General features: G+C 46.5%; 22 protein-coding genes across 73 annotated transcripts; 8 read left to right on the top strand and 14 right to left on the bottom strand.

The window, feature by feature from the left end:
• The first annotated feature begins 26,842 nt into the window (after positions 1 to 26,842).
• SLC6A9 (solute carrier family 6 member 9) lies at positions 26,843 to 44,167 on the top strand. 3 transcript variants are annotated; one of them, XM_071436543.1, is made up of 14 exons: positions 26,843 to 27,063; positions 29,481 to 29,636; positions 37,846 to 38,002; positions 38,158 to 38,289; positions 39,276 to 39,528; positions 39,608 to 39,740; positions 40,173 to 40,307; positions 40,390 to 40,493; positions 40,571 to 40,808; positions 40,897 to 41,031; positions 41,325 to 41,424; positions 41,681 to 41,781; positions 41,968 to 42,138; positions 42,354 to 44,167. In XM_071436543.1, the coding sequence occupies exons 2-14, from the start codon at positions 29,607 to 29,609 to the stop codon at positions 42,564 to 42,566; spliced, it is 1,902 nt and encodes a 633-aa protein (XP_071292644.1). In that variant the 5' UTR covers positions 26,843 to 27,063; positions 29,481 to 29,606; the 3' UTR covers positions 42,567 to 44,167. The 3 variants fall into 3 exon arrangements, with proteins under 3 accessions (XP_071292644.1, XP_071292643.1, XP_071292642.1); XM_071436542.1 differs by lacking the exons at positions 26,843 to 27,063; positions 29,481 to 29,636 and adding an exon at positions 33,869 to 34,002; XM_071436541.1 differs by lacking the exons at positions 26,843 to 27,063; positions 29,481 to 29,636 and adding an exon at positions 33,869 to 34,014.
• On the bottom strand, positions 36,512 to 108,008 carry ARTN (artemin). Of its 4 annotated transcripts, XR_011680635.1 has the most exons (6): positions 107,876 to 108,008; positions 104,213 to 104,442; positions 98,103 to 98,173; positions 97,772 to 97,961; positions 96,548 to 97,403; positions 36,512 to 36,533 (listed from the first exon to the last, which is right to left on the bottom strand). XR_011680635.1 is itself a non-coding variant. In XM_071436557.1 (5 exons), the coding sequence occupies exons 2-5, from the start codon at positions 104,244 to 104,246 to the stop codon at positions 96,967 to 96,969; spliced, it is 732 nt and encodes a 243-aa protein (XP_071292658.1). In that variant the 5' UTR covers positions 104,247 to 104,442; positions 107,876 to 108,008; the 3' UTR covers positions 96,124 to 96,966. The 4 variants fall into 4 exon arrangements, 3 of the variants coding, with proteins under 3 accessions (XP_071292658.1, XP_071292659.1, XP_071292660.1); XM_071436557.1 differs by lacking the exon at positions 36,512 to 36,533 and having other exon boundaries at positions 96,124 to 97,403; XM_071436558.1 differs by lacking the exons at positions 36,512 to 36,533; positions 104,213 to 104,442 and having other exon boundaries at positions 96,124 to 97,403; positions 107,876 to 108,005.
• On the bottom strand, positions 44,670 to 51,338 carry B4GALT2 (beta-1,4-galactosyltransferase 2). 2 transcript variants are annotated; one of them, XM_071436556.1, is made up of 7 exons: positions 51,127 to 51,338; positions 48,536 to 48,922; positions 47,935 to 48,170; positions 47,673 to 47,863; positions 47,279 to 47,401; positions 46,106 to 46,210; positions 44,670 to 45,972 (listed from the first exon to the last, which is right to left on the bottom strand). In XM_071436556.1, exons 2-7 carry the CDS (start codon positions 48,849 to 48,851, stop codon positions 45,822 to 45,824), a joined length of 1,122 nt encoding a protein of 373 aa, XP_071292657.1. In that variant the 5' UTR covers positions 48,852 to 48,922; positions 51,127 to 51,338; the 3' UTR covers positions 44,670 to 45,821. The 2 variants fall into 2 exon arrangements, with proteins under 2 accessions (XP_071292657.1, XP_071292656.1); XM_071436555.1 differs by having other exon boundaries at positions 51,004 to 51,131.
• ATP6V0B (ATPase H+ transporting V0 subunit b) lies at positions 53,863 to 95,753 on the bottom strand. 5 transcript variants are annotated; one of them, XM_071436534.1, is made up of 9 exons: positions 95,745 to 95,753; positions 60,200 to 60,278; positions 57,254 to 57,302; positions 56,688 to 56,771; positions 56,169 to 56,246; positions 55,528 to 55,597; positions 55,134 to 55,185; positions 54,555 to 54,745; positions 53,863 to 54,180 (listed from the first exon to the last, which is right to left on the bottom strand). In XM_071436534.1, exons 2-9 carry the CDS (start codon positions 60,264 to 60,266, stop codon positions 54,157 to 54,159), a joined length of 615 nt encoding a protein of 204 aa, XP_071292635.1. In that variant the 5' UTR covers positions 60,267 to 60,278; positions 95,745 to 95,753; the 3' UTR covers positions 53,863 to 54,156. The 5 variants fall into 5 exon arrangements, with proteins under 5 accessions (XP_071292635.1, XP_071292634.1, XP_071292636.1 ...); XM_071436533.1 differs by having other exon boundaries at positions 95,748 to 95,753; XM_071436535.1 differs by lacking the exon at positions 95,745 to 95,753 and adding an exon at positions 60,661 to 60,667.
• Positions 60,561 to 64,247, top strand: DPH2 (diphthamide biosynthesis 2). Its single transcript, XM_071436532.1, has 6 exons — positions 60,561 to 60,745; positions 62,050 to 62,162; positions 62,286 to 62,506; positions 62,692 to 63,330; positions 63,444 to 63,629; positions 63,719 to 64,247. The coding sequence occupies exons 1-6, from the start codon at positions 60,599 to 60,601 to the stop codon at positions 63,847 to 63,849; spliced, it is 1,437 nt and encodes a 478-aa protein (XP_071292633.1). The 5' UTR covers positions 60,561 to 60,598; the 3' UTR covers positions 63,850 to 64,247.
• IPO13 (importin 13) lies at positions 64,701 to 95,738 on the bottom strand. 2 transcript variants are annotated; one of them, XM_071436530.1, is made up of 20 exons: positions 95,583 to 95,738; positions 85,518 to 86,254; positions 79,963 to 80,103; positions 79,671 to 79,812; positions 78,643 to 78,809; positions 78,163 to 78,283; positions 77,724 to 77,871; positions 77,389 to 77,570; positions 76,483 to 76,509; positions 75,708 to 75,842; positions 75,334 to 75,477; positions 74,860 to 74,940; positions 74,137 to 74,274; positions 73,965 to 74,061; positions 72,069 to 72,121; positions 66,135 to 66,201; positions 65,903 to 65,961; positions 65,696 to 65,785; positions 65,365 to 65,546; positions 64,701 to 65,250 (listed from the first exon to the last, which is right to left on the bottom strand). In XM_071436530.1, the coding sequence occupies exons 1-20, from the start codon at positions 95,646 to 95,648 to the stop codon at positions 65,151 to 65,153; spliced, it is 2,877 nt and encodes a 958-aa protein (XP_071292631.1). In that variant the 5' UTR covers positions 95,649 to 95,738; the 3' UTR covers positions 64,701 to 65,150. The 2 variants fall into 2 exon arrangements, with proteins under 2 accessions (XP_071292631.1, XP_071292632.1); XM_071436531.1 differs by having other exon boundaries at positions 64,701 to 65,247.
• A 56-nt stretch (positions 108,009 to 108,064) lies between the features above and the next one.
• On the bottom strand, positions 108,065 to 280,803 carry ST3GAL3 (ST3 beta-galactoside alpha-2,3-sialyltransferase 3). 9 transcript variants are annotated; one of them, XM_071436548.1, is made up of 13 exons: positions 279,573 to 280,803; positions 275,039 to 275,183; positions 240,944 to 240,991; positions 239,040 to 239,174; positions 231,809 to 231,851; positions 213,725 to 213,817; positions 175,508 to 175,602; positions 162,914 to 162,977; positions 155,075 to 155,170; positions 150,582 to 150,768; positions 131,408 to 131,554; positions 121,672 to 121,818; positions 108,065 to 109,447 (listed from the first exon to the last, which is right to left on the bottom strand). In XM_071436548.1, exons 2-13 carry the CDS (start codon positions 275,151 to 275,153, stop codon positions 109,358 to 109,360), a joined length of 1,260 nt encoding a protein of 419 aa, XP_071292649.1. In that variant the 5' UTR covers positions 275,154 to 275,183; positions 279,573 to 280,803; the 3' UTR covers positions 108,065 to 109,357. The 9 variants fall into 9 exon arrangements, with proteins under 9 accessions (XP_071292649.1, XP_071292646.1, XP_071292645.1 ...); XM_071436545.1 differs by lacking the exon at positions 279,573 to 280,803 and adding an exon at positions 277,706 to 279,511; XM_071436544.1 differs by lacking the exon at positions 279,573 to 280,803 and adding an exon at positions 275,897 to 276,014.
• A 9,128-nt stretch (positions 280,804 to 289,931) lies between these two features.
• KDM4A (lysine demethylase 4A) lies at positions 289,932 to 314,793 on the bottom strand. 2 transcript variants are annotated; one of them, XM_071436540.1, is made up of 22 exons: positions 314,683 to 314,793; positions 314,215 to 314,367; positions 313,846 to 314,021; positions 312,600 to 312,714; positions 311,646 to 311,839; positions 310,165 to 310,214; positions 309,561 to 309,664; positions 308,361 to 308,498; positions 307,224 to 307,474; positions 306,253 to 306,443; positions 304,977 to 305,323; positions 303,152 to 303,272; positions 302,413 to 302,591; positions 299,911 to 300,115; positions 299,543 to 299,619; positions 298,778 to 298,833; positions 297,888 to 297,996; positions 296,833 to 297,021; positions 295,992 to 296,162; positions 295,424 to 295,543; positions 294,729 to 294,821; positions 289,932 to 293,739 (listed from the first exon to the last, which is right to left on the bottom strand). In XM_071436540.1, exons 2-22 carry the CDS (start codon positions 314,350 to 314,352, stop codon positions 293,599 to 293,601), a joined length of 3,165 nt encoding a protein of 1,054 aa, XP_071292641.1. In that variant the 5' UTR covers positions 314,353 to 314,367; positions 314,683 to 314,793; the 3' UTR covers positions 289,932 to 293,598. The 2 variants fall into 2 exon arrangements, with proteins under 2 accessions (XP_071292641.1, XP_071292640.1); XM_071436539.1 differs by having other exon boundaries at positions 314,679 to 314,791.
• Positions 314,794 to 319,471: 4,678 nt separating this feature from the next.
• Positions 319,472 to 694,706, bottom strand: PTPRF (protein tyrosine phosphatase receptor type F). Of its 19 annotated transcripts, none has more exons than XM_071436511.1 (37): positions 694,561 to 694,706; positions 605,476 to 605,556; positions 564,423 to 564,584; positions 513,362 to 513,507; positions 510,551 to 510,692; positions 425,964 to 426,152; positions 418,410 to 418,427; positions 409,615 to 409,725; positions 392,970 to 393,239; positions 389,688 to 390,269; positions 389,021 to 389,154; positions 387,902 to 388,046; positions 382,595 to 382,900; positions 379,541 to 379,734; positions 373,327 to 373,353; positions 370,994 to 371,111; positions 368,191 to 368,769; positions 367,464 to 367,561; positions 361,954 to 362,207; positions 361,120 to 361,210; positions 357,984 to 358,196; positions 354,783 to 354,937; positions 353,889 to 353,900; positions 351,457 to 351,572; positions 348,685 to 348,717; positions 345,738 to 345,835; positions 337,868 to 337,991; positions 335,749 to 335,924; positions 329,731 to 329,850; positions 328,536 to 328,690; positions 326,995 to 327,280; positions 325,205 to 325,383; positions 322,678 to 322,804; positions 322,331 to 322,456; positions 321,556 to 321,710; positions 321,288 to 321,423; positions 319,472 to 321,147 (listed from the first exon to the last, which is right to left on the bottom strand). In XM_071436511.1, exons 3-37 carry the CDS (start codon positions 564,505 to 564,507, stop codon positions 321,079 to 321,081), a joined length of 5,769 nt encoding a protein of 1,922 aa, XP_071292612.1. In that variant the 5' UTR covers positions 564,508 to 564,584; positions 605,476 to 605,556; positions 694,561 to 694,706; the 3' UTR covers positions 319,472 to 321,078. The 19 variants fall into 19 exon arrangements, with proteins under 19 accessions (XP_071292612.1, XP_071292611.1, XP_071292616.1 ...); XM_071436510.1 differs by lacking the exon at positions 694,561 to 694,706 and adding an exon at positions 694,318 to 694,465; XM_071436515.1 differs by lacking the exons at positions 348,685 to 348,717; positions 694,561 to 694,706 and adding an exon at positions 694,318 to 694,465.
• A 52,865-nt stretch (positions 694,707 to 747,571) lies between these two features.
• HYI (hydroxypyruvate isomerase (putative)) lies at positions 747,572 to 750,524 on the top strand. 2 transcript variants are annotated; one of them, XM_071436508.1, is made up of 8 exons: positions 747,572 to 747,780; positions 747,857 to 747,968; positions 749,090 to 749,204; positions 749,351 to 749,429; positions 749,605 to 749,654; positions 749,830 to 749,899; positions 750,072 to 750,206; positions 750,394 to 750,524. In XM_071436508.1, exons 1-8 carry the CDS (start codon positions 747,585 to 747,587, stop codon positions 750,480 to 750,482), a joined length of 846 nt encoding a protein of 281 aa, XP_071292609.1. In that variant the 5' UTR covers positions 747,572 to 747,584; the 3' UTR covers positions 750,483 to 750,524. The 2 variants fall into 2 exon arrangements, with proteins under 2 accessions (XP_071292609.1, XP_071292607.1); XM_071436506.1 differs by having other exon boundaries at positions 750,072 to 750,524.
• Positions 748,426 to 804,232, bottom strand: SZT2 (SZT2 subunit of KICSTOR complex). Of its 5 annotated transcripts, none has more exons than XM_071436501.1 (72): positions 804,183 to 804,232; positions 803,845 to 803,970; positions 803,512 to 803,685; positions 802,997 to 803,167; positions 801,023 to 801,154; positions 798,897 to 799,056; positions 798,342 to 798,448; positions 797,968 to 798,178; positions 796,763 to 796,933; positions 791,486 to 791,717; positions 790,702 to 790,831; positions 789,329 to 789,471; positions 788,593 to 788,745; positions 788,128 to 788,242; positions 785,419 to 785,624; positions 784,812 to 785,036; positions 784,300 to 784,378; positions 783,897 to 783,994; positions 783,477 to 783,645; positions 782,896 to 783,010; positions 782,289 to 782,402; positions 781,594 to 781,794; positions 781,360 to 781,472; positions 780,693 to 780,834; positions 780,015 to 780,173; positions 779,161 to 779,365; positions 778,838 to 778,950; positions 778,133 to 778,391; positions 776,652 to 776,817; positions 776,475 to 776,567; positions 776,213 to 776,294; positions 775,788 to 776,069; positions 775,285 to 775,423; positions 774,931 to 775,047; positions 774,758 to 774,821; positions 774,212 to 774,397; positions 773,807 to 774,139; positions 773,492 to 773,681; positions 773,024 to 773,098; positions 772,711 to 772,849; positions 772,355 to 772,475; positions 771,984 to 772,113; positions 771,725 to 771,877; positions 771,506 to 771,608; positions 771,021 to 771,138; positions 770,679 to 770,790; positions 770,136 to 770,254; positions 769,492 to 769,656; positions 768,799 to 768,883; positions 766,357 to 766,545; positions 766,050 to 766,247; positions 765,538 to 765,707; positions 765,202 to 765,368; positions 764,690 to 764,787; positions 763,740 to 763,872; positions 763,502 to 763,629; positions 763,081 to 763,211; positions 762,709 to 762,891; positions 762,012 to 762,282; positions 761,733 to 761,812; positions 761,307 to 761,432; positions 759,401 to 759,606; positions 759,189 to 759,282; positions 757,763 to 757,843; positions 757,306 to 757,380; positions 756,207 to 756,420; positions 755,747 to 755,930; positions 755,316 to 755,438; positions 754,583 to 755,084; positions 754,146 to 754,262; positions 753,975 to 754,043; positions 748,426 to 751,805 (listed from the first exon to the last, which is right to left on the bottom strand). In XM_071436501.1, the coding sequence occupies exons 1-72, from the start codon at positions 804,210 to 804,212 to the stop codon at positions 751,662 to 751,664; spliced, it is 10,908 nt and encodes a 3,635-aa protein (XP_071292602.1). In that variant the 5' UTR covers positions 804,213 to 804,232; the 3' UTR covers positions 748,426 to 751,661. The 5 variants fall into 5 exon arrangements, with proteins under 5 accessions (XP_071292602.1, XP_071292605.1, XP_071292604.1 ...); XM_071436504.1 differs by having other exon boundaries at positions 759,189 to 759,279; XM_071436503.1 differs by having other exon boundaries at positions 772,355 to 772,472.
• On the top strand, positions 804,204 to 813,921 carry MED8 (mediator complex subunit 8). The gene is made up of 7 exons (XM_071436509.1): positions 804,204 to 804,303; positions 806,993 to 807,111; positions 808,128 to 808,272; positions 808,587 to 808,727; positions 809,136 to 809,217; positions 810,174 to 810,422; positions 813,451 to 813,921. The coding sequence occupies exons 1-7, from the start codon at positions 804,211 to 804,213 to the stop codon at positions 813,513 to 813,515; spliced, it is 894 nt and encodes a 297-aa protein (XP_071292610.1). The 5' UTR covers positions 804,204 to 804,210; the 3' UTR covers positions 813,516 to 813,921.
• An 11,633-nt stretch (positions 813,922 to 825,554) lies between these two features.
• Positions 825,555 to 839,631, top strand: ELOVL1 (ELOVL fatty acid elongase 1). 5 transcript variants are annotated; one of them, XM_071436496.1, is made up of 8 exons: positions 825,555 to 825,627; positions 835,875 to 835,936; positions 836,372 to 836,562; positions 836,721 to 836,801; positions 837,008 to 837,064; positions 837,393 to 837,498; positions 837,651 to 837,787; positions 838,192 to 839,631. In XM_071436496.1, the coding sequence occupies exons 2-8, from the start codon at positions 835,891 to 835,893 to the stop codon at positions 838,444 to 838,446; spliced, it is 873 nt and encodes a 290-aa protein (XP_071292597.1). In that variant the 5' UTR covers positions 825,555 to 825,627; positions 835,875 to 835,890; the 3' UTR covers positions 838,447 to 839,631. The 5 variants fall into 5 exon arrangements, with proteins under 5 accessions (XP_071292597.1, XP_071292601.1, XP_071292600.1 ...); XM_071436500.1 differs by lacking the exon at positions 825,555 to 825,627 and adding an exon at positions 826,555 to 826,576; XM_071436499.1 differs by lacking the exon at positions 825,555 to 825,627 and adding an exon at positions 826,667 to 826,710.
• Positions 839,632 to 842,849: 3,218 nt separating this feature from the next.
• Positions 842,850 to 848,341, bottom strand: CDC20 (cell division cycle 20). 3 transcript variants are annotated; one of them, XM_071436492.1, is made up of 11 exons: positions 848,092 to 848,341; positions 847,551 to 847,747; positions 846,858 to 847,003; positions 846,129 to 846,225; positions 845,463 to 845,591; positions 844,925 to 845,121; positions 844,501 to 844,595; positions 843,926 to 844,157; positions 843,691 to 843,816; positions 843,402 to 843,519; positions 842,850 to 843,111 (listed from the first exon to the last, which is right to left on the bottom strand). In XM_071436492.1, exons 1-11 carry the CDS (start codon positions 848,136 to 848,138, stop codon positions 842,933 to 842,935), a joined length of 1,563 nt encoding a protein of 520 aa, XP_071292593.1. In that variant the 5' UTR covers positions 848,139 to 848,341; the 3' UTR covers positions 842,850 to 842,932. The 3 variants fall into 3 exon arrangements, with proteins under 3 accessions (XP_071292593.1, XP_071292595.1, XP_071292594.1); XM_071436494.1 differs by lacking the exon at positions 848,092 to 848,341 and adding an exon at positions 847,262 to 847,385 and having other exon boundaries at positions 847,551 to 847,640; XM_071436493.1 differs by lacking the exon at positions 848,092 to 848,341 and adding an exon at positions 847,262 to 847,382 and having other exon boundaries at positions 847,551 to 847,634.
• Positions 848,342 to 848,361: 20 nt separating this feature from the next.
• Positions 848,362 to 855,102, bottom strand: MPL (MPL proto-oncogene, thrombopoietin receptor). The gene is given in 13 exon segments (XM_071436491.1): positions 848,362 to 848,583; positions 848,669 to 848,756; positions 848,877 to 848,970; positions 849,120 to 849,279; positions 849,422 to 849,564; positions 849,668 to 849,840; positions 850,083 to 850,212; positions 850,376 to 850,532; positions 850,609 to 850,862; positions 851,089 to 851,264; positions 851,599 to 851,728; positions 853,805 to 853,918; positions 853,921 to 855,102. Coding segments are annotated over 13 exon segments (1,959 nt in total). The 5' UTR covers positions 854,057 to 855,102; the 3' UTR covers positions 848,362 to 848,379.
• A 141-nt stretch (positions 855,103 to 855,243) lies between these two features.
• Positions 855,244 to 873,542, bottom strand: TIE1 (tyrosine kinase with immunoglobulin like and EGF like domains 1). The gene is made up of 23 exons (XM_071436495.1): positions 867,626 to 873,542; positions 866,873 to 867,160; positions 863,476 to 863,586; positions 863,213 to 863,368; positions 862,991 to 863,122; positions 862,571 to 862,711; positions 862,238 to 862,366; positions 861,710 to 861,855; positions 861,422 to 861,566; positions 861,021 to 861,179; positions 860,720 to 860,857; positions 860,318 to 860,608; positions 859,042 to 859,332; positions 858,318 to 858,511; positions 857,886 to 858,096; positions 857,623 to 857,733; positions 857,326 to 857,516; positions 857,086 to 857,199; positions 856,851 to 856,921; positions 856,559 to 856,599; positions 856,340 to 856,436; positions 855,986 to 856,085; positions 855,244 to 855,826 (listed from the first exon to the last, which is right to left on the bottom strand). The coding sequence occupies exons 1-23, from the start codon at positions 867,669 to 867,671 to the stop codon at positions 855,755 to 855,757; spliced, it is 3,375 nt and encodes a 1,124-aa protein (XP_071292596.1). The 5' UTR covers positions 867,672 to 873,542; the 3' UTR covers positions 855,244 to 855,754.
• Positions 873,390 to 875,432, top strand: CUNH1orf210 (chromosome unknown C1orf210 homolog). The gene is made up of 3 exons (XM_071435648.1): positions 873,390 to 874,005; positions 874,593 to 874,739; positions 875,083 to 875,432. Exons 1-3 carry the CDS (start codon positions 873,534 to 873,536, stop codon positions 875,430 to 875,432), a joined length of 969 nt encoding a protein of 322 aa, XP_071291749.1. The 5' UTR covers positions 873,390 to 873,533.
• A 3,103-nt stretch (positions 875,433 to 878,535) lies between these two features.
• TMEM125 (transmembrane protein 125) lies at positions 878,536 to 881,680 on the bottom strand. The gene is made up of 2 exons (XM_071436490.1): positions 881,469 to 881,680; positions 878,536 to 881,359 (listed from the first exon to the last, which is right to left on the bottom strand). The coding sequence occupies exon 2, from the start codon at positions 881,051 to 881,053 to the stop codon at positions 880,391 to 880,393; it is 663 nt and encodes a 220-aa protein (XP_071292591.1). The 5' UTR covers positions 881,054 to 881,359; positions 881,469 to 881,680; the 3' UTR covers positions 878,536 to 880,390.
• Positions 881,681 to 889,619: 7,939 nt separating this feature from the next.
• Positions 889,620 to 912,344, bottom strand: CFAP57 (cilia and flagella associated protein 57). Of its 3 annotated transcripts, XM_071436487.1 has the most exons (22): positions 912,153 to 912,344; positions 911,756 to 912,072; positions 910,176 to 910,459; positions 909,839 to 910,004; positions 908,736 to 908,888; positions 907,531 to 907,670; positions 906,696 to 906,861; positions 906,185 to 906,298; positions 905,471 to 905,683; positions 904,671 to 904,844; positions 903,289 to 903,450; positions 902,706 to 902,861; positions 900,550 to 900,643; positions 899,700 to 899,890; positions 899,133 to 899,306; positions 897,805 to 897,963; positions 897,273 to 897,416; positions 896,057 to 896,173; positions 894,873 to 895,007; positions 894,646 to 894,789; positions 890,754 to 890,880; positions 889,620 to 890,469 (listed from the first exon to the last, which is right to left on the bottom strand). In XM_071436487.1, exons 1-22 carry the CDS (start codon positions 912,310 to 912,312, stop codon positions 890,291 to 890,293), a joined length of 3,669 nt encoding a protein of 1,222 aa, XP_071292588.1. In that variant the 5' UTR covers positions 912,313 to 912,344; the 3' UTR covers positions 889,620 to 890,290. The 3 variants fall into 3 exon arrangements, 1 of the variants encoding a protein (XP_071292588.1); XR_011680631.1 differs by lacking the exons at positions 889,620 to 890,469; positions 890,754 to 890,880; positions 894,646 to 894,789; ... (3 more) ...; positions 897,805 to 897,963; positions 899,133 to 899,306 and having other exon boundaries at positions 899,837 to 899,890; positions 900,550 to 901,595; XR_011680632.1 differs by lacking the exons at positions 889,620 to 890,469; positions 890,754 to 890,880; positions 894,646 to 894,789; ... (4 more) ...; positions 899,133 to 899,306; positions 899,700 to 899,890 and adding an exon at positions 901,503 to 901,595.
• On the top strand, positions 912,340 to 917,016 carry EBNA1BP2 (EBNA1 binding protein 2). Its single transcript, XM_071436488.1, has 9 exons — positions 912,340 to 912,488; positions 912,572 to 912,655; positions 912,898 to 913,055; positions 913,914 to 914,037; positions 915,142 to 915,231; positions 915,444 to 915,519; positions 915,750 to 915,840; positions 916,142 to 916,331; positions 916,682 to 917,016. The coding sequence occupies exons 1-9, from the start codon at positions 912,408 to 912,410 to the stop codon at positions 916,730 to 916,732; spliced, it is 945 nt and encodes a 314-aa protein (XP_071292589.1). The 5' UTR covers positions 912,340 to 912,407; the 3' UTR covers positions 916,733 to 917,016.
• Positions 917,017 to 917,186: 170 nt separating this feature from the next.
• CFAP144 (cilia and flagella associated protein 144) lies at positions 917,187 to 920,745 on the bottom strand. The gene is made up of 4 exons (XM_071436489.1): positions 920,586 to 920,745; positions 919,814 to 919,873; positions 918,474 to 918,577; positions 917,187 to 917,454 (listed from the first exon to the last, which is right to left on the bottom strand). The coding sequence occupies exons 1-4, from the start codon at positions 920,713 to 920,715 to the stop codon at positions 917,332 to 917,334; spliced, it is 417 nt and encodes a 138-aa protein (XP_071292590.1). The 5' UTR covers positions 920,716 to 920,745; the 3' UTR covers positions 917,187 to 917,331.
• Positions 920,746 to 920,889: 144 nt separating this feature from the next.
• PIF1 (PIF1 5'-to-3' DNA helicase) lies at positions 920,890 to 927,613 on the top strand. Its single transcript, XM_071435623.1, has 12 exons — positions 920,890 to 921,363; positions 921,440 to 921,545; positions 921,621 to 921,746; positions 921,844 to 921,997; positions 922,536 to 922,650; positions 922,725 to 922,831; positions 923,229 to 923,368; positions 924,035 to 924,141; positions 924,932 to 925,019; positions 925,553 to 925,698; positions 926,615 to 926,806; positions 927,123 to 927,613. The coding sequence occupies exons 1-12, from the start codon at positions 920,890 to 920,892 to the stop codon at positions 927,177 to 927,179; spliced, it is 1,812 nt and encodes a 603-aa protein (XP_071291724.1). The 3' UTR covers positions 927,180 to 927,613.
• Positions 927,614 to 953,341: the final 25,728 nt, after the last annotated feature.

The following is a 953,341-nucleotide window of genomic DNA, read 5'->3' as shown; positions in this document are numbered from 1 at the left end:
GGAGAAAGCCTGGCTAGCCCTGGAACCTGGGCACTGCTGTGGCTGCAGTATCCAAGCACTGCCGGGCCAGTGGGGGAACAATTTTCCAATGGGAGCTGTGGGATAGGGTTGAGTGAACAGTCTGCACCATGAGTCACTGGCACCCATGGGGACACAGCTCAGTGTGAGGCAGTGGGGGACAGCCCAGGTGACAGCAGAACAAACAGGGAGCTGGAGAACTCTGTGTGGAAACTGTTTTCCAGGTAATTTGGTTTTGTTATTCCTCCGTGCAGCTATCTGCCCAGAGCCACCCCGCCAGTGTAAAACACATACCATAGCACAAAACTCATCCTGCCACCATCCCATTCCCCTGGGACACTGCAGCAAGGGCACCACTATGGCACAGGATGCTGGAATCAATCACAGTCAGCCACATGTGGCTGCTGCAGTGGTTTTACAGAAGCAGCCCACAAAACTGCATCCTCCCACCCACAATGCTCGTGGGGTGTCTGGCAGGATCAGTGGCCACCCTGTGTTGAGAGCAAACCCTTCTGCACTGGCATTACATAGGGTGCTTCATTCTGCTCCAGGAAGTGGCATTTAATTACCCAGCCTCCTGGTAGTAAATAGGTTTCCAACACATTACAAAAGGCTGTATTACTTTTTTTTATCCCCAGCCTTGCTCATGCTCTGCGCCGGTGAGCTCATCCCCAGGGAATACCGTCTCCAAAATAGATTCACTCCCTTGTTGGAAATAATCAAATGGGAATTCAAGCTGCTGAGCCCAAGCCCAATTCCTCCCTTTGTTCTGGGGCTCTGGCAGCGAAGGGGTTCGGAGCAGGGTGACAGGAACTCGCCTTCTTTTAATTGACCTCTGATGATGAAACAATCAACCAAACGATTTAGAAATGTGCATCCAGTGAGATCATCAGGAAAACTTCTCCACAAAGGGGCCTGGGGAAAGGAAGGTGCAGTAATCCACCTGCCCCAGCCGCCTCGGCAGGCCTCACTGCATGGCACAACGTGGCACAGCATGGCATGGTGTGTCACAGCCACTCGGTGCCTCTTGGGCTAGCTTGCTGTGGCTTCATGCCAGAATCTGCCTCACTAGGTCCGACATGGGGAAAGAGTACAGCTAGACCTGTCCCAGTAAGGACATCTGCTCCCATGGGACATCTACCCTCCTTGTTCCCAGCCCCAGCCCATCCTTAGCTACTGGGCTCCCATTTATTCCAAGCCAGCACCGAGTGGTAGTGCTGCCTGTCTCCACTCTCAGACTCACTGCAAGTGCTGCCACCCAGGCATTTCTAGGACAAGATTCCATGATATTGTGGGGGAAAAACCCTCCCAGCCCCACAAGCAGTGCCTCCCTGGGGATTTCCATCTCTTGCACCCTTTCCCCAGCTTTTTGTAGCCTGTTGGGAGGGGAGCCACCCGGGAAGGGCTGGCATGGCTCCCTGGCCCCAGCTACGCCACTGGGGCTGCCCCGGCTTCCCCAGCCCAGGGCAGTGCACGCTCCAGCTTGGCATGTGGCAGGCACTAATTTTGGCCCAAAGGGTTTCCCTTCAGCAGACTCTGCCGCCAGGGTGGTTTTGAAGACAATCTTAGCCAGAGTCTTCCTTCCTTGACTGCCAGCAATCCGGAGCCAGGCTGGTGTGTTTGTGTTGTGTGTACATGTGTGTGTGTATCTCCAAACCGCAACAAATACTTCATATTCGTTTTCTTTCTTTCCCTTTTTTTTTTCCCCCTCCAAGCCCTTAGCTGCGGTATTTAAATAGTAGGTGTGGTCCCGGTGCTGTGTGCCAAAACCAACACCAGTTCCAGAGCAGATAACCCTGCGAGCAAACGCAGCAGCGAAACCACACTGAACTGCTGGGAGAGCTGTGCTGGGATGGGCACTGCTGCTGGCTGTGGCCACGGCATGGCCCTGTGGGCAGGCTGGCAGCAAGCAGGCACAGTGGCCACATGGCTCCCTGGCCCAACACGAAAGCTCAGCCAAAGGGGCCAGGTAAAGGGAGGAGGTAGTGGAGTCAGCACATCCAGCTGAAGAGCCATGCACTAGCTGCTCACTGTGTGCAGCCAGGAGTTGTTTGGGATGGACCCAGATGGCCTTTTGGGGTTTGTTTTTTTGATAAATCAAGGCAAAACTTGTTACTTAATAATCTATTTTCCATGTTATAAACAACCAAAAAGATTTGTTTGTTAAAAAGGCTACATATCTCCCCCAAAAACATAGAGCGTGAGCAAGTGGGAGGAGAAGTCCCTCCAGTGTTTTAAAAGCAGTTCGCAAAGAAACTTTCTTAAGCCCTGATGTTTTTCTCATCCAAGCTGAAAGCCCTGAAATATGGTGAACGTCATGTATTTCAGCATGAGTCACCCAGAGAGAACCAGCTGCGTCACCTTCCCTGGCAGTGCTGGCTGTGCCTGTGTGTACTGGGGACAGTGGGCATGGTGGGGACCCCTGGGTGCTCTTCATCCAAGGATGGATGGAGATAAGTCAGTTCAGGCAGGAGAGAAATGAACAAGGATTGCTGCAGACCCAGAGCTGGAATGCCACCCTCCCCTTCCCTGGGACAACTGACATTTTTGGGGATGGAGAGGGATCGCCTTGGAGTACCTATGAAGTTTTGAAGATTCGTGGTGTGAGCATAATCCCCAGGAAGTCTGCAAACTCATCTGCAGGGGAGTGTGCACACAGTGCTGCAGGCAGTCAAGTGAGTGCCACAGCACCCCAGCTCCAGGACAGCCTATGCCTCACTGCTGGTGTCCCCCCAGAGCAGCACCCACATCCAAAAAGACAAAGGAAGATCCTTATTACAGCCTTCAATCCCCCAGCTTTCCACAGGGCTGGCAGGGCACCATGTTTCTTGGGGGGTGGCTCTCATAAGATTTTGCTTCACATGGGACCTGTTTGCTTTCTGCAACCTGTGGGATAGTGGGCCAATATCCTGGGACAGAGACTAGGGGAAGCCTGAGCTTTTCCAGACCTGTCACTCACACCCCAGTGTCCTCCTTGCTCCCTGGGTGGCTCTGGTATGGCATACCCTGTTTGCTCCCGCCCTAAGCCAGTGCCTTGTGGGATGTAGGCGGAAAGGGCAGTGACACCCCACAACTGTGGTCCCAAACAGAGACCACTCAGGTGAACGGTCCCTAGAACACTCATCTGCTGGGGACAATGCCAGGACATGGGGATGCTCCTCTCCAGCTGAAGTCCAACACCCTGTCCTGAGGATGACCAGGGATACGTGTCCCCTGGCTGGACAGTGCCTGAGGGTGGCCACAGGCTGCTTGTCCCTGGGCTGAGCTGGTGCACGGCGTGTGGCAGGCACAGCCAGCACCCCGCTCCCTGCCTCCCGGCCCCGCCGCAGCTGCAGCTGGAGAGGAGCCGGCCGGGCGTGCAGCGCTTCGCCAGCAGCACAAGGTGCACAGCGGGGCAGGATCCACCCTGCCCCTGGCAGAGTAGGAGGGTCCTTGGCAGACAAGGTTCTATTTGAAAACCCACAGCCAAGCCGGCTCCCTGCCCGACCTCAGCGCGTGTTCTGGCTACAGGCAATCAGCCTCGAGCCCAAACCAACCTCTAGTGGCCTCCATTTTCCCTGGCTCCATCTTCCCTGACCTGCCTCAGTTCTGCTTCACCACTGCCTCCCACGTGCCAGCTCAGTGCAGTGTCCCGTGGCTCCCCAGGGACCTGTTGGCCCCACTGGCACGTGTCCCAGCATGGAAAGGAAAATAAAGTTAGGATGTCACCTCCCCAATCAAGAGTGGAAAAATCTTTCCCAAAAAACACCCTTTTAATCCTTCACTGAGCATAGCCAATGTTGTAGTCCCCAGCCCCACAGATTCACAGCCAAACAGGGAATTTTCCACCTACATCAAAGCAGAACCACATGGTTTTACAGGAACGGACATGGAGGTTGTGTCCTGTGCACCTGCCCGCCTGTTTTCTTGTTTTGGAAAATTGCAGTGACCACGAGGCACTGTGCAGGATACCGAGGTCCCCTGCTCCACACCATGTTGTGTCAGCCCCTCCTGCCTCCCCCAGGACTCTATGTACTGTGACGTGTAGGGAGCCTGGGGGCTTTTCCAGTGATTACCCTAAATCCATCTCCCCTCCCAGACACTTAAAATGAATGAGGTCTGACTGAACTCATGGCACATGTGATGGTGAGGAGGCTGCTCTGCCTACAGCATGGGAAGAACTGAAGGGGGTGGAGAGGACATCTCAGGGGTTTAGAGCTGTAAGTCTACCCCAACCCACTGCTGCCCCCCATGCATGACCCTCCATCCCTCCCTCTGCTCTGAAGGGGAGGATGCTGGGGGGCAGGGGGAGTTTCTAAGGGGCTGAAGTGAGGTTCTGTTGCACTGCAGAGCTCTCTCCATGGAGCTGGGGGATTCCACAGGACAGTTTGTTGGGCTGTTCCTGTGTCAGTGGGCAAGGGATCACATGGGGAGAGCCCAGCCTTGCATCCCAGGCTTTCCCCAACACCAAGCCCTTTGCAGAGCCTGCCCTCACAAACTTACAGCCCAGGGGTGGGGGATAGGATCCATGGGTTGGTGGCAGCCCGCCCCCCACCCATGGCTGCGACATCCTAGTGGCCCAACCTCGCTCTTAGCCCTTGGCTGGATTTAGGAAGCCCTTGGTCGGATTTAGGAAGCCAGAATTCCCCTAAAATTACTTGAACCCGGCTTTGCCCCAGCAAGCCTGTTCCAATTTCACTTGGTGCACACGGCGCCACCACGGGCCCAGGGACTTGGGGATACCCGGTCATGCCTGGTTACCTCCCCCACACCATCTGTGCCCTGGGCAGGGGAATCGCTCCTCCAGCCCTCCGGTGTGGATCAGGTGGCTGTACCTTCCCTCTAGCCCAATCTGATGCACTTCAAAGCCCGGCAGGAGCACGGGCCGCCTGCCTCAGGGACATTAGTGTCAGGCAGGGGGACATCCAGGCAGCCCCGGCTGCCGGTGGGGATGGTAGGAGATTTCTCTGGGAATCTGCACTTCCCATAAAGAGGCTGATTCCGGGAAGGAACCCCGGACCGGAGCCATCAGTGGCCATCATGGGCCACTCCAGCCATCTGGAACTTTTAGTCTCCAGCCGGGTCTGCTCCCACAGAGGGTGATGTGTGGGGGTTCTTCTGCCCTCCAAGTACACAATTGCAGGGTCATTTGCATCTAAAATGGGAGCTGGGCCCTTTAGCGGCTCCTCTGCTCCTGATAGGGGCCGGGAGCCTGCTCGGGCACTAAACCCGTTAATGCAATCAGTGGAGCCAGGGCTCTGCACATCAAAGATCCCCAGCTCCCTTATAGCAGCCTCCCGGCCACAAACCTCCCCTCAGCCACCTTTCATCACTGCCAGAGTGGCTGTCACCCCTCTCCTGGGGAGCCCTGGCTGGGGGAAGTCCAAGGAACAGGGATGATGAAGGGCCACCAGGACTCCTTGAGTGCAGGATGGGGTCACTGCTGCATCCTTGCCTGCACCCTTTTCACAGAATCGTAAAATTATTTGGGTTGAAAGGGACCTTAAAGACCATCTAGTTCCACCCTGCCTGCCATGGGCAGAGACACCCTCCACTACAGCAGGCTGCTTAAAGCCCCATCCAGCATGGTCACTCCCCCACTGCTGTACTTTGCTTCCCTATAGGACTTCTTTTGTCCCCATTCATGTTGTAGAGGAACATAACCATGGAGAGACTGGGGAGGGGGCCACAGCCCCCACCACTGACCCGAGGGAACCATGGGGCCAGCACAGGACGGGATCACCCACAAACACTGACTCATTAATGGGGTTACAAATAATATCTGAAAGAAAACTGGCTGAGGCAGCCCTGCCCCACATTCTCTGTGCCAGGGAGTGGCACCATCTTCATCCCACTGCAAGGTGTCCCTAGAGAAAGGACTGGCAGCCCTGGTGCCACGTACCAACAGGGAGAGGACTGCTTGGCATCCATGTAACAGGGTGCTGGGTGCTGGAGGCTCAGCTGAGTGGTTCAGCCAGCACCTCAGGGTGGCCTGGCTGGGGCTGCTACATCCCCCAGGGTGTGCTTGCAGACCAACCAGCATCTCCTCCTCTTGGGAAAGTGCTTTCCTCCTTGTTTATCCTCTGCACCTCCAGGGTCATCACTGAGAACCTTCCCTGGGAGCAGAGAGGACACTGCCCAAGGTGGTATCACACTGCACCTGCAGGCAGGACAGCCCTGAGCCATCCCTGAATCCAGAGGCATGCACTGGGTACTCCCACACCATGGGCTGGTGGCCCTGCTCCTCCTGCTCAGGCAGACCCTAGAGCACCCTTGTGTCACTGGATAACCCTTGCCACAGGCAGGTACTGGAAACCATGCCCTCCCTGGATGGGCTTCTGGCTACAGCTCTGCTCAATCCACAGCAGGGTATCAGTCTGCTGAAGGGACAGCACAGTGCTCTGGAGGGACATGAGGACACCTCCTCAGAGGCACAGGGGTGCTGGCTGTACTTGCCGGGTGCCATCCAGGGCGCTGGCCCATGGCTCCTGGCCAGCAGTCGCTGCTCATGGCAAACACAGCTGCTTCCCCATCCTTCTCCATGCCCGGCTCCTGGTGCAGAGGCTGTTGCCATATGGTGCTGATGTGTACACAGAGCCTGGGTACACACAGTATGCCAGGAGCACTCCCCTGGGGTCTGCAGGGCCTCAGGGGGGCACAACACCCTCCAAATGGCTGCACCCTTTGGCAAGGAGCAGGTGGGGACCCTCAAGTGTCTGTACAAGGGATGGGGACTCACCACTGGCTGAGCCATGTCTGATCTGGCCTGCTGGAGGTGGGGATGGGCTCCTGGCACGGTCAGGAGCTGCTCCCCCCATGCTGGTGGGGAGCTCTTGGGGCACAGTGATGTTTTTTCATGTTTTTTTCATGCCTGCTGGTGGTTTCGTGTTCCCAGTGCAACCAGTGGGATGCCAGGTGGCTGTGGCAGTCCCACCCTGGCAGAGAAAGCTGGCAGTGACTCACTACCCTCACCAGCCCTGCCTGCTGGGTGACTCCTCCTGCAACCCATCCCACTGCTATTGCCAGTCCCTGCTCCCTCCATGGGCACAGATCCTTTGGCTCAGCTGGCTGCCACCCATGGGGGACAACCCCTGAGCCTGGGGGACCCCACACCTCATGGCCAAGGCTGTCATTGACACCCTGTTCCTGTGCCCTAGCTTGATGGTGCCAGATTCAGGACAGGGAGAAAAGAAAGTCATCCTCCACTCCTTTTTCCCTGTTTTTCCGCCCTCTCAAGGGGAATCCCCAATGTCTTCCACAGAGTCCCTCCATCCTCCTGCTCCCAACCAGTGCATGGGACAGGGAGAGGGGGAGCCCTGGTGGGACTGCTCTGGTCCCCAGGGCAGTACCTGGGGCTGAGCTGAGCCCTACTCAGCCAACACCTCACCAAGCTGCCCCAGGGCTCACAGGGTTGTGTGTGCATCCTGGGGGAAGGATGCAGGCAACGTTTGCATGCATCCAGGGAGAACGGAAAGTCACGTTGGGATGTGTCCCAGTTGTGAGTTGCCATTTTGGGAGAGGGGTTGTGGGTGTGGGAGAGGCAGATGGGCCCGGTAGGGGTGAGGCAGTAGGCAGGAGGTGGGGAGGGGACTGGCTTTGGAACCCTCCCCAGAGGTTCTGTAGAGTTTAGCTCCCCTGCACAGCTGTTGTGGCAGCAAATGGGTCCCTAAAGAGCAACAGCCTCCTGCAGCGTGTGATGTGCTCTGGTCTTGCCACATCCAGGGTGGCAGCAAGCCCAAGAGGAGCCCCAGAGTGTGCATGGGGCTTGGCCCCTGCACTCCGATTGCAGCAGGGAGGATGTGGGATGATGCCCAGGGTCTGGCAGGAGCAGGCTGGGGGCTGGGGCCAAGCCCTGCCTGGCCCAGCTGTCCTGCACGAGTCCTGCAGGCACCAGCTCCCAGCCAGGACCCACAGGCTGTAGGAGCACTGATGCAAAGACAAGAATACAGAGGCACCGATGCTTTGCTTCTCCCTGCACTCCCATGGCTCAAGATTCATTGCATCAACCAGCACATGGAGCCAAGGACCCCAAAAGCAGCGCTCCAGAGAAGTGTGGAGTGACAGCACAGGTGATGGTTGGGAGCTGCAGGAGATGTTGTGGTTGGTGGGAACTGTGGGGTAGGCAGGGAGAGGTAGGAAGCTGGACATCAGCTCTGCTGGGTGGTGGTGATGGGGAGGATTACAGGGTGGTTTGCATTTTTGGGGGTCTCCCTGCAGCCCTGCTGGGAAGCTGAGTACAGCGAGGGGAGGAGCAGAGGGATCAAAGAAGTGGGGGAGTGGAGAAGCTCGTGAGTTGTGGGTCATTATCTGCTATTAACATCTGTAATCTCCCAAGAGCAAACTGAGATTTACAGCCTGTTATTAGGCTGTTACTCAACGTGTTGTGCAACAGCTCAATTAAAAAAAAAAAAAAAAAAAAAAAAAAGAAACCCCAACCTGAACGTGATTAATAGCCTGCTAATAAGGGGGAAATCTCTCCTATTTAATTCAAACAGCCTCTGCCTAGGCACTCCAGGAAGGTTGGACTCTCAGCCCAGGTTCCCAGTCTGGCTGCTGGGCTCCTGCTGGGATTCCCCCGGGAACTGACACTGGGTAGAGGTCCTGGGGCGTCGGTGGGTGCTGCTCCCCACCACAGATCTGGACTCTGGGTTCCCAAAGGCATCGGGGTGCAATTGCTACCTCCTCTCAACACTGTCTCAATGCAAAGGGAGCACCAAATAGTCCCTGGCCATTCTCTGTGGTCACCCTCTGGAAGACTTGGAAACTCTGAGTCAGCTGCGGTTCTTATCCAGGCACCTCACCTTTTCTTTGGCCATGACTTGCACCTGAGTCACTTTGACCCCACAGCTTCCTGCCCTTCCACCTTTCACTGCCTGTGGTCCAGAGGGTGCTCTCTGTCCCCAGATGTTCATAAGTGCTACAGCTTCACCTCTTGACTCTCACCTCCATTTCCAGACATCCAAACCAGTCCTTCTTGTGAACACCTCCATGGCCTTGAGCCACTCCACTGGGAGTGCTCCCTGGTTCCTGAACTCCTCTGCTCCTGGGACTTTGTTTCTTCAAATTGTCCCTTCTTAGGAGAGGAGAAGCAGTGTCACATGGCTGTTCCCCTCAAATCCAGTCTCTGGACACTATGTGCACCCCACTGAGATCCCAAGGACTTGTCCCTTGTCCAAGATGGGGTCTTCAGCACAGGCTTAACTAGAAGAGAAAATGGCAACAGACACACACTTTGCAGCCTGGATTCAGCCCATGCCACTAAGTCAATGGCCTCACTCAGCCGGCGTTTGACCCAGTGACTGAGCACCATGGTTAATTGGATTGCAGCCGGCCTCGTTCCTATCCCTGCTGCCAGCCCAAGTCCTGTCTGTGATCCTGGGATGCTTCAGGAAAGCTGCCATCCGGGATCCACCTCTCTGAGCATTTTCCTCTCCCTGTGGCATTAAATCCCTTGGCCACTTCCCTTTGGACACATGCTGGCCCTGCCCAGAGGGACTCGCAAGCTCTACCCTGGGTGAAGAATTTGGCCACGCAGGAGCTGCTGCTGTCACCATCCCTGGCTGAAGGCAACATCACCTGCAAATGCCAGTGCTTCTGGTCTTGCCAGCAGTAGCTGGTCCCCAGGGCCATTCTTTGCCTGTCCTGGGCTGGTTGGAGGCAGCTGGGATGAAAGAACAGCCCATGCCACCTCAAAATGACACCTAGGGAGACCAAAGTGTCCCTGGGCAGCTTTTTCCAGCATCCTGGTGTCTGTTTGGGAGCAAATACACCTGGGGAGGGCTGGGCTGTGGTACCACAGGGTAGTGTGGCCACAGACAGCATCCACAGGCACCAGGGCAGTGGCACATCACACAGGGGGACAAAAACATAGAGTTGGGGTCCCTACTCTCCACACCTGACCACCCTGCAAGGCCAGGCAGCATCTGCTCACCCAGCCCACGTGCTGGTGATCACATTGATCACATTGGAGCTGCCACCCACCACCACCTCCAGCACAGGGCTGCAGCAGGCTGGGGCTTTGTTGGTGGCCCCTGGGCCCCCAAGCATCCTGTCTGGTTGCTGCTGTGGGACGTGTGGGCAGCCACACTGTGGCAGCTTCCCTCAGGCTTGCTCAACGCTGCGTTGGAGGGTGAGCTGAGCCTGTCCTCGCTGGGCCCACGCGGGTAATGAGGGCCCGGCGGTGCCTCGTCAGCAGCGCCCCGGCTGCCCTGGCCGCGCGGCCCTCACCCAGCGCGGGCACGCGGCACCAGGCCGCCCGCAGGCCCAGCCCTGCCTGCTGCTCACGTGGCACTGCGGCCAGGCTGCATTTTCCACATTCTGCCCCACTCTGAGTCATCCACACCTCTGCTGCCAAAACCTGTACCTGTGCCTGGCTGTGCCAGCAGGCAGGGCTGGCTCCAGTGGCTGTGCATGGCTCCATGCGAGGTGAGGGCACCTATCCCTGTGTGTTTGCTCCAGGGCACTCTCCCCTGCCTCAGAAATGAGCTTCCCACCCTTGGCCCCAGGAGAATTGCAGGAATGCTCCTGCCTTGCTCTGGGGAAGCTTTGGTGCTGGAGGTCCTGCACCCCATGGGGAACACCCACCTTTGTACCCTTTGCCCCAGGCATCTCAGGGAAGGGGTTTGCATCCTCTGCCACCATTCCCCAGCTCCAGGCACTGCATCACTAACCTGCTGCTGCCTCCTATTCCAGCTCACTGTGGTGCTTGACTCTTTCAAAGACTGCAACAGTGCTGCCAGCAACCTCACCCTGCTGGCAGCCAGCCTGCCCTGCCCCAGCCCCTGCTCAGCTCCATGTGCACTGTCCTGTGTCCCCATCCAGACATGCCAGCAGTGAGTGCCACCCCCCAGCTCTGGGCCTGCACTGGCATTTGCAAAAGTAGCCACAACCGGGGCTCAGGCACATGGGAAGCACTTGACAAGGGGCACTGTGTGCTGGCTGTGGGGGTGGGGTGCAGAGAGAGAGAGATGTGTGGGGCTCCCACCCACAACACCCTGGCAGCACTTTGGCATGGCTCAGTCAGCAAGGATTGCACATGCCTCTCCTGTCACCTGTCTCTTCAGTTCACTGTGGAGCCTGGCACAAGTGTGCCAGGGATTGGCAAGACCCAGCACCAGAGCGATGTGTGACCCCCAACACAGATGTGATTCCACCCCACCGTGGGCCTTTGGCTCACACCAGTGCCAGTGTGTGCAGTGACTTTGCCAAGCCGTGGCTGAGCCCAGGGCAGTGTGGCTGCATGGCTGAAGGAGTCTGGGTGATCAGCACACCACAACACCCCACCAGCCCCACAGTGACACAGCCCCTGGGGGAGCAGCCAGGAGGGGAAGCAGTGTGAGTCTGGATGTACGGGAGCATGGGGATGTGTGTGCTCTGTGGCTGTCCACGGTGGTGGGCCATGCACCCATATCCCCGTGTGATGTGCAGGCACACGTGAGCCCAAACTGAGCCCATGTGGCTCGGGGCAAGGAAAGGAGTGAGGTGAAGGGGGCTGGTGAGTGGACCACATGGGGGTTGGCATGTGAGGGGCATGAGGAATGTGGGGGGATACACAGTATGGGGTCTGGGCTCACCCAGGCATGCACAGATATGGTGAGTGTGTATGTGCTGTATGCGTGTGTAGGGCATGTGTAGGCATGTATATACATGTGCAGGGTGTGCATGCGTGTGAGGGGTGCACATGCATTCCCATGGGGGCATTTTTGTGGTGCAGATACATGGGGGGGATACTGATGTATGCACAGCATGTCTGGAGGAGTGTGGGAGGCTCATACGGGCCTGTGGGGTCTATGTCTGGGCATGTGCCTCACTCCTGGGTGGTAGGTGTGTGTGTGTGTACACAGCATGTGCACTGCAAGGTGCACACAATGTCAGGTGTGTGTCTGTCCACCTGTGCCACACATAAACATGGGCAAGTGTCCACAGCAGCAGCTCCCAGCACTCAGCAGTGTTCCAGGGAGCACCGCTGGCTCATTCGGTGCCAGCAGCCCGTGAGCTCTCGTGCAAGCAGGTGGCTGGGGAGCAGCCCTGAGCCCTTCCTGGTGCCTCTCCCCACAGCGGTGGCTCCAAGCCGTGACACAGGGGCCAGGCTGTCTCTTTCCGGCTGTTTCCCAGCCTGTCAGGCCAGTCGTGTTGGGTCTTGCTGCGATTTCCCGGATGGTTGCTTGGCACCTTCCTCTTCCCCATCCGGATGGACAAGTTCCTGGAGCACCAGGCTGGGGCAGCACATCTCCTTGGCTCCTGCCCTGCCTTTCCACCTGCGTGCCCTGGCTTCAGAATCCCTCCCCAGTGCTGGCCAGCTCCCTGCCTGGGTGATTTGAGGGGGGTGGTGGGGCAGCGGGGCTGCGGGCGGGCGCTGGCTGCGGGCGGGCCCTGAGTCAGGCAGGGCGGGAGGCACAAAGGGGACAAAGCTGCCGCCTCTGCCGGGGCTTGGGGCGGCCAGACTGGCTGGGCCAGTCAGGCTCGGGCGGGCGCCGCTCGCTCGCTCGCTCGCCGCTGTGGCTGTGGGACGTGCCGGGAGCAGCAGTGCCGGTAGGCATGGGCACCTCCCGGTGCCGGAGCCTGGGAAGAGGTGCCCCAGAGGGGCTGGGCAGCAGGGCATGCTCCCGGGGCTGGGAGCTGGGCAGGCAAAGCTGGGCTGGGATGGCTCCAGTGAGCTCGGCTCTTCCTCCCACTGTGCAGGATGGCACTGGCCATATGGGGATGCTCAGCCTTGGGGAGAGGCCAGATCTCACGCTGCCCATGGAAAATCCCTTCCTTGCCCAGAGCCACTCGCAGCTCCGTGCCGGGGGTAAGGATGCAGTTTTGAGCAGAGGGTGTAGTAGCCCTGGCCACAGGCAGTCTTGTGGAAGCCGCTTGCCGTGCTGGTGTTGAGTCGTGCTGTGCCTTGCTGTCCCTGCAGCCTGCCCAAGGTAACTCTCACCATGCCACCATTCCTACCCTGGCAGCAGGACAGCTCACATGCCTGCTTGCCCACCCCTCCTTCTGCACATGGGAAAAGTGAAGCAGAGTGTGTTAGAAAAGACATGTTGTGTTAAGCCCCAGAGAAGCTGTGGGCGTTGAGCCATCAGCCCTGCCCAACCCCACACACTGCAAGAGCATCCTTTGGGGAGAGCTGGAATGTGCAGCTCAGGTACTGTGGTAATGCCAGACCCATTTCAGTGTCCCCAACAGGCAGGGGACAGCCCTGGGCACATGTCCCTCAAGCCATGCTAAGCTGTGGTTCTGTTCCCTCCTGGCCACACGGGCTTTTGGCTGGGGCAGGGGAAGTGCAGGCCCTCAGGCATTCAAAGCTGTTCCATTTATTCCCACAACCTGTGATTAGCATTGCTGACAGGGTCTGTAATTACCCACAGCTCCTCATGTCAGGAGCATGGTCCTGGGGGGACAATTGCCCTGCAGGGAGCCAGTGGGACCCCCAGGCTAGAAGTCCCCTCTGATACCCTGTGAGACCCAGGGGCTGCATCCCCATTGGAGGGAAAAAGTTTTCTTCATTCCTGGTGTTTCCAGGAGCCCTTTGGCTGTGGTGTCCCACCAGCCACTGCACAGCAGGGGTGGGAAGCAAATGAAATGGAGATCACTGGCTTAGCCCAAGGGATGCAGGAGTGGGGCTGACCAGCACCACTGCTGACTCAAGGTCTCCTCCCTGGCAAGCAAGGCCAGATCTAGGAGGGATAGAGCCCCTCAGTGCCCAGAGGCTGGGCCACTGAGCTCTGCTCTCCATCCCTAATGAAGTCCTTCCCACCCTTGCCACAGACATCTGGCTAATGAGCCCTGTAGTTCCTGCTGTGAAGGTGCTGGGACCTTGTCCTTCTGTGGCTGTAACCCTTCCCAGCCTGGACTCCTACAGCCTGCCCTGTATCCTCTCCTGGCTGGCAACTGGAGGGTGAGGATGCACCAGCCATAGGGGACCCAGACTTCAGGGCTATTGACAAGTCTGGGTGCTCTAGCAGAGCCTGGATTTGTCCAGCTTGTGTGGTCCCATCCAACCTCACGAGTATCCTGGGGGATGGCTTGGGGGAGGGTCATGTTGGAGAGACCCAAAGGACCTTGTGGACCCCACAAGGAGGTAGGGTGGAGGTGCAGGGATGGGGCTGTGGGAAGGGCCAGGCTGCACCCTTAGTGTATATCTGGGGTGCAAGTCTGCCACTGCAGCCAGTGGCAGGGGCCTGCTGTGGTGTAAGGGAGCCAGGTGCATTTGCCCCAGAAAGGACAGCAGCAATTTTCATCACTGGAGGAACCTATTCCTGAGGGTGTCAGAGCCTGGCACACCTGGGCACAGGGGTGTACATGCCTGGCACACACATACAGGGATGTGCAGATTCCCTGAAGCAGCATGTGGGCAGCACCTGCAACCCCTCTCCTGGCTCTAGTGCCATCAGATCACGGTCCAGAGCAAGGGTGTTGGATTCTAAGATGCAAACAAACCTACCATATTCCTGTTGTCCCCCGAATTGTCCCACCGGAGCCTTCACCCCATGAGTGATGCTTGCCTGGGGCCAGGACAGGTAGAGCAGGATCCTTGCTCTGGCCTGTCATTTTGTCTCTAATTGGATACCCTGCTGTTCCCCTTCGTCAGGACTGAATGAGGGCTGGCTAATGAGGGGAATGTGATTAGCAGGGCAGGGGGTTGGCTCTGGGCACAGGAGGTTTCCCTGGGCCAGGTAATGACAGGATTTTGTCCCCTCTGGTCCTGCTCCCAACAGAGGCAGGGGGATGAGGATGCCCCAGGCAAGGAGTGGGTACCAAAGGGCTGAACTCAGCAAGTCCTGGCTGTTCCCACTCCTCTGCAGTGTCCTGCTAAGGGGATGCTTCAGCTACCAGAGCCTGACTGGAGACCTGGGAGTCCTGGCTGCAGTTCAACTGCCCAGACCCAGTGTGTCAGCTGTGGGGGACATCCCAGCACTGTCACCCCCAGGCCTGAGGATCCTGGTTCTAGCTGGGAAACTCATCCAGCTATCAGGTCCTGTCTTGGGACACCACATTTCTAGTGGCCAGGGTTTACCCATGATGGGACAGATGCCTGGACAGCAGGCTCCAATTCACTTCAGCCCTGGGCCACAGTGCTACGGGCTGCAGAGGTACATTGGGACAGTTGCCCCCTGCACTGCTCACCTGTGCAGGGCCCAGCATGGGGACACATCAGGCAGCACTGTTTGGGAAACATATTGGAGCCCATGGATGCTGGGAGCCAGGAACAGGGTCTGGTTCTTGTGTAGGCTGAGCTGGCTGTTGTACTTGGAAGAGGCCAGGACAGAACCAGGAGAAGAGTAGGACTGGTTTCCACTCCTGTGCATGCTGAGGGTGCTCTCAGGCCTCGGGGGAGGGAGGTGTGGGTCCCCACTTTAACCAAGGTCACACAGCCAGTGCTTGGTCGTACCTCAGCCCTGCTGGGGTTTTGCACCCTGTGAGGCTGCTAGGATGTGGGGAACCCAGGATGAACATAATGTGCAGAGGCAAGACCCTGCAGTGGGACTCTGGTGCAGTCAGCCCATGGGAGAGGTGCTGTGCCTGCAACCTGGCAAGCAGCAGAGTGGAGAGGCAGACAGATTGCTTGTGACAGGCCGAGGATAATTCACCGCTCCTGAAGAGAGAAATCTTCCACCTGGAAAGGAATCTTACCCCCTCCGCCCTCAGCCCAGGAGGCTGCAGGGCCCAGAGGGGCAGGGAGGGGTGTGCAGGTGGGCTGCTACACTGTGAGCCTGGACAGGCAGGGCAGGCAGCACCCTGCACTGGGCAGGGCACCCACAGTGCTGCCGTAGCTGTGTGGGTCCCCTCTGCCCCACCGACATGAGTCCTGACTCTGATGGGACACTGGGGAGAAAACTAGGGTTGGTGCCAGCTGCTCACCCACCCTGCAGCTGAACATGCACACCCAGCACAGCCAGCACTGTCCCTATGCTGGGAATGAGCTGGAGGGTGCTTCTTGATCCCACCAGCTCCTGGCCACCGACAGCCTGGAACCAGCAATTCCTGTCCTGGCACACGGGTGGGGGGGAGCATGATCCCAGTGGGGTGCTTAGAGGCCCCAGCAAGGTGCAGTACATGCACTGCTTTGGAAAAAGGCTGTGCCAGGCAGTGCTGAAAGGGCTGGGAGCCAGAGCGGCTGGAGGGCCCATGGGGAGGGTATGGCCTGCGTGCCCCAGCCCATCACTGCTGTGCTAGGGAAGCCGGCTGCCTGGCAGGCCCTGGCATGAAGCAGCGTCTTTGCTGAACTCCTCTCATGTCTTAGCATCTCCCAGGAGAGGCAACGTGTTCCTCTCAGGGTGTCCTGGCCTTCAGGCTGCTGAGTACACACAGACACGTGTGTGTGTGTGTGTGTGTGTGTGTGTGTGTGTGTGAACACATATGTCTGAGCATGAGCATTCTGGCTGTGCACGTGACACATCTTCAGTCAGGGCTAATTAGGTAGTGAGCTGATCAGCAAATGACCCTGAAAGCATTGGCTTTCTGGGGACAGCAAAGCAAAAAAATGAGGTTCGTGAAGACACATGCTCCCCCATAGCATCCCTCTCAGCCACACCTGTGCCACAAGCAGTCTCACACCAGGGTCTCCTGGATTTTCCCCACCTTCAGCCAGGTATATCCATCCCTGTTGTCCTTGTCACCAGCTCTCTCTCTCGTTGGGAAACAGGCTGAGATGATGGGGACAGCATGCCAGCAAGGATGCTGGAGCAGGCTGCTGGCAGGCTGAAGGCTGGGCACATATGGAAGTGGCTTTGGTTCCCCGGGATGGACAGACACACCAGGGGGACACGGGGACACTCTGCTGAACTGAGGGCAGAGGTGGCCGTGCCAGGCACCCTACCTGCAGTGGGTGGGACTGCAGCAGTGTGAGCAGTCCTTTGCCCAGCACTGTCACACTCCCCTGCTGGTCCCCGTGTCGCCGCGCCGTCCTGTCCCGCACAAACATTCCCTCACTCCCGGCCATGGTAAATATTGTTGCAGGGCAAACAGTGAATCAGCCCTCTTTGTTCGAGTGCTGCTGGCAGCCCCATCTTGTTCGACTGCTGTTTAATGACCCTCCAGTTGTGTACCCTGGAGGTACTCATTAACCTTGGGCTGCAGATGGTGAGGAGGATGGATCTGAGCTAGCCAGGAATGGTTTGACAGTGCTGGGGACCAGCTCTGAGCAAATTCTGGTGACCTTTTACCAGGAGCGGATGTGCCAGAGGTTTCCCCTCACACCTCTGCAAGGTGCGGCCAAGCTGCTGACAGCTCAGCATAGCCACAGGCTGACGTTCTTATCACAGCCCATGAGTTCTACTTTATTTTCTTTCCTGATCCTCCTCCCCAAGCTGTTGGTGGAGGAATGGGAAGGGAAAGTGAGCAAGCAATTGTGTCGTACTTAGTTGGCAGCTGGGGTTAAATCTTGACACCACCTCACAGTATAGCACAATGGGGCTTGACTGGAGCAGCATCCCCTTTAGAGCATCCCTCTTCAGCTCAGTCCATGTTTCTGGCACAGCCATGGGGTGCAGAGAAGATGCTGGCTCTTGTAGAGGGATGCTCCAGCCCCTGTGTGCTACAGGAGGGTTTCAGAGGCCTCATGATGGGAACTGTGGTAGGAAGGCTGTGCAGCGCAGCTTGGGCAGGTTGGTGAGGGCCATGAAAGTGAACAGTGGGACATCCTGAGACATGCAGGACTCAGGACAGGGGCTGGAAATGGTAGTCCAGAAACAACTAGGAGAAACATGGGTGCTGAGCCCATGGGAACCTTCTGCCACTGCCAAGAAGCTGCTTCTGCCCCTCTGCCTGGTCCTGACCTCCCATTCATGTGTTCCTGGCTCTCTGACAACACCTTGAACTCCACCCCACATTGTAGTCTGGTTCCTTCCCCCACTGTGGTCACTCCTAATGGTGGCAGTGTCTCTTGTCCCACAGTGGTCCCATGGTGGTCAGTGCCCAAGGGGCAGTGCCAGCCCAGCCCAGGACACTGCATGCACTAGCTCTGGAGCTAGGCCCAGGATGCCTCAGGGTTCCCAGGGCTCCAGCACTGGTGGCACAGGCCCCTACAGTGGTGCCCACAGCAGCAACAGCAGGCACCACGATGCCAGTTCCAGTGTCCCCACACAAACTTGTTCTCAGGGAGCCAGGGACACGGTGCTGGTGGCAGGGGACAGCACAGGGTCTGGGGCCATCCCCACTCCCACCAGCAAACTGTGGGAGACAGCATCCCCACAGGAGCAAGCGCCTGCTGGAACTTTACAGCTGAGGGCCTGGTGGGATCAGAGCAGGGCCATGGTGTGGGGGCAGGATCCTGTGACCATGTCCCTGTAGGGCTGTGCAGTACCCAGCTGTGCTGCTGGCATGGGGGACAGCCTAGGGAGGACTGCAGAGGCTGTGCGGGGTGCCCGGCATGTTGGATTGGGGCTGCCAGGAAGGCCCTGATAAACATCTAGCCTCTGTTTATTTATGACTGAGGATATTTATACTGCAAAGGCCTTTAAATTTAGCTGGGGACACACCCAGGCCCCATCCAGCGCTGACAGCCGTGGGGAGCTCCTGGTGCAGTCTGAGCTGGCACACCAACTCAGGCACTGGCTACACCAGCAACACCAGGTGTGCCCTGGAACTGTCACCTCCAGGACTGATATCTACTGTGGGTGTGAGGCACAGGGGCATGGCTGGGGGGACAGCAGCACTTCTCATGGAGACAGGATGAGGCTGGACCCCGGCGGGACAGGCTCTCCAAAAATGATGGCACAGGCTCCGTGCCCGTGCAGTGAGGACCCCAGTGCCACCAGGGCAGATCCCCATCTCCTCTGACACAAACTGACACCTATGGTCAGTGCCATGTGAGGCTGGTTTTTGGGTCAGAAACAATCTTGGGGCTACATCCCGAAATTACAGCCCGGAGCTCATCCGAGGGGGCTGGGGACAGCCCAGGGCCGTGGGGCACGCTGTGCCACCCCGACTCAGCGGGCCGTGCCCCTTCTCCTGTCCCTCCGGCCGTGCGGAGCATCCCCCGCCGCCGCCGCGGTGTCTGCCTCCCCCTGCCGGCAGCGGGACACCGCCGCTCGCCGCCGCCGCTCCCGGGGCTTGCGGTCCCTCAGCGCCGAGGCAGCACGGTCCCCTGCTAGCCAGGCCCGCTACTCCCTTCTGCCCCTTCTTCACCCGGCTTTGGGTGAAATGCGGCAATTGGCTCCCACAGGTTCCAGCTGCTCCATGTGTGGCTCTGTCCTGGTTGCTACAACATCATCTGGAGAGAAGAGGTTTGGCATTTCCCCTGCTCTGCAGCAAAGCACAGAGCAGCGTCCAGGCACCCACAGACCTGGCTGCCCCTTGTCCCATGTGGACCCTCTGTGCAGTGCCGTGAGCACTGAGCCGAGCGCCCTTTGGCACTTGCAGCTCTGAGCTCTGTGGACGTGCCACCGTGCTCATCTCACCAGACTCCTTGCTGGTGTACTCAGTGCCTCTAACAGGTTAATTCCTTGTCTTGGAGAGGGTTTCAATAGTTTTGGACAGGCGAGGTCGAGTTTACACGAGGCAAAGGCAACGTGCATTTGGATTCCTACCCACTCAGTCTTTATTAATTAGATCCCATCTCAAACTCTGCTGTTTCTCCAGGACAAATGCAATGCCCACCAGCCTGTGATTGTCCTTGACAGCTAAGACAGCCAGCCCTGTGTCTTTCCATAAATGTGCTGCTCTTCATTCTACTCTGACACCAAGCATTTTACCTCCAGCTTGTCCTAAAATCCCTGCCTCACAGATCAGAAGAAGTCCTAAACGACTCTGAGCAGTGGGAGCTTAGGGCTGGCCAGCCTGAACAGTGCCTGCATGCCCATCTCTCTAGCACCCCACCCCATCCCATGAGGACCATGTTCCCGGTTGGTCCCCAGGCCTGGGCTATCCTTCTCAGTCTTTTCCAGCTGTCCCCTCTGTCCCCTGCTTCCCTTACTGCTGCCAAGTCACATTAAGAGCTGCGAAGCTGCACGCTGGAGCTTGTTGGGGTGAGTGTCCCTAGGACAGGCAGCTCTGCATGGCAGAGCCTGGCCTTGCCTGGAGGCTGCTTATCCCTGTCCTCAGACATCCCAGACCTTGCTTTCAGACTTGGGGACACTCTCAGCAGGGATATCCGGATTTTATCTGCTGTGATATCTGATTTTATCTGCTCTTCCTCCCTCCAGCTTTACACATGGAGCTCCTACAAGCTCTGCACAAGGGAGACATGAGCCATTGTGGACAGCACACACCAGCGTGGGACACAACCCAGGGGCAGACAGCCCTCGTACCTGCCAGCAGCGAGGGCTAAGGGACCCACGGGGGCTGTGCCCACTGCCTGTGGGGGACAATATCCCTGAGAGAGCCGTAGGAGCCATCCAGGGCCGGGGTCCTGGTGCTTTGCCGGCGGCTGCAGTGAGCAGCAGCTGTCCGCAGAGGGAGCGCGGCTCCTTCCCGGCCCTCCTCCTCCTCCTCCTCCTGCTGCCGGCAGTTCCCCTTCAGGCCCCGGCACCTCTGCCCGTGAGTGTGAGTGCTCAGCATCCCCGGGGCCCCCTGCACTGAGCGGGACGAAGAAGGCAGAGGGGTGACCCTCACTGAGCAAGGCTGGGTCCCGCCTGAGCTCTGTCCCTGTGGCATGGCTGCCTCCATCTCTCTGGATGTGTGCTGGGGAGATCATCCCCCTCCAGCCACTTAGGGGGTCCCCAGCATTCAGGTCTGGACATGCCTGATGGCAACAGCCATAGAGCCCACTCATTTCTGCCAGCAACAGGAATTATATTTAAAATCACCTGTCCTGAGGTCCATGGGCTTCAACCATGGAGCTCTCCAGCCCCTTCACACTCTGGGAATTCCACTCCTAATGCAGTTGATGTACTTTATGCACCACAATGTGCTGGATTGTCATTCCAGTGAGAAAGGCACTCAGATTCCTTAAGTGACATTTAAAATGCTATTTAATAGAGCTCACACTATAAAGTGACTACTGTAGATAATCTTAGATCCCTTGACATGCAGGAACCCTGGGTGGCCCAGCACTGAACAGACCTCCAGTCCCCACACAGCACACCATGCAGACCCTGTCAGTAGATAGGGTTATGTCAGTTTAGTCATTTGAGCTATTATAAAATTTCCTTAGAAGAAAACAGCTCTATTCAGTATTTTACTGCCAAAACAAAGATGTTGATGTGAGAACTTCTTGCTGGTTTTTCAGATAAAGGCACAGATATTCACATGGCATGTACCAGGTATGCGCTCCCTGCAGACTCCTCTGTTACAAGCTGGTTTCTAACCTGGATGAGCTTAGCCTGGAGCCCAGGGATGCCCACAGCATAGGTCTAGGCCTGTGGAGGCTTGCTGTCCCATGGGTCACCAAGGCCAGGGCCACAGCAGCACCCTGGCTGCAGTCTGCAGAGCTGCAGGGGAATGGGCTGATTCCGGGATGCTGGGCTGGTTTCCCCGAAGGGAATTTCAGCAGAAGTCAGAGGACGGGTGAGGAGAAATGTCACAGACATGCCCCAAAGGGAACTGAAACCCCTGTGTCATGCAGGGTGGAGGGCTGCATGGTAAGCTGGGTGGACAGCACCTCATCCTGCTTGCTGCCCTTGAGAATGCAACAGAGATAGCCTTGGGGCCTCTCTCCAGGGACTTACATGGGCAAACATCATATGGGGCAAGTACTGGCTGCTGCTTGGCCAGCTTGCTGCAGCCATTGTCCATTGTCCCTCAACCCATTCTCTGTGGGAGTGCCACTACCCCAGGGATGCTGCCCAGCCCAGCCTCAGCAGCCAGGTGTGATTTATGCCTGGGTCCCTGCCCGCCCACCACTCCCTAGGGACTCAGCCCAGAAGGCAGCAATGCCACCCCCTTTTGCCAGGACCCAAGAGCCAGCTGGCCAGGCTGGGGAGAGGAAGGTGCTTGAGGCAAAAGGGGAAGGGGATGGGGAAGGAGATGGGGGTTGGGAGATGGAGGGTGTGCACCCTGCAGCATGTGGCTGGCTGCCAAGTTGCAACAGGAGATGGGAGCATTTCTGCAAGCCCTGCTGAACCTCCAGGCACCAGCTATGCCTGTCTGGGGAGCAAAGGTGGGTTTGACAAGGCCCGGGGCTACAGCCACACACCCTCCCCAGGCAGAGTGCCCAAGGGTGCACCGGGCTGTGGCAAGGAGACAGGCCCTGTGGTGATGCTTGTCCCAGCCCAGGGTGCTGGGCAGCCCGTGGGTGGCAGGCTGAGCATTACAGTGATCACTTCCAGCTGGCTCCAGATCCATGGGGCGCTGTCATGGGATAGCTTCCAACAGCCAGGCAGTGTGGGGCCAGGGACAGCTATTTTGGGCAGCCCAAGGCACCACAGCTGTCATGTCAGGAGCTGGGCATTGCCCTCGGAGAGGAGGACATGCTTCCCACGAGGGAGCCAGCACCCTGTTGCCCCCCATGCCCTGGGAAGAGCCACATTCCAGGAATGAGGCAGCCCAGTGCAGGTCTGACCTGGGTGATGCTGAACCCATCCAGATGGCTCTGTGCCTCCCAGACAGGTGTCACCAGGGCAGAGGAAGGAACAACAGCCTTGGGACCTGAAGCCAAAGTATGAGCTCGCAGCAGTGAAATCTTTGTCTGTAGCCAGGACTGTCCCCACCAGGCACACGTAACCGTAGTGTCAAACACAAGCTGTGTTGTGAGCTGGGTGCTGTGTGTGCCACCAAAGCTGCAGGGAGGGCACAATGGGTCAGTGTAGGAGCCTGGCTTCAACCCCTGTGGCTTCTGTCCCCTGGGCATCCACACCCATCTTGCTGCCCATCCAAGCCAGGGTTTCTCCCAGGCTGTCTGGATAATCTGTGAAGGAATTTTCCTAGGTCATTAGCAGGCACGAAGGCACGGGAGTGGAAAGTCCCCAAGAGCTGTGGCTGCTGGGGATGCAGCTCCCTGTGACCACAAGCAGTGATGCCTGTGGTATTTCCTCCCTTGTCACTTGCCTGTCCTGGCACTGGCTCAGGCTGTGGGCACTCAGTGGAAGCCTGGAGAGGTTGTGAGCTGCTGGTAAAGCCTGGGGCAGGGCTGGGGGAAGGGCAGCCCTTGGCACAGCAGGGATGGGGTGCCAGGATGCAGAGGGGTGCCAGAGCAGGATCGTGGCACTGCCCTCACAGCATTGCAAACACACCAGACTTATGCTGGGGAGCAAGGCAGCTCTCACAAGGTGGCTTTGAATTGCTGGCAAATCAGGGACAATTTGGGGGATTTTCCAAGAGCTTTGATACTATCATGGGTGCTTTGGGGCAGGAGATGACATGCTGTCATAGAACAGTTCAGTCCCTCCAAATATGTCAGGCAGGATGGAGATGACATGCCAGAGAGAAAAGAAATATGGGAAAGCTGGGAGGACAAAACACAATCTGGTGGCTCTTCTGTGTGTCATTTCTGCTGCTTCTCTTGCAGCATCCCTCCTGATAATGCAGGGCCAGCTGTGAAATCACCAGAGTGGGCACAGCCAGCCTGTGTAGGGACTTCTCTCCGCATTCCTCCCATCCTGAAGGCAGAGGTTGCTCCCCACCAGCTTACTTCCTTTCCAGGCTCCAGTGCACAGGTGGAAATTTGGGGGAGTGAGAAGACAGCCACTCCAGAGTGTATGGTCTCCCAGTCTCTGCAGCTCCTCAGGCAGCCCTGTGCCCTTTGGGGCTGACCTGCAGTCTGGGGAGATGTAAGCTGCCTCCCAGAAGATTATTTAAAAGAAAATAAAATTGGTTCATTTTGGTGATGGACCATCATGCCAAAGCTGAACTTAAACTTTCCCCTGCCTCCTACCCCAGGATACACACAAGCACTGGAGCTGTCATTCCAGGAGGGGTGGGAAAGGAGCCCCCTCTGCATGCAGCATCCCACCATAGGGACACATCAAGGCCAGATCCAGACCCAGCAGTCCTGGGGCTCATGGTGCTCTGGAAATGCTTGGGAAACAACTCCAGGGTCTGTCTGGGGAGGTGGAGAGCCAACCTCCATGTCAGGCACACAGCAGGGACAGGATTAAGTCCTGCTGCATTTGATGCATGCCTGAACTCAAGGACAAGCCCTGGACCACGTCAGGGCTTCAACCACTTGGGGATTATCACAAGCTCGTGCTGCAGGCCTGGTGTATGGGAAATCTTCAGAGATTGCTGGTGTTTCAACCAGCCCATCCCTCTCAAAGGTGCTGGGAGCTGGCATTTCCTCTCCACCCTTCAACCCTCTGGATCTCTGCCCGCATTTTGCCCATGGTTTCCCAGGCAACAGCGCTGTGGAGATAGGAGGGGAGAGGCTGTGCTGCCTAGGCAGCGGTGCCACCTGCAAGTTGACCCATGTCTCCCACAGAGATGGCACTGGCGCCAGGAGGTCGCTGCACCTGCCACAGAGGCGGAAGCTTCCAGCCTCACAGATTGGAATGGCACTAGGGTAGGGGTGCTGTGGCCCCACCACCCTGCAAGGATTTGGGGCGCATTGTGACACCTGTCAACCATGGGGGGGATAGTGAGGAAGGAAAGAGAGAAGTGCTCCAGGATGGGGAATGGGGGCATGATTGCTGCCAAGTGGGGAGAGAGGGCTGAAGGGTGCATGAGTACAGGCTGGAGTACCTCTCCTAAACCCCTTTGGCACTGCAGCCTCACACCCCACAGATCACATTTGGCCTCTGCTCCTGCTGCGTCTCTGGGCACCAGGAGAGCTCAGGAAACTTCTGACTGGCATGGTAGGACCATGACCTACCACACAAAGCAGCTAGGCTCCTGGGAAGGAGGTGTTTGCACCCAGGTGTAAGTTGCTAGAAAACGCTGCAGCATTTCAGAGATTGCAGAGGAGAAGGAGCAGCCCCTTGCTGACCCACCTGGGGTTGCAGGGCCCCTCATCCTCTTTCCCCATCTCCTGAGCTCCTGTTGAGTGCACAGAGGAGATGCATAAAAAGTGAGAGAGATCCTATGAAGGGTGTTTGAAAGCATGAGTTTCATCCATGGAAATCCAACCCTTAAGGATCAAGTCTGCCACTCCACAGCTGGCAGCTCCTCTCCACAGCTCAGATCCTGGGGCAGAGGTGTGGGTTGCAGCCACATTCTGGCTCTGGCACGGGATGCTGGGCGTGGAATGCTGGGTTCAGGAAGCCAGGTGTGGGATGCTGGATTCAGGTTCTGGCGGCAGGGTTTGGGCTGCAGGGTTGGAGTGTGAGGCCACACGCAGCTGGGAGCGAGGGTGCTAGTGAGCAACCTGGCTCCTTGTGTAGAGCAGCCATGTGTAGGTGCTGGGAATGTGTGGGAGGACCTGAGCACCCGTCAGTTTCACTGCTGCCTTCCCGTTCCTGCTGTGGGAGCCCTCAATCTGGCTTTACCACACTTACAAAACGAAAGCGGTGGTGGTGAATGTCTGCATTCCCTTCCGGCAGCCCAGCACGCTGCAGTGGGGCCTGGGCAGACACACCTGGGGCACCGCCCCATCACTGCCCCACCCCTGCGGAGGATTTCCCTAACCAGGCAGCAGGCCTCAGGGACAGAGCAGGGATCTGTGGACAGACAGACAAGGGATGCTTCCCAAGTTGGTTGGAACACTACGAGGTCAGCCCCGGGATGGTGTGCAGGGCTGTGGAGCTGGAAAGAATTCTCAGTGGAATGTTGGAAAGGCTGTGCTGTTGCTGCACTTGGGGTGCTGTGCTGCACCCCTGCCAAGCTCCCCAAAACAGCTCCTTCCTGAAGACACAGGGTGCAGTGCCAAGGCCCCGAGGTGCAGGAACTGGAAGGCGTTCAGGGAGCAGGGCAGGGTGCTGGAGAGCGGGCACACATCCCAGCACGTGGGAAGCCCACTGGGATGGAGAGGGGAGGGAAGAGAGGCCTCGGCGAGAGGCCAAGCAAGGGGTGGCCCCTGGCGCACTCGTCATGCATTACTGGAAACATCTGGCCTGGGATGTGGGGGCGTGCACTGGCTGCACACACATGTGTGCACAAGCACATGGGTGTGGGGAAACATACACACACATACATGTTTATGGGTACATGTGTATCAGTACATGTACCCACACCTGTGTACATGCATGCTCACGTGTGCCACATACCCATACATGCGTACCTGTGTGCCCATACGTGCACAGACACGCCTACACAGGCATGAACATTTGCACACACATGTAGATACCCCCGACATGTGTGTGCATACAGATGTAAGCATGTACAACTGTATGTGTACACACCTGTAACCACATAGGGGTAAGTGTGCAGATTTGCATGCATACATGTGTGTACATGTGCCAGCAAGCACACTTGCTGTGGCATGCACAGCATGGACATGCACACACAGCTGTGTGACACGCACGTGTGCAACAGACACGCACACAAGGCACACATGCACAACTGACAGAGTGACTTCACACATCTTGGCTGGAGCCTGCGGCCATCCCGCTGCCCGGGGTTGCCATAGCACTGTGCCCTGGCAGTGTGCGTGTGGCGTGTGCCAGTGCACGCTGCGTGTGGCGGTTCCCCTGTGTGTGAAAACGTGTGTGGCAGGGATGTGTGTATGTGGGGATGCGTGTGTGCCCAGGGGTAGCCTCTGTATGACCATACCTCCCATGTACCTTCACATGCACCACATGCCCGTGCAAGCCTGCATATGCCCCTCCACGTCCACATGCCTGTGGGATACCGATGCTGTGTGTGCCAAGTATGCCATGTGCGTGCCCGAGTGCGCCAAGTGCAGAGTGTGCCCGTGCATGTCCATGCGTGCAGCACGCCCGTGTGTGCCGTGTGTAGCCGCGTGCCCACGCGTGTGTGTGTGTGTGTGTGTGTGCCATACGCAGCCCGTTCGCCCGCCGTACCGCGTGCGCTCTCGCCCTCCGCGGTGCCCGCGGTGCCCCCGGTGCGGCGAGGCGCGGTGCTGCGAGGCGGGGCGCTGGGGAGCGCGGCGAAACGGAGGGCGGAGCACGGCGGCGGGGGTGAGAGGCGGCGCCAGCCCCCACCGACCTCCAAACTTTCATTAACTCGGCAGCACCGGCGGCGGCCGTTCCGGGCCTGGTGGAACACCGGCACTGACACTGACACCGACACCGGGCTGGGCGCGGCGGAGCGGCGCCCCCGCGGGCCCAGCCGGCGCGGCGGGAGGGGCCGGGCGTCGGCATGGGCACGGTAAGGGGCGCGCACCTCCGCCGGCACCGGGTGCCCGGCCCGTCCAGCAGCCGTAGCAGCGGTGGGGATGGGACGGGAGGAGGAGTGGGTGGGCTGCCGAACAGGGATGAGAAGGGGACGAGGGCGGCGAGGGCCTCCGGAGCGGCGGGGTCGGGGACATCGGTGGCGGCACCGGGAGCGGCCACCCGTCAGGATGGTGTCGGGAGCGGAAGAGCGGGATAACGGGATGCGGGGCGGTCCCGCATCTGTTGCTCTCGCGGCGCGGCGGCGCGGTGCCGGCGGAGCGCGGGGGCGCGGCGCGCAGTGCGGGACCACCGCCGCCGCTCCCGGGGACGGCGCCGGGCACCGGGACGGCCCGGCTCGGTGACGGGCCGGGGGGGTTGGCGGTAATTTTCCACGGGCATGTGCCGGGGCGGGGCGGCGGAGCAGCCACCACGTGGCGGCTGATGTAACCGGGCCCCCCCGCCACCGTACTGCACCGGCGGCGGCGGCGGCGGGAGGGAACCGTGCGGCGGGCGCTGCCCGCGGGGCCGCCGCCGGAGCCGCCCCCGCGGTGCGGGAGGGGAGCATGGCGGCAGCAGGCCGGCTCGCTTCCCGCCTTCCGCGGGCACCGGAGAAGCCCGGTTGCGGTGGGCCCGGCAGATGCTGGCGGAAGAAATGGCCTCGCAGGTGGCAGCGGCTGCACCGGTGCACCGGGCCGCTCTCCCGCCGGGCGAGAAGGGACAGGGGCTCCATCCTTCGGTCGGACATCCGTGGCCTTCTGCTGGCTGCCGTGTGCTGCGTCCCCGCGCCGAGGTGTGACATGCTGTACGAGAGCCCCTGTGGGTGCCCAGTTGTCCCCATTTCCAGGGTACTGTCACCTGTGCCGGCTCTAGGTACGAGCTGCGCTGCCCTCTGGTCTGTCACGGCATCGCGCAGCTGTGGGAGAGCCACCCCGTGGCACCAGTGCTTTGCATCCTCGTCCCTGCTGGGCTGTCCCAGGGGATGATGCAGCCTCGGGCATCCTTGCATCCGTCCCATTGCCACACCACCGCTGGCTTCCCGCTCGGTCCTTGTCAGGCTGAGAGCCAATGCCAGCGGCACCTGCAGTGCTCATGGAGGCTTATCAGCACCTGGCAGACCCCGAGGGGAGTGGCAGCCGTCCGGCCCCTTGGGCACTCCCCCTTCCCAGGACACGGGACTAGTTCCCGGTGTGAATTCAGGGCCGCAGGAGGGTAGGCAGTTTTTGGCTGGCTGGTGGTAGGTGTGTGATGGGGAGGAGGTCTACCCACTGAGCCTGCATCTCCCACCTTTGAGAGGTCCCTGTGGCATGTGAGGAGCCCGGTTTGTGGCAGTAATGACATCTCAGCTCCCCTGGAAATGCAGGCACTGCTGAGGAGGGCATTGGCACTGAGGTGCAGCATCTGCGGTATCTGCTGGCAGCAGCCTGTCTGTGCTGGAGGGGCTGGGGGCTCACGCCACAGCCCCTGGATTCCTGCCCCTTATCTACACTGCCCAAGCGCCTTCCTTATGTCTTAAGGTCTCTGCTGATTGCTTCAGAGTCATGGCAGCCTGGGGATAGGCCCTGGGGTGTTTGACTGCTGCTGGTGGTGGTCGGGGACCCTCAGTGCGGGTCAGGGGTCCTTCTTCAGCCAACAAGGTTATTGAGCACTGGTGTGGGATCTGCAAACACCAGTGCTTGTTGCACAGACAATCAAACCGGTGTTTTGCAAGAGCGTCCGTCCCTTCCAGTGAGGTCAGGCCTCAGTGTTCCCCCGGGGCCTCCGGCAGCCCCAGGCTGGGGCGGGGTGAGGGCCAGGGAGGCAGATGCCTGTGCCCGTGCACTGTCCAGCAGCACCTGGCACCCGGCAGAGCCCAGCGGCTCGGCCCCCCTGCGCTGCACGTGCATGCGATGCACCGGGGCAGAAGGCAATCGTTTCCCATCTGTGTCCTGCGCGGCAGCTGAGCCCTGCACTGGCCCCGCTCTGCGCCCAGTCCCGGCGCTGTCGTGTGCTGCAGCCACTTCAGCTTCATCTCTCGCTGGGGGAGAGCTCAAGGGGCCCCCGCTCCTGCCCGCGGCCCCTGACGCCCACCTGCCGGGGGGCCAGCAGCCAGCTGTCCGCAAGGTCGTCTGTCCACACCGGGTAAATCTTTAACTGCTTCTTGGGAAACACCTGGGAGCTGCCGCTCGTGTGGGTGCCAGGAGGTTCAGAGACGCTGCAGGGGCTGGGAGCCAGCAGAAGGAGACCCCACCACCAACCCACCCAGCCCCAGGCACCGCGTCCTCCGCCAGGAGTCCTGCTACCCAGTGGGCAGGTAGAGGGGAGTGACCTGCCTGGCACAGCCCCCTGGTTCCTGGAGGGAGGGGGAGGCCTGGGGTGGGGATGTGCCCACCCCACCAGTCACATCTCTCTTGGTGTCTTCTCCCCTCTGCCCAGCTTGCTCTGCCGGTGGATTGAAGGACACTAGTGCTGGTGCCGCAGCCAGCGTGACAGAGAGTGGGCAGGCACGGGACCCTGCACAGGACCAGCACCGGGACCAGCACCGTGCTCCAGCCTCCAGGAATGGCCGATAAGTGCAGCGAGGGGCTGCTGGTAAGTGCAGGGGTGTGGGGAGCGGGCTGGTGTGCGCCACTGCCTCGGGGACCAGAGAGCCTGGCACAGGGAGCAAGACACTGGGGCTGTCGTAGGACTTGGTGTACCCTCCTGGGTTCTCCAGTTGGGGTTGGGGCACCATGGTGCTCTCCCAGCATGATGAGTTTTAGGCTGATGCTCTCTCTCCATGAGCCTGTTGCCTGTGGGGCTCTTTGGGTGTGGTGTCTCGTTGTGCCTGGAGATGCTATCGCCTGTTTTCAGGCGCTCTGCCCAGCATTATCACCCACCCCAGCTCTGCAGGCAGACAATTCTACAGCCTGCTGTTCAGCAAAGGGTGCAGGTGTTCCTCCAAGCCATGTGCCCCCAGAGGGGCACATTGTGGGTGTTTCTCCTTGCCTTCACCCAGTGGGCTCTCTGAGGATAGTGCAATGGCAGACAAAGGTTTCTCTGGGCACTGGTGTAGTGCCTGACCTTCCATCCTCACTAGCGGTGCGTTGCAGGGTGATGTGGGCTGCCGTGCACTTGCCTGTGCCAGGGGTAGATTTGGTGTTCTGGGCAGATGCGGGATGTGCCCGCTGCATGTCTTTGTTGGAAGGCTGTGATGGCCCCATGCTTGTGGCAGTTCAGGTTCCTGTGACAGGATGCTGTGCAGCCTTGGGCAGGTGAGCCCCCAGGCTAGGCTTGGCTGTTTCCCTTTTTCCCAAAGGATAGGAGCTGAATGCTGAGATTGACACGGTCACCGGGCCCTCCCCTTCCCGGGGGGCTTCCTGAAATAGCTGCACACTCCAGCTGGAGGGCTGGGAGCCAGGGTTTGCCTGGGAAGCCAAGAGCCGGGGGAGCGGCATGCTCCAGCAAGTGCTTCCAGCATGCACACAGTTCCTCTGCTTGTGTGTCCCAGCATGGCCCCGCTGGCTGTGCCTGCAGCAGGCAGCCCAGCACCCATCCGGCCCCCAACAGAGGAGGGCTTGGGGCAGCTGGTGGGATAGGAAGGCAGATTTCCTCTGGAGAAGCCCTAGGCTAGTAACAGGGAAGTGCTGAGAATATATCTGGGCACAGTCAGGGGTCTGTCATGGGGACACGCTTCTGCACATGGTGCTTGCTATTGCTCCATGCTGTTGATGTTTTCTTGCTATGACCAGAGCAGTCAGCATCGCACTGGGGCAAGGGCTGAGCCTGACGCCCATGTCAGGAGCCAGACATTGGAGAGCCCACCCACTCCCCATAAATCTTTAACCTGCTTCTCAGAAGTACCTGACCAGCCCACCCCAGGGCCAGGGTGTCACATGCAACAGGGCCTGACACGTGCTGTGTTGGCCGCCCTGGCTCTCAGACCTCTTCCTGGGCCTCCCCTGGTTGCAGGGTGTGAGGATATCACTGCACAGGGCATTGTGCTATGGGCTGTCTGGGGAGAAGGGTAGGTTCCTGTGAGAGCATCCCTGCTCCTGAAGCATCCCCATTCCTGCATCCTGTGAGCACCAGGAGGAGCTGCAGTGGGCCAGGTTCTGACCACTGAGCTGCCTGAGTCCCAGGAAAGGAACATAATCTCCTTGGCCTGCCTCCAGGGCCCTGCCAGTAACCTCATAAAGTTTGGTCCCTGCCTGTCCTCTCATCCCTGCCTGCAGGTGCAGCTCCCACCCCCACCACCCCCAGTCCAGCCGGGCTCTCACCATGCAACTCCTGCCCAGCATTGTGTGCAGTGCATGGGGCTGGACAGGTTTACAGTGCCTGCTGTGCCGCACCTGGGGAGGGACAGGGGTGATGGAGGCAGCAGGTGGGTGATGTGCAGCTGTGCCTCAGTTTCCCCACCTGTCACCTGAGGCCTGGAGAACAAGGGTGATGTGTATTGCTTTTGCAGGATCTGTGTTTTTGGGTGCCTCTGTGAAGCTCTGAATGCTTTCTCCAGAGCTGGAGGCAGTTGGGAGGGGCCGTGCCCAGCCTACTTCTCCCAACCCCCAGAAATGCTCTGACTGCGGATACCCAACGGAGTGTGGGACAGCTCCAGGGGCTGGATCAGTCCCTGTGTAGCTAGGCAGAGGGGCTCCCTGTGAGCCACAGGGGAGGGTCTGACTGCCTCTCCCTCCCAGGCCTTTAAGGACGTTTTGTTTTGTTTTCCTTGGGGTGCTTTGTTCAGACTCCAGCATTGCCAGTGGCTCCTGACTCCCGGGGCTGCCTTGCTGGCACGGCCAGGCAGCCTTTGGCTGCAGCTTGCCCAGCTCAGGTAGGTTCCTGCTGTCACCCCAGACCACTCTGACTACACACTGGGGTGCTGCTCCCCCTGCACTGCACGGGGGAAGGGCTGGGGGGTCCCTGCCTGTTCCAGACACCCCCAGCGGCGCGGTGCCACTGACCAGCGGCAGGAGCTGCGGAAGTGGCTTTTGGCTCCGGGAGCCCTTCCCGGAATACCAAGGGGCAGGAATGGGGGGGCTGGCGGGGGATTTTTCTGCCTGAACGCCCCAGGAGAATCATGTCTGCCCTGGTAGAATGGGGCCAGAGAAAGGCAGCCCTGTCGGGAAGCACTCAGCTAGGCGATAGTGGCACTGGGACAGGTCCCTGGGCATTGTTCCTACCCCAGTCACCCTGCAGCCGTGGGAGGGGCTGGAAGACCTGTGGACCACCCCCCTGTCTCTCTAGTTCATCACCATGAGCCAGTCAGGTTGGGGACCAGAATGCCCGGGTAGGTGAGGGTCCTTTGTTTCTAGCGGTGTGCCTCCATGCATCTGGCTGTCCCCTCTGTCTGCTGGCTGGGCTGCCAGGGAAGCAGCACTTTGCTCCCACAGGGCAAGGCTGGCAGAGGGTCTGGCATCCCCAGGACAGGGCGGTGGGTCCTGCTGTGATGTGCTCAGGCTGCTCTAAGGAGCAGGGGATGCAACATGCCCAGGGCAAAACATGGTGCTAGCACACAGGTGGCCCTGACAAAGTGTTGCAGCTGAACTGGGTCATGGAGGGTTGCCCACAAGGTGCCCACATACCTTGCAGGCTATCTGGGCACAGAGCTGCCTGGCCTTCTGCCCCTGTGTAGGGCAGGACTGGGCTGGGGTCACTGGGGCTGGCACAGCATGAGGTGGCTCTTGGCTTGGATGTCTTGGGGGCATGGTTGAGTGCTGCCATCCCCTGGGTGGTGCATGTCCCAAGCTACTGGGTGGCTGGTGCAGGAGGGGACAGGAACAAGCCCTGGGTGCTGGCATGTGAGAGGTGGAGTGCCCACCCCACACACGTGTGCTGTTCACGTGTGCGCCCTCGGCCGCTGCTGCCCGGACCCCAGATGGTCGCCCGAAAGCGCCGCCCGTCCCCCCGCCCTCCGTGCGCCATCATGCCTCGCTGGCGCCTTGGCCACGCTCCCCAGCCGGGACACAGGGCTGGGAGCAGCTGGGGCACCCCGAGCCTGGCTGCAGGGCACCCTCTGCCTGGCCTCCTATGGGACACAGCACCCCACCAGGGTCCCACCTCGCGCTGGCAGAGGGGTGAGCAGGGAGGCTGTGGGGTGCCTGGGCAGTGAAGGGGTTGTGGCATAGCCCTCCTGCCAGCCAGATGGTCCCCCTCGGGGCAGTGACCTTGTGAGGGTTGCCATGGAGGCTCATGATGTCACCAACAATATGACGTTGAGTGAAGTAGCATGGCACCAGGCTGGGGATGTGCCAGCAGAAAGGTTTGTCCCTGTGCCCCTATCCCCAAGCAGGGCCGTGCCCTGTTCCTGCAGCCCTTGGATGCCCAGGGTTGGGATTGGGCATGCAGGGCCAAGCTGCTGTGTGGATGATGGGATAGGGGTGGGAATGCATGTGTGGGGCTTGGGATGTTCAGGCATGGAAACAGGGGGCTCTGAGGGAATGTCATCCTCTGCTATGCTCCAAGAGCAGCTCCTGGCCCCGACCAGACGGGCAGCGGTGCCCGCAGGGAGGGCAGTGCTGCCCACTGGAGCGTGCAGGGCTGTGAGCAGCTGGACCCCGCTAATGAGGCCTCATTAAGTGGGACAGGGCTGAGCCCGCTGTGCAGCCTGCTCTGCCTTGCCTTGCCCTGCCTACCCGAGCCAGGGAGGGCACCTGGTTTGTGGGGGTACGGCTCGTGGGGGGTAGCAGAGCCCTGCAGTGCCTGCGGGGCGGGCCAGGCAGGCATGGTGCCAGGGCAGGTGGCATGGTGGGGTGCCGGTGCTGCATCAGGGCGGGCAACAGGGGGCCGAGCCTGGCTGGGAGGCAAGGGGGGAGCAGTGCCAAGCGCTGGAGGCAGTGGGCGGGGGAAGGCGGGAGGGCGGGTGGCTGCTGCTGCGCCGGAGCCCGAGGTGCCAATGAAGCTGGGGACTCCTGGAGCCGTCCAGCCTGGGCCCCCGGATGGCAGCTGCGAGCAGCCAGGCCCCCTCGGACCCTCTCAGCAGGTCAGTGGGCAGGTGAGAGCAGCATCTGGGGGACAGAGTGGGGGGCGGACCAAGCGGAGTGATGGCCATGCCAGTGCTGTCCCCTCACCACTCATGGGTCTCCAAAACCCTTTGCACTGTCTTTGGGGTGGTGGCTCTGCAGGGGGGAGCTGAAGCTGTAGATTTGTGCCATGGCATGCTGGAGAGGTACCCCCAAGCCCTACAGCCTTTGATGTAAGGTGCTCCAGGGAGGGAGGGGAGAGTATAGCACCAAACCCCTCCATGGCCTCAGTTGTGTTGGGAGCACAAAGAGATTGCCTGACAGTTGTGTTTTTGTTATCCCTGGAATCTACTGATTTTGCAGAAAGGGTGCACAGCACCTGGGTTGCAACTCAGTGCTGCAGGGGCAGAGCATAGCAAAGATCCTCCTTGTCCCCCCCTCCCCTGTTCCCTTTCATGGGCATCAGTGAGCAATGTCAAAGTTTGCCCCGTTTCCCCCATGGCACCCCAGGGCAGTACTGGTGGATCGCAGAGCGTGCTCAGGGCTGTCCCTGGGGCCGGACAGCCTTCAGCAATGAGGGGTGGTGAAGGCAGTGTAATACTCCTGGGAGGTCCTGCGGTTTGGGCGTGCCCCTCATCATTGCATTACCCCAGCCCTGGGACTGTCCCCAGCACCGTGCCAGATGCCTTTTCTCCTACAACATGTCTCTGCTACACTGAGACAGGGGCAAACATGGGGCTGAGCAGCAAAGAGATAGGGTAGGGAGAGTTAGGATGTGCTGGTGAGGCTGGCAGAGTCAGGCTGCACAGCGCACAGCAACCTTGGATGCAGGGATGACACTTGTGGATTCATCCTGCACTCCTCTTTCTTGCCCTGGAAGAGCCACTACTGTGGAAATTATGTAATTGGCGTATTTTTCAATCTTCCAGCAGCCCCTGCCTAAAACAGCCGTGAGTTTGTTGCCATTGCCATGGCAATGAGCAATGACATCGGGCTGATGACATCAGGGGTACTGGTACCCTCTGCTGGCATTACAGGAGCAGCCCTGACAGCCCTCGAGTTGGAGGCTGCAGGGCACCCTCTGGAAAAATTGGGGGTCCCTCACTGGTTCAGGGGGGCTGGATAAGGTTTGTTCCCCACAGAGGGCTGGGCTGGCGTACTCCCATGTGGACAGTTTGAATGGGGAAAAAAAGAGGAGGGGGTTCATGCTGGAGATGCCTCCCTTGAGGACATCCTTTTCCACTATCGACCCTGCCACCATCACAAGCTTAGCAGCCATAAATCAGGGCCCCTTAGGGAAGTGGGGCGCATCCGGGCACCCCAGCCAAGCTGTCATTGTGTGAGTCGATGCTGCTTAGCATGAGAAAGACCTTGGTGCCAGGCAGGGTGATGGATGATGCCTGCTTTGCTGGGCTGGGGAAGTTTTGGCCGTCATGTATGGGGGGTTCCCTGGGGAAGGGGGAAGAAGGATGCCCTGAGCACCCCGAACGTCCCCTTTTGGGATGTTTTGGACATTCCCTTTTGGAACTTCCCTTCTGGAGACATTTGGGGTGCCTGTGGTATCCTTCCTCCTCCCTGATGTTATCACCCAAGCCAGGCATCTTTTGAAGCTGCATTGGGTTACATGCACAGAAAATCTGGGGCCTGGGAGCAGGACCTGGTCCCTCCAGAGACTGCACTGTTGCTGGGTGGCAGCTCTCCCTTTGCATTCCAGCTCTGTCCCCTTCCCATAGCAGGGAAAAGGGGGGAGTTTCATCTTCCCAGATGTCTGGGTTCTCTCTATCCACCTCCTTTTTTACCATGTGGGGTTGGGAGGGTGGTTAATGAGTGTAAAGGACAGGATGACCTTCCTAGATTTGGGGAGGGGGGGTGTAGCGAGCTGATGGGTGAGCATGCAAGTGTTTGCGCACGTGTGCTCGCTTGTGCATGCATGGACACACATGTGGCTGCCCCCTTATTGGGGACAAGTGCACCAAAGCCCAGTGCTGCAGGAAAGGAGGAGGGAGCAGCACAGGCCTGGCAGTTTCATTGCACTGGTGCCAAGCAACCCAAATTTGGGGTGCTCCATGAGGCTTGGGAGTGAAGCCAGGGTCACCTGAGCAGAGTGATGGCTTGGAACAGGGATGAGGTTCCCCGTGGGCACCAGGGCTCCTGCCTGAGCCGGGGCCATAGAGTGTTTCTGGTCTCCTCACCAGACCCTTGGTCAGGGAGGCTGGAGCACTTCCCTCACTCCTGCTGGCTGTGCTGCTCATTAAGAGCCTCGTTAGTGCAAGCAGCTTAATCAGAGGCTTCCCGATCGGATCAGTCTGCTCGAGTGGGCAGCGTGCCCCGGCATGGGGACACTGCCAGTGTCCTGTCCCCTGCTTTGGGGACTTCTGAGTCGTGTTCTTGCACAGCACCCCACCTCTGCTGGGAGGGAGGTCCCCCAGCACCTGGAGCTGCTGTGAGCTTCTTTCTGACGGCCCCTTGGCTCACAGAGTCAGGTGGGGGCAGGCCGGTTCCCCGGCCGGGCAGGGCAGCGTATTGCCCCTGCATCCCTGCCCAGAGTGCCCTGTGATGCCCCCGGCCCCTGTGCTGCTCCCCTGCAGCCCCCCCGCAGCCCGCGGCGCGTGCGGGCCCCGCTCGCAGCAGATGGCTTTGTTTGGCAGCGCGGTGCCGGAGTCGCTGGGCATCACGTCCCGGCTGTGCCGCCCTAATCAAATGACACGGTTAGGTGCACCGCGCCTGCTGCCCGCCCCGCCGGCCTGAGCAGATACAAAGTGACGGCTCCCAGTTGCGGCCCGCTCGCTGCTGGCCTCAGCCGTTGTGGGGGGCTGCTGCGGGAGAGGCAGGAGGTGGGCATGGGTACTGGGGTGTCTCTGGTGCTGAGACCAGCGCTGTGGAGTTCCAACAGGCTCCTAGGGCTGCTGCTCCCTGTGCTGCTCCTGTAGGAGCATGGGTGCTGTGGGACTATGGACTGGCAACCAGCACCCTTGCCCCATGCAACCATCCATCACCTGGCCTCAGGTGGGGAGGGCTTGGGGCACCCCTGCATTGCAAAATGCCGTCTACCCTCAGGCTAACGTGCCAGAGCTCCACAGCATCCATGCAGGACATTAGTACGACCCTAGGGCTGTGCTGGGACAGAGCCATGGGGTGATGGGTGCCATCCCTGCGGTGGTGACAGGCACTCATCTCCTTTGTTGTCCTCCTTGGTGTGAGCTCACATTGTGTGGCAGTCTGCACAAAGCGCCCTTTCTTGCCCCCTTCTGCCCCCCTTCCCCCCCAGTCCCCTGCAGTGAGAGACACCTGGGCACTGGGGCTGCCCACCCGAGGGACCCAACTGCGTGGGACCCCCTGTGAGCTGCCCCACGCATGGTGCCCTTGCTTAATGCTGAGCTGGCAGCAGGACCCTGGCTGAAGCAGGGTGCTTTTTCCGGGGGATACCCAGGCCCCTGCCAGCTCTAGTCACTGCACCTCGCTTCCCATCGAGAGGGGCTTCTGCTTCAACCCGGGGGTCCCACAATTTCCCTCCCAGTCGTGGGCAGTGGCCACCCAGCAGGACCTCTCTCACTAGACGCAGGGAGGGGGGGCACGAGAACAGAGGCCCCTTTGTGCTCTGGCGCCTGGACCTGCTTTGTATGAGTTGCAGGCTCTCCCTTTGCTGCAGCCGGGCTCTGGGCAGAGCCATTCATGGGGGGGCCGACACCGCTGCCCTCCCCCTCCTTGGCACTGCCTGTGCGTGGCGGGCGGCGGGGACAGGCAGGGGGGCGGGATGGGGAAGGATGCCGGGGACCTCCCAGCCCCGCTTGGCGGCTGTCACCCTTCCAATGGGGCCAGCAGGGGGGTCCCCAATTGACACATCCCATGGCATCTCTCCGCAGAATGGCGCCGTGCCCGGGGAGCAGGGCAAGCAGGAGAAGAGCGTCAAGCGCGGCAACTGGGGCAACCAGATCGAGTTTGTGCTGACCAGCGTGGGCTATGCCGTGGGCCTGGGCAACGTCTGGCGCTTCCCATACCTCTGCTACCGCAATGGGGGAGGTGGGTGTCGGGGCCGGGGGAGGGGGGTTCCTCTGGGCAGGGGTGGGGGTGTGCACCCCAGCCTCACATGGTATTTCTTGGGCTGGTGCAGGGCATGGGAAGCACAGCCGTGCCTGTGGTTAGTGCTCACTCATCCTCTGGTTCCTGCTCACCAGGTGCCTTCATGTTCCCCTACTTCATCATGCTCGTGTTCTGCGGCATCCCCCTCTTCTTCATGGAGCTCTCCTTTGGGCAGTTTGCCAGCCAGGGTTGCCTTGGCGTCTGGAGGGTCAGCCCCATGTTCAAAGGTAAGGAGTTGCCTGTCCGTACTGGCACAGGCCAGCATGGGACACCTGCTGTTACAGTGCTCAGCAGCTGGTGTGACCCTCACACACCATGGGATGCATGCACACCTCTGGCACATCACACGGCCCAGTGCAGGCACCTGCAGCTTGTGCAGACCTGCACACATATGCCCTGCACATAGATCATGGTCTGCATTGCACTGGTCCCCTGTGCACATGCCCTCCCTGGCTACGCTGCCCTGCACAGCCTGCCTGGCATCCCTTGTACGCATTACACGTGCCCCTGCACGCGCGCTGCATCTCCTGCGCAAACCCTGGCCCTGCGCTGGCATCCACTGCAGGCATTACACACACATCCCTGCATACGCCACACGTGTCCCCAGCACATCACTCTTGCAGAGGCCACTCGGGTCCCCTGAACACACTGTGGCATGTCCAGCTGTGGGCATGCTTCTGCAGTCGTCTCTCTGGACCATAGGTAGCAGGTGCTGTTGCCACATGCTTGCCCTGCCATGGCTGGACCCTGCTCCAGGTGCATCTCCTGGATTACTGGTGTGCTCCCCAGCCCGTGCACACGCTCTTGTGTGCCCTGCACAGTGGCATGCTGAGCCTGGGGTGCACTTCCCTGTGCTCATGTGGCCTCTCACATGCCACCAGATAACTGCAGGCCTCAAGTCACCGTAGCCAGGAGTGATCCCCATCCAGTTGTTCTCTCGAGCTGCAGACCCCAAGGGTTTGCCTGCAGCCTGTATGCATTGCCATGTATCCTAGGGGACGCTCAGCACCACTAGGCTCGTTTGGAGGTAGAGGATCCCATGCACAGTGTTCCTCACATCTGTGGCAAAGCCAGGCTCTGAGCTGCAGCTTGGCTGCAAGGCTGCTGACAGCATGGCATGCAGCCCACTCCTCCCGTGCCACAACCCTGGTGCTGTGCGCCGTGCCCGTGCCGCCGCACCCTGCCGCTCACCCCTCCCCGGTGCTGTTCCCAGGCGTGGGCTACGGGATGATGGTGGTGTCCACATACATCGGAATCTACTACAACGTGGTGATCTGTATTGCCTTCTACTACTTCTTTGTGTCCATGACGCGCGTGCTGCCCTGGACGTACTGCAGCAACCCCTGGAACACGCCCGACTGCGTGGGGGTGCTGGACGGGAACCTCTCCAGCCGGGCTGCCCTCAACATCACCCAGCTCCTCAACACCACCCAGAAGCGCACCAGCCCCAGCGAGGAGTACTGGAGGTACCAGGGCCTGGGATCAGGGATGGGGGAGGTGGTGGTGGCTGGGCCCCACTGACGCTGCTGCCCCCTCCCCATACAGGAGGTATGTGCTGAACCTGTCAGATGACATCGGGAACCTGGGCGAGGTTCGGCTGCCCCTCCTGGGCTGCCTTGGTGTCTCCTGGGTCGTTGTCTTCCTCTGCCTCATCAAGGGCGTGAAATCCTCGGGGAAGGTACCTGTGTGCTCCCTCTCTGGGCCCCTCCCTGGGGGTGTGGGCATGCCTTCAGGATAGATGGCCATGTCCCCTCTAGGCATAGCCCCACCCCTACTGTTAATGAACCTCCCATTGTGGACATGTTCCCAATCCCTTCTGGGCACAGCTCTTCCTCTTTTAGCATTGTCCCTGCCCTCTATGTGCTCCTCCCACTCTGGGAAAGGCCACACCCCTGTGACCTGGTCACATCCCTTCTGGACACAGCTCCTCCCATATGGCCATGGTCTCACCTCCTTCAGCATAGTCCCTTCCCTGGACCATATTCTCTCTTCCTGGTCTGTCTCTTCACACTCTGGACCATAACCCCAGTCCACAGCCACACCTTAGCCATACCTGCCTATGTCCCCAGCCCTGCCCCCATCCCTCCCCCACTGACGTGCTGCCCCACAGGTGGTGTATTTCACGGCCACCTTCCCCTATGTGGTGCTCACCATCCTCTTCGTGCGCGGCATCACGCTGGAGGGGGCCGTCACTGGCATCATGTACTACCTGACACCCCAGTGGGACAAGATCCTCAATGCCAAGGTGAGCAGGGACAAAGGGTGGCGGCAGGCAGCCAGGGCTGAGCGGGGCTGGGAGCACAGCACTGACCATCCCACTGCCACAGGTGTGGGGTGACGCGGCCTCGCAGATCTTCTACTCACTGGGCTGTGCCTGGGGCGGGCTCATCACCATGGCTTCCTACAACAAATTCAACAACAACTGCTATCGGTGAGTGCCTGACCACAGTCCCCCAGCCCTGCCTCTGCCCTCGTGTCCACTGCCAGCCCTGACTCCTCTTCCCACAGGGACAGCATTATCATCAGCATCACCAACTGTGCTACCAGCGTCTATGCTGGCTTTGTCATCTTCTCCATCCTGGGCTTCATGGCCAACCACCTGGGTGTGGATGTCTCCAAGGTGGCTGACCACGGGCCAGGCCTGGCCTTCGTCGCCTACCCTGAGGCCCTCACCTTGCTCCCGATCTCACCACTGTGGTCCATTCTCTTCTTCTTTATGCTCATCCTCCTGGGGCTGGGTACACAGGTAGGTCATGGTGGGACCAGCATGTTCAGATGAGGTGGCATGGTGGGGCCAAGGTGGTGACATGCTGCCCCCTCTGCCCCCTGTGTAGTTCTGCCTGCTGGAGACTCTGGTCACGGCCATTGTGGATGAGGTGGGCAATGAGTGGATCATCCGCAAAAAGACCTTCGTAACGCTGGGAGTGGCTGTGGCTGGCTTCCTGCTGGGCGTCCCGCTCACCACACAGGTAGGTGACCATGGGACTGTTGCCACGGGGTGCTATTGCCATGGCCACTTTCAGCAGCCACGTCCACTTTGTTGCCACTGTGATGGTAGTGACAGTCAGGGCCTGGTCTTGCCACGCCAACACTGGGGAGGGTACCCAGAATTGTCTCCATGCTGACTCTGGCATGAGGCATTGCGGTGGTGGTGGTGGTGTGCCAGCTGCGTGTTGCCAGCACAGTCAGCACGGCTGTGCTGGTGCCCTGCCAGTAGTGGTGGTACCGCAGGGGCAGCTGTGCCAATGTGTCTGTCTTCCAGGCGGGCATCTACTGGCTCCTGCTAATGGACAACTACGCCGCCAGCTTCTCCCTGGTGGTCATCTCCTGCATCATGTGTGTGGCCATCATGTACATCTATGGTAGGTGCAGCTGCCTGCAGCCAATCGGATGGTAGGGCTGATCTAGCCAGCCAATGGGGAAGGGTTTGCCCCAACAGCTGGCCAATCAGCAGCTTGCTCTGTGTTACATGGGGGAAGGCTGTTGCCCAATCAGGAGCTGCGGCCTGGAGAGGCTCCTGGGTCCCATCCATCCCCACGATGGCACTGGGGCTGGAGCCAGGTGGGCGGTGAGGGGGCTCAGGTCACCCCCAGGACTGATGGTCACTTTTCTCCCCAGGGCATCGCAACTACTTCAAGGACATTGAGATGATGCTGGGCTTTCCTCCCCCACTCTTCTTCCAGATCTGCTGGCGCTTCATCTCACCTGCCATCATATTTGTGAGCATCGCAACCATGGGGTATTGGTCTGTGGGAGGAGGGAGTGAGGAGCTCACCAGGACATGGCACTCCCTGGAGAGGAGGGTGCTGGGCTCAGGAGACCAGCAATAGGGCAGTGAGGAAGTTGTGGGGGTACAGAGCAAGCTGGCTGCTCCCCACTGGCTGATCCTGCCTATCCCTTCCCAGTTCATCCTGGTCTTCACAGTGATCCAGTACCGGCCCATCTCCTACAACGAGTATGTCTACCCTACCTGGGCCATCAGCATCGGCTTCCTCATGGCGCTCTCTTCCGTCATCTGCATTCCCATCTACGCCATCTACAAAGTGTGCCGTTCTGAGGGGGACACACTGCTTGAGGTGGGTGGCCAGGGGCTGTTTGTTTGTGTCCCGCCTGGAGCTGCCATCAAGGCTGTCCCTGACCTCACTGGAGCTGTCAGCGGTGGCTGTGTGCAGGCAGCGTGCATAGGGCACCACATGTTTGTGCACCCCTGGAAGCTGCTGGCACGTTGGTGCAGACTGGGGCAGGGGAGTATGGTGGGTGCTAATCTTGTCTCCATCCTCTCCCTTTCTAGCGCTTGAAAAATGCTACCAAGGCAAGCAAGGACTGGGGCCCAGCTCTGCCAGAGCACCGCAGCGGGCGCTACGCCCCGGCGTTCAGCCCTTCCACTGAGTCCCACCTGGAGGTGCAGCCCCTGCAGCCAGAGAAGGGCCAGAGTGAGGCAGCGGCTGCATCCCCCGTGCAGGGCAGCAATGGCTCAGCCCACAGCCAGGACTCCAGACTGTGACCCCCCACAATCCCCGCACCCCCTCTAACCCCTCTTGCACCTTCCGCTGGCGGAGCCTGGCTCCGGGCGCACCGGACCATGGGGGCTCTCAGCACCCATCCCCGAGACCCCCCCACCTCCTCGCCGGTTAACCCCTCCCGCCCCTGCCCCCGTGGCGTTTGTTAACCCTCGTGTTTATGGTAACCTTTGTGCTCGACGCTGGGACAAGAGAGGAGGGGGCGCAGCCCCGGGAGGGCTGGGAGCCAGAGGCACTTTGCAGGAGCCTTGACCTGGGGGTATGCACAGGATGGGGGGGGTGGGATGCTCCCAGGCTCCCACCCCCCCTTCCCTAAGTCAGGCAGCCTGCCCTGCCATGGGGCACCCTCCTGACATTCCCATGGGGTGGGACCAAGGTTGGGCACGCCAGTATTGCCTGCGGCCTGTGTGTGCACAAGGCCATCATGGGAGGGGTTGGCACTGCAGGGACCCCCAGCCTGGGTGCACACCCGCTGTGGCTCAGAGCCTACTGGATGGTTACACCCAGGGCTGCTGCCAGGCACAAGGCCAGCACAGGGAGATGGGGGCAAGCATGTTGCTTGCACCGGCAGGGGGATCTGATGGCACAAGACACAAGCACTTAGAGCACACGTGTGTACACGTGTGTGTCCCTCACAGACACAGCACGGGCACAGATGTGGCGTACGTGGGCACGCACATATGCACGGTACGCCGGGGCTGTGCAGGCAGTGAGCTGGGATGCTCCCCTCCATGCACCCCTCCACCCTGTGGCCCCACTGGGGTCTCTGGGTGCCCTTCTGGGTGGCCAGGCATCGCCTACAAAGCTGGGCACAGCCACAAGCAGCGTGGGCACAGCCCAATGCTGCTGCCTGCCCCACAGTGGGGCAGGAGGCTGGGGGAGTACTTAAGCCTGGCCGGGGGGTAACCAGGCAGGGATGAGGTCCAGCTCTCCCTGGCAGCCCCAGCACTGGCAGGGGAGGACCCTCCACGGTGCTAAGGGGGAGCAGGATGGACTGGCCTCCCCCAGCTGCTGCTTAGCAAGAGGTACCAGCGGAGACACGAAGGGCTGCACCAGCCCACTCGCTCCGAGCCATCTGGGGATGCTTAGTCCCCAGTCAGTATTAGTGGAACAGGATGCACTGGCAAAGGCCGGGCGGTTTTAAATCTGTCTTCCAGCTCCAGCCAAAGGGCTTGGAGCTCTTGATTTGGGGGGATGGGATGAGACCCTTCCTACCCCGCTTGCTCCCCTCCCAGCCAGCACCCTGTGCTCCCTATGTTGCAGCCCCGAGGCTGGCACAGGGACACGGCACAGCTTGGCACGGTGGCGGGAAGCAGCGGGCGGCGAGCCCCAGCAGGATGTTCCAGCTCCCCGTCCCGAGCCCCCCGTCGTGCCGCGGCGAGGGGCGCAGGTTCCCGCATGGTGCCCGTGCCCTGCCCCTCGAGTCACGCCGCTACTCTTCACCTCTAATTGTTAGCAATAACGCGCGCGTCCCTGGGCAGCGCTGCCTGTGCCAGTGTCCCTGGGCAGCGCTGCCTGTGCCAGTGTCTCTCCTGGTGTAGAGTTCTAAAGTATCCTAGATTTTAATGAGATTTATATTCCTGAAGTTGTGTCCTGCTGTGCCCTTCTTTGGGAACAATGTGGGGGAGAGGGAGGGGTTGAAGAGTGGGGGACCACAATTAATGCGTGGAGCTCTTTTCCCCTCTGATGCCAGGTATTGGCACTCAACAGCCAGCTAGGTCCTGGGGTGTTCTCGTTTGCCCTGCCTGGACATATAAAACCAGCTGGAGGTAAGGCAGAGGATGGAGGACGGGCTTATCCCTGCTGGAGGAAAGCGTTGTCCCCAAATGGACGGGAGGGCAGCAAATATCCATGGCACAGTGAGGGCAGCTGGCTTTGCCCTGTACACTTTGCCCTAGGCCAGCACCTTGTTAGGCCTCCCTGCATTGCTGAGTGAGCTGGGGGATCCCCCAAGGGGTGCAGGGGGTGACTCAGGGGCTCTGCCTTCCAGCCAGCAGCTGGAGGCAGCAGACAGGACTTCCCCTCTATACTCCACAATCCCACTTCCTCATCAGATGGTGTTTTCTCCCACCCCCACAAAGCCTGCCAACTTTTCAAACTTTTATTAAATACAAAACCCCCGGTCTCTACGACCGAACGCTGCATTCAACGTACGCTGAAAAAAGGGTCAGACATTCAAATGTACAAAAGTCGCCGGTGCCCCCCAGCCCTGGCAAGCTGCCCTGCTCCCAAGCCCACTGCTCCCAGCTCCCCATGGAGCATCAGGGGTGCTGGGGCTCCCAGTCCCATGGGGGGGCCACAGGGCTCCTGCCCTGCATGGTCCTGGCCTCTCCTGCCTGCAGCCCCCCTGCCCCTGGCCTGGAAGCGGGAAGGCAGACAAGGGGAGACCTCAAGGAGAAGATTCCCTCCCTGCTAGAGGGGCACTGCACCAGCCCCCACCAAGAGGTGCTGGGGGGTTCAAATCAGCCCTATTTCCCCCACCAAAGGGGGGAGGGGAGGTGAGGGCAGGCACAGGCAGGGGCTGCACACACACACAGCACCTGCCTTTGGGGAAGGGGGATGGGATACAGCTGCCATCCCCCCAGCCCTGGGGAAACTGAGGCACAGCAAGGGGCATTCACTAATCAGAGGTCTCTGTTTGGCAGAGCTGAGACAGGGCCCGGCTCTAAGCACCAGACTAAAGCAGAGGAAGACAGCAAGCCACGTCTGTGTGCCCAGCAGCAGGAGCAGTGCCTGGCCAGGGCAGCAACCTCGCCCTGATCCTGCCTGCCTGGGGGCCCCAGGCTGCTCCCATCCCCAGCTGGGGCAGCAGTGGCTCCAGCGCCGGTAAAGGGGGAAGCCTGCACCCCACTTCTCACAGCGCTGGTGGGGACCCTCCAGCTCTCACAGAGCAGTGGGATTTCACCCTCCCCACCCAGGGTGCAGGCAGGAGCTGGCATGGACTGGGGGCTCCTTGCCAGGCCTGGGGTTGCCCCCTCCCTCTGTGCCAGGAGCTGCTTGCAGGGCAGCTGGGCTCATCCACCAACACACCACGTATGGGGCAGGGGTCCTGCAAACACACTCGTGGGGATGGGGGAGACAGAGAAATCCTAGGGACCAAAGGGCTGGCTGGGGGGCAGCTGTCTCCAGAAGGCAGCAGAGTAGGGAGAAACATCCCTGTCCAGTCCTGGCTCTTGAGCTGGGGCAAAACCCGCCCTGGCCAGCCAGCCCCAGGCACAGGGCTCCCAGTGACAGGAGCACTAGCCGCGGGCCAGGCGGGGCGGGGGCCTGCCGATCTCCACCGTGATGTTGGTGTACATGGGCTGGCGGGAGATCTCCACCAGCCGGTACTGCAGCGAGCTGATCCCATCCCGCTTCATCGTCATTTTGGTGTTCTGGATCTTGGTGAATCTGGTGGAAAGAAGAGCAGGATGAGGATGGAAGGATGTCTTGTTGTAGTGCCAGCAGTGCTGGACCTCTGTGGGGGTGAGCAGCCAAGTGATTGCCCAGTGTCCCAACTGCCCCAGCCCCGTGGCTCACTCACCTCTGCGGGTTGGGCTCATTGTGTTTGTCGCGCTCATGCTTAATCATGCGGTACCTCCCAATGCGGATGTCGGGCCTCGACACCTTCATGCCATTCAGGGATATGCTGGGGGCCAGGAGAAGGGTGGGATCAGTGTGTGGCCACCAGGTTGGGACATTCCCCAGCCCAGAGACCTCCTGGGTCAGACCCCGGGCAAAATAAACCTGTCCTTGGTTAAACAAAGCTGTGCCAAGCCAAGATAAGCAAAGCCAGGCCCCACCCAGGCCAGTGTCATGACCTAGGGTGCCACATGCCCCATGGCAGTGTGCCCAAAGCACCACTCCCGTCGAGGAACCAGCAGCTGCATTCAGCCTGTGCCACACACAGGCAGCCATCCATGTGCAGCCATCCATCCCTCCCTCCCTCCCTTCCTCTCTCCCTCTGCGGCCCCTGCCCTTTACATTCCCTGAATGCCGCTGCCCAGCCCTTCCCTTGGAGCCCTCCCCTCAGATCAAGGGCCGCCTGAAGCTCTTCCTGAGCTCCACACACTTCTTGTCCCCCACCCTGAGCCCACCTTGTGTGGAAATCCCAACCGTGCCACGTGTCCAGGGCTCCCACAAGGGTGTTTTGCTAGTCTGGCCATTACAGGCTGGTTACACCCCACTGGCTGCACACTGCTTCCCTGGGCAGCACCGTGGGGGAACCCATGGGAGGTGAGGTGGCCATTGTCCAGCTCTGGCAACCAACACAGAGTGTGGGGAGATTGGGCTTTGTTCAGCTTGCAGCTGTGCTGCTGCCTGCTGGCTGCTGGCAGAAATAACTGTGTGGCTGCTGCACGGCCACCACCGAAATGTTTCCAAGTTTTTAATCTCAGCCCTGGACCCATCCAAGTCTAGCATCCCACCCCTGTATAGAGCAGAGCCCACAGGCACACCACACTGCAGGCTTCAGCCACAAGAGAGGCAGAGGAGTGTCCTGTAGCCCCCCAGCACCCTGGGAAAGGCCAGTTCCACCCATGAGGGTCACAACCCCAAAGCTAGAGTGTAATTAAATCCCTCCCTGACATGTGGCACCGCCCATGTACATCCCCCACAAAACTGGGAACACCAGTGCTGTAAGGGTGCTCATTCAGTGCTCGGTGGGGAGCCTGGTACACCCCAACCAGTCAGTTCTAGTGAGGGGCTGGGCACCTACCGATTAAAGATGTCATCGTCCTCTCCTCCCCAGCCCCAGTACTCATTGGGAAAGCCATTGATCTTCAGGAACTGGGACTTGCTCAGCCCAGACACACCGCCAAAGTAGCCAGCATAGGGCAGCCTGCAGGTTGACAGCAAATGAGTCAGCCCCAGGAACAGGCAAAGATGGAGGTGAGCCCCATGGGGACCCCAAGTACAAGTACCAACCCTTTCCTGTGTCACCCTCCTACCCACGGTTCTGTGCTCTCTGCCATCTCAGGCCCACAATTCGAGCCATTGACCTCATGCCTGCCCCAGGTGGCAATCAAGGGTGGTTGCCCTGACGTCATCCCAGAGAGATATTCCAGCCCTGCCTGTGCAGAAACACCCCAGCACCCCCCCAGGGCACCCACCTGAACCCAAACTTGTCCATGCCAACAGCAAAGTGCCGTGGCTGCTCGTAGCAGCGATAGAGGTTGCGATCGTCCATGGGGATGAGATCCACGTCGCTGAAAATGAAGCAGTCATACTCCTCGTCGTCCTTGAGTGCCTCCATGAATCCCACGTTGAGCAGCTTGGCCCGGTTGAAGGTGTCTTCACCGAACTGCAGGGCAAAGCTCAGCCATGCCTGCTTGTCCACCCCAGCCCTGCCACCCCTTGCCCCTGCCCCCTCACCTGGTTGATGATGTAGATACCGTAAGCCACCTTCTGCCGGCGCAGGATGGGGTGCAGGTAGTGCAGCCAGTACTTGAGGTGGTGCTCGCGGTGCCGGAAGGGGATGAGGATGGCCACCTTCTGCCGGGGCAGGCAGTCTGGGGGGGTGTACTTGCCACCCTGGCGCACATCAGGGTTCTCCCGCTGCACTCGCTCCATGCTCATGGGAGAGCTGAACTCGATGAGCAGGCGCCCAACTGTGAGAGGGAGGGCCGGGCAATGCCCGCAGGACAGGACATGGTCAGGGTCATGGTCACCTGCCGCTCCTGCCCAGAGTGGTAAACAGCACTCAAACAGCAAGGGGGACCTGCAGGGGGGACCGGCACTGCTGAGGGCAGAGAGCACTGAGAACCTTTTCTAAAACAGGGCAGAGAGACAGGGCTAACAAAACCTGAAACCAGCTGTCCTGATACAGTTACAGGCTGGAGTTTCTCTACTATTTCATGGGAAAGCCATACCCAGGGCCCAGGGGATAAGGATGTCAGCCATGAGCACCCACCTTAGCCCCATGTTCAGAGTCAGAGCCCAAATTCATCCCCAATGCTCACCCAGCACGTCTCACCTAAACCAGGAGGTGTCTCCTGGCAGGGCTGCAAGGGCTTCTCAGTGGCAGATTGGTTGGTACTGGGCTTGGTGCTGGGGGATGGGGCCTCAGCACCGGCTGGCCCATAGCTGGGAACGGTGCCGTTGGGGCGGGACGAGTTGGAGAAGGGGTGAGTGCGCGAGGCATTCCTGGCATTGAAACGGCTGAAGAAGTCCAGGTGCTGCGCATAGACGTCAAAATAGAGGATCATGATGATGACGAAGTGGAGCAGGCAGAGCAGCAGCACGGCCTTGCAAATCCTTTCCAGGGTCACCCCCAAGAGCAGCCTGGTCATCTTCTGGGCACGGGCAGGTGGACATGTGCGCTTGGCGGGGCAGGGGGGCGGCTCCAGCCACGGTCCTGATCCTGCCAAGACATCTCACGCTCAGGACACCACGAGCCTGAGCCCCCAGCCCAGCCCAAATGATGCTGGGACAGCAGGAGCAGCACAGGCCTGATGCAGATGTGAAGGGCTTGCAGACTGGTATGCCAGAGAGCACCCCAGGGGGAATGCTGCACCTGGATCCCTGCTCTGAAGGCACAGCCATGAAGATATGAGAGGTCCTCAGCCACGCATAGTAAATCACCTCCTTGCTTTCCTAGGCCAAGACCAGAACAGGACAGATCCACTCCCCTTCCCTTTTTCCCACCCAGAGAGAGCATGCAGACACTTCCAGACATGCCAAAAAGAGCCTCCACGGGGCTTGAGCCCTTGACAAAGGCTATGCTCTCCAAAAACATGGCCAGCCCGGGATGTCACAAGAGCACCACAGGTGTCCCCACCAGCCACCTCTCTCTGAGGCACCCCACCTCCCTGTTCCCCATCCTGCTCCCTCCCCACAGGGCTACACCCCAGCAGCAGCACCACAGCAGGGCAGCAATGAGAGTCATGCCAGCTAAGCCGAGCAGGACATCCCAGCCCCCCGAGTCAGGGTTCCCTGCCACATCCAGGGGGATCTGGCATTCAGCCAGCGGTGCAGATCCTCTCTCCTCCTCCTGATGGTGAGGCCTCCGGGGACACTGGACTGCTGGAAGTCAGGGTCCCCTTATCTCCCACATGATGCCTGGAGCTGGGCCAGAGCCCTGCTGGGAAGCCAGCTGGGAGAGTCACTGGAGAGTCCCAGAGAAGTCAAACCATCCGGCCTTTCCCAGCCCTGCCACAGCACAGCCATGCACCCCAGTTCCTGCCCTGAGCCCTGCCCTGCTAGTCCCTGCTTTTAGGGAAGCTGCTGGACACAGCAAGGCAATCACAAGGGACAGGTACTGGGGTTCACAAAACCCTGAGGATCTCGGGACAGGCCAGAGCTGCTGCATGGTCCCTGGGGGGACCTTGGTGGCCGGGGGTCTGCAGCAAGACCCCCAGCAGGAGTGCAGGTAACACCCAAAAGTGCTGGCAACCAGTCACTGGCAGCTGCCAGCCCTGCCCAGAGGGGCTCCCCAGGGAGCCACAGGGCACTGAGTTGGCAGTGATGGCCATGGGTATGGGGATTGGAGCTGACGTGCGAAGGAGGATCCTTCACCCAATCCTGCTCCTCTCCCAGTTGCAGGACTGACCCTGGCAGGCAGACCCTGGAACCCACCACAGGCAGAGAGGTGCTGGAAAAAGGTCTGAGCCCAACACCCCAACCATGTCTACCCTCCCCTTGCAGGATGCAGAGCAGCACCCCTGTGGATAGGGGGAGCCCGGCATGTGTCAGCAGCACAACCTCACATCCAGTTTTTTTCTACAAAGTAGCCCTCTGAAGAAAAGCTGGCTTTGCTGTTATTGCTCAGACCTTTCCCCCGATTACAGTGTCTTGTCACCCCACACAGTCTGTGACACAGGGACCTGCCTGCCCCCAGCACCTGCCAGAAACCCTCCCCAAAAACCTGTGCAGTGCATGGAGTGGTGGTGCCTCAACAGCCAGATGGGGATGCAATAGGGAAAAATCAGAGCTGGTTTTAGGGGCCCTTTGGTAGAATGGTCCATGAGGCAAGTAGGGAATGACAGCAAGAACAAAAGCAAAGCACTCTATCCATCAAGCAGTGGCTACAGGACACCATGAACATGAGTGGGCTTAAACTGCTAAGGAGGGGGTTATGAAATATGATGTCATCTCCCCCCACCGCAGCATCTGTGCACGGTGTGAGAGGCCAAAAGCAACCTGGGGCTGGGGAGCTGCTCCCCAGGGTTTCAAGCCAGTGCAGTATGTGCCATGGGGCCGGTGATGCTCGTTTTGCAGTGGGTGCTCAACCCCGTGCACTCAATCCTTCTTCGCACAAGACATCCCAGGGCTGGGAGAAGGGAGGCACGGTGGGACCCGGTGGCCCCGATGCCCTAAAGGTGGCAACCTGCCGGCCTAAAGTGGGGTGAGGGGCCGCATTCAGCACAACTAACACTCCCCCACCCCCTAATTTTTCCCAGTCCCCGACACATGCAAAAACTTATTTAAAAAATGAGAAACAACCTCAAAATCAGTCTTTTTCCCGAGCCGGAGTGGTGCCGCCCATGAGTGGCCGAGATCGCATCCCCCGGGTCGCATCCCGGGCCTCACCCGCCCGGCCAGGCCTGCCCGCGCCGCTCCACTCACCGCGGCCTCGGGGCTGCCGCGCCGCCCCGGCGCTGGTCAGCGGCCCCCGCCGCCGCCTCCTTCTCTTCCTCTTCCTTCTCTTCCTCCTCCAGCCCCGGCCGCCGGCCCGCGGGCTCCCATGCCCGGGGCTGCGGGGGGCCCAGCCGGCCGGGCCGCCGCACCGCCGAGAGCCGCAGGGAGACGGGGCCGCGCCCGCACGCCGGCTCCGCCCGCCGCCGCCGCACCGGGCGGGGCCGCCGCCGCCGCCCGCCCCGGAGCCGCGGGGCGAGGAGGGCAGTCCCGCAGGCACCGAGGCCCACGGGCGCGGATCTCAGGGATGCAGACACACCCGGGGGTGCGCGGTGCCTCCGGCTGCGCCGCGGGATGCTCAGCCCTTGGCCCCAGGCGCGGCAGCGGGGACCCTCCGAGCACCTCCGGGACACCGGCACAGGGTGTCCCGGCCTTTCTCCGTGCCCTGGCTCCTCGTTGCCGGAAGGCAGCGCTTCCACGGACCCACCTGCGGCGACTCCCACGCTCCCGGCCGTTGGTGCTGGCTCAGCGTCCGTTGCAACCTGTTTGTGGCTCCTTCCCCCCCACACCACCCTTTCTATGTTTCATTGCTAGGAAACACCGGGAATCTTACTCTTCTTACCACAATGGCATCAGTGAAAGATCGTGGTTTGGTCCCACCACAAGTTCGGCCCACCACAAGGAGTTTTTGCACTGTCTGCAGCCTTTCCCTTCTGCCACCCGCTCAGCTCCCTTCCCCAGCACCTGTGCCTGTTTAGAGCAACCCTGTGCCCCGAGCCCCCTCCTCCTCCCATGCCTGCCTGCTCACCCAAGCGAGGGCTTTCCAGCTCCCTTCAGCAGACAACCTTTCAGCAGAGAACCGAATGGCACCTACCCAGCCCAGCCCTGTTCCACCCCTGCAAACAAGCCCTGCTGAAAGCAGTCCAACTCTTCTCCAGCTCTTGGTTTGGCTCCTCAGCAGGTGGCATTTTTCTCATCGATACCTACACATGGTTACCAAAATATCTTTTAACTCCTGCTGCTGCTACTTCTAAATGAGACTAGGTGTAGGTCCTGGAGCCTTGTTTAAGCTTTTTTTCTCTGCTTGAGCAGCAGGTGTATAGCAGGTGTTTAGTCCAAGCCCTGGAACCCAAGAGTGCACACCTAGAACCACAGGGTGTGCTCACCTTATCACTGCTGGCTATGGTAGGTGGGCTGTGGCTCACCCTGAGAGTAGACCTGATGGGTCTCATGTCCTTGTAAGGGGCCTGGGGGCGAGTGGAGCCCATTCCCCTGCCAAAGCTGTGATATTCACAGGCAGGACTGGGAGAGTGGAAAACACCTCACGGAGGCACATTTCTGACAGCAGATATATTTCTACCTGGGCAGGGCAGGGCAAGGCCCATCCCTGAAAAACAAGTGGGTGAGTCTTTCAAGACAGCTGCTAACCAGGAAGATGATTAACCCATAAAGCAGCTTCTCTAACTCCAGCACAGCACAGCCCCTCCAGCTCCAGGCATCTCCTTCCTGAGCTTGGTGTGGGTCTGATGAAATGGCTGTGCAGCTCCCACACAAAACAGGCAAAAGTCTGCCCACACCTGACATGCTTTCTTCAAACCAGGCAGGGCCCAATTTGTGTCCTGCCTGGACACAATGTGAGACACAGGTCTCACATTGCTCCTGTGAGAGCCTCCAGCCCCAGGGGACATCCAGCACAGGTAGCAGAGGCAGTGGCGTAGTTTTCCTCCCCAACTGTCATGCACCCAGGGCTGAAATTCACTGCAGCCCCAAAACTCATAGGATAATCTGGAGCAGAGGCAGGAGAGCAGCAGATCTCAGAGGGGTCATGCAGAGGCAGCTGCCCCAGTTCAAGGGCAAGAATCAGCAGGCTCCAGCAGTCTCACTGCTGCCCCGGCCTGTGGCATCCACACAGGAAGAGACAAGGGCAGCTCTAAGTGTGCATCTGCTCTGACACAGCACTGGAAGATCAGTGCTTTCTCTATGAAGGTATGCTGGTAGAACAGCATGAGGGCCTTGTGCTGGATACAGCAGATGCAGCAGCCTCCAGGCTCTCTGCAGAGCACATGCAGAAGGACCTTGTTCTTCCCTTCCCCCAAGCAGCAAATGAGCTGCAGGTCCAGCTGTCTACAGCCAGCTTCCCCACACTATTCAGCACAGCTAGGGACAGGGAACAGAGCCAGCACAAAGTGTCCCCACCCCTGGGACCTCTACCTGGACAGAGGGGCACTGCAGACTGGAGTGCCCCAGCACACAGCCAACACTCACACCAGGGAGCTGCTGGCTGGAGGATGTCCTTTGAAGGGGCAAAAATTTCATTTTGTTCTTCTGGTGCTCCCCGGCTGCACGATGGGGCTATGGACACTGTGTACACTCCCCCTACACTAAATTACCTGGATAGGAGCTGAAAGGCACAAAGCAGCTTGTGTTGGGCTCACATTGGGCTGCTAGGAGCCTGGCAGAGGCAATTCAGAGCTGCCTGCTGCCTGTTCCAACAGCCTTGTACCTGCTCCAGGCATCAAGGCACAGCTCTGCGTTCCCACAGCCCAAAGAGGTCTGCTCTTGCAGCCTGAGAAAGCAACAGAATTAACCCCACACAGGCAGGACACCACCAGGCTCCTGGAACAGGACAGGGATTTTGCCAGAGGCACAGAGAGGAATCTCTGGGGCAGCCCAAACCAGCACTTCTCTCTGCAAACCTCCCCAGCATGCACAGGGAAGAGAAAAAGCTGGACAAGAACCATATTTATTTCACTGACACAGGATTGCACTGATGGTCAATTCTACACACCGGGGATGGGCAGCAGCAGGGCCCCACGAGCTGGGCCAGGCTGCTGGGGGCAGAATTCACACAGAGAAATTTGTTTCTTCCAAGGGGCCGACTGATCTGCAGGACGGGGCTCTACGTGGTCAGGCTCCTGCTGCCGGTGCCAGCATCTCCCACCCCAATCGAGTATAGAAACATTAAATAAGTATATACAGAACCTCTTGGGGTGTGCTGGAACAGGCTGAGTGCAAGAGGGCTCAGCCCATTTTTACTTTAGATGTCTGGAAACAAAGAAAGAAGAGAGGTTAGGTTGTGGCCCACAAACCTCAGCTCAGCACCCCAGTCCCACCCAAACACCCCAGGACCATCCAGAAGCTACAGACAGCTTATGAGTCCCACTGATAGGAGTGTCACACAAGGTGCATGCAAGGTGACACTCTCGGTGACAGAGGGGCCATCAGAAGGGTTCCCAATGTTACAAATAGGCACAGTAAGCTCTGGGAAGAGCTGTGCCACCCCAAACCTTGTAAGCACCCTCCCCATCCCAATACAGAAGATTGTGCTGAAACCCAGGTGTGTCTCCCTGGGGCTGGAAAGCATCCAGGTGACAGCACCTTGTGCTCCCTCAGGCCTGGTGGCCTCAGGAAGCAGGTACCTGCAGGATAGCAACGATGACTCCAAACAGCCCTATGGCACTGCCAAAGATTTCCACAATCAGGATCTTGACGAAGAGGCTGGCATTCTGGGCATCAGCCAGGGCAGCCCCGCTGCCCACGATGCCCACACAGACCCCACAGAAGAGATTGCATAAACCCACGGTCAGACCAGCTCCAAACATGGAGAAACCTGTGAGAGAGGAATGCTGCAAGAACAGGATGCAACCCCTTCCACCTGCACCCAGGACATGGTGCAGAAGCTCTGTCTCAAGGTGACAGAAGACCAGGAGCTGCCAAGCCCCAGCAACACCCTGTTCGGGGAGCAGGACTGCTCTGAGGTGTGCCTCAGGTCCCACAGTGCCAGGCCACTGCTCCACCCAGGGGAGGAACAGTGCTGCTGCTGCACAGCACAGCCTGCTGGGCACACGAGGACCTCCAGAATGTAAGTACAAAGCTGCCTTTTGGCAGAAGAGTCACATGCCCTTCAGACACCAGCAGCCGACCATGGGTGGGTCAGAGGTGGGGTCAGGGTGTGGCAGTGCTCACAGCGACTGCACCAGAGACCCAGGCGTCCTTACCTGCGTGGTAGTTCCTGGCTCCAATCTCTTCTGGGGTGACTCCATTGAAAGGCTGAGAGAAAACACAGGACCTGGGTTAGTGACAAGTCTGTGGTCTCTGGAAGAGGTACCTGTCCCTGATAAGCCTCATTTTGGCCAGAGCCAGTCCCTGATTCCATCTCATGGCTTCATGGAATCAGCCTTGTGTGTGCTCACCCAACCCTCTCTTCATCACAGGCAAGGATCCCTACACAGACCATCAGTCCAGGGGCTCCCAAAGGCACAACAGTGTTCCAAGTGCCCACAGGGCCACCCCTCACCATACTGGCCCATCATCAGCTGTGCCATCCCTGCACCAGCCCCATGGCCTCGGGGCTGGTGCAGGGATGGCCGGGCAGCCCAGGTGCTCCCATACCTCAGCCATGTTACTGATGACTATTGCCATGATGATCCCGTAGATGGCCACGGCCTCACAGAAAATGATGCTGTGGGAAAAAGGCAAAGCCTGAGCACAGTACATCAGTCAGTCTCACCAGTGCCCTGGGGGAAAGACCCCACCCCAAGGAACCCTGCCACTTCATTCCCAGCCAGCCAGACCCCTCCAGAGCCATATGGGAAGCTACCCACTGCTTTACTTTCAAAGTAGGGGAGCTGCCAAACACAAAGGCTGGATGCTGGTTCTGCTGTGGCACCTGAGTAAGCTGCAAGGATCCTGCTGGAAGCAGGCCTGGGAAGCCTTGCCCTTCACCAGCCTGTTTCTCTCCTTGTGGAAGGGTTGTGCAAGGAGAACCCTTGCCTGGACAGGATGTGTGATCTCAGGGTGTTTGTTTTGAACACAGTGGGCTCATTCACAGTGTGATATCACACAGTGACCCTTCAAAGCAGCACTATGGCTCCTTTAGGGCTCTTTGTTTTGAAAGCAAACAGCATCAGCAGCTCAGCTAGGAACAGTCTGCCAGCAGCACCCAGCTAGAGAGCAGACAGAAGCCTCTTCATTGGGTTGTGACCTGCCCCACTCAGGTGCAGCACTAGAACTAACCCCAGGTGTGTGCTTACCTCACCAGATTCTTTGTTTTGATCCGTGGGGCTTTGACTCCCCCACCAATGATGCTGGAGCCCGTGATGTAAATCCCCCTGTAGCAGACAAGGGTGGTTGGTAGAAGATCTGGGACTTGCAGAATTCTATACAGAAACCAGGATCTTTCAGCTGAGCAAAGAATCAGGCATGCAGCTGGGGACACTGAGCACTCAGCCTAGCCACTCCCAGGGTATGGGTGGCCCCAGGCTGCACCACCTACACCAGCAGAACTTCTGGGGCACAAGAGCCACCATGGACAGCCCGGGCTCAGGGGTACAGCTTCCAGAGACTTCCCTGTCTTTCCACTGCCACTGCTGCCCATGGGCTGGTCCACCCAGACCCGCCAGCAGTCCAGCAATTCAGCCCCACTGGTGTGGTGACCCACAATCCTACATGTACACACTGCTCTACCTTGCTCTGCTGAGGGAAAACGGCAGTGTATACACAGCTACCAAGGTGGGACAGCAGGAGAATGCTGAAGAGTCAGTCCCACTCACCAGGCAGCTCCCACCACAGACAGGGAGATGGCCAAGCCAATGCCCAGGTTGGACCACATGTAGGGTGAGGTCTCTGTCAGAAACCTGGAGAGGAAGAAATGTCCTGAGTTAGCACACAGGCTGAGCCCCCACAGTCACACCACACAGCCTATCCTAAAACAGGTACCCCTCCACCAAATCATGAAGCCCAAGATGGGTTGGGCAGCCAGACAGCAGGACATGAGAACCTCTGTCTGCCTGCCAGAAACACAGGACCCTCACCTGCATGGATCAAGATCTTCCTCCCAAGCCCTCACTGTGAAGCAGAAGCCTGGGCTTGGAGACGTGGAGGGCAGAGCAGCAATAGCTGCACCAGGACCTCGTAGGGAGCCAGCCACAGGAACACAGGGGCTGCATCCATCCCACCTCCCAGGGAGCAGAGTTCCTGCTCACTGCAGCTCTGGTTCTCCTGCGACGCAGTGACCACTGCCCATCACCCAAAAGCAAGTGCTGCTCCTGGGAGACACTGCTGGCACTGCCAGCCTCTCACACAGCCCTGAGGATGCCCAAGCTTACAGGGAACTCACCAAGCCACATCGAAGCGGAAGCCCAGGTCAAATATTGTGTAGCAGATCCCTGGAAAGCAAGAACAAGATGGAAACCTCCAGGGAGGCACCAGCTGGATCCAGCACTGGTTCCTCCCCCACCTGCACAGCCCCGAGGCAAAGCCCCAGGAGCACAGCACAGCATGAAGGAGGGGTACTGGGAATACTGGCTCAAGCATGAAGAGCTGTGGGGCAGGGTGTCCCCTCCGAGTCTTACCCCCGTGATGCCAACACTTCCACATCAGCACAGGACAGACAGCCTGGGCCTGAGATACTGTCAGACCCCATCCCAGTCTTGCCCAGAAGATGATCATGGATGTTATCACACCCATTTTCTATTTCCTGGCCCTGCTGAGCACCCACAGACCATGCTGAGCTACAGGGTCTCAAGGGCAATCCTCAGCCCTGTGCCCTGCCATGGTCTCCACTGTGGCTCTCCAATGGCTCAGCCCTGCTGGAGAGGCACAGCTCCAGGGACCAGCTGTGAGCCCTTCCCTGCCACAGGAGGGACAAGAGGAGCAAGGCTGTGCCCTCACTGACCGTCACATGCTGCTACATCACCATCCCATCAGTGTTTGTGCTGCTTCTCGGGAGCCCATCAACACAAGAAGCTCCAGCTTCCCTCCAACACCCCCTTTCCAAGGCTGTGGGTTTGAGACATGACTGTTGTTCTCAGTATTTCCCCCAGGATAATTTCCAGATTAAATTTATACTCCAGCACAGGTGGGAGACACCAAAGCACTGTCCTGAGAAACTCAGAAAAGCCCTTCCTTTCCAAGGAGGGCTTGCCCTGCTGTGCTCATCTCCCACCAGGAACCACAGCCAAGAGTCACATCCCTGTACAGCCCAGGCACATGCAGAGGTGTCTGCACCAAAACCCTGCCTTACTCTGAGCTCATGAGTGGGAAATGTGGCTGCAGGCCAGGAGAGACACTTGCTCTTTGCTGGAAAAGGGAGGGTGACCCAGCCCTAAGGAACAGATAAGCACAGGCATTGTGGCACTGTGTGCTCCATGCCAAGCACAGAGGGGGGAGGGACAGCTCTGCCATATCTGACTGTAACCAGTCCCTGCCTGTGCAACGCTGATCCCGCGTACAGTGGGGAAAAGAGGAAATGGGAGACTTGTGGAATGCTCCAATGCAGCAAAGAGGTCACTCTTTGTGACATGTCCCACTGCTCCCTTCCACCCCAGAGCAGCAGCCTGAAAGTAGGGGGTGATGGCAATCTGCCCAGCAGAAATGTGGGGGCAGGACCATGCCCTTCCCTGAGCACAGCAGGACAGCTCATCCCACTGGAAGGCCTCAGCACTGCAGATCCCTGGCAGCAGGGATGTCCCCATTATTCTTGTGTGCTCACCCCTCCATGTGCAGCTCAGGTCTCAGCACTCCACTCACCACCCCTCAGGGGAGCACACAAGCACTGTTAGGCCCCATAATGGGAGGTGGTAATGCTGATCACTCTTTCTGCCACAGATTTGGGGTGCCCCCCGCCCCTGTAGCAACACACAAGAATGAAGAATGGTGCCAGCACAGCCAGGGAATACAGAGGGAAGCCACAGCCCAGCCTGCATGTCTGGCAACCTCCAAGGATGATCTCTAGTGCTGGGTCCAGCCAGTCTGTTACTTGTGTTTTGGCTTTGCTGTTTGGCTGTCAGAACAGGAACTGAACCCAGCCAGCCTCAGCTGCCTCTACTCCCCAGAAGTGGTAAAAGAGAGCTACAACCAGCTCAGGGCAGGTCCTCAGGGCACCTTTCATCTCTACAAGAGCAGGTGTAACCTTAGATTCATACGCAAAAGAAACAGGGTAAAGGACACTCTCCTGTGAGCTCTGACTTGCAGCCCTGAAGTCAGAAGGACAGAAGACAGGGCAGCAGGACTAGAGGATCAAATCAGGGCTTAGGACAAAGACAGAAGACACAAAGAGACACTGCTGCAACACTGCATGAAGCAGGACCACTTCCTGCTCAGGGTCTTCCTCAAAAAGGGACTGCAACAGGGCAGGGGAAGTTCAGACTAACTGGGCTCAGCCCAGCAAGATTTTCCAACAGTCTCACATCCACAGGTGAATCTGCACTGGTGTGAGCTACATGATTCAGAGAGCCCCGGGAGGCAGCCCTGGAAACACGAGGGAGTGAGACACCCTTCACTTCTGACTCATTCTGTCCCTTCACCCAAACACTGAAGCAATGGCCAAGTTTTCCCCAGCCTCTGCCTGGTTTGTGGTCACTTCATTCTGTGCTAAGAGAAAATAACCAGCAGTCCCAGCACAAAATCACCTGCTGGCCTTAGGACATTAAATCCATCCTCCAAAAGCCCAACACCCTCAGCAGCAGTGCATGGGCTGCCATGGAGCAGCTCCACTATCATCCAAACGTGCATGTTCTCTCATGCTGCCACAGCTTGGCAGGGCAAGGCGATCTCTCCACCCGAGAGACAACAACCATCAGTCTGAAGCATCAGGCTCCTCTTGCCTTCACCTCTCCCAATCTACCGAACCCCCTTTCGGGCACCAGCACCTTTCTGCTCTCGCACACACAGAGAAGTAAATCAACTGCTCAAACTAGACAGGCTCAGAGCTGCGCATCCATCAGCGACAGGGAGTGACCCGGCACTGCTGGGGGCTCCGAGGCGGCAGCCACAGGCCCGAGGGCGCTGCCCAGGCTGGGGAGCCCCCAGCAGCACCCCCGGCCCTGCCGGAGAGCACGGACCAGCCCGAGGGAGCGCTGCGGCAACCGGGGCCTGACAACGCTGCACCCCTCACCGCCCGGCTGCCTTTCACACACCAAAGCAACCCTCCCCGCCCTCCGCAGCACGGGCAGGAACCGCAGCCGCCCCTCGGGCCCGGAATCCCCTCCCACCTCCCGGCTCAGCCCCCCAGCCCCCGGACCCCCTTCTCCGCGGCCCCCCCCGTCCCCCCCCCGGCGCTGACCGACGCCGAGCAGCGTGGTCCAGAAGGCGAGGCCGAGCCCCGAGTAGAGCAGGGCGAGCCCCGTCATGGCGGCGGCGGCACCGGGCGGCGCGGCGGGAGCGGATCGGGCCGGGTCACCTGACCCCCGCTCGGCACCTGACCGGAACTGCAGCGCCCGGACGGAAGTACCGGAATGCCACTGCTGCCACCGTGCCCGTTTATTGGCTGCCTGGTTTGACAGTGGCGGGGGAACTACACACACCATAATACACCGCGACCAGCGCGTATTTCCATTGGCTGCCATCACCTCTCCACCCCGTTGTGGGCGGGACTTGTAGGGGCGGGGAATGCAGAGCCGAGCTTCCATTGGCCAGCGCCGCGCCGCAGCCCGGAAGCGGGTGCGGGGTCCCGCGTGCCACCATGGCCGCGGCCTTCAGCAGCGATGGGGAGGCCGCGCTGCGGCGGGAGCTGCGCACGGCCGCGGCGGCGGCACCGCGGAGCGACCTCGACGGCTTTTACGAGATGGGCCGGGCCGCCGCCTTCGTACGGGATGGCGGGTTCCGCAAGGTGAGTGGGACCGAGGGTGGGCTGCGGCCTCCCCCTCTGCCGGTGCCTCACAGGATTGTTAGCGTTGGAAGGCTGATCTGGAGATCATCCTGTCCCTTTGCCGAGGAAGGGGCACCAAAGCAGGTTATACAGAAACGCGCCCAGATGTGTTTGCAATGTCTGCAGTGATGGAGGCTCCACGGCTTCCCTGGGCAGCTGTTCCAGTGCTCTGCCACCCACAGTGTAAAGGACTCGTTCATGTGTTAACATGAAACTTCTTTTGCCTTGGTTTATGGCCATTGCTCCTTCCGCTGTCCTGTTGCTGGGCTCCACTGAAAAGAGTCTGGCACCGTCCTCTTGGCACCCACCTTTGAGATATTTATATTATAAATGAGATACTGTCCTCTTCCAGGCAGGACAGGGTTAATTTCTGCAGTAGCCTGGAGGGGGCATGGCCACGACCCAGAGGTTACTCTGTCCCACTTCCCATCACTTTCTGGAGACAGGGAAGGGGTTCTTCCCAGGTCCCATAGTGTGGCATGGTCAGGTATTGTCAGAGCCCTGCACTGAGCACTTGTGTGTGAATCATCTGTCTCTTGTACATTGTTATTAATAGTGCTGCTGTTACCACTGGTTTTCTTATTTAATTTGCTGTTTTCAGTAAACTGCTCTGATCTTGACCTGAGATCTTTATCCTTTGTGCTTCCAATTCTCTGCTCCATCTGGCTGCAGGAGGAAGGAGAGGGAGGAGCAGGGGAGTGGCAGCATGGTTTGGAGAGGCTCTGGGAGCACTGAACTGGGGAGCACCATTCCCAAACCACAGCAGATTTCCTCTCAGTCTTCTCTTGTCCAGACTAAACAGGCTCAGCTCCCACAATCTCTCCTCACAAGAGAGATGCTCCAGACCCCCATGTGAGCTCTGCTGGACCTTCTCCAGCAGCTCCTTGTCTTTCTTACCCTGAGGAGCCCAGAACTGGAGGCAGTACTCCTGATGTGCCTCACCAGGGCCAAGTAGAAGGGCAGGATCATCACTCTGAACCTGCTGGCCACACTCTTGCCAATGCACTCCAGGATCCCATTGGCTGTCGTGGCTGTAAGGGCCCTTGTTGACCTGCATTAGGTTTCTCTCTGCTTAATTCTCCAGCCCATCAAGGTCCTGCTGCATGGCACAGCCTTCAGGTGCATCAGCCACTCCCCCCAGTTTCATATCAGCAAACTTGCTGAGGGTATATTCTATCCATTCTATCCATTCTATCCATTCTGTCCCTTCATCTCACCCTCCCCAGTGCCTCATTCCTGTCTGCCTCACCCCTTGTTCCCGCCAGGTCGCCCTGCAGTTCCCTGACGAGCTCCTGGCAGACGCGGTGCAGGTGGCAGGCGGGCTGGAGGCAGCCACCGGGGCCGAGATGTTCGTGCTGGGAGACACCACGTACGGCAGGTCTGTGTGGGGCTCCGGAGAGTGTTCTGGGCTTCCCCCGCGGGCAGGAACGGGGCGGTGCCAGGGAGGAGGGAGAGCTCCGTGCTGCAGAGCCTGTCTGACACCGCGTTGTTCTCCTCACAGCTGCTGCGTGGATGAAGTGGCTGCCGAGCACGTGGGTGCCGAGGCAGTGCTGCACTACGGCCCAGCCTGCCTCAGCCCCTGCAGGAAGCTCCCGGTGCTGCACATCTTCGGGCAGCAGCCGCTGGACGTGGGGCGCTGCGCAGAGGCGTTCCGGGAGCTCTACCCCGAGCAGCAGAGCCGTGTGGTGGTGCTCAGCGATGTGGTGTACGCCCATGCGATGGGTGAGTGCTCCGGGGCAGGGAGGGGGGCTCTGGTACTGCTCTGAGCTCTGCAGAGCTGCCAGGGTCAGACCGAGCGGGCATTCCTTCCCCAGACACTGGCAGCTTTGATTCCTGTCTTCTCCCCTTATCTGTTACACCTTCTCCACGTCAGGCCAAGTTTTGTTCTCACTCGTCTCTTTCCTCAGGTGAGCTGGAGCAGCAATTGCGCCCCGAGTACCCCAATATCATCTTCTCCAGGCTGGTGTGTGGAGACCCTCCTGGCCCCGCAGTTCCTGGCGAGGAACGGAAGTTTGGTCGCCAGTTCCGGGTGGAAGCTGTAGGAGGGCTTCAGGACTATGCCATGTTCTATGTGGGAGCTGAGGGCCTTGCCCTCACCAGCTTCATGCTGACCTGGAACCACTGTCCTTTCAGCTCCTTCAATCCTGCCACCGGCTGCGGCCGCCGCGAGACCCTCAATGTCAACCGGGCCCTGATGCGGCGCCTGTACCTGGTGGAGCGGGCCCGGGATGCCAGCGTGGTGGGCATCCTGGTGGGCACCCTTGGTGTGGCGGGCTACCTGGCCCTGCTGCAGCACCTCCGAGAGCTGCTGGCCTGGGCCGGCAAGCGCAGCTACACCCTGGCCGTGGGGAAGCCCAACCCCGCCAAGCTGGCCAACTTCCCAGAGGTGGACATCTTCGTCCTGGTGGCCTGCGCTCAGAACTCCCTCCTGGACTCCAGTGACTTCTACCGGCCTGTTGTGACCCCCTATGAGCTGGAGCTGGCCTGCAACCCAGCCCGTGAATGGACAGGGAACTATCTCACAGACTTCCGAGACCTGCTGCCAGGTAATAGCTACAGACAGCTGCCCAACACCCTCCCAGGGCATACTGCACCCTGCCTGTAAGCTGTGCTTGCTCCAGGACAGATGGGCCAGGCTAACGTTGCCATTCCCTGGCAGGTGCCTGTGCGCATGTTGAGCTCCCCCTGGCTGTTCCCGCAGAGGAGGCTGTTCCCGATGTCTCCCTGATCTCAGGGAAGATGCGAGCTGTCCACCTCTGTGGCCCCCCGTCCTCTCAGCCGCCCCCCAGCACCGCCCTGGCCTGCAGGGACCAGACATGGGCGCTCGCAGAGATCAGCCCTGCAGGTTTGTGTTGGTACCGTGGTGGGGCTGAGCGCTGGTGCAGGGCAGTGCCACCTTCTTGCTCTGGGTAACAATTCCCTTCCTCCTTCCAGCCTCCTTCCTGGAGTCCCGCAGCTGGAGGGGCTTGGAGCAGCAGCTGGGACAGACCCCAGTCTCCAAGGCGGTGCAGGGCCGACGAGGGATTGCCATTGCCTATGAGGATGAAGGGTGTGAGCAACCCTGATTCAGAACCACTGGCACCCAGCCAGGAGCGGGGGTGTGTGGGGGCCCTGCCATTGCCTCCCACTGGGTGCACTGCCAGCACCTTGCTGGATGCAGCCTTGGGTCAGTAATACTGCAGTGGGAGAAGAGCAGGAGTTGCATGTGTGTTCAGGAATGCCTGTGGCACCCTGAGGCTCATGGCCAGGGCAGCAGCAGGGCCAGGAGCAACAAGCACTTGGCCCAGACCCAGTCTCCGAGGGCTCCTTCATCCAGGGCGGCTTTGTCCCTACATGGAAAGGTCACAACTTTGCAAGAGCTGACAGTGCTGGGACTTGAGGCTTTTGTGGACTACTGCTGCTAACTAAAGCTGAAGAGGATTTGTGAATGAACTGTTTTTTAGAATAAAACATGGGCTGAGGAGCACAGTGTCCCAAAGTGAAAAACGCATCCTGGTGCCCACTGGGGAGCAAAGCCCTCTGTGTCAGCTAACAACACCTGGAGGGAACAGAAAACCAGAACCAGGACCTCTGACAGTAAAAGCACAGGCTGGGCTGGGTACTAGGGCAAGGGCAGGGGAACTCTGAGCACAAACAAGCCCCTCAGCTGCTCTTATGAAAGGGAATGGGGTGCACACGTCCTGTGCTGCAGGAATGACCACATGTTTGGCAGGAGTGGAGCCCAGCCCCTCTCATGTGAGGCAGAGCTGTTTATGTTCCATACTGGGCAAGCAGGACAGACTGTTTTTTGCCATCCCTCCCAAAGCCAGGGAGACACTGAGGTGTCCTAGCCTTGATTTTACCCCCTCCACTTGGTTCTTCCCCAGAGGGAAGAGGGAGGCAAAGTCTGGGCACTGCAATAATGACAGCCACAACGTAGAAATATTCTTAATATAATTAGGTGCAGGGCCTCCCCCCTCCCAACCACACGTACAAACGAACAGGGGGCAAATCCCCCCGCCCAGCCAGCCACTGCTGCAGGCACAGGGTGGCCTCCCTGCTGCGGGGAAGGGCTGGGGAGGGGCTGGTAGCCTGGGGACAGGGCAGCCTGTGCTGGGACAGCTCTGCCCAGGCTTCCCCTGCCCCGCCACCACCTCCTGCAGCCAGCACTCCTGTTCCCTGCGAGGAGGGAGCATGCTGGGGGAAACAAAGATGCTGACACCGAGATGCGGCCACCAAATCTAGCTGAGGAGCGTCCCGAGTGGGTTAATTCTAGGTGGAGGGTTATTCTATGAGCCGTACTGCAGCAGGGCAGGGAGGATGGGGGGGCTTTTCCTTGTGGGGAAGAGCTGGTCCAGGCAAATCGTCCACGGTCCTGGCCAGGTGCTCAGTAGTCTGCTGTGTATTCTGTACCATGCAGCCCTCGGCACAACAAGGTGAACTCCTTCACCATCTCCTTCACTCGCCGCTTGTTCACACGCTCTCTGCTGAGACAGAGGGAGGGGACAAACATGAAGTAGGACAGCTGCACTGGACCATGCAGGGGGGTCATTCCTGTGGGAAATGTGGGGCACAGCTGCCAGGGCAAGTGGCACACAAACCTGAGGATCTGCTGGCTGAAGTTCTCCTTCTGCTCTGGAGTTACTCGGGCCGAGGGGAAGCCATCCTGCTGCATGGCCTCCTTGATCCAGACGCTCAGGAGGCTGAAGCAGTGCTTGTTCAAGGCAAAGAGGATTTCTGCAAAGTGATCCATGAGGCTGCGGGAAGCCTGGCCACCGATGCCCTGCCACAGAGCAAACGACACGCTGAGCCCACATTGTCACTCCCTGCTCCCACCCATGCTGCTGGGCTCTCTGCCCCTGGCTCTGCAGGGATGCTCTCAGGAATAGAGCCCAGTGCTGCCTGGGGAGCCCGTGGTCTAGCATCTCTCACCTCCAGCACTGCCTGCAGCAGCGCTTTGCCATTCTCATGCACGACCTGTCCCACCGGGGCGATCTCTCCACAGCGGGGCAGCAGCTCCGTCTGCAACACAGAGGCCAGGCTCACTCAGTGCCAGCACAGGCTCCACGCTGCAGTACTGCCCAACCTCAGCCCCACACCCAGCTCTCAGAGAGGACTCCACGATGGCATCATACTCACAAAAAAGCCACAGGATGCTTTGACTGTTGGGGCCTCAGGAAACTTGAGTGAAAGGACACCTGCAGGCAAAAATTACTCAGGTTAGCAGCCAGAAAACCTCCTGGCCATCCCAAATCAGCCCTGTGGTCCCCTGCCCTTCACCCTTCCTGTTCTGCACCCAGCTCTACAGGAGGAGCAGGCTGGCTTCTCCTCAGGGTGATTTGGAACACATGCCCATGCCCATGGTACTCACCACACTGAAACACTGCTTTGACATCCAGGTTGCTACACAGGAAGAGATCCGGCTTCCTTTTCAGAGCCTGCAAGGCACACAGACAGGCAGCATGAACCCAGCGCTGCAGAGGCAGCCAGGAAGCCTCCAAGGAATCCCAGTGCCCCAGACAGCCTCTGCCTGGACACACACTTACCTGAGCACACCCCCAGGAAAGGGCAGATTCACACAGTACAGCAGGAAACCATCACTTTACCCCTCCCCAGAATATAATTCAAACAGCCAGGTAGTTTGCTACACCCAGGATCTGCTGACCCCAGGAGCTGAGGATAGGTGCCACAGTGGTGTGCAAACACTCAGACACAGAGGGCTCCTGTCCCATCAGAGCAGATCAGGCAGCAGCCCCGCTCCCAGGACAAGGGCAGCCATGCAGGGCTCAGCAGAGACCAGCCACCCGTGTACTTTGCTCCTCTCCTGAAGATGCTGGCATCCCTGGGGTCACAGCAACTGGTTCAAGCAGTAGCCCCAGACTGCACCAGATGATGAGATGCCAACATTTCTTGGCAATTCCTGAGCAGCAAGTCTGAGATCGAGAAAGCTCGGGGTTTTTTAATGCCCCACAATGATTCCACCAGCCTCTGCGCGGGTCAGGCACTGCTGCTGGAGACACCCTGAGCTGTGGTACCTTGTGCAATGACTTAGTCCCCCTGGTGCTGGCACTGAGCAATTACTAGGTGAAATGTTTCAGCCTGCACCCTCCACTCAATGGGAAGGGTTTTTGACCTGCCTCAGTGAGCCCTGCTGTATTAGGCAGCCACATCCATACCCTGACCACCATACCCACTGCTGCAGAGAAGCACTGGGAATGGCAGCCATGCCTCCTGCCCTGCTGTCACTGCAACACCAGGGACAGCAGCCATAGCACTGGAGCAGCCCTGCTGTGTGCTTGGAGATCAGAGAGCAGCATACCAGGGCAGGCAGCCCTTGGGCTGAGCTCTGTGTGGAGCCACTGCTGCCCTCTGAGCCTTTTCCCAGGGAGAAAAGCAGGGACAGCTCTCAGTCAACAGCACCCAGGACACACAGCCATCTGCCCCTGTGGTCTCTACTTGGTACAAAACAGACTTAATTCCCACCCCATCTTCTCCAGGGAAAGTCCAGAGCCATCTGCCCAGTGCAGATGCTGGAAAACAAGATGAGGAGCAAGTTTCAGAGTTACTCCATCTCCTTTCTGACCTTTTCTATCACACACTGCAAAAGAGGATTCAGTTTTGGGACAGAAGGCATCGCTGTACCAGGTGGAGATGGCACAACTGCAGGTACCTCTCCCTGCTGGATACAAGCAGAGAGCTTCATGGGGCGACCAAGGGCCACGTTATACCTGTGTGTGTATATACAGGCTGTGCACCACTGCTCCTGAGGCACTGGCACCAACATCAGGAGGTGAACTGCTGGCTGAGCAATGGTTTAGGAACATATCCACTCATCGAGGCTGCTGCTGTACAGCTGGCCCCATACAGGACAAACACTTGCAAGAGATGTTACAGTTTTAGCCCTGGGACACTACCCCTGCTGGGGCCCTACTGTGAGCTCCAGAGCAGGGACTGTGAGCCTTTCCCCCCAGCAGCATGCTGCTCAAGGGCAGCTGGCTCCCATGATAACCACCCAGCTGCAGGTTCCTCCACCCTGCCCATCCATGGGTTTTAACCTGAGTCCTGCATGCCTCAAGTGTTCCATCTGGCACAAGTCTTCCGATGTGCTCAGGTTCCCACCTACCTGCAGGGTGCTTCTCCCAGCCAAACCAGACCTGCTGCAGGCAGAGCCCCCCCAGTGCTCCTGCAGATTCACTGCAGCATCTGCTCCTCACTCCATCAGTGCCAGGGGGAAAAACATGTCAGTATTGGGATAGCTCCTTCCCATAGGACACTTAGCAGAGTGCAAGCCCAATGCAGACCTGGGTACATATACATAAGTCTAATGTAAAAAGAGATGCTTTTTACCCCCACAAGATGGGGCCCTGTGGAACTTCTCCCATAAGAAAGCAGCACCAGGCAGGTCCAGCTACTCTTTCCCAACACCAGGTATGCCAGCTAGTCTTTCCTAGCACCAGGAACCCTGCTCCAGCTCTAGGACCTCTTCTTGCCAGCCCATCTTCCCCGTCTTCTGCCACAGCACCTCTGCTGACACGGGGGAGGGTCTTTAAATGCTTTCAAACATCCCTCCCATATCCTCTGCATGAGCAGCCACTGCAGAGATACGCACTCGCTCTCCAAGAACAACTGTTCTGCAGGACAGCATTGAGGGAACATTGGGTTCTTCTCCACAGCACTTCAGAGACCACCAGAGAAGTCTTCAGAGCAGGCTCTTCTGTGCCCATTTCTTCATAGGCAGACAGGCATGGAAGGGACACCCACTCTTCCAGTAAACAAAGGGCAGTGGGGACTGCACTGCCAGTTTCTGCAGCTCTCCAGAACACACAGCCTTAGTGCCCAGTATCCAGGCTCTTCCCAGACCCCACACCTGGCAGAGCAGTGCGTCTTGCTTTGAAAGGGGCCCATAAGACTGGCCAGGCAGGAGCAGTGAGCCTCAGCGTGGGGATGCTGAACCCCTGTCCTCCATGGGGTTCTCTGAGTCTGGCTGGAGCAGGTGAGGTGGAAATCTCAATGACTGCTGCATGCAGTCATTGGAGCAGACCCCAAAGGGAGGGAGGTGGGGATGAAGCTGGCTGTGCTTGGCCAGGCACTGTCTGTGCCATCACAGGTCAATCATCTGCCCAGTGAGGCCCCATATACCCAGACTGCCCCAAAGATCACCAAAACACTCCCAAGGTCTGCAAGTGAGAAGCCCTGCTGGGGTGGGGTGGATGAGGTGGAGAGTCCCAAAATCCTACCTGCAACCAGGAGCACACATGTGATACCCACTGGTTCCCCAACTTCAGAACATGCCTGGTTTTGCCAACGCAGACTGGGTGCAAGCCCCAGCCACCATGGCACATGGTCCTGGGCAGAGGAGCTCCAGCTGCCTGGGGGGAACTGAACCCCACACCCTCCAGGTGGGATGCTCACCCTGGCACTGCAGCAGCAATGCTCTGCACTGATCCCAGCATGCAGCAGAGGAAGGAGGGAGCAGCTGAGAACAGGATGCTGGCACTGCTCTGTGCAGCTTTATGGCAGACTGGTTATTTTATCCTTGAGTAGTATGATACTTTGTCATTTGGTTTAAGCCAGCAGCTCCCATGATCAGCCAGCCATCAGAATGATTTGCCAATTAACACTGTGGCAAAAGGATCACCTGCAACAACTGGGCAGTTCCATGATTTGCAACCAAGCCCAAAGCTAAAGTCAGCAGGAATCCTGTGACAGAGAGAGATTGCTCCTGTCTGCTGGTGACAGAGAGCTGATATGCAGGCCCCATGAGCTTCTCCTGAGTTATCAGAAGTCAGGACAGTACTTACTGGCAGAGAGGGCAGAAACAGTGCCTGCAAGGAGGAACCAGATAAACTTGAAACAGGGAAGATGATATTTCCTCCAAGGCAATCAAAACAGATCAAAACACAAAAACAGATGGTCAGGGAAGTGGGAAATTTCCACCTTGACACACTCTTGTGTCCAAATTCACTGCTGCTCCGGAAGATGCATTACTTTGCCAAGAGGTCTGCAGGCAGAGCAGGCTGGGTGAAAACACAACTCTCACCACACAAAAATCTGGTCTGAAGAGATCAGCAGTTCCCTCTGAATTTAATCCTCCAATTTGCAAATCCTCAACAGCATCACTGCAGAGTATGGTCCTCTGGAAGACGACAGGCTGGACCCATCTCTGCTGTCAGACAGCCCTCAAAGTCCTGAGAGCAGGGAGTCAATCTGGGATGCTAAGGCCAATTCTTGTTGGGTTGTAAAGCACCTCACTATATCATCAGTCTGTGAGAAGGGTCAGGCCAAGGAACAGGAAACCTTGAGTTCTATGCATGAAGAGAGGACAGGGATGGGATCCTTTGGTTTCTACGGGGTTTCAGGAAACCAAAACCCAGGAAAACAACAGGTCTTGAGTGGGCAGTGTGAGGCTGGCAGCATGATGTCAGATGTCTCACAGTGATCCAAGATGGAGAAGACATGGAGGTAGGAGCCTCAGAGCTGTTCCTGCAGGAGTATCTCTGACGGATATCTGGAGATCCACACACAAGACAGGACCAGCTGCCAGCACATTGCACAGGTAGCCTTGGGAAAGTCTTTCAGTCATCTAATGCCTTACACCCTGCCAGGATCACTTCTACCTACCATCCAAGAGCAATGGGCTTGTTGGGTCCTTTCAAGAACTCCATGCAACAACAGCTCCCCACAGGATCTTCCAGTGGTTCCCTGCTCTCTTAGGAAGACTTGCTTCTCTCAGACCTGGATCCTTTACCATGATTTCCTCCCGTTACTGATTGTCCCACTCAAGGAGAACAGAAAAGGGTTTTTTACCTACAACTGCCACATTACCTTTTACACATTCCCAGACTCGTGCAACTCCACAGGCTCCCATCAGCTTTTCCTCCCCACCATGTATACAAGGTGGCCATCTTCCCAGATGCTTTTCTCTGTGGTCTCTGATATAAATCTACAGAAATGTTGTGCCCCAAACTAGGCACAGTGTTCAGATGGAGGTCCTGCTAGCAGTGAGGACACCACCAAGAACCTCATGCACAGACCCCATTTACCACCCTCCTATCATGTTCAAAACCCTTGTTAAAAGGTCACAGCTTCCAAAACCAAAAGCAGAGCTTTTGGTATCAGCAAGTCTGATAGCCTTGATTATGTTATGTCTTTCATGGTGAAAAGCAGGAAGGAAGAGGCTGCAATATGGCTTTGAGATGCAATGGGTCTCAGCAGGCTCTGGGCATCAAGGTGAGAACTGTGAGGAGAAGACCCTGCCTGCGGGAGGTTAGGTGCAGCCCTCCTGTCCACTACAACCCTCAGGACCTATGGGAGGATCTGACAGCTTAGCACCAGGACATGCCAGGCACCCTCCCGGGGCTGTCAGCAAGGGTAGGATGGCCACAGCTCTGGGAGGAGCCTGGGTGAGTGCTCCTGCACAGCCACTGGTCCAGCACATGTGGTTAGAGGTCTCCCCATCACAGAAACAGAGTAGAAAGCAACTCTGCCAGGCCCCTCATCACCACAGACCACCCTGTTCCCTGGCAGGGAACACATCTCTGACAGAGACACTGAGTGCATCAAGGACATCAGGGCTTCTCCCTTAAGGGCCATGGGGGGCTGAGGAGCACCCTGGGCAGGTGTATATACACACACAGCATAGCACTGGCCCTGCCTGCCCAGTGCCACAGCAGTGACACAAGTGCCAGCCCACGTGCCAGCCCGCGGCCCCTGCCATGTCATCGCAAACTGTCCCCATGCGTCGCTGAGCCAGCAGCTCCTGCACAGAACTGTCACCACCCAGAGAGGCTGCTGGGGCAGGAGGCAATGTGGCACTTGCCAGATCCAGATGCCATCACAAGCACGTTGCTCAGAGCCAAACCCTGGCAGCTGCCTGCTCCTGAGGGCAGGGGTTTCCTCCCACTGGCCCCTGGGCAGGGCAGCCAGCTCAGCCTGTCCCCGCTCCAGAGGACCCATCAGAGGGCAGGTAAACGGGTTGGAAAACATCCGCTTAATGCTCTAATTTGTCTGTCACCCAAGGGTGACTGCAGCAGCAGCACAAAGCGCCCCATGCCAGCTTCAGCCCAGCAGGGGGGTGGGAGCTGGAGCTGCCTGCAGAGGAGGGCACTGCCCTGGGGATGGTGTGAACCCAGAACTAAAGGAGAATGTTTTGTTTTCAACTTCCACGGAAACAGATGGAGAAACTCGATATTCAACTAAAAGGAAAAAAAAACGTTGTCAACAGAAAGCTAAAAATAGGTTTAAATTGAATTAAAAAGAGAAAGAGAGAGAACAGAAAGTGAATGAATAAGAAACTAAAACACACCTGTGCCAGGAGTTGCATAAATGAATCAACAATATCAGGATGATCCCTGGGCCCTAAAATATAATAAAGATGTAACTTAAGAGAAAAATCATACAAACAGCAACTCAACATCATATAGTTATGTGATACAGAAAGAATTTACAAGTGAAAACAGGAGTGTAAGGGAGGAGGGGTGTGTGGGGAAGGGGATGGGCAACATGAGCAGTTTGAAGCAAGTTAAAGAAACAAAACATACAAAAAATCATGAAACTTGGAGAACCCAAGAACAGAAAGAAACTGCAAAGGAAAGGGTCTAAAGCCCCAGGGTCTCCAGCTAGCACCTGGGTGCTGCAGAGCCAAGGAGGAGATCTTCGTTTCCTTGGGGAGGAAGAGAAGGAGGAGCAGGGGCTAGCTGAGCACCATCTCCACAAGGAGAATTAGAGCTTTTGCACTGTGGGGACTGAGCAGGTGTCTTCAGAGCACTGTTTGGTCCTGGAAGGTAACTGCAAGTGAACGACAACACCTCAGCAAATGCTTGACAGGCCTGGCTGGGCTCAGGCGTGCACATGCTTGTCACCAGCGTCAGCTGCTCAGGAGACCCTGGCACAGACACCCTCCCACCCCATTCCCAGATGCTCTCCAGGACGGTGAGTCCAGGACTCTCCTGGAGCTCTCCTCCAGCATCCTCATGGGAGAGAGCAGCTCAGTGCCCAGAGATCTCTGTGCCAGCACCACTCACCCTACCTTGGCATCTGACTGTGCACACTCACTTCTTGGCCCCGGTAGGCTCAGGCATGCCCCCCTTCTCCTGCCACACGTGGGCTCAGCAGAAGGGGCTCGCCCTGCTCAGAGCTGGCCCCCCCAAGGGGACAGTCCTGGGCATACACCAAGCTGAACAGCCGCTTGCCTGAGCAAAGCTCGCATCCAAGTGTGGGCACAGCTCGGGCTCTGGCCCCTCCCTTTTGCTCCTGCAGACGTGCCTGCTGCTGCCTGGAGGCACTGCCAGCTCCCCAGCACCGAGGCAAAAGGGCTCCAGCACAGACGCATCCACACGCCACTGGCATGAGCGGGGACCTGATATCCGAGGAAGCCTGGCTTGCTTGTCACTGACCCCAGTGACACCTGAGCACAGTGGGATTTGCTTGGACCGTGGTGTGGTGATGAAGCAGGGCTCCTTGTGTCTCTCCCCCCACCTCTCTAGAGAGCTCTGAGCCTTTAGCTGGGGGACAGCATTACCCTACCTGGCACCCAGTTGTGAGCAAAGGGTAAGACCCCTTGGGGGCCGCATGTTGTAATGCTGAAGGACCAGATCCAGCAGCTCCAATGTACATTTGTCACAGGGCACGTCACTAAGATGCTGAGGGGAGCCATGGTGCAAAGGAGCCTGTTCTAACCCCATTTGCTTTTTGTAGGGTGGGCAGTGAGCCAAAGAGGGGCCCCTGCCCTGCAGGAGAACACCAGCATCCTCAGCATCACAGCAGGGATTCGGTGGCCACCAATGACTCTGAAAAACTAATTTCCCAGCTGTTCACACACACATTCTCCTGCTCATATGAGGGCTTGATTTCAGGCCACTACAAACAGCAGTGGACCCCGGAGAAGCCCCGAGATCTTCCTGTGGGGATAGCCTCCCTGCCAAGCTGGACTGCAGCTCCAGATTGACCCTTGCTGCATGTGATATCCAGCCTGGGCTGCTGTAACAGTACAGAGGCCCAGAGCAACCAGGGGCTTCCTGCTTCTGTTGCCTGCAGGGAAGGTACCCACCTTCCAGGGGTTGGGATGAATCCAAGAAACAGAGATGGCCCCAATTAGCTTAGCTAGGAGTGAGAACAGCCGTTCCTGGTAAGACGCCTCCAGACTCCACGCATGCAAAAGCCTGACAACAGCCCCAGCATGGGGACAGCTCATCCTACGTACCTTGCTGGAACAGGGTCAGTGTGACTGAGGTAACGAGCAAGAACAGGGCCTTGATGGGAGGGAAGTGGGCAGGCTCATGGGCAAAGATGTGAACCAGCTGCAAAAGAGAGAGAAGGATTGAAGCTTCTGCTGGCCCTGGCACATGCCCAGCCTCCCAGGGACAGTTCCATACCTGCCGCGTGAGTTCAATGGCAGAGACCTGGGGTATGGTGCTGTACATCTGCCCCAGCATCTCACACAGCTGAGGCACCATGGGGGCAAAATCATCCAGGAGGGTCTTCACAGACTTCTCAAATATGGCACAGACAGACTGTGGGAAGAGAGGGACTGCATGAGCAATGGGTATCAGGAGACCTCTCCCAGGGCTTAATGGATGGGTCCCAGGGGAGCAAAGAGCTGGCACTGGGGACAGGGACCAGCCAGGCAAAGGGCTCAGACCTGCTCTGATACTGGTGGCCTGCCCTGCAGCACAGGATGCTCCCAGTGACCAGGAAAAACCCTTCCCACCGCAGCAGGAAGGGTCCCCAAGGGCCAGGGAGAAATGGCTGGTGGGACGTTGCACATGGGCATTACTGGACTGAACAAATGGACAAGCACCAGATGATACAGGTTCAGTTCAGAACAGAGCTGTTCTCTTAGGGAACACAGGTTGGGTAGATCCCATCTCCCTGCTCATGGCAGGACCTCAGTTACTGGAGAGAAGCAGAGCTGATGGAGGAACAAGACAAACAAGAATGACTTGATGCTGCTGGTGACAGCAAGCAGCACTGGTCCAGATAACCCAGCAAGACATCCCTCTCACAGGCCATCACCCAGAGTTTGTCCTTGCTGTCCCCTACTCAGGTCAGCAAGGACAGGCAGAGCTGCAGGCAGTATACAGGTGAAACCAGGTTACCTCCACCACCTGGGCATCATTCAGCCACTTGCTGAGAACCTTCTGTATGAGCTGGAAGACTTGCTGCAGAACCACCACCACCTGTAAGGAATGAGAGACACTGAAGAGAATTGGCCTCTCTGGGAAAGAGAGATTCAAGACTAAGCATGGCCTGGACTCAAGCATTCAGGCACCACCCCTCTCCAAAGCTGGACACCTTTTTTCTGAAGCAGCCTGGCACTGCTCACAGTTGGCAGGTAGCACCCAGGCCATCCTCCAGAGCAGCACCTAGCCAAGAGGCATCCAAGAGGCAAGTCATCTCTGTCCACCTCAGGAGTGGTGGGATGAGCTGAAGGAGCTATTTTAGCTGGAATAGACTAGCACTACCCCCTTGCTGGCACATGCTGCATTCCCCATTAACCCCCCTCTGGTGCAGTGAGTTGTGAGGCTTTGGGCAGTCTGTGGCAGAGAATTTGGAGCTACTGCTCTACTCACTGGGTTGGGTCCTTGCTGCACTGGCAGTTTTTTGACCTCGGTGCTTTCATGGTCGTCATCGTGGTGGCTGATGTCTAGGGTGGTGAAGAGGTTGGAAAGCAGGCCCAGGATATGGATGATGGCCAGCCTGTTGGAGGGATTGGGCTGCCAGGGAAAATAAAGCCAAAGTATGACACAGACTGCACTACTCAATCATAGTCATGTCTTTGGGATGCTGAGGAACTGAACTACAGAGGCAAAGTGCCAGAGAGGGGTTCCCTGCACTGCACTTTCCCCTGAGCCCATGTTTAGAGTGCTGCTTCAGCACAGCAGCCCCAGGGCTACAGCCAGCAGGAGAAACCACTTCTGGATGGAGGCAGCAAACAGGCACTCACCGTTTCATCAGCCAGCTTTTCCAGCTGCTGGATGTAGGGGGTGATCAGGGAGTGCAGGTTCTTCAGGATCTCCTCCACTTGCAGTGCAGAAAGCAGGAAACCAAGAGCCTGCATCAGCCACATGCATTGGCTTGTCTGGGACAGAGAAGACACCACAGGGAGGTCACTGCCTAGCCCACAGCCCATGCTCTGACAGCTGCCAGGGTCCCACTTGGGTGTGCTGCAGCTCCTGAGCTGCTCTATCTGGGTCCCTCCAGGTGCATCTCACTGCAGGAGAGGGTAACAGCTCCCTAACAGCTTCTGTTCCCAGGGAACAGGAGCTCTGGCTTCAGCACACCTGGCCTCTTCCCAGCACCTGCCAAGGAAAGACCAGTTGGTGTCCAGAGATCTCCAAGCTGGCATCACTCACCCTAACTTGGCACACCATCCCTTGCATAGCCTGTCACAGACCCCTGTCCTAGGCACAGGCAAGGCTGGGGCTCAGTTCCTACACTTATCTCCCTTTCTCCTCTTGAAAACATGCCTGTCATCTTGGTATCCTTGGGTTTGGAGAGACTGGGAACTGCTAGAGTTAAGCCTCCTCCTCCCTCTCTAGGGGACATACCCTCCCAGCACAAGCCCAGCCTGTGTGGGGGAAGTGAAGCCCAGCAGCAGTGAGAGGCAGCCAGCAGGTCCTCCTGATCCTGCACACCATGGATGCAGTGCAGCTGAGCATGACTAAGGGGGCACGGAGGGGCAAGGACAACCAGCAGAGGTGTGAGTCAGCCTCTCTTACCTTGTGAATCTGCTTCATCAACACCTCCTGTCAAAGGGAAAGGGAGAGGAAAAGAGAAGAGTGAGTGCTGCAGAAAGGCCCTTTCCTTCCAGGCAGCAGGACTGACAGCAGGAGGTAGGATTGACACAGGAGACTGAGACAACCTAACACCAGTGTGAGCACAAACATTGTGTGCTCCCCACAACCTGCCACAGGCATGAACTAAAATTCCTGTCCCCTGAACCAGCCCACTCAGCCACCCAGCAAGGGGAGCTCCTGGCTTGGATGGGTTCTGCAGCAGGACTGCTCAAGGAGTCAACCTCAGCCAGGGTTTCCTTATTCCAGTGACAGTGCTCCCCAGGCTCTAAAAGCAGAGATGCTTTTAAGAGCCCTTCACCTCTCTCCTCCCATGTACATCCTGGCAGCTTGCCCAAGTCCAGCCCTTCTCCTAGTGCCTCAGGACTCTGAGCCCCACCTGCCCCAAATCTTGAGAGTCAAGAAGGAGCATGGAACAAGCTGCCCCAGCACTGCAGGGATCAACTGAGGCTCCAAGGAGAGGCCTGAACAGCAGGGTTCTGCCCTCCAAGATGCCCAGCAGTGGCACTAGCAGTGTGGCAGGTGCACAACTGGCAGACTGCTGCTCCCAACAAGGCAACAAAACCCTGGGGGAAGGACAGACACCCACGTGCAACCCCAGCAGACCCCTGGCAGTCGTGTCTGTCAGTGGCTGCCATTTCTGCATTCACAGCAGGACACAGGGCCTGCCATATGGATGTACTAGCCTATGAACAAAACTGGCAAGAAATCTGCACCAAGCAAGATGCCCTGAGCTGCTCCTTTGTCCCCCTGCCCTGGTCATTACAAAGGAAAAGGCATGCACAGAGCACATCCCAGGTCATCCCTACACGTCCAGCATCCAGCTCCTACCTGTGACACAGCAACAATGTTGGCAGCATAAGGTGGCAGGTCGTACTTGCACTCTCGGCAGATCTTTTTCAGGGTGGAGACACTGGAGATGGAGAGCTCGGGGTTGCCCAAGGCTTGGAGCACCAGTGGTAACACGTTGTTAATCATGACAGGGTGATCAGCCAGCCACTCAGACAGGGATCCTGCATACACAGATGGGGTCAGACTGCAGGACTGCACCACAGGTTCTTGCTCTTGCATTTTGTGATGCCCAGCTTTGCTTTTCACCACTGGTATTGCTGGGCAGATGTGGTCTCAGGGGGGCTTTCCCTGCCCTGCCCACCCAGCCCACTCACCAATAGTGAACATGACGGTGTCAGCAAGCTGCACGTTGCTGATGCTGATCCGGGGAATGAGGCCGATCAGCCCGGGCACCACGTCCGAGTAGTTTACATCAATGGTCTCAGCAATGGACTGGAAGCCATAGAGCAAGGCCTCTGTGTGCTGCCAGGGTGGGAGAGGCACTGTCAGAGCCTTGCACTGATCCCTGATGCCCAACCCTGCCCCAACTCCAGGCACCAGCTCATCCCCCCCGCAGTAGCTGAAGAAGCCGATCCCTTGGCAGAACTAAGGACAGAGAGGCAGAAGACCAATTCTTCTCCACAGCAGACCCCAGAGAGACTGTTTGTGTGCTGGCAAGGTGCTCATGCTCCTCACCTCTGTCACATCCCTTGCTTTCAATGCCCCATTGAGGGTGAGGACAGGGAGCTGTCAGCCCTGGGTCCCCTTGCTCACCTGCCATGTGGACGGCTGCTCTGTGTTGGTCAGGAGACGTCCCAGTTTGTCATAGAGGCTGCTCAGAAGCTCAGCACCCAGCATCTCATAGACATACATCAGTGTGTCAGAGATGTCCACCCTGCAGACAACATGGGTGTCTCCAAACGCTGTCCCCAGCCCATGCAGAGAGCTCCATGTGTGGACACATCACTTTCTCTCCAGGGCACAGGCACTGCTCATACAAGCACACTGTCCCAACCAATGGAGTGATGCCATGGCCTCCTGGGCAGAGTGACTGGTGCTGTGCCAAAATTTTGCCAGATGAGCCAAACCAGCTCATTTTCACATTACCACCACAGCTAAAAGAGCTCTTGATGGAAGGAATCTCCTCTGTGTCCCTCCTTGGCTCATCATACAGCACTCAGTGTCCAGGGTGGCAGAATGCTGCCCCTACATCCTCACCAGCCTGACAAGCAAATCCAAATCTCCCACTTGTACCTGTATATCCGAAACTGCTCCTTCTCATCCGAAGACCAGAAGCCGTACTCCTCATCGGAGGGGAACTGGGCTTTGTGCAGCAGCACATCCACCAGCTGGAAGTAGACAGGCCTGTAGACCTGCTGGTACACTGCCTGCTTGTCTGGCTCAAAGGAGAGGATATCATCCTGGAGGCAGGAGGAGGAATAAATACATCAGGTGTTGCAGGGAAAGGCAAATAGAGCTAACATGCCCGCTGCTTAGGGGACTCAGACACACCTCCCAGTGCTGGTGGGACCTGTCATACCTTGGAAGCTGCATTTCCAGCTCCCTAAGATTCACTTGATGCTGTGCCCTTCTGCAGTGGCAGCATTATCTGGAGGCAAGATGCCAGAAGCCCCAGAATCTGGGCAGACCCTCAGACAGCATCGTCATAGGGGGTGGCAGTGTCCTGCCATGTCCTATCCTTGGGAGCACCCCTACACCAGGAGCATGGGTGCCTCAGACTGCTGTGAGAGGGCTGACTGAGCACAGCCCCCTCCTGCATACACCTGTAATCTCAGACCCCTCTGGATTGCAGAGGAATGGAGCTGAGGGATGAAAGGGAGCTAAAAATAGAGCACAGTGTGGCAGGGCTGCTCTGCTGATCCAGGAAACACTGACCATGGGAGAGGGACCCCACACTGGGCAGCCACTAGAGCCATGCTCTCATTCTTGCGTGCTGCAGGTGTGCAGAAGGAAGCTAAACAACCAGGTCTACTGCTGGGAAGAAAAGAATTAACATGAAATTTTAATTAGTTTTGTAAATGAGGCCCTTAAAGGATGGCTCACACTTCTAAGGAGGACTGGTGGCAGAAAGAGCCTGCCACAGGGCCAGCGTTTCCTAGGTATGTGCCCTGCCCCAGCTGCAAGTGCAGGGCAAGGAGTGGGGACATCAGAAATCCCTGGGACCAATTAAATCCAGGCCAGACTCCAGTCCCCATGCACTGATGCCTCTGGCCCTGCCTGGAGAACAGAGCCCAGGCAAGCTGTCCACAATAGTCACTGACCTGCAGCGTGTACCAGAAGGTGAGGGTCAAGGAGCTGGTGGTTTCATTGACAGGGTAGTGTCCAGGGATTCCAGTGCAGAACATAATCATGTTGACCAGGGCCAGGAAACTCTGCCAGTGCTCCACCTGGTCCAGGAGGGCTCTGGGAAGCAGAGAGCATGGTCAGAGTTTCCAGCTCCTCTGCCCTGACACGTCGCTGGGTGCAGGAGAGGTCCTGGACAAAGCAGGATGTGGGGAAGAGCAGGCTGCTCCAAGCTCAGTGCCCCTCCTAGGGAGCATCCCCAGCACTCACCGGGAGTGGTTTTCCCCCAGGGCCACAGCGATGCGGCAGATCCCGTGCGACGTCTCCATGTCCCCGCTCTGCACTGCCTGGCGCAGCTGCTCCTGCAGACCCAGCACGGGCGGGATCAGCTTGAGGAGGGTGTTCACATACCTGCAAGCACAGCCTGAGTCAGTGCCAGGCATCACCTCCCTGGCATGGGCTGCCATGCCATCCATCCCTCCTGATGCTCTCCCAGGGCTCCTGCCCAGCTCTGCCTATTGAAAGCTGCTTTGTGCAACGGGATGCATGCAGGAGCCCTTACTGCTCACGTGAACTCTCCCTGCAGCCTGTGGCATTAGGACAAAATCTGCAGCCCAAGCACTGCTGCTGCAGAGGCTCCGTAAGTGAAGTGCTGAGCCAGTGGCCATCAGCTCTGAGCCAACCCCCCTGCACCACGGTGTGGACCCCTGCCTCTAGCGACCCACAGCTGCCAGCAGGGCTGCCAGCACCTCCAACCTGTCAGTGCCACAAGCAGCTCTGGGTGAGCTGTGCCTGTGCCCAGCAGCATCGATGTGGAGCAGAACAGCAGCGAGGGCAGACCTGTGGGCTCTTCCCACCATGCCCTCAGAGTAGCACAGAGGCAGTCCAAGCTGCCAGTGGGAAACCAGGCGACTCTCCAGCATGGGCACATCCCGACTGTGCCCCATGTCTGGGATGGACTGGGCAGCCACCGCTGGGGAGTCCCACCCAGGGGCAGTGCAGGCCCCTGGCACATCCAGCTGCCACAGGCCAGCAGCGCTGCTCTCCCACATCCCATCCCGCACGTCAGCCTCCCCTCCGCTGCCTGGAAGGGATGGTAACCAAGGCAACGAGAAGGAGGCAGCCAAGGTGAAAGGCAGCCCAGGGCCCCCGGAGAGAGGCCGTGCTGGAGGCTGATGAGCAGCCTGCCTTATCCCTGCCATTTCCCTGCCCGCCCAGGCGTGTTATCTGCAGCCACAGCCTGTGCTCTCTGCCCGCCCCCTACACGCAGGTGTGGGGCTAAGGATGCTTGGAGTGGGAGGCATACATGATTGTTGTGCCCACCCTGGGGAAGAAATGTGAGTGCTGACACCAGGACAGCCACACATCCACCCCAGATTGGCAGGGTGGCTTTTGCTATGGATGATTTCAGAGAGAACAAAGCCATTGGTGCCACCAGTGCAGGGACAGAGTTGTGCTGATGGTGGCAGCTTTCCTTCAGGGTCAGCAAGAGAGAACAGAGGAAACAAGGTGTCTACAATCCCAGCTGTTCTCCCAACATTCCCTCTGTGCTGCTGGGGGTCACCCTCCTCTCTCCCTCTCCCCCAGAGAAAACCACACAGCAAAGGGTTTATTTTTGCATAAACCATTTCCAAGCCTCTGAGGCCCTGTGAGTTATGCATGTGGCAGCATGGGAACAATGTGATGATGGAGAATTTGGAAATTCAATAGCTCCTCTCCCTGGGAACCAATGTTGCATGTAGGGTAGGCCCAAGGGAACCAGGGCAGTGCCCAGACAAAAGCCACAGGGAACCTTGCACTGCTCCAGTGTAAGCCACAGCCTTCCTTCCTCCACAGCACTGGGTTCACATTACCCTAGGGAGGTTTTTATGGCTTTGTGACTTTTCTGACTTTTTCTGACAAGGATCCTGCTTCTGCCAGCTACCTTGAAATGCTCACAGTGACTGGACCTGAACTGATCCTCTGGAATCCCTGCAGAGCCAACAGAGATAACCACCTAGATTTGCCTCCATGCTTCAATCCCATATTATTTCAAACTTCTTGGAAATGTTGGGTGAACAACATCTCCTGAGCACCACCTTGCTCTGCTAACTGGTCTGCAGACATAAGGGCATCCTGGATGCAAGGTCCCTAGCCAGGAGGGAAATGCTTGCTCTAGATGAGTTGTTTTAACCAGTCACCCAAGACCTGCAGTCAAGTCAGCCAGGAATATGGAATGGAGCATATGTAATATGCTCTATTCCATATCCAGGAGCATGGAGCCCCAGGTCACTCCACCTGGTCAGTGCTGCTTTCCAGCCCAAGGGACCAGCTGATGCCACATCCCTGACCAGGTGCAGAGCTTGCCCCAGGAGCTGCTGCCAGCCACCACTTCCCACCCCCTGCACCACTGTCAGGCAGAAGAAGACAAAACCATCCCAGCTCAGAAGAGCCCCTGGATGCCCAGCTTGTTTCCATCAGCCAAAACCTGTGAATGCCTGTGAAAGAGTATTTGAACATGGCAGCCACATGGTGACTCCTGCCCATGCAGCTCCCTGCAGTGATTTGCTTTAGCCTTCCTGAGCAAGATTTGCTACCCTGGTATTTAGGAGCTGAGCAAATATTGCTTTCATGAGTTTGTTTGGTCCCTTCTCAAAGCCCAGGGAACTGCAGCATTTGCAGCTCTCTCTGTGGGACCAGCACCTACTCTTGCTCTTCCCACAACCCTCTGCAAACTGCACCAGTGTAGGGGACAACCTGTAGAGGGAAGATATGGGCATATGGGACAATCTCATCCTTCCTCATCCAAAATCTGAACCACATCTTGATGAGATAATAACCCAATCTTATTAAAAACCTGTTTTGAATGAAGCTCTTGGAAAACTCAAGTGAAATTCCTCTTCAAAATTCAGCATGAGGTGCCAAGACCAGAAAGACATGGCAGGCAAGACACCAGGCAATCCCCTACGTCACCTGCAGTCCTGCCAGGTCCACCACTGTAGCAACACCCTGCTGCTTTCAGAGAGGAGACTCGGTGTCCAACATCCACGGTCTGTAACTCTCACATGGGCAAACACCACAAGGAGGTGCATCCTTGTGCATCCTAGGTGCATTCCTACCCCACTCTGATGCCCTACAGGAAGGCCAAGTGGCCAAATGCAACACATCAGCTCTCCCCTTGCAGCATGTGCTGCCAAGCTCTCTGACCCATTTAGCTGAGGGGATAATCTCAAATGAGATGGAAAATACAGCCCAAGCCTCTCCTCTGCAAATGAGATACAACAGCATCTCCATTCCTCCCCTCCTGCAACTCAGGAGCATCCCACCACCTTCAAGAGCAGAGGTGTGCTCAGAGATGCTTCAGTTCCAACTCCTGGCCAGGCTCCAAGGTTTCTTCTCAGGAATGCCATGTCCTAACAGAGGAGCAGCATCAAGACTCCAGCAACACATGGCACATCCCCTTCTCTGGGTTCACAGGGCTCCCACCCACCTGGCAGGTACAGAGATCAAACACTTTGCACCTACACATCTCTGGTGCATCATTTCTAGTAACACCTCAGAGGCAGGAAACCACTCACTGCTCCTTGCAAGCAGGGAAACTGGAGCTGCCAGCACAAGTGACTAACCCAAGAGCGAGGCAGCACCAGGGCCACGTGGACACAGGTGCTGCAGCAGGAGAGCTGCCTTGCAAGGTGGTGCTCCCCTGGGCGGATGACTGACAAACTATCGAACCCTCAAAGTCAGAAGCCAAGTTCATGAGGCACTAGGACTTCTGGTGGTGGCAGAAACCTGCATGATCACCTCTGCAGCAACATCAGTGAAAACAGCTGGGAGGGAGCAAAGGGGGGAAGACACAGTATAGAAAGCACTCAGGGAACCCATGGCAAAGTGGTGAGCCCCAAGACTAACCCTCTCATGGAGCAATGCCCTAATAAGCTCTGGAGAGGACCATGCCAGCAGTCCAGTGCCAAGAATGCTCCGAGCCTGCAGCCAAGGGCCTTGCAGGAACAAAGGCAAGAGACCATGGAGCAAGACAGCAGCTGAAAAGCAGCAGGGATCTCCCAGACTATCAACATAAGAGACAGAAAGGTCAGGAGACTCCCTGGGGGCTCTGGGAAAGAGCTGGATCCACTCTGGCTGAGTGACAAAGCCAGAGGGGTGGGACAGCTGGCACTAGGGGAAGCAGGAGGAAGAACACATTATAGTGGACACAAGAAACAAAGGGGAGGAAAGCACCCACCAGGGCTGGGAAGCAGCCGACACCACACACTGCCTGGCAGGGCACCCTGTGACAATGCCACCTCTGTCCCCACATGCCAGGGCAGGAGCTGCACCAGGCTCACACACTGCACAGCCTTTCAGGCCAGCTGCCTGCCCTGGCCACTGCCCGCATGCCTACGGACAGGAGGGTGCTCTGCATGGCTGATGATGCCTCCAGGAAGAAGGATGGAGAACAAGTACTGAAGATTCTGTAAGGGAGCAGCCAGCATGGTAGGTCTGAATGGGGACAAAAACTGCATTACAAGGTCAGCACACAAGCAGAGAGGAAACAGCACTGTCAGTCACATCTCTCCACAATTCACTTTGAGAGCACAACAGAAAACTCAGCCTTTAATGCAATCAAAGAGCAGCACTGCAGGCCTAGGCTTCTGCAAAAAGGTATGGAATAACAGCCTTCAGAGATTCGAGGGAAATTGAAAGCAGGAAGACAGAGTCCAACATTTCAGAACTGCAGGGGACCTTGTCACACCTTCTCACTTTCTCTTTCTGCCCCAGACCTGCTACAAGGGTCTGAGCTGGTCCACAGCCTTTGCCAGGCACAAGAAGAAACAGCTTCTGGCCACTTTCTAAACACTAGCAAATGAGGCAACCCCTCACCCCATCCAGCAACACATTAAAATCCTTCTGGGTCCCTTTGTGCACCAGGATTTGCAGTCCACAGATGCAATTCCTTGTCATTGAAAAGGACAGCCCCAGGCTGCTGTAGAGCTGGGGAATGTGCAGGCTGCCCCTGCCCTCAACCAAGGGGAGGACCAGGGCTCACAACTGCAGTGGCAGCATCATTCCCACGGCTGTGGAGGGTCGGAGCCTGCGCGATGTGCAGCCATGCACAGCGATGCACAGGGCATGCACAGTGGCAGCAGCTCAGATCAGCCTTCAAGGAAACCCTCCTCTTCAGGGGAAGGTTGCTAAGCAGCCAGGAAGGGATGTGGCCACGGGAACTAGAGATGTACTGTCCCTTCTGCAGGCATTGGTCCCAAGAGCTGACAGCAGCTTAGGCAATGCAGCCAAGCAGACAGCTCGGAGCCCCACAGGACCAGTTCAGCTGCTCCCAGGGCAGCCATGGCCACAGACAAAGGATGAGTCCTTGGCTGGCACAAGCTGTTGGAGCCAAGAGGAGGGGAAAAATGACAGATCTGGTTTTATGATCTCTGCATTTAATCAGCTCCTTGGCTGGACCAGCAGCGCAAAGCAGAGGAAGGTCTCTGAACTCCTGCTGGCAGGAGTCAGGCAGTTGCTCTCTAGCTGGCTGCTGCAGGATCTGACCTGAGGAGCCAGAACCATGCATCCTCGTCTGCCTCAGAGGCCAGCGTGGACATGGGCTGCAGCTGCCAAGACTTCATGGTCCCTACAAGTCAACCATAGTGCAAAGCCTTCCAGGACCAACCATGACAACCAACAGCCTCCAACTGCTTTTGATACTCTCTCACTTCCAAACCTTCTCATCATTACCTTCAGAGCCAACGACAGCTAGAAAAAATGCCTGAGATTTTTCCCTCCCACCCCATTTCCCTGCTGATGTCCAGGAGCACCAGCCTGCAGCACACAGGAGAGGCTGCCCTTACCTCTGGGCATCGGGCTGGGAAATGGCATTGACCACAGCCTCCACCGCTGTGTCAAAGAGCTCTGGGTCCTGCAGAGAGGTGAAAGCTGCCTGGATGAGGTTCTCGCAGTCCATCAGCGGGATCTCCAGCTGAACCCAGCTGGAGAAGCACTTGAGCACCTTCTGCTTGATGAAACCCGGGGAGTCCTGCTGCTGCAGCAGCTGCTCCAGCAAAGGGAAGACAGAGCCGCACTCCTGCGCCAGGACGCTGCGCACCTGGCCCTTGCGGTACTGGGGGAGGCGGCTGGTCTGGAACTCCTCGGGCAGCACCGTCAGCAGCTCCAGCAGCGCCAGGCACCGCGCCCGCCCGTCCACATTGGAGTCCTCGGCCTGGAACATGCGCACCATGTCTGCCACGGCGCAGGGCCAGGCCTCCGGCATCATGCTGAGCGCCAGGGAGGCCAGCGCCACGCACAGCCGCGTCAGCACGATCTTGGAGCCGCTGGCGAAGCGCGTGATGTGGGTGAAGAGCTGAGACTTGAGGCTCTCATACTGGTCGGCCGGGATGTCGTTCCAGTAGCGGGAGATTTTAATGTGGAGAGCGCTGGCACCAAAGTACTGGATCTCAGGCACCTTGTCCATGTGGAGAAGCAGCCAGCTGAAGTGCCACGCCTGGGGGGACACCTGTGCCTGCATCAGCCATTTCTGAGCCAAGTTCTTGTTCTCGATGTTTGGGTCATAATACAGCTGATGGAGAGCCTGGAAGAGAGAGGGAAGCACCCTAGAGCAGCTGAGGAGCACCACTGTGGCCTGTCCTGCCTGGGAAAGGCTCACCAGGAAGGCTCACTAGGATGGAGCCCAGCGCCCAGGCTGCCCTGCACAGCCTCCCTCCCCAGGGCAGCCTGTGTTAGCTGGCCTCCCTCTTCCCATTCTCAGTGAAGTGAGAGGGATCTGGCAGCAGAAGAGGACCTGCAAAGCATCCTTCCCCTCCTCTCATGCTTCACTCTAGAAATGTCTTTTCGTTAGTCATTTCCCATCTTCACCCTCACACATGCTGAGTCTGCCTGCTTCCCTGTTAATGTGCCACCACTGGGGTGGGCACAGGACCCTTCTACCACATGAGGACTGTAAGGGATGTGGCTGACCAGCACTCCTGCCTTCCACTCACACCTGCTCTCTGAAAGGTGCTGTGGTCCACAGCTTGCATCCAGGAGCCCATGGAATGCAAGAGCCACTGCAGATCTTTGTTGTCAGGTTATGCAGAGTCCTGAAAATCCACAGTCACTAAATTCAGGGCTTAGTCTCTCCATTAAGTGCCTTCAAATATTCCCAAGCCCACCCAGTTACAGCTGAACCAAGAGATCTGGCATCCAGCCCTGCCTCTGCCACCACTTTCTGTGACAGTCCAGTGCTGCTTAGTCCATCTCTCCATATAGAGAAGGGAAACATCACTTACCTGCTCCTGCAGCTTTGTGAGATCTAGTTACTGCTTTGCATAGCTCAGATCCACATGAACAGCTTCACACAGGCTACAAGGCTTTATTTGCAGAGGAATATTATACAGATATGAAGCCCAACCTTAATTAGCTACTTATCCTGAGTGGGTACAGCCAGCAACCAGTGATGTCCTCGCACAAGGAGGGGAAGAATAACTATCCCTTGCCTGAGCTCCATCTTCCAGCAGTGAGGATTTCTGCCCAGCACAGCACATTTAATTTCAGATTGCTGACTGCATACACCAGGAGCAAAGAAAATCCATGGCACCTGTTGGGCAATCAGGCACCCATCACACCCCACCAGCAAATCAGAGGATGACTGCAGCAGGTGCAGAGGATTTTTTTGTGTCCCCACCCTGGCTCCAGGTCTCAAATAGCCTCCCCCCCTCCTCCTCTAAAAAAGTTCTATGAAATTCTTGCAGTTCTTGTACCCAGGAGAGGATTTAAACCCTATTTTTAAGCATGCAGAACTGGCAGCTTGGGGCATAGGAACAAGCTTCCCAAGCAAGTGCTTGTGCCTCCTGCTGCTTCCCAGTGTGAGACCGAGGAGCAGGACAATATGGCAGGGACTTTACAAGAGTCGGCATTGCCTGGGCCATAATTTGAATCACTGCTGTTCAAGACTTTGTGATGGGGGAAAATGAGGATAACCTCTTTGTAAGAAAAATCTTTGTAAGAAAGAGGTTATGAAGTACATTGCAGGAGATGGAGTCAGCCAGCATGGGCTGCAGAGGGACAGCATCTGACCCACTAAAACACCTACCCTGACACAGAAAAGGTTAACCCTACATAAGCAGGACATGGGAGAGAGAAATGTGTCCCAACAGAGCAAGCCAAGGGGAGACCATGAGCCCTCAGTAGTTAGCCAAACCTTTGCTCTGTACCCAGTTATCTTGGACTTGGATGCAGGAAGCATCACTCAGCTGCTGGGGCAGAGGTAAGCACTGTCATCCTCTCCAAGCAAAGCAACAATTTACTTCACTATAGAGCAGCAGCTGCAGATGTGCTAAAAGCTCAGCCACTCCTGGGGGTAGGAACCTGGCTCCTACCCCTGATGTTGTGCTAAGGACTGAGTCATCCTGCAGCAGGGCTGGAGCTGGAGCTCCCAACCATTACCAGCTCAGTCTCTTGCTCCCATCAGAGCTTGCTGCTTATTTTTCTTCCCAAATAAATCTCACTTGAGATTCCCAGAACAGTGACAGCCCACTCTTTCTCTTCCCTCTTGCTGGGCACTGTCACAAGGTGAAACGAGCAGTGCCCTCTGCATGCTCCCTAGCCCAGCATCCTTCCCCACTTCTTCCCAGTCTCTACTTTTACATCTCCATACACTTCCTAATGAATTTATTTCTTCTATTCTGAATGGTACTACCGCTTAGAAAATTGTGGGGAGGAAAAAATCACTATGCATCATATATCACAAGCACAATGTGTACACAGGAGCCCTAACCTCTAAACCTGCACAAGCTTTGTAAAACACAGACCTCACCATGTGTGCAGGATGGACCTGGCCCACAGCATTGGATTCCTGACCCACAAACTCCCCAGCTGCTCTCCTGTGCTGGCCACAGAGCTGCTGCATGCCAGTCTCACATCAGGGAAACTGCCAGGCAAAGCATGGCACTGTGCACACTCCAGGCACACCACAGTGAGCCCCAGGAGCAATGAACCTGCAGGGCAAGACTTGCACAGCAGCACGAGTGACTGGGACCGTGGCAGGGCAGCAGAGCAGGGGTTGGCAAACATAGTCTGCCTGCTGGGAAGCAGCTGAGGGCTCATCCTCCTCTGGCTGGGGCTGCCAGTGCTGCTGGCTAAGGCCTGATCCTGCCAACAGGATCTGCTTCAAGCCAGCAGCCTCTGGTGCTGCCATGTGATCATCCAACTGAATGGAGAGGAGCGAGCAACCAGGAAAAGCCCAACATGAAGCTGAGATGCAAGCAGGTGCACACAGACATCCTGCACACACCTCCAGCACACACACATCCTGCACACAGCCCTGTCAGAGATTCCAGCCGTGGCTATGCTAAAAAATCCCGGCTGCTGCATTGTAACAATGGCAAAGAGGGAGCACTGTCATAGCTGCTCCCCTCAACACTTGTGCTGGGGAGATGTCACTACCCCTGCATTAAGAGCAACAGTGAGCAGCTGGGTTGCAAGACCTCTTCCCAGGCAGGGCCGGCTTTCCAGATATGTGGACAGCTCTTCACCACCATCCCAGCATCTTGCCTGCATCCCTCACATTCCACCCTGTTCACCATCCCCACCATCACCAGTGAGCTCTCTGGAGAGGCGTCCACACCCAGCAACACCAGCTCAGAGCCCTGCTCCTCCTGCAGGGAGTCTCTGGGGAGGTCTCCAGCAAAGGCCCCCAAGGACATACTGGAGCCTCCACCATGGGTGAGAAGGTGAGTGGCAAGATGAAAAAATCTACCAACTACACAAAGCAATTCAGAGGATGGAAGCAAAATTCATGCTGAGAGCTCAAGCTACAAGCTGTTGGAAGTCAGATGAATAGTCTGGAAAAAAGCATCCACTCACTATCTCAGCCCCCTTTTGCAAGCACCCTGCCTGCCTGGGAGGGGATCAGTTGTGGTGGCTCCTGAAAAAAGCATGGCTATTCCTGCCTGCATGCAGGACACCAGGTGGAAAGGAAAGGCAGCATGTGCACCAGGGCTAGCAGCAGCACACCCCATCCAGTACTCTGCACAGCATGGGAGACCCTTCCAGAGGACCTCCTAGGCTGGGCATAAATACTGGGACCATCCTGAGCTCAAAGCAGCAGAAGAAGCCCCTGGGAGCAGAGAAGGTTCTCTCCCTGACCTACCATGCACATCAGCTGAGTACCATCCTCTGCTGGGAGCATGGGGCAGGGGACTGCAGGACCCCATGTCCTGCAGAAGGGCACGTGAACACCTCAGCATGCTCCTCCTCAGCAAGGAGATACTGCCCTCATGCCAGACCAGGCACCAGCATCGGCTGTGCTGGACTTTAGTCTGACCCCTCTGGCCAGCACCCTGGGGCCCATTAGGAAGCACTGGAGATGACAAGGGGAACTCATTAGCGCCAAGAGGGAGAAGCAGAAGGCATGAAATCGGGTGACATCTAACAGGGAGGCTTTGTGCATTCCAATTGGAACGGGTGGCTGACACCAGACCTGCCTTCTCCGCAATTAGACCTGTAATGTGAGAGCTGGTAAACAGCCTGGCTGTCAGCTATGCCCTTTGGCCGGGGAAGGAGCCTTCTCCAACATCAGCTCTGCTTGGCTGAAAATAATTCTAGCTTATTACGATGGCTCTTCCCTGCTCTAAAAAGCTGTGACCAAAGCCTCAGTCAGGCTTTAGTCACTGGAGAAACATCAGCCCCTCAAGTAAGCTGCTCTGCTGCAGGGCAGCCTGCCCAAAAGACACGGGTCAGAGCTCCCATGCTGGTTCCTTTGTCAGGTGGAATGGGAACAGTCCAAGGAGAGTAACAGGCAAGCAGAGGCATCTGATCTTAGGCTGCATCCAGGGAGAGCAAGAGAAGAGGATTTGCTACAAGCCCAGAGCCGCCAGCTCTCACCCTTCAGAGCTTCTGCAGGAGCCCAGTGCCAGCAAGCTGTCTCCCTCACTGCACTGCGTAAACACATTATCATGGGGTACCCTGCAGAGAGGTGTTGTGTCCATGCTGTTATGGGGTGACAAGACGAGCCTCAGACACGTGGCTCTGACCCCAGAGCAGGAGCATGCTGCCTCCTGTTCTTGGGGGCTCCATGGGGAGACAGCTGCCCTCCAAGGGCCAGTCTGCTTGAGCACACAGAGCTGACAGCAGGTACAGCTCTGAGCGAGGTCTGCATCGCAGCTGGAGAAACAGCTGCAAAATATATTCCTGCTCTGCTCCTCGTAGCGTGCCCACAGCCACGGCATGGCGGGGGCAGCGGTGGCCACGGCCCCTTGGCACCCCCAGCCTCCTTCAGCAGGACCCCCGGGATGTCCCCGCTGCCATCTCTCCCTGTCCTTTCTACTTGAACGCACTCGCAGCGTCAGTGCTCCAGGCCTGCAGCAGCAGCACAGCCATTACCCTGGCTCTGCCAAGCGAAGGGAACATCATCCCTGCCTCCCCTGCCTGCAGCAGCTGGCCCCCCCGGCCCCAGTGGGGCAGGCTCAGCAGCCAGCACCCCGGGAAGGCGGCAGCCTGCCCACAATAGCAAATGGATGCAAAATAAAGCTGGGTGTGTGCCGCCAGGCATGCTGCTCCTGTTCAAGGACCCACATTTTGCCAGTAGTCCAAAAGAAAAGGGTTTTTCTCCCCTCTCCTAATAAAAGATGCTGCCACTCTGAAGCCCCTCTTTGAGCCCAGATTGCCCACACCAAGTCCTCGGCTGTCCAGAAGAGGCTGCAGCCTTAACACAGCTCAGCAGCTTTGGCATCACTCGCACTGCTTCACTGCCATCAGCCCTCTGCAGAGCACAGCGTGGTCCCCAGCAGGGACAGGGGCTGTGGGACACACGCGCACTCCCAGCCAGAGTGGGCAGGGGCCTGGAAATGCAAAGGGTGAGTAGGACCAGAGAGAAACCCTGGAGATGCAAAGCCCAGGATGAGTCACAAGGGTGAGCCAAACACCCCTGACCACTATCCCTTCTTTCTACCCAACACTTGCATGATGGAGTACACAAGCGATTTGAGAGAGGAATTTCTGTTGGAGCCCAGGCACCAATCCCATCCATTCCTGCACCATAATACATCACAGCTGAGATGAGGCACCAGTGATGGCCCTAGTGGAGCTTAGACCAGCACTGGACAACAAGATGCTGCCCTCTCATCCCATCACCACCACACCATGGGAAGGAGCCATTTGTTCAGCCAAGGTTGGCTCTGGCTGGAATCTGCTTCTGCAAGAACATTTGCTTAAACATGTAACAAGGTGACTCCCTGCTTTCCCCAGTTCTGGAGGAATCTCTCCTCCTCAGGCCCCCAGCTTACCCTCCCCAGTGTGGCTGCCACATCTCACACATGCAGGCTGCCTCTAAGGCTCCAGTGGTCAATCCACTACCAGAGAGAGGATGCCATTCCCTCACCCTCGAGTATTTGTAATTCTCTTGATCAGGTTTCTGAAGACAGGCAATAGCCTTCCAAAGAAACCAGATGCACTTGATTTCTCCTCCCCATCCTCCTGGGCAGAAGGCAGCCCCAGCAGCTGCCACATCCCCGAGGCTCAGCATCTCGGAGGAGCAGTGATCAAAGCCATCCCTCTCCCATTGCGGGAGGCTCCGGATGTCAGCTCCATGACACCCCGCCTACCCATCCTGCCAGAGAGACTCCGTGCATTCATCAGGCATCTCCAGAGAGGCACACGGCAATCTGGAAGGCCCAGAGATGCCAGACCGCTAATGTGCTAGGGAAAAGACGTCAGCGAATATTACAAACACCCCAGAGGATCAGAGGCAGGACAAGGGAGGAAAGACCTGGAAGGAATTAGACAAAAAAAGAGGGCGAGAGCCTGCACTTGGGAAATTCACGGAGGAATGGCACTGTCTTTTTTCTTATTTCAGAAAGGGCGATACTGCTGAAGCAGATTCAACTGCACTAAGAACATGTGAGGAGGGTCTCACATTCTTCCTCTCCTGTCCAATACTGCAGTATTAAGTGCTGAGGGAAACCAAGATTGCAGGGCACAAGTCCTGCCTGTGCACTGCTCCTCTGAGATGGACAGAGCAGCCTGGACTAAACATCTGCAATCCATCTTCATCACCACCCCAGCACCAGGCTGTCAGTCACACCAGGGACAGCTCCTGGGCACACAAAAGCACACGCAGGTCACAAACCAGATTGCACCATTTAGGCAGTGAAAGGTTGAGCATTCTCACAGCCTGAAGCCCTTGGCTTTCCCAGCCTTCCCTATCCTCCAATCCCTCCAAACACAGCAACAGAACCCCACTCAGCAGCAGATGCAGGGGAAGCAGAGCCAGTCCAGAGCTGCTGGACTCCCAGCACAGTGTGGCCACGCCAGCCGGCTCTAGCTGTGCTGAAGCCAGAGCAGCATCTAGGTCAGGCTCAGAAGAAAACAAAAAGCAGACAAGCAGCCCTCAGCTAGGACTGGGGGATGCTGACACAGTAACCCTATCAAAACAGCTCAGCCCCAGTGCAGCCTTCCTCCTTTCCTGTGCCACGGGGGAGCTCCCTATGGAAAAACAAATACAGGGAGCAACTTTCAGATGGCTCCTGAAGTGCAGCACCTGAACCTGGCACCTGTCCACAGGCTTTTAGACCTGTCAGCTGGCCCTGCCTCCAGCACCTGCACCCTCCTGCCTCCCTGAAACCACTGTTCACAGCTGGAGGTGTCTCCCTCTGGCACTGGTTACACATAAACACACCAATGATCCTTTTCAGCTACACAGGCACCCTAGAGCCCTGCAAAACCCCACTGCATAATAAACAACAGTAGGGGTACAAAAGGATTTTCCAGGGATGGAATCTTCTCCATGAAAAGCATGAGAAGAGCGTGACAGGCACAGTCTCAGACTGCCCTAGCTACAACTGCCACACATGATGACTTCCACTGCAGTGGACCTGGAAAGGCTTCAGCCCTATGATTTATAAGATAACCAGCTCTCATGCTGTTCCTAACCCCAGCACTTATCACTGACTGACTCAGAGTGGAGTCAAACCCTGACTTAAATCAGTATTCAGTATTATTAATAGAACCATGCACAAAACCTGGCAGGTGGAAGAACCCAGGCCAGTAGGAGCATCAGTCATCTGCCAGCATCACCACTGACAAAGCGGCTCTACCCACCTGCCTCCCACCAACCCTGCTCCCAGCAAAGCCCATCACTTTGTACCCCACAGACCTTCCTGGAAAAGACTGACACAGGAAGGCTCTAAGCTGCTGAACCTCTGTGTTTTCTTCTGATCCCACCCCATGCTTCTTCCCCTGTTCAGGGACTGTGCTGCTGCCCCCCACCAGCAGCTCAGAGCCCCACTGCAGTCCACAGCTGCACCTTCAGAGGACACCACTGAGATGGCAAAGCCTGCAGAGATCAGGAGAGGCAGAGGCAGGCTGGGGGAGGGGAGATGAAGCATCCTGGAGGGCATCTCTGCCTCCTCCCAGGCATTGGGAGACTAAATCCCGAGCAGCTTGGCAAGGATGAGCTGCCTCTCGGCACAGCCGCACCTCACGCAGCCGGCGCCGGGTGCCCCCACCCTGGCACTGCCCACCCTTCCCGGGCAAGTGTGCGCCTCATTGTTGGTGCAAACAAAGGAGCGGTTTGTGCCTGATGAAAAGAAAGGGAGTCAGAGGCAAAATCATCCAGCAGCCCTGGATGGATGCAGATTAAGCTGCAGAAGGTTGTATGAACGTAGCATTTTCCAGACATCAGTTAATCCCCCGGCTGTGCTCTGTCTCCATCTCCCTGGAAGAGGTGGGCTGTGTCTCACCTGCAGCCACAAAGGCAACCAGCACCCAGTGACAAACCTGACATCCCTGACCCGACATCTCCTGTGAGGCCAGGCAACATACTGGGGAGGGACGGGTGTGAAAAGCTTTCAGAAATGGGTTACTGGTGGGCTCGGCAGGACTGCACTAACCATGGGACAAGATGATCTGAGAGGTCTTTTCCAAGCTAAATGATTCCATGATTCTATGTGCCCACCAGTACGCCCATGAGTACTGCTTTGGCAAGGATCTCAGTCTATTCTTATAGAGGAAAAATGAGGACACTGGGATTCCCACTAACTGTCTGAGGACCAAGCTATGGATGTCTGCTGGGTGTCTGGCTACAGGGTAAGTGGAAGAGTGATGCACTTGCTGTTTGCCCTTCAGGGATGCATCCCCTGCTGCCCTGCCCCCATCACCTCCAAGGTGACTAAGGGGAGGTTTTTGCCCAGCTGCCCTTCCGGTGTGCTCACTGAGGTGCCCTGTTTAGTCTCTGTGATGAACCCCAGGTCCCACATCAGCTGCTCAGAGCTCATCCCAACAGCAGTGTGATGCCAGCAGGCCTTGGTTTGCCGTGGCAATTCCCTGGATCCCAGATTTCAGCAATCAGCCTCACTCCTGTTGCCCTGCAGATACTTTGAAAGACCTTGAGCTTCAGCAGGAGCAAAGGAGCTGAATTCCTGGTTTAGAAAGGTATCAGTGGGCCATCCATGTGCTGGAGGCTTTTCCCAACCATAATACCCAGTAATTCCCAGCACCTGGCAAAAGTTCCTTCCTTCCCTGCCTAATGGAGACACTGATAATGGGCTTCACGTTGATGCAGCTGGTTCAGCAGCCAGGACCAGACCCGTGGGCTCTCCCTGCCCAGCGCTGCAGCTGGCGACCTAGAGGACGCCAGTCAGAAACACAACCCCTCCCTCCTGCTCCCATTCCTGCCACATCATTTTCCCTCCCGGGCCGCCCCGGCGGCTCCCCCTCCAGCCCCGTGTCCGGACCCCACCAGCGGCAGGGCGGGCAGGCACAGGGGACGCCGCCCGCCGCCGTCGCCGGGCCCGGCACCGCCGAGCAGGTGCCCCCCCGCTCCCCGAGCCGCATCCCCCGCAGCGCCGCGGCACCGTCAGCATCCCGCCGCCGGGCCCCCCCGCCCCGCCACGGCCACCCGTGGGCCGGCGCCGTTCGCTCACCTTCTCCACGTTCTCCACGGTGAAGTCGAGGCCCTGCGGCGGCGGCGCCTCCGCCCTCCGCTCCATGGCTGCGGCGGCGCTCAGGAGGCGGCGGCGGGCGGGCGACAGCGGCGGCGCACGGGCAGCCGCATCGCGGCGGGACCCGCCTCCCGCCCCGATGGGGGCGGCGGCACCGGGGCGGCGCGGCTCGGCGCGGCGGTTGGGCCGGGAGGCGCCCGCGGGACTCCCCGAGCAGCCCCGGCGCCCCGCTCCGCTTCTCCCCGGCCCCGCCTCGCCTCTCCCCGCGGCCCCGCAGGCGCGACCGGGCAGCCCAGGACCTGCCGCAGCGCCGCGCCGCACGCCGGGAGCGGTAGTCCCGGCCCAGGCGCGTCCCCTGCCGGGCACCGCGCACCGCGCACCGGCACCGGTCCCCGCGCGGGGCGGGCAGTGCCGGCCGGAGCCGGCTGCCACCTCAGGGACACCCTCCCGCTGCCACCTCAGGGACAGCCTCCCACTGCCACCTCAGGGACACCCCCGTCCCCATCACGGGCACACGCAGAGGTTGGACGCGCAGCCCATCGCTTTATTGCTACAGGAAAAGGCGACTGTACAAAAATAGAGTTTATCCCTCAAATTTTACAAATAATAGAAAAAGGGTGCGGGGTGCACGGGGCGCTGCCCAGGGCTTCAGTGCAGCGCTGGGGTTAAATTACACCCGGCCGCTGGGGGCCCAAAGTCATAAATAGGAGCTGCCGCTCGAGAACAATAAATAAATAATTTAGAATAATAAATAGTTTAGTGCCACAGCACCACGGAGCAGCGTGGGGACCCTGCCACTACCCTGGGAACCAGGCAGGGGTGGGGGTCCCAGTGGGTGTCTAGGAATGAACACCCTGCAGAATACTAGGGTCTGCTGCTGGTCCGGGTGCAGACCCCGCACTCCACTCTGGTGCAAATTGGCCCACTGCATCCCTGCCCTGAGGGACACCCCTCCCCTGCACCACTGACCCCAGGGTGCCCGAGGGGATAGGGCAGTTTTGCCCCCTCTGAAGCCTGGGTGATGCTTGGCCTCTGGAGCGCAGGTGCAGGAGTGCTGCTGATGGACACTGGGCTAGCAGACCCTTGGGAGTGGTGGGAATGGTCCATACTCTCTTCAGCTCATCTCCCAGGGCTGAGCCAGGACCCCATGTAGCTGCTGGCACCAGCTGCTTGGCACTGAGTAGGAGCGGGCTTGGCCACCCACACCCCAGTCATGACTCCATCTCACCTCGGTTCTTTGTGGCCACGTAACAACAGGGGCACCGGCCTCTGCCAAACCCTTGTTCTGAGCCACAGTGCCACCGCACGTGGCAAGCTGGAGTCTGTCGGCATGTGTCGAGCTGGGGCCAAGCCAGCGGCCCCCTCCTCAGCCAATACAGCTGCACTCAGCTGCTGAGAGCTTCTCCACTGTCTGCCATGTGTTCTCCACATCCATGAAGGAGACGGCCTCATAGCGGGTGGGTCGGCAGCAGGGGTGGCTGAGGACGCGCTCCTGCGGCCCCGGGGCGATGAGCTGCTGCCGCAGCAGGCTGCCCAGCGTCAGGTCGTAGTTGCTGCGTGCCCGGTGGCAGGACCCACTGCAGTACTTGAAGAGCACGATCTCGTCCGAGTTGAAGCCCAGGCCCAGGTCACGCACCTTCACCATCAGGTTGCGGATGTGGCAGTTGCGCCCGCGGGTGCGCCGTGGGGATTTCCCCCCCGCCTTTCTGGCTTTGCTGGTACCTGGCGGTGAGCGCTCAGCACGCAGCAGCAGGTCCTCCGCCAGCTCTGCTGTGCCTGGGCTACCTGTTGTCGCATTGTCCCCTGCACATGGAGGAGATGGCGCTGTCATGACCTACCCTTCACCCATCGCCCTTCTTCTGAGCCCGCGGGTCCCCGCTGTGACCTACAGATCCCTCCTGATCACCCACCATGGCAATGGCTGGTGCCTGAGAGGGTGTGCAGGTGGGAAGATACTTCCAGCCAAGATCTTCTCATCTTCTCATTTCTAGGGCTCTGCCACATGCCCAGCATGAAGCTCAGGGCCCCACATGTTGAGATCCCCTCTGCCCAGCCCCAAAGTGCAGCCACAGCCCCACATGGGCTGGGGCTCCCCACAGTAGCTCCCAACGTGCCCATGCCCCACACACAGGACCACCATGCCCAGGCTGGGGACCTGTCCCAAAACGCACCGTACAGCTGGCTCCAGGCAGCAGCAAGGGGTGTCTCCACAGTGTCCTCCCCAGACAGGCTGGCAGTGGCCGTGCCCCGTGGCGTGGGGGCTGCGTCCAGCGTCTCGTTGCAGTGTGGTGTTCGCAGGGTGCCTGTGGCCAGCCCAGCCAGCAGTGACAGGATGGCAAAGAACCCCCACAGTGTCCCCTCCTGCAATGAATCACAGCACACCAGGGTCAGCCCCGACCAGGGTTCATTCCCCACACCAGGAATGAGGCTCCATGAGCTGGGGATGGGTGGGGATGGGGTCATGTAGTCCTGGCCATGGCAGCCAGACAGACCTGGGCTCACCTTGGGCTGCAGGTGTGTGGCAGGTCCTGCAGGCCTTCGCTCTGGTGGCCCCTGTCGCTGGTCCATGCTAGCTGCAAGTACAGAGGCTGGGGTCAGTGCCCACACAGGGTGGGTATAAAGCTGGCTGGCTGGGAGTTGGCACATGCCTCCCTGCCCTGGCCAAGCCTGCCACCCCCTCCCTCACCCCCCAGAACCTCACAACACCTCATGTACCCCGTTCTTGGCCCACCCCTACCCCTCTCCTCTCCTGGCACAGCCAGGCATCCTCACCACACCGAACCCCCCTTCCAAGAGATTGGGCAGCTTGGGTAACCCAGCCTTTGTACAGCACGTCTCCTCAGGGGCCATGCAGCCATGTCCTCATGTGAACAGCCTGGGATGCCAGGCTGGGCTGTGAGGCAGTGGCTAGGCTGGGAGTGCTGTACGGGGGGGCCCTTTCCCATGGCCCTTCCCTGGGAATGTTTTTCTTGCTCACAGTGGGAGCCTGACCTTGGAAACTCCAAATCCATTAGCAAAGGGTCCTTGGGTGCAGCCACCCCTTGGCCCTGTGCTGGCTCCCCAGGCTGCTGCCTGCGCCAAGCTGGGACACACACCCCCTGAGCAGCCTGGATGAGTGGGACTGCAAGGGGCAGGATGCTCAGGCAGGTCCTGTGGGGACACAGCAGGGTACGGAGCACCACGCTGAGCTCACTGTAGTCATTCCCCCCAACACCACAGCTTGGCATCCACTGCCCTGACACACAGAAAGGCACTGCATCCCTGCTGTGCATGGTCCCAGAGGAGCAGCAAGCACGGTCTCAGGGGAGTGATGTTTCCCAGGAGGTGCTGCGGCAACTCCCGTTTGCAGCCACATCTTTGCCTCCTTCCCCAGCTCCCACCTGTGGTGCAGGGGTGCCCCAGTGTCCAAAGCTAGGATTCTCTGGCTTTGAAGGGCTTTAGAAGTGGTTCCAAAAAGGGTTGCAGTTTCCTTGTCCCATCTGCTGCATATCCTATCTCTCAAGGCCACTGTCCCCTTGGAGCTTAGTGGCATTCTGCATTCAAGAGTTCCTCCATCCCCTCTATGACTTTGGCTTTGCCCCAGCATGTCCCAGTTGCTTCCATGGCAAAGGAAGCAATAGGGGATGGAGACATGCTGAGGGGAGTGCTCCTGACCAAAAAAAAGTGAAAGCACATACCTGGGCACTGCTGGGACAAGAAGAAAACATAATTTCTTCCAGTCCCTCTAGCATCTCGGGGGATGGTCCCCAAATCCCAATTGTGGAATCTGATGCCACCCTGCACGTGCCACGGGTCTGTAGTGGGCGCTGCCAGGCCCATGTGTCCCGTCCGGGGGCCGTGCACCAGGCGGGATGCGCCCCCGCTGCCGGCAGGGCTCGCACTGCCCCCCCGGCCGCACCAGCCGCCACAGCCTGGGCAAACACAGCCCACGCTGCCCTTCGCTCCCGTGGCGGCCCGTGGCCCCGCGCCAGCCGCTGCCGCCAGGTCATGGATTTCCCAGGCCGGAGGGGCCAGGCGAGGGTCCCTGCGCCCTGCTGGAAAGGGACGGACTCCCCGGTCCTCGCTTCCGCGGCGAGGAGCCAGCCCTGCTGCGGCCCCTCGGCTCCAGCATCCCGGCGGGACGGGACGGGACGGGACGGGACGGGACGGGACGGGACGGGACGGGACGGATCAGCCGGTGCAATTCAGGCTTCTCCCGTCCGGCGGCAGCACGGCCCCGGACTCTGCAGCGGCAGCGCTGCCGGCGGGGCGCCGAACGAGGGCAGCCTCCCTTCGCCATCGGGAGCCCCAGCGCCGAAGCGACGGACTAACACAAGCAGCGCCTCCTCAGACTCGGGGCCCCGTCCACGGGGCAGCTCCTCGAGCGCGCAGGACCGCAGCCCACGCTGGCCCCGCTCGGCATCTGCTTTCGCCCAGCGCAGGCAGGGCTGAGCCCAGCAACTGGGCACCCCACGGCGGTGCCAGACCTGCACACCCCACAGCAGACCCGCATGTCCTGTACGGGGAAATCTGGCTGGATCTTCCCCAGACACGGCTGCCAGAGCCCTGCCGGGCGACTCATAGACACAGGAAGGTTTTTCCCCAGGGTCGGAACCGAGCTCATCCATGTGAGCACCTGTCTGGACCCCCCGTCACATGTGTCCCCCGCCCGGGGCTAAACAACAGCAATTGTTGGTGCAATCCCTGAGCAAGCCACCTCACATTCACTGGTGCAGAGCCCGGCGAGAGCCCCGCTGCCCGCCCTGTGCACGGGGCGCTGGGAGAGCATGTCCCATGTCCCATGTCCCATGGCTGCCCCAGGCCCCTGGGGGAGGCACAGACACTCGCGAAGTGCATCCGCACGGGCCCAGCGGGTGCCCCAGGCCCGCGGTGTCTCCGCTCTCGGAGTAGCTGTGGCAGCGCTGCAGCCGCGGGCCCCACCTGGAAGCGCGGGGGGATGCCCACAGACCCCTTCGGACACCTGCGGGCACCGGCGGAGGCCCTGCGTCCCTTCGGGCTGACCGTGGCAGAAGAAGTGATGGGTCAGAAATCAACCCCGCGTATGAGGACTCAGACACCCGGGACACACGGCAGAGACCAAACTCGGCCCCAACTCAGGGACAGCAGAGCCAGGGAGCACAGGGTACCCCCGCCCCTTGCCTCTCGCCTGCCCACCGCCCGGGGCGCACACCTGTCCGACGTGCCCAACGGGCCGGGCGGGAGCCCAGGGAAGAGGCGGGCGAGTCCGTCCCCGGGCCCCTCGGGCGCCCGCAGCGGGGTGCCGCCTCTCCCCGCCCCGGCAGGGAGCCCCGGCTCCGCCGCGGCCCCCAGCGCTTCCCGCCGCCGGGTCGGGCTCGGCACCCCGGTAGCCGAACTAGGAGGACTTGCCCGGGGGCGGCCCGAGACTCCTCACCGGCCCGCGAATATTGCCGGGAGGTGGGCGGCGAAGCGGGTTCCCCTCGTCCCCCCCGTAGTCCCGGTACGAGCCTCCGCCGAGACTCGGGGCCGCCGGCAGGCTGGGGCGGGCGCTGTCGCCCGCCACCCCGGCCCGCACTCACCGTGCCCGCGGTGGGGACCATCCCCCGGGCCGCCGCTGCCCCGCATCGCCTCCGCTCCCCGCCGCCCCCCGCCGCCCGCCGCCGCTGCGCCGGGGCGGGGCGCTGGCGGGGGCCGGCGCTGCCCCGCCGGCACCGACTCCCGCCGCTGCTCCCGGTGCCGCTCCCGCTGCGTCTCGGGGTGCGGTGGCGGCGGCGTCAGGCGGACGCGCAGTGCGGGGCACCGGCGGCTCCATCCCGCTCCCGTCGTGGCTGCCGGTGTCAAATTCCAGCCGCCGTCACCTGACCGGCGGGGCGTGCACCGGCACCGGGACCCCGACTCACACTGGCACCAGGATACCAACCGGCGCCCCGATCCGCACGTAGTGGCACCGGGACTCCGACCCGCACGGGCGCCTGGACCGCACCGGGATCAGGAGAGCACCGGAATCCCATCAGCGCAGGAGCCGCAGCCCAACCCGCTTCAGCACCGGCTCTCGCCGTGATCCGCACCGCCTCCGAGCTCCCGCGGAAACTCGCACCCCGCCGGGAACAGCACCGGGACCCCCGGAGGCACCCGACCCCCGCTACCGCCACCTGTCCGTCGGCCGACCCCCGGGCAGGCGGACCCGCAGCCTGGACGGACGGACGCCCCGTGATCGGTGCTTCCTGCCCCGACAGCGCGACCACAGCGCAACCCGGACGGACACACGGACACGCTCGGGAAAGGGTTCAGCCCTTCCCGGAGCGCTCCGGGAGCAGAGCCCCGCGGGGGACCCCCTGCACACGTGGGGATCTGGCGGGGATGGGCTGTCGGGCAGGGTCAGGGCTATCCCGGCAGCTCCCGGCAGCGGCGGGGCCGGCCCGCGTCCCAAGCATCCCGAGCTGACTCGGGGCACCGGTCTGCCTGCCGCTCGTGTCCGGCCGCGCCGGAGGAGGAGTCCGGCCTCCCGCCCGCCCGCGCCCCGCGCCACGGTCCTCCTGGGCTGGGCCGCCCGCCACCGGGCTCCTTACCTCTGCCGCCGCCCTGCCTCCCTCCGCCGGGGCCGCCGCTGGCCCCGGGGACATGGGGGCCGGCTGGCGAGTCGAGCCGAGCCCGTGCGAGTCCTTACGTCACCGCCCGGGGCCCTCCGCGTCCATCCCGGGGCTCTCGAGTGCTCCTTGCGAACGTGCCAAATCCCGGGGCCGCCTCCGCTCGGCCCCGCTTCACACGTGCTCCCCCGGCCGGAGCCGATCTCCGGGACGCGCCCCGGGCCAGGCGAGCCCCCCGGGTCCGGCCCTCATGGCTGCGGGCTCCGAGGGCGCCCGGGCGGGCTGCGCGCCCCGCTACGCCGCCGGCCGTGTCACCTGCCCCGGCGGCGCTCCGCCGCCTCGGCGCTACTCCCCGGGCTTATGCAACTCCCCGGCTGGAGCGGGGCCAGCGGCTCGGTCGCCGGCTGTGCCACGGCTGCACGCCCAGGTCGCCCCGACCCCGGGCCACCCGCGTGGCTTTAACCTCCTTCCCGCCGCCCGGCAGCCCGGGCCCCGCGGTCCCGCGGAAGGGTCGGGTGGCCGCTCCTGCAGCCACCTGCGGAGCCGTCGCCTCGCCTGCTCTCATCTCCTCGGATTATCCGGAGCGGGGGTGACAACTCCCGCGTCCTCCTGCGACATCACCTGCCAGGGAGTGTGCGGGCACAGGCGGCGCCCACTAAGCCGTCCCTGCCACCGCGAGCAGGGACAGCGGAGGTGGCACGCGGCCCGGAGCTGCTGCTTCACCTGCCCTGGAGCGGCACCGTGCGGCCCCGGCTCCCCCCTTTCACCCCCACTCCTGTCCTGGCACAAGCATCTTGACCTGGTCTGTGCCTCTGGGTGGCTCCCTGACTGCTAGTGGCACTGGTGGGAGCACGGGCTCTGCCGTGGGACTGCTGCCTCACGGCCTGGGGCTGCTCCCATCTGAGATGTCCTCACGGGCGTTGGAGTCTGTGCCCATGGATGCCTTGGCCCAGCAGAGTTTTGGAGGCCCTGGTGCATCCCTGGGGTAGAGAAACAGCTGGGAGCGAGTGACAGGGAACAGGTTCCTCTGCTTTGCAGGGCTACAGACTAATGCAGCTGCCTGCTTGGAAAATTTCAATGTGAGTGGCATATCCTGTTCCAGGTTGCCTGGCTGTCCCCATGGAGCTGGGTCTGGCCACAGCCTTGCCCCTAGAAGGGAAGCTGCCCAGGAAGATAGGGCTGCCAATGAAGGGAAGGGCTGCCTCCCCCACTGATAACCCTCAGGGCTCGGAGACAGCCTCGGGTGCTGGCTCAGCAGAGGGGTTAGCCCATTCCCTCCCACCTTGCCTAGGTTGGGCAGGTCTTCTTGTCCTCCAGGACACAGCCAGGAAGTCCTGAGGATGTGATGCTGGTTGTATGCAGGGGCATGGCACAGGGTATCCAGGGCACCCATACAGGTGAGCCCAGTGTCCCCAGTCATGTAGAAGGGGTGGTTGTGCAAAGCCTGGCCTCTGTCCTCTTCCAGGTGTGCCCACTTCGAGGCTGCTATCCCAGACACCTGGAGGCACTGGCTCTCTCCTCTGCTCTTCCTTCTTGTCCTGAGAAGCCTGCAGCTGCTGTCAGCTAATGGCCTACCAGCAGCAGTTCCTCCCTGTCCTCCCACAGCCGTGGTGGCAGGGGATGGTATGTCCCAGCTATGTGCCTCAATCCTAGCACTGCTCTCCCCTCTTGGGCTCCCATGAGTACTGGCTCTGCCATGGGGTGTGCTGGGCATGGCTCAGGCTGCACAGGGTACTGGGGTGCAGGGCAGGGTTCCAGCCCCACAGGTCTCCAGACAGAGGGGTGACCTGGTCCCTGACTACTGCTGGCACTGCCTGGCTTGGTACCTTCCCAGGGCACTGCCTGTGCCAGCCCGTGCTCCTGCGCCCCCGGGGCTGGGGTGTCACAGGTGCCTTGTCTGGTCTGGAATAAGCCCTGCTGAGCCGAGCCAGGACCTGCTGTGACATCTGTCCCTAAAGGTGCCACCCTTGCGAGTGGCAGGAGGGGGTGATGCAGACCAGCCAGATGGCAGAACTGAGCACGTCGTGACTGCTGTCCGAGGCCACGGCTGGGTGTGACAAAACATACGTGGGAGAGAGCTGTGACGCAGGCTGTGTCCCATCTCAGCAGTGACGTGGCTCCTTCAGGGATATCTCTGAACAAGTCTCCTTGTCTCAGCTGACCTGAACGTCCTCGTGTGCCCTGGTCCCAGGCTCTGTGCTCTTTTCTTCCTCTGCCCTCCCACGGCCAGGACAGGGCATGGGCCATCCCTGGGGCTGGCTCAGCCAGATGGCAGTGGTGATCCTGTTCTTTAAATGCTAGGAAAAGAGGAGGGATGGAAGGAGGATTTGAGCTGCTCCAGCATCTCCCTGAAACCTGCAACCATGCATCAGGGAGGGCTGGGCAGTTGCTTCTCTGTTGCCCCATTGGTGCTAGTAACAACCCACCCCTTGTTTGGAAGCTGGGAGGTCTGGCAGACCAGTCACCCACCTGGAATTAGCCTTCCCGTGCCTCCAAGCAATGGAACTGTCTCCAACATATCCTGTGGCTCTGGGAGCCTGGTGGCATCACCAGGGCTTGCTTAAGGAGTTACACTCTTCCAGCTGGGACTTGGCAGGTATGAGAGCTGGACACAGCCTCGGTCCCTGGCTTCCTAAACCATTTCCTTTTCCAGGACACTGTGGTGAGAAGGTCACTTGGCTGGACACCTGCCTTTGTCAGGGCCACACCCAGCCCGATTGCTGCTGTGACCCTTGGCAGGAAGACATCCTGCTGGTAGGGAGTCCCCAGGAGAGCAGCCATAGTCACAGGCAGGTCAAGCTCTGATGCCTGTGCCTTCCAACATTAAACAAACCCAACCCAAAATCCCGTCTCCTACCCCTCAAAGTCACCTGCAAGGAAGAGCACAGACCTCTCCTGTCCCCAGCACCAGGCCAGTGGCATTGGCCAGCTGCAGCTCCTGGCAGCTGGATTACTGTTCCAGAGGAGTCAGCAGTGAAACCAGGGAGGGGACAGCCCAACCAGGGGAATCCCTCTGCCTCCCATAAAAAAGGCCCAAGGCAGCAGAAGAAAGAGGCCAGCCAAGCTTGTTTGATAGCTTTATTGCTTCTGTGATATGACTGAATTGATGTGACATAAGCCGGCTTGGAGGAGCCTGCAAGACTCTTACCCTCCCTGCCTAGAGGGAAAATTTAAAAAAAATGCAGAAACTAAAACTAATTTTAAAAACTCACTGAGTTCTTGCATCTTGGCTTGGTACAGTACCGGCAAATGCACTGGCCCTTTCGAGACCCTGTGCAGGCTGTGCAAGGAGCCAGAGCCCAGAGGGGCTGGGCTGTGGCCCCAAAGGAGCTCCTGCACTGAAGGACACGTCTCTAATACTGTGAATGACACACACTTGGACCGAGAGCACACGCTGTGCTGGTGCCCATGGAGCTCAGCATGGTGGCTGCCTCCCTGCCAAACACTCTGGAAGCCCCTGCCCGTGTCCAGTTCTGCCCGTACCCAACCCAACTGTGCCCATCTGACACAGATGGCCCTGTCCTGACACCTTCCCCTGCTCCCAGCAGTGCTCACACTGAGGGGTGGCACAGCATGGCCAGGCTGGGCCTCTCCACTTCTCCCTCCAAGGAAGGAGACACTGGAAGCCCAGAGATACTGGGATGAGGAATGCTGGGCTGGATCCCACTGCTGCCTCATGCTACCTGGCCATGGTGCTTACCTTTGGCACGTGTGAGCTCGAGGCCATAGCATGGCCAGGCCTAACAGGGTGAGCTGGTGGTGGGATCCCAATGCCAGTGTGGTGGGTACTGACAGAAATGCACAAGCAGCTCATGGTGTGGTCAGCACAGCAGCAGCAGCAGCTCTCCAGCACCTCCTGTCCTCCAGAGCAGCACAAGCAGGCTGCCTTGCAGCTGCCCAGACCTGCTCTCTGCACTAGCTGGAGCAAAACCCACAGTGGTCACTGGCCCCTGATCTCCCTGTGTTTCCCTGGGCTGTCTCTAGGCAGTTCCCTGCCACCCGAGTGGCCTTTCTGCACCACAGCGCATCAGAGGCACCAGGCAACCCTGCTCTATATTTAGGCTGTGGAGAATTCCCCTGGGCTCTCCCTTCCGATCTGACAAGGTGAGTCACTGTGAGGGAGAGGCCAAGACTCACATCCGTCCCACTGACCCTGCTCTGACCCGTGCGCCGCTCCGAGCTGCCGGGACTGCGGCGTCTCAAGGGCGGGAGGTGGCTGCAGGTGCACCTGGGGAGGCAGCCAAAAGAACAGCACCCAGGAGCAAAACCCAGTGCCGTGCACTGCTCCTGGAGCTGGAGCCCCATCACCTGGCCATGGGCTGCTCTGTGGTGTCAGTGAGCCAGAGGAGAGTCTTGGTCCCCAAAATGCTCTTTCCTTCTGTATGCAGGTGGTCCTGACCCACCACAGTCACTCTGGACCTTGCACTCATCTATTCCACTTGGACTCTTCTGCCTGGAGACCTTTGTCAAGGTGGGCAGAAGGGCTTTGAGTCACCTCCCTGGTCTGTAGGGTCAACTTCCCATCAGGACCTGTTCATGGCTGTGATGGAGAGCTGGGATGACAGGGAAGGCTGAGCAGTGGCCATGCTGTGTCCTTGGACCTGGAGCCAGTGAGTTGGAAGATAAAAGTGCCCTGGAGCTTTGTAGTGTTCAATAAAGCAATTGAACAATCCTTTGTGGGGGTCCCAGCAGAGACACCAAAGGCTCTTCCCTCCTCCTTCCAGATGCAGCTGCCCACTCTGCCATCTCAGCTCACTGCAGCCCATGGATGCAGCCCTAGGGCTCTCATGGCAGCTGGTTAAAGCACCAAGACTGAGAGAGTGGGTGTCAACCCTTCCCCAGCCACAGCCTCAGCCAGACCCAGACCAAGCAGTCCCCCTGCCAGCGTGGCTGGGACTCAACAGAAGATGGTTCCAAGTCCAGGCTGACACCCAGGAACTGCTGCAAAGGGAGGGTTGCCTGGTGAGAACCATGGGAATTCAGTCCCATGGAGTCCTCAAGAAGGATAAACAAATTGGGAGGTACTTAAAAGGAATATCTGCCACGGCATATGCTCAAAAACCTACTGCAAACCTCACAGAGCATCCTGAAAGGAGGCATGTCCCTGGGAGGCCAGAGCAGTGGGGATGGGACATGGGAAGGGTAGAGGGAAGGAGAGCCTCCCAGCATGCCTTCTGCAGCCCAGAAGCAGTAGGAACTTTGAGCTGCTCCCAGATGACAAGGGAAACAGTAGCCACAACAAGAAGCTGGGCAGGACTTTCCCCTGAGCAAGCTCCTTGGCTACAGGCACAGCAGGCAGGAGAGGCTCCTGAGGGAGGCATCCCACACCAATATCTGTAAGCAGCACTCAGTGCCACGTCCTGGGAGCTGCCTCTGCCTGCAGCCTGGTCTCAAACCATTCTGTACTGTTTGCTGGTCTGCCCCACACCTGGGTCACTGCCTGCCCCTCCTGCACACCCCTTTGGGGGTCTCAGGTCCAAAGCCACAATCCCTGCAATCAGCAGGTGCAGAGCTGGTCTAGGGGAGCCATGCGAGCATTCCTTGCCCATACCTGTGTTTCCCTGGGCTGTCTCTAGGCAGTTCCCTGCCACCCAAGTGAAGGGTCATGAAGTGAAGGGTCATGCTCCCTTCACTCCAGAGCAAGGCAGACTGCAATCCTTGGGCCATGACAGACACAGCATCAGGACCATGAGCCCAACCCACATCCCTCTGGGATCCCCCTCCACTCACCCCAGCACCGGCTGGCTGTGTGCCAGTGCCTTGACACCCAGGTACTGGGACAGTGCCTGTGGGTGCACTCCAGCCTGCTCCAGGCCAGGAGAGCACAGGAGCCACTTTCCACATGGAACTGCTCATTCCCTTGGCAACCTCCCTTCTGCCCACGCTCTTCAGGTGGATGAGACCACCCTGCTGCCCTCGCACTTGGCCATGTTGATCAGTTTATTCCAGCTCCTCTGAAATACGTATACAAATCAAATGTGCAAATAGTGCATCTTGGGACCAAGAGGGCAAAGGAAGGACGTGCTCCTGAGAGCAGGAGGAGCAGCAGTGCTAGAGCAGCACAGGAGGAGCTTGGAAATGGAGTGAGCAGGGGCCGAGCAGAGGGTGAGAGTTCCCATCAGGTTCCATCATCATTGAGGTCACACGTCGCTTAAATAGGGAACATGATTGAGTCTGGAACGTAAAACAAACATCTTCCGCAGTCTGCTCTCAAACTGTAAAGCTTGAGATCTCTGCTCAAGATCTGACCTCCTTCCAAAGAATAAATTACTCCCCTCCCACACAAAACCAAAGCGAGATGCTGTCCAGAAACAGTGACACAAGTCTGCACGGACTCTTCAGGGGCCCTGCACAGCAGGCACAAACCAAGAGGCCTGAAAGCCTTCAGCACAACAGGGCAGGCTCCTCTGCATCGTGACAGGCAGGAAGGTGGGGAGGGTCTGCTGTAGGCAGAGAAAGCCACTGGCTCCCTGCTCCACCTTGGGGTCAGGGCAGAGGCAGAGCAAATGGCTATGGAAAACACAGCCAAGTCAGTGGCTGCTGTTGCTGCCTCTGTGGAGGATGTGAGGAAAAATGCAGAAAAACAAACCCATGCTCATCTCCATCCAGAAGCTCCAAGTGGAGAATGAGAGGAAGCCATTATTCTCCCTTTGAATCGTAGCAGCACCAATGACACCGAAGTTTTGGATGGATTTGTTTTCCTGGGGAAAGGTCAGAGGCTGGTGACAATGCAGATGGAGCATGAAGAGGCCAGGTTTTTCACAGGGCTGTGCGCAAGCAGACTTTGTCTTGTACCTTGGTATTTCTAGTATGGTTCCAGCAGAGTCTTTTAAAAAATAATACTTTGTACATTCAGGCTTTGCTGCCTCGGGGCAGCATCACCTCCCATTTGGCACTAATCATTGTATTCACAAACCTTTCTTCTCTCTCCTGAGTCTTTCCTGTCTAATTCAGGATGCAGAAGATCTGTCTGCGATGCAGAGTTCAAGAACTGTCCACTCAGCCCCTTGCCCACCTCCTGCCAGCTCTAGGCCTGGAGGTGGGAGATGTAACCCTCGTGCAGACTGGCAATGCAAGAGGGTCTTCCCAGAGCACCTGGGCATCTCTGTGTGTCTTCAGTGAGGTGGGATTCTTGCAGGGGGCTGCCAGTGCCTGCTCCCAGAGCTGCAGCATGTCTTCTTCTCCTCCCTTGGATGCAGTGGCTGCAGCCACTCAAATCCCACTGGTTAGGTCAGTGATGACTCTGGCTTTCACCAGCTTTCTCAGAAATTCCTTCTCCCGCTGGATGTTGTGCGTCCAGGACTGGAAGAAAATGAGAGAGACAGAAGGTCAGCAACTACCTTGGCCAAGCATGCTCCTGTCCCTCATGCTTGGGAGACTGGCAAGGACACAGATCCTGTTGTAGATCAGAACATCCCTTGCACACCAAGGACCTTCTTTTATGTAAGGCTGACACAGTCAGCAGGGTCAGACCTGTGTACCTAAGGTAGAAAGTTTCCCTGTGGGCTAGGGGATGTTTTTTGGCATGGTGAGATCTGGGCAGTCCAGGCCCCTTGGGCAGACATGCCCTCACAAACTACTGCACACAGGAGTCCAACAGCACAGCACTGGTGATGGTCTATGCCAGGGAACAGAGCTGGCAGAGGACACAATGGCAGGACACGTACCCATCACACACAGCACCCTGCCAGGCCATGGCGGTGCATGGGGGTGCATGCAGCTGAAACACCCCAAGACCACCCCCATCAAAGCCAGCTCTTGCTTCTCCTAGCTCTGTCAAGAGGAAATCACATGCTAAAGGTTACACTAATACAATGTGAAGGGTGAAACGGCCACATCTCACAGCAGGCACTTCAGAGCAGTGATTGCCATAGCTGGTGTCAGCCCTCCCAGATGTGTTCCTTGCAGCAGGCTTGAGCTGGGATCACAGCATCTGCCTTCACTCACCTCTGCTGGGACTATTGAAGCACTTAATGAAAGCAGGAAGTGGTTTGTCACACCCTGCAGCCCAAGGCAGAAGAGGAAAAAGCAACTTTCCCCAAAATCTCCCAACAGGACAAGAATTCCTTACATGATTTTGACACAGTGCTCTGGTCAGCAGGTAATCTGAGCTCTAAATACAATCTGGACCATGACAAAATCACTCTACAGGAGCCTCCTTGAAATGGCCTCAAACCAACAGAGCATCAGCCCCATGAGCCCACTGAGGGTACTCTGTCATAGGTATCGAAATCCAGTTTACCCACTTCCAAACCATGGGCACCTGCCTGCAAGGCACTGGTTGTATCCATCATGCACAGTGTGCATGTGGCTCTCCTGTCATCCTGCTTATCCTGCCCTGTCCTGTCTGGGACAAGCAGCTCTCAGCCATGACTGCTGTGTGGCACTGACAGCCTCAGGCATGACATGCACACAGTGGGCTGACAAGAGATTCAAGGTCCCTCTCTAGATCTCCAGCACGTTTTGGAAATAACTTTCTTGCTGCTACTGCACCTTTACAAGCCACTTCCATCCCCTCAGTGCACAGGAATGACAACAGTTAAAGCTGCTAAAGAAACTTCAGGCAGGTAAAAGAGGTCTTTGACTTCCTCTGCTTCCAGTGACTCTGTTACCTGAACACTGGAAAGGCTACACCACTACAGGGAACAGGACCACACATGGACAACTGTGTTGGTGCTCTTTGGGACTCTGGAAATGCATAAGGCCCTATCTCTAAACTGAAAAGGTACTGCCCTGAAACAACTCAGTGCACGGCTTCAGCTAATGTAAAAACAGAAACTGACAAATGGCACTGGGAATAAGGGTTACAAAGGCTTGTAAAAGGAAAAAAGCATCAGTTCCAGAAAGCAGCAGTGGGAACGATGGTGGCACAGAGAGAGCTGGGAGAGCAGGGCTGAGTGTTGGAGCCAGAGAGCCAGAATCCCTCAATGTGCTGGAAACAGTTCCACATGTGACATGTCAGCTGGGGGCCCTGGGCTTGGCCCCTGCCATGCAGCAGTGTCACTTGTGCCAGCACAGCCCTTGCTGGGAAGGCTCAGCCTGAGTGTGTGGGTGAGCTCCTGCCCACAGGCAGCAGCACTGCCTGCAGGCACAGAGGCCACGCTGGGACACCACGGCTCAGTGAATTCACTTGCATCTGGCTGGGATGGTTGTTGAAACCTGCCTGGAGCACCAGGAGCCTGATACCTCATAGCACAATCTGAGCCCTCCTCCATGCCTTCCAGCCTCATCACACAGTCTGAGAAGCCAACTGGTTTTGGCCAGGACAACCGTTCGTGTTTGTGTTTTTTGTACAGATGAACTGGGGAACAGCCACTTGTAGGCAAACTCAAACCACCTAAAATGCCACCTCAGGCCATGTGCAAGTGCCTTATCTGATGGCAGGAGGAAATCTGCTTTGTGAAAAGTACAAGTGGAGCAGGAATTTAAGTTCAGTAGGTAGATAACAAAACTTTGGGTGACACAATTGCAGTCTCTCACATTACAGCTAGGTCTGGCTCCAGCACTCACTGCAAAATTGCTGGCAACACCTACCAGCCTGTGGTTGTTCAGCATCCAGGCTGCTTTAAACCCCAGGCACTGCCACTAACTCCTTTTTACAAGCAGTCACACAAAAGGCCATTCAGCCTCCCATCTGATCCATGGATTTAGTGATGTCCACATCAGTACTCTCTAATGTCTTGTGGCTAATGTAAGCCCACAGAGGAAGAGGTTCTCTTGTGAGAACACGCTTTCATCCCTCCCAAAGAGCACTGTCAGGGCACTCAGTGCAGTGCTGCTCCCCCATGAGCAGCACGGGCAGGAGGGATGAGGCATGTCTCCAACACCAGCTCCGGTTACTGATTACCCAGAGGGACTCACTCATCCCACTGACAGACTGAGCTGATCAGACTGAGGAAGCTGCATTCCAGCACCAGTAGTGGGGACAAGAGCCAGAGCAGTTTTCTCAAAACTGACAGGAAAGCAGGCACCTCAGTCCCACTGCTCTGACAGGAAAAGGCAACAAAATACACCCTAAACCCCAGAAGGTTTCAGGGTGTATACATCTCAAATAGAACCATGGGTATACACCTTAAATAGCAAACACTGCCAGCAGAAAACTCCAGCTCTTTTCTTGTCAATCTGCACCTCAAAGACAGTGATGGAGCAGTTTGGAGCATTTACTGTCACCTCCACCTTCCTGTCCCTGCACATCGCCACCGCTGCTACAACCTGGCAGACTGGCTCTGCCCTCTCTCCTCTGCTGCTCGCATCCAATGCAGCTTCCACTTGTGGAATCAAACAGGCTGCTTGCCTGAGCCCATGGTTGGAGCAATGAACTTTGAGAGTTACAACAGGAACATCCCAGGAGGCTCCAGACCCCTTCTTGTTCTCCAGGGATCAGGCTGGGATTTCCTGTGCTTTGGGTCTGTCTCTGAGTAGTGGACATTTCCTTTTTCCAGTGGAGAGCAAAGCAGAGGGAGCCGAGTTATTCTGCCAGTGCTGTTATGGCTGTTTATCCCAGGGAGGTGGCAGTGGCTCTCTGAGTGCTTGGTCACAGTTATTAGGTGAAAATTTATCATCAGTTAAAGCCACCTTTCAGGGTTATGCAAATGCAGCAGCCCCAAACCACCTATCCTTTTTATCTTGACAATTCCACAAAGAAGCACAAAACATCATCTGTCGCTTCAAGAAAAGCCAAGTAGAATATTTTAAGCCTAAGCAAATGTTTCAGAGACAAACCCAGGAGGAAGGTAAGCTCCCTGTCTGTAATCAATTACAGTTGGAGAATGCCTCAGCTTCAGACCACATTAGTCTTATCAAGCATGCTGCAATTTAAATACAGGAACACTAAATTAGAGAGAGTGAGTCAATGAGGAATGCATTCAAGAAAAACAGCAAATTGTAGAGAAGGAGTTTTCTCAGTTCTGTTACATCTCTGTATTTCTGCATGTCAGCAGCACTTCTCCACAAAAACCTGCACAGAAACCAGAGCAGAGCAAGAAGTGCTACTTCACTGGCAACAGTCGGTTTCCAGTCTCCACCAGTGCTAATTTATCTTTGTCTTTAACCTTCACTGCCTTGTCTCTAGAGCTGCTTAATTTTCATCATCAGACTGCCCCACTGTGCTTGAAACTGCTGGGGATCCGCACGTACTGAAACAAAAGGGATGGCTGGGCACCCTCATCTTCTTGTCTTTAGGGGATTTACTCACAGCTCCTTTATGCCCAGTCATTCTTACATCAACTTTAAATTTCTAACAGCTGTTTTTGCTCCTGCTTACTCTTACTACACTCACAGAGAGAGAAACTGTATCTCTTTTTAGTCTTCATTTTACCAAGTTAAACAAGGAACGCCTTTCTTCTACCAAAACAAGCTGTTCATTTACACCATGAAAACTGGGAAATCTCACAGAATTATAGTAGCTCCCTCTGCCCCTATTTACTCCAGATTTACTTCTCATGAGCTAGGAAAAAAGGCTCATCAATGCCTCATGCAGAGGCAATTCCCTCACTCAACAAGAAGTCCTTTCCTCTAGTCTTTCCAGAGCTGCATTTGTCTTCTTTTTCCCCCCAGTAACAGTCTGGCAGCCTGAATCATTCAGTGATTTATTTGTACCTATCTAAGCACTTTCCTCCTCTGCCATTGCCAAATAATGCTATCCCAGATTAGAGTCAAAATGTCTGTTATTGCCCCAAAAAGCATGACTTTCCATTCATAATCTTAGGTTTCATGCCACCCAATTCACTCCTGTTCTCAAGGTGCTCATGGCCTTCCTGGATGGTATTTTGATCCTCCCTTGTATTGACCACACCTGGCTTTGTCTCATCACAAATTCCACTTGCACACCATTGCCTTCTGTGCCAAAAATCATTAAAGCAAACACTGAACATGACCTCCTGCAGAGGAACTCCCAGCTGTCCATTCAGTGCTGCTTTTTGTGCTCTCTCTTAGAGACACTATTCATGTACAGGTGTTGCACCAAACCCTGGCTTCTGAAGCTGAACTAATGATAATATCTCACAGGATTGCATGCTTACCTGAACTTCTGACAGGCGGGACCGCTACACTTCCTCTGTCCCAAGAATGATTTTCTTTTAAATCAAATAACGATATTAAATTAGTTTTTGTAACCTGCCTTTGGTAAATCCATGTTGTGTTTGCTTTCAGGATTTAAATATTCTTTCATTTAACTGTGCTCTGAAGTTCTGAATAGTACCTCTGAGGTTGGTTTAAGAGTTCTGAATTGGACAGGATTATTTTCCTTGACTTGTTCCCATAACACTCCCCCCTCCAAAAAAAAGAAAAAAAAAGAAGGGAAAAAGAGGTATTATATCTACTACAAGCTAATCCTGTGGAACTTGGTAGATTTCTTGTGGACCTTTTCCTCTAGACTTGCAGCTTAAGTGGCTCAAAGTGGAACAGAGATCCCTTGGGCTCTCACACCTTCTGCATTAGCTTCAACAGCTTTTGCCTTTCAGTGCTGACCCAGTAATTTTGTTTTCTGTGAACTTCTCACCATAAGCAACCCTTTCCCTCACATTCATCATATCATCCTGACAGAGGTAATATATATATATTCATGTGGTTCCTACTTTAATCCTTCTGCTTCCTTCACCTCCCTGGATGTCAGTCCTGATATTCTTTCCTTGCTTCCCTATTAATTGTTTGTCAGTGACACTGTTCAGTATTTGCTAATTTTCCTTTGCAACATCTAATTGAACTTGACTTTTGCCTGTTTCTACTTTATCTCTATCCCTTCCAGTTATCAGGAGTGAAGTCTTTTGATGCTCTTCTATTACTTCTAACACCACTTTGAAGCAGTTCTTTATGAAATTATATTTACAGCCTTTTTCTGCCAGTTTTCCCCTTGCTGCAAATATGAATCACAGATAATTATTGTACTGTCACAAACAAGCCTTCAAGTCTACAATAAGTCCATGAACTCTTCAGTGAATGTGCTTTTAGTAGCCCATTCTCCAAGGCTAGGCCTAAATCCAGACTGAGCACCCCTCCACCACTGCTGAGCCTATATACAGCCCTGCTTATCAAGCTCCCTCCTTTTGGGAGCAAAATCTGAGTTATATCATCCCTTCTGTTGACTTTCCATTTAATTTAAGCATGAAGGCACTTGATCAAAGGCTATTTCCTAAAATGTCCCTCTGCCAGATCTTCATACATGCTAAAAGCAGCTGCGAAAAGCCCACGGCTCTTCTCGTGCCCTCCCAGCTGGTGACAAGAGCTGTGCCAGCCACTGTGTCTGGGAATATCTGGGCTCTCCTTTTGACAAGGAGATGTACAGCCCTACTGTACATCCCTGACAGTGCCATTTCTGGGGGCACCCAGAACCCCACAGACATCTGTGTTCAATGCTGGGGTCAGCAGCTGGGCTCTAACCCACCTCTGTAGATCTTTTACTGCCTTCTCCTATAGAGAACTTGTCCAAACCCCAATGCTGTTTCTGTCCATTCTCCAGCTGTACTTTCCTTGCTGTTCTTAGTGCACAGTGATATCCTGAGTGTCACAGTACTTCTGTCCTTCTGAACAAGGCAATACCTGTGCTCTGGTCAGGGCTGCTATTCCAACAATATTTTCCAGATTTCTCTTATATAGACACACAGTCCTTATGCACAGGAACAGCATGTGAGGCCTTTGCTCAGCCCCAACGCTGTCAAACAGGTGGCTTTTAAACAAAGACAAAAATGTATAAACTTCATCAGTCATCACTGCCGGCCCCAAGAAAAAGCACTGCCCTTTCAGAGGTGCCCCTGCCCCAGCCCCTAACCTCCCCCTCAAAAGCTGACCTCCATTTCAGTCTGCACCACTCCTTGTACTGCAATCACAATTCATCAGCCAGGCTCCAATAGCCATGTTTTCAGTCTATAAATCACCAAGCCAGACATCTGCCCGGCTTTCAAAGGAGTTTTGTTCTTCTTGTTGGCTACCACAAACTTTAAGGTACTTGGAAGCCTGAAGCAGCCCTACCACCCCCTCCCAAGCAAGTTGTGTTGATTTAAAATGCAAAAGGCGGCTTCCCAGAGAGAGCCCAGATGATGATAAAGCACTATTGTCTGTGCCTTTATGGTTCAAGACTCCAAACTCGATGTTTGCGGATTATTCTGAGAGGTAGCTGCTGTCGGGGAGAGACAGAGACAAAGCTGTGTGTCACTGCATGCTGCAGGCCACCTCCCCTGGCCCTTGTGACAGCCCTTACACAGGCTGAATGAGAAGTGTTACAAGATGGTGTCCTCAGAATCCCACAAAGACCTGCTGGGGAAGGGGCCAGTGATCAGAAAGAAGCCGTCAAAGGCTGCCCTGCCACCTCCCCCTCAGGTCAGGCACTGAGTCACTGAGGTGCTGGGCACAGCTGTATCAAAGGAGCTGACACCTCCAACAGCAGTGCTGGAGCTTGACCTGCTTCTCCAGCAAAAAGAGACCCGCCAGCAGCTCCCCTGTGGGACACAAACACTGCAGGCAGGCTCGGCATGAGCAAGGGTGGCTTTGAACCATGAATTGCCCTTTTTGCCACTCATAAGTGTGTGAGGCAGTCTGCAGCCAGCTGCTGAGAAGACAGCCCAGGATGTTCCTTGTATGGCACCTGAGGTAACTCCTTGCTCACATCCTTGCTCCTGCAAGAAATGACCAGGGATAGAAGCTCACCTCTAGATCATGAGGCTTGGGAAGACTGTGCTGGGGCAGAGCACATGGAGGAGGGATGCTGGGAGCCTGTCTTGTGCTTCGTTCCCATGATTTAGCACAGCCCCCTGCTCTCTCAGTTTCATAAGCTCCTTATGGATATGTTTTTACTATTCTAAACAGTCACTTTCCCATCCTTAAATAATTTCTATTTTACTCTATTTTAAAATTATTCCTTTTCCTCACCACCATTTCCACATTTCCTTCGCTATGCTCCCAGTGGGTCTGACACTTCTACATTAATAGAAGACAGTGACCTGTGATAAAAATACATTTTTATGGAGTGCTTGGACAGGAAGCATTACAGGACCTGAGCAAGACATAAAAATACAATAAAGTATATGAAAATCCAGCTCCAATAGATTCATTGCCATGAAAACAGAAACAAGTGAGCAGACACCTTGGCAAAGACTCAATTTTTTGTACAGCATTCATGGAAGCAGGCAAGGGACAAAAGCTGTTGCAAAGTTATTTGGAATAGGGAAAATAGTAACTGAACAGAGATGACACACTTGTCCATTCTGCATTTTGCAAGCTAAAACAAAGAGGTGGGATAGGAGCTGAAAAATCACCTGTGAGAGTTTATACAACAGCACTGGGTCTGTTGGGCACTGGAGTCCCAGTAACATATCAGAGAACAAAGTTTGTCCTGACACCACCCAGAAATCTCCTGCTGAAGTGCAGGCCAGGAGTCTGCACCCCAGCCATGACAGGGAGCAGTGCAGAGACACAAGAACTGGCCTTGAGACACAGTTTCAATTGCATTGATCTTCCAGCTCACACCTGAAACTGAAAGCACCACCCCAGTGTGCTTCCAGTTCTCCTGAGCACACTGAGGAACAGAAAAGGGCCTCCTCCACCAGGTCTACTGGACATACCCTGGCCAGAGTACACTGAGCTACCCAGGAGAGAGGGTAAAGAAGCTATCCAGTACTAAATTGGAGAAATTAACTCTGACAAGCATTCCCAAGCACAGGAAAATCCACACATGTTTGCAGCCATACTACAGAATAGTAGTACACCATACACTTCTCCTTGACTATTAACAGTGATCAAGTTCCAGTGCATCTCCCTCTATGCAGATCCTTTTCTTCTGGGGCAGGAAATGCCTGTCCAGCCCTCAGGAGCTGGAGATCCTAGAAGACTCAGTGCAGGCAGCTGGCTTCTGTGGTAGCACTAGCAGCACAATCTTGGACCTTGAGAGCTTTTACTCCTGTGGGGAATGCACAGGCTGAGCTAAACTATGGACTGGGTATGCCTGTTTCTCCTTTTGGAAATTCAGCTGCCAGTGCCACAGAGCAACAGGAAAAATCAGATTCATTTCCACAGAGATTTTATCACCTCAGTCTTGGCACGGGAGAGGCATCTCCACCCAGCCGTGAGCAAGTGAGTGCATTTTGCTGGCTTTTTTTATATAATCAGAACAAATTCCTTGGAGATGACTCACAGGGTTTCAAGGGTGTCCAGAGAGATGTCAAGCAGCCTCAAGTGTAAATCAGTGACACACCTTGCTGAGAGGACTCCTGCTCACCAGCAAGCCCATTTGCCCTGCAGATACCAGGCAAGGGATGGGGCTAGAGGGATATTGCCAACAGGCTCCCACAATCCACACACACATGTGTGGCATCTCCAGGCCCAGGACACTACTGGTGTTTACATTTCCTCTGTAAAGACAGTGATGTTTTCAGGGTGGAGCTGGAGTGCTTCCCTGCAGCTGCTCTCTAGGCTTAAACACTGAAGATTTTTAGACACTCAGGCTGGAGGAGCTTGGCAGTTATTGAACAGATTTGAACTTCAGAAATAGAGATTCTGCCCCACCAAAGCCTGGTCAAACTGCAGGGGTTCCTGCCTGGGATGTTCATTGTGGTGGATCAGCTGTATCCCATTGCAGTTCAGTGCTGTGATGATGCCATGTTATGCAAACCTGCTCCATTCCCCTGCCCAGGAATGAACACTCCAGCCTCTATGGGTCTGCAGGCCAGAGGACAAAGATGATACTTGCATAATTTCAAAGTATAGCCTGCTTTAGTGACTCTTTTAGAGGCTGAAATGTAGAGGAGGACCAGGAAGAACTAGGCCTAGACACAATCCCAGAGGTCCAAAGAAACACTGAGAAAAATCCTGTGGATGCTCTTGGACCTTTGGGTGTCAGAGCAGATGGAACAGACAAATCCTTGGTGGATCTTGGCTCTGGGTCAGTCTTCTTTCACTAATACCAAGGGCAAGGTTTGACACAGGGTGCCAATGCAGGCCAGCCTCCCCATTTGCAAACTGCATGCAGGTGCATGCAGCAATGTCAAATCCCTTCCATCAAGCAGGTGCTTCCAGTCTGGAGTGGGGCAAATCTCTATTTCTGCATTCTTTGAAGGCAAATGCAGAAGACACAACCCAGCTATTATGCCCTTCACCTTTCAACTTCACCCTCAGATGACTAACAATTACCAGCTACCATTAATATTAAATAGGAGAGAAAGAAATGTGATCCTCTCTTTGCTCTTCACATTCCACAATATCACAAACAATTTGTCATATTGGGAGGGGCTGAGGCAGGAGGAGCATTAATTATTGATACTTGGGAACAGATGGCTTTTCTTGTACCAGGGCAGTGAAATGTAAGAGGAGCCCGTGGGTGAGGATGTGAGGATTGGATGGGCAGACACATATCAGGTAACCAGCCTTCAAGTGGAACAGGAACCTTCCTCCTAGAACCAGCTCCACTGGGCTGCAGAGCTCCCAACAACAGCCCCAGCTGCAGAAACAAATCCACTGACATCTGAATTACTGAGGCTTCACCAGAACCTTTCAACGCTCCCTCACCTCTGTACAGGACACGATGACTGATGGCTTCCAGACAGCAGAGCCCTGGCAAATCAGCACCAACTGCTCTCTCTGGGAGACTTCTCTGGTTGCTTTTCACGTGTTCATCCTCATCTAACTATTCCTGAGACCCCATACAATGTCTAAGAGTGACCTCCTCCAGCCTTCCAGCAGCCTTGGATCCCATTTGGGGTGCTGGCCTCCAAAATCAGAGATCCAAGTGATGCGGACCTGCAAGTTCAACCAGAGACTCTGTTATCCAACTCTTTGCCAAATTTTCCCATTGATTTGTCCAAGGATGAAATAAAAGAAGACTTCATTCTTGTTAGTTCCAATGGTGTCCTCATGTCCAAAATCTGACCGTGGGAATGACATCCTTATGAGACAGGAAGAACAACTGGGCAAAAGTGATTCTCCACCAAAGGCAGCTGATTCACCAGACTGAAAACAGTGACACTAAAAGCTTTTCCTGAAACTTTCTTGAAGAGTCTCTGTACTCCCTGCTGGATTCAGGCATCTGTAGCCATTTTCACTCTGGCCTAGCCATCTCTTTGCTGAAGATAAGGGATCAGCTGTACTGCCTCAGACCTGGGCCTGGGGAACCCAGGGTCCTGTCTCTGGCAATGGTTATAAGCAGATGGTGATACCTCCTCTACTACTGCAAAAGTTATATTCCTAGGCTAATTTCCATTCAGGGATTTCATAAGCCAGACATCACCTCAATTCAATTTACTTCTTTGGACATACCCCTTAAATCCTCAAATAGGCACTCACTTCCCCAGCAAGGACTAATTAAATCCATGGTTACCCCATTGAGCTAAGCAGACTCTCTTGCCACCTCCACAGGCCCAGAAGGTACCTCAGGACCACTGTGTCAAGTCCCTTGTTGTACTGAGGACCTCCTCACAGCCTTTCCTAAACTCTGTTCCCTTAGCCTCTGTGGAGAGCTTCATGCTTCAAAGACTCATTACTCTGATAATTAGACACACTCTTCTCATTTCTCAAGCTGACTAATCATTGATTTATAATTCCTCTCACTCTGCCTAGGGTCATGCAGCCTGCAGCCTGCAGCCTGTGAGAGTACTAAGACACGTACAGTCTTGTGATTTGGAAAAACACAACTTCCCAGCTTCCCTCCTGGTCTGAATCAGTGGTAAAGTCCTTGGGGTGAGCAAATGCCAGGTGCCAGGGGACAGCTACTGTCCGTGAAAAATACAACTTTCCACAGTGTGGAGTAGGATAGAGCAAGTTTCCCTACCCAGTGAAAAGGGAGAAGCAATCTTAGGAAGACCTGGGTCACATCTGCACTGGGAAAGAAGGAGCTCTCCCATAAAAGCACAAACCTTCCTACTACAGAAGCTTTGACCAGTGTCCAAGTTTGCTCTAGTTTGGTACAGGAAATGGACAGACCTGAAGGCATCTCTACTGCTGCATTATACCAATATGAGAGATTTTGTTCCTCCAAAAATGCTGTTTGTCTCACTGTGATAGTAGCAGAAAATGTGTTTAATGTGGACCTGTCTTTACAGAGCAGTCTCCACAGACCCACTGGTGCTCACAGCAGTGAGGTGCTGCTGAGGAGTCAGCTGAGAGCTCAGGTACACAGGCTGATCTCACCTCCCCCATACTTCCCAGGGCCTGAGGAGGGGATCAGCTCACAAAAGAAGCCTATGGAGTAGAGAGCAATCCAATGGATCAAAAAGCAGGAGAGGGAGCATCTTTTCAACCCCAGAGCAGAACTGCTCCCTTTCACACTCCTTGGGTTAACATTTATGTGAATCCTTTCCCTGCCACTCAAAGAAGAAATTACATTATATACACATTCCAGAGAACTTTTCCCAGCAGTAATAACCATTTTTAACATACACTGAGCTTGGGAGAATGTCTAGAATTTTACAAGCAGATGCATGAGCGGAGCTGAGTTTTGATCCACACAGCACAGCTGTAAGCTGACATCACGATCCCAGTCAGGCTCTGGAGTTGGGGTGGCCAGTGGGTTTGGGAGGAGGATGTGCTTGGCAGGAGCTCCCTACCTCTTTGATGGCAGACATCTTGATGTTCTCATAGTAGTGCAGCGGTGCATTAGGTGAGCTCATGTCATAGCCAAAGCCAGCCACCGCCACCTCATCGCAGTTGTGCAGCGCCATGGTTATTGCTACGCTTCCCAGGGTGGGGATGTTCTGAGAGGAGAGAAAGCAGCAATGGAAGTCATTAGCAGGCTGTCATCTTTATCATCAAAAATTTCCTCTTATTGTCTCTGCTCATGGGGGCACTGCTGTGACTAAGCAGAAAATCAGGAACGTGGTATTTGGCTATATTCAACCTGCCAGCTTGCAGGGTTGATAGGCTCCCAACTTGTAAAGAAATTAATGCAAATGGTCAGACTCCCCTTCCACAGCTTTGCTGTCCTGAGAACAGGGCAGCAGATGAGCTGGAGGATGAATCACAAGGATACATCAGCCTTCTGAAATTAAAACAGACACAGACAGTGGATTACAATGTCAATGCATGTTACTGGCTTCCAGCTAGGCTAAGGAAGAATACTTATCCCAAACAGGTCACCATACAGGAGCCAAACTGAGGAACACCACAAACACCTTATTTTACTGATGGCAAATGCAGTTTAAGGTTGTTAAACAGCTCTGGGAGATGGAGAGGAGATCAGGCAGTGTGTTCCAAGGTCCCTTCCTTTTCTCAGGGGCACCTTGATAGTGAGGGGGCACTCTGGCCTGTGCCATTCCCTCCAAAGCACACACTGGGAAAACAAGAAGCAGTGGGAAGCCAGTCAGAGATGGGTGGTAGCATCCAGGGGATACCACAACTGCCCTTTCCCATCTGCTGACCTGCAATTTGCACTGATGTCCAGCCTTAGCCCTTCCCATTTCACTGGGCTCTGGCACTGTGACAGCAGTGCTGTACAGCTCCTGTGTGTTCTGCTGGGACAGCAAAGTGTTTCCAGTGTAAAATCCTAGCTCACTGACTTTTCTAGCTCCCCTTTAGCCAGATAGATAAATCCAGAGGCAACTTTGCCCCAGGGCCTAGGGAGAGGCTGAGAAATCCACCCACATCTTCATTTGTTGAGTATCCAAGACTGGTCGTATTGGAAATATCACAAATTCAGAGGACATGCTCAGACAGTCACCAAGGGTGACAGCTCTTAGCTGAGATGTAGAAACCAACTGCACTCTTATATTTCTCATTTACAATGATTTACCCTGAACTGGTGAGCAATGCTATTGCATGTTCAAAAAGGTTGAAATGCTTTGAGTTTCTGCTTCTCATTCAAAGGAACTGGCTTTTTTGGCACATGACTGTGTTCACTTCTGATTGCCTGACCAGTCTGAAGGAAACTGTTTTCCAAGCAAAGAATGCCACCCATATCCCAGCTGAGATGTGCAGAGCTGGGAGCACAACTCATGTGCTATGTAGAACCCCACTACAGTGCACCAGAATTACTCTGATCTGAAAACAAACAGGCAAAAACTGCTTATGGCTAAATCAATGAGACATTAAGTTCAAACATTTGCAGCACAACAGTAACAGAGCACACCTGAAATGACAAGATCTTCTTACATCCCGCTGTTCCAGCTCTAGATGTCAGGAAAAGCAGCAGAATAATTTAGTTCTCACTGCTTAATTTCAATTGATACTCACAGAAACAATACTGGTTTTATTCTAGTCACTTTAGTTAACTGTTAATTCACTGGTAGCCAAAAAATATCAAGTAGGGGTTTCAAAAAAATGGAAAAAGTTTATTAGGCAAGGATAAGAACATTGCCCCAAATTTCAAAATATCCAAGAACATCCTGTCTTTCCAGACATGACAGTTTTAATTCTGATTTCTCTGCTTTATGTTTTGCATAGAAGATGACATTTGTATGTCACTGGGATTGCATCAGTTGGTAAGCGGACGTGCCACAAACCCTTTCCCTCATCAGAGCTGTAGTTACAGTGTCCAAAACACAGTGAGTAAATGGTTACATCCCTGAGACTGTGTCGTCATTGGGAGCACCATGGTGTTAACACCACCCACACTTGCACTGGGCCCATTCCCACGGTACCGCTCAAGGGAGACACGGGGTCTTTGCCTGGAGGGAATTTCACTGGCCAATTTAACATTTAAGAGCTAACTTTCTAATGTGAGTCTTGCAAACCACAGAGAATTAATCACATTACCCAACCTTATGGGAGGACTGCCAAACTTTCTTTCAGGCATACTCTGTCTGGAGAATAACAGTAGACAGAAATTGAAAGTGAACTTTCGTTTGGTCACCAAATATCTGTCTGACTTTATTCTTTCTACAATACATTCAATGATATTTATGGAAAAATACAAGGCAATTCTCATCTGCTTCTGTTCTTCAGTAGTTCCTGACATGCCACTATCTTAGTACCACCTGCTCTGCTCCCAAAAATGATTAAAATACCAGAGACTATCTACCTTCCTAACCTCTTGAATTGTAGTAGATGTATCTGATTTGGCCTCTATAACTATCAGAAATTCACAGGATGTCCTTAGCAAATTGTTTTGCATTACCCTAAAAATCACATCTGGAAACGGATGATCTGATGACAGTTTCTTAATTATGCCTAATTGATGTTAGCACCCTCCAACACTGCAGTAGCTGTAGTTTAATAGATGTCCCCCTTGAAGGCAAAATTCTGCGGCTTTCAGTGGTGAGATGCAGCCTCAATCCCACTGCTGCAGTCAGAATCCTGTGGGCTAGAGAGGTCCCTCTTGAAAATACTGTCAAAATGATCACCCCTGCTATTCACTGAGGGCAGTAGCTATTAGGGCAGCACAGGGGCGCTTGCAGAACTCACCCACAGCAAATGGTGAGGATAACAGCACCTGCCTAAGAGAAGAACATGGTGCAAAGTGTGTGTGCATCCACACGTGCCCAGATCACATACACATAACCGGGCACTTGCTCCAAAGTGCTTATCTTTAAAAAAGAAGCAACCATCAAAGGGTTTAAACAGTAACTGGGGAATTAGACAGTCTTGAAGAAAATGGAGCTGCCTTGAACCAAACTATATAAAAAGTACAATTGTTGATTAACTATGTGTCATTACTTTAGTGTCAGTACTTTAGTCTTGATTTGGTTTAAGCTATAGAAACTGAGCCCTGTTCTCCTGTGGCAGCCTGCTGAGATTCTGCTACTCCTGCTGCCTGTTGAAAATGAAGCACTGCCTCATGCCCAGCTTGTGGCATGGGAAAGACAACACCCTGTAGGATCTAGGGACATTTCCCAGGCTGTGCTGCAGAGAATGCAGCAGAGCAGCACTCTCAGGTCCAAGGGCTCTCCCCTCCTTTCCTCTTAGCAAAGAAGTGCCAAATAAGAGGAGACACATTATTAGAGAGGAAGTGGCTATAACTACTCCCTGGCTGCATCTACAGAGCTTCCAAGCTCTCCTTATTGTACATTTACATTCATTAGCTGCTAACCCTTAATCTGGACCTAATGGACCATATACAACCTACAGGGCAAGCTGGGGGACAAGTGACTCCAAAAGAAGTTAAGCATCATGGACATGGCTGTGCCAAATCTGGCTTGCAATGCCCTGCACAATGTGTCAGTGCTATCTCACCACACACGCCCTTGAGCCGTGCCCCAAAGACATACCAAAGCAACCACCACACCTCCTCTGTTGAGTTATGAAAATAAAACTCTCTCAAACCACTGAGCAGGACTCTCATTATTTGAGGCTTTTGCTAAGACAAAACCCCCCCAAATTCTACCATCTTGTCTCAGGATAATAATCTAGTGTTAGACCAGTTCAAAGCCTGTGTTCCTGCTCATGGCCCTCTGTGTGCTTGGGAGCTCCTGTGTCACCAAGCAGTGCTGCTTTTAACCAAATGGTTGAAGAGCTACAGCCCCACAGCAGCCAGTGCTGAGGCAGGAGCCCCTTGGGATGCCTCCCAGCCACACAGAGACTGCTCAGTGCAGGTTAGACCTGGAAAGCTCCAACATGACCACTGCTGCAGATGTGGCCATGATGAGTCTCTGACCTGAACTGGTGCCCAGCAAGCAGCGTGAGCTGGGAATGGCAAAGCCCAGAAATCACTGGCAGCCTTCTCTCCTTGTCAATTCTCTGCCACAAGTCTTGAGCCTGGCCTTGCAAGCTGTGTGCCAATGGTTTCTGGGGACCAGAAATGCCTTTAGCAGTACAGACATAGGACAGGCTCTCCTGACTGCTCCTACATTGTTCTCTGCTGCAAGCAGGAAGAAAAAGGCTTCACCTTAAGACATGGATGTTTCATCTTCCATTCTGCCCCCTGAAGAGGCTTTAAAGACTGACTTCTACTCACATAAGGAAAGAAGTCAGTCAGCAGAAACGAACACTGGAACTCCTCTGGACTCTGTTGAGGCTGACCATTACCTCGTGGGCTTGTGCTGAAGATCCAGTGCTGGTGACTGAACTAGGGCTGGAACTGCTCTTTGCCTGGTGCATGTGAAAAGCTCTTGCTGCTTTTCATTCCATGCCTGGGTCATTCCTGTGTCACTGCCTGCTGGACTGGAAGGAAATGACTGCTGTAAATCTGTTTTTAGAAATATTTGACTCCCTTAATATGTTAAATGAATTCCAGTTATTTATGGGATTTTACTTAGTTCAGGGTATTATTGGATTGTTCAGACTATTCCAATTGTTACCTTTTTCAATAAAAGGGTAAGTGTTACTGAAGAATAAACTCCCTACAAACAATAATACACCTGGATATTTAAATTGGTTTGACTACTATACTAAATGATTTGAGGAAAAAATCCAAAAATTTGCTTACCTGGGAAAAATTCTTACCTTAGTTTTATCAGTTACAAACCCGATCACCTAATAGCATTGAAGTATTCAAAACAAAAGAAATCCAGAACAAAACTATAATAGTCATCTCAACATACATGAACTATCACTTTTGTTTCTTTATGTTTTTATGAGAGCAAATCCAAACCTACCCTTTGTTTCCTTTAGCTGAAAAGCTGGAAATATGGCATAGAAAGCAATTTGGTGTCATTCATTGTGAGCAAGCAAATGTTTGCTCTTATTCTGTGGAGTGGTTCCTGTCACAGGAGCTTACAATGCACACTGCTGCTCCTAGAGCTACCTCCACCCCTGCCCAGAAAGAGCTGCAATAGTGGGCTTCAAAAAACACAGCAGAGCATCTCAGTGCCCTTCCTTCAGCTTCCCTGGCTGGGAGTGGGACAGAGCCTGCAGGACTGGCTGTCTGCAGCTGAGCACAGGGAAGGGCCAGCAGCTGGTGGCTGGAGACAGGACAGCCCAGCAGGCTCCCTTCTGCCACTTCCCTGCTGAGCTCCTCAACACCCAAGCCCAGTCCAAGTATTTTTGACCACATCTAACCTGATGCACAAGCTCTGATTCACCATTTGCCATAGAGCAGATTCCTGTGCAGTGCAGGGAGTATTTCTAAAGGATGTAAGGACTTAACAGAATGCAAACTTTACTACATGACTTTACTACACTCAACCTGCTCTGTGATAAGCACATACACACTCCATGCTAAATGGGAGTTCATGGTCTACTCTTCACTGAGAAGCAAACTCCCTTCAGTTCCTTGGCATCTCTCATGAGCAGAAGGAGGTGGCTGGGCTTGTACCAAGAAGAAGCTGCTATGGAGCATTTACCTGCTCCCCAGCACCAGTTCCCTTCCCCAGCAGCTCATGGACTGGTCCCACTGCAGTGGCAATGGGTGGAACAGCCCAGCCCACAAAGCAGACATGCTGCCTTGCAACCCCAAAGCTTTACAGTGCCACTAAGTCTCTACATTTGAATGACTGCACCTGCAGTGGCCCTTACCTGTCCCTCCACCTGCCTTAGAAGATGCCAGCAGGGTGCAAAAAAGAGAGAGCCACATGACTGGAAAGGACTAAGTGGAAGATTGTTCTGCTCCTGCCATCCCCACCTCTCTTCTACTCCACAAAGACCCAACAGGTTCCAAGACACAGCCTTCACAAAGCCACAGTCCAGTAAGAACAGCCCAGGAGACAAAGTTTGCAGACACCTGGGCAACTCGTGAGAGAAAAGGTCATGATGATGAGACAAGGGAGCTGAAAAGTGCCTAAGGAGCAAAGGATTCCTGCTGGCACCTCCAGAAAGGCTGCCTGCCCACAGGAAAAACCATCTAAGAGTCTGCCCACAGGAAAAACAAACCATCTAAGAGCTATGAGAAGCTGTGGCCAGGACGCGCTAACACTGCAGCATCAGAGGTTAATCCCTGAGATGTCAGCACCCTGCAGAGGTGCTAATCCATGGCTGGGTGCCTGAATCAGCCTGGTAACACCTCCTGCACATGGCTCCTCCTTCACCAGCTTAGTGCTGAGGCTGGGTGAAGTCCAAAGAAGGATGCTTTATTTTTTTAGTTTATAGATTCAACCATTTCCAGTACATGAGCAAACAAAAGGCTCACAGAGTTGGGTTAAATCATAAGCAGGTTCATGGATGCACAGCACCAGCACAGAGAGAGAAACAAACACTGCAGTCTGCACTGGAGTCCTCAGAATTCTGATAATTTGTGTCACCTGAAGTGTTCTCCTTTCTGCCTCACACCAGGCTCAGGGCTCCCAGAGGAGCCAGAAACACACTGCTCCCATGGCTCTGAGGGCTGCTGGCTGGACAGGACAATGCACTACACAGCCAAAGGCACCACAGCAGTGACCACCCCTAGGTGACACCTCTGAGTGATGCTCATGCTTGTCCCCCAGTAAACTGCCTGCAGTGTAAAGGAGTGCTATTGCAAGCTTGAACCACCAGCTGCAATACCAGTGATGGCTGGTTTCAAGCCCCAAAGATCTGTACAAACAGAACTTCCATCTGAACAAAAATCACATTTGGCTAGTGAGAAAGCCAACCCTGCACCCACACCTTAACAGAATTCTTTATTCAGAGAGAGGATCTTTACTAGATTTTTTTTTTGTGCTAAACCATCTTCAGGTTTAATTAACAATTATTTTCCCCCAGATATTGCTAGGAGCCCAAAGTTTGTTCTTTATGATCAGCTTATCCCATGACAGAGAATTCTACATACAGTATGGAACAGCTCCCCTACTCTTAAGACTTCGGTAGGACTGAAGAAAACTTCTAAAAAGCTTTACCAGTCCCAGAGAGAAGTCACTATTCATTGTGGGTGTGAGTTTTGCTCCTCGCTGAGGCTTTTGGCTACCACTGCCATGAGTGCAATCAAAATGCACATCTGAGTTGTACCCCATTACTATACTCCAGGATCATCTGGCCCAAATTATATTATCAAAGCAGAGGATGTTACTACATTCACCCTTTATTGAATCCTGGGAAAAACGCTTTGAGATCAGCCCCAAACTATTTTACTAGCTCTGCTCAACCTTGCTGGAAAAGCCACCAAATTACAAAGTTAATTGGCAGCACATTGTTACCATATGTGGTGTGCAAGAGAAGCACTGAAGTTTATTTAGGCATCAGAACCAAAGGAGAGTGGAATATTACTGCTCTTTATGAGGATTTTGTGTTGGCCTTGATTACGAAGGCATCCCCAGCCTTGATCGTGCAGTGTGCAGCCTGCCCTGCCCAGCACAGCACAGCACAGCACAGCACAGGACAGCACAGCACAGCACACTGCAGCACAGGGGCACCCGCCTGCCTCCAGCCCCATCTCCCAGGAGAAACTCTGCATACACTGCTTGCTGTGCTTCTGCTTCCTAGTCCTCAGCATTTTCCTTTTCCATGTTCATATGCTTCTCTCTTGAGTAAAGTTTTCCAGGCTATCTCTCAGTGCTAAAGCACAACCCCAAACCCATCCAGCCGTGCAGCTGCTGGGTCGCACAGATGTGGAACAATCCTCCTTGCTGCCCCCCTTGTCTGGCTGGATCACTCACAAATCTTCAGTGAGAGCTGGATTCTTGGTCTACAGGCTCTGATTTCCACTCCTCCCATTTAAAATCTGAGCAAAACATGTAGCAAATTTGTATAACCAGGGCCTTACTCAGACTCTTCCCTCTTTACCCTGACAGCAATAGCTCCTGTTGGAGCCTTTGCTCTTACAAAGCTCTAAACCTTGTGGTGGTGCAGCAGAATTCACTAAAGTGTGAAGCCCCAGCAGTTCCATGACAGCAGTCCATGGCTGATGTTTGCAGTAAAATTGTAGCCACAGGCCAGAAACTCTCTCCCTATTTTTAATCCTGTTTTAAGTCCCCTGGCAGAATCCCTGTACCAGGGTCCTTGCACAGACCGCCCAGGCTACCCTGACATCTCAGCCCCACACAGGCACCTGCAGAGCTCCTGTTGTCCCATCTGGAGGAATAAACTACAATTCACACAGTCTACTAGGGGTCACAGGCAAACACTGCTTGCCTTAAAGAACCATAAACTATTCCTAAATGCTCAAATAGACTTTTGTGAAGTGAAACATCAGGTTTCAATTAAGATGCCTTCATTTCCCAATCTGATGTGTGTTAAACAACCTATCAAAACCTCATAAACTTCAGTTCACAGCATTCTCATTTCCGGATTCTCTCTTCTCCTTCCAGTTTAAGCAATAACTTGTGTATTAAAATAATGTGTTTAAAAAGAAAAATAAATGGGGGGAAAAATAAAGTATGATGATTTTTGTCCTTTATTGGGACACCACTCCTGATTTTCTGGAAGACACATCAAGACCACATTGTTCTAAGGGTAAGTTCTGGAGAATGCAGAGAGATGAAGTAAGTTAATTCCTAGCTGACTGGAATATTTGCAATAAGATACCTTCAGTGCACAGAACAAAAATCCAGAGTTCCCAGAATCCCATGACAGCTTCTGTACACAGCAGTGCATTTTTCAAAAGGGCCATTCCATGTGGCTGAATCTGTCTGCATATCTTGCATTTTGCATTTCGAGAAGGAAATGTCTTATTGTGAGGCATCCACCCATCTGACCCATTTGTTTTTTGCACAAAACAAAAGTCTCTAATATTCCAGAAGTCTTCAGGATATAATTGTTTGAGCATGGCAAATGAGGCACTATTCTGTCTAGTCCAAATCCCTGCTGAGACACAGAAAATCTCCTGCACTGACAGCAGTGGAAGGACAATGCCAGGGGTAGACCAAGCAGACCTTGTCCAGCAAAAGTGCTTCTCTCTGGATTTGTCAGCTGTGCTAATGTGCCCAAAAATGTCACGTGTGGTCTCTATCAACAACTATATCACATGTGTACATGAGCAATTTACCCACCCAAGTAATACTTACTCTAATGGTTGATATATTACGTAGAGCAAATATAAATAGGTTCTGAGGACAGTGTTGCAATGTGAGACAATCCAGAAAACCCAAGTCACCACCTACTCCAACACTAACACTCCAAAAAGCTGCACTGGGGGTGAGAGGTACAAGAATGAGCATTAAGGAATCTTGTTAATAAATATGAGCTAAAACTGTGGTTTGCATTGTTTTCTTTTGTGAGCTTTTACATATAAAACTTGTTGGGATAAGTTTTATATGTAAATGTCTTACCAAAGGCCTCATAAAGCAAACCTTTACCTCTTCAACTATCAGCTGGGGATGCAACTTCACAGTGGCTTTCAAGGCACTGCTAAAGTGTTGATGATCCCCCAAAATCCTTGGATCAGGAAGGTTCTTGCCTGGATCTGAAGGAGTCTGAGAGCTGTGACTGTAACAGAGCCAAAGTCCCTCCCTTTCAATGTCCAACAATGGAAACCCAAAGGAAAAATAAGAACAATGTAAGCCTCCTGTGCTGCTTGGTCTCACATCCTTCTGTGAGGTTTTGCTCCCTTTGCTCTGTACCTACCCCTCTGCCCATCAGGCCGTTGTTGAAAGGCAGTCCAATGAAGCTGAACGCTGCCTCCTGGATGAAGTAGGGATTCAGGATACGGATCTCATGAGGCTCCCTTGGGACACGGGTTGCCACTGACTTCCAAAAGCCATCAGAGGCACTCTGGTAACAAAAACAGAAACAAAAACAAAAAGGAAAAAGATTAGGCAACAACAGAATTATATACAAAATACAGCAGATTTCTATTATTTTATTAAGAAGTATATTATAACGCACTTCTGCAGCAGTTTCCATTGTCTCTGCTCACTGCCACAGGGCACTAGTATGACATTGTAGGGCATGTGTGTCTCATGGAGAGGTGGCAGCATGGACTGATGCAGTTGAGCCAGTCTGGATAGTAACTGAGGGAGACAGACATGCCAGGTCTTCCCGCTTTATCCTATATTTGTCCTTCCCTGTTAGGTTTTATGTGAATTAAGCTGTAAGTTTATAGAGGTATCATCTTGTCTTGTGAACAGTCATGAATGTTCACAGTACAAGGGAGGAGACAACTAAGTATGTCTATTATTTTTACCCAATTCAAGTTTTCACTCTGCACACATGGAAGAACAGTGGCCTTGATGTGTGCTGCACTCCTAGACAGCCTTGCCTGGGGAGGGGCTGGTGCCACTCTGCCACATGGCTTCCCATCCTTGCTCACTGATGGCTTTGCATTATTGCTTGCCATCACTGACACCTTTCCAGGTGTCAGCAGGCACAGCACAGAGTGCCCCCAAAATAACCAGAGGCTCTGTGCTCACAGGACTTAAGGAGCAATTGCATTCCAATGTTTCACTTCTGTTTGGGTTAATTCAGAGCAAGGCACAGGGAGGATGGAAGGAATATTAATCTGCTGACCAGCTTCTTGGGAGGATAACCTGATTGAACACCTTCTTCTTGAAGCATTAAGTCATCTTCCCTGAGATCTCCATGAGAAAAAACAGACACTATACTACATAAAAAGGACACACTCTGGAATTCATTATACACACCAGTTTTGGGTTGCTTGCAGCTTAGCAGTGACTTTACAGCTGCTCTCAAGGCACTGATGAAAATGTTGATTATCCACTGCAAAATCCTCAGGAGCTTCCTCTGCCCAGTAGTGATCACCCCTGTAATTACAGACTGGAATTCTGCCTCAGCCAATGCCTGCTGCATTTCACACACTCCCTGTCCTTGCTCAGCTCCTGTGAATTCTCACACCACATGTTGCTAAACACCTTACAGAATGTTTTTTATGGAACAATCCCATGGATATCTTTAGCTGCTGAATTTCATACCCTGAAACTGAAACTTTGGCAGATGGCTCGTGCTACAAAAGGCATTAACAGAGCAAACCTGAGGAGGGTGTACACTGTCACCCAAACCAACACTCCAGGAAAGCAAAATCCCATTGCTATCTGTCCCCCCTCAAAACTGTTCAAACACAATACATTTTGACAACCAGGGCAAGCATCCCATGGGTTTAAGTTCACATTTCATCAATGGCCAAGTGCCCTTGGGACCCTAAATGGAAAAAATTCTAAATTATCACTCACATTCTTTCATCATAGTAGAATTAGAAAGAATGCCTGGTGTCAAAGTAGTTTAACACTTTCCATTATAATAAGACATTTTCAGTCACTGAGTGATCCCAGCATTTAAAAAAAAAACAGGAAAAAAAAACTTTACAAATATTAATAAAGTATAACATCCATTTGACCAAGGGATTTGAGGGATTTGGTATGCCAGCTGGGTTTTGCCTCCTTGTTAAAATTCATTAAAAATTGGATAAATATTAAACCTTTGGAATTTCCTAAGGGCACACGTAAAGTAGAGGCCTTTCAGTTCCAGGAAAGGAGGGGGAAAAATAAAAAGGGGTCACAGACTCCACTTGCATTAAGCATGCTTTAGGTCTCACAAAAATGAAGATGATAAAAAGAAATTGTGAACAGCCACTCATTCAGTGAAACCATCTTATCATGGGTTTAAGCAGGCACTCCCTGGAAAAGGAGAGTGTGACCTTGAAACTAAAATAAATTTATACGTTCAATTACTATTTCACATACACCTCTAAATATGGCATTGCCCAAATTCTGTGAACAATTCAAGCCAAAGGTCTGCAAGCTATTTAAAGTGGACAGAAGATGCCTTTTGTTTGGACATACACTCCATAGGGGATTCTACATAAGTTCTTGGATTTAAGTAGGTTTTATATGGCTTTTACATTACACATAAAACATTAAATAGAAAAAGAAGAAAAGTTATAAACATTTGAGAATTTTATTCCTTACTGCTGCTGGAACTGAAATAACCAGACATAGCACTGCTGTCCATCTTCCCAGCATTGTGTGAACCACAAGGACCACACCTGGGCTCCTCTCAGCTAGTTCAATGCCAGTGCAAAATAAACGGGGGTGCCTATCCCTAGCTGGAAATACAACCAGTCTGCTTTACTCCCTTCTATTTAGCTGTTTCTTCTGTTGTTCTTCATGACTATTTCCCTAAGCATTTCCTTCAGCTATCACACTGCTCTGAAGTTGCTCTGGCTCTCCCTCCTGTCTCATTTCTGTTTGCTCTGTAACTTCACTGGGCAGTTCCCCTGAGATTAGTTTTGAGGGACACCTGGGGGAGTCTTTCATTTTGGTGCATTTGCCCGCTGTAATTTCTAAAACAATTATAGGGAGGAACACGGAGTCTCAGCAGGCAGCTCTCACTTCCACCTATAGAGCAGGCACAGCCCCGCGCAGCGCTAAAGAACAAAAACTGCTTTCCTGGCTTATAATGACTGAAACCCCAGCCTTGTGGTTTGGCTCTGCAGCCCCGTGGCCCTGAGCTCCCTTCTCAGCGCTGTGGTTTCGCTGTGCAGCGTGTCCCGGGCAGGCTGCAGGGCGCAGCACCAGCCCTGAGAGCCCGGGGCTGCTCCCGACACAGCCCCGGCAGCGCAGCCCCCGCGGAGGCTCCGCCGCTGCCCGCCTCGGGTGGATGCATGTTCAGCCTGATTGCACCCAGATGTTCACAGAGGCTTCCAAAGCAATCACTTCCCGTCGGGGAACGCTGTCCCTTTTTCTGGCTGGGAGGAGAGCCGAGGAGCAGCCGGCATTAGGAGGGAGGGCACGCTTTTCCTGCCAGATTGGGCAGCTCAGACTCGCGGCTGGAGGTTGGGGGCATCCTCTGTTGCCTGCTGCAGTGGCTAAACCTGCAGTGTTTAAGGGTGGGCTTGTCACAATGAAATAACTCCTGTCCTGATCAGCACAATGATAAACAGTCAGAAAAGGAGTCTGAAAACTGCTTAGGTGATGTTCCTGCAGTGCCTCATCACCTCCTGGTACTGAGGTGGAAACCAGAAGGTCCAGGCTGGAAACTGTGTATCCTTGTGTTAAGCTTCCACTGTTATTACTTGTTGGTATTACTGTGCACCCGGAGTGCCAGGCACGGATCAGTCCCAAAGGCTGCCAAAAGAAGCTTACACTATACAAGCATAAAGAAACAAGCATCACAAACAGGCAGACAGGAGAACAGGACTGAAGAACAAGCCTATGAGGGCCATGGCGTTTTTAAGCGATCTTGGAATGTTATCCAAATTGTATAATTGCAAAGGACATCACTAAAGTCTTTAGAGGAAAGTATTTTAAAAGTACAAAAGAATTTAGATAGGCCAGGTCTTTCAAGCCAGTCTCTTGTACAGTTCTCACCCAGCAAGAGAGGCAGAAAGAGACACCACCTCTATAGACACCACTCCAGGAATAAACTGGTACAGACATAACAGACCAAAGACTGGAGATTAGGAGGAAGGGATAAAAAGTGGCAGGGCTCACCAAATAGCTCCAGGGACAAGACAATCCAGCTGCAATCCCTCATTCTGTCCATTTGCAGAATACTGAAGGCTAATAGGCACAGCCAGTTGTAAACTATTTTTTGTCTCCATTCAGTTTTCCATCTCCTGTTCTCAGATTTACCAAGACAAATCACAACATTCTCTAAAATAAGATATGGAAACTCAGAGCCTTAGCCAAGAAGCACCTCAGTGGAAAATACAAACCGCTAGAAGCAGGCTGAGTCTCCCACAATAACAACATTTCTAATATAATGAACAAAAAGAGAGGTAATGCCATTGCATCCAGATGATACAGATGCTGCCTCTGTGACTCTCCTGGATTTATGAGCACAATAGCTCACTGATGAATCTAGCTCTGATGGAAAAGGGGACAGGAGGATTGCAAAGGTCACCTACATGCAACATGAAGTCTGGGTATGCAATACTTTGCTGCAGAACAACCAAATGAAGAGACTGGAGAGGGTGTCTGTGGTAAACAGAGATTACTGCTCTCTTGAACTCTGCCAACACCAGAAATGGAGAGGAAGAAGGACATGAGGCAAAAAAAAGTCAAGAGATGATGCACTAGTCATAAGACCTCACGGTGCCTGTGAGCACATTGTTAATTGGAATCTCTGCCCCCACTGAGGCTGGAATGTGGTTTATTCTCTACCAGTCATCCACAAGCTCTCACTGTCACACAAACAAGGTACAGCAAAACCACCGCAATCCATCTGCAGAGGCTTTTGAAAGGTTTCTGCTCAGGCATGACTGGATTAGATGTGGAAGGTGTGTTTCCACTAGAAAATAACCATCTTATCAGCCAGTGCTGCATTTCTCAGCGGTCAAGTAGACACAGAGGCCTAGAAAATGCTCTTCTGCAAGTGGTAATATAAATGAAGTTGCATCATTTGCACTGATTATCAAAGCAACAAGGAATTTTTAGCAACAAGAACAGAGGTGCTGAGAGGCTGCAGTCTGGGTTAATGGTCAATTGCCAGACCCACTAGCCCATACTTCAAGCATATTTACCCAACTTTCTCAAAGCAATGGAGAACCCCTCACCATTCTCTGCACATGGCTCTGACGGCCAGCATTCATTCTGAATGAACCTATCTTCAGTTTCTAGAGCCTAGAAATGCTCTGGAGACTAGTTCCACTCTTATCTGCCCCACTGAAAAGCTCTTACTCTGCCTGAAGTAGGAGCTTTGCTCAAGCCTCTCCCTCATCTTTTCTTGGTTCTGCTGTCAAAAGTGATGCAGCTCTCGGACTACCCAACAACACGATACTTCTAATTTTTTACCAGTTTTGTTTCTTCTCCCAAGGCATTCTCCCCCTGACCAAGTCTAAAATCAACAGGCTGTAATTTACCAGGTCATTCCCCTGTCAGTATGCTCCATCTGCCAACTGCCTCACAGCACCTAAAAGAACTCCTGGCCAGCTATAAAGGCCACAGATTTAGTTTTTAATAATGTTGTTACTAACGGAGACAAAAGCACCTCAAAACATGGCACTACTAGAGCTTTTTTTTTCTTTTTAAAGCAACAGCATTTTCTTTGTTGATAGAGCTGAACTAATAGCTCACTACATTGGCTAGAGATAAGTTTCTTTAAGCTGGATAACCAAGTCAAAAACCACAAGGGAAACTTACTTATTCCAAGCAGCAGCTGCAAACTTTAAACACTGTGCCAGACATGTAACTTACACAGCACCCTGGCTACACATGAAACTGGAAGCTGTCCCGTGCACAGATACTGGCTCAGAAAGCAGCAACTCCAGTGGTGACAAAATCCACCTGGGACATGAGGGTGGCACTGCTGTGTCACACACCAGTTTGCTGTAACTCAGCAATGTGCTCATTCCCATGGATGTCAGGAAGTTTCTGCCCTGTTTACCTGCAAACATATATTGTGAATAAGCAGACAAGCATATTCAAACAGGCCTACTGAATTTCCAGCTTCATTTGACCTACATAACTGAGTAGCCACAGCTAACCCAAATACAGACACGTGGGCCTCCTGTGTGGCTGGTCTAATACCAGCTGCTGTCTTCTGATTCACAGGATTAAACAGCACAAGGCCAAGACCAGCTCTAAGGAGTCAGGAGAGCAAAGCTATTTTTATGACATGTTGTAAATGAAAAGGAATTCCTCTTTAAAAAAAGTATTCTCATGGTTTTATCCACGTAACTGAGGGCAAAATGTGGTTCACAGTTGTAAGATAACAAAATGCCACCAAAAAAGAGATTGTCCTGTGAAGAAAATGGAACTTGGAACATGTCAGAGGAGCTGCAGAAAAACTGAAGATTTTTCTGATGAATGCTGTTTCAGGAGTTGAAGCATAAGAGATGGCTCACATACGGTGTGTCAGCAGACATGTCCTTGTACAAACAGGGTGATGGATAGACTGTCCCACGGACTCCTTTGTTCAAAATGCAACCTGGATTTTGAGCCAAAATTTGAAGAAATGTTCCTGTTCTGAGATGTCTTAAGAAACATGCAAGTTTTTAGTGAAAGGAATGGATTTAGATAACTTGTGTTTGCTTTGTGGTTTTTTTGTCTGTGAATAATTATCCTTCAATGAAAAAATATCTAAAGTAGTAGAGTTTCAGAAAAATCCTGAAGAAGAATAGGCCCTATATCATCATTATATACATTATATAGGGTGTTTTATTCCCATAAGGGACCACCTCCTTTACTTTGTTACTATTTTTATGACATAGTTTATTAAATGTCATACTCATATAACATTTAAAGAATACCAGAGCTGAAACGGTCAGATCCATTTGTTAGTAATTGCTGAAGTAGGACTGTCTTGCAATTTCAGCTCAGGATTGCTGTTGAGAACACTGACTTTTCAACCTTTCCACAAGATTTTTCTTATATCACCATGTATCTAAGGGTTTTACAAACCATGCTTTCACATTTAGAGCATCTCTGCAATACTTGGTGTGTTTAACATCTCCTCAAGAGGAACCCTCAGTGTCTGTAACCAGGAGACCAGTCTTCCTCCTCACATTTCCTCTCTGCTATCCACGTGTTCTGCAGCTCCTACAACTACTCATACAAGGCTGAATGCCTTACATTACAGAAATTAGTCCAAATCTCAGTCTTCCCTCTCCACTAGATAGACAGCTGGGCTCTAAGCAAGCCAGGATATAATTAAGCAATTAAGGATAACATCTGCACAGGAGAACTGAATTAACATTGAAAATGCAATGTTATTTTTTGCTTTTTTTAACTTCTGGCAGCTTGATTTCTATAATCATACAGCACTTTAAAAAGTCTTAAAGTGACAGTGTTTTAGGAATTTCCTGCCAGTTATAAACCCTTCCTTTCTCTGCTGTCCTCATCACTCCTACTCTGGCCATGTCCCAGACCAGGCTACTGCTCCTTCCCATTGCCCACATGGCAGGGAGGAGGAAAAGGGGTTCCTGAGACCCCAGGAGATATTTCCTGCTCCCTGGTCTGCTGCCCTTGCCCCAGACTCTTTGTGGAGAAGTGACTGATGAGAAAATCCTACTTGGTTCTCACATCCCTGGAGATATTGCATCCCAGCTAACTGTGGGAGGACACCTGACAGGCAGGACAGGGGACCCACAGTAGGACTAAGAGCATCTAACAGCCCCCATGGAACACCAGACCGAGCCCTGGAATTTCACAGAACAGCAGCAGCCACACCAGGCTGAAGAACTGGACAACCTCAGCAAAATAGGGTGGGAGACTTTTTTTTTTTTTTTAAACAGGGATGCAATTGTACATTTTCAGTAGCCTCAACTTGAGACAGCTGAGTAATTTCAGCTGAAATTTCTGGCTGCGCCAAATATGCAGCACAGAAAGGATCAGCTCAAAGATGCCAGTGTAAAAATGATAAAAATGATAAAGCATTTTCCCCATCACTTATAACAGAAAATATGAGGTGATCCAAACTATGATCCCAACTACAAGCTCAGCTACCTGCTCCACTTACAACCATATGCCTGCTCAGAAGAAAAAAATTGAAAAAACATTTTAAAAAGCTGTCTTTGCAGGCTTGGGTGACAAAGCACAAGGGCATCCCAGGACATCCATCAGCAAGGTCTTTTTTGGGGAGCTGAACTGGTTCACGAGTTTGAATACAAACAGCAACTCATTAAACAATATATATTTAGACTAAATTCTTGGCACATTACAACAAAAAAAACTAAAGGATCACCACAGGAAGAATTATGGCCTAAAAGCCCTCATTGCTTTCTGAAGTTATCTCAAAGGGAGACTCCAGGGAAATTTTTACATTGTTTTTACAGCAAGAATACACAGAAAATCTGTCTTCTCCTATTTTGGCATCTTTGCTGAAATGAGAAGCCAAATCATTTGTATATTCACTGAGTGTTCATATAGAATATATACAAATTATTCAGTGTCCTCTAAGAGGAGAAGGCAGAAAGGTCAAAATAACAAGAAACTGGGAAGATGCCAGGAAGCTCCTGCCCTACTTTGTTTTAAAGACTTGCATTAATAATTAGTGTTTTACAGAAGAAGAGTTTTTAAGTACGATTATTTAATATTCTTAAAAGATTAGCATTTAAATAAACCGTAATCCAAACAGAACATTTATATTTAAAGAGTTTTTTCTAAATTGCAGAAGTGCTGATTGCTTGGGCCAGGGTCTGTATTTTCTGTCCTTGTCAGTTGTGGGCAAAGTTCATATAATCAAAAATGGCCAGAATACAAGAGATGGCCAAGATCAGAGAAACTTCCAAGTAGACCTACCGAGCTCTTGTGCAACCAACAATTTGGCCATTTTCATCCAATTTTATGCCTTTAACTAAATAAACAAATAAAAATTAAGACACTAACAGTTTTACAAACCTGTCTTAATTAAGAAGAGAAGAAACACCCTCACACACATGGCATAAAATCACAACTGCAAGAATAGAAATACTACCAAAAAAAAGTCAGGTCTTTCCTGAATCCCTCTTGCTTACTGCCTTCACATGGCTTGGTCTATTTTCACTTCTGTTGTCAGCACAAGTGTTTTCATTAAATAGCTGTGAGTCTTGAGGCAGGGATTCACACACAGGAGCATCCTTCTCTCCTGCAGAAAGAACTGCCATTCCTCTTGGGTAGAACCAGAAGCACTACACACAGCTGGAGCACAGGGGGAGAGATAAATTTAGGAAGATAAAAGCACACGGGGAGTTCAGCTACCTCTGTTTATTATAGCAGACTGAAGATAAAGGTCAACCCCCTGTCCTGGAGCCCTTGGTGCTTCGAGGCAGAGAAAATGTTACAAATTGCTCAGACAGCTCTAACTATGCAAGTAATCCATGGAGCCTGCCAAGGAACACATATGTTTCAGGCATAAATCGTCCAATCTATTCCTTTCTGAATTAACATCTGTCATCATGACACCATTCAAAATGACTGAAGACTGGATCATATTAACAACCACACATCTTGGATAAATATTTACTGTTCAGACTTTCTCCCCCCTCCTCACTTTAAATAAAAAATGCAGATAGCAAAATTCCTGGAGCTGTGAAAGGGGAGTCTCTTTTCAGCCACTGACAGAAAGCATGTGATTTTATTTACAAAATCAAATCAGTGTTTTCCCCTTCCTCTGTGAGTCTTCATACCCCACACTGGTGAACTTACAGCATCCTGTGGTGTTGCAATGCTCTCCAAAGAGCTCTTCTGGGGAATTCTGTTATGCTGGAGGTTGCTCACCTCAGAGACTCCACAAAGCCTTCTCCCTCTGGATGCAGAAACAGATCTAGCTACTTGTGTCCCAAGAAGAGAAAAATTTGCTGTGACCTTTGCCGACAACCGGATAAAGCAAATAACTTCCATGACAAGCTGTCAGGTGTATTACTGGCTTGCTACCCTGCTCCCCATAGTCAATAAATGGGTCATAGAAAGTGAGGACAGGGGGTCCCAGAGTCACAGAACAGGAGGGTGGGAAGGCAACATGAGTGCAGCCCTGTCCTTTGTACTCCCAGCACACAGAATTTCCCAGATACCGGATTAAGTCTGCATTATAGCAAAAAGATGTCAGCAGTCAGTGCTCCCTTCTGCAAGTATGTCATCTGACAATTGTAGGGACAGATTTCTAGGAAATTATGTGTGTTAAGACTGATTTTATCTAGTTGAGCTTCTAGCCACCACATTCTGCTATTTCTTCTCAGCATGGCTTGAGAGGCTGAGAGAAACCCTGCTGAAATCCTTCTGGATATTCTGCATAGCAGGGAGCAGTGGTCCTCCTTCAGCAACTTCTCCTTCCAGTCCTTTACTCTCACACTGTTTGAGTGGACCAAGATATCCAGTCCTGATTTCAAGATATCAAGAGCAAATTTATCAAGCCTGTAGGGCAGATGTAGCAAAAATACTTATACTGATATAAATGTGCTGCCTTTTTTGGTCGTTTGCCTAGTTTCAGATACACTTCTTCCTACAAAATTAAAAACTCTTGTGAGAAAAAATGTTCCCTCTAGGTAGAGAGAGAGACTACAAGTAAATCCCCCCAAAATCTCATGCATAAGCTAAATAAATTGAACTCCGTAACTAAATAAATTGAACTCAAATCTCTCAGCCTAAGGGAGGCTTTGCAGACTTCAAATGATTCCTGTAGTCCTTTACTGAAGTGTTAACACAGAACATCTTCATTCTACTAGCAGCTGACAAATGGCCAACACCCTCTGGGTGACGTCTCAGTTTCACTGCTGGCACTGTCCTGGCACTTCTCCCATGTGCTGGATTTGCTGCATGGAGCAACATCTGCTGCACATGTGGGCCATGCAATACCCTCATGGGCTGCACTGGGGGTTGCACTAACTGTGGCTGGGGGGGACAGACACACACCCTGCTGCTGGAGAGGCCAGGTGGAAGTGAGGCCATGCAAGCATCTGACACAATGTGGTGCAAAAGAGAGCACAACACAAATCCACAGGCAATCAGGCAATTTTGTTAGCTCTGCTGTTTATGGAATTGTGTGTGTTTCATTAAGATCACCATCAGATTTGGAATTTATTTCTTTACATTGGCTCAGCTATTCCAGTCAAGGTAGGCAACCTGAGTCTACAGGCACTACGACCTTGAAATGCACCCACCGGGATTTGCATAATACTGGTGTCTGAATATTGCCAGAGCCTGCCAAACAGAGTGACTACAACATGAGCACCCTCCTGGTGCCTTTTCAAGACATCTGCACTTGCTCTTCAGCTGGCCCTCACACTGACTTTTCAAGATGTGGAAAAACTGCAACTCTAAATTGCCCATCTTTTTTGACTTTGGTTGAGAAGGAAGGAGCGATCAAATATCTAGGAGAGAGCAGCAGCTGTCAGTTGTATGGCCATAGACATCAGAAGAGATTAGACGGTGACAATATTAGGAAGAAATTGTCTCAGGCTAAATCAGGATGTGTAGGCAATCCCAGAAAGGATGTCCTACTAGGGCAATGATACAGTCTTTTCAGGGGTAAATCTTGTTTGGGTCTCTTCATTTAGGAATGATGTACAGGAATAGAAACTAAAGAAATAAAAATCTGACTGGAGCTCTCTGGTTTTCACGTTACAGCTGGGATTACTGAGCCAGAAATGAAGATGATGCTGTCTTGGCAGATGTGGGATAAAGGTTCTTTAAGGATTCCTGATGCCTAGCATGGCTAAATGCTTCTCCTCCATCAATAAAAGTATAGGGCAAGGATGACTTTTGTTAGGTAACAGTAAGCAAAGCAAGGGACAAAAAAAAAAAAAAAAGGACAAAACCTATGCATAGTGTGGAAAAGACTAGAAGGGCAGACACACCAACAATTTGCATTTTAATTTTAAAGAGAAACTGTCTAAAAATTGAGTCATCAATGATGTCATTCCTACAAGTATAGACACTTTGAAAACTTTTGACACCTGGATTTTTTTAATCCAGGAAATAGTGTGGTCATGGCTGTTTTTTAATTTCTTCATCTGCCCCATGAGCTTAAGTGAATGGTTACAGACTTGTAGATATTAATGGCTACCCAGTCCAGGTGGACAAGTTTTATTGTTTTATTGGACACATCCACCTGGCAACATTGAATGCTCTGAAGGCACATTGCAAAGGCACCAGAGCAGCCCCTGCCACCAGCTGATGCTTGACAGTGCACTTACAGACACACTGTGCATGCCTGGCTAGGAGCAGCTCTCAGCTATGCAGTGACCTGCCTAATCTCATCACGCTGTTGCAGGCAGGTATGTATGAAGGGCAAGCTCCAGCCTGCACTTCCCATACCAACAACCTTCCTTTGGGAATCTGGCCAGGAAGTCTCCCCTAAGGCCCACGTTGCAAACTGGGTCATTTGCCTACTGAAGTTGCTGTATGGTCCTCACCACGGTGCTACCTGAAAGCTTGTTAAAATCACAAAATACACAACTAAACTTTTCTCCCTGTCTTGGTCAACAGGGACAACGTTTTATATAGCACATCTACATATTTTCCAGCCTCTCTTCTAACCATGACTAGAAAAAACTGGCTTACCTTCTCTCATAGGGCACCAGTGCTCACACTTCTCCTTAATCTTCTGGAAATTGCTCTGATCTCCTAGGTCAGTCACAGAAAGGATTTTCTTTTTCATAAGCAAGTCCTCCATGGTTCTCTTGGGCCATTCCCACCCATGTCTCCAATGGTGAAACAGCTCCTGACCATGGCAGCACAACCCCCCAGGCAGTATGGACTGGCCTTCTACAGAGCCAGAGAGATCAAAACCTTAAAACCCAAACAATGGTGTCAAAACAATCATACCAGAAAGACAAGGTAACTTCCAGCTACTCTCTGGCAAAGGGATATGGAATATTCTCCACAGAATGCATCACAGAGACTCTCCCACCTCATTTTCTCAGTCAGAGATTTGGTAGAAGCCAGAAAAGTTTGCCTCATGTTTTCACTTTCTTACAAAGCATTTTCTGTGCTTCAACATTTAGTCATGGCTCAGTCACCTTGACTGAGAAGCTGAATGATCCTGATGATGTGGTAGGGTATTCCCTGCTACAATTCCTCCTATAATTCCCCCACACTCTGGGAGTAGAAATGGTTTTTAAACCATGTGCTAGGACCACAGGACAACCACTAATGAAAAGGCTTTCTTGCCTCTTCCTCACTGCAAGCCTCATCATGTCCCTTGAGCAGCCTGGCTGCCTTACTCACCAGCCATGCCTTCCTTAATTACACTTCTGAAGGGATTATTTATAAATAGCTATTTAGGTGAAAACTCAAATTTGTGAAAGAAATTAAACAACCCTTAGGCTGACTTCTCAATTCAAAAGCTTTTCTTGTTTATGATGGAGCAGCTTCTGTTCCCTTCCAGCTGAGTCCAAGGAGAGCAGGAGGACACAAGGCAATGCCCACCCTGGCACATCTCTAAGCAGAGGGGCTGAAGCTGTGTTTCAGCACAGGATGAGGCACCACAAACCTGTAACCAAGTTTGCATTCACAGTGCATTAAGAAAACTTGCAGTGGGTTTACAGCTCCACCAAAGCAGAATGCTGTCCCAAGACTCATCCCACATGTCTTTCTCACAATCCATGAAAACCTGAAAAGACGCATTGTACACAAGACATTTAAAACAACAAGCCCCTTGGAGGAGAAAAGGGAAACAAAATATTTGCAATTCAAAAGCAAACTCTGGAGTGAATCTGCCAGTAGCAGTGGCCACTCAATTTGTCACCAAAGGCAATGGACAGCATTGGAAAAAGCAGAATTTCCTTCCCTAATGCAGACCCAGAGAAACCACCTGCTCAAGTTCCAAACAAGCTGAAAATACAGGCATGTGAATGAAGCTTTCCCTGGGATGGGACAGCAACAACAGATTCACAGCCTCACTGCTTTCCTGAAGATGACAGGAGGAGCATGATGGCTCCTCAGGTTTGTTTCAGGATGTAAACCAGCCCACAGATAAGGCTATTTCATAATCTGAGGAATCCACAGTGAACTACAGGGCTGTGACATTCCCAGGCTGCCCCAGCAAACATGCAGCATGACAAGGCCATTAACTGATGGAAGAAGAGGAGTTCTAAACAAAAGCTCAGCAGACAGCACAAGTGCTGGCAGCAGTCTGGCCTTGGCTGCAGCACAGCAACACTCACTGATTGTGCAGGAAGGTATCATAGCACACATTCTACCACAACTAGGAGTGTGTTGTTGCGTTAATACAACAATGTAGTTCCCCAATAAAAAGTTAAATAAAGCCTTCCCCAGTGCCCCATCCACAAGGTCTCTGAAGCAGCAGTCACAGCTGTGACACAGGAGCAGGGGTCACTGTCATGGCTGCTGCTGGAGGATGACGGCTGTTGGGCACCACTGCTGTGTGCCAGTTGTCAGAGACATGTCCCTGCAAGGGACAGACAGCCCAGCCTGGCCTCCCTCACAGGCAGGTGCTCACTTGCTCCTGTGACTTTCACTATCAAAGGGAACTTCTAGGTGCCACAGGCACTTTCTGCACAAGTGACTCCTCCTGGCAAAGGCTGCAGAGATTCCCACTGGAATCATCCACAGGCTCATTAACACATGAGCAGGAAGCTTGTGAGCTGCCAATTTCTAGTGGCACCTTTGCCCTCACTTGGGAGCTTTATTGCCATGTGCCAGATGTTCAGGGATGTGAGCAAGCCAGAGAGCTCCCTCTAATTGACTAATGACAGCCAAGAAACCACCCTGGAACTGGCTTCAGTACCAGGCTGAGATGGCTGCTTTGCATATCTGGAGCTTGTAAAGTCCTGTTTGTTTCAGGAAGCATCTACTCTCCATGCAACAGAGAAACTTTCAGCTTTTGACCATTATTTTAAGAAGCAATATATGACCAAGCCTCTATCCCTCTGCAATTCCTCTGGTACTTTGTGTATTCAGAAAGAGTTTCTGTCACTGAAAGACCCTGAAAGGCAGATGCAGGAGAGTACAAGCACTGGGAAGCAGTGGGGTGGGTTACAATATATGTAGATTATGTCTCTTGGCAAAAATAACAGTCCAGGAGAAAGTTTAACTGTTCTGAGTGACTGTCCATGAGTAATCCCCCTCTGGTGATGCAGTGGCAGCAGTTGTTTCATCAGCAAAGGGATGCCTGGAAGTGTCACAGGCTCTTACAGCAGTGATTCCAAGTCAGCACAGCCAGACCAGTTACCACAGAGGCACGAACAGCTCACATCTGTGACCCTTCTGCAACAGCCATGAGTTCATGGAACTGCAGCTCTGGGACTCCAACCCACTTCCTTTCCACTTGGACACTGACTTATTAGGTCAGCCTGATACAATACTCCCCTCTGCTAACCATGCCACCTTTCTCCATCCCACACTACTTCTAGCTGCAACCTGTGCGATGATTAGTTTTCTCTTTTAGTTATTCCAATGCTTGTCAAATGACTGAAATCAGGTTACCAGTGTTTAAGTCACTTGGATTCACTCACCCTTCCTCTTCTTAAAGGCAGGTCTACCTTCTCTGGTGATACACTATGCTCTATCTTCCTACAAGACTTCAATCTGGAGTGCCAGCTCAGCCAGAACTCTGCGATGGAGACTACATTTGTTTTGCTGTTGACAGTGAACATTTAGCCAAACCTATCCTTTTCTAGGTTAATGTTTTCTCTCAAGTTAATGATTTCTCTCAAGTTTTTACTTGCTTACAGATTTTTCTGGTTTAGTGTGAAATAAAAAGTAGTTGAGCTTTTACATTTCCTTATGTTCAAATTCCACTGCTCCTCCTTCTGGACACAGTGTCTCCCAGGGCACTAAGGCACCAAACAAATATCAGGGAGGCTGTTGCACCAGACTGTATGTAACACATAAAATCCCCTGCCTCACTATTCTGCTAATGCTTCTGCATCACATTAATTCTTTTTCCTTATAACATCTCCTGAAAATCCTCCTCTCTACACAGCACTTATCCCTTTCTCAGTATGCAAGTGCTGCCAAAAGACCAACACAACACAGAGCAAATCCCTCTCAGCTGCAGGGAGAATAAGCTGATCTGACCACTGACCCAGCAATAAATAGCCACTCACCTTTCATTGACTCTTTCTCCAATCAGCTGTCTTTGATTTCACTTACTCAAGAGAGGACTAAGCAAGGATCCCAGTACCTGGTCAAGCAAGTCCAAGCTGCTCCAGGTGCCTGAAGGAATTCAGAAGGTCTCATAACCCACCTGTGACTGTACCATGGACAGATGCAGTTGCCACCAACAGTCACAGACAAAGGAAACATCAGAGGACAGAGATCAGCCCATTTTTTCGAGGAATGTGTCAACTTCCACAGCAGTTCTGTTCTTTAGCAGAATGCTTCCATTTTCCTTTTCTCCATCCTGAGGCCAGAGTCCTGACTGTAACCACTGATTTGCAGTGTGTCTGCACGAAGTCTTGCAGATGCACATGTCAGATAAGGAATAAGCAGTAGTGGCATACAGAGCTCTCAGGTCATGCAAGTGCCTCTACATAAACCCAGGAAAGGAAGAAACTCCCCTTTCTCTGGAAAATCAGCTGAGAGAGAAACAAACCCTTGACACACAGAGAGCATTTGTCATTTTGAACCTACCACACACTGATGAAAATACCAACACTCACTACCAGAACAAACAGACGCCTACGTGCTATTCCCATAGCACTGCTCATCCTCCATTGGGTCATTCCTGTCTAAGAGACAGCACTTTCTGCATTGGTTTCCTCCAGAAAATGCAGCTGTGTGAGCCACCTGCTTGCAGCTAAAGCCAGTGACAGCAAGATCTCAGCCTCAAGTAGAGAGAAATCAGATGAGAGCACAAGAGAGCACAAGACAGATGTTTTCCAGCCACCTGGGCTGCATCCTAAAGTACTCGATGAACTGGCTCAGCAGTCTCAAGAACGAGCATTGATTCCCTTTGGGGTATCAAAACCCAAAAAAAGGTAGGGGGTCAAAGGATTGAAAAATGGACAGAAGCAGTGCCTAGACTTAATAAGGCAAAAAAGGGAAGAGAGTTGAATTATGATTTCAATTCCCAGAATAGCAGGATTAATTATTTGTAAGCACCTGAAAAAAAAAACCCACCAAAACAACAAAACAGACTGAGTAGCAACCCAGGTGGATTTGTCAAGAAAGAATTATTTTTAAAAAAATTCTTTATACAGACAAAAAAATTATCTCAGGGGAGAAGTAAGACATGAACTGGAATTCAGTAAAACTTCTGACAGATCACTTTCACAAACATGCCAAAAGCATTATTGATGATACAAGCATGATACAAGTCCAGAAGTGGCCAAAAAACTATCCAGGAGGCTCAGTGGGCTCACTCTAGGAATGGAAGGATGTTAATACTTTGGGGTCTGCCTAGGAACCAACATTGTTTAGTGTTTTCATTATCAACCTGGATGATGAAGTAAAAAGTATGTTTATTAAATTGCAGAGGACATGAATCTGGAAAGAATGGCACGTATGCTGGGAAGTCTGCCAAAGGAACTTGGCAAACTGGAGGAGTGTTCTGGAAGGAAGGATCGGGAGGGACAAGTGCACAGTGCTGCTCTTTGGCACGAGGAGCCAACAGCACAAGCACAGGGTGTGGAGTGGGGGAAGTGGCTGCTCTCCAATTCTTCCTGAGACCTGGAGTCTCCAGGAACCTGACAATCACCTCCAGTTCCATGCCATTGTGGAAAAGGCCACAGAAGCAGTGGATGCATAAAGAATGAGAACTGTGAGGTTAATGAATTATCTGTTTGCTCCTCCTTTTTGCTGTAGTCCGTACATTTTTGGGCACTGCTCTTTAAGAAAAAGATGAATTAACTACAAACATTCAAAAGAGCAACAGGAATTAAGAGATCTGGAAAACATCACCTAAAAGAACTGAAAAAACCTCAGAGTGTTTATTCTGAAGGATAAGGAGTCAATCAGAAAAACACTGAAGTAATGCACAAAGCTGAAGCTCTTTCTGCTCTCTGCCAATCTGGGCACTGAAGCACACAGCTAAGAGAACTGCAATCACTCTCCCCAGTCTAGCAGGTTTTAACAGACTATTTTCTCCACCTTTCCAAGAGCAGGGTATACCACACAAGAATCTACTGATGACAACTTGACTGCAAGCATCAGGCAAAAATTAAATTTGTTTTGAAGTAAACCAACCCATCCTTTGAGCTTCAAGCCAAACACTAGGAGTCCCTGCAACCACATTTGGGTTGCAGGGCACTGACACTGCCAGGGCTTTCCCTTTCCCTGAATGAGGAACAAGAGCCTGACATAAAGCAAAGAAAATTACTTTTGACTCAATTATTCATGTTACGAAAGCCCACTTGTGCTTGCCCAGAGGTTGACAGGTAACTTCATCTGTCTGGTAGCAAGAAAATAATTGCAAGTTGGTGCCAGTGTTAGACAAGAGCAAAGTATGAGCCCTTAAGGCCCTTTGTGTAACAACTGTATACAATGATATTCCCAGACTGTTTCGTTATGTATGTGGTGAGCTGCCAACCTCCTCTCTCTGTCTCTTAACACACAATATAATATGCCATGCCCTGAATGCTAATCCAGTTTTCTTCTTATTTGCTGAAAAGTCATTAAGCAACATTTGAAAACAAATACATATATATATATAAAAGATTTGTAAAACAAGAACTATACGCATTATTTATTTGGGATTTCCTGACAGACAAATTATCCACGGAATGAGAAGTCATTGATCATAACCTGATTCTGTTCTGGGTCGGTGAATTAAAGAGAGCAACCCTGACTATTAACAGGTCCATGGTGCTTCAGAAGTGCACTCATGCAAACGATGGGGTAAAATTTTTACATGGGGAAGGCAGTGTATCCACCATTTCAGTGTTTTAAAATGAGACTTGATACTGTTGTTCTGGATGATACTTTAACCAAATACAAATCATGAATCTCAGTAACTGAGAAAAATATAATGGCTTGTGCTATTCAGGAGGTCACATTAAGTCTGATTGTAGCCTTTTCAACAAGTTGTGCTGCTGCTGTCTCCTTCTCCCCTCCTGTGACATCACATCCTTGTTCCCAAACTCCCATTTCTTCCCTTTCCCATTGCTCTCTTCCTTCCTCTGCTCTTAAATCCTAAGAGTCCATAAAATCCATGCAAAAGCTGCTCGTTTTAAATACTCTTTAAGGTAACTAAAAATTAATTTAATTGTTCATAGTACACACTAACAATCTTGAATACCAAGCCTCGTCTGTGATGCAACACAGATTACAGAGAGATGTCTTTGTAAAAGATATTTAATCAAAGCTAAAGTCCTTGTAGGTAAAGAAAGTCTTCACTTAAATTCAGCAGGACACAGAGTGGAACTCTCCTCAGACCAAAATGTGGCAGATATGATGGTGATACAATGTCTGCCCATCATTACTATTTAGGTGACCTTCACAGTGTCAGCTGACAGCGTTCTTACCACTTTCTCCTTGTAAACAATGTATTTCAGCCACTTGAAATCCTGCCATTTGAATCCTGCCAGAACAAACAGGGAATCCTTCTCATACTGCTCCATTTTCTGGATTGCACCTTCAGGATATGTGATCCGGAGTGTTGTCTTGCCACCCACATCTTTTTCAAAGCCCTTCACTGGAGCCGAGTTCAGCCTGCAGGGCAACCAGAGAAGAGACACTGTCACAGATTCCCACTTACACTCAGATTCCCACTTGCACTCCTGTGTGTTGGTGACACAGCAATCACTGCTGGGCAGGAGCTCCCTGTAGCAGCTGCTACAGTAGCAAATCTTAATTCTTGCAGATCTTCATCACAAACACTTATGGAGGTTTGTACCAAGTGACGACAGCTTAATTAGAAGTTACATAAATTCTATCATTGAATATAATGCAAACCATTTCTGCATTTCAACTCCTATGATCTAAATAGGATCACAGAAGTTGGAAAAGGAAAGTGAAGAATATTGTCCTTGCACATTTAGAGTAACAAACTAAGCATTAATATTTTAACAGCTCATTGCTCCTTTGATGTGTTGAAAGAGATTATGAAGTTCCTCATCAGTTTAAACAAACTAAAACTGGTCTCATTTTCTGACCCCAGCCCAGAGCTTACACCATTCACCTGCAGTGAGGCTGCACAGGGAAATAAGCCAACTAACAATTCTCAAAAAAATCCCATAGGATCAATCTCCACCTCTTTAATTCCCCAAACTGGCCCATTGGGAGGGTGAGCTGCCTTGCAATGCCAGCACAAAGGAAGAGGTTGGGCTGGGACAAGGCTCAGCACCACTGCAGTCTCACGGGCTCCAAGGAGGAGTTTCTGCAGTGGAAGTGCATCCCACTCTGAAAACACTCAGGCAGTCACACAGCTGTGCCCTTGGGGACGCTGATTTCTAAGGAAATGCTATGTATTTAGCTGTGCTTTTGTTAAAACATTTCTTAGGAACAAGAATGGTTTTTTCCCTTGAAAAAGCAAACTGCTTTGGCACAAACAGCCATGATGACTTTTACGACATTAAAGTTTTCAGAATTTCTATTCAAGACTAAAAACCCAAAGCTGAGGAAATTTCATGTAACTTGGAATACAAATCTTGCTGACGTCAAACAGCAGCCTCTGACGGCACAGGATTGCCTGCTTGAATTATTGCAGCATTCTTGACTTGGTGTTGTTCAATATACTGCAAATTTTGCCATGTAGGAATGTGGGATTTCTCTTTTTAGCCTGGCTAAGCATTTTACATTGGAAAACTTTTAGTAGAATAAAAATCTCTGTACAATCTGAAGTCATATTCAAACATTCTTAGGCATTTTTAGCAAAAATACTTATTTTATCATCAGGAATAAAATATTAAAGGCAAAACAATTTAAGAATCAGCACCACCACAATGAATACAGCAGATGAAGCCTTTTCCCATGGTTTTTAAACCCTTTGTAGCCTGACTTTGAGGAACTAGACCTGAGTACAATTCTCCCAGCCAGCCTGATCCCTTGCTTTTTCCTCTGTTGCTGATGGCACATTCACACACCACTCATTTCTTCTGTGGGGAGTATTTAAACTTTAAGGTGTTGTGTCTCTTTGGGGCAGATGACCTTATACAGAGCAAAAGCATGCAGCTCTAAAGGTAACAGAGTACTACCAATATTCTGCAAAGAAAGTAAGTTTTACATATTTTCATCTGTTTTCTTTAGAATGAGGACATGTCTGCAGTTGTTTCAAATGTCACTGTGCCACTCTTTGGCAGGGCTTTTCCCATCCCCAGCTTCTGGGTTCACTGTTTTGCTGTTTACTTTGTTAATACTCTCAAAACTTGGGACCCCTTCTTTGTATCTAGACAGGAAATAAACCAAACCATTTCCCCAGCTGAAATGAACTCAGGTGTCCAGCAAAGGGCCAGAGTGTGAGCTGCTGATGGAGCCACAGTGACAGAGCCAGCACCACCAAGGCCCAGGGCAGTGAGGGCAATGGAGCAGGGAAAGTTCAGGCAGCCACAGCGCCCAAAGGCACAGACTCCACAGCCCAAAACCCCGCCCAGGCAGGATGCACTGGTGGTTATGAACACAGCTGAATCTTGGAAAACCTCAGTTAGGATCTCAGGCCTCCTTGTACTGCCCGTGGACAGGCAGCTTTCTCCACAAGAAGTTCCAGAGTGTTTTTCTGTCTGTATTCACTGATTACATATGGAGACACTAACTCCTAACCCTGCCACCATGAAGATCCTTTCAGATACCACTCAAGTATCACCATCAGGTGAATCCCTATCTGGTTCTAATCAGGAATTTCTGATACACACTTATTTTTGCCCAGTCTGCAATCTATTCTAAGGAGGCATTTCAGAGCACTGACTTGCAGCACTGCTGCAAGAAGTCCTGCCAGGTAAATAGTGTGACAGCTGGGAATAACATCTGCACTGAAATCTGATAATGTCTAGTTAAAGAAAAACAGTAACTCACTCCAAGCTCTTTTAGAACTGACAAAGCTGAATTGGACTATCTTCACTGCAAAGAACAAAATTTCTTGCTGCAATTAGCAATCCTCACATGGTAACACAGGAGGCATCAAAGAACTCCACATACTGCTGGATCACTCCTTTGTCCACAAATGTACCACATTTTTTCATTTAAAATTCACTCCCTAGGTCCCAAATATCATCCTTCAAAGAAGTTCTTCAGTGTATGAGAAAGGATGTTATAATACATGGGACTTCCCCAGCTTCCACAGGAATAAAGCAAGCAGTTAAATACATATCCCAAGCACCTGGCTTCATTTAACCTTTACAGTTGACTTCTCTCTCCTTTATCCATCCCACCAACAGCACAGGTGCTTAGCTGCCCTCTTATCCTCCCAGCTTGCAAACTGACATAGATTTACTGATGTGGAGAGAAAAAGTTGAAGTTTTCATTTCGAAATTAAATAGTGGCCTTTCTGATGTAAATCTTAGTGGGTGGCTTAGACCAGATGGATTGAAACTGTTCTTTTGCTACTTTTTTAATAACCTGAGCCCAAGGAAAGGCTATAAACTGCATTTTAATTCAGCTGAAATAACTACAAGTCACCTGACTATGACGAAGAATAAGAGCTCTTTGTTATCAACTGATAGGGGGATGAGCTAGGAGAAGGGCTGTATAAATTTTGTCCTGTTCTGAACGGCCATCCCTGTGTCCAGCATACTCATGGAGAAGCAGGGAACCATTCACAGGAACCAAAGACTGAAAGGGATCTTCTTGGTCTATTTCTCCAGAGTTAGAGGATATTTATTTCTCTTTGTCTGTCCTATTCTTTTCTTACACATGGGAGAGAATAGAGACTGTGATAAATAATACCTGCCTGAAATTCCTTTATTAATCCCTTTCTTTCTTCTACCTTTAGCAAAGAATTTGCTATTTGTCACCACGTCTTAAAGCTGATTAAAGTTGAGAGAGATTACATCAGATATATTTCTTTTAATACAAAATCAGTTATTGTACTAAGAAAAAAATACCAACTTGGACTATGTTAAACCAGTTTTATAAACTAACATTGCAGCTTATTCCACTTTTATTATTTACCATAATAATATTTTGTTACTCAAAACCTGATAGAAAAGTGCATTTTTTTTCAGGTCAGACTAATGGGTCTGTAGCTCCCTAGAGCACATCCTCCCTCCCTCCTACACGCACTCTCTCACTCTCCATTAGTACAGGTATTATGTTTGTTATTCTCCAGTCACCCAGAACGCCTCCCTGACTTGACAGATTTATTACTGAGAGTTATGACTAGACCTGTGATTTCACATATCAGCACGTTTTTCAGGCATTCTGAGATGGCCATGATCCAGGTCCTCAGCAAAAGCAAGAAGTCCTAACTCTGACTGTGGTCCTTGGCACTCCCACCACTCTGCTTCTGCTGCCTTATTCAACATTGTCATCTGCAGAGACACAGAGCCAAAGTATTGCCAGCTTCTAGGGCACTTACAGATGTTTAATCACTGCTGGGTCCTCTCTCATAGAGGCTTCCTAACACCCTATGCTGCACCATTCTTAGTCCTGCCCGTCCTAACTCTGAGGTGCAGTTCCTGGGGAATGCTACACATGTATGACCAATAATACTGTCCTGAGCTACCACAGGAATATATCTGGGAGCTGATCCAGCAGTGTGAGTTACTGCTTGACCACCTAAGGGCATCACAAAAGCAGCTTTTAGAAAGGAGCTATGAAGGGAAGGTTCAAGTGATATCATACAAGAGACCACATTCCCAAGAAGCTGTGGAAAACAGAAAGCTTGAGGAATGACTTTACTCTTTGATGTGATCATCATTTATAACAAACCTTTTTAAGCTCATGTCTATTTTTACCCTCTCCGTAAGTTAATGCTTCCATACAAAGGGATACTGTCACTAGTACAGGTTAAAGTTTGCCTGCATAGCAAGTGAACGGATACAGAAACTGAATATGGGAAAGAACTGTAATGCCAAAGACTCACCTGACAACAACATCATAGTCATCAATTTTTAACCCCAATGACTTATTTGCAAGTACTCCACCATTTCCCACAATAATACATCGCCGGCAGCTGAGACTGTGGAAGAAACAGAGAGAAGTGATTTTTGTAGCAGAATTTCAAACACACAGAGAGCACATATTTAGTTTGCATGCATCTGAGAACTACAGGAAACCTCTGTAAATATGAAGAATTAAGAGGGGGACAGAGATACACTTGATCCTCAGCTCACCTCATCATGCCCAGGCATTACATGTGATAAACTGCTTTCAACACCTCACACCACGTGTGGCCTAATGAAATGAGCTGTCAGGACAAGCAGCTCCTCTCCCCCCACACCCCTGGTATGATGGGCTAGAATCAAACCCATCTGTTTACTTGAACCATCTCATTATTCATTCAGCACTGAAATAACAACAAACCAAAGGCTTAGTGAGGAAGTCTTCTCTCCAAGCAATTTTATGAGTGCAGGCAGATCTTGCCAGGTATCTGGGGTGTGCTCACCTTGCTGAGAGCAAAATTGCTGCTGTTATGGTGAGACTTCAAGAGACAGAAAAACATTCAATTGAGAGAAAAAAAGACACCCCCCCACATGCCTGTCCAGCAGGAAATATATATGGAGACACAATAGGTGAGGAAAGGGAAGGAAAATAACCTTAATTAACAAAGAAACAGGAAAGAGAAGGAAGAGAACAGTTTCTCGTGGAACCCTGAGTCACGAGAACTCTGCAGCAGATGTTAAAAAGCGATTTTGTTTTGAAGACAGAGAAAGGACTTCTTTCCAGCCATCTAATCCCAAATGCAGCTGGCTCTTCTGGCAGTGTGCCTCCAGCTCTGGTAGTTCACTGAAGGAATACGTGTCTGCAGAGCCTTTTTCGGAAAGGGTCCAAGGCAATCAGTTGTTTGGAGCAGATCCCTGAACTAGGCAGCCTTCCTAGTCCCAGGCACAGTCAACTGGTTGCTTCTGGGCTGTCCTCTCTGTGATAAGTCTAAAGAGCCAGCATGAGGAAAGCTGTGTTTATGTGAGGTCCCTTTTTGCAGAGCAGGGCTGGAGGGCACTGTGAAGACTCAGCTAAACCACTGAAGGTCACTCTGCTGACAGAGACATTAGCTGGAGACACATGCAGAATTAGCAGTACCAAGAAATGCTCAGGAACAGCTTCCCCTGCCCAGATAAAGTTCCACTGCAGATCCAAGCCTTTCCAAAAGAAAAAGCTTCCTCATGGACATGGACATATTAGCCCAGTATCCCCAAGGGTTAAAGAAACGTGTGTGTTTATGATAATCAAACCACAATAGAGAAAGAATTTTATAGATGATGGCATAGCAAAAAAACCCCAAGCAAACCAGTTCCGGCAACAAGGAGAAATCAGACACAAAATCTGGTTCAAGCAGTATATTGTGACAAAGAGGGAAGGGAGAGTCAGCCGCAAGTACACCAAAATGAGTGACAAAGATGGTAGCAGCTTTGTCAAAACCTTTAAGGAAAAGGTGCTGTAGGAGGGAGAAAGAGACATAGTTCAGTTCTGGCCAAGTGATATTTCAGAAGGAAATACACTCTTTTGATGATCATGACAGGAAAGTTTGACCTCCTAAAAAACAGACTGCTGGGTGAAATACCGTACCTTCTCTACTCAGCTGTCTCTCAGCTATGACTCCTTTTGAATTTTCTGTTTTGAAGAAGAATACAGAGCTGAAATCCAAAGGCTGCAAGCTCCAGGCACTCCACTCTATCCTCTTCCCACTTACTGTTAGGATGTTCTTACCAATTCTGAATTAGATCTGCTTGTTTCAACCTCAAACCACTTAATCGCTTTCTTTGCTTTCCTGCTAAATTAAAGCACCATCTACTGTCAGCAGTGCCTTCCACATCTGCATGAGATCCACTTACTGAGAAAGCACTGTGTATAAACATCTGCCTCTCACAGGGCAGACTGGTCAGCATGAGCTGCTGCACATGAGATAGAAGAACCAGTTCCACCAGCCAAAGCTGTTCCAGCAGCTTCATGGCCCTGCTCCCACACAGGATTCATAGACTGATCAAACCCCACTCCTAATCTTCTGTTCACCAAACAAACTGGAGTGAGCTCATGACATCTTGCACGGTATGGCAGCTCTTCTAGGTCTTGACTCACACTTGCAGCATGTCCCTAAACAATTCTCAACTTCCCGGCTCTCCTGAGTACTGATTCTGGAAGACCAGCATTCAGACCTAATGCTGCTCAAGGTGGAGTGTCTTTTACACAGAGATTTTACTTACATCATTCCAATCCTCTTCTTACAGTCACTGGTTTGCAGAATTTAATCCTCATCTTGTAAACATGACCCGAATTGTTGCCTTGGTGATGCCTGATTTTTGATTTGGCTCCAGTGAAGGATGCAACAAAACAGTCAGGACTGACTTGGCCCTCCTGCTTGTAAATTTCCCAGTCTTTGGTTCTGGAAAATTTTCCTAGTGGAATTTCACATTTACTCCAGACTGGTTTTAGCCCCTGTGAACACCTGCCAGCAGGATTACACTACAAGTGTCACTAAAGGATTAATTCTCCACACTGACAATAACTTTTTAAAGCTATGTAACATATTCTATTCCTAAAAAGGATACCTCTAAATGGTGTAGTATAGAAACAGAACATAATGGACTGAGACAAATAACTAATGTGTGCTTCTAAAAGTTTACCTTTACCATTCAAGCTTCTAGTTCATCTAAAAATATATCTTCTACATGACAAGATTTAATTTCCACAAACCCAAAGTAACATAACATAGTTATGCTGCCATCCTGGCTCTGTCCTCTGCAGGATTTTTCCTGCAAAACCAAACGAATGAACTTACAGCTACCTCTGTATTATCTCCCATATTTCTCCAGGAATGGGACAACATTTGCTGTTCTCACAAACATTCCAGGAAGGGCTAAAAAGCAAACAGTAATAACAACAAGAATTCCTTATTTAACTCTTCAGTGTTTACTGACTTTAAAAGACATATAATTGTTTAATATCCTTGTAGTTACTAATAAAAAAATCACAAAGTATTTCATTGTTGCTGTAAAATGAGACATCTTTCTATCTTTACCCCCAAAAATGAAACAAATACTTAACTGAATGGTTCTGCCTTTACTCATTGTAATTGATAGGTTAATCACTTTTGCCCAGCTTCATGTCTGAACCACTCTTCTACCCTCATGGTTCTGACATATTTAAATGCATTCTCCTTTTTCCTTAAGTCTGCAGATAAGATTTTTCATTAGTAACTTTCTGACCCCAAGGTCTCATCTTTGATCTTCTAACAGCTTAAATTTCTTTCAAATGTACTCTGTCTGCTGATTGTGCCTGAGCATGGGAAACCTGCACAGTCATTGCTGGCTCCGGGCAAGTTTCTGGGTGAAGAAATACACAGTGCAAGCAGCATCAGTTACAGCTCAATTGTTTCTCCACAAAGAAGTGTGCAAACACCTTTGTGCTTGTTTACACAGTATGTCAAAGCCCTATTTCTTTTCCAGAAGATTTCAAGGATTGAGCACATCAGACACAGCCCATGTTTCAGTTTGCTACCAGGGTGGTATGAAGGACGGTCATGGACTTTCCACAACAGATACTCCCTAAAACCCTAAGCTGGGAGCTGCAGCCAGATGTACAGACTCTTGACACAGATACTCCAAGGTTCAGTTCATCTGCACCAAAAGCAGGATTCATGCAGATTTTCTTGAACAATATAGAACTGTAAACATGTGTATGCTTTGTAGCAATTCCTATTTCCTCTTCTCTCTTATCAAAGTGCTTTAGGGATTTGTCAGGGGAGAAAAACCACAAAGCCTTTCTTTACACATCTTTGGATCTGAAGGCTTTGAGGAAAGATATAACAGAATAATTAAAAAATACATCTTTAGGGTAGGTAGTGCTTAAGGAGGCTTAACATACTCTGGTTTGTTCTGGCTGCTGTTACTTAAATGGGTGATATCAGCCTGAACCAGAGGGGGACACACATCTCTCTTGCTCTATCAAATCCTTTCCTCACTTGTTCAGGTAGTATACTACATTTGTAAAGACTATGATAGTTATAAGCTCAAACTCTCAGGTTTTTTTTCATTACCAGCTGGAGGCAATACAAAAAACATCACTCAGGCTTTTATATTTATGTCTTCTCATAGGAAATTTACATGTCATCACCACAGAGATGTAACCCAAAAATCCACTGAAGTCCAGCCAGCAGATGGGCGGTGGAATTATAAATCAAGCCCTGATCCATTTGCAGAATGAGGGACAGGCCACTGGAGGAGCCACTAAATCAAGCAATGAAAATCTCAGCAATATGAGGGCCTGGAAAAGCCTATGGAGGGAAAGAAGTTTCAAAGATGAGGCCCACTGACATCTGTGTTAGGGAGAAAGACAGGCCAGCTCAGAAGGAAGAGGTCAGTGGTTCTAAAGTCTTCTGGATCTCCAAACTTTTCCAGACAAGCTCAGGGGTGATTTGTAACTACCCTCCTGAACATCAGTGCAGCTTTACCTGCCCCCTGCCCTGGAGCAGGAGCAGGTTCCTACTCAACACAACGGTGCTGTAATAAGGAGTCATGGAGAAAGCAGGACACCATGCACACAGAGTTACAGGTGTGAACCACAGCCTTTGTGCACATGCCCTCCAGCTGCTGCTAGCTATAACACAATGGAGGGATTAGTGGAAGTGAGTTGGCAAAGCTGCTGTGGGATGATGAAAAGTGCACGCATACCTGGAAGGATCACGTTTGCCTCATTTCAGCACCATGTCAGTACATTGTGTCAGGAAAGGTGCATCAGGATGCCCTTTAGCACAGGAATAATCAAACAGAGTTCATTTCCAGGGCTTATGCGAGGCAAGTGAATGCAACTTCTCAAGGACCAGCTTTGTGAAGGAGGGCACAAACCAAGAAGTTTGGGTAGGAAGAAGACCAAAGGCTTGGTGTAGAGATCCTCCACCACACAACTCTAATCCTCTCCTTCCTTTCTGTGCTCTCACGCACTGCTCTGACCTCACCTTTCCTGCCTCTCCCACCCTTCCCCTGGGAAAGCTGCCTTCAGTGTATAGTTACACGAACACTTACTCCAATGGGCTGGGCAGTGCTCACCCTCCCCACCCATCCCAGCCTCTGCCTCTCCTGCTGCCATTTCAGCTCTGTGCCCACACAGCTCTTCAGTGGGAGGGGAGCTCTGGAAATGAAGTCACTGGAATGACCTGGGTTGAGAGAAAAGCTCATAAACTGGAATCATCTCACTGATCTACTTTGAAGTCCCCTTTTAAACAATAGCAGCAGCACAAGGAGAAGGGCAGCAGCAGTAGCAAATACAGCTTCTTAGACTTGCCAACAGAGAAAACGTTGGTGTAACTCCATTCTGAAAAGAAGGTGAACCTGGAGCCTTTTCCTGCTTCTAGAATCAGCCCACTAGACTTCTGAGAGCCTACAAGTGGAAGGGTTCACAAGATCTCCCAAGCCCAACCCCTTGAACCTCACAGACTTGACTTGTGTCTCTTATCTAATTCTTCCATAATAGGACATTTTCTCAGTTCCCTATCACAGAATCAAGAATGGTTTGGGTTGGAAGGGACCTTTCAAGGTCCCCTAAGTCAGGTTTTCTTCAGTTGCTTCACGGTATTGAGCAGAGGGGAGAGGTCTGGACTTTCTCCTTGACCAGTGAGCAGGAAAGGAGTAGCTAAACCCAAGGCTCTGCCCCCAGCACACTGGTGCTGCCATGGAGGGGAGCTCCTAGGATCTGCTTGGAGCTTGAGACAAGATGAGAAAGGAGCTAGCCTTCATCCACCAGTCTTCGCACCAACTTTTTAGGAATCCAAAATGGCAGATACCCATTGCTGCCAGCACTGGAATTCAGTGATGACTACAACTGAAGATTATCTCTGGAATGATACCCAAGTCTTCATCTGTGCCCTACTCACCAAGCTGGTTTGCCAGAGCAGCACTATGGCAGACTTAACACCTCCTACAGTTCTGAAGCTCTTTCTCCTAATAACTCCTCTGTTGCAACTCCATCCACCTCCTCCTCTAGGCTCTCACTTTCCAGCTTGCTATCCCAAGCCTCCTTGAGTCCCTTTCTCTCATAAACACTTCTGGTTTTATCCTTCCTAAGACCTGCTCACTTGGAAGGGCTTTGGGAGGTATTTGATTGTGATGCATATGTACTACACAACCAACATCCACTGATAGGGATTTATCACAATTCCCAAGGAAACAGTACTGCCCCAAGATATCTGTGTGTTTACACACCACCAAACCTTGTTGCTGCAAAACCAGAGAAATAAATGTCTAGCCTGTTCCTGAGGTCTCATTTGCACTTGGTATCTCATGGATTTTGCATACATTTTATGAGGCTTAAGATCTTTCCTACCTCTGCACCAAACTCATTAAAAAGAACACAAACCAAAGTGAGCAGCTCATGCCAGAGTTATTATGCTTCGGAATCTCCTGCAAAATTACTTTTAAAAAGCCTGAAACATTCTACTCCTCAAAAACAGGTGAGCAGCAAGGGTCACAACTACATTAACCTTCACTGCAAGAATCTTCCACCTGCCCTTTGTCATTAACACTAATTTCATATGAGCAACCTTCTGAAAGAGTCTATATGTGGATTTTTCAACAGATTAAAATCTTAACTCTCCAACCAGAACTGAGATAAACCCCAGATGGGTGAGACTCACTTGTGTGCAAAATCTCTAAGAAGGTCATTTGTAAAATGGTTTTACCTTCTGGACATAATTTCTCAAATTAATCAAAAGTCTGAAGGCTAACCCTATCTGGCACTGCTGTGAGGCAAGGCAAACTTCAAAGAAACCTAAATTAACACATAGACTGTGCAAGACTAAGAATAAACTTTCACACAGAGAGTAACTCCCAACTACAGCAGGCAAGCTCTACAATCAGCATGAGAGATGCAGAGACCTACAGAAAGACTGGCTAAGCTTATGAACTTTGCCACCAAAAGTGGGCAGAAGCGGAGCTGGGCCAGGAAATAAAACCCATGTGTTTAGAAAGCAGGAACTGTGTTGTCAGCCTGGATCAAGTACCACTGAAAAGATGTGTTACCAGGACTTCGAAAAGAGCTCAAGTCCCAGAGTAAAAACCTCTGACAGCTTCTGAAAAAAACTATCCCTAATCTGGGAGGTGGCACTAAACCAAACCTGCAGGAAAAATTAAAGGAATGACAGAAAAGCAAGGACAGGAAGGACTAAAGGGCTATTATTGGGAAGCTGATTGTAAACATGCCAGTAAGTTTCAGAAACAACCTCTACAACAGAACTGAAGAATCAAAGGATCTTCTTCTAAAGGCATCAATTCAAATATCACAGGACCCAGGAGACTGCTATCCTGTTCATCCTAGCCCAGGCTTGGCCAACACAACCAAACATTCCTACTCTGAGAGTGAGGTATAAATGAAAGACATTGTTGAAATAAGCCAGTCCTTTCTTTCCTTCTAAAGTTCCTTGTGATTCTGTTGCTTTTTCAGAAAGGCTGGAAAAGAGCAAAGTGTTTATTGAAAACCTGCTACTTACCTATTTGAAAACAGGGCAAGAGGATGTCTTGGAACAACATATGAAACAAATGATTAGGAAATAGTCAAAAGCTAAATGCTTTTTTCTACTTATGCTTGACTTGACAGAGGTCTCCAGAGCCTGCAGATTTACTCTAAAGAGAACTCAGTTTTCAGCTCCTGACTTACTCATCCACGTTCAAATGTATTGGCAATAATTTCTGGCAAAATATGTCTAACAAAATTTATTTAGGACATATGGAAAAGAATCACTTCTACTCCTTCTGTTCTGAAGGTCTCATCTTACCTGTCAAGAGCTGGAGTTAGACGATAATCTTTGGTTGCTGACAGGATGGCTTTGATCAGATTATCTGGGGAGAAAGGAAGAAGACATTAGGAACAAGTTCTGACTTCTAACGGAAATGAGGAACAATGTGGAGTAAAGCATCTGAAGCAGTTACTTGAAGGAACTGAAAGGTTCTCATTAGGAAGAAACACTAAGTTGAAAATTCCTATTTTCTCTGGACAATGACCTTCACACAGAGCCTGCAAAGACATGTTATGTGCCAAATTCTGGTGCAGTGTGTGATTGCCTTGCACAGAGAGTGTCACAGGGAACACGCACTGTACATTTTATAGCAGTGATTTCATATCCCCTGCCCTGAGATGACAGTCTCACAAACACTTCAGACATGAAAAGGGCAGCATCACTGTCACTGCTTGCCTTCAGAAAAGCTTTTATGTGGCTGAGTGGTGAACTGGACACAGGAACAGAACCAGGCTAAAACGGATGCTTTTTATTCTGTGGGTTACTTTCAGTTTAGGTTCCTCAGTCTGTCTTTCTTCAATTAAAGCACGATAATTGCATAAAGAAATGCCCATGGAACTGCAGCCTACGCTGATACCCTGCAAAAGCTGCAGCAACCAGGGGATGTAAGTTATGCAAGCTTAGGCACACACACAAATTAAATGCATTAAGTTGCAGAAGCACAATGATTACATATAAATAATTCTATTTGCAATGGAAACTTTGGAGTCTGCTTCCCTCTAGATTCTTCATTTGTCCCTAATTTTTCTACCTCTCTCCCCCAGAGAGATCCAAACTCCTTTACCATGACCCAACCAGGGCCAAGAAGCAGTAAGGCTCTGGCTAGTTTGTATTTACAAATGTACCAGTAACTTCAGAATGTCTATACTGAGTTTGACAAAAAGTCCATCTGCCTCCAAATCCTGACTCTAACTGTGGTCTTAAGCAGATGCCTAAGAGGAGAACAAAACCAGAGCAAATAGATATATTTCCCTGAAATTCTCTTCTGCTATTTAATTGTTTTCAAATCTGGGATTTCATATATCAGACATAGCTTCTTTGTATCTGGTAACTTGCAATGATTTTGGTTCCATGAGCTCAGAATTCTCCTTGATCCCTAGGGACATTCAATCACTTCCCTTTGCAATTTTGAATATGGCTTCTCTGAGCTTCATCTATATTGGAAAAGATTGTGAACAATTAGTCCCCTTCCATCTTTGCTTGGGAGATAGCAAATAACTCTAATATCCTCAAATACATCAGACAACTAATTCAAGAGTTCTTAGGAAACACCAGTCAAAATGAACAAATAATTCTCATTTCTTTATGAAAGACTAAAAATGGTACAGAAACATTAAGAAAACTGACAACAAGTGATTTTTCACCTCAAACTTAAACAGCTTTCCTGACAGACACTAATTACTGCAATTAGCACAGTTAGGGGAGACCCTTTCACAGAAAGAATTCTGTTCTTCTCCACTGCATCCTTCTTCAGCAGCAACAGGACAAATGTGTGGGATAAACACAGGAGCTCAAGGCAGCCCATGTGCCAAAGAGCTTTGAACATGACAACAAGCTGGCCAGACACATGAAGGTGATAAACAGAAAACTCTGACAATTACTTTGAGATTTGGGGGAGTTTTTGATTTGGCAGCACTGACAGCACCTGCCAACCATTACAAGCAGGGGAGTGTGATTACCTTCAGATCATAGTTTGGAGTGGAGCAAGGGTCGAGGCAATTTATAAGGGTAAAAGCAACTTTGATAACAAAATAGTGGTGTTTAGTTCTCCTTCATCTCAAGAATTTCTTCTGATGCATAGGCAGCAGGCTTCCCCTCCAACAGGAATGCTATTCCCCTAAATCTGCCCTAAAAGCAGTAGGTTGCTGTGACCTCTAATGGCATCATGCCACAGTCCTCTCCTTGGCCTGCTTCACACCTTGGCTTTTGTTGGACAGCATACTTTACTGAGGTTGTTTTCCCACATTCTCAGAGAAGACATCAAAGAATTGCATGTCAAGGGCTGCAACCTCCCATCTACCAAGCTTTTGTTATGCCAGGTTTGCTCTACCACCCACAAGTTACACCCTGCACTACTTGGAGACCATCCCATGGACTATTTTGGAAAAAAACATTAAAAGAATACAGTTGAGTGATGCACTCAAATGATTCTGGTTTACTCATCTTGCAAGATAATTAGCAATGCCTTCCCAGTGATTGTTCAGAAATAAAATAAAACTACTTTAGGAGTGGATATGGCAGCATTTGGAATGGAGGTGCTTCCCAAACAAAAACAAAACAAACAACAATATTGAGCATTCAGTACAGATTATGAAGGGACAAATAGGAAATAGCTCTTCAGCAGACTCCACAGTCCAACAATAAATGGCATCCAAAAGTTTTGGAAGTTGCACAAATCTCAGTGTTACTATTCAAAATTGCCAAATGAAGCTCAATAAAAGACAAAGTACTTCACTGTCAAGTGTTCACCCACATCAGGAATGAAAGTGGCACTAAGTTCATCTGGTCTAGCCCTCTTTATGGAAGCCAGGAGCAGGGGCTACAAGCCAGGAAAAGCTAATGGCTAGGACAGACACTAGATCTTTCTGGTTGAGCTGGAACTCTACTGCACTGTTGCTAAGGTGGGCACTTGCACATGAACCTTGATGCTGGCACGAGGATGGAAAGACAAGACCTCCTCCAGAAGGAGTTACTGTATTTTCTGTATTTTCCTGGGGGAAGGTTTGAAGGATCACCAGATGCTGCTGTGGCTGACCTGCAACCTTGCACAAGACCACAAAGCAGTTAGGAACAATAAGGAACCACTGGCAGGATCTTTTAATACAGCTGGGGCAAGGTGGAGGATCACTTGCAATCACCCACTGCAAAGATTATCACAGGTATCTGATATCAGAGCTCACCTCCAGGCTGTGACTAAAGGAAATGGGGCACCAGGAAAGCAGGTGCATTATGCAAAGTAAATTGATGAGACATCCTCTCTCCAGGGTAAGAAACTGAAGGGGTGATGAGCACAGTCTGCCTTAGACACCTATGTACTGAGTGAAAATAATGCAAGGGCAAGTACACATAACAAATACTACAAAGAAAAATTCCTTCTGGCTTCAAGTAACAGGATTTGTGCACAGCCACTGCCTGGAAGTCAATGACTGAAAGAAATTTTGCAAGGACAAAAGAAAGGCCAAGTTGTCTACACGAACACATCAGCAGGGGAAGAAATATACAGCAGTTTTCTGCAGCCATAGCCTGTTTATTATATATATTTTTTTTGTCATGGAGAATTTAGATCATTGGGGAGAGTGGGAGATTATTTAACCCATTCATCTATCAACCACTATGCATGCACTCTTACTATAAAAACAAAGCAAGAAGCCTCTGCACATTTTTCTCCCATCTAGAGGAGGAGTTGACTACATTTATCTAAGAATCCTGAGTTATCTTGACATATTCTATCAACTTTGCCTTACAACATCAGAAGATTCAAAAAGCAGCTCGGTACTGCATGATTTGTCTGAACACAAGTACATATTGACTTCAGGTTGACCCTGAAATTTTCAGACATTTGGAAAAACTAAATAGTTAGAAATTAGGCAGACAGTGACCACACAGTGAGAATAAGCCTAAGTCTCAATTCTAGCCTTTTTCTCTGTTATTTATGTGAAGGAATGGAGGAGACCTTCACTGTAAATGTCAACAATACTTAAAATTGTTGTTTCTAATGCAGAAACTTCTTGCTTGTATCACCAAAAAAAGATGGGAGGCCTTTCCAGTCCACAGGGCTTACTGCAGGCATCTCACAGGGTCTACCTTCTGCCTGCCTTGAAAGCAGGCAAACTGGGATGTTTGGGCACTCTCAAGTGGCCAAGAGAAGAGGCTGTAATTTTTCAAGTTCTGTATACCAGCCACCTTCCTCAAAACCCAGCACACCTGCATGTCCCTGCTGGCAGCAGTAAGGTGTGAATGTCCTGCCTCAGGGACAGGGGACAGCGTGCTGCTGCAGTGCTCTATCTGCCTGGGAGCCAGGGCCAGTGCCCATCTCCTCTGGTGGCCACACAGCTGCCACCCCTCCAGCCAGCACTGCTGCAGGTCCTGGGCACCAGCTCCAGCTTTTGGGAATAGACTGACCCGAGTGAGGCTGACTGACATCCTGTGAACTCTGCCAGGAGACTGCACATGGGTCCCTATCCCACCATAACAGAATGCCACGTGTGTGTCAGCTTTGTGGGGAGAGTAAACTAAACACTACCAATGCTATGGATTAAACAAATCACAGTATTTACAAACAAGTTCTTAGCACAAGCCAGTGCATACACTTTTTTTCAATACACCACCCAAAGTTCAGCTCTGTATAAAATTCCTCCTTCAGCATTTTTTTACCTTAAGATCTTGCTCCATATGGGAGCTGAGGAATGACCTTTAACAGAAAAGTTTTCACATCTTTTGAGGAATGATCTTTACAGCAGGTCAAGGGAAGAGATTCTTCCACTCTACTTAACCCTAGTGGTATCTGGAGTGCTGTGTCCAGTCCTGGGCTCCTCAGGACAGGAGGGACATGGAGCTCCTGGAACAGATCCAGTGGAGAGCAACAAAGATGATGAGGGGACTGGTGCACCTCCCTTATGAGGAAATGCTGAGGGAGCTGGGCCTGTTCAGAGGTGAAAAGAGAAGACTGAGAAGGGACCTAATCAATATCTGTCACTATCTGAAGGGAGGTGTCAGAGGATGGACCAGGCTCTGCTCAGTGGTGCCAAGCAACGGTACAAGAGGAAACAGGCAGAAACTGATGCACAGGAAGTTCCCCCCTGAACATGGGGAAAAACTTCTTTAATGTGCAGGTGACTGAGCACTGGGACAGGCTGTCTGAGGGGGTGTGGGATCTCCCTCACTGGGGATATCCCAGAGCCATCTGGACACAATCCTGTGCAATGTGATTTGAGATGAGGCTGCTTAAGCAGAGAGGTTGGACCAGGTGACCCAGTGTGGTCCCTTCCATCCTGACTCATTCTGTGATTTTCCTCCCTGGTGCCCAGCACAAGGTCATGGACCCAAGTCTCCCCACATCTTTTATTCTCTCTTCCAGAAACACCATGTCCAGCTGCACTCAGTCAACATTATTCATACCTTTGTGAAGCTGGGAATCCAGTGGTTACAGCAGGTATACAATGTGTCTGAAATTCCTTGCACCACTTCTTTTTATTATTGATCACCTGACTTTAGGAGGTCAATGTAGGGAAAAGAAGCAACGAAGAATTCCAGAATTTAGCAGTGCATTGCAAACGTGTGAACTGGCTCTCAAAAACAGCTAACTACAAACTAAGGAATCTGTCCCCCAATCAAAACTCGTGTGTAAATACAAGAGAGTGGTATCATGAGGTCACTAGCTGTACTAGATTTAGGTGGTTTGCTGGAGACACACTTTTCTAACAGCAGGACTCAAAACTGCCACACCTCACAAGATCTCCATTGATGATTTTTAATGGCATTAAGACAAGAGGCATATACTGTTGCCTAGACACAAAGAAAAAGAAAAAAAAAGACTGAATGTGCATGGTATCCTCCCTAGCAATTTTAGAAGAACCTGGCATGCATTAAATGTAAGCTCCATTAAAGCCCTTAAGGCCTATTTTTATAACAAGATATAAATAAAATACATAACATTTAGACTCTTCATTTACATTGTCGTTTTGGAGCCTTCGGGGATTTTTTTTTCCAAGCTTTTCTTCACAACCAAGAGATTGTTTTCTCAGAATACAAGCTTGGTTCCCAGCATAATCCCAGGGCTTGGAAAGTTGGAACATTAATTTAAAAAACAATTATGAAAAAAAAATAGGCAACATTTTGCAATAACCATGCATTAACAATTTTTATCTAAACTCGAGTTCAATGCACAGGAAGTAATAAAGTCCACAGAAAGAGGCAAATTCACGCCAAATAAAAACAGTCCTTGAAAGATTCACGGTGTGCTGGTTAAAGACAAGCAGGAAAATAAATACAGTTGTTATAGAGGGCTCTACATTTTTGATGACCCTTCACAGGTGGCCAGGCAATATCTTCAAGGCCAAAAAACTCAGTAACCACTACAGTGATTCCTAATTCTTCTGACCCTTGTAGAAGCATTAATAAATGGCACTTCAAAACACAACAGCCAGAGAGTATCTGCTCTTCTCTTCAGGAGGCAGAAAAGAGGAATAATATCATATCTGTGTTTCCATTGCAATTCAAGACTTCTGTGAAGAACTCCAATATGGAGTCATCCAATTAAATGAAACCTTAGAAAGGTTTGCATCTCCCTTCTCAATGAGTTGGGAGCAGGACTATTTTTTAGGCACACTCAACAGCAAAGCATCAGTTTTGATTGAAATAAGGGACTGCACTGTTGTACTTTATCATGAGAGCTCAAGAATGAGAAGGGATTTAATTTCAAAATTCACAAAATAACTTCCCTTTAAAAGTTCTATTCAGTAATGAAAAGTCAACCCTCTACCTCTTCTGAAACTTTCAATTTTTTTCCTCTTCAAATCACTCATTTAATTTCTTTAGGCTATAAAATCTGCTAAATTCCCTGGGGAAACATCAACATTTTTATATCTATATTCCCATGTGATAATGGCAACTATTACCAATTTTGGTCAAATGCAAAATTCTACTGGAATCTAGTTCAGAAATGTGCCTCCAACTCAGGAAGAAACAATAACGTTGTTAATACCAACTCTAAACAGAACTAATGGCTATACATGCTTGCTCTTCTGCTTTTTTGTTAGAGGAATAAGACTTGAAGAACAAAAGAATGCTTACAGTAGAAAATCATCTGTACAACAGAGTACCACTAAAAAAATGAGGATAAAGTTGGAGAATTAAAGCATAAAATGCCTAATTCAGACCTAGTCAAATGCAGGGAAGACGACTGCATGTGGTACTCCAGTCTCTACAAAGAGTGAGAAGATTAGGTTAGAAAAGTCCTACATTTCTAATGTGTTTTTTTTTTCTTAAATCAGCTGCAAATTGTCATGTCCAACTGCATATGTTTTCTCAGAGATTCTATATTGCTCATGCCAAGAAAGCCAATGGAAAAGAAAAAGCTATGAAGGAGCATGCACAGAAAGAGAGGAGATTTTCTCCCAATAACATTGTGATATGCCAACTTTTGCAGGCCTGAAAACTCAACATTTTCACTGGAGATGAATGACCTCTGCCCCATGAGACTACAGAACAACTGCTGAGCAGCACTGAACCATGGCTTTTCCCAGGAGCACTGACACAAAAGAAAACATCCAAATAAAACCAAGTACAAGAACAGTTAATCATTGCACAATACATCCATTAGCATTGGTGGTCTGGACAAAGACTTAATTCCTTTGTCACTGAATGTATCACCAGTTCCAGACATCCCTCCAGTATCAAGTGAAAATACAAAGTCTCCTGGCCAGTAGTTTATATTATATTTGATAAAACTGTAACATTTCAAACATGTTCTTAATATTCTCTTATCATCATAGGGAAGAAATTGCTTCCTAGTGTCTTGATGGGAGGGAAATTCTGAGATGGTAACAACAGAATCACTCCCTAAGAAATAACTATCACCTTCAAAGACAAACTGATTCAGGGCCAACAAAGCAGCCTCTCTGCCCAAAACAACTGAGCAGGAACAAAGGTGGAAGCGAAGATATATAATTACTGCTAAGCAGTGACAAAATTACTGACTAAATGCATGGAAGAGATAATACACTGATCACATCTGTTTAGTTTTTTAGTGTATGCTGTGCCATATGTTTTCACTTAAGTTAAAAAACCAAAAAACTGCAGCAACTCTCCCGTCCTCATTACACAGAGAGATTGCCAGATACTAGCTACTCCTTCTGAAAGCCTTTTATATTCTTCAAACCACATGTACTGAGAAATTCTATTAATAGTCAGGTATTTCTCCAGTCTTGTTTGTTGCCCTTCTCCAAATAACTCTTTCCTTTTGCTTTAGCTACAGAGGTAAATTTGGGGAGGAGGCCCTCTGGGATTAATAATCTTACTAACACTATAAACAATTTTTCCATTGCTTCTTCATTGACAAATTTAACCCTGAGAGCAGTGCACATGCTAGAGAATCTCTGCAACTACGTGGACAGCATGGGCATATTCATACCTCCATAATTACACTGATAGAAGCACTGCTAGAAAAAGGTGCAAATCCAAAAGAAGAAATTTCAATTTAGATTTTAATAAAGTCCATGTGACTCGTTCAAGAGCCCAAGATTGCTGCAGTCTCCCTGCTCTTCACTGAAAAATGTTGCAACAACAGACTTGGTGGGTGCTGGGAAAGAATTCCTACAAGCAAATTAAACCCTTGCAAATGGTGAAACATGGGAGGCACTCCAACATCCAAGTTAATGCCAAAACAATAGCCTGGGACACAGGAGGGTGCTCGGCAGCTGGAGCTGTCCCCCACAGGAACCCTTGACATTTAGAGCTTTTAGAATTCCAACATCTTGTTACAGTTTGATCTTCTTGACAGCTGTGAGAGTTGACCAATTTCATCATGTTCCTCACTCTGGCTATAAACACACCAGCAAACACACTGGCAGCAGGGCACGGACCCACTCGGTGCTGCTCGAGTCCACACTAACAAAGTGTTAGCACAGTCCCAGATATGCTCACCAGGGCCAACAAACATCCTCCTCTACAATTCTCATGCATTCACAGGCTAATACAGGCCAGTGACCTTTCTTGATAGGAAGCCTGGACATAGCCACTCTATTTTTGTGGGGGGCAGGGAGTTAATCTGTTTGAACAATGAGCTCAACAGCGTTCACGACCACAGGACAACCACTTTATTTATTAATAGAGATGGAGTCATCGTTTCCAAGCACTTAGAGTGGCCCATCCCGTTTCCAGACTCTGTCAAATCCCACAGTGGGGGACAACAAGTTTGATGTGGCAGACAATCTCAGTTTCTAAAAGTAAGTGCAGTCAAACATGACACTGGTCTGTTTGTCAACACGGCCATTCCTCATTTAAAAATCTTGATCCAGATTCTGAAATATAATCTCATGGGTTCACAGCCAGCTGCAAAAGTGGGCAAAACTTTGAGCCACTGTTACATGAATGGCCAAACTAGGTACTGGTAGTGACCGTTTAAGGTGCCAAAACATAATCACACCTCTTCATACCTATTATTTCCCCTGTTCTCTGCACACAGAGGAAACCAGACTTTCCACAAGGACTACAGACACCTATGATGAATGCAACAACGTCTTCAACCTGCTGGATCAGCTCCAACATTCCTGACAGCTCTCACCTCTGCTTTTGTCCCAGGTTCCTGGGCATTGTGATCAAGTAATTAGGACCAATCCTTGGTCCAGATCTTTGGTGAACAGAGTCAACAACTACAATATATACTAAAACTCTACCCATTTAAGACAGGTTAAGAAAAAGGTACAACAGCTGCTCTTAGGTTCCTCTTCATCTATTTCTAATAACTAGTTGACGACTCTCAGAACCACTGTTCAAAGAGAGTTTGATCAAGACTTCATACCACACACCTCATCTCAGAAAGCAGCAGGGTTGCCACCTGCTTATTCTGTGCCTCTTTCATAGAATGCAAGTAATCACTAAGGCTTTTAACTGACAATAGCAGCAGTTTCCCATCTGACACAGGATGTGCAGTATTCCTACTGCAATAGCCCATTTCACAACCAGCAGCATTCAGGGAAAGTCTAAAAACTTTCATATTCAGGACCCTATTCACCTTGAGGGCTTCTACACACAAACGCTCTTGCCAAGAATGGAGCACTCTGTCCATAAAACCTCCTTGCCTGGGCTGATGGCCAAATCAGAAAATAACCACTGGACTGAAGGAGCAAGAAATCTTTCACAAAGAAGCACTGTAAAACTTTCTATGTTGTACTGAGTACTTTTAAGCATCTGGATATAGGAGAGCTGTCTTTACAATCAGATTCTCATCAAAGAAAATGAAAATCTCTGATGGACTGTGTCAAAATGATCAGCATACTGCCTTCTCTTTGATATGATAACCTTTAAAGAGCAGTAGTCCTGCCCTGAAAATTTCTGAGCCATTTCTACTCTTTTACATGTAATTTTTAGAGACGTGTTATTCCAAATTAGTGAAACCCAGTAGACAATACTCCTCAAAAGCTGCTTTCCCCTAAATATTGCAAGACTCATTCTAGCAATCTTGGAACTGTCCTTTCTTGGACCAGTAAACACAAAGTGATAGATAAAAAACAACTTAATTCATCTTTTTTTCAGAGACAAAGCAAAGCAAAACTTAGGTAAGAATAGAAACTTTAACAAAAGAAAGTAGAAATGGTGGATTAGCTTCCAAGTTACTAAGAATCCCTAGGTTTCATAACTGTAGCATTTCCAAGCTACCACAGATTAGTTCTAGAAGTTCCTTGGAACATGCAGCATCACTGAAAGTGAGCTCATCCTGTAGATGTATTTCAAACACAAAAAAACGCAAACCCAAAAAGACCCAAACAAACAAAAAGCCATTTTGCACTTGGAACAGATCACAGTGACTGAAGAACAGCAGGTGATATTCACCACAGTTCTCAGCAAGGCCTTCCCATTGCCGTCTCAGCTGCAGTCGGTGTCTATAAACACCAACCACCTTTCCCAGTGTGCTGCACGTCGGAAACCCCAGCTGACAGTGTCATGGGGCTGCCTAACACACAGAGCAGAGCTCCTGCCCCGTCTGTTTCAACACAGCCACGTCTCTTTACACTTCCTCAGCCACCCTGACTACTCCTTTTCCCATGCACATCCCAGCTCTGACAGTTTTCACCTTGCACCAGCACGTGACTGAGCTCCACGCTGCCTGCCTGGATCATTTGTTTGGATATCATTAGATGGCCCTGACTGAAAGCCCTAATGAGGTGCTGATTCCATCATCCAATCAGTTGTCTGAGCCCAAATGCATCCCATGGGACAGCCAGAAAAGACTGATGCAAGAATTCCAAGTGATGTGTAACATGAAAGGGCGCCATTCGCATCGCTAGGACTCACAGCCTGTCAGCAGGGCCATTAGAAATCCGGGGCTACACAGATTTATAATTCAACCCTCCCACACACAGAACTTGCTCCAGACTGAAACTTGGCACAAAATTCAGTCCCAGGAGGGTGTTAAAAAAATAACCTATTCAACGGTTTCCGTCCCATGGCTTCAGCTCACAGCCATTTAAATAATGGCAATTTCTCATTTCTCTTTTTAACTGAGGAAATCCAATATAAAACACCAGATTTACATAACATTGCAGTGGTGATACAAGCTGGCAACAAACCCAGAGAAAAGGCTGCCAGAGCCATTCTGTCATTCTCTTTTGGTGAATTTCTCTATTTGGATTCAGTTTAATGGAATGATTTTTATTAGGTCTAGCTGACATCACATGTAACCTGTAAATCCCACCTCCACACTGGCCAGGCATCTTGCCCTAGCTTTGTATACCTTGTGTGCTGGTTAGAAGGGGACAAGCCCTGCTGTGGTCACAGCAGCCTCCCACTTGTGCTGCCACCATTAGTTCTGTGCTGCAAACTCTGCTGGCTGATTTAGAGGACAGTAATTAGCTTCCTATTGAGCTGCAAAAGACTGACTGGACAAGGAATGGACAAAACAAAGAAGGGAACTGATGCAAGCCAAAAGCAATTTGTCAGCAGAGCCTTTGATTTGATCAGAGATTGTTCCATAACTACCACACCTGCTTCCAGGGAGAAATACAGAGCCAAGCTTTCTGTGGTTGCAGTTCTTTCTCCACCAGGTATTTAAATTCCTACAGGATTATCTGTAATCTTGAGTTTGTCAGTGGAAAAAAAAATTTCCAAGTTGAAGCAATGCCACAAAAACTTATTAAATACACTGGACCTCAGATAGTCTTCAATAAATCACTGCAGTGAGCACAAGCCTTCTGCTCCACCACCACTCAGACAGAGGCTGTGATTGCACATGTGGGACAAGTAGGAGCTTGGCGCCCCAAACCAGATCATCTTCTGGGTGGGCTACTGGCTCCCATCTCATCCACCAGCCACAACTCCTGCTTTCCTGAGAACACCTGAGACACAGCCCCTTCTGCCTTGCTCTGGCTGGTGGATAGGGAATATTAAAATTATCATCAAAGCATCTGAACATACTTTTCTTACTTGTTATATAAGTAAATAAGTAGACCAACTATAAAATTCTATTATAAGAAAATGAAGATTTGTATCAGTGGTCAAGCCCAAGGCACTTCAAACCAGTTTGAACCCTCTGCTGCTGTCAGCAAAGCTGCTACAAGGTCTTCTGGCAGCCAATGTCAAAATGCTTCTTCTTGAATGCGGTCGTTGGTCTAAATTGCCATTGTTGCACTGACTCTCCACATGTACTAAACCATCTTCCCTAAGGCCACCCTCCAGAGTCCACGGTCCAGCTGTAAAAACCCTTCTGCATTTCTCAGAACTACATATACAATAATTCTCTCAAACAGGGGAAATAAACTGAGCTCGAAGGACCACCTGAGTTTTCAAAACAGAAAAGAAAATGGAGCAAGCATCTGCAGACCACCTTCTCCTCCAACAGCTGCAGTTTTCTCATACCTTGTCCTTTAATTCCAAAGGGGGGTACAAAGTCCCTGATACGTGCCCATTTCCTGAAGGAATCGTCCAAGAACATTGGTGCCGGCTTCGAGAACCTGAGAAAACCAAAATGAGAAAGAAATTAACTCCTGAACTAGGAAGTATAAACCTCTGCAGGAATGTTGAGAGAATCCATACCTAAATGCTGCTTCTACAATGTCACTGGCAACAGAGTAATGTGGAAGATTTTACTTTTACCCAAAGATGATTGCAGTGAAACAAAACTGCCAGAATTTGTGCCACGAGGACACTCAAATCACTCAAGTCATGGACCTAGCAATCACTTCCACTCAACAATTTAAAACTGCCCCAGTTCTGTTTGGCTATTAATTTAGCTACAATAAAGTGTAAATTGCAAGCAGGGTTTAGGCAGTTTGAGTTCCAGCTTTGTGAGCCCAAGCCAGCTTCTGGGCTGTCTGTGTGAGTGTGTGAGGAGTCTGCTTTGGCCTCACTCGTGCCCACACAGCAGCTATCACCACACAGGCAAGAAAACAGTCCAGGAGATCATGAAGCAGTTTGTAGTTTACAGAGAAAGGAAATGGAAATTCAGTGCCTTCTTCAGCATTCATTAACACATAAATGATTCAAGAGAGGTTCCTGCCAAACCAAACAGTTACAATCTATCCAGAATCCCTTACAAAAAAAGAGACCTAGTCCTTCTTAACCATGTCATTATGGAAATACATTATCCTAATTATACCCTCAACACATAAACAGCAGCTAGTAAAAATTTGTCTCTTCTAGAAACAATTACTACAGTGGCCAGAGAAAAGGAAACAATTAGCAAATATAGAAACATTAACTTCAATATGGGACCATTTCTGAGTGTATCAAGTATACTAGAAAGTATGTTAATACCATTAGAAATCTGTTCATTCAATCATATCAAAACAGTAGCAGAGATGTTCTGGATCAAAGTCAATCCCACCAAGAAAAGGAATGTACTACATGTTCAGAGTCAGAGAAAACACCTCCACCACAGAGCAAGGTACATGCCCCTGAAATAGATCCAGCTTTGCCAACCTACACATGGGAGCAGGACAGGTGTAACCCATGGGTTTAGCTCTCCCTTCAGGCTGTTTCTGAACTCAGCATGCAACTCTTGCTGCAGTCAGACAACCTTTGAACTACCTGATTTAGGATAAACTCATCTACACTACACCACAGCCGGGTACAGAGCAACAATTTCAAACAGCAGCACAGTGAGGAAAGGATGGAATGAAATCTAAATTATAAACTGGTCAAAGTGAAGTCCTATCTTAGATGCCCAGATGCAGAAATCTATGGAAAGGGGAAAGAGACCAGGAGAATTTAACAAAACAAGAAGTCTCAGATTCACCCATGCATACTGCTTCACATCCACTCACACAATCTTTAATAAGATAATCTATAGCCATAAAAGCAAGATGCACAGATGACATGGCTGATCTAGAAGGAAAGGAATGTTTTTTCCAGAGCTGAAAATACAAAATATATAACTTTATCTGGGAAAAGATGGGGAAGGTATGTTAGATATATTAAAGCTTCTGAAGCTTTTAAGTAAAAACACCCCACGGGCCTATTTAAAAACAAATAAATAACAATACAGTATTAACTGTAACACATTTACTCTGAAAATATCCTAAAAACTTCAATAACCTGACAAATTAGTTTAGTGTTTTCTCACACAACTTGGTGCACCAAAATATAATTATTATGATTCCTGGGGTGTCTCCAGGGACTTACCTCCACCTCCTTCCAACATCAACAGGAGGAATCTTTGCAGGTTGGTCATGCAATGCAAGAGCATTATAAGCTGAAGGGCTACAGCAGAGATGCTCACAGCCCTTCCTCTACAGCCACCCCTTGAACTCTCAGCAGAAGCCAGGTCCCACCATTCTCCCCATGCAGCAGCCTAACTCAGAAGCTGCTGTTATTTATACATGCAAATAACTGGCCTGTTTGCAAGTGACATCTGGAAAAGACAATTTACAGAAGTCTGCAGTGGAATAAGGAATGCCTCTCCCTAATTCAGATTTCCATTTACAAAAGGTGCCTGGTAAAACCAGAAGGGAAGGCAGATCCTCCTAAGACTCCCTGGACCCCAGGGGAGTCCCCAAAATCAGCTGAAGCTCAAGGCATGACTGATCTAATGCTCTATGGTATCGCTTCTGCAGGTGACAACCAGGGCACCAAAGTGATGCCAAGGAAGGGGTGAAATGATCATTGGCCTTTTTTTTGTATTTGCTACAAGTTAATGTAGGGATTTTTCTAGCAAAGAACACAACAGCCTTAGACTAGCTACTATTATTTGGTAATATTTAATACTCCTGTATACAGGGCCAGAGAAATGGACTTTTAACTCATACTTTTGCTTCATTTAAGGAGGAAGAACAGTTTTGGGGAAATATTATATCCATATGGGAAAAAAAGGAGCAAGTTAGAAGATATTTTGCTCCCATAAATCTTGAAAGTAATTCCGTTTCGGAAATATTAAGAAATTATGAATGCTGTAAGCGCATGTGCTTTGCCACCTCAATAAATCAGAGCAAGCCAGAGCTGATGTCCAGCAGTGACAGGGAAATGCTGTCTGCCAGACTCTCCAGGAGCATGGCTGTTCTGTCTCAGCTCTGAACCGCATCTGGCGTACTCCAGGACCCTTCAGGAAATATTGGGATTTGTCTCAAACAGGCCATGGGAATGCTCTCTGCAGAGCACCTAAAATACATTCCAAGGAATGCATGGGAGTTTGTCAAAGAGAAAAAGCAAATGTTTCTGAATGATGTTAAAACTCTGCATGCACTGAGCAGCTCGGTATGAGATGCTGCATTTTGCCTGTCACAGCTGCCTAAAGGCAGATTGGCTTCATTGGCAACCACAGCTACAGACCCAAAACAGGTTTGTGTTCCTTCAGAAAATGGCACAGAAAGTGAAAGTTTTGATTTTTCAGTTCTAAATTTCAAGCACTTCCTCTCTACTCCACCCCAAATTCCAGGACAGACATATTGCAATCTCATTGCACCTGACACCCTGAAAAGCTGAGGAATTTGGCTGCTTGTGGCAGACACTTATGACCTGTGTAATTTGAGAGAGAAATGCCAAGCATCTACAATCTCTCGTTTGAATGGCATACCCTGCTAAAACACAAATGACATCTAAATGGGCATTGACATGATAATTGTGAGGTACAAAACAAATCTCTCCCAGCTCTCAAGTTTGAATTCCTCATACAAAGACAGTAATAAAATCTCTAACAATTTGTCACCACGCACAGCAAAAGGAAGCGAACGTTCTGCCAGAAACTGTTCTTAAACAGAAATCTATAATCACACAAAAATGTGATATATATTTGTGCCTAAAGGACTCTGGCTTTTGTGACAAAACATTACATTTCCAGTTCTTTCCTCCCTGACAAGAAGAGTTGTGACCCCAAAGCATTTCTGAAGGCTGAGCTAGCCTGCCAGAAGCTCCCCAGCCAAGTTTTTCAGCCATTCCATTTTGTCCCTGATACTGAGACCACTTCACAGCTGCTCCTCTTTGATGAGCACAGAAGTACTCAGCATAAGCAGCACTAACTTCCCAAGGTATCCTGCAGTCACTAGGCAAGGTAACTATGGGACAATTTTAGACATTGAATATTGACCAGAATCTGCTCCCTACTCCTTATCTGCTGTTTTCCAGCAATTAATACATAAATGTGTAGAAGAGAAAAATGTACATCTCAGAGAAAGAAAAAGAAATAAACTGGTTTATGTGCCTTTGGCTTTAATGAGAAGGGATGAAGAAAAGGTCAAGTTCCTGAATGAGTAAAGGAGAAGATGGCACCACATTTCTAAGGAACCACAACACCAAGGAAAGGCAGACTGGCAGCCACCAAGTTCCACTGTGAGCTTATATTTCAGATATTCCCTTTTTAAAAAACATCCTCCTTTAAGGTGACCCGTAATTTTGTTTATTCTTTAATTAAGGAGAATCAGTAGTGCTGGAAAACTGAAAGCTGAAAGAAAAAAAAAGCCCAAACAGTGCTAGAACATAATGCTGTGCAGAACCTGCACACTGCATTTGTAAAGGAGCAGGAACAGCTTCTCTCTCTTTTTTTAAACCACACATAAATTATTTATTTGCTCTGGCATGACTTCTATCTTCTGTTTGCCGATGATCAAAAGCATCCCTGGTTAGACAGAAGGCACAAAGTCTACCAATGTTATTAATTAAATACAAACTGAAGCCCTTGAGTGCTGAATCATTAGCCCTGACACAGGCATTTATGGAGAGAGAGAATCTAAACTAACCTTTTCCTTTTTCCTTACTGAGACCTAGAGGTATGCTGTCTCCCTTGCCTCCCTTCTCTGGGGAGCCACATGGTGTGACAGCATAGGAATGAGGAGGTTTGTGACATCCTGATTTTACATTTCTTATTGACATTAATCCTCTGTCAAAAATCCAAGCAGCTCAAAGATTCCTCAAGGAGCTGAAAAATTTAAGAAACTGCATTAATAAGGATTAACCCCATCCTACAACCAACATACCACTTTTCCTGTATCAGCAAACAAAAAAAAGATGGCTGCAAGAAGAATACCTTTAACAGCAGAGATCACGTCAAAAATTAATTTGATCTTAACAAACTGCAGAAGTCTAAAATAAAAGAATATGGTAGAGAGAACTTAGCACTGAGGAATGGCTGGTCAGAGCACCCTACCAGTGCCATTTGAGACCACCTCACTCTTTACAAGAGAGTGTGAGCCACAGATCCCCACCCATTTTCTCCCCTGCCCTGTGTGCCTACAGGCCCTTGAATGTATCTGCAGCTGCCTCTTTCAGGCTGCAAAGGTCTCAGCTACTTGGCCACTCCCCACTCTGACACCGCTGAATTACACAGCAGAACAGTGCTCTGCAGTAAATGTCACCACCACTCCTAAAAGATGACTTTGAACAGGCTTTATTCCATAAGCAAAGGAAAGGGCAGGTAAAATCAACTGAACCCAAACCCCACAGACCATGTAGCAGTTATCCCTGCCTACTTCCCTGTGAATGATTGCTCTGTACCTTTGAGGCACTCTGGAACATCTTCAGCCTTCTTGCCCTCTGCTCTCCATCACCTAGAAGTTGTTTAAACTCATCAGTGCAACCCTTTTCTCATTTTCTCATTGCTCTATTTAGAGCTGGACCAGCTGCTCCAACATGTATCTTAAAAGGCTCCCATCCTCTGTGCTGTGGTTCATACAAAGAACATTATTACACTCTTGCAGGAAAGATAAACATCCTATCATGAATGAAAAATGTAACTATTACAGCTGTAAAACCTGTTAAATAATCTACTTTATTTAAGATCAGAAAGCATCAACTCAAGGACCATGTCCAATTCTGGGCCTCATGTGAAAAACATGAACAAACTGAAAAAAGGCCATAGGATATTCTGAAAAATATCTAAGGACTAGAAAACATGATGTCTGAGGAAAGCTAGGAAAAAAAAACAACTTTGTTTAGTATAGAAAAAAAACTGGAAGAGTACATGATAAATATTACAAGGCTCCTGCAAAAGAGAAAGATAAAATCTCCATATCCCTGGTAAAGAGAAGTAGTAACACTGGTCCTAAAATGCAGCAAAGAAAACTTAATCATTAAAAAAATGTTTCTTATGCTTCGGATCATTACACATTGAAATCTACTGTCTGGACATGGCTTACAGAACTCACATTAACTACACCACTTTCTGATTTGATTGTAATATTTTTAACAAGTTTATATCTATTAAACACCAGTTAGCCATAGCTGTGCCTACTTTTTAGAGTGAAATGCAAATAGATGATCTTTTGAAGCTCTGCACAGGTCTATTTCATCTAAAACCACTTTCATACTGGGCTGACATGGCTAGGAGGTGACCAACTAGCCAAGCTACAGCTGGGCTGGGAATCAGGAGCTGCCCTCCAGAATTCTTGCACTTCTTAAGTATTTCTCTTCATATATGGTAATCAAGTTTCAGTACAATCACTGCAGATAAGCAGCACGTGGATTTTCCAGCCTGCTGCCTGCCAAGAGTGCTTTCTGTTTGTACCCCGCACCTTTGTGATAAACAGGAAGACACGTAAAGTTTAACCTTTCTGCAGTCATTAATGTCTTGGGCTTATGGCACCACTAAGGCACAAAATCAAAGAATAATTTAACATTGGCTCAGTCCCTCCTGCTCACTGACTGTGTTCTGACATGCATAAAGTCCAACAAAGTGTCCTGAGCAGCTTACCCACATAATGCAATTAGTCATGGGGACTGGAAAAGTTTTCAGATAAACTATAATATTTAAGAAAAAATGAAATCAGTTTGCCTGCTCTGATGAAATCCTCACACTTTCCCCCTGATTCTCCAAACATTTCAGACAGAAAACACACATGCATGCACAAAAATAACAAGAAGCTTGGTTTAAAGGTTGGCTTCCTCTTGGAAAAAAAAACCAAACCAAACAAACCAAAAAACTATAAAATTCAGACCAGGCAGAAGCTTTGTCCTGACCTGCCTCATGCAGCAGCTTATAAGACAACATGCAAAATTTGTCATTGTTCACAAAACTCTCTAATACCAAAACACAATTATGCAGGGGTGAAAAGCTAACTTCTCAACAACACAAGGTTCTGTTAGTTTAAAAACCAGTCTTCTAACATCATTTCAATGTCATAGCTTGTTTCTCATGTGTTATTGTCAATGATGCAAGATTGAATTACAGCTCATTCTTCCTACAAAAAGCCAGGTGGGGGGTTCAAGAACTCTGAGGGAGCACTGAGCCAAATAGATGAGATTATGTGGTATTTGGAAACATGATGAAGGTGAGCGAAAGCAGACTGCAATTACTGCCTGGGTTTCCAAAGCCTTCTGTGCAAACAAAAAATGAGATGAAGAGGGAAGGTGAAAGGTCCAATACTTCTCCCAAGAAGAAAGAGTTAGCTTCCATAGAAGATGCCAGCCAGCAACTCTGCCAGTTGGCCAGGCTTTAGCACAATTCTGTTCCTGTTAATACTCTGCTGGAACAGGAAGGGGATTGTGCTTTCTAATGAACACCAACTGGAGAGCAGTCATGGAGGGTCTGCTGCTGTTCAACACTGCACTCCCAAAAGGCAGGGTATCCAGGGATCTCTTTTTTTCTGGTGAAGATCTAACACATTCCAAAAGACTGCAAAGGATGGGCACAGTTCCCAGCACGGACCTGTTGTCTTTCATCACACTAATTAACCAGTCTGTTAAATGCAGTGACTGCACAGTACTTTTATAAAGCCAACTTAATGTTCTCTTTATCCTTCCTGCAGAGAGAAGTTAATCCCTGTTATTGCCACTCACTGCTCATTCTTGCCACCACTGGCCATGTCTGACTGTCCTGAGCTGCCAGCAGTCTTATGGTGGAGCACAACAAATTGCACTTCTCTGTTTCAAAAGCTCTGATCTCATCTTCTCCTACCACATTGTTTAATGTATATGCCTATCTTGAGGTTATACTACTGTCTCAGACCAACCTTCAGATTTCAAATCATTGGAGAGAATAGTAAAATTTTGAGTGGCCTTCATTCATTACTTCACAAGTAATTATGTTGCTGTAGAAGGACCCTGGAACACTCAATGCTGTAAAGAGATTGGTATATATGTAGGGAACAGGACACTGATGAAAAAGAGCCTTCCACCATCAGCTAAGCCAAAAATGCACATATTGCTCAGCACAGAGCTGATGTGACTGCTCTGCTGATGTACAGCACAGGGGATGTGGCACAGAAGGGAAAGAGCTGTTGAAGCTAATGAACAACTAAGCACAAAATGAGTGAGACTTGATCCTGATACAACCAGCTAAAGACAAAAATAAGGTCATCAATCTTTAAAAAAATCCAGAACAGCTTTGTTATGGAAGCTAATGAAGACAGGAAAGCACAAAACAAATTACTTGATGTGAAGATTGGTCATTTTATGAAAGGGGCTGTATGATCTGGTGTCTGCATAGACAGAAGACTGGACTTCATCATTCATTCAGTTTCTGAATGCCTGATGTTCCTTCACCTCTGGCCCACTGCTCTTATCCAGCTCAAAAATCTGCGTGGGCCAAAAGTTCCCTGCGTAAGTCTTACAGGAGTAAGGATGCTGGCAGAAGAAATGTCAGCGTTTCAATAATTGTAACTAAACCAGATGGGTTGATCTGAGTGAAAATAGTCTTTAGTTTTTTCAAGGCTCATACACTTCTGGAATGACCAATTCCATTTTAGAAGCCAGACAAAAAATTCCTATTAACACAATATGGAAAACATTAGTCTGTTGTGAAATACACATGGCATTAACAGAAGTCTTGTGAGCTCTTCTGATTTTCTTACATGTAGAGCAACATTCTGAAAAGTTCTACAGGTCACAGTTCCTCATATCACACTCCTGGGAGAATCTTCAGCCTTCATGTTAAAAAAATCCCACAGCAAATAAAAAAATATTTTTATAGACTTATAGTTGGAAATGAGACCTCAATAACTAATAAATGCTCAGAAACCTGAGGAGGAATAAAAAGAAACCATTCTTTTTCAACTGCATGAATTTTCTATCCTGACTCATTATTACTGACTATTTGCTGGTTGCAATTCTCATCAGTGAAACTCCCTACAGTGACTTTAAGGCGATCCAGAGAAGGTTTCCTCAATGAAAATGCATGCAAGGGACAAACTTGCTTTCACACACCAACAGGAAATGAGAGGAAAACAGTAAATGTGAGGGAAAAAAAGTCTGCAGAAGCTATTGCTCTAACAGCTGCCTACAACAAACAAGACAGGCAGACAATTAAATGCAAAGAAACAAAGACAAGAAGTGAATCTTCTTTGCACACCACAAATTGATGCTCAAAGACAATTATACAGATGTTTCTTACAATTTTTGTCAGTTATTTTCAGAAGATTTTTTTTTTAAGTTATCACAATGTGCATTTCATGTGAAAAGCTGGCATAGCAATGACCAAATCAGGTCTGCAGTTCCTTTGAGAAAACAGGAAGATATGAACTAGAAATGAGAACAAAATTTGCAGTGGAAACAAGAAAGGACTGAAAGCAGGGGAGGTGTTGGGCAAGCACAGGAGATGCTGGGCAAGCACAGTTCTCCCCAAAAACTGGACAATGCTTTTTGGCTGGAATCCATACTGTGGCTTGCACCATTCAGCAGTTGGACATCCTAGCTTTAAAAACAGTGAGAGTGGAAATGTTCTCTATTGCATAAATTCCTAAGGCCTAAACAATTTAGCTTGTCATGCTCCTTCTTGTAGGAAGTTGTTCAAGGAGCAATTATGTGATTTTCAAGCTTGCCAAGAAGTCAAAGCAGCATCATTCATCCAACCAAAGATTAAGCTTTTTTCCTTCTATTAGGTGAAACAAGATAATGCAGCTTTAAGTGCCATTTCCTAGGTGCAGCCACCAGATGTGCATTTGTAGAATGTACACAAAGAAACCCCAAACATTACTATCAGAATAATTTCACTTGCTGAAAAACAGTTACAGAAAGATCACAAAGCTGCTATTAACAAGATCCATATCAATCTCAAAGGGAAAAATTCCAGATGCATTTCTGTTTCTCTGCTGCACAATAGACTTCACATTGTAGTCCAGGACAAAGTGGGGGCAGCCAGTTGTTATTATTTAAGATTCAGACAGAGGCTTTTTTCTTCCTTTAACCAGATGCAAAAACCTCCAAGGATTTCACTGAAAGCTTGAACAAAAAAAAAACAACCAAAAGCCCAAGTGGAAAGAGTGTTTTCAGAGGGACCTATCCCCCTAGGTGCCAGAAGGTACTTCTGTAACTGGAGATAATGCTTGATAGAACGACATGGACCTAATGTCCAGTTTAATGTAATTTTCTGGCTCCTCTGTCACCTTATTAATTCCAGCCCTTAGCCTAAGAGTGGTGATCTGTAAAGTTACATGCACTAAAATCTTCCAGATAATATCAGCACTATTTAATATACGCCTCTCCCCTTTGGTCCCATGGTTCTAAAAATAAACAAGTATTTTAACAAACCAAGGGTAAGACTCTGAGCCTGTAAAATCTCTTTCTAGGTACTGTTTCCAGAGATAAGGCACAGAGACTGGACATGGAAGAGATTCCATGCAAGAGGCCACCTGACAAAACCAAAAGGATTTACTGACTCACAGAGCAAGTGGGTGCTGCAGAGAAAGCTGCAAACAGTGCCAGCACAGACAGCTCCATCCTTTCCTCATCACCCCACACAGAAAATGTCTGGCTTGAGTTAGAGATCAGGCAGGGAAAAGAGACTAGAGGTGAAACTTGACTACTCTGATGAAGTAAGAACCACAAGCCATGTGGATTTCTCCGGTCCTACCTAAAAACAGGCTTGAAAAATAAGGCCTGTCCTTCCAGCCAGCACACTCACTGCCCTCATCCAACCAGGGCCCTCTGCTCTGCTGTGTCCCCATGTCCAAACTCATCACACATCTGGCAAGAGACCAGCAACAACAGTACCCACAGCAGTAACTTCAAAGGACTCTGCCAAGAGGCTTGATAGAGACTCGAGCACAAGGTATGCTCTTAAAAACCTACCTTCTAAAATGCTGTAAATCTCCTGGAAGAACTGATATCCTCCCTGACTCACTAATCAAAGCAGAGACACCCTCCCAGTTCTTTTTGCTCCACTTGAAGAATGGTACAGCAGTCCTCATTCCAGGAATGGAGTTTTTCAATGAGATAGTTCATTTCAACAATTTCCCACAAGAAAAAACTGCAGAAAAAAAGGATACTGCTGGTTTATGCATTTGAGATTTATGTAAGTCACTGAAACAAATACTAAATATTATTAGCTACTAAAGGAAATGGTTATGGTGAAGATGAGGGGTTAAAAACCTCACACAAATATGCCTTCTCTTTCAGTATCCTTGATAGAGAAATCACTTCTCCTACAGCTGTGGGAAAGAAAACAAGACACAACGGCTGAAGTTAAAATTACACATCTTTGGCTGTTATCAAAGGGAGCTCTAGCACATGGACAAAGTGCAGTCTGCGTGATTCCAATTCCAAAGCAAAGAAATGCTGCAGGCGTATTCATCATCCACATTTGTATTTGCTCCTGAATTTTACAAAGAGCAGTGAACATTGCTGATCCACTACTTTTGTCCCAGTAGCAACGTTTAATTGCGTCAACTGCATTCAGCCTTTGTAGAAAGCATCAATAAATTCACTCCTACAATTGATACTCTCCCAGTGACGCCCTCAGGCAAACCAACATGAAGCAGCTCCAGTGTGCAGCACTGCCAGCTGACACAGAAATCCTGCCACACCCAGGAGTTTTCCATACCCTTAGAGTGTGGGTGGAACAAAGTACAGAGAGCAACTCAGCATCTCCATTAATCCACCAGGGAGACACAAAAGAATCACAGAATCGTTTAGGTTGGAAAAGACCTCTTAGATCGAGTCCAGCCATAAACCCAGCCCTCTCAAGGCCACCACTAAATCATGTCCCCAAGTGCCACATCTAAATGTCCTTCAGCTCCTTCCAGGGATGGCGACTCCACTACCTCCCTAGGCAGCCTATTCCACTGCTTGATTTTGGAGAAGGTGGAGAAATTTTCCTAATATCCAATCGAAACATCCCCTGGTGCAACTTGAGGCCATTTCCTCTTATCCTGGAGAAGAGAAGGACACCCACCACACCAGAACATCCTTTCAGTCTCTAATTCCATAGAGAGTGATGAAGTTCCCTCTGAACCTTCTTTTCTCTAAATACCCCCAGCTCCCCCAACAGCTCCTCACTGAACTTATCCTCTAGAATCTCCACCAGCTAGTCTCTGCCTTGGCCTGGAATTCAGTCCATTCTCTGTATTTTCTTAACATCATCCAGTTTTGGGGTTTTTTTCACATTCTTTTGTTTGCCCGCTTATGTTTGTCTAACCACTTAGATTGAACTCCACAAACAACTACTCTCAATTTACATCTGTCATAGAGAAGGTGTTCTGTGTTTTCTTTCCACTTCGTAAAAGCATTAAACTTTTCACCACAGACATTTTGGAAGCAGACACGCTTGGTGTGACAGGGCAAGAAATCTCTCCATTGAAATGACAAATTGCAGTCATTTTGTCCTCATTTAATCTTACTTTTAACAAAACAATCACCTTGTTAAGAAAAATTGAAAAAAAGTATGAAAGCTCTCAGCCTGCAAAGTGAAAGCTTTGAAATGCACTGGCAAAGAAAATGAAGACCATAAGATGAGTAATCTTAATCACCAGCTGTTTCTATTTCTAATATCATTTTGTCTTAAGTACCTCTACCCTTCAATAAGTCAACAAATGCTCAGTCTCTTCTTTGAACTTAGAGATGTACAATACAACAAATAACAAGAAAGCTATGCTTCAACCTACTAAATAAATAAATAATGGCAATCAATAACTTTTTCCCAATGCTGTAAGAAAATCCTATAAAACGTGGTGACTGGCCTTCAAAATTTTTCCCAAATACTGATTTTTCTAAAAATTATTTCCCCATATAACTTAGAGTAGTTTAAAAAAAGTTAAAGCCCACAACCCCATCTAACTCAGGATATTCTTTAATTTCCTTGTCTAAACAGAAAAGTTGAAGGACTACATTAGCCAAGTATCTGCTGATCTCAATGACAAGAGAAATAGCAGATTTGCATTAGCCAGCAAAATAGCAATGCTGTTGGCCAAAAGGAGAACTTCCCACAAGTATTTATGGGTGCCCTTTGGGCAAGTGTTCAAGCAGCCAGCTGTGGAGTGAGAAGACAGTACAGGATCATCCCACATTACTCTCCCTGCCTCTGTAATGCACATGCTCAGCCCTCCTAAATTGTACCTTTCCACTGGACACTTTGCTTTCCCTGAGCTGCAGGCTAAGAGCACTTGGCTGTGATGTTCACAAGCAACACCACTATAAAACCTGCAGATCCTCATCAATGCTGTGTAAATGTCACTGCTAAACCACAGTCCACAAGTGACTGAAGATTTTCAGAGACAATCAGCACTTTGCTAAATTCAACAGCAACTGCGTAATAACCAGTCTTCTCAACAAATCAGGTTACTCATGTTACCATACTTGTCTTGCAGCAATTATTTCTGAGTATTCCCAGTGATGTTCTCCCACCATGACAACCTGATACATGCTCTGCAGCAATGGTTTTCATTTTAATATCTTGGCCAGTCATGGAGTGAATCAAATTGACAGCCCCTCTACTGATATCAAGCTTTAGAGGCAGCAGAACAGGTCCATTCCCGTCAATTTTTATCAGCTAAACTTTGAAAAATGGTGCCCCTAGTTAGAGGGATTAGTATCTCCCTGAAAATGGGTATTAGGAATAAAAATACAAGAGCAGCTCTACTAGAAATAAGAACAGGCTGATGTGCAGGAGTATCAACAAATTGCTTCCCAACCTGCCTGGGGCCAGCACAGCTTTGGAGAATTTATAACACTTTGAGGGAGCTTTTGTTCCATGGCTACTTGCTTCTTTTGATACCAAGAGCATGCTGAATGTGTGCAAAGCACAAATCTGAACAATCTGCCTGCTCTACTCACAGTTATCACCCACTGAAAGCTATTGTGGATGCTTCTAGAAATGCACGTGAAGAGCCTGGACTGAGGGCAGTGACCTCGAGACACTGAGCTGTGCCAGCGCCAGCCACCAACACCAACCCCAGGACAGGCACAGGGCTCAGAGTTGTGCTCTCCTGGTAATTACAGTCACTGTACCAGAACTAGTTGTCTCTGAGGGAGGGGAAAAAAAAAAGGTGTTGCTTGATTTTTAGCTTGGGATTATTTTTTTAAGAATTCATCAGCTTGATTGCCCAGCAGTAAGGAAAATCCCACCTAACGATGCGAGTGAGACTGTGCTGGGGCAGATGAGAGTTCAAAATCTCTTTCCCAAAAATGGCAATAAATGGACGTCCAAGGTAAAGCAAGAACAGGGCAAAGAGATAAAATATTTCCTCCCTAACATTCACACAGCTTTCAAACATTTTCAGCTGAGTGGATTTCCTGAGCTTGATGTGGTTTGTCTAATCAGCAACCCCCCTTCCCTCCCAGCAATGGATCCCTCCTCCAAATGTTTGTTCAGACTCCTCTGGAATTTGTACAGACAATTTGCAGCTGTCACATGCTTTGGCAAGGAATTGCCCAGGTATATGACCTGATGCACAAAGAACTGAATCTTTTTTGTTCTGATGCATGTAAGTAGAAACACATTATGCAGAAAGACTATATCAATGATTTTTCCCTTCTATCTTTTTTCCCTGTAGTAAAAGCCAAAGGTAAATTTAGTGCAGCTCAACCAGAAGACCCCCCACGAAAGATCATATCTCCTTCCAGCTGCCTCAGCAATCACATTGTTCCCTACCTCTCAGTCCCTCTTTGTCCTCAAGGTCTTCCTTTATTCTGCATTTGGGATCTGACATTACCAAGCTTGAAGAAATTTTGTTTCATGCAGCTCTCATCTGGGAAGTACACTCCACCTCTGTACAACAGAAGTCTTTTCATCAAGTTATTATGTTCCTTATGTGTGCTCCTACTGTATCTCCTAAAGCTTCCAGCTGGCTCCCCTGATGTCCACCTCAGGCCACTTGCTCCTACCCACCAGGTGAGCACCTTCTCCTCTTTGGCCCAGCAGACCACTCAGCAACATTTAAACTGGGGAGTACTGCAGGTGGTATTGCCTCTTCCATCTCATAAAGAGTCCAGCCAAATCCTGCATTCACAGAGGACAGCTTTCCTAAGATGTTTCTGGCTGCTAAGATGGCTGGAGAGTTTCAGATTTATGGCCTATGACTGAAAAGCTCTCTCTGCACACTGTAGTTCCTGATAGGACCATTACAAACTCCAGGGAAGGACATGGACATGGAAGGCTGGAACGAGTCTAGAGAAGGGCCAAGAAGATGATAAAGGGCTGGAGTGTTTAAGGGTGGGCTGGATGGGGCTTGGATCAGCCTGGTCTAGTGGAAGGGGTCCCTGCCCATGGTAGGGTGAGTGGAACTCGATCTTTAAGGTCCCTTCAACCCAAAGCCTTGTATGGTTCTATGATCTGTTTAGGACTGAAGGGCTATACACATACAGAAAACCCCAGCTGCTTTCTGGAAACCAGGCACATGCACAGAAATCATGGCACACTCAAGAAATGGTCTGGGCTTCCAGCTGGTGAAAAACATGAAGTCACTACATCCACAGACTGCATTGCACAAGAAACAGCAATTATGGCAGCTACCAACTGCTTCAAAAGATCCTCTCCTGCTCTTTTGAGAGAGCCAATGTTCTTCAGCTGCACACAAGGAGTCAAACATCAGCTTTCAAAAAGACATCTTTCTTTAGGAGATGAGGTCTGCCCAGACACCAATGACAAAGAGCCACATTCCTCCTCTTTAGCTTTGGCTAGTGTGGGAATGAAGCTCAGACACAAGAAAACTTCCTCTGTAGCAATGTCCTGCAGCTGTCAAAGAACTGGCGTGTGAACAAGTCAGGCACAGGAAGAAGAGAGGTGCTACTACAACCCTGGCCAACTGAGCCACTTCAGAGTCTCAATCTGACAGCACAAAAGTGGGTGACCAGAGAGACACTCTCCCACTTTCTGTACAGCTTTGACTCAGACATTCATGTGTTGTCCCTATGGACCTGCAAGAAGTACAGGAATACATATGCTTTGATCCAGCAATAATGACTTAAAACCCAGTCTTGTGTGGGAAGTGTTGACAAATTACCTCTGGTAGACACTGAAATCACTCAAACAATTAACTGAGATTAGATTAGCTGGTAGGGTTGGAAAGAGTCTATGAATAAGATGTGTGCAGCTGCACATGTTTTTACTCAATTAGATGACAGTAGGACATGTATTACTTCAAACATCAAGGCTACACCAAATCAGATAAGCAATCCCACCTAAAACAAAAACCAGCAACATACTTCCCACAAATATAAAATAACTTTGTGCTAAGCCATAGAGGAATAAACTGACCAGAGACAGTTTCTTCCCAACCCCAATCAGCTTCAAAATCAATACCCTAAAGAGCAGGAATTCACATTCTTACTTTTTAAAAAAATCTACTGTAACTATAGAAGTTTTATTACTTCTATATTTGTATTAGTTTATGATGTTACATCTCTCTTCCAGATTCTGTCTCAATAAAGTGTATAACATAAGACTAGTTTGAAACATGATCTATTTCCATTCAACTGAAAGCCAAGAAGGTTTAATATTAATGCAATTTACCACTTTTCTAACATTCACTAAATTGTACACACCTATGGTATTTCCTCTGCAAACTAAATGCATCACATTTTTGTCCATACAAAACCTGTCCTTCCTAGACAGACATGCTATGATTTTATTTTGGACTAGATCAGAAATCAGATCTGAAGTGGATTTGCAGACACACTGCCACTACCTCTTCTTAGCATGGGGTAGGAGGAAGAGCACAGGAGCAGTGCCTGAGCACTATCTTTCTAAAGGAGGCTTTACAGAACTGGTGTGAAAGAACTTCTGAAGGACCTGTGAAGGAGTGCAGTGAAAAAAACACATTTTGAGAAGAGCCAGCTTGACAGTGGTAAAGGCTGTTGGCTGAAGTAACCTAAAAGACCACCAGTTTTAATTTGTCACACTTCTTCCACCCCCTCCTGTAAAGTCACATCAGCTCAGAAAACATCACCAGGAAGACATAACAAAAAAAGTCATAAACACAGGATTCCACAGACAATGGGACAGGTTCTCTGGTGACTTGGACTAGAGGGTTTAATTTTTAAAACTGTATTTCAGAGTCACACCTCTACAGTCTGCTAGGACCCCATCTGAGATTAGTCCTTGAAGCTTAGCAGTGAAGCAAGTAAAAAGAAGATAGGGAGAACAAAACAGCTGCAAATGGAGGGGGAAAAGCAATACATGGCAGTATAAAAAAAGCACAATGAATAGTCATAAGTGATGCAACAGGTCATAGCAAAGAAGAAAAGGGCATTGAAATGAGATTTGAGCCATTACATATATAGCAAAACTTCAAATAGGTTCACACTGCATCACATTGAATTACAGAGTCGTGCTGATCTGTCATTCCATGGTCACCTGGATGTTTAGAGTTCTATTTTTAGCATTCCTTTTAAAGAGTTTTCCTGGTAGAGCATATTTATTGTGTTGTGGTTTCCCAAATTTATTGGCAAGTTTAGGTAATATATTTGTTTCTTTCATTCCTGCAGCTGAAAGTCTGATTTTAATGAGAGATTGCTCATTTCGGTTAGCAACTCAATCTTTACATTCTTAAGCCTCTTTAAAATTCCTGCATATATACAACCTAGGATGGGTGATTTAGCAGTGATTAGTTTAGTGGTGTGAGAGAGACCAGAGACACTGCTCCGAGGTGTTTTACTGTTCTGAAGTTAGTTTCTCAGCATATGAGGCTTGAAAGCTGAAAAATAGGAAAGCAGCTTTACAAATTGCAACAGGGAGGAGAGCTAAAGCTTCAGTCAGATACACTCTATCCTCCACCTCCTTCCTGGCTGTACAAATGAAAACAAAATGCCTCTAACTAACAAAAAATACTTGCTGTTATGGGCAGAAGCATGACGAAGAATCCACCCTCCAAGCAGTTTTAGTGGCAGCTTCCGTGGCAGTCTACCTCATGATCAATGGGGTTCTTTTTTAATGATTAGCAAGGGTGTAATTAAGGAAACCGAAGGAAGACAGATAACTCAAAAGATGAATGAGGCCTTTATTCAGGGTATCACTGAGATGGGGCACTGGGTGTATCACAAGCAAAGGTGAGGGTCCTGGTGGGCAAGATGAGCACGAGCCAGGGCTGTGCCTTTGTGGCAAAGGCAGCCCCCAGCCCCAGGGGGGGACCCTTCCCCTGGCTCAGCACTGGGGGGGCTCTGCTGCAGGGCTGGGGCACTGCTGGGCTCCCCTCTGCAGAGACACACACTGGAACAAGTCCAGCAAGCTAAGATGATTAAAGGATTGGAGCATCTGCCACGAGGGGAGGCTGAGAGAGCTGGGATTGCTCAGCCTTGAGCAGAGAAGGCTCAGGGGGCTCTGATCAGTGTGCATGAACACCTGACAGGGGCAGTCAAGCAGGCAGAGAGACTCTTCTCAGGGGTGCACAACACACAGGGCAATGGGGGAAAAACCTGAAATACAAGAAGTTCCATTGGAAATAATAATACTGGTAGGGTGGTCAAACATGGAAACAGGCTGTGCAGAGAGGTTGTTCAAACACAACTGAGCATGGTCCTGAGCAACCTGTTGCAGGTGACCCCACTTTGAACAGGGGTTTGGACTAGATCACCTCCAGAAGTCCCTGCCCAACCCTCCTAGTCAGTGATGCTGTGATCCCTCTCCCCATGAAGCAAGGAACAATAAACTTGCAAGAGCTCAATTCCTATCCAGGTCAAATCTCAGAAACAAGGGTCTGTTAAACCCCATTTTATACGAGTGCTGTAATTCCTGCTGACCTCAATCAGCCTAATCAAGTGGTAAGATTACAAAATGAAAAAAAAAGGGCTTTAATTTGATCATTACTCGTAGCTATTCCACTGACCTAATGCTTGGCTATGAAGAGCTCATGAAAACTGGATTAATGCATAAAAACAGAGGATTCATCTTCTGGAAACCACAGTTGAAATCTGACATTCAACAAAACTAGAAATCTGTAGCTTTAATGTCATTCCATTGCTAATGGTCATATTTACCTGGCATAAACTGCACAAGGATAATTTGATAAATCAAAGTATTTGCTGTTTAGTCAAAGCTCTCCTACCTATACAAACACCCAACTCCATTCCACACCTTCACAATTTAAGTGGAGTGGTAGGACTGATAAATAAGTTAGCACCAGAGCTGTGTGACACCACTGTGTGTGCTGGGAGACTCAGGGCTATGGTACAGCCAGCAGTGCTGCTGCAGGCAAGGACAAAAGGACAGTCACAGAGCAGAGATTAAAAGAACAAGAAAGCCCAGCATGTCCCATGAGTGTGCACATTATGGCATTGCTTAAAATGTTAACTTGTGTTGCAAAGGAAACAGATTGTAAAAGTGACCACTATTTCTCCCTAATGTTTTGATTTTATTTTTTTCTAAGCTACTCTTCCGCACAGTCATCTGACAAACTACAGAACCATGCAACTAACATAAACTTATACAGCTAACAAGCACAAATAGGAAAGATGCTTCACTTTTGCGATTGAGTCAAATTAATTATTGAACAACCCCTTTATTAGTCAAGACTCCCCAATAACCTCATGGCAGAGAGGTCAGAAATTTCAAAATTATGTGCCCAAACACATGATCTGTTTCATAATTTATACTCATGAGCCATCTTGGCCAGCAGAAAGCAAAATATTTCTTGAATACAAACACACCATAGGAACAATAGGGACTTCAGTTTATCTGATCTGTGGCTTCTTTTCTACATCATTTCTGCATCAATCCAGCTGATCCAACACAGGTATTAAGCAAGAGACTGGAGAACAGAAAACACAGCCAGCACTTGGGTTATGCTGGCAGCTAGATGGCAGGTTTTATTCTCCACAAGTATTATCAAAGCCTGAGTCCAAAAAGCACTTAGAGGCCAGAGCCTCCTAAGCATGAAGTAGTCTGTGAACATCCAAAGAGTGGTTAGCTCACTTAGGACTATAATCCCAGACAGAATCCTTCTGATGAGGCCAAGGTTCCTGACAACACAAACACCACAATACAGTGATTTAGGAAAGGCTAGCAAACCCACAAATTACTCCCGCTTCTGTAATCCACAGGGCACAGAACTGCCCTTCCTCGAGAGATTTGTCCCTCCTGCTTCCCAGCAGCCATCCTAGAGGGAGCCCTGATACCTCCTTCTGGAAGCACCTTAGACTCTTTAGCCCTCACTTCACTATCTTTCCCTATCCGAGAGAAGGAGAAAGAAAGCTGAACTTAATCCTTTCCCTGTCTGCAAAGTAGGAACCAAGTAAATTTACTCATAAACTATCTATTACTTGGACTATTTTCTCTTGAATTAAATAATTCTAAGCCAAGAGTGACTCAGAAATTGTTTTGACATAAGTTTTATCAAACTGTTCATAACCACTACCCCATTACACCATTTGAAGGGATGGTCAGCATGAAGAATGCCTTTCCATCACTGTGTGAAATTCTGTGCTTCAGCAGCTTTCAGTCATAGAGGTCAACATTTTCAAAATAGGCTACCCAGACTTCAGTTTTCTAAGGCAATTGAAGTAAAATAAGTCTATAAAACTTTGGCCTAGATTTCTGAGGTACTGAATGCATTCGGCTCCCACAGCTCTGTAGCATATATAGCTTAAAAAAAAGAGACTAGGTTCATAAAACATGGATATAGACTAAACTTCGGAAATGTTGGTTTAAAGTCAAGGATCTGAAACTGATCACAAAAGAAACCAGAGTCAGCTTGTGAAAATATTTTCTATGCATTTTTTCTTAGCACATTTATGCCACAGCAGTATAAAGCATTCTGCACACAGCAAAGATTTATTGAGTTATACCTTCATTGGGCACATTCTTCTCTCTCTTTTAAAATAAATTTTAAAAACCAGCATTAATATTACACTGCAGTGGGGGATCCATGCCCACAAATGCCTCCTTTTTGAAGCATAATCCATAATGGACATGCTTTTAATAAGCACCTCAGACACTGAGGAAATGTCACCAGAAGTCCTAATGGACTATTGAATGTCTGCTATGAAATGCACTGCCTGCTTCCACAGAGCTCTGCTAATGCTTATTTTCCTACATAATTTTTAGTGCTTGCAGGGGTGAGACACACTCTGCCTATTGCTCAGGTACCTCAGCTGGCTTCCCTCCTCCTCTAAGTACATTTTACAGTACTTGCAGGAGATATGTGCTTTAGGAAAAAATGAAATCTATGCTTTTCCATGGCACAGGTCCCAGCAGGCAGACCTCTTATGCTTGTAATTGAATTATTCTAGCTTCCTCTTCACTCTTCCACATACCAAAGCACAGACATAACTACTGGGCTTTTTTTTTTTTAATTACCTCCTCACTGTAGACAAACCAACACAGTAAATTCAGAGTTGCACCACTTAGATGGTACAAGCACTGCAGAAAACATTGACATAACACACTAAATTAGCAGCTTACAAGAATTCCCATTATTGGTCTTTTCTTTCCTGCTTAGTTCAAGAAGTAGAACACTACACTGAACCAACACAGGCAAGAAGAAAATCACTTTCCCTCTGGTCAAGAGGTTTTGCTAGTTGTCTGAAAATTGAAATACAAGAAAAGTAAGGGGCTCTCTTCCTTCCTCATCAATGTAATTCAGACCATCTAGAAATGAAAATTCTAAGAAGAAATAGCCAAGGCAGCAAATTTACAAATTTCCCATGAGGCTAAACTGTAACTTTTACAGCCTCTATTCTATTAGTACCATGTTTGCTTTACAATTATTTCCATCACTGTTGTGCACTTCTATTACTCGTTAATAAAACATGGTTTTACTCTTCTGTAATGCCCTGACTTTTCCTTCAAGATGCTCACAATATATTAGACTCCACCTCCCTCTGTTTAGTGAGCACAACTGAGAAATGCAACATAAAACCCAGTGGATACTCCAACCCACCTCATAGTCAGAGACCTGATGGCACATCCCCATTATCTAAGGCAGAGCTGTGCTGCTGAGACAAGCTGGCACACACAGCCACAGTGAGGAGCCTGGTCCCAGAACCAGGAGAGCCATGTCAGAGAGAATAAAGCTACCCATGAGGCTTATGAGCTCTGGCACAGGAGCCACAGATGAGCTTCTCCTCCTTTCAAAGGCAGGTTCATGCTCACCATTTCATGATAAGTGTATATGCATTACATAACATGCTGCTCAAACTTGCCACATTCAAACTCGTAGGGTACTTTGTGGCAACATCTGGCAGACAAAGAACATGCAATTCAAATCTAGTTTCTTTTTCCTTCAGTATGACAGATGAGCTCTCTTCTGCCTTATCTTGTTTTTCTCCCTAATCTCAGGTACCCACATACGAGGATTAAATAATTCTGAACATTTTACAGGAAAGTATCATCTAATAATTTATCTTTGCAATTAAATCCACTATAGGCTTGCAAACAGCTTGTGTGAACTGTCAGAATGTTCCCAGATTTCCTTGGAAAGACAAAAAGGTTTTACATTTAACTCAGCTAACAGTTAAGTGGTTGGCAGTAACTGTCCACAGAGTCCTGCAGAGGTCAATAAGCCTGAATTTACTAAAGTGGAAAAGAGGGAGTTAGTGAAAGGAGGCAGATCTTGTCACTGAAAGTATGACAAATGAGAAGAATGAACTTAATAGCAGTTTTACGAGAGACTAAAAGGAGCAATACAAGTGTAAACAAGAGGAGAAAGCAGCACATTACTGTAATGCTAAAAAGAGAAAGTCCCAGCTCAGGGCTCAGCTATGTGAAAAGGAGGCAGCTTGCTGGTTTTTTGTAGATCAGTTTTGGAGCAGAATCCCATGGGTTATGTCTCTACATGGCTATATTATTCAGGTTACATTTAGCAATCTGATCTTGTTATTTAGCAACACAGACTTGCTGATTCATACAAGCTAACCCAGAACACAAAGTGTTTGGATTCTCTTTTCCTGTTAAACTCTTTGTTATTTAATGCCTGCAAGATTGCACTGAAGTTCCAGCCAAAACTCATTTCTGCTGTTTCCAATATACATTCCAAATACAAAAAACATGGCATCACATCAAATGTTAAAGTAAGATCATTGTCATCCAGCTGCCAAATAGTTCCTACAGGTTCAGAGGCAGACAATTACAGAAATCATGAACAGTGGCTCAGCAGATTGAGCTGACAAGTGTTTTCATACTTGTAGTATCACACTGCAGTATCACAGCATACCAGGAGACATGGTGGTCTAGAGAATAAACAGATTTTACCATGGAAGGAAAAGGATAGATAAGGCAGTGGCTCATAACCCCAGAGCTACCCAAAGAGCATAGTGTGCGAAACTGCAAAAACAGGCAGAAATACTTTGCACAGAAAGGGCAGAATAATCTTTTGCCATCAGAATAACCCAGTAGCCTCCAGGAATGTTACTCACAATGTTAATCACCACAGAGTCGAGGATGAAAGCTGAGGTCCTATTGTGCTGTGCAGCATAAAACCAGGGACCAGCCCATGCAAAAACATCTGTCATTCATTTGGACAGATAAGGCAAAGGCAACACAAATCTCACAGAGAAAGGGAACTGCACAATGGTGGTAGTTATTTTAGCTCCATAGCTGAGAAACAGGTTTAGATCAGAATGAAATGACACGGTGTGAAGAAACGAAGGCAATACTACAAGGATAATTTTAATGAAACACTGTAATTGAAGAAAACCTGGAAAGTTCTAAGGCAGTTGTAGGAAATAAAGCCAGGAAGGCCTTAGAATACAGATGTAAATGAGTCATTTGGCAAATTTAAGGAAGTTCAGACTGAAAAGCTGAAAAGAATTCCACAATCCAACCACCTTCAGGATTTGTTTGAATTTCTTGTATCTATTTAGCTGCTGCAGTTCTTTAAACTCTCCTAAACCCAAGGTGACCTTTAAAAAAAAAAAAACAGCACAACTCAAAAAATTTGCCAGCACATACAAACATATTCTAAAACACGCTGTCCAGAACAAAGAGTCTTCAGAACAGGGCACCAAATAGTCTCTATAATAAGCCATGAGCAATTAGTCTGCTGGGAAACAAATCAGCTCCCTGCATTTCAGCAGAGTGAAGGTGGCTGTCATGCTCCAGGGATGATGGTAACTGTAGGGTCTTTTCCTGAGCAAGGCTTACAGGAAACCCACCAGTTTATACCTGCTAGTGGGAACTGAGAGAATTTCCAGGGCCTGGGAGGCAAAGCTTTGCAGTGGCTCACTACAAACCACCAAAGTAGTGCTTGTGCTCCCTTGAAATGCCCCTGAGAGCCTGAACCCTCTGGTTCACCAGCACATGCTCTCTTATTCTCCTCTGCTGCCTCTGCGTCCTCCCATTACATCCAAAACTCCCCCCCAAAAAAACTGAGAAGAGAGGTCTGTCACAAGATTTACAAATTGCTGTAGGAGCCTTAAAAATGTTGTGAACAACAAAGGTTAGCATCTTATTTAAACAAAAAAGTGAACAGAGATGTAGTCCAAGAGAGATAAAGGAGGGACACAATCTGTGTGACACAATCTCCATCCACACAAAAGGGCAGATGGACCCAAAAGAAGAGCTCTGAGGAAAAAAACAGGAGAAGGAGAGAAGTGATTGCCTTGCATGTGCAAGAAAACAACCCAGGACTACAGCACAGAACAAACCCTGGGAGACAAGACAGAGAACAAGCATCTCCTTCCCTAGCACTGCAGTGAAAGGCAGCATTATGAAGTCAGAATATTGAAGAGTTGACACTTGGCTTCCACAGTCAAGACAAGTCTTCAAAATCTTCTAGCAGCAGATGAAATTAAGAGATTGATGCCAGGTATATTCAGAATTTTGTACTTGGCTAACTGTATGCTTTGTTTTGTAGCTATTTTCAAGCTACTGATCAAGAATTTCAACTCTGATTTGCTAGAGAAATCAGGTTGGTTTTTAAAAATTTTGTTTAATGGTCTGACATGAAGAGATGCACTGTAATCCACAAAAAACCCCAAACCAAACTCAAAATAAAATGTAGCAGACAAACCCTCTGAACACTCACAAACTGGAACAATCTTGGAAACCTCCCCTCCTGTGTGTCTAACTCTCTAGCTGGCATGCCAGGTCTTGGGTATTAAAAGAAACACCTCAGTAGCAGCTGAAAGTCTGTGCTATGCTAAAAAATAACTTCTACAAGCTAGAGATTCCCACAACTCTAGAAAAGTCTCAAGTGTTTAACACTGATTTTCCCACTTAATTTTTTACTTAGCTGCAGCAGTCACTGTGAATAAGCTGTTGAGGGCTCCTCCTCAGCCAGGTGTCTGGGATACTGAGGCTTCCTGTCCCCACCAGGGAAGAGGGGCTTGTCACTGATAGCTGCTCCAAGCTCTCCAGATACAGACAACTCAAATTATTACTCAGTTTACCAACTGCAGACAACAGTGCCTATGCACTTCTAAACAGGCCAGGCAACTTGTTGAATACTGTTAGATCTGTCTGTAGGAAACTTTTCTTCTTCCCTCATGCACCTCTCTCTGACTCTCATTGGGCTGCCTGTATCTTCAGGGAGCACATTTTCATTAGAATAGCTAAAGACAGGATTATCTCAGAAGAAACTGCCCTCCTGGTATCACTTTATTTGAATTACTGGATCTTCAGTTTAACATAAGATGACATTCAAGTATTTTGAGATCTTAACTGAATAAAGACAGTTCTGTCAGTGAAAATATTTACAGTAACCTCCCTAATTGAGACTGATTCCAGCTTCCTGAATCTCATTATGGTAAACTGGGCACTGCTGTGAAAGTGAAACAAAGAGGAGATGAATTAAAACAAACATGCAGAAACCCAAACAACTGCTTCAAGTGATGTTAATCATTACAAAAAACCTGTCAAAAGCATCCCTCTGACTGGCATCTGTCAAAACATCTCAGCAGTTCATCATCTCACAGCCACCATTTAGATGGAGACAGGGTGCATCAGTCAGCACTGAACATCTCCCACAGCTCTGCATTTCTACATGAATTATTCTGTAGCTCAGAGAACTCCAGACATGGTTTGTTTCACAGGATTTCTCTCCTCTTTCTCCTGGATGGCCTGGAACCATCATCATTCCCATATCCTCAGAGAGGGTGTGGTGTCTGGCAGCTAATTTCACAGAATGAAGTGCTGTTTCCCCTCCATGTTTTCTCTCCAACAACCCACAAAAGATGGCAAAAGACTGGAAATTAAGTCCTGTTAATATAAAGAGAAAAAACCCACCCAAACTATTAGCCTTGGTTTTTTAAATATCCTGTCTGGACATGGTTTAGGAGTCCTCCAGCTGTCCCAAATCCTAGTAATGCAGTACTGAAGAATGAACAATTTGCTTCCCAGAGAAGAGACAGAGATCAGCTCTTCAAACCCACACCCTCCATTAGCAGCAGGTGCCAGAGCTGGAAGAATGAAGCAGAACAGTTCCTTCTTTTCTTTTAGAAAATACATGATGACCACTTTCCTGCTAAAATACCTTCCTTACTGAGCACAGGTGGAATTTTTAGCTGAGCAGGACAGATTTTCCACCAGGTTACTATGGCAGAGCAAGACCAACTACTTCTTTACAGATGTGTCTACTCAGACAAGTTTCTTCACCCTTGACACATGAGGAAACCCCTATGTGAAATGAGCAGTCACAGAGCAAAAGTAAACAAGCCTAGTGTTTATAAACTGTTTGGTATCCTGTTGTTCCATAAATAGTCATTATTACCCAGGAGATCAGATCTGCCTTAAGGAGAAGAAATGCCTGGTACATGTACTGACAAAAATCCCCAACAAGGGAAAAAAACCAGAGAAATGTTGTGGTTTCTTTATTTTAGTTTTCTTTCCTTAAACCAGAACCTGTAAGCATATTTTGCCTCCTTCAAATTCTGGACATCCTTTCTCAGACGTTCCCAGAGCAGCAGGAATAAGTCAGCAACAGCAGACTGAGAGCTGGCCTGTTTAATCAGACCCTTGGGACCAGCATCTTCCTCTGCAGATGCCTAAACCCCACAGACACTGTTTAAGAAACAAATCAAAAGCAAAAAAAGCTGGCCACCACTGGCTCTAAGAAGCTGCTTGTTTTGCCACAGGTTACACTAAGACTGCCTGGAGCTGTATACTGTATCCGTGCATGAGGTTACACATTTACAAACAAATTGTTAAAACATAAACACAGCTCCCAGGACAGAGATATGCTGTGCTACTCATCCCTAATTCATTGCCTGGTGGAGCAGCTGGTGTGGCTTTGAACATCCCTGAGGCTATTCCAAAGCTGGTGTTTTCTTTCCAAACTGGAGGCAAGACTCTCCCGCCACAACAGCTGCCATCCTATGGACTTGCTGATGCTGCAGGCCAGCCCAGGACAGCACATCATGGAGCCCAGGGATGGCTTCAGGGACAGGGAAACTCACTGTGTCACAAACAGCTTAAAAAAAAAAAAGGAAAAAAATATCCAAGCCCAGAAACAAACACTTCTGGTGGCTAACAGAGCATCACCTTCCATTAAAAGTACCAGAGATTGACTCTTACTAACAGAGGCAAGCCCAAAGTAAATCAGACGCACAGACCTTTTCATCCAGGAGTAAAATCACTGTGGTTTTGTGCAATGGCAGAGTTATATATTCTTCTGGTTTCAGGTGTTCCAAGATTCCTCAGAATGTCACACATATTTTGATCTGTTTCATTCCAAGATAAATTAACTAACTTCTGAGCAATCTCTTTATCATACTGATATCATTCCAAGATAAATTAACTAACTTCTGAGCAATCTCTTCATCATACTGATATCACCTGTGTGAACATGAACCTAGGCTGGCACAGCTGATAAACAGATAAGAAACATGCTAAAATTGGTGTGACACAAATATCAGTTTAGAAAGGGGAAACCATATAAACCTCAAATCTTCTCTTTTCCAAGAACTGTACAAGGCATGTTACTTGAAACTTGCATAATCCTGAAGTTTACATAAGTTATTTATGCTTGAAAGAAGAGCAAGTTAGCACGGCAGATGCAATGATTTTCAGAAGAATCACAATTAAACACTTCTCAAGAAAGCTGGACACAGTTTTTCTGGTTTTCAAGCTGGACACTGGAGTAAGCTACAGCCCTGACTTGCACAAAGGAAGTTCCTGTGCAAGTAACTCAAAGTGCTTCAGGAGAAAAAGGATGTGATAATTCTTAAATGTACAGCAGATTACACAAAAAGGAAACAACTTTTACTGAATGCATGAATCTCCAGAATTTAGCAAGACAGAAGCAGAATAATAAGAACCCACAGTGTGCAATAGAAGTGAAATCTGCTATCTCACTGCAGTGTGTGGCAATACCCTTGCCCTGGTTTCCAGCATTACCAGTGGTTTGGGTTGGGCAAACTTGGGAAACTACAGGAACTTCACCAAGTTATTGTGATCCCTGCCACTACTGCAACAGTTACAGCACTGCTTTGATAGTATTTAGCAAATCATTTATGGACTTAGCTCAGAATTGTAGTAAAGGTACCAAGAAAATAGTTGCCAAAGGTGCTTTTGCTGTTCTCTCTGTGGTGGTGCCAGAGTTTCTACAACATTATCTGAACAATGCTCTCAAGTGACTTTTCAAATTGCTACAAAGAGAATTTATAATCTTTTCAGTTTTTACCTTCGTTTGCCTAATGTAGAGTTGGAGGGTTCCCCAGACTGTTTCTAATTTGGTCTAATAATCTTGCATAAATTATCAGGCTGCCTTTTCATCCATATTCTTAGCCAAAGTACACTGGCTCAGTGACAGCATTTGCATGCACTGACACTCCTGAAATGTTTCAATAATAGAACAAAGTGAGCAGTAATAGAGGAGAGGGAAAGATAGAAGAGGAAAATAATTTGACTTGAAATCTACCCAAAGATAGGAAATGTGATGAAAGCCACCAGTAGGGAGTTCAGTAGGAACAATTATTCACTCTTGAATACAATTCAGAAAACTTTGAGGGAAGCTGTACACTTTTCTACAGCAAGAGGAAATCACCAGTGACATACAGATTCTCAAAGATACCAAGGAACTTGTTTGGGCTCTGGGGAGATGGTGGCCTGAACCAATAAGTATGAACCTTCTGAAAGGCAGAGTCGGAGTTTTAATCAAAAGAGATAAAAACATTTTCTTATAGGAATGTGAGGAAGAGAAAAGAAGGTAAGACTTGTATATCAAAATCACAGTGATATTACAGATTAACCTTCAAGCTCACTGATATTTTTCACTTCTTGCATTCCATGCTCACTGATATTTTCCTTCATTCAGATGGATTTAGAACCTTAAGCAATCTTTCCTGCAAGATTTTCAAGATTTTCCTGGAAGTCAAACATTCTTACTCGTATAGCTTTAAGAGCAGATGGGCCACAGCAACAGAGCCCAAACACACATGCATAATAAAATATGCTCATTTGGTAGCACTAATTAAGTTTATTGCTTCTATTACAATCTTACATGCTCACGCAAATATGGTTATTTATTTGTACATTTCAAAGCTCTCCCCTTTTTTTTTTTTTGTTAACAGTCCACAATTTAAAATAACTTCAGTATTCCTCAAAACAAAAACAAGCAAAAAAAGCCACCTTCAAAACAACCAAACCTGTCCTGTTCCCACCCTAACATATGATGCAGGGTACTCATATTAAAGCAAGAACACATATGCTCTGCATCACTTTTGAAGCCAGAAAGGCACATACTCAGTAAAGTCCCTGTGTCCATGTTCCAGCTTTCATTTTATAGTCTCACTTAGTTCCAAAGTCACGAAATAGACTCTGAAGACATACTTTTCAGTCACAAAGCCTCCAAGTCACCTGGATTCACATACTTCATTTTAGACTCTTGAGAGAGGTCAAACATGAAAGATATTAGCACCAAAAATGCTCTGATACAGAATCTACTGTCATGATCAGCACATGGGAATTGCATGTATTACTATACATATTTGGTTAAAGGTTAAAAATTCAACATGGGATAGAAAGAACAACCTACATGAACTGAAGGTGAAACCACACTTCTGCCTCCTGAGCATCAGCTCCCCACACCCCTGTCCTGGTGCCCAGGCTGGCTGACAGAGCTTTTGCAGTGCCATCACCTCAGCTCTTCAATTCTCAGGCTGCAACCTTGGCAGGGTTTGTATAATGATATGGAAATTTCATAAACTGAATCAGTGAACTGGTCTGGATTAAAAATAATCTTGCACTAAATGAGTAGATGGATGGGGGAGGGAAAACTCATGTTCAGTTCTAAGGATTACTTCACTTTCCCAGTTCATTGCACTGTGCACAGGCAGCTCTGCTCACTCAGGTGATGGAGCAGCACGAGCTCCTTAGGCAAACAGTGGGGATGCAGAAACAAAACCAGAGCCTTTTCCTTTTCTTCCTCTTTTTTTTTTTTTTATATCTACTCTTACATTATGCCAAGTCTACTTCAACCTGACTGCAGCAGCATGCACATCACCAGTAGTGAGGCAATGAGCTGCTGCCATTGAATTTTGTTTTGAAGTACAAAGTATTTTGAGCTCCAGCTGGTCAATCAGTGCATGAATTCCAGAGCTAGCAGTGAAGTTATGTGTCAGGATTCATCTGCTCCTCTCTGGAATTATGTTCCCAAGCACTGTTCTCTACAATAAAAAATGAATGAAGGGATTCTGCCACAGAGAAATTAAGTTATATGACCACACTTTAAACAAAGCTTTAGTTACCACCATTTCAGTACCAGAGGTTTGCAACACTCTGGACATGAGTTAACAAAAGCTGCTCCTTAATCCCAGCTTCCTCCTACAGACAAGGCAGGTGCAAGGGACTGAAGCAGTCAGGGTGCTGTAAAGGGCAATCCAATTGGCCCAGCTATAAATAGCACCAAGAGCTCAGACAACAAGCCTAGTTTGAACATTGAAAGCAAACATCTCTTAGCAGACTGTGCTGTATATTCACTAGAGCCAGCCTCTGCAAAAATATTTAGTGAGATAACATACCTGTCACCTTTAGGCCAAAGTATGAGAGATTTAAATATCTTAAGTAAGTCCATGACCATAAAACAAACATGGGAATTTTACCTGCTGTATACTCTGACCCCAATTGTCACTCAAAATCAACACTAATACATATTTTTAAAATCATCCTCTTAGTAACTGCTTTCAAATTATATAGAATACCTGACACACTAACTGCAGAGGTGAAAAAGCTGAGAAAATTTTTCCAGAACCAACATATAAAGGAGAAAAAAAGGCACCACTTCATAAAATTCACAAGGAAAGAAAGGTAGGATAGTGCAAAATATTGCCTTTGCCAGCAGTGACAGTGGAACAGCAGCTGACTGCATGGGAAGATGTGTTACTGGAAAAGCCACAGAGCTCTGCGTGGGGAGGTGCTACCCAGACACCAGAAGTGATTTGAGAGGGTGTGTGTTTTGGTTTGCATGTTTGTTTAGCCTGGGATTTACAAAACACAGAACAAGGAGGTGACAGGAGGTAAGGGTGAGCAGCAGCGGGCTTCAATCCCCTGGCATGGCACGGGCAGGCTTTTAACAGCCTGGAGCTTGGAGAAATGGAAAACCCTGGCAGCTCAAGTGACCAGGGCACCAACAACTTCTCTTTCATCCTTCCTTTCCCCTTCTGTGAGTCTTGAACTCTTTTAGCCACAGTTAACCAAGAAAGTGAAGGAAATTGATGATGTTCAGTACTGCCTATCAGAAAATACACCTGCATTAACTTGTCCCTTCAAATTCAAACCTCAATAATGCAACAATGATATTTTCTTAGTCTTTGATGTGGTGACAGGTGGGAGGTGTGATGAAGATTTCAGCTTCCCTAAACACCCTTTTGGGCACTGGCACCTAGGAATTTCCTTCCAGAGCTGTGATTACAGTAGTTACTGGGACTCCAAATGTAACTGTGAGCTCTGAAACCATCTCTGTCACCATCACATACTATTCCTAAATGAATACAGAGGCACAGAACAAGAGGTTTAAAGAAGGGACAGGGATTTGAGTACTCCCCATTCCCAGAACAGCATCAATCCTGTTTTGAAGGAAAGCAGAAAACTCTCACAGCAGTGTCTGGGACACAGGGATCCTGACTTCAGTGGAAGTCTTGAGATGTCTGTACTCTTTGTTGAACACGAGCTGCTTTCACAGCTCACATTAACAAAATGAACCACCTCAGCGTATTTCAAAATGAGATGCACATTATATTTAAACTTAGAAGTAAAAAAAACCCTACTATCAATAACTACAATAGCTAATTCAGCATATATATAATTTTAGATATTCTAAAATATTGAGATACTGTCCACTGCACCTGAGAAGACCCCAAGCTATGCAGCAGATGCACCACACTACAGTCAGGCAACAGTTTTGAATCCCTGTAGCAATCCTCAGTGGCACATTAATTATCCAGCCTATTTCTTCAGGAGCTCTCAGGAGCCACATGAAGCTGCCATCCTTCGCCTTCCTCTGGTCTCCTTAAATAGTTAATCACAGAGGAAGCAGCCATCACCATCACCTGCACTGACAGCCCCGAAGCACTGAGCTCATGTCCTGTCACTTCAGTACAAGCCCATGCTGGGTATGGCAGTAATTCATGAGGCATGGAGACAGTCAGACATGCAGAAAGTCAATTCCAAGCAGAGGGTTAAAAAATTCTCTTTATGGAATATTTTTTCCTGAATATCTAAACAACAAAGCAGAAATGTGTGGGATGGACAGATGCTATTGTGTGCTTGTTATAAGAAGCACAGCTTCCTGAAAGGAGATATGGAAATGAATGTGGAAATACTTAGGATCAGGGGACCATATTTTTAAATTATCCTGACTCCTACTAAAGCCCTTGCTGAAGCTCCAGTTCCACCCAAAGTCCCTATCCCCCATTTGCATATAAGAATGGGTTTTTTCCCTAAAGCATAAAAACTGCAAAACCATATCTGTAAGAAAGAAATGGCAAATAAATTTTTACCAAGCTCTGATGTGAAGGAGACAGGAGTCTACACTCTGAAGAAAGGCCTTCTGGTGCTGCCCTATCTATACTCCCCCAGCCTGTGGAAGTGGAGAAAGGCACAGGAGTCTGTGACCTACAAAATCAAGGGGGAACTAAACATCAAAAAAAAACCCACAGAAGAATGACTTCAGAGAAAGCCACTGAAATTTCTGTGGCTGGCATAAATCTGTGTCATGCACTCTCTGCTGATATGAAAGCTTTAAAATTTTTAAACTTTATGTACAAAGAAGCAATTCAGCATGAAAATATAAACCCAGAAGACTTTACAGGAGAGCTGTTTATTGTCTGAGTGACGAGCAGGCTACAGTATTGAAAAATAAGAGGGGGAAAAATACGACTGTAAAGAAAATACCAATTGCTAATCAACAGAAATTCAAACCAGAATAATCAAACCAACCAGACTGATTTTATATCTGAAGTGACTTTAAAAGGTTTGTGATTCATATAAGGCTATTTCTTAGCACCAATTGACTAGAAAATGCTTACAATCTTATCCTTGGTGCAAAAAAAGTTTTATGTATCTGAATCACAAATCATAAATTCACTGTTTTGGTCACAACACCAACAGATTTGTTGTGTATTGAACTTCTCCTTTCTCCCTTACTCTGAAATACTTTCAGATACTCTTTAAATAATTCTTTGCCATGTTCCCCTACCACACACAGATACACAAGTCTGCAGGCTGCAGACATTCCCTCTCTATTTACCGCCTCCTCTAATTTTTAGTATTAGCTGCCAAATTACAAGAGCTTGTGGTTGGAAAATTGCAGCTGAGTATTGAGTAGCTGAACTGTCCCAGGCTGGCATGTCAGCCACAAACTGTGGGCAGAGATCTCTTTTCTCATTTGATAAAGAATAGGGCATAGAAAGAGCTGTACACAGGCAGCATCGTTTCCACAGCAAGGCCAGACACGCAGGAGACTGCAGTGTTACCACTGCAAATACAAGTTAGTGCCTTCTTCAAAAAGGTCAAAGCATTAACTCCAGACTTGTAGGTGACCTCAGACCAACTAAAATAGTTTAATTCACTGAACATAGTAGTCTAATTCACCGACCTACTGATGCCATTCTAACAAACACACTTGCCATTTCCTTTGTATCATTCTGAAACCAGTAACTTCACTTCAGGCACTTTGAGTCATTATCTGCTGTTGAGAGATTTGCAAGAGGCAGAATCTTATTGTCCTGGAAAGTGAGAAATTAGATAGCTCCTTCATTTACAGTGAGCAGCAGCCCAGCTGACCAGACCTTACACTGAGATGCAGTTCTGGGATCATGCACCCACTTCTCTTGGTGTGGAGCCACGGTTGTGACTCAGATTACAGCATGTTTTTCTGAAGCTATGTCACTCTGCTATCATTGAAAAACCCAGAAAAGAAAGGCATGGGCACAAGGGATTAGACCAGCCATCCATTTTGTCCAACACCTGATGTCTGAGTCCATGGGACAACACTCCAGTAAAAAGCCTAAGAAAGAGGGACTACATCAAGCCACATGCTGCCCTCAACATCCATTTAGGATGTAACTTAGAGAGTTCTGTACTTTAAGTATATAAAATATACTTCAGGGTATATTTTATTTTTTAAAAATCTTTTGCCCACTATGGAGCCATTTGCAGAAAAATGTAACTGGAAATAACAAGAAATAGCACTTACCTTTATTTATTTTAAACCTGGAGCACAATATTTGCATTTAATATCTCCAAATCTTGTCAAACCACATCCCTCACTATGTTATACAGGCTTTTGAACACCCTCTACTTGCTCTGCTTCACAGAGTATAACTAAGGCACAACTAAGTCCACCACATACCACAAACTATCAGATGAGTCTTCTCCACAAACACTATCTTATCTCTATCAGAACTGAATTTGGGCTGCCATTTTCTTGCCCCATCACTTACCACTGTGAGATCCCTCTGACATTGCTCACAGTCAGCTTTTGGTCTTACTACCTGGAAAAATGGTGCTTCATTATTCATCCTCCATTCCAGGTAGTTTATGAGCACTTAGAACACCACAGATCCCAGCACACTTTCTTCCAGAAGACTCCAGGAGTAACATCCCTGTATTGTCCAATCTTCTTATCTTTTCCATACAGTTGTCACTATTTACCTAGTCACTATCTAATCAGTACAGCATTACACCAGTTTAACTTGCCGAAAAATCTTTCCAACAGCAAATATTTGGTTGGTTTTAGTTTTTTGGGCAGGGGTTTGTTTGCCTGGGGTTTTTTTGTATGTGTGTATTATGGGTTTTTCAAAGAAATCCAGATGTTAAATTACCTTTATCAAATGCTGATCCAGTCATTGAAACACAACAAGCAGATTTACAGGGCAGAAGCTCCTGCTGCAGAAGACAACTTGTCTCCTCTCTATCTGTGAACAAATACTAATGCTATTCTTTAATTTTAGGTTCTAAGAGGAGCCTGATACAGAAACCAGGCTTGCTCTTAGCTTCCACTTTCCCAAAGAACCCCCCAGACCCTTCTTGAAAAGCCCAGCACGTTTACTGCTTTTCATTCCTCCATTCTAAGGCCAATTTAAGCAATGATTACACACAACCGTGTGTAACTCGGCAACATCAACACCGAGTTCCTCACAAAGTGAGAACTTTTCCTAGCAATTCTTTGTCTTGGAATTCACTCCAAAACGTCAAGCTTCTGTCACATTCCCCCAGCCTGTCCCCTGGAAATGAAGGGTCCACATGGGAACTGTTCTGCAGTGAATAGCAATGCAAATAACTTCTCTGCACCAGCTTTACCTTCCCTCAGCTCACATGTAATATTAGGAACCTCTATCAGCTCATCGGGATCTCTGACAGGCTTTCTGCCTTTGACAGTTAGACAAAAAGCTTTATTATTTTTTTAAAGTCTCTACAAAGTTGTTCCTCAACATTTTTTTTGCTCTACCTCATTATGGTTTATATTTAACTTGCCAAAGTTAATGCTCTTTCCTATTCTCCTCATTTGGATACAACTTCTGCTTCAGAAAGATGACTTATTTCTAGGAGTCTTGTTTATTTTACTGTTTAAGCAAGTCGTTGTTCATTTTTGTGGCTTTTCTTCCATCTCTTATTTCCTCTCCCTTCTCACACTTTACCATTGAAACTGGACACAGTAGCCTAGAAATCTTGGATTGTGAGGTTTTGTATTTTAATTTTAAGTCAGTGTTTCACACAAAATTCTCAACTTCTTTTTTGCACATATGAAATAGCACTTAGGAAATGGTATTTTGTTAAGATGACATGAAGATTTCTCTGCCTGTTTCCAAGATAGAGGATTTTTTTCTATCTTGAAGGTAAAATCTGTATTTGGTCCTCCCAGATGTTTTATTTCATGTTGGATATATTAATATATATTTTGTTGGACTGTGGCCATTTAAATCAGGCAATCCAGATTGTTCTTTAGAAATAACTGACCCTTTATTTAATACTCACAACCTAGGATTTTTTCCAGATAGCATTATTGATGAAGGGATAAAGCACTGCTAGAATGAGAACTGATCAACTGAGGACTTGATTAAAGCAAACAAACAAACAAATGCTTAGTCTTTCTTAACCATCAACCACATTTTGGTATTTCTCAGGCCATTGCCCTTTAATCCATCCAGCACTTGCTTATGCTTGCTAAAGTCTGAATTCTCATTTTTAACAGTAAAAAAGCATCAAGAACAGCTACATCCTCTGAGAAACATTTATTCTATTTCAACTATTTCCACCATATTTTGCCTATTCACATTTAAAATTGCACTAAAACGTCAGGAGCCTTAAAATGGGAAAACATTTATTCATTTAATTCATGCTTGAAAACAGCCAAACCAACTTTATCCAAATATTAAAAACACCCAACAAAAACACACATTTTACCACAAAGACCACGCCTAAAAAACGTCAGTCATAGAGATGATGGTTTTCTAATGACACAATCAACTGAAAACAGAAGCTAGAATAAAACAAATCATGCAGCTCCAATCTTTAAATGAACAGACATGATAGTTTGGCTTTAAGAGTTCTAAATATATTGAATACCTGGCTTGGTAATATTAACTGTCATAGTTCTCTGAGTACAAGGAAAGTTGCAGAGGAGAAGGAATTTTAAGTGCAGCTTGATTTTTCTTTCAGAACTACTGGTCAGCCATCCTTACAGCAGAACTGGGTAAAATAACTAAATGTCCGACACTGAATTGAATTTGTAAAGAAATCAAAGACATCACAGGAAAAAATGTCAACATTAGTTAAGTTTTAGGGTCCATGCTAAACAAGCACCTGAACATAAATACCTGGTGAGTTGCTGTCCTTAAAATTGTGAATACAATTTTTCAATGTATGAACACTTGCTTCGACTAGAGACATGTTTGTACCTCTTTGCATGGAATTAGTTCAATGCAGTCAGTTACTGGGAGGTGACTGAACAGAGATCTCCTAGCAGCTGCTGAGGGAGAGAATAAATATCACTTCAGATTCTAGGAGGCTAAAAAGCTCCCTCTCAAAGCCAAAATATTTTAAAAATTAAAATAAGATTAATAGTTTTGTAATAATGAGTTCATTCTGCTCTCTACTATTTACATTTAGTATGTACACAAACACAGATTTAAAAGCACTCACTTTCAGTTCTAGTATTTATACTCTACCCAGAGTTCCAAAATTCTCACAGAAGATAATACTGATAATTGTTTGGTTTACACTGGTGATGGAGAACTTTGGTGTTTTGTTTTGTTTTTAAGGCATGTCTGCAGTATCTACTGGTTACAAGGCAATGTCAGATGTATTTTTTTATTTTAAAAAAGCTTCCAGTCACCATGCTTGTCAACAAAAACAAAGACAGAAGATACCACCAGTTTCAGGCTTGGCTTGAAGGCCATGATCACTCAACCTAACCTTTAGATGCACAGGTCATGGAAATTCCTTCCTCAAAAGAAATAAAATATCTCTTTTGGAAAAGTGCCAGTTATGTTAAGAAGTCCACAATCACTTTTGCCAAAGAGATCATTGCACTAGAGCATCTCTTCCACGTGAACAAGAAGCTTGTACAATGGTCTATCTGTTTGGTCAAATTTTCCATTCAATGCACCAAACTGAAATGCTTGAGCCTCAACAGATTAATGTTCCTGCCAATCTATCTTCTGAACTGTCTCCCAGCAATTCTATAAACTCCAGGCACCTGAGAGATGCTTTACCCTGTTCTCCCAAGAAAAAAAAAAAACAAACCACAAAATCAACCACAACAGAACATCACACTTTACTATCTACTCCAGATAATTTAATCATAGCCAAAGCTCCCTAAGCATTGCATCACCTGGTGCTAGCAGTGAGCCTGACCACACATTTGTATCATGCACTGACAACATAATTTGTTTTATTACTCAACACCCAGGAGTCTCTACTCTTTGAACAAAGTCCTCGTCAGACTGAAGTCAACTAAGCCATTGCCACTGACCACTCAAACTGTCCAGAATTTCAACACTGGTCTCTCCATGAACCAATCAAGTGACAGAGCAATGACACTTTTCAAGACAAACTCTGCCTATCACCCACCTTGAAGGATGAGAACTTGTTGGGGGAAGTGGGGAAAAACTCCCACAGTGATTACTTACTTTGGGAAGATGACAGTCATGAGCGCTGATGCATAGCCTGGCTTGCACATTCCCTCAGAGAAATTGGCATACTTTGATGCTAGTTCTGGAGGCCTGTGAAAAAACAAGTACAGAATCAGGACTCTCCTGGCTATGAACTAGTTTTTTGAATCATCCAAGTAATTTTTCTCCTTATAGCTTTGCAGAAAAGAGCTGCAGGGAGTAATTGCAAACACGGACCATTATTTATTTGTTGCACTATGGCATCACAGAAGAACAACAAAAAAAGCAGAGAGGTAAAGATATCTGTAATACCACTAAACCACTAGTTTTGCTGAAAGATTTTCATAGCTAGCAAGGTAAAGCTCATGGAAGAAAAATATCAATAATAATTTTAGACTTCAACCTTTCAAAAGGAAAAAAGACAGCACTTTGCTTTGGCAATTTTTCTAAGTTATGATCGAAGTTAAAATTATAGAAAAGTATTATTTAGAAGATTACTTGAAGATAGTTTCAGGAATTTGAAACAAAGCTTCAAGCAGTATTGGCAGGGTATCATCAAGGGATGAATGATTTCAGTATTTGGAAGAGATGACATTGCTGCTGCTTTGTTGAGGTGTGTCTTAATTCAGCTTGGCTAGTGACTCTTGGGCCAAATTTAGAATAATGGGTGTTTTTTCATTCAGTTTCTGTACAGAAACAAGAGTAGCAACTCAATTAAAGATATTTCAGTCCAGCACATGCATTTACCATAGGTCTACTGAGTTATCTGAAAAAACCCTTTAATTTTGTGTCCCCTATTCATGACCTGCAAAATTTTTACGTTCATCCATTTCATTAAAGCATTACAAGGGTAATTAATTCACTTGTGCTTTCAAAGTAACATTAGATATCTTAGTGTCAGTCACAATATGAGGATTGTTAATATTCCTTCAAAGAACAACCAAGAAAGCATTTACAGTTCCATGCTCAACATTCAGTGGAAGCTGCAAAGACTCATCAATAACAATGTTCTTGCTGCATCATTATCAGCAACAGGCAAGTAATGAAAGGTTTCTTCCTCTCAACAGTAACACTCAAATGAAGATGACAGTGCGGCCCCACAGAGTAGAACCACAAAATCAGTTCTGAAGAGTCTGTTATTATCCCAATCATGTTCTTTCCCAGGCATTACCATTATCACTTAACCAGCAAACTACTACTACCTGCAATGAATGTGGATTCAGAGTTTCAAAATTACATATAGGAAGGATAGTAACTCCATGCTGAACTGGGCATAACTATTCTTCTTATACTGGTCCTGCATTACCTCTCAAGAGGCCAGTAGCCAGTTCCAACTGGATTGACAATAGAAGGACAATTAATTTTACAAATAGCTGCATAGAGTACAAAACCTCCTATAGCTCCTAAACTGTAGGGGAATGGTCTCTCTGTATACAGAACCCCTGCAATTCTGAATATATAGATACAGATAGAACCTCTGTGGCTCTTAAAGAATAAAATCTATTTCTGCTGAATAAAAATCTAAACTTTCAACAGCTGGAAGAGAAAAGAAACAAGAGAAGATAAATAGTCATTGTCAGTATTTAATTTCGTAAGACTTTTTAAGCTAAAAAGCACCATAAAAAGCTTAAGAACACGGATCCTATTTAATTCTGCCACACATATCCTGCATGGTTATGGTCCAAATATGCAGTATTTTACCACCAAAATTCCTCATCTGTAGGATGGAAGAACAACACATTTAGCCATTTACACTGCCAATTATTTACAATAAAGTATAGATATCTCTAAATATATGATATAGACATGGAGAGAAAGGGAGAGGTGCAATATTATCTAGCACAACCCAAATCCATGAGTTTGGTTTCCATAGGTGATGATGTGATATCATAATACATTTCTCTAAATAAGAGAGATGAAAAAACATCTGAGAAAGGAGTATCCAAAATGATTTGCATTCTTACACCAGTCAGGATCTCTTTATAAATAGGGACATGAAGGACTGACAAAACAAAAGGCTTTAATGATGCTAAGGTATATTATATCCCCTTCTGACACAGTCAAAAGGGACAGCAGGATGTATTGATCGTAGCTTGTTGAAGCATTTCAGATATGAAGAAATGTGGGAAATTTTAACTTTTTTCAACTGAACCTAAGCTTGCTAGAATTTTAATCTTTAGGCAAAGTACAGAAACCCCTAATACCAAAACCTCCAAAAACAAGTAGAAAGCAACTGGAATTTATCTGCAGCCACCACAGTAGTGAGTCATTGCTGGCAAACTTGTATAACTATTTCAACAGCAGGCCTGTCTCAAATGACCTCAGTGGTCACACAAAATATCTTGAGCCACAAACACAGGCATTTTTCTCTTTTCTGATTTAATGGTGCTTTCATTATCAAATTAAAACGTCACTCAGATGCCCATCATGGTGTTTCTGCACAAGAATAGCAGGCTGAGACCCTCCTGCATGTGAGCCCCCCGCATGCCAATCGCTGCATACTGATGGAGGGGAGCTGTCAGTACAAACCCACAAAGACTCCCAGAGCTGCTAAAGCCCCCAGGCCGAGCTGTTAACATTTCTTGGATGTGATGAAGTTCATGATCCAAAGTGCCAGAGGCAGAACAGTTCTCTAAGCCAACCATAGCTGCCATCTCTTATCATTCAACATTTGCTCATCTCCTTTCTTGGTGCTGCATTTTGAGTCACCAAGCTACAGAAAACTAGAAAGGGGCACTCTACATTTTAAATCCATCTAGGGACATGTTTTATTTGTTCAATCTCTTTGAAATAGGCATTGCATACTGTCACTGCCAACATGCTCATAATGATAAGCTCCTAGTAGGTGTAACCCAGAGCAAATTTAGAGTAGGGCTGGGTGCAGCCTTGCTGTTTACCATTCTGCTACCAGATGAAGCTATCCAAGTTGACTTCATTTTAGATACACACATTTGCTTTGCGGGTGTTTTCCCCTGCAAGATCCACAAATCTTGCAGAGATCAGTGCTCCACAAATCAGGGTGTAAAACATCCTGCATGAAGCATCCCATAGAGTACTACACATCTTTCAAACAAATCCAACTTTGAAAAATCACACTGTGTTTGTAGCTATGTGGTTCTGTAATAAAAGAACTGCACAGAACTCAAGTCTACAAATGAACATCTCCTCTGTATTTGATGACAATGCATCTACTACACTGCTGCATTGGTGCCTCTTTGCCAATGCTTTTATTTCCAAATGGGAAAACCAAACACTTTTACTTTCTTAGTCCTTTAGAAGCTAGTAATAGCTTCATCTCACTAGCCCCATTACTGAGCCTGGACTCCAAGGCCATCCTGATAAGCCAGCCAGCCAGGAGCATCATGACACTTATGACAGAAGGGTGCAAATCTCCCCTACATCTTCCAGGTCCAGATACATTATTCCAGCTCTCAATGCTCATGCTCATACTGGGCTGAGGTAGCTAAAGAGCTAGTGGAGACAGCAGAAATAATGTAATTAGATGACACTGTGGACCCTTTAAATTTTGCTCAGATTTTGTGCAGGAAAAACCCAGTAAAGTAAAAAATTTCTCCAGAATAAATGAGAAAAACAAGTCACAGTCAGTAACTGTAAACATCTGCTGTTTTTAAACAAGTGCCTGCATGAGGGTGAAGTTAAAGGGAAGTAATTGGCTTATTCCACTGAAGAGAAAATTCACTCTTGCTTTTTTTTCTGACTTTTCTCTTATGAGACCAGCACACATCCTGAATTCTTATGATATTCTGTGCTTCTCTACACTGTTATGTGGACATCAATCTCAACAAAATTTCACAATTTGGATAAGTTAAAAATCCAGCTGCTTTCAGAGGATTTAGAAAAAGTAACAAGATTTTTCCTTCTGCTTGCATTTGGCAGATGTGTGTCTCCTTTTAATCTCAAATATGAAAACGTCACCATGATTAATTCCTTCATCGTGTCCTGATCAGGGACAGCATGTCATCCTCATAGACTGGAATCTAAATCCTTTTAAAAAAAGAAATTAGTAATACAACTCAGTGTTTAGATTACTAAAAAAATGGCCACAACTAAGCTCATGTAATTGAATATTACAAAATCTACTTGAAGAGACAGATTTTGCTGCTTTGCCTTTCACATGGAATTTAAACTGCAGCTTGTAAAAATCAAAAAACTTCATCTACTTGAGATCATCTTATTTGAGGACGGATGTCTCTTCCTGTTATTCTTACACACAAAATATATGAACTGACACATTTCTCAAACAAGGAAAAGGAGTCCTTGGCAATGTGCTCTCTAGGCTGATCCTCCTCCTTGGGGTTTCTTTCTCTTTGGTTCAAAATAACCTGGGTCTTATGCCTACACAGCAGCTCTACAAAGCTTTTGTCATGATACATGAAGAATGAATAGGAGATGGAATGAGAACATGAAATGAAAGCATATAAAACATAGTGAGGCATTATGGAACAACCATGAATTATTAGTATATAATTTGGCACATCACTAAATCAAAGCAGTTAATGAGACTGAGACCACATAGCTATACCCTGTAAGATTCAGAGTGTTTAAATTTAGGTAGGACTCCCTGGTTCAGACGTATCCACCATATCCAGTCATGGCTCAGCGTTGGCCAAAGGACAAGTTTGTACACTCCTGGAATAAAACTTTCAGTTCAGTTTCCCTCAGTTACTGCTACTCAGCCTGAGGAAGAGAAGTCATTTACATTCACCTCCAGAGCAGTCAATCCCATAAAACAGGGCACTGAAAAATGCATCTCCATCTCTGCCTTCATAAGTAGAGTTGTGACCATCATGTCACTCTGTGGAATCTCTTTGAGTGAAGACACCACCACAAAACTCTCCCCTGGGTACATGGCTGGAGATCCACATTCACCAGTATGGCTTGGGAAACACTGAACCAGAATTTTAAGAAGCTCCAATTACAGTTCTTACAAGTTTGCAAACTTGGGTTCAAAGCATTACACAGCCTGATCATTTGATATTTGCTATTTTCCAGCTGAGAAAAAAGTAAACAAATGAAAGGAATGAGTAGATAGGAGAGGAAAATCAAAATGCTTACATTGAAAGAGATGGGAACTGCATCTACTGCCCTATAGCCAGCAAAATAAATGTAAATATTTTAAATGCTACTCCAGTATGTAAGCAAATTGCTCAGGGAGGTTGTATGGCCAAATACAAGGAAAGATGATCCAAATCCCTGTTTCTAAAATGACATGATGAATGGTTAATTCTGCTTCTCTATCAAGAGCTGTGGCTTCTCACAAAATTAATTTACAAGGATAATCAACACATAGTTCTATTTATTTATTTGGACTACTCAAGAACAGCAGCTGAAGAAGATTAGGTTACATTAAATTGGCCCAGGAAAACAAAGTTTTGAAGATATCCCATCAAAACCCACGACCTACCTTCACATCCCTGAAGGAAGAGGTGACACAAAGCCAGTTCTGCCCTTGGGAAGTGCAGGGCAGGCAGAAGGGGAGGGACAGCTCAGAACAGTGACACTGAAATGCCACTCACCCTCTGAAATGCCATCTTTGCACACACACACTGAAAGGGCTTCCACCCACAAAAAAGTCATGAGGATCCTACTTCCTTACTAAATTCCATTCCTGGTCTTTGCAATAGTAGAAATTAGACCACTAGGCAGAAGAAATGATTTCAGATTAGTCTCAGCCGTGCTAAATACACAAACATCTCAAGAAATACAGCTGTAAGTGATTTTTCTATCAGAAAGGAATATCTCATTGTACCATCCCTTATAGTTCCAAGGACTAAGAACCCTGCCTGGAGCTTCTCGAGTAACGACCTTTTATCAACACCTAAAAAAGTGTTGGGATTCTTGTGGAAAAAAGAATTAAAAGCTTTCAAGGTAGACAGTTTTTATTTGTTTAAGTAAGTAAATAAAGAAACAAAATTCTGATGCTAACAAAAAACAGATTTAAAGGATGAAGATAAGAAATGCTACCAAACTCCATGGCACATTTTGTATGTGACCTCATGCTGCATACTCCTCCAAGATTGAGTAATATCCCTGATCTCCCAATCTTCTTTGGTTTCTGTAAACTTTCCCTTAAAAAAAAAAAAATCTGTTTTGGTTACATCTTACCTTCAAGACTAGTAGCCCAGAGAAAAAGCAGAATTGTGTTCAAATATTCAAATAGACACAGATGAGGACCAAAGAAAACAGTACATTTCAGGAAAAAACAGCTGGCTAGAATACCAATTATTAGACTAAACAAAAAGCATGAAATCCAGAAATTTTATTTTCACAGAAGACAGCTGTTTAACAAAGAAAGACAAAGAAATGAAGATGACTGCTCCCTGAGTTTTTGATTATTTACTAATCTTTGGACAAAAGACATATAACCTAATGATGAAGTAACTTGCTGACAATCAACACAATTTCCAAATGTATATTACTATACTTTTATCCTAGTTTCCATAAGTCCAAAATTACTGGGTTTCCATCCTCAGTGATAAGTATCAGCATTCTGGTTTTACAGATAGGAGACAAGGATAACCTAATGGAGGATAACCACTCAGTTTGAAGATGGGATGTGTTAGCACTCAGTAGCCAATAAAAACTCTCTCAGCAGCCAGTTGGGATTCCTAGCTCAACTCCTTTTTCAAGAACCTTCTAAAGAATGTCTCTCTTTCTCCAAAGCCAGAAAGTAGAGTGCACCCTGATATTAGGCTATGTATTCTCAAAGCCTGCAGAAACTAAATGCTGTGATTAGCTATTTAAATGCCTCTTAAAAACCACTGTTAGTGCAAAGGCCATAAAAAATGAAGCAGCTACAAGCCCACCAGGAAATAAAATGCTCACCTATCACATCAATTTTTGCCAAACAAAGGAATGAAGGAAGATAAATTGCAGTGTCATAATTTTGTTGCTGTAACCCATAAATCTTCCTCAGCAACACTCATCTGTTACATCTACAAATAGGCAATGCTTTGTTTGGACAGGGAACAGGGTTTTTCTACTTATAGTATAATGAACTCAGCAGTGTAAGTCCAGAAGAGACAAACAAGTGCTAAAGAGATGAGAATAAATAATTCAATCCAATTAGAATCCAGGAATCCTCTGCTCAAACTGACAGGAATCAGTACATCTGAAAACAAAGATACTTCCCCAAAGCCTATAGCTGTGGGGGGGAAAAAAGGTCACCTAAGAATTCCTGGAGCAGCCTAGCCAAAATTACAGTTGTATGTCTGTGGATAATACACTTTAGTAGATTTGAGTGTCAAAATCCAGCACTTAGCAGTTCTAAATGCCAGATGAGAACATCAGTCACACTAAGGTTTTAATCATCAAATCTTCCTTCAGAAAAATGTAGTTAATTTCATTGTAGAATGCACCAGGCTATGGACTCAGCATTTTGCTAGGTGTAGAGCACAGCAGAATAATATGGAATATGTCAACCATGATTTATTATTCACCATTTCCCATATCGTTGAAACATCAAGCATAATTACCCTGAAGATTGTAAAACAGACAAAAGGAAGCACTTGTATAACACACAGTATAAGCAGATTTCTCCACATCAGTATGTTACCAGACACCAGATATATAAATGGGATCAAAAGCTATTAAGAGGTTTAACAACATCCCTAACTTGGGAACCCTAAAGCTTCCTCCCCTCAGAAGCTGGAGAGCAGACCCTGGAGCAAGGACAGTGTCACAGTTGTGTATTTTTCTCCTTCCCAAAACTAGGGGAGCACTTTGAGACAAGATATTGGAGCAGGTGAGTCTTTGGTCTGGCCATTTGTATTTTCCAAAAGAAGTTCAACCCTTTCTGTTGCAGCAGCAGATCTATTGCACAGACAGCTGGAAGACACCAAACCTTAGGGGAATGAACTCCACTTGGAAAGATCTCTCTCAGCAACTGACAGAGATGGAAATCTAACACGAACACTTCACAACATCCTCCCTTTTCAGTTTCTTTACTGAAAGTTCTTCAGTAACTTTCCAGGGCTAAGGGTGATAAAAGCTGCCCTTTAAACTCTTCTTTGGAAGGTCTGGACAGCCTGGGAAAAAATAACAACTTAACTCCTCTAAACAAAAGAAAAAGCCAACTTGACATGGCAAGAGTGCTTCCCCCCCTCTCCAGACTGGACTGAAATTCAGAGAAAAAAACCACTGGTCAGTGAATAAAGTGCTCTAGATGGTATGCAGAGGTGACCTCACAATTGGGGAATGTGGTTTAACAGTAGTTTTAAAAAATGCTGTATATAGTCATGAGGTTTTGAATATTCCTCACTCCTCTTTCTGAAACAGTAGTCCAAAAAAGGCTGTCTCCACTGACCTATATTAGAGACAGATGTCATGAATTCAAGCAGACATCAATTAATTTAGTAAGTACCACACTGAAACCTTAAGAAGAAGAACGCTACGGGAGGAAAAATGTTTCCTCCAGAAACTTTGCTGTAAATACAGAGCACAACCCTGTCCTGGAAGAACCCTTGCAGTTACTGTGACTAAAAGTGCCCTCACAAAACTAAACAAAATCCAAACTGCTTTAGGGAAAATAGAGAATAGCAGCAACCTTTAACAGTAAGAACAGCTGCAGAATCACTAAGATCAAAAAAGACCTGCTGTTTACTCCATACATTGTTCTAGTGAATGTTCTTCTGCTAAGATAAATGCCTTTTTTTTTCCTTCCTTGGCTTCAAAGAGCAGCTGTTTGTCTGAAAAGGCTGCCTAACCAAGTGCCTAAATTGCCATAGGTAAGCACCATGAGTCAGAGAACTCAATAAAGTTTGTCTCAAAGAACTGTGAATAGTTCAATTAATCTGACTGTCCTTCATCTTGTATCATCATAACTCCACTGAACAGCAGCCCTAGATCAGCTGGTTATTCATGGCTCTGAGACAGAAAGAGAGAAATGTTTTTTTCCAAATTGTTTGGTGAACAGGCTAAAGGAGAGCTCCAAGGCTGAGCCATAGGTTTCCCTTGTTAACTAACAGGACCAACCCTATCCTCTCCTTGTTAATTCACCAAAACAGCAACACTTGACAAAATCATCTGAGCCAAGTTCCAAGATGTTAAAATGCAGCTTTGACTCCTGTACAGATCAAGAGTCCTTGACTCAAACAGTCCAGTGACACAACCACCTTTGGGAATTTCTGCCTTCGATGATATAGAAAGAGTCACTAACAGAAGATGAAAGGGGACAGGAGGAAGGCACCTGGCATTTTGCAGCTGTACAGGCCACCACTCACAGCTTTGAGGTCTTCAAGATTAACTCTTTTAAGGAGCCAGGGAGAAGATATTTCTAAGTAGAAATTTAGAAGTCTGAAATCAACCAGAATTATTCAAACACATTCAACATGGAAATTTAAAACACTGTTTGTTGGCTTTTCAGTTTATTCTTTGATGAGTTGGAACAGATTGCATGGCAGACAAGGCAAGAACAGTACATACATGTTCTCAGTTTTCTGTCCCTCCCTTTGTAGTCCTGATTCTGATTTCTTAGAACAAGAGTGGGGCTGCAAGCTAGTGTTAGCAGTAGCATTTCTCCATGTTTTCATTTCTGCTGTGAACTGGGAAAGAACCCCATGAGCTTCTCTGTAATGTTAGAGTAAAAAGTATTAATTAAAATTAATTTAATTGCCTGGTTTTCTCAAAAGCAAGTAGAGAAAACCTCACCTCAGCCTCATAATTTATTTAAACACCCATAACCTCAAAAACATCTTACAGCAACAACTGCTATAGGACTCCTTCTCCAAACATGTCACATCAGACACTGCTGCCATTAACCTTCCTGCTGCAAAGTAGCCTTCATCATGTCTTGTTTATTGCAATGGGCATCACACACCATCACCTCTTCCACCAGTCCTAGTCAGGTCTGGGGTCCTTTGGAGTACTTCTCCAGTGCAGATTTCTCCAGGATGCCAGCAGCAACATCATGCTTCCTGAAGGAAAAAGCACATCCTAAATTTATCAATCTAATCAAAACTTACCTTGTCCTTCAGTCCTTGAACAATAAAATAAAGAGGTCTTTACTCATCACAACTTACTATCAGGTTTCCAGTCTTAAGACTGAGAACAGACCAAGTAAAATAAAATACCTCTTGGATTGTATTTAATAGGGTTCCTCCAGTGTCCTTCATTCCTCTCTTCTGCTAGACAGCTCCCAAGCACAACAATAAGGCTTCTTCCATTCTCACAGCATAATAAGATATTGTTTTCTTACCTAACAGATGCTAATCACAGCTGTTAAAAGTAGGTCTTGGTTTTACTGTCCTTCCTCAGCACACAAGAAGTCTGTATGTGTTTGTTCCACTAAACTCTTCCCTGCCTTGATGACCTGCTACATACTCTAAAATTTATGTATGGCAATCTTTGCAGAATGAGGCAGACAGCAAAGCTTTGATGTCTCTGGTCACATGATAGCAATACAGAAAACAAAATTAGAGGCAGACTGAGTATACTATATATGTCTCTTCCCATACACTCCATTTACAAAACCTCCTCAGAGCCAGCTTATACATTAAGGGCTGACAACTGAACTGTGTCTGGATACCATAGCAAGTGTGTGCTTCAGACTAAGTGACAAGCTTCAGAGGAATGCTTGATAAAATAGACAATATTCACCTGTTGGAATACACTTGATTCCCACTCAATCATCTGATAAGGGCTCCCTACAACATTTCCAAGAAAACACCAAAGGGAAGTAGGTTTCCCTCTGGAGGTGGAACTTTGCTGGCCTTGCAGGCAGGCACAGAAGGGTTGATGCTTGGTGATCACACACACACCTTCAGGATTTTCAAGAGAGGAAGCTCTTGCATCAGTTTAAGGATAAGCTCATAACTGCTTTGATTCAATAGAGGCAGCAACACATCACTGCTTCCACAATGTGTGCTGCTGCTTTGCTCTTTATGACCAAGATCAGAATGAAATGATGAATGCCACTGTTTTACCATAAATTTCTATCAAAACCAAAATCTTTTTAACTGAAGTTTTGCAAATAACCAATGCTTAGATAGCCCAATTCATTCAATTTTTTGAAGTTATTCAGGGAAGAAGAAGATCTTTCTAGGAAGATATTTTGTCTCTGAGTTTTAAAAAGGATCTCTGAAGGAAGAAAATTAAGTGTAGCTTTTAATGCACTCTTATCTCAAGAAAATAAAGGAGCATGATGACCTCCATGCCATTTATGAGCTATTAGATATTCCCTGAACAGCGTTTTGCTACTAAAGCAAATTTAGCCTTCTGTAAATGCAACAATTGTAAAAATTTTTGCACGAACAACAGTACTAGAACAACAATAGGAGAAACTTGTAACTAGTTGTAACCATATTCAATCCTGGAAAACAAATAAACAAACATTTAATTAGGTTGATGCTACTTGTGGTGAAGAACTACAAGCAAAGTAAGCATTTCACCTTCCACATTCAAAGGGGGGAAAAAAGAACTGAGATTTCCCAGTTTTATGCAACTTGTCTGCCTGGTTAGAAGAACACAAAATGGACAAACTTAGGCCTAAGACATACATATCAAGAAAGAAATCGATCTCACACATAGCAGGCACCTTCATGGATACTCACATGAAAAACAAGCCCATCTTTAAAAAGTGCTCATTTTTTAGTGTGCACAATAACTGGAACTATAGGTATTACTTCTTTTTTCTCTGTGGAAACTCATATTAGCAAATGTGCTATTGATCTCAAAACCAAAAATGGGTTGAAAAGATTATGAGTCATTACCTTTTGCTTTTAAAATATTTGCACTTCAACTTTCTGCCAAGGATATGGAGAATCCCTAGTGTTTGAAGATTTATTAATACTCTGTAGTAGTCCAAAAAGTCCTCTGCTATTTCTTCAGAAATTCTTTCAAAAATCTTATCCAGACATACCAATTCTAAAGCACATAAACTTTGGTATCTACTGCTTGAAATTTTATTGTTAATATTAAGGAGAACATTTTTTCCCTTCATCCAAGCTGAACAAAACTCTGCATTTACTGCACACTTCTACCTTTTCTATTAATACATTATCACTGTCTCCCCTTATACTCTCAATAAAACTATTTTTCCATGAGCATTTCTTTCTTATGAAACTGAACTTTTGGGGCAAACAGTATAAAACTGGTCTAAACAATGCTCAGCCATTCATATTTCTTGCTTTGCATGCTTTTCCCACATGGTTTGATTCATAATTACTTCCAGCTTCAGGAAACTGGCCCTTTTAAAGGCACCAAACATAAGTTCTTGACTTTGTTTGCACTTAACAAATCAAGCAATGAATCAATTCTATCTAAGCTGCCAGCAATTCTGAATTCTACAATTTTTATATTCCTCTTCATCAATTGAGACTGTGTCTAACACAGGAATCCCAAAGTTACATAATAAAGACTCACATAAAAAATCCTTATCAGAATGACAAAGGATCAAAATTGAAACAAACTGAAATGAATTAAGAAGGGCAAACCAAAACCAGGGATGGCAGTTACATCCCACCCAAATGTGGGAGAGGCTCAATGGATGAACAACAAACAGCCAGGTAACTGAATTGCTATAAATAGCTTGGGTTAGTTTTCTTAACTATTTCAATGCTCAAATAATTGGTACAGGATGGAAGAGATTAGGTAGAAGGAGATGAATTAAAAATCTAAAATGAAAGAGAAATAAATAATTGCCAGAAAATTACCAGTGTGATAAAGCATGCTAAGCCTTTAAATAATCTTTCAGAAAAAGCATCAGGAGACTCTTCATGTGATGGTCAGAATCCTTTCACTTAGCCTGTGAGAGACACTCTTAGTCTTGGACAGGGCAGGATATCATTGGGACTTCTCACTTCTTTTCTTTTGTCCCTCATTCAGGATTGCAGGAATACAAAAAGACAAATTGAAAAAAAACCCCAGGGCAGAAAGAAATCCCACAGCACCAGGCATGGGGAAAGTCCAGCATTCCAACACGTTTACTGCTTATTTTTACAGTGTTTAATGGCAAAGTACCACACAAAGACACAAACAGTTTCAAAGCAGCCTCCCAGCCTAGAAAGAAAATGAGGGGAAGGGGCTCTGTTTCAGTTCTTCATTATTAAAGCTCTGAAGTAAAGAAATTTCAACAAACATAAGTAACCCAATCTGTGTGTTTCCCTAGCCCAAACTCCCTCCATTTTTATGGTTTTTTCAAAGTCTAGATCAAGTTTCATTTGAGTTTGCAGGGTGAAGGTTGTTATTTCTGCCTTCCCCCCCACAAGACACAATTTTTTTCTCTTTTCTTTTCTTTTCTTTTTCTCTTTTCAATACAAAATTGAAATCATCATGAATATTCAAAAAATCTTTGTTGCACTTTCCCAATCTATTCTATACTGAAGAAATATGTAAATACACAACATTACAAAATGTCTAGCAAAAGACAAAGCCTGTTGGAAAAATATTCCTTCTTTTAGTTAAATTCTGCCTAAAGATTCCCAAAGTACGCAATATAAAATATATATCATATAGTTAATAGGGTGTACTCATATAAGTTAATATTATATTATTGTGATTAACTATAGTGATCATATAACCATTTTTCCAATTGAGAAGGGCAACAACTTTTTTTTTCCTATTCCTACCTTGAAAGAAAATGATAAGACCCCCTGTTTTGAGTGCAAAATGATTCCATGAAACTCACATGTATCGCCTAACATTTGTTAAACTTTATGAGTGACTGGTTCTTCCCCAAAGTCAAATCCTGGTAAGATTTTTCCATCATTCATTAAGTGAGATTTTGACACCCAAGGTTTTGAACTGACTATGGTGGAAGGTCAAAAGATCTACCAAGTTCCTAAGGGGAACTTTTCTCTGTTGGAAGCATCAAACGCCCACTGTACCTGCTGACGTCTCTATGAAAGTAGCTTCTGAAGGATGAGTTTGAAAGAGGGGCAGAAGCAGTCGCTAAGCTTCCATCCCACTGAGGAAATGACACACCAGCAGAGCAGGAAGGAAAGGTGGCACAGAAGCACAATGCAAGGGAGGAGCCCCCAAATAACATGGGTCACAAAAAAGGAACTTTTCATATGCTCAACACAAGTGAACCTACACTTGCCATCAGGCAAGGCAGACTCAAAGCAGTCATTAAGGTGACTAAACCAAGCATTCAGAGAGTACTAAGTAACAGAAGAATGACAATACAACCTTCAGCTTGGCCCACTTAATAAGCCTTAAATACAGTCTATAATTAACTCCACGTTCATGATCCTCCTTTGGAAATCTCATTTAATTCAATGCAAACATAGATTCTGCTTGGGGAATGATTCAGAATTTGTAGTGAATGAGACTCTTGTTTCTAAGACCTGGCCAGTCTCAAAGAACTACTACAATATAAATATTTAATAATAACAAAAGCATGCAACTCGTTGCCAAGCACAGATGTTAGAAGTGACTGCAAATCTTGGCGTTTGGTGGCACCCAGTAATCCACTGGCTGAGTCACCAAAGTGATTGATAGCCTTAAGTTGTTCAGGAACTATTGCCCCCCCCCCCCCCCCGAGAATGAAAATCTGTGAGTTGTATCAAAGTTTTTGTATAAGCATTTTTCTCTGCACAACCAGCAAATGTTATCCTTACAGGTTTTAAAAAGGTTCCTGCTGCTTGGGAAAACTCTTTAGCAGGGAGAAACAGATGCAACTGGCCTGTTTCTATACTTAGTGCATATTTTGTTTTGATATTCTAATTCTGGTAAAGATGTTATGGCTATTACAAACATAACTAAAAGATAAATTCCTCTTGCAACAGATCTTTTTCACTAACCTGGTCCTAAGGAGACTTAGGTCTTGTTTTGACTAAGGGAACAACTCATTCATAAACTGCATTGTGTATGGAAGTCCTCAGCTTTCCATTCACCCTATGTGTCATTAACAATCTCCACCTGGATACCATCCTGCCCTTTAAAAGCTGATAGACTTTCTAAAGAAGAGCTTTCCCAGGCTCAGGCATCTTCCACCTCAATATTCTTCTTTCCAACAAGACTGGTCAGAAGCTGTTATTTCCATGAAGCCTCCATACAGCATCTTTAAAAGTGGCCACCCCTCACAGGTGAGATTCCTGTCGATGCCAGCCTCCCTAATTACAGCCAGGCATTTCTCAGCTCCCACAGAAAACACTACTCAAGTGCTTCTGACAGAATTCCTTCCAAAGTGAACAAATCTGGTTTCATTAGCATTTCCATGAATTCAGGGAGAACAAAACCATTACACTCCTGTAACCAGAGCAGACTGTACTATATCTGAATAAAGGCCCTGGACAACTGCAGGGTAGAGGACATTAAAGTAGCAATGCACAAAAAAAGCAAAGATGCAAAGGCAAATGGACACATTACTACTTAGTTATGTCAAATGTTTTCCTTTGTATGACATCCAAAATGCAAGTCAGAGCACTTAAGGTGTAATGCAGATCTACCTTTGTAGAAAATGTTAGTCTTGTGGGCCATTAGTTTCAATGGTATCAACTGACACAGCCAGCAACAGGTTTTGAGCAAATGAAAGATTAAGAAAAAGAATGCAAAGAAAACTAATTGTTGCCCTAAGTGCTTCAAGTCACACAAGATTCTCACATGCTGTCAATTAAGTGAACTCTATAAAGTTATGATTTATGGCAAGATTCCACCAGAGTGATTATATCACAACAACAGACACAATTCAATTATTTCTGCCAGTAAAGTCATCAGTGCAGAACATATTACCCCTTTCAACTCTAAGCATTTTTTTTTAACCAGAAAGTGCTTCTGTGATGGTACCATCTTGACTCCGTCACAGCAAGTATTTTTAACCACTAAGTCCCACTGAATTCAGACTGTACTTAGAAATTTGGTACCACAAAATTTCTGACCAACAAAGGTGAACTGGTAGAATGGTAGCTAAGTCCTCTACACTATCAGCCATTTTTCTTCCCAAATTTATTTCTTACATTATCTGGTATTTTCAGCCATTTTCTGTCTTCCGTGTTATTAAAAAGAAATAAAAGAAAGAACAGAAAAAAATCCAGAATAATTCAGGCCAGAAGTGAAGTTTGCAGGTCATCAGCTCTATTCTCAAAGCAGGATCAGCTTTAATTTTAGAGAAGAAACAACAAGAGAAATAAACAACCACAACAAGAAAAGGGAAAAAAAACCCCAAAAATAAACACCTAACATGGCTGCAGTTAAAAAAGAAGTTATTTCACCTACATACAGTACTTGCTTTCTTTTTCCTTAAGCTAACTTCTAGTATTTATTTTAATCATGCTGATTTTGTTACAACTCTTTCTAGAAGTTAACTCTAGGACTTTGAAAAATAAACATGGATATTTAGAATATATATTTTTAAATAGTCAACAAAATCTTTTTTTAATCAAACCAATGGAGAGTTTATAATGGGTAGGTTTTAAGAAAATAAATCAGTGCTCTGGAAGCCCTCTAGCAGGTAAAAACCTCACTTGGCCTCATGCTGAAGGATAAGAAAAAGCAGACTGTGCCTTGGAGTGCTGTAATCAAACAGGTAAATCAGCAAAGAAGGGGAAAAAGAATGGAACAGAGGCCTGAGGGGACAGAAGACTCAAGGGATTTGCTAAAAGCACAATGAAAGGGACAGAGCAGGCAGAAGGAGAAGGAAGAGGAAGACTGAAGCAGTGGTTTGGATGCAGCACAGACCGGGATGACAACTGTGTGTGGACAGTCAGTGGGCGTGTTCAATAAATTGGACATTACAAAATACACAGAAATAGCCTGGAAAAAAACAATCAGTCTAGTTAAAAAGCTAAAAAACATTTTCCCTCTCCAACACCCAGACATTCACTCAAAGGTTACTTTACCCATTTCACAATTTTGGATTTGTCTTTTTGCTTTGACTTCTACATGTATAAATTGAAGGTAATGTATCAAGTGAATCTCATCTATGGGTACACACACTATTGTTCCTGAATCACTACAATGTCCCAACACAGAAAATTTAACAAAGAAAATGGGTAAATATGCCACCAGCATGGGTTCCAGAAAGCATGCAACAAAAACTGTGTAGAACACTACATTGAATGAGAGTAGAAAGAAACCTTGAGCTATTCATGCACTCAACGCTATCCTTCCTGACCACTGAACAAGATACAGAACCTTTGGAGGAAAATTAATAAACAAATAATCAATATTCCTTCTTTCTCATATGCATTCTGAAATCTTTTTGCCATATGTTAATACAACTGAGTTTATGTACCCAGTTGCATCTGCAAAAGAAGTTCCTACCTAGAGACTTTCTCATCTCCTGCAAGCAGCAATTCCCAACACACTTAGGAGCTTTTATTCCATTATGGAAGCTCACAGGCTGCTCATGATCACTAAACTGAATTGTTTCACCCTATAGGTACAATGATATTTTCAAAACATTAAGAATGGGGTTCATATTGACATGACATGCTGTGCAGGGGATGCATTCTCAAGTCATTCAAAGCCACGAGATTGGTTCTGGACCCTTTTAAGTAGAAGGCTTTTAGCAGTGTTTTTGCTCCCAATACCAAAAAATTCCGTCAGGTTGCTGACCCCAGAAACAGGGTGGCTACTGACCCCTAGTGTTCGGCAACCCAGGTTCAATTCGACTGATTTAAGGCAAAAAGCACGAGAAGCATCTTCATCCTTCAGCACTGCAGCGTCCTTCTGACATAGCAAGAGGTCCCTGCCTTGTGCTGAGGTTCCTTCCGCTCTATTTCATCAACAAAAATAGTAATATCCATTTTGAAAGGAACAAGTAGGAAGGAAATATAAACTCTTAAGCATCCCAGCAAATTGTAGATTCACATTTCTTCTGCTTTCACATCTGTAATTCATTTTTCATTTGGAAGGTTAAGAGAAGGATATCTAAAGCAGACTGACAGTCGTGGCTTCAAGTGGGTATTTATAGACTCTTGATCAGTTATTAAGGAATTAATGACAGTGAACCACAATCCAAGCTGGCCTGCAAAGCCCAGTGCAAGGAAAGGAGCTGTAATTGCCAGGTTGCTGCAGGACTTGGCTGTCCCAGGAAGAAGTGTAGAGTCTAGTGAGCCAGCTGCCTAGGTGACATAAAAGTTGCTTACAACAGAAAGCTGCAACTACAGAACTGAAGAAGAATCCTACTGTTCTACTTACAATTTTGAGTCCAGGTTCAGGAGAAAGCCCAGTTTGTCATATTCTGGAAAACAAAAGCAAAGGACACAATATCATAAAAGCTGCAAGAGTCTCCTCTGCAAAAGGCACCAAAACCAAACAGCAGCAAGTCCTTATAGCAGCTGTTAACAGATTATTGTTACTCCAAAGTATTCCTAAATTAACATTTCTCAGTCTCCAGGAAATACCACAGCAAGAGAACACATGGGTAACCATTAATTCAGAAATCACCAGAATTAAGCAAGCTATCCAGAGTGATAAAAAGTATTACTAAAACCACTTAGGCAGTGATAAACAAAGCTTTCCTGCTTGCTGTACAAATAATCTTGACACTAAACTGTATGAAAAACATTCCTCCTAAGTTCTGATGTGTAGAGCTTTGAAATTTTTCTTCATTCCTTGTCTATTCCAACCCACAACTTCATAATCAAGCAGCTCTTTTTCAAGAGAAAGGTTTTCACCACTCACAGTGGCAAAAATGCTTAAAATTCAGGTGTTGTCCAGTATAAAACTGCAAAGTCAGTTTATGCCATGAACAGGGGACAGCTACAGAAACAAAATCATTCAGAACATCTGCAACTCATGTACAAAATACAGCATCCCTGAATATATTGTGATCTTGTAAATCAAACACTGGATACAAAAATCAAAACTATTAGAATTCACATGAGATACACAAGGAAAAGGTGCAGTGTTCTTCTTCTGGGTTAAGCTCAGGGCCTTCCTCACACTGAGGACCTCCGGGTCTCACAGCTATACAATAAAAAAAAATACAGAGAAGTAAAAGATAACTCAATCAGAGATTAAAAGAAACAACAAGAAAAAAAAAATCTCATAAGCTCATAAGCTTTTAGAAAGACCTCACTGGAAATACAAGATTACTTTTCTCACGAGACAACCCTAGGATTTCTGGTGCAGTAGTTTACCTCTGAAGATCACAAGCTTTTCACTCTCACTTACCAGCAGAACAGCCAAGCCTAAACATGTACCTCAGACACAATGATTGCACCAGACTGGCCAATGTAAACTGTGCCATTGGTTTCAATCCCATTAGGGTTTAATTCCTGAGCCAAGGCAAGTATTCTATTTGACATCACTTAGGTAACAGAAGCTGCAGAACACACGCACGCTTGATATTGGCACATAGTGTCTGTTCCCTGCCAGCACCCGAGTGCCACCCACCATCCCCACTCCACCTGTGCATCTCTCCTCCTCTCTTCACATACTGACAAGTTCTGTTTCCCCCATGTGCTGCTTTCCTCATAATTTCTTCCCAGTTTATTCCTCCCACAAGAAATTATGTCCTGTACAACCTCACCTCCTCCGCCAGTAGGATTGTGCATAGGAAGGTATCCACTCCAGAAAAAGAAAAATGCCTTCAATTTTTATTAACCCTTTAGACTCCCAAAACTAACATCTGTACTAAGGAAACAACCACAAAGATTTTTTTTAATAACTCTTTTTTTAAAACCATCTATAGCCACTGACCCATCTGTCATCAGTCTTATCTCATTCAAACCAACACTGCCTTCTTCCCAACAGGAAATACAAAGAGAGGAAATGCAATAAGAGATACATCACCTCATGTACAACAACATCCTAGACTTTCTATTAACTCAGCACTTTATCAGCTTTGCAACCAAAGCACCAGAACACAGTCATGAGCTAAACACTAAGGACAGACCTCCACTGCAGTGTTTCACAAGATTCATCTTCTGTTTGTCACAACTGTTTCACCTTCCCTAGGCTTTAAGTTTTCATGTTCACTGAAATTACTTTGCACTATCTTGCAACAGGCACCTCCAAAAACAAGTATTACAAAACAAAACAACATTTCTGGTTTCAAGCCTGATGCAGGGGTATGTTCTTGATTTTCAGTAGGGTCTAGAGTACAGTTTCAGGCTATAACATCAAACCAAAAGCATCCACGCCCCTTCCTCTTGTTGGCAGGTGAGATGTGCAAGCTACTGCAGGCAGAGAAATGCTGCCCTCACCATGGGCCATCTCACTCTCATGGGCACTTTTGGAAGTCAGCATTACTATTAGCTTAGAAATCAATCTCTATCACATGCTGTTTCCCCAGGAAAGACACTAGGACCCTCCAAAATTACAGATTCAAAGTAATTTTCCTTTTTAGTAAAATTGGAGTCCTGCTACAGACTTCCAGTGTCATTTACCTGTATCACTGCAAATACAGGGGCCAAAAGTCTGCCCACATGCTGGCTGGAAGTAGCCTGGATTCACAAAAGACAGATAAAGTCCCAAATATCTGAAGAAAGCCAAACACACAGAGCCTAGCTGCAGGAAAAGTCAATCCTTGTCTGGAGTTATGTGTCTAAATTAAAACAAGATGAAACACAGATCCACACAATCAAAGTACAACTGACTCTAAAATACAGTTTGGTCAGGGTGTGACAATTACAGGAGAGGAACTGAACTGATCACATAGTTCACAGCTCAAGAAAGGGGCAATCCCATTCCTACCTTTTCCTCCATTGAAAATAGAGGTGGCAATAGCCTGCCTTGGCACTCATGCCACCCCTCTGTGCCCTTACAGGTTGCTTCCTCCTCCCATAACCTTAGTTTAAAGCCTTACTCACCAAGTTAACCACTTGATATACAGAAATATTTCTCCTCTTTTTCATGTAGTGGAATAAAGAAGTGCTGGAATATTAGAGAAAATAGAACAAAATAGTCAGAGAGAATAAGGTAAAAAGACTTCTCCACCAAAAATCAGCTTGGACCAGCTGGCCATGTTAAGTGTGGTTTGATGTTGGCCTCCACCAACATCATCATGATGATCTTCCCCCAGCACCCCAACCCTTAGGGGTCTCTGCACTGAAGGACAATGCAAAGCCACTCACAAGTACAGTCTGGAGAACTCCCTTCACATTTAAGCATGCTGGTAGGTCTGATCCAGCCCAGGCCATGTCTGACCCACCAATTTCCAGACCAGACACTTCTATGGCTCTGTGGCACAGGATCTGCTTTTAAGGCAAAAGATGAGTAAAGGTAATAAAGAACTTAGTTTGCATCCCCTGGAAGAACATCACGGAGTAGTCTGAACAGAACTTCATATTATCAGCTCAGAGAAGACTGAAAGTCCCATGAAGGATAAAAGTAACATTATTAGAAGAGCACAAGTCATTCTAAAGATCACAATCACCTGTGCTAAGGACCCACAGATCTCAGTTGACAAGGTGGTACAGCAGTGCACAGAAGCACAGAAATGAACAGGGGAAATGAAGTTTCATCATGAACCATCTTGCATTATAAGAACAAGAGGTCATCTTAGGTCAAAACCAAAATGCATTTCTACATTTCCAGGAAGATCAGAACTGAATTAGAATCTAAGAACTGACAACTATTTCATAATAAAGCATGTAATTGGGATTACATGAACAGAAATAGAGCCAAGCATAGCAATTTCTACAAATTATGCAAATCCTGTGCCAAATTCAATGTTGGCATTAGCATGGAAATTCCTCCAAAGAATCCAACAGAAATCCAGCTACCAGGCTGCAAGTGAGAGATGCATTGTTTCATGTCTGAAAACTCCATGCAGACCACCCAGGAAGCCATAAAGTCCAGTGTACAGTATCTAGCCAGTATTCAAGTTGCCTCTTGTATCTGCAGCCAATACAGCTATAAAGAAGCAGAAATAGAAAATTAAACCTTTTTTTTTTAAAGACAGGCTATATGCAGTTCTAGCTCTGTGTTTAACTGATAATTGCAAGTACAGGACGGAAGGCAGAAGATTCAGTTTTGCTATTTTATTCAAAATGTTCGGGTTTGTCAAAGAAATCAGTATGATTCTCAAGAGACAGAAGTCCTATCAAGGATGCTCAGACCACCCTGATATATTTCATCCTGTCCAGTGCAGTTTGGTCTCTGCAGAATTGAGGATCTATATGAGCCAAGCCCTGGTCACTATTCACATGCAAGTTCTACATCTGCAGCAAAGGCCACAAGTAAAATAACTTATTCTGCAATGAAAAAGGCCAAACACATCACATTCACCTTCGACTAAGAAAACACATATGGACAGTTATAAAAGTTCACCAATGTAAAATAACTCTGCTAGAACTCGAGAGACAAGAAAGAATTAATGAAAAAAAGTCATGTTAAATGGATCAACTGAAAAGGACAAAAGAAAGCTTTTATTGCAAGGTTAAAAAAATAGCAGTCAGGACTACTGAGTAACAATCAAAGTACTGGATAAACAAAGACTTAATGTTACATCCTTTCCTTAGGATTTTCACTTTAACCTCTTCAGAGAAGGAATTTACTGGTGAAAACATTATCTTCTATTTAAATAACCAGGGAATAAAAAAGACTGCAAAGGCAAGTTCAGGAGGGGTACAGCTGAGGCCACCTGAGCTTCTCAGCACAGCCCTGCATGGACTGCATGCAGGTCTATGCTTCAGTTTCCTTCTCACCTGCACTGAAGCTTTTGCATATGCATTTACCAACCTTTTTCTGCAGGTTGCCAAGTGACATCAAGAAAAACACCAAGAAAACTGGTAAGACAAAGCCCAGTCCATGGTGCCTTTCTCTGCTCTGTAGCAATCCACAGAAGGAGCAGAAGTGCTCAGCCCGTGCAGCCCAGCACCAGAAGCTCACCTCATCAGTCTACATCTGCACATCCTAATAAAACTATAGCTACCTCCAATGGCAGAAAAGCAACTGACTGCTATAAGCTGAATTTAGGAAAGACTCTGATAGGAAGATGAAAAATTTCCTCCTATGATCTGCATATGCCCTTTCACTTTTGCCAGGAAGTCATCTGTTTCAAGCCACACTACAGCCTTTGCTGAACAGTTGTTCCATTTGCTGCTATGAGTCCACTTGGCAAATGGAGTTAATGCTGCCCTACTGAGTCTCCCAACATACTCTTTATTCTATAAAGCTTATTGTATTTCCTAATAAAAGTCAAGAACAATATTAACAAACCAGTAATCTATACTGGCTTTTAGTGACTTACAAGATGTGCTGATTTGATGCAGAGATGTCACATGAGAGAGAAAAATCACATTGAAATATTTTTAATTTGAGGCATTCATTAAGCCACTTCTTGACATTTGCACCTCAAATCATTCACAGCTGTATTTTCAACTGGAGGAATAGAGCATTAATAAGACAGATGATGATACTGGACACACTGGCAAAGTCACATAAAGACTATGAAACTGCTTCATGACAGTCACTGGCAAAGATTCAAGCAGCTCCCACAGTCTACACTCAGAAAAATAAAGAATGAAGTAGAACTTCATTAATCAAGAATGAAAAGGAAAAAGCATTTCTGCAGAAAAAAAGCCACTAAAACCAACAGAGAAAATACATGTATTTCCCTTTTTTCTTTCTGCCTTACAGGAATGAAGAAATATACAGCATAGTAAGTTCATCTCTCCTTTCACATCGTTATCACATAGTGCTAAGACAGAAATGCAATTTGGTGAAAAACCCCAACACTCTAGAACCACATCAGCTCCAAGCATTAAAGTTGCTTTCCTCAAACTAAGAATGCCTAAAGTTAATTACCACTGACCTGAAAATCCAGGAAATACCAGAGTGTGCAACTGTAGACATTTGTACTATCAGAATATAATTGAGAAATCAAATAAACAGCAAAGAATCTTCTGCAAGTCACCAATGTTTTTCTCTTATGCTAGGAATCTATCACTACCCTATAGATTTGATACCTCATTCAGACACATTTCTATTCCTGGCCTCCATCCAAAACATAGGCAAGCAGTCACCAAATTCACTCTGGAGTTGTATTTGGTAGGACAGACACAGGGTTATTCTCATCCTTCACAAAATGGTTATCTGAGCATCTTCAGCAGCTGTATGGAACAGAGAAAGTTTCCTTCATAGTTCTCACAGCTTTTCCCAAAATGTTTTATGGACTTTGACTTAAGGAATCACTAAGAGCAAACTCCAAAAGAAGCACAGATTTAAATTCTCAGATGATTACTCCACTATCAGGGTGAACTCAGCATTTGGAAGCATGGTCTTACATGTGGGCTGTCACAAGCACATGAGCTGCAGCAGATAGCTACTCTAAACCAAAGTCTGGGAATCCAGAAGAGTTAATACAAGTATTGAGTTAATACAAGAGTTAAAACAATTTGAGCAAGACCTAGATAACACTTGCTCTCTTGTAATGTTGGAACTAGCACGTTTTAAGCCTGCAAGTGAGAACATCTGCAATGAATCAGTGGTCAGTACTGCAATCAAACACGAGCATAACCTACAGCCCAAAGGTATTCAGTATTTTCAGCAAGCACAGTAGCATCTGGGAAACTTGCACATCCAGTGCACTCCTATCCAAGGCTTAGAGAAGAAAAAATTAGCTTGCTGTCAGACACAGGAGGTAGGAAAAAGTCTTGAACAAAAATAGCAGGGGTATAAATCTAACTTTCAAGGTCCAAAGTTTGATTTGGTAGCAACAAAGTAAAACAAAGTAACTAGAGAAGAAAGAAAAAAATAAAAGAAGCACTAGCTGACTATGGCAAGTGAATGAAATCTAGGTCTCCTCAAACATCCTGTATCCTGATTGTTTCCCCAACTTCAGAGCATGACACCCTTCTTTCTGAAATGGTTTCAGCTGAAACACTGGCCTAGACATAACATCAAACACTTATCTCAGCTGCTCAAGCTTTATCTTTTAAGGGAACAGACAGCCATGAAGAGAATTACAAAAACATCTGGACTTGTGAAGGCTGGACCACAGCATGAACCTCATGGTTCAGCCTCACTCAAAACACATTTGGCTCACATGCCCTCTACCCAATAATCTCCTATGAAGCTCCATAGCTTTAAAGCTCCATAGCCAGATGAGCTTCTGAACACTCAGTTCAGAAAGTTTATCCAGAAAAACCTAGACAGTGTCATTAATCTGAGTTGCATAAGGACAGATTTCCAGCATTTCTAAAAACTGAGACTTGCATGTGGGACAAAGTTAAGAAGGACAGTCAATTCAAGTATGATACAGAAGCTGCAACAAGACATTGCCCTTCACATGGCATGATTAACAGGTACTAAAATGCACTTCTAAGCTGTTTAATATGCAAATATAAGTACCAGTTTTAAGCAGCATGAAATCTTAACAGGGAGACTATTATTCTCAGCTGGTTTTGACTAATTAAAAAAAAATATATATGTAATTTTATGTTTCAAAGCATGTAACTTTAGCTGAAACATCACCTACTGGGAATGGCTGGGCCTGGAGCTGCCATGGTTTCTGTGGGTTCTTTCTGGGCTCTGTCTTTTCCTGGGTCTGCAGCAAGGTGAGATGGGATGGACAGCGGAATCACAATAGCCACAGTTTTTCTCTCTCTCCTTCCTGTTCAACAAGGAAAGCTATCCCTCAGTTGGACAGATACCACACATCTTGACATCTTATTTAACATACCAGTTCAGAGCAAGGTCAACCTTGCAGCACAGTAAGTGCAAAGTACTAAACACAAGACCAATAAACATACAGCTTTCTTGGGCATTTCTGAGCCTCCTTTCTCAAATATATGAGTTTTCTTCACATCTCTTCAATGAAGGAAGTCAGTCTTGTTGCAGTGAAAGGGTTTACAAAAGATCAAGCCTTACTGTCTCAAATCCTAACCAATCCAAGCTTGAGTTGCAAAACACAAGCAGAACAAAGACCAGTTCTTTTAAAACAGACCCAGGCAGTGCATGGCTCACATGAGCCTGTCTCCCACCCTCCATATTAACAGAACTCCAAAAGACACAGAGCAGTTGAACTGTTTTTCATCACTAAATTTACTTTCCATTTGGTGGAAACATTTATGGTTAACTCCACAGATACAAAATCTGTGGTTAAAATTCAAGCAAGGGTATCTCAAACCTATGCAACTTCCTCCCTACTTCTGCAGACTGAAGAGACCACCACCCAATACAGGACACAGGCAACAACACACTTCAGTTATGACATATTAATTAGTAAGAGAGAATTAATAGGGGGTTTCTTTCCCCCATATACACAACAACATATCCATTTGGCACCCTAGAGATACTCCCACATCAGATCATGCACTAAGATTAGATCTATTTCCAGACAGAAGTTTTAGAGGAGATACAGGGAGAGTAGAAAAAGTTTGAGGTGTTTTAAACAAGGTAAGTTACTACCACTAGTTGAGGGGTTAGTAAATCAGATGTGTGTTCAAGCTTCAATGTTAGTGTCAGGCAGCAGGCTCTCTTTCAAAGAGTGCAGGCAGAAGACAGGTGCTATGTTGGAAGGCAGCATGTTTCCCCTATCAACCTAAGAGGAAAGGCTGGCAAGCAAGATAAAAAAAATCCAAGTGAAGGTTTTGTCTTTTATGGAAGACAATAAATATCCCCATCTTTTAAGTGTTAAGGGGTTTAAAGTTATAGGAGCAATTCTTAGTCTTTCCCTTGCACTTCATATATCATTATATACACACCATAAACTGAATTTCATCAAGTATTATGCTCACTATGGTGTGTCATGGCTGCAGCTTGCACATTACACACAGCCAAATGGAGAGTTACTGATCCAGTGAAGTGCTCCCAGCACAAAAGAATTTTTAATTTCTGGTTCAGTTTCATTGTAGGTCACGCTTAGGTTCCAAACAAAATGAGATTGGGAAGGATTTGCCCTGGGATTCAATAATGCTGGTCAATCTCCACCCAAAAAAAGTTTCCAGCCCTATTGGTTTAGTTATGACTCTTTCGTCTTCTCCTTCCTGGAAGCATTCCTCATGTTTTTCCCCAAATAACTCAACTGTTTGTTTAGCTGGGAAACTATCCTAGTAGCATGAAACAGTTTTTCTTCAGCTGGTAGGTGACATCATCTTAATGCCTTTCACATGAGAAGAGGAGCACAAACTGCATCATCAACACATGTCCAGGTCATTTCCTCGCTGGGTAAGGGAAGAGTCCCGCAGGTTAATCCTTGTGTCGTACTAAGGCTCTTAAAACTCCCACTGCACTTAGGAAAGGACCTATTTACTCTTTGGCTAGGTGGTTGATTACCACAGAAGTCTCACTCAGTGTCCTGCCTCCCAACATGGCTACCATGTCCAATTAAGTAGAAGCCTTGTCATGAGGTGGGAGATAGAGAAGAAGGCAATGTTGTACCTGAGCCTATTGTATGTCCAACGGAGTCAAAGGAAAGAACCACTGAATCTGTAACACAAGAGTACAAGTTCATTTTCCCCTTTTTTTCAGCAGCATTTCTTGCTGTAACATTTTTTTGTTATTTTGCTTAAGTAATTCCTTGTGCTCCCTTCTGGCAGGAAGCAGAACAACTTCTTCACCAACCAGAAAAAAGACCAGGCACCTAGCAAAGGTAGAACAACGCAGTATGCAGTAAATCACAGTGCTGTTAACCAATGAAGTAGCCACAATTCATTGAAAATAATTTAATTTTATGTCTAATAAGCTTGGTCAACTGAATCATAACATGCTTCAACTACTGGCCTAGAGAGTTTTTTCTTATCAAATGTATTCCCAATATTTTGTCCCCACTTAGAGGACTCGCCTGTTATGATCAGTTCTTCCCTGACATTTGGTTTGCTAAGCCAAGCACTTTGTGCTCCTTGTACTCCATGCTCACCACATTCCCCACATCTTTACTCACAGGAGTGACTTCCAACTCAATGCATTTCAATTCATCAATATCTTTTCACCTTTGCACTATATGCAACACATGCGCCAAGCATCAAGAAAATATAACCTCTCTACTTGATACCCTTTTATTTTTGTATCTGGGAATCACAACAAAGCTTTTATCCATGACTGCAGTGGCAATTCTTGCTCACCAGTTAATGCCTGACACTTTTAATCACTGCTTCATATGATGGGGCACCCTTTGCTTCAACTGTGGTTTAAAGACCATAGTTTTTATATATGCAATTTAAAATTTGGCCACATAGAAACTCTTAGTGCCTGCTTGCACTCAGCTCACCCCATGATCCAGACCCCTTTATAAGTCATTCATTTTCCTCACATAGGACCCTTCCAACCTAGAATTTGTTTGCAAAAGCATCGGTAATTATTTGATAATCTGTTCCAAGTGGAGATGCATTATGTTATGCTCAATAATATTCAAAAATAATAAATTTATTTTTTTAATAATAAAATAATAAATTTCCCCCAGCTTTATGCTTATTTGAGACAAACCAAGATTTATTTTGGTAGTAACCCTCCTGGTTTCCCATCTATTTTCATGGAAGTCCTGAGTGAAGGAGAAAGATGACCAAATTCTATTCCCCTACCAGTGGAGCAAAATAGGGCCCAGAACTTAGAGACAATTTGCCAATGGGCAAAACACAGAAAAGAACAAACCAGCACTATAGGATTAATAATTTTATGGCCTGAGAAGCTTTAAACTGACACAAAAATAGCTGAACTGCCTCTCATCTTCACCTAAACAAATGGACTGAATCCTTTGACATTTCTCTTTGTCACTCAGGTTTCAGATGCGATCAACTCATCACACATCCTTTGCAGCACCACAAAGGTTGCCAAGATGCAAGCCCTCAGTGCAAGGCAAAAAGATCAAGCACAAGAAGACTTAGTCTGCTGAAGAGCTTAACCTCCTGCTGCATCGCTTGAAATTTAGGCAGGCTATAGTCAGAGGCAGTTACCGTGTTAGAGCTGAAAATAACTTGACAGGACTGAGCCCTTGGTTTCTCTATATTTTACATTATCCTGGTGTTTATGTTCCAACTCTTAAAAATGCAATAAGAAACTGCTAATTTTCAAAATAAACACTGTTGTTTTAATAAAGGACTGTTAATTTGACTGGGCTTAAAAGAATTTAGAAAAAGAAGGTCTGTGCTGTCTCGGATCCAGCACTATGGTAGTAATATGAAAAAAATTAAAAAGAAGATATTACTAGTCTCAAAACTTACTCCAACAAAAATAAAAATCCATCTGGACTTAACAACTGTATTTCCTCTTTTGGGAATAAAATTCAGACATTATTATATTATTCTAAATAGCAAGGAGTTTAATTCATTTTAACTACAATAACTTCATTTGTCATCAATTTTAAAGTATCTCTGTGGGGTTCTACTTTTAAAAAAACTGTTGAGATTTTTATCAACATAAAGTACTGCTTTGTAGTTAATGTCAAATTTAAAAGTTGTTAATTTTCCTGAAATATATTTTGCATTCAAACACTGCACATGAAAATATTAGGATTTATCTAAAAATGCCTGAAAAGCACTGCAAGCACCAAATTAATAACATTATTGCAACCCACAAAATAGTATCATGTTTCATTCCCCTAACTGAGAACATTATCTTCCTCATATAAAAAAAACAATTTACAAGCAGATTAAGAGCTTCCTTTTCCAATCCAGTCCTTCATGCTACTATTAGTTTCAACTAATCAAATTCACTGTGAATAACCTGAATTATAGTCAACTTTTCCTCGACCTCCAGGAGTAATTTTACTAAATATGGATCTTTATTAAAACGCTGTGTTTATTTCTGGTATTAGCATTCCAAAAGTGAATAAACTATAAACCTGAAGAAGGCTGAGAAAATAATAATACGTCACCTTTCTTCTACCCCAAAAAGCTACTCACATCCAAACTCAGAGCTACAGGTTATTTCTGTCAGAAGTTGATGGAGATAAACGTTTCTTTGAAGCAAGCCAGATTTACTTGCAAATACACTGAGTTCTGCTTCACAGAACCCAAGAAGAAAAGTTTCTTTGCTTCCATTTTCAAATCTCTTCCAGTCATCGCTCAGTTCAAAATCTCCCTGACTTTCTAGGGGGTCTTTTTTGCTGAGACAAAGTAGCAGCTCTGTCTGTGCCCAGTGCCTTTCCCCAAGCCCCAGTGTGCTCTACCTTCCAAAGGCGATCTTCAAAGGCTTTATCTTTCAAAACTCATTAAGATACAATGTAAAACATACCCACTTACATGCACTCTTGCCTTAGGTGCCAGGAAATGTTTGTGCCTGAAGGAACAGTCCCCAACCTTTCAGATACCTATTTCCATAAATAAGCTTAAATTTTTGTCCTCCTGCCTTAACTGAAGGGCCGCCTTTATGCCTAAATCATGAAATCTGACACACAGTAACTTGCCAATATGTACAGCTTAAGGCTGCACATGCCACAGTGCCAGTCTTTTACATCTGTTTTCATGTTAACTACAATCTTTTTTTCAGTGGCTCTAGCAGCTTAAAAAAGAAAAGGAAAAAAACCCCAAAACAACACGATATAGCAAAATCCAAATGTAATTCTGGATCTTATCCAATCCATCAGAAGAAGCAAAGACAGCACAAGTACTCACTCAATTTAGAAGGCACTCAGTGCCAGGAATAATGATGGCTGAGACCTCACCAGCCAGATTGCAAAGTTGCTTTGGGTCACTTTGTGTCAACTTAATCCAAAATTGCATTGGGACTTATGCTCTGGGTCACTTTCCCCTCACTCTCACCATCCAGTTAGAGCATCACAAATTGGACCAATGTACAAATGTGCTCCATCATCCCCCACAAAACAGTGCTGTGCAGGGTTACCTGAATGCACTCACCACAGCCCCTTTGGAGTGTGGAGGAGTGTTGTATGAGACCCTGCTCCACTGCTGTGGAACCAACACAAGAGTCCCATTTCATTCAGGAAAAAGGAGCTCGAAGACAGACTCTGCCAAGACCCTCAATGCTGCTCTGGGAACAAATTTAAACTCATTTCCAACAATGCTCCATACAGGACCCAGAGCTGAATGTACCTTCAAAGGAACACAACTGGACTTGCACAGATCTATTCTGTAGTAAAATAAAAACAAAACCAAAACCCAAACCTCAAAAAAAACCCACCTGCAAGCTAATCTGTGATGGCTACATTTATTGCCACACTTACACCACACTCCAGCTAAGACATCCAGGTATGTGGACTGATTGTATTTCAAGGCAAGGGACGCACGTCCAAGTGTTGCTAACCCCTTACCTTTCTCAGGGCCTGGATAACTGTGCACCACACTCCCCTGTCCCCAAGACAGACAAATTAAATCATCCATCTTGCTGCATATATTGTGCACCTTAGCTCAGGGCATTTCTGGACACCAGCCTAGTATTTAACTGCTACTCATAACACATTGCTGTATCTTTTCCAGTACTCTGGTTTCTGAACAGAAAAATAAACGAAGATTTGGATCTTCACAAAGGAGTGATGATCCTCACCAACAAACTGCAGATTTGTAGGAGACAAACAAAGTCATGCTGAAAAACATCTGAAGTTTCATACTCTATGCACATCACTGGACAATCATTTACCATGGGTACTGCACTGAAGAGATGTATGGAAAGAGCTCTTAAAAGCCCAATTGTGTCAAGTTCTTAAAATAATTTGCAGGAGAACAATGGATTCATTTCCAACACAAATACTATCCTTACTTTGATTTCATAATTGAAGAAGATGCAATATACAAACTAAAACACAAGCAGTGACAACACATAATGAGAACTGCAAATATAATCCACATTCAAACAAGAACTGTACATAAACTGTATGTTTACCTAAGTGCTGTTTCAATATTTCAGTTAAGATTTTTATAGTAAGTCCCTCTGAGAAGCCACTAACCTTTTATTGCTTTCTACAGATTCTTCCTGCAAGGATTTGTAGATATTTGTTTCAACCTATTGGAAACCAAAGAAGCTGAACCAATAACTTCTCTTTTTTTTTTTTTTGGGGGGGGGGGGGGGGGGGGAGGGGAGGATTGTTTCGGGTTTTTTTAAAGAAAAAAAATGAAATGCAAAACCAGACTTCAGCAATAAAATAACTTCCCCATGAAAAACAAGATGATTGTGTGCTGCTTTGGAAGTGGTCCTGAGAAACCACAAACTGTCAGTCCCACTGGAATTATAAGAGTTTAATAATAAAGGCTTAACACAGCCTCAGTACCACATACCATTACAGCAATACACACCACAGGCCAAGCCAAACAGGGAATACAAGAACACATCACAACATAAGGCTATGATTTGGCACATCCTTACTCAGATGTTCAAGCTCTGAGGTCTGCATTGCTTTCTTACATGCATAATCAATGTCTCTCATTCCATACATCCCTGTTCTCCAGATACGCCGATGGAGAACTACAACCTGTACTTAATAATGTAATTTATACCTCCAGAGCTTGATCAGAGACCAGATATCCTGCAGAGCTGCATCAGCTGGCCTGGGGATGGCAACTGCAGTATTACCCAACAAAATTTTGATTCAGAGTCAGAATGAAAAGAAAAAAATGAGGTGCTTCATTTTTATCACAGAATTAGAAGAACATTCTTAAGGGTCTGCAATTCATCTGTCTCCTTTTTTTCTGCTGAGTACTGAAAAGTATAGGATCAAACATCCCAAGAGACATCAAAATTTATTTTCTATTTGAGATCAATATTCTGGAATGTGGCATACCAGAGAAGGAATATTTAATGACTGAAGCTCTTCATAACTTGCTGACAAAGAGATCAATAACACAAAAAACTATTCTTGTTTCACCTAGTCAGGAAATGAAGCATACAAAAGCACTCTCAAACACATTCTACTGTTGAGATTCATTTGGCAAGAAGATCTTAGAACATCTCCTGCCCCAAAGAAAAAATATTTTTAATAAGACCCTATCTTATGATGACTCTGCATCATACTGAATAATACTTATATCCAAAGAACTGAATAATTTCATTTCTGTCTTAGAGATCTCACTTAGATATCTAAAGTATGAATATCCTTCCTCAGATTCAGTAAAACATAACTGCCTGCACTTAAAAATTCCTTGACAAGGCAACCTTCACTTCCTAACACATTGTTTTGCATGCTGAAGATGGATTTAGGGAAGGGCTAAGTAATTTACTGAGTTTAATGATAAATGCCATCTGACTAACTTATTAAGTATCCTACTTTTGCATTAATGTTGGTCCCCATTCCCCCAGCTTGGTCTATTTTGCTTTACTAAGCTCTTTCTTCTATAGTGCCAAAGATTTTCCTACTTGACACCTTCTTTTCTGAGCACAGTGAGACGGCTCTGTGGTAAGGGCACTGGTCACTATAATAACATCTTCTGTACCACAGTTCAAGGATGTTCCAAATGACTCATATTCATCATTTAAAACTCAAGGCACTAATTGTAAGACATCACCTAAGCTCCCCTTCACAGTGTCAGTGAAGGTCAAAGGAAACACATATCATACCACTCTTACTGATAATCTCAGCTCCTACACATGCACTCTGTCAAGAACAATCAGTACTGCTCCTGTGTTTAGACACCACAAGGAGTTATGATCTCAAGTGTATTGTTTGAGCAGCATAGTTCTAACATTTTCAATATCTAAGACGAGAAATTATATATAAAGATCACACACACAGAGCACAGGCACACTTGCTAATCCCAGATGTGAGAGCAAATAGCAAATAAAGGGACTGCAAGTTTTGGCAAGCAAAACACATGCAGAGTTTGAGTCCAGTGCTGTCTGCAGCTGATAGGAGATCCAGGTTCAAAGTTCAAAACTTAGTCCCTTTGTGGGAAAAGTCACTCAGCAACAGGACACATCTTCAGCAACAGGAAACATCTGATTGTAAAGAACATTTCCAATAAACTCTGGGTTTAATAAATTGTCTTAAAACAGGGCTACACTAAATTTGAATGCCTGTCCTGTGTGCCACCTGGCTATACTTATTTTGGTATGGAGATGTGGGAACAGGACAAAGCTTGTTTCAAATAATGTACCTGTGAGGGAAGATTCATCCTCATTTGAGAACACACATCATTGAGAGATATCATAATAATGCAAATATCTCATTCTTAACAGTAATTCAGTTATGCACTGTACAAATAAAAGTTTCTGCATGTTGCTCTAGCCACTATCTCTTGAAATACCATTCCCATTTACAAAGCACACAGTACTGAAGACCCATAGGTTCTCTCTCCATTTTTGGTGGCTCACCCAAAAGACCCATTTTATTGACAGCTGACTTCACAGCCAAGCTTAGATCTGAACCCAGATTCCTTGGCCATCCACTCTGTGCAGACATGAGGTCCCTTCTGTGCTTCAGCCTGGAGCCAGCCAGCTTCCACACCGGGAAACCTGACACGGAGCACTGAGGCTCAGCACAAGCTCTGCTGCAGGGAGGGCAGGCACAGCTGGCTCTCAGTGAGCCTCTGCAAACTAAGCCACAGCCAACAGGGGTAATTTTGCTATAACCCATGCAGCCCTGAACAAGTCCTTTGATTAAATTGTTTCTCATCCATAAAAATAAACAATCTGATTTTTTCCAAAGACCCTTGGATAAAAGGCTTGAAATTTAAGAATGGATATAGCAAAGTATTATCACTTGTCTGGAGAATTTAATGTGGCATCAAGGTCTACTGGTTACACTGTAAACAGAAAAGTCATTCTCTATCACCTCTCAATTTCCTGTCATTTAATTGAAAATATAGCTCTCTTAGTGATACTGAACTTGAGAGATGTAGTAATATTCCTTTAGGCAATTTTTATGAATTTCATGGAACCTAACCAACCTTTTTACACTTGCTGTTTTGTGCATTACTCCTTTCTCATCAGGACGTTTGTTATGAAGTGGTAAATGAAGTGAACAACACTCATGTTCTGAACAGATGTATTTTTAAAATGGTTTGAGCATGCCAATTTTCTTTATTCTGCAATGAATGAATGGAATGAAAAAGACGTGGCGTCCTGCGCCAGCTGGCAAATGCTTCAGAAGGATATTACATTGCTATTGTCTTCAGCAGTGCCCAAATAACTGTTTGGTGGCTGGAAGGGCTGGTATGTTTTGCTCATAAGATCAGTATTTATTTGGATCTACTACATAACTTCTCAGAGCCATGATCAGCATGGTGCTTACTGAGCATCAGGGACAGGCAGCTCCTCCGTGTCCATCACAGCTCCTGTTCCAGGGGAAGGCCAACAGCACCTTCTTCTCCCCTTGCACTTTGCAGAAGGGAGGTGAACAGTTCCCAGAGACAAAGGACAAGGTGAGATCAAGGTGCTGCAGGCATTCAATGAAGATATACTTGCTTTGAGGAGCACTCCAGGGAAGGTATGGAACTATCATAAAGTCACAAAAACAGCCAGGCCAAACTCTGCCAATAAAGCTGGTATCCAAGAAGTTCTTTTCTTTACTATGAGAAATCCTTTATAGCTAATCCCAAACAGATTCTCAGCATTTTAAGGAGTTCATTATCTCCTAAGACAGGCCTCATATTTTGGTTTCAATTATTACTGTAGCAAAAAGTCAGTCATACTCCCAAATTCCATAGAACATCATGCAATAAATTACAAAGCAGTGTAATTTCTCTCTTTGAAGATAATAATCTATGTGGCAAGACAGAAAATAGGTACTGGCAGTTGGGGAATTACACAGCACAGAGAAAATTAATTCTGTATTTTCATATTGCACAAAAAGCATATATTGTTAGCTTAGATACTATAAAACACAAAGCATTTATAATTTGAAATAAATTGCTTTAGTCTTGTAGCATTTTTTCTAAATATGGACATGGGCTTTTACCTTAATAAAACACAGTTTGTGTCTCAAACTTACATATACTCACACAACTGTCAGAGAACTCTGAAAGGCTGATGCGCACTACTTTCTGGTTTACATAAATGAAGATACCTGCACACAATTAATGACAATCAGGACAACAACTATTTTATAGACTGGTCTTGGTTTTATGCCTATTGAGCAACTCAACTATTTTTTCCTCCCTTTCCCTCACATGAAAAAACCTTTTCCTTTTCCAAGCTAACTCTCAGGAACCCTCTCTTTCTCAAAAGCAGAAGTACAAATACTTCCATCAGGAAATTCACATTCTTGAGTTTCTTTGAAAATGATCTACAACTTAAGATATTTAGCCAGTGATCAATAGTTTCCCAAAACCTTAAAGCATGCAATATCTGGCCCAACTACGAGAATAACTGCCAACAAGCTCCTATGTAGAGCTTTTACAGTAAGATTTGTCATTTCTCCTGACTCTGCCTGGAGCACAAACAAATTACAGGAAGGACTAAGGTATGAGGTATGAACCTAAAACATCTCCTGAATACAAGTGTTTTAGATGCATCTTGTCCAGAAAATGACCACACTTGAATTTCTTTTGCATAGCAAGGATCTAGATAATTTATAAACATGAAAGGTGATGTTGAACAGAAAGTCTGCTGGATCCATTTTTCACTCATGTATTTTGTACTTTGGGGCCAGGGGGAAGTTTGTGGGAATTTGTTTAACTTTTACCAGCATTGCCACAACTGATTTCAAAATTTGAAAAGATTTCTGGCCCATCAAATCCTACAACTTAGTAAGTTTCCAAAACAGGCTGAGACTTCCAAATGAAAATTTTGATTTGAGAGATCCTACACAATTTGTGATTTTATAGGTAGCAGACAGACTCAGAGATACGGAGCATAAGTTCTTCTCAAGCTGACGGCTTGGGGAACAATTTGTCTTTACCTTACTGACACACTAACTGGTCTAAAAAGGACATTATGTCTACACAAAAGCCTTCACATCCTAAACCAAACACTGACACAAGCAAATCTGAAATAAAGGTGTTCCCAGAGTATCTGCTTGACTACGAAAGCGCCCATACTCAGAGGAAAAAAAAAACCATAAAAAGCTCCAAAACAAGAACCACAGTAACTGAACAGTGCCTATATTCTCATTTCCTATTATTTTATTTTACAGAAGTGTTTGATTTTAATTTTTAATAAAAGAGTTCATCAAAACATAAGAAAAATAACCCAGGGATGCACTAAATACTGTCAGTAGTGCCTCATTTCCATGTGCAGAAATTGCAGGACAATGAAAAACTTACTGAAATAGCAGCTGCAGGAGTGGAAGTTGATCACCACACACACCACTCAGCCCCTGGACAAATACAGCTGGAGACAATCTAAGGAACAGTGTTCCTCCTATCACACCACATAGAAAAATACAATGAATCCCTTTAAATTAGCACTTGGCAGAGAAACAAGCCAGTGAGGGAAAGAAAAAAAAGCAACCAACCAAATAAAGCATTAAAATAATTCCAAGGCACCCAGAAGGTTAAATAAGAAGAAACATTGGTTGCAGTCTAGGATCAATGGAATTAAACTGTTGAGCATCTCCCTGAAGTGTTTCAGCCTTTTTAAAAAAAATAACTCATAGGGTAGCTTCCAAGTCAGCAGTGACTAAAAGTCAGAAGCCACTCTTCTAAGTGGGAAAAGGACATAAAAAATGCCAATGTCACCTCCAGCTACAAAAACTTTTACTGTCCATGGATCAATTCTATGAAAAAGATCCTTGTCAGCCAGACTGAAGGTTACAAAGCTTGTGTGCAAAACTGGAATAGGCAGTAAAATACCAGAGAACCCAGGAAAGCCACAAAGTCTCTTGCATCTTTGCAACAAGCAATCAAAATGCCTCTGGAAAACAAAACTAAACAAGAAAACCCACCCCAAAAACAGACGGAAGAAAAAACCAAAACCCCAATCCACATCAATGGACTACTTTAATGAAAATATGGAGACAAGGGATAAGCTTGCTTAAAAACAGTAATCCAGCATCCAATACAGCAGCATCACTGAAGCATCGATTTTTTTGTTGTTGTTGAAGATCCTGTGAAACTGCCAACTCTACTTCACTAAAAGTTGAAACTTCAGAAATTGAGAGATGCCAAGAACAACTCCCTTTCTAAGTCAATTTCCACAAAGAAAATCTACTGTAATCTCAGAAAGACAAAACTTCCACAACAGACTCCATTCCTTATTAGCATTTCCAGCCACCTGCCAATGTGTGCTTCCAGCCAGGATTTCACAGGCTCACTGGGATTCACAAATTTTAGAGTTTCACCAATTCTGGATTACTCCACTAGCAGAACTCCTTATAAAAGGCAACAGTCATTTTATTAACCTTATTCTAAAACAGCTGCCTCATCTAACACAACTTCTTTTGACTGGCAAAAAAACCCAACAGCTTGATGTTGGCAGGTCTGGGATCAACTCAGAAATGGAAAAAGGCCTTTTCTTGATTTGTGACAAGTCATCAATTTTGGCAATTTTTTGGCCCTAAATTTGACTATGAAATTGCCTGCACAACTGAGCAGATGATAGGGAAAGAGAGGAGAGGATTAAGGAAAGGGAGATAGCAATGAGTAGGGCATTCTATAAATAAAGAATATTGCAGAAGCCTGAGACAGCAGTTCACAAAACACAAAGGGCTGCTGGTCACTCAGAAAAGGCAAACTGTGTTGAACGGCTTAAGCTGTTGGGTTATAAAGTCAAGGACTGGTTGTAGAGGAAGAGGTTCTTGGGTTTTATAAAGTTTTTAAATTGTAATGAAAGAGTGTCTTTCCCAGGCTGGATAACCTTGACATTCCTTTTAAACCATACTAAAACAAACATGGCCACCAGCTCTCCCAAACGGAATCAAGAAATGGCAACACTAACCACAGTAGGTGCTATTCAAGGCAATACACAAACCTCAGCATCTCAAGGCCAAGGACTCCATATGGAGAAACACAAGCCAAAAGCAGGATTTAGGGCCAACTTCAAAATTGTACATATGTAAGAGAACTGCAACCACTTTAAGATCCTCACTGCATCTGAGCAACTCGCTATCACCAGCCCCAGGCCCACAAGACTTCAGAGTAGGAAACAAAGTTATCAGCTGCAGCAGAGCACTTTCCCACAGCTGGTTTTAATTAAGCTAATTTGGCAGTAGTGACTGACAGCAAGCAGAGCCCTCCCAAATCACTTTGCAAGCATTTTTGCCAGCATTTCACCATCTGTGATAACCAGGATACTTGATACGAACTAGGATCTGTCTGAGGTACAGCATTTTAGAGCTGTGTATCCACTCTCCTTTAAAATCACCTGGTACAGCCACTGCTTACAGGTAACTGGAGCCACTGTTTACAGATAATGGAGTGGGGGGAGAAGATGCAGAACTTGAGGAAAGGCGTTGGATCAATTCCACTGAGAAAGCCACTCCTGAAAAAGCAGGTAGATCACTTGCCAGAATCCCATAATACCTTGGCCGTACCCGTGGTACATGAAACCTATAAATGATCACATGGATATTGAGGAGATTTTGGAGCTGTAACAAACAGAATGGCCTATATAATTTCTAGGCTAGTTGTGTAGTTTTTCTTTTATAGATACGTGCAGGATAGGGCAGGTTTAGCACGAAGAAATGCTTCAGGTTATACCATGATGTCAGAACAATCCAGGGTATGGCCAGACTGTGCAAATGTAAGCCCCATTAAGGGAACGAGAAAGGGTCTAGAAAAGGAGTAATTTTAGTGGCATCTAACTACATGGAAATTTTTTCCTAAAGTAAATCTCTGACCAGCAACTGGAGTGGGAGACACTAATGGTATCAGTACCAGCACTGGTACATGAGACCAACACACATAAGGAATAGATGGATCAGTAAATATAGGTCAAGAACATGAAAAAAAAAAAAAAAAATCAGCCTTCTGCAGGAATACTTAGCATGTACCCACACCTGGTCTGTCTGGTTCGCTCAAGGTATGACTATCTGATACAAACACTAATTCAGATTAAAACACTGACCTGGCCACCTCCAATAAATGCAGACTGCTGACACTTAAGCCAGGGAAGTTGCCAGGAACCAAGCCTTAAGTGTGAACCAAGGCAAAGGAAACAGTGAAAGTTGCGGGATCATAAGTCTGGGATTCACAACAGCAGAATTCAGGGACCAGCTTGAGAAAAACCCATGGGATTTGGGCCTTGGGAGAAGACTGGCACAGGAGAGTTTGCTCATTTTGAAGAATGACCTCCACCATGCTCAAGAATCATAGAGCCAATTTGCAGAAAATCAAGCAATGGTACCAGGAGACCCACATGGATCAACAAGGAGATTTTGACAATACTCAAATATAAAAAGAATGCACACAAGAGGTGGGAGTGGGGTCAGGTGAGCAGGGACAAATGTAGAGACACTGCCCTAGTGTGCAAAGACAGACTTGGGAAGGTCAAATCCTGCCTGGAGCTGAAAACAGCAAGGGACAAGAAGTGCTTCTACAAGCAATAGAGCAGTAAAAAGAAGACTAGAGAAAATGTGGGCCTGCTGCCGAGAAAAAAATATGGAAAAGGCCTGGAGAAATGGGCAGGTAGATCTCATGAAGTTCAGCAAAGAAAAATGCAAAGTCCTGCTCCTGGAGAGGAATAACTATGCCCTACAGCCTGGGTGCCAACCTACTGGAAAACAGCTTTGCAGAGAAGAACCAGGGAATCCGGGTGGAGCAGCTGACCCGAGCCAGCAGCATGCCCTGGGCACAAAGGCAGCCACCAGCCCCAGGGGGGGGACCCTTCCCCTGGCTCAGCACTGGGGGGGCTCTGCTGCAGGGCTGGCGCACTGCTGGGCTCCCCTCTGCAGAGACACACACTGGAACAAGTCCAGCAAGCTAAGATGATTAAAGGATTGGAGCATCTGCCACAAGGGGAGGCTGAGAGAGCTGGGATTGCTCAGCCTTGAGCAGAAAAGGCTCAGGAGGATCTCAGTAACTTAACCTGATGGGAAGGATTAAAGTAGGCAGAGATGGGCTCAGAGGTGAGGTGACCAGTGAAAGGACAATAGGTAATGGGAACAAACTGAGAAGCAGGAAATTCTGTTTAAACCTAATAAAAAAACACATCTGTACTATGGGGGTGCCACCGAGTTACAAATATTTTGTGACTCTGTGAAACACCCTTGTGTTCTAAATAAGTGTTGCTCTTAGGAATTTAGTGCAAGTACTGCCCCTCAATTGAGATTGCTTCAGAACAAATTAAAAGCAGAGGAATCAACTGCAAAAAAAGACAAACCTTCCAGTCTGCTGGTAAGACGATGCCAGGCAAAAATTCTGAACAAATGCCCTAAAAAAGTGAGAACTCAATTTATCCCGAATAGAGCACAAGGTAAATCTAACAACTACAAGGTTAGGGTTCACTTACAAAGAATTTCCTTCCCACTATAATGAAATATATTGTTAATGGCTACTATTTGAGTCCAGGAGTGAAAATCCAATGATCCTGCTGAGGTCATGATTACTACCCATAATAAACTGGGTTTTACTACTGGCTTTCACAAGAGGAGCAGCCAATTAAATACAATGTGCACACTGGAGTGTTTTTGGTCTTTTGAGCTAGAAGGATCTGGGCAGTTTCTCTACAGTTGCTCAACATATTCAACATGACTGAAGTATCCCACACTGACAAATTCCCCCATCAAATTTCACCCTTCAGAAGATTTCAAGCTGGTGGATTAATAATGCCCTGCATTCTGCTAGTGAAAATTTACATAGTGATGCCACAGAAGGCACAGCTTCCCACCACAGCCCCAAACAGCCCATTCCCCTAGGCCCCCTCCTCTGAGCCATCACAAGGACTCCCATGGCTGAAAGGTCAGACTTTCCATTTTGGTTTTCTGCTGTTTTGCAGTAGGCTGGCATTGTTTGCCATGCCATCAGTCAAACAGAAACAGCTGGCTCAAGGTAAGCTGTAGAAAAAAGGGCTAGGGTTGAAGCACAAAGAATGTGAGTGATGTTCCAAAACACAGTTATAGCCAGTGCTAGCAGTGTTTCCTACAGCCAAAGCCCAAAGGCACATTAATACCTTTCTATCCACTCCTCCTCCACTGTGGCTCTACTCCTACCAGGCATCTTGTTTTCTGCTCCCAACAGATTCCATCACTGAAAGCCACCTACCATCCCAAAAACATGCAGAAGAATGAAGACAGATTGGGAAAAGAGTTATTGTGGCCTTTGAATATTTTTTTATTTTTCAAGCCTGTCTAAATAAGGTCTTCTCTCAATGAAATCACACTGTAGTTAGTACCTGTAAAATTATCCATGAGGACAAACCACGATGAGAGGTAGATTCAGCACAAAGTGCTTCAGTGAGTTTGCTACTATACCTACTATATCTTGTACCTACAAGGGGTATCTTCTGACACCATGGCTTAGATCACTTTGCAAAGCAGAAAACCTCACTTACAGAGCAGTTCTTTTTGCCAACTTAATATCAAATAAGCCCGTACCAGAATTCCATGGAATCACAGAATGTTTTGGTTTGGAAGGGATCTTAAAAACCATCTAGCTCCAGCCCCCTGCCATGCGAAACAACTTCCACTAGACCAGGTTGCTCAAACCCCTGTCCAACCCAGCCTTCAAAGCTTCCAGGAATGAGGCAGCCACAACTTCTCTGGGAACCCTCACCACCCTCACAGTAAATAACTTCTTCCTAATATTCAGTCTAAACCTGCACTTTCAGTTTGAAACCATTTCTGTAAGCATAGGTGCATTACAGTAGAGTCAGAATACAGCAGTGACCAAAGTGAAGGTGTCTCACTTCCATCAGGATTACCAGTTCCAACCCCAAATTAACACCAGCCTCAAGGCCAGACAGAATACTTTGGCAGCAACGCAAAATTTAGGAGATTTTCACACCCTGTGTGGCCCAGCACATCACTGCAATTGCCCCCAGCACAGCTGTGCCATGACAACTGCTCACAGGCTGAGGGGAGGTGGTAAATTGGATCACTGAAAAAGTATGGGACAAAAATCACCAAAAATAGTCCTTAAAAATGTTACTATTAAGTAGTCACTTAGAGCAGATTTATCACAAAAATCAACACACTATGTAACTGTACTCTCAGAAACTTAGATTTGGAAAGCTCAGGTCCTTTCCACAGAACTGAAATGATCTCTGGCAAAATGGTAACATTCCTTAAAAGCGGGTCTTAAATAACAGCCCACCTGTTGACATTCAAATAAAACACAACTCTGGTGAACAGCAGCCAGAGACCGTGCAAGAATGTGGTAAATAAAACACAGGAGGAGAGAGCTGGGCTGTCCAACAAGAGATGGAATAATTGCAACTTTGTCCCCAAACCTTTATTGGTTCTTTTATAGTTTATCTCCAGAAGAAAAACTCCCTGGAAAGTTCCAGCATAATCAACTCCTCAATCTAGAACAAAGAAGGAACAGTCCTTCCACAACACTGAAGGACAAACAACTGTATCAGAATACACATCTTTGAAGCACTTTTTGTGACATCAGAACTAATGAGAAAACATTCGTACTTAATTGGGTGATTCTCCACAAAACTACTCAGTAAATCCATAAATGCATGCTATGAGGACGGGGCAGTGATCCAACAAAGACCAATAACATGTCAACAGTTCCAATGAGTAACATATTAGGAGCAAAAAAAAATTCCAAACTCTGTGTGAAAAACCTCATTTTTTATCTTGCACCAACAGTACCCTCTGCTGTTCCAAAGCTGCACTGCATAAGGTGACATCCAGCACTGACCATCGGAATACACCATCCATCAAAAGCATCCACCTAGCTTTATTCATTAATTATCCCACTTCCTGTAAAGATGTTCCAGATGTATTGGTTACTTCCTACTAACGAGCCAGGTTTTGGGTTGGTTATAATATTAATATATTTATTGTCCCAAGACCTTCTTCTGTGTTTAGAAAAATACAGTTTTAGCCTTAGAAATAATTTTTAAAGTAATTTTTTTAAATTAACAAAAACAAAATAAATGGAAGGCTATTCCCTAAGGAAGACAAGACCCAGTCAACACCACAATAATATTTTCTGGAACATTTCTGTAAAGCCAAAAGGGGGTTTTAGATTTTAAAATCAGTGTATTGCTCAACAGCCACACATCAGATATTCTACCACAAGGTTTTTCAAAACGCATCTTGAAGGCTACATCCCATCTGGCAAATGGCCCTAGGGGAAACAACATAGGAAGTGTACTTCTGATATCCTCTGATAACCCAGCATTCCCATGCTGCAAGAAGGACCATCACACTGCAGATGCAGCACAGCAAGAGCAGAAACAGGGAGGCAAGGCAGGGAATTCCCCTGTGATGAAAATTCCAGACCCACCCTTGCAGGATCACCATGAAGCTTCAGCAAAAGCCCCAAATCTGAGGAGACACCACCCTCAGAGTGTCCAGCTGATGATCACCATCAGCAGAGAAATTCAGAAATGGAGTGTACTACTGTTCTTATCCCCTCACAAGGGGAAGGCAATGTGAGGGAGGATAGGCACAAATTGTATGAGCACTACAGAGGAAAAAATGCCCCCAAGTGGGATTTGAGGCACAGGCATCTCACCACAGGCAGCCTGTATGAACAAGCACAGGGAGGAAAAGACATACAAGAACAAGGAACGCTCTAACTAGATTACATGGTTAAGATGATCGTGCCAAAATTGAACTGTGAATGAATACACTGAAGTATAATCCAGAACTACAGAAAAAAAACCAAACCAAAACAAACAAACCAGAAAATAGAACTCTTTCAGTATAGAGAAGAAACAAATTTGTACAACTTGCAATGGAAAAGAAACCTCTACTGCCTGATCTCAAAAGCTTTTCAGGGCAGGGTGACACATGACAGAAAATGTCTACAGAGCTTAAAACCAAAAGAAACTGAACAAAACATGTTGTCCTTAACTATATTGTCAACAGGACAGTTCCACCCAGTTCAGGGTCTTCTTCCGAAGCGATGGGAGACATCAGTCAGCTGCCTCTGACCAAAGGACACAACTTTGAAGCTTCAAGGCTGGTTTCATGTCTTTCCATCACAAGCAGACTTAGAATCAAATTTTCATACATTTAACAGCAACACAACTTCCAAGTGTATGGCAAGTATACAAATATTTGATCTTGGCAAGGGAACAAAGTACTTACAAGGGGACTCAATGGTGTTGTAATGACTTATAGTGAACAGCAAGCTGATCTGAATTGGCACCACAACACTGAAACCCTCATGTCTTTGCACTGAAAAGCATCAGCTAGAGCACAACTGCAAACCACATTTTTCTATTCCACTCATTCCAAAGAAATACACGCCAAGAAACGTACACACAAGTTAGAGAGTATTTAGAAGTAGCAATGTTTAATATTTTTTAAAAATTTCTCCACTAGAAAGATTATAAAGCCCAAATCTGAAGAAAATAAGACTACAACAAGCTTATCAACTAATCTAAAACTCACAAACACATGTTGAGGGCAGAAAAAAAATTAAAACAAGAGAGGGTGAAAGTCAGAAAAGCTTGCAATTGACTTCATTGTGGTCAAAGGGATTTAGAGTAGACATCAGGAAAAATCTGTCTAGAGAGAAGAACAATTAAGCACTGGGACAGATTGTACCAGTTCCCGTAATTAGATTTTATAGAGTACTTATGACATATGTTGGAATAAAAAGATGTTAAAAATATTGTTTCTAAAAGCCCAGAGAAAGACCTGGGGTAGTTCTTTCCAGTGCTATTTGCTACAATTTCCTATGAAGGAAAACATTTTGAATGGCCATTATTAAAATATACAACCTCTAAAATAAGTAGTAACATTTAAGGTCAGATAATCAAGAAAACACACAGTACTAGAAATCAAGCGTATTAATCTACACTTTAAAAAAGCACAAGACAATTATTTTTCAAATTAAATATTTACTAAAGTATCTTAGGAAGTTTCTAACTGTTATGCAGAAAGAAAGAAAACTGCCTTGTACTTCCAGCTCACTCCCTGTTGTTTCTTAATGCCACTGAGGTAACTGGACTAAATGTCAGAGTGCCAGGAATACAAAAATGCAAGATAACGGCACTGAGGTACATAACATAAATATGAAAATAAATCAAAAATAAATACTAATTATATTTTCAAAACTTGAATAATTATTTTGGAGCTTAACACTATCCCTCTTAGCACTATCCCTTTCTTACCTACAGACTGACTGTTCAGGACTGATATTCTCACTTGCTGATATTATCTTGCTGCTGTCAGTGCTTTAAAAAAAAAAAAGAAAATATTAATTTGCAACCATTTTTAGCATTAGGACCGCAATAAGAAAGGAGGCTTCTGCTTTATGGCCAAATAAACATTATTCCTCAATACTACCCAAGTCCTAAGAAGCTTACAGTCACAACAATGTAACTTCTTTCTCAGTACAATTGACCAACGTCCCTCTAGAAATTTGAGACTGGTTCAAGCCTGTCCTTTAAAAGAAGCCAAAAACATTTGCCTTGATGGACAAACAATATGGAAGAAAAGAGAATTAAAAATTATAAACACAGATTTGCTTCTATCTTCAAGATGAAACTTGCAGTATGCAAGCACCTCCACATGTTTGCAATCCTGACAGAGCCCAGCATTCAATATGCAATCGCAGGGGATTTGTACCCCACGTGATTCCAAGTAACTGCATTCTCCAAACACTTTATTGGACCAGACAAACATTCCAGAGATGAGGCTTCACACTGTACAGGATGCAGGAAGGGAACCACCCAGCAATCTATGCAAGATGAAGACTTCTGGAAACATTCATCCCACCGGACACGGACAAAGGAAATACCACAAATAATGCTTTTTAATTAAAATGTGTTACAAAGTGTAAACAGGAACACACTAGTTTAAAAATATTATAAGAGAAAATATCTTAGAAAAGGAGTACGCTTACTTCTCAACTCCTACTAAAAGAAAAGAAATTATGGTATTTGTTATGGATTAATAGCTTTGGAAATCTCACCTTTCAAGGACAATAAGTGGAGGTGCTATGAGGAAGTCATATGTGCTATGGTGCAGTCACTGCAGGCAGAAAGACAGAAAATTGTGTGCAATGGCTAAAAGGACTCAAAAGGGAAATGAATTTGCCACATACAACACTGTGGTTGCCACCAGCATATATCTTATTGCACAATTATGAAATACCTCCAGTGTTCCTATACCACAGAGTTTTGAATCAATGAAGCAATTCATGAGAGAGATTTAAAGAGCTTAGTGTGGATACCTGACTGAAAAAATAAACTACCTCAAAAATAGTTTGGAAAACAACATCTGTGCTACACCAGGAATCAGAACTTGAAGAAAATTGAAGAAAGATGTGCAGAAAGTTTAAGCATGATCAAATAAGCAATACAAATGCTCAAAAGGATTAGAAAAACCAAACATAAGTACAAAAGAGAAACTTTAAGGACACCATTCCTTTTGGAATGAACACATTGCAGTCCCCAACTCTCTCTGAAACAGGCTGCAACCCCAAATTTATAGTCACTTCAATAATGAACAAACCTACGTTCAATGCTCCAGATATCTCCACATTTTTAGTCACAATCCAGACATGCCTATCATTAATAGCTGGTAGCAGCAGAAGTTGTTAAAACACATCAGTGTTCACACCAAATCCAGCCATTTTCAGCAGCTCTGCCTTCTCCACAGGGAGCCAGTCACAACATGCATGGCCCCCCTTGCAACCATCATCTTCTCACGAGCCCTCAGCTTCTGATTCACAGCAGTCAGTAACAGCCATCCTCTTTCAAACAGTTCTTTGTTATTCTGAGCTTACTAAACAGCTGTGTGTCAAGCACTCAGAGCCTAAATCAGAAGTATTGCACAAACAGCCACTGCCTTCCCTCACTGACCTCCTTATCTGTTGAGTTCTGAAATTTCAAGAGACAGCCCTGATTACTTTGTAATTACTTCTCGCACTGTCTTCTGGTCTTCACTTTATACCTACAATCATAAACCAAAAAAAAAGTGTAGGCATATGGAACACATATTCAATTCTCACTCAATCCTGCAAGTCCTTCAGGGGAAGGAAGTGACAATGGCCACAAGTTACAGATTAGGATGTTCTGACTGGACATTAGGAAAAACGTCTCCACCACAGCACAATGGAACAGGGTGCCTGGTACCTGAAGCCTGTTTTTCTACTCATCTCTCTGTTCTACACTCCCTTAAAAGTAACTGCTTTTGGACTGATCCCCTTGAGAAGCATAAGGCCTTTGTGGCAGCAACATCAATACCTACATTGTTATTGTATATTCAATACTGTACATTCCATGTTAAGTGTCCCCTCATTCACCTGACATTTCTTCAATATGAGCACCTCCAGTGCAACAAATGCATGACAAAGAGGTGTGTGAAACATAAGGTGGTACCAAAAAGGATATAGAACTATTTAACTGACATAAAACAGCAAAAAAGTTTGGGAAAAGGGGTACAGGAATACACAAATATAAAAAACCACTCCAAATGACAATGAACCCTCTGTTCTACTACATCATGCCTGGTCCCTAGGGAGGGCTACAGACAAACAAGGGATTGTGCAGGGATTGTGCAGATGATCAAACACCAGGGCACTGACACAAGGCCTGTGAGGAGAGACTGAGGCAATGAGCTTGTTTAGCCTGCACGTGGGGCAGGCCAAAGGGCAGCCCTCCAGCACCTGCAGGAGGCTCTCCAGGAAATGGAGCCTGGTTCCCAAAGTGGGACGATGAGAGGCAGTGGGCACAAGTTGAAACAAGAGGTTGGGACTGTTGGATGTAAAGAGAAATCTGTTCACCATGAAGACAGTGATATATTGGAAAAGACTCTACAGAAAGGTTGTGCAGTCTCCATTCTTGGAAGTTTTCAAAACTTGACTGGATAAAGACTTGGTCTCAGCCAATAATTGATGCTGCTTTGACCAGGAGGTTGGACTAGAAATTTAGTTACATTCATTCCAACTATTATTATCTTCTAATTTTGCAAAGTCTTGCTCTATTCTTAAAAACACTTAAGATTTTTTTAAAGGTATGTTAAACCTGAACAAATTGAACATTAAAACTAATCCATGTAGATTTATTTTCCTCTAGTTTACCATATCTGGACACATAATATAAGATGGGAAGGATTATTTTTCCCACTCTTTATACATTGCACATGTAGGCACACAAATGTGAGAGTGTACTACAGTAGAGTGTAGAGTTTACCTTTAGTAAAAGAGCTCTTTTTACTACTAAGCCTGCAACAATAATGGCTAAACAGAATCGGAGAGAAATATACAAATAACTCAGGCGAAAGATGCAAAAACATTCTGCTTTAAACAACAGAACAGAGATGGAAATTCTGAACATATCTAATATTTCTATTTATGAATATGGCTAATTCTCATATATCCAAAGACTAATTCACAATCTCACCCTGCTTTGCTAGAATAAATCTACTTTCATCTTCAAGCTGATCTCATGTCAACAATTACAATGTGCAAACCTAAGTAGTACAAAGATTAGTTGCTTTCAAAGAAATTATGTAGTATGTGCACTTAATCTTTCAGGTGCTTACAACATAGGAAACATTTGGAAAAATGTTACTTCAATTACAAAAAAGTACTTCATTTACAAAAGTGCTTCAATTACAATATATTTTTTCCAAGTTCACATAAAGAAGTTTAGTATCTTGAAATACTATTCATTCTCCTTCCTAAACTGGCTTTCTACAGTCTTGGTTAGTCACACATTCTTAGCCTTTCCAACTTCAATGTAGATGCTAAATTATTTTTGGAACCCAGATAAATTCTTAAGAGTCTCATTGTAATTTCTACACAGAGTTAAACACTTACTACCCTGTCTTCTTAAACACCTTTTGAAAAAACAAACTAATAGAATACTTCACCATTCATTTAGAGCAATTTTATCAAGCATTTCTAGAAACATTCATTATCTCCCCACCTTCTTAATCATTTATGTTTTAACTAGGCTTTAGGGGTGCTTTTTCAGACAACACCATTAGTCTGGGAAGCTCAATACCATGTGAAGATGGTTAACAGAATATCTCATATAGGTTTGCAAAGCAGTCAGACAAGTTTATGTCTGAAAATCTTAACAGGCACTATTATATAAAAAGATAACATATCTATCTCAGGAAACCAAAGGTCACACACTGCAGGAAGAGAGAATAGGATGGGAGAAACAACAGTACCTGCTAACCCCACTGTCTGCTGCTCGTGCCTCTGGCCTGAGCAGGCCAAGCCGTCCTTACACAAGACTGGTACCAGTGACAGAGGGGCAGAACTCATCTGCACAGATTTTGCCAGGAAACATGAGAGACACTTACAACAGATGTGCTTCCTAACACAAACTTGTCTCCCAACACTTTTATTTTACTTCTTTCTTTAAAGTATGTGAAACTAAGAGCAGCAGTTGTTTCAATAATTATAAACATGCCATAATCACTTGTCGGAGGACTGCAGCATATTTTCATTTTCAGTTCACATATCAATTCTACCTTATGGAAAGCAATTCAAATTATCAAATGTGTGATCTCTCCAGATTCTTTGGGGAAATACAGAAATACAGAATTTCAATTGAATGCAAAAGAAAAAAAAATCCACTAGGAAAGACCTTCTGAACACCAGTGTCAGGAGATAAAACCATAAATTTGTCGCAGGACGTCATCTGAATTATCAGATTATGAAAACAGTTATAGGTAACAGTAATGGACTGTTAAATATAAGTGGATTTAAATAGCAAGGTTTCTCCAAATTAAGGTACTGTAAAACCAAATAAATCCAGGGAAGGTTTTCTTAATTTTCCCCCAGGGGACGGCAGCTGCCATTCTGTAACTGCGATGAAAATAAGAATGCTCTGGGTTTTTGGGGTTTTGGTGGGTTTTTTAACCCAACATTTTGCCGCGGCCGTGACGTGGCGGGCGCGCCGGGCCTCTGCTGCCCCCGCGCGGTACCCGGGCGCCACTGCAGGCGCGGCCGCCGCATCCTTCCTCACCTGCGGGGTGGCCCCGCGGAGCTTCCCGGAAAATCCTGATGTGTCTGCAAAAATCCTGATGTTTCTGTAAAAATCCTGATGTTTCCGTAAAAATTCTCAAGTTTCTATAAAAGTCCTGTTGTTTCCGTAAAAATCCTCATGTTTCCGTAAAAATCCTGAGTTAAGCATGCCGGTCTGTCCGGGACAGATTTAAAATAATATTTCCTAAAGAGTTGGAGGGGGAAGGAAGAGAAGGTCCCTGTATTTTCACACAATATCAGTTCCCTGGACTAATTCACTACACAAACAAGTGTTTTAGATATCTGAATGCAAGCCACAGGAGCAGAAACTGCTTAGACAGAAGCTCAGCAGAAACTTTCCAGTACAGAAATTCCGTTTCACATTACCTACTCTGTCATGTTATTTAATTTTTACAAAGAATGAAGTATTTAATTGGAAAAAAAGTTAAGAGCACAGATCATCTAGTTCCAATTCCTCCACTGTGGGCGGGGGACACCTTCCAATAGAGCAGGTTGGTCAATGCCCCATCCAGCCTGGCCTTAAACACTTCCAGGGATGGGGGATCAACAACTTCTCCAGGCAATGTTCCAGTGTCTCACTGCCTTCACAGTGAAGAATTTCTTCCTCATACCTAACTGAAATCAATGCATAACCCTATCTTTCAAAAGTTCAGAAATATTAAAATTATATTTGAAGAATTGTTAAATAAAAAGGCAAAATTAGAAAATTCAATCAAAATTAACACATTTTTCCACTGTAATTCAATTTGCACTCATTACGTTGCATTAACTCAGGCTTTTGCCTCTAATGAAGTATCTGAACCAAACACAAAAGCTCTGGACTCAAATATATAGAAAATAATATTAAAATGAATCATAATGGAAAATAATAAAGGCCTTTCCATTGTTCAGATAAGGCACTTTTAAACAGAGATTATAGCAGCAGCGCTAACAAAAAAAGCAGCATTACTAATTTCCTAGCAGCTTAATGGAGAACCACCCATGCTCCACTTGGAACCTGATAGAATTGTGTGGGGCAAGTCTCAAAAGGCTGAAAAGTCTTTGCAAGTAAATTCACAGTAATTAGGTTTCTAATTATACCCAGAGCATTAATGATTGCTATGGTTAAAACAGCCTGAACTGTTTCGTTGTTCCTCTCTTTCTGAAAGCTCAGTCTTTCATTGTTTGAGCAGAAATTCTAGAAGTTTAGTCTACCTGAACATGTATTTGTTTAAAGTTTAAACTTTAGAATAACAGAGAGTCTTGACCTTACATATGGAGAGCAAAATTAAACTTTTCCACTCTAAAAAAATTACTCCCCGGTATTGAAGCAGCTAAAAAGCAAGAAGTACAGGGCCTTTGATGGGGTAAATCTGAAGGTTGAAAAGCCCCAGACCAGAATTCACAACAGTTCGGGTTGTACACACAATAGGTCTGAAAGCACTTGCACAGATGCATCTGAGGCAGCTTCTAGCAGCAACTCACAGCAGCCACATCACACCCTAATTACAGCACCTACATCACTCCACCAGCACTGCCCATGCAGACCATGCTTTATCATCAGTACAGCCCTCTGAAATACCGCCAGTGCTTTTACAAGCATCCACAGGTGACCTCTGCCACAAGCAAGCAACTTCAACGTATTGCTGTCCTCCTAAACCAGAGACACAGAATGTGTAATTATAGGACAGTGAGTCTCATTTGGCCAGCTGGACTGAGATGAAAAACCTTGAGACCTTTATTCTATTCATAGCTCTGCCCTTGAGCTGCTGCATGACGTAGAAAAATTTGACTTTCCTGTGCCTCAGCTTCCTCTGCCTTCCTGAGTCAGGTCTATTCATCACCCTTCATCCTAAGATATGTGCCTCAGTACATTTTTTCCATTAGTATGTCTAGGCACAATTACAGCTGAGAAACAATATTTACATAGTATTTTATAGCTATGTGAGATTGATTAACTTGTAACAAAGACAAATAAATGCAATTGCACTTATAAATCATTAACATTGCAACAGTAAGGGTAAGCCTTCAGAAGTAGGAAGCCATCAGCTACTTATCTGTTAGTAAAACTCAGCTTTTATTAATTTCTGTGCCATCTTTTTTTCACTACTTCTTTCAAAGCATACATGCATCTGTTCATAGTGCTTTGAGAGAAGATCCTTCTTGGAACATGCATACTCACTGTAGTTAGATAATAACTACAGAAAAGTTTAACTGATGTCTTATCTCTTTTGTTCTGTGAGTGATTAAGGGGTACACTTCCTGCACTGCTGCAGATTTGATGACTCACATTTAATCAGTGTCCAAACACTGAAACTCACAGGGTAACAACTGTGAAAAAGTGACATGCTCTAACAGAACGGAGTTAAAGTAGGAGGGATCCCAGCGGAATATGAAAGATGTTTTAAAAATGCATGTTTATAGGCACTTAAAAATGGAAACTGATGATTTTAACATATTCTGATTTTTTTTTTTTTTTTTTTTTTTTGGAACGGAGCAAGGAATGCTAAATTCTTACCCTCAGAGATATACACTGCCTGGATTGTTGAGGCCTTTGGTTATGCAAAATACCAAGAACTGGTTAAGAAACATCCTGTAGTTTCTGTACCTGACTAGGATTTTGGCACTATCCTGTTACTCTCTCAGGAAAGCAATGCATACAAGAGCAATATAATCACCCACTGCCATGAAGGAGTAAACACTTGAAATCAGCTACCTCAGGTTCAAACTATCTATTCAGGATATGCATGCACAGTACAAATTACTTTTTGCTTGGATGCACAATTACATTCCTTCTGAAGTGCAGAAGAGATACATAATTCATAGAGAGCTATACCTCATGACCCAAGTGTACTTGTCCTTGCAAGTCATACCCAGGTTGTTTGGCTGCTTTATTGCCTCAGCCTGACACTGTGATGTAAACCCAGACTACAACGACAAAAATGAGATGTTATAGTGACAATGTTGACAGAAGATAACAAACTAGGAAAAATCTCTGAGAAACATCCTTAAGTGTGACAGGCACAGTCAGAATCAGTACCAAGGCCACACTCAGATCACAGCAGCAGCAGCTGTCCAACTTGAGACAAATCACAAATTACCTCCTTTGTCCCAACCTCAGCAGAACTGATGTGAAACAGAATTGAAATGAGCATGGAAGGTGCCCAAAGCCAGCATGTCTGTATCAAAGTCAAGGGGAAAAGTGCCATCTCTTCTATCAAATGAGTGGTGGGGGGAGCTTCCACTGAGGCTGGCAATACCTTAATCACTACAGCCAGTGCTGCAATGGTACAGGTGAGAGGTGGGGGATGCACGGTGAGGAGGAGAGGCAGAGAAGCACTCACTAAACACAGATGACACAGCTCTCACAAGGAGGTATTGTTTCCAGCTGAACACATTGCTAAGGGGTTCACAGTCAGCTGAGATGAATAAATCCTTTCACCTCTGAAAGCACTCAGCTGCAGAGCAATTGCTACCAGAGGTAAAGTGCTTTCACTGCAATGTACCTTTCCAGAATATGGAAAACTGCTGACTTTGACCTCTGCAAATCCATATTGGAGGACACAGCTTCGGCTGCATGTAAGACACTGAGCACTGTTCCTTATGAACACTCTCCCAATGCACCCATCCAAAGTCACAGGAACATACCCTTCCCAAAAATTTGTGGGGAGGCCAGGGAGAAAATACACAAATTGAGAAAGTGAAGCAAGTGAAACACTAAGGCTGAAGTCAACTGAGTGAAATAAACAAAAATCCCACTGTTTTAAACTGGGCAAGTTCCTCAATTGTACGCATCACTAATAACACAAATGGAGAGAGGGGGAAATAGAAAGGGGCTCAAACAGCATCAAGACAGTCACTGACAAGAGAAGCAAGAGCAACTTATTTCAAAATGCAAAACTAAGGCCCAGTAGTAAGCAGGGAGATGGAGAAGATGCACCTTACTTTTCCATCTTCCTAAAAGGTCAGCACTCATCCAGAACTAAAACAGTAACCCAAAAAAGCCAAAATGAAGATACAGTGTTACAGCCACCCCTCTAGCCACAACATGCTTAGGGTGTTATGCCCTTAATGACCTTCACTAAACCTGCTCCTTATATGCTCCTAAAGCCAGAAGAGTGTTCAGGGAGTTTCCTCCTCTGGAGAAATCCCAAGGACAAGGCACATTATACTTGCTCCCTCTCTCAACAGCTCTGTCATGCATCATTTCCCATTGCCCCTGCAGAGTTTTGTCCACTACTGTTAACATTATAGCAGCACTCAAAATTCCTGGAGAGACAGCTGGGTCATAAAGTAATGCTGGGTATTTCACTAAATAAGCAGCAACTGATCAGAAAAAGATGAGGCACTTGCATTCCCCTATGTTCCTCATCTGTCCTGTGAAGTCCTGCCTTCTGAAAGACAGAGAGGCACTCGTGAATTTCTGAATTTGGTTTTTAAGTCTCCTGAGTTGTGATTCACATTCAGAGAGCAGACTGTCTCCTCTGTCCTGGTGGCACACGGGCAGCAGCTCCGTGCGGTTACATTTAACAGCTGCAGCAAGAGCAGTCAGGAACACACACACCAGCTTCCAGCCAAGAGAGAAATAGCTGGCACAATTACAGCTGTGAAAGATACTAGCACAACTGAGTGTCCTGGAGTTGCTGGAGTTTAAGTTTAGCCATGCTCCTTATTCTGGCAGGCTAAGAGGGAGCACAAAAGTAACTTGAGCAGTGACAATTTCTGGGCACCAGATCAATTTTTTCTGTGTTCTGCACAGATAAAAGAATTATCCACCATAGTTAGTACACTTTAGCTTTAAGTTCCTAACTGAACACAAGTGGAATACTTCAGCCCAATATGAGAAAAACTTAGAAAAGTTAAGCTAGTTTACCAGACAACTCTTGTTTTAAGTTCTATTTTTACATCTTTGTTTCTAATATGCACTGCTGCCTCAATAACATTACTTGCTATTTTTAGCATTTCAAAAAAGCATCACTGTGATCCTCAAATCCCTAAAGCATCTGAAAACTAGCAAAGAGATCCATAAAACTGTAGCTGGATCCATGTTACAAGAATTTTCTAAACATTTGTTCTCAATTTTGGTGCAGAAAGTACAGCACTAGTACACTTTACAACTAAGTGGATGAAACAAACCTTGAAGTTACTAATAACCCAAACATTAAAGAATTCACAATAATCCATCTCAGTGCTGTACCTGGTCTCTTCCTACAAAACAAACAAACAAACAAATTTTAAAAAAACAACCCAACAAAAGGGAAAAAAAACCAAACCAAACCAAAACAAAACAAACAAAAAAAAACCCCAACTTTTTCAGGAAACTTAGAGTGCTGCACAATAGTGTCCAAAGCAAAAAAGTAATGCCCACAAGGTTAGTCTCTCAGGCTTTCCAGACATAGATAGAGAGCAATTTAAATTGTTACCATCACCATTTGCTTGCTACCACTCACAACAGCGCTGTGAGTGCCTTGTCAAAAAATATGCTCCCTCAACCACCTAACCACCAATTCAGCCATCCCAGCTCAAGCCACTTTCATTAGATTTATGGTCCCAGTGCCAAGCTGACCTGGCCTGGAGTTGTTATTTTTTTAATAGGAGCACTCCTGCATTCACATCTTCTGGCAAAGACAAGTAGGACAGTCAGAGCAGAACACAAAACCATTACATCAATCTCTCCACAAAGAGGACAAGTTTGTCCCCATGGCCTAGTTGCTCACACACCAAATGAATGTCTAAACAAAGAACAGAGGGAAGTCAGATGTCAGTGTACGTAAGATCCACACCCTTGACGCAGAACAAATGACACTCCCAGCAGCCCAAGACACAGCAGCTGCACCCATCCACGCTGGATACCAGCACACATCCACGAGCCACCTGAGAAAGAGTAAACATTTTCCAATTCTTTGCAAGAAGATCCATTTCTTCAGTACATTGTTAGACCCTAATACAAGAATTGACAAAAGTACCATTTTACTTTGAAAGAGGTAAACCAGTATTTATATTGATAATAAAGGTTTGATTGTTTCTGATTAATTCAGCCTTTTTTGCTGCATGACTGGTTTCCATGGAAATGCAAGCAGATTAAAAACCTGCAACCAGAAGTGAGTCAGTTTTGCCTGTTTATGTCTCCTCAGTTTCCTTGGAAACAGACATTAAAAAGAAAAAGGAGTAAAAAGGATAAGGGTCCTGAAATACCTTTGGAAAATCTCCTCCCAAAGCTTTATCTCTTTGGCTGCTTTGCCAGAATTAGAGTTGAAAATAACACAGAGCAACAGATGACAGAATAGTGACTTGATTTTTAAGGAGACATCAACAGAATATACCTGGAGATGTTTCAAAAACCACATTCAAACTGACAAGCTCAAACTGTATTAACATGGGTTTTGGCAAAAGTACTTCATGCAGAGTATATATTTCTTTACAGTAGTTCAATGCTAATGTAGAAAGAAATACAATAGAGAACAAGAAAATAGCATCACTGTCCTTGTCCCAAGTATACTTCAATACTTTGCGAGAGAGGGAAAAAGTAAAAGCTGACTTGGGGGAATGAGTCCAATATTTCCATTGCCAGGATGCTTTGTAATGGAATCATTCCTTACAACACATTCATTTTGAAGTTGCAAAATCAGCTACACACATATCAGGTTAAGAAACTCCATCTCCCACCATATTTTTCTAAGACAACAGTGCACCCTCCTACGAGCTGTATCCTCACACTGGTACAGACAACACCATCCTTCCTCCTCAGAGCCAAATGCATCAGGGAAAGAACAGGATGGGAAGTTACTAGGAAAGGAGCTGCTGCGCCTGTCTCAGACCTTCAAGGCCTGCTCCTATCACTACCATTACTCTGCAAGAATTCCCCTACAACCAAGTGGCCAGAAACACAAAGAACAGCAGTACAATTATTTGCTCCTCTAAGTTCCTTCTAGAATGTTCAGGACAGCTAAGCCTGATTACAAACTAGTTATTTCCTTGAGCGTCTCCCACATCACATTATCAGTTCTATGTGCTCAGCACACCTCCGTGCAACTCAACACATCATCAGAGAGTGGAATCCACTGTTACTGCCTGTCTGGGAAGAATGTGCAGGGGCAGTGCATGTCTCTTACCACTACTGTCAGAGACTGAAGCTGCATTACAAACATCAGGAAAGAGAAAAAGGAAATCTGTCCTAAACCCTGCTCATGTACTCCCAACCATCACCAGAACTCAAGGGTCCTCCTGCATTCAGCATTACACCCCTTATTTTTGTACTTAGCTGCTGCTCTGAGAACTAACATTCTGCCACTGACATGAAACAAGCCTTGGGGAAGAGTAGCCAGTCATGATGCTCACTAAAAGGATGAGAGAAGGGTAGCAACCACTGGAGGTTTGTCTGAACAGAAGAAGGAGTTGAACTTAATTCAATGTTAATTAGTTCACATTCGCCGAATTCGATCTATTCCTGTCACAGTAAAGATAAGCCTTTTAAAAAATTAATTATTTCCTATTCTCCTTTGTATTTTGGCAAGGTGGAGAGTCATTCAAGAAGGAGAATAATCTTGCAGTACTCACTAAGGCATCACAAATTTAACATTAAGAGGAGAACATTTAATGTTAAGGGAACATTAAAAGAAACATTGATGTGTATCTTTCAGTCTATTTCGAAGTTTCTGTAGAGATCAGATGTACATATAAACAAAATAATTTAGCTATTTATTTACTTTAGCAGCTAAATACATGAACATCCGAATGTCAGGGAGACTAGTTTACACAGTAAACCACTTTACAGTTACCATTCAAATTCATCCATGAGAATGGATAAGCAGAGGCATCTTCTAAAACATTAAGTGAACAAACCACACAAGCAGCAAATAAGCAGATCAAGTGTTTTCCACCATACTCTACAACAAATTTGTTTATTTCCATTATTAAACACAGGTGTCAAATTTACTAAAGGCAGTCTCTGAAGAGATTGCAAAGGTGTCAGGTGCTGGGATCAGCTTAGTTTCATACCTCCTCTAGAACAAAGAACAGAACAATAATGTCACTGCTGAAGCTAGGGAGTCACTATTAAACAGACAAAAGGCACTAGTCACAAGAAAAATGCAAGTAATTTAATAAGAAGATAACTCACACAAAATCAATAATCCTTGATTACTAAGGACCCAAAATTAACACATCTGACTTAGTTTTGCCTTTGGGGACATCAGCATTATCATATCAATCTTAAGGAAATTTACAAGGTCACACACTACGTTGTAATTCAGGAAATAAAACCACAACAGTTATGCACCACCTATCTGGGGCACTTAAGCAAGCAAGGCTCCCCTTCAGCAAATACAAAGTCTAATTGCCCCATTATACATTGTATCATATTACATATTCTCAAGAAGGCCTAATCAGTTAAATAAGTAATTCAAATCTGTCATTTGTTAACTTCCAAAGCTGATTTCTAGAACATTATTTATTTAACATTAACTCTTCATATGAAGTTTCCCAAAATGGGGTTTTAAATTTCTACTTTATATTTGCATAAGCTCCTCCTGTGTTAAATTACACAATAAATAAAATGGGTTTTGATGCATAAAAAAAAGTCTGAAGACCAACTGAAAACAGATACCATCCTTACTGTTTCAAAGTAACATCTGCCCCTTTACATTAGGCTGCTGCTTATGCTAATATTTCAAAGAACTTCATCCAATATTTAAGACAAAACCCACAAAAGTGTCTAGAAGGAACAACAGTACAGCCTAAATCAATTGTGGCAACTGATAAAGAACAGCAAGCTGAATCCTCAAGCTAGCATCACCTCTTTGTAGAGGTTGAAGAAGCTTAATGCAAGCACTGCAACTTCCAAGAATAAATGAATGACACATTTTACACAAAAGATCAGAAAAAAGGGAGACACACCAAACCAAAGGTCGGTTATGCTACCTCACAGTGCTCCTGTCAGAACATCCTGGTTACCCAAAAGCAGCCAATGCACTCAATAGAAATCACTGTAACTAGGCTGCAACTTAAGAGTCATCTTTCCAGGTAAAAGTGTTCCATTTATAGAAATCCACAGCGTCTGCACACAGATTTGCAACACTGCACTGCAGCCCAAAGTTACCACAAAACCTCCCAGGGACTGTAAAACAACAAATAGCACACAAAGCTAAAGGCACAAAATCTGAAGAGGATTGCAGAAAGTTAGAACCCTCCCCAGAACCGTGGTGCATAACACATAAACACATAGCTGCTTCTTCATTTGTAACAAAGATCACATGCAAGTTGTGGCATGAAAGTTTTTTTTTGCAGGCCTTGGGAAGTCTAACGTGATTTCCTGGTGGCATGAAGGAAGTAAAGGATGGTAGGTGGTATAATTTCATATGAGATCATCATGTCATAGCAGATATGGAAAAACTGTTCTTTTAACCACAACTGTACTTATTTTCATGCAGGAAGGATTTTCTACATCTTGCCAATAAAAGTGCTATTTTGCAGAAACACATAATGAAGATTTTTAACTCCCTCTCTGAAGCACAAACCTGAAGAAAAAATCCCTGCTCAGAAAAACACTATGCAACACTCCTTTTACAAATTTAGTCTTACAATACTTGTTCTAGTCCAAGGCACCTTAGTAGTTCCCTGTCAAAATCAGTGCATCAGCACAAGTGTCATATCCAAGTCATCATCCGTCATCATGCAAAACTTCTTAAGAGCACACAACAACAGATTTGGACCACACAGAGGTAGAAAAAATGTGAAGTTCAAGAAGCACTGCAGCAGAAATCTCTACCAGTATGCACAAAAACACAGTACAGCAAAGAAGAAATTTGACCAGCGGCTTCTTGTCAGTTCTGGATCAGTGTTTCTCAGCTACTGATCCAGGGAGCAACAGTCAGCTCTGAGACATCTGAAACAGCCTGTGGAACAGCTGCAAAGAAGGTTGGCTCGTGTTTTGGGCAGGAGGGGAGAGGAGGGAATTGTTTTCTTGTTTTTATGTTTTAAATAAACAGTTCCTGCATGCAGGCAAATTCAACACAAACAAAAATAAGAGCAGCAACTGAGCAATCAAACTTCAGCCTAATTTCATTGCAACTGTGACCTTTTATGGCCTTACTGCACAGTACAATCCTCAGATTGTATTCAATGAGGTCAGATGTCTTTTTGGACTTAAAAAGGTTGAAAGACATCCTTTAGATGACAGATACTTGGCAGATAATAACATGGAAGATAAATGGAAGATGGGGATTTCTGAAGGACAAAGTAAGATGATGAGATAACCAGCACAGATGATTACAGAAAGAAATCAAAATTCACCAGAGGGAAAAAACCAAACTTTTCTTAGATATGTTAAAATGCAGAGGATTCAGGAAATAAAAGCCTCAACATACAAACTCTTTATTTTGACAATTAGGAATCATAAACTAACAAAATATTCCAAGAACTGAGATCTCTAATACTAGATTTATAAAGCATGAATCTGCTCTTGTACCCAGTAATAAAAGTAAAGCCATAAAGAGCATTAGGTAGTCACAAATTCGACCCCTTAAGCATACTAAAAGCTCTAGCATTTGAGTGGGCTTAATCACATCCCTCTAATACTACTAAATCGGAACCACCTACTGCAACTATTTAACAGGCGATTTAGGGAGCCCAGAAACAGTTGCACCGTTCCCCTACTTACTTGAATCCTCCCATCTGAGAAGGTGCAACTTCCAAGCAGAATAGTACAGAAATCCCAGTACAAGAAAGAGGCAGAGGGCTAGCAGCAGGTTACGCATAAACACCAAGAGTCCCATCTTCACATTAAATCTGTTCTTCTACATGACCTGAGAAAGAAAAACAGGTTGAGGCTGGAGCCACCTTCTCCAACGGGCATCCTCTTCAAAACGTGCAATCCCATACCCACCATAACGCACAGATCCCAAAACGTGTTCCTCCACCAGATAAAACACACGCGTTCCCCAAAGCGTATCAACGGAACAAGAACCACCCGGGGCAGCCGCCCGTTCTGGCCGCCACAGGGTCAGAGCCGCTCCGGAGAGCCGGGGGTCACCGCCACGCTGTGACCGAGCATCAGCCCCGCTCCTGCCGCCTCACACAAACGAGACCAGCGCGGCCCTGGTCGCCGAGGCCTGGCGAGCACCGCGTCCTGCCGACACGCCACAGAGCGAGCCCCCAGCGTGGGGGTGTCCCGCGGTCGGGGGGCCCGCGGGAGCGGCCGGCGCGGCGCTGCTCCCGGCTGGAGCCCCGGGCACTGCGCGCTGCGGGGACGCGCTGCCCTAGAGGCGGTACCGGTGCCTGGGGAGAGGGGCTCGCCGGGCCCGGCCAGGACGGCAGCTGTCCGCCAGCTGACAGCCGCCAGCAGCCGGCTGGAGCCTGGGTTTGAACGGGCAGCAGCGTCGCCACCGCCGGGCTGCCCCCGCCTCGCCGTGCTCCGCTACGGGCTACGCTACGCCGCGCCGCGCCCCGCCGGACCCCGCTCGGCGCGCCAGCCGCTGTGAGCGGCCCTGCCCGCCCGCTCCCCCCCGCCACTCCTCACCCGGCCGCCGCCGGCCCCGGGCGCTCGGCCGCCGGCTGCGCCCCCCGGGCGCGGGGCTGCGGGCGCCGCCATGCCGGGCGCGCCCAGCGGGACCCGCCGCCGCCGGGGGGCGCCGCGGCCGCCAATGGCGCGTCGGGGCGGGGCGGGGCCCGCCCGCATAGCGGCTGCCGCCGGCCAATGGGACGGCGCGGGGGGTCGCTCCCCGGCCAATCGCGGGAGGCTTCCGCAGCCAATGGCGCGCGGGCAGGGGGTCCCCGCCGGAGGAGCGCTGCGGCAGGACAGCGGTGCGCGTGCGCAGAGCGCCCCTCCAGAATCAGCGCGTGGCGGTGGCGCCGCGGTAAACGGCCCGGGCCCGCTCCCCCCTCACGGCCGCCGCCGGGCACCGCTCCCCAGTCACGCCGCGGCACCTCCAGAGCACTGCGGTGCCTCCAGGCATGGCACTGGGTGGCCCCTGCCAGCACTGTACCCGCTGTGAGGCTCCCGCATTGTCACCCCTCAGCGCTGCACCTTCCGCCAGCTGAGGCACCTCAGCTGCTGCCCCTGCAGTGACACGGTATCGCCCACCCTCCAGGCACTGCACCGAGTGCTCTGCGCCTCCCCTCAGGTGCTGCACTGCCCGAACGCCCAGCGCTGCTCCGATGGCCTCTCAGCCCTACCCCGCTCTGCACAGCCAAGCTGCAGCCACCACACGGCAACGCAGCCCTGAGTTTGCTTCCATCACTGCCCCGCACAGCACCTGTCCCTGCTGCACCGTCCGGCCATTGCCTTCACACTACCAATCCGGCTTCTGCAAACCCTCCCAGCACTGCACACCCAGCAAGGCGCTGCCCAGCCCCTGCACGGCTCTGCGCCACCTCCCCGCTGTGGCACAGCCTCCGCCCCTGGACCACACCAGGCCGGGTGGCACGGACCCCCCCAGCTGCCCTTCCTCAGCGCAGCACAGCTCACGCCACACACACAGTGCAGCTTCCACGCGCTTCCCGGTGTGTGAGTCTCCACCTCACTGCACAGCTGCCCTCTGAGCACAGCAGCACTGGGAACAGCCTCCAACGCAACCTTCCCACAGCATTGCCTCGTTCTTGCTGGCCCCACAGCCATCTAATGGTCCTTAGGCAGAGGGCAAATGACAAATTCTACTGTAACACCTCTCAGGGATAGAATGACAAAGAGAAATTATTAGTCAAAAAGGGCAAAGTTATCTGAAAGGAAAGAAACAGTGAGGAATAAACCTGCATCTTTAGTGACCAATCCAGTGACCCTCCATTTGTCACTGAAAACAGAAGGAAAACAAAAGGTGTTTTTAAGGGAATCTTAGTAAGATCATGTCCAGCATGGTGGCAGCTCCCACTGAGGTGAGCCCAGGTGCTGATGTTGAACGGCAGACATTGCCTTGAACAGCACAGAGCTGGCTGAGCTCTGTTGACAAAGGCAGTTGACAAAAGGCCAAGTTCCTGCTGGTCACAGGGGGAGCTGGTGGTGGCTCATACAGCCCCATTTTCACAGCCAGAAACCCCACTTTGTGCTTCGCACAAATGAAGTCAGTACAAGTTGGTTGCTAGTGTGGCACACATGCAGCCAGGCTTCCAGAGCTATCATGCTCCTCTGCAGAGACACAAGGGAGACATGTGTCACAGTGATACACCATTAGGTTTTTTGGATGCCAACAAAAACTTCTAGAGACAGCACAAGAGACCAACAGACTCATGCAAGCACCTAGGTATCACTGACACCAATATCCCAGTGAGGAGGTGTGTCTGTAGATCTGCCCCCAAGCTACTGGCCCATCAACCCCCAGTTCGAAGGGCTGACCTGCTCAGGATGCTCGTTGCTCTGAGGCAGCTCCCTTCCCTCCAGCTTCAGGGCGAGCTGGCAGCCAGGGCTGGTGCAGGCAGCCTCCTCCTATGGCCCCAGCTCTGCTGCCGGGCTCATTTCTTCCAGCAGCTCCACCGGCTCCTGTGCCACATCGTGTCTGGCTGGAGCCCAGTTTTACTTCACAAACGCTTGCTTTATGCCTGCTCCTCTCTTCCCCTCTTCATCCCTCCGTCTGCGTAAGCTGGCTCTCATCTCCCTGCCTCAACCGCCCTTGTCCCTGTGACACGGACCTGCTGCACTGCCTGCTGCCACTGCGCCACATCTGCTCCAGCTGTCCCCAAGCTTCACCTAAACCGCCCCCGTACCGCATTTGAACCCCGCGGTGTGTGGGCACAGCGGGTGATGTGATTTCAGTGATGAGATAAGCAGGGACCTACAGCACGAAGACAAATAGCGACAAGTCTGGGGCTTGCCCCTGAGCCCGTGTTTGTCACTCAGGAAACTCTAACCCCGTTATCAGGTGTCAGTGTGCTGCAAAGAGCCCGGGATGAAGTCACCCTCCTTGCCAGCCTGGAAAAAACTCACAAGGCGAGCGCTGTGCATCTTGGAAAATCAGGTACCAGTGCCTGGCAGCTGTTTGATGGCCATAAGATGAATTAAGGTAATGATTAGTGGCGTGATTTGGTTCAAGTAGCAGGACTTTAGTCTGAACATGTTTCTACTTAGCTTACACATTTCATTCGCAGGCAGATGTCAAGCTGGATGTTGCTAGGAGATAGACAGCAGGGGAATAATTAAGTCTGATTAAATCCTATCATATTGCTGTGCTGCTTTCCAGAATGCTCTGGAGCTTTTTAAAGCCAAACTGACCAAGTGATCAGGCAAGTGATCTAGCCCATCCTGCTCAACAAAACCCACTTGCAGCAAACCAGCTGAACCTGTAGCTACCCATATGTCTGCAGAGAATTTCCTATGGCAGCACTGGCTATGACCTGGAGAAAAAAGGCTCTGACAGAGGGCACAGCTGGTGGCTGCATTAGCAGGTAGCATAAAACAGTTAGGGCTGGTCACTGCCTGGAGCAGGCAGTGAGGGGTCCTACCCCTATGTCCCTGCATCAATGCTGCAGAGACATCCATGTTGGACTAAGCATGACTTGGACACACCACCATGACCACAAGCAAAGCTTCCTTCAGCCCTTCTTTTGAAAGGAGCCCACCTGAGGCATGCCAGAATTCCTCTGCAAATTCCCCTCATGTGCATGAGGAGATGCTGAGCAGCATCTTTTCCCACCAGTAAATTAAGTTAGGCTGTAACTATCTGCATCAGATGTCAAATACACACATCAGCCTCCAGGCTTCCTTCATAGAGACTTCTAATCTCATTTTGTTTCTTTACCCTATAAAAATTACTATTCTAATACTCACACTGTAATCCTTCTCCCCAAATTAAATGTCATCAAATCAGACCCAATCCTAATTAATGCAATATTTTATGATTAATTACATACCACTATATACCACAGCAAAGATCTCTTTCAGTAATGGCTAGACAGAGATTACCTCTGCTGATGCACAGGCTCAAGGAATGCAATCTGGGCTATAAGACACTTGTAGTTTATCTTATCTCTCTGACCAAATTTGTTTCATCTCACACACTCCTTATGTATTATTCTTAAATGCAGACTCTGAACATGATCAGACTGTGGAGAACACTTTACATATCTGGTGCTCTGGCTACTCTAGGAACAGAAATGTTATACAGCATCAGCACCAGGCCCACACAAAAGAAGTTAAAACAATCTGAACTTGGCTCAAAAATTCTGCCACCCTCCAGATGTTTTGAACAGCAAAGAATCACACTTACCACTTTGGGAGCAGGTAAACACCTGGAGCCTGCCTGATTGCCTCCCCAAGTGCTCTGCTTGAGTGGACCAGCTTTCCAAGGATCTTCCTCAGATGATGTGACCCAATGGGCCCACCTGGCAGGCAGTCATACAGTGCAAGCCCCTGCCCAGCACCCTGCTCAGCAGTTCATCTCCTTGCAGTAATTCCAATACACTATGTTTGGTTCACTCATAGTTTCCAAGAGAGGAGGTAGGCTTGAATTGAAGACAATCATTGAAGACTCCCACTTTTCTGGGTCTGTTTCAGGAGTCCCTCACCCTCACGTTCAGAAGAGCATCCCACCTCCCTGTGTCTGGCTTCAGCTTGCAGACATACCATTTTATTCTGCCTTCTGCTTGATTAAAGAGCCTTTCAGAGCCTGGCATTTTCTCTTTGTGACACTACACATATGCTGCAGGCAAACCTCCTCTCATCCGTCTTTCTGAAAAGCTAAATATACTGAGTCGCTTAATTCTCTTTCTGCCAGGCTTTTCCTCCCACCCTCAAGCCGTTTTTTGTGTTTCTGTTCTATAGAGCCTCTCTGATTTCCCTGAATCCTTTTCAAGATACAGAATCCCACAACAAGCCTCCCTAATGCTTTGACAGAGGGATTTAATCTGCTTTTCCTATTTTCTGACTTAAAAGGCTGCATTAGTCCTTTCTACCATAGCATCAGGATAAGGATTCAGGAAGGATCGTCTCGAATCTTTTCCAGACCCCCTGCTGGCAGGTTAGAACCACCTGTATCTCAGCTGCACATCCAGGTACTGAGGAATGGAGTTTGCTGTGTTGCAGACACCTCCACTCCCACACACCTCCCTCACTTGCTCCCTCGTCCTAGAATCATGGATGTCATGGTTGCCACATTTGGGGGGGGGCTTAGGGAGCTGAGCATGGCAGGCCTTAGGAAGATTTGCTAAGCCCTGGTGAGCTGTCCAGGAGCAAATGTCCTGCTCCCAGTAGGTTACTGCACCATGAAAGAGAGGAGAGCACAGAAGCAAGGAGTGCCTGCTGGCATGCAGACTGGTTTGACTGTCTGGGAAGTATTTTGCAATGCCTGTTAATATTTTACCCATTCTGTCCAGAGTGACAATGGTCACCATAGAATCTGTGCACTGACTAGTTACCAGGCTGCACACCATGAACACAGCCTCTTAAAATAGGCTAGGTGAAGGTTCCCTCTTTAATTCTACTCCTGAAGAAACCGGGTAAAATAACCTCCCCCCCAGCAGCCTCCCCAGTGAAGCCTACCTGAGATCTGGGAGTGAAATAGGGAGTCTTGCTCAGCCCAGGTGCCATCACTGGATATCACAGTGCATTTCTTCATGCCAGTGCTGCAGGAACCTTGAATGAACCCAGCTCCAGCTGTGGCCACGCTGCCTCTCTGAAGCCAGAAGTGCTGTCTTTGAATTTCTGAGATGATTGCTGAATAAACTTGAATTTCTGAGATGCTTAGAACTGTGATGGCAATGAACTTCAATGGCTTCATCTTGAGCTCTCAAGACAGGCATTACCCCATCCCCTTTCATACCATAAAAACAGCTGGAAGACTCAGGTCAGGCAGGCACCATCCAGCCACTGCCTCCTCTCAAATAGGAATGGCAGGAGTGACTCCATCTCACATGCTGTCACAGAGAGGAGGGAATTCAGCAAAGCAGTGGCACAAGAAGAGGCTGCAGCTCCCCAAACCAGCCACACTCATGCTACAGACCCAAGTAATTTGCAAACAATTTTATGATTTAATCCCAGACTCTCCCAAACACATGTGTTAATGAATGGTCAGCTGGCAGGAGGCCAGCATAACCTAAAGGGTCAAAGCAATGGGCAGAGAAATGGCAGAGAGCCCCAGACTGTAGGTGAAAGCACAGCTAAAGGCATCCTGAGGCTGTTACACAGAGAAAATTCTTCCTGGGCAAAAGGAAAGTCCTGGGTGCTGAGAGTAGGAGCATTTATAGAGAACACTTTGCCTTCTCCACTGCCTTCAATAATGCTGCAGGATTTTAATTAAAAGTATGTATTATAAAGAATTAATAAGACTCAAGTAGATTAACAACTACACGTATTAACAGCTGCATTCTGAGATCTGTCAATGAGCCAAGGCTTAATGGGGAGACATCAACAACAGAAAGCCTACCTAGACCCCCAGTGACCCCCGATCCAGTGCCATTTAATAGGTCTTAATATCAATAATCTGGATAACAAGATGAAGGCTTACATTTGGGGCTGATAAAACAGTGAATGCTGCTTGCTGCTACAGCATGAGCAGAATGGCCTGGGAAAATTATAACAGCTCCCAGCCCAGAGGTGGGCTGCAAAGGAAGGTTCTTGGGAATGGAGAAGACAGGCTGTACCACAGAGTGGAGAATCTTCCTGAAAGTGAGGGTGGGAGGCGAAATTAAGGAAAAAAGCTACAAAAGAGCTGTCCCCACACGTGACTGTTCCCATGAGCCTGCAGTACCTTGGCCTGAGGGCCATGAGTCAGAGGGGCATGGAGAGGATTTCCAAGCAGAGCTACAGCTCTGGCAAAGCCAACTTGATGTCTGATCCAGCTATCCAAACTTCAGAACAGGCACAGAAATCCCAAGGAGCAGCAACACCACCACAAAAAAGGAGCTAAGAGTTGGAAATGTGACAAATAAGGCTGCATAGGGTGTGAGGAGTACAAGCTATTTCATTGCCCCAGGAGAGGGTCTCCTCACTGCCAGAAGGAGCAGAGTACTGGTATGGGCAGAAGGAAGTGCAGAAGCCAAAGGTGAGAAGTTGAAGATGGGAAAAACTGAAGCCTGGAATTACGTACAGCATGGTCACTGAAGGTTGCAGGGGCAGCAATCCCTACCATGAAGCAGCTTGAAAAATAAGTTTAGATCTCAACTAGATCTCAACAAGTTTAAGGGCTCAACTTAAATTTTTTGACACTGCTGGCTCAGGCATGAAGAAGAGATGCTGCACGGACGTGCTTGCTGTTTTGCCCTGACCTGTAAGCACCCCTCCTGATCTCCTGTCCAAACAGCTCCAGCAGCAAAAAGGAGGCCAGGACTGATTCCTGCAAGCCAGAGAAGGCAGTGGAAAAGGTGCAGAGGGCTCTGCCTGAGGACAATCTTGTTCACCTGCTCTTCCAGCTCGTGCACGTCTTTCTAAAAACAGGTACAACAGCCTGAGCTGGCTCTGTGGCATTACACTACCTGCAGCAATGCTCATTGTCAGCCCTTGACCCAGGGAATGCATAATTTCCAGCCTGGAGCTTTAGTACTTAATTACTTGCACTGAAGCAACCCCTTGTGTACCTTCAGCTGCCTTGCTATGGTGATGGGGCCACTAGCCATGGGCTCCTCTTTTCATCCTGTTCAGCCTGAACCTCCTCTCCATTGCTCCATGGTGAACTGGAGCCTCTGAACTCAAGTAATGCACCAGCAACCTTCATACAGCACAGCAACCAACTCTATTACTCATACCTGTCTCTCCCATACATGCCCAAGTGAGCTGATGCCAAAACCCACAGCATAAGCACAGCAGCACAAGTGCCTGAGTCAGTGTCCACTTCAGGTTTACAAACCTTCCCCATTTGGGTCACTCTGATCTCCTCCCCAGGTGCCCAAAGGAAATGGTCAGCAATGCTGCCTTTGGCAAGCAACTCCCAGGGCATGTCCTGTCTGCAGAGCCACGGGCTGCACCCCTGTGGGTGACTGCCCCTCTGAAAACCCTGTCATGCACCAAGGAACATCAACACCTCCCAGGGTGCAGGGCCATGAGCCCAGAGAGATGCTCTTGAAGCATCCCACCTCCTACACATCTGAGACCAGGGCAAGCATGATGCTCAGGAAAGGGATCAAGGAGATGGGAAGTAGCAAGGGCAAGGAGAGGGAGGAGGAAGGGAAAGCACCAGCCACCTCAAATACTGTCAGCCACTGGGAAGGTGGTGGAAGGAAGTGCTGGTGCTGCTGGTGGAGGTGCTTCCCTGTTGGTCATGAGAGCAGCTGCCTGGCCTGGGGCACTGAGTTGGCAGGGTAGCTGCCAGCTGAGGTAGCCCTGCCATGTCCCAGTGCCTTTCTTCCCCACTCCTGGGTGCTGAGGCTTATCTGGTCTCTCTTGGGAAAAGGAAGAAAGGAGAGAAGCATGACATGGGCCATTAGGAGCTGTGTGAGAGGGTGCAGGGGCTGAGGGCTCAGTTTGCACTGTCCTGACCCCTGTGCTGCAGGATGGAGCCAAGGGCTGGTGCTCTGCTGCAGGACATGAACATGCTTGGTTTTGGAGATTCAGACAACCTGTGCATTCTTGCAGCTGCTTTTCATAACAGGCAGTTAAAGCAGCCAGGGGGAAATGCCTCTGGGTGCTCTGTTTGCTGGCAGGATGTGGCTAATAGCAGCCATGAAGAGGCAGCTGCCAGCCATAGGCAGGGGACACAGACAGAAGGGTGCTGCCAAAACACCTCAACCCCCCCGAGTACATCACTGGAAGTCACACAAGTCTATGTTGGTATGAGTGAGAACAGGACTAAGGAACACTGGATCCTTGTGTAGTAAGTGGGATCCTAAACAGTGAATGTACAGAGCTGCCAGCCAATGGAGGGCTCTGCCTCTGCCCCAGCAGTCATGGAGGACCATCCAGGCCAGCAGTCCTTGTTTTCAGCTGCAGCCCATCCCACCCAGCCACAAGAAGGTGGGGACAAAGGTCCACCTCTCCAACAAAGCTTCTTTACCCTGCTCCATGGGAATCAACTTCCTATGCCACACCCAAGGGAATATGAACTTTCTGCAGCCATCACCTGAGCCACAGCTATGCTGGGGGACACTGGCAGATCCACAGGGTCAGGCAGAAGCAGCTGCTCAGGGCTGGAGCTTTCCAGGTCTCAGTAGCCAGCTGAGGGAGGTTTGCAGCTGCAGCTGAACTGGTCCTTCCAATGAAGGGATGGGCTAAGACAAACACAGTGAGGTGCTGGTACCAGTGACACCCTTCCTGACAGACTGGTTCCTGTGGATGGGGAAGATTAGCACCACCTAATTCTGCAGTCACCCAGACAAGTCTTGTGTTCAGAGTCCAGCAACCCACCCGGGCTGGCATTTGACCCTGGTGTGAAGCTGGGTAGAGCAGCCTGCTCCAGTCCAGCCCAGCTCCCCTCTAACCCAGCCACAGATCCTGTGCAGGACAGTTCTCCCCTCTGCCAGCACCCACAACAGAGTCATGGCTTGGCAATGTCACCGCCCAGCAGCACTATGTCATTGTGTGTGTCCAGGGCATTGGGGACCTGTTTCATGCAAGGCCTCCCCAGCAGTGCTGAGGGACCAGCTTCAGACAAGCCTGGCCAAAGGAGACAGCCTTGTGCCCCAGATCTCCTGTCCTCCATCAGCTCACCCCAGTCACCTCCAAACTACTGCTCCTCCCACTCCACCAGCTGCAGCCCCACACAGGGCTCTGATGAAAAGGGGAAGCCTTGATGTCTTCTTCCATAGAACTTTCCAGCAAGCCTCAGGCCCTGCAGAAAAGCCAAACTCCTCAGCTGAAAGGGCTCCCCAATTCTGTGACAGCAAGTGAGCATGTGCAAACGTGTCACTGTCATGCTTCAGTCCCACAGCTTTGTCCCTCCTTTTCCTTCACAAGCCAGCAAATACCCTTAATGTCAAGAGCTAGTGAGACCTGGGGAATTCATTAAGCTGCTTTCTCAAAAGCAGTGAAGCTGAACAAGTTCAGAGGGAGAAGGATGGTGGTATCCAGCACCAGTAGCTGCTCCCAGCAAGCCCAGAGCCACAGCACCCAGTCAGTGCTGCCTTCTCTGGGGGAACAGCCCACGCTTCTCCCATTGCACCAGGTGGCCGCAGCTGGGAGAGGCATCGCATGGTTTGGATGTGGAGTGAGCCTGTCATCTCTCCCTCATCAGCACAGCCAGGCCTAAAAATATCTCAGAGTGGGTTGATGGTGGTTGTGCTACAGTCTCCATTATGCAGATGGAAATGGCTGGTCCCTGCCAGAATGTCTGGGGAAGCACCAGCTCCTCTGCCCTGCACTGGCACAGGATCTTGGGATCCTGTGCTATGCTGCAGAGATCTCCATAGGAGAGAGATGCCAGGGACAGACCAGGGCACAGAGCATCCCAGCCAAGCACAGCATCACTGCTAGGGATATCCTGGTCAGGGCAGACAGCTCCATAGGCTTTGTCCCTCCTGGGTGCATGGGACTGAGCAGGGTGGGGAAGAGGGGAACGGAGTTTCACAGCCCTGCCATGAACTCCTAACAGTAATGAAATGGGGAGCTGCCCAGGCAGCACATGATGAGTCAGAAGTGCACCCAGGCAGCTGAGCTGACAGAACTGTGTGTGCAAGCATAAGGGCACAGGGAGCTGAAGGACAAGTTAGCAGACCAGCCACAGCATGAGTGGGATGAACCCTCAGCTCACAGGAAAAGCCAGAGAAGCGCTAGAGCAAGAGGCCAAATTTACAGCTTGGCAAGGAAGAGGGCTGGCTGGCTTTGTACCCTGCAACATGCTGCCAAAGGGCAAAGCTGCCAGCTCCTCCCTTCCCATCTCAAATCCACATGGCCTGACAGTGAGCACAACTGCTTACACTGAGCCTCGGGCAATCGCTCACCCAATAAACCTGACTGAGTGGGAAAAGCAGCAGAGACTGCTGGAGAAATCAGAAGGATGTAGCAGCTCATGTAGGAATGGCTTACAGGATAAGATCGTGAATCTAGACATTCTGGCTCTGATATCAACTCTTGGCAGGCAGGCAGAGTCTGATTTCATCCCAGCCTCAGAGGTGTCCCCACAATGTCACAATCAACCTTGACCACAAACCTGAAGTGCTGTTTACTCACCCTCACCGCAAGGTGTGCTTTCCTCAGATCCCGGGCCAGCAAGGCAAGCCCCCTGCACAGCCAAACCTCTCCAGGAACAGTGACCCAGCATCAAGGCCACACTGATTGAGTGGCACTTCCCAGAGGCACACGCTCCAAGCACAGGCCTGTCACACCTCCCCCTGCACCAGACTGTTGGCAGCTCCAACAGCCTGCAGGGAGCTGTCGCCAGGGATCAGAGCCCTGAGCAATCTCACCTGCTTGTAAGGCTGGAGGAGAGGTTGTGCTGGGAGAGCAGAGTCCAAAACACCATATGGCCCAGCCATAGCCAGGCATCTGTTCACTGGGAAGTGGAAAGTCTGCCTCAGCAGGTACCAGGCACCTCTCCAAAAAGGCTGCACAAGGGCTCTTCTGTCCAGTGGCTTCTAGAGGAAGGATTCTCTAAGCAGGCTGCAGCTTGCCTGGAGAAGGGGCAGGGATCTGCTGTGAGAGGTGATGGTTCTCCAGCCCCCAGGGTCACCCCCACAGCCCTAGCCTTGCACTCTCTCTGGGAATGATCTGTGCAGCCTCCACACAGCTAATGCACAAGTAGAGGCTGCTTCTTTGCAGTCTGCAAAGATGGCAAAAGGACTGATCCAGGTCCCCCAAATCTGGTGGAGGACACAGGCAGGCAGGAGGGATCCTGGGCAGCTGTCTCAGCCAGCATGGTCCAGGGTAGCAGTGAACAAATCAGGCTCCTGGGGAAAGACCTCCCCAGCACACTGTGCCAGTGCAATGCCCCACACAGGCAACAGTCCTGCCCCACTGTCCTGCCTGTTCTGGGCTGGAGCGACATCACTACACTGGGCTGGGACCTCTTGAAAGGGCTCCTCTGGAGAAGGTGAGGAGTGAGGAGCAGGAAGCCCTTCCTCCTGTGCTGGCCCATCAGGTGCTGACGTGCCTGGCTCCCAGCCCACCAGCTCGGAGTCACGCAGCTCCCATGAACGCCGTCTTTCTTCTCCCTGCTGCAAAGCCCTTGGCAGCCCCTCACCCGCTTCTAGTGGGGAGGGAGAAGAGCCAAGATCTCTTTTTCTGTCCTTTCCCCTTGCCAGGCTCTGCACAGTGCTGAGGGCTCAAGTTAGGGGTCTCCCTGCTGATGATAGTACTGCAGACCTCTACTCCCACAGGAGTCACCCTCCAACCAGCAAGGAAAAGCAGGGTTGGCTCCAGCCCCACTGTGTGGATGGCTGAGCTTCTAAACAGAATGCCCTGTGCTACTTCTGCATATGAAAGAGAGAATGGCAGAATATGAGCATTTACACTTCTGCCAGTCCCTGTGGACACCAGCTGTTAAACAGTGTGTGGAAACATCTATCCAGCTGGAACTGGGAAGGCCAGAGAGGACTCAGGACAGACCCATCTCTGGCTGCCAACACAACTGCTCTCTTCATCCTGCCCTGGCTCTGCTGGGCCTGAACAAGCAAAGCTGCGTTCCTGCTGCAGAGCCAAGTAGCCTGGGCAGCCATCCACCACAGGTAACCACAGTTCCAAACCACATGGGCTGCTTACCCCTTTGGTGTAGCCGTTCCCCATCACCAGTTTCCTTGCTCTCCTGTATCACATCACTCTGTTTTTCATGGAACTGTCTGCAAGTTAACTGCTCCTCTGTACCTGTACCTGCAGCCTATCAGCACCTACCACCCACACTAAAGGCATCCATGCACACTGTCCTGCACCCAAGACACTGTAATTTCTTTTTAATTGTTTGGGAGGAAGTTTGAGTTAACCCCTGCTGTGAGGATAGGCAAGAACATTAGCCCAAAAGTTGCAGAGATACTGTATTCAAGAGAAGCAGCAGCACTTGAGGAAATGAGAGTCCAAGCATATGAGCTAATATCAGCTCATTCACAACCATCTGATCCCCATGCCTGAAGTGTCCCTGGAGGTGCATGGGTACAACACGCTGCCATGCCTCCCTACATTCAGCAAGACTGTAGGATTGAGTCACTATATGTTTTGAAGTAGTTTGCTTTGGTCTATAGCATACTTGTTGGGCTATAAAGACAGGCTTTACAGCCCAACTCCATATGGAGGACTTCAGCCTGGATATGAAAACCAGCCACCCACCTTGCCTACAGCCTGTGAGGAGGCAGCTCTTCCTTCAGCCAGCAGTGTGGATAATGGTGAGAGCATCCCAGTTCCTGGGGTGTGGGGCAGCATGAGGAGCCCACGCTGCCAGGGAGTAACTCATGGGAGGTAGGAGTGCCCAGGAAGCAGGCCTGTTTCATTTCTCTCCTGCATCGTGTACTGAAGGTATTTACAGCCACTAGAACCATTCATAAGAGTGAGAACGTTTCCTAAACGCAAAATTCCAGGCCAAAGACACCTCTTCTCAGGCTCTCCTACCTCACTCAGTTTTGTTTCAAAATTAACATGCACACTATACCATTTAAATCTTTTTCCAGTACCCTCCCACATGCTTCCCTCATTTGCTAGGTGCTGTCAGAACTGTTTTGATGCTGGCGTTGTCACATTACTCATGCTGCAGCAAGGAGGCTGTGGCAGTGCTTCTGCATGGATCTGCCACAGCTTCATGAAAAGATGGCAATCAGGTGAATATTTCCCATTCCTCTGGAGATGATTTTGGTGAGGTCAAAGGAAACTGCAGATACACACCCTCAGTTATGCTCATTACTGGAACCAAGCAACAAATGCCACCTGGAGCGTTGTGCTCTTCATTCATCCAAGGAAGAAATCTGCAGCTGTTCAACAGCTCTAACAGCAATGTGGGAAAATGAAGACTGATTATGGGAAAAGAGGAAAAAGGCTTATTTTAACTTTTAGCAATGCAACAATATTGTTGTTGATGTTCAGCTGAAAATACTACATACTTTACACTAATCTAAATGCCCACACTGATAGGCTTTGTGTAGTAGCTACAAATTTGTCAAGGAAAAGGAGCCATTATCATTTTCCCCAAACTACAAAAGCTAGCTATAGAAATACCTGGCACATTAGGTTTCAAAGATATGAGCTGAAATAACACTACAATAAGCAAATTCCTTAAGGTTACTGATATACTGGGTATATCAGTAACAAAAATCCCTGAGCAAAAGTAGAAGAATCTCCTTTCCCTGACTGCCAGTTCAGCATGTCTTAACCAGCTCTGTGAAATTCAAGAGTCAACACCAAAGAAAAGAACAGAGCTGTCTGAGACTGCACCCAGGTAAGGTTTTCTGATGACTCCTCTTCTGGCCCTCTCAGCTACAAAAGGAACCTAAGGCAGCTCAGTTCTTGCTGCAGATGTCTCAGCTCTGTATTTCAATGAGGAGAGATGATTCTGTGGTTCCATCCCTGTTCTAGCTAAACAGCCAAGCCAGACTGAGTCCTTAAATAACAGAACTCCACTCAGGTCTCTGAAAGACACCTGAGAACTCATTAGATAAGCATTAAGGAGATGAATATTAAAAAAGAATAATGCTAATAGAAAAATTAGAAGCACGGTAAGAATTTCCAAGTCCCATTGCTTTAGTTCTTAAATTAGTTTACAGATTGTCTTTTTAATCTAATCTAAGAAATTAGATTTATTTCTTGAGGAAACTGAAAACAATATACAGGCTACCAGTCTTGATTTCACCCCATGTTTCATTAGAAAACAAGCACAACTGCAGATATGTCAGACAAAAGGAGCCCAGTTAAAGAATGGAAGAACAGAGATGCATTGGAAGGGTTAGGATAAGTGACTGTGCTCCTCAAACAGTGCTGGGTTGAATTGAATCAATTCAACCCAGCTAAAAACACCATAAAGAGAGGGAAGAAGAAAGGAGAATGGGTCCTACTACTGACAGTACTGCCTCTGGTCATTTGAGAGGTCTGCTGATAGAAAAAAGGTCTCGTAGAAGTCCAGCCACAGGCAGAAACATTACTGCCATCAGGTGCTTTACAAAGAATATAGTCACCTTTTAAAATCTTATGAAAAGTTATCACTGACTTGTGAAGCTCATCCTGAATTAAGGGCAAGCCACTATTTTTAAATACAAAAATTGCTCCTCATGGATCCAACCTGAACCAGTCACAGATGGAAGTTTCATGAAAAGTGAAGAGGTCTAGTGACTGCAGTACCACATGCAATGGACCCAACAAAGGGCCACCAGAGCTCACACTGAGCATGATTTTGTACTGAACATACTCAAGAAGCACCTGACTAGCTGATAATCTGGCAGCCCCTCACCCCCACTGGAATGATGCTGTAAAAAGGATAAACACTCTTCCAAAAAAGCCAAAACCACTGAAGAAAATTATCAGACATGATAGAAGACTTGGTAATGGAAAGCCTATGTACTTTTGAGACAACTGGTCTGTACAGAACTTTTACTGTTATCTGTTATGCTTCAAGCCATAAACCAAATTGCTTTTACAAAGTCAGATAAAAAAGAGCCCTCAAACATCAGGGTCACTGATCTTAAGTTCAGAGAGAAGCCTAAAACAGTTTAGTCCCTGCAGCAGTTAACAGTGTGCTCACATTTGAATGATGCAGCACAAGAACTGACAGGAAAACTGGGAAGGCCCTTTGTCTGAGTGCAGGATGGCAGCACTTTCCAACACAGTGCAGTCAACTATGCAACTGTCAACAAGAGCAAATCTGGCACCTGCAGAAAATGTGCCAGAAACAGATAACAAAGCTCCTGTTCCAGAACAAATACTATACATAGGAGCTCCTGAAAGTCACTGAATACTGTCAGAGGTGAGTGGGAAAAGCTGCTGTAAGTGAACCACAGAATATCCTGAGTTGGAAAGGACACACAAAAATCAATAAAATCCAGCTCTTGGCCCTGCATAGAGCAGCTCCAAGAACCAACCCCAAGAACACCACACCAAACAAATCCAGCTATTTCCTACTAGGTCATCATTTTAGGATGAAGCTGTTGAGCCAGGTGTTTGCAGCACAGGTAGTATAGCATCTGGCACCTAAAAGGTGCATTTAAGTTCTACAGCAGTTTGGGGACAAAGACTGAATGCAGGTACCTTTTCTCTGGAGAGAGTGGCAGATTGAGACAAGGAGTATATTTTTCAGTAACACACAGGTAGTGTTCATCTTATGAGAAGTTAATACCAAATTAACTCTGACAGAACAGAGGCAAGTTTGTTAAGACCTGGCCAGCTCTTCTCCACATTTGCTCACAGCACATCACTTCAGAGGCTTACATACAAGCTCAGATGTCAAAGTGCAGTTTCATTCCTATTGCCTGGACCAAATTAACTGCAGCTACCAGACTCAGGTCTTAACAGATCCTGGTTTTATCATGCCAACTATCCCATTCATCAGAAAGCCATTTAATACCCTGAGACCCGGAGTTTTGGACATGGTAAAAGGAAAAAAAAAAACCAACAAAACAAACCAAAAACAAAAACAAAAACAAAACAAAAACAAAAAAAAACCCAAACCCCATTATCTCCTTTCAGAATCTGTTTAGGCCTTCCAATACTGATGAACAAGGTATTCCACCACAAAAATAGGACAGATTACCTCTATGCAAAAGTGTGCAAATCTTTGCTACTTATCCTCCTGACCCTATAAAAACGTAGGGCTAAAGATTTTCTGTATAAAAGTTGCAGTTTATTTCTTTTCTGATCAAGAGTTGTATCACTACTCAATACTACATTTTATTGCTAATCACAAATTGATGCACCGGGGTTTCAGAAGGGTTTGGTTTATAGCGTTCCTATGTAACAAAAGGAAAAAAGTTACAAATCCAGACTTTGCAGACACATTGCCATGTCCCTATAGAAGCAGGGATGCATTAGGTCTGTTTCATTAGAAAATTCTCCTCTTGAACAGTTTCTGGAGAACACACAATCATGATTTTCTCCAGTAGGAAAATCCACCCCATCATTCCATGCAAAAAGAAGGTGGCCAATTGCTCCACAGCCTAAAATCCCTTTCCTACAGAACGGGAAGGGAACATGTATTTACACTGCTCCTACTGCGGTGTGTTAATGCTTAAATTATTAGGAGCAAGTTGGCACATCTTCCAGGTACACCTACTACCCAGCTCAACTCAGCCTCCTATGGCTGGGCTAGCAAATTCTCTCCACCACAACTGAGATGTGTCCTAATACTGGATAAAAATGCTACAATAACCTTTGCCAGACAGCAACACGGCAGCACTCCTGCTTCAGAAGAGCATTGCACAGCCTTTCAGTCAGAACACACAGCTCAGTGCACACTTCACCTGTCTCAGACCCAGTATTAGCTGCTGCAAGCAAAAGCCCGTGGACACATGATAGACAGTGCTGCCCCAGAGCAGCACTGCTTCAGATACCGCTGCCCTGTCATCCCCAACATTGTGATGCTTGGATCTCAAGAAGGGAGAGTTAGGACTGTCCCTTTATAGTCATATTGCCTTAGAGAAACTCAAAACAAACTCTTTGGGAGCTGAATGTCTATTGGGAGCTGAACACCTATTCTTGTTAGAAGGCTGCACTTCACAAGGCTCCAGAGAGATTTCACTGGTTCTGAGGCACATACTATTAACAATTAAACTTATGATTAAGTAAGTCAAAAGCACTATCAGAACAAAATTATTAAATGGAAGGTTAAATAATTTGTCCTACAGGATTCAATTTCACATTTCACCTGTTCACACAAGCACCTCCAGTCTGTTCAGATTTGAACAGCCTACAGCTCAACCTCAGAAAGGAGGTGCTGAGAAACAAGAGACTGAAGCTGCTTGCGACAAAAAAAAGGATATAAATATAAAAGAGGTTCCATTTCCAGCACCAGTAATACTGCCTGCTCAAGCCCAGGTGTGGTCACCAGGGAGACTCCTAAATTCAGGAACATTATTCAGTTAAAACAATAGACCACACTATTCTGCAGCTGCCAGGATTCCTGGCAGCAACTCCCCAAAGAGTTTGCCACCTGTCCAAATTGTCTCTAAATAAAAAGCAAGACTGCTCAACAAGATGAAAGCAACATCCCCAAGCTGGCTTATTTGGTAAGGACCCAACTTCAGACCAGCAGTCTGCAGGCATCAGCTTCAGCAAATGGGATCTCTTTCACTATACAACAGCTGCCTTACAGCTACTGCAGAGCATCAGCCTTTTAGCTTCCTTAAAATATAAAAGAACAAAACCCCAGAAGAAGCCCTGGATTCAAAGCATCCAAATATGGCCTGTTGTACTGGAACATTTAAATCCTTGGGGGAGTGGGCATCTTCTTCCTCTGCCACAGGCAGTGTTTACTCCATGATGGCCCGGTACAAGGCAGGTTCGATATAATCTTCACGGTAGCGTGAATTGATCACTCTTTGTCTCTTCCTCTCTTGACTGACCTCCTTCTCTTCGAAGATCTCTGTGAAGCGCATATCTGAAGCAATTGACTAAGAGAAAAAGAATTAGTCACTAGAGCACAGATGAAATCCCTGTCTCCACATCCTCCAAGCCAAGACACATGGGAACATGCAGCTTTCTTCAAAAACTGACTAAACACAAAAAGAAAAATATTTAAGAAAACTGGATTTACAAGTCTGGGGATAGGTTTAAGTGAACTGTAATTAGAGATCTAAAGAATCTCAAGTTTCAAATGTAACAGAGCACTTAATTTAAATTCACAATCACTTCTCAGAGTAATAAACAGTCAGCTGTTCCAAATTTCAAATAATCTAGTACAATTTCTGCTTTATGGAGCAGGCATGTTTAAACACCTGGTCACAGAATTCAGCTATAATACATTCTTTCTTAAGCCTCTAATAGTATGTGAGCCTGCCAACAGATCTGCATCAGGGTGTGTGTGTGTTTGTGCTGTAAAGCATGACACCCCAGTGTGCTGTTTGTAACTACAACTTTTGTAGTGGGAAGTGTAAAGCAGTGGGGTAAAACAGAGCGTGGGATCTCCACCCTTAGTGATAATCAAAACTTAATTGGAGACACCCCTGAACAATCCTTTCTGAAAATTACCCCTGTTTGGAACAGGTGTCTGGAGACTTTCCCACCTGAATTATTTTACAGTGTCAAGAAACAGCCAGCTCTTTTGATGCAACCCTACTAAGAGCTTCTCAGAACAGAGGGTAAATGAAAGAACTTGGCCATTCTTTGAAAGGAAGTACACAATAGAACTTACGAATACAAGTATGAAAAGGCATGCTCTCTCAGTCTGTGATACAAACTCACACCCCTGCAGAAGGAGAAATTCTCTCCAGAGTGAGACAGAACTTTGTTTTTGTAGCCTGATCAACTACTTAGCTTTGCAATGATTAAGGAGAGCACCAGATTGTATTTTGCTGCTGCTGCCACATGCTCAGGTTGCTGTTCAAGCACAAATTAAAACAAATTTTACTTCTTTAGTAGAATTTGCACCCTGTTTACCTACCAGTCTTGACTTCACTCTCTTAGGAAGCTCCTCTTCAAGAGTGTATACATCATCCCTTTTCACCATCAGCTGTGAACCATCTTCAAATTCCACCTAGAATAGAACCAGAAGTTGTTCTGTCAGAAGTCTCAAGTTAGAACCCTGCCACAGCTCCCTAGAAGTTGCCTTCTCCCTACAGAGCTCTCTTGTGATATAATCTTCTACCACTTGAAATTTATAAGATATATATGCAGCTATGCACACTGCAAAAGACTTGAATCAAAACCTCAATAATCTCATGACAGTAATAGTCCAGCAAGTCTTGGGACATTCTTTTAACATCTGACAAGACAGTCTGCCTGTTCACTTTAATACAGCCTGAATATTCATCCCTTTCGAAGCATGAAAGGCACGGTGCATTCTCACCAAAAGAAAAATAAAAGCAAAATAAACTTATTTTAAGTAGTTTAAATTACAGAAAGAGTCTGATGAAGAATTGCAGACCAGCAGTTTTCAGAAGTGGACACTTTAAGTAGGTAGCCAGAGGAACATAAAGCTGCAAGCAATCACTTCCAGCAACTGTTGCCAGCATCTGTCATTGCTAACACAGTGAAAGTAAGTTACCCTGGAGTGTTCAAGCATGACATCCCTACAGCAACCCTGTTAACATGATTGGCTTGTTCTGAGTGATGAGTTTTTAGACAGCAATTTTATACCTGGTACATCTGGATAGCGTGTGATGCAACAAACTTTGCTCCATAAACTTGTCCATCTGTCCATCTCACCTGCACGACTTCCCCTTCAGCAGGGGGACCTAACTGAAGACAATCTCGACTCTAGAAGAAAGAGAGAAGATGGGAGAGACAAGGAAGGTAAGCAGCTTCTTTATGTGAAGATTCAGCAAACCACCAAGGGGTTACACTGCACACCACCCCAACAATTCTCCTTTTTAGGAGATGGAGAACTAGCTGAGAGACATCTATTTATGTCATCTGCATTTAAATCCCAACAGTGGTAACTTCAAAGTATTTGATGTGGGGATGGCATGCAAGCATCAGCAAGTTTTCCTTCAGACCTACCATGCTAAGCAGCCAGAGATTAGTTGCACTCCCTGTTATACCTGTCCCTGTATGGCCTCAGTTAAGTCACTCTCAGGTAACATCCCTAAGGCCATCCTGCAGCACAGCTCAGCCACTACAGGAGCCAGGGAACAATTATCAGATCCCCTGATTCTCTACAGAAGCAAGAACTGACTCATACCATGTGTCCTATACCACAACATACCACAATGTCCTCTGGGTACAGGTTATCACTGAAGGAGCCATCATCAAAGTTGACCTCGTAGAAAGTCTCCTTTGCAAGGCTGACTACTTCACATTGGTAGAAGCGACCATTCTTGTGCTTACTGATGACGATCTGTCCAGGGGACAGATCCTGGAGTGCAGCCTTGGCTCGCTGAGAAGAGAAAAATCACTTATACAATGATTCAATAACAAACGTGTTGAAGACCATGGCTGCAGTGCTGGTAGACAACAAAGCAAAACATTTTAGTTCAGGTGAACTACTCTACTTCAGCCATCATCAGCAACATTTTTAGAGAAGTTCTTCCTCCGGAATGTTAAATACCTAAAGTCTTATCTGTTATGTGCTACTGTCCTTAACTTAATTAGTAAATTAGGTTCTCATTCTTCAGAGCAATGGAAGGCCCTTACAGAAAACATTCTCTAACAGATTGTTGTGGTTTTGGTTAAAAAGGCTGCATGGCAACTTTAGAAACTAATCAATCACTTAAATGTGAAATTCTGTGATGACTCATGCAGACTGCTGGAGTACCAGCACTAACTCCTGCATATCAAGAACAACAATGTTTCTCATTACAACAGTCACAGGAGGGATGTGATGCTTCCAGTCCTTCTGGTCTGCAAACCAAAGTACAATAAAGCACCTAAGATCAGAGTAGCAGCAAGGTTGAGATCAGAATCCAAGACAAACACTGTTAGATTACATTATCTACTGTGAGACAGCCAAACTTTCAACGAAGTTTCAAAATAATCACACAATCAAAAACTTCTCAGTGCCTCCAAGACACTGCAGTTCAAATCTTGGGAATAACACACCTACACACCTCAGCCTGAGATGGAGTCTTATGCCTGAAGCAGGTAATGAAGACAACAAATGGCCAGTCATCAGGCTGCATCATGACTCCTGCTGCTTGGGCACAGCTGACATGAAAGGATGTGGGACACCGACCATGTGAACACTGTACACAGCAACCTGCAATTCTCTTTCTCCTTTTCTTGCAGAAGATGCATTTCTGTGGACAGAAAACTAGAGATTATTGGCTGGTACTAGGTTTTACCACATACCAAGGGCTAGCTAACAGCTTATCATAGAATAGCTGTGCCATTTGCTGTTTTCTGACTAAACAGAAGCAGGCAGCTACCAGTTTTAGTTTATGACAAGACAATAATTCATAAAAGTAAAGTAATGCAATAGAAGAAAAACGTAGATTAAGTAACTACCAGCTCAACACGAACAAAGCATGCAACCCAAGGATGCCAGTAACAGATCTTAGATTAGATCAGCTTGCAATGCTCCAACTCAATAGGGCCTTTCAGCTCTTGACTAAAAAGTTACATAAATACAAGCAACAAGATTAGAATAATGGGAAATGACCAGAGTACTAACAGTTAAAATTCTGTAACAACTCAGTTGGGCCTGAGGGGCAGTTGTAGGAAAAGAATGTTATCTGCAATGCATATGCACAGCAGAGTCATTTTCCCCTCAACACTGAGATGTTAAAAGAGTTAAGTACAGTTGCTTTCCTGCTGAAGACCTTCACCCATTATAGGAATGCCTCACATATCCTGAAGCATCTCAGTGCTCGAAAGCAGTCAACTAAGCAAATTGAATACTAGGGAGGAGAAAAACAAGCATGTTACCTGCCACATACTGAAAACCCTTTTGCTGGATCTTCATGTGAACAAATACTAGAACAAGGAAAAATTTAAAAAAATGGCAGTAGGAATATCTGCCATCTCTCATACACAGAGTTGAGCAGATTATACAGTTCAGTCTGGAGACTGATACCAAGATGACATGGGTTTGATGGGATAAGCAAAACCCCTCAGATTCTGAATGGACTAGAGACACCACTGATGCAGCACAGGTGATCCTTACCAGTCTGAAACGTTGCAGGGGGATTTTGCCAACATCTACAGGACTCCGCTCTGCAATGTTCACAAATTTTGCCTCCAGTACAGCCACGGCACACATCACATGAACCCACCTGTCAGGGCAAAAGAGAGGAAAAAGAAATTAATATGCACTGGGCAAACAGAAGATGCTTTGGAGTTAAAGTAAATACAGTTCTGTTCAAGTTTGCCATATAAACCACAATAAATAACCTCTGAGTTTGATCAGTGTAATCTTCCTACTGCTACTAACAGGTCACATGTAGGGCAAGCCTAACATTTCTTCATACTTAAAATCTACTCCTAAAAGGTTTAACAGGAAAGCAACTCAGTGACTCCTGCATGATAAAAGGCTGCGTGGCCAAGTTTCAGTTATTCCATGGTGCTACGAGTCTGCCCCACTGCTATGTTGCATTCAAATAACTTTAATGATCCACCCAAAGGACACAGGACAGGCAGCTGTATGCACATGTTGCTGTAGAGGTACCTTGAATTTTAATGTTGTGCTGCTTAAAACTATGGTTGCCCTTTGTGATTACTGTAACCACAAATAAGATGGAAAATCAAAATCCTCCATAGGGAAGATACTGAGAGATGCTAATTCATTTGAAACCTTATTTTTATGTGGTAGGTTATACCTCTGCATATTACAGCCCTGCACTATCAAATGCAAAGCAATTCACAGCTGCTATCAACAGAATGAGAACCAGGCATTACCTAAAGAGGTAAAAAGTGCTGTGTGAAAATGCAATGAACACACAAAGTGTGATGGGTGCTGTTGGTCACTCTGTTACCCCAAATGCAGTTTACCAACTTACCCTCAGATACTTAGGAACTGAGCCTCTCCTTAAAATCAAAAAAATCTGGAATACTCACTTGTCATCATTGGCTCTCTGCAGTGCTCCTCCTCGTAAGGAACACAAACAGCAGTCCTGGAGTAAAGAAGAAAGCATTAGCTAGTGTACAACACTTGCTGCAGAACTTCCACCTCAAAATGCACATCCAGAGGAAGAAAATTATTCTGCTGTCAGAAGAGAAATAACAACCTTGTACAGATCAGCTCCTCAGCTCTCAAAAGTTGCTGCCCTTAGGGCAACAACTATAGACTCCAATTCTGTTGAAAGCAAGCAGAACCTACTACTGAAGGGCCAACTTTTTTGTTACAGGTTCCTTTTACATCTGCAACACCCTATATCCTTTCAGGATGTGCAATAAGATCTGGAACAAATATGAGGAAATAATGATTGAAAGGTTGACCCATTCCACTGACCTAGAGTCTATGTAGCTGTCTGAGGGAATCCCATTCTTCTTGCTTTCTTCACATGTGCATACCTGCCTAGTTATTAACACAAGTTATTTTCTGGCTTAGAAATAGTAGCTACCATAAACTCAGACAGATGATGGAGCTATTCCCACATTCATGCAGAACATCTTCCCTCTGAGCTCAGCAATTTTGCATTAGTTAAAAGGATAACATTATGGTTTAAAAGTACCAAAACACAAGAGACTGGCTCCTAAACATTGTCTAAATTGTGTTCTTTTCACAGGATAATTAAATAAACCAACACCCACAACACTATGTGAACTAACTTTGCAGCCAAGTTCCCAGATGTACCAGACTCAATCTGTGAAAAACTTTACCTCTTCTAACGCATTTTCTGTACACCGGGAGCACATCCAGTCTTCAGTGGCCTTGTCAGGGGATACACCATAACAACCTAGAACAGACACATCTCATTTAAGAGTTTATTTAAACTCAAACCCATTTCCCTTGAGCCCAGAAATAGAGCAGGAATTAAAATCAATAAGCCCCAGGATGATGCTGTGTATTTGAAGCCACCCAAGCAGCCAACTGCCTACCCCACCGGGCAACAACTAAGTATATACTCCTCTGCTAAGGGCTGAACTTGGTCTATTTGTACATTAGGTCAACTGGCAGAAGCCTGCTGTGATGTACAGGCTCAGTATGGAGAACACCAGGGCTTAGGGTAACATCTGGATGCACTCACTTGCATGAACACAGACATGGCAGTTCTTGCAGGTGATGAGTACGCTGGTTCCATCTTCCTCCAGGTAGGGAGTTGAAAGATTGAGGTCAGTGCTGCAGCCAGTTGCAGTAAAGCACATTTCAGGAATCAGGGGTTTAGTTCGGACCTTCCCATCTGCAGCAGCTGGAGTTACTCCAGAGTTTTGACTGCTGCCTTCACATTCTGCCTGTGAGGGATGGGTAGGGAATTTAAATTTTACAAGTAAAATGGTCTCACATTATCTTTGCTTACACATTATTTCATACATATATCCAGTTTAAAGAAAAAATAAAGGTACTGAAAGATCATAGAGTTGGTAGGTTAGGTGAAAATAGAGTTACATTTATAACTAATTATTACTATTTATAGTTATATTTATAAAATTCTTAGCTGCTGTGGCTTCAGAATGAAATTAATTTCTACTCTACTTAATGCTACACTGAAAGTCTGAATTGCATCCCTCTAACGAGCAACAATATACACAAAGTGCTTTTTTTCTGACAGAAGAGGTAGAATCACCAAGCTCACCTCATGCTCTACAGGCAACACCTCTTCTGCATATTCCCCCTGTAATACAGAGGATCACAATACTGCTATCCATCAGTGTACACTTATCTTACCTCAATATGGAAAGATTACCAGCACGCAAATAGACACCTACTACAATCCCTGTTACTTTTTCCCAGTGTAATTTTGAATAAGTCCAATGGGCTTTAAAACTAATTTGTTCCTGGAAAATAAACAGACTGAAAATGCAATATACAGCTCTGGAGAATTTCAGGCTAATCTTTCATAATTTATTCTTCTAAATCAATGTCAAATCAAACAAGATTTGACATACAACAAGATAAGATCAAAATCAAACAAGATAAGACATACAAAATTCACAGATGTGTATTTCCATTAAAGCTACTCCTCTGAACAGTTAAACAGAAATTAATTTTTCTCTTTGAAAAAATGTTCAAACCACCTTTTGTACCTTTTTAGGCTATCACAAAAGTAACTTGCCTAATCTTTTAAAATTACTTTTAGCAGAAATCACGGTAGCAAAATGAATCTGCACTGTCGCTCCTTCAGTGCTTCAAAAGCTAGGGAGAAAAAGTCCAGGTAATGCTCACAGTTGGAAGGAAATTGACATTTTTTTCTACGAGTCTTGTTTAGTCTAATTCTGTAAAACTTACTGATTTAAACTTACGTTGCACGTCAAGCAAAAGACAAAATGACTGAGGGAAATCTATAACAAAATTTAAGAAAGTAACAACTTTTTTCCCCCCCAAGCAGCAGATACTTCTTCTTCCCAAGGAAAGTGCATACTTGTCTGGCATTCTGTGCCAATTTTTTATTTGAATGTGTAACTGAAGTGAGTTTCCAGAGTTGCTATAGACTTTCTGAAGTTGGAACAAAGACTCTAACCACAGTTCAAATCTTGGAAGAGTTTCTGCTCCACTGCCTGGTGTAGACAGACATTTGAAAATCTACAGCTAAGAGTTTTCTGCTCAACAGCAACTTACAAAAAAGATCTTCAGGGAACTTCAACTGTCCTCAAATTGCTAACTTTATACCTTTTAGCACTAGTAAAATCCTCATGTACCATACAGATCCTAAGTAGTATTTCCATTCCTAAGAACTTACTCTCATATAGAAATAGCAAGACTGAACAGAAACTACGGTCTGTGGTTTTCATTAAAATTAGGAACTATATGAAATATAAATCTGCAACAAAAATGTGAGGTCTTTGTTTCCAAAACTGTGGTGAACATGTTTCTAGTGCCACCACAACTATAGAGTCATCACAAATCAAATATGCTTAGCGTATGGGAAGGGTCAAACTACCTCAAAGTTGCAGGTCAAACATGCAGACAACTATTCAAGCTACCTTAAAATTATTTATCTTAGGTATATAAAAACCATTAATTGAGGGACTCTTGCCTGCACATTTATTCAGCATGACAAAAGACTTCTGCACCCCATCCCATGCTACTGTCATGGATATGCTCCAAGACCAGACAGTTTTCAATCCATACCATCTACAAACACATCCCTAAATTCTTTTAAGTAAAAGTTTTTCATCCTTGCCAGCTCATCAAAGACCATGTACTATGAGAGGACCTAAAGTGTTTTCTTAAAAACATTTTAGAAGTGAAGGAGTCAGTCTGGAAAGGAGAAGTCAGCTTTTATAGTAGTCAGATTTTATAGTCAGCTCCAGCAACATTTAAGCTCCATTCTGTGGTTTGAGCAAAAGCCACAAAACACAAAAGCTTCTGCTGAACCGCTGAGCGAGCCCTGGGGACCCACAGGGGCCCATCACAGGTCTGAGGATGTTCACCCCCTTGTGCTCTCCTGGAACAGCTCCTTGGGAAGACTGCAACATTGATACAGCTTTTGTTAACTGGCAATATGCACACCCACATATTTGAAACTATGTACCACAGCAGCACCTACTCTGTTACGTCCGTGACAGCATGAAGAGTCTAGGTTTCATACCTGATATGCCTGGAAGAGCATACACACAGCACAGTATGGGGGCTGCTGTGCCATGCTGCGATTGTATTCTTTCTCAGCCTCAAAGTTTGGCGGACGATTCTGCCACAGCTGGCTCAGTGGCTTGGCCCATGCTTCTGTCTCCTCAGCCTCTTCTTCAGGAGTTAGCTGCTCTGATGCCTCTGTGATAAGAGAGCATTCACTCAGTGACTATATGACCTTTTATAGATGTTCTTCTTGTAAATGAAACTAAATAAGGCAAGAAGCTATGAATGGAGATGAAAGAAAGACTGCCAGAATGCAACTGACAGAAGGGTGATGGAAGCCAGTAACTCAGTCTCCTTTCTAAGAGGCTTCTACTAATCAAGCAACAGGGCAGAACCAGCTCCAAATTACATCTACATCAAAATTAAAGTCATCCACCAAAGAATTTGGCATTAGGGTTGTTTTGAAAATCCCAAACATTTACATCAGTGACTGGAATATTCTAAGGCGGATGCAGTTAGGCAACAGTCTCTGGTACTGGTTTAATTTTGCTTTCCAAAGAAAATACAGGAAAGAAAGATGACACCATTTGAGAGAAAAGTTAAATGATACAATGAGATATGCACCTTGTCTAGGAGGCAGAGCTGTCACTTGCTGACTCCTGTTTATCACCAGTTACTTACTAGAATATCCCACACTGCCCACAGAAGCTGAGACCCTCTCTCCAATTTCCCAAGGAGCACAAGGCTTTACTTACCATCATCACTGATGCAGTCTTTGACCAGGAGCGGGTGATGACGGGGGAGTTTGCTCAATGGCTGGCGACGGCCCTTGGACTTCTTACTCTCCTTCAAGGAGCTTAAGTACTCCTTTCCCACCTGGACCAGGAAAGGAATTCAGCTGTCAGTTAGCACGTGCCCTTTTGACATCATTCTGGAAGGAATTTACTTTGAACTTAGAGAAACTACTTCAATATGCACACATGCTTCCAAAGTAACTTCAGCTCTAAACTCTTTTTCAAAGTGCTCAGAGCACTTTTGCTGTGAAAAACTGGACAGAGCTGTACTAGTTCTGTTGAGTCAGTAGAATGGACACTTTTCACAGGTCCCAGTGTAGCTTTTCATGCATGTCTGTTTCTTTAAAGAATCATGTAAAAGACAGAAACAAAGAAAGACAAGTTGGAGGGTTCAATTTAAAAGAGCCATGATAAGAAGTCTCATGAATTCTGGAGAAGCCTCAGTTTGTGCATCACTTAAAATATTCCAAATTTAAAAGTAAAAATAAAATAAAATAGAAAAAATACTGAGCTCATAGACATGTCAAACTAAAAGGGTAATTTTAAATGAAGGACACTTTAATTCTTTCCGCTTATTAATTGCCTTCATGTCTTACCAGACAGACTGGAAGAAGGAGATTGCAAGAACAGCTATTTCCTCTTCCCTTAGCCCCATACAAAAACAAGTGACACACTGACAAAATTACTACTAACCTGACAAGCAGGTCAGTAAAGGTAATGATTTCAACAGTCCAGAAAGTCTCCCTCTAGGTAACAGCCTACCTTTTTTAAAATCTGTTATTCTTTTAAAAAGAAGTGAATCTTGGATTAAATACATCCTACATATGTTTAAATATCTTCTTTTCATATATGAAGCCAGAAGAGAGCATAATAATCATGACCTCTGTTCTCTTACACAGAGTTGCATACAAGGCTTCTAAGAAATACTGAACTTAGCATTCACAGTTACCACCTAATGGAAAATTTGTTTCCAAGTACACCCCTCTGGGGAAAACAATCCACACCCATTCAAAATTTCACCTTTTCCCTGTACCAAGCACGTGATGGAGACATCAGTATCTGCAACAGAATATCTTCAGTTTAAATAGCCATGACAACTCTTCAGTTTCAGCTTAATTATCAGGATTGGTCTATCTGCTGTTCCTTTGGTGTAATTTTTGACTTCTCAGAAGTCATTACTGGCCTCCCATTCTCTAAACACAGATTTAAACAGGAAAACAAAATATTGGAAAGACACTACCAGATAAGATTCTAACTCTTCTCTTAGGCTGTTTAATAAAACATTCACTGACAGCTTTTTAACACTCAGATTTTCATTCTCCCAACCAATATTTTTGCTGTATCCTTTCACCTCTTTTAAAAGGACACAGAGATGTATCTATGCATGCAATTTTATACTAAAAACCCCTCATCACATGAATGTGCTTTCAATAAAGGCTGGAACAAACCAGATTCATTTTAGGTACAAACAGGTGTCTCTTAGTACAAAAGGACCTCAATCATTCTGTAACACTACCATGTCAAAAACATTAAGCTATCCTTTCCATTACAGCACTTAAATAGTTTAGAGAAGTTCTCAAGACAGGTGATCTCCTTGCTTCCTTGAAGGGCTAAGTATACAAGGCTTTCATCTGAATTCTTGTGTGTTTAGCAAAACCCAGAGCTGCAACCTTCTATGCACCAGTGGGATGAAACTGTCATCTGCACAGATAGGAAGTTTTGTCACAGCAAATTCCTGACCATGGAATTACAGCCCCCCAGCTTTCAGTTCTTTTGCCTCTCATACCTCTGTCAGTTCTTGCTCACTGACACTGGAGCTGGCAGTGGCTTTCCTCCCTGAGGTGTGTTCGCTGTCGGAGCCGCTGGCATCGCCCTTGGCGTAGCTGTGCACTGTGAACACCCCGGCTGGCCCCGGAACCATTCGCTTCGCCAACACATCACACGATTCCGAGTCAGAAGAGTAGGAAGGTGAGCTGGACTGAACACTGGATGTAGCACTCTGCTTTGAAGCTGGCAACACTGAAGTGGAATTTGAAGCATGTGAAATGGAGAGATCCAGTGCAGCTGCTTCTTGTTCTTCTTCCTCAAGCTTCACCGGTTTCAATTCTTCAAATTTGGCCGAGTTCACACGATCTGGAAGAAGAGACAGACTGACTTTTTCTGAAGTCTGAGCAGAAAGAGGACATTTGTGCAACTATTTGCACAAAGTCAAACAGAAAAGCAAACTACTACACACAAAAAAGCAACAGCATGTCATATAAAGAGTAGATGATTAATTCAAACACCTATAAAGTCATACATTGCTTAGTCAGAGAGAGAATAAAAGCATCTGCCCATTGCCTCTACCGTCACAAGAGCTAGGGTATATAAAACAAAGCAGCAGACAGTGAGTGCAAATAAACACAGATGATCCTTTATACAGACGTGTATGTAGTTAAAACAGCCCAACTCCTGGCCATATGCTGCTGTGTGTAAGTGACTACAAACATTCATGGAAGACTTACTAGAAAAAGAAAAACAAACCCACAACCCAATAAAAGATTATTAAATACAAGCTGCAAACAAAAAAAAACCACAACCAAAACACAAAGGGGGCATCAGAAACGTTTTCCCTGTTCTTGTGTTGTTCCACATGCCTCTTGCTCCTCCCCTAATAGCAAGGATAACTCATCCATTACAACCTACAAGAATTTTGTCCAGCCTACTTATTACAAAATTACAAGTAACACACCTATAAAGCAAACCAGATCCACTCTACCAGGAAGTGTGCATATGTTTTACTAAGCAATTCCTATAAACAGGCCACATTGCTCTAGAGAGATAAAAAGGAGCTTAGACTGCTGAGGCATCCCATATATTTCTGTATGCAGGCAGACAAAATAAAGAGTAAAAATAAAAAACTAGGAAATGGTAATATTTCAAGTCTTATAACAGTACATTTCTGAGGTGCTACCAATGGCTCTGACAAACCAGTTCTGCTTTTTTGGACACAAAAGCATCCTATCAACTAGGATCATATTGAAGAGTGCCCCAGACAAGCACTATATAAGGCACACAATTACCTGGAAGTTTGATCCTTTGTTCACCTTGCTGCACAAATTCACTCGTGGGCCTCTCACGAGGCTCTGCCATGTCCGCTTCATACTGTGTGGAGCTCAGCTCCTCCTTAGGGAAGGCCTCACTCTCACTCACCTCCTGAGGCACTTCCAGGCAGACCCTGTGCCTTTTTGTTCCTATGCGGTGCTTGGGGATGCTGCAGAAGACAAATCCCTATGTCAGGTTAGCAAACACATAAATGTGTTACATTTCTGCGTGAATGCATAAAACACAGTCTGGTTTAGACCAGCGTTTTATGAGACAGCCTCCAGAAAGCCAAATAGTTTCCAAATTATTCTGAAGTGTTTTCTTTGCCTTTACAGAAGAAAAATCAGTAATCCCTAAAGATGACTTCTCAGCATGCTAATCATGTATTAAGGCAGTTGTCTCTAGCCAGGCACTCTTTACCTTTAACAAAAAAACCCTTCCAAACAAAACCCCAAACGAATCAAACCAAAGAACAAAAAAATTCACCACTAAAGGCAGCTTTAGGAACAGTAGCTGGCACTGACCAAAGAAGATTTAACTGCAAAATGTAAGATGATTAACCTTCAGCAACCAAGAACTGCACACCAATACCACAGCTTGCAGCACTGATTGTACCAGAATTTGCAAGCAAGTACTGTCCCATGATCTCAATACAACCCCTTTTTCTACTGGCCTGTCAGTGCAGGGTACACACTGCCAAGCCAGGCTTTGGAAGTCTGTCCCAGGATGAAGAACTACCTTCCTAGCTGGTGTATTTCCTGCTTACCACAGACTATCTAATTATGTGGACTTAAACACTAAAAATATATTAAGAGTAAATCCTGTTTCTTCCAGGAAAAAAGATTATTGCTAACTTTCACTGTTCTATCAGAATGGCAAACATTTAATTGCAACTGGGTTCAAATTCTAAGAATCCAAGAGAAAAGCAGAGGACTATATAAAGCTGTACCTTTTTGTCTCATCCCCATCCACCTCCTCTTTACACATCTCTTCTGTTTCCATCTCCTCAGCACACTGTTTCCCACTCTTGACTTTTTGCATGAGATCCCCTTTAAGGAACTCTGCTGCCTCTGGGGTTGGAAGAGCGTGGTCAATGACAGTCACGTCCTTCCCAGCTTTCCAAAGCTTGTAACGATCTGGCTGGTACTTCCTCACAAACACATCCATGGAGATCTTCACCATGTCCTTCCGACAGGAGCACTGAAGTCACAGAAAATAATAAGGTAAGGCCAAATACTCAGCAATTCTACTCTGCATTTTTCTAGCATTTTGCTTTCAAGAGTTTAAAGAAAAAGATCCCACATTCACATGTAATTGAGCCTCAGAATTCTCAAGAATCTTTCCCAGGAAATCAAAAGGGTATATATTAGGTTACTAAAAATGGCAGAAAAGCCAGCAAAAAACATGAAACAGAAAACCAGATGTTATCACAACAACCAGACAGAAAGCTCATCAGTCTTTTTACACAGTTGCTGATAGAAGCTGAGTGTTTTAAAATCAGCTCATATAGAAACAGGTCACAAAACCAGAGACTATAATGACGAAATCAGAGCCACACAAACTCTGGGCCTACCCAGAACAGTAGAGGTTCCCTTCCCCTAGGCATGGTTACAACTAGTGCTTCAAAGCATTCACTTCAATGTAGCTTCTGGAAACGTAAACCTTGTCTGAAAGGCACCTCTACAGGGATGTAACACTACTCACTTTAAAGGTTCAGCCAAGATACTTATAAGTTATTTAAGTTCCAAAGCCGCATTCCAGGGTAAACAGTCAACAAATAATGGTTAAAATACTGGAGAAAAGTACTGATGAGCTCTGCCCAACAAGCATATTCTTTCACATCTGGAAAGGGAAGCAGTTCCATGCTTTTCTCTGAAGGCTCGCATGAGCTGCAGAAACTTACTGAAAGTTGCAAAGTTACAAAACATGTTACATGCTATCCATGGTTGACACAAGGCACTAAGCAGGACTCTGCCTGGATGTTGCTACTTTATGAGAAAGCAGACATCCATCACATCTTAAAAGGCTTGAAACCACTCTCCTAAAACAAGCAGTGGGGGCTTAATGATGGCAACAGACCACTCACCAGCACCGACTGCTTCCCGTACTCAATCCACCGAAGAGTAGCAAAGTTGGTAGATTCAGCACAGTTAAAGCCGTGGTTAAAGCCAGCATGATAGCTATAAGGAAAGGTTATCATGAACTCTCCAGCCTCCTGTGTCACCTAGAAGACAATTGAGACATCACAGTGTTACTCAGAGTTTAAGAAGGTACTTGGTGAATATGATTAAAAGGAGCTCCTGTAGCCCTCTCTGCAGCACACCCAAAAATCCAACTCACAGATGGTGGCTGGAGCTCCCTTCTGCAATGGACAGACTTGCTACTGACCTTCACTATTTTGCTACTTATGTTAAATATCTGTTTACTGAAAAGCCATGCTCAACAGTTTTTTTACTAACACACAACACAACTAGTCAATTTAGCACAGGAATGGTTATACATACAAATACTCTGTCACCAGCTATATGAAGTTTATAAAGATACTTATCTGTATCAGCTACAGGTTTGGCTGAACAGTATCTAAGCTGGAGTAAATTTCTATCCACACAGAACTTGAAAATTTATTGTTGTTTTTTTTTGCTTTCACATTAGAGTACAACTCTCAGTCAGCCTTCCACTGCTCGCTCTTCAACATTTCCCCCTTGTAAAGGCTTATGACAACAAAATCCTTCAGCTGCCCAGGCAGATGATACAGTGTTTCTGAATAAGAGCTCAAAGACTACATCTTTAATATCTCTGTGTGGGAAGGGGAATGGCAGGTTGTTACATGAGAAAGTGAGGAAGCCTATAAAGTTACTAAGGTAATTAAAAGTTAATAGGGGGCAAGCCTTATTTTCTATTGAGGAAGCAGATTGCAACAAACAAAATTAACAGGGGAAAAGTGGAAACAAAAGAAGAAAAATCTCACTTCACTGAATACACATCTAAACAGTGAAGTGAATCTAACACAGGAGATAATGTTTAGTTTTAAGTTAAAAAAATTAAAAAAAAAAAATCACAGAAACTTAAGTTTTTGTTTTTAGGAGCCCTTGACAGATTTTTCGGTCTCAAACTCCTTCAGGCCCCAACTGCCAGACAAACGGAAGTACAATAGGAAGGATTGCCTTATACCCTGCCTGTTTCTATTTTCCTCTCTAAGCATCTGCTACTGGCTGCTGTCAGAAGCAAGACAAGGCTGCAGGAATCTCTTGATCAAGCTGGTATAACCACGATTACTTTTCTACACCTTATCAAATGGAATTCCGTATTTCTTCAGAATTGATGGAGAGATGAGAGTCATCTTGTGACGGAGAAATGCTTCACAGCTTTGGGCACTTCCTGGGAAAAAACCTGTTTAAAATAAAGACAAGGAGAGATGTTAAAATTGTGCTCAAACTACATTTATTTTTCAGCAGTTTTATGAAAAATTACTGTACAGACACTTTTTCCCTACAAATATGGATCATCTTATTTGAAGCGTGCTAGGTTTGCATGCTGAAGAAAAATTACAAATCCCTAAGATTTATTTTTTAACAGCTGCCAGTTTGAAAGAACATAAAAAAGGTTTCAAATAGAAGGATCCTCTCTTGCCCATAACTTTCCAGTTTTAATAATCTATAGCTAAGGATTTTCTCATTTAAGGACAGACAGACCACAAGTTCATTATTTGTAATGTGACAATTTCTCTTGTGTGTATCCTGTAAGCAAACATTCAAAAGTAATGTAATCTATATTCTAAAAGGCAAATTATTAGTGCAGTCATGCCAACCTATGCTCTCTAAAACAGCAGAAACCCACTGCAGCTGTCCATCCCATCTTTAGAAAAAGGCAGGACATGAACTGCCGATTACCTTTTGCAAGTCTTTCCAGCCTTTTCCCATGCTCTGGAGGGATGGAGTACCTGCAGTTGTAAGAACAAGTCTGTTAAGTTCAAGTGACAACAACAAAATCTCAAAGTCTGACTGGAAATCGTAATCAGTCATCAAGATGTGAATTACTTTAAAAAAAAATTCTCTATGTCTACACTTGTCTTTTTCAAAGTTTGATGTAAACCTAAAAATCTTCATTGAGGACTTTTACCTTTCTATCCCGAGAAAAATCAACATGCAAAAGCTGACCACTTATTTTAACAACTTTCACTCAAGCAATCAAGGAAGTAAAAAGTCTGACGTACATAATTAGCAGATCTGTGCAGCAAAACATGAATTGCAACAAGAAAGGGAAGAGCACTTCCTGAACTGTCTCATTTCACAGCAGTGCAACCTCAGTATACTCAGGGCAAGGAGGAACACAGGGCAAGAAAGGAAATGGAATCACCTCTTTCAGCTGCTCAGACAAAGATGGGACTAGGTCAGGTGCCACATCCTTAACACAAGCACAACTCACGGAGTGCTCTTTAGAGCTACATCTCTCCCTGTACACACCTTTTAATGGGTGCCACAAAACTCCTGGCTGGTATGACTACAATAAATAAATCAACCCACTTAGTTTGCTTTCACTCTGGAATACAGTGCTATATTCTGAACAGATTCCTTGCTAAATTAATCAAAGATACTAGCAAAGCTCACTTCTTCCAAGTACTACTGTAGAAGAAGCAATGGCCAAATAGTTCAACAGACTGAACTATTCTGTTTCATGTTTCTCTGCTACTGCCACTGCATGGGGTTGTTCATGGGTCACATTGTGCTAGCTATTATTTGCTTCTTCAAATTTGTAATAAAAGGCAGCCAAAAATACTAATTTCCAACAAAAGTACTGTGGAAACAATTGTTGAAGTTGCTTGGAAAATTCATTTGTGAACAGAAGGGCATGATTCACTCTTAAAATGCAACCCATGGTACAGAGAAACTCAGGAGCCTCCCCTAAAAAGAATTAAGAAAGCTCAGACACTGGACAAACCACCCAGTCACATCCACTAGCCTGATATTTAGATATATGATAAACAGCTACAGTTCAAAGTCTATTAAAAACTGCCTGTTCCCCCAGTGCCTGTGTGACCATACCTCTGTATGGTCATTTAGAGCCTCATTGGGAAATGATAAGCAAGTTGGCCAAGTTTTGGCCCTACCACAGCAGACAGCATCCATACTGTAATTCAGAAGAACTCCCTACATCAGGACAGCAACCAGACCCTTCTAGAAGGTTACCAAACAAATTCTACTGAGGACATGCACTGCTCTGCAGCTCCTTACGTGTTCCTGTCATCACAGAGAACTGCAGTGCAAGGCTGGAAAACTGATAATTATTTTAGTGAGCTCTTAGCTTTGTGACTGACTCCAATATTTTATGGTACTGATTTTCTACATGTAGAAGATTCCTTAAAAAATCTTACCATGACTTGGGTTCCCCAAAATGCAAGTAATTAATACTGTAGAGATCCATGTCCTCAGTGTGCCAAGCAAATGAAGTTTTCCACATGCCAAAATATAGGTAAGGAGTATTCACTCCTTCAATGGTTATGCCACTTTCATTCTCCACAATATCCAGGATTGTGTTCAATCTGCCAATATTCCACGCATCTACATGCTGAAAAACACAAGCCTCATGTCAAACAAGGATTACAAAGTACAGAATCACACAGCTGAGATGACACTTTGCAAAAGCTTAACAGATACTTTGAAACAGCACATCACAGAATGACACAACTCAAGCTGCGAGCTAGTTCACCTGAACCTAAAGTTCTGCATGGTGGCTTGCACAGTGATTGCTTACTGGCCTTTAAGGAGAGGAAAAAAATACCAGTCAAAGTAATGATTACAAAGGAGAAATAATCATGAAGCTACAGACTTAAGAGAGCAGAGAACAATAGCTGATGTTGATTGAGTTTGAACTGATGTCTGAACCCTCTTTAACAAAACCACTTTTCATTCCAAATATCTTTTAAAAGAAAAAATCATGAGAATTTAGAAGACAAGCAAGCAGAATGAAAATTGTCTTTGGACAGTGATCATCCTACCACCTAATGGCTATAGAGCTGCCCCACAAAAATACATACACCAGTGGATACCAAAGCAGCATGTATCCACTGGTCTGCCCTTCCAACCCTCATATGCCTTTCAGGACAAAGCAGTGCTTGGACAATGGTGGTTTTTGCTCCCCCACACTGAAGTGCTAGCAGAGGTCCCTTAGAATGCTTCCTCTGTCAGCTGCCTACTCCAGAAGCTCAAACTATGCTAAGACTATCATTAACTTGTTCCAAAAGGTAAGAGTCAAATGCCACATTAGTATTTATGGAATGCAATGTACCAGGATAACTGTTACCTGAAAACCAGAACAGTTTCCTTACCTTGTCGTAGAGCGTGCCATTAACGTCAGCCCCGTAGATGGGGGCATTGAACGTAAGGTTCTTCCAGTATTTTCGTTCAAGGTCTTCAAAGTCTGTGTACCGAGGGGTGCAGTACCTGAAAAAAACAAGAAGGATACTAAAGACTTTGCAGTCTGATATTTGACAAGTCTGAGCCAATGTTTTCCTCGACTGAAAGAACAGAAAGCTACAATAAAAATACCTAATATGTGATAGCAGCCACTGCTCTGTTTCTGTTACACTTTGGAATGGAAGTATCAGAAGAAAATTACTTTCCCCATTTCTCAGTTTACTTTCACTTTTGCTTTGCACACTTTTCTGGGGTCAGAACAATTTCACCTTCTACCTAGCTACTTAGAAGCAACAACACAGTCAAAACCAGAAATGATACAAAGAACAACTTAAAAAAACCCCCAAACAAACCCAAAGTTTTCTGCCACTGTGAAACCGGCAAACGTGCACAGACTCACCATGGTTAAACATGCTCTGTTTACCAGCAAAATACCTGCTCTTGATGCTCATTCCCTGCTAAACATATATGGGACTATATGTAGCTCTGGGGGGCCAAATTTAGTCTTAACACCTATTTAATGTGTGTCTATATACATAGATTCCAGACAGTTACATATATAATGTAAAACAGTAACTTTCATCAAATTATTCTATTAAACACAACTCTAAAATATCTAGTCTGTACTGCTTTTGAAAGCTAAAACAAGCCTTGATGGACTGACGGCAGCTGGCAATTCCAATGCTATTTCTAGTTACTGCAAAGGCTTTTTTGCTTCAATTCCTTTTGAAGTGATCTTCATCTCCTTTTTTATGTCATGAACCTTCCTTTCTCCACTACTTAGTAAGTATTTCAATGGTCTAGCTACTGGAGACAGATAGACAGGAGCCCACAGCACAAACAAAAAGTTCTGCTGCCTTTACACACCATCTTGCTGCACAGGTGACAAAGGTCCCCATGCACACAGCTGCACAAGCAACCTCAGCTGCCTGGGGCATGATGCTCACACTGCTGATCCCAGACCGTAACGAGGACCTGGTCCCTGTGGGGAGCTGCTCTATCCCTACAAGTGTTCAAAGCCTGCTTGGATGGGACCCTCAGCAACCTGTACTTGAGGAAAGAGTCCCGGCCCCTGACAAGGTAGGGAACCGGGTGGTATTTAATGCTCCTTCCAACCCAAACCATTCCATAACTCTATGTGCCCGGGACCGGCCGTACTTGTCACTGTTGGCGATCCTGCGGAACTCGCGGACCGTCATGGCCTTCTTCTGGATGTTGTACTGCGTGAAGAGCCCGGACTGCCCCGTCACCACCTGCTGGATGGGCGCGGGGATGACGAGCTCGTCGATGTCATCGTAGCACTGCCGCGGCTTCCACTCCTTAGGCGGCACGATCTGCGGGGACACACGGGCCGGGAGCGGCGGCCGCGGCCGGGGACAGCGTCAAACTCGGGGAACTCGGGCCGAGCCCCGGCCGGGGCGCGCCCGCCCCACCGGCGCCGCGGCGTAAACAAAGGGCGGAGGCGGCCGGTGCGCGGCCCGGGGCCGGCGGCGCGGCCTCCGCCCGAGGGGAGAGGGAGTGTCGCACCTTGGCCAGGCCGGCGCGGTGGGCGCCCTGCGACTCCACGTAGGCGATGTAGCGGCTGAAGTCGCGGAACTCCTCCATGGTGGGGCGGAAGGTCATGATGCGCTGCCCCGGGTTGAGGCTCTCCAGCTCCGAGGCCATGATGCCGGGCCGGCCCTGCGCGGAGGAGGCGGGGGTGTCCTTGCGGGGGGCGGGACACCGTGCCTGCCCCGCCCCTCCCGCCCGCCGGCCAATCGCCGCGGGGTCCGCATCGGCCCTGCCTTCTCATTGGCGGAGGGCGTGTGCCCGTCAGGACCCCACGGCTCGCTCTCCCTCTCACGGCGGAGAACGCCACCGACTCACCCCCTCCTCCCGCCCGGCCCGGCCCGGCCCGGCCCGGCCGGCGCGGCGGAACCCGAGTCCCCGCCCGCCGTGCTCACGTCGGCAGCACGTCCCGCTCCTCCGCCGCCCCCGCCCGACCCTCGCACCTACGTCCGACCGACGTATCCCTCCGCACCACGCGCCCAAAGAATCCTGCGGACCGCCGACGCCACCGCGGCCGTTCCGCTCCGCCCGAACCCCGCCCGGCCGCCCCGCCTCTTCCCTCCGCCGCCGCAGCCAATCGCTGCCCGCTGCCCTCTTCGCAGCCAATAGGAATTCGACGGCCGGCCGGGGCTGGCCGGCGAATCAGGAGGCCAGGCGCGGGGCGGTTGCTAGGCAGGCGGGCCCAGGTAGTTGCTAGGGGGCGTTGGAGCGGGGGCCGCGCCGGGGCTCCCTCAGCCCGGGCAGGCACGGCGGGGGCGCCGGCCCGCAGGCCACCTGCATCCCCTCTGTATCCCACCCGCTCCCCGCCTCCGGGCCCCGGGCAGTGTTGCCGGGTGAAACCGATCCCGGTCCCGCTGGCGCCCAGCGCGAGGTGGACGCTAACCCCGAGTGCGTGGGTGCTGCAGCGAGCGGGTGAGTTTGGGGCACGGAGCGGTGACACCCAGCAGGCACCTGCCAGCCGAGCACACGAACCCCGCTAATCATACTCCTACAGCTTCCGTGTGTAAACAAAGCCGGAGTAGAATGTGATACTTGGCAAACGTTTGGCAGCGAATGCAGACTGAGGCTGGAGCAGCACCAGGCCCGGCCCACGCTAGGGCGCTCGGCCAGCACCGTCCGGCCGTCCAGAACCGAGGAAAAGCCGCCGCAGCCTGCGGGTGCTGCCAATAGTCCAACACCGTTCGTGTCAGGGACTGGGACCTGGCAGTACAGCTTTATTGAGCGTGTACAGGGCCCAGTGCTTAACACAGCCTGTCTAGGGACACTGACCTCTCCTTGGCTCGGACTGGCTGCGATTTTCACACTCTGCTGTGCTAAATGCATTCTAAATCTCCAAGTGCCACTGAGCAACCTTGAAAGTAAGCACAACCCACCTGAAAAAGCTCATAGCTATCTTCAGAGACCACACTTGGTCCCTCATGCCTAAATAAAACCCTAAGTTCACTGTTTTTCCTAATACCTGTTTCCTTTGCTGTCATGCTACAGGCAGGCAGCAGCCCCAAAAGGCCTGATAAAACACCCCTCCAACACAGGTTTTCACTGTCTGCTGCCTCTCTGGCCTGCTCAGATGTTGAATTGCTAGGTATACACAGACGAAACCCCCAAAGTGGATTACAGCAGCAGGCACAACACACAGCCTCCTATAAAAAGTCAGACAACTCTCAGGTAACAGTTTTGAAACAAATTGCATTTCTGGCCTTTCTGGCGGCAGCTCACTTGTCATCCTTTAGTCAAGAAACACCAACTTTCTATTATCATAGAATCACAGAATGGTTTGAGTTGGAAGAGACCTTGAAGATTATCTTGTTCCACACCCCTGCACTGGACAGGGACACCTTCCACTAGACCAGGTTGCTCAAAGTCCCATCCAACCTTGCCTGGAACATTTCCAGGGATGAGGCATCCATAAGTTCTCTGGGCAATTAGTTTCAGTGCCTCACCACCCTTGTAGGGAAGAGTTACTTCCTTACATCTAATCTGATCCTGACTTCTTTTGAGTTCAAAGCCATTCTTACTTGTCCTATCACTACAGACCCTTGTGGAAAGCCCTGCTCCAATTCTCTCTTTAGGCACAGGAAATTGTGTAAGGTCTCCCTGGAGCCTTCACTTTTCCAGGCTGAACAACCCCAGCTCTCTCAGCCTGTCCTCACAGGAGGGCTGCTCCAGCCCTCTGAGCATCTTTGACCTCCTCTGGACCTGCTCCAGCAGGTCTGTGTTATTCCTGTGTTTGGGACCCCAGAGCTGGACACAGAGCTCCAGGTGGGGTCTCAAAAGAGCGAAGTAGAGGGGCAGAATCACCTCCCTTGCCCTGCTGCCCTCAGGAGACATGAGTCAGCCTTTTCAAGATGACAAGTGGCAAAATGTTCCTGTGAGCAGAAACGTGTAGGCATGGAAGATAACCTGTAATTGTTACTGGGGACTGAGATTGCTTATTATAACTGGCAAAAGGGCAACAATGAGCTTTTAATTGGAAGGATCAGTATTATTTCTGCCCTCAGAAATGAACCAGGTCAAACAGAAAAAAAAGGAAAAAAGAGGGAAAAAAAAGTCACTCTCAACTAGGAAATGTTACAAATGAAAATGGCAATGTTGCTGAGGACAAGAAATTCGAGGACTGTGGGGGAAGGAGTTGCCAAGCTACTGTGCAGAGTCTGCTCAGATTTTTTCAGTGTTACAGCTATTTCTTTTTCCTTATTTAACAAGTATTTTGCCTTTGAAAAACAAAATTTAAAGCAATGGAATCCCAAAGGGATAGTGCTTGGTTAGGATGTTATTTGGAGTAGCTGATCTTTAAAGGTCTTTTCTAACCCAAACCACTCTATGATCCTGAGTTAATATCACCAGGAGGCAAGCCAAGCTTGGGCAGTGCCTGCACAGCTCCTGCTACAAGCATCAACAGTATGCATAAAAAGTATGAAATAGAAAGAGCAGAAGGGCACCTCAGTGCCCAGAGATTCACCTTTGACTGGCTGCCATTTAGCTGCTGTCCCACCTGCCAAACTGTGGCCTTTACAGAGCTGCTTATCTGAGGCTGCATTGGGGCTACCTGGTATAACTAAGGAATGGAAAATTTTCACCAGGGAAAAAAAAAAAGAAGGCAGCAGTAATATCCCAGCTCCATTGCTTAGTGCAAATATGATTGATCTGTTTGACACTCCAAACACAAGAAGCTAAAGTGTCTTACAGCACCATCTCCAGACCATTCCTTCTGATATGGAGCTCAGTGTAGTACTAATACCAGAGGGTGGGAAAAGTCTCAGGCTGATACCAAAGAAAATGAGGCCAAAAAAAAAAAAAAGCCAGCTGTGGTCAATCCTTTCTAGCTGGGAAAAGCTGAGCAGTGCAGCTCAGGAATGTCAGTACCAAGCCCTGGGAGGAAGCAGGGTGGCTCTGCCTGCAGTGTGCCATAAGCTGTGGTGCTGGCTCAGGGGGCAGATCAGGCTGGCATTGCTGTTGATCCACCATGCACCATGGGTTTTTTTTGTTCCCCTTTTATTTTGTGAGATATATAGAAATAATGGAAAATAAATGTTCAAAGAATAAGTGTTTTTAAAATTATATGAGTCCATTCCTTTTGGAGAAGTGTTGGCTTTGTGTAAGCAGACAGAGTGGACAAAAGGGGCTGGAGAAAAGCTGTCAGAGCAGCAGCTGTTTTTGCTGACCTCTGGGAGCCTGTCCCCTTGCCAAGGTGGCACATCCTCAGTTTGTGCACTGAGCCTCTCCTGGTCTATGAGGTCAGCATGAGGCTTTGGCCATGTGGCTACCAGCAATAGCCTTGTCTTTGAGGCCTGGGCTCACTCATGTTATTGTTTGTGCATTCCATGCTGAAGTTCTCCACCCTTTCTCTGCCTCCTTCTGCTTCTACTTAGTCCACAGACAAGCCTACAAGTGGGGAATGAAGTCCAAAGTGTTCCAGGACGAGGAGAAAGAAGTCTATGCATGTGTGCATATCTATAAGTGTTCTGGCAACTTTTGGTGAGAATCTCTGCATTCAAGGCTGTACATGGACTAAAGCTCCGTGCTGCCCGTGTGGCAGTCCTGGTGAGTGCTCAGTGAATGGCAGAAGCATTGTCACCACCTGTAGTTTGGCAGCACAGCCTGAGCACTGTTGCTGCAGCACAGGCAGGTGCTCACTGCCCATCTCCTAGCTGGCTGGCTGCCAGCACTGAGCACGGTGCCCTTCCTCCCCAGACACACCCGTGTGTGAACAGGGCTTCACTTGGCTGTGCCACTCTGCCATCCTGGGTCTCACAGCGATGGGGGCATCCCACTGCCAGAAACACTGGCACATGCCCCCACACACCTGCACTCTTGCTTTGCCCTTGGATCTGCATCCTCAGGGAGGCTGCCCAACAGCCCCTCAGGCCACTCTGTAGTGAAGCAGTGTAGGAACAATGAGCCAGGCAAGGGGAAAACATTCCTGCATCTGGCACCTACCCAGGAACGGGTCTGGCCTGGCAAGGAATGCTATGTGTGACTGAGCTCTAGCAGTCACTGAGCAATCACTATAGGGCCCATAGCCACACTAAGGAAAAGCTCATCTGCCCACCATGCACTCCCACCCATCGTGGACATGCTGGCCAGGGCAGATTCAGCTCCCTGGGGAAGGATGGAAATACCCCAGGGCCCTGATCCATGTGGTTCTGCCCCTTGCAGTGGTTTCCCCTCACACACCTGTGCTGGGTGCAGGTGCTGCTCTCTCCAGCTGACATTTCATGCTATGCAGTGCACACATGGGCAGGGCTGGCCTGGTTTCTCTAACACAGAACAGGGAGGGCTGCCAGCCCGAGCAGGTTTCACACCTGAACAAACGGGTGCTGCTCTGCAGTCAGGGGCTGTGTGACAGCTTTACTGCTGAGCACTAACTCTGAATACACAACTGTGCTCAGTGCTACGGAGCAGCGTTGCTGCAGTGTCCAGGAGGGTGCCAATGACTGCTATTGCCACCAAAGCCATCACCACCGACCCCTCTCTTTCCTGCATGTCCAGCCAGTCAGTGCACTTCCCTACAACTGCAGGTGGGCAGGAGGTGAGCACACACATGCACAAAGGGAATTGTCACAGAAGGTTTCCAAGCTCCCTGCAGGCACAGGGTCCCTGCAGAAAGTGCAGCGCACTCATGACTGGGACATACCTGTGGGAAAGAACTTACCTGCCAAGGGCTAAGGAGTGTACCCACTGCCAAAGGGTTCTGTGGCCTCTCCTTATTGCAGAAGAAACAGACAGGAAAGCCAGCTTGTATGAAACCCAATTATTCAAATTTATTAACATCAAGAATTATGCAATGATGCTGTAGATTTTTTTTTATTAACAAATAGAAAACAGACTGTATACAACAGTGACCCCTACAGCACTATGCATCCACAAGGTAAAAATGAATGTGTCCTCCAACATTACCAACCCTGGATTGCTGATTTCAACGTAGCTTGGATTCTTAACATTCGGAATACATGTGATAATACAATTAGATACCCTTCCACCACCTTTATTCATAACTCAATGCACTCAAAAGAGGGCTGCTCACTCCCCATCTTTAGTGCAAGCGTGATATAATAAGGAGTATTAATATATAGTACCATTAAATTAAGTCCAGTAGTCTTGCCACATTGGTTCATTAGAACATCCTGAAGTAGCAGAAAGTACAATATTCTAGTGACTCTTAACATTTGCAGGATAGCAGAAATTATAGATACACCCAACCTCTGAAGCCATGTGTACTCCCCTCCCCTTCCCTGCAGTACCCTGCTTCCAAAGCGAGATGGTCCAGCTCTGCTGTGATCAGCTGGGCTTGTGCTCCTTGCCTTTGTCAATGCTCTGACGCACTCCACTGGTGACAGGTGACAGGATGGCGCTTGCACGCACAGAACCGTGGGGTTAACACAAAGGGCCGTGCCTTGCTCTTTCCATCCCCTCCCTGGGGAACTGTGGGACCCCCTCACTACTCCTGCCCCCTTTCCAGCAAGACAGACAAAAAGAGGTTCCAATGCATGGAGCCCGGGATTTCAGGTCTCTCACAAACAAGGCGACGACAACTCACGTCATATCAGGATCTGCCAATACACACGGTCACTGGATTGGTTGAACACGTATTGTAATAGGACTGAACAGTTTCCAGCTGACAAAGGGTTGCTTCTCCAGCAACCCCATATGCCCTCCCAAACCCAAACCTACTAAGGAAATAATGGGGGAGGGGAGAAGACTAAAAAAATAATTGGTAGCTTAGGTCCAGTTCCATGAAATTTCATATTCTACAGAGGATTAAAAAGCCTATGGGGAATGTAGATGGGCAGGAACCACAAGCCAGCTGCTGCGAATTACCAAGGAAGCTGCACTAAAATGGGCAGAACCAGCAGTGACTGGGCTGAAATAAACACAGGGCAGTAAAAAATGTAAAAGCAAAAGGAAATTAAAAAAACCAAAACCCAACTCCCAAAGGTTTGGCGGGTCCAGTTCTGCTTGGGCAAAACATTAAGACTTGCAAAAAATAAAAAATAAAGAGAGAAGATTATAAAAACCACTAGTAACTATTTTACATGTTTAAAAAAAAGATCCCATTCCACCCACCTAAAGCCTTGCTGTGAAATGCAGTCGGCATGAGAGAGGGTGAGAGATGCACATGAGCAGAAATTCAGCCAGAGACTGGAAATGCTTTTGGAGTCGGATTCCCTCATTTGGCGCTGGGGCTAAGTTCCTAAATGCCGTGGTCAGAACTGGTTGGCGTGGAGGTCTGCAGCCTGGGCAGTACCTCCACCTGTACAGAAGGACTGAGGAATGGGCGGCTCTGGCTCACAGGGACCCATCTCCACTCCTAGACATCCCCACCGCGACTGGAGGAAAGCACTGTTACGTTGCATAGTGGTCGAAGCTGCCAAGGTACTCCAGTGCGGCTCTGTAGCACAGCTGGTACTGGTCCTGCAAGGCACCAACGAGGGAAACATGAGCAATGGGGACACAAGGACAGCAGGCTGTAGGGTAGGGTCCAACATCCAGAGACATCAGGGCCCTCCCTTCTCCCACAGATCTCCACTGCCACGCACAGGAGGGGAGCTCACCTCTGTCTGCACCATGGCTGGCCGCTGCGTCCGCAAGGTCTTCACCATCTGGAACATGTCCACCACGCCCTCGTAGCGCATCCTCTCCAGCACAATGCTGAGTGTGATGAACACGCCCGTGCGCCCAACCCCGGCACTGCACAGGGATCAAGAGGAACCACTGTGAGTCCTGCCAGCCCCAGAAGGACTCTGCAGAGCTCCTACAAGCAGTGAAAACTGCTCCTGGAGCACAGGGACCTGCTCACTGGGGTGAGGCTGCAGTCCTTACCTGCAGTGCACTGTGATGGGCCCATCCTGCCCAAACTGCTCCTTGGTCTTGTGCACCTGCCCAATGAAGTCAATGAAGCCTTCTCCTGTCTTTGGCACTCCCTGTTCAGGCCAGTCTGTGAACTGGAACTGGCGGATGGTCCGTGACTGGCCGTCCTGCAGGGAGAGGGGTGTTGGATGTGAACCATCGGTGAGGGCCTGATCTCACTCCCCTCAGCACTGGTGCTCCAACCTGCTCTCAGACCCCCTGAACAGGCCAGGTGAGAAGGTGCGCAGGCCACGGGTGAGCCCAGGCAGATCATTTGCTGCATGTTTGGGACCTGTCTCTGTTTTCCCATGTTCACCCCAGGGTAGCTTAGCTGAGCAGGCCTTTGGGCCCCTACAGGGTCCACTGGGTCAGTGTTTGGGGCCTAACTCTACCCTAGAACCACGTTTACTGTAACATAAGGGTCCTGTGCCTGGTCAGATGCTGTACACACAGACTCCAGGTGCAGGGGGACCTGTGTTAAATGCTTGTTCAAGTGAGCAGCACAGGCAAAGCAGGGTCTGGTGCTGACAGGGATCCCTGAGCTGTTCAGGAGGCTGGCACAGCTGGCAGGGCAGGAACCTGTAGAGAGAGGAGCAGTGGGTGGTGGGCAGCAGCCCTTTTTGCAGGCAGTACAAGGCAGCATTTGCTTTCCCGTTTCTCCAGGAGCTGTTGCATACTTCCTCGACTGACCTGGGTAGGGCAGAGGCATGAGAGGCAGAGGAGCTGGGGAGCCAGCAGGTGCACTCACCCTGGCATCCGTCACCTTGAACTCCCGGAGGATGTACTGAGGCATGTTGTACTCTGCCATGGGGTCCACCACGAAGTACTGGTACCGGGCAGAGCGCTCTGCAGGCCAGTACTGATGGCACTTCTCCTGTGGATGAGGAGCAGGGTAAGACATTAGCACTGACAAGCTGCTGCTCCTCCCTCCCCCTCCCTGGGTGCCTATGTGGTTGTGGGGCCACAGGGTCAGCCAAGAGACAGTGGGGGCTCGCCCAGAGTGAGTGGTGCCAAACACAGACTGGGGTGGGCCAAGAGCGTGAGCCCCCAGACAGCAGCCCCAGAGCCCCCCTGCCCCCACAGCAGGACTCGTACCCGGCCCATCTCACGCAGCTTTGTCAACATCACCACGATGGTGGAGTCGTGCTCCCAGAGCATCCGCCAGAAATCCTCCGTGGTCTCGGCCAGTGGTCCCTGTGTGGCGATGTAGGCCTTCTGCTGCCTGTGACAAACAAAATGGTGCTCAGAGCAGCTCCTCAGAGATGGGCAGCAGCTGCTTCTGGGAGCTGGTGGGCTGGGTGAGCTGGAAGCAGGGCCCCCTGGTATCAGGGAACAAGTCTGACAATCCAGCTGTAGGACGAGCCATGGGCTCTGGAAGAGAGGTGAGCTGGTCTAGCACTTGTCCTCTAAGTGCTCCCCACAGACACAGTGAGCACAACTTGGGAGATCCAGAAAAGCTCTTAGTCCTTGCTGGGGCGTCCCCAGCCCAGCCTCTTGCTGCTTCTTGTCTCCAGTGCTGTTGTTGCACTGAGAGCCCTCTTGGCACCCAGGCCTCCACCAGCAGGCTGCCAGCACTCACCTGGGCTGGCAGGAGAGACTGTGCTTGGGGATGATCCCAGCAGTACCCCTGTATTCCTTTTACTCTCTGCAGTACCCATCATCCCTCCCATTGCATAGGAAAATACAGAGCAGCTGAACCAGGTCACCTGGATTACACACTCCAGACAATAATGAGGGCAGTGTGGAAACCTTTAATACAGTTTTGTCTGCTTTTATAAAGCTTCAGAATTTGTTTTTGGTTCCACTGCCAACCAGAGCACCTCTCCTAATTTTCTGTGTGACGTGCCCCAGACCAGCCCCCACCCTGAAGAAAGCCCCCTTGGTGCTCTGGACTCAGCTCTGGCATGCTGGTACTGAGCTCCCAGCCTGGCACAGCAGAGTCTGAGCTGGCTCCACCACTGCGGGGCGCTGGAGCCCGCGGGACCAGGGCTGGCTTCTTCCATCCTGCCTTCCTCCCTTCGTTCTGCCTTCATCCCTCTACTGGTGCTATTCTAATGGTGCTAAATTAATGAACGTGCTGCAGGGCAGCTGTAACATGCGGGATGCAGACAGGGGCTGCTTCAAGGTGGATTTATAATACATAGTAAAAAAACAGGGAATGGGGATGCAGAATGAAGTGAAAAAGCTAATAAAGATGCAGCATCAGTGGTATCTGCAGGACCTTGGGCCAACTGATTTCTTTAGATAACTAGAAGAATGATAACTCAAAGGAAGGGATGGGAAGAGATAACAGAACTTGGGGATAGAGTAAGTAGCACATGAAATGGTACCACCTGCTTTGATGGCAGCCCTCTCCCTCCCTCCGTAGCATCACCAAGAGGCAAAGCCAGTGTTGCTCTTCATCAGCTCTGGAGCCAGGACAGTGGCTGCAGTCCATCTGTCAGACTCAGGCTGCAGCCAGGCAGCCGCCTTAATGACTGGTGGTGGGTGGCTCTGTGCCACACACCCAGGAGGTAGTGGAGACTCTCTCTGCTCTGTGACAGCTTTTCTCCAGCCCCTTCATCTCTCCCCATTACTCTGTCCCACCCTGAGGGGCCTGGCTTGCTTCAGTTTTCCTGTGTTGAGATGCTCCAAGGGTTGCTCCTCTTTTGCTCCTTGTCCACTCTTGCCCTTCTCCCTGGGAACTCTTGCTGGGCTCAGCTGTTGGAGCAGCAACAAGGCACAGAGCTGCTGGCCTGGCTGCACCCACATTTGTTCCCTTTGGCAGTGCCTTTTGCATCTGGGAGGTTACCAGTCCAAAAGAGGCAGGTGGGCAAAGCCAAGTTGGAAGGGACATGTGCCACATCTATCATTGCATCCCCCACTCCAGCACTGATGATGGTGAACATGAGGGATGACCTTACAGTGATGGTGCACAGACAGATGACAGGAACAGGCCTTTGATGTGCATCACTGTGATTTGCTTTGGATTGTTGTCAAGGGGTTGCTTGGGAAGGGGATGTGGCCACTGGGCTATTCTTCTCTCCTGGCATTCAGCATCTGAGAATGAGATGTCAGCAGACAGATACAGAAAACTTAAGCATTACTGCCCCACTAGATCTTAACTGGTGCTTTCTAAACTGTGTTCTGGAGAGAGTAACCTAGTGATGGGCTTCCCAGTGTCCAGCACCAGCCCTGCCTGAGGATCCAGACTCCTCCTAAAATCAAGACATGGAACAAGCTTTGAGCTGCTGCCTGGATCAGCCACTCAGTGGAAGCACACTCCTAACTCTAGTTGTTACAGCAGGGAGGCAGGTTTGAGTTAGGTACTGTAGATATAAAACACAAGCCAAGGGATCCTACCAGAATATCCCATAAAACCTCCACAGAAGCCAACACAGCCTGCCACTCCAGCCATGTGGACATCTGTCTACAGCAACACAAGCCAGCCTGGCAGCACTCACTCACAGGCAGTCTTCACATATTGTAACTACACACACTGCAGTGTCTGAGAAGAAGGAAATAGATAAAATGCAACAAAATGGTCCCCAGCCCACCTCAGGCGGTCAGGACCTGCTTGCCTTGGGAAAGAGAAGGCAAGCAGGCAGGCCAAGCTGGCACAGTCACCCAAGGTAATCCTTACCTGTAGCCATCTATGAAGCTGGCATTGATGTAGTCAGAGCCCTCGACACCGCGGATGGGCTGCAGGCAGACTCTTGTCAGCTCATACGGCATGATGTTCACGAGGCGGTTCTTGAATTTGTTGCAAGGGAGGTTGGCACTGATGAAACGTGAGGTATGTGCTTTAGAATTGGCCAGCAGCTGAAAGAGGAGGAGACACATCAGATCCCTGCTGGAGATGCAGCAGTCTGAGGGCAGAATCAGGATCCTGGCAGCAGTCATGTAGTGGAGTGAAGACCCACAGCAGCTCTCTGACACACACAGAGCCAAGAGGCTTTGTACCTCTCTGAGCCAGGGACGTATGCTTGGTGGTGGCAGGGAAGCAAAGCTTTTCCTCTTTCCTCTTCCAACAATGTCTTGTTATTTACTTCTCACCCCAGAAGAACCCAAGAAAATGTGAGAATTGTGACAGTTTTAGGTAAAGATATATTTTGGGTTACTGTGAGACATTTTATGGCTCTCTTTGAGTCCCATAAACTGGAGTAATGGTAAATGTGTTACCTAGATCTGCTGGCAGATTCAAACAGAAGTCACTCTTCCTTCCCCCAGCTACTTTTTTTTTTTTTTTCCTTCCCCAAAAGACTGCCTCCAGCATCTCCAGAACCACCCTTCTCTCTATGAGTGGCAGGTTGACCTCAGGAGAGGCTCTCTGCACGGGGACAGTGTTGCTTTCTGAGGAGCAGTTCAGCCATGGATGGGAGGACCTCCCATATCCTGCTCCCCAAGGTTTCCCATGCAGTGGACACTGCCAGGGCACAGAGAGGGGCAATTTCACTACTGTTCTCAAGACATCTTTGGAGAAATGAAAGGAAAGTAAAATTTTGTCATTCTTACAACAAAATTGCTTGAGTTGAGCACAATTTTGTGGCTCTCCTGAGGAGTGTCACCATGAGATACTCAGGCAGCATGTTTTACTGTTCCAACCCCAGGATACCAGCAGCTCTGATAACCACAGGACAGAGCTTCTCAACTATTCCCAGCTAACATGGAAAGTCAATATTTTGCCTCTCCTGCTCCTTTGTCACTTGGAGGGAATCCCCAGGGTGAAGGTGTACTGCTGCAGTTCATTTCACAGCCTGCATGGTCTGCTGCCTCCCTGCGTGAGCTATATTCCCCTGCAAGAGTTCACTGGACTAATGCTCCTCATCTGAGAATATGGGCACTTAACAGAGTTCACTTCAGCTCCAAGGCTGTAATAAATATCTGCAGTTGGCATACACAGATACAAGCAGAAAAATATGGGCTTGGCTTCTTAAAAATGGTGTGCCTTAAAACACTGCCTTCACCAATTCTAGACAGTGAGGCTTGGTGTTGAGGTGGTTAAAAGATTACAGAACTTAGCATTGAAGAAATGAGACCAGAAATGTCTCACATATTTAAATTGGAGCTGTTTCCAGACAAGTTGTTCACAGTAACATCAATTATCACTAACATGATATGCATCTGATTTCAGATGCAGCTCCTGCCGCACAGTGAACCTAGAGCAGAATGTGCTGCTGGGAACTGCACATCCATCTGCCTTTTATATCATCCCCAGAATCTGCCAATCCAGGGGGGACCACGGCCGACACAAGCTTTACAATTCAAATCTATTTTAAATCACTGCCTACCTGCTTTTGAAACACACAAAAGAATAACTGCCTGTAATGATCCATAGCCCACCTCTCCCAACCCCTGGACGACCAGCCCGTGGAGCTCTGTGGGCAGACACAGGGCACCAGAGAAGTGGAGTGCTGGGGCTCTGCCACCAACCTTGAATTCCAGCTCCATTGCAGTGACGCTCTCGCCTGGTGGCACCTGGGTCAGCTTCTGGATGTGGGCGAAGAGGTTGCGCGCGGGCACCTCGGTGTTGCTGCACGTGGCGGCCTCCAGCAAGGCCTCGTGGATGAAGATGTACTGGTCCTCTGTCTGCACCATGTAGTTGCGCTGGGAGCGCATGCACGTCACGTGGCCGTAGATGTCCACGGTCTTCTCGTGCTTCATCCGCTCCAGCATGGCGTCGATGACAATGAAGCAGCCGGTTCGGCCCACGCCAGCACTGCAGGAGCAAAGCACATGGTCTGAGATGACACCGTCTCCTAGAGATGTCACACAAGCTCCAGAGATCACCCAGGCACACAAGGGCACACAAGGGGAGTAAAGGCTGCTCTCTGTGAGCGAAGCTCCAAACAAGAAGTGACAGAAGGAGCGAGGGAGAGAATCACTGGAGAATGTGAGAAGCTCCTCAGTCTTTCTGCTGTCCCCGGAAAAGACATGGTGACACCCTGCTGATCCCTGTGGTGGCTGGCAGCCCCTCCACAAGGGAAGGAGAAATGTGCTTAACAGGCAGGAGAGTGACACACACATGTGTGTGTGAAGTCAGAAGACGTGAAGATCAGGCTGGGCCCTAACAGCACTGAAGCCAGTAATTTCCAGCTTGCTTGTCCCCTAACCTGGGTCACTGTTTCCTTACCCATAAAATGAGCATGGCCAGCCTGAGAGGGGAAGCAGAAAGCTGAGGTTATGCATGACTGTGCTGAGCCCTTCCTCAAGCACCAAATGCCTCTCCACTGGACAGGCAGTAGCAAACCTCAAGCTACTCACTCTGAGACAACCCTGAAAACAGCAGATACACTGTTGTGACACGTAAACACAGACAGAGGTAGGGAGCTAGGCATTCCCTCATTTATGGTGCAAGTCATATCCTTAACAAGGCTTTAATACAGCTTGTTTGTGTGTTAATTACACCCCACTACCATCTGAAACAGAGCATGAAAGAAGAGCATTAAACACTGCTGGTAAGGCGTATGCTGAAACAGCAATGATGGAGTGGTTTGTTCAGTAACAGTCCCCTCTTGGCTGCTACAAATAAATCTTGGCTGGGTAAGAATCTGAGCCTTAGTAGACTAATATTTTGCCTTAAGAGCTGCCTTTCTACCCTGTGAAAGAGTATGGCTGTAAATATTGCATATGAATGTTTGTAGAGGTCACTGCATGCATTTCTGTCAGTGATATGCATCTGAAGGTACCACCCACTTAGGCTGGGAACAGATAATTTAATTTTTAAATGGCACTTGCAGTTTTACAGGAAAATGTGTTTTCTGAGGCTCTCCATATAGTGCTATTTAATCTGATACAGCAGTAGCAACAGAAATGCCACCATTGCATTACCACTGCTGCACTACCTGTTCTGCTGCCAGCCCAAGCATGCAGCGCAGGTTATGCTACCATGAAACCTTTCTCACAAGAAGGGGAGACTCCACTTTCAGACAGGTTAAAGCTCCTGCAGCCAGAAGACAAACACACAGTCCTACCTGCAGTGCACAACCATGGGCCCAGCATCTGTTGGGTTACAGGCCTTGACCCGCCGCAGGAAAGCGAGGATTGGGGTGGGGTATTCTGGCACCCCGTGGTCGGGCCAAGCCATGAACTGGAACTGCCGCAGCTCTGTCTTCTCATTGGAGCCATTCTGTCAAAGACAAAGAGGAGTTGTTTTGCATGAGAACATCTCATCCCAGTGCAGGAATGCACTGATAGGGCAACAGCAGCCACAGGCACACAAAGCTCTGTGTGATGATGCATGTACTGGGCTTTCACCAGTGAAAATTTGGAGGAAAAACACAGGTTTATTGCAAAGCGCCTATACATACAGATGCTCTGTAGAAAGGCAGTTTTACAGACAACAGAGCATCTCTGCAGGAGTGGAACAGACTGCAGGGAAGGTGAAAGACTCTTTTCTGCATAGCACAGGTTCACTGCCTGCATACTCACTGCACGTTCAGGGAAAATGGGCACTGGGCATGGAAGGGCTACAGCAGCCAGCTCCCTCCCTGCTCCTCTGCATCATGGTGTCCCTGGGCTGGGTGACCAGCCTGTGACTGCAGACTGCCCTGCTCCTCTCTGGGCTTGGCTGAGTGATCTATGCAGCAAGTGGTAGGAACAGCTGGGTGATTGTTGGGGCCTTCCTGGGGCACGAGTGTGTCCCCCCTGAGCACTGGGCTCCTGGCGCACACTCAGTCACGCACAGAAGCACTTGCTGCAAAGCCTGTCTGCATTGACACTGCTGCTGGCACTGCCCCCAGGGATTTCCAAACACTAATGAGGAATGCAGCAGGCAGGAGAGAAGGGTTTATGCTCATGTCAGAAATAGCCCCTCCATTTGCATTATTAGTGACAGGAGTGATAAAAATTCACTGCTTCCCATGTTGTCCCTCTAATGGGAGGACAGCTGCTACCTGTACACTCACCAGAGGCAAGAACAGCACACAGAAAAGCATTAAGTATCACAAAAAGCACACAGAAGAGCATTAAGTATCCTGCCCAAAGTCCAGTGGTAGCCAGATGCACAACCTACATCTGATGTCCTACTGCAGCCCACCTGTGAGACATGGCTCATGCCTGGGCAAGCCAGGTGCAGCAACTGGCCACTGCCTGTGGGCCATGGAGCACCCTGCAGCCTTGGGAACATCTCTGCAATATGTGAAGCAGCAGCAGCAGGCAGTCCCATACCTTGTACAGCGCGAAGGTGCGCACGGTGTAGGTCGCCAGCTCCACTGTATCCAGCAGGACCACCTGGATCATCCCATAGGTTTCTGTACCCCGGCTCGGCCAGTACTGGTCACACTTTACCTGCAGGGAGGTGAGGAAAATGGGTCAGTGATTGGATGCTGGCTGGGGCATCTGGGATGAGGAACAGGGCTCTGCACTTCAAAGGGTAGAGACAGAAATGAGTAATTGTGCAGGGGGGGGCTCTAAAATCCAGATTTCCTTCCCCCAGAGTGTCCCAACCCCCAAAAAAAGGCAGCACCTGCTGGACCCCTTTCCATAAGGCTCAGAATCAGAATAATATTCTGAGCTGAACTGACCCACAAGGATAATTTTGTCCAACTCTCAAGTGAATGGCCCATATGGGAATTTAACCAATCTTGGTGTTATTAGCACCATGCTCTGGCCAACTGAGGTGATCTCAGTGAGTGGCTACTCATTGAAAGAGGGATTTTCCTTTTCCCCTGGAGCCATTGGTGGAAGTGGCAAAGGGGGCCAGGCCACCAGACAAGAGCAGCAAGAGCAACACCAGATACCAAGACAGTGAGCAGCAATTCCTAGCAGTGATTTGTGCCTGCTGTAGTACTTCTCTGCCTCCTGTTTGGTGAGATGGGCATCTTTGGGGCTTTGCCTGAACCACCCCCTGCCTGAGGAGAAGGTGGGCAGTTGTGAGATGACTGGAGAAGAGCTAGTGCAGCAGGGAGGAGGAAATGGTGGTTTCTGTGGGCACTGCTCTACTCAAAGGGCAGCTCAGGTGAATGAGATGCAGTCTGTATCCCCACCAGCTCCCAGCCAGCCTGGTGTCCTTGATCCACAGCTGTGGTAGGACAGAGCTGAGTCCAGCACAGTACACAGCAACAGGAATTACCTTTCCCATAACATCCATAGTCTCCCAGGGTGCCCTGCCAGCATGGCCTTGGGCAGCAGACCACCCTTGTGAAGGTGGGACACAGCCCATGCCAGGGCTCCAGCCTGGATGCTGTATCCACCCTCCCTGCCCTGCTGCAGGCTTGAGTGCATTGAGCATCACCAAGCAACACCAACCTGCACCTGTGGCAGGTGGCACATCCCTGAAATTCTACATCTCCCAGGTGTTTCAAAATGGTTCTGCAAGGAACAGATGGCAGCTTAGACACAGACACATCTTGTTCTCCCTCTGCAAGAAGACACAGACTGTGGCCAAACTACCCCTTCAGCCCCCTCCTGCAGGCAGCACTGTCCCATCATGAAAACACTGCTGCTCCCTAGAAACCTCCTGCCTTGCATCATCCTTATCATCCCTTTCCAACTCTGCAGTCAGGGTGCTTTGAACTACTGGTCACAGCTTTTGTTGCATCCCACCTGGCAGACAGCCAAACACATCCCCAGGGGCCCATCCCTCTGCCCCCTTCACCTCCCTGCACATCCCTCCCTGCTCACATGCTGCTGCTCTCCTCCTCCTCTTCACAGCTCAGTGTATTCAAACTACTCCTCCATTTCTTTTTTTTTTTTTTTTTCTGTGAAGCCCCAAGCTCCCTATTTAATTGGCACCCTCAGCATCCCTGTTTAATCTGGTACCTGGCTCCCCCACCCTGCAGAGCCACAGTGCCTGGCTGACAGGAGGAAGACTTCATTCCCACCCATGTGCACCACAGTGAAAATGGTTTCCCACCCTAGGAGAGAGGAGTGAATGGAAGATCATCTGTGCTTGTCAAGGAATAGTAAACTTAATTATTAGCAGAATGTGTTTACAGGGGAATGCGTGGGAAGGGAAACAATAAGCTTAATTAGGAATCAATGAAGTTCTGCCTTTTAATTGAAACCACTTGCAGCAGGGTGGGGCTTGTGAGAGCTGAGAGCCCAGATCCTGCACTCTGGCTCTGGAGTGCAGCAACCTGGAGTCAGAGGGATGCACCTCTCCCTGCTTTTTGGGTTCTGCTCACAGTAAGGCCTGCCCTGGCAGAAGTGCCTGGTGCAAGGCTGCCTAATGGGGTACTGCAGGTGCCTGTGCAAGCAGAACAGCTCTGCTGCCTCCTGCCCAGGGTCTCCTGCTGCTTGGGCTGCTGTGCTGCCTTGGATCTGTGGCAGCATGGCAGGCCCTGCAATAATCTCAGGATTCCTCTTCCTCACTTGGCACAGAGCATTTGGTGCTGACTGGCTGCAGCACCAGCAGCTTGAAGGTCACAAACATTATTTCACAGCTAAACTGATCCCATCCTCATGAGTGGGTGCCACCTGCAGGCTGTCTCCACGAGGTCTGAGTTCGTCTTGCCTGGCTTGGGGAGGATGTGACCCTCTCTAAGGGAGAGGAGTGTAGCATGGCATCCTGCAAATGCTGGGGACAGCTGCTTGCTGTGGTTTGCAGGGGATGTTTCAGGGGAACAGCACAGCCTGTTCCTGTGCCTGAGCCTACACCTCAGGGACAGCAGTCCCCTCCTGCCACCCACATGCTGCAGGGCTGTGTACTCGAGCACAAAACAAACTTCAGAGGTTCCCTGTGTGGGATAATAGCAATGCCTGGGCTGGTAATTGAAAATTATTTATTCATGACCAGATAAGAGTCAGTCACATTTTCTGCCAAATTTACCCATAATGTTTATGCCCCATTTTCAAGCTCTGTAAATTTTATGCTGAAGCCGATGCACTGTGGCACTAAAGCAGATAAGAGATGTTTTCTTCTGGCAGTGCTTGTTTCTCATTAACTTAAGGAGCACAGTAATGTCCTGAACAGCCATTTATTGCAGCTTTGCTGAGTGGCTCCTGTTCCTCTCCTTTGATGCCCTGAGCCCAAGAGCAGCCGGGCACCTCTCTTCAGTTTGAGAGCTGTGCTCTGCCCCCAGCCCTGCTCACAAGCTCCAGATGGCACTGCTGTCAGCAGAAGGGCTGGAGCATCGTGTAGCTGCCAGGCTTCTCTTCCCCAGGGCCCTTGAGCACCAGCCTCTTAACACCCCCTCCCGAGGACATGAAATGCCAGGGGAGATCACACTCCAGAGAAGGCTGCTTGGTGCTCTGGGCTGGAACAGAACAACCCACGGCACTGCTGTGGGAGACTTGGCTCTGCCAGGCTCTAGGGGATAGCCCAGGGTAGGAGAAATCCTGCTTTAATACCTCTCTCCTGGCAACACAGCCCGGCAGGGACACACCACACTCCCAGCTTGGGGAAAGCTAATCTACAATGTGTGTTTCTGAACTGCCACCAAATGATTCTGAAACTGATTGTAAAGCTTTGAAGGCAGCTAAATTGCACAATCCAGCCATTTCTATCCTTTATGTGCTTCTCACTTTGTGAAAACATGAAAAAGGGAGGATGATTTAGACCATCAAGCCAGCTAAAATTGCAGACCATAAAAGCTGATGCTCTTTAAAGATTTTTTTTCCCCTCTGCAGCTAAGGAATCCTTTAAAGCAGTGTCACCCCCACAGGGCTGCCAAGCTGCTGCTGGTCCTGGTTGGCTTATCACAGCAGTGCTGAGGGTGACCTGGGGAGCTCGCCTGGAAAGGCAGCAGAGCCTGCTCTGCATCAGGCAGCTCTCCATGAGGCCTTGCTGCCCACCCCGGGCTCTGCAGCTGGACACACAGTCCTGTGCCTCTGCCAAAGCGCCTGGGCAAGGGGACTTTGAAGCAAGGTCACCCTTGGGTAATGCTGTGATGCCATGTGACTGCCTGGAGCAGTGCTGTCCCACAGCAGCATGAGCAGTGGCAGGCAGCAATGCTGCAGGGACCCAAGGGGTTACATCAGATGAAGTTTGAAGTCTCTGGAGCAGAATGAACTGCAAAACAGTGACGCATGTTGAAAGTTTGGAGCAATGGGCAATGACTGGGATTAGGATCTTCACTGGTCCCTAAAAGGTGTGCTCCCAAGAGAGCTCTAGCCCTCACCAAAAGGGCATGAGGAAAAGCAGAGCAGGAAGGTGGCTAAAAGCAATCTTGCCTTTGAAGATGCTGAAAAAGACAACAAAAACCCCCAGAGAAAATAATCGCCTGGAAGTCCACATCACAGCTCCCCACCAGAACCTTGCTGTGAGGGAATGCCCTGAGACACCTACCGGGTACAGCAAACACATCCAGGGAAGTCCTTGCTGTGGATCACTGGTTCAACTCAGGAGTGACCAGGCTTCTCCACTGCCTCTCCTGACAACCTGCCTCTCCCACAGAGCCAGAGAAAAATGCCCACTTCTCATTAGTGCTGGGCATGTGCCAAAGAGGCAGCAGGACTTAGGCAGGCAGTGGCAGGGAGCAAATGCAGGGGTCTGGGTCTGGTCAGGTCAGCCTGGAGCCCCTGGGCAGTCTGCCCAATCAGGCAGGCTGCCTGAGATTCTCTGAGGGCTCTGGTCACCTCCTGCCCATAACAAGGATTCAATGTTACCAAAAGCCTGATCACACGCACTGTGTTTGGGACAGACAAACAAAACACTGCAGGATAGGATGGGGTGTGCTGGGGGGAGATAACACACAGCTCAGCAGCACAGACATCTCAGGCTAAGACGAGTCCCTCTGGGGTCAGAGGAAACCTGTTATCTTCAAGAAACATGCACCTTGGAGTGCCTTGCCATAACTAAGAAGCCCAGAAGTTAAGTGAGTCAAGATTCCAGGCATGGATTTATTTGGCAACCCAGAAGGGCTTTTCCTTGTTCTTCAAATATATGCTCATTATTGAAATGTGAAGGCTCAAGAAAGTCCTCGTATAACCCTCAGCTGCAGAGCACAGTTGATCAGAAGCTTCTGATCTTGCTTAGCCCTGAGTGTGCCAATCTCTGAGCCACAGGGCAGGTCAGAATCATTTCCCTGTCACCCTGTGTGGGTGACAGTGGCCATTGGACAGAACAGCCAGGGCTCTGCAGCAAGAAGCACAGTGCTCAGCTGGGGTTGGATCTCTAGAGACAGCTCATCTCCAAGGAATGCTCTTTTTCCCTCCAGGCTGTAGGGCATTTGAAGATGTCAGGAAACCCATCAATAATGCCTGTTTTTTGCACATTAGGAAAAGCAGATCTGTTTTGCCATAGTGATTGGTGGTTCCAGCCACTTCCTCCCAGTCAGGGTGGGCTGGGACACCCCTGAGAGCATTTCAGTGCTAAAGCTTTAAAAGGGAGGGAGAGCATGCAGGCAAAAGTTTTAACTAAACCCAAACTTGACCGTTTCTGCTTCTCAAGAATGAGCTTATTGGGCTAAAAATAATCAGTGCTTCACAGCTTGAGTGCACAAGCCCCTTCTGCTGTTGGCATGGCAACACTAAAATATTCTGCTAGTACAAATGCTCACTGCTAAAATTTTACTTTTAGGAGCAAACTGAATCATGAGAGGCAGAAGCTGCCTCATCCTTGGGCAGGCTTTGCCCAAAGAGTGCATCTGGGTGCAGGAGCACTTGGTCACAGCTTACAAACTCCTGCTTCAGGGGCTGAGTAAGGACCTCTGTCACGAAAGCTGTATCATCTGCAGTGAGGGCTCCCACTCCTTCTCCAGCTCATGCCTTCCCCATGGTCTGCAGGCAGCTTTGCATTTATTACATCAGAATATCTAATCTTGGCAGTCTAAGCTGATAATTTATACATGTTGTCATTGGACAAGGCACAAATTAGTCTTGTTATTGCAATGAGACCCTGTCAGCCATTCCCCTGCATTGCCAGAAATGCCCGGACCCTGTCAGGCTGCTGCTGGTCCCACCCAACTATTGCAGCTTCTCAGCTTCTGGGGTGGTCCACAATCTCCATCTCAGAGCTTTCCTTTCCCCCTTTGATGTGATGTGGGCAGGAAAGAATGGCTGCACATGCAGATATGCAGGCAAAATAGAGCTAAATGAGCAGGCCAGCAACAGGAGGTTTTGCCACCCTTTTGCCCCACAGGGATATGCTTACAAGGCATTTGTTGCTGGGCTGCACAAAGCAGTGAGCCACATCGCTGGAGCTGCCCCTCCCTGGGTGCCCTTATGCCCTGTGCTGTGAAGCGCTCCCATTCCTCCTTTCTTCCCCCCAACAGCTCCAGAAAAGAGAGAAAGCACACACTGTACCCTGGACTTCTCCTCCAGCCTGGTCATCATGACTATAGTTGCTGTTCTCTGTTCCCACACCATCCTCCAGAAGTCACTGAGGGTTTCTGGCAGCGGTCCCTGCGTGGCAATGTAGGCGTTCTGCTTCCGATAGCCATCGATGTAATTGGCATTGATGTAATCACTGCCTGGGACCCCTGTAGGGGAGAAAGAGGGCAAGAGTTACTGGGGTAAGCCCACAGCCCTGGACCTACTGCTCTGCGGGGCCCCACAGGCAACAGAAGAGGCTGGCATGTTCTCAAGGCTCTCCTTTATGGGGTGATGTCAGGATCTCTCCCAGGGATCCTGCAAAGCACAAGGATGGTGCCTGAAAAAAGAAGAACCCTTTGTAACTCCCACATTAATGCAACAAGCAGGCAACACCAAAGCAGAGAGACAGCTGCCACACGCACACAAAGGAAAATTCACAGGCAGGAATATTAAGGAGCTCATACGGCCCCAAGCAACTGACTGAAATAATTGTCTTAAATTCACCAGCAATTTGTTATGGTCCTACAGCACCTTTTAAAAATGAGGCTCCTTTATTAGCTTGTCTCTGTTAGCAAGGGATGTCAGGCAAGGATGTTCCCCCATTCTTCCTGCAGGGACAACTATCCCCAAGGAACCAGAGATCTTCCTCCTACCACCATTGAAACCCTTCAGTATGAGACCCCTTCTGCTGCCTGCTGGCAGAGGCTGCTCCAGCCCCCACAAAGCCTCCACCACTTTAAGGAAAGGAATTTTTCGTAAAGGCCTTTAAAATGCAAACACATAGTCACTAAAATAAATTTGGCAAAGCAGAGGCCTGAGGCTGCTTCCAAACCCTGCTCAGCATGGGCTGCCCAGGCTGCAGGGATAGAAAGCAGCAGGAATCTCATTGTCTGCCCAGGAGAGAGCATCTGCATTTCATTAGAGAAAGGAAATAAAGCTGGGGGTCACCCCTCGTCCTTTTGTCCTGGGGAAAACTCTACAGCTCTGTTCTCCAGGTCTCAGCAGTCTCCAGCAGACACAAAGTGCTGGCAGCGCTGGGGCGGCAGCAGCTGGAGTGCAGCGCTTGGCTCCTTGGCACGGGCGGCACAGGGCTGGCAGGGTGCTTTGGGAACAGTTCCCAGGAAGGCACAGACACTACTTACAGCAACTGAGTCAGCCTGGAAAGCAGGGATTCCCCCGTGTGCTCACCCCACAGCTGTCTGCGAGGGTTTGCCCATGAGCAGACATGCCAGGCCTTCACATTGCTGCTGCTGCTGCTGCTTAACAGGGCTTGCTGTGAGGGACTGTTTGGCCGCCTCTCCTCCTCTTGAAGAGGATGAATAGTGCATTACCATCAGAGAAGGCTTTTCCATCTCCCAAAAAAGGATGCTAGCGACTGGAGGGCCACCTGTGTGCAAAGTCAGGTCTTCCCCAAGCAGGGTGCATTGAATTAGCTGTATCTTCCCCATCCTCCATCAGTGGGCTCAGATCTGGGTGAGCAGAGCTGGGTGCTGGTTAATAAAACAAGGGGAATGGGTGAGCTCCAGCTCCTCTGTGTGCAACAGGACTAGAAATGTGTATTAGCCCAAACTCCAGGGATGTGGGGCTGGTTCTTGGAGTCATGGGGGTCAGTGCTATGGACACCAGGGCCTGATGCTCCCATGGAGGACAGGGATGTATGGAGTCTGATGTCTCAGGGGAAGGAGCACCCCTCACCCTGTGCCTCTCTGGGCACTTATTTGGGCCGATATATTGACAAGTCTCAGAGAAAGATACTGGCTCTACAACTGTGCTGGGGCAGAGGATGGCAAATGGCACTAACAGTGCCATGTTTCATCATGTAGCGAGGAAGGCAGCTGAAGTCACACAGAGAGGACAGTGGGAGAGGAGGCTGCTGGGACAGGCATGTTTGCTGCCAGCAGTACTAAGAAGCAACCACACAGAACACACTGCTCTGAGGACACTGGGAAAGCTTTACAGCGCCCTTTCTCTTCTGGCCAGCCAGAACACACATTTGATCGTGTTGATGCTTGGTGTTTGTCCCTGCTCAGCTTAGAACACAGAAAAAGATGGTCTCCTTGCTACAGTCAGGTTCAGCTGCTTGTTGGGTGCCCAGTGCAGTGACTCTTACCATCGATGGAAGTCAGGATGACACGCGAGTGGTCATAGGCGATCACATTTGCATAGCGGTTTTTCGGTTTATTCACTTCCAGGTTGGAGTTCTCCCAGGTGAACTGCTGCCCAGGATCAATGGACTGTGGAGAGAAGGAAGGAATTGGTAGCAGTTCCAGCACACTGGAGTGCTGCAGCACACGGGATTCAGTCAGGAAATCTGCACTGTCCTGCACACCTCTCCCCAGGCCAGACACAGCTTCCATGGGTGTCCATGGCAGTAGCATCAAGCCAGACCACACCGAAAACCAGTTTCCAGTGGCACATGCATCCCACTATTTGCAGGCAAAGCAGTTCCTCACTGGGGCAGCCTACTGCAGATGAGCCTTCATCTCCTCTGCTGCATGCTCATCCTTTCCTCTAGAGCTACCCATCAGCAAAAATTTGGTCTTCTGCCAGGATTCCAGAGAGACCTGACTGTGCAGATCTTGACCTAGCAGTTTTATTAGCTGTTGAACTGCAGCCTCTTGAAATACAGCAAGCCCTGGGTGTCTTGTGCCCCAGGAGCTTTTGGTATTAGTGTCCTGCAACACAGCCTGTAAGCATTTGCCAGGGAATAGTCATGAAAATTAATAGGTTACTATCCACTGCTCCAGCTACTTATGCAATGTAAACATCTCTCGTTTGAGTTAATAGAGTGACAAGAAACTATAAACCTGGAGAAGAGATGTGGTTATAAATCTTGGCCTGCACACTATGTAACTGCCTGAAAAGCACACATCCCACTCCCACTTGGCCTTGCACACCCAGTGCTTCTTCCATGAGCCACGTGCTGGTGCACCCAGTCCATGCCTGCTCCACGGCCAGGCAGCCTCTTCCCAAAGCCTTCTCTATCATCTCAGTCTATGCACAAAGCAAGGTGAACAAGGACCATCCCCAGAGCACCCCTCTGAGATGGGATGCTCTTGTTGTCTGAGAGACACGCGAGACACACAGGAAAGACACCTGCCTCAAGCAGGGACTTGCTCTGCACATGCAGCCCTGGGCGAGCTGGGGGCAAGCAGCTACACCAGAAATCAGTCATGAACCCTTTCCCCCCAAAATGAACAACACTGTCAAAACCTTCTTGAAATCTTGCTCCAGCTCAGGGTCTCTGAAACTTTGCTGGCCCATGGATAAAGCACTGGGGAAATAGGCCAAGGAAAGCACTGCATGTTGTGCTCCCTGCAGGCATCTGTGCTCACTGCCTGGAAGAGTCGTGTCAGAAGGTTTCTCAGCCAGTGAAATGCCTGTCAGCTCTGGATCAGCTGCGAGCAAAAGGCTGAGGTGGGAAGCACAGCTCCTTGACTGAGCTGACATGAACAGCTCCCATGGTCCCTCTGCTCAGTTAAACCAACCACCAGCTGTGCACAAAATGACACCCACTGATGTCCCCTCTGCTCCTGTGCTGTGCAGCAGGCACTTCCCAAGCAGCCAGCAGTGGGTGTGGGCACTGGCTTGAGCAGGGAGCAAGGTAGAGCCTGCATTGCTGCACTAGCCCTGAGGGCTTTGCAGCACATGCAGGGCACAGCCAGTGCTGTGCCAGGTGGCAGCTGTCTGTCCCCAGGTGTGGCCCAGGCTGCCTGCAGGTAGAGGGGCCAGTGCTGACGAAAAGGCACAGGAGGATGTGACATCACAGCGATGCTAATAGGTAGTTTGGGAAATGTAGGATGTAAATAGACATTTCCTAGAGAAAACCTGTAATTTTCTATTATCAGTGTAATAAGCAGGCAGCTGCTGTGCTCAGAGGCGCTGCAGCCAGGATGCTGGGAGTGGAGACTGCAAGCACCACTTCTGGCTGCAAACACACAGCCTGGCTGCCACAGGCCTTGCACACTCCTCTGCCCTTGCACACTCCTCTGCCCAGAGACATCTCAGCACAGCTCACAGCTCTCTGGGTCACTTCATGTCATTCAGGCACCTGTATTTTGCTTTCAGTACAGGCTGCTCAGGGGATCTGCTCTTTAGATGCTCCCCACTCTCAGGTGTGTGGCAGGGAAGATGCTGCCCACCAACAGTGGGCCTGAACTGCACAAGGGGAAGGCAGACATGATTGAAGACATGGAAAAAAAAAGAGGAATATAATATGAAAGGACTTTATGGTTTGGAGTAGAGATAAGTAAGTGAGGTTTTGACATCAGTCTGATCAATATGGAGCACACTGAAGGAGAAGTACAAATATACAAACGAATGAGGAAAATATGGACCCACCAATGCCTATTAGAAACATAAATAACACCTATTTTTCAGAAAGGTGGCCTTAGTCTGCACAGACAGCCCATGATGAGACTTGACTAGCTGGTGGTGAAGCTGAGACAGGCTCTGAAAGTATCAGTGAGCATCTTCTTGCTGTGAAGAAGCAGCCCAAGGAAGCACCAGCTGTAATTGCACTCTGTGAACACTCTCAATGGGCACAGGTGGGTGCTGGAGTGAGCCCTACCCCTGCAGCAGAGGCAAGCAGAGCTCAGTGCAGTTGTTCATGCTCAATCTATGCTGCAAATCCCTGCCAAAAGGCTGCAGGGCTGACCCAGCTGTGGGGTGTGGAATGCTTTGCACAGCAAATCTGTGTCCTGCCACAGCAGAGGAAAGGGTTATTTCCTGGGGGAAGACAAGGCTGCCAAGAGCCTCCAGAATGGAGGAGGAGCATCAAGGTGCTGCCATTAGGGTTAATAGCTTTGATGTGCAATGAGTATGTGCAGAAATGGTCTAATCATCATCAGCCTCTTAAGAGGGCAAACAGGTGAGAAAGTCAGAACTACTACAGCACCTGAGTGCAAAGAGGCTCTAATTAAATACTCCTGCAAATTAGTGACTCATTTAGAAGTAAAATGATTTAATTTAAACTCTGGTGATGAATTAATGTACACCTGTTCCCCCCTTTAAGGCAAACAAATGAGTAAATAAATGGAAGGATGATGGGCTGCTTGGAGAGAGTTGGAGCCCCTACATGGAGCAGTGGTTGGCAAGTCTTGTCCCATGTCTGTACAATGCTCTGCAGCCCCTGTTGCAGTAGCACTGCCTCGTCTCCCCACCTTGCTCCACAACTGCCCTGGCACCAAGAATCTGCTCCTGTTCCTTTCTGGGGAGCTCATGGGAATCACTGCTTCATCCCAAAACTTGATCAGAGTAACACTCCCAACAAACACACTCTTCCTAGAAAGCAGAAGGCCTGGGAAATTGGAAGGAAATGAGCCAGGAGGAAACTTAAAAGCACCATGACTTTTGCTTTGCTTTAATGTGACAGGGAGATGCTGTAAGACAGCAAGTGCAAATTAAGAAAAAGCCCAATTAGTAAAACTCCTCCTTCCCAGCATGGAAGTGCAAGGAACAATTTCACCAAAGCAGTTCAGGGATCCCTGCTGCTACTGCCATAAAGACAGAATCAGACCATTGAAAAGGGATTGGAAAAAGGCTCTTTCCTTGACAGACTCTAGAGCACTTTACAAATGCCTAGCAAACATCCCTGAGTGCCAGTTTGACTCTCACATACAATCCACCTCGGGCTTGCTGCTCCCCTTCCTTAGTGCAGTTCCAAAATCTCTCTGCATGCTGAGGCCCTGCTGCTGCCTCTGCTGCTGGCAGGCGTGGAGAGCCCAGGCAGGCAGTGCCCGGGGGCAGCACAGCAGCTCAGGGAGCTGCACAAGGGCACGGGGACAGGAAGATGCACAGGCACTGAGTGCTTCCTGTCCTCCTGTGAAATCAACCACATTAGCAGGAGCATTGACCACTGTCAATCTGCACCACGCCTTAAATGAGGACATAATGTGCCTCTGAATCAATGGCTGGCAGCACTTCAGCCTTATTATTCTTATTACCGGTGAGTGCCCTGTGCCTGCCAGGCAGCTTCCAATGAGCCATTAAACCAGGCAAGCCATTAAAACAAGGCTCCCTGGGTGCTACCTGGATCCTCCTGGGCTCACTGGCCCCAGGGACCCAAGCACCTCTGCTGCTACCTGACCTGCCTTGCCAGGGCTGCAGGCACGGGAGGTGCAGTGTCCTCAGAGGCTTTATGGGAAATGCAAGTGAATACAGGGTTTGGGCAAACCACCAGTGCTTCTCTCCACAGGAAACTGTCAGGAAAGGTCTGCAGCCTCCCTACACACTAGGAAGCAGGAGCACAGTGAAATCTCACACAACCTAAAGATTACTAAGAACTAACATGCCAGGCAGTGCCACACTGCCAGGCTCTCATCACCTGCTCTGCTCTGCTCCTGGGGGCCACACACTGGATGGACATGAGGAGCAATAGCCTCAGGATGCAGTTTGGAAAGGAGTAAGGAAAAAATCTTCTCCTGGGATGGTGATGCAGGATGTAGAGTACTACAAGAGAGCAGGAATCAGTGCTGGCTGGAGCCAGCCTGTCCTGTGTTTGCTAACAGCAACGCTCAGCTTGGTGGATCCCACAGCAGGAGTGTGAGATGTGTGTGCCCAGCAGTTTGTCCCAGGGCAGGATCCTGCCCCGGGAGCACAGGCTGCAGCGTGGGAAGGTGCCCACAGGAGGAGCTCCAACACAGCGGCAGCGCCTGCCACCACCTGCACATCCACAGTCAGGGGGCTCAGCCTTCTTTCTACTTATCTAATTCCATTAATCCCACACTGTAAATTTGCTGTAGCTTTCTCTGTACACTAAAAATGAAATACTCCCCGGTGCAGCCAGGCCAGAAGCAGCTGCCAGACCCTTGTGCCCTGCTCCCCCCCAGCTTGCTGCCTGCCTGTGCAGCGTGGTGGGGCTGTGCTCGCCCTGTGCCAGAGCAGATGGCAGCACTGAACTGTGCCTGCAGACGGCTCAGCTCCCAGCAACTGCATTTCAGCCTCTCCTGCAGCACCAGGGGTACCAGGAGGTACAGCTGGGATGGCTCCCAGGTGCCAGGGATGAGGGCTAACCCACAGCTCATGAGCCTGCTCACTGCAGCCAGCTTGCTCTGTGCTGGCTTTGTTACATGGGCTGCACAGCCACACGGGCTGGCACACTGGTGTGAGCAGTATTATTTGTTCTCTCACTGTGGGAATAGAGGTCAGATGGCTGTGAGAAATCTCTGCCACCCTTCCTGCCCCCTTCCCAGGCATGTGGGGAGGTGCTGACAGGTCTTGTTTCATGTCACCTGTGTCTAGGTTACCCTGCTATTGCTTGCACAGCCGAGGCAAGTGCCAGACTGATGGCTCTAGGCCAGCTGGCCTCAATGGTTAAAAGTGCTGTTAAATATTTGCTCTCTGCCTGTGGTGCCACTGCTCCTGGAATGTGAGCCATCTATAAACAGCCCTGCACCCCACAGAGATGTTAGGCTGACAGGCTGCTCTACAAAAACACTTAAAATGCAACTATTTCAAAGCACAATCAAACAGCAAATGGGCCTTGGGGGCTCACCTGCCATGCCTTCCTCCCTTGTGTCTCCCTGCTCAGCTGTGCTATGCCCATTCTGGCAGCACCATTATGCCATGGGGAACAGGGTCAGGGCCTTCACTTCTCAAAGCACAGGGTCACCACTCAGCTCTGTGTAAGGTCTGGGGCTCACAGAGTCCCAGGGTGAACACTGGGACCGTATCAATGCTTACTGAAAATGCAAGCATGTGCTGAGGTGTGGTTCCTGCCTCCTGGGCTCCCACAGGGGCTGCTCAGCCTGCTCCCCTCCCACCTCTGCTCTTTCCCCACCCACTCTGCAGATTCCCTTAGTCAGCAGCACACACCATGCCTGTCCTGCCCTGCAGCCCTGCTATCAAAGGGAGCTGCTGCCCTGCCAAACCCACACACACAGGGACCAGGATGAGAGCAGACCTGCTGCCACAGCAGCCCTGCACAGGCAGCTGCTGCTCTCTTCAAACTCAGTCCAGGATTCTTCTCACTGGCATTTCAAATGGAAAATGATTGCATTGATCCCCACATGCCAACAAGGTGCAACCCCTTCTACTTTTGGGTCCGTCCTAGTGTCAAACACTCTACAAGCCTGTCATGTTCGGCAATTTTCTGATGATGAGGAGTCAAACACAGCAGAATCCAGGAGAAAAAAATTATGTGCAACAATCAGCTACTTAATAGCTGCTTCAACATGAGAAGTACAACTGATTGGTGCTCTCAACCAGCCATGATATTCTAAAGAAAGAGAAATGAGAAGAGAGAGGCTCATGAAAGCAGCTAAGAGAATTTATTTAATGCTCATTTTTTCAAAAACAGTTCCCACAGCTCAGTATTATGCTGCAGGCTCTACTGAGCACAGGCCTAATGTGAGGATGGGAGTGCAGAGACACTGGATCTTGCTGAATCCCCACCGTGCAGCAGAACCACAGCCTGCCTGTAGCAGAGTGGACAGCCCTGCTTAACATTTCAGTTGGACTGGTAACAAAAAGCCCAAGGCAGACAGATATGACTGCACACTTTGGCTCCACTGGCAGGACATACATGAGCACACAGGTAACTGCAAGGAAAGCACGTTATTCCTTTAAACATTTCCCAAGTCACAACGTAATGCTGTAGCTCATCTCTCTGGTTCAGACAGTAAGTGCAGAGGGATGCCAAGACCCTCCACCTGGCATCCCAAAGCAAAAAAAGAGCTCTGTGCCTTCCTCAGGTAAAAGAAGCACACCCTTTGAACTAGCTGGAATTTGTCTCTTACCTTCTCAACATAGAGATCTGCTTTCCCTTTCCTGGCATATATAATCCTACCTTGTGGGCAAATGCTCTGATCTCATCTCATAAATCAGTGTAGGTACGGTGCAGGAAGGGGTGGCCACAGGCACAGGCAGATAACAATTCAAACAGAAGTGATAACACATGCAAAGAACACTTCCCAAATTTATTCCCTCTTTAATACTAGTGGGGGGTTTATTTACAAGTCCCCTGCAGCTCAAGAGGGCTCTGCATATAAGCACAGCAAAACATCATCCTGCCATTCCTGCTCTCATGGCTGCAGAGGAACTTTTCCCAATTTTAAACAGTTGCAACCTAATCATGCAGCCTGGAAAGTGCAAAAAAGGTGAGGCAGCCCTCAGGTAGGTCAGTCCCTTTCCCTCCACATTCCCTCCCTTTGGCAAGTTGTTCTCAGGGAGGACAGGGCAGGGCTGGAGGGAGCTGGGCTGAGAGAGGTGCAGCGGAGGGAACGGTTCCCCAAGCACCCAGCACATGCCTGTGTGTGTGTGAGCAAGGGCAGCATCGTGGTGGATGCAGGCAGGACCTACCCAGGGGCTGCACCAGAGACATGGATAACGGTGGGAGCATGATCCAGAACTGCAGCAGTTTTGCAGCTTGTGACTGCAGGTCACAGGCAGAAAGCTCTGTGCAGGGAGGATAGCTTGGACTACTCCAGGGCAGTGGGACATTAGCAGAGTTTCTATGGGCACTGATGCTGAATGGCAGAGGCTAATGCCAGCACAGTCCAGTGGGAGATTAGCTGGGGAAAGCAGGAATGCAAACTCACAAGGCATGTTTGCTGGCATCAGAGGACGGTGCAGAGAGCAAAGCTTTGAACACAGATGGAAGTGAATGGGCACACATACTGCAGACCAAAATACATCAGCCAACCTGGATGGAGTGCAGCCCTCACAGAGCAGAACAAAGTAATCAGTGACAGTCTAGGTAGGCAGACATGAGCTCCCATTCACTCCCAAGACCATAACCATGGTGGCAGCATGGCAGGCTGCTGTGCATTCTCCTGCAAGGCCTTCTCCCTGTACCAGCCACGCTTCAAGTGCTCAAGGCGAGTTCCCACCACTGTGGGGTTGGCAGGGAGAGCTGGCAGGGGGACTGACCACACAGCATTGCTGCAGGGGAGGCACAGCTCAGCTCTCACCAGGCCCTCTCTGCTGGGGTCCTGGCCAGCACCACTGCACCCTGCTGCCCGTGCCGCTCTCAGGCTCACCTCGTACTCCTGGGAGAACTTCAGCCCATCGTTGGCCTTGAGCCGCTCGATGTTGTCAGCGAGGTCGCTCACGGGGATGGGGGGGTGGTCACGCATGCCTGCAAGCGAGACAAGGAGGGAGGAGGGAGAGGAGAACAGTTAGGGCTCTGCACGGCCGAGGAGGGCTCAGCAAGAGCATGGGCACAGCAAAGCCCAGAGGTGGGTGCAGGCGGACACGTGTGACCATGGAAGCGCCGGGCGGGATGGAGGGGAACTGAGGGCATGCGGCAGTCCCGGAGCGTGGACAGAACACAAAGGTGATGTGCAGAATGGGCATGGCGGGTGAGCATGCTCGGACAGTGCAGCCACGGGCACACTGAGCAGGCCACGCAGAGGGCAGGGCTCGGCCAGCCCTGGCAGGAACAGGCCGAGGACACGCTGTCACTGCTGTCACTGCTGTCACTGCGTCTCCTGGGCTCCCGCATGGGCTGAAGTTGAACACACTGGTGCTCCCACTGCCAAGGGCTTAAGCTGATCCTCTTGCTTACCCCTAACAATGGCATTAGCCATGAAGAAACTCTGCAGTGAAACCTCTGCAGTGCATGTGCACAGCTTTTTGGGTAGGCAGATGCTGTCACAGTCCCCGGGGCATTAGAGAAGGATGCGAAGGGCCCCACAGAAGAATGGCTCATTCCCTGGTAGGACATTGTACAGTGTTCTGAGAGCTGAGGAGCAGCTCTGCCCACAGCTGCATAACTCTTCAGTGATGCTCCAGAGGCAGGGCCCGCTCCAGGGCCCAAAATCCAGCTCCTCTGGGCTGGTTCATGCAAGGCACCGTGGGCAGCTATGTGCCCTCCAGCAGCTTCTGGGAGGCTGCTGCGAGCTGGGATGCAGCTTAAGCCATGGCAGAAGTCTTGCCCTGCCTAAACCAGGGATGCAACATCACAGCCCATCCTGGGCACAGCTAAAGCCCTGCTCAGCAGAAAGACCCAGAGGAAGGGATCCCACAGATCCCACACATGGGACAGGTACTGTGGCGGTGTGCATGTGGGATTGGGAGGAGCCCTCCTGAGGCCCTGGGACTCAGAGCTTAACCACCACAACCTCCTTCTGTGATGCTGAGATGTTGAACTGGCAGGAACGTGATTGTGAAACACGTCATCCAAATCCCAAGGCTCGTGACTCCATCGGCTGCACTATGGGTTTCCCAGAAACCCCACATGGGTAATGATGATTATTAATAGGCTGAAGCTGTTGACTCACACCCAGAGAGACAGGCTGGAGCACAGCCAGAAGCTCGCTCAGGAGGCTGAACACTGCCACAGATGGCAGTGGTGGGCCACAGAGGTGATGGAGCAGTCTCCAGGCTGGGTACACACATTTTACACGGTGGTGACAAGTCACAAGGTGATAACACAGGAGTGTTACCCTCAGACCTCTGCATAAAACATCTGACATCACTGCACACAGCAAGACCCAATCCAACACACACTCATCCTGCCATTGCTCGGCAGTGCACAGCTACCCATGGATGGCCTGAGAACACACAGACAGGTGGAGAAGGAAATACCCCTATTCTGCCTTGTGCTGAGGTCCTCCTGCAGATGGTCCTGTTTGCCACTTCACCCATCAGGATCCCCGAGGTGGCTGAGCAAGCCCTCAAAGGGACAGAGATGATGCTGGTTTTGGCACAAATTCCTCACTTATGCCAGAACTCTGAGGCTGTAGCTCAGGAGCAGCCTTTGCAGAGCTGCCACTCATGAGCAATTGAATGATGAGAACAGTGTGGGACCAAGACAGAAGTGTGGGACAGGAAGGACAAAGAGACTGGAACACAGTCACAGTATGTGCTTCTTCAAACATGGTTATGTACAGCAGAGCCATGGACCACAGCAGAGCTGCAGAGCCTCATCTCTGCTGAGAAACACAAGGTGGTCTCTCCAAACTTGTGTTTTGCCAGTCAGAGAAGTGTTGCAGCAACAAAAGAGCTGCAAGAGCAGGTGGGGAATAGAGGTGGTTGGAATCCCATTATGGTGAACCTAAACAGCAGCCACTGACAGTGCAGGGCAAGATAGAGATTTGTACACACTGCCAGGACTTCCACAAGCTCTTCCAATTGCTCTTGCAAGAGGACAGTGAGCTCACCACGAGGCTAGAAGAGCTCAGAGGTCTCACAATGCCTGCAGGGAACACACACAGCAAAGCCCTTGGCTCTGCTCCCAGGGGAAGTATTTATCCTACGTCTCCCATTCCTGTGTGCATACACAGATGCCTGTACATCCCAAGGCAGGGTGGCCATGCTTTTATGGTTGTTTGAGGATGAACTTGAAGCTCAGAAGACAAGTGATAAGGGGGAACTTTTATCTGCAGGCTGGTACTACTCCATCCAAGCTGCTAGAGCAGTAAGTGCCTCCTTTATGGCCGGGATTCTGGTACCCAAACTCATGCTGTCCAGAGACCATCATGTGCTCTGTCTGTGACAGAGGTGACCCAGCCTAGGGAAACCAGTTTGCCCAAGGTAGGAAGAGAGTGTGTTCAACCACTGAAGAGCCCCCTTCAATTTGTCCATCTGGGATTTTTAGCAGGTGACTCCCTCCAGAATGGCCAAGGTTATCAGTCCCCACACAGGGCCAGCTGCAGGCCTGGCACCATGGCAGAGCCTGGCCTACCACTCCGAGGGGGTAGGAGGCTGGAGAGCAGGGAAAGGGCTGCTGCAGAAGCCTCCTGGCAGCCCATCACTCGGGACCTTCCCTTCTGCACTGTCCTGCAGTGAGCTGCTGTAGTGCCGTGCGAGCAGTACCGAGCCTGGCCCCACGCATCATGTCAGGAAGTGAATCACTGCCATGTTACAGTCTGCTGTGAGTGAAGGTGATCTTCATGACATTGAAACAAAAAATACAGATATGAGAGAGAAAGGGAAAGAAAAAGCAAAAGGTGTCGAAAGATAAAAACAGGAGTTAAAACTAACTTGAGATATTCGGGCAACAGGGGACACTGGCACCTGCAAAGAAAAGAAATGGGGCAAGAACAGAAATCCCATTAGCCTTTAGTCATCATTGCAGAGGTTCAGAGATGGAAAGACAACGAGATGAAGATGAAAAGGAAAGCACCATATACCACAGCACTGGGAGCTTCCTTCCAGCATAGGACTGAGTGCCTGGCCCTGGGGCTGCTCTGCAACTGGCTGCAGCTGCTGGCTCTGGCCAGTGCTGCCCCCTGACACTGGCAAACAGCTGGAGCTGGAGCTACTTGCAAGGGAGTGAGTCCACAGGCCTTCATGTGACACTGAGAGCTACATTTCTCACTACACACCACTGGCCCCAGTGCCATGCCCCAGGGAAGCCTGCAAGGGCCAGCAGATGGCAGGTACATGGGGAATCTGTGCTCCTCGGTGGCCAGGGGCACTGCACTCAGCCCCAGCCACCTCTGCTCAGTGCCCCTGATCCTCCAGCTCGCTCACAGCTCATCAGCAGCACTACTCAGTCTCCTTTCATGGTGTATTGGGACACTGCCCAGTCCTGTATCCTCTCAGTGACTTGGCACAGCAGTACATTGGTACAGGGCGGCCAACAGTGGGGAATAACCCTTGTCTGAAGTAAAAACCACAAAAATGAAAAGCTTAATATTTAATAACAGTAGACCAATTAATTATGCATTAAACAAGTTTTCCCTGCTCAGCAAGCTCCAGCAGGGAGACCAACTACCAGGGCTGGTGGCCAGCACCTCTTGTCAATGCATCCTCGCAGCACTGCCTCGACCTCCATCAGGTGACAGGGGCAACAGCTTGGGCCCACTGGGCTTGGTGGCTTTCATGTGCCTCATTAACGAGGACAAGCTCATCAGGAGTGGAACAGTCACTTCAAGCTGCACAACACCCCCTTCCATTCCTCAGACACTCACAAGGGATGCAGCAGGGGAAGGGGAGGAGGACAGAGTGCTGTCTCTTGGTGGGGGAGCAGTGTCTGGCAGTATCCCAGGGTCCTGCTGCTGTCTCGAGTGAACTGCGCACTCTGGCTTGGTTTTGTCTCTCCAGAGAGCTCTGCAAACTTAACAAATGAGCAGCATCTTTGGCTTATCCTTACTCACAGTCAGGAAAAGGAAATTTCCTGGCTCCCTCTCTCTGATGGCAGCTCTTGAACCTTGCTACGGGTCTAGCAAGGCAAGGGACACCCTTGCTGCCAACACCCTGACCCTGACCTCTCTGAAGATGGGAGCAGATGCAAGCCCAACAATTCTTCACACAATGCAAGCCACAAGCAGACAGCAAAGATGGCTTTTGTGCCCACATGGAGACATGTCACAGAAGCCTGTCCCCACGCACAGCTGTCCTGGAGCAGCCCTGTTTAACACTGCGCTCCTCCTCAAGAAGCTGCACGCTGTTGCTGACTGTGTGTGATGCCCTCCCTAGTGCTGCTCCTGGTGATCTGCCTGTTGAGATGTTCTTCCTCTGGCACACATGCCTTCCTTGCTCCCCACAGCATTTTCCTCTCATGCTGTGACACCATCCTGTGCTGTGCTGTGACCAATTAATGTGCCAGCTCTGCTGCTGCCCACACGTGAGATCTGCCACTGGTTCTGCCTGGGAGATGCACTAACTACAGACCCCTGACAGCTGCCCTGGCACAGAAAAAGATGTGCTGGTGTAGCTCAACCCAGATGTGAGCCAGACTGCTGTGAGTGGCAACAGGAAAGGCTGTTCTTGCCCCCCCTGCCAGACACAGCAGTTTTACATCAGGAAATGGCCCCTTCAAAACTCTCCTATTAGATGAAAGCTCTTAGATGAATGAACAGCAGGAGGAAAAGGAAAGTAGGTTAGAGACCAGGAGGAGCTGCAAGTTAGAACAGAACTGTATGTGCCTCATTTACTGCTGAACTGCTCCCTCCATCACAAAAGCCCAAGTGCTCCCTCAGTTCATCTAGGACTTGGACTCTCTGAAAGGCTCTGAACGAGTCAGGGCAGAGCCTGTCTCTGATCACTACAATGACAGGTACTGTGCTTGCAGTGCCATCAGAGACGTGCAGACACAAAGCAGCAGCACAAGACCTTTCTGCAGTGTGAAGTACAGCTGCCTCCATGAGCTGGCAAAGCTACAGCCTGAGGCATCCCAGGCCAGTGAAAGCAGCATGCAGAGAATGGCTTTTACTGAACTATTGTCCTCTGCACTGAGACCACCATGACCAGCAGAGTCCTTCAGTGGGCCACAGCACTGGCTGCAGAGCACTGTAGTCTGCAGGTAGCTCTTCTCTTGACCCTTAGCTGACCAGAGCAGGAGAGTCAGCACACCAAAGATCCCAGAATGAAGCTGCTGGGACACCCTCAGCAGTGTAAGAGCTCTGTGTATCTCCTGACTGCCCCAGATACAGCCCATGTGGCCAACACTGCACCAGTTGTGCTCAGCACTGAAGCTCAGGTGTGGAAACTCCCAACTGCATGGAGGCTCCTCCCAGCTCAGGACATAATGAGCTCCACACCGTGTTTGACACACACCACACAACAGACCAGCCCCATCCAGGTTCCCCAGCCTCATGGGCCTGCAGTGACAGGCCCAGCAAGGAGGATTTGCAACCCAGAGAGGAGATACTTGGACATCCTTGGTCTAAAGCCTACTCTGTGTCACTGTGACTGAGAAGGTGTGGATCTCCTGGAGAGTGGGAAGGACTGCAACTCTGCCTCTGGCATGGGGACATGGAGAAGGGGAACCAGAGGAAGCAGGATTCAAGGGGATGAGCTGCTCCTTACCTGGAGTCTGGTAGTTGAGCCTCCTCATCTCAACTGGGTCAGATGAGTGGGCCAAGAGCGAGTCCTTCAGGCCGATGGAGTGCTCATCCTTGGAAGAGGGGGAATGTGCCCTTTTCCTGTGGATAGAGAGGGCAGAGACAAGCTGAGTTCTGGCAGAGACTGGCATGAATCACCCTAGGAAGGAGTCTGGGTGCCTGTGTCCCAGACAGCCAGGAGCATCCCAGGCTCCTGGGGCTCTGGGTAAGTCATATCATCTTCTGTGCCTCCAATTTCCCATCTGTGAAACAGGAAAGATTATATATAAGCAATGTCAGATGTTTGATTAGTGAGGCAGTTTTGAAATGTGGTATTCTGCATAGTATTTATTACAGAAAATGCAGAGAGATGCAAGATACTGTTTCCTCTTACTGTCTCTAGGAACTATTTCCTGTAGTGGAAGGATATAATAAAATTTTTTTTCAAGTATTAGAAATATTTAAATATAGAATGCTGTAATATAATAGTGTAAAGGCTCTTCAGGGTGTGTTTTATTGGGCCATTAATACATGTCTTGAATGGTTGAAGGCACCCAAGGCGTGTATTAATGGAACAATAAAATACAATGTTGTCTCTTCATGCTATATTTATGCCTAAAGCGATGCCACCACCTCAGGCTCTTACTGGAATTCACAGGCAAAGCAGGGACAGATCCAATCACAAAGTGGACAAGTGAATATTAAGGAAAATATAATACTGCAAGAAGAGTTTCTAGCGAATCTCTAGGTCCCACTTCTAGCTCTAGATTACAAATATGGTGGGTATACCCAAGGGCTGGAGGAGGGTGTTGGGCAGGAGCAACACAGCAGTTCTCTCTTCTGAGCCTGTGCTGACCCTGGCACCTGGCCAATAGACTGAGCATGCAGGAATACACAGAGACTTTGTCTTTTGGCTACAGTCCCCAGATGGATTTTGCCTGAACCCCTCTGCTGACCTGATGTTTCCTGGAAGAGAGGGAGCTGCAGTACTGCTGCTGTACACAAATGCTAGCACATTTACCAGCCTGCAAATGGCAACAATCAGTCTGTGCTTTGGTCCTCCTTGTGAGGCCCCTGGAAGCACACTGAAGGGCTGCCAGGGTCTGCACAAAGGCAGCTGCATCCCTGGATAGTAATGACCCTGAACTGTGCAAGATCCCAAATGCTCTCACAGGCACAGGGCACTTTCACTTCCATCAGAGGCTGGGCATGCTGGGCTGCCACTAATGAGAGGCACTTAGAGAAGACACAGTGCATCAATCATGAGTGAAATCTGTGTGTGTTCCTCGTGTGGCCCAGCCTGTAAGCTTCATCTGCAGCCTGAGGCTGCAGCAAACACTGGAGCTGTTCATTGGAGAGAACCAGCTTGTGAGTCTCACCCTACTCTGAGGCATCTCAACATCTCAGAAGCCTTCCAGCTGCCTGGACCAAGACAAAAGAGCTGAAAGACTGAGAGCATTGATAGAAAGAATGGAGAATACACAGCCAACAAATAAACCTCCTATCAGGAGCACAGCATGATGTGCAATGTGCTGCTGTGTACCAGTCCTCAAGCAAACTGGGCCATCTTTTTTGGGGAATGGGCACAGAACATAATTAAACTTTATCTCTGCCTCATTAGCCCAGTCAGGGAAACTCCTAAACCATCCTGCAGATCCCAAGCTACCCACTGCTGCTCAGCTTCAATTAATTCCCATTATAGACTGGCCACTGTGAGTATTACACACAGATACCTTTGGGAGAAAATGCCTCCTCAGAGAGGCTGGACAGCCTAAACCACAGCATCACTCTGGGCATATGGGTGGTGCTGAAGAGGATTTGCTGCTCCCCCATGGGTGAGGATGCAGCAGGGACATGTGTGTCAGCTCTGGGCACTGCAGGCGAGCACTACCTGGTGCTCCACCCACACAAATCTGGGACAAGGTTAACCTAAGGCAAGGTGGGAATACCTTCTATGGGGCCCTGGCACAGAAATCCCCTCTGGGGCCATTTTCTCTCATTAAAGACAAGCAAACATGCTGCTTCTTACAGTTGTCCAGTATTCCCTCAAAGCTTCCTCATTAGAGACTGCAGGAATGCACGTGCATTCTTGAGGGAACAGCTCTCAGTCTGAAGTGACTGAGAAGACAAAGGAACCCCTATAACTGCTGTTATTGTCACGTTTTTTGATTTTTAATTTAATTGCAAAAGCAATCCGGGAAGTCTTTATGTTGGAACTTCTCCCTGAGAGCTGTGAGAGGCTGGCAACTGCTAGGATGCTGATACCTTTGAGGAAACAAAGTCTTTGTAAACTCCTAAGGCTGGCATGCTCCACACTCCCAAAAACAAAGATGCCCCTTAGTAGCTTCAGGCTGGATTTTTAAAAAGGGAAATAGACTTGAAATTTTAGGAAAACAAAAAGATAAAATGGATTCATACCTTTCTTGCTTACTAGATCCAGGGAAAAGCAGGAACAGAAGAAAGGAGATGATCACTGACACAGAAAGGCACTGACTGCACATGCACAGCAGAACTCCATTTAATCAGACAACAAAGGCAGCTCCCTTCCCCAGCTAGAGAGACATATGTAAATAAAGAGCCCAGGAGGAGCAGAACCTCAGAGCTGAGCTGATAGAGAATGACCTACTGTAATTGAAGAGGCTACATGAACACATGCAAATGCAACCCATGGCTCCTCCAGAGGATGAACAATCATCACACGCTACAGTTACAACTGCTCTGACAGGCAGAAGGAGCAGGACTGCTCTGACAGGCAGAAGGAGGTGTCTGCTCCCACAGGGAGCACAGGGTGAGGGTGGTCCTGATCCAGTAGTCAGGACTGAGAGGCCCTAAGAAGAAAGCTCCACTCTGATTTCAGCCTGGCACATCCATGCCCTGTTCTCACCACCAAGGTAATGCTCTTCAGTCAAAATTCACAGGAGGGGGGGCAGCTCCCACAGATCAAGCAGGACATTTCTACAGAGAACCAGTACTAGAGAAGTTCCCAAGGCTGCCAATCCAAGCTGTGACAAGAGAGCAGTCAGACTGGCTTTAGGGACAAAGCTGCTCTCTTCTGTCCCACTGTTCATATGCCTCCAGAGCCCACAGCAGCCGTGTCCTGGGCCTGGTGTTTACTACCTTCTGCAGACCCAGCCCTTCAGCTCTCTTACAAAGGAGCCTTCTGCTGTGCCAGGTAGAGACCTTCCTCCTCCCCATGGCCACAAGGACTGTCTGTCAGAGCACCCTGTAGCTGAAGGTTACAAGGAAGGCCCCGAAGTTGCCAGCACCTCTAGTGCTCCTGCCATAACTGCCATGTCCCAGACTGGATCTCACCTTTTGAAGAGAAGGATGGCAATGACAATGATGATGATCAATATCACAGCCAGGACAGGTCCCATCACCCACAGCATCTCTGGCTCATCCTGCTGCTTTGCTGATGCCACTTCCATCACGATCTCATCCGAGTAGGGGCTGGCTGCATATCTCTTCTGAACAGCACAGGCAGCAGAGGGAGAGAAAAGCAAGCACATTATGCTAAAGCAACAGCTACATCCCTGAAATGCTGAGGTTTCCCCTTGCTGCTGGCTAGCAGAGAATGGTCACACTTCTCAAACCCCAGCAACACACCATGAGAGGCTCCCTCCCTTGGCATCAATGGAGGTCATGCTGTGGCAACAGTTTCTGCCTGGCCTGACACATTCTGGGTGCCAGCAACACTGGAACTGTTTCACTGGTGTGAAACATTCCAGTGCCAGCAACTTCAGGGCTGACAAACCCGACCTGGAGGTGCAAAATTCAAGAAGCCCAGCTAAGAGTCACTTGCCAGCCCTGGACTTTCTTGGAGCCAAATCACAAGCTTCTGAATCCTAAAGAATTGCACAACGAGTCTGGCTGATGATTCCTAAGTGGTTTACAATACCTGCTGTGCTGATATCAACACATCTCTTCAGGATAGAGTTATATTAGGAAAACCCCTGCTGGGTGAGGCAGGTTTTCTTAAAGGAATGAAATGGCAGGAACATTTTCCACCTGATGTCTTTGATAAACAGACCTTAGAAAGAGGCTCATTCGTACTGGTTCCTTTCCCTTCTGCAATGTGGCAGACCAGTGATTTATAACCTGAAGAGACAGCTTTCTAGCCCCACCAGCTAGACAGAATCAGCAGAGACCCAAACCCTTCCTGCAGAAAAATGACACCACACCTGCTGTTCTGCTGCTGTTTCTAAGGCTTACAGAGCTGTGTTGTATCCTCACAGCGCAGAGCTGCTGGGTCAGAAGGGTTAAATGCTGCAAAAACAAATCCTTTCTACCTATTAGAGAGGGCCAGAGCTGTATCAGTTCCATGTCTGTGGCTTTTGAGCAGCACCTGCTGCCAGGCATTAAGGAGTTAGAAAGCTCTGCTCCTGCCATAGAAAGTTTTGGTCACAGAAGAGGTGCCTGTGGATCTATAAATCTCCTGCTTTAAGGCTGGAGTTTAAATGTGTACTTCATGTCTTCACATATGTGAGGAAAAGGGAAGAATCAAGCCTGCTGCTGTCACACAAATGCACATCTTGATCTACTCTCACAGGTGCCCTTGATCCCAGCCAGGCTGGTTTCAAACGTGTGGAGTACAGAAAACGCTCTTATCTGGGACATCCTTCTGGCAGCACGCACTAGTTCAGCATCCTAGCTGCTCTCCTCAGACTTATCAGCAGAGGTGCCACTCTCTGGAAAGAAGTGTGGGGAGTGGTTGCCACTTTGTGAAACCTTTCAGCCCTACAAGACCCTGTTTCAATAACTGAAATAGCTGCCAGCTCCTGGTTTAATGATGTTCTTAGAGGATGTCTGCACAGGACCACTGCAACCCATCAGACTGTTCCTACACTGCTGTGTCCAGCTCAAATAACAGGGCAGGGAGCCAGCTACAGCTCTGAGCATGGCACAGACAAGAAGGCCTGTGAGTCCCCTTCCTTGGGCAAGGGTGCTCTGTGAGGGAGCAAAAAGGCTTTGCCTGGAACTCCCCAGGAAGGTCAAGGTGCATTGGTGGGGCAGGGAAGGAGCCCACACAAGTATGCAGCAAAGTGTGACCATCTCCAAAGCTTTGTGTAAGGGGCGGAGATTCATACTTTTTTCAGATACACTATGGAGGCATTGCCTTCCAAGGGAAGTCAGAGGCAGAAGAGATCAGAAGGACTGTTATCTCAGTGGCATTTCCAAAGGCAGACTCAGAGGAGCAGGTGCCCCTGCTCCCAGAGACAGTGTTTCAATCACATTCCCTCTGCTTTTGAAGGAGGGCAATGTTAAGCTCTCCTGCTGACACTTAGAGAGGAAGCAATTTCAGAGGAGCTGGGTGAGGGAAACAGGGCACAGCCTGTGCCTCATGCTCCAAATGAAAGGGAATGTGGTGCAGCAGGGGATGCAGAAAGGTGGTCTGTGGGAGCAGGGTATATAGGAGGTTTGTAGGAGCTCTGCCGCTGGCTGGTGGCTTACTAGAGGGCTGTGGCAGGTCTGTGCTAGTGAGGAGATGATGATTATAGTTGGGATCAACTAGTTAGGAGATGATGATTATAGTTGGGATCAACTAGTTAAGGTCACCTCTTCTTGCAAGGGATTGTCAGGATAGTCATCTCAAGGCCTCTGCCTTACCTTGTTGTTAATCTGTGACTCTTCTTCCCTCACCAGTGTGCACATTTTGCCACAAGAACATGTGAGCTGGATGAGTAATGAAGAACCTGACCAGCCCTAATTAGGCATTACAAGCAAATGAGGCTGAGGAAGGAAGCCACAGTTTGGAATCCAACCAAAGGATTCGGTACATCTCTGTTATTTCCATTATTTACACACTGGCAGCTGCTACTGCTGCCACCACCACTCCTGCCCTGTGTTTACAGCTGGACATTGATGTCCAGCTCTTGCAGAGCTGCTCCTTGCTTATTGCATCAGCCCCTCCCGTGCCCAGGCCCTGTGTGCTGCTGCTTTCCAGCAGGGAGACATGCAGGAGCAGGAATCCCCACACAGCAGGGAACTGTGCACCTTTGCCCTGCTGATAATCCACTGTGATGGGAGACAAGTTTGCTTCTCCAGGTGTCATCTCAAAGTGAAATTCTGGGCAGAGAAGTGCCTGTGAGGGCAGGCTTGCAGGGAGAACATCCTGTTCACTGCAGTCTCAGCAGTCTGTGCAGGGTAGGATTTTGTGGACTGTTTTCTACAGACACTTGAACCAAAGCAGAATGAGAACCCATCCCAACCATGTGCCAAGGTCCTGAGCACAGCCCTGCAAGCCAGAACTGAGCTTGTGCAGAACGTGTGTGTTGACACTGTCCTCCACACTCATCTGTTATGCGGAGCACACGGTGCCATTTCCCTCCAAAAACACCATTTATCAAGTCAATTCCCACGGCTGCCTCTGCTCCTTCAGGCCAGCCATGCAGCCTCCCTCCTTCCTTCACAGAAAATGCTGTCATCCTGCCTTGCAGCAATTGCTCACCCTGCCTGCACTGAGCCCAGCTCAGCTCTGCCAGCACAGGCTGTGTCCCCCCAGAGGGTCCTTACCGTGTCCCCATCCTCCAGCGAGGCCAGCACGAAGCAGCGATAGCTCAGGTCTTGGGACAGAGGCTTGTTGTAGAAACCTTTGTAGTTCTTCTCATCCCCCAGGGTGAAGGTCTCAGGCAGCACATCCACTTGAGCAGCAATGTAGGGCTTCAGTCTGTCTGCCTGGCGTCGCTGCCGCCTGCTCTGACTCCCCTGGCTGATGGCCTCCAGCAGCTGGGGACAAACAAAGTGCCATCACTACTGCTGACAGCATGGCTCCACCTCACACTGCCACCTCCCTGGCTGCAGCACTCAGCAGGGGTGAAGGGAAGGGAGGAGAAGGTAACTGGCTTTGATTTGTATCTGGTGGTATTAAGGAGCCAGAGGCAAGGATTATCCATTTAGGCATTGCTGGGGCATCTGTCACAGAACCTCACTGCAAGAACCTCCACAAGGATCTCAATTTTGGAAGTGTCCTGAGTCCTGGGAAGCTGACATGGAAAATGTTAGGGCTGAGACAGCCTGGCTGTGACTGTTCCCCTGAGTCATGTATCCCAAAGGGCTCTGAGAAAACCAAGCCATGTTCTGTGGCCTAATTATTGGTCTGGACAGCAGCTCACACTCTCTACAGACACTGGATGTGAATTACAGCTGATGCCAATGTTCAGGGAAAAAGTGACATTTGCTGCATCTTTTCCTTCTGCCAGTGCCCCTGTATCTCACCTGCTGCTGTGGTGCTGGCAGAGCTTTGTTTAAACCATGCAGAATGGTAACAGATTTCATGGAATGTTCAGAGTAAAAATGGCAAATTTCATAGCCACAAGTTAATGAAAAAGGATATAATGCACAAAAATCCAATTGCACTGCTAAGAATGACTCTCAAATGGTTAAAGATCTTTTTTTTCCAATGAATAAAAATGAACATCAAGTTTGGAAGAGAAATTCTAATTCAAAATGAAGAAGGAGGGATGAAATACATTTCACACAGAAATTTATCAAGGCAACATTGTCAGGGCAGATGGGGAACACCAGATGTGCACACAAAGTCACACTGCTGAGCTGGGCTTACTCCCCCTGAGGAGGAGAAGCTGGGTAAGAAACCCCTTACTCTTTCCCCTTGACAGTCCATCCTTGTCCTCTTATCAGTACTCACATAGAAGCAATTGAGGAAACTATACCTTGTCATTATAGTAGCACCAGAAAAAAAAAAAAAGAGGCTGGTGAAATCTTAGTTTCACAAATGTCATTGTAATCCCAAGGGGGAAAAGCAGAAAGATAGATTTTGGAGTGTGGAGTTGGCTTCCTATTCCTACACCCATCTCTTGCATCTGGCTGAGATTACAGCTGAGCCCTTTGGAGCAGAACGTGCAGCTCTATGTGCATGTACACAAAACCACAAGGCTCTAGTTGTGGTTAAGGTTGCTGGAGGCTTCTGCCACTTATACATGTAATGCACAGCAAAAGACTGCATCAGAAAACTGCTAGGCCTGCAAAGTTCAGATCCTGAAAAATTAGAAAATTAATACTGCCTGTGCAAAATTAATTCAGCTGTCTTATGTACATGCATTGTGCTGCACCCTTGACTGCAGTCACAGACTATCTTTTCTGTAAGTCCTCTGCTTTGTTCAATACACAGGACAGACAGTGCCTAATCAAAGAGCAGATATTCCACATTTTGTTTTCTTCTTTGCATTATGCAGCCTGAGGCCTTGTTTATTGCTTACTATTCAAATCCAGCTCTGAAGACAAAATTAATAATTTCCTCATGGGCTTTTCTATGGCGCTGATCACTATAGTATTACAAGCACTTCACAAACATTAATGATCTTATCTTCCAAACAACCATATGAGTCAAGATAAAAGTGATTATCCCAATTTTACAGATGAAGAACAGAAACACTGAAACATTAATGTAAAAAAAAGTCCACAAAATTTGAATGTCAAATTGAAAAGATATCAGCTTGTTTTGTTTTTCAAGAAAACTTAGTATTTTCTTTATAGCACTGACTGTATCCAGCTCCTATTGACTTTCTCTGCAGCTGGGGATGCTTAGGCTTTGCAAATGAGAGCTCCAGGATCTCAAACTGAGCACTCAAAAACATCACATATGCAAGACACTGGCTGCTAATGAAAATTTTGGCTTAAATAATTCGCCCGAGGCTGGGTGAGACAGTGACAAAACTATTTTTTTCGACAGCTTTCAACCATCTAAAGCTGAAGACCAAAGTAACCTTCCTCATGCTGGTCCTCTTTTCCTTGTGACATCTGTGATGCTGGAAAACTTCTGCAGGGTGATGGTTCTCCATCACACAGCTGTGCTTCATTTGCAGAACAGAACCACAAATACAACTGTGGAGCTGGAACCTCACAAGAACAACTGTGTGGTCGTGTAAATAATGCCAAGGGCTGACTTGCAGCTTCTGACTGTTTGTCATTTCTGACTGCTTCAAGCTTGCATCTTTGTTACCTTAATGGATCTTTCTGTGTGTGATTTGTTGGAATTTTTCCTTTACATTTTGGGGGTGGTGTGTGTGGGGAAGAAAGAGCCCACAAAGCCCTTGTGTGGGAGTCTCCTGACACCTGCACATGCCTTGGGTGTCAGAGCACTCCTGGCACAGGACAAGCTGCTCTTGGGGTAATGGCTGGTGAATGCTCAGAGCCTTTAAGAAGCAGGTGTGAAGGGAGCTTTGTGGGTTTTGTTAGATACATGAATGAACTCTTTATCTACACTGCAGGCTTAGGTCCTGTCCAGAGAGGGAAAAGCCTCCTGACAAAAAAAGCTTAATAAACTGAAACCAATAGTTTTCTCTCCTAGCTTGTTTTAAATATCAGCACGGTCATTTCATCCAAAAAAGGCTGCAAGGACTGTACAACTGTAACAGGATCTGTGCTGGGCAGAGCTCTGAGACACTCAGGTGCTGTCTCCTAAGGGGGCACATTCTGGGAGGTGGTGGCTCCTCCTTAGCTTGACTCCAACCTCCTTCCTAGAGAGCCTCATGAATAAAGGCTAAGGGGGCACCCATCCCACAGCCCTCATCTCTGATGTGCAGCCTGTATCTTGTGTTATTGCATCCATGCTGCTGCCAGGAGGCCTGGGCAAAGTGTGCTGGGCTGTTTGGGAACCACTTCCAGCAGAGCAGCTGCTGCAGGCTCCTACCTGGTCCAGCTCCATCTCATCAGGCGTCCGCCACCGAGCAGTCAGGGTGCTGGTGCTCTGGTCTGCTGGCACAACCACGATGTAGTACCACCTGGGAAGGAAGGAAGGAAGTGTAAACACTGCACCCTGAGCCATCTCAGGCTCCCTGACCATTGGCATATCTCCCAGTGGTGTCCCTGACCATTTGGCAGGTCACCAAATAATGTGTGCCATATGACTCAAGGATGACCTACTCCTTTCCCCGGCCTCTGAACAGCAGAAGAGCTCAGTAAGGAAAAGGCTGGCTTCCAGCTGCACCAGAGAAGAGAATACTCATTACCACTCATTAGGATAATGAAGATCTACAGACTGGGTTCCAGAGAGTGGTGTAGGAGCTGTGAGAAGGACATTTATATAATCGGATTGTAGCAAGAACCCTGGGGAAATTGTGCTTCAGCTCAAGGATACCACAGTAACGAATAAGACTTCCACAAACTCGCTTTTTTAATCTCCTTGAGGCTTTAGGCATTATTTATTTAAAGGATATTATACAGTGTCAGAGAAAGTCCCTCCTGATCCTCAACTGTATTTTTGCCGGTAGCATCTGGAGTATACCCACCAGGGTGAGGGCAAACTGTCAGAGAATTGTCTTAATTTTATTACACATCAATATTTGCTCAGAAAAAGCCAAGACCATGATCCATAATGTGGGTAAATGCCTGCCTCTGTACCACAGCCTGCTTGGAAATTCACTCCCAGGTTACAAAATCCACACATTGGCAGAGATCTGCCCTGCCTTTCTCTCCCCACCCCTAGCCCCCCACCCTGCCTTCTCCACCCAGGAACGGCACCTACCGAACTGGCACAGTGGTCTGCACTTTGGGAAGAGTTAGTGTGAATTTTCCTTCCTGTATGTACTTGTTTGTGGCGATGGGTTTGCTTTGCAGGACATCAGGAGCAGTGCGGATTGAGACGAGGTGCTGGAGCCCCCCTGCACTGCTCCCACGGTTCATTAGCACAAAGGAATAGTCTGTGTCTGGCTGGAGGTCACTTATGAGCTTCTTCATCGAGTGGCCGTCCACCTCCACACTCTGGCTATTGTACAGAATCTGAAACAGGAAAAGGACATGTTCATGCAGCTGACAGCTGCTGCTGCAAACTCACACTCAAAATAGCAGCACTAGAGATGACAGTCTGGCTCTGGGCCCTCCCTCAGGTGGTTTGGCTACTGTATGCTTTGTAAACAGCCATAAATCTTTAGCTAAAGAAGAGCAACCCCCAGCAGAGGGTGGGTGAGCTGTGCTCCCCATGCCTCGCAGTGATGGAGCACAGAGGGGTCATCTCAGCCTGGGTGGCCAGGCCAGCAGTGAGGCTGGTGGTGCCACATGCACTGCTTTTCAGTACCTACTTGGGGGAGGAATCCAGATGGCTGTGCCTTGCCCCCATGTGGAAATGAATGGGTCTTTGTTTCCTGTCTCATGAGGCTTGTGGTGTAAAATCCTGTCTGCTTTAAATTGGTGTCACTCCCGTGTCTACCAGCTGATGCCTGGTTGGATGCTTAAGGCAGATCATCCCCCTCCCAGCAAGGTGACCGGGGGGGTTACACGCCTCACCAATGATCTGACAAATCCGGCACAGGGCTCACAAATTGGTACCCAGGATGGCGGCTCTGCAGGTGTGACACCCTGTCGTCATGGCAACAGATGCTGGCGCCACAGCCGTGGGCAGGAGGTCGGAGCAGCTTTTCCCTGCCGTGCCTGCAGCGAGGGCTGTGGGCAGGGCAGGGCAGGGCTGCTGCTGCCTGGGGGCAGCCCCCCATGCACAGCCTCCCCCCACGGACCCCTCAGCTAACAACATTTCTCAATGCCCTGTTGCAGATATGCAGGACCCCCACCTCCCCCCAGGCACAGCAGCCATGGGCACTGCTGGATTAGCTGAACCCAGAAGCCCATCTGCACTGGGAACCTCCATCCTGATCCTGCTGGAACAACTCCTTATCCCGAAACCCTGGGTGCTGCCTCTGCAAAGCAGGACCTCACACAGTTCCCAGAGACCAATGGGGTGTACACAGCTAGAGAGGCCATAGGTTGTGTCCCAGCTGTGAAAAACCAGCACATTTCTTTGTACCAGGGGACTGTTCAGCATGGCAGGGGAGTGCTGGATTTCTGACAGTGATGTAGAGACACAGCATGCCAAAAACTGGCAATGGTAGAGCTGGAGCATGTTAAACCATGCCAATTACTAGGTGTTACAGGCAGAGACCTCATGGTAAAATGTGCTTGTTTCAACAGTGGCCTTGAAAGAAAGAGAAGACAGTGGAAGAGAATTCTGTGGAAGACTCATTATTTGAAATACTTTTTCACCAGCTCAGCCCACTGTTCAGGCTGATGCCGGCAGCAAGGGGGGGACCAAACTTTCCTTCAAGTCCCCTTTTCAGCAGGTGGCTGAACTCTACAGAAAGCTGCCAGCATTCTAGGACAAGGGCAGCTGATTAGCACTGCTCTAATGTTCAGTGTTGGAGCTGGAAGGAAAAGAGAGGTCCTGGAAAGAGATTTGAAGGACAGCGGAGCACAAGGACCTGGCTAGGCCTAGAATTTGCAGCTCAGCTTTTGTGTTATCCAAACAACAATACCCACAGCATGCTTCAGTCCTCTCCATGTCACTTTGCATGGAGATCAGGATAGGAAAAGACCTCCAGCTTTGCTGTTGAGAAAAGACTCCTAACAGGTAACACAGCAGCAGAGAGAAGCCAGCTATGGAGAAGAGATGCAATCAATCTCATTTGTTGACGTGCTTCAGTTTTCAGGAATGGACTGTGAAAGTAAGCACCAAGTAACTAAAGCAACAGGTTTGCAGGGACAAAGGCCCTGCTGCTGCTCCACATGTGAGCAAGGCTGTCAAAGGTGGCATAGTAGAACAGCCAGAGAGAATTGTTTTCTGTTGTGACTCCTCTTAATAGTATTTTCTCCCAGGTTTTAATCCCTTTCTCCGAAGACATGTGTATCAGCTGAGTGCTAAAATGAGTGAAAAATAAAAATGAAGAAATGCTTCTTGCAGCACTGGAATCAGATAAGTAGATGCTCTGGCACAGAATTAGATACACCATAAACAGGACTACTAGACTTCAAATCATCTTTGCAGCTTTGCTGTCTGGACCAGCACCACCCCTTCCAATGACATTGGAACATGTAGTTCAGGTCTAGTCTAGTACAGGTCTAGATACACCAGCTGCCAGTAAGTCAGGGCATGTTCTGGGGAGCAGCAAGACCTCTCTTTCATGTGCTCCCACACAGATTTGAACAAAACCAAACTTCCAACATTAAAACCTATGCTGAAAGGATGATAAGCCCACAGAGTTCTGCTGCCTCTTGGATAAGATTTCTCATTATGAATTCTTCCCTAATAAAGGCATCACCAACTGCTTCTCAATGTGCTCTAGGGAAGACACCCACCAACTGCCTGCACATGAGCATGTGCTGGGACAGAGCCTTTTTTTCCTAGAGCAAGAGGAGGCAGAAGAGATGGTAAGCATTTCAGTTCAGAGTTTTCCTGCTGCTCTGCACTGTAACTGGCAAAGACACAGCCTCTGAATCAGTGCTAACACCAGATGATGATTTTTATTGCCATGCACAGGAGTTTGCATCCAAAGACAGTGAAATTGGCATTTGCAATGCTTTCCTGAAGCATTCTCTGCCATACCTCCTTTTCACAGCTGCTGCAGCAGTTCCACATCCCTTTACCTGCCACAACACATTGTCTTCTCAAATGTTATGCACCATTAGTTAAGGCCTCTACATAAACCTTACACTAATGTAAGGGCTCAGAGACAGTCATCCATGTGCAGCTGGAAGATGCCTGGAAGCTCAAGCAGGAATGCTATTTAGAGGTTGCATCATGGCCCACTGGTAACTACCAGAGTCAGCAGCAAATCTGGCCCAAGGGCTCTGAACTGCCAAACAGTGCTGACTAGCCCATAGATTGCTGTAAAATGTCATCACTGCTGCTCCTACCTAGAGGAGAAGATTTGCAAAGCTAGGTGGGTCCAAATGTCACTGCTGAAGTTCTCACATTTGATTTCAAGGCAGTGTAGAATGTATTGAACTAAAAGATGAAAAGACATAGTGTGCAACACTGGGAAAAATAACAACTCGATGGAAAAGTAGACAAGGCTGGAGTATTTGCAGGCAGGAGTAATTACTACATTCTATGGGACACACTGTGAGAAAGCACTGCCCAGCATTCTCAGGGGTTATTTCCAAACCTAGATCATTATAATTTTCAAAAGGCACTGTTCCTTCTGCCCATTTCTAAAATACCTTGTAATGCTGCCTTTAACCAATATATCCTCTGTCCCATGCTTAAGTTGAAGAATGTATCTCAGGAAAATGCACTTTCCCCAAGGAGAAGGTTGTATCCGTCTTGCACTTCCCATGAAAGATCCAGAACAGCCTTCCGCAGTGAAATAAAATAAAGGAATAGTGCCTCTGCTCCACCACAACTGCTGGGCAACATTTTACAAGGAATTTATCTCTTGGACCAGAAGAAGCTGTGAAAATTCCCCAAAGAGATCTCAAAACTTCATTATTGATTTGGCAGCAATGAAGAATCTTAAGGTCTCAGTTCATTCTCTAATAAAAAAAGCACCAGTCCTGCCTGTGCCTCACTATTCATTGTCGGAACAATATCTACTTTAATTAAATCTGTTAAAGTAGAATATGACACCCTTTGGGACATAGATTTAGCATGAGACTGTTTATCAAGTGTAGATAATATTAATTGTTCCCATGGAGATTTATCTGCTATGCTAGTTACAGTATTAGGCTCTGGCCTCAGCCTCCCATGTGCCTGAATTGGAGGAGAGAGGTGAACCTTGTTTATAAAAACACAGAATCCTGAAGGTTAAGGATTTCTTTCAACTGGCACAATCAATGAGTTAGAGCTGACCCTCTTAGCTCCTGGCCTTGACTCACATGTGTCTCCAAGTCTGGGAATATTCATAAAAGGAAGGCACTATTAGAGAAATATCCTTTTAACACTCTGGTTTGCATGACTGCTCTTAGTTAACAAGTGGCTAATGCCATCTCCCATGTCAGCCGAGGGTTAACCCACAGCAGGAGCAGACCCTGAGTCACCTTGTGATAGCCATCACAGCTATGCAGCCAGGAGAGGAGACAGACAGGGCATCAGCACTACATCCCTGGCTCCTGGCTGCCTCCAGCCACTCCCCCATCCCTGTGTGGTAGGAATGCTCCCAAGGTCACACTGTCCCTCTCCACTGCAATGTGGGCTTTGGGCCACAAGACAAGGCAAAATGAAGCACACTGGCTCTGCAGCAGAGTGCCAAGTAACAGGCTCTGTGAAGTTCCTTGCAGCCAGACATCTGAACACTGATCCTAATGCGCCCTACATCTGGGAGAGCTTTGAATACCACAAGGTCTTCACAAAAGCCTTGTCTGCTTCAGCTAAACTGTATGTTAACAACTGCTTGCTATTGATCAAGGTAATTCAGCTTCAGGGTTTAAACAAGGAGAGTTAGTAACAAGGAAGGGGAGGTACTCACACACTTTGATGTGGATGCAGTTCAAGATTTCCCCTCATTCCCCTGGCCACGGATCCCCCACAGCTCATGCAGGCCTTGTATTTGCACTTTGGGCACAGCATGGCAGGGGGCACATGCAAGGAGAAAGAGAAGTCACACTGCTTCCACCCCAGCACCTTTGCAGAGGCAGCAGATTGGTGCTGAGACTGGGAAGGTTATCTTCAATGATGTGACATGTTGGTCTTGTTTCTTAAAGGAGAGAAACTGCACTGAGATGTACACACTCCAGTCTTTACCCACATAAGGGACAAGTACTGGGGGTCAGACAAGAGCAGGAAGGCAGGGTCATCAGTGTTGTCTGCAGCCTGCTGGATGACATCACATCCAGAACTGTACTGATGAAAACAGAGCAGCATTCCTGCACAGTTCCCTCTGTACTGACTCATTTTGTGCTGCTCACACTTTAAGACCTTCAGGAAGTTTGATGATGCTTCTTCCCTTCACTCCCTGAGATTATGCATCTGCCCTGATGCTCTGAAGTAACTCATGAAGGTGATATGGATCTTTGAAAGAGGACTTGTTGCAAAAGGGGTTACTCTTAGTTTTATTCACTGGCTGGTTTTCAGACCACTTTGTCCTGCTAATTTCTTGTGATTAAATCAAATTTATAACTTTTCAGACCTCAGCTCCATGTCATGCATCAGGACAAGCTTGTGTGGCCACCTACAGTGGTGAGCCTGACTGACAGGACCCAGCTGACGCTGTGATCCACTGTCCTGCTCACTGCTACAGGTGGAGCTTCCTGCCCTCCAAATCCCACTCTTACCTTAAAAGGCACTGCAGATTTATAGGAGTCAGGCACTTCCCAGCTCAGCAACACAGATGTTTTCATGACGGCATTGACACGGAAGTTCTTAGCAAACACTGGAATGAAAAACAAGGTATTTGAGCACTGCAAAGCCAAGTCAGGAGGGAGCCAGGCGGCAGCTCGACTCCAAGTCTCTTTGTCTAACTCAGCAGCAGAGGTCAAAGAGTTCAGCTACAGCAGAGAAGTAAGAAATGAGGAGAAGAGAGCAGTAGCCTTTCACCAAATCTACAGTCTCCAGAGGAGTTCTGCTTTTTGACTACACTTTTCAGCATCACAGAAAGGAAGTTGTAGGCTGAGCTGCAGCCTTTCTCTATCCCCACTCCACTCACATTCCCTTGGCCCTTTGTCATGATCAAACAGCAGTGTAATTCAGGTATTGGATCTGCAGATGATCCTACTCAGCCACCCGCTCCAGTTCAAGCAAGAGCCTTTCATGTACAAATATAACATCCAAGTGTGCCTGTGGATGCAATTAGGGTACTACCAACGCCCCTCTCCCCCCAGATGGCAACTTTAGAAAATCTTTGCTGAGCTTTCCCTCACTGAACTAGTTTTAGACTGGGGAGCCACACAGTACCTGATCACAACAGTCAGAGCAGAGGGGAGCGAAGCCTCATGAACCAAAGCAAAGATCCCTGTCCTGGAGGCAGAGCTTCCTGCTAGGGTTTGTTAGAGGGGCACTTACCTTGCTCTACAGGCATGGTCCGGGACTGGATGCTGGGGCTGAGTGGCCCAGCCCCCTTATTGGTGCGGGCCCTCACTTTGATGTCGTAAGTGGTATCAGGTTTCAAATTTGTCAAAGTGATACTCGTGTCCTTGGTGATGTTAGCCAGGTCCTGCTGGCTATTTATGTCCCTGTATACCACTGTGTAGTTGACGATCTTGCCGTTCCTTTCTGCCAAGACCGGGGGGTCCCAGGCAACTTCTGTGGTGGAAGTGGTGAGACCCACCACACGCAGGTTCTGCGGGAAGCCGCTCGGCACATCTTCGGCAGTGGTGATCTCCTTCTCAAACTCCTCTCCTGGGCCAGCTCTGTTCTTGGCAGACAACTTGAAGAGGTATGTGGCCCCCTTGTGCAGGTTGGTCACTGTGTAGTGATGGTCTCTCTTCCCGAAGTCTATCGTGTTCATTTTTTCCTCATCCAGACGTCTGTACTGCAGCCGGTAACCCAGCAGCTCCCCTACCATCTCCTTGGGTGGGTGCCACTGGATGAGGGCTGTGTTCATGGCTGTCGTGCTAATCATCATGGTGGGCTTCCCCGGGACTGCAACATAAACACACAATGACCATCTATAGCCTGGGAGGAGGGAAGGAAGGACCGCTTCCGTGCTGCTCAGTCCATGAGGAGCGAGGAAAGTGGGAAAGTTCAGACAACAGGGTGAAGAGGATGACAGACAATTCACAGGGATAGAGGCAGACTGACCCTAATCCAGTGGCGAGGGAAGCTGGAGCCAGCCAGCTCTCGGTTGCCATTTTCCCACGTGCTGCCATTTAAACAGGATATAAATTCAGCCATATCCAGCCCCAAAATTCATCCCCTTTTACAGGAAACGATTAAGGTACCTCAAAGCATCATATTTATCTCAGAGAAGATCTGAATCCCGTCCTCCCAATCAGTGGTCTTCAGACACTCCAGCTAGTGCACAGCACCAGGCCATGCTGGCCCTGAGGCACTGCACCACAGGAGACACCCCGAAGCCCGATTCCAGCGCCCTGGTCTGTCTGGAGGCAGACAAATTTCATCCTGAAACCTTGCAGTTTTACCATCTGCAGAGGCAGCGAGCAGAGCTGGGTGGGCTGTTTGCCATCAGAATATATTTTGGTTTAGTTGAGAAGCAGATTCGTGATGTCAGTGTCGATGGGAGAGGTGAACACAAGCGTTCCACAGGATTTTTGCTTATGCTGCACAAGTCAAGGGGTGTCGCCGTCACTGGTTAGGAACTGATGGCTTTAAATTGATGGTTTAATACCTTGATCTCCTTCAGTTAAAAAAAGGATGTGTCTTCACATCAGCTCAGATTTGTAAACAAATCAACTGATAGGAAAGATACTCAGAATCAAAGGCATGGGGCCATAGATATGAAAAAAAAAAGAAAAAAAAAGAAAAAAAGAAAAGGGATTGCAGCCAAACCTAGTTAAATATCCTTGCAGTTTTTTGAAATGTGTGAGCCCACAGTCGAGCACAAGAGAAAACCATATTTGCCAGAATGATGCCCGCTTTCTGCCATCAGAGGGCGACACCAACGCTCCCCTTTGAGGTCATGCCTGCAGTCGAGCCCGTACAAAGGCCCTGAGAGCGTTTTTATAGGTATTTAAGACATATAATTACATTGCCATTGCCAGTGCCATCCTCGTTACACTCATAATACAACGTCTAACAGCAGCTAGTATTAAGGGACACAGTATTTTCAAAGCTGATTCCAAATATTAACCTTAAAATGCGCATCATAACATGGGAAGATCCACTGTGATTTACAGTACAACACTGGGATGTTTAGGAAGCTCTTCCTGTTTATAGGACAGCTGTAGCAATTTGATGAACAGAAAATACATCATGGCAAGGCACCAGGGAGACAGCATTTGAGATTGTGACAGTGGAAACTACCTCTGGAGCTCCCCATATGCAGCGCGGAGGAGATAGCAAGCTGTTCCTTGTTTAAAAGCACCAGGAACAAAGGCTCTCAGTTTGCACAAGCTGCATTCCCATAACAACAACTGGTAAATGCTGTTCCCGTGGCTGATGTGAGGAAGCAGAAGGATTATTGGTTGTAGGACAGGCTAGTGAGTGGACAAGACAGTGTCAACTAGTTGGTACCACTGCCAAAGGCAAGCTTGACCACACCTGGAGGGAAGTGCCAGATGACTCCTGGGTGCTCCAGCTCCAGGCGCAGGTACGACCTACTGAGACAGCAGAACCGAACTGGCTGGGATCACCAGGACCTAGAAGTTGTGTCTGCAGCACTTCTGTGGCAGATTTGTTGCATTCCAGGTTTTACCATGGCTCTAGGAGCAGCCAGGCTCAGCCATGTAAGCAGTATCAATGGCAGAGGGGAGCTGAGAAGCCCCTCTTAGGAGCCCGCTGTGCCAGGGGCCCCTCCAGGCAGCACTGCAGTCACCACAGGAAGCAAGAAATGGCACTTGCCTAAAGGAACAAGGTGAGGACAGGCCAGGACTCCAAAGCTGAGGGAGAGCCTGGACTTTCAGGCTTCCTGTTCCCAGGTCTCTGGACTATGCAGATGAGCTCAGACCCATGAGTTTCAATGTTCTCTCACCAGCCCTGGTAGAGTATCTCCATCTGTTTGCTGCAGTTTGCTCAGGTGATCCAGTGGCAAAGACTGTTAAGCATGGGCTAGAGATCACAAGAGTTTGTACCTCTGCAGCATCTCCACCCCTCTTGCTTCCTCCTGGCCTTGGCCATGCTCCCCACGCACCTCTTGGGAGGTTTTACCACCACCTCATGAGGCTGTGACACTGCTCCCCACACTCACCTGCCCCTGTGGTGGTGATGACTTTGGGCTTGCTGCGGGCACCATCTCCTTTGGTGGTGTAGGCAGCAACTGTGACGGAGTAGGTGGTTTCTGGCAGCAGGCCTCCAATGACTGTCTCCTGGGAGCACATTCACGAGGCAGAGAGGAGGCAAACGAGAAGAGTAAATACTTGTTACTGGAGTGAGCCAAAGGAAGGCACCAGGGTCAGTGTCTCCAACAGCAACACACTGACAACACTCTCTGGCTCACACTCATGCATCGTGCTCACACACATGTTGCACAGAGCCAGCAAACAACTGCTGCCACTCCAACACTCACGTGCCTCATTTCAACCCCTGCCTTTAACACTTGGCCTTTCCAGGGACCCACCAGCAACCCATGTCAGCAGCTCTGCTCTCCCACGGCTTCTGCCAAGAGGGAGATTTGATCCAGATATGGGCCTGTGTGAAAGCTAAGTAAGAGGACTGTGGAGCTGTGAACCAGAGCAAAAGTCAGTTCACCTGGCTATGAGAATCTCTTGGGGGGTAATTCCAGGGTTTTTAAAGTTGTGTCTTGCAGCAGAGCCATGGGGAGCACAGGGAGGCAGTGCAGGGGTGGGGGGCCCCGGGCAGGGAGCACCTGCAGCTCCAAGCATTGTGTTCACCCTCCTTGCCAGGCACTGGGTTGCAGGGATGGGATAGGTCAGTGCAAGGCCCTGGCAAGACCTGGGGGGAAAACCTCCATCGTGGGAGGTCTGGGAGGGGGGCGGACTCACAGGGTGCATCCTTGCAAGCTCTGGCTTCTTCTGGGCAGGAGAAGGGCATGGCTCTGCACTTCAATTTGAGATCAAAGAGAGGAGCACTGCTCCTCCCTCCTGGCCTCCAGCAGCAATGTGACTGGTGCCAAGCCTGGCTGGCCAGGCCTGTGAGCTCAGCGAGCTCAGCAGCTCCCAGCAGCTTGGGCAGGTACCCCTGAGCAGCATTCATCTGTGGTGCTGTGGGAGTGTCTGGGCCATTAGCACTAATAACCCATTGGGTCAGGGAGCAAGAGATGAGCAGGCTGGAGAAGGGGCTGGGGGAGCTTTTGGAATGGAGGCAGCGGCTCCATGTTGGTTATTTACCCCTTCAGACAAGGCGACGAGCAGAGATGGAGCAGGTTAAGTTTGAGCTGCTGAGAACAGGCAGCATGGGCACTGTCAGAAGCTGCTCCAGGGGGCTGACCCCTGCCCAGGGGATCCTTGCCAGCTTGAGGGGTACCAGGGGTGCCTGTGGTTGCAGCCACTCTCCCATCACTCACTCACACAAACACCCACGCTATTAAACCTGCTGATTTCCAGTCAGTGCTGCTGGTTCAGGTTACCTGCCCAGGCTTACTCATCCAAATCACCACATTACCGTCGCAGAACCAGCCAGCCCAGAGAAGTATCAACAAGCACCAACAAGAACCCCGCCAAAATCACCGTGTGAACCAGAGTCCGACCCCACTCCGCCCCTGCAGCAGATGGTGCGTGCGGGTGAGTGGACGCGCAGTCCCACCGGGGCCAGTGGACCCGCGGGGAAGCACTCTCACAAAACCTGCAGACTCTGAACGTCCCAGGAGAATTCACTCCTCCCAAACCCATGCAAAGAGAAGTTCTCACGCGGAAGCATGCCACCGGGAGCGAAGCAAGCAAGCTGGGAGGAGGGGAGAGAGACGAGGGATGGATGAAAGAAGGTCTGATTGCATAATGCAAACACAGTGCTGTCATGACACAGCCACTCCGAGCAAGAATGCTCCATTATAAAACAGGAGGAGAAATGCATCGCGCTGGGGAAGCTCACAGTAGGGCACGTAATTGGATTGCTGACTCTAAAAAGGTCATTTTCTAGTTTGTTCCTCCAAATTTATATCTCAGAATTATGTGGGGAAAAATTGAATTTAACTGTTTAAATGTGATTGTTTTCTTATTACTATCTGTGTTTCAACCAAAGGTCATGGTTGAGGGTGTAGGTTATTTCTCATGACTACGATCAATGTGGTTTAAAGATTATGTATCTAATTTTACCACATAACTTGGTGGGCCAACTACTGCAGGATGAGCCTCCTGAGTTGATCACTTGAACCTGGCTAAAACTACACTGCAACAAGCTGGAAATACAGATTATAGGAAATGTCAATTGCTTTTCTGCATTTAGGAGCAATCTAAATGCCGATTTTCTCTGGATTTGCTGCTTGTGGAAGGTTTCACAATGTAACTCTCCAGCCTCATTAAGGGAGTGAAAGGAATGTTTTGACAGTACTGTGTCTACAAAATTCACAAATCGATTTACCAAACCCCTCTCTTCCAACCTGGAATACACACAAGTGGTACTTACATGGTCGACGGAGTCCTCAGCTCTCCACTGACGAGGGAGAAAGGAAGGAGGAGAGAAAAATGGAGACACAGAATTTTAAGGGGCAACGTGTAGGAAAGGGATGACAATGACGACAACAGCAAGGGTTAGCAGAACTGGGCTGGGGGAATTACAACACTTATACACAGAGGGTCACTTGACACAGGCTGTGCCAAGGGAAGAAATGGCATAGAGCAATTTTTGACATGCTGCTAGCCTGAGCAATGAGTCTGAGATCATTCACACAGACAGACAAAGAGCTTCCTTCTCACTCGGGTGGAGAGTCCCCCCTTACTTTTTGTACTTTGCAGTACTTTCCCCTTCTGGCTTTGTTTGCATTTTTCTGCCTCTTCCACGAGCAGAAGCAAGAAGGGACAGGTTGTACCAACTAGGCTCTGAGGGTGACTGCTGCCTCACAAGTCACTCACAACAGTTCTGTTGCCTAATCTCCAGTTTCTGTTCTAGTGATCCTCCAGTCACCATCTCTTGTTGAGAACCAAAGACATCAATACACAAAACAGAGGCACTCTCTGCAGGGAAGCACCAATGCAGCATTTCTAGAGCTTCTTTTTCCTGTATCATTTGCAAAATGCTCTGGGGACTTCAGAAAACCCGAAAAGTGCCATCTGTCATCAACAGTGCAAGAGAAACTGAGATATCACACAGAGCTTCACACTAAGCTGCTCCTCTCCAACAGTGGTGTGTGGCTTGGAGAGAGGTTCAAACTTGTGCATGTACTGAGGAAACAGCTTCTCACTCCCAATTACACAACACCAAATGGCAAACACTCATTTGGCAACAGCAGCCCTGCAGGGAAAGCTTCTACACAAACTAATCCCCACCAAAAGCTCACATCGATTCCTGGCCGTACAGGCTCAATGCAGGCTCTGAACTCTTTTGGCTCGATTTGGGCTTGTAGGGCATCAAAGGTGCGTTGGGGTGGTGAGACAATAGAGCCTGGCTGCTGGCACGTGTGCCCACAGCAGTGCTCTTTGTGGTTGGTGCTCCAAAGGAAGGCTTGCAGAGATCACACAGAACTCTCTCAGCCAAGGTGATGTGTTACAGCTCACGTTACTCAATCTGCCTGGGGGAAGCACCGGCCCGTGGGTTCAAGCATAGAGATGAAAGTGAAGATAGGTATTATTGCCCCTGATTCACAGTGTGAGACCTAGCAAACCTTGCTTCTGTGCCTGACCTGCCAGCTGTGAAACTGCTCAGATACCAATTTCCTCAGGACCCTGGGAAGCTCAGCGAACACTGCTGAAGTGTTTGGGAAGCTGCAAGTGTAACACAAGCACTAAATGGCATCAAAGATACAAGTTGCCTTTTGAACTCAGGCTATTTGAGGTGGCTTTCGAAGGCTGCAGTCTATCCACAGTGGCATAGTACTCACCTCGGCAGTAAAATACATGGCATACTTTCAAAATATTTGCTATTTTATTCTCTATATTCAGAGAGAAGAAGCTGTTGGAGAAATGTTTCTCTAAGATTTTATTATAGTTCACTTATTAGATGCCATGAGACTGGAGTGCAATTATTCCCTAAACCATCCTAACAGTAAATTTCAGCAAAGAGGTCAAGTTTCCCCTACATACTTTTTATAAAGCCAAGACCCTCACTAAGTATTATGGTCACTAAAGGCTCTCTTTCCACACACCCTCAGTACCATTTCCACTGCTGCACACTTAGCTGGACCCAAGTCATTGCTGTTTATGTCCCACCCATGCCAGCCTGCCCACACCATGGTCAGCAGCCACACACTCCTCCCTGCTGATCTAAAAGCTGGCACAAGTCCTGCCATAGGAAGGATCCCAGGCCTGGTACTCACTTCTCCTACAAAAGCATGTCCCTGGTGGGTGGAAGCCACGTGGCTGGGAACACCCAGCCTGCCTCCACGTAGCTACAGGGGCAGAATGTGACGCCTCACTGCAAGGAACAACAGAGCAGAGCTGGACTCAGGAGGCCTCTCACACCATAGCAGGGAGTTTATCATGCCCTAGGATTTTAAACCGAGTGTTTAACGTTCAAACTCTGTTTGCTCTAATGTTTTAGTGGACTTTAATCTTGCATTAGATCAGAGTGCAAAGAAATGCCTTGAGATCTGTGCTGGAGCAACAACTGTGAAAAGCCAGGCCTGCATAAATACCTTGGTAGAAATTCAGTTTCATTACAAAAATTTAATCTACAGATCAAAACATTTCCTTCCTTAAACTAGCTCAATTGCTTCTTAACTGTTTAAGGTTGGTCAGTAAGACAAATTGATCTGAAAAGCCCAGGAGCAGTCATAAAAAGAACTGAGAGAGGGCTGTGTGCATGAGGCAGGATGGCTCTGGGAAGTGCTAAAGCTAACAGTGTGTATTTATGGCAGCTGCAATGCTTTAATGTTTCATTTTACACTTCAACACAGCACAGTCATGTCTCACCAGGGAACGGCTGTTTTCCCTGACCAAGGCTCTTGCAAAAGACAGATTCAAGCCCTCAACAGTCCCAGCTATGGGAAACCAATATTGGTTTTCCTGCAGATCCTTCTCCTCTCTTCTTCGGTGACTGCGGTGCAACAGTGGAACTCCAGACATAAACTCAGTTACTTGGTCAATGAAATGCAGAGGGTCTGAGGGTACCAGAACTTCACCTTGGTCCTTCACTGAAGTGCCTCTTGGATGATGCCTTACAGTTTTGTTCTACTTAGGAAACAGAGAACATCCCAGCCCCATGCCAGACTCCCACCTAGACAAGTACACACATATGAGATGTTCCAAGTACATTCAGAGAAAGGTCCTTGACTATCACACCATGGAAAACGGAGGCTGCAAATTCCTGTGTTGTGCCTGGGGTAGGTACTGCTCAGGGAGAACTGAAGTCTGCTTTCTCCTTTGATCTCAATCCAATAGCTTGAAGTGATTGCCATTTCTTCTTCCTGCTCTTCTGGAGCAAGCTGGTGGGATGTGCACTTAGTTTGCGTGCTGGTTGGTGAAGTGCTGCCTGCAGAGACCACACCACCCTCCCGTGAGCCTGCAGCCCTCCTTGTGGGCAGCACAAACCCCTCCTGTGCCATGACTCTGTTTGCACAGCAGGAGGAGAAGGTGGCAGGAAACTCTTCTCCACAAAGCCTGACCTCTGTGCAGCCAGCTGTCCCCAGCCAGCCCTGCAAAGTTATTAGGGCAGGCTGGATCTGCAGGGAGGGTGGGCTTAAAGCCCACTCCCCCCCCTAAACATCCAGCAGCTGCCCAGAGATTGGAGACCAAGGAAATGAGGTGGGCCCCGTCTGCCCCTGTCAAGCTTAATGCTTGTGTCCCCTGGCCCTGCTATCCCTCGCTACCTAGAGCTGGCGAGGACTTAAGGAGTGGTGGAATGCTCTGGTTTCCTTTCAAAAGCCCTCTCTTGGTGCTTTATGCAAGATCCAGGGCACAGAGATGAATCTTCTGCCATCACCCACCACGGGACCCGGCTGAGCCATGAAAGGCATGGCCCAGGCAAGAGGTGCTGCAGGTACCTGATCCAGCTCTGCAGCTGCACAACCCTGGGAGCTCCTCCACAGGGTAGGGTCACATTTGCTTGTCCATCAGGCTGTCAGTAGGAGGTGAGAGCTCAGACTGGAAGGCACACAGAATCCTGACAGAGGTAATCAGTCACAGGCGCAGCCACAGAGGGGAGGGAGAGGCCTCAGCTCCATCACAGGACCTTCTTAACAACTGATTACTCTGCCGAGGCAGGAGGCTGTAAAATAAAATGTGATCTCTCCAGCACCAGGGCCCCCACGTCTCTGCTGATGTTTCAGTCCTTTCTGCTCAAACGGTTTTGAAAGCTCCGAATCCGTATTATCTGCATAGCTAACATCTCCGTTCCCTCGCCTTTTTCCTTTCATCTTCGTTTACTCTCTTTCCATTTCTCATCTTCAATAAGGAAAAATCATGAGTCAGCTTTAGTATCAGTGTCTTCACACTGTCTGCAGGCAGCAGATTATGTGGTACATACCCACTCAAATCAGCAGACAGCCTGGCTGGAGGAGGAGGGGGCTCTGCCTACCTGTCCAGAGATTTTCTTCTCTGACCCCAAGATTTTCAATCCATTTAATTCTCTCCCTGTGCACTGTTATAAATGTTTGTGAGTGTTTATGAGTACTGAACTGTGGCCATCTTCATCCTATGACCTTCAGGGGCCAGGTTTTCCAGTGTATCTTTTTGTTTTCTTTCACAGAAAATGACTCTTCCAGGACCACTCGTTAAAGTTTCATCTGGCTGCTTGCAAAGACACGCACTGCTGTACTGAAAGATGGCAGCTCTTACAGAGTTCTTCAGCATCTGGAGCAGATGTATTTCATCACAAGCACAGGTCATGCCTGGCTTCTCACTCTTTTGGGAAATAGAGATCTCTTCTGCCAAGTCAGTGAAACCTCTTCCCTGCAGGGTTGTCGTTAGTTTATCCCAAGAGTGACATGACTCTTCCAGAGTAGATGCTTCTCTGCAACTATCATTTTCACTTCCAAAAATTACAGTGGATGAGTTCACCACCATACACAGCAGGAAAAAATATCACAGAAATCAAGAACTTTGCCACATAAATTCACCAAATATGGAAGACTGACAAATGGCCTGAGAAGCCAGGAAACTTCTAGGAACTTGCCTCCTTGATGCACACATTGAAACTAATGCAAAATCCAGCACTCCTTCAAAAGTTTCTGGCTCTGGCATCCTCAATCTGCACATCAGCATGGGATTTCTCTCTCTGAAATGTATGAGTAAGGAGTGAAAGCAGAACTGGCTGGGCAAGCATAAAATATTTGAAAACACCAAGAAGAAAAACAGTGCCAACTTCGCCCACCTACACTTGGGACCAACCCATTAGCTCCAAACTCCAGCTGAACAACACAGCCTCAATTGTTCTAACAACACAGAAGATTATATCCTCCTGGCATAAGTAAAGGGCAGTAAGCAGCTTCTCTATTACAACAAAGCAACATCTGAAACATAAACAGAGACGTGCCCCAGACAACACTGCAAGGACCCTCAAAGTATTTTGTCTCTTTAAAGTTTTCCCCTTCCGCATTATTACTGAGTTTTATCCTTCGGAATATGAATGGGGACTAAAGCTGCCTCTGTGCACTGCACTCCCCACTGACAAAGCATAAATGATTCACAGCTGCATTCAGCAGACAGATCAATTAATCGTTGCAGCTCTCCAGTATTTATACTGGGCATCATTCAAGCAAGCCAGCTCTGAATCGATTCCTCGTTGCTTCCAACAGCAGCAGATCCTGTTCTTCATTTATACGATTATCTTAGTTGAGAACAGCGTGGGTCATCCAGGATGAAGGACCCCTGCTCCAAAGAAGAGTTGTATTTCATGGCACACAGGGCACCAAAAACTTCCCTGGACCTTGGGAAAAAGGCAATTTTACATTCCTGGACTGTGCAGAGTACACGGCTGTGCCTGGAGCAGTGTGAGGGAAGGAGGCTGCAGCTCCCAGCCAGTGAGGTATCCACGAGATGGCCTAAATATGAACAGATTGCTGTGTGGGGATTGCAAAGACAAAGTCATTTACAGGGGATGTGGGCCTCTACCTCGGTCTTTTTCTTCCTCCCCAGCCCTTCCCAGACTAGGTTGGCTTCTCCTAAAGTTTTGTTTCAAGAAGCAATGCAACACCAAGTCCCTGCCCTGCAAAAGCAGGAGGGAGGGGAGGCTTTGCTGAGCCAGGAGTACTGTTCTGCCTGGCATGCTGTGCCCACGCAGGGCACCCATGCAGGGGTGCAGAGCTATCCATGTGCCCTACAAGCAGGCAGCACCCAGGTGGATGCTATCAAGAAAGACATTTTGCCCTGAACATAATCAGCATCACAAAAGAAAGACTCAAGGCTTATTTAAAACTTTCTGACCATTTGTAAATGGACTGTCAAAGCACAGTTTGCTCCAGCTGGAGTCTGCACATGATGTGGCAGGCAGAGATACGTATCAGAGAAGGGGTAAGAGAGAAACATCATACAAAACATCATCTTTTCTACAGTAATCCTTCCCTGATTAAACTTTTTACCCATGTTTAAGCCACAGTTTAAGGACAAACTGCTTGCTTGCTCAGGGAGGCTCAGTCCCACACTCTGGAGCTGCAACAAGAGGCCAAGAAATACTTGGACCCAGCCAGCCTGCCCTTTGCAGAGAGGGAAGGTGCCATGCCCACCATCTGGTGGTCCCCACACTGTACCTGGGCTTCTGACAGCATGACGTCCTTGATCACTGGCTGCCCTCGGGGCTCGTTGTTTTCCAGCTTCACATAGGTAACCTGATACCCGCGGATCTGCCCGTGCTGCTTGTTGGAGATGGGCAGCTTCCAGCTCACCCGGATGGCAGTCGAGTTCACAGACTCCACCTCCACCTTTCGCGGTGGGGCACTGGGCACTGCAACACACACGGGAGAACAGTTAGCAGGCACCACACAATCACTGCCACTGCCTCTCACTCCCTCGCTACCTTCCCCCCACCTCACTGCCAGGATGGCCCCACTGGTACAAGCTTCCTGTACCTACCCAGGACATCACACTGCAGTCTTTCAGCATGACCACATCCCTGACCCCTTCCCTTTTGCTGCTCTCAGTAAGAAAGAGTGTAATTGTAATATGCAGGAGCAACCCTGATGAAAGTCATTGTGCTGAATCAGACCCAAGGTCCTCTCTCTTTCTCATCTGCAGCAGTAGGGGAGCAAGGAAGAATACAAGAATACAGCAGAATATAAAGAATACGGTGACCCCCTGCAGCTCAGGATGCCCTGGGGCACAGGCAGGGGTTTTAAACCTTCTTAGCATCTTGCCTGACACAACAGCTCCTCTCAGACCCATCTGAAGGAAGCCCAACAGCCCCAGGTAGCATGACTGGGTGCTGAGCCTCTTCTGCAGGGAGCCTTGGTACCTGCCACCAGCCAGAGCACACACATGCTCTTCCCCTGTGACAGTGAGAGGTTAATGAGGGGGAAAAGCACCATCCTAAAACAATAACCCAGAGCTTAGAGACAGCAGTCACTGAACTCAGCCAGATAAAGGGGCCTGTGGGGATTGTGACAGCTCTGGGGACTGTATTTCATGCACGGCTAGCTGAATGCTTTTTGATAATAAAATGAAAAATTACACTGCCCAGAAAATATCAATTTTCTTGCAAGGTGAGGCCCGTTTAAAAATGTATTTATACCCTATTTACCATTTGGAAAAATTACCTCCTTATTATATTTCGCTCTTGCATTGACTGTGACAAAAATGTCAATTCTAAAAAATTAGCTTCTCAGTTGCTCCTGGAAAGCTCCTTCTGGCTGAAGCAGCTGGGAGTAGAGGTGTGCACTCTCTGGAGGATACTGATCCTACCCAAGTGCCCAGTACCAAGTGAAGGACCTGGGCTCCATCTTATCACCTCATCTGCAGGACCCTTTTCACCTTCCACTGCCCTGGGAAAATCTGGAGGTTTGGAACCTCACACGCCCCAATTCTCAACACAGCAAGAAATCAGTATTAGATAATTAGGGATGGATACCTGACAAGCAGATGTAATGAGTATTGCTATTTCAACCAACTAAATGGGAAGAAACAGCTACCCAGCAGGTAAGCACAGTTTTTAAGCTGCAGGGCAATTCATTATTTTTCCCCAGATGTCCTTCTAATTGTAGATAATTTAATAAAATACAGAAAGGAGGAACAGAGCATTTTAGCACCAAGAGGCCAACTCAAGGTGTGGGAATGGTGGGGGCTGTGCTTGAACAGTTACCCCCTTCTGCCTGGAGCAGCCTATGCTGTAATCCACAATTCACTTAGTGCAGTGACCTTGCACAAGCCACAGGGCTCTCCTGCCCTGGCAAGACACCTGCCCACACACACAGCTGGGAGTCCAAGTGGAAAACAAAATCCTCCCTGAGAGCCAGACAGAAGCTGTGTGTCAAGCTCTGCTGGCACGAGAAGGCGGGAGGCCTCGGCAGGACATGACATGGGGATGTTGCAGGGACACAAAAAGATGGGAATATGAGCAGACCACAGTGTTTTGAGGAACTCTGTCCTGCCCCACAATGGGAATTATGTGCTGTATCTGAGGTCCAAACAGGGAAAGTTCAATTTGTTTTCAGATCACAGTTTAGCATTTCTCATCGCTTCATCATGGGTATCTACTGAGCATCAGCATGTCAGAGGAATATAAAATCACTCCTGACAGCTAAGCTGGAATGTCCAACCACGGTGCCCAAAAACTAACTGAGAAAGCTTGTTGCGACATTTCTGGGCTAACAGCTTCCCCTGGGCTACAATTCTGCTGAATGAGAACTGAAGCAAACAATACAGGCAGCAGGACACACACAGATGTGTTTGCCAGCCCAGGAATGCAGTCAGCAAGCATTCCCAGACGCCACTTTCAGAGCCATGGAGACATGGGGGACAGCGGCAGCCCATTTAGGGAAACTGTAACATGTCTGGTTTCAATTTCCTACACTGATTGGGTAATGCAGAGATCATGCTTTCTTTGCCTGGACGCTCCATCTCTTTCTTCTCCCATTAAATCTGCAGCTTTCTTGGGTCAGCACGAAGCCACGGGAGCTCCTACTGTCACCCTGAGCTCTGGCACTTTCAAAGGAAATGACTTAAATCATGATGACATAACTGACAGCCCTGCTAATACAAAGCAATTTCTCTTTAAAGCTGTCGTATCCAGTAAAGTGCTCTGTACGTGTGGTGTTCTGACTCTTGAGTGGAAGAGAAGCTTTATATAAGCTGTGGCTTGCCTGGAAGCTGGAGCAGGAAGCAGCTTTCCTGCAGTATCTACAACTTTCAAATGGATTGCTTTCCCCCTTTTTAGTTTGCTGGATTTCAGGTCAACAAGTAAACTTTAAGTCCTGATCTCCCAAGAGAAGCCTTTGGCTGGGAGAGCTCATTCTACCTTCAATAAAAACAAATCCACCACCACCCACTATAAAACCACAATAGAAAGCAGAGCAATGCCTCCCTGCATGCGCAGGAAGCAGTGACACAAACAGGACCCTGAAGAACCACAATGAGATATCTGACACAAGCTGGAGGCAGAGGGCCAGCAGAGCAATTCCCCAGCCCCACTCCAGGGCAACTGTTGAGATCTGCTCCCTGAAGCATTGCTCCTGACACCCTCTGGTCCTGCTTGAAAGGCGCTCCCAGGTCAATGTCCCTGCTCCTCCCTTTCCCCCCCTTTCCAGCAACCCATTTAGCAGAGTGCTGGTTAACCCATGGCAGTAGCTGAAGGAGCTTTCAGCAGCACCTACCATCCTCGTCAGTGCGCACGTGCACGGGGATGCTCTCCGGTCCCGGCCCCACATCGGTGTGAGCCCTTACCCACACCTTGTATTCTGTCCATTTCTCCAGGTCCTTGATCTCCCAGCTGGAGTGCTCCCGTCCAATGCCATCCACCACATGCTTGGTGTTGTCATCTCCTTCCACTGCCTGGTAGGCAATGGAGTACTGGGTGATGAGCCCATTGCGGCTCTGGGCGGGCGGCGGCACCCAACTTACCCGGATGGTGGTGGAGCTGGTGCTTACACACTCGACTTCTTGGGGTGGGGCGGAGGGGGCTGGGGATAAATAAATGAAGTGGGGAGATGAAGGGAAATGAATGGAAGGACAAACCAAAATGCACAGGGAACTTTTACCCAGCCAACGGAGCACTGAACATACATGTGGACAACTGCATGCCATCCTCACAGATCATCAAAGATGGCACTAGGGGGGCAATTTGTACTTGAAGGCCAGATGAACAGCATGGAGATGGAAGTGCTGTTCTGCAATGGAGAACACCTCTTCCCAAAGCAGTTCTGGACACTCACTTTACCAAACACAACAAATGGCAGTAAGGGAAGCGGGGCATGTGGAGGGTGCGAGAGAGAGACTGGTAGGGAGAAGAAAGATGCTTTCAGTGAAGATCTGAAGCAGATGGAAACCAGAAGAGGTAGGAAGTTGCAGAAGGCAAGAGTGGCAGAAGGGAAGCTTACACACCAGATTGTAGGAAGGCTTGTGAAAACTCACTCCTAGACAAGCGGAGGAAACAAAAGTGGATAAGGAAAGCAGATGACTGAGGTTGGAGTTTGTCCTGGTAGGGTTTAAAACCATGACCATCAGCTGTATGCTGCATCCTAACCAGGTGGGGCCAGGCACCATGCAAGAACAGGAGATAATGTGGTTGTGCTGCTTTGCACATGTCCCTGGAATCTGGGACTGACTGCTTCATGCCTGCCACACTGGTTACCTGCCTCAGTAAATTCCTGGCCTATGGATTTATAGAGTGGGAAGTAAGCAGGTCTTGCCCCATCCCAGGCAAAAAAGCACCTGTAGTTTGCATTAACTTCTAAGCCCTGGCAATGTTATCTGTCCACAGGAGGAGGAATGGGATCCAGGCAACAGCTGCTTCCTGTTGGGATCATTGGGAGAGAAGTGTCTCTACATAGCACATTGGGGAAGAGCAGTAAAACAAATACAGGTGGGAGAAGAGAGATTGGGAAAGGAAAGATGATCTGGACAAAGCAAAGCACCTTTATGACATCTGCCTGGTTCATTCCCTTCTCCAGCCTTGCAGAACTGCTGTGTCTGGTTGCACCAGGACTCTGGCAGCATAGGAGTCCTCTCACAGCAGCATCAGCCCCCTGTCATTTGGCCTCACTGTCCTGGGATGCTGGCACAGAAGGCAAGAGTGAAATCTGGAGAAGGAAAGGAGCCCACATAGTCAGGGAAAGAACAAGGGAGACGGCTCCATCCCTGGGTGTTCATCCAGAAACATAGAAATGCCTGAAAAAGACTGCTGCCCCTCCCCATGCTTCAGTCCTTGCAGCCACCAATGCAGCAGAGCCAGCCTTGCAGGGGCACAGGAACAACCCTGCCTGCTCACAGGTGAACACAACCTACGTCACTCCACATGGCATAAAGGACCTCAGGGAATTCAAGGACTCAGCAAGGGTGCCTTGGCTTTGCTGGGCACAGGTTGGCAGTGGCAGAAGATCTGGGAAAGCAGAGGGCAGCAGGACATCCCAATGCCACTGGTGACCTCTCCTTGCTGGGAACAAGGCCCACTTGCTTGCAGAAACAGCTGCAGAGTGCATGTAACTTTTAATGCCCACTCCTGTGCTCAGAGAGCAGGAACATTCCTGGTGCTTGGGCTCAGATGCTTGGAGAGATGAAAGATGGAGGAGAGTAAATAGTGATGGAGCTGCAGGAGACGATGCCTGAGCAGTCAGGCTGCTGCAAGGGAGATATACACTGGAGGAAAGAGAAGTCAAAGCAATGCGTGGAAGCAAACAGTTGCCTATATGAGGGAGGCAGCACAGGATCAGCCCTGCCATCTGGTATAGTGAAAAGGGAGCAGGGGTAAAAAGTGAATCCTCACACTCTTTTGGTTAATCAGCAGAGAAGTGGCAGGGAAGAGAGTAGGAAAACATAGCACCAAAGCAACACCCACAATGGAGGGCATAATGTAGACAAAGTGCCTGGTGGCATTCCTTAGGACAGGTGAGACACAAGGGGCTTGGCAAACCTTTCCTTGCCACTGTCTGCCCTTCACAGAAGAGATGTGCTTTGACAGAACCTCCACAGCTTCCCTTGGCATGCAGCAGTGAGCTCATTCTCCAAAGGTAGCTTTGGATGGCAGTGTAGGCAAGTCAAAAGTTGGCTGTTGACTGGGTAAGAGTCACACATATGATGTGCAAGTCAAAAGCTCAGATTAACACTTAAAGAAAGCAAAATAAAACTTGATAACATGAGCAGGATCAACTTAAAATGCACAAGGAGTAAAAATGTCCCTCCTGGGGCCAGCAAAGAGCAGACTGGGTGGCCAGCATGCACCCACACATGCAGATGTACCCACACACACTGTGCAAACCTCTGCTGCCTCCAGGCTACTCACGACAGCCTCCCCCGATGGCCCACAGCAACTCTGTGCACCATCCAACCCACCTGCTCCTCAGGCTAGGGAAAAGGCAGACTTAGGACCCACCTTAGTATTTCAAGGGAGAACAGCATTTTAATGCCAAGGCCTAATGGGCACAGAGCTGATACTTCTCTCTTGCATCATTCCTCTTGCCTGAGGCACTGCAGACTCCTGGAAAACTCCCCCTTGCTCTTCAGGCCCTCAAAGCAGCACTGCTTGTACTGTTTGCAGGGTGCCCAGCAACTCAGTGGGCAGCTTAGCAGGAAAGACAACCTAGAAAGCAGCTGCCTGCTCAGGAGATGAGGTCTCAGCTGTGCTGCTGAAGGGTTCAAAAGGGCATTGCCTTCCTCTGGCCCTTCCACAAAAGCATGGCCACTACTCCTGAGCAGGGGTGCCACAAGAAAAGCAAGACCAGCATCCTTCTCCAGCCCATTAGTGAGTCACTACTGATCATGGGCGTCCTACCTGCCCCATGACTGGTTTGTCAGGGACAGCAATAGAGACTGAAGAGAGGCTTTTTGGAAAGCAGGAATCTGACTGCTCCTGCAGCTTGTGTCCCACCTGAACGTGTCAAGCTCCATGATCTAACAGCCTTTCTCAGGGTAACCAGATGGAAAAGTGCAGGAAGGAAACCAGTTTGAAGCTGGGAGCTGTAGTGTTTCTAGATTAGTAAATTCTAAGGCCGAAGGGGACCAGTTGAACCATCTAATACAAGGTGTTGCTAAGTAAAGACCAAAGGATTTCTGCCTGGAAGTTGTGTACTGTGAACACAACTTCTGCCAAGGTAAAGCACAGCTTTCTGAAAGACCTACTTGATTTTGAGTCCCTCAGTACTCAAGGCTGCACACTGCATTGCGACTGTTCAGACAGTGGTTTGTCACCCTCACTGAACAGCTCAGCAACTGCCAATGGCTTCTGTCATTGAATAGAGTGCCATCAGAAATCTTTTCAAGTAGGGGCCTGTAAACCAAGACCCAGGTCACTTCTTGGGTCAATCTAAGATTCTTAGTTCCTTCAGTCAGTGAGGAGGGCTTGGCTGGTCAAACCAAGGTACTCCTGTGGCTAAATGCCAAATCTCTTCCAGCCTATGCACATTTCTCTGACTAATCGCAAGCCAGAACCAGTCAGCTACTGCACCACTGGCCAATGAAGTGACAACGTTAAAACCAGACTGGTGTGAGATGCCTTGTGAGCAGACAATAGGTAGAGTAGGTCATGATAAGATGTCTGCCCTGATGAGTCCATGAAACAAACGTTTCTCTTACTTGGACAGTTGTGAGACTCTGAAGGACTCATTTATGCATGGAGCTGTCTCTGATTAAGTGTGTTCAAGGATAAGAGCATCTACTGATGGAATTAATTTACATGGCAGGAGAATTACTTCAACCTTTGCTATCAATACAAAAGCTATCTGAAACACGTATACAAATCCCCATATTCAGAATTTGCTCTTAGTTTTCAAATATTTATAACCATATGATCTGAACCTTTCTCCATTTTCATACCTGCCTATTGCGCAGCGCTAAGACATCATTAGCTCAATTAACGAGGTGGAGGAATGCCTGGGACTGGTATGTTAATGAAGCTGAGTTTTCCTCGAAGAGAAGGTCATTCTAAAAGTGAGCAGAGCTGCTCTTCCCTGCCAGAGCTCCCTTTCTAATGGCCATCTCACACTCCTGGTTGCTGTGCATGCTGCTGCCCTCCCTGCAGGGAAGGCTGGCTGCCTGTGCCAACTGCTCACTCCACAGAGCAGTAAATCCCAGACAGACGGTGCTAACAGAAATGTCTTTTTTCCCCCTTTTAATGCCCTTTGCATAATGGCAAGCCCAAAAAATCGTTAGTGAAAACGAGCTTATCGCAGGGCCCTTTGATAGCCCTAATCTGCTTATGCGCAGCACTTTGAGCTGCCAATCAGAGCAGTGCAAACTCCCGCTCTGTGATCACACAGGGCAGAGCCAGGATGAAAGTGATATTGCCTGGGTTACCTCATTATTGAGCCTCTCTATTAACTCAACTGCAGCTTGCTCTGGTTTCCCCTAGCACTGCAGTCCCAGAAGCAGCAGCCTCACTTGCTCACACAACCCTGGCAAACAGCCACTTCTCCAAAATGACTCTTCCAGCTGCCTGACAGGCACAGACACACCTGGCCCCACAGGATGCCTCACCTTGCAATCAACTGTATGGGCCAGGGATGGACTCCTGTGTAAGCAAGGCAGCTGGAATGGGGAGTGAAGGGATGAAAATCCAATGGTTTGGAGACAGTCACATTTAGAGCCAAATACCCATATGCTGCCTGTCCAGACAGCTTGCCTGCATGGGAGTAAATTCATAGAGATGCACAAACCCACTCAAATCAATCTCTCCAAAGCAATTTCCCAGCCTGTTTTACTCCTCCATCAGTTTTATGAATCTACCCTTAGGGAAAGACAGTATGATCAAAGGGACACAAAGAAACAACTTACCCCTTGGGTTCACCCACTCTGCCAAAGAGCCCTGATCCAAACCCCAGCTGGCTTTCCCATTACTCCCTTTAGCAAACTGCATGCCAGCATCCCTGCAAACCTACAAGGGCAGAGGCACTGGGCTTCTCTGTGCCCAGGAGATGGAAAATGGACTGCTTTTGCTTTGTCTCCAGCAGTGTTGAGTGTCAGGCACTTACTGGATTGGGCAGTTCTGGCTTCCACTGTGGGGGTATAAACTCCTACCCCCAGCTCTGATCGGGCGCCCAGACGGAACTTATACAATGTGTCTGGTTTGAGACCTTCCACGGCATATGAGGAGGTTGGGTCAAACTCCACCTTTTGCTGCCAAAAAAAAAAAGGAAAGAGATTATTTGGTGTAGTTGGAGGATACAGAAAAGCTGGTGCGCAGCCATTCTGGACCCACGAAAAGTCCCAGCCACGCTGCCAAACCTGCTTGCAGTCCTGCAGGACTCCAAAGCACAGAGCTTCCTGGGTGACACACCAGGACTCTGCAGGGAAGCAGGCCTCTGTCACAGCCAGGCTATACTGTCTGGTGTCCAGACTGCACTCACTAGTCTAGAGCTTTGTGGGAATGCTGGGTCCAGCTATACAAGTTCAGACAAGGAGCACAGGACACACAAGTTTGCTTTCTCCCAATAGACAGCATATTGCCTGTGAAACAGAGTAAAGCCCTTGTTCTGCAGCACTCAGGATCTCTAATGCACCGAAACACTGCTGGAAAAGAGCTTGATTTGTTGACATTTCACCTGAAAGACACTTATTTTTGGCAGCTCTCACGCCACTATAATAAGAGGAGAGGGAGAAAACCATTGGACACTGTGATGGTGTCATGGCACAATTCTTGCTGTGCTGTCTTGAAGCCAGCACTACCTTTGATATATCTTGAACTAGACTTCCTTTAGGGACCTGCAGTAAATGTGGAAGGGCTCTCTCTAGGCTACCTTCAATCTGCTTTTTACATCTAACCAGTCCTGGGGCCAGAGACACACGTTGGAGGCCATTTCAGACTTGCCCGGAAGTGTGACTGTTCAGAGGCACCAGCAGTAAGCATGACTCAGGGATGCTGTCACAGCATTCTGAGCCTTTCCAGTCCCAAACCAGTCACTAGCTACTTTGCCAGCATGAACAAGAACTGGTGAAGTCACTTACACAGAAACCAGAATGCCACGTTCCTATTGCACACCACTGAGGCAGAAGAAACACAAAGAAACAGTTCTGTTACCACTCTGGCTGGAGCACACACCCTTCCCAAGCTGCCATGTCCAGCCCCAAGAGCTGCCAGGCAGGATGCTCACCTGAGTGCCATCCTCCCCTTCCCAGTACAGCAGCTCATATTTAGTAATGCGTTCCTGAGAGGCAGGCAGCCATGTCAACAGGATGCGGGTATCAGACTCCGCTTCTGCCTGGAAGTCAGCTGGCTGGGCAGGAACTGGGGAACAAACACAGGGTTAGTGCCAGAAGAGGCGAGAAGAGTTGCATGACATAGCAAAGTCAGCATTTCACTTTGTGTGGATCCTCTTTCATTTCTGCCAGAACATTCCTTCTCTCCTGTACTGCGCTCTTAGAACATCTCAGGCCACAAGCAAGCATCTCTGTCACTCAGGTGGGTGACTATGGGGATCGTGCTCACTTCCAGACCCTCACTGCATCCCAGATCCTTCCTTCCACATGTGTACTCAGACCCCAGAAGGGTCCAGCAGTTACACACGTGCTGACACCCGTGTCCAGGACTTTGTGTCACGTTTTTAGCCACTGTATCTCAGACAAAAGTGTGGGCTGTTACCTGCATGGAGATTGATAGCAGCTCCCCAGGACAATCTGACAGCATAAATCCGATGGCTGTGGGGTGGGAATGCCCCCCGACCCTCTCTGACATGCGCTCATTTGAGCAGCAAGTGCAGTTGTGATGCCTGGTGCAGGTCAGACATTCAGCTGAGCCCCACTGCCCCACTCCATACGTACCCCCTTGCTGAGTTTTGACCTGGATGATGTCTGAGGGGGGCCCATCGCCCACCGAAGTGAAGGCCAGGACACGGATGCTGTAGGTGGTGCCTGTGATGAGGCTGCCCACGGTGGTGAGGTGGCTGTCATCAGTGTTGTGCTTCTGCCACACGCTCAAAGGCAGGTGCGGGTCCGTGGTGTAGTACACGCGGTACCCTCGGATCTGTCCATTGGGCTCCTCCGGCTGCTCCCACTGCACCAGCATGGTGCTGGCACTCAGCATCCGTGCCTGCACTTTGAGGGGTGGACTTGAAGGAGCTTGCTCTCCTGTCCGGGCCTCAACCAGCTCACTGGGGGGACCCCTGCCGATGTTGTTGACTGCGATGACCCGGAACTCGTACTCAGAGAAGGGGCTGAGCCCACCTATGCTATAGCGGGTTGTTGCCACACCATCCACCTCCTGGAACTGGCCCTCCAGGGATTTGGGCTTGTACTGGATGACGTAATATGAAATGGGGTCAGAGTTGCCCGAATCCCAGGTGAGGGTCACGCTGGTAGCTGTTGTTTCAGTCACTAATGGCTCTGTTGGAGGTTTTGGCAGTGCTGCAATTGGAAGGCAGAGAGGTGTGATTTAAATAATTCAGTCAGCTCAAACCTTGCAATGTGCACGGGGATAAAAATGGAGCTGCCACCTCCCATTAACATTCTTCTTTAAAAGGCAGAAATCATTTCATAGTCTATAACATGCATTTTTATATTACCATATATTGCTTGAAGTGGTTCTTAATGGAAGGATAAACAGAGCAATCATGTTATTAGATGTGCTTGACGCACTTACCAGCAGCAGGCTAAATAAAAGTAATTCAACGGGAATGCAGGAATGTTTCTGTCATGGGGGTTCACCCGGCAGTGGGAAGATGCTTGCTGGGCTGGGCTGGCCCCAGAAGCCAGGTGCACAGCTGATTTACACAGTAAAGCAATCAGAGCACCAAAGTAATCTGGAGTTATGCTCTTGCTTCCAGAGAGGCAGTATCTTAGGCCAAAGGTAGTTCATGGACAATGCTGTTAGAAGGGCTGATGGGGCAAGGCTTTGTAAGTATTACAGTACATGCAGGAGAGATACAGCCAGAGAAATTACCAACTTTCATATCCACTATTTCACTGGGTGGTGTGTCAAACTGCAACCAGACAGTAAATTGTTACAGAAGAACTCTGACAATGATACCTCCGAAGTGTCAATGAGAACACAATGACTGCAAACACACATGTCCAGATTTACCATTTTACCACAAGAACAAAGAAAAAGAATGACTGTGTGTGAGAGAGAGTTGCAGAGTACACAAATACTTTAGTACAATGACTGAATTAAAGTCTACAGTAAGTTTAAACCTCCCACAAACCACTCTAAAGTAATTAGTGACTTGTAATGCAGTCATGCTTGAGAAGGAACTAGGGAAAATGCTCAACCCAAATTAAGATACTCAAGAACTTCATTCTTTGGCAAAGCCATCAGGTTTCTAGTTTTCACATGTTCAGCTGAGGAAGGCAAGCTCCTTAGCACAGGGCATGCCTGCTCTGAGTACCAGAGAATGCCTTCTCCAGTGCTACCACAACATGAATACTGAGAAGATCATCAGGGCTGAACTGGCATGGGAGGGGAGGGCACACAACCCACAGCCAGACACCCCACCACTGCCCATGGAGGACTCAGGGAGGGCAAACCCAACCTGCAAAGTATTATGGCCTCAAGAAACAGATTTCTCACGGCATCCCTCAGGCTTTCAAGGACAGATGAAACTCCTTTTCTTTTGAAGAGCCACAAATTTGACTCCTGACAGCTGTTGGGTGTGCAGCCTCCATGTGAGCAAGGGCAGGTCTGGTACTTTCAACACACTTAAGTGCAGTCAGTTCTGTGTAATCTTGCTGCTCCTGTCTGCGCTGAAAATGCTCTGCTTGCCAGCAAGCACAGGAGAAGCAACAATGGGTGAAGGAATTTGGGACAGAGGCAGTAAGATATCCAGAATAAAGGTGTAGAAAAAGCAGACAAGGACACAAGGAGGAAGGTGAAGGGCAAAAGGAGCTGAGCAATTTGTCCTGGGGCAGTGAGGGATGGAGGCAAAGGCATTCCAGCTATGAAATGCTGCAAACCATCAGTGCAATGGTGCAGTTCCCACCTCTTCCCTCCAAGACCAGACCACCATTCCATCATGGCCCTTTTTCCTACATGCTCTTGTGTATCTACTACAGCAAGGTAACCACTGTTCTCTGTATGAAAAGGGAGGCTGGAAAAGGTATTGAGGAGCAGGTGTTGTGAGTAAAGGGAGCTGGGTGCGGCTGAGGTTAAAAGCATCCTCTGACTAGCCCAGAGAATTTCCTGTTATCTCCAGGTCAGAGAGGGCTAACACTCAATTCTCTGATTTGTTCAAGCAGGAACTCTGTGCTAAAGGTGGCCTTAGTGCAGGAAGGAGCCTTCAAGAACAGACAGACTCAAAAGATGACATATCTGTGGTAATCTGAGCTACAAATCAACTGCAAGCAGAGAAGGAAACGGATACTGCGGCTCTGATAGGCCCCAGATGGGAAAGGCAGGACACCTTCAGACTCCTGTTAGTGGGTGGGCTACCCTGTGGTCAGCAATTGGCAACAATATCCTCTTTGGAGCAAAGCTACTTGTGAAACCTCAGCAGAAAGTACAACTGAAGGACAGCAACACAAGAAAAAGAAAGGGAAAGGGGCAGAGCAATAAGGGAAGACATTTACAGAGGATTACGTAACAAATTTCAAATGAACTCATATAGCTCCTCCCTGCAGGGAGGGAGGATGCTCACTCTGTTGAGGCTCATGGACACTTCACATTGCTGGGATTAACTTTCTTGTCTCACCCTTACTGCAAGAGGACATCTCTGTGAACAGGTCTCTGACTGCAGACATCCACAGACCCTACCCCAAGACACCCTGGCCCACCACTGTGTGGAGATGATCCTGCTGATGCACTGAACAAGCCAGACATTGCTGAGAACAACACAGACTCAGCGAGGTTCTCTCATGGCATAATAAGGACACAAGCTGGCCTGACACAAGCTTGTCTACCATGCCACTTGCAGGAGAGAGGAAAACGACCTTCAGAGCAAATATCTCATCATACTGTGAGCAGGAAAAAACAAAGTTTTGGGTTTGGGAACCTCCCTTGCAAACTGGAAAAGTCACAGAAGAGAGCAGTCAATTGGCAGCAGCCAAGAAACTTTGGCAAAGGGCTACATTGCTGAAACCCGAACAGGAGCACTGCAAGTAATAGTTCCTTACCTTTGACAGTGATCTGGGCTGTGGCTTCGATCATGCCAAGGGAAGAGATGGCCACGCAGGTGTAGTTGGCAGACTGCATGATGTTATTGAGCTCCAGGACGTTCCTACCGACGGGCATCTCATCTTCTTTGGTCAGCTCCTCCACACCAGCCATCCACTTCACATAGGGCATTGGAGCACCTACTGCCACGCAGGTGAGGTTCACGCTCCCCCCAGGCATCACCTCGTGGTTGCTCGGAGGGATAGAGAATCGAGGAGCAACACGCCGCACTGAAACAAGGAGGAGACAGCTAGTAGGGCCACAGCACCAGCAGAGAGCACTCAGCTGCACTGCGGGGGTACATGAGGGGCAGTCAACGTTTTTGCCTGTCTATCCCTCAGGACAGATAAAATGAAGTGCAAAAGCTGTTCACTACTTTGCCAAATTGCACACACTTTGCTATCCTTCTTTAGCCACTGGCATCTTATTAGCAGAACTCATTAAGAGATGGCTCAATCCGTTCCCTCCAAACATAGCCTTTTGAAATCATATTACTAACATGAAACATTCCTCCATTTAAATTACATCCTTCTAATTAGAGAGCATGCACAAATGCCAGTCACACACTTCGCGCAGGGCCCGCTGAAGCTCTGCAAAACGGAATCACCTGCTCAATTTATTAGCTCTGGAGCAAAGCAGCCCATTCCCTAAACCTCACAGGGTTTGGGCAGGGGCAGCAGAAGGGTTTCTTTTTGAATTAGCACACGTGTGCTGCTAAATAAAATATAATTCCTTTCAAAATGTAACTCAGGTTGTACCTTGGCTCAGAAAATAGTCACCCGAGCTGCATGACATTGTCAGGGCCTGAAGAGATCACCTTGCTGGGCAAGAGAGAACTAATCCTGACAGATGTGAGATCATATCCATTTTGACAGAAGAGAGCTGGGCTGGCAGAACCTTTCCCACCTTCATGGCAGCTCTTTGGGAGATGTATTCCTCCTTATTGCATTGCACAGCTTCTCTTCCTATCAATCCCTTGCTGGGTATTTCATTCAAGACTTATTTGTAAGCAACTCTCAGCTACAATAAAGCTCTAAAGCTGCCTGCCATATGCATTCCCGTCAGGAAAATGACACTGAGAAATGAGGTCCCTTCTTCAGGGTTAGTGTTATGGGCCTATTTAAGCAAGGGTAGAGAAACAACTGTGCTCAGTAAATCTTTGTCTCCTCTGGGCAAGCTCATTTCAGTCTGTAGTTAAAAAGGGAAACTGCTTGGATGTGTTTTGCCCAGCAGCTCTGCTCTCCCCTAGCCTCCTCCACTGGAAAAGCAGCCCTGAGCAGCGGCCGGGGTCACGACTGACCGGCTGCGAGGAGCCTCTCCCTGCCAATTGTGCTCCTCCATCCGTGCACTGGGCTGGTGGGGCAGGGACTGCTGCAGTGCTGGGGGCAGCTGGGAACGGGGCAGGAGCCTGAGCAGGGCCAGGTCACAACAGGCCACGGGTGTGGCCAGCCCCATGGGCGATGGGGGCCCGGGGACTCACAGCTCTGCTGGCCTGGCTCCTCCACCGCGGCATCTCCGCAGACAGCAAAGCTGCTGACAGCCCCGTGAGCCGCAGAGGTGTCAGCTCCGCTTGCCAAGCTGGCTCTACCCAAATCAAACTTCACTAGTGCTCTCTTTGATGATTCATCCCCAAACCATCAGGTTTGCAGAAATAGACTGAACACAGAAGCCCCCACACTTGCATGTACAACAGAGCTAAGACTTTGTGATAAATTAAACAATACTGTCAACATTGTGTGTGTACTACACATCGTCTCAGTGACAAAACAGGGCTCATTAGCTCCTTACCAACCAGGGTAAGGATAACTTAAGGATAACTTCCTTTGCAATTTTTTTTTTTTTTTTTGCATATAAATCCAAAGTCTTGCTGGATGCTTCTTTTAATCAATTATTAAATCTCAAATCAATACCTACATGAGCAATCACCAGTGAAGTGTTACCTGACCAACGGGGCAGTGCTCCCCAAATGAGACAGAACTGAAAGTGTACTCAAATGCTATGCAGTCATGAGAATACAGACTTAACCTGATGGACATGGCAATGGTTTAACATGATGGCATGTATTTCCAACCAAAGCATCCCAGCACCATTCATTAGGAGTCAGGTTTATTTTCCAATGAACATGGCGTCGAATTATTCCAGGTAGAAGCTGTTCAAATTCTGTCCCCACCAAAGGACCAAACCCACCCACCCAAGCTGTATTAAAACAGAAAAAAAGCAAACTTTGAGGATAATGCCATAGGTGTGCACAGAGCACTCACACACATGCACAAGGCAAACAGGCTAGCAGGCACCGGAGGCCACTACAAAGTCAGACAGACAATGGTGGAAAGGCAGGACAGGGAGAGGGAAGGCACACAAATACAAACAAGGACCTGGAAAGACAATAAACTGGAGGACACAAGGCCATGCAGAAAGGTCAGAGCCCAGCATGCACAAACAGATTTTTCACTTCCAGCCCTGTGAGACCAGAGGCAGCACAGCCTGCTGCAGACTCCCCTGCACCCCACATGAGTCCCCATGCCAAGCTCCTGCTTTCAGGGTGCTCCTGGGGCTGTGTGAGTTCCATTGGTGCTGTGTCACCCTTGATGTGTCCTGCAGAGGGGCAGGACCTGTGGTGGCTGTGCTGCCTCTCCCGAGGGATGTCAGGGCTGACATTGCCTGCTGCCCTGCAGGGAGGGGACAGTCACTTCACTGGGGCTCAGGGCCCTGCTGCAGCGCTCTGCAGGGTGATGGGAAGTCACTCTCCCCCCGTGCCAAACACACGGGAGCAGCAGAGGTGATTGGTGCATTCCTGTGCTTAGAAAAGGGATGAATGGCAAGGAAAACTCTACTGTGGATCAAACAGTAGGAGACCCCCTCACCAGCCTCGACATGGGCTGTGCCTCCTGCACACCACAGCCTGCAGGTGCTGTGAGGAGCCTCAGCTCTCCAGCCTGGCAACAGAGGAGTGCTTAAACAGGCTTCTGTGGTGCATTCCTGCAACCCAGAATGGCTGAGCCATCTTCCCCTCATTTGCACACCAGCAGAGCTGCTGAGATGGGCTCGCTGCACCAGAGAGCAGCAGTGCCCAAGGCACCCAGCTGCTAAAAATGGATGACCTGTGCAGGGGTCAGCTCTCTACATGAGAGGTGGGAGGAGGTCAGGGCAGTGCCTTCAGTAAGAGATCTGGCCCAGACAGTGCTCTCTCAGGAGCATATGCAGACGAAGGGATGGGCTCCATCAGCCTCCCATCCTCTTGGGGGATAATTGGCAGCTTCTTGTCCCAGTCAGTATGGAGGGAGAAGGGGAGATGCTGTCAGTTAGCATTAGCAAGAGCTGGCACAGCTCTCACAGCAGCTTGCAGAGCACCATCAACACATTCCTCGGGCTCAAGCCAGCAATTTAAGTTGCTAGCTTCTCTAGCGTAAGAGTCTGGTAATAATTTAAATCAGTGTAACTCCTCAAAAAGCAACATTCTTGGAATTTCTGTCCAATTTACAAGTCAAATCACATGGGTTATTACAGTCCATGATTCTACCTTAAGTGCTCCAGAAAATTTTGTTTTCTTCATTTTTTGCAGCAATGAAATTTCCCTTTTAATTACAATTTTCTTGACTAGAATTTGCAATAATTTTTTTAATCTTCTTTTTGGATAAGGATCAGAAGAAGGTGGTTCAGAGGTTTTGCAAGAACAGCACAGGGAAAACTACTGTGAATATTAAAATTATTTCAATGGACAATACTATAATTCAGGGGTTTAACTAAACCTGCAGACTGTCAAAAATGAGATTCATTATAATTCATCCAGAGAACAGACATCATAAGGGCTCTGTGCTAGCCCACTATTCTGCATATCTCCCCACCGAGAGCATTCCTTAGGAAGTGAAGTGAAACTCGGAGCAGTGAGTGCAGTGCAACCTGAGCCCATGCCCTGGATCTCACAAGACCAGGAGAAAAGACACTGTGGAGTCTGGCTCCCCACTCACAGGGGGGACTGCTGGGGGGAAGGAGGGGAGCAAGCAACACTAGAGCCACAAAGGTTGAGAAATGTTAATAATTCAGCATGCACTAACATGCACATTCCTTGCCGTGAGAGCAAAGAGCTTCAATCGATTGCCTGGCTCCTTTCAGCACAGAGTGGCTGTTTCCACACGTCTCAGGTTCCCTCCGAGGGTGAAGTTACCCCTTTGGAGAACCAGGGACACCCTCCTCCCTGCTGCTGGCTGCAAAAGCTGTAGGCTCTAAGCTCAGGGCTCTCAGGCTGGTGTTGTTAGTCCCTCTCATGTGCTGAGACCCTGCTGGATCCAGTGAGGCTCTGCTAGAAACACAAAGTGCCAGGAGGACTACCCAGGCTTCCAAAGTCGTGCAGCGCTGCTAGGGAAGGGGGAAACCAAATTTCCAAATTTTCCTGCTGGCTCCCTTGGCCACAGTAAGCTTAGAAGATGACAATGCTAACACCCCTCCCTCTGGTTTGCAGAGATCCAGGCACCTCTATTTGCCCACTCCTGCTTCTGGGCCTCCTTTGCATCATGCCTACCTGGCATCTAATTCCAGCCCTCATTTTTCTCCTTCCTGCCTGCTCACTGGGTGCTGCCCCATGGTGATGGAGCCGTGCCTGTGCTCTGCATGCTTCTCTGCTCCTCTCTGAGGCAATTCCAGCTGCTCAGGTCCTGACATCCTCTCCCCTTTGCCTGTCCTCTGCACAAGGGAACAGCAGCCAGAGTCCCTTTTGCTCTGAAGGAGAACTAGGACTGCCTGGTCTGCTGCTCCTCCCCAGTCCCAGCACAGACGAGGCAAGGTCAGGGGGCTCTGCTCTAACCTCCCAGCTGGGATGAGCAGCAGAGTGCAAAGCAGGGGCACATCTCTGAGTGTGAGACTGTCCAATTCATTACTCGAGCCAGGCAAGCTGAAGGATCCCTGGTGAACAGGGTGCCTTCTTGCCCTTGCCAGACTGGTCACCTGCCAAAACTCCTGCCTTCCTCAGGAACCACCTCCTCCAAGTCAGGGAGGAGTGAATTTAGGAGCTATCCTCAAATATGATCATTGGTCTGCATGGTTTACTCATCTGTACACACCTTTCATCTCTCCCCAGTGCTATCTTTTTACAAAAGGACTTCAAACAGAAAGGCAGTTGCTGAAGTCTCACAACCTATTGACAGAACCAACAGAAGGAGAGGAAAAATTGGAACCAGAAAAAATGCATTTACAGTCTAATCTTGTGCTCAAACAATGCTGTACTATTTATGCTCCCAATGTATCCTTGAGTGCTGACATTTTATAGACAATTTCCAAAACAGGGCCTTGCCATTTTTGGATTATATTTCAGCTATAACTTTTAGGTCTAATTATTTGTGCTGACAACCACATATAAAAGAGGATATATCATTACAGTGGTGCAGCACTGGAGACACATCAGCATTCAGCATACTGACATACTAATAGCAAAGTAAGGGAGAGCAAGAGCAAGATTGTGGAGCTCTGCAATTTGCATTTGCTCTCAGAAATTTCTCTGATGAAAATAACACAACATTAAGGAGGGGAATAAGAGAAAAGATCCACTGTATCAAGATAAAATAACTTGTTAATAAATAACCTTGTAGCAGTCATAGAGCAATAATTAAATGCATGGGTTAGCAGTACACAGTTTTAAGTAAAGCTGGAAAAATGTACGATGTAATTATCAGTGCCAAACAAATTATAAGCATGGCAAACCCCAATGGAATATTTAGAAACTAATTTCTGGCTTCACATTAAATATTTGTGTATGTAGGTATTTTTGGTGGAGTGGGAAGGAAGGGTTGACACAAAGAATGAGAAATTCTTCACTCCTGCTGCCTTATACCCATTCTCAGCTGCCTCCCTTCAGCTAAACCATGTGGCTAAAACACTTAAGTGCCCCGTCAAAGGTTTAGTCTCCAGAGGTGTCTCAGCCATCACAGCAGTGCTTCAAATTCACTGAAATCTGGGAGGCTTTGGGCCTTGGCTTTGATTTCTTCTCTTTTCTTCCCTGTTCTCATTTTTCATCATTGTCTTGTGCTGAGGTAATTTTATCCTCCACAAAATCTATTTTTAGAAGGTAAACAACAAAGGTCCCGTTCCTCAGTGCAATCTAAATGAGAGCATGTTCCAGGGAGAGAAATGGGATCGAACTCAGTGTACTGAAACAGCTGCTATGACAATTTGTTAAAACTTGTTCCAGTGATGATCATAAGACAATTCATCCAGCTGCCTGATAGTTTGTGTGAGACAAGCCAGGGTCTCTTCCCCATGCTACCTGGGGAGCAGTGTGAGCATCCCTTACCTTCAGTGGGTGTGGAAGGACAGACCCCCATAGAACCTGTTCAGGGAAGGAATCATGTCTGGAAACTGAATCAAGACTTCTGCCAGAAACACCAGCTTTCCTCAGCATGAAATCATGAGTGCCTTGAGCTAGGTCTGGAGCTAGATTTAATTTAAAGGCTGGAACTGCCTTTCACTACTGTCCTTTATTCACCTCTGGCTCTCTGAGAGCAGCAGGACAGAGCAGAGCAAAGCACCAGTCAGGTTTTGCTGAGTGGCTACAAGCTCCTGTGCCTGTCACCATGGGCCTCCCTGAGCCACCTTTGGTGTGGTTGGGGCCACTGCCAGAGCTCCCAGCTCTCCTGCCTGCAGGAGGAAGACCCAGCCCCAGAGAAGGAAGGAGAGGCAGACCTGCTTGTGCAAAGGGCTCTTGTCTGAGCATGGACAGAGCAGGGAAAATGGGCTACCCCAATGCAGGGACTGCTGAGGAGCAGGGAAGTTGCCTTAGCACAAAGGATCTGGATCTCAGCCAGCTGCCCCTGCTGCCTTGTGGCAAGGGAGGACAGCATGCTGGGTTCTCCTCCAGCTGAGATCAAAGTAAGCTTTTTGCCTCTAGAGAAAGCTAAAACTTTTAAAGCTTCAGGATGAATTAAGGATCCCACACTCTCCAGCAGCTTGTGAGGGGACTGATCATTCTGATCTCTGCTTCCAAAGACTGTTCTTGCTCTCCAGCCAGAAAGCAGCAGCAGTTTAGAGGATTTACACTTGCACCTAGCACAACTAAAGAGTTAGAAAAGGACCCCACAGAGAGCAGCATGCACTTCTTCCTACCCTGCCTTTGACAAAACTGCCCTGGCTGGTATTTGCATGCAAAATATATTCTGTGCACTTTAAATCTCAAGCAACAAAGGCATGCAAGCAAAGTATCAATGCCATCACCAGAGTCACAGCAAACAGTAAGCAGATTTCACCAGGCACACTGTGGCTGTGCCTGGAAAGGAGCCAGTCTGCAGGGCCCCCTCCCCTTTTGGGGATGGCTCTCCTCTCCCTACTGGAAAAGTCCCATCTGACGTGGCGTACTGTAGATGGATAAGAAGTGAAAAGGACCAACCTTCTCGCTGATCTGAGAGATGAAAGTTTGTTTTGTTTGATGGCAGAGTGCGATGAAGATGAGGAGGGAATAAAAAAAGACAAGGAAAAACACAGAGAGTAAAAACAGGCCAAGCTTCATCTGTCCGCACACCACTGAAACGACAAGACAAGACTACAGAGGTCAGCCATGACTTCCCACCACGCACACACCACTCCACGGCAGGAACAAGAGAGGCCACACTCACACTGCTCTGGCCCAGAGCAGGGCTGGCCCCTCTGCCTCCCTGACCCACTCACCACTCCTGGCCGCAGGGCAGAGGGGACTGCACATCCCAACATCGGAGGGTGCTTCAGGGACAGCCCTGCTCTGGGCCAGATGCTGGACACACAGACATGTTTACATGTGCAGAACACTCACACACACACAGAGCAAAGGACTCCAGCCATCACACATGTGCTCCCAGACACTCACTCCAGCTACAGAGATGATGGTAAAGGCACTTTAAACCCATTGACCACAGACTGGGAAGACCATATATGTAAATCCAAATTTTATAAAGTATGAAAGAAATGCTCCAAGTGGTGAATCGAAAATCTTCTACCATGAAGAGCTGTGTCCCCTCTCCAAACAAAGAGCTAAATGCAGCAGAGAGGTATTAGGCAAGTGACAGACAAGCACAGTCTCAGCTGGGCTCAGTTTTGAGAGCCTTATTGGTACATTGTGCTGCAAGTGAGAGATGGACAAGAAATCAGAAGGACAAAAACACCCAGAGAATTGAGCAGGTCCCAGTTTTTGTTCCTGCAGGAGAGACAGCAGAAGGTTAGTTGCATTTTCCTTATAGACAAAGGAGATCTTATTTCTCTGGCAGGAGTGACCTCACTGCAGCTACAGATCTGTGGCATACCAGCTGTAATCGAACCCTCACTGAGAGAATACACAAATGGATTTGATAGTTAAAGACTGCTTATGAGTCACATTTTTGATGGGGGAAGGAGAAGGTGGGGGAAGGAATTTGCTTTCCAGCAGAAACACTGCAAATTAGAGAACAGCATGTGGCATTATACAGTGCAACAGTACAGTAAGCCATTTCCAGCAATCAGAAGACAGGATTTTAACCAACACTGACACAGTACAGGCAAGGCAACAAGCTACCAATAATAGCTACCACAGTGGCCTATGGAGTGTAATGGAGCTTGCTGGAGAACAGCAAAACACTTATTTACCTTTTTTTCAATTGAACTGATACCAGGAAACTTGAACCAGCCAACTCAGAGCTTAACTGACCCGTAAGTGAGGGCCACATCGAGCAAGGAGCTCCACCAAGACATCTTTAAAACAGTCCTAAGCTTAAAGTCCAGGTTTTCTTCATCCTGCTTTAGAAAAGGGATTTACCTCTTGCTCTACAAAACCTTAGCATAAGGCTCATTTGATCCTGTGAGACCCCGTGATGGGAGGGAACCTCTTTATTGCTGCTCCCAAGCCAGCACTTTATTTCCTAATCTAATGGAGCGTATCACATCTGCATGGCTTCAGCAGGCAATGAGGGGCTCTGCCTCCTGCTCAGCTCTTTCCAACAGGGAGGATTTGTTTCCTGCCCTTGCTTAGGAAGGACAGTGCTTCTGGCAAACCAGGTGTGCTTGTGGAAGGCTTCATTTCTGGAAAGCAGCACTAATATTGCAATAGAGCAACACAAACTCCAAGTGCTGCCAGCATGGACCAACCTACTGCACCCACTGGAAATGTGAGACTGAAGGGCAAGAGGCTGGTGAGGGGTGTGAGACTGAGGGATGCTGCTGGAACAGCTACAGGAATACCTGTCCTTGCTGCTGAAGCCCCCAGAGCCAACCCCTCTCCTTGGGAGGGACTGAGAGACCTTAGCCAGATCAAGGGGACTCACTGTGGTGCCACTTGGCCTGCTTGGGGACAAAGTGAGGGGTGCTGCTCCAGCTGGGGGACAGCCAGCAGCTTTGTTTTGGGGAATCTGGCAGGGATCATACTGCATCAGTGGGCATGGACAGGAGTAGGCACAGCAGTGGCTTTCCACAGGTGTTGACACTTCAGATTAGAGCTGGAAAGGTGAGGAGACACGTGTGAAACACATTAATTCAAACAGATAGCTTTCCGGTTTGTCAAACACGAACAAGTTTAGGACCTGCTATTTGTCATTAATTGCTGGATTATCTCTTAATCTCATTTTATATTAGTGGTTTATAAGCAATAAAAACCAGCAGCAGGCTATTTTGGAACAGCTGTAAAGCAAGGGGGAGAAAGTTCTCTCTGCTCTTCCCTTAGTTAAGGCTTAAACAGCTGCTGCTTTATCTGAGATAAACCTGGTAAATTGAAAGTTTCATCTCCTTACAGGTTCCATTCACATGATCTCTTATCTCCAGTTCTCTATCCATGTCACTCCTAAGGTAAAAAGCACGTTTTATCAAGGGTTTCTCTGCTTTTTTACAGAACAAATGACTGAGCAGTGATGGTAAATAACATCTGCCTCCCCACCATGCAGGGACAGAGGCAGAGGATTTAAGCCTGGGGTTACCCAGAGTATCCCCTGTGCAGAACACCACGGCTCACTAGGCACGCTGCTGCATCCTCACGAACCTGAGCTGCCTGGCAGCTAAAGCTGAACATGCCAGTCTAAGTGCAAGCCAAGTCACAGCAGAGAAGCCATCAGAGGATAGCAAACTCTAGAAGGTAGAAACAGGGCTCCATTTGAGATCCAAGCTGAAACAGCAAAGAAGCAAAGAGCAAGGCCGTATCAGACACACGTCTGCCAGTCCTGACTGTCAGACAGCTCTCATGATCTACAGGCAGAAATTCCTATGCCGACTGAATTTGGCTTTTACTCTGCCACAGATGTGCTTGTCTGTGCAGCAGCAGCAATACTCCAACCACAGCAGCTTGTTGCAGAAAGAATGAATTTGGATTTATGGGGGGCTCTGCTTTTGAATAGTCTTGGTCATTAGCAACCTGAAACAAGGCAGAGGGCTGTGGCCAGAATATGAATGCACAGGTCTAAGAGTTTAGATCACTAGCTCAAAGAAAGAAACACATTTCCAAAGTGGGAAGCTAGTACTTCCCTGAAAGCATCAAGAAAGTTCATTATCCCAACTGGTATTGCAATTCTACTGGGAACTGCCAGAATCTGTCCTGTGTGAAAACCCTCTGGTGCTATGCAAGGCATTAATATAAAGGCCAACCCATACACTTTGGAATCCAAAAGACAGAGAGGTTAACAAAATCCCAGAGGGGGATGAACCTGTTCCTGCTTATCTCCAAAAGCACATCTTGTGTCTCAAGGATTCCACATAAATCAAATTTTATCCTTTACAGCTTTTAGTGGTATAGAGGAACAAAAGGACAGATTGTCTTTTTTACGCCAGATTACATGAGAATAAGACAACCTTCCATTATATCCGAGGAACAATGCTCTCATGCCACAGTGATGAGTATATTCCATCCCAGAGAGACAGACAGGATGCTCAGGGTGCCCAACCATCATTTCCCCATTCATAGTGCACACATATGCATGCATGAATTCAATTATAAGCAGAAAATCTCAGAGCACCAGAGACGTATTTCTTAGTCCTTTGTGCAAGTGGATATGGAAGGGGAGGAAATGGACATTTAGTTGGCACAGATATGCAGGCCTAATTGTTCCACAGATGTCTGTGCAGGTCATATGGGGAGGAGGGGGAAAGAGGTTTTCAAGTACATTTCTGTGTGGCATTATCGTACACTGAGCCACCAGTCGCTCTCCTTCTATTTTCCACAAAGGTCATTTTACAAATAATAATACTTGAGCCTTGCAATGCACTTTGAACCATCAAAGGGCTTTGCAAGGAACAAAATTATTAAGCTTATTTGGTTGGGTTCTATAAAGCACATTGGAATCTTTAGATGGAATGTGCTAGCTGAAGGACAAAGGACTATTATTTATTAAACCATGATTGCTAGAAGTATTACAGCATAGCAGAATGCTCACAGAAACACACTGATGGTGAACACACTTCCTTGCCAGGAGAAAATATGACAAAAATATTCATATTAATATTTGGGGAGGAGAAAACTTGTCAGAAGCCTCCATGTGCTTCTCTGGCTCTGAAGCTGACAGCAGCACGAGCCACAGTGCCAGTGTCACGTGTGGCACAGCCCTGGCTGTGCTGGCCCCAGCCTGCTCACAGCCAGCCAAGTGCACCTGCCACACCACATGGGTCATGGGTCACAGCAGCACGGCCACAGCTCCAGCCTGGAGAAGCACCCGGGGGCAGAGGAAATGGAATTAAAAGTACTGAAATGCCATAAACAGGAGTGCCCTTCCTCCAGCAGTGTCACTGGTCTCTGCTGTATTGCAGTGTTATCCCAAGGTCAGGACCGTGCAGGGACTCAGGGACATCATGGCTCTTCAGAGCTGCGGCCTCCTCGGCCGTGTGGCAGCTGCTGAGGGCTCTGCAGCCCTACCACAGCCTGCCTTTGCTTCTCCTGACGGTCCAGGGCACACACCTGTGCAGAGCAGCAGGCAGGGTCACCCAGTCTGACTCAACTGCTGCTTCGTGTTTCCTGTCATCCAGACATCTCCCTCACAAGTCTCTCCAGTCTCTGCTTGCCTGTGATCACTGCCAGGCCCTCAAGCACTGGCAGTGCCCCTCTCCGGTCAAGTACTGTCACCCTCACCAACCCTGAGGAGAGGCAGGTTTAACAGAGCACACTGCCAGAAGTGTGCATACAGCTGGGCTGTAAACAAATGTATTCCCTTGTTATTTAGCCATTTTTCAGACATCTCTAGTTTTGGTTGCTGACTGTTCAACCACTGTCCTCAGCTTTTACTCTTCTCCTGGCAATAGCCTTGAGCTTTGACTGCTGTTGCTATTTTAGCTGCTTTAATATTACATAAGCAGAAAATGTTCTTTTTAAAGGCGTCAAGTCTTCTTGCTCCAGGCCCGTGTCAGTCATTCAGAATTATTATTATTTACACAAGGTCCCTGCTGCAGTAAGTATCATACAGCCACAAGTAGCCATTTCAGTGAGCTCCCTCCGTGTCTGAGCCTAAGCTACTGCCAAGTTCTCAAGGGTAAAACCCTGCAGAGGCCAGAGAATTGCTGCTAGGGACAGAGCAGCAATACGAATTTCATTTTGGGTGATGGCTCCTTGGTGAAATTTGGCAAATAAAATTGCAGACTCCAAGCAGGGTTCCCTACTGCCCAATGAAATACTAGCCTGGCCTTTCTAAAAGCAGATCAAGAAAGCACAGTTTTTTGCAGTAATACCATTTCTATTTACTGCAGTCTGATTTACTAGTTTGCAATTTAGGGACAAAGCAGATAATTCAGTTTTAAATGACTTTTTTTTTTTTTTTGGTAGCTGTGCAACTCCTTCTCTACAGTATGTGTAGCACTTTGGGCTAGAGAACTCACTGCACTTGCCCCACTGGGATGTGCCTTGAAGGTCTGAAAAGCAGCACTTAAAAAGAGAAAACTGGGCAGCAGATTTCTCATTTCTCATTTGATGGCAAGTATGCAGCCAGGGCTCCTGTAAGTACTATTCTAACGGCACTGGCATTGCTCACTGCTGTAAGCAGCACTGGGGAACACTTGTAGTGAACTCCACAGTGTATTCTTACATACACTCTTCCTACTCATGTGCTTCATGTGTAGACAGGAAAGGGTAGAAAACCCCTTCATATAGGGAAAGAGGAAAATAACAGTGCATCTATTGGGGGTGCACCACATGGGCCACCACCTTCACAGGCATTTTGTAGGACAAGACTTGTGGCTGAAAATTCTTCTCTTGGTGCAGATGTCCCTGAAGTTATAGGCAAATGAAAAGTGAAATGTGTTCCTAAAAACTCAACAGTATAGGTGAATTATTGCAATTACACTATACTCCCAGAGAGCATGACAAAATGACATCACCTTTTTTTCCCCATACTACGTCCAATTTGCCTTCTACTCTTAAATCAATTTCTTAAATGTCTTGAATCAACATCTTGGATCTTTTGCTGCTAAATTAAACAGCAAACTCTCTGTATTAGAGGAATCATATCTTCCATGTTTCTATTCCCTTCCCTTCTCCCTGCAGCACCATCAAGTCCCAAATCTAATCATTGTTACAGTATATCCTGGTAGATGTAACCACGGACCACAAAGGGATGATTGTTTCTTCATGGTGGTAATGGTAACATCCAGACCAGCACTGGCAAACGTGCTTGTGGTTAAGGGCCAGGGTAGGAATATGCAACTGTGCTCCCTTCAAAGTCCCTGCTATGGTGCAGATAGCCACCTTGCCCTGGCATCCTCCCTGTTCTTGCTCCTCTGATGGTCTGGATGTTTTGGGCCTCCAGCAGTGGGAGGCAGTCAGCTCCCAGTGCTGATTCCAGCCCCTTCCCAGCTCAGCAGCAGCAGCCAGATAGACCCATCAGTCCAGAAGCAGAAGGCTTATGAGGATTGCTTTCCAGCACACTTAGTAAGATGAAAATAATAGCTCCAAGGAAAATGCATCCATTTTCCTTTACAAATCCCTGGTGTGGAAATGTTTTAACTTTTAATGAAGTCCATCTGTGCAGAAGTGCTGGCTCTAAAGGATTTACAGAGACAAGACACTGGTGTAGCCTGCTACTTCCTCCTCCTGTTTTTCCATTGATATAGAAAGCCCTGAGCAGTGCCCAGATACTCCTTCTCAGCACCCAGTCTCTTCCTTTGTTAGCATGAAAAGTATAAAGATGCTAATGAGCCTGTGCTTTCTAACACAGCCCATTCACAAAGGATTACCTGGGAGGCTAGGAAAGGGGAGAATATGATCAAAAACATAAATCCCCAGAGTCAAGAGACAAACAAACATTTGAACTATTAGAAAAGCAATAGGCTGTAAACGAGAGCAGGCAAAAGCAGTCCCAAGAACTACACAGGCTGGAAATTAGTGCTGCTGCTCAGCACTCAGCCATGCTTCCCAGGGAAGTGGACGACTGCTTGAGTATTCACTACAATGAGGTCAATCATTATAAAACCACCAAGCAGTGGCAGTGCAGTCCACAGACTTAATTTCCACTGTAATTTAGCATTAATTAATGTCCCCTCTAGTAAACATACAGGCACTTTCTAAAGATCCTACTACAAGTCACTGATGTGTCTAATGACAATACTGTAGGACTATCACAAAAAGAAAAAATCCGGATTTCTATCCTGGAGCCCAGACCTGAGAAAGTAAGATATTTCTATTTTTTTCCTTGCATTAAAGAAATAATATACTGTTCTTGGTTTGGGTAACTTTTTGAAGTATTTAACTAATGTAGTAACAGTAAGACCTATTTTTTTGTAGAACATTTGCTATCAGAAACTGTAAGCAAAAATACCATCTAGGACCTAGTATGCACAGGAAACATCATCTGATAACGTCATCATAATTTATGGGGCGTCATGTCGTAAATATACAGAAACACTTCATCAGGATCACGTAAGTTGGCGATTCACATTGTAAAGATTATGTGCAAGAAAAAGGCTTGTTCCAAACACTTATGTGTAAAAAAGTGACAGTTAACAGCAAAACATATGTCAAAGAACATGCTTTTGTTGGTGAACATGAGGATCCTGTCACATGTGCAGACCACCCAGAGCCCATGCTTAGCCCCAACAAGACAGATGAACCTTGCTGAGCACAAGCCAAGTGTGAAATCCAGTACACTCCTCAGTCCTCCGGGATTCATGTGCTAAACAAAGAGCGTTCATTAGTAAGAAATTGTAAAGTTGTTAAGAAGAGGCTTTTCTACCTCTTGAAGCTTTTGTGCCTTTTTCAGCCACATGTCTATAGAAAATAGAACATTGACAGTCTGAGCATGTCACAGGAAGCAAAAGCATCCCAAATACTGCAGCAATACAGCTGGATATCCACATAAACCTATGCAAGAACAGCCAACCTGGTAACTAGAATCCTTTCTCTCAGAGAGCAAAGGGTCAATCTGGGATGAGTTTTAGTACAGCTTGCCTGGAAAATGAAATTGCAAGAATACAGGGAATTTAAAATCATCCATAAATACTTTGTGGGAGTGAAATGAGTGATTCCACTGCACAGATATAGCTTCATCTTCTGAATATGCTTAATTGGATACTTCAGTCTTCCAAAGACTCTTACAATCCAAATTATGCTGCAAAATAAAAAAGCAGTCCCCCATAACAAGAAACAAAAACAATGCCAGAAACCACCCCTAGAAGCAAACACACAGCATGAGAAGACTTTATCATTCTCTTGTCCTCTTTCCATACTAACCCATGCATACACAGCCTCAAGATTTTCTTTCTTTAAATCAGAGGAAGGAAGAAATGAATATGAGATTTTATTATTAGTCTGTTGATTTACTATATGGAAATAAAATCTGGTTCTAACTTCCTAATAAGCACCAGCAAAAGAACATTCTTTCTTTTCTTGGGAAAACCCATAACTACATTTCCCAGGGGCTCCTGACCAATGACTCTGGTTCTACAGAGTTTCATATGAAGCAGCATTTTTTTATTCTTGCTGAAATTAACAGAAAGTGTACAGGGAATTTAGCACTTGCTTCTCTCCAAGCTAATTCAAACACCTTCAATGTAGAGCAACAAAACTGCCAGGAGACTATCCTAATATAAAACCTAGTTATTTTGGTATGTTGAAAACAGTTTTAAATTGGCAACATAGCATAACCATTAGAAAAATTGCCTTACATGAATTGTGGCTAATTTCCAGCAGGTTCCCAGTGTGAGCCATTAATACCCTGAGGCTCAATCATTGATGCATATACAATGGATTAGGACAACTCCAAAAAACTGTTCAGTTTTTAAAGGTACACATTCCAAAGCAGAGGCCTAAATATTGGCTCAGTATAGCTGAGCATCTCTGGCTAGTCAGAGCATGACTAGTTTTACACTACTCCACCAAAGGTTAGTTTATGCTGAAAAAATTAAGCCATGCCTTGATCCCAATCAAGATAACCATGACACAGAAGTTAAGGAGCTCAAGAGAGAAAGGAATTCCCATTCTGCTCATGTTTCAGTATTTTATGTAACACCATATAAACAGCAAAAACAGATTTGCTTTGTGAGTCAAACACAACGTAGATCAAAGATATCATTGAACTTGCTGGTTTTTGAACAAAAGACCCCATCACCCAATCCACAGTGTAATCAGGGCAGAAGGCAGGGAACGTTCTCCTGTCACTGAGAACCATAGAGATTTCAGGAAGGAGGAGAATGATCTCCTTGGGTGGAAGGTGCTCTTACCTCGAACATAAAGGTTGGCTGGGGCAGAGTAGCGGGTTCCTGCACTGTTGGTTGCAACACATTCATATTTGCCTTGGTCTGACTCCTCACTGTTCTCTATTTGCAGAGCTCCTGTACACAAACAAGATGAAACAGACAATTCAGGTTATGGCAAATCTAGAAATCAGACCAACAGCCTCTGAAAAGGAAGGCCATGCCCCACACTTTTAAGGTATCCTCCTGGATAAATATTTCATGATGTTCCCTGGACCCATAAGATACCAGCATGCAGCCAAAGGTACCCAGTCAGCTGTTAGAAACTTGTGAAATTGATTATTGTTATTTTTCTAATGTGCAGGGAACAAATTACTGATATATTTCTAACCATCCCAACCACTTCTATTTTTTTGCTTCAATAAAGGAAGAAAACATACACATACACACACATTAATTACAGCTTCATATGGGACTCCTGCCTAATAAAAGGACCTTTAATAAGTCTTTAATCAAAACAGGCAAGCACCAAGCACATTTAACTGTAGCTGTTTCTTATCTGATCCACACAAAGCCTAGCAAACACTCAACAAATTACAACTTTCCTGCAGAAATTGGCGGAGTCCCATCCTTCCCACCTCAGCACTCTTCCTTGGTAATGTCTCGCAAAGACAGCTCTTTTTGAGAAAACACTTTGCCTTTCGTCAACTTTTTTCCATGTTAGTGCTCTCCATATTTTTTCAGATTTCATCATATACAATACAACAACATTAGAAAGTTAGTCTGAGACATGAAAGACACCCCCCAACACAGTACACCCTCAATGCTGCACGGTGCTCATGTGAAGGTCACCCTCCCTTTGTCCCAGCTGTGCCTGCTCCCCCAGCTTTGGGTCAGGAATAGCTGTTTATCCCAGGCTGCACATTCCTTGGGATATGACCTGATCCCATCCCCAAAGTGCCAAATGCATGAGGGACTCATGTAAATAATGGCAGTAATTGTCAGGGCACACAGAGTAGCAATTTACATGGGGAACCTGTACAGTACCAGTGATGTGGAAGTGAGCCATGGTCTAAGCTGGTTTCCTCTCAATCTACTCAGCACATTCCACTGGTGTCCAGCAGCACTCAGTCTGGCCTTTCATCCAAATTCATGCCCAGCATAGATGACTGCACAACTGGTCACATCTAAACTCCCTTAACTGGGCTCCATATGCAGACTAAAAGATGGAGATGCAGAGAAAGAAAAAAGCAGGATGCATATGACAGCAACCTGGCACTGCAGGAGTGTGTGGCCTCTGGCCAGACACTGAAGTGGCTGCTGCTCAGCCTGCTTTCCCCAGGCATTGTGGGAATAATTTTTTAAGTGCCTCCAAGTGCTCAGATTCTGCTGGTTAGTATTGCCTGCAAGAAGGGAACTCTGCTCACAAACCATATACCAAACTAAAAAATGTTAACCCCATTGCTTGTAATGATCTGAACTCATTTCTGCCTGCCACTGTTGAAAATGACCACTGAGAGCTGCACTGAGAATAGCTGGTGAAATTGCCTTCTCCCTTCTTGCTGGTTCAAGCTGCAGAGGTCAAACTCAGTTTTTCTTATCATCAGAACAGAAGAAAAACTAATGTGAATCAACCACTGCCACCTACATTATTTAGAAGGATAAATTGAGACTGTAGCATAAGCCTATATGTCATGGGGAAAAATGAACTTCCCTGGGTTCTGCCATATAATAAAAATGATGTACAGAGCCCTCCCTATTGCTGCATTAGTGCTGGAAATGAGGCTAGACAGAGAAAGCTCGTTTGCAAAAAGTATTTCCACCTACTAACAAAAGGACCTGCCAGCTTGCCTGGCCACGGCACTCTCTGGACACCCGCAGGCTGAAGCCTACAGAACTCTGCTGCTTGATTCAAGGAAAAACAGTGAATTTCTACATCCTGTCTGGGAAAAACATCTTCAAGCAGACAGCAGCATGATAGGCAGTGGAGCAGGACAAAGTTTGCCAGCATTGACAAGATACAGAGAATCAGAGAGTCTAGAAATGGAAAAGACCTATTAGGTTACCTCGTGCACCCCTGGGGGCCAGGGCAGGATAGTTCCCTATTGTAAATGTACTTGTCTTGTGTCCAATTCCATTTTAAATGTGCCAAGTGATAGGTCTTTCACCACTTCCTCAAGGAATTGATGCCACTGCCTGGTTATGCTCTCTGTCAGGAAGATTCTCTTGGAACTCACCATATATTATCCCCCCCTTTGTAATTTCTGCTTATCATTCCTTGGGCATGCATGTGCTGCAGAGCTCATTCCAAGTGCTTCCATCAAGCTTGTCTGGAAAAAGCTGTCTGTTGCAAAATATACCCAAGCTTAATAAAAAACCCAACTGGCTGGGCTGGAAGCAGAGACAGCTTCAAGTGATAGTAGTGTCTGCCTGAGAAAAAGTAAGATCCCTAGATAATTCTGCCGTAAACATGTGACCCTTTTAGCCATTTAATACATATCACTGGTATTTTTTTACCCTTTACACTCGTGATCACCATGCCTCTTAAATGTCAATCAAACTGTTTTTCATCTTTAGGGACCTCAATAGTGGAAAGAAAAAAGAGTATGAAGAAAATGAGAGGAGTTTCAAAAGAAATGCTGTTATTGCCTGTCAACACGGACTAATTTCTGAAATCATACTATAAACATGCAACGTGCCAGCAACTGCCTACAAACTGCTCAGGGACATTGAGCAAGGGACTCTGGTTTGTCTGGGTTGGCACAACTATTCAAATTAGGGTGCGTCAAGAGGAAGACAAGAACCCAAAGCAGAAGGAAGTTAACACAAACCTTTCATATAAAACAGAAAGAAAATAGGTTCTGCAATAAATCATCGTTAGACAAACATACAGATCCTGCAGCATAACTGACAGCCAGCAGAAACTGGAAGGATCATGGTAAACTGATTGCACTCAGCAGGGCTGTAGGGGTTTTTTTGAAGGACAACCTATAACTAAGTGATGGATCCGAGAAAGTGTAGGGTGTCTCAGAGAACAGAGATTTATGAATAAAGTTAAAAAGCTCAGACGTTTCTGGAATCAGAAAGCTGGAGACAGACATGCATCTGAGACTTGGGAAAAAACTTTCTATGAAATGCTCTCAGCCCTAGTTCAGTGATCCCAGAGAAAGAAAGACATCATCTCTTGGAGGGTTCATGTCTAGGCTGGACAGGACACATAGAGTACAGGAAAGTTAAGAGCTGAGTTCTGAGTAGCATGTTTCCCTGAAACTCATGGAAGCTGCATCCAAAGACACTCAAAAGCGCAGTGAATTCTTTGCCTTGACAAGTGCAAAGGATCTGATTTCTATTCCTAGCCCTGTCAACATCTCATAATCTTCTGCGCCTCTGCAAACCAGGGCTAGAGAGGCTGATTTACTTTTATTCATTACTTTGGGATTTATGTTGCATAAGCTGCTGAGTGAGGACTCGTTCACACAGGATGTTACTGCAGACTTCTCACATGGACTCCCCCAGTGCTCCTGTGCCAGGTGCCTTGTTCCCACTTGTGTGGCTGAGTCCTGACGTGCAAGCAGACAGCAGGGCTTTGGTGGATGCATGAGGACCATCTACCAGGACATGGATACAAGCACACAGAGGAGCAGTGATCAGCTTGTTTGGCAGCTTGGGGGGCTCTGCAGCAGCACACGCACATCAGAGTGAAACCTGTCCTTGCTGAGCACCACTTGACCCCCGCTGCTCCTCTGCAGCAGGGCTCCAAAGGAAGAGGGAACAATTCCTCACCACACTGCCATGTCACACCAGTCTTGCTTGTGCCTCACACCTGCTCCTGATAACACATCTCAGCTTATCAGAGAGCTGACAGCTCCTGAGAAAAACCCTGGCAGCTATCCCGTGCCAGGGAGAATGGTGACAAGGCAGAGTTTTCTAGGGCTGAGGGCAGGAGTCAGCCCTGCTGACAGACAAGCATTCCTTACTTTATATTCCTTATTCCTCTTTACTCTGTGCTGGTATCTTCTTGCCAGCCTCTCCCTTTCCTCTCCTAGTTTTGCTTTTGCTCTTTAACTTGGGCACAGACAACAGCCCTGTTAGCAGCTTTCCAAGATACTTATCTATTCAAATATACTTGTGCTCAGGCAGAATCATTAGTTGCAGTGACAGTGGTTGAAAGAAGCATTTAAAAAGTGCCCTGCACAGAGAAAGCGTGGGGAAGGCAGATCCTGATAAGGGACAATTTTTGGCAGTGCTGGGTACTGTTGTGCCATGGAGGGCTTGTCACTCCCTTCTCCAGGTGACAACTCAAATGTAAAAGGCTCTGAGCTGCCGTACAAATTGATCTCTCTGAAATCCTGCTCCGTAGCTCATTGGGAGCTTGTGCTCTCTTCTTCCAGAGAGCACCACAGGGAGCCAAACACTAGAGCTCATGGGGCAATGCTTTTCTTTATCAATTCAGGTTGGAGCTCCATCCCCAGCAGTGGGAACAGCTCTTTTTCTCTACCAGGGCATTCACAGCCTCAGTCCTCTGGGCTCACAACCGAGGCTGACTTTTTGCCCCGGTTATAAAATCAGACATGGAATTAAATGCTCCTCTAAGCACCCAAGAGTCAGAGAAACCAGGCTGCAGACACAGCACTCATCTAAGGAAAGGACTTGTAATGCAGATGCAATGAACCCAGCTACCTGACCAGGGCCCTTCCTCTCAGCAGAGGCAAATTTAGCCCGCCTGCACACTAGAGCACATGGCTATCCTAAAGCCCTCCCTTTTCTCTACCCCTGCTTCCCATCAGCTTCTTTCACAAAAATACTGACTTATCCTCCAGCAGTATTCTTAGCACCCTCTTCAGCCAGTTCCCTCTTCAACAAGTGCTCAGGTGAGGGTCTCAATCCCTTTTGCTAAAAATTTCCTCCTAGGGAAGGAGAATTTCTTGAATAAATCCAGACAGCTGTGCAGTAGGGTCAGAGACAATCCCAGACCAAATAATGACTCATAAATGTGAATATGGTGGACAAAGAAACAATGTGAAGCCCTGACAATGGGAGAGTTGGACTCTGACATCCTGGCTGCTGCCCGAGATAACAAACACTTGCTGTGGGAGCTGTGAAAAAACACCAAACCATGTGAGAGTCACTAAAAATGAAAATAAGCGTTTCCCACATTCACTATTTTTGGTAATTTATAACAGCAGCATCTCCCAGCTGTTCTAGAGGATTGTACCTAGCCTCCACAAGCTATTGGCACTGCCAAATATGCAAAACAAGGTAACTACAAATGTATTTTCATTGTTAGTGTTCATTATGGTTATTATGCCTGCGAGGATGGGGATTGGCATACAAGGGGCCTGTTCTGGATGGCAGCACTGCTGAGAAATCACTCTTCTGAGCACCAGAGGCAGCTGCTGATAGTACCTGACTGCTGCCAGGAGCTGGACTCAGGCAGAGAGGGAGGGAAGGAGACCCAACATTCTCGGCAGCGTGAGGCCTCCTCTTAGACAGGAGATTTTCAGGATGCTCTGATCCCTCACTAGCAGGTACAGGGAATCTCGGGGGACTCTGCCTCAGAAGCAAAACTACAGCACTGTCAAAAGCACAGTAACACCTCTGTGTGCTTCTATAGGGACATGAGTCAATCTGAATGTGACAGTAAGAAAAACGGCATTACAGGCATTTCCAGGCACTACCCCACCCAGCCTCCCCCTGACACTTCTCCTGCAAGCAGATCTCATTTTAAAATTGTTTTTCTTTTGCTTTCCTTTGGTGACTGGAAAAGCTCAAGAAACAGGAAGAAAATCCTATAATACACAAAGTACAACCAAATGTACAAACACATCCTCAAAAAGAGACAGCAAAATTCTTTTAGCTTCCTCTAATCTCTTTGGATAGCTTTACGCTCCAGCTCGCAGGATAGCGTTGAAATAATGGAGCTATATTTAAACCAGTTCACTTGGGACTGGAAAGGTTTAGCTGCAGCTATACACAAGTTGGTGCGGGTGTTTACCTGGCTTCCCAGACAGCTTCTGACACCCAAGTGAGCTGATCTAAAGTTAATTCAGACAGACCTCTGCTACGCTGACGTCTGCAAGAAGAAATACTCTTATGTATAGGAACCTCTGATATTTCCTGTGGTGACAGAAAAGTAACAAATAAATCTGACTGGAAAGGGATAATGCCTGAGATGATGATGTTTCTTTACCTCCTGATGTGCATCCAATCTAGTGTCAGCTCAGTCCAGCACCCGCTAGAAACACAACTGCATTCTCCTCTCACTTACAGCCCAGACCAGGAAAATGCAGCCAGGTTTCACAAAGGGCTGAGTGAGTTAAATTGCAGAGAAATGCTGGAAACCAACATCTTACATTCTACTTTCAAAATATAAATGGGGCAGAACTTGCTTAAACATGGATTTGCTGATACTATCTGTGGGTCATCTTAAGAAGCCAGCTCTTGCCTAATCTGACAGGCATTTGCCAGCTCTATGTCTTTCAGATGAACAAACAGTGATTTCAAGATTAAATTACTATTGGGGGCAGTCCCAGAGGGGTAAAGAGTGAAGCTACAAATGGAAATTCTGAATTATGGATGGGAGTTCCTCCCATTTAAGGGAAGCCAGAGATGTCTTGGACACAAAGGACCAAATATGTGTGGGTAAGGTCAAAAGCGTTTGTTTAGAGATAACAATCTCTTTGTGTTTGGAGGGGTGTGTGGTAGACTATCTCAGGTCATCCTCTGTCTAACCACATGCTGTTCCCTCCAGGTGGGCTTGCCACTGCTCTGACAGAAATGCCTTGGATACCATCCCAAGAACACCAGACACACAACTCCTAGCAACACAGTCACAGCAGCAATGAAATCACACCAAAACCACCCCTTCCCCCCGAACATTATTACCAAAAGGGTTCATTTAGAGTAATTAGTTCACCCTTCCTTTCAGACCAAATTAATGGATTCCAAAGCATCAAACTTACCTTAATGAGGAACAAGAGTGCAGCTGGGTATAGAACATGGCAGAACAGTCACTTCTACATGGACACAACCTCACCATCATAAAAGCACTTTGATCTAATCTGTCATTATCTTTAGAAATTCAATGACCTCCATTTTAAATAAAAGGCATCAGGCTGACAGAAATCCTCTAGGAGAAGCCAGAGAGCAGCACGTGGCTTCTGTTTGCTCTCACAGAAATGTCATATTTGACATTCAAACAGGACACATATATTTTAAATAATGTCAAGAACACTCTTAAAATACCTCATCAGGACTCAAACGGGGGTGGGAAGGGGGTGGGGGTGCGGGAAACTTATGTTTTATGAAATGGATGGTTCTTTTCACAGAGATGCCATCGGTTCCCAAGCAGGACGTATGGAGCATCCATGTGGTTCTGGTGCTGAGTCACTAATGCCATCAGCTAGGACGGGCATGCAGCAAAGCGTGCGGGGAGGCCCTGGGATGGCTGCACGCTCAGCCTGCTTGGCCGGCAGCTCAGAGCGGATGGCGAGTTAGCATTCCATCTGTCACTTCATTTTAGCATTTCCAGTAGAAATAGGAGATGAAGAAATAGTTTTAAGGAGTTTGTAACATCACAGCTGTCAATCTCCAGTGTTCCAAAGGGAGGAATGACAGATACGTAAGCCCATTCATATAAAAATAAGGTTTGCAGTCTTCTTCCCTGACCTAGATTTGCTACAAAGTCAACTTAATGCAAATACATATCAAACACCAATTCACATTTACTCTAAGATCACTTAACAGGAGCTGAAAACATTAACCCCCAGCAACAGAACCAGTTCCAAGAGTAAGATTATTAACTTCCAGCAGTGATTCAGGGAAAAGGGCGAGGAAAAGGGAGAAGGGGGAAAACTGAACGAACGAGGTTGTGTTGATTTATAGGTAGCAGTCATTCTGTCAAGAAATCCAGAGGTCAATCAAGAGGGGTAACCAAAATCACAAGAGAATTCAGAAGGGCCTTAGCACATAACGCTGATTAACACGCTAAAGTTAATCTAAAGAGACAACTTTGAGTGTTTAGGCTAGAAAAAACAACACTCCAATTGGAAAGTCATTACTGGTGCACACAGGCTGTGAAAACTACAGGGACTGTGCACCAGACTGGGCTGGGCTGTCAAACCAGGGCTGGGTTTAATTAATGAGGGCTTAAACAGCCAGACACGCTTCTGATTTATCTATTTAAAATAAACCTTAATGATGCAAAACAACATCAGAATGTCCACCTCAGAAAGGGGAGTCTGGGTCAGTGGTTCTCCACTATGCCATCACATTGGAGGGTGAGTGCATGAGGAACACAAACACGCCTCTTATCCCAAAGTCACATTTGCTCAACCTTTCAAGAATTTTTCTCTTTCCATTTATAGTTTCATGACCATCAGCAGCAGCACAGATGAATTTGACTATTCTCTTGTGAAAATGTTACCTCCATACACTTACACCAAAGCAATCCATCTAAAACCCCCAAGACACAAGACCTCAGAAGGTCACAACTGTGTGGGAAGTACAGAGACTTTCAGGAGCTGCAATAGATGTCAACTCTCCTGTGGTGGAGGCCTGGGAGCATCTCCCAAACTTTTGCAAACTTTCCGTTGAATAACCCCCTTTCAACAGTGCAAAATTGCAATGGATGAGTCTACAAGAAATCACGCTGAAACCCAACTGAAATAAACACACTAGTGGGAGAGTGCAGATGAGCAAGAGCACTGGCAGAGTTAGGGCTGAGAGTAAAAGCTGGAGATGAGAAACACTGGAGGAGAAGGGACAAGGCAGACAGGAGATGGAGTGACGTGACAACTGGAGGCACATTTCAGCATTCTTACCTCTGATCGGTGTACCACCTGGTGAGGTAATTTGAATGCAAATAAGATTAGAGAGAAGCATTAGTACAAAGAGGAAAGGAAGAAAATTATAACTAAAAAGCAGAAAGTTTTTTTAAAGCTAGAATTTGTATTAGCGCGACAGGAATAAACAAAAAGAAACTGATGTGCAATAAGTCAGAGTGACACTCTCAGGAGGTTAGTAAAGCTTATTGCTTTCAGGAGTGCAGCATCCAGCCCTGCATCTTGCCATTAAAACCCCCACCCTCACGAACTGGGGCCAAACTAAGCTGCCAAGGTGGCACTGCTGGCTGGCCTCACCACTTGCATTCACCCACACCAGTGTTCAAGCAGTTGAGATGGAGGACACTTTGGGGAGATGGTGCAGTGCCCCTTCATTCCTCATACAGAACAAGGAGGGTGTGTCCTGGGGCTCTGTGACTGTGAGTGTGCTGGGCAGGACGGGTGGAAAGCGCATGGCTGCGGGCACTCGGTGCAATTTGGCTTTGAGGTTAGAATGACCAGTGGGACAAAATCTGCTCGCTTAAAGACATTAAACTAAGAGGAAAGTGTAATAAATCAGTTTTGAGTCATTCTCCACATTCACATAACCCTTGCATCGGGTTCCCTCTGGCAAAGAAATTGGTGTCATGCAGAATTAACTTTACATACAGAAATATTTTGAAATGAAGTGGTTTCTGGTAACGTTACAATGGCACGCTAGCCAGACCTCTGTTGTTCCTGTCTAATTTGGATGTCTGCAGAAGAAAGGAATCCCTACCCTCTTTATAAGGCACTGGAGATAATTTTACATGCTGTAATGAAGAGTATCTTATAAGGAGGGCTTCTCTGGGAGTAAGGTTAAATTATCCTGTTGCAATAATCTTTAAAGGTTCATTTTATGAGGTCAAGGTATTTAGCAAGTGGAGGCTCCACTGGTCAGTGTCTTGAGTTCAGTGTACAATCAATACTGAAGCATGATGGAGAAGCTCCAGCTGGGCAAATTGGCAGGGAACCCTTCTAATCCTCACTTTTGTCCCCTTGGTCTTAATTTGCACATATGAAGGCTGTTAGTATAAGGGAGAGATTCATGCAAATTTAATCTGTAGGCAGTTCATGGTATGTGTTGGTTTTATGCAGATTTGTAGGATCTGAATACCAAGCACTTACCAAAGAAAACTGAGGAGTTTAAACAGACAGAAAAATAGGGTTAAACAGGACACAGTGTGTCAAATCATGTTCAGTGTATTGATTAATAAATACCAGTATGCATACAAGAGTGTCGTGTATCTCAGATTTACAGCTCATTCCATTATCCACAACAATGATCACCCAATGGGAAAGAAAGACAGAAAAGAATTTCTGTAAATACAAAGAAGGCATATTTTAAGCACATTTAACTTGCCTCTTAAAAAGTAATTACAATATTTATATTTATTCTTTTTCTTTTCTAACTACCCTTCCTTTAGGCAGAGTCCCTTTTTTGAAGCAGGAGCGCAACTCAAACTACTCATTTTAGCATTTTCCTCTGCCAAGATGACATTATACAGTTTTAACTTTATATCTCATTATATTTTCTGATGCCTTCTATCCAGAGATGACTGAAGCATCAGGAAAAATCTTGCAGAGACTGAAGCTGTGGGTAATCTCTCTCTTGGAATAATAATTTGCTGCTTACTTATGTATCTTAGTAACTACTGCTACTCTTAACAGAACAATTATACCCAGAGATATTTGCATGGAATAGCACAGCCATGGAAAACAGGGTTATTTCTTTTTGCCTGTTTGGAAAGTTTGCCAAGTGACAGTTTTGCCGTGTTTGGTCAAGGGCATTCCTGCTCTAGTGTACTGTGTGTCCCCCACCCCACCTCATCCTTTCCAATTTTCAGAGTTAAGAAAAGCATCACCACCATGTGTCACTTCCCATGGGAATGGTGCAACACTTTGAGTACAAGCCCAAGGGGCTGAAAACATTACATCCTTATCTCTCATCTGGCTGAAATAGGGTTTGTTGCTCTGTCCTAGAACTGAAAAGATTTGCAGGAAATCTTTTTATCTACTCCCTGCAGAGGTTCAACTCTTTCTCTATTATGCAATTGTCCATACAGAGCTCTAGAAGCAACTGCATACTTGAAGCAGATTCCCTAAAATGTTAAATGTGGCCAGCTAAATTTTATGAGTTAAATCCCAATCCTCCTGGCTCCTGAATGCAATCCAACCCTTGTGGGAGCAACACAGAGGCTTGCTGTATTTACTGCAGTGTTTGTTCCATGTCTCTCTCACCTTTACAAAATTAAGACATTCACTTTTCACTCAGAGGACACCATTTACAGAGGGTGCACAAAGCTTTTCAGTTGGACCCCAAATTTTCTCATCCAGAAGGAACAAACTGAAGTTTCCCTTTATTCTTCACATCATATGATGATTCATCTCCGGCTGTTGTCCTTTCAGGGTGTCCCTCAAAGGGACAAATCACAGCACACAGGCCACAGAGTGCCAACATAAGAGAGTCCATCAAGTGATGAAGGTGCCATCACTCAAATGGTTACTGAGGCCAACTTGTGCCCTGTGATCACCAGGCTGCTTTATGCAAAGGGCACCCCAAGATCAAACTTCAAACCCAATTCCTTGTGTTTGAAAGGTTTGAAACGCTCATAAGGAGGGAGGTTTAATTCCTCTTCTTGATACCAGACACTGAGAAACACTCCTTACATTCAACTCAGTCAGGAATGAGTGCTGGCCCTGATATTCTCTGTGTACTGGAAGCATCCAGTCAGACACTCAAAGCAAGGAAAAGCATAGGATGATACACTGGAAAACCCCCTGGGGTTATTTGTGTCAGTGTTTGCCAGTGTGGAGAATTCTGTTGGAGAAGGGACTTCACTCTGCGGACAAACTCACCACAGGCTTACTGACACACCACTTCCTTGTAGGAAGCTAAACCACCAAAAAATCACTCCAAAGCAATGTCAGCAGAGAAACCAGGGCTCGTGCTAGCAGCAACTGAGCACTAGAGCAGCGCAACACTGAATCCCAGAGAGAGAACTCTGACAGTGCTTTTGGCTACTTCCTAGCACAGGTTATGTGAAAACTCTTTCCAAAAGTCAAAGACTACTTGCCACCAGATGCCACTGGGAGTCTGAAGGTATTCCACAATTGCTGTGTGCACCTCACACAGCAACACCCAGGTGTGCAGTTAAGTTCTTCCAGGAGACAAAAATTCAGGTGTCAACTGGCTGTTGTTGGCCACTATATTGCTTCAACCCTTTTCCAGTCAGTCCTTTCTGAGAGAGCATCCATCTTGTGTGGGTTCCCTGATCCTTTTGGATGAAACCACCCAATCTTCATTCTTTTACGTTGTCCTTACATCTTGTCGCAAGTCAATGCCTATCTGATGTCTGGACTTGAAGCTGTTCCTTGCTAAGAGCTGAACATCTGCTGGATACTGACTGCTGGGTATTATCACTGGAGCAGGATGGGGACATCATGGTCACTTCACTGGGACAAAGAGGCACCACCTCTTTCTGCATGTTAGCTCTGTGCATGTTGGGTATTCCTTTTGCTTCCAAGAAAGTAGTGTTCCTACTGATAGGATCAAACCTAAATGAAAATGCTTGCTGGTAACTCTGAGAGCCCAAATGCAGCAAGGTGATATGGTGAGCTAGCCCCCACTGCTTCTGCGTTAGAAGCACCTTCACTTTTCCAGAGAGTGACTGAAGTCACCTGCAGAGTCCTCTCTCATACTTTACTTGCACTTAATTGTCTGGAAGTCACACTAGGGTCTAGGGCATGGTTCTGTAATTGAGTTAACTGAAAGTGATTAAAAGAGAATGATACTTTTTGTAATACCAAGTTCTCTATTAGATGAAAGATAATACTTTCTGAATGTCTGGTGTTTCCTTACATGGAAAAACTTATGTTAACAGTCAGAATAGCTATTTATTCTAATTTGACATTTTGTTCATAGGTTTTCTGAAGAGCTAGGTGGAAAAGCAATTCTCCAGCTACGAAAATCACTGGAGACATTCAAGACCTTTGAGAGTATGAATTCCAACTGAGTTGCTTTGAAGTCCTTTAGGAGCTTCTGATCCAAGAATCTGTACAGAAGAACTGTAAAGCATCAGCACAATCTGATCTATACTGCGAGAGCTTCCACCACATCATTAACTGATTTTAAAACATGGTTAGAGTTGCAGCATTGACTTAGGCTGCCAGAACTCATGTGTGCCACCACTTGCAATACTACAGTGCCTGGACAGTTTTAAAATCAGTTCAGCCAAACAAATTTTATATGTGTTAGCATGCTGGGGAGGTTTCTCAGCCCAGAGCTGGCCTCAGATCCTGTGTCACTGACTGAGAGGCAATGAGTGAAGCTACACACCCCGGGGGGAGAACAGGGAGTTGTCCTGAGTCACTGCACTTGCAGAACAGCAGCCTCCCCACAAGAGGCAGGAAGTATTAGCAAGATGCACAAGGGAGAATTTGCTACAACCAGAATGAGTCAGAGACCTTGCTTTTGCCTTGATCTAGGAAAATAGAGATGAAACCCTGTATTTATTTGTGTTCTCATCTCTATAGCTATTAGCCTAACACTTACTTGCAAAACTACCCAAGAACTGGATTTAAAACGGAATTAAGCTTTAGTTGGGAAGAAAAAACTAAGCAATGCTAAGAAATAGTTTAAACCCCCTCCAAATATAGAGTTATGATATCAGAAGGTGTAATAGGGAAAGTGCATATACACACATACAGATATAATTACTAAAAGAGGGAGAGTAGGATACAAGGCAGATTTATAAACTCTCCATTTGCTCCTGACAAAAACACCAGTTTGCTGGGGTTAAAAAAGTCCATGATGGTGGCTTGGATGTCTTAAACCACAAACTCTAGTACCTTGACAGAAGATGAACAGAACTCTAGAAACTGATGTTCAGAGCCCCCTGGGGCATATGATCTGACTGCATGCAAGTTCAAAGACCTGCCTGAAGCCCCCAGAGCACTGCCATCCCACATAACTGTGAGTGTCAGAAGAGAGCACCTTTCCCAAAGATGCTGCTTCTTTATCTCTAACTATTTATACCATACTAGGAGCCTGAAGAAACAGAATCATCCCTCAACCCTCTCTCTACATCAGACTCCAAAGCTGCTTTGACCTTCGTGACCTAAATTTGGTACATCTGAATACTAATATATTATGTACTCATTGAAGGTCGGACACTATATACACAGTACTGGGCTCACAATGTGCTGCAGCTATTTTAACTATATTACATCTGTCCTGCTTTTATTGGGTTTTAATTAAACGAAATTAAATGAGGGTATATTAAGATTGAGATAGTATATACTGACATTCATGCAGATATGCCAGCCTGACTATAAGATATGATCTTAATGGAGCAGAGACTTTGCAAACTATTAAACTCTACCATATAATGAGGCATCTATTTAAATACTCTTTTCTTTGAAAAGCAACTCTGCCCAACTATGGTGTAGTGTTGGAGAGCTCAATTAACACCTTGCAGAGTGAATGGGAAACTGCTCAAGCCATCACATTGCTCATACAGAGTGCTGCAGTCACTTAAGTGGGACTCAGGCACTTCAAAGTGCAGGCTCTACTTTATGACCATTACAAATACAGGAAAAAACCACAAATGCAAACAGGGGTTGCATCTCTGGCCCATGAGAAGCTGCAAACTTCATACTCCCCAGTCATGCCAGGGTGGAGCAGAGCCTTGGTGAATCTTGCCATTATAGCACCAGATCCCTGAAAAGAAAAACTTCAAATTCATATTTGGAAATCTCTTGCATTTGAACTGTAAAAACCTCCCATACTACATTAGAGAGCTAATCAATTTCTTTTGTGAGTCTGAGGATGTGTGTTGCTCATTGATTTCTAAAAGGTTCTCTTGACACCTCCCTTGGTAATTACTGTGTCTTCCGCAAGCAGCCAGCTCTTGAGTTTGAATCCCAGGTGAAATATTCAATTGAGATGTTGCTGAAGAACAGCAAATAGGAATCAAAACTTGGACACTGTGACAGGCTTTACTAGTTTGTTTTTAAACTTTCTGTCTCACCAAACTTGTGAAGCAGCTGGTAGAGAGGCAGCCAAGTGCCTGTGAAAAGGAGGCTGGAGAACGTACAGCAAGTGCATCAGAGGCTGCCTTGCTGCTCATTTATGGTAATTTCTGATGCTGATTTAGTCAGCTACGAAGTGAAACACATCCATGTGCACTTTCCTATTGCGCTTCCTAAAGCTTCTCAGAATAATTAACAAGTGTGATATTTTCTTCCAGCACAAACAGATCAAGATTAAACCATGCTGTGGGGGAGATAAGCTAAAGGTCACTGGGAAATTTCATAAACTATAAATGCATTAGTATAATTAGCATTCACTGGTACATCAAGGTGGGATCAGGAGTGTCAGGCTGGGTTCTATTTTTGCTGAGAGTGATGTCTCACTTACCCACTCCTCCAAGTACAAACCTACTTATCATCCAAGCATCATGAAATGTATGCAGAAGGCTCCTGCTATGGAGAAACGTTTCAAGATGTTCACCTTGTTTAGAAGATGGTGATTCCCTGGCAGCAGCACTTGTAACAAACAGCTTTTGAGTGCCCACAGATAACTGTGGCCAAACAAGGCAGTCTGCTTCATATTTAAGCATGAGACCTCTCCAGACCAAAGTTGTTCCAGCTCTGATCCCTTCTGTACTTTGTGTAGGGCACTGGGGGCTTTTACCCCAGACTAAAGCTGCTGTGTAGTTGTGCTGTGCCTTGTTAAACAGCCACTCTAATTCATACTGTGGAGCTCCACTTCATCAGTGACTAAAGCAATATTTTATTTTCTTTAATTCTCTAATAGGCCTTACAGTCCTGGGAGATTGAACTGTGCAGTAGAAAAACAAGAATTCCTTGCTAAAATGAGTGCATTCTTAGCCACCCCCAAGAAATAACCATCTGTATTTCAAAAGCTAGTATTTGGCTTGTCACACAAAAGAATCAAAAATGAATGGTATATTTCAAAACTGTGTCCATTTCCTTTGAAATCCACAGAATTGCTGCTTCTTGGATTTTTCTTTTTGCTTGTGGTGTCACATAGTAAGGACGGCAATGAGCTCAACAGAAAGCAGAGCATTGTCTTGCAGAGTGTGTATAAGGAGTAAAGTTGCATATGACCAGTGATTGTAAAATCTCAACCACTATGTCATGATTTGCACTGTGCTCCTATTAAAAACACCTGAGACCCACTGAGTTGGTAGTGAAATGTCTGAGCCTACCAAGGATTTGGGGCAGTATCAAGACGGTCTACCGAGGAAGATATCCAGGTGATGTTCCAAAAGGCACGTCCACTCTAATAGACATTTTAACAAGCCACGATACCCTGCCAGAGAGGATCAGCTCCAAAAACCGCTTTTACATCGTAAAAGAAACAAGCTCAGAGCAAATTGACATTTGGGTTTAGAATTGCATTTCAGGGAAAACATAACAGCAGCATGTAAAGAGAAAAGGGAGGAAGAGTGAGGAGGCTGGGAAGGCTTACTTGCTTCGCTACCTTACCCGAGCGGAGCTGCTTGATTCGCCCATTGCTGGTGGCAGTGTCGACGGGCAGGAAGTCCTTGAACCAGGAGATTTCGGGGTCAGGGTTCCCACTGGCAGCACAGAGCATCGTGGCTGTGCGGGCCTTCTCCACCACCTTCAGCTGCGGGCCCATGTCGATGGTCGGGAAGCCAGCTGGGAGGTGGTCTTCTGCAAGAGAAAAAACACACAAGGTTAAAGAGAAACACTCCAGCCTAGCAATGGGACACAGTTGCAGTGACAGCAGTGCCACCCTACAGCATCTGTGCCTCTGCTGGAAAACAGCAGCCTGACTTCCCTACTGAGAAGGTTATCAAGCCCTTAAAGCACATTAGGCTCTATAATGAGCATTCATTACACCAATAGAAGCTTCCACTAAATTTAACTCCATTTAAATCAATTGCCTTGGGAAACGTTCATAATTTTCATTGATACGTAAGCTCCATCCATTGTTGTTAATAATTCAGTAAAAGCAGGTATTTGACTTTTTGTGGGAGGACTGAATTGAAGGTAACAGACAAATACAAAGCCAAATAGTTTGAGGCATCTTGAAAAACAACAACTGAACAATAAAATCCCTTAGAAAGGCCCAGAGAGGCCCACTGTTTTTCTTTTTTCCTTTTTTTTTTTTGACTTGCATCATTCTGTCACATTGGTAGGATAGACTGTAAATTTCTTTCTCATGCTTCCAAATCTGATTCCGAAGGCTTTTAGAAACTAATGAATGTAAAGCTAATGAGCCACACTCTGCTCATGAGCTGCCTGGCCAGACTGTGCTGTGGCAAGCTCCTGGTGCATTTTCTGGGCTGTAGAAAGCGACAGAGGCGTGCAAGAAATGGCCAGTGCATGCTCTGGCATGGCTTACCACAATACTGTGAAACAAAGCACCCCCTTAACCGCTGAAGTCATTCATACAGTGGGTAGAAAAACAGTTAATTGGGTTTGTTGCTGCAGAGCACGCTCAGGTAGGCCGGGTGGAATACATTAGGCAGCCTTCACTGATAAGCCAAGGCATGCTCCAACATCATCATTCAATAGCAGCTGCAGAACTGAGCTCACTTATTCATTCTGTGGCAAGATGTACTGTACTCTGCTAAGCCTGAACTGCAATCAAAAGAATATACTTTCGCAGAAAAAAGAACTTGAAGAATATTAAGAAGCTTTTAAAGCACCAGAAACTCAATTATTTTCAATATGTTCCTTTTCCCCCTGTTTTAAGAAACCTTAAGCAAACTTCTTCTTTGGCAAATTCTATTCTGCAAGGCTTCCAGCCCACTGCAGTGTTTAAACAAACAAGACCTTAGCATCTTCCCAAGTCCCAGAGGAGTCTGAACTTGCTGCAATCTGATTTTTCCTGCTATCACTGCACATCTGTACTCCTCACAGGAAGATACCAGCAATAGGTCACCTCAGGTGCTTCCTGCTACCTCTACTGCCACGCCTGCAGCACAAACATGGCCTGTGGTAGCTAATCTTGCACATGTCTACCTAAGATCTCTAGAAAAATCCCAAGACCCTTGACTTGTTTGCACATCAAGACTATAGCACAAGGCAACATCTGCTAGAAACAAAAAAATGCCTGGGAATATAATTTAGATGAGATTGACTATGAAGCATTCAATGTTTTCTACAGGAAAAAAGGCTCCTGATGTTTATTAAAAGCACAAACTGTATTTTGTCTCCCAGATCGACCTCCTGAGAGCCTCTCTCATCATGAGCAAACATAAATGGAATTATTTTTTTTTAAATGGAAGGTACTATGAAATTTAGTTCCTTTTAAATTTGCTCTCCATTGATTTTCAGAGACAAAAGGTACATAGAGCTTAACTGGAATGACACCAGCACCAGCATTCAATAGCAAGCAACAGAAGCACTCAATACTGAGCAACCACAATGTATACTCCTACATGGCTGAAAAGAAACAAAAGAAGGGTACACACAAAAGTACAACATAGTACAGACTTAAAAGCAAAGGAAGATACATAGAAAAAGCAGTAAATAAAGACAGTCCCTTGGATTAAAGAAGGCCAAGTTTGCTCATAGTGCAGCATCTTGCCATTTAGGGTATTGAAAACAGATGTTTACTCTGGGGAGGCTGGAACCCTGAAGTGATCTAATCTAATCACCACGATTATCATTGACAATCTTTTCTGGTTTGCACAAGATTTTACAAAGAATGCACTGAGCAAAGTATCACTCAGTTAACTACATCCAAAGTCTGTGTAGAGGCTTAGCACATAGCTAAAAGCAAACCTGAAACAAACCAGCATTTGTACATGAAATCTCTTTCCTGTCTGCAATGATCCCTGACCACAGACAGGAGAGAGACTGGAGAGTCCTTCACAGTGTCTGATCCACAGGTACACGACCAGTCTGCTGCACTGGAGTGACTGCTCAATCAAAATTAGCAGTTTGTGATGAGCCACAGACCAGTAGAAATTACACTTTCTAACCTTGACTTCAGGGAGTACAACAGACAGACACTGATTACAAACACCCAGCAGCAAAGCTGCCTCTGCTCTACTACAAGTCTTGGCTCAAGCCTTTTCTACAATCTTGAGTTAAATTCAAGGCTGCTCCCACACCATCTACTCCCTGCAAGACCAAGTCCTTACAGAGCCCAGGTGAGAACACTGGGCACTCATCAGCTGAACAGAGGGGCACAGGACTCACACCCCACGCTGTGCTGGACACAGACAAGCACAGCCAACCATGCAAGGCTCACACAGTGCACAGTCTTTCCCTCTTAACTGCATACAAGCCCCAAAACTATTGTGGCAAATGACAGTAGTAGAGAAATGGTGCATCCTTTATAGTCAGAGCCACAGCATGTTTCGTGGGCTAGCGCTGATACTGGTACAGCCCAGTTTCTGTGCATGCCTGGAAGAACTCCAGCAAGCAGTGCTGGCATGCCTGCATCTACCAAGCAAGGACTTGCCTGATCCCTTGTCAATCAAACACAAAGGCAGCACTGGTGTTTAGAAGCAGCAGTGTGATTCCAGGAGGCTGTAGTCCCAGGTCACATCATTGTGTGATGAGATGCCTAGGGAAATCTGACAGCTGGTCTCTGATGACACCTCAGCCACCCAGAGGCTGGAGTTCACCTGCTGTTAGTTCCATGGTAGCTTCAGGGAACATGTGCTGGGGACGAGCTCAGAACATCTGGGGATATAGCTCAAGAGGAGAACAAGCACCTTCTCCAGAGGTGGTCCAAGGTGTCCCTGTACCATCATGAAATGGGGAGCCTCAACCACTCCAGGTCTCCCCTGTACTGTGTATCTCTGGCAGCCCCCCAAAACCCTCCTGGAAAAGAGTGGCTTTGGATCAAACCTGAGCTGGCCACACCATAGAGCCCAGCCCAGAACAAGCCCACACCTGCCCCGTCAGCAGCACTCCTGGAGAGATAACAGGGCTGTGTTCCAGCCAGGCCTGGCGCTGCTGACTTCACTGGGACTGCAAGGGATGTGTCTGTGCTCAAACACTACAGACCACGATAGCAGTTCAGAGCTGCTCCTGCCGTGCCTTGCCCTCAGGCAAAAGTCTAATCTGGGTATAATTATGAGGCTCAGTCATGCCTCGGCTCCTTTCAGCCCTTGCTCGCTGCACTAACTTGTCTGCACAGGGAGCTTGTCAGTAATAGCCAACCTCCTATTGCAGCCAATACGAGGATACTCTTATTTGAGAAAATGAGGTTGTCAGCACTTGGTTTTATTTGAGGATAGCCAGTGTGCCTTCACTGCACATTAGAACAGGCTATGAATCTGCTTTCAAGTGCATACCATCGAAACCAGTTTTTATTTCTGGGTTTCAGGTACTTTCAGAAGGTAGACATTAGGTTAGAGCAAGCAAAATGTAGGCACAACAGGATTTCTGGGGGCACTGCAAGCTCTAACTGCCTCCATAGTGTAGAGCAGCAGCAGCAGAAATGACAGAGGAAAGCAGGAATTGAGGAGAGAAGCAGGAGGAAAGGAGAGGAAAATAAAACAAGAGAAAAGAACAAACGAGTGGGTTTGGCAGTTACAAACTGAAACTTAGAAAATCCACAACCAGGCTAAGGTCTTGCTAGCAGCAGTCACCAAGGAGACAGGAATGTCCCTCTGGCATCTAGCATGACAGCATGGGCAGAGGATATCTCCTCTCACTTGACAGCTCCCTTTGCTAATCTTCTTTCTGAGGTGACAGAAATCTAACCCCTGCTCTCATACAGCTCTTTTGTGCCAAAGATTTCTCATCTTTAAGGGAAAAGCTAAGGTAAGAAACCTTTCCCACAGCCCCAAAGTGGAGTGGAGACCTCCTTTAGAGCAGCTACAATTACATGGCTTGTTCCCCAGCTCCCCAGAAAACTACCTTTCCTGAGGATGCTGCTGTGAGAGACATACCCCTCGGTGTGCCCTTATTTTCTGCATCACTCGAAATATCAAGTGATGATAAGGGATACAGAGGCAATTGCAATTTACGTCTTACAAGAAGCACGGATCAGCCCCAGCATGGAATGGTGTGTAGATAACAGCTGCTTGCAAAAATGGCCTGCAGAGGAGTCTGTGGTGAGCACAGCTGTTGACAGCTGAATCCTGCAGGATTACCCCCAGGATTTTGCTGAAAACTTGTAATCTCTCACAGGACAGAAAACTTGGAGGAGCTGAATATCAAATTGCTAGTAGCACAAACACTGTACAGCACTCACTGCTCTTGCAGCAAAGCTGTTGTGTTTTGGGGGATCATATCCTGACTTGGCACCTGTAAAACCTTCCCCCTACCACTGTTTATTTCCTCTGTGTCAACGTAGGAAATGGTATTTTAGAAATGATAGTGCAAACTGTAAACACGTTTATGGGAGTTATTTGTCACATTCTTCTTCCTATAAAAGCCAAGCTTGCTTACTATCATGAGTCCAATTGTTCAGACTGCTGAGGGAGAGTTAAAAAATGATACCAAATATAATTTGAAAATAGGAAAAAGTAGCTTTTCTATACATTACAGCTACAGCTGCGAGGGTAAATCTCTTACAATCTATCAAAACCACTGCCCCACTGGAAGGGGTGCTCTCAACTCCTTTCGAGCGAGATATTGGGCCTTATCCCCACACAGGGCTGGAAATGGCTTATCTGGGCCACTGGCTGCCGCCAGCCTCCATCAGCTGAGGAACTTCCAGATCAACATCAATTTTAGGGTCTCGGCAGGGATGATTAAAACACAAAGCTGCTTTGTTTTCAGTTCTGCCAGCTATCTGAAACCACTCAGGAGTGTGTGGTGCTAGGGACAAGCCAGGAAATGGATTGAGGGCAGAGAGATCTCTGATAAATGTGTTTGACTGTGGTCAGCATTGCACAGGAGCAGGATATACAAACCAAAAGTTATTTCACATATTCCTTATCCATTTGGTGAGGCAGGCTGGGATCACACCCAGTTCACGTCACCAGGGCTGAACTGATCCTGCCCAGATGTGGTGGTTTGATGCACTGTAGCACAAGATGTTGCAGGGATAACCCTTGTCTACTGACAGACTTTTCCCTGATGGATCAAAGGAATTAACTTTGCAAATTTTGCAAGCTTCCAAATCTCTCTTTGCGACACAGAAACGCATTTGCAAACGCAAAATTATCAGCGCAAGGACGATAGCCTGGGTAGTTGGCAATATTTACTAATGAAAGACGCAAGCCAGTAACATTGTAAGCACACCACAAAGCAGGACATCTGTTTGCTGAATAAACAGCCCTGATTCCTTCAGCACAGGTTACACGGCACAGCTATTCAATTACCTCAAGACAATCAAAAGCAGCTGAGCAATCCAGCGGCCCTGAAGAAAGGCATCACTTTACATGATAAGAAAACCTTGACATCACTCTGTTCAGGTTCAACTGAAGCTGCACAAAGAGCATTTTATCAGCCATTTTGAGGCAATGCTCTCTTTCTGCATCCTTCTTACACGAGTCCCTAAAGAGGTGCACCACAAATATTATCCAAATTCATGGTCTCCAAGGGCTGCCCAGTGTTGGGCTACCGCCCATGCGGGGAGTGGCGGGCGGAGCGCATTTGTGCGAGCTGGCTGCGGAGCCAAGTCTCATCCCGGCTAATGAATACCCCCCTCGACATTGGCACCGCCTTGTAATTGCCTAGGGAAAAGGTGGGGCAGTGAAACCAACCTGTTTCAAAGGCAGCACACTCTTAATTACTGGGTTAGTAAGTATAAAACAGTTTCAGGCAGGCAGAAAATACAAACAGTCATCTATTGATGACAAGGCTTTTTATGACAAATCTGCTGGCTTTGGATGACATCATGCCAACGTGACATGCTGAAGCTGTGTACTGAAAATGGGGAGAAGGGCACAGATGAATGGGTGGGTGTGGAAACAAGCTCCAGAAGGACTTCTCTGTTTCATGGTGTAACCACATGAATTACTGCACAAGAGCTTACAGTAAATAAAGTATTTGCTATCTCTTATAAAGATCACAACACCAGCAAAACAGCTCACAAAAGAAAGAATCTGAGTCAGTTCAAAACAAAGAAAGTACTGTAAGGAAAATTCAAGAAAATACGAGACTAGACATGGCAGAAGAGGATAAACTGTCAAGCAGATTCCTGCTCCAGGGGCTCACAGCGTGGGAGCTCACGGGACCTGCTTGTTCCAGAGCTTATGAGCCCATAAAACACCTGATGGAGACAGTGCTACCCTTCCAGTGCCAGAAGGGCACTGCTGACATTGGCTTCTCATGTCTGGACAGCAATTATCTCCATTTACAAGCTACCAATAGTTTCTCAGCAGTGCAGGTGGCCATCCCAAGCACCTGGTTACCTCAGAGGGTGCAGGATGGCTTTGCAGAGGCAGGTGCTCCCAAGAGTAAGACAAAGCAGCACCTCCCAACTTGCTCTGATGAGGAATCAGGCTGTGCTCCTGCCAAGTCCCTGCGCTGTTTCTCTCCACACACAGGGCTCAGGAAACACACAGTCACTGCAGCAACCTGTCCCCTCCCAGGGCTGAGCACCCCACACCTGCCATGTTCACTGGCACTGGGGGACAGGCAACTCTTCTCTCTCCTTCACAGATAACCCTGTGCTCAACACAAAGATGATTAACAGCTGCTGAAGCTGACTCAGAGCAGAGGTAAGTCACAAACCTGGCCAAATTAAAGGTATGCACCCACAACCCACTGTTGCAGTTCTTAGTTTAGGGATCTTCCTAAGTAATAACAGCTTCTGCCCTGTATTGTGTCAGCTGCAGAGTCTGCTGCCAACTAGGAGACCTCAACCCATCCTGGAAGAAAACAATTATTTACGGCTTGATCAGATTAGACTGCAACAGTCAGAGGTGGCATTTACGAAATCCCTACCACCACAACATCCTTCTGTCAACCCAGCTATCTCTTCTGGCTTTCCATTCTGGTTTCCTCATAATGACAATCACACTTGCAGCCTTGGTCCTAAACTCGAGTTTTTCCAAGAACGAGATACCAAATATATCTAAAAGAATTTAAAAACTCCAGAGGAAAGATGATAGCAGAAGCTTCTCTGCTTAGGCCAAACAAACTCTGTGCCACAGGGCAGAGCTTCTCCAAGGTGATGACACAGCCTCACGGAGTACTGGCAAGTGTGATACAAAGCCTCAGGATGTGAGGAACAGCCTGCACCTCTGCTCCAAGCCTGCTACTCTGCCACAAATGTAAAGCAGTGCCCACAAACAACTCAAAGCTGAAGACACATTGAAACAAGCATTTTCCTGAAAAACCAGAGCATCTAGTTGGTAATGTTAGTGAAGAACTACAAGAGCTTAGACTGTATGCCACTGAGAGTCATTTAAGGGTTCACTATATAGCACAGCAAAAACTACATCAAGAAATGTCAAAATGTGGATGAGGAAGAGCTTGCACAGAAATAGAACATATCTGCAAGACTCCCTGGCTGAGCAAGCACTCTTTTTTAAATCCTTGTTTGGTGAGAAAAAAAATAATTTATTTCCTCCCTCAAAATTACAGCATGATTTCAAGTAGGTAAAAATAGAGTTTTCTGGGTCATATCCAACAGCTGATAATAAGGCTAGGCTCTTTCAGTAACTACTACAAAAAAACCCCTCATCAGCTGGAAGTATGCATTGAAAAAACTCACAAAAGTTCTTCAAAAGCATGAATTCAGAAGGGTTTTGCAGCCAGCTATTAAGACTCCATAGTAAAAGAAGAGTAAAAGTCGACCACGCTGTGCTTTCAGGCAGGACTGTGCCATTTGTTGGTACCAGCTGTTGAATATAACTGCCTGTAGAACTGTTTTCAAACCATTGTTGCATTCTAATATTTTATACTCAGAAATGCAACATAATTATTGCTACTGCATATTTCCCTGTGACAAAATAGATAAACACACCCCCACTAAAACACACCCAAAACTTCAATCTTTACAAGGAAAAGCAGGGCAACAGCTCTTACTCGTAGTCAAAGTCATTTATTAATCCACTGCATTTTTCATACTACCTGCCCTGATGTGAGGTGTTATTAGCATAAAGATTTTCAGTTTTAAGATGTGCAATCAATAATGCATTACCATATGCCATTAAATCCAACGTGTGGTTAAATTAATAGAGCATTTGACTTTTGATCCATGTATGTTTGGTTGCAGTTCAGTGCAGGGAAAAGGGCATGAGAACGGAGTTAATCTGACAGCAGAGCTCTCCCACGCTTTCTAACATCAAGTTTCAGATTAAAGTGAAGCATTCCTGTTGCCACTCAGCTGGAATACTAAATCTGTTCACTTCCACTTCACAGGCCAGAATGCAAGATTTTCGGTCACTTAACTCCTGCTGAAAGGGCTAGATCGTGCTAAAATCTGATTTGCTTCCTTTCTGCAGCCTGTTGCATCATTGTCAATCCAGGCTTCTCCTGCTCTGGGGAACATTGCAGTCTGTCAGAGCATCACTGGCCAGCAAGTCTCAAGCAAAAACTTTGTTCAAGGATGTGAACAAGTTGTGTGTTTTGACAAAATGTCCTGCTGAAAAAGTCTTCTTTTCCAGCAATTGCTCCAACATGGGAAAGAAAAGGTACTGCTTTTCCTTGCATCTGAGCTACTGAAAAAGGAAGGTGTTCAGACAACGTGGATGAGCACGGACTGCTGACTTTTTCAGGAGAGAATGACCTCCCTCTTGTCTGTCTTTCACCCTCCCCAGAATCCCAAAACAAAGGCCCCTGAGGTACCGGGTAACTGGAAGTTAGCGAACAGCACAGGGATTGAGGGCACCCTGTCAGTTTGCAGACCACACCAGGCTGGGTGGAAATGTCCATCTGCTGGAGGGTAGGAGGGCTCTGGACAGGCTGGACTGACTGCCTGAGGCCAAAACTGTGAGGTTCAACAGGGCCAAGTGTTGGGTCCTGCACTTGGGTCAAAACAATACCACACAGAGCTACAGGCTGGGGGCAGAGTGGCTGGAAAGCTGCCCAGCTTGGAAATGGAAACTTAAAAGTTGTGCTGGGGAGGAGCTAGAGAGTTGTTAGAGAAAGCACAAAAATACTCTACTTCAGGCATTCACAACCAGCCAGAGCTTTAAAGGAAAACAAGGATTCCCTCTGCTCCCAAAGAATGTCCTCCTGAAACACCTTTTTCTTCTCTGATCTCAAGGACTAAAATGAAACTTTTTGGAACCAACCTCCAAAATTGCCAAGCTATGGGATGGAGTTGCTCTGTGACGCTGAGAAACTTTGAATCCCAAAGCCAGCAATCAAGGTGTGTGGGTGTGGGAAAGGAGGATGAACACAGTTCTTACAAAAGCAAGGCTCCTCTGCAGCCAACAAGCTGAAAAGCACCAGCCCAGGTGCTCAACAGCCTGCTCTGCTACCTCTCCATATTGCCTCTTCCCTTACTCTACACCCTTCCTCCAGCACCATCCCTTCCTGCCTTATCATTAGATTCTCGTGCACGCAGTTCTGTCTGCCATTTCCTTACTTGTAGCAAACTGTGTTTTGAGTAAATGCTCATAAATCATATAAAATAGCTAGCAAAAACAGTACATAGAACCAGGCCCAGTAAAGGCCAATACAGTAAAACACAAATTAAATTTATAGTCCAAAGCATTATTTCTTTGTAGTATTCAGAAAGAAAGTAACCTTTAAAAATCTCTAAGAAATATTCACATATTGACATAAGGTAGCTCTGTGACACTGATAAAGTTTCTCCAGTACCTTTTTGCCAGAGAAATTCTATTTTCAAATGAAACAATAAATGTGAAGTTTCAGTGGACTTGTTCTGTTGCAACCAGCTCAGGCACAGAGGGTCTGCTAGCATGGAATTCCTCAAGAACTGTAAAAAGAGCTTTAATTTAACCTCTACATCCAACAGTCAGTGACATGGCATCACTGCTTTCCATGCAGAAGTTTCAAAATATTCCATCACAGAAAATATCTTGGGTAAATATCTTTATTTACTTGGTGGGGCACTGACTTTTTATAAAAGGTAAAACACAGAGAGCCTTGACCAGAGCCAAAGACAGAAATATCCTCTTATTATGTTTTATGTCTTATGTTAAACCATCACTTTCTAGAAAATCCATTAATTGCACTGCCTCCAACATCACTTTAGCTGGAGACTCTGGTTACCCTAACAGCCTTTAGAGACAGGAGGATGTAGAAAGGCCCACAATAAACCAATGGCTACATGCAAACACAAGTAAGACACTGATGCCAGACAAGTGATGGTTTTTAATGCTGGGGTGATGTAATTACTCAGAGTTTAACAGAGGACATACTCTTCTTTTTACAGATAGCAAGTGTTGCAGAGGCTCAATATCCTATTTACTGCTTTGCCACAACACCCATCTTTTCAGAAAGATGTGCAATAAAAGGAGTGGCTGACAATTTCAGCCAAGGTTTTAAACAAGTCCCCAGTGCAGGCCTTCATGAATTAAAGAGCACACAACAGCTAAATGGAAAGCTGGCAGTGAAATCACATCAAGACCCAGTGGATTAAAAAAAAAAAAAAAAAAAAAAAGGCACCTCTTGGCTCCTGTGGTATTCATCTTAATATAACCAAATGCAGGAAATCAGCTGAAATTCCTTTCCTGATCAGGGAAAATGCATTCCCTAACTTAAAACATATTAACATATTTGCTGCTAGTCAAAGGTTCAATTTATCAAATGACTACTACAGAAATTGTAGGTTTCCCCTGCTTTTCCCTGGCAAGTGAGGAGGGCTGCACAGTTTGGTAGCAAGGAACTCTGACTTGTCAGGTGGAAGGTTGCATTTTCTTTAAATATGGTCCCTGTCTTTTCCCCCAAAATGTTACATCTGCAAAATAAAACCAAGAAAGCTACACAGATACCTGGATTTGGCAAGCTTCAGCTTCACTGTGCTGGAAAATTAAATTAAGGGAAGCTTTAAAAAGGTTTTTCCTCTCTTGAAAATGGAAGGATTGTTGGCCTTGAAATCTTAAAGACAACCTGCTATTTTGCAACTGCATTGTCATTCCAGCTTTTTTTAGGAAGATTACTGCACTAGCTCCATACATTAGTGGTTGGAAGGAGCACTTTACACAGTAGCTACTGAGGTTTCCCTAATTCTTATTCTTTTTGATTTGGGGAAATCACAGAAGGAGGAGGTAACCACTGTGGTCTTCTCAGGATCTACTCATGCAATAAAGTCAAGGTTCAGGATAAACAAAATTGAGAACAGCTATAAGGGGACACTGTGCTCTTGCCCTATCTGAGTATGGTTTCATTTCTGAATGATTGGCAGGCAGCATTTGACAGACATGGGCTAAAGTTCCATGGGGCTGCAGGTCTCAGAAAATGATTACAGGGGGAATTGAGTGCATGAATTGGTTTGTCTGCCTTGCTCTGAACCATCTTTCCTTCTGCCCCTCACATACACACTGGCCACAACTGTTCCTGCCAGCCCTTTTTCAGTGTTTTGATGGAAGCCACACACAGCCTAGTTTGCAAGACCTCTCCAGGCCACATTTCCTTAAAACCCTCAGATGTTTACACAGAGTTTTACAATAAGGGCGATATTACTGTGGTTTTTTCCATTTCCTGGTGTGTATGAAGTAGCCAGCCCTGTTGAGGGACAGGACATGGCACCTGTGCCCACTCTGCAGGTACGTGCAGGGGTGACTGGCTGCCCATGGCTGAGCAGTCCCTCACACTTTCCCACCTTTTCAGCATGGAGGTGTTGCATTTGCAGCCACGCAGTCACAGTGCATGCATTTGCTGCTGCTGCCAACTCAGAAAAGTGTTGCTACATCTTTCTTTAACCCAGCTCAGGTTAGACCAGATTTTCTGGTACAGATAACAATTGCACTATTTACATTTCATCCACCTAAAGGGCAGACACCCGGGCTTTGCTGGAGCAGGTGTCTTAGGAGGAAGCCCCAAGACTAAAAAAGCGTGTAAAAGGCACAGCTGCCTCTCTGACCTGCTCCAGCACAGCCCAGGTGATTTTGTCTGCACAGACTGCCCAAGCAGCTGACACACACTGAGCTGCTCACTGCAAGGTGTCAGAAATGATAAAGCAATGGCACAGTTTGATTTACTGCCGGGCAAACACGGGCTGGCAGTGACCACACAGGCAGGGGTCAGGCAGTGCTGTCCTTTATTAGCATGTCAACCATGGCTGTGCTAACACACTCACAGATTACACTCCCCAAGCTGGATGTGTGAGCATGCTTGGGTAGAACTAATTGGAAATAGGCCCTGAATTCCTAATAACCTAAGTTATGGTCCCTGGGATTTATGCCAAATTAAAGACAATTAATTCTCCTCTCTTGATTATTACACACCTTAATAGCTCTGTCCTTGAGTCAGTTCCATCCTTGATGTGCAGAGCCCTTTAGCTCAGTCTCTAAAATCTGATGTGCATGAAGAACAGTTAATAAGAAAATTCTGTATTAAATCTGAGTTACTGTATCAAAATCTCTCATGTTTTACAACAGCAAAAAACACAATTGGATTCAAAGCCTACTTCAGATCCTAGATTATAAAGGCATTTGCTGCATAGCCTCTGCACTATAGTCTTTAGAGGCCTTAAACAATTCCATGTTTCCCTTTAAGATCTTCTTTTAAAATACCACACAGCAGTATATACAGATAATCAGGACTGTTTTCATTAAATGATTTCAGTGAAGTTCACTGGCTTTATTTGATATACAAAAGACTATTTAACCTTCTCCCAAGACACTCTACTGATGTAATTACAAGCAAGAGATGAGGCATGGCTTTCCCAGCTGCAACCACTAACAGAAAAGAAAACTTTCTGTAAGCAGAGGCTGCTGTAAGTCTTTCCTCCAGGATGTCAGAGGCAGGTTATCTCCTTGCAGATAAAAATAATGTGAACCCTTATTTTCCAGCTCACTGTACAGTGCATAGGTTACAGGTGTCAGGACAGTTCAGCTAGAGGAGAAGTGCTGGCACTCCTGCCTTAGGCATCCTTCATGCACCAAGTAAACAACACCCTGTGTCCCTTTTCAGAGTATCAGCAGGAAACTCTGCAGGGCAAACTCTACTGCAGCCCTAGAGACACAGATGGGATTTTCAGAGCTGATGGGGTGCCAACCTCAAGCTTGCCTGGGACAAGAGGACACCCTTTCCAAGGACAGAAGTGGAATAGGCTGAATCTCAGCTGCTTTTTACTGAGCCAACAACAATACAAAAATGTCAGGAGGAGACATCCTGCACAAAGAGTCTCTGATGGTGGAGATGATCACAGGGGGCTTAGACTCCTTGGGAAAATCCCATCTTTCCTTTCACACAGGGGTTTTTAGACCCATGACCTGCCTGAGGGAAAATAAAGCAGATTCTCATCCTATCAGTGAAAACCAACACAGTCCCAAGTCTTCTCCAGACAACACTCAGTTCCTTGTGACCAGACCCGTGGTTCAGCATCTGGAGGAAGATCTCCGGGGCTTCTGTAGGAGACAGAAATGGCAGGGAAACCACAAACCCATGCAATCTGACCTAACTGCTGTTGAAGCTTCACAATGCAGACAGGGCTCTCCAGCAGACAAACAGCTGTTGGGATTTTCACCACATCTCCCCAGCAGCAGACCTGAGGCAGATCTCTACGGAACTCATGCATTCCCCGTGACAAAGCAGGATGGGAATGTCCCACAAGAAGCCATTAATGTCGCCGTGTGGGAGCTGAAAATCCCATGTTTCATATTGTCTGTTGAGTCCTTGACACAAAGCTAATACAACTCTCCAAAACATTTCATTTCCTAGGCTTCTCTCTTTCTCTCGTTTTTGCTGAACTCTGCTCAGCAACATAACTGATTCCATGCCTTGTGACAGAAACATGCATCCTAAAATAATGGAAAGAGCTAGGGAGAGAAAATCTCTAAGGTAATATGAGGCAGGGAGAGCAAGAAAGCTCCCCCTCAACTTGTGGTTTATGAACAACCCTGGTTTGCTACAGAATGGCAAATCAACAGTTTGCCTGCCCACACAGCAGCAAGCAAAACCAGAAAAATAAATAGGAACGTGAAAATACAATTTTTATTTGGTACCATGAGGCAACATTACACTGGATAGTGTAATTTTTTTTTTTTTTTCAGAAAGGTCAGAGAGCCCTCTGATTAAAACACCTGAGAAACCCTGGGTTGGGAAATAGGACCCTACCAGCCTGGGAAGCTGAGCTGCCACAGGCACAAGCTTTGGACCCAAACCATGACACATCGAGCACAAAGGATTGGTCCTCCCCTGCAAACCACCTGCAAACAGAATAACAGCATCATCTTACATTTACACTGAGAATAGAAATTAAATTAGCAAGTAGATTTTGATCATGAAGTGACCTTTAAAAATGACTGAGAGAAGAAAACTTAGCCATCATTATTTGTTCTGATACAGATCCCTCCTGAAGGCAGCTTTGTCGGCAAAATATTATTGCTAATTTTGTTTCATGTTTCCAAATTTCTTTTAAGAATCTAAGATAACTCTTGTTTTCTCATTTTTTCATAGATAGCCTTTGCTGTCTTCTTTTTTCATCTAAGCACAAATTGGGAAAAGTGCTGGAGCTGAACTTAAAGAAACCTGGTCAATTTTATATTTAATAACATTTGTAGCTAAAAGGGCTAAAAACTCTAAAGGTAATGAGACCTCACACTCTGGTGCTTCAAGTATTCTCTTCCACTTGTGCCACACGCTGAAGTGTGGAAACAATTCACATCAGTATGGGGAGGAGAAAACAACTCTCCTTGGAGACACAACCAGGGGCTGGCCAGGGCTGGAGGTCAAGCCTGGGAGTCAGAGCCAGCCAGACTCAGGGCAAGCTGCTACACCCTGCAATCTCCTCTCACTCAGCTGTATTTATGGCCACCATCAATACACTCACAATTGCAGCATTTGTTGCACAAATCTTTATGAGTTTTCCAAATGAAAGCGGGCTTTTCTTTCTTCCTGCCTTAAGCAGGTCTGTGGAAAGGCTGCCAAAAATTGCACCTGGTTTATGGCTTCAACAACATTTCTTTTTGGTGCCCTCATTGTACTTCTTCCTCACCTGCATAAAACTGCAGGGATTATGCAGAATTCAGGTTTGCCTTGTGACATGCTCTTTGAAAAGTCAATACCATTTAGAATCTGCTTTGACCTTGTATTTAGACAGACACAGTATCATGTACAACTCCATCCTGCACACAAACTCCCTTATTCACGTGTCAAGAAAGACAAGGATTTTGACTGCTAATGCCTTCTTGTCTTTGCATGCGAGGCCTGTTTTGCTTACGTCTCAAATTAGAGCAGGCTTGCGCTTACAAAATTTGGTAACCTCTTAAGGTGGCTAACTTTATTTTAATTTAAAACCTCCTAAAATTAACTGTGTAATCACTGTGCTGTAGACTAAAAACCATTTATAGGCCTTATCTCTATTATGCATTTTGTCCTTGCAAAGGTTTCAGACATTGGATGTCCTGTGGCCACTTATTCTTTTGTCTTTCATATGTGATATTTTAACTAATTAAGCCTGAACTATCAACCCTGTTATGAGGGTTGAGGCCACACAGAACATGATGACAATCAGGTTGTACCAGATAAAACAATAATCCTTTGTGAATCAACAAACATCTCAGCAGAGATCTGAAGTTCCTGCAGTTTTTGTACTTCCTATACACCCACTTTCAGTTCTCTGGGGTTGCATTTTTGTTCCACTGCCTAGCTGCATCTATCCTAAATCTCTTCACTCTATTGGCCTATGTCTATCTCCACAATAGTTTTGTTGGAAATGTCAGTGTGGTCTGCTTTTGCTGGGCTGTCTCTCAGGAACACATCCTTGCCTTTTAAACAATCCTGCTCTGAAAGACAGTATTTCATCTGGATTTGCACCTTTCTGGACTAGGCTTTCTAGCTATTTATCCAGTTACTGAGCACCAGCTGCATCAAATACCAGCAGTTTGTAATGAAAAAAAGCATTAAAGATATTGTTCAGTCTGAATGTAGATCTCACTATTCCTACAATCATCTCATTGCTGTATTTTAGTCAACAGACCAAGGAACTGAAATCTCATATATAGTCACTACCTCAACTAACAGGAAACACAAAGTTTCCACATCTGTGCACAAGAGGCTGGAAGCAGCTCACAGGAATGTAGAGTTGTTTAACTGGCCCTGTGGATGTGGGGATGCAGAGCTTCCATGTCCCCATCTGCCAAACTCAAGAGGGGCTGGAGCCCTTTGGTGGTGTGCAGTACACACTTTGCTAGAGCACCTGGAACTAAGCAGGGGTGTAAAGAAAAGTACAAGCAGGTGGGGAAGATTAATTGCCTAGTAGGGTTTGGGGACATCCTGGGAGCAGAGAATGTGCTCCACAGCTCACAGGAGTCAGGCAGGTTGCCGTGCACCTCCCAGCTGTACTGAAAAAAATCTGCTGTTCTTACCGTGGAGTGGAGAGGCAGCAAACACTACTCTGAATGTTTGGAGCAGGTTGCAACAGGCTGTGGCTCTGGTGGGACAGGTTTGTCAGCGGTGCCTGAGCTGCCTTCCCTGACAGCTCCCCGCAAGGCTGATCTTCTGAGCATGGGGGTGTGGAGGTGCGGGAAAGGAGCTGGTCCCCCGCACGCCCCGGGGCTGAGGAGATCAGCAAAGGCAGCCAGCTGCAGCATGCCACAACCAGGTGGCTGCCGGCACTTTGTCTCGCCTTGCTTTGTATTAGCATTGGACTAAGTGAGCTGATCCGGTGAATGATGAGCACCATTTGTCAAGCCAACCTGCAAAGCCTGCCGCACCCCCCCTTGGTATGGAGGTGCTGGAGGCTCTTCCCAGGAGCGTGCTGCAATCCCGCCTGCTGCTGCTTTGTGAAGAGCTCCTCGTAAACTTGCCCATTTGCAAGCTGCATGCAACACAAGGCATCGCTGCAAACTCATAATTAAATTCATTACTCCATACAATTTTAAGCCATTCTTCAAATAATTACAGTAATTTGATAAGCAGAAATCACATAAACCTGCTGCAGTTTTATCTCTCCCATTTGCTGTCTGAAGGAAAATGTGAGTAATTAGTCGGATGATAACAGTCCGGGTTATGCAAGCAAAACAAAATTAGTATGATCCTTACTCAAAAAACTCTAAAATAAAATGAAACTGATGACTCCTTCCTTCGGCAGCGTGGGGTGGGAGCAAGGGGAATGGCAGCAGCCAAAGGGAGCAGGAGGATGGCAAGGCTGCACTGGCCACACTCCCCACGCTGCTGTGCAGGCGGGATGCTCTCGAGAGCCGACCTGCAGCTATCGCTCCTCTCTCCCGGCAAAGTCACGTCAGGTAACCTTGGTAACTCGAAGGCAGGGGAGGCAGGAGGCGAAAGCTTCCTGCAATATTCACGGGACCATGACAGAACATTCATTAGCACTCTAATGTCAGGAGGAATCAGCAGCCCGGGTGGCTGTGCCCGCCCCACTCTGCTTCTCACCTTGTTTATGAGGTTCCTGACCTTTCCTGCTACAAAGCAGCAAGTTGGCAAACTGCAGCTCATGGCACGCTGGGGCACAGGGAGGACAGAGTCATGAAAAATTCACACCTCCAGCATCTCTGGTGAGCTTGAACTCACAAATCAGGAGCCAGGGGATCTACAACATGCAGCATCTCTCAGAGGCCCTGGCTATCCTTTGGGATCACCTACCTGCCAGGCTGCTGAGGCAAATCTACTGTAGTCATGAACATGGCAAGTACCAGGGACTCACCATGATATGGCCACAAGGACAGTTGCCAGCACCCTGCTTTGCAGTAGGAAAGAATGAGATAAAAAGAGGTGGAACTGGAGGCTCTGAATATATTGTGATTAGTACAGACCCCAACTTCCCGGTTGCCTTGTGTCCTGCTCTGTCCACATGAGTGCAAATTCAGAGCTGGAGATGGCAGGAGTCCTCTCTGTACACCCAGACTCTGTGAACCCTACAAGACAACATTTGGTGACTAAAGAGTTAACAAACCCAAAAACGCCGGGGATGAGTTTCACTAGAGATAAGGAAACATGGAGTATATACTAGGCTGAAATAGAAATGTGGCCCAGCCGCAAGATCAATAAAGAGGAGAAGGCCAGAGCTGTGGTTACTTGGTGCTTGGATTAAGAGCTTCATCGGGTTTCTGCAATCAGATCCGATGATTCCACCAAAGGAACAAAGGGAAGGCTCCAGGCCCTCATTTTAGAGAAGCAAACGAAGTGTCATCAATTTTCTGAAAGTGACTTTATGCCTCGTTAAGACCCATCTAAATTATATACAAGATGACTTCCAAGTAATGGAAAAATGAATCTGCAGACAGTTCTTTTTTTTTCCTTTTATTTCCTCAAGGATGTGTCTCCAGCCAGCCTGAAACCAAATACTTGTTTTGGGGAGAAAAATTCCCATCCCTACAGGAAGATATTTCAAAATGAGCACTTCAATTTTAAATGCAGCTGCACCTTTCATACTCCTCTTCTTCCCCTAGAGCTCTTAGCACCCTGGCCAAGAAAAGCAATTCAAGACCTAAGCACCACACATAATAAGCAATTTACAAACTGAAGCAAGATTAGCTTTAAATACCACTGTTTCTGGAGGAATTGATTGCAATGTGGCAGCCCCATAGATATTTTAATATCTTTATAAAAAAAATAAATCTTAAAATGAAAGGATTTTCACATCCTTAATTTGGAAATAAAAACATTCCTGAGTAAACCAGTTCAATGCAACATCAAAAGGAGAGGAACAATATACTGGGACGAAACCCCACATGTTCTTTTAGCCTATATTTTACCAGGTGCTAAAATTAGAGTCAAATATGAGTGCATGAAAGAAAATGTATCATAGAGACTGCATCTCCTTCCACCTCCTTCCACACAGCCACAGCACTTGAGAGTGTCGACTCAATGGATGTCCAGGCACTGGTGTGGCTCTGCTGCTGCCCTCCATCCCCAGAACCACATGACACCCTGGGGACAGGCATCAAATCCTCCTCAGAAAGCTGAGTCAAAACTGAGTCATCACCAGGAAGGATGATGGATTCACTGCTGCTTGGGATTTTTCAGAGACTAAAAAAAAGTATAAAGGGTTCCTTCACTGCTGGAGAAGCTGCATCCCTGGTGCCCACATGCAGAAGTTTGTGCTCTTGGGCCAGAGTGTGCCACCTGGGCTGTGAAGCCAATGCAGCACCCACATCACTGAGAGGGCCAGAGGCTTCTCATCAATTCCTGTAGCCCAGGGCTTCCAACAACTGCTTACTTTGCCCAGGGAAGAATTTTATTTGTAGCGTGCCCAATACTTTGTTTCCTTCCCAGCTTTCCTTGGAGCAGCAGAATGCAGTTATATCATGGGGCTGGGAGCAGTCGTTGGGGTGGCATCAGAAATTATCCCATTAAACCCACAGAAAGCTGAGGAATCAGAAATAGTAACAGATCTCTGGGGAGAAAAAGAAGATGGAGCTTGAGAGAGAGAAAAGGCTGCTTCCCCACCAGAGCAGTCCAGTGCAGCAGGGATGGCATGAACCCCTTGCAAACACTCCCCTTGCTCTGTAGGATCCTTGGTATGAACAGCTCCCCGGAACCTTCCATTCTGCTGGGATATGCTCCTGCACAAGAACAGGCCTGTGTGTATCACAGGACTATCTGGTGACTGTCTGAGATGTGAAGACATTGGGACAGATGACCTAATCTCCCTTCTGATCTCACGCTACTAAAATCACAGGATTCTGCTGATGCAGCGAAACCTGCAGCAAACTCTGCTATTTCAGCTGTGGGTTTCCACTGGGGTCTGTAATCAATATGAATGAATCGGGCAGCAGGAAACAACTGCTACCACTTGGGCTGCTCTCACCAGACCTGATCCTCTGTGCCTGCCAGAAAACAGTGAAAAGCCCCAGCCTGGGTGACAGCAGCGAGTCCTGGCAGCCCTGGGACAGGGCCACAGTGCCACTGCCTCACAGGCAGCTGGCAGAGCACTGCAAGCCTGCGGCGCTCCAGACATTTGTCACAATTATTAGGGATATATGAGGACAGGGATCGTGTCGGCTGTCTGTAATTTCACCCTGAATGATACCCCTCTCCACAGGTGGCAGTCTCTGAATTAAGCCACCCTGTAGGAAGAAAGGGAGGTGGGACACTGAATGCCTCTTTCATAGACATCTCACCTAAACAAGCTCTTTCATGCAGCTCCCAAACGGTGGCTGGAGGTAACTCAGTGTCCAGCCCTGCAGGAAGCCTCACAGCCTTGTCATGGGATGCTGCTGGTGGCCAAAGACTAAGCCCAGCCAATTGCAAGTGAGCACAAGGCCCCATCTTGACCTTGCTGGGGATGTGCACAAGTACTAAAACCAAATGAAGAGTGCAGGGATCTGCCCTAACTGGCTGTCTTTGCAAAGGATTGGCATCTGCAACTACTGGTTGTACGGGAATAGCTGCCTGTACAAACCTCCAAGCCAGCAAAGGCAACACCTCCAAAAGCCCAGCATAAAACACTTTGAAGAGGAGGGATACCACGTGGTAACAGACACATTCAGTTGTGACACCACCTGCATCTGTCCCATGTACACACAATCCAAACTCACACTGTCCGGCCTCAATTTGCCTCGTACCAGTTTGTCCCACAGCAACACAGCAAGTGCTTTGCTCCCTCTCCTAATTACTGAGACTTAGCTCTTGGAATGATACCTGATTGTAGGCAGTGATTTTTTGCAAGTGTAACAGCTTGTCTTTTCCATACCTGAAACCCTGAAACCTTCATCAAGAAGGAAGCACTCTGGGGGGAATACATAATGTAGTAGGAGGCATGGTATGCACCTCTTTCTATGAAACTGCAATCCTAAGGCTTCACAGTTCACACAGCTCCATTTATTGTACTATAGAGGGACTTATTGCACTAGCAGAAACCTGGTGCAATTCCTTCCATAATCATCAGAAACCTCTTGAAATTGGTGTTTTAAACAGTTGTACTAGATTTTCTATCGTTTTTGTTATATGGCATCACGGTAATTCTTTTTGCAGGGCTACATACTGAGGAACAGAACAGTACTACTATTGCTGCTCTTTGGATCATTAAACTCCTGTCTTTTAAAGCAATCAGTTCTTGCTGATTCATGTTTCACTTTCAGAGATGATTATATGAATTCTTATTACCCATTATTTCATGTGTGTTTTCAACAATCCTGAGTTTTAAGAGGACATCAGTATTACCATAACCTCCCATGGGATACTCATTTAAGGACATTAATTTTGAATGTTCTAAAGCACCTACAGCAATCTCAAAATTCCCAGATTGTATTTCAGTGGTATGTATCTACTCATGGTGACTGGCCAGTGACTGCATATTTATGACTAATTACCTGCACTGTTTTCAAGTGGAAGAATCACTTAGTACAAGGTACTAAGCAGAAATTTTAAAGGGATTCTGAAGTCAAATAAATATGCATCTTGGAGTTAGAGAGAAGGCTGCAAACTCTCACAGCTTTCCTAGAAAACTATCTCAAAGCATTCCAGTTGAATTCTTCATTTAACAATCTGTATTTGAGTACTTCTAAGAGATTGGCTGTCTATATTTAAAAATACTCCTGACAATTCTTTTTTTAAAGCTGAAGGTGCTCCAAAGCATCCCTGGCAGAGAGAGCTTATAAAATGCAGTGAGGACATAGAGAAAGCTTGAAGAGTTCACAGGGTAGAAGAGGGAAAGCTGCTGTGCTGAAGCAGCACATGGAGCTTATTAACCCCTGCACGTCCAAAGAGAGTGGGCAGGACTGCCAGTCCTGAGCAATGCAGCTCTGTATGAACAGGAATTTAGGATGTGCTACTGCCTAACTCAGCTTCCACACATTGCTGCTGTGTGTCTACAACAAAGCTGCTGCCTTGTCCCCAAGGAACATATCCTAAAATGCCCAGGGAAAACTACTGCCCACTATGCATGCTCATAAGGAAGCTGGGACTGTGGTTACAGTAGGTACTTATAAGCATGACTCTCTAAAATATATTAAAAAAAAAAGTCAAGCGTGTGCTGTCCTTACTGACAGATTCTCTTTTTCAAATTTTGCTTGAGCTGCATATGGCTCTGTAAAAAGCCATTTTTTTCTAAGCATCCTGGCTTTGACAACCATAGCCCAGATTTTAACACGGCACACAATTCAGCCACCACAGAAATTTGTGCTAATGAGGAAATGTGCCACTGAACTGCATCATTTTACATGGGAGAAGGAGGGAGAGCAGGGAAGATCTAGGCAAGGCACCAATTGAAAGAAGAACTCATAAGGACGTGCAGGCTGGGCCAGATGGCTCCCCAGAGCCCTAAAGTCCACAAGAGTGTCAAAGATGCTCTTCAGCTCAGAAGGTGGAAATGGCCACAGCTGCCAGTTTGCTTCCCACGTTCTCCTCAGTGGGAACAGACTGGATGGGAACACAATTGACTGGACTGGTTTGAAAAGTCTTTAAACATCTTTCTAGAGATAAAGAATCTAACTAGGCACCAAGCTGAAGTAACTCACAGTTCCACCATCCCAATGACTGTGCACAGATAAGCTGATTGTGATGCCAGCAATGAAGTAGAAAGTCTCAACACAAATGCAACCATTGCCATCCCCTCTAAAACTACACTCACCACATCTGATTACCAGAAAGCATTAGGTCATTATGGAAAAGCAGACAGAGGTAGAAAGTAACAGGGTCCCCACAACTTGTTTTTTTAATTTTGTTTTGGTTTTCACCTTGGGGGAAAAGGACAAAGACTTATGGTCAGGCAACTTTACAAACACAGCATTCGGAAGAAAGGAATTTCATGTTTCATCTAAACCCCTCTGGGCAGAGCTGGCATTAGGTTCAAGTGAAGTATGCCACAGGCCTCAATGGGAAAAAAGCAGATGGTGATAATAAGTGGTGGAATATTTCTGCTTCCCATCTCTGAGTGCTCCATTTACTCTTAACTAGCTGTTTCCTGCTCAGTGCAGCAGATATTGCTCCTGCCTGAGCACGGTCAACTGACCTGAAACACAAGTTCATATCATGGGACCATTGGGGTCTGGGTCTTGGTTCCACCAAGCATGAAAATGACCCTAACCTCTTTCTGTGTTATCTTAGCTGTAGATACAAGTAATAGGAGACATACAATAATTTGATGGAAATAGCCCAATAGTGAGTAATTACTGCAGGAGAAAGGGTGAGCTTTGTGTTCTTAACCTAAAAATGGAACAGTGACATGGTAGTTATGAGCCATTACCAGAGGAAAAAGGGACATAACAAAATCCATACCTGACAACTGAGGTTACTGACATGCCAAACAAGGCAGCCAGTGTCAAATAACCTGAGAATAACACTGCTGGCACAGGCTTAGCTTAGCCCACAGCAGTGCTCCTCCAGGCCACCTAGCTCAGGTGAGCAGCGATGCTTTTGCTAGCTGGAGCATGACTATGCCAACGAGCAAAGTAAGGTTGCTAGCACCATCTGTTACCTGTCAGGTTTTCCACAGAGTTTTTTCTAGGGTAGTGTGTAACCAGCCAAGCTGGAGGATGGATCCTTTAGTTAAACCTTTAGTTTATGCCAGATGTGCTGGCAGCTCTGCGCTATGTTTTCTTTTCCTCCTAACTGACAGTTGAAGAAACTTGACAGCATTTTCTACCAGCTGCAGTATTGCAGCTACATCATTTCCCACTCTCAGGGCTGCCAATTTCTCTCCAGTAACCTTGAGAAAGATTCCTTTTCTGGGAAAATGATGACATGTGAGCCCTGCATACACATATCCCATCTATCCCTGCTCTCCTTTCCTGAACGAGCTGTTTTCAGTTATGTTCCATGTCAACGGGAGGAGAATAGGGGTTTGTTGTTAGTGGTCAATCTCTGACAGAACATGGTCTCAAAAGTCAGCCCTTCCCTTTACTCTGGCTTTACTGGCAAGTCCCAAACCAGCAGTGCACACTGTCTGTTTTACAGCAGCCTCCCAGGATCACTGCTGAGCCAGCTCCATGGCTCACTCTCCCCTGAAACAGGAACATCCACTATGGATATCCCGCTAAGTCTCAAGGCACACTGATCCAGCAGTGTGAGGCTTTAGCACAGCTACCACCCTTCTGGGACCCCAGAGCAGGGACCTGCACTTTTACTGTTGAGGAATTTAAGCTGCCATCTGATGCAGAGATGAAATTGCAAGATGGAAGGACCTAGTTAACCTTGTGATTGAAGCAGTGTGCCTGCAAAGATGGAAAGGATGATTTGCTGCTAATTTGTAGGACTGCTTTCTGGTTTTTCTCCATGCCACCCCATCAGACGTTACTTACTGATAAGCACAAATTTAATTTCATTGACACTTCAAAATAACCCAAGTGAAATTCAGTTCTTTGCTGCTTCCAAGGAAAAGATCTAACGAGAAGCACAAAATTAAGTTAATCCAGAAATTACTCGCTATATTTTCAGGTAAAAATTACAAGACCAGAAAGAGTATTTGGTCACCTTGCCTGACCTGCCATGGCAAATTTCATGTGGCAGCCCTTCACACTCACCTTGTGCTCTATTTCCACATATACTGGGCTGAAAGGTTTTGCAGAAATGTGTTCAGCGTCAGGTAACATCAAGGGAGAGAGAAGCCAATACTTCCAGTGGCAAATCAGTCCCACTGTTGGAGATCTGAGCCTTATTTCTGCTTCACTTTCTCTGGTTTCAGCTTACAGTTATTGATTCTTGTTCTGGCTCTGTCTGATGGATTAAACAGCCATTCCTTGCAGCTAGCACCTTTTCTCACTTTAGGCACTTGTACTCCACAAATATTTCACCTCTTGCTCCTCTTCCTGCTAAGTGTAGCACACAGAGCTTCAAGTCTTTTGTTGCATGACATATTTTTTCATTTGCAGATTACTTTTTGTGCCCTTTTACATACTCCATATTGCAGTCAGGGCCTGCATTCCTCATTGTCAGAAATAAAGGTGGGCATGTGAAACATTTGGTACCGCACTTGTCCTTAGGGTAACTTTGGGCAGTGTAACAAAGGACAAGAACCATCTCCTAAATAAAATCTGTACTCCTAGGAAGAATGGCTGACCTCTCACTCTCATTTGTGCTTCCTCCTTTCCCAGCAACAACTTAGCTCTTCTGTCCTCTTCTACAGCTCCTACACATACTCAATATGCACTTCACATATAAATAAGGCTCATTCAAAGACTGGGATGGAGGGCAGTCCACGCAGGAAAAATCAATTATAAACCCAGGTCTATTTCTGACAGTTTGGTCTTTCAGAGAAAATGTTTAATGAGGGTATTTTATATGAAATATAACAAATGTAATTCTTTCTACAGCAATTTTGATTTTTATATTATCAGTCCTGGCAGGATTTCAGGAGTGGCTAGCCACAGTCACGGTGCCAGCTCCTTGTCCTTGCAAGGTGAGGAATGGCTTGTTCTTGGTTGTCATTACAAGTGACATTTGTATAAGTAGCATGAGAGGAGCTCGGTGTTTATCATTAACACCCACCAGGCCTCTGCAATGGCTCAGGTGAGAGGACAGTCTGATCCTGCTGCCCCCACGGAAAACCAACAAAGCACCTTGGGGGATGCCACAGGGGGGTGGCTCAGCTCCACTACTGCAGTGCTGATTACAGGGGACATGCAAGCATGGGCATGTTTGAAACCCCCATGTCTGACCTGCAGTGTGTCACACTGTTGGAAACTGGCAGCAGCCTCTGAAGATTTTGATCTTGTCCTGAAACACATAATGAACCCCCAAAACTTACCCCAATGTGACAGTAACACAGCGTGCTTAGGAGAAGGAGGGATCATACTGAAGCAGTAGGCTTTGTACTTGTGCTTATGGGTTTCAGAGAGACAAGAAGAACACCCCAGGTGTACAGCAGAGCGTGGGGATGTCAGGTAACCTCTGTGCCCAGGACACCACAGATACAGGCAAAATCTACACCAGTGAACAAAGCAAAAGGCTGATTGTACTGGCACAGCCAAAGAACTAAGTAAAAGAAACTACTGGAGAGAAGAAGTTGTGTGAGATCTTTGAGTGCAGGGTCCAACAGAGCAAACTGCATGAGAAAGGTTAAAGAGAACCAGAGCAGGATCTGAAGAGGCACTGATGACCTCCTGACAGCAGGGAAACAAGCCTCTGCTCCACTGATATCTTGATTATAATGGCAACTTTGACCAAGACAGACTCTTAGTCTCACTTTCACACACATTAAGTGTCTGAAGGAAACACTGATTGCAGAAAGACTTAAAACTGTTCATCCCCTCTTCAACTTCTTTTGTTGAAATTAGCCTCAGGTTCAACAGAGACAATAATGGAGACAACATGCAAAAAGGAGGAAGCAACACTCTGAGCAAAAATCTAGCAATCAGGATTATGGTGACAACTTCAGCCAGTAATTAGTAAAATGGAATGTTAATTATTACTACTCCCCTCTCCCTTTCACCATGGCTCACACAGCTGTTCATAAATTGATAACCATAGAAATGAGCGTGAGCCAAGCCTGGGTAGTTTGTTGGTATTCACACAGTATCAAAAGAACACATTTGCATTCTTTGCCAGAAAAATCAATTTACCTTGATTGATGATTGAACTTCAATAAGTTCTTTAATATTTTGGTCATTAACTGTGATGCCATAACAGTGTCATGACCAGAGTGCTGTTGTATTTCCCACCATGGCTCTTGTTAGCTGCACTCTGTAATATGCTTGAACTTCTCACTGAGCCCTTTTAAATACTGATAATCAACATTTCTCAAACATGATCCTTCAAAACAAAGCTGAGGCTGCCCAGAACACTTTATTAACACAGTGTCTCCAGTCACTGGAGAGGCTGGGGACAGTGCAGGTGGATGCACAGGGTGCTGCTAAAAGCAGCAAAGGTCTCTTTCCCACTGTTGGTTTTGTCATCAGTTCACTTCCCCCCAGTAACACTGAAACACTGCTTCAGACTACAAACCCTGCTCCTGCTTCAAAATGACCTACAGTAATTTCATTTTCCCTTTTAGGAACATTTGAAAATGAGAACAGCAGTAATACTTCTCCTTATGCATTGGGCTAAACGTAGGCAGACTTAAAACAGCTAGCCTGATGATAGATATATGTCTAAAGTCAAAGTGCTAGAAGCACTTAAAGGTGCTATAAAAGGAAAAAAGATAAAAAAAAAAAAAAGACATTGTTGGTATTTTGCAGTTGAAAAATAAGTGAAGAAAATAAAGAAATAGCAGCTAATGCAAACAGCAAAAAGAATCTTCAGGGCACAGGCAGCTCCACTTGAGTTGCAACAGCAGACTCAGCCCTGGTCTCCTGTCCTGGCTGAGCTGTGACCCATGGACTGTTTACTGTCACAAGAAAGCAGGAAACTGTTCCTGCTACACACATGAATGCCAGTGATGCCAAATCTGTCCCTACACAACATCTCCTGTTTGTACTGGAGCAGCTCAGCCCAAGTCTATCAAAGCTGAGCCCTGGCCTAAAGCCATGGCAGACAGCTCAAGTACACCGCTGCTGAGCTGGGGTAACTCCCAAGCAAGGTAAATTAGTCCATGCTTATCTCCACATGATCAGAACAAGATCCTTTCTGAGAGCCAGCAGAGCACTTGTGTACTGAGCCACATCATGTGGTGCAGGTGTCTCCTCAGCTTTACAAGGATGCAGCCAGCTCGCTCCCCGCCGCACACGAGCATGGCAGGAATAAGAAAGACCAAGAGAAAAGCTGCTAACATTGCGATGCTGCATCCAGAGGGGAGACAACTAATGAAACTGAGATAGCAGTGCATCCATTAAAGCCAGGGGACAGTGGGAACCTGCCCTCTGCTCCTGCTGCAGGAGAACTGCCTGTTGGCTGGCTGTTAAGAATTAAAATTGTGCTGTCAACAGTCTAAGTCTCGCATGATTACACACCTTTAAAGCCAATCAGGAAGAAAATACATTCAGATGTGTGTGGCAGGAGTTGAATAGGGAAGATACCACAACAAGTTTCCATTACCTTTTAAGAGCTGGTCAAATATTAATCACTATGAAATCTCTTGACAAAACCAGCGGTACAGATCAGCCTTTCCAGATATGCAGAAATATAGAACACACGTGTGAGGATCACAGGATCTTCCCATCTGTGCCAGGCAGTGTACCAAAGCACACTTTGCTTCTCCACTGGCACTGGCAGAGTGTTGATGCATTGTCCACAGCAAAAATACATCCACTGAACGTGGATCAAGGATCTCCTGGCCTGAGGACCTGCTGCTGAGGTGACTCTCACAGGGGAGCCTCTGCATTGGAGCTGAGCTCCCCAGTCCTGGCAGCCTGCTCACAGTAGTCAATGCCCATTGCTGTAAGCAAGGAAAAGAAAATTGTCCTATTTTATCTAAATTTTCTTCTATCCCTCTGTAATAGTTCTAATTCCTCCCTTACCCAAACCTGCAAGAAGTGATTTTTTTTTTTTTTAATGTCTTGTCTGTGGTATTCTCTGATGAAAAAGTAAAGATGCAAAGAAATTCTTACCTTTGCATCTTGTGTTTTTGCATCTCTGCATATTAACAGAATATTCAATGAACTCATTTAATACTTCTCAGTGATCTACAAATAATCCTTTGTGGTTTTGAAATGTGGCTATAGGCAGAAAAAATGACTGTATCATTTTTTTAACATAACTGCTCTGTTCCCTGTGTGTAATCAGTCATGTCTGCTAAGTATATTTACAAAAATGAAGCTAAACATCTTCCCATCCTATTGTTTTGCAAAATAAATGTAGCTCTAGGAGAGAAGCCTGGCATCTATTCTGCCTCATACATCATTAATATAATTACATGCAAAATCCTGAATTGCTGTATCACTGAAGTAATATCCCAGTTTTACTCTGTTTTTCACTGAGCCTGCAATGGTGGTAACAGAGAGACTACTACCAGCAAACTTTTCATTCTGAAGTCAAAACCTTTCTTCTTCCCTATCTGGAGTGAAAGATGGAAGTAACAAACATCCCCCGCCCTTCCAAATAAGATGAACTCTGTAGAAATGTGACAGTAAAAAAGCAAGCTTCTCTGAAGAGCTGGCATGTATGTTCAAGCAAAATGCCTTAAATAGAGCCAATGGATTTAGGGAGATGCACTCTGAATCTAGACACATCTCCAAGCACACTGACAGACAGTTTCTCTTCCTACCAAGGTGTTCTCACACTGAGACAGCTGCTGGGGTGACAGCAAGATGGTTCTTGATTCAGCTTATTTTGGCTGAGCCTGTAGGTGACTTCGACCATATTTCCTCCCAGTTGCTGCTGCATTAACTGTGTGAGGAATGCACCATGCACTGAAGCTGACAGAGACAGTCACAGCTGCCCATACATGCTTCCTTTCTCATTAAGGAAGAAAAAAGTGCTGCTCTTTATCCTGTTGGGATCCCTACAGCAATTCCTCAGTCAGGCTGAATGTGCAAATGCTGCCTCTGCTGTGTCCTGCCTGGCCCTCTGAGCTGCACCAAACCCCAGCAGCACAGGGAGTGTGTCCTGTCACTGGGCCATGAGTTAATCTGGAGAGGCCACCACTGGGTCCCATCTCCTGTATTCCTGCGAAACCCTCTGGATTATCGCCACATCTTGCGTCCAGTTCTCCTGCAGTTGGTCCCTGGAGAAAAGGAGCCTTCTGTGCTTGGAGGAGGCTCAGCACATGTGCAAAGCCCCTGGAAGGGACGAGCTCTGCAGGGCTGTGTTCTGACTGCACAGAGGGCAGCCCAGCTCCAAGGGACCATCCCAGTGAGGCAGATCAGCTCCACCAAGCCAGGCAAAGCCAAACGCGAGGAGCAAAGATGCAGAGTGCAGGAGTGAGTTTCCAGATGTGCTAACAACAGCAGTGACTTGTTGCCAAACAGAACTGTGATTTATGCAGCAAATTTGCTTTCACACAGGCAAACTCAAGCATCTGCACAGACTTTGGCTGAGAAAATGAGGGGGGGGAGGAAGATCCTTTGGGTCCAGCATGCATATGGCAGACACATGCACACACATGAGTGTGTGACAGTGAGAAAACAGCTATACTCACAAGTGAAGACTTTATCCTTGATTCCTTCAGTTGAAATCCACCACCACTTATTTTCTTTTTTGGTTGCATCAAACTTGGCATTTTAAAAGCCCGTTTTCTGGTTTGGTGGTTTTTGTTTTGCTTTTTTTTTCCTCTTTCTCTTTCCTTTAAACTCAGTGCTATTTTGAATTTGTTTTAAGATGAATGCTGCTTTCATTCCCATCCCTAGTTCCTAGACTGCATTTCTGAGCCTCTGCTGCAATTTCACTACGTTTAGCACTTACTAGGCAATTATCACTGAGTCAGGTAGAATAACAGCATTTTTTCAGTTCAAGCACACAATTCTGTATTTCAGCGAGCTGATTTTTAAACTATTTAAATGTTAATAGCATCCACATAATTGTACAGATCAGAATGTCACCAGGTAATCCTTGTGCCTTCCAGCTGACTTCTGTCAGCTGCTCTTTTGCTTTCGTTATCAATGCCAGGATATATTTTTGATCACAATTATTAAGGTGAAGTCAGAAACACTTTTATTTGTATTCCTAGGTGCTTGCATCTTCCTGCTCTTAAATCTCACCAGCCCATCATTTCTTACAGTAGCAGAATCTCAAAGCACTGCTAAGGCATCACAGGGTAGAATTAGTTTTTACTGCAATCCTCCATTTTCAAAACAACCAGTACATGATTGCTACAGTTCTCAGGGGAAACCAGCTTTAATGTGTGTTCATATTCCCCCTGCATTTCAACTGAAAAGGTTTTAGAACATCCAAGATATTGGAGTGTGAGACAACAGAGTAATGTCCATTTGGGATCACAGGAAATAAACCACCTTCCTCTGCCTCCTCCCAAGTTTTCCTTTGTTATTTTTTAAAATGGAATTTAGACTTAAAAAAACAGTATGAAAATCTTCAGACAGTTTCAAGGCAAATGTAACTCTGCTACATCATTTCTGCAGTACAAGAAACTGTTTCAGCAGAAGGGATGAGCAAATCCTTATAAGCCCAAGTATCCTGCTGTAACTGGAAATGATGAGGGAAAATGGTTTCAAGGAAAATCTATTACCATTCCCCTGCGACGGCCAAATAAAAGAGTACATGCTATTGCCACTGAGTCACAAGAAAAGTGAAATTAGAGAGAGTTCTGGTAATGTGCAGATTTTGACATGCAGCTCTTCCAAAAGGAAGTGGTACAGAAATAGTAACTGTCATACAGTCATTTATTAATAACTAAATTTGTTATACATATGCTCTGTGTAGACAGATTCTCCCACCAACTCAGTCAGCCTGGTCTGTGGGAACGGGGAGGGCAGCGTGGCTCCACAACAAAACAAGCAGTTAAAAAAAACCCCAAGCATGACAGAAACAACATAGGATCAAAACAAGAAAAAACAGCACAGACGAGTCAAGAAAGTGGAAAATCCAGAATGACTTAGTGTTGCCATGAAAGTTGTGGGAAATGAGAAGATAGCTGAACTAAGTAACAGAAAATAGGTCTGGTAAAAAAGGGAGAACAGAGCTTCATTTAGGATTCAAGTGCTTGAGCTGCTCAGTACTTTAAAAAAAAAGTATAGGAAAGAAAACTCAGTTTTAATGCCAACGTGTTATGGGAATTAGCTAACAAATTTACTGTATTAATTGAAATTATTTTAAAATATGTCGAGAGGTAAGTAATCCAAAAAGCAAAAGAACCCACTGCAAGAAGGAAAAAGGGTGATCCATGAATCACTGCCCTGTAATGACAACACTGTAACCACAAATATGAGTGACAAATCTGCCTATATTGAAGAGCTAGCGGGAATGCAGGACTCATTTGGGATACAAAAACAGCAGGTGAGAAAGAGTAAAGTAAGCTTTTCCTTCTGGTTGGATTACACAGTCAACAGAATAAAAGTGTGCTATAGCACTTCTTTAAAACCATTCCAAAACCTGCAGCTGACTGGGATTAAATCCTGGTGGAGAAGGCTGAAAACTTACTAAATGTCCATAACTAAAGGGCAAAGATAAATGATAACATGCTATCCCTGAGACTGGTGTTAGGGACAGACCTTATTTAACATTTTAATTAATCTAGAATAGGGAAATCATTGCTAGTCGCATGAGGAAAACCCAAGTGGCAGGTTATAATTAACCACTAACCCACCCAGAGTCTAATGGGAGGAGGAGGAATCAGAATCTTCTATGCTGATAACCTACACACCACTTATATTTTCCTTGGGATTATAAAATGTTTCAGACTGTATTGTATTTTCACCCTGCTTGCTCGGATCACAGCTCTGACTTCACTGTCAAAATACACTGCAGTGAGAGATGAGGCAGCACACACACCTCACCTGGTGCCTTTAGCTTGCACGTAGCATTGATACAAGGTCTTAAAGAATTCACCGAATTGGTCAAACGTCAGCATACAGCAACATTTGTATCTTGGATTTGTGAAGATGCGGGGTTTCTTTTTTGATGAAAAGCACCTGTGAAGTGCAGGGTTATTGTGCTCCCTTTTGCCATTTCTTGGATAAATGTCATCATTTTTAATGCTACCAATCTTCTTCTATAGCCTGCAGGAAAGATTTTCTAAGGCAAAAAAATGACTTGTAGGTCCTTATTTCCCATTAAAATCTACTGGGGAGATAAGTACCGAACAGCTATTGGAGCCTTTGGGAAAGTCTTCCTCTAAACCATTGTTATCTACTCTTTCAACACCTGAAATAAGTCACTCATGTAAGATATATTATTTAAACAGGAGATGTTTGAATCTGCGGTGAAATCATTTTGTGGCCTGAGAAGGAGTTTTTTGGCATCCTTGTGCAAGTATGAGACAAGATGCACTCGAATTCTGCTTCTAAGAAGATCTCTATTTTAGGCAATGTAACATGAGAAGGAGGATGTGTCATCCATCTGACTCAGCACAATTGCCTCACTTGAAAACTCCACGGCAAGTCTTGACTGGTATTAATGAATAATTGTATTTGGTTTAGAGGTGAAATACTGTGTACATTAAAAAAAAAAAAAAAAAGTGCACAGAGACTATGAAAGAACGAAAGAACTCTGGACAAGGGATCTGCTATTGCCAATATTCTTGCTGGTTGCCTCTCTTGTGTTTCCAAGGGACCACTTTTTTGCTCTGGATGCACAGGCTCTGGCATTGATGATGAAACAGTGATGACTTCAGGAGAAGTTGCTAGCCCCCCACTCCTCTCCATGGGGAATATGCTCCTTGTCAGGGCATTTCACAAGTGGCTGTGGTACTGGGGACCAGATATAAAGAATGCTAGAAAATACACTAAAAAGGCATGTCATACAGTCTGACCTGTGCACTGTCTCTGCACTCCAGGAATCCCTCCCCACTGCCTTCATGTTTCTCCCATGGCACTACTCTTCAACAGAGCTCCATGATTTGTAAAAGAGGATGCACCACAGTCCCCTTGGACAGACCTGGAGCCCTGTGAAAGAAAGTAATTTTCTACAGTCACCTGAAAGATCTCTTGTGGAGCCACAGACACCCTTAATGTCTCTGGGGACCCAACCCCACAGAGACAAACAGGGTTTTTTTGTCTCTAGCTGTCTGCTGGGGAGATGGCCACTGTGATGGCAACTCCTACACTGCAAAAGGCTGAGCTTGCTGGAGCAACACTGAGGTAACAAGTTCATTTCAGACAGCTCATACAAGGAGATTCACTGTTAACGTTTAATTAGCAGCAAGGTAAGACAAATTGAAAGCCATGACCTACAAAGCAAGGCTCTGCAAATCCCCCTGCCAGCCTCCTGAGGATGGCAGCTCCCCCAGTGCACAGCCACGATAAACAGATCCTTTTACAAGGTCTAACTCATTTAATCATCCCCTCTGCTTGCATTAACCAGTTCTGCAAGGGTATCTTTCCTGTGTGCATTGCTTAAGTTAGGTCAAAAACCTGGTCTTGTTTTCAAATCCACATTCACGATGAAAGCCTCCAGTCTAAGACTTCTATTCTTCTGAGACCCTTAGAGCTATAAGCACTGTGAATAATTCTTTTGCTTCTTCTCCCAGCCTGCTATAGGGCTGTCTCCCTAAAGCACAAAACACTTTTCCTTGTTGAATTCTCTCTATGTGCCTCCTCTGTACTCATTGAAATAGCCTGACATGATGGGCTGGGTTGAGGCATACAATGACCAGTCTCCCTTTGAGCAAGAAGCTTCTGTTCTCAGCAGAAGGGCTGAACCCTGGGTAATCTATTCACTCCCTACCTAGCAGGAGAATAAGTCACTGCACTTCTAACTGAAAAACTGTCACAGAAGAACAAATCTCAGACCTGAGCCTTCAACAATGAACTTTAATTTGAAAATGGCACCAAGATTTGACCTGATGTGAACAGCTTCCCTTGATGAGGCAGACAATTAGAGAGAAAGGAGCAACCTCCAAGCCTTCACACTGCAGCTGGCCAGAGCCACTCCTTGGCAGTGGCAAAGACTAAGCTGAGGCTTCTTCCCCCTGAGATGGTCAACTCCAGGGCGGTCACAGGGCAGAACCACTGGAGCCCTGAGAGCATGATAGGTTTTGGGTGGCTGGAAAGGCACAGCCAGAATGGCTGCAGAGCTCCCTGCAAGGCAGGAGCCTGCCTGACTCGCACAAGAGCAAGGCTGGCACCGGCACTGGCGGCGCTGCTTTGTGCCTGCATGCGCTGTCTCCCCTCTGATTGCACACACCCTTGATTTTGGCAGCATGTCGTCTAACCCTAATGGCCCTTCCTAAATGGAATTTTCAAATGTTTATGTTTCCTTCATTTTCCCACAGTAATTTTCGGTGCTTTGAATGTTTCAGGGATTCAGCTACATAAATAGATACCCTAATCTTGTAACAACACACTAGATTACATAACTGTGATTAGGATGGGTAATTACACAGTGCCCATGTGAGGCAGACAGCTTTGACACTCCACATCACAATTGTGTCAAAATATTTTATTTACAGAATACCAGTAGTAACTCCACAGGCTACCGTAAAACATTAATTTTTTTTATATTGTTATACAAAAATAATAGCCAGGAAAGTCCTTCAAGTGCTTTCATTGTGTTTCTATTTTGTTAAGAAAAACCACACTGTTGGGGTTCTCCCTACCACAGAACGTTTCAGCAGCAAGCCAGTTTTTACAGCCCTAATAAGAGTGCTCCTGTTCACTGTAGAAATGTTATATATTAGAGACTATTATAATACTTTCCTGAAGTAAAGCTCACAGAAGAAATTTAAAAAATGACCCACGGTAGTTACTTTTGTCAATGTATTTAGCTCTCATTTTGATCTGCTGATGACCTTTTACTTGAGTGAATCACAACTACATCCTAATGCCAGAGCTTATTCACCAGCTATGAAAGCAACCAGGAATTGCATGCAAATTTTATTTTTTGTTTTCCCTTATGACCTCAAACTTACACTACTTAGTGCTTCATCAAAGAAATGTCAAAAATCACAAAGACCCTCTGTAAGACAGTGAAGCACGCAGAAAAAGCTCTCTATTGGCAGGAATTACATTAGGTAATTTATTTTTTAAACAGCCAGCATTCCAAGGAATGAGATGAGGTTAAGTAACACTCCAAACATGACCCAGGAAGCCTAAGGAAGGGTTTAGGCACTGCAGCCCAACACTGTAAATGTCACTATATGCTGCTCCACAGAAAAAAAGAAAGCGAGTGCTTGGTGGCTCCAACTGACCTGACATGGGCCCAGCTGTATGTTTATTTCACATACAGAACAGGTTAGATTAGCATTTTCCATACAGCTAACCTGGAACTTTGTTAAATAATCATGAAGCTGCATGAATACTGAAATGACAATCGTCCCATCACTGTCACATTCAGTGCATCACATGAATTTTTGAATTGACCATGACAAACACACACTAGAGGTTCTCACAGTGAACTGCTATTATGTGAAAATACATTTTTCAGAGGTTTTATGAAGTTTAATTGCATGGGATGAAACATGACACCTAAGCATTTGATTTATTACTAAGCATGACTCTATATTAGTGAGACTGCAGAGCATACAGTGTTGTGGAATTATTTTTACTCTATCATGACAGATGGAGTCAGCGTTTGGTAAAGACTGCGTGCAAGTGTGCAGACATGCTGCAGGTGGGATCCTCTGCTGCCTCCTCCAAGCCAAGCTGTTATACTTGAAAACAGCACATTTCAGTGACGAAGAAATCATCATCTATGTTTTCAAAATGGCAACATAGATTTTAATCTTCTCTGTATGAAATAAAGTCTGCCTTGCCCAGAAACAATCATAGAAGAGAGATGTAAGCCTTAATGATTGGAGGGGATGTATGGAACAATAATATTTGAGCATTGGTTACAATCCTACCCTAGGACATGTGTACATGGTGTGCTGCAAGGGTGCACACAACTACCCCAGTGACAGACTGTGACTTCAGCTTCCAGCACACCCATGCTTTGCTTTCTGTCCCACACAGCACGGGTCCCCATTTTATGCTCTGCTCTCTACCACACAGGACAGCACCCCATGATGCTTCCACTTCTAGAAGATGTACACATTACAAAAGGTGAGTTTCCCTGCCCAAGCTGGACAGCAGAGCTGTCCCATACCAAGGCAGGACTATGCACTGATTTCCACTTTGCCTTGAAAGCTGGCACACTGACAGCAGGGCTGAAGTGCCAGAGCAGCACCCTGCCTCAAGGGCTCCGAGGAAGAGCCTGGATGTGCCTGTGGGGGACACCTCTACTGATGGCTCCTCTTACAAAAGGAGATACCACCCTGCCTTCTGCCCTCTCTACGGAGATGATGTTTGGCAGCTGCATTTTGACCAGCTTTTCTGTCTTTCCTCCTTACTTCACCATTGTGAAAGATCCTCCAGGACCTCCTCTGCCATGCCCCAGCAGGTAGTGGTCACACAGTCCCTACAGTTGAGGCAAACCCCAAGTTACCATTTCATGCAAGCTTTCATTCAAGATTTCTTCAGCAGGGCCTGTATAAGATAATTTTGAAATTGTTACTCCATGATTTATGAGAAATGTGGTTAATACTTGAAAAAAAGCTTTTAAAACTGAATTCTCTGAAACCCAGACACTTTTAACATACTGTTGAAAGCCAGCAATACCCTCTCTCCACATTTCTTTTCTGAGCTGACACTAACTTTCCTACAAAGCTAATTATATCGCCAAGAAAGGCATTTGACAATGTCCAACAGGCTTAGAAATGGTCTCAATCAAGGCCTTTGGCAGCAAGTTCACATTCTTCTGAGGAGAAACTTTATATTATATCTCCTTGACATCAAGCGCTTTGGACTGGCCCCTTTCCAGTAGCTCAAGATATCACTGCCCAAACTTAAGGAGTGCTTTGTTCCAGCTCGAAGTAAGCTTACAGCTAGATCAAATGGAGGTGGGAGTAAATCTCTGTGATTCAAGAAAACAAGATGACATCCACTGTAACTCCTACTTTTAAGAGAGGCCAAAAAAGGGCGTCAATTCAACAGGATCAGAATCAAGCATTCTATCAGAAAAACTATTGTTAGCTAGGATAGTTCAACCTTGTATTCAGCAGTTTTACCAATTCAGTGTACTCTAGTGTGACTAGGAAAAGCTGTGCTCCTCCAGTAACTTGTTTCTGGGCTATTCTGACAGAAGGGGGACTGGCTTTCTGCCGAAAGCAAAGGTGCAAACTACACCAAGAGCCAGGATAAACCACTGAAAGAAATGCCCATGGTAATCTTTGAAGCTCAAGTAAGCTCTCAAGCTCTCAGGGCAATTCAGATGCTTACAGTTCTTTGTTTAGTGTTGAGTTCTTTATGGTTTGGCTTTGTGCATGTTTTATACGGATGCTGACAAATACTAAGCCAGCATTGTAACATTTCAAGGCTGATTCACTGATAAAATGCTCATTCAGAGGACTCCAGGGGACTAGATGTCATGTTCCCTTTCAAAAATACGGCTGAAGTGAGTATTCTGTAAAAATTCAAAACAGATCTTGGATACAAAGAGCAATGAAAGATAAGCGGTGCATAAGGGGACACTGAACAGGTCATGGAATCTTCAATAAATATTACTGGAAGTACCGAGGTTCGATTCATAACATCTCTGAGGACATTCATCATTATTACTGGCAGATTACATGCTTTGTTTTAGGGGAAGCTGACAGAGGACTGCTGTTATAACTGTTCCTAATAGCTGATTACACATCATTACGGATACTTCAGCTTTGATTCTGGCCAACTTCTGTTGATTTATAAACACTATTGCCTACTTTAAAGCCTGCAATCAACCACATTATGCACTAGATAATGAACACACTCCCTAGCTTCAGGTAATAGGCAGAAACTCCATTAGACAATAGCTGAATGAGAGGGAGTTCTATATATATCTCTGTCTTCCAAAGTGTTCTGGTGTGACATTCCTACTGTATTTCTAAGAATGGTGTTTCCTGCCAATCACTCTGAATATGAGCCTAAGTCCTTGTCCTCCCCTGAGACAGAGCCTGCTCTGTTCACAGCTACACAGGTGGACAACTGGAAAGCCTTGGTGAACCGCTTCCAAATTCTCTGCACAAATACATGCTGGGGCAGAGCCATGCCTATACAGAACCAGAGATGAATTATAAAAAGCTGCAGAAATGCAGCATAAAAACCTCCTCCACCTTAGTTTGCCATAGTTTAAAATACAGAACAGAATAAAAACAAAGTAATTGGATGGATAGGCGAGAAAAGGCAGGTCCTCAAATCTCACTCAGAGTGGCCAAAAAAAGGGAGTCAATAGAAACAATCATACAAAACTTAAGACCTCCACATTTCTACCTCCTCTGACGTTTCCCAGCACATCCCTAACCTATTAGCTCATCTTGCCAGCAGTCATTCTCCTTTTCTGCAATGTACAAGGCCAAGCACATTACCAGTGCTTAACGAGCTATAATAATGATTGATGATTACATATGGACAAGGCAAAGTTAAGATGAAGAGCTACATTAAAACAGCATCAGAATTTCAGGGAACTTTATCTGGTAAGTGCTTAGGAATAAGAAGAGTAAAGAAGAGTAGCTACAAACACCACTAAGGAAACCCTTCTGCATCTATCAAGGAGAAAGAGATACACACAAAGAGAATTAATAAAAAATGGATAAGAAAAAGCACTGTATATCCCCCATAATCTCTCCTGCTATCAGGTTAGCTGCAAATCTGTATAGGCATAACATATGCCAAAGCCTCAAACTACTCTTCCAAGCAAAACATCATTCAGCCTTAAAATATTGTATCTAATTTTAAGTCACTACTTCTCATAGGTTCCACTCCTTTCTATCCAGACTACTGCATTAAGAAGCAGTGAAATTACACAGTTCCCAGTGGTGTGCATGCTGCAGGCAACACACCTATGACTTGCCCAGCAGAATTCCCTCAGAAGGAACAGAGAACCCATTTGAACTTAACTACTTGGGTGTTTACACCATAGATTTCTGGCTGCTGGGGTGATATTAAAAGGTGACACTTTTTGGTAAAGGACTTTTTTTAAAGCTATAAAGCAGCCAGTCTTACTATATTTCACATAATTGCAGGTCTTCTTATGTTAAGAATTACTTGATATGAACTGAATTCCTGAAGATGAAAATGTGTTTCCAAGATGTTTTCTGTCTCAGTGAGCTTTGTGGGCAAGAACTAGAGCTGTAGGTTTTTGGTGTCTGTAAAACAGAGAGGTCTTACAAAAGATTCGAGTTTCATTCTGTTGAGTCCTCTGTGCATAAAAGGACAACAGTCTCTGCAAAAAATGTAACACTCCAAAATGGAAAAATTTTCTCTTTTCTGTCCTGTCTTTTCACTCCTCTGTGTTTAACATGAGAGTTGTTTAAATCACAGCAGCCTTGTCAAAAAGTCAGAGTTAAAGGTTTCATCATACCATTTACAGACTGCCAGATGCTACAAGCTTGTTATATCCAACTTTGATTAGCCGTAAAATGAATCTACAGACAAATTACTGCTGTTTGCCCAGATAACTTTTCCCTTTTTTTGGGTTTAGGATTTGTATCTGTCATTTAGCTAAGTAGCAGCCAAGATTACTGGCAGAGTATTCTCTTCATCCCTGGCCCTTTAGTTTCTGATAACTGTGGTGTAAACACATTACAATGATGCGAGATCCCTACTGACTGACAGTCACCATTAGGGGCATTATATTGTACCATGCTTATTTAACACAACTTCTGCAACCCCTTTCAGAAGATACAAACAACATAGCAGGGGAGGCAGAGGGTCTGCAAAAATCTCAAAGTTCTCCCTGCATCACATGGCCGGACTCCCTTCAAAGCCTTTCTTTACACCAATTCTGCCTTGCTGTCACTCAGCATCATCACGATGAAGGCTGAGCAGCCCATCTTTCCCAGTTCTCCTTTTCCTCCTTTCAGTTTCCTCGGCAGTTGCCAGTATTAGTGCTGTCCCTGTTGTCCTGCCTGAGGCCCCTGTTCCTTGGCCTTCCAGGCTGCTCTGCATCTCACATCCTATATTACATTAAAATCACTCCGTTTTTCTCTCATCTTCACCCTGTGAAGTTACCACACTGATTGCCTCCCAACAAGTACAGTAGCTCCTCTCTTGCTCTTCTAAATCCACCCAATAAACCAGCAAGTAATCTTCATCCTTACTGGTTGCTCAGGTGATGCTTTGTGAGCTCTGCTCAAGCTCCTTCCCACAGGAAACACTGCACCATCTTCTGCTTTTCTTACCCTCACACATTTAAGATCTCCATATTTTTCCTGCAAAGCTCTGCCTAAGACTGTCATCTGCACATTTCTGCGTGCTGACCTTCCTGAACCTCCCTGAATTGGAAACAGTGCCAGATTCACTTGGGGTTTTTCCTCCCAGTTTATTCAATATACCAGCCAAGGAATACAAAGAAGGGCTGTATATCCAGATACAAAAAGAGATTTTAAGGTCTTGAGGGAACACAAGATCATCAGTCTGATACCTTGTTTCATCACAGACTGTAAAGCAGCACACTCTTGCTATTCATACAGAAACTATATGCTTTAAAACATCTCCAAGAATATCATCTAGGCAACACTAAAGTCACATGAAAATGGAGAATTTTTCTCTTCCAGTGCTGGATTGTTCCACCTTGACCACCTTGTCTGCTAGAGACCTGTGCCTTGCTTCCATTTCAATTTGCTGTGATTTAAAGTTTCCAGCTATTAAGTCCTTGTAATACATTTTTTCACTTGATTAAGAAACCCTTTAAAAGTCCTTTTTCTCCCCATGAAATGATTTATAAACCATAATCAAATTCCTCATCATCTTCATATTAATAAAGCAAGCAAATTGATCTCCTCCAGTCTACTATTACATCACATTTTTCTCAATCTCAGATTATGGTTGCACCTCTCTTACCTCCAGTTTAGTACTCTTCTTAAAACACAGAGAACTAAATGCTCTTTTGTTCTTCCCTGTACCAAAGTGAGGATTTTTCTTTGACTTTTCTGTCTAGGTCCAAGGACACACTGTAGTCCTTTTCACCAGGCTGAAATGCTGAGCAAGTCACAAGGAAAACCCAGCTGCAGGCACCACATCAAAAAGGGCTGCTTCTGTATGATGGAAAGCTGGATTATTCTGCCCAAAGACTGCAGCCTTGTGCACGGCTCTGGAAAAGCATTTAGTTACAAAGCCATGTAAAAACTTTACTCTCTGCACTCATCATCTCCTTACATTTGTCATGCACAAATACTAGATTTATTTCCCATCTCTCTTTGATGGAGGAGTTGCCTAGCATTGGAATCAGCGCCAGTCCCTGCCAAGTCCCACTAGAAACATCCCTGTTTGATGACTGTCCAACAAGAATGGCTTCTTAGTTCTGGTCACTGATCAAAGGTGACACACTATCTTTCAGCACCACGAATTCCAATCAGATGCATTAAGTCAAATGCCTTACAAAGTTAGTATGTCACTACTGCACAGTTATCTTAATAAATTAAACCTGCAGTTTCAAAAGAGGGAAACACTTTCTATAAATCTACACTAACTGGAATTGGCTTTTTTTTGCCTATAAAGCCACCCTGGGTCTTTATAGACAAAATCTGTCACAAAATAAAAAAAAAAAAATTTGATCTAACAAAAATATTAGGCTTAATTAATTGGGTCAACCACTTGTTGGGTTTTTTTTTAATATTAGCCTAACAAGGACTTTGGTAGCATTTTAAGTTTTATTAACAGGAGCTTCCAATTTTTAGAAGTTTAAAAATGCACAGCCTCTGTACATGACTTGTAGCATGTGACTTCATTTTAAGCAAACAGCACCGATCAACATTTGCATGCAATACAAACCCAGGTCCTCTTATACCCTTATCAAGAGCAACTGGAACAGTGACTGAAATGTAGCAGGCTTTTTCTCCATCACCACTTCGTACTCCAGTGGCCCTGGCCCACCAGGACACTCGGGGTACTCAAGCCTAGCTAGTCCAGTGTCACCATTATGGGACAGGAAAAGTGAAGTTGTGTGTGAAAAAAGACAACAAAGGCAGCTTTAAGGAGACAGGAGGAGGCCATGACAGATAGACAAAAGGACCAAGATGCAAGCAAGAAAGCCTTGAAGGGAAAGATAAGAAGTTCAAGCTTGCTAGGCAAAGACATCAATGTATGAAATTCAGGGACTGGCACACAGTGACAACTGGCTCAGCACGCTGGAAAGAGATGTTATCAGTATTCTGTGGGTGAACTCACACATACACATACTTTTCCCAATACACAGAGACTTGGCAATTTCTCTCTTCTTCAGTTCTGCCCCTTCCAGAAGTTTGTCACAGTACCATGCCAACAAAAAGAAACAAGAAAGTGTGCTGAAAGCATCACTTGGCAGTGCTTTCACAAGAAGCTCTCCTGGCTGGGGGCTATCCAGACTTCTTTGGCTCCACAGACTAAGTGAATTAGTATCACTTTCTCTCTGCAGAAGTACATGACTGAGATGGTTTGATGATGCCATCAACAAGCTTCTCTGCCACAATTTCACATTTACCTGCCTGACATCTGCATCCCACCAAAAAAGCAGACAGGAAAATCCCCAATCACGAAATCACAGATTTAAGAACCAAGAGTTGCATAACATAACAAAAAGTTTGCTTCTCTGCTAACCTTGCATTTCTGTCCTAATGTTCTTGTTGCTTGCCCTGAACTGCCCTAAAGCCAACACAACTAAAGCCCAGCAATGCCATCACAGGCTCATTTCATCCCAAGCAGGGTACACTTCCCCACTCCTGCTGTCACTTCTCCAGCAACACTCCAGAGAGATAATTTTCCTTTAAGCATCCAAGATCCAATTATTAACTGTTTCAATACAGGTTATCCTTTGAACTGCGCAGGGTGCTCCACAGTGAACAGCACACAAGGGGAAAGCTGTCCCTCCTGGAGCTCCATGTGTTGCAGTTGCTTAGTTTCCCCAACAACCTTGTGCTGTTTTCCTAACCTCTGAGTGTGAGGGAGGAACTCTGTCATCTTCATTTTCAGGAAGAAATTAGTGCTCTAGTTCACTTTTCAGTGTTTTGGGGTCTGCCAGCTTTGAGAGCATGGGCTAATGACATGTAAATCTCTGAGGATATTTGAATGAAAATTATCATTCTTTAGCTTTTAAATAGGAACTGCTATCCCTTGAGAGCTGTTATCCCTCATTGGGTTAAGCATGTGGAGACAAGCTGCCTTGAAAATTTATTTTTGACAAGTGATGATAATGCTCCCTTCTAAAGCACTAGAATAAAACCTTCTCAAGGTATGTGGATTCCCAAATTGTCCAAGACGTAGGTGCACATAGACCACATGATGGATTCACAGAAGAGGATGACAGGACAACCCTAAAGTCTTAGGACTCTCTGTCAGCAGAAGCACTGTGGCAGCACATCATGTTCAGCTCCCACTGAAGGGCAAGTCCTTTGAGGCACAAGCAGATGCCAGGAGATAGGACAGGGAGGACAGGAGAAATTCATCTTCTTTGCATGTTTGGTGCTAGTTACTGAGTTAAGTGCAGGAGTGATGTGGATGAGCTCTCAAACATGAGCAGGCACAGCCCTGCAGTAGATGGACCAATGGCCTGATCTGACATGGCAGCTGAGAACAGAGAGTAATGAGAGCAGCAGGATCCTACAGTGAACAGCCAAGGGAGAGGAGCAGATGCTACATCTCTTCTTGGAAAAGGTTGAGGAGCACAAGTCCTTCTGAACACCATTCCCCCCCCACCCTGTGTGCAGTTCCTTTAAAAAGTGAGTTTAGATTAAGTAGCATACAGTTTTATATGTTTCCATATAAAACTATATGATCCATAATGCACAGACCACACAGCTACTGACCAGCAGGATAAGCCCCAAGCCTTTGGCTACCTCCTCCATGTATGAGTGTGGTTAACCACTGATGCAGAACATTTTATTAACTAAAAGGTTAATACAATCAGGAAAAAGGACCACTTTGCTTTGACCTGCTTCAGACAAATATGCAGACTCACAACAGGTGAAACTCACACCCTTGTCAAATAATTTGTCTTGCATGGGACCAGACAAGTTACAGGCACGGATCACAGCCTGGCTTGGCCTGCCAACACATCCAAGCACTACTGAAAAGCCCTTGGAAACACTTCTTACGAGTGCAACAGGGAAATGGTATTGTGCAGTGCACTGGTTATTGACTTTTCAATGCCACATTCACAAACGTCCGTGAGCGTCCCTGCTAATTCCACATAAGCCAATGTGGTAAAAAATGTAAAGGCAATAGGACCATCTCTCCTAGCAGAGAAAACTCATACAGAGCAACACATGTATTTGAACCCTAGTCTGTCACTCCAAAAGTATCAATGATGCCAATTCTTCACCTGGAACACTTCCTTTGCAAGCCAAGGAACTGCTCACAGAACGATCCAAAAGGCAGTTTACAGAGCTTTTGGTGCCTGTGTTTCAACAGCAAGGTCTGGTTGCTGGAATGAAACCAAGGATAGAGTGGTTTTCTGCCTTTAAGCCTGAGTTTGGACTGTGTCTCTTTGTGGACCTCAGGGATAGCAAAATTCCCAGTTCATCAGTGCTAGAACACGACACCCACCTCACAGCAGGTACAGCACACAGAGTATCTGTACGCCTGCTAGGAATCTGCAGGAGGAAGAAAGCACTCAAGCTATCTGTGCAGTCTTTAATTCCATTCTCCTAGTTCATTGGGCAGTTGTGACATATCATAAAGAAGAACATTACTATTACAGCAGAAGTCCCAACAAAAGCTTAGGACCTACCTCTTCCCATGGGGTAAGCCAGAGACTTAGAGCCTCTAGAAGAAGACAATAAACACAAGACTAAAAATTCCTTTACCTTCCCCTTTATTTATTTTTAAAATTCTAAATGTATGGCTACTTCAAAGAATTACCCAGGGTTGAGGACCTCACCTCTCTAGGAGAGGTAGTGAGTATGTTGAAGGATAGAAGAGTTATTCCACAGCCTGAGCTACCATGTGCCATAATACAAATGCCAAACTCACAAAAACCCATTTTCTGTCAGTACAACTGTGTTGGGCCATCTCGTGATTTTGTGCACCAGAAAAGCTGCTGTTTTTCTTAGTGGGAATTCACCATGAAAGAGCAGACTGGAACAAAACATGCAATCCACAATTGCTCGATTCATATAATTAAAAATTAAACAGCAGACAGGAAAGCAGGCGCATCTCCATGTGTCTGTGTGGGTATTCAGTTTGCAACAGAAACATCTGGTGCCTGAATAAGATATTTCATTCAGTAAAATCTGTTTGGTATAAGTAGTTTCTAAATATTTGGGTGTCTTGAAAAGCTCTGAAGACCTACCAAGGAAGAGTTCTGGAGACTGATGCATGGTGCCCACCAGCATGGCACCCCAACCTCGCCACATCTCTCACCACAGCCTGGATTAATTGTATCCACTACAGAAATACTGGCTGGGGAGAGTTGTTGTGGCACTTATGTGCCTGTAATGCCTCCTGGATTATATTTAAAGCATAAAACCCTGTATGGAAGGCACTTAAGAGTATCGAAGAGCACAGGAGAATCACTGCTATTTACCTTTTTTCCCTTTTTTAAACAAAGCCAGGCTTCAGCTGATTGTTTTGTTTACAGTAGAAGTAACAGAGGAGAGTTTTGCTCCTTACAGCCCATTAAACTTGTTTTTCTCCTACTCCTGTTCTCCTCCCCCTCTTCAAGCCTTTAACAAGCCACAGGAATACAAATCAGAAAAAAACCCCAAAATCTCTCTGCTGATGAACTGCTTAGAAAAGGTTTCAACTCGGCTGGTATTAACAGTGCAAATTTCCTACCTATTTATATCATGGATAATTGGTGACTAGAAATATTTGCATTGCTAATTTCCCTCCATTAAGAACAAACCCAGGGTCCCAATAATATGGCTTAATAGCTGCATTTAAGTTACTACCCCCTCCCCATCTTCCTTTTTTTTTTTTTACAAGGAGCTTTTCCCCCTCTCCACACTTGAGTTCCTAAACAAAGACTTCATTCTTTCTTCGCTGCCATTACTACTGAGTTTGCTGTTATAACAACAAACTTGACTTTCTCTTACTTAAGCGGAAAACAAAAGAGACAGAGATGGCTAGGAAGAATGGTAATTAAAAATCTGTTACTCTGTGTGTTACCATTTCCTTACTATGAATTAAATAAGAATAGTAATAAATAAATCAGCACATTTTTCCCAACATGTACGAAGCTGAGTACTTGTGTTAGGTACTTCAATTTTATATTTGATGGCCTGGAAATACACGAGAGATTTGAACAGAATGGTTAAACCAGGCTTTCATTTCCATTAATAAAGGCCAGCATCACCCTTTAACTGCAGCTCCCCGAAGGCTACAGATGGCCACTCGTGGGTGATGGCCCCGCACCCAGAGGGCTCTAGGAGCTGATTAGGAGGCTGATACCGCAGAGTTTGAAGTCTTACAAAAAGGCAATCAGCCCAAGTGCCCCCAGGGAGAGGGAGAGCACAGAGCAGAGTGCCTCTGACTTCAACCAGCAGCTCTATTTCACATAAAGGGACACTGTCAGGTCCCTTTAGAATCACGTTAAAATAGATGAGGCAGATTTGAGGGCTAAAAAGAAACTTTTCTTACGGTCCACTGAATCTGCATGCAAAGCTCATTGAAAACATTTGAGATGCATACCAAATTAACTGTACCGCAAAACCAGAATTAATTGTGTCCTTGACAGCGTGGCAGCCGATACCATTTGTTATCCTGTGAAGTCACTCAACCCACAAACAAATCCCTTCACTGCCATTTATGCCCACTGTGCTCCCATAAAGCATCCAGAACAGGTACCTACACCTATTAATAACGCTGTCACCGCTGCCACATTACAGAGGAATGTGAGCTATCGTGGTTCGGTGACATTTAGCTGATCCCTTGTCCTGCAAATTCAGCTGACCAATGCCACATTTCAGCAATGAGTTTTGCAGTGGTGAAAAGAGTTATATACTGAATCAGACAGCAGCCCAGCAAGCACTGGCCGTGCTGATTTACTGGGGCTGGCGAGTGAATTGTACGGCACCGTAGCTGAGCTGTGACAGGCGACTCTCACGCCATGCCGCTGGAAACCAAGGCTGCTGCCCCCGCCGCAGCACAGAGCAGGGGAGATGTAACACTTCTGAGCAGAGTAATTCCATCCTGCCTGAAACACAGAGGCCTTTTCAAAGAAGGCATCTGGAGGCTGCACAGTGCACCTGAATTAACAGCTAATCATCACAACTATAAAAGGGGAACAGACTCTTCCAACTCAGCCAGCCGGCAGCATAATCCAGAGCTCAGAGAGATAGGTGGCAAACATTTAACAGTAATGCCAAAATCCAGAAGGCTGGAAATTCTTTGAGAAAATCAAGAGGAATCCAAGCAGGTAATTCCAGCTGAGCTAAAGATTGTAGGATGACTGTCAGTCGAAAAACAAAACCTATACAAAGTCACAAAGCCTGCGAGAAGAAACCAGTATGAGAGGAAGAACACAGATTTTTGTGTGTGTGTCACTGCCAATATCACAATATCCCCCACCCTATTTATGGAAATATTGTGATCTCCCAAGGGGGTCAGTTCTTTCTACAGATCTTCTAAGCCCAGAAATGACATTCTTTCTTTGCTACAGTCAATAGCAGGCCCCATGAAGCATCTGCATTCTCAAGAGGTGAATATATTTTTCTGGTTTAGTACTGATAAAACCTTAGCAGTGTATGAACATAAAGATATATTATAATTTGAATTCTAAGACCCCTGAACTCAGAAATTACCTTGCTAAAAAGTGGCTCCCGTGACCTCTAAGTCCTGCATTGAAGTAACATTTTCCTTAACAGGAAAAATCCCCTCAAAACTGGAAAGATGCTTTCTCCAAAAGCATCACACAAGAAATTACCATCTTTGTCTGCAAAGCAGCAGAGCTGGTGACAGTACAGCCACACTTCTCCTGGTGCCACAGCTGCCAGGCAGAGAGATCCACTGAGGGCAGGCACCTCGGTGGGAATGGGAAAACCATCAGGAGCAAGACACCAGGACAGCACAACACCAGTGCTTGTGCTAATCGAGTTGGCTCCACTCTCTCCCTGTCTCTCCCAGAAGATTTGCTGTTTATTTCAGTGAGGCCCCATGAGTAGCACTGGGGGAAGCAGAGACCATGAACACCAGCCTCTTAAAACGATTATAGATGGATTTGTTAGTAATACATAACATATAGCTGAACCCTTCTAAGTGATATAGTGCCAAACACAGGGAAGATTTTGTCCTGATAAAGTCAGACATCTTGAGTACGTAATAAATATGATATTCCTCCTCTGTCTAATGTAGGTTATGTGAAGCTGCTAAGACTGCAATTTTTAGGCTATCACTGTCCTTAAATTATTAAGCAATATAGCATTAGAAAGCTAGACTGAAGGCTGTGCATTGTAGTTTTGTTTCATTTTTTTCAATGTGTGCCTGAATACTAAATGTGACTTTGGAGAAGGTGTTGTGGAGCTAGCACATATCAGGAGGATGCTTGGAGGCTGACACTGTGTCAGGTGTCACTGTTGCTTACATTTACATTTTCCTTCCCTTTTAGTGCTTGTGTGGTGAAGAAAAGCACTTTGTAACCCACACAGTAAGAAAGCAAAAATTCTCTGTCTCGGCAATATGTTGTATTAACTGTTTACACATTTTAGCTGGTTTGAAGCCAGCTTGGTAAACATGTCAAGACACTTTAAAGTCACCTAAAAATAGGTTTGTAGTTTGGTTCTAAGTTATTTAAAGCCTGAACCAGAGATCTCCATGATATCAGTACCTTTCCTATGAGAATAAGGAAAACAGTATCTAAGAATGCCTCAGCACAGCCTATGGCACCTCCCCATTTGGTTCAGTAGGCCCAGGAGGCAGAATGTGTAGCTCATGTGCATTTCTGTCAAAAGGCTTGCAGAAATCCAGAGGTTGCTATTGCTTGTGTGCAGCAGCCAAGTCCTGTCCTTGGTTATTTCCCCATCTCTCTGTCCCCTGATTGCAAAGGGTTCTGGAAGAAGTCTCATTTCATATCCCATTCCTAATCCCAAAGACACCTGGGCATCCCATTCCTCCTCCTACTCTGCAACTCTCTTCCAGCAGGGAATATCTGTCCACAGAAGAACTTTCCAAATGATGACAGTAAATTCAGGGTAACTTCACGTTCCAGGAGATGTTGCCATCCTTCCTGTACACATAAACCTACCAAACAGAGACTGTAAAATTCAGGTGCTTAATCCATACTGAGCCTCTTCATTTTTTCCTAATGAAAATGTAGTATCAGCTGCTTTTAATGGAGCAGATGATTCCTATTGCTATCACTGTATATTATTCAGCCTCCAAGACAGAGATATAGAGCAACCTAGTTAAGTCTGTTCACAAAGAGACAGCATTAATCTGGGAATTACCTCTTTCTCCAAAGGAAAAGAGAAAGCTGCAGCAAAAGAAAATGTGGGGGTGCTGAGGATTTCTTCATACACTTGTGGAGTAATGGGGTGTTTGTCTCAAAAGCCTCTTGTGGACATGCTATTTTATATGCATTTTGAGACAGTAAGATGCTGTAGAATAACCTGACACTACTCCAGAAAGATTGTAGCTTCATTTTCTTGTTATTGTTTTTACCATGTTTTGAATTCTAAGCAATCTTTGTTACACGGTGTATTTTAAAGCCTAATTTAACCATTAAAAGCAGAATTGTGCTGGCTGTGTGTGGGGGTGGCCAGCCTTTTGTAGAAGCTGCCTTTTTTATGAAAGGAGCTATGGGGCACTTTTCTCTGGGGTCATTCTGAGACACCTGTAACTGAGGGAGAACTGCACACACAGCTTTTCAAACTTTTAGCTTGTATAGCCCCTACTTTCAATCATGCTTAAGGAGCTAGCTGAGAAATTTCACAATTTCTCATGCTGGCTTGCTGCTTATAGGAAGCAGTAAACACACATTCATCTGATGCATGGTCAGAAATGCACCAGAAATCCTCTGGGAAGAAAAGGGGAGAAATCTTGAGACTTTGCAACATTTATTTTGGGAACCGCTGTCTGCAGAGATGTCCCTGCTGAAGTATATGGTACCCTTTGCCAAAGACTGGCAATAACAGGGCTACTTGTTTTCAAGGGGCTTCTCCATCAAAACATGATGAGCCCCATGAGTCCTCTACCCACTACAGCCATATAGCACAAAGACAAAACACACAGTGGTGCCCGTGTTGGTGAGCACACATTCACGTGTATATACCACCTATGTAAGCTGCTCCCAATAAAGAAAAAACTGGATCAAAAGCTAAACATCAAAACACACGAGGGGAGAAAAAAGAAAAGGGATCATTCCCTCCCACAGCTCTCAAAACTCTGCTTCCCTGCAGGCCACAGAGGGAAGGAAGTGCGTATGCAGAGAGGCAAGTGGTGCGCAAAGCCCTCAAGGCACCCGTTTATCTGAGCTGCTTCTAAACCTTACTAAATAAGCCTATTAGTTTCCAAAACCTGGCAAGTGAGGGAACAGGGCCCAGAAGTATGAGCTGAGATACACTGTACTGTTTCAAGTGCATTTATATGCAGTACCAACTTCTCTGCTGACTGCCCAAAGGTCATCTGACAAAGAGTGGTGAGTTTTTTACACCACGTTAATTTTTGATCCAACACCACTTGCATACCAGATGGTTTAAAAATATGTATTTGCTGCCACTGTTTCTGCTCTGTTCAGCAGTGCCTGCCAATGTCTCAAGTTTATGATGTCTGTAGCAAATGTTTTAGTGTTGACATCTTCTGCGATGTGAGTGAAGATAAATTGCATTAAACGCTCAAACATTACTTACAGATGGAAAATAGACTGACTTCCCAGACATTTGCAAGCAGGGCATCTCCAGTTACGCTGTGGCAGAGGCTGCAGCAGAGACAACCCAGTTTAACAAGCAAAAATCAATTGGCATTAACCTGGGAAAAAAAGTCACCTTTGCTTTCATTCCCACTTTGGGAAGTGCTGCTCTACCAACACAGGGTGCTGGAGGAAGACTGCTCTCTTTGTGTACACAAACAGTGCTGCACAGGAGCAGCGCTGTATTGTGTCAGAATATGCAGCTGTAACATGCTCTGCATCTTGGTGATATTGGAAATCCACCCCCTGCTCATCCCTCTCCTTTGTAAGAAAACATATTTAATAAAATTTCTGATAAATATTTTCTCCTGTCCCAGTTTTAAGCCCAGCTATCTAGCGTGGAGCACAGAATGGGAACTCCCCATCCTGTTACTTCTACTGCATTCCCTATTCCCCTTCCCCATTCCCTTCAGTACAGAGGTTCATGATACAAATGTAATTGCTCTAATTTTTTCCACATCCTTTTGGGAGAGAGAATATTTCTTCTTTTAAAGGGTATTAGTAACCCTCTGGCAATTCCATTTATCTCTTCAGCACAGTGAATCTGAAAGAATCAGCCAGGCTCTCTCTTCCTTTCGCCTGCTGCCGCGGTGGAGCCCACAGAGCATCTCTGGAGAGGGTGGGAGCTTCCCGTGTGTGCTACACACACACAGCCACAGCACAGGGGAGGCCAGCACACAACAACACATGACAGCTTCATAAATAATGAGGGGCACTTACTCTGCAATAACGAGGAATTAAAAACATACATATTTCATTTTTAGAACTGACAGCAAGAGATGTGCTTGTTTATTTGACAAAGGTAAAAGATTTCTGATACTCATGGGGCAGCTGAGCAGGGAAGGAGTTAAAGCCAGGGTTTCACCAGTAAAACAAACAAGGCTAAGCCTCTCTGTTTCTCCAAGGTCTCCCTCCTTCCCTGCCCTCTGCAGAGGCTATAAATAGATTGCAGAAGAATGAAGTATGGGTGGGACCAAACTAGCCAGTCCCTTCTATTCTCTCTAGGGAAGGGGGAAAAAAAAATACCATTTGGCTCAATTATTTCAGATTATGAAGAAATTACCACCCCATGAAAAATCTAGAAGTGCTACTCCTAATTACAATATGCAGCCTTCTGATTTATCATCCTACTGAATATTCGTCTTTGAATTCTCCTTCCCTTCCTTTGCATCATTTTTGTGCATAGCACACATTTACTGAATCTTGCAGTCACATTTCTTATAGCCCACAGATTGCCTGTAAGGAGGAGAGGTGTGTATAGACAGGGACTGTAGGTGGACAGCATCATCTTTCCCATGCTCTGCTTTGTTAATTCTGAAAAAAACCCACTATCCTACCCCTAAATAAATCTGAAGTTTAAGAAAAATGCATTTTGCCCATCACCCCAAACTTGAAGTGTCATTTCTTCAGCAGTGTTGTGGAGTAACACATTTAAAGGCAAAAGATTCAATGGAAATATTTAATGTCCAATCCTGTATGCATCAAGGTAATCAGTCCTGACTTACCTTTCCAAGCTACTTCTTACAGCATCACCAATTAGCAGAACAGTTCAAGAAATTAAGCACTACTGGTTTATAATTTTTGTTTGTACTTGAACTCAAAAGTGAACTAACTGTTGCTTACCCCCTGAAATCTCTTTGAGTGCAAGCTGCTCTTAATAACTGGTGAAGACAGTACAGGCACCTACTGACTCTCTTGACTAAACTGCTGGGGGGACTGACTCCATCTCTCTGAAATCAGGGTATGCCCACCTGCAGCTTCCTCAGAGTGGGAGGCATGAGAAAAAGATACCAGGGAACATTGTTCAGTAGCTAAAGCTCAGGCTCCAGGTAGTGCACCTGGAGATATCCCCACAATTAATAGGGAAATATTTCTATTTAGCATCAATTACAACCATAGAGGGGTCAGAGTTTCTGAGAGATTTTAACCTATTAAATTCAAAAGATGGTTTGAAACAGAGGATGAGTGGAGGTTATCCTTTTTCTTATACTCTTAGACAAGGACCCTGCAGTTTGCTTTCCCTGAGCATTGTGAGGTATTTCAAGCAATTCAACTTTTCCAGAAGGTCTGTCTTTGTGGTTTGCAGGCATGCCTTCCTTGGGAGGGAAAACCAAAAAGCTCCAGGTAGCCAGCACCTGCATAAGCACTCTTCACCTGCAGCCCTGGAAAGGTAATGAGCTGCCTTACACCTCATGCATATAAAAAACACCTAACTGCTAACTTAGCCTAAATTTATTTCTTTTGGGGAAAAAAAAAAAAAGTTCCATTCTTACACTTTCAGGCTTCCTTTCTTTAGTATTTGGCTTTTTAAAAGCCAGCCACCTCCTTTAATGTCTGCAGGGAAGAGCAGGCATGAGCACCTAATTACAAAAAAGGCAGAAGATTCATTACACATGCAGAGAGGAATTTGCATCACCCCTTCCTGGCAGATGTCTGTGCCCTGGGAGGCTGCATGCACCACCCAGTTTGCAGCAGTTCTTGTCACAGACCAAATGAAGCTGGCCTGGCCTGGCCTGAGCAGGGGGCTGGGCTTGGTCACCTCCAAAGCTCTCTTCTAACTTGTTTGCTCCTGTCCTCCAGTCCCAGAATTAAGATAACAAGCTACTAAAAAGGAAAGCAGACCTGACACCTTCCTTCCAGGAAAGGATCTGTATGACAGCAAAACTCCTCTTACAGGATCCAGATAAACTAAGCTGCCATCCACACACAGCCTGTCCTGTTAGAGCACGGAACCCTCATCACAGAGACAAAAGCAGCCTGGTTAACCTTCTACTGCAAAGTCTCATCTTGACTTTCCAAGCTGAGTTTCCATCAGCTTTTCACTGTCCGGTCTCTGTGGGACTAAGGGAGAAGTTGGGTTTGCTGGGTTGGCTATGCTGGGTTTATGCAAAGCATGAGTACTGGGCACATAATGTTTTTCTAATGCTTTGATAATAACTTGTTAACTGTAGAGGAGGCTGTATAAAATGAAGGCTACAAAAACATTTCTCCGTGAAAGTTCGATTTTTATAAGCACTCCAATTAATAAGAGTTCATTTTTGTTCAGCCACATCACACTCGACCCATGACATCTCTTCAAAGATGAAGTTCAAACCAGTGGGCACAAAGTTGAGTTTTCTGCCCACAGGGAACTGTGCACACATGCACCAACACGTGCAGGCTGCTGGGAAGCCTGGTCACTGCACACACGTTTTGCATTTCAGTCTCTTGTCCACATGTTAGAAGCAGAGAGGAAAAGTGCTGGGCACCCATGCAAGCAGCCCAACAGACATTACTGCCACAGGCCTGTTCGAGAGTGCAGAGCCATATGCACAATTCATTTTGTTCAGAGGTGCTGCGAGGGAGTGAGCCAACATCACAGATAAGCAGGGCAACATGAAAAAGAAGAGAAGGCATTACTTTAAAAGTAATATAAATCCTAGTTCCTTCCTTCAGTTCTTTTTTATCATGGTTGTCATGCTTTTCCCACAGGCCACTGTCATAAAGAATGCAACATACTCTCAGAATAAAAGCCCTGAAGGGATGCAGAGAGCAGAAAGCACACCTGGTCCTATCTACCCAATGACACAAAAAATCAGAGAGGCCTGGAAAAGGTGGGATTCCTGTTTCTCACATGTGACACTCCCAGTTTCACCCTCTCCCCAGAACATCTACTCACTCACCCTGGGGCTCTAAACTTCCAAACTGGCTCTTCAAGGCAGTGGGGAGAAAGCTGCAAAGCCAAAATCCCCATGTAACATAAGTCAGTACTGGTGTGACCAGCAAATGACATGTATCCAGTGCTCAGTGGGAGATAGCAGCCTTTAATTCAATAATTTCTCTGTCTGGTTGTGGCAGGCTTCTCCTCTGCTTTTGTTTCCAGCCCAGGAACAATTTCCTGTAAGTCTTGCATTCACTGCTCCCAGCCTTGTCTTAAGAAAGAGCAGGTGCTGGTCAAAAACACCTTCAGGATGGGAGGGATGGGACTGTGCATCACAGCTCAGGACTGCCAGCCTTGCAGAGGACTGGGAGGACTGTAAGAGCATCAATATCTGCAGCACACAGCAGCATCTCCACCTCACCTACAGGGCACAGTGGGCCCTGAAAACGGCTGAGTGACCAAACGTTGATTACAAAGCTCAGCAACACAAGTGCTGCTGTGTCTGTAGTCAAATGCAAAGACACTTTCCCGGGTCAGGGACCAAGGAAAGGAAGCACACACATGGCTGTGAAGAGTCTCAGCTTTGGTCCTTCTACCCTCCCCTGCAGCTTCTGCTAATGAGAGACACATTGAGCAATTTTGATTTCTGGAAATCCTTTCTGCCTGTACATATTTAGGTAGTTTTGAGAATCTTCAGGATGCAGAACCATGCAATCACAAAGGAAATGGAGCACAAAAAGGAGGTTGGTGTGAGATGCTTGAGGGAGAACAGAAAGATTATGAGGCAAGAAGTAGTAAAGAGACTAGTTTCAAATCATCACTTCCATATAATGTGGAAGTCACCCCAGGAGACACCAGCATAGGAATAACATAACATTCACTCTTACATCATGTAGATTTTGAAGTAATAGAATTTTTTAAAAGAAGTTATCAAGATGTTAGACACCTTCACACAGATTTTTCTTGCAAATACGTCAGAGAGACTGGCAGCTTGGGATCTTGTCCAGAAGGTACCTCACTGTGTCAGAAGTCCAAGCACAGCCTGTCCAGGTTCCAAGATCTCCAGTGAGTGCTGTCTGTTTGCACAGGCAACTGCTCCCTGGAGAGAGGGAGCTACTTGGCTGTGTAGCCACTGGCCTCAGCTTAAAGCAGCACAACAAACTTTGCTACAAGTCCATGAAGTGTCTGCTCCAGAGTGTGTTTGTTGTGTGTCAATATCAGAGGTTTCTTTTTTAATCAGGAAGCTCTATGAGGCCAATTTAACTGCAGAGCAAATACAACAGCTGAGTATTTTTCTTTGCAAACTACAGCCTCCAACATGCTGTTAGCCAGGAATAACCAGCCCTAACTTGTCTGTTCTTATTGTCTCTCTGGGAAACCAGAACATTTAGCAGGAATCTTCACTCTCATTTACAGGTAGGAAGCCCAGGTACAAAGAGATTAAGGAACACAAAAGCAGGCAAAAGGAGGCAGAATAGTAAAAGCACTGGGAAAAAAACCCTTCAGTCCCTTGCCATCCTAATGGCTGAAGTTAATACCACAGCCTTAAACACCTGCAGTTTCTTCTGGTAACAAGTATTTCCTAGCTCTTGGTCTTTGACCAAAATACACACACAAACAGAAGAGGTTGTAGATTTCTGTATAATGATGTTTTAAGCTCACTCTTCAGGTAAACACCCCCCAAAAGAGTGGCCAATGTATTTCTCTCACTTAGAGCCCTTAATAACCTCACTGCAAACACAATGAAAAAAGCTAAAACTACTCATTTCATTACCTACTGCTCTCCAGATTAATCTCCATTCTGTGCTGCACAATGACAAGGTCACCATAGGGTTTCCATGCCACTGGGACTGTGTAAGGAAGTATGTGGCCTGTACAAAGAAAAGCAGGGGAATTCTTTATTCTTGTTCTTCCTAACCTGTGGTTTAATTCCTTTTCTTTTGTAAAATGAAAACCAGCCTTTTCTCAGAACATAAATGATCAGTGCCAGCTTTCCCAAAGGAAAAGTGTTACAACTGTGTACAGCTTCTGCCAAAGTTAAAAACCTTTCCTAGAAGGATCTTGGGTTTAAAAGTAAGCTCCAAGTTCTCTAAAGTAGTCACAGTCTGAAAATGAGCAGGTGCCTCATGAAATGAAGATTAAGATTTAGAGTCTGAATCTAGTGCCTTTCAGGTAAAAGGATTCCTAAGGCAGGAGCTTGTAAAGTGGCTTTTGTTAAGGTTTCATATAAGCCCCAAAAGATTGTCAAAGACTAAGGAATGCAATTGTACCTCCAACAATTATACCTCAAACAGCCCCCACTACTCCCATCTATTCCATGAACCTACCATGCCTTCAAGCAAGCACCTATGAAGAAGCCAACCCCACTCCACTCATGAGGGATTTATTCAGAGCCCTGGGTGGAGAAACCAGGCTGGCTCTGGGTACAGCACAGCTCAACAGCCACAGCAGCTCTCCTCTGCTGGGTCCTGCCCGGGCTGGGCAGCTGGCCATGCATGCCCAGTGCCAAAGGGATTGTACTGTACAGGCACGTGCCAGAGGCACATCTTCTCCTTGGCCTCTTCCCACCTGAGTGGGGTGACACACAAGCCCATGATCCCAACATGTACACCTCCATCTCCTCCACATCATGCTGGTCAAGACAGCACCTGAGCATGAACAAAGCAGTTGAGCTCAGTCTGGTACTGCTCACCTCTCTCCCACATCAATGTGTGTGTGCACTGCTCCACCTGAAGAGAAACCCTCATGGTCCAACCATCCCCTGCTCCGGGGATCTGAGGATGAGAATATGCCTCACCTCCCCCTGGGATGCTCCCAAAACTCCTGTTCTTCAGGGAAAGGTGGATCTCCATGCCCTATAGCATGGAGCCCTCCTCCTGCCTGCCACAGGCATGGAGGGAAGCAAACCCAACTTCCATTCCTGCTATAGGAAGTGACACACAGCTGCACATCAGCCAGTCCTAGGCTGGGCCCATGAAAGGCACATAGCACTGGGGCTCCTGGGCAACTCTTCCTACCCCCAGCTTTCCAAAAACTGAGCACTGGAAATGCTAATGGCTTAACAGCCCAAGGATGACACTGAGCTGCCCAAAAGGGACTGAAACAGAATAGAGGGACCAGACATGCCATTTTTTTCCTCTCCTCATTGAAATTTATTGCAGCTAGAACTGAATAAAACAACTGAGATCCAGCAATACAGATAGCATCTGAGATTTCTTGCTGTCCCTGTCAACAACTTGCAGACATTTGAAAGCACAGCCATAATCCCCCTTTCACTGCAGCAGAGAATGAGAGTGAAACACACAGCAGCCATCATTTTCACTAGGAGATCAAATCTGTTCCCTCCCAAACCCTCCCTAACCCAAAGAGCAATGCCAGGCAAAACCCTGAAAGCTCACTGAGCCCATCAGTCCCATGCTGAGAAACTGGTGATATTTCCTAGGACCATCCTTCTGCTTAAAACACCAGGCTGATCTGGTGTGATAAAACTGTGTTAATACACAGTTAATGTAGACTGGCTGGTGGAACCCAGTCCTTCCCAGAATACCTGGTTCAGAGCAACTCGAGTTTGCAAATGAACAAAGTTAATAAACACAGGCAATTTTACTTCTCATAAAGTGTTCTAGCAAGTTTATAGAATTCCCACACACTCTCATGTTATCCTTCAGACTGACATACATGTAGGTACTGTCAGGTCCAGGTAGAACCTGGATCTATAACCCCCATATCCCATCCATCTCCTGCCTTCCTGCAGAGAAACCCCTCAGCTGCACCCTCCTGAAGCACCCCAGGTTTCTCTTGGCATGGACCATCCCATTCCCTTGAGAACACATGGGCAGCTTGAGCTGTGTGTCCCACCACACAGCCCCAGCCATCCAGCATGACAAGCCCTGCATTGCTCCTCACAGCTTCTCCTTGCTCAGCCCCAGCACTGGGATCAGCCTCCCCATCACCACAACAGCCAGGACAGGACTCCCAGAGATGCATGTAGGTCATGTTTAATGCTTTGTTTCTAGAGGGAACTTCACTTGCAATTGCCAGCTTCTTTTCACCAGCAGTTTCTTTTCTGCACCGCTGGGCGAGATTAAAGATATTAATTGATCATCCAACACCATGAGGTAGCACACTTTGCTGTGAGACTGCCAACTGCTTATGGATAAGTCTTCAGGAAACCAAAGGCAGCAGTCAAAATAAGGTGATGGGCAAGCAGCACCAGCATGGTACAGAGGCAGCTTCCAGACAGAGACTACAGGCCTGCAAGCATGTTCTCACATTCCCCCTCAAAGAGAAGGGTTACGACAATCCCACTCATAGCAGATAAACTGCCTTCAAGGGGAAACGAAAACACATCAACAGAGACCTGCTCGAGCACACACCTACTGTAAAAAGACTGTCCTGACCTGGCCCCTGGTAAAAATATTCCATCTGCTCAGGATCTCACCTATTACAGAAAGAAGGCATGGATGTTTTCACTTCAGTATTTCTACACTTATCACCACTGGGAGAGAAAAGAAACTGAGGACTCAAAAACATTTCAAGTGTGAGGCAGCTATGTTATGATTTTCCAGGGCAGCAGCTAGGTGTCTCAAAAGGCACATCTCCATAGGCAATCAGTGACCCAACAATCATTGTGCCTTCAGAATATGTTCTGGCATTTACAGCTCTGTAGAGGTTAAAATCAGAGGATGTCAGCTTCTATAGACTGTAACAAAATATGATACAAAACTCTTCCATAGGCTTCCTTTAGAAAGAGAAGAACTCTCATTCTTAGGTCCCCTTCTTATTTATTTTCACTGTCAAACCAAGAACATGCTGAGAGGTAAGAATTGCCCCAACCTCTTTCTACATAACCCAGGGGAGTTTCCTCTCATCACCCACAAAGTCTTCCACATGATCCTTGCTATTCATGCATTGAAAACAACTAACAGGAAGCCTCATCTGAGAATTCTTGCCTTTTTCACTCCTGCAGAAAAAGCTAGCATAAAGCAAACTAGTCCATCACCTTTTCCTTACAGCATATAAATATTCAACACCCACTGACAGCCCTGGATAATGTTAAAATCAGTCACATTCTCACAGTGCAAGCATCTGTTCTTCCCTAATGTAAATCTGATTTGAAAAAATTTGGTGCTCATGAAGGAGACCAGAAATGGAAGGCTTGGATCCTTCTCTCATTGTGTCTGCTGGAATACCTCTGGCTTTTCCCTTGTGCTTTCTGTAATTAAGTAAGCAGTATCAAGATTTTTCAAGCATTTATTTTTCAGTATCAAAGTTGGAGGTGAGTCTCCAGGGTGTGGTGGAGGGGTGTCTGCAGCCCTTCATTTCAGCCCTTTATTTCAAAAGGAGTTTTTGTGAGGAATGGCTCTGAAATTCCTGTGTGAGGAGGCATCTCCTTTGTAGGTATATAAAGTATTGAACAAAACCAAAGTCATGGCCCAAGTACTGGTAATCCTATAAAAAGAACAGCCACCAGGGAACAGAGTTCATTGCATCATGATGGCCCCAAGAACAGTTAAGGAACTACCACCAGTATCCCAAGGCTACCTAAAGGCATAAATACTGGAACATGCCTTTTTGGAAAATAATCAAACTCAGAATGCCATGCATCAATTATTACAAATATTTTATTTCTTTCTTTATTAATATATGCAAAGCAATCAGATTAGAGCCACAGGAGGTAATGAAAAACCAGCTAAGAGATAAGGGCCTTTTTCTGTGTTGTGCTATGCATGTTTAGTTCCTATGTTTGAGTCTGCTTTTGCAGTGCTTGGAGTGAATGTCAACTACAGAATATTCAAGGCAGGGAGAACTGCAATCCAGCAGAAGAAATAGCACGATCCCTTAAATAATGTGGACACCTGACATGATGAGCCTCATTGCCAGGCTAAAGGTGGGGCCAAAAGAATCCTACAGCAAAAGGGTAGCATAAAGGCTGAAAACAAAGGTCAAAGTAATTGCCACCAGTTTTGGTATAACCAGGCAGCTGAAAAGATGCAAGGAAAGCTAAGTTTGCAGGGGTGGAGGAGGATCTTATTTGATGAAGGGCTTCACATTTATTTTTTCCATCTGTGTTATCTAGTCTAATAGAAATGTTATCTCTTCCTACAGACGCTGTGTCTGAACAGCCTCTCTGTGAAAGGGAGCCACATGCTGAACACAACACATGATGCTGTAACCTGGTCTCTATGGAGAAAACCATAGGAGACAGCTCTGGCTGCACCCAGACACTGGCAATGAGCAGACACACTGCAATGTCTCCTCCAGGTTTGGTACCCCTCCCAGAAGGATACTGGTAACACTGAATCCAGGGCTGTGGGAATGGTGTAAGCATGGAGAAACAGCACTTTATGGAGAGAAGTTCCAGGGTCTCAATCTGTTCACCTTATCAAAGAGAAGACTGAAAGGTAACCAGTTCAAAGTGACTAAATGCCATCATGGAAAGAGAAATGTGATTAGAGTTTAGAGAAACTTAACAGATAAAAGGCTGAAAGGCCAAACTTTTAACAGATTCATTAACAATTGAAACAATATCCCAGGAATTGCAGAGGACTGCGCATTGCAGATGACTGTTAAATTATGATGAGATGCTTTTCTAGAGTATCTTTTCAAGTTCAAACAGGAATAATCCAGAGAAGCCTGCATGAGAGATCACAGCTTTCTGACTTCCATAATCTCCAAATGCAGCAGAGCAGCAGTGCTGGATTTCAGAACAGCAATGCCAAGTCAGTTCAGAAAGGAGAACAGAATAAGTCACCAATATCAACAGTAATATTGCATGAGCAGGACTCCCCTCACATTGAGGAACATACAGCCAAGGGGCTTAATTAAAGTGACAAGCACAGAAAACTAGAAGGAAGAAACCTACTACTTAATAATATTAAGGTAAAGTAGCATGTTTACCCAGGAAGAAAGCTGACATGTCCAAAGAAGAGGTGGCCAATGGAGCTTTCATATAGACCAAGTGAAACAACAGGCAAAGAGGTTATAGTGTATCAAGAGGTTAGTGTATAGAGGTTTTTTTGTTCTGAGGTAAAAAACCAAGTTCACTATTCTGACTGGGAGATGCTACCAGCTCCTGCTGCAGGCCCCAACTGGAGGGACTGAACCCAGGTACAGCATGGAGCCATTGCTTTGTAGGCTATGATACTGTGATGAACATTTTAAATAGTCTTTATTTAGTACTGCAAGTGTTTCTCAGTTTGATTTATGAATCAACAAATCTGAAAAATATTAAGTACCCATATTTGACCACAGAAAAAGTTTAGACTGATCCTTAAAGAAAAATCCAGGCATTGAGCCCCGTTTGCTTTAAAACCTACCAGAAAAGTTGCTTACCAAAAAGCCCCTAGGGAACAGTCTGAACTCCAAAGACAAACATCCTAGGAAACCCAGGACTGAAGGTATTCCCCACTCTCCTCTCATGAGATTTGCAGACCAGATGTTTGGCAATGATATTTCCCTCTGTATCCTCTACCTGTTCTCAAAACAACTGTGGCTTTTTCAATTATCCGGGAGTTGATTTGTTGCTTTAAAAGAAGCAGCTGCCCCATAAGTCTGTCTTTTTCACTGTGCTGCAAACATATGCAGGATGTTTATGACAGCAAACAGCAGGAGTGTTGAGGAGTCTCACCAGCTCTAATTAAAACAGGCTCATCCTACAATTTTACCCATGTAGAACTGAGCTTGCTTATTTGTATAAGTGCAAGGCTTAGCTTGCAAATACCAAAATACAGGTGTCAATATATGACAACTGTAAGCTGCTGAGAAGGGAGTTTTTTGCTAATCCTTTCGAGCAGATGTGTTGCAGCAGATCAAAGAACACAAGCTCCTACAGGCTGGACTGGCACATATCCTGGGGACATAGCAGGGAAACGCTCATCACTTCCCTGAGCAGGGACAACACCTTTAGTAGGAGCATGGTAACAGGCACACCTGGTCTCTGTCACCACCAGTCCAAGCAGGTGACCTGGGGGGACACAAGGATAGGGCTCAGAACAACACAGCCAGTGTCCCACAAGACTCTGCTCTTTTTCAAGGGAGCAGAAGCTAACATGAGTGTTATGAAAGACGCTTCTGTGGAATGCAGTGCAAAGGAAGGAGACAAATTCAGCCAGGCAATGGATGACCCCTCCCTTGCTACTTGGTGCAGGGAAGCGAGCAACAGCGTCTCTTCACATAAGCCCCAGAGGTGCATGGATGAGACAGCTCTGCAGGGAAATGGCAAGGATTATAAACACAATTTCTCTTCATTGCTACAGGTGAACAAATATTGCTCTGGTAGGAGTCCAGTGGCACTGCTGCCTGTAACTAAGCCCGCAGCACATTGGCTGCTTCAGCCAACAGCTGTGTTGTCAGCACAAATAATTACCAAAGAGGGACCACCAAGCAAACAAGCCTTTCAAATGAACCACTCACTTCCCATGTTTGTCAGAAAAAATATTCCAACAGTGAGATCGCCAGGCCATACCAAAGGCATCTTCAGGACAGGTACTCCATCTGAAACTCAGCCACAAAGAGACCTCAGGGTAATGAGTATCTGTCCCATACAAAACAAGTAGCACCAGAGGTGAGTCCGAACACCAGCCTGTGCACTGTGCAATGCCTCAAAGATTTGAGCCTTCTTTTAATATTAGAGATAGGGAAGGTGTTTATCTTTCTTCAGATTCTGCAACTACAGCACTGCACTTTCCTTTTATTCCACACTAAAAATGAGGCCCAGATGATGTGCTGGCCATGAGGAAACACAGAAAAGACAATGTGTATTCCAGTTCAGCTTTTTCAGGTTCATGTGTAGTTCAATGACTTCTGTGCCAAAATACTCAATTTTCCAGGGATTTCTCCATCTACTGCAAAAATATTTAAGGGGTTTTTTCCTCTTCCACAGCAAATATGATCTTTGTTACCTAGGGCCTCTAAATCTTTCTTAAGCCAATACGCTCTCACAATACGTTACCAGTCTCCAACATTTCCCCAGAAATATTTAGACTCAACTTTTTTTTTTTTTTTTTTTAATTATTAACCCTTGAGAGTTACCACAGAGAATTTAAGAAATGCAAGCAAATGAGACTTGAGTACATGGTAGCCAAAATGATGTCTGAATGACAGTTGGGAAGGTCTGACAGTGAGGTGGAGGTGTATGAAAACATCCACATTCCTACTCACTGTGCTCAGACTGCAAGGGGCTTGGTAGTGTAAGACAGACAGGCTGCCTTGGCTGGGCTACCCAGCCATGAGAATGCACCATTTGCACATCAGGGTAGAAAACTTCTGCAACAAGACAGAAATCTCCAGAAAATGATGACACTCATCCTTGGAGAAAATGTAAAGAGTAAGCACAAGCTTTGTTCTGCTCCAAGCAAGCATTTCTACATGGATGTGGTACTCCAGAGTGAAGCCTGTACTGTTAGACCTCTTACCAACAGTTTGCATGGGGCTTTATGGAGTTAAACATGAAGCTTTCCTTCTCCTCAGGGTGCTTGGAGCCCAAAGCACACAAATCATGTAGAGAAATTAAAACCAGAATTGGGGAAATGAGAGGTATGAGATAATGTATTATTTTATATGGTCAGCTACGCATCAGCATAAAGTAAAAAAAGGGGGGAAGAAAAAAAGCATCAGTAAAGCCAGTGAAACCAATCTTTGTAGCAGCAAAGACTCAATCTCCCGTTTTGCAGAAGGATGGCAGGCATGGGCTATGAACATTGCAAATGGCTCCTCTAGTCTTGGGACAGCATACCCTGAAGGACCTCACTTCCTGCAAGAAATGGCAGTAAGATTTGCAAGCTGCTATTAGGGTTCTGTCAAATTAATGAGTCTTAAGGGTACAAAGTTCCTCTCATGAATACAATAAACTGCTGCTATACTGATATAAGCTCTTTCCAGTTCAAATATTGATAGAGGAGTTGTGATCTACACTGGCATTACAATTTATGTCCAGTCTGGAGACATCCCTTGCTTTATAGACATAAGGCTAACAGGTTGGTTAGAGGTCAAAAATGAAGAAACAATTTTCATCATTCTTGATTATCTTTGAGAGATCCTGAAGCAGATGGAAGCTGCTCAGCCATTCAGTCAGTGTTACATATTTCACTCTTGACAAGGCTCTGGCACCATAAGCAGAGGGAAACCTGAGCAAGACTATTTCCTCCCATTTAACCTTCTTTATTATTAAACCTTTCAGTCATCACCAGAGCATTTCTTTGGCGAGTTGAGGTTTTTTTAAAACAAAATACAGAGTTTAAGGTACCTCCTTTTTACATACTCAGATCAGAGTCTTGAGACATGTTCTGGTTTTAATTATTAAGGCTGCTGGATGCTGTGGATCACTGACTGTAAGACAAAACTAATTCCTCTTCAGCCAAGCACTGCCAGTACATAACCCATATATCCCCAGGTATTAGCTAGTGGAATGAAAGCTAGTTACAGCTATCTGGCTCGAAATTAACTGACAGCATCACTGCAGATGCAATTCATGACAAGCTCCATCTTTCAAGTCAATAATAACTTTACTACATGGCCTGGCTTGCAAGGTAGCCCACCCTGAGCTACCGCCTCATGTCACAACTGACATTTAAATAATAAATGGCAGCTCTGTTTTATTCAGTAAGGCACAGTGGAAGCTTTGCTAAATTTAACCATCCAATTAGCCTAGCAACATCCAGGATTTGGGATTTTTCAGAGTTCACTACTTCCGAGGAGGAAAGCTCAGTTACACCAATTAACATTCTCTCTCTAAACCGTGCAAGCAGCTACTTCCCTGTTCTTCCTGTGGTTTGAGAGGCAATGAGAACAACTGGGAGTCTAGCACCAACTTTTTAAGCTTCCCAGATGAAGATATTCTAACAGGTAATGCCAACCCCCTGGCTTGCTCTGGGCTCACACAAAAATAGACTCTACTGCTTTACCAGTATTGAGAAACTGTTGCTGGCAGAAAATAAAACAAAACCAGTTTCAAAGACAAATTAATTCTGTATAAAATTAACTATAATGTCTTAGCCCAAACCTTTTCATTAGCTGCAGCACACAAAACAGCCACCATTTCTTTTTAACCTTATGCTAATACAAAACACAAGCATCTCCTGCTGGCATGACTGCACACATTTCTTCTGCAAGCTCAGTGCAAGAGACAGTATGCCCAGAGATGGGCAATGGAAATTCTTCAGGTCACTTCAACCCAACATAAATACACGTCTACAGTATCTGAGCAGCAAGCACAGTGAATCCTGTTACATCCAGCTGGCTTTTCCTCTCTATTACACACAAAGCTGTCTTTATAGAAAAAGCTAGCTTGTAGCATCTCTCCTTCGATTTATGCAGATCACACTGAAGAGCAGAGGAGTGCTCTGAATATTAAGCTACTGCATCTAACTTAAAAAAATAAATACATAAGCTGAAGAGGAAAATCAGGGGAGACTTGGCAGGTGCTACCTGGGTATTTTATTCCAAGCCCCTGGTGTATCCTCACATGTCTTTGAAAGTAGGACAGGAACAAGGCACCTGCCCCTAAGCAGTGGGGTCTGAGCTGTCCCTTCCCAGCCAACAGAGCTGCAACAAATTCAGTGCTTTTGCCTTTCAATTACCTGCCCGCAAGAGCTAAAATACAAAGGGTATCAGACCCCTGAGGCAGCACACAGAAAAAAACTTTCCCAAATCCTGCTCAAAAATTCTGGGAATTTGCAATGGCTTTTAAAACACACTCATCCCCAGATTTCACAAGGACAGATTCTTTCCTGGACCTCTTCAGTTTAATCTCCTTAAGCCTGGAAGTTAAATCTTCATCTAGAGTGAAAATATTTTACCACTGTAATCTAGTTACAAGTATTTACACAATTTGCCCCAAATTCTCTCATTACAACTGCCATTCTCAATTATTCACAGGTAGTGGTACATGCAGTTTCCGTGGAAACCTGCAGATCACAACCAACTGATGTGCAGCCACTTGCAGGCAATGGGCACTCGAGCAGAACTGCTCGGCTGCGTAATTGTGCTGATATTTGACCATTTGAAACCTATGGGTAGCAAAGGACTAGTTTACATTTCAGTGTCTAAATTTCAAGCATCTTAACTATTCCAGGGAGCAACCAAGACCTTGTATCTCCCAAAGCATAATAAACTTGATGAGGAGGCTGTAACTTTTATGACAACGCATTTTCAGCATTTCACTATCATTTTCTGTATTTACCATTGAAAGTAAATGTCAGATTACTCTACCGTAAAACTGGTCATAAGTGATTCACTCCATTACACTTCAGAATCTTCCTTGTTTTTAACTAGTGAAACTCTGCCAGTCATTTGCCTAAGACTGTGCTATCTCTTTTTTCCTTTACTTCCATTACTAGTTGCTTTATTTTATTTAAAATGTGAATATTGACATGATAAAATTTCTTATTCCTTTAAGGTTTTTTTCAGCATTTAACATTCTGAATGTCACGCAGCCTCAAAAGCAGTTATCTTAAAAAGGTTTCAGAGGCTCTTTGGAAATTCTCTTCGGATTACACTAATGCACAACAGAATAAAAGTATACCCTTGTCAGGCAGAGCTGTGAAGCTACCCAATATTAAATTGCTGAGGCCTGACCATTCAGTGAGGGCTGTCCAGCTACTATCTTGTGCTCTCTAAGACAACAGACTCCACGATTTTTCTGTTTGAAAGGCTCATGCTTCTCCCTGATATACAGCATTCCACTGAGGTGCTGACTCTCACCAGGCACCCGCAATGCCTCATCACCCACACTTCATATTTTCACACAAGCTTCTTCACATTTTTTTTCCTATGCCAAGACAGAAGCCCCTCCACAGCACATTCACCAAGACACAGGATTACAAATCCTTCTTTTCCAATTGGATCTCTTCAGGATTCAAGCAACAATTATGCTGTAACCAGTGATACTCCAGGCTATCATTTTGTTTCTGTGTTATCTTGTGTCACATGCACAGGTTTGTGTGTACCCACCTACTGCTCTGTCTCCTCCCTGGACTTTTAGACGGCTGTGCAGAGCTCACTGCAGCCCACTGTGCCTGTGTGGCCATGCTGGTTCAGGGGCTCTGCTGTGAGGCTCCACAGTCTGAGCCTTCATTACTCTAATGACACAGTCAGCAATGACACACGAGGCTGCTGTGCCCCCTCTGTGAGCTGAGCCTTCTTCCTCCACTGCCATCCAGGAAACCAACTCAACTTGCACAAGTAAGATGGTGCAAGGCTCACTTTTTTATCCAGAGCTTTTCCACCTAGCATAGTCTAAGAACTGAAGCAGCAAATTAGGTTACTGGTGTAAATCAAGTACTGAGCTAACCCCAAATGAAGAAGAGTCACCTTGGACTCAGTTACTCAAGTAGCACCACCCAATTGCACCCAGATGCTGGAGCAAGGAGCACTTCTCTGATGGGTGGAAATGCTCAGCACCAAGAAATTAAGCTCTAACTGAAGGAAACAGAATAAAAACATTTGTTGCGCCTGCATTATTCAGAATTTAGGGTTTGCCAAATGTAATTTCCAACTTATTTGTTTTGGAAAGTACTCAAGAGTTCACAGAGGGAACCCTCTACATGTTACTTAAAAAGGCAGACTGATAAAGCACTTGGAAAGTATCTTTATGAAAAACAACAGATCTATTGAGAGAGCAGCAAGTAGAATGCCTACCCTGCACTGCTGCACAAAGCAGCTGACATGGTAACTCAAAAATATGTCCTGAAAAATGGCATTTAGTATACTTCTGCTCCCCAGAAAAGCATCAGCAGATCATATGCAGACTTCTTTTATGAAAATATTATGGTAGAGGAATAAACAAAAGCTGCTTTTAATTCTATTGTCGAAGTGAAAGGTTATCATCTAAGGCAGCTGACTGGCATACTAAAGATAAGCACACCCAACCTACAGAGCTGCACCTCAATTCTAAACAAACTTTGGACTTCTGCGCACTCTCTTAAATGCTGCTTACTGGAAATGCAGTAGAACTTAAATTAGAAACCACATTCACTTTCCCTTCCTAACTGAGAATGAGAAATAGCCTGGAGCATGCACTGGTGATGGGATGAAACACTGGCAAAACTTCCTATGGTTTAGCCAAAACTCTACTGAAACTTGTATTTAACTACAGAGCTTCAGCTCTAAAGACCCCAGTTTTCCATGAGTATCTGTCAGGAATGTCATGAAGATGGAACGGCCTTCTACAAGAAATGCCAAAATAAGTTTAAAAATGCTGAAAGGGTCACACTAACAGCACTACAGAGTCATTGTTACCTCTGTAATTGGAATCTGGGTAATTTCCACTGTGAATCTTGTGTCTGCACCCCTCTATCTGATCCTCCATAGTAGCTGTAAATTAATGCCACAAGGAGAACAAGTTCAAACTCTGTTATTTGGCAGTGAGATCCAGTTTCCATGAAATTCAGCATGTCATATCTCAAACTGAAAAGTGCATAAAGTAATGAATCACTAGGTTATATTCAGATTCTGCAGACTCATTTTTCAGCCATAGAAAACCAGCACTTGCCAGGCTTAGAATAGCAGCACTGATCTAAAGGCCAACAGTGTTGCAATTCTAAAAAAAAATGTATACCATAAAAGAACAGGTTAAGTGATAAGAGAAGGCATTTCAATTCTGTGCTTCAATGAGTGTTAGTGACACAGTCATTAGGAAGGTGGAGAAGATGAGCTGTCAAGTTTTGTGACTTATGTTTCAGACAGTTTTGTTAAACATGCCTTTTTCTTTTTTTCATGAACACTATGTATTTGCCACTGGTCAGATAAAGGCACTCTTCGGCAGCACAGGACTAGATGGGACACAGGACACTCCTGACTTCTCTTGCCTTTCTGCATATAAAAGCGGAAGAAAAGATCAAAAGAACCTGTTCTGTCTGGCTCAGCTCCATTCCTCAATTTTCTGCAGCATTGCTTAGGTCTTGTATACCTCACAAATAACAGCTCAGAAGTGTCAGGTTTAAATGTTCTAAGAAAAAATGGGAAACTGACTTCAATCAAGTACTGATGGGTGAATGTCATTTACCATCCTTCATTTGCATCAAGCAGCTCAAAATCTGGAACTGGGGATCCTGAATACTAGGACACATTCACCGATCCAGAGCTGAATTTTAGTGAGGTAGGGAGTGAGAAATTGTCCTGGTGCTTGATGGCTTTTGAAATTTACTTCTGATGGGTAAAAGCCCTCGGTCAAGTCTGGAGATGGGGAATGTGCATGCTTCTGCTGCCAAAATCAAGGCAAGGAAGACCTGGAGATAGCCTTCCACAGCTGCTAAGCTCTTGCCTTAGAGGGAAACACCCTCACCACAGCTACTGAGGCAAGATGCAAAGCACATCCTGCCTCAAAATCGTGGAGCATCTTGCATTATAAATAACAAAGACAGGCTACTGCTACAAACTGTGCAGGATTAATGAGGCAACGTCCAACTTATAACATCTGAATAAAAGAGAGTACAAAGTCATCTGAACACAAGAAATTTGAAAAAAATACCCTGAGTCAGTGAGGCAAGTTCCCTCCTACTGCTTATCACAAAATCCCTCCTGAACTTTCATCTTTTGTCTAGTCTGACCCCGTACACTGAATCACCTGGACAAAAAGGGTTCCTGGAGTCTTCCAGATGTGTACTCAGCTGCCACAGGAATGAGTAAAACCATATGCTCAACCTGCAAGATGGAAGGAGTCCTGGAAGATGCCAATTGAAAGGGCTCACAGTATTCAATACTGTGCCAGACAAGGTAAAGCTACTCCACAGTGCTGCCAAGCCCTGTTTCTACCACATGAGGACACATAATTTCGCTGTTGCAAACAACATAGGTTAAATCACAACTAAATATAACAGCACTTTTCAGCATGAAGACACAAGCATGGATGCAAAGAGAGAAATTAAATCCAGAGTCCCTTCTAATACTAATAACAACAAGCCACTGTCCCTTCTAGTACAAAGACTGCAGGTCATAAATTACATCAGACATTAACATTGTCTTTTTTTACAGACCACACAGTGAGGCTGGGAAACATCTTGCTATATGCAATATTATAAGCACACCAGAAGTTAAAGTTCAAAGCATAACTAGATTCTTCTTTCATTAGTTTGACTAAACCCACTGCCTTTAGTTCAAAAATGCCTGAAGTACATATCGGTAGAGGCCAAAGAAGCATGTACTTGAAGGAATTGTCACTCCAAGCATGGTCCTTGCAGACTTCTCTGGCACTCATAATTGACTCCTGGCCAAAAAAAAAAAAAGAAGTAAAAAAGTGGGATAGACCAACTTTCAGTTTCAATCGTTGCAGGTGTTTCTTATGGAAGCAAATTACAGTGCGAATTGCAATGTATGTACTTCTAGAAAAGCACAAAAACAGCACAGAGAATTTCAAGATGATCGAAAAAGGAAGCCAGGTGCTAGAAAATAAGCCAAACAACAGGGGCTTAATGAGCTCAAATGTTCAGCCTGTTGAAGAGGGTTTACAGAAGCCTATGTGGAAAAAGGGATCTCAGAGACACAGGGCAGAGAAGAGGTTTTACAATCTCAGGAAGAGACAAATGGCTTGGATTGGAGTCAAGATTATACAGTTTCAGCAATGGAATTATATATAAATGATTGGAGCAAACTGACCAGTTAGTGCTGGACTTAGAGTTGCTTAGCGCTTTTTTTGGATGGTATAGTATATAATTTCTTAAAGACATCCTTTAATCTGCCTTTAAGAAATGGCTGCATGGCTGAACCAAAGAGGATGTGAGTAAGAGATAGCAGACACGGACCCTCTTAGCCCAGAGCCTGTGATAAACTGAAGTGGCCACAGAGCCACGTACACGGGCTGGTACGTGCTTGAACAGATGCAGTCTGCCCTCCCTGGGCACTCCCTGAAAGGCCTGAAGCAGGAGGAGTCTTATGGGCTTGGCTGCACTGGAAAGTGGTGTTAGAGACAGAATGTAACCACAAGAAAATGCATTAACTACACAACACAGCCATAACCTTACTATGATTTAATAGTGGGTATAGCTTGCCTCATCAATGCAAAGCCACATTCCATTAGACAGACAAATCCAGGTTTCTGCTTTTATCAAATGCAAGTCGCTAATAAGGGCCAGTCTGAATACTGATTTGAATTAGGGGAAGAGGCTAGGGGTAGGTTTAACAATTAAGACATTTTTTGTCTTATTTTGTAAGTCAATACACTGAAAGTTTCTGAGGTCTTCTCAAAAGCCAACACCACCTCACACAAACTTCAAAAATCAAAATTCAGAATCCTGGGAAGTAAGTAAACCCGAGTTTGACATATTCCCCATGATTCAGTGCACAAAATAACCCCAAATGCTGCAAGCAAACACCAGGAGAAAGGAGGTGACACTGAAAAAAGTGGCAGCCTGCAAAGGGACAGACATCAACTCGCATTCTGCAAGGCCAGGGTTGCTGGGAAAATCAAATGCAGCTATCTGAAATATGGAGAGAAGCCACAAAAAAAGTACAAGGAGAACCAAAAGACTTTCCCTCTGCCAACCACAACAAATGGCTCAGTAATACAAAATGTCAGTTGGCACTTGAAGCACAGTGGATGGCCAGAGAGAAAGTGCATTTTTAAATCATTAACACATTGGGAACACACAGATGTGCAGTTCAGCTACATCTGTGCATTGTAATTTCTACAGTAGTCACAACTTAATGAATCATCAATTGTGACAAGATCAATGAACTGAACTGCACAACAAACTAAAGCTAGTAAATTCATGCCTGGGGCAAGAGCTAAAGGTTTATTTTATTATTTTTTTTTAGTACTTCTATAATTTTTAGTGTCTAATTAGTAAAAACATGAATCCTCCAGAACCCTTTTATTCCTTCCTCCCTTTTGAAAGTCCTACTGCAAAGGATAAAGATTTCATTCATGTTTGCTGAATTCAAGTCTGGATACTACTCATCTGATCAGCAGTTTCTCCTCAGGACCAGGAACACATGGCAGCAGAAGTTACAATGCTGGGATGTGCACTACATGCCAATCAGGGGGACTCTGATTGAGCCTACCACCTCTAGGCAAAACAACTGCTGCTTTTTCCACAAGGCCAGATTACTCCTGCAGGCAAAGCATCAGCTAAGAGTCTCTGCAATGCTACTTTTTGAAGGGACAAATGCACGTCCAAGTCAAGCAACCAAATAATTTATTTGCAAAGAACACACACTGAGTTTCCCCCTGGCCTCAATCCATTCAACAACTTCAATGCTGAGTTTGTGGATGACATGCATAATCCAGATAGGCTCCACATCAGTGATATTCTTACAGAAAATCTATGTTCCAAATTAACCAGGAGACAGGTAACAGCACCCCATCTTCTTACAAAGCAAGGTCCATGCAAGAGAAGGCTCTCCCTGCTGACCTCCTCACTCTTCCAGGTAAACCATTTTAATCTCTACCATATGTAGGCTTTCAGTGCATTAATACCTGCCAGGGGTTCAGCTGGATTCTTGTCTCCCTTCCAGACAGGCTCCAGGGAACAAGCAGCTCTGCTCAGCTTGGCTTGTTTGTCACACATTCAGAGTGGAGCTCCATCTGGAAGGCAATTCCATGAATTGTAGCACTGCTGGCATGCACTACTCTACCTCCTAGGACTCAAAGTGAAGGAGATACAGGCTCTCTTTAGAAGGCTGATTCTGTTCCAGCTCCTGACCTTCTTTATACTGGATGCCTTGTCACCTTGGACTGTGCATTCCCCAATTCATTACCTTCCCCTGCAGCAGCTTTTGTTAGTACCACCCCGTGTGCAGCTTATGCATTTTTCATCACTATATTTATCATTTCTGTTCTCTCTCCAAGGACTTTCTCCTCACTGGGACCAATTGTGGAAATGTCTAAACCAAAGAGATACAGAAAAATAAATTCCAATATTGCCTTGCTTGTAAACAAAACATCATTTTGGAGCTGTAGTACCAAAAAGCAAGGCTCTGTGTTTTTATGGTCTCCAACAGGTTAATATTTCCAACACCTTTCCAGTAGTATCAAAGTTATAATATCATAACACCAGTTCTACTGCCTGTAGCACTTTGTGCAGCCAGTTTTACTTAAAGCATTCTGCATCCTGTGCTGACAGGCACTTTTACCACAACGAAATTTTCCCCAGCTCCCCCTTGGAACAGCAACACAACAGTGAACATTCGCACACTACAGCTGGAAGAAGTTATAGCTCTGATTGCTATTTAGACTTCTCCACTCAACTCTAACACCCAAGAACCTGGAAAGGTTTCATCCATGCTGGACCCTTGTGATAAAAGGATTGAAGGAACAGAGCACAGGATTAGCACGACAGATGAATACATTGCAGTGTTTTCCCATTGCAGCATCCAACCTACCTCATCAAGGCACCAGATAATCTTGAAAAGACAGATCTTATTATACCTCACACCTGCTGGTTTCCTTAGGATAAAGGATTTGAAAGAGCTATTCCAGAGCTCTGGGCAGAAAGAATCTGAGCAGGTGGGAGTGCCAGAAAGAGTCACTTACTTTATTATCCAACTGAAATAACCACAAGAATAAACAGCTGTTAGAAAAGTCTATGGGGAAGGTGATATTTCACTACTACAAAACTGGGCTTCTAAGACAGCATGTACAATGCATATATTTTAGGTTATCATGCTTGATACCAAACATACTTTAGTCACTAGCAGCTCAAGTTAAAATTAAAAACAAATGTTCACAATAATTACTTCTTGCATCCAAAATTAGGGCAAATTATTCCTTTTGCTCATTAACTGGGCACTGCATTTTAATAAGCATCACAATTATAGAGCCTTGCTGACATCATACTGTATATAAACAACACAAGACCAACAAGAGATCATAAAGATAACTACTTATGGCACTTGCGAATAAGCATCATACACAGAAACCAGCTGTTGGAATGATCAATATTACAGGTCTTCAGTGCAAAACCTGCTTTGCTTTCCATCCCAGACTAAGACCAAAAGGCAGCCCATCAGCAGCAGTTATGTGATTTTCCTTTTTCTACACGGGAGAAATTTAAAATACTTGTTGAATGTTCTCTTCCACAGGTATAGTAAGAAACACACGTACTCCCTACATGAACATGCTCTCTTCTGAACAGCTGTTGTTGCTACAGATTTATTAGCATGCACTTATATTCCACTTTCACACTTTTCTGACTTACATTTTAAAATGATTTTTCCAAGAATGACTTAATTTGGGCTATGACTTTATTTTTTCAGTGAGAGTAAGAAGATAAGACACTGAACCTTAGACGGTTGGATGGAGTCTTCCTTGCACGCAGACTATTTGCTTTTGTAGCAGTAAGCACTGCATTCTCCACAGTCACAGTTATCACATTCTGTACTCTCCAATCTGTGTTTTACATTTAAGAACTTACTCTCCAGTTTTATCAAGGGGATATATTCTCCCACTTTCACACAAGAAGGTACACAAGATCACCATCCAAAGTGATCTTCTGTAAGCCATGGCATGCCAGTAAATGACAACGGGTCACTAAGCTGTGGGCAGTCTCTTGGTAATGAGCATTTACAAAAGATAATTGTGCAAAAATAGTTAGTGCCTCAGAAAGGCTTTCCAGACACCTCGCTCTTGCCCTTCCATTTTTTCCTTGGAAGCAAAGCAGGTAATCCACGTGGCATTATCAAGCAGCATTTCCGATTAATTTCCAGTAGTTAAGCAATGAGTTACTACTTCTTACAGAAGGCTATTCCACAACCTAACAGACTTCAAAGACTCTAGAAATGCACACCAGCAACAAACTTTATTAGTCAGCAGGAGACAGCAGCAGGACTGAGATACCAGCCACAGAGAGCACATCTGCCAATAACAGGTTGCCACAGATGCTCTCAGAACAAGGCATCTTGAAAGAGATTCAGCCATAAGAAAGGTCTTTTGAAACATCTGATGATAAAGACCTCTTATTTTAGTTTCCAATGGTCACCAGTAGATGTTGAATCTGACAAGAAATGTGTGTGGGTTATTCTGACAAGGTTTACAGTGACACAAATTATCTAAAGGAATTAAGTTCTTGTTTTCCTGCTCTAAATGAATTAAATAAATTTCCATTAAATGCCTTTTACAATGAGTAAATGATTAATTTATAATTATGGGGTTTCAGGTCTTTTTTTTTCTTCTCTGAAAGACTTCTAGAATGCTGCATACACAGTTCATTAATAAAAGTATTTTCTTCTGGCTGCCAGTCCTCCAAAATAATTTTATCATCTGAGAGCCACCAGGTCCATCCTCAGACTAGTTATTACCAAATAAACATTTGGAGAGCCAAATCAGGGCTCACTGTCACCTAATCAACTCCACTCTCTTGTTAGCTATTTTTTATTAGTCGTGCAATATTGGTCCCTATCAACAAGTTCCTCAAACATCAGTTTTGAAATTATGAGATTCATTAGCAGCCTTTGCACAAAAGGTGGGGCTTAAATTGACAGTGCTGTGGAGATGATGTAAATAAAGATGACAGCCAAAAAAATCAAGTCAGAAGAGCCAAATCACCTTAAGTGACAGCAATAGTATGAAAGATAAGAAATAATTAGAATTTTTGCTGTAAGGCTGGCACATATTGCTTGGAAACATGGAGGGGAGGAGAGGGGAGGGGAATTAGATAAATGCAGAGAAGTTATGCTAGCCAGTGACCAACTGAATCTAAAATGCAGCTATGATCCTAGAGTCCATTCAAATGTCTATCTCCAAAATTCATCAATTCATCAGTGCTTTTGAAAAGGCCTTTGCAAGACTCCTTGTGTGCACATCCCTAGTAAAGCATGTTCAGAAAAGTCCCTGAAATCAAATAGGAACAGGTGCAGAATAGGAGAAAGCACTGAGGCCAGGAAAATCAAAAAAGAAGACTGTCTCCCATGAAACTCAGGCAGGATTTTACAGCAAGGGGAGGCTTAGATGGCCCCTTCTGGCTAACTAGGACCTAAACACTCATTTTCCCAACAAAATAATCTGCTTCAAGATTTACAATATTTTAATTATACCCATGTTATTTTTGCCTTTTCTTCCTCCATAATACCTAGCACAAGAACTTTACAGGACACCCATCTTCTCCTTGGCAGCCTTCACTTTGCTGCTCCATTCTCCTGCCATTTTCAGACCACCACTCTTTTCAGCCTAGGCCTGTGCCATGTTTCCTCCCCCTGCTTTTACTGCCTATTGACATCATCAAAATCCCAGTGCTGTCAAAGCTTTCCAGACATGGTTGTGGCCCTGGCAGGGCCAGGGCACATGGGAATGCCAGCCCTTCTGCAGGGACATGAACGGCAGCGCTGGTGGTTGCTGCCTCCCAGCTGGGACCGATGATCTGTTCCAACAGAGAGTCAAAACAGATTAGCTTAAACCACAGACAATTTAATCTAACCTGTCTGATTTCAAACTGGAACAGAGAAGCAGAAGCAGTCATCTGGCCATCCCTGGCCTCAGCTGGGAGATGGCAACCCACAGGGACACCTCTCCAGCAAGACAGAAACCTGCCTGCATGAGCACATCCCTGCCAGAGAGTTCAACTAATCTGCTTGTGCCTCATTTACCTATTGGAATAGGCTGAAGGTTTTGACAGCAGAGCAGCACTAGAACAGCCTGACACACTTTTCATGACAATCTTCCAGGAAGCTCTAAGGTAACACAGAGTGAGAAGCAACTTGTCTCAACACCCTGAGCCCAAGAAAAAAGAGAAAATAATGCCCAAGACTCAATTATTCATTTTCCTAACAGACAGAAGATATCAGTGGGTTGCCACAAGGCTCTGAATAAACATGCACATTTCTGAATATCTTCATGAGGGACTTCAAAAATGGAGCAAATAAAATGGAGACAACTACTACTGGCAACAGAATTTCTTAGCTGAACATCATTTCCAGCACCAAAGTCAGAACTTACAAACTGTTAAATAAACTTGGAATAAATAAATTATGTGAGACAAGAAGCTCTCAGAAGTGTTTTACAGGATATAACCACACAATTACAACTTCAAGCTACTTGGCAATATAAACCCTGTGTTACAGCTTTTGCAGAATATACTCCTATTCTTATTTGTTTGACACTTAAAGTTCACTTGTTTTTATCTGTAAAGTCCTTCCCAAATCACAGGTGCTGCTTTTGGGCATTGCAATACCACAGAAACTTGCTGCTAAGAACGTGACAACATCCCATCCCATTACAGATGTCATCCCATAGGACCTCATTTGAGAGGTAATATGCAGAAACAGCCATTTGCTGCAAAAGAAAAACGTTCTCAAGATTGAGAGGTCAGTACCTATTCAGACACAAGGTTTTATGGGAGTGCACAGCTCCAAAGGGTTCAGCTTGGCATTAACAATGCGATATTTCATATAAAACTTTTCAAAGGTTGTATTTCTTGCTTCATAAACTTGTGGAATGAACCTGGATGTTAACCTTAGAGCATGGCAGTCTTCTGAGGGAACTTGCTATCACGGATACATTACACGGTTATGTGCCATTAGTTAATCATTTAAACAGAGATAAGAAATGGAAATTATGGCATTTGGGTCTGATACGTTCTAAAGATCTGCTGACTCTCCTGTTTGAAGGAGAGACCAACAACAGTTAAAACTTTTCTTCATCTGAGAAAATTACTTTGTCTTTCACTCACATCAAAGAAAGTCTTTCTTGTTAAATATTATAAACTATTTTTATAGTTTAGTGGGACTAATGTTACTGAATCCAATCTTTAACAGCAAATAAATGTAATATGCACAGAACCAGGAGTTCCACACCTGGATTAAAATGATAGGTACTCTACAGATACCAAAACCTAAGTAGCTGAAACACTTTCTCAGATACCATGGCAGTCTAGGTTTTGGCAGCATGGCACGTAATAGTGATACAAGTAAAACAGCCTCTGTACATTTTCTTGGTCTAATTGAAACTGATCACAAATTCTCCTCAATCTTCTGTATGTCATGAGACTAAGAGACCACCTCTTTCCCCTTGGAGGATCCTTCTAGCCACACTGGTCAGTGCCAGGGAAATAACTGGAGTTGCTAGCACGATAACAGGGCTCCTGAATTGACCCAACCAATACTGGGCAACCTGCTGTCAAGCAGCACAATGCACCCTTTCCTTGAACACTATTTAGGCCTCAAAAGCACAAGTCCACATGAGCTCCGATTTAGATTCTTTTAGGTGACAACCTGAACTTTGCAGAGAGGCCATCAAGAGTAGTTGGCTTAATGTTTCTCTTTTTAACAAGCACAGCACATGCCAAGACCCAATGAAAAGCAGACTCAGGCTTCTTCATTTCCCTGTGCATCACTGCGTGTTGGGACACTTCCCTAAGCAGGGAAGCACGAGGAGTCTCACTGTGCTGGAGCTCTTGGCAAAGCCATAGTTGCAGAGATCCATGAACTGCCTGCCTCCTGCAGGAAGTGCAATTGGGATTGCCTGTGTAGAGAGCTAAGAACAGGAGTAGGACTTCTGCAGTAGGATCACTGCAGGCTTTCTTCCCAGGGAGAGACCAAAGGATGTCGGAACAGTTAATTAACATTAAACATGTAGAAGAAAGACCTGTCCTCTCTTGACCAGAGACATGAAGAGAATAGTACCAATCCCAGGAGCAGCAGAGCACAGGGAGCTTTAATTCATTTACACAGTCATGCAAACAGATTCAATTTCCACTCTGTAATTGTTTCAATTTTACAACAAATTGCAAGAAATTCTTCCTGGCAAAAAGATGCAAAAGCAACGAAGCCAAAGTACAGTGATCCAACTGATCCTTTTGTAACTAACCAAACACAAAGAAGGATTAAACACAGCTAACTTCTGTTTACTATTCCAATGACAAAAATCACTTTTAGATGGATGTTTACAAAAAGGGCATATTGGTTCAGGCCTTCCGAGATCTAGCTCTCTGCAGAAATCATTTGTAACAGTCAAATGTTTACCATTTACAGCATTTCAAACAGGGTAACCCCAGGAACTGGAATGCAGCTGGCAGATGGTGAAAGAAATTAAGCTCATGACATGGTTCAGTAAACAGCAAATTATGTTATGCTAGAAGTGCTTGCCACCCCAGGACAACTGCTGCACTTAGAAACTTTCTAGGTGTGCTAGTTTTGGCTGGGATAGACTTAATTTTCTTTGTAGTAGCTTGTATTGGGCTGTGCTTTGGATTTGTGCTGAGCACAATGCTGATACCATGAAGATGTTTCTGCTCACAGTAAAACACCAGGGCTGCAGTGAAACGCTCCTAAACTTCCTCAACTTCTGTCAGCACAAAGCCAGCCAGCAAAACTTAACTTTCCAGGTTACCTTGAGACCGAAACCCACTGTGCAAGAACTTCCTCAGTTCTTCTGTCTGTCCTCTTTAGCAGGAGCTGCTCTCCTGTGGAGCCCAGCAGCACTCTCCAGGCAAATAACTACATGCCACATGATTAGGAGTCTGGGATAGAGGCATAGGGGATTTGCATAGATCTAGAATGGAAATTGGAGATGGTATTTTCATTTAACCTACTTAATAACAAAGGGAAATGAAACTGAATATATTTAGTGTCACTTGAATATGACTGTGTGCTCCGGATTACAAGGGAGTGAAAAAAAGACTGCTTGTAAAGCATTAAAGGACCAGTTGCAATTAACTGGTTTTCCAGTTCTGGAAATCAAAACTGAATGTCCCATTTGGAAAGCCCCGGAAGAAGGGACTGATAACATACTTTGTATTTGAGCTACCTTTTTCTCCCAAAGAATCAATGTATTTCTCCCTGCCCCTTGAAGACCTTTTTTTCCACTGCTTTTCCCTATCTTCCCATTGGGTGGAAACTGCTGGAAAACAGACTGAAGGCATCCTTTGATGAACAGGCACCCAGACACAAACACTGTTGCCATCACCTTTCCCAAGAGAGCTGCAATGCAGAGCATACAAGCAGTCTCATGGAAGGACATCATGGACTTCTGCAGTCCTGCCATCAGCTTGTTGCTACGTTCTTGCACGCTGGCATCCTTTCTACTTATATTTCATATAACCTCCCTATTTAAAATGTTCTGTAATTCTCAAAATTACCACTGAATAATATATTTATTAATTTGTTAGTGCCACTAACTGTCCCTGAGGCTTTTCTTGAGAATGTGTGTCAGCTTATTGATTCTAGCCTTCCCCCTCCCTGAACTGCTTTCCTCCTCTGCCAAGCAGAAACATAGTTCTGTGCTGCTTCAGGTCATAATTGGAAAAAAGATAGAAATGTTCAATATGACTCATACATAATTCAGCTTATCAGCTACCCAGGAGAAATGAGAAGAGAAGGTCTACGCATGTCTATTTCTTCTACTATCAACAGGAGAAATAATTTCCAGTTACACAAAGTATATGTAGTTTGGTCACAACAGGATCTGCAGTTAGAAGGGAAAAATGAGAGACATGGAAGCAAAGAATAAAAGGGCAGTAGGGAACCAAATTGTTAAAAGAGATTCACTTATGTGAGAATTCCTGATTCCCCAGGAAGACTGGACTCATGCTTCTCTCTTAATACTCAGAATGAAGCAAGTTGGAAATTAGAAAGGATAACCTGCTTCTGATCTGTAAAACATCGCAGAAATCTAAATAAAATAAGCTCCAGCTTAGTTAGCTACAAAGACATCTAGTAAGGAGCCTGCTAAACCCTAACTGTGACTTCTGGATTTAATGTTAAGGCCTATGTTCTAAAGGCAAATTGCGAGAAGGAGCATTAAAACTTATTGTTATAAAGGATTTTTAATGTAAAAATCAATACATGCTGTGTATTTAGCAGCATGTAACCAGGAGGACGCCTATGATAAGCTTTGTCATGCACCAGGGACGACTGCATTAGTCAAATTCTTGAAAGGAAGTGCAGAATGCCTGTATCATTCAAACTGCCATCTGAGACCAATTACGGAAATTATTTTAACCCCAAAAGCAGAGGGAAAAATCCAGTCCTAGTTGATAGTCTGGAGAGTGCCAAGGGTTCCACATGAAATGCGTAATTTTCAAATACCTCTACAAAATTAATGTTAGAAAAGTGATGGTGTAACAGAGAATTTGTGCACTTAACACTATTTTTTGAAGCCACTGAGAGTAAACAAGCACAATCAGGGCAACATCTCCTTCACCAAAATGTAAGCAAAGGAATATTAATAGTAACTTTAAAAAAAATCATATTCAGAAAATGCAGAAACATTATAATCTCTATCAGACAACGCAGAAAAATAAGATGACGTGACTGGAAAATTACAGAGCTGTCTGTAGAAAAGTCTCGTAAAAGGAAAATGTAAAACATAGTTTCTTAAATACAAATACATCATAACAGAACCCATCTTCTTTATTAGTTAAGCCAACATAAAAGGCACATGTAGTTCTTCATCCTCACAGTCAAGCTCACAACTCTATATGCACGAGCACATACAAATTGTTAGGCAGCAAATGTTTCTTAATTTTGCCCATTACAAGAGTGCCCAGCAAGGGGTCGATACTCTTCAGTTTGAGTGGAAAACACAGCCCCCCCAGCCTGCAGATCGTTTTTGACCTGATGGGATCATGTTCAACTATCATTACTCCCAATTAAACGAATTTTCCAAACAGAAAAGCAGGCTCAGTGCTTGACTGCTACTGACTTTTGCTTCTGCAGCTGTTAAATTGTGTGCCTGCATGTCTTTTCCTGTCTGTGGTATTTCCTAACATTCCCTATTTATGTGGTGGTCTGCAAGCTTTACCTCATCAGGAAATCAGCAGGAGCACCATGGAGCTAAGAAATACTGTTGTGCTCCTTGATGCAAGGCATGTCTCTGTGGGCCTTTGAACACTTAACACAGAGCAAATAAATTATTAGCGTGTGTGTGCATGTGCATACATATCCAAGATACATAAAGGCAACTACAACCAAAGGGAACAGGAATGTGCAAGGAAGAATGGTATTCAAGCATGCAGTATCACAAAATTCCAGTTGCAGGAAGCATTTAAATGCAGATCCGCACATAAACTCCTGAAAGAGCTCCACTGAGCTTTGTGCACTCACATGCACTGCTGCATAGGCAAGAAGTAACAAAAAGAATGTGATTTTTGTCCCCCAATAATTTTCAAGTCTATAGCACTTGTTACCCTATTCTTAATAATACTATTACTGGAGAGCAAGCTGATCTTTAAGATGCCCCACCTCCAGAAACAAGATACACAATCACATCAGGTACTGAATGATTTCTATGATTCCCATCACCACGGTGCCTGAGCACATTACAGTTGTTTAATGTATTCTTTGTCACAGAGCAGAAAGGAAAATATGATTACCTCTATGCTATAAATGGGGATGGGAGAACAAGGAACAATAGGCAACTTGTCATGTGTGGCTGGCACACTCACCACTGGGATAACCACTCTCCTCTGATTCAAAATCCTACAGCAATAAACACTTTCCAGTCTGGTTTTTTCATTACTTAGAAGTTTCTACATCAATCTATAAACCACAAGCATTTTGCCTAAGCCTTTTCCTGCTTGTAAGGGGTAAAAATGCAAGGGGTAAAAAATCCATTCAGCCAAATGCCCCAGATTTCTAACATCTCAGTACATTTACAAATTCCTATATATAAACAAATGATAGAACACATTTATGTCCTGGAAAAATCCCATCTTTCCTTAAAAGCAGAAAATAATTCTGACAATTTAATATTTTAAAAAATCAAGTGTTCACAAGCCTGTTTATATCTAATAAACTGCTTTCCCACAAACATTTAGCAGAAACAACATAGCAAGCAAAATAAAACCTGCTCATATAGCAGACAAGGAGGAAAATCTATTCCTTAACAGGAGAGACAGAATTAAAAGTTGTGAGTACAGTGAAGAATAAACACAACTAAATTTCACATCACATTAAAAACCTGAAGAGTAACCTGAAAATCTGTGTGCTGATTTAATCCAGAAGGTACAGCAGCATAGATTAAGTTTCTGATTGTCAGATACAATACTTAGATACCCTGAAGATGGGTATTATATGAAAGCAAATAGATGAGAAAAGTATACAAATGTCTCTGTAGATAGCCCTCCAAGTCAGAAATGACACCTCTCAATCAGACAACAAAAACACTCTAAAGACAGCTCTGAATCTGCAATCCTTCCATGATTGTCTCAAAATATGATGTTCTATTATAGGAGAAATTATAGCAGCTGCTGCAGGAAGAACACAGCTTTACCCAATCAAGCTAGAATATCACCACACCATTTAAATGCAGCACATCAGCATGTAGCTCCCAAAGCTGTCTCCTGCCACTTAAGGAAAGCAAGAACTTCGCCCTTACCTTCTAACACTGTTAACTTGGCACTGGTGTTTATCTCCCCCACACTGTTGGTGGCTGTGCACTCATAGATAGCCTCATCTCGATGGACTCGCAGGGGCTGGATCCGCAGAACTGATCCCGACCCGTCATCGAACTCGATAACCTTTGAAAAGGAAAAGAAAGCACTTCATTACTGCTATCTTCTGCAACAAACACTGAAAGTCAAAACAACCCAGGGGTTGAAGAACAAAAACCAAAACAAAACAAGTCCTGTAAGCCCTAAAATACCATGCAGTGAGTTAAGTGTTCCAAATGCAGTAGCACAAAAATTTCAGTGTCAAGAACACATTTGTCCTCTGAGAAGGCCAGAACAAATGAAGATCCAATGAGGTTCTTTATGGATCAATTAAGGTTGACAAATTATCAACCTGGTAATAAAGATGTGAATCTGATGATTTAAAACATCTGAGCCATATTTGCACTAATGATTTTACTAATCACTGGTAACAATTTAGTGCCAACTTTCACCTTGATGGAAGAGGAGAATGATATACTCCTGTGGGATTGCAGGGAAACAGTAACAAAACTTGAATAAAACTGTGAGCACCTTCAGTGTGTGCTAACTCCAGCAGTGAGGGGTTTTAATGCTCCTCAGCACTGGGTACTTTGCAACTCTGGCATAATCAACAATGATGTAATTACACTTCCTTCTTCAGCATAAGTAAATTAAGTCTTTAATAAATCATTGTCTTTCCATCCATCCTGCTAAGCTGCAAAATGCATTACTCTGACTTATACATGGAAGAAAAAGGTATTTATTAGTTTGTCGCTGGATCACTATATGCTATTTCTTAACTGCAAGGATGTGAAGGCACAGCCCCAAGCCACTATTAATGCAAAACTCACCCTTCTCCTATTACAGAGTACAGCAAAAGTTGGAAATACCACCTGATGTGCAGACAGTGACAGCATGAGGGAGAGGAAGATGCCACCCACTCCTGTCCCTTGGGAACTGAGGGGGAGATGAAGAGACTTAAAGGATCCTTCGTTCCAGACATGGATGTCAACCTAGGGCTGCTATCCCCATGCAAAACTTTCACCCTATTTTCAAGGGCCTGTTTAGGAGCACTTCCCACGGTGTAAAGATCAAAAGAGAGAACAGGAAGGAGGAGAACAATGCACCACAAGAGCCTGCAGTGACAGGAGAATTAGGAAGAAATCAAAAGGTAACCAAGACCACTAAAAAATCTGTTATTCCTTATGCTGGAAGGAATAGCCCTTCTGTTTAAAGAAGAAATCCCTACTGCAGTCAGGTAAAGAAAGAGAAATATGAATATCACCACAATACACTTTAAAGAATTAATTTTTTAAAAACATTTATCTTTAAATTAAACATGAAACTGTGACAATATACTAAATCTTTACAAAGGGCAGAGCTACCGCTAAATTTTAAAACAAGACAAAGCCAGCTACAGAGATTAATTCATTTCAGTGATAAGGACTAAAAAGCTAAGAGATGAAACAGCAGAAATCTCTTTTGCCCTCACTATCCTTTGAACCAACACTGTGTGATAGGAACAGAGCTACAACTACTAAGGGCCAGACAGATGCTGAGGAGGCCAAAATGTTGTTAACTTCCTAACAATGGATACCTCTTCTGTGTCACAACTTAGCATGTGTACAACAGATTTGGTTTTTTTCTCCATTTAAACTTACGTCCAAATTTTCCCTAATTAAAACTAATAACGAAGTAAAATTAATAGTTACTTAGGAAAAAAATAATCACTATCTCCTGACACAAGCTATTCATCCAAACTGATGTGAACAAAGGTATGAAATTGCTAATATAAATGCATATAATATGGCATGGCCCTCTGGTAAGCCACAGCAAGCACCAAATTCACTATAATGGTTGTATGGTTGTATCTACTTACAAATTAGATAGTTTCTATACAACAAACCTTTACCAGGGAAAAATAACAATGTAAAACAAGATTAAAATTGATTACTTTAATCAAGGTTTTCTGCTCACATATGAATTCATGATTAAAATTGGTGAGTTGAATCAATCCATTCTGGGCAGCAAAGTCATCTTGTGCTCCAGTCAGGAAAGCAAAAACATCAAAGACAAGGGATTAGAGGAAAGGCAGCAGAATTGCAGAAGAGTCACATTTGCAAGGGCAGTTTTAGAGAAGGGAGCCCAACACCAAAAAGGAAAGCAGAGAAAAAGGTGGAGAAAGTCAGTGAAAATGTATTTGCTATGTAAAATATAAACCAAATTTCCCCTTTTCATAGATGTTTCTGATACTTGCTCTTCTCCCTTTCTTTCTCTCCTGCTTTAGCTCACAGGGATATTAATTAACCCTTCACCATTACCCTTCCAAGTACCTTTGGGGGAGGGATGGCAGTAACCATCACTTAAAGATTTCCAGTAGTGTTTTGGGATCTCACTTTTGAATTCAACTGGGGATTGCAGGTCAAAGAGCTGCCTTATAAATTCTGACAATGAAAAGAAAAAAATACTGCTAGATCCAGCTCTTATCTGCCATCCAATTCTCTGTAAGCCCCAGTCTCCCATGTGAAGGAGGATGTCCTGTTGGTGTGTTTCCAGCATCATGCTCAAAGGACACCACCTGCTCCACAGATTGCATTGCTGCAGGGAAGGAAACTCGCTTTACACTAAAGCTTTACACTCTGTATTGTAGTGATGAAGAGATACTCAGGTTGCAGTGATGATTATTGTGCAATTAAGACCTGTGAGGATTAGATTGATCACCAAATTTTCGGGTTTGGGCTTTTTGTTGGTTTTTTTTTTCCCCTTTTGGTAATTACCTCAAACCGCTGAGAACTGACTTTCTTCCCCTTCTTCATCCACGTGATACGAGGTTTGGGCTCTCCTGTTGCCTGACACACAAAAGAGGCCACTCCTCCAGAAATCCCAATCTGATCTTCAGGAGCCTTCATAAACGTTGGCTTGCCTGGAAAAAATAACCAAATCACCCCCATGAGGACATAACATCAGATAAAGCATGGAATGTGTCATGTTAATCTAAATTATAAGGTAACTGGTGCTCTTACTACAAATCCAGGCTGAATGGCCTCAGCCACACAAATTCAGTGCAGACTGCAACACGACAAGGACAGTTTCTGCTTGAGTACCTTTTCCTCCTGAAATGGATAAAGTCCATCTGGCTTGCCTATAAATGAGGGCAATAGAAGGCTCTCCCCTGCCACCTGGGCATTCGTTCAGGTATATGACAATTTGGAACAATTTTACAGTTTATTTTTTAATAAATGGATTTTTGCAGATTTGTACCATGCTCATAGCACTGGCAATTACAGAACAGCTGACACACCAAACCTATGAAATGTACCATATCTTGACATTAGTTTAACTGAAAGCTGTTAACATATCCATAAAAATTAACAGACACAGTTTTAAGTATACAAATAACAACCTTTAGTTTCATTTTAAATGTGGACTGACAAAATCCTACAGTTTAAGTATCTGGAAACCTGCAGAGGCTAGCCTATGCTTGTTAAGAAACTAATCACTAGAAATGAAAGTCAGCAAAGAAACCAAAATAGCATTCAGGCATGAAAGACTTGGCAAAAATAATAAAATAAAAAAGTATCAAATAACATTTAAATAATCAATTTAAAAACTCATGAAAATAGAGCTGTGTCTTTGAGATTTACATAACAGATTCAGATGGATAAAACTATGCATGCAGGTTGAATGGTTGTATTATTCTTCTGTATGGGAAAATTTTGCACTATGTGATCTGAGGATCATCTTGAAACACTGCTTTGTCCTCATGAGAAGCATTTGATGATCTCATATTCCTGTAAAGCACTAAAACATTTAACTCCACAGGGAGAGTTAACAGAGTCCACCCATGATGCCATTCCACACACAGGTCACACTACGGCCATGTTTCAAATACAATTCTGATCAACCACCTCAAAGATGAACCTGACCTATAAAGAGGTCAGAGACAACTGCTGGCATGTAGAAAGGAGCCTGACTAAAAGAAGAAACCTGTTCAACCCCAAGATAACAAACCAATGACCCCAGCAGAGCTGCTGGTGGTTCCACACCTTCACATTCCAGACACATCCATGAGTGTGTCCTTGAGGGAGAGGGACATGACATCTGTCAGCCCAGGTGCTTTGACCTCTAGACAAACTGAGGGCTGAATTTCCCTGATCTAGGAGGGATACAAATTCAGCAATCCCAAAAGACAACAGCCTTTAAATGTATTTTTCTAATGCATGAGAGATTCAAATTCTGTGGGTGCAGCTGCAGTTACAGCCAAACCAGGCAGGCGGTGGCAGTGACTGAAGAGGGCAGGGGCAAGTGCTCTGCTCCTCATCCCCCTTACTGCCCCTCCCTGCTGCCTCCAGACACTGGCACCTGAATCCTGCAAGGAGCCCCAGCATCATCAAAGCCTCTGTGGAACAGATTTGGGCTCCTAACCTGGCACAAAGATGCTTTTTTCTTCTTTTCCAAATAGAGCATGGAGAGCAGTGGCTCAGGGCAGGATGAGGCAGAGCTCAGGAGACAGCACCTTTCTCTCAGCAAATGTGGAGCACAATTTCACCCCTGGACTGCAGTCCTGGGAGACTTGGCTGAAACTGTGGCACCTCCTCAACCCTAGTTCCACCTTCTGGTTTAGCCCACATTAACTGCTTCTGCTGAGCCCTGTCTTGGCAGTGTGGCATGGTGTGACAACACACACAGCCACTCAACCAAGTGAACTACTTCAACCCTCCCTGCTTTTGACAAAAGTCCAGAGACCAGGTTCTGCCAGGCCAGGGAGACTGCCAAAGGCCCAGGATGCTTCTTGCTTCTCCCACATGGCACCACTGCCTGTGAGGGGTGTTGGGGTGTGCTGCAAGATGGTCTTTGTGAGAAGAGGTCAGGGCTGCCCTGTGCTGGACACAGAGATCCCACAGCATGGCACAGCCAGGCCTGTCATGGTGGTGCCTCTGTGGTAACGGGTTAAGAAAAGGCAGAACACCTCACAGGAGTGAGGAATGAGGTAAAAAGTGAGGAACAGGCCTGTCAGCACCGAGCCAGAGGGGCATGAGGAGCTCCAGGTGCCTGAGCAGGTATTGTCCTGCGGCCCATGGAGACACCAGGGTGAAGCAGGTATTTCCTGGCAGCCTGCAGCTGGCTGAGGACAACCCAGTGCTTTCAGAGTGAGAGACAAGGCCAGACCAGTGGAGAGAGACCCAGGGGGGTGGCACTCAGCCACTGCAGAGGCTGCAGGACAGCAGAGCCCCCCCAAACCTGCAACAGCCACTGCTCCACACGGGCTGTGCCCTGGCTGGGGAGCCACCAAGCACCTACGTGGGGACGTGCCAACCCCAACCTGGCTGATCTGGGGGTCACAGCTGACACGCTGCAGTGCAGACCTGGACCTCTGCAGCTCACTCAGCCTGATTTCCAAAAGGTGGATGGTGGATCCAGCATGGCCAGCACTGCCTGCACAGAAATGGATACACATGTTCTGTCTTCAACAAGCTTCTCTGAAGAAGTATCACAGACCTGGCCTCACCACAGAAATTCCTCACAAAAGTGTACTGAATTTTGCCATCCTTGGTGTGGAGTCCCCAGGACTGTGCTCAAACCCCAGAAAATGCCTTTTAAGACATGATGGCTGCTGTCTAAAGGCTTTGGCACATTGTCCTGACATGAACAGCAAGCAATTATTAAGTCTGCTTGCTTAACTGATGCTGATTCCACATATTTACTCATCTATAATCATGTCTATTTCTACTTAGTTTGTATTTACATATATCTCTGTTTATTCACCTTTCATCTATTCCAGAGAAATGTTAATTTACCATTCAGGCTGCTAGTGATGGCATTGTGATTGACTGTTTTGCTATGCAGTGTGCTGAGCTGATGCCTTGTATTGCACTTCAGCAGCTGATTTGGTTTTCTGATTTTCTGTTATTTACTCTGTGATCTTAGTAAAGTAGTGTAATTTTTTTCAAATGGCAAATACAGCAGAATCCAAAAACTTTTGTCCTTGAAGAATACAATGCAATTATATCTCTAACTTTACACTTACTCCCCAGCACATACACTGAGGACTTACTTTACTTTTGTACATTTAAAAAAGATCAATACTATTAAAACCAGAACAAAAGGAAACTGAACATTCACTTGCAGTAAAAGCTAAAAAAACCTGCTGCCTTGATTTTACATTGCTGCAATGAACCTTTTTCCCCTGCACGTTTGAGTGACACTGATTTCTGGAAACAATCTAAATCCTCCAAGACTGGTCACAGAAGTACACCTGTATATAAACCAAATTCTCAGCCTGAGAAAAGGTATTTCAACAAAGGCATTTTAAACATTTCTATGCTCTGAAATTTTGAAATGGAAGGAAAGTACTAATTAAGCAAACCTATAATCCTGAGTCCTGGCCCCAGGACAATAAAGTCAGGCATGAGTATATTTTTTATATTGACCGGTAACTGTTACAGTAAATCCCAAAATTCATCCCAGTAAGAGCTAACACAAGCACAACTGAGTATCCACTAAATTGCTGGTGTCTGTGAAAAATGCATGTTAGGTGGACTAGACAACCTCCACATCTCCCCTCTACTGGAGTTAGAGCCTAGAGGAAGCTGTCATGAGAATATCACTAGTTACCTCCAAGGGGCAACACTGGGGAGAGAGCCAGATCATGGTACAAGCTGTCTTTTTTAGCCCATTTTAAGCATTTGCACTCCTAGGGTAGTCCTAGAAACACAGTCAGAAAAAATACAGATGCGCTGAAAATACAGAATAACCTACATGTTGTCCTTTCCCTCTCCTTAAATTCAAAATGAGCAGTGTCCATAGAAGATTATACATGTATGAAGTTTTAATTTAACTGTTTTTCGCTCAAACATGCTACATATAAATACAAGGAACTCAAATGTCTTTTGCAGTGAAAACCTGTCCTTTCCCTGATAACCTATGGACCAAAGCTGAAGATTTTCTGTTGAAAGTTTAAGGGGTGGGGGGAAAAGAAAAAGACCTATTGTGTTTCAAAGACAAACCTCTGAACCACCAGCCTGAGAGAACCTCCTGAGGAAGTCCTGGCTGACAGCAGGGAGAAGCGCCGGATGGCTGGGTGCCCATCACACCCACCTTCACTCACTCCAGCACATGGAGTAACAGCTCCAGACTGGCACAGTTTCCCTAAGTCCAAACTACTCCAGTCTTTCTCTCCCTGGCCTCTCTGCTTGGTGACAGATACCTGGAGCACTTTCAGGCCTCACACCCTGAACTAATTCTTGCTCCTCACTTCAAAACCAAGTTCCTATTACACCAGGAACAGAAGTCACTGCTCTCATTTCTATTCACTCACAAGCTTCAGGCAGGATAATGGGAAAATTTTCACCTTCTTGGCTGAAATTTTCTCTGTTTGGTCTTTGCTCAAAACGAAATTATTCTAGAAAGCTTATGGGAACAACACAGTTCTGAGGAGGAAGACTAAAAAATAGAATATTTCTTTCTCTTGTAAGAAACTGACTTCATCTTATTTGGCTGGGGGCAGAAAAATAACAACTTGCTCAGACATGCTCTCCATTGAGAAATTAAAACCAAAAAACAACATTTCAGAAGAAAAGGACTTTCCTTCCACATTTGGTAGTGTTGAAAAAGCCACTTGCCAAGCAAGCACAGATTTGTGGATAATCCTGTAAAGTGAATCCCAAAGAGGGCCTCGTGGCATGCACGAGATGCTTGCAGAGATTTAGGTACACAGTGCTCTACTGAGCTATCCTGGAAAAATAGCAGAAAACTCATGCAGTGTCCTGAGCTGGGTGTGTGAAGGGTTCAAAAGAAAAGCTCCTTTGAGTTATATTCTAAAAGGTCAGCAAGAACGTGCAAAGAAAGCCAGAGACAGTCAGGTAGGCTCTAACCAATATGGCTGTTGTCTGTCCTTCCCTGCAAAACAGTGTGATGGGTTTGGGAGGGGAACCTGAAGCCCTCAAAGAGAACCTCAGGTTTCCTGGAGAGCCACTGACACATTTCCCGCAGGATACTTCAGAGCCAGGCACAGCCATGAAGATGCCTCTCTCACCTGTATGTTATCTATAAAATCACTGTTGCTCCCTGCTAGTCTGGAAAATTTGTTGTGAAAGAATTAGTACAAATGAGAAAACCATCTCAGCACCTGTTTTAAAATCTGCCCTACCAAACATCTGTAGCAGAAGAGTAAAATTTCAGTTCCCTTTTCCAGGTTTTCTTTTCTTTAGCTGCTAAGTTCAGAGTCACTTCATCACATGTGCAGTTTTTAAGGCTGCACAGCTTCTTAGTGAACCCAAAGGACTTTCCCAGGGAGAAAAGTGTCTTTTGTCAGATTTCCTTCAAGGCTGAGGACAGAGGTGTAGCCTCCTTCTAACTTGGCAAAGTGTCTTTTACGTGAACCATGGTCTTTGAGGAGTAACGTATAATCTGCATTACCTGACTTGAATACTAGCCAGATCCTTGAAAAATAATGCTGGGTCCTGGGTAATTAGCACAGATGGTTGCATTTTGATACGCATTAAGCACACAATTGTCACATAAAATATGTTTCCTTGTAATAATATACACAAATGTTAACTTGTTTTATTTCAAAGACCCATCATTTTCTTAAAATAAATGGGAAAATTAAATGGAATCTGAATGCATTTTCAGGATTTAGCACCCACATCAAATATTCCTCATTCAAAAATTTTAATTCAGGGATTGGCAACATAATGCTCCTTCTGTTCTTGTGGATGCCATTTTTCCAAAGGGTCACACAGAGGTTTGAGGAAAAATGTATTCTTGAACACGGCTACAATTAAGTGTTCTATGAACACCCACCTGCTGTGAGAGATTTTGAAGAAAAAATCTGTGTCCTCATGGTACAAGTTCTCACTACTCTAAATAGATGGGCAGCCAAAAATAAGACTTGTGTTGTAGGAGAGGGAAGCTTATATTTTTATCCGAAAGCTTTTACGACTTGAGCTAAATTAAGATTGGAAGCAGACTCCTCTGTGAACAAAAAAAATTACAGTTGCAATATAAGATGAACTGGATAAGGACATACAATAGGCATAGGCAATCTTATTTAGGTGCCTGGCCTAAATGAATATTAAGAAATTACTGACACCGGAATGAACAGATCACAATGAAATCAGTTCCTGAGCCTGGAAATTGCGAAATTCAGGTTTAAATCCCTGCCTTTAACCTTCCCTGTCACATACACAAAGGCACAACTGTGCCTCACCTTCCTTTGTAAAACTAACCTGCTGTTCTCACATGGCTGCTGTCAGGACAAATATGCAGAAAATGATGATGTGGCTCAGTTATAACACTGGGAAGGAACCAACAGTGACACAGACCTTCTCATGTTCATGACTGACTTTGAAGTGGAAATGAAGTGGTCTAGAAGACAAAGGTGGCTCAAGCTTTTATATACAGCTATACAGTATTTCTAGGGTTCCTTTATGATCCTGGGTGATTGATTTCTGTGCATAGATGGATGCCTACTGGAAAGATACTCTGGAGAAAGCTGATCAGTGATTCTTCTCCTAAGCATCCACTGCAGGACAGGAGACAAGTCAGTGGGCTCCCCAGCTATCCTTACATTTAGCATCCTTATGCTTTCCTTGCAATATATCCACCATTATTTAAATGTAGTTCCTGCCCCTTTGTGATTAGCAGGAATACTGTTTGGCAAAATACAATTTTTCAAACTTGCACTTTTTATTCTTGGATAATTTATACGTAGGAAGAGCCTGTGTGAGCCTTGTAATAACATTTCTTTAACAACAGCTTAGTAAAGCCTCTGTGGGTCTCAGTGAGCACAATCCCAATTCATTCCTTATTTCTCCTATTTTGGTTTTATTTCACTAAGATGACAGCACTTTGTAAATGAAACTTCTGTTCTTTATTGTTTGGTGCAAAGCACTTATTAAATAAATGCAAATGTATGTGGTGGGGTGTTGCATGCTCAGATACTTGCACAATTTTCTTTTTATCCAGGATATGGATCATAACCCTTTCTCCCATTCACTTTAAAAAAAACTCTTAATAGCACCCCAATCACAGAAAATGGCACTCCGAATTCAACACATTCCTCAGATCAATCTGAATTACACGTTACCTCACGTTACCTGCATATTGCCTCTTTTTTACGATCTTATTTTGTTTTAATGCTTAAGAGATTCCCAACAGCTAGGAGAAATGATTCTGCTATTTCAATCTGATTTTAGTGGTTGAGTTTTCCAGCTTCAAGTGTGAATGTCCATGATAATCAAATCTACAAACATTATCTCAGAGCAAGTTGCATTTCTCCTTGTCGCCTTCTCCTGACTTCCATGAAGTTACTCAGATGTAACCTCTGAGTCTGTACAAAATGAAATCAAATAAAGTGAATGATTAATATCCAAAATTCCAAGAAGTAGATCTTTTAACGTGTTCAATGACCTCTAACTTTCAGTAAAAAAAAAAAAAAAAATCACATTACAAAAATAACAAAAGCAGTCATTCAGCAGAAGCTGTGCTTCTCCCTAAACACCAGCAGGAAACACACTGAACTAAGGTTCAAGGCACTCATTTCAGCAGGCAAGACCTGCTATGCTTTGTTTGTCTGGACTAAGCTTAAGTAAAGGAGAATGCAAGGATACACGTAAAGTTAAACATATACATTTATCAGTATGTGTAATGACTTAAGCTCAGAAATTCTGACCATTTTCAACTCCTGCTTCTTCACCATCTTGGCAAAGAGGCTCTTTGCTGAGCATAAGCCCAGTCTAAAGGCAAAGCCTTTGACAGGGCTGAGGTGTCTCTACAGACACACAGCAGGAACTCCCACACCCAGACAGGCATTTTCAAGCCCTCTTTTCCCTTTTGCCAACACAGGATTTATACTTGCAAGTTTAAGCAAAAATCAAGTAAATTTTAATTTTCTTCTTGAAGAAACATCTGAAAACTTCCTGTGCCCTGTGTACTTCTAGTTCACGTCTGGACAGTTACATATACATCAACCTTCACCAACAGAAACTCAGCCTCCCCTGTTAAATGCTGATATTTGGATAAGCCTGCTTATTCCACAGCAATATGGGTTAAAAGCCATTAGCTCATTCAAGTGTAAAGGCCATGATTACAGGATATTAATAAACTACAGCAACAGCCTGTCATCATAGTATTGCACTTTAGTAAATTTCTAATTCTGTCTCTTTATGAATCATGGAAATTGTTGACAAAGTTTAAATGCCTAAAATTAACTGACGATACTGAACCAGAATTGTCTCAGGCAGCCATCACAGGAGGATGCTGTGCAAGGCACATTCTGGGTGCTGATTTATTTGTGGAGTTTTATGCAGACAACTTAGACCTTAACTCAGTGGGGAGGTGGTTTTTCTCCATATCACATCTGCAGGGGGCCTACAGATTTTGCACACAGGGTGGCAAATTTTCTCCATTATTTTTCCAGGCTGTTGTAATTGCAATGTCTTTCTCAAAGTGCCTGGGTAGCTATCAGTGTGAGCTGCTTTACATCTTAGTAAGAAAATCCTTAACTCTGGCTAATCCCTGGGCTTTGACTGACTCTCATCCATGGGAAGGGGGTGGGGGGAAATAAATCAATCCCTCTACTATGACATCATTCTTACTTGCTTCCAATACCTGAAATAACACGTAACCAAAAAAAGAAAAATATTCCAAGAAGCGTAAAGCAGTCCTGCCACAACTGAAGAATACTGATTAAAAACAAAGCAGAAAAGCAGCCCAGTAAAACATCCTTCTAGAACTTGAGGTTGCCTTCATTTCCATCTTCTGCCTTTACGTTTCCCTAGAGCACTCACAGCTCGTGTGTGCAGCCTTTTACATATTTTGGGGGAAAGCCAGAGCTATATATGGGTTCAGCTTTAACTTCCCAGCATTTATACCAAGCATTACACAGAGCAGAAAAACAAAGGAGAGAGAGAAGCGCTGCTCTAACTGCAGACCTTCCAGCAGCCTCACAGAATGGTTTTCTGCTTTAATTTAAAACTGAAACCTGAAGTCAAATTTCCACCTGGTAATAGCTTAAAGGCACTTCCAATTAACTTGGTAATACACACTTTCTGAGTTAATAAATTTTTCAGCCTCTGTGTTTAATACAATTAAGCATTTGGGCCATTGGCCTTAGACCTTATTCAGCCTGAGAAAGGACTGCAGGGAGACAGTCTCCAATTATCACCATTTACACAACATTCACTTAGGGGCTTTCAAATGCATACATATAGAACATTCATTTAATCATACACAAAATTCAGTACCTGAATTCAGGCTGCCTCTCTCTTGCACACAAAACATACAAGGGACAAAACCCCCATCTAAAGGGCTCTAAAATCAAGTCATCAGCACACTGCCTAATGCAGCACAGAACAGCTGTGACTGCTCCTAGCAAGTTACTTTTCCTCCCATATCTGAATTTTGTTATTTGCAAATTTCTTCAAAACTTCAAAGTTAATAAAGCATATTGCATAGTGTAAAGAACCCGCTAAGATATGCAGAACCAGGAAACAGACAAAACCGAAATCTTGTGCTTGAAAAAACATGAAAATTAATTTTGCCAGCATGCCTACCACATTAAACATCTTTTTTTTTTTTTTTTTTTTTTACACAAAAGGATTAAAAGGTTTTAATCCCTTTTTTTCTAAGCAGCTAGTTCTTGATTCAGGAGTTCAAAAGGCTTTGCCAAGTTCAGGTTTTTCCTCTGCTTTTAAGAATTAAAAGCGAGTGCAAACCTTATTTTGCAAACAGATACCATAGTAGAATGATTCAAACAGAACTGGGAGCCAGAGTAAATGATCTCTTCAGAATATTTGTAACTAAAGCAAAGGCATTCTGGGCTCTCAGGAAGGGACCTGCATTTCATTTTAATGCCACTGTATGTTGCTCTGTCCTCCTCCTATAGTAACGAACCAAATTCCTGCCTCATCTACTGGTAAAGATGAAGACTTTCTGCTAAATGATAGCAAGTGCATGCTGGCACTTCTGTAATACACTAATTTTATTTTTTTTCTATTTGTGTCAATTCTTTCATCATGCAGCAGCTGTAGTACAGTCTGCAGAAAACCAAGAAATATAACCTCCACATTTAAATGTTACCAGAGCACAGGTCTAGGTACCCAAGCAAAATACTCTCAAGTGGGGGAAAGAAAGAAGTAGATCACAGAATGTTCTGAGTTCAAAGGGACCCACTGGGATCATCAAGTCCAGCTCTTGAGTGAATGGCCCACATAGGTATTAAACCCACAACCCTGGTGTGATCAGCACCATGCTCTAACCAAGAAAGCTAATCTCAGGGTCTCAATCATTTTGATACAGTCTTTCCTGAAATTCCCTGTAAAACAGGTCTATTTCCCCACTAAAAGGCTTCCTCCCAAGTCAGTCTCTTTGGAAGCTTGGACAGAGGTTCAAAAATGAAGGTTTGAGCACTTCTGGGAGACATCACTGAGCATTTTTTACCCAGTAATGATGTACTTTTGCAATGAAGGCACAGAGCCTCACACAACTGAAAAGCCCTTTGAGTAGAATTTCAGCATCAGGGCTACCACCTCCACCTGGCAGCCAGACTGTGCTGACAAGGGGCTGCTGAGCAATTGAACCCTCCACATTGGACAGACAAGGACTACACAGAGTGTCACAGCCATGCTGTGCAGTGCCCAGGGGCTGCAGGGCCAGGAAAATTCCAGAAGCCACTGTGCCCTGTCCAGGAACCATCCCTGAGCTCTCCCAAAATTACTCTATATGGAGGTGGAAAATCTCTGATTCCATATAACCAGGTGGATGTCTCTTTACCCATAGTAAAGAGAAACAGTGGCAGATGTCAGAGATTTAGAGTTTTACAGCTGCCATGACCCAGCTCTGCCCTGTGCACAGAGCAGGGCAGGTGCTTCATGCTAGGAGGTGTCTGGCTCCCTCCATCACCGAGGGCTTTCTGGTTCAGAAAGGACTGAGTTCTAGAAAAACATCAAAATTAAGCACCTTCATGTTTGCTGCATTCTTGATTTAATTTTTCTAGTACCCATTCCTTACTGTGTTATGAATTTAACAGATAAAATGAAAAGCTCTCTTCACTTTAATACCTTTCCTCTGTGTAGACAATCAGCTCAGCCTCTGCTTCTAAACTGAGTTTCTTAAATCTCCAGCTACCAGACACGGTTCCAGATTTTATTTTTCTGTGGCCTTTTACTTGCACCAAACTTTTACATTATTTGACCTGATTATGCACAGAATTGCAAGAAATGCAGGAAGCCAAAGTCCACACAGAGAAGTTAACATTTACCACGCTGCACAAAGTTGCTGTGGCCACCAGATTTAACCCTGAAGCCTGGCAGATCACATAATGGGACCACAAGGTGCTGAGTTAGAACTTCCAGAGCTGGCTGAGGATGTGTGTACAGGCTGGAGGGTGCACTGCAGAGGAAAGGCTGCACACAGGACATGAGGGGCTGGGGAGCCACACCAGCAGGTGCCACTGGGGAACACAATTATGCCACAGGCTCCACAGCAGTGCACAGCTCAGCAGGGACTGATCTGTCTAAAGGAGAAAAATCTACCACATCATGAATTATCTCTTTTCCAGCACCTCTGACAATATCTGTGTCTTTGGGAAAAGGGAAAACCAGTTAACATCACCACTGCAGCAGGTATCTTGGCAAGGCAGCACACATATTCCATCAAGGAGGGGGGGCATTTCAGTGTGCATTATTCTCACCAACCTCTAACACTGCCTGCTACCCAGAAACAAATCTTCCTAGTTAAAAACAGAAAAGGAGTACATGTTAAATCTCCAGCTACCTTTCCAGCAGCCTGGAAAGATGTTTGTGCATCTCAGGTTTGGGGATGAACACATGGAAGGTTGCACATGCCACAAGAGTGAGAAGACAAGTATGCTGCTTACAGAGATTTGCCATATTTGTATTTGCCAGAAGTGTACTTGCCTACACCACTTAATTTCCTTCTCACTGCCAGACAAAACTATCACATGCTACAAACTTAAGGGACACACACATGGATGTCAAACCTGCAAGGTTCAGCTTGTTTTTAAGCTCTTTGTGGAGACTACAGAGGATATATTTAGAAAACAAATTTGTCTCCAAGAGTGCTGTGTCTAAGTCTCTCTCACCCATTGTTGCTTTGTTGACTGAGTCCCAAGGTTCCTGGCTTCACACTCAATTTGCTGAACTAAAATCCAGACCAGCAAAGAAGATGACAAGCTACCTCACAGCAAGTTAACTGCACCTCTCAGGCTTTGCATGCAAGAGAAAGAAGGCACTGTTTCACCTGGGGGATATGACATCCCACTATGTTTTGTGAAGGACATACACTGGGATAAAACACAAATCTCTGTGAATCTGAGGCTTGAAAGAATGTCAGCCTTTCTTAACCTACTGCAAGTCAGCATATTGCTACACCATAATACAGTCTAGAAAGAACAGGATGAGACAAAAGAGCCTGTCCAATTATGCCTGCCTCAAGTGAATTTTATTAGTCGCTCAGGTCTATTAACAGTGAGGAGAGCATACCTTTATATAGGAAAATGGATCTTGCTTAAGAATTACCCATGCAGGAATAATCCCCTGCCTATCACCAATCGCTGATTTTCATGTTGTGTTTTAAAGTCTGACTTGAAGGTAGGTGCCTGCCAACTCTGCTGCTTGTTCTCCAAGAATAAATGTTTATCAAAGGGGGGCTCCCCATTTGCTGAGCTGGAATTAGTTACACCAACAGGGTATCAAATGGGTTGTTGCCTGTCACTGTTATCAAAGAGGAATTTGAAACACAAACACTAAGCAGCAGCAACTGAGCACTGAAGCTTGTCAGAGCAAGCATGACATGGGACAGCCAAAACGTACGGACACAGAGGGCTGGAAGAGGCTCTCAAGTCCAGTCCTGTCCCACGGCCTCCCCAGGGCTGCAGAGCACAACCTCTTCTCTAAAGGGATCATGCATCAGCTTAAAATAGGTTTGAGCTTCAACCACTCTTCTCACTGGAAAACGGTTCCAAAATTATGGTCTTGGAAACATTGTGGGGAAACAGACTGGTTTTTAAAGTCATTTGTTGTCACTCATATTCACTTGTTTGCACACTAAACACAATCCTTCAGTTGAAAATGTTATGTTCCATCTCTGTGCCTTTTCTCTCCTTCCTCCAAAATGTACCTCAGATCCATTTTTACGCTCTTCTTAAAACAGTAAAATATTTCTGTCTTACATAACCCCTGAGACTCCACAGACTAGAGATCTCATTAAAAAAAAAAAAAAGAGCCAAACAACAAAAACAAAAGAGAAAAAGATACTGTGTGTTGATTATTGGAGAATTCTTTGAATTTGCTTCCTACTTTCTTCTGACAGACTCCGTAACACTTTATCATCATCATCATCTTATTAAAAACATGCATTTGGGCATCTCAAGATCACCATTCATCATCTTACCATCACCTTTTTTTCTCACTCCCTCTTTTTTTTTTTTTAATTAACTTATGCAGCTGGATATGGCTTCTGTTAATTGTTCTGTATAACTTAAAATGAACCAAGAACCCATTCAGTCTTAATTTAATTTATAAGATCACATTTATAATGTCCTCATGAAATACCATTTCAAACTTCAAGAAAACTTGCAGTTCTGCTGATCATGTGCAAGAAGTGTTTGTTAACAAGACCACTTAGAAACTTACCCTTGCACTTGCATATTCAACTACATGTCCAGATCTCCATTTTAACCATGGTTATGGAACAAAAAAGTTTATTCATGATTTGCTAGCAGCCTGAAAGGCATGGTTACTGTGCAAATTCAAAACTATGCTGTCAAGTCATACAGAACATGTAATTCAGCATTGTTAGAATATAATCTCAGATAATTAAATGTGAGATAAAGGTAGAAAAACAGATGAATGGTAATCTGGGAGAACAAGGCCACCAGCACAAGAGCAACTGCCCACATTCTGTGTGCTTAGAGCATAAAACCAAGGCTGACAACACGATTTGCAAACTGCTGAAATCACCCAAACCAGCAGTCATAATCCGAGATGCACATTTCCTTTAGCCAAGCATTTTACTACTATTACTAGTGATAAAGCTGGCATATGAATTAAAGGTTTGAAAAAGGATGATGACAGTACGGAAATTAATCACACATTAACTTAAAACTTCCAACTGCCGTGGTGTTGTGAAGCCATCACACTGCCACATCCCAGAGAGAAGTGGCACACCAGTCCACCACCCTAAGGAAAGACAGTCTCCTACTCCAGGCATCTTAAAATCTGTTAAGTGTTTTCATTGAGTTGCACCAAATTGTATTTGGGGGGCAGTGTTTTAAATTCCAAGTATTAGAAAGCCCCACTGAAAGTACTAGAAATTCAACAATGACACTGCTGCAGACAGGGATTTATCTTTCAGACTGCTGTGATAATTATTAATGTTACAGGCACTTTTGTTTTCCTAATTTGGCGCTCCACCTATGAATAACTAAACTTCACAAAATTATATAGAGCAATATTAGTGCTGTTCTTACTGTATTAACAGGCACCCATGTATGTAATTCATGCAGAGTGGCTTCTCACTATATCCACACTGCACATAATGCCATTAGGCACTGATGGGCTGGCTGGCAACCAAGCTCACCCTTTGTGGAATCCCTTCTGGATAGCAGAACAGCTGACTGGTTAGGAAACCCAGGGCAGAAGGACAGCAGTTCTTTAACACAGACCTTGGAACTTCAGAAAAACTCAGGAGGTGCTCTTCTGATTCTTATCTCCTTCTTGAATGCAGAGATGTGGTGTCTTTATTCCTTCCTGGAATAATGATTCTTAAATAGATCAGTCAGAGTGCTGACTGCTAAAATTAAAACAGCTTAAATTGAATGCAGGACTGTCACACATTGTCAAGTGTGCTACAGAAAGGAAGGAGGACAGAAACAGCTTCATCGCTGCTTCACTGCTGCCCAAGTGTGAGTTTGCAGTTGCACAGGAAGGAGAAACCTGAATTTAGGACTTGACAAGCAGGATTAATGAGAAACACATTCTTTTTACGCCCCTTCTCTCTTCCAATTCTTAGCTTATCATTTTATTGAGGAATCAGATCTCAACTGTTTGGGACATCTGTTCTGTAATTCCTCTTTCAGAATTCTGAAGTTTCCTTAAAATTCAGGTTTGTTGCCATTTTGGCATGATTTAAAGAGAATGAATGTAGTTAAATGACTCAGAGTACTGCAAACCTTTTCTGTTTCATTGTGTTTTCTTTAACATTGAGAAGACCATTTCATTTATGAAAGAAACAAGGAAAACTCTTCATAAAGAGTTTTAAAAGGGTTGTTATCTGGAGGAAGCCATATCAAAGCAGTAGTAGTGACACACACTTCCTAGAACTTGCCTTTTTCTATCTTTCTGCTAACTTTCTAAATAAATTCACAGAAAATTATATTATTAAATCTTAGCCAGTATATCCTAAGTAAATACTAGATGCTTGCAGTTTTTTAGTATCAAGACTTTAAGAGGAGACAAGTGGTGCTGTTTCTATCTTCCAATAATTTTTGGTAATAAACAGCCAAGAAAGATCATGCAGCTGAGATAGTGTTCTCTGAAAGGGCAAGACATTCATTGCTCCAAGAGCAGCTCAGCTCTTCCCATCCACCACCAAGAATCCAGAATGTGCTCTGCTTGCCAGTAATGACACCCTGAACCCTAATGTCCCATGCTATAGGCCAGGCTGGAAAACAGAGCAAATGCTGAAATAAACTTGACTGTATTTCCTATCACCTAAGTAAGTGACAGCTTCCTAAAATATTCTTGTCCTATTCACTTGAGAAAACTGTGTGTTTTCAGATACCTTCTGACAGGTGCACTTGAAAAGGGTGGAAAAATACGCAGCACAAATAAAAGTTGGATCGGATATAACTGTCTCCATGGAGCCTGGAACCGCTTCTGCAACAATATAGGCGAGAAATGGGAGAAAATGCAAACTATTTTCTTCTTTATGGAAAATACTCCATTCAATCATAAAACCATAGCTGGGCAGGGACCTCAAGAGGTCCCCAGTGTAAGCTCCTGCTTGAAGTGGAACTCTCCCCAGCACTAGATCCCTTGAGCAGTGGTGATGTCCAGCTGAACCTCGGGAAGCTTTGAGGAATGAGAACAGACCACCTTGTTAAACAGCCTCCTCCAGTCTGCTCTGCCCTCCAAGAGGAAAAGCTTATTTCAATTATTAATAGAGAACTTCAATACAATCTCCTCTGTCTTTCCACCTCATCTCTGCTAAACTTATCTATTATGACAGCTATTGAGCAACTGGATGACTAAAGATGGCAGACACTCTGACTGCATGCATCCATCAGAGCCCACGTTTAAATAAACAAACCCACTATTTTCAAACATAGCTAATCACCACATCAATAGACTTATTAATTGGATTCCTTGACATGGTTGGATGCATGTTGCAGCAGCAGGGACTGGCTTCAACAAATACTGAGCTCTACTCCATCTATATGTCTCAAAGATAAAAGAAAAACTGGAGTGTAATCAAATGCAGTGGATTAAATAACAAAAGAAATTAAACAAAATGGACATTGAATTTGTTTCATCGTATACGTTCTGTGTGCGCACACACACACCCTGCCACAGTTTTGAGCATGTCAAGAGCTTATGATTCATACAACAATTTAGTTTGGAAGGGACTTTTGGAGGTCATCCTTTCCAAACATCCACTTAAAGCAGTGCCAACTTCAAAGCTGGGTTCAGCTCCGAAGCTGGATCAGGTTTCCTGGGGCCCCATTCAGTCAAGCTTGGAGTATTTTCAACAGTGACCATTCCAAAACATCCCTGGGGCTCTGGTATGATGCTTGGCCATCTTCATGGCAAGGGAATTTTTAAAAAAATTGTTATTATAGCTTATCACTATTTCCCATGTTGGAGCTTATGTCTGTGTTGGCTCTCATCGTATCACCGCAAACCTGCCAGAAGAGCCTGACTACTCCTGCTCTACACCCTCTGCTCCAGCCCCTCCCATCAGGCAGCTCATCCTAAGGCCAAACAAACCCATCTCCTCCCACCTTGCCTGGCACAGCTGGTGCTCCAGAATCCCCTCAACCAGCTCACTACCAGTGTATGGTGTGCCCAGACACCAGCCCATGATGCTGCACTCCTTTCCTCATCAGAAGGTAAAAATTTTTGCTACCTGCCTTTAGCAGGAAGGGCTACATTTAGGAGTCAGCCCAGCTCTCCAATGTTTCAAGTGTGTTCAGAATCATCTACAAGCTCTCTGCTGTAAGCATAAAGTATGACCATTGCTAATGAAAGATGACTTCTTACAATACCTCCCAGACCATATGAACAGTGCAGGATATCAACCTGCAAATTTATCTCTCTTACATAGAAATATTACTTGACTAGCAGCCACATCCCTTCCAAATAAACTTCACTTACAATTATTTCCAATGTTTTCACATCTTGCAGCCCTAGCTCAGGGAATGGCAAGCCCCTGAAGAGTGTTATTCTCAGGTACTCTGGAACAGTGTTATTCCCTGGTGCTTGTCATATTCCTCACACCTTTGGCTAGACAACACATCTTCTATTTATTTTTTAATCAGGTTTCTACTATTTATTTTCCCTGCTCTACTGGTCGTGAGACAAACAATTCCTCTGCTGTATTTACCGAAGCTCACACAGTGCATCACAAAATGTGGGGGTTACAATTGTTACAATTTCAGAATCCCTGGCGCTCTAACGGGAAAGTGGTTCAATAGGGCTCCCACTACACAGGACTGCTATACACACTACTAACATTTAAACACTTTGAAAGACACTTCCCACTTCTGTTACAACACATCACATCTATTTACATTCAGTTATTATGTTAAGTCTATGCACCAAATGAATCCCAGTTGCAACTTCCAATAAGTAATCAAGTAACTGAGCATTTTAGAGCCACAAACAATAGATTTTGCCTTTTTTTGGATACACTAAACCAGCCCTTTGTCACTGCAAAAAGAGAGGTTGACATCTGAGATATAAAATGCTCAAAAGAAGGCTGTATCAGTTAATCAAAAGTGAATGATGACTGCAACAAACTTTATCAGTTCTGACATGAAAAAATGAAAGCAGGAGACCACTATCCCAGACTGGCAATTCCATTAACTCCTTGCATCAGTGTATTTTTGCTTATTTTTGACTGTTCATACACTATGAAGAGCCATGTGGTGAGTAAGAGCAGCAGCATACAGAGGCCAGTGTTGCCAAGCTTCAATTTTCAGGAAACTGCTTTTATTAACTCCCCAGCCCACTGAATGTGACCATGGAAGTAGGGAAAGACCAGGTTCTGCTGCCAGCAGCAAACACAGCAGACAATCTTTTTCCTCTAACACAAGAATTACTTTAATTTGGCCCATGAGAAACTAAACTATTTAGATTCTGGCACCATCACAAGAACTAAATGCAATAGGAAATATATTGCATGTTTTTCATATAAACAGATCTTTCTTCTGGATTTCTCAAGTGCTCTTTCATTTCCCATTGTATCCAGCTCTTACAGACATTTCTAATTCCCACTCACATACAAGAGATAATTCATGGATACCAAGAGGTGAACTTTCAACACCATGTTTTTTATCATCAGATCTCTTAGTATCAATCAACAAAGCAGGTGAGCAATGACAAGCAGTTACTGATTTCTCACTCTTACACACAAGGCATGTGACATTCTTGCCAATTTGACAAGTAATGGTGCTGCTGGCCTACTAACCCCAGTATGAGGGAGATTCTAGAGAAACATTTGGAAGAGGATGCACTGATGGGGGTATTCAAACAGCACCAACCAAAGCACCATTCCATCTTTTTTTCTCCCTGCCTTTGAAGAAACTGCATTTGATGGTCAGAACTCCAAATTCCTCCCTGGAAAAGCTGAGCTATTACTACTTTTCAACTTGATAAAGCCACTTTGTTTTGCATGCAGAAGGGGAAAGTGTAACAGTCTGTGTTAGACACAGTATGGTACAACGGGATCTTTATGGAGGTTTGTGTACAAGTCAGCAGGAAACTATTAGACTGACAAGGACTCAAGTCTGAGCACTGACAAGAGAAACTGCCAATGTGTAACCACCACCTGTTCTCAGAACTCTGACTTTTTCCTGGCAGTTCTGGGATCCTCCAGTGATAACAAGAGGCAGAATTAGTCAGGTCTATCATTTGTGGAAGGGTCCTCCTTGATTAGCCATCCCTCAGGGTGTACAGACAAGGGTATTTGCTGTCCTCTCATAAAGGCTAGCTCCTTGCTCTTTGGAACAGGGAAGGGGCTCTGCAAAGACAGGAGAAGTGCCCATCTGCAATCTCCAGGTAATAACCTACATGCTGGAGGAAGATGTATGTGCCTGGCTTGTCTGGATCCTAAAGACAACCTGCTTTGTGTGGTGCAAGTGAAGAGGTTATTAAATCTTTCAGGGGGAGAGAAATGTTACTGAGACTAGCAGAGCAGCTAAGGCTTAACGTCTGCAAAGCTCAGTCTGGGAGCTCAGACTGAGAACCAGCTGGCTGGAGAGGGAGCTGACGAATGTGTTCAGGCTGGGCAAATCCTTTTATTCTAGTACTTAAAACACCCAGGACATGGCATAAAAAAGGGCCTTTCTCACCTGCTGCATCCTCCTGGAGAAGGAATGATCAACTGTCAAGAAATATGCCCTCTCTAAATAAAAATATTAACTGTAGAAGCAGCCTAATAGCTTCACTGGAAAGTCTGGGAAATGAGGGAGCCTGTTCCTACCAATAGCCACAGCAATTCAACCCCTGCACTGAGGAAATATCCACCATGACAAGTGGTTCCATCTAGTTGTAAGGTCAGCCACTAGAGGAAGGCTGCCCACAGGAAGGATGTAGCTAAATACTGCAACTAACATCCATTAGCTGAAGAGCACAGAGCAGCAAGGCAGCAGACTCTGCAGCTGGGAGGGATGAGGAGCAGCCAGGCTGGGCCTGCAGGCCCTCCTGCAGCTCTGTGGGGAAGGGAGCAGGTGTGCAGGAACAACTCCAGACAGGTAACAGCCATGGGCTGTAACCTGCATGCACACAGAAATTAACAACAGCTCACAGTGCACTACTGGTATAATCCTCTGAATTATTTCCTATCAAGCCAGTCATTATCTTCCTGGTTTTTCCCTGTTTCCAATGAAATTCAGAGTCTCCAACAGTATATTGCATCATACTGATTGCAAGCACACATGGTTTTCAGGAATACTAATAAGAACTGTCACAAACTCTGCATATTGCAGGGAACCTTGGCTACTCTGAGAAAGCAAATGAGCAGAACAAAAAGCACCCAACAACTCCAGCTAAGTGTGAGATAGCTCACATGAACTGTGGAAGAAACAACCAGAGGGGAGACTGTCAGGGAGAGCCTCAGTAGTCAGGAAAGGCTGGATGAGAATGGAAGAAAACAAGGTGACAACAATGATGAAGTTTATCCTGCTTACAAACTAAAGGAGGAGTAGTGGCAGCAGGGAGGGTGAGAACAGCCTTCAAGAATCTGGAAAAAAACCTGCAAGATGAAAAGGAACTTTTTTCTTTTTTTATGTTTTGCATGTCATGCAAATGGTCAACGATTCATAGTCACAAAGCTGCTGAAAGGGAGTTTAAGGTTATGATGTTTGGGGTAAGCTTCTATACCATACTCCCAAGGTATAAATATACTGACAGTTAAACACTGGAACAGCTTGCTGGAGAAATGGTGGGCTCTTCTCTCACCAGAAGTTTTTAAGGACATGCTAGACAAACACCTGTTGTAAACAGCTTAGAGCAATCCTGTCTGAGAAGAAAAAGGCAAGATGAAATTCCCTTCCACCACTATTTGCTGCAAGTAGAAATCTTCTATTCCTTTTTCAAGTTCAAGAAACATAGTTTTATTTCATATTTTGCAGAGAAGCTCAGTCCTGCCCACACCTGTAACCTCTGGGCTGCAATATACCTGCAGGAGGACAGTTAAAGACAAGCAGATTCAGGCTCCTGCAGCTACAGGGCTGCCAGGTACTCCCACGTCCCTTTGCTCCACAGGGATGAAAATATTTGGCACTGACAAATGGTAGCCTCATATTACCGAGTATTCCTTTACTGTGGACATATTTTACCTGCTCCAGAAGATAAGAGAGCCCCAAGCCTGGACTAGGTGAGCCTGCAGAGCCACCAAAGCAGTGTCCCTTGCAAAGGGCAGTCCCACACTGAGCACATGGACATGGTCTGCAGGCAGCCCACCTCCTGCTCCTCATTTAACCAGACTGCAGCCAAAACAACCTCAGATTTACACCAGATTACAGGAGTGTTTATGAATTCATAGCTCTACATCAGACTACTAAATCTATAAACTAGACAGGGAAAACTCCTGAGCAGCATAAGGGATTACTGAGCTAGAGGGAAAAAATTTCTAATGCAAGGAATCCCAGTAAGTCCTCCATGTATTTAAAAAAATAAACATTTAAACAGAAATATTTTGGACTACTCATTTAATAATTACCTTAATTCTGAATTTATTTATAATTTCAGCCTAAAACCACCAATAACTTAAACCTTTCAGGTCCAGGAACTGGACTTTCTACAAGCTCTTCCCATTTGAACCCTGGCAGCATCAGTTCCTGTTGTGGAACACAGTGCTGGCCTCTGACACTGATGCTCTGCCTGGCCCCTGGGAAGCCCTGGAAGGCTCCTGCAGACAACAGGAAAACCATCTGAGGAAGTCTTAACCATAAGGGTTGGCCAACAACACAGGATGAACACCACCCACAGGAACTAATAATGCCCACATTATTGCTTGTTTTCAAGGTTGCTAAGGCATAATCTCAGTCTCTGCGTTGATTTGGGTTTGTCCCCAAACTTGGGCACTTTGACCTGGATGAACCATTGGCAGCTTCCCACGGCAGTGAGCAGCCAAGGTTTGTTGTCATCAGCAGCTGCCAGGACATGACTCCCTCCCACTCATGCCTAAGGGTTTCCCTCTGATGCTCCTGAGTCCTCTGCAAAAGACACAGCAACATCTGGTTTTTGTGATGATGCAAGAGTAGCCATTTCCTCTGAGCAGTATTTCCACATAAAGCTAACTCAGGGCCTGTTTGCTTCTTGGTGAAATTCCCAGTGCAACTTGATCTACTTAATTGTTAGCACAGCAAAAATACCAGCGCTGTAGAATCCCAAAGTTTTTACCTGAGACCAGAGCTTAGCACTCAATTAGGAAAAGTGGATGAACACAAGCCAGTTCACCAAGATGGAACTAAATCAGAATCATTATGAAGTAGGGTGGGTTTATTTACCCATGTAACAAACTGCATAAATGGTCAACAAAGGCAGCTGAAAGTCAGCACTAATTTAAGGTAACATGTTTTGTAGGGAACAATTTAAAACAACCAAACACTCTTCTGGATTCCAAATTAACTGTAACCACTCAGAAAGGCACTGGACATAGGTGCCTAACCTAGATGCTTTCAGTCAAGTGCTCTGTGCAGTTGTGGTCATGAAAGTAGAAAAGGCATAGATATGGACTTGGAAGAAGACAGAGCTACATTATTGCAAAAAGGCAAGAGAATTTTTAAGGCAAAATAATCTAATACCTACATCAACTGTGACTTGCCCTTGAACAGCAGGGTTGACAAAACTCTAGAGAACTGTCTGCAAGAAAAGAGTGAGATGGGTGATCCCATTTCATACTTGCAAGAGAAACAGTAATTCAGCTGAACGTAAAAGTGATAAATTTGAAACAGTAAGTCTTTTGTTTTAATAGCCACACAACAGATAATTAACCTCTAGTCAGTGAGGTGCCCCAGAGCAGCAGCAGAAGCAGGAGGCTTGGAGAATTCCCTTACAGGACAACGGCTTAGGGCAGGAATGGCATTAATCAATGACCTCACTGTACTCTATACTATAATAGATGCATATTAATATTCATAGATTTTTAGGACTGAATGGTCCACTCTATCATCCAGCCTGACCTCCATTCTGACACAGGACGTGCTTCAACCAGCTCCTCCAGCCTCTGGTTCCTGTTAGGCTTTTCTCTGCTAGGTCAAAAGAGGCTGCTTGTAATACAGAGGCTCTAAAGAGGTTGTAATGCAAATTTTGGCTCAGCAAGATCTAGTGATAAAGTACTGAGCTGAGATCCAAGTGTCAGGAATTAAATAAACCCTACAGTTGTGTCAAATAATCCAAGAAGCAGGAAATGGGAAATGATACCTGAGCACATGCAGTAGGTGAGGAAAGCACACTCCCAGTCCCTCTCCAGGCCCCTTCCAGGGTATGGCTGTACCTTTATGAGGCCACCCACAAATGCAGTGTGGGGTTTTCCATGATGTACGTCAGCAATATTTTTATGTTACAGATGATGGCATTACACCACTCCCCATTAGCTAATGCTTTTGGAATAGCAGTATGTTCAGGCCAAACATACATTTTTAAGCAATTCTGGACCAGAAGTATCCAGGAAGCGAACAACATTTTTTATTTTTTTTTTAATTTTTTTTTTTAATTATCCTCACCTCTGTGACACTGTGAAAGAAAAAAAAAGGAGGATTTGTATTCCTAATTTTAGATGGGTTCAGCTTTTGTGTGACCCCTTCTCAGGAAAGGTTAATTCTTATGAACTGCATAGCTTAAATATGTTTCAATACAAGCATTAAGATCCACCCATAAGGAATCCTTTCAGAAAATAAGAACCTAAAACTTAGTGGTTTATTTTTTTAATCTATATAGCTTCCAACAGTTTCTAACTCACTGTGGGTTTTATGGAAATAAAGAGCAATAATTCCTGCCCTGATGCACTCTCCTTCAGACTGATACCTCTGTGACAAATTGTTAAAAAATAAAAAGGGTCAGCTTACCTGTCCAAGAATCAAGCAGTAACTGAGACCCCTACAGTGAAATCCAGGGATGGAGGAAAGAGAGGGGGAGACTCATTCCTGTATCACAACCCCAGAGCTGCAGAGAATGTGCCCCTTCTCCACTGCCTCTGCTCCTGTGTCCAGCCATGGTGGAAACCACACACAGGGACATCCATCACTTTTACACCTCTTGGTCAAGAACAAAAGCAGCCACATTGTCATTTGTCAAAGCAAAGCTCCTGCCACAGCAGCAGCAACCGCACCCTCAGATATTGATGACAGCTGACAGACAAATAGAGAAAAAAAGTTTAGTGCTTTAAAATGCTAGCTCCCCTCTGGTGCCTAATCCATAGGTCTGCCTGCCATTCCCTGAGCCAAAGCACAGAAAACCTCACTGGAATCTGACAGGACACGAGTCCAGTAAAAGCACTTTGGTGACTACAATGTACAACCAAGTTATTGCACCACTTGTACCCTCACATAAGTCTCCTTGATGGAAAAACTACGTTTCAATGAACATAAACAAAAAAATTGATTCAGAGGAGTCTGGAACAGATCAAGTCTGATCTTTGAAGCAGGAACTGAGTCCTGCTGATCGGGGTAGGGCAAGTGCCTTCTCTCCACTCTGCTGCCTCTGAAACGCTGAACTTTCTCTCCAGCTCATTGAACACTTTTGTAAGGAAGGACCTCAGCACTTACTGCCAGTTCAGAAATATATTCCAGTATTGGAAACCCTTTTAATCAACAATAATCTGTCCCCAAAATCACAGATGCTCAAAAATGCAGTTCAATTTAAAGGGCAACCATTTAGGTCAGAGATCTGTGGTGTGAAGATCTTGTCTTGGCATTGTGGATAGAAGGGCAAACTCCAGCAAGCCACAACAGTGGGGTTCCTACAGAAACTGCAGGTTGGAGTAGCTGAAGTGTTTAAATAAATATGTATGGGGTATGTGCATCATGAACTGCCCTTTGCACCTTGTGTGGAGAGGTCTTGAGTAAACTTGTGTCCTCCTTCAGGAGATCTCGCTAGGCTTGCTGATTTTTCTCCTACTACTGTTACACAATGAAGTTGTTCATAAATATGGATAAAAAAAGCTCCAGTGCTGGAGACAGCATGACTGGAAACTCCTGACAGCATTAGGAAGTCCATAAGCCCCGTACTTTTTCTACCCAGAGCTTTCCATCACTTTTCTGTTTCTCCAAGTGTTCAATTCTCTGTTTAAGCCCCATAAAGACATTCCTAGGGCTACAAAGGAAAAAGAAGAAAAGGACCCTTGCATCTGTGAGAGACACTGGAGTTTCTTCTAAGCTGGCAGGAGTCTGCACAGACAGGCAAGATGCTGCTGCTGCTCCAGGAGAACCAGCATCAGTGTGTACTGAGGGCTCACAGAACTAGAGCCTGACAGCAGCATAAGGACCCTCCTCCTTTTCTGGAAAGCACTGAGGCTTTAGGAGAGGGCTAGAGAGTCAGCTCTGGTCCTCTATACAATCAAAAAAACCTAACAAACTCTAAAGATCCTGTAAAAGACTGCAAACTATTTAAGTTACATCCACCAACAACAAAGTTGGCATCGTTTCAAGGCGAGATGACAGCAGGTAAAGTCTGTTTAATAGCCGTGCTCCTCAAGTCAGCAATCCACACTGGGCTTACCTGAGCATTATCATGAATTATCAACACTGGTGAGCTTTTTCCCACTTCAGATAAGTCTCCAGCAAATGTGGGGGCTCTGTGTACTGGTTGCAAAGAGGGCAGAAGCAGGTAGTACAGGATACATTCAGCAAAACGTTCCAGCCAAAAACCATTTACCACTACAAACAGGGCTTTTGCAACTTAAGACTCTGGTAGCCAAAACTTTTTTTTTAAAAAACAGAGTTTCAATTGGTGTAGTGCTCTAAGCTATATTAATAGCATGACACACTTCTTCAAATATGAAAAAATCAAAGCTATTTTATATATAAGGAATACTGTTCTAAATATTCTCACTGCATGTGTTGGATGTGTTTTAAAAATACAAGTGCTGCTATACTGATTCTTCTTACAGTCACTAAAACCATTTTTTCAGGCTGAGATGTGGTGTGCTCTGTTTCAGTACATGGCATGTTGCAGACAAGTCAGACATGCCAACACCTCCAATTTCTGCAGTTGTAGAGTGGATTTTGTATTTCTCTCTCATCTCCACTTGTTTCCTTCTTCCCATCAAATACACTTTAGAACTGAGCTCTGTCACAACCCACCAGCAGACTTGTCCCAGCCCTACTCTCCGTGACATCTTTATAGCCACGTCCAGTAATGCTGGCAGCCCACACCCAGGCTCTGGAGAAGGCAGGGAGATGGGCCCAGCTGCCATTTCCAAACAGGCCAAGCCACCTGCAGTGTTCCTGGAAACCCAAGAGCCTCTGTCTCACAAGTGAGCAACAGGAACTTGTGTCAAATAACCTGCAGTAAAAAAACTTAAAAACGTGGACTAAGGACAGATCCTCAGGCCTATCATCCAAGCTAATTCCTTTTAGCTGACTTTATCTTCACATACACACTGACAGCACAAAGCTGTAACAGAAATTGCCAGAACAAGCCCAAGCTGGACTCGAGTGCAGGAGCAGTGAGACGCAGCTGCTGCCTCCGAGTGACCTCCACCAGCCCCCCACAGAAACCACAAGGACCAGCAAAGCTGACACCCAGGGGCTCAGAAGGGAATCAGATATTTAGCAAGATTATGCTATCTGCTAATCTGATTAGCCCCAGAGACTGCAGATAAACATAACAAAGAACAGCCGGACACCAGCTGTAAAACCCATCCAGTCAAGCAAATAACACAGCTGCCCAGAAAAGCCCAGCATCTGGGACCTGTCGCATGTAATGCTTTTAGGGAAATGACAGACTCGCTGCTCTCACGTTAGACATGGGAAAATGTGTTAATCTGTTTACCTTAAATGGATTTAACCTCAATCTGAAAAAGAGAGGACTGACTGGGATTCACACAGCCAAGACACTCGGGCAGCAAGGCACAGTGAGCAGCAGGCAGCAATCCTCAACACCATTTATGTGGGTTCGAAGGATCAGGCATGACACAGGTCAAACAAGAAATGTTAACAGATTAAACAAGCACATTTGTAATTAGGTGTAATGTTGATTGTCTTCTGCCCCTGCAATGATAATCAGGTCCCACATCTAATCACTGCAGACACCTGAGCGTTAGGCTGATGGTGACAGTCTCTGCAGCCAGTCCCTTCCCAGCATAGAAAACACACACAGGGCTAGGGACTTGGGCTGAAGGTGGGGAGAGGGATTAAAAAAATGAATACTTTATTTAAAAATAAATACAGTAATAGCAGAGAATTAGCAGAAAAGCTCTCATGCCTTCCCTATAGGAAACGGGCTGCTGAAAGACCAAAAGCCACCCAACTCACTTGCCATACATTGCCTGTTACTTTCAAAATCACAGAAGGGAAGGCGAGGGCATTATTTAACATGTCCACTTGATGTTTTTTTAACACAGGAAAACCAAGAGCAACTTGCTCAAGGACTGCATTCATCACTGCCTGCCAATTACAGAAACAAAACTGATCAGTCAGGAGGACACAAGTGGCACAACGACTCAGCTCAGCGCCGTGGAAACACAAGCACTCTGAAGTGTTCTGTCACAACAACGGGCATTGTGCATATACAGAAGCAGGTCTGAAGCTTTTCAGTCACTCTGTGGCAAAGCACTTCCCTCCCTTCCTAATTAGCAAACACTCAGCAGTAACCTCAACCTTCCTTACAGCCTTCACTTGAAGTGCAGTAACCTCAACCTTCCCAACAGCTCTCACTTGAACTGTTGGCTACCACCTCAGATCACTTTTTTCCCAAATTTGCTCCGAGATTCTCCAAGACTAAATTTTTACACACATTCATCTATGCTGAGACAATCAGATCTGCATGGAAGAGGAAAACTTTCAGAGTGACTCAAATGAGAGTAGAAATACTGGGGCCAGATGATACCCCCACCACTGGAAGCAGTGTCAGCTCCATGGTATGGCTACAAAACCCGGCACCAGCAGTCAGGAGAAAGCACTGGATCACCAAAGACAAGGATGCCCAAGAGGGCACCAGGAGACTGTATTTCACAATGGTTTTGGGATATGGGACAAGAAACAACACTTTTGAGGCCAGCTCAGGGCCATGAGTATCCCAACAGTGCTGGAGGCTAACTCTGGAAAGCAGCTATCACTTCAACGCAGACTCAGGAGGAGTTGGGGTCTAGCTAAGTTCAGAATGACAGGGACACCAAAAGAAAAAAGAGAAAACACTTCTAAAGAAATTGTCTGAAATATGCATTTTCTATTTTTATGGCAAACATGACTAGTTGCTAGTATTCAAAAGCAATTATGCAGAGGCTGATCTATAAATAATGCAAAACCCAGAAAGGAGATATCCAAACTCATTTACAGCACACCCCATGCTGTACTGAATAATGTTATGCCCCAGCTTTCACCATCCCCATAAAACAGAAATGCAGTCAAAAACCTGAGAAAGAAGAGAAGCGTCTCCCCTGCTCCCCAGCCAAAAAGGAAGACAACATCTGAACAGAGGTAAAATTTAAGGTCATTCTATTCAGTACTACTTTCATAGATATAAAGCTTTATTTTTGCATTTTCAACTCACCTGCTCTTTTCACACGTGTCCCCAGAAACTGCAAACAAGGTATAATGGAAATACAGCACCCCTCACCCTGCTGCAATGTGCTCTGAGTAGATCCATACAGAAGCTCACAGCATCAACAAATGTGAGTCCCAAATTTTGTAAATGAACTGTTTAAGTCTCTTGCACAAAGCACTGAATAATTTAAGTGGGAAGAGACATGTGCAGGTCAGCTAATCTAACCTCCTGCTCAGAGAAATACTAACTGTAAAACAGTGTTTAAAGAAAGCTATCACAAGACCTTGTCCTACTAAACTTTGAATATCTCCACAAATGAAGACTCCGAAGCCTCTCTTGTTCCTTGTTCCAACTGAGAACCACTCTCACCATGAAAACGTTTCCCCATACATTTTTCATCTGGCTGCAAACTGTGATTTTTTGACTCTTGTTTTTCAGTATGCACTTCTAGGATCAGAAGCATTTCCATTTCCCCTCTCAAAAAAATTTACTTCTTGATTGAAACTACAGAATTTGAAAACACTTCTTTAATTTTTTTAAAATTTATTCATCTAATATCCTTACAGCAACAATACCTTCCCACACATCCTCTCTGCACAACCAAATTTATGCCATTTACATTGAAAACTAAGGATTTTTTTCTCTACTTATAGTTCAGTTAGCTTTGTTATAATGCAGTTTATAAAATTACATTTAATGGAGAAGGGAGCAGGTAATTTGTTTATTTCTGAACTGTGATGGCTAATGGATGGGGTGGGAATAATGACAGAATATATATTATGTTATGTTATGGTCGAACAATACAAGGAGAGAATGCATGACCTGATAATTTCTACCCTTCATTAAATGGTCTATTGAGCTGCTTTTTCTCCATATCAGCTTTTAAAGCGGAAAAAACCACTGCAAAAAATAACATATTACTTCAAATCACGAGATTACTCTTAATTAAAGCAAAAATTACTCATCTGTTTCTTAAATTCATTAGCAATAGCTAAAAACATACCTAAAAATAAGGAAATCAGCATAAGGGGACTAACTGTAACTAGCCTTGTTAACTACCTTCCTCCATAAATGCTGAGGCATTTTAATTCCCATGTCTGGAAGGACAAAGTCTGTGTCACTACGACCATCCCTGCCAAGTCCTTCCTCCTCCCAACAAGCCAAAAGCAGGGTGGGAAGCAGAGTCCAAAGCTGTCTGCACATCCAGATGGAGCAGTGACACCTAAGCCACATCTGCTGTCAGAGGCTCTCTGTGGCTTTTCCAAGAATAAAACGGGTCTGTACAAAGACAGATCGCTTGAACTGACAGTCCTGGTTTTCATCTACTTTCTTCAAGGAAGAAAATAGATGGGCTACCAATGGGTTTATCTGTGTTTGATACAAGGAGCTGTATGTACCACGGGCATGTGCTTTGAGCCCTGCCTGGGAAAGGGCAATGAGGGAAGAAGTTCCCAAGGACGCATGGAGAAGGGTACCCCACCATGCAGTCCGCTGCAAGGGGAATCCCAAAACAGAACACCTTCTCAGACTGATGGGTTGAACCAGGTTTTTTGGAAGTTACCAGTGTGTAAAAATCCAGAGGAAACAAACAGGTTTGCAGGTTAAAAACCAAAGCTATATAGCATGCAAGTGGTCTCCAATGCAAAGAACACATAATGGAAATATGGAGATAAGGGAGCAATGTGAAGGAAACCCGATTATGCACCCAGCCTAATGATGGAACATTTTCATTTCCTGTAGGGGAAATGGCTGATATTGGTCAACATCAACTGATAAAGGGCTGGCTGTTATGGGTTTCAAGAGAACTTTGATCCACATCTCACATCCCATTAATAGAGACAATAAATTACTCTCACTTTTCATGACACAATGTGCAGAAATAAAGCTCATATGTTCAAATGAGACAGAGCTTCTTGATGAGAGAGTACTAAAACATCAGCAGTACATCAAAACCACTCAAGTTCACATGCTACACTCCAAAAGAGCAAAAATTAATACCACTGAAAGAACATGCATTCAGTTTTGCAAAAATCACCAAAAGAGAGAATTTCTTCCCTAAGAAGCTCCCTTGTATTCAAGTTCCTTCTATCTCTGCCAAGTATGCTCATATGGCAACTGAGAAAACATTTGTGGCATTTGATTCTCAAAGTCCGTATGTGTAAAGAAAAGTTTTCCCAGAAAGTGCTTAGATAAAAGTCCTTTTCTGTGGTTTAAGCAGGAATACCACTAGTCAAAGTAAAAACATGGAGCTAGCTGATGTGTAAAAAAACCAGCACTTTGAAGCACTGCAGAGGTCACATTGTGGCAGAGAAATCCTGCTTCATAAAGCTTTGATGTAGAGCAGCTCACAGAAATATCTTCGTTATTTCACTGAAGTACATCACTGCTAAAGCCTCTTTCTTACTCAGTGTAAAATAAGTTGTTATTGTTCTTTAATATTAAAAAAGAACGTTAGTTTCTCTTTTAGCATTTCAGGCAAATGTGCAACAGGCAATAAAGGTCCTAGGAGGGTCTAAATTGAGTTTGTGTTCAATAGAACCTCATTGACTTCCAAACAAACAGCCCCCAGTCAAAACCAGCATAAGCCCAGCTTGAAGTCACACCTTCCACAGCAGCAGCACAAGGCTGGGGTTAAGAAACCCAGCACTCAGGATCAGGCAGTGATGTGGAGGGACAGCAGCTCACCTTTCCACTTCACCACCTTTTGCTTTTGACTAAAAAGGCTTCTCTTTATAGTGTAAATGGTGCAATTTATACATACAGAAACACACACTGGAGTGTTTTTTAAAATGGTTTCTCTAGTGAAGTTTAAACACTGGCATGAAAATCTTGTTCTGGTTTCAAAATACTGCGGAGATCCCCATAAAACAGTTTCTGAAGAAAGCCACTGCAGTGGTTTGAATATCCTGAATGCTCAGAGCCAAGAAGGAAGAACATCTGCACGCATTTTTATGGTCCACTCAAATCTTAAGTGCTTCCAAACACACAACAGCTACAATACTTTCAATTTAAAAGACAGAAACCTATAAACAGCTCACATTATGAACTCCTCAATTTATATAAAATTTCTTCCACTTATATTTACCTTATCCAGTTTCAATAACAAACCCTTCAATATCCCAGTCTCTTCTACCCTCCACGAGGACAAGAGTAGTCAAACAGCTAAAACCCTACCAAAACCTGGAATAATCATTTGAAACAAGTGAATTTGTCCTAATCCCAACTGGTTGCCAGTACAGAGCCCCCAAACCAGCCAGATTCCTGCTCCCTTATACTCTTCTGGCTCATTCTTCATTTTGTTTCTTTTCACTGAACTTATACAGCTGCAAATGCACTCCTATAATGTCATGGCTGAAATAAGATCAGGAGAGTTTTCCTGAAACATGAAGGAAGTTGGTGGGGGTGTAGGACCTGCACCAGCTGCCCATCAATATTCAGTGCGTGCAGCTGCTCTCAGTGGCATCTTTGGAATTCAGCTTGGCTGGGGAAAAAACAACTGTCACTGCTATTTTTTCTGAAATTTCACCTCACTGCTGTAACATGCCTGTGTAGTTCTGCCCAAATTCTTACACATGTTTTAAACACTTCAGTGAAACAGTTAAAGCCCAACGTTTATATTGCAGGAGTGCCTTGTTTGTACCTTTCCCTTTGTTGCCATCTGTCAGACTTCCTCACTGAAGCTTCTCACAAGAAAAACATCAGTAATGGCAAAACAGCAGGAATTTCAACATCCAGCTACCTCCTCCTCCAGCCCCCAAAAGGTCTGAGCTTTGTGTCTGTGAAATTTTAATAGGGGTCCCTTTTTGCTCCAACAGAGTCACACAGACTGAGCACAGCATCAGCCAGAACTAAATGGTACCAGTACTTCAATACCCCACCTTGCACTTTTTCCTTTAACCAGTCTAAAGCCTCTTCCATTTTCCACTTCCTTCTAATCACCTACCCAGAACCCTCATGGCTGAAGCAAGAACATGCAATCCAGTGCTATGAGTCCAGATGGTCAAGCAGAATGCCCTAAATCATATGGGATTGCAGGGAGCACCCTGTTCCCACATACATACAAAAGTTAGCAGACTCACAAACTCCCCTGACTGCTCATAAATGTGCTTAGGAGAAAATAAGGGATTTAAGAAAATGTGTTACTTCAGTTTCTTCTCTGACTCAGTATCAGTGAACAGCTCCTGCCACCCTCTCCATGTTTTGCAGCCACTCCTGCAGACCAGGCTCATACAACATTTCAGCACAGTCCACCACAGCTCTCTTTTTCTTTCTTTCTCTTTCTTTTTATAAATAGAGAGACTTTGAGTAGGACTGCTTGTGTTACAACTTTTCTGAAGTGCTAAGCACTTCACTTGAGCAATGAGTCATCAACTGTGACAGCAGCAGAAACATCTTGTCAAAAGCAATGAAGAAACTTCAAATTAAGTATCCCACCAAATAATTTATGAAGATTGCTTATCCACAGTCAAGAGGGTTTGCTTATAAAAATAATTTATAATTTGATAATTATTACAGAGACAAAAATGTAACTACCCAAAGAACTTCAAAAATGTTAAATGACAAGAAGCAAAGGGGGAGGAGGGGAGTGAAGACAGGATATAAGCATCTCTCAAGCACTTCTCAGGACTCTAAAATGCAAATCTTTCTCACATACCTGTAAGGTGATCCATCTGCAAACATGTTGAGAAAAGGTATTCAAGTTACCCCAAGCAAATGCAGTTTTTCCCTCCTACTCACCCTTTCTGCAGCTTTAAAACTTGATACTCACAGCCCAGTCTCAAATTCTCCATAATTTTAATCAAGTCTCAGGACAGAATGCAGCTCCTCACTGTTCTTGCAAGGGATTTGCAATACCCACCTCAGTTGACATTCACACAGTGGGCAAATACTGGAGACAATCTGGAACTCCTTGTAATCCAAAAACTGATGGTAGTTTTCTCCTGCTACTAAATGCTCTCCTGGTGTAAGAGGAATAGCAATATCATCTTCATTTAGGCTACATTTCACTACTTTTTTAAAAAAAATTACTGCTCTTTGACAATTACAGGCAGATCTATGCCTTCTGAAATTCAAACCTCTTTTGAGAGACATCAAAAATTGCTTTAACTATGAGACTTTTCCCTCCCAGAATCCCAGCATACTCCTTCCAGCTTCTCCAGGAAGAAAAACTGGCAATTGAGAGTACCTGTGTCCTTCCCTGCACACAGACCATTCCCTGCCAAAGCCCTTCTGTCTCAAGCACTGAATTAAATAGGTATTACACACAAAAGGGAGCTGCTATTACATACTTATTGTTCTCAGATTGTTCAAAAAATACAATTAAGCTTAAAATGTGTTGGCTTCCTTGATTTCACTGCAGCCAGCTTGCACACAGACCCAGACAATGTATTCCACATAATTAAAAATAACTTTCTATACTCATATCTTGCTGCCTCTAGCTATAATCCAAAACCAGATGTTGGTGTGCTGACTATTTCAGACCTAATAAAAGCATCCCTCTGGTTTCTGAGCCCTTTCACCTGCTTTCAAACCTTCACAAAGAATGGATGTCTTGCTACTGCTGGTTTTGCCCTCATCACCTCCTGGACAAACAAAACAAAAAACCTCATTCAGTATAGTCCTGGAACTTGAGTCCTTGTAAAAAACATTGTGTCTTGAGCGAAATCTTGTTATTCACTATTCAAAAGATACAATTTCCTTTTCTAGTAACAATTCCACGTGCAGCAGGTGCTAAAAGGCAGCAGAATAAATTATTTTGGGCATGTAGGTGTGCGTGCACACTGACCTTCTGGTACACAGCCTAATGAAGATGGGAAAGCTCAAGCCCACTGATACAAAGAACCTAAATTCTCGTATGTATGCTTAGTAAAGCATTCAAGTGACTGTCAATACAGAAAAGAACTGCATTAAAATTCTGAGCCTCCAAATCTATTAAGCATTTCCAAACACAGGAGGACGAGTACCAGGATTTGTTCAGCTGCCCTCACTGCGCTGTTCTCAAGGAAGGAGTGTGGGCTCAGTCAGTCAGCACGCAGTGACTCAGCTCTGTTCCATCAGCTCAGCAATTTAACAGCCAGTAAATCTAACCTGTGTTTTCAATCTCACTTGTGAAAATACTGCTTTAGCTTGGTGAAGGCCAATGATATACACTTCTGAGGGCCACCAGCACTGAATGGATCCTTCCCCAAATGATACTTCCCCAAAATCTGCCTCTGCACTTTGGTCCTGGACATGGAAGTACCAGGAGAGCATCATGCAGCTCCTGAGATGACCAGCAGTTGTAGGGATATCCTGGGCAAGCTCTGGCTTCTGCACTGGGGCCATGAACCAACCAAGGTGGTCAAAGTCCCATCCTCACCATGGTGGCTCGTGGTCCCAGCAGAGCTGCCAGCAACACACGGTGTGTTCCAGCAAGGGCTGTCCTGGATGGCAGAGCTCAGCAGAGGGGAGCGGTGAACACACAGCCAGGGTGTTCAAGTGGAATTCATTAATCAGGCTCCAACTGCTCCACTTCCCTAGATGGAAGCTCTTTATAGACACTGCCTCATTTATTTATTTTTTGAATGCCCAGATTAGTTTAGTGTGAAGCTGTGGAGACATATAATTTGTCTGAGCAGATGATCTATAGATCACTGAATGAACACTAAATAGGCTCTTGCTGTCCACAGAAGAAACACACTGTGCATTCTCCCATGGCTGCAGCAGAGGAAAGGTGAATCCTTTTTTCTAAAATTTAACCCCCAGCAGTCTGGAGGTGAAAGAGCTGGCACTTCTTCCAACCTGCTCAGCCCTGACTGAAGACAGAGCTGCAGCCTCTGCCTATGAATAGCAGGGCCCTCAAATCAGAGGGAAATCAGCAAGTGATAACTAACCTGGCATTCTGCTGGGGCCAGGCTTTTCTCACACAAACAGCCTTTTCTGCTCACATCTGCGAATATATGCATATTTAAAAAATAAATTATCTCTCATTCAGATTAGTTACTAGAATATCTCTTTCTCTGCTGAAGCAGATTTGTTCCTATGGTTGTATCTACTGCTATTCTGGGACTTGGTATTGTTTTCCCACTATTGCTGCAGAAAATGTTCAGCAGCTAATTGCACAGTCAAGTCCTTTCACATAATTTTCACTTTGACAAGAGTAATTAAAAAGCTAAACGGCTCGAGAACCAATTGATTAGGTCTGGAAGCAAAGCTCTGTTTAGGCGATCCTGAGACGCACGTGTGCAGAACAGCAAAACACAACTGGGAGCACGTTCCTCGCTGCCGATGGCTTACTGGGATTCCTGCAAGATCTCTTTTTTGCCCAATTTGTATGAAGTGTTATATACACATATGTGCTGCACATAGACCATGCTTTCAAGAGTCAGGAAAATTAACCCTATAGGGCAAGTTACAGAGTATTTTCCTTCCATCACCAGTATCTGCAATCACCAAATAGCCAAAGTTTGCAAATGAACTAAAATACCTCCTATCACAGGAAGGAACCACACAAGGCTATTTTATCACTAAATTTCATTTGCTTGTCTTAAAATTGCTCTGAATTCTCCATAACAAGACTTCTAATATCATTTCAAACTACATAATTGAAATTAAAAAGTAAAGGGCTTCAAAATTACTACATATGTACCAAAATGATGAGCTTATGAACAGTAATGAAATGGAAACTCTCAGAAGCCTGAGGTTACACAAAAACTTAAGAGATGCTCCCCATAACTTTTATAATAAAGGTAATGATTCTATTCTTGAAAGAGAAGTTGAAAGGGTTGTCTTTAAACCACCTCCTTCTCAGCGAAGTTTGGTCAGTTACTGACTACATATTTGAAAAATTGTCATGAAATGTGCAAAGTTTAAAGCTAATGGGAACGTGAAGCAGCAATAATGAGAAACTCCTTCTATGCATATAGAGAGTGATCAAACGCCTCCTATGCCACCTGATGAGCAAGAAAGTGCTGGTGCTCCTCAAAGCCAACAGCTCTGGCCTCTGCGTGAGTGTGTCAGAGAACAGCTTCATAGCACAGGCCATCAACACACATAAATAAATCTTTCAATAATGCTACATCAGCTTCTGAAAGATATGTACGTGTGCCTGCCTGCAGAGGGGGTTCAAATGGAAATCCAGTGCCAGCAGATGGGCCTCGGGTCACACTGCCTGCAGCAGCACTGCACACCATTACACAGCAATACCTCCAGGACACAAAACACAAACCCAAAACCTCTTTCTTTGATACAGAAAGCCAAAGGTTGACCTAAATTTTCCTGCACAAGTAAAATGTCAAATCTTTTCAGGGAAGTCAAAGACGTAAAGAGAATTGTGTCATTACACAAGTAGATATACTGTAAGAAGCCACAAAAGGTTCCACACATTCACAAATGTGATAATTTAGATGACAAATGTAGCAAATTAAACCCAACTTGTTAGCTAATAGAATATTTAATTATGTACTATGAACGATCACTTGCATATCTGGGAATTTAAACAATTATTTTTGGAAAGGGGAGAAACGTTCCTGAGAAGGAGGGAATTTTAGCATCTGAGAGCTTTTCTATTGCATTCCCTTTCACCTTACCTTGTTTATAGCTCTATTCAGTAATAGTTTTTACTTGTTTCCTCGATGTCTTAATTTCCTGCAATAATACATCTGCCATGAATAATTAAGCAATGCATTTGCTGCTCGCTGAAAGCTGAACAAGAGCTATAAATCAGTTCTGGGACCCTCTGCCAGCACAGACACAATCAGAGATCTGCTAATGTTGGCATTTCTTTCTGCAGGTGAGAGGAATGGTGCACAGAAACACTCAAGGAGCTGCTCAGCAGTGCCAGGCTCCCTGACCCTGGAACTGGCATTTTGGGAGTGCCCGTCTGCATCTTTTCCCAAGCAGCAGGACTTCAAAGACTCTTTTGATGAGGGACAGTAAACCTAAATGTTCTATATTCTTCACATTTATTCCTTTCTCACATTCTTAGGTTCCTCCCTCTTACCTCTCCCACTCCACAGTCAGGAGGAGGAGGGCAGAACATGTCCTGAGTGTGCATTATTCTCTTCTCAGCACCAAAATGATGGACTGCTATTCTTTGCTCTATTTCCACCTTATTTCTCTTGCTGCTTGTGGTTCAAGCCAGGACACTACCAGATGGTAGTGAAGGGCTGCATGATGGTCTGTAGTCAGGCCCATTAGAGCCAGTGAAGGTTTATCTTGCCAAGTCACCCTCGCTCTCAGATAGCTGGGCAGGCTGCATTTCTCACTTTTTTGTATATGAAGATGGAAGATAACAAGCTACAAAAGCAACAGCGATAACACTTCCCTTCAACACTTTCACTCGCATCCATATCAGGGGAGAGGAGCAGTAAAACAACTTTCCACTACCAGAACAGGATTCACCTTTTAATTGGATGAGGTTTACAGTGCAATCACTTCAAGTGCAGCTGTGCAGAGGATGAGCCTCTCCAAGTTGGCAGTGCAGGTACATTAGAAAATTAATCAAGACCAGGTATCCAGCCAGGCCTAGGAAATGTCAGGGTAGCCATCAGAATTTCATGTCTTAATTTGAGAATCTCCCCAGTTCACTATAAGGTGCAGAGATTAAGAAAAAACTTTAAAGGTCAAAATATAGAACTATTCATCACTAAATTTCCCTACAAAACAAACCATGTAATGTTCCTGGTTTTAATTCTGTTGACAACAGATTGCACATATTTTAAAAACGTAACGTTTAGCAGCTGTGCTGCCAGTCTGCAGAGTTTGCATATATAGCTGTGATATTACCATACTCTATTATTCATAACAGGCAACAGACTTCATTCTTCATCTTGTGAAAAATAATTGCAGTTTGAAGTCAAAGTCTGATGGCAAAGAAACATCCAACATAATGCTAGAGTTTCTAGAATTCAGGAACTCATGTAATGGCCTGCATTTTGATTTAAATCAATTCATTAAAAAGACAAATCTCTTCTGATCTGTACTTCTTCAGCAAGAAGTACATGGCTCTTTTATGAAACCCAGGAAAGGAAAAGCCTAGGTGGGTAAATAGCTTTTCCTTATCCACAACAAACATGCAATAAATTAACCGTAATCTTTTAACAAGAAGCATGAGATACTCCCATCTCATACAGCCCTGGGACCTCACTCAGACAGGAATTCATGAGTTGATGTATAGCTATTCATAGCAAGAATGACTACTGGAAGGAGAAGGTAAAAAACCTTACCCATCTTCCCTTCCACTACCATTAACATTAAAAGCATTCTATACAAATACACTTTTTAATACATTTTCCCTTTCATACACATAAACAAACATTTAAACATATTTTAATCAGAAGGTCTTGCAAGACCTACAAGCATCCTTTGCAATTGCTTCTCAAAGTATTTTGTGCTGCCAGAAGCTGTTTCAATCCCCACCCTCCCCCTGCCCCAAAGAGCTGCTGGTCAGTGCTGCTCTGGACAGTGAAGCAGCATTGTTTGCCTAGAGTGGTCCACATGCAGACCCTCCAACCTGATCTGCTGCTCTGGGTTATATGGGCTGGCACAACCACACTGCCTTTCTTAGAATATCTGACAGTCAGTGCAGAACAGCACGGATGTTTGGTGCTGTCAGAGAGAAGGGCTCTTGCACACCACAGCAGCAACCACCAGGTACCCACCAGAGCCCTGCCTTGGCAAGCAAAGCCCCTGCAACCACCAAAGCTCAGACATCAGCCTCTGAACAGCTGTATAGCATGGAAAAGTCTCCAGGCAGAGAGCTACCTACAGATAAATAAATAACATGTACTGAGAGAAAAACAAACAAACACAGAACTACCTGCTACAATTCACAGAGCAGAGTTAACTGTATGGCTTCAGAAGATGAACCACACACTGGAACAGGCAGCTGTCATTTAGTCATGCACAGATGTGGGCAAAACGATAGCAAATCTATGAGGGTTCATGAGAAAACCAATGGATGTTTGCAAGTCTCATATTCTCCCCTGTTTTTGCCCACCAGCACATTTAAAGCAGAGCTACAAAGTCAGAGAAGGGCACTGAAGAGGACTAAGGGCCTGGAGAACATTTTCACACAAAGCTACATAGTCAGAGGAAAGACAGTGATTGTCACTTGGGAGGAGGATAAAAAAGGACAGGATAAAGATACAAGGGTTATTAGGTGACCTTGAGAAGACAGGCTACAAGACTGCACCTTTCCTGGTTCATAAATGAAGACAAAGAAACATTGATTTTAAAAAATCACACTACCTATTCAGAACATATCTGAGGGAACACTTTCTGTTTGCATACGGAATTCCAGAAATACCTTTGGAAATTCAATTCCAACAATCCTGCATGTCTGTGACTGTTGCTTAGTGCCTGACCTGAACTTCCCAGCTGTAATTCAAGCACAGTATTTCTTCTCCTAGCAGTGGATGGGAAGGACTGCCTTCCCCCCAGTTAATCTTTCTATTCTGGCAGTGGGATGCTCAAAATGAGATGCTTCACTGGAAGCCTTACCCATGTGAGCAGAGCAGAAAGACTATCAAATGTGTCCTCAGCATGGTAGCCCTCATTTTTGCCTGTCACCGTGATGTCTGTCCCCCTCACAAAAGCACTGCTTTCTCAACTCCTGTATGGCTTATGATCCATTAGCACTGCAAGACCTTTTCTGTATACCAGCTGTCTAGGCAGTTGTCTCTCATTCTGTATTTATGTAGCTGATTACTCCTATTTTCAAACATCTATCCACATTTTTCCTTATTGACATGCATCCTCTCAGACAGTTTCGCCAATTTGTAAAGATCATTTTGAATTCTAATAGTGTCCTCCAACATGCTTGCCTCTCTTCCAGCTTGTTGTTGCCTGCAAATTTAATAAGCATGTTCTCTATTCTATCAGAGAGATCATTACTGCAAATGCTGAATGCAACCAAACTGCCAAATACCCACCCTATGAGCAGATGTTTCACAGGAAAAAGTCTCATGAGGGAGCACTGAAAGCTTTACTAAAGATAAATGACATCTACTGCTTCTCCATTCACAAAGCCTGTTAGCCTGTCATTAAAAGAAATTAGATGGATCTGACCTTGACAAACGTACACTGGATATTATTCTTTTGCTCATGTGGGTAAAACAATATTTAGAGTTGTTGCAATTAATAAAGCTCTACAGAAGGAGTAATACAAGTCCAGTTTCTGAGAACAGCTTCTAATTTTACATAGGAAATGGGAAGTAATGTGGGTGGGGAGAAAAGGCAAGAATATGAGATGGTCTTTATTGTACCTCCTTAACACATCTAACATTTGTTGGCCATCATTGGAGGCTTCTGCTGGGATAATTTTGGTATAAATGGACTTAGAGTTTGACACCATCCAGCAATTATTGTAACACAAAATAATTCTGCAATTTAACATAAACTTGGAAAACACCACGTGGTATACTGCATGTAACTCTTTTCATGTTAAGTGGTATTTCTTAAATTCCACAAAATTACACAGGAAGCTCTTCTCACACAAAGCACTACAGATTACAGACAATACCAGAATTTTTGAGCTACTGGCCTCCAAAAAAACCCTTTATCTGCAACAGAAGGGTGAGTGTCTAATAGAAAAGATGTTGAGCACTGCATAGATGCTGAGTGAAGAACACAGGGATTTTGTCCTAATGTGTAAAAAAACCCCAAATCATACTCTGCTCTTAAAATAGGGCACACAACTCTACAGACTGTGATGTATTTTAGCATTTGAGGGGAAAAAAAACCAAACAACAAAACTTTGGCAGTTAAATATGTTAAATGTTCCATGCATTTACTAAGACAGAATAAAGGTTGGACAGGCATTGCCAAGAAAGGCAAGACCAAGCCCCTGTGGCCTGCAGTACAACCACAGAGCAACTTCAACAAAAAACACTCCCTATTTCCACAGCTGCCTCAAGAAACAGACAAATGCACTAGAAGAGGAACTTCATGATGTCTGTGTGAATTAATTCTCTCTGCCCATGTTCCAGGCTGGGTGCTGGAGGACCTGCAGGACGCCTCTCCTGGGCACCTCTGGCTCTTGGGAAGGCTGAGATCACAGCAGCTCTGGCTCCACACACAGAATGAATACACAGGCAATTTAGTTACACACGAGCTCACACAGCCTCCTTTACAGAGTGATCCAGCGTGAAATTCCCTTTATATTATTCAGCAGCCTGTTTTTCTATGGGTCACTCCTTCCACAAATCAGGTTCCGTTCTCTCTGGACACTACTACAGATGTGCTTTGGTGATCAAATGTTTCCAAAGACATTTTAGACTAGAGACCTATAAATATCACCACAGTCAGCTTTAAGGGTACAAAAGTATTTTTCCACTCTCTTTGTTTTTAAGAGCCATTCGAAGACAATTTTTGCAGAAAGAACCAAAAACAAATGTCAACCTGATAAAATACAGTCCCTCAACTTGAACTTTGCCTGAAGACCAAGCAGGGCACATTTCAGCCATGAAACAAACTCATAAAAAGCTGAAAAGAACAGGTTATAACTAAGAAACTTCATGTTAACCCCTGATAAACTGTGGGTAATGGAGCATAAAAAGGGATATTAGAAGTTATATACAGCAAGTATAAATGACAAGTCAACAACCAGGACCATTACCTGTTACATCAAACAAGAGTAAAGGGAGCCTTTCTAGCTCTTGGACTACCCTCATCATTCTCCTGAGAGCCATACTAAACTCTGTACTCAGCATGCCAAGACTGAGAACACTGTGTCAGGACCAGGCATCCCAGTCCTTTAAAAAGGAATATGAAAGTATTTGCTTATGAGAGAAGTTTGCTTCTCTAAGGGTTTTCCTGTGTCCTGGAAAAACTGAAAGCTTCTGTTTGATCCTAAATAGGATTAAAATACATAGTCATCATCATCGGACCAGTATTTCAACCATTTTCAGCATGTAAGAAGAATCTCACTACTCATCTTTCTGTTCTTTCAATGAATCCTCCCTCTTGTAAATTAAACACTCTCTAAGTACAATACACTATAGCTGCCTCACTTCCAAAATGTCTTTTTTCCCCAAACGCAGGGATTGAAACCCTTTCTGAAATCAGTGTGTGGTGACTCTCACATTTACCTCAAAAGACAGAATTTCAGTTTCAAGTTTGAAAACCAAGGCAATGCCCTGTCTTAGGAACAGCACCACAGTGAGAGCTCTGCAACACACCCTGTCTCGCACTCACACAAGTCCCCAACTTTTGACAAGTGGGTGAAAAGGAACAGCCCCACCTGTCAGGGACAGCTGTGCTAATGCTAAGGCTCAAAATGGTTACTAAAAGTGGAGTTTTTCAGGGGCAAAATCCCTACATGTGTAAAGTTGGTGAGTATTTCCTGGTCTCTTTAAAACCCCTTTTCAAAACAACCTTTAATAGAAGTAATACAACAGCTGAAGTGGATTTGGCTAAAAATAACCATGAAGAAAACACATAGGTGTTCTTAAAACAAAGAGCAGAGGCTCAACAGTTACTGTCTTCTCCCTGTATGACAATTAACTGCCAAGGGCTTACATCACTCATCTTTAAGGTGAGCCAACAAAGTTGGCACATGTAGAGTTTGAAAAAACATTTAAAACAATTTGCAAGAAAAGCAGCAAAAGCAAGCAAGAATTCTGAGTGATTCCTTTTAAATCTGCAGTATTTACCAGCACCAACAGTGGACTGATGATAGTCCTTTCCATGAGACCCCAGTTACTTCCAGAGAATCCACTATCAGCTCAAGTAGAATAACCTCATGTAGCAAAAACAAACCAGCTCCAAATCTCTTCCTGACATGATGACTTTATTCAAATATTCAAAGTACCAACTCAGAAGAGTCACACTTGGTGCAATGAATGTCTGCTGGAAAATTGTGGCATTTCCATTTATTTTAAGATTTGACCAGGTACTACCTATACATCTCAATCCAATCTTACTAAATACAGATTTTTTGGAAAAGATTTTATGGAAATTCTATTATTAATTACTGGGGGGGGCAGGGCAACAATTAGTAATATAAACAATGAAGGGCCATCTGAAAAGCACAGCAGGACTGCAAAGTCATTCGAGCCTGTACTACACTAAATGAAATATATTCTGTAATTATTTCTTTTTAATACTACATCAATGCCCCTTATTGTGAAGTCTTAATGTTATGATGCAAGAGAGAAAGACAACACTAACACACATTCAAAGCTCTAGCATTGCAGGCTACAATTCATACACAAATGTAAAGCCATCATCCACTATAAAAAGTGCTTTGATTTAATTCAGTGATCATATGTCAGTAAAGTGTGCAAGGCAAAAGACATTTCTATGAGTTAGAAGTTTCAGTAAGCACCCTACAGTGTTTTCACACCAACAAAATAAATGAGATTTGTCTCTGGCACAGACAAAGCACTGATTCTCACAAGGGACTAAACAGAGCATTCAATTAAGAGTACACCACTGCTTTTCAGCTCCTGATACATAAAGATAGACAACTTACCAGAGAAAAAGCACCCATGAACAGATGCTTTTTTTCCCACTCCTTTTTAAACCATGTTCAACATCAAAAAAGATACGACTAACATTTTGAGCAAACAAATTTCATACTCTTGGTTGTTCACAAAAATGAGCTTGATCATCTTATATTACAGTAACATTCTGAAGCACCAGTATAATGAAGAGATAATCAAAGAAACAAAAAAAGCATTCCTATTACCACATCATTGCTTTTTACAACTACTCAGCTAAAACACTGAAAGCTCCAGCAGATCTTATACTTTTTCCCTTTCTGACATCAGTAGTAGTAATAGCCAGGAGCATCACGACAAACCGTATTATTTTATCGGTTTTCTGGCACCCCTTTCCATCTGCAAAGGATGTTACCATCACTACTACAGGCTATTTTAAATATCTCCTTAAAATACACATAGCAGCTTCTGCAAATAGCCACAACAGAATAACATCTGTGAATGAATGCAACTAACTAGCAATTAGATTTGGAAAGTAAAGGGTAAGCTTTACAAAGGTTGATAGCTACAAACAGAAAGGGAAAATTACCTTTAAAGAATTACTCAGATGACTAAATGAGCTGGGATCCAGCAAAACACATTTTCATCTACCTAGGGGCAGATATTCATGAGCAAAAAGCCAAATCCCACTAATGAAATAGAAGTCTGCATCCTGGGAATCAGAGGTCCAGAAAGGAATTCAGAGGTCACAATGGAGGACCACATTCCCAGCTGAATGCTGTGAGTAAAAACGATAAAGTGCCATTGTACTGTTGGAAAATGCAGCCACTTGTCTTGGTCCTGGTCCCTTGACTTTAAAAAACATATTGAAAAGTCTGGAGGATTAGTGAAGAACAATAAAAATTTTATTTGGTCAGGAAAAAAAAACAAGATGTGTCCATTCTTCTACAACAAGAAGGACAAATTTTCAGGTTCTCTACCTCTTCCACTTCAAGCTGTTACTCCAGGAGATTGCATTAAACAGCAGGAGTCTCCAGTCTCACTGACAGATGTTCTAATATCCAGTGTCTAAACCCTAAAAATGCATAAAGGTAGTTTGAAATAAATACACATTTGGAGAAGTAATGATTACTTGCCATTTTTACAGATCATATAGGAGATGGGTAAATTCTCTATCATTTAGTTTTCAAATAATGATTTGACAGCCTCCCAAAAACTACGTGCTAGCTCATCCACAGCTGTAAAAGCAGACACAGAAATTACCACTGAAATTATACAGCCTGTGCTACACAGGTCAGAGTAAAAGACTACTCTGATCTGATTTCTGGCCTTAAAATCTATGAATCTACACTGAAGATAAAATTGTAAGCAGGTAGTTCTATTGGTTTTCTGTACCACCAAGCCAATAAGCACACGCTCTCTCAAAGAACAAGTATTAAATATATCATCCCCTCAACATTTGCCACTGTGCTGGATCATTTACACAGATATTTAATCACAGGAAGTGCCTTGTGAAGGCAGGAGAGGACCTCTGGCTGTGCAGCCGAGTCCAAATGGTGCAAATGGCAGGTGGGGATGCTCAGCCCTGCACAGCAGCAGTGAGGGGCTTAAACAGGGAGCCATGGAGTAGAGGCAACAGTCAGAGCCCACAGCCTGGTCTCCATGCAAACCACTGCCCCTCGGGTGTCCCTGCAGACTGAGCACACGCTCAGAGCTGCCTGAGAGCAAGACCCAGAGTAAGCTTGGCTGCAGCTGCTACAGCACCTCTCTGGGCTCAGGAGCCACCACTCACCGAGGGCTCCAAGAAGACAACAGGAGGAGATCACTATATATTTATTCTGCTTTTACACCCTCCATAAGTCTTCGTACTGACCACTATGGGATGAGGGATTTGGGGCTAAGCAGACCTTTGACCTGTCAGCTGACATTGACTGATGAATGCTGGTGGCTTTAACAATACATAAAAAAGACAAATCATCATGCTGTGATTTGTTGTGGGTAGCAACCCAAACAAATTCACACTCTCTGCAAGTGCTGGAGCTAAAAGGGCTATAAATGCAGAAAAAGATCCTTTGTCTACTCTGTACATGATGTTTGTCCTCACAGCATTCCTTCTACCTTGATGTCTGCAACATTTAGCTACAAGCAGGCAGCATTTAGGTATTTTACACACAAGTGTAGAATCCATTCCTACCCAAATATATATATTTGATGAGTAAGGACACCAAAAGTAAACACTGCACAATAACTGTGGTTAATATTTCAACCCATCCTTTAATGACACCACCTCAATGCCTCAGGTACAGGGGTTTTCCTAAACATTTTTTTCCATGTTCTTTCTGCTGATGGAATATGTCAAGCTAGAATTGCAGAAAATTCGTATTTACCTGTGCTGCAATACCTGGATCCAATCGCATCAATTACACATAATCACTAGATGCAGTGTTTGGGGACAGGCATGCAAACAGGAAACCTGGAAACAGAAACTGATGCAAGGCAGCAATGGAGAAGCCTCATGTCCAGCTTTTGGAATGGGATCCTGCTGCCCAGCTCTGCAAAGCAGCCATTTTCCAGGCTTGCACAACAGCAAGTCTATCTCACAGCACAGCCTGCAGCAGCTGTATTTGGGGTTGAGCTGTTGTTGAGGCATCATTCAGGTTATGAAGCAAAAGCAGCAGAGTTGGATCAGGGAGTCAAAACGAGCCAAGCTGGTCTTGGGAGCACAAAACAGTAAGGGCAGACAGCAGAGTTAGGGGACAAGGACAAACTAGTGCCTTAACAAATGCTCCCTCCAGTGCTCTTCCACACAAAACCTCCAGACAGCACTTGAGGTACAGTGCAAAATCCCTGGCAAAACAGAGCTCACCTGAAGCTAGTAAGACCATCTTACTATTCTTAGACTCTGAGACATCACCATATCTAGAAAATCCATCTTAGTACTCTTTTATTTCCCAACCTTCACAAGCATCAGCACACTATCTTTTTATTTTCTTTTTTATGATGTGTCTCCTCAATCCAATTAGCATCCAAGAAACACTGATTAAAAAAAAAACCCTCAAAAACAAACAAACAAAAACAAAACAAAAAACACCCCCAAAAAACCCACAAAAACAAACAAATAAACAAAAAACCCACCAAAAAACCAAATAACAACACAAAAACCCACCAAAAAAACAAACCACACACACACAAAAAAAAAGCACATGTACAAGATGCACATCTTTTGGATATAAATAAACTCTTCATTTCAGGGGCAGGGCAGCCTTGAGATACTTCAGACTCAGGTCCCTTCTGGCCAGGGGTGGTGAGAGCCCAAGCTCTGCCTTGACCACACCAGCTCACTGAGGCATGTTTCATCTACCCCCTCAAAAAAAAGCCAAGTTTGCTCTACCTCTAGAAATCAAAAGGTGCAAATTGTTTGTTTACCAGGTATCAATTCACAGGTAGTTGGCCTAATTCTGCCTTAGTTCTTTCCTTCTACAAGGTCACTTTTGAAGTGGTTTTATTCCTTAAGCCCTTTGAAATTCTGTGCAAGACAAACCAAAATATACTGCAGTTAGGAAAGGCCCTGGATCGGTCACCTAGTCTCTTCCTTTGGCTAATGGAACCTGTTCCCAGGACTTCAAAAACAAAACCTAATTTTTAAAAAACCAAAAGAACAACAAAAGACATTGCTGATGATTTCTCATGAGAGTATTGATTTTTCCCCATTTTCTCTGCATTTTGTTTTGAGAGGGGATTTTTTGGTTTTTTATTAGAATAAATGACACATTTTCAAAAGCTAAAAAAAAGCACCTTTCAGTTGACAATTGCACTGAACATTAACTGAAATCTGCAAAGCCATTTTTCCCATGCACAATCAAAAGATGACAGACAGGGAAGCACAGAGTGTATAAAAAAAACCACACAAGCAAGCTGAGAGAGAATGGGTAAAACAGCCATCCTGAATCAGCTCTGAGCTGCTCTAATGGAATTAGGGTCACCCTGACAGAAACACAGTCAGATCACAGAGAAAATTTAATAATTTCTTATTGCAGTCTGTAAAAGCTGGGGAGGATTTGAAATAGCTGTCTGCCAAATTAGCACTTCTGTATCCACCGTTGGTGCGCATGTGCCCCTTCCCACTCACCTTCTCCTCCAGCACCCCACCAGAGCAGCCAGGAAAGCACCACTCCCCTCCTGCTGCCAGGGAGGCACCCAGAGAGCCCCTCTTTTTCTGACACTGCCACTCAGTTTAACCTCTGGATGCCACTTCAACTCCTCATCACTGACATTCTTCACAGCTCCTGTGACCTCGATTCCAGGGGAGGCACCGGCACAGCACAGGGCTAATTCTGCCAGGCAATACACACTAAATCTGCTTTATCTCAGGCGTTAACATCCCCTTTCTGCCAGCTGCCTTCATTGTCAGGAAGCTCCAGCAGCGACACTGAGATGTGTTACAACAACAGCAGGTGGGAAAGGTAGGGAAGACCCAGTCGTGGGTGCTCCGTGAGCAGCCGGCCACGAGCCCTGCTGCTGCCAGGGATGCAGCACAGCCCATCTCCAGCCATCCTTTTCCTGCTCCTATAAAAAGCAATCTGGGGACTGACTCCAGAAAATCCAGAGATAACCCTGCTCTCACTATCCTATTGCTTTTAATAAGGGAAATACAAGAGTGCTTTGCAGCTATAGAGCCTGTCCATCCCTCCACTGACTCCAAGCAGCACTGCAATGGGGAAAAGGAAGAATCACAGTGATTTCTTAGGAACAGCCATACCAGTGTAATAAATAAATGCTCTTTTGCTGAAGCCAACAGGATGCTATGGGGACTAAAAAACAGGAGTGTGCACAGCATCCCTCTGTAGCTTCTTCTGGAAGCTCCAGTGTCCATATATTGTCATATCTTCCCCTTGCCCTTCACTACTCTCCTGAATCAGGACTCTCCAATGCCAGATTCACTACTGCATCACTTGTTTGCATCACTGATGGGCAGGCCCCATAAAATGCAGGGTTTGGGGCTGACATTTTAGCCCTGCAGAGTCACAGAGCAGACATGTCCTTTCACACAGCTCCCATCCTCTGAGGCTCAGTGGCAAGATTCAGTGGGTAAGATGATAGAAAAACTTTAAGTTGCTAAAATGCATGAAGTTGCTAAAAACCACTTTCCATCCAAGGAAACCCTTGATTAATCCATGGTGGCTGTGGTAGTTAAAAGGTCAGTGCCCTCCAGAGCTGCCTTCCAGATTAGGAAAAAGCAATTCAGAGCAAGTCTGCACCAGAGAAAAAGACATACATACAGATAAACTTGCTGCTCAACACAGAAATGTTCCACATCTGAGACACCACGCAGAAACAGAGCCAATTTTGTCAAATTTAAGCACGTGGAATTATTCCACAAAATTAGCAAACCACGTCTACCACACGTTATCCTCAGGCCAAGAGCTGTCCTGGGACATCTCAAGCTCCACCAGCTTCTGCACATCTGTGATGTGAGTGATGCTTCTCTCCTTTGCCGGAGCCAGTATGAAAATTATAAATTTCAGGGAATTTTTATACACCTCAGAACACTAAACAAGTACTTCTCTATGCCAGATTCCAAAATGGGCTACAATGTGCAGTCAAAGTGATCTGAATAAGCACCTTCCAACAGCATCAGCAGACAGCAAAGTCAGCTGAGGAAGGAGACAGCTGCTGCCCCCAGTTTAACTGGGCAGCTCAGACTCATACAGATCCCCCATATTAATCTGCTGCCTGTACAAGTCATCCCTGATGAAAACAAAATAACTGAATTTGTATGTTTCTTCACATCCCTTCTTCACTTTTCTCTCCAGCATCCTTAAATTTAGGTCTTTCTCTCAGTCAAGGACATTTAGGAACTCCTCGTCCATTGCCTATATTCAGCCAGGCTCCTACCAACACGAATCAAGATGATCTTCAACTTTCACAAAATTACATCTAATTATAAGCCTGGTGACTAAAGCTGCAGTGAGAAAGAGATGACTGCTGGCACCTCAGGAGGGGCATCATGGTCACCTCATCTCCAACTCAAGAATCCCAGGGGCCCTGGGTACTTTCAGAGGCAAAAAGTGATCACAACTGCCAGAGTCTGTGATGAATGTGAAGACACTTGGACATTGAAAATCTGGGTACAGGTTAAAACAAAAAAAGGGGGAGGGGGTCTGCAGAAATACTTGGGGATTGCTTAACAAATACACACTTCAAGATTATGCAGAAAAAGCATCGAGGTTTCCTGCTCTCTGCATAACCCATTCCATAAAACATTCCTACTATAAGGTGTTTTTAGTAGGCTATCATTAGCCACATTTTTGTCCTCATCTGTCCACAATAGCGTTTTGTGCACATATTTCCCCTTGGCTGGATGAGGCTAATTAAAGCCAGACACAACTACTCTATGGGACTACCAGGACAACAGCAAGGACGCAACAGCTAAAAGTATGACCACAAGGAAACACTGTACTCCAATTCTGCCAAAATATAGGTGTAGGAGAGCTATACCAGAAGGTAAGAACTTGCACCCTCTTCCCCAACAGCTTTCTCCAACAGCAACTGCCTGCTGACTCAGGAGAGATGTCTCAGTGCTACACAAATTACGAGAGCTGGCAAAAGAACAAGGAAAAAGTAACAGGGATTACTGTGACCCCAATACTTCTTTCTTCCTCCGCCCCCAATTTTCTTTACTCATCTGTGCGTGTTAGAAATCAAACTGTCAGGTTTTGATCTCACAGCTTCTGCAGAAATTCTTTCTGCACTTGAATAAATTTTGTCAGTCTTTTTAGTTCTACTTGTGCCCCTTCACACACACCCTGTTTATCTGCAATGCGCACACTGGGAAATAGAAGACTGGGGGGGAAGTTGTCTCTTAACCCTCAGCTTCCAGTACAAACAAAGAAGGTTTAATATTTCTGGAAACAAATTTTGCAAGGCATTCAAGCTTTCCAAAACCAAATGTTACTTACTGTCCGCTCCTGCTAAAGGCAGCATCAAGCAGCAGAGGATGGCTGCTGGCACAGTGAGTAATGGGATGCAGAAGTTAGGCACCATATTCCAAAATAGAGCAAGTCCTCTTCAGTCTGAGGCAAGTGGTCAGTACATCCAGTGTTACAGACACAGACTTACTCCTGCAAACCAAAAAAAGAAGAAAAGGAAAATTATTATGACACACAGATTAACTGCCAATATACCAAACTGCATTGCAAAGTCATCATTACAGACACTTTTAAAAAGAAATTTACCTATCTTCCCTGCATGAGCAGTAGAGCACCACACACGCCTCTGAATTCAATAAGCTGATTTCAAGGGTCAGCAGGCATAAATGCACCTGTCTCCAAGTTTACCTTCATGTACAATCTGGTTTATGGCCCATTAATGCATCCTTTAGTTGCTGTTGCTCACAACAAATAGTTCTGAAGCTGCACATTACATTCAAAAAACAGTCTTAAGCTCTTTAAGTCTCCTTCCACATGCCCTAGACAGACGTGGTTGACTGCATGTGTAGGGAGGGTTTGTGATCAAATTGCATGGGAAGCACAGCTTGGACCATCCAGCTGGGCTGGTGTGCACCAGGCAAGTCTCAGCGGGTTCCAGCAGAAGAAACAGAAGCTGAATTGGATCAGCTGTCAGCTCACAGGGTGAGAGTCACAGCAGAATGTTATTGAGCAAAGTGTCTATAAAGAGAAGCTTTACCCAAAGCAAACACCTCAGCTTCAAACTCCCCATAATAGAGGCAATGAGTACCTAAAAGGATTCATGATTGGATATTCCCTCTCCAAAACAAAGCAAATCATCTTGCAAATTGCCTTAACTTGGGCATCTGCTTGAATATTGAAATACAGAAAATTTTTTGAAAACCAACCAAAAAAAAAGGCAAGTATTTAAAAAGAACACAATTTCTGTGTACCTGCCTTATGTTTTAATGTGAATATACTCATTGTACTTCCATCTCAAAGTCTAAGATCTACCTATTAAAACAGGCTTTAAAGGAGCTGGCAAGCACCAGCCCTCAGCAACCACACTCAGCAGTGACAGGGGCTCGTACTTTCAGTGCCAGGCATCTCAATGAAAGCCCAAGAGTTATTTAAAAGTAGATGAGATTCTCCACTAAGCTGCAGAAGTTACCAAACTTACCAACACAGCATTATTAGTGAAAAAAATCTCATGCTGGCAGATGCCAGCCTGAGTGGACCCCATGAGTATCCTTGAAGCAAAGTAGCTGCAACTGTGCACACTCACACTGTTTGTGGCCCAACATGCCACTCTTACTCATGTTGTCAGACATTTCAAACACACCTTCAGGACTGTTCTAACAAAGATATTTCTGAATTTTGCTAGGTTTGGAAGCGTATTGTTTTTTGGAAACCGCTGAGCTTTTGATGGAAGTATCACAAGTTACAAACACGTCTACTTCTGACAAAAGCACAGCGCTCAAAGAATGCCAGCAATGATCGTGCCTAGGGAAATCCATGAGAAATCTCAAGAGAATCTACCCTGGCAAATATTTACAGTGCATAGTACTAACAAACAGGAGATCATGATTCTTCTCCATTCTGTTACTGTATTTGCACAGTAAATCTTTTCCCATGTTATAATATCGCACAACACAGAGAAATCTTTATTTATGCAACATCTTCTCCAGCCAAGACATCTGAAAATGCTTTACAAAATAACCTAGCTCTAACCTAGATGCAGAGAGAATACTGATCATCTCATCCTGCTTTTATTGTCTCAATGAGAAGGCATAAATCTAACTAAGCTCAGCAGCAAAATTTTGAATACTGCAGAAGAGGCTCTTTGTACTAGCCACACACTCAGTTACCTTTGCTGCCCTCCAACTTCCCCATCCTACTCAATTCTCACCAAAGGATTACTACAAGCACCATTTACATGTCTTACATAGCCAAGACAGATACAGGTAGTTGTATCTTTATAGCCGCATAAGCTCTATTCCAATGATAGAACAGAGCAGTGGCCCAGCGTTAGCCAGCTCCCCAAAAACAGCCTACACAGGAATGGGAAGAAATGCCTGGATCAAGAGTGATGATTATGGTTCTAAATTCTGCATGTACAGGGGTAATTTGTGCTGCCTGAAAAAGGGAACCCACTGAAGCACTTTAAGCAGCATTACATCTGGCTCAACAGTAGCCAGAATCCTAAGAGGCTACTCTTCCTGGGGAGGGGGTGGGAGACACCAAGGGTTGAAATTACTGTGTCAAAACTAATCATGTGTGTCAAGCTCTGTAAGATCAGGACAGAGAATGAGTTTTACAGGTGGTGCTGAAACATCTTAGGTATTTGTCAGACCACAGTGGGGGTGAGTAGCTTTCAGAGAGCTTTTCCTCTTTCATTCACTTCCATTAGCAACAAAGTGTCTCATCTAATGGTGTATCTTGAGCACAGATTGCTCAGAGTCTTGTCAATAGCACCTCCACAGCCCTCCTTCAGAAGTAACTCTCAGGAACACAAAAACCTCAGTTAAAGAATAGGTCTGTCTCTTGATTTCTCTCTTCTTTCAGTAAATGTGATCAAGCTTCTCTCCAGTTTCAACAGATTTTTCACTTTCCTCTCCATCCCATGAGATACATACAGCATGCACTATGCAGAACTGGTGAATTGTCAGATATCCTACCAGATGCTTCATGGACTTGATCTTTTTCAACTGTTTAGTGCTCTAAATAATTTACCATCTGGTAGCAACGCCAGATTTTTCTTATGCCAGACTCCTGTCTGTCCCTCCAAAGTTAATAGACCACCTTTGGCCTTTAACAGGATCAAAATTTGCCACTTCCTCTTTCCATGGTTGCTCTGCTTATGGAAAAGTTGTCTGCATTCAATAATTAAAGAGCTTTAAATTGGAATGTTTTAAAATTTTATAAATCTCAGTACCTGTCTTTCTCTTTTGAAAGTGAAAACATTAAAAAGCTTCTCCCAGTGGTTCAGCTTTTCCAAGGAGACAACCCAATACTCAAAGCAAGGGTGTCAGCTGAAGTTCAGTTAACCATTAGAAGGGCCGGTGTTACCCTGACAGTGTTATCAGCAATCCTGAACCATTGCTAAAGCCTTCCCTTCCTGGGGCAGAAGGCAGCCTAGGATGGAAAGCAGCTAAAAACCAGATCATATTGGTAGATTTTTGGCTACAAGCTAAACAAATACCAAGTCTGTACTGCTTTGGCAAAATCAAGTACAACAGCAACTGACCAAATAATGCTCCTACAATTCTTAATGTGTCTTGTCCCCAGCAAACTCATGCTTCTTCAGGCTGCTCTCTCTTGTTTCTGGACTGATCTCCTGTGCACCAGATGATCTCAGTCCCTTCATTTGAAAGCCTCCTTTAATCTCACTGCTTTGGCCAACATCTCACAACTAATATTGTGTTTGGGAGCCCAGACGCTGTACAAGAAGGTTTTTCAAAAACACACGTACATTCTCATTTCTTCTTCTGCATCTGGTCCTGGCATTATAAACTCTAGACTACATAACCCAAAATTAGCTGAGGCTAAGCACTCCAGATGGCTTTGTAAAAACAGCTTTGAGTTTAGCAAGCTAAACTCCTGCCTCTGCTCCAAACTCAGTGTTAGAGCTACCGAGAGCTAGTTTGGCAGAAAACTAGAAAGCAGGAAAGCACAACAAAAAACTAGCAATCTTCATTTAAATATATCAGTTTTTTGCTGCAGGGCAGGTGGATGGAAAAGAGGCGGTCTTGAGGACATTTTTTGAAACCTACATGGTTTGATTCTTTCAGACAGGCAGTAAAAGCTAGACTCATTTAAAACAGAGCCAAGAATACCAACAGCTCATATGGTACTAAGAAATTCTGGCAATGAGTACGTCTCACAGGAGACTGCAATGAGATTAGAAAAAGCAGTCAACTTTAAAGAGTCAAGAGGAATTTCAAACCAGCACTGAATAGCTTCTGTCCTCTATGAACCTTCCTGTAAGATAAACTGAACTGAAACAAGTGGGTCATCAGCCAAGACTGGCACAGTGAAGAACAGCATCCCCAAAGCAAGCCTGCCCATTCAAAACCAGGGACAAAAACACTGCACTAAAATCGCTTTTTAGGTTAAGCTACTTTGCAGCCCAAAGAATCTAAGAAGTCAGCACAAAAAAGTTCCCTCCAGGAACCCCTGTTCATCCACGGAACTGCCAGGTTTCGTTGTGAGTTTGAGTACTGACACTGCCTTTGTTGTGAAACATTGTTAAGAGACTCCAGAGAAACTTACAGGGTGGGAAGGTGAGCCCAGTCCATAAGCAATGTCCTTATCTGACCTGGAGATGTAGCAGTGTCTTTTCAAAAAGGAACCTGAAACAATTGTGTTTGTTTTTCAAGGCGGAAACTTCCTGAGCTTTCTCAAGGTGAGCCCAAGGATGCAGGTCTTTAAACACTAACTGGGCACACCCAGATGATGGTAAAGACAGGGCTGAAATTACATCAGCTTCTCCCAGTGCTACTACGTGTGCAACACAATCAAATTTTCCTTCTGGAGTCCTACCCTCTTTATTTTACACAAGTATCTGAAAGGCAGCCAGTCCTCCAGAGCGACGCAATCAACGCAACACCACCTGATCAATTCTGGGGTGTCACATCAGCGACGGCGATCGTGCATCACGCAGAGCAATAAGGCAGCTCTTTATTCTGTTAAAAGTGAGAACAATAACTGGCTACAGCTCAGCTGCTTCACTCTGTACATAATGCCTCATCTGTGCTCAGAAGGAGGAACAGGAAAACCATGACACACCATATAACTCAAGACCATCATATTGCACACATTAAAAGTTGCGGAAGCAGTTACACACAAGATAATGACTTTTCAATGTTTCACTTCACTACATTAGTATTCCTTTAGCATAGATTTCTTTGTGCTTTTCTGCGAGAAATATAATATAAAGAGACTTGGGGAGTACAGCAATATGGCCAAAAAAGACAAAATGAGTCTCATTTCACTCCGAACTCCCACATGCAGGGAACGTATTAGAGAGGTTCAGTGGGGAGATATATGAAGATGGTGACGATGGCAACACTAGAATGGATTTAGGGAGGAACTTTCTATGATCTTGCAATACAATAAAAAGGCCAAGAGCTAAAGACACTGCCACATGAGCAAAGGTACCACATCTGGGACCCAGGAGTGAGCAGACCCAGAGCATCAGTCTGGTGCTCTCAGTAACAAGACTCTCAAACCATCTGGAGAGAAGGAATGAACGAAGCAATTTAAGAACAAGGAAGGATAAAAATCTCTGTCAAATCACAAGCACTACACAGACTGCTAAGGATTTGATAGCTATCTGTAAGTACAAGAAGGATACAAAACACCAAGAAAGGAGTGGAGGAGTATAATTAGTCATGGGCATGCAACCATGAGAACGAGACAAAGAAAACAGAAGTGTATGCAGATTATTCTCAGTAAACAGCCAAAAAAAAAAAAAGAGGGAAACACACCCCTCCCCAGAAGTATTTTTACCAGAAGGAAAATGTTTCATTACCTGTTTGGAAAGAAAATAAAAATGAGGTAGGAAAAAAAAAAGAAGAAAAAAAAAAAAAACCAACAAAACAAAACAAAACAAAAAAAAAAAAAAAAAAAACAAACCACCACAAAAACCCACAACCAAAAAGAAAACCCAAAATATCCCACAATCTGGGGGGGAAAAAAACAAAACAAACCAACAAACTAATACAGGCTGATTACTATGGAGCAATATATGTAACTGTAAGAACAAGTCAGAAATACTTTAAAAAGTTTCCCCTTATTTTGATAAAGCACAAAAAAGTGAGAAGCGTTTAAGCACAAGCTGGCCCAGCTACAGGTCACTGTGATCTTGAATATTCAATCCTAACTTGACCCAAGGAGAGGAGCAGAATACAAGCTTTGAAGCAGAATACAAGCACAACTTGAATATTCCTGTCAGCTTTATTGGCTACATTTGGTTCTGAAGACATTAATTTCTGAAGGTGTCATTGCCTGCAGACAATACTAGATAAGAAAGAGGAATTTTTCCACTGGAACAAGGATTATGCAGGGCCCATTAAATAACTATGGAGATAAGTTAAAACATCCACTTAAAATATAGATCAGCCTTGAGCCTCACAAGCCCAGCTATCACTCACAGTGAGCACTAAGCACAGATTGCTGTGGATCACCCTACCCAAGTGTAAAGGTTCCTAATGCCTGCTGTAAAGTAGCCTTAAAAGAAGTAAACTATTGCATATCAGCTTTTCGACAGAAGTCTCTAACATTTACAGAATAGGCCCAGCACTGCATCCAGATGCATGAATTACAGATCCAGGGCAGTAGAAAGTCCCACAAAAATTAAAACTAAATTCACCTATTCCTTAACTATCAGCAAACTCCACTCATGCAAAGAAACATGCTCATTAGTCAGACATTTCCACAAAGCAAGAATTTCTGTGCTTTTTCAACAAATTACTGTACATGTGACAATATATTCCAAATGAAAATGACTGTGCTATAACAGGCTTGACTGAATTCAGCACAATAGAAAACAGTGCAAGGACTAAAATCACTAGGTACTAAGTCCTCTCCTCTAAACCCAATTTCAGGGCATTAAGTTCTGCACAGCCAGGGTGCAGACAGGTGGTTTTAAACTAAAGAGAGGGAGAGCTGAGAAACACAGTCCTTCTGGACTTGCTGCTTACAACACACCACAGCTGAGTGCCACTGACTGTACAGCTGTGGTCCTGTCATTCCTGCATCTGGAGCCAGCAGTGTCAAACACACTGGTTCTGCATCTCTCAGACTGACAGAACATGCAAGGCATTCCACTGAGCACCAGAACTAATTTTAACCAAAACTGCAAGAATGCAAATGATTGACCAGATGAGAGATAACCTGTCCTTCCATCCTTTCAAGAATTTGCATGATGTCTAATGGCTTGAAGCCAAACTAAATCCTAAATCAATTTTAATTCAAAATTAAATCAGTTTCCTCTTTGTAAGAATGCTTTTAGTCTATCCACATATCTACTCAGCCTCCTTAGAGGCCTCAGCATCAAAAATTTTGAGACCTCCCAAAATCTGAACAAGCCCTTTCTCTGGCTTGGAGATTTTGAGCAACTTCAAGAGATTTTCCTTTGCAGAATCTATCAAAGGTGGACCCTCTGAGAACACGATCTTCGGGTATGGTGTTATTTTTGCAGTAATTTTTGCTTCAACCAGAGTACAAGATACATAAAGAACTTTTTTCTGCAGAGGGAAAAAAAAGTTGTTCTTTTTAACAAAAAATACCTTACATTTGCTGGAAGTTCAGTTATGTTTTATGTAACATAGCATACTACTGGGGTCTGCTCACTTAATGCCTTTCAGATTAACAGCTTATTCTAAATCTGCTTTTGCCAAGACCTCAATTTCTGGAATTTGCTTAGCTTTTATATTTAGAAATACTGGGCACAATACTAGTAGCAAGTCTTCCACAATATTTTCAGTGGTTAAAAACTGATGCAAAGTAACAATTTCACTCTTTGGCAGCACACTCCTCTTCCTTAACTGCCTTCCTTAACCTTCCGTCATCCACCAAGACAAATTTTCACACAAGACAATAGCACTGATTTGCCTAAATAATTTATCTTCTATGTATAGTCAGCAGTTCATCAAAGCCCACCTTGGATCTTTCAATTTTCCTTTTACACTCATTTTACTTTATACACTCTACTACTGACAAATGGGAGTTGGGTTTCCAAATTTTCATCTCAAACAGCTTCTCAAGCCTGCCACCTACCTAGAGTGAATTACTCCCAGTTAACTGCTTACTAATTTAACTGCTTTTCCCAATTTGCTTTCTTATGTTCCCCTACTGATTTCAAACCACATCAAGGAACTGATTCACTCCCCCCTTGCACCCTCCCTTTTTCTTTTCTACTCTTAACTTTTTCCCATTATAATATTAGGGACGCTTTGACTAACTTGTTCACTTTCTTGTAAGTTAGCCTTTCCAAAGTTTACCATCATTCTCAACATTTTCATCTTCTTCACCCCTCCGAGCTCAATGATGTGTTCATGCCCTATATTCACCACTGTCATGGCCACTCATGAAGACGTATGTGAGGAGCCCACAAACACCTTCAACCTTGCTGATGCTGCAGCATCTTGACAAAGCCAGGACTGATTGAATAATCCAGAGCTACTCCTTGTGTCTGCAGCCTATTTAAGCCAGGCTCTGGAAAGAACACACACACTGGTGACAAACCCCCCACCCACTGTCTCACAGCCGCTGTCACACGCGGCAATCGAGTACGAAAGGACTTCCTGCTTTGATCCTGCTCACAGAGACAATAATCCTTTTCCACAGGTCCACCAAGCACACACAAAGTGCCCAGTTCTCAAATACATCTTGGCCACCATCCTTTCCAGACGTGGGCAGCACCAGCTGAGGAGCAGCAGGGCTCCACCAGACGGGATTCCTGCCTGTCCCAGGCACCCCTGTCAGCCAGCACCAACCCGTGCAGGAGAAGGCAGCAGCAGCCTGCCACAGGGATGGCTTCTTCCTAATGCCATCATTTAGCAGACAACTTATGCCCTACTGGAGGGTTTATGTATCCAATTAAACTTCCTGTAATTCTCATCTTGTGAAACTATGAACATTTTCAATGCTAGATTTTGGAATTATTCTCTCCCAAAGGGCTTTGAAGTTAATTATATCTCAGTTGTTATTACTGCCTCAACCACAGATACTGCTTGAACCCCATTATTGTGTGTGTTACTGAGGGCTAAAATAAGAATAGCTGCTGTTTCGGTGTGCTCTGGAGCCAGCCCTTCCTGCAAACTGCTTCTATAACCTTTGCCCAAAGATTATGGATGCTCGGTTTATATGCAGGTAGTTAACAGAGCCCAGTAGGGTAAACGGACTTATTACATTTATTAAACTGAATTCTCTCCATGCAGAACGCCCCCAGCATCCTGCAGTTCACTGGCTCTGGAGGCATTTTGGCATTTGGAAGACAGCACCCAGAAATTCCCTCCGCAACTAATAAGCAAGAAGTATGAAAGCACAAGTTTCATGCAATTGCCTTCTGCATGAAAAATGAAAACTGTTTCTGTAACCTCTAAAGAAACCTAGATGCAATCAAGATTATTGTAATAAGATGCTAAATTTATGATTATTCCTTTTTATTTCTTCCTTCTAGTAAGGCCCCCCTAGCTTTGCTTTGCCATAAGAAAACAGCCTCTGAGGTGGCATATATGACACAGCACCTAAGCCATATTAAAGAGACGTAAATAAAAAAAGCCCTGGGAGTAATATAATGCTTATTGAAGGTGAAGAAACTACAGGTCTGCATATTGTCAAATTCCTGATTTAATGGCAGCAAGTCAATATTAACTCTTAGTACAAGAATTTCTATTCCTAAGTTTTTATTCCAAACTACTTCTCTCCTTCAGTAGCACCTCAGGCGAAAAATTAAACTCAGGTTTTTTGCATCGCATTCTGTATAGCAAGACACACAACATATACACATCAGATTTATATCAGATTTTTTTCTCACTCAGATCTGAGACTGTGTGTTCAAAACTCTTTGATGGAAGAAAATCAATTAATGTATTTTACAAGTCTTCTTTGTTTGTCAAATCAAAGCAGTAGTTTCCTAGTTATTTCCTGTCCAGAGGGACTGAGATAACAGCTGCAACAAGGCTGCAGCAAATCCAACACTTTCCGGACAGACCAGCCATCTTCCATCTTTCATGCCACAAAGCAAATGCCAGGACTTTTCAAACAGGCCAAAATCTGCTTCCACACTCACATTCTGCAAGTAAATTCTTACATGGGGACCACATGCCAAGTGCTGAGCACTTAGAGGCAGCAGACAGGAAGGCTCCACATGGCCGTGGATCCGTGCTGCCTGACACCTTATCAAGGATGCACAACCCTCATCTGCTTTGGATTAGAAAGATGAGAAAAGGTGGGAAGGCTAACAATATTCTGCACATGTTAATGAACCTGTAGTAATTTGCCTCTGCCAACCTCAGAAAGAAATCCAAAACATAAAGCCAAGGCAAACATTGCTATCTCTCAGGTAAGTAGGGTACATCACCACCCCTACACAGCACTTGCTGCTCCTTGCATCTTGCATGAACCTGAACCTCCCACAGACCCTCCTCATCCACCATAAAATCCACGCTAAATTTATCACAGATTATGTGTGACTTTGCTTTTTATATCCAGCAATTTTCTGACTACTAGAAAAGGCATGCTTTGCTAACCAAGGGTATTCAGTGCATGGCAGTTATGTAGCTACTTCCAATGGCTTTGTTATTTCTGCACTGGAGAGGCAGCAGGAGAGATCAGTTCTCACATTCAGCACAGCATACACAAGGCACAGATAGAGATATATGGGACATTCTTCACCTCTTGGTGGTCCTCCATTATATCCTATGGCTCTAAAAAAATTTACGTTTTCCAATTCAACCTTTAAGTATTCAAAGGAAAAAAGGCAAACAAAAAAATTTCACCCACCACAACATGTCTGCTTACACAAGACAGCAGCTTGCTTTTGATTTTTATAATTCAGTCTTGAAAAGCTCCTCTTCCTCAAACTTTGAGAGCATTTCCTATGTAACTCAGACCTTATAACTTCTGTGCATTCTCTTTAACAGGAGAATGGTCCCATGCTAACAGTCTGAGTCAAGATAAACCTGAATTCTGAAAGAAGATCAACCTGAAAAATAAATAAATTATGTACCTCACACAAAACTGCCCTTTTCTAATGGAGGCTTCTGCCAATAGCAGATGGAAAGACCTTTGAAAAATAAGACATCCCATATGCCATCTGCAGCAACTTTGAGCTTTACTATTGAAATTATTCACTCTCCTTCCAGGCCTTCACCTTTACATGACCTTGAGTAACACATAAAGAGGATAACACATTATGTGCAGCTTCTTGGGATACTATTCAGTAAAACCTAAGGAAAGAAAATTACTGCTAGCTGTTTTTTCAATCCATTCGTGCATTAGTGTGCTGAAACACATACTTGGCGCCGTTGAAATCAGATTCAATGTACATTTTAGCGTACTTAGGAGGAAAGCTATTTTAATTTGTTAGTTGCCAGAATGTAAAATCCTGAAGGGGAAAAAAGCTTCCAGCAGAAAAACAGGACAGATCTTAAAGGGGAAAGATATTACCTAGCCTCACGAAAAACCAAGGAAAGCTTAAGGTGGACCATGTTAAGTACAGCTCCAAGAAAAGGAACAGCCCCTTCTTCCTCCACATGGCTGATGCTGGCGTGGGGCTGACAACACAAAATGCAGCACCTTGTTCATCAAAACCAAACATAATAAATTAACAACAGCACAGCAACTCCTCAGCTGCCAACAGTGGCTCTGAAGCTCTTAGCAATATATGGGGAACATGCTCCAAGTTTTAACCATTTACTTTTGGATATGCAATGCCACCAGATGTCCAAGCTTTTTCTTACCTGCAGACTGAATGCATCAAAGTGGCTTTGATGACATTCCCTCTGAAAGCTTGTGTGCCCCAAGCCTGCAGCTCTGTATCCATCACTTCTAGATGTGTGCCCAGCCCATTAAAGTGGACCTGAGCCAGGTCTGAGCTGGGGTGGTTTTACCCAACCAGCAAGAGCACACAACACCACATTCATGCCAGTCCTATGTTTAATAAGCCTACAAAAAAGCAGGACAAAGTCATCTGATGCCAGAGCTCATATCCCTAGCTGCCTGACATCCAGGCAGTGCATGGATTCTGCATCACTCAAACCTGCTTTGGTTTTACCCTTGTGGGTTTTAGTAATTATGCACATACACAGAGAGCTTGCAATCAGTGTACTTTGAATTAAATTTTAACCAATAAATGAAGTATTAAAAGCCACAAAAATTTTTATAACATTTTAATTGTGTATTACAGAACTCATCTGGTAACACCTAATTATAATTCTAAATGAGCAGCAATTAACAAGCTATTTTACGGTGCCTAAGTCCAAAATAAACAAGGTCAGGACAGCCCTGCAGAAGGGGCTGCTAGAATGCACACTGCAAAAGGGAGGCCAGTCTATGCTTGGAATGCACTCATTCCCCAAATTCTTCATCAAAGCATTACATTTTAGAAAGTGTAGGGAGTATCACCTATCAAGAACAGGACTTGCTGTATCACTGGATCCTTGTCAGGAAATGGACAGCTCTGCTCCTCACATACCACCCACACCACCAGTGTTAACTTCACGTGAAGTGACACATGCCAACACTGTGTCACTGATGGGGAAGGTAGGGACAGGTCCAGCAGAATCAAGTGCTCTCACCCATCTCATGTAGCAAAGGCCCCAAAATGGGATGGGTTGAGGACAGAGCAATGAAGAAGTCTCTCTTCCTTAGACAGAAGCTGTAACACTCCCTGTAGTAAAGGCAGCGCACCTATTGCTTGAAAAAAATTAATCTTTCAATCATCCAAGCAGGAGAAAGGTAGATACTGTAGACAGAGCCACAGATTTCCTGTCATAAATTCTAGGACACCTCCCACTGACCTGGATGCTCTCTCAGAAACTTCTTGGGTGAATCTTGCTTCTTTACTCCATCGCTAGTAAGCCAAGTCTTTCTACCTGGTAAGCATCCCTAAGTGTTTCAGAAATAGTTACAGGAAGAAGTACCCCACTAGAAGTTTTAGGGGTCAACCAGCAAAGGTTCAAAGCCCAGAAGCTTTATTTCAGAATGCATTACCCTTTACTGACAGGTTGGGTTTAAATTTTATTTTTGTACTTTATCCCTTAAAAAAAAACGTTCTTTGAGAGTTGAAATGCGAGGAAAAAACCTCAGCCTAAATGATATGCAACGTACAAAGTAATTTTCTCTTTTCAGAGGGTAGACAAGGTTTCTGAAAAGGGCTTTGAGACAGACTCATGCATCTGTCTTTTGATTCTTCCTTTACCATTTTTCCTGTCTCTTCCAAAGAAAGTGAATCCCAAACATCTTCCACAAAGAAGAGGGGTCACTCCTGACTCTAGAGGAGGAAGCAACAGAACAGGAACTTGCCTGATGCAGCTGGTATCCTCTCTGTCTGTAAGAGCAATGCATTAGATATTCTTAACTAACATTAATGACATGTAAACATTTGGAGAAGTATCAATGATCAACTTTTCAAGCAGAAGAACTAAGTACCCCAGGCACTGTCAGGGCTAGATCAGCAATCCAACTCTAGGAGATGCTGGCAACAGAAAATGTGCTTTTATATGCAGGTGGTTTATGAGATATAATTTGTGTACAACCCTTTTAAAAAGAAAACATGAAGGAGTTTGAATAGCTATCCCTCATGAAGCAGTGCTGTTAAAAATAAAGCTTATTCTGTTCTCCAAACTGACAGACAACATAATTCCTAAAGGATTAGCCTTCTGGGTCACACTGAGGACACCAGCAGGAGAAGTCAGCTTAAGGTGCTGCAGATTCCCCACCGCTCAGGTGTGTTTCTGTCCAGCCATAGAAGCACTAAAGCCTCACACCAGATGGGTCATGGTGGTGTAGATCTCTGTGAGAAAGTAATCTGGGCTTGCTCTTCCACCAAGATTTACAGGCTTCAGACAGTCAAGTGAACCTGCATTTGTCCAAATGAGTGTGCCTGAGATGTGGCATGTCCTAAGGATGCCAGGCTGATCTGTTGTCTGAGACGATTATTAAAAAAACAAAATAAAAGTACGTCTCTCCCCTGACAGTGTTCATTAAAAACCAATTAAGACTCAGGGCTAGCTGAACCAAAGTGACCATCCCTGGTAAATGGGACCCTTTCTGAGCAAAGCTAAGAGGTGAGCTCCCATGGGCTGAAAGAGTCAGGGCTTTACAAATGGAAGCATCCCTCTGTACCTTTCTTTGCCAACAAACATGGAAAACACTTTGATTGCATGACAAAGCTTTTGGATATACTGCAGTGTCTGTCACTGAGAAGTTCACCACTGACTGCCAGACTTTTAACCACTGCCACATGCCTGTCCTGACAACCTTCTCCAGGAAGGGATCCACAGCAGGACTGTGCCCCAAGTCCTGTCTGGTGTTCAGCTACAAGATCAATCCTGACTCTGTACCATGGCACCCTTTCAAGGGCCTGGCAAACTCCATCACACAACCTGCAAGCACCCGTCTCGCAGCCTCCTCCAGAGCCTTCACTGCCCAGCAGCACCAGCACTGCAAGTGGAGCCAGCAGGACTTCATTTTTTAGCTGTGCAAACAGGAAAGGGACAGCTGATCAAACCACTGCCTGAAGGGAGGATGCACCAGGAAGGCCAAGTGAAACTACAGGCACAGCCAACTCAGAGGCAGCAGCCATCGCTAAGACCAAGACTAAATAACTACTGACAGTCCTTTGCATGAACCAGGCAAAGCTGATTATTTTTTTCCAACAGACCAACTACCCTGGGAAAGACCACCATCCCCAAAACCTTTTCCATCAACTGTCCAAAAAAGTTGCTTGCAAATTACTGGAGGCACAAAAGCTGCAGACACTTGGCTCTTTATCTTTGAAGGCATGCCACTTGAATTTATCACACTACATGCAAGTCAAACTTTATTTAGCTGAACGAGAATCCTATAAGCCCCCTTTTCCTCGCCAGAGTGAGAACAAGCAGAACAGCTAGTGCCTTCTTGCTTTACTGAATTCATTATATTAAACCAAAAGCAATGTCATCTTAACTTGAAAGGACTTTTAAAAGAGCTTGAAGCAATTCTGCTGCTGTAGCATTTTTATATTTTGGATTAACTACAAGCCCTCTTAACCCCTCCAAGTTTGTAACAGCACATACTCATATCCACCCAAGCTTTCAGAGCAGCCAGCAACGGCTGAGCTGTTAGCAAGCTGGGAGTTAAAGCATACACCATGTCCTACTATTGTAATTTGACTCCTCTATGAGTTAAAGAAGTCCAAGTTTCAGGTATTTTTGTCCACAAGAAAGGACCTGCAGAATCTGGTAAATTATCTCAGACATTCCTCATGTCTCATTTGCAATTTCCCTGATTAATAACCCAGGCTCACAGGGGCAACGAAAAGGTCAAAATCCTACTACAGGTGACAGTCCTAAAATATTATTAAATGTTACCTTTAAAACATTTCCAATTAGCATTCATACAGAAAGATTTCTATCAAGAGACATTCTGTAAATTCATAATTATCATTACTGACTTTATCTGTTTTTCAAACAGGATTTTTTGACTTTTTTTTTTTTTTTTGGCCAATAGAATGTATCAGAAGCTATAGAAAACACCTTAGCAGCAACTTTCTTGAAATGAAATATTAAAAAAAACACCACCCTGATACCAATAACTGGTTCTGTTTGATGTAGTTTGTCATTTTTCTGGACAGCTGAAAGCCTTAGGCAAATGTGCAGAGAAAAACAGTGAACCATCTCATCCATCTTTTGTTTATTAAACCCTGAGTTTATTCAAGTGGCTTTGAATCCTGAACTACACAAAGTCTTCTGAACCATTCCGCGCTCAGCAATCGAATCTAGGGGGCAGAGAGAATGCAAAATGTCCTTTACATTTATTAACTTCTGGAGAAAGCATCAGATAACAAACCCTTTCATCTCAGCTCACACAGCTGAAGAACAGCGAGAAACAATGGCCTGAACCAGACCAGCTCCAGCATAGTGCTACCAGAAAATCCTTGTCAGGTGCTTGATACAACCCCTGCTGAGAGCACCTCTGTCACTCCTGGGCTCTCTTACCCTGCCTGTGGGGGACACCATCTACAAAACAACCAAAGAACCATTAATAAATGCTTTCAAGCCTTTTTCTGACCCTGCTGTGTTTTCAGAGCAACGGCTGCATCTTGGGGAGAGCTGTACATGTGCTGGAGATGAAAGGTTGCCAAGCACTGCCAAGTTATCTCAGACTAATAGTATCTAGGGGAAATGGAGATGGATGGAGTCACAAGATTAAACTGCAAACACTCCCAGTTCAACACTAGTTTGAAAAGGGCTGTCTTTACTCTGTCCATTCACAAAAACATGGGGAAGAGAAAAGCCGTTTTTTTATACAAAATTATATTAGAAGAGTGCCCTAGAGGCCATTGTATCATTCATTTTCATACTAAATTCAATAAAAATACACCGTTCTTATTTAGATTAAACAGGTACAGCACCAAGGGGTCTTGCAGCAGCAGCATTTAAGACCTTGTTGAGAGCATGGCCTGCCCTAATCGAGGCAACCAGCCTAATCAGGAAGCCGACATGGGCAATTTGACAGCAGTAGGTCTAGCCCCAGAGGTGCCATGCATCACTGCCTATGTCTGCATTTCCCCTCCCTTTGCTATCTTTCCTCATGCATTTCCTAATGCTCAAGTGTATACCAAGACAGTTGAGAGGATGCAATTTGTAATCTCAATTAGGCACAACATGAGGTAGCCAAGTTGATTAAGAAAGAAGGGGCCTAAATTAGCTTACTGCCCCTTCACAAGAATTAATTTCTATTCCAGCAGTGCCTATGGTGGCGTGTCCAGTCCAAACACATAGCAAAGTAAACAGATGCACTCAAGAGAGACTGACATTTTTCATGTGGCATGGCAGGGGAGCTGTGTGCCTGTGAGGGTGCATGCACTTCAGCCTACCTGATCCATTAGCGCGTGGTCAATGACAAGGAAAGTACAGCCTTTCCTTCCCTTAAGTAAGACACTAATCTATTACAACTCTACAAGCTAGGGCAATTAATCAAAACTCTATCATACCATATAAAATGAAAATGGCTCAAAGATGTGCCTGTTCACATCAATTAATTATTAAAGGAGCATTAGCTGAAGCTTTTCACCTGCCATTTAAAAGTTCAGGCTAATATGACACGACACGCATACAACCAGTGCAGCACAGTCTACACCTCCATTCACCCACCCAGCTACCCCAGTTGTTGGTGTACCTGCTCTGTTCCTGCAGACTGGTTCCAGTAACACCCCAAGAGCAACCAGAGCCTGCCTGCTAGGGATGCTCAGTATGTACAGCTGGGAGTCAGCAGGTAGCCCCTCCAAACAGCAATCACAACAAGCATTTGCACATGTTTGCCTGACATCTCCTCTTCTGTTTCAAAATAAAGTCCTCAAGCAACAAGGCAAGGGCTTGGTAAAGGTAGCACAAGCATTCCTAGAAACCACCAACTGTGTTGTTTTCAGCTGTGTTCCTGCTGCTGTAATCAATGGAAGCACTTAGCAGTGATGAGCACATACCAGCAAGAAAAAACACCCCATCCTTTATGCCATGGTTGTTATCTTCTTCCAGACCAACCAATGAATCAAGATCAGTGACTGCACTAGGAGGTGAAGCACTGGGAGGGCTGGTGCTTAATTAAGCTGAAGTAAATACATCCTGGCTCAGGGGCAGACTAGAATCACCTCCACAGCACATAAACCAAGAGCAGACAAGAGCATAGCAGCATCAGACCTGCTCGTATTTCTACCACTTATAACCCAAGCTTTATTCTAATAGCACAAATTGAAGAATGATTAGCAGTTGTGTGGACATTAAATGCCCTGCTGATGTAACCTAAACAGATCTGCATTATTCAGAACAATTACATAAGGCCGTGGCTGTGAAACTAGAATGAATCAAAACAAAAATATACATTAAAAACACAAAGCATCACCCCATAAACGACTAGGATGGCAAAACAGCCTAAGTAATAATTTAAAAGCCACGCTCTACCATCATTCTTTCTAAAACTGGAGATGCAGGCATCTTGTTCATGAAACACCATAAATCCAGTACAGTGGTGTTCTCACCCTTTACAATCTCTAAAATTAACTTTTATAGATATAAATATTAATAAAATTCACCCCACCTATGTTTTGCACCAGGCTGCTATGTAAAACTTCATATCTAATTTTATGATAAATTTATATTTCTGCTGCAAAGTGTTATGCACAGCTCAAGATCAACAGAAATACTGGGTCAAGTTAGACATCAACTTCCATGAGCTGTGGGAAGTGAGTGGTAAGTGCAACTCTGACAGACCACAGCTTCCTGTGCTGAAACAACTTTACAGTACAATCCCTAATAAACTACCAAACAGGCACCAGCACTCCTAGTGTCGTTTGGAAATTAAATAGTAAGCTACAACTTTGAACATTTTTGCCTCACCTCCCATTTCTCACAGATGCTCTTCTTCACAGCTTATCTCCAAGTGGAATGGTGAGAAAAGGGGGACCCCAGACTGGCTGCCAGACAGCCTTTTCAGGCTTCATTCTTAATACCACTATCCATGAATACATTACATTTACTTGGCCTCCAGTCACCTCATTAACCCTGGCAGCAAAGCAAGTAACAAATACAGCTAACAATATCTACTTGATAAGAAAGCCTCACACTTTTCCGTAACACTTCATCTGAAGAGGTAAATCTCAGGAGGTAAGTTTGTGGCTGTTAACAAGCTATTTCCCTCTCCCCACAGAGGAAGAAATTGTGTTTTTCTCTGACAGCAATATATGATAGTACTGTCATTACAGTTGTTTTAGAACAGCTTTAAACTACACTTGTGTTTCAGAACTACCTGCCAGAGCCCTTGTTCAAAACTTTCATCTCTCAATATATTGTTTCAAGGGAAGCTTTTAGTTTCAACTGTCCAAGTCATCAAGTATACAAAAGAATGTACATACTTAAAAGTAAAGGATACAAACCCACTCACTCCATTCAAAATACAATTCACAAGCTCCTTCCCTGGGGCCTTCCTAAACTGGATGACCAGATTTTGTCCATGCTCTGAGACCGCAGCACAAGGCTATAAAATCTCAAAAAAGGTTCCCTAAGAGCAGGGATGAGCCAGTGCATGAGATCTTGTTAGGCTTCCTCTGCACTGAGATTGCAGCCCCAGCTGCTGTGACTCCCCAGACTTTACTTAACCAGCAGATCTCATTTCTTCTACTCGACTCTAATAGAGATATACTTAGAGTTTCTTTCCTAAGAACTTTTAAACAAGATATGCACACATATTAACACATCATTTGTGTGTATTTTACATCTGTATACACATATTTCTATAAAAATGTCACTGCACGTATTTTATGGTGAATGCATTGTAATTTTCTTTTGAAAGTCCCCAAAACCCCTGTTGTGCTTTGCTTTTCCATCTGATACAGTGGAGCAGAGTGGCTGCTTTTGCAGAAGCCAGGCAGATGCAGAGCTACAACCCTGCTTTCAAGTGCAAGGACTCTCACAGCCTTGTCAAGTGCCTTCATCTCTGCACCTTGCACTCCCCAACTATAAAGTGATAACACTCTGCCTCCCTGACACTATTTAGTGATAACAGATTTTAAAAACCAGAAAAATAAACAAACAAAATCCACTACGAAACTCTGAAGAGCAAATACTGCTATCTTGAAAACATAGATGGTTACTCCAGTTACCAGGCATCTATAAAAACAAAATCACCCTGCAAACATTTTCTGGACTAATTTTAATCTTAAAATTACACTAAACCTTAAGTGTTAAGTGCAACAATTTATACCACCATTTTGGAAAGAAAGGCTGCAAACCATTTGAATTCTAGTTTTTCTACCTTAAGAAAAGCCTAAAAATACAGTTTCTCTCTTATAATCCTGTAGCAAGAAGAGTTTTTGCACTAGCAGAACAATGAGATACAAAATCAAAATAGTCATCTATCCACTGATAGTGCATAAACACTGTATTTTTAGGGCTTCCACATACTGATTTTAGACTAACCTCCTTCTCACAACACAAACAGCATAAATGACCATTTCAAGAACACTGTCATCCAAATGTCACAAAACAAAAGAGAACAAATGATACATCTACCTCCCTGTGTCTCCTCTGGCATTTAGAAGCTGGCACGCAAGGAGAATAATGCAGCTCCTGCCTCAGCCCACCGTTCAATTCCAAGGCTGGCTCCGGGACGGAGCGAGAATGGGGGCTGCACCAGGAGGTTCTGCCAGTACTCCCCATCTCTGCAGCAGTTCCTCCATTTTGCAGAAGAGTGTCCACTCAGCACTCATCTTCCTAATTACACACCAACAATTAGCTGGAATCTCGTTGGACGGTGCATGTCACCTGTTAACAGGGCCCCATGAAAAAGGGCTAAAACTGGATGTGGCAGATGGAGCTATATATCCTGTCCATCTCTGGAGAGCAGATTTGTAATGCAAAACACTGAATTCAAGATGAGACCCATGGATACAAGGAAGCAATCAGAACCAAACTGATTAAACAAGACCCAGGTCTCAGCACAGCAGACAGAATACTAAACAGAAACAAAGATACCTTGGAGAGGGAAACAAACCACGCACAGAGTCACACACCAGCCAGATCTTCCCTGAACCATGTGGCTCCCTCTTCAGAAAAATCACACCATTCTCCTAAAAACTCACCAAGGCCAGAAGCATCCACGTTCCAATCACTCCATTTCAGGTGCACACAGAGGAAAACCTTGGGTTCTTGAGTTTCCTGCTTTATAATGGGGAAGCCCCGGGCAGTGCTGCCGTGATCCACATGGCCAAAGACAGCGGTGCTGGTTGCACAGCGCTCCAGTTCACATTCACAGTGCCTCAAGTCAGAAGACTAGTCTGGATTATTAGCCCAGCCTCTCACAACCTTGGGCACATGACATATCAGGCAACTACCACTATCCTGAACCCAAACCCTGTTTGACTTGAGCAAATCTGGACTCGGTATGGGAGGAATCCGGACAGACATCACAACATGGAAAGGACACACTATTCTGCATCTGCCCTGTCACAGGAGCCTGAGAGATGTGCCTTGATTCCAGCCTGAGTACTGCTGGCTCTCGCACCCAGTCACACCTTCTTGCTCTGCTTTTCATGCAGTATTAAAGAGAGTTTTTAAATCCTTGCATTGGGAACTGTGTTTTCCCTTATCAACACTGATCTGGCTTCACAGACCTCCCACTCGTTTTGCTTCATGGGCTAATGGAAGAGAAGAATTAAACAGACCTCTGAGCTCCTGCAGCCACTCTCTTACAAATACTCCACTGACACACACACATTTCTCAGCAACAGCCTTGGCCAAAAAACCATCAAGAAAAGTGTAATTTAGACTTTAACACTTTCTCCAATGAAGCACAAAAAAACCAACCACCCTTAAAGCTGGTTTTCTTTTGCTTTCTTCTACCCCTTGGACAGCTGCAAACAACCTCATATACTATTCTGCTGTCTTACACCTCCCTGCTAAGTGGATGATGTCACACAGCTCACAAGAATAAAGATACTCTGACATGCACCAAAAAATGAACCAACTAAGCTATAAGCAAAGACTGTTTACGTAATGCTTTGGAGACACCTTTACATTGCCTGGGTCTCATATCCAGTTTGGTTTTGAGCTTGTTTTTAACCCAAAGTTCAGAGAGAAGAAAAAAAAAACTTGCAAATGCCAGTACAGTGCTTGCCCACTGACTTAGTAGAGCATGTACTGCCAAACTGCTGCACAGCTTGCATGCCTCAGTGACCAAGTACTTTTGGAAAATTATTGTAATATGCACACATACACACACAAAAGAGCAATCTAATCATCAAAATATTCAGAGACATTATTCAGAGACACTCATGTGGTCTCCAGAAGCACACTTCTTGATCTGCGTGAACTGACTTCAGACATAAAAAATGCTGTGGCTCCCCTTCTCCTCTCCTCCCCTGCAAATCTCTTCAGGTTTCAGGGGTTTCATTTTTTATTCATTGCCTTTCTCTTAGCTTCACAGAAAGTTTCTGTTATTCCACCAGATTTTATCCCTTTCTACTTGGCAAATGTTGATTCTCACCCATCCTCCTACATGTCTCACATGAAACCACTTCATCCTCTTTTGTGCAAGCAAAAAAAAAAAAAATTGCATACCTTTATCTTACCCCAAAATCTGCTGGTTCAACACCATCAGCATTGCCTGGCCATTAGAGTTCAGTACCTAAGTGAACCAAAGAAACTGCAGCCCACTGTCCCTCACAAGCCTAGGTGCAGCAGAGCCCCCCTCCACTGGCTGGCTGTGCTGGTGCTGAGAGCGGGACAGAGCCCCAGTCCAAGGGCAGGGAGCGACGGCCTCGTCCCCCTTTGCCCCCCAAAGCACATCACTGCTCCCACACCATGTATAGAACTTGAAACTGATGCCCCTGCAAGGCTGATGTGACTGTAGGGCATATAATAATGCAGCCTTAAAATATCTAAAATATCTAACAGGCTCCTCTCGCATCCAATAAAGGGGAAAATCAAGGAAAAGCAACAATAATTCTACTCATGACCTGCAAACACTAATGCCTAATCTTTTTCGCAGGGATATGGAACAACAGCATGAAGAAGAGAAAACAGGCATTGGTGGTGATATATTTACTCCACAGGTTTCATCCAAGTAAAGCATCATGCCTTTGTGCCAGGCACTGCCTCAACACTACAACCCCAAACAAGACAAGATTTAAAAAATTTTTTAAAAAATTAGTTGTTGTTCTTTTAAGACATTCCTTAATACTGAAACATGATTGCTCCACTTCTGCATTCCAGAGCTCTGCTACCTGTAAACAAGACTTAGGACGAGTACTTTGCAATGCCAAGTTCAGATATTTGGATGGGAGGTAAAAAGCAAAGTAATATTACAGAGTACAGCATGCTATTTCTCATATAAACAACTTAAAAATAACCATTTAATGATAAATCTCATCATCAGGAGCATCAAGCACAGCATGACTGTGCTGAGGGAGTAGGGAGCTGATAAAGGTAAGATATCGTCTCTTTCTTGAAACTTTTAATAAAAATGTAGCAGTGAGATTTAGTTTATTTTTGCTAGGAAATCTGCAGAATAAAATGATTGCTATTACTATAGCCAGGTGCTTTACACATGTATGAGTCTAGTCATTTGAGATTCAGCATAGATCTGCTCTCAAAGTTAAAAAAGCTTGTCCCTACTTCTTCAAGAGAGGGCACAATCTGCCAACTTCCAGTTAATATAGACAAATAGGATTTCAGCATTATTCATCACTCCAATTTCAATAATGAAATGAAAATTATTCCTTAAGATTAAAGTTTAAAAAGCTAACTACCTCCCATTATTTTTCAGTCATCTAGAAGTTGATGTCCTCCAAGAGATTTAATGGACAACACAAGACTCTTCACTGCCCATCTCAAAACACTAAGGAACTATTCCTGTAATGACCAGTTGTCTCCTTGGATAATATGGACAGCAAGATGCAATTGCAGCCACCACTGCATGAACTTTCTGGAAAAAGTACCTGCAAGATCTCTTCAAGAGGAAAATTGTATCAATTACAAGCCTTTGCTGCAGAACCAGTGTATCAATCTGTTTTGAGGTGACATCTTTATACTTCAAATATTTTGAACAAAAATCTAGAGTTCATGCAAATAAAGCTTTAAGTGATAGTATCACTGGCAAATCACTGAAAGCCAACTGCCCAATATCTACAAAGGAGAGGGGGAAAAGAAAAAGAATTTTTTTTTTTGAGGCTTGACTTCATGGTGCCAAAACTCTTCAGTAAAATAGGTCAGTACTAGCATCGAAACCTTTGGGAGTGCAACCATGTACTTTAAGATAGTTTAACTTTTACTTCAATGCTTTCAAAACCCGTAACAGGTTCTTATAAGAGAAGCAGGACTCTTGGACATCAACTGAGCTCACTGCTAGCAGGGCACATAGTCCCCAAGTTTTCACAACAGTCTCTAGTGTAACAGATTATTTACCTCTTCTAATCAAGGCAATAATTTGCTGAGCACATCCTTCAGCAACACTGAAGCAGTGAGGGCTAAAGCAGTGACAGCGCCCAAGTCCAGTCACCTCCCCAGACACATCAATAGTTTTGTGCCAGGGATTGGATCGGGGAACCAGTCCAAGTTAAAAATAACTAAGAGGCAGAAAAAGAACACAATTCTCTTTGACCTGAAGCAGACTTCTGATTTATTACCCTGCTGCTAGTGACAAAACAGGTTTAGAGTAAGCAGGAGGAGATGGGCAGAGACTGGTGAATTCCAGATCATCTCTGCAAGAAAGGTTCTATCTACCACAGCAGCCCAATTATTGCATACAGTAAAACCTCCAAAAAAATTTCAAGGCAGTGTTTTGATTGATTTTTCTTTGCAAAACAATCTCCCACCTAGGGTCTACAGTTACATTTTAATAACATCAGAAAAAAATAATTTAAAAACCCAGGTCCCTCTGCAGGAAACAACCTTTAAGGAAAACCCCAGCACTCTTCCACAGGCAGAACAATGCTCTTCTCTCATCATCAACACTGCCAGGAGGTTAAAGCCTTTGCCAGCTTTCCAGAGGGAGAATCTTCTGGTAAGTGTTGTGTTTCAGCAAAACACTTTCTGTTTCTCCTTCAGATCAGAGTCACTGCCACATGCTTCCTTACCTTTTATGAGAAACTTAGAGACCACACTGTTCAGAATTTACAGCTCACCTGGACCAAGTTCTTTCAAGCAGCACATGTGATAAAGATCTGTTAATGAGAATAGCCCCTCTTTGAAAAGATACTTTTGAGGATTTGTCTTTCTCAGCCAGACTAAAGGCTGTGTCTGTGCAATCACAACTGATTGCAGTGCAGTGGCAAGAACAGACCTGTAGTTCCTTAACAGCTGGAGAAAACCATGGATAATAACCCATGGACAAAATATATTTGCAAAAGTTCTTAAAATATTTTCCCATTTGTTCTGGGAAGTGCTTCAGAGCAAACTGTTAATCAGGAAACTCTGAAAAGAACAGCCTGATGTAGTACATGATTCACATCTGATCCTTAGATGTTGCTTTCTAAACAAGTGTTCAAGGCAACAAGGTTGCACCCTACCAAAATGCTCATTTTTATAAAGCTTTAATAGAATGTTAAGTCATGATAATTAGGGTTCCTATCCCATTCTCAGCCTACAAATTGCTGGTCAACATGCAAAAAAAAAAAAAAAATTTTTTTTTTTAGACTAAATAACCTGGAGAGTATTTTATTTCTCTCTACCAAATGATTAAATAGAGAGATCAGAGGCTAAGATTTCAGCAACAGATGCATTATTTTGAAGTCTTAATTCTTCCTGGCAAAACTCTGATATTTCACAAGATTGGCGTATTGATCAAAACAAGAGTATGTATCCCAGGTAACTTTTGTTTTGAAATAATGAGATTGTAATCTGACTTGCAACATAGCTGTTACTCCTGTATCACCAATGAGCACAGTCTTTTATTATCAGCTTCTGAAATCCTCTGCACAATCTGATTCTTCAGCGCTGTGTGGTTTGCACTCACAGTGGCACCAAAGCATCTCTTAAAATGCCATTCCCAGTTCAAAACTGTTGCAATGTATTTAAAAACCATACAAGGAAAAGAAAACGAGCTGCATTGTATAGCGTTCTTGCACTCCGTAATTGACTTAATAATTTCCATAAACCCCAGTGAGAAGTTACCAGTTTGTCAATCTATGCTCTTCCACATAGCAGATTTTGGGAAAATGCTTTGAAAAGGCTGATTTACTAATTCTGCCCTAGCTACCACTTCAGTAGCAGATGTCATCTAGCCCAAGAGAATCATCTCATTTAGAAGAGCAAAATGCAGCTACAAAGCTAGTCTAAATTTAGTTCCACCACCAAGGAAGGAACATTTATGAGGACATGGGACAGGTCTGTGTTACCAGTACAGATGCAACCCAAATATCTCATCTACACCAACATGAGTTGCTACTAAGTGTAAAATAAAATACTGAATTATGGATATACATAGAGCCTACTATATCTTGGTATGATTGCTAGAAACTCCATTAAGGTCATAAATACAGAGATAGCTGACAAGAAGCTCAACAGAAGGATAGCTGTTCTCCCAGTAGGAGAAAATGCTCTTAACAACTACCTGTGGGATTATGAAAATAGGCTACTTAAGTATCTGCTGCTATTAGTGATACTGTTCCACCTGCCAGATCTGCAAGAGTTTTCATTTTGAATGCATGTTTGGAATGCTTCTTCTTTTATCAAGGGAATATAAACACCAGTCTTTGGGAAGGACAAACAAAGCACCTCCCCAGCACGGACAGCAGACACTCTCACAAGCCCAGGAAGAGCATTAGTAACTTGTGGTGTCAGCATGCTACAGAGGACACACTCACTGAATCACTAGAGTTGTCACTTGTGAGTGCAAGTGACATGGACAGGGGTGTCTGAACACAAATACATCTCCAACCCAGGGACTTCACCAACCACACACAGAAAAAGAGATTAAACATCCTAGGAAGCAATGAAGGAATCCTGCAAACGCCATTGCTGAAAATGTTCAAAGAAAGAAAAATCTGCCTAACCACTACATGTGATTCTTTTCCCTCAAATTACACATTTTTCTTGTATTTGTACACTAATTTGATTTTTTTTCCTCCTTTACATATTCAAGTGTTTATGGAAGTTACCATTTTTCTCACTCTTTCACCCCTGCCATGTCACTCTCATAAAACTCCCTCTTGATTCCAAAAATATTTTATACAACTCTGTCAGGTTCACATGAAGACTATGAGGACCATCAATAAGATAAAGGAGCACAAGATGCACCCACTAAACCAAAATTACAGACTGCATCTTGGGTTTCTAGAAAACAAAGGTTTGAGTGATTAACACGTAGTGATTTCTAAAATTAAATAATTGCAGAGAAACAGTGCTGCTTAAAGAAACCAAGAATTCCATGCTAACAAAAATTAGAGGTAATTATAACGTGTATGTAAAGGGCACAGCATTCTGAGTGTTAAATCACTTTTAATTATGTTTTCTGGATTTGTAACACTGACATTTGAATTCCTAACACTGCACTGATACACCACGTTAAATCAAACATGCCAACAGCTCTATTCTGAATCACCTTGAAGGCTTGCAAAACAGAGCTGTGTTTGAACACATTTATCTTCTTCCTTACGCTCTTTCAGCTATTGAGTGAGACCACAATGTATACTTCTGGAGTGATAATTGGTCACCAAAGCAACAGCTTGGATGCCAAAAGGCAGGATTTTGACTCAGCTGCACAGGGTGGTGGATAGAGAAAGGTGATCACAATACTTCCATTGTAGCCTTGATCCTGTGACTCAGACCCTCGGTGAACTACAAGTCGTTCATGCACTGAATCCAAAATGAATAACTGAGAAAGCAACTGAAAACCAGACTTTGTTTTCTTTTAACTTCTGTCCCTTGTACTAATAGCCTTTAAAGGGTCTGGGCGTTTATCCTGGATCACAAGAGAGACGAGAAAGATCCCTGGCTAGATTTTCTTCCAAGTGGGCCAAAAAAGAAGTTTAAAAAAGTATTTCCTTTTTAATAAATTCTCTGGAAGTTGTGAATTTTCTATTTATTACCAACCTTTAGAAAAGGAGGTGCGCACAATGGTTAGTGCACACTACTGAGAGTAGATCTGGAGTTCCTTCACCACAAGGAAGGAACATTTACATTTACCACATTTACACACCAGAGGCCTTTTCTCATGTTGTCAGCAAACTGTGGCTGCATGCATGGAGAAGAAATACCTGCTTCTCATAATGTTATTGCTTAACCTCTTATAGAAAGCTTAGGTTTCTTTCCAGCTGATATTCTGCTATAGGAGGAATGAGATGGGATATTTGTTTTCAAGTCCTTTCCCCCTTCTTAGTGATGCCCTTTTCCTCCCATATGCTACGGCAGCTGTTTATCAAGTTTCACAATCCATCTAAAAGAGGCTAAATTAAGGAATTTCTTTTGCTTGCCTCCTCTGTTTTAAAGGTGTTACATTACTCCCTTTGCAGTTTGTGGTTCAAGAACTGCAGCCATTAGAAAAAAATATATTTATGCACATAAACACATTACTGAAAATATTTAAGTTAATTCAATGTGGCACAGAACCCTGTCCAGATAGACCCCCAGTCACTATGGCTCAGTTGCTGCAGAGCTGGCAAGCCCAGGGCTGAGGATGGGCGCCTTTCCTGTGTGCCCAACCTGCCCAAGCACCAGCACACTTGAACCACCCCAGTACCTGAGCAGCAGTAAACACCCTTCTCCATCAAACCCATCCACAGGCTCTGCTGCTGCTGTTAGGGAGCAAGGAGGGATGAAGGGAGACAGCACTGCAAGGGGAAAGCATCCCTCCAGGCAGAGGTCAGCAGCAAATTAGGCATGCAGAAAGACAAGACCAGCAGGGCTGGGCAGGGAGCTCCAGGAGCAGCAAGGCCCTGCCAACCCCAGTGCCCTGCTGGCTGTTCTCATCAGTGCCCCGGTGTAGTGAAAGCACCGCCTTCCTATGGACCTCAGGCTGACAGCACAGCTTTGTGAAAGGCACCTAGCACCTATGGTCTGCACTTCCAAAACCTCCAAGCAACTCCCAGCTGCTCCTCTCAAACCTGCCATGCATCATAGATTTCCTGTTTCCCACATAATAAGGGGGCTGCAGACACACAGCATCAAATGCTGGAGCAGCAAAAAGTTCCTCCTGTAAAAACTCAAAACAACAGACTAAGAAAGATGGTTTGTCAACAAAGTGACCGGTGTTAAGCCTGACTGCCACAGAAATTTCAGGCATTGAGGAACAATATGAAGAATTAAAGTCAATCTTCAAGGATTTCAGAAGTGAACAGCCCAAAGCTTTGCCTCTCTGAGGTTTCTATGTGATGAAAGCACACAGCCTTAACTAGCAGAGCAAGACAAAGAAGCAAACCCTACTAAGTATCTCCATAACAAATCTGCAAGAGTCATGGCATGCACTGTAGGCAAAAGGCAGGTTAGGCTGGGGTTTCTCAGTTTTCACTTTGTGATGACCTAAAAAAGATGAAAGTTTTTCCTACACAGATAAGACAACAGGCAATTACCTCACTCCTCTGAGTAACACTTAATAAAGATTTGATTTGACCTCATTTTCACAGCATTGGAGAAAGGCATCTCAACATCAGCAATAACACAACAGTTAACACCAGCATTCACTGGAATGCTTCTGTATCTGCCAACCCTAAATACCTTACAGTCAGCAAATGGGATGGTTTTATTGTTTTAAAATACACATAGACATGTATTTCTTAATTATACTTTAAACCAAGAACAAAGGTCACACACATATGCTCTTAGCAAGAGGCAACTATCCAGTCACTATGTTCTGTAAACAACGCCCATCACTTCAACCATTACCAGGAGACCTTTAGACTTCGGCATCTCTTGGTGCCTTTCATATTGGAAAAACATCATTAAAACATATTAAAACTGCTATTCCAGTCAGACTGCTTATATAAAGCTTGAAGAAAATGTGTACCTGCAATGCTCTCCTTCAAAACAAATGATAAAATCGACTGTTATTTCAGACTCCTAATCTTGGAAAAAATATTCTCTCTAATCAGAGACTACTAAATCTACTCTCTCTCCTATTAAAACTATATATTTACATAATCACAGAACAGTTTCAAGGATGCATTTTTAGGATGGATACACAGAGACTTCATATGTGTTCATAAATGCTGAATTAAATAACTGTAATAAGAAAAGAGAGTACATACAGTACAGTTTTACAATTAACATCTGCTTTATCTCTTTTTTGTAAGATGACATTCAAGCTATATACACGTATCAGAGCCCTTTATCTCACAATGCCATTTTCCCCCAGAGCATTCACGTCTCACTTCAATAAAATATCAGCACGCACAGGCTTGAAAGTGGCTTTACCTGCAGCAGAGACAATTCCCAGACTATCAATTTGTAAAAGCATTGGAAAAGTAGTAAGAACAATATTGACAGATGGGCTCTCCCACACTTTCCTTGCAAAAGGCTCTGCTCTGGAGCCACCATCCCCACAAATTAGTCTTTGGAGAGTTAATAGATAACCATCCATTTCAGTCTTTGAGACTTCAAAAAAGTGGGCAATGGGGTATTTTGGGTTTTGGGGTGGGTTTTGTTCTTGTTGTTTCCTCCCTCCCCCTTTCCCTAAAGTAAAATAAACTCTGAACCATGCTTTCAGGAAAAGGTAAACTTAGCCATCAGAGCAATTCACTTCTTTCTCTGAACTTCAGTAACATTCAGGGTTTTTACTCAATATGTTAGTTATCCAGACCTCTGAAGATACAACCCATGGGCAATGCTCATCCACAATCAGCACCTCAGGTGTTTGCCAAGTCTGGGGACCACACCATCACCAAGCCTACACTTTTGGTTTAAATTACTTTCATCTCATTTGCATTCCCTCTATATCTGAAGGAACAGATATAGCTTTAGGTCCTCCTGCAAAAAGTTCCTGCTGTAGCACTACAGAATTAAGGACAAAAGAATACCAACTCAGTTCAACAGGACAGTATCTGTCCTGCTTTTAATTCTCAGGAGGAAGCCAGGGATATACTCAGGGAATGGAGCTGTCCACTCCCACCTTATCTGTGGACTGTAGCCTATATTTAAATCGAGGGCTCATATTAAGGAGCAATGGGTACTCCCAACCTCAGGACATTGGTGTCCTCGGCAGCAGAAGGTACAGCACGTCCGTGTTCATTACCAGGTGTGCTTTAATTACTGCTATTACTGGCAGCCAGGGAAAGGCTGCAAGGCAGCGACTCTTCAAAGAGAAAAGGCAGAGCAGGGCAGCAGAGATTACCCCAGCAACTGTAAATACTTTGCCATCTGCAGAGTCACTGGAATTAACTAACAATTTTGAAAATGCTCATTTATTCCCTGGCCACACCACACACACAGGCACTTAGGCTGACCATATTGCTATGGAATCCTCAGCATCTCCACACCTGCCTGATCTCTGGGCCACACAAAGTAAATACAAAGAAATATAAGCTGAGGAACACTCATAGGTGGGGCAAAGGCTCATCTATACATAAAAACAAACACTACTTCAACCAACTGTTGTTTTTATCCATATGTAAACAGAATCACATAGAGAAAGTAAATCTTGCTTGCTCTTGCTCTAAGACTACAAGAAGAGAATTATGTAGTATGGCAAAGGAAAGTGAATTTCTTAAGAGCCGAGCTGAAAATCCAAGCGCTGCACACAAGTTGGGCTGAAGCACACTGGAGTGCAAGACACCCAGCCACAGAAAAGGCTCCTGCAGAGACAATGATTTCCAATCAATTAGGCCATTGTATAATGGTTTCAGCTGCCAGTGTCTGCTCTGATGCCAGGAAGCAGTAGAGGGTTTGGAATCAACACCAGATCTCTAGGCAATGCTAGGGACTGCACTGAAATGCACATGGCTTTAAAAAAAAAAAGTATATGAATTTCTGAGAAATTCTACAGTACGGTACCAAGATCAACAAATTCAGTGGGAAAAGGCCAGGGTGATTCAGCATTTTGGAAAAAATCCCACTTTAGGCTCCATCCTGGCCGTGGACCAAAAGGCACTAATGCCAAGTGCTGTCTGCCAGGCCAGGAGATGCAAGAAGACCCTTCCCTATCCCATGCTTGGGGGCAGCAGCAACCCGCAGCCAGCAGGGACTGGGGAAGAAGGTGCCATGGCCAGGGCAGCTCCAGGGACATCCAGAGGGGTTAGAACTCCAGGACCCTTAAGGGAAGCCTTGCTTTTGCCACCAAAATTAGCACATGTTAGAAAACTGAGATTCAGAGACTCTCTCCTGTTTCTCAGCAGGGATCATGAATTTTTTTTTTCACTGGACACATGACTTGCTCTGATCTGACTCAGCTTTTGGAAGATAGTAAAAAGCCCTGACTTCCAAACAAGTAAGTTTAACAGATCTTCTGTGCTTCAAAGCAGGTGGGTTAAGCTACAAAGAATTATTCATTCTCCATAGTTACTGGCCACTGCCATTCCTTTAACAGTGGGATACCTATCTAACACATACAGACATCAATATACATTAATTTAATCCACAGGTCCCTCTGCCCCTGGATAAAAGGCCAACTTTAACTCTATGCTACTGCTGGAAGGACAAGAAAAACTCAGGAGAAGCAATGGAAAGAACTTGTTTCTCCACCTGGAGGCACCCATAATTAGGAAGTGATGGATGTCGCTAGTAAAAGTGAGTGATGTTTTTCAGGAGGTCTCTCATCTGTAACTGCACTGTTTTCAGATAAAATAACCCTTTCTGTCAGGCAGTGTCAGGAATGTCTACAGCCGATCAGTCACTGCTATCCAAAAAAAAATATGACATTTTTGTCATACCATCTGTAGTGTACATTGTATCAGCCCTTCTTCATTGTGTGCCTCATCAGTCAGGGTCTCCACCCTGGCAACACTAATAACTGGTGCTCCTGAGATAAACAGATAAACGGAAATTTTCAAAAACTTCAATCCCACTGCACGTGTTACAGAACTCCTTTTGAACAAAACACCTTTTTACAAGAGCATAAAATCATATTTGCCATCTGGAGTTAATGACTATCAAGTAAAACTCAGGAGGAAGACCTGCTCACCACTCCTGCATGCTGGCCTACAAAGCAGAACCACCACAGGTAATAGCTTGGAAGGAAGTCAACAAGATAAGCAGGATCATTTCCAACTCGGACACCATAAAGTTTCACACTGTAACAACTTCATTTACAAGACTTTGACAAACATTAAACAAGGAGAATAAATATCTAACACAATTAACCAAGATTACACATATGGCCTAAAGTCTCTGTGCCACTGTGCAAATGCCAGGAGAGACTGTCCCAACAGGGAAATGGGGCAGCTCTGTAACTACGTGACCCTACAGACTTTCTCAGTATCACAAAAATAAATCTGGACTGCCACAGCTCTGAACAAAGTGGCCTTGTCAGCTTTACAGCACCGCTTCAAAATCAAAACAGAACCCCATCAACATGATTAAGGAAATGGGACAGATGAGCTACACAGACCCTGAGTCTTTGGAAATTCTTTATGTGATCCCTGTCAAGAAGCCTGTCAAGTTATGTTTTTAACTGATTAAATCAGACCTTGACCGAAAACTTAAGTGTCAATTTCTCAATATTCTAATAATTGCATAGAATTCTTACTAAGGTTCATGCAACAGATTACCACTCTGATGACAACACACTCTCTTTTCTACAGGTCACCTTACAAAATTAGACAGAGGTTGAGAGTTAACATTTCATTACCTAAAAAACCATTCTTGATCTTTAAACACAGCCAGTGTATATTAATATTTAACCACTGCATGCTAGAGATTACATATCACTATTACAAGCTCATAGCTGTTACTTTTGCAAAACACTAAGAAAAAAATAGATGCTGATGTCACTGATCACATGTTTTCTATTTATTGTGATGGGAAATAATCAGCTTCTCTGATTAGGTACATGTTTATTATATTATAAGGCAACAATTTCCTTCAAGCACCCAATCCAATCCACGTGCTTGACACAAACGTTTCTTAAAGGCTTGAAGGAATTTTAACACCTGTGCCCTAGAAAATACACTGGTGCTTCTAACAAAGAAAATGCTGAAGCATAGAAGAAATTTAAACATTTGATTACATTGTTTCCTCTTGAAAAAAAGAGGATTGAGAAAACAAACATTTTTACATTATTAAGATGAGATTGAGAAAACAAACATTTTTACATTATTAAGAGACATTAAGGGAAGCAATCCCAGTAGTATCTGGCCCTTCTGAACTGCTGGTTACCTGGAGAAGCACTGCCACTCACCTGAGACACATATCATTCAAAAATTTCATCCTCTAAAGATAAGGAGGAAGGAAATAGCTCATTAAAATTCTTGAATAAAGCAAGTAGGAAAGGACCTCGGCATGTCCCAATCCATGCTCAAAGCAGGAGCAACTCTGAAGTCAGACTGTGCTGCCCAGAGCCTTGCCCAGCTTATTTTTGAATACATTCTAAAATGGAAGCACTATGAGCTCTCTGGACTCTTGCTCAGTGCTCTTTCACACTGAGGCTGAGCTAGAGAACTTTCCTTGCTGCACCCCATGCACTTTCTCTCTTTTCCTTTCACTGGGCTCCCTCTGGATATCATGGATACTGCCATCACCCCACCCACCTGCCCAGGGGTGGGTGACCATGCTCAGACCCTCCCTCCCCCATGCCTGGGAAGCACTACTCCCCTGGACCCACTCACACATCTCCTGCTCCAGTCCCCAGCCACCCCCAGTCTTCTGCCTGATTCATCTGGTTTTGGCACCTTGCTTGACTTGCCTTCCTCATTCTTGTGACCAGAAGTGGGATTCAAGCTTCCCCATAAACTAGGGCCACCTCTTGTCCGTCCCTTGGCTGAGATGGCAACAGACCACTTGGTCTCCTCACCCACAGGCTGAGAGTCAACAATACCCACTTCTAATCCCAGTCCTCAGCCTGGAGCCAGCCCACATTCCCTGATGCACCATCACTGCAGCTGGACACAGCACCACAGCGGGGGCCTCAGGAGCACTGACAGCAGCGCCATTACCTTTAGTTACAGTCCTGGGCATCCACTCCAGACACAGCCTGTCCTTTCTGCAACTGTCAGCTTGTGCACAGGTGGTGATCCAGTGCCTGTCCCAAAGCAGTCTTCCTGTGCTGTGCAGTCCTGCCACGTCCTCACCACTTTGTATTTCCTCATTTCAACTCATTAAGTTGTAAGCTGCAGATTTCCACATGCCTTTTCAATCTACCATAGCCATTTAACTGTGAACTATGCTTCGCCGTGCTTGAGCACCTCTCAGTCTGGACTTACTTGCAGATTTAGTTAGTATTCCCTTGTCCACACCAGTAAAGAGAACAGCAAATAAAGCTCAGCCCAAGACAAACATGGGTGTATTCACATGCCTCATGCCATCTCCCTTCTTTCCCTCATTTTCACGGTCAATTATGGGTAACTACACTTCAAACATGGTCCTTATACAATTATTTGTTTACCATTTTATTAGATACATATATTTCCTTATTCCAGAGAAATGTCACAAAGTTTTATCAGAAACTACTAAAGTCAAGCTAACATCACAGGTACTGATATCCCCAAGTCCTCATTTTCTTATCCTCCAGATTCCTAGAAACTGATTAAAAATTTTGTTCCAATTCTCTAAGCACTGCAGTTAGACTAACTAGTCTGTAATTCCCTGGATCTCCCTTTTTCAAACTGAAGTAATGCCATTGCCCTTTTCAGTCCTTCAGGACCTCTCCTAGCCTTCCCAATTTCTAAAAGATAATTGTAAATGGTTCAAAGGTTGCTTGGCTAGTTGCTGATGTACCCTAGGGCAAATTTCATCAGGCTCTGCCTATTTGAATACACCTATCTTATCTCCTTTTTCTGATCTATCCTTTTTCTACTCTGCACTTTACTCCTATCACCTTGTTTAAATTAATTTAATGTGAAGACACACTCAAGCAATACAATAACTACATGATATCTATTTAATATTTTATCTTTCAGCTAAAACATTAGCAAAAAAAACCAACTCCACATTATTCATGTACTGTAACTATGGCCTTTTGGAGATACAGAAGAACATTTAGGAATATTGGTCTGAGCTGGACTGAGGACTGCAAATGGTATAGAGCAATCCTCAAGCTGGGGTGTCTGAAGGGAAAACACTAAGAAATGTCAATAAACTCTTTGTCTGTGCAGGAAGATTTAAAGAGAAATTTTAACTGCATTTTAGAAAGGACTCTATCAATTACTAAGTCAGCCTGGTTTGGTTTTATAAGTTAAAAGAAAGAAAAATAATCCAACACTTCCCCAGTAGATAAAACATTTGATAATCAAATGCACAATTTCCTGTTGATTGCCTAAATTATCCAGCACTGATCATTGCTGGGGTAGTGTATTGAATAGACTGACCACTGGTCCAAACCAGCCCAGCAAGTCCCACTCCTCCATGAACATTGAGAGGTATCTTGAAGCCCATTCAATTTTAATGCATCCATCCACCTGTTCTAGCCATAATTTACCTTTCATCAGCTGGAAATTACCATCCTCATGGCTGAGACGTGGCAAGACATTATGGGATCACTGCTAGTCTGCTTCTATGCAAAGCAAAACAGACAGCCTTAGATCATCCTCTGAGATTTCTATTTTGTTTTTCAGCAAAATGAACTAGACATGGTTGTGTGCACATTTCAGCTGAAGCACAGTTACTTCTTAAACTGCTTCATTTCCATCCTCAAAGACACATCAAGGCTCTGTTCTGTGATCCCCTAGGCAGAAGATGCAATGTTAATGGAGATTCTGGCTGTCACTTTTAAAAGCAGTTAGTGATTTGAATGCCTCAATTTCTAGTGTACCCAACTTAAAATATTTTACAAGGTCCAATTTTCAAGAAATTGAAAAATTTCTGGACTCAAAAACTGCTGGGCAGAGGTTCCCACCCCACTTGATGTTTAAATCCAGAATCCACTTTACCTGGTATTTCTACAGAAAATCCTTTTGCAAAACGAAAGCCCTAGTACTAGTCAAAAGAAGGGGGAAAATAATTTTCTTTCGCCAGCTGTGATGAAAATGCAACAAATCCATGCATTCTTCCAGTTACATAAAATACAGCAGCCTACCCTTGAATATGAATCCATGAGTATTTTCTTCCAGAGTGATACACTGAAAACCTTCTCTCACAAAATACTATAATCAGCTTTCAGTGAAACCTACTTTACTGGACATAATATAAAGCTTGATTTCCAACAATGTCAGGACAGAGAACCCACCCCATATTTCCAATCCATATATTGCTGGTACTTGTTCCTGCTGCAAATACCACCATCAGTAATCCCTGTCTTGCTGCCTGCCTCCCCTGAAAAACGGATTATAATTAGCAGAATCCCTGGATCTCATCCTTGAGTAAATATGAATAAAAACAAGGTACAAATAGAGAGAACAGTCAGAACAGTAAAATACTGGTAGTCTCTGCTGCTGTTCCTTATTCCACTAGTGGAAAAATTCTGACTCTATTTTAGTCAGAGGAGCCTGGTGTCATGCAATTGTTCAGTCACAGCTCAGCAAACCTCATTATTTCAGGTCTCTTTAGAAATCCTGAGTTTTGCCCAGAGTAGGATGGGATGTGTACCCACCTGCTGTGCACTGTGCCCCAGGAATGGCACAGCCCTGGGAGCTGGCACAGGCACGGGAACCCCAGCACAGTCACAACTCCCTGCTTTTTAATCCATCACCCCACTGGGCTCTGCTTCAAACCCACAGTTTAACCAATACTGGCGGGTTTCAGCCAAGCCTATGCTGATAGTAGACAGAACGAAACCAAGTTAATTAGAGTTAAATGTAGCCTCAAAGGAGATCTCAGCTCCAAAACTCCTTATGCCCATTAACTTATATAGCATGTATATTTAATGAGTTCAGCACTCGTCTCGAGTTTAGGAAACACACACATGGGGTGGCAGCTATTCAAAGCCGTTGCACCAGAGCATGAGCAAGTGCTGACTCTGCAAGATGACAAGGTTATGTTGCCAGTTATGGAGATTCTACCTTTATTGCACAACCCTCAGATATCTAAATTTAAATTAAACAGGTGAAGTGACAACACAAAAGCCACCTACCGATATACTCATCATAAAATACAAAAAGGAAATGAGAAAGACCAGAGGGCTAAAGCTCATGTTCAATTTTGCAAATATGGTTAAATCTTGTAACATCCCCAGCATCTCCTGAGCCTTTTTTTCATAAATAAACTTCGGAAAATATGTATCCCTGTAGACAGCTAAAGCAAACACCTTCAAAGCAGAAGGGAATTTTACAAGTGCAAATTTGGAGCTTTAAACCCCACCCTTCCATCTCCACATGCATTCTCCAACACTCATCATGTGAAGCCAGGTAAATGGCCAGTAGTTGCGCCCTTCGGGTTCTAATACATTAAAGCAATCTACTTATTTATGAGATAAAACAACTTGCAAAGACTGTTAAGTCCAAAAAATACATAGTCATATATAAATAAGACTGAATTATGCCAACAAATTCTGCCAATGCCCTTTTTGAGCCTGTCATTTAAGTACAGCCAGAAACCCTGTTCACTGGATTACGATGAAAAGTAAGGGGTAACTCACTGTTTTGCATTAATTATAAGTATGTTCTGGCCAATATGGCATTAACACACAATTAAATCACTTTGAATCATGTAATTTTGCGTCAACATTCTGTAGAAATATGTAACCTCTAATACAGAAAATAATCCTTCAATTAGAATATGGTATCGTACCACATTTTCCAAAATGTAAATAAACTAATGAATAAAAATATTCTAAGCATTATAAGAGGACAATGTGACCCAATGACAACAGTTTACTTTCAAGTGAGAATGAAAAAGACTAATCATGTAGAAGGCTCAGTTTCAACTGCAATTCCAGGGGTAATGCTGCTCGTATAAAAATCCCCCAAACTATGATCACATAGATATTACAGTATTTCCCTAGCAACAGCCAGTTCAAATGAAAAATCTAAACTTTGTTTTTCTTTTAATCTTTTCAGGAATAAAAAATATTTCACTTTAATAAATTCCTTAACTTCACGACTGTAACATTCAAATGGATAGGTATCTTTGTATATCCTTGAAATGCAACTATACAACAATTTTAGTTTAAATGAATGGCAAAACACTGCTTCAGGACAGAGTGCTGTCTCTAAACTCCTGAAAACTTAATCTGTATTCTGGTAATCTAGGCTACACTTTATCTTCAGGGGTTCTCCTGTAACATCATTCCTCAATGCTCTGGATTCAGCCTGATGTGATTGAAAAGGCTTCCTTTTCTTTTTTCGCCCATTCATTTACTTTGTTCCCAGGCTCTCTGTCCCCTCTCCCCAAATCATTATTAAGGAAATTATTTTAAAAGAAAACCCTACAGATAAACCATGACCTAGAACAGGGAGATTCTGCCCAATTTATGTTCCAGAAAGCTGATTTACTTTAAATGATATTATTGCATGCCATTCAAACTGTACTTTCAGCCACATTTTTTATTGACTGGGTCCGTCATCTTTTCTTTCCTAAAACCTGAGTTTACTTTAAGAATGACAGAAGACCTTCTCAGGGTCAGCTGAAAGCATTCATAACTGCACATACCAGGAAAGAAGTGCTATAAAACTGAGAAGCCCTCAAGGACAGCTGTTTTGCTGAGGAGCTGCGTGACCAAGCTGCCACCTAAGCTCCCATGTAATGCCACTTCTCCTGGTTCAGTTCTGTCACCACACAGTGCCCTCCCAGGGGGGTGGCCATCTCCAAACTAAGCTCTAGGATGCTTCCAAACACAATACAAAACAAAATGCAGATGATTAATTAAGAAATGTGAACTTAAGATGACAGATGCTACCATAACTCAGACACTGTCCAGGTCTGCAGCTCGCCAAGCCTGCCCATCTCTGGGATATGCTCAGCCCTGCTGCCCCTGGCTTCATGCTGACAGCTCCATGGGACAGGTGAGCCTGCAAGGAACTGGTGGGCAGCAGGGAATCTGACCTGTCTGCACCTCTGCATCCTCAGCACTGTTCATGTCCTGTCTCCTGAGCTAAGGGAGAAGGGGGTTCAGTATTCAAGCTCTGCTCTTCAACGGGCACAGCAGCCCAGAGCCTTCCTGCTCACCTCCTGCCTGCACCCAAATGCAACCACACCAACCTGGGCTCACTTCTGAGGAAAACCAAGCAATGCCATACATCACAGCAACACATCCTTCCCTGCCCTGCTGCTGTGAAACACAAAGTTTCTGAAAGCAGCCCTCCCATTGTGCTGTCTCTGTGCAACCTCTCAGGCAGCGCATGCCAAACCCTGAGCACCATCTCCAGCTGCCCCTGCCCAGCCCAGCACCAGGTGCTGGCAGGATCTCCTCCACAAGGCTCTGACCCAAAGGCCCTGGAGCAGCTTTCTCCCTGCCCCAGGACCACATCAGGAGTGCTTTTAAACACACACACACACAGACATTCCTATCATTTGTGCTTCCATCTCCACTTAAGCAGCAACACCAGCTCTGATGCTAGAGAAATCTTGCTTGTTTCAAGCATCAGCATCTTAGCTAATGAATTTTTGCTACTCTTCTACACTCAACAAATACTAGGCTGAGTGACATATAGACTAATTGTCTGTTAAGGTCACTGGCCAGCTCTTTAATTTTATTTAGTACACTTTGAGACAGTTCATGAGTCATTAGGGCCTTATTCTTGGGGACACAAGGACACGTAATACACACTAATAAAGAGCATAAATGTGATCTAGTACGTGTATTTTACAGATTGTGAAATTAGAAAGATAGTATTAAGTATTTCTTTGCAATGTTTGTTATATTTTTAATAATTGATGATTTTAACAAACAAAAATATTTGTACGAGTCTGCTGGTGTATTTCTAACTTGTAACACTGCTGTAACTCTAAGAAAATTCTTCAAGTAGTAAAAGTCACATTTTAAATACCATCTTGAATAGAAAAAAAGGCTCAAGGGAGACCAAACTTAAAAAATTCCTTACTTAAAAGAGGGAAAAGAGACACTTTTCAATCTCTTATTCATGATATTTGATTTTATGATCTAAATTATAATTCAGAGCACACATGTGTCAGGAACTTTGCAATACTTTTGAAAGGGATCAGCATCACTAATCAGGCACTGAAATCCAATTTCTGGGAGAATCTGGGAGCTCAAACCTGCACATTTTAGCTGGCTTGGAAAGATCTTTGAAAAATAAAGTTAAACAGTAATTATACATAAGTGTGCTTGAGAAACTTTACACCTGTCTTGACATGAATCAGATCTTTGCATGGATGATGAAATTCTTGGCACTGCTTTAGGTGATTGGGATGGCATTAGCTTAGGCAAGGTAAGAATTCAACAGCCACAAGCCTAGACAGGTAGGATAAAGGAGTTACTGACTCAAAAAGGCACAGCAGCTTATCTGTGGAAGTCTAAACATGCTAATCATTTAACATAAACAGATCTGCTGATATTTATAGAAAGGAATTTCAACTCATAAGTAACAATGTTAAAAAAAGGACACCAGTATCCCTAATCATATTTTCCACAGGTCCTCCCAGCTCCTTGCAGATTATTGCTACTAAAACTCAGACAAGGGAAGGGAAAAGAAAAAAGCAAAGAAGTAAAAAGAGGAAGAAAGAAAAAGAGCCAGAGATAGGTAGCTGGGTATGGGATCAGGACAATAATGAACTTGTTGGCAATCAGGGTTTAACTGCTGGCTATGCTACAAGACTCCTGGCAACCTTTGTCTCCCTCTGCCTCAGTTCCCAGTCTGTAAAACCAAGTGATAATATTTCCTTACCTCACAGGAACGTTCTCAGAATAAATCCATAAATGCCTGGAAGACACTGAGACACCACTGTGACAGAGGCCATAAAAATACCTAGGGGAAAAGCAAACAACATAAGAGTAAGTGTCAGAAGTGACCAAAACAGCAGAGACATTCACAGATTAAAGGTACAGCAAAAATTAAAACTTTGCTTAATGACGTGAATTCTTCACCCTGGAGAAGAAGCAGTTCAGTTCAGCACATATTCCCATGCAGCACTTTAAAAACCATGACAGCAAGGGACAATTCCCCCTTTTCTCCCTGCACATGACACAATCATGATAATCCACCACCAGATGCAAGCAGGAAAGATGTTTACAGATCATTAGCCTAGCCCTCCACGACAGGTATCACATCCAAGAATCCCAGTCACAGCAACAGAGCCCCACATACTGACAGTGCTCTTCCTCAGCCTCCACATCCAATTCTAACTGCAGAGCTGAGCTCCTCCACTAGTTAAAAAACTTTCAGCCTAACACTTATTCCTGAACAGCTTTTATCCATTTGTTTTCATGCCAACATTGATCCAGCAGCTTACACAGCTTTTCCCTATCCCTGACATTTATTTCCCTGACAATAAAAAATGAATTACACCACCTCCCTGTCAGGGCTCATTTTCCCACCCAAATCAAGCAAGTTCTTATCACTCCACATCAGCATCTTCTGCCCAAGCCCATCCTTGTGGTCCACTGTCACCTTGCACCTGCCCAAACATGTGTTTCTCCAGCATTTTCAGCTGGGAACCCTCTCCATCCCACCCAGTGCAGAACAGAAGCTTCTCTCCGAATGCCTTCTAAGGTTATGACCTGGCATGCCATCACCATGGAGCTATGTCCCACTTCAACTGCTCTGGGTCTCAAGGTCTTTCTGAAAGACACCCTGACCTTTCACAGCACTGACCATGGCTCCTACCTGTCTCACCTCTGAGCCCTCAGGACACTGCTCTGTGGTGCCAGGGACATGACAGGGATCCTGCATGGTCTCTCCCTAAAAACATAAATCCCATCTTCAGTGTCAACTCAACCCACAGCTGATGGCTTGAGCTCAACTCCACCGCTAAGCATATTTTAACATGAGCCAAATGACTACAGCCCTCAGAAGGATAAGTGATTCAAAATATGCAAATGCACAGAATCCATTATTTAGTCTTTATCATTTACAAAGTACGCATTTTGTAAACAGTTTCAGTCCTCTTATGGAGAGTATGATAGTGCCCTGAAATTTGGGTGTCTGATGGTTGCTGCATCATGCACTGATCATCACAGCCTTGGTGGGAGAGGGCTTGCTCCAGTTCTGAGGTGGGACATGAGGCTTGAACAGCCTGCCTGCCCAGTGTTCCCTGTGCTTAGAAACACCTCCATCTGCTCCCTCATACAAACAACTCCTTGGAGATCCTCTCTCATCCCCTCAACAACTCAGCTGACCAGGACAACAAAAACACCCCCAGTTTTTTCCATTTCTGAGGGCAGAGGGCAGTTCCTTTCCTCCTGGCACTTTGTGTGGAACCAGCTCAGGAGCTGCTCAGACAAGCACTGGAGCTGGCAGGAGGGGAACAGGAACCTCCCCCCTCTTGCTGGCAGTTTGCCCCCAGATCAGACTGGGATGTATTGGAAACCTCAGCCCAGGGAACCAGAATACACTCACCTTACCAAGGACTCGGATCCATTTAAAACTGTGCTCTAATAACCTTCACAAATAAATATATTATGCAATTTATGTTATGCAGCATTGACTTCAATGACTCTGTAGCAGTGCTTACACTACTATATTTACTTCTGGCAGACACTGGCAGCCTTCACTGTAATTATTCTGAGCGTGCTCCTGTTCTAAACCCGGAGGTCTTACCCTGCCAATATCTATGCACAATGCTCCTTAGTATGTTTTCCATAACTTTGACTACACTGTCCTTCTCTCTTCTATCCCTGCGAACTTCTTTATCTAGAACATGTCATGAGTTTTTCCTCCTTTCACCATTTTATATCACAGCACCTCTCCCTCAGTATCAGATCACCAACTTCCACCTTCAGCTGTCTCACAGTGCTGATCTCCATCCCTCAGGAGAGAATTTTAGACAAACACCCTGGCGCCTCCTGCCAGGCTCCCTGAAATTTGAAGAAAGCCCTCTTTTAAGGCATGTATGCATCCACCTTGATGCCCATGGCACAGATCAGCATACTAAATAAACAGAAGAGAGATGGTACAGATTTTTTTTCTCCCTTCCCCCAGACTAACAGGATGACCATTTCAGTACTGGCTCTTTCCACTCTCTTTATCAGCCTTTGCTGCAGGAATGGCAGTTGCATCTGAGTGGAATCCATCCAGCAGTAAGTGGTTTGTTAATTCCCAGGACACGCTGCATGCAGAGAAGGATACTTAAGCTACTTAAAAAGCAACCCTTTATTAAATGCATAAAAACGCTTGAAATTTCTGTAAGCCAACACTTTAAATTAATGACTTCATTTAAATATATCGGTCTCTGCTGCTAATTGTTATATTGCTTTTTATGAATTCTTTTACACGTAATCCTTGGAAACCCTATAGAATTTACTATAGTTCTAACACACAGTTGCAGTCATTCATGGTACACATTCATGTATTTCACTATAAACTTCTTTCTCCCAAAAGCTTAAGTAGCTTTTTGCCTGTGTGTAACAGGGGTAGTTCAAGTCAACTATTCTCAGCTACACAACAGTGACACTACTGCTAGAATAGGAAGTGGAAACATGTCACTTAAAAAAAACCCAAACAACCAAAACAAAACAAACAAATTAAAAAAAAAAGAAACCCCAACCAAAAAACCCCAAACAACCTCTTCCATATTAAAAATATTAGGATGGAGCAAAGAATTTTAAGATTAAGAGTTTAGAAAATATTCTCTGTCATATTAAGCAGTGTTTAATGAGCAATTGAGGATTCCTGGAAATCCCTGCCAGAAGTGGATCTGGGCACGCCGAAGCGATCACTTCTGCTCTCAATTTCTTTGTGTCTATTCATCTGACAGATGTATTTAAAATTTTACACTGATTCAGTTTTGGATGTGTTAAGTGACTTTATAAAGGAGATGTTCTGCTTATATAGGGAAGGGGCATATAAACATTAGGTACTTGATACTGAGGATTAAACACGAACAAAAAAAATTTATCAGCAGTGACAAAAGTGGTGATGGCAGTTCACTGGAGATAACCTCCTCTGTGCAGCATGCTGCAGTCTCCATCTGCTAATTTAGCACACTGAAGTACATACAGCTTCTCCCCTGCCACAAGTTAAATTCAAGGCCATCAGGAGCAGTGGGGAGACTGCCAAGACAAAGTGCCATGCTGCACGTCCCCTGCAGCACCCTGAACAAGAGCCCAGCACCTCCAGCTGCACCTGGACACCTCTGCTGCTGAAAACATGAACACCATCTCCATGGGGTTTGCCAGTTTCCATGTGCCAAGCCAGGAATATTTTCTGGAACTCTTCAAGGCAGAGTTTTCGATCTGTGAGACAGTGTTTACTGAACAGACAACACCAGCAATGATGAGCTTTCCGTGCAGCATCAACAACAGCGAGGAATTCCTCATCTCTTGGTGAGCTCCCATGCTGGCTGACGCTGCAAGAGGCACTGCAAGGGGCCAAGAAAAGCCGCAACTTATCACAAGAAAATGGCAAATTGTGAAAAACCTGTATCACAAGGTTACCTGCTGATGCACAGCTTCAACAGAGCTCCATAAATACCTCAGTCTAACAGTGACAGAGGTTAAAAATCTATTATCTTTCCCAAATGACAGTCTGAACACATGTTCAATAGAACACCCCGCCTCACCAAGCTACAAAGTAGATTCTGCTTTTTCAGTTCAACAAATACAAACCACAGGGAGCTTTTTAAATGAAAGCATTACGAAGATTACATTAGGCAAGTCTGATCTACTGTAAAACACTCACACACAACATTAAGAGGTAGAACAACCTTTAACACCTGCTTTCTCTTCAAACATAGCACTACCTCTGTGCATGGTTTGGCTCTTAATGGGATGAATTCTCAAGCTAATTTGTATGGCTTACTCCACCAGCAAAGAATACTTCAAATGTTTGGGATCTAGTTCCACTAATACTGAACTGGTGAGAGTATTCTTTCAAGAGTGTGTAATCCACAGTGCTGCTCAGCCAGCTACCGTCCTGTGGGATGGATCCACACAGCAGAGAATATTTTCACCCTGGTGTGAAATGTTGTGACACAAAAGGAGGTGCAGCAGCTGGAAAAGCATTGCATGATCCAAGCAGTGTTGAAAGTCATCATTATAAATATTCACAAGCAGACAGAATTGTTTTCTTACTAACAGCACATTGTTATTCACAAATATTAATTAGTTTCTAAATACCACCTGTTACTCAGCCCTCCCTCTGCCATGTGACATGGGCTCCATGGTTGGCTTGCAGACTGTCCACACTGCTCAGAGATTTAATGATGTTTCAACTTCCAGAGCTCACTCAGCTACTGGGAGGAGAGGAAGGGAATAATTACTTACTTATGTCTTTCTCTGCTGACCTCTCTGGCAGATGAAACGAGCAGCTTTAATGGCCTCTGACAAGAGGCTGGTCCTGTCCTCCTTAGACAGGAAGGATGACAACTGCACTAGTAGGTCTTTGGCGTGGAGAATGATTTTAAAGATCCAAACTTCAAAGATCTCAGTGAGGGGAGAGCTCAATCTCAAAACTTCTCCCCAATGGAGGGAAGAAAGCTGCTAATGCAACCACTCGCATTTCCAGCGATCACTCACACTTCAGACAGAGCTGAGGCACCAGGAATTGCCTGTCACATCCTACAGTATAAATAAACCACAGACTGCCAGGAGGAAAGCTGTTACAAACCTTGGCAATTTTCTTTGGATGTCTTTAGATCACTTCTTCAAAGGATCTCTCTGTATTAAGAGGTACAGGTGCAGACAGACACCTAATATGGGATTCCTCTTCCTCCCCACCAGCAACAACCTCCTCCTAATTATGTGCATCACCAATAACAAGAGAAAGTTGGGCAGAACACTGATGGAACTGGGCAGAGCACAGATAAAATGCACAAGTTAATAGTTCACTTAAGGTTGAAGTGACACAGATGAATGATGAAGTACTGTCTTGTTTTCTACAAACTCTGGATGGAAGACCCCTCAGACCTTTCAAGAACACTCCTCCTGCTCAGCATCCAGCAGAGACAGCCAGGGAGGATGAGCTTATATTAATGAACTCAAATTAATACAAAAAAAAGAATGGAACTATTTTGAGCCTGGAGCTCACACTTAGCCTTACTGGAAGAGATGAACCTGAAGCATTCTCCTCACAGATTCCAGCTGAAAGACTCAAGCTCTGAAATGCAGCACTTGGCATTTCCAGTACCTCAGGAAGCAGTGCTGCCTTTTCAGTGCAAATGTAGCACAAAGGTTGTTATCCCACAGCTGCCAGACTCAATACCAAGGCACAGTCACAAACGTGTATGTTTTCCAGGAAGGAGACACAATCTATTCAATACATCTCTCTCTAACATCAGATTTTTCTTACCAGCATGATTTCACTGGTACATCCCAATCTGAATACTTCTTAAACGGTTTTTTTAAGATCTTGTGCATCAGGCTATCAGCTCTACAGAAAACTAGAGTAGAAGAACTAATAAATTTCAGATTTTAGATGAAAAGCCAGAGCAGTTTTTGCTGGAAAACACAATGGCAGGACAATTTAACCTTGTCCTTGCTAAATATGGAAAGGGGAATGAAGTCAGGGCTTGATATCCTCAAACTCCTACTAGAAAAAAAAATTCTGCCATAGTTCCTGCAGACAGCAATAACCCAGGACTATCAGGATTTTCTCAGAGTTTGGACAGCCTCACATTCAAGTCTCTAAGATTATAAAACCACAAAGTGGGAGGGCAAGGAGCATAGACACACATGGAGTAATTTTTCCAGTGACTGACAAGCACGGTACTCAATTTCTTAGGGACTTGAACGGCTGGAGCTGAAGTTAAGCTTCACTAGAGCTATATTTAGTTCTGCACAAATACAAATTAGGAAACACTTTCTTCCCAGTTACTAATGCAGTGTGACAGGAAACAATTATTTGCTCAGTGTCTAATGTTACCTTTGGTGACTATCTAGTTCACAGAAGCTGTATATTGTATAATAAAGAACCAAGCTGATATTCAGCAAATCAGTGAGACAACTTATTTAAGAAGATGAAGAAGCATTTGATTTGAACACATCTGAGCTATACTGGTCTTAGCTATGCAGATAGAGTTAGTGCTGAGGCATCTTCTGCTTTGATAATAAACAAAGTCAGTTTGTTTTCCAAATTCTGCATTAATTTATTCAAGAACTCTGCGGATATCTAAAGAATATCATGTTTCCCCTAAAGTGTAAAACAGAGCTGGGCACAAGGACAGAACAATTAAAATAAAAGTAAAATCCATCTTTTATGATTTCAAGTGCCAGTTTCTTTCTATGAGAAATGCAATTCTGTGTCACAAGGGAGCTCTCAGCTCAGCAATTGCTTCAGTCTTCAATCTTTACAAAACACAAAAGACAACAAAATGCATGATTCACATGAAGGGCTAGTTAGACCTTGGCAAAGCAAGCCATGATTGTATAGAGGAGTCCCACGTGCTTCAGAAAGGCTCAAAAGACTGCACACAAGAAATCCCAGGCATGTGGCTGAGAAGAAACCCTGCTCCTGCCTGCTACAGCAAGAATGTCCACTAACAGGCTTGGAGCTTCTGGGCCATCCAACACACCATCCTTACACACTAAGGAAGTTACAAAGAATACAACACTACTGCACAAACATGTTCCTTTGTCTGGCACCACCGGGCAAATACTTGCAGGGCCCTTTGCTTTAGTGAGTCACATGAGTATTTCTAGAGCTGAAGGAGATGACATTTCATGTTTGGCTTAACTAAGACCCAGAATAACCAGAAAGTTGCCCTGAATATCAGCATTTTTATGACCTTTTCAGTTCCAGATCCCTCTGAGATGGAAGGCAGATGAGCCCTTGGCACCATCCAAAAAATCATCAATAGCCCAGGTTTCTTCAGCCAAAGCTGGACTACTGAAATATGTGCATGTCTTTACCTAACCATCCATAGCTTTTTTCTGAGAAAGTAAAAAAAGGCAGGGGGGAGGGCAGGTAAACATTTGATTTCTTGGTATTGCTTTTAAAACATTATCAGTTATTTTGATAGTAGGTTCTTGGAGCAGGTCAAACCAGGAAATATGAGAGTTCTGGGCAGAAAGCAAACAAACCTCTCAACATAAGGCAAAACATTTTTTGAGATACTCTGAACAATCTCTCTTCCCTACAAGTGCCAGGTATGACTAAGTTTGATGAATAAGTTACAAGGATTTCCAGGGAGAAATGACACCACTACTCCCACTTGAACAAAATCTAGGAACATTGTTTATGTGCTCTATCTTCTTTGAGGATCCTGTGGCAAGGGGGAAATTCATGCCCCACACCCTGGGCAATTCAAGGTTTGACCAGGAATTTTACTTTCGATGCCCATAATGTCCCTGCCTATGTTTTACTTGCTACATGTTTACTGTAACAAGGTAATTCCTACAGTGCTTCCTATATTGATTAGCAACACCCATGTGGAGTCAAAGACTTATCTTGCCTATACTGCTGGAGGGAGGGGAGCTAATTTTTTTCAGATACATCCAACTGGCACACTAGTATTTTATCCAAGCACCGCTGTGCATCTCGCCCCCATTTCCGACAGCGTCAAAGGAGTGGGAACAATCATGGATCTGCATGACTTGGGTAGAGGTGCATATCAATATTCAGCCCACAGATCTTGCTAGTACCGAAGGGCAGCAACTACGTCATCCTGTTCAGAGATTAAAATACTTTCCTGTATTTCAGCAGGCTGGTAGACCAATACACACACGAGCCTGATAGAACAACAAGTGGCTGGAGCTCTTCAGGGAGCTGATGGAAGGTAAGCGTGCTTTCTCCTGCACATGTAACCCTGCAGAGCAAAACTCTCCATGACTAAGCCACAATAGTTGCTGTCAATGTTTACTGAAGCAACCAGATTGGACTTTCAGCATCAAGCACAGGTAGGCCAGGTTCACCTTCTGGTTTCCTAGAATCTTTTAAGTGATTATATGACTCTATATTGCTCCTTGACTGTTCTCTCAAAGAGAGGATGCAAAGCAAAACAAGGCTCTAGCTTGGAACAAGATGAACAATTACTCTGGAAGAGACTAATTTTCGCTAGAAATCTCATTTCACACCTTTTCTCACTCCTCCAAAGAGTCATCCTCTATCCCTCTTCATCACAGTGCTAAAATAATCAGGGAAAGTAGGAGCCTCCTTTCTGATATAGTTTCCCATGTTGTACCTCCTCTCCCGTCCTCAGAGTATTGAGCTCATCAACAAATGTACAATATGAATGGAATCTTGGAGAACTTAACAGAGGTGTACGGAATGAGGAAACACAGATGACTGGCATACAAATTATTATTAGCTACTAAGTAATCAAAGGGATAAAGACACATGTTTCAAGAATTATGAGTAGCTAATTATTAGTAATTAGGATTAGAGTTACTCTTTTTAAGAAATTCACTATTATTCATCAGCCTACAGTATCTTTTCTTGCATACCGAATAACTGCTACTGGAGAGGATAGATTTCTTTTCATCCAAAGTATCCTTTCCCCAAACAATCACCTCAACCTTGGAATACACCAATGATAAACCAGAAGGAGTATTTCATGCCACACACAAGATCTCAAAATCTCAGCTCTCTACACTGTATAAGCCACATTTATACTGTTGTCCCAGAAAAAGCTGTGCTGATTCCCAGCTAGCTTGGAAAAGAGGAAAAGCACAGCATGTGGTTACTGCCATTTTGTCCAGGATAGGCTAGAAAGGAGCACACACCAAGCACTGCTCAGTGGTTCACCATGTCTGCTTTTGCAAGGTTTTAACTGCACATCAAGCAGACTCCTGAACAGAACTGACTTTAAGGGACTCTAGAGAACTTTGAAAGGTTTTAGAACAAGAGAAAAGCACACAGGTATCTTGTCAACACCAGAAGAGCAGAACAGCTCTGGCACTGGGGTGCAGAAGCGAAGAGATCTGAACAACTACATTACAAACAACCTCCTAGGAGTGACACCAACAGGACAGACAGCATGAAGTCAGGACTAGGATTGCTCTTTTGAGGATTAATTGCTCTCAGCTTTCTTTAATTGCCCAGTGGCATATTGCACAGGACAACAAATTCTCGCTGTAATGAAAAAAACTTCGTGTTACAAGAAATGTTATAAAATTAATGCAACACAGTGGAATGGCTTGATTGGTTTTAAGCCATCACAACTCACTGAATCAGACCAAGCTCACATCAGCATTGCCAAAGTGTGTCCTCCATCACACCGAAGAGCTGATGTTTATCTGTGTCTCACAAGGCTTTTGACACAAAGCTGAAGACCCAAAAAATGCATTAACATTGGAGAATCAGCAGCAATGTCCAAACCAGTAAACTGCTACTAGCAAACTCCACTCTATGTATAATCAATCTTTAACACCTTTATGTAACATACTAGGATTTTTCTTTCACGTCCTCTAAAACAGTAACAAAAATCAGAAACAGCATCAGTCTGCACAAAACAAAAGGGTTTTGGTGTTTTCCTTTCAGAGCAGCAACACTCCCATCCCTGAAAGGAGCTGGAATTACGACAGTCATTACACTGGAACACACAATCCCTACCAAAGGTGAGATGCAGCTTCAAATTGAAATACAGGTGTCTAAAGTGAACACAGATTAACACATTTACTCTATCACACTTTCACTACTATAGAGCATCTATTATAGATGTATATTAAATGTGGATTAATATATTCATGAAGTCTAGACAAGCATATTTTCAATTAACAAACATCTTTCCCCACTCCCAAACCAAAATTATCATAAATTATAATCCCCAATGAGTGATCTCCTATAACAGAAATATTAAAGTAAAGAACACTTTAAAAAGTTATTTACAATACAAACACTCTGGTTTTATGGTTAGCAAAATACACCAAAATTCTGCCTCAGAAATGCCTGTATTTCAATTTTATATATGTGAATAAAGCACCAAAATTTGAATATACTGGTAATAGTAAAATAAATGCCTCACGTATCTATTTTGCCTTACAATTTCACATCTATACCCTCATGCACTGAAATGCAAACACTACAACATGGATTCCCACACTACTTATAATGGCTGCATCAGCACTACATGTTCAGATGGATGATGAACAGTACCAATACAGTAACAATGGCCACCTTTGGATAGTCAGAGTTCTCATTTCTTGTTATCACAAATACAAGAAATCCTAATTTCTTTTGATCCTTATGCTTATCCACATGCTTACGTAAGTGACACAGAATAAAAGAAACTCTCAGATACATTAATTTCTCTTTTCACATGGTTAATGATTTTTCCTTGAGAAGCAAAATAAATGTTTATTTTAAATATATACATAAAAAATGTCTTAACATACTTAATAAAAATTAGGTTTATGTTTCTACAGCATTACAACTTATTTAATATATTTGTAAATAGGCATAAAATTAAAATTAATTTATGTACTGAAAGTATGTGAATTTAATATACATTTTAAAAAAACCTACATTTGCTTGCCATGTCTTCAAGAAAGGCAAATCAGCAGGTTAAAATTAATGCACTAAACCAACTCTAAATAATGATTGACCTTTTGACTGATGCAGAAATAGTTTTTTTCCTAATTTCCGTTTATCCAGTTAATTCAATTCAAAGACTTGTTTTGCTCAAAAGAAGAAATCAATTAAGAAATAACATAGCATGAAGTTTTGTTTTTAATCTCCAATCTAAACATTTAGAGCAAGAGGATGAAATCTACCATTTACAAAATTTTCCAGGGCCAAAACTACTTTCCTATTTAGTCACTATTTAGAATTAACAACTATTTTAAAACTTGAAAGTCCTCCCTTACCAATTTAAAAAGCAAAATGCCCTGTTGCTTTTGATTCATATACCAAATAAATTTTAAAAAACCTTAGTTAATTGTACAATGTTGTTTTATGCATTTTAACTGAATTCAAATTTTGACATCAATACAACTATATATTTAGCACACCATGTTAAACAACTATTTTACTACCAAAAATATGAAGTACCTGGATGCTTATTTGGCATCGCCAGACAATTATAACATATGCTTAGAAGGCTGACATAAGGTGCTACCTTACTGTAAAAGCTGTATTTAGCAGTAAAAATCAAGGCAATCTAATAATTACCAAACTACTAAAAATTAACCTCCCCTTTGAGAAATGTAACAAAGTAAGATCAAAGGAACCAATTTACTTCAAAGTTTCTGCCTGATTTACATCACCATTTAAATCATGTTTCAGAGAATGAGATATTTATTACAAAGTAGCAAAAAAAAAAAAAAAAAAGGGAGTGGAAAGATTTAATGAACTCTGACAATGTTCTCTATTTTTAGCCTCATACCAGAATTACCATATATTTGGCAGAAATACTCCTGAAGGTCCTTGAGCTATCCTATTGGTTTTGTAGCTGATAGTCTTTTAATTTTGGAATACTCAGATGGGATAAAACTCAAGAGTGAGTTATTTTACAATTACTTGGGAGCTGGGAAGGCTGGGGTGCTTGAAGAGATTTCAGCATATCCCTATCCATGCTGGGATTGTGCTCCTGCTGGTGAACTGAAGCCTTCTAATACTCCTCATCCTGCACCGACAAGGAACATCTGAATGATACTTCAGAGCCCACAGTGGGATTAAGCAAAACATCCCAGAGCTCCAACACAATCTCCTACAGATGAGGGAGAGAAAGGAGGGAGGACAACTTCTTATCACTGTCATGGTATTTTTCCTTTATTACAAGAATTAAAGAATTACGAGAAATGTACAAAGTTAATGCAGACAAATGATATTTTTTTATCTCACTAGTATTTTAATTAAAAACCTTTTGTCATGTCTGCTAAGCAAGTTCAAAGTATTGCATTGCAGTAGCAATGGTAACGCAGAAGTCTTGTTAAGCTTGGAGAAAAGAAACGTTTTCAACTTTTACAAAATCAGCGACTGTAATTACTGGAGGAATAAATCAAATTTATAGCAGGCAAACACAGGACATAATTTTTTTTTTTTTTTGCAGCCATAAATGAGTTTGTTTTTGTTGCAATGCAATAAAGTTTAACATTTTCTGCATGTCAGACAGACTATTTTGATAATATTATTTACATTTCTTCCTTATTAAAAAGACGAAAAATTTGCTATTAAGATATTCAAGTCATCACAATACATGTTGTTACTGGATAAGCTTCAACAAAACCTTGAAGTACTTTTTCCTAACCTCATTAACAATAAATGCATAGCTAGAGTTCTTACTTCAATATTACACAATATCTTGTTCTTGCAAAATATCAAGATGCAGAATTCAGCAAATTATGGCAAATCAGTTGTTGTGGAGTTGTTTTTTAGTTTGTTTTTTTACATTCTGTTCAGAATGCTACAACATGGGAGACAAAAGCAGTTTTGTTTCATTGTATGCAAAGATCTTTTTTTCAATTTAACTGAACTCTAGACAAAAAAGTTGGCTTTTTTTTTTTGTAATCATGCCATACACTACCTCTGCTATTTAAAAGTGTTTTTCCATCTCCACTTTCACTACTAGCCTTTTGTGAAGAACAATTTCTGATTGCTAGGCTATTTTTCATTTGCCTACCTCTATTCACAAAAAGAAGGAAGCATGTAAAATGGAACATTTGATAGACTTCAAAAACTTGAATAGCTTATATATGTAAACTGATTACAGTTTGCAAAACTTGAAAGTAATGTTATCAAAACATGGGCTTACTTCAGCAAACAAAGGCACTGCTAACCACGAAAAAGCTCCAGCACTCACTGGCATCAAACCACAGTAGCACACCATGAACACAAGTGATTTGTTCTTTGCTTGCATGTCAGTTTTGAAGAGTAAACATTGTACATACACACACACACGTGTGTTCATTGGAGCACATATACAATGGTTGCCTATGACCACATAAACCTGTAGCTTCCCCTTGAAAAAGGCATTTTTATGAGACTGCCTAGCTCAAGTCAGCAAAACAGTTTGCACCAAGTTATCCAAGATGTCTTCATTTACAAATTTCAGTTTCTCCTCGATGTGGTGTGAAAAATTACAATGGAAAGATACAGCATTAAACAGTGCAGGTAGCCTGTCACCTCCACCGAGAGACGGCTGAGCGATGCCACCGCAACGGGAAGGATGGCTCCAAAAACGTTTCTGCAGCATCGCTGTGGAAAGACCTTTATCAGCTAGTGACTATAAATTTATTTTCTGCAAAGGAACCTTCGGGCATAATGTGCACAGAAAGGACATAAAAGGCAATCTGTCTATCAGTGAAACTTAAAAGTAAATGTGAAGGCAGGAGAGGCAGTGTATTTTGTTGAAATATGTAGATGTGCCACTTAGATATCAATGCGCGCCACCTCCTGACACCAAAGGGTGAAATGTTCTGATCTCTGCTGACAATATTTATACTGAGAAAGCTTCCAATATTTTATTTGAAATTCCTAAAGGCCTATGATCTCTTCTCCAGAAGCAAGGGGATTGGGTGAGAGTCTTCTGGCAAACAGGTCATTGAGCCTGAGGACCATCTCACCAGCATCACTTGTTTCCATCTCAGCAGCACTCACCAATCTACTTCCAGAAGACAACTGAGGACCACAGAAACCAAATTCACTTTGTTATCTACAGTAAAAGAAGAGATAAAATCCCTCAGCAAGGATCACTGCAGCCTGCACCACTGGCTGGGCAGGAGGCCAGCATCACCTGCACTGCTGGCCAAGGCACATGAAGGCCACAACTCTGCTTCTGCCTACAGACAGCTTAAGACATCAAATCATTCAGAAAGTTTTAGGTTTTCACCTTTCTTCTCACTTCTGAGAGATGATTCGTGTAACTTGTAATTTCAAATAAAAGAAACAGCAACCGTGTCCTTTAGGAATGGGTTTTCTTTGAAAGTAACAAGAAAACCATCACCCCCTAATCCAATAAAGCCCATAAACAAAACCAGTAACATTCCATCAAACACATATGCAGAACTCTAACCCAAGTTCATCAGATGCATACACAGAAAAATGTTAGGACCTGTGTAATACAACCCAATTTTCTACAAGGCAACATAAAATCTAAATATTTTAAAATATAAATACAAAGATTAAGTAATACTGAAAGAGGGCACAGGACCTAAAGGGCAATGGATCTAAAGATACACTTTTAAATATTTAACCAATTTTTCTTCCTGGAGGCATGGGATCCAAAGGCCAATGGATCTAAAGACACACTTTTAAATATTCAAGCCAGTTTTTCCCCTGAATTTTTATCATCCTATTAACATAAGTTTATACATTTTGTATAATACATTTGTGCATTATAATATTTTTTTCAATTGTTTAATCTTCCTATTTCTATTTTTTTAATCATCCAGCAATTGCTCAAGCCTCTGGGTGTATTTATTTTAATTAAATACAACAAAATCAAGTGAAAAGCTTTTGCACTTTCCAAAAGAGGAGACCACTCAGAATTTTCCTTCATGTGCTGCAACAGAGATCTGTCAGATACATCCCCAGAGTAACCCTGCAAAGACAATAGCTGTGCCAGCAGCAATTTGTCTGCATTGTGAAGGCAAATATTTAACAAACAAAACAAAACAAAGAGTAATTTAATATTTGTATAGTGTTTGCACAAAGAAGTGCTGATCAGAAGGAGTACTGAGTGCCCGGGGTAGCACCGTCCCCCCTGCACCCATACGAGGGCACACTCCCAGACCCCAGATGCAAAGGGGGACGGACAAGGTCTGGGACAGACTGACACTCCAGCTGTACATGGTTCAACTTCATTTCTCTTTAAGCAATCAAAAGCATCTGCTTTTATTCCACAAAGATGGACACTGACATATTTTGACAGAAGACCTGTCAAATCTCAAGCAAGACTGCACAACAGGTCACCTCACCCACATACTGCCCAGTCCTCACTCAACCAGTGGGGTTGGCAAAGCATCACTTCTTTCTTCAACAATTCCCACTGACATACCTGTGGATGAGTCTTAACTCCACACTGCATTCACCAGCCTCCTGGGTTTTTACTCTTTGTAGAAAAAAGTACACTCAAATCTTTGGTGAAACCAAATTATATACACAGGGATCAGTCTACGTTCACCTGAAAGCAGGTAATGCCAAGCTCAGCCTCCTCTTTCCCCACCACTGTTTACTCCCACTATCAGAACAGTGCAGTTCAAAACACTGAAAGCAAATAGCAAGGCTTAAAAGGCTTCCTCCCACTATCCAGCCAGAAAGTTATCTTCTTAATATTTATGCTTTTTCACTGCAACCAATTTCTATGATAACAAGAGGCTGCTTCTGAGGTAAACTCCTTGCACTGCATTAGGTAACAAACTCCTACAGCACTACAGATAGTGCTAGAAAAGGTTGTATAAAATCCTGCATAGATATGCTGGAACTGCACGCCTAAGGAAGAAAACGGGATCTCTGTCTCTTACCCCACCAGGATGACGGTGTACAAATTCAATACAGATAAAGGCAGACAACACTGAAAACATGCTACTGCTTTGGAATGTTACTTCATAATATTAATAATATTAATATTAATTATATTAATAAAAAAACAGCACAATGGTACTTCACAATTTTTTTAAATAAGCTTATACCAAGGAGAAATCTCTCACCAAACTCACCATTTTATCAAAAAGGCAAATGCAAATTCAAAATAAATTGCAAGGCAGCATTTTATGGAAGCTACTTATGCTCACATTTATGGATTTAGTTATTGAATACAAGCAAAGTTTAACAACAGGAGTAGCAAATGAACAATTTCACATCATAAAACTGCCCTGTACTTTTTGGAAATAACCTAGAAGTCTGTTACACCAGACTCGACACTACTTAGAAATTACTTATCTTTGAAGTCAGAACAAAACTGAGGGGCAAGCAGCACTCTTGTTCTCAAACATAGTGGTCCAAGTGGTGCTCCTGAAACTCACAAAGTATTCTCCTTCCCCCCTCTCCTTTACACAACTTTCAAGTTATATTTGCTTTAACTCCATTTCTTCTATGCTAACAGAAAGCCTTTCTGGATATTAGGTTTCAGCCTCAATTTCACATCTTTGTATGTTTCACCTAATTCTCAGTCTTCCCCTCACCAATTTCAGAGATCTGGAGAAGTAATTTCCCAGACTGAATTACTTATTAAAAAGCAAACATAGCAATGAAAGAGCCCAAACTAGGCTCTGTGCAAGGCCAAAGTAATAATTTCAGCCCTGTGATCTCTCCCAGATAGCCAACAAAGGGGCAATTACAGAGTAACACCAAGACACAGCTCACATTTTGGAAGGATTTCACCCAGAAACATCCTGCTAATATTCACATTTAAGAACTCCCAGGGCCTTATTACTTCTTTCTTTTTCAATAACATACTGGATTTCTCTGGCATTCAGAACAAAATCAAGCCTTAACAATCCACGTTTTCCCAAAACTTGCTTCCTTTTAATTGTGATAATACAAAAATTCATGGTGAACTATTCAGCTATCTACCTGGCCAATTTTATAGCTGTATTCACACCCTGGGTGAATCACATTTAGAAAATTATATATAAACATGGTGTGACATTCTGTCAAGATATCTTTAATTATGTAATTCCATCCTTTAAAAAGACATGAAGATAGCTTATACAGTCATTTGGAAATTTAATCCTGGAATAGACAGCTGAAATGTGCCAGAGAAACAACATGATCATCTGAAAAGCTTCCAAGGGGGTTACAATTCCTCACTCCCTTAAACCTCCATCTATTACATGCTTATTACCTTTGTTTTATGGCTACCTCTTATCATCCAACCTGCTTTCATCCATTCTCAAACGCTGAGAAGAACCAAGTGTTTAAAAAAGAAAAACAAACAAACACAAACAAATGAAGAAGTACTGAAAACCGCAGTAGGGTGACAAAAATTGCCAAGTATTAACCCAACAAAGTACACCTGACACGACACACCAAGGCCAGAGGACTGTCTTGCCTTCGGGTATCATGAACTCCCCCCAGAAAGGCCCCTTCTTTCTCAAAGTTTCACATCAAGCTAAAAACCAAAAAAGTAAAGAACCACTAGCAAACCCACAGTTCAGTTTTCTCCTCAGATAAATGCCTAGTAGGCAAACAAGTCCTGTGTCTCAAACCCTCACCCCAAAACACCCCCATACCTGCCACTAGGTTTGACTGAAGCTCCACCACAGCCAGGAACCACCTTCATGACTCACTGCCCCACTTCAGGTTTATTTGATAACAATCCTGCCTGCTCCCCCAGTATTAAAACTCAGCAACTGATCTCTAAACCAATCAGGCTGGCCATAAGGACACACTTAGTGCTGCAAGAACAAATTGTGTTGTAGCAGCACTGTCCATTTCACAGAACTCTAAATTAAATTTCACATAAAAACTGCTTCAGATGTCCCTTAATCGGTCTCCTGTTTATGACTTTACACAACCCTACCCTACATACAAATTTGTCAAACACAGTAATTTCTTCAGTAACATTCAGTGCACCAAATGTTTCCCCATGAAAGTCAAGTGATGACCCAACTCCTCCCATTGCAAAGCCAAGAGAATGCTTTTAATACCTTTTTTTTTTAACAGTTCAGTTAACCTTAACCCTGTTTCTCTTCCATTTCCAGTTAGATGGCTTCCTCAGCTGAAAAATTTAATTCCTGATAAGACAACCTATCAACCAAAGGAAAATGGACTTTTGAGTAAGGACAACCAGCTGCACCAGTGGAAGTTGTTCAATTCTATTTAGATTTTTTTTCACTGTCCTCATAATCACCCCAAGATCAGTGGACACAGAAATGAATTAAAGTGCAAAAAATCCTGATGTGCCTTGATTCCACAGGTGCTGGCAGCAGGCTCAGCCTGGCACCCGCTCTGCTCCCAGCAAAGAGGCACAGGCAGCTGCACAGAGAGGCTCCCACGCCAGGCAAATTCATTCTGAAGGTAACTTACCACCCTATTAATGTGCCTTATAGACAGCTGTAAATTTGCAGCATTACAGCACTTTATGATGTTAAATAATGCATTGCATGTTGCACAGATATTTTATTGTACATTTTTCCACTTTGAAGACTTTTGAGGATCCTGTACCAATTGCACACAGCTGTCTGATACTGGTAGTTGACAAGTTATTAAAAATTACATTATCTGATCATTTGAGAAACAGAATGCAATAGTGCCGCTGTTTACTACGCTTTAACATGTGCATAAAACTGAATGTTGTGGTCCAATTTTTAAGTGCCTACCCTTAGGAAGAAATTAGTTCTTTAAATAAAGCTCTACTGCTTTTACAGCATCTGAATGTGAACTACTACATATTCGGCATATAAAAAAAATCCCACTGTGAAGAGCTGTACTACAGTGAAGAAACTACCACTGGAAATATTAGAATTCTCTGGCTTTCCTGTAACTAAAATCCCCAAATAAATATTGTATTAGCATACCTGTTTGTGCTTCATTTGCTGATAACAGAGTTTGGTTAAGACTGGAAAAGCAGGTAAATTACAAAGCAAGAACTGTAAGTCAGGATAGTCAGTTTCCAACTTGTTTGAACTTGACTGTATATTGCTAAGCTCAAGCAGAATGTAAACTGCTGCCCTGCAGTTTAGATCACATGTTAAACAGCTTTCAAGCATAGTTATTTGTATTTAAATATTGCCTGAAGGTCCTAAACCAAGATCATACCCCATGATCCTGGATTTTCCACCATACAGTTCCTGTCTTGAAGACATTATGATCTAATATAGACAAGATGCAACAAAGAAATACAATGAGCAATCAAGGCCAGAGCGGGAAGTCCTCAAGTTAAAGACACAGTTAGTTAGTTCTCTAACTACTGAAAAATCCCTCTAGGCAGGGAGCAAATAAAGAAAAATAGTAGCTACCACAGGAGCTCCCTCCTTTAAGGAGAAAATACTTAAATAGTTCTGAGAAGCAGCTACATGCTTTGAAATCTAACTAGCATTATGTAATATAATCCTCAACATTAACAATTTGTGGCAAAGGAATAATAACCCATCTACCTTCTTACTATTTTCTAGACAATTGAAAAAGAATTGTTGCAAGTGATCAAGTAGCAAGAACTCATACATACCCTTCAAGTCCTCTTGGTTTCTTTAGCCATTCCCACATTGCCAAAACACAAAGGTCCTTCATTAAAGGCAGGTAGGATACAGCTAGTCTAGAAAGGGGGAATTACAGCCACTCACTTTCACTGCATTTTCAACAAGAACTGCATTCACCAAGGTTTTGCCCTGCTTTAACTAAAGGCCACCTGCCTCTTTACCAAAGCAATCTAAGGAACCACAGATTTCTGTAAGCACCCTTGCCCACTCGTTTTATTCCTCCTTTGCAGATTTAAACCTCTAAATTAAATGTGTAGATTTTTATTTGCAAGACTCATTTCTTATCACCACCAACAGTTTTATAAGCCTAGTGAGATATTCTTCTGTATTACAGAGACACTGGGAGAAGAGATCTTCCATTTTGGATACTACCTCAATAAAAATTGAGTAAAAATCCCTCAATTTCATATCTCGGGTGCAGTACGACACTCAGCAATGTGACTCATAATACTCAAAGCATGTAACAAATAAACAAGCAAAACCAACCACAAGTTCAAGTTGTTTTCCATGACCATATTCATCTTCCCAGAAGGCACACTTCACTGTGGCTGATTTGTTCTTCCAGTGTAAGACAGCTGTTTAAGGACTAGTAATGGCATTTCTCACATGTTACAGTGGAGGATGGAGGGAACCATATCCTATAAATCCAAGCTGAAAGCTTGTCCAGGTCTGACACCGCAGCGTAGAACCTGTCTCCAAGATGAGTAAGGTCACCACCAAAAGAAAACCACCATCAGTGACAGTAAAACTTGACACTGCAACATCACAGGTGGAGAGATAAACCCCCACTATTAACTAAATAACCACCAAGCACCAGGAACTGCAGCTAAAAATACTATGCATACAATCTCTGTTCTGGAATCTTTTTATTACTGAATGCTCATCCTCCAAAAAATATCATCTATAATACACTGAATCTGGGGTTCTGAGCAAAATATATGTAATATGGCACCCAGCCAAATACTACTGATTACACCACTGTCTCAAAAGTCTGCTGGCAAGGTACACCTTGTTTCAAAATAAATCCTGGAGCCTTCATTCTTTATGAAAACAAAATGTTATTTCTCGCTTATCTGAAGTTACCAAATATTTACTTCCTTGGACAAGGAGAAAGACCTTCTTCGGGTCCTTTATTCCCACTGATTGGCCATGAACATGAATATGCATAGCAGTTCAAAAGAATATGAAAATAGAAAGTAAGATAATACGAAAAAAAACCACTACTATCAATATTTGAATAATGAGGCAGTTTTATCTTCATCAGTATATCAATTTATTCACATGGGGTGACAAGAATATATTAAAGCTATTCTAAAATTGGGCCATTAAATTGCTTAGACAACCTGTTAACCACTGCTGCTGGCAATTAGGAATGCATTCTCACTGGAGGCCTTCTGTAGAGCCATGCTTCAAAGGTTCAATGTGCTGTACATTAACTCACCAAGAAACACCCTGAGCACTGCTCCTCTGTCAGGTAAGCTCAGTGCTGTCAACTAATTAAGCCTACAGTTAATATTCTGAAGATGTCAATGTCCTCCTGCCAGTTCAGCATCTGCACAACCATGGGATAGGTAAGTCAGATTAAAAAAGCAGCCAGGCTACACTAATGGATGCTAGGTTGGCTATAAACATTCTCTATCCCTAAAGTTCTGCAGCACATTTGGACTAAAGTGTTTTTATTTCAGGCTCCTGCAGCACGCATGATTTGTACAGGTACTCACGTATGCACATGTACATACTTGCAAGGCAAGTTTACTTGTTACTTTTATATTAAGAGGAAACTTGGCATTTCTCTAGAACAAAGCTGTAAAAGTTCGCTGGAATGCTGATCCTAATCACCAGAGAAAAACTTGTTGAAAGAAGTGTTCCACACCTTGCTGCAAATAGAGCTGTTCCACAAAGACTGGGGGAACAAGCACGAAACTGAAATAAAAATTGAGAAAAGCAATGATGGGCAAAGAACAAGCAGCCCAAGAACAAAATGGCAACTGCCAAAGTTTCAGTTTCTTTTGCACTGAGGGAATGGACTAAAAATGGTTCGTTCTCAAGCCCTGTGAGCAAACTGGAAAAAAACCGTGTTGCTCAATGCATGGATGAATTATCCAAAACCACCTGCATGGCTCACATCAGCCTTCAGTGACTGCAACAGTGATGAGAAAGGGGGGATGAAAGCAGAATGCTGAAGGCACTCAGGGAATTACTGTAACCAGAGGGTAAGCCCAGCTCTACAACCCTCAATACACTGCACATCTGGGACCCAGAAAAAGCCTTTCAAACACTCACATGGGGTGTGATTACTGCAGGTCTGATAGCAAATACATCAAGCTAGACTGGTACCAGAGGATTACAGAACAGCAAATGCAAATGTCTGTTTAAAAAAATGAAAAACTAATTTTGTTATCTAAATGTTGGCTGATTTGATCTCAGGAGTAATGAAATGTTTTAAAACATTTCAAAAGACAGATAATTAGAGACCTACAGGAAAAGGAAAAAAAAAACAGGATAAGACATAGTTGGGTTAACCAGCAATAATTCATGCCACATTTCCCCAGTATGTTTTGCAAATAAAACACAGTATTTTCTAAACATAATGTGGCAGGTCTCAATTATCCAGCTATCAAAAAACAACCCTGCAATGTTATGTAGGAAATAACCAATTTAGTGGAAGAAAATTAAAAAAAAAAAAAAGAATTATAAGACAAATAAAGAAGAAGGCTAAAGTTAAAAGGTCAAACTCACTCACAAGAAAAGAGAGGTTGTAATAGTTACTAATACATTTTTTCCCCAAGGGTTTATCCTGAAACACATATTTTATAACTTTATATGTATACACATACATATACAAAAATAAAAGCAACTTGAAGACAAAAAGAAAACTACTCAAGTTTGCTAAATGTCAGTGTAGAAAATAAAATTTGTTACACACTAACGATATTGTAAATTTAAGGACAAATAAATAACAGACCCAAATACTTAGTACTACACACAAAACTATGCACTTGAGAAGGAAACAGAAGGAATTTCTGGGACACTCACATATAAAACTATTAAGAAAGTAAAAATTTGGTATATTAGATGGAGAACAAGTAAGTTACACAGTTCAGGGAAAAGCTCCAGAGAAGCATTTTTGCTGCTTACATTACACGAGGCTCAGCACAGCCTTGGTCACTCACATACACAAAACCTTACTTCAAAACAAGACCTTACAGATGAAGGATCCTTCAAAACATTTAGACTAAAAATTGGACCTTTTTTCATCTTCTTATATTTTCAGATTTTTTTTTTAGTTTATTCTGAATGCTTTACCCATTCAGGAAGCAACAGTGTACCAGACCATACAGTCACCCCAGGACAAACAGCCACCAGAAAGAATTTTTTTAAGTGGTACTTCATTCGATGACAAAGAAGGCTCTGATGCAATTGCCTGCAAAAGCAGTGGACCAGATGTGACATGTATTGGTAAAAGGGCATGAAATAGGGAAAATTCTGACGTGGCATTGGCATTGCTTTTCTCTTTAAAAGCTTCTTCAGCACGTACCTCGGTGAAAGAATAATGGTGCTTGATACACTGGGAAGGCCACCTAGTGAAGCAACCAGATCATATAGGAAGTAGGTAAGTGAATTCACAGCTCTCTGTATCCTCTCCTCTTCCTAAAATATCAATGAAACTGCTGTTCAGAAACCAGTTCAGTTTTAAAAGAAGGTTTGTGAAAAGAGACAGAGCAGGGTGATAGGAATAGCAAGAGATTTGTTTTACTTTGCAGGCCAAAAATAAATAAGACCTGTGGTGTCCCCCAGTTTGCCTTCTGCAAACCTGAAAGGTCAGAAGTATTTCTTAATTCCCTAATAAATTCTCCCAGAATGTTTTTCTTCAGTTAAATTCTAGCTCCTGACATTGATCTCAACATCATTTTTCAATCTGAGCTTCACTACAGGCGCTTCAATAACAAGAAGATGAGGGCACAAGGAATGACACATTTTACTTCATGGCTAAATTATTTTGTTTTTAATTTAGAAACAAATTTTCAAATCCAGTGGAGAGACTTCCCTTAGATCAACCTAATGCCAGAGGCAAGTGCTCCAACAGATAACTGATTAGAGGAGTAACCATTACAGTGGCATTGCCACGCTCAGACTGCTGTAACAACTCCCAGATAATGCAACCAAATATCTCCCTCACACAAGGAAACTCACACTTCAACAGCAGGGAACACCAGGGCAGCCTGGATGGCATATTCAGCACATGTGGACTCCTGACAATTCAGTGCTTTTTGTGCTTTTTTTGCTGCTGAAAATAAGATAATAAACCTAACAGCATCCCTCTAGTAAAAGAGCTATTAAGCCCCTACAAGCCTCCATAACTCCTATGAGGAATTAAAATGAATTTGTAAAGGACCAAAATCTAGTTAGTACAGTCACATTTAAGCAGGGGAGAGAAGATGGCCTCCTGCATGTGAGCAAGCCCTGCTGGAGTGGCCAAAGCCACAGCAGGCCGGCTGCCCCAGCAAGCCACTTTAGCACCAAGGAAAAGGCACATTAGTGAGCAGGAAATACCAGACTGGTAAGTGAGAACAACAGCTTCTGATCCCTCAAACAAGCAATCCTATATTCTACTGAAATAAAAGCTGCTTAAGATTATTCTGTGTTGCAGATCTGTTACTGTTGGTAAACATATCGTTATATTTTGATCGGGTTGGCATCTCTTGTGGTAGGAGGGAAAAAAATTAAATCTTTCCTGAAGCAAATTCCAGAAATGATTACTATGTAAATATTTCCTTATTAATTCTACAGTATGTCAGTCAACACACTCTATACAAACATATGATGTATATAAAAATTATTTCCACTTCTCTTTTCCTTATTTTAACTAGTGCAAGTTCTCCTCCTATTCAGAAATAACCCTAATTGAAGTTCCACTGATGAAAAGAAAAAGCAAGCCCCTTAAAATGAGCTATTAAGTCTTTTGTATCTCAACCTGAGAAAAGCAAAAGATGCATATCATTATGTTCTCCACAAAAAATGATGCATTTCCAGTACAAAGATAGTGAAGCCCTTACATTGCATATAAACAAAGAAATGAATAATCTACATTAATTGCCATTTATCGAACAACACATTTCCATGAACATTTTTTAACATCCAGAAGCCATCCCAGGCTGAGCCAGCCCGGTAAAGAACATAAAGGTGGAGTCAGGACCCAGAAAATGAGGGGGAAAAGCCCCACCACAACCTGTGCTGATACAGACCATTCCAGGTAAGGTTGCTTCCTATACAGACTTGCACACATTCAGTCCCTGAAGCCTTTTATAAGCTGCAGACACCATGATGAAACACTTTTCATTTTGTAAACACGCTCCTGCTTTCTGTGAGCTTTTTCTTGTAACAAAAGCAAAGCTACGCTGCCAGAAATACTAAGTAAGAGTGGTCCTATAGGAGCTGGCAAATTCCATCACAAACCTCAAGTGAAAGTGCTGCTGAATGGTTAATAAACACTCCAGCATTTGCAGTCCCTTTTCTGCACACCCGTATAGGAATAACAACATGTAACACCCCTCCTGTGCAACATGAACAACACATGCAGCTGAAGGAACTGCTCTATGCCCAATACAGTGATTATCAAAAGCAACATTTCAACCATAACGAGAAGCAAGGGAAAGAAGCCAGGACATCTAATGTCTAAAATACAGCATTAAATAGACAGCTACTGCCAGAACATCCAAATAGGTTTTGGACAGGCAGCTCAAACCCATTTTTGCTTCTTCACACCAAGAAAATAGCTAAGCATGGGAATGTGAATTCCTAATCTTGAGCATGCCATCTTTGTTTCCTCTCCTCTCTGCAGCCTCTGAACATTTTACTTTAAACCTCACGAATGTGGCAGAAAAAAGGAATAATTTCAACAATCTAGATGTTCATTATCTTGTCATAATGCTCAAGACTCACATGTTCTAAAAGGCTTCTATTCTTTCCTTTAAATATTTTTATTCAAATAACCTCAAGCGCTGCAGAACCTGAAGTTAAGACTACAATACCCAGAGGGGAACCCATATGTTCTCTTTTCCAACCCTGAGAAGAAAATAGGTATTTATATATCTGCATGCCACTGAAGTACAACCCACTGTGCTCTCCTGTAATGCTGCTGTATTAACCAAGTTGTTGCCAGCATAAGCCAGCCAGAATCATCTGGTGGCCACACCAGATCTGAAAGCACAGCTAAGCCCCCTGCTCTCAAAGTGGCCTACAGCAAGTGAACTGTAAAAACAGTAGCAGTATCAAAAAATCTCTCTGCATCAGTTTTCACAATTGTCAGTTATGGATTTTTCATGTTACAGGATCTAACAGGCACTAACCACCCTCCTTTAGCTCCCTCTGCTTGAACATCTGACTGTTCTGAGTTTTAAAGTATTCCTGCCAGCACATTCAAACTCCTGTCTCAGAACCCCAGTGTCAGTGCAGGAGTCAGACACAAGCTTCCTTGTCAGAAAACTACAAGAAATCATAAATCATGTTTTTTCTTACTTTTTTTTGTCCGTATTTGTCTTAACGGCACAGAGCTTATAGCTCACTGGTGACTGGTCAAGCAGAGGCTCTACCTGGAAGTTCTACACTGTTAAATGATTTTAGCAAGGGACCTTCTGGTAACCTTCCTGGAAAGCTACGCCTGCCGTGCCAGCTTGTTTGCCTACACCCACATACTCGCAGGCTCCTTCAAACAACTTTCCTCTCTGAGAGCTAATATTGACTCTTCCCCACGTTCTCATTAAGTCTATTCTTTATTACAGTTTCTATCAATATGCCCTGTACATTTACTGTCTGCATCTCCTTGCAGTACTCATCAAGCTCTGAAGGAAAAAAGAAAAGACAAAAAAGGGAAAAAATCCTGGCATCCCATTTGTAATCTTCTATTCTTCACCATCAAGGCCAACTTAAGTAATAGGTTACACACCAGAGTCAGCGGCTCATCAAGTTCACATTCAAATGCTTTTGGAAATCTTGATTTAATACCATCTGGTCCTGATGATTTGTTACAGTTCCTTTCATGAATTAATTATAAATCCTATTCCACTGACACTTCAATTTGAGACAGTTCCTCAGAGAAGTCTTCTCTAAGAAAAAGGGTCTAAGGTATACAATCATTCTACAATCCTCTCACATGCAAAGAAACAGTTTAGTTTCAACATTTTCCTTCCTATCTTGATTAAATGCTCCTTTTACACCTGGAAGCCAATCTATTTGGATGAGGTTTCAATGGTGGTTTTTCCTTACATCCGTTAATAAGATGATCTTCAATCTCGGAAGCAGACTTTCCTATTTCATCCTCACATTCAACTTCCCAGAATTCATGCCCTTTCCAAGTTCCCTTGTTTTATGATGGCCTCCTCTTTCTGAAAGGTGCCTTTTTACTTTTAGTAGGCAGCTTTGGTTTGGCAATATTGGATTCTACTTCAAAAACCACTTTTTTATTGGTGGAAAGTATAAGCCTCTTTACACACGGCCGTTACACAGTCACCATGCATCCTGCAGCCACTTCAGCCTCTGTTAATGCTGTTTCCTTCATAAAGGAAAAGAGTGAAAGAATTCTCATCTTCAAAATCTTCATGTCACTCTCATTATAGAAGTTGCCTATGACAGTGATGGGGGATTTATTGCTCTAAAATCAAGTACAAGACAGCCGCTGTCGCAGTGGCTTTACTCTACTTCCTCCACAAACCAGCTGCACCAGGATGTGATTTTCTTCTCAGGGACTCTCCACCAAGCTTCTCTACAAAACCATCGCTCACATTTCATGCATAATCCCTGCATAAAACTTGTCTTGACATGAAGGCAGCCCTCATAAGGGTATAACAGGGTGAGTTTTTAGTTCCTACAAGCTTTGTAATCTTTTCACCGTATACAATGCTCTTGATGTGCCAAAATAATTGTAGTAATTCAACTAAAAATGATCACTACCAGATATATCCAGACATATGCCCAACAAGTATGAAAAAAATTTCAGTTTCCATCTACTACATCCAGAGAAATGGGATGCCCCACAGTAACTATGCAAGTATCTTCTATTGATTAACCCCAAGTAGCACCTTTGGTTTCACCCATAGCACGTTCACAGAGGAAGGCTGAACAACTGGCCCACAGTGAAAAGATTAGTAGTACAGAAACTTCACCAAAACCTCCAGCTGAGATTGAAGCAGATCATAAAAAGAAGATACTTCACAAGCAGACAGGAATATTACCCACTCCATACATTTCAGCTTCAAAAAGCCTACAAATAATAGTGAGATTTGTAGCTGCATTGTCCCAAAGACAGGCTGCACAAGAATTACATGATCAGCACTCTATTCTTTCACTTATTTTTGCCTAAGAGCAAACCATAAAGCTATAGTAATAAAAAATGAAAAATTACTGCTTCCAGAAACTTATGGGCTTTGGTGACTTTATTTGAATTTTTTTGTCTGAGCTAGAAGATTAAAAAATCCCAAAAGCTAAAAGAAGAAGAAACCAATAAGGTTACCCTGTCCCAGATTGCTCCCACCATGTATTTCCTAATACAACCACTTACTCCCAGGTTACAAAACCCTGTTAAAAAAGCCAGGCTAGAAATCAAATGAGCACAGTTTCTGTAAAATGCTTCTTCAACTCATTAGAAATCTTTGCAAGTTTTACCAAAACAGACAGGAAAAACCAAACCAGTCAGTAATTTCAGTGGAATAGCACAAGGAAATTAATGAATTTATGATAAGGCGACCTCACCAGGGACAGTAGGAAGGTATGAGATAAAAGAAATTTCCACTGTGGAGTGGAATATGATTACAAAATGAGAAAGCAAAGCTGGATCAGTTTTGAAGCTTAATTCTTAGAAGGCTGCTACTGAAAAGCAGGATTCATCAATGTGCCTTGCTGTAAAATTATAGCAAAGCAGGCAAATAGCAACCTAGCAAAATCACTAATGTGATTTGTATGGTCAGTAGAGATTGCTTTAAATATCACACTGTGTCAGTAGAAGCTGTTTTTCAATTCTGCATTTAAAGAACAACTTCTGAACATGGCTAATACTCACTGTCAAATTAGGGTTCGGGTTTCCCCTCCAAATTACTCACACAAGGAAAAGATCTCTGTTTTACAAGTATGCCAAAAGCTGGATAAGTCATGAACATAACTGTGCATGGATGTCAGGTAAGACTACAGCAAGAGAAGAAGGAATCTTGTGAATCGCATGAGATCCAGAGGTCTGAACTAGTCACTTAATTTGATGGGAGGTATCCATTGCCGAAAGCAAGACATGGATCTTGGGAGAAAGCAGGACCTCTCCCCTGGGAAGGCTAAAGACAGTGGGTGCAAAGGTTTTTCCTTCACTTCAGTAGACAAAAAGCAGGAGAGGGAAGGAGGAAGAGACAAAGACCCCAGCAAAAGAAGAAGCAGGAATCTGAATATCCATCTTGCCCAAGTAGACTGGACTTGTCACACCAGAGGCACAGGAACAGCAGCAAAGCAACACTTTGAACAGCCCCTGCCCATCTAAAAGGCAATCAAAGCTGGAGAGAAGTCTTGTTTACAGTAGGAACCTCCGCCCTGTTTCTGTTTCATCTATTTCTTGTTTGAAAGGTTTTGAAAATACTAGAGGAAATTATTTACAGCACAACTGCTATGTTAGCCAACTGCTTATGCACTTCCATTGATAGTCTTCCAGCAGACACATTGCGAACTGTCCAGAGTCACTGCTACAACTACAATACATCAAAATTAATCTGGCACCTGTGTAAAATTTGGCAGTCATAGTCAATAAACCGTTTCAACCATGATGCAGCAGTGACTGACGCCTCAAACGGAGTGAGCCGGGTACAAAGCTCCTCTCCACGCCTCATGACAGTGCCTCGCCAGTCAATAGAAGCAGCACTGTAACTATTGCTATGAGGGCCATTACTCATTACAGTAGCCTACAAAGACACCACATGCCCTCTGGAATCTCAAAGAGCGCAATTTGCCTATAAAATACTGGCAGTAAATGCCATATTAAGATGAGAGTCCCTAGAAGAAAACAGGAGCAGGGCTGCAGACATCATCCATGGGTTGCACCTTACCCAACAATGGGTGACTGAACACAGACAAGAGCAACTCAATTCAAACTCAGAGAACAAGCACATCTGTAACCAAAGCACCATCATGTAACTATGAAATATCACACAGACATTTCATCACCATTTTACATTCCTGACATCGTTGTGTTTCTCAGTGCAACACCTTGCCAGCAGTGCTTATCAAAAACCTGAGCGCCAGTGGAGAATGAGTCCTGTACCTCATGCCTGTCCACGGGCATTATGCAGTCACAAAATTGTGTCTTATCTGGCTAACTCATTGTTCTTCTTTTGTACTGTACAGCATTTAACAAGGTTGTGCATAATCATTTGAAGGCATGCAAATATTTTTTATTTTGTGTATTACCTAGGAAATTAAGTGCTGCCTTCTTCTTTTATCTTGTTAGTACAAGTCATTACATCTTTTTCATGTGCCAAGATAAATTTAACACATATTCATTGGTTTCTAAGGAAAAAGAAACTGTAGGCATCAAATTACACCTAAAATGCATTTAATTTCCTCTGCTCGTTTAATTGTATGTAAAGAGCCGATTCTAACCCTGGTACAAACTTCAGCTTCCCAAACCTTACTACTAAAACGTTATTTTCCTGTCAATACCACCTGCTTTCCCATTTTATTTTTTGAAAAAGCTAACTACCTTTAAAAGATGCCACCTTTTTATTGACATACTATTTCCAAATTATAGCTCTATCTCTGTTAGTAAAACCTTATGCGACCACTGAATACAAAATGCGCTTCCTGGCCCAAACCACCTTTTCCTTTCTGACACAGTGAGGTCTCTCCTGCTTTAATTTTAATGAAGCTCCTGCTCCAGTGTTCATACTTTGTGGGCACACATCCATCACAGCTCCCCAGGGGAGCAAAGCACTAATCCATGCCACTGAGCCAGCAGAGGGAGCACAGAACATATTTAGACCAAAACTCATAATTGATTCTTAAAAGAAAAAAAAAAGAAAAGAAAAAAATAAGTTGGTCAGAGCCACTAAAATTGCTTGAATTTAAGCAACATCTTCAGACTGCAGAAGAGCAGGCTGTTAAATATGGGTTTAAAGCCCAGTAACAGCATCTCTTCTAGCACCACAAAGTACCAACAAAGCCTTACATAATAATGTATTTTCAATTATTAAATGAGCAAAACACATTTTTATTTTGGAGCTACGCTGAGCAGCCACAAGGGTATTCTCTTTAGGCACTGAGCAGAGTAATGAATTGATCAGCTGTGAGGGCTGGCAGAGGGACAGTGGCTGCCTGCATGCAGCCCCTCTTCCAAGGGCTCTGCTCGCTGTCAAGGTCTCGACTCCCGCTAAGGGTCCAGCGGACATCCGCGCCAAAAATACATCCTGGCAAACTCATCTAAAATAGGCTACACAAGCCTCCACCAGAATAGGAAACAAAGTCACATCTTACTTTGAGTTTTATTTAAGGAAAGTATGGTGAAAGAAGGATAGCAGGCCTCAGTTTTACTTTCCAGTAAAAGTTTAAAAATCAGTAAAAAGAGAAAGCAATTTATTTCTTCACCATCCAAGGTCTAGGTACTCATTAGTGCACATAACTGATACATTTTGTGATGACCACTTTTGTACCAAGCTTACTTAATTTGTCTTTCAATAACACAGTACATCTTTTCACAAAAACGGACATGGTGAGAAAAAACACATACAAAACTTGCAAATTAAGAAACTCAGAGATGTAAAGGTATGCTGTGGGCTTGGTACAAAGAATGGAGCTTCAATTTACTTGTCTTAGTCTAAAACATTAGAATATTTTTCCTATTACCTCCACCATCAACACTTTCCTAAATGAATGCGCCCAGAGCAGCAAAGGTAATCCAAGAAGAAAAGGAAGGAAAAAGACTCTGAACTGCTAGATGACCAGGAATATTTTGGTGTAATAGTGTATGTAATAATACCCAAATGATAGGAACAAAGAATAAGACCCTCCCATCAGATGGATGCCTCTACCAAGAGTCACACAAGCCACAGAGGCTTCAGGGAGCATTAGAGCTACTGCAGATAAATCAGTTATTAAGGTTCACAAGGTCACTTTCACTTCAAGCACCCTTCCCCTGCCTCCATCACTGCAACTTTGTACTCTGGAGCAAAGGGCAGATTCTGACACATCCCTGTCTCACACATTCCCATGGCAGAGGTGGATGCTGCCCAAGACCCAGAGCTGCAGTGTCCTAGCTTGGACCAGCCAGCATCCACACATGAGCTCTTCCACCCTGCACTGCTCCCAGCATGTCCTTAAGGGTATGTCCCATACTTTGAGGTTGGTTTGTTTTGGCTTTTTTCTCCTTTTAATTGAAGAGACAGTGGTGGCCAAGAAGGATAAGTCCTCTCAAAGCTCACAGCACAGCATGCTCCATGCAATTTACCAAAAAGGGAAAAAAGGTATTATTTTTGAGTGTGAGTGAAGCTGTTCCAAAAACTATAAAAAAAGCCATGAATCTTTTGCAGGAGACACTAGGGCTGAATTCAAGTTTTGGATTTCTTTTTAAATTGTGTTTTATATACACTTTTGAAGAGCCAGTTAAGTAACTGATGCAGGAGACTTCTCTTTTCCCAATCCAAGATCACAGAGAAAAGCAAGTTTTCATCCTAGTTTTCATCTCCTTACAGATACCATCATTTAAAAGCTTTTCTCTCTTTGCTGGCTGAAGACTGGACAACTGTGATTCTCAGAAGAGAAAAAAGTCCTCACTCTCTTCTGGCCACATATCTGGAGGGAACAAGGCATCTCCCTGGTTTGCCCAGTGCTCCTCAGCACGTGCCAGGAGGGGGTACAGCTGCAGCACTGCTACCCTTAAGTATTTCCAAGCGGCAAAGCAAAGCTGGCATCCTCCACATGATTTGAGTTTTATACTTTTCTTTCTTCCCTAACTAACAGCTGCCAGAACTAACAAGTACTGGTGACTCCACAGTCCCATGCACGGCTCAGCTGCCTCCCCCAGTGACACTGGGGACATCCTCTCTCGAAACAGAGCATCATCGTCAATGTCACTCCGCTCAAAACCATCACTCTGTCACGGCTATCCCTAAGGCACTTCCCTTTTGTATTCACCTGAAATAACAAGCAGCAGCAACTTTTCTCCTTAAATAGCTCATTCTATTGGCACAGTGTTAAGACACCCCTTCTAACACCAGCTAAATGTCCATGTTCTCTGTATCCATCAATAGTTCTCCAGAGTACCAGCACAGCAAAGTGTTCTCTATAATCCATTCCCCACGGTTACGGCTTTTAGTGATGCATTTTACCTAATGGCTATTGCCAGAGGCTTTAAAACACCGGGAAGTGGTGGACAGCATTGCCTGGGGTCTCTAAACACTGCGAAAGCTGTGTGAGTATGTAAATTACAGATTTCAGGTGTCACTGCTTTAAAAAGAACGGTGACTCTAATCAAATTAGGGCTGATCCCGGACACCCCAGAGACAAGGAGCACTATTTCAACTCCACATCTACAGCCTTTGCAGCATCTGTCAACCCCAGAGTAAACAATGAAATAAATCTCTAATGTTCCACACCTAAGGAAAATGTGCCTTTGCATTTCTGACTGTTGCAAACATAGTTTAGATGTGTCTGTCTCTCAAAATAGACTTAAATTTCAAAATTAATAAACTGTACATTGTTTTCCACACAACACTACATCCATAACCTCAAAACACAGCAGAAACAAGCCAATTGTAAAATTGGGGATTTCTCCCCCTCTGCCTGCATACACACTGTGTACACGTTACAGGCACTTGCTCAAGATGCCATTCCTTCATACACTTAACAGCTCCTGTGATCTACTTTGCTGATCTACTAAACTGTGCTCATCTCTTTCATACAACAGAAAACTGTTAAACAGTGTTTCCACCACAGGGCACTTGAGGGGTTTCCATATATCTACAGTGCTCAATTACACAGAGGAAAGTGAAACATATGGACATATGCAAACTCAAGCATACCAAGACACAGATTTCTGCTAAAACCTTCAATCTCTTTACATTACCTCCACCACATTTTCCAGCCAGCCTGCAGATGCTGAAGCTCAGATTCTCCCAGTCACCCCAAAAAGCATGTCTGCATGTTCCAGTGCTTCCTACCATTACTCTAAGTTGGCAAAAAGTTCAAATGGAAGTAACTTTACATCAAAAATATGAACCATTTTTCCAGTAAATGCTTTAGTATTTCTTCACTTTTGTGCATTAAGTTCAAATCAAAAGCCCCCAGAAATCTCACAACCACCCAGTAAGAGTACATTATTCATTACTGTTGTGAACAGTGACAGAAACACAAACCTCCCAAAATGCAACTTCATGGACAGCCCAGCATGCTATCAGACCTCAGTGATCAAGGCAACAGAATTTTTAGAAGACTCAAAAGGCTTCTTCTCCAGTGAAGACATCATACACTTAAAATTTTATAATTGTGCCAGTAGACTCATCACAGTCAAAGGTATTTGGACTAATATAAGAGTTGCATAATTAACTTGCTCTATCAATTTTGCTCTGCAATGATCTCACATCTAATTCATGTAAGCACTATCTTTTTTGACTGATGATCTATGAGCTGATGATGCATTGTCACCTGCTGTCCTACTATTGTGCTGCCACACAGCACATGTTTCCAATATAGATAGAAAAGAGATTCTTTAACGGCAAGAGGTCTGAACTCAGAAACCAGTCAGTGTAACCAAGATTATCTGTAAATAAACCCATACCATTCCTTAACTTCCTATCCCTCTGCATACCACTCTTCACAGGTAGGCTCTGCTGTGCACATCTGCACATACAAAGCAATGCAAGAAAGCACATCTCTGTAACTCTGCTTTTATGGGGGAGGAGAGGGGGAAAGAGTTTGGTTGTGTCCAAACATGGCAGTCAATAGAATGCTATGCTCTCCCTTCCTGGCACTGGCAAGCTTTCCATTTCCTTGTACCTCTATGTAACTAAACCCCTAATGAATTTCCTGACTGAGCCTTGCAGAGCTCCAAGCTGCTCCCCAACAGCCTCAATCCTCCTCCTTGCCCTGCCCAGATGCTCCCCACCTAAGCCAAATACACAACACCAAGAGAGCTGGCCAAGATTTCCACCAAACTTGCCTTTAGGAAAAACACAACATTGTTCCCTGTAATTATGGAGAAAACAGAGGATGAGGTCACGATACTGGGCAGGGAATCAGTACCAGCAAGGCTCATGGAGATAAAGGAAGAGTTGACTCTGCAGGAGATAGATGCTTCATTGGCATTCACAAACTGCGTTATCTCCCCACTTTGGAAAAAGGCAGAGCTCTCCTTCAGAGACCACTATTCCTCCTGCTGCCCTCTTCCCCAAAGAAAGGCTGTCTCAGAGCCACCTTCTCCTGAGGTGCCACATGAGCTGACCCCAAACACCAGGACAGAACTGGGGTACTCAGCTGCACTACTCTTGACAGCCCTAGCTGTGTCGTACCAGCATAGCATATCCTTTGGGATAAGGAACTACAGATCTTTCCATTATTGATTTGACTTTTAGGGCTAATAGCAAATGCAGGTTTAGAGCTCCACATACTGAGTTTTATGAGGCTTAATGTTACAGCAAGCAGCGAATTAACCAGGGGGTTGGGTCAGCTTGAGGAGAACTGAAAAGAAATTACACTTCTACAAACTGAATTTCTTCAAAGCTAAGAGAAGTCAAAAGGTGTGTGAGGATGAGAAATCAGTATTTGAACTGTCAAGCTGGTAGCACAAAAGAGACTAAAGCAGATCCCTCCCCACAAAGCACACAGAAATTTCAGCTCAAATCTAACTCAAGACAATGAAATCCAGCACACACTCTACCATGCAAATTTCTTTCCCTCCTAACTGTAAGTCTTAAAAACCATCCCCAGTGCCATCCTGTTTTATAGAACATACACCTGTTCTACAAGCAAATGGAGGATTATCTTTGCTACCTCAACTCTGCGCTGAATTTTATTGAGCAATGTTTCTATAAGTTCCTGCTAGAGGGCTGATGTTCATTCAAACAGTGTAAACTGCATCTGACATGTTGGCGTTGGTGAGCGAAGCAACTCAAGCGAAAATCCACCACTGCCCTGAGCTGTATTACATGGAGGCTGGGGTCTCATACATCTCCATAACCATACAGGTGACAACAGGATAGCAGGATTTGCTGGGCACAGCAGAGGTAGGCTGGAGACACCATTGGCTGGGGATAATTCCCCCAGCTTCCTCATGCACAAAGCTCCAGTAAAGAAATAAAAAAAGGGAAATGCATTATTTTTCATTGTGGAAACAGCAGCACATCTCATATCCTTTAGCAGCAGCAGCACTAGAACTTTGGCACAAGCAGCTCTTTCTACCATCAATAACCATTAATCCAAGATGGTAATTGAAACTGTACCTATGTAAACTTCATTATTCTACTCTATGGCTGATGTCCCTTCTTAAATATGTATTAATATTTAATAAGTAAGCTTTTTGGACTCAACTGTTTACCCACTGTTTTCCTTACTATTAGACAATACCTACATGCAAAATACATGGAAAAAAGGTACAGGAAGAGAGCAGACAAATATTTGATGTGAACAGATTGGCCCCACTTTGCTCAGCTCACAGTACACCTAGCAAACATACAGAACAAAAGAGTAATTATTCCCCAAGTACCAGATTAACAAAACACTTCCTTCAGATCACATTTATTTTAGCACCTGACAAGTTCACAACTAAATTTATCTCTTTTTTACATCAAATTATTTGTAGATACCACCTAGAACACTACCTACAGAAACAAAGTACTGCTTGGACAACCCCAGGAAGGCTGATGCCGTGAGCTGCATTTCCTTAGTTTCACTTGCAGAGAATAGTTTGGACATACAAAGTAATATCAGTGATTCCTGAAACACCTGCATACTCTCTGGATAAAAAAACTTGATGAAGTATGTATGTGCTACAGCATCAAGGCAGATCTTCCCTGGTTCAGAAAGTTTAAAATGTTTTTGCTCTACCCTGTACTTCCCAGTGCCACTGCTGAAGAGGAAAGTTTGGGTCAACCAACTCATACATCAACCCCTGCCCTGTCATACCTCACTATCCCTTGAGAGATGATGTATCTGCACAGCTTCACCATGGACCAAGAGTTATCAAAGTCAGATGAGTTAAGGTATGCTGCAGACTTAGCCAACGCATGCAACCAATCAATATATGAAATTACAAGTGAAGGTTCCAATTACATTTCATACACTGCTAGCAAAGACTTTTACCACCAAATCAGCAGCTCCAGTATTTGCAGGTGACCATAAGTTAGAAATCCAACTATCTGCTTTCCCCAAGCAGCTATCTAGAAAGTGCTGATGGACAAAATCCAAAATACCAAAGGGGGAGTGTCTTGCATAGCAGCTGCTGGAGTGAGCTACCAAGGAAATCCCAGCTCTTGACAATTTTCAGCAGCAGAAATATACTGTCCTACTGGGACCAGTGAAGATCCTCTCAATAAACACTACAAACTCTCATCTTAATTTCAGTATAGAAGACAGAGTACCAGGGCACTACAGGTATAATTAGTCAGCAACCCAGTTGTTTCAACTAAAGAAAGAAATGAAATTAAGGCTGTGAGTGAAATTATATTAGGAAAACAAAACCAGCTTCATAGCCACCTTTTACACAATGGTATTCTGAATTAAGAAATGTCCTTTAGATGTGCTTAAAGGAAATTTCTTCATATGGAAGTAGATGAACACATCCACATAATGTGACTTTTTCAAAATGTTACCCCTACGAACCTCAGCAGTGACTAACAATGAAGTGTAATTCAAAAAACAATAACTACCAAATTTGCATTTACACCTAAGTTCCATGCAACTGAGACAGATAATGGCTAGCAAAAGAAGCTGACAACAGGGCTTTTTTACTCCTTTCTTCAAATTGTGGGAAGTAGTTTTGCAGTATAAGGCACAGGTCATCATTTGTGTGTATCAAGAAAGGACAGAGAAAGAAATGCTCAGGTGAAGGTATAACAGTGAAGACAGAAGAATAGGTGTCTTAACTCTCTCCCAATATAAATCCTTTCTCAGGGTTGGTTTTTCATTTAGACAAAGGACATGCTCTCCAGACACCACTGCTAGCTCAGTCTTTTGACTGCAAAAACAGCTCCCCTTCCAAAATAATGAGTATCAATTGTATTTTCTACAATCCGGTAATTTGTTCCACTAAGACATTTTCAGGACCAGCTTCCTCTAAACAGCAGAAAAAAATGGGGCCTTCTCAACAATCAAACTACAATAAACTGCTTGCTAGAAAACATACCCTCTTAAATTTATCTTATGCATCATTTAATATACTATTTTGAAGGAAAAAAGCTTCAAGTTAGAAACAGAGCATTTAACTTGATTAACTAGAAGTTGACAAATTCTGGTACCTGCATATCATTACTTATATTCAGTATTAACACTGTGTCTTGACTGAAGGGCAGAACAAGGAAGACATCTTCAGCAAACACTCTGATATTTTAACATTAATATCTAATCAAAAAGTTTATATCCATAAATAACCATATATATATATACAGCACATTATCTAATACATGTGTTTTGAAATATATCAAAGCTAAACCATTGCTCAAGATAATGATGCAAAGCGTTGACTTAAAACCTGCATTATTTACAAGAACAAGCACCAGCTTCAGAATTCTGAGCTCAATTTTCACTAGATACAATCTAAATTGCATTAAAAGCACATATATTGTGCTAACCAATAAAACAATTTTTCAGGAACATTCTTTTTAACCTGCCTTTTTTATATATCTATAAAATACATTCATGTAAAAAAAGTATATTCTGCTGATGAGATAGTAAAAATAAATAAATCCAGACTGCATTTGAATGAATTTTCAATATGAAGTATATAAAATTATGCTACCTCTATAGCCTAGAGGAAGAAGGGGAAAAAATATAACACCAGAGAATTAAGTATTTCACAGACTTTATTTTTTCCTAAACAGAAGTAGATTTCACAATAAAACACAATTCTGCACTGCTGTCTGGCAACTCTAATCTGGAATGAAGTTTGCAAAAAACAGGCTAGTTTTTCTTGAAAAATGTTTTACAGGAAGGAATCCTGTTAAACCACCAGTCATCCTTCTAGCAGAGGATACATTATTAACCAAAAAGTACAAATAGCAGCATAATGTTCAAACCTCTAGATCACATGAACTCATCATCCCTTCACCTGCTTTAAATCAAACTGTAATCCAAACTAATTAAAAACTAAACCCAGGGCTGAGGAGAGAGCTTTTGTTTTGAAGAGAGCTGAGAAGCTTCATTAACCTCTTCTCTTCTACCAGCTTTCCACAACACAAAATTATTCCTATGCAGTGAAAGCCCATTGCACCCACACAGAGTCAGGGGCTGCAGCCTTAACAACAAAGTGATTTTTTGGCAGAAGGAGGATGCAGGTACACATTACACCATTACCATCATCTCCAGAAGTCATGGGACAACAGGCACCCAACCAAGCTGTGATCCTAAATTCTACCAACTTTTATTTTCAAATGAAATGCAGAAATACACAGACTAGATGTTTTTGTCTCTTTCAGGACCTATTCCACATGCATCAGTCTCATGGAAGGCTGGTTGTGCCCAGAGCATCAGCACACCCTGAGCTCCAGAACAGGCATCACACCAGCAGGCTGGAGCCCCTGGGAGCACAGGGCTTCCCAGCAGCACCCTTCTGTCTTGGAGGAGCAATAAAACCACACACCCACTTTTCATCCTGTCACCTCCACCACCTCTTACCATGTGTCCATCAACCTCCAGCTCACAGGAATCCCACCAATTCAGAGACTGATTTATTAAAGTCAGCACAGTCTTCTTCTATAGGTACACAAAAATTTCTGTACGAATGGCTAAAATGAATTTAAAACATTGCCATTACTATAATGCCACAGGTATCACAGCAGTATGGGTAGGGCTTTACAAAAAATAGCAAGAATGAAAGCTAGACTTGTAAGAAAACAATCCCAAACTCAAGGTACTTCTACAATCAGAAGCTCATTTTTCTCTTCTAAAGAACAATTACACAGACACAATAAGCCACCTCAAAGACAGGGCATGAGGCCTGTAGAGTAAATCTGTATTCTGGTTTCACACAGTGAGTAAATTCAAGCAGCCATGTTAGCAATAGCATATCAAAATGAATTGCTTTCTAGTATCTCTTGTGTTTTGCAGTTTTAATGTCAATAAATTTGGATTCATTCAGAGCCAAAAGACCACTGAGACTGGTTTGGAACAAATTTTTCCTCTTGTGTTAAATTAAGTAAATTTGGGAGCTTTCCCCTTCTTGGGAAAAAAAAAAAAAAAAACCAGAAACCTATGTTTTAGAATTTGAAGCATTAAATAATTCTCCTTTACTGGAAGTTTCAAAAACTTTTGAGATGGGAATCAACTAGGCTAATGCTCACATTTCAGCTAAGAATTATCCATCTCTATTGGCCATTGCTATCATGGCTCAACAGCCAATCCCAAGCTTCTACTGAACTATTTATTTGGAGAACTTAGACACTAATGGGAGGGAATTGAGTATTTTATCATATATATATATATATAAAATTATATAAGGTCCATGTCAAAAAAAGTGAAAGCACCAAGTGCAGAGTCTGACTAGCTGAACAAGCCCAGTGAGCACAGCCAGACCTACAGCAACAGCTCTCCTCTCCTCTCACCATTTCCTTATACTTCCTTACTCTGTAGGATCAGTTAGTTCCAGCACCCAGGGAAACAGTATCTTAACCAGACCACCACAATTCCCCGACATTTAATCTAGAATCTCTGTGCTTAAAAAATTTTCTTGAATTAGCTTGAAAAGTAAGTTCTTCATCCCAAAAGGACAATTTATCAGCAAGTGACCAGTAGGATCCCCAAAGTTTATGGATTTAAGGTCATGAAATTCAGTTTCTCTGAAAAACAGCTGATAAAACACAGACCAGATCGGCAAGCAAAAAAATCCTTCCAACCCTCTCCTCTTCAGCAACGCTCAGCTTGAAAAAAAACAGTTTAGAATAAGATACCACAAGGGTGTAATCCTGCATCTCCCATATCACGTGTCTGTGAAGCAGTAGGAGTTGCCCACCCTCTCTCTAGATGACTAACTCTGCAAATATTTCACTGGGATATTTGGAAAGCAAAGTGCATAACAACAGTCTTAAATTTATCCATTTCACAGCATCTGCTGAAAACACAGTATTAATCCACTGGCTGGGAAGCACAACCATCTGGATCACTCCTTCAACCAGTGACCTTCCTGCCTCTGGCTTTCCCCAGGTCTCTGGGAATGCAGGTGCACGAACAACTGAGATAAACCCACGTAACAGAGCCACCAAAGCGCACTGTCCCAGTTCTCTCTTCTCATTGCACTGGTCCCTCCTTTAGACCAGCACTCACAGCACTTGGGTTTAGCTTGTGCAAAGAGCTAAAAGCTCCTCTAATTTTTGCTTCTAAGGAAGCACAGGGAGTGACTCCCCACCAGCACACCAAGACACTGGGACTGTGCAAGAGGAGCAGGGGCTGGCAGCGAGAACAGGACCTCCCCCAGCATCAACAGCCCTTGCGTTGCCTTGGCTGTAACACTGAAAAACAACAGATAAAAGCAATGATGTGGGACAGTCAAAGCCTGAAGCACTACTAGAAGGACACTGGGGAAAGGGAGAGGAATGTTTCAATAAACTTTTCAACTTCAGGAAGTCCAAAGCACGCTGTGATAAAATTGGTAACTACAAATTTTTTAGGTGAAAAGCTGCTAAAGCCGCCGCATCTTTGATCTACTAAGTCCCTTAAAAAATTGCATCAACTGCTAATTACCTCCTGTAAACATGTTTTCTATGTTCTCTCTGCAAATTGTCTTGCTTCAACTATCAATTTGGCTTTTCCTGTAGCTTTCTTCTTTCCTTTTCTTCTAAATTGATCTCTTTCTCTTACTTAAGTATTTCTAAGCAACAGCAAAGTCACCTTTTCACCTTCTCTTCAATGAACAGTTTGAGCTTTAAACCACTCACTAAAATGCTTCCCAAACTTGAATCATTCTTTAAGATTTTACTGAAAACACTCAAAACTGAATGCTTTTAGAAACTTGGACATTAACACGGGACATGTCTATTCCTACAGCAAACACATCACTACCAAATGCTTAGACAGCATCACCTTAGAATGTCCAGACAATGTTTTTCCCAACTTTAAAACTCAAGAATTTTTTATGCCTTTTAACCACAAAATCAGTGATAATTGTCTTAAAAATCAAATAATCAGATACAGATGGTAATATGTTCTTAGAGCACCAGTAAATACAACACAAAGTAGGGTAGAAGTAGTGGAAAAAGAAAAGTGACACATAGAACAATATGAAAAATTTGGCTTCAAATATCTGAGAGTTAGGTTGCAATAAGGCAAAGAGCCACAAAAAATTTCCAACTCTCCACTTTTACACCCTATCACTCTAATCAGCCTTTTGCTCCTCCTTATACTCAAAATAAACCAAAAGAAAACTCATAGTAATAACATCAGATTAAACATATGAGATTTTTTTTGCTGCCTCCACTACAAGTAAACAAGAGAGATGCCATTTATGAAAGTATAAAGCAACCCAAGGATGGTAAAGGAAAAATATAAAATATGCATTTACACATAAATATTTTACATGGGTGAGATAAGGCCTTTATAGTCAAACTGGGGGTGTTTTCAGGCATGATTTATTACATTTCATGCAACCTGCAGAAGGTTTTCTATTTCAAATAAATCCCTGAAGTACCATCTTTATGAATGCAAGCAAAACATATCCCTTCATGTCAATTTTATTTGCCTTAAATTCTGCGTTTGGACATTTTCAAATCAAAATCAATGTTATACTTAATATACTCTGCAAAAAACAAACAGATCTTTCTTCATGACTGCTAATAGTAACTTTTATAAACTTTAACATATGAAGTTGGGCTTAATGAAGTCCTAATGATTGGTTTTCATAATAGAAGCTGACACTGGCTCAAGGATGATTCTACTTCAGAAGAGATTCTTGCCTGTCTGCTGAGCAGGGCAGTCAGTACAAGCCTTCTCCATAAATTACACAAAATGGGAATTGCCGTGTTTCCTAAAAGCTCTTTCTCCAAGAGGACCACCACTGCAGCACCAGCCATTATTTCCCCCTCAACAGTGTTCTGAGAGATTTGTAAAAAGCTTCTCTTTAGATCACGGGGCTGCAGTGAATCAGTGACTAAGCAGAACTAAGCCAACCACGCAGGCTTTTCCACCACCCTAAAACCCCTTTCCTCTCCCACTCTCCTTGCCTCGGCTTCTTTGCCAGAAGCTGAGCAGTTCAGCCTCCCACCGCCAAGCTCTGCGCACACTGCCTGCCAGTAACAATGCAACGAGGGTGACAGGCACCTGTCCTGTGCTGGTGGCAGCAAACATCCTTCCAGCAGCAAAGAAAAGCGTGCCCTGCATTGCAAATTTGTACTACGAACATTTACAAATCTGCCAGAGGAGCAGGATACTGGGTCACAAAGCAGGTCACCTGAAAACTCAGCGTTATGCAAAACATGAGCTGTATGCTTTCAAAAGTCATCCAAATTACTTTACTTTTTACATAGGAACAATTCTCCTGGGGAGAAAAAAAAAAAAAATCACCTTGTTAAAACAATGCAGGCTGCTTAAAAATATTTCAATCCGTTTCAGGTCCACTGAAGTAAGCTACAGTCTTCTTTCCAATACAACGTATCTGTGGGCCAGAAGCACCGCAGTGCAGGAAAATCTGTATTTATAGCATCCAAAGGACAAATATCCAACTATAACATACTGAGCATCCCACCTGGAAATGTCAGTTGTCTCTGACACCTCCCATATTTTAGACGCTTTGTTTTACAGCACAGGTTGAGCCAAGAAGGGCTCACCAAGCTGCAGCAGCAGCACTGGCAGGCATGTGCTTTGTATCTGCCTGCAGACACAAGGAGTATCTGCAGTTACTGGCCACGTAGGCAGGACTCAGATATTTATACATCTGCATCACGGAAGAGTTTGAGCTGAGATAGGCAAAGTGAAGACAAGAACGCTTGAGTTGTGTCAACACATCCATTCACAGCATGGCAAACACCACCCTGCAAAGTGGAGAGGGTTGCTGTGGCAAGGCGCCCACCGGCACCATCAGCAGCAGCCATGCACACTCCCTCCACTGACTCCAGAATTAGCATCCTGGAACTGGCACCAGCACCACCTGAAGGATGGTGTGGGGTTGGTTTGTTTGTTTAACAGAGAACAGGTTGCCTGTCTTTTGCTAAAGCCTCCATCTTTCACTCCCATGCAGGGGAAGGTTAATTATGATGAATAAGATCCTTTCCAAACTGTGTGCCAGGCACAAAGCAAGAAAACATCAGCAGAGCAGGAAAGCGTGACTTAGCCATGTCAGCAGTGGGATCTTACCAAAAGCTCTTCCACACACGCCCAGATCTGCAGCTGTGGGAGGGTTTTGGTAGGGTTTTTCTGAGGACTGCGGGCAGAGGGCCCAGGGGCGCTCAGGACCTCCTTTGCTCCTCCCGCCCCGCTACAGAGCACAAGGTAGACCTGTGATGGGTGTGCTCCTTCCACAGCCCAGCTGGCCACTGAGCCCAACAGCAACAATGCAGAATCCTCAGGAGGACACACTGGAAAGCCACTTGGAATAACTTCTGACAATTCTGACAATACTTCCTACACATTTTAAAATACGTAAAGCCTAAACACTTCATTCAGTCTTAGTTCAAATATTCTTTAGTAGCGCTGTTCCACACCTGCTGAGAAAGCTTCTTGCACTGTATTAAAGACATGCTGTATCTCCTATTATTTATATCATTTTATGTCCATTCAGTGTTTTTGCAATTCATTATATAAAGATAACTACTAATTTGTCAGTAGTACAGATATTTTAAGATATTGACAAGAAAGGCTTCCTTTGCAAGCAAGGACAGTTTATTTTAGCAAGTATCAATATTGTTTCAAGCTCTGCTGTAAAAATCAAAACTGACCCAAAAATGTGCATCCTAACCCAGCTCACTAAATTCCATGGAACATGCTGAAATCCACAGCTGTTTATAGCTGCAGTATTATGCATTTGACAGTTTTATTTGTGTAAGAGTTTATGCTTTCATTATGTTCTGTCACTTGCTACATGGAATTTGTGTTTAAGAGGATTCCACTGTATCATATCTAAGAGGTTTACAACAAAATCCAAATAGCTGAACTCATGGATCCACCACGTCACTAGATTTAAGGGTTCACAGTAACTCCTTCTACATTAGCCATCATTTTTTGAGTACATTCATCTACCAACAATACACAATGCTACAGAAAAGTTACCTTCAAACCGATTAAATGAAAAATCAATACACAGTATTATTACACCTGCCTTCCCATCTTTCTGCCATATATAAAAAGCATAAGAAAACCAGTTTTCACATATTTATTCTCAGGTCTTAAAAAAGAAAACAGAAGCACATTTCCTTCCAAGCCCACCAGTTAATTAAGTGTGCCAGGAGCTGAACAAGCAGCAGAACTACAGTTGCCAGTAAAACCATGTAAACAACTAGTGACTGAAGAGCCAAGAACTAGAGTAAACAAGACTCACAATACAGAGAGGATCTCCTGCACACACCACCATGCCTGCTATTTAAATTTTATAAAAAGGGAGGGGGGCAGAAAGCAGGCTAAATACAGAACATGTCAAGAGAAGCAAGACTCACAGGCTATGGCAAACCAAACTACATGGTTCCATCTAGCAAATCTACTCCCAGTGGCTAGGGAGTCCTTTTCACCATTGTACACACATCCTCCTCATGAGGCTTCTCCTTCCAATGCAGCAGCTGGGGAAAGCCAACATCTTCAACAGTACACAGAGTGATTACGTCCAGTCACCCTCACTGAGTCATCCCTAGTGCAAATATCTCTTCCTTGGGAAAGGGTATTTATGGCCTGTAATTTTTTTTTTTCCTCCAACTGACCTTATCATTCATTCTGCTGCTAAATTAAACAGCTCTCCATTAGAAATTCCCCACTCCTGCAGATACTTGCATGCTGGTGGTAACTTAGATATTTCTGAACCTTCTTGGAAATAAGGCACCAAGAGTGACTACAGAAGCTCAGGCAAGACAGGCTCTATCGACCTCAATACCAGACTGCCCCTTCTTTAAAACCCTTCCAGATTTTTAACACATTTTCCAAGAGTAAGTACAAGAACTCCATAGCATTAAAAGCACGCACTCTTACAACAGCCCCCTTTCCGCTAACACCACCACCTTTTTTTACCTGCATCTGTCTCACAGCTCTCACAGGAGGCAATCAGGGCTGTCAAGGCAGAGATGCAGGCTCAGCTGACAGCTTGCCATACACTTCCTGCCCCAATGGAGCAAGTGCTGTGCCTTACACCACTCCCCAGGCTGTAATCATGCTCCACTCTCTGCAAATCCACTTGACAGAAAGCTTCTCTTAACTACAGATGATTTCAGTAATGAGTTATTTCATTCATGTAACTGTGATCTGTGGTGGAAAAGTCAAGCCAAGCTTATGTCACAGCTTGTGTTAATTTCCGCTAATGAGAATCCCAACAGTTGCAACAAATGGATCCATCCATAAACTGAGAAATAAAATGCTGGAATTACTTCCGTGAAAACAATCTTCAAAGCATTAGAGAAAGTCAGCAATCCACAAAGTAAAGGCTGTCCTCCAGCAGACACAGGTTTCTCACAAGAACATGGACACATGTCTGTACCACAAGGGACATCAAAATATTAGAGAAGCAGTGGAAATTGAAGTTTCAAGATTCACCTTTGTGCACTGCAGAGATGCTTGGAGAGGTATGGAAAACTTTTCTCTTTAACTAGAAAGGACCAGTCAATCTCCACCATGAGGGAGATCCTACCATAAACCATAAAACAGATTTTGGACATTATGTTCTGGGTTTAACACACGTGAAATCTCCAGGGATCTCTCTAAGGGAAGGAGAGGTAGCAAGTTGTGTCTCCAGGCACTAAGTCTTTTATCTGACCTTCACCTATGCAGCTCCTCACTGGCTTCAGCCAGAACACACAGCTGACACACATTTCCCAGCATGTGGGAAATTTCCCAGCCATGGAGTGTCAAAGTCAGAGCCCTGGATCACAGCAAGTTACATGGTTGCTACCCCTAAAGAAGGGCCCACCTATTTCACCTCTTCACCTTCTCCACTGTCTCACCACATAGAAGGACTAGCTGAACTGGGAGCCTACAGCAAGAAGCTGCAGCAGGTTACAAAACATGACTGCACTCTCCGGTCCAGCTGCGAGGTGCAACACCATGAGGAACAACGACGCTAACGAGAACCTGGACGAACCAAAGTTCGCCCATGATTTGTTGCCTGCTCAAGTGTGACCATAAAATGAAACCCTCACACATCAAAAGACTGACCTCATTGTGCACCGTGTTGGGCTAAATGAGGTATGAGGCTCAAGATAATGTAAGGAAAATCTGTTCCACAGAGGAGGGAGATGTAGGCTAAGTATAGACTGAGAAAGTGTTGGTTTCTTACTACACCTCTGTGCAAGTAGTAAATAATCTCAGTATGCTAGCTAGCACTCATGATCTTCACTAGTGAACTTTTACCCACTTCAGCTGATGGGAGCTGCATTACAAAACAAAATACTCCCAGAAAAGGTGTGGATCTGTAAAAGTCAACCACTTCAGTGTTATTAAATATTCATAAGGCAAGATTCAGTGGATGAGACTGTTCACGTACTCTGAATGTGCAATATGTATGGCAATTGGGATTTGGCACACTAAATGCAAGGCTCCAGCAAATTTTTGCACTTTTTCAAATTCCATCCTCAGAAACTGTGTATAAAGTTTAAGACGCAGAAAGAGCAATAAAGCTAGTAACTGAATTTGCAGAGCAGTATATCTGATCTAACCCTCATGTCAAAGGCACAGGCTTTCCAAAGCATATCCTCTTTAGTCTGAGCTTCCCAGTATTACTTTTATGCCTTTAATTTGCTCTATTTTGTTAAATTTAGGCAAAGTCACGATCTGATGATGTAGGAAAAAAAGCTCAAAGCGAAGCCTGAACATTTTTTAAGAGTTTTGTCTTGGTTCTTTCCTCACATGTGGGTAGGGATCTCAATGACAAGCTTACCTGCATTACCAATGCTTGATTTAGCTGTCAGAAGCCTGCTATTTCTTCCTTCTGCATTCTTCTTGTAGCATAATCATCTAAAAAGCCTTTTAAATATTCACCTATTGATCTGCTCCACTCATTATTTCATTAATGACATACTTGTAAAAATTTTTCACTTTTACAAATAAACAGGCACCTGCCATTTTAAAGCACCAGTACCAAATTTCCTGGAGTATACAGCCTAATTCAGGGATTTTGCTGAGGCCTTTTAGAGTGCTTTTTCACATTCAAGAATTACATGTTCCTTGTATCAATCCCAAAACTGGGTCACCTAAAAGCACTTATGAAGCATTTAGCAAGCACTACCAAGCAGAATTACAACCAACCCATGCTGTTTCATGAGTAATTGAAACAGCTAGGTAGCTTAAACATATAACATTTCATCAGACTGTTGTTGAAAAGACATTAATACTCATTTTTCCCTCAGTGGCCATGTCATTTCTTCCCCTTTACTTCATCTTCATAAATCCACTAGAGACTAAATGCAGAAGAGTGGATTTAATCAGATAGCCAGCAATGCACAATTAACTTTTCTCTGTGTCACTTCATGATTTAGTGACATGATGCTGTGAGTGGCAGAAGTGAAAAAGAGAGAATGTGGAACCAGGGAGGGAGTTGTTTTGTTTTAAATAAAGACAAAAAATTTCTCACCTCAGCAATAAATACAACAGCTGAGGCTCCAGTTTCTTAAACTGTTTTCACAACAATTCTTTCTGTAATACAAATCACTACCAAGGTGTTAGCCAGACTTGTTTATGGCACTTTTAAATGCTGATACAAATGAATATGAGAAATGATTCAATAACCCCTTCTGTCAAGGTTACACTGCAGAACAGATAATTTCTTCATGCTCCTCAACAACATTGGCATGAGACATCAGTCCAAGTAGGGAGTCTTCTCTAGTTAACACCAAGACTTCTCCAGCTTATCTTCCTCTTCCAAACACTTCAAATTGGCTTCAAAAAAGATTTTGTTCAAATTTTAGGTGGATTTATAGAGTCTCAGTTTAAAAAAAGTGTGTGCAGAGCATACACTTGAAAGATTTAGGAAAGGTGACATTTGCCTCTCACAAAATTCTGTTTCATACAACATGATGGCAGCTACTGCCATCAACAGAAATCTGGGAGTTGTCATGCACCTTTTCTTGACATTTGAGAGTCACCTGGTGGCTGACAATAAAATGCTGATTTATGATCTGTAGACTTATATTTATTGGAGGGCAAAACTCCCCTTAGGCAGACATTGAGACAGCATAGCATAGTTGTAATCTTCTGTAGTCTCCTGAGAAAGCATATTCTAGAAGTTGCAAAGGCAAATCTGTGTAGGCTTGGCACTCTCATATGCAATTTTCATTTAAACTAAGATTACAAAAGATAATAAAAAGCCATTTTAAAAGCTTGGTGTTTTCCCTAACAAAATGGATACCGCTTTATTACAGAAACTACCATTTTTCTGTGGTTTTAAGAAGAAAATGAAGCACAAATGCCTGCTGAGTCTCCCATCACTTCAGTGCCCTTTTAAGAAAACTGAGTTATGGATAAAACAGATGTGCTGGTTTTGGCTTGTATAGACTTAATTTTCTTCACAGCAGCTAGAATGGGGAAGAGTTTTGGATTTGTGCCATCTTCATATTTTGGGGGTGTTTCAGTTATTGCTGAGCAGGGCAAGGTCCAGTGTCATAACCTTTTCTGCTTCTCACATCACCCCACCCGTCAGGGGGCTGGGGATGCACAAGAGTTGGGAGGGGACACAGGCAGGACAGCTGACCCCACTGACCACTGGGACATTCCATGCCATGCTCAGCCTATAAAGCTGAGGGAAGAAGGAAAACAGGATGTTTGCCCTGACAGTGTTTGCCTTCACAAGTCACAGTTATGCCTGATAGAGCCCTGCTGAACACCAGCCTGCCCATAGGAAGGGGTGAAGGAATTCCCTGTTCTGTTTGCATGGGCAGCTTCTGCATCACATATTAAACTCTCTTTATCTCAACCCATGAATTTTCTCACTTTAATTTTTCCAATTCTCCTCCCATCCCTCCACAAGGGAGTGAGCAAGCAGTTCTGTGGGGCTGAGCTGCCAGCTGGAGTTAAACCACAACAGCAGCACTGACAGCAGGATTTGCACCACTGGAAAATTTTACTGTGCTTCTGAGCAAAGAAATGTCTTCTCATTGTAATAAAAAGCTTTGAGGTGTGAATGTTTAAAAGGATGCTGTGTTGTATAATTGTTAAGTATTTTCAGAGGGAAAAAATCCACCTCAAAATATTAAATTCTGTCTCTGGAAACTGAATATACAATCTAAGTGAAATTCTCCATGGTAGTGATTTTGCAATTTCATAATAAGGATCATTTAAATCTATAGAAATATCCTTTTCTTCTGGAAGAAGAACAGTCTGCTACATGTAAAAATTATTGACTCGATGCAACCTACCTAAATTACACAATTAAAGTCAAATGCCTCTTAAACAGAGCTAAAATAATGTGAGTGGCCTTTTTTCAACTTAAAACCAACTTCAATGGCAAAGCTCAGTTGAATTCTTCAGAACTGCAGTTTAGGTCAGTGCTGTGACCAGACTGAGTTCTGCTTTCCATGCTATGTCAGAGCTTGTTACTACACCCCACTAGCACATTACTCCATACACTGATACACCCACTGCACTGCACATCTCATCCAGATCACAAACTGAATTGCCCTGTGATCCAGTAGATCCTTTCACCATTTCCTCTCCTACCTCTCAGAAACTTCAGTGAACATCAGGAATGACAACATCTCTCTCCCTGCTACTTCTGTCCACCAGATTCAGCTTCAGGTGGACTCAGGAAGGAATCCATAGCAGAAAGTGACCTGAGCTGAACACAGGTGGCAGGGCAGATGATGGGGACAGACAAGAGCAGAAGATGAGATAGGGATAACAGCAAGAAAGAACTGAAAGATGTAGTGAGAGCCACTAACAACAAATTCAACATTGATCAATCTCATTACCCCTGAGCTGCTCAGCAAACAACTGAGAACCCTACTGACCCAAGTGAAACATGATTTATTATCATCTGATATTATAACTGGAAAGTAAACATTACAAAATACTAGGAGAGAGCATGTTACCTACATTACAAGCTCACTAAAAAAACTTAAAATGCAGCTATAGACCAGGAAGAACAATGCTTCTTCTTTATCAAGAAGTCAGCAAAGGTGACTTGGTAACAATATCCAAACAGCAAGAGGTTTAAATCCACCACATACAGGAGAAAACTTCAAGTAGAAACCACAACTAGATGCTGAAGCTAGTTCAGATGAAAACAGAAAAAACAAGTTTTGCCTTTCTCATGCTCTCAGTGGTAGATTAACTGGATTTTCTTCCTCTCTACAACTTCAGCTTGAGCAATATATCCTTTAGGAAATTTTGTCTTAACGAAATCAGTTAACACCTCAGAGCAGATGAAATTGGTTTGCAATAGACAGAAAAATCAGATAAGGCATCTAACAACACCATCCCCCCTTAAAGCACATGGTTGAAGGATAGGAATCTACTAATACTATTAGTTACTCTTTGTTCACCATGAACTGTGAACGGCTCTGATTCAGCCCTGATGACAACCTGCACAGGATTTAGTGTAATTACTTGTAGAAAACCATAGGTTTTCCTCCAAACATACTTTCTCTGTAAATCAAGAATTACAAAGCATTATTCCTTTTATTACATGCAAAAGATATTTAAAACAGGAAAATTCAAAGGCAAACAAGAAAAAAATACACATTCTAGAATTAGAATAGCCCAGCTTTTTTTCCAGATATGTTTCCTGTCCTAAATGCATTTCTAGGCACAATATATTTCACAAAATCATACTACAGACAGTTAATAAACCAGATGAAACTTATGCTTAAGTTCTTAGTGCTTGAACTGAATACTTGAATTTTCAACCCTGATGTTCTGTCAACATAGCTGGTTTACAAAATTTGCAGAGAGGCATTATATCCTCTGGGGAAGAAGAAAGGCAAAGCACAAAGGTAAAATTCTCTAAACTAACTAGGAGCCTGAAATCAATAATAAATCTGTTACTTGACAAAGATGATTAAATGATGCTCTGCAAATTAGGAGCAGCATTTCTCTTCCAAATACAATCTGGTGATAGTGGCATTATATGACAACACTGATGGATGTCAAATACTCTTTGTTAAAAAAAACATGCATTTCACAGCCTAAGCTACACACAGGATGAAGTATTTAATCTTAAACCTGATGGTGATCTATCCTTATGTGAGGAAGAGAAAAAAAGTGTTTCCATTCTTTACCCTTCTCTTTGTTAGGACTTAGTCAAGTTTCACATGATCTCCCTTGCCTCCAGGTTCTCCTGCAGAAGATCTGGGAAGACAGCTGGTCATCCTTGCTGCATTTCTCTGAAATTCTCTTTCTCTCCATGGAGGACTAAAACCCATCATTCAGAGCACAAGACTCATCACAGACTAAGACAAAAATACCATTATGCCTTTGTTTTCTTTTCATCTCATAGTAATTAATAAAATTGTTTTCTTTTTTGATCACTGCTGACCACACTGTGCAAAGACACTGAACACACTTATCACTTTCATCATAGAAAACTGAGTCTGGCAAAACAGAGAAGAATCCACTTGAGCAAGTATTTTAAAAGGAGTCCTTGATTAATACAGTTTTGCTGTCAATAGATACAATCTTGGTGAGATAATTATGTCTAAATTACACTTAAAAGGTAGCTTAAACTCTACTGGACAAGAGTTCTTGGCAGACTGAATAGAGAGCAATGCAAAAACATATTTGAAGGTAGTTGGTGCTACTAAATATCAAACATAAAAGTGGAATGCTGTGAGGTAAATGCTTTGAGGCAATGTAATGAGCAGTCTACTCCTTGTTGGGCTTTGAGGATGAAGCAGTGCTAAATGCTGCCTAGGCAAGGGCTGTCTCCTTGATGAACAGAGGTAAATTTCTGCCCAAACTAGTAACACCAGATGCAGAACACAGGATGAAAAGAAAGCTCCATCCATATTTTGAAAATTTATTTTGAAAAAAAGTTGGTGCTGACTCCTTGCCACACACCTTCAAATTTCTACTGAGTGAAGTCTGAGTGTGTTTATTTTTTTTCCACAGTACAACTCAGTATTCCTACACTTAGGAAAAAAAAATGAAGTCTTGCTTACAAATGTATTTCATCTTTTTCCACACGTGAACGGTTTTGGAAAGAAAAGTCCAAGGAGACTAAAGTATCCTCCAGCAGAGAGCTCAGTGAAGCAGCTGCGACGCTATTACTCACTGTCCTGCCTATGGTGAAAACAATGCCACAGCTATGCCTCAGTGGGCAACAAAGGAGCTCATTCTTCAGGGGTTATTCAATTCTTTGTCCCTTGGCTGAGACTGGAAACTCAGAAAGCAGGAGACAAGTTAATGTTCAACAGGACAGCTGAGATGTAACGTCAATAGGTGTCCTGTTTAAGAACTTGACCAAGTGCTGCTTAGATTTGTCTCTCAGTCCACTGCATGGTCATTTAAGAGAGAAAGCAGAAGAGTGGAGTAGGAGGTGAGCAAGGAGTGCTTCTCCAAGTGCCAGAACTTTCTGACTCACAGATCACTCCACAGAGATCTAAGGATTTTTCTTCCCTAGTCATCCTGTAGTCATAAACAGATATTTATTCATTAAAAAATATGCCAGGTTCAGACGTTTTGCTGCTCCAGTTCAAAATCCTTACCCAAGTAACATTCTGAGCTCCTAATCTCTTCTCGCCTCACTAGTTTTCCTGTTACTGTCCACCCATCAGTGCATTTCTCAGAACTGTAGACTTTCTGTTTAATATCTCACTTACAATGACAATTGAAGAAATAATTTATTTCTATTCCCTATTTATAAGCTGCCCAGGAGCAAGGTCAAAGCAACTCCCCAGACATCTGCTCACACTGAATGCAGTAAAAACACAGCAGCTACACTGCCTGAGAAACCACAGAACTGGTCTTCTGAAGTTCCCTTGCTCCCATCACTCCTCACCCAGAAGGACAAAAGAGGTCTCAAAACAGATTTCCTTACTTACACAGCAATACCAATGTATATGGATTTCATATGATTTACTGCAAGACACACCCTGAAGTTTAGAAGGGAGATAGAAAAAAGCCAAGACAGCAAACATGAGATAGAGAGCTCTCTGACATCCCCTTCTCGCTTGAGAAGCAGAGAGAAGCTGCCACTTCCCCATGGAGTGCCAAGATGTACCAAACCACTTCAACCTGTGGCTCAGAACTCATCACTGAGGCATCCAGGGGATGAAGGAAAATTAGTTATTGTCCCACCTAAAAGCCACAACCGATGACCAAGCTCAATTCTTCCCTAAGCTATGAAGAGGCAATAGGGGATTAATTACTTTTACAGAAGAGGATAAAAATGAGTTTGTGAAGGGTCCATCCTAAGCTCACCACAGAGCCATGCTGGAGCAGTTTTCTCATCCCCCTACATCCCACAGGTAACCTTGCATAATGCCTCCTTGTCAGCTCTGCTTTCTTTCAGAGACCAAAACACAAGCCAGCACACAGTTCTTCTCGTTTCTTGTCCTCTTCTCAAGCTTTTGGGAGATCAGTGGAGGAGAGGTTGGATTGCTCAAGTAGCTACATCTAAGACATTTCCTATGATACCTGTGAGATCCCATCCTGTCTGTAATCAGCATAGGATGGAAGAAGTAAGGGAGGTGGTTCTCAATTTTATCCCTCCAGACAGTTGAAGGAGAAGAAAGTGCTACTCTCAGCTGAATGGAAACTGACATTTACCCATAATGAACAAAGGTGCTTGGGCTTTTAGTAGCAGAAAAATGCCTTAACTACATACCAGATGACACAGCAGCATGACCAAATTATTTTCAGGTTCTAGATACCCAATTATCTTATTTTTCCTCAGTCAGACACACAGGGCTATTGCTTCTCCCATGTGTCCCCTACTTTCAGTAAGCAAAGATTGAGGAAGAGCAAAAATACTGCAGTATAAAAAGGCTAAGCTCACTGCTAATCACCGCTTATGAAAAACTGAGATACGAGTGCCTAGACTTGTCATTTCTCTTTGCTGTCTACTTAGTAGGTATGCTCTAATTTATCAGCAGTCTATTTAGACTGTCTTGTGCACACCAGTCTTCATCTAATAAGTAGCCATCCAAGCCACATTCTGCCAACTTTCACAATTTGCTTATGTCGCCCACTCTTCTTGCATAGGCAGCTGCTAAATCCTCAGCGTCAACTCAGCTGAAAATTACAAACTCCTTCTGGATAGCACTGCAGGTCACTTAGAATTATTCTTTGACTGTAAGAGCAGTCTTATAAAGGAGGAATTGAGAATAATTCAATGTTTTGTCATTCAAGTTTATTCTCACATTTCTGTGGTAGCCCTTCTTGAATTTACTTAAAATATACAGTAATTTTTAACTACAGGTTTGGACAACAAAAAAGCAGGATGAATCATTGTGGGTATTTAAAGCCTACAATCAGACAGCTTGAGTCTCCCTTGTATTTTGCCACAGTTCTCAAGCCAAAGTTTTACTTCCTACTTATCAGCAGGAACACTTTCACAAGGAGCGTTAATTCATTTGAATGTGCAAAACACTTGAAGACTTGGGAATTTTTCATATACTACAAAGCTTTAAAGGTCCACGTTCTTCCCTCTACATTGATTTTTGCTTTCTTTGTAACTGCATACTCAGAATTAGAGGGCATTAGAGCTAAACTGGGAAGATAGCACATGTGTATAAATATATCATGCAAAAATAAAACTGGGCAGATGCATAGAAAACACCCTGCAGCATGTATTAGCCTTGTTTTCCTCATCACTGCATGGGCAACACATGTCTACTGGTACAGTACTTCAGAAGCCAGGACTGCTCTGAGGGATAAACATAGGCCATAATGTTGGAGAGAAGATGCTGTGGGCAAGTGAGTCCTTTCACTGTAGCTGCTCTCCAGTAAGCCACCAGCAATCCTACGTTGGAAGCAATGCAGAAAGCAGTTTTTAATTTGTACTGCCTAGAACTCACAAGATGACACAGTTACAAAATACTGGGTTTGTATAAACAGCCTTAGATCAAGCAAAGCTTGCTGGAGAGTTGTCTCAGGTTGGATAAATCCATGATAGCAATCCATGTTTCCTGCTGTTTGTTGTTTTCTTTTTTTTCAGCATAGCTTTGAAAAGTATTACAGTAGTAGCAACTTACACACACACGTAACACTCCAGATTTCTGTTAACACTCAAGTTGTTGCTATATTATGCTCCACAAAATTAGCTTCTTGAAGAATTCAAGACATTACTTAGCCACAGAAACAACAGCAACCAGGTAACAGTTACATAAGAGCAGAATTCCAGCCATGTCATCCAGTGGTCCAGTCTATAGCTATGTATCTTGCAAAAGCCAAGTCCAGAACTCCCACAGCCCATCAGAACAATTCATGTTGATCTACGACACTGTCATGTCAACTAGACAGCAACAATGAACAGCCTCCATTGATTCCAATGATGCAGCATTGAACTGCACATCTCCACTTTGTGAGTTCTACATCAAAATCCATCTCAAATATGAAATTCTAAATGCAAACATTAATGATACATCCCAAAGGAATCACAAAGTGCTGCTCCTGAACTTTACAACCATATTAGTGGATTTCCCTTTACTCCTCCCCGACTGAAGAGCTGCAACTTCACTTGTCCTCCTCTAACGCAGCCAGGGCAGAACAGCTGGTGATAACCCCCTCTGAATGCAGTATTTAACACCTAACTGTGGGGTGACAGGTCCTACAATGCAAGAAGATTTGTACAGTGAGGTCCTTTTACAGGGAAGTGAAGTCACCATCAGCCAAGCAGAGCATCAATAGCTGTGCCCAGGCTTACCAAAGTCCTTGTACCCTTGATGTGTACAGCTGCACCTTTCACACATGCATAAAAGTTTATGTTAAAGGCTTCTGGGGGATATATCTATCTATCTATAGTGGCAGTAGATGCATGCCTGGGCAAACAGGTTGTCATAGAATGATCCACCTCCTGGGCTGCCTGCTCAACAGCACTATCACGTCATCTTTTTCAAGCCCTGCTGCTTTCACTCCAGCAAATACATGCCTGAAAGATATTTAGGAGTCTTTTGAGAGAACTAAGGGCATAGAAAAACCCCATCTGGGATAACAAGTCATGAAGTAGGAAGTAAGAACCAAAATTAGACAAAGCATCAACCAAACAGCAGGTATCTGAATCTTCAAGGCTAAGATCAGCACAAATTAACACAGCACCTGTAGACAGAAACATTGAAGCATTTTCCTTCAACTTCAATCCAACACAAAATAATTCTTACCTGGAGTTACTTATCACTCTGACACAGACTGACTCACGGCCCCAAGGAGTCTCCAGAGGTACTACAGAACAAAGAAGGATGCAAAGAGCAATGGAGAAGAATAGGATCAATTTTCTCTCTCTTCCACTTCAACTTCTTGAACATTAACAAGTAAAAGTCAGCTAAGGCTGCTTGCTATTCAGTTCAGCAGTCATTATCTGATTCTCTGTTATCGGTCACTACACTACACCTACATTTCTTGCCACAGTCAAGGTATCTTCTCAAATCTCATCTTCCAGCAACTGTAGCACATGTGATGTACCCTGTTGGCTGATCAAGGCTTTCCTCTGAAAGAGTCAAACACAGGATGAAAGGCAAGGAGAGAATTCTTTCACTAAAACTTGGCAGATGAAGACAGCAAAAATCATCCTCTGAAGTTCAATATGGCTATGACCTTACTGTTTTCTAAACCACTGCCAACAAAGTACCTGTAGAAACAAAGACACTCATGTAAAGTGGGAGAAAAACCCCAGGAGTCATGACTTTAACCTTTTCCATCCAGACTGCCCTTCTCTATCACTCTGTATAGGTTTCTTCACTTCTGTGTCACAAGACCCCAGAGTCCAGGATGTTTTATGCTTTTCTGGTCATGCGTTCCCCTGATTATCTCTTACTGGCCAAATGAAAACTGGAAAACCTGCAGTGTGAAAAACAGCATCACCAGAACACCTGCAAGATCTCAACTCGCCAAAATTACTTCTTTACCTTAGTCTCCTGTGTACCTGAGGCCTTCTGTGAATACCAAGTTACACTATGAGCTGCCTACCCATTTGGACTTCCAGCTTCTCCCGGTATCAAACTGGCTTCTCCACACTCCTTAAAATGTCATGTCAGCATGAAAAAATATTACACAGGACAAGCTGTACTCTATTATGATGGAAACTTTTGCTTTCAATTGTGCTACCACAGTGAAAACATGCAATTAGTAACACATCCTGTAGATAGTGTTAAGACATGGGGTAGTGAAAAGAAAATTGAATTTGAGAGAGCAATAAAGACTGCAGGAAAAACATTATACCTCCACCTCAGCAACCTAGGCCACTGGACAGGCTTTTGGCATAAGAAATGTGGTGGAAAAACCTGGGTCTACTGCCCCAGCAGACACACTATTCCACAGTGAGAGTTGGTTTTACCAGCTCTGCTCAGCAAGCATGCTGATTATCCCACATGAAGGACAGCTACCAGGGGATATACAAGAAAGCCCCATCAACACAGACAAGTCTTAACCCTGCTTCAGCCTCAAAACTGGAATGGAAACCCAGGAACCTAACTTGCCTGAGGAGCAGAGGGAGCTTATTCCTAATATAAAAAATGTTTCCTGAAACCCACGTAAAATCCTCAGCTGTATTCGGCAATCACACAAAAAGCAATGTTGAAAGCTCTCAAAATGTAATTCCCACCCCACACCTGAGACACTAAACCTCCTAGATTTTCCAGAGACACCAGCATCACACCAAGCACTGTCCTGGAGACTGCTCCTTCCAAGCACAACATCTGCAAAGCAAAAGCCATTTCCGTTTGCACGTAAGCTGCCACTGATCCCGGTGCACAGACATCACTGGAAATATTTTTGCAGGATTTTGTGAAGACAAAACACTATGTAGTATTTCCTAGTTGCAATCTTCTACATTATACAAGGGGTCCTCAAACTGGCCTTTTCTCCTGGTTTAGAAAACAGTATTGTGAGGGTGCTTTCATGAGCTGTTTAAGTGATCAAACAAGCACTAAAGACTACAAGCAAACAGACCACAGCACGAACAAGCAATGCCCACTTCAGAACAGAGAAGCAAGGCACTCACTTATCCCTAATGAATTATGAATTGCTTTACACTTACAGAACATTAGAAAATTTTTAACATTAAAATGCAATATATCAGTTTTTTTCTTTCCATTATATGGACAGTCAGACTGTCATTTCAGGTCAATCAGTTCCTGTGGCAATTGACACCACTAAAATTTAGGGCCACCATGTCCAACCCATGGTAAGCAACACTCAATGCTGCTCCTCATGCTGCTCATGAGATGGGGAGAGGGGCTGCTTTTGCCTGGCACTCCTGCTTCACATAGTGGCTGCAGACACATTTAGGAAAGGACCTTCATATATGCTCATTCAAACCAACCAATATTCTGCAAATCAACCATGGTCTCCCCCATTTTAAATCAGATCTCCTCCAAATAAGGCCAAAAACCCCTCCAAAATTGATCTATCTACACCAGCAAGTTGTATTACATCAATTTGTACAAGGTACCATGTACCAGGCAGTGACTTAAGATACCTTGGTTTTATTCTCAGCTCAGCTGAAAACTCAATGTCAAGTTATTTAATCTGCCAGATTTCCTGCTTCTGTATATAAGACATGGGGCTTTTACGATCCTATTTCCACAGGGATTTATTAAGGATAAAAATCCATCAATAACTACACATTTCTTATAACAGCCTGTATTGCTGCTGTATCCAAGTACCTGCATCGACACCTGGACAGACAAGGACTCGTGCAACATCTTCATGGGAAAGCAACAACTGCACATCTTTTAATGCATCACAAGGGGCTGTTTCAGGGCTGTGAAATTCCACCCAGAAACAAGACGTTGGCTATGCTGAACAACAAGTGAGACAAGGAAAATAACTTCCTAACAAACAGCAACATTAACTCAAATTTCAGATGATCTCACTAGCCCAGGACAATGCTGAGGGACCGAAAACAGCTGGGAGGTCTCCTTGGTTTTCAGAAAATTGATTATGTGTAGAATTGCAGCAGGGTTTCACTACAGCAACTACAAAATACGGGCTTTTCTCCCTTGCAACATTCGATGTCATCCCACACAAAATGGAGTCCCTTAGATTTTGTTAATGCCTTGCTCATACAACAGCAGCAGGGCACCACACCTCCCAGGCTTGGGACACATCACCTGACCTATGCTGAGAACACTGGAGAGCCTCTGTTCCAGTGACTCGTGGCCACTGATCCCCTGAGACTGCCTGGCCACTTGTTGGACCAGCCGGTCCAGCAGACAGGTCAAAGGACCAAGAGCAGAAACCCCATGTTCTCTTTGCCCAGCCTCAGTAACCAGGACCTTCCTGCTCACACAACAGCTCTTTATTAAAGCCACGAGTGGGCAGTTTTCTGTAATGACTGCCATTTCAAAGAGGATATGCTAACCAGAAACAAGACACTCTTGTTTCAGAGAAAGAATTTCTGCACATTTAATTAATCAGAAATGACTACTGTGCTTACATCCTACCTTAATCTGCATTCACTTCAAGCATAAACAAGACCCAGCTTTCCAAATTAGCACAGGCAAGCATGGCAACCATCTCTGGACATCAGTTTCTTGAAAATACTTGCCCAGCTCACCACAAGGATATTATGAGTCTAAACTAGTCTGTAATATGCACCTAGATCTTTTGATAAAAGCTGCTTCAGAAGTTATATTAAAAATATTAACCAGCAACTTTAATAATCATCCAGACCAACTCAAATCTTCCTAAAGGATCTTCTTTTCCACTGTGAATTTTAACGATGTATATTTCTTGCTTATTTTTTTACTTAGTAATTTTCAAAGCCAAAGAAATTAGAGACTACCACGATGCTCTTAGTTTTAACATATACAGCACCACACACAGCACGTACCATAGCACACTTAAATGAACTAACAACATCAAAATCTTTGACACCCACCCATAATAAATGACCAAGACTCAAGTTCCAAAACATCTAGGAGTACCAACAACATGAATTATAGCAATCATGGCTACAGGTTTTTTTGGTATGTATTTCAAATTACTTTGATTTATATACACACTTATCTTAATTTTATTAGGAAAAAAAAAAGAAAAATAAGTCAAAGAAAATAATGTCATGTTTGTGCAAGACCTCTATTTTCTTGCCAGCATAATTTCCATTCTTATCAGTTGTCAAGTGGATTAACAGTTACTGTATACTCACTTTTCTTACCATTGCTGTCTGAGGGCCATGCCTGTTGTAAATAACCACCAGCCACAGTCCTTGTATTTTATCTTTAATCATGCATATTACCATTTTTATAAAATATTATTTGCTTAAACACTGAAGTATTTCAAGTTTGTTCCCTTCTGTGAGAAGGCAAATTAAGTCAACACTTGATGGAGGAAAGGGACCTTTAATAAACATCTGATTAGCTGCTGGATGGTGTTTCAGATTATATTTAAAACACATCATGTTTTGTTGACACCTCCCTGCACACTTGCTGGTATAAAGCCCAGCAAGAATGTGACTATGGCAACCGCAATAGGATATTTATATATCTATGCATATGCGTGCATGTGTGTGCTCACATAAATACACACACACACACACAACCCTGAACTGATTTAACTGACCATCAACAAGATTTTTCTAAGCTCTCATTTTCATGGGAACAGGTAACCATGTCTAAACTAATGGGCTGAGGAGGCAGCATTAACTTTTATATGATGAAAATCTTCCAAGAGAAAAGCCTTTAAACCTACCAACATTAACAGAGTGTACACAAACACATGCTCACTTCAGAATGCTTTAGCTATAAGCAAAAAGAAACCAAAACGTCTGCAGGCACCAATTCAGTGACACCATCAAAATAAGAGGCATTTCATTTTCAGGATTTTTTTCCACAGAACTAGATCCTCACTGGAGCATGCATGCTATTTTACCAGAGATCCAGACCCTCCTCTTCTTCACCAACAGTCCCATTCCTCCTCCTCCTCTTTGAATACAGAACATGCAGAAGTTCTTTTAGTCTGCAAATTAAATAGCTACACACTGAGCTCAAATTGTTATTCTGGGTATTAATTTCTGTCTCCTAACAGATCCTGAGAGGTGATGCAGGAAATTCGAGGTAACAAAGGCTTCTGTTTGCAGCAATAAAGGACTCTCAGCTAGGGGGAAATAAAGGGATCAGAATAAAAGGCGAATATATGGAGCCTACATACACTACAGAATATCTGTGTTGAGTCCAGCAAGCAAAAAGTCTAGCAGATTCAAAGCAGCATTAAGAAGTGTTAATCCTTTTACCTCTGAGCTATTCATGAGCAATATGCAAAGCTGTTCTTATGGCGTCGTGTTTGCAATGCTCCAGTTATGCTTGCATCAGCATTTCCATTGTGAGCCCTGCTTTCAGAGATCTTTTACTTTGCCAAGTTTTAGTCTGGAACAATTTTACTACAAGCCTGTGAGATTTTAGTCCAGGATTAGGATTTAAGTCTGGTGAAGAAACGTTTGGACAAAATCTGCTTGGCTGTTTTATTTATTAGAGTGCAAAGTTAATCCTTCCAAGTTATTAGACCGGAAAAAAACCTCAAAACTATGTGGTTTTTTTCCAGCTTAGAAAAAGAAAAGAGAATATTTACTCTCCCCAAGAATTCCTTGTCCCCAAATCTCTACAATCACAGAACAGATGAAGGTTACAGACCACAAAACTAAGGTACAATTGAAACATGCCTTCCTTTGTCAGGTGTGTTCTTTCCTTCACCAAGGCAACACGGTGGCCAGGAATATGAGGAAGGAAGAAGCATCTCACTGTGGGCTGGAGGTTCAAGAGGGACACAAACCACGAGCTCCACGTTAACAAGTGTAAGAAAAACATACATTTCCACCTCCAGGAATTGCGCCACTTTCCTAAACAATATAAATCATAAACTTTAAATACCACTACATAACTTGCCAGGTAGATGATGTTCACTCACAGTCTTAGTGGGTACATGGATATAGATAACCAGCTATGCTACAAAAATTCACAGAAAAATCAACCCAGCATGGATTTTAAGAGAGATGAGCCGTCTAGACCAGACAATGTTCGCAGTGTCCTTACCATTTTCCTAAAGCTCAGCTCTCAAACCCAGGGACTTGCTGATGTGGCTCAGAGTCCCCCATCTTTCAAACATTCTGTAACAGGCATGTCAGCCAGACGCCAGCATGTGTGTAACCCCCAGTAACACACACCCAGCAGGTTTTTGCAGGCCCTCAGCAGTGTGCAGGGCCAGGGGCCACACTGCCCACACTGCTCCCCACGCTGTGCTTCAGCCACGCTTCAGCATCTGCTCCAGCAGCACAACCACACAGCCCAGCGAGCTGAAGCTCCGCTTTCTGCTAAACTTGACATCCTGATGACTGCAGGAGAGCCCTTCTCAATGCAGCTACACGACAGCTGTAGTCCAGGGAAAAGTCCTGGTTAATTAACACCAAGGCAATGCTTCCAAATACTGTCCTTTTGTGAACTTTTCCAGATAGCACCCACCCCACAGCCCCCCAGTAAATATAATGGAATCAATGCCTGGAGCTTCTCTCTGAAAAGCCTACATGGTATGGTCCTGCATACATTATATGCATCTTCATTCAAGCGGAGAGCTAAATGTTTGCAGGCAATGTAGCTTGCTTCCATATCAAAATCTCCCTTACAAACCAGGCTTCACAGCAAGACTTTCTGCCATGCCTAAACCACCTCTCCCACCTGGGCTGCATGACCATGCAAGCTGCCTATTGTAAACTGGATAAATCCTTTCAAGACAGAAATCCTTACCATAACTGCTAAAATGCACAGATTATCTAAAAGCAAAGGATGGAGAACACATTTATGAATGATAAGACATAAAACATAATCCTAATTTTAGGTATTTCACCTGACCTGTTCTTCACCTTTTTACCAGACTTTGTATCTCAAACACCGACCAAAAAATTACCACTCAATATTTAGTATCATTCACTTTAACATAATATATTATGTTTGAGTTTTTGGAAGAGTAACAGAATTCATTTCCTTCCCACAATTTACAGAAGCACTTTGTATTTTTGTCTGCTTTTGTGTTTTCCAGCTATTTTCTAGAGAAATGAGGTTTCTTATTGATCACTTGGTACCAGTGAACATTATTTGCTTCTAAAACTATGCTCCAAACTTCAAAAAAGTAGTTATATCATAAAGTATCCACATAAATTGTATTGCCTGTTTGAGTGTGTGTACATGTACATGTATATTCACACAAATTTTTCAATTTTAGTTCTGCATCTGACACCAAGCATTATTTCCCTATCTTACTTACTGATCCTTTTTCTTCCAACTTTGTTCCAGCTGAATTTGGACGGGAACTGAGCTCAGAAGTATGCAACAGTGACCCTTAAAAGATTCAAGTGTTTCAAAGGGTTCACATGAAATGGACAAGGTTTATCTGTACATATTTTTCTGTAGCTTAAACCTGATGGATTTAGCACAGATCTATCTACCACACGTCAAAACAGTCTCATCATCTTTCAAGAACATGCTATTCATATACAATAAAAAAAGAACTTTCCATCTTGTACAAGAAAAATAAATCTTTCATTGCTTCACTGTGTATGAATGAGGCCACAAATGGAATTTACTATGTAAACCAGGGCAATACTGTTTTGTCTGCAGATGCAGAGTGAGCTACAGCTGCTTTAACATCTCTACTAACTCCAAACCAGGTGGTATAGAAATACCTTCCTAAGTTCAGCAATTTGATTTTTTTTTAACTACCGGAAGCAAAAAATACAGTGCTAGGAAAAAATAAGTTAGGTTTAAAGGCCTTAACGCAAGGCACAATTTTCCACACAAAATTAGTCTGTGATCCACTGCATCTAACAATAAATTTCCTTTTTTCTCTCTTATTGAACAAAAATTGGTTATTTTTATTTCTTCTTAAAAGAGGGAAGTTCAGATTGCAAGCTGCCCCTGGGCACAGCAGGTCAGTGCCACTGCACTTTGAGCATCCTCAGACAGCAGAAGCAATACAGCCTTCTCCTATTTATCACAACCCTTTCTTTTGCCACTTCTGTATTTTCATGACTGCATAGTGTTTTTTCATTAAAGGAAATCCGTCCACCAAAAGAGGTTAACTATGAACAGCAGAACACTCTCGGTCATTTTCGGTATATAAGGTCAGCCCGAAAATGCCTGGGGGCTGCATGTTGGCCCAAAGAAACCAGAAGTTTTTAACTCGAGGCTACCAAGCTTTGCACTTCACACACACATACACAAAAACCCCACAAAGCAAGAAAATTGTGAACCTGTATGTTCACTGTCATGCTCAAGTGTGTATCACCATATAAAGTGCTCATTAATATAGGTAGGGACAAAGGGAGAGGATTTCCTCCCCAAAACATGGCTCCAAAGCAGCATGACTGTAACTACCAAGCCCATGATGTGGTTTGAAGAATGGCTGAAGGACTAAAATAGTTAGCTATGCTACACACCAACAAATATGTTCAGTACATTGCCACAGGGATTAGAATTTTGTCTGGCTGTATTAAGTATCTTATTTAATACAGAGACAGAAATAAGCCTTGCAATTACATTTTCTGGGAGAGTCTACAAAATAGAAAGCTACCATCAGAGACTATGAGACTATATATTAAGGTAGGAAAGAAAAAAAAATATCAGTTTCAACCATAAAAACACAAAGCAGAAAAATGTAAGCCAACACGTGTATCCAATAAAAGGTAGTAACCCAGAAAGCAGCAGAACTGAGAAAGTTGATACAAATGAGAACTGCAATGAAATATATTATGACTAAGCAAGACTATAGCACTTAGCTATCAAAAGAAATCTGAGCTACAAAAGGAAGGTGAAGCAGTTCTACCCAACTACAAAGGAATAAAAACTGTAGACACAGAAGGTGGTTGGTTTAAGGAAAGAATGCAAGAGAGAAAGCAAGGCATGAGCAGTAGGGAGAAGAAAAGAGCAAGAGTACCAATGTTTGTAACAGGCTTCTGGTCTGGGTGATGGGAGATGACAAAACATTCCTGGCCCAAACAACAGAACACCCACAGCACAATCACTCACCCAGAAGGACTTCCATTAGATTGGCTTCTTGTTGCTTAACACACATACACACAAATTAGGCAGCAACAGCCCACAAAGCACAGCAAACAGACCTATGAGATTGCTCCTAAGAAGGGAAACTGTCCTGAACCAGCTCCCTGCCAACAACAGCAAGTTATGGTGATGCAAGAAAACACAAGTTTTAGTGGTAAATAATTATACAGATTTGGCACACAGGTGAACTGGGGATTACCATTTAAGGTGTTCACCACACTTAAGAGTTTACAGTCCTAGAGTTTCACTTGAAGAACAAAAGCCATGTAGCATTAAAAGCAGAATAAGGTCTGGCTGAAGAAAGGATTAAGAGTGTGAAGGTTGAAGAAAAAATTTAGAAACCACATTCTAAATTCTAATACAACCTCATGATATCTACAGAATAACCTGGAAGTACACGAAGTCCAGTCCTTCTCAAAGGCAAGGATACAAGAACCAAGATGTGATCAATGTGGATTCCATCCCACGGGTAGGGGGACTACCAGATTTGTGTCTCAATGAGAGAGGGGAAGGACACCTTAACAAGAATTAGAAAGCCAGTTACTGCCTGCAGGGAAAGATAAGCACAGCATAAAAGCCAAAACAAGCTAATGCTTTGTGACCATTACAAGGATAGTCTGGGCCATTAATAAATGATGAAGGAGGAGGTACTAAAACCCAAGTAGCTGGCCACACTGACCACCTTTCAAAATCTAAAAGGGAAAATAAAGGAAAGGCTAAACAATTAGAATGCAATTATGAACTTCTAAAACATTTCTTTATATATACTCACACACAGACACTTAGCTGCAACAAATATGAGCAGTACCACAAAAACTCAACATTTTAGACACCTTCGGTGAGAAACACACAAAAAACCCCAGAGAAATCGGAATTATGACAGACAGCTCTTCTCAGCGAGCACTCCTGGCAATACCCACTACTGCAATTCTGTGCTTTTATCTGTATTACCTCAGTAAAGTACCAATTGATAGCCATTACAAATGGGCATTAATAATTACAAATAAACGCCTTAGGAAATGTAGACATACATATCAGAGCCACTCCTTGGAATAAATGATACAATGGAGTTGAGCCGTTGAAGACAAATTAGCAAAGAAGCTTAGTAGATATAAACACTAATTCCTTTATGGAATATCTAGAGATGAAAAACATATTTAGACCTCAACTTCACAGAAGAAAAACACAAGGAAATTATATAACGAAGCAAATTCGACTTCTCAAAAAATAATAGTTTTATTAAGATAGGAGAAACCAAGCCCCTGAGACTCCTCAAAGATTATTATCTTCTCTCAACCAAAATGAGAAATGGGGCTTATAGAATATGTGCAAAATCTGACGCAGCCCATCACTTTTATAGAGAATTGTAGTTCATAGCAAGCACAGAGTGGAAAAATATGCTTGGATGTCAGTAAACCACTTGACTGTATCATATTATACAGTTTCAAAATTATTTAAGAAACCAATTTTGATGTGGACAGAACATCGTACAAAAAAAAAAAAAACAAACTTCAAAAGAAAATGAAAATCATATACCGAAACTTTAAAAGCATCTCTCAAGGATGCAAGGAATTTTCTAACACATTCTCCTAAAAATCTTAGTTAATCATGCAGAACAGGAGTAAAAAGTGTGTTCTTGAAATCTGTGGATGATACTAAATTTAGGAGCTGCAAGCCCCAGCGAGGACAGAGAAAGTTGAGAAGCAGGCAATTAAAAATAAGGTTCTCCTTGGGAAAGTGCAGCGAAGACATCCAACAGGAAAATAATCTGAAAGAAATATTCAGTGGGAGTGACAAACTGAGGAGCCAAGAAATTCTTACAAGGTTTGCAGTGTGATCTGGTAGCAAGAAAGATTAATGAAACCTTGGCTGCACATGCAAAAAAAAAAGCCACATCAAGCAAAAGGGATGTAGCAGCTAAATATGCCCACTTTGGGTAGCAAGCAACATAATCAGACAAGTCTGCAGTTATAAAATGAATGCAAATACCACTGGGATAAGACAAGCCTTATTTAGACTAGTATGTGGTAGTACAAGGACATGTTTAAAAAGGAAAACAGGGGTTAGTGTCTGAAAGCTTTCTTCTAAATGCCTTTCTGAAGCCCCAATATTACAAGCAGACTCACAAGAGAGACTTAAATGACCACTTAAGAAGAGTTCACTCCAACAAATGAGATTAGCAGCAGAAAGCTGAAGATGTGCTTAAGGGTCTCCCACAGAAAATACCACGAGCTTGTTCTGCAAACACCTCTCCACAGACCTGCAAAGGTTAGAATATACAGGTAGTGCAAAGCAACTCAATACTGGGCCAGACAATGAGTTCGGGTGGCTCTCAAGTTGGCTGAAGGTCATTAATTTCTCAGCATATGATTAAGTAAATATTTGTTTTCTTCTAAGCACAACTTTCATTACATAACAATATCAAGGAAGAGGAAAGTAAACCTCCTTTTGTTTGCAGAAGACATGAGCAGCAAACACATACACAGTATTAAAATTTGACTTTTTTTCTTTTTATGGCAACTGCTTTATCTTAACACAGCATGCATTTCTAGCTTTCCTTAAAGAAACCCAAAGCAACGGGAGTGTAGCGGAACTGCACGTCCCTCACCACTGGGACAGAGGCTGAAAAAACACTGGGCACAAAACTCTATTCCTTCTACAGTGTCAAGGATCAGCCCTCTCCATGCAAAATCCACATATTTTCCTTGAACAGTGATATATATCAATAAACATGATTGCCAAATAACTGGTCAAAACAGAAGAATACCACCCCAGCATTTAGTACAGGCATGTCACAAGACTTTGACTACCTAGTTATAAACTTTGTAGGGCAAGAGCTCTAGTTTTCTTTCACTGCTGCAGCATACAAACTTCACTCAAGTGTTTTAAAGAAAAAATGCAATGTAACTAAAAGCTGAGTTGCAGCATCTGCTTTGTTTTCCCATACCTTTTCACACTGCTTGACTAGCCCAGCCATGTACAGCCAGCCCATCTCCCCACAGCACAGATCACTTCTGCAACATGCATTATTCAGAGAACACTGCGAGTGCATTTAACACCAAGATTTTAGAACTCTCAAACATTCCAACTTTTAAACAACTTTGCCAAGTGATGTTTATTGAACATTCCTATTGGTACACAGAGGTTCTGCCATCGGTTTGGCACTGACAGTGCTGCAGTCCTGTGATCTTATAGCTGATGCTTTTCTCAAATAGAAGATGCTTTTCAGGTTACTTCTGCACAGAGAGACGAGGAACGAACATAAGGGTGGAAATGTTGCCAGAAAGATTCCAATTTTCACTGAGAATTTTTTGGACGCTAATTCTAAAGATATTATTTTGAACTGTGGATTAGGCAAAATATTTTAAGGAAATACGTATTCTCCCCAGCAATGTACCCATTTAAAGACCAATTTGCTGCTCTGCAATCACAAAAATGACAATTTTTTTTCATCAAATTTTTCAATAGCTGCAGGTAAGTTAAATCTGTACAACTCCATTTTGTCATTTGAGGACAAAGGACACTAATTATCTGACACATGGGTTTCCAAGATGGACATAACAATGCATCAACCACAGGATCTCAACTCCTGTATTTTCTCCTGTCCTTTCTATTCAATCACCACTTGCTGCAACAGTTTCTGTCAGGGTAACTGCAACCTCAGTTCTGCGGGGCACACTGAGTTTTTGCCATCACTATTCCCAAGGTTAAGCTTCAAGGTTTAGAAACAGTTTTTTCTCTGAGATGACCTTCAGCAATTGCCCCAGTTCTGAGAAATGAATGAAGTGTTCCCAAAACAAAGTAAATTTTAGTAGTAACCTGTAGCTAAAAAGAACACATAGAAATTTGACCTGCTTTAGGGACAGAGACTGCTAAAAATACTTCTGTCTTGGCAAGACTTTTGGGCAGACTTTTGGGATCGTGGTAATTGGGTAATTCCTTCTGGATTAGCTATATACAAAATTTCTGCTTACCATTTAACATATTTTGGTTCAATAGTATAAAACCATCAAATAAGGTAACACAAGATATAAGGATTGCTTTTAAGAGATCTGACCTATGTCCACAGAAGTCAGTGGTAATCTCTGCACCAACTCAGCAGAAATCACAGCAGATGCCAATATTAATCTAAATATTAAAATCCATTACAGTTATACCTACTGATAAAAAGCCAATCAAATAGTTGACACAATCTTTCAGTTTCCCACAGGAAGGTTATGTCCTCTGACTAATTTATACTTACACAGCAGTGTACGAAGTGCACTTTGCTGATTTCACAGAGGTGCACAAGATGTCCAGCCTCAGAGGATGCTACAAGCAAGGCAGGATCTACCTTGAAGCCCACCCAGCCACCACCAACCTGTTACTGAGGCACTACAGGGCTTGGGGGATGATGCAGGAACCTCCAACAGAGGTCCAGTTCAGTTTAAGCTTCATCCTAGTGTTTTAACAGGGATTGCTCAAACAAAAGAAAGTCAAGTATAGCCTTTAAATGTTATCGCAAATCCCAGCACCTGTACAAATATCTAACGTTCTGAACTTCAAAAAATGACTTCTCATATAAGTGCTTGCTATGGTCTTCCTGAACACATCACAAGAAGGATTTTCATCTCACCCATCTTGAACTGACCAATCTCAAAGTGTTTCACATTTCCTTTTTATCTATCTGGCAATTCAGGAACAGTCTGTTGACCTAGATTCCCTAAATAATTTATTACATTCTGGACTTTTTATGCTCCTTCTGATTTGTCTTTTTTGATCCAAGAGTTCAGCTTCTCTTTATGTGAAATCTTCCTGGGCACAGATGATCACTGTCGTCCACCTTTCCAACAACTCTTAATTCTTGTTGCCAAGTTTCTACATAAAGAGAATGTTACTGGAGTTTGAGATCTGAAGAACTTCTGCTTCAACTGAAGCATTTTGGCAAATTTGGAGGTATATCAAATACCATTTTTATTACTTTAAAAATTAGTAAAATTGATTGAACTACACTGAGTCAGTCTTCTGTATTTACAAGATCAAAAATTTATATTGGGAGCAGTTTCACATAAATTAAAACATTTCACATGGCTTAAGACATTGCCTATATTGTTATCTGCAACACATTTACAAACATTTCAAAAACTATAAATATTTTCCTACATATTATGAATAACTCAGATGGTGTTTTCCAAGCTACAGTAAAGAAATATACAAGTGGGTAATGTTTCACTTTCCACAGCATTCTTTGCAGCAGATTACTGGCAGCTACAAACAGTCAGGACTGAGCAATACAGGTGGAAAGTGGCAGCCATGAAATCCTGTGTCAAGCACTACAGCTGCAACTCCCTGGAGCAGGGAAAAGAGCAAACCTGGTGAAGAACTGGTAAGTAAGGTAACTTGGAAGGAACTGACAACCCAAGGTGGCAGAGCTCTGGGCACCAGGACAGCCAGCCTTGAGGTTCACCCACAGGGCTGGTTGCCCAGCCAAGCAAAGCCCTCCTGAGACCCCAGACACCTTCTGCCCACAAGGTGCACCAAGGTGCACAGGCTGATTACCCTGTTCCAAGAAAAGTCAGGCCTGGCCTCAAGCTGAGAGAGGCTTGGGACTGTGATCAGTAAAAAAGATGCCTCTCCTGTAGGTGCAGCGCTCTCCCAGGCTCACAGTAAGGAGCTTGCTGCCCGAGCCCAACATCTCCATGGGGTGACCCACAGCATGATACCCCAGAGACACAGCGCGAGCAAAGTCACACCCCACCAGCAGGAACAGGGAAGTGCCTCTAACCATACCCAGTGGGAACTGACTGAGGACAATGGAGAGAGCACAGACCCACGTAAGACTCCTGGCAGGCCGATAACCACCGCCAGGCAAAACTGTCACCAAGCTCAAGGAAATGGCAGTTTCTTCCTTGCACCCAGGAAAAATGGGACTGAAGACCGTTAAACATGTTTGGACAACATCCAAAAAACACAATGATCCTAAAAGAACAAAGATCTCATCAGATCTCTGTTCAAATCTGCCCTCAATAAAATGCTGTTAAAGGCTTGGATTTAATTATTATTTCTGGCAGTGCACCAAGGAGTAAAATAAAGAAGTCTATCAGGCAATGTGGAAGAAGTTACTGTATTGCAAATCACTCAACACACTCCAGGTCCCAAAATGATGAAACAATCCAGTAGAAATCTCAGGCTAAAATTAAGTTGAGGACCCAAAACGGATGACTAAGCACACCATGACTCCAGGCCATATCCCCTGCAAAAAAGTGGCTGTGGGAGAAACTTAGGGAGCAATTTTCCCTCAAAAGAAATGGTTGTCAGAGTCACAGTACAACCCACTCCCTTCACTAAACAGTGTAGATTTTGAAAGCTTTTGTGACTATGATCAAAATAATTCAAAAAAGATGTGCATCAAGATGTTTTTATTTTCCACCACCCTAAATGCCTTTCCATTTATGTAGCCTGTTTTACCTACCTTAATATCCACAATCCTAACACATACACTACAAAAGCTAAACAAAATGGGCTACTTTTCTATAGATATTATCTACCACCACTCCTGCCTATATTTATATTGATGCTTTCACAATCCATCGTAGAAGTTATGTATGTTTCACCCATAATAGAGCATTTTCCTCCATGAACTACACACTAATGGAATTAACCTTTAAAGAAGAAATTAGATTAAGATTGCAAGCAACATTTCAGCAAAGATTTTAAAAGCTAGGCCATGAGAAAAAAGTTGAGGAAAATAAGTGAATTATTTAATAGCATCACCCCAGAAGGAGTTTTACTGCATAAGTGTACTGAATTGAGAAGCTATTCATGATCTTCAGCTAGTTAGACACACTGAATTACCACTGCTTTAAAAATGAATTGTAGAGCTTTCTAAAAAATACAAAATCTAAGTTTGTGAGGATCTAAAACACTACAGAAGTGTTGAAAAGTAGGCCACAGATGTACCTATTTACACAGCCTTGCAAAAGCAGGGAAATTTTCTAGTCCTGTATGAAGTGCTGCTGACCTGCCTGTACCGAAATGATAATGGAAAAAAAAGTCTACATGACATTTTGCTGGCCTGTCCACGAAAGAAAAATTATTTTGACATGCAGCACTAGATAGAAGCAGTAGAGCAAATCTCTTTTGGAATAAGTAATGTAGAACAATCTAACTAGAAAGATGAAGATATTTGCAGAATAGTGGGAAGTTATTAATATTGTAATATATTTTTAAAAAGTAAATACATTTTTTCCATCAGTTTCAACTGTTAGTTCTCTTAGAAGAATTCAAACACAAATCTTTATCCTACATCGTTACTGCTTATAGGTGTCTTTGACATTCACAAGGTAACTCCCTTCAGCAGATCTCTTTCATTTTGGATAGTAGCCTTTTTTTGCTACTTATCCAATTAAATAAAAGGTCCTGACGATCACAGTCTTTGGGGGGGGGGGGGGTTCTGATGTCAAAAGGATGAGGCATAAGGCATGATCCATCTGTTTTTAAAACAAGTGGGCACATCTGCAAACACTGCTCTTTTGCACACATTAATAATGTGTTAAGACCTAGATCAGCATTTTGTACACAAAAGCACTCCTTTCAACAGGACAGAAAACAATCCACTTTCACAGAAGCAGAAAAACTAGCTTTGTGCTATTCCCTGGGCAAGCCACATCTCCACGCTGCCACTTGCAGACACTAAGGAAGAAGCTCTGCTCCCGATCTAATTCCCACACCTTCCCTTTTTCCAGTCACTTTTGGGAAACTTCCTCAGTGCAAAAGCGAGTAGATAACTTCTGCCCACCTACACACTTTGGTAGGATCTCTTCTCTCCAGAGCACCCCAAGGTTCCAGGGACAGGTAACAACCCTTTTTATGTGCTCTGGAGAGGAAAACGCAGTCACCACCAAACTGTGGGAGGCAGATCCACCCTTCCATCAGCAGCAGTCTGGTTCTGCAAGGGAGGTTACCACCTCTACAGAAAGGACTGCTCATGCCTGTTTGGGCACTGCTTCCATCATCCATACTGGCATGGAGCCCTACTCAAGCACCATTTGTGATCTACTTAAGCTTGCTGAAAAATTGAAGGGCTGCAACAGAATTTGATAGTTTTGTGTTACTGGGCTGTAGCCTTCCACGAGTTAGCTTAAAAATCACCAAAGTCAGCATAATCATGTGAAGACTGTGCATCTGGGAGATGGGTGCGCTGTGCCACATCCAAACTATCTCATGGCTTACTAATGGTAAAAATGAAAATATCTTGCTGGCTTCTCTGGGGCTGTACAGTCCCACCCCCTGCAGCATTTACTGCACCTCTGAACTGCTTTAATCCACTAACCAGCAGAAAGCTATTAAGCTCTTCCCCCTGAAGTTAATTTTTTGCTGCTTCAGTGAAATGGCACTGACACCAAAATAGCATAAAGTAAGCCACAGCAACTGGGAGCGCGAATGGGAAAGTAGCAACTCCCCCTTCTTGCGTTCAGCTTTTGCCAGCTGCAGCTTAACTATTTATTGCTATAGCCCAAGAAAATAAGTTCCACAGTAAAGGCTTTACTGCAGAGGGCTTGCCCTGTGTTAAGCAAACTGAGGACACAAAGTTCATGGAGTTCATGGCAAAGCACAGGACACAAACATGAAGACATGCTGAGTCACACCACAAGCCCTGTTAGCCCAGCACCCTGTCTTCCAACACACCCTCTAAGCACAGCACTGGAGAAGAGCAAGAACAGGACGAGCACATCTGCACTTCCCTCAAGCACATCTGTGGCCTTCAATACTTTCACTGGAAGAGATTTTCTTAAACTTGCATTTGTCTACCAGGTAATCCCCAGAAGACCTTTTCCAGGAGTTCTCCACGCTTGCTGCCTGAAGAACATGCAGAATGTTCTAGGTGCATGAAGAATGACTTCCTCCTGCCAGGATGCACTTGACTCCTTCCAAGTTTGTCCAACTTTTTCTTGGCTCTTACATACTGAATGAAGCAGATAAAATAGCCAAACTCTCTTCAAGCCACTCACAATTTCATGGACCTCTGTGACATCATTCCTCAACCATACCTTTCCCAGTCACATGGAACATCTGTCACATGTCGCTTTTCCCCACAGTTCCTCTAGCTGCCCTGTATCTTGATATGAAAGGGAGATTAAATACAATCTAATGCATAGACAAACCACAGATTTAGACAAGGCATAATTATGTTCTGTATCTTATTCTTTCTTTTTTTCATAGCATTTCATAGGACTTGATATGCTTTCTCTAATCACTCCTAAGCACAGAGCTGATGGCTTGACAGAAGTACTGTGGGTCTCAAGACCCCATGAGCAGTGACAGTTAACCTGGAATCTGTAACTTTGTACAAGAATTTCAGTTTCCTGCTAGCAGTGCAAATCATTTCACATTTATCTACACCAATTGCAGATATCTCATACTTTACTTTTAAGCAATATCAGGAACCTACCAGAAAATAAATGTCATAAATTCTTTGAGTTAAAATCTCCAAGTTATATTAATTACTGAAAACAAGACAGCAATAAAATTAAGCCTACTTGTGACAAAAAGCTGCTGAAGCACTCAACTGCAGTAAGCATGCAAGACAGAGAAATCCTACAAATGGGACTGCACATGTAACAAGGAGTTCTTTAGGCTTTGATCTGCTAGTTATTTGAAACCACACAATGGCTGAATGAAAAAGGTACAAGATCCCAAAGGAATCAGATTCCCTGCTTCTCTGCAGCAAGCTTCTAAAGTTCCCTTTTTATAACCACCTTCACCAAAATAAATAAATCACTTCTGAGTTTAAAAAAAGTAAACCAAGGCATTTCCACACAATTCCTTTCATGTCTTTCCACTGCCTCATCTAGAGTCACATGCTCAGTCCTGACCTTTCCAGATTCTCCTCTCTGCCTCACCACACTTATTCAGACTATCAAATTCATTTAGTGAAACCATCCTATCCTTTCACACTTGACTCTTTTCACAGACAAGCAGTTCATTTTCATGCAGACCCACTTTTAACTTCAAAAGGTTGCTTTGTATCTCAGCTTCTGATGTCCCTTGTTTAAAACACTTTCAAATAAGGAACTGAAAAGCGTTGTAGCTGGGAACTCTCAGCTGCGCCTCTGTCCCTCAAAAAAGAAAAAAACCCCACTATTAAACAAAGTGAGAGGCCATGCATCCACCTAGGATTTCTGTAACTTGTCACTAGCTCTCATAGTTCACCCATGCACATCCAAGGTCACGGCCAGAGCTCAGAAAACTGAGCCCTGTGGTGGGCCTGGATCAGTCTCCTGGAGTTACCTTCACAGTGACACTTGCTTTACCCTTAGGCCTCCTGTGAAGTCATTCACTTCCACTTATCCATAGCTGGTTAGAATGAGCCAACCCTTCTGAGCAGTGTCAGAAGGCAGCAACAACCTGACCGAGACCCGGTGTCATCCCCGCCAAGCAAGGCAAGAGCACCAACCCATACCCCACCATCAGCAGAGAAAGCCACTCTGCAAACACCTTTGTTATTCCTGCCAATGCACACAGAAAACTGCACTGCAAAACTGAGCTGGGCAAGTTATTTCACACCACACCAAACAATTCTGTTCTCCTTTCCAATAGCTGAGACAACTGCATTGCCCCAGGTGGGCGCTGCCCCCTCTAACAGCAGCACCCAACACCCTCCACACAGCTGATAGCAAACCATGAACACTTTGGTCCATAAAGAGCACTTTTTACCCATTCTGAGATGCTTCAGCAATCATGCGAAAACAATTTAATTAACAAGATTATATGCAAACTCATAACGCAATTAGGTGAAAAGACAGGGCAGAAACTTTGCCAAACTTACACCTTTTAAGTACACCTAGAAACTACATTTGTGTCACAGCAAACTACCATAAAAACTAATGCAGTGGCTCTATTAATCAAAGCATTTTTCACTTTGAGACCAAAAATACAGGAGAATACTTGTTCCTAGCTCATTTCAGAACCATTTTCCATTTAAAATATTTATAACTCTGTAATTTCAGGTGAGAAAACCATACTGAAAAGAGCAGTACATTACACTACATTTCTCATTAATTTCCCTGTGAAACATTTGAGTCTCCAAAAATCTGACTTTTAAGTTAATTATGCACAATTTGGACACTCCAAAGTCAGGAATTCAGAGCTGAATCCCGTCTAGTCACTCACAAAACCTTTATAATGAAAACACACTATAATCATACTCTTTTCTTGCTAGAACAGACAAAAAGGCACTATCGTAATTTTTAAAACCACATTTGAATCCCAATGGGGTTTGTTTGGGTTTTTTTGTACTAGGTTTTTCACCCCTAAAATTTAATAGACATATTTCTATCAGAACACCTTCAGCAATGCATCCAGAAATGCTCTGAGTTTAAATGCAGCTGTTTCCTACTTACTTTCCTCAGATTTTAAGTACAGGAATTTTACCTAGCTCTAATATAGAGTATTACCACAGATCTTTAGAAAATGGGGGAGAGTGAGTGCTTCAGCATAAATATCTGCTCCTATCCCCTTGAATCTAAATGGAAACACAACCATTAAAAGCGTCACTGATTTTAAATAAATTTTACTTTCTTACATTAGACACTGAATCAAAACCACAGCAGTTAAAAAGTCAAACAATTTTCCAGCTGGCTGCTACATACATTGAAAAACAAGACCAGTTCGAGATAATAACACGTCCTTTGTATTAAAATACCGGTCAAGCTGCTGACAAGGAGACAAATGAGTTTTTAAACCATTTGTATACTACACTCACATAAAATTAAAAACAGTTTAATGGAAAGAAATTTGGATAACTGTGATATGCCTCTTCCAGCACAATACTTCCCTTTGATTTTCTGAGAAGTTATTAAAATTGGACTATCTCAGCTTGCTGGAAATTCATTTATCCATTATTACAATATACAGTTAATGCAGGAGATTAGATTAGGTTTTGACAAGTCTTTTACACTTCTCAGGGCAGCACTGCTATTTCTGCCTAGGTTGGTAACTTTATCTACCAGCTAACCTTTACGGCGTTGACAATGTGCAATTAACAATTTTCTCCCTTGCCCCTGATTGCCATCCCAGTGCAGATGATGCTGCTGCAGTGACACACATCCCAGCTCCTCCTGGCAGCCTGGTCCAGCCACAGCCCCAGAAGCACCCGCCGTGCCCCCACACATGGCTCCCTTTCAGCATCTCACAAGACTTGGCAACGGCAGCAAAACAGAGCAGCCTCGAAATGGAGGAGGCTCTCACCTAATGAAACATGACTAACAGGACTGCTGACTGTCCAAATATTTAACTGCTCTCCAGTGCTGCAGGTCACATGGGTTAATCAAATAAACTTGCATATCCGGAGGGATTGCCCATTATTTGTGTTTTCTTTAAGTCCTTACCTGACTTTAGACTCTGAAAAACTACCAAGCTGTGAGCTACTGTGAATATCTGCACAAAAACCCTAACAAAGAGACACCAGAGCTCTCTGTCATGAGCTGAAAACATGGAAAAGTTCTTTTAAAAAAAAGGCAATTTTGCTGAATAATATGACAACTCTCTTCAGCACACAAAAGCAGCACATGCTGATGGGAACTGACAACACCTACACTAGGTACCTGGAAATATAACCCATGTCACAGCACACAACTGCACTCTAAGTGGGACTCCAACACGTCTTTCCCAGACTTAGCCATTAAAACTCATCAGAAAAACCTGCCAAACCTGCCAAAAAGGATGGACAAAGGAGATGCAAAGTATTTTCAGTGTATGACAATGGAAATTAAAATAAACCTAGGACTGAAATATAGCTTAGTTTCACTGATTTCTAATAGCATTTGTCTCCATTCAACAGGAATTTATGCACCATTTCAACCTGATAAGAATTTAATTTTAGGTAATAAAGCTTTACAAATTGAATTCAAAGGGAAAAAAAAAAAAAAAAAAAACCAGCATTTCCCAATTATTTCCTGAGCTCCACAACTACAGACTTAAACTAAAGGGAGAGGGAAAGCTGTCACTATAAAAGCAGACCTGACATGTGACCTCTGGATACAGTGGCACTAGCAAGCAGCTATAATAAAAATCAATATTAATTCCACACACTTCTGTTTTGAAAATAAAGCAATGAAATTCCCTCACACCCACCTGCCAAAGGGACACGACTCAGACCAACTTTGCCAAAGAGGATGTTTAAAGTCTTTCTACGGGCATGTAATGGATTCCAAGACTGAACGTGCACTGAATGTTCAGTGAACCAAATAATTTTTTAATAGATTCCTCAGGGGAGTCGTTTTTATATTTTTAAATCACTCTAAGACCTTGGAATGACAACCTGATTCAGAGGCAAAGAAAGACTGTTCATGGGGTGGGGTATTGTGTTTCTTCTGGGCTTTTCCTGAAAGAATATCAGTCATGACTGTTATGTGTAGTTAATATGTACTTTAGAAATGTCTTCATTTCTACAAACTTTAAACTTTTAAAATTTCTTTTGAAAACATATACTGAGGAATTTTAAACTTCCTCCCTGCAGATATACTAGACAGCAAGTACAGAAAGTTGATCTAACAGAAAGGTGGGAGGAACTGAAAGCTGGAATGAGGCAGCTCACCTTCTTCAGCCACAGTTGCAAAGAGGTAGGTGATAGCATCAACAAACCCATCAGGCCCATATATAAAAAACCCAAATGTAGCACAAATTAGATCAGTTTTCACATTTCAGGTTAATGACCCTCCCTTCCCCAGGCCCCTCAAACTAATGCCCACCTTAACAGCAAGGCCCCTATGACATGATGGCAGACTCAGCACAAGAAGCAACCATCCCCTGAAAGAGGGAATTCTTCCAGCTGTATGATTAAGTACGCAGGAACACAAGACAAGGAGTCTCAAGCGCTGCCGTTGTTCGTGTGATTTCAGCAGGATTAGGCAGAGCACGATGGAGGAAAAGCCTCAGACAATGAGTCCTTTCATACACCAGAAACAAAAACTACTGTTAATCACACCCACAATTCAGTTTCTTCCACTAATTCCTAATCAGACATCAACAAATAAAGCAAAACACTTATTCTTGTTTGAATTCTATGAAATAAAAACAAATGAAAGGAAGTGATCAGCCCGTGCTGTAAAAATGTCGTTGCCTCTCCACCTCCTGATGGACAGGGAGCTGAGACAGGCATGAATGGTTGGGAAAGGAGCTTTTCCATAAAGCCCGTCCATAGAAAAGTCCAGAGTAGAAGAGTGCTGCATTAACAAGCAGGAGAAACTTCAAAAACCAAGAGACAAACTCAGTCAAAACCCTCCTCTGTATAAAAAAAGACACTGCACCACAGTCATCAGAAAAAAACATCTGGTGCACCACTTTGATTTTCTACATTAGTCATTGGACAGAAACAAAGCATCTTTTTTTTTCCCAAAAGCAGCAAATAATTGCAAATCCACTTCTACACATAACCTATCATTTATCACCTCATCAGCGACTGCTTGAGCCTGACAGAATTAAACACTCAAGTCAGGCATTTCTGTTAAAAGCAGTAATTACATCGTTACTACAATATACAATAAAAATATAAACAAATCTGCCTGGCAATATTTTTATACACTCACTGAAATATCACTAGACTCTAAACAGGCAACATTATAATAATAATTAAAAAAAACAAACAAAAAACACCACCACCAAAAAATCCACTTCCACCAAAGTATAGCTAATTCCAATTTAAAACTTTACCTACAGGCAAAAATACATAAGTGATTAGCATTATAGTGTTTATTTTAATTACACTGTTCAACAAAAATCCAAGAGCCTGACAACTCCCTTCAGATACTAAGAAAGCAAATATTCCAGAGCTTCTATTCCACTTATAACCTATACAGCTATGTCAGCCCATCCTATCACTCAAATGCCAAAGCCAGAATCTCAGCATTTCTTGTTGCATCTAAAACCAACACAAAAGTACCAGCTCAAAGAAAAACATGGAGGAAAACAAAAACAAAAGGGCAAAACAGGAGGTCAGGAGATCCCTCACCTGCTCCTTGTAGACAACATTTAAGAGCATCAAAAATTCACTGGTCTTCAAAGCTCAACTCTTTAAAGTTTAATAGAGGAAAAAAATGCATCTCTTTAATTCAAGCTTACCTTTACAAATGCTTTCCAGCAATATAACTGCTTTGTAACATGTTCTTTAACACTGTACAACTCACGGTGCCTGCCCTGAACACTCAATGATCTAAGCAAACAAAACAATTCACGATTTCTAGCATGCTGAACATGTTTTTTGTCACTGCAGTCAAGCTGCTGATCCCAGCAACTCTGTGCAGCTCATTTAAAAACAAACGTCTGCCCATCTACCTTGATGGTTCTGGCCAATGAAGAAGCCTTTGATCACTCTTCAGCAAAACACTGCTGTGTCCTAAAGGATGCCCATCTTCCTGACAGCAGCATGGGGGATCACTGGAAGAGCATGACAGCTGACTGCCACACAAGACTTCAGAACTCCTCCTTTTTATAATTAATTATGCTCTTTATTTCTTCTACAGGCATAAGAAAGAGACTGGCATGGAGGTAAGTTGTAACAGCACACTTTATTATTATTATTATCTTTTTTACAAAGAAGCTGTTTCAGGTAAGAGCCAAGGCAGGAGCCAAGCAGTTACTGGCAGCATCAGCTGTTCCCACAGAGCTACTGGGGTTCTATCGTGGAGGTGCACTCGCTGCACCTTCTGTGGATTTCTCCTGGGTGCAGGCGAGAGGTGCCCCTGGCACCACAGCCTTGGCCAAACACCTGGCCAGCCAAGGAAATCAGCAGCACAGAAGGCAAAACAAAGCGAGATGGAAGCACCTCTGAGCTAAGGACAGCACCAGCGTGGGGGCAACGAGAGCCCACACTCGCTTCAGTCTCATCCAAAATCCAGCTGCAAGTAAGAGACTTACACTTTGCACCCACCCAAAAACAGCTGCTGAAATCATGGCCATGCTACAGGCTTCTGCAAGCTCCCCCTGTCTTGGCCTGGCTGACTGAAGCAGGATCCAGCACTTAAATTGTTAAAATGAGCCCTCTGCAATGGGACAGACCCCAGGAAATTAGGCTAATTGACAGCCTAATCTAAAATACTTTTTTTCTTTTTTGAGCCAAAAAACATTGTACATTACATTGTACATTGTACATTACATAAATGAATACATTACCTTAACCAAAAGCATAAAGTTTAGTTTTACAGGATCCAAAGACGTAGTAGAATCCATAAAAAACACAAACCAACAAGAGTTGCTAGCCAGACTCCTATCTCACAAGATTACTGAAGGAAAAAAACTTTCCTGCAAAAGTTTATAACCCTACCTCTGTGTCAAGAGGCAGAATTGAAGCAGTAACACCATAAAATCTGCTGAAATACTTGTGGTCCCCAAGTGTAACTCTTCAAATCTGCATTTTATTAATGGGAAGCTACTCACAAACAAGACTATAGCAAGGAGACATTCAATATCTAAAATTCATGTTCAAAAATACATGCTTCATCCTGAGGTTAAGTACAAGTTTATGAGTACATTTTTTTACCACATAACACAGGCGTTAGCATACACAGACTGTAAAGAAATTTTGGTGGTGCCAAAGTAGTCTCAACAAAACCACTGAGAATATATATTACAAAATTATTTCCACGCCTTCTAGTTCATAGGTTTAAGAGGCCAATTTTTTTTGTTTATGGTAATTATGTTTCATATTTCACTGAACTTTGACATGATAAATGTATTATTGGATTTTCTGTGCATCTTCTAGTCAATTTGTGTAATCTTGCAAATTCTGTAGTACAAGTAGTTAAAATACAATGGACAGTACATTCATAAATTACAGATTTTTCCTTAAGGTAACAGAATTATTATTGATTCTGCAACAACTAAACCTTTGATCAAATTTGGTGAAACAAATGTTATTTAAGACATAAACAAACATAATTCCTTTGCATTTGAACAAAACAGTGGTTTGTAAAAAGGAAATAATTCCATCTAAAAACAAGGTCACTTTTTTCTCCTTTGCCCCCATCTCACATCTTTGAAGTATGTAAGACCTCAATATGTTCTTAACTCACTGTGTCCAAAAGGCTCCTTTGCCACTTCTATAGTTATTCTTCAAGACAGGTCAGAAGCACAATATTTGCCAGGTAAAATATATATATATATATATTTTAAATATGCAGCCTAAAATCTAAACACTAGACTAGCCTTTTTCATACTTCTCAGATCTAATTTAGCTTCCCCATTAACCATCCTATCAAAATACATCTAGGGAGAAGAAAATCTAACACACTGATATAACGATTACCAAAACTCCTCCAGAAAAACAGATGCAGATCATCCCACTTCTTTACCTACTCAAAAAACTCTCTAGAAAATTATGACTTTTCCAAAACACTGTAAGATCTAATTTTGTGAGGAAATCTAACAAAAGAATCAAGTACCATCCCATGAATAACTTCCTGCTCCTACAGAGAGAAAAGACATTGCAAAGCTCAAGTGCCTGGCTGCCTTCAGTAGCAAGGATGACACATGAGAGAAGAATCCATACACAGGAGGGATAGAAAAGCAACCCTGCTCTGTGGATCTCATAAAATAGAACAGATGTTATTCTTTGTATACACACATGCAATTCAGTGTTAAACACAGCACTTGCAGGAGGAAGAAAAAAAAAAAAAAAAGTAAGAGAAGCCCATGAAGCCAACAATAGATAATTCCTCACCATGGTCAAGCACACGTATGCTTTGTTTGGTTTCGAGTGATGACCAGATTTCCAGCACTGCTTTTGAAAGAACAATGCCACATGCCCGGCCTTCATGTTTTTCCTCCATTCAATTTCATGTGACAGCTCCAAACTATAAACTTCTTGTGCCAACCTAAATAATTCCTCTTTCTCAGTAACGCTGGAAGAAAGCACTTACCCACTTGCCAGCTGCAGCTGAAATTTTGTGCCAAGAAATAAATGTCTTTTGGACAGGTTGTAAACCGGAAGCTTCTATGCCTGCTAAAGGACGAGAATAAGAATGGGACCATCCTATTCCTTCTGAGATTAATGGTATTGCTCTATTTCAGCTACACAGTGGGTTGCACTTGATTAAAGCATCCAAACAGAGCTTCCTCTGAGTACAGTGCCCAGATATTAGTAGATACTTTTGTCAATTTTCATCTCAACCAGGCTTTTTATAAACATTGCTTCCATCCTCTGCTCCAAAAACCCTAACTTATCTCTGTATTTCCGATCTTTAGAATCGAGTTCTCAGATAATAGAGTCCTTGAAGTAGCAAGACCTGTTTCACCCTTTTTTTCTGCTGAGGCACAGGTGTATAAACATTGTGTGCACACTGACATTAAATAGCAAATGCTCCAGCTTCCCCTACTTGGCCTCCTTCCACACTCCCAGGAGACTTCGACCTTCCTCCAGACAGCAAACACTTGCAGGCAGTGGTCACAAAGCTCTCATGATCAACATAAGGCGAAGACCAACGCGTCTTTCCCACTGCCCAGAAAGAAGATGATTAACAGAGAGCAGAAGGGACAGGCTTTGTGGCAGAATGGCTAAATTAGAAATTACAAGAAAAGATTGTGAATAGCTTAAAGTATTCTATCTAGGGCCAAGTCAATACTGGGTTTCTTTTCCTCCTAGTGTTGAGTGGTTACCAGGCTTCTTAGTTTTGCAGGCAGGGATTCCCCCCACATTCCATCAGATGCCCCAGCATCCAGAGGTGATACACACACATACACATGGGACACACAGTGTAGCAGCACACAACCCTGATACCCACACTTCACTCTTCCTTGTCCTTCTCCCAGCTCACACAGGCTTCCCAAGTACAGGATGTTAATGTCTGCTAACACATTTTGGTTTTTGAGGGGGCACTCCAAAGCTCTGTGAAGCTTCTCATAATGACAGTGTCAAAGGCATGAATAAAACCTGTGTTGTTGCAGTGGAAAAGTGGCCTTTTCCTCTTTAACCTACAGTCATAGGCCCCTTCCCTATGCTGACCATTATAACATTTTCATTTTGGCAGTGACCCAAATTTTATGTTCACAAAAATGCTGCCAAACTGCCAGTTAAAATATTCAATTAATATGAATATGTAAAGATGAACATGTATACTGCTAAAAAGCCAAGTACTCTCTCCCATAGAAAACAAAAATTGAACTAACATTAGTAAACGCACATAAACAAATGACAATTAGGTAAATTAAAAGAAATATAAGTCTCAAAATAAGCATCAGTACCACAAACTTCATTTTAATGTAAGAGTAGTTACATCTATCACCCTCACAAATAGACCCAAGCAGTGCTTGTTCCCCCTGCTCATTAAAGCTCTACAACTGGTACCTCCTGTATGCCCACATGCACCATTTCATTAAGCTCACTTGACATTAGATGAAGAAAGAGTACAAGAAAATTGCATATTCCCTGCCTAAAGTAAACTTGTCATTTAAACCTTGTGTATAGATAGAATTTGATATAGCACTGGCGCAGTGAGTCATTCGTCAGTTTTAGAGTTTGTACGACAGTATTCTTACATACGTTTTGCAATACTTTCTAGTTCGCTACCACTCCATGTAATTACAAGTTTTTACTGGAAAGGAAGCATATATTTTGGGTTTGAATACTGCACTAAGAGCTGCAGAAACAACACTTACTTTTATGGTCAGATTTTGAGCAGAAGTAAATCCACAGAAGGAACCCTCACATACTGTATGAAAGATGAAAGTCAAAGTATTGCTTTTAAAGGAGGGCAAGCAATGATGGAGAGCATCACAAATATTTCTCAATGAATTACTCCAAACATAAACATAAGCAAGTCTCCTGTCAGTTTCCTTCAAAAGCTGTTTCTTAGGTATGTAAGTTAAAACTGCATTCATTCAGAACACTATATAAAACAGCCAGTAGCTACTACAAGTGCTTTACCTGAAAATAATAGATGATTTCACATCCTTCTGTACTAGGGCAAGATATCACATTAAAAATTTTCCCTACTGTCTTACCTTACCTTTAAAGTTGCAAAACAGACATGAGTAATTTAATTCTCAACCGTGGTTTCTAAGAAGCACTACAAAACCACTGAAACAGAAAGATTTGTTCTGATTAATACCACTAACAAGATCAGCTCAGACTCAGACTATCATGTGGTGGCATCCAGCTCACTCCAACACATCACAGTAAAGTTTGCAATACTTTGACAGGCACAAGTCCCTGTTTTAATTTGCACACAGCCACAGGTTTACTGTTCAGGTAAACTTCTTCAGTCTCTTAAAGCTGGTTATTATTAGTATTCCTTTCCACTACCTAAATTCACATCAAATGGGATCTACTGAATTGTACATCTCCCACTATCTGATAAAAAGCTAGAGAGAAAAAACACCCTTTGGCCAATTAGAATCACCTGGATTCAACAACAGGCAGCAACAACTCCGGGGTTTTTTCCTCCCAATTGCATATACTATGACCTACAAGAAACATTTTCTGCTTAAAAGTAATGCTTAAATGGAGATCTATGGCTGAACATTATCACAAGGATTGCACTTACTTGACAGTCTGCTATTAGCCAACTCCATTATCGCTATTTGCAGTTTTTAAATGTACAGATTCAGAAGTAACTGTACAAAGCCTCCATTACAAGTGGATTTATGGAAAGCCACAGCAATAATCATCTTCATTAGGCATATCTTCCCACAGCCCTGCATTATGTGGACACAAAGAGGAAAACATTTCTTCTCCGTTACCCACAAGCTTAGATCTTTCTCTTTATAGTCACAAGCTTTGACGGTCTTCTCTGCTTTTGCCAATGACAATTATCTCACATATCCAAAAGCAGAACTTAGTTTAAAAAAATAAAATTAAAAATACCTGCATACCTCTCAACCCAAAAACAATATACAACTTAGGACAGCTTCTACTTTGATTTTCCAGAAACTGACACTTTCACGGGCAACATGAATGAGAATAAAATGTTGTCTGTGGCTTCTACTATTTTGCTAATGGCCCAACCAGTATGCAGCCAAGATGTATTCATGGACACCCACGTGCAAAGAAAATGGCTGATGGGAATATCTGTAACTGAACTGAATATAAAAATCTCTTGATCTGAAGTTATGTGTTAATTTTTGGCCATAAGCTGTTTTAACCCTTTCACATACATGGATGTGTTGCATCCTATTTCAAAAGCTAGACACAGGCTAAGAAACTTGCACATTAAGATGGTTGGTTAACGGCAGAAACTGAGAACTTAAATAATTCAACACTGTCACCCACCACACATTCAGATCACAAACTTGCTGCTTTGCCACACAGATTTTACTCTTTGCTTTCGAAGTTCAGATTGCTGATCATGCGCTTCACAGTACGGATATCTATTACTCCTACGTCCTCAGTCTCACAGCAAACCACCACGCAAGAAATAATAAAATCAGGATTAAAGTACACTTGTTCCTTCCATAAAACCAACCTCGTGAGCCACGCATTTCCTGCATTATCATAATGAATGCGATGGACCTTATTTAAAAATCTGTTTTCAAAGCCTAACTGGCAGTCTTGGAACAATCACCCAGCAACCAGACATGTTGATAAGTCATTTGCAGCACAGGACCTTAGTAATCTTAAATTAAATTTGTCATTTCTCTAGCATTTACCTTGAAAAATGAACAAAGGTGGTTACAGAAGCAGCATAAGGAAACTCTGTTTGCTTACTGTCCCTGCACAAGTTAGCTGCCTTTAGAGATCTCTAAACCAACAAATATTCAACTGAAGGGTTTGATTATCCAGTTATCGTCAGCCCAAATCACTTTTTACAGCTGAGTTCTAAACTTGACAAGAGAATATTGTATTTGATACTGACAATACGGCTTCATTTGGTTACATATTAAATAAACACGAAACTCCAAAACGCTTCAGAACAGCTGCCCCAGTCAGTCTCCTGGAAACAGACCACATCTTTCCCACACAAGAGGTTCGCGGGAACAGACCTTTAACAGCGCGGAAATACTTTCTTTCATTGAATTTCATTTACGCCAGCTATTTGAACTCCTTGAAGTTGGTTCTTAACAGTTTCTGGGTGCAGAAACCACCGCGAAAGCAAACGCACCCGCCCACTGCCTTCGCCACCCGCTCGCCCCGGGCTGCCTGCGCCCACCCCGCGCCGCTCCACGCGAGCCCGCCCGCCCCCCCGGGTGTCCCGCGGGGGAGCACTGCCCGCCCCACCGGCACCCCCGACCAGGCAGCGGCACAACAGGTTGCGGAGGCGGCTGCGGGACAGGAGCTGGCCCCGCGGAGGCTGCAGCCGCCCTCCCCAGGGAGGGCGAATGGGGGAGACCGGGATGGGCACCCCTACCCCCACCCCGCTCTAGGGAGCTGGCACCCCGGGAGCAGCGGCGGTGCTCCTGCCTGCTCCCGCCGGGGGCCCTTTGTTCTCGCCACCCAAGACGCCGCCGCCCGGCAGCCCCGCGCTCTCCCAGGCGGCGGCTCACCCCACCGGGGGGGAAAGGCGCGGTCTGCCGCCCCCCGCTGCAGCGCCCTCCCTCGCTCCCTCCTCCCACCGCAGAAACGGCCGGCGCCAGCCGCGGGAAAAGCTTCGGGCCACTGCCGACCGCCCCGCGCCTCGCACCCGGCACAGGCACCCCGCCCGGGACGCCCCGCCGCGGTCGGCGCTGCGCCCCGCGGGGCGCGACCCCTCTCCCCCGAGCCCAGCGCCAGAAGTCCGCCCGCCGGGGCTGCCCCGAGCGCCGCAGCCCGCCCGGGAAGGTCACGCCGCGGCGGCAATCCCCGCGCCCCCAGCACCGCGGCGCCGGCAGGTGCCTGGCTGCCCCCCGCCGACCCGGGGAGGCTCCGCGGGGCGCAGCCGGTGGCCGCCGGAAAACCGCGTGGCGGCCCCAGCGGACGGCAGGGGGGCTCCGGTACCGCTCGGCGGCCCCCGCGGAGTGCCCGGGGCGGCGGCGGGGCCGAAGCGGGCGGCGGGGCCATCGCTCGGGGGCCGCGATCCGCGGGGCTCAACAGGCGGCGGAGTTTGGCGGCTCCCAGGGAGACGATCTCGCCGTGTTGGGAACCGGACACGGGGCTGAGGAGGGAGAGGCGACGTAGCCGAACCACTTACCGAGGCTCCGGAGCTCCGCCGTCCGCATGCTGCCTCCGGGCGCCGCGCGAGAAGCCGCTCCGCACCCCGCCGGCAGCTCCGCTCCGCTCGCTCCTTCAGCCGCCGCCGCGCGGGACCGCGCTCCGCGCGCGCCACCGCCAGCCCGCCCACGCCGGGGCCGCGCGCCGCGCCCGCCCCGCCGCCAGCCCAGCCCAGCCCAGCCCTGCCCGCCCCGCCGCCGCCACCTGCCGCCCGCGGGCTCACCTGAGCTGCGCTGCGCTGGGCCCCCGCTGCCGCGCTGGGCCCCGCGGCGAGGCAAGGCGCTGCTGCCGGCCGAGTCCTGCTCCGCTCCACCGCGGCCTGCGCTGCGCTGCCGCCCGCCTTGCCCGCCGAGTCGGCCCGCAGCCGGCGGGCAGGGCCCGCCCCAGCCAGGTGTGGGCGGGGAGGGCGGGGGGTGGCCCGGTGGGGCGGGCGAGGGCGCGGCCGCGGCCCGGGGCGGGCGCTCTGGAGGCGCCGCCGGAAGGAGCCGGACTGGCAGCTGGGGGGCCCTCGCCGCTCTCCTCGGCCGGCTGCCGGAGAAGGGGCTACAGCCGCACCGTGCCTCGGAGCGGGCCCTTTGCCCACGCCTGGTTCCTCCGCTCTGAACCCCGGGTCGCGGAGCGGGTCAGAGCCGAGAGGGCGGGGGTGGCCCCGTAGGTGCGAGGAGCGGCGGACGGGTTGCAGAACGGAGCCCTCCTCGCTCCCCGCGGGTCTCTCGGCGGCAGCGGGTGAGCGCCGCGCTGGGACCTGTTGCGGGCTGTGATGGTTCGGCCGCGGCGTGGCTGAGCGCGGTGTTTCAGCCCGGGCGCTCGCCCAGCGCGCCTGCTGCTCGTTCACTCCGTCCAGCCCTTCCTGCTCCCCCGTCCAGAGCCCTGAACGGAGAAATGAAGAAACTGAGACATATTTTCTGCGGGCTTTTGAGACGGCGGAAGGGTTAAGTCAGGCAGGCCCTTGCACCGGGTGTGTTGGTGCTCTTTGGCTCCTTGCCCAACCCTTCCTAAGAGCCGGGGTTGCGTCAGCGAGGGCAACACCGCGGTGTTCGGCAGTTTCGCTCTGCTGCCATTCCCTGCGCACCGTGCTGGGGTCACTGAGGCTTTTCCCACGACGTGTTGGGGTTTTTTTTCCCCTTTATGGTCTCCAGTATTTCTTCTCGTGTGTGGTAATTGTGTTCCTTTAATCTTTGGCCGTTATCATCTCATCTCCTCCAGCCAGGGTGCTGGTAGGAGCCAAATAGTTTGTAGAGGTTCTTCTGTCCTGGCAGTGATGCCTCAAACACTCTTGGGAGCACTGGACTTCACACTACTGAATGTGATGCCTGGCCCCTCATGTGTCACTTGCCTTGGCCCTAAACTGAGTACCTAAAGTCAGTTTTGCACCCCTTCCACAGCACAAGAAGCTCTGGCACCTAAAGCCTTTGGTTCTGGGGATGTTTTCCTTCCTACATGGCATCCAAATATTGCTGCAAAACAGCCCTTCTGTGCATTACACAGTGAGGCCACAGAGCTTAAAGTGGTGCTGGCTGAATGCCACACAGCACTGCCAAAGTGCCCATGGGCTCCACTCTCTGTGTTAAAATTTGGATCTGCTTCAGGATGCTCTGGAGCGCAAGACCATGGGGAAAGCAGGAGATCCCTACTCCAGAGAAGGGATTCATAGAGCTGCCTGAGCCCCAGCTCCCGTAGCAGCCATGTTGGCAAGTTTAAGTGGGGTCATGTCTACTCAACCCCCATTCATTTTATGTATAAGGAACAGGTTTTTGAAGTTTACTTGAAAAATTGATGATGTGTGGTTTGTTGTTCCTTTACTAATCTTGTCAGATGTTTAAGAGTTTTTGAGTGGAGACACTGAAATGTCTGGCCAATCTACAGGATAAAATTTTAAGATCTTTTTAGACACCTAAAGATGCAGGTTTCCAAACACCTTCACCAATGTGGATTCATGTGACTGACACAGAGCTGCCTCATAAACTTTCAATGCCCTGAAGCTTCTAGCCAAGACTTGCAGGTAAATGATTGTCCCATGGGCGTAAGCCATTAATCATCTGAATCATGAAACAAAGGGTTTTCTTATACAGCTACCACCCTAAACTCTTTGTTACTCCCCCATGCACTCTATGTGTGCATGCCATAAAAACCTGGGAAGCTATGAATAGTATAAACCCACTAGAAACTGGTGGTTTGTGCTCCACTTGATATGGGGTGGCCAGTTTGTCACCCCTTTACCTCTCTGAGGTCTTCACAGTTATGGGGCACTGTTCCTCAAAGCAAAGGCTTCTTCAGGGGCTTGTATAGTACAGGACACAGTGTTGTCACCAGAGCTGTATTCTGTGAGGAACTGTACAAGAGTCCTAAAGCCCTGAGAATGGCCCACCAGTTCACACATAGCACCCAAGTGTATCATCTCAGCAGCTCTCATGGCTCCTGCCTGCTCAGCCATTTCAGTGGTAAGCTTTTTGGGGAGCAAAGTCTCAGTGTGTATTTGCAGTATTCCATTTGGAGGTCACTGCTCCCCATAGCTCTTCCTTCCCTTTGATCCAGCTCTTCAGGGTAAATGCACACACCCATACCCTTGTCCTGTGTGCCACTTGATAGCCAGCTAATGTGTAGATACAGTGGAGTTTGCCTTTAACATAATAAATTGGTATAAGATCAAAAGGCCGGGATGCTGATTTTTTAAGACTTGTCAGGACAACTTCCCTTCTTGTTTCAGATATTGCGAAACTTGCTAAATGTTCTTGATTGAATCTGTAAGCTGCAGAGCCTGTCAGAAGCTTGTCCTCTCTCTAGCTGTTGGGTTTTTTTGAGGGAGTATTCTTGCTTCTGACTGTTTCTCACCTGATTTTATAGTAATTGTCAATTGTATTGTCAGGTCTACTGGTCTGATTCACAAGTGCCTGGTGCAATGCTCAACTTGGTGCTCATGTAAGATAATACATCTCCATCTGTAGATCTGCTTGACAGCACAGCTTGAGGACCATATGGCCATGACTCTGACTGCCCACCATTTTTTCAATATTACCCCCAAGACTCTTGCATTTCCTTTGTAAGACAGGATTATTAGAATACTGTTTTGCTCCAAGTAATAAAAAAAACAATCTGTGTTGCCCATTTCTGTTAATTTCCTATTGAAGGAACTGAAGCCTTAGAGAGCCCTGATGTTTCCTCATCCATAGCACTAAATTGTCTGGGTTGAAAAATCTTTCAGAAGAGGTCAACAACTTCCCCTTATTTTGCTTAACTATACCTTGTACTTCTGAAGAAATGAAAGTCAGTGCTGTAATAATAGTACAATCACAGTGCTGAAGTGGTATTTGCTTCTGTTTCCTGGCTAAGGCCCTAAGTTCCTCATGTATCTTTCTAGAAAGTACATTCAAGGGACTTTCCCTTGCTGCATTGGTTATCTCAGCTGGCTGACCATTTCTGGTCAGGGTATGTGCTCTCTCTTACTGTAGCTTTGCATAGGGATTTGCACAGTGGAGCTCCCCACTTGACTGATGTCTTAGAGGTCCTACAAAGCACATAAACATGAGTAACAATCCTCATAGTTCATTTACTTCCTGCTCCTCACATCAAAGCAGAAAGCTATCATTGGGGAAAAAAGCGAACAAACCAAAATCAAGCACCACTAGAAAACTTGGTCCTGGTGTATAGATATATTTTGAGCATTATTAAATGGGTACAGTTTTCTTCTCCTGTCTGAATAAAATGTGCTAGAAGAAGACCCTGGGGATGCTGGTCACCAAGACAAAAATTGAAATGACCTCCTGTTAAGGGCTGAATTCTGGAATACTAATGGCAGTTGGCTCATGGAAGACTCTTCTAAAATGCAACCACATACTCAGAAAAGCCATGCTGGAGATGAGTGTTTGCAGTATGGTCTGCATGTGTTCACACCCCAGGAATATCAGCTTTTCTAACCCTAAATGAATGGCAATGGAAAGACTAAAATACATCATGTGCATGTAAGTTAAAGGAAACAATACACAAAATACAGTGGCTTTGGCTGGAATGGTCTCTGTTTCTCTCTGTGTTTACTGCCAAAATTTGTTTCTCCTCCATTTTTTTCCATTCTAGTCAGTTCCCTGAGAAGTTATGTTTTTCTGGCTTTTGTTGTGAAGATATCTGTGCTCAGCCAGTCCAAGAGTCGATCTGGTGTTCTTCAGCTCCAATCCTTCATGGTTTGGCAGACCACAGGCTTCCAGGCTACAAAGTACAGGCTGCCAAAGAGATGGAGAGGAGCCCTGATCACACTGGTATTTGAGCACTTCCTAAGTTAATGTATTTGCCTTCACAAGATTTCTGTGAAATAGGAAACTACTACTGTCCCCCTTTTAGGGGTGAAAAACAGATGCCAGTAGAAGGTAATTGACTTAGCTAATGTTGCACAGGAGCTAGTGGCACAGCAGAGAAATGAGATCAGCTGCCAGCCCCATTGCCATGTGCCAGAGGACAGGTTGACTCAGAAAGCCCTGTCAGTGCTCACAGGCTTTTAAAGCTCCGTGCAAAGGCAAAGCATGAGCTTTCAGAGCTTTTAGAACACGGCAGCCCACAGCAGAAAACTGTAAGCACAAGCCTTCAGATCAAGGCAACCTAGGAAGGGACAGATTTGTACTGAATTCCAAGTCAGCTGGCTCCAGAAACCTGGACCAGCCTGGCCCAGGTTTGCAGAGTGCTTGGGCTTTTAGACTTGGTTTTTGTTTTTCCCTGACTACTGTTGAGCAGCAATTCCTGGTATTGGATCAAAGCTCTCTGTCTGATTTCAGCCTTGCCAGATAATCTGTCTGGGGGCTGAGAACGCCCTTCCTCACTTTCACACCAGTGAAAGCAGGAGCTTCTGGAAATGTAATTTTAACCCAATCATTTTTTTCTCTCCTATTAATTTTTAGTCCTGCCTACTTTTATATTGAGTTTTCAGCCCATGTTGAAAGCATTTAAAAGAAGCCATGAAGCAGTTAAGAAAATACTGGAGACTATGTTCAGAGACCTTAAAAAAATTATCTTTTGAAAGTTCATATTCAATTGTAAGTATGAGACAAATAATGGCACTAATATAGCTCATGTGTACAGGAGTGGGTTTTGATTAAAGCATTGAGACAGGGAGTGGCATTGTCTTATCTGTGCAGCAGACATATAGACCTTATTAGCAAGGTTAAACTTTTGGGCTGACTAAATTTTTCCACACTCTCTTTCTGCCATAAAAATCCACCTCAAATTTTCATCTCACAGTCAAGTTGCAGGTGAAGTCATGCTGAATGTTTCACATTAAAGCAAGTATCACAAAATACTGTTCCCCAGTGCCAGAAATGATTCTGCCCAAATGGCTTGTTTCCTCAGAGAACTCCACCTCTCATCAATTTCTAGTATTTTATAAGAGTGCCAAGCTGGTGCTTTTCTTTGACCATATCATCAACTTCAGGTCTGACTGCAGGATGGATTCTGCCCTTGGTTCTGCGTTCAACAGCATCCACTGACAGCAGCCACCTAAGATAAAAAGGTAATTCAGAGAAAAGATACAGCAAAAGTAACTTGGAGAAGGATCACCCTGACCACAGCTCTGCTGCAACAAATGACAGGCAAACAGGACAAATATATTGGATTGACATTTATATTCCAAAAGGAGCTGACACAATTTTTCTCTACAAAATTTTCTCTTTAACTTGAAAAATCAGACCTGAAATTTTCCTGGTGCACTAAATGAGGAATCCCATATTCTTACCTCAGTGTTTGAGAACTGTAGTCCTGAAAAAGTGGTAAGAATAAAGTATTGCCCCCACATCAGATATCCTCAGCCTTTTGTGTGTGAATGGCAGGAGGGTGTCGGGAGCCCTTGGACACAGGATGGTTACCATAGCTCTGCTCCACAGCTGAGGTCTGTGAAGAAGTCAAGGAGAAGCATTTGGGTGCTCCATTCTTCTACAGTAAAGGCACAGAGGAGGGGTTTGGGTCCTGCCCAGCTGTGTCTGTGAAAGCTGGGATCTCCTAGCTGAAATATTACAGGCGCCAGCTCCGGCCTGGAGTGCAACAGGCAGCCGTGAACTTGGTAGAGTAGAATTTCACAGCTGACTTGTACTTACTCCTCTTAGAGCCAGCAGTGAGTTCCCTCAGTGCAAAGCTCCACATGCAAGCTCAGGGCAGTGGCCAGTCCGTGTGAACAGCATGAGAATGTCACGGTGCCAGGGAAGGTGACAGTGCTGCAAGGTGTGACTGTGGCGTGACAAACACTGGCTCTGGTGGGTACAAGAGTCAGTCCTGTGCTGGTCTGCAGGACTAATCCTTGCAGTGCTCACAGGGCAGGATTCACACCCAGGAAGAGGCCAGAATGAGGGATATATGTTGCTTAATCTCATAAGCTTGAGCAGGACTTAAATGCTTCTCAGAATTTTGCTAGCCTATTGCAGAAGTCTTGTATTATAGAAGTAAACTGAAATGATCCCCTAATGATTTTTTTTCCTTCAATTATTTTCTTCTGCTACCCCAAAGAAAAAAAAAGAACAGCAGGGACCAGCTGTCTTGACAGGTCATTTAACAATGTTTTTATAAAAATAGATTTGTATTTTATAGCTTAATATTTTAGAGGCTGGTGACTGGTTAAACTTCTTTCAGCACCAGCACCTCTTGCTTTGGGCTTCAGCCTTCAAATAAGTCACTGGTTGTCATGATTTACTGTGTATACTATGGGACAAGTGCAAGATTTTGACAAGAAAAGATATTTGGGTGTTATTTGAGGAGACATGGGGAAAGTCACTTAACTCAGTGTTTATATAGAATGGCTTTCTTGTTCAGAGGTCACCTCTGTTGGAATAACAGGTGCAGGCTTCAGACATCAGCTGCAAGGGCTGTTTTGTGCATCAGGGAGGTTATAGCTTTTCCTATTAAAGACAGTTGGAATTTCAGGGAATATATTTTGTTTGAATTTAACTAACCTTTCTATCATGATTCTAGGAGAAAGGTGCAGCCTGTTAGCATACAATTGCTTCCGTGGTGATAATACCAGTGTCATTTCTCAGCATTGTTCCCATTAAGGTGTTCAGAGTAATGGATGTGGAAAATGTGTCCCAGCTTTGAAAATGTCTCTCTGCAAGTTTAAATAAGAACAATAAACTGGGTGAGGAACAGGCTATAAACAGGGTAGAGATTTTGTTAAAATTTGGAAATAAAGGATCTGCAGAAATCCTTTAAAGTGCCACTCTGTGGAACTATGCTGTCAAAGTGGGGAAGAGTTGGCTCCCATGGTCACTCTGCAAATATTAGAACCGTGTTTGTGTTTGTTGTTAAAAGCAACTTGAGATGGCATTTATCCAAAACTGAAGGGTTAGGTGAATTCAGCACCTACTGGGCTGGCTGGGCATTCCTGACCATCTCTTGCTTGAATCCTGGCCCCTACAGAAAGCTGCAAAGCTTCCTTCTCACCCTGCCTCTAAACCAAAGTTCACCTGCCTGTTCCCATCTGCTGACCCCCGTTCTAGCAGCTCTCTGGGCTTGTCTATGTCTTTCTTTTCTTTCCAACTCTGTTCCCTCCTGCGCACACACACACAGATACACAAATACACACACACACACAAATACAGCCCCCAAAGCACTCCCCACTGAGCACTTGCAGAGCTGAGTGACTGCCCTGGGGCCTGGCCATCTCCTTTCCTCCAAGCTCTCCTTGCTCAGACAGCCTCCACTTCAAACTCCAAAACAGAGCTGCTGAACTCACCCACACATTTATTTTTCTACCCCACATTTTTCTGTCTCCATGCCTTTTTAACAGTTTTACCATGTCACTTGCTTTAGTTTTTTTAAATAGGTTCTTGGCCTGGGCTCATGACTGTAGTATCTGAGCACCTTTCAGTCATGCATGAACTGATGTGACTCATGTCAGGCTTGGGTGATTTGTTCTCTCTTCCCATTCTCTCCCCATTCTCTCCCAAGAAGGAGGGCTGCACATGCTGTGCTGGAGTCTTTGTTTTGTTTGGGTAAAGTTTCAGTTTGTGAGATTTTCCTGTGAGCGAGAGGCAGGGGGTGTCACCCTCAATCTTCATTCTTTCATCCCTTCAATGTATTCTGCTGGTATGTTGAAGATTTTCACAATTCTTACGTTATCTCTGCACTGCATTCCTCTGATACCAAGAATATTTGGCATTGTATTTAATGGCTAAAACCATCCTGAAGTATTCTGTCTTCTGTTTTTGTGCAAGTCGATCTTTAACTATTAGAGGTCAACCAGAACATGCTGACAACAAAGCAGTCCACCTATGTCCTGTCAGTTTTTACACCTTCCCCTGCATTAACCTCTGCTGGTCATAGCAGGGCACGGGGCTGCATGGATGTCTGGGCTGGACTGGTCTGAACAGTTCTGGGTCCTGTTTCCCAAAAATCTTCATTGATGTTCTTCAAGGTACACCCCCAAAATCCACAAACCCAGGAAAATTATAGTCTTATATAATTTTTTCCTACTTTTCATTCCATGGGATATTAGCAGGAAGATAACTTCTAGAAGGTGGGTTCAGTTACAGTAAGAACTCCACTTTGGAAAAGAAAATGGTGTGATCATCAGATTCATATTTGGTTTAGGTGATAGACTCAGTTTTTGCTCTCCCTACTCTCCAGCCATTTCTGAGTGCAAAAGAAAACTAACAACTGAGTTGAGGAGGAGAGGTGTAATGAACCAGGTGATTTTTTAAAAGTAGGTAAAGAACCCTAAATTCATCTTGGTGATCATTAAGTAAAACTGCCACTCAAAATCTCACTTGCATAAGATGTAAAAATGGTTGTACAAATAAGTTCCCTTGGGCATTCCTGTGGCTCACTGTAGCATCATATACTGTCTTAGGGATTGATTTAGAGCAATCGAAACTAATAAAAATGAAACTGCAAAGAGGAGACAAGCCAGCTTCAGCTCCTCTGGTTGGGTGTGGGTTTGTTTCAGGCAGCTGGGAGGAAGATAAGCCCATTCTCTTCCATGTCTCCTTGCCACCCACTGCTGCCATCCCCAGCATGAGGGACAGACCAGAGCTGCCACTGAGATGAGCTCTTCCCCATTTTTTGACGAGGGGCATCTCCATGTGTGGCCAGGGACACTCAGTATTTTAAGAGCTGACCTTCACATGCAGCTGAATTCAGAAAAAGCTGATGCTGCCACCCAGGGAAGTATCCATGTCATCTTATTCCCACTTGATACCACATTTTCCATTACATTAACAGAAGTGACTGCACTATCAATCAAATCAATTCTGGATTAAAACTAATCTGGAAAAAAAAAAAAGGCAGGTTTTAATTATGTATTTTCCTGTGCAGCCTTGCTTATGCTGGCAGCAGCACAAGGTGAAGGGCTGGGCTGAGGACGTATGGCAGGGAGAAGGCAGGGATGCTTTCCACACCAGGACTCTTTTATGCTTTCATTGTGGGACAACTGACACATCCTTTTGCACTGTAAATTATAGATAAAATTATAGCCTAATCTAAAGGGTATTGCTTTGTGCCTGCTTTGATTTTGAAAGGTTTCCCTAGGTTAAAATATCTATCAGTAGTTCCATCTGTAGGACCGAAGGCTCTGCGTGCTTTGGGTGCTGTGCTCTGTGCTGGCTGTGTAGAGCAGCTATAAATTCAGGAGGCTGCTTTGCATTACCATTGGGGCACAACACAGCCCACACAGGGGTAAATCAGGGACGTACTTCATCTTTTTATATGTTGTATCTGAAAGACAAAAGGAGAGAGAACCTCCGTGCCAGGGAGCGAATCATCTCCACCCTCTGGTTTTTCCAGCTCTGAGCAGGGAGGCAGCCCCTCACGGTAGCAACAGCTGCAATCCCCCCAGCCCAACCCTGGCAACAAACACCTTCTTCTCATGTTTCCTATTTGAGTCTCTACCCCAAATTCCCAGCAGGATGCTGAGCCTGAGGCATCCCCTCCACAGCTGGAGGTTTTGACTTGCTGAAGAGCAGGTGGAAGAGGGAGCTGCTTGAAGATAAGCATGGAGGCTATGGGGGAAAAGGAGACAGCTACAGAATTTGGGAGAGGCTGGGCTGTAGGATGTGAGCTGAGGATGGAGAAAGAAAGAGGAAGTGGTCACAGGGATACAGAAGTTGGCAGCTCTGCCCCCTGAAACCTCCCTCCACGTGGTTGCATTACACCTCCAGCTGCTGTTCATAACATCCTCCACAGTCTCATTTCCCTCTCCAGCCTCCTGATCCAGCCCAGAGCTTCCTGAAGCCTGGCTGCCCTCTCCAAGCCACCCTTCATTCCACCTGCAATTCCAGCTGCTGACACCACTGCCGTGCCTTTGGTGGGCTCCAGCTTCAGGCAACCTATTACATCCCTTTGGAAGCTGTTTTATTCTATTGTGGTTTAAAATGTGTATCTTAATTTCTAGTTTGAATTTGTCCAGTTTCATCTTTAATAGCTTTTATTATCCTGCTCTTATCTGCTATAGAGCCCTTTAATATTGAAAGGCTGCAGACAGCCAGAATCCTCAAAAGAGCTGGGTTCTTGCTTCAGGAACTGCAGCATATGCTCCTTGTGGAAAAACCATTTTTCCAGTCTTCCTCTTACACAAACATCCAAATGAAAGTTTATATCTGAGCATCTTTTTTTTTTCTTTTCTTTTTGAGGGGCAGTTGTGCTGCTGAAACTAGGGTGTCTCACTGAACTTTCTCCAGATGGAGGTATTTTAGCAGAGGTTTCCAAATTGTCAAAACTTGGCAAACAGGGGCTTGAGTTTAAACCTCAGCTCTGAAGATGGGATCTAGATGTGCAGGCTGGGAGTAGAAACGCTGTTGTTGGGTGAGGAGTTCAGACAACACTCCAGTGTGGGCACTGGTGTGTGCATGTCCCCATGCTGTGCCTTCCCACAGGACCCTGGCAGGTAGGGAAGACTTTGAGGAAAGGCATACCATGAAGGTGATGTCCCTCAGAGTCTTCTTGGTGTGTTTCCTCATGTAACTCATCATTCACATCTTATATATGCTTCCCTAGTGCATGACCAGACATACTGTGAGACTCTGTATGAAAATGCTATAAAGTAAAGAAGAGTTTTTATTGCACCAGCTTAAAGACTGCATCAGTCTTTCAAATGGCATTTAGTATTGCCACTTTGACTCCATAGATACAGCTCTGTCACACTGCCACCATAAACTTCAACTTACAGCTTTGACCACCAGGCTGCACTTGGCAGTGACAGCCCAGCCAAGGAGGACGGAATCCTTTCCCAAGTTGAAGATGCATAATCCCTTGGAAGATAATTTGTCTGCGAAAAAAAACACACATTAGTGGGATTTATTGTTTGTATAACCCAAGAATGGTTTTAATTAAACAATAAATCTAAGAAGCAATTAGGCAAAAAGGAGTTGAGGCAAAATTGGTATTTTGAGAGAAAGCTGAGATATTGCACTTTAAAAATCAGACGGGCTGCATGTTCAGCAAGTATCTGCTACAGCACCTGTGGAAGAGCCACAGTGTGGTGTTGCATAAATAGATGCCTATCAGGCGAGAAGCTCCATGGGTAGATATGTAATTATACAACTTTAAAAAAAAAAAAAGGCATAATATTTATACTGCAGCCTGGATTGGCTTCAATCATGTGCATAATACATTTATTTGAAAACATCCTAATTATGTGTTTACCTGACAGAAGGAGCCATTACAATCACCCTGGCACATAAACCCATTTTATAAATATGCCTGCTTTTTCCTTTACCCAAGAGACATACACCAACTGCACATTTATGATTATTTATTTTAATCTGTGAAATACATAAATAGTAGTATTCTTAAAGGATATCATTAAAACATTCTGGATTTCTTTTTTTCTTTTTTCTATATTGCTGGGCTTTTTTCTTAGAGCTTTTCTGAGCAGGGATGTTGCATTTCATAGGCAGGGAAAAAATGCATTCTTAACACTCTAGAAATAATAACAAACCCCTTGAAAGATTTAAATTAGTTTGTTCCCTGAATTAAATGTCCCATCTGCTTCCCTTCCCTCCCCAAACCACTTCTCGCCACCCCCTGGTGCGCGTGCACATGGGTTTGCGGTTTGTTTTTTTTCCTGGCATTGCTTCTGAATTCCATCAAATGCACAGCTATTCCAGCCTGCTGGGGTTGTGCCTCGAAAACCAGGTTTGGAGTCTGTGCTGGGTGCTGAGTGCAGGCACTGTACCCCCCTGCTCAGGGGCTGCACCCCTGCTGGGGTGGGAACGGGAGTGCTTGTGGCTGCTGGAGTGAGAGGAGCACCGGGGCTTGCCTTGTGTGTTTAGTTTAAACTAAGAGCATTGGAGCATTTTGTAGGGAGGAAAGTGAATATTAAGAAACCTAACAAGTTTGCAAACAGTCATAAGGGGGAAGGGCAGTGAGGCAGGAGCTCAGCAACCTTGACAATATCTTTCTGAATAATGCTGGTATGCTGGTTGTCTAATGTACTCGCAAGCTAAAGGAAATTCTAATTTAAGACTGACTCCATTCTATACTCACAGGGCTCTCTCTCAGTCTCTGTTTCTCTCTTCCCCACCCTCTGTCTCTTATTTCCCTATTTGTAGAGAGAATACTTCAGTCATATTACAGAATGGCCTGGCAGCCTTAACTGCACATCATCTCCCTCATTAGAGACGAAATAGAACATGTAAATATTTTCAAACATAATGTTTTGTTGAATCTTTTCTTGTAACTCATGCTGATCATTAGCTTGTATTTTAGGCATTTATAATGAAAATGAATTCATTTAATTTTATCCATGCTTTAGGAAAATATCTGATTTTAAATTTAAGAAAAAGGGCAGTAGACATGGTTCTTCTTGCTAGCTGCATGTCCTGCCAGTCTGATTACACAATCTGTTATAATTATGCTGAGCTCTGCAGACCTTTGGGGAGCCAAGTTATACAGTAGAATGACTGCTAATTGCTAGGGGTAAAACCTTGGGCCCATTGAAGTCAATAGCAAAATTTCTACTAATTTCATGGAGAGTATTTCTAAGACCATCTTCAGAATGATAAACATCAATATTATTTAATGTACTAACTTAAATAAAAAGAAACCTAAATCTATCATTAATGTTATATGGAGGCTAATAAACTCAATTTCTTGAACACTTAAGTTACATGAAATTTAAAAATCTTTAGGTTATTGTTATTGGGAAAAACAGAGTTTCTTAATTTGAACTGACCAAGATAATTCCTTCTAATACAATTTGTTATGCCTCTGCAAAATTTATGATGGAAAGCTCTATGTCTGTGTGGTTTTTATGCCTGGGCAAAATGCAAAATAGCAGGATGGATTTGTTGAAAGACTTAAAAATGCAATCTGAGCCAGGACTCATCATCCAGCAGAGTTTGGTTAAAGGCAATTACAAAGTCTTGAAAAGAATGAGTGAGGTGTAAAATGTATTTCAGTGGCAGCAGCTGTCTTCCCTTTGCCATAGTGTGAGGGTGGCACTGTACTTTTGGGATACTTGGACGTGGGGCTGGTGCCCAGTTCCCACCTCCTCAGAGGGCCACGAGGTGGGAATCTCCATCTCCACCTCTTCCAGCATCTCCTGGCCGTGCCCATCTGCCTCCATCCCACTGCTGAGCTCCCTTCTGCATGGCTCCCTGTGACTAAATTCACCCTTCCCTAAACTAATCTACTGAGCTAACTGATGAATTTATTGAACTCCATACACAGTTTCTAATCAGGTAGGGAGAATTTGACAGAGGAATTGAAAATCAGAACCATGCTCAGAAGTGGGAGAAAGCTCTCACCAGTACTGACCCATTTGCATTTTTTTCTTCCAGTTCATATGTATTTCAAATTATCATATAATTTTGCATTGAGCAGTATTTTTTTGCTGCTGGAACATAATATTAAAGCAAACAAATTTAAGAATCAGCATAGAAGATTTCATGTTCCTAAAAGAACATGAAATCCTGACTAATCTTCATCATTTTTTAAAAAGAGAATCAGTCAGGATGAAACTGTAAAGCTGTGCCTAAGATAATTAATTTTTAAAACCTTTTTTTTGGAGAAAGTGTATTTGGAATGAAAACAATCCTAATGGTAATATTGGTCTATTACTAGAAATGATGAAATTGTAAAAGCACAATTTTTTATAAAACATCATCCTCTGTCTTCTGAGGAAAAGATAGATCACACTGTCATGTTAAATGATGGTGGGACATAATTAACTGTCGTTGATCATGGAAGGCAGTGCACAGCACCATTTTTAAATCAGTAGCTTAGATCATTTGCATCAAGGATCTTTTAGGAGCCAATCAGGAAGATGTCTGGATGATTACCATTGGTTTTCAAGAGGTTTTAGAACTAAGGAAAGTTCAGGATCTGTTAAAAAATAATATAGTTTGAGTATTTAGGAAAATACACAGTGGTAGGCCCTTCATTTTGACAACTAACCACAACAAAAGAATTAAATACAGCACTCTGGTGAAGAATTAAAACTGGCAAATATAACTCACCCCCACTGAATTTATGTAAAATTCCAAGTTAATTTGATATACTTTTGAATAGCTGACAAATTCGATTTTAAAAAGCAATAGTCTATTAATACCATCTACAGCTAGACTTCTAATTGCCTAATACCAAACATTCTCCTTAATAAATTAGAAACATGCAAGCAAACATGCTAAAGATTAAATGAGTCTGAGGGCGGCTCCTCAACAGTTCTGGCACATGTTTGGCACTGCAATGGCATATGAGGAATGCTCACAGGAGATGTGACTAAAGAGCCCAAAGCAATCAGTTCCTGCCCTTGCACATTTTGAACATTTTAGCAGTGAAGGAAACAGAAAATATAAATGGTTAATCATTAGTTTGTCGATGGCACAAAAATTGTAGAAGTATTGAAATGCAGAAAGCCATGATAGAAGATGAAAGAAGACAGTCTGCACCAAAGGCTTATCTTGGCAACATGCCTTCTTCACAGTATGCCCTAAAATAGTATTTTCATTCTCCATCAAAGGCTAAGAATATACCAGAAACCATAAGCTTACACTTAATACTTTTTATAATATGTATGCAGAACATTATAGAGTTTATAGAAACCTAAAAACAGGTATCCAGCCACTCAGGTCAGGGAGGAATTATCTAGAACTGTAACACATAGTCACTTTTCAGTTTCTAAAAGAAAACTTGCAACCACAGGACTGTGTTTCATAGCCACAAATGTGCCTATCCTTCATGAATTTGTCTAATCCCATTCTAAACCCATTTATACTCTGCAATATCTCGTGACAATGAATTCCACAATTTTTTCTATATGTATCCTGTGTGGGAAAGTGCTTCCTTTTGTTGGTTTTACACCTGTGACCCATTTCAGCTGGGAGCTTGCCAGTTCCTGTGTAGTGAGAAAGAATGAGTCGTTCATTTTGGATCACTTTCTCCACATCATTTTTGATTTTACAGACTTCTATAGCATCTCCTCAGCTCTGCCTTTTACAGGGTTCATGATCCTTATTGTTCCTTGCACAGGCATTGTTCCATGACTTCCTGCCCTCAGAGGCCTCAAGAAAGTTATGGAGAGTCAAACCAAAAGTTTGTGGAGACCAAGGAGGGGACAACAGCAGTATGGACAGCAGCAGTATGTACCTTCCTGGTCTATTCTCCCTCATCCCACCATTCACAACTCAGGCTTTTCCTCATCCAGAAAAGATAAGCATTATTCTGCTCAGTTGCTTCTTGAATGCTGTGGCCCTTCATCATGCTCAGCATCCTCTGGCAGCAAAGTTCCTCACCTCATTTGCTTCTCCTCTTAAGGGGCACCTCCCCTGCTTGGTTTTGAACCACCATCTGGTTGCTTGGCTGGTGCCCCAACCTCTGGTATTGAAAAAGTCTTTGGAGGGTAAATTCCAATTCATCTCTTCTGGCCTGTAAAGGACCTTATAAACATTCAGCATGGTTTGTGTCAGTTCAGGTCAGGAGTCCTCATCTGCTCAGCCATTCTGGTACCCCTGTGTACTTGGGGTTCTGAACTACCCTTGGTAATCTAGTCCCATCTTTTCCAGCTCTGCTCTCTGCTTTTCCCAGCGTGGAACCAGAGCTGCACCTAGCATCCACAGTGCTGCTGACCTGCTGCTGCTTAGTGCTTTGGTCTGTATTCCTTTCTCAGTTATTCTATTGCTTTTCTGATCTCTGCTGAACACTGCCATGACATTTCCAGGCATTTCTCTGTGATAACCTCAAAATCTTTTCTCTCTGTGGTAACAGTCAACTCACAGACCAACACATGTACTTGAAATTAGATTTGTATATTCTCATTACAGCACTTTGCAGATATCTACATTGGTTTTAGTGACATTTTATTGTCCAGACATTTTGTTGTCCAGTCATTTTGAATTGTAAGATCCTTCTAATCTCTTCCTGTTAAATTCTTGTCCTTTAATCTTGAATAACTACTATCAACAAATTTTTTAACCGCTCAACCTTTCTTTTCCAAATATCTGGTGACTCTGCTGATAGCACAGGCTTTTGTACCTCTCCCATGATCTTGAAGTAGGGAGGGAAAGAAGAAGAAATAAAAAGAAGGAATCAGTTCTGGTTGCAGTATTCAAAACATGGCTGTAAGGTGGATTTGTCTGTAAGGCAGACTTAGTGAATGACTTAGTGATTTCCTCTGCTTGGTTCTCTAAATAATCAATAATCTCAGATTTACTTTTTAGACTGGTACAGAGTGGTGAGGTATTGTTTTCATGGAGCTATCTGCAGTGACTCCACAGTCCCTTTCATAGTACAGACAGCTCATTCAGGGCCCATGATTTTATATGTTAAGGTTGCTTTTTCCCTGTGTATTATTTTGCAGCTACAAATACTGAATTTAATTTTTAAACTCACTCAGTATTATGAGATCACTCTCTGCTCTTTGCAATCAGCTTTGGTTGTGTTTAGCTTCATTTCAGTAACCTGAATAATCTTGTATCATCTTCAGGCTGTGTCACCTCACTACTCACCCTCAGCTTCCTTCGAGACGCCTGGAGAAGCCTGTGTGCCCGTGACAAAGTGAGGGAACCCAGCAAATGCTGCTTGCCAGCCTGCTGGGGGAAGTGGGTGGTGAAGGAGGAAAGTGAGTGCTCCTGTTGCCAGTTTCCTGCTTTGGGAAAGAAGGTCCCTCCAACTGGCATGAGCTGCTGTGCTGCCTGCCAGGAGAGGCGGCTGCTCCGCCACAGCTACTCTCCCAGGCACCACAGGTGATGAACAGCAAAGAAACATTTACTGAGCCAGCCAGAATGCAGTGTGTAACACAGGAGCAGGCAAACAATATCTGTTTCAGTATAAGCAATTATTTATCTAAAAACAAAGAAGGATGCCTATGAGTAAGGAATGAGAATTTTGGAAGAGGTGACTCTGAGAAGGACTGATGGGTCTTGGCAGGAATCACTTACAGATGAGCTGCCAGTGTGGTCTGGGGCCAAAAGAGCAGAGGAAACTCGGGTATGTAGAAATAGAGCATGCAAGTGCTGGCCAGGAGTTCCCATTGTCTCTGTGCTTGGCCGTAGTGTGGCCTCTTTATTACTATATATAATAATATCTACATTGCTTTATTATATAAAGCTTACATTGTTAATACATATGACATAAAACTTTATTCTTTCCTTGATATCATTATTCCTTTTGGTCAAATTTCATAGCCTCTGGATGATGTGCTCAACTAAATCTCAGCTACTGTCGTACCTCAGAGGTTAATTGAGACTGGTGGAACAGGGGAAGAGGGACCCCAGCAGGGTGAGTGATAGCAACAGTAAACTATGGCCTGCAGATTATACAGAGCTTTCAGCAGGTTGCCACAGGCTTAGTACTTAGGGAAAGTATTAATTAACTTCTACAGTAATGATCTGCAATGGAGTATTAATAGCACATGGTGTGCATGCAGATCATCCCAAAGCTGGGAGTGTTGTACACACCAGTGAAAAACATAAATAATGCAAAAGGATCATGAACCTCTGCAGTACAAACAGGAGCTACCACAACAATCCATACCTAGGAAAGATAGGGGCGAGTTGTTCAGACCATGGGGAAATCGGGTCCTGTGTTAGATCCATCCCTGTTCAGTGTTTCAAAGCTGAATAGAATCTGCCTGGTCAAGAGATCCTGTTTTAAAGGTAAATCTTTGCAAGGACACTTTTCCTGTTGGTGGGCTCTGAGCCTTGCAAGGAGGTGTGTGTTGGGCAACTGGATATCTTGGGAGTTTTCCTTGGCTCCTTTCTGCATATTTGAGTACCAACATTTAAAAACCCACTTTATGAACCGGCTCTGTTGGTACAGTGTCACTTTTCAGGGTCACTTCCAAAGCATCACAAACTGTTAAGTTATGAATCTGTGAAGTCTGTGGAGCCCAACATGGGAGGATGCTTGGTTTGGATGATGTAAGGATACAAACAGGAATTCTGGGCTGAAATCAAATGGAGAAAAAAAAAAGAAAATAACATGGTGATATAACTACCACGAAGGACACCCGATACCAATGGTGGAAAGGAAGGTATGCCTTTGGGAGCACCTTGCAGGGAATCATGTCCACAGGGGAAGAATTGAGTTGGTCACCAAAGAGCTTTAAATTGGGCCTATGCCTGCAAGCTCTTGTCAGCACAGGCCCAGATGTCTCCTGAGGCCAACCTAGAGCCGTCTCAGGCTCCAACCAAAACTTCTCCAAGGGGTGTTTTTGCAGATGTTACTTTCTGAAATGCCTCTTCACCACTGTGTGGCAGCACTGGATACCGGATTTCTCCTCATCTACCTCCGAGCCAGGGTAAGCCCTGGATCTGTGGAAGCGGTCATAGAACTGAACCTTCCAAGCAGCTGCTCGGACACAGTCATGGGGATGGATGGCAATGCTCGCAGGTCTTGCTGGAGCCTCTGTCCTCCTTCTGCCCCAGCTGGACTGGAAGGTGCCCTGTGTGGCCAGCACCCACCCTGGCAGCTCCTCGAGGAGTGGCTGCTCTGCAAAGGAGACACTGACCCAGCTGGCACATCCCTGGAACCCTGTGCCATCACTGCCTCGGCGTGGGACAGGAGAGAGATCCCCCTCCAGGGCCTCCATGGAGCTTCTTGCTACAGCAAACACACAAACCCTACAACCCCCATTGTGTCTCTGCTCTACCAGGTATTATTTTGTTGGTGAGCCAGAGCTTCAGACTTCTTTCTTGCTTTTATCTACCAGCCTTTACCAGTGGGTGAGGAGCAGGCACGTGGGCTGCTCCTTCCATCACCCTGCTGCTGTACCACTCCAGCCTTGTGTGCCATGGGGAGCTGAGTGCCCTGCCTGGGAATGCTCACTGCTGAGAAAATCTTACATCCAGCCTCAGCTTCTCCTTTTTAACTTCAGGCTCCTTGTCCTACCATCTTCTGAGACTCTGAACTAATTCCCTTCCTTCATTTATATTGTTACCTTGAAGGTATTTATAGATCAAGACTGCATCCCCTCTGACTCTTCACACTGCTAATTTATAAAACCTCAGTTCCTTCAGTCTTTCATAACCATGTGCCTTAATCAGGGCATCATTCCTATTATTTCTATTTCTCAAAGAAGAGGGACATTTTTTATATTTTAAACTTGGAACAACCTGCATTCAGGCAAGTGGACATGCACAATGACAGGCTGCCCACCCATTGACCACTTGGGTTCTTCTCCCCATGTGGAGGCAAGCAAGAAGAGCCCAGTGCAAGAGGTATCCATGCCCAGGTGTGGTGCACAGCTGGCAAGCACTCAAATGTGGCTGGCATAAAGGATTGGGGTGAAGGACCACACTGGCAGTGCTGCCAAGCTGGGACACTGGAGCAGGCACTGGCAGGTGCCATACAGACTCTTCCCAGCCCTCCATCCTGAGCTGGCATCAGCTCTGTTCAGGGCTGTTAAACTGCAGGATTATACAGTATTAGCCTGGCTCTCACCCATTAGCCTTGATCTCACTGCTTTCCAGTACCTGAGCCATTCCTTGTGCTGGGTTTGCGTGGCAAGGTTTGGGTACAGGGGGGGCTACAGGAGTGACTTCAGTGAGAAGGTCCTGGACACTTCCTCCATGTGTGGCAGAGCCAAGATGGACCTGCCACTGACCAAGGCTGAGCTCATCAGAGACAATGGTAGCATCTCTGGGATAACAAATTTAAGAAGGGGGGAAAAACCATGGCAGCTACATCCAGAAAGAGAAATGAGAGTGTGTGAGAGAAACTGCTGGGCAGCCACCAAGGCCAGTGAAGAAGGAGGAGAGGAGGTGCTCTGGTGCCAGAAGAGACTCCCCTGCAGCCCATGGTGCCACCCAAGGTGAGGCAGCTGTGCCCCTGCAGCCTTTGGAGGGCCACAATGGAGCAGAGACCCACCTGCAATCCATGGATGGCCCTATACCAGAGCAGGGGGATGTCTGAAGGCTCCCGTGGGAATCCTGAGCTGGAGAGGGTCCTCCTGGCAGGACCTGTGAAGAGGGAGACCACCCAGGAGCAGTTTTGCTGGCAGGATTTGCAAGCCCATGGGGAATCCACAATTAGAGGAGGGAAGAGTGTGAGGATCTCCTCTCAGCAGAGGAAGGAGGAGCAGAGACAACATGATGAATTGACCACAGCCCCCGATCCTTGTCCCCCTGTGCCACTGCAGGGGAGGAGGAAGAGGAAATCGGGAGTAAAGTTAAGCCTGGGAGGCAGGAATTGGTGGAGGGAAAGTGTTTTAAGATTTAGCTGTATTTCTCATTATCCAATTCTGATTTAATTGTTAGCAAATTAAGCTAATTTCCCCAAGTCAAGCCTGTTTTGATGAGACGGTAGCTGGTGAGTGATCTGTCCCTGTCATTACCTCAACCAATAAGGCTTTTGTTCTATTTTATCTCCCTTGCTCAGCTGAGGAGTGGTGGAGCAAGTTTTTTGGGCTGCTGGTGTCCAGTCAGGGTCACCCCATCACCTTCCTCTCTCTATGAGGTTCCAGATTGCTGTGTGTTAGTGCTGGATCTTGTCTTGCTGCATCCAGCCCTTGGATGTAACGTTCCCAGACAGCTTTGGATGCACCCCAGGCTGTACTGGGTGCCCACTGGTGATGCTGATATAAATGGTGCTACCTCATTCTCTGTTTAATGAAACTTTAAAATGCAAGTGCTGGTCCTGTCTCCGGTGGTAACGTCACTAAAATTGTTCCCAATTTTGAAGTCTCATTTTTATGGTTATCTGAGTCTATGACTCACCAACCAATTTCTAGCCCACACCAAATTCTTCACTGAGTTTCCATTCAGTCTTTAAGAAAACTCAGTTATAGCAACTCTGAGAGGACTGGCCACAGAGGGAATGGAGGAGCAGGCTGCTAATGAGGGCAATCAGTTCAGATGGAGGAGGAAATTAGTTGTAAGACCCAGGGATGGATGGGGTTGGAGGCAGTGCGGTCCCACCTCCGGATGTCCCCTGGGCTGGAGGGAGCATGTGGCTGTGTCCCGGGCAGTAACTGATTGCAAAGCAGCTTTGGTTACTGCAGAACTCCCAAAACCACAAGCTGCTTGAAGGCCTCGAGGTGCATCCCACATCCCCTTCCTCATTACCACAGTTAAGTGCACTTGGCCGGAGCGCTTTGTGATTCATCCGTAGTGTGAGCTGTGTGCTGGGAGGAGCTGGGTGAAGGGCAGATTCCCCAGCCTCAAAAAACTTCATACCACTTTCATACCAGCTCTCTTACATCTTAGTCCTTTCCCAAAATGTGAAAGAGCTGGGGAGGAAAGCAAAACATCTGCTTCCTGGTGAGGGAGAGATGTGTGGCTGCTCAGCAGGTTATCTGAGAATAGAGGTTATTGAAATTCTTATTTTCCAGGGACTGCACTTAAAAAGGCTGTTGGTTATGTGAGCTGCTGGACTTTGAAAATAAGATATAGAGTTAGCTTTCCCTCCCCACTGACATTCAGTTCCCTTCGGATCTTGGAAAAAATGTCTCCATGTGCAAAAGCAAAGGCAGAGAGCAAACATTCCCCTCCTGCCACATGGGAAGGACTGAAACAAGGAAGGCTGTGTACACAGGCAAGAGGTGAGCCCTGCAGGCAGGCTGCCTCACCTCCAAGCTCCCAGCTGTGCTGCGGAGCCCTGGGCAGAGGCTGTAGGTTAGGTAAAGCAGTAACAAGGAGAAGCAGGAAAGAAGAAGATGGAGGGATGAAACCCAGTTTGAAACTCTCCTGCCAGAGTGCTGCAGGCAAAAGGGCAACAGATTCTGGTTCTGTCTTCTCAACATTTTTTTGTAATGGGATGCACATTGTTCTCTTCCAGGGTCCAGATAATCCCTCCGATGAAGGGAAGATTATTTTTCAATATTTTCTTCAGATATTTCTTTTAAAATTCTCAGGTGCACTGTGTCTGGACCTGCAGATTAACAATATATAGGCTGAGTTTTGTCAGATATTCTTTTACCATCTCTGTGTTTATCCTTTGCTCTTGGCTTCTCCAGTTGCTCTATCATAAATTCTCTGCTTCCTGAAGAAGAATCCCCAGTTTCTTCATTACCATTACTGGAGGTAAGTGAGCACAGTTTTTTCCACCCCAAACCACTCTGGAGTCAGCCCAACTCAGCCTTCAGTTGCTGAAAGACTCGGATTTATTCCCTAATTCCTCTGTCCTTCTGTTCTTGTTTTTGAATTGAAAACATTAATATACAAACACCACAGTGTGACTAGAGCGAAGCTGTCCACATGGAGGGTGTTTAAAATGCACAGTTCAAACATATGCTGCCACAGGTATGCATTGTTTTGGCACTTGCTTACCTTCACATGGACCTGGTGTGTTCATGCATTTGATGGATTAAATGAGTAGGTCACAGCTCTGCCCTCATATATGGGCTATTTTCTTATTTCTTGTTTCCTAACCATCTTCTGTAATTTTGTTGCCGTTTTCAATGCTTTCCTAGCTACGCATTTCTTGTCTGACATTTTATACCTGTGGATTATCTTTGAATTGCTCCTCTCACCACCCTGCCACTCACACTGCAATTCTCCCTTGCAGAACTGCTCACTGCAATTTTCCCTGCTCCTGGCTGTGGTTGCCCATGGGTGGCAGAACCATCCATCAGCCACTTGCAACTACACAGAGACAGGACAAAGGCCCTGGCACCAACCCCCTAGCTCTGTCTAGGGAGTGCACTGATGAAGGTGCAGCAGCATCTCTAGGAATGGCCTAGGAGCTGGGTAAGTCATTGCTGAGCACCTGTGCTGCCCCTCTGCCTTTGGGAGGTGTGGGGCTCACCATCTCCATTTGCTCCCACTCATCAGCAAAGTGATGGGGAAAACCCTGGATGGCTTCAATCTGCTACAGACCAAAGGGACTGCAGGACATGAGGAAAGGATATTCTACCTGGAGCTTCATGTTAGTAGCCATTTCCTTTTGATCACCATGGGCATGATTCTGCAAGATGCTGAGCATTGGAATGTGAATGAAGCAGGGCCTCTGACACACCTCACATCCAATTTATGTGTGTCAGGACTCCAGAGCTGTTTAAGACACTTGCTGGTTGTGTTTTGTTCAGTGCTTAGCACCTCACGAGGCTGAGCATTTCAAGTGAGCCCCCATGTGTGACATGCTTCCTTATGGCACTTGGTAGCCCAAATTTAGAGGCAAACAACAGCAGTTGTATATTGGTGTGGTTATAGAGACTGAAGGGAAAAGCCCAGTCTGGGCATCCCACACACCCACAGAACCAGAGCAAGGCTCTTCCCCCAGGACCCTTGGCTGCCCCTCTCAGGTTTGAGCAATTGCAGGCTTTTCCAAGGAAGGAATAGTGTACAGCCTATTTTAATCCTTTCTGATGTGGTGGAGCTGCCAGGACAAAACCCCACAGAGCCTCCTCCCTCTGTTCTGGACTCTGGGTGGGTTTGTGTTTAGCCATGCTCGAGTGTTCACACGCTGGGTAGCCCAGCTTTTGTGGGGGCCAGGAGCCTGCTGCAGAGCCTGCTGCCTCCTTTTGTAGGAAATGCAGTGCACGCCCCACCTGCCCAGCGGGCACCAGGCAGAGACCCCCCAGAGGCTCCAGTGATGGCCCTGCCAAGCCAAACTCCTGCCTGGCATCCCTGGCAAGCCCAGCACACTGGCTGGGGTGCCTGCCCACTGCCCTGGGGCAGGCAGCAAAGGGCAGGCGGGACCCACGGCACGGGAGAGGCTCTCCATCACCACAGCTTCAGCCTTTCCAGCACTCACTGCCCTGCCTGCCCAATGCCAGGCAATTTCAGACTGCAGCACTTCTCTCCTGAGGAAATACTGGCCATAGATTTAGGAATAGATATTGCCAAATAGTATATTGTTTTCATAAATCTCTGTAGATCCGCTTTATATCCTAGAGGCTAGACATTCTAATTATTGCTTCTATTTTATCTAAATTGGCAACAAAGCCATCATAGCTCAGCTCTGAGACAGTGCAGGTAATTCTGCTAGACCAAATTTTGACCTTTTAAAGTTCATTCTGAAGTGTCTCCTCCGCTCTCTCCAGTTCTTGCCTGGCTCTTCGGTTCTGCTTTTTTAGAACCATCGCCCAATTTAAAATAGCAATCACCATAGCTTCAATACATTGTACCTTAAAGATGTAGGCAATTACTGTGTGAAATATCTCAGAAGCAGGACTAATATCAAAGGGCATTCTCATACCCTTACAACATCCAAATAGCATATTAAAGATCTTGTTGAAGTTAGATTTAAGCTTGTCTCTTCACAGTTTATTTGCTGAAGCAAATGCCCTTCATTTCACAGTGATTTTTTCCCCTTTTGCTGGGAACCTGCCTGTCACATAGTGGTTTCACAGAGCAGTGTTCATGTGTTGCAGCTGCATTTAAATAATGTAAACCAAAGCATCTCCCTCCTTAAGCTGCCTTGGCAGTGACAGATACAGAATTAGCTCCATCTGAAATTTTTTCTTCTTTCAACAGCTCCCAGATTTTCTATATGACATTGCATTTTTGCTTTACCTTTTAAAAGTGGGGGGTTTCTTGTTTTTTGGGGTTTTTTTTTGGTTTGGAGAGATCATTGAAGTAACTAACCTTTGGAGTTCAATGTGGTGTTCCCTTTGCAGACAGCCTCAGTCCAACCAGATATCTGAGAATCCTCCCGGGCTAAGCCTATTATAGCAAATGTTTCTCCTTCTTTGCAGATGATTTTTTTTAATGTAAATGACATTCTGTGCATCAGCTTTGAACTAAAGTGGGACTCGACTGTCACAGAGAGTGTGGAGTGGCACAGGGTGAATATCTCCCTATATGTCATCCTGTGGCACTTACAATAAAAATATTTCTAAGTTCATAATCAGGAGAGGTTCTCAAGTGATGCCTCTGGATAGAATTGTTGGAAATTCATTATCTGGTGCTTGTTTAAAGACAAACAGTGTTGTGTGTTATTGTTCTTTTTTATATTCTAAATGCAAAGCAGTCTTTGTTATAGGCTCTTGATTAATTCCTGTTACTGCAGCACCTTGTACTGCTTTCAGACAGTGATTTCCAGAGTGGCTGATGCCTTTGCCCAGCCCCAAGGGAGGTGCCTGCTGCCCCCCTCCAGGAGGCTCTCAGCCCATCACCCCCTGCCCTCACCTGTGCCTCAGGGCAGGGCTGGCTGAGCACAGCATTGCCCAGGGCTCCAGTGTCAAGGATACTTCCATAAACACATCTATTCCCCAGTTCCCACCAATTTATTTTATCTTGTAGGGGAGGGAAATAAGTTACTATCCCAGAAAGCTTCAGAGAAGGGCATTAAAACCTAATGTAACTGCCTTCTCAGAAGCTGGAAGACAAATAATGACAAATATGTGATATTTTGGGTGGATGGAGGCAACGGTTTCTGTGCTTGGCAACATTGCCAACTTCTGGTGGCTGCACACTCATTTCTCCTTTTCACTGTAAAGTTTGACCACTCATTTGAACATATTTACCCCTGTACAAGGGTTTGCTCTGCTGGCATTCACTGCATGTGCAATCTTGTCTCTACCCTCTGTGCCAGAAATCACCCTGGCACAACTCTACCACTACCACAGAGAATTATTTTCTGCATCATTTGTGCCATATTTGACTAGATATGATATGATTTTCATCTTGTGTTTCCAACAAAACTCAGCAAACAGGGACTCCTGCCTGTCAGAAAATGTCTCATTCCTCCTTTATTTTCTTCACTTTTAGCCTTTTGTTTTGGAAACGATGCAGCATAAATAGCTGCTTATTCTGAGAGAGGGATTTGAGCCCTGCTGGTGCCTGCCAGGCTTTTCCCCCATCTCTATGCAAGAGGAGTGTACAGCCCAGGCCAGCAGCTGACCTGCTGCCCATGCTGAATTTCACCCCAAAAGCCTCTGGCTGAGGTTCAGGTTATTGCAGTTTCTCACAGCCTTCTGTAACTCATTTACTTAATGATCCTCTCCACACAAGTCTGTCTGTTATTCTGTCTGTTATTAATGAGTCACTAAGTTTTCAACAATCCTGTTTGAGCTTTAAGGTTTAAGCCCATCACATGTGCATCCACTACTAATCTGCATTGCAATTAATTATGAATAAAAATGAGCTTTTCTTCTAAACAACGTCAGAGCCTCCCATGTGCCCTGTGCTCAGCACCAAGGCTCCATCCTGGTGTAAAAGGGCTCCATGGCTGCAATGGTGGCAGCTGCCTTTGCTGCCTTCCCCAGGATTGTGCTGATTCCCCCTCTCAGGCGTGCCTGCTGGGGGCTTGGCAGGCCAGTGCTGCTCCCTGTGGCTCCTCTGCACAGTGTCCCACCGGAATTTCAGTCACATTCCCTCCCCCCAGACCTCTGCAATGCCAGCCAAATCACAATTGACTTCATGCATGAGAACTTCTCATTCCTCCTGCCTATTCCCTTGGTTTCCAGCCTCAATGCAGAGACAGCTCTGACATATTTTGCTTATTCCCTCTCTAATTCTCCCTCTAAGTTTCCAATCTCATCACAGCCACATTTTCTTGGCTGCGCAGACTCAGAAATCCACGTGCAGACAAGGAAGGAGACACTTCCTTTGGCTCTTCTAGCTTAGGGCTGCCTGGTGCAGGGGCTCTCCAGGAGATGTCCCTGGCAAAGGACAGGAGCTCATTCCCTGAAGAGATGTGACTGTGCCCCTGACAGGGCTCTAGCTGCTGCCCAGAGAGAGAAAAATGGAAAAGCAACTTAATGAAAAATCTTACTTCTGTTTTGCTTGGTTCCAATGAAATATTTTCCCTAATTTGTTTCTGTTTTCAAACTCTGACACCTCTGTGCACCCTCACTCACTTGTGTCACATTCTCTCCACCTGTGTGTTTATGGATTTCACTTTACCCGCTCTTGTTTTCCTCTTCAGGAAAAAACCCAACCCACCCCAAACTCGTTTTTCTTATTCTGCCATTTCAGATCACCAGAATTAGTGTTTCTTTTTTTTGTTTCTCTCTTGTCACTTTTCCAAAGTTGAAGAAGTTTGGCATTGTTCCAGCTAGAAAGGGAAAAGTCATAAGGCAGTCCCCACCCACTATCCTTCTGCTCCACTCCAGAGCAGGAACAACTAACAGGAAAGAGATGGGAGAAGAGGCAAGGGAAATAAAATAACACACCAAACTTCCAAACTTTTTCTTTCAAAGAAATAGATACATTTTCATAATTAAAAAAAAAACCCAACCCAAAATCACTAAGGAAGAGACATTGCTTTATGTCCACAGCATTTTTTCCCCAAATGAGACTCTCCTATCTTTAAGAGAGGAGCAGGATCCTTGCAGAGGTGCTTGGGTAGGGGCACTCACAAAGTGTGCTGCTCTGGGCCCAAGGCTCAGCTTAGCAAGGGGTGACACCTGCACAGGTGTGCAACCCCCGTGTCTGAGAGCTGCCCAGCCCTGCTGAGCTGGACTCAACACCCTGAGAAAGAAGGGAGAGAGGGAATCAGAACCAGTCCTGAGCCACCTCCTGCCCCTGTGCCATGCAGGCCATGAACATGTCAAGGCCAGCACAGGTGGTCCTGGTGTCCCTGGGACAGCTGAAGCACCCCTGGGTAGAGAAGGGCTTGTGCACAACAAGGCTATGGAGCCTCCCCAGAATCTGGATTTACCCATCTCACATACAGGAACTGGTTGTAAAATTGGTAAAACTGCTGCCTTCTGGGTAGATGATCCAACATCTCCTGCCCTCCTGCTAGTATCTTCTATTTCCTTTCCAGACTGAATTTTTCTAACTGCTGCTTCAGCCTTCAGATCTTGTTGCTCCTCTGTGAGACAGAGACTGCTGAACTGTCAGGAACATTTCTGGCTGAGATTGGAGCATCCCTCAATCTTCTTTCCAGCAAACTGAGCAGTTTGTACCATTCCACTCTTGTACCAGAGCTTGTTTTCTGATGCCTGGATAGTATGTATGGCTTTCCTTTCCTGAACTTTGGTGACCTTTTAACTTCTAGATACTCAAGTTGCCAATAACATCCATAGTAATCATTTCAACAGTAACGTGAAGAGTCGAGATGCTCCCCTGCTTTTGTCTGATATTCTCCTGTTATATATTCAAGGAAGATGTTGGATGCTTTCAGCATGCTGTTGAAATGAGAGCTCATGTGGAGTCAGCTACCCAAAATCATTCCTGAGCCTCCTTCTGTCACAGCTTTCCAAGCCTCATCCTGGAGATAAAGGCTGCAATCTTTGCTCCCAGTTGCCTTCGCTTGCATGCATCCATATTAAAATGCATTTAGTTGGATTATGGCCATATTACCAGGCAATTTAGAAGATACTAAAGCAGCAACATGGCCTGCTTGTTATTAACATCCCTGCCAGTCACTGCATCACCTGCAGACTTCCCCATCACAGCTTTTTTGTGGTCAGGTTGACCATTGGATAAAAACATACACATTGTTGCAACAATAACAGATTCCCCCAGGAGACCTCACTGAGGACACCTCCGTCCCCTGAAGGGTCCCCAGCAGCCACCACATGGTGAGATCTGAGATGGGTTTTAGTCCACTTAGTTCCTGCTCTGGTAATTCCTTCTGTAGCGTGGGTTTTTGCATTCCAAATGTCAGGTAGTAATAGGCAAAATGCTTTGGGGAATCCCAGTTTGTTATAACAGCACACTTGTCTTTATCAATCAGACCTACAAGGCTGTCCAAAAAAAGACCCCATAAAAAGACATGAACCGACCAGTTCATGTGCAGGTCTCTGGGCTGTGCCTTTAAGTTTTTCCAAACACTGGAACTACACTGACATTTCTCTAATCTTTTGGAATTAGACCATTTTTCTAAGATCTCCTAAGCTGTGGTGTTGGCTTGAGCTAGTTCCTTCTAGACTCTTGAGCATCAGCTGTCTGGATGATCTGCAAATGCTGAATTCGAGGAGATCATGCCTCACATCCCCCATTGTTACAGATGGCAGGATTTATATTCCATCCACAGTATCATCTGGAGATGAATATATCCTCCTGCTTCATTCCAAATACAGAACAGAAATATCTACTAAACATTTCTGCCTTTCTGCACCAGCCACCATCTGGCACGAGCAGGGAAGAAGCAGCGCTCCGAGCCAAGCTCCAGCATCCCGCCAGGAGGCTCGTGCCATGCACACGCCTCACACACCCCGCACTGCTGGGGGGGCCCGGGGCTCCCCACTGCCAGGGCTCTCCCTGTGCCTTCCCCTGCGCTCACCAGCCTGGTTCCTGCTGAACCTTGCTGCTGGCAGGCTGCTGGGGCAGACCCCTGGCCCCTGCCCTCTGCCTCAAGGCCAAGCCGGCAGTCTGGCTCCAGCGAAATTCCCCATCTGACCCTGGGATGAAGAGGCCATTACCATGCAAATCACTGAGCCTGGAAGGCAGAGAATGTGGAGCAGCCTTGATGGAGAGGGATGAGATAAGGGGGCTTTTATTGAAATTCAGAAATCTTTTATTCTTTTCCCACCAGCCTCTCAAACAGCAGCTGAAAGCCAGACTGGGGCTTGTATGAGACTTGTTAGAGGAAAAGAAACATGCCAACAGTGCTTTGGATATGTGTCTCAGAGTGGAAGTCACCTCTTGTGCCTCTCCAAGTCACCCCTCTCCTGCAGCTCCCATCTGGCCTGGAGTGGCATCCCCATGCTGTCCCACCAGCTGGGCTCGATGGTGCTTTCCTGGCTCCCTCTGGTTCCTCCTGGCTGCAGCTTCAAGGGCTTAGAGCAGGCAGTCCCTGAGCCCTGTAAATCACAGATTCAGGGAACACCAGAGTTCCAGGACTGCTGTGAGTGAGATTGCAGGGAAAGGATTCCCAGCCTTTCCCTCGATTTTTTTTTTCATCAGTGTTCTTTATTTACTCCTTATTGCATATGGCAAAGCCAGGAGGAGAGAAGAAGAGAAAAAAAGGCACAAGTCTGCAGGGGAGAAAAGAGAGGCGTTATTGTGAACGTGTGTTGTCCCTGGCTGGTGGCACAGCAATTCTGTGGGATGTGGGATTCCCTGCTCCAAGGGCTGCCTTGCTGCTATGCCACAGTCAGTGGGGGCTGCTGCAGGAAGGGCTGTGCTTGGGTTGGAGGATGACTTCTGGCAGCAGGCACTGCACAGGGCGGTGCTGGGCTGGCCTGGCTGTACCCCCTCAGCAGCAGCACGGAGTGGTTAATAATTAACCAGGTGCAGAGACAGGCGTCCGGTGTGTGATGGCACCGCAGACATCTGACACTCCTAATGGCCTCCTCGCTCTGCCTCCCGCAGCAGGGCTGCCAGCTGATGCTGCCACTGCTCCTGAAGGTCATCCCTGTGGTGCCATCCCTACCCAGGGCTGTGCCAGGGCCCTCCACGCCTCACCCCAGGTCCTGCTCTGGGCGCTGTGTGCAGTCACAGCTTCAGCCCTGGGATGGCCCTTGGGGAGCCCCCAGTGCCTGCAGGAGGTCAAGGCCAAACCAAGCTGGGATCCACCAACCAGCCTTACAGCTGGGGTTTCCACCAAGGAGCCATCCTACCTTTCATCCAGGTTTGTTTTCCCAGCTGGGAGAAGCCCTCTGGCACGGGCCAGCATTCCCTGTGCTGGGGCTGTGATGTGCTGCATCAGCACCAATGCATGTTCTGCCTTTGAGACCCACACCTGGGGCTTGCATCCGTGTGGCTCCTCGAGTGCTCTCAAGCTGCCTGAACATGTCTGAGGCTGGGGTAGCATTGGGCACAGCAGGCCATGGGGAGGCAGAAAACAAGCCCATGTGGAGGGAAAGCCTTTGGCCACAGCTCAAGCATCGCTGCAGATGCTGGGGCTGTGCTGGGACTTGGGCACGCAGCCCTGTCCCCCCATGCCAGAGAGAAACATCTGCAGTGGTGTTAACACCTGCTCTGGCCCCACAAAAGGGACTGCTGGAGGCACCAACCTTCAGGGGGTCCCTCTGAAGAGACCACCCCGCTGTGATAAGGCACCAAAGTCCCTGGAAAATGAAGGTAAAGGTTCAGGTAGGGGATTAGCAGGTAGGATTAAAGGCTCAGCAGCTCTTGAAATGGATCTGAATCACACTCTAAAGCAGCCCACTGCAGCTCTGCAGTGAGGAATTGCTCCTTGTCTGGCTTAGTTACATCTCATAGCAATTCTCTGCTTGCTGCCTGTGCTCACCTTTCCCAGGGGTCACAGGGTGCCCTGTGCATCCCTGAAGGCAGCTTGGCCATCACCACGTTTGAGGCTGACACATGGTGAGGGTAAGGAGGCCAGTGGCAGAGCTGCCACCAAAAAATCTCTTGGAAATGTGGAGAAATACTTTTCATCCATCAAATCTCAGTCACCAGCAAAGAGATTTAATTTAAAGCACCATTTGATTTTAAAGAGCCAGAATCTGTGATCACCAGTGACTCCCACCTTTTCCAAAGGCAGACCTGGTGGTGCCACCAGACTGTCCCCCCACACCTGAGCACCCAGACCCCACCAGCATCAGTGCTGGCAGCTGAAAAATTGATGTCTGACATGCCCAGCAATGTTTGTCACCTTGTGAATGTTCCCAAATGCCAGTGTGGGTGCTGTGGGGATGCTTGTGCCTCCCCAGTACCCCCAAACACAACAGAGGGATTTTTCACTGTGCAGAGACATTTCAGAGTCAGGAAAGCTCTCACATTTCCAAAGACAAGTGAGGGGATGGAAAGGGCTCTGGCAGCCAAATGGGGCTGGGTGAAGCCAGTGGTCACACACAGAAAAAGTGTCAACACAGGGGAGGTGAGGACTGATCCCCTTCTGCCCCCACCAGACCCATGAGTCTGCAGTTTCAATCTGTGCCATGAGAAAGTATTTCCTTGATTTTAAAAATGCCAAGCCAACTAATTTGGGTGCTCTTCTTGTTTTGAGAGACACAGTGAATATTGAGGACTTCCAAGCTACTGAATTTCTTCTCAAACAAAACTCACAGCTTGTCACCCCACCAGGATGGTGCTCAGTCCTTAAGTGAGCCAGGGTAGCCAACAGCTGCACTGCTCATCCCATGGCTCTGCTGCACTAGCACCCCTTTTTGGAGTGGTTTCTCTTCTTTTTCCAGTATCCATCCATCCCTCTCCTTGTAGTTTTTGTGAGCATCACTGGCACTGCAGAGAGGAGCCCTGCAGTGACATTGGGGTCTCCTATCCAAAAGGCATTGATAGGAGACATTGGGGTCTCCTATCCAAAAGGCAATTGAAAGCCCTGCATTGTCTGAGAATGCTGGATTATTTTTCCACTGTGTGCAGCATTTTGCTGTACATCTGCCTGTATTTCACCCCTCAAGCCTGAGTTGTGTGGCCCCCAGGGACCATGGGTCTGGCTGGGGACACTGCAGGGCTTGGGGGCTGTGAGGAGGGGCCCGGGAGGGGATGCAGAGGTGAGTGGGATGGGCACTCTCCCGTGCAGGGTTGCCATATCAACAGGTTCTCTGGGAGCCTCTCACTGCAGATGCAGCATTCTGGGATGCTGTGATGCCAGCTCGAGCACTCCTGGATTCTGCAGCCTGCACCCCTTCAAGCACCCTCTCCTCTCTGCTGCCTGGGGATTCTTCATTGCCATGCATGTCCCCGGGTGCATTTTCCTTCTCCCAGTGCTGCCGGTTTGCATCCCTGCCTGCATCCCTCCCGTGGAGCAGCAGCCCCTGGTCATGGTCACAAGGCAGCAGCTCCAGCAGCTGATGCTGAGCAGGACGGGAGGGACACCGAGCCCACAGACAGGTGAGAAAGGAAGCAGTGAGCACCAGTGGCTCCTCCCAACACCCTGCAGCATCCCCCAGGGCTGCAGCAGGACTGCCCCCACAGCCCACAAAACACAGGAAGGGAGCAAACAGCAGCTGCATGTACTCATTTCAGAGATGGGAGGAGAGTTTTATTGTCTGATATCAGCCAAAGCACCAGGCAGTGATGCTGAGTGCCCCATACTGGGGTGCTCTGGAACACCCCGAGCCTCTTCCAAGGCCTCTGTTTCCTCAGCATGGTTGTTCTCCAGCTGCCAAAATTGGTGAGAAAGGCTGAAATCAGTGAGAAATGCTCTTTGACTGCTGGCAGGGTTGTAGGGCAGAGATAATTCACCTGGCAAAACCAGGCTGCCAGAGCAGGGGGGGACCAACACCACCCTTCATCCTCCTGAAGGGATGGGGTGACTGTGTAGGGTGGTCCAGAAAGCTCCCAGGGAGCCAGGGAAGTGTCAGGTAGAGGTGAAGGGGGCAAACAGGTGTGGGGGGCGAATGAAAATGAGGGGCAGCAAGAGGTGGACATGTCCCTGCAGATCTTGAGGCCCCCACAGTTGATGCAGGAGGCAGAGCGGGAGGAATTTGCTCTGGAGGCATTTGCTACTTCAGATAGCTGGGATGCCGGAGCTGGGAGGGTGTTTACATTCCCTCCCTTATCTGCACAGAGGCACTGAGGGGCCCCTTTCCTGCTGAACAGGTTCTCCTTGAAGGGGGAGAAGCAGGAACTCGGCGCCAGTGCTGACCCTGCACAGTCCTTGGCTGCCAGGGTTGCCGGTGGGGATGGGAGTGGGATGGGGCAGCCATGTGCCAAAGACCTGTTGAACTTCTGTCTGCCCGGGGTGGGTGGGCTGGGCACCCCCAGGGCATACTCACCTCTCCTCCTGTGTATGCACCTCTCTGGACACCTCATCTGGGGGTGTGTGTGACTCAGAGCCACCCTTCATCGTGTTCTTGCTTGTGTGGCTTGGCTTTGCCTGTCAGGGTGTCAACCCCCCTTTGCTCCTTGCACTGGGAGCCACATGTGCAAGAAGGTCCTGTGGAGGAGCTGGGGCTCATGACATCCCTAGGTGTGTGCCCTGCACAGACAGAGGTGTGCCCTGGGCCTGGGGGCTCTGCTCCATGGGCAGCAGCTCTGGGTGCTGAGCCTTTCCCCTCTGGACACTGCCAGGGCAGAGGGTGGTTCCAGGGACAAGACAGCACTGCTGGCAGCATGGCACTGCCAGCCTGTCTGCTCTCTAAACTGACCCTCAAGCATCTCCCCAGGACAGTACCAGCCCTGGGAGTGTGCCCTGTCAGCAGCCCAGGAGCTGGGAGGAGCTGGATGCTGCTGCTGCTGTGCCCGGCGGTACCAGCAGGGCTGGGCAGGCAAGGCAGCAGTGCTGCAGCTCAGCCCAGCAGGGCTGCCATGATCTGCCTGCCACACTGCACCTCCCACATGCAACAGCCTCAAACCCTCCTAGAGCTTCCACATGGTGTCTCTCAAAGTGCTGCTTCTCCTCCCCAGCACCCCACAGATATGTTAAGTGACACAGGGCCGTGGCAGAGCCTGCAAGCCCTGCAGCTGCCCTGTGCTGGGATGACAACTGCCCGTTTATTTCTTCTCTGTTTTCTCTCTCTTGGTGAGCCTTTGATCCATGGCAATACTTTGCCTCTCGCTCCACGACAACTTAATTTCTATAGTAACCTCCTGTGCTGGATCTTGTCAAAAGGCTTTTTGAAAATCTGAATAAACTGTCGAGTGGTTTTTCCTCTACTCACTCTTTACTGAAGTATTAGAAGAACTCTAATACAAGAAATGACACTGGATAGTCCTGGCTCAGGCCAAGCACATTGCAATCATCCATCCATTCAGGGTTTGATAATTGTCTCTTCCAATTTGCCAAACACACAGGATTTTTCCTTGCAATGCTCCCACACCAGCAAGGCTCCCCTGCCATGGTGGTCCCTGGGGACAACCTGGGGAAATGAGAGTCCCAACCCTGCCCTAGGCCAGTCATGAAGGGGATTGCCACAAACCACTTCAGCTTGTTACAAAATTTTAATTAATCTATGAAAATTTCCTATCTGCAAATAATTCAGACCTTATGAAGTTCCAATAAAACCATTTATCACAGCTGGCAATTTGATGCTGGCAGCGGAGCTCTTGGACGCTTGGGGAGTAATTGATAGCCTAATATAATTTTAAATTAGGGTTTGTGTTATTAATTTCAGCCTTCTGAAAACACCTCTTTGTTTGGACCAAACCCCACTTCTCCTGTGACACTGCAGGCACACACCCAGGCCTTCCTGGGGGCAGCAACCCTGCCTGTTCCTGCTGCCTGCCTGCAAGGGAGCCAGGGACACCCAGCATCCCGCCTGACCCAGGAGCAGGGCTGGCTGTGACACGGCTGGGATCCCTTGGGAGCAGGGAGGGCTGTGACACAGCTGGGATCCCTTGGGAGCAGGGCTGGCTGTGACATGGCTGGGATCCCTTGGGAGCAGGGCTGGCTGTGACAAGGCCCTGATCCCTTGGGAGCAGGGAGGGCTGTGACACAGCTGTGATCCCTTGGGAGCAGGGCTGGCTGTGACACAGCTGTGATCCCTTGGGAGCAGGGCTGGCTGTGACACGGCTGGGATCCCTTGGGAGCAGGGCTGGCTGTGACACAGCTGTGATCCCTTGGGAGCAGGGCTGGCTGTGACATGGCTGTGATCCCTTGGGAGCAGGGAGGGCTGGGGAGGAGCATGGGGCTGAGTGTACCCGCAGTGGGGGCTGAGCACAACCCCCATGGCCCAGCTCACCACTCCTGCAGGTAAATACAGGATGGAGTAATTTCCACTTACGCATCCATCACCTTTCAGGAACGTGGGATCCTTCTCCCCCTGCTGAGTAACATCCCTGCATGTTGCTAAACAGCTATTACACCCTGTTGCAGGGTGACTGAGTTTTGGAGGTGGGAGAAGGAAAATGATCCCTGTACTTACATGGTCTCAATTCTGTGACACGCTCAAAAGCTTGAAAAAGATATTGAGTAACAAAAATGTAATGTCAGCCTGAGTGTGACAGCCTCACCTCGCCTCCACCACAGCACCCACCAGTAATCCCAGTGACAATGGGAGCAGCAAGGGACAGGACAGGGGGATGTCTTGGGAAGCCTGTGGGTATCCCAGTGCTGCACTGGGCCTGTCTGTCCAGGCCAGGGCTGCCACCACAGAGCCCCAGGCTGGGAAGGGGTTGTTGGTGACATGCCAGGGGACCTGGGGAGCGTTGGGGACAGCAGGGACAGCAAGAGCAGGAGAGATGCAAGACGAGAGTGTTTGATGTGATTCATTAATTAATGGGCACACCCGGCTTTGAAAGTGCAAAGCATTAAAGAGGTGCAAAAGATTTCATGTTTTAAATTATTTATCCATTTTTTTCTCTCTTTTTGTAACTAGACACTGTGAAGAGCAGCCTATGCATGGCTGACTGGGAGCAGCATGGCTGTGCCCAAGGCTAGTGGGAGAGAAACTAATGCAGGACTGGGCTTCATCTGCTGCTGCCCAGCCCTGGGATTAGCACCAGGATCCATGGGGCAGGGGACACGTGTGAGGCAGCACAGGCAGCATTTCCCAGCCAGGAATCACTGGGGACCCTGTGGGGCTGCTGCCACCAAAGGGCAGCTCTGGGGACCCTGGGGCATCATGATGGGGTTCCCATAAACAACCCCTGTCCTCCCCATCTCTGCCTCCTGAAGAGTGCAGCTGCTTAACCCTTTCTTGGGGACCATCAGGACTCTGAGCCAGAGGCATAATTGAGCAGGGGAGTTATTATCACGTTAAAAATCTGGACACAACCCCATAACAAGATTTGCAATTTGTACCAGGCGGGCAGGCAGGCTGCAGGGTACTTTCCCTATTAGGGGCCACATGCTGTTAGCAATCACATTAGTGGGGCTGGGATTTAGCATCAGGAAATCAAAGTGGTCCCTGAAGACCCCAGCCTATTGCCAAGCCAGCCGGGCAGCCAAGGGGCAGGGAGGGGCTGCTCATCCCCACAGCTCCCTGCTCACAGCTGCACCAAGCTATGTTGGGGTCCTCTTTGCTGCTGCCAGCACTGGGAGCCACAGGGTCCTCCCACTTGGTGACCTGGTGGCTGATCCCCCTTGGATGTCAGAACACAGTTTGCTCTTCTCCCAGCTGTGCTGCAGCCCCAGCGGAGCAGCCACACTGCTCTCATTTACTATTTTATTCTTCAGATCTATTGGTTAAACAGATTTTAATCCACACAGTCTGGAGCTATTGATACCATGCCGTGCTAATTTGTTAGCTGGCTGTCAAGTAAATGAAGTAAAATGCCAAATATTAAATGAAATGTATTGTGTGAAACGGGCCAGTGCTGAGCTCCCCATTTCCCACGTGGCATTCTGCTCCCATGCAGGGCTCAGGGAGATTTATAGGTCTCATGGGCCTGGACTCTGGGCAATGGGTGCTCTTGGGGTGTACATTGCCATGTGGGATACCTGCAGGGCTCCCCTGGCCCCACAGCTTTGGAGGGTCCAGGAGCTGTGCTAATCTGCACAAGAGCTGGGACATGTGGCTGTCTACAGCCAGTCCTTGGTGTCTCACCCCTCTGCCCTCAGTGGGGAGGGTTGCACTGCTGCATCCCAGGACACCCTTCAGCTCACTGGGCACCCTCTCTGCCCCTCAGTGTGTGTCCTGAGGGGTCCTGCCAGCCCCCAAGGGATGGTGGAGGATGCTCTGTGCTGGGCCAGCTGCATGAGTGCAAGGGGGCACCTGCTCCCTGGGTGCTGCGCCTGGGAGATGATTTATTTGGTGAGTTATGACTTTTTTTTCCCCTGTGCAAATATCTGGGAAGCACAGCTAATGTTCTGTGCCCAGCTGAGGCAATTACAGCCCTCAGCACAGCTCTGCACCCCTGGCCCCCTCATGGAGATCAGCCCAGCCATGCCCCTGCCCCGTGCAAAGGGAGAAATTCCCATTAAAGCACCACAGGGAAACACGGCCAGCTCTGCCCGGCCCTCAGCAACCCCACTCCGGGCCCTTGGGGCTGGATGTACTCTTGGGGCAGCCCACAAGGGCCAGCTGTGCTGAGATTGCCCTTCCAGCTGTACCCTGGGTGGTCTTTACAGCTGTTCCAGGGGCTGAAGATGTGCAGAGGTGATTTTCCAGCTGTGCCTGGGGTGCCTCTCCAGCTCTGCAGGGGTGGAAGGGGGCTCCAGCTGAGCAGGGCTGGCTAATCCAGCTGTTGCAAGGAGATTTCAAGCTGCCCTCAAAAATGTTGGGGAAGAGCCCCAGAGCCCCCACAGCCTCCACACAGAGCAGGTGAAGAGCCCCAGAGCCCCAGAGGAGTCTCCTGCAGGCAGGAGCGGGGCTGATGCTCTGTGCCGAGGGCTCTCATTTCACTGAGGGGGGCAGTGCCTGGGCCATGGCCCCGGGGCAGCAGCTGTGTCTCCCGGGTCCTGGCCCCTCGACGACAGGCAGCCCCCGAATCAGCTTCATTAAGAACCATTGATCTGTTTCCTGCTTAATATGTTTTTCATTTCCAAATGTTTTTTTCCAGGCTCCACAGCGTTTGCAGCTTGTACCAATTAAGACAGCACAGAATGAGTGCTGCAGCCCATTAATTAAATTTACAGGGGGAGATTAAGTGCCCACTCCATTCTCCCTGGCAGGTCTCTCTGAGCAACAGGCGTGCTGGGGACGGGAGCAAGGCTGAGCACTCACCTGCTGGTCTCCTGCCCTCTGTCCCTCCCTACCTGTTCATGCCCTCCTGGCCATGAAGCCCCTGCCACGCTCTGCTCCAGCCCCTGGAGGCTCACCCTGGGCACAGTGTGGGCTGCAGAATGGCAGGAGCAGAGGGAGTGGGAGCTGCCAGGCCCCCCTGGACCAGGGCTGAGAGCTGGTCCTGCTGGCTCTGCTCAGAGCAGGGTGCTGTGCTCAGGGTCTGCATGGCATGCACGTCTGCTGGTGCCTTCATTCATAGGGCACATGGGAATGGCTGCCCTGTCCTGTGCCTGCCAGGGACAGGAGTTCATGCTGGTGGCAGAGCTGTGGCACCCACCTCGTTGTGGTGCTCCTGAGTGGCTTCTGCCCTCCCTGCAGAGCAAGGGGACCTGGGCAAGGGCATCCCTGCCTTCCCCATGCCTCCAGCAAGCCAGCTGTGGGCACAGCTCTGCCCCACGTTCACAGAGGGGGTCAGGGACCAGCTGTGGTTTGCTCAGGGGGATCTCAGGCTCGTGGCAGCCCTCTGCACCCCACCTTTGGCAGGAGGTGTCCCTGCCACGCTGCTCCCCCCAGGAGAACACCCTGATGGGCCACCCCAGCTCCAGGCGCCGGCACCAACACCGGGGAGCAGCACACGGTGCTGTCATGCACTGTTGCCATGGAGATGATCACACTGTCACATGCTGACATCCTCCCACCCAGGGCACCTGTGCAGCCCCTCTGGCACTCACTTTGGTGCAGATAATGCCAGTGGGCAGGTGACCCACAGCCCTGCAGCAGGAGGGAATGTGGCAAGAACTGCAGCTGCAGCAGGGGCAGGTCTGTGGGTGCAGGTAGATCACCCCCGTGCAGAGGGGTCTTGGTGATGAGTCCTCCTGACATTAATTTAGACAAAAGAGGGGAAAACAGAGCCGTGCCCAAAACCTGGAGCGTGGCCCAAACCCTGTGTTGGAGGCAGAGCTGCTTTCCCCTGGACGAGGATGGCAAAGAAAAAGGGATGGTGCAAAAAGCAAAGACCAAGTGGGGAGATGTTGAACTCAGTGAAACAGTGGAGGGTTCATCTGGGGCCATGGCAAAAAGCCAAGAGGGAATCCACTGTATGTCCCCCACTGTACAACAGACCCACTGCCTCTTTGGGCAGGAGCAGAGCCTGGCAGGCACAGACAGCTCCACCAGCAAAGCACCATGGATTACCCTTCAGCATCTCACTTATTGCCACATGACATTTTGATTAAAAACTTGTTTTATGAGGAATTAAGAGGACACAGTAGATGGATTAAAAACCTGCCCATGGACAGATTCCCTACCTGGTCTTGTTAATGGGGAAACTTCAGAGAAAGGCTGTGCCAAGGAGAGGCCCTGGGGACTAAAACTATTTACTGTTTGCAGCAACAGGTAATGTAAGTGAAAACTTCCCTGGTGTATGGAAGATTTGAGAAATGAGGAAGAAGATGGTTTGCTGCAGCATCACAGCCTGAGGTGCCAGGAAAAGCACAGCAGAGCAAGCTGCAACATGAGGTGATGTGCTTAGGTAGAGGTTTAATGAGAAATGGGGTGTCTTCCTTCCTGAAACACATTTCTACACAACTCTGTGGGCAGGGCACATTAATCTCTGAGTTTTCTATTTGTTTAAGGTTTTTGCCTTCCTGTGAGCAGTTGGTTCTGTGGAAAACCAGCCCCCATCCCTGCTTTGGGGCACGCTGGCTGGCTGTGGGCTCTCCACTCACCTGATATCACCGTGAACACAGGGCAAGGGCAGGATGCACAGGCCTGCTGGGGGCCATGGGGCTCAGGAAACCTGCAGCAGGTGGGCTTGGAGCAGGTGACAAGGAATAAATCCAGCCTTGCTCCTGCCCAGGGGCTGCAGGAACTGCATTGTGTGAAGCAGGGGGAGGGCAGGATGCTGCCTGCTGGCCCCTGTGGGCTCAGCCCCACCACCAGCTCTGTTCCCTGCAGCCAGGCTGGAAATGCCACAGGAGGCTGTGGGGTGTGGTTGGGGTGTCCCAGAGCAGGACCAGCATCCCCTGCCTGCACTGACACCAGCACTGGCACAGTGGCACCCACAGCATCACTTGGTGTTTCCCTGCCTCATTGCTTTCGATTTAGCAGTTGCTAGAGAAACTAAAAGTTGCAGTTTGGGGAGCATCTGCATTTTAATTAGTAATTACCACCAGTGCTGCTCCGGCCCAGCTGTTGCCTGCAAGGTCCCTGCTGCCACGCGGGGCTGCCCTGCTGGGGTAGCTGGAGATGCCCTCAGCCTGCCTGCCCTGCCCTCCTCCCTGTGCCAGCAGGGGGGCAGAGGGTTTGGCATTGATGGTCCCCAGCCAAGGAGGAGGATTTGCTGAGCAGGGCTCTGTGCAAATGCAGGGGGGTCCCAGAGTCCCAGCTGCAGCCCTGCAGGAGGAGAGCATCACTGTGGCATCTGTGGCCACAGCTGTCTTGGTGTGTGCTGCAGCAGCTCCCTGTGCTAATGCCTGCTCTTGTCCCTCTTCCTCCACCTGATTAATTCCTCATATGGCTCCATAAGTGCTGCCGTGGTGCCCACAGCAGGGAGATCTGCATATCCCCTCTGCCTGAGAAGAGCAGCTTGTCCAGGAGAGAGCCCGAGGGAGTGTCCCCAGGCACTGCAATCACCTTCCCTGCTCCCCTCCGGGGTGATGCCTGCCATCCCCATGCCAACCCTCCACCCCATGCCAGCTCCTCTCCTGCAATTCCTGACCCGTGGCTCCGGGACCTGTGAGGTGGGTGTGGAGGCCAAGGGCAGGATCCCCCTGCAGAGCTCGGCTCCTGGTTGCTTCCATCCCCTCCCCAGCTCACTGGGCCAGTGGTTCATTTTAACAAGGCTTTTAGGCTTAAGTGCTGCTTGACATGACTGGGAGAAATTGATATTTTGAGAATGAGCCTGTGAGGGGCCATGAATAATTCACGCTGGGGCGGTTCCATTCCCATAAACAGGCTGCTAAAAAAGCCAAACCCAGCTCTTAACAGGGAAACAAATTCCCATCCTCCAAAGCCCCAGGCCCCAACTCAGCCTCTGCTGAATCTTTCATCTCCAGAAAGGGGTTCCTACATGGCAGTGGCAGGGAGGGAAGCTGGCCCCTGTGCCCTTTCTGGAGCATCCTGTGATGGTTGCTGCTCCTCACGCCAGGATGAGCAGCACAGCCTGGGGAACCCTGCTGGAGTCCCTGGTGGCTGTGGCACTGAGGCCACGGGAGCCAGCAGTCAGCTGCATGTCACCAGCCCCGTGGGCCTGGTTTAACCCCTGTATTTCATTAGGTCCCTTGTTAAAGGCTGCCTGTGGGGCTGAGGGCAGTGAGCCCCACTGCAATGAGCACAAGAGGTGAAGCCTGTCACACCAGGAGTGGCTCTGGGAACAGCACACCAAAAACCACTGGAGCAGGCAGTTGGGACACAGGGCAAGGGCACAGGACAAGGAAACTGTGGGGGGAAACTGAGCTCAGGCCCTCTGCAAGCATCCAACTATCCACCTGAGGGTGTCCCCATGGAAACTTCCAGGACTTGGAGGGCACAGGCTCTCTCTCTGAGCACACATGAGGATGAGCAGCCAGGAGGGCACAGCACTGCCAGGCTGGAGCACAGCATTGGCAAAGGAATGATGGGTTTGAACTGGCCATGGAAGAATTTGAGCTGGAAATTAGAGGCAGTGTCCTCACTGCCAGAGCAGCCAGCCCCAGTGTGACCCAAGATGGACAGTCCAGGACATGAGCTCAAGCCAGGCTGGAAAGAGAGAGCCAAGCGAGGAGGAAAGGGAGGGAGATTGTAGCAGCCAGGCATGGAGCCATTCCCAATTCGACATGTCCTTCCTTCAGGGTGTGCCCACCCCATGCCAGCAAGGCTCTGGCACCCAGCTGCCAAGAACTTTGTCCTCTGCACCATGGCTGGGGGTGCTGTGTGACCCAGGAGCATCCCCCACCTGTCTCAGTGCTGCTGTTGGGAGGCTGAGACCCCCTTTCCCACCCACAGGGGGCAGGACAGGACCACTTGCTGCTCCCATCCTGTGCACTGGTCCATTGGGAAGTGCCTCCATGGTCCCTCTGCCAGCTGGTAGCCCTGGTGTGCCAGAGGCACTGTGTGGTGACAGCAGTGTCTGTTTGCTGCCACTGAGAATCCCTGTCTCTCTGGTTGCTCATTACTGGACACCTTCCAAGTGACAGGGCTGGATGACACTAATCTGGCTGGTTTCACAGGGAGAGCCCATGTGGCTGCCCCACAGTATCTCCACCAGGGAACTGAAGGCTGCCCAGATTTTCTCAGGGATCCTGGAGCAGCCCGGGAAGGAGGCATCCAGGGAGGTGAAAGTGGAACCAGAGCCAAGCTATCAAGACAGTGACCAGGAGCACTGAGGGCTACCTGGAATGAGCTCAGGAAGAGTTTCCCCTGCACTTCAGACTGCAGGAAGAGTTTCCCCCCCACTTCATACAGCCCAGCTGTCCTCCATCCCTGGGCTACACATCAGCTGTACAGGACTCCTTGGCAGTGCTGCCATTCTCACAGATGCTGGTCCTGTCTCCTGTCCAGCTGAGACCCTCGGTGACCAGGATGCTGGTGGCTTGAGGGGAGCAATGGTGCACGATGGAGGGAATGCAGCCACCACTGAGGCTCAGTGAGAGGTGAAGGGGACAGCGTGGGCACCTGTCCCCTCCACCCATGGCCGTGGCTGCACCAGAGCTTTGCAGTCCCTCCACCATCCCACCCGGTGGGAGCTTGGCAGGGACTCAGCCGCCCTCAGGTTGGATGTGTGGTGCGGGGGCAGAGAAAACGCCCAGCCCTCCAGCCATACCCCACACCCTGGGGCCAAGGATCCCCAAAGGCACGGAGCCCGGGATTGTGCGGCACCCCGTCCCCCGGGAGCGCGGGGAGAGCTCCCGCCGGCGCCGCGGCTCGGAGCCGGGCAGCGATTAGCGGGGAAGAGCCCTGCAGCGCTGCCGCTGCGCGGGGAGAATTAGCAGTAATAAGTCATGATCATCCCCTGATGACGAGCACTTAATGTGTGCCGGTTCTGCTATCAAAGTGCCTCTTAAACCCCAATCGCCCTGTCGATAGCGATGGCAGCGGCTGATGGATCCCCAGCCGCCCGGCCGCCCGGCCAGGTCGCTCCCGGCATGCCACAGGCAGGAGCATCGATTTCCCACAACTGCAAAGAGGCAAATATTTGAAAAGTGATAAATAAGGGGAGCTGCCATCTCTGCTGCGCACGTCAGTGCCCGGGATTAAGGCAACGAGGTGAGACTGCCCAATTAAATCCCAATGAAAATGGCTGCAAATTCAATTTTTCCCTTTGCCCATATCCATCCCAAGGGCCGGGGTGAGGGGGAGGAGGGGCTGATAACACAGGATTCATCGATTGGCACTGCTGGGAAGAAATCTCTCTGAATTCAATTAGTTGGGAAAACACAAGGGGCATCACAGGGAGCAGGGCTGTGACTGTGACTTCGTCATACCCCAGGGAATAGAGCACCAAGCACCTGCTGCGAATCACTAGAGGACCACTGGACACAGAGGTGACAGCACCCATGGGTGGCCCACACTTGGTTTGAAAGCCTCGGGGGTCACCCCAGGTCTGGCACCCCACCAGCATGTGCAGGACATGGTGGCAGCAGTGTGGGGGAATCAAACATAGTGCTCCTTCCTGATGCGGACTGACAGGGAACAGCTTGTGTGAAGTTAACTGTGCCCCTGAGCAGTGCTGGGCTAGTGCTGACCTGCACGGAGCAGAGCTGGCCCCGGCAGGGACAAGGCTGTGGGTGCTCAGCACGTCCCAACAGGCTGGGGAGCTGGAATGCCAGGGCTGGGGGCTGCAGCTGATCCTCAGCCCCTTCTTCCAGAGCTCCAGCACAGAGGGATGACCCTGCCGGGATGAACAGCCATTATGTCTCATCGCCTTGGAAACCAAGAGGCAGCTCTGAGGAGCCTCTCAATCTCCTCCTTCTCCTTCTCTTTTAGCTGAGCCCCATGGTAAGAGGCCAGAGGGGTCTGGGGATGTGGGGCTGGGGACAAGCCCAGGCTGAGCCGCTGGGTGCAGGCACAGGGGCTGCCTGTCCCTGCCAGCCCCTGGGCACCCTGCTACCTGTTGCCTTGCTTGGTTTCTCCTCCCTGGGTCTGAGCAGTTCTCCAGTAAGGCACATGGTGCTCAAACCAGCGTGAGTAATGGGGGAGTCTCGCTTCATCCCACATGGGAGGAACAGGGGGGGAAACGTGCATTCCAACCAGTCCCTGCCACTGTGGAAAAGAGATTTGTGGTGATAGGTGAAGAAAAGGTTCCCCAGGCTCAGAGCCATCAGCCTCACTGGGCTGTGGAGATGTGCTTGCTGGGGCTGTGGGGAGCAGGCACTGGGGTCCTTGCAGGGATGGCAGTGTCCTTACAGCCCTATTCCTCTGCCACCCTCCCTGCGTGGCAGCCTGCACCAGTGGGGACAGGAGACCAAAGGCTGCAGTGGAGGGCTGGGGTGACAGAATGAGAGCTATCGGGACAGAGCACCCCCATCCTTTGTGGCACAACAAAGCCCCTGCACGGAGCTCGGCCCGTGGCCAGCACCCTCCATCCGGACGGGCAGGCGCCGCTCCTGCTCTCCGCGGCTCCGGGGCCGCTGTGACGGCCGGGATGGGCGCTTGGCCGGACGGGGACGGTAGAACCGGGCTGGGAGGCGCTGGGGCAGATGTGGGCTGCTCTGCCTCGGGAAAGATGCTTTTGCCAGCTGCAGGTACAGCCGGGACCGGCTCCAAGCACAGCTGAGACCGGCTCGGCGCTGCCCCGGGACAGGCCGAGCGCGGGGGGGAGGCGGCGGCACGGCCGGCGAGCAGAGCCCTGCTCCGGCCCTTCCCTGCGTGACTCCCGAGCGCTGTGGGGAGCAGGAGCACAGCCTGCTGGCTGCCGGCTGCACGGCCCGGCCCGGCTGTGCCTGCCTTCGGAGGGAGGAGACCCACGCAGGCCATCCCTGCAGTCCCAAACAGAACACCCCATGGCCCCATGCGGGACATGGCCACAGCCCGCTTGCTGCAGCCCTGCCAGAGCACCTGCGATGTGCTGACTGCCCCCAGTCCCACCATGCCCAAAGCACCCCAGGACATGCCAAACCCCCAACTAAACGGTGAGTGAAGGGCTGGAGGGCTCAGCTGCTCAGAGGACAGGATCCCCTTGTAGCACGGGTGACAATGGCTCCATCCTGGGATTGCACCAGTGACACGCAGCTGGGGCTTACCAAAAGCAGTGGCACTGTGTGTGGGCACGGGGCTGGCATTGCCTCAGCCAGCAGGGAGCAGGGTCAGGACACATCTCTGTCCCCCGCTGCCATTTGCCTCCAGCCCTGTAGCACCACGTTGCCTGGTAGCCTTCCTCCTCCTCTGCCTCCTCCTCCCTGCAGCCCAGTGACTGTCATGTGAGTCTGAATAGGAGGGGGAGTGGAGGGACAGTGCTGTTGGGGACAGGCTTACCTGGTTAGGGGTCACGATGCAGTGCAGAGCTTCTGGAGCCTATCCTGGAGCACTGAAGGGAGGGTAGAAGGAGCCCATGCAGGATCCATGACACAGGCAGGTGGTGGCTGATGTATGTCCCTGCTGCCTGTGCCTTCACACACCCTTCTGCTGAGCCCACAGGAGCAGGTAGAGCCCCTCTAGCTGGGCTTCCCCCTCCTGCCTGAAACGTCCTGGAGTGACTCTGCACCCCAAAGCTCCTGGGCCCTGGTCTGAGACTTGATATTCTGCCCACTCCCTTGCACACATTGGCAATTAGAGCATAATTGTAATATTTGCATATTCATAACAGCTGAAATTAATCGCATTTGCATAATGGTAATGAAAGGGACTTCATTAATTACCACTTTTTGTGGGGATTTTGCATGTAAGTGGATTCCATTAGGCAGGTTGAGCTGTGGTGGGTGCAATGGTGGGATGGGAGCCGAGTCACTGAACTGGGGAAGGAGCTGTGAGGAACGATGGCATCACTGCCACCCTGCCTGCCCCAGTTCACTGTGCCCCACTGCCAGGCTCAGCTGTGCTGTGGGGACTCGGGCAGTGACTTCCTACCTGTGCCCAAACCGGGTCACTGCCCCTTGTCCTGCTGACACTACACTTGCCTCAGGGACCCTGCTACAAACAAGGGATTGGGGGTGGGAGCAGGGATGGGCACCATGGGCTGTGGAGACACAGAATCTCTCCTGAGGGCACTGCAGGGATGGCATCCCGCTCCACGTGCTCAGCAATGACTGCTGACTGCTCGAGTGACTGCTGCCACCAGCCCTGTGCCTGGGGTCCCCTGTGTATGGGGAGAGATGGTGGCTGCTCACAGTGGGCAGGAGAGCCCTCTCCGGCCCCAGTGATGCCCAGGGAGAGCTGGGCAGTGAGCAGATGGCTCCCACGGCATCACCTGTCACTGCAGGGCCCTTCCCAGGGGATGCACCAGCCTGGAGCCCCACAGCACAGCCCGGCTTGGCTGGCGCCCGGCCAGCACGGCTCCCTCCTGGCGGGGGTGGAGGTGTGGGCAGAGGAGCAGGAGTGGGGAGCAGGGCTTTGCTGGCACAGCCATGCCAGAGCCAGGCGGGAGGTAACCCTGCCCAGTGGCCCCTGGGTGCCTGTCCATCCCTGAACACCTTCCTGTGATTCCCAACCCACCTGTGTGTGCACGGTCAGTTCAGCCCTGTGTGTGCTGGTGCCAGCAGCAGCTGAAATCATCAACAGCACCGCGTTTGGGGGGAACGGCTCCGCAATGGTGCTGGGAAGTGTCAGGTTTCGGTGTTTCGGTTCGGCCCCGGCCATGTGGGCAGCGCTGCTCTGCGCCGGGAGGATGGTCCAGCCGCAGGGCACCTCTGCTCAGCTCCCGATGGGAAGAGGCTTTCCCGGGAGACGGAGCTCGTTGACTCCTTATTGATGACTCTTTCCCTCCTGCACGTCTGGGGAAGAGACCTGCGGAATAAATCAGTGCAGGAGACAGATATGGCAGCTAAAGACTCCAAATGAGATGATAATTGCCGTAGTAATGACAACGAAGACCTGATGCTGCCGATAAGGAAACATCTCTTCTGCTCTTGCCTGGTGCCCGGGCAGGGGTTTGGCACAGGCACACGGATGAGGCTGTCCCCAAGGACACCAGGGCTAGGCAGGGCTGCCCTCCCTGTGCCCCGGGCAGGGGCTGGGTGCCCACGGCGAGGGTGGTGGGTGCTGGGGTCCCCACAGAAGCAGGGATGGGGGTGTTGGGGCCAGGCGAGGGGCCCGGGGTGGGCATCCCTGGCGGGGCTGTTTGGCTGGTTCTCCCGCCGGCTGCGTGTCAGCTCTAATTAGGCAAACTTCTGTATTCATTGCGAGCCCAGCCAGCGGAGAATTCCACAATTGAATTTTAATGCCCTAAAAACACATTACAATCAGCCTGATTAATTAAGAGATGGCTTAACGTGGTGACTGGGCTGCAGCGGGCTGTGCTGAGGAGGAGGGCCACAAGGACCGGCTCCTGTGCCCCAGGGCGTCGGGCACGGGGCTGAGTGTGCTGGGGCCGGCATTGCTGGGGCTGCTCACTGAGGAGGTGAGAGCCAGGCTGTGCCCTGGAGATGCATAGGATCTCTGCACCTGCAGGCAGGGAAGGGCTGAACTCAGACCCCGGGCACCTGGTCAGCCTCAGCTCAGCAGGCACACAGTGGGAGCATCCCCTTCCCACCCTGGGTCCTGCTTTCCCCTATCAGGTTGGCCACTGCTGAGCACCTGTTCCCCATGTCCCCACTCTGGGCATGGGGACTGGCACTGTGCCATGCCACTGCCGTGAGCAGGGCACTCCTGGGGGGAACCCGCTTGCTTTTGTTTGGAGCGAACTGCTGGCAAGCTGGCAGGCTCCTATTAATAACTAATAGCTAATAACTAATAGATACTATTAATAACTAATGATGAGCTGGGAGGTTCCGATTAATTTGTATCTGCAGTGATTCCCTGGGGTGCCAGCAATGCTGGCTAATGGGCTGCCACTTCCCTCAAGGCAGCTCTGTCCTGCTCCCAAGCCACTGCTTGATGTCACCATGCTGTGCCCAGCCCAACCCAGGCTGTGTCCCCACATATGTCATTGCTTGGGGTGGCCTCACCAGCCCACCTGGACACTGTGGGGTGAAGCACCCCCGGGGGAGCCCTTCCCCTGCAGCCCACCATGGGTGCTGGGTAGTGGGAGTGATCCCTGCAGACCCTTTCTGGGTTGAATTCCACAGGGTGCCCTGGTCAGGGAGACGGTTTGGCCAAAGCCCATTCTCCTGCTGTGTAATGAATGGAAAAGGGAGGAATCCATAATCATGATGTAAAGGAGAGGGTGCAACCAGCAGGACATCAATCAGAGGGGAAGTGATAAAGGGAGCCTCTTGACAGGAGGAGCCAGCAGTGGAGGGAGGGCTGGTGGCAGCATCATGAGGCCAAACAAAATTTTGGCACGGTGATAAATCCTGGAGTGGCTGGAACCGCTCGAGCACTAATGATGAGGAGAAAACACCAGCCACGTTTAACAAATATTTCTGCTCTGTATTTGGAGAGAAGCAGGACGACATTCTTGAATTGTACAAGAGTGATGAAACCATCTATTAATTACTGCTGGGAATGTTAAACAACATCTGCCAGCTCAGCGGGCCCAGGCACCGCCCACCCTGGCCTCCTCCAAGAGCTGGAGGAGAATTTGGCCTCCTCATTAATTTCCTACAAAATCTTGGAATAGCAAGAAAATCCTGGCCAGCTGATGGAGAGCCCACCCATGCTGGGAGCTGCAGGGAGGCAGGGGTGCTCAGTCCTTAACTTGGCTCTGCTGGGATTTATATCATGCTTGCACCCAGTTCAATCCTTCTTGATGAAGAATAGCCGTAAGTTGGCAAAGGTTGGGCTTTTGTTTCCCATTACTTGTATACAGATTTTCTGTATCCATGTGTTTTTGGAGGCTGCAAGAAAGTGAGGCTTGAGCTGGACGACATGCTCATTAAGGCATCCTGCAGGAATCTTTGTCACAGCTTTGGGAGCGACTGCCATCTTTCCCTGCATCTCTCATGTGCTGTGCAGTGCCTGCAACCAGAAAAATAAAGGGGACAGAAAGGCAGAGGGGATAGGGGAATGGAGGAGATATGGAGGGGCTGGAGGGATGGAGGGGAAGGAGCAGAGGAGGAAGAAGAAATAGAAGAAGAAGGCAAAGATGAAGAAGAGGAAGAGGAGAAGGAAGAGAAAGGGGGTCCAGGAGGGGAGGACCCCACAGGACCAGGGCAAGTCCCAGCTGTGGCACAGTCCTGCTGCACTCCATCATTAGCAGCAGAAGGTACCTTCTTCATTTTAGGAGGTGGAAACTGAGCAAGAAAGGTGGCTGAAGGGCACAGCAGACCTCAATGGCAGAAAACAGGTGGCTCAGCAGCAGAAAGACACTAATTAACAAATTAACTCTGTACAGTATGCACAGACCAGGGTAAGCAGGGGAGGACTTGACCGACTGACAATCCCACCAAGGAGTCCCCAGTGGGCACCAGGACTGACACCTCTCTTCAGTGCCAGGTCCTTGAGTCAAACCTGGTGCCCATGGCCATGGAAACAAGGAGGTCCAAGAAATTGAGTGGGATTCTGGGTAAGGAGGAGAGCTGGGGATGTACATGCAGCCAGCCAGGTCACATCACTCTGCAAAGCCTGCCCCAACACTGGGGAGCTGGGAGGGACATCCCAGCAGGGGTGATGAGCTCAGGGAACATCATGGGAATACACTGGCCTCGGTGTACAGCTGGGAAGGCAGGGCTGGGTTGGTACTGGATCCTGTGGAGAGGTTTTTCATCTTTTAGTCCCTTTGCATCCTGAGGGTGTAGGTTTAAGGAAGACCATCTTTGGTGAAAAATCATGAGATTTAATACAAGGAAAACTTCTGCAGCTGCCTCCAAAATAATCCAAAATTATGTGGATTATTTTTCCCAGCCATTTTCTACACATAAAGAGGCTAGAATTTACTCCCTATAAAAGCCAAAATCCAAACATAGCTGCAAAATATTGGGGTGCTTTAGAGGAAAGAAGAAAGCTTGGGGGGAAAGGATGCCTGGGATGCCCCCTCCCATCCTGAGCCCCGGATTCCCTCACACAGCCACAGGGTGCAGGGGGGAATGGGACAGGTCTGGGGGTGCCCAGGAGGGATGGGGTAAGAAGTGTCAGTGGGATGGCACCATCCAGACACCCCAGCCCACAGCACCTCATCCCTCCTGGCCCCTGGGGTGCCAGCTGAGCCACCTGGGAGCTTGGGACAAGCAGTTAAAATACAGAAATGTCAATTTAAATTAAAACATCTTTCATAAAGGAGAAAGATAAAACCTGCCCTACAGCAAAATGAGATGAGAGATTTATGGGGTACTGGGAGGACTGGTGTCCCCACTTCAGGGGGCAGCTTCCATTGTTGGCACCCCAGGGCACCCCAAGGCACTGCCACCTCCCCGTCCCAGCCACCACAGAGGCCAGAGCTGGGTCTGCAACGAAATGTCAGCTCGACAATAAAATGTGCAGAAGCTACGATTTCCTCAGGCTAATAAAACTCCTGGGCAGCAGCAGAGATGCTTGGTACAGAGCTGCCCTCCCTGTCCAGCGCCCCACTTGGCCCCCTCCTCATCCTCCTTGGGGACACGGGGCCCATCTGCCCCCATGCTCATTGTGCTGGCTCCTCACACACAGGCCCCAGCAGCAGCGTGAGGCACAGCTCCAGAGCTGTGTGTGCCACGGCAGGGAGTAAATCCTCTGCGTCCTGTCAAGGTAAAGTGACAAAACACCGGCCTGCAATGCAGGAACCGCAGTTATAACATGAGAAAATCAATGCAATATATTACCAGAGACATAAAGATGCTATTAATGCTTCAGCACAGAGCCCTCAGCTTCGCCTGCCGTCGCAGGGCAGGTTTACATGAGGGCTCTGTGCATTCCCATCTGGTTGCTCGGGTCACTCACATGCTGGGGCTCAGTTCTGTTTATTCACTGACACCCCCACCCAGCAAAGCTTTCCTGCTCGCACACACTGACTCCTGGGCTTTGACCCAGCCAGGAGCCTGGGCTCCAGCTGGAGATGCACCCAGGGCTGCTGGGGCGATGCACGGCCTCAGTGAATGCCTTTCTGAGGTGCAAGGACCCAGTGAGGCTGCAGCCCCAGGCCAGGCAGGTACCAGCTCTCTTTCTAGGGATTCCAATGACTGTGCAGCTCTGCCATCCACACAGCTGCACTCGGGTGCCTCCTGGAAAAGACTGAAGAGGATGCCAACCCCTGTGCACCACAGAGTGAGGCCCCAGGACATGTGTAAGGTGCAGTGCTCCCCTGGCATGGCGGCCGCTGGCAGGGAGCAGTCTGTGTCCTGGGGACATGTGTGCTGGATTAGAAGGGGAGCTGGGGATATACGTGCAGCCAGCCAGGTCACATCACTCTGCAAAGCCTGCCCCAACACCGAGGAGCTGTGAGGGACATCCCAGCAGGGGTGATGGGGCTCAGGGCACAGCCGTCATGGGGACACACTGGTCTTGGTGTACAGCCCGGTTGGTGCTGGATCCTGTGGAGAGGCTTTTCATCTCATGGCCCCATCCCGAGGACATGGATGCCGCTCCCTGCAATTGACAGTTTGGATTATTACTGAGAAGTTAACTCAAGCCTCTTCTAATTGATTAATCAATAGCTTTAATTGAGTTGATACTCCTTAGTGGGTAGCTTCACCACTGCTATCCCCTTTGCCGGCCCTGCCCCGGGACTGATCCCCCACCAAAAACCTATTGCAGTGTCTGGCCTCTGCCCAGGCTGTGCTCCCACAGCACAGCGAATTCCTGGGCCTTGCAGTTGCCTGGGGCTGCAGAGGGCTACTGCAGCAGTGACAGAGGAGCCGGACCATGCGGGGCTCCCCCGGCACGGGGAAGGAGGCCCCAGGAACAAACTGAAACACAAGGGGCTCCAAAATGTCCACGGCTCATGGTACCAGGGCAGGACAGGCACCCCAGGCGTGCAGCCTGCGAGTGTGCCTGGGGCCGCACAGAGCACACAGGGAATGGGCACTGGGAGCGCGGGGCTGCCTGCGGGCACCGCCGGGTCACACTCCTGCACGCCCGAGCCACAGCTCTGCAGAACTGGAGATGAACATTTTATGGTAAAATATGCAGAGCATGGGACAAAAGGAGAGAGCGTTTCTCGCATAATGAGACGCTGTCAGAGACGAGCTCCCCAGGAAACCAATTAAGAGGGCGCTTCGCGTGTGTCAGGCCAATACCGGGCAAAACCCCCTTTCCCAGAGCGGATTCCAGCTCCCCGCGCCCCCAGCGCGGCCCTGTCCCGCAGACCCTCGGGCGCAGCCGGGAGCCCCACGCGTGTCACAGGCGGCGTGGGGCCGCTCACCCACGGCCGGGGGCACGTCCCGGAGCCCTCAGGGGCCGCATGCCCGCAAGGCCGAGCCCAGCACTGCCCCCGCCGATGGGGGCTCGCTGCGCTCCGCGGGCGGGCCGGGGCAGCCCGGGCGGGACGCGGTGCCCGGAGTGGCCGCGGGAGCACCGCCCAGGCCCGCCGCGCCCCGCCCCGCCCCGCCGCCATGGCGCTGCGCTTCTCCGCCAACCTCTCATGGCTCTTCCCGGAGCTCCCGGCTCTGCCGGCGCGGCTGGAAGCGGCGGCGGCCGCCGGGTTCGGAGCGGTGGAGGCGGCTTGGCCGGCGGGCTGCCCGGCCCAGGAGCTGCGGGCGGCGGCGGAGCGGGCGCGGGTGCGGATCGCGCTCCTCAACACCCCCCCCGGTACGGCCGCGTCCCGCTGCCCCCCCCGTGCGTGGGGTAGCGAGGACCCTCCGCCGACCCTGCCGCTCTCTCCCAGGGGACCCGGAGGCGGGCGAGCTGGGGCTGGCGGCCGTGCCCGGGCGGCAGGCAGCCTTCCGGCAGGGCCTAGAGGCGGCCGTGCACTACGCCAGGGCTGTGGGCTGCCCCAGGTAGGTGCGAGGCGGGACCCCCGCTCCGGCCGCGGCCCCGGCCCCGCGGCTGCCGGGGCCGTTCCTCTGCTGCCGGGCTGCTCCAGCGCTGCGCCCAGCGGAGCCTGCCCTTGCCCCGCGGTGCCCGCCGCCGCCGGGTCACGGAGCCTCTCCTGCAGCATCTCCTGCTCGGCTGCGTCGGGACGGAGCCAGCTCGGGGCAGACCCCGCTGTGCGGGGCCGCGGCTTCAGCGTGCTCGGCCCCAGAGCTGCCAGGCACGAGCCTGACCCTGCCCTTCGCAGTAGAGGCTCTTGTTCCCACCTCCACACAACAGTCCCCAGGATAATCCTCCCTTTTTCCTCCTCAACTGCACGAATCGTTTCCACCAGGACATCACAAGAGTTGCTTTGTTGAGGCCACGCTGACTCCAGCACAGCAGAGACACCGTAAAAGATGCAATTAGCCTGGCACTGCTCCCTTCAGCAAACCAACAGGGCCCTTTTATTCCTCTTACTTTGCACCATTCTTTCCTGTTGCAACTCAGTCCAAAGCCCTGTGGAGGGCATGGGCTAGCCACGCCAGAGGCTGCCCAGCACCATTTGCACACTGGTACAGGCACATTGAAAAGGCTTTTATTTCTGCTGTGTCCCTTCCCCCAATGATGGCTGAAGATGGCCTGGTGCTTGAGCTCTTCATGGCAGGGCAGTCCAGCATGGGGCACTGTCCCCTCCCTGTTCACAGCCAGCAAGCAGTGACACCACACATGGGGCAGGCCCCTGGCAGAAGCAGCATGCCAGTTGCCCAACATGCTGGTTTGGGGCCCCGCCAAGGAGCAAGAGTCCAAGAAAGTTCGAGTCAGGGTGAAAGAGCTGAAGGCAGTTAACAAAAGAGAGAAGAAGCAAGGTCTGTGATTTGTCAGGCAAAAGGTTCAAAGTCATCCCTCTCTGAATTGAGGTGAGATGGTGCATATTTGTGTCCTGGCTGGCAGCTTGCTGGCTGCTGTTGTGCCTCCTGGAGGAGAGATGGCTCTTCTTACCCCCTTCTGTGTCTGCTCCCCCAGCCTGGCCCCCTTTTCCATCAGCAGAGGAAGGTGTATTAGATCAGGCCAGCTGCTGCCTGTGATAATCTTTCTGTGCCTGTAGGATTCATGTGATGGCTGGGCGGGTTCCCTTGGGCACAGACCGGGCTGCAGTGGCAGGTGAGATGGAAACCACCTTCATTGAGAATCTCAGATACACTGCTGACCTCCTGTCCCAGGTAAGTGGGGAATGGGTCCTCCTTTGTGTGTGCAGCTTTTAGGATACCCAAGATGGGGAATATCCCTCCAGCCTGGCACAGGGGAGTTATGCCTCCTGCTGCAGAGATGACAGGAGGCTCCACAGGGTGACATAACTGTGTTACAGGAAGACATGATTGGACTGTTGGAGCCTATCAACAACCGCATCACTGACCCTCGCTACTATCTGAACACCCCACACCAAGGTAAGCCAGACAAGAGTCTCCTTCAGAGGAGAAGGATCTCCAAAGTCTGAAAGGCAAGAGGTTGCTTCACAAGGAGGGAGATGCTGAAAGAACACAGTTGATAAAGGGGGTCCTGGAGCTTCTCTGCAAAGCTTTCACCCTGGGGGCAGTAGTTTCTCACTTCTTGTCCCCTTAGCTGCTGCCATCCTGGAGAAAGTGGGACGGCCCAACCTGAAGCTGCAGCTGGTGAGTCAGCATTGAAACTCTCAGTGAGAGAAACTTGCGCAGGTCCACTAAGGAGTTGTGGTGGCCATGGGCTTGTTATACATCTTGGGGACACTGGACAGGGACCATAGCACAGCTGTCCTTAACTGCTCACTGCTGACCAGCTGCACCCTCCATTTTCCTCTCTCGCCCCCAGGACCTTTTTCACTGCCAGATCATGGATGGCAATTTGTCACGCAACCTGGAGACGTACTTCCCACTCATTGGTAACACCCTGTGCCCAGACCACTGGGGAGGGGCTTTGACAGGGCCCTCCTACTCCAGGCTCTGCTGTAGCTGGCTGGGGGTGTGGGGCTGCTCTTGGCTCACCTTGTCTCATGCCAAAGAAGGCTGCAGGCAGGGCTGCCTTGGGCATGGCCTCTCCCCTTCCCTCCCTAGGTCATATCCAGATTGCACAGGTGCCAGGGCGGCACGAGCCCGATAGCCCTGGGGAGCTGAACTTCCCCTACATCTTTGAGCTCCTGGAGTCCCTTGGCTACACTGGCTACGTGGGGTGCGAGTATGCTCCAAAGGGTGAGTGGGCCTGCAGGTCTGAGCCCCGCGGGCAGGGCCAAGCACAGACCAGCTGGCTGGGTACTGTGCAAAGACAGGCAGGTCCTGGGGGCACAGGTAGTGGGTGTCATCCCTACCTGGGGATGAGGGCTCTGTCCTGAACAGAAGCTGCTCCAGCTGCAGCAGGAGACCTTGTCTGTCACTGCAGGAGACACCCTGGAAGGTCTGGGCTGGCTGCGATCCTACTGGGAAAGCCGAGGGCTGCAGCACGGTGGGACCAGCAAGGCAGCCAAGTAAAACTAGAAAACCATGAGAATAAAAGACAAAGCAATGGCTTAACAGAGGAGCACGTGTCTTCTCTAGGACTAGGGGAGTGTGGTGGATGAGGTTAGGAGCGTCTATGTCATTGCCCTTCCCCAGGCTCTACTGGGCCAGCCCAAGCTGTTGGACCCTCATCTACACAAGTACCACCTGTAGAATCTTCAGTTTAGTGATGGCTCAGGCACCACTGTAGCTGACTTCAGGTACACAGAAAACTTTCACTTCCAGGCTGCAGGGGTGTCCAGGGAGAGGTTTCCAGTTTCCCCAGTAAGGGGAGCATTCCAGCTGGTGCCTGAAGTTGTGGAAAGAACACTTTGGACTTCCAGGTACTGAAGTTCTCATGGCTGTTACCAGTGCCCAGCAATGACTCTGTAGCAGGGCTGCAAGTGAAGCAAGCAGTCTCCTCCTCCCAGGCTGTCTGATCCAAGGTAACAGGCTGGGAGCTGCCTGCACATGGATACTCAAGGCTGACTGTCCTGCTGCTCCTGCTCTGGAGCAAGTGTCAGATTCCAGAACAAACCCAACCCATAGCCAGGGCTGCTCTGCATCCTCCACAGGCAGCTTTCCACAGCCTACAGTGACTGAGCAGGGATCTGGTTCAGTTTATTTCACAGATAGACCAATGGCTCAAATGTACACCTCTATAAAACGTTCCTGTGATCCAGTTTACCCTTCCTGTCCCATTCATGCTCTCCCAAGGAAAGCAAAAGGCCAGAAGCAGTTGTCCTCACTGCCAGTCAGGCAGCCCTGCACTCAGGAGTCTTTCCTCCTGAAGCCAGAGCACTGTGCAGTGCTGCCCTGGGCAGAAGATGGTGCCATGCACACTCCTCAGTGCCTTCCCAGCAGGCAGAACTCACCTATGCTTGCCAAAGCCATGTCCCTGAGAGTTGTTCTGCTTCAGCCAGGCTGCAGCAGCCAAGTTCCTGCCCTTGCTGTTTGGTTCAAGGCCATTCAGTATCAAACCCAGTGAAAACAGCACACAAGGGCCATACCAGCCAGCCAGTGAGGAGGTGCACATCCCCACGTGTGCCACTGGCAGCGCTGCCTGCAGTGCCCACGCACAGGTCCCCCCAGAGAGCCGCTCTTCCCCAGGTCACCATGGCGCGGCCGTGCCGAGGTCAGAACAGGCGCTGCTCCGGGACGGGGGTGCTGGTGCTAGAGCAGGCCTGTCCACAGGTTGAAGCAGGCAGTGTTGATCACTGACTCCAGGTGATGGTATGTGGACACAAGCTGTGGCAGAGGACTCTCGCTGTTCTGGGGCTGCACTGGGAACGGCTCCCGGAAAACCACAGTCAGGCTCTGCCAAGAGGGAGGAGAGGGTCAGAGGACAGGATGCAGACAAGCACTGTGCAATTCCTAGCCGAGGTGTGTGGAAGTTTTTTGGCAGTGTTAGGCAAATAGTGGGAGAAATCCCAAAATGCCAAAGGCACTAAACTAATGCCTCTTCCTGTGACAGAGCATGTTTGAACCTACTTCCAATTTTTCTGCTGGAAATTTGGTGCAAGGACTTGCCGACTCTGTCCCAGCTCTCATGCATCTGCAGTTACACCAATCCTGGCAGCAGCCACAGGAGAGGAGGGGATCCTACTGCCTCCACAATAACAGGAGCTTCCAGGGAAATTAGAGGGAAATTTCTTCTTCTAAGGGAAAGAGTAGGAGTGCAACAAATGGGGAAGGGGAGGAGATTAAATGTAATAACCGCAATCCTAAAAATAAACGCTGCCTGCTCCACTCTGACTAGTGACTGTACTGAAAAGGCAGGGCAAAGGCAGAGAGGAACAGGGAGCAGGCAGAGGTTGCAGGAGCTGAAGCAGAACAAAAATATGACTCAGTGCACTCAGATCAGCATCATGGAGGCAAGACACAGGGACAGGATGTTCTCCAGAGTTGAAATGCAGCACATCCAGTAGCCAGGGTCCCCTACAAACTGGTTAAGCCATGATAAGAGCTGTGTAACTACAAAACAGCAAATGTACCACCATCATTTAGGAGGAGAAAGGAAGTTATTTGTGAAACCAGCTCCAGCAGCATGCAAGGTTTCAGAGCAGACTGGGGGAGACAGAACCATGAGGGAAATGCAGCTCAGTGTTACCAAAGTGATGTGCTAACGCTAAAATTCTCTTTGATAAGGCAATATTTCCAGACAAAGGAATCATGGTACATCTTATCTGAGATTCAGGATGGATTTGATGTGGTGTCACATGGGAAATTTAGGTAAGCTGAAAAGATAGGAATTAACTCAAAAATTATAAGATGAGAACATGGCAATGCTGAAAGGGGAAATGGAGAGAGGTTACAGATAGAGGTCGTTCAGAACAGGTTTCGGGACTCACGTTGCCTAGTACTTTAACAAGTCTAGTACAAAGATGAGGAGTATGTTGATAAAATTTGAGGGACTAATACAAAAGACAATTGGGATAATGCAAAAAAAAAAAACCACCAAAAAACAAAACCCTGAGAGACTTTTGAGAGGCCACAAGAATGGGATGAATGCTAAGCACAAAATACAATGTTATGAAAACAAAGGATTTCTGTTACAAAATGAGAGTCACTTGGAGAGGGGATGGAGGTTCTAGGTTTATCATATCAATGACCACAAGGTGACACTATGACCATCAGGTAGCAGGAGGCACTGAGCAGCCTTCCAGCAAGCACCACCTCTTCTGTCTCCCCTACCTGCTTTTCAGATGGAGCATGATTTATTTTATACAGCATCAGTTATTCTGCAGTCTCTGCAGAAGCCTTATTGTGGACTGAAGCCTCTTGTAGATCCCCTGCTCTCACATGGAGCTGCATTCCCTGTGACCTATCCTGTACCCTGCCTGGGAGCACAGATGAAATCAAAGTATTTTTGCCCTCAAGTTCGGTGAAGGCAAAGGCCCTTGCAGGTTTGCTAGGACCCTGACAGTGCAGGTCCCCTTCCTTTCTGCCCAGACAGGAGCAGCCCACAGCACTGGTGACCCCTCCCAGCCAGACTCAGTATGATCTGACTTTGGACTGAATACAGAAGGACTGCTTAGCCTGGATAGAGAGACAACTGAGAAAATGATCCAAAAGCAATCCTGTGAAGGAAAAGAGGATCAAGTGTTCACTCTTTTCTAATACAAGAACAAAGGAACATCACATGGAAAGAACAGTAAGAGTTTCAAAAATAAGCCAAGAAACTTCTTCACCTAGACTGCAACTGCCTTATGGAGCTGCAAGTCAGGGGAAATCATGGATGCCAGAAATTAACCAAAGGAAATAAAGCTGTGCAGGGCTATTAAATAAATGCAAAGGCCACTTCTAGCTCAGGATGGGCCTAAGCTATAGATTTTCAGATGCTGGAACAGTATTTAGGAGAAGCATTACAAGCTTCTTGACCTGGTCATGTTCTCATGCACACCTGCCCTTGGCCACTGCTGGATCAATCTAGACAGATTCCTGGCCTGAGCCAACATAGCTGTTGTTCTGTTCCCAAGGACTCACCGTTTTTCCTGAATGAGAATCGAGAAACACAAGAACAAAGCAATCTGTGAACTTCTGGTTGAGCACAACCTGTCAGGAGAGTCACAGAGCACATTAGAAAGGAGCCAGTACAGAACCCAGGACAGGGACACAGGGACAGAGGCTGCAGGTGGGCAATGGGCTGTGTCTTACCAGATACTGGGTGCCAGTTTCAGCATTGTGGAAGTGCCGACAGCTCTGGGGAAAGCGGCTCAACAGCACCTTGATGAGGCTCTGATACCAGGAGACTGTCATGGTGAGGAAGCATTCCTGAAGGCATAGAAAAGGCCTGATCTTCAGCCTCCCTCTAGCCATGGCACTAGCAGCCATAATGCTACAGCAGCCTTCAGACCCCAGATCAGATGCAACCTTCACAGCCCACTGAGGATGCTGACCAAGGGCTGTTCACTCTCTATAGGCAGGTCCATGCAGTATCCCCCTTCCCCTGCCAGTTAGGAGCTATGTTCCTGCCTCTACCTTCCCACCAAGCAGGAAGAGATGTGCATTGCAGGCCCCTTCACCTGGCACCCCACTCCATCCCCTGAGCAGAACAGCAGCTGTTGTGCTGTGCCCCCATCCCTGCTGCTCACCAGCTGGGGGTCGACATCTGCGATGGATTTCCCATGCACGGCATCGAGCAGCTCCTCCAGCTCCACCAACGAGAGCTTGCCCAGCTTCAGCTTGTCAGAAGCCAGAGGCTCCAGAAGGAAGAGGCGCTTCCAGAGGTTGTCCCTGCGACAGTGGCACTTGGCCAGCTGCACCATGCTGCTGAGCTGCTTCTGGGCTGAGGCCACCTCAGAGGCCAGCAAGGGGAAGAGCGGAGAGGTGTAGAAGAGCCCTGGCCCCAGTTTGACCTGCGTGCCCCCCGCGTAGAACTCGCTGCTGTCCTCCACGTCCTGCCACGGCTCCCGCTCTGCCGACGGCTGCTGGCCCAGGCTCGGTTCTGGCTCCACTGCCTCCCAGGCCGCCCGGCCTACCACGGGCTCCAGCACCTCCCGCTGCAGGCGCGGCAGCTTCTTGAAGCGGCGCATGTCGGCCGTGAGCCGCGGAAAGAGCTCCCGCTGGCTCGTCATGATGACATAGAAACGCAACCTGGGAGCAAGGAGACACTGAGCTGGGGAAGGGCTGCTCCCCTCTCAGCTGCACTGCAAATGAACCACAGGACCCTCTGTCCCTGCCAGAAAGGATGCATCTCTGCCCAGGTTCTCACAATGATCCTCCCCAGACACCAACAACTCTGCCTGTGCTATTCCAGACAGAACCAGTCCCTCCCAGAGCCCTCCTCCCCAGGAAGCTTTGCTGTCCCTGGCCCCCAGTGCTCACCGGAGCATGCGTCTCTCTGCCTCGCTCTGCTCCTCAAACGGTGCAGCACTGTGGCAAACCAGGAGGGACACATCAAAGTCATCATGGTGACGCAGACCTTCAGAATCTTTGTAGGAGCCCGAGCTGGGATAAAAAAGCACATCAGTATGAAGGGAGCCTCACTTTGTTCTCCCAGGGCTCCTGATCACAATAGAACTGTTGGACATGGGGAATTCCACACAGCAGGAGTCCTCAGAAGTGCCATGGGAAATGTCAAATGCAGCTGCACATATATGCACCACTGTTGGCCATCTCAGAAGGACTGGCCAGAACTGCTGTCTGGCGCTGTATAGAAGAGTCAGCTTTGCTGGCACCTTAGGGCAGTGTCCCGAGGACTGGCAGGTTGCCACCAATCTCCAGCAGCCCCAGGAACTTGCAGCAGATGCACTCACCTGTTCCAAATAGAGACCAGTGCATATTCGTTCTGCTCTGTGCCCGGTGTTCCCTTCTTGCTGTCGTTGCCCGTGGCCGGTCGGGCCATGCGCAGGGGTTTCATGTGGTAGGTGTTGGCGTGGTCAGCAATGTAGTTGTACAGCTGGTGTGCAGTGATCATGTTGGTGGGCAGGGCCAGCGTGCCTAGTGGAAAAATACATTGCTGTCACAGGAGACACTCTGTGCCTCTTACCTGGACAGAGCAGTGTCCTCCCGTCTACTCCAGGAGACAGAGCAACCAACCTGCCCCTTCCACAACAGGGCAACAAGGACTTCCCCTGGAGCTCAGACCCTCCCATCATCCTCACCCTGTCATCTCCCTGAATACTCCAAAGGTCAGGAAGGTTTATTTGTAAAGGACTTTTGCCAAGTTATATGCTGGTGATCAATCCCAGACCGATCATATATTGACCTACATACCTTGGAAAACATGATTACGGCCAAACTTGGGGATGTCAGAGTGATGGGCAATGAAATCCTCCAGGAAGCTGGTGAGATGGTAGCCTTGGCGCAGAGCCATGTGGGAGCCCAGCAGGTACTGGTGGACTATGCGCAAGTGGAAGTCGTAGCTGAACGAATGCACGTGCATGAGGTCCCGCACCTTGTCACACTCCTCCGTGAAGAGCATAGACAGCTGTGGAGGGACACAGAGTCAAGGCAGGAGTGTTACCAGGCACCTCACACCCTCCTGCAAAGCCCTGCTGACAAGGCATGGCACAGCCAGTGCAGCTGCCCCAGCATCAGAGCAGGATGCAGCCTCATAACACTGCCCCGTGCATGTGCAAGCTTTCCAGGAAAGAAAGGCTCAGCAAATCTGCAGACAAGGTCCTGGAAGGCTCTAAGCTTAGGAGAGACACTCCTGGCATATCTAAGATGCAGCCTTGCTACAGAGCTCCCTTGGAAAGGACAGTATGGTCATGCATGCCTCCTGTCTCAGACAGGCTGGGGCTGGCCAGCCTCTACACAGACACCCAGTGCCCTTGGGAACAGGCAGGAGACACCCTGACAAAGAAGAAGAGAGCAGGCAGCCCAAGAGTGTTGTAGAGCAAGGCACAGAGGTATAAAGGAACCTTTCTGGTGCAGAAAGTAATATCCTCTAGCAAAGGGCAGGAATCATGTTCACAGATCCCTGTTCCCATTCCACTTCCTTCTTGTTCCAAGGGAAGCAGAGAGCCATGCACTGACTTTCCTTGGAGCAGGCATCTTTGCCAGAATTGCTCTTATTCCTCCCCAGTCTGTTCTGTCTTGCTCCCCAGGCTAGGACAAGAGAGTGACAAGAGAGTCATCCTCTCACCAAACCTCCCACCCTCTTTTACTGCAATCCAGCTCTGCTCAAGCAGCGCCATGGAGAGCACGTGGCTGCAGAAGGCTCTGTGAGGCTCTGCTTTTCCATGAGAAGGGAGTAGAGGTCTCCAGAACTTGCTATGCCTGAAATGCCCACTATGTTCCAGAGATCACTCCTCCCCAGGAAGCATCCCCTGACCCTGAGGAGCACCAGCTGTGCCTGCAAAGCCATTACCTGGGAGTTCACAGACTGGCCCATGGGGATGCGCGAGCACTCCAGCGCGTACTGCTTCACACAGAAATAACAGCCCTGGAGGAGAGAGCATGTGAGCACAGCACAGCCTTGGGCCCCTGCAGGGAAGGAGCACAGCCCCTACACTTCACACCTGGCCTGGGGCCCAGACACTCTCACCCCACGTTCTGTCTCACCTCTTGTCTGAACCAAGCCAGACCAGCCAACATGCGGCTGAGCACAGAGCACCCTAACTGGTGCTGAGCTCTTCATTATCATTCCTCCAGGCAACTCTTACTGCTCTGAGCCCTGCAGAATCATCTCCAGCTGATCCCAATCTTGCAGGACCATGGAAGAAGTGGGACAGGACAAATGAAGAATCACATGCCCCTGCTGCACTCCTAAACACTGTCTTTGAACATACCCTAGAGATCATACTTTGTTTCTTCTTCTTTCTTACCTGGAAGGCCAACTCCATGAGCACAATCCCACCTGGAAGAGCTCTCTGTAGATGGTAGGTGGCAACAGCAGGCGTTGTGCTCTGGGAAGAGAAGGACAAAGCTGAAGAGGTTCTCTGGCTCACAGGGGTGTGAAGCTGCCACAATGCTCTGTGGCAGAGATGGAAAAAGAGAGGCCTCATCAACTGAGCAATCTCACTGGAGAGAAGAAAGGAGATGGCAGAGCTGACAGTGAAAAGAATCCTAACAAACCTAATAAACAGCCTTTGAGAGAACACACCAGGCACATCAATCCCTTCACCTCCTGCTTGCTGAGGACAAGGTGTCTCCAGAGTGTAGGATGCTGAGCCAAGGAATGATAGTGTCCATGGAACCTCACTCCCTGCTGTGGTGTTCCCAGACCATTGTGCCTGCCTGATACAGCAGCTATCAGAGACATCCTGTCTCAACTCAGAGTTTAGCTGCCAGCAAATTCATTTGCTCCCTCTTAACTTGCTCAGCAGATTGCTCTCTTCTTGTTTTATCTGCAAGGTGTTGTCTTACCCACAGTCCTGCACCAAGATCAGCCAAAGGCAGGTGCCAATAAAGTATCAGAAAAGGGTGAGTAAATGCTACATGCTCCCATCATCCCAGGGTGATTCCACAAGCCATAGATAGTTTCTACTTAGCTAGAGACTCCAATGGGTTCCTCTCCCAGGGTCTTACTTATTCAGTCTTGTAAGCTCATGTTCACAAAACTCATGTGTTCACAAAACCTTTTGTGTTCACAAAACCTGCTGCCCAAAGAAACGCTCTCCTTAGTTTCAAAACTGGCTCCAAATACTTTAATTTAATGGTCTCTAGGTGTTGTATTCAATAAGACAGGAAAGCGTCAATCCCTTTCCAGGTTAGCTGCAATATGGTAGAGCTCTGACTTGTTCCTCCCTAGCTGCCACTTCTTTATACATGAGGAACCTCAGCCTGCTCTCACAGTAGAGCCATTCCAGGCTTATCTTCTCTAACCTCTTTAACTTCTGCATTCATTTCACTCTAACTAAAGATTCTTCTGCCCTAGAGTTGCCCTTAAGCATAGATGCTGAAGGTTCTCTGACAGGTAATACTTCAGAATCTCACCCAAAAGCAGCTATCCCTGCCCTAGGTCATCCTGTTCCTCTTTTGACCCACTCCAAGCCATTACCAGTCTTCTGATTATTTGCCCTGGTTCCACCCAATGCCAGGAAAGGGCTCTGAGGCCTGTAGGAGGACATGCAGGAGGGCAAGGAGATCTCATCACATTCAAACTCTCAAAGATGGTGCTGGTCTAGACATGCTTTCTCTGCCCTCCCACCTCCTTTCTGCCTGAAACAGTCTCAAAAGCCAACCAGAACTGGCCCACTCCACAGCCTGACCTCCATCCCAGTTCCACTCTTGTAACAGAAATGCACTCACCTTTGGACTTCCCTCTGGTTTTGGCTTTGTGTAGGAAAAGGAGCCTCTACCCTCCACTCCCATTGCTGCCAGAGCCCGGATCCGGCTTGTGCTACTGGAAATGAGAGCAGGGACAGCCCTGAGCAGGGAGCCAAGCCCTATTGTGTCAAACCAGGGCACAGCTCAGTGTGCTGGCTCTTCTCCAACACCAGGGCTCCCAGCACGTCACTGACCTGCGAGTGGTAGGTGACGGTGGCCGCACCTGCACCAGAATGAAGCCCATGCTCTGCAGGTACTGGATGTACTGCTGCAAGAAGGCATTGCACATCTCCTGCAGCCAGGGCTCCTCCTTCACCTTGCAGGGCAGCGCATCTGCCGAGTCACAGCTGTGGCTGCGGTCCCTCCCCGAAGCTGTGGAGTCATTGGAGCGGTGGCGCTTCTGCAGGAGAAAGTAAATTCCTGAGGAGAACTGCTGTGACTGGCCCCAGCAGAGGACACCAGGTACACTGGTCGAGCAAAAGGTAGATCCCTCTCTGCCAGAGAGCACTAACATCTGTTTGTCCAAGCACTGTCCCAGTGCATGCACCAAAATGCAAGATCCAAGATCTACCCAGCCATGCACTGACCTAACAGCGCTGCAATAACCTGCTGCTTCCCCCAGAACATCTGCCTCCCCCAGAACAGCTTCCACAAAGTGTTAGTGGCTCACAACTGGCTCATGCAAAGCTCAGAGCTTCAGCTCCTATTACCATGGTAAGAGTCCAATCCCCTTATGAATCCTGCTGACTTCTCAGGATTTCCTAGCAGTTCAGTAGCACTGAAAAGGAACAGTGTTTCCTTCTAAACACTCAGTTCTCCTTTTGATGTCTTGAATACTCCTTTTCTATGTGCTGAGAGAGACTAAGGTTTCTTTTTTTGATCTCTCTACTTTAAGCCTGCAGTTCTGTTACATGTTTCTATCTGGCTTTCTGCCTATCTTCTCCACCAACCACAAGAGATGTCTCTTTACCTGGCATCTCTCCAGCTACTCACTGACCTTCTCCAAGTCTCTCCAGTTCAGTGCCTTTGCCACAAGATGTCTGGTCTCACACTAACTGGTCAGATGAAGACATTAATACACAATTATTTTAGAAATTTATTAGAATATTACCCATTACACTAACACCTCTTTCTGATGTACTCTAACCAGTGTCTGCTGCACCCAACTGTTCCCAAATTGCAGAAACCACTGAGATGTGTGCTCTGTACAGGCTCTGCAGTGAGTGTACAATACAAGAGGGTTCAAATTTCTCTCCACATTGTGCTATTTTACTGTGAACCAGGTCCCAGCTCCCACAAAAGCTCTCTTTTCACAGGCTACTCAGGTGCCTTTTGAGTTCCTTGCATTCTTTTTCCATTCTGACCAATCTGAACAGCCCTCCAGCACTGCAAAGCCTGGCAACTCATACGTCCCAGCAAAAGACCTGGAGATACAGAAACCAATACAGCACCTTGAAACCCCTGCTGCAAGGCTCTTCAAATCCAATAACCAATTTCCATTTTCCTCTGTTCCAAAAACAAAGTGAAGTTTTCGTTCTGTGATGATACTTTCCCTTTCACCTGTGAGTGTTCAATTTCTGGAGCAACTTCTGCTTAAAGACTGTCAAAATCCTTTTGACATTCTGATAAATTACAACAGCCTGTTCTTTCCTTCTGACACACATACAGAGTGTGAACAGCCAGTACAGGATCTGCACTGGTTAGTCTGTCAGGCTGCAACCTGCTCAGGATTCAGCTGGTTTGCCTTCAGTTGTTTTGGCTATTTGTTGGGTCCAGAAAAGGCTTACCAGGTCTGGCTGCTGAATGCATAAGGGAAGTTTTGCTTCCTTAACAGATCAGTACCAGACAATGCCCTTGATGGCTTCTCCAGACTCAGCCCTGAATTCCCTGAGTAGAAAAGGAAATCAATCTTCTCCAGGCATAGTGTAGCCGCAGGAGAAAAGCTTTGAGGACCCAAGGATTTTCTCAGTTTCCAACTTACACCATTCAAATCCATCCTGTATTTTAGGAGTGAGGCCAGAGCAGCCCTGTTTTGGGAAAAGACAGCTCTTTTGTCCCTGTGCACAAAGCCTGACCCCACTGGTGCTTGCTGACACTCACCTTCCCCTCGACCTTGCCCAGCTGGTCAGTCTGGATTTGCTGCCGGAAGGCCGGGTCAAAGAGCAAGGGGGTGGCACAGTAGTGAACCAGGCGTGAGGATTGCTTCAGAGTCTCCAGGTCTGCCAGCTGCACGACATGAGAGGAGCACAGTTACAGCACACACCCCTCACCGAGGCTGGGAACAAGCTCTCCATGACACTGCAGTGCTGCTCAAATGGAGATAACTGGGTGAATCCCCTGCTTTGCAGCCTTTCCAGTGCTGGGCAGCGAGGCCCCACGCCCAAAAGTTCAAGCAGAGACCACGGCTCCACTGCCTAGCACCACCCTCATCACACACCCTGCTCGGAGCTGCAGTGCTCCCCTTTGCTGGTGCTCCCAGCGTGCTGTAAGAAGGCCCAGCCCACCACCTGTCCAGGCTGCACTCACACTGATAGGCATGTTGGACTGAGCTGATCTCTGCTGCCAGGTGACAAAGAGGTTTTCAATCTTCATCTGTTTCTCCAGTTCTGAAGGAAAGAGAGCAGTCACAAGAGCATCAAGCCACAAGTATTGCTACTCTCCTTCACTCCCATCCTGAACAGGCCATAACCCATTCCCACAGAGAACTGTCCCCTGACAAAACTCTTGTTCTGCTCTGATCTCCTTTTCCAGAAGTGAGATTATTAGGCAGGCTCCCATGCTATCAGCCCCCCCTATCAGCTTTACCTTTCCTCTCCATGCTCTTGATTTCCAGGAACTGGGCCCCATGCCGAGCCACAGGGTCAAAAGGTCCCAAGTCAGGCCCGTGGGGTAAGCGCCTGATGGTGGTGACATCCCGCAGGGCTTCGTCAAAGGGCACCACGTCAGGGTGGAAGTGCAGGGACGGGAGGCTGCGGGCAGAGCTGCCCAGCCGGCCTTGCTCCTTGCTGGGTGGGGGACACGGGCTCCTGATCAGCGCATCAACCTCCAAAGTGGAGTTCAGGAAAGGATTTGGCTCCTAAGCAAACAGACACAGCCATGAAAGCCTCCTTGCTGCCAGCCCTGGAGCAAGAACCCCCAGAGTAAACCCAATTCTGGCCATCTGCTGAGATCTGTGTTAGCCTTTTCACTACCAGTTCCAAAAAGAGCACACCTGGGCCCACCATGACTCTAATGTGAAGTGGGGAGCCCATTCCTCAGCCTCCACTCTAAGTAATTCAGTCACCAGTAAGTGCTGCCAGCAGAAGGACCTGGCTTCTCTTATCACCTGTCTCCAAGAGCAGGGCAACAGTCTGGCTGGAAATGGTGAAGTTGGACATATGAATGTCTGGGGATGCCCTGCCAATCAGGACATAAAAGGTGCTTGCAAGCTTCCTCAGAACCCCAGACTGCCAAGGCCCTTCCTGAAGAAGAAAGGACTGCCCGCCCTGGAGTGGTGCCCTACCTGCTTGCTGTCCTCATGCCAGGGTGTGTCCATGAAGCAGTGGTGGTGGAACAGTCCCAGCTTTTGGCTGATCAGGCAGTGCACGATGTGGGACCGGGCATTCTGCCACTGCAGCAGGCGTGTCAGCGAGCAGTTCAAGTTGGCTCCCAGGTCTGGGGACCAGTTGTAAGTGTAGAGGGTCAGCTGGAGAGAGAGGAAGGGGAGGAAGACTTAAGGACATGCTCAGAGAGAGCCTACCTGGTAGCACAGGCTGCCCCAGGTGTTCTGGAGGTACTTGCTACAGCTGCAGCCAGTTTCAGATGACAGGCTGGAACAGGGAGAATGGCGAGACCCCAGTTACAGTCCCCTGTATACAGCCACAGCCATTATTACCTTTTTGTCAATGATCTCCATGAAGAGGAACCTTTGCCGGGGCACCAGGTCTCGACCAACAAGGCTGGGATCAGAGCCTCTCTCTGCTGAGCTGAATTCCATGGCCTCAAAGCGCTGGAGCCCTTTGTGAACTGGAAGAAGCCACAGTTATGACCCTCAGTACTGGTTCATCCCACTTTTATGTCCCACCATGCCACTAAGATGTCATGACAGGATGTTTTGCCATAGTACTGCTCACCTCATCTTGAAATAAACTGTCACAAGCACATTCAAGAGTACGGTCTTGAGGGCAAAACCAGACAACCCAGTGCCCATCTCTGGGCACAAGCAGCCTGTCCCAGTAAGGAGGGGACCCCTGTTCATTGATATCCCCCCACAAAAGACCCCAGCACAGTCCTAGGGACCACAGCCAGGCACTCACCCTGTTCTGTGCTGCAACGCCACTGCTGGAAGTTGCGTCCCAGCAGGATGAAGTGTCTGATGACTCCAGGGCAAGGGCTGGTATTCTGACCAGACTTATAGGGCAGGAAGGCAGTGCCCCGATGGTAGCTGCAAAGAAAAGCCCCAGAGGTGGCTGCCAAGTAGAGCTGTGGCAGTAAAAGTACAGCTGATCAACACCTGCTGGTGCTAAACAGCCACCTGTGAATTGCATAACTCACCAGATCTGCTCAAACACTTTGACAGAGGTGTCACTTGCCAGGGCAGTGACCAGGTTCACCACTTCCACTAGGATGGAGGACAGGAGGAAACGAGAAACCATCTCCAAGGAACACTGCTGCACCGACGGGCACCCTGCATGGAAGATGTACTGTAGGACAAGGTGCCAAGCTGCCCCAGAGCCACATCCTACCCACATGAGCAGTGGAGAGGGCAAAGGGCCTGAGGCAGGCAGAGCTGAAGAACAAGAACATTACATGGACAAGAAGATGAAGCCTGAACTAACCCCTGGTTTCAGGTTCTGGCCCAAAGTGGGACCTGGACCAAACACCCTGTATGCTCTGAGCACAGCACTTTATTCCCTCATTTATTACTTGTTCCCTGACTTACTCCACATCAGAGGAAGAGGAGAGCCGTACTTTGCCAGCAGGAGTGTGAGAGGATGTACAAACACCAAAGTGAAAGGTAACCAGAAAGTAGCAACATGGCAGCCATACAACCCCAAATCCCTGCAATCATCTCCCTCCCTGCCGGCAAGAGGGTCTCCTGTGAAACTTCACAGTCCCACAGCATGTTGCAGAAGCTCAGATCCTCCATCCCTGCTACACCTGGGAGCTCAAGCACTACCACAGCTGGTTGCTGGAGTCCAGGTCTCTCCAAAGCAGCTGCAGGCAAGTTCAGCAAGCCCCAGACTTGTAGCATGGCAGACATAACCCAGGCTTTAGAATGCTTGTTCTGATGCACAGGCACATGTCAGGCCTCCTGCAACAGCTTTCTAATGCTGATGCTGGCCCTGAGACTAATGTGACTCTGGGGAGGTTTGGGGAGAGACAGGGTGTGTAACTAGGACCAGCAAGGAATGAAGATGGATGCTACTGGAAGAGGACTTGTCCTGAGAGCTCTGGGTAGAAAGGCCCACTCCCAGCCCATCTGGAGGAGCTGAAACACATACCCAGGTGGTTCATGAATGCCATCCACTGCTGGCAGGTTTGATTGAAGAGTGGGTGCATGGTACCTACATCTCCTTCTTCCAACTGGCAGGCTCGGCGCCTGAGGAGAGGGAAGGGAAGCACAGTTACACTACATCAGCCATCTGTAGTGAAGGTAGAAAAGTGCAACAGTCCCCTCACAGCTCCAGAGCAGAGCCCTGGGAGCCTCCTTTTTGGGTTGACACAATCCTTGAGCTGGGTCACTCTTGGTCAGTAGCCATGAGTGTCAGGTGTTGCACAGGGCCCCACAGTGCAGAGAAGGGTTCTCTGGCAGGGAGAAACAGCTGTGCTCCCAGCAACACTCCAGCAGTAAGGGATAAGGCTTTGTGTGTGGAAAGCAGCTTTCCTAAACTGCAGTGTAAGGGAGAAACTACAAGGAAAAGGAATGTGGTCCAGAGGCCATCAGGATGCAGAGCAATGTACAACAGACTGGGGGAACAGCATCCTGGCTGTCCAGCCTGCAGGCTGTGCTTGCCTCTGTGCCTGTTCCAGCTCAGCTGTGGTCGTGGCCCGATCCTGGCTCAGGTGCTGCTTGACATTCTCTGTCTTGTGCCGCCGTCTCGTGCGAGCCTCCTCTGGCCTCTCCAGCACAATGTCATCAGTAGTCTTGGGGCTGCCCAGCTCTGAGGACTCTGTCTTGCTCTAGGGGAGGAAGGGATAAGTTAATGTTGTGCACATACACAGCCCAGTCAGTGCCCTGATCTCAAAGTCCCTGCTGCAAGCCTGGCTTCCCATTCCCAGCCAGATCCCTACTGTCCATTCCTCTGACACTATGAGGATGTTATAGGCCATGTTCCTTCAGCAATGTTACCAGCATGTCCCAGAAGCTGCGGCGTCCCAGCTTGTTTGTGGGTGTCACTGGCTCTCCAGAGCTTGGTGAAGGTGCAGAGGTGAAGTGCAGGGGTGGAGGACAGCTTCTGCCAGGCCCCCCACTGGCCAGGGCCAGGCCCTTGGTCTCTGACATGGTCCTCCTTAGGCCTCCTGGGGAGATAAAGCAAATCACACTCTGCAGAGGCTCCCCCTGCAAATTTGCTGGGTACCCCATTGTGTCTGGCCAGAGCCTGGCTGGAGAGAAGGAAAAGAGCCATCAGTAACATCCAGCAAAGTGGATTCAGTCCTGGGGAACAGACAGACCTTAAATATCTCTCCAACACCAATGTGTATGATGCTTCTTCCCCAAGACACCACACAGGAGAGCAGCTTCCTCCCTCCTTGCCCACCCAACCAGACTCCCCCAGCACAGCCAAGCTCCTGCAGGCCAGGCAGGAGGAGCAAGGCTGGGTGAAGGCCCAAGGTGGGGCCTCCTCCTGGCCAGGCTCTCACCTGCAGAGCTCAGGTCCTCCAGGTCTGCAGCACTGAGGGGGCAGGCAGCTTCCACACACAGCGGGGCCGGCAGCACGAGGAACTCCATGACAGCGTCGCAGAGCGCGTGGCGCAGGGCCCCGCGCAGCTTCTCCGACAGCTGCAGCAGGCTGATGTTGCCCTTCTCCCAGATATCCAGGCGCACCCGCACGCAAGGCTCTGTGGGGAAAGGGGAGTTCTGGCTCTTCAGCCCTGCTTTCCCAGCCCCTGAGGTGCCCCAGGGCACGTGGGGGCTGTGGGCAATGGCAGCTGCTGGCCAGCTCCCCACCTGAAGGTGGGGGTTCAGCCCCTGGCTGGTGCCTGCTGACGGCTGTGAGGCTTTCAAAGTCGCTGTCCTGCAGCAGGCCCACGATGGGAGAGGGGGAAGGCAGCTTCAGAGGGTCAGGCCTCTCCCCGTGGGGCAGCAAGGTGGGGCTGCCATGCTCATCCACGAACGTCAGCGCAATGCACGCGATTCCTGCGGGGCAGAACCCGAAACAGCCTCCATCAACACCCACCAAGTACAGCCCCACATGCCTGCCTGCACCTTGCCAGCTGGCACCATCATGTCACCACTTGAGTTGAGTGTCACAGGCAGGGCCCACAGGAGGGGAGGCAGCCAGGGCAGCAGAGGCTAGCTGTGCCTGTGGGGAGCCAGGGTAAGAAGCATGTTTGGCACAGGGTGTCCCCATCATTCCAAGAATCTCTCTCCTGTAGAGTCACAGCAGATTTCACCTTGCCCTGCAGGAGCTTCCTGGGTTGTCCAGCACCACATGCAAGAGGAAAGTATCTCCATTTGCACCAGGAGAGCCTTTATGCAGATTGATCCAGGATGGGGCTCACCATTCCTGTCCTCTTAAGGGACAGAGTACAGGGCCCAGATACTCTTCAGCAGCCCCCTCCAGGCTGTGAAGGATGTATAGTCCCTGCAGACAGGACACCTTGTTGCAGATTACACCCACAGCCCCCTCCTCACTGTACACCTGAACAGGATCAAGTGCCTTCCCCATGCACTCCAGCCAGGTGGGACTGGGGATAAGGCAGGCTCACACCCAGGACTAGCCTGGAGTCACTGCAGAGAAAAGTTCAGCCCCTGCCTGTTGGCTCAGCAGCACAACCACCCAGTGTCCATCATTCCCTGTGAAGCACAAGCTCTGCAGCAACCTTTCCTCCAAGGCATAGCAGACATAAGGGAGAGTGCACTGGGATGGAGAGAGATGCTCACAAAGGAGAGAGGTTCAAATCAGAGGGCAGCTCATGTGCATCCACACTGAGGAAAGGAAACTACACCTATGAGCAACCCCCACAGAGCCTCTTGCTGCAGCAGAGCAGCTCTCCAGGACATGGGTGCCAATACAGAGCAGGAAATCTGCCCCACATGACAGTGAATATGAGCTCTACCAACCAGACTTTCTTTAAGCAGTAAAGGGCACAAACTCCTCAACAGTCTGGTTTGGCAGTCGCCCCTAGGCCCACCCAAATGGCTGAATGATCATGTGGCAATTATAGACCATTCCCCTTTTCTTCTCCTGGATAAATTCCCACACTCAGCCTCTTCAGCCTCTGGCACATTTCCCTATTACAACCATTTTTGTATCTCTGCTCTGCTTCAGTCAGGTACATCAGCAAGAGCTGCCAAGGGTCTTACTGCCTGGTGCACTGGAGGTGGGGTGCTGGAGAACTGTTATCCCCCATCTGTGGGGGTCTCTGAGCCCCTCTGACCCCGGCTCACTGAATTACAAAGCACACATCTAATAGCACCTGGCCACTCCAGCCCTTTGGTAAGCAAGGGAACACCCCACACCAGGACACAGCCACTGGGAGAGTGATGATGCTACACCCTGGAGCATCAATGACATTTGAAACACCAGGACTCCCATTTTCCTCAGGGAAGAGATGCGTGTTTGGACCTGTGGGAAAAAAGATGCAGGACTTTGGTGTTCACTGCTTGCAAGCTGGGAATCACTGAGCTGCCACCTCAAGGCAACAGGTTCTGTTTGCTCCTTTATCCAGCCAGCAAGAAACAGGGCTCAGCTATAGACATACACACACAAACACACAGAGGAGTCAGAGCTGAAGCCACAACACAAGGAAAACAAGAACAGCTGGGACCAGAGAGCTGCATGGGAAAAGGAGATGGAGTAACACTTGGAGCCAGGGGTGCTACCTTGGAAGTGAGAGAGTGGAAAGAGGTGCTGCACAAGGTCCGACATGGTACCTACATAACAGAAGAACATTCAAACAGTGCACAAGGGGCACAAGTCACACAATGGCCAGGTGACAGACCACACGGCCTGGATAAAACATGATGTGACAACCTGCTGCAGGGTGAGCCCTATCCAATCCCCTCTCCAGCAGTCTAGAGAAAAAACAAGGACATTGCCCACACACACCCAGATTTCCCTCTGCAGCAAGGCTTCTGCCACAACTGCTCCCACTCCCCGCCCTATGGAGCCTCTGTGCCCCACACTGAGGTCTCACTGTGTCTAGAGCTGCTTCCTGCAGCAACAGGTCAAGTTTAGCAAGCTGCTTTGTGGGAGGCCTTAGTTTGCTCTGCCACACATGCAGAGGTGTGCAGTCCCTCAGGCTGCACACCTTACCCACCCTGCAGCCATGGAGGAACACACTCCCCCAGCACTGACCTTCCTCAGTCAGACAGAGCTCTCCAGCATGGAAACACTTCCCCAACACACAGCCCCATACCCTGTTTCAGAAGAAGTGAGCACAATACCTTTTCCACCAGTGCCTTGGCCACCTGGCTTGTTGTACAAATAGAGATCCTGGTCAGGGACGCTCCCATTATGGTTGAAGTAGTGCTAAGGAGAACAAGGAAGAATATTGACAAAGATTAGAGAACTTACCTTAACTGGAAAGAGGCTTGTGTATATGCAGAGCTCATTCCCCAACCCATAGAATCAAATCCAGATCTACTCAAAACACTCAAAACACTTGCCAACACAGCCTTCACAATTGCTGGGGTGAAGGAACATCTTACAGTTCATACAGAGTAATATGGTACTACGTATCTGTCTTTACTGTGGCCCTGCTAAGGAGTGGGTAGCAGCTCCCAAATTTTTATTAATCCTGATGTTTCAGTCCTTAGATCTGACGGAGCCATGCAAGGAGCCAAGTTCAGCTTTGAAAGGGGGTCTTCTCCCATGCTCCTGGGAGACGACTGTGGGCACGAGTTCTGTAGTTGCTGCTTTTTTGCACAGTGACTGCCTGGCATGAAAGCATGGCCTGTCTGGGCTCATCAGGATGTGCTCAGTCCTGTAAAACTCCCCCAGGCCTCGGGAGTTAGTGTCAGTTTCTCCCTAACCCTCCATGGCAGAGCTGGCAACATGGTGTCTGAGCTGCCCAAAGGAACGCCCCCAGCAGCAGCTGAAGCTGGGCAGACTCCTGTCCCAGCCCCAGCCCTGCTCACCTTGAAGTGGTGCTCCACGTTGCTGTCGGTGTACTTGGGGGTGTGCAGGAAGATGAGCAGGTTCTGGCGCAGGTAATGGGCCACGGCGTGCAGCCAGGGCACGGCCGAGGGCGGCAGCGAGAACTGCAGGACCTCGGTGGGCGGCGTCCCGGGGGGCTGGATAAACTGCACACAGGAGCCTTTAAAACCCAGCTGGGACTAGCAGCCTGCCCTGGGGCTCTAATACTGATAAAAATGGTGTCAGTTGGCTCTGCAAAGGGAGAAGTGTGGGGGGCAGAACCCTAGACAGTGTCCTGAGACAGATCATAGAATATCCTGAATTAGATGGGACCACAAGGATCATCAAAGTCCAACTCCTGGTCCTGCCCAGCCCCAAGATACAGGCAGACATTCATTCCAAGGTGTGGGAAGGAGGGCACAGTCCTGCCATGCTACAAACCCAGCAGAGGGAATCCCCCAGCTACCCTGGCACCCACACAGTATATCCCTCAGTATTTCCCTCAATGATAGCCTGACCAAGCACGGGAGCAGGGAACAGGATGCAGCAAACTGCCTCGGGTGCCCCTGGGGCAGTAGCAGCTGAGACAGGTGAAAATGTAGGACAGTGCCCTGGGATGAAGAGAGCAGATTAGCCAGTGAGGTACCTCCACATCTGCTGGGGTCAGCTTGCAGTTCCGCACCAGCATGACAGTGATGATGTCCAGGGTGGCCTCATCCAGGCGTCTGCGCAGCACCTTCACCAGCTCGTCTGTGATCTCAGGCCCTGACAGGGGAGCAGAGGTAACAGCAGCTTTTTCACCCCATCCAGTAAGAATGACTACAGCCACCTCTCCCTCCCTGTTCAAGATGTACCATCCTCACACTCACTTCCTAATGGGAACATGACTGTCCCCACCATCAGTTTCTTCAGACGTATTTTTCTATGGGTTTATGATCACAGAAGACTGCTGGTGCAGTAGGCAAAGACAAATGCACTCCTGCACAGGGTCTGCAGGAGGTTTCATTGTAGGTTATGGATCCTTTCCTTATATTTTCACCCACACAGAACAGAGAGCAGCTCTGGGCTAAGGAAAAGCTATTTGCTCAGGAGTGAGATTCCTCTCTTCAAGCAAAGAAGGCAGGGAGCAGAGCTTTGTTCCTCTGCTTTACATCAGCACAGTTCTGCTGCCAGGTGCTCTAACACATACCTGCTGGGGCAACACCATGGACCATCAGCTGGATGTGTCTGTCTATCTGTCCCACAGGGCGGGCAGAGTCCACACTACGGCATGAGGCAGTGTCCAGAGAGGAACGAGAACCCTGGAGAAACAAAAGCAGCCATGTGGAGGTAGTTTCACATGAATTCTAGATCCATCATTGTCCCAGGCTGTCAGCAGGGTCAGGCAGATGCCACCCACTGCTGCCCCACTCCACACATCTCCAGTGTAAGTTTTACCCCACATAAAATCCAGGTTGCTGGGACTACTGAGCTGCCCCCATTCCTGTGACCATGAGCACCCACATCCACTCACAGAGAGCAGCAGACTCACCATGAGATCCTCAGTGTAAATGGGCTCCTGGCTGCGTGTCAGTGCCAGTGAGCGAGATGATGCACTAAGGCTGCTCTCTGCTTCCCACACCTTCCCACTGTGGGTGGTTTCAGTCAGCCTGAATACAGAAAGACATGTCAGCCTTCATTCCCAAGGATGACAGTATTGTACATCCACAGAAGATCCACATCTTCCTTGCTCTCCCCTGTGTACTTTGTGGGGACTAGTCCTTAGAATATGGAGTTTGTGGAGAAATTGCTCTCTGGCCCCCTCAAAAAAGCCATCCATTTTTCCTCCTATGTAAAGGCTTAGCACAGGGAGAACAGGATGGGTCTTGCTTGATGTGACTGACTCATCAGAAATCAGATATTTGCTGCTTGGGTCACAACACAGTCCCTGAGGCTGGGCAGACACTTTCTGTCCCAAGGAGCTCTCAGTCTGTGTAACACACATAGCAAGGCCAACAAGTCACACTGCTTTCTTACCGGAGGTAGAAAACAGATTTAGTGGCACGTTCCTGGTAGACAAACATATTCTTCCTGTTCACCACAGAGAAGGCGTTGAGCACGGAGCGAAGAGCCTGGATAGCTGTGGGCAATGTGGGACATTAGCTATCCCACATACCCTTCCCTGGAGTGCCAGTCCAGCCAGCAGCTGGACTCCTGACACATCACACGGGAGAGAGGAACCTGGGCTGTACGTACCTCGTGAGACGCCCATGTTGGGGCCCATCTTGAGGCGTGAATGCACGTGGATGAGTGTGCTCCACACCACCCCACAAGCAAAGTGCCCTGGCATGAACTGCATGGTGGCAGCCAGGTAGTCCCGGGGCTGGTAGCTCTCCTCTACAGAGTAATCTGTAAAGAGCATAGGACACAGCTGGGGCCACAGCATGGAAGTTAACATCTTCTTAGGCATCTCTGTAGCACTACAGCTGAGGCATGGCTAAAGGAATATCCATACCATCCGTGGGCATCACACGCTGCCTGTATGAAGTATAGGGTGTTTCACTCTTCCAGATGTCCTCCTCACTTTCTGCCACAAGTAATGAGTTGCATATGTGGCTGTCATGCAGGTCCTGCAGCAGCAAGCGCTGCAAAGGATGAGGAAAGATTGGTTCTGTCACTTGCACAGCCACGGAAGACAACAAGAAGTGCTTAGGGACAGACTGAGTCCCTTTTCCTGTGACCCCCCCCAAGCTGGGACTCCACCAGCTGAACTGGCTCCCCAGGCCCTCTGAGCTGAGCCCTGACTAGACAACCTCCAGAGGTACCTTCTGATCTAAGCCGTCTAATCACTGGCAGCTCTGTTAGTGCCCTCTTAAGATTTATTACCTGATTGACAACCCTGCAGATTTCACTGATCTTCTTCACCACCACTTGGTTGAGACTCTGGCACTCCCCTGGCTGCTCCTCTTCTGTCTCTGCTGATTCTGCCTTCTCCACACTCAGGCTGCTTTATGAATAAAGGGAGAATGGGGTCAGCAGGGCACCTGGACAGTGCCCATCACTGGGTGCTGGGAGCAGGAACACAGTGGGAAAGGATGGCAGTTTTCCTCTTATAGAGCACCAATCTAGTCCTGCAACTTTCCATCCACAGTGGGCAGGGAGGAGATTGTATCCAGAGATGAGTGAGTGGCAACAAGGTCACAGTGCAGAGAGGCAGTGGTCAGACAGGGGAGCCTCCTTACCGTGTGTGGTAGTAGACCTCCACTCGGTCCTGATGGATTTTTATGATGAGCCAGAAATCCGGCATAAGGGGGCACCTGGGTTCCTGGTCACTCATTAACGCCTCCTCATACTCCGAGTCACTGCTTCCCCCATCATAACCTGCAACGCAGCCTCACTTCAGCCCTAGGCCTGGCAAAACACCTCCTCCCTGGGCAGGGCAGCCACTCACAAACCCTGCCCTCAGGGCTCACCCCAGCCCAGGCACACTGACCCCCCTGTGTGTCACTGTCAGGGCCACCACACGCTGTCAGCCCCCTGCCCTGGCAGACTCACCCAGATGGTCGGAGTCCATGCTGCCCTGGCTCGACACGAGGCTCTGCACACGGCTGGGACGCTGCCTGCTGGAGCCTGCAGGGAGAAGAGGGGTTTGACCAGGAAAGTACTTGCTAAGCCCCATCACATGCCCCATCCGCTGCAGAAACTTCATGCCACAGGACAGCCAGGCTGTGCTGGCCACGGGGAGGCAGTGCTGGGGAATGGGGCTCTCACAGCCACTCTGAAGTCACCAGGAACTGCATGTCATCAGGGGTATCAGGGCAGCAGCACAGCATCTTGGGTACTGTTAAGCACTGAACGGCCAGCACCCTGGCAAGGAAGAGACCAAAGTCCTGGTACTAATCCAGGTATTTAGGGACAGGAATAGGAGTAATAGTTATATTATCTATGTCACAGCCAGAACTAGCCTCTTCCCTTTAAAGTTTCTGATGTTGAGGTACATCCTGCCCACACTGCAGCTCCTACCTTCCCTGCCCTGTGTTACAGACTCAGACAGGCTTGCTGCAGATGGTGTCACCAGTGGTGATTTCTCACTGTTTCCCTTTTCAGATGATGATGATGGCAATGACTGTATGGTTGTCTCTGGAACTGCCTCTTCCATGGAGTCCTGGCCTGGTGCTCTGTTTTGATCAAGTCTCAGCATATCTCCTGGAGCCTGCATAAAGCCAAAGTCACAAAAATGATGAGAAAAACAGGCACTGAAAAAAAAAAATCCCATCATCCTTCCTTGTCATCAGTGTCCCACAGCTTCTCACCAACACATTGTTCAGTGCTTCTCACCTCATTCAGTGTGTGGCTGCCTCCACCTGCAGGGTTCCCTGTGTCAGGCACAATGCGTGTCTCGCTCTCTGGCCACTCCCAGAGACCCTGGCCTTCTTCTGGGAGGACACAGCTTGTGTGGTGTGACAGCTCAGAGCCTTCTGCTTCTGTTTCACTGGTCCCCTCCTGGCCACCACCTGTCCTGGTGCCCCCTGCAGCTGGCTGTTGCAAGCAGGGTGTCCCTGAAGGCTCTGGAGCAGTCCTCCTGGAGTGCAGGCGGCTGATGGAGATGTAGTGGTAGTCGTTGCCTTCTGCATTCAGCATGTAGCCTGGCAGAGCCATTCTCCTGAACTCCTGCAACACAGAGAAGAATAAGCATCCTGCTAGCAAGCAAAGCATGGTGCTGCCCCAGGGCTTTCTCTTTACCTCCTTGAACTTCTCCAGAGAGTGCTCAGGCCCAAAGACAAACTGGAGCAGCACCACCTCGCTGTGGCAGCTGGGCCTGCCCTTGGAGTTATAGATGTGGGTGGCCACCCTGTGCAGGATGGAGGTGCTGATGACCTGCGAGTGACGCAGCGCTGACACAATCTCATCGTCCAGGAGCCAGCGAATCTGAGCAGAGCAAGGACACAGAGCAACATCCAGGTCACCTGAGTTTGCAAGCCTCCCCCAGCTCTCACCCAAGCCCCAATAGGATGAAGGTAGCCTCTCTCATCAGCCACATCCCTCATCTCCTGAATGTAGCTAAGAAAAGGCCTTTAGAACACAGCTCTGCCTGGCCCACCCCAACTGCAAGCAAGAATTTTCTCCGGGTAATCCCACAGTTTTGGGAACCACAAGGATAACATCTTATGTGACACCAGGAAGCCTAACAGTCAGTTCAGCTGACAGGTTGCAGCTTGGAGCAGGCTAGGAAGTGTGGAAGAGGAGTTGAGTGCTCTAGCTGGAAGCAGGAAGGCAAATCTGGCTTACCTCATTCATAGTGGCTTCAATAGCCTGCCTGTGCACTCCAGGGAGGTTGGAAAGGGCAGGGTGCCTAGGAGAGAGGAGACAAAGAATCAACCAGTCCTTCTCACTCATGCAGCTACCACAGAGCAGCTCCCAGGCAGTAAAAGGAAGCAGTGAGGGGCTGTGCAGTGCCCTACCTCTCATCTCCAGTGGATGGGAGCCGTTCCAGGTTGTGCATGATGTCCTCGTCTGAGCGGAAAGAGGATGGCTGCCCTGGAGAGCGCGTGAAGGACACGCTGCTCTCAGAGGTGCATCTGTCACAGGAGAGAGAGCAGCCTGAGAGTTGGAGCCAGAGAGGATAAACAGACACAGAGAGCGAAAAGGGATCTCTAGGGAAGGTGAGCCTATCTAGGAAATATTTGAGTTTTCTTAAGGCTGTGACAGGCTTTGTGAGAAGAAGAATTGTAAGTCTCAGTACATGGAGATGAGCCAAGAATGACTGTCTGGCTAGGGCAGGCAGAGCGTGGGTGACTGGGCCTCTTTCCACCTACCTGTTGTGGAGGATGTCTGTGTTCACAACTTCTATCTCCAGGGGCAGTGTCAACACAAAGATGTCCAGGGTCACACAGAGATCCCCCAAGTCAATGGTGTTCAAGCCCTGGCAGCTTTCCAGGCAGCCCAGAACTTCCCCTGAGGAGAGATCACAAACCAAGGGACTCAAGCAACCAACATCTCTGCTTGCACACATACCCAGCCTGGTGGCAAGTACAGAGACTGCAAGAGGTGGCTGTCACACACACCTGGACAGGCTCAAGAAGGCCACCATCATCTTCCATGATCCTTTCAACCTTCCATGACCAATCCCACAGCAAGTGGGAGACCTAGTGAAAAAGCCCTTGTCTGATGATGGCAAACCCTGGGGGTTTACAGTGAAGGCTGGTCTAGGGAGATTGCTGTTTAACACACAGCATGTTTGTTCCAGGAGCTGCTCACCCAGCAGGGACCTGACAGAAGCCCTATTGCCATTTAACCCCCCAGCAAGACTTGTTCTTACCTAGACAGGTTGGCAGGGACTGCACGGGCATGGAGCTGTGCTGGCTACGCAGCTTCACTGAGCAGGTCAGGTGCACAAAGAGCGGGGGCATCTCCTGCTCCAGGAACTCCTGTTCATTGAGCGAGTCCCCTCCCAGCACGCTGAAGGAGTCATCATCCTGGTTCACTGTGTTGGAGTCTGAGAGGGAATCTGTGTCTGGGAACTCATGCTCCAGCTTCTCACGGTACTCCACCTCCAGCTCTGGGTCACTCTCTGTGGCAATGCAGCATCCAGACACTGCTCCTGTTGGTACAGGTTCCCTGTCAGCAAACCAGGTCCACACCTCCAGAGACCCGACCAGACACACCTAGCTCTGAAAGGCATCACCACATGGACAGATGTTTTCTTTTCCAAGGCAGAGCAAACCTGTCTTGGAAAAATTTTACCTTCTTCAGCTGCCATTTCTGCCTCTGATCCCTCCATGTCCTCGCTGCCTTTCCTGTCTGCCTGATCCCGAGATGCCTCTTCCTGAGATGGAGAGAGAAAGGGCACATACTAGAATCATGCCAGGCAATACATCATCAGGTTGTTGATGGGAGCTCCAGGGACTAAGTCCACCCATGGGCCTGCCAGCCTCAAATCCATATTTGACACCAAGAAAAGCTATTCCACAAGGACCAGGCACCTCCAGGACAGCCCCATACCTACCTCTTTCTTGGCTGATGGTGGGCAGTAGAAGAAATAGTGAGGATTTGATGGCACTGGCTTGAAATGTAAGCTTCCAATTTCCAGGAATTTTTCCTAGAAGAGAAATCCCAAGTATGAAGCAGACATCCTACTCTACACACTCCTGTTGAAGCCAGGTCAAGCTTGCACATTCCTCACCTGGATAATTTTATGCAAGTCTGGGTGTGCCTGGCAGGGCTGTCCAATTTCCAGCAGTGAGAGGGGAAATTCTGAACAGCAGCTGGTGCCCACACTGCTCTTTGGCTCCTCTGTGGGGCTGGCAATGTTATGGGAGTCCTGCTCACTGTAGTCTTCCATTTCAGCACTGACAGGATTGTGGACAGGTCAGACAGGCAGATTGAGAAACAAGACAAGTTTTACATGTTCTCCATCCTGCCAGTATCCCACCTCCCAGCTCCCCAAACCTCATGTGTGTCAACACAATCTGAACACCCACAACTCCACAGCCCAGCAGCCACCCATGTGCCCAGCTGCTGTCTGAAGCCAGGCCTGAGGTAGTTTCACCATGCTGACCATATTGCCATGTCTGTACACCACACACACAGAGACTAACTACAGGGACAGCCTGCAGCAACCTGAACTACCAGCAGCCAGTCCAGGGCTCCTCACAGCAAGTACCACCATGTCAGCACCCCAGGGTCTGGGCAGCAAAGCTCAGGCCCATGCTCACTCAGCAGTTCCATGACAGAATTAGTCCCTAAAACTCAGGAAAAGCAACCTGGGGAGTAGGATGTTGACTGGTCAAAGCACTCCCCTGGTACTCAAATTAGTGATACAGGTGGCAGATCTGGGTGCTATGTGTTGCAAGCTGTACATTCTTCAGTAAAAGTTTATGCAACTTGCATTCAGATAGGTGATTCATAATATCCTATAAACAACAACAACAAAAAATGTTGCCACCGTTTTTCTTGGGGAAAGTAGCACTTGAAATCACCTTACTTTTTAAACACTGAAAATTCTTCAAAATCACAGTCTCACCTCAATGATTTACAGTATAAGATGACATAGCACTGGATATTCCCAACAAATGCTAGTGAATTCACATAAAGAAACTGTCTGTTTCTTTGACTGACACTAAGGCACAGCATTTCTTTCTCCCTTAAGCCTTCAGAGGAGACAGAAACCTCATAAATACCCTAAGGAACAGGACAGAAGTTTAGCATATTTCAATTCTGCCTTGGTGTTTCCCTTGTGCATTTTTTTCCAAGAGTTTTAATTTTAAAAAGAGACACTTTATTCATTAGAAAAGGATAACAAAGCTGTCATTTACACCAGAGTCAACAGCAAACTCAAATGAGTCAAACAGCAGCAGGAGATGCATAATTTCTCCAGAAACAAGTCTTGCAGGCTTGCAGACAAACTGCCCTCCAGCTCAGGCCAGATGGGACAGCAATGAGCCAAGACTATCAGAGAAAGAAAGGATGGATATCATCAGAGACTGTAAAAAATAGAGGGTCCTGGTGGACACCATACCAGGTGGGTATCTCACTCTAAGTGTCTGCTCCTCTGTGTGGCTCTGCCCTACAGCATTCCTTCTAGCAGGCACTAGAAGTTGCTTGAAAAAAGATTTGTCCTGGCACGATTCTAAGAACAGAAGGAAGACTGAGGTGAGTCCCTACCTTGACTCAGAGACCAAGACACCTCGTTCCCTAGAGCTCTGTTCCTCCTCCTGCTCCATGCTGCCCACTTGGAAGCTGGCTGCCTTGGAGTGTGTGTGGAAATGCTGGTGGCTCTCTCGGAACGAGCGGACGTGGCTGCACACTGTCAGCAGGAAGTTGGTGATGTCAATCTCTTGGAGCAGCTCCTCACAGTAGTCCATGGCAGTCAGCAGGTCCTGGGAGCTGATGCTGTGTGACTGCTGAAGGCTCTTGAACAGCCCTAGGGATAAACACAGTGCTTGAGCACCCCTCACAGCCCAAGGATGTGAGGCTGTGGGAGTCAGGCAGTGGCCACATATGGAGCAGAGAGCAGAGAGCTGGAGTCAGTGCTGGTGCTGGAGACAGGAGGCAGCCAGGGCACCTATGCTATGTGTTAGCCTGGCTTGGGTGACACCAGAGTGCCCACAGCATCTGTCACCCTGAAGGTGAGAGGAAGGCATCAAAGAAGGGATGCTCCTTCACAGCACTCCACAGTTCTGCGAACACCCTCTGCAAGGCCCATAGGCATGCAGAAGCATCTTAAATCCCTCCCAGTGGTACATCAGTCCCACAGCTCCTCCCTTTGCTTGGAGTAAGATCACAAGGAGAATGAGACATTGCTTTCTTAGAAGAAGAGCCAGGGTCCAACCCCAACCCCACCACAGGTCCCACTGTGCTGCTGCTCACCTTTCACATAGCACTGGTGGGAGTGCTCCTGCAGCAGAGTGCAGTAAGTCACCAACTCCTTGTGCTTGTGGTCTAGCCAGGCAGCAGTTGGAGGACGCTCCAGAGACTGGGACCTGGAAAAGAGGAACCACAGCTTTTAGCACCAGTGAAGCACATTTTAAACTGTAAATGGCTCTGATGCCAGTGAAGCAGAGCCTAGGGCATGCACAGGCAGTGGCTGCTATAAGGCAGAGAGGCCAAGCCAAGAAGACAGGGCTAGAACCAGCCCCTTGCCAAGGAAACTCCTCTGTTTTCTGTCTAGGTACAAGTATGGTGGGCATTACCTGAAAAAGATGTCCCGAGGAGGGCGCTGTGCCCGTGGGCTGACGAGCTGCTCTCGCAGCAGCTCCAGGGAGCAGCTGTAGATGTAAATGGGGCAGCGGAAGCGGCGGCTCTCGGCCAGCTCAGACTGCGAGTTCTGCCGGCAGAAGGAGATGTGCACATCTCTCCGGGAGGGGCCACTCTGCTCCCCAGGGTCCTGGCTCACTTCTGCAAAAGTGACAGTTCTAAGATAAAGGCCTCTGATGGTTCCTAGTTCTTGGTCTGAGACATCACAGCTCCCACAGAAGCACCACAGTTAGATACTGGTTTTTCAAGCTTCTCACCACTCATCCTCACTCAGCACCCAACCACTCAGCTCAGTGCTTTGGCCATCTTGATCCCCTTTACAGCCATGACTGCTCATCACCACCACCACTACCTCCTGCAGCAGCACAACCCTTCATCATCACTTTGAGCATGTCTGATCTGCCCTAGGGGCTGTGCAATCTAATCCCATACACCTCAAGACCTGTGCCCTTCTCCCTAAGACAATGTGCTGCTGACAGTGCCAGTCTGGATCATGAAATGAGAGTCACTGACTTTCCAGTGCAGCCCACTACTGCCATTCCTAGTAGCTTCTATCTTGCCTGCAACCTTCTTGCCCACAAGGAATCAACCTTAGGCCATGAGCACCCAACTCGCTTTACATTCCTTCATGCCCCCATGAACATCACTATGCCTCCTGTCTCAACTCTGCTTACTGCCAGGCAGGAGCTGACAGGCTGCAGCAGCCTGCTACTCCTCCTGCTTTAATCTGCTCAACAGTATGCTCAAGAATAGCAAGGATACCGATACTTTAACAAGGTGCTGTCAGTACCATGAGCTGGTGTTATGCTGAGGGTTGGCAATGGCACTGCAGCATCCCCCTCTTCAGCTCTGACTCGCTCTGCACAGACAGATCCCATGGTATCTTCTCCAGATCGACTCTCATCTTTTGGAGATTTGTCCAACCCACAAGCCATCAGCTTCTGTACATCTGGAGGAAAAAGAAATAAAAATCATCCTTTGTCCAGTGAGAACAGCTTAACCTCTCAATCTACATTCTCAAGAGAGCAGATTTCCTGCTACCTTTTTGTGTGTAGAAGCAGCTTCACCTGAGCCTAGTAGCCTTCACCAGTGGCTCAGTGAAAGCCAGACCAGTGCCAATGCCCAGAAGCAGGGACTCTCCCAGACCATCCCATCAGCAATCTCCTTAATCCATTCCTTAACAACCCCAGTGGGAAAACAGTCCAAATGGCTATAGCTAGCAAACAACTCAACACCACATCCCCCACCTGAAAACCCTATGTGGGCAGCACCACATGCTGAGAGAAAAGCAGGACATTCAACACTTGGCACTATTCTATTCCTGGCCATGTGATGCAAAAAGACTGTGCATGAACTCTGCTATTCAATTTTCTCTCCACCCTACAGGAGCTGATTCTGGCTTTTCTGTTTCCCTGAGCAGATGTGTAGGATGCTGCCTCCTCTTGCTCCCCACAACAGACCCCCTCACCTGAGAAGGTGGCTGGCAGGAAGGTCAGGAACACATGCTGTGGGTTGACCAGCTTGGCATAACATCGCCACTGAGGGGGAAAGGGCCCCAGCGTGTCACTCAGTGTCACATCATCCTCAGGCAGCTCTGTGTTGCCAAGGCTCTGGTGGAAGAGCAGAAGTTGGATAAACTCATGGCATATGGCACAGGCCCACCTTGAGGCAGGTGGCAAGCACACAGAGCAAGTTCTTCCAGGCCTGCTGGCTGGCACAGCACTGAAACCCCCCTGGCCACCTCTGCACATTCTCAGAGCAGCCTGACTCTAGCAATCACCATTCTGGGAGCAGCCTGGCTGCAGGAAGTACAGCACAACAGTCAGGAGATGCTTAGCCAGCTGTGCTGGGGCCGACTCTGACTCTAGGCAGTGAGTGCCCATGGTTTCAGAACAACCTGCAGCACAGTACCAGTGCTGCTGTAACAGGCTTGGCCCAGAGTGAATGCAACTATCCACACACCTTCTAGATTCCTGCTTGACTTCAGCCCCAGGATACAGCCTAAACTGCTGCCAAAAGTGGGCAGGAACAGCTGCCTTTCAGCCTTTCTCAGCCCTTTTAACTCTCCTGCTCTTTATCAGCTGCTGCCTTGGTTTCTGAGGGGGTTCAGGAGAAGGAGAGCAGCACAGCAGTACCTGCAGAGTACTTGTGGAGCCAGTCATATCCCTGGTGCCATTGCTGCCAACAAGATGATAGGATGCAGAAGCATCCTGCTGCTCCAGGGTCCCAGAAGCTTTTAGGGTTTCTTCTGAAATGGAGCACAGAGAAACCAATGTGAGACACCCCAGCTGAGGATGAGACTTGAAAGCAAGGCTCCTGAAAAACCTCACTGCTGCTGGTGTCACTACTGCCACACTCCTGGTCCTTACCTCTGATGACAGGGAGGGTGAAGGGGGGTTGGTGGCCATCACGATCCCGTTGCAGAACCTGCTCCATGAAAGCCACATGATCAGCATCGGCCATGGGGATCTCCCTGTCACTGAGGTCATGCTGAAGGCAGCCATGGAAGAGGTTTAGTAGCATTTCATTGGGCACAAACGAAGAGTCCTTGGTCACCTCCTCATTCTCTGCTTCAAAACAGAACCATGGCAGCTTCAGAGACAGCATCTCCATAGCTACCACCTGCCCACAATCCCAGGAGACAGCCCTTTGCAAAACAACACTACCACATAGCCAGGAATTTCCCCAGCACCTCTGCAAGACTGACTTGGGTAGTGTTGAGGAGGTCCTGGAGTTTTAGCATCATTAGTAACCCTGCACTCACCCACCCTGCTACTCTAACTGTTGTGGAGATGCTGGGGGTACACACAAGAGCCATCACCACAAAGCTACTATCTAGGTTTAATGATTTCAAAAGCAGCTCTTACAAATTACCATCCCAGGAAAAGGCAGCAATATATCTGGACAGCCCTGGGGCTGCAGAGCTGGGAAGAACAGCACTGAGCTACTAAAAGAAGTATGGCAGTGCTCACATGCTGCTGCCCAGGGAGACAAGCAGGTGGAGCAGGCTGTCCATAGCCATGGAGGGAGGACAAGGGGAGGCAGGTGGTGAAGGGGCACCTACCTTTTGTTAGCATTAGAAAGAACATTTCCACCTGCTGGCACCTGGGCAAGAGCTTCATGAGGTTGAACTGGAATGGGATCTCATGCACTCGAAAACCAGGCCCCATGTCTGGATCTGCAACAGAGATGAACAGGACCACCAGCATTCCACAAACTGCTCTGGGAAGTATGACTTGAAACTGAGAACAGAGGAGCTCCTCCTTAATATCCTTTATGACTTCTATAAAACCACTTGCCCAGGCACACCAGGCCTATCACTGAAGAGATGAGCTCATCTTCCACCTGCTCCTGAAGTCAGCTCCTCTCACACAATTACAGAATGGTTGATGTTGGAAAGGTCACCTGGACCGACCCCCCTGCTCAAGCAAGGTGACCTTGTCACCTCTCCAGCCTAGGCAGAAAGCCTCAGTGCTTTTTTGGCCTTCCCAGGCTGAAGCCATTTCTCTGCCAACTTAGCATAAGTGCAGAAAAGCGACCCACAGCCATCAAAGTCTACAAAGTTGTCAAAATACCTCTTCTACCTTCTGTGGGTCCTGAGACATTCAAAACCTAGCTTCTTCTTTGCTCCATCAAGCTTGCTAGGACACAGATGGTGGACTTGGACTCACCTTCAGCAGCTTTGGTGTCCGAGGGAGGGCAGATCCACTCCTTGTTCTGGCACAGCTGGCTGATATACTCAAAGGTCAGCATGGTGGTGATGCATGCAAGGTCCCGGGGATAGAGCTGCAGTAAGAGTTAAGGCTCAGTTTATGCAGCAGAATTATTACCCACAAATGCAGAAGAAAAGAATCTAAAAGCAAGGAGAAGGAACACTATTCTCACTCATTGCTCCCTCCTTCTCCACCAGCCCCTTAGCCTGTTTTCACCTTGCTCAGGGCGAGTGCTGGTAGCACTACCTGCAGTCCCTGCTCTGGTCCAGCTTACTCTCCTCCTCCAATGGAATGACTTTTCACAAAATAATTTGTATTTTCCCAGCTATCCCAAAGCAGCATTGCATCCACTGCACTGCAATCAAGAAACCTTTTATGGCCAGTGGCCAGTTCCTCTTTCAGAAATCTCAGACTCTTCTGTGACCAGCATTCCCATCTCTTCTGGCCCTCAGTATTTACCTGCAGTTTTGTGCTGCACTTACACTGAACCCTTCTCCCTGCACGAAAGAGCCCATGCCCCTCCCCTTTCAGGGACTCACCGCTTTAGGTATTTTCTGGTAGGGCAAGCCATGGAGGTGCTTCCAGTTCTCAGCAGTACTGTGGACATGGCCACTCTGTGGCTCTACCCAGCACTCAGTGACCAAGTTCAGTTCTGTGTCCACTTCAATGGCTTCTACTTCTGTATCATTGTCATCATCTGTGGAAAAGCTGGAGGGAAGTCAAAAGGAAAGTCCTGTGAGGTGGCACAGAGCCAGCAGTCCACTGTAGTTTCTCTCAGAGCTGTGAGACCAACTACAGGAACCAAGAGTGGCAGGCAAAGCACCAGCAACCTGGTGATCAATGACAACTGGTTATCTGTACCAGATGGTGGAGGTCTCCCTCCTTTCCACACTGACTGCAAAAGTCTGGAGCTGTGACTCCACTGCCAACCCCCCCTGGGAGCAGAAGAGCAGCCTCACCTGTCCTTGGTGGAGGTAGAGTGGGGTGGGAAGAGGATGTATTGGACGACACAGGTGTGCTTCTCCCTGTCACTGCTGCTCTCACTTGAGCCATCAATCTGGAGGGGAGACACTGCATGAGCCCTAGCCAGTACCCCCTTACACAGCACAGCCCCATCACACAGCTCCCACTAGCAGGGGTGGAAAGAGGAAGCCTGTCCCAACCCCAAGAACTCCTCCAGCACAGCACGCCCCTACCACAAAGCAGCTCTCTAAATGCAGATGAAGGCAGAAAAATGCCCAACCCACAAGTGGCTTTACTTTCTCCCTGTACGTGTCAAGGGTGTGTGCTAGAAGCAGATGATAAATCTACCACAGGTGAATCCACCCCAGGAGCAGCAATGAGGACAGCAGCCAGGCTCACCTGCATGGGCAGCTCCAGCACCATGTTGATAATGCCATCCCCACTGGATGCAAAGTGGAAACCCTCTGACAGACGAACCCTTGCAACAGAGAGGAAGTCAGACCTGTAGGACTTCTCCACCCATACTGCAAGCTTTAAATGCAAGAATGACTGTACCCTTCACCCCAAAACACTGTCCTTCTCAAGACAGGGAGCTGCACACAGAGAATGGGGAGATATGACACTGCCAGAACAGCCTGCGTGAAGATCAGCACACACCAGGTACAGTGACACCTCTTGCCTTTTGCATGTTTTCCAGGACATTTTCTCTCATTTTCTCCAATTACAGCTGCAGAACTGGGTAAAGCACTGACCCAAGTGGCTCTAGAAGCTGCATACAGGACCAAAACTCTCTGCACAGCAGCTTTACCTATTATAAGGCCTCATAAATGTAATAAGCAAGGTTGACTTTGCTTTCCCTGTATCCCCAGGACTAGCTTGGAGAGAGGACCCCTGTCAGGTGTGCAACTTACTCTGTGAGTGTGGAAAGGAGCTGGGCCACAGCAGTGATGGGCACAGCAGGTGCCAGCCCTGACTGGACACTCCAGATCCAGCGCTGGTGGTAGAAGTAGCGGGACAGGGAAGCCAGGGTGGAGGAGGCGGTGCGATTGGCCACCATGGTGAGGGGACCAGACACGGGGGGATGCTCCAGGTTCAGGATGAAGGGGGCTCGATAGTCAGAAGGCAGCTTCTCATACCTAGGAGAGGGCAGAAGTGTAACATGCTGACATGGAAAAAATCCTTTTTTTTTTTGTTTAGGGTCAGAGCTGTCTGGATTCACAACCCACTTGTTGGGCCCAGGACAGAGTCTTCCAGCAGGAAAACGTCACTGGCCCAGCACAGGATCCTGCTCAGAGAGCAGTACCTAAATTACTTCCACACTGTATTTCGTTAGGAGTGATAAATCTGCCTGTCCACCAAGAATCCCTGCTGCAGCTTACAGCCATGCAACACAAACCCATCCCAACAAGCACCAGTTCCATTCACAGCACTCTCATTCTACAAGTGACAGCACCAACCACAGATCTTCCTCCTTTCCCCTTCACAGGGCAAGGTGACAGCCTGGTACTCCATCCCTACCTGATCAGCAGCTTCTCCAACGGTTTGTGCAGCACAACAAGGCAGGGTCTGTCTGAGAGGGCTGACTGGGCCCCAGCCACAGGTGGGGATTTGGAGGGAGAACTACTGCCCAACATTTTCCTCTTTGCTTTTGGAGTTGCCTCCTTGCTCTGGACCCTGTGGGGAAAGCGCAGCTGCAAGATTCGGTCCCGTAACTCTTCCACTATCTGTCATGGCAAAAGCAAAAGGTAAACATGACCAACTTTGTCTGGAGACATAAACTACTCAAAATAAGTGTCTAGAACAAGAGCTTGACCAAAAGGAACAAAACACTCCTTGAAGAGCAGGAGTTAAAGGTAATTTTACTTCTGAGGCACTAGCAAGACCAAGATCAAGATGACACAAGGCTCCCTGGTCCCTATTTAAAGTATTTTTAAAAGCAAAAGGAAGATTAAAAAACCCCCAGAGACTACTTCAAGGCTGAAGAAGTTGCCTTCCAAAACTCAGATTAAAAACAAATTAACTGCATGCCAGCTCCTCCACAGATGCAGTCCAAGCATGCACCCTCATTCTTCCCTCCTCCTCTCCTCAACACCTACAGTAAATGTAAACTAGTCCATATCAGCTGTGGGAACAGCACTGGCTCTGTCTTACATATTCCCCCACTACCACGTTCATTTGTCAAACCTCTATGGCAAAAGGTTTCAGGAGCCTGAGCTATTTTTTAGGTTATTTTTTTCCAAGATACTTTCACAATCACTTCCTGATTACTCTTTTAAGCTTTTAGTAGCTCTGAATATAGTTCAACCCACACCAGCATCTGATTCCCACAATAGCCCAGTGTTTTCTTTGAAATTTCTATAGTTAGGTTTCTTTTCATGATCTTTGTTCAACTTTTTTCAATTTTTATTACCATTGTAGTTAAACAGAAGAACAGCAGCTCTCCATCTTCCTCAACACTAACTATTTCAGTAACTTTTCTCATCATTACTATGTGTTTTTCAAGGAAAGGAATGTCCCCAAACCCAAATGTTAAACAAGAGTTCTTTCCTGCACTGTGCTGCCACTTGGGTCCCCTTCATAGTTTCATATTGATATCACAGAATCACTAATGGTGCTTAAGCTCTCAAATCCCACTATTTTGCAGCCATCCATACTGGCTTCCAGCCACCACTGTGCTGCTTAGGTGTCACTAAAGCACCGAGGTTGAAATAGCTTTGTGCCACCTGCACATTTCCTCAGCTCATGTTACCTTTCTGCAAATGAGTTCCCTACCCTTTGACTAGAAAAAAGATTGGGGAAATCACAAACAGCTTCTGCTGTGATGAAACAGAGCACTTTTTCAATTTCCTTCCTTTGTTCCCCAAGGCAGTTTGCTTTATGACATCCCATTCCTACAGTTCTACAGTCATGCCCTATGCAAAGTCTCACCAAAAAGCTTTCTGAAAGTCGACTGTATGAGGTGCTTTCCTTCAGCACTGGAAATTTGAACTGCTCAGCACAAAACCCCCTTTCCCTTAAACAAAGCAGGCTAAGTTCTACTGCCATCCTCCACAATGAGTAGTTAATCAGCTCTATAGCAGGCAAAAAAAAATATTATGGCTGATACAATTTATGATCTACATATAGTTCCTGCTGCAATGACCTGGAGCTTGCCCACAGCTGCAGGGTATGGTGCCTGTCTCATACTTTCTTCATTTGCACCTGCCAGAGGGAACTCCTTCAAAAAAACCTGTCACTTGGCATTACCAAGCCCACATGTTGACCCAGCAACCAGTGCCCAAGTCCTGGATTCCCTAAAGTCATGAAAGAGCAGATCTACCAGAGTGCCAGAACATTTAGCATTATCTGGGTTCATTATCTCAGAAAGAGATGGCCCTTCCCATGTTTGTTAGCTTCTCCTCAGACTAGTCTCTAACACTAAAGCTAAGCTAGACAAACCAAAGATTGCTTTCATGAAGATAAAAGATCTAGATTTAATGATAAACCTCTTGTTTATATTACAAAGTTCACACAGTTTAATAGCAGGGTATCTTTGTCATGCTTTACCTAGGAACACTTAGATTTGTCTCAGCCATTATAACTGGGGAATGAGTTCACATAGTAACTCCACCTTTTACATCTGACTAGGGCAGCTCATTTATTTTGATACAAAAAAGTTATTAAAGTCTATCTGACAGACTTTTATCCTGAAAACATTTCCTAGGTACTAATTTTTTTTCTCTCCCTGTACTGCTTATGTGGGGCATTGTTTGCATTTTAACCAGTAACTTCCTCCCTGCCCAATAGATTCAATATACATGTACTGGAAGAGATAGCCCAGGGAACATGCAGTACATCTATCACAGAGGTCTTTGCAGATGAGTCAGACAAGTATCTGCTGTTCTTTACAGATGGTATTGATTGTGCTTTGGTCAGAAGGATAGACTAGATAACCTCTTAGTCATTTCAAGCCCCACAACTGAATTAAGCAGTGGGAAAAACATCCATGTGACCAACCATTCTATTGATCTTCGAGTCTTTGGGTTTAGATCTTTCATAGACTTAACAAACAAAGTTTGTCCCAAATGACCCTTTCTGTTACAGTAGATTCAAACCCATCTAAGCCTTAACATGGCTCTATTATTAGAGGGTAGCTGCCTACAGTGTTGCCTGTGATCTACCCATCATTTCCACATTCAGAACTTCTTGCTCTGCCCCCACCCCATGAAGCAGACAGGCAGCTCTCACCTTGTTCCTGGCCTGTGCAGGTGTGCCAATGGGGAAGCCCAGCCGGAGAACCATGCAAGGAGCCTTGGAGATGATTCGTACCACATAGAACGAGGAAGGGGTAAGATCCTCAGACCTAGGGAGGAGGGATTAGGACAAGGCTGAAATGTCATGGATCTTGCTGCTCTGACATGGCAGACCAAGCAGAGGTCTGCTCCACAGAGCCCAACAAGCCCACACAACCTCACAGTAACCCATATCAGCTCCAGCATGCAGAAACCCCTCAGCTGGCTTCCCTCTCCCTCCAGGCTGCACCCGAACACAATGGAACAGCTCAGAAACTGCAGGATTTCATACCCCCTTGTCTAGCTGTCATCCTCTCCTGTAAACATCTGCTTCAGGCCCATAGCCACATACTGGTCTAACCAGCTCCTTGGTCTGGCCACAGGCCCAGCTCCCCACACAGCACTGCCTCAGAGCACTCACCCGTGGATCAGCTTGACGTAGGAGTAGCCCTCCACGAGCACAAAGCTGCTCCAGTCGCGCAGCAGGGAGGTGAGCGCCGAGTGCGAGATGCGGCACTGGATGGTGCTGTAGCGCCCGTTGTTGCCCGGTGTGTGCAGGTGCTTGGGCACAGGCCTGCAGCGTGGGACACAGAGTCATTTCAGAGCTGCAGTGTCTCTCCTTCCCCCAAAACCCACAGAGGCTTTGCTACATCCATCCTACTCTGACTGGTCCGTCAGCCTTTTTTCCTCCACGGCAGCCAATGAATAAACACCTCTCCTAATCAAGCACTGAGGAGAGTCACACTTCTGAGTGCACTGGAATTTCCACACTGCAGAGAGCACATCCCTTGTATCCTATCTCCCTCCATGAAATATGTGGCTATTATTCACATTACTCTGCAACTAGGACCAGCCTCAGAAAAGCAATGCTTTTGGGAAAGCAGCAAACTGTGGGTTAGCTCCCAAATGAATGGCCCCATACACCCTGCAGTTGGGAAATCAAAACCCAAGAGGGACTTGAGAAACAACTTATTGTTCCAATCAAAGATGACTTCCCAACCTACTGCCCCTCTCAGATAAACAAATCATTAGCATCCATCAGGCCCCACTAGTGAGACCCTTCCCTGGGCCATAGGCACCTGCTACAAGTCCTGGACACCCTGCTTTCCCAGGCTGGCCCACAGTGAGCACACAGCTCACCCCTGCCCATTACATACGTGTCATGCTCCAGAAGGACGACTATACGATGCATGTGCAGCCACCTCTGCCAGAAGTTGGCATCCATGGAAAGGATGGGCTTCCAGTAGGAGGCAAACTGGGAATGGCTTGAGTCAGACCCACTGTGCTGCAGAGATAATACCTGAGAAAATTATGGGACAATATTCAGCACAAAAGTTCTCCACCCAGAGAGAGCAAGAATTTCTCCAGCAGCTGAGCTGTTGCAGACTAAGAAGGTCACATCTCTGGCTTTGGGTAATTTCCTCTGAACAGAGTAAGTGTGCTCACATTGAAACAGGCAGTACAGCGTAAGCAAAAATAAATTAGGCTCCTGAAATGTCAAGTTAATTAGGAATTTAACTACTTAGCATCAAGTAAATCAACCATGAAAAAGATAGCATATGTAATGGTGTGCCTTCTGATTGAGAGGGGGATATATGGCTTGTGTCAGCAAAGTAATTAAACACTGAGATTACTCATCTGAAAGTCCTCAGGCAAATAGGGTGCCAGAATGGGTGGCATTGGGCAACTCTGATAGGTTTATATGGTGACATTGATTCCACCAACTATAGCAACTCTGCTGACACAGAAATCCAGTGGTGGTTACCCATAAGATGGGATGTTCCAGATATACTGTGGGATACATAGCCCTATATCAGGAAAATAGACTAGGCAAACATAAAAAAGAACTTAGACAATAAAATAAAAGGGATAGTTCTCTGAAGGTAAAGCTCTCCTAGCTTTAAGATCTCCTAGTCCTCTTCCATCTATGCCAAGGACACTGGTAGCAGGGAACAGAGATAATATGCTGGCTCTTCTGCTTAGTGAGTTTCAGTGAGTTTGAATTTTGCAGTGGAAACTATTAGCTCATATTTTGTTTAGTTTCTGCTGTGCAGATGACAAGTATCTCTCTTGCACCTTCCACATGAGTGCTCAGAGCAATGAGCCTATTAAACAACTATTCAGCACATCCTGCATCTTCATCTGACAGTACTGAGCTACATCTCCAGGGCACTGGCTGCACAGCCAGCAGCAACTCCATGCCTATGGGGTATCCACTGAAAAGGCACAGCAAAAGCAAATGTGTCAGCCTTCCCATCAGTCTCACACACCACAGCACTGCAGGAGAAGGTTTCACAGCACACTTAGGAGACTTGCTGTTGGGCTTAGAGGTGTAGCTGCAACAATCAAGACATAGGGTGATGTCTCAGAGGGGGAAATGTATGGCATGGGATATTCACTGCAGCACACCTGAACTCTCTGACTGAGCAGGATAAGATGAAGACAAGATAAGCAAGAGATGAAGCCTGAGTACAAGAATAGGCAGGGGAGACAACCTGTCCCATGTTAAACAGAGAGAGAGGGAACATACCGGAGTGGTGGAGCCTGGGGGGATGTAGAAGAGGGGCACCCCATTCTTGGTGCTCTCAGGAATGGTAAAATGTTCTGGGACTGTGTCAAAAGACTGCAGATGTACCAACATCTGATCTGTTTGGTTGATGCTGGAAAAGAAGAGGCAGTTAGCCACAAAAGCCCATGCTCTCCCCCTTGCTGCCCCAGTCAGCACAGGGCTTGCACACACAGCACTCTGTCCTGGGAGCCCATCTACATCAACAGAGCTTTATAGGGAATGCTGTGATTCCATGTGTTAAAGGGGCTCCTGTGTGGAAGCCTCATCCATACAGAGGATGATCAGAGCTGGAAATGAAGTGCTAGAAGAGGAATCTGCTGGATAGCTGGGAGTAACTGTCACCCTGGCCAGGAAACAGTTGTGACCTACAAGCACTTCAGTCCCAGTGTGTGACTGTTTGCTGCTCCCAGTGTGACCATGCAGCACAGCTGCACGGGTGTGCTATAAGAACACATGACCTCCATGGGATGGCAGTCAGAGGCAAGGTTTGCATCCCAGGATCCAGATCCAGGAGCAGCAATACCATTACCCTGAAGCATTCTTACAAACTAGATCACAGACCAATTGAAATCTTTCCCTTGGCTAGACAGCAAGCTTGTAATCAGTCATGAGTCATGCCCCTTCCTCAGAGCACATTCCTTTTGAACCCTGGATTGGGATGGCCACCTGCAAAACCCTCATCCTAGCATGCCAAGGAAGGAATTATTTGATGGCACTGGAAACTGCTGGGCATGGTGCAGCTCACCTCTGCAGGGTGTTCCAGAAGCGCCGGATGACTGTGGTGCGGTACAGACTGGTGATGGGCTTCCTCATGGTGCAGCTGATGTCATGCAGAATGTCATAGCTTCCCTCCATGGTCACTTCCACCCAAGTGCTGCGTTTTGATGGGTCCAGGGGCCAGGGTGTCACAGCTAAGTACTCAATCCTCATGTTATGCTTCCAAAGCAGCACTAGTTTCACCTCCAGCTGAGACCCACCTGCATGGGAGCAGAAGAGAAAGTTCAGGTGCTTGTTCTGTACACATCTGAGCATTATTTCTCACCAGGGATTTATGAGTACCATGAGATTGTTTGATTGCTGAGGGGAACAAAGCAATCTAACAACTGTTTGCTTTAGCTGGTCACTGTCTCTCCTCTGAGGGAGGCTTTGCTTGCACTGAAGCGCTTGACGAAGAGTTTGCAATTCTTGAAGTGTACGTGCACTACCTACACTAGAGAAGGTAACAAACTCAGAGGAGGTGCTGACATTTGCAATGGGCTCTCTTCTTCACAGTATCATCTTTGTTTCCAAGAAAACTGGTTTTTTGCACAGATGAGCAGGGCCATTCAACTATAAAGTTTTGTCATCCACACTGCAGAGTTAATCCATCCCATCACAGAAACACAGGTATCTGATGGACACAGATCACAAACAACCTGGAAGATGAGGCCTAATTCTTGAATTAATCTCTATTCATCCTACACAGACTGTATTTCATGCAATCTAGAATTTCAATCTTCAAAGCTTCTCACCATGTTTATCTTCTCTTCCCAAAGCTAAGATGTTAAGAGGAATATTCACCTATTCTTCAAACTGTACATTTTTACCTTTTCCTTTAAGTGAGCCTATCTAACAAGATTAACAGAAACACCTGACAGCAGGCCTCACTGAGCCAAAAGAGCAGAGAACTATCCCACTCCTGCTGACTGTGCATGTGTATTTGTACTGAAACATCCCAGGGAAACACATGACCACGCTGTGATTTCAACTGCTCGATCATCTATTCTATGTCCAGCCTGCTCTACAGTTTGCCAGACTTGCAGGGTTTGTGTGATAAGTGATTGGATGTGCTGGAAACCTTCTGAACAGATCATCAGCCTGGATGCTCTGTTTCCTGCAGAGCTGCATTTGCTGCTGTCATAGGCACATCATGCCATCCCCTTCACGGGCTGATTGAGCTCCACTTTAAAGCCATCTTTTTGCTCTCATGGTCCCTGCAGGGAGGCACCCTCCAAGTACTCTTCCCCATCGATGTTTAGAAGAAACCTTCCAGAGTACATGCCAAATTCATGCTTGGTTGTTCTTTTGATTAGATTATTTTTTATTCTGAGAAACTTCATTTCCATAACATTGACAAGGAGTGTGCAGTACTAAGAAATCCGTACCCAGTTTCAGCTGTTACTGTGGCAGAACATTCATTCCCCTTAACACACCCAGACCTTCCTGCACCTTAAGAATTCACCTTTCTTGAACAAAGATAATCAGAAGTGTATACTGTATTTTACCTGTACTTAATCTGGGGGATTAGTAGGATTTTATTTAAAGTCAGTAATATTTTCTACAATGGATGGTTTGTGTTACCACAAATGCACTTGCCAGGACTGCACCATCTGTTGTTTCCTATGAAGATTGTCTTGTTTATCAGAGAGGCTAAACAAGAATTTATAGATTCATCTCCTTTTATTTCTTACTGTCACCTCGCTCTTACTGCTTCAGGGCTCATCCATTGCTTTCTGCACAATATTTTGGTTCTCATAATAAAGCCTTTCTACTTCATCAATAGCAAACATGATAAGTAAATTCCCACATTTTTGCTTAGATCATAAATGAAAATATTTCCTACTTCCACTTCTGTTTCCATTAGTCATCCTGGCTTCACTCCTGTGATCCCACACAAGCAAAAGTAAAAACACAGGCAAAATATTTACTTAGTTTGAAGTAACATCTAGATTAATCTTTAGCTTTTTTTCTACTGCAAAGCAATATCTTTCTGGTTCCTGAGTTAATAGCAAATAATTTTTTTCTACTTTGATTTCCTTCACAACCTCCAGCTCTGATTTTTTCAGAAAGCTCACTTTGGCTATTCTCTAGTGACAGGAATCAGGAGGACATTCTCACTGCTCAGCTAGTGCCCAGCCAGTTTTGGTGCTGGTCTGATTCACAGAGGAAGATTATGTTTTGAAAACTGTCCTCCAGGCTGCTCTCAACACAAAACGGTCAGTGAGAATTTTTCTTTTGTTACAGAGGGAGATCCCCCGACAATGTTCCAGAAAGTAAAAGAACTGGCCTCCATTACACACCATGACCCGGAAGCTTCTTTCCCTTCCATACCTTCCAATCCTTTTCCCTTCACATGCACTTCTGCAGTCCTAAATAACCAAGCTGCCTCCTAAATACCTAAATATTTAAAAACCAAACAGTGAGGGTAACCAGAGTACTTATAAATATCACAACCAACCTCTCCAGGCAACTCTGAGCACAAAGCTAGCTATTTATTCTGTTTTGGTTTTGGTAAAGTGAAGGAGAAAACTGATAGTGTCAAAGTCCACAGCTGCACTTTTTTCCTCTTGCTTCACAGCCAGCTGACTCCTTAACAGCCTTTAATTGGCAAGTTTTGGCAATCCAGGTTAATTAACTGTTCTTTGTTATACACTTCTCTGTAGAATGGCTCAGAGAACCCTGATTAGCCAAACATGCTTTTCCTAAGCAAAGGCAGTGCTGAATGTCTAAATGTCTTGAATAATTTCTCAACTCTACTTTAACCTGTTAGTTCAGCAAATTTTTCACCAACTCCCTAGAGCATTTAGCCTTTCCCAAGTATTAAGTAACATTATCTGCTACTAGTCTGAAGGCTTCATAGGAATACACTCCATGTTTTTGAAACCTCTGACATTTCATTTTTAAATTTCTCCTAAAAAAATACACAGAAATTATTTCTGGCTTCAAAGGAAGAAAAAAAGTAAAGGAGAATGGAGATTATTATCATGTGTGCTTATCTTGCTCTTACTCCTCCCTGTACACCTGCCCATAGTTATTCACCACAGAAGGTCACTCTGATCCAGCAGCTGCTCTTCTGCTCTCTGCTCTTGTAAAAATGGGAGACCAATCCATTTAGCATTCCAAGGAGTAAAAACCAGCAGGCAAATACCTGGAGGAAAATGCAGGGAGAATTGTAACATGTGGTGATATTTCTAATACATTCCTCCAGAGTGCAGGAATTCACTGCTTTAAAATATCCTGACCCAGAGGTTGTAGCTATACCTTTGTACAAAAAGATACAACATGAACTTGTCTGACTGCTTTTTGAATGATTCATACCTGGTGAATGCTCTTACAGCATTTCTATACAGGACTACACAGCCACCAAAAGCACTGCAGCATTGCTGCCAGATTAAAGAGAAAGGCTTTTTATCCAGCACTGTTCAAGCTGTAAGTGAACTTGTGCACAGAAGAATAAAAGACATTGAGGACAGGAATGGACTTGTCACACTGTTTCATAGACACTCTTAGCCAAGGAGAATGCAATGGATCTCATCTGCCTGGATTTAAGGGAAGTAATCTCATGCCTCACCTACATTAGGGAAAACAACCTGCAAACATTACTAGAACAGTTGTCTCACCTGGAAAATTTAGCAGAAAATTCCTGAAACAAGAATGACTTTTAACAGAAAATTCTTGAAACAAGAAACTAGAGATTCATGTAAGACAAACTTTAGGAATTATCCCACCTAATATGATTGCTAGCAATCTTCCCCCCAAAAGAGGTGATTTAGATCCATTCAGTTTGTAAGATGCATCAAGGCAAATGAACTGAAATTGCCAGGCATCACAGAGGAACAGGTAGGTGAACTGAGCAAGATAAACTTGGGAGTAATATCATGTGAAGGACAGCACATTTAGGGACTACTAAACAAACAAAACCCAAAAAACACCTCCAAGGACTCATCAGCTGAAAGAAAAGGTGTGTGAAAGACTCAGGGATTTCTGCAATACAATAATGGAGAAAGTCCACGTGATTCCCCATCTATCAGATTTGGTATTTTACTTCAGAAGCAGGAAATTATTAATACTGCTAAACAAGGCATTGATTAAACCACAGTTACTACACTTTTATCAACTGTTTTGAGAAATGTGAGATCAAACTGAAAAGAAAACTACTTAAGGGAAAAAATATAAGAGCTATTAACCTGAATAAACAACACAGCCTGCCCTTACAAAAGAAAGGTGAAATATTGGCTTGCTTAATATTAACCTGCCAAAAGGTAGGTTACAAGGAGAAAGATGTTGTTAAATATGTTCGTGCAAGTCAGAGAAGGAGGATAAAGTTAATTAAAGATAATAGTCACACAGGTCTAGCTTGGCCTTGGGGAGTTTAGAACGGAAGCTAAAGAAAGAGCAATGAAGCTCTGGGACAGTCTTCCAACCAGAGCAGGGGCAGAAGGGATTTATATGTTTTTTAGGCAGACCACGGTAAATTCACAGAAAACATCACATGGCAAGTTTAGAATGGTTTTGGAGTTAGATCACAGACTGATTGTCTGATATAAAACACAGTCTAGAGTACTAATAAGCTTGCTTTGGGATTTTTTCATCTCCCCTTCAGTTAAAGTACTATCACTAGTCACAGCTGGAGATGGAAATTTAGGTAGGATTTCCTGGCACTCGTAAGGATAATCAAACCCCTCAAGGTTTCCAGTCAGCAGCTAGTTCTCACACTCCAGGTGCCATGTCTAGTGAGTCAGGTAAGAGAACAGGATCACTGGAAGGTTTTATGGTCTTCTAGAATTGGTTATGGTCCTGACTGATCTGACATTTTCACCTAACAATATCCTTGTTTCGCCCAATTTCTTCTTTTGGAAGACTGCAGTTTGGAGGCATTAAGTCTGTTGTACCAAAGGGCTCAACTTCATGTTAGTATTTTGGAGTGCATCTGGCAAAGAATAGAAAGGGATGAAAAAAAGGAGAACTATAGATGAAATCCCAGAAAAACTCTGCAAACCCCAGTTCTGTCACTAGTTTCTCTGCAGCTGTGGGGAATCATTTCCAAGATACAGGGCATCACTCAGAGAGTGAGCCTGGCAAGTGCATAACTGCACAATACTGGGCAGCCCTACATCAGGCAATTATTCATGAAAACAGAGTTTGGGGAAAATGGCTCCTTCCTCCACAACACCATCACTGGTGAGATGGCAGACCCAGTGCTTTCCTCTCAGCAGCTGAGAACAGAGCCCTAGCTGTGTCCAGCCCCCAAGGCAGCAGTCACCTTTGGTGATGTTGACCTCCCGGATGCTGTAGCCCTCGCGCAGCCGGACCGAAACAATGCTGACGAGGTCAGCGTGCACCTCCTTCTCTGTGTGCTTCTTCCTCCGCATTGCCAGAGCAGGGTTGCTGCTTGCAGACACCAGGTGCTCGTTGAACAGCCTGTGCTGGGACACTGCAAAAGGCAGAGATGGGTTTGTGAGGGAGCAGCTCCCCTGAGCCCCATCCTGTAGGAACAGGCCTCCCCAAGAGCTTCATGAAAGCTGCCAGGAACACTTGCTCGCCTGAGGAACAGTACATCCTTCAGGCACCACCTACACCCACTCCTGATTCTGCAATACTGCAGACAGGTTCATTAGTGTGGCCAAGAGGCCTGGGAAAGGGACAGGATGCAGTGTCAGGCACTGCTTCCTCTCGGACAGCATTTGTGATAAGGCACGCGCTGGAATTCCACATTCAGCCTAGACAGGCAGAAACTGCACATCTGTTTCAACAGTCACACAGCAAGCTTTGGGGCTTTACTGATTTCCCTGGAAAACCCTGAGCTCCCAGGTGCTTTTTAAAAGGTATCAGGATGTGGAGCTTAAACCACTAACAGCTGATCTTTTTAAGATTCAACATTTTCAAGTCCCAAGCCAACTCTCTTCAAACTTGCCAGTTTATGTGGCTTCTGCTGCCAAGTTACAGAAAGAGCAGATGGCAACAGCATATCACTGGGACATGAAAAGGTGTTTCCATGTCTTACTGGTAACTAAACTAATCTCTCTTGGCACACTCTCAGTCACTAACAGTCACAAAATAAGAACAACCAGGAGAGGCATTTGGGACAGTTCTCAGGGGTCTAGTTTTTCAATCCAAACCGCCATCTGCAAGTCCTGTTAGGACAAGCTCTCCAGAACAGCCCCACCTGAGAGCTAGCCAGTGTGCACAGAAGGGTGAGCAAGAGCATCCAACCTCCTCCCCATTCCAACACTGTGGGCCTAACTGCAGATTACTGAGCTAGGGGAATGGTGGAAAATGGGACATTTGTTTCCCCTGGTCCACCCAACTCCTGGAACCCAGAGGGGAGGCTGTGTGACCCACTGTGCCCACAGCCTACAGAAGGCATGACAAGGGAGAGTATCAGCATAACCAAGCCTGGGGAGTGACCCCAAAGAGAGGTGCTCTAAGACATCCATCTACTGGAACAAGAACATGCACATTCCTCACCACAGTAATATTCTGGGTTCAGGGACTCCCCAGTACGCAGAAAGGAGTACAGCAGAAATGCCTTGTGATACACATTCAGATCCAGACTCAGGGGATCCAGCTCAGGGCACGTGGAGAGGTAAGCACCAAAAGTGGCCATGGCAATGAATTTCATCAGTTCCACATTGGGAACATGGCCAAAGCTGCAATCATAGGAGTAGACACCGCCCACCTATAGGATGGATAAAGGAGACACCTGAGAGAGAACAGCAGTGCTGAGAACAAAGCAGACAGCTGGATAAGGACCCCCACTTCTCCTCTAGAGGTGAATGCCACCAGCAGCAATCCACCTCTGTCCCTGTGGTACCCACACTGCCAGGTAGCAGCAGACATACCTGCACAAAGGAGCAGGCCACAGTGCCACTGCGCAGCTGGTTCAGTAAAGTCTCACACACAGCCACGTCGGGGACACTGGTCACACCATCCGTAATTATTATAATACCTGTAAACAAGGCAGCACCTTAGTGCCATCTTCCATCTCAAACAGCTATCATTCTCCCAGGAAATCTACCAGGCAATGTTTAGGCTAGGTAAAAGTAGAAGGAAAATCCTGAGGCTAGGCAAACATCCTGATTAGGTACAGTACAGCACACAGAAAGGTCACAGCTCTTCACATCCCAGGGTGCCCTGAGCAACAGTCACAGCTGTACTACCTCACAGGCTCCCCAACACTGACACATGGCACTTGGCACAGTGTGGTCCTCCCCATTCCCACCACTACAAAAATTTTCCCCCAGAATGCAGAGTAAATGCCTCAGTTGAAATTTCATCCCTAACAGAAAGGTCCATGCACACACCAGCCCTTATAAAATCAACTTCAGCCTATGGCAGGAGGAACACAACCCTTCACAAACAACCAGGCCAACCTTAACCCCGAGGACGCGGCCAACCTGCGCTGGAGTTGGAGGGCAGCAGCTGCAGGGCCAGGATCCCTTGCCGGACCATGCTGACCAGGCCAACGTCAGCAGTGACCACAGACACACTGGGCTTCCTCCCAGATGACTCCTGCACGTCACCAGGGCTCTCTTGGCTCAGGGGGGATAAATCCACCTGGAAAAGTTAAAAAAAAAAACAAAACACAAGGCCCCATGGGGCAGATTTCAGCTCAACTCCTCGCTCTTCCAAACACCTTCAGTCTGGTACTCTGGAGCACTGCAGCAGACTCCATCTGTAGCTTTAACTTCCAGGTGCTTGTAAAATCCTGGTCACTTGGGCCCCTTAGAGCAGCTGGGCAAGGCTGCTTGAAGGTGGAGGGATAGCATGCTCAGAGCTTTATATAAAGCTGATTTCTAATAGAAGGGGAAATTTGGGTCACTTTGGGGTCACTAAAACTCCTCTGTGGAGCAAAGCAGTTCCCAGTTAAAGAGATGTGAATACTTCCTTCTCCCCCTGTCATTTAGAAGCTGCAGCTATTCAGCATCTACTTAATCTACTATATTCAGCTCAGAAACACTGGAGAGGCAGAGGCAGCTACATCTCAGTTGTGAAGCTCTGCAGCAGAGGGGGCAAGGAGCCTCCTAAAGACAAAGTCTAGTGTCTATGCATTTAACTCAAATGGCTCTCATTATGCAGTGTTGATATAAACAAATGCAGGTAAGCTTCTGCACCTTCTATGAAAAATATCCCCTAGGCAAAGCCTGAAATTTGTATAATTACACCAGTGAGAAACCGAGTGTATTCATAGTCCCTTAATCCCCACAAGGCTCTGGCAGTTCAACTCTGTAATAAAACATGGCTTTGTTTTTACTGCTAATGCACAGAATGGCTGAGACGGCCACCCCTCTACAAAGCTACAGATGATTGGAGCTGGGAAAATAAAACTAGAACTAACTAAACTTTTGCTATGCACAAATGGGAGCAGCTTGTGCCTGTGAGCAAAAAATATTGACTGTCCATCACTTTAATTTGCCAGATGCCTGAAATTCAGATACTTGTTAACAATGATACAGCAAGTGCAACTTCAAAAGTGAAAAAAGTTTCAGTCCCTGCCCTTCCCCTGGGGCCTCCCACCTCCACCCCACAGCCCGTGGCAGGACTCACCAGTCCCTCTGGCCTGCAAGAGCGTCTCTCTCCTCCATTTGCATGGAAGAAGTTACAGGGTAGTTTACCATGAGAGAAATATTGCATCAAGCAGGAATGCATACAAAGCACTGCAAAAACACCATCTGGACTCACCAGCTGAGTTATTTACTTCCGGCAATCTACTTTCTGTTTCAGGGCCAGCAGTTTTAGCATTGAAACATACAAACTGCAGCTAGAATACGAGATTTCAAGTACTTCAGATATGCAACTGCAATACATCACCAACAGCCTCTTGGTCATGTAATTTTGGGCCTTTTTTCTTTTACTTTTTGCCTGAACTCTAATAACTTATGCTGACTAAGGACCAAATAACCTCAGCCATGAAAGCAATGACCTTGACTACAAGAAGATCAAAAGCAGCATGGCCAGCAGGTCAAGGGAGGTGATCTTTAAATGTCCCTTCCAACCCACACCATACTAGGACTCTGTCATTAATTTGCTGATACATATATCCATGGCTACTAAGCAGCATCTGTCACAGATTTCAAGGAGAACTTAAAAAAACTGGCTGTTTATTCAGCTCATGGCCAGTTTTCATGGTAACAAAGAAGTATTTTCATTCAAGAAATGTAACAAGGGCATATTCACAGCTATTTATAGATTAATTACATGGACATAATCACCTCTGCCTCCACCTTCTTCAGAGAGAAAGCACATCCTACCATTTCTCCCATGACCTACAGTCAGGCTGTCTTACAGCACATTAACTTTGGGGAAGGTAACCATCCTCACCAGTCCTTCTAAACACTGAATGGTTCTGCTTCCTCAGTGTTCATGTCTCATTGCTGGATCCCACAACATTATCTCACCAACTGCTTAGCTGTTCCTTCTGCACACCTATGCTGCTTTTCCTCTTGGCACCCCACCTCAGAGGGGTTTCAGAGTGCACATCTCCAGGAAGCCAAGAGAGCCCAGCTACCCCTGCCCTCCTTACCTGTGGTTTGGGTTCATACTGTTGCTGAAGCATCTCTGCCACTTTGTTTTCAAAGGCACAGAGCTGTGTGTAAACTTGGTGCAGAAAGGCCTCACGCTTCGTCTCATCCAGCTGACAGCCCTGGAACAGTACCTGGCCCAAGGACACACATGTCAGGCATCAAGTTAAGGTTTTATAGCACCAGCCCCCAAGATGGTATGCAGGAACACAGTTCTACACAGTGAAGGTCAAACACGTCCCTGACAAAGCACAGGTACAGCACAGGCCACTCCTCTCTGTTCCTGCTCAAAAGCAGCTGCCTGTGAGCAGAGGTAGCTCATGGCAATTGCTCTGCATGCCACAGCAGATGCTTATGTGACACTTGGGGAATCTCCTTCTTGGGCAAGAAACTTCTGCTTCATTTGACTTTCTCCAGGATAATCAGTTATTAGGAGAAAGTGATGTGGGATCACTGTTAAAAACCATTAACTGTAGTCTGATGCTTCTAAGGAAGGCCTGTTTGTTCTAATCTACCTTACCTATAGACTGATCAAATTATCTTCCAAGGGGAACAGCAAATTAAAATAAAGAAACAATAAGAGTGGACATTACAAGAAGCTGAGTGATGTGACAAGAGTAAGCCTGCCACCACAGAAACTCCCCAGGGTGACAGGCATGACACCTGTGTTTACAGATGTCACCTTGGTACAGGCAATCCCTGTCCACACCCAGACACAGAGACAACATGCAGACAAAGACCTCAGCAGATTGGTGGGGTGCTGCATGTTACCCACATCCCTCAGCCTCATATGGGCAAGACCTCACAGTGACACAGGAGAAATAAATGATCACCACAGAGAGTCTTTCCTGGATGAGCAACACATACACACATACACCTTTTCCTCCATAAAAGAAACAGAATTATCCAGTTGTTCCTGGAGATCACAGTTCATGGCCTCATATACGAAGTGGGAATTTAGAGAGGTCCAAAGAAAAAAAAATGTAGCAACTTCAGAGTGCTCAATATAGTGTAAATAGGGGAGATACTGAGGCACAGCATGATGGTCTGCAGGACTGCTGCACAAGATGACATACGAAACATCAATGGCAAATAGACAAATTCCTGCAGCACTTACTCCAGTAGCACCTCAGAACAGACCAAAGTGATGGCCACACTCCTCAGGTACAACAAAACCCTGGCAGAAGGCTTAGGCAGGGAGGGGGAGGCTTAGGCTGGGGAAGGGGAGGGAGGGAACAAGCACAGACTAACAGGCTCCTCCTGTTACCACACACTTCCCCTGGTATTAGCAAAGGGATGAAATACACCACCATAAACACATAAGTTATGTGAAAATACTGTAAGGTGGAAGAGATCAAGGATGAACTTCAAAAACAACACTGGCCTCATAAACCAGACTCAAATTTATTAAACAGACCTGCCACAACACAAGTAAAATCTCACTGATAAATCTCAATATTGGGTTGGCTGCTCCCTTCAGCAAGAAGAAGCATATTCAGACCAGTGCAAAAAAAACCAAGGTTTTAGGAAGAGGCAATTATCTCTGCTACAGAGCTGGAATAGGGAGACAAGCTTTTGGTCATACAAGCCCTTCTTGAATGCTTCAAGCTAATTAAAACAGGCAAAAATAATTAATCAACAGAAATTAAAAACAAAAACAACCCCCAAACAACAAAACAAGAACAACAACAATAAGCACTGATTCAACATGAAGCAAATATTCCCTGTGGCCCAATTCTAAGATCCTGCCTGAGGGCAGCATTCTCCAGAGAAACCTCTGCTTCTTTCCCAAGAAGGAGAAGTTGCTCACACACACTTCTGCATCATGCCAGGCCACATGTTTTAGTGAGACAACCCTGCAGTATAATAGACAGCAGAGCCCAGCTGCCACCTGCCCCATTTCCCTTGTGCTCACAGGACGCCTGCACAGCACAGCGAGCTGTTCACGCCATGCCAAGGCAGAGCCTGAACTTTACCTGGTGGGACTGCAGGCCAATGATGGAGGAATACACCTGGATGGTGACAAAGATTTCTGGCTGGTAGATAATGTCTGAACCGGGGATACGAAAGGGTCTCAACAATCCCACCAAGCATCGGGAAAGGGCATGAAACACTTCATCAAAAATTATCTCCCCCGTTGAGTCATCCTACAGAAACAGAAAGGGAACAGCTTTTTCATCTCCTAGGACCTTCAGTCTCACTGGTGGTTGTCCCACTGCACAGAGCCAACAAGAAACATCCTTCTGCAATGGCAGCTGGATTAAAGTGACAACTCCTGTAAACAGAAGTCACACATTAAGCATCCAATGGAGAAACAGGACTTAACATTAAGCTCCCAGCCAGGGGCAAAGCATGGCTCCCTCCGAGGAAAAGCAAGACTTCTGCAAAAGTTCAGACTGACACTGAGAGCAATAAACCTTTTCTCAGCAAATAGAAATGGGGTTCTGTTTTAACGCAGAACACCCCCGAGAGAGGCAGTTTCTCCTCTTACCACAATCCCCGTGGAAGGGCTCAGATCAAGCTCAATCACAAATCGGTACTGGCGGGCCAGGAAGGTGACCCGTGTAGAGGGCACGAGGAGGTAGGGCCTGGGCTGGACCGGCTCGTCTGGCTGCCACCCGTTAGGCAGGATGCTGAGAACATCAAGCTCATTTTCTGAATTTACCTGCCAGCACAAGCAAACGGAACATGAGAGAACATCAAGCCACACCAAAGGAAGGCTCAGAGAAAGCAAAGGGGCTCAAATGCCCTGCAGGGTGCAGGTGCTGCTGGGTGGTGCAGCACCAGCGGCGGCGACGCCGTGCAGCCCTGAGCACCAACTCACCAGCTCGGGCTCGGGCACGGCCCGGATGACCTGGTGCAGGCGGCTGAGCACCCAGGCGAGCCGCACGTTGCGGGAGATGCGATAGTCCTTCTTCATCAGGAGGAACACGTGCCCTGCCTCCTCCACCTGCGGCGGGAGCACAGCGGCCCAGGTCACCCCCGGAGCAGCCCCGGACAGCGCCCGCGCCGCCGCTCACCCCGGGCTGCTCCGGCCCCGCGCCGCCGGCCCCACTGCTCCCCATGGCGGCCGTGTCCCCTGCGCCCGCGGCGCGGCGCGGCGCGGCGCGGCTCGGCTCGGCTCGGCGCGGCTCCCCCAGCCCCCTCCCGGCCCGCACCCACCTCCCCGTCGGGCCGCTCGGCCGCCGCCATGTCCGCGCGGCCCCGCCCCGGAAGTGCGGCTCTCCCGGGACCACGGGGTGGGGCCGCCGCCGCCATCGCCGCCGCTGTCGCCGCCATGCAGGTGAGGGCCGGGGGAGCGGGGCCGGGCCCGGCCGGGCCGGGGCTGCGGCTGCGGCTGCGGCTGCGGCTGCGGCTGCGGCTGCCTGGGCGGGTGGTGAGCGCGTCCCCGAGCAGCCGGTGCGGTGCTCTGCTGTGCACAGCCCCTTGCTGCTGCACGGCTGTGGGGTGAGCGTGTGTGCGGCTGAGTGCCCCCGACCCGCTTGAATGAAACGTTGTTAATGGGAAAAGAACCTAATTATGAAATGCTGTGAATTTGTGGCATTCGCACTGTCCAAAGAAAAGAGCATTAAAGGCAGGTTGACAGGCTGTAAAGATCCACCTCCTTTGGTTTGTTTGAAAGCGCAGCTGCCTGGCCTCATACAGATGTTCTGGCTGTCCCGCTTGAAAAGAAAGTGAAAACAGCTTGTCCTACTATTCTTCGTTTATAGAGCTTGTTACATTGTCTCTCCTTGTTTCAGCCACTTAGTCATACTAGTCTTTTACTGCTTTTTCACAGTTTGGTTTTTTTTTTCAAGTTTTGTTTTGTTTTGGGTTTGTTTTTTTTTTTTTTGAACTATGAATATTCATCATCCTCGTTGCCTTTATCAGTACATATTCCTACTCTATTCCTTTGCAGTTGGGAGTACAAGAGTGACATGTAGTATTCGAGATGTAAAGGAGGGATGTATTTATGTGGTGACATAATGATGCTCAGTTTCTGTTGCTTTCCTAATAACTCCTGTGGTCGCTTTTACTTCTTTGACTGCCTTTCCAGGATTGGGCAGATGTTTTCATGGGTTACCCTCAGATAATCCTGAGATCTTGTAGAGTTACAACGTTATCAGCTCAGATAACGTCCTTGTATACAGAAAGTCATGGGGTTTTTTCCCCCTTTATTTTGCCAGTCAGGTTTTTTTTTTTCTACTTTGTTTTGCCGCCTGCATTGTTTTACTTTTACCTACTCTAAATTTCACCTTTACCTCTCGGGTTTTGGATTTGGTTTTTTTTGCCTCCATATCAGGAGGTACTTCTGATATGGAGATCAAAAAAAACCATAAGCCCTACCTTTACTACCTTGGGCCAATGTAACATTGCTAACAAACTCCTCAAAGTGTCCTCTTGGAGAGGCACAGCATTCCTTGGAATCGCTGGCCAGTCTTACTGTGTGCTTATTGCACAGTTTGCATCTGCTTCCAGCTCCTGATGGCTTTGGGAAGAGCCTGGGGAAGGAGGCTTGGAGTGCCCTGCTGCTGTGAGAGTGCTCCTTGTGCAATGGGGATTCATTCATCCTCCTGAGGGCTTCTTGGATCAGCACAGGCAGGGGGCCAGGGGAATGGCCGTGGGTGCACAGCCCGGCACCTCTGCAGTAAAACACTGGCTGCCAGCCCAGCCTGTAACACAGGCAGTAGTTAACCTCCTTGCACAAACACAGGGCACACAAACTGTTGCAGGCACATTTCTTCATTGGACAGGAACTGACTAGTCCCATCGCAAGATGAAGGAGAGTGCTTTTATCTCTAGGTGGAACAGCCAGCAGCAATCTGTTCATGAGTCCACTCCATGGACTGGGGATCAAATTTTAATAAGGTTGATTCAGCTGTTTGTTTTAAGGTTGTTAAAGTGAAATGAAGTCCCATCAGTGATTACCGACTTGTCAGAGTACAAATAAAATAGAATAATGTTGTGTTCTCATGAACATGGAAGGTGCCTGATAATCTCTCCATGAAGCTTACAGCCCAGATGACCTGGTGCAGGCCAGTGTATTCAAACAGAGCAACAACAAACCCAATAGCAAGCACGCCAACGGTGTGAGTCACTCTATCTGCTTCTCCAATCGGTATTCCCTTTCTATTATTTGATTGCTGTGTCCCACCCTCCTCATGGATTATTGTACTGTTCTCAATTTACACGAGCAGTTCCTTAGGGCTGGGACTTTAATTATATTTTGCACAACACTGTAGCATGAGTAAGTTAGAGTAGATAAGAGTTTAGAGGGATTTTGCAAGAGTCAAGGACATGCCTTGATGTCTTCAGCAACACATCGCCAGTCTTGACACATTGTCTGTCACCATCCTCCCTCACCTGGAAGGGGATGTCAGTGGGGAAGATTTCTTAAACGATATAATCCCAGCAAAAGGCAGGAGGTGAGGGGTGTGTGTGGATACAGTGCCAGTCTGTCACAGGAGGGCAGTGCCAGGAGGAGCTGCCAGTTTCCTTGGCAGCTGAAAGTGTCACATGGGCAGAAAGTAAAGAATGACACAAACTGGAGTCTTCAGTAGTCCACGGTCCCGATACTCATTTTGCAAAGACTGTTTTGGATGAAGGCATCACAGCACCCACAACTGCTTCAGAAAAGGCTAAGGGAATGCTTACTTTGATCTGGGTTAGCTTAAGTGACTTACAAAGGTGAGCTAGTTTTGATGACTTTGCCTGATCTGGTGAAAAGTAGGTGCAAGTGATGATGTCTTCAGACACTCATCCAGATCTTTAGCAGGACAGCTGGCCAAGCATTTGTCTCAGGCACAAGTCTCTTGCCTAAGTAGTCTGACCCAAGGGAAAGGGATCAGTGTGAAATAATGGGATTTTTATCTCCAATGCCTCTGCTTTCTCTGAAAAGGAGGCTGCCTGTAGGACAGATTGGATCATGGATGCATGGGTGTGGATTCACAATTTCTTTGTTCTCTTCCCTTGTCTGTCTTGCCTTTTTTTAGAGAGAGGAGAAGCAGCTGGAGCTGACCCTGGAGGCACTCATCAGTCAGGTGGCTGACCTGAAGAACTCCTTGGTCAGTTTTATCTACAAGCTGGAGAACGAGTATGATCGACTCACATGGTAAAGTGTCTCACTGTTGATCACTGCCAGAGCTCTTCAGACTTGGCTCAAAGGATTAATTAAAAAACATTAGCTTCTTGTCCATAGGTTTCAATTTTCTTTTCACCTTTGTGCTGGAGGAACCATTACACGTCTTCTGCAAGAAAACCAGTTGAAAACCATTGGCTTCATGCTGTAGAGTAATTAGAGTCACACTAACACCTTTTAATCCAGACATTTTATGGGAACTAGACTTGCATCTGCAGTGAGTAGAAGTTCTCAGATGAAAGACCTTAGAGACCCACATACATTATAAAATGAGGAATGGTTCTTTCTGCATTTCTTGACCTCTTCTGGCTTTTTGTGGCTCTGATATAAACTGAGCTTTTGTGTTTTGCTGATTCTGCTTTACTGCAGTTTGAGAGCCTTGCAAGATGGCATTCTCTTCCTGGAGAATATGGAGCATAGCTTAATAAACTATATGGTAATCTTAGTGTCTGCCACTGCAGCAAAGTTTCACAGACAAGTTAACATTTATAGTTAATGTTGCAGAAGGCAGGAGAGTTGATGAATCCAGCACAGACTAAGCTGGAGAGAACCTCCTTGAAAAGATTATCAGTTGTTTAGCTTCATTGTTTCTCAATCTGGATAGCCAAGCTATAAATGTTGTCTGTCCTGACTGTAGTGCTTTGGAATGAAATTGTTTCTTAGACCTTGCTCCAAAGTTTCACTGGGAGAGGTGGTGAAAGGAAAGTGCTTCTGTGTGTGTTACTGAAATCCCACACAACTGCCACTTTCAGTGGTACTGCTTGTAATGTCCCTGAAGTATTTGCTGCATTTGAGCCTTTTCCAGTTAGGACTGGGGTTTGTCCATACCTCCATATTCAGCCTAGGTTTTACTGCTTACTGTCCGGAGCAGATGATTTGAGGACTGACAGTGTTGTTTCCTCGCTCCTCAGCCATTTGAGTGAAGAAGAGAGAAAAGCCCTATGTGACATCCCCTTTCCATGTTCTATCTTCTTTATTTGCTTTTCCAGGCCTTCAGTTCTGGACAGCTTTGCATTGCTCTCAGGACAGCTGAACACCTTGAATAAAGTGCTAAAGCACGAGAAGACGCCGCTGCTGCGGAACCAGGTGATCATCCCGCTAGTGCTGTCTCCAGACCGCGATGAGGAGATCATGGTAAGACACGTCCCTTGAGTATCAGAAAGGCCAAGAAGTACTTCTGTCTGAGAGCTGCTTTGCTGTGGGGTTTTCACCTACAAACACTTGCACTGGATACACTTTACAGGAGGTGTTGCTGTTAATAAATACCTTGCTGTTACTAAACAGGCACAGTGCAAATTCCTAGACAAGTTGTTGAAACTTCCTAAGGCTCTCCAGATCAGGGCTTTCCCTGTAGCCTTGTTCAGCACCATGGCCTGTGCCCTGGTCTGGAGCTGCCTGGTGCTGGGCTGGAGGGAGAGGCTCTGAGTGAGGTTTGTGCCCCGTTGCAGAGGCAGACAGAGGGGCGTGTGCCAGTGTTCAGCCATGAAGTGGTCCCTGACCACCTTCGAACTAAGCCCGACCCTGAGGTGGAGGAGCAGGAGAAGCAGCTGATCACAGATGCAGCTCGAATCAGCCCTGATGCAGCACAGGTAGGTAAAGAAGGGTTTGATACTTCTGCCTCTTACCCCTAGGGCACGAGATGCCTTTTAACTGCTTCTTCCACCCTTCCATTTGACAGTTTTCTTTTTCTTCTGTGTCCTTTCCTGTCTGAGGTTTCTCGAGCTGACCGTAGCTGAGGTTTGGTTTCCTCCACAGTTTCACAAGGGTATCCAGCTCTCTGGTTGTTCACAGGAGGTGCCCTCCAGCCAGTCAGAGGCGAAGGCTGTCCCATCTCCACAGTGCCCTCCTGCATTAGCACTGGGCACTCTAAGCTCAGCTACCAAAACACTTATATTTGGTTACATGGATCTGGGGAGAGGAAAGCTTATTCATTTGTCTTGCTGATTTGTACTGAGTTGGAGGTATCCTGGCAGTTTCTGACAGTTTTTATTTTGCAGAAACAGATCCAAAGTCTGAACAAAATGTGCTCAAATTTGCTGGAGAAAATCAATAAGGAGGAGCGTGAATCTGAAAGTGGAGGTATGTCACTGAGGTGGAAGTGGGGTGTGGGGTTTAAGCAGCAGATTTGAGAGAGTAGAGGCAAAATAGGTATATTGGAGAACCTGAAGTATGGGAAACACAGTTGAGCAGCACAAATGAAAACACTCCAGAAGATGCAAGATTGGCTGTCCTGGAGCCCCCTAATTTGAGAAGGGAGCCTGTGGGGTGCAATGTGAAGGTCACCCCAGCCCTTTGACACATCCACCTTTGAGGAGGTGATAAGTATCTACCAAGAAGATTTCCCAATCAACTTTAATTAATAAAAATAGCTGTGAAAATGCAGCAGCAGTGAATGAGAAACCCTTTAGCTATGTTCTGAAGGAGTCCCCATGTTGGCAGGCTCTTGTGTGATCCTGTCTAGATAATGGGTGCTTCAGGCTCATGGCCAACCTTTTCTGGTTGTGGTGTTCACTATTCCTGGGAGTGCCACACACTTGTCATAAAGGCAGTGGCATTGTTTTTACTCTCATGTTTGACCCAGGACCTGAGCACAGGTTCTGTCTACTATCTGGGAATAACAGTATAACTGAGCACGTGTGGCAAAAAAACTTGCAGACACCCCTTGCTTATGAGCTTCCAAAAGGAGATGTTGCTATTGTTTTTCTGATTCACAGTGTTACCTGCCATAGGATTCAGCATGCAATAGCCTTTAGTGGCAGCTTCTTAAGGGCATGGAGGGGTTAGGTCACTCTGTCCTCCTTCCACGAGCAGATTTTGCCCTGCTCTCAGTGAAAAAGCTCTTGGATCACCAGTGTCCATTGATTTTGCAGCTTCTTTGACCTTGCTGAGGCTCTTGTAGGACAGCCTGTAAGAAACTCATCTCTATTGCATGCACTAAAGTAGCAGAAAAGTAAATTCAGGACCAGCTATGCTACTTTTTAGACCTGATTGCCGAGTCTAAAAATAACTTCCAAACTAACTTCATTTTTTTACAGGTTTACGACAGAACAAGCAGACCTTCAACCCTGCAGATACCAATGCCCTGGTAGCAGCTGTGGCCTTTGGGAAAGGGCTGTCAAACAGGAGACCCCCGGGCTCTGGGGCATCTGTCCAGTCAGGCCAGCCAGGAGCTGGTGCCATCATTGCAGGTGCTTCAGGCATGCAGCAGGTCCCAATGACAGGTGCACCAGCTCAGCAGCAGCCAATGCTGGCAGGAGTGCAGATGGCACCAGCAGGGCAGCCAGGTAAAGTTCCATATCTGAGATCAGTTGAAACCCAGGGACCAGGAAAGACAAATGCAGATGTAGAGATTCTTCCCCAGTCACCTTTTAGATGTGACTAAGTATGAGGTTCCTTTTGGGCCTTAATGATATGAGTCAGGTTATAATAGAGGAGTAATACCTGTTTAGAATTGGCTCAGAGGGTGAGGTGGATCCCAGCCAACCAGCTTCAACTTCTTAACTTCTTAACTCCCACTGCAATACTGTTTTAATAATAGACTTAGTGAATGAACATAGGAATCAATATGGAGAGAGATCACAGTGTAGTTTTCAGGGATACTGGGGGTTTTCCTGTGAAATTTAAGTTGTGGGTAGGTAATAAAGTGGAAAAGTTTGATGATAATGAGTTATTTAAGGTAAGAAAAGAAAGTTTTCTGTAAAAAGGTAGAAGGATTTCCTGTACAAAGTGACTTTGCTTAACAGCAGTAGATGACACTTGCATTGAATATAAAGTGAAATACATAGGCATAGAAATTTGACTACACATCCAGCACCTGGACTCTAACCTAGTTGCTTGTATTTGTGAAATACATCCATGATAGAAGAGTTCTGTAAAGACAATAATTGGGTATTCAGATGGGGCAGAAATGCAAGCCAAATGCTAGGAATTTTTAGAAAAGGAACAGAGAAACAGGATATCTTTAGGCTATTCTGTAAATCCATTGGGTACCCACATCTGCAATATTATGGGCAGTTCTGATATCTCCTGTGCTAGTGGGCATAGCTTTGGGCTAGGGAGAAGAAACTGGAAGCATATAAAATCCCAAATTATATACAGCAGGCAAATGAGGAATGATTTGCCTCATTTGCAGGAGGCCTCATTTGCCTCCCATGATACAGGAGGATTGCTGAAAATGCACCAATCAAAATGTGGGCTTGTAGATTTAGAATGAAAGGGAGATACTTTTCTGAATACTAAATAATTACACTGTAGAGCACATTGCCTAGTGTGTGATAGGCAGATAATGTTTATATGAGATGGAAAAAGAAGTAAAGAAATAGACTTCTGGATGAAAAATTAGTCAACATCTAATCCTGAGGATACCAGCTCTGATTCCTTGGCCCTGAGGCACAATGTTAGAAGCAGAATAGGTATTCTGCAGGGATATCACTGCAGGCTTGCCCTATTCTGGTATTCCTACTTAAAAATCCTCTGCTGTCAGGAATGGGGTTGGCCTGGGGGACCTGCAGGCTAACCCTGTATTGTCAGAATGTTTATGTTAATTGCAGTTTAGGATATCCTATATCCTAATTGATGTTTTCTTGCCTGTATATAATGATTGTTGTTCAGATGGGTACTTGAGCAACAGTATTGATCCTAAGTTAAATATGTATTTATGTAAGAGTTAGAAAGTAATTTCCACTGTAATTTGGTAACAAGGAAGACCTCCTGTGATTCCTGGCTGAATACCCAGAGATACTGTATCCAGGCTGGGCAGACAGTCACTTCTGCAGGCCTAGCAGAGTGCGCTGGTAAGGAGAGCACTTGGCCAGCCTGTGTGATGGGGACAGTACCTCTTGATGAGGGCAGCTACAGTGGGCTTGGGCAAAGTCAGTCTCACTATTCTGCTTTTGATAGTGTCCACAGCTGAGGCTGAAAAAATTTATCTTTACCACAGTTGCTTTTTAGGGATTTTAAGCCAGAGTTTGGTTTGATACCATTTGGTCCAGGAGTCATTAATTTTTGCAGCTCCTGATTGAATTACAGTTTTGATTTCTACAACACCTATGGCAGTATGTCCCACAGCTTTATCACATTTTGCTTAAAATCTTTTTGATGTTTGAATATTTTCCTTGATAATTTTATTGCATTTTTCTTTTTTTACCCATGTTGTGAGAAATGGTGAATAATCATTCCTCAGTTACCTCCTGCATACTAGTTTTCATGTTTTGGAAATCTGTCATGTCTCCTTCCTTTACCTATTTTTAGGTGTTTTTCCCTTAGCTAAGTCCTGTTCTCCTTAATATGACTTTATGTGAAAATTATAACTTGGATCATCCTTTTCACTCTTACATGCACTTTTTCTGGTTGCTCTCAAGACTGGGAACACCACAACCACTCACAGTGTCTCAGATGTGGGTTAACCATACAGTTTGGTTCACTGTTGCTTTTAGGGTGATATCTAACAGTATTTGTCTCCTGATTGTTAGTATCTATCAGTTACTGTTAGATGTCTATCAGTCCATTCATTGCTGGCAGTGACCCACTATGGATATGTTTGAGAAAGTTTAATAATCTTTATTGGTTTAGGCTTTTGCTTATCAAATCTTTTCTCATCCTGATGCACTATAATTTTAACTTTCAGAAGTTATTATTTTTTTTCTGGTTCAGTTTGAAGACACTGAAGGAGTGTTTTTTGAATATCCCTCTGTGCTGCTCTTTAATCATTGTTTATTTTTCAGATCATCTCAGTTTTGTCTAACACTCTTCACTTACTGTAAGCTGCTAGTAAGATGTCTTTGAACACACTCCCATGTGAGATTGGTATCAGCAGAGAGTAATAATGCCCAAGAGGTGGATGTGGCTACAAGAAATTACGAAATCTGAGAGAGGCTTAGTAATTTATATATACATCCTGACTATAAATAATGCTACAGGGAAAGGGCTACTGAGACCCTCTGAAACGGAACTGGACACAGTCTGGGTTCTTCTGTGTGTGCTGCTGCCAGCAACTTCTATGAGACTAAGTCTAACACATCTGGCAGGAGCCTCCTGACAAAGAGAAAGATTACTGAGGATGAAAAAAGAATAGAATTGAATGGGATAGCAGGGGGACACAGGAATTGTCAAGGAGATTTGTCAGTAGAGAAAGATGCCAATTTGTGCAAGAGATTGATTGGGTAGGTCAGAAGCTGGAAGGTTCTGTAGCAAATGAGCCTGGAGTGGAACTGAAAAAGCCTTGACAGAGTTGTTGTGAGTCTTGTGTGCTCCTGAGCAAATGTCCTGTCATATTACTGATTTTGTACTGCTTTTTCCTTTTTCTCTCTGCAGGAAAAATGCCGAGTGGCATAAAAACAAATATAAAATCTGCCTCAATGCATCCGTATCAGAGATGAGCTGAGATGAACCAGACCCAGGGAACAGACACATTTGTTACTGCTGCAGGCACCCCACCTGGATTCCTTCTAGGACTTCCAAGTCCCTTCACATATCCACACACCATATTTGGGAAGACAGGGTTTATAAGGCCCTTCCCTGGATTTTATTTAGTGCTGGGTGGCTTGTGTGGAGCTGCTGCTGGCCGTGTCTCCTGGACACAAGTACTTCTCTGTTCAGCCAGAGCAGAGGACTTTGCTTCTGGTATGGATGCCATCTTCTCCAGGTCTGTTCTGGAGGATCACTACCCTTTCCTGACAGAGACCCTGAAGAGCTGCACAGAGCTCATTGTTTCTGCTTGTTCACTTGGTATGTGCTTTCTTTACTTGGTCTTGTTTAATAAAGACCTTGTTATACTCACTGTGAGACACTGTGTCCATCTCTTGGCTCATAAGGACTCTTATTTCCCTTTGGGTGAGGCTACAGAGCAGCTCCAGTCTAAACCACACTGAAAATGTTGGAGGCCAAGTGCTAGAGCTGCAGGTCTGTGTGTAAAGAGGTGTAGCAGAGTAAGTCAGCAGGGTACAAACATAAGCAGCAAACATCTTGTGCATCAAAAACCAATTATGGCTCTACCCCAGGAAGCAAAATACTGGGAAGGACTATTTCAAGGCCCACAGTAAGAAGAGACAGCACTTGAGGAACAGAAGCACAGAGCTTTTGTATTCTGATGCTGCAGCAAATCCCAGCTGGATCTGATTTCACTTCCGTGCTTCTCAGCTTCTGTTTTCTATAAAGTTTATTAGCTGCTTCAGGATTCATCTATCTCTTCAGAAAGGTATTTCACTTCAGAAAGGTATTCCAACGTGAGCAGGACTGTGACACTTCTGGATGGGCCAGGTTGTGAAGTCTGGCCCATTTCTCTTTGGAACTGGGCACTGTGAAGCCATCCCTGTTCTACTCTATGCCCTTGAGCTGTAACATATAATCTCCCTAATGAGAGATTCCCGTGAGACAAAAGGGTGGGGCACATGCCCATGGAGCCTGTCAGTACATATAGCACTATCCTAAAGGACAAATGTCCTGCCTATGGTTGCTCTTGCATGGACTTCCTTCTGACTTGTGTTGAAAGCCAGCAGTGTGTTTTACTCAATAGCATCTGTCAGCAATCTTCGGGTGAGGAAATCTCCACTCAGCAGATACAGCCTGCAGCTGCTCCTGCACTGCTTGCCTCTGAGCTAATCAGATCCAGTTTATTTGTGGAGGCTGTGAGCTGTTCTCCCAAAACAAAACCGTCCACAAAGCTGTGACTAGGGCAGTTATTGACCCATTTTGACATGCTGGCCCTTGAAAAGCACTGAGCTGGGAAGTAGAAAGTTGAGCTGGAAGCATAAACAGCTTATACAATAGCAAAGCTGCTCCACTACAAATGAGTCCGTCTGCAGTGGCAGCATCCCAGCCAGACTGCTGGAATTGCTTTTTGCTCCTAATGAATGTGGAGGTCCTGGCTCTCTGGGATGCCACTGACTGCTGCAGGGAACTGGTGTGGAGGCAGGTTACTGGTTCCAGTGTGAGTGGTTTGTGCAAAACCAAGCCTGGCAGCCGGGGAATTGGAGCCTGCAGGGCTATTCCTGTGGCGTAATGAGAACCATGGGGATGGCTGTTCCCTGCTCTGTCTCATGTCCTTGCTTCGGTTGGAAAGGAAGGCAGAATACTGTATGTATCAGAACCTTGGCACTCATCATTCTTGAAGCCTCAGCTCTAGGATTCTGCTTTGCTTTGTCCCCTCAGACTGGCTTCCTTATAAAGCTAAAATGCCTCAGTGCCAGAGCTCAGGGCCAGCAGCTGCCTGGAGCGATTCGGGCAGCCCAGGACACAGGCTGGGCATGGCTGCCTGCTGCCCACGCTAGCCCGAGTAACACGCCTCCCAAAACCGCCTCCAGTGGGGCAGGCCAGACCTTTCACACAATTGGACTGCAGGAAGGGAAACACAGGCAGGTTTTTTTCCGTAGATTATAAAGCAGGGAGGCTGGCCAGGCTCCCAGGCTCCCAGCGTAACTTCCTGCATGACACAGGCTGCCTCAAATTAGTTCTTGTGTAAATTAGAGCACTGTTGTTAGGAAAACAGTTGATTTTAAACTGGTGTGTCCCTGCTACAGTGGCTGGTAGGTTGTTCTAGAAACTATTTTTCTTGTTTCACCTTAGACTGAAGCTGCATTTCTTTAATTCCCTTCAAGTCAGTGGATCTTCTCAGGAAGGAACTGAGCCTCTGAGTTGTTAGTACCAGAGGAGTCAGATATTATGATTGAGCTTTCCTGATCCTTTTTTAAGACAGACTGAACTGATGAAAGTCCTTTTGCTTTAAGGCATATTTTCCATTTCTTGACTCACATCCAAATCTTATGCATCTGTATCCCTTGGGACGCTGGACCAGGACATGCTATTCTAATTGTGGGAATGGGAATTTCAGATGTAGAGCAACTTTAACCTTTTATCCAGTCGCTGCTAGTGTTTGAATGTTTAAACAGGGAACAGGAACAAGCCTTTTACCCATAAAGTCACTGTGGAATTCATGGTCCACTGCTTGTCACTGTGGTCTGCATGTCCAACAGGGATTCACTGTTCCCAGTGCACTGTGTCAGAATAAAAGTGTGACCTTCTGGGTCAGGGCAAAGGCTCAGGCTGTGTCCTACTGTTGCAGCAGCCAAGTGGGTGATTGGGAAGCACACTTCCTGTGAGCATGGGATGTGCTGCCATTCTGAACTCTTGTGGTTTTTTCCCCTGCCTTATCCAATCCCTTTTGAACTCATCTCTTCCAAGCAGGATAATTTTGGCAGGGAGGAAGCTCAGCCCTGGCATGGCAGGTGCTGCTGGGCTGTCTGGGCTCCAGTTCAGGTGCAGGAGAGTGATGGAAGACAGGCACAGGTTTGTTCTGGCCCCCCAAACCTCCCGTCAGTACCCGTAACCAGCTTTACCCTGCTGCAAACACGTGCTCAGTACCTGCTCCCAGAGAGGAGCAGCTCCTCTCCTGCCTCACACTTGGCCAGGCCACCCATGAGCTGGTTCCTTGACTGCACACACTGCTGTACCAGCTCTCTGATACTGAAGATGTACAGTGCCAAAAAATTTATCATGTTAGTCTGACAGACTTATTGTCTGTAATCCTTGTTGATTGGTATTTACATTTCTCTGCTTTAAGTCTTTATCAATATGATCACATATTTTTTGGTCATTATTTTCCATAGGATGTCTGTTGAATAGACACACCTGTTTACTAGGCCATCCTGTTTACTTTTTTAATATGCTGGCATAACATCAACTTGCTTCTTCTCTGGAGCTTCTCCAGGTTTCCTTGTGTTACTGGATCTCAGCATTAATAGTTTGGATGTTTAAAAATGGATGTTATTTTTTTAGATGCAGGATACCCAGACTGAAGAGTTTTCAACATTTGCCTTATGCAACTGTTTTTTAACATCCTCCTGAGTTACTGTTAGAGTGGAAAGTGTTTCACCCTCCTGACAGGAATGCTTCATCGAGCCTTCTCCCAAATGCAGGAGAGAGATATTTATTGCCTTTCCTTCCTGCCCAGCTACCCACAGGCCCACTGTTCCCAGTCTGTATCACACATGCAGCCATGCTGGGTCGTGCCCACAGCCTGTCCTGCTGCTGCCCTGGGCTGCATCATCCCTGGGAGACATGAAGCTCAGAGTGGTGCCACCACTTCCCTGCACCTCTCTGCATCCAGTGATCAGCACGACAAACACCTGCTGCTTGTTTGTTCTCTTGTCCCGTCCCCAAGCAGCAATGTTCACACAGATGTTTTCTGTTTAAACAAGCAAAACATAACATTTTGTTTGTTTTTTTAACTTACAGATCTTTTAAGTGGATGTCATTAAGCCTTTATAGTGGAAGTGAAGTGTGTGAGGTGTGAGGGAAGAAGCAACTGAAAAGATAGGGGGACAGAGGAGTGAGGGGAACTTTTCAGATCCATACCACAGGTAAGGCAAGGTTTTGGTGTGCGCTGCAGGGTTGGTTTCCATCCTCCTGCTAGGATAGGATCTTTCTGCCAGAAACATCTAGGACCAAAGAAGAAGTCTTGTGGTGGTTGGGTTGAGAAAGCCAGAGCACTTTTTATGCTAAGAAGCAAGATAATGGGGTGAGTGCTGCCAAAGGGTGTTCAGCCAAGTTTTTAATCTGCATTGTTTCCAAAGCAGCTTCACCTGCAGCTGACTGAGGAGAGACAAGCACATGGAAACAGCAGCAGAAGATGCATTTTAACTGACCTGTGAAAAGCTCAGAGACTGCTTGGAAGTCAAAGGCACAACCATAGGGTAAGTGGTCAAGTGGTGGAAGCAACTCCCCCGTCTGGGTCTTTGCTTTTCCCCAGGCTCCCTGCATGAGCTTGGTGGCCCCAGGAGAGGCAGAGCCTGTCTGTGTGACAGCTGGTGCCTACGAATGAATACACAGCTGTTTTCAAAAAATCCCATGGATCTCCTCCTTCCACACAAGGGCAATAAATCTTCAACTGTCTTAGACATAAAATGTTACCACTTTGTACCTCACAGAGATGCTGTGGTGGTAAAAGCTCGTGCTCAAGAAATGGGATGTTTGGATGTGTTTGTAATACATGCCATAAAAATAGTTCAAGCTGATGTGATTCCACAGTTTATTTATTGTTCCTATGATATTGCAGCTCTCTGGCTGGATCCAGGAACACTGCCTTGGTGGAAACCTGCACTTAGAAATTAATGAAAACCTCCTGCAGTTTCCCTAGGGGTAACCCTGTACATAAGTGTAATGCAAAGCATGCTGTCTGGCTCCTCTGAAGGAGAAGCCTTTGTCCTTTTTATTTTTTGGTGTGTGTTTTTTAAAAAAAGGAAATCACTGCATGTATATTTCTGACTGAGATGCATATTTTCTAAAGTCAGGGGTTCAAGAGCTGTAGTTCCTGCAGCAGCTATCTTATCACTGCTGCTCAGATTCTGTCATTGATTTACCTGCTGATTCTAAGCCTTCTCCCTTTGCTACCATTGTGTCCAAGCAGTTTCTGCACTGAAATAGCAGTGGGTGCTAAGTCCAGCCTGGTATGGCAGCTGCTTTCCTCTGAGTAAAGGCTGTGCCCCAGGGTACTTTTGCATGAAGTTTTTTATTTGCTGGCCATGCATTGGGGTAAAGGCCATGCTTTGGGGCATTGCTGTCTGTGAGTGTTATTTCAAAGCTGCAGCATTTCCCAGGATGTTCCTCTTTTGAAGGCAGACCTGCCCCCTCTATGCCTGTTTGCCAGGTGGCTTTGGTGGGAGGTGTCTGTCTCCCACTGCCACGTGCCAGTCTTGGGCTCTGCCCACCTTGGCCTGCAGCACAGAGGTGTGCTGCTCCCACGGGAATTTGCCTTTGAAACGTGCAGCGGATGTTTATGTGGAGTTTATTTTTGGTACTGAAGTCGGGGTCCTGCTGTGTGATATGAGAGACAGCTCTTGTCTCCTGCTCTGCTGCAGCAGTGTGGCGGGACTTCAAAGCACTGCCCCAAGAGCCTGTGGCAGTAGATAGTACAGGAACGGTTTGCATCCCCCTGAGAAACATGTTCTGCATGAGTGGGATTGTGGAACCAATTTTGGCTGTCTTGTTTTTGTGTATTTAGGCTCTCAAGGACATCACAGCAGTAGAAACAGCATCAATCATCATCTTCATCATCATCGTTGTCATGATGGCACAGCCTGTTTTGCTCTGTCAGCAGAACAATGCATCAGGTTGTGACTTGATTTCACATGGGGATGTGCGGGAGCTCCCACGTGTGCAGCCCCCCGCAGCTGGCAGGGAGCCGGGCAGCCCCGGGGCCGCGGCGGGAGGAGCCGGGCAGTCCTGGCTGCGGAAGCCCCACTGCAGCTGCTGGGGAAGTAATGACTCACAGAATGCTTCTGTGGGTGCAACCACCATTCCTCTTAAATGTTGGGATTCACTCACACAGGGAGTAAAACCAATAGGAAATTACAGGAGTGTTCCAACCCACGTTTTGAGCACGCAGCTCCCTCTCCCTTTGCCTCTGTGTCCTGTGCTCTCTGGTATGTCTTGCTGGAGCTCAGGTGTAAGATGCTTGTCCCCTCACACACATTCAGGGAGGCCATCAACAATACTTTTTGGAGAGATGAGTATACACCTGTTACTGGGAGAACCAGTGCAGCCCCTTGCCATGGGAGCTGCCCTACTCCTACTCTCCCCTTTCCCTGTGCCCCTTGGACCTGCCAGGCAGGTGCAGTGGGCCATGGCAGACCTGCCACAAGTTTTCTTATCCCTCAATTTCCTTTTTCTCCCTACCTACTTTGGGTCTCACGGCATGTACTTGTGCTGCTGACTGTGTCAGTGGACAACCTCAGAAGCAGAGAAGATGCCAGGCAGGCCAGAGAGGAGAGTATCCCCTGCCAGCCTGCAGCCCAGACAGGCAGGCAAAGCCCAGCCCTGGCTGGAGCTAAACATGGCCTCATTTCATGGCAAAACAATTCCTCTTTGTGCAGCCTGTTCTCCCAGAACAATCCTCTGCTCTGACAATATCCTTCTATGGCTTAGTCCCTGTGGAGTGACCAGCAGTGTGCTCAGCCTGACGCCTTGCAGCTCACACCCCACTGCCCCATGGCCGAGGTGCAGCACCTGCAACCCCTGCCCTGGGCAGCCTCTGCTGAGACTCTGTGGCTACTTAAGGTCAAGGCAAAATCTTCTCAGGAAAGTCCCCAGCACAGCCTGAAGCACTTGGGGGGGTCTTTTCTTCTACCTTTGGTCACTCCATGGAGCTGCATGGCACCGCTGTTCCACAAGTTAGGAGGACAGCCCTGGAACACAGCTGTGGAGCGTGACATATGGGTGTCGAGTCACCAAATCTGACTGTGATTCCCACTGCCCGAGTGAAGAAGTCACCCAGCTTCACCAAGCTGCTCCCTCAGGCTCCAGGCAGTCTGGGACAGGTTGCCAGAGATGATCAGCTCCTGTGGGCTTTAAATTGCAGAAGTAATATGAAGTTACTTCGTATGGAAAGGGGACTCGGGATGAGCAGGACCATGGCTTTCTCATCACCTGCTTTTTCTCTCTTCAGGAGCATGTGCCCATGTGCCCAGCCTTGAAAGGTCCCTGAGAAGGGGCAGTTTTCATGTCCCTACAAGAGACAGAGCTCCCAGAGTCCCTGTGGTCATCCGCCAAGCTGTGGCCTGTGGCCAGGCACCAATACTTGTACAGTAACCAAGGACTCCTGTTGAGCTGCATGTCCTGAAACCTGCCGACCTCCTGACCCTTTCCAGCCTCCTGCCAGTGCACTCTGGGCCTTGAGATGGTCCTGCCATGCCTGCTGCCATGCAGAGACACTGAAGAATGGGCTTCTCCAGGCTTTTAGGATCCTCAGACACCTTGCTCTGGCTATGGCTTGTCTTCTTTCCCTCCCCCTGCCCCATGATTTCATGGATTTGAAACAAGCACCATTATTCCATAAGACTATCTTCTAGGCCACAGGAACAAGTAAGGATGCTTTAACAGGTTCAGAGTGGGCTGAGACTTCTGGCACATCTGTGGAGGACCCCAGGGTGCCCTGTATTGCTGGAGTAGTGCTGCCAGCCCATGGAGGTGGGTGGCAGGGCTCACGCTGGAGAGGCTGCTATGCAGCTGACAAAGAATTCTTGTCCCAGTGGGAAACAACAGTCATGTGTGCTGCCCACCCCAGCTGGAGGCAAAGTCCAGCAATTAAACACACCAGGATGAAAGTCTGCTGTCAAAGCTCCAGGGCACCACCACAGTGCCAGCAAGATCCCAGGTGATGCTCACACTGCCCCTTCCATCTCAGGGAGTGCCTTTTTGCAGGTTGATATTTTAATGTAAATCTAAGTGTCATGTTACAACAGGGGTTTCAGCAGGGTCATTTCATGCTGTTGGCTACAGAAATGTTGTGAGTTGTTTGCTTGCAGCTTGAGGGGCTTATAAGGACCTCAGATTCCAGGAATGCAAGCATTTCTTTTGGCTTAAGGGAAGAGGGCAACAGTGATGGGGTATTTGGCCTTTACTGCCACTACAATGTAATCAGCACAAATAACAAAAATTTTTCACAAGGTGAGTCACTTAATCGTGATATCAGCCGTGGAAGGAGGCAACACATCAGCCTGAACACATGCCCAGGCATGGCCTACCTGCCCACCTCCACTTACTGAAATTGCAGAGTGACATGATGGCATTTAATGGGCCTTCAGGTGCTGAGAGGTGTCATCTCACCACTTTTAGTGGCCATGAAAACCCTTTTTGATTCTCTCAGTATAGACAGAGGTGTTGTAGGAGCATTTCTTGGATGTGTTGAGATTGTGAGCAAATTCAACTTACCTTTTTTTTCCATGGAGCCACAGAGAAAGTGTGCAGCAATAATTTGTGGTTGATAGTACTTTAGAGCCCAACCTCAGGGAAAGGGAGAAGAGTAAAACAACATTAGAGAGCCAATTTACATTCACTGTTTTTATCTGATCAAATGCAAAATTTTTGGTTTTTCAGAATTAAATAGAAAAGGATGGGAGGATCTGTAAATCATCTTCTCACTCCTCAAGTGTATTAAGGTGTGTAAATTTACTAACTATATGTGTCAAGTACATTACTGAAAAATTACAGGGCCAATTGTTTATGTGCTTAATTTCACTGAATTCATTTGAAATTTTTATTTTCTTTTAGATTTTTTTCAAGTTGAATAATGTTAATGTTTTTGCCAAATAAAACTCTCACCATTCAATTGATCAGTATTTAAAAAAATAAATTTATAGCTATAAATTCATTGAACAAGAGAATACAAATTTACTATATAAACCAGGTATGATAAAAAGGATATTTTAGATTTTTAGAATTTCTAAATTGTCAGAAAACTGAGAAACTTGACACCTGAAGAGACTGAAACGTCCCTTTTCCCACCCAGGTGCATGGTGAGGCTAAAACCAGTCTTCAAGACTGGCACCAGAAAAGGTGCAACACTGCACCAGCATCTCTCATTACATGCAGAAAAAATGATCATTACTAATCCCTGAGGTCATAACCTCTCAATGAACTTCATTCCTTTTTCATTGCTTAGTTCTTACAGACCTTCCCATCTGATAGTCTGGTAATTGTCTGCACTGAGGATGGCTTCAGTATTTGTGCCTTCAGCAAGTTACATTAGCCTACGCCTGCTTTTTGCACCAGGGCAGAGCTGTGAGGGGAGAGAGAGGTGCCCTTGGCTCTGCAAGGAGCAAGGAGAAAGCAGGAGACAAGGAGCAGTGGAGGGAACAGTGAAGGGAGGAATGCAGAGGCTCCCACTCACCTCCATCTGACTGGATCCCCACGCTAAGAAGGACCGGCAAGACCCTCACTAAAGCTAAAATGAAAATTTATGTTGTTCTCCAGGATAAGGAATGGAGGAAGGAGCTTAAGCTTTTCCAGACTGGGGTCTGGTGCAGCCCAGGCTGCTGGGAGCAAGCTCAGGTTGTTTCTTGAATTGCAGGTGAAGAATTAATGACTTGTAGGGCTGTGCCAGCTGCAGGAGTGGCTAGAGCAGGCAGGACTCCCTCGTGCAGGCATGTGACAGGATCATCTCTGGTCTGGTGGTCCAGACTGTAGTCAGGGTGACACGCTTGGCTGCCTGCAAACAGCTTCTCTCCCCAGATTTCAGGTCAGATGGGCAGGATTCAAGATGGAAGCAGAAGATTACTCATCTATGAGAGATTCTGTCCCAAGACACCTTGGGAAGATCAGGCTGTACACAACAGGTCACATCACTTGTGTCCCCCACCTCCCTTATTTTTGAGGGATTTTCTTTGCTATGTGTTCTTGTGCTACCTGGCTTCCAAAGAAGCTGGAAGGCAGAAACTCAGATCCACAACATGTACCACATTAGTCAAGTCCTTGCTGGAGGCCTGTCCCCAGGGGCTAGGAGGGGACCCTGCATCACCCCTTGGAGAGCAAAGCACCGAATCTGTGACCCTGCAGCCAGGGTGCTCCTGCAGCCCAGGGTCCCTGCTCCATCTGGAGCTCCTGCCCAGGAGCTGCAGCACTGCCAACGGTGTGGGAAGGGTGAGCACCAAGGAACACAGACACCTGCTGAGCATGGGAAGTAAACAAAGGCCAATGTGCAGACAAAGGGAACCCCTCAAAGCTAGTGAGTGTGAAAAGAAGAACAAACTGATGGAGCAGAAGTAAAATGGTGAAATCTACTAAATGTGCTGGAGAATTGAGTGAAACAGAAGGTGAAGTAGAAATGAAAAAAACTAATGAGCAAATACCATACAGAAGTAATGGTGGAGGTGGCAGACACAACAGGGAAGTAGAGTCCAGGACCAAGAAGGAGAAATGAATTGCATTCAGAGCAGAAGAAAAGACAGTGACCTGGAAATTAATTCCAATAGCAGGAAGAGACTGGGCTGTGCAATTTGGGGCTCATTGTTAGAGCCTGACAAGCCTGCCAGCAAGGGTGGATCCAGAGGAGAGAGGAATGCTTGGAGAAAGCTATGTGATGCAGGATACAAGGTGGAAAATAATCCAGTATGAGAGAGTGTGAAGGAATCCACTGATCTCTAATTTCATGACAAACTTTGTAGCAAGGTTTCCATTGAATTGGAACACAAATCAACTAAAAATAATGTTGCAAAATGAAAGAACAAAAAAGAAAAACAGTGAAGAGTAACAAACAAGGCTGATGCCTATACGTAACAAGGAAGAAAAAGTGATCTAGACTGCTTCGGCTCTGCTAGTCTGGTGTTAACAGTATCCAGTTAAAGAGTAACACAGCACACAGGCACGAAATGGAGGATAAAATAAAATTTATTATGTCGACTAACTTGATAGCTTAAAAAACCCTCTTTCTATAAAGCTATAGGCCCTGTGTGTCCTCCAGGGAAGCAGCTCTGAACCTTGGGACCAATTAGGAACCATGGTAGGTGTTGGGGCAGAAACAAGCACAGGAATTCCATGTGGGAAGGAGTGGTTCGGGTCAAGACAAAAGCAAAGACTGAGGAAAGGGAGCATATCAGGACACACGGGTTACTACTGAGGTACTTTGTGGATATTTTTATAAATTATTTTCCTTAAGGACTGGCATAAATATTAGGTGTAATCTGATGAAATCAGAATGTTGTAGCGCATTCACAATGTAGGGGAAAGTAAATGAATGCTGTACCACCAAAAAAGGGTAAGAAAGTCACCAGAATAGACATTGACCTGCCTCTGCAAATGCAACCCTGCCTGTGTCCAGGTGGGAAACTCTCACTAGGTGAGCACAAGTCTGTAACTGCTCCTGGTCACCCATCTTCAGGAGAGGAAATGTGAACAGCAGTACAGCAAAAAGAGCTACCATGGCATTAGGTGCAGGAACAGGCAGACTAGTAAGAAAATGCTGGAAAAACTTGTTTAGTCTTCCCTGTAATGGCTGAGAGGGAGATGATTGCAGTCTACAAACACACTGTAGCACGAACACCAAGGCAGGACCGTGGTGAGATAAATTACAACGCTGGCACAGGAACAAGTGTTTATTAACCAGCCGTGCATCAAATTAAGCTGGAAATGAGAAGATGATTCCTAACAATTAGAATAGTGAGTTCTGAAAACGCCTTCAGAGCAGGCGAGCGCGACTGAAGTCCCGGCCACTTTTTAGGATGCAGATTGGCCTGGATGTGGAGGCGCCACAGGACGGAAACACTCTGGAAACTGCCCGCCGTCCGGGCCGGCGTCTCTGGGCTCTGTCCGGTGTCTCCGAAAGCTCGCGGTGCCTGTTGCGGTATCACGAGGGGGATAAGAGCCCTTGAGCCGCAGGTTTACGGACCTGTACAGGTCTCCCTCATGCCGTCACCACCACCCTCGAGCCAGCCCTCCGCACCGCTCGTTGACCCTGCCGCAAGCCGCACCCGTTCCCAGCCATTTTCCACCCTCCCCTCACACCGCTCGACTCCACAGGCAGAGCCCGCCCGGGCCCTCAAGCACGACCGCGGCGGGCGTGGCCATGGAACGGGCGGGACGCGGCGGGCGCGCTGATTGGCCGCGACTCTCCCGAGGGTGGGACTCTGCACTTTCTGCCAATCGGCAGCGATAAAGGGGCGGGGCTTCCCGCTTTAATGGCGGGGGCGGCCGTGGCGGCGGCAGAACGGGGTGCGGCTGGTGGTGAGTGCGGGTGGCCGTGGGCTGGAGGGTGTGGGGCTCGTTCTGGCCTGGCGGGGGCCGGGCTGGGGATGTCTAGTCTGTTCTAGCGGTTGTTTGGGGTGTTTGTGAGGGAGAGTTTGGGTGGAGGTGTCCGAGGTTAGCGGTGGGTCGTTGGGATGTGCTGAGGGGGCTTCGGAAGGTGGTTGCCGAGCCGGAGGATGCTGAGGAGGCCTTAGCAGGGTTTAGCTGCTTTGAGGAGTTAAGCTTTGCTGCCGGGAATGGTGGGTCCTGCCCCGGGGAAGCCATGTGCTGCTTGGCACCTGTTAACTCGCCTGCTGGAGGAGGCTCGTGTGTGTATATATCCATTTTCCCCTCACCTGGGATGCTCACGGTCATGGGAGGAGGTGTGTGGTGTCTCCTCAGCACAGGGGTGGGGAGGCCGTGGCCTGATGGGTGGGATGGGTGTTGTGGTACTGTGACGTGCACTTGGCGGGTGATCACGCTGGGTGCGGCTGTAGAGGCTGTCACCCCTCCGGAAAAGGGGGGCACCCGTAGTACCGTGTGGTAAATCCACCGGTGTGCAAACCTGCCCGTGTCAGACGGAGAGACAGAAGTGGAGTCCGAGTTGAGCTGTTGAAGTGGTTTTTGGGTTTGTGGTTTTTTTTCTCAAAAGCAACAGGGTCCTGTGAGGAGCTATAGTGCTCCTTGGCTCACAGCCTGGTGCCGCTGTCTCAGCGCACCCATGGTGCCAGGGAAGGGCGCAATTCCCTTCCGCAGTCGGCCGCTCTCCTTCGGGGCAGAGCCGGCCCCTCCGTGCGAGGCTGGGATGCCTTCCCGGCCGGCCGAGGGCAAGGACTGTTCCTCCACGCTGTGTTCCGTGGCACAAACACCGGCCTCTGCCAGAGGCCTCGCTGGGTCCCGGCCGTGACGGGGCTGTCTCCCCGCTGCTGGCCGGTGGCCCGAGCCCAGGGTACGCCTGCTTCCCGGCTCAGGGACCGCCGGCTGCGCAGCCTCAGGAGCGAGATCGCCATCGCCCTGTTGGCGCTTTGGCGGGATTGTCCCAGCTCCACAGGCAGCGGAGTAGCCCCGCGGGCTCGCTGGAAGGTGGCTGAACCCGCACACATCGCGGCGGCGGCGCGGGGCCTCTGTGGGCCCGCTGCGGCCCTTCCCAGCCGCGCAGGCCCCGCTTCCGGGCCCGTCCGCGCCACACCCGAGCCGGGCCGGGAACCGCCCGGGCGGGGGGACCCGGCGCTCACTCCGGCGGCAGCGGGGCCGGGGCCTTTGCCAGAGGGACTGGCAGGGATGGCAGCAAGGCTGAGCGGGAAACTGCCCGGCTCCTGCCGTGGGCACCGGGCTGAGCCGCGGGTCCGCCGAGCAGCCGAGGGCTGTGGTCTCCTGGGGCTTCTCTGCAGCGGGACGCGAGCAGCCCCCGGCGGCCGGGCAGCTTTCTTTTACCCAGCCGTCGGCATCAATGTAACCATTCAGAAGGCTCTTCCCTCCTCCCCCGGGCAGGGTGGCAGTACCAGGCCTCCCCCGCTGCTGCGACACAATGTCAGCTTTGAGCGCCGGCTCGTGTAGGTGCTTGGCCTCCCGCTGGCCCTCGCTCTGGAACGCGGCGGCAGCAGGAGGAGGAGGTCGCTGTCAGCCCCCTGGTAGCAGCAGGAGGAGGAGGAGGTCACTGTCAGCCCCCTGGTAGCAGCAGTTGCCTGGCCTCGGGCTGGCCTGGCGCTGGTATGGTCGTTCACAGCGGTCTGTGCTTCCTTGACCACTGTGGGCTCGATAACCACTGGCAGTTCAGGGCATGGTGTGTAGATCTCTTTACGTGGGCCAGCTCCTCTGTTGTAGCAAAGGGGAAGCTGGGAAAGCTACTTATTTTTACGTTGTAACAGACTAAATGAGGCAGCATAAATAGGCATTGCAACAAGAGGCTAAGCTTTGGGGGTGGCAGTCCATGCCTCATGTGCCAGTGCCTGGGCTGCTGCCTGTAGAGGGGCTGTCAGGTGCTTTCCCTGTGACTGATCATGTTGGTTCTGCCATCTGAAAGGCAGGGAGGGAAAAGTGGGGTGAATACTCCTTCCTATACTCAGTGGGCAGCATGGAATAACACTGGATGCTTTACCTGCTAGTGCATTTCCTCAGAGCATCTCTTCCCATCCTGGAGGCCAGGATTGTCTATGCAGCAGTGCATCCATCCTGCTGTGCTGTCCCAAACTGACCACCTTCTCTTCTACCAGAATGCAGCCAGGGCAGATTCCTAGCTGGATGGAGCTGACCTTCCCACCAGACCTGCTGGGCAGCTTCTTGAGGGTAGTTTAGAGTCAAACAGCTGGCTGAGTCCTTGGGGCTTGGCTGAGACTGCTGTGCCTTATCTCTTTCCTAGGAAGCCCCTCTAGCTCATGGGTGTGAGCTGCTGCTAATAGCCGGTTCCTATGAGAAACAGCAAGATGCCAGTTGTTGCAGCATCTACTTGCTACATCTTGCTGTGGAGATTAAGCTGTGCCACCCACACAGCCTGGGCCTCTGTGGTCCTGCCTTAGGTTGTGTTCTTATTTTTGTTTCCTGAAAGCCAGTTGGGGGGGGATTATGTGGTCCTTCAGGGAGGAAGTGTAATATGAAAGTACTGTTAAAACTGAGACTAAGGAGTAAAAGCTCACTCTGACCTAGAGGTGTCTCTTACCATATGTAAGAGATAAGTAAGGGAGCTTATCGAAGTTGGATAGTGTCTTCTTTCTCTCCTGGTGGAGAAAAGCTTTGCATCCTGAGGGACCTCTGAAGCTGGTCTCAGGGGCAGGTGCTTTGCTAGGTGCTGTCCTTGAATGTTACAGGTGAATGCTTTCTTCTTTTCTGCTGGGGGTTACAGCATAGTGAACACTCAGCCTGAGATGCTTATGAGGGACACTGGGAGTGGTGCCTGTGATGGCCCAAGAGATGCTCTGTGTTTCTGTGCTTTTGTATTGGAGTTCTGGTAGTTGTGCCCTGCTGGCTGTCAGATGGTGGGAGTACTTGGGCTGGAAAGTCTGGTTCTTGCCAGTCAAACAGGTGAGGCAGCTTGGGCTCTTACAGGGAGGAGACGGTCCCCAGGAGCCAGGACTCTTCCCTGCAGGAGTTGTGGGGCTGCTGTTGCTCAGAGATGACAAGTTGCAGCTGCCACAGCCTCTTCCCCACCATCAGGCTGTTGTCTGCATTCTGAGCCTTTAGTGGCTTGAGGGTGGTGGAGGTGGTAACTGGGTCTGATGTTTCTTGATTTTGTGTGTCATAGGATCGATTCTTTGCTCTGGGATGGCTTGGGGTGGTGAGCTGTCACTGGCAGCAAGTTCTCCAGCTTTGTGGCAAGGAGCTATCTTACCCTGTGGATCAGACCAGCTAGCTTGCTCTCATAGTTTAAGATTTGCTCTGTGCACACACAGATTTTATAACTCATGCTGCTTCTATTTAACCCTAAGAGGCTTTCCATGTCTGTACAGCTGTAGAAGCAGTACAGACAGGGAATTGACTGAGGATTGACTGAGTGGTCAATCTACACCTGTGTTGAGATAGTCAGGTTTCATACTTCACGTTCTTTGTGCTTGGAAGGCTGTGAACCTCCTCGAATGTAGTAACCATTAAGCCTCAGGCATGTTGGGTTCTAGGTGCATATACTGTGCTACTGGACTATGACATCTTCATACTGTCAGAGAACGTCCTGCTCTCTTGTTAGAAGATTGTGTCACTGCACTGCCTTCTTGGTGTGGAGGGTGCAGGACCCAAAGCTGGTGCCATGGTAAGTTCCAGGCAGTGGCCTCTTGTCTTGTTGAGAAGTGTCTCTGGGTTCATACCTGGTCTTCTTGAATAGTCAAAATAAAGCTGTTGGGGGGAATTTGTGAGTCTTTCCTTTCTGCATCTTGCCTTGTAGATTTTAATGTCCATCTTGTCTTGCTGTACCTGTCTAATTAATGTGCTGGCCTGAGTGGGGTAGAGCACACTAATCATTACTGTGTCATGATTACAGCCAGGGCTGTGAGAACACAGGTGAAACCTTGTGTTGGGGCATTTGCATAGTGATTAAAACCAGAGATGAGTGCTGTGGTACAGCCTGTCCCACCTCCAGATAGAGGTACTCTGTTTCTTTGCTAGGTGGCTTTAGAAGGCTGACCTGATTTTGGATGCAGGTGTTAGAAGTTGGCCTAGCTCTGTCCTTCCTGAGCGTGCTCTGTGCACTCTGGGGGGCTGCTGGGTGCTTTCACTTCAGAGAGAGAGCTCAGCCATCCCTACCTTCCCCCTTCACTTGGTACTGTATGAGGGAGTGACAGAGATCAATATGGTTATTCAGAAAGGAAATACCTTTTTTTCCCATTTCTGTTGATATCTCATACTGTTTCTTTTTTCCTTCACTTCTTTACTCCTTTGTTCCTTGCTATGTCAGATTTTTTCTAATGTTGCCTTTTCTGTGTTTTTTTTTCTCATCTCATCTGCTCTCATCTCTACTGATATCGGTTCTCTGAATATGCAGCCACTGGCTTTGAATGTGATAAGGAGTAAACCTACTCTTTACAGCTTGAGGAGGTGCTGCCCCTGCAAAAAGTATGCTGTGCATATTAAACCTCTTACTGCTCTTGGTGTGCTCTTGTGGAACCTTGAAGTCTGATTATCTGCCTTGATTTTTGTACAAGGTTACCAAACCCTATTGCAATGGATGTCCCCCTTTCCCTGAAAACTTGTGAGGTGCCACACTGACTGTCAGTCAGAGCTCTCCTGCTGATGTGGGAGTCTCCTCTTGCTTTCCCTGCTTCCAGTGAGTATGGGAAGGGGAGAGCTTAATCTGTTTGTAGGATGCTATCCAAAGGCCTCAGGGTTTTACAGCCACTTCGTGAGAGAGTGGTAGGGTATTAACACACACTTGGTGAGGATGAGGAAACTGCTCATCTTCAGGCAGGGCACTTCCTGCCACTTGGGTCCTATGTGCCAGGAGCAGCACCCAGCCAGTGTGATTCCCTCACCAGTTGCAATGGCAGCTCTTGCAAGAGCTGTTACATATCACAACTTTGAGAGTTGGCATCCCTTATGTCTCACAGTACCTCCTGTACTGACTTGAGAATATGCTGGTGTAGAGTATATGGTACCAGGTTGTCGGCCATGTCCTTTGACACTCAGCATGAAGCATGTGAGCCAGAGGAAGTGACTAATGGATAGGATTCAAATGGGAAAACTTATCTGGTGCTGCTAGCATAAAGTTTCCTTGAAATCTTTGTAGTTAAGTTGTGACTGGAGTTCTGGGAGTGGTTGTTCTCAAATTCCAATCAGAGTTTGCCCCAAGTCCTCAAGAGCTGAGGTGCCAGGCTAGCAGAGTTGCTTTACTGCCCATATCTGTTGGTGTGACTTCCACACTTAAAACATAGAAGCTCTGGTTGTCCTGCCAGACTTGTCTTCTGTGGCTGGTGACAGGCATGTCTTTATACTGATTTCTTTTGAGAAAAAACATTACTTTGGAAGCACGTGGACAATGCTATCTTAACTTGAGTCTTCAGTGAATGGCTGAAATTATTAGCAGGAATGCAAGTGTACTTGAATACAGCTCTCCTGTTGAGTGGCCTCTGCTGCATGTGTTTGAGCTGGTGTTAGGAGATGCTGTGTGTGAAATGAGTGTGTACTGCCTGGTTACAAGCCCCTCTCCCTTTCACTGAGCACAGAGCAGCAGACAGTGGGGATCCAAATTCAGTTTTCTGTGCTTCACTGTACACTTGAGTCTTAGAGTGATCCCACTACAGAGTTGATAGAAAACAGGGGTTTGCAGCTTATTGCTGGCTGGGCTCCTTCTCTCTCTTGTCTTGCTCTGACTGCCTTGCTGCCTGTGTGTTGTTTGGGGCAGATAAATTTGCATGTTGCTCATCTTGCTGGATTCGCTTGTGCATAAGCTCAGGAAAGCTGCTGGAGCTGTGGCTGTCAGCTCTTGGTGGTGATGTTTTGTGGTGCCAGCCTTGTGTGTGCAGTACACACCCCTGTCTGTGGCTGGCTTGATCAGTTCCACTCTTCTGCAGGGGAATATAGTCCATGGGCACATGGGGCTGTGTGCAGCCTTTGCTGGACCCCATGGTGACTTTCTGGAATGCCAGGCAATTGGGTAGGTGCCATGGTGGGGAGCTGGGGGAGGAAGATGCCTCTTCCTGAGAGGTGGTGGAGCTCAAAGCTGCATCAGGCAGCCAGCCTTGTTGCCAGCCTGTAGGTTAGGGATGTGAGTTAGTTTCACATCTGGCCAACTGATTATCTCCTGACCTTTGAGGGCTGCTACTCCCTGGGAAGCCCTACAGGGCCAGGCCTGCTTCAGCCAGTTCAGCAAGGGCCCTTTGCCAGCTCTCCCTGGGGTGGCAGCTCTGTGGCCACCTAGCAGATGGTTTTGGTGCTGCCTTTAATTAAACTAGTGGGGAGATGAGGGTGTTTGCTTTTGCACTTATTACAGGACTGATTTCTGACCTGAATGCTGAGGAGTAGGAGTGTTCAATGTCTGGGGCAGAGTCTGTTGCTTGCAGATAGTTGTGTGGGGAGATGTGTGCCCTGCAAGGCTGTTAACAAAACTAACTCTGGTCTCTGTCAGTGTCATGGTTCTGACAGTGCTGTGGCCTGACTGGGGCTGGTCATAAAAGGCCTTGCTGTTGCTGCTGAAGTTGCATTAATTAGCTCTATAGCTTGCTGGAAATATGCAGTCTACACGTTGCTTGGTGTAAGCAAGTATTTAATCCTTGATGTTGGTTACTGGAGCAGATTGTGGCCTGATACCCTAGTTTGCAAATAGTGGGAACTTTTTGTCTGACATGGGGAAGCGACTCCCTGTTGTTGAGAGATAGGAGATGTGTTGCAAGGTTTCTCTGTATCATCTAGGGTGTGTTTGGGCCCCTAGGGTTCCTGCTCATTTGGAATGCTTGGACCTATTTGCTTGATTTCTCTTCAGATGTTCAAGGTTCAGTTTTGGATTCTGCATCTGTTCCCAACTCCTTGCTTAAGAAGGTCAGGATTTAGGAGGAGTTAAAGTGTCCCCCATGTGCAGAGAGGACAGATCCAACCACTGAGCTGTGAACAGCTGCAGTGTGTGATGTGGAGTGCAGTAAGAGCTGATGCCTGTCTGGATGATGAACCCCTCTCAAAGTGTTGAAGGGTGCTGTGCACAGAGGAGAGTTCAGGTTCCTGGACAGTTGGTGCTCTGTGCTGGAAAACCCCTGCCTGCAGCAGAAAGGCTGGCATGGAGCAGTCATGGTTTAGGCAGGCAAGTGCACTTCACACCCCCCTGCCTAGTGAAGGTAACTCTTGAGTGTGCCCTGCAACTCCCACTTTGCTGCTCAGCTGTCAACACCCCAAGGTCAGTGGCTGCCCCCTGAGGGGCAGAGGAGGAGGGCAAGACATACCTGCATCTGCTCACTGAGCATAGGCATACTTTGGCCGCTTTGATGTAGGATGATGTAGCATGCCAGTGGGGACAGATGCCAGGTCTCCCAAAGACCTGAAGACCTCAGGGGTTTCTCTGGAGATGTGGTTGCTCTGTTAGCTTAATTTAGGAGGATGTTGCTCTGCCTAGAGAAACCAAGGAAAACTTACAGGTCCTTTCCATAAGGGCCTATAATTCTACTAGTAGCATAATTCTATTATTTTTGTCTTGGTAGACATCTTGGTGCTTGCCCAGAGCCTGTGTTCAGGACAGGTCCAATGCCTCCAACTTCCTGTGGCATGTGTGGCTGTAGGAGTGTCAGAGGTGCTTCACAAAACAGCAATAAGACAGACTTGTTACTGTTCACGCTGGTGGGCACTTCTGTGCCAGTCCTGGTTTGAAATGGGCTTCTCCCACTACTTGGGGGAATAGCTGTCATGGACCCTGAATTGTTTTGAGCTGGGGTCCTAGTTGGCCAGTGCTACTGGAGACTGTGGCCCAGGGTAAGGGAAGTGATCCATAGTGTCTGAGCTGAAGTGTGTTCCTGGAGTGTGAGATGTAGCTCTGAGCTCAAAGACAACCGACACTCTCTTCTCATCCTAGCCTGCTCAAAATAGGCAAGTACTCGGCAGGACTTTTGTCTCTGCCCTGGACCTGTAGTAAGGCTGACTCATTCACCTTGATAAGATAAACACAGACCTTGAATAGTCAGGTGCCTCTGCTGGGAGCTGACTCTTGAGGGCTCCTCAATCTAGCAAATAAAGGTGTAGCTGGATGTAGTGGTTGAAAGCTAAAACTAGACAGACAAGTTTGGAGCTTGCTCTTAGCCATTAGAGCAACATAAAGCTCAGCAGCTTTCCAGACTTGTGCTTACTGTGTTTCCCACAGCTGAGCCTTGAGTGTCTCTTAAGGATGCAATAGTTCGGGCTGCACTTTCAGCTGGCCTTTGCTGCACATGGTGAGTGGATTATCTTGGCAGTACCCAGAACTTTAAATATTACTTTGCATCACGGTGATACTACAAGTGAGTATTACTTGCTATTAAACCCTTTGAAACCTTGCTTGGGAGGGTGAACAGGTATTTTGCTGCTGAGGTGCCCCTGATATGTGGGGGCATCGGTCCTAAATGGGCTTTGCCCTGTTGCTCTCTCTGCCTGCAAGATGGCACAAGGGACCACCTTCTCTGCTTTCTGAAACACAGCAAAACTTCTTGGGCTCTGTCCTTGGGCTGCATGGCTTTGCAGAGTGCTCTGGAGCCTTGCTTGGGGGAATGGGTGTTTTGGAGGATTGCGGTGAAGGAGGAGACCTCTTCCTGCCTGCTGCCCTTGCAAAGAGGTTAGGTGGCACTCCCCAGTCTGGAGGAATGCAGAAGGGATGACTGGGCAGGCACAGAGCCAGCACCACTGCTGCACCAAACTGATTTGCAGGGAATGGTGAGCCAGAATGGTGTGTGCCAGGCCCCCCTGAAGATTACTGCTGGCAAAGCCTGCCATGGAGGTGCCTGGTAGCTCTGCACAGGAAGTGTCAGCTGCCACCCTGCCTACAGCAAAGATGGCAGTGAGTTCTTCCTCTTGCTGTGAAGCTGAAGGAGCAGTGCTGGTGTTGGCTGGTGAGGGCTTGAGGTGGCAGTGGCTGCCAAGTACTCAGGGACCTTACTCAGAAGAGGGGTACTCTGGCTTTAGCTTCCTGGCTGCTGGTCTGGAAGAGGCCATGTGCTTCCTGGTGGTGGCAGCAATATACCTCCTGGGAAGACTGGGCTGGGGACCCATTTCCCCAGGCCATGCATGGGCTGTGACTCCAGTGCACCTTCTTGGAGGGAAGGGGTAGGTGGAGTGTCTGGTAGCAGCTGTGAGGAATGCCTCCCTTGCAGATGGATGAGTCAGATGAGGCTGGGCCTATGCTCTGCCTCCCTTCCTGCTGCTCTGGTGTTCTGTGGGCTGGGGAGAGGTTGGGGAGCACAGGGAATGGGTGAGGGTGTTTAAAACTTACCTGCAGCAGTAAGAACCCTTCCTGATTTTTCTGGAGAGCATCTGCCCAGATCACTTTCTAGTGTGTGTTCATACTGAGGATCAGCAAGTGTGGGGAGTGCCAGTCCTTCTCTCTGCAGCCTTCCATCATAGGGCTTTCTCTTGTCTGGAAGGGGAGTGGAAATGCCATTGCCAAGCAGGATGCACCTGGCCTCTGAGGTACTAGGTTATGTGGTAGTAGTTTCTTGTCCAGAGGGTTTTGTGCAAGGATGTGAAACCAGGAACTTTGACATCAGAAAGTGATGTTTGTTTCTGAACCTATGGATTTCCTTCCTCATGTAATGGGCCTGCCAGTGGTGATGTGCTGCTTCTGTGGTGGGAATGAGTTGGCAGTAGCCCAAAGCTGACCATAAAGGCACTGTGCTGTGGAGAGTGTGGGCCAGCCCTGCATCTCTGCTCCAGGGTCACACAGAGAAGTGTGCTGAGTGGTATGGCTGCCAATGCTGCTGGCAATGTCCTGGTGCTTGTGGATGAAAATGCTTGAGCTCGTACAGCAGGAGCAAGATTAAGGGGCTGGAGATACAGTGCTGAGGTTGGAAGCTTTCCTAGCTGGCTTGAAATGTTGGGTTCTTGCCTTGAGTGAAGGGAAGGACTGCTGGCATTTGATGATGGGGTTCCCAGCAGAGCTGGGGAAGCAGATCCAGGCTCTGTGAGAAGTGAGGAGGCCTATAGCTCAGCTGGAAAGTGGATTCTGGTGTGTGATCAGCTGAAAGCAACAAGCAACACTGGCCAGATACATGACTGTTTCTCTGAAATTGGGCTTGGAGTTTACTGATCTGCAGGGCTGTGCTCTGTAGGCTGCTAGCCTGGGAAAACAGCTGCTTGATCTTCCCTGCCTCTTTCCACAGAGACACTGCCACCACCATGGAGGGGATTGTGACTATGTATCAGGACTTCATGAAGAAAGCAGGTCAGTGTTTGGCTCTGCCCAGCCATCAGACAGGTAGCACTACATGCTTTAGTGCCAGAGGCTCTGGGGGGTGGTCTGTTATCCCTGAAGCATCCCTTGGTGTAACTGCATCCTGTCTTTGCCCTTACACAGATGCAACTCTGGGGGTTTTGTACTGCCTGTTATGAGGCTGTCTTGCATCAGTGCCTGTGTAAATTGTTTTGGGGCACTTGTGTTCTCCTGGGCAGATGATCTCCAGGCTGCCCTGCAGCATGGCTTCAGGCTATACTGTGCTGAGTCTGACTTCACCAGCCTCTGCTCCCAGCCTGCTTCCCTACTTGCACTCGTGTCCTAGAGCAGGATTGCCGTGCCTGTGCCTCTGCTGTGGCAGTAGCAGTGCTGGCAGCAGGCTGGGGTGAGGATGCTAACTGCTCTGCACTGTGGCTCTCTCTGCAGACCCCCGCATCGCTGATTATCCACTGATGCAGTCCCCATTCCTTGTGATGGGCATCCTTCTGGGATATGTCTACTTTGTCCTATCCTTGGGTCCCCGGCTAATGGCCAACAGGAAGCCTCTAAACCTGAAGAAGTTCATGGTGCTATACAACTTCTTTCTGGTGGGACTCTCCCTTTACATAGTCTATGAGGTGAGTTATTGGTAGCTTGGTCAGGCATGTGTAAAGCAGCGTGTGCAGGCTGTGGGTGATGGGGAACCCTTTTCCTGGCTGTTCCCTGCCCTTCTGTGCAGAACTTGATGTGCAGTGGGTGATGTGTTTGGCCTCACCCTAATGATCTCTTGTTGCAGTTCCTGATGGCAGGGTGGCTCACTGGGTACACCTGGCGATGTGACCCTGTGGACTTCTCACAGGACCCCAAGGCCCTCAGGGTGAGTTCTCATCCCTCTCCTGATAAGTGGGAGGGCCTTTAGTGCTTCTGTTTGGATGGCAGGGTCACAGCTCCTGCCTTTCCTGAGGCAGATGATGTGTAGTCTCTGGGCCTTGGTTTCATGCCAGGGTAACTGTATGAAGCCCTTCACTCACTGGGCTTGTTCAGGCTGAGGCAGGTCTCTGATGTTAACCTGTTCTGTTACAGATGGTCAGTGTTGCTTGGCTCTTTGTTTTCTCCAAGTTCATCGAACTGACAGACACGGTGAGTTACTGAGAAGGCCTTTTCACCACTTGCTGGGCAGGGAGCTGAGCCCAGTGTATTTTGGGGTAGGTGCTTTTGCAGCCCTTCCAGTATGACCTGGTAGTGCTTCTGTCTGGCATCACTGCCAAGGAGGCCACCCTGGATTGTTGGTGCTGAGGCCACTCTTTACATGCTTCAGCTCTGGAAGCTGTGGTGTGACCTAATGAGTGATGACAATGAGTGGGGAGGGAGTGAAGCATCATTGAGAGCACACACTGGATTAGTGGCACAGCCTGCTCTAGCTGCTCCCAGGCTGCAGGTTCTTAATGCTGTTGGGCTTTCATTGCAGGTGATCTTTGTCCTGCGGAAGAAGAATGAGCAAGTCACGTTCCTGCACCTTTTCCACCACTCTGTTCTGCCATGGAGCTGGTGGTGGGGAGCCAAGTTTGGTCCAGGTAAGATGGCAACTGCCTGGGTGCAGGGATTGGGTAGGATTACCCCAGCATGCTGAGAAGGGGTTTTTGGCCCTGTTGTGCTCTTAGCAGCTCTGTGTAGTGCTGATTGCTGTGGAGTACTGACTTACACTATGGAAAATCTATCTTAACAGGGGGAATGGGCTCATTCCATGCCATGATCAATTCCATGGTGCATGTTGTCATGTATTTCTACTATGGGCTCTCAGCAGCAGGACCTGCCTTTCAGAAGTACCTGTGGTGGAAGAAGCACATCACAGCCATCCAGCTGGTGAGTCTGTATGGTAGAGCAGAGCATGTGCCTGATGTGAAGGGCAGGCCAGCCCTTGTACCTTTGAAAGGTGCAGCCCCAGCAGCAGTTGTCCCCTCTGTAGCGTATTGCTCTGAGTTTTGAGCGGCTCTGCCCCACTGTGGGCCTCTGATAGCCCTACCAGCCTGGTTGGGGTGTGGGTGCTGTTCAGCTCCTGGGCTGTAGCTGTGCTGGGAGGGTGAGAGGCACATGCTGCTCTGAGACTTGTGCCTGCCTCTTCCAGCTGCTGCTGAATGCCTCACCATAAGGAACTCTGCTTTAGACTAGGAAAGGAGTCTAGGTGTTGCCTTTAAAAATAAGGTCTCTAGTGGGTTCCCTGGCCCTGCTCCCATTAATAACTTGTTCTTACTCTGCCTTGCTCCCAGGCACAGTTTGTGATTGTCTCCGTCCACATCTCCCAGTATTACTTCATGCCAAACTGCCAATACCAGTTCCCCATCTTCATTCACCTTATCTGGATTTATGGGACCATCTTCTTCATCCTCTTCTCCAACTTTTGGTACCAGTCCTACACCAAGGGCAAGCGGTTGCCCAGGGTGGCTCAACAAGCAGCCCAGCACAACGGTAGCAGCATCCATGAAAATGGCACTGTCACCAATGGCAAGGTCAAAGCCAACTAGAGGGTAAAGTGCTCCCAGAGCCAATGAGAGCCCCGGGGCAGAGGCAGCTGGGACCTGTCCCTCTGCTCCTGGGTGCTACTAGCCAAGTAAAGTGCCTACAGACTGTTGTACCCTTGTGCCCAGTCCTGCTGTCCCCTGTCTGCATGCTCAGCCCCTCTGCTCTGAGCAGCCATGGGCCACTTCTGCTCCTGGGAGGGCTTGTGCTGTTTATCAGTGTTGCTGAGCAGAGAGGCAGCTGCCTGCATCACAGCTGTGGGGCTGCAGTCCCATTCCAGTGTTTCCAAAGGAACTTTCCCCAAGTGCCTACATCTGGCTCTTCTGCCTAGGGGCCATTTCCTTCTGAGTAGGACCAAAAGAAGAGACCGCTTCCTGTCCTGGTGCCCTCTCCTCTTCCCTGGCTCACAAGAGCTTGTATGGATGAGCAGATTCATCCCTGGCTGCTTGTTACTGCCAGCTCATGTGTGAGTGCTCCTGCTCTACAATGCCTTGTGCCACTTTGTTCCATGCCACAGTGCTGCATGTCCCTTCTGGTCCCTGTGTGCCCAGCTTGGGAGTCCTGCCCTGGTATATCTGTGCCCAGGTGTCAGTGGAGAACGTAGGGGCAGTACTTATGGGACTTAAGGGCCCAGACCTGCCCAGTACGGTACCCATGCCCTGTGCCTAGTACATAGCAGGGGCTGTGACAGCCTGAAAGGCTTCCCCCTTGTGATAAGCCCAGGTTGCCTTGCTGTCCTTGTGCCTGGGCTGGGTGCTCAGTGTGTGCTTAAGCCACACTTACCTGATCCTCTAAGGCAGCTGGTGGCTTGCTCCATAGTGGGGGAAGACCAAGCTCAGCCTAGTCTTGGACCACTTCCATTCTTGTAAATTCAAGACTTGAGCAATAACTGCCCCTAAAATCAGCTCCTGGCCTCTCCTGCTTGGGTCCAGCCCTGCTCTGGCCTAGCCTGAGCATAGTAGAGGGTGGTTTTAAGTGAGCACCTCTTGCCTTTGTGGATCTGACTGGGCCTGTGTGAAGATGTGCTCTGTACTTCAGCAAGGCAGTGCAGCAGCTCTCCTGGCCTGGTGCCCGACACCTGCTCTGATTGTAACCAAAACATGCTGATGGCCTCGAGGACGAGGTGAAGGAGCCAGGCCCTGTCAGATTGGGCTGCTCTTCTATCACAAATAAACAAACAGAAGGAGAAATGGCTCTGTTCTCTTGTTTTCTTGGCTCACTATAAGCAAAAGCTCTTCCAGGTGCTTGGTCCTGCCCAGCGTGGTTGAAGGCAGGACTGGGAGAAACAGCTGGTGTAGCAGGTTTGTGCTGGGGGAAGAGGGTGATAGTTGTGTGCTGATGAAGCAGATGGCAGATTGTTGGGAACTGTTTTGGTAGAGCAGGGCTCAGGGCTGGATGTGTGTCAAGGCTTCTGTTGTGAAAGTGACTCCACCCTGTCAAAAAATGGCTGGGGTGGAGTGTGGGTGTGGGCTGGGCCCTGGGCCACCTGCCCAGGAAGAACTGCTGCTTTTCAGAAATAATGGGGATTTGAGGTATGGCAGAGCAGGGACTAGAGACTTTGGAAACCTGAGTGCTTGAGAAAAAGCAGTTTGTTGCTTTCTGAATCTGTCAAAGCAAAAACTGCTCCTATCTGTAAATGCCCCTGCAGCATGGTTCTGTGCACAATGTAGCTCAGGTTGGTCAGAGGAATGTTAATGTTGCTGTCTGCTTTTGCTGCAGAAGTGCATCTTTGCCTGGCTGGGCTTTGTTATTTTTCCAACTGTCTCATTCTGTACAACAGTACCCTTTGGTACTGTTGGGGTGTAGGGCTGCCTTCCCCATCACCCTATGACTGGGGCCCTCTTGAGCAGAAGGCAGCCTGGGTGCTGACTCAAGCCTGGGAAGAAGAGTGGGGAGCCAGCTGGGCAGCATGTGGCTGGGAGGAATGTGTTAGATCAGCAGCCTCCAGATGCTGAGTTTCACTGTAGGGTTGGGTTGTGGGGTGGGAGGGCTTTGGTGGATGCCCAGCTAAAGCCCTGGAGCAGAGCTTGGTGTGAGAGAGCTCTGCTCATCTGACCTGGGCTGCTGTACACCTCAAGACAATGCTCTGAAATGTAGGAAAACATCTTGAAGTGCCCTGAACTGGTGTGACTAATATGCCTAAACAGCACACAGCCATCACCCTCTTCTACAGCACTGAATGTCCTTGTATGTGAGAAGTCATGCAGTATTCTTGCAGTTGTTGATGCTTCTCTGGGAGTAAAGACTTGGATGAGAATTTGTTCTTGTCCATGCTGAAGTGGTGTGTAACGTTAGGTCAGTGCTCAGAAGTCACCACTTCAGGAGCTGTAGGTTGATGGTCCAGCTGACATGGACCTTTTCCTGTCAAGCCTCCTTCTCCCCTCCCGCTGGCTCTTGCTAAGGACAGGATTGTCTTTGCTTTTGCCCAAAATAGTAACAATGCTTTAAACTACTTATGCTTGGTATTTTAGAATGGGCTGTTCCCTGCATGTGCTCTGCTCTCCCTTCCTCCAATTGTTCCTGTTAGCTGTGCTCTTCTATGGGCTGGCCATAGCACTTGGTAATTAATATGCTGTCATGCTGTGAACTGAATTCACACCTTATAGGGCTGTGTTTACTGGGCCTGCTGGATCAGTGCCCACTTCCTTCCTCTGCTCTTCCTCACTCCAGGACTGTAAGAGACCAGCATGGGGTCAAAGACCCTGCAGTATCATTACCCTCTAGTAATGCTCAGAGGTCCTCTAAGGGCTATGTAATGCACAGCATCTGGCTGTGGGGCATGTGCTAAGGAGAAAGAGTCTGTGAGAGAAAGCTGAGCTGCTCTTACATGGGACTGAAAAAATGACAGCAACTTTTTGGCATATAAAACTTTCCTTCCAGGTCAGGGACCAGGGAAGGCCTAATCAGCTGTGGCCTTACAGGGCAAGTCTGTGCTAACTCCCAGCACCAAGTGCAGGGGTGTGGGGCAGGGCTCCTACAACAGCAGCACAGCTCTGTGGAAGAGCCCAACCTTGCATCTGAGTTCCTGCCTGCTTCCCCTTTAGAGGCAGCTGTGGTCCTAGGATTTGTGTCTGAGGGAGGGCTCCTTGTTTGGGCCTCCTGTGATCTTTCCCAAGTGGCCAAGTGGCGATGCACCAGCAGCACAGCACTTCTGGGAAGGTGCTGGGCTCAGTGGTTGTTTTTTGAGACTGTGCCCCCCATATCAGCTTTGGGGGGGGTGGGGGGGGGGGTGTGCTCTGGTGGGTGTGGTTACACACTCACTGGCCTTGGCAGAGCACAAGTTGGAACCTTTGAAGGTTCCAGCTGGTGTAAGGCTCAGGAGGCAGAGCTGGTGCTAGGCACAGTGTGGTACTGTGCTGAGGGAAAGGTGAAAACAGTTAATAATCCACCCTCAGCTAATCACTGAGGGCTGATGGGAGGCACAGGCTTGGTGGAGCTGCTTTGCACAGGTCAAGGTGCTTATCAGCTGTGCAGTGTCCCCAGCAGCCCCTGGCAGTGCTGGTGCAGCTGAAGGACAGGCTTGATGGGTCTGGTGCAGCCCCACAACCTCAGACACCATGGCTCCACCATGCAGAGCAGCATGGCTAAGCTGGCTGTTGGTCAGGTAAGGGCTCAAATATGTTTCCTGCAACTTGCTCCTGCACAGTTCAGCATGGAAAAAAGGTATTTTTCCAAGTGTAGGGGAGTCAAGCTCCAATAAATGTCAGCTGAGCCCTGGTGCCTGCTCCCCTGCATGAAGCCTCAGCAAGGCACCAGGGCTTCGTGTCAGCAGGAGGGGAAGAGAGATCAGAGTTGTTGGAAGAATACATGACTGAAGGCTGAGTACAGGGTTGGTGGTGCTTTGTGTGGCTCTTGCATGACATCCAGGCTGGCTGTGGCAGCGTAAGCTAACCTTTTGTTTTGTATCAGGCTTTATGCCAGTGCCAGCCCCTTTCCAGCCTTTGGGGTGATTACAGCTGTTGCTGTATGTTTCCCCCCCTCCTTTTTTTTTTCCAATAGGTATTCTACTCCAGAGCACCATAAGCAGGCAGTGACGGCTGCCTGTAGCTAACAAGACAAACTGAGATCTGCCTACAGAGCCGCAGTAAGGTCTGCGGTTGTGAGATAGGCCAGGACAACACTAACTGACGCCACAGCCATGCTGTGCTTGCAGTTGAGCCTGTGGTGGAGCTGCTGTACTTGTAGTCAGCATCTAGATGGGGCAGGTGACATATCTGTCTTCGCTAGGACAGAAACAGAAGTACAGCCCTTGCCCAGCATCCTTCAGCGCTGTGCGAGGCTCAAGGGCCTGTCAACTAGCCCTTAAGAGCTAGGTCTCCACCCCTTGCCCAGATCCCCAGCCTCAGGGAGAAGGACTTGGGTTTAGGAGCCATGGCTTTTTCTTCCATCAGACTCCATTAAGAAAAAGTCAAGTTAAGCAGTTTATTAACATTTAAAATACTGTACAGTGTGTAAACCAAATATCCCCCTCCCCACAACAACCCTGTGCTCTCAGCGGATGCTCTGGTGAATAATACTGCTTTTGGCACTGTTTGCCTTCTCTTTCTCCTTCTTCTTTATGGGGTCCATCTCAAAACAGCGCCAGAGCCGCAGTGTTTCATCAGCAGCTGCTGAGGCCACTGTTGTACCATCAGGGCTCATGGTCAGGTTCAAGATTCTAGCAGTATGCCCTGAGGAGGAAAAGGAGTGTGCAGTCAGGGCATGCTCATTTACTCCTGTATGCTCCCATGAGCCCTGCCAGCTTGCATAGCTGTCCCCCCACTGGTTGTGCATGATTTCAGACCCCAAGCATACACTTGGAGCAATGGTATCTCTTCCACAGCCCCGTGGGCATGCTTTACTCCTAGCAGCATGGCCCTGGATACTGTCCTGCATCAGAGATGCTGCAGGCTCAAACCAAGAAGTGCAGCTGTCTTCAACCTCTAACAGGCCTCCCCCCCCCCAGGCTCTGTCCACCTACCTTGCAGCTCTGCAACCTTGGTCATTGTTGGATACTTCCATATAACCAGCTGATTCTGTGCAAAGCCATGGCCTGAAATGAACTCCTTGTAGTTTGTTGACCACAGGATAGAACAGACCTGCAAAGAGGCAGTAACACAGGTGAGACAAGATGCTTGTGCTGATGCTCACCACTTGGAGGCGAGCATGGTCCTCCTCCTTCCCTGTGCCTCTGGGCCTGAGGAGCCAGCAGCTCTGTGTAGGTGTGCTGCCAGAAGGTGTTTGTCTCCAGGCTGATGTTCATCTCTCACCTGGGAATGGGCATCAACAGTACTGAGGCAGGCGCCAGAGCACACATTCCAGATGCGGATATGTCTGTCACTAGTGCCACCTCCAGTGGCTAGAACATTCATCTGCCATGGGCACCACGCCACAGCCTGAGAGAGGAGAGTTCATTTTAAGACATACAAGAGGCAACCTGCACCCAGCCAGTGCTGCATGCCTGCCTTGCACACACATATCTGCCTGTGGCAGCTCTGTGCTCACCTTGACAGCACCCTGGTGCTGAGTGAAGGTCTGTACAGGAGCAAAGTCTCCACCCCCACCTTGGGTGCATGGCCAGACGTTCACCAGATTGTCATTGCCACCACTGGCCAGGTAGCGGCCATCTAGAGACCATTTGAGTCCGCACACCTCCTGTGTGTGGCCAGCAAGGGTGGCCACGTGATGCTCAGCCACTCGGACATCATGGTGATGGATGTGCCCAGTCCGTGCACCACTGCAGAGAGAAGAGAAGGCTTGCAGGGTCAAGCTGCCTATTTTCACCCAAATAAATCCATTTTTGTTGTTGCAAGACTGCTATACCTGCCACTGGGTTTCAACCAGTGTTACCAGCAACACTGGTCTGTTGGTGAGTGAAACACCCACACAAGCTCTTTACAACTTCAGCACAAATTGCAATACAGGAAAGAGGCCTTCTCCTCACAGCCCCAACAGATAAGGCTGAGTAAGAATCCCAAGCCAGGACAAACTTCTCTCTGCCATCCCTAACCCATGCCACACATAGATTGAGGGATAGGAGTTTGCAACAACTGCAAACTGCCCTTGACTCTCTGCTTTACCTGGAGAGGATGTAGCTGTTCCAGCTGAGGGTTCCCACACGGGCACAATGGCTGGTCATGTTTCGGAGACGTTTCTGCTGCTGAATGTCCCATAGCTAGAGAGGCAAAGGAAAAAGTTCTTCAGAAGAAACCAAATCCTGTTTCTATGCCCTAGGAACCTCGCTGCACAGGCTCTGGCATTCAGCTTTCTCAGTAAGGGAACAGAGAAAATGTGTATCTCATGACTATAGCACAGAAGGTAACACTACTTATCAGAAAACCCCCAAACCAAACCCTGCCTTGCACACTGGGCAGTTCCACCCAACACCAGGGAAGACAAGTCAGGTGGCATGGCATCCTTCCTCTGCCAGCCAAGGTTTTGTCCTCAGGCCCCACAGTTCTGTCAATCCTTAGAAAACACCTCCAGTTTTACTCCTGCATTCACCTGAACCTCAGCATTACTTGTGCCAACAGCAAGGTAGTTTCCTTCTTTAATCCATGACACAGAGGAAATGTAAACATCTGGATTCTCCATCTGCAGCAGCTGGATAATCTCCCCAGTAGCGTGATTCCACAGATAAACAGAGTTGTCCAGAGCCACTGCCAGGAAGTTCTGGGAGCTCCAGTCTATAAGATTCAGATCTACAATTTGAAAGAGCAATGCAGGTCACACCACGCTCAGCTAGAGAGCCCTGCCCTTCACCCATGCTGATGCAGCAGGTGTGGGTGCACATGTGCACACACACAGATACAGGTGAGGGGCAGCCCTCTGAGTGTCACTATGCCCAGCTGCTGGGGCCAGGTACCCTGCTCCAAGGCATCTACACAGTGCCCTGTAAGGCTACATAGGGACACTTCAGAAGTGGTCTGTGCTAGCCTGGGTACATAAAATAATACAGGCAGCCCAGTTACACTGTCCTAGGAACAGCAATCCAGTGCAGAATGTTCTGGATGCCCAGCACTCAACCCTGTAGCCTACTTACAGTAGTCATTGCGGATCTCTGGTGCATCCAAGATCCGGTCTGGCATTGAAGGAATATATCTGCTATTCTTCCTGCTGGATCCAGGTGTCATTTTCTGACTGTAGAGCACTTTCAGGTTATTCTGATAGCCTGTGTGCAGAGGAACAGGTTTGTTAACCTGAGTTAGTTTCCTCCCAGCTGAGTGCTGCTCACCCAACTAGGAATCCCTTGGAGTGAAAATAAAGTCCTAAGAGAAACGCTCACAAGAGTACAGTGCGCTAAAATCACTGGCAGTATGAACTGCTGAACAGGGGTGAGCTACAATTTCCTCATTCATGGAAACAAATTTAACAAACACTTGGGTTTTTGAATCCCATTATATTTAGTTGCAGTTTAAGCTAGAAAGCGCACAGCAGAGAGTTTGATGCTCTTACAGACTTCATGAAGGTTTGGAACCTGCAGTACAACTGCAGTGACCAACTGGCAGTCATAGCAACTTTCCTAAATAAATTCACTGTAACTGTTATGCCCTCCCTTGACCTCAGGAACCTTAAGAAAGGAGACTCCAGCCTGTACAGCTCTCAGAAACCAGTTGATTTCTCCTGTGACCACACAGAGCCTCTGTGTTGCTGTTCCCCTGACCTGATCTCTCCTGCTGATTCAGCTCACACAGACCCTGTATCATACCTTCTGGAGCATTTTGTGGTTTTCCACTGAGGCGGAGGATCTTTGCCTCTTCTACATCAAAACCATTCAGATTCACTGCCCAGGCTTTCTGTTGCTCCTACGGAGACAAATCACCCTCAGTGCAATGCATTTAAAACAACTCCCACACTGCAATTTAAATAGACACCTAAGTCCCCTTCTCTTAGAATCTGAAGATGTTTGACTGTGCTGCAAGGGTCAGTCACACACAGCCAGGTCAAAGCAGTTTTTCCTCAGACTTTCATGCATTGTCCTGCTCACATTTTCACACAATGGCAAATTCAGTGTCATTGACAGTGGGAAAAGCCACAGCCACAAAGCGACCAAATGCTTCATAAACAGATTTTCAGAGCACAGTGTAAAACATTCCAGAAGTGTTCCCTGTGGAGACATTGTCCTAGAATAGCTACCACCAGCAGTTTCACTTTGCATAGGCTCACAGCTTTGTGTTTTTGTTGCCTGCTACATTTTAAAGCCTCATTAGTCAAAAGCTAAATTTTGCTACCAGAAGCAGCATAGGCTTAGAGTGCATGGCAGTCTCTACAGCTTCAATCTCATCCTAGGCTCCTGAAGCCCAGAGCTGCAAGTAGTGATGGCTGGGACTTGTCAGTCTCATGTGTCCACAAGATAGAACCTATAGTTTACTGCTCTGTAAAGGGGCAGGAAGGAGTAGTGGTTGTTGAAGTAATTGTAACTTAGTAACATGCTCACCTTCTTGGTAGGGGAATCCTCAGCAGGGTCATTCTCTTTGGTTAGGAGGAAATTTGCCATCTCCATCTGCATAGTGCTGCGGTTGGGAATGTAGCGATCCCCCCCAGCCTTTGTGGGGGTGCTTTGAATTTTGGATCCAGATTTACCTGCATTCGCATATGAAAATATTGTCTTACAGCTATTTAACAGCCTGTATTAGAGCTTTCACGAGAGCAAACCCAGCACTCTTTCATATCACACCCACCAGACAAGTAGGACTCTGAGATCTCATGCCACCCAGTCACAACTAACTTATATTTTCCTCCCTGCCACCAAGTTGGTTAGGGACTGTGTGGAGCAACTCCTTGGGTCTAGTGCAACAATTCCAGAGTCCAGAGATAAGGGGAAGATACAAAAACGCTTACAGGATGTAAAGCTGTCAGCTGACAGTCCCGCCCACACTCGTCCCAGCATGCAGCTGTGCCAGCAAGGCTCAGCTGGGCGATCAGCAGCTCGCCAGCCCCAGTGCTCAGAGCTCTGCCCCTCCTGCTGGGAAGGAGGTGGGTGGCTGTCAGGAGCACAGCCCACCTCCTCCTGCCTGAGCAGCAAGCCGGTAGGACAGCGTGGCAGGGAGCCCAGAGCCCCATGGCTACACACAAGCAGCCTGGGCGAGGCTGCCGCACTCAACCTCTGCCGCTGGTAGCCGGCGCTCACCGGGTGTCTTGGACGGCGTCTTGCTGGAGCTGTGGGAGCGATTGGCCGGCTTCATGGGCGACACGCCGACGGGGCTGGGCCCGGGGCCACTCTCCTTGGCCTTGCGCTGCCATCGCGCAGGCGGCGCGTTCGGGATCGGCGTGTCCAGCTTCAGCAGCCCGTGCAGGTCCGCCTCGAACAGGAACTGAGCCATGGTCCTGCGGGCGGGCGGCGTTAGCCGTGCCCACCGGCCGAGCTGAGCTTGCTCAGACAGGCCCCGCCGGCCTCCCCACCACCGGACCTTGCAAGCGCTCCGGCCGCTCCTCCCCACCAGCGGACACCCCCCACTCTCCCCAACCGCTCCTCGGGACGCTTTCCATCAGCCGACACGCCCTCCCTCCGCTCCTCGGGGGTCCTTTCTATCAGCCGACACCCCTTCCAGCCGTTCTTTGGGGCTCTCTCCGATAAGCGACATTCTCCCTTTCCCTCGCCCGCCTCACCACAGCCTCCCCCGTTCGGGACTGCGCCTCCAGGCCGCCTCCCGGCCCTGTGGCACGCTCACCTCCGCCGCGCCGCCGCCGCTCGCCCGCCCCGCCTGCGCCGCAGCATTTTAAACGGCGCGCGGACGGGGCCCCGGTTGGCCGCTTCAAACCCAACGGCCGCGCGCTGCCAGGCGACGGCCGCGCGATGCAACGCGATTGGCTGAGTCGCGGGACGGGGCGGGGCGCTCCGCGCGTGCGGCAAGGGGGCGGGGTCGGGGTCGGGGCGTTCTTGCTAGGGCGGGGCGATCCGGGCTGGGGGCGGGGCGAAGAAGGAGGGACCAGGCGGGTGCTCGGGGAGGGAACAGAGTTTATGGCGGGATGGGGGCGGTCGCGGCTGCCCGCGGCTCCCAGCCGCTCATGAGCAGGTAGGACTGGTTGGCGATGTCGGTGCTGGACAGGCGGCCCCCAGCGTGCTCTGGCGGCGGGCCCGCCTCGCGCCGCGGGCCGGGCAGCACCTCCAGTAGGCAGGGCAGGACGGCCTCCTCCGGCGGCTGCTTGTCGAAGGCGCTGGCCTGGGGGGACACGGAGTGGACGCGGTAGGAGCTGCCCTTCGAGCTGCCCCCGGGAGCAGCTGAACCGCCCTGCCCGCCCCCTCACCTGGCCGTGCTTGCTGCTTTCCTGGAGGAAGCTGCCCAGAGCACGGTGCAGGTCAGGAACGGGCGGCCAGAGTTTCTGCTTCACGTTGCTGGGTACGGAGGAAGGGGCATCGAATTTACCTTCAGACTTGAGGTGCCCTAATGCCTCGTGCAAGGTGCCCAGACTTGGTGCTGGACCCCCCCTGCCTGCCCCCGGCACAGCCTTTTACCTGTAGAGGGAGGGGAAGGTGCAGCGCAGCCCCAGGAGCACTGCTGAGAAGAGCAGCGGCACCACCGTAACACTGGGGATGAGCCAGCCTGCATCTGCATCGGAGGAGGAACGCTGGAACTGTAGCCCTTCCCAGACCCACCACCTCTGAGCCCCGTGCTCCCCACTCCATTTCCAGCACTCTCCGCCTCTTGCCGTCAGCCGTGTGGCTCCTGTGGCCGCAGCCTCCAGCCCTGTCCCTTACCCGCATCAGCCACGGCATCAACCACAACGGGTTCGGACCAGGCGCTCCAGCTGCCGTGGTACCACGGCCCGCTGGGCTGGGCCCGCACCTGCGCGTGGTAGCGGGACCCTGGCCGCAGGTCCAGGACCTCTTTCCTAGCGGCTCGTGGAACCTGCAGGACCTGCGGGGCAGAGCCGAGCTGGAGGCATGGCTGCTGGAGGGTGGCACCAAGGGGCGGGTCCCGCTTTACCCGACCCCGCGCCTGCCATGTGTCAGCAGCGGAGGTGGGCAGCGCTGCTCGGGGTATCCTGGGCAGGCCTTACCTTCCAGTCATGGCTGTTCTCCGTGGCATAGCGGACCTGGTAGTCCAGCTGCTCTGCCAGCAGCTCCAGGGGCGGCAGCCACTGCAGGCTCAGCCGGCCCTGCGACACTCTTGCCTGCACAAGCTGTGGGGCATCTGTGAGCACTGTTGGTGTTGGGGACAGGCATGTGTCGCTCCTGTGAAACGGGGCATGGGACACTGTGTCCCCTGTGAGCCAGGCAGGGGCTGTGGTGGCACTGGGACTCACCAGCCTGGTGCAGCCAAAAGGGCTCCTTGAAGTAGCTCAGTGTGGGCAGCATGTGGGTCCTGGTGACATTCACCAGGACGGAGATGGCACTGCCAGCCTTGGGCTGGAAGGTGCAGGCATAGGTGCCCTGTGCCCCCCTGCTCACCTCCTCACACTGTTGCCATGTATGTTCCCTGTGGGAAGAGTGGGGAGCCAGTCAGTCCCACCAAAGCATACCCACAGTCAGCATTCCTCCTGCACTTGCCCAGGAAAGCTACCACTGCTTGTAGTCGGAGGTGCAATGTGGTGAGGAGGTATGAGGTTGGTGGTGGAAGGGCAGGACAGAGCAGGGTATGGGGCCCACTGTGGGATATTGGGACACAGTGGTCCCTGGGATGTGGCTGCCTGAGTGCCATCTGCCTGCCATGCCCCTTACCTTGTGCCAGCCCCGCTTGGAGGTGGCCGGTAGAAGAGCTGGTGGGAGCTGTGGGTCTCTGCAGGGTCCCAGCTCCACTCACAGCGCACGTGCCGCAGGTCGGGGGTACTGCAGCACAGCCCGATGTCTCCTGGGCAGGGGACAGCCAGGACAGGGAGGGGGCTGCTTCCCCTTGGCCCCCAAAACTTGGGAGTCGCACCTCGCCTACAACAGGACCCCCACCCCCTGCAGCCCCAGGCGTGGGTGCTTCCCTGCTGTTCCTGCCAGCACCTGCAGAGGGGATGGCTGCTCACCAGAGGAGTGGGGTGTCTCAGCAGCCAGAGCCTGCGACCAGGGCCCCCAGACGCCGTCCATGGAGGTACCGTCGGGCTTGCTGCGCACCTGGATGTGGTACCTCACCCCTGGCTGCAGGTCCCGGAGCACCACCCAAGTGTTGGCCTGGACCAGCCTCTGCAGGAGAGGGGCCAAGCTGAGGAGCAACTGCAGGCCCCAAACCCTCCTGCCAATCCCTGACCCCTCTATGTACCTGCCCCAGTGCCAGGGAGGCTGCCCTGGGCGTGTGGGTGCTGACAGTTGACTGCATGGAGAGGTCCCCAGGGTGCTGCCCACCGGGGTTCAATGTGGTGCTGCAGGGCATCCCTGGGGAGCTGGCAGGGCAGCACTGCACCTCGTAGAGGAAGAAGTTCGGGAAGTCAGCGAGTGGTGGCTGCCACGACACGCAGAGCTGCCCTGCAGCCCCAGCCCAGTGGGCAGTGATGTCCAGTGGGGGAGCAATGAGACCTGCAGAGAACATGCCAGGGTGTTTGTCCTCCTGCAGCAGCCCCAGTCCGGGCAATGCCTGGTCCTGCTGGGGGACACATGCAAGTCTCCTCCCAGGCTGCCTCTGTGCATGCAGGGCTCAGGGTGTTGCCAGCCCCCGTGGCAGGCAGAAGGTCAGGGGACCCAGATGCCCAGATCTGGGGACTGTCCTGTTGTCACAGGGCATTGCCCAGTGAAAGGGACTCACCCACTGCATCCACGCTGAGCTCCCGCCAGTACTTTGTGAGGTTTGTGGTGGCATCCAGGACGCGGAGGTGGAGCTGGGTGAAGAGCCGCACGTCCTGGCTGGGGAAGACGCAGACATGTCGCTTCCCACCAGCCCCACGGGGCCACGTGGAGACCACGCACGCTGTGGGCACATCCCTGAGGAATGGAGAGTGGGGTCTTGCAGCACCTCACGCCTCCTGCCTCGAGCCAGACTTGAGGAGAGGCAATGTGAGGCACAGCACCGAGACCTCGGTGTCACCAGCTCCTTTCCTGTGCCATAATCCACTGCAGGGCACCATCCCCATGGGACTGAGGGACAGCCAGGCCCCAGCCCTGCTGCAGGGTGTGCAGCGGCTGCTGTATAGCTTCTGTGGGCTCTCCATCTCTCCTTGCAGCTTGGAGCCACTGGGATGGCCCAGATTGCTGAGACACCCTGACCACACTGTTCTCTGTCCGGCAAGGAGGAGGCTGTGTCCCCACCATGTCCTACCTGCTGTACCAGTAGTAGAAGTGGCACATCCCAGTTGTTGTCTCCTCCTCGTCCCAGAAGCAGGTGAGGTCCTCAAAGGAGCGGGAGAAACAGAGGATGTCCTCGGACACGCCTGCTAGCAGTGCAGCGTCTGGAGGAGTGTGGCCATGAAGGAGCCCCTGGGCACAAACCTATCCCCATCTCACCTGCTTCCACCTCAGGCACGTGGGGCAGCCTGAGCATGGCCGTGGCACGGGTGCTCTCCACCAGCTTGGCACACTGGGGAGGGACAGGGCACCCATGCTGGCTGCTGGCTTGCACCAGGGTCCTGGCTGGTGCAGGGCTCCCCCCGGCCCCACCACGCCCCCTCCTCAGTACACGAGGTCCTTGAGGACAAACAAACATCCCGAAATAGCCCTGTGGTCGGGGGGTGGGAGCTCAGGGCCCAGCGATCAGGGGGAAGCACCCCTGCCCTGCTCATGCCGGAAGGTGCACGGAAGTGAGATAAGGAGGAGCAGCACCCCAGGGAAAGGGAAAGGGCCTGGGGGGCTGGTGTGGGGGCATGTGATCCTGAGCAGGGGGGATACCCAAACCCCCTGGGGTTTGTCTGTCCCCCTCAGTAAGCTGTGCTCCCTGTCATTACATGGACAAACTGCAGCATCACGCCCTGCAGGATCTCTATCTGAAGCACTGGTAGCTCTGCTAACATATGGGTGTCTGCCCCTGTTGTCATGGAAGAGGGACAGCCCCAAGATGCAGGTGTGTGATGCACAGGGGTGGTCTTGCTGTCCCCAGCATTGCTCCAGCAGTCCCTACTCCCCCCACTCCCTCTGCCCTGTGACCTGCTCCAGCCCTCTTCCTCCTCCTCTTCCTACCAGCATTTGCTGCCTTCCCCAGGGGTTGCCCCCAGCTTTGGAATCCCACAAGCCCACTGCCAATGTCCGCTTCATTTGCTGAGTAAATCCATTCTCTGCTACACACCCCTGCACTGCCAGTTGAGCCCACCCTGGGCAAAGAGTAAGACACAGCTCCCAAGTATTGGTGTCCTGCTCACCCTGTCCCTTCTCTTGCCCTGACCCCTCCCAGCCCTGTTCCTCATTTCCCAGCCCTGTGTTGCCTTCTTCCCCATGTCCATTGTCCCATCTCTGCCACAGCCCCCCCACCTGTTCTTCTCTTTTTGCCCCCATTACCCCACCCCAGGCCTCATGCTGGCTCCATGGCCTCATCCATCTCTGAGCACCAGGAGATGAAGTGGCCAGGTCCCAGCAGGTCGGTGGGGCAGGGACCCATGGCATCAGTGGGAGCCCACCCTGGTCCTGTGGGCTATCAGAGCATCTTTGCTGAGCACAGCCCATTTCTTAGGAGGGGCAGCTGCCCAGCTCTGCAGCCCCCACCAGCCATGCTTGGGCAGTGCTGCCAAGCCAGTGGAGAGCTCAAGGCACAAAGCCCTTTTGCAGAGGCGGTGGGCAGAATCCAACCCTGACCCTTGTCCCACTGTCCCTATGGGGGTGACTAAAAATGTGCTCCCAAGTCTGTCCTGGCCAGAGACCTGGGGTGGGGCTGGAGACACAAGCAGGAGATCAACAGGGTTTTATTCAATTAATGCTTTTTATGGTATTACAGAAACTTCTAAAGGGGCTAAAGAGGCGCTTAAAGAATGCATGATTTCATTCTGAAATGAGACCAAGTTGGGGAGTGGCTCTGGCAGGTGCAAGTGAGCCAGACTGGGGCCAGCTATCAGCTAAGATGAGGATGTCCAGCAGGACAGTAAGATCATGACAGCAAGGCTGGTGCAGGAGCCCTGGGGTTAGCCTGGCAGTGCCACTGCATTGCCCATGGTGCAGAGCTGTGCCATCAGATGTTGAATCTTGTTCAAACCCTCATCACATCATAACTCTGAGAACTTCTGATGAGTGAGGAGCCCCTCTGCTACCTGAGCAGGACTGGGAGCACGAGGCTGCCATCCTCAGGGGCAGCCCATTGGCAGCCAAGCTCTGCTTGCAAAGAACATAGATGTTCCTTTACTCCAAGCATCTCAGGGTGTCCCACTGGTGAGAAGTGCACTCCATTGCTCACCCTCCTGGAACACTCCCTGCACACCCTCCTGGAATGCCCCTTTCCCAATCCCATAGATTTTGGCTGCTGTGAGGTGCTCGCTGCCCACACCTGACATTCTAGCTGCTCTCTGGCCCATCCTTTGGGGGAGAAAATAGCCCCAAGGACCTACCTTGGGATGTCACTGGCTCAGGGGCTGACGGTGGGCTGCGGAGGCTGAGCAGAATGGCAGGGAGCAGTGAGAGCTGCCAGCCCTGGCACAGGCAGGCTGCCATCCTGCAACCTTGTGCCGGAGCCACGCGTGCCGCACTCGTCCCTTCCCGGTATCCTGGGAGCTGCTGCGGCTCCTCCAGGCAATACCTTTATCTGGGAAGTGGTGGCTGTGCAGCTCAGGAAGCCTGGCTGGGGGCTCCCCCCACCCCATCACCAGCACTTCCCTGTGCCTGAAACCACAAGGCCACAGCCCCTCTGCCGCCGGCCGCAGTGCCAAGAGAGACTGCTCCTATCAGATAGGCGGCATGTTCCTGCCCTTGTGGCTACTGGCATGCTGGGAGGATGGGGTAGGAAGAAAAACAACCCCCAAGAAACTAGGGAGGCCCCTGTGTGGGGCAGGGCAGGCTGTTGGGGTTGCTGCCACACGGGAGCACAGGATGTGGCACAGCTGATCTGCCTCCATGGTGTCCTGTGCCACCTGGCACCGGTGTACTCCAGGTCTGCTCTGCCAGCAGCACTGTCTCTGTGGCTGTGCTGGGAGCAGAGCTGCAGGCACAGGGGGCAAAGCCCTCAGAGGTGCTAGTGCTGGTGGTGCAGGAGCAGGGCCACAGTCATGCTCAACCAGTGCATTACTTCTGGTGCTGGAGCGTCTCCCACCCTGCCAGGGCACAGCTCTATTGCACAGCCCAGGGAGCACCAGCCAGGGCACAAGGAGCCACTTGCACGTGTCCCCTGTGCACCAAGGCCAGGTTTGCTTCTCCAAGCCCAGCAGCTGAGGACAGCACTAGAGGCACTGAGGGAAGAGCCGTGCCAGCCCCAACTTGCCACAGACAAATTTTGTCAAAAAAAGAAGACCTAGGTGTAAGCAGGACTGGTGACACTGCCCCAGACACTGTCCCCAGCTGGGAGCAGAGAGGGTGCAGAAGAAGTGGTATGTATCAGGCTGTTTGTGAGGGCCAGTCCCCATCACTGATTCACTGGGGACCTCAGGGATGGGGCAGAGCTGCAGTTCACACCAAAGAGCACAGGACCCAGCTGGAGGAGCAGGGCCATCCTTTAAAGACCAACCAGCTGAGGGGAAGCTGCAGGAACAATTTTTAAGCATGCAAGAGGCAGCTGTGCATAGGAAGGACATAGTCTGTTCTCCATATCCGTTTGGGGACAAGACCAAATCTTAAATTGTGTATGTGGGAAAAGATCCCAGTTGGATCCTAAGAAAACCCATCTCCATACCATGATGAGACCCGGGACTTGTCTGGGAATGCTCGGACATTCCTGGAGATTATCACAGGACCCCAGTGGGAACAGGATTCTGAGGAGTGCCCACCACAGCAGCAGATCCTGTTCCCCATCAGTGGGGCAGAGGTGGGTCCCCACCAACACTCCTCTGGACCCAGCTGTTGCATGATCTTTATTGTCCATAAGGCAGAGCTGACATCTCCAAAGGGCCACTGCAGAGCTGGATGCTATGCACAGCCATCATTGTCTTTTTGCACCCAGCAGGGTGGCCCCATCCCATGCCAGCAGCGCTGCTCACAACCCCTGGCACCATTTCAGGCTCAGAGCATGCTGAGGGCTGCAGTTGTATTGCTGCTTCCTCCTCTCACCCAAAGCTTGAGCATTTGTGTCCGTGGGCTTAGGCAGTACCCTGGCTTCTGAGGGAGGCCCTCTCCTGCCTGCTCTGCTGCCAGCACCCTGCTGCTGCTTGTCCTTGGGGGCCACCCCAGCATGTCCCAACAGTGTGGGGCTCTTAGTGGCTGGCACCATGCCAGGGAGGGGATGGCACAGTCGTGCTGCAGGGAAGGCACTCTTGAGAAGGGGCACTGCCATTTGGCTGCTTGGCCCTGGAGAGGATGAGCAGCCCCTTGTCCCCACAGCACTGTTCCAGCAGGCTGGGGCCAGCGCAGCCTCACGCCTCCTCGGCGGTGGCATCAATCCCCGCGTAGGTGAAGTTCTCGAACAGGGCCATGTTCACGTAGGCCTGTGGGGGAACCCCAGTTAGGAGCCGGTTGTGAGCATGTCCACATCTATCTCCTGTCCCCACTAGCATGCTCACGGGCACTGTGCCCTGTTGTCTCCCTGCACCCAAAAAGTGATGGTGGAGTTAACCCCCATACATGGTTCTGCTACCACCACTCACCTTCCTGGCCTCCAGCATGCGGATGAGCTGCATGGAGATCTGGGCGAAGGGAGGGCGCTCGTAGGGGCGGTCCCGCCAGCACTGCCGCATCAGCTCGTACCTGGGGGCGGAGAGTCGTGGGCGGCTCAGTGAGCACAGGAGGAGACGGGACGGAAAAGCTCCTTGTGGGAGATGGGGGAAGCAGGCAGGAAACTAAAGCCGAGGAAAGGTGTTTGGGTGTGGGACCCCAGCCCATTCCTCAGCCACAATGCAGAGGCAACCAGGCAGAAGCTACTGGAAGGTGGTGCGAGCCCTGTGGGGCAGTGGGGTTAGGTTACGTGGGTGCCACCACCAGCCCAGGCTCTGTCCACTTACACCTCGTCGTCGCAGTTACGCGGCTTCTCCATGCGGTATCCCTGCGGCAGCTTCTCATAGAGCTCGGCACACGTCATCCCGCAGTACGGTGTCCCCCCTGCAGCCAGAGACACCCAGAGCCTGAGGAGGTGACAGTCCCTAGGGTCTTCCCCCCAGGGCCCCAGGATAACCAGACCTACAGGGACCTGAGTGAAGGCAGGGGACAGGGAAGAGCCTTACCCAAGCTGACAATCTCCCAGAGCAGGACACCGAATGACCACCTGAAAGGGGAGGAGCCAAGGCTGTGACAGAGCGCCCAGCTGTGCCGCGCTGATGGGCACAGGGCAAAGCCCAGGGTGGAACAAGCAGCCAGGGCTTGGGCTGAGCCAGCAGCTCCTCAGGAAGATGCACCAGCATCACCTCCTGCCCTTGCAGCATCCAGAGCAATAGCATTGCCTCTGTGACTGCACCAGAGGGCGTGGAGGCAGCCACAGCCATGCCCCAGCCCGGTGCCCCTGCCTGCAGCACTTACACATCACTCTTGGTGGTGTACACGCTGTAGTTGAGGGACTCGATGGCCATCCAGCGAACTGGCAAACGGCCCTGGGGAAAGAGAGAGCCACCATCAGGGCTGGAGGAGTGCCTCCTGGGGGGAAGACAGCTGTGATCCAGCCAGTCCTACCATGGTGGGTCGGTCACACCAATGGTGGGCATCCTGCCCACCACACTGGTGCAGGCCCCATGGGGATGTTTCACTTCTGGCTCACCATTGTCTTCTTCACATAGACCTCCTCCCCTCTGGAGAGGCCAAAGTCGGCAATTTTGGAGGCCAGGTTTTCTCCCACCAGAATGTTTCTTGCTGCCAGGTCCCTGTGAATGAACTGAAAAGGAAGAGCAGTTAGCAGGAGCTACATGCTCCCTCCTGCTGGTCCCAGGGACCTCATGCCTCGGTGGGGAACCCCCAGGCCTCAAGGAGAGGGTGATCTGAGGGGCTTGCTGGGATGTACCTGCTTCTCACTCAGGTACTGCATCCCCTTGGCCACATCTGAAGCAAACTGGAGGAGCTGCTGGGATGTGAGGGTGGAGGCAGTGCCGTGCTCCTTGGCAAAGGCTGGGTCTGTCTCCAAGACTCGGCTTTTGCGGAGGAAGTCGAGGAGGTTTCCATATGGAGCATACTCAATGGCAATGTACAGATAGCCTGGGGGGCAGGAGGAGGTTGGGCTACTGGGGCTCTCCCCAGCAGAAAGGAATAGAGGAGTCAAGGGCAGAGGTTGTGGGGCAGGGTAGAATGGGACAGCTCTCACCCTTGTTCTCACAGGCACCCAGCAAGTTGATGATGTTGGGGTGATGGCCCAGTTTGCACAGCACCTCCAGCTCCCCGGCAAAGTCCCGATGGTCATTCTCTGAAGCAAACTCTGGAAGCAAAGAAGGGATGAACACCTCAGGCTACAAGAGGAGCCTTTCCTCTACTTCTCTGCAAAAGAGTCCTGATGCTCCCCAGCACAAGCATGGCCCAGGACACAGCTGCAGCAGTCAGCCCACCCTCCCTCCTTCCCCCAACACTCACCTTTGAGCATCTTGATGGCTGCATTCATTTTCAGGCCGTCCTTTTTGATCATGGCCCTGATTACCTGCCCAAAATTGCCCTCCCCGATCATGTCCTCAAACTTGATGTCTTCCCACTCCAGGATGGGGTAGCTGAGGGGCTCAGGCTGCGGCTTGGGCCGGCGTGTGAGGGTCAGGGTCCCTGAGTTGAACTGTAGGATGGTCTCTTCCCCCTGGCAGATGGAAGCAGGTGAGGTTAGAGGCACCGGGCACCTGCCCGCCCATGCGGCAGTCCCAGCAGGACAGGAGTCATGGGCAAGGGTGGGCTCCGCACCCTCTCCGTGTGGAAGTGAGGTCTGGCTGCATCCGGGCTGGAGGCTATGGAACGTGACCTGGATCGGGCTGGGACCTGGGGAGCAGGGGACACGGTCCTGGCGGGGCAGGCGGCACTCACCGAGCCAGACTGGTACGTAAAGGTGCGGCGCCGGTGGAAAAAGTTCTTCTTGATGAGGAAAAGTGCCAGGAGAGCAAAGAGGATGGTGAAGCAAGTGACGGACACAGAGCCAACAATGGCCAAGAGCAGCTGCTGGTCTGTTCCCGCCTGCTCAGTGCCCTGGCTGCCCAGGCTGGGCGGGACGCTCAGCACTCCTGCCAAAAGGAGGGATGGAGGGTTGTGGTCCATGGTCAAGCCCTGCCTGGCCTGCACTAGTGGCCAACCACCATGACAGCAGCCCTCTCCCAGCACCAAGACCCCCAATGAAGACACCATAACCACATCCAGAGCTCTTGGTGCCACAGTGGCACAGAGGGGGAAGTGTCACTGCCCAGCTCCTGACACTGAACCACTGGTTTCTGGACCTCCAACCAGCTTTGGGCCAAGCCATGATCTCCTCCCATGCTGGCTCTGCTCTGCTCCCCCAGCCCCTTGATTCACATCCCCCGCTGCCCAAGGCAGAGTCACTCTGTAGGAGCCATGATGTCATCATGCCACCCCTGCCCCTGTAGAACTAGGAGGATCAGGTTTTCTTAAGACACCAAGAGTTTTGATCTTGGGCTGCTGCTTCAGAGCCACGCTCAAAGATAGCCACAAGCACCCCAATCATTCTTTGCTGATCAGAATCTGAGCCCAAGCTGCAGCAGAGCTGTGAGCCCTCTGCCTGCTGGGACACTCCTCTCACCATCCCCGAGGGTCTTGGCTTTCACGGGCAGGCTCCATTCCCCTGGCACATGGGAGTTGGCACGGACACGAAACTGGTAGCTGGTGCTGGAATTGAGGCCCCCAATGATCTTGGTGGTCTCGGCGCCGCTGTCGGTGTCAATCCACTGTGGTTCACTAGTGCCTCCCACCTGCTGCAGCTCCACGATGTACTTGGTGATGCCCCCGTTGGGGTACTCGGGCACCTGCCAGGAGAGCCTGACCGCGGTGTCGGACACGGGCTCTGCTGAGAGCAGCTGCGGGGAGGAGGGCCCTGGGACCAAGAGAGAAGAGTGTCAGGCCCAGAATGGGGCTCCTCGTGCTGCTGGGGCTCAGTGCTGCTGCTAGGATTGGACCCTGTGGATGGCAATGGCAACCAGAGCCAGGTCAGCTTTGAGGGATCTTCAGGGATCCCTGGCCCCTGCTTGGAGGAGGTGGAGGTGCTCTCCATGTACCACAGTGAAGCAGGACTCCCAAATGTTCCAGCCACACCATCTGAGGTCTAAATGCCTGTGTATTGACTAGCTCTTGTGACATTTTATTTCTTTAGGCCTCCGTCACATACTGCCTATCCACCACCTCCTCTGAGCCCCCCCTCCTGCCTGCCCACATCCCTAACCCCAAATTTCAAAATCATACAAAGCTCATACAAGCAGAGAGCAGAGGAAACCTGTCATCCCTCAAGCCTGATGCCTATCAGTCCTCTCAGTGTGTACTGTACGGTGCTAAGCCCCCCCAAAGGCCTCATGCATGCCTTCCTTGGTTGCCAGAAAGCTTGGTCAGGCTGGTGCTCCATCTCTGCATGGTCTTCCACCTACTCCAGGAGCTCTGTGTGTGTGTGCCCATAGGTGGGACTGCAGGGCTCCCCAAGCCCTAGTGACCACAGCAAAATTACCTGGCAGCAGGGTTAAAGCAAACCAAAAGGGAAATATTTTTTCATGCAGAGTATAATGATATAGAGGAACTAGTTGCTACAGGGTATTGTAAAGGCTGCAAGTATAGACAGGTTTGAGCAGGGTGTAGAGAACAGATCTGTTTGTGAGCATCACTCATGATGACCTGAATGTCACATTCAGCCTAGGATGTTTCTCAGCTCCTTGGTGCTGGAGACTGCAGAGTCTAGTGGGGAAAGGAGGGCCCATTTTCCCCAAACAGCTGGGATAAGAAGCAGCCAGACCTGGGGATGGTTGCTGTTACAATTATAACTGATTTATCATTGCAATTCCCTGTTACAGTTCCCAGCATTCCACTGGACTCACCTTTACTGTTGATCATGACCTTATAGGGGTCAGAGGGTGGCCCCAGGCTGGTGCAGTGATACACCAGCACCTCCAGCCTGTACTCCTTGTTAAACTCCAAGCCCCCGATGCGGGCAGAGAGCACAGAGATGGATGTGATGTTTTTCTCAGAGACCAACCGCCTTGCAGAATCAAAAAGGTGGACAATGAACCCATGTGCTGGCTCATGGTTGCTTGGCAACTTCCAGTTGACATGAAGCATATTTTTCTCTTCTATGGACCAGCCTTCAATCACAGGTTTGACTGTGGGCTCTGTAAACAAAAAGGCAGCAAAATCTCACGGCACATCAGCTGTGAGACCTTTCAGGCTCTGTGCTGTGCAGGGTCAGGGTCAGGGCCAGGGCCAAGGAGATGGAGGCTCACCGAGGCAGTCAGTCACCATGATGGCTTCGGGACCCTTGCTGCCCTCCCCACCAGCCCCTGGCCGGCTCAGCTGCGCCTTGACGATGTAGGCAGTGACTGGCCGGAGGTTCATGAGGGTGATGTTCTCGCTGTTGTCGACTGTTGGTCAAGAAAACATGTCAAAATCATGCCCATCATCCACAGCCTGCCCTGACACCGGCATCCTCCTCAGCATCACCACAGGGGGCCTGGTATGGAGACATCTGCCCACCCCAGATCTCACCCTCCCACACACAGGTTCCCCAGCCCTGTAGGCACATACCCACAATGGATGACCATGCTGAATTGTCATCCTTGGGCTTGTAGAAGAGCTTGATGGAGGTGATGGGTCCATCACCAGAGAAGCTGTCCACAGGTGACACCACGAGCTGGCGACTCTGCTTGGCCAACAGCCGGGGGGCGCTCAAGGGCACTGGTGGCACTTGGGGGGAAGAAGGGAATGACACTGGTGGGACTGGGAGCAACAAGGAGCAGAGCATGGATACATCTGCCACCTCTTGGCTCCTTCCAGCTTTGTTAGGAGAGTCTTTTATAATCACCCAAACCTGTCTGCTGGCACTGTAGCTGACGATGGGAGGCGCAGGGGTTGTATCGCCACACCATGCTGACAGCCACCTGCAGCAACCCTGGCTTGTCCTGCTCATGCCACCACACTTTCCTCACCTCGGATATTGACCTTGACTTTGCGGCTGTCCTGGCCCCCCGTTGTGGAGACCCGGCACTCCCAGAGCCCCGTGTCTGCCTTTGTCAGGTGCCGCACCTCAAACTCGCAGGTGATCTGCTTCGGCTCGATGATGGTTTTGATGACCTGTGGCACAGAGGGTGCTGTCAGTCCCTCCACTCTGCCCCTGGCTCAGCCCCCATGAGTCTCAAGCTGCCCAGCAGCTGCAGGTACTCTTGAGGGAGCTGTGAATATGGAGATGGTGGTCGGGCAAGGGCATGGGGCAGTACCTTGAGCACAGTGCCGTCAGCCTTGCGCAGCTCCACGCTGTCCCTGGTGGGCAGTGGGTTGCCAATGGCCACGCAGCTGATGATGGGCTCTGAGCCCAGGTTGAACTCCAGCTCTGAGGCCAGCTGGATGATCTGGGGGAACCGGTCTGGTACACAGAAATCAACATTAGGGCTGGCCCTGCTCCTCCCCTACAAGAAAACCTGGCACCTTTTCTTGGACCCAGATGTGGCCAGACTGTGGTGCCAAGGGAAAGGTGATGGATGCTGTGGTGCAGCCCTGATCCCCACCCCATATGCTGGGCTCAGCAACACTCTCAGCACAGATAATGCTGGGATCCAGACCAGATGTTGCCCTTGCAATGTCCTGGTTTCTACAGACTTGGAGTCTAATTCCACAGCCAAGGGGTCCTGCTGAACCAGCTGGTGAGACCAATAGCCAGCGGCCCTCCCAGCTACTGATGAGGAAAGAGCCAGCACCCACTAGAGGGTGGGGGATGGAAACCTGCCACAGCCCCGTGCCAATCTCACCTGACTTCTCACAGTGCTGCCCATGCCAGCCTGCAGGGCAGACACAGCCACTGAAGCGGTTACAGCTGCCTCCATTTTGGCAGGTGCACTCCAGGGCACAGTCAGGGCCGTAGAATCCTGAGGGACAGGCTGTGGGAAAAGAAGAGCTCACTGCTACCCCTGGCCATGGCACAGGACCACAGAGACAGCAAGCAGCTGATGCAGGCAGCTGTACTGCTCAGCCTGTGTTGACCCTCAGATGTGGAGAGGGTTGCAGAGGTGCTGCTGGAGAGCAGCCAGGCCCTGGAGGAAGCCCAGCTGGGTGAGAGCTGGTGGACACCCATGTCCCTGTACCTTGGTCACAGCGGGAGCCACTCCAGCCCGAGGCACAGGAGCAGCCATAGGGGTCGAGAAGGCAGAAGCTGAGCCCCCGGCAGCCCTGGGCTCTCTGGCATGTCTCCTGGCAGTTGCGGCCAAACTGGCCTTCCTGGCAGGCTGGAAAAAGAAGCATGGTCTGCTCTCGCCCACCATTCATCCATGCACTTACTGCTTGTGGGTGGCACAGAGCTGGCTCGGGTGCCCCCAGCCCTGTATCACCACCTCGAGGAGACGTGGGACCCATGTGGCTGGTCCAGTCACAGAGGGCACTGAGGGTGGGGAGGAACTGGGGATGAACAGGGCATTTCTAGACACAGTGCTCCGGTCTAGGGGTGCAAGAGATTCCCCCACATATGCCCTGGGCACAGCACCCAGTGCTGGGCAGGTGGAACCCACCTCTCTCACAGCGGGTGCCCATGAACCCTGGAGGGCAGATGCATTCTCCAACGTGGTCGTGGCAGATGCCGCCGTTCAGACAGTCGGGACAGTCCTTGTCACAGGATGGTCCCCATTTCTTCGCAGGGCAGGCTGCAGAGAGAGCAGAGAGGGCCAGGGTGCCACCTGCCACAGGGCAGGGTACAGCTGTCCCCAGTCCCAGGCAGCCAGGGCCCTGCTCACCTCTCACGATGAGGCGGTAGAAGGCACTCCACAGAGGGCTGTCCCCCATGAATGTGGCACTGTAGACACCGTTTTCATTGACACTGACATTGGGGAGTGTCAGGACGACGTGGTCATCCTGCACCTCGCCCCGGTCCGTGGTTTGGTAGTAGGTGCCTGCAAGGGGACAGAGGGTTATCTGTGACCTCCCATGCCCACAGGGCCAGTGCCAGGCACCAGCTGGGAGCAGCTCCAGCCCTGTGTCTGCTCTTGGAACTACTTGCCGTTTCTTTTCCACATAACATCTGTCTCCTTCCTCTTGAGGATCCTGGCAGAAAAGGTGGCCATCTCGGCAACATTCACAGACTGCGTGGCCTTCACTGGGAAGAGGTGGGCTGCAGAGGAGGAGGAGGCACAGATTGCACAGCAGTCACCCCCTGAGGGCACTCACACCCGAGGGCAGTGCTGACACCTGGTCACACCAGGACACACCCTGGTATGTTTCTGCTGGAATGTGATGACACATCTCCCTGTCCACTCCATGTTGGACCCAGGACCCCCCAAGTCTCTGCAGGAACTGGGCTCCCTCACAGCCTCTTCAGGCATATACTAAGGAATGGGATTTGGCACCCTGCCCTCTGACCAGCCCACCATCTGCACAGGATGCTGGTGGCAGCAGTCTGGGGAGGTGACATCTGAACAAGTGTGCATGGTGCACCCCGCCTGCTGGTGAGGTGTGGAGTGCTGCAGGCAGGGAAAGCAGGGCAGGGGAGGGGAATTAAGTGTGCAGGAGGCTGCACTCCAGCCCCCAGGACCAGCAGCCCCATCATGGCTGTTTTCCTGATTCCCCAGGTGCTGGGGTGTGCAGCAGCAATGAACTCCTGGAGTATTAATGTGAGTCAGCCAGACCCCAGCCTGAGCACAAACAGAGCTATAAATACCTTAAGGCCTGGGAAACCAAGCCCTGGGCGTGCCAGGACAGACACAAAGGAGGACACAGGCGGCTGCTGGTTTTTGGAGCCTGGCAGTACTCCAGCTTGCACACACTAAAAGGAGCCACGCCAGGCTGGAGCTAAAACACATCCAGCCCTGTGTCCTGCCCCTCTGAGGCCAAGGATCAGGAGGAAGCAGCACACACTGCAGACGCCCAGGGAAGGGCACCGCAGGTCACACTTGGCAGTCATTTCCCAGAATCGCCTCCCCATCTATCCCTCTAGTTGGGATCTTTCTTCCATGGACTTTGAAGCCCTCAGTGGTGGGCTCACAGATATGGCACTCACTCTGTTTCAATCCACCTCACTCCCTGGAACGAAAGGCAACAGTTCCCTGGGGACCCCCAAACACAACACTTTGCATTTGTGCACACAGATTTACCTGTCACCCCATCACTGAAGCCCTTCCAAGCTGCATCTCTCCCTCTCTCCCACTCCATAGTGCATTCACCATCTCCCCAGGCAGCTCAGGGACAGCAGGCAGCATGGCTGCTTGTTCAGCTCTGCACCCACAGCTGGTGACACAGGTCCATGCAAAGACCTTGTGCCATGCCAGTGGGAACTCCCTCATGTGACAAGAACCACTCCTATTCCTACTCTCCCTTTTTTTAGTCAGTTATTTACCCATGCAAAGATCACTCCTGCCACCCCCTGGGTGCAAAGTTTGTCTCAAAGAACCTCTGAAAGGGATTTTTCCCAGTTTTCTCCAGGAATTTGAGCAGACAATTTCAATTTGGTCTTTCACAGCATCCTCACCGCAGCCACCCCAGAAACCCTACCACTGCAAACTCTTTCTCAGGGACCATACCACCATATATTCTGCTCTTTATTACAGTTTGTGCTCTTTTTCCAGGTTCTGACTTGAGTTTTCAGGCTGTAACTCCCTACCCAGAAGTTTTAGGAAAGTCTGGTTTCCCAAGGGCAGCAAGACAGCCTAGCTCACCACACACCCAGCCTGGTGATGTCATGCTGCTCCATTCTGCTATTTATCACCTGTCTCTTGCTAACAACAGTGGCATTTTAGACAGATCCTCCAGCAAATTTTCCCAAACTTTCTGTTGTACACACAGATACAAAAATTTTTAAAATGTTGGTTTTCTGCAGTTGTTTTTCTGGGTGTCTTTCTGCTCTGGAAAGTGTAAAAGATAGTTTATTGACAGATTTAAACACTTCTGAAATTGCTTCTCAGGATCTCTTTGGTTTGCTTTACTTTGTTTTTTCAGTAATGCTTCCAAAATTTATCAAACTTCCTAAGTTCTTCTCCATGCATGACCTTTTGAGAGCTGCCAGCTTTCCTCTAACAGCATTCCCCACCCACTGTTTAATCACCCTGGCCTGCTTTGGTGTTCTCTCAGGCAAAACAGGAGAGATGGCACACACCAAGTCACTTCAGTGGGTTCTGTATCCAGATCTCCTGCAAACATGCAAATTTTTTGCTTACTAATTCCTTTATTTTTTTACCTTCTCCTCAAAACAGAGCAATAGAAGCTTCTTAGAAACTTGTGAAAGAGACACATTTTTGGCATTTGTAACTCCCAGAGGGGCTCCTCCAAAGCACTATTTTAGCCTGGCTAAGTGGACCCAGGAGTGGGGGCTGACTGAGAACACCCCACTGTCCCAAGGATGGAGCCCCAGAGCCATCATCTCCATCTATGATTTATAAACAAGAACATCTAGGGGTGCAGAAATTCCTCTGTGCTCCTCACCCCATGCTGCTGGTCATGTCTCCCACACTGTCTCCATTGGCCTCTGCTCCATTCCTCAGTGCCACCCTGCTTGCTCAGACAATCTAGCTCTGTTTCCAACATCACCACTGCCATTTTTCAGCTTGAGCCTCTTTACAAGGACAAAAGCTGAGTCCTGCTCCCTGGGGGATGCTTAGGCCACACCAGCAGCCTCTGTGCCCCAGCTTGGAGACACTCAATCTCCTTGCTGAAGCTGTCTTAACACAGGCAGGGAAAATTGTATCCTCTCCTCTTATTCTGAGCAAAAGGACAGCTGTTTTAGCTAGACTTTCTAAAAATGAGCAAGAAAGCATCCTGAGGCAAATATCACAGAAAATTTCAGTCCTAATAGGAGTGTGCGGCCCCAGGTGGTGTCCCTGCTGCTGGTCAGCCCAGGGAGGCCCTTTGGATTCTTATGGCCCAAAATAGGAGCAGGAGACAAGCCCAGCACTGCCCTTGGCTATAGTGCAGTCTGGCAGTGCCTCTCAGCAAGCCCCACTGCTGGAAGGGCGACGTGCTGCCCCGGGATGGTGTTTGTCCAGCACCTGGGGAGGCTGCCAAAGATCTGTCCCAGCACTACCTCCTCCCCTTGAGCCTGTGGTGGGGGCATGGGCTAGCACAGCTCCGAAGGGCTACCCCTTGCTCTAGTTAATGATTTCCAGACCCCACAACCTCCTCCAAGGGCACTCAACTTCCTCTTGGACCTTGCCCTTCTCCCAAGCCCCATTATAAATACAGATTGCTCCTCTACGGGGCTCGACCATGCTCTTCTAGCTGAACATCCCTTCCACCTCCCTTCCATCTCCCCACCACCAGGGCTGGTGGACCCCAAACATAGCTTATGGCTCACCACTGTCCCCCCACCCCCCTGCCTGGTGCTGGGATTGTGAAGCACAGGGCAGGCAGGTCCCCTGTGCACCTGACTGGCAGGCAGGGGCCTCCTGCTGCCCCCAGAAGGCACTCACCATTGTGGCTGTTGTGCACATAGACCACCTGGGCCTGCTCGGTTGGGGTGCGCCCCAGGCAGTAGAGGATCCCCACCAGGTCAGCCTTGGAGAAGCCCCTGGCCTGGACTTGGTTGCTGCGGTTGTGGTAGTTTTGGAAGCCCATTTTGGGGTGAGTCATCACGATCTTGTTCTCCCGCTCGATCCGCAGGTAGCTCACGTCGTGCTCCCCCACGACGCAGGAGAGGAAAAAGTCGGAGTGGGACAGGCTCTGCACGTTGGCAACCAGGGTGATGTCCAGGATGGCCCCTGGGGTGAGGGAGCACAAGAGCACATCACAGCTGGGCAAGAGCATGGCCACACCAGCCCTGCCTCGGGGCCAGATCCTGTCACCCAGATGTCCCCCCCTTTCTAGGACATTTTTGCCACCCCCAGCCCAGAAGGCACAGCCAAGGCAAAGCAAGGTGCATTGCAGACACATTGGGATGACACAGTCCACATTTCTGCTCTCCTTTTGGAGACCCCAGCTGGATCAGCACCCCAGCATAAGCCAAGCATGTATCAGAATGGGGTTCTTGGGGTGCCTCTCCTCCCATGTCAGAGAGAGACAGCCAGGGGCCTCTGAGAGCTCCAAATGGCTGATCACAAAGGGACATTTCCTCCCTCCCAACCCTGCTCCGATGGCGCCACTGAGCTTCCACAGCTGCCTCTTCCCACCAAGCCACCCTGAGGCAGGGGCTGCTCACTTAAGTCAGATGAAAAGGAGCAATTTACCTGCCAGATGTGGGAAGAGAAGTAGAAGATAAAGCTGGAGTCCCATGTCCTTGGAGCTTGTTCCAAATCTGGCAGAGGTCAGAAAATCCCCAGCATTTCCTGGCTACGGGGCTCAGAGCTGGAGGCTGTGGCTGCCTAGGAGCTCCACGTGAGCAGCAGCTCAGGTCCACTGCTCCCTGCCCATGTCCCCCATCTCTTCTCCGTGCTGTTGCTTGACTTCCAGGGCAGCTGGGACCACCTCCTGTGGTGCATAGCCTGGACACGGACTGAGAGATGCCCCCGTTTCTCTGGCTCTGTGGCCAGCCAGCTGCTCAGGAGCAGGGCTTGCTGGCCAAGGGGCCCCCGGGCTCCCCTGCCTGGTGGCAGCTCTTCCAGGGAAAGGCAGCCGCCCACCCCTCCAGGGCTAGGGCTGCGTGCTCAGGGTTCCCTGAGCCATGCTGAGCCCCTAGCCCAGGCAGGAGGTGCCCTGACCCTGCTTTTCGTCCAATGTTCAGAGCGCCTCATGCCCCAGCCCGCCCGGGCGGTGGCATCCCCATCCCCGCGGAGCAGCCCCGTTGCTGATGGCTGTGGGAAGGGCTCTCTGGAGCAGGGAAAGGAAAGGGGCCAAGGGGCCGTGGCTGGCGGCGGCGGCGGAGCCAAATCCTGTTTCCCATGCGGCGTTTCCTGCTCTCCACCCATTGTTTGGAGACGGCCCTGACTCAGGAGCCGTCGGGAGCAGCCCTGCACAGGCTGTCCCCCGGGGAGCGGCGTGCGGCGGGGCTGAGGCCGCGCACACCTCGGGGCGCCTCAGCCTCCCGCCGCCACGAGCCGGGGTGCGAGGCACGGCCCGCCCGGCCTCCGGGGTGCGAGGCACGGCCCGCCCGGCCTCCGGGGTGCGAGGCACGGCCCGCCCGGCCTCCGGGGTGCGAGGCACGGCCCGCCCGGCCTCCGGGGTGCGAGGCACGGCCCGCCCGGCCTCCGGGGTGCGAGGCACGGCCCGCCCGGCCTCCGGGGTGCGAGGCACGGCCCGCCCGGCCTCCGGGGTGCGAGGCACGGCCCGCCCAGGCTCCGTGCACTGCCAGGGCTTGACTCGTCCTGAAGGGGCCCATTGGGGGGGACACTGTCCAGCTTCAAAGGGGCTGAGTGGGAGCATGGGCAGGACGCCAACAAGCTGCCCAGCTCACACGGGAGCGTGGCCACTGCCCGAGGAGAAAACCCTGTGGTTTGTGGTAAACATGTCTGGGGGGAAGGGGAAGCAGGAGAAAGCCTGGCTTTCCTTGAGCACTTTCCCATGCACAGTGCTGGCATGGGCACAGCACAGCATGGCCTTGCTACAGCCCAGCCCCAGAGTGTCTCCCTCCCAGCATGGAGGCTGTGCCAGCCACCAGCAGGCTCCAGGCTCTTCGCCTGGCAAACGAAAAGTGTTCCTCATGAAATCGCCATAAGCTTCACGCACCAAACCTCACACTGCTTCACAAATCAAACTGTTCCCATGTGAAAAGCCAGGGCTGCCAGGGAGTGAGTCTCATGTTTTGATGTGTCCTGGGCCCATGCTGTATCCGGCCAAAAATCTAAAGTACACATGGAGAGGAAAGGGAAATCCATTCATCGCTTCCGACTATTTACAGAGTGCTCTGGGGCCGCGCGGTGCCCATGGCATGCTGAGGAAGGGATGGCAGTGAGCAGGGGCTCCCACAGTGCAGCTGCCCGGCCACCCCATGGCAGGAGGGGGGAGAGGATCTGAAAAAGGTAGATACCAGGTGCAGCTGCCCTCATTTGCTTGGAAAATGAAGCTGGCTGTAGGGGCTAGTCAGGTTAAGAACTGCGTGCTTACATGTGCAACTCATTCTGTGCTTCCCTGGCAGCTGTGGGGGAGTGCATCACACAGAGCCCGAGTCAGAGTGCATTCAGTGAAATGCCCTCTTTCGGGAGGATCCATTTGAGGATGGGATTATTCATGCAGAATTTTTGTGGAATTGGAGCCATATGGGGTCATTCTCTGCATCAGGCCATACCCAGGAGATCTCAGGGATCCATTGAGGAATCTGACCCAATGTGATTTGTTGTCTTGTGTTTTTTGCTAGGAGCACCTGGATAAGAGCTATATGTGCAGATTCCTTTGGCTGGAGGTAGGGTAGGAAACCTTTCTGGGGAGTTTTGTGGTCAGCTAGGACCTTACAGCTCCAGTTTAAGTTTATCTGTCTCCAGGGGAGGCACCAGAGAGATAGGCACAGCTGAGCACAGCCGAAGCAGCTCTCCACACTTGCTCTCCGGCCACATGGAAAGCTCCAGTTGCCCAATCCATAGGACACTCCAAGCACCTGAATATCTGCTGATTTCATGATCCTCAGCTTTTTTGCTGAATCACAACATACTAAAAAAAAACCAAAAACCAAAAACAAAAATCCCCCAAAGACTGAAAAAATTATCACTTTTTGTTTTCATTTGCACATTCTAATGCATGGCACCACATGCCAGAAACCATAATGCACAGATACACTTCCTGATAGGAAATGCAACCCCCCTGCAGATCCACCAGTGGACTGGGCTGCCTCAGCAACACTTTCTAGCCCTGCTTCTCTGGATACTTGTTTTGTTTTATGTATTCAGCGGGTCCTGGGGAGGCCCTGCAAAGTTGGGCTAAGGACTCATCCCACCAGGCAAAGGAGCATCCTGGAAGTGGGGTATTTGAGCATCCCCAGCCCACCTGGGCAGCTGGGAAGCAGGAGCTGCCTTAGCATCCAGCACATGCCCACAGGATGAAGGACAGGCTGCTGGGAAGCCCTTTCCCTGAGGAAAGGGTGGATGTGCGGCTGTGGAGGGGCCCTTTGGCAGCTGGGGGAGGAGGGGCCATCCTGTCCCAGCTGCTGACAGTTCCGAAGTATTCTTGCTGGCAATAGGCTTCCTGTCGATGAGCAGGCATGGGACCAGGGAATGGGGAACAGGGAAGAGAGTTTGAGGCTCCCCCTGCTTCAGAGGCAAAGCCAGGAGCAGGTGCAGCCAGCACTTTCCCTGCCCGGCCTGTGGCTCTGCCAGCCTTGCCCACTCACCTGCCCCATCACCTGTGGGCACAGGAGCAGGTCTGGCGTGCCAGCAAACACCCATGAGATGCTGCTTTTATGTGATTTCTCAGACTGTCACTGACTCCATGGCAGGATTGGAAGGGAGAACTACTGTTAAGTGGCAGGTCTGCATGGGGGGTGCCGAAGGTGGTGGGGCACTCCCGTCCTCTGGGACCTTCATGAACAGGTGCTGTTCACTGAGCTGCTGCTGCTGGCCCCAGGGACCTGCCAGTTTGCTGCATGCTTTAAACACCTTTCTGCTGGAATTCCAGCAAGACCTTTGTTTTCCTGTAGGATACTTTCCTGCTGCCTCAGCCCCAGCTTCCCCCGACGGGGCTGGCTGTGTGCCCCTGTCCCAGGTGCGTGGACCAACATCTGGACCAAGCTCAGGCTGCTCTCCTCCAGTGCAGCGTCTCAGGGCAGATGCCACAGCCGTGCCCCCTCCTCCCTCTGGAGGCTCCCCAGCCCTCCCAGGGTCCTGCTGCCACCTCGGCAGCCCCCACGGCACCCACAGCGCAGCCGGCAGTCCTGCTCAGCGATCACGGGCGGCCACACGGCTGGGAGGTGATGGGGCGCGGCTGTTAATGTGTAACTGGCACCGCCACCTTTCACCAGCTCGGGAGGAGCGGGGCCGCGGCGCAGCGGGGCCGGGGCGGCAGCCAGGCCGGGTGCTGCTGAGTGCGGGGCCGGCCTGTGAGGACTCGGTGGCGGCCCAGAACCGTGCGGCCGCGGCCACACCTCGCCCGGCAGGGCCGGCTCTGCCGGCTTCCCAGCTTTCCCCGAGACTTGTTTTTCTGGCCGGAAGTTTCCTGGAGCCAAATGGCTCCTACCTGCCTGCTCTGCTGGGTCTGCAGCCTCCTCTGCGCCTGGTCAGTGGTGATGGGACACCCCTGCAGCCTTGACCACCAGGTAGGGGGGCCGTGGGGGCTGCGGCGCGGGCAGCACTGGGGGTGGGCAGGGCCGGCTCCTGGGCCTGCAGGACAGCTGGGGTGTCACGAGCAGCGGGGCCTGGCAGGCAGCTCCTGCTCTGCACGGCTCAAGAGAAGACGAGTGATGAAAACCCACGGGAGGCAGCAGAGTTAACTGGGAGATGTGCTGTGCCAGTGGCCACCAGCCACAGGGGTGGTTTGCTCATGCCCAGAGCCCGGCTGTCCTGCTCCCAGCCTTGGGCTGAACGTGTCATGTTATCCAGCCTGTTCACAGAGCACGGCCTGGGAGAGCATTGTCTGAGTCACGGCATTTCTGACTGTGGGGGTCTCTTGGCTGCAGGTGTAACACAGCTGCCCATAAGGGGTGCATGGCAAGCAGCCATGAGTCACATCCCTGAGGAGGTCCCAACCCCTCATTCCCTTCCCCAATGCATGGTGATGCAGTGACTGGAGCCAGGGTGATTGGCAGGCATGGGGCCAGGATCCCTAAACACCCGGCAAGGAGCAGGAAACTCTGCTAAGCCACTGGGACAAGCACTGCAGCCAGCAGCTTGGCTGCATCAGGCAGGAGCTGAGAGAATGAAGGAAAGTGGCTGTCGGGGCCACTGACCTTTCCACTGAGCTCTCAGTTATTCCACTCAAAAGTTTGCACTGTTTTCCAAAGCCTCCCTGAGCCCAGCTGTGTTTGAGCTGGAAACAGGGCCTGTGTGGTGCCCCTGAGGCTTGGCCCAATTATAACCCAGTCCTCAGCACCTGAGGTTTTTAAGGGCATATCTGTTCCTCTACCAAGCAGGAACAGCAGGGTCTGATAGGAGATTTAGGAGGATGAAAAGACAGGTGAAGGAAACTGAAAGCTCAGCTAGCTGGAATGTAGCCAACACAGAAACCCAGGACTATGGACCACAGTAGACTTAAATCACAGCATCTCTGCTTGCAAGGTCCAAACACAGTACTTAGCAGGAGCTTGTGCCTGCCAAACCAAACTTAAATTGCTGACCTGCACTCTGGCAGCTTCAGTGTGGACACTTGACCCCCTCCCACTAAAAGCCCAGGAAAGAGTAACCCATGCTGTGGATTGCTCCCCAGAACTATTTGAGTTTTCCCTGTTTTACTGGGAAAAAATAAATCCATCCATGTGGGTTGACATCCTTCCATCCTGCTCTGCTGGTCTTTTGGGACAGTGAATGGTCCTTGGCCTCAGGTTTCCTGATACTGACACAGCCAGCCAGCAGTAAGCCACAGCTACCTACTGTGTATCCTCAGGAAGGTGGCATAGATGGAAGCATTGGTGCATTGTCCTGCACAGGCCCCAGGGAGCTGCTCCAGGCACAGGTGACTGGTACAGGTGCCTATAGCTCTGCAGCCTGGTCAGCTTCCTGCCTGCCCTTGCAACAGGCAAGGCTTGCCTGCTTCCCTGCTCCACCTGGGAGGATGCCCCTGTGTCACACAAGAGCTCCCAGGGGGCTGGAGGTGGGGATCCAGGGGAGGAAAAGGAAGGCCCTCTGCAAACTGACCCTGTATGACAACTGCCCTCTATGGAAGGACAGGGAGGTGACAACCTGCTGCCTCTTCACTCATCCATCTGGGTTTTTCCTCCAGCCCTGCATGCTCCTTCTTTACTGTTTCAGTCAGCTGCTCTCAGTCCTGGGCTGTCCTGCTCATCTTTCTCTATTTATCTAGGCCCACTCCAGTCTGGTAGCTCACGTGTTTTTTAAACATGTGTGTGTCTTTGCTTTTTTAAACTCTGCAAGAGTAATTAAGACATCTGAACCTTTGAGCAGTCTCTCTATGGAGACACTCCCCATCATGGATAGCCCATCTCAACAGTAGCTCTTTTCCCAGGGGTGGGCCAACTGCAGTGGGAAGAACCTTCAGCACGCTCCAAGTTCCCTTCCAAGAAACATCAGCAGTTTGGACCTCTCCTTCAACTCCTTGGTCATGCCCCATCACAGGACTCTCTTGAAGCACTTCCCTTCCCTGCAGTCTCTCAACCTCTCCAGCAATGCCAAGCTCATGCTGAGCCCAGCAGTCTTCTCCAACCTTGGGGCGCTGCGTCTGCTGGACCTGAGCAGCTGCAGCATCACCCACATCCACGAGGACACTTTCAAGGGCCTGGGAAACTTGCACACCCTGCTTCTAAGAAACAACAGCTTGCAAGAGCTTGATGTCCCTTTCCTTTTGCCGCTGAAGGCTCTTTTCCACCTGGACCTGCAGCACAACGCGATGGTCTCTGTGGACCCTTGGAGCCTGCAGCTGTTGGAGATGGTCCCACAAGTCCATCTGGAAGGGAACCCCTGGGCCTGCGACTGCAGCGCGCACCCTCTGCAGCAGTGGCTGCGGCGCAGGCGAGGTGAGTGGAGGGCATGGGTGGCAGGGAGTGTGTCAGGCATGCAGAACCTTGAGTGCAGGAGTCTTGCTTGATCCATTTGCTTCAACCCCTGGGCAAGGTCTGAGATGGTTCTCTGTCCTACCCTGCTGAGGGACAGCAAACTGAAATGTGATGTGTCTGTTCCTTGCTTGCAGTTACACAGGATACCAAGGATTTCTAAGAATGTCAGAAGAATAATTTGGCTACTCTTCTGTGAAATGGGTTGTGTGTACACTTTGGCCTTTAAATCCATCTTTATGTGACTTTGTGAAGTGACCACATTTTCATTGTTGAGGAGTTGGCAGCTCCCTCTCTGGAGCCAGGTCAGGCTCCAACCATTTGAGTTCAGCTCCAAGTAAGAGCAGTGGGGTTTCTGTGGGTATCCATGAATTTGTCTGTATCCAGTTTAAAGGAGCTGCTAATCAGAGTCACACACGGTTCCTTGGTCAGGGGATTTTCCCTTTGGTTGTTTCCTACAATATGCTGAGGGTCAGTGAATCTGTAAGGCAGAGCCAGGAGCATCTTGCAATGCAACCCATCAACCCAGGAGCAAGAGGGGATCATCTTCTCTAAACTGGAGAGGGGATGGGTGCAGACCCCCATCTCACCTTAGCCCATTTGTCTCCCAGCTGTGCAGGTGACCTGCGTGTCCCCCCCAGAGCTGAGGGGCCAGGAGATCGCAGCTCTGGATTCTCAGGACCTGGGCTGCCAGGTTAAGCAGCGGTTTGCTCGTGAGCTCACCACACCACAGAATATCACAGTGACTGAGAACAACAGTAAGTTGTGCAGATTCAGAGGTGTCCATAAGGTCTAGCACCTTCCTGTCCTCTGTCATACTGGGTGGGGCTGCAGGTGGAGACCCCCCGCTCTGCCCCACAGTCCCAGAGGCTCAGGCTGCTGGGCCACGCTCGTGCAGTGGCTTGGTGGGAGGGTGGCCAACTCCTGGAGGTTTTTGCTGGCTTTGTGACAGAAAAGTTAACAGGTGCCACGAAGCCACATGGAGCACAGACTCCAGAGTGATGGGCAGCAGTACCAGCCAGCTGTCAGGCAGTTTTGCCCCCAGTGTTCACACCCCCTGGGTGTGCTACAGGCTGACCATGTGCCTTTCCTGTGTCACAGGCACTTCACTGCCTGCTGGGAAGGGGGGAAGGAGCTGGCCATACCTGGTGGGATTCCTGGTGACAGCGATTGGCATCTCCATCCTGATTGCACTGGCTGCCAAGTGCAAGCTTGCCCACAAGAACTTCGCCAGCTACCGCCACCGGCCGCTGCCTGAAATCAGCTCCATCGGACGCAGCCCCATGGAGGATAGCAGCAGCTGGGACAGGGGCTCCTGTGGGAGCCATTCCATAACTGATGCTGCTGACCTGCAAGCTGAGGATGATGATGGCTTCATCGAGGACAACTACATCCAGCCCAGTGAGCAGCTGCCAACAAAAGAGGAGCGGGAGTTGCATCGCTCCATCTGAGCTTACAAGCTTATAGCTCAGCCACCACTGCTGCGGCCTCTTGCTGTCTCCCTGGCTCCACCCCTTTCCTACCAGTCCTTGGCTTTGGGCCCCACATGTTTGGGCCAGGAGGAAGGGAGCAGGGAGGAGGGGAGAGAGGGATGGGCTAGGAATGATGATGGAGGCTGAAGGCAGCTGGTCAGAGTGTCCCAGCATGACACCACTAGGCTGCACTGTCACAGGGACACCAAACCAGGTGCTGCTTTCCCAGCCTTGCTCAGATGCTGAAGATGAAGGAGGCGGTGCCTATCGTGCCCGGGAAGCCAGGTGAAGTGGGAAGAGGAGCCTGCCCTGGTGCTGCCATGGGGTCCTGGCCCCACTGCCCCATGGTGCCAGACTCAGCCCTGCTCTGTCCCTCAATGCATTGTCACTCTGAGGTGTGATTAAAGAATGATTTAGCCCTCCCTCTGCCTGCAGTAGTTTGGTGGGACTCTCCCAGTGGCAGTGCTGGGAGGAGACTCCCAGCCCCACAGCTGGGGTGCAGCTTTTTTTGCATGTGCTTTCAAGGACCATAAATACATTGCTCTAACTGTGGCAATGAAAGACCACATCTGTGGCACAGTGAGTGCTCTTGTCCAAACAAATATTTCACCTGCTCTGGTGTAGGCCCTAGTGCACCATCACAGGGTTTCTGTGCATATCTCTTCAGCCACAGCCCTTCTTTATTTTCTCTCTTTCCTCTCCAGGAAGACAAGCTAAAAGACACCTTTCCCCTGTCAGCTCTGCAGAGCTGAGCAAACTCATTAGTGCTGCTAGTTGCAGTGCCAGGCCCATGCACTGGGGCGAGGTGACCCTCTACCCCAGCACCCATTACAGAGTTCCATGTGTCTCTTCAGCTGTGGAGTTGTACAAATGCAATAATTTTTACATTCCTGTCATCTTTGTGGTATGATGAACAGCACATGAGACACAGGTAACTGTGAGCTATTTCTGCTGGAGTTGGTCGTGCCTTCATGGGTTACTCTGGAGTTAAAAGCAGGGAGCAGGAGTGGCATTCACCTTTAGTAAGTGATTCATAAGGCTGGTACCAACTGATTGGGAAGTTTTCCCATCATGCTCCAGAGCATGAGATAACACAGGACAGCATTTCTCAAAGCTCTGCCACACAGCTAATTCCCCCACCTCCTTTAAACCTCTGTTTCACTGCTAACTGCCTTTCTATTTCTACATTCATTAAAACATTTAGTTTATAAAAAAGGTAAATAATACACCTCAGAGAATGCAAACCAAAGGGGGAAAATGGGTCAGGTATTGGATGGATGAGACAGGGTAGAAAGCAAATGTGCCACTTGAAGCCTTAGCAGGATGAAAACCTGTTGGCTTCTTTCAGTGGTCAGCCAGCTTTTGCTCTTAAATACCATATTTCTAAAGTGAGCTTTACTTTTTCAGTTACTGTCTCATAATTTGCCTTCTGGGCTCATCAGCTACCTATGAAAATACACTATACACTGTATTTTTGGAAATTTCTAATATCTTTTGGGTTAGAGATTTAAATTTGAGGGCTGGGAAAAAGCATTTCAGTTATCTTTTGGAGGGTATTTTCTGGGCTTTTCAACATGCTTTTCAATCACGTGAATTCATGCTTGATGCAGTCTTTTCTTTTTAGTCTCAGTGATGTCTTAAAAGAAGTTAAAAATACAAGCACCCAGGCTTATTTTTCCAGGATCTTACTCACCAGTCCCTCAGCATTGGATGGCTTGTTTACTTTGACCCTGCTCATAAGTCCACTCATTTATTTTTTAGCCAAGCAGACATGGCAGGCTTTTTTTTTTGTGTGTGTGTGTGCCCTCAGGCAGCTGCAGTGCAAGTGAGCAGGAACCTGGCAACTCATGTTTGGGGGAAAATACATCTGGCATGCAGAGCTGGGAATACAAAGGGTCAGAGCATGAAAAGGAGGATCCTTCTCCAGGGGTCCACCCAGGAAGCTGCCATGAGGGCCTGGCTGAGGCTGGCTGGCTGGGAGCAGGAGCAGGTATGCAGGCAGACTGGTTCCAGGTGCGAGGCTCAGCCCTGCCACAGGGTGAAACAGCTGCTCTGTAAACAAGCTAGCCAGCACTGACATATTCAGAGGCTTTGTGTGCTCCATGTGAGCATCTTTCAGGGGCATAGTGAGGTCTCAGGTTCACAGAGCAGTGGTAAGGGGATACATCTGGGTTCTTAAGCAGAGAGATTAATATGGATCTGGAGGTGGGAATTGTGTATCGTGAAAGAAGTACATGCATTTTTGGGGCTGTGGTGGCATTGCCACACTAGCTGGTGATCCAAAACCACAGCCACACGAGGGACCCTGGGCTGTTGTGATTACTGCCCTGGGCTGAGGCCAGCCCTGACACCTCTGCTCTGCAGAGAGGCCTGCACTCAAGTATCAGCCTTCAACACAATCAACTTCTGTAACACTTTATTATGTATGTCCACACACAATGCAGGAACCAAAACCAAACCACACCTGTGCTGCAGAGGGGAGTCAGTGATTGGGCAGCACAGGCTGTCCCTCTGGGCAGCTGGACAGCCAGCCACCATCTTCAGGCACAGCCTGTTCTTAGCCATTATCTCCTTGGGTTGCTGGCCCACAGTCAATCACCCTTTCCTGGCACAAGTCACAGGCACTTGGGGCACGTTTTGAAGGGGCTGCGGAGGGAACAGGATTCACATTGACACGCAGGCAGCACGGAGCTGCGAGCTGGGCACAGTCACGCCTCTTCACAGAAATGCCCAGATGTGCAAAACAGCTGGTGTGCAGGCAGCTGTGGCCTGCCAGCACGTGCAGGCTGCTGGAGCTGGCAGTCACTGCTGGACCTCTGGTGCTGGCAGAGGGGGTGCAGCCGGGCATAACTGCACATGCATTGACAAAAGCCTGCAGAGCAGCAGTAATGGTGATGGTGGTGCAAGACCATTCAGCTCTGGCCTATCCCCTCCTGGGTAAGCACAGGGGTCCCTGGTGGACCTGAGGCCAAACAGCCTAGGGGGAAGAATAGCTCAGCTTTCAAGAGATTTAGCACAGGAGGATCTGAGCTCACTACCACCTTCTGAGCTCCTGGGCAGATTAAGGGAGGAGATGCAGAGAGAAGAGGAAACAGCAGTTTAATAAAATCTACAGATGATGTGAAAATGGCAGAGGAAAATGTAGAAATAACAGAGATACAGAGAGAAAAGCTCAAATTATGTACCTTTACATTGGGGAAAACAATCCAAGGCTTCAAGCAGAGGAAAGTCAGCAAGAGAAGGTGAATACAGCTGTGGTTTCATGAGATCTCACTGCATTGGGAATGGTTGGTCTGGAGCTGTGAAGGGGTGAAGCCCTCAGTGACCAGCTGATGGTAAGCTCTGACACTGCCTCCAGGTGTAACATGGACAGTGATTTGTGCTGTTAGCAAGGGAATCAGCTACCATCCTCTTCCAAATGATTTTGCTATCACGCACCAAAAAACAATAGGTCAGTCTTTTTCCATTGCAGAGGACACTTGGCAAATAATGAGCAAAACCAACATCTGGAGCAGAGCAACTCAGGTGAAGGAAAGATGGGAGCAGACAAGATGAAGAATCACAGAACAGTCTGAGCTGGAAGGGGTCCAGAAGGATCACAGAGTCCAGCTCTGAAGAAAATGGCCCACGTGGGGTTCAAACCCATGACCTTGGTGTTATTAGCACCATGCTCTGACCAACTGGCTCAGAGGAAGAGAAGGTCATGCAGGAGCATCTCCAGCAGGAGGTTGGGATCTATTTCTATGGAAAGGACAGTGAAATGGTTAGTGAGTCTATGAGGGAAGTGAGAATTTTGTCAGGTAAATTAGACTTAAGTCACAGGAAAAGTTCCTGGGGTGAATTGTTAGTCTGCCTCTGGTAGAGAGACCTTGGTGATAAAACAAGACACCTTGTAAAGATAAAACACCAAAAAAACTCCAGGTAAGGCCCAAGTGACAGTAGAGGAACTTTTCTGCCCTGCAGCAGCTGCAGCACTTGGGAGACAGAAACAGCTTGGAAACAAGCAGGGACTGGGATGGGCTGCTGGGCTCCTGCCTCTGCCTGGGAAACTCCTGTGGGAGGGCACAGCGCTCTCCCCTGGCACAGCTTCTGCAAAGGGCAGCCTCAGCCCCAGGATTTGGGCATCTCATCACCATCCCCCAGCAACTGCACCTTGCTGTTTGTGGCTCATGTAGCTGGAGCATCCTGACATGATAACACAGCCCCAACACTGAGTCCAGTACAGATAGCCCATCAGGGCCTTGACACCAATATGGCTTGATCACCCCTTTGATAAACCACAGGCGATGGTGGGCTGCAGAAATGTAACACTAGAACAGATCCTGGCATTGCAAACACAAACAGCATTTCATGTGAGGTCCAGCCATGCTGTGGCTCTGGCACACACAATCCTATGCAAATCCCACACTCACTCCCACAGACACCGGTGACTTTTGGGAGCAGCCCCTGCAGCCATACCTCCCACCAGGCTCCCTCGTGCCTGCTGACACGCAAAGTTTCTCCTGCCATTCACCAGCTGCTAGAGGCTCTACTTCACTCAAGAGCTGGAGGCTCTGCCCAGAGCACAGGTTGTTTTATACCACCCACAATTACAGCCTCTCCTGCCAGGAGAGTGTATGACACAGTTCCAGGAACTGCAGGAACCAAACAAGTACTGGGGTTCCCAGGGGTACAGGACAGGCTCACCTTCACTCTGTAACATGGTCACAGACAGGCAGGCAGCAGCTGACACAGGAGGCTTTGTGGAGATAAAATGCCAGCCAGGTCAGAGCCCATCCACGTGCCCTGAGTCTGTGCTGTGCCACCAGCCTGGGGCAAAGCAAATGCCAGTCATCTCCACCAGAAACACAGGGCACACTGCAGCTCTCGCCCTTCCTCGGGGAAAGGCCATCACTGACAGGTTGTATCCACTAAGGCTCACGCAGAGGTGTCCTGGGTCAGATCAGGTTGGCCATGCTGGAGGTGGGGGGGAGCCGCCTGTTTCCAGCGAGGCGGCCGGAGATGGTGAAGACGCGGATGTCGCCGGCCTCCAGGCTCCGGGGAGCCGCCCGGCGGCAGGAGGTGCACAGCAGGTACAGCAGCAGGCAGAGGAGGATGGCACTGCCGGCAGTCAGGAGGATGACCCCGCTGGTGAACATGCTGGCCAGCGGCCGTGCGGGGCTGAGCTGCATGGTGGTGGTGGAGAGGATGGTGAGCACCACCCCGCAGACCAGCAGCACCAGGGCGCTCAGCAGCAGCACCAGGCAGTCCGAGAAGCCTCCGCTCTTGAGGAGCTCGATCTGATCCCGGCTGCGGATGCAGTTCATGTCCTGGATTGCAGAGCTCAGCAGCTGCTTCAGCAGCACGAGCAGGGCCAGCAGGCAGAGTGTGGTGCCCACGGCGAGCCGCCACTCTCCGGACCGGCTGCTGGTGCTGTACAGCAGGATGATGCCCCCAATCCCGCAGGCCAGGATCAGCACCACGGCCATCCCATAGCACAGGATGGACTTCTTGGGGTCCTGGAACCACCAGAGCTCCACATGCTCTTCCAAGATATTCCTCTGGATGTGGTCCGCATCCGCAGGGGTGCGGGGGCTGCTCAGCTCTGCCAGCTCTGGCATGGTGGGCAGCTGGGTGAAGAGGGCACAGGGGTGGCACAGATGAATTTGCACCCTCACAGCAAATGGAGGGTCAATGCAGCAGCAGTGGTGAAGGCAGCTGCATTTCTCCAGCAGTGATGTCTCGGTCTCATTCTTTAGATCCTGATGGAATTTCCTTTTGCAGTGGTGCCACCTGGAGAGCTATGGTCCACATGCTGGGGTTGAGCCCACCACTGAGGCAGGCCTGTGAAACATGATGGAGCATTCCCAGAGCAGCACCACAGGGGAACTGCCAGGGCCGTCTCCTTCCTTTCCCGTGTCTTTCATCTGAAAAATTCAAGAAGAGAAGATATCATTAACCAGAGACCCTGCTCCCCTGTACCAAATAATCCTGTGCCAAACCCTGGGCCTTGGTTGCTCAGGCTGGCCTGCAGACCTTGCTGTGCTTCCCTCACAGGAGCCCTGTGTGCTTCAGCTGCATGTCTTCGTGGGGGACCTCTGTGTGCTGTGGGGGAACCCCAGCCTGCCCCAAGTTCGAGTCTCCTGCCTCCCCAGTGCCGTGTGCCCTGCTCAGAGGCTGCTGGCACATTGCTGCCTGAAGGACTCTGCCTGCAGCTGGTGCTGGCAGCAGGGCAGGGACAGAGCAGAGGCAGGTCCCTTCTGGGATAAAGCCCCATTCACAGCTCTGGCTTCACATGCTCCCTCATCAGCATCAGCCTCTTGTCACCAACTGGCTCTGCTGCCCAGAAGGGGAGGTGGGGGTCAGGACCAGGGTTTAACCCTTCCACTCCAGTGGCTGGAAGAGTGAGATCTGCCATAGCTGCACGTTCTCAGCCCTGTCCCCATCCCTGCACTGCCAGTGGTTTCCCCTCAGAAATTTCCTACAGAAATATGGTAGCTACATGTCCAGTGATCTCAGCACTTCCCTGGAAAGAGCCCTTAGCTGTGGCCTGGCACCCTGAGATTTTGCTCTCCTTGCTACTGCTCTGTGAAGCATTTTGCCACTGGAGGGGAGCAGAGGAAGGGCAGCACTGGCTCCGAGGTGCTGTGCTTAGCTGGGCTCCCCTGGGCACAGCACCTTGTCTCAGCCCACCACTCCTGGGTCCCAGGCTTGTGTCCCTGCTGTCCTGGCCCCCCTTAATGCTTCTTTGGGTACAGTTTTAGACTAAGAGTGGAAACCACTTGCATTTCTCTTACATAATGTTCCTCCCTGGCATGTGAGTGCTCCAGCTGGTCTCACAGCACCACAGGGACCCTCTAGGCCAGCTAGTACCCAAACCATGGAGAGGTGCTGGAGAGGACAGCACAGGAGCATGTCAGCAATGGCTGAGCCTGGGAGACATGGGGCAAGCCCTGGAGACTCAGAACAGCCTCTCTGGTCACCTCCTAGACAGGATAATGCACCCTTGACCGCACAGGCACACACATGAACTGCTCTGAGTCCTACAGGAGCCCATGGCAGGGACAGGAACTGACTCAGGTCCCTTGTGTCAGAGCTGTGTCACTTCTGGGCGGGGGGACAGCCACCCTGCCTGCTAGAAATGGCTCTCAGGAGCCCATCAGCCCACGTCTAACACACTCTGTTTGTACCCTGCTCTGCTCGGCACTGGGCTCAGGGCTCATTACACACAGGCAGGGACAATTTATGACCCCCACACGTGGCAGCTCTGCACACACCAGGGATCTTTCCTCCCATCGCTCTCCCTGTCTCTGCTCTCCACAGACCGCATCCCTTATGGCAATGCCTTTGCTGCCAGCAAACACCTCAGACCCCTCTGTCGGGGCCCAGCCAACACGGCCGGGGGGAGAGGGAGGACAATTGTGCGGGGAGTGCCGAACCAGACACCGCCTGACAGTGTCAGGCCAGGCTCCTCCTGAGTCACTCCCCGGCTGCGATGGAGCATGAGGTCACTGTGGCCTGGCTCCGGGCCCGCTGCCAGCGGCTGCACGGGTGCGGGTGCGTGTGCGGGCAGCCCGTGTGCGGGTGCGGTGCGGGCAGCCCGTGTGTGTGTGCGGGCAGCCCGTGTGCGGTGCGGGCAGCCCGGGTGCGGTGCGGGCAGCCCGTGTGCGGGTGCGGGCAGCCCGGGTGCGGTGCGGGCAGCCCGGGTGCGGTGCGGGCAGCCCGGGTGCGGGTGCGGGTGCGGTGCGGGTAGCCCGGGGGCACGGCGGGTCCCGCACAGGGCTGGTCCTGCTCGGGGAGCCGGGCAGCGCTGGCTGCGGCACAGACCCCCAGGACACAGAGGAGACACCCTTGCTGGGAGAACCGTGGGAGACATACAGCTCCTGGCTGGAGCCAGAGCCATCAGAAAGCAGCAGTTAGAGAGAGAAAAGAGCTGTGGCTGAGCGTGGTTTGTGCCTCCTGGGATGCACTTTGATTTTGCATGAGGCAGCAGATACCTTGTGTGTGCCCAGGACACAAGTCCCCAGGAAGGTGAGGATGTCACGGGACACTATTCAAGTAGAGAGAGGCAAGGAGACATTGAGTCTGGATTAGCCGATGCAAATCAGCTTGGTTCTAAACATTGCTCTCTCTTGTGTCTTATCTCCTCCTTACCAGTGAATGGGTGAGTCTAGTAGGTAGCATGTTTGTAGATTAGATTGAGATTTCAAGAGAACATAAAGCTTGGATAAGTGCAAAGTCTGTGTCCTTCTGCTGCTTGACCTAAGTTACACGAGTCAAACAGTAAACAAGGAAACCACAACAGCATGAACCACAATGAGGGAAAATGTGATCAAAAATCAAGCTACAGCACTGCATTCTCGTGTTACTTTTTAAAATTTAACCATTTTAGGTTTTTATTTGCTCAGAAGGACAAGGGAGCAAAATAAAACCATAGGAGCATCTGGCCGAGGAACAAAATTAGGTATCACCTCTACAAGCATGTATTTCCCAGTGTTATATTAACCTCTATTAAGCAGATTATTTGGAGAGTTTCCCAGTGTTGCATTAACCTCTATTAAACAAATGGTTTGGAGAGGCAAAGGCTTCCACTGGAGTGTGCTTTCATGTTTCCTTGCCTCTGTTTGAAAATGTTCTGGGAATATAATCTTTTGCTCTAAAACCATCCACACTTGCTTCTCTAGACCCTGAGGGCTTGTGCTGCTAATAACAGTATTTTTACTCCTAGAATCACAGAATAATTAAGGTGGGATGGGACCTTGTGAAGTCACCTGCTTAAAGAAGAGTTCACCTAAAAGTCAGACTGAGCAGGTCAGGGCCCCATTCATTTACATGCCAAGGATGGAGGATCTGTAGCCCCTCAGGGATCATTCCAGAGTTAAATCACCCTCATCATGAAAACATTCCTCCTTAAATCTAGCTACAGTTTCTCATTCCTCAAGCTGGGTGCATTGCCTCCCACCCTCTTTAGAAAACCCTTTCTATGTTAAACCAAAGCAGCCCTATCCTGGACTGTCCTTGAAGAAGGGATGAACTTTGATCTCACAGCAGATTTGCTGATCTGCTTTCTTGGCCTGTGCAGCACATCACTTTGCCCAGATCAGACTGAGAGAAGGGAAGGAATATAGATGCCTGCTCTGCCATGAGGGAGGACAGCCACCCAAAACTGTTGCCCCTTCTTTTGGTGTTCTTTGGGCTACCTGGTCTCACTGGTCTGGGACAGACCATAACAAGCCAGTGGCCCATCAGATTGGTGTATTTGATAGTGTGGATCACGGGTCATTAATCTCTACATTTACTCACTACTGAAGCCAGCGCCTTCTGTGCTTCTATCACTGTATGCAAGAGAAAAAGGAGGCGAGCACCAGCACAGCCACACAATGCTTTAAGTCCAAACAGCACATTTCAGGAAAAAAATGACATGCTGTCCTTCCCCACTGCTGGCTGGCAGCTGTGGAGGAAGAGCAGGAAAGCACTAGGAATGCAGGAAAACAAAAATATTCATGTTTTTCCTTTTCCATTGTGCTGGTTGTTTTTTTTCTTTCCCTGCTCTGACAACATTTAAGTGGAAATTGAGGGTCATCATCAATGTGCTCCTGGCCACTCCTGGCTGCAGGTGTGGGAGATGTACCCTGGCTGAACGCCTCGGAGTGATACATGCATATATTTAGTAACTTATAAACTTTTTGTGCCTGACAGACTGATAACTGGCAGACAGGCCATGGACTGTACATTAATTAACAATTCAATTTCAGAACCACATGCAATTCAGCTCTTGAAATATTTCTCACTTCCCTCCTCTTCTCAAACCCAGGGTACCCCTCGAAACAATGCTTACCCACAGGGTTTAGGAGGGGAAGTCTGGGGATGAGACAGGCTCCTGCAGTATTTCCTTGTACTTCCAGCCTTGGAAGGGTTTCATGCAGCTTTTATGTGGACGTTGTAAGCATCATGGAGACTGGGAGAGTCCAACAAGATTTCCTATAAAATAACAATACATAAAATTATTTACCTGAGCAGTGTGGATGAGAGCCAACAGAGTTTCACAATCTCAAGCAAATCCAAGCCATCTCAGCCCTCTGTTTCCCCAGTCCATCACAGCTTATTTGCTTCTTCACCTGATCTGTCCATAGCCTGTTTGGGATGGACCTGCTGCCACTCAGTGCCTCACAAAAATCTTTAGTCCAGAATAGGCATAAACATTTTCCCATAATTTCATGTAATTTTTTCAACCTCCAATGCTTTAGGAAGCATTTCTTTAGCAAGAGAGTCAGCTCTGAATTGTTGTATGTCCCTTCCAACTGAAACAGTACATTCTATTCTGTCTATTGTGTTCTAGTTTGTCTATTCTAGCCTATTGTGTTGTCTATTCTATTGTATTTCAATGGAAAAGGACCTAAAATGATCATCTAGTCCAACTGCCTGACCAATTCAGGGCTGACCAAATTAAAGAATGTGTTTTAGGGCATTGGCCAGGAGCCTCTTCAATACTGACAGGTTTGGGGTATCAATCAATTCTCTAGGAAGTGTCTTCCAGTCTTTGACCACCTTTTCAGTAAAGAAATGCTTCCTAAGCATATTTGATTCTGTCCTAACTCCCTATAAGCTCAAAGAGAATACAGCTCATGTATCTTGTTTTATGACTGAATTATTGTCGGTGCACAAACCAGAAGCTCTCAGTGTCATGGAGTTTGAGGCCTGTCTGTGCACCTGGGAGCATGTGGGAAGATTCCCTCTCTGAGAACTCAGGACTGGGAATAGAGAAACATGCAAGGAATGGGTGTAATGGGGCTTTTATATGGCATCTATCTGTCTTGCCCAAAATCCTAGCTCGAGAGCCACACTCCTTTGCCTGCCACACCAACCACCAATTCCCAATGCTTCTCCTTTCCTGGGCTGCTCAGGATCCATGCAAACCTGTGCAGTTTGATCTGCACCTCTGGGGAGAGCCCACCCTCTCTCCCCTGACAGATGGATAATGCTGTCCTAGCAGTGAGCATCTGTCCCGGCAGTGCTCCTGCCATGAGACCCCGTTTGGGAAGCCCCAGGGAACCCTGGCTGATGGTGGATTGTCCCTTCCTTTCCCCAAGCCTAGGGGTTCTGCTCTTAGGGATGGTGGAGGGCTTCTTGTAACAGGGTCAGAGCACAGCTGCCTTTTACACAGATCTAGACCGTTTTGGCACGCTCCATTGTGAAATGTCATGTTCCCCTTCCTCTTTGTACGCTCCACAGGCATCCATTATCCTGACCCCGCAGAGCCTGTCCTGATACACCTCTGCCAAGGGTGGCCTGGGAGTTCCAAGGGAACAAGAAACTCCCAAGCCTGACGTGGTGAGAGCAAACAACAGCACAAGGAAGAAATGAATTGGAGGCAAGAAGCAGGGTCTCTTAAGAAGTGAGTCTGAAGCAGCCTCGAACCTGCCAGCAGCTACTGCACAGCTCCCAGGGAGGAAGGGATCACTCACCTGCAGCAGACACTGCCCACATGCGACAGCCCGGCACATTCCCTGCTCCAGGCTGGCAGCAATGGTCTTTCCTGGCTTTCCTTCCACTGGATCCAGCTAACGAGGGAGACTACGGGGAAAATCTCTTCCCTTCCTCTCGCAAGTGCCTGCCAAGAGCCAGGCGAGGCTCCCCTTCCCGGTGCCGCGGCAGCACCGCGGTCCGGCGGCCGCGCTCGCCTCCTGCCCGGGCAGGTGCATTCCCCAGCTGGGTGGCGTCTCAGCAAAGCTGCTGCTGCTCCTGGAGACGCTCCAGAGCCGCGCCGGTGTGCAGGTGCCACCCCTCCCTCCTCGGGCAGGATCTGGCCTCTGGCCACACACCGATCCTGGAAGGTGGCTCATTTCCTCCCAGCTGGAGGTGAAGCGGTGCCAGAGCAGCTCCCAGGCAGTAAGGAGTAGTGCTAGGGGACATTTGACACATTCAGCAGGTATTTGGCATTAAATAAGGTAGCTCCTGCTTTACTTTATAGGTTAGGGCCATCCAGTCATATCAGGACTGCTTCTTTCTGTGTCAGAAGTTCAGGCAAACACTCAAGTCAGAAAAGATGTTACCGTCACATCTTCCCAACAAAAGGCAGCTGCACAACCCCCTCCCTGGGAGACATCAGCACCAGCAGAGTTTACTAAGCTGCAGAAGAGCTGATTTCCTGGTAATCCAGTGGGGAAAAAAGTGTAACTATTTTGAGAGGAATCAGGGAAACAGAAAAACATTCATTTAAGAGCTGAAGAATAACAAAAGGGAGTAGCAGGAATGTTGAATTCAGTAGGGGAATGGGATTCCCAGACTGATCAATGTCCCCTCCTTCCTGGCTAGGTTTCATGATGGCAGAAGGGATCATTACCGTTAGTCTGAGCAGCTGGAAAATCACCAGGGAAATGCAGGAAGGAGAGAATAGGACTGAACAACAGCTCTTGCTTAGCTAATGGATAGGGAGGTTTGGTTATTAAGTCACATGCTACTTTTTATCAGGCTGTGAGAAGGGAAGCTTAGGATATGCTAATCAAATAGAAACCAAGTAGTGTGACAGGTTCAGGAATTTGTCTGAGAAAAATCTGATACGTCTTTGGAGACTTGTGAAATATCATCAGTCCAAAGGATGTTGTCCTACACATAAAAAAACAAATGGTATGTGATAGGTTTTCCTATACAAACACCTTTGAACAATGAGCATGACCCTATCCAGAAGAACCTGGTTTTTAGTTGGCCCAGTTAGCAAAAAAAGCATCTAAGGGGAAACCTTATTCAGATAGCCATGTAGTCATTTTAAAAAGTGGGCTGTAGCTTTCTAAGAGCATGAAATCCTTACCAGCTCCTTTAGGGAGATACCAGTAGGAGAAACAGAACAATGAAGGTCAAGAGAGGATGAAAGCAGAAAATGATTTTGCACCCTGAGAGAATTCAGAAGACCATTAGCACACAAAACCATAATCCAGTTCCAGATTAATTCTAAAACATTTATAGAGTTTGTGTGTGGGAGTTTGACCTTGGTCTGCTTTTCCCAGTATAAAAGGGGCTTGTACATCTACTTTGCTTCCAGCAGGTCTGTTGAAGTTTAATTGTAACACTCTGCTGTGCCTGATGTTTAATGCTCCCCTATACAAACAGTGTTTTAGCTGCCCCTTAGCCACTAAGTTCAAAATCCTCTTCAGCCTAAGTCTGGCAGCTGAAGCTACCTCAGCTTCATCTGACTGGCTGAGTATTGCCTTTAAAATTTGCTAACAAGGGTGACATAGGGATATATTTTTAAGCATATCAGTCACCATTTAGAAATAATTCACTATCTGTATAGGGATATTAGGAAAAGATTCTTCTTATTTAGACAAGTTGATTGCATTTCTCTAAACCACAGCTATTAAAGCAGTGTGGTGTATGATTCTAGCACTCAATTTGTCCTGACAGAGAGAGGAGAAAATTATACCACACGAGAGCCTAGCAAATTAAGATGGGTGTGTCCTGAAAATTTTAGAGGGAACTAGTTTCTAAAATATTTACTAATTACATTAATTACATCCTCTTTCTGTACAGGAAGTATCAAGATGATTATATGGGGAGGAGGAAGAAAAGGTGTTACACTAGCCCATTAACTTCTTCCTTTTGCTCCTGTGAAACCTATGATCTGTACAAGGTTAAAGATGCAAAATGGAAAAAAAAATAGACCAAAGAAAGTTAATTCCACATTGATGGACAAAGCACTCAGCTAAGTCTCCAAAATCATTGGAGCTCATGGAACCATCTATTTTGCCATGGTATTGCCCTGGAAATTAGTCTAGTATTCCTGATGGTAATGCAGCTTACATGTTACCCAGCCCTGGCACCACCTTCTGTATAATATTAGGAGTATATTAAAAGCACTCATCACTTTTCCACAACTCAGGATAGGAAATGAAACAGAAATATACTGGCTGTTGTAATGCCATATAGTTCCATGCTCAACCAGTAGCTCAAACTTCTGATAGATGTGAAATACTCCTCAGTGCCACAGTGTGTCATGCACTGACAACAAAAGATGAAAAATTTAGTTTTTTTTCCCCCCTCATTATTAAAGAAATTACTCTCTGCCTTTTTCTGTGTATGAGTACTTTGCAGAGTGACTTATTAGGAGAATTTCACTGAAAAACTGAACTAAAGGGATTGCTGATGTTGAAAAAAAGACAAACAAAAATCAGTTTATCAAAGTTATAGGAGTTATGACATAAGGTTTGGACTTTATTCCAGATTTGGGGAATTTGAAGCTGGGCTGCCTTTTTTGTCTTGCTGAAATTATTGTAGCAGAGGAGGCAACACATCTCTAGACAGAAAGCAGAGGCTTTACCAAGGGCTCTAGCCTGAGTCAAAGGTTGTCCTCACAAGGTAATTGATTGTTAATCTGTGACTGGATACCTGCTTGGAATAACAATGACATCGGTCTTAAGAGCAGCAGTCCTTTGTATGGACATAGGCAATTTAATATTGGAAAATAAAAGACTGATGTTGAATTTTGCAGCACAATGACACCAAATTAGAATTCTAGCTGAAAAGGCTTACAGTTTGGCCAGCTCTTCTGAATTAGGACACATTAGTTTTCAAGAGAAAGATGAATACCTAGTATGAAGACACAAAGGTTAGTCTAACACTAGCATGAATTTATTTTTTTTTCTTTAGGCTTCTAAGTCTCATGAAAAGGGCAGATTTCAGGAAAGTAGAAGTGTTCAGAGCACTGATTGTTTCATAAATGCTCCTAGTGGAAGAGTATAGGATGATGTAAGTCTGTTCTATGCTGTTGCATTTCTGATCTTGCCAGGAGGATATAATAACATAAGGCATCCTTGAACCACAATCAGTGTTGCTGTGTCTTGTGGCTTCTTCCCAGATTCAGGTCAGGAAGATTTCTGACTGAAAGAGACTGAACATGGAGAGTTCAGGGCTTTCCCCATCTCCTGGATTTGATCTCGCAGATATTGAATTTCTAGCTGCTGCATTTCTATGATTTTTTCACTTTCCATCTCTGGATTCAACCTCAGGACAGCTGGGCTGGACGGAAGTTCAGCAGAGGGAGCTAGAAGATAAAACAGAGAGGACATAGTACAGTAACAAAGGTCCAGCTCATACAGTTCTTGGGCATGAACAAAGGAAAGCATCTTTCAGGGCTGAAGGAGTAGATCTAAATAGTAAGAATCTGCAGGATTTAGCAGCTTCTACAATTAACATTAAAATGTACCAGGTACCACCAGGCAGACAAGTTAGAATGAAACACAGACAGTAATAAAATTGTTCACCAAGGACCAAAAGAGCTTCTGCCATGAGTACTGACAATATGGAAAATATACAAGAGCTATTCACCTGTGTCTTGAATTGCCTTTTTGCTCTTGTTTAATCTCAGTGCAGACTCGAGGTTGTGCACCTGCGCGTTGGCCACCCTCAGTTCTTGCCTCAAGTCATTAATTTCCTTAATCAGACTCACATTTTCCTGCAAAAACAACGTGCTCTATAAGGAAAGGCACAGGTACTATCTGGCTGAGCAAGATGCATCTTCATATCTTTGAGAAAGACACTGGACAGTACAGAATCAGTATCACAAGCAGGTGCAGGGCAATCAGGAGAGTACACAACATTTCAGGTAAGGTCACAGTAGATGTGACTCAGAACATGACTATTCAAACCATGTTAGCTCAAAAAACTAATATTTGTTTTGCTTTTCTGACTGCAGCTGCATTCCAAGGTATCATCTTCCTTGCCAATTCCAAAGGGAAGATCAGTGCCTTCCTAAATTGATCCAATTAATTCAGAATTAATGTGAAAAATTCCCATCTCTCTCTCCAGTGTGTATTATTTTACTTTTCATTTGTCACTATGTATTTGTTCATTTAAATTATCTTCTTTGGAATTAGTCAAAGCCCTCTTCATTAGTTCTGACAGACATTACTTTTCCACACTCCTTCCAAATTATTAGGAAATCTATAAAGCATGTGGAGACTTGGGGTACCTACTGCTAACAAGCTGCTATAAGGAAAAGTTAGCAAATTGTTCTTTTTTTTAAAGTCCATTTTCAGCCCATAAAAGTTCAATCCTCTAATTTTTTAGTAGCCTACCATGAAGCATCTTCCTGAAGGAGCTGTGAAAGTGCCAGTAAATGTAATTTACCCATTGTTGCAACAGATTCAAAGACTTCAGCCAAACCAGTATGGTTAATACTATTTAAGGATGATAACACTGCTGCTCATGATTTAGAAACAGGAGCACCATTAACTAAATATTTCTTTTCTGTATTCAAGAGAGTGAAGTACAATTGTATATTTGTCTCTTACAAGGACAGTGAAATAACACATCAGTAACTAGGGAAAATGTTAAACAGCTGCCATCATACTTGAACCAAAAATAGCAACTATTTCAGCTACCTGAGGTGTGTTTTTTAGAACTTTTGGAACACAGTGGCAATATTTAAGAAAGATAGATGGCAAAAGGCATGTTTAGAGTACCTCACAATACCAGTCTCAAGCAGCAGGAAACCCACTAAAACAGCAGGAGATAAGAACAAGGATAAAAGAAATTTTCCCATGAAAATGGAGTCTTCAAATCTTGTTTTCTACTTTTGTTTTAATGATAATTTTGGTTGATAGAGATAATTATGTTGCCACAAAAGATTGTGCAAAGCATACAACTCAGTTCCTTCGAGTATACTTATAAAAGTTGTGTGGGCACCACACAACTGCAGGCTGGTCATTAGTGAAGTACAAAGCCCACTGCACCTCTCAGTACGTGCCTGCACTCAAGGACTTCAAGCTGGCAGCAGTAGCTCAGGGCATGTGTGTGGCAAGATTATCAAGACTTCACACTAAGACAAGCAGAGCAGCTGTGCTTTAGCTTCTCCTCAGCTGAGAATCACTGACTGGAAGAAAAGTGTGGGATTCATTAAGTTCTGAACTTGTTGGGCAAGCAGAGTTGCTCTTGTAGTGCTTATGCTGAACTATAAATGCAGCAGGAGTTGGTGTGCTCAGGCAGCTCTGGAACTCTAATATTTTGCTGAGTCTGACTTGTCTAATGTAAGCCTTTAAATACACATGAAATTTGACTCTATGCAGTTATTCCAGAGCTTGATCCTGAAAGAGCACATGAAGAAGGTAACTTCTAATAATCAGTCAAGGTAATTTTCTTTTGACCAGCTTTCAGGGTTGGGTCATAACATTTGCCTTTAGGTGTACTTCAGTCATGAGCACCTTCATATGTTCATTCCAAGTGATTACCTGCTGCGTTCAAGTGAAGTTCTTGTTTTTGGTCTATCAGAAAATATAATACAGAGTCTTTTGATGAAGCAATCTGGGTGATGTAAAAATGTCTTGTTTGCTTTGCTTGATGCTAAAAGACTGTTGGTTGACACTGCTAATATTTTCCTGAAGAGGCCTTTTCTCCAGAGAGATTAGTCTTTAATTCAATATTTACATTCTGACAGAATGCTTGCACTGCAATGCAACGTCACAGAATGGATATATAAAACAAATATTCATGGGAAAACTCATTGTCATGGGAGGTTGTGTCAAAGAACCAATTGTTTCAGAAAAGGGACTGATCAAGTGCATGGATAATGAGGCCATCAGGTACAATGACATGTCATATGGATGCAATCTACAGTCTAGGAAGTCCCTGCAGTGCTGCCTGTCAGAGACAGGTAGGACATATAGAAAATTTCATCCCATATGGGCTTCAGTTTAAGCAGCACTACTTCAAAGTTATTCAGTGTCTCTGTTTTTATGAATCCAAAGAAACTATTACAAATACAGAAGGCTGGAGGAAAAACTAATAGTTGAATAACAGGCAACTTGTCAACTGGTAAGAATAACTAAAATTATCTTGACAGTTCTAACCATCTGTTGCAGCAGTCACTAGTGGAGTGTACCTATGAATAATCTCTCAAAGAGGAGGGCATAGCTCTGAAAATGTAACTGCAACTGAGGAATAATAGAAATACACAGCTAGGAGACTGTCAAGATGTCATTTGCTTTTTCAAAGCAAATCCTCACAGAAGTTTGTCTAAACTAGTCTTAAAAGCCCCTATGAAAGACTGGAAGGCCATGATAATTCCTGCTGGTTATAAAATCTCATTAATCTACTGGACTTCAGAGAACTGCTTTTTCTTTGAAGAAACCAGGCTGGTTAGAATCTTTGATATCTTCATCTTCCAGATGTTTTATTAATTTGGTTTTAATCATCATTTCATTTTAGGCTTACTGATCCAAGACATCAAGTATTATCATTATGAACACCATCTGTCACCCTATTCCAGTAAGGAAATTCTTCAGGTTATTTTCTGAACCCATCTCCTTTTGCACCAAGGGAAACATCTATCTCACAGAAAGAGTAAAAAAAAATTAAAATAGCATCAGGGAAGAAGATTGCTGCTGTCTAGCCCTGAAGAAGCAAATTATGAATAAATAGCAAACAACAGATGACTTAGGAGGGGATGAGTTTTAATGATCCAGAGGAAGCATAATAAAGTAACAATGTAGAAAGGGCTACTGAGGGGAAAAGGAAATGCTGACTGAGCAGAAGGAGAGCATGTTAAGAAGAGACTAGAAAAGCTGTCCTCCTAGGATGCCTGGTGTGGAGCTCTAGGTCCTCCCACTCCAGATAAAAACAAATTGGATCTTTGACCCCAGCAGTCACGAGTTTACTTTGCCTTGTAAGAAACAAGGATTCTGAGCAAGAGATCTTTGTACAAATAGACATATTCCCCATCTATATCTGAACTTCCTTGAAAATTTTGGATGTGAAAAGCAAAAAGTTCTTCTCAATTCACACCAGTAGGGATGGACTATGTGGACAAAGAAGGGTTTTTTTTCCTTTTCTTCCTCCAAAATTACTTCCTAAACATTACTACATAGCAGATATAGCTTGGCATCCAAGCAAGGGCAAATTGACTATGATGGCAATTATAAATACTGTTTGAAATAAAAAGTAGGTACATTAATTTCCTTTAAAACATCCATGCAACAGAAGTTCCCTATCTCCTTTTAGGGAGTGGGAGATAAACAAAAGCCATTTCTGACTTTCAAGATCTTACTCTTTTTGTTCAGAAAAGTTAAAGGAAGCACTTGAAAAATGTAGGAATTTCTGGCAAGAAAGTCAACCAAAACTATTTCAAAGTCCTAAGAAGCCATAACAGAAAGGTCAATAAAGTCTCTTTTGTGCAGGCATTTCCTTTGTTCCCAGTCCACAGCACAAGGAAAAGGCTGATTACCTGCATGATGCGCATGTAAGCAGTGTGCTGCATTTCCTTATCCTTCATCACCTTCTTCCTCAAAACTGCCAAATTCCTCTCGTTGTACTCTTGCTGTTTCTTGTACTGCTGCTGCAAATCTGCATCTTCTGCTTGAGCCTCCACCTGAGAGGGCACAGCATGCTGTCTCAGTAATGACACCACTAGACACAGTCATGGGCAGGGAGAAGGCAAAGGTCCTGACTCACCACGTCTGGTTGATGCACATACTTGGTGTAGAGCTCACGGATACCATCTTTCATTTTTTTGGAATCGTTAATGAATCTCACACAATTATGAAGATCTGCCTTAAATCGTTTGATGAGGGTTTCCATATTTTGCCTCTGCAAGAATGATGTAGTCACATTCTTATTTGGTTCATCAGAACACTCCATTGTGCAATTTTCTAGAAAGTCTAGTGGAACTGGTGAAAACTCTCATATACTTTCTTCCACTTCATTAAAAAAAAATTAATTAACAACTCACTGGGAATGTAAGCATTACTTGCTGAACAGCAGTCTTAGATTTTAGGAATAATAATAAGCCAAAATACTTTTATTAGGTAATATCAGTGACAACCTGCAAAGATGACAACTGAAAAACAGTGGCTCATTATGCTGTTGCCCACTGTCCTTTCCTAAACCCAGAATCACAGAATATGTTGAGTTGGGAGAGACCCACCAGGATCATTGAGTCCAACTCAGCCCTGCACAGGACATCCCCAGGAGCCACATCGTGTGCCTGAGAGCATTGTCCAAATGCTCTCCTACCTTCTTATTTAGAAACAACACACCAATAGTTTAGGAGAGAAGGCAAGGGACAAAACATATCAGACACATGCACAGCTTGCTGATTTCACATCAAGACTGCCTTCTCATTCTCTCTTGGTTTCTGCTAGGCCTCCCTACCTGCTTCCTCACAGATGCACTCATGCTTGCTAAGCTCCTCCACCTTCACCTGCAGTCCCTTTTCCTCCCTCATGTCTGATACGCTGCCAAACAAGGGGTCCTTGACTCCTCCATTAATGAAACTTTCCTTTCTGCTATCCTACTAATGCCTAGGTGGTATCCTACATGCTGCTCCTGTTTAGGCCAAGTGTCCCCAGATTTCAGGCTTGGGCAGGAGCAAGTACTTCAGCATTCACCTCATTGTTTTCTTAAACTCGGGACAATATGTGTTGACTCATAAATAACTGGATTTTTTAAAAATATGAATGCTCTAAGCTGGTTGCAGGCTTGGAAGTTTTGTGTCTTTGTCCCCCCTGAGCAGAGACTCTCCTGGTCCTTGGACACAGCATCCCTGCAGTAACTGTTTGCTCAGATTAGTGTTTCCCCAGTGTTGTGTCCCCACCAATGCCATTCTGGGGGACCTGCAGGGTGGGGGTACCCCATACCTTTTCCATCTCTCTGTGCACCTCTCCAGCAGTTGCCTTCTGTTTCTGCTGCAGTTGGGTGATGTTCAGCTTCAGCTCTACGCTCTGCTTGCGGAATTGTTCCAGCTCCTCCTCCATCTGAAAGGAAGCGGGAGGAGGAAATCAGGGCTAAAAGGAGACGTGAAAAAATAACACATAACAGGAAAACCAGAGGCTGGAAATACAGACTTGAGGGAATAGGTCCCCCTTCAGGTTGAACGACAACATGAGAAACGTCAATTTTGTAACAACACTGCCCTCTGTCAGAATATACAGAAACCACACAAATGAATGTGCAACTCCCTGCTGAGTTACATTAATTTAAATTATGTGATACCCCTTAAATTCCTTGAGCTGAATGGGAGCTCTACCGTTCCATCTGAACAAAAAATGGATGAGGGGGAAATGGACAGTCTGGAAAGAGTAAGAGCAACAATAACTAGATCCTGATACTGAAAAGAAACAAATGGATTGAAAACTGTGGGTACATATGCAGAACACACAGGAAAAAACAATAAGGGTACTACAGAATTTACTTATGGCACAAGATGGTGACCAGAAAAGCCAACAGGGATTTAATCTTGCTAGTCTGAAGTACATACAAATTGTTGATTAGTTTGCATTTTATTTAAAAGACTATGTCACCATAGTCCTAGTTTGGTTGAGCTAAGGATACACCTATGCAGAGATCATAGTAAGCTTCTATCATAAATAAGTTCCCTCAATGAATTTGCTGCATGCTAAGTATGAATACATTCAAATTTCCAATGTATCAATTGATGAATATTAATTTGTCCATGTACCTAACCCATAGCAGAGTTATGTTTGCATAAATCTGCAACATTTCTGAGAGAAGAAATTTACTCTTTTCTGCCAGATCAGTTAAAGCAGTGTCTTGCAAATGCTATAGGGCACGTGGAGGGCAACCACATAAGGATAAGATCAATTTTTAAGCAAAATTTAGAATTACATACAGGAACTTAAATAACTGTGTGGATCACTGGTAACATGTGATAGAAAATTAATTAGCTATTGCCTACAGATACTTTTATTAGCTGCACAGATATTGAATCAGTGCTATGTATCCTTGAAAGAAGTCAAAGAACAACCAGGGTGGAATCTTTCATGGACTTGTTGGGTCATGTTTGTATTTAGACAATGGGCTTAGTAGCAGAGGCCAAATGAGAGTGTTACTCACCTCACTGATCTGTTTCTTCATTGTCTCAATATCATTTTCACGTGACTCTATTTGCTTCTTAGACTCCTCTATTTTGTAACTCAGTACAAACTTGAAATTTTGCAGTTCCTGATTTTTCATTTTTAGATCATATACATACTTCTCCTGGAAGAAATGAGTACAGAGAGCTGAATCAGAGCCAGCACTCACACACAGATCCCTAGGACAAGACACAAATATGGAAGAGACAAAACCAGCAGTCACAGATCTTGTGGAAGATTGAACTCCAGGTTAGATGGGAAGGGGAAAATAACGCTGAGCCATCTACAGATCCCAGAACAGGGGAGGAGAAAGTCAACATCCTGAACTTGAGCTCCCCAAGAAAAGCTTAGAATGCCAACTAAAAACCAAAATCCCAAACTGGAGATCACAAATTCCTTAAGTTGAAACTGACTTTTCAGTCATGTGATATTATCATGATAAATACTATTAAAATAAATATCTCTAATTAAGGGAGGTGATTTTGACCTCATCCAATTGTCCATTTTCTCACCTTCTCTAGGATAGTTTCAGTTCTCTCTTTAACATCTGTCTTTAGTGCCAAGATATCCTTTTCCAGTGATTTAATGATGTCTTGCAGCTTCTGCTGTTCCAGTCTCATTTCCTCAATATCCCTGTTTCGGTCCTTGAGCTCTTTCTGTAGGCTGTTCAACTAGAGAGGCAAACTAGTAAGACCTTACCAGCCTCCAAAAGCTGTGCACAGCTTGGTCCTCCTATTCTGTAGGATACCTTGTAGACAGTGTGGGATAAAGGACACCAAATTAAGATATGAGGAAGGAGCAGCTCACCAGTTAAATGCCTCTAACTCAAAAGGGGGTTGAGTATCCAGTTTTGCTTTTTCTGTATATTCTGACAAGAATACCTGCTGCACAGGAAGGAAGGAAGGAAGGAAGGAAGGAAGGAAGGAAGGAAGGAAGGAAGGAAGGAAGGAAGGAAGGAAGGAAGGAAATTGCATGCAGTGGCAAGAAGGGTATGGATATTATACCTAAGCATCAGCTGCATCTAACACTCAATCCATGGAATATTCTCATAAGGTGAAGGCAATACATCTCTAAAGATGGAAGATTGGAAGGGTGCCCAGTTCATAGCTCTTGGGTACCCTCAAAATCCCTGCCTCAGTACTAAGATCTGCAAAACCAAGAAAGTTGGAACCAATGAATGACACTGGACAAACTGTAAGGACACATGAAGAAAACCTTGAGGTCTAAAAGACAAAGAAATTAAAAAGACAGTACCATGATAGTAGAGGGTATGAAAAGAACCTCTCTGTCTCCAGATAGATACTGGAGAAAACAAAACAGAAAAAATGTCTCTCCAACATCCTTAGGCAAATGTAATACCCAGACCATAAAAGAGGTAAAATATTTTATGTCTCCTTAAAAACCCCAGTAAAGCCAATAAAAATGATGATGCAAACAAAACACAGGGATTATTGCATCGAATTAAGCAGTAGAAGTATTTTACTAATAAAGCAAAGTATTCAATGATAGAAAAATTAAGAGTTAATTTCTTTCCTGTCATAGGATGAACAATATTATTTATAGTTCAAAACTATGCAGATCAGAGAAAGTGTACTAATAAAAACATACCTCCTTTATCATCTGTCTCTAATCATATCAGCAATACAATCAGCAGACAGCTTCTTCTGCCCAATACTCTAAACATGCAAACTAACCTAAGAATGGGCTACTGCTCTCATATGAAATGCCACATTTTTACAGACTAGATGAATGGACTAAACTGACATGCCATTAATCACATTCAATCCTCAGTTCTAGGTCTTCTTGTGCAGGTCTGATACTAGCAGAGAATAAAAGATACCCTTTTATTCATGACTCCTATTTCTCCTTTCAGTTGGATGTTGGACTCCTTTTCCTCCAAGAGCTGTTTCTCATACTTGTCTTTGAGTTCTAAGATTTCTTTGTCTCCATCTTCATAAATTTGTTTCTCCATTTCTTCATGTGCTTCAATCTGCTTCCTCATATTCTCTTTTGTCTGCAGTTAAGGAAAACAAACATTAGAGAAGTGTAAGAGACCAATAAAGGAGAGAAATAAAAGGTTATTTGTAACTGTGTTTCTCCTGGGAGAATCTATGTTTAGTGAAATATTCAGTTGCAGCAATATCATCTAAGATAACTTTTTAGTGGATTAAAGCAACTTTAGAAACTGATAACATACACATTGAGGTTCTTTTTTTTTTTTTTTAAATTTAATAGTTCTTAAGACTTGAAAGCTTCAAGTTAGGAATCTGGCCCAAATACTAACATCAGCAAACTTGTTCTGCAAGAAATCACAAACCAGTATCACTTAGGATCTTTTAAAATTGCTGGTTTTGATGCAATTAGAATTGCTGTTTCTTCCAGGCTGTGTGCAAATCAAGCTTCCTACCTCCTCCAGCAGAACAGATTTATGTTTAAGTTTTTTCTCATAATGTTCTTTTAGCTCTGCCAAAGCCTTGGTTTTGCTTTCCTCCAAATTGTGCAATTGTTTCTCGTATTCCTCCTCCATCTTCTGGGATTTCACCTGAAGCTCCTGGTATTTCTCATTTTCCATTGAGAGTTTCTGACTACTGTCAGATTCTGTTAACAGGAAACATATGGAATGGATAAAACTAATAGAAAAGAAGACTGAATCCTATCCTTCTGCAGCTATCACTGCCTTATTATTTACTGTCTTTTTGGCAGCTGGTTGCAATAAATTACAAGTAGAAGTATTTAATCACTTTCTTCATCAGATATACAGGGGCTTTAGGCTCTGTAGCCATGCAAAATTGACAACTAATTTAGGCACTTCCTTGGGATGACAACCATGGCAGAGCTGTATGAGCTCAACTGCTACAAAGTAGGCAATGGAGTCATTTATGGGGGGGCTCCTTGGTACTAATTTGCAGTATTTTTGTCTTGATTACAAATCTGGAGTCCAAGTATTTCCAGGCTGTGTGCACCTCCTTGCTGAATTGAATGACTGCACTGTTCTTGCACAGTGAGCTGTGCATAAAATTAATGAAGGAATTACTAATCTCAAGTACCAAACCTCTAAGACACAGGGTCCATGTGCATGTTCTCATCATAAGCACATGTGTGGTGCAGTTTGGACACCCATTTGGTCTGCACCAAATACCTACATGACATACATCCATTTTTCTTTGTACCTCTGCTCTAGTAATCCCTCCCTGTCACTTGCTGTCAATACAGCATTTCCCCCAGTTTCCAGTTACAAACATTTGTAACAGTCTAACCTAGCTGTTGCACCTCCTTGGCCTGTTTATCCATCAGCTCAGACAGTTGAACCTCGTGTTGCAGCTTCTGTTTTTCTTTCTCTTCCTGTAAAATCTGGGATAAAAAATAAGAAAAATACATTTTAAGTTGAAACTAGACAAAGCAACGTCCAAATTGTTTGCACTATTGCCCCTGGTGAGGAATACATACAAAACAGAAATATGTTTGAAATCTCTCACCAAAACTGAGATGCCATGTGTCACTGAAACAAGTTTTCCCACATTTTAGTTTGTTTTGACAAATTAAGCTAAGGAAAAGCAGCAGACAGTGTTCATATAATACAAGTTACTGATCCTAATCTAAAAAGAAAAGTTTGTGAGCTACAAAAGCCTCCACTCCTTTATGTGTGCCTGCCTGAGGAGAATTTGCAGTTCCATAATTTATTGTCCAGATATTAAAGTTCAAGCTGCTTCCTGTCTCACTTGAAGCAACTTTGAGGTCCTAAAATGCTGACATTTGCATACTATGACATAAACCTAAGCAAGAGAATTTTAAATGCCATTTGCTTGAAATGTCAGCCTGCCACTGTAAATTACTTAATCTTCTAAAAAAGCACAAAGAACTGGAGCAAGAAAACAGCTGAGAAATTTCCCAGAGATGCTAGAAATTGTACCATAGTTACAATATTTTCACCTTTTTCTTGCAACAACTTCATGGGTGTTTCATAAACAAAAATATTCCATTTGTCTGATGGATACAACTAGAAAATTTAGCCCTTTCAATCTAAAGCTGTCATTCAGTTTAATCTTAACTTGTACTGATACTTGGACAGGAAGTACAACTTGCCTGCCTAGAGAATTATATTCACCTTCAAAGGTATTTGTTTACAAGCCTATAATCAACAAGTCTAGACAATTTTCAATGTAGCTGAGATTATTATAAATATATAGCCAAGCACTACTTATCAAAAGACCTGAAGAACCACAGAAAAAAACCCAGCAGAGATAAACAGAGGTAGAGGAATCCACAGAGGAATTTAAATGGTTTTCTTGTACAAGGTTAGGTTCTACAAAAGAGAGAAAAATAGAAAGGTTTAGACTCAAGTTATTTAGACAAAAAACCCCACAATGAGACAAGCCAAAGAATCTGAAAAAATACTTGAAGAAAACATTAAAATGAATAATTAAACCTCCTCAAAAAATGAATATCAAAGACCTACTGGAACAATTGTAGGGCCAAAAGACAAGAGAGGTATAAAGAGAGCACTTGGAAATTACAAACCTGTAAAATACTACAACTAATAAGTCACCTGACAAGCTTTCATACTGAACTCCTTTATGTGGAGTCAAACAGAAATACTGCTTGAAGGTACTATGCACAACTCGACAAAATCAGCAGTAACAAATCACCAGAACAGGACAATATTCACCCAAAAGCTCAAAAAGAACATGAGGCTGACAGGATTGAATCATGTGATATATAATCCCTTACTCTGAGTACTGCCAAAGAAATTATTACTGGATCCCTTGCCTTCTACATCTAAAAGAAGTCCAGAAATATAACAAATTACAGGTCAGAAATCCAGTGTGTGCACGAGTCAGATGGACAGAATAGCATTATCAGACACACATAAATAAGACACTGGGAAGAATTATCATAGCCTTTGCTTTTCAGGGGAGTTCTGCTTCATGACCACAAAGAAATCAATAAGCACACAAACAGAAGACATGCAGGGAATATATTTTACTTTTATTTTCAAAAAACATACAAGAAACCTCAGCAGATGTTCTTAAAAATCTAAGCAGACAGGACATAAAGAAGGCAGCATTAAGGAAAATAACTGTTAGATCTTGCAGCAGCTGCAGCCTTATATAGAAAGGAGCTTTTAAGGCACAGTGCCATTTCTACTACTGATCCTCAGGCTCAGGCAGTATTTTTTGTGCTGGTTTTATGTGAAAATACTTACAGGGTACCTAGGAGAACTCTTGCATCCCCTTGTACCTATGAGATACTTAACTCAAAGATAGTTTCATGCTTTATAAATATCAAGAACATCTTAAACTGGAAAGGAATGATTTCAGACGCTGTATGGCATTTCTACATATGTAATGCAAGCTTGAATTCAACTCTTCAGTGAAAGATTTCTTGGTATTTGGTTCTGCAACATGAATCATACCTGGTGTTTAGTTTTAAGGGAGTCTATTTCCTGAGTGAAATTCTCTTCCAATGCTTTTATTTTTCCTTCACAGTAAATGTCCTTGAGACGTAGCTCGTACTCACTTTCTGTCTGTAGATCTCGCACACAATTCTGCAGGTCTAGTATTGCCTGAGTCTGTTAGGACATGGATGAGAAAACAGTTTTGAGAGAGACTATTTGCTGTTAACAACAGCTTGTTAAGGATGTTTTATTTACATGCACATATTTATGAACAACAGCCTTCACAGAGAATCTTCGGACAGATGACCAAGAAGTCCTAGAACTAAAGTTCCTTTGCTCTCTTAGAAGATAGTTTATAGCAATGCATCTTCTGACTTCTCTACTCCATTAGAACTGCTTTCAAGAGATTGAGGAAAATATTAGAGAAAAATCTAATCCACACTTGCTGTTTGTACAATGCTGTTTGCATATTGACAAGCCACTGCAGCAACTTGCTGCAACCTCTTTGACCAAAGCCATATAGGACTGGCTGGTAGCAAGCATTATCCAAGTGCAATTGACAGAAATCCTATGGTTTATGTTCACAAGTTGCTCCTCCTACCTTCTCATCTATATCTGATCTCATGATCAACACTTCCTCAGCATAGTCAAGTTCCTGCTCTCCTTTCACTTCCCCACCTTCTTTATCATGCACTTTCCAGATAAATACACAGCCATCCTCTGAGGCAGTCAGTAGAAATTGGTCATCACTTGTTACTGTCATCTTAGAAGAGATAACAAAATAATAGATGAGACATGGAAGAATGGAGATACAGTTTTATTTTACACCACATTTTTCTCCCCACCCCCATACTCTCTTCATCTCTACCCCAGAAATTCAACAGTGGAAATAATAACACAGTTCCACTACCAACATTTTGATTATGTCTCCTATTCCTGTTCCACTCCAATTGAAACAACAAAGGGAAGGGAAAGAATATGTGTAGGTACTGGATCTGCTTCTGGTCTCAAAGCCATAGCAAGATTTTTAAAAACCTGAAGCAGAAAAGACCTTCTAGACTATTATAGGACAGACAGGCCATTTATATGACAACTCCAAAGGTCTCTAGTGTTTCTCTTTGAGAAGTTGCATGACCAACAGATGGCTAAATGTTTTCTTTTGAAACTACAACTAAGTTCACCAAGAACTATGTAGTAGTAACTGCTGCCACCTCCTCCAGACCTCCTGTGGCTGCCTGATCTGGCAGAGAGTACCTGGGAGCTGATACAGCTTACAATGAGGTGAAAGTAGAGTTACAGTAATTGAAGTTCATATTCTCATGTTGGACTGTGTGAGGATAAGTCAAGGTGCTGTAGTTGACAGTGGTACTTAAAATACCAAAATTACAACCAGTTTTAACAACACAGAACATGTGGCTTCCTGGAGAATGGGGACCTACCAAAGCACACTGAGGGAGCAGGCACAAGTGCTCACTGAGCCCTTTCAGTGATTTGGCAGCAGTACTGGCTCACTAGAGAAGTCTTAGCCCTCTGGAAATGGGTGAATGTGATGCCCCTCTACAAGAGAAAGTGGCACAGGAACCATCCTTGGAGATGTTTAAGAGATGTGTGGGTGTGGTGCTCGAAGACATGGTTTACTGTAGACTTGGCAGTGCTGGATTAACAGTTGAACTTGATGACCTAAAAGCTCTTTTCCAACCTAAAAGATTCTATGACAAAATTACCTTCCTCTTTTCAGAAGGAGCTGTATCAAAGTTCTCCATCCAATATGCCATGTTTTGTGGTGCAAGCCACTTTTTAGTCACCAGCTTATTCCCTGACATATCTAGAGACAGGACTCCTATGAATGCTGTGATATTCATTCTCCATGTGCAGACTCAGCCTTAATTTTAACATATTATGCTATGAATTGAGAAGGAAAATCAGCCCTAAAGGATCTGTGTGCAGCTGGCATTACAGGGAAAAGAAAGAACTCTGTGCTACCTTTGTAACAGCACCTGCATGGGCCTGGTACTCGCTGAAATCCTTCTTCAGAGTTAATGGGTACTTCATAGCTCGAATTGTCCCCAGGGAGGTGCCAACAAATATCAGGCGCCCGGAACGCGAGACAGCGACAGTGGTGTAAACAACGTCACGGGCAGGCACTTCGTGCTGGATCTGCACATCAACCAACAGCACAAACCACCACACAAACCTCACATTACAGCAAATATTTGATTACATACTGCATGAGCAATTGTTATACCTCTGCCTGCAGCAGTTAAGAGAATCTATATGCCTATAGAAGTATAGTCTCAACAGTAATTACTACTAAGTTTTATATATTAAAAAAAATTAGATTTAAAAGAAATATTTAGATATAAAATCTCTATATTTGTTATAGTTACCAGTATTAAAATTTCAAGCCAGGCTGATGTGTGATCTCAAAGATGTAATGGTTATCACATACAATTTACTACTTTTCTGGAAAAAATGCATGTAGATACAGTGGTAGATGAGATACTCTTGTATTTCAGCAGAACTGTTGATACAATATTGCCTAGCTAGTTTGTTACTTGGATTAGAAGATTTCTAGGTAAATGCAAGTAAAATGACAAAAATATAAAACTACAACAAAATCTCAGGTCTCATTGTAAAAGACATAAGAACACGAAACTGGCAGTAAATACCACAGCTTTCAAAACCAGACTGATTCCTATTTACCAAATAGATGGTAAGGAAAGCAAAGCACCAGTACCCTCCCCAGAGAATGTAGCAATATCCAGGAGTGTTTGTTAGCTCACCGAAGACTCTGAAATTTCTTTGAGAGTTTGGTCAGATCCAACAGCAAAGATAATTTTGGCATCATAAGTCAGGGAAATGCTGCTGTAGATGCAGGTCTTGAGCACACACTCTGACTCCTTTTTACCTGTCAACAAATTCCACTCATACACAGCACCATGTGTGTCACAGGAGACAAGTTTAGTGTCATCTGAACTCCATTTAATAGCATGTACCTGGCAAAAGCAAAACACACCAAGGAGCTTGATGTTAGATTACAGACATACAGCATGGAGTCATTGTACTGCTAAAGCCATGACAACTTCAGAATCATACTTCAAAGTCTTACTGAAAAGCCTCTAAATGTTTCTCAACCAATTCTATTTTAGCATTAGAAAAAAACAAAACCAGTAAGAACTACTTCGTGAACACGCTATCAGGAAAAAGTACATTTCAATATGGAGTAGTAGATTTTATTTTTATAATGTATTACTGGGATATTTTACTTTGTCCAGCCAGCTGCCAACTGTTCACTTTCAATTTAAGGGCAGACTTTTCAGGTGTATCTAGTGCATGAACATTTTGCCTTCTGACCAATGAAAACTAAGTTTTCTATTTCTGTTTTTACTTTCTGGGGCCATCTCAAGATCCAAAATTGTACTTTACCTCTCCAAAATGCTTCTTATCAACTAGGTAACATGTTAATAAGTTGTACTGTGTAAGATTTGTTTACTTACCTTCCCAGTATGTCCTTTCAGATTAGTAACATTCTCAAAGGTGATGCTGGAATAAATTTGAATCACATTTCCATTAACTATAGCAAAAAGATGGCCTCCATTACTGAATGAGCACTACAAAAAGAACATAACCACCCATTACTGTAGATGGAATGGATAAAAACATTCATGCATTGAATTTCAATTACATCCTTTAATATCAAATTGTTGCATGAAAAGAAAACTCCATTACATAATTAGCCACTTACAGTTTTCTTAATCAATGCTTTCCCCTGTAAAATTCAGTTCTGGAGCATTTCTGAGCAAATTATCCCTTCTGCTGCTTCCCAGGCCCACACTTACACATCAGCCTCTGGGCCTGTTCTCCAATAGTCAGAATCAATTTCTCTAAGCTTTGATATAGGACATCACATATAGTACTAGGATGTATTGAAGAAGTTTTTATTTTCTGTCATTCTTCAGCATTCTGTTCCACATAACTCCCCAGGTTCATTTTTGCACCACTCCTTACCTCTTTACACTTTTTCACAGCAAACTCCTTGAAAACACGCATGTCCTCATACAGGAGACTTATAAATCGTAGTTTGTCAGAAAACCCAACCAAACAGAAAAGGCCAGTGGGATGAAGGGATACTGTGTATGCTTCCTCCTGATATTCCTTACACAGCTCCAAAGTGCTGAAAGAGAAAACCATTGAGCAGTATGGAATAGGACAAACTCCCCATTGCACACTTGACAGGATATTATCTGGCCCAGCAAGGATGCCTGCAGCTAAAATCTGACTCTGCCTTGTCCTTGAGGAAGTGTGTTGTTGTTCAGTTAAGTAATGATCACAGAGATGTTACAGGAAACAAAAGCAAATTTGACTTTCTGGTTCACAGAGAAGGTGTGGGAGGTGCAAGAGCAAATCCTTGTGTAGTGTAATATAATGAAGAAGGTAAATGAATTGCTGATTGCAATCCTACACAAGCATCTCTTGAGATTTGCTTTTCCCTCCAGGGAACCTCAAGAGTTGGAGTCATTTTGCTTAAGATCTATGCCTAAGAAGCAGGATATGGGGCAACAGTAACTTAAGACAAAGCTGAATGAAAGAGTTTTTTCCAAAACATAAGAAGTCTGACACAAAAATAGCTAAATAGAAAAGGCTTTGTATTCTTTTGGCACCAGTGTTAAAGGCACTGCATATTCACACTCCCCAAATCATGTCAGTAATACCATTTACATGCCACACCACACAAGAATTTTACCAGAACAACACTCTCATTCATATGAAATTGCTGCTGTTGCCTCCTAAATACAATATACAAAAAAGCAAGATGTAATAACAAATACAAACAACTCTTTACTTTTTCTTGTAATTCCAGATGCGGACAGATCTATCCAGGGAACACGTAGCAAGGATGGGTTTCCAAATACACATGTCCAGACCAGTGATTGAATTAGAATGCAATGGGAAATTCATATATGCAAAATAAGATATCTTCTCCTGAGAAGGAATGAGAACATTAAGAAATCACAAATATTTCATTGCAGGCAGTAAGGCAGATAAAAAAAATCTATCATGGGTTTTTGCATACAGTTGTAGAATAGATTTGAGGGAACCACTTAATCCTTTCACTGCACTGATCTAAACATAACAATGCTAAAAGTCTGACAATGTTAGTTTTAAGTTCATAATTAATAATCAAGAAAAGTGATGCAGGGCAGAGCAGTGAGAGCAGAACATAATTGTATGTATATAAAAAAAGCAAGTTAGATAAATAAATAAAACTGGACCTGCAAGAATTCAGTTAATATTGTCTGATCAGGCAGATACTTAAAAAAAGTCAAGTGCTGAGTGATAGAAAACTTCACTAGGATGTCCAGTTACCACATGCTGGAAGTGAAGCACCAATAAAATGTTAGGCTGCATGTGGAAACAGAACCCCTAACTACAACCCCTCTTCCTGTGAAGATCTTTCCATATGCCTGTACACAGGTTAGGAACTCAATTCCATAGAAGTCTATTTAATGATAATACATTTTTCACTTATCTTTGTATTATTTAACTCCTTCAGAGTAGGGAAGGTTTTTCATTATGTTTGTATTTCACAGAGAGGTTCTACTTCTAGCTAAGACTTTACCAAATCTTGGCTAGAGGACTAAGACTAAGACTCTTTTAGAGTAGAATGAGATTCCCATGGCTGTTCCAGCTTTATCATTGCAATAAAATTTCTGCCTATTACAGTGGAGCATGAACCACAGAGTTACACGGAGGATATCTCAGTTAAAGCCCTAGTGAAGTGGTTCAGCAGTAACAGGCACTCTTTAATGGTCTTAAGTGTTCTCTGTCCTTCTGCTGAATAGCATCAGGTATTCACAGGGAGGGAGCCTTGAGCAAGGGGTTACAAAAATACTGCCCCCAGAGAAGCACACTGAGCACACCAGATCTTGAGCTTTAAGGGTTCATTTGAAGGATTTAATGAGAATGCATCACAGAAAACAACTGACTACCCTGTATCATTGCAATTCTGGACATGAAAGATGTGCAATATGACTGAACTGCACTTACCCTTATAAGTTTGGTGGAGAACATAGTAAACATGTAGAGCTGATTTTTATTTGTGCTAATGACCATCATTTCCTCAGAGGGGCTGAAGCATATACATGTTATGTCCTGTCTGCTTGACTTTTTTGGCTCAGTGCTGAACAGGTCCTGAGGCAGCTGCACAAGAAAGGCATCCTGTGGGATGTGCCAGGTTTCCATGTTTTGGTAGTGGGCATGCACACACACAAACTTCTGTTGTAATGCTCCTCTAATAAGCACATACATAATATCAGCAAGACAATCTGGATATTTAATAGCACATAACTACTGCAAGGCATGGAATAGAGGACAAGAGGACAATAATGGGATTCATAACATTACAGCTGAAATAAAGTATCAGGGGACATCTCAGCAGTAATATGAAGTACTGCACTAAACAAGAATTGAAATGGTAGTAGAAAAATATCAAGGAAAAAAAACTAGCAAGTGTCAGAATGAGAACTGCCTAAAAATTGTGATTAGAACAACAGTTCTTTGTAATGTATCATTAAGGTACATAAGTCTTATTACAGGATCTCAGGCATAGGGAAGATCTGACCCTTTAGAATGAGAGTATGAAGTCTTGACCAGTTCATTAGAGTTAAATGTTCTTATCCAGAGATTTCAGAAGGTCAATGCATACAGTTTGCTATAGAACAGTTAGAAGGATTATTAAAAGTGCACAGGTCTCATGACAGCTCTAATAAATACCTGAGGGGAGAAAAGCTTCTCCTTGGAAAAAAACAAGCAGCCAAGTTCTTCAAAACTGATGTAAACTATCTCTTAGTCCTAAAAGCCTCCACAAATAAAAGTTTCTTAAAGGTTTCCTGAAGTTTAGCAGCCTCAAAGCACATTTTCTATGTGGGAAGGAAACATACAGAACTTCCATGCAGAAGGTCATCAGGCACTGACTTTCAGTGTGACCTTTGGCAACTCCATTTGACATCACCAGCACAGTTAGCTAATCCTTACAATTCAGTTTAGCAGTGTGCTAAAAATTATTATTAATAACTAAATCAGAAACACTCACAGTTCTCCAAACAGGGCCCTGCTGCATAATTGCTTACAAAAGCTTTTTCCCTCCTTACCCAGACTTCTTGTCTCTCCTCGTAGGCCTCCTTTTCACAGGTCTTCTCGAACAGAAGAACAACTCCTGGGCTAGGTGAACATGCAAAGCCTTTGGAATATGCTGCAACTGCAGATATTTGAGGCAAAGAATGCTGTTGTAAACCAGTATCTTCAAAGGCCACTCCACTAGAAACACCAGAAATGCAATTAGGAAATGCATAAAGATGCTTAAAAATAAAGAAGCACAAAATCAAAAAATGCTAAGCAGCAACTGACAACATAAACTGGATAGGAAGGAAGGAACTAATCTGCCTGCAAAAGCATGGAACTATTATTAATAACTTTGAACAGATTTACCTCTCATATTCATTTGTTGTATCTTCTTCTTGTTTCCTGGGTGGTTTTCTGTACTCCAAACTTTTCTCCCAGTGCAGCTCTCCAGTCTCAAACAAGCTAAGTTTGCCTGTGTCAGTGCCACATATAACTTCCTCCTCAGACAGCCAGGCATGGCACAAGTAATTTTCTGGCTCTCCCCTTTGTAAATTCATCTGCTTTAAATATCCTTCACTGTACTTGAAAAGTTTAAAAAAGCCATTTCCAGTGATACAAACCTGGGTATTGTCTTGAGGATTAAAGCTCACCTATGGAACAAAAAAGAGGAAGTTTTTTCTCCAACTATGTTCACAAATAAACAAATATTATACCTGTTCTGAAGACTTTCTGTACCAGATACAGGAAAACAAACAAGGGCAGATGGTTCATAGAAACATACAGGAATACCAAGAAGAGTAAGAATTAGCCATCATAATTCATACTGCAGTTTTCCCCCTTTCGAAAGTGTGTCTATTAAAATTAATTACAAAAGTAAGGCCAAAATACCTCTTTACTACTGATTAACAATTTTTTTTTTCCAGTAGCAAGCTTCCTGAAAAGTGGGACCATTTGTTCTCAAAAGGCCAGGAATAAGTTCTGTATTCCTGTGTTTCAAGCTAACAGTATGTACATAAATTCACATAATTAGGTGTTTATTTGTGAAAATGATGGAATAGCCATCTCAATATTCAACATGGATAGGAAGGGTAGTTTGAGTTAATTTTTATGCTTTATGGGACTTTACACAGCCAGAGTCTTTACACTCCCCTCTCTTTAGGAATTGAGCTCATGAATTCACTAGTTGAGCCAACCTCTGCTTGTAGCTGTACCCCAGAAAAAATGTCAACCAACACATGGACTGAAAGTGTCAGACCTCCCTACATGAACGAATCTAAAAAGGGACACCCAAACCTGGATGCAGAAATCATTTGTGTGCCATCAGCCTACTCCTAGCCACTCTTCTCTGCTCTGAACACAGAAAACTGCAGGAAGGAAAAGGTGCACTGAGAGCTTCCAAAAGTGTGTTACTACTACTGGGGACAGCCCATCTATTTAGTGTGTGCTTTTACAGGGACACAAGGGACACATTGCACATTCACTGCCTGTTATACTGGCCTCATAACATAGATCTCATATGGTGTAAGAGAATCTCATGTGATATAACAGCTACAGACACGAGAATGTCTATTATGGGTCAGTGCAAAACTTTATTTAGCCTAGTGTCCTATTGCTGAGAGAGGCCAACAGCAGATGTCAAGAAAGGTCAGAGAAAGTGTATGAAATCTACAGTGTGGAGCCCTCTCCTCTTGCCGTGGATAAAAAGCCATGTGGCCAGGGGAAAACGCACTGTGCACACGTCCTGAAGGATGAACGCATGTCCAGCCTCACACCTGCTACTTGTTGAACTAAAGTTTGATCGTTTTATCCACCTTTTTGAAAAGTGGAGTATGCTCCCGAAGAACCAGTCAGCTGCGAACGGGAGCGTTAATAGCGAGCGGCAGGGACGCAGGCACAGCTCGGGCTCGGCAGCTTTGGGAGCCGGCGGGGCTGGAGCCCTCCCTTACCTGGCAGGGGCCGTCGCCCGCGGCCTGGACGCGGACGGCCGCCGCCAGCTGCTGCTTCTCCCAGAGCCAGCAGGTGAGGTGGCCCTCGGGGGGGGCCGTGGCGGCCACCAGGAGCCGGCTGTCGGGGGAGAAGGCGAGGGACACCGCCTGCCGCGCCGGCAGCTCCTCGGCGGCCAGCACCTTGCGCCGCCGCGCCCGCTCCGCCGACAGCTCATAGACCGCCAGCACCGGCCGCTCCCCCGCCGCCTCCGACAGCGCCAGGAACCGCCGGTCGGGGCTGACGGCCAGCGCCTGCACGCCCCGGCTCTTCTCCGTGCCTGCGGGGAGCAGAGCGGTCAGGGCGGGCCGCAGTCGGGACCGGCACAGGGGTTAGGGTCGGGAGCGGGGTCGGGACCACCTGGGATGAAGTTGTGCCACTTGTGCTCGAGGTGCAGCCGCAGGCAGCCCGCCCCCGCGGCGTGCAGCACCACCTTCTCCTCCAGGAAGCAGACACCGCCGGCCACCCGCGGCCGGCAGCCGAACACGGCCACGGGCAGCACGGCCGCCGCCGCCGCCATGCTGCCGCTGCCACCGTCGCCGTGGTGACCGCGGCCCCCGCAGCCCCGGAAGCGGCGGCGCACGCGGCCGGAAGCGGCGCGCGGGGGCGGCAGCGATGGCGGCGGCGGTGGCGCGGCGTGGCTCCTTCTCGGACTCCGGCTCGGACTCGGAGGATTCCTCGCTCTCGGACTCGGAGGTGAGCCCGTGGCCGCCGTGGCGAGCCCGGTAGGGAAGGGCCGCCCGGTGCCGGCGGCGCGGACTGACCGAAATCTCTCACAGCTCCAGGAGGCCTTCGCGAAGGGCGCGCTGAAGCCGGGGCTCAACGTGGTGCTGGAGGAGCGGCCGAAGCGGCGCAATGACACGGTGAGCGGGAACGCGGGGACCGGGAAAAGCCCGGCCAGGGCCGCGGCCCCAGCGCCGGGAGCGGGGCGCGGGAGGCTCGGCGGGGCCTCGGGCCAGGCTTCGGCGCTCTGCGCTGCGGGGCGGGCTGCGGATGTGCCCCGGCGGCCCCGAGGAGCAGCCCGCAGTATCACTCGGTCACTGAGCCGGGCCAGCCGTGCGGATCGGTCGGTGCGCTGCTATGCTGAGCTGGGCTCCTTTCACAGGACGGCCTGAAGCAGTGCCTGGCCGAATTCAGGCAGCAGCTCGCCTGGGTGGAAAGGCTGGACGTAACTCTGGGCCCGGTCGCGGACCCCGTTTCTCAGAATGCTTCTACGTCTGATGCCGTTGACCCTGAGAATGATTTCCAGAGAGAGATGAGTTTGTAAGTGTCAAAAAGACATTTCATGTGTTGTTGTGTTTTTGGAGTTATGTTTCTTTCACCAGTATGCTACAGACTGCTGCAGACTGCTACACTGGCTGTCACTGTGATACTCTTGGCCATGTTATTTTACATTCGATGGCTCTGAATGTTTTCCAAAACAACTACAAATTAGTGCTAGTATATTCAACTCCTGTGTGACTTAAAATGAATAATTTCTCTCTTCATAACAGACTTCATCCTTTGCTGAGTTTATTTTAAAAACTCCTTGACAGCAGGACTAACACTTTAACACAAGATACTGATTTTTCTTTGTGGGTTTGTTTTGGTGCTCTTACAGTTCTCTTGTTTTGCTTTGCCTTTTATATCAAAACCCCTTGATAACTGGAAATAAGATAAATGTATATGTGCAAGGCATAAATGTTAATGTTGTACTGGCACCTAAGCTGCTTTCAGTAGCACTGAATATTTGCTAGACCAGACCAATGCTTGCTAGATCCCAGTATCAGCCTGCTTGTGTGAGCAGTTTGTGTCAGCACTCTGAGTTGCCCAACAGGCAGTGACAGGGCCGGGGCAGTGACAGGGCCGTGCAGTGACAGAGTGGGTGCAGTGACAGGGCCGGGGCAGTGACAGGGCGGGTGTGCAGTGACAGGGCCGGGGCAGTGACAGGGCCGGGGCAGTGACAGGGCGGGTGTGCAGTGACAGGGCCGTGCAGTGACTGGGCCGGGGCAGTGACTGGGCCGGGGCAGTGACAGGGCCGGGGCAGTGACAGGGCCGTGCAGTGACAGGGCCGGGGCAGTGACAGGGCCGGGGCAGTGACAGGGCTGGGGCAGTGACAGCTCGTGCTGTGCTCTCTCCCAGCTACCGGCAGGCGCAGGCAGCTGTCCTGGAAGCCCTCCCTAGGCTGCGTAAGCTCCAAGTTCCCACGAGGAGGCCGGATGATTACTTTGCAGAGATGGCCAAATCAGACCAACAGATGCAGAAGGTATGTGCAGGGAATGGTTTTCTTTCCAGTGTAATGTGTGTGTTTTAGCTTCATTGCTTTCCTGATTCCTGTGACAATGATTGGGCTTGAAACTTTGTGACAGGAGATTTCTTTTTCTTTAGGTTTTTGGTGCAATGTGGGGATTTTTATAACAGGTTGGATGATAAAGTAGAAAAACGTGATTTATACTTTGTCCTGAATGTGTTTAATATTAAAAAGGGAGAATTTTTATTAGTATGTGTATTAGTGGATGTAAAGTTACCTGTGTTTTTGCTCTTTGTCATAAAACTTGCAGTTGACTGTGGCTTTAATGCAATCCTTTTTTTCCTATTTAAATATCACCTTTTGTTTATTGTCAGTGTGTTCTGGTTTTCTGTTATTTTAAATTGTATGTTATTGAATGAATCTGTTTTGGATAGGAAATTAGATTGGTGTAGGAAATAAGTCTTTCACACATTTCCTTCTTGACTGTAGTCTTTGTTCAAAATTGAACTCTATTTTTTTGGTTTAGATTTTGAAAAAAGACTACATTGTATAAATTAAAGAAACATGAGCTGGAGTCTAGTTGGAAGGTTCATGTATTATTGGGTCACTGTTCTGCTTTCTGATGGAACCTTTCTAGATAAGCTGAAGAATGATAATTAGCTGGTACTAAGGCTTAAGTCAATCCTGCACATTACTGTTCTCTTCTATTGCTGATTTCATTTGAAGAACAGTTTTTATCTCCTACTGGAGTCACTAGACTGAATCACTAAGATCTGTGTTGAAATCTTTGTAATTCTCCATAAGGCAGCATCCTTATAAAAATGTTTGTGAACAAGGAAGGAACAGAAAAAATGTTTTCTACAGGACTGTTGTCTTCTCTTCAGTGCTTTACCTTTAATAATGACAAGAAAGAAACTATTAAGTCTTTTTGATACACCCGAATAGACTGACATGATACTCTCAGTTCCATTAGAGCCCATTATAAGGCTTTTTCTTCTCTCTTGTGTGAATTTTGTCTTTTTTAGCCAGATTTTGGCTATAGATCAGTACAGAAATTATAAAATTCTTTTTTCTTCTTTTGTGTTACTGATAAATTCTGTTTTTCTATTCCCTAATTAGATTCGACAGAAACTTAAGAGTAAACAAGAAGCAATGGAAAGGTCTGAGAAAGCAAAACAACTCCGTGCAATGAGAAAATATGGCAAGAAGGTGAGGAGCTACAAAAGGGACATGTGCAAAAGGATCTGTGACAAGAATTTGGAGCCTGAGTGGGGTGCTGGAAAAATGCAGCCACAGGAGTCTGGCTAAAACACACAGAATCTGTCTAGTCTCCTGTCTAGCTGCTCTGAAGGAAAACAGAACAAAAGATAGGGTATGGGATGCTGCAAGGAACAACACTAACATTCTGCTTTTAATCTCAGGTGCAAGTTGAGGTTCTGCAGAGGAGACAGAAGGAGAAGAAAAATATGTTGAATGCAGTCAAGAAATACCAGAAAGGTAAAGTCAACTTGTCTAAGAGAACAAATGTGTAGGGGCAATAGTGGTGTGTGAGCAGTGTAGAGCAGTGTGATATAGTCACTGTGTCTGTAATTCTGGGCCTTGAGGTTGGAAAGCTGCTGCTGTGCAGAATTGTGTGGCAGTGGCAGTGAAAAACCTCCCAAGCAGCTGTTCTTCAGTGAGGGTGACCTTACTTGCTTAGACTGAAAATTTATACTTCATTCTTGCAGGTCTCTCTGACAAGCTGGACTTTCTAGATGAAGAGCAGACGTCATCTCAAGGGAATAAAAAAGGCAATGCAAGTCAACGGACAAAGAAGGGGTGAGACCAGAAACAAGAGAGTTAAACACAGAATGTCTGATTTTTTAGTCTTTTTAGGGGATAATTTTGGGGAACAAGAAAACTGTTCTGTTTAGTGTTAAAGTAAGTCCAAGGTGGCTTTCTCTCCCTAAAGAAAACTATGGCCAAAATGGAGCAGAGACTGAAATGTGATTTCTGCGTCTTTGTTAAGAGGGGAAAAGTTTATGGTGGTTGATGGGATACCATGAGCATATTTATGTCTGTCTTGAGAGCTTTCTGAAACAAGGAATGTAGGCAGTGATGCTGGTTGGTTGTTTTTCAGACCAAATGCCAAAAGACGATACAAAAATCAGAAGTTTGGTTTTGGTGGGAAGAAGAAGGGCTCCAAGTGGAACACAAAGGAGAGTTTTAATGATGTATCCAGCTTCCAGTCAAAAGTGGCTCACAACAAAGGCCCAGGAAAAGGAGGAAGAGGAGGAAAAGGAGGGAAAGGAGGGAAAAAAGCCCTTAATGTAAGTAAAATGTTGCATGAAATCGATCCTGGTTGGCTTGGAAGCCAGTCCATGTCTGGCAGGGAGAGATGAGTGCATGATATGTGCCTCCAGCATCAGGAAGTGATGCCTGTCTTTGGGAGCTAAGCATAATTCAGTTACTAACAGAGCTGGGGACAGTGGTTTGGTATCAGCAGGAAAATCAGAAAGGGAGTTCAAAAGTGCTGTTTGCTACCTGTGTGCCAAAACCTTCTTCTCCAGACGTTCTGACAAATACCCTCTCTTTGGTATCCTCCCCAAGCTATAGAGCTAAAACAAAGATGGAGAACATGAAAATAAAAATCTGAATCTATCTTTTTTTTTTTTTGCAGAAGAGACCTGGAAAGAGAGCAAGGCAGAAAATGAAGAACCGGGCCCGCTAAGAGAACTGTGCTCCCCAGAGGGGTTCCTGTGTTTCTTTGTGTTGCAAGATGTGTTTCTGCCGTCATCAAGCAGTTAACTGTGGAACAAGCTGGATGCTTTGCAGTGGCAAGGAAAAAAAGCCAGTGGAAACAGTGCCTTATCACTCAGTTTTTTTTTCTTACTGTCTGTTTTGTTGAAGGATTGTTTTCTACTTAAACCTGTTTTGTGTGAATGCATTAAGTGGTTTGCACAGAACTATGTGTAATTCATGTTTAGCTGTTCAATGAATGGTGGCTGAAGTCTGCCCTTTGTTCCCTTCATTCTGACAGCTTTTTCCACCACTACTGTTAAGATGAAGTTGGTGACCTTGAGTTCTGGGTCATGTTGCCAATGTCAAAATAAGAAGTCTGAAGCTTTTTGAGATGTTAGATTATCTGTGTAGATGGGTATAGGAACAGCAATGAGACAAATACAGAGCCTTACAGATAGGTTTATTTGTGACACTGTTGTCAGGTTGTAAATCTGGACAGATTAATATTCTCTTTTCTATTTTCTCTCACTAGAAATCTGCCAGACTTGCTAGATAACAAGCAGGACCTAACACATTAGATGTCAACATCTATCTGTAGCTTTCCTCCTGGTCTTTAGACTTCTGTCCCCGTGGTGCAGGGTAGCCATGGATGGTGATCTCAGTTGTCTGGCGTGGGAAGTAGAATCTGGTATCACTGCGGTCAAAAGGAACCTGGCAAACAAGAATGACAAACAGTCACGTGCTCTTACTAAAATCAGTAGTAGGAGTCCCTCCTAGGGGAGTGATGCATGGTGTTCCACTGCTGAGAAATGTCCAAATGACAGAAGAGCAGGGTACCACTGTACTGTTCTCTGCTTTGTTATGGTCAAATCTGCTGAATACGGAAAACTTAACAAATTAAATAGTATCATTACTTCTGACTCTAAGAATCAAACTTGCTTCCCTACACACAAGTTTAGTTGCCTCCACCCTGCCAGACTAATCCTACCAGCAGTTCCTTAATACCACAGAGCCCAGCTGGGATGTCTGTCTCCACTCTTGTCATTACTAACTAGTTTACTTGATATATAATATGAAAAGTCAATGAAGACTGTCTTATTTTCTTATTTATCTTAGTTTTCTTTATAACAGGCCAAAATTTGCCTTTCCCAAAACGCTAATTGCTCTTCATCATCACAGCTGTTTGCCAGATATGATTGATGTCTCAGCTTGTTAATCATATTTCTTCTCCTGTTTATTCACACTTCCCCAGATGAATCCTCACTGTTGTATCTGCTTTGGGTATACTTAGATGATTATTAATTTTATGGTTCTGCTTGCAATTACTTTTAAAGATGCTGTGCAGCAGCACGTTTCTTTTCACAGTACTTCAGTACATCACTTTGCATTGCTCACTATGCCATTTCTCATGGCTGAATGCTTTAATAAACAGCCCTGAGTACACCTGTGGCATTTGGCAGTGTGCTGTCACTGTCTCTGTAGATGTTTTGCAGTCAGGTTTCTCAGGGGAAGTGTACTGCTTCTCTGTTCACGAGTCTCTGCTAGTGTGAAGAGTCCTCTTAGGTGTAAATTTAAAAAACTTATTTTCTGTGAACAGCTCTGCTCATTCCCTGTAATTCTTGTTTTCCTTGTTTGTCACAAATTGTTTTCCTGCTTGAGTATTTTTCAGTGTGGCAGGCTTAAGATTTCTGAATCCTGTAAAGGGCTGAGTATTTAAGCATCCTACTCACCAAAGGTTTTGTATGCCAGCCAATTTCTTGGCTTTCAGTTTGTGGCTCTGAGTATTTCTCTCTTGGCACCACTGCTGCACGGTGAAGAAGTTTCAGGAATTCATCTGTTGTTTTAAAAAACGAGACACAAATACAAGTTTGTTTAAAAACAGCCCCTGTGCTTCTGTGAATCATACTGTCAGAATGCATGGTGACATTTCTACTCAAATATTTCCCAAGGAAGTTTCAAGATTTGCCTGACAGTACTGTCCTGTAATTCTGTATCCCTGACTACTGTACTGCAGCATCTTGCTTTTCCTACACCACATCTAGTACAAACCAGTGCTCCATGACAGCTCTCGACTTTCTTGGTTGCCTGAGACCTGCAGCCTTCCCCTGGTTTGGTTTGCCACCCTCCTCAGTCCTTGAATAGAGCAGGCCAAACTTACCTGACCCATTAAGGTTCCTAGACAAAACTGGCATGTTAAAAATAAGGGAGTAGCTGCTCTAAGGGCTCTTATCAGTATTCTAAAATAAGACTGGACAGTAATTTCAGCAGTTTAGTTGGGTAGAATCTGCAATGGCAGGCAACATGCTTCTAGCTATTTTTGTTTTCCTGACAGGTTTAGATTCTCAACAAAAATTTTATAGTGTCGCAGACATCTTTTTATGAAAATCCTTTTCTTAGGATTTTTTCCTGCTGAGAAGCTGAGAGGTTTCAGCAACAAAATGTAAACAATGGTTATCTGCTGCTGTGGAATGCATCAGGTGTGTCTGTGACTGGCCCATCTTGAATGTTTAGAATTAATGGCCAACCACAGCCCAGTTAGCTTGGACTCTGTCCGAGACACAGACCTTTCTTATTCATTCCATTCTATTCTTAGCTTAGCTAGCCTTCTGAGATGAAACTTTTTCCTTCTATTCTTTTTAGTATAGTTATAATGTAATATATATATCATAAAATAACAAATCAAGCCTTCTGAAATATGGAGTCAGACCTACGTCTCTTCCCTCATCGTGAAAACCCCTGTGAACACTGTCACATTATAGTATGAATATAAGGAATTTTATCTATTTTACATTTATCTATTTTACATAGTTGCTCCATATTTTAATTAAAAATAAGACCATAATTGCATGGATGCAAACTTGTGCTGAAAATGGAAAGCAATAGGAAAGGGCCTTAAAGTGGGCAAAACCTGCTTTACAAACAAAAATCATTTATGAGTTTAACTTATATGGTCACAGAGTTTAACTTATATGTCCGCATACATGCTATTTTAGACTGGTTAAAATTACTAAATCTTGTGTGTTAATAATTTTCTTATGTAGTTACCACAAGCTTTTCAGAGACTTCTTACCATCTATTGGCTCCTGTATGTTCTCGTGCCAAGACATTGGCTTCCTAGAAACCATGTGGACTGGAGAGAAATGAGAGGTGAATGACTTTAATGTGAATTTGGCATCACAGCCAGGTATAGAATATGTATTAATGAACTGCTTGTGCATAGAAGAAAATGAGTTAGAAATACAGATTAATGGCAACTTCTAGGAAGGGAAGGGCATTAAGTGTGCTAAAGACCTTTCAATAGGATGCTGCCTGCGCTTACCATATCAGAGTCCCACCCCAGCCAAGGGATAGCCTGCAGAGTGCCAAGTCTCAGGAAATCATTTTTCTTTGTTGTTTTATTGAAAAACTTAGACCTGAAAGAATCTATTTACATCACCTTACATGCCTGTGCTAGCACAGACTGTGAATTAGCAGGTAGAAAGTGATCAGGACCTGAAGGAACAGGGTGTAGTGTTGGGGCCCTCTACCCCATCTTGGCTCTGTATTTTCACTGAATTTGTAAATTCCACGCCCTAAATAGTTGCCTCACTTCTACGTGGTTACTGAAGGCACCATCTAGGCAAGCGGGTCACGTCTGTGTTCTGTCTCTGAGTGTGCAAAAGGGAAATGCACCAGTTGCCCTTTCCAGCTTTACCCCCTCGCTGGCCGCTCTGGGCTGCGGCTGTTCGTCCCCGAGTGCAGCTGAGCGCTGCGGGCCTGCCCCGGCCCCCCCACTCCCCTCACCGCTTGTTTTGCCCCCGGGGCTTTACGCCGGTTCCCCGTGGTTGGCCGGGAGGCCTCACCGGGATGGATGGGGTTCACAGTATACTGGGTGAAGAGCAGCTGCCAGCGGCGCTCCTTCCTGGCCCGCTCTGCCTGGAGGCGGTTCTGCCGCGCGTCCGGCGGGTCCCGCTCTCCGCGGCGAGCGGCCATGCCCGCGCGGCTGCCCTAGCAACGCCCGCGTGCTGCCGCCGGGGCCGCTGATTGGCCCGCGCGGCGCTCCGCCTCGCGCCCCGCCCTTCCCGCCTCTTATTGGCCGCCGAGTTAAAGCCCCCGGCGCTGATTGGCGGCGGCGCACGCGGCGCGTTTGAACGGCCGGTGGGGCTGATGGAGGCAGCGGAGCTGCGCTGCACGGCGGCCGTGGAGCAGCCGCTGCCGGGGGGCCTCGCCCCGCGCCGCCGCCTGATGCGGAACGCGACCGTGCTGCTGGGCCGCAACGAGCTGCGGCAGCCCGTGCTGCGGGTGGCCGGCGGCAGCGGCGCGGCGGCGGCGGTGATGAGCTTCGTGCTGGCCGGTGATGCCGTGAGGCTCTTCACGCGGTTCGCGGGCGAGGGGCGGGCGGCGGTGCGGGTGGGGCCGGACGGCGCCCAGGTGCTGCTGTCCGACTGCCCCCCGGACGCGCTGCGCCGCTTCCTCCGCCTCCTGCGCGTCAAGGTGGCCGCCGGGCCGCGGGACGCGCCGCGCCGCCCCCGCCTGCTGGAGCGGCCGCCGCCGTCCTTCTCCGTCATCAGCCCGGTGCAGGAGCGGGACCTGCTGGGCGGCCCCGGTCGCCGCCAAGAGTGCGGGCAGCGCCCGGCGGAGGTGAGTCCCGGGGCAAGGGGGCGGCCCCGGGGAGCGGCCCTGCCCAGCCTCACAGCGCGCCCCTCCTGTCCCGCAGGTGCCCCGCGCGGAGAGGCGGCCCCCGGCGAGGCTCTCGGCGGAGCAGGAGGCGGTGCTGGGCGCCGTGCGGAGCGGGAAGAGCATCTTCTTCACCGGCTCCGCAGGTGAGCGGTCCCGGCCACTCTCATCGGCTCCCCGGGGAAAGTCCTGGCCATTGACCTATTGCTTCTCTCTCGAAGGGACTGGGAAGTCGTTCCTGCTGAAGAGGATCTTGGGCTCCCTCCCTCCCAACATCACCTACGCTACAGCCAGCACGGGAGTGGCGGCTTGTCACATCGGTGGCACAACTCTCCACGCCTTTGCAGGTGATGGCCTGCCCGACAGTGAGGGGCTGGGAGCTCTTACTCCCTTCCCAAAGAATCAGGAGCATCCTAAAGCATTGCTTCTTTTGTCCTGTGACAGGGATTGGCTCTGGGAAGGCACCGCTGGAACAGTGCATTCAGCTGGCAGAGAGGCCGGGGGTGCGCCAGCACTGGCTGGCCTGCCAGCACTTAATTATTGATGAGATCTCAATGGTGGACGGCAAGTTCTTTGACAAGCTGGAAGCAGTGGCAAGGTGAGCAATTGTCAGGTCTAACAGCAATGAATTTCTCTAAACTTCCAGTCTGCTTCCTTTCTTTCGTTTTGTGAATGGATACAAACAGCTGCTTCGACAGGATGGTAAGGAGGCATGAAATCATAGCATCTGGGTCGATCTTTACTATGAGATAGGTTTTGGTCATGTCCACTCCTCACTCACAGCTCTGGCTGTTTGGGTTGTTCTCTCCTGAGCTATGTGGTGTCTATAGAGCTGAGTCCAGAATATACAGCTCTGCCCAAAAGGTCTCTCTTGGCAGAGAGAAGTAGCTGTAGTATAACAGCCACTAAAGAACCAAGACCAGTATTGACCTCTGGGCTAGGTAAGCAAAGAAAATTTAATGTCTTGTACTCGCACTGCTTAATTATTTGAGCTCTTCTTTGGCAGCTGGGGATAAACATCTTTCACTGCAGGTTGTCTAGGTTTGAATATACTGACAGATTAAGAAGCAACTTCTGGGACCTGACTATATCTAGATTCTGGAGGACATTCAAAACTTCTCTTCTATCCCTTTCAGGGCTGTCAGAAAACGGGATGAGCCTTTTGGAGGAATTCAGCTAATTATCTGTGGGGATTTCTTACAGCTACCCCCAGTCTGCAAGGCTAATGAAGAAACCAAGTTCTGCTTCCAGGTACAAAACTGTTCCTAAATTCATTCTCATACCTCAAGTCTGCCTCTTTCTTAACAAGACAATGATTTTTCCAGGCAAAAAGCTGGAGGAAATGCATCCACATAAACATGGAGCTGACTGAAGTGCGGAGACAGACTGACAAGACCTTTGTCTCAATCCTGAATGCAATCCGTTTAGGCAGGTGAGGAGAAACTCATCTCTCTTGTAATCCTGCTCCCCACAGGTGGAGCAGAGTAAAGAGCAGTTTTTCACTTTTCTGTACCCTGTCAGGAATGTGTGGCTGTGGGCAAAAGCTATAAATGCTTTAGTTAACATAGACAGGTTTCATATATGCTGCTCTGGTAAGGAAGGGTCTTCCTAGGGTCCCTGTGCAATTTCTGTGAATTAATTCAAAGGATCCTGAGCTGGCAGGGCTGGGGCACACACTGGCTCTGCTCTCTCACTTTTTGTAGGGATCCTTCTCTGTCCTCTCTGGAGGCCTGTAGCTTGCACAGACTGATCTAGCTGTGTGGAGGTTACTGCTGCTCAAACCTGTCCCTGATCACTTTAAAGAAGAATTCCCTTTTCCTGGCTACCAGGTGCACAGAGGAGGTTACCAGACAGCTGATGCAGACAGCTGCTCACAAGTCTGAGCGCGATGGGATCCTGGCTACGAGGCTGTGCACCCATAAAGATGATGTAGAAATAACCAACGAGAGACGCTTGCAACAGCTTCCAGGTGAACTCGGTGGAGGAAACTCCTGGCTCTGGGGCTGAGCTCTGTGTGGGTGCAGTGTGGGTACTGGGGTGGGACCAGTGTTCTGTCATGCACAGCAGCACCAGTCCAAGCTGTGTGTGTTGGAGTTGAGGTGTCTGGGGAAAAAAATTTAGTTTTTTGTTTAAAAAGTCACAATGTCACTGGTTTGTAAGAAACAGCAAGCTCATTGCTTGCTGTGAGGTAGGGTGGGCAATTTATTGCCTCCACACCCCTACTTTTTCGTTCTATAGCATCTTAGAAAGGCCATGTTCTATCCAGCCATGACTTGAATTAAAGACTATTTAATTTTTTGTCTCCCTTGCTGGCCCTTGGATTCTTCCTTAGTCTGCTTTGGAGATCTGGTGTTGGTAGTGAGTGAAACTGCTCAAAATGCTGTCTACTCAGTTCTTATTTACTGCTGACCTTTCATTCCTGTGCCTTTTCATGCTCTGGAAGTTAGATAGGGAAAAGAGGCAATAGTGAGCTCTCTGCTGTTAGATGTGACTAGGTTTGTGTGAGGATATCCTAGCAGCAGAGCAGAATGGATATTAAAAGAGGAATTGCTGTTAGAAATAAATGCTGAATGTCCTGAAATGCTGTGTAGAGTATGTTCAACAGTTGTAAGTTCTGTCTTTCTTTCCTTAACAGGAGAAGTGCATGTGTTTGAGGCTTTGGACAGTGACCCAATGCTAGTGAAGTTAATTGATGCTCAGTGTCCTGTGGGTGGTAGAGTTGAGCTAAAGCTTGGAGCTCAGGTAAGTGTGTGTACACACATATGATAGACCAGAACAAATGGCATAAGAAAAATGGAGGAATATCAGAGAAATGTATAGAGTAGATTAATATATAGGATGCAAATTCAGTCTAGAATGACAATGCCAGGCCAACAGAAGATGATCCCAATCTCCTGTATCTTTTCTGCTTAGAGTCTTATCCACACAGAAGATGAGTTCAGGTCCATGTCTTGAGGACAGTGGTGATTGCTGTGACTTTGACAGACATGTCCAGTCATATTTAGAAGCTTTCCAGTAGCAGAGAGCATAAGCAGTCCTTGCCTGCAGTCTCAGCTCCAGGTACAGCAGCCCTCCCCACCTGTAAAGGTAGGGCACAGCTTGCCATATTTGCTGGACTGGGCACCTAGCTCTGAGATGGGGCTGTCAGAATGGAAAGGATGTGGGATTTTACTTAGTAGTAGCACTGTTTGCTTTGGAAACTTGTTCCTTTGCTATTCCCAGAATCTGTATTTGTATAGGCTGGTGATGCCTGGTGGAGGGGAAACTGCTCCCTGGATCTGAGCTCACAGCTGTGGACAGAAATAGCTCAAGTAAAGTGTTCAATGCTGTAAAGTGATGTAGTTAGGAATCCTAGGAAGGAAAGGCTATGAAATAATTCCAATCAAATGGGAGATGGTGCTGCAATTGGCAGGATAGGACGATTTGGCCAAATCAGCCTGATGTGCTCATGCTTCCTGGCAAGAAGTTTAGCTGCAGGTAGCTGAACAGGCTGTAGAAGCAGTGCATTGAAGATATTTCTTTTTCTCTGTAGGTGATGTTAGCAAAGAACCTTGATGTGTCTCAAGGGCTGGTGAATGGGGCACGAGGTGTTGTTGTAGGGTTTGAAAGTGAACAGAAGGGTAAGCAAGCCTTTTGATCTTTTGTTGAAGGAAGTGGGAAAATAACAAAACAGTGTGTCATTGGTGGCTGATGACTTCTTTATTTGTTTACAGCTTGGTAGTAATTTGAGGGAAAGCAGAGAGATCTCTGCAAGCTTGGGGCTCTCACGAGCTGTGATGTCATGCACTGCATCAGCTACAGCTATCTGTAGGCCTCTTGTGTTCTGTATTCTGTATGCAAATGTGTATGCTCATTTGAATTTCCTGTTTGCTCTGCTGAAGCAAGTTTTGATTAATTTTTGTTTGTTTTTCTCAAAGAATAATCTTCTGCTACCTGCAAAATGTATTTTTCTCTGCATCTCAACTGGTAAAATTACCTGCCTTTAATTCTTCTGCTTAAGTAGATGTCAAACATCATTTCAGGACATGCTATTAACTGTCTGTGGATTTAGGTTTGGTTTAGGCAGAAAAAAGGTGTTCTTTAGCTGCTGACATCCTGGCTGTTGAATGTCAGGAATACATTCCTGGTTTTTTTCCTGCTCCCATTCCTACAGGGCTGCCTAAAGTGAGGTTTCTCTGTGGGGTCACACAGCTCATAAAAATGGAGAAATGGGTCATCAAAGGACCATCAGGAGTTCATCTGAGTCGTCAGCAATTACCTTTAAAATTGGCATGGGCCATTTCCATTCACAAGAGTCAGGTGGGTGTTCTTGTACAGCTGTCTATAAACTTTTACACCAGTATAAACCTGATTTCCTGGGTGAGCTTGTATTGCTGGTGAAACAGGAGGGGAAGCTGAAAGGCCCTTGCTGGGGGGGAAGGCCAGAATATGTGTCTAGCTGCAGAGAGTGGGGCTCTCAGTACTGCTGGGGTTTCCCTAAGGGCACTGCCATCTGCAGAGTTGGAGTTGGGCTATACAGCAGCATTATTTATCACTGTGGGCTGATGAGGGTAGTGCTCCCCTGAGAGCACTGGGGGCCTGAGCTCTGCAGTGTCACTGAGGAGGCTGCTGGAGCCACAGCTGTGCTCTTTGGGCTGGACTCGCCCTTTGGTGGTACAGAGTGGGGATTTTTTCAATATAACTTTCAGTGTGACAATGTAATATTTTAAAAGTTCCTTTCTTTCCAGAAGACTTCATATTTGATAAATACTGGTCTTGGAGACCTGTGACCTATGAGTTTACTCCTGTGCCACAGTTTAAACTAGGCCATGCTGTAAATTCTGCTGCACCTGGGACAACCCATGGGGCAGGGCTGGCCAGGCCTTACCCAAACTCTCTCTCAGGTCTCCCTGAGGACTGCTTGAGAATGGTGCCTGCTCCAGTTAACTACTAAGAGTGAAATCAGCAGGATTTCTTCCCCTGCTATCTTGATTAGATGGGATTTATGGCGTTTCACACAACAAGAACCTCACTGGAGTTAGTTAGTGGATCCTACTGTCTGCTAGAAATTTCCTGACAGTGGAAAAATGTCTTTGCTTTCTACTGGTTCCCTTTTTTTTTTAAATCAAAACCTTTTCCCAAAGATGGTACCTTGGACAGACCCACAGGACAGGTTAGTGCTGATACATCCCAGTGTTTGTTTGCTGTGTAACCCAGCCCTCTGTGCCTTTGGCAGGGCATGTCTCTGGACTGTGTGGAGATCTCCCTGGCCAGAGTCTTTGAGAGTGGCCAGGCCTACGTAGCCCTGTCCCGAGCCCGAAGCCTGGCGGGGCTCCGTGTGCTGGATTTTGACCCCAAAGCAGTGAGAGCTGATCCTGCTGTGCTGCACTTCTACAGGCACCTGAGGCATCACCAGCTTCTAGCCCAGGTAAAGGAAAATCCCACTCTAGCAAAGCTGCCCTGTGCCACCAGGATGAGAGATGTGGTCACCAGGATGTTTCTTTTACTTCCTAAGCAAGATCAACACTTGTGGCAGGAGAGATGAAACTGCAGAGAGGGCATGTAGCAGGGCAGCTCTTGGTGGCAAAATACCCCTGTAGAGTTGGGGTTGTGTAACACTACCTGGTCCTCTGGGTGAAAGGATGGGTTGGGATTCTTTGATCTTCCTCTTGCAGTAAGGATTGAGGGAGAAGTGGGCACAAAAGAAATTTCTGGTATGTTTTTTCTTTTTCTTTCTCCTCAAGGATTCACTACACACCCATTCAGATGCTGACGAGAAGGAGAACTGGAAATGCAACTGAGAATGCTCTTCTAGTCTCTGTGAGGGGTCAGCTCAGCCTGCTGAGATGCAGCAATCTTGCTGTGTATATTTGATAACACAGACAAAGTCAAAGGAGATTTTTTGGATGTTTGCTTCATTCAGCTGACTCTGGATATGTAGAACTATCCCCATCTCACATCTCTGGAATTTGGAAGGCTTCTGCAGACCCCTTTGAGCCCCCAGCCTTGAGTATTCTGTCACAAATGCAACTCTAGCAAACAAAATGACTGAACAAAGATGCACCTGAGGGACATTTCTACAGTTTTGTGCTGTCTGAGGTACCTTCCTACCATTCTCTCCTGCCTGCTCATTGTATTTTATTATCTGCGCATATAGACTGAGACCTGTGTGCCTTTCTTCAAGTGTACCACCGTGGAGAGACGGAAAATGTGTCCTCTTTGCTTGGATGGATTGCCCACAGGAGCTGCTGACACAAGGGAAAGCAGTGCTAAACATCTGGAATACTTGATTTACCTGCAAGAGAAGAGCTGTTCTTGCTGCCTGACTCCAGGAGTCTGCATAACTTCTTCCACAAGCAGAACTGTCAGAGTTGCACATGGCCTGTTATGCTGATACATAGCATTTTTATTAGTCTGTTGCATACAATGAGGTGATATTTTTCAACCTTTTGAGATGAGCTGGCACTATTTAAAAATAGGAGGGAGTCCTACATCTTATACCCATAATTATGGAACTATAAGAACTGTGAAGATTGATCACCCCATGAGAAAGAAGGGGATCAGAGGACATGGGTGCTGGTGGGACCCCTCTTGTTTAAACACATGAGGCTCCCATTCAGATGGGAGTTTCTCCTGGAAAAAATGTCTGACTAATAAGGTGGAACTTGAGTGTGCAACAGAGGAATGGCTAAGGACATGGGAAGTGTGCTGTAACTTCACTCATTTCAGCAAAAGCAGAGATGAGCAGAACTAACGTGCTGTCTGCTTAATAAAGGAGAAGCTTTGGTCTTTGTATTTTAGCACTTCGCTTAAAGCTAGAGTAACTTGCATATTTTAAAATGTTTTACATATGGGAATAACATGAAATAACATCCAGCTGGAACTTGTCTCCTGCAGGGGCATTCTCTAAAAAAGCCTTTGCAGTGTAAGCAAGTTGAAGGCCATTTCTTGGCAGCTGCTCTCCATAAGGCCAGGAAAGGATGTTGGCTAGCCAGTGGTTAACATAACAGAAAACAGACTTCAATAGGATTTCAAAATGTATTTTTTTGTTTTGCTTTGGGTTTCTTTGTTTGATTTTTTTTTTTTCTGGGCTTGAGAAGGTAGAGTCTTGGAGGAAGCAGTAGTATAAGACAGAAGTGTTACTATTATTCAGAGAGGTTCTTAATGTATCAGCGCATTGTTTGGTGGGGAGTGGATGGAAGTACCTGGAGGTGGAGCTGGAGCCTATGGAAGGCAAGTCCCAAACCTTGTGCTTGGCCAGGGGGCTGGTTTCAGTTAGCATTCTTGTGGGTTTTTAAAGATGGGATGCTGCAGTATAATGAGGGATTTATGTTGCATTGGACTTTAAAGCGTGGAACCTGAAATGCCCAGAATGCTAAATTGAGTTTTACTGTTGGGGTAGACAGCTATGAAGAATATGCCAGGCAAGTCCAGTCATTGACAATAAATTGATTTATTGTTTGATTACGTAAGAGCGATAAGGCAGGTTCAAATCCTTTAATTACTCTTAAAAAGTTCCTGTACCCCTGTAATTGCAAAACAATTCAGAGTGTAAGACTAGTGATTATGTGCAATGCAAATAAACTTTTAATAATCATCTTGTGAAGTAACTCACTTAACTTTCATGGACTTAGGGACTGAAATCTTTGCAGATGTATTGGGGGGTAGGGTTGGTGCCAATTTGAGGTAAAATGCTAAACAGAACTTAAAAGATGAAAAGGTGAATATTTCATTTAGTATTAAATCTAGGTGAAATATTGTGCATGCATTCTCAGTGATGGAACTGTGGAAGCAGAATCACTGTGGCTTTTGAAGGGCTGGCAGCTGCTCTGAGGCCAAAAGGTATCCATCTGTGTAAACTCTGGCTGTTCTCACTTCCAGCTAGAGCAGATATGTGGATGGGTGGTGAGTTTGAAAGCTGCTGTTTGAATCCTAAAAGAAGCAGTCAGGACAAATCTGAGCTGACAGGCTCTGTCATGGCTCCCCTTGGGTTGGGATTATGATGAGGCCTTTTTAAAATGGAATAATGCTTTCCTACATGAGCAAAAAAAATCTTGTCATACAATAAATATCCCTTCTTCCATATTCTCCCTAACATGTTAATTTTTCTTAGAGGTACTATCTAGAGCTAGAACTCAGTACACCCCCATGAGATTTAAAAAAAAAAAGGCAAAACAACAAAACCACAACTTATAATTTAAGCCTTTAAACATCTGCCTTAACTGCAGCTATTATTAAGTGAATTAAACTAAGAGTTTGATTCATAATTGGTATTTCTGTTACTACAAAGTACAGCCATTCTCATTTCAAATACACTAAACCATAAGAAACTGCTTTACACCAGCTAAAGCTCCATAATACATTTGTGTTATTGGAAGCATAATTCACAAACAGAGTGTTATTAAAACCTTACCAGCTTCTAGTTCAAGTCTTTGTATGGTGATTTAACACCCTTCCTATTCTTTATGTGACATTTTCATTATAATTAAACGAATATGTGTCCTCACAGCCTGTGCCCACAAGTCCTGTGAGCACAGGAAAGGCAGCAATAGTCCTGTTGATCTTGGATGCTGTAATAAGATTGTGTCCAGGAATTAGACCTTCATATCCAGAATTGCCCTGAATAGATAAAAAAATGCTGCTCTTAAGTGATGGAAATACAGTACATTATTGGTTGTGCTATGAATGCTAATAATGTCATTTTTCTTGTAGATATTACAAGTTTCTCATTTTATATTAGGCCACTCCGTGACATGTAATTGTCTTCTGCTGTTAAATCTAAGCAGTTCTATTATTAGCATGAGAAAAGACCTGAATTGCTAGAGATTGCATTTAGATGTGTAAAATTTCTATTTTGCTGTTTCCTATATAACTATTTTATGCTTGTTACTATTAAAAATCATAAGATGTATGGAATATTTTAGCTGAGCTACTGACTAGTATATAATTTATGAAATCTTGTTATAGAGGCAAAATAAGTGGATAGGAAGTCTAAGAGTAGTTTTTCACTTATAATTCTTAAATACTGCACTATTTGATCTTTTTTCTTTTAAATTTGTTATGGTGTTGATACAGGGGGCAGTCAGATGTGACAAAGAATGAGAGCCCTCCTGGGGTGGCAGCTCTGTAGGCACCAACAGCTTCCTACCTGGTACCACACGTGGGCAACTGGGTTCCAAGGTAACACACATTTTTTCTAAATTGCTTATTACAATATTTCTGCAATGACAACTATAATAAAGATGTCTCTGTCAGAAATTTAAGATTTTTAATGAAGGTTTAAAAAAATTATTATATGGACTTCGTTGGGTTTTTTTTTTCCCCTCTTATTTCTCAAAATATGTGTTTTTTGTCAACAGACAGCTGAATGTGTACAGGAACCACACCTTCCATCTACTGCTTCTTAAGCCACTGGGCTGTATCTGTATATCAGTTTTCTGTAGAACACTTAATTTTTGTTTTTCGAATTACTATGAACACCCTGAGAATTATAGGGGAACTTGCACAGACTTTCAGTTGGAAGTTAGGAGTTGGTCCAGGTCTTCAGATTTTGGATTCTGGATTGTTTACTGAAAGATCTGTGATTCCCTTTAATTAAATGTCAGGTTAGAAAGGGTACAACTTATTTGAAGACAATGCTAGACATTAAATTAAAAACATAAGTAAAACTTCTTAAGATTATTCCAGTAGATAATAATTCACAAAAACAAGGCATCACAAATCTTTTTGTATTTCCAAGTAAAGGCTGGACAAGCTTACTGAATGTAACAAATCAAATATGAAAAATATTGATGTGAATTAATGAGAATAACTTGGATTAAAAAACAACTTCTAAAGGTTGTGATTTATCTGGGAAGAGAGTATGTAGTGACCAGCCAGTTTTTAGGTTGTTCCATAGAAAATTCCAGGTAAGTTACCTTTGTGTTTGTGTTGGATTAATAGGACACCTTGTAATAAAATATTTGACCCTAATAACACCAGGTCCTTTCAACTGACACTTAGAAATACAAAGTAAATTTTAAAAACAGATCTTGAATCTTGAGCAATGAGCTAGTAATTCATTGCCAGAATGTCAATGCATAAGACAGGGGGATGTTACCAGATCTGATTTAGTAATAAAGAAGGAAGCTTTAATAATAAAGGAGGAAGCTCTGAAATTGTTTGGGTTTCACCCAAACAATTTCCTCTCCAGATGAGAGAGACCTTGCAATAACCTTAACCCTTTTACATGTGATGGTAGCAAGCTATGGCTATTTTAACATAAAATCCCCACTGAAAATAGAACACATCAGATGATTCAGTCAGGTTAAAATGACAAACTTTCATAAAATCTTGTCCTTTTGTCTTCATTAGCCATAATTATTGCTGTCAGTTTTAAACTTTGGGAAAAATACAACATGTCTTCATTTTGTTTTAAAAATAAAATATAAAAATGGCTCCGTAGAAACAATTTTAAGTTCATGTTCAAGATACAGTAATATTTTTGACAGATTGCTGTGAAGTCCTGTGCACTCTCGGATCTCAAAAAAAGTACAAGGTCAAAAGTATTGTTTGTAATGCCCTATATATTTTAACAGAAATATTGTCAAAACAAATTATAATCAGGTTTTGACACTTGTCCTGAAAGTGTCAAGGCCTCCATAAAATATAATACCTCAGAAGCTTCAGGCAAAAACTCCTAAGTGTGATATTCATTCAATAACTCTGTAAAGCGTAGATCATCTTGCAGTGTTCGGTTTTGGGGTCAGGACACTAATATGAGAAAGAGGTGCCAGCCCCTTAACAACTTCTGCTGTAGATTTCATGAGATGTTCTTGAGTAAAAAAAAAAAAAGGGAAAACCCCCAACAAAACAGAAAAAGCCCAACCCCTGCAAAAAACCAGATTCAGCACTGTACCAACTCTAACAGCTCCAAGCAGGGTGCTGAGAGTGGGATATCAAGCTGAGGTGAAAGCTATGTAAAAACTGAAGATGAAGAGGGCACCATAGCCTCTGAAGAACTCTGTTTAGAGCCAGAGCAATGCAATCATCAGGAGTATGTCCAGATCAAGGAGTGCAGGGGAGGTAAATTTAGAATAGTTACTAAGTATTATTCCAGATTCAATAATGCCTGTGGGTCTTTTGGGATAGTTAAGAGATCCAATATGGTCCATAAGTGTCTGAAAGAGCAGAGGGAGCATCTTTGGTGTCACTGTGGAATGGCCAGAAGTATAAAAATGGAGGTGATGATGTGAGGAAGGAGAGACAGGAGCAGCACCCCGGGCAAGGGCCGTTCAGCAGCATGTGCAATGCTGTGCACAGAAAGGACATCAGCTCCAATTCCAAAGGAGCTGCTGGTGTTCTCTGCTGCAGAAGAGTTTGTCAGCTCACCTTGGGGCAGCAGATGGACAGCCTGTTCAGATGCCATTAGGAAGCTTTATGGTGAAGTTGGTGCTGGGGGCAGACAAATGACTCCAACCCTTGTCAGAATCATCCCAGTCCAATGAGGAGATGGTGAAGTGCTCTGAAAAGAAGTTGTGGCTAGGGGCACATACACTGCACATGTAGACAAGTGTTTGGAACAGTAGAAAACCTGCAACATGTTTCAGTAAATCCTTTTTGACTCACATGAATTATGTTTTGCTATGATGGCCTCCTTGAAGAGCAGGAGGTGGGTGGAGAAGGCATTTCTAGGACATTTTAGAGATGACAAAAAAGATTTGCTACGTGTAAGTACATAAAATACATAGGATGATGATATGTCCACAGGCTGGTTATATACAAATATATTTCATCCCAAACAAGTGGAAAAAGACACAAAACCCCCTGTAAATCTTACTAAAAGGGAAGGTATTTTATTTCCGGAGCTCAGTGAAGCATATTTTGTCTTTACCTCTCAGTTCATAAGGACCTCATCTTGCTCTCACTGAAAATATTTGCTAGAAGTCACAGGTGAATTCTCTGCTTAGCATGCTGGCAGGGGAGAAAACTGCTTTATATCTCCATTTTTTCCCCTTTATCTAGACTTTGGCTGCGGGTTCCTTATTTCAAAGGGAATTTACCTGTGCTAAACCCCTAAATGTGTATGCTTTCTACAGTGAAATGAAAACTACATTTTTTTCTAGGATTTGTTTTGCATACTTTCCAATAACTGAGGGGGAAAATGCTACCTAACACATATTTGAATAGAAAATGCTGCCCAGGAAATAGACTACAAGCCAGCTCTTTGTTTGAAGGGAAGTTGGTCTGATGTTACTAAACAGTCTAAAGTAAACAGCTCCTGTTCAGTTCACTTTTTTAGAAGTGTGGGATTGTTTTCTGCCTCTAAAATATGCAGTTTCATTAAAGAGAAGATAATTGACAATAAAAGCGGGGGAAGAGTGTGCATTCTGATCTTAAATGCTACGTAAGTGATATAACATCAGAAGAAAATTGCATTGCCTACTTAGCAGGCTGGAAGCTGCTCTTATTTTCTATCAAACAAGATTTTCAAAAATCACTTTACAGCTTTTAAGTGGTATGCAGGCTTAATTGTTTCCTTATCCTCCATTCTGCAAATATACTAAACGATAACAACCAATTAGCTATTGGTGTGCCAGACGGTTTCTTTATGTGGAATGCCTGCTGTGTCTTAATTTTTGCCTTGAATAGGTATTTTCACAGGGCTAATTCATAATATTTTACAGTCTCAGTATAATCCCAACTAAACATTTTGATACTTAGTCCCATGACTGCCTCTTGGAGCTCTTGTGCCAAGGGGTTCCTCTGTAACCTGTCAGGGAATGTGACAGGCACCTGGGCAAGTGCAGATGCCAGTGTGAGACAAGTCCTGTGGAACGCCTGAAGGATGCCATAAATATTGCATGCAATGCAAATTCTGTTGACAGAGATATCCATGGGAGGGTGAAATTCTTATCTGGCTGTCTGGAAGACTTTGTATGGAAATGAACCACTGGTAGTGCTCTAGGAATTGCCATATTCCATCAGAACATCAAGTTTGATTTCCTGCCCTCAGCAATGCCTACTGTTTTACAATCTGGTTATTCAGAGAATGAAGGACCACCCTTCTACAAATATGCCAATCTACATCACTCAGAAAGCAGCTATACTTGTTCAGGGATGAGGGATAGACTTCTTGTTGATTTATTTTGTTTTGCATGCCCTGAGCTTCTTCCCTGAAAGGTGAGAGTACAGTATCCTCAAAACAGGCACACATTGACATGGCTACAACAGGTCTAATTACTACACTTTAAAACAAACAAACAAATTCTGCAAATATTTTGTGTCCAGTTTTTCTTAACTGCAATTGGTAGAACGTTTTACCTGACCCATCTTATCTGGTATTTTCCCTGTACACCAGCTGAGGAAAAGCATAAATATATGCTCATATTTCTTTTTCAAGTGCATCAGTTAAAACCCTTTCCTTAAGTTGCTTAAGGAAACTGGTGTTTAGAAAGACATACATTTTCTTGAGTTTGGCTGGTCTTCAGTTTCAGCTGCAGTCCAAGCTCCTGGGCAAGGTGGATCAGGCTTGTTGGGACTGCAGCTGGGAGCCTGGATGCATGGAGTAAACAGTGTTAGCTTCATTCTGGTCAGACATAGCCACTATTTAGACATTTACTTTGGATATTTCAAGCTAAGCAAGTGTAGTCTCAGTGTATTTCATCAATTTGCTGATTAGGTTTTATGCAAAGTGTGACTGTTATGGGTAAATGACATTAAACATCCCCTGTGGGCCCCAGTAGGACACAAGGGTTTGCACCCAGCTTTATGATCCACCATAACCATGAACAACATACAAACTTTAATGGCACTATTATGTTCTTTATCCTAGAGAAACCTGTTAATTCCAAGTATCTTCACTGCTGTTTATTTTCTAATTATTCCTCTTCCTTCAGTTTCTTACAAGGAACATTGAGGACATGTAGGACCTATAGTCCATTTTATCCAAATTTGTGTCAAAGCATATGAGAAGCTGTATACAGATTTGTGGGTATATATTTAAGAGGCTATCAGAATATAGGTTTTCTGTTGGAGTTTTCACTAACAGCTGTTGGAAAACAGTTATAGCCAAAGAAAATATGGAAAGATGTGAAACTTAGATGTGAAAATATGGAAAGATGTGAAACACTAAATGCAACGCTGATTAAATTCATAGCAAGATCATTTCCTGTTCAGCAAAGCTTGCTCAGCCAGCCAAGAAAAAACAAGACTGATACCCAACCTGCCTTTATTTTCAGTGCTCAAATCTTGTGCATTTCATCCTCAAGGTTCAACAGTGTGTTTACACTAAAGCTTTACTTGGATCTGTATTATTGAAAGCCTGTCCTGGAGAGAAGCTCACAACACATTACCACAGAAATCACCCCTGGCAGTGGAAACCTAAATGCTGCTTAATTGCATAAATATAGGCAAAACTCAAGGCATCTACAGGCTGCAGCAGGGGTGGCTTAAAATAACATATTCACAAATTGCTCAGCTCTGGTAACAGCTGATAGTAAGCATTAATGCATAACACAGCAAAGAAATTACAGACATTTATATCCATCTCCTCTCCACAAAGAGCCATAAATGTTGTTCTTTCAAAATGTGTTACTGCAATGTGTGAGACTTGACTTGACATTGGTGTGACGAGATAAACTGTTTAATTGGGGTTTTAGCATACAAGCAATGTACTTATCACAGTATTTGGCATTCAGTGACTAGGGAGCCATGACAGATTATCTTTCCTGAAGAACTAGAAAACAGCACCTCCTTTCCACATGCTGTCTTCCAAGCCTCTTCTGAATATCCTATTTACCTTTGGGAATCACCTTGTTTTTCTCTGTGTCCAGTTTCCAAGGGGAAGCTTATCTTGGAGTTGTTCTCCCAGGTTAAATGCATTGCCTCCATCTATTTCTCTAGACAGATGAAAGCCTCTATTATCTAAAGGTGTTTGAGGCTGTATTAACTTGTGTTTTTTCTCCCTCTGCAGTACATTGCAGTTGCCTTCTGAATGCAGGCAATCAGGGTGGCTTTGGGAGTTTATTGTTTGGAAGATTTATAGTGTGGATCACACTGAAAGAAAAGAAAAAGAAGAAAACAGAATAGAAAAGCTTCATGTGGATGTCCAGTGATTCTCACAGGTTCTGGGAGTATCCTACTTTCCAGATGTGTACATTTCAACTTTTGTTATTAAGTGATAGGACAGGTGGAGACATCTTTGTCTTAAAAATATTGGATGAGCTACAAAGTAGTTCTCTCACAGTTTTATGTTTTACATCCAACAGAATGAGGCTTTTTTTACAGCTACATACTGCTGTGGTCCAGTTTACTCAGGCTCTCTCTGCATTTCCAGAGGCAGCAAAAATTGATCACACTTGAGAAACTGCAGCAGGGCACAGGTGAAGGCATTATCTGCTGTTACATGGTCTGGAGGATGAGGAAGGGCAAAGTTAAAAAGAAGGCCAGCATTGAATCTTTCCAGCTTGACAAAACAGTCTGAAATACTTTGCTTCATTTTCACATTTGTGGATGTCATTGATCCAACTCAGAGCCTGCAGTTTGACACAAGGGGGAATGGACTAATTTACAAACTCAAAGCACTTGTAACACGTTTCTGGTGTACTCAATTCCTCCTCTGTCATTACCAAATCCACAAAGCTTTAGTCACGTTTCCTTTTTGGTTGGAAAGGGGAAAGAGTAGAGTGTGACATGGTTTTAATATTTAACTATATAATGAATATCACTAGGAAAATCTTGTTAGAGCTGTAGCTGTCAGTGGGTGAGGCAATTACTAAATGAGGGCATAGAAATACCCTTGAATCAAGATTCTGCAATAAACTGCCATATTTAGGGGTACTGGAGAGAATATATTTTGTATTAAAATATGATTTATTATATTTATGCAGATTTGGAAACCACTGAACAGCTGGGTAGAAAAGTCACAGGGCTGTGTATGTGGCTATCTGCTTGTGCTTTATCTTCTGCAGGAATACAAGAATTCCTACACCAACCATCTGCAGAGATGGGTTCTACCAGCTGGAGGACATAATAGCCTTCCTTTAGGTACACCCATCAAGCATCTGTCCAGCAGTCACCTTAAATCTCAGCTACTGCAGCACCACTTTTTTCCTCTCCACAGATGTTTCTTACCCCCAGATTATTAGAGTGCTGAGTTTTATGTCTTTCTGAGGAGTGGGACACAGATCAGATTATTTTGTTGGCTTCAACTTGTTTTTCCAAAATGCTTGACTCTTACTGACAGTCATTGTCATCCATACTTTCATCCCACAGGTAGCCTTTCTGTGGCTCTTTAAATCAAGGAGCCTGATCTTCTGATGTGCTGATCTCCTTCCATTCCACTTGGCTGCAGCTGGCACTGGGAGCACTCAGCACTACTGTAAATTAGTCTCCAAGTGTGTAACTGGTAGCACGTGTTCTTCCTAAGCACTGGCTCACTTCAGCTGAGCTGCTGCTTTAGTAGCTTTGAACTTAATCTTAAGTCACTGAAGAATAATTCATTTCCTTTTGGAGTTAATGATTGGGAAAATCTTTGTCTTCTGAGAGACAAAGGGAAAAGATGTGCTGGGTTTGTGTTTTAAACTCTGTTTGCATGATGTCATGCACTGCTCACTAGTATCTGTTCAGGTGTATTGAATTTTAATTCACAGGATTAGCTGGAATTGTAATCTTCATCCCATGTTTTCCTAACATAATTTTCCTAACACATCCTGTTAGGCCACCTCATATGACTTGCAACCTAAGGCTGACAAAGACAATTTCTGCATCATATTGGCTTAATTGCATAACTGCTTATGTGAAAAAAAAATCAATGACTTTCTGCAGTGCACAGACCTAACACATCAAGACTGCTTCTGCAGTTCTGTGGTCACACAGTTTTCAACCTATTTAACCTCACCATCTCTAGAGCTGAGCTTCCTGAGCCAGATATGCAAGATTCCCCAGAGAGTTCCCACCTTGCTTTGAGAAATCTCCTCTTTGCTATTTAAGACTCTGAACCTTTGCCTCTGCTCGGGCTGGTAACTGGTGGCAGTCAGGAGTGCTGGCTGCAGGTATTTGTGCTTGTTCCCAGAACACAGCCCTGTGTTATCAGCCTGCCTAGTTCTCATCAGCAAAGGCTGCTCAGAGCTATGCCAGCTGAGCCTGTTTGTCTCACCTCCATTCCACTGTACTCCAGCTCCTTTGTTTCTGCAGGAGTCACTTGTTTTGGCATGCTACATGACTGCAGTATTTCAATCCCATGGCACAGAGGATGGTAACTAATGGGATTTCGCATTCTTTCACTAAGGTGCTGCTGAAACTGGATGGCCACAGCAAAATGACTGTGGGGCAACAGTTTGTAGCTATATAAAAGAGATGCAGGGATGCACAATAGCTGCAGTGATTGCCTGCTTAGCATACACCAACATAATTCATCCTGACAGCAACTCTGTCCCATGGCCGAGGCAGGTTAAATGATGTTGCAAACACTGCTCAGAGAGAGAGATGGCACTGTAGTCCTCCAGCTGGGACTGCCAGCAAGGACAAACCCTCTGTAGAAGCTGGAGGAAGAAAACAATGTTTAATTGTAAACTCATCCTTTGTATTTATCTATTTCACCTGGGAGCAATCTTTGTGCCTTCTAATGGAACAAAGATATTTTCAGAACAGAATAAAACCAGCATGGACATGAATAGCTAAAAGGTGGGTTGAGGTTCCAATACCATAGAAACATATTAGGGGGGCAGAAATTAAGTTAGTTTTTTTTTTTTAATCCCTCCACACATCCTTTATTAGCACTAGAAGAGATTTCCACTATTTTATTATGTGGTCTGTGATTATCTGTTGAAAGAAAAAGCTACAGAACACTTAAGTCACAACCTAAAATCACCACCAAGTACAGTGGTCATGCTATTTCTTGTTCTCCATGACTGTTTGTGGTAGTAAATAAGAAGACTTGGCACTTCCAAAGAATTTTAACATCATTTATATGTTATAAACACAATTAATTAAGCTTCCTTGGGAAAAACATCTGTGCCTTTTGCCTCCCACATCTTTCCCTTTTGCAGTCAAGTTTCCAGCTCTGCAGATCTGGGAAACAGTTTGTATGAAAGAATTTGGGAGAGATTCTCTGACATAGCAGATACAAATGGCAAGAAGGGCAAGAAAAGAGATTGTTGATTTTTCCATTTACATTTTGGCTATTCAGTTGATCAAGATAAGGGAAGTTAGGGACTACTTGGTTGTACAAGTGGCTCTACAGTGATTTACTCTGGGTGGCTTTGTGGTTAAGAGCAGCGTTCATCACTGCAAATGCAGCTCCAGACCCTTTCTGTCTGCAGAAGGAACTGAGGAGCTTTGCTTTATCAGTCCTAAACAAGTTAATAGAGCACATTTCCCTCCTGTGTGGTTGAAGTATTTTTCCTGAGAGACATGTGAGGGAGGGAAGTGGTGGCCTGGCCAGGTGCAACAAAATTGTTTTTAATAAACTTGGACAGTTTATGAACTGGAAGAGTTTCTCGTGGTCTCTGTAAGTGGTCAGCTGATGGCAGTATCAGCACAGTTTGATTAACTAAATTAGATCCCAATTGTCCACATTGGTTTTATATCATCTACTTTAAAAAGAAATTAAATGTGAAATGAGATACCAAGTGGAGTCCCAGCAGCAAGCTACAAGTGGGGATCAATTTGAGCTATGTAATCTAACATGATGGAAAGAAGAAGCCAACACATACCAAGAGAGCCAGGGAAAGGAAGCAAAAAGAACCTGACTGGAGAAAGTGACACAAATGAGTTGTTTGTGCCAAATAATCAGATTAAGTCTAACTAAAGCTGGGAGACAATAGTTTGCACAGAATTAAGGCCTACAGCTGCAGAGAGTTAGGGGTCTGGTTTTGGTTGTAGCAAATGAGTTAAATACCTAAATACCTTTGAAAACCCGGTCTTCAAATGCTTAAATGCATACAGCTGTTACAGAATTTGTAAACCTAGCACAGTTACTAAAGAAGTCAGCAGGTAGGACAAGATTACACTGGCTTTGCCAAGCAGCTGCAGAGCAGAAGCTCTGATTGTGGCAGTCCCAGCTGCCCAGGATTCCCAGGAAAGGGTGGGCTGGGGTTATTTGGGTTATTTGCTGCCCGAGCAGGTTGAGCTCCATGGCTGATGTGGCTGTGATCCAGGGGAGGGAGCTGCTTCCTACTCAACAGCTTTGCACTCAGGAGACCAAGCTGGGCATTGTGCTGGGTAAGTGTGGAAGGAGTGGGATGTGCTGATAAAAGTTGGTTTGCAAATGAAGCTGGGTTGGTGAGGTGTTCTTAGGAGTGCTTTTTCCTTGAGACATTATGTGTGCAGTGCTGGCTTTCTACTACTAACACATTTCAGAACATCTTCACTTGTGTGGGCTATGCTGTCTCTCATGCAAGCCTGGAGTTTCAGATGCATATTCAGGATAACGAATGTATGTTGTATTTATTTCCCCTTTTTGGAATTATTTTTTCTTTGTATTAGAAATCTTTCACTTTATTTTAAATTATTTAACAAATGTAGATCTTGAAGTGTTGTGGGGGTTAGCTAAAATATTTTCACTGTGCTTGCTTTGAAGATGTAGAATATTGTTCAAGTGCCAAGATTAAATATGGGCTGTGAAGAAAGTGTGCTGATTGACTTTTTAGAGGTACTGTGTTAGATAATGCTAAGTTTGTTATTTCAAGGTAAAATGAAAGCCATGGAGAACTGCAAAATATGACTAGTAGAGAAAACTTCTTAATGACTTTGTAGAAAACAATATGTCTCTCTTTTCTGGTTGCTTAAAAACCTTTAGGGTTTGATGTGGATTAGAATGCCTAAGGGAGGGTGATGGGAATGGCAGTCAAAGCCCATCTTTTGGCCTGAGACTCTCTTATGTCCTTATATGGATGACAGATATAATTTATGCTTTATAGTTTTTTGTTGTTTTAAAGTTTGATCTGTATATGCAAAACCAGTAAAGACACCAGAGCTTTACTATGTGCACTACACCCCCAGAGGACAGGGAAATACAGCTGAACAGGCCGTAGATGGAAGGGTTATGATTCTTCCTCTAAGTCAAATACCATTCTGCAGAACAATATGGCACAGATATTAATGGGTTAAAGTATTCTGCTAAATATGCTGTTAAGGCTCCAGGAGAAAAAAAAAAATCACAGTTTAATTTCAGTTTTCTTCAGGGGAGACAAGTGTATGGATTGTGGTGTTGTATTCTATGCAGCAGATATAAAACCCATGTGGCAAATCTTCTTTTACTAATAAAAAGTTTGAATGGAAACTTAATAATAGCTGTGCATATGGATTGATGTGTTTCAAGTTTTTCTCTTTAAACAGAACATCTCTCTAAAAAACAGTCTTAATGACTCTTGTGCAGAATATGCAATAAATATTTGAAGTGTTTCCTCTGTCAGTGTCTTCTGCAGCCACATTTCACAAGGTTAAAACCTTTAGGTATGAAATGCTGAATGCTGCCTTCTGTTTTGAGCAGGTTTTTTTTTTTTTTTTTGTTTTCTCCCCCAAGAACTGAGAATACTTTTGACTAATCAGAAATGAGTTTTTGGGCTCCCCAAGCAACCTGCAATATCAGTTATTTGTATAGCTTTAGTCTTACTGTGTGTCACCTGCTGCCATGTGTTCTCAGGAAGACAGCACTTCTTGGATGTGCTGGAACATTTCCAAGGAGCCTAAGTGGTAGCTTGTATCAGTTTGATTCTGTGATTTAAAAAATCAGCATAAAAATGGAAGCAAATCTGTTTTCTATTTGTTTCACATAACAGTGTTTTACCATGCTTCATCTGACATAGAATAATCCTTATAACACATCCTGAGCAGGATAGTGGAAGGATGTTCTAAAAGAAAGGGCAAAATATGTTCTTAAAGGGGCAAGCACATCTGAAGAGACTGAAAGGCCAATGACTAGTTGAAGCCTTTTACTTCACCTTTCTCCACAGATTTTGCAAATATATTTTGACAGAATACAGTTGTCAACACTGTAAAACATAGAATGCTTGTACCATGCCAAAAATGTGATGTCATGTGCAGAAACTATCAATACAAAGATGTATTTTTTATTTTAGAGGGCTCCCTGAATCATGAAGTGGAGTGAAAAATCTAAATTCTTGATTGCCTGCAGGCTTAGGCAGAATTTAAGCACTATTTTTGCTGATTAGTTAAAGAAACTGGTGCATTATGTGAGAGTGTGCTGGATTTGGAGCACTTGTAACTGAGGGTTGCAGCATGAACAGATCCAGGGATGGCAGCAGTGGATAGGGAGCCTTGTATTGGCCAGGAAAGCAGGTACCAGAATCAGAACTTTATAGAGCATGTATTTACTGTGTACTGGGGAGCTAGCCTTGGATCTTTATGCTGTGTTGGGTATTTTTCCTACAGACAGGCAGCTCAGTTCCCCTTTGGTTCACTGCAAGGGTTCAGTTTGAAGTTGAGTCAATATTCATGTTCTGACTTGCTGTGCTTGGCATCTGGTGGTGGGTAGGTGCACCCTTTGTGAGACTTTGGCAAAGGCAAGCTTTAGGAAGAGGAGGTCAGTGCTGGAAGCCCCTTTTATGGGCTGCCAAAAAGCTTTTTCAGGTGCTGCAGCAGTGACAAGAGGGTCATGGCAGGTGGGCAGCACTGAAACTCTGCTGAGGTTTTTTTCCCAGGGTCTTGCCTGGCATTTATGACCTCAGTCAGTATTTGGGTGCTTCCCAGGCATTTAGTGACTTGTATGCAACATCCAGTGCTTTGCCAACAGCAGCCAACAATTAAAGCTCCTGGAGGAGGAGGTGGACGCTGCTCAAGCTTCACTGGTGCATCTGGTGCAACTTCTACACCCATCCTAGTTCAGCTTTCCAGGGTAAAGCAGGAAAGCTTGAAACCTGCTTGATGATCCAAAAACCCTCACCTGGAGGTGGATCCCTTCCCTGGTGTCCCCTGGTAACCCTGCCATGGCCAAGCTGTGTGAGATGGAGATGCCCCCATGGAAGAGCACCCTAGGGTTGTTGTTATGCTCTCTTTGAAGGTTGGTTTGCAGAGGTCTCTTTTTCCCTGGCAGATGTTCTGCAGCTGGCTATTACACAGGAAGGAGGCAGCAATAACTCTTTCCCCTGTTTTTAATGAAACAGATTTTTACCAAAAGAGTAATGAATATCTACCCTTGGCAGTGTGTGACCACAGAAAAGTGCTTGTGTGAGATCTTCAAAGACATGGCTTATGGAGTTTTGTGAAAAGCTCAAGGCATCATTTTAGCTAAAGGTGGGGGAATCATTGAGTTAGTACAGTGGAAGTGTGTTAATTTGTGCAATAATCACTGTCCCCATCCACCTTCACTCTGGAGACTAATATCAGTCAATTCAAGGCTACTTAACCCCCCTAAATAACAGAAAAACAAGTAATTGATATAAAATATGATTGTGAAGTTCAGCAGTAGGAGTGTTAGGGTTGTGTCTGAGGCTTTGTATTCAGGTAACAGTCACTTGATTACTGAGAAGAGTAAGAGCCATAATAGGTGAAGGCTGTAATCTTACTAAAGAAATAAATCTGTCAAAAGCTTCCCTATGAGGTTCTGAGTGTTAAGCTTGGGGAAAGAAAATCTGGAATTATCTCAATTAGTTATATAAGCATATGTGATTATTCTTTTCCTACAGGGAGTATGCTATAAATTGAGTCAATCCAGAATGGCTCAAGGGCTTTTTGGTTTATTTTGCTTTAACAGCTTTTAAGGGTCACTTGTGAACTCACAGCTTCAGAGAACAATCACATGGAGGGTCTCTGGCAAACATTGGGAAGATACAAATCACAAATCTGAAAATGATCATCAATGACAGTCCATTTTTCATCTGTTCCTTAGAAGGACAGGAATTTTCAACTGATTTGAAATGTCACTCCATCAGGGTGTGTGAGGATCAGCTGGGGGCAAACAAAGAGACAGGATTTTTCTCAAAAAACCTTCCAGGGAGGATCACAAAAAGATAATTAATTCCAAAGGACAGTAATTCCAGTGAGATAATTCACTTTTCTCATAAGTATGTTATGAACTGCTGCCACAGCAGGACTGAGTGATATAAAGTCCAAATGACACAATAGATTAACTTAGGGGAATTTTGAAAAATGAAATGGAAAACATATGGAGGCAATATGAATGTCTTCTTAGTATGAGGATCCAGACTAGATCATTAAAAAGGGGTGGTACCTCCTTCCTGTGATCTTGCATCATGTTTGGCTGGTCACAGACAAGAGTATTGCCATGATTTGTATTCCCCAGCTCTGCAGAAAAGGCAGTCATTCCTCAGAAACTGAAGGATCCAATTTGAATAATGACTCTGACTATTGAAAGCTTATTTATTTTATTTGCATGCATTTTTCTGTGGTTTAGCTCCTAATAACTGCGAATACTTTAGTGGAAAACATCAGTTGTTTCCAACAGTTAATTGAAGGGAGAAATTCAGGTAGACAAGTCCATTCTATTATTTGAGTCCAAGAAGAAATGGTAGATTGGCTCTTGGTCCATATTCAACATGCTACTGGTATTTGCCCTAGGATGCCCAATGTCTATTACTCCTTTATTTCTCTTAAGACTGACTTCAAAGTAAGATAAGGCAGGCCCAGGTGATCCTGGTCACCTCAGTGTGTCCCTGACAGTTTTTGCTTTATAATCTAACTGATGATGTGGTCCATACCATTGAATGCCAATATTTAAAAAAAATTATTTTCATGTTTGGTGGTGTTTTTTTTTTTAATAAAAATAATCTGGTTGGGCCACAAGTAACATAGGAATATGAATGCAATATTTAATTCTGATTTGTTATCTAGACTGATGGAGCTATTTGAAAATGTAAAAATACATAATGTCTGGCTAAATCAGGCTGGGTTCAGATATTTAGTGCCATCTGAATGCTGCACTTGAGACTACTGGAAAGGAGAGGAGAGCAGCAAGGTTAGAGAGGGCAAGTTAGAAAACTCTGACTTGGAAAAGTAATTCAATCTTCTCACCTGGAGAGTCACTGTTGAGTACAAGCCATGAATTGCACTGTTGTAGTTGTGAATGGCATTTAAGAACTGCAGTGAGCTGTTGTACCCAAGCAAACACCATGAAGGGGAGTGGAGGTCAGTGTATGTGCTTGGGTGCCTTTTGAATTTGTCACTTTAAAGGGTGCATTCTCTGAATGCTGCTGCATTTGTGCTCCCAAGCAAAAGCATTCAGTGAGAATTGGAGAGCTCAATGCTAACATGTTTGTTCTCCTATGTTATTTTATGTTTCATTGCCCTCTGCTGAAATCTTGCCCAAAATGTAGTAACTTTTCTCCCATGGCAGTGGTTTGCCTTTGAACCCCCCGGAGGAAGGACACGGCTGTAGAAATTTGAGCACTCTAATAGCACAACATAACCCCATCACAAATAATCTGTTTGGAGGTTGCCAGTGCCTGGCTCTATCATTGTTCTTTTGTTCTGTTATTGCTAGAGTGCTGTTTGACTACAAATTCTGTTTATTATCTTTCTGGGAAGGTTTCTTCTCTCTTTCCAGAACAAATCTAAGTATTCACAATTTAAATTCTTACTTCATTAGGTAACTAAGCCATTAAAGTCTGTGAGACAAATACCCTGAAACAATTTTGAGGGCTACTGTGAGGAAACTGAAGTGTGTTCACAGCCACAGAAAAGAAGCTAATTATATGAGGACTTCATATACATACACCCACAGACATACATGTGTAAAATCAGACGTATATATGTACCCACACTGTGGCTAATTATGTTGTAGATCATTTAATAAACTCACACTCTTTTGGATCCTTCTCTTCTTCTGGGTTGCAGTGTCCTCATAGGAATATCTGATGTGACATTGGGTAATCCAGGGTGAAGGGAGAAACCCTTCTAGTCTGTCATGACATGCACCTAGAAATATTTCTGTTATATAATTTTTATCAGTATTTCAAATACCAAGATATTTTAATTAAAAAGAAAAAAGGGTTTATAGCATCTTGTCTCCCATAGTTCTTTTACTGGTTGAAGTGGAAAATACCCTTGTTTTTCTTTAAAATTAACAGTTCTATTGATAACTGATTATTGGTAGTACTGTGTGCAAGAAAAGGAAGCAAGGATCCTGTTATCTGTGGGTATCATGGCTGATCCCAAAGAATAATACTGCATGAGAACTAGAGTATACTCAAGGCTAAAGAAAAATAATCTCCTAATGGGCTATTTGCTGCTCAAGACAAGTGGCTCTCCTGATGATAGTATAATTAAGAGCTTTTTTAATAACCAGCCCTGCCAGCTATACACTTAGTGAAGCTCCTGGCCCTTACACAGAAGGAATTTTGTCTGTTTAAATGGTTGCCACCATTCCTGGAGCTGCTGTATGGTGCTGTGCAGGTAGCCAGGCTGCAGCTCAGTCAGTGCTGCTTTGCAGCCATGCCTTGAGCTCTCAGGCACAAATAACAGCCAACAGCACAGATTTGGCATAGAAGATGTTGAAATAACTTCTTAGGAAAGAATTCTGTTCCAGCAGAGTAAGCTGCTAGATTTATTTGCATTTACCTCACTAAAAATGCATGTACTTACTGTGGAAGGGGTGGGTGACATGACCACCTAGTGAGGCTTGTTTTTCCAATGTGTAAATAATTTGCTTTTGGAATAAGATGTTCCAGTACTGACATTGTGGCCTGAAGTGAGAACTGAAAGAGCCAATATAAATCTGGGCTCAAAGAGATGTGGGTTCTTTTTTGTGATTTCATCCCATGCAGTATAATCAGCAACCATAATTAGTGTCTTAAGTTCCTAAACTGTTTAAGAGCAGATCCTGACTTCTGTGAATTACTTTATAGCACATTTAGGAACTTCCTGAGCAGTTCTTGGAGTTTTCTTTCTCAGTGGGCTAAATCATAGTACTGTTTATTTGCATTTCAGCTACAATAAGGAAATTTTCTGACTAATCTTTGAATAGGTGAATTTTGACCTCCTGTAAATAGGTTCATGTTTTGTTAGAGAATATTCCCCAGTGATTTTCACACATCATTGAAAATTCTTTTGCAGTTTTAGAAAGGAACTGCAAATGTGTGCTAAACGCTTGAGCAAATGCCTCCTTGAAATAGTAATTAAATTAAATTAACACAGAAAGTAAATTAAAATATTTAAAACTTTAAATTTCCATCTGTGTCATGGTGAGATCTGTGTGTTACCAGCCTTGTCTCGTGGTCTTCTCTCTCTCAGGTTCTTCCATGCAGACTTGCAGAGTCCTGGTCCAGTTTCATTTTGCCTCATGAAAGTTCAGTCATTATTTTTGTCAACTGCAGCAAGCAAACAGTTAAACAGAAATGCTGGCTTTTTGTAGATTGTTGCTTGCTCTCCAGCTGATGTTATTTCCTCTAACAACCCATCTCCCCTTGCTGTATCAAATTATTTTTTCCCAGCATTTACCTGGGTATATAAATATGCTGCCATGTGGGTGATCTCTAATACTTTTCTAGTTTGGCTGTGGTCAGCATCCCTGTTTGGGGACAGGGAAGGAAGGATGAAGGAGAGCAGGTGGAAGGTTGGGGAGAACCCCACATATTTCTGCAGCTATTCTCAAGGAGAGACAGGATACCATGATAAAACTCCAAAAGCTTTGTTCAAAGTACAGCAGAGCTCCTGTTTGAAATGTATTTGAAGCTGAATTCTCCTGCCCCTCCAGTGAACTCACTTTGTGTAGCAGTGTGTGTTTTGACTGTGCAAAAGAAAAGCTTCAAGCGATGCAAATAATGGCTTCTGAATTCTGGGTGGAAATAAACTGGGCACGCTCTAGAAATGTAAATGTCAGTAAAATCTCAAGTGGGTTTAAGGAACTGCTTTGAAAATTCACAGATTTGCTCTCACTTAGCCAGGCCTTCTGTTGGGGAAGCTATGTTAAAGGAAGAGATTTTCACTTGAGCAAAACAGTCTCCATTTCTGTTTGTGAAAACAGAATTAAGCACCAATCTGTCAGCTCTTTACCAAGCCCTGATGCTGCTCTGTTGAACTATGCCAGTCAGTGGCCTGGTGCCTTCACCCTTCTAGCACAGGGCTGCTGTCACCTTGGAGGAATTCCTGATGCTTCACTTTGTGGGATTTAAAAATAGTAACCAGGGGAAGGAAGGAAGGAAGGAAATGCTCTTGAAGTTGCAACATGGTAATTTCTGATTGTCATTTTTATCACTCCACCATCTATTAATGATTCCAAGACCTTTAGTCCCAGCTGAAACCTTATTAATGTTACAGGCTTGGCACAGTGCAGCAACAGCAGCAAACTGCAGGGTTCACAGAAGGAGAGTGTGATGACCTTGCTGTTTCCAAAAGGGGAGCTCTCTACTGGTTGCTATTATATTAAACCAAGATTTTTACCACAGCAATGCGCAATTTTCTTTATTCTTATCAGGAAAAGATACAGGAATGTTAAATTGCGAAGCAAATTGTCCAAGAATTCAAAGGCTGTGTCTGAGCTATGAGCACTGTCCCTCCTTCTTCCCACTCAATTTCTGACTCCAGTTGGTCATGACTTCACCTAACAGTCAGGTTTATTTCTTGCTTCTCATGAAAACTCTCAGAAGACTTTGATTTATACCAGGAAGGATATAAATATCATCCTGGACAAAGTTCAGTGGATCTGGCCATTTCTCCCGTGGCATCTGCTTCTGCAATGATAGTTCATTAAGGGAATTAAAGGAGTGGATTAGTCCAGTATAATAAAATCTCCCCCTATCCCAGCTCCAAAGATATGCAAATCCACTTCAGGGACCTTTAACTGCAAAAGATAACTTAATTTCAGATTAATAAAATGGAGGAACTCTGTTTGTAGGTAGGTGTTGCATTCAGGTTCACACAAAAAATAAATCTAGGCAACCCATATGCTCTGACACTTTCCAGTGCTAGCAGCCATCCCATTTGCATCTGAACCCCTGCATTTCAATTAAACCAGTCCTAAAATCCTTCATGGACCTTATCCTGATAGCTTGCTTCCATGACTGTTATACAAAATGCCAAAACAGGTGTAAAGTAAATCTTAGCTACCAATGTGTGGTTTTTTTTCAGTCGGTGAAATCGGGTACTGCAGTTTTTCCAAATGCTGTCGTAAATTTTATTAAAATGGAAAGCCAGACACAGTAAGTTTATCTCCAGCTATAAAGTATTTTCTTTATCATGTGCTGCAGCATTATAAAGAGACAACTAAGCTATGGGAAGAATTATGTCACGTTTTGATAAGGAAAATCCTATAAGGTCTCAAAAACAATAAAAATGTTATAAAACTGTATTATGCTGTGCATAATAAATTACAAGCTATTTTAAAATTTGATGCTCTCTGGTGGATTAACAGAAATACTGTAGTTTTATTGAGATTAATACTAATTCTAATAATATTTATCTGGGGGAAAATGAAATGAGGAATCTTACCCACCTGAGAATGATTGAAATGATTTTATTTCCAAAGAGTATCTCTCTAGGCTTATTTTTTCCTGTCCTGGATGTTGACATGCAACAATACTTCCACTTTTGGTGAAAAATAAATAGGTTGTTATGTGACCTGCTAACACTTGTGGTATGCTCTCAATAATAAGAACAGACATAGAAAAATGAGATGCTGGTAATCATCTTGAAAATATAGGGGCAGGAAAGGTCTTACTTTGTAATGCACATTAATTTAAAAAATCTGCATTATGAACACATTTTATTTAGATGTTCTCAAACTGGTTGAATCCAAGTTCTGATTCCTTTGCTCCGAGATGTAGGCTGTAATTACAGAGCAATATTAATCAACTTCTTCTGGAGATATGGAACTTGCTTCCAGTGAAAACTTTGCAAAACTTGGTCTTTAACATCAAAGGCCACTGTTTCCATAAAGTCTCTTACTTGGCTTAGAGTGATCTATGGCAGGATTGCATTGCTCATAAAAAGGGTTTTTAAAAACAGTCAGACTGCCAAATCTTAGTGTTTTGTTCACTTTAGTGGATGTGTGGATCTTCAACTTTCACTTTGGGGAAGCTGTTAACAGAGACCTTAATGACTTTTCAGAAACAACTTTGAGCAAAATATCAGGGTCACCAGAAGTCATAAAATATCAAAATTACCAACCATCACTTTTGTAATTTTCTAAGGGCCACTGTATGTACTTTATTTGGACTGTTAAATGGATTTACTCAGAGTCTTTCTGTTTCTTGCATTATTGGGACTCAAAATAATGTGGAAGTTGTTGGGGTTTGTCCCTTCTCAAAGTTAGCATAGCAGTGGCAGGCTTTCTTTCTAGAGTTTCTAACTGAGAAAGAACAGTCCCAAGGGACAGGAACAGCTTAGGTTGTGTCCTGTTCAGTGCCTGAGCTGGGGGATTCAGCACTCAATATTAACAAGACTGGAGTGTGCCACAGGACAGGATCTTCCTTTCTCCTGTCAGGGGAAAGATGTGCCTTGTACTGGGGGTCTAGAAATGGCTGCTTTGACTTGGTTTCTCAGGAGTGGGAGTCCTGGATGGTTCTGGAAGTTAGAAACTTTGCAGTGGTGTATCACAGGGTTGCCAGTAATGGTGGGAGATGGAATTTGTGCCTCTGACTTTTGGGATACAAAAATAGTAAGAAACATAAGCATTCAAAATTTAAAATGCCAGTGGGATTACCTCTGCAGCCCTAATTATTTTAAATTATTTATTATTTAATATCTTAATTATTAGTCTAATTATCTTCTAAACATAGTTTTAAATTATAAGTAACACGTTGTTACTTATAGTTCTAGTGGTTCTGGCTTATTTATGTTCATGGGCTGGCCAGATGCAGGTGGAGAGCAGCTATTTAATATTCTGTTTGCTCCACCATGCCCCAGTGTGGCTCTGTGCCACGTGGTGCTTCATGACAGTGAAAGCACTTCCTGAAGGCAGGTTGCCTAATTTCCTAATGGACACTCTTATGCCATCCACTGTAATATGACACCTTGACATTAAAAATTATTACTGTTTTATAGGAAAGAAAGTGAGTCAAGGAAAAAGAATTAATGTGTCCTTTTATGCTGATGTCCAATATCGGGTGCCTGAGATTCGTTTTCCTCTTCAGAGCACTCAGCATTATGTATCAATTAATATGATCAGACTGTAACTCCTATTACCTTCAATTGCAGCTGCAAGTACCCAGTGCATTGGTAAATAAGCCCTTGTGGTTTCAAATTCCAAGTCCAGAAAATGAGGAAAAAAAATATCAGTGCCTAGCTATTAAATCAGAGACCATTGCAGTGGATTTCTGTTAGAGACAGGTTCAAAATCCACCTCATCACAGCTGCTTTCAATTATTTAAATCATCAGACTTCTGCAGCTTTTCTTTAAAACCATTTCTCATGCTCTGTATCATTTTTTTTCTAGTAAATGAAGCAGTGATCCTGTAGGAAACAGCATATTCATGTAATGCTGATTCAAACTCATCTTTTGCAAGTTTCATCTTTTGAACTAGAAAAGGGTGGACAAATGGAAAAAAACCTCAAACCCCCAAATCTCACTCCTTACTCCAACCAAAAATACCCCAAACAAACCTAAAACCAAACAACAAGCCACAACCCCAAAACTTCCTTTGGGGAAAGAATGGTGTGATCATGTCTTTAAACAATTCTGAGATCTGTACACTCAGGCTGAATTCCTGTATTTCTTTAGTCTTGTGTTCATTGCTGCAACTTGGATTGCAAATTTTATTGCTGTTTTGTCCCACAAGGCAATATTCACAAATTCTTTAATTTATTAAACACCTTAAGATTCCCTTATAAATGCATCTTTTTATCTTCCTGTTCACTAGTACACAGCAGTGTAGACAACTGTCAAAGGCAAGACTGTTGTCAGCTGTAAACTGGCAAAATTGTTAATTAAACAATTGCATGGGATAGATTTTGTTAAAAATTTGCATGAGACTTTTCAGATGCTTTAAAAGATGTAAAGGTGTTTTCTTATATATATAAATATATATTAACGATTTGAGGTGGGCTATTCAAAGTATGGCAGTGCTTTGCTACTGGCAACTTTTATAGGTGAAAATAACTTCAATAACAATCTATTTTCTGCACTTTATATCCAGTGGAGCAAAGTCTGTTGGCACTAGGGCAGAGCATGGTGGCTGCTTAGAGCCTCTGAAGGCTCCAAGGGGAGTGTGGATTGAACAGAGCAGTAGGGTAGCATTTATTTGGATTCAGAGGAGTAAACTCATGATTAAAGATCTAAAAGCAGCTTTTGCTGTTGCTCGTGCTGTGGCTAGGTAAGACATTAAATTTGCCAAGAACAGAATTTCACCGGGAGAATCTTAATGGAAGGAGTAGAGTTGGATTTCAGTATAATTCAATTGGTTTCATAACTCAGGAATCAAGTCCAGAATGAGGTTTAAGAACAGGAATAGGTGGTTTTTGTGACTTTCTGACCATCTTCTGTAAAACTCCCCATATGACACCTCTGCTACTGAGAAAATATTGCTTACTTTTGTGGTTGCACAAATCCAATTCTTTTCTGCATGTCTAAACATTGTGGCCATAACTGAACAAAATATATCCATGACAGGAAAAAAAAATCGGTGAAAACCTTTTTTATTCCTAAAATTATTGTAATCATGTTCAAGATTGATTTATAGCATGCTAAAATAATGCTAATTTATATAATTTCCTGAAACAAGACCACCATTTGCACTTGGGGCTAGTTTACATCCTGTTTTGTGATGGTGTGAGTAGGATGTTGCTGAACAAGGTGACTCAGTTCTGACACTGCTGGGGGTGAGACCCTCTCCATGTTACTTGAGAGTGGTGTAAAATTCCACCCTTCCCTGCACCAAAATTAATTCACTCCTGAATTAAATATATTTGTCTTTTCTGCTGCACTTTGAAGCTTTTCCTTTCAAGTGCAATGAAACATTAGATAAAGCCTTGGGAAGGAAGGAGAGGTTTGGTGTTTTTATTTCTTTTTTTTTTTTTTTTAAGACAAACTGTTTGGATAAGGACAGAGCTTAGCCCACAAAAACAGGCT

This window comes from Agelaius tricolor, unplaced genomic scaffold (genome assembly GCF_023055355.1).
Source record: "Agelaius tricolor isolate 1412-34295 unplaced genomic scaffold, bAgeTri1.0.p SCAF_11, whole genome shotgun sequence".
In the NCBI taxonomy this organism is placed as follows: Eukaryota; Metazoa; Chordata; class Aves; order Passeriformes; family Icteridae; genus Agelaius; species Agelaius tricolor.
This window is presented reverse-complemented; position numbering and strand designations above follow the sequence as displayed.

Coding starts and splice junctions, on each gene's coding strand:
- SLC6A9 (XM_071436541.1), top strand. CDS start 33,916: ATGAAGCTGGGGACTCCTGGAGCCGTCCAGCCTGGGCCCCCGGATGGC. Junction 34,015..37,845: donor CTCAGCAGGTCAGTGGGCAG/GTGAGAGCAGCA, acceptor ATCTCTCCGCAG/AATGGCGCCGTGCCCGGGGA. Junction 41,782..41,967: donor TCTCACCTGCCATCATATTT/GTGAGCATCGCA, acceptor ATCCCTTCCCAG/TTCATCCTGGTCTTCACAGT.
- B4GALT2 (XM_071436556.1), bottom strand. CDS start 48,851: ATGACCAGGCTGCTCTTGGGGGTGACCCTGGAAAGGATTTGCAAGGCC. Junction 47,402..47,672: donor ATGGACAAGTTTGGGTTCAG/GTGGGTGCCCTG, acceptor GTCAACCTGCAG/GCTGCCCTATGCTGGCTACT. Junction 45,973..46,105: donor AATGAGCCCAACCCGCAGAG/GTGAGTGAGCCA, acceptor TCTTTCCACCAG/ATTCACCAAGATCCAGAACA.
- ATP6V0B (XM_071436534.1), bottom strand. CDS start 60,266: ATGACGGGGCTCGCCCTGCTCTACTCGGGGCTCGGCCTCGCCTTCTGG. Junction 56,772..57,253: donor TTCCGCTTCGATGTGGCTTG/GTGAGTTCCCTG, acceptor CTTCCTCTCCAG/GTTTCTGACAGAGACCTCAC. Junction 55,186..55,527: donor TCATCAGTAACATGGCTGAG/GTATGGGAGCAC, acceptor GTTTTCTCTCAG/CCTTTCAATGGAGTCACCCC.
- DPH2 (XM_071436532.1), top strand. CDS start 60,599: ATGGCCGCGGCCTTCAGCAGCGATGGGGAGGCCGCGCTGCGGCGGGAG. Junction 60,746..62,049: donor GGGATGGCGGGTTCCGCAAG/GTGAGTGGGACC, acceptor TGTTCCCGCCAG/GTCGCCCTGCAGTTCCCTGA. Junction 62,507..62,691: donor GGTGTACGCCCATGCGATGG/GTGAGTGCTCCG, acceptor CTCTTTCCTCAG/GTGAGCTGGAGCAGCAATTG.
- IPO13 (XM_071436530.1), bottom strand. CDS start 95,648: ATGGAGCGGAGGGCGGAGGCGCCGCCGCCGCAGGGCCTCGACTTCACC. Junction 74,275..74,859: donor ATGATGCCCAGGTGGTGGAG/GTAACCTGGTTT, acceptor CTCTTCCCACAG/TCTGTCTGTGCCATATTTGA. Junction 72,122..73,964: donor ACTGACCCTGTTCCAGCAAG/GTACGTAGGATG, acceptor ATTATATTTTAG/GGCCCAGGGATCATCCTGAT.
- ARTN (XM_071436557.1), bottom strand. CDS start 104,246: ATGGGACACAGCCTGCGTCACAGCTCTCTCCCAC. Junction 97,962..98,102: donor CCACACACCTGCAGCCCAAG/GTGAGCCCAGGT, acceptor GATTCATTGCAG/GAGGGGACACTGTGGGGGTT. Junction 97,404..97,771: donor TGCCTGGAGCCAGCTGTACG/GTGCGTTTTGGG, acceptor CTCCATGTGCAG/GGGACAATGCGACAACAGGT.
- ST3GAL3 (XM_071436548.1), bottom strand. CDS start 275,153: ATGGGACTCTTGGTGTTTATGCGTAACCTGCTGCTAGCCCTCTGCCTC. Junction 162,978..175,507: donor CTTTGGAATTAAAGGACAAG/GTATGAGAAAAC, acceptor CTTTCTCCCCAG/ATAATCTGATCAAAGCCATC. Junction 109,448..121,671: donor AGATGTCTGCCATCAAAGAG/GTAGGGAGCTCC, acceptor ATTTTCTTCCAG/TCCTGGACGCACAACATCCA.
- KDM4A (XM_071436540.1), bottom strand. CDS start 314,352: ATGGCCTCGGAGCTGGAGAGCCTCAACCCGGGGCAGCGCATCATGACC. Junction 309,665..310,164: donor GCTGGAAAGACTTGCAAAAG/GTAATCGGCAGT, acceptor TATTTTAAACAG/GTTTTTTCCCAGGAAGTGCC. Junction 303,273..304,976: donor GTGAGCAAGAACTGACAGAG/GTATGAGAGGCA, acceptor TTCCTGGTCCAG/GTGGGAAAGGAGTACTTAAG.
- PTPRF (XM_071436511.1), bottom strand. CDS start 564,507: ATGGTGCCTAACTTCTGCATCCCATTACTCACTGTGCCAGCAGCCATC. Junction 382,901..387,901: donor AGCCAGAACTGCCCAATCCA/GTAAGTGCCTGA, acceptor ATTTATCCCCAG/CCCCCTCCGCCCCACCCCAA. Junction 361,211..361,953: donor CAGACCACTGTGCCAGTTCG/GTAGGTGCCGTT, acceptor CTTCCTTCCCAG/GTGGTACTACATCGTGGTTG.
- HYI (XM_071436506.1), top strand. CDS start 747,585: ATGGCGCTGCGCTTCTCCGCCAACCTCTCATGGCTCTTCCCGGAGCTC. Junction 749,205..749,350: donor CTGCTGACCTCCTGTCCCAG/GTAAGTGGGGAA, acceptor ACTGTGTTACAG/GAAGACATGATTGGACTGTT. Junction 749,900..750,071: donor GACGTACTTCCCACTCATTG/GTAACACCCTGT, acceptor TTCCCTCCCTAG/GTCATATCCAGATTGCACAG.
- MED8 (XM_071436509.1), top strand. CDS start 804,211: ATGTCCGCGCGGCCCCGCCCCGGAAGTGCGGCTCTCCCGGGACCACGG. Junction 804,304..806,992: donor CCGCTGTCGCCGCCATGCAG/GTGAGGGCCGGG, acceptor GCCTTTTTTTAG/AGAGAGGAGAAGCAGCTGGA. Junction 809,218..810,173: donor GCGTGAATCTGAAAGTGGAG/GTATGTCACTGA, acceptor ATTTTTTTACAG/GTTTACGACAGAACAAGCAG.
- SZT2 (XM_071436501.1), bottom strand. CDS start 804,212: ATGGCGGCGGCCGAGCGGCCCGACGGGGAG. Junction 774,140..774,211: donor CTCTGGAGAAGTTCAAGGAG/GTAAAGAGAAAG, acceptor TCTGTGTTGCAG/GAGTTCAGGAGAATGGCTCT. Junction 756,421..757,305: donor GCCAGTCTGTGAACTCCCAG/GTAATGGCTTTG, acceptor GTCCCTCCACAG/CTGTCTATGCTCTTCACGGA.
- ELOVL1 (XM_071436496.1), top strand. CDS start 835,891: ATGGAGGGGATTGTGACTATGTATCAGGACTTCATGAAGAAAGCAG. Junction 837,499..837,650: donor GGGAGCCAAGTTTGGTCCAG/GTAAGATGGCAA, acceptor CTATCTTAACAG/GGGGAATGGGCTCATTCCAT. Junction 837,788..838,191: donor ACATCACAGCCATCCAGCTG/GTGAGTCTGTAT, acceptor CCTTGCTCCCAG/GCACAGTTTGTGATTGTCTC.
- CDC20 (XM_071436492.1), bottom strand. CDS start 848,138: ATGCTGCGGCGCAGGCGGGGCGGGCGAGCGGCGGCGGCGCGGCGGAG. Junction 844,158..844,500: donor AACAGCTACATCCTCTCCAG/GTAAAGCAGAGA, acceptor TTCTCTCTGCAG/TGGTGCACGGACTGGGCACA. Junction 843,112..843,401: donor CAAGGTTGCAGAGCTGCAAG/GTAGGTGGACAG, acceptor TTTCCTCCTCAG/GGCATACTGCTAGAATCTTG.
- TIE1 (XM_071436495.1), bottom strand. CDS start 867,671: ATGGGACTCCAGCTTTATCTTCTACTTCTCTTCCCACATCTGGCAG. Junction 858,097..858,317: donor TTACGTACCAGTCTGGCTCG/GTGAGTGCCGCC, acceptor TCCATCTGCCAG/GGGGAAGAGACCATCCTACA. Junction 856,437..856,558: donor CTGGGAGATTGTCAGCTTGG/GTAAGGCTCTTC, acceptor CTCTGGCTGCAG/GGGGGACACCGTACTGCGGG.
- CUNH1orf210 (XM_071435648.1), top strand. CDS start 873,534: ATGCCCCATCACAGGACTCTCTTGAAGCACTTCCCTTCCCTGCAGTCT. Junction 874,006..874,592: donor GCAGAACCTTGAGTGCAGGA/GTCTTGCTTGAT, acceptor TTTGTCTCCCAG/CTGTGCAGGTGACCTGCGTG. Junction 874,740..875,082: donor CACAGTGACTGAGAACAACA/GTAAGTTGTGCA, acceptor CCTGTGTCACAG/GCACTTCACTGCCTGCTGGG.
- TMEM125 (XM_071436490.1), bottom strand. CDS start 881,053: ATGCCAGAGCTGGCAGAGCTGAGCAGCCCCCGCACCCCTGCGGATGCG.
- CFAP57 (XM_071436487.1), bottom strand. CDS start 912,312: ATGGCGGCGGCGGCGGCCGTGCTGCCCGTGGCCGTGTTCGGCTGCCGG. Junction 900,644..902,705: donor CCCTTAAAACTAAACACCAG/GTATGATTCATG, acceptor TTTTTATCCCAG/ATTTTACAGGAAGAGAAAGA. Junction 890,881..894,645: donor CTTACATGCGCATCATGCAG/GTAATCAGCCTT, acceptor TTGTTTTTGCAG/GAAAATGTGAGTCTGATTAA.
- EBNA1BP2 (XM_071436488.1), top strand. CDS start 912,408: ATGGCGGCGGCGGTGGCGCGGCGTGGCTCCTTCTCGGACTCCGGCTCG. Junction 912,656..912,897: donor CGAAGCGGCGCAATGACACG/GTGAGCGGGAAC, acceptor CTCCTTTCACAG/GACGGCCTGAAGCAGTGCCT. Junction 915,841..916,141: donor AGTCAACGGACAAAGAAGGG/GTGAGACCAGAA, acceptor GTTGTTTTTCAG/ACCAAATGCCAAAAGACGAT.
- CFAP144 (XM_071436489.1), bottom strand. CDS start 920,715: ATGGCCGCTCGCCGCGGAGAGCGGGACCCGCCGGACGCGCGGCAGAAC. Junction 918,578..919,813: donor CATACAGGAGCCAATAGATG/GTAAGAAGTCTC, acceptor TTAAAACAACAG/ATGAATTCCTGAAACTTCTT. Junction 917,455..918,473: donor GCTGGCATACAAAACCTTTG/GTGAGTAGGATG, acceptor CTTGTTTGCCAG/GTTCCTTTTGACCGCAGTGA.
- PIF1 (XM_071435623.1), top strand. CDS start 920,890: ATGGAGGCAGCGGAGCTGCGCTGCACGGCGGCCGTGGAGCAGCCGCTG. Junction 921,546..921,620: donor CTTCTTCACCGGCTCCGCAG/GTGAGCGGTCCC, acceptor TCTCTCTCGAAG/GGACTGGGAAGTCGTTCCTG. Junction 925,699..926,614: donor TTTCCATTCACAAGAGTCAG/GTGGGTGTTCTT, acceptor TGCCTTTGGCAG/GGCATGTCTCTGGACTGTGT.